General features: G+C 40.3%; 14 protein-coding genes and 1 long non-coding RNA gene across 36 annotated transcripts; 7 read left to right on the top strand and 8 right to left on the bottom strand.

Annotated features, from left to right (window-relative positions):
* Positions 1–4,794: 4,794 nt before the first annotated feature.
* LOC140466900 (kininogen-2-like) lies at positions 4,795–52,737 on the bottom strand. Of its 2 annotated transcripts, none has more exons than XM_072562695.1 (10): positions 52,376–52,737; positions 44,758–44,868; positions 41,249–41,351; positions 28,647–28,804; positions 24,500–24,610; positions 21,599–21,704; positions 19,701–19,858; positions 18,333–18,443; positions 18,054–18,167; positions 4,795–5,117 (listed from the first exon to the last, which is right to left on the bottom strand). In XM_072562695.1, exons 1-10 carry the CDS (start codon positions 52,586–52,588, stop codon positions 4,914–4,916), a joined length of 1,389 nt encoding a protein of 462 aa, XP_072418796.1. In that variant the 5' UTR covers positions 52,589–52,737; the 3' UTR covers positions 4,795–4,913. The 2 variants fall into 2 exon arrangements, with proteins under 2 accessions (XP_072418796.1, XP_072418795.1); XM_072562694.1 differs by having other exon boundaries at positions 28,647–28,807; positions 52,376–52,736.
* A 9,339-nt stretch (positions 52,738–62,076) lies between these two features.
* On the top strand, positions 62,077–156,640 carry slc26a5 (solute carrier family 26 member 5). 6 transcript variants are annotated; one of them, XM_072562688.1, is made up of 19 exons: positions 62,077–62,253; positions 82,596–82,814; positions 91,685–91,824; positions 98,849–98,959; positions 105,340–105,515; positions 105,814–105,978; positions 106,350–106,502; positions 107,736–107,818; positions 115,799–115,946; positions 116,835–116,948; positions 121,597–121,674; positions 129,786–129,881; positions 146,574–146,680; positions 149,148–149,217; positions 149,331–149,423; positions 149,545–149,664; positions 150,563–150,772; positions 154,198–154,252; positions 155,096–156,640. In XM_072562688.1, the coding sequence occupies exons 2-19, from the start codon at positions 82,669–82,671 to the stop codon at positions 155,242–155,244; spliced, it is 2,214 nt and encodes a 737-aa protein (XP_072418789.1). In that variant the 5' UTR covers positions 62,077–62,253; positions 82,596–82,668; the 3' UTR covers positions 155,245–156,640. The 6 variants fall into 6 exon arrangements, with proteins under 6 accessions (XP_072418789.1, XP_072418792.1, XP_072418793.1 ...); XM_072562691.1 differs by having other exon boundaries at positions 62,080–62,253; positions 82,596–82,805; XM_072562689.1 differs by lacking the exon at positions 62,077–62,253 and adding an exon at positions 62,314–62,571.
* A 17,770-nt stretch (positions 156,641–174,410) lies between these two features.
* psmc2 (proteasome 26S subunit, ATPase 2) lies at positions 174,411–197,908 on the bottom strand. Its single transcript, XM_072562687.1, has 12 exons — positions 197,758–197,908; positions 191,689–191,726; positions 189,393–189,474; positions 185,889–185,988; positions 180,306–180,437; positions 180,004–180,076; positions 177,778–177,873; positions 177,394–177,558; positions 176,935–177,022; positions 175,872–176,074; positions 175,437–175,533; positions 174,411–174,697 (listed from the first exon to the last, which is right to left on the bottom strand). The coding sequence occupies exons 1-12, from the start codon at positions 197,825–197,827 to the stop codon at positions 174,540–174,542; spliced, it is 1,302 nt and encodes a 433-aa protein (XP_072418788.1). The 5' UTR covers positions 197,828–197,908; the 3' UTR covers positions 174,411–174,539.
* A 5,176-nt stretch (positions 197,909–203,084) lies between these two features.
* Positions 203,085–247,111, top strand: dnajc2 (DnaJ (Hsp40) homolog, subfamily C, member 2). 2 transcript variants are annotated; one of them, XM_072562672.1, is made up of 18 exons: positions 203,085–203,333; positions 210,281–210,361; positions 211,187–211,377; positions 212,394–212,469; positions 216,461–216,559; positions 216,829–216,970; positions 219,602–219,682; positions 226,345–226,410; positions 228,358–228,449; positions 232,651–232,772; positions 239,700–239,849; positions 242,756–242,844; positions 243,543–243,612; positions 244,312–244,493; positions 245,132–245,232; positions 245,494–245,604; positions 246,560–246,714; positions 246,970–247,111. In XM_072562672.1, the coding sequence occupies exons 5-18, from the start codon at positions 216,469–216,471 to the stop codon at positions 247,039–247,041; spliced, it is 1,524 nt and encodes a 507-aa protein (XP_072418773.1). In that variant the 5' UTR covers positions 203,085–203,333; positions 210,281–210,361; positions 211,187–211,377; positions 212,394–212,469; positions 216,461–216,468; the 3' UTR covers positions 247,042–247,111. The 2 variants fall into 2 exon arrangements, with proteins under 2 accessions (XP_072418773.1, XP_072418772.1); XM_072562671.1 differs by lacking the exon at positions 210,281–210,361.
* pmpcb (peptidase, mitochondrial processing subunit beta) lies at positions 247,103–277,402 on the bottom strand. The gene is made up of 13 exons (XM_072562673.1): positions 277,249–277,402; positions 273,378–273,521; positions 259,546–259,632; positions 258,586–258,715; positions 258,028–258,226; positions 257,868–257,947; positions 256,457–256,572; positions 255,144–255,287; positions 254,168–254,328; positions 247,709–247,794; positions 247,541–247,629; positions 247,314–247,389; positions 247,103–247,228 (listed from the first exon to the last, which is right to left on the bottom strand). The coding sequence occupies exons 1-13, from the start codon at positions 277,327–277,329 to the stop codon at positions 247,164–247,166; spliced, it is 1,458 nt and encodes a 485-aa protein (XP_072418774.1). The 5' UTR covers positions 277,330–277,402; the 3' UTR covers positions 247,103–247,163.
* A 33-nt stretch (positions 277,403–277,435) lies between these two features.
* On the top strand, positions 277,436–332,249 carry napepld (N-acyl phosphatidylethanolamine phospholipase D). 9 transcript variants are annotated; one of them, XM_072562674.1, is made up of 6 exons: positions 277,543–277,729; positions 283,260–283,468; positions 285,636–285,957; positions 290,760–291,406; positions 307,304–307,418; positions 330,952–332,249. In XM_072562674.1, exons 2-6 carry the CDS (start codon positions 283,299–283,301, stop codon positions 331,075–331,077), a joined length of 1,380 nt encoding a protein of 459 aa, XP_072418775.1. In that variant the 5' UTR covers positions 277,543–277,729; positions 283,260–283,298; the 3' UTR covers positions 331,078–332,249. The 9 variants fall into 9 exon arrangements, with proteins under 9 accessions (XP_072418783.1, XP_072418775.1, XP_072418780.1 ...); XM_072562682.1 differs by lacking the exons at positions 277,543–277,729; positions 283,260–283,468 and adding an exon at positions 277,436–277,535; XM_072562679.1 differs by lacking the exon at positions 283,260–283,468.
* A 7,304-nt stretch (positions 332,250–339,553) lies between these two features.
* Positions 339,554–367,416, bottom strand: armc10 (armadillo repeat containing 10). 2 transcript variants are annotated; one of them, XM_072562669.1, is made up of 6 exons: positions 366,847–367,410; positions 357,102–357,247; positions 356,644–356,778; positions 346,104–346,280; positions 344,928–344,999; positions 339,554–340,992 (listed from the first exon to the last, which is right to left on the bottom strand). In XM_072562669.1, exons 1-6 carry the CDS (start codon positions 367,064–367,066, stop codon positions 340,732–340,734), a joined length of 1,011 nt encoding a protein of 336 aa, XP_072418770.1. In that variant the 5' UTR covers positions 367,067–367,410; the 3' UTR covers positions 339,554–340,731. The 2 variants fall into 2 exon arrangements, with proteins under 2 accessions (XP_072418770.1, XP_072418771.1); XM_072562670.1 differs by lacking the exon at positions 344,928–344,999 and having other exon boundaries at positions 366,847–367,416.
* A 384-nt stretch (positions 367,417–367,800) lies between these two features.
* Positions 367,801–372,586, top strand: LOC140466892 (uncharacterized). Its single transcript, XR_011955303.1, has 3 exons — positions 367,801–368,163; positions 368,273–368,330; positions 371,208–372,586. It is a non-coding gene; the product is annotated as an uncharacterized lncRNA (long non-coding RNA).
* Positions 372,587–382,466: 9,880 nt separating this feature from the next.
* Positions 382,467–537,548, top strand: LOC140466611 (F-box and leucine-rich repeat protein 13-like). The gene is made up of 14 exons (XM_072562059.1): positions 382,467–382,610; positions 388,556–388,662; positions 389,110–389,139; positions 393,244–393,337; positions 402,840–402,907; positions 409,693–409,847; positions 426,443–426,552; positions 443,963–444,067; positions 448,442–448,537; positions 458,611–458,746; positions 525,839–525,891; positions 534,428–534,528; positions 535,752–535,917; positions 537,537–537,548. The coding sequence occupies exons 1-14, from the start codon at positions 382,467–382,469 to the stop codon at positions 537,546–537,548; spliced, it is 1,377 nt and encodes a 458-aa protein (XP_072418160.1).
* Positions 475,710–535,972, bottom strand: lrrc17 (leucine rich repeat containing 17). The gene is made up of 4 exons (XM_072562662.1): positions 535,822–535,972; positions 512,162–513,041; positions 480,311–480,466; positions 475,710–478,204 (listed from the first exon to the last, which is right to left on the bottom strand). The coding sequence occupies exons 2-4, from the start codon at positions 512,910–512,912 to the stop codon at positions 477,855–477,857; spliced, it is 1,257 nt and encodes a 418-aa protein (XP_072418763.1). The 5' UTR covers positions 512,913–513,041; positions 535,822–535,972; the 3' UTR covers positions 475,710–477,854.
* On the top strand, positions 536,128–646,721 carry LOC140466890 (F-box and leucine-rich repeat protein 13-like). 2 transcript variants are annotated; one of them, XM_072562666.1, is made up of 10 exons: positions 536,128–536,340; positions 546,848–546,946; positions 564,619–564,739; positions 564,852–565,014; positions 568,237–568,356; positions 582,555–582,681; positions 587,092–587,175; positions 614,957–615,091; positions 620,102–620,265; positions 644,054–646,721. In XM_072562666.1, the coding sequence occupies exons 2-10, from the start codon at positions 546,917–546,919 to the stop codon at positions 644,178–644,180; spliced, it is 1,071 nt and encodes a 356-aa protein (XP_072418767.1). In that variant the 5' UTR covers positions 536,128–536,340; positions 546,848–546,916; the 3' UTR covers positions 644,181–646,721. The 2 variants fall into 2 exon arrangements, with proteins under 2 accessions (XP_072418767.1, XP_072418768.1); XM_072562667.1 differs by lacking the exon at positions 614,957–615,091.
* fam185a (family with sequence similarity 185 member A) lies at positions 613,781–736,395 on the bottom strand. 3 transcript variants are annotated; one of them, XM_072562664.1, is made up of 8 exons: positions 735,882–736,395; positions 734,794–734,903; positions 720,302–720,394; positions 711,863–712,001; positions 688,666–688,707; positions 669,073–669,168; positions 648,584–648,718; positions 613,781–619,555 (listed from the first exon to the last, which is right to left on the bottom strand). In XM_072562664.1, the coding sequence occupies exons 1-8, from the start codon at positions 736,279–736,281 to the stop codon at positions 619,446–619,448; spliced, it is 1,125 nt and encodes a 374-aa protein (XP_072418765.1). In that variant the 5' UTR covers positions 736,282–736,395; the 3' UTR covers positions 613,781–619,445. The 3 variants fall into 3 exon arrangements, with proteins under 3 accessions (XP_072418765.1, XP_072418764.1, XP_072418766.1); XM_072562663.1 differs by lacking the exon at positions 613,781–619,555 and adding an exon at positions 646,808–647,655; XM_072562665.1 differs by lacking the exons at positions 613,781–619,555; positions 688,666–688,707 and adding an exon at positions 646,808–647,655.
* Positions 736,396–737,270: 875 nt separating this feature from the next.
* ccdc146 (coiled-coil domain containing 146) lies at positions 737,271–891,851 on the top strand. Its single transcript, XM_072562660.1, has 20 exons — positions 737,271–737,385; positions 738,826–739,093; positions 743,396–743,544; positions 780,605–780,687; positions 785,336–785,545; positions 802,103–802,160; positions 823,921–824,097; positions 829,463–829,536; positions 831,079–831,306; positions 834,576–834,762; positions 836,859–836,951; positions 851,369–851,539; positions 852,702–852,790; positions 855,967–856,131; positions 858,326–858,550; positions 864,424–864,652; positions 874,673–874,801; positions 881,470–881,607; positions 886,012–886,260; positions 891,180–891,851. Exons 3-20 carry the CDS (start codon positions 743,401–743,403, stop codon positions 891,381–891,383), a joined length of 2,853 nt encoding a protein of 950 aa, XP_072418761.1. The 5' UTR covers positions 737,271–737,385; positions 738,826–739,093; positions 743,396–743,400; the 3' UTR covers positions 891,384–891,851.
* Positions 744,660–752,492, bottom strand: fgl2a (fibrinogen-like 2a). The gene is made up of 3 exons (XM_072562661.1): positions 752,292–752,492; positions 750,811–751,588; positions 744,660–747,189 (listed from the first exon to the last, which is right to left on the bottom strand). Exons 2-3 carry the CDS (start codon positions 751,400–751,402, stop codon positions 746,486–746,488), a joined length of 1,296 nt encoding a protein of 431 aa, XP_072418762.1. The 5' UTR covers positions 751,403–751,588; positions 752,292–752,492; the 3' UTR covers positions 744,660–746,485.
* Positions 891,852–911,414: 19,563 nt separating the features above from the next.
* gsap (gamma-secretase activating protein) lies at positions 911,415–993,317 on the bottom strand. Of its 3 annotated transcripts, XM_072562657.1 has the most exons (31): positions 992,936–993,316; positions 992,492–992,571; positions 982,793–982,849; positions 982,627–982,696; positions 982,386–982,442; positions 978,600–978,688; positions 967,371–967,440; positions 966,085–966,134; positions 964,989–965,093; positions 963,693–963,752; positions 961,931–961,974; positions 957,983–958,068; positions 956,924–957,001; positions 956,387–956,464; positions 954,854–954,946; positions 953,056–953,273; positions 948,857–948,923; positions 947,249–947,331; positions 947,083–947,142; positions 946,044–946,175; positions 943,435–943,490; positions 943,153–943,184; positions 941,756–941,817; positions 939,118–939,213; positions 933,511–933,581; positions 932,302–932,402; positions 931,536–931,655; positions 917,887–917,948; positions 917,244–917,348; positions 915,600–915,699; positions 911,415–912,753 (listed from the first exon to the last, which is right to left on the bottom strand). In XM_072562657.1, exons 1-31 carry the CDS (start codon positions 993,021–993,023, stop codon positions 912,653–912,655), a joined length of 2,571 nt encoding a protein of 856 aa, XP_072418758.1. In that variant the 5' UTR covers positions 993,024–993,316; the 3' UTR covers positions 911,415–912,652. The 3 variants fall into 3 exon arrangements, with proteins under 3 accessions (XP_072418758.1, XP_072418759.1, XP_072418760.1); XM_072562658.1 differs by lacking the exon at positions 939,118–939,213 and having other exon boundaries at positions 992,936–993,317; XM_072562659.1 differs by lacking the exon at positions 992,936–993,316 and having other exon boundaries at positions 992,352–992,498.
* Between the last annotated feature and the right edge of the window lie 1,140 nt (positions 993,318–994,457).

Raw genomic sequence — 994,457 nt, 5'->3', positions numbered from 1 at the left:
AGATTCTTAGGGGACTTGACAGAGTAGCTGCAGAAAGGTTGTTTCCCCTTGTGGGGAAGGCTAGGACCAGAGGTCATATCACAGTAAGAGCTTACCAAGTTAGGCCAGAGATGAGGAGGATTATCATCTTTCAGAGTAATGGAAGTGTGGAATTCTTTTCTGCAGAGGGCAGTAGAGGCTGGGTCGTTAAATATATTCAAGAGTCATACAGCATAGAAACAGGCCCTTTGGCCTACCATGTCCAAGTTGACCACCAAACCAAACTAATCTCATTTACCTGCACTTAGTCCATAGCCTGGCATTTTCAGTATTCATTTAGATATTTCTCACATGTTGTGAGAGTACTTGCCTGTACCAACCTCTCAGGCAGTATGTTCCATAGATCTACCATTGAAGAATTATTCTGAAGAAGGGTAACTGGCCCCGAAATGTTAGCTCTGTTTTTCTCTCTGTAATTGCTGCTGGACATGCTAAGTTTCGCCAGCAATTTCTGTTTTTGCTTCAAAAGAATTTTTTTTGGCTGTAAGTGTTTTGAGACATACAGGATTTATGAAAGGTATAACATACATGCAAACTCTCCCCTCTGTGAATTTCTATGTAATTTTTTTGCAAGCAATTTTAATCGTTGTGTTTTTTTATATTTTGCCTATATGGAAAATAGTAAAAATTTCTGAATGCATCACTGAACTAAAAAAAATCACATGCCACTGTCATTCCAATCAGAATAAATGTTCTGAAGACGTCATATTGGACTTGAAATATTTCTCGCTCAACTTGTGCTGGCAGACCTGTGGAATTCCTCCAGCATTTTCTATTTTTGTTTTAGATTTCCATCAATCAAAATACTTTTTATTCATGTTTCCCACTAGACAGGTGAGGTTCGAATTATTCCCAAATGCTTGTTTCATCGATGACATTGACATTCAAACTTACCATGTCATCTTACCATGTGCTACCTCTAATTTATTCCTTTCATAAAACTGCTTTAGGGAGAGAACAAGATGGAAAATTGATGCTTCCTTGATCTAAATTGAGTTGCCAGCCTAGCCAGTGTGGGAGAAAAGATTAGAATTAATGACTTTTGGTTAGTGTTAAAAATCCATATAATCCCTACAGTGTAGAAACAGGCCATTTGCCCCAATGGGTCCACACCAACCTGCCAAAAAGCATCCCACCCAGACCCATCCACCCCTACCCAATCCCTGTAACCCTGCATTTCCCATGGTTAACACACCCAACCTACACATTCCTGAATACTGTGGGTACTTTTGCATGGCCAACCCATCTAATTTGCACATTGTTGGACTGCGGGAGGAAACCAGAGCACCTGGAGGAAGCCCATGCAACATGGGGAGAACATGCAAACTCTGTACTCGCCTGAGTATTTTTGTAATTGATCGTTACAGAAATGGGTGGAATCTTACAGTGCCCTGCATATTGTGGGCTATGACGTGAAATATGAGAGAATCACATGGGACATTGAGCAAGGCCTATCTTGACTTGAGGAGATAGTAGGCAAAAGTGAGGACTGCAGATGCTGGAAATCAGAATCTAGATTAGCATGGTGCTGGAAAAGCACAGCCAGTCAGGCAGCATCCAAGGGGCAGGAAAATCGACATTTCGGGCAAAAGCCCTTCATCAGGACTGAAGGCCTTCAGGAGATAGTAGTTGCATTTTTCAGAGTTCTGGATATGGAGTCAGGATTCTTGTTAGGGAGCTGCAAGAGGCCTGTTAAGGGGGACTGTTGCTTGTTATCATCTTAATTAACAGTATTTTTTTCCTTATTAATAAGCAGCTTCCTATTATACCATGGGAAAGATTGAAATTAGATGCTGGGAATTCCCAACAGAGAGTCAGAGCCAGCTAGCCACTTACTCTTCTAGACCACCACCCAGGACACCAGCAGCAAATTTTGAGGCATGCTTCAGGGCACTGAACGCCCATGGCTACTGGCATCTGACACCTACTAGTCTCTCTGCACAATCATGGCTTATCTCTGATCCACTTATAGTAATCATATATGCTGCAATTTGAAGCTCAAGATTAACTGTCAATGGAATGCTGCTGCAAGGACACTTTGAGCCCAAAGACAGGCACCCAGCTCAAGGATTGGACCAGGCTGCATGTCAGGGATGCTATTTCACTTAGTGCCCACCTAGAACATTGAACATAGAAAAATACAGCGCAGTACAGGCCCTTCGGCCCTTGATGTTGCACCAACCGAAGCCTACCTAACCTACACTAGCCCAATAACCTCCATATGCTTGTCCAATGCCCGCTTAAATTACCATAAAGAGGGAGAGTCCACCACTGCTACTGGCAGGGCATTCCATGAACTCACAACCAGCTGAGTAAAAAATCTACCCCTAACATCTGTCCTATACCTACCACCCCTTAATTTAAAGCTGTGTCCCCTAGTAACAGCTGACTTCATTAGCGGAAAAAGGTTCTCACTGTCAACCCTATCTAAACCCCTAATCATCTTGTACACCTCTATCAAATCTCCCCTAAACCTTCTTTTCTCCAATGAAAAAAGCCCCAAGTACCTCAGCCTTTCCTCATACGATCTTCCTACCATGCCAGGCAACATCCTGCTAAACCTCCTCTGCACTCATTCCAATGCCTCCACATCCTTCCTATAGTAAGGCAACCAAAACTGCACACAATACTCCAGATGAGGCCGCACCAGAGTCTTATACAACTGCAACATGACCTCAGGACTCCGGAACTCAATTCCTCTACCAATAAAGCCCAGTACACCATATGCCTTCTTCACAGCACTATTTATCTGGGTGGCAACTTTCAAAGATCTGTGTACATGGACACCAAGAACCCTCTGCTCATCCACACTACCAAGTAGTCTACCATTAGCCCAGTAATCCATCTTCTTGTTAGTAAGAATCTCATTACATCCCTGCCTTGCCTTTTTATACTTTGTCCTCTCAGCCACAGTTTAAAGGCTCACAATACTGTTGCATTGGCTTGCCATTCAGACAGACACAAAGCAGGCAGCTGACAAAGTCATGCTGGTCAGCAGCAATAAGTCAATCAAGGGAGTGGACATCTTGTTATATGACATATTGTTGCCTCAATCTCACCCCTGCATCTTGTGCAAGTAACGTATGTGGCAAAGATACTGCATGTGTTGCAAACAAATGGCCATATCTCCAAGACTAAGGGGAGTGGTCCTCAAGTGAAGTTCAGGAGGTCAGTCAGAGGGTCTTGGCAAAGATAGACAGGTAAGCTTCCAATGCATTGTGTGACAAAGCTGTTCCTTTAACAAAGTTAGGTTGTCCTTGTTTTCTTTTTCAGAGATATGTAAATGACATAGGTTCCAAAAAGTCTGAGGTTGGATGGATTTTAGGGCCAATTTGTCTACAAATAACAGATACTGCCTCAGGCAGAAGACTTTCAAGTTTTCTTTAGACACAAACCCTTGTATAATGAAAGGGGAGTGGCCAGGTCTCTCAGCTTAGCTATTCTCTGGTCTGGTTTGAATGTAGCAGTGTGAGTGTATATGGAGAAAAGCTGCTGCACCCTCTCTCTCTGACTTCATTCCTGTGAGTATTACGTTTCATTTTACCCTTTGTGCCAAGGGGTTTTTAATGGGGATTGTTGCAAGTATTTTGGAGAAGCATCATTAAGTTGGGATAGTCTGTTGGGTTTTTGGATAGGATACGTTAGTTGGTATTCTTTTTCTGTTTCTTTGTTTCATTCAGCAATCTTGTAAATAAATTCTGTTTAGTTTAAAACTAAGTAGTCTGACCAGCTGAGTCTTCTTGCAATATCCACTGTACACTTGCTTAAAACCAAATAGCAAAGTTAGGGTGTGGACTATCTTCTTGAAATGTGTTGAGGAGTCTGGCCTGGTCCATAACAATTATCATACAGCCACTCGAGGTGGTCAGGGTCAGAATCATAGGCAGTGAGGAGCCAACTACAAGGCACCTCATTTACTTAGTACTTTCCCACCCCTCGTGAGCTGTTTTCTCCTGGACTCTTGAGAGAAAATGAGGGATAAGTGAGAAATGTAAGTGGGTGGCAAAGCTGATAGGGCTGGTATAATTGGGGAAAAAGTGACGAGATGTCCTGAGTAAGTAAATAGACAGGGCAGATGTTATGCAGGATTCATAGTGTGGGGGGATTTGATGGACGAGATTGAGAAAGGAAAGCTGTTGTAGCCAAAAGTGAGTGGTAAAGCATGAGCCTTGGTTGAAAGCGTATCCAGTAGCAACAATGGAATGAGATATGGAGAAAATTATGGCACTTTCCTGAGTAGAGCATAGGAGGTCATGGACCTTCTTCCTACACTGCCAGACATTCCTCCAATAGGCTGAGACCAAACTGACGCAGGTAGAAAGCTCAAACCAGAATGGTAGGGTATATTGGCCTCCTCTGCCACAAGAGGACCTCCAGGTCCATGAGGACTCCCAAGTCCTTGTCCACAAAGTGGAGCACCAATCTCCCCTTGTCTGCCATTTTCATGGCAAATATCATAAACCATGCAAGATGGCTCAGAACTGATGGGTACACAAAAATACCTTTAAGGATGGCACCAGCACTAGGCTCCCAGAGTACTCTGGCCTTAGTGAGTATCTTCTGCTATAGGTAGTGAGAAAACTGAGCTAGCATTGGACAAGAGGAATGCCATAGCGGCATGTTAAATAGTTAATGACTAAGCATTAATAAATATGCTACGCCTCACAAAGAGAAACCTTCTTTGAAACTAAACAAAATGGACAGCCAAAATATCATAAGATTAAAAAACTATAAGCATACATTGTGCCATTCTGATCAAGGTCTTTCAGTGTTTTATTGGTTTTTGTGGCCCTCTGACCAAAAATCAAAGATTTGTTTGAAAATAAACATAAATCAAAGTTATTGTCAGTTACTTCTCCACACCTTCTTCTGTCTTACTGATCTAACTGATTAGAATCACTGATTTCAGTTGGCATAATGGGCTTAGTCTCTTTCACCGCAATCATTGGTTCTTTTGAGTTTTCGGGCTCAGCATGTGCCTCAGTTGGGTGATCAGTTGTAGGATCAACTGTTGATTCAAACGTTCTTAGCTTCTGAAGCTGCAATTCTGAAGAATTTGTTCCATTTCTGAACACTTCCTGAAAACACAAAGGTGCTCTGTAAGTTTAACATACATTCTGAGAACAAGGTGGAAAACTTTTTAGGAGTTCAATACTGATGCTTAATAAATTGCAACTTTGTATGAAGAAAAATTGCTTATGTCTGAGGAGTATCCATGAAACGTAATGTGCAATTACTAACACATTTAACAATGATGGTTTATCCATACAACAAGAATTGGATTTCCTGAGACGTCGCTCACAATAAAGCATATGATGTATTATCTCATAACAATAAGTACAGTATACAATCTAATATATAATCCATTATACTGCCACAGTGGATAAGGCCAAAAAAAATTGCTAAAATCTGACATCTCGATGTCAATCGAAAGTTAATTGATGTTGGTGAGATCAGCTTAAAAATTACGAAATCTTGTAAATTTACAGTTCAAGGTCAACGAAAACTAATTTTAATGATGAACACTGCTCATAAAATACAGAGGTATAATCTATGTTAGATATGTGATTTAAGGATCAGCAAATAGTTTTCTCCATTATAGTGCAATTACCTCATATACTTAAACACCTTAACTCATGATATTTTACAGCTGATACAACTTGAAATAACTCTACAGAGGCCTGTATCTCGTCACCAAGTCACCTTTTATTTACAAATGGAGAGTCTTTGACACTCTTCCAGCTTCCCTCAGAGCCAGCTCTGAGTGAGTAAGATGTCTGACACTCCTGGTCTTATCTGTCAACCGTGCTCCCTGAATGAACCAGATAATACCCTAGAGAATTCATATTCTATGATGTTCACCTGACCTCATTACACTACTCACCATAGACTGCAATAACAAAGTAAATATTACCTTTTAAGGTCTAAAGTAAAAATTAGATAGCAGTTAACCTTAGGCCCAGAAGGAAGCTTTAGAAACATTGGCACTAGGAATGGAATATGCCATTTAGCTCTTTGTGCCTGCTGCATCATTCAATATGATCATGGATGATCAAAATCTATTTAAATCAGCATTGAATCATTTAAAATTACCAGCCTCCATTGATTCCAGGCAAACAGAATTCCACAAAATAATGGAGAAAAAATATTGTGTCAATTCCATCATAAAAGGAAGACGGTCTTCTTCTTAAATTGCATTCCCTACAGCTAGTCTCCCACACAAGAGGAACATTTTCATGCACAAGTTTGAACAAGACTTCTTCTTTACGCAGGACCTCCAACCAACACTATACTCCAGGTACATTGATGACATTTTCTTCCTCTGGACCCATGGCGAGGAGTCACTGATAAAACTACACAGTGACTGCAACAAGTTTCATCCCACCATCAAACTCATCAAAGACTACTCTCTACTATCTCTCTCATTCTTGGACACATGCATCTCCATCAAGGATGGGCACCTCAGCACCACACTCTACCACAAACCCACGGATAAAATCACAATGCTACACTTTTCCAGCTTCCACCCAAAACAGCCATCCCCTATGGACAAGCCCTACGCATACACAGAACCTGTTCAGATGAGGAGGAATGTGGCGGGCACCTGGAAGTACTCAGGGATGCCCTCATAAGAATGGGGTACGATGCTCAACTTATCGACCGCCAGTTCCGACGTGTCACAGCAAGGAATCGTAATGACCTCCTTTGGAGACTGACATGTACTGCATCCAACAGGATACCATTCGTTGTCCAGTACTTCCCAGGAAACAGAAAACTACACCATGTTCTTCACAGCTTGCAACACATCATCAATGAGGATGAGCACCTTGCCAAGACCTTCCCAACACCTCCACTGCTCGCCTTTAGACAATCACCAAATCTCAAACAGATCATTGTTCGTAGCAAACTGCCCGGCTTTTAGGACAACTCCATACAACCTTGTCACAGTGGACACTGCAAGGCGTGTCAGAATGTGGACATGGATACCGCCATTACACGTGAAGACATCTCCCACCATGTACGTGGCAGGTACTCATGAGACTCAGACAACATTGTCTATCTCATACACTGCAGGTAAGGATGCCCTGAGGCATGATACATTGGTGAAACCGAGCAGAGGCTACGGCAAAGGATGAATGGGCACAGCACAACAATCAACAGACAGGAGTGTTCCCTCCCAGTTGGAGAACACTTTGGCGGTCCGGGACATTCGACCTCGGACCTTCGGGTGACCATCCTCCAAGGCGGACTTTGGGACAGGCAGCAGCAAAAAGTGGCTGAGCAGAGGCTGATAGCTAAGTTTGGTACCTGTAGGGATGGCCTCAACTGGGACCTTGGATTCAGGTGACCCCATTGCACTAACACACACACACACACATATATAGGTTTGTGGGGTGAATTTGTACTTGCAGAGTTACATTGTACTTTGCAGAAAAACCGCATGATTCCATGTAAGATTCTGTTAATTCATTTTTAAAATTAGAATCAGTCTAAACATTATAGCACAGACAGCAGCACAGAGGGGACCAATACATTATCTGGGCTGACACCAATTGTTAAAGTTCACTTGAGAATGTAATTTTTAAAAAAAGTTTTGCGATTTACATTTGAAAAAGTGAAACTAACATGGTCATTCTAACAGATGCGAGATTTAACAAACAATCAAGGTATTATTCAAATGTATAATTTCAGTTACATCACACTGTAAACTTTTGCTATAAATTCTGTGTCTTACAATCATGTACTCCACAACCACCTGATGAAGGAGCAGCACTCCGAAAGCTAGTGCTTCCAAATAAACCTCTTGGACTATAACCTGGTGTTGTGTGATTTTTAACTTTGTACACCCCAGTCCAACACTGGCATCTCCAAATCATAACATTCCCCTTGGTATCCATCATATGTGGACACACAAATGGTGCTGAACATTGTGTAATCACCAGTGAACATCCCCACTTCTAACCTTTTGATATATGGAAGGCCATTGATAAAGCAGCTGTAGAAGGTTGAGCTGGGAATACTACCCTAAGGAACCCCTGCAGTAATAGGCTTGGAGAGAGATAATTAACCTTCAACATGACACCATTGTTCTTTGTGTCAGGTATGACTTCAATCAATGAAGAGTATCCTGCTAATTCGCAATGATTCCAGTTCTGCTAGGGTTTCTTGATGCTGTACTTGGTCAGTCAAAGGACAGTCACATTCAGCCGTTTTGTCAATGTTTGAAAGAAGGTTGTAATGAATTAGGAGCTGAGTATTTACGACGAGCATCAGTGTACAAGTTATTCATTTGCAAATACCTGTAGTGCTTTGAAGCACTGTCAAAGAGCCCTTCACACAAAAATTAAAAGGGGTAGATTATATGCTTCTTTCCTTTCATCTGAATATGTTCACTGTTTCAGAACTGTTGTTCCTTCTGAATGCATGGTAAAAACATTCTTAAAAGTTAGGATAAACATTAAAGAAAGTTGTAGGTCTTTCATTTTTACAGCATACAGTTCAAGTACTCTTATATCACTTATAACTTGTGTTTATATCAAAAAGGATTGATGAGGGCAGAGCGGTGGACATGACCTACATAGACTTCAGAATAGTGGTCAACAAGGTTCCTCATGGTAGATTGGTTAACAGGGTGAGATCACATAGAATAGAGGGAGAACTAGCCACTTGGATACTGAACAGGCTAGAAGGTGGAAGACAAAGGGTGGTGTTGGAGGGTTGCTTTTCAGACTGGAGGCTGTGACCAGCGGTGTGTCAAAAGGATCAATGCTAGGTTCACTGTTTTTGTAATTTATATAAATGATTTGGATGTGAATGTAGGAGGTATGGTTAGTAAGCTTGCAAATAATACCAAAATTGAAGGTGTAGTGGACAGCATAGAAGGTTACTTTAGAGTACAATTGGATCTTAATAAGATGGGCCAATGGGTCAAGAAGTTTAATTTAGATAAATGTGAGGTGCTACATTTTGGAAAGACAACTCAGGGCAGGACTTCCAGGTAAAGTCCTGGGAAGTGTTGTTGAACAAAGAACCTTGGAGTGCAGGTGTATAGTTCCTTGTAAGTGTAGTCACAGGTGGATAGATAGGGAAGAAGGCATTTGGTACACTTGCCTTTATTGGTCAGTGCATTGAGTATAGGAGTTGGAAGGTCATGTGGCAGCTGGTCAGCACATTGGTTAGGCCACTATTAGAATTCTGCATGCAATTCTGGTCTCTGCACTATAGGAAGGATGTTGTGAAACTTGAAAGGGTTCAGAGAAGGTTTACAAGGATGTTGCCAGGATTGGACGGTTTAAGCTTCAGAGAAAAGCTGAATATTTTCCCTGGAGCATCAGAGGCAGAGGGATGACCTTTTCAAGGTTTATAAGCTCATGGAAAGGGTGAGTAGACAAGGTCTTTCCCCCAGTATAGGGGAGTCCAGAACTAGAGGGTATACGTTTAAGGTGAGAGGGGAAAGATTTAAAAGAGACCTAAGGGGCAAAGTTTTCACACAGAAGGTGGTGATTTATGGAATGCACTGCCAGAGGACATGGTACAAGTACAACACATAAAGGGCACCTGGATGGTTATAAGATTAGGAAGGGTTTAGAGGGATATGAGCCAATTGCTGGCAAAGAGGACTAGATTTATTTTGGATAACTTGTCACCATGAACGAGTTGGACTGAAGGGTCTGTTTCCATGCTGTATATCCCTATGACTCTATGATATGGTGCCTTTCATGTTGCAAAACCCCACACGGCACATGACAGAATCTTATCAACTTCTAATTGAAATGAAGCCATACAAGGTAATGTTAGGACAAATGACCAAAATAATTGTTTAAAAGGTATATTTTAAGGAGTATCTTAAAGGGGAAAAGTAATATAAAAAGGCTTGGTTTGAGGGAGGGAATGCAGGAGCTGAGGTCCTTTACGGATGATGTCACGGCTGCTAATGGCAGAGTGATTAAAACTGGGATATTTCAAGAGACTAGAATTGAAGGAGTGGAGATATCCCAAAACTGTAGGGCTGGATAAGGTTACTAGACATAGGGATGGTGGATTCCAGAGAGGGATTTAAACACAAGGATGAGAATTTTAAAAACAATGTGAGAAGTAACAATGGGATGTTTGAATTATTGAGCAGGTAGATATGAAACATTTCAGAAATTACACTTTTGCTATTTAAGTACAACTCCCACATTATGCAGTCTCTTGATGTTCATTTGCAGCACCTGGAATTGTCTTGGTACATAAAAAGGTGCTACCTTGCAAGTTGCGTGGGGGTGCAAACCCCATTTTGGTTATGTGTTGAATAGTTCATTCCACTCAACCTGAAAAATTCAAGTTCTTCACACTTCAAAAGTAGGGGGAATATTTTTAAGGTGAGAGTAGAAACATTTAAAAAGGATATGGGGGCAACATTTTTACACAGAGGGTGGCTAGCGTGTCTAGAATGAACTGCTAGAGGAACTGGTGGATGCAGGTACAGTTATAACATTTCAAAGACATTTGGATAAGTTCATGAGTCATAGAGTCATAGAGATGTACAGCATGCAAACAGACCCTTCGGTCCAACCCGTCCATGCAGACCAGATATCCTAACCCGATCTAGTCCCACCTGCCAGCACCCAGCCCATATCCCTCCAAACCCTTCTTATTCATATACTCAGCCAAATGCCTTTTAAATGTTGCAATTGTACCAGCCTCCACCACTTCCTCTAGCAGCTCATTCCATACACGTACCACCCTCTGCGTGAAAACGTTGCCCCTTAGGTCCCTTTTATATCTTTCTCCTTTCACCCTAAACCTATGCCCTCTAGTTCCAGACTCCCCCAACCCAGCGAAAAGACTTTGTCTATTTATCCTATCCATGCCCCTCATAATTTTGTAAACCTCTATAAGGTGACTCCTCAGCCTCCGACGCTCCAGGGAAAACAGCCCCACCCTGTTCAGCCTCTCCCCATAGCTCAAATCCTCCAACCCTGAAAACATCCTTGTAAATCTTTTCTGAACCCTTTCAAGTTTCACAACATCTTTCCGATAGGAAGAAGACCAGAATTGCAAGCAATATTCCAACAGTGACCTAACCAATGTCCTAGACAGCTGCAACATGACCTCCCAACACCTGTACTCAATACTCTGACCAATAAAGGAAAGCATACCAAATGCCTTCCTCACTATCCTATCTACCTGCGACTCCACTTTCAAGGAGCTATGAACCTGCACTCCAAGGTCTCTTTGTTCAGCAACACTCCCTAGGACCTGACCCTTAAGTGCATACCTCCTGCTAAGATTTGCTTTCCCAAAATGCAGCACCTCGCATTTATCTGAATTAAACTCCATCTGCCGCTTCTCATCCCATTGGCCCATCTGGCCAAGATCCTGTTGTAATCTGAGGTAACCCTCTTCACTATCCACTACACCTCCAATTTTGGTGTCATCTGCAAACTTACTAACTGTACCTCTTATGCTCGCATCCAAATCGTTGATGTAAATGACAAAAAGCAGAGGACCCAGCACCGATTCTTGTGGCACTCCACTGGTCACAGGCCTCCAGTCTGAAAAACAACCCTCCGCCACCAGTTCTGTATCCAAATGGCTAGTTCTCCCTTTATTCCGTGAGATCTAACCTTGCTAACCAGTCTCCCATGGTGAACCTTGTTGAACGCCTTACTGAAATCCATATAGATCACATCTACTGCTCTGCCCTCATCAATCCTCTTTGTTACTTCTTCAACAAACTCAATCCAGTTTACAAGACATGATTTCCCACGCACAAAGCCGTGTTGACAATTCCTAATCAGTCCTTGCCTTTCCAAATACATGTATATCCTGTCCCTCAGGATTCCCTCCAACAACTTGCCCACCACCGACGTCAGGCTCACTGGTTTATAGTTCCCTGGCCTGTCCTTACCATCCTTCTTGAACAGTGTACCACGTTAGCCAACTTCCAGTCTTCCGGCACCTCATCTGTGACTATCGATGATACAAGTATCTCAGCAGGAGGACCAGCAATCACTTCTCTAGCTTCCCACAGAGTTCTAGGGTACACCTGATCAGGTCCTGGGGATTTATCCACCTTTATGCGTTTCAAGACATCCAGCACTTCCTCCTCTGTAAAATGGGCATTTTGCAATGCGTCACCATCTATTTCCCTTCAGTCTATATCTTCCATATCCTTTACCACAGTAAATACTGGTGCAAAATACTCGTTTAGTATCGCCCCCATTTTCTGCGGCTCCACACAAAGGCTGCCTTGCTGATCTTTGAGGGGCCCTAGTCTCAACCTAGTTATCCTTTTGTCCTTAATGTATTTGTAAAAACCCTTTGGATTCTCCTTAACTCTATTTGCCAAATCTATTTCATGTCCCCTTTTTGCCCTCCTGATTTCCCTCTTCAGTATACTCCTACTGTCTTTATACTCTTCTAAGGATTCACTCAATCTATCCTGACTATACCTTACATATACTTCCTTCTTTTCCTTAACCAAACCCGCAATTTCTTTAGTCATCCCTATACCTACCAGCCTTTCCTTTCACCCTAACTGGAATATACTTTCTCTGGATTCTTGTTGTCTCTTGTCTGAAAGCTTCCCATTTTCCAACCGTCCCTTTACCTGCGAACTACTGCCCCCAATCAGCTTTTGAAGGTTCTTGCCTAATACCATCAAAATTGGCCTTTCTCCAATTTAGAACTTCAACTTTTAGATCTGGTCTATCCTTTTCCATCATTATTTTAAATCTAATAGAATTATGGTCGCTGGTCCCAAAGTGTTCCCCCACTGACACCTCAGTCACCTGCCCTGCCTTATTTCACAAGAGTAGATCAAGTTTTACACCTCCTCTAGTAGGTACATCCACATACTGAATCAGAAATTATTTTGTACACACTTAATAAATTCCTCTCCATCTAAACCCTTAACATTATAGCAGTCCCAGTCTATGTTCAGAAAGTTAAAATCCCCTACCATAACCACCCTAAACTCCCACATCTGACAAGAAGCGCATATCACTCTACTAAAAGCCATTTTTGCTCCTTCACAATCTACAGACCCAGAAATTAACACTGTCCTATTTCTCGACAAAACACTGCCCCAGGTTAAATTAATAGTTATGGCTTATATTTTAAGTTTAATCAAAAGACATATGTCAAAAACATATAATCAAGAAAGAACCCACTTTACTCACTACTGCAGACTTTCTGTTGCTCACACTTAAAAACAATACACTTATCTGCTTCTGTGCTGTGAACTTCACCCAAACAGTTCCTCCAAGATTAGTTGTGAATTTCACTGTTTGTTAATTGTCCCAGAGGCACGCCGATGTCCAGCGATACATGAATTCAAACAGCAAAGGTAGTAACTGTGCAGGTTCACTGCTGTGTCAGTTTCTTTTTCTCTCTCTCCTGCCTAGTTCTCCCTTTATTCCCTCACCACGTGCTTCCTTTGTCTGTTCTTCTCCCTCTTAAAAGTGCTGTTGTTTTGACTTTTTTTTCCAAAGTTCAAAAACAATGCAACAGCATATAAAACAGTAATTGCTGCTCCTGGAATTTGAGGAAATCACCTCCAACACCTAAAATACCTCAATAAAGGAGCAGCTGTTACAGCCAGAAAGTTTTCCTGTCCTCTTTCTTGGATTACCCAGAATCCCTTAATAGGAAAGGTTTGGAGGAAAATGGGCTAAACACAGGCAGGTGGGACTAGATTAGTTTGGGAACATAGTCAGCATGGATTGCTTAGACTGAAGGGTCTGCTTCTGATTCTATAAATAACTGAAATATTAGAGATATTCTAAACGTTAAAAAAATTAACATGCTAGCTACAGATATATTATTTCTTGAAAACCAAAAGAACACAATCTTAATATTAGAGCAAAGCCATTCAGGACTGACATCAGGAAGCACTTTACACACAAACAGTAGACATTTGCACATTCTCCCTGAAAAATTGTGATTGCTGGGTCATTAAAGCTTTAAGGATTCGGGTGATCGATTTTTGTTGAGAACATCAAGGGATATAAAGAAATGATGAGAAAATAAAGTGATGTTTTTTCAACCATGATCTAATTCAATCCCCTGAGGGAGTGAATAATCTATTCATGTTCTTATTAAATTAATTAATTACTAATATGTTGACAGCTGTACTTAAAGAATATCTTTTATCAAAATTCAGCTATTCCTTTCTCAGGGTACATTATGATTTTGGATACTTTTAGAAAATATTCCTTAGGTTTAAGATGAATATTAAATGATGAGTAAAGTCCAGTTGCAGAGATAACAGCAGCTACAAGAGATAAAAGGATTACCTGCATGCTGTTTGAACCTTAAATAAAAGCTGTTTACTTTGCTATTACACACAACGTTGAGTATTGCAACCCGTAATCCAACGCCAGTAGTGATTATGTTTGGAAGGTAATTTCCACAGTATTATGAGGATTCACTTACGTTTTAAAAGCATGAAAATTGTTACTCCCAAATTTCTGCACTTGTGCCAGCCAGCAACCCAAATAAGAACTAACTCGTATGTATCTGCATGGATTGCCATAAAGCTCTTGAAATGTTAAAACCCTGGTCTTGCAAACATTTAACTGACCTTATTAGAATTGTCAATCACAAGATTATCATCACTCTTATCTTCGTCACAGTCCTCCACCTGTTCAATTATATTAAATACTTTTAAGGGCTGACTTAGTTTTGCTCCACCAATAGTGCAATATGTGACCAGTACAGTGACATTAAGATAATAATCTATTGGGCATTAGTTGCAGAAGTATGGAATGGTATATATTTGCACTGCACTTCATTCACTGTTGTCAGTCATTCAATGAAAATTTCAGCATCAATATATCTTATTGGGGTTCAGGGTGGCCTTAAAGATGTACTGTATCTTTAAAAAATGGTTGAGGATAAAACAGCTTGATTCAGCAAACAAGTTACACAGGTTTTGCAGTGAATGTAGCTCTCAAGAAAAGAATCTCAGAGCAACACAATTGGAAGCCGTAGAACAAACGAATGCAGTTTCATTTATTCTGAATCTTGCAGCAGACGAGGAAAAAGTTCTTAAGTCTACACAAGGTTGCAAAAAAAGTGTGAAAAATTTGAACTTTAACCTAACAGTTTCTCCTTTGAAACTTCTCCATTGCTCTTCACTACAAATTTGGAACATCACCACAGGGAGAAAATTAAGCAAACTTTTTAAAGGTATAATCTCATTTTCTTCCAAACCTAAGTCAGCCCTTAAAAGTATTAAATATAATTGAACAGGTGGAGGACAGTGATGAAGACAGGAGTGATGATAATCTTATGGTTGGTTTTTTTTTGTAAATATATTTATTAGCAATTTTTTTTAACTTTACAAACATATAAAATTATTGAAAAAAACAATCACAAATATCAGTATAATAAAAAGAAAAAAAACACAAATTACAATACAACTACTATCTACTAACTACTAACCTACTCTAATAATACAAAGCAAACCCTAACACTGCAAAGCAACACCAAAAAAAAAGCAAAAAAAACCAAAAAAACAGATACAAAATACAGAACAGCTATGCTCGGCGCAAGGCTTCCAAACAAAGGAACGGGAGTATTGCATACATACCCGTATTAACTCGGGAGACCCCCTCCAGGGCCCAGGGCTTGACAAATCTAATCATCCTGGTTAAACAAACGCCCTAGTTAAGATAACTGATAAATCTATATCCAAATAACTCAAATAGGGCTGCCATGTATTATAAAAATTGTCTGTTGTGGGGTGCACCATGTTTGTGAAAAAGTCCAAGGGAATGTGCTCCATAATTAATTTCTACCATTCCAGCAAGGCCGGCAGGTTCTCAGACACCCAATTCATCAGAATATTCTTCCATGCACAGTGTGCAAGAATATTAAATAGTTTCTTCCCATTTCCGTCTAAAGATGGTAAATTCGGTAGACCTAAGATGAGAGATATCAGGTCTACTTTGACATGGTTGATGTTTCTAGTGAGGTCAGTTAAATGTTTGCAAGACCAGGGTTTTAACATTTTAAGAACTATATGGCAATCCATTTTGCTTTCATTTTTGATGCTTTTGGGTATATATGAAAATGCTGTTATGTTCTGGAGTTGCACTTTATTCAACTTGGGTATTCATAAAATGGCAGCAAATTAAACCAACTATGAGCAATGAAGAAAATCTACCAATAAGACCAATCGCAAATCAATTAAAATACTTTCCCTGATTTAGTTTGACTACATTTTTCCCTTTCAGTCTCCAAGTATTTATATAAATGATTTGGATGTAAATATAGGAGTCATAGTTAGTTAGTTTGCAGATGACACCAAAATTGGAGGTGTAGTGGACAGCAAAGAAGGTTACCTCAGAGTACCTCAGTGTCTTGATCAGGTGGTCCAATGCCCTGAGGAGTGGCAGATTAAGATTAATTTAGATAAATGTGAGGTGCTGCATTTTGGAAAAGCACATCAGAGCAGGAATTATATACTTAATGGTAAGGGCCTAGGGAGTGTGCCTGAACAAAGATACCTTGGAGAGCAGATTCATAGTTACTTGAAAGTAGAGTTACAGGGAGATAGAATAATGAAGAAGGCATTTAGTATGCTTTCTTTTATTGGTCAGAGCATTGATATAGAAGTTGGGAAATCATGTTGTGACTGTACAGGATGTTGGTTATGCCACTTTTGGGATATTGCGTGCAATTCTGTTCTCCTTCCTATCAGAAGGATGTTGTGAAACTTGAAAGAGTTCAGAAAAGGTTTACAAGGATTGTTGTCTGGGTTGGAGGATTTGAGCTATAGAGAAAGGCTGAATAGGCTTGGGCTGTTTTCCCTGGAGTGCTGGGGGTTAAGGGGTGAATTTATAGAGGTTTATAAAATCATGAGGGGCATGGAGAGGATAAATAGACAAAGTCTTTTCCCTGGGGTGGGAGATTCCAGAACTAGAGGACATAGGTTTAGAGTGAGAGGGGAAATATATAAAAGGGACCTAAGGAGTAACTTTTCATGCAGAGGGTGGTGCATGTATGGAATGAGCTGACAGAGGAAGTGGTGGAGGCTAGTACAATTGCAGCATGTAAAAGGCATATGAAATAGGAATGGTTTAGAGGAATATGGGCCAAGTGCTGGCAAATGGGACTAGAATAGATTAGGATATCTGGGCGGCATGGACGAGTTTGACTGAAGGGTCTGTTTCCATGCTGTACATCTTTATAACTCTATGACTCTAAAGCAGTAACTAGGAGGACAGCAATTGTGATTGTTTATTTAGTATGAAGTACCCTGCAATAAGCTGATGATGACATCTCAGTAACCCAATTGATAGCCCACATTGGAAATAGATGCCTACATGTGGTTTAAAATAAATTGTATAATATTGAGATCTGACTCCATTCCTGGAAAATCTGAAGATTAGAAGTATTTGCTGAGCATTTGAACAAATTATTCTACTTAATCTTGATGGAGCAAAAGGTTTCACAGAACCCAAAGGATCCAATTGTTCTCAAGATATGCAAGAACAATAAAGAGAAATCTGAATGTAGAAGTATTGGAATCTCATTCTAAAGCTGGCAAGATTCTGAATTTAATTTTTCTAAATTGTTTGCTCCTGAATATGGTGGACAGGTGGCTTCAGGACTAGCCAAGTTACTGTTAAATGAGATGTGGGTCTGATCCTATTTGTACTTACTACTAGGCCCACAGCAATGTGGTTGACTCTTAATTGCCCTCTGGCTAATCAAGGATGGGCAATAAATGCTAACTTAGACAGAGCTGCCCACATCCCTAAAAGAAGAAAAAGGCTACTGAGCAATGATCAGGAGCACAATATCGAGCAATGAACCATTCAAACTGAGAACTGCAAAGTCCTACTTAGAGTCCCAACCAACATCATTATGAAATCAGTTAGTTGAATCCAAACTGGGATGAAACTTAGGCTTCTCCAGGTCCACATGGTTCTGACCACTCTTAGCAGCTGAGCTGCTTGACAAAAGTCTTCTAAGGTAAAAACAATGCGTTTTGTTACGAATAGGTTGGTGCTTACCAGAACATCAATTGCATACAATGTCCAGTCTTGAGTCACATTGCATGTTAATCTGTGGTATAATAGCTCTCCAAAGATATCAAAGTTTTGCTTGGTTAAACAGACAGCAGAGCCCTAAACAAAATAGATATGTCAGATCAAAGTACAATGCTAATGATAAACTGGTGATAAAGTAAGCTGTCACTGACCAAAGTCAAATTCACTTTGAAATAGCATCCCATGATATCTGACTCAAAAATGCAACCCACTATTGTAAAATCCACATAATAAACTACTTACTGCTGTTGCTGGGATCTTTGGTCCACATATGTCTGGTTCTGTGTCATTATTGTTTAAACAGGTGGTTTCAATAAGTGTAAAATTCAAAGTGATTTCCTCTCCTACAGAAGTCTGTGAAAACAAGAGAGCAGGAGTGAAAAATCTTAAACTAATTATTGAAATATCATTCACTGTCATTTAATGTGATCATGTGATTGTTTTCTAATTATTGCATCCAAAGATAAGACATGTTGGATGCTTCTTGCTATTTGGACTATTTCTTGTTACATTATGATGTCAGAGAAGCTTGGAAATAATTAGAAGAGGTTTATTGATTTTAATATATTATTTGAAATCAGCTATCTACACAGTTTTGAATTCTATTGTATAAATAACATTGATATCCCTTCCCCTCTGGCTCTGAGTAAATCCACTGCATACTGTAGTGCTGAGCCATAGAAACTTTGAAGATTCCGACTGTAAATTCTTGCTCTCTGTATTGAGGTAATAAAACTTAGCTGGGTAGCAGTAGGTAAAGCACAAATTGCTATAATTCACATTCTTAACTGAAATATATATAAACTGTAATACATATTGATCTCTGCTGGATCAGATGGAGCTCTGACCAGTTAAAGCACAGGCAATGTTTCACATGTTTGAAGAGCATGCCAATCCACAGTGGCATGGTTTATGAATGAATAATGGCAAGAATGACTGCAGCAGACCATTACCTACTTAATGCTTTCTAAAATCTGTAATAAATTTACTTAGATATTAAATTATTTACTTCTTTTTTCTTGTAATAGGTTCTCAGCTTTGACAATTTTCTGGTTTTCTCAATGTATATTGCTATGTCTAATACTCTTGTGATATTTGATGAAATCTACTGGCTGAAGCCATATTACAGGTCTTATACAACACTGTTCATGTAAGTTACGTATCTGCTGCTTACTAATAGCAGAAACTATATATTAAATGCTATATACATTACAATAGTTAATGTATTTACATTTTTGCCTAATTCCTAATAGACTTAGAAAGACTACACTTTTTGAGGATACTGCTAACCATTAGTGTTTAAAAATAATAAAGACAGAAAATACTTTGTACTATGGACAACCTCATTTAAAGTTTGAAGTGAAAACTATTAATTCTATACACTCTGTCATTCAGATTTTCTGAGTACTTGTGAATCTGTATTTTAAAAAAAGTAGACTCCATGCTAAGTGTCTCTATATCTGAATATATCTTATTATTAAAATAACAATGTAATGACCTTGTTGGGAATTGCACTGTTTATTTTGAACTTATACAGTCAGTTCTGGGTTCAACGATCTATAAGTAAATCAATGATGAAGGCAAGGTCAAATACATAGTCACATGCTTTACCTCATGTTCTGCTGAAAGAACTCGAGCCAAAGCAAATTTGTAAAGCTGCCCACTGTTGTCATTGAATTTAGAAATGGCATACTCTACAGATCTGTGTACTCTTGAGTCATTCACCCTCAAAGGCAGGAGGCAACCGACACATGAAACCCCATCAACATCTAGAAAAAACATTGTTTATTAGAGGATTTTCAATCATATTTTTAAAAATGCAATCATTGTTTACTCCTTTAATGGAGCAAAATTATTCAGAACTCAATCTTGCTGTTGCCCCTAAACTCATACAAGAGTGTCAAATGTTGGCAGATTTACTATATTCATTGTCTGAGCACCTTCTTTCTAAAGAAAGATAAAAATAGTGAATGAATGGATAAGTGCACTTTATTTCTCCTCTGAAGTATAAGAATAAACCATTATGTAAGAATGTTTTGTACTCAAGATTTTCTATTCAATTGGATGCATGTTTACAGTATATACTATTCTGTTACAATAGAAAATTTCTCACGAAATTGCTCATGGTAAATTAGGGATATGTAACAGTAACAACAAGATATGTACATTAAATAATATACATGTATCATGTACTGCACGTTTTCGCTGTGATGAAAACTTTGTGAAAGGTACAAAGAGACTACTTTGAAGAAAGTTAACCTTTGCTCCAAGAGTTTAATGTATGGATCTTAAATATGATTGCATCAGAGTAGTAGTCCACCCTTCTGCCTACAAATAATCATCTGTGGCTAAAATGCTCTAAACAGCCACACCTTGAGTTCAAATGGTGGTTAATTATTGTTGCCAAAGGAAATTTGGAAGAAAAATACTGCACTAACCCACACAGACCACACACAAAGAATACGTTCAGTTACAATAAAGACCATCTGGTATTCTATCAGAGGTGTACACATGATGTGCCTAACACACTATAGTCTGACAATGTACACAATGAGACAAAAGGTAGACCATTTAGGTTATGGCAAGAAATCTAAGAGAATTATGAAATGTCAGCAAGACCTTTCTTGACATTGGGAACAAGAAGCTGCATTTTCCAACATAGTTCCAACATAGTTGCCATTCACTAGCTCCTTGCTAGTGAATGGCAAGGACACTTTGCACAGATGGACTAAACTGCTCAGGGCTGCTTACTTGCTCTCTTAGTGCTCACTCATTTTGTGCCTACACAGATGCTCACAGATCCGTGACTTGCCTTGTCTTTTTGTGCTTTGCCCCCTCATTCAGAGCTTAAAGGTTTACAACACTTGCCATTTAGCATGGATGCAAAGCCAGGCAGCTTCTCACACTCACCAACAGGCAACAATGAGGACATATCATTGTTATCACCAATCTCACACAAGTTGGCATAGGCCAGCAGCTTCTGCAACAAACATAATGCACATGCTTCAAGCAAATGGCTATGTCTCAAAGTCTAAGAATAGTCCTCCCTGAAACCCAGAGAGGCACCAGTCAGTCTGAGAATCCTGGCACAGTAAGACAAGATCAGTTTCCAATACCAGTCCCAGGGGCTTAGGCCTGGTCAGGTGTCTGGATGGAATAGTTACAGTTCGGGAAATGAGCCAAAGTCATTCTGTGGGTCCACTGCAACCCGTCTGGGGAGCAACTGTGCAGATATCAGGCTGGGGCCTGGACACCCATCACTCAGGGCTGTATGGCTAGGTTGCATAAGGAAGTAAAGCCCTGTCAGTTCAGAGGGTATGGAACTAGGCTGCTCTCTGCGTGCATATCACCATTCAACCTTTGATTTGAAAATGGGACTTTTTGATCTGGACACCGGGAATTTTCTTATTGTCAATCTTAAACAATTCTCCCAACCTTCTCTCCAATGCCCATTTCATTCAAGCTTGCATCCTATCTGTCTAATCTATTTATTTATAGATGCATATTACCTTCATCCTTAATCAGCTGAAACAGCTGACATTTGGGTAATCCTCTGATCTGGCCTTTAGTTTCACCAGCTAGAAACAGAACTTCTGCATAGCAGTGTCCGAGAACCTTAGGTTATTAGAAACACAGGGTTATATAGGTATTACTGCATGATAAAAGGTTGTTCAATCAGACTGATACTCCACAGACAAACAGTGAACATTTCTGCTGGCAAAAAAATCATGTTGTCAAAATAGAACATCGCCTTTCTCAAGAGAACCATTATACAGATTTTATTTTCTTAAAGCTCTACAGAAAATTGACCAGCTCTATTCTTGACAGGGATGCTTCTAAACAACTGTCTAAAAACATGTGACGATTGCATTGCCCTGCACAAATACCTGTGCCATTGGAATGGGTGTAACCACCTATTTTGAGAAGTTGATCATCTGTGAAATTGCAATAGGGCAACTTTGTGCAGCATTTGGTCATACAGCTTCAACAGGCAGTTTTGGAGAAGCTCTCATGTAGCCTATCTTCATAGGTATAACACAAACTGGTTCCTAATTACATGCTGAGTTTTCCAGTGGCAGACTTGATCTGTTGTGCTTTTCCAGTGCCACCTTACTGTCCTCTTGAACTGTCCTACCTGTTCACCTTCCTTCTCACTTACCGCCTCCCCTCCAACCTATCACTATCACCCCACACCTGTATCTACCTATTGCCTTCCCAGATATCTTCACTCCACCCCCACCCCCACCCTCTTTTTTTTATGTCTCAGCCCCCTTTCCCCTATCATCTCCCCAATTCCGGATGAAGGGCTTATGCCCAAAACGTCAACTCTCCTGCTCCTTGAATGCTGCTTGACCAACTGTGCTTTTCTGGCACCACACTTTTCGACTTGGGCTCCTCAGATAGGGTTGTTTGTGCTGGGTTCAAGGATGCAAAGTAAATTAAAATAATTGATGCTATGGTTCACAAAAACCTCTATGCCATCAGAAAAATATCTAGTAATAATTGTCACATTGGTGCTGGAAAAATTCTCCCTCTTCACTACTCCTCTACAGCTCATGCATCCAACGTTATTGGGTTTATGTCCCGGGGTCTGATTGTGCTCTTTCACTGGCCGTTACCCATGGGTTGAAGTACCAGTGTGTGTAGTAACAGCTTGCGGAGACACAGGCCCTACTCTCTAATCTATGCCCTTGAGCATATAACTTTCTGAACTCCTCCCCCTCTGCTCATTTAAAAGATGACTGCAAAATGGCTGATCTTTCACCTTGGAGAGCTACCTTGCTTCAAACTTCACTGCAACACTGCCAGTTTTCACTGGTCAGAGTTCTGGTTGCCCATGATTTCTGTTCACCATTCACTTAATCCCAAAAGATATGTTAAATGATGTTAAGGAGAATACAAATGCCTTCTTTACAATCTTAATTGACCTCCTTAAATGTTCAGATGGGTTTGCTGCACCTCTGTCTTCTCACTGGACATTTAATACTACTGTTGGTTTCCATGGTTGGGATTCTAACTCATGAACTTTCTTGCCATAAATCTTACTTTGACAGGTGTCACTGAAATCCACCCCTTGTGTCCTCATACACAGATTAGGGAAACAAATTTTCTTGGGTGGGCATGAATTTCTAAATTGACACAACAATATCAATTTTGAAACATGCTCTTGTTTAATTCAACAAATCATTTCAAGATAACTTCCAGACAGAGGTTTTTTGTATCTTTTAATCTAGAATTAACCCACAAATTGGATGGTGAGGGCATCAAAGGCAGAAGGAACAAATAAATAAGATTGCCTTAAAATTATTTTAATGACATTTTATTGAATGCAGGGAACAATGTAGATTGGTTAAGAAAATACTGAGGTTAAAGTGAAGCAAAATAGAATAGAGTGAATTAGTAAGATGATTGAAAGTATACACTCATTTTGCAGGGATCTGTGAAGAAGTGAGAAATTAGGTCATGAGCCAGTCAAGTTGGGGTTCTGGGAGGGCCGGTTTTGGGGCGGAGATTGTTGGCTGAGGCAAGAGGCAGGATCAAACTGATCTGGCCACCTTACACTTGGATGTCCAGCCACATTCCTGTCAGTCAAGGAATGTACCACTGCTCATATGAGGTGTACCTATGTGCCAAAGGATCATGTCGAGGCCAAGGCAGTCTTCATGTTCTGGATCAATTAATATTCAAACATAAGATTTTGTTTTGTTTTCTTTTATTTTGGCTCCCATCCACTTCTTTGTGGGGGCAGGGTTAATGCTTACTGGATGAAAGCAGCCTCAGACAGACTTCAGGCCCCTACATCTTCGATATGCTCTGGGTGGTGAAGGTACCTCTCATTGTCAGGGTTATTAGGGAATCTCCCTTTTGATCCCATAGAGTTTGTCAAAGTTAAGATTTGAGGTTCTTCATGAACATGCTATTATATAACTGCAAAATCCCACGTCATTATTCAGTGCCGATTTTTATATCCCTTTGTGTTGATTTCATATTTTAATAACAAATCTAACCCCAATCCTTCAGCAGCTTCATTATCAAAATACAGGCCATTTTTCAGTCTGAGTTAAAAGATTAAAGTGATGACTTGTCTGAGAAAACCTTGATTGACTGGTCCAGGATTAACAACATGAATGCAGTTTACTTCCACTGTGTCACCAAGAATGTTCACTTCCTTAGCCTTCAATGCCAATCAGGTTTGGAACAGCAAATTCTTAATGCTTACAGTAATATTTAAAGAAACATTCAGCATTGATATGCCTACTGGTGACATCCATAATGTTAGTTACCCTATCCTGGTTTATTTCAATTGGCATAGTTTATTTCTTATCATTTATTCTCAACTGTGTTGAATATAATATTCCATAAATCTTCAAGAGCACTGCTAATTACACATTAGTTACACATGAACTTACTGCTTCATCTGTGGCTTTAAGTGGACAATTAGACCAAAGTTCATTTACGTCCTCTTGACATTCAGTCTCCTGAATTTGAAAATGTACCCAGTACTTCTTTCCTATTACCACCTGAAAAAGCAAATCAGAGTCACCAGTTGTTTTTATGAAGTCAAAAATCTGCAATTGGATTTGTGGACACTGCCAGAAGGTAGTGCAAAGAAACAAAATAACTGCAGATGCTGGAATCCAAAGTAGACAGGCAGGTGGCTGCAAGAACACAGCAAGCCAGGCAGCATCAGGAGGTAGAGAAACCACTGTTTCAGGTGTAACCCTTCTTCAGGACTCAGGGTGGATGTAAAGGGAGCTGCAGATAAAGGGGATGGTGGGGGCAGGGTGTTGATTCACTAAGTGCATGTCTGAGGGAAGCAAACGACTTCTTCAAAGTGGGCATCCTTTGAAGAGACTTCACAGTGGAACAAACGTGGTTAGATATGCTGCTTGCATGTTTTCATTTATTATAATTCGTGCATTAAAAATCCCAGTGATGAGTGCATCACAAAAAACATTGCCTTTAGTGTTAGCACATTGTTTCAACATGAGTAATGCAAGACTCAACTGCTTTAATTCTTTGCTAGATAGTATGCATACAGGCAAATGAAATACTGCCTGTATTTCTATCTGGAAACTCTAGACACCTATCACCCCCATGCAATTGCACTGATTTACACTGTCTCCCAGTTCCCCTAATGCCTCCAATTTAAAATTCTCATCCAAATTGTTATGTACTGGTGGCCTCACCTCACCCTATCTCTCTCATCATCTCCAACTCCAATACCGTCCAAGAGCCATGCCATTAACTCCAGTCACCTGTGCACACCTAATCCTTATGTTGCAACTTCGACAACCATGTCATCAGCCTTCTATGATCTAGCCTTTAGAATTTCATGCTTAAACCTCACTGTTTTTTTGCCTTACTCACCTCCTTTAAGACTCTTTTTAAATGTCAATTTTTATCTGATCATGTTTCTATAAAGTATCTTTGGATATTTGTCTCTGCTAAAGGCTCCATATAAATGCACGTTCTATTTGGTAACGAACTCTGCATTTTCTAGCAGGAGTGACTGTACAATATTAAAAACTCGAGTTGATTTTTCCATCCATTGCATTGATAGCACTCATAGTTACTGCCCAATAAGAATAACTGCTGATGTCTGCTGTTTCCACAAATCCGGACGACACAAGTTTTCTGTTCAACAACAGTAGCTTTATTATCGGACAGCCACGAGAGATTCAAAGCGTCACTAACATACCCAAGTGTCTAATTGTAGCGGCTCTTCTTCACGAATCTCTGCCTTACACCCAGAGACAGTATTTTTTATAAGAATTGAACAAAGACTTATCAGTCACATGGATGATTGACATCACATAACTTAAAGTAGGCAATTATGATTTTACAAAACCTGATGAATGTCGGTGTCCTGAAATAATGTGTGAATGGACCATAGAAACCGATTATTGTACCTTCCATGATTATGTGTTAATGGAGGGGAATTAAGGCAGAAAGGTTTTTGCCTGCTACAAATAGGGAACTCACAGACCTATGCTAATATGAAGGAGAGATAACTGAAGGATTCACATACCTATGCTAATATGGAGGTGAGGTAACTGGGAAATTCACATACCTATGGAGGGGAAGTGAGACAATGGGAGAGGGAGGCAGCTAGCTAGGTTGGGGCCAGGACTATTAGCCCTATCTGGAAAGGACAAAGGTCTTGTCTAGGCTTACTTGCGTGGAATGGGGAAATCCACATGTGTGTATTTAAAGAGTGCAAACTTTCAGTTGCTGTTGCAGTAAGTTAGGGATGGTTAGGGATCTTTAACCCTAAAGTTCCCAATATGCCCTGGAACTGAAGCAAAGCATGGAACTGACACCCCTGTGATATTTTAACTTCCGCCCAACTATATGACTTGAACTAACCTGGTCCACCTAGTCTGCGAGAATTATTTAGATATCACTCCTCTCAACACAACTGTCAAGGATAGGTTAATTTCCTGTCTTCCTCCTTTTCTGAATTTCTCTCTGTCTCCGACCTTCAAATTCACTTGAGAAAATCTCAAATCAATTCAGCTTCCTTATTTTCCTATCTGAAAATTTCTGGATTTACATATTTTAAATTGGCGTCAGTAAACAGAGGACTGAGTTCCTGATTTTACCTAATTCAAATTAACTAAAACACCTAAGCAAAGTCAATGCGGTCCTTGTCTTTACACATACATGCACTTTCATGATGACCTCATCAAGATTCAACTTCAACTTTAACTCGATAGCTTGAGCAGCAAACCGAATTAAGTTTCCCAGCCAGTGAACTTAATGAGAAAAAATAACAGGACCCGAATGCACCCAAAGAGATCTAGCTTTTTAAAATTCTTTTGTAATAACAGAAAGAGTAGGGAAATCTTAGATCTTCCCTTCTACGAACTCTGCCAAAGCAAAATCTTTTCCCCACTCACAAGACTTACCTGATCTTGATGGCTGGCATCCAGGCCCCATAATCTTCCACTGTTTCACAGTAGATGGTTGGAATGAGAAGTCAACTAAGGATTTAATGCAAGCTGGGTCTCATTTCTGGAGCAACAAGTGAGCTTCCAGTTCAAACTGCAGTTCACCCATTAAAACTGGCACAGGGTGAAAATTAAGCCCAGAATCTTGAATATTTAAGAATAGCCAGTAAGCAAATCACCAATCTGCAAACTTCTCCAGATATCTTTAAAGTACTTACCTCCTGGAAAAACATAATCTCACAGTTTTTAGATCCCTTCTTAAGAAAGTCATACTAGAGAAACTCCATATTTATATTATATTTTTATTTGATATTACATCTGTTGTTATTTTATCCAAATATTGAACATGTGATGACACATCTCCAGGGCAAGTGGGACTTGAACTAAGAGGTAGGATACTATCACTGCACCACAAGAGCCCTAAGATTCAGCTCTCCCTTACACAACACTGAACTGGAGGTTTAGCCTCAGTACTGCTGCTCATACCGCACAACACGACTTAAACCAATAACCCTGTGAATCAGGGGCACAGGTGCTACCAAGTGAGCCATAACTACAGACTACTTAGTATATCCATATACTGATGTGTTCAAGTGGACAGGATCAGATTGCACAAAGATTTAACTGACAAAATAATGCACTATACAAGTTTTTTCTCTTAACATTTATTTCTCACACTCTTTCAAGTTGAGAGGTCAGCCAAGAATTTGAATCTCATATCTGCTGTGGAAGCACTGTCAGCTAACACACAATTTCTCATAGAAAAAAATTCAAGTTTGCATTCTGTAGTTTATGAAAGATTACCCAAAATGTAAAAAATTAAAACTGTAAATCTAAATCCTACAATTGCATAGTAGATCAAGATAGTATACAACATTTGTATGTGTACTTTATTGATTATCTCATAGGATTGGATTTAATGGGGTGCTGAAGTCTCTGTTCTGGTGAAAATGTTAGAAGTGAGCCCAATCCCACTCCAGTGGCCTGCCCTGTGGTCACCTAAAGCCTTGGGCACTGTTAATTACTTTAAGGGGGATATCCCCACCACTTCCCATCTGCAGAAGAGGGTCTGCCTCAAAATAAATGCCAGTTAACTCTCTGACTGCAGCAGTACTACTAAGAGCAGGGTGAGAGGAGCAAGTATAATGCTGAGGAACCTCCAGTCGCCATCCAACAACTCATAAGATGCAAGTTTCTAAGCTGGACACTTAGCATGTGCCTCTCCTGCCACTATTTAAATTCCAGTGATGGTAGAATGAGATCCTTGTGACTATTAATTGGTCCATGGATGAGCAGGGCCAACCGATGTTTGACCTGTTGCTGATAAAATTGCACTGAAAGTCAATATTACTGAACGAGCTATCATAGGATCCTGTACAGTTAATGGGACCACTGCCTGCAAACTCACCAATGGGAAGTTGTAATATCCAATGCATGGAATTTTACTGCATAGAAGGGACCTTTTTGTCCACAGTACCTGCACTGACATTTTGAAAGAGTTATGAAGTCCCACATCCTTGTTTTTCATTTTCAATAAGTGTGTACACTGTTCCTTCTCAAATACATTGATATGCTAGTTATTTTATACCGGATCACACTGTACCTCTTTTATTGCATATATAATCTTGCCATGTGTGAATGTCCTCTTGCTTTTCCTTTCATCATTGAAGACTTTCACTGCTAATTCCACAGATGCTTTCACCAAGGGGTCGTCAAGGCTTGCAGATACCAGGCAACCTTCACAAGTAACAGCAACAGTCTCTACTGGCAAAACAAGCAATACAATTGATTATCAAGAGAACAAAGTAAGTTGCATGAACAGTCCAAAATTAAAGACAACTCCAAACAAAGCCTCATTACTAATAAAATATATCATATCTAAATTATAATCAGGGGTTGGATTTTCCTGTGAGCTCAGGAAAATTCTACCAACACACTTTTCCACATTTAAATTTTATGATTTTGCCTGGCAGTTTTGTAGTGTTGGTTTTGCAGTGCATTTTGTGAGCTGCAAAGGAGCTGGTGAGGATTGCAGTCATGGAGGTGGAGGTTGCTTCTCCACTATAGCAGCTCAATTCCCATCTTTTAAATAGTCCCTAATTCATCTCAATCACCCTCAGCCAGTGCAACCCCAAGCCTCCTTATATACACATTGTCTCAGATTGTCCATGTCACGTCCGCCTCCTCACATATCTCTAATACAACCATATAACCCCCATAGTCAAAATTAAACATCTAATTATCTAATAAAACTCTGACTTCAAATTCACTGTCATTGATACTGGAAAGAAAGAAAAAACACCTATGCAAAGAAAAATCTTTTAAATGCTTGTTGGTTTGGTAAACAAAGAAGAAACTATTTCAAGGGCATATTCTGTTATAAATTCTCAGAAGTGTCAGTCATTGTTAGTTCAATAGACGAGATGTTGGGATGATACCAAATAAAGCTTTTGAAACCCAGCAAAAAACTCATAATGAATATAGCTGTCATTACAAAAGCTTCCAATTACAGTACATTATTTGAAACTGACAGATAGAATGGTGGCTCATTTCTATTTCAAAGAAAAGTGCCCTATCAATCAATGGAAAGGAGCAGATGCAATGGGTCTTTTTTTCTCAACATCCAAAATCCAGATGTTTAATTGCCAGAGTATCAGTTGATTTAAATTACAAAATGAAATACATGAAATACAAAGTGGTTGACATGGCATATTGTTTTGCAATTTTACATTGAAGGAAGTGTCATAATAAAGTAAAAGTACAATAATGCATGACAATACTTCCATGATGGCAGTCAAAACTAGTGCCAGATCCAGATGAAATATCACAGCATTAAAACACAACTACATTACAACACACTAACAATGACATTTGAAGGTGTCAAAACAGGTCATGGTTACCTTTCAGCATTTTGTCAATTCTCTGGCAGCCCAAGGAAGTGTAGAATTCGAAGGTTTTTTAAAACTAATGTGCAGGAAGAAATGTATTTTCCTGTTGCCCTCACACTGGACACCTAATTCAGGATAAGTGGTGATGTGCACCCAGACAAACTTTGGCAACTGCAGTTGCATCTCACCAGCAAAGCAATGGTACATCTGTCACAAAGACATGCTGCTCAAAGCATATAGCCAGCATGGCTGATATTTCCTCGCATATAGAATCCCACTCACTCACCTTAACTGCTGTTAAATCACCATGCCACAGAGTTTACTTGTCCTTAGCAAAGGTCTCTCCAAGATGGTGCCAGAGTGTGGCAACTCTTTGCAAACTGTCCCGTGCAGATTATCTTCTCACATCTTTTATAAGAATCCTATTCTTTTATTACTTTATATATTTATGTGTATGATTTGTCTGGATAGTATGCAAAACCATACTTTTCACTGTATTTCAGTACACGTGGCAATAGTTGATCAAATTTTTTAAAAATCTAAACACTTTCTCTAAGTTACTGTTATTCAGTCCCAATGGCCTCTGGAGACTAATAGCTTGACATTGTCCAGCAGATCCCAGCTCCCAGCCCTGCCGAGTTTTCACCATCCCCCCAGACCTACCCCTCACTGAGGACGAACGATCAGTCCTCAGCAAAAGACTCACCTTCATCCCCCTCCGTCCACGCATCAATGAATTTAAAACACGCCGTGACGTCAAACAATTCTCCCACAGCTTCCAACCTCATAGTCCGGGAACCCCACAATGCCCGGTTCTACCTCCTTCCCAAGATCCACAAGCCTGACCACCCTGGCCGACCCATTGTCTCAGCATGCTCCTGCCCCATTGGACTCATCTCTACCTACCTTGACACTGTCCTATCCCCCCTAGTCCAGGAACTCCCCACTTACGTTCGAGATACCACCCATGCCCTCCACCTCCTCCAAGACTTCCGTTTCCCCGACCCCAATACCTCATCTTCAACATGGATATCCAATCCCTCTACACCTCCATCCGCCATGACCAGGGCCTCCAAGCCTTCCGTTTTTTCCTCTCCAGACGTCCCCAACAGTACCCTTCCACCGACACTCTCATTCGTTTGGCTGAACTGGTCCTCACCCTTAACAATTTCTCCTTTGAATCCTCCCACTTCCTCCAGACAAAAGGGGTAGCCATGGGCACACGTATGGGCCCCAGCTATGTCTGATTCTTTGTTGGCTACGTAGAGCAGTTGATCTCCTGTAATTACACTGGCACCACTCCCCACCTCTTACTCCGCTACATTGATGACTGCATTGGCACCACCTCGTGCTCCCGCGAGGAGGTTGAGCATCAACTTCACCAACACATCAAATTCATCAACTTCACCAACACATTCCACCATGACCTTAAATTTACCTGGACCTCCCTCCCCTTCCTGGACCTCTCCATCTCCATTAATGACGACTGACTTGACACTGACATTTTTTACAAACCCACCGACTCCCACAGCTACCTGGATTACAACTCTTCCCACCCTACCTCTTGCAAAAATGCCATCCCGTATTCCCAATTCCTCCGCCTCCGCCGGATCTGCTCCCAGGAGGACCAGTTCCACCACAGAACACACCAGATGGCCTCCTTCTTTACAGACCGCAATTTCCCTTCCCACGTGGTTAAAGATGCCCTCCAACGCATCTCGTCCACATCCCGCACCTCCGCCCTCAGACCCCACCCCTCCAACCGTAACAAGGACAGAACGCCCCTGGTGCTCACCTTCCACTCTACCAACCTTCGCATAAACCAAATCATCCGCCGACATTTCCGCCACCTCCAAAAAGACCCCACCACCAGGAATATATTTCCCTCCCCACCCTTTTCCGCAATCCGCAAAGACCGTTCCCTCCGTGACTACCTGGTCAGGCTCACGCCCCCCTACAACCCACCCTCCCATCCTGGCACTTTCCCCTGCCACCGCAGGAACTGTAAAACCTGCGCCCACACCTCCTCCCTCACTTCTATCCAAGGCCCTAAAGGAGCCTTCCACATCCATCAAAGTTTTACTTGCACATTCACTAATATAATTTATTGTATCCATTGCTCCCGATGCAGTCTCCTCTACATTGGGGAGACTGGGCGCCTCCGAACAGAGCGCTTTAGGGAACATCTCCGGGACACCCGCACCAATCAACCACACTGCCCCATGGCCCAACATTTCAACTCCCCCTCCCACTCTGCCGAGGACATGGATGTCCTGGGCCTCCTTCACCGCCGCTCCCTCACCACCAGACGTCTGGAGGAAGAATGCCTCATCTTCCGCCTCGGAACACTTCAACCCCAGGGCATCAATGTGGACTTCAACAGTTTCTTCATTTCCCCTTCCCCCACCTCACCCTAGTTCTAAACTTCCAGCTCAGCACTGTCCCCATGACTTGACTGGACTTGTCCTACCTGCCTATCTACTTTTCCACCTATCCACTCCACCCTCTCCTCCCTGACCTATCACCTTCATCCCCTCCCCCAGTCACCCATTGTACTCTATATCACTTTCTCCCCACCCTCCTCTAGCTTATCTCTCCACGCTTCAGGTTGCCTTTATTCCTGATGAAGGGCTTTTGCCCGAAACGTCGATCTTCCAAAACAGCATACTTGTTTGAGATGAGGATGGCCACAGGAGACTTCTGCACTGCCTACTCCTTGGATGCTGCCTGAACTGCTGTGCTCTTCCAGCACCACTAATCCAGATCCTTGTCCAGCATATGACCAACAATTATTTTACAATCCACAATGATCTTCTTCACACAATTGTATCTATCGAGCATGCTGTAATCAGGAGCTGTCAGGCTTGTAATGCACAACACAGCTGGGGTCTGTTATACACAAGACAGCTTCCTCCTCCCCTCCAGTTTCATCTCTGCCCTCCTCAGAAGACTGCTCCTGTCCCCCCAGCTCCTCAGTATCAATTAAATGACCTTATTGCCTGCTACAACTGTGCACAATATGCCAGGATGATGCACACTCTGTCCAGAGAACACTGAAAAGCTCCCCAGATCATTGAAAGCAACAGAACCACATATTCAGAAGCCCTATCATCTTCTCCACTATTGTCCTGGTCTCAGCATCAGGAAAAAAACTTAGTAAAGATGCTACATCAGCTGAGTAACCAATGTATTATACCAAAAAGTGAGTGCCTGCTGCACCCTGGCCCCCCTGTTCCCAAATCCACAACAACCATAAAGATTATCATTGCATTCAATACAGTCCCTTTTTATACATACATGACATATAATGCTATGATATTCCTCTCCTCCCACAGCACCTTTAGAATTTTCACAAATGATAGAATGTTTTTAGCCAGCATTTGCCACAATTTACTTCGTTGCTGCTAAGTGATGCATTACTGAGATGACAATGTCAGATTTCCAAGCACCAATATCATGGTGAAATTCGTATTTGACCAGCATTTCACATCTAAACATGTTCACTCTACATGCACAAAAAATAGGCAAAGAAATTATTGTGCTTGAACTTTGTGATAAGGACATTTATGAAATTTAAAGGGCAAATACATAAACAAGTAATTGCAAATGCATGTTTCATGTCTTTGCCCAATGAAGGTCCTGGTGTTCAGCACGCATAAATCTGTGCTTTCACCTGTCAAACTGACATTGACACTGGGCATTGTCCCAGCCATTTTCCACTTGCATTTTGCATCAAGAGCATAGCAAATGATAGCAAGGTTTGCAGTTTGCATTGGACAATGTCCGCATTAGGTTTCACCTAGACACCAGGTAACACACTCCAGTCTGTGATCTGGGCACCTGTCCCTGTGTGCAAAGTGTACTTGGAGCAGTTTTTCAATGGTAGTCACCAAGGCACCACATATTGCAAGTCTATACTTCCTCAGCACACTGCAAGTCAATTGGAATAGTGCCGTGATGGTAATGAGGGTGTGGCAAACACTAGATGGCAATAAATATAGATAAGGGACACACGCAGCTGATAGTCATGGATTATGCCTTGTGGTGCTGTTTGGTGCTGAACAAACTGGGACACTTTGCAGCCAACAGCGAGCTGAAGTCTCTGACTTCCATGTCAATATTTCTATGTTGCTTGGCAGGTGTGGTAAGATGGGAAGCTGAATATTAAAGAGGCATGCTGCAGCATTAATATTGCATTTAACAAATAATAATCCCCTTGGTGGAGGGTACAGGTGAAAGCAAGGCCATTGCATCCTCTGAGGGTTTATTGGTTTTCTCCTCAGAGGTTGAGGTGGAGGTGGAGCTGAGAGTCTATGGCACGGCCTTTTCTTTTTTGTTTGTTGGCTGCCAGTAGGACCTGCATAAAACAAATGAGAGAATAGTTTTGTACAGGTGTAATATGTTGTGCAGATTTAAAATAAGCTCTGAGCCATTTTTTCCTGTAATGACACAATATTATGGAAGAGCACCTACTGTAATGCAGGAGCAGAAAGGTGCTGAGGTGTCCCCATAGAGTGAATAGGAAGCAGAGTGCAGGAAGAGTAGATTCAGTGGATAAAGTGGGTGAGAACTGTTGAGTGTATATGATGCATGTAATAAATAGAGTGTAATAGTTCATCAGCCGTAGTGGGGTGTACGTGTGAAGTGGCTGAGAAAAGATGATGGGCCTTAACTTTGTGGAGTGCTCGAGCTCAGTTGGCTGACCAAATCAAAATGCAACTTCTATGCATTCTCCTCACAAAGTTAAAAATCATATGTTAAAGTCTATCAGGTTTATTTGGAAGCATCAGGTAGTTGTCGAGCAGGAGAATAAGACACAGAATTTATCGCAAAAGACTACAGTGTCATGCAACTGAAATGATATATTGAACAAACCTAGATTGTTGTTAAGACGTTCATCGTTTAGAATGAGTTGCAGGTTTCAGTTCATTAATATGTAAATCCCAGAACTCCTTTTAAGTCACATTCTTGAAATAACTTAAGGTTTCATAACAAAAGGTGACATCTCAGCTCAGACAATGCCTGAAAGGTGTGAGGTTAGAGTCTGTTTGTGTCCTAATCTTGAGTCAAACTGGTTCTATTTCCAAAGTGGAATTTACAAAATATTACGTGGATTGACTGCCTGCATTGAGTGCCCGCAGACCATGTATTTTGTGAACAAAATAAAATGTATCTGCAAATACAAATTCACCCTATGGACTTGTGTGTGCGTTCGCGTGCATGACAGAGAGAGAGAGAGAGAGAGAGAGAGAGAGAGTGAGTGTGTGTGTGGTGTAGTGTGGTCACCTGTAGTATGACATGAACCCAAGATCCCAGTTGAGGCCATCGTCATGGGTACCGAACTTTGGTATCAGCCTCCGCTTGACCACTTTGCATTGTTGCCTATCCCAAAGTCCGCCTAGGAGGACAGTCACCTGAAGATCTGAGGCCAAACTCCCCTGACCACTGAAGTATCTCCCAACTGGGAAGGAACACCCCTGTCTGGCGATCATTGCGCATTCATCCGTTGCCATAGCACCTGCTTGATCTCGCCAATGTACCATGCCTTGGGGCATCCTTGCCCGTGGTGTATGAGATAAGTAATGTTGGCCAACTCACATGAATACCTGTCACGGACATGATGGGTGACGCCTCCATATGTAATGGTGGTATCTGTGTCAACACTCTTGATATGTCTTGCAGCGGTTGCCATTACAAGTTTGTATGGCGTTGCGGTCGATGTTGTCCTGAAGGCTGGGCAGTTTGCTATGAACAGGTTTGGGGGTTGTTTAAAGGCGAGAAGTGGAGATCTGGGCGAAGTGCTCATCCTCATCGATAATGTGGTGCAGGTTGCGAAGAAGAACCAAAACCTGCAACCCATTCTAAAAGATGAAAGACTTAAAAACAATCTAGATTTGTTCAATATATCATTTCATTTGCATCACATTGTAACTCTTTGCCATAAATTCTGTTTCTTGTGGTCCTGCTCTACAATCACCTGATGAGGAGCAGCTCTCCAAATAAACCTGTTGGACTGTAACCTGGTGTTGTGTGATTTCACCAGCATCTCCATATCATGGTTTTCCTCACAACTTATTCTTTCATCCAGCTTTGTATATTCTGCAAATTTTGAGATATTACATTTAATTAGCTCATATAAATCATTTATACCTATTGTGAAAGGTAGGGGCCCTAGTAACCAACACTGTGGTATCCCTAGTCAGTCCTTGCTATGCACTTTACTTCTTGTCTGCTAACCAATTTTCTGTCCATCTCAATACACTACCCCAATCCCATACTCTTCAATTTTAAACATTAATCTCTTATGTAGGACTTTGTCAAAAGCTTTCTGAAAATCTAAATAAACTAAAACCATTGGCTCCCCCAATTTACTGAACTAACTGTAACTGTACCCGCATCCACCACCTTTTCTGGCAGTTCATTCTGTGTAAAAGCGTTACCCCTCATATCCTTTTTAAATCTTTCTCCTCTCACCTTTAAAATATATACCCTAGTTTTGAACTCTCCCACATTTGTTATTCACTTTATCTATGCCTCTCATTATTGTATAAACCTCTCAACCTCCTATGCTCCAGTGAAAACTGTCCCAGGCTATCCAGCCTCTCCTTCTAATTCCAATCCTCCATTCCTGGCAACATCCTAGTTAATCCTTTCTGAACCCTCTCCAGTTAATAATATCCCTCCTATAACACGCTTCACTAACATTCTGTACAACTTCAAGATGACGTCCCAACCCCAATATTCAAAGGTCTCAGCATTGGAGGCAAGCATATTTAATATCTTCTTAACCACCCTGTCTACCTGTGATGCAAATTTCAAAGAATTATGTACCGAAACCCCTACGTCTCTCTGTTCTATAACACCACCCAGGGCCATTAATGTATAAGTCCTATCCTTGTTCGTTTTACCAAAGTGCAATATCTTGCATTTATCCAAATTACACTTTATCTGCCACTCCTCAGCCAATTGACTCAATTGATCAAGATCTCTTTGTAATCTTAAGTAACCTTCTTCATTGTCCACTACACCACCAATTTTGGTGTCATCCATAAACTTATTAACTATGCCTCCTATAGTCTCATCCAAATCCTTTATATAAATGACAAACAAATGTGGACCCAGCACCGATCTTCATGGAACACTGCTGGTCACAGACCTCCAGTCTGAAAAACAACCCTCCACCATCACCATCTGTCTCCTAATGTAAAGTCAATTTTGTGTCCAATCAACAAGCTCACCCTGAATCCTATGTGATATAACTTTACAAATTAGTCTACCATGCAGAACCTTATCAAATGATGAAGTTTAGAATGAGGGGGGATCTCACAGAAACCCTTAAAATTCTAACAGGATTAACCACATTAGATGCAGAAAGGATGTTTCTGATGCTGAGGAAGTCAGAACCAGGGATCATAATTTAAGCATAAAGAGTAAACCTTGTAGCACTGAGATAAGGAGAAATTTCTTCACCTGGTGAGTGGTGAGTGTGTGGAATTCATTACCATGGGAAGTGGTTGAGGCCAAAACATTATGCATTTTCAAGAAGCTGGTAGAGAAAATTCTTGGGGCCAATGGGATCAAGAGATATGGGGAAAAAGCAGATTCATGATGTGAGTTTATTGAAAGTAATAAATGGCAGAGCAGATTCAAGAAGTCAAAGTGCCTTCTTCTGCTCCTACCTTGTATGGAAGCTAATATAGAAATTTAAATTAAAAATCACATAACACCAGGTTATAGTCCAATAGGTTTATTTGGAATCACTAGCTTTCAGAGCACTGCTCCTTCATCAGGTAGTTGTGGAGTATAAAATCGCAAAGTACAGAATTTGTAGCACAGTGTGATGGAACTGAAATTATATATTGAAAAAGACTTGGATTGATTGTTAAGTCTCTCATCTTTTAGAATGACCGTGTAGTTTCAGTGCTTTTATATGTAAATTGCAAAACTTTTTTAAAAGTTACATCCTCAAGTGAACTTTAACAAGTGGTGCCATGTCGGCCCAGACAATGCATTTAAGGTGTGAGGTGCCCTGTGTGAGACTGTCTATGCCACAATGGTCAGACTAATTCTAACCTAAAAAATAGATTTACAGGATTTTACATGGATTCATGCAGTTTTTGAGCAAAGTAAAATGTAATTCTGCAAGTACAAATTCACCCCACAAACTTATGTGTGTGTGTGTGTGTCTGGAGGAGGAGGGTTATGAGTGTTTGTGAGAAAGTGTGTGTATGCGTGTGAGTGTGAGTGTAAAGGGGTATAAGTCTGTGAGAGAGTGCGTGTGTGAGTGTGGGAGTGGATGTGTGAGTGTATGAGAGAGGGTCTGCATGAGTGTATGGGTCTGTAGGAGAGTATGTGTGCCCATGTGTGTCTGTGTGTGGGTGTGAATGAATCCAAGTATGATCCTGTAAATCTGCTTTTTTTTAGATTAGAATTAGTCTGACCATTGTAGCACAGACAGTCTCACGCAACTCACACCTTAAATGCATTATCTGGGCCGACGTGACACCAATTTTTAAAGTTCACTTGAGGATGTAACTTTTTTAAAAATTTTGCAATTTACACATGAAAGAACTGAAACCAACATTCTAAAAGATGAGAGACTTAACAAACAATCCAGGTCTTTTTCAATATATAATTTCAGTTCCATCACACTATAAACGTTTGTTATAAATTCTGTGTCTTGCGATCTTATACTCCACAACCAGCTGATGAAGGAGCAGCACTCCCAAAGCTAGTGCTTGGACTATAACCTGGAGTTGTGTGATTTTTAACCTCGTACACCCCAGTCAAACAGCAGCATCTCCAAATCAATGTAGAATTTGCGATCGAAGTAATGTCTTCAGATTTCTCCTTCAGGGCAAAGAACCTTTAATAGAAATTCTGAATTAACTGTGATGCACTGGTGTCATTGAATGGAATGGACATCTGTGCCTGAAACACGGGGCTGAATTTTATCTGCTTTCATTTGGTCAGTCTTCAGCAGAGAGGCAAATGAAGTGGGACATTGCCCAGTCCACCATCTTTCCACCCATCCTCGAACTTACCTCTGAATACAGGGAGTAGGCAGGAGCACGAATTAGGAGCGCATGCATTGTACTTAAATAAGTAATTAAACATGGATTCTATTTGAAAAAGCTTAATGACCCCAACAATATGTTGCTCAATCCATAACTTCTTGGCAGCCAGGTAGGAGTATGCAGGCCACCATTTAAATAAGAGGGCAGGAAGAACATCGGGAATACTGTCTTTGAGTGTGCATTTTGTGGTACTCCAGATGACAGTAGCCCACTTTCTTTCTCGCCTTGTGGAATTCAAAACCCTGCATCCTCCCCCCTCAAGGTAGACATTTCCCCTCTCCCACCCATCCTCCACCAAATTTCCTCAACTTACCTCAGTCCAGGGATCCATTGGACCTCCTTCTTGTGGCTGTTTTCTATCCCTGGCAATGTGACAATTTCTCACTGAGCTGTCGAAGTTTCACTCTGCATCATACATCCTCAGCATGTGTTGCCTGCAGGACAGATTTCTTCTGAGTCTGTTGTCTGGCTGCTAAGTTCCCTTCTGGGGCTTCAAGCAGTTCACTCAGACACTGTGTCAGGAGTCTTTCAGCTCAAATTGCAAAATATGACTCAATTTCGGTTATTGTGAAATCAACAGTAGAGAAAGAACCTCCCTGAGTATTGACAATTTCAGCAAAAGCAACAAGATCAAAGAAGGAAGTAAGGGAATGAAAATATCTTTAATAATTACATAATTAAGAGGGTGAGAGGTAAAGCATAATAAACAAATCAAACACTTTTACCTCAAGCATGCCTGTCAATTAAGGTGTTTAAACCCTGCTACCGTATGATAAAAGGTAATACCTATTACTTGTGACTTCATTCATGTCATTTAATAAAGTAATGACTAAAACATTACAAGACATAATCTGATTTTGTTTTATAAAATGTAAGTAGTTTTAGTGGCTTTAATTATCAAAGGTTCTTCTTCATCATCTGTCAGGAATTAGCTTATCACAAAATATCAGTGATTAGTAATTGCTGGTCAGGCAAAACTCATCAGTATCGCATGTATCCTTTTTGGATGCAACTTGGTGTGAATCTTAGTGAATTTAGCATTTATAAGTATTTAAATCCAGGAAATTCCTGTGCAGCATTGCATAATAAATGACTTGCATGTCTTATCGACGTTTGGAACGTTATCTACGAACATAAAACATACAATTGCAGAAGCACAGATATTGTAGCACAGTGAAGTATCAGTTGAGCCATCATAACCATCATTTTATTTGCTTCTTTTCAAACATCTGTCACTGTTTCTACTTCAAAGAATTCCTTTTCTAACAGAACATTGCATGTGCGGATTTCCTCTACCATTCTTCTTTTTGGTAATTGTGAGTTTATTCCCCTTTTAGTTATGATTTGTCAACCAATTATAACAATTCTTAATTATTTTCCCTCTAAAAAAACTTTAATACCTTTTAAAATTTCATTAAATTGTCTTTAACTTCTTGGTTCCGTAAAAAATTCTTCCATTTCTAACCATTTTATAATAACATCTCATTCCTGCATCATTTCTCATAATGTTCTGTGTAACATTTCTACCGCCCTACTTTCTTTCAAATAATGGCAGATTCAAAGCTACACATACTATTGCAATAGTAAACAAACCAAGATATTTAAGTTCAGCATCGCTTCTTGGTTTTCTATTCAATGCTTCCAAATTCAAACTAATTTCTCACTCCTAATATTGACACTTCTCCTTCACCTATAAAAGTTAACATAGTAAAATTTCTGTGCAGGTTTTCCGAATGTATTGCTGTGACTTTGACCAAATAATAACAGAAAGCCCTGAGCAAAAGCTTGCATATCACTTATGACATTTATCTAAAGTTTCCACCAATGTTCCCTTTGAGCTGTAACAATCTGAAAGTCCCTATACAATCTTGGCAGAAGTTGGTTTCCTTTATATTGCAATATTTGCAAAGTCAGGCAAAGAAAGTAAAGGTGCTATGCATTTAAGTACATTACCTGTATTTAAATACATTACACTTCAAGAGAAAAGAAGTGGGAGGTACACTGGTTTCCACCAATGCTAAAGTTACAGCATGACATTAGGAGAATCACCACAGACATTCTTTATACCTGCACTCTTACCATTTAATGTACACAAAATTATTCTCTTTCCAAAATGTTTTAGGGTACATTCTTATGTTCACCACCTAACTGGTAATCTGGCAAAGTGAATTGTCCACACTGATGGATCTATCTAATTTTCATTCAATGATTTCAATACAGTTCTCCAGTTTGTTACTCACCTACTCTTTTCACAGGTGTTATTAGTTTACATGAAGGTGTGTCAGGTATTTTAATTTGAAAGCCAAATTCGAAGAAAACTTCTGCTTTGCATACACCCACAGCCTGGAGAAATGAATTTATTTATTCATTATTAATCTATCATTCTCACTATCTCAACATTGTATTGTTACAAAATGTAAAATTAAAAATGTGAGAGTAATTGGTTTAATTATTTGTCTAATATTAGAAATATTCAAATATGTTATTTTCCATAACGTGTAAACTTCAGAACTTTAATAACTGTTCATAGATTGAAAGATGCATTAATAATCCTGTCTGAAATAAACTGTTATGGGTCAAAGGCAATCTTACACAGAGATTAAAAGTAATTAGCCATGCCTGGGAGAAGAAGGAATCAAAGCTACATAAACAAAACTGTTTTAACTGCTTCACAAATGGCTGTATTTGCCACAACGACAAATGATTGCCCTGTTGAAGAATTTAAAGTAGTTAATCACAGGAAACCCTGTGTCTTCAAGCAGACTAGCCAGTGTCAAATGTAACAAAGAACAAAGAAGCCAAATCTGATTAGAAGGCAAGGTGCAGCCTTCATGATTCTAGAGGAGTAATCAATTTTGTGGCTGAAAGGATCTAAAGGTTCATCAATAATGTTACACCACAAATTTGAAAGATGAAAAATTGTATGAGAATGTAACTCTAGGATTTCTCAGGAGAAGAACTCTGGAGAACAACACTCACAAGAATCAAACCCTGGACATCCAGAGACAGACACTGTTGGTTGGAATTGTAGCTAAATTCCACCATCAATCTGGTAATAGCCAAGTTGGGTTGTGAAGCTTAACTTGCTTACTTGAGAGGCCTTGTTTTTGTTGCTACATGCAATAAAGTTGAAATAATTGTTTCAATATTTGATTGTCTGTGAGATTTCTTAATATGTTGTTGAGTTAAAGATAGCATAAATTTAAGAATTTTAAAAATGTAAAATATTAATTACTATGCCCAATCAGCTTGAGTTTCAATTTTATTCATTCTTTCTCCAATTTTATCATCTTAACTTTATATTTACCCAATTCTATATCTCAAAAATTAAAAGAAAAAACTTTGGGAATTAAATTTGTTAGTGGCACAATTTGTACAAGAATTGTAAACTGTTAGGAGACACTGTGGAACTCCAAAAGGAAGCTAACAGGTTGGTGGAATAGGTAGATAGATGGCAGATGAGATTCAATGCAAGGAAATGTTAGATGCTGTACTTTGGATGAATGAATATTGAAAGATATTAGAAAATATATGCTACAATTCTAAAGGAGCGCAGAAGCAGAGAGACCTGTGTGTATATGTGCATAGATCATTGAAGGTGACATGACAGATAGAGAAAGCTGTTAATAAAGATACAGTATCATCAACTTTATTATTAAGGCATAGAGTAGAAGAGCAAGAAGATGATGATGATGAAGAACTTGTGCAAGACACCTGTTAAACCTCAGCTGGAGTATTATGTACAATTGTGGGTACTACATTACAGGAGAGGTTTGCATTAGAGAGAGTGCAGAAGCGATTTACAAGAGTGGTTCCAGGAATTAGAAACTTCACTCAAGAGGAGAGTTGAGTACATTAATGATATTGAACTAAATGATTATTAATAATAGTAGTGCTGGTGAAATAAAGTAAAAATAGTTTGATGTAATTGGTGCCGTATTAGGTTTTGAAACTTCATTTGAGTTGGAATTAAATGCTGTTGTATTTATTTATTTAAATGCTGTGAATCTGTGACTGTTCAAGTAACAGTCTTGTCAGGGTACAGAATAAATGTTTAGAGAATGGCACGGTGGTTAGCATTGCTGCCTCACAGCGCCAGGGACTCGGGTTGATTCTAGCCTCGGGTGACTGTCTGTGTGGAGTTGGTACATTCTCCCTGTGTCTCTAGTTTCCTCCCACATCCAAAAATGTGCATGTTAGGTGAATTAGCTATGCTAAAGTGCCCATAGTGTTCAGAGATGTGTAGGTTACGTCCATTAGTCAGGGGGAATGTAGGGGAATGGGTCTGGGTGGAATACTTTTCAGAGAGTCAGTGTGGATTTGTTGGGCTTAATGGCCTGTTTCCACACTTTAAGGATTCTACAATTATTGGCCATTGAATTTTTCATGAACTTAAAGGAATGTGTCATCTGTTGGAACTTATTTCAAGATTATTACTCATGATCAACCAGTTGAAAAGATATGATGTTGTGGCTATTGATTTTCATCAACTTTTGCAATTGACTGCTGCTGCCATTTTTTTAAACTCCTGTCGTCCTTGGACATGATCCAATTGCTGGATGAAATGTTGTTTCTGCATATATTTTTGGGAAAAGGATGATGTAAAGGACCCAGTAAAAACCAAGTATATGTGACCTCAACAATCTAACTGCACAGCATGGCAGTTGTTACTGTTGTATAAAATATTCATAAGGTCAACTGTCAGGGCAATGATTACTTTGTTAACAACTGACAGAACTGTCCCTGTTGTGGAAACTGAGACAGGAATATGCAGAGACCTGAAACAACCATCTTAATTAATCAATTTCTACTTGAAAATTTATTTGGTACAAATGTGCAGCCACAAAATGAATGGCAGTAAAAGGTCGCAACTCAGTTGCCATGCACTTATCCTCTTCTTACATCCCCACAGCCTACATATTCAAAAATAGGACAACAAGTCTTCCTATAGCAACATAGAGAAAGTACATGATAACGTTTTCCTGGAAAAATTGGCAAATGATATAAGGTTTATGTTTCAGAATATCTCTCTAAATTTATTTTTGCAAAAAGCAAAGGACATTTGTGATTATAAAATAATTAACAACCACAAGCCACACTCAACATTACTCACAATGTACTGAAAACAACAAATGCTAGAGATCACAACGGGTCAGGCAGCATGCATGGAGAGAGAGCAAGCTAACATTTTGAGTCCACCTGACTCTTCATTAGGTCTGACATGAAGTACAGAGGGGCAGTATTTATGCTATAGTGTAGGAGGTATGGAGTAGAGATGGTGACACCTCTCTCCTCTCCCCCCACCCCAGTGGGACTGTCTGTTCTTTCAAGACATACCATTGTTCTGCCATTCCCAAGTTCCGATCACTTAGTCTGAACTATCAACTTCCCTTCTCCCCCAGCACTCTACAATCCCTCCCCCCCAACTATAGCATAAATGCTGCTCCCTCCTCACTTCACATCAGTTCTGATGAAGACTCTTCTACACTGAATCGTTAGCTTGCTCTCTCTCCATGGATGCTGCTTGACCCACCGTAATCTCCAACATTTGTTGTTTTCAGTAGAGATTCCAGCATCTGCAGTAATTTGCTCCTACTATACACAATGAGTTCTAGTTGCAGAATGATTATGTAATTTTCTTATTTACTGTTTAAATTAGGTGATATGCTGATCATTCAAGTAGCTACAGATCATTTAAAAAAAATATTGTGGGCTTTTCCAAAGGAATGATTCATGTAAAGATACTTACAGCATCACTGTCAGACTTGAATGGACAAGCACGCAATTCCACTTGTTCTTGGCAAAAGGTCTCCTTGATATCAAATATCACAGTGTATGCCTTCACCCCTGGAGAGGTTATCTGTTGAGGCGCACACAACATAAAACAATTTTCTCCTCCTTCATCATTCACTAGATCTATGTAATGAAAATAAAGTGAATGTTGCATGACTTACCAGTCCATATTTTTCCATCTATTGAATGGGCAGAAATTAAAAGCTGATAGGTAAAGGAGTGGAATTTTAATTTGTTTTTCTAAGCATCAGCATTTACTACACAGCATAACTTCGTGATAATTATTAATTGGCTGTACAGGACATTGGTTAGGCCACTTTTGGACTATTGTGTGCAATTCTGGTCTCCGACCTGTAGGAAAGATGTTGTGAAACTTGAAAAAGTTCAGAAAAGATTTACAAGGATGTTGCTAGGTTTTAGAAGGTTTGAGGAGAGGCTGAATAGAACATAGAACACGACAGCACAGTACAGATCCTTCAGCCCTCGATCTTGCACTGATCTGTGAAACAAATCAAAGGCCCATCTAACCTACACTATTCCATTATCACCCATATATTTATCCAATGACCATTTAAATGCCCTTAAAGTTGGCAAGTCTACTACTATTGCAGACAGGGCTTTCCACACCCTTACTACTCCCTGAGTAAAGAAACTACATCTGACCTCTGTCGTATATCTATTACCCCTCAATTTAAAGTTATGTACCCTCGTGCTAGCCATCACCATCAGAGGAAAAAGGCTCTCACTGTCCACTCTATTTAACCCTCTGATCATCTTATATGTCTCTATTAAGTCACCTCTCAACCTTCTTCTCTCTAACGAAAACAGCCTCAAGTCCCTCAGCCTTTCCTCATATGACCTTTCCTCCATACCAGGCAATATCCTGGTAAATCTCCTCTGCACCCTTTCCAATGCTTCTACATCCTTCCGAAAATGCAGCGACCAGAACTGTATGCAATACTCCAAGTGTGGCAGCACCAGAGTTTTATACAGCTGCAACATGACCTCATGGCTCTGAAACTCAATCCCTCTACCAATAAAACTAACACACCATATGCTTTCTTAACAACCCCATCAACCTGGGTGGCAACTTTCAGAGATCTATGTACATGGACACTGGGATCTCTCTGCTTATTCACACTGCCAAGAACTTTACCATTAGCCCAGTACTCTGTATTCCTGTTACTCCTTCCAAAAGAATCACCTCACACTTTTCTGCATTTAACTCCATTTGCCACCTCTGAGGCCAGCACTACAGCTTATCTATGTCCCTCTGTAACCCGCAACATCCTTTGACACTGTTCACAATTCCACAGACCTTAGTGCCATTCACAAATTTACTAACCCATCCTTGCATGCCCTCATCCAGGTCATTTATAAAAATGACCAACAGCAATGGCCCCAAAACAGATCATTGCAGTACATCACTAGTAACTGAACTCCAAGATGAACATTTCCCATCAACCACCACCCTCTGTCTTCTTACAGCTAGCCAATTTCTGATCCAAAATTCTAAATCACCCTCAATCCCATGCCACGCACAACTTGCCACTACTGTCTTTGACTAGCCGTAATCTTACACTCGTCATTCTTTTATTCCTGACATACATATAAAACGTTTTACAGTTTTCCTTGATCATACCTGCCAAAGACTTCTCATGTCTCCTCCTGGTTCTTCTCAGCTGTCTCTTTAGGTCCTTCCTGGCTAACGTGTAACTCTCAAGTGAGCCTTCATATCGTCCATCCTCATATAAGCCTCCTTCTTTCTCTTGACAAGAGATTCAACTTCTTTAGTGAGCCACAGCTCCCTCACTTGACCACTTTCTCCCTGCCTGACAGGTACTTACTTATCAAAGACAGTAGCTGGTCCTTGAACAAACTCCATGTTTCAATGTGTTCATCCCCTGCAGGTTTCTTCCCCATCCTATGCATCCTAAATCTTGCTTAATCACATCATAATTGCCTTTCCCACAGTTATAACTCTTGCCCTAAGGTATATACCTATACCTTTCCATCACTAAAGTAAACATAACCGAATTGTGATCATTATCATGAAGGTGATCACCAACCTCCAAATCTAATACCTGGCCCAGTACCAAATCCAATGTGGCCTTGCCTCTTGTTGACCTATCTACATACTGTGTCAGGAAACTCTCCCGCACACATTGGACAAAAACTGACCCATCTAAAGTACTCAAACTACAGCGTTTCCAGTCAATATCTGTTTCCAGTCCCCCATAACAACTACTCTCAGGCCAAATAGGCTCAGGCTATTTTCTCTGGACTGTCAGAGGCTGAGGGGTGACGTTATAGAGGTTTATAAAATCATGAGTAGCATAGATAGAGAAGGTCTTTTCACTGAGTTGGGGAGTCCAGAACTAGAGGGCATAGGTTTTGGGTGAGAAGGAAAGGATTTAGGGATTATGGGACCTAAGGGGCAACTTTTTCACACACTTTATCATGCCTTTTTTGAATGAGGAAGTGGTGGAAGTTGGTACAATTACAACATTTAAAAGGCATCTGGAATGGTACATGAATAGGAAGGGTTTAGAGGGATATAGCAAAAGTGAGGACGGCAGATGCTGGAAACTAGAGTTTAGATTAGAGTGGTGCTGGAAAAACACAGCAGGTCAGGCAGCATCCGAGGAGCAGGAAAATTGACATTTTGGGCAAAAGCCCTTCATCAGGAATAGAGGTAGGGAGCCTCCAGGGTGGAGGGATTATCTCTCCACCTTAGAGGGATATGGGCCAAGTGCTGGCAGATGAGACGAGATTAATTTAGGATATCTGGTCAGCATGGATTAGTTGGACTGAAGGGTCTGTTTCTGAGCTGTACATCTCTATAACTTTGACATTCCATAAATGTTTTCATCTGATTCGTTATCACTGACAAGTGAAAGATCATTTCATGGACTTTGCCCTATCTTTGACATCACTATATGCACATTTTCAATTGGTTTAGAGGAGACCTGAGAATTTTCTTTTCATCTAGAAGGTGGTAGAAATATGGAGAGGGTGGTGGAGGCAGGTACACTCGCAACACTTAAGAAACATCTTGATGATGACTTTAAATGCCAGGGCATAGTAGGCTATGGACCAAATGCAGATTAGTGTAGTTTGGTGTTTGTTGGTCAGCATAGAAATGGTGGGCCATTGGGCCTGTTTCTATGCTGTATGATTAAAAATAGTAGAAGGATTTGAAACTTGAAAGGTTTCTTCCATTACCATACCTATCTTTATAATTATGACAGTTAATCCTATTTAATAGGAGAGTTTTATGGGTACACACAATGCACATGATGTTCCTTCTCCTGTGCAGACCTCCTTGCTGAAAAGATAGACTCAAAACTGAGCAATAGGATTATCATTATCAATGTATCATCTTTTGGCAGTGGTGGTGGCATTGCACAATTATTTAGCAGTGGTGGTGGGGTCCCACTAATATGTTTAAGGGAAAGGGAACATAACGTTTCCCAGACAGCATTCTCGCTGCTTTCACATTCATCCCAGACCTTTCTGCAGTTTTCTGGAATGTGGGCAATGACTAAAGTGGTTCTTCACTGGTTTACCAACTGAGGGCAAGGACCACCTTCCACCTTAGCTTCAATTTTGAAGCTGCCATAAGGGCTTCAGCTGTGGTGGGGAGGGTGGGGGGAGCAGTAACTCGACATTGGGCCTCAGCTGGGGATGGGGACACCACCATTAATAAATTCTTTCTGAGTTCAACCATGAACTCAGCCTCAATCCCCAGCTGAAAGATCCCAGACTTAACATTCTTCTGAGTATTTGGTACTCTGATTCTGGGGACTGCTTGTAGTCCCAGCAGTGATTGGCACATAAAAATTGTCTCCAGCCACTTACTATACCCTGGGGTCTTAAAGGATAGTGGGATAGCACTGATTGATGGGAAACCTGTCCATGGAACCACATGCATGATAATCTACTTTCTGACACAGAGAGAAGACATCATTGGATCATGTCACTGGACTAATAATCCAAAGCCCAGACAGATGCATGGGCACAAGAGTTTGAATTTCACCACAGCTGGTAGAATTTAAATTCAATTAAAATTAAAAATCTGGAATGGAAAGCAAATCACCAACCATGGTGATCATGCAGCTAAAATCATCAAATGCTGTGAAAACTCATCTGGTTCAGGGAAGGAAATTTGCCAATTTACCTAGTCTAGCCTGCATATATTTTTAGATTAGATTAGATTACTTACAGTGTGGAAACAGGCCCTTTGGCCCAACAAGTCCACACCGCCCCGCCGAAGCGTAACCCACCCATACCCCTACATCTACATCTACCCCTTACCTAACACTACGGGCAATTTAGCATGGCCAATTCACCTGACCTGCACATCTTTGGAGTGTGGGAGGAAACCGGAGCACCCGGAGGAAACCCACGCAGACACGGGGAGAACGTGCAAACTCCACACAGTCAGTCGCCTGAGGCGGGAATTGAACCCGGGTCTCCGGCGCTGCGAGGCAGCAGTGCTAACTGCTGTGCCACCGTGCCGCCCATCTATATCTAGATCCACAGCAATCTGGTTAACTCTTAACTGATCTCTTAACTGAAATGGCTGAGCAAGTCAAGGAGCTCAAGGGAAAATGGTAGGGTGTTTGCAGGGATGGATATTTATAGTCTACATCAGTGTACAGTGCAGAACTCTTGAGAAATTGCTGTACTCTGTTACCATAAGAAAGGCTTATTCACCAATCAGGCACTCACAGGAATGTTGTCTACAGAGGCCCAAGCAGGAAATCATGGCAAAACATTGCCTAGCTTTCTAAATCAACTGAAAATGAAAGCATCACAAACTTTAATTGCTTGATCAACTTTTCTTGCAAATCCTAGTCCTCTGGGGAGTTCTGATTAATTGAGATATCAGTTTCTGGATGTACATGAACATTTTAACAAGCACCAAAAACAAAAGTAATCTTAACTTTACACTCTACATATTTCTGAGTCCATAAGTTTTTATGTCAAAATATGCCTACTATAGCTGTCCAGTAAAACCGGTTGTAAAAAGTTTTCAGAATACTAAGTTGCAATGTTATTTGTTGTGCAATAATGTTCCACGTGCTGTGCTCTATATTGGCTTTCAGGCTTCAACTTGTCATGCACAAATATCTTAGTCATGCAAAGCAGAGAGGAAAAAATAATTGAATTTAGTCATTTTCACAAACTGTTGACTTTTACTGCATTCTTAATTTGATTTTAATTTAATTTGTTGGTATTTTCTTTATCCATATTTTATTTTCCATTGTTTCCATTTCTTCCTCACGATGAAACATTTTCCACCTGAGAACAATTGGGAAATAGATGGGCAGTCACATTTATGAGCCTTTGATATAAGTACTTCACAGTGAGGCTCCAAAGCTTGACAGGCCCTCCAATCTTCTTGTTCCCAGTATGGTGATATAGCAGGTTTGTACTTGTAGATTGTTTCAAACTTTTATTTGGTTGTCAAGGAAGGAACTAATTGAGGTCAATTAGAATTAATCCAGTAGTACCCATGGAAAGGGACAGTTAATATGGATTGGGAAATTATCTACTCCAATCTCAGGCCATTCTGGCCAAGGCAAAAGTGAGGACTGCAGATGCTGGAAACCAGAGTTTAGTTTAGAGTGGTGCTGGAAAAGCACAGCCGGTCAGAGATCTCTCCACCCTAGAGGCTCCCTACCTCCATTCCTGATGAAGGGCTTTTGCCCGAAATGTTGATTTTCCTGCTCGTCAGATGCTGCTTGACCTGCTGTGCTTTTCCAGCACCACTCTAATCTAGACTTTGGGCATGGGACCTGTTATCTGCAGGATGTCTACACTTAGAGATCTGCAATAGACAAAATTTGTGAACACACCTCATTTTCCTAATTGTGGCACAATAATAAATGTCTCCAGTGCAGTCACAAAATCCACAAGACTACTGGTGTCCCTTCTCCACTTAAAAAGTACTGAGTAACTTTGTGAAAAAAACATAAGTTTTAAGTAGCCTTACCTTTTCAAATAGTCAAGTCACTGGTGAGGAGCATAGAGAAGTCTGGCTTTATGTGACACTTAACCATGTGAAAAGCTGTGCTTTTCCAACACCACTCTAAACTAAACTCTGGTTTCCAGCATCTGCAGTCCTCACTTTTGCCTTGGCCAGAATGGCCTGAGATTGGAGTAGATAATTTCCCAATCCATATTAACTGTCCCTTTCCATGGGTACTGCTGGATTAATTGTAATTGACCTCAATTAGTTCCTTCCTTGACAACCAAATAAAAGTTTGAGCCCATCTTTTCTATTGTGAAATTTGTAAACCACTCTATTATATTACTGCCAGACCAAACCATGAGGCAGTATCTGATATTGAACTTACTGTCTCAGCTTTCACTGCAGTACAGATTAAAATCCTGCTAATATATCAGTGCTGTAACTCAGAAAAAGTCATGAGATCCACAGCTGTTGGTACTCAGGCAGAGGTTGCAGCTTTTATGATAGGAGATATGGACTCCCTCAGTAGTCCACTAATCCATGCTCCAGCAGATAACAAGCACAGCTGAGGTGCTGCCCCAGCAAAATGGTAGTGGCACAATAGAACATGAACCTGCTATGTTTTCTCAGGATTACGTGATTTGCACTGCTATCTCTGCCCATCTAATTGAGATCTTGCAGTTGTACTTCAGCCAGAGGATATTAAGACAATTGTGTCTACACCAGCTGGGTGAACTAGTCTAGCACATTAGATTGCTTCAGGTGCAAAATTTTAACTCTTCAGGTGAAGAGGTGGTGCATTCTAAATCTCTGCCTTCAAAACCCAAATCTGCTAAAGGGCATCCTCCAACATTATCTATAGCCTTCCTCAGTGAAATCAGCAACACTCCACCAAATGGTTTGCAGCCACTATGGTTTACATTTCATTACAATGCTTCCATTTTCTTATTCGCGGCAATTTCAGACAGAGTAGAACATCGCTCTCCAAGGAAGTGACCCTCTGAAAAACCTACCAGCTGACTACATAAGCATTGAGAGGCACTTGATCCATCACCGGTGGTAATGAGAAATGTCCAGCACACCTGGCTTGCCCCACTGCTTAAGTCAGAACTGGAAAATCCTAGCCATAGTATTTCTACCCATTAATGCCAGTGATGTTATTTTCTCGCACATTCGGTAACTTTCAAATGCTATGCACACTATTGTAGCTGAGCGAAGGTACACACATCAGAAGAAACAGTATTATTCAAATGATTTTCACAATCAGTAGTACAGTTTAATATATCACAGATCAGATCTCTCACAGTGGTAAAAACAGTGAAGAGAGCAATACCGTAAATTCAACAGACAGTAAACTGAATCGAAGATAATCATTCATCAAGCATTCCAATTTTCAATCAACTGTTGTAAATTTAATTTACCTAAAACCCAAAAACGTACAGATTATTTACTCTCCTTAATACTTGATCTGTCAAATTTCACACTGATGTGGTTCAATAATATGTTAAACAATAATTGTCAATTACACAAGTAATTGATGGGTAATTGCTAATTACAGGAGCAATCATCCATTTCTTGGGTAATGATTACCTACCTTATACTTGGCACTTTTAAGTTGTGTCTGTTTGAAAAGGTAAAGATTGTCAGACTTTGTGTTGTAAGCATTCACTGCATAGTCAACAGCCAGATTTGCCTCCCGATCAGATAATGGAACTCGAGTAAACACTTCTTTAGACTTAACAGAAACCATTGCCGAAAGCACAAGACAAAAACAAAACAAAACAGAAACAAAACATCCGTAAGCCATTCTCAAGGATGAATTATATTTTGTAGAAATGGATCATGAAACAGTTGAAAGAAATGTTAAATTTAGAACACTTGTCTCCGGGTGGATCACTAAACTGCGTGTCCTCTGGGATTTTTGCACATGGGTTTGGCTAAGTTTGCATGTTCTTTGGTAAGTAAGCTGACCTCCTGACATTAGGTCAAAAAGACTATAGGCCACAGGTTTACTCAAATAATATGATAGAACTTAGGTAATGGGTCAAATTTAAAGACATATGGGAGCTGACTTTGCAGGATTTGGTATGAGATCGAAACAAGTTCATAGCCTTGAGCTGATTGTTGCCATGGTTTTAAAAAAATAAAGTCAGCATCTGTGCATAGTTCATGCTGAACGCACAGTGCTACATGCCTAAGAGGGGGATCTGAGTTCATTCAGACTGGCACCACTTAAATCCAAGAGACCCTCCAGATAGGCATTTGAAGACAGTGGTATCAGAGAGATGCTGGGGATATAATGCCATAAATGTATAATGAACTGAGACAAATGATCATGGTCAGAGAGTTCATCTCCAACTGTCATATCCTTACAATTGTTACTATCCTCAGACACTCAACGTCTCTTACCAACATTCTTTATTCTATTCTATGAGTCACAACTCATACCTCACATTCATAACTTGGTCTCACCCTTACTTACTTATGCAACATCCAGCCTACCACGACAAATCATGCTATTCACTTTGCAGAATATTAGAGCTCCTCCAGAATGCTACAAGTTGTTGAAGCATTGATTAAGCACCCCCGTGGTTTGTTTCAACACATTCATGTAGTAACATTGTACTTGGAATATACATTTTGCCTACCTGTGCATGGGTTATGAGGCAGAGTGATAAGTGAAATGGTCAGCAGAGAGTTCTTATTGCTCAGGTGCCAATCCCTAGATTGTCATGATGTCTTGAATGCAAATGGTACAGCAGACATCTGCAGAATGCCAACATTATGACTGATACCAGGATACCAGGCCATGCACTGCATTATGCTTTGATGACGTGGGGAAGTGATAGCTTAATGGTATTATTGCTAGGGTATTAATTCAGAGACCCAGGTGATGTTGATGGAGACCTGGGTTTGAAATGTGCAGTGACAAATGATGGAATTTGAATTCAATGAAAAAATCAGGATTTGAGAGCCTAATGATGAAAATGAAGACACCGCCAATTGTCAGAAAAACCCATCCGGTTCATTAATATACCCATTAGGGCAGTAAACTGCTGTCCTTATCTAGTCTGGCTTACACGTGACTCCGGACCCACAACGATGCATGGTGGCTCAGTGGTTAGCACTGCTGCCTCACAGCACCAGGGTCCCAGTTCGATTCCAGCCTCAGGTGACTGTGTGGAGTTTGCACATTCTCCCTGTGTCTACGTGGGTTTCCTCCCACAGTCCAAAGATGTGCAGGTTAGGTGAATTGGCCAAGTTAAATTTCCCATAGTGTTAGGTGCATTAGTCAGAGGGGAATGGGTCATGGTGGGTTACTCGTCGGTGTGGAGTTGTTGGGGCCGAAGGGCCTGTTTCCACACTGTAGGGAATCTAATCTAATGTGGTTCATTCCAAACTGGCCTCTGGGCAATTAGGGATGGCAAAAAATACTAGCCCAGCTGGTGACCCCATACCCCATGAATGAATTTTAAAAAGAGTGTGGTCACACACCAGCTGAACACTGAAGGATTGGAAACCCTTGCAGCAGTACATCCCTCAATTTAGATGTGGCACCTGCCACGATTGCAATGAATGGTGCCTAGAACCATGAAGATGTCTGTGATCCTAGAAAAGTTATGTATTTTCACCCTCTGCATCTCCAGGAAGAAATAATGAAAGTTACCCAATTCTCTTTGAATACAGAATCACAGTGACATTTTCAATACAACACCACAGTGAACATGAAGATGTTGTAAATATTGCCTGACTTCCAATTTGGAAAGAAACTATGCATAAAAGGTCCAACGCCATGGTCACTTTAACAGCTATTGGCACTGCTGTCCCTTCTCATCTGAGGCTTTATTTAAGATTGGAACAAATGGCTAATTCCAGAGCAGCTCCTTTGTGAAGCAAAGATATTTAGGGTATTGTTCTTCAGTAAGGTTGTGGTTAAACAGTTACTCTCTAAAAACACTGGGGAGGTCTGGGTCCTTGCCAAGTGTCCTTGATGTGCTTCTCTTCCTCCCTCTTCAAATCTACTTTACTTACAGCATTGTCTATCTTTGGGACAACAACAAATTTGAATATGTGGCATTCTATTCCATCAATTGTGAATAAATGTAATGAATAGTTGGGGCCCTGAAACACATCTTTGCAAAGCAGCACTAGTCAAGTCAGCTGAGTAAAAAACCTGTCATTGTCTCTACACTCTACCTCCTGCCACTCAGCCGATTTCCTAACTAAGTCAACCATCTATTCTTAATTGCAGAGCTTGAATTTTAGTTAACAGCTTCTTCCAAATAATTTTGTTGATTGCATTCCAGAAATTGTATAAATAATCCATAGACTATTTGCTGTTCAATATGTTCCTCACTTTTATAAAATTCAGTCAGTACTTTCATCAGACATGACACACCCTTTAAAATTTAACAATACCAAAAACAAAGAAAATTTACATCCCAGGAACAGGCCCTTCAGCCCTCCAAGCCTGAGTCAATCCAAATCCACTGTCTAAACCTATTGTCCATTTCCTAAGCATCTGTATCCCTCTCCTCCCCACCTACCCATGCATCTGTCCAGACGCATCTACCAGGGCTGACATTTCCGCCACCTCCAAACAGACCCCACCCCTCCCCACCCCTTTCTGCCTTCTGCAAAGACCGTTCCCTCCGTGACTACCTAGTCAGACCCACGCCCCCCTACAACTCACCCTCCCATCCTGGAACTTTCTCCTGCCACTGCAGGAACTGTAAAACCTGCGCCCACACATCCTCCCTCACCTCTATCCAAGGCCCTAAAGGAGCCTTCCACATCCATCAAAGTTTTACTTGCACATCCACTGATATCATTTATTGTATCCGTTGCTCCCAATGCGGTCTCCTCTACATTGGGGAGACTGGGCACCTCCTAGCAGAGCGCTTTAGGGAACATCTCCGGGACACCCGCACCAATCAACTCCCCCTCCCACTCTGCCGAGGACATGGAGGTCCTGGGCCTCCTTCACCGCCGCTCCCTCACCACCAGACGCCTGGAGGAAGAATGGCTCATCTTCCGCCTCAGAACACTTCAACCCCAGGGCATCAATGTGGACTTCAACAGTTTCCTCATTTCCCCTTCCCCCACCTCACCCTAGTTCCAAACTTCCAGCTCAGCACTGTCCCCATGACTTGTCCGGACTTGTCCTACCTGCCTATCTCCTTTTCCACCTATCCACTCCACCCTCTCCTCCCTGACCTATCGCCTTCATCCCCTCTGCCACTCACCCATTGTACTCTATGCTACTTTCTCCCCACCCCCACCCTCCTCTAGCTTATCTCTCCACGCTTCAGGTTCACTGCCTTTTATTCCTGATGAAGAGCTTTTGCCCAAAATGTCGATTTCGAAGCTCCTTGGATGCTGCCTGAACTGTTGTGCTCTTCCAGCACCACTAATCCAGAAACAGGCAATAAAATGCTGGTTACCCAGTGATGCCTACATTCCATGAATGAAAAACAAAGAAATATGTATTTCTTTCTTGAATCTGTTGACTGATTTTTAAAAATTTCATTCATAAAAATTACTTGGATCTCTATACAATTGGTCATGCCATTCTTGTGCACACATTACATTGCTTTACATACAGACATCGAAATTTATTTTTTGTATATACAAGTCTGTACATTTACTATCCAGCTCTTCTGCTGAGGTATCAGCAGAGCCCAAATGACTGGGTGGGCCCCCTGTTCTTCTTAGGCAGGCAGATGTTAAATGGTGGTCTTTTCTCACCGCGCCTTGGCGGCAGCTGCCCCAAGCTTCAGCGCATCCCTCAACATGTAGTCCTGGACCTTGATTTGTGCCAGTCTAAAACACTCAGTCAGGGACAATTCCTTCAGCTGGAAGATCAACACGTTTAAGATCACCCAGAGAGAGTCCTTCACCGAGGTGATGATCCTCCAGGCACAGCTGATGTTCGTCTCAGTGTGCGTCCCGGGGAACAGACCGTAGAGCACGGAGTCCCGCATCACGGCGCTGCTCGGGACGAACCTTGACAAACACCATTGCATTCCTCTCCAGACTTCTTCTGCATAGGCACATTCCAGAAGGAGGTGTGTGACAGTCTCGTCCCCCCTGCAGCCACTTCGAGGGCAGCGTGTGGTGTGGCTGAGAGTCCAGGTGTGCATAAAAGATCTCACAGGCAGAGCCCTTCTCACCACCAGCCAAGCCATGTCTTAGTGCTCGTTGGAAAGTTCTGGCGATGAGGCATTCTGTCAAATGACTTTGACAGTCTGCTCAGGGAACCGCTCGATAGGATCCACCCTCTCCTTTTCCCGAAGGGTCTCAAGGACACTACGTGCTGACCACTTCCTGATGGACTTGTGGTCAAAGGTGATTTTCTTCATAAATTTCTCCACGAAGGACAGGTGATACGGAATGGTCCAACTACTCGGAGCATTCTGCGGCAGCGGGGCCAGGCCCATCTTTCGCAACACCGGGGACAGGTAGAACCTCAGTACGTAGTGACACTTGGTGTTTGCGTACTGGGGATCCACGCACAGCTTGATGCAGCCACACACAAAGGTGGCCATCAGGATGAGGGTGGCATTGGGTGTATTTTTTTCCCCTGTTGCCCAGATCTTTAAACATCGAGTCCCTTCAGAATTGGTCCATCTTTGATCTCCATATAAATTGGAAGATGGCCCGGGCGAATGCAGTGGCACAGGTTCTGGGAATAGGGCAGACCTGTGCCACGTATAACAGCAATGACAGTGCCAGGTTTTTTCCCACAATGGAGAGTGACCGTAGCTTCCATCTGCAAGGTTTCTGCCTCACTTTGCTGATACGCTCTGCCCAAGACTTGGCGCACGCCCCAGGCCCCCCGAACCAAATACCCAGCACCTTCAGGTGGTCGGTCCTGATGGTGAAAGGGATCAACGATTGATCGGTCCAGTTCCCGAAGAGCATGGCCTTGCTCTGGCCTCGATTTACCTTGGCCCCCGAGGCCCGTTCGAACTGGTCACATATGCACATGAATCTGTGCACAGACAGCAGATCTGAGCAGAAAATGGTGACGTCATCCATGTACAGGGAGGCCTTAACCTGCAGGCCCCCGCTGCCCAGAATAGTCACCCCTCCAAGGCTCTCACCTCCACTGCACTCCAGGGCAGTGAGTTTCACAGATTCACAACCCTTTGACAGAAGTAGTTTCTCTTCATCCCAGTTTTGAAACTACCTCTTTTCACTCTATATCTATGACCTCTTGTTCGACGCTGTCCCACAAGGGGAAACATCTGTTCAACATCCACCTCTTTAGCATTTTAAATTTCTCAATCAGAGACCCCCCCTCATTCTTCTGAACTCCAGCAAGTACAAGACCAAGCTATTCAAATGCTTCTCATATGACAGCCCTTTCATGCTTCAGAAAAAAAAGCATTTAGTTGAGTTTATAAACTTTGATACATTTCAAAGATTTTTAAAAGCTTCATTTTTAAAAACTTTAAGTGCTTCACAAGAAAAAAAATCAGAGCTTGGGAGAAGTAAATTACCACCAAATAACCAGAAAATATACTTTAAAGGTTTATTAGTTAAATTTGATACAGTTGAACAGTGATACAGAACTAACAAAGACTGGTAAATAAAGAAAAGGCTACAAAGATACTTGCAAGTTTGCAGTGGTTCAAAATAAAGCTTTTCCTGAATACTCGAAGACAAGTTTTTAGGACATCAGATTTAAATAAATTTAAATTTTATTCATTAAAACACTTTCACAGCAATAAATGTAATTAACATAATAAGGAAATATAGAAAATAACACAATGTTTCATGGCAGCTTTAACATCAGACCACAGTATTTAAGGGGATATTTAAGTATATTCCTACCATAAAGAAAAATTCTAAGGGAAGGATACATCATCTCTGGTTCATTAAAGAAGTTGAAGAATGTATCAGTCTTGTAAACAAAAAGGCATATAATTGAGCACAAATAAGTAGCAGGTCAGATGTCGTGACAAAATATAAACAATGACAGAGAAGACAATAAGATTAATCAGAAGACATTCCAGTATGAGAGGAAGCTAAGTGGAAATACAGAAATGAATAGCAAAACTTCCTACAAGTATTCAGAAAGGAAAGAACTGAAATAAGCACTAGTCTTCTAGAGAGTGAGAATAGGGTGTTAATAGTAGGTAATACAGAACTACCAAAAAAACCCACATATTTTTCTTCCGTCTTGACTACAGAGAATTCAAAACATTCCAGCAATAGCTGTAAATTGGAGGTAAAAGGGAGACAACAGTAGGGAGCTGGACGGTGCAAACTGACGGAGCTGCAAGCTTAGATCTGTGTCCTGATGGACTTCTTCCAAAGATCTTCAAAGAGGTGGCTAATGAGGTTAGACACCCCTTGGTGCTAATTTTCTAAAATTTGTTAGATTCTGGAAGTTTCATTAGACTGGAAAGTTGCAAATATAACACCTGTATTTCAGAGGGATCTATAAACAGGAAGTTATCAGTCAATTATAGAGTTTTACAGCATTGAACAGACCCTTTGATCCAACCAGTCCATGTCGACTGTGTTTCCAAACTAGTCCTACCAGCCTGCATTTGGCCCATATCCCTCTAAATGTTTCTTATCCATGTATTTATCCAAATGTCTTTTAAATGTTGCAATTACCTGTATCCAACACTTTCTCTGGCAGTTCATTCTACATGCGAACCACTCTGTATAAAAAGGTTGCTCCGTGTGCCCTTGTTAAATTTTTCTCCTTAAATAAAATCCCTAGTGTGCAAACAGGCCATTCAGCCAAGACGTCTATACCAACTCTCTGAAGAGCATTCCACCCAGACTCCCTAGGCACCCTATCCCTGCAATCCCCATGGCTTATCCACCTAACTTGCTCAGCCCCAGGCAATTTAGCATGGCCAATCCACTTAACCTGCACATCTTTGAATTGTGGGAGGAAACCAGAGCACCCAGGGGAAACCCACGCAGACTTAGGGAGAACCTGCAAACTCCACACAGCCAGTCACTCTAGGCTAGAATTGAAGCCAGGTCCCTAGCACTGTGAGGCAGCAGTGCTAACCACTGAGCCACTGTTCCACCTCAAGGTATGCCTGCACAGGACTTGAACGCATGATCCTCAAGTTAGGCCTCTGATGCTTTACCAACTAAGCTATCTGGACTCTACTCTCACCTTAAAAATACGCGCCCTAGTTTTGAAGTCTTCGACCACAGGGAAAACACCCTTGTCATTCATCTTATCTATGCCCCTCATGATTTCATAAACCTCCAGAAGGTCACCCCTCAACCTCCTACATTCCAATAAAAAAAATCCCAGTCTTTCCAGTCCATTTTTATCTTTCAAATCCTCCATTCCCTGCAACTTCCTGGTAAACCTTTTCTGAACTTTCTCCAGTTTAATAATATCCTTCCTATAATAGGGCGACCAGAACTGCACACAGTTCTCCAGAAGAGGCCTCACCAACATCATGCACAACCTCAACATGACATCCCAACTTCTATACTCAAACGTCTAAGCATTGAAGGCAAGCATACTAAATGCCTTCTTAACCACCCTGTCCATCTGTGACACAAATTTCAAAGAATTATATAGCTAAACCTCTAGGTCTCTCTGTTCACAACACTACCCCCAGGGTGAAAAGGTGTGGTGCTGGAAAAGCATAGCGGTTAGGTAGCATCTGAGGAGCAGCAGAGTCACTGTTTTGAGCATAAGCTCTTCATCAGTATTGTGAGGGTGCCCACAAGGGTTGAGAGATAAATGGGAGGGGGTACACCCCCAGGCCCTATCATTAATTGTATAAGTTCTGTCTATGTTTGTCTTAGTAAAATGCATTCCTCACATTTATTCAAATTAAACTCCATCTACCACTCCTCAGCCTTTGACCCAATTGATCAAGATCTCTTTGTAATCTTAGATAGCCTTTTTCATGTCGACTATATGACAAATTTTGGTGTCGTCTGCAAACTTACTAAACATGCCTCCTATATTTTCATCCAAATAATTTATATAAGTGACAAACAAAAGCAGACCAAGCTCCGATCTCTGTGGAACATTGCTAGTCACATTGGTTAAAAACGGACAGTATGAAGAACATAGGAGCTATGGTTGGTAAGTTTGCAGATGATTGGAGGTGTAGCGGACTGTGACGAATGCTACCTTAGAATACAAAGGGACATTGATCAGATGGACCAATGGGCTGAGGAGTGACAGATGGAGTTTAATTTAGATAAACGTGAGGTGCTGGAGTTTGGAAAGGCAAATCATGGCAGGATTTACGCTCTTACTGGCAAGATCCTGGGGAGTGTTGCTGAACAAAGAACCTTGGAGTGCAAGTGGAAAGTGGAATCACAGGTAGATTGGATAAGGAAGAAGACATTTGATATGCTTGCCTTTATGGGACAGTACAGTGAGTATAGGAGTTGGGAAGTCATGTTGCAACTGTACAGGACATTGATTAGGCCACTATTAGAATATTGTGTGCAATTTTGGTCTCCTTGCTATTGGAAAGATGTTGTAAAACTTGAAAGGCTTCAGAAAAAATATACAAGGATGTTGCCAGGGTTGAAGAGTTTGAGCACCACCTTCTGATGAAAAAGTTGCCACTTAGATCCCTTTTAAACCTTTCCCCTCTCACCTTAAACTTATGCCTAAACCTAAACCTTAAGACCTTGTCTATTTACCCTATCCATGCCTCTCATGAAAGTGGTGGAGGCTGGTAAAGTGACAACATTTAAAAGTCTTCTGGATGGGTATATGAAAGGAAAGGTTTACAGGTTTATGGGCCAAGTGCTGGCAAATGGGACTAGATTTATTTAGGATATCTGATCGGCATGGACGGGTGGACCCAAGGGTCTGTTACCGTGCTGTACAGTTCTATAACTCTAAATGTGTCTTTTTTTTTGATTAACGGGATATACCATGTGGATTCCCACAAGAGCCTAGGGTCTTGTTAATATTTGACGACATCATAAATTAAAGGGGTGGAAACGAAAATGAAACCCGTAAAAATAAAAACAAAACCGTTTAGAATCTCACGGAGCCCTCGAACAAATGTATTTTGATCTTCTTGCAAATTGAATGTATTCCTTACGTGTCAGCAGAGTCAACACTTGAAAGAGTACTCGACTCTTCCAAGTGTAAAAGCAGATTGGACTATCCTGTAGTTGTGAAAAATGCCGTGGTAATGCATGCGAAATCTGGCCTTATAGTGGCCTCTCGGCGGGGATCGATCGGTATAGTACTAACCCTCCAATTTAAATCCCTCCAGATCGACTGAAAAACCGGCCAAGACGTGGAACGAGTCACAAACTGTCCATTCTCTGACTAAGATGGCGGGGCGGGCTCGGACGTCACCGATTGGCACTGTCAACCAATTAGATTCGGAGTGGAGACGGCTCGAGCCGGGGCGGGGTTGTCGCCGAGAAAATGGAGTAGGCTGTCCTGAGTGCGTGGTGTGCTATAGGTCAGAGGACACCGGTGAAGATAGCCAGAAGGTGAGTTGGTGCTGTTTCCCTGCCCGATTCCGAAATTTCATGGCGAGAGTTTTATATCTCGCTTTTGCAGGCTATTCTATTCAGATTCACTGCTCTTTGATGTTTTAAGCTCTTTGCTGCCGGTTTTATCATCTGTAGTGATTAGGCATAAAGGTCATGGCACAGATAACAGTGTGGGGGTGAGACAGCTATCAGCTCTTCTGCTTCAGATAATGGACACTCCCGTGTTGGATAAAGTGAACAAGATTGACAAAAGGATCCGGTCAGACTTGTTTTAGATGCAGCTGTGGATTTGTAATGATGCTATTTCGTAATAAGGTATTTGACATTGGCTAGTTCAGTCCCGTTCTGGTTTTGCTGTTTGGAAATCGCATATCCTAAAATGTCTCACTTGTATCAAATGCATTTAGTTGCGAGTTTAGATGGGGAAATGGAAATTTTGTTCACTTTTGAGATCCATGGGCGAATTTTTTTTTTAAAAAGTCTCAAGGACTGGCAGGTGCGGGCGGAATTTACTTTTTAAGGAGTAGAAGGGTGGTAACGAATAGCTTAAATTTATTAACTAAACCAATCACTAAGGGGGACGAAATCCTTGGTAAAGCCGAAATAAAATGCTGAATAATACCGCTAGGTTATCAGAAAGATCGCTTTAAAGACAGTAGCGAGCAAGCTATTGTAGTAAGAGCTAACACCAGAAATCTGTGGAGAAAAGCAGTTAATATTTTGTATCCAGTGACCCTTTTAGAACTGAGTGGGAGCTTTTCCAGTAATTTCGTTTTGTGCATCCGTAATGAATTGGGAATAGTGTTGGAAAGGACGCTTAGCGAATATCTAACAAAAGTACTATTAACAATTGCAAACGACCTGGTTTCCTGCCTTTTATTAAAACAATACAATATTTAAAAAGAATGAAACCTGAGACACCAGAGTGCCTTTTAAATATAGTTTCAAGTCACTTAACGCAGGTAGTCATGTGACTTGAGAAATTTCACATCAAGCATATGATGTGAGCCGCAAAGAGGAAATGTGGTATGAACTAAAGCGTAATAAGTATCTGGAATTTCTATTCATTGTGGCAAGTTGTGACTTACAAGTTAAAGTAAAATACTTTTTAGATGCTTGAAATCTGAAATGAAAACAAGTTATTGGGAATTTTTAGGTCAATGGAGAAAGGAACAAGAGCTAACGTTTCAGGACAATGTGCTCTTTCCAGCATATAGTTATTTGCTGTTGACTTTATCTCTATTGTTCTAATTTCATTACAAATAAAAATTAGAATAAAACATTGGTTCTATGCTTCATTACTTATACAAGCTTACCTTCAGGTTTTAAAAAAAATGTGCTTTATCAGCTATCGGACAAGGTACAATGGAAAAGGAAATTGCTACAAAGCAACCAATTTCCATTAAATAAATGTCTATTAAGCAAATATCAAATGGATGAGTCAAAAGCCTCCCTTTTTGACAGTGAAAAGCAAGTAATACCTGTCTGGAATAGAAGATTGTTTTCAAAAAATGTAGAATGAGAAATGTCAATTAGCTGAAACCAACAAAAGAATGAAACAAAAGCAGCCGTTGCTTGGAAAAAGCTTAGCAGGTCTGGCGCATCTGTAGAGAGGAAGCAGAGTTAATGTTTGGTCCAGTGAATTTTCTTCAGAACAAGAGTGACTTTGAGCTGAAAGGCTCTAAAACCAGCCCGAGGCCATGTGGAGCTGGTTCACCTAAGGATAATCCAAGGATCAAAAATCAGAACATCTAAATAAAAGTGGAAAATACAAGAAATACTTTTGACAGTTAAGGCAGCAGCTGCAGAATGATAAAAGTACAGTTGATAAGCTTTCATCAGCCATTTTACATGTAAACCAGAGTGCTTCTCTGTTGCTGGCAGATTAATTACTGGGTATACAAGCAGACACTGATTATGACATTTATGCTTGTTAAACTAACTTTGCAGATTTGAGACTAAAGTATTTGTCAGGTGTATGAAAGATTTTTGTTACACCTAGAAACTTCTCTCCAAGGTGTTTTATTGAGAGATGTCTCTTGATTAAGTTCTTAAAATATGTTAGCCTGGATCCATGTTCTTTTTAGAGCAGTAAGACTGTGCCATTTTCTGGGTCTGTAGATTAAGGTGCAAAGATGGCCTATAATAGTATGGTGTTGTCTTTCTGTCAGATGTGAGAGTTTCCATGTTACTGATGATTTATGTCAGCAAAAAGTGTCTCAGGGCATGGTTAGGAACATGGGACTGGGATATCATAGCAATTACAGAGACATGGCTCAGGGATGTACAGGATTGATAGCTTACTGTTGCAGGATACAAGTGCTATAGGAAAGGTAGAAAATGGGGATGGGACAGTGGTGTGTGTTTTTTTGTAAGGTATAACATTACCTCTGTACTTTTGGGAAGGTATTCCTGTGAATTTTTTTTGCAAGGTTTGTGAAGGTTTGTAGCTCAGGTTGAGATCGAGGGTGTAGGTTTGATATCCAGACGTTTCATTAACTGGCTAGGTAACATCATCAGTGGTGACTTCTAAGTGAAGCGAAGCTATTGTCTCCTGCTTTCTATTTGAGTCTATCCAGGACAAACATATAAATAGAAAGCAGGAGACAACAGCTTTGTTTCACTTGGAGGTTGCAACTAATGTTACCTAGGTAAAAACAATGACTGCAGATGCTGGAAACCAGATTCTGGATTAGTGGTGCTGGAAGAGCACAGCAGTTCAGGCAGCATCCAAGTAGCTTCGAAATTGACGTTTCAGGCAAAAGCCCTTCATCAGGAATAAAAGGCAGTGAGCCTGAAGCGTGGAGAGATAAGCTAGAGGAGGGTGGGGGTGGGGAGAAAGTAGCATAGAGTACAATGGGTGAGTGGGGGAGGGGATGAAGGTGATAGGTCAAGGAGGAGAAGGTGGAGTGGATAGGTGGAAAAGGAGATAGGCAGGTCGGACAAGTCATGGGGACAGTTACTGAGCTGGAAGTTTGGAACTAGGGTGAGGTGGGGGAAGGGGAAATGAGGAAACTGTTGAAGTCCACATTGATGCCCTGGGGTTGAAGTGTTCCGAGGTGGAAGATGAGGCGTTCTTCCTCCAGGCGTCTGGTGGTGAGGGAGTGGCGGTGAAGGAGGCCCAGGACCTCCATGTCCTCGGCAGAGTGGGAGGGGGAGTTGAAATGTTGGGCCACGGGGCGGTGTGGTTGATTGGTGCGGGTGTCCCGGATATGTTCCCTCAAGCGCTCTGCTCGGAGGCGCCTAGTCTCCCCAATGTAGAGGAGACCACATCGGGAGCAACGGATACAATAAATGATATTAGTGGATGTGCAAGTAAAACTTTGGATGTGGAAGGCTCCTTTAGGGCCTTGGATAGAGGTGAGGGAGGAGGTGTGGGCGCAGGTTTTACAGTTCCTGCGGTGGCAGGGGAAAGTGCCAGAATTGGAGGGTGGGTTGTTTGGGGGCGTGGACCTGACCAGGTAGTCAAGGAGGGAACGGTCTTTGCGGAAGGCAGAAAGGGGTAGGGAGGGAAATATATCCCTGGTAGTGGGGTCTGTTTGGAGGTGGCGGAAATGTCGGTGGATGATTTGGTTTATGCGAAGGTTGGTAGGGTGGAAGGTGAGCACCAGGGGCGTCTATCCTTGTTACGGTTAGAGGGGTGGGGTCTGAGGGCGGAGGTGCGGGATGTAGACAAGATGTGTTGGAATCTAGCCAGGTAATGAAACATCTGGATATCAAACCTACACTCTAATCCTGTAAATATGTGCAGTTATTTGGGAGGAACTGAAAAATAAGAAAGGGGTGATCACGTTATTGGGATTATTGGTGGTCTATACCACAATCAGCTGGAAATTGTGAAACCAATTTGTAAGGAAATCTGTTATCTGTAAGAATAATAGAATGGTTATGGCAGGGGTCTTTAACTTTCCAAACATAGTAGTGTTAAGGGTTAAGATGGAGAGGAATTTGTTGAGTCTGTAGAAGGAAATGTTCTGAAATCAGTACATGGATGTACCTACTGGAGAAATGCAGAACCTTACCTACTCTTGGGAAATGAGGCAGAGGAAGTGCCTGAGGTGTCAGTGAGGGAAGCACTTTGGGGCCACGACCATAATTCATCACACTTTTTTTTAAACAAAGTGGAAAAAGACTGGATCTAAAAAGTTGAAGTTCTAAATTGGAGGAGGTCCAATTTTGACAGTATTAAGCTAGAACTTCCAAAAGTTGATTGGGGGTGAATATTCACAGGTAAAGGGTTGGCTGGAGAATGTGGGGAAATGGATGGTAACATCTCGAAAAATTAGTGGAGATGCTAGATGTCTTAAAATGCGTGAATGTCAATAAATCCCTGGGACCTGATGATATGTACACTGGATCTCCGTGGTAAGCTAGGGAAGTGAATGGGCTCCTTGCTGAGATATTTGTATCATTGATAGTCACAGATGAGGTACCAGAATACTGGAGATTGGCTAACGCGGTGTTACTATTTAAGGTGGTAAAGAAAAGCTAGGGAACTATAGATTGGTGAGCCTGACATCAGTGATGGGCAAGTTGTTGGAGGGAGTCCTAAGGGACAGGATTTCCATGAATTTGAATAGGCAAGGACTGATTATGGATAGTCAGCATGGCTTTGAGCATGAGAAATTGTCTTGCTAACTTGAGATGTTTGAAGAAATAATGAAGAGGATTTATGAGGGCAGAGCAGTAGACACAATCTGTATGGACTTCAGTAAGGCATTTGACAAGGTTCCTCATGGTAGACTGTTTAGGAAGGTCAGATCTCACGGAATACAGGGAGAACTAGCCATTTGGATCCAGAACTGGCTCAAAGGTAGAAGACACATGGTGGTGGAAGATTGTGACCAGTGATGTGCCACGAGGGATCGGTGCTGGGTCCACTGCTTTTTGTCATTTACATAAATGATTTGGATGTGAACGTAGGAGGTATAGTTAGTACTGTTGCAGATGACAATAAAATTGAAGGAGTGGGCAGCAAAGAAGATTACCTCAGTACAACAGGATCTTGATCACATTGGCCAATGGGCTGAGGAGTGGCAGATGGAGTTTAATTTAGATAAATGTGAGGTGCTGCATTTTGGAAAAGCAGATCAAAACAGGACTTGCACACCTTAATGGTAAGATCCTCGGGAGTGTTGCTGAACAAAGGGACCTTGGAGTGCAGTTTCATAGTTCCTTGAAAGTAGAGTTACAGGTAGATAGGATAGTGAAGAAGCTGTTTGGTATGCTTTCCTTTATTGGACAGAGCAACCCTCTGGGTGAAGACATTCCTCCTCAATTCAGCCTAAATCTGCTCCCCCTAATTTTGACTCTGTCCTCTTGTTCTCGTTTCACCTACCAGTGGAAACATCCTCTCTACTTCTGTCTTTATCTATTCCCTTCATAATTTTATTTTTTTTTCTATAAGATCCTGCTGTTATGTTCTTTTTCTTGAGGTTCTTACACACTTAATGTAACTGCAATATGCCAACTTCTGTGAACAGCCAAAATTTATTAAACAAGTACAAGCTGTGGAGGAACCCATTGCAAAGCTGTGTCAGGAGATCTCTCTGATCAAAAGAAATAGTCTGTCCTTTTATACAGTACAAAAGTTTCACATTAGTCAGTAACGTCCACAAGACTACCCCCAGCCATTTCCCCCACAGTCACATGCCACTTGGTACAATGTTTCTCGAAATGATGTGATTACTACAATGTAATGTAAATCATCCCTTAATGGCCAGATTTGTTGTAAGTTTTGTTTTTTTTAAACTGCAGGCAGTAGTTAACTTTAATTGCAACGTACTTGTTGATTCCTGAATAGCGGATGATGTAATTCTTTTACTCTGAATAACTAGGAAATGGCCATGCAAATGACTCTGAATGGCAAGGGATGAGAATGTAAATACCTTACATGCTATCTGAAAAACAGACATACCACCCTGGCCTCGAACATTTGATTTCCTGCAGGACAGCAGAGCAAATTAATCCTTTAATATTTTACCCCCTTTTATTCTTCTAAATTCCAATGAATTTAAGACTAGTCTACTGTCTCTCCTAAGCCAACCCCCTCTACTCTAGTGAATCAACCTTGTGAACCTCATGATCCTCCTCTGCACCCCCTCTAGTGCCAGTACGTCCTTTTTCTCAAGCAAGGAGACCAAAACTGCATGCAGTACTCCAGGTGTGGCCTCACCAGACCCCTATACAGCTGCAACATAACCTCCTGCTTTTAAACTCAATCTCTTTTAATAATAAAAGGCAAACTTCCATTTGTTGCCTTAATTACCTGTTGTACCTGCAGATCAACCTTCTTCTGTGATTCTTGCACAAGGACACTCTGATCCTTCTGCACAGCAGCATGCTGCAGTTTTTTTTTACTATTTTAAGTAATACTGTGCACAGCAGCATGCTGCAGTTTTTTTTACTATTTTAAGTAATACTGTTATTCCTACCAAAATGGATGATTTCACATTTATTAACATTGTACTTCATCTGCCAACCCTTTGCCCACTCACTTAAACTGTCTGTTCCTTTGCCAAGTTTCACAGTCCTGTGCATGCTTTGCTCTACCACTTTTTTCTCTCTCTCTCTCTCTCTCTCTCTCTCTCTCTCTCTCTCTCAGCTACAAACTTTGATACATTACACGTGGTCCCCAACGCTACATCATCTGTGTAAATTGAATAATTGTGGTCCCAGTACTGATCCCTGAGGCACACCACTAGTCACTGCCAACCAAAAAAAGCACTCATTTATCTCCACTCTTTGCTTTCTATTAGCTAACCAATCCTGTAATGCCTTGCATCTGTATCTTATGCACCAGCCTTTTGTGCGGCACCTAGTCAAATGCCTTTTGGAAATTTAGATACACCACATCTACTGGGTCCCTGTTGTCCACCGTGCTCATAATGTCTTATAGAATTCCAATGGATTAGTTAAGTATGACCTGCCCTTCACGAACCCATGCTGTGTCAACCCAATGGGACAATTTCTATCTAAGATGCCTTGCCTTGCTAATTCTTCCTTTTTGTTATAATCTCAACATCATCTGTTGTGGGGAAATGCATAAGCTAACCAGTCTATATTTCCCCATCTTTTGTCTACCTCCTATTCTAAACAGTGGCATCACACTTGCTGTTTTTCAATCTGCTGGAACTTCCACAGAGTCCAGTGAATTTTGTAAAATTGCCATGGCTGCATTTGCTGTTTCTCCCACCATCCATTTTAGCACCCTGGGATGCACTCCATCAGGGCCAGGAGACTTGTCTGCCCTTGGCTCCATTAGTTAGCCAACACTGTCTCTTTCATGATATTAATTGTTATGCTACCTCCAGTGCCATGGGCTCTTATCTTGACTAGTCTAATGTGTGGTACCTGATCAAATTCCTTTCTGAAAATCCAGATATATTCTATCCATAACTTCCCTTAATCTATCCTGCTCATTTATGATGGTACGGTGGCTTAGCAGTTAGCAATGCTGCCTCACAACACCGGGGACCTGGATTCAATTCCAGCCTTGGGTGACTGTGCAAAACCTGCGCAGACGTTCTTCCCGTGTCTGTGTGGGTTTCCTCTGAGTAATCTGGTTTCCTCCCACAGTCCAAAGATGTGCAGGTTAGGTAAGTTAGCCATGCTAAGTTGCCCATAGTGTTCAGGGATATGTAGGTTAGTCAGGAGTAAAATGTAGAGTAGTAAGGTAGGGGAATGGATCTGGGTGGGTTACTCCTCAAGGATCAATGTGGAAACAGGCCCTTTGGCCCAAGTCCACAATGTAGAGATTCTATGATTACCTCCAAGAATTCTAGTAGATATCAGATGTTTCCTTTCTGTGAAGGCATATGGATTCTGCTTGATCACACAATGTACACACTCTTAAGATGTTTCAAATAACAGACATTAATCTAATTTAGCTATAGTTGTAATTTTAATTGTCTTTTTTAAATAAATGTTACATGGCAGATTTCCAATTCTCTGGGACTTTCCCAGCATCTAAGGATATCTGAAAGATTACAACCAATGCATGTACTTACGCCCAAAACGTTGCTTCTCCTCTTCTGATGCTGCCTGACCTTTGTGCTTTTCCAGCACCACACTCTCAACTATATTCCCATCTGGCTCAGGGGACTTATCTACTTCATGTTTTTCAAAATTTCTAGCACACCCTCCTCCTTAACACCAAACAGTTTGAACATATCTGCATGTTTCAGGCTGTCCTAATCTGTCAAATCTATCCAGCATTCGCCCCAAGTGCTCCCTAAACTATTTGCACTTTCTGTAATGCATTTCCCTTCGAATATCTGTTCCCAGTTCCTTTCTAATAACATTGTAATTCCCACTCCCCCAATTAATACTTTCCCATACTGTCTGTTGCTATCCTACTCTATAGTAAAGATCAGGGAGTTGTGATCACTCACTGAAATGCTCCCCTGAGGGATCTGGTTCATTGCCAAGCACCAAATCCAATATGGCCTATCTACATATTGAGTCAAGATTCCTTCCTGGACACACCTGACCAAATCTGCTCAACACTATTTGAACTAAGGAGATTCCAATCAATATTAGGGAACTTGAATCTGCCCATGGCAACAACACTATTACTTACATACCTTTCCAAAATCTGTCTCCCAATCAGCTCCTCTCTCTCTGCTACTGCTGTGTCTGTAGAAAACTCCAAATAGAGTGACTGTTCCTTGTCTGACTTATATCCATCCTCATTCAGTAGACAGACCCTCCTTGAAGACCTCCCTTTCTGCTACTGTGATAAAAGGGATGTAGGTTTGCTCACTGAGCTGGAAGGTTCATATTCAGAGAGCCTCCAAATGAAGCACTGGTGGTGTTGCCCACTTCCTATTTACATGTTTGAGTTTCCTCTGGTTGGTGATGTCATTTCCTGTGGTGTCGTTTTCAACAAGCCTCCACATACTGCAACACAGAGGAACTACGCAGAGCAGAGGAAAATCACTTATACAGTGTATTCAAAAAGAACAAGTACCCAATGAACACAGTCTGCCAATTTCTGAGCAACAAACCCAGACAAAACATGTCCAGAAACCCTAGCCACACTCCCCTACATCAAAGACGTCGCAGAAATGACTGCCGGACTACTCATAGCCCATAAACCCACCAACACACTAAAACAGCAGCTCATGAACATGAAAGACCCTATACAGACAATGAACAAAACTAACGTCATTTACAAAATAGTTTGCAAGAGCTATAATAAACACTACATTGGATAAACTGGCAGAAAATTAGCCACCAGGATACATGAGCATCAACTAGCCACAAAATGACATGACCCATTCTCACTAGTTTCCTTACATGTTGATGAGAAAGGACACCACTTTGACTGGGACAACACATCCATCCTAGGACAAGCCAAACAGACATGCACGCGAATTTCTAGAAGCATAGAGTTCCAGTTGGAATGCTAGCAACAAACACATTGACTTTGATCCTATTTACCACCCCCTGAGAAAAAGAACAGGAAATGACATCACCAACCCTAGGGAACGAGAACATATAAACAGAAAGGAAGCAACACCACCAGTGCTTCGGAGGCTCGCTGAAGATATTACTTAGTATGGTGACGAAATTTCTGAAAACTAACCTTCCAGCTCAGCGAGCAAACCTACATCCAGAACCTTAACCTGAGCTACAAATCTTCTCAAAACCCACTGTGATGCTATCCCAGATTAGCAATGCCACTCTCTCCCCTCTTTACCTCCCTATTCCTTTTTGACTCCTCTAAACCCTGGAACATCCAACAGCCATTCCTTCCCCTGTGAACTCCCAAGTCTCTGTAATGGCCATAATATACTGAACTGGGATTTTAAGTTCATCACCCTTACTCCTGACACTAATACTTGTGCTTAAAATAGATGCACTTAAATCCATCTCACTGACTGCAGCTTTGTCCTATCAATTGTCTATCCTTCCTCACAGACTCTCTGCATGCTGTATTTGCCTGTTCACCCAGCTACTCCATCCTCTGATCCATAGCTCTGATTCCCAACCCCCTACCAAACTAGTTTAAACTTCCTGCCCAAGATATCGGTACTCCTCCAGTTCAGGTGTAACCCGTCTTTCTTGGACTGGTCCCACCTTTCCCAGAAGGTATCCTGAGATTGCTACTCTGCTCATCCTACCTCTGAGCTTCCAACCTAATTCCCTACATTCGCTTTTCAGGTCCTCGTCCCTTTTCATAGTTGTTATTGGCACTAATGTATGCCACGATGTCTGGCTGCTCTCCTCTCTTGAGAATCATGTAGTCTTGATCCAGATATCACTGACCCTGGCACCTGGGAGGCAACATAACAACATCTGGGAGTCTCATTTGCAACCACAATCTCCTGTCTATTCCTCTAACCATTGAATCTCCTATCTCTATCACTCTTCTATTCTCCCCATTCTTCAGTTATGAGCACAGAGCCAGGCTAAGTGCCAGAGACCTTGCCAATGTGGTTCCCTGGTAGGTCGTTCTCCCCAACAGTATCCAAGTGAGGGGAATAGCTACAGGGGATCCCTGCACTAATCTGCAGATTCTGTTTTCCCCCTCCTGATGGTCACCCAGCTATCTTTATTCTGTAACTCAGGTGTGTTTGCCTCCCTATAACTTCTCTATCGCCCCCTCAGCCTCCTGAATGATCTGAAGTTCATCTAGCTCCAGCTGCAGTTCCCTAATGCATTTTGAGAGGAGATGGAGTTAGGTGCACTTCTCGAAGGTGAAGTCAGCAGGGGACCTAGTGTTCACCCTTAACTCCCATGTCCTGCAAGAGAAGTATGCAACTGCCCTAGCTTCAATCGCCTCAGCTCTAACTTGCCAAAAGAGATTAAAAACAACTTAACAATCCTCCGCAGAGTTTTTTTGTGGTTAGAGGAGGAGGACAAGTGGGAGACACTACAGCTGTTGTGTTTTGGGTTTAGCCATTGCCCGAATAGATTAGTCCACTTACCCAGCAGTTCCTTTGTTCACTTCTCCCGTTAAACCTTCACTCTTGTCTGCGCTTGGGCCATATCCCTGTAAAGTTTTCCTTTTCATGTACCTGTTCAAATGTCATTTAAATATTGTAACTGTACTTGTGTTAAACACTACTTCTGGCAGTTCATTCCATATATGCATCACCCTCTGTGTGGAAAGGTTGTCCTGCAGGGGTCTTTTAAATCTTTCTCCTCTTTCCTTAAAGCTATGACCAATAGCTTTGAATTCTATTACCCTCGGGAAAAGATCTCTTTTTTTTTATTTATCTTATTTATGCTGCTCAATCCAGGGGAAAAAATTCCCAGCCTCTCCTTGTAACTCATCCTTTTATCCTGGTAACATTCTTGTAAATTTCTTTTGCACTCTTTCCAATTTTTAATAATCTCCTTCCAATAGCAGGATTAGGTGGTGAATGCATCTCTCCCAAACAGAATTGCCCTAAGGCATTTAATCTCTGAAGAGCTTGGTTTGCTGACCCTTACTTAGGCTGTAGTCCTGCCTGGCAAACTGTTGGGCAGTCTGGTTGTGACAGCAGTTTCTATGACTTAGAATCTGAGGATTACTTGTGGTCCATGTTCTCTGAGGGCAGGGGAATGGATTAGGGGAGAGTGTAGGTTTTAATGGAAAGGTGGATATTAGCTTCCCAATGAAGTTTTTGCTTGGGGAGGGGGAAACCTGTCAGGCTTCCCATCAACCACCAAACTCCTGTCAGTCTTAATAATTGGCCACAAAGGGACTCAATTTAGGTGAAGTTGGGCCCTAAGCCTTCCTCACTGACCAAAGTTGTATACAGTGCTCAAAGTGGCCTCTGAGAAAGTGAGGACTGCAGATGCTGGAGATCAGAGTCAAAAGCGAATGTACTGGAAAAGCACAGCTCGTGAGGCAGCATCTGAGGAGCAGGAGAAGCAACATTTCAAGAAAAGCTCCACCAGGAATGATGGGGATGGGGCAGCAGGGGAAGATAGCTGGGAATGTGATAGGTAGATGAAGGTGGGGTTGAAGGTAGCTCAGAGCGGGTAGGTGGGAAGGAAGATGGACTGGTAGGGCAGTTCAAGAGGGCAATGCCAAGTTGGAAGGTCGGATCTGGGGTAAGGTGGGGGGGAGGGGGAAACAGACTCATGAAGCCCACGTTTTTCCTGTGGTTGAAGGGTCCCAAGGCAGAAGATGAGACATTTTTCCTCCAGATGTCACGTGGCAAGAGTTTGGCAGTGGAGGAGGCTCAGGACTTGCATGTCCTTGGCGAGTAGGAGGAGGAGTTAGTGTTCAGCCACAGGGCAGTGGCACTGTCGAGTGCGTGTGTCCCAGAGATATTCTGAAATATTCCGCAAGTTGGCATCCTGTCTCCCCAATGTAGAGGAGACTACAGTGAGAGAAATGGACACTGTAATGATGTGTGGAAGTACAGGTAAATCTCTGGATGTGGAAGGATCCTTTTGGAGATTTGGATTAGATTTCTTAGTGTGGAAACAGGCCCTTCAGCCCAACAAGTCCACACCGCCCCGCCGAAGCGCAACCCACCCATACCCCTACATTTACCCCTTACCTAACACTATGGGCAATTTAGCATGGCCAATTCACCTGACCTGCACATCTTTGGACTGTGGGAGGAAACTGGAGCACCCGGAGGAAACCCACGCAGACACGGGGAGAACGTGCAAACTCCACGCAGAGTCGCCTGAGGCAGGAATTGAACCCGGGTCTCAGGCGCTGTGAGGCAGCAGTGCTAACCACTGTTCCCCCGTGAGGGGGCGGTGTGGACACAGCTATTCTATTTCTTGCAGCGGCAGGGGAAGGTGCTGGAGGGTGGGTTGATGGGGCACATGGACCTAGCAAGGCAGTTGCAGGTGGGGATGGGGAGGGAAATGTATATCCGACTGATTCCAAAGGCCGGGAAAAACTTCTGGGATAATTGGGGAATTGAGTTTGGAGGTAAGTACATGAAAGTTTGGTGTACTTGCATTCCTTGATCTCTCATGGTGGAGAAAAAGTGTGTTTTTTTTTAATTCTTCTAAATATGAAGAATAGCATCCGAACAACAGACCCAACCTTTGAACTTGGCATCACTTTCTTTAACTGTCCTACCTGTCCATCTTCCTTCCAGTCTATCCGCTCCACCCTCCTCTCTGAGCTATGGCCTTCACCCCCATCTTCATCTATTGTATTCCTGATGAAGAGCTTATGCCCAAGACGTCAATTCTCCTGCTCCTCAGATGCTGCCTGACTGGCTGTGCTCTTCCAGTGCCACATTCTTCAACTCATGTGCCTCGCCAACATTCTGTACACCCTCAATATGACATTCCAACTCTATACTCTATGATCTGAGCAATGAAGACAAGCTTGCTAAACGCTGCCTTAACCACCCCATCTTCCGATAATGTAACTTTCAATGAGATGTACCTGACCCCTAGGTCTGTCTGTTCAACAGCATACCTAGGGCATTACCATTAACTGTATAAGTCTTAGCAGCTGATGTTTTGCTGGGAAAAGCGCAGGAGCAGGAGAATCAACGTTTCGGGCATGAGCCCTTGTTCAGGAATGAGGAAAGTGTGTCCAGCAGGCTACGATAAAAAGGTAGGGAGGAGGGACTTGGGGGAGGGGTGTTGGAAATGCGATAGGTGGAAGGTGGTCAGGGTGGGGGCGGAGAGATCAGGAAGAAGATTGCAGGTTAGGAAGACAGTGCTGAGTTCGAGGGATTTGACTGAGACAAGGTGGGGGAAGGGGAAAAAGAAGAAATCTGAGTTCATCCCTTGTGGTTGTAGGCTTCCTAGGCGGAAGATGAGGTGCCTCATCTTCCGCCTAGGAACCCTCCCCACAAGGGATGAACTCAGATTTCTTCTTTTTTTCCCCCCCCTCCACCTTGTCTCAGTCAAATCCCTCGAACTCAGCACTGTCTTCCTGACCTCTCCGCCCCCACCCCCACTCTGGCCTATCACTCTCACCTTGACCTCCTTCCACCTATCGCATTTCCAACGCCCCTCCAAGTCCCTCCTTCCTACCTTTTTATCGTAGCCTGCTGGACACACCTACCTCATTCCTGAACACGGGCTCATGCCCGAAACGTCAATTCTCCTGCTCCTTGGATGCTGCCTGACCTGCGCTTTTCCAGCAACACATTATCAGCTCTGATCTACAGCATCTGCCGTCCTCACTTTTTCTCCTGTATAAATCTTATCCTTGTTTGTTTTACCAAAATGCACTACTTCACCTTTTATTCAAAGTAAATTCACATCTGTCACTCCTCAGCCCGTCAGTCCAATTGATCCAAGATGCTTTTTTAATCTTAGATAATCTTCACTGTTGAGTATACCACCAGTTTACTTTTTTTTAAATGCACTCCTAAACATCCACAGAATGTTTGTTTGAAAAGTGTGTTTCAATTGACTTGTAAGGCAGCAAATCAGTTTGTGATTTCAAGTTGATCACCCAAACGATTGACAAGCTACCAAACCATTGCCTTTAGGAAACACTTCCAATTTGTACTTTACGCAATAGTCTGTCCTTATTTGCATCTTACTGATCAGTTTCTACATAAAGTAAAGCAGATTTATCAAAGCCCCCTCTCAAACCTGTTTTTCACTCTGTTTGTTTTAATGAAAAATGGCACTCATCAGTCTATTTAGTACTAAAGTGTCTTCTCTGGCATAAGAAATCTCTTCCTCATTATCACCATGGCCTTGATGTCTTTCTGAAGTTGAACGTTTGAAATTGGAGATAATGAGCATGAGCCACCTCGCCCTTTCTACTGTCAGGCCTCCATCAATTTTGCCTTTTGCCTGCAGGTTCCCACAAGTCATTCCACTCCCCAACCACCTTCAGACCTCCATTGTTTGTATCACACTTCTCTCTTTCCCACCCCCCCCCCCCCCCCCCCCCCCCCCACCCAAGCTTACCTCCGATCTATCCGCAGACCTAATTTCCTCACCAACCCTTCCCATCCCTCATTGGATTTTTCTACATTAAATTCAATTTAACCTTAATCCGCCAAACTGAAGTGATGAATTTAGCCTACAGTTGTTTGCAGTCTTCTGCACAATCATATTGCTCATATTACTGTTGACTGCATATTTTAATGTGTTACATGTAAGGTTTCTGATCTTTGTATTAACTATACCAAAATTTACCCTGAGGGGTATTCCTGTTTGTTTTAGTCCTATGTGGCAAGTATCACCTAACCCATTGTGGCTTCAGGTTTTCTAACCAGCTTCACTTCCAAGATTTCATGTTTCTATAGTTTGCTTTAAAATCAGCAGGTCTCCTGCATACCACCTTTTGTTTTCTCTACCCTTTGTCTATTTTTGTCGGATAAACATTAATTCAAAGTGCAAGCTTCCCCAATCTGAGTAGTACTGGGCAGGAAATAAAAACTGTTATCTTTAAGGATGAGTCGTGATTAAACGAAGTGTGGCTTTTGGGAGCTTAGCATCCATTGGCTGTATGAATAAGTGGAACGGATATGCTTGTAGTAAAGACTAAGATGGGTTTGCTGCTTCTGATTGTCTACTGTAACATGTTATTTGGATGTTTATAGGTATTGCTATTCCCTGCTTGTTTATTAATGCAGGCTCCTCAAAGACTGGAGAAGTATCACCAGCTGTTTCTTCAAGGTCATCCAAATTCAATGACCAAGGCAGTCCACAAACCAACCTGTTCAGCATTGAGGCACTAGTTATTCAAAATGGGACATGTTGTTTTGTATGCACAAATCAAGCAACAATTCACACGGGAGTTGATTTTGGAGGGCAAAGAATCCATGTTTATTATTTGCATACGTTTATGCATCCTGTAACAGGTTAAAATAAATGATTACATCATTTTTGTTAATGGTTAACACAGCAAAAATGTGCAGAACGTTTACTAATTGAATTGTCCAGTTTCACTCTTTGAAGACTAATTCTTACAGATCCTTAATCAACAGATTAAATATGCAAAAAAATGAATAGTATGTATGGATTCTGCTATATTGGTGGTTAAATGAGACAAAGGACCTCCTTACAATTAACTTTTTCTTGTTAGGATGTTAATTTGAGTTTATACAACTTTTTTATTTTCCAGAGTTCTCATTTGCTTAGATATTTTTCAAATGCTATGTTATGCAAGTTAATACTAACTTATTTTCGAATACAAATCATAGCAATATGAGTGTTCTTCAAAGTTTGGGAGAAGATTTGTAGCTCGGGTGCTCGTTGTTGTGGTTCTGTTCGCCGAGCTGGGAATTTGTCTTGCAAACATTTCGTCCCCTGTCTAGGTGACATCCTCAGTGCTTGGGAGCCTCCTGTGAAGCGCTTCTGTGCTGTTTCCTCCGGCATTTATAGTGGCCTGTCTCTGCTGCTTCCGGTTGTCAGTTTGAGCTGTCTGCTGTAGTGGCCTGGACCCAATATACCGGTGGAAACAGCACAGAAGCGCTTCACAGGAGGCTCCCAAGCACTGAGGATGTCATCTAGACAGGGGACGAAACGTTTGCAACACAAATTCCCAGTTCGGCGAACAGAACCACAACAATGAGTGTTCTTCTCTACAACAACTTGCAACTAATGTGTCAGCAGGTAATGCTTAAAGACAAAACAGCAGGATCGATAGCAAAATTGGATCAAAATATGGTGTTTCTGAGGAGGCTTTTGATTAAAGGAACTGTGCCGATTATGGCAGCAATCTCGAATGAGAGTAGTTTAAGGGGATAGTGCTTGGTAAAAGCAACAGTGAGCAAAGACACTGTGGAAACAGTGAGGAAAGAACACTGCATTTATGAGTTGTCAGGGTATAGATTGCAATGCTGTGGATGAACTTTAAGCACAGTTTCTATCCCTTTAACTCGTGTTGCAGTATTTTCCTTTTGTCCCAGTAATTTCAACTTCACAGTACCTCTGACTTGTTTCGTAAGAATCAATCTATTGTGCTTAAAATGTAACTAAATTTGTTTGGTTACTATTTTGAAACCCGAGGATATATATGCTATAGACTACTTTTGAAATCCTTTTTTCTGTTTTCTTCCTTCAACCTTTTCATTTTTAAAATGTGACCCAAAGACCAGAAAGCTCCAGATTTGAGGACTGCAGTGGGTGCTTTTTTTAGTTGGTTGGGGGTGGCGGGGAAGAGAGAGGAAATGAAAATATCTGTAGGGTCTGTACTCTGACAAGTTGAGAGGTTAATTGTAATTTAGTTAACCTGCTAATATTCATCTTGTTCTGATGTTCAAATAATCAAGACCATTTGTGAATGTTCAGAAGACACAACAGTCTGCAAAAATAATACCTCAGCAAGTGCCAGATAGAGTTAACTGACCTAATTTAAATCCAGTGCATTCCCAAGTGTGATTTTTAAACTTTGTGCATTTCAAACTTTCTGTAAAGTGGGCTTTGTTTTCTGCTTTCTGATGTTGAAAATCTTTTCAACTATCTTGACTGAAATGTTGGTTTTGTAACTTTTCCTGATCTTAAATGATGGCCTCTTATATCCTGCTCGTACAGGGTGGAAACATAAAACATTAGCCATTTAACCTGACAGATCTTTGAGTGATTCAATGTAACTTTGCAGGTGTCTTAATTTTGGTATCAACATTCAGTTTGAAATAGATCAGGAATATTTTGAAGTGTTTTATCTTAACGCTTTGTCTTTGTTTTGCTGAAGTAACTTCCTTGCTAAATTTAATGTTAACAGAATTTTTGTGTTAATGACGAAAATGTTTTAATAAAGCTTCAGTTCAGCTCTTACTAATTGGATTTGATATTAGCAGTATATTGTTTAAAGCTCATGATTTTGGATCTAAATATTAAGTTTCCTTTCAGTCTAGGGGCTTGAGGAACCCTTTTTTTTTGCTTCTGAACTTCCATCCATTAAACAAATTCCAGACCACATATGACACTAAACAAAATGTTATACTTTAATTATTCAGTTATAGACTTTTTTAACTTGTGAAATTTGATGCTGAAGCATCTTCATCCTAGTTCGCTTTTTTGTTTTCATTGATATTGTTGCTGTATTGGTTTTCTACAAAGGTGCTGTAATGGTTTTCCTTTCCTCATGCTTGGTTAAAGGTCATGGTACTGCATACTACTTTGGGAACAAATTCTTGATGGGAGGTGCATAGAAGTTTTGAAGTAGTTCTTCAAAAACTGAATTGTCCATATTTATCGTGCAATGTTCACCGAATTGCTTTGCCATCCTGTTCAGCAACATCTCAACTTATTTTAAAAACAAGATTAAGAATTTTACTTCATGGTTTCACACAATCCCATATGTCTGACCTCTTTCAATCATGTAACTTTTCAGGGTTTTAGCAGTCGATAATCTGATGTCACGAAAGTGGATGAAGGTGCTCTTTGTGCAGCTTTGTGGACTAAATCTTCAATAAGTATAGCAGCAACCTTACAAGTGGTCTGGTTTGGCTCAGTCTTAGTGTGAGAGAAAGTTTGTGATTTGGGCTGAGGATGTTGGCTTCTGTCTTGCCAATGTGCTTTTGGAGAAAAACTGCAACTGTAATATTAGATGTCAGACAATGTGAGAAAAGTAACAATGTAGGGATTGAGTTTTTAAAGTTTAATTTGTTGTTATCAGCATACTTGTAGAATTTTTTTGTTTTGAGACAATGTTGATGGGCAGCACCTAAAAGCAAAAAGGTGGAGGCTTGGGATCAATCCTTGGATCCCAGAAGTAAAGGTATGAGAGTAGAAAGAAACCATTACAGTTAATTTTCTGGATGTTGTGAGAGAATGGAAACTGGTGAGTGTAGATCCACCCAGTTGCATGACTACAAACAGCTTTAGAGGAGAATGGTGTGGCCAGCCTTACCAGAGGCTGCTGATAGTTTATTGTGCACATAATCACATTTTTGTGATTTTCGAGAATCCGTTCAGTGCTGTGGCGGGGCAGAAACATGATTTGGAGGGATTCAAGCATTGACTTTGGAGAAATTGGGCACAGATTTGGGAAGCAGCCAGGAGTCGAAGAATTCTGGAAAAGGAAAGGGAGATTGGAAATGGGGGAGGGGGGGGTTATTTGCAAGAATGCTGATGTGACTTTGACAAAATATTCATTTTAAAAGGGAGTGTGCTGGCCTGAGGAGAGGGTGTTTATTATCTATTTGCTAACATAGGTACTTAAGAAATTTTGGTTGGGTTAGAGCCATTGAACATATGGTCTCGACCTTAGAGATGAGAATTCCTTGAGCTAGTTGGCTGTGGAGAAGTTGTAGAATTTGTAGAGGGAAGGTGGGATAACCTTGGCGCTGTTAAATTAGTCCTTCATTATCAACTTGGTCTTTTTATTTTGTCTCTTAAATCTTGGAAATTGTATATAAAAGACCTTGTGGAAGTACATAAAACAAGCAATATATTGTAGATACTAGAAAGTTGAAATCGATGTTTCTTCATTATTCATTCTGGCATTTGATTGTTCTGGTTGTTTACCCTTGTGGGGACTCTTTGCTGCTTGTGCTTTATGTTGTACTTGCATAATAGCTGTTAAATCTATAACACACTCCAGATCTAATGTCTGACCATTTGCTTGAACTATTAAGTTTGTTACTTCATAAATGTTGTCTGACTTATTTTAGTCAAACAAACTCAAGTAATTTCACTGATCTAGATTTTGAGTCTGCTTTATGACCAATATGTTCTAAGCCAGTTACAAATGTATACTTCTGCAATACTAGTTTTGTTAAATATGATAGTCATAGAGACGTACAGTATGGGAACAGACCCTTCGATCCAACCCGTCCATGCCGACCAGATATCCCAATCTAGTCCCACCTGCCAGCACCTGGCCCATATCCCTCCAAACCCTTCCTATTCAAATACCCATCCAAATGCCTCTTAAATGTTGTAATTGTACCAGCCTCCACCACATACTCTGGCAGCTCATTCCATACACGTACCACCCTCTGGGTGAAAAAGTTGCCCCTTAGGTCCCTTTTATATCTTTCCCCTCTCATCCTAAACCTATGCCCTCTAGTTCTGGACTCCCTAATCCCAGCGAAAAGACTTGGCCTATTTATCCTATCCTGGCCCCTCATAATTTTGTAAACCTCTATAAGGTCACCCCTCAGCCTCCAACGTTCCAGGGAAAACAGCCCCAGCCTGTTCAGCCTCTCCCTGTAGCTCAGATCTTCCAACCCTGGCAACGTCCTTTGTAAATCTTTCCTGAACCCTTTCAAGTTTCACATCTTTCCGATAGGAAGGAGACCAGAATTGCACGCAATATTCCAACAGTGGCCTAACCAATGTCCTGTACAGCCGCAACATAACCTCCCAACTCCTGTACTCAATACTCTGACCAATAAAGGAAAACATACTAAATGCCGCCTTATAATATGATGTTTACCATTTTGAAAGAAACATTATACGCTTATTCTAATGTAAAGCTTCTATTGTTTGTTTCCTTGTAGTGGTTACTGAAAAGAGGTACTTGAAACTGCTTCCACGGCTCTTGAATATTTGATTGAGAACTTTATTTCCAGAATGGATGTTGTTGAAATGAGTCCCCCAAGCTTCAATGTCAACCGGCCGGTTTTTAATCAGGAGACTTTAGACTCTTATCTCCATAAGAGGGTGAAACCAAAGCTATCTAGAAGCACAAAACTACTCCGGTATTTTCGGTATGTTTTGTAAGTTCCTTTTTTTTTGTGTTGAGCTTCAATGTCCATGGAGCAAGATTATTTGAAATGACAGTTTGTCTATTGATTTTCTTTTCTTTCTCTTTTGAAAGAATATAATGTCACCTTTCTTCTGAAGCCATTTGAGGTGTTGTCCAAATTAATAACCTGCTCTGTTGCAAGCTACCAAAACATAAAATCAACTGCTACATCAGTTTTCTCCTTCCAAATCCCTGTTCCAGGATGGACACGTAGGTTGGAAATTGTAATACAGGTACATAGTCCTTTATGTGAAATCTCAGAATCTGAAGATCTCTCTTGAAGTTTTTTTTTCTCCATAGCAAGATTGTTTGGCGTTCAAACATTGGGCGGCACGGTGGCACAGTGGTTAGCACTGCTGCCTCACAGCACCAGAGACCCATTTCAATTCCCGTCTCAGGTGACTCTCTGTGTGGAGTTTGCACGTTCTCCCCGTGTCTGCGTGTTTCCTCCCATAGTCCAAAAACCTGCAGGTTAGGTGAATTGGCCAAGTTAAATTGTCCATAGTGTTAGGTGAAGGGGGAAATGTCGGGGACTGGGTCTGGGTGGGTTGCGCTTCAGCGGGTCGGTGTGGACTTGTTGGGCCGAAGGGCCTATTTCCACACTGTAAGTAATCTAATCTAATCAGTTAACCCAACTCCACACCCATTCGACCAACATCACTCTGGCATCAATTCTGCCTCAGCTTGTAGTACTCACAGGTATGTCTGCTGTTCGGTAAACTGTCATCGCTAAACTGTCACTTATTCTGAAATCTGAAAGCCAGCTAGCCCTGAGGGTTTCAGATAAAAGATAATGTACCTGTACAGTGTGATCTAGTTATGAATTCCCAAGTTGTTGTGGGGCTAGGTCATGTGAAACTTTCTGCTATTCTTTGATAAACATTAGCTTGTTAGGCTTATTTAAATATTTTGATTGTGAAATAATATGGAAATTTGTTCTATGCATGTTCAATGACCCCTGTTTTACTATTATGCCTTTTGACTCATCAGCAAAGCTATTTTTCTTTATGGAAGGCAACGCCCAAATGCAGTAAGTGGTTCCATTGTCCATACAACACCCTAACTTAAGCAAAACTTGCTTTGGAATGAGGACCTACTTTGAATTTGCTTTCTATAAATTCCTTTTAAAAGGGGAAAAAAAAAGACACTTTAATAGATCTCCGTGTTGATCTCAAATGTTCACACTCTGATTCCTGTTTGCTAATTCTGAAACCATTTCCAACCAGAAATGACAAGTGTATGATTCAACCCAGCCTCCTCTGGACAACCAAGCATCACAGGCACAAGTCCTTAAGCTAGCGATTCAATTCATGTGGTAGAGTTAGATGTACAGTACAAACAAACCCTTTTGCCCAATTTGTCCATACTGACCAGATATTGTAATTAATTCTGCTTATCAGCATTTGACCCACATCCTTTTAAATCCTTCCCATTCATAGACCCATCCAGATGCCTTTTAAATGTTGAAATTATACCAGCCACCACAATTTCCTCTGGCAGCTCATTCCTACATATGCCACCCTCTGGAAAAATTATAAATCTTTTCCCCCTCATCTTAAACTTATGCCCTCTAGTTTTGAGCTCCCCTACCCTGGGCGAAAGGCAGTGTCTGTTTACCCTATCAATGCCCCTCCTGATTTTATAAACCCATATCAAGAAACCTTCAAGCCAGGTAATCAACCCTGGTTCAAATGAGAGTGCAGGAGGGCATGCCAGGAACAGCATCAGGCATATATCAAAAAATGGCATGTCAACCTGGTGAAGCTACCACACAGAACTACTTGCGTGCCAAACAGCAAGTGATAGAGCTAAACTATCTCACAACCAACTAATCAGATCAAAGTTCTGCAGTCCTTCCGCATCCAACCATGAATGGTGGTGGGCAATTAAAGAACTCACTGGAGGAGGACGCTCCACAAATTCCCCATCCTCTATGATGGAGGAGCCCAGCACATCAGTGCAAAAGATTAGGCTGATGTATTCACAACAATTTTGAGTCAGAAGTGCTTCTCCAGTGGTCCCCAGCATCACAGATACCAGTCTCCAGCCAATTTGATTTACTTCATGTGATATTAAGAAACTGCTGGAGGTATTGGATACTGCAAAGGAAATGGGCCCACATTCTGGCAATAGTACTGAAATTGTGTGCTCTAGAACTTGTCGCTCCCCTAGCCAAGCTCTTCCAGTACAGTTACAACACTGGCATCTACCTGACAATGTGGAAAGTTGCCCAGGAATGTCCTATACACAAAAAGCAGGACAAATCCAAACTGACCAATTACAGCACTATCAGTCTACTCTGTCATAAAGTGGAGGGGTCATTAACAGTGCTACCAAGCAGCACCTACTCAGCAACAACCTGTTCAGTGACTTCCAGTTTGGGTTTTGCCAGGGTCACTTGGCTCCTGATCTCATTTCTGCCTTAGTTCAAACATGGACAAAAGAGCTGAATTCCAGAGGTGAGATGAGAGTGCCAGCCCTTGACATCAAGGTTGCATTTGACCAAGTGTGGCATCAAGGAGTCCTCACAAAACTGGAATCAGTGGGTATGAGGGCAAGCACTCCACTGGTTAGTCATACCTGGCACAAAGGAAGATGGTTGTGGCTGTGGCTGTGACAGGTCAGTCATCTCAGCTCTAGGACATCTCTCTGCAGGAGACCGTCAGAGTAGTATCCTAGGTCCAGCAATCTTCAGCTACTTCATCAATGACCTTCCCTCTATCATAAGGTCAGAAATGGGGACGTTCGCCAGTGATTGCATAGTGTTCAGCACCATTTGCGACGACTCAGCTACTGAAGCAGTCTGTGCTCAAATGCAGCAAGATCTAGACAATATCCAGGCTTGGATCAACAAATGGCAAGTAACATTTGCACCTCTCAAATGCCAGACAATGACCATTAATAAAAGAGACTCTAACCACCACCCCTTAACATTCAATGATATTACCATTACTGAATTCCCCCAATGTCAACACCCTTTGGGTTACTGTTGACCAGAATCTCAACTGGACTCGCCACATAAACACTGGCTACAAATGCAGGTCAGAGACTAGGTAAATGACTTACTTCCTGACTCCCCCTCGCCTGTCCACCATCTACAAGGCGCAAGTCAGGAGTGTAATGGAATGTTCTCAATTTGTTGGAGCTGCACCCATCCAGACCACACTCAAGAAGCTTGACACTTTCCAGGACAAAGCAACCTACTTGATTGACACCACATCTACAAACATTCAATCCCTCCTCCAGCAGTGTATACGATCAACAAGATGCTCTGCAGAAAATCACCAAAGATCCTTAGACAGTACCTTCCAAACTCAGCACTTCCATCAATGAGGACAAGGGCAGCAGATACTTGGGAACGCCACGACCTGCAAGTTTCCCTCCGAGCCATTTAACACCCTAACTTGGAAATAAACCGCCATTCCGTTCCTTCAGTCGTTGGGTCGAAATCCTGGAATTCCCTCTTACTAGCATTATGGGTCAACCTACAGCAACTGGACTGTAGCGATTAAAGAAGGCAGCTCACCACCACTTCAAGGGCAAATAGCGATGGGCTATCAATGCTGGCCAGCCAACGACACCCAAGTCCTACAAATAATTTTTTTAAAAATGATTGACAGCACTAGATGCTGCAATGGCCATTGACTTTGATAGCAGTCCAGCCATGGTACTGAAGGCTTGTGCTGAAGAAATTGCTGTGCCCTTGGCTGAGCTACTGCAGTACATCTACAACACAGGCCAACTGCCTTTTGATGTGGAAACTGTGTGTGTGTGTGTGTCATAGCTGAGCAAAAAAAAATCCAACTAGTTGTTTACCATCCTGTCGTCCACGCTAAATCATTAAAGTAATGGAAGGTGTTATCAAAGTGCTATCAAGTGGACTTACTGAACGATAACCTGCTCACTGAACTTTTGATTTCCACACTTGACTCCTTACCTCATTATTGCCTTGGTTTGTGCTTGAAGTAAAAAGCTGAATTCATGGTGAGATGTGAGTGATGATGTTTGACATAATGGCTGTATTTGAGCTACAATGGCATCAAGGATCCCTAACAAAACTGGAGTGACTAGGAATCTAGGAAAGCTCTTTGTCACATTTAGCACAAGGGAGGTGATTGGAGGTTAGCTAACTCCATTCTACGGCATCTCTATAGGGGTTCCTTAGGATAGTATCCTAGGCCTAACCATTTACAGGTATTACATCAATGACCTTCCGTCCATCTTAATGTCAAAAGTAGGGATGTTTGAATCTCTCAATATTTATACCATTTGTGGCTCCTCAGACACTGATGCAGTTCGTATCCAAATGCTGCAAGGCCATGACTAAATCCAGACCCAATACAGAAATTGCTGGAAAAGTTCAGTAGGTCTGGTAGCATCTGTGGATAAGTCATCAGAGTTGACGTTTTGGTCTGATGACCCTTCCTCAGAACCACTTCTGGACTTGTGCTAAAAAGTCAGTGTGGGTCTGGAAAAGCACAACTGGTCAGGCAGCATCCCAGGAGCAGGAAAATCAATATTTCAAGCATGACTTCCAAAAGCGACTAAATATTGCTTCTTGACATTCAGTGGCATTGCCATCACCATATTTCTCATTATCAACATACATTCAGGTGGTTACTATTGACCAGAAACTGAACTGGACCAGCTGTGTAGATGCTCTTTCTTCGAGAGCATAATAGAGGCTTAATCCTCTGATTTAGCTCAACTCAATAAATCCTGCCTATGATCTACAAGGCACAAGGCAGGAATATGATAAAGCTCTCCTTATCTGGGTGTGTACACGACCAACAGGTGTGCCATCCAAGGCAAAGAAGTCAACTTGACACCAGAATTCGCAAACATTCACTCACTCCACCACTAATATACAGTAGCAGCAGTATGAACCATTTACAAGATGCACTGGAGACTGATTAGCAAGGTTAGATCTCATGGAATACAGGGAAAACTAGCCATTTGGATAGAACTGGCTCAAAGGTAAAAGATGACAGAGGGCGGAGGGTTGTTTTTCAGACTGGAGGCCTGTGATCAGTAGATTGCCACAAGGATCTGTGCTGGGTCCTCCTACTTTTTGTCACTTACATAAATGATTTGGATGTGAGCATAAGAGGTACAGTTAGTAAGTTTGCAGATGACATCAAAATTGGGGGTGTAGTAGACAGCGAAGGGGGCTACCTCCTGATTACAACAGGATCTGGGCCAGATGTGCTAATGGGCTGAGAAGTGGCAGATCGAGTTTAATTCAGATAAATGCAAGGTGCTGCATTTTGGGAAAGCAAATCTTACCAGGACTTATACACTTAATGGTAAGGTCCTAGGGAGTGTTGCTGAACAAAGAGACCTTGGAGTGCAGAGTCGTAGCTCCTTGAAAGTGGAGTCGCAGGTAGAAAGGATAGTAAGGAAGACGTTTGGTATGCTTTCCTTTATTGGTCAGAGTATTGAGCACAGGAGTTGGGAGGTCATGTTTTGGCTGTACAGGACATTGGTTTTGGACTCCCTGAGGTCAGGGAGTCCAGAACGAGGGGGCATAGGTTTAGGGTGAGAGGGGAAAGATATAAAAGAGACCTAAGGGACAACTTTTTCACGCAGATGGTGGTACGTGTATGGAATGAGCTGCCAGAGGATGTGGTGGAGGCTGGTACAATTACAACATTTAAAAGGCATTTGGATGGGTATATGAATAGGAAGGGTTTGGAGGGATATGGGATGTTTGCTGGCAGGTGGGACTAGATTGGGTTGGGATATCTGGTCGGCATGGACGGGTTGGACTGAAGGGTCTGTTTCCATGCTGTACCTCTATGACTCTATAGATTGCACTTTACAAATTTATACTTTACAATTTGCAGCCATCTAAAGGACTGAGGACAGCAGCTACATAAAAACGGTAGTGCTGGCAAGAATGATAAAATCTCATATCCCCCCCCCCCCCCCCCCCCCCATATCCACAGGTCTGGTTTCCACTGTTTCAATTAACCACTGTTTACCATGGCCCAAACATAGTATAGGGAACATTCCAAAACCAGGGGGCTACCAGGAAGATGCGTTTCCCACTTTAGATGCATGTGTTTGCACCAGCCATGGTTTTGGCCTTCTATGGTAGATCCTGGAACATATCCCCTGTGGGTACAGGTGGGGAGACCCTGTATATGGTACTCCTTCAGTATTGGCCTTAAAACCTGGAATACTCTCCCACTGGATGTGTCTGCACCAAATCAACTGCAGTATTTCAAGAAGGCAGCTTGCCACCACCTTGTGGCTAATCAGGAACGCACAACCGATGCTGGTAAGCCAGTGATGCTCACCACTTCATGAATACAAACAACAGGCCAACAGAGGGGCATTGTATTTGATTTGTCAGTTTGATAGTTCTTTATCTTCAAAAGTAATGAATGAGCTGTAACTCTTTGGATTAATAGATTAGTTGATGCCTTGCTCTCTGATGTTAACTTACCTACCATTTGGAATAAGAATGATAAAATCTCATAGTGCAAGAGATGCCCTTTTGTCCCATGATTTGCATTTTTCCTCTGCCATCATCTTAGATTAGATTAGATTACTTACAGTGTGGAAACAGGCCCTTCGGCCCAACAAGTCCACACCGCCCCGCCGAAGCGTAACCCACCCATACCCATACCCCTACATCTACATTTACCCCTTACCTAACACTATGGGCAATTTAGCATGGCCAATTCACCTGGCCTGCACATCTTTGGACTGTGGGAGGAAACCGGAGCACCCGGAGGAAACCCACGCAGACACTGGGAGAACGTGCAAACTCCACACAGTCAGTCGCCTGAGGCGGGAATTGAACCCGGGTCTCAGGCGCTGTGAGGCAGCAGTGCTAACCACTGTGTCACCGTGCCGCCCACATTGTACATTTAGTCTTAAAATCTATCCAATTGTCTTTTGGAAGCTCCTTGATTCTACTGCCCTTAGCTCAAGGCTGCAATATGTAGGAGCAGATAGGCTATAATCTTAACCATCATTTAATTAGATATTGGCTGTGCTGATAATCCTCAACTCTACTTTTCTGCCTTTTCCCCATAGCCTTTTAAACTATTATTGATTTTAAATTGTCACTCTCACCCTTGAATATACTTAATGACCCAGCTTCAACAACTCTGGCAAACAGTTCCACAAATTTATAATGTTGAGAGAAGAAATTCTCCCTCATCTATCTTAGGTGAGTGATCCTTTCTCTGACATAATGCATTCTGGTCTTTGGCTCTCCTTTGGCACAAGGAGGAAGACAACTGTTTGCATCTACCCTGTCAAGCCCTTAAAAACCTTGTTTCAGTAGATTATGCTCTCATTCTCCTAAATTTAATGAGTAAAGCCTAACCTATAGAACCTCTCCTCAAGAAAAATCCCTCCATACCCTAAATCAAACTAAGGAATCCAATGCCAGTTATTGTTTTTACTTTGGAAAGTGGGACAAAAACTATTCACAATATTCCAGGTTTGGTCTGATTTAGTGCATAATATAAAGTTTTAGCAAAATCTCCCTTTTTTTTTATATTCCATTTCCTTTTGAAATAATGGCCAATATTCCATTTTTCTTCCCTTTTACTTTTGAACTTGGGTGCTTGTATATTATGATTCATGCATGAGCAGCCCTTAATCCCTTTTGGTTTAAACACTAGCTGCTGAATGACATTGCTAGGTTACTTAGCTTATTCAAAGCAGGAGCATTGCAAACTGTTTTTTAAATTTAAGAACTGAGCTTTTAGAAATTTGTTTAGTGATTCTTATGTTACATTGTGATGTTCTTCCTGTATAAACTGTATGCAGACTCCCTAACAATTTCTTTGAGCTTGATGTAAAATTATAAAATGTGCTATGTAAATGAGCAAGTATCAGTGGATGAAATTCATTGTCCCTTCTTCCCTTTTAATGTGCTGCAATGTAACTGTACCTCTGTCAAAGTTTCCCATCCTTGATCTGTGTATTTTATGCAGTATGGTTCCTTTTCAGAGTAATTGCACTTGCACATCTTAAAGGGACTGGTGTGAGTGTACAGCCTGTCACTCTTTTATCTAGTTTTCTCCACCTAGAACATTGGAAATCTCAAAGCCTTCTGATTTAGCTTCTAATTGAATTGCAAAACTTAATCCTTAATTCTGGTATCTTGTTTGTGTAAGACCCTGGAGTATGAAGCACCTGAATCTAAATTTCAAACTTGCTATTGTTACATGTCACCTATTATCATTTGAATGTCTTTGCCCATATGCCAGACTATAGACAGTATTTATCTCCTGCTTTACTTCTAGTATTTATTATGTCAAGCCTATCATTTTACCTTTCCTGAGCCATTAATCAAATGCACTGTATACTGGTGTCTAACTGTGTGTCTGACACCCCATCCTCCTCACTTTCAGCTTTAGCAATTGTGGACCTCTGTTATAGAACATAGAACATTACAGCGCAGCCTTTGGCCCTCGTTGCACCGCCCTGTCATACTAATCTGAAGCCCATCCCACCTACACTATTCCATGTACGTCCATATGCCTGTCCAATGACTATTTAAATGCACTTAAACTTGGCTAATCTACTACAGTTGCAGGCAAAGCATTCCATACCCTTACTACACTCAAGTACAAATTCACATTTACCTGCAAAAGTCATCTTGAAATTTAAGTGAAAATCCAGTTGCAATTACTCAAACATGACAACACTATACAAATTACTTCAGTCCAGTGAAAGGTGATTGGAGAGTAAATTTCAAGTTGTTGTTCCAAGGCTGCTTAGGGCACTGTGAAAGGAATACTGTGCCTCCTGCCTTGTCAACTTGCTATTTCAGTTCTGTTTACATAACTGCAACATTTATTTTGTTTTCTATAGTTGTTCATCCAAGAGGGCCAAGTCAATACTCTTCAGATTTGTTCCCATTCTGGAATGGCTACCCAAATATCCAGTGAAAGAGTATATTCTTGGAGACATAATTTCTGGTTTGAGCACAGCCATGATGCAGTTACCTCAAAGTAAATATGAAAGTAATTTGTTTTTGAAGTGCAAATGTGTTTGAGAACCATGACATTTTATTTTGTTTAAACCTAAAATACTGAGCAATGGTCTAAATATGTTTAGTTGGGTTGTATGGCATGAGGTGTACTTTTCTCTGTTCTACCCATATGCTGCCAAAATTTATTGTCCAACATATCTATTATTTAAATGGGGGAGAAAAGTACCCAGTCTGTATATACTTTGTAATTACTGTCTGATTGTTGAACTGAACATAATCACTGATCTTTTCAAAAATATAAGTATTAAGAAACCAAGGCCAAAAGGCTAAGAGCCAAAATGCAGATTGTGATCGATGACAGTGAGACTGAAAGGCAAAGGTAAGTTTGGAAATAATTCAGAATGTGTGAAATTTGAAATTTTAGAAGATAAAGACCATAAGATAAAGTCATGTCGTAGAAGTTTTCGGCTACAAAGTTCCCTCTCCTTCCTCTTTTGCCGCCTCCCACCCCCCCCCCCCCCCGCCCCCCCACTTCTGTCTCACTTGCCTACCCTCCTTCTTATCCACCCACCTCCTTTGATTCACACCCTGACCAGGACTGACTTGTATTTATATATGTCACCACCTCAGGATACTTGGTATTCAATGGACTGTTTGGTATGTAGTCACTGATAAAGGAGTTTGTTACTGTTTTTATTATATGGTCTCACAGATGTAAGTAATAAGTTTAGATTTTTCAGTTCATGACTGAATGAAAGAATAATTCACTTTTATTGAAATAAATAAATATTATCGCATCAACCTCCACCAACCCCACCGCCCCATGGCTGAACACTTCAACTCCCCCTTCCACTCAGTTAAGGGCACAGGTCTTGGGCTGCCTTCAGTACCAAACCATTACCACCCAACACCTGGAGGAAGAACGCCTCATTCCACCTTGGGACCCTGTAATCACACGGGATAAATGTGGATTTCAATAGCTTACTCATTGTCTCTCCGCTTTCTCAGTTACCTTCTCCCCCCAACCCCACCTCCCTCCCATTTGTTTGTCAGCCCCCGGCCCGCAAGCCTCATTCCTGATGAAGGGTCTATGTCCAAAACATTGATTCTCCTGCTCCTCTGTTGCCTGACATGCTGTGCTTTCCCAGCAATATACTCTCGACAGAGATTTCGTAAATCCCGCTCTAGAATCAGTATGGCCTAACATTGGGACACAGACAGACTTTAACCTCACACCTTCAATGCGTTATCTGAGCTGAGATGGCACCTATTGTTAAAACTGTCTTGAATATAATTTTTTAAAAGTTCTGTGATTTACATGTGAAGGAATTGGAACTAGCATGATTATTCTAAAAGATGAAAGAATTAAGTTAAATTTGCTTAATATTACATTCCATGACATTACAATCCTGTTGCAATAAATTGTTTCTTAATTCTGCTCCACAACCACCTGATGAAGAAGTAGTGATTCGAAAGCTATTGCTTCCAAATAAATTTATTGGACTATAACCTGGGGTTGTGACTTTTAACTTTGTCCACCCCAGTCCAATATTGACCCCTCCATTAATCTCGAATCCCTTTCAACTTGTAAGAAAGGTGACAGTTCACATCACAATATTTACAGAAATTTGGGGCGAGTCCCTGTAAACCAAGAGCCTGCTGCCACTGTCTTCAGGTATAAATAACTTGCACCACCTTCTCAGAAAAGCAATCTAAGCCTTTTATACCTAACCAATCAAATCACCCAGGCTTGCAGTCAAGTAGACTGCAGAGTAGGTGACATGACTATTTTTATTCTAAATGTAAAATCCAATGTTCAAAGTATGTTAAACCTCCATTGTTTGTGTTGCAACTAGGTAAATGTCCAGCTCGTCTTGTTTTGGGCATTGAGGGCTTTCTTCAAAGCACCATTCTTAAAATCAGCTATCATCACATCTTAAAGTTCACTATCATCATCTTTCCATATGTTAGAAATAACCATACTCTAATCTCCATGCTGGAGCTTCACTGTATATTTCTTACAACTCATTGGGCTCGATTTGTTGTGTCTTGACATGTGACTGTAATGCAGCAGTAAAATGTGACACCTTAACACTTTCAGTTCCTATTTCTTTATGGATAATATGACAACATAATATTACTCCTTCTGTCTACTAATGTCCAAAATCTAACACCTTTATACAGGATATATACATACTATGAATTTTCTGATGCACTCGTTCCATTGTTACCTTTGGCCCTCTATGACTAAATCTTCGGGTACCCCTCACCTTCCAACCTATAACAGCCTTTTCTTTAACCTTAATTTTTGAACAAAGAGCTGGCGGTTGTTGTACATTTCTAAATATTCCTAATTCTGATAATGTCAATCAATCTAAAATGTTACATAATTCTCCATAGACTGCCAGTTGAGTACTTCAATCTTTTTTTGATTTTAAAGTTTCTAAAACCCATCACATTCTGCATTATATCTTGTTGTTAATTACTCAATTAATATTGGCTGGCAGCGAAAAATCAGAATGCTGTGTTGCTTCTCTGGTGCCAGGATCAAGGATGTCTGAGGGTGCAGAATGTTCTCAAGGTGGAGAGGGGCCCGCAAAAGGTCATTGTCCACATTGGAGCCAACGATATAGGAAGGGAAAAGGTTGAGATTCTGAAGGGTGATTACAGAGAGTTAGGCAGGAATTTAAAAAGGAGGTCCTCGATAGTAGTAATGCTGGAATACTCCCGGTACTATGCGCTAATGAGGGCAGGAATAGGAGGATAGAGCAGATGAATGCATGGCTGAGGAACGGGTGTATGGAGGAAAATTCAAATTTTGGATCATTGGAATCTCTTTGGGGTAGAAGTGACCTGTACAAGAAGGACGGATTGCACATAAATTGGAAGGGGACTAATATACTGGCAGGGAATTTTGCAAGAGCTGCTCGAGAGGATTTAAACTCGTAAGGTGGAGGGGTGAGAGGGACCACCCTGGGAGATAGAGGAAAGAGATCAGTCTGAGACTGGTACACTTCAGAACAGAAGAGTCCAACAGTCCGAGCAGGTAGGAGTAATAAATTAAACTGCGTTTATTTCAATGCAAGGGGCCTAACATGGCAGGCAGATGAACTCTGGGCATGGTTAGGAACATGGGACTGGGATATCATAGTAATTACAGAAACATGACTCGGGGATGGGCAGGACTGGCAGCTTCATGTTCCCGGATACACATCCTACAGGAAGGATAAAAAGGGAGGCAAGAGAGGAGGGGGGAGTGGTGTTCTTGATAAGGGATAGCATTACAGCTATACTGAGGGAGGATATTCCTGGAAATACATCCAGGGAAGTTATTTGGGTGGAACAGAAATAAGAAAGGGATGATCACCTTATTGGGATTGTACTATAGACCCCCTAGTAGTCAAAGGGAAATTGAGAAACAAACTTGTAAGGTGATCTCAGCCATCTGTAAGAATAATAGAGTGGTTGTGGTAAGGGATTTTAACTTTCCGAGCATAGACTGGGACTGCCATAGTGTTAAGGGTTTAAATGGAGAGGAATTTGTGTGTACAAGAAAATTTTCTGATTCAGTATGTGTATGTACCTACTAGAGAAGGTGCAAAACTTGACCTGTTCTTGGGAAATACGGCAGGGCAAGTGACTGAGGTGTCAGTGGGGGAGCACTTTGGGGCCAGCGACCATAATTCTATTAGATTTAAAATAGTGATGGAAAAGGGTAGACCAGATCTAAAAGTTGAAGTTCTAAATTGTAGAAAGAGTAATTTTGATGGTATTAGGCAAAAACTTTCAAAAGCTGATTGGTGGCAGATGTTCGTAGGTAAAGGGATGGTTGGAAAATGGGAAGCCTTCAGGTATGAGATAACAAGAATCCAGCGAAAGTATATTCCTGTTAGGGTGAAAGGAAAGGCTGCTAGGTATAGAGAATGCTGGATGACTAAAGAGATTGAGGGTTTGGTAAAGAAAAAGGAAGCATATGTAAGGTATATTGAGGATAGGTCAAGTGGAAGTATAAAGGCAGTAGAAATATACTTAAGGAAATCAGGGCAAAAAGGAGACATAAGATAACTTTGGCAAATAGAATAAAGGAGAAACCAAAGGGTTTGAACAATACATTAGGGATAAAAGGGTAACTAGGGAGAGAATAGGGCCCCTCAAAGATCAGCAAGGCAGCCTTTGTGTGGGGGAGATGCTAAATGAGTATTTTGCATCAATATTTACTGTGGAAAAGGATATGGAAGATATAGAATGTAGGGAAACAGATGTGGACATTTTGCAAGGTGTCACCATTACAGAGGAGGAAGTGCTGGATGTTTTGAAACAGGTAAAGGTGGATAAATCCCCAGGACTTGATCAGGTGTACCTTAGAACTCTGGGAAGCTAGAGAAGTGATTGCTGGGCCTCTTGCTGAGATATTTGTATCATCGATAGCCACAGGTGAGGTGCTGGAAGACTGGAAGTTGGCAAACGTGGTGCCACTGTTTAAGGGTGATGAGGACAAGCCGGGGGACTATAGACCAGTGAGCCTGATGTCGGTGGTGGGCAAGTTGTTGGAGGGAATCCTGCGGGTGAGTGCTGAAAATAGCCGCCTTATTCAGCAACTGCAGTGGCACAAATTGGAATCAGCAATAGAATCCTGAAATGCACTTCTTACAGTAGCCTCTTTATACACATTTCTTACATATATTAAAATTCCATTTCCATGGTGTTACTTTTTTTTAATCTAGTGTATACAAAGTGCTGAGGGCCATCTGCCTGAGAGACAGGAGATGGGTGAAAACATGCGCTGAGTGCTAGCTGCTACCCCTGATAAGATCAAGTGCCTGTCCAGTCTGCTTGCATAATTAAGAGGTGAAAGTTTCGGTATGGGATGGATGAAGTTCAAACATCTCAACGCCAGGTTATGTCCAGCAAGTTTATTTGGAAGTAGTAGCTTTTGGAGCACTGCTCCTTCATCAGATACTTGATGGAGCAGGATCTTAAAATGTAGAATTTATAGCAAAAGGTCAGTGATGTGCAACTTAAACGATATTGAACAAACCTAGATTGCTGTTAAGTCTTTCATCTTTTAGAATGGGTTGCAGGTTTTGTTTTATTAACTTCCTGAATCCCAGAACTACTTTCAAGTCACGTTCTCAAGGTTTTATAAAAAAGTGACAATGCATTAAAGGTGTGAGTTTCAACTCTCTGTATCACAATCTTGAGCCAGACTGGTTCTATTTGCAAAATAGGAATTTATAAAATGTTACATTGCTGGACTGCCTGTAGATTGTGTTCTTTTTGAATAAAATAGAATGCATCTGCAATTACAATTCTGCAAAGTGTGTGAGATGGAGTATAAGACTGAGAGGTGTGTCATGTAGTGGGATTACCTTCAATGTGACATGAACCCAAGGTCCTGGTTGAGGCCTTCCTCATGGGTACTGAACTTTGCTCACAGCCTCTGCTTGGCCCCTCTGCTTTGTTGCATTTTCTGAAGTCCGCTTTGGAGGATGGTCCCATGAAGATCCGAGGCTGAGTATCCCTGACTAAAGTGTTCCCCAACAAACGTCCCTGTTTGACGATTTTGCAGAGTGTCCTTTCAGCTGTTGTCATAGCGTCTGCTTGGTCTCACCAACATACAATGTCTTGGGGCATCCTTGCCTGCAGTGTATGAGGTAGACAATGTTGGCAGAGTAATATAGTACAATGTAATTTAATTTTGGTGGATTGTAATTTACTTTAATGTCATATTTAATTTGAGTTTGTGCTAGTTTGGATTAACTTAAGAATATAAGAGTTTTCTTCACAATGGACATTTTGGCACTCTACACCAGCATACCCCAAGATGACAGCATTACTGCAGCAACTTCAGTACTCAATACCAACCACTACCAACCTCCAAGCACCATCCTCCAACTCCATCCACTGCATTTTTGACCACAACATCTTCACCTTTGACACCAGTTCTTTATCCAGACACACTGACAGCCATGGGGACCAAATTTGCACCCCAACATGCCAACATTTCCATGTACAAGTTTGAACAAGACTTCTTTGCTGTACAGGACCTCCATTCAGCACTATACTGATGACATTTTCTTCCTCTGGACCCATGTTGAGTCGTCACTGAAACAACCGCCGTGGTATCAACAAGTTTCATCCCAACCGACTTGGACTACTCTCTAGTATCTGCGTCATTCTTCAACATACACCTCCATCATGGACGGGCACCTCAGTACCTCATTCCATCCTAAACATAAAAACCGCCATCCCCTACAGATAAGCCCTATGCATACACAGGATCTGTTCAGAGGAGGAGGAACGTGACAGACACCTGAAGGACACCCTCAAAAGAACAGAGTCTGATGCTCAACTCAATTGCCAGTTCCAACGTGCCACAGCGAGAAACCATAATGACATCTGAAGATGGACACAGGATGCAACTGATAGTATACCCTACACTGTCCAGTACTTCCCAGGAGTGGAGAAACTACGCCATGTGTTGCTGACTGTGAAGAAAATTATTGATGAGGATGAGCCCCTTGCCAAGACTTTCCCTATACCTCCACTTCTTGCCTTTAAACAGACCAGCGTTCGCAAACTACCCAGCCTCCAGGACAACGACCATAACACCATAGAATCCTGTCATGGAAACCACTGCAAGACATATCAGAGTATCGACATGAATACTGCCATTGCATGTGGAGACAACCACCCACCATATACAATATCCTCAGGCAAGATCTGTGACTTTGTGTAGAATATTCAATTATGAAATTTGAATTCTAATAGTGGTAGAAGTACTTTATTTTGACACTTCTAAGTTAATGGTATTATAGCTCCTTTTTTTTAACCTATAAAGTGACAGACCTAAGAATTGCAAACAATGGTTTGTTAACAAAACAAAAAAGAACTGAATATGCTGGAAATCTGAAACAAACAGAAAAGGCTGAAAAAAGCAACAGTTTTACATTCTTTGGTTCCTCCATTATGTGATAGTCTTGTTTGTTCTTTTGGTAAATAACAACACCAGTTGGACTTTTTTTTTTCCCTCCCTCTCCTAGGTTTAGCTTATGCCATTTTGGCAGCTGTGCCACCTGTGTTTGGGCTCTATTCTTCAGTTTTTCCTGTTTTGTTGTACACCATCTTTGGGACTTCAAGACATGTATCAATAGGTATGTTGTATGTGAGTTTTGATATGTTGGTTGTCTTGGTCAATTTGATGACTAAATGGCATCTGTAACATTAAGAGCATAAGATATGTCGGAACAGAATTAGGCCATTTAACTAAAGTCAGTTCCATCATTTGATTGTAGTTGATGTTTCTCAACCCCGTTCTCCTGCTTTCACCCCACAACCTATGATTCTTTTATTAATCAATAGCCTATCTATCTCTGTCCCAAATGCAGTCATTGACTTGGCCTCCACAGCCCATGTAACAATGAGATTCATAGCGGTACCACCCTCTGGCTGAAGAAATTTCTCATCCTTATCTTGGTTCTAAAGAGTCATCTCTTCACCCTGAGGCTCTGATCTCCAGGTCCTAGTCTCCAATTAGTGGAAGCATTTTATCTTCGTTCACTCTATCCAGACCCTTCAGTATCCTATAAGTTTCAATCCAATCCCCTCTGACCCTTCCAGACTCCATCAAATACAGACTGAGTCCTCAACTGCTCCTTGTAAGACACACCTTTTCATTCTCAGGATTATTTTTTATAAACCACCTCTGGACACCCTCCAACACCAACATGTTTTTGCTTAGTTAAGGAGCCCTAAACTGCGTTCAATATTCCAAATGTTGTCTGACCAGAGCCTTTTAAAACCTCAGCAATACACATCATCTGGTTTTTGTTTTCTAGCCCTCTTGAAATAAATGCCAATTTGCCTTCCTAACTGCCAACTGAACCTCCATACTAGCCTTGAGAGAAACCTGAACTAGACTTCCAAGTCCCTTTTTGCACTTCAGATTTCTGAGGCCTTTCCTGATTTTAGAAAATCTACCCCTATTCTTCCTCCCAAAATGTATAACCTCTTTTTATCGCACCCTGTTCCATCTGTCACTTTTCTATGCCGAGTCACTTAGCATATCCAAATCATTCAGTAGCCGCCTCCTTCAATGCTACCTATCTCTCCACCTATCTTCGTGCCATCTGTAAGCTTAGCAATCACGCTGTTGCTTCCTTCATCCAGATTCTCTGCTTTGTTATAAAAATGTTATATAAGTTAAAGCTTTTGAAAAGATTTGTTGCTCAGATTGTGGATGAGGTTATAGATTTGTTTGCAATCTGGTGTAGTTTTTCTAGACATTACCTCACTAGGTGACATTATTAAAAGGAATTAAAAGGAAATTGCACTGCTAGGAGTTAACTACAGACTCCCAAATAGTTAGAGGGAGACAGAACATATGTAGACAAATTTCTGCCTGGAGGAATGAGGACAATAATAATAGGAAACTTTAACTACCCCAGTATCAACTGGGTGAAAAATTCATGCACTGTGTCGAGGAGGATTTTTTTTTTCAGAAGAATAATATGTGACAAGCCTGATATGAGAAAAGAAATCTGGATTTACTCTTGAGAAATGAAGATAGGCATGGAGGTGGAGTGAATTTGGGTGACTGTCAGGATAATGACCACAATTTGATTAGATTTAGTACTATTATGGAAAAAGACAGGAATTAAATCGGGAATAAAAGTTTCCAACTGGGGTAAGGCAAATGTTTAAAAAAAACTGAAGTGATTTGGCTGAGATTGACCAGGCAAGGTTGCTAAAGGATACATCAGTGATAACTCGTGGGAGGCACTAAAAAGTGAGATCCTCATGGCACAAAGCACCAAATATAAGAGTGATACTGCTAAATCTAGACCCCTTTCGTTGTCTAGAAAAATACATGGGGCAATTAAACGAAGAGGAGAGCTTATAGTAATCATAAAAATACACTGAAAATAGCCAAGAGGAGTGTAGATAGTACAGGGATCAAGTGAAAAAAGGGGAAATAAAGGGCAGCATGGTGGCTCAGTGATTTGCACAGTTGCCTCACAGCACCAAGGGCCCAGGTTCCATTTCAGCCTTGGGCGACTAGAGTTTGCACATTCTTCCAGGTCTGCATGGGTTTCCTTTGGGTGCTCTGAATTCCTCCCACAATCCAAAGCTGTGTAGGTTAGGTGAATTGGCCATATTAAATTGCCCAAAGTGTTCAGGGTCAGATGCACTAGTCAGGGGTAAATATAGGATAATGGGGTAGGGGAATGGGTTTGGGTGCATTAATCTTCGGAGGGTCGGTGTGAACTTGTTGGGCCATAGTGCCTGTTTCCACACTCTGGTGATTCTAAGATTGAAATTGAGAGCATGAAAACGAACTTGCCAGTAAGATAAAAGAAAATCCAAAAATATTTTACCAGAAAAGCAAAAGGATTATTGAGAGAGCGCCATCTATCAGAGATGAAGGGAATTTGTGAGAAGGTGGAGAGGATATGGGAAGAATTTTAAATGTTTTTTTTGCCTGTATATTAAGAGGCAAGAGATGGTATTGATATAGTAACCTAAGAGGAAGGGTATGAAATATTGGACAAAATAAGCATAATGAGAGGAAGTGTTACAGGAGTTGGACTCCTTGAAAGTGGATACTTTGTCAGAGCTGAATGGATTCTTCCCCAGGATGTTGAAGTTGGTCGGGAGGCAATGGCAGATACTAAGGATTATTTTCCAATCTTCGTCATATAGCAATGAGGTGTTGGAGGAATGCAAGTGTTGTTGTAATGTTTAAAAAAAGTACAAAGGAAATGCCAAACAATTATAGATCAGTTTGTCTAACTTCAGTGGTGGGAAAATTGTTGCAATCAATTTTGAGATTTACTAGATCGTTGCTAGGGTTGGAGAATTTTGTAGCTACAAGGAGAGATTGGAGAGGCTAGAGTTTTTTTTTCTTGGAACAGCGGCTAAGGGGGTGACATGATTGTGAGGGGTAGGGAGAGAGTGGATGGGTGGAACTTGTTTCCCTTGACAGAGAATTCAAAAATTGGGATATAGCTTCCAACTAAGGGGCAGAAGGATTAGAGGGGGTGTGAGGAAAAAACTTAGAGATGTGTGGAATTTGCTGTCTGAATTGACAGAGCCAGAGAGCCTATACGTTTTGTCAAAAATAAAGGCCTGGATCTGTACCTTTTTATATGCTGTAAGCTGCAGGGCTATGGGTCATGTGCAAGTAGATGGGATTGGAAAGGGTCTGGCTGTCAGCATGGACAAAAATGGGCCGAATGGCTGCCTCTGCTGTATCCCTGTGGTAATGTAGAAAAACACACCAATGTGCTTCATAGATACGCATTTAAACAAGAACGGGTGTTGAATTTCTAAAAGCAAACTTCCAATGAGTTGCACATCGAACAAAATGTTGGTCAGAATTTGTATTGAGGGTGTGGAGGTGAGATCCTGTGTCCTAGGGTGTGAAGGTTTGGGCTTCAGCTGTCGTTTCAAAGGGAGTGGGAAGGTGCACAAGAAACCTGCTAATGGCAGATGAGAGGAGGGGTGTTCATAACCTAAACCCAAGAATGAGAATTATAAATTGGAAGCATGGACAATTGGAAGGCAGAAAAATTATAAAGTCTATAAACTTGAGAAAGTTGTTTTCCTTTCTTTGTGAATTTTAGCCAAACTCGTCCCCTCAGAACTTTAAAATAGTTTCTGATACCTCCGAAGGTAGATTTAGTCTGGTCATAGATAATTCCATCTGTTCTCAGAAATTCAGATAGGAGTGCAACCAGAAGAATTTGGAGGTGTTAAAAGTATGCATGTTTTTTATAGACATGAATTGGAAACATTCAAGATGGAAATTAGTTGTGTTTGTGATGGTGAGGACGTAGAACCTGAAAACTGATCTCGCCTGAGGGTGTCTCAAACTTATTGAGAACAGTTTGGTTCAATTTGGGGCAGGAAAGAGAACTGAATTAATGATAAAAAATGAAGTTAGTAGCTAGGCTGGATGTCAAGCAAGCAATCTGACAACACTAGAATTGAGGAACTGATGACAGATTAGAACTGTTAGTTTTTAATTAAACCTGATCTTGTACATTTGGATTTTATTTTCATGGGGTGGGACATTGAGGAAGCTAAAAGGGATTGGCAGTAAAAGGAAGGATAACCTTTTTTTAAAAGGTTATCCTGGTTCTGATAGAATAATTGGAAAGTAGAGCCAGTTGATAGAAGTCCCACTGATCCGGATCCGAGTGAAGAGACTTTACTGTGAAAGGTTGCAGCCAAAACAGCAGTGGAGAGTGTACCACAATCTTTGAGGATATTGTAACTTCATTTACGATTTTCGGTGTTGTTGTCGGAAAGAAATCTAGTTGGTAAGATTCGAAACCAGGTTTGCAGAGAAAGAGGCGTGAATTTAAGTGTTGATAACATGCTTCAAATTTAAAAGGGAGAAGTGATGTTTAGATAGTAATTTGATAAAATGATCATGAGTATTTTTAAGAAGGCTTGTTATAGCTATTTTAGAGACAGATATACAGCATGGAAACAAATCCTTCGGTCCAACCCGTCCATGCCGACCAGATATCCCAACCCAATCTAGTCCCACCTGCCAGCACCTGGCCCATATCCCTCCAAACCCTTCCTATTCATATACCCATCCAAATGCCTCTTAAATGTTGCAATTGTACCAGCCTCCACCACATCCTCTGGCAGCTCATTCCATACACGTCACCCTCTACGTGAAAAAGCTGCCCCTTAGGTCTCTTTTTGTATCTTTCCCCTCTCACCCTAAACCTATGCCCTCTAGTTCTGGACTCCCTGACCCCAGGGAAAAGACTTTATCTATTTATCCTATCTATGCCCCTCATAATTTTGTAAACCTCTATAAGGTCACCCTTTAGCCTCCAACGCTCCAGGCAAAACAGCCCCAGCCTGTTCAGCCTCTCTAGAGCTCAATCCTCCAACCCTGGCAACATCCTTGTAAATCTTTTCTGAACCCTTTCAAGTGTCACAACGTCTTTCCGATAGGAAGGAGACTAGAATTGCACGCAATATTCCAACAGTGACCTAACCAATGTCCTGTACAGCCACAACATGACCTCCCAACTCCTGTACTCAATACTCTGACCAATAAAGGAAAGCATACCAAACGCCGCCTTCACTATCCTACCTACCTGCAACTGCACATTCAAGGAGCTATGAACCTGCACTCCAAAGTCTCTTTGTTCAGCAATACTCCCTAGGACCTTACCATTAAGATTTGCTTTCCTAAAGTGCAGCACCTCAAATTTATCTGAATTAAACTCCATCTGCCACTTCCCGGCCCATTGGCCCATCTGGTCCAGATCCTGTTGTAATCTAAGGTAACTGTCTTCGCTGTCCACTTCACCTCCAATTTTGGTGTCATCTGCAAACTTTCTAACTGTACCTCTTATGTTCGCATCCAAATCATTTATGTAATGAAGACACTAACTAATACCTGAAATGCTTAAGCAGTGGCAGACAGCACGAAAGCTATGAAATTAAATTGTGGGTTCAAGGGAGCAAATGGTGGTATTCAGAAGTACCTAGAGAGATCACTAGTGTCCATAGAATACTAGATCAGGGCTTATGGCCAAAGGAAGCTTTTCTGCAGTTTGACTTGATGGTAAGGGTCACAGTGAAATTCAAGAGGCTGTTACAAAGTTCATAAGGACTTGGTGTAGCAGTGGAAGAGGCAGGGGAAAAGAATGCAAGCTCATGGTCATCCAGGAAACCAGGATTTATCTTTGTTTGTAGGAGTATGAAGGGATTCTAGTGTTATGGTCCAGCTAGATCTGGGATGGTTAACCATTTTGTGTTTCAAAATATCTGTATGCATCTCTTTAACTTGAAACCACAAATGGCTGTGCCAGTATATTGATATTAGAGGTCATTCAGCCCTTTTGTCGGCAGTGGAAATCATTTTAATCAAGCACGTTTTGACGCACCTCCATGTCGGGACCCGAACTGAAACTTCTCAACCCAGAGTTAGGGACACTACCACATTGCTGCAAGAGCACTTTAGCAGATTAGGATTGTACTGGAAATTGGGGCAAAGGGAATATCAAAAGTGGAAGTGAAAGTGGTAGATTTTATTTTTTAAAAACTGCACAAGTATTATGGTAAATCAAAGGCCGAAGGCTAGGCTTGAGAACTTATTCCAGAACCAAATGTGGGAAGATGTGGGATTTGAACAGATTAGGAAGAGATCAGTATGAGGATAGAAGAAAGTGGTCAGATACCATTTTATGACTGTAGGGGTAAAGAAGCCTCAAATGAATAAAATAGTAAATCAAGCCATTATTTTGGGTGAAGTTTTGAGTCTCTTTTGAAAAGTTCAAGATTTAATACCCAAATCAGCCTGTTTTTAATATTTAGTATTAGTTATTTGCAATTATGCTGAAAGCAGAATCTTATTTACTCATTGATCACTAAAAGTCTTGCTAATGTTTTGGAGTTTGAACAAAGTAGAATAAGCTTAAAAAATACTAAGGTACCGTCTCTAGCATTACTTGACCAAAAATGACTTCAATGTAAGTTATCTTTTGTTCCTTTTTTCTAGGTACCTTTGCAGTAATCAGTTTGATGGTTGGTACTGTTGTTGTGAGACTTACACCTGACCAAATGTTTCATGTTACTTCTATGAATACAACTAATCACACTGAATTTCATGAGGCCAGAGATGCACAGAGAGTTAAAATAGCAGCTGCAACAGCTCTCCTTTCAGGAATTATGCAGGTAATCAGGAGATTAAGGTAGCCAAGAAAAATGCAACTTTACTTAGTTGTGCCTTTGTGAATTATTACTACTTATCTGCATTGAGATTTTTATTTTATTGATGATTCTCATTTATTATAATTAGGTCTTGTGTGACTGCAATGGATAAATTTTTCTTTTGGGAATCTGTGAGCTCTGTCCTGTTGTGCTGAACCTGGTGTAGCTGGAAAACGCCTGCAGACAGACAAAATAAAAGTGATTCTACTTTGATAATACTTTATTTATTTCTATGAAATTAATTTGCTTCCTTTCTAAACAGTTGTGCCTTGGGCTCATACGATTTGGGTTTGTAGTCGTTTACCTGGCAGAACCTGTAGTGCGAGGTTTCACTACTGCTGCAGCTTTGCATGTCTTTTCATCTCAGCTGAAGTACTTTCTGGGAATCCAAACTAAAAGGTTTGGTGGACCACTGTCAGCAATTAATGTAAGTACCTTTTTTAAAAGAAAAAGACAATCTTCACAAACCTGATTTTCATGTTTTGTTTGAATGGAATTTAGTTGAAGAGGAAAAGTTGAATCTCCTTTTTACAGTTGTTTAATTATCCATATAATGTTTTTTTCTGCTGTTTCTAATCTTGAGCATGATACAGTTTGACATGTCCCAGTTGTTGGATTTTCTTAGTCAAAAGTGAATCTTATTCCTCCTGGGTATTCATTTTCTCTCAGCTGAGGGGTTCTGGTAGTGACTTGGTGCTTTGTTTAGCTGCTCAAGGTAAAATCACAGCTACTAGTTAAATGTCACATTTCAGCTTTAAGTCCCCTTTGTTGATGGCTGATACCTGTTTTGTGTTCCAGACTTTTATTGCTGTGTGTACTAATATTAAAAGAAGTAATATTCCATCAGTAATTCTTGGAGCAGTTTGTATTGTCTTCCTGCTGGTGGTAAAAGAAATAAATGTACGATGCAAACATAAACTTCCAGTTCCCATTCCTGTTGAACTTATCCTGGTAAGAAAATTCTTTTTGTTCCTTTTTTTTCTTAAGTTGACTTTTTTTTTTAAAGCTTGTATATTGGTTCTTCTGCCAAACATTAAAAATTGTTTTTTGGACCTGTCCACCTTTTATAGTCACACCTTGACTCAAATTATTTCCTTGTAACTCCTTAAGCATATGATTTATTAATTGGTTGGCGAGCTGAAACATAAAGGTGAACATGTAAGGCAGAAGGGAAGTTGTAATATCTCTTGATGGGCAGTCCTATTCCACTTGCATTCCTTTGCTTCTCTCCCCTACAGAAAGTGCAGTACTTAATATTATAGCCACAGTCTTAGGGTAGCAAACGCAATATCAATGCAAGTATTGTTATATGATCTGACAAAAAAAAAGCGAGTTGGTAATTTGTTTAGCAATATTGGTTAGGGTACTAGGGAGAATTTTTCTAACTTGCCATGACATCACAGAAAGATGTGATCTTTCAGTGTTAATCAGGGGGAGAATCAGGCTCTGCTTTAACAGCACAGCTGAAGATTGACCTTATTTCTGAGTTTCACTAAGAAAATCAGACTAGATTTGTACCAGGAATCAAGGTTACAGCTACAGAGCAAGTTTGTTGTTTCCTGTCAAGACGAGCAAAATAAATCCAACTAAATAGAGATGTTCAAAGTCACCAAACATTTTGAAAGAATAAATGATGAAAAATGATGATTTGGCTGGAGGTTCAGTAACTAGAGGACACCAATCACTGTCAAATTAAGTAATTGGCATGAGAAGTGTTTTGACACTATGATGTACGATAATTTTGAAATATTTAAATCTACAAGAGGGGAATGATAATGAAATCTAATTGGGCAGTTCTTTCAACAGTATCAATATAAGCATGATGGGCCAAATGAACTGTTTTGTATTATTCTATACTTAATTTTCTAGAGTCTGCCTTAACTTTAATCTTTTGGCTTTAAAGCAAGTGTGGCATTTCCTGAGCCACTACTAACACTGAACTTGGCCAGCTAAACAAGCTTTGGAACGCTCCAGCCATGCCTTATTCTGGTTTCTCCTTCCCTCCCACTGTATCCAAATTGCACCCCTATCTCATAATTCTTTGAAATTGGTTCTAGAAACCAGTCAGAAGTTCAGGCACAGGAGATTAGAGATGGAAACCACTTATTTTACTTTTTTATAGTACTTTTTGATAAATACCTTTTCCAATTAAAATATTGGTTGTGAATTTGTTTTTCTCTTTAGGTAATTATTACCACCGGTGTTTCTGCTGGGATGAACCTGCATGAGAACTATGAAGTGAATATTGTTGGTCATATACCTTCTGGGTAGGGAAAACACAGGGCTAATTAACCAAACAATTAATCTTTCAGAATTATGCAATACAAATCCAAATAGCCTATTGATTGCACACAAAGTCAAGGCTATGTTTTATTTCAGCATTGTTAAAAGCCATAGGTATAATTTGACCTTGATTAGAAGGGAGCAGGGTGTAGGGGAAAATAGTGAGTGTCAATGGGGCTAGACTTTTGATGCTCTACTAACCGTAGAAATGGTAGGTTGATGGTGAAAGAAAAACCTTTCCTGAGTGGAAGTGGGATCGGTGACGTACAGGATTTATTTGCATATGAGAAATTGGGTGAGAAGGTGTTGTGAGGACATTGGTTAATTCCAAATGGGAACTTGCTTTCAGTTATAAAGTTATTAAGGATCAAAACCATGTGAAGAAATCAGTTCAGTCATGAACTTATTGGATAGTGTGGCAAACCCAAGAGGCCGAGTACCGTACTTGTTCTCCTAATTTGTATATAAGTTGAGGCTTATTTTACCTTTGGTGATGGGGTGGGGATATTTCACATTTTGCTCAGTGAACAATTGTGGGGAGAGTCTCAAGTCTTTTAAAATAAGATGAATGAAGTTTTTGCTTCATAATACTGGAGGGGGAAGAGGAGGATGTCGTTTCCTTTTTAGGAGCAAAGGGAAGACAAGAATTCCTCATTAAAGATGTCACCCCAAATATATGAACCATTTGAAGAGTTAGCTATCCTAAATGTTACAGGTGCTGGCAAATTTTGTTTGCTATTACCAAATTCTACTTGAGTACTTGATAGCATTTTGGAGCATGCAAAACAAATTGCTAGTCATCTTTCCTCTGTGTAGCTCATGAGTTAGCCACTAATTGTTGTCAGAAATGCTCAGGTGTGGATTAATGAGGCAGAACCAGCTATTAGAGAGAGCATAATTTATAGGGTACAATTTTCCATGTGTGTTATGCATTTCCAGTCTGCTCAGTCATAAATGTGAAAAATCCCACCCCATCACCAAGGTAAGTAAATAAATAGTTTCATTTTTCAAATATTCATTACAACTTCTTGACTCAAGATAAAGATCCCACAGAAAACAATATTGAGTTAAGTTTTGTGTGGGCCTCATTCCATCAGCAAGAAATAAAAAAATAAAGCTATTCTGCTTGTAAATACCTAGAAAGAAGTGGCATGCAATAGCCTAGTGTAATATTGCACACAATTCTCTCTGGGACCACATTACTATTAATATTTTGAGACAACTCAACATTTTCGATATATAAATAAGTATCATTGTGTCAATATGTTAAGATTTCTGCCTTGCTAGTTGTAGAACTAGAGCAGAGGTGAGGATTTTACTTTAGAATATAGAACAGTACAGTACAGCACAGCACAGTACAGACCCTTTAGCCCTCTGTGTCATGCTGACCTTTTATCCTCAGTTAAGATCAAATTAACCAATGTATTCTTCATTTTACTATCTTCCATGTGCCTATCAGAGTTGTTTAAATGTCCTTAATGTATCTGACTCTACTACCAGTGCTGGCAGTGCTTTCCACACACACACCACTCTGTATAAAGAACTAACCTCTGACATCTCCCCTAAACCTTCCTTCCAGTCACCTTAAAATTATGCTCCTTTGTGATAGACATTTCCGAAATGGGAAAAGGTGTCTGACTATCCGCTCTGTCTCTGCCTCTCATCATCTTGTACACCTCTATCAAGTCCACCTCTCATCCTTCTTCGCTCCAATGAGAAAAGCCTTGGCTTCCTCCACCTTACTTCATAAGACACGCTCTCCAGTATCCTGGGAAATCTCCTCTGCACCCTCTCTACAGCTTCCACATCCTCATAATGGGGCAACTGGAACTGAACGTAATATTCTAAGTGTGGTCTAACCAGGGCTTTATAGAGCTGCAGCATAACCTCTCGGCTCTTTAAACTCAATTCCCCTGCTAATGAAAGCCAACACGATATACTGCCTTAACAGCCCTATCAACTTGGATTGGCAACTTTTGAGTGACCTATGGACATGGATGCCAAGATTCCTCTGTTCCAAGTTTAGGAGAAGATTTGTAGCTCGGGTGTTCGTTGTTGTGGTTCTGTTCGCCGAGCTGGGAATTTGTCTTGCAAACGTTTCGTCCCCTGTCTAGGTGACGTCCTCAGTGCTTGGGAGCCTCCTGTGAAGAGCTTCTGTGCTGTTTGCTCCGGCATTTATAGTGGCCTGTCTCTGCCGCTTCCGGTTGTCAGTTCGAGCTGTCCGCTGTAGTGGCTGGTATATTGGGTCCAGGTCGATGTGTTTGTTGATAGAGTCTGTGGATGAGTGCCATGCCTCTAGGAACTCATCCACAGACTATCAACAAACACATCGACCTGGACCCAATATACCAGCCACTACAGCGGACAGCTCGAACTGACAACCGGAAGCGGCAGAGACAGGCCACTATAAATGTCGGAGGAAACAGCACAGAAGCGCTTCACAGGAGGCTCCCAAGCACTGAGGATGTCACCTAGACAGGGGACGAAACGTTCGCAAGACAAATTCCCAGCTCGGCGAACAGAACCACAGCATTACTCTGTTCCTCCACGCTGCCAAGAATCCTGCCTTTAACCCTGCATTTGTATTCAAATTTGATCTTCCAAAATGAGTGACTTCACACTTTTTTTCAAGATTGAACTGCATCTGCCACTTCTCAGCCCAGTTCTGCATCCTGTCAATGTCCTGTTGTAACCTACAACAGCCCTCCACACTATCCACCATTCCTCCAACCTTTGTGTCATTGGCAAACTTACTAACCCACCCTTCCATTTCCTAATCGTTATTTATAAAAACTACAAAGAGCAGAGGTCCAAGAATGGATCCCTACAGAACACAACTGGTCACGCAGCTCCAGGTCGAAAACTTTGCATCAACTGCCTCCCTCTGTCTACTACAGGCCAACTAATTCTGTATCCAGACAGCCAAATCTTCCTGTACCTCATGCCTCCTTACTTTCTGAATGAGCCTACCATGGGGAACCTTATCAAACACCTTGCTAAAATCCACATAGACCACATCCACTGCTCTGCCTTCAGTGTGTTTTGTCACAACCTCAAAGAACTCAAATAAGGCTTGTGAGGCATGACGTGCCCCTCTGAAAGCAATCTTTTATCAAGCTATGATTTTCCAAGTTTTTAAGAATCTTCTCCAATAATTTGCCTGCCACAGGCATAAGACTGACTGACTGACTGCTTTGTAATTCCTAGGGTTAACCTTATTCCCTCCCTTGAGCAACGGAATAACATTTGCCACCCTCCAGTCATCTGGCACTTGTCCAGTGGACAGTGAGGATGTAAAGATCATCGTCAAAGGCATAGCAATCTCTTGCCTCGCTTCCAGTAGTAATCTTGGATATATCCCATCTGGCCCAGATACTTGCTAATCCTCATGTTGTTCAATATTTTCAGCTCCTCCTCTTTGACATCAGACAGTTCAAGCATATCAGTCTGCTTCATGCTGTCCTCGTATGTCAGGGCCCCTATCAGGAGTGAATACTGAAGCATAGTATTCATTAAGGACCTCCCTTACCTGTTCTGACTCCAGGCACAAGTTCCCTCAATCCGGATTGGTCCCTCTCCCCTCTCCCCTCTCCCCTCTCCCCTCTCCCCTCTCCCCTCTCCCCTCTCCCCTCTCCCCTCTCCCCTCTCCCCTCTCCCCTCTCCCCTCTCCCCTCTCCCCTCTCCCCTCTCCCCTCTCCCCTCTCCCCTCTCCCCTCTCCCCTCTCCCCTCTCCCCTCTCCCCTCTCCCCTCTCCCCTCTCCCCTCTCCCCTCTCCCCTCTCCCCTCTCCCCTCTCCCCTCTCCCCTCTCCCCTCTCCCCTCTCCCCTCTCCCCTCTCCCCTCTCCCCTCTCCCCTCTCCCCTCTCCCCTCTCCCCTCTCCCCTCTCCCCTCTCCCCTCTCCCCTCTCCCCTCTCCCCTCTCCCCTCTCCCCTCTCCCCTCTCCCCTCTCCCCTCTCCCCTCTCCCCTCTCCCCTCTCCCCTCTCCCCTCTCCCCTCTCCCCTCTCCCCTCTCCCCTCTCCCCTCTCCCCTCTCCCCTCTCCCCTCTCCCCTCTCCCCTCTCCCCTCTCCCCTCTCCCCTCTCCCCTCTCCCCTCTCCCCTCTCCCCTCTCCCCTCTCCCCTCTCCCCTCTCCCCTCTCCCCTCTCCCCTCTCCCCTCTCCCCTCTCCCCTCTCCCCTCTCCCCTCTCCCCTCTCCCCTCTCCCCTCTCCCCAAGCCTGAGGGGTTTTACTTAATCCAACCCACTAAAGTTTTCTTCATGCCCCCTTCCGTTTCTTTGTAGCTACCTCGTAACCCTCGACAGCCCAGTCTGATCCATGCCTCCTCGCTTCAGTGGGACAGACCTATCCAAAATTTGCAGCAAGTGCTCCCTAAGCAACCTCCACGTTTGTCGTGCATTTCCTTGAACAGCTATTACCACTTTAGGCACCCCAGTTCCTGCTTAATAGTATTGTAATTTCACCACTCCCAATTAAATACTTTCCCATACAGTCTGCTCCTCTCTGTGACTATAGTAAAGGTTAAGAAGTTGTGATCATGTCTTCAAAATGCCCTCCCACCAAGAGATCTGTCACCTGACCTGGTTCGTTGCCAAGCACCCAATCAAAGGTTGACTAGAGGAGATGCATGCAATCTACATATTGAGTCAGGAATTCTTCCTGGATTCACCTGATAAATCTGCTCCATCCAATCTATATTTGAACTAAGGAAATTCTAATCAATATTAGGGAAGTTGAAAATCGCCCATGATGACAACACTGTTATTTCTGCACCTTTCCAAAATCCGCCTCCCAATCTGCTCCTTTGTGTTGCTATTGGGGGTTCTGTAGAAAATTTGGAATAGTGACTGCTCCTTTCCTGTTTCTGACTTCCATCCATGCTGACTCAGTAGACAAACCCTCCTCAACGACCTCCCTTTCTGCAACTGTGATACTATCCCTGATTTAACAATGCTACTTCCCCATTCTCTTTTACCTCCCTCCCTATATCTTTTGAAATCCAGGAATTTCCTCTGTGATATCCAAGTCTCTGTAACGGCCACAACATAGAGCATGGATCAGTACTTAGAACTAAGTTCATTACCTTTATTCCTGATACTACTAATGTTAGAATGAACACACTTCAACCCATCATACCGACTGCAACTTTGCCCTATCATCTGTCTATCCCTGTTCACAGAGGCACACCACACTGTATCAGGCTGTTCACTAGTAACTCCACCCTCTGATCCATAGTTGTGGTTTTTATCACTTTGCCAAACTAATTTAAACCCTCCTGAAGAGGTCAAGGAAAACTCCTGCCCAGGATATTGGTGATCCTCCAGTTCAGGTGCAACCCATCCTCCTTGTACAGGTTCCACCTTCCCCTGAAGCTTTCCAAGTGATCCACATATCTGAAGCCCTCCTTCCCATACCAGCCCTGCAGCTACGTGTTCATCTGCATATTCCCTCTGTTCATAGCCTCACTAGCCCGTGGCTCCGGTAGCAATCCTGAGATTGCTACTCTGCTTCCAACCTAACTCCCTATATTCTCTTTTCAGGTCCTCATCTTTTTTCCTAGGTGTGTCATTGGTACCAATGTGTACAACTTCCGGCTGCTTTATCTCCCTCTTTTAAGAATCCTGTAGACTTGACCCTGGCATCTGGGAGGCAACATGGCATCTGGGAGGCAACATAACATCTGGGAGTTTTGTTTGCAACCACAGAATCCCTTGTCTGTTTCTCTAACCAATGAATCTCCTATCGCTATCCTATTCTCCCCACTTCTCATCTCAGCCACAGAGCCAGGCTCAGTGCCAGAGATCCGGCTGTTGTATCTTTCCCCTAGTAGATCATCCTTCCCAGCAATATCCAAACGGTATACTTATTTTGAGGGGAATCGCCACACAGGATCCCTGCAATGTCTGCCTATTCTCTTTCCCACTCCTGATGGTCACCCAGCTACCTTTTATCCTGTAGCAATTTGGGTGTGACTGCCTCCCTATAATTCCTCTCTATCACCCCATCAACCTCCTGAATGATCCAAAGTTTATCCAGCTCCAGCTCCGGCTCTGGCTCCAGTTCCCTAATGTGGTCTGTGAGGAACTGGAGTTGGTGCACTTCTTGTAGGCAAAGTCAGCAGGGACTTGGGGTGAATATAATCCATGAAAGGATGTTGGAGGTAGAATTGGTAGTAATTTTCAGAGGAAGTTGGGTGTATCATTGGAAGAATTATGGAGAAAAAGCAGAGGGATGGGAGTTATGAGATAGCTCTTTCAAAGAGCAGCATTAGCAGTTTGACCCAAATGGCTATTACCTTTGCTGAATCAATCTGTAGAGTATGATCTAGCAGTGGTAATATTTTTAAAGAATTTCAGACTTCCACTTTAGTCTGTTATAAGGGGAATGGAGCTTTGTTGACTTTGCTCATTATGCAATCAAATCTGTTGAATGATTGTGTTCACAGTAAGGCTTGCTTCCTCCTGTTTACTTCCAATTTTTAAAATTATTTTTCTGGTCTCTATATATGCCACTATATGTATGTAACTCAGCACTATGCAAATCAGCTATCTAGCTAATTGCACAATGCAGAGTGATGCCAGCAATGTGGGTTCAATTTGCATGTCACCATGAAGATTCTGTCGCCTTGACCTTGCCCCCCTCCTTCCGTTTTTAAACTTGTCACCAACTATCTTTCCCAGAGAAAGCAGCCTAATGAACCATTAGGGTTATAGTAATCTTCCCTTTAACTAACCAGGACACTGGAGAAAATGCTTTCTTTTTTTGCTTTTTGATAGTGTGTCATGGAATCCTATATAGAGAGTCGTAGAGTCATACAACATGAAAACAGACCCTTGGTCCAACTTGTCCATACCAACCAGATATCCCAACCCAATCTAGTCCCACCTGCCAGCACCTAGCCCATATCCCTCCAAACCCTTCCTATTCATATACACCTCCAAATGCCTTTTTAAATGTTGCAATTGTACCAGCCTCCACCACTTCCTCCAGCAGCTCATTCCTTGTATGAATTCAAACAGCAAAGGCAGTAACTATGCAGGTTCACTACTGTGTCAGTTATGCTGACTTGGCAATGCAGACAGGACTTGGTTTAATATCTCAGCTGAAAGGTGACACCTGAGAAAATGTTGCACTCCTTCAGTACTAAGCTAGAGTGTCAGCCTAGATTTTTGTGCTGAAGTCGCTGAAATAGGACTTGTACCTACAACCTTCTGTTTCAAAATTGAGTCACTGCTAGACCCTTTACAGTTTTGTCTGTACCCTGTGAATATAATAAAAAATAAATCTATTGTATTTCTATCCAAACATCTATAATTCAATTGGATAATTAATAATTCTCACTATTTATCCTTTATGCTATCATTCATTGTATTAATGCAAAGAACTGTCAGGACTCTTTTTCAGTTTCAATGTTTCTGTTAAAAATCTCTCAACACCAGGTTTCTGTTGTGTGTTCTCAGTTTTTAATATTTTCTGAATTTGCTTTTGCCAACTTATGCAAGATTGACTTCTCCTGTTGTTATTTAACATTTGGGGTCAGTCTCTGCACTTCAACACTGATCCTTGATGGTTTTCCTGAGATGTGATCAAAGACCTTTTTTTTTTCCCAGCTGAATTATCAGTTTTCTTATCCCCTATACATCAGCTAACTCTACAGAAGTTGAACCATTGGCTTGTAGACAACAAATATTAGCCAGGACACAGTTGTTCTGCTTTGTAAATGAATGGAGTGCAATCTGTACCCTGCTTCCTTACTAAATATTCTGGTTTTATTAAAATTAATATTTTCTGTTTTGTGAACTAGTGCAGGCAATCGCATCTTTGCCTTCTGTATCTGCTCATTAGTCCTCATGGTCACAAGTTATTTTGTTGGTATGCATTTAGAATGTGAAACTACAAAAAACAATGTCATTCTCAGAATTTTGAATGCTGAACAGCTAACTTTAGTGCATCTGTCACTTTTTCAGATTGAAGGCTCCGGTTCTACCTGACTTCAGTCTACTCTCCGAAATATTTACAGAATGTATTGCAATTGCAATAGTTGGATTCTCAATGACCATATCGATGGCGAAGATATTTGCTATGAAGCATGGTTACAGAGTAGATGGTAATCAGGTAATGAGAGCAGTTCTGTATGCCTCACCATTTTATAACTAATACTTTGGCAAATCTAACACTAAAATGATTTGCTAGTAATGGCACCTGAGACCCTGTTGGGGGAAATATTCATTACTTATAAAACTTTACACTTGGAAAGTTTTCCTGATCCCAGTTGCAGAAATGTATTTGGTTTATTGACTGCTTGTGTATTTGCCCTCTTGCAGGTGCAGGTATTTGTTTAGTTGGTAATGAAGGGCGGCACGGTAGCACAGTGGTTAGCACTGCTGCCTCTCAGCGCCAGAGACCTGGGTTCAATTCCCGCCTCAGGCGACTGACTGTGTGGAGTTTGCACATTCTCCCCGTGTCTGCGTGGGTTTCCTCTGGGTGCTCCGGTTTCCTCCCACAATCCAAACATGTGCAGGTCAGGTGAATTGGCCATGCTAAATTGCACTTAGTGTTAGGTGCAGGGGTAAATGTAGGGGAATGGGTCTGGGTGGGTGCGCTTCGGCGGGTGGGTGCGCTTCGGCGGGTCGGTGTGGATTTGTTGGGCCGAAGGGCCTGTTTCCACACTAAGTAATCTAATCTAAAGGGTTGGAAAACTGCAATAAGACCAAAGCAATCTTTTAAAAATTATATGAACTGGGATTTTTTCAGTAAGAATGCCCTTCTAACGCTTGCACTGGAATAGATATATTCCAATACATAATCCGACTAGAATATTTGTTACCTTTCAATATTGCTATAATATATTGATTCCTAGATAATATGTCTACTTTCTTTTAAAGTGGGCACAATTTATGCAAAATAACAAGATAGGTTTTTTTCCCCATTTGAATGTTTGTTGTCCACTTTATCCTCTATTGGAAAATGTATGTAAATTTTCTTCAAATTTTCTTTCTCTAGGAACTTATTGCATTGGGTATTTGTAATACTTTTGGATCCTTTTTCCAAACATTTCCTGTTACCACCTCAATGTCCCGAAGCCTCGTGCAAGAGACCACTGGAGGAAAAACAGAGGTATAAATTTGCAGCCTGTACTGGTCAATGTCAAGCAGTAACTAGCTTTAAGATAAGCATGTTCTTCTTAAATATTTATTTACATGCTAGAGAATAGTAAAGTATAAAATGTTTGTTTTTATAGGGCCTTTATTGATTTGATGATCTTTCGGCATACAAGACCATAAAACACTTTTTCTACTAGTTGATGGTTTTTCTATATGCAAAGTAGGTTTATGGGCTGCTTTTTGTGCAAGTGTGGAAAGAGACCAACAAGTGCAGGCTGGACAGTAGTGGGCTTCAGTAAACAAACTTTCGTTTACAATTTTTTCATTAATAAAGCAACAGTCATTTTGGTCATGTATACATCCCAGCATGTCTCTGGGTCTAATGAATATGTAGATGAACCTACCACTATATTCCCTCCAGTATGTTCTCATTTCATGTCTAAAAGTGTCATCTTAATACAAAATTTAACTAACATGAATCCCATTTAACTTATTTCTAACCTCTCTATCTCCCCCAAAGTTTGTTGTTCATGGATTCAAGTCCTGTAGAGGGTATATGATCTACTTTGACTATATTGATTAGAGTGATATAGAAGAATGGATGTTCTGTAGACTGGGTGGATGAGAGAGACTGCTTATGCACAGTTAACAACATCTCAGACATGGTATTTGAAGTGGTAATCTGTGACTTACAGTAGCCAAATGAGAACTATCCTCTTTCTACAAGAGACCAAACAAAGTCCGGAAGATACCTATTGAGTTCAATTGTCCTGTGATTAATTTTGTCTTTGGATTGCCTGTTTCCAATGCACAGGGAAACTGGTGCAGCTCAGTTCTGGGAATCAAACCAATTGATTTTATATAGTTGACTGCAGAGGAACCTCAATTATCTGAAGGACACAGGCAGGAAGTATTTTGTTTGGTTAATTGAATGCCGGGTGAGTGTGTTTAGCCGAGTATTGGGACCTTGCGATCTTGCCAGATAATCCAATATTCAGATAATTGAATGCTGGATAGTCGAGGTTACTCTGTAATCCACTCTGTAGTTTGCAGCCTCTACTGTGAGATGTGGGGTTTAAGGTACTATCCAAAGCAGAAAACTAATAATTAGAGGCCATCTCATAAAGTATGACTCTGTAGTCAAGTAGTGCCAAGATCTGGCTAGCATTCATGGTCATAAGTATCTTCTCTACTTGTTCAGCATCTGTTGGCTTGAGGATTGTCTGGAAAGACTGTCAGTTTCTGACTGAGTCCATCACCTGAAACATGAACTGTTACACTCATGTGAGCATCTTGGTTATCTCCTTGACAGTACAAAGGACATTGAAGGGTTTATAGTTACAACGTGAAAGACAGCAGTCAGGCCCACGTAGCTGTTTGCATACCTTTGCTCCATCTCTGTCAAGAAGCAAGGTACAAAGTAAACTTTGGATGGCCATTAGAAGAGGCATCCACTCTAACTATAGATGATTTGAGGTCATAATGGTCGAACACATCGCAAGGGACCGGCTGTTTAATCTATTCGGATTACCCCATCCTGCTGAACTCCACACTACCATTGACTTTTGCTGATCTCTTGCAGCTTCTGAGATGAAAGCAAGTTTTGAGAAAGATTTTACCCACTTATTAACCATGCCTAGAAAATGCTAAATGTCTAAAACCTACTTGGGTTTCAGAAAATCGGTGGTCACCATAGTTTTCTAAGGGTTGACATCTGTTTTTGGTAGTGACATGGTCAAAGAACTTAATGATTTTGCTGAAATGTCTATTTTTCAAGTTGAGACCAAACTCTGCAGGGATGTTAAAACCTCTTTAGATTCTGTTATCATATTTCTCAGGTAGCCCTTTGGATCAAAATATCCCCATTTTATTTCCCCTTCAGAAATTGTAGACTTAAGACATTGAAGTCATAGAAAATGGCCCATTATATCCATGCTGATCAAAAAGCTACCACCCAACTAGAAGTATTGCCTGGGGCTAGTGGTATGCTCAATGCGAGTCAATTAAAGCAGTAGCAACCAAATAAAGTAATAATTGTGGTCAGCAGCTTGGACTCCTAGACCAGTGGGAATTTCTAGAAGCAGCTGTTGGCATCCAGTTTAGTGAAAAGTGTACAAACTGGTAAGTTTTTTTTTGTTTGACTTTCATCAACTGACTGTCTTGAGTTATTTTAAGTCAACACTTTGCTCCAAAATTGAACAGCTTTGTCAGTGATCAAGCTGACTGCTGAGTAAGCTTCTTAACAGGGAAATGACAACTGTTTGCAGCTGATCTACATTACTACAGCTCTGCATTAAGTTTGACCAGTAACTGGTGCAGGACATTTCTTGGGGTAAATGAGTATAACAGCTTAGTTTTAGTTTGAAGCTCTTGTAATCCCTGGCATAGCAATAGAATTCCTGCTGAAAAGGTACTCCATTTATGTTGTCCAGAAAGCTGGTGTGTATGCTCTACCAGAACTAATGGAACACATGCCTACAAGGAGACTTTTTATTGACAGAGGGTTTAAGTAACCTGATTATTGTAGGTAGGAATAGTTTCGAATTGCTCTTTGATATGCAGCCTGATGCCGCCAATCCCTTGTAACCTGATGTCAGGCAGTTGGAGGTGTACAGTAAAGTCAGCCAAAATGGTCTCTGATCATAACTGTATCTAGTGTTAATTTGTGTATCAAAATGTATAACTTCCAAAATGATTAGTTCCGATTTCATCCTTTTAGAAACTGAGGAAAATACTGAGTCACAATGCCACTCAGTTGCAAGAGGCCCACTTACTTTCTAAGCAATTCCATTGCTTCTTTGAGCATCTGAGACATTTCCCTTTTTAGTAACCTTCAGACTTTTTTTTGATATACTGTATTATATACCTTTAGTCCTCATTTTCACTCAATACTGCATTTCTAGAAAAATTAACAAACCATCCTAACTCCTGATATATTTGGATTTTCAGAAGGCATTTGGTAAGGTATGACACGTTAGTTGCTTAGAATAGCCCATGCAGTTTGGAGGCTATATATTAGCATGGGTACAGGATTGGCCTGCTATTAGACACAGTGCCTCAGTGGTTAGAATTGCTGCCTCACAGCACTAAGGGTCTGGGTTTGATTTTAGCCTCTGGTGTAAGTTGTATGGGGTTTGCACACTCTCCCTGTGTCTGCATGGGTTTCTTCCGGGTGCTCCGGTTTACCCCCACAATCCCAAGATATGCAAGTTAAGTGAATTGGCCATGCTAAATTGCCCATAGTGTTTAGGACTGTGTAAGTTAGGTGCACTAATAGGGGTAAATGTAGAGTATTAGGGTAGGGGTGGATTACTCTGCAGAGGGTTGATAGACTTGTTTGGCCAAATGGCCTGCATCCACTGTGTAGGTACTCTATATTCTATACAAAAATTGGGATAAAGGGAGAATTTTTAGGATGCCACGGATGGGGCCACAATTATTTACAGTGTATATTAATGATTTGGATAAAGAAAGTGATGTAGAATAGCTACATTTTATGGATGACTGTAGGTGGAAAGGTAGGTAGGGGAGAATGATATTCTGTAGAGGGATGAAGACGGATGGAATATAATAATGGAAAATGAGGTTATGCACTTTGGCAGGAAGGAAAGAGGAGCTGAATAATACTTGAATAGAGAAAGACTGTAGAAAGCTACGGAATAGCAGGGTTTTGGAGTCTTTTGTTCATGAATCATGAAACTAGTATCCAGTTCAAGAGTTATAGGGAAGGTACATGGAATATTGGCTTTTTATTTTCAATGGAACATGAAAATTGCTAAAAGGTCCTGGTCAGACCACAGCTGGAATACTGTGAACGGTTTTCTTGGCCCTTATCTAAGAAACGATGTCTTAATATTGGAGGCAGACTAGAAAATGTTCACTATGCTGATACCATATGGTATCATAAGGAGAGATTGTGTAGATTAGGTCTATATTCATTGGAATTCAGAAGGAATGCGAGGTGTCCTTAATGAAACAAACAAGATTCTTGGTGAACCTGACAAGGTAGATTTGGAAAGGTTGTTTCCTCTGGGGAAAGTCTGGGAATACTGGGCATATTTGTAGAATGAGAGGTCACACATTTGATAGATGAAGATTTCTTCTCAGAATCCTGCAGATACACTTTGTCACGGGACTGCTGAATCCATATATGTATTTTCAAGACTGAGACAGATTTTTAGTCAGTAGGAGAATCAAAGTTTATGGGGGAAAAAGCAAGAAAGTGGAATTGAGGGTTATCAGATCAGCTTTGAGCTCTCTAAGGATTAAGTGGCCTACTTTTGCCACTCTGTCTTATAGTCTTAGGTATTCAATCTGTATCGCTTCCACTTTTGTGTTTAAGTCCTATTCTTTAATCATACTAATTCCAAAGACACTGGATTTTTGTTTGTTACAATATAACTAGAATAAAATGCACTATAAATGTTGCAACAATCTCCTGTTTTAGTTTTCGTGCTTTGAGCCCAGAAACCTTTTTTACTTAAGCTCCCGTTCATTAACTTATTGAGGCTACTGTTTGGCTTCTCTCAACTATTAGAGAGTTATGATCTTTTGAAGCTAACCACATGACAACCTTAATTCTGATGGGAAGGGTGAGGGAAAAATACTTTATTTCCAGCCCTTTTTTAAAAATTTAATTTGTTCTATTTTCGTTTTTGTAGATTGCTGGAGCAATATCTGCTGCAGTTGTGTTGGTGATCCTTGTTTCTTTTGGTTTTCTCTTCGAATGTTTACCTCAGGTATGTCTAGGATTAGTATTTTCATTATCCTTTTTATACTTGTTTCCAATATGCCTATTTAAAATTTTTAAAATCCTCCTTTCTTCACCTTCAAATATTCTTTTGTCCTTCTGTCTGCCTTGGCCGTACAAACATTTGCTTTCTTAAATCTAAACAATATTTTTACTATTGATATGTATTTAACTGCTAACAACATTTACAGTTTGTTTGTCCTTCTCCAGTGTTTGTGCATGCATGCTTAGTAAGTGTTAATGATCTAGATAGGAGCCTTAATTTTCTTTCAACTGTGATGATGACTTAAAGTAATTCAGAAGGGTTTATTTTAAACAAGTTGCAGCCTTAATGGAGTTTGCTACAATTACTTGATCTACTGGCACAGGGTTAGCGGGTTGAAGGGCCTGTTCCTGTGCTCTATTATTCTTTGTTATTTGCTCTTTGTACCTCAGCCCTACTTCTAATTGACGTTACACTTCAGTTACATTGATCTATGTTCAAGTTGAAACCACCACCTTTGGAAAAGGCTGAGAGGAGAGTCAATAGAACTAGTCAAAATATGAGGAGTTTGGGTGTAATAGGAAAAAAAAGGTTCCTGTTAGTGGAAGGATCAGGTACAAGTCACAAATTACCCAAAGCAATGTAGACATGAGAAGAAACTTTGTCATACAGTGAATTAGTGCATTATAGATCCTGCTATCGGAAATGTAATGGAGTCAGGTTCAATTGATGCATTCATAAGACAATCAAATTATTATCTGAAAAGGAAGAATGTGAGGGCTGCAGGAAGTAGGCTGGGGATTTGAGACGAAGTGTTGCTGCTACAGAACTAGCACAAATAATAGAGTCATGATCTTTTGAAGCTAATCTTCTATGGCGTAATTCTGTTTGCACATCTGTCTTGATTTGACGTTTTGGTATTGAGCAAATTGGTGTATTTTATGATCAGTTACTTTAAATTAATTTTAATTCCGTTCATCTGGTGGAAACCACATGAGAACAGTTGAATTGAAGTGAGAAACTTACCCAGTGATCATTTGACTTTGTGGCGGACTGCAAGTTAAAATTGAAGGTAGCAAAGTCCAAGTTGCACAGATCCTTTTTTTATATAGATATTTTTATTAGAAATTTAACATTTTTACAAGTTTACAAAAATAAACACAACTCAAGTACAAACATTGATATACAATTAAATCTTAAATATATAATAACCAAAATTTAACAAAAGAAAAATACAGAGGAAAAAAAACACAACTCAACTAACTACTAATCTAACCTACAACTAACCAGAGTGTATATTTAAGTCTCTTACATTATTCAAATAAGAGAAAGAGAAAAAAAACAGCGGATAACATAGAAATTGGGTAGTGAGATACATGCTCGGAATGTGTTAACATCAAATGTAACAAAACCCGTATTCGTGCCAGATTCCTCTCCCAAGGGGCCCTGGACCAGCCAGGTTCGTAATCTCAATTAAATAAAAGTCCTTGTTAGGATAGCCGAAATATCTGTATTCATATAATTCGAGAAGAGCTGCCATATTTTATAAAATAATTCGGTCTTTCGGTGCACCATATTTGTAAGGAAGTCAAGGGGAATACATTCCATAATTAATCTGTGCCAATTTGGAAGTCCAGGGGGGCCCTCAGCCACCCAGTTTACCCAAATATTTTTCCTTGCACAGAAAGAGAATAGAAAATAGTCTCTTCCCATGCATGTCCAGGGAGGATATGTTCTAAAAGTCCAAAAGGAGCGATACAGGGTTCACTTTAATTTCCGTTCCTAAATTTCTGTCAGGGCATTTGCTACTTTAGTCCAGTATCTACGGATCTTATGACCGGTCCATAGACCATGTACAAGAGTGCCCACCTCTATTTTACATTTGGGGCACATTGGAGATGCCCTGCCTTAAATTTTGCCAATCGATCTGGTGCTATATGGGCCCTATGAAGTATCTTCAGCTGGGTAGCCTGAGTTCTGTTACATATGGTGATTCTTCTGGCATTTTCCCAAATGTCATTCCACGTTTCTATAGAGATTTCTAATCCCAATTCCTGATCCCATGTTTTAAGCAGATTGTCCATATCTCCCAATACTACATCATGTAGTAAATGATAAATGGTACTGATGGAGGATACCCCCATTGGTCGTAGTACTCTACGTTCTCTATCTGATTTATAAAGACTATCTAATAACGTTGTCTTCTTCTGTATATAGTCTTGAATTTGGAAGTATTGATAGATGTCTCCATTAGGTAATCTGAATTTCTGACGCAGCTGTTCAAAAGACATAAAGACCCCATCTTTAAATAGGTCCCCTAGACATGAGATACCCCTGGGTCTCCAGAGTTTAAAAGTGGCGTCTGTAAACCCCGGTTGGAATCCCCATGCTCCCACTATCGGCGCATGGGGGATGTTTTATGTGAGTTGCCCTCATTTTGCTGCATTATATTCCAAGCTTTAATTGTATTTAGTATTATAGGGTTTTTACAGTGATCCGTAATGATTTTCCTGTTGTCTGAAAATAAAAGGTGAATAAGTGGGCATTTTACTTGAGAAGCCTCGATGTCCAGCCAGATTGATTGGGTCTTGTTTGATCCACAATCAGCGATGTAACTTAATAAGGAACTTAACTGATATTTCCTAAAATCTGGGAAGTCCAATCCTCCCCTTGCCTGTGGAAGCTGTAGCTTCTTCAGCTTAATGGGGGGCCGTCTATGATTCCAGATAAAGGAACCCAACCAGCAATATAATTTACATAGTGCCAGCCTCCGCAGCATCACCGGAAGCATTCTCATAGGGTATAGGAGACGGGGCAGGACGTTCATTTTAATTAGTGCTATTCTACCCAGCCAGGAAATTGGAAGGTCTCCCCATCGCTGGAGGTCCTGCCTTATCCATTCCAGTAAATTCTCAAAGTTAGCCTTGTATAACTGACCAAATACTGGGGTAATAAAAATGCCTAAATATAAGAAACCCTCCAGGGACCACCGAAAGGGAAAATGGGATCCATCCACCAAGTGGGATATCATAGCAAGGCCACCCATTGGTATAGCCTCCGATTTTTGAGAGATTAATTTTATAGCCTGAAAATACAGTAAATGTATTAATAACTTGGATTAAGCGAGGTACGGACATCAGAGGATTACTGAGGAATAGAAGAACATCATCTACATACAGGGTAATTTTATGTTTACCTGTACCAATCCTCAGGGCCGTTATATTAGGATCAGCCCGTATAGCTTCTGCTAGTGGCTCAACTATTAGCGTAAATAACAATGGCGAGAGAGGACATCCCTGACGGCAGCCCCTACCCACACTGAAGCTATCCGAACCTAATCCATTGGTAACCACAACTGCTTTGGGATCACTATACAATGTTGAGACCCATTTGGTAAACACCTTTCTAATGCCAAACCTTTCCAATGTGTAAAACGAATATGACCAACCCTATCAAATGCCTTTTCCGCGTCTAATGAAACTACTACTCTTGGTATCTTTCCCTGATGGCAGGCTTGAATCATATTCAAAACCCTTCTAATATTATTGGATGATCTACAGCCCTTTGTGATAAATGACAGTACCCTTTCTAGCCTCGATGCTAACGTTTTAGAAAGGATTTTAAAATCTACATTTAGCAAGGATATAGGTCTGTGTGACATACAATCTTCTGGATCCTTTCCTTTTTTTTAAGGATAAGAGAGATATTTGCCTCTTTCAGCGAAGGCGGGAGACAGCCCTGACTATATGCATAGTTATACATGTCCATAAGTGGACCAGCCAATATTTCTGTAAATTCTTTATAGAATTCAGCTTGAAAGCCATCTGGGCCAGGCACCTTACCGCTCTGAAGTTGCCTGATTGCATCAAGTATTTCTTGGACTGTTAGGGGAGCATTTAAGACCGATACCTGTTCTGGAGTTAGGCCCGGAAAGGTCAAATTTTTAAAAAATGATTGCATCCTCCTCGTCCTGTCTTCACAATCCTGCGATTTATATAAATCAGAATAAAATTTTCTAAAGATTGCATTAATCTTTTTATGATGATGAGTCAAAATACCCGTACTTTCCTTGATGGATGTGATCGTTTGAGGGGCCTTTTCTTTTCTTTGCAAGAAATGCTAACTATCTACCCGATTTGTCGCCAAATTCATATAACCTTTGTTTTGCAAATAATATTTCCCGCTTAGCCGTTTGGGTAAGCGTAGTGTTTCGAGCTGTCCTAAGGGCCGTAATCCTTTGCAATTTAATAATAGAAGGTCTATCAGTGTATGCAGTTTCAGCTGCTTTTAAGTGAGCTTCGAGCGGACGTTGTTGTTCTCCCTTGAATTTTTTCTGGGTCGCTGAGTGGAAGATGATCAAACCTCGCGCGTAAGCTTTGATGGTCTCCCACATCATTGATGGGTTGCTAGCCGTACCTAATATAATTTCTAAATAAGTTTTAAATTCTTGAGAAAAGTACTTTACAAATTTACTGTCTTTCATTAGGAAGGGGTCCATACGCCAATGCCGAGGGGATGTCCCATTATTCCTCGCCTTGGTTTCCATATATACAGCCGCATGGTCGGAAATTACTATACTACCTATTTTACAGGATTATATGGAATTTTAAAAAATCAAGGGGGCAAAAAACATATCAATTCTGGTATGGCATTTATGTGGATTGGAGTAAAAAGAAAAATCTCTGCCCTGTGGATGAAGACATCTCCATACATCTAATCCTAATTCTTTGTTCAGATCCACCAATTGTCTAGATCTGGGAGATACTCCTGCAGTACTCTTGGGAATCCTATCTATTTCGGGATCCATAATGCAATTAAAGTCTCCCCCTATAATTGTATGACTGGCACCAAGAGCCATCAATTTTGAGAAGGCTTCCATTATAAATTTAAAGGGGTGTGCCGGGGAGCAGTACAAATTTAAAATCCCATATTCTTCTCCACTTATAAGGGCTTTAATCAGAATATATCGTCCAGATTCGTCTTTTATCTGATTTCGGATTTTGAAAGGGAAATTCTTCTGAATAAGAATAACAACTCTCCTACTTTTTGAGCTAAAAGAAGAAAAAAAGGCCTGATCAAATCCACCCTGTCGTAATTTCAAGTGTTCTTTATCCAACAGATGTGTCTCTTGTAGGAGAGCTATATCAACTCTTTCCTCCTTAAGATTTGATAATATTTTCTTCCTTTTGACTGGTGAATTACTCCCCTTGGCATTCCAGGTGCACCACTTAACCGACTGATCTACCATAATCAACCGGGCAAATCCGAGACCCCACGGGAGGGGAAACCCTATCCAAAACATCCCGAGCATAGAGCATATAAAATTCACAAAAATAAAGGCTCTCTAATACACTCAACAGAATAACAAAAAACTATTTCTAAATAATAAAAAAGGTATAAAGCATATTTAAATGGAGATTTTCCCCCTTGTTCCCAGGGGGTGTCACTTCCTTTCCAAAGATCCATTGTATCCTCTCCCAACCAATGCCCCATCCTTGACCCAGGCGTTCCTCAATAGGATGAGGAGAATTCAGATATAATACAAAGCTAGAGTTAACAATGAACACCCTCCCCCCTCCCCCCACCCACACCTGGATATATTTGGTAATGTTAATACCAAGTATAAACATATATAACTATAAAATTACAACCTCAACAAATAATAATTAAATATAATAATACAAAATAGCAAGGGAAAAACAACCCCGCTCCTAGAGACAGAGGTAGAATAGAATAAGGTAACCACCTTAAACATACATACATAGCTAAATAGAGAACAAATAAATAAATCCCTCTCCCCACCCCCCAAGATGGTAAACAGTAAGGTAAGAAAAAAGAAAAAGAGGGGGGATATAAACCGGAGTGGGGGAAAGGCAAACCAACATCCATTGTCTCTCTCAATTTATCTGAGAGTCCAAAAATTCCTTAGCCTTTACTGGCGATCTGAAGTTATACACGGATCCTTCATGGTTAAAGCGTAGCGTCTCTGGGTAGCGTAAGGAGTACTGAATATTTAAGTCCCTTAAAACACTACTTCGCCTCATCGAATGCCTTCCTCTTTCGGACCCGAGCTGGGGAAAAGTCCTGGAATAACATGATCTTGGATCCTTTTATAGATCATGGCTTGGGAATCTTTTCCAAGATTTCTAGAGGCTTCTAGGAGTATCTGCCTCTCCCTATAGCTTTGCAGCCAGAACAGGACCGGGCGAGGGCGCTGGTTCGAGCTGGGCCCGCGTATTGCAACCCGGTAGGCCCATTCCACCCTTACCTGGCCTGATCCAGCTTCCAGATTTAAAAGCTGTGGCAGCCACTGCTCGAGAAATGCTGTAAGCTGGCCTTCCTCTTCCCGTTCGGGAAGGCCAAGCAAACGAATATTTTTTTGACGACCTCTATTATTGAGGTCATCAATATGATTCTCTAAGGTCCGGACTTGCTGTTCAAGAGTCCAGACCCGATCCACAGCCGATTTTGTGCTGTAGTTTCGGAGGTCACGGCCTTTAGTCCGCCCCTCCGACTTGGCGCTTGATTTCTTTAATGTCTTGGTCGTGCTTTTGCAGCGCAGCCGAGAGTGAATCCCATCGACTTCGGGATTCTTCAATGAAAGCGTCAATCTTCGCATCGAGTTTAGAGATCATTTCTACGAGGCTTGCCACTGTAGGCAAGTCCCCCGGGGGCGGCTGCGGACGCCTCTGCTGCAGCTGGAGAGGGTGGGGGAGGGGTTCCTGCTTTTTGAGAGCTGCGGGCTCCCTTCCCTTTAGTCATTTTTGCTGAAGATTAAATTGCTTAAATTCAACGCTGAGCAACTCATTAAATTAAACAGTTATTTTAAATAATTTGGTGAGTGTGGTGGGGGTGGGTGACCCAGTTTGCCCAAGTCTTGGGAGGAGTACTGTAGACTCAGACTTGCTGGGTCGCCGCCATCTTGGATCCCCCTGCACAGATCCTTAAGTATGCTGATTGTACTTTTGAGGTACTTTTAACAAGGTCTGATTGAGATGTCAACATGAGGCCTGCATGGAGGGGCAGTGGTGGTTCCCCTTTAGGAGCCAGAACAAGTTCTAGAATTTTAAAAATATTTTTGTTTTCTTTGTGAACTTGAGTGAACAAAAATGCCATGCAAAGTGACTTTAGCCATCAGATAATGGATTCATGTAGGAGGCATGCAAACCACTATAATTTTAATGTCTGTGCCTCTTTTATTACCAATCTCTACCGAGTTTAGAGTGGTTGCTCCATCCTACAGACTGCAGTGGTATAAATTACTCACTGTTATCATCATGGCTATTAGGGATGGACAATAAATGATGTTTCCAGCAATGCCCGCATCTCTTGAATGAATTTTTTAAAAATACTGGAAATTTGGGTAAGGATGCATTTTTAATAGTGAGAGCAATAAAGCAAGTGAGGTGTAGAGAAGAATAATAAACATTATCAACAGCTTCCAATGATAGTGTATCCAAAGTACTAAACATCCTAAAACTTCACAACCACTTCCTTCAACCAGTAAAGAGATATTGATGCAGGTAAAGAAAATGTGGTAAAAATGTATTTTAAACAGTATTTAGAGGAGAGGAGTGTGCTAGAGTAGTGAAGAGTTTTGGGAAGAGAATTAGAGTTTGAGACCCAGGTAGCTGAAAATATGGTTGACAGTTGTGCAATTTTAAAGTCTGACACAAGCAGGAAGAATTGATGTTGCATGGAGATCTTAGTGGACTGTAGGATGGAAAGAGCTTCTGAAGTTGAGGAGTGAAGCCTTTGAGTATATTAAATAGAGAATGAGAATCTTTTCTAAATTGGGGTGTCCTAGATCAGGAATCACCCATGTTAGTGAGCACAGGGGTTAAGTGATGCACAGTATGATATAGGCAGTGATTTGGATGTTTAAAATCTAACTCAAAGAATTTAGTGTCATTATACTCTTGTGATTTTTGTATAAAAGTTTGGCTAACCATGTTGCTAAACTGTCATGTATTAGAATTTAGATTATAAATAATTAACCTTTTGTATAAAAAAAGCCTTTTTAAAACGTTCTGATGTTAGAGGTGATGGTTCTTGTGTTAGATTAATTTGCGGCATTCTCTGACCTCTGATTTAGAACTCAAACTAATCTCTTGTAGACTGTGCTAGCTGCAATTGTGATGGTGAATCTGAAAGGAGTGTTGAAGCAGTTCCAGGACATACCTTTTCTCTGGCGAATCTGCAAAATTGAATTTGTAAGTACTGAAAATATGTAGAAAATAGTTGTTGAAAGTATATATTTGTTGACAAAATGAGGGATATTGGTATTGCAAATTGCTTTCAGCATAGTTTAAAAAAAAGTTTTGCCCTTTTCTCTCTCTCTCTTGCAGGACATCAAAAGAGTAAAGAACACTTGTGGAAATCAAAAAAGTGATTGAAATTGTATGGTTTAGAGGTGATCTGAACAAATTAGTGATGTTTTACCTTTTGCAAATAGCCTTTTCTGGTGTGTTTTAGTATATTGCAGATAAGATCATAACATAGGAGCAGAATAAGGCCATTTGAGTCCAATCTGGTCCACCGTTCGATCATGGCTGATGTGTTTCTCAACCCTAGTCCTCTGCGTTCTCCTTTTGATCCCCTTGCTAATCAAGATAGATGTAAGACAAATGTCCATGAACTCCCAACCTTGTGTATGGTGTCGAGGTTTTGCTTCAAAACCAGAAGGTTCCCTCACAATTATAGCCCGTTACCAATTTTACTCTATCAATAATTTTGTGGTATGCCTTATCTAGATAGCATGTAAATAGCTTTTGCCCTTCCCCTGTAGTAACTACATAAGGCATTGCATAAGTGCTATACTGATCTGCAAATCCTATTTCTTTTGAATTTGAAAGATTGGCAACTTTTGTGAAAATTAGTAGGAAAGAGAGGCTGGCAGCTTATTAAAGTTTCTCACTAATTTGCTTAGGACTGACTGAAATTTCTGTATGAATCTACAAACCCACTTTTGCAGTCCAGCCTATAAATAAGGTAAACATTTTCCAAAAGAGTAATTACAGTAAATGTTTACGGATTAAAAATATGCTGATTTCTAATTTACTTGCATGCTTTTTCAAACTTTTACTCTAGTTGTGGACTGAGAAACAAAATAGCTGAAAAGTTGTCCTTTTTGAAATTGAGGTATAGTGAGTACACCTAAATTTGAGGCATTTCTCCATTTGGACATCTGTTTTCTGCTATGCAGTATACACCTGAAAGTTTAGACAAGTTTGAGAATTAGATTAAACATTATACAGGCAGTCCCCAGATTGCAAACAAGTTCCATCTGGAGTCTATTCACAAATAACTTTGTACACTTTGTTGGAACACTATGCAGGACAATATAAAATAGTTCATAAGGACAGGAAACATATGTTGATCTTTAAAATTACCACTGTATAGGATTGCATTTGTAAGTTTGTTCTTAAATTGGGTCTCCCTGTATTATGTAATGTAGTTTTCAAAAGTTTTTTTGGAGAGAGGCCAGTGATTTCAGAGATTGCATCAATGCTGCCCTGATTCCAAACTGCAGTATTGCTTCTCTAGTTGCAACAATTTCCCCCACTCAATGTTTTGCAATGGTTGTCACTTAAAGCATTTGTAGTGAACAAATTATTTTTGATTCTAATTAATTAATCTTCAATGTTTTTAAAACTGTGCATACATAGTGAATGGCCTTTTGAGATATTGGTTTTGTTCCAGAAATTGGGTGATTTGTAATGTGCCAATGACCAGTGAAATTGCTGTTGAAGTATCCTGTTAAACAGGGCATCATGCGGCCAATGAAATTTGTTTCCTAACCTTCTGAACTTGCTCTCGTGCTGAAGTGTGTAAATCTAATTGTTCTACAACAGAAATTCTGTATTTTCCATTCAGGAAACATCCAACATGTTGCCAAGGCTAGTCATTTGAAAGAGCAATGCATTTAATCCCTGCTGTTTCCCCATATCCTTATGGGCGGCATGGTGGCACAGTGGTTAGCACTGCTGCCCCTCAGCACCAGGGTCCCAGCTTTGATTCCAGCCTCAGGTGATTGTCTGTGTGGGTTTCCTCCGGGTGCTCTGGTTTCCTCCCATAGTCCAAAGATGTGCAGGTCAGGTGAATTGGCCATGCTAAATTGCCTATAGTGTTAGGTGCATTAGTCAGAGGGAAATGGGTCTGGGTGGGTTATTCTTTGGAGGGTCAGTGTGGACTGGTTGGGCTGAAGTGCCTGTTTCCACACTGTAGGGAATCTAAAGAATCTAATCCCCGTTGTTTCATTTGATATTTGGCAGCACTGTGGCACAGTGGTTAGCACTGCTGCCTCACCATGCCAGAGTCCTGGGTTCAATTCCCGCCTCAGGCAACTGTCAGTGTGGAGTTTGCACGTTTTCCCAGTGTCTGTGTGGGTTTCCTCCCACAGTCCAAAAATGTGCAGGTTATGTGAATTGGCCATGCTAAATTGCCCATAGTGTTAGGTGAAGGGGTAAATGTAGGGGAATGAGTCTGGGTGGGTTGTTCTTCTGAGGGTCGGTGTGGACTTGTTGGGCTGAAGGGCCTGTTTCCACACTAAGTAATCTAATCTAATCTTAAAAAAAAATTTCCTTATCAAGAAAATTGTGTAGTTACACTCGCATCATGTTTTTTGACCACTTTTAAGGAAGTGCATTCTAGATAATTTGATGCGTGAAAGCGGTTCTTCCCATTCCACCCAAGCCTTTTGACTAATTATCTTAAATTTATGACCTCTGATTATTGACCATCCTTCAAGTAAAAATGTTTTATCCCTATCTACTTTTCTGATCCTTAGTCAGTAGCTTCTTCAAACTGCTCCATGACCTTTTCTGCCCTGAAGAGAATATTTGCAGGTCTTAGATCTTTGCATTAAATGGCGATCTCATGACTGATAAGTCAAAGATTTAACATTACTTTTGTGCTGTCTCTCCCTTCTACAAAGCCAACGAAATATATTTTCAGTCCTGTTTTCTGTATTAATGAATGCATACCTGAAAGCATTGGTGTAGTAAGCTTTTTTTTTCCCAAAAGTGGTGGAACTCATTTTAAGGAGACCCCAACACCAAATTGAAATAAGTCAAAGTTGTGTATTGATGAGATGCAAGCTAGTGGCTAAAAATCAATGATCAGTATATTTGCAGGAATTGAAAAATTCTGGCGAAATTATCAAATTCTTTTAGATGAAGACTCTGTAGAAACATCATTAGACCATTCAGCGCATTTGAGCCTGTTCTGCTACTCTATCATGCCTAATATGTTTCTCAGTCCCATTCTTCTGCTTCTCCCTGTAATCTTTTGAGCCCCTTATTAATCAAGAACCCGTCTGTAACTGTCTTAACTACACTTAATGACTTGGCCTCCACACACCTCTGCGACAATGATTTCCACAGAATCCCTACCCTCTGGCTAAAGAAATTCTTCATCTCCAATCTAAAGGGTCATTCCTTCACACTGAGACTGTATCCTTAGGTCCTTGACTCTACTACCGGTGGAAACATATTCTCCATGTCTCCGCATCTTTCTGTATCCTGTAAGCTTCAATCAGCCTGCCCTGCCTCATCCATCCTTCTAATCACTGAGTACTGACCCAAGGTTCTCAACTGTTACTCATATAATGGCTCTTTATTTCCAGTATCATTCTTATAAAGCTCCTCTGGACTGTCTCCACTATCAGCACATCTTTCCTTGGATAAAGGGCCCAAAATTGTGCTCAATTTTCCAAATGCAGTTTGACCTGAGCCTTGTACAGTCTCAGCAGTACATCTTTTGTTTTCTAGTCCTCTTGAAATGAATGCTAACATTGCATTTGCCTTCCTAACATCAACTGAAACTGCTTATTAATTCTAAGAGCATTCTAAACAAGGACTCTCCAGTCCCTTTTGCATTTCATATTTTCAAAGCCTTTCCCTGTTTAGAAAACCAAATGGGACTATTTGGCGCCGATCATTTGGCCTCGCTGTTTTGGCTCTAAACTGTTTTGGTGCTCATTACTTTGGCGCTGAGCTGTTTTGGCGCCAATTCAGAATAAAAAAAACTCTCGGAGCCCATAAGAAATTCATTTTTATTGCATTGTAAGAAATAAATCTAATTTCATTTTTATTCATTATAAAAATGAATTTCTACATTTTTGCTACGTTTATCAAACACATATATAGATAACCATCATGTGAAAATTTTGGTTTGTCTCTCTTGCTTAGGATGTTTTCAGCCATTTCTGGTATGGGCTGTACAAGAAAATTGTATTACAGCTTTCCAATGTGAAGACGAAGGACTTAAGTATCATCAAGGCAGTAGATGACGATAAACAATTGTTTAAATGAGATTTGAATCTACAGCGGGTCATTACAGTTTTGACTATCAACTCTTGCTAGTTGAGAAAATTACATCGGGTCGTTAGTCATCCTCTGTTCTTTAACCAAACAAGACTTTTTTTTTAAAACTCTGAATTGGTGCCAAAACAGCTCAGCGCCAAAATAGCCAAATGATCGGCGCCAAAACTTACCCGACCCTTTATAAAATACTTTACATCTCTCCTCTTCCTATCAAAACATATGATGTCACACTTTATCACATCCTATTCCATCTGCCATTTCTTTGTCCACTCTCCTAGCATGTCCAAGTCCTTCTGTAGCCTGTTGCTTCCTCAATACTACCTGTCTCTCCACCTATCTTTGTCAACTGCAAACTTAGCAATAATGCCCTCTGTTCCTTCTTCAAGATTAGTACAGGTACGTATCCCTCTGTCAGAAATGCTGGGGACCAGCTGCTTTGTGGAAATTGGAATTTTGAGGTTTTTGGAACTAATGTAGAGCCCCCGTAAGGTGCAGGGCAGCAACCTGTAATCAAACATAAATACTGTACCGTAGCAAAAGCATATGAATAATCACACTAAGCGGGATAAATAAAGACTAGAAATACTGCCACACTTTATAGAGTAGTGTACTGATAAATGAAATTCATTGACCATAAATATTCAACATTATATTTCCATAAAAGACATTACAAGAAAAACATTTGGGAAAACTTAAGCATACAAAGCTTCAGCACTATGGCAGGTGGCAATTTTACAGGCTTCTTCAAATGTCATCTGTCACGTTTACATAGGTTTCTGTTGAAGCAATCTCTCTTAAATTGAGTAAATTGCTGATAAATGAACGTTGTTCAAGGCCAGCAATTAACTGATCATACATTTTCACCATATCATCAATGGGGACTTTTTCAGCTATGTTCACTAACTCCATCATCATCATCAACATCATCACTACTATCCTCACACTTATCTGTACAGGAACCCATATTTCAAACCATTTCAGCAGTGTTCCCATCACTCCAGGAATGCACAGCAGTCATATCATTGTCAATGTTCAGCATTTCTTCGATGTCTGCTTCATGTAATTTATTTACACTTCTGTCTGATAAATTTTGTGCATAAGTAACAAGGCTTGCTGTTATCTTTTTCTCTTCAGTGACATGAAATCCTTCAAACTCTTCATCCGCAGATTCATTTACAAGAAACATCGTTGTAGGCTAGAGTTTGTGCCAAGCATTTGTTAATGTTGCTTTATCAACCTCATTCCAAGCACTAGTAACTGCGTAAATGGCATCTTTAAGACTAAACTCTTTCAGGATATCTTGAATTCCTACCTCTGTTGATTGCAGCAAGCATACTGTTTTTAAAAAAAAAAGTCTTGCTGTTCATGAAACGTAACATTCCTTGGTCGCAAGGCTGTAATACCGATGTCACATTAGGGGGCAAATAAATGCCAAAAACATTACTTTTCACAAGCTGTTAGCAGGGGGATGTGCGGAGCAGTTGTCAAAGAACAATAAAATTTTACACTTTTCTTCCAGTCCAGCTTGTCTGCAATGAGCTCGTGCCACTGATACAATGTGTTTACTGAACCAGTTGGGGGAAAAAAAGTGTCTGGGGGTTACCCATGCTTTCTTGTTTATATAACAATGCACAGGCAAATTACGTACACCTTGAAGACATCTCAGATGTTTGCTTTTCCCAATCGCTGCCAATTTCACCTTTTGAAGTGTGTCTGCAGCATTGACACACCCAAGAATAGTTAATCTGTCCTTAGTTTCCTTAAAACCTATTGGTGCGCTCTCATTAGCCGTTGCTAATGTTTTTCTCAGGACATAGCGCCAGTAGAGAGCTATTTCATCAGCATTGGAAATTTTTCAAGACTAAGGCTTTCATCAGATATTAACTTGGCAAATTCACCAACATAATTTTCAGCTGCTTCACGGTCAGCAGAAGCCTTTTTGCCACAGATTTTCAGGTATTTCACACCATTGTGCTGCTCGAATTTCTGCAGCCAACTTCTGAATATTGACATTAGCCTTTAATGTTCAGTTTTTAATGATATTTTATAGCTTGTTTCATGACCATCAAACCAGTCAGTGGCATACTTTCACTTCGTTGTTGTCTAATCCACTCCATCAATGCACAGTTAAGATTAGATTACATTACAGTGTGGAAACAGGCCCTTCGGCCCAACAAGTCCACACCGACCCGCTGAGGCGCAACCCACCCATACTCTTACATTTACCCCTTACCTAACACTACGGGCAATTTAGCATGGCCAATTCACCTGACTTGCACATCTTTGGACTGTGGAGGAAACCAAAGCACCCGGAGGAAACCCATGCAGACACTGGGAGAACGTGCAAACTCCACACAGTCAGTCGTCTGAGGCGGGAACTGAACCCAGTCTTGGGCGCTGTGAGGTAGCAGTGCTAACCACTGTGCCACCGTGTGGGCAGCACGGTGGCACAGTGGTTAGCACTGCTGCAAGATCTTCATTTTTTGCCCTATGCAGTGTTTTCCTATTTTTTCATTAGTTGATTGTCATCACTGTCACCATAAAATTTCAGTAACTTGTCTTTCTGTTTCTTCAAATGATAGACAGTGGTAGTTCCAACACCATATTCTTCAGTAAGATGCTGCAAAGCCACACCACAATCAAGCTTCTGCAATAACTCCACTTTCTGCATTATTGGTAATGACAGATGCTTCCTTTTCTTTGTTATTGTTAACCGTAGATATACCTGCACCTCTCTTGACATTTTCACTCTAAATAATTTAGCACAGTAAAAATAATACACAACTGACGCCTCAGAGTGCTGAGCCATGCTACAATGTGGGTCAAGTGGGTGTGGCCTTTGCCCACCAAGAAAACCCTGTTATGTTTCGTAGACATGACTGACGCTGCACACTCCATGAGAACCTTAGGTTTCCGGAGCTTTTCAGTTTTTGGATGCTCGGATAAAGGGATACATACCTGTAATCCATATCATGAATAGAGAATAGCTATGGTTCCCAATACCGACCTCTGCAGAACTCCATTAGTCACCTCTGCCATCCTGAAAAAGACCTCTATCCCTTTTCTTCTACCAGTCAACCAAACCCCACTCCATGCCAATCCTTGTCCCTAGAGCTCTTATTTAGCAGTCTCCTATGCAATGCCTTGTCAAAGGCCTTTTGTAAATCCAAATACATAGTGTCTACTGACAATTCCGTTGTGTAGTTTGCTTGTTATTTCCTAAAACCATTCTAACAGACTTGTCAGATATGGTCTCCTCTTGAAAAAGGTGTGATTCCATCTTATTTTACCACATGCTTTCTAGTACTTTGCAATTTCATGCTTAATAATGGACACTCAAATCTGGCCGACTGCCCCCCTCTTTTCCCCCAATCCTCCCCAATCCATCCTTCTAAACAAGTACAAACTCTTCACCTCTAGGATCATTCTTATAAACTGGCCTATAGTTTCCTGTCTTCTGCCTCCCTTCTTTAAACAGGAGTGTTAGATTAGTCATTTGCCAGTCCTCAGGGACCTTCTGACACCAGTGATTCCTGAAAACTCCCCAATGCCTCTCAAAATCCCCTCTATCTCCTTCAGAGATTTGAGGTGTAGTCCATCCAACCTGGGTGATTTATTGGCCTTCTGCTTCCCCAATACCACTGCCTTAGTGATGGCCACTACGCTGAATTCTGCCCCCTGACTGACTTGAAGTTTTGATAGTTTACATCAGTTTTCACAGCAATAGATCTATTCAGTTCCTCTCATTTCTTTGTTGTCCATTACTAGTGAGCGGCACGGTGGCACAATAGTTAGCACTGCTGTCTCTCAGTGCCAGAGATCTGGGTTCAATTCCCGCCTCAGGCAACTGTGTGGAGTTTGCACATTCTCCCATTGTCTGTGTCTGTCTGTGTTCCTAAACCGAGTGCTCCGGTTTCCTCCCACAATCCAAAAAAAAAATGTGCAGGTTAGGTGAATTGGCCAGGCTAAATAGCCTGTAGTGTTAGGTGAAGGGGTGAATGTAGGGGTGGGTTATGCTTCGGTGGGTCGGTGTGGACTTGTTGGGCCCAAGGGCCTGTTTCCACACTAAGTAATCTAATCTACTACTACTTCAACCTTGTTTTCCAGTGATCCAATGTACACTCCTCTTTTTAAGAATCTTAAACAGAAGCTCTTGCAATCAGCTTTTATATTACTAGCTAGTTTTTTCATATTTCATTTTCTTGCCCTTTATTGCTTTTTCAGTTATCCTTTGGTTTTTCAAGGCTGTTTGATCCTCTGGCTTCATACTAATTTTCATCACATATGCTTTTATACTGTCCCTGACTTCCCTTGGCAGCCATAACTGTTATCTATTCATGATATACATAATTTGATGAAGGAACAGAAAGCATTGTTGTCAAGTTGCCTGATCCCTTAATACTTTGGCTTTGCTGGGATGAATTTTTGCTGTGCCTCCAAAATTGCCCCCAGAAACTCCTCCCATTGCTGCTCCACCATCTTCCCTGCTAGGCTTTCCTTCCAATCAGCTTTAGCCAGCTTCTCGATCGTATCTTTGTAGTTGCCTTTGAATCAAATGTAACGGTATTACAATCGAGTAATCTTCTCCCTTAAACTGCAGGGTGAATTCTATCATATTATGGTTCCATCCCTTTACTGATGTTCCTGAGATTAGATTCTTGACCCTTTCCATACTCTGTCCTATTACTTACTCTGGAACAGAATAGTAGGTCAGTATGTTATTAATGCAACTGATGTGCTTCGATCTAATGAAATGGCAGAAGTTAGTATGGTGGCTCAGTGGTTAGCACTGCTGCTTCACAGCACCAGGGTCCCAGATTTGATTCCAGCCTTGGGCAACTATCTGTGTGAAGTTTGCACATTCTCCCCGTGTCTGAGTAGGTTTCCTCCCACAGTCCAAAGATGTGCAGGTCAGTGAATTGGCCATTAGGTGCATTAGTCAAAGGGGAGTGGGTCTGGGTCTGGGTGGGTTGCTCTTCAGAGGGTTGGTGTGGACTGGTTGGACCAAAGGACCTGTTTCCGCACTGTAGGGAATCTAATATATTGAAATTTTAGATGTTATTGATAGCTGAAGTTAGTAGACAGGATTGCAAATCAGTAAATTGCTTACTGTCCTATAACAACCCACATGGCAACTTCTTCCTGCGCAATGTCCCATAACGAAAGCTATCCCACAAAAGTAGACCAATTGCTAAAGCCCCTGGAATTAGAGTAATCCAACATGGAAACAGGCCCTTTTTGCCCCAACTAGTCCATGTTGACCAAGTTTCCTAAACTGAACTAGTCCAATTTTCCTGCATTCACCTCTACCTCTAAACCTTCTCTATCCATTTTCCTGTCTGAATGCTTTTTAAATGTTGTAATTTCACTTGCCTCCACCCATTTCCTCTGGCAGCTCATTTCATGAAAAAGTTGCCCCTCCTGATCCCTTTTAAATCTTTCCCCTCCCATTTTAAGCCTCAAGTTTGGATTTTGCTATCCTAGGGAAAAGACTGTACCATTCACCTCATCTATGCCTCATGGTTTTATAAATCTCAGTAAAGTCACCCTCCACCTACTGGAAAAGAAGTTCCAGCCTCTCCTTTATAACTCCAACCCTCCAGTCTCTAACATCCTTGTTAAGTATTTTTTGCATCCTTTCTGTTTAATAATATATTTCCTACAAAGGGTAACAATAATTGTACATAGTACTCCAAATGTGACCTTATCAATGTCTGTCTTGAATAACTGTAAAATGACATCCCAATTCCTGTAATTTATTCACTGACCGATGAAGGCAAACATGCCAAATGCCACTATTTCACCCTGTCTACCTGTGATGATGCTTCCAATGAACTATGTACCTGCACCCCTATGTGTCTCTGCTTGACTCCCCAGGGTCCTACCATTAACTACCCAGATGCAACCTTGAATCTGGCACCGCCCTTTATAACCAATCCTACTTGTCCATCTTCCTTACCACTATCTGCTCTGCCGTCCTCTCTCATCTATCACCATTACCCCCACCTTCATCTACCTATCACACACTCAGCTACCTACCTACCTACCCACCCCCTCTCCCAACCACCCCACCTGACCCCACCTACACCTCTACCCCCTTGGCTCACAAGCCTCATTCCTGATGAAGGGCTTATGGTCGAAACATCGATTCTCCTGCTCCTCAGATGCTGCGTGAGTTGCTGTGCTTTTCCAGAACCACACTCTTGACACTGATCTCCAGCATCTGTAGCCCTCTCTCACCTACTGTTAAGTGTAAGTCCTGCTCCAGTTTGCTCATATGTAACTAAATTAAACCTCATCTGCCATTCCTCTGCTCACTGATTCAGTTGATCAAGATCCCATTGTAACCACCTTCACTGTCCACTATACCATCAATTTTGGTGTCATCTGCAAACTCGTTAATGATGCTTCCTAGATCCTTGTCCAAATCACTTATGTAAATGATGAATAATGGTGGACACACCGCAGGTCACAGGCTTCCAGTTGAACAGCTACTGTCTACCACACCCTCTGTCGCCTACCATCAAGTCCATTTCTTATCCAATTCGCTTGCTTACCCTGGATTCAGTATAATCTAACCTTATTAACCAGTCTATCATATAGACAATGTCTACCACCCGCCTTAATCAATCTTCTTGGTCACCTCTTCTAAATACTCAATCAAGTTTGAGATGCTATTTTCCATGCACAAAGCCATGCTGGCTATCCTTAAACAGTCCTTCCCTTTCCAAATGCATGTAGATTTTGTCTCTCGGAATCCCCGCCAATAATTTACCTGCCACTGACATTAGGTTTTTCCTTGCATTTCTTAATGGTGCAATGCTAGTCACCCTCCAATCTCTCTCTCCTCCCCTGTCACTGTGGATGATACAAATATCTCTGCTGGGACCCTGTAATTTCTTTCCATCTTCCCTCAATGTCCTGGGATACACTTGATCAGGTCCCAGAGATTTATGTACCTTTGTTTTTAAAACCTCCAACAGCTTTTTTTTCTGTGGGACGTGAACATTTTCTTCAAGACGTCACTATTTATTTCCCCAGAGTTCTCTAGCTTCCATGTCTCCACAATATTCATTTAGGATATTGCCTATCTCATGTGGTCTTGTTGATCTTTAATGAACACTATTTTCTCCCAAGTTACCCTGTTTGGCCATTGTAGAACTCTGAATTCTCATTAACCTTATCTGCCAAAGTTATCTCGCATCCTCCTGATTGCTCTTATGTATACTCTCACTCCCACATCCCCATACTCCAAGGGATTCACTTGGGTTACAACGTGGAGGTGAACCCTTCTGTTAATAAAACCAAACACCCAGAAAAGCTCACTTCTCATAATCTGTTAAAATGTGTGACTGAGAACTCTCAAGTTCCACTATTTAAAGACAATAACGTCAATTTAAAGTTCACATTTAGAGATTTAAAAAAAAAACAATTACTCAAACTCTAAGCCCCACTTTCTTGATTGTTATTCAGTTGGAGGCAGATAATATGCAATATGCTGTTCTAATAAGGCACTTATTAAAGTTACATCAACTTAATTTCAAAATTGTGCAGCCATTATTGTCTTGTCGTCTTTCAGCTGATGGTCTCTCTGGACCATCATCTGTCATTTTACTGAGAGTCTTATCTCATATGAAAAGGTACCTGTGTTAGCAAGATGTTGATCTCCATGCGTTTCTATCTCAATGGTAGTTGCTGTTTCTCCAATTTTCAAAATATTCATGTTTTTATACCCCAAACATCAGATTGTCTCATTGGTTCAACGTTGGCAAAACAATAGAACATAGAACAATACAGCACAGAACAGGCCCTTCGGCCCACGATGTTGTGCCGAACTTCTAACCTAGATTAAGCACCCATCCATGTACCTATCCAAATGCTGCTTAAAGGTCGCCAATGATTCTGACTCTACCACTCCCACGGGCAGCGCATTCCATACCCCCACCACTCTTTGGGTAAAGAACCCATCCCTGACATCTCCCCTATACCTTCCACCCTTCACCTTAAATTTATGTCCCCTTGTAACACTCTGTTGTACCCGGGGAAAAAGTTTCTGACTGTCTACTCTATCTATTCCTCTGATCATCTTATAAACCTCTATCAAGTCACCCCTCATCCTTCGCCGTTCCAACGAGAAAAGGCCGAGAACTCTCAACCTATCCTCGTACGACCTACTCTCCATTCCAGGCAACATCCTGGTAAATCTTCTCTGCACCCTCTCCAAAGCTTCCACATCTTTCCTAAAGTGAGGCGACCAGAATTGCACACAGTACTCCAACTGTGGCCTAACCAAAGTCCTGTACAGCTGCAACATCACTTCACGACTCTTGAATTCAATCCCTCTGCTAATGAACGATAATACTCCATAGGCCGCCTTACAAACTCTATCCACCTGAGTGGCAACCTTCAAAGATCTATGTACATAGACCCCAAGATCCTTCTGTTCCTCCACCTGACTAAGAACCCTACCATTAACCCTGTATTCCGCATTCTTATTTGTTCTTCCAAAATGGACAACCTCACACTTGGCAGGGTTGAACTCCATCTGCCACTCCTCAGCCCAGCTCTGCATCATATCTAAGTCCCTCTGCAGCCGACAACAGCCCTCCTCACTGTCCACAACTCCACCTATCTTCGTATCATCTGCAAATTTACTGACCCACCCTTCGACTCCCTCATCTAAGTCATTAATAAAAATTACAAACAGCAGAGGACCCAGAACAGATCCCTGCGGAACTCCACTTGTAACTGGGCTCCAGGCTGAATATTTACCATCTACCACCACTCTCTGCCTTCGACCGGTTAGCCAGTTTTCTATCCAATTGGCCAAATTTCCCTCTATCCCATGCCTCCTGACTTTCCACATAAGCCTACCATGGGGAACCTTATCAAATGCCTTACTAAAATCCATGTACACTACATCCACTGCTCTACCCTCATCCACATGCTTGGTCACCTCCTCGAAGAATTCAATAAGACTTGTAAGGCAAGACCTACCCTTCACAAATCCGTGCTGGCTGTCCCTAATCAAGCAGTGTCTTTCCAGATACTCGTAAATCCTATCCCTCAGTACCCTTTCCATTACTTTGCCTACCACAGAAGTAAGACTAACTGGCCTGTAATTCCCGGGGTTATCCGTATTCCCTTTTTTGAACAGGGGCACAACATTCGCTACTCTCCAGTCCCCTGGTACCACCCCCGTTGCCAGTGAAGACGAGAAGATCATTGCCAACGGTACTGCAATTTCCTCTCTTGCTTCCCACATAATCCTAGGATATATCCCGTCAGGCCCGGGGGACTTGTCTATCCTCAAGTTGTTCAAAATGTCCAACACATCTTCCTTCCTAACAGGTATCTCTTCTAGCTTAACAGTCCGTTTCACACTCTCCTCTTCAACAATACGGTCCCTCTCGTTCATAAATACTGAAGAGAAGTAATTGTTCAAGACCTCTCCTATCTCTTCCGACTCAATACACAGTCTCCCACTACTGTCCTTGATCGGACCTACCCTCGTTCTCGTCATTCTCAGGTTTCTCACATACACATAAAATGCCTTGGGGTTATCCTTGATCCTATCCGCCAAGGATTTTTCATGCCCTCTCTTAGCTCTCCTAATCCCTTTCTTCAGGTCCCTTCTGGCTATCCTGTATCCCTCCACTGCTCTGTCTGAACCCTGTTTCCTCAACCTTATGTAAGCCTCCTTCTTCCTCTTTACTAGACATTCAACCTCCCTCGTCAACCAAGGCTCCCTCACACGACCATTTCTTTCTTGCCTGATAGGTACATACATATCATGGACATGTCGTATCTGCTCTTTGAAAAAGTTCCACATTTCCACCACATCCTTCCCTGACAGCCTATGCTCCCAACGTATGCTCCTCAAATCCTGTCTTACAGCATCGTAATTTCCCTTTCCCCAATTGTAAAATCTACCTTGTTGTGCGCACCTATCTCTCTCCATAACCAAGGTGAAAGTCACAGAATTGTGGTCACCATCACCAAAATGTTCACCCACTAACAAGCCCACCACTTGTCCCGGTTCATTACCAAGTACCAAATCCAATATGGCCTCCCCTCTGGTTGGACAATCTACATACTGCGTTAGAAAAGCTTCCTGGACACACTGCACAAACACCGCCCCATCCAATCTACTTGATCTAAAGAGCTTCCAATCAATATTTGGGAAGTTGAAGTCGCCCATGACTACGACCCTGTGGCTTCTGCACCTTTCCAAAATCTGTTTCCCAATCTGTTTCTCCACATCTCTGCTGCTATTGGGGGGCCTATAGTAAACACCCAACAAGGTGACTGCACCTTTCCTATTTCTGACTTCAGCCCATACTACCTCCAGAGGCAGATCCCCCTCAAACTTCCTTTCTGCAGCCGTTATACCATTTCTAATTAGCAATGCCACCCCCGCTCCTTTTTTACCACCCTCCCTAATCTTACTGAAACATCTGTAACCAGGAACCTCCAACAGCCATTCCTGTCCCTCATCTATCCATGTTTCCGTGATGGCCACAACATCGTAGTCCCAGGTACCGATCCACGCCTTAAGTTCACCCACCTTATTTCTGATACTCCTTGCGTTGAATAAATTCAAACTCGATTGGGTTTTAATATCCTCGGGCATAAGTTAAACTGGTTAAATTTGAATTGTTGTCAGAACAGCTGCCAAAACTCGGGTATCCATTTCACAGTCAAATATTACATATTTTCAATTTTCCAGTATACTTCAGGGCTGCCATCTTGTCATACCCATAGGTGCTTGTAATTTCTCAATTCAGAGCAGCATTCTCTCTCCTTTTAAAGGTGCAGTACATGCCGTCAACTTCATAACACTTAATCCCAGCTGTCTATACCTAACAACAGTCTCCTACATTTTCTTGACCAGAGCCTCAATATCTCTAGTCATCCAGCATTTCCTATTCCTGCTAGCCTTGCCCTTCACACCAACAGGAGTATGCTGTCCCTGAGCACTCGTTATATCTCTTTTGAAAGCTTCTCGCTTGCCAAATGTCTCTTTACCTACAAACAGCCTCCCCATCAACTTTTGAAAGTTCCTGTCTAATACCATCAAAATTGGTCTTACCTCAGTTTAGAACTTTTCGGCCTGGCCTATCCTTAACTACTTAAGACTAATAGAATTATGGTCACTGGTCCCAAAGTGCTCCCCCACTAGTATCTCAGTCACTTGTTTCTCAGAGGAGGTAGAGTTTTGCTCCTTCTCTCATAGGGCCATCTATATATTGAGAGTTTTTTTGAATACACTTAAATTCCTCCACATCCAAGCCTCTAACACTACAGCAGTCCCAGTCTACGTTTGGAATCTTAAAATCCTCCATTGCAACTCTATTATTCTTACAGCTGTCTGTGATCTCCCTATGTTTTTGTTCATCGATTTCTTGCTGCTATTGATGAGCCTATAGTATGATCCCATCAAAGTGATCACCCATTCTTATTTCTCAGATCCACTCATAGTTTCACTTGATAATCCCAAGGAATATCCTCATTTAAGTACTGCCATGATATTTTCCCTTGCCAAAAATGTCACCCTCTCCTCTCTTGCCCCTCTTTGTATTATTTCTATAGTATCTGTACCCCAGGACATTAGCCACGGTCTGTGACCTTCAAGTCAGAGTTTGGTGTGAAACTGAACAGGATTTTGTGGTGTCTTGTTTTTGAGATGTGGACATCAGTTTTGCATAGATTTGGTGAACCGTTTGTCGATATTGAATTTTTTTAAAAAGTGCTAGAATGGCTTTTTGGTTTACTTTGGTTTTAAACAATTTAAAAGAATGTTCTTTACCTGAGTTCTCCAGTTAACCTGTTTACTGCAAGATTATTACTCAACAGTATCACTTGCATGTTACTAAGTGATGCACATAGTGTTAAATAGCAGTCAGTTAAAACTTTTTTTGTTATATCTTTCAAATTGTTTTACTAAATTTCAAGTTGGCTTATTGAAGTTGGTAAGCTTAGAACATTGCACACTGAGAAAATAAATTTATAGAGCAGGACAAATCCCTTGGTTATGTTGGTGTTGGCTCTTTAACTGGAGTAATACACTAGTCAAGTGTTTTCCTTCTATTATTTTTCATTCTGTATAATCTATCCAGTTTCCTTTTTCAAATATGGTTTCTATCTTGATGATTTTTTTATCATGTTCTATAGCTGGAGCGCGGGCTCCTGGCATCGAGGTGATGGTGAAGCCAGAGTCTCCTGGTTGTGGTTATGGTAGGCCCAGAGTGTTCCTGGTTATTAGCAAGGCGGCCATGGAGCCAGGGACTCCTGGTGTCGGACAAATGTGGGTTCCATGTGGGGTGCGGTGTAAGCAAGATGGGCCCAGTGGCAAAGACATGACAACTCCTACACTAGGTCTGGCACAATTGGCAGCAAGATGTTGGTGAAGGGGTGATGGCACAGGTATTACTCGTGAACTGGCTCCAAATGGTATATTATAATCATGTGGATTTAAACCCATACTCCTTCATCTCTGATTTATCATTGTCAATTTTTTTTCAGCATATGAATAAGTGTTTGTTTGGTTTTACTGAATATGATCATCTTCTGTTCCAGGCATTGTGGATAGTAGCATTTGCATCCTCTTTCATTTTAGGATTGGACTTTGGACTCCTGGTTGCAGTGTTGTTTGCCATTATTACAGTCATTTACCGAACTCAAAGGTTAGAAAAAGAAACATGCTGTGCTAACTGAAATGTTTCTTTTACCATTTTGAATTTTTTGCATGTTTTCTGACTTTTGGTGGGCAGTACATGATCACTTAGTTATAATCCTGGTGTCCTTTTTTTTTAACTATATGCACAATACACTGCGATAATTTGGCTGGGCTGTTAGAACTTTGCTTTTTTAGTTGGTGCACTCCTTTATGCTAGCTGGAATATCCATTGGGAGGTATGCTGCAAACATAAAACAGGAAAATATGGTTTAATTAAATGCTTATCTTGTATCATTACAATGCATAATGAATCACATCAAAAAAATTTCCAACCTTTTATGTGCTATGTCATCTCATGGCAATGGTCTAAAGCCAAATCAAAAATTTATGACAAATTGGAGGGAGCAGATCTGCAAACTATTATTCTCATTGTTAGCTATAAAAACTAGTTTGGGAAGCAATGTGGAATTGTGTGGATAAGACCTACTTTGGCCCTGAGATGGAAGGTTAGGTTTCAGACGTTTAGTCACCACACTAGGTAACATCAGTGAGCCTCCAGATGAAGCACTAGTGGTATGGCCTGCTTTTTATTTGTTTAGGTTTCCTTGGGTTGGTGATGTTATTTCCTGTTCTTTCTCAGGATGGTAAATGGGGTCCAAGTCAAGGTGTTTGTTGATAGAGTTCCTTTTGGAATGCCATGCTTCTAGAAATTCTCATGCCTGTCTCTGTTTGGCTTGTCCTAAGATGGATGTGATGTCCTCCTTTATCTGTATGTAAAGATACTAATGAGAGTGGGTCATGTCTTTTTGTGGAGAGTTGACGTTCATGTATCTTGGTGGCTCACTCATGCTCGTACCTTCCTCATACAGATGAGGAAGGACGCCACTTTTACTGGAACAACACGTCCATTCTAGGACAAGCCAAACAGAGATATGCGTGAGAATTCCTAGAAGCATGGCATTCCAATCAGAACTCTGTCAACAAACATGTCGACTTGGATTCCATTTACCACCCCCTGAGAAAAAGAACAGGAAATGACATCACCAACCCAAGGTAACCTCAACACACAAATAAAAAGCGGACCATACCACTAGTGCTTCATCCGGAGGCTGTGGTACCTACTATGGTGGGGCGAAAATTGAGTTAATGTTTTTGTCTAGTGACCTTCAGGTTCTGAATGCTCAACCTCTGGTATCCCTGTCTGCCAAAAAGAGTTGCTACTCAGCCTAACCTCACTTTTTCCTGCTTCTGGCCTACAGTAAAAATGTGCTGGAAAAGCACAGTAAGTCAGACAGCATTTAAGCCGGCGAGTCGCTGTTTTGGGCAAAAGCCCTTCATCAGGAATGTGGAGGGAATTGGGGTGCAGGAACGTAGGTGGGAAGGCGATAGGTAGATTCAGGTGGGATGCAGTAATGATAGGTAGGGAGGGTGGACTGAATAGATGGGAAGGAAAATAGACAGGTAGGGTAGTGTTGAGTTAGAAGATATGGATCGGAGATGAGGTTGTGGGGGGGTGGGGGAGAGAGTTTGGAAAGCAGTAGATTACAGTATTCCCAAGTACAGGTCTAACATTCTTTTCAAATTTTGAGTTTCCAGCTCCACTGCGTTCTCATACTAGAGCTGCACCACTTTGAGAGAGAACAAAAACACTTGAATTCTTCCCTCCCTTAATCCTGAGTGACCTTAGATCTAAGCAAACCAGTTACTTCCTGTTTTAATCAAAAAGGTTGTATCTATCCTATACCAAGTGCTCAATTTTATATAATCTTAAATTTACCCCCAGCTTTCATTGTTTTAAAGAAAACACCTACCGATCTGAACTTCTCATAGCTAATTTTCTAGTCTGAATAATGTCCTTGTACCACCACTGATCTGCAATTGCATCCTAACTCTAATATGGTTAGGAATGAGGCTCTACTCTGTGGCCTAACTAATGCTTTATACAGTTCTTGCAAAGCCGCCTGCACTTGGGCTTTGAGACTATCATATATGCCTACTATCTACTCATCTTCCTGTCTTGCTGCCCTGAGGAATTTCAGGTTTTTCTGTTCCACTACACATCTCCTTCACTTATTGTTTTCTCGTGCCTTATTTAAGTGTCTAATTCTTGCACAATCCTGATTTTTCGTTCCACCACAAAGTACTCCTATCTATAACTGCATAGGTCCCAAGTTTGATTTACCCCTCTCAACCTCCCTATCTCACCACCTGTAAGATCGACCTTTCTGACTATTCTCATTGTCACTTGTTCCAATGTTTTGTCGGTTGTGAAACACTAAAATTATTAAGAGCAAAGCTAAATGCACTTTATAAATGCAAGTTATTGTAGTTCACAGGTTTCTTTTTGGTCATTATTCACGTACAGGTTTTAGGAATTAAGTTTTGATCCATATCATTTGTTAAATGATCCTCACCAACTATGGTCATGTCATCGTTTAACTAATGTAACAGTAAATCTGAATTCTTTTTTGCAGTCCTAAAAGCGCAATGCTTGGTCAGATACCCAATACAGATATCTACTTGGACATAGACGCTTATGAGGAGGTGAGAACCCAGTGTCTCTCTGGATTGTTTTTTGGGTGAATTTGAAAGTAGATTTGATTAACCAGCAACTATCACATCTTTTTTAATATGATAGAAAATGTTTTATATTTCAGGTACAAGAAGTCCCTGGAGTAAAGATTTTCCAATCTAGTGCCTCTCTTTATTTTGCAAATGTTGATATGTATGTGAATACTTTGCATAAAAAGGTGAGCAATGAGAAGTTTGCAATGATGTCTTTCTGAAAATCATAAAAGAATGTCATTCAGTATGTATAATTCTGTTCTGTTCTAGTCATTCTGTTCTAAAAATATTTCTTCATTCTTTTAGACTGAAATAGAACCAGCTGCAATATTATTGGCAAAGAAAAGACTTGAAGAAAAAGCTAAGAAAAGTGCTCGGTTGGCAGAAAGAAAAAGTATCCTAAAATGGGGAAATAGAAATATCCCAGTATGTTTCTTTTACTTCAATGTTTAGTAATGGCAATGTCATGCCTCACTGAGGTAACCATGACTTGGAGGTGCTGGTGTTGTACTGGGGTTAAAAATCACAACATCAGCTTATTCTCCACAATGACCTGATGAAGAACAGTGCTTTGAAAGCTAGTGCTTCCAAGTAATCCTATTGGACCATAACCTGGTATTGTGATTTTTCACTGAGGTAACGCACTGAAAGTCATGTTCTCCTTTTCTTGGAGTTATCTAAAATGTTAATTGTATCAAAGCACGCAAATCATGAAAAAGGAACATAAAACTGGGAGAGAACAATACCAGACAGCTGGAAATCTAAGTTGAACATAATTTTGAATGAAGCCCCTACGGGGTCTTAGATTTTCACATGTCGAAACAAGTTATTTTCATTGTTATGTTACAACATGTGCCAGTTTCTAAATTCAATTTCCAGATGCTGATTACTTTTTGGAAGAGATATTGAATATGAGTCCATGTGAACTGCTACCCTACTGTAAACACAAATTGTTTAACGTTTCGCATTTGCTTTCACTTACTGTTGAATCTACATAAGGATCCATTTATAGAAATGTTTTCAGGCTGAAAGCCATTAACTTCTAAAATTGTGCCTTATGGCTCTTGAGCACCAGGGATTAAACCATTGCTCTTTGCATTGGTTGTGTGGCTAGATGACCATCTTATTCTTCTGTCCTTGCAGTCTTTTGTTGATGGATATTGCTAAAAGAAGATTGTTCACTTGAGCATACTTAGCTTTTATGTATTGTAAGGATTATCTCCCAGGAAATGATCAACCTTCTTTCACAACCATGCTATAGTAGTGTTAATAGGCACTTAGTATTGAGGTGCCCCCTCATGGTCTATCTTTGTTTGTTATGCAGAGCGAGGCTGCAAAACAGAAAGCTGTGGCTGAAGAAGTTCCAAATGAAGCAATTCAGAATGGAGCTTCAAATGTTCTGAATATTGTGGAATCTGATGCAAATCATAAATTGACGGCCTTTATTAAATCAGCAGCTGACACACACGCTTTAATTCTGGATTTCAGCTCGGTCAGTTTTATAGACAGTGTTGGAACAAAGATGCTTAAAATGGTAAGTGTTAATTTTGATGGGACTTGGGTTAATATTCACTGACTTGAAAACTAAAGTGTATACTGAATGTGATTTATCTATAAGGAGCTAGGTGTAGCATGATACAATTCGATGATTAAATCATCAATAGTAACTGGTCTATGTTGACCTAATATTCACGGCTAAGTGTGGCTTTTGAAAACTTTTTTGAAGTGTATTAATAACCTTTGCTATTAATAGGTGACAATTTGTCTCTAATTATATGTAGTTTATATTTATTTAAAAATGTTAAGATGCCTCCTCCATAAGTAAAACATGCCATCTTTAGTTAATCATGACTACATTGCTTCATTAGACTGAGGAAATATTGTCTATTTTTCTCTGCCTCTGAATAATATGTAACTTATTGCTGACTGTGACAATTTCTTGCTGTTAAGTATGAATCAAATTCCATATTATCCATAGTTATCTAGTTTTAATTATTACTACATGGTACAATGCAAATAATGCCTTTTGAATGTAGCTGTTATTTCTCTAATGAAGATAACTCACTTGGCTTATGTCAAGGATTCATCTTTGGATATTTTCTATTTTTTTATAGAATACAATCTATTGTATTACCAGAAAAGTTGTTCCAATTATTGCAGATGCTAAAAAAAATCTGTGATCCTTAGATCCTGAAAAAGGATCCTTTTTTTTTAAATATGGCAGTTCATAGTACTTAAGCATCTGGTCAAAATTGTTATTCCGTTGCAATGCTTGTTATGGTGTAATTTGCCTACAAGCATTCAACTATGTGCAAAGGAGCATAAAATTTCAGACACACGTGGCAGTTCTTGTAGCCATATTTTTGATAGCTAGACCCACCCAAAAACTGGCCAAATCATGCTCATCCTCCCAGATGAGGCCTTGAGAGAACTCTAATTGAGCATATTTTATATGCTAACAGGGATGTTTATAGATACTGTTTAGCAATTTCTGTTTTGGTGGCAGTCTGCAGAATAAATGTTGGAGAAATCCCTTGCACATCATAGCCCTGATGAGCTATATCCACTAGAGGAGCCAGATGGGGGTGTTAGTTTAGTGCCTGTCTGAAAAGAGAGAGCTCTGGTAAGGCAAACCACTGTCCCTCATCCCTGTGTGCTTCAGTCCTTTGACTAAGATTTGAATCCTCAGTTTTTTGCTCTATGAAAATGCTGCCACTAATCCATGACTGACGCTTAAAAGGGCAGTAAGGGGACTGACTTTCAGTCATTTACAGACTTTCGTCTTTAATATTGATATTCGACCTGCGAATGCACACTTCAGACATTACCTTATGGGTACACAGTAGGTGATGTGATCATATCCTCTGTATGCATTTTATCTTATTTTTCAGTGAACACTTGAGTCTACCTTGCGTTTTACCTATCATGCCCTCCACTTCACTTCAGTTTTTTGTTGAAACTGTTCACATCTCCAGTGAGAAGCCATGAGAACAATAATAGTTTCCTTTCCATATATCTTGTTCAAGGTGACTCATGTTTTTTTTTGGGTTTCCGACATCCTTTTTCTCATTTTTTGTTTTATACTAGTATGACTTTTGTTTTACAGTTTAATAATCTGTCGTCTTTTAAATTTGTTCTCCTAGTTTTTTTTTCCTGCAGTTTGCTCATCTGTAAAATCATAAGATTCTGGTTTTTGTAAAAAACCTCTAACTGCAGGGTTGACTTGCTTCCAGTATTGACAGCTGCTGCTTGAAATGTTTTATCTCAGAATTTCACTATTTTGCTTGTTGACAAATGTTACTTGGAAATTGAACAGGCTCTTCAAATAATATGTAATTCAAATAGATTTTTTTTTCTCTAACAGAACTGGTAGAGAAGAACTTGATTTAACCTTTTCATCTGAACGATGGCACCTCTGCCCATGCAATATTTTGCATTGAAGTATCAGCCAAGTACAGCTGATAGTAATAAATGGAATTAATATCAATTAAAATTTGTTAGCAATTGTATCATACAGAAGGAAAATAGACTAAAGGCATTAAATCGAACAGAAGGAAATTAGGGAAGTACTAGTAAACTGAACAAAATTACAGTGCATATTTTGACATTCAATGTAAGAAATGAACCGAAGGGACTGAAACAATTCTTGTCATAGCATCACAATTCTAACAATATAAAAATACAGACTGGGACATGAATAGACCATTCAATGCATTGAGCCTGGTCCATCATTCAACAAGATCATGGCTGATCCTGTATTTCTTAAGCATATTCAGTGATATATCCTCCACATCCTTCTGCGAGAAGGAATTCCATAGGTTCAACATCCTCCATGAACAAATATCTCCTTGTCTCAGTCTGAAACAGGCTGAAATGGTCTACCCTGTATCCTGAGATGGTGAGCCCCTATTCTGTATCCCCCAGTAAAAGGAAACCTCAATGAGATCTCCTCTCATGCTTCTAAACTTTATGGTTACAAGCCTATTGATCTAATCTCTTCACAGATGACAAACTTGTGATCAATCTAGTGAACCTTCGCTGTCCTTCTAGCATGTATATTTTTCAAGATGAAAAATATGTCTTTCACCAGAAACTTGACTACAAATTGGGCATTAGTAGAAAATATTTGCAACGTGTCTGATTAATGCAGTTGTACAATTTTCAAATGTTTGATTCTCTCCAGTGAGCAGTCATTTAGAGGTGCTTGTGTCACACAACTTGCCATATCTACCTGTGACTGGCAAGCTGGCTGCAACATGCATGATTTCAGGCTGCATTGCAACTGGAAGGCGGGGGTGGTGTGACTGCTCAAGTGGGAGATGAACACTTCGAGCAGATACAACCTGCTATTTTTATGCTGTAATTTAAAGGCATGTATGCAATTTGGTCAAGCTGAAAAGCTAAAAGCTCAACATCTTTTAATAAATACAAAAATGCAATCATTGGATAAAGCTTAACATTCTATGAAGTGGATGCACTTAAAAGTAAAGAGGGTTTTATGATTAATTATGTTTAAGTTTTTCTTATGCTCCCAATTCATCTGAAAGATGCTTGTTGTCATTTCTTGCACAGTTCAGAAATATTTTTATTGCTTGTAAAAAATGTAACCTCTTGAACTTGCCTCAGGTGACCATTTTATTATCCGGAATTCTTAATCAAGAATGGTTCTTTTACCACTGGGGAGTATTGCAGCTGAGCTGATTATGCAGTAATTCTTATTGTGCATAGTTGGAGAAATAGGTCTCACTTTTGCATCTAGCTTTTAAAAATTTTCCTGTTGTTGACTTGATTTAAATTAACTGGACAGAGCAAGGATTAGATGTGTAGTATCTGCCTCCTGAGTATCTGAAGCCAACAACAAACTACTGAAAGGGCCTAAACAGAGAATGTTTTAACATTCTGGAAATGCGTGCCGGTATTAACCTCAATTGATATGGTTTTATTTTTAATAATTTTTAGATAATAAAGGAATATGGCAACATTGGAATCAATGTCTTCATAGCTGGGTGTAGTGGTAAGTGTAATGCTGCTTAGGAGACATTGAAATGCCACCTTTTGTATCAACTTATGCAATATGCTTTGGTCATGAGCATTTGGTTTTTGTAGTAATCATTCACATAAACATACTGTGGCCAGATCTAATTATTGCCATTTAATGTAGCAGTGTGCCTTGACCCCACCCAAATATATTTATATCCATTATTTCCAATATCTTGTGGATTGTGTTTGAGACCATTAGCATTGAGATTATTGAATTGCTGTCAAAACAGCAACCAAAACTAGGGTATCCATTTCAAAGCCAAATGTGTTATATTTTCAATTTTCATCCAGATTGAGACCTGAGGAGAATATATGCTTCAAAAAGGCCTCTGGGGCCAGTTGTTAATGGTTTTGTAACACTCATTTTGGAAAGCATCAAGTCTCCACAATCACTATCATTTTTCTGTTTTTTTTTAAGAAGAATCCAGATAAAGTTCAACATGTTTTATTCATTTAACATCTTATTTATCTACATTTTATAAGCAACAGTCAATTAATTACATTTTTGTTCATTACACTTATCTCATCCTACAAATGTACTTTAGTCTCAAGTTAAAGTACCCAGTAAAATGTGGCAATAGAATTAGACTACAAATTGGCTAGTGTTTTTATTTATAATTGAGGCTTATAACAGCAATGATTGCTATCATTGTAAATATTGCTCTCCGCTGAGTAGCATTGCTTGTTCAAGGTTGTTACCCATGTCAAAAATCTTCGCAGCCTGTTTGTTTATAGATTCTCATGTTTAGACCCCTCTTGACTCTTTCAAAATGTTGGTTAAAATTTCTATTCTCACTTATTTTTGTTTTACTTGTAGAATGCATTGTGAAAGATCTGACTAGGTTGAAGTTTTTTGATGAATCAATTCCAAGAAGTCTTCTGTTTCATTCTGTACATGATGCTGTTCTTCACTATCAGGAGTTAGCATCTTTAAGAGGAGACAGTTCCACAGAAATGTCCTTTTGAACTGACTGACTTGATAAAGTAATTTATTATAGTACTTCATCTTGGTGCAGATCATCTGGAAACTGTTAAAACTGCAAGAAAATATCCAAGAATGGTAACTGTTTCAAGTTTGTCAGAGGAAATTATCCCATCAAGACTGGTTTAATTGTTTGCACCACACATTTGGATTTTAACTTATTTTCATTCTGATAAGAGTTTGAGATGTGAGCAACTTCTATAGTGCCTGATAGCTGTTGGTAACCATTTTTGTTTAATGTTTTAATTCTTTTCATAGATATCTGCATAAACATCTATATCTATGTATGCAATGTACGTAATGTTTGTCTCACCAAATGGAAGACTATCAAAGCAAATGATTGCTTTTCTGTATTGTTTTTGTCCATCAGTGCCCAAACTGTCCCTTTTTGTTTCTGCTTGAAAAAATAACTTTATCAAAGCTGAGATGTATGGATTTGTAATTAATCTTCTAAACAAAACTAGTGTTCCCTCCCTCTTTACTCCTTTTGGCACAGAATCAAGTGGAAACACCATTCTATCACAAATATGTAAACCACCATTGGGTAACTTTGCAAACTAGGTTTCGAAAAGTAACTTAGATTACCTTATGTAAATATAACATTAAAATATATGCATTTACATTTCACTGTTTTTAATCAGAGTTTTTGGTTACTATTAGTGTTTTTGATGCATTGGTGACCCATTTGGAAACTTCAGCCCCATAAATACCATTACTCTTGCTGTTAAAACATCTAGACAGTACTTCAGTTTGGTCTTGTAAATTTTGCACAGGTGATTTTGACTCTTAAGCTTAACTCCTTCCCTCAATACCACATCCCACTAAAACCCAACTGTACTTCAGCTATGCCATGCACACAATGGATTAATGATCTGACGCTCTTCACCTTAGCAGACACAACCACTTTGAAGAAGTTTTTTTAAAAATGTCATTCTGCAAAACAATTGTAAAATATAATTCTGACTGGTTCACTCCTGTTGGCTTTTTTAAAAAATCCATTAAGTGATGATTTTATGCCACCAAGGTAATAAAAAATGCATCATTTACTTAAATTACAGGTTTTTATATTTTTTCTGCATTCTTGAGTTATATTATGCATTACATTCTCTGACCAGATAAACAAAGCATTTGGTTTAATGCTCCTCTCTAATTCTTTTAGACATAAATTTGAATCCAGTAAAATTTGAATTGGGGATTAAAAGCTTGATCAGTTCCAACCTGGCACCCCTCACCACCATTCCTTCCCCCCCCCAAAGCCCCTCCACCTCTATCAAGGAATGCTGAAGCCAAATGTAGTGCTCATTGGCCTATCCCAACTGAGATCAGATGTCTTGCAGACCATGTACAAAATGTGGGATCTTTTGTTTAGTGTTCTTCCAACTGCAAAATCAGGTTTTGAAATTATCAAAATAAAAATTTGATGCTCTGATTTTTATCTGTTTAAGAACTTTGAATTATCATCTGAATCTGAGTGGCTATTTTTCATTAATTTATTTTGTGAAGTCACTTTACATTTAAAATACCCACATTGTTGGTATAATTTTACAAACCATTTGTGGATATAACCAAGAATTCCTTTTTTCAAATTCTGCCAGTTTTTTTTTCCCAGCAACAATATATAGGCGATACAAAATAAGTCCAATTTTAGTTGCTAAAACTGATTAGTTTACACTCTATACATCTCAAACTGCTTTACCGCATTTCTTTTGGCTGCTTCTATTACCACATTTTACATTTATCTGCAAAACAGTTTCTTGCATGCAGAGTATATTTAACAGATCATGCTTATCAGTATGTTCTGTGAATTGGTGAGGTTTTTTGAAAACCTAAATTGCTGATATTTTCAAACCATTACTGAAAGTAAGCTATTTCTTCAACCATGTCCATTATCAAGTAAATATTTGAAGATTCTCGATTTATGAATGTTTAAAACTAGTATTTAAATATAGCTGGTGTAAGATTTTTGCCTCCAGTTCAAACTAGGAAGGGTCAAGGTTCTGGTGAGATAGTTGGTTATTTTCTAATTTAAAAGCCATTTGACAGTTTTTATCCAAAAGAAAGAAATTGCTTCTCTCAATTTTTTCTAACAATTGGAACTCCAGAATGAAGATATTAAATTCATTTTGTTCTGTCATCCTATTTCAGTGCTTGCACTTCTTCTCTGAAAAAAATATCAAACCTGTGTTTATGCATTTTTGAGATGGGTTATTTGACAACAGATAACTGGTGTTTTTCCTAATTCTGAATGTTCAGCACTCAGCTGTCTTGTTCTTTTAACCTTGTTTGTTGTCATTGTTTGTAAGCTTTCTTCAAACGTCCAGTCTTGCTCTTGAACAATAACAAGCAAAATGTTTGTTTTGAAATGAGAAGTATCTAGTCATGGGATCTTGTTTTGAACAAGTTTAACACAGACTATTGCTGGACTAGTGGTTTGAATCAATGAATGTGTTCCTTGGTAAACCTAAAATAATTTAATCTACCTGTATTTTGGCGTGAGTAGACATGACAGAAGCGAATATCCTATTGTTTGCTGTTCAAAATTATAACTAAATTCTCAGTTGCAAAATTTGATCGTGGCCTGACCTTAAAAGCAAGAATTAAAATCCGCATTGCAAGTTCAAATTCCTTCAGCTTTGAGAGTTGGTGACTGTATCTCTTTTAATAATTCAGGAACTCTTCTATTGTCTTCAATTTCCAGATGGGAGAGAAAATTAGCAGTGTAAAATGCATAACATGTTGGCCATAGGAGTATAAATTCTGTAATTGTATTTTTATATCAGCTATTAACTGTTTTGAATTTGTCATGAATGTGTAAATTTACAAGTTGCCTGCAATTTGATGTTTTTGAAAGGTATTTTTGTATTAAGTATAAAGAAAGATCAGTACTGCAAACTGTGTGACTTCTGCAAATTTTCTTTAAAATAATCTTCTAAAAAAGTTTCATGTTTGCAGTTGCTAATTCTGACACTGTCATTTATTCCTAAATCAAAGATTGTCAGAAGTAGCAACTGCTCAGGTTTTACCCACATGCATTTTGATTAAACGTTTTAAAAATTTTTTTGTTTCACGCCAGAAGGTCTAATTCACTACAACAAACAACTGTGTAGTGTCTTAGTGCATTGAAACCTCCCTCCTCCTCAAGTGTTCAAGAAATGATTAGACTGAGTAGAAAATAGGATCATACAAATTTTGGTCCTTTTAAACGAGCTCCTTCATTTGATAAGATCATAGCTGATCTGAATTCCACATTCCCATCTACCTTGAATAACTCTTAATTCCTTTTATCTAACAAAATTCTGTGATTCTGATACCTTCTGAAACTTTCAAAATAGCATAACCTAGAGATAGAATTATCAATCTTCTGATTTAAGGGGTGGCTAATGATTTTTTTTTAAGTGTTCCTCGTCTTGGACATGCCCAGAAAAGGCTACGCTCTTTCCAAAATCATTCAGAATCTTAAACTTTGAGTTTCTCCCTTACTCTTCCAAACTCCACTGGAAACAAACCCAGCCTGTCCAATATTTCCACAAGATAACCTGCTTATTCTGGTATCAATCTGATAAACCACCTTTGAACCACTTCAACACATTTAGATAGTGTAAATGAAGACCAAAAAAAGCGCACAGTAGTTGATGTCCAGTTTCACCAAAGCCCTGATTATTTGAAACATATGTTCAAAATGAAGGCTAGCTATGTTAATCACTTGCTGGATTTATGCACTAATTTTTTTGTGACTGAATCACTGGCTCAGTGGTTAGCACTGCTGCCTCAGTGATTTGGGGACTCTGGTTCGATTCCAGTTTCCAGTAAATGTCTGCGTGGAGCTTCCCTGTGTTTGTGTGGGTTTCCTCCAGGTGCTCTGGTTTCCTCCCACAATCCAAAGATGTGCAGATTAGGAGAATTGGCTATGCTAAATTTCCCATAGTGTTCAGGGATGTGTAGGTTAGGTACATGGGTCAGGGGTAAATATAGAGTAGTGGGGGAGGGGAATGGGTCTGAGTGGATTACTCTTTGGAGGGTCGGTGTGGACATGTTGGCTGAAGGGCCTGTTTCTACACTGCAGGGATTCTATGAAAATCTGCATCTCAAAATTCTGCAGTCATTTTTGGTTTAAATAATACTTTTTTTGTTCTTTCTGCCAATGTGATTCACATTTTACCTACCTTTTTTACGGTATCTTCGACTTATGCATATTAACTTGCAAACAGATGTTTTCTTCACAACATAATTTCCTTCCTACCTACCTTTGTGTACTCTGCAAATTTAGCCTCTGATTGACTCCCTCCATGTACGTCTGTGATATGAACTGTGAAATGTTGGTGAAGTATACCCCTGCCTATCAAGAAAGACCCATTTATTTGTTATCTGGCTAGCAGAAAGCACAATCTTTCTGTCCATGATAGTATGCTACCCTCACGTCATGAGCTATTAATTTTGTGCAATAATCTTTGACACCTTGTCAAATGTCTTTTGGAAATCCAAGTAACATCAATGGTAGTCTTAATACCATGATGGATAAAGAGAACTCTTTAACTCTCTAATGAATTGCTCAAACACTATTTCCCTTTCACCAGTCATGCAGATTTTTTTTCCCTGCTTGAATTTTTCCAGGTGCTTACGAAGATCTGAACCCTGGTTGGGGGGAGGGGGTGGTTTGTATCTCGGTTCCGCAATCAGTCAATAGACACACCTGTAAACGACTTTGTCAATTGCACAAGCAATCGTTTATTCTTCACTACGGCCAGGTTGGTAGACTCTGATCTGCCCAGAAGTATGAGTACTCTGAGACCACCAAAAGAATCCAACAACAGAGTTTATATACTTAGGGTTCATAATCGGGCATAGAACATGATCGCTTAGTAACAATTAATCAAATCGTGCAAGACCCTTGTGCATTTTTGCCTTAGCCTATCATGATTTCTTGTAAGCAGCCTGTTCTTAGAATCTTCTTTGTTCTGCCTTGTGGTTAGGGTTAAACCGTTACTTTTGCAGTTAATTGGATCTACATCGGTCTGCAGTTTCTTGATTCTGTCTGGTTCAGTGCAGTTTGACGATGCAGAAGCCATTTTGTGCAGCTCCTTCAGTCACTTTGTCCTACCTCCTAGATGCCCACATCCTCGCTGTTACAACCTCCTTAATCAATTCTGATATTTTCCCCATGACAGTTGACAAGTTAACTGGCCTGTAGTTTTCAGTCTGCTCACTTGAATTAGAGGGGTTCTACTTGCTACTTTCAAGTCTGAAGTTTTTCCAGAATCTAACGAACTTTGGAAAATTAACACTGTTACATCTGCCTCTTTAAGACCCCAGAATGAAGCCCAACAAGACCTGGAACCTTTTCAATTCACAGCTCCATCTATTTGCTCAGTACCAATTTCACTCGAGCCTGAATATTCTAATGGTTAAATAGCCATTTGGGCAGCACCAACTGCAGCTGTATGTCAGGGTCATGTGGAAACCTATACTGACCAGACTCTATGCCCAAGAAATTGAAGATTCCAATGGCAATTTGAATGGGTCTGTAACACTGAGTACATTAAAAGCTGGACAATTCAGAGGGTACTGCTTCAGTAAGCTACTAGTCATCTGGTTAGATGACTTAAAAAAAATCTAACTGCAGGATAATTGTAAAGCTGACTCTCAAGTGCACCTCCTCCAATCCCTGGCATCCTTGTGATTGGACCCGCCCCACCTCATGGTAATCTGAATTCAGTCCCCTGCTTCCAAATTTAGTGCATCCTGAACATTCCAATACCTAACTCTCATCCTAGGCACCTGCTGCCATGATTACGTATGTTATATACTTAGCAGCTGTCACGGTGGCTGGTTGTGCTGCTGTGCATTTTCTGATTTAAATGTCCAATGTGGCTGCAATGGGGATGCAATTTGACTTCCCAAGCCTGAATGTCCTGCACTGAGTGAACTGTACCAGATTAGATATGTACTGCTTTCTAAAATATCCAGGATCGGTATTCCTGGCTAGCATTGTGAAGTTCAGTCTTAACAGAAAATCATGTAATCAGACTGTGACTGCCACTCTTGGAATATTCAGTCTTGTGCAGCGTAAATGCCTGCGTAAACTGGTTTGACCAAATGGCTGGTTTCTGTGCTGTGTATTTTTCTGCCTCTGCAGAAAACTAAATTTGTAATAGAAACTGATTTTATTTTGTTTGTCTTTGGAACATTACAAACTCCAAAAAGCAAATCTGATAGTTAACTTTTGGATTATCCCCTTATGGAGTAATTTTGAATTTTTCGATGTGATTTCTAATCTTGGGAGACTTCTCTAAATTCCTGGCTAAAAAGTTCATACAGGTTTTCCAGGTGGTTAGGCAACAGTATGCTGCTGCAGAGTATTTTACAGTGTACTTCAAAGTCCTGCAATTTTAAGATAAGTTAATTCTATGTAATAATAAGACATAGTTTAGAACAAAGATTTTTTTAAAAATGTAAATATAGTTGTAAAGTAATAAATTACATCCTGCATACTAGTGTTTGACAGAGTTGTGATTAACTATTGTTTAAAATCCAAATGTATACATTTTCTCACTTCTTCAAACTCTCATCAATGGTCAAACATTGCTTTGGAGAGGCATTAGCACCAGCCCATGCAGTAAGCGCAGGTCAGGAGCTCAAGTAAGCAATTCCCAGAAACTTTTGCAATTTCACTTTTTAAAAATATGTTCCAATTATAAAATGGTTATAGCACGGGGGAGGCCACTCCTATCGCCCTTTTTGTAGTCTTACACATTCTTCCTTGGAATATTTTTCTGAAGTTCTGATTTGGAGGTGCTGGTGTTGGACTGGGGTGGACAAATTTAAAAATCACAAATGTTGCTGGAGGCCTCGAGTTTACGGGAAGGATCCCCAAGCTATTGTATTCAAGGGATCCAAAATAATGCTGTTCCAGGACTTTTCTCCAGTTGTGGTATGCAAGAGGAAGGCATCTGACAAGGTAAAGAAGTGTCTGAGGAATTTAAATATTTGGTATTCTACACGATACCCAACAATGCTGCGCTTCAGTCATGGAGGATCTGTGTACAACGTCGGATCGCCGGAAGAAGTAAAAGAATTTTTGGATGCTCTCAAATAGTCTGATGGGTTTGAACTATATGGACAAAACTTTATTTATCCCCTTTTTTCTTCTTCCTCCCCCTTTCTCTTTTCCATCCTTCCTTCCTTTTGTTGGGGTGGGGGGGGAGTTCTTTCTTTTAACTCTTATCTATAATTCACTTGGTTTAACTGGTTGTTGGGGAATGTTTCAGTTTTAATTTCCTTAATGTTTGCTTGTATTGTAATTTTATATATTTTATTTTGTGTTGCTGTTAAAAGAGCCTGGGTAATAATATGGAGGGGGTGGGTTGGTTGCCCACTTCTAATTCCTGTATTATAAGACATTGGCATTTGTTTATCTTTCTTTGTAATGTCTGGGCCGAGGACATGGCTCCAGCTGGGAGATGTTATGCTGGGATTAGTGGAAGGTAGGAGTGTCCACTGTGGGGAAAGTCTCCTTTTAATTAGTCTTACATTTTGTTTTTAGGGGTAGTTCTTAGTTGTTTTGATTTAGTTGTTTTAAAGGTTGTATTTTTAAATTTGTGAATTGTTTATGGTCTCTGCTTTGAGTGGGGCTCTTCCACCTTTTGGGGGGGGGGGGGGGTGGAGGGAGATCTCAGACTTTCTTAAACGATCATGGCTAGTCATTCATTTTAAATGATGCACCTGGAATGTCAAACGAAGCCACTCGCCAATTAAAAGAAAAAAGATATTATCAATTCTTAAAAAAGAGAGTTGATGTAGCCCTTTTACAGGAGGCACATCTACTTGATAAGGAGCATTCAAAGCTACAGGAAGGAGGATTTGGTCAGGTGTTCTTTTCATCTTGTAGCTCAAAAAGTAGGGGAGTGGCCATTTTGTCCGGAGGAATCTTCCCTTCCAAATGCTAAACCAGATAAAAGAGGAGTCCGGGTGGTATATATTACACGCCCCCTTCTTCCCCCACCCCACACCCAACAACCCAGGAAGTCCAGGAGGCAGCGAGGCAGCTGCAGAGCAGTAAAGTGCCTGGACCATGTGGATTTCAGGCTGAGTTCTCTAAAGAATTTATAGACTAATTGGTTGGAGCACTTATATGAATATGAATAATTATTCATATTCATATTGAATGGGGATTTTAAAATTCTCTCCATGTTGGCATTAAGACTAGAGAGAGTTTTACTATGTATTCTAAAAGAGGATCAGATGGGTTTTATTGAGGGTCGCAGATCTACTAATAGTATCAGAAGAGTGTTAAACGTGATATAAGTTTGCCAGCAAGGACCAATATCGGGATTAGTCGTCTCCCTAGATGCAGAGAAGGCATTCAATCTGGTAGAGTGGCCATATCTTTTTTTATATACTATTGGTTTGGTATTGGAGAGGTCTTTACTAAATGGGTTGCAGTATTAATAACGATTCTAAAGCAGTGGTGATTACCTACGGCATAAGATCGGATAGCTTTCGTGTTGGCAGAGGTTGTCATCAAGGATGCCGCCTCTCACCACCACTATTTACACTAGTAGTTGAACTGCTGGCAGAAACTATCCGAATGGACCCTAATATAATGGCCCCAGAGGTAGGATCAGGTAAGCATAAAATTACTATGTACGGACAACTTTCTTCTTTTTCTTAAATGACCCATTGATATCTGTGCCCCACTTAATTCAAGTGGTTAACTTATTTGGTATAATCTCCGGTTACAAAATTAATTTTATGAAATCAGAGGCCATTCCACTAGGAGGTCTTATCAGCATATACAATTTTCCGGATGGATCCTGCTTCCCCTTTCGGTGGTCACTGGGAGGTTTTCTCTATTTAGGTATTTTTATTACTCTGGTATTTGGTCAGCTATAGAAAGAAAGAAAGGTAAATAAATAAATACACATTCAAAATAAAATTATATCAAGTCATAACAAAACCTGTATTTATACAGGATTCTTCCTGCTAGGTGCCCCGAAACCAACAATCCTCATCATTACGGCTAAACAAAGGCCCTAAACAATATGGCCAATACATCTGTATTGGTGTAGTTCAAAAAGGGCTGCCATGTTCTATAAAATAATTCAATTTTTTGGTGCACCATATTTGTAAGGAAGTCCAGGAGAATATATTCCATAACTGTCCTATGCCAATTTGAAAGTCTCAGGGGATTTTCCGATATCCAACTTACTAAAATGGTTTTTATGATTTTATCCTTGCATAAAAGGAAAGGATAGTAAATAGTTTCTTCCCGTATGCATCTAGAGAAGGAAAATTTGGAAAGCCCAAAAGGAGAGACACTGGTCCAACCCAATCTCCATTCCCAAAGTCTTTGCCAAGGCATTCACTAAGCAGTCTCAATATCTATGAATCTTATGGCATGTCCACAAACAATGAGGTGAGAGTACCAACTTCTATTTTACATTTAGGGCACATTGGGGATGCTCCTGCCTTGAACTTTGCAAGCCACTCTGGTACCATATGACCCCTGTCAAATATCTTCAATTGAATAGTGAGAGTTCTATTACAGATGGAGATCTTCCTGGCATTTTCCCACATATCCTCCCCCATCTAAGGAGATTTCTATCCTTAATTCTTGATTCCAAGTTTTATATAACCTTTCCATGTCCTTCAATACCTTATTACTTAGTGAGTGATAGAGAGTACTGACTAAAGGTGCACCCTTTGGCCAAAGCACACTCCTTTCCATAACAGATTTGTACAGATTAGTCATCGATGTGGTCTTTTTTTATATATATAAGTAGTCTCGTACTTGAAAATATCAGAGAAGACCTTGCTGGGCAACCTGAATTTCTGATGCAACTGTTCGAAGGACATCATGAACTCCCCATCAACAGATTGCCCAAACAGGAGATGCCTCTGGACTCTCAAATTTAAAATCCAGCATCAGTCAGGCCTAGCTGAAATTCCTGCGATAGTCTTCCTAGCCAGGATATCTGGAGACCTTCCCACCATTGGAGGTCCTGCCTTATTTTCTCCAATAAATTTCTTTCTTTTCTTTTTCTTTCTCTTGCTTTCCTTTTTTCCCTTTTTCCCTTCTCTCCCTCTCTCCCTCTCTTTCCCTTCTCTCCCTCTCTCTTCTCCTCGCCCCCCCCCATCTGTGGTGAGTCAACGAATTGGACTAAGGGTAACTAAATCAATATATGTTGGAGGATTATCCACCTTTTCGCTTAATTTGTTTGCCATCTGATGCTTAGGAAATAGTGCTGAAAAAATATTCAGAGCTTCCATTACACCCCACATCCAAGAACTTGCTTTGAGAAAACTGCTCACATAAAGTCAGATGTACAGCATGGAAACAGACCCTTTGGTCCAACCTGTCCATGCTGACCAGCTCTCCCAACCCAGTCAAGTCCCACCTGCCAGCACCCGGCCCATATCCCTCTTAAACCCTTCCTATTCATTTACCCATCCAAATGCCTCTTAAATGTTGTAGTTGTACCAGCCTCCTCCACTTTCTCTGGCAGCTCATTCCATTCATGTACCACCCTCTGCGTGGAAAAAGTTGCCCCTTTAGGTCTCTCTTGTATCTTTCCCCACTCACCCTAAACCTATACCCTATAATTCTGGACTCCCCCAACCCCAGGGAAAAGACTTTGTCTATTTATCTTATCCATGCCCCTCATCATTTTGTAAACCTCTATAAGGTCACCCCTCAGCCTCTGACGCTCGAGGGAAAACTGCCCCAGCCTGTTCAGTTTCTCCCTCTAGCTCAAATCCTCCAACCCTGGCAACGTCCTTGTAAATCTTTTCTGAACCCTTTCGAATTTCAAAACATCTTTCCGATAGGAAGGAGACCAGAATTGCACACGATATTCCAACAGTGGCCTAACCAATGTCCTGTACAGCTGTAACATGACCTCCCAATTCCTGTACTCAATACTCTGACCAATAAAGGAAAGCATACCATTCGCTGCCTTCACTATCCTATCCACCTCTGACTCTACTTTCAAGGAGCTATGAACCTGCACTCCAAGGTCTCTTTGTTTAGCAACAAAGTCCTGATAAGATTTGCTTTCCCAAAATACAGTACCTCTCATTTATCTGAATTAAACTCCATCTGTTACTTCTCAGCCCATCTGATCAAGATCCTGTTGTAATCTGAGGTAACCTCCTTTGCTGTCCACTACACCTCCAATTTTGATGTCATCTGCAAACTTACTAACTGTACCTCTTATGCTCACATCCAAATCATTTATACAAATGACAAAAAGTAAAGGACCCAGCACCGATCCTTATGGCACTTCACTAGTCACGGGCCTCCGGTTTGAAAAACAACCCTTCACCCCCATCCTCTGTCTTCTACCTTTGAACCAGTTCTGTATTCTGTGAGATCTAACCTTGCTAACCAGTCTCCCACGGGGAACCTTGTCTAAAACCTTGTTTTACTAATTGAGCTGGTTGAGAAATAAAGCGTATTGCAAGACTGCTGAATGTGGTGAAGGAAGAAAGAAACATATTTGATCTTATTGTCCCCACGCCATGTGAGTATTAGTAAGAGTGACTAATGCACACACTTTTATGGAGACTAACACCTGCCTTCATGTTGATGATGCCACGCAACGTGATAGAAAGCATCATCTCCATGCTAATTGGGTGAGACTTTGAGCAGGTCTAGCAACTCGACTAGCCATCCATAAAGTAAGAGAACCACCATCAGCACAGAATATACTACAGTGCAATTTGTATTCAAATGACCTAGCATATCCTACACTCTGCCATTGCCATCAAACTTTTGGATCAACCATGACTCAATGAAGAGTGCAAGCTGGTATGCCAGGCGCAGCATGAGGCTGACACCTAAAAATTAAATATTTTTAACTGTCAATCTGGGAAGCTACCAAACAAAAAGAGAGACACAACCACTGGATCTTTCTAAAAACTGCAGCCCTCCCATGTCCAATCACAGAAGTCATAGTTATAAGTCATGCAACAAATAAAACCAGCACTTTTGGACCACACTCTCTATGCTGACCAACAAACACTAGATTTATACTAATACCCCCCCCCCCCCCCCCCCCCCAATTTACCTGCTTAAATGCTGAGAGTGTACTCATCTCGAGCAGCATGCTCCATATGTCAACCACCCTCAAGGTACGTTTTCTTTTTTGAGATCTCCTCACCTTGAACTTATGCTGTCTTGTCTCAGACAGTTTTGCCACGGGAAAGAGATTTTCACAATCTAGTCCTTGAGTGTTATTATTTTGTATGCATAACCAGAATATCCCCTCAGATGCCTCTGCTCTATATAAACAACCATAGCCTATCTGGTCTCTCTTAACCAAGACTTCTCCAGGAAACATCCCAGTGCATCTCCTGTACAGTGTAATCACATCCTTCCAATAGTCTGGTGCTCAGAACTGTGCACAGTATCCACCTGTGGCCTAATTAACCAAAGTGAATGATGGTGAATAGTTAAACAATTCACTGGAGGAAGAAGCTGTACAAATATGCTCCTCTTCAATAATAGGAGTCTAGCATGTCAGTGCAAAAGATGTCGTAAAATCTTCAGTCAGAGGTGTTGAGGGAATGGTCCATTTTGGCATCCTTCAGAGATACCACATCTCAGTCTTCAGCCAATTCATCTGAGAAACAGCTGGATACACAAGATGTTTCAAAGGCTATGGGCACCAAAACCATTCTGGTAAGAGTAACAAAAGGCTTGTACTCCAGAACTTAACCCCAACCTGCCAACTGTCGCCAATATGGGAAATCCCATCCAGATATGTCCTATACATATAACACTGGACAAATCCAAATCAGCCAATTACCACTTCCATCATCAGTAAAGTGATGGAAGGTGACGTCAACAGTGTTATCAGGCAGTGCCTGCTCAGTAATAACCTGCTGAGTGACACCCCAGTTTGGGTTATGTCAAACTCAACTCCTGACCTCATTGCAGCCTTGATTCAAAGATGGACAAAAGAGCCAAATTCCAGAGGTGAGATGATTGAGTCCTAAAGGATATAGCTGCTAGATTGGGTATGCCGCTTGTAGTGAGGGAACCAAAAATAGGGGGAAAACATACTTGACTTCATCCTAGTCAAGCTGCCTGCTTCAAAAGCCCTTGATGTCAACATTGCATTTGACTGACTGTGGTATCATGGAGCCCTAGAAAAACTACAGTCAATGGGAATAAGGGGTAAGCCCCTCTGGATAGAGTCCAAAGCACAACGACCTTCAGCTATTTCATTAACAACAGCCTATTGATCAGATATTTGATGATTGCACAAAGCTCAACACGATTCAAAGCTTTTCAGAATTTGAAGTAGCCCATGTCTAAATGCAGTGTGATCAAGACAATATCCAGGTTTGGGCTGGACAAGTAACAGTCTTGCCAAACAAATGCCAGCAATGACCATCTTTAATAAATGATTATATAACCACCATCCCTTGACGTTCAATGGCATTGCCATCATTGTACCATCTCCAAGAAGCACTGCAGCAATTCATCCTTACACAACACCTTCAAAACCATAGCCATGATACTTGGGACAGCCCCACTTGCACATCCTGCTCCATGGCACTCCTGACTTAGAAATAAATTGCTATTCTTTAAGTGTTGCTGGGTCAAAATCCTAGTATTCCCTCCTTAAGGGCATTGTGTGTGAGCCTGCAGCATATAGACTGCCAAAATTCAAAAAGGCAGCTTATCTTCACATTCACAAGGGCAACTAAAGATGGGCAATAAACAATGGCCTAACCAATGACACCCATCTTCTATGAGTGAAGAAAAAGGTGTTGGTAGGAGTATCATAAAGAAATGGCAGTACACCTGCATATGAGAAATGAGTTAAAATAGTTATGAAGATGTGGGTATTATGTATCTTTAAGAAAGTTAAAAGCTAGAAGAACTACCTGGCAGCACTAAATGTTCTGAACAAGATACAATGTAACCTTTTGGCCCAGCAGCTAGTGTAGCTGGTTGCCTGGAGACAACAAAAACAAATTAGGCCAATCAGTTTAAATTATACTCCGAAAATACCAAACTCCAATCAAGTTTGAATTTAGTATATTGACAATATTAAAAACCAGTGACACAATCCAATGCTTTGAGGTATAAGACTGGGAAAAATTGAACAGTTGGGGGAGAATTGCCAAAAGACCAACAAATGTGGGCTACTAGTCAGAACTCTGAGAGGTACTGTTCAGGGAAGGAGTTTGCACAAAGAAGAACATTGACACCTATCTGGAGAGCCAATCTAACGGAAGATATAAAGAGAAGATTAGACAGCTGACTGGTTTTGAAATTTGAATTTCTCAGTAAATCTTATCGGACTAGTATTATAGAAGGGAAAGGTAAGAGATAGGTTAGAGGAAGGAGTGTAAATAGTTGTTAGTTAATTATTCTCTGTTATACTTTAAGAAATAGAGTTAATTTGTACTTTAAGTAGTTCTTGGCCTCTTGAATTTTCAGATTACTGCATAGGATAAATCTTTTCTGTGTTGCTATTTTAAATTAAACAGGAGGGTTTACTCCATGATGTAACATAGTAAAACATTTATGCTGATCAGAGTTACTTTTAGTTAAAGATATAGACAAATTTTGACATGTGCCATCAAAGTCTGGTAGTGAGGAACCCCTCTGTCAAATATGTACGTTTCAATTCCACTGCCAGTTTTTAAAGAACAATTCAGCATGTTCATATACAGTATTGGGTCGGGTACCTATCTGAAACCAGGAATGGGAATGATTATGGAAAGTTCTACAAGACTTCTTGAAGCAGTGCCGATAGGAGAATTATTGCAAATGTGGTAGTGGAAAAGATAATTGAAGTTTTTGTTTTAAAACCAAGGATATGTATTTTCCAAAGAAATACAAAGTTTTAAATTTTAATGTTGTGTTGCAACTATTTGAAGAAATGTTACTGGTTTGAGAATAAAAATTCAATCTTTTGTTTACCCATAATCTTTTTGCATTGGAAAGATTACATAGACTTTGACAACCATTACTAGAACTTATTGCCAAAAAATGTCTGAATGACAAAAGGAATTCCTTTGGTTACTCTGTTTTTTCTATTTAGGGATTCTCCAATTGCGGTCTCTAGGGTTTGGTTCTTTTGAACTAACATAAACATAACAGGACCAATAAACTAATAAAAGAAAAATTACAAACCAAACATCAGAGACTGTGATTCCAACCTATGTTTTGAATTTCAGATAAAAACTGACTAAAGCAAATGGGTTGGCTAAAAAGCACTTGAAGGGTGTTCAACAAACAGTGAAAACTAGAACTGCCTCAGGTGAAAGTTTGAAATATTTCCTAGACATAAAATATAAGTGTTATTTGTCTCTACAGAAGCATTAAAGATTCATTGGAACTTAAATCAGAAAAAAACTAGTGTGAATAATATAGTGAGTACTCCAGCTAGGAAAGAATCAGTGAAAATACATGTTGAAAATACATTGAGACAGGAATGATAAAGTCTACTTATGGGAGGAAAAATTTAAAAGTACATGAGAATGAAATAAAAATGTCAGAACTGAAGAATGAATCAGAAATGGAAAAGTCAGAAGTTGACCTCCTAACAAGATGTGAAGAAATAGTTTAATACATGAAAGGTTAACATCACAATTTCATCTACGGGGGTGATACATGCAAGTTATTACAGAACAATAAACCAATTTGTGGGAATAAGCCAGGAAACAGTTTGGCTGTCTATGTTAATGTGGGGAATGCATTACCTATAAAGCAACACCTTTACAGATTCTATCCAGAATAATTAGCTCAAGTGTAGGAGAGATTAAGTTCTCGATGGACTATTACATTATTGAATTGACTCGTAATAGCTAAAGTACACTTATCATGAAGATGCTGAAACCAGGGGGTCGGCAAATACTGTATTAATTATCACAAAGTCAATGAGGTAACAAAAGTTGAAAACTATTCCAAAATTGAGGTGCATTCAACAGTTTGTCACAAAAATTGACTACCAAAACTATTGGCAAGTTACATTGATTTTATAGACATCAATAAATTTTGGCTTTCGTGACTGGATGGACTTTGAGGGCAAAGCCATGCCTTTGGAATTAAAACTGCCCTGCCAATATTTCTGTGATTAACCAGAAATGTCATTGAAGGATGTAATTTGGTTGTTTTTAGCTAAGTCTGGAAAAAATAATTACAGTACTTGACAACATCAGGAAATCAAATAACTGAACCATCTTTAACTGTGGCACATTGTTGAGTACCTTGTATGTTTTCATTACAATACCTTCCATGGTATATTTGACCCCTCCTCAGGCATTTCACTGCTAAAATATTTATCCATACCTTTTTTAACCACCAGAGTACAATCACGGATGTTTTAATTTCACTACCTCACCTGCCATTCTTTACATTATGATCTCTGTTTGTTCAATAATTGCCTTTACTATCAATATCCTTGTTTGAGCAAAATATTAGAGCCTGGATTCTTATCAGCAATCTCCACTTTTATTCCCACAAATTTGAGGACCTTAAACTTAAGAACATACCACACTAATGGTCAAAACCAGATAAATCTGTTATTTTCACCTAAAATCATCCAATATTCCAAGATTATAATTAAAGGCTAAAACATGAGCTCCTTTTCTTGATGGCCAAATCTTCTTACTCTTCTGTACCTCCACAAATATTTAGTGCCAGGAATTCATATTCCAGATTAATCCAATCAACATGGTTGTATCTTTGGCTTTCTTTTGCCTATTCCACATGCCCCTACAATTTCTTATTTTTTCACTACCCTTGCTAAACTCCATTACATCTGAGACCTATTTCGTCTTCATTGATTCTTTTCACACTCTATGTTTGAGTTCCTATACTATCTAAAATTGTATTTGAATTTTACTCCCCTTATATCCCATTTTCACGATCTCTACTCATTAAGCTTGACCATCAGTACTTCTCCATTTCAATTTTCCACTTTAAAGGTCCTTTCTTATCCTGCATTACTGTGTTAAAATCTTCACTTGAATCCAACTTCTGCTTTTTCATAGCTCTGAAATGGTTCCAACACAACTTATATTGATTCTAGCCTCAGGTGTGTGTGCAAACTCTGCACAGAAATTCTCCCCATGTCTGTGCAGGTCATAGAGTCAAGGAGATGTACAGCATGGAAACAGACCCTTCGGTCCGACCCATCCAAACATCCCAACTCAATCTAGTCCCACCTTAGATTAGATTAGATTACTTACAGTGTGAAAACAGGCCCTTCGGCCCAACAAGTCCACACCGCCCCGCCGAAGCGTAACCCACCCATACCCCTACATCTACATTTACCCCTTACCTAACACTATGGGCAATTTAGCATGGCCAATTCACCTGGCCTGCACATCTTTGGACTGTGGGAGGAAACCGGAGCACCCGGAGGAAACCCACGCAGACACGGGGAGAACGTGCAAACTCCACACAGTCAGTCGCCTGAGGCAGGAATTGAACCCGGGTCTCAGGCGCTGTGAGGCAGCAGTGCTAACCACTGTGCCAACCACTGTGCCACCGTGCCGCCCACCTGCCAGCACCCTGCCCATATCCCTCCAAACCCTTCCTATTCATATACCCATCCAAATGCCTTTTAAATGTTGCAATTGTACCAGCCTCCACCACTTCCTCTGGCAGCTCATTCCATACACGTACCACCCTCTGTGTGAACAACTTGCCCCTTAGGTCTCTTTTATATCTTTCCCCTCTCACCCTAAACCTATGCCCTCTAGTTCTGGACTCCCTGACCCCAGGGAAAAGACTTTGCCTATTTACCCTATCCATGCCCCTCATAATTTTGTAAACCTCTAAGGTCACCCCTCAGCCTCCAACACCACAGGAAAAACAGCCCCAGCCTGTTCAGCCTTTCCCTATAGCTCAAATCCTCCAACACTGCCAACATCCTTGTGTAGATTGGACAATTTAACTTAATGTCCAGAGATGTGCAGCCTAGGTAGGTTATATCCATGGGAAATGGTAGGGTAACAGAGATAGGGGAGTGGCATGGGTCTGGGTGGGATGCTCTTCAGTCAGTCAGTGTGGATTCTGGCTGAATGGCCTGTTTCCATATACTAATAGTATTAGTTTGGTCTCCTACTAAGGATCTCATATCCTAAGGAAATGACGACTTTGATTTGGCAATATATGTAGACAGCATTTTAGGTCAAGGATCTTTCATCACAAGTTCATGTATATCCAGAATTTTCTATTTTTATTTGTCATAAAGTTTGCTTAATTGCTGTAGGGCTAGATATCCAGCAGATAATGCTGGGGGCAGAGGGACAAGTTGTATAAAACTTGCATAAAACCATCCCACCTAAGTTTGTAACATTGCTATACTATCTCTTTTGCAACAAAGACTGTCAACGTGGGAGTCAATGGGAATAATCTATACTAGCATGCAGCAGAGTTGCTGTTCCATCACCTCATCACCAAAAGGCAAAAATTAAGGAGGCTAAGCCAGTAATCAAGTCCTTCAAAAAGTAGTAGGCATTTGACTTTAGTAATGGAACCTACAATATCAACCTCAATGTGACATCAATTCAATAGCCAATCCTCTACACAAATTATTACATGACAAACCTCTTGTGTTATAAATAACAATGTATATGTAGGGCAGTATGTTGGACCATCAAGATCTGTTGAATGCTTTAAGCCACTAATAATGGTCAAGGTTATGGAATCTAAACCATTCCCTACCATTGCAGATTGAATTGAGCTCAATTTAACTTATAATAATAAGAATTCAGTAGTGAAAATTTACCTAATATGGTGATGCACTATTTAAGAAAAAATACATCTACAATAATGGCCTCATGATGTTTGAAGAAGGTAATAAACTGAATGATCATTGTGGGGGTGGTTGATGGACCCAGCAGTTGTGGTTGCTGCCCCTGTTCCACTTGCCTAATGAGTCAATGCAGCTAAGACCACTGTGCTTCCTGGATGACATAGAACTCTTCTTTATCCCTTCCACTATGGATAAAATATTAAAGGTGGTGGTGTGTGGTGAGCTAAGTCCCCCAGTGAAATGTCAGGTCAGCAGGAAAGCCACCCTTCTCAGCCCCCAAACTCCTTCGTGGGAAGTATAAATCTAGCCACTTAAATAAATGCCTGTTTCTTTTACAATCACCTAGTTTGTAGCAATTACCAGACTGCACATTGAATTTTTTTTATTTGTATCATAACTGGAGCAACACAGTTGTGTAAAACATAATTCCACCTGTTACAGCTATTCAAGTACAATGGGGTTACAGAATTCAAATATTACAATCATGCAGAAAATTAATTGTAGGTCATGTAGCGTGGAGTAGCACTGAACTTGGCATAAGACTTGATAACTTTATTCACAGCTTCCAAAAAATCTTTCTCTGTAGCAATTTTTCGACGTGCTCGAATAGCAAACATCCCAGCTTCTGTACAAACACTACGGATCTCAGCTCCTGGAGAGAAGTGAAAAATATAACAAAGCATGATTACATCACCTCATTTGTTGCACCATGACAGTCAATAGATTTGTCTTGACTAATCTACTAGGGCTGGCTGAAGTGTAATCTTATACAGGAGTTATATTGTCCTGGATAGGAAGATTTTCAAATCTAAAATTCAGTGTATGTCACCTTGTTTTTGAATCAGGAGTTTGTGGATCCCAGAGGTTTAAAAAAAGGTACATCCAAAAGGACAATTTAGAAGCCACAGAAGCAGGAGCCATAGTCTGCTGTATGAGATTTTTCATAGATTGTGAAAAGTTGATATCCATTGGACTTAGCTTGTACACCAATTACTGAAAGCAAGCGTTGATCACACCTTAGGTACTGTATGTAGATTTGGTCACCGTACCACAGCTATACGCTTAGACTGCAGGATTGTCATATGAGGAAAGGTTAGATTAGCTAAGTCTATATTCACTGGAGTTTTGAAAAATGAGGAATTCTCTCTGAAACATAAAATACTGGCAAGGCTGGACCAGGGTAAGGAAAAACCAGTATTGAGAAGAGGATCAATCATGACTATACTAAATGGTGAAACAGACTTGCTGGGCTAAATAGCATATTAATGTTCTTGTATACATGTTTTTGAATATTAGCATTTGTAAACATTCAGAATTAAGCATCTTGGAACTGAAAAGGTTCATAACATATGTATTTTTAAGAAATAGATTTGAAAATTACTTTAACTCACCTGTACTGTTAGGACACAGTCGAGCAAGCAATTCAAATCTTATGTCTCTCTCCACACTCATGGAACGTGCATGGATTTTGAAAATGTGAGTTCGGCCCTGAGTCAAAAATCAAAGGCAGTTTAAAAACTATAGTTTAGATGACATATTTTAATTGATTAGTGGATAGAACAATTTTTTTTCATATTTGATTTCAATCATAGCAGGAACATTTATAAGGGAAAACTGGTAGTCTGGAATTCAGTTTGCAGGTGAATCTAAAGTGTAGCAATGTTACAACTGTAGTCATAATTTTTTTTACTAGTTTACACCATATACAAAATTGGTTGTTTTGTACAAGGACTATAGAAATTCAATAAAGATTTGGAAAATAATTGCAACTTTTTTCAGGTTCATAAGTTAATATTCCAAATGTATTAAGTAACATTTTTCCATACCTCAAGATCCGGTAAACTGAATTCAATTTTACGGTCTAGTCGTCCAGGTCTCATCAGAGCTGGATCTAATGTATCAGGTCTGTTGGTGGCCATCAGTACTTTAATGTTGCCTCTGGGGTCAAATCCATCAAGTTGGTTAATAAGCTCCAGCATTGTACGCTGAACTTCATTGTCACCACCAGCACCATCATCAAAACGAGCACCTTGGAGGGAAAAAGAAAGTGTCTTTCAAATGCTAATGCACAAGCTCAACATTTTAATCAGGAGGAATAAAATACAGAAAATGGGCCTTTTTTGAATAAATGAAGTGGTGCAATATACATGTCAGGAAAACAGTGTGCTCAATGAGTAGAGACTTTCAGGACAGAAAATGACAGGTAGATTTCACAGGAAAGTTAGAAAATCATGCATGGAATTTTGACTCCATGCCATGCAACTCTCTCTTTTCAACTAGATGCTGGTGAAGAGAAGCATATTGTGCAACTTTTGACCTTTACTCATCAGGACATATGCATTAATGCCAAATTTTAAAAGGGAATTTGTTGACTAATTCCAAGTGTACTCAACTTTCACTAACAACCTATTTAAGATGATCAGTTGAGCTTATTATAGTTGCCAGAAGCCCCAAATTCATAAGCCTGTCTTCTACACAAAATGATATTCAGGCAATGCACCTTTGGTGAACTTAGTGGAAAATAGCTCCCTGATGCACTTTCTATGGCAAATAGAATTGCCAACCAATCAGTATGTTTTCCCCTTGTGCTATAACGTGTTGCTTTCTTTTGAAATTTGCCATTCTTTCATGTCCTGATGAGTTAATTCCTTTAGTTCATTTTGGTTGGTTGTGGTTTCAGTAAGAAAACATTGTTTGGCATAATTTACAATTATGTTGATGGTACCAAACTGTTTAATCAAGTCAACAAATAGATTCCAAAAGAGTGTCATCATCTAACAGCGTGGTACAAAAATCTGATCAGCTATTGACTTAAATTTCCTTACACTGTTTCAAACGGTCATTTAGCCCCAAGACACCCATTTCTCTAAAGAAATTAAATATAAGTACCTCCAATTGCATCAATCTCATCAAAGAATATTAAACAAGCCTTCTTTGTTCTGGCCATCTCAAAAAGTTCACGGACCATCCGAGCACCCTAAATGGAATAAAAATTAAGTATATCTGGAACAACTCTGCTGGTGTAATAATGTGGTAGAAGTCACTTTATTTAACTTACAAAAAAAATTTAGCAAATTATTAGCTGTTGCAGTCTACTTATTTTTCCAGAGACTAGCAATTTTAAAATTTCACAAAAATTGTTGGATGATCAAATTTGCATGATTAGCTTCACAAATGTCTTTGTCAAAGGACAGATTTTCAAAGACTAAAGGCCTACTCAAGTAGCATGTTGCAGTGTCAGCATATTTATGTGCCCCTACTTGAGTGAGGCTTGGATTACTAAATTTCACAAACATAGAGAACTATTCACACTACTCCAAGAAATGTCAAAGTTTTTTTTGTTTTTACCTCTCCCACATACTTTTGTACCAGTTCAGATCCAATCACTCTTATGAAGCAGGCATCTGTCCTGTTTGCCACAGCTCGTGCACAGAGTGTTTTCCCTGTTCCTGGTGGTCCGAATAGCAGCACTCCCTTTGGTGGTTCAATACCAAGGTTCACAAAACGTTCTGGCTGAAAGTCAGACAGTGATTTGATACAACTTTTCTTACAAATATGATACTTAGCAGCTTATAAGACAAAGTTATAGTAGCTAAGTTAAAATAACAAAACAAATCTAGTTAATTGCTATCTACATCCCAATTGTTCAAAAAAACTGACATTATTGCACAGACTGAATAATAAAAACAAGTCAATATTAATCAAATGATATGATACCAGATGTATACTTACATGCAGCAAAGGAGTTTCCACTACCTCCCTCAATTTCTCAATCTGTTCTTTACAGCCACCAACATCACTGTATGTCACATCTGGCTTTTCTTCTACCTAAAAATACATTGAAGCATTGATTATTGTAATTGTTTACAAATTTAACCTGAAAGTATTTAGGGAGGGATGAGACCATGAAGTAATTTGAATTCAAGAATAGGGATTTTAAGATTTTGTTGTAAAAGCACACAGGGGACCACAAGCCAACACAGTTCAGTAGCAGTGGGATGACAAATGAACAGGATTTGGTTCAGAAGGTGCCAATTTAAACTGTCACCTTTACTGCTTCGAAGAACCAGGGCTGAAGTTGTCAAGAGTGTTGTGGGAAAAAAAAGGGGTAAATTACGGTCCATGCACATTTAAACACTCAAAATTAAAAAAGATTAGAAATTCATCAAGATACAAAACCAAACTAAAAACCAACTGAGCCACAAGTCTAGTTTTTTTAAAAAAAATAAATGTAACCTATTTTGAAACTTCATTTCTTGAATCAGTACTCCCTACTTTAAAGCAAACAGTAGTCATAGAGACGTACAGCACGGAAACAGACCCTTCGGTCCAACCCGTCCATGTCAACCAGATGTCTTAATCTAGTTCCATTTGCCAGCACTTGGCTCATATCCCTCTAAACCCTTCTTAGTCATAGACTCATCCAGATGCCTTTTAAATGTTGTAATTGTACTAGTCTCCACTATTTCCTCTGGCAGCTCATTCCATACGCACCACCCTACGTGAAAAGGTTGCCCCTTCGGTCCCTTTTAAATCTTTCCCTTCCCACCCTAAACCTATGCCCTCCAGTTCTAGACTCCCCCACCCCAGGGAAAAGATCTTGTCTATTTACCCTATCCATGCCTGTCATGATTTTATAAACCTCTATAAGGTCACCCCTCAGCCTCCAACAGTCCTGACAATGAAGTCTGAAACCAACAATAGAGTTAACATTTAAGATTTTATTGGGAAGCCTTACAGATTTATCCAATTAATAACTAAACCTTCAATTAAACAAGTTCACTGGTTCCTTCTCTTCAGGTACTATCTGTTTGAATACTTTTCTACTTCACCACAGAACTGAAACGGCCCTTAAAAAACACATACAAATTACTTATGTTAGTGATGTATCACATTCCTTATCATTTCTCTTGACCTGTTTGCCTTTGATTTCTCCTCAATCCCAAACTCCTATGTCCAGCTGACTCCACTGTTAACTCTACAGATACAGTCATAGAAAACCTCCTGTACAGTATTTTCTCCCAAGCCTCCATAGCTAAACTTTACAGACCCAATATCACTGAATATTTGTACTCTAAGTCAGTTCATATATATACAGTCAACAACTCAGCTCCACCTCACTTGATCATTCCACTGATTTGTCAGGCTGCTCAACATCAGTGAAGGGAAACCAGAGTTCTGAAGAAGAAATATGGGACCTGAAACATTAACAGATGCTGCCAGACCTGTTGAGCTTTAAGGAATTTCTGATTTACAGCATGCATTTTTATTTACTCAACATTGGTCTTGGATGAGCTGAAACTCCCTTCAATTAAGTATTGAGAAGATCAATGGTACCTCCAGACATGAGGGGTATGGATAGGTTAAATAGACAAGGTATTTTCCCTGGGGTGGGGGAATCCAGAACTAGAGGGCAAAGGTTTAGGGCGAGAGGAGAAAATTTTGAGAGGGAGCCAAGGGGCAAATTTTTCACACAGAGGGTGATGAGTGTACGGAATGCCAGAGGAAGTATTGGAGGTTGGTACATTTACAACAATTAAAGGCATCAGGATGGGTTTATGAATAGGAAGTGTTTAAAGGGATATAGGCCAAGTGCTGGCAAATTGGACTAGGTCAGATTAGGATATCTGGTCGGCATAGACGAGTTGGACCAAAGGACCTGATTCCGTGTGGTACATCTCTATGACTCCAATTCTAGTCTCAATAAATCCCCCATTTTGGTCACTACAACCAATATTACTCTGCCCAATAGCCCTGTCTTCAGTGGTTTAGATCCCAAGCTAGAATTCACTTTCTAAATCTTTGCGACTCTTTCGCCCTTTGGTTTTTAAAGTCTATCTCACCTGATAGCTCCACTTTTCATTTGGAGTGAATGACTGTCTGATTGCAGTGCTGCAAATTACCTTGGAATGTTTTACCATGCTAAAGGCGTTACAAGTTTTTTGCCGCTGGACTTACTTGCATCATGGTAACTGTGGGATCAATCTTTGGAGGCAATGGAATATGGATTTGATACTTGTTTCGATCCACACTGTCAAAATGTGCAAAGAAGTATTTTAAAATGTGATTCAAATTCAGGTATAATAGCTTTATATTGACTACATTGTTGATGCTGACACTATAAATTGAATCTTAGTGCAACTGTGAATCTGAAATTTCCTTAAATTTGATTAGTTTAAATGCATAAAATATTTAAGTCAGTAAAATATAAGAAGTGCATGTCAGCTGGCACATAGAAAAATTAAAAATTTTGTCCATACCCAACTCTCATTCCTTCCTCAATGTCAGTAGGAGCCACCTGGTCACTCAAATCAACTACAAATTTTGCAAATTGCTTCACGTTAATTATGTACTTAGGATCTTCTGAATCTGCATTAATGATCTTTGTACATCTATAAAAAGAAAAAGGTGCATTTATTAAGTTTCAGCAAGTACTAGGAAGGCAAACCAACATCAATTATCTCTTACAATTTATCTAAGAGTCCAAAAACTCCTTGGCCTTTTCCGGCTATCCGAAGTTATACATGGATCCTTCATGGCTGAAGTGTAGCGTCACTGGTTGGCGTAAGGAATAATGAATATTTAAGTCCTTTAAACACTTCTTCGCCTCATCAATCGCCTTCCTCTTTCAGACCAGAGCTGGGGAAAAGTCCTGGAATAACATGGGTTTCCTCCGGGTGCTCTGTTTTCCTCCCACAGTCCAAAGATGTGCAGGTCAGGTGAATTGGCCATGCTAAATTGCCCGTAGTGTTAGGTAAGGGGTAGATGTAGATGTAGGGGTAGGGGTATGGGTGGGTTACGTTTCGGCGGGGCGGTGTGGAATTGTTGGGCCGAAGGGCCTGTTTCCACACTGTAAGTAATCTAATCTAATCTAAAAAAAATGATCTTGGATCCTTTATAGATCATGGCTTGGGGATCTTTTCCCAGATTTCTAGAGGCTTCTAGGAGTATCTGCCTCACCTTATAGCTCTGCAGCCAGAACAGGACCGGGCGGGGGCGCTGGTTCGAGCCAGGTCCACGTATTGTAACCCGGTAGGCCCATTCTAGCCTTACCTGGCCTGATCCAGCTTCCAGGTTTAACAGTGGAAGCCACTGTTCAAGGAACCTTGTAAGCTGGCCTTCCTCTTCCCGTTCGGGAAGGCCCAGCAAACAAATATTTTTTTCGACGACCTCGATTATGTGATTCTCTAAGGTCCGGACCCCATCCACGGCCGATTGTGCTGTAGTTTCGGAGGTCGCGGCCTTTAGCTCCGCCCCTTCGACTCGGCGCTCGATTTCTTTAATGTCTCGGTCGTGCTTTTGCAGCGCGGCCAAGAGTGAATCCCATCGACTTCGGGATTCTTCAATAAAAGCATCTATCTTCGCATCCAGTTTGGAGATGATTTCCACAAGGCTCGCCACCATAGGTAAGTCCCCCGGGGGCGGCTGCAGACGCCTCTGCTGCAGCTGGAGAGGGTGGGGGAGGGGTTCCTGCCTGCTGAGAGCTGCGGGCTCCCTTCCCTTTAGTCATTTTTACTGGAGATTAAATTGTTTAAATTCAATACTAAACAACTAATTACATTAAACAGCTATTTTAAATGATTTGGTGAGTGTGGTGGGGGGTGGGTGACCCACTTTGCCCAAGTCTTGGGAGGAGCACTGTAGACTCAGACTTGCTGGGTCGCTGCCATCTTTGATCCCCCGGAGTGGCATTTTTGATAAGGGATAGCATTACAGCTGTACTGAGGGAGGATATTCCTGGAAATACATCCAGGGAAGTTATTTGGGTGGAACTGAGAAATAAGAAAGGGATGATCACCTTATTGGGATTATATTATAGACTCCCTAATAGTCAGAGGGAAATTGAGAAACAAATTTGTAAGGAGATCTCTGTTATCTGTAAGAATAATAGGGTGGTTATGGTAGGCGATTTTAACTTTCCAAACATAGACCGGGACTGCCATAGTGTTAAGGGTTTAGATTGAAGGGAATTTGTTAAGTGTGTACAAGAAAATTTTCTGATTCAGTATGTGGATGTACACACTAGAGAAGGTGCAAAACTTGACCTACTCTTGGGAAATAAGATAGGGCAGGTGATTGAGGTGTCAGTGCGGGAGCACTTTGGGGCCAGCGACTATAATTCTATTAGTTTTAAAATAGGGATGGAAAAGGATAGACCAGACCTATAAGTTGAAGTTCTAAATTGGAGAAAGGCCAATTTTGATGATATTAGGCAAGAACTTTCAAAAGCTGATTGGGGGCAGATGTTCACAGATAAACGGATGGCTGGAAAATGGGAAGCCTTCAGAAATGAGGTAACGAGTGTCCAGAAACAGTATATTCTTGTTAGGGTAAAAGAAAAAGCTGGTAGGTATAGAGAATGCTGGATAACCAAAGACATTACAAGTTTGGTTAAGAAAAAGAAGGAAGCATATGTCAGGTATAGACAGGATAGATCGAATGAATCCTTAGAAGAGTACAAAGGCAATAGGAAATCAGGAGGGCAAGAAGGGGACATGAGATAGCTTTGACAAATTGAGTTAAGGAGAATCCAAAGGTTTTTCCCAAATACATTAAAGGACAAAAGGGTAACTAGGGAAAGAATAGGGCCCCTCAAAGACCAGCAATATGGCCTTTGCGGGGAGCTGCAGGACATGCTAAATGGGTTGCATCAGTTTTTATTGTGGAAAAGGACATGGAAGATATAGAATGTAGGGAAATAAATGGCGACATCTTGAAAAATGTCCATATTATAGAAGAGGAAGTGCTGGATGTCTTAAAATGCATAAAGGTGGATAAATCCCCAAGACCTGATCAGGTATACCCTAGAACTCTGTGGGAAGGTAGGGAAGTGATTGCTGGGCCCTTTGCTGAGATATTTGTTTCATCGATAATCACAGGTGACATGCCGGAAGACTGGAGGTTGTTAATGCGTTGCCACTATTTAAAAAGGCATGCCAGGGAACTATAGACCAGTGAGCTTAACATCGGTGGTGGGCAAGTTGTTGGAGGGAATCCTGAGGGACAGGATGTACATCTATTTGGAAAGGTAAGGGCTGATTAGGGATAGTCAACACGGCTTTGTGCGTGAGAAATCATGTCTCACAAACTTGGTTGAGTTTTTTGAAGAAATAACAAAGAGGGTTGATGAAGGCAAAGCAGTGGATGGACTTCAGTAAGGCTTTCGACAAGGTTCCCTGTGGGAGACTGGTTAGCAAGGTTAGATCTCATGGAATACAGGGAGAACTAGCCATTTAGATACAGAACTGGCTCAAAGGTAGAAGACAAAGAATGGTGGTGAAAGGTTGTTTTTCAGACTGGAGGCCTGTGACTAGTGGAGTGGCACAAGGATCTGTGCTAGGTCCACTACTTTTCGTCACTTATATAAATAATTTGGATGCGAACATAACAGGTATAGTTAGTAAGAGGTGTAGAGGTATAGTTTGCAGATGACCTCAAAATTGGAGGTGTAGTGGACAGCAAAGGAGGTTACCTTGGATTACAACAGGACCTTGATCAGATGGGCCAATGAGCTGAGGAGTAGCAGATGGAGTTTAATTTAGATAAATGAGAAGTACTGCATTTTGGGAAAGCAAATCTTAGCAGGACTTATACACTTAATGGTAAGGTCCTAGGGAGTGTTGGTTCACACTTCCTTGAAAGTAGAGTCGCAGGTAGATAGGATAGTGAAGGTGGCATTTGGTATGCTTTCCTTTATTGGTCAGAGTATGGAGTACAGGAGTTGGGAGGTCACGTTGCGGCTGTACAGGACATTGGTTAGGCCACTGTTGGAATATTGCAAGCAATTCTGGTGTCCTTCCTATCAGAAGGATGTTGTGAAACTCGCAAGGGTTCAGAAAAGGTTTACAAAGATGTTGCCGGGATTGGAGGATTTGAGTTACAAGGAGAGGTTGAATAGGCTGGGGCTGTTTTCCCTGGAGTGTCAGAGGCTGATGGGTGACCTTATAGAGGTTTACAAAATCATTAAGGGCGTGGACAGTGTAAATAGACAAGGTTTATTTATCCACTGGGATGGGAAAGTCCAGAACTAGAAGGCATAGGTTTAGGGAGAGAGGGGAAAGATATAAAAGAGACCTAAGGGGTAACTTTTTCATGCATAGGGTGGTGTGTGGGGATTGGGCTGCCAGAGGAAGTGGTGGGGGCTAGTACAATTGCAACATTTAAAAAGGCATCTGGATGGTGTGTGAATAGGAAGGGTTTGGAGGGATAAGGACAAGGTGCTGGCAGGTGGGACTAGATTGGGTTGGGATATCTGGTCTGCATGGAAGAGTTGGACCGAAGGGTCTGATTCCGTGCTGTACATCTCAAGACTGCATACTCTACCAGCATGAAATCATACGCTTAGTTTTATATTAGTAACAATGCCAAACACCCCTTTATAGCTTCTTACACATCTTCCAAAGCATGGCTGTCATGGCAAGTGACAAGTCTTCCATTCTCTCTGTTTGGAAGTTAGGATCATCCAAAATTAAGTACATTCAAATAGAGATCAATATCGGAAAGATATGTTCACTAGACATGCCCACTGTGTACTAAATTGGAACTAGCACAACACAATCTTTGGATGGCAATGTAAAATTCCAGGATAAGAAAAGATTATGTATTTCAGTTGAATTTCAATATATGTACTAATTGGATAACTAACAGTAAAAATGTTCTTGTTCACTTTACTCCTCTTGAAGTATATTACCAAAGGAAAAGTTAGAGGAAATAAATCTACATCCTTCAGTTCAAGAAAACATTGTTAAACTAAGTTGCTCCCACACTTAACATTTTTCCATATTCAAATTGTTTAACTGGAATGTATTGGGAGATTATCGGAACATAGTACAATACAGCACAGGAATAGGCTCTTCGGACATCCATATCTGCACTGACCACGGTTCCGTTCTAAACTAATCCCATCTGCTTCCACGTGACCATGGACATCAAATACGGATAGTTATATGAAGTTCTGAACTGTTATGACATGGTAATAGAAATGGTGGAACAATGTCTGCCTCTGGAAATTCACATGGCTGAGATTATCATGAAGGGCACATCTTTTCAGCCTCACCCCTCACCCAAAGCATGGTAACTCTGAGGTTACACCACCATCAATCATCTCTAACAACAGAGCAGCCGTATGGTCCTGTGGGACTGAGGCAACTATCTTTTATTATAAAGACAAAAATCTCTGTTTCTGAAACATTTCTGCTATGCAACCATGCAATTAAGTGACAATATGACTGCATTAGTCAAAAAGATTTTTCTGTTCTTTGTTATTGACAGAACTATTAGGTTTTAATTCATCTCCACTGCACCTTCAGAATTAAAAGTGTCCATTTGGTTCTTTAAAAAATAATCCAAACAAATGTTACTGAACTGCCTGCACCTTTGTTTGTAACGTTGTTTCCTCTAACCTCCAACCATCTCTGCCTCGATTATGTCAAATCACAAAACATTTAATTTTAAATAACCCTAAATAAAATAAAAAAACTCCCAACTTCTCCTCACTCTAGATAATTTTAATTTAATTGCACTTCAATGACTTCCCAGGCTGAGTTAATCACCTTTTCATTTTCACCGATCAATATCCTTTGTAATTTTAATTATCAGTATTACAAATTACAATATTGTATTGTCCAATTTTCCTGTCAATAACAGATAACACAAGGAAGGAAAATACTATAGGAACAAATTAATTCAAATACACTGTACTGCCATCTATTCATCAGGAATGAAAGACAGTTACATTAACAAAATATATAGGTTTTGAGTTCCAGGTGACAAGAAAGCAATCTCAACAATATCAGGAAATTCAGAACTTCTTCAGTTTTAAGATTATTTTTAAAAATACATACCTTGCAACCTGCAACGGCTGCTCACTTTGCAGGGTTTGTTTGTCAGCTGCCAAATCCCACAGTGCTGGAGGAGCCAGACCAGTATCAGACTCCTTGATACCTACAAACAAAAGGAATCCGGTCTTTTAAAAAAAAGTTTACATTTATTTTGGCAAGTTAAATTGGTCAGGACAATAAGTGACATCTTAAAAATGGGATGCAAATGTCACTGGTAATTCCAGCATTTGTTATGCAAATCTAACTGCCCCTGAGAAAGTTGTGACGAGCTGCCTTCCTCAACCACAGCAACCCAATGATAATCTCCTTGTACATCAGATATTTGTAAAAAAATGCAAATGTTAGGAAGTAACCAAGCATATATTAAATGTGACTCAGATGGTGTCTCAAAGTTTTAAAACTATTATTGGTTTATGATAATATGGTCATGGTCAATATAATATTAGTTTGCAAAATTCTTAAATCAAAGGAAATCCCAAACTTTAAAAATGGGAATTTTAATATAACAGAAATCAAAATGCTACATGGAAAGCAGAAATAAACGTATCCATATTTGTTTGACATTTCAAGTAACCTGTCAATTTTTTCCTCTGACTAAATTAAAATTTAGATTTTTTAACATAGAGAATTGCAATGAGCAAGAAATCCAAATTGTCTTACTGGACTTAAAATATTCACAATTTCTTTCTTCACAGATGCTGCCAGATTTGCTGATTTTCCTCAGCTCTTTCTGATTATATTTTAGATTTCCAGCATCTGCAGTATTTTGTTTTAATCTGCTTAAAACAAAGTTAGCAGTTATCGGATAACTAACAAAATTGTCCATGTGATAACATAACTTAAGCTTCAAAGCAGTACCAACTAGAAGAAAGTTCAGAAAGAAGCGGTGAGACTTAGGAGAGGAATTATAGTTATAAACAGAAGTTTGGGGAGAAATAAATGATTGGTACAGATGTAAACTGAAAGAGAAAGATAACACAGAAAGAAATAATTCCTGTGAGTAGATCAAGTAAATTATTCTCAAGAAGAGGTCTGCTTTTCTATTTGGCATTACAGAAGACAAGGGGTCTTGAAGCCAGTGGCTCAACAGTCTAGAACACAAAAGGAGGTATATTTGCTGTGATTTTACAATATTCAGCACCATTCAAGACTCCTCAGAAACTGAAGCAGTCCATGCCAAAACGCAGCATGACCTAGACAAAATCTAGGCTTAGACTACAAAGAGAGAGAAAGTGAGGACTGCAGATGCTGGATATCAGAATCATGAGGGTGCTGGAAAAACACAGCGGGTAAGACAGCATCCGAGGGGCAGAAGAATCAACATTTCAGGCATAAGCCCTTCATCAGGAATGAGGCATGTGGGGGGGGGGGGGGGGGGGGGGGGTGAGAGATAAACGTGAGGTGGGTAGGGCTGGGGGGGTGGGGAGTTGGGCGGAAGTAGCTGAGAATGTAATAATGTAATAGGTAGATGAAGGTGGGAGAGAAAGTGATAGGTCAAAGAGCATGGTGAAGCGGATAGACGGGAATGACGATGGATAGGTCAAGAGGGTGGTGCTGAGTTGGAGGCTTGGGATTGGGATAAGGTGGGGGGGGAATGAGGAAACTGGTGAAAACCACATTAATCCCGTGTGGTTGCAAGGTCCCAAAGCAAGTTCGTTTCAGCGAACATCTCTGGGACACCTGCACCAACCAACTCCACCACACCATGGCTGAAAACTTCAAATTCCAAACCCACATGCAGGTCCTGGGCTTCCTCCATCACAAAACTGTAACCACCTGACACCTGGAGGAAGACCACCTCAACTTTCACCTTGGGACCTGCAACCACACAGGATTAATGTGGATTTCACCTTATCTCGGTCTCAAGCCTCCAACTCCGTAAGACCATAAGACATAGGAGTGGAAGTGAGGCCATTCGGCCCATCGAATCCACTCCGCCATTCAATCATGGCTGATGGGAATTTCAACGCCACTTACTTGCATTCTTCCCGTATCCCTTAATTCATTGCAAGATCAAGAATTTATCAATCTCTGCCTTGAACACATTTAATGTCCCAGCCTCCACTGCGCTCCGTGGCAATGAATCCACAGACCCACCACTCTCTGGCTGAAGAAAAGTCTCTTCATTTCCGTTGTAAATTGACCCCCCTCTAATTTTAAGGCTGTGCCCACGGATCCTAGTATCCCTGCCTGACAGAAACAAATTCCCAGCGTCCACCTTTTCTAAGCCATTCTCAGTTACCTTCCTCCCAGCCCCACCCCCCCTCCCATTTATTTCTCAGCACCCTCAGCCCACAAGCCTTATTCCTGATGAAGGTCTTATGCCTGAAACGTCAATTCTCCTGCTCTTCAGATCCTGCCTGACTTGCTAGGCTTTTCCAGCACCACACCCTCGACTCAGACTACAAATACCATTCACTCCACACAAATGCCAGGCAATGGCAATCTCCAGCAAGAAAGAAATCTAACCCTAACTTCTCAACAATCAATGGCATTACCATTTATGAATTGACAACAACCTGGAGTTACCATTGACCAGAAATTGAAATATAAATAAAATGACAAAGCAAGAACCCACAAACATTCAGTCCCTCTATCACAGAGGCTCAGTTGCTGCAAATGTGCACTGTCTACGGGGTGCACTGCAGAAATTCAGCAAGGCCCCTTTGACGGGAATTCCAAACCCAAGACCTATCATTTAGAAGAACAAGAGCGGCAAATACATGAGACCACCACCAACTGCAAGTTCCCCTCCAAGCAACTCACCAACCTGACTAGGAAATATATTGCTGTCCCTTCAGCGTCTCGGAGTTAAAATTCTGGAATTCCTTCCCTTTGAGAGTTCTACGTGTTTCGAGTGACAACACAAACGACAATACTTAACCCACGCCTATATAATCTGACACAAATTAAAACTGTATTCCTTTAACAATCAGAATGGTTATAATTCTGAAGTGTTGCAATCTTAGACCACCCACCCACTTCAGGACTAATGAAATTCTTTTTATGAACATTATTTTTAAAACAAATTTGGATCAAAAAGGCATCACACTGACAACATTAATTAAAATACTGCTGGAAAAGTTTAGAATTTTATGGGGTTTTTTTCCTCCACCTGATTCCTGTTCCTTGAACCCACTTTGCCATTCGTTAAGAATGTGGCCAATCTGAGTGTAACCTCAAATCCAAAATTTCTATCTCCCTGATTATCTTTCAACCTCTTGCTTAACAAGAAACTATGTACTCTATTAAAAACATTCAGGGGCTTTGCTTCCACCACCTTTTCGGGAACAGAATTCCAAAAGATTAAAAATCTGAATACTCCTTGTCTTTTTAAATGGATAACCCCCGATGTTTAAATATTTTGAGCCCTAGTCATAGATTTTCCAAAACATTTTCTCCACATCTACTTGTTAGGAGGATCCTCTCATAAGTCTCAATCAAGTCACCTCTTATTCTTCATGTGAAAGATCAAAATAGTCCTTAATTAGTTTTATTCAAACATACCGGTCAGCTCATTAATTTTCTTGAGAAGCTGCTGGATGTCATCCTCTACTTGTTTGATTTGCCTGGAATATGTACTCTGACCCTACAAAACATGAAAAATGAGAAAGATAGTCACATTATTGCCACGAAATTAGGTATGAACTGACATAAGCCAGATATTATGCAGCTTGATCACTGGGGTCAATAAAATCTGATGCCCTTAAAAAAATTAAACAAATGAACTTTTCCAATGATTTTAAACGCACCAACATTCTAAAATAAAGAAATCATGCTTAATAACCACCAAGCCCACAAATGCCTTTATTTCTGCTTTCGACTGAAAAATAACTTTGAAAAACATGTATACAAACCAGTATCATACATAAACCTCTTCATGAGATGTGGACATTGCTAGTTAGGCCAGCATTTATTGCCATTTCTAATTTCCCTTGACATGGTGATGGTAATGGAGGTAAGTTTGCTAGCTGAGCTGGAAGGTTCATTTTCAGATGTTTTGTCACCATACAAGGTAACATCATCAGTGAGATTCTGGTGAAGCACCGGTGTTAGTGACCCACTTTCTATATATGTGTTTAGGGTTCCTTGTGTTGGTGACATAATTTCCTGTTGTTTTTTCTCAAAGGGTGGTAAATGGGGTCTAAGTTGATGTTTTTGTTGATAGAGTTCCGGTTGGAATGCCACGCTTCTAGGAATTCTCATACAAGTCTCTGGCTTGTCCCAGGATGGATATGTTGTCCCAGTCGAAGTGGTATCCTTCCTCATCTATATGTAAGGATACTAGTGAGAGTGGGTCATGTCTTTCTGTGGCTAGTTGATGTTCATGTTTCCCAGTGGCTACTTTTCTGCCTGTTTGTCAGATGTAGTGTTTGTTACAGTCCTTGCAAGGTATTTTGTAAATTACATTAGCTTTGCTTGTATGGGGTTTTTTTCACTCTTATGACAGATCTTCTCAAAACTTGCTAATGGTGATGGTAAGTTGCCTTCTTGATTTGCTAGAGTCTTCCAAGTCTAGGTATACCAAGAAGGAATTCCAGAATTACAGTGACAGTGAAAGAACAATGATAGAATTCCAGATAAGGACGGTGAGTGGTTGAGAGGAACCTGCAGTTGGTGCTGTTCCCATGTTATCTGCTGCTTTTGTCCTTTGAAGTAGTAGAGGTCACAGGTCTAGAAGTTGCCATAGAAGAATGATAAGACTTGGATAGCCCTGGTCACAAACTGAAATGTTCTTCATATTTCTCTTGGAGCAAATGGCCACATTTCCTTCATCCATCCTCAAATGATTGATGGTAGTTTGGATTTTCTATTAAAAGTTGAATTGTGGGCCTTTATCACACTGATCAGTTATCAGGTTGCTATTAGTGATGTTTACAGTCAACCAGGAGGGTATGCCATCAAATGAGAGATCTGTTGTCAGTGAGTAGGGCGTGGCACATGTTCCAGTACAATTTAAACTAAACATGTGGTTTTCTTTGAGTTTATGTCAATGGGAATGCTTTGTTAGTTGTCAGCAGTGATGTACTTTGAAGATGATCTTTTCCCTGCAGACACCAGGAGGCTCAAAATGCACCAGCATAGGAAGTCGCACAAACTGTTTTGCTCTCAAAACTCATCACTTCCTGAAGCTGAATATCGAATAAGTTTGTGTGGCAGCTCCTTAGCAAGGTTAAGCTGCAATATTCCACTGATGGTGAAGCAGCACAAAACATGGAAACTTTGCTGCCACAGGTGTTTCCCACCAATTTCCATATGAGACTCTTTCCCCTCTTGAGCTTTGCTCCAGTGTTTCAGAAGTGTCCACATAGGTTTAAGGAGGAAGGGAGACTACAGTCTGAATGGGTTCTTCTATTAAAATAATATGTCAACCTGAAGACCTCTGACCTAACGCAGTCAAGCAGACAACTGAATCCTAGGCACCAGGCTCCTGTTCCCAGCAGTTAAAAACAGACTCAAATTGGTGAGCCCAATTCTTTCATGTAGCAGGTTAATTCTCTGAGGAAGGAGCAGAGAAATTGGATTCTTCAAAGAGAAGGAGAAAAATACAGCCACAGCAATCATTTCACTTCACGCTGACAATTTTTTAAAATGTAGGAACTCAACTAGAACCTGGTTAGTTGCTTTTTCTATTTATTTACTTTGCAAATATGCTGATTCCATCAGGAGTATTAGCTTGAAGCAAGATTAGTTTCATTCAAACAAGGAGCTAAATTATAAACATTGTGGAAAAAGCAACAAACGATTAGAGTTGAAATTTACAGTTTATAAGCTTGGCAACTGAAAATACTAGATTACTTACATAAGTCTTCAGGAGGGCAATATCCCCTTCATCTAATGCTGAAATCAAATAAAAGGAGGTATAATCAGAAATGAAAAGTATATTAGCTGGAATTAAGAATCATTAGAATGATAACTGGGCTAAAAAGTAACGTTTTTGATGATAACATGGAAACTACTTTCACAAATAAAATTAAAGGGAAAATAATCAGTTTAAAATGAAGTAAAAATACTTGAAGTTAGTGCTCACTGAGAGCTTGAGTAGCTATCAGAGACACAGTAAGCATTTAGACGAAAGCTAAGATTGTGTGGGATGTTGGGGTTTGACAAGCTGGACAAAGAGAGAGAAGCAGCTGAACGTGATCTCAACTTTAACGACAAGGATGTTCTTATGCAAGTCAATAAATAGCAAGTTAGTTTAGGTAAAGATAATTAACCATGAGAAACCGTAGGCACCTCCTGCTGTTAGGCTAGTAGTTATACAGAGCACAATTCTGCATTAAGCATAGGCAAGGCAAATGTTAAGTCTTCAAGAACTATCACAGGCATAGGGATTGAACCCATAGTGTTGGCATCATTCTGCATCAAATCTTAGACATTGAGTAACTGAATTAACCAGTCCCCACTTACCTCAAGACTTTAGAACTGACTATTGAGTGACAGTCCATACAGGTTCACCAGACTAAGAAAGATACTATAAAGGAGAGCAAGATTTGTCATACAGTAAACCTGAAGAGTTAAGAGATAGGAGTAGAAATTTAAAAATTAATATTTTGGAACACCTCAATGTGACTCAGAAGGCCATTAAGAAGTCATTTGCATGCTTCCTCCATTTCATGGTGCATGCAAAAATGGTCTTATACTCACAAATCATTATTTCCTGACAATCCAAGAGATAAACATATCTGAGGAGGCATGGGATACAGGGAAATCTGGATTCGAAATTGGCTGGTCCAGAGAAGACAGAGGGTGGTGGTAGATGGAAAGCATTCAGCCTGAAGCTTGGTTACCAGTGGTGTTCCACAGGGATCAATTTGGGACCTCTGCTCTTTGTGATTTATATAAAATGATTTGGATAAGGAAGTAGAAGGTTGGCTTAGTAAGTGTATAATGACACAAAGGTTGTTGGAGTTGTGGATAATGCTGTTGTAGGTTGTACCGAGACATTGACAGGATGCAGAATTGGTCTGATAAGTGACAGACGGAGTTCAACCTGGAAAAGTATGAAGTGATTCACTTTGGAAGGTCGAACTTGAATGCAGAATACAGGGTTAAAGGCAGGATTCTAGGCAGTGTGGAGGAACAGAGGGATCTTGGGGACCATATCCATAGCTCCCTCAAAGTTGTCACCCAGCTTGAGAGCTGAAAATGTGTTGCTAGAAAAGCGCAGCAGGTCAGGCAGCATCCAAGGAACAGGAGAATCGACGTTTCGGGCATCAGCCCTTCTTCAGGATGTGGTTCTGTTCGCCGAGCTTGCAATTTGTCTTGCAAACGTTTCGTCCCCTGTCTAGGTGACATCCTCAGTGCTTGGGAGCCTCCTGTGAAGCGCTTCTGTGCTGTTTCCTCCGGCATTTATAGTGGCCTGTCTCTGCCGCTTCCGGTTGTCAGTTCGAGCTGTCCGCTGTAGTGGCCGGTATATTGGGTCCAGGTCGATGTGTTTGTTGATAGAGTCTGTGGATGAGTGCCATGCCTCTAGGAATTCCCTGGCTGTTCTCTGTTAGGCTTGACCTATAATAGTAGTGTTGTCCCAGTCGAATTCATGTTGCTTGTCGACAAGCCAATCAGAGAACAGCCAGGGAATTCCTAGAGGCATGGCACTCATCCACAGACTCCATCAACAAACACATCGACCTGGACCCAATATACCGGCCACTACAGCGGACAGCTCGAACTGACAACCGGAAGCGGCAGAGACAGGCCACTATAAGTGCCGGAGGAAACAGCACAGAAGCACTTCACAGGAGGCTCCCAAGCACTGAGGATGTCACCTAGACAGGGGACGAAACGTTTGCAAGACAAATTCCCAGCTCGGCGAACAGAACCACAACAACGAGCACCTGAGCTACAAATCTTCTCCCAAACCTTCTTCAGGATTCCTGAAGAAGGGCTGATGCCCGAAACGACCATTCTCCTGTTCCTTGGATGCTGCCTGACCTGCTGGACTTTTCCAGCAACACATTTTCAGCTCTGATCTCCAGCATCTGCAGCCCTCACTTTCTCCACCCAGCTTGAGAGGGTTGTTAAGAAGCTGTATGGTGCACTGGTTCTCATTAGCAGGGTGATTGAGTTTAAGAACTGCAAGGTTATGCTGCAGCCCTGTAGAGCCCTGATGAGACCACACTTGGAATATTATGTTCAGGTCTGCTCACCTCATTATAGGTAGGATGTGAAAGTTTTAGAGAGGGTGCAGAGGAGATTTACCAGGATGCTGTCTGGACTGGAGGGCACAACCTATGAATAAAGGTTGAGGGATCTAGGGCTTTTCTTACTGGAGTAGAGAAGGATGAGAGGTGATTTGCTAGAGGTGGACAAGATGTTGAAAGGCATAAATAGAGTGGATAGCCAGAGACATTTTCCCATGGCAGAAATGTCTGTCACAAGGGGGTATAATTTTAAGGGGATTGGAGGAAGGATTTGCAGAGATGTCAGAGGTAGGTTCTCTTCTCAGAGTGGTGGGTGCGTGGAATGGTCTACCAGCAGTGATAGTAGAGTCAGATACATTAGGGGCATTTAAGCGGCTTTTGGATTGGCACATGCAAAATAGGCAGCATCCGATGAGGAGGAAAATCATGAATTGGGCAAAAGGGCTTTCCTGCTCCTCGGATGCTGCCTGACCTGCTGTGCTTTTCCAGCACCACTCTAATCTAGACTGATCTCCAGCATCTGCAGTCGTCACTTTCACCCACATGCAAGATAGTACAATGAAGGTTATGTAGGTTAGTTTGATCTTAGAGTAAGATAAAAGGCCAGCATAGCATCGAAGGCCAAAGGGCTTGTACTGTGCTGTACTGTTCTATGTTGTTCTATTTGGTCTATAGTGGCTATAGTCAAAGAGTTACGACAAACCCAACAGCAGATGCAGATATCACTGCAATTATTGAGTATTTCCTCCAACGTACTATGGGCTTGGAAGCCTCCAGCTGCTTGCATGGCTACTTCAACCAAACACATTTTAATGGATGGGAAACTCTCAACATGAATGATGGCCAGCTTTATTGCTGCACTTTTCACATTACAAAGGCTCACTTGCAATAAAAACAACAATACTCCTAACTACTACACCCAATCACTAATGCCAAAAAAAAACCTTGCTTTGGTAAAACCAGCTTAAAACTGGGGTGAGCTACTAACTCAAGTCCCCAAAATTAACACAAACATCTGGCAATGTACATGTTTTTCCATGCACCCGTTGTCAAGTTAAAATTAACGAATAAGTATGACTTTGAAAATTTGGCAAGGATCATCTTTACTATTCTAAATCTGGAAACTGCAAGCCCTAGTTTTACTGCCCTTGCAAAGTCAAGGCTGGCCCACCCAAGCACTATCTTGAAACAGTTTTATTAAAAACAATTTACATTTACTGACAAAATCAAAAGTAGGATAAACACAGAACTGGGGAGGGTCAGAGTTTAAGGATAAACAATTTCTGATTTAATAGGGAGGTAAGAAATCTATTTCCAGGCTAATTTTGGACCGAAGGGCCTGTTTCCATGCTGTACATCTCTATGACTCTATTAAGCAAGAACTTTCAAAAGCTGGTTGGGGTCAGATTTTCGCAGGTAAAGGGATGATGAGAAAATGGGAAGCCTTCCGGAATGAGAAAGTGAGATCCAGAGACAGTACATTCCTTTTAGGACGAAAAGAAAGGCTAGTAGGTGTAAGGAATGCTGGATGTTCAGAGAAATTCAGGGTTTGCTTAAGAAAAAGAAAGAAGCATATGTAAGGTATAGACAGGATAGATTGAGTGAATCTTTATAAGAGTATAAAGGCAGTAGGACTATACATAAGAGGGAAATCAGGTGACAAAAAGGGGACATGAGATAGCTTTGGCAAGTTGGGCTAAGGAGAATCCAAAGGGTTTTTACAAATACATTAATGACAAAAGGGGAACTAGGGAGAGAATAAGGGCCCTCAAAGATCAGCAAGGCGGCCTTTGTGGGGAGCCGCAGGAGGTGCGGGAAATACTAAACAATTATTTTGCATCAGTATTTACTGTAGAAAAGGAGATGGAAGATATTGAATATAGGGAAATAGATGGTCACATCTTGAAAAATGTCTGTATTAAACAGGATGACATTTGGGATGTCTTGAAACACAAAGGACCTGATCAGGTGTACCCTAGAACTCTGTGGTAAGCTAGGGGAGTTATTGCTGGGCCCCTTACGGAGATATTTGTACCATTGATAGTCACAGGTGAGTTCTGGGAAACTGGAGGTTGGCTAATGTGGTGCCACTATTTAAGAAGAGTGGTTAAGGACAAGCCAAGGAACTAGATCGGTGAGCGTGACATTAGTGATGGGCAAGTTGTTGGAGGGAATTCTGAGGGACAGGATTTTCACATATTTGGAAAGGCAAGGACTGATTAGGGATACTCAACATGGCTTTGTGCATGAGAAATCATGTCTCACAAACTTGATTGAGTTTTTTGAAGAAGTAACAAAGAGGATTGATGAGGGCAGAGTGGCGGACGTAATCTATACGGATTTCAATAATGCGTTCGTCAAGGTTTGCCATGGGAGACCGGTTAGCAAGGTTAGATCTCATGGAATACAGGGAGAACTATCCATTTGGATGCAGAACTTGGCTTGAAGGTGGAAGAAAAGAGGGTGTTGGTGGAGGGTTGTTTTTCAGACTGGAGACCTGTGACCAGTGGAGTGCCACAGGGAACACTGCTGGGTCCACTACTTTTTGTCATTTATCTAAATGAATTGGATGTGAACAGAGGAAGTATAGTTAGTAAGTTTGCAGATGACACCAAAGTTAGAGGTGTAGTGGACAGCAAAGAAGGTTACCTCAGATTACAACAGGATCTTGATCAGATGGGCCAATGGGCGGAGGAGTGGCAGATGACGTTTAATTCAGATAAATGTGAGGTGCTGCGTTTTGGGAAAGCAAATCTTAGCAGCACATATACACTTAATGGCAAGGTCCTAGGGAGTGTCGCTGAACAAAGAGACCTTGGAGTGCAGGTTCATAACTCTGTGAAATTAGAGTCGCAGCTAGATAGGATAGTGAAGTCAGCATTTGATATGCTTTCCTTTATTGGTCAGTATTGAGTACAGGGGTTGGGAGGTCATATTGCAGCTTTACACGACGTTGGTTAGGCCACTGTTGGAATATCACGTGCAATTCTGGTCTCTTTCTTATCAGAATGATGTTGTGAAACTTGAGAATTTGAACTATAGGGAGAGGTTGAATTGGCTGGGGCTGTTTTCCCTGACACTTCGGATGCTGAGGGGTCACTTTATAGAGGTTTATAAAATCATTAAGGGCATGGATAGAATAAATAGATAAAGTCTTTTCCCTGGAGTGGGGAAGTCGAGAACTAGACAGCATAGGTTAAGGGCAAGAGTGGAAAAGAGACCTAAGGGGCAACTTTTTCCACGCAGAGAGTGGTACGTGAATGGAATGAGCTGCCAGAGGATGTGGTAGAGGCTGGAACAATTGCAACATTTAAAAGATTTATTGATGGGTATATGTATAGTAAGGGTTTGGAGGGTTATGGGCCCGGTGCTGGCAGGTGGGACTAGATTAGGTTAGGAAGGTCGACAGGGACGAGTTGGAGTCTGTTTCCGTGCTGTACATCTCTACGCCTCTCTGGTCGTTAGTTTTGGAATGTACTTAAATCAACAATAGAAGCTGGTTCACTGAATGTATTCAAGGCTGTCAGACCGTCAATTTGGGCGCAGCAAAATGGCACGAATAGAATTGGCTTAACAGGTTAAAGTAGAGGCTGATGATTTTGGATAAAGAAAACAAAACGATGGTCATGACCCGAGGAGTTGGATTCTGCTCCTGAACGCCACAGTAACAGGGCCTCTGCGCCCAAACCAGACTCCATTCCCGACACCAGTTTAAGCCATCAACTCACCTCGAATGGGCTTTTCTTCTTCTTTTTCTTCCTTAGCTTTACGTTGATCGGTTCCCAGGTAATCTGGCATGATCACAACAATTCAGGCTCGGCCTCAGACCTAAACTCGGAGCGTTACACAGCACTATTCCAGGCCCTGCTCCCAAAGTGCACCGCGCCGGAAATTACCTTGCCAGTATCCGCTCTGTGACTACTTGGTCCCGCTGTCGCCATCTTTGTGATGGGCAAAACAAATTGTGCTGAAACAACATTTCCCATCAGAGCACATATTAATATGAGATTAGTTATTATTGATGAAAGCATTTCATTTAATAGCAGTGGAGGTTTTAGCTGATTTTGGAATAAATTGTTGGTACTTCCAAGTAAATAATCCATACAACACCATACAACCTTATCGCAGCAAACCTGCAAGACGTGTCAAGAGTGTCGACAGGGATACCGCCATTACACGTGGGGACACCACCCACCATGTCCATGGCAGGTACTCATGTGACTAGGCCAATGTCGTCTATCTCATATGCTGCAGGCAAGGATGCCCTGAGGCATGGTACATTGGTGAGACCGAGTAGAGGCTAAGGCAACAGATGAATGGACACCACACAACAATCAACAGACAGGAGTGTTCCCTCCCAGTCAGAGTTAAAAGGAGTTCTGGGATTTATATATTAACGAACCAAAACTCGCAAAACTATTCTAAAAGATTACAGATTTAATCTACATTTGCTTAATATATTTCAGCCGCATGACAATGCAACCTTTTGCTATAAATTCTGTGTCTTATGGTCCTGTTCGAAAACCACCTGATGAAGAAGCAGAGCTTCGAAAGTTAATGCTTCCAAATAAACCTATTGGAGTATAACCTGGTGTTGTGTGATTATTAACTTTGACCACAGATGATGCCAGACTTGCAGAGATTCTCATATGAGCAGGAGGAGGCCATTCGGCTCTTCAAGCCTGCTGTGCCATTCATCACGATCATGACCGATTGTCTCAATAACCTAATCCTACTTTCTCCCCATAATCTTTGATCCCATTCACCTCAAGTCCTATATGTAGCCACCTCTTGAATGCATTCAATGTTTAGCATCAACTACTTCCTGTGGTAATGAATTCCGCGGGCTCAGCACTCTTGGGGTGAAGAAACATCTCATTTCCATTCTAAATGGTCTACCCTGAAATGTCAGACTGTGACCCCTGGTTCTGGACACACCTGCCATCAGGAGCATCCTCCCTGCATCAACCCTGTCTAGTTCTGATAGAATTTTATAAGTCTCTATGAGCTCCCCTCTCCTTTGTCTAAACTCCAGCGAAAACGATCCTAACCTAGTCAATCTCTCCTCATACATCAGTCCCACCATCCCCATTATCAGCTTAGTAAACCTTCACTGCACTCCCTCGAAAGCCAGGAGGACAAGAAAAGGAGACCAAAACTGCACACAATATTCTAGTTGTGGCCTCACCAAGGCCCTGTATAACTGCAACAACACATCCCTGCTCCTGTATTGGAAATAAAGGCTGACATACCATTTGCCTTCTTTGCTGCTTGCTGCAGTTGCAAGTTTACCTTCAGCGACTGGTGCACAAGGACACCCAGGTCCTGCTACACACTCCCCCCTCCCAATTTACGGCCCATTCAGGTAGTAATCTGCCTTCTTGCTTTTGCTTCCAAAGTGAATAACTTCATATTTATCCAAATTGTACGGCACCTGCCATCGATTTGCTCACTCCCCAACCTGTCCAGATCATGCTGAAGGATATCTGTATCCTCGTTACAGTTCACTTTCCCACCAAACTTGGTATCATCTGCAAACTTTGAGATGTTACATCTTGTTCCCTTATCCAAATCATTCATTATATTTTATGAATAGCTGGGGTCCCACACTGATCCCTGTGCCACCCCACTAGTTACTGCTTGCCAATTTGAAAAGGACCCATTAATTCCTACACCTTCTTTCCTCTCTGCCAACCAGTTCACCTGCCTCTCTTCCAACCTAGTTTACTGTATCCGGTGCTCCCGATGTGGTCTTCTCTACATCGGTGAGACCAAATGTAAACTCAGGGCACGTTTTGCTGAGCATCTCAACCGGGCCCGCAAGGGCCGAACAAACGTCCCTGTCACCACCCAGTTTACTTCCCCTTCTCACTCCCTTTCTGACAATGAGCATCCTTGGCCTTCACCAATCAGCGAATCAGACTACAAATTGGGGAAACAACATCTCATCTCCCACCTGGGCAGACTACAGCCCGGAGGAATCAACAGTGAGTTGTCCAATTTCAAATCTCATCCCCGACTCCCTTCCCAGGCCGAGCCCTCCCTTCCATTCCTCTAATCGACCCTTCCTTCCAGCTACCAATTGGATTCATTCCTCCCATTGACTAACCAGATGATACCCTCTACCTGAGTTCACCTATCCCTACCTCACCATCCCACCCTTCCCTGAACCCCGCCTCCTTTATCTGCAGCTCCCCTTACATGCACCCTAGTCCTGAAGAAGGGTTACACCAGAAATGTTGACTTCTCCACTTCTTGATGTTGCCTGGTTTACTGTGTTCTTCCAGCCTCCCGCTTGTCTACCTTGGATTCCAGCATCTGCAGTTTTTTTTGTCTCTAACCAGTTTTCTATCCATCTCAATACACTTACCCCAATCCCATGTACTTTAATCTTGCACAATAACATCTTTGTCAAATGCTGTCTGATGGTCCAAATATACCAGATCAACTAGCTCCCCCGGTCAACTCTACTAGTTACATCTTCATAGAATTCCAACAGATTTGTCAAGCATGATTTCCCCTTCATATATCCATGTTGACTCTGTCTGATCCTGCTTTCTAAATGCTCTGCTATAAAGTCCCTGATAATGGATTTGAGAATTATCCTCACCAGCGATGTTAGCTTTACTGGTCTATAATTCCCTCTCTTCTCTCGACTTCCCTTTTTTAATATTGGAGTGACATTAGCTACCCTCCAATCTGCAAGGACTGTTCCAGAGCCACAGAATCCTGGAAGCCAACCACCAATGCATCCACTATTTCTAGAGCCACTTCCTTATGTGCTCAGGGATGTAGATTATCAGGCTCTGGGGACTTATCTGTCTTCAATCCCATCAGTTTTCTCAGCACCATTTCTCTACTAATATTGATCTCCTTCAGTTCTTCCCTCTCACTAAATCTCGCATTTTCCAACATCTGATTTGTGTCTTCTTTTGTGAAGACAGAACCAAGATAAATATTCAGTTGCTCAGCCATTTCTTTGTCCCCTACTATACATTTCCCTATTTTTGTCTGTGGGGGACCTACATTTGTCTTCACCAATCTCTTTCTCTTCACATACCTATAGAAACTCTTAGTGTCAGTCTTTATGTTCCCTGCAAGCTTACTTTCACACTGTATTTTCTTCTTCTTAATCAATTCATTGGTCCTTCTTTGCTTAATCCTAATCTGCTCCCAATCCTCAGACCTATTATTTTTCTTGGCCAATCCGTATGCTCTTTCCTTGGATCGGATTCTATCTTTAATTTCCTTTGTAAACTATGCATTGGCCCTCTTACCCATTTTGCTTTTGTTTTACTTCAACAATTCTAATAATCTCCTGGCTGGCCCCACCATCAACAAACTGTTAGCTGTGATTTACCCTCGTCCAGCCTTCAGAGAACTCTATTCTTCCAACTTTGATGTCCTTTTTTGTCCATGTGTCTTTTGTCCTGAATTACCAAATGTGATGTCAGCCATCAAAGTCCTAAACTCTGGAATTCCTTCTAACTCTCTACACCTCACAGACTCCTCCTTTGAGACCCACATCCGTGAAACATCTACGGGGTTAGTTTATGTTAAAGATGCTACATTCATGTGTATTATTTATAGGAACAGGAGTGGATTATTCAGCCCGGTGAACCTATCCACCATTCCATATAATCATTGCTGATTGAATACTTCATTCACTCTATCCACATAACACTGTACAACACAGGTATTCAGAAATCTACCAATCTCTACCCTAAACATACAGGTAGTTCTCCTATAACACCGTAGCTGTGTTCCAGTGAAATCTCAGTTAACACAAAATTGCTTAATAGAAATAATAGGGCCTATGGGAAAAGTGGGGCTGGGGCAGACCAGCAAAAAATATCATTCAAGATTGCTTAAAAATCACCAAAAAGCCTAACACAAAGTAAAGCACAGCCTGAATGAAGGTTAATCATATTTATTAACAAAACAAAATAAATTTAACACATTACATTGAAAAAGTATTGTTAATGCAGGATCGTCATTACCATCTTCAGCTGTAGTTGTGGTTGCAGAAGTGGATGGTTTTGGTTGATTGTCTTCAGACTGTTTCTTGGGGGTTGGTTTAAAAAAGACATCCAGTTTTTGCTAAAATCAACTAAAAAAATTCCACTTCAATTAAATAAAATCATTTCATCAAAAAAAAACTTTCCTCAGGGTTCAGAAAAGATTTACAAGGATGTTGCCAGGGTTGGAGGATTTGAGCTATAGGGAGAGGTTTAAATAGGCCAGGGCTGTTTTCCCTGGAGCATCAGAAGCCGAGGGGTGACCTTTTAGAGGTTTATAAAATTATAAGGGGCATGGATAGAATAAATAGACAAAGTCTTTTCCCTGGTGTGGGGGAATCCAGAAGAAGAGGGCATAGGTTCAGGGTGAGAGGGGAAAGATATAAAAAAGATCTAAGGGGAAACATTTTCACTCAGAGGGTGGTATGTGTATGGAATGAGCTGCCAGAGGAAGTGGTGGAGGCTAGTACAATTGCAACATTTAAAAGGCATCTGGATGGGTATATGAATAGGAAAGGTTTGGAGGGATATGGGCCAGGTGCTGGCAGGTGGGACTAGATTGGGTTGGGATACCTGGTCTGCATGGATGAGTTGTACTGAAGGGTCTGTTTTCGTGCTGTACATCTCTATGACCCTATGAGACGAAAGCCCTCTGGGCAAAAGCCCTACATTCCTGATGAAGGGCTTTTGCCTGAAGTGTCGACTTCCCTGCTCCTCCGATACTGCCTGACTCACTGTGCTTTTCCAGCACCACTCTAATCTAGACTCTATGACTCTATCTCAGACATAAGTCGCATCCTCCTTTTATGTCAGTTGTGCCCATTGGTTCTAGATTCAATCCCAATAGGATGCAATAGTGGAATTTTTTACATCAAACTGTTCACAAATGACATGACACATGTCTGGGGTAGACTGGGAGACTGTCTCACATAGAGAAAGGAAGATTTTAGACTGTGGTACTAGCGCCCTCTCAGCATACATTGGTAGAATTGCTCCCCGGAACGTTTCTTTGAAGACCTCAGTGGTTGGCCGGAGGAGTCAATGCTCTGCACGCGGAGGGAATGACCCAGAAACGCTAGTGTGAGGGAAGCCGGCTGGTTGTTGCGTCCATGCGGAGCCGGTGGCAGTAGTGGCTTTTCGACTGAGAGCTGCCGGGGAAAGGGGGAAAACAGCCTGTTCTTGATGGTCCTGCGAACAGAGTTTGTGTGGCCAGGGAGTGAGTGCATTAACGATGTTGTGCGAGGCGCAGGAAGGCCACACCACCGCCGTCTTTAAAACCCTGCCAGGTAAGAGTTTGGGGAGAGAAAGAGCCGCCCGTCTCTGTTCTGGGCCCTGAGGGGAGCCCGCAGACCGACAGGTTAAAGTAAACCAGAAATCAGGCTGAAAGTGCACTGTCTCATTCGTATGAAACGGACCTTATTGACGGTGGCGTTGTTTCACGTTTTTGTCAAGTGATTAAGTCGTGAAACATTTGAAGTTTCTCCACCTTTTAGCAAGGTTATCTCAGACACCACTACTGGGGTTACAATATTTAGAGGATCTGTATTGGTGAGGATTGAACTGGAAGCCTTAAAGGTACTGATAATGATACATAATACATAGAATCCATGGACGGCACAGTATACCTTATGTTCAATTTTCTAGGAACAAAGAATGGTTATGAAACAAAGTATTGCTGTTTTTAAAATGCAGCAAGGAAGACTAAACGCGAGTTTCAACTCAAAATTACGAGAATTCTAGGAGTAAATGTAATGAATGCAAATCATTAAGTTGACGTCAACTTTAATACGTTGAGATATTTCATATGAATTTAACTTTTGCTATTTGTATGACCTCGTTTTCGAAAAACCAGTAGATACAAGTCTGTTATCGTAATTTTAATTGATAAGGACTGGTTGAATATATTCATTTAAAATTGAGAAAATCAAACGAAGTTCCAAGACCCCTTTGTGGAAGAACTCACCATAGTTGGAACAAGAAAGAATAATTAAATTAAAAGAAGACATACTTGAATTTTAAAACAATTTAACATCGTTGAAGGAAGGAAAGAAAATGAGGGATAATAAGTTCTACAATTTTGAAGTTTCAGAAAGGAATGAGTTAATGGAGATTGTCCACTCAGTCTCGATTTCATTACCATGACGATACGAGAGTGGTAGTGTGAAAGTTAGCGTATTTGGAGCTGCAAAATGGAAAAAAAATCAGAGCAGCAGTGACCATAATTGTGTTGATAATAGTACAAAGCGAGAATAGTTACGGAGTTTGTAGATAGGATAAAACTTGCCATGTGACTAGCTTTACCTTATATCCTTTCCATTTATAATGAGACAATTGTTCAGTTATTGGCCTGACTTGGGCTTTATAGAGGCTAATCATGGAGAGAAAATAGGGTTTAGATTTGAAAGAATAATTATACTGTTTGGTTCCCTCTCTGCTGCTGTATTTAATGTAAATGTTACCTTTTGAGGTCAGAAAAAGATGAGCCAAGAATTTTGATGGGTGAAAAAGACTAAGGGCATAGTTACTATCTGAAAATCAGGAAGACCAAACTCAATACCTTTGTTGTACAATTTGCTCATTTGCCACAGAATTGCTATTTACCATGGCTGAATCAAACTTTATTTAACCCTGGCATCCTACTTGACCAAGAGCTGATCTTCAAACTCCATATCTTTTCCACTAACAAGACCATTCACTACTTGAAATGTTGTTCACCTCCTTCCCAAACTTGGTCTTCACTCTTGAAACCATCATCCTTAATATCACTTCTAGACTTTATTTCTCCAATGCTTACCAGTCTTTTTTAAGTTGCATTCATCATATTTCTGATTTACATCTTACATCTCAGTTTTTGTAAAGGAATGATGTGTAAAAAGTATAATGAGGAAGGTGGAGGTAGCAAGTACAGAATGAGGGAGTGATGGTGTTGAAGCTTTGCAGCAGTCAGGGATAAGAGTAGATGGAGGTGATAATGGAGGAGGTTTACGAATGAACTATGTTGGACTAAGTTGTCTTCAGATCTTTGCAACTCTATTTAATAAATCTGTCGATTCCTTTGCTTGAACAATAAATTAATTGAAAGATTATGCATGTTGAAAGTTTGCTTACAATGGCTTACAGTGCTCAATTTTTGAGTGAAAATTGATCATGATGTTGTGTATGCTTCACAGCAACTACCTGGCTGGTCAAGAATTATTATAACATCTACCTTTTGAACTAAATTTAGGAATATGCGATAGAATAGATGTTTTGTTGATAAATAAAAACTGAACTAATTAAAATGCAGTGACCTAATTTACCGCACACTTTTAATCCCCTTGCTGAAATATAATGTGAATAATATGCCTAACAGGAACACATTAAAATAGTCTGCACCAGCCTGAAGACATGATCTGCAACTACAATAAAAGATATTAATTTTTCAAAAATACTGTTTTTGCAAAATTGTAGTAGTTCAAACAATTCCATCATCTTCTAGAGATCTTTAATAAGTCATAAAAAATATTGGTTATAGTTTGTAGGTAATGTTTTAGCTATGTGTCTTGAGTAATCATTCCTAAGTTTCTTTCTAAAGTAGTTAAATTCATTATTCTTTTCAAACAAAATACTTAGTTTGATATTCGTCACAAGTGTTAATTTTCTTAAATTTCTGGAAAGCACTCCCTTGTAGAGAAGTCGGCTCAAGTTGGTACATAATAGCCAAGACTTTGCAGTCACTGTTGCATATTTCTTTTTTTCAAATGGTCATTTGAATGTGGTGCCACGTTAAGGGATCTCCGATACCTAGCAACAATGAAGGCATCAAGTATTATCACATTAAAGTATTCGCAGACAGCAAGTTAAAAACCACCAATTCGCCTTAATTTTTCAATGTGTCACTTTTGAGAGCAAAATAAAAACTTGGACATAGATATGGAATTAAAGTAAAAACAAAAACATTGAACTTTAGAATTTAGTGTTTTTAAAATATTAGGTTTTTTACATAGTGAAATAATTTGATATTCCACAGGTAGATAGGATAGTTAAGAAGGCGTTTGATATGCTTTCCTTTATTGGTCAGAGTATTGAGTACTGGAGTTGGGAGGTCATGTTGCGGCTATTCAGGACATTGGGTTGGAATATTATGTGCAATTAGAGTCATAGAGATGTATAGCATGGAAACAGACCCTTCGGTCCAACCCATCCATGCCGACCAGTATCCCAACCCAATCTCATCCCACCTGCCAGCACCCTGCCAATATCCCTCCAAACCCGTCCTTTTCATTTACCCATCCAAATGCCTCTTAACTGTTGCAATTATACCAGCCTCCTCCACTTCCTCTGGCAGCCCATTCCATACATGTACCACCCTCTGCGTGAAAAGGTTGTCCCTTAGCTCTCTTTTATATCTTTCCCCTCTCACCCTAGACCTATGCCCTCTAGTTCTGGACTCCCTGACCGCAGGGAAAAGACTTTGCCTATTTACCCTATCCATGCCCCTCATAATTTTGTAAACCTCTATAAGGTCTCCCCTCAGCCTCCAACACTCCAGGGAAAATAGCCCCAGCCTGTCCAGCCTCTCCCTATAGCTCAAATCCTCTAACCCTGGCAACATCCTTGTAAATCTTTTCTGAACCCTTTCAAGTTTTACAACATCTTTCCTGATAGGAAGGAGACCAGAATTGCACGCAATATTCCAACAGTGGCCTAAACAATGTCCTGTACAGCCGCAACATGACCTCCCAACGGCTGTACTCAATACTCTGACCAATAAAGGAAAGCATACCAAACGCCTTCTTTACTTATCCTATCTACCTATGACTCCACTTTCAAGGAGCTATGAACCTGCACTCCAAGGTCTCTTTGTTCATCAACACTCCTCAGGACCTTACCATGAAGTGTAGAAGTCCTGGTAAGATTTCCTTTCCCAAAATGCAGCACCTCGCATTTATCTGAATTAAACTCCATCTGCCACTTCTCAGCCCATTGGCCCATCTGGTCCAGATCCTGTTGTAATCTGAGGTAACCCTCTTCGCTGTCCACTCCACCTCCAATTTTGGTGTCATCTGCAAAATTACTAACTGTACCTCTTATCCTCGCATCCAAATCATTTATATAAATGACAAAAAGTAAAGGACCCAGCACCGATCCTTGTGGCATTCCACTGGTCACAGGCCTCCTGTCTGAAAAACAACCGTCCACCACCACTCTCTGTCTCTCACCTTTGAGCCAGTTCTGTATCCAAGTGGCTAGTTCTCCCTGTATTCCATGAGATCTAACCTTGCTAATCAGTCTTCCATGGGGAATCTTGTCGAACACATTACTGAAGTCTGTATAGATCACACCCACTGTTCTGCCCTCATCAATCCTCTTTGTTACTTCAAAAAACCCAATCAAGTTTGTGAGACATGATTTCCCACGCACAAAACCATGTTGACTATCCCAAATCAGTCCTTGCCTTTCCAAATACATGTACATCCTGTCCCTCAGGATTCCATCCAACAACTTGCCCACCACCAAGGTCAGGCTCACTGGTCTATAGTTCCCTGGTTTGTCTTTACCACCCTTCTTAAACAGTGGCACCACGTTTGCCATCCTCCAGTCTTCCGGCACCTTAGCTGTGACTATCGATGATACAAATATTTCAGCAAAAGGCCCAGCAATCACTTCTCTAGGTACCCACAGAATTCTCGGGTACACCCGATCAGGTCCTGGGGATTCATCCACCTTTACCTGTTTCAAGATATCCAGCACTTCCTCCTCTGTAATCTGGATATTTTGCAAGATGTCACCATCTATTTCCCTACAGTCTATATCTTCCATATCCTTTTCCACAGTAAATACTGATGCAAAATATTCATTTAGTATCTCCCCCATTTTCTGTGGCTCCACACAAAGGCAGCCTTGCTGATCTTTGAGGGGCCCTATTCTCTCCCTAGTTACCCTTTTGTCCTTAATATATTTTCTGGTCACCTTCCTATCAGAAAGATGTTGAAAGGGTTCAGAAAAGATTTACAAGGATGTTGCTAGGATTGGAGGATTTGAGCTGTAGGGAGAGGTTGAATAGGCTGGGGATGTTTTCCCTGAGTGTCGGAGGCTGAGGGGTGCCCTTATGGAGGCTTATAAAATCATAAGTGGCATGGTTAGGATATATAGACAAAGTCTTTTCCCTAGGATGGGGAGTCCAGAGCTAGAGGGCATTGGTTTTTTTGGGGGGGGGGGAAGAGAGAAGGGAAAGATATAAAAGAGACCTACGGGGCAGAGGGTGGTACGTGTATGGAATGAGCTGCCAGAGGAAGTGGTGGAGTCTAGTACAATTGCAACATTTAAAAGGCAATCTGGATGGTTACATGAATAAGGAAGGGCTTGGAGGGATATGGGCCAGGTGCTGGCAGGTGGGACTAGTTTGGGTTGGGATACCTGGTCTGCATGGATTGGTTGGACTAAAGAGTCTGTTTCCGTGCTGTACATCTCTATGAATCTGTGACTAAGTCAAATTAGTTCCTCAGATGCAAAGATGCTCAGAAGTAATTATGAACTTAATATATCATTAAAAACAGTTACACCCTGTTCAACAATGTGTCATTTCTGGTTTCAAGTGTTTTCAGTGAAAAAGTAAGTTCTTGCTTGCTCATTTGTAAATCATTGTCGAGTGGGAACTTCAACAGTGTGCTGCTTGGTAAAGCATAGAATAGCAACTTCTGGATTTCTGCATTTAACTACACATATGCATGCTCTGACAGTTTTATAGCAGTTTCAATGTAACATTGATGAGCAATGGTGACATTTTCTCTGTTACTACGGTCCCAAAATGGACCAAAATTCCTGTTTGCACTTTCTCTTTAGCTGGAAATCAGCTAGTGTCATAGCATTCAACTAGAAAAAAGCATTACTGAGTCTCACATAAATGTGAAACGCAAGCTTTCAAGCCATTGAGCTGTCATACAGTGAAAAATAAAACTATTTACAAGCAGTGGATCAGTCTATTTTCATTATTTCATTACTTTAGAATTTTGTAATTTCAGGAAACGTAGCAAGATCCGATAAACCACAATGAGACAAATGTCCAATCTAATAATTTTTACTGATGTTTGATTGAGAGATTACTATTACTAAGAGCACCAGAAACATTCGTTTGAATAACAATGTGTGACCTTTTCCTATTCAACTGAAAAGGAAAACTTTAGTTTATTGTCTTATCTGTAAAGTAGTATCTCTGACCGTGCAGAACTGCCTATAATGTTGAAGCATTAACTTGGATCAAGCACTCAAATGTGGCTTGTTACTGAGTCAAGTCATGGATTCAAATGTGTTATCACGAGCCTATCTCAGAAAATCTCACGACAATTAATTGAAAACGCGATTTTGTGAAAATACCAATAAACAATCCCATAGACAAACAATAAATTAAGCTGAAGAGTATTATAGTACCATTTGAAAAACTGTATGTAGGATTACTGTCATGTTGCTTGTAGAGTCAAAATAGTTCAAATATCCATTCATTGTCCAAGTGCTGAGAACTTCAGATTGGAAGTACCGTACTCATTTTCCACAAACATTGTATCTTGTTCTCACAGCTGCGTGGTCGTGCTAAAGCAAGGTCTGATGGGTTTTTTTACTGGTCAGCTTCTTTGTCATTCTAATAATGCTACATGGTTATAAAGCAAATTTTAGTAACTGTACAGGTGTTTGGGCTCTTTAACTGAAATGTCATTTCTCAATGTGCTCTAGAGTGACTCCTAACATTTATTATATTTTTCATATAGGCTTAAATATATTGTACAGATCTGTTTGTTTTTTGGGAAATTGAAGGAACCCTAATGATTTTTTTTTCTGGGCTATACAGACTTGTTTTGAAAATGTATCTTCCAGAGGACTAGGTTTCTGTATCCCCCACAAATGTACCCCACTAGCAATAGAGACTCCACTCCAGTTTCTGCAAGGAAAAATTAAGCTACATAATTTTCTAGAGCACCCTTAACTCTAGTTTCAGTTACAAAAATGCTTGCGATATTATAGCAGTGTACTTTGGCGCATTGAATTCATAGGTTTAATTTTTGATGTTTCTGGTGAAGGGGCATTATAGTAGTGTATTTAGTTTTTGGGGTAGACATTGTCCTGGATTTTGCAGTTAGCTGTGAAAGAACGGCACCTGCTGTTCACTACGCTGGTAAATGCCTACAGATACTTCGTGGGCTTTTAAACGGCAATTTGCTGTCATCAGGCGTCTGATCCAGTTTGGCGCCCTTTACAGGGGACGTGTGGCATCTGAGAGCAGGGCAAGAAACAACGTCAGATTGAAGAATCCTCACTGAGACATGCATAGTCTAAATCAGTAAGTATAAATTGGATATTTTAATTTATTGTAAAATCATGTACTGGAAGCAGCATAACTATAGAGAAAGAAAATTGGGATTGAGAGATAAAGACAAAGAAAAAAAAATACATTTTTAACCTCTTCAACAATAATTAAAATGTGGAAAAAAAATCATATTCCACACTTGTAACATTTAGTTTTCAGTGTTAGAGCAGTTGCTTGTCAGTTACTGATTTATCATGCACTTAAAAATTCATTTGCACCTAACTTTTTCTGACATGTTTATTGGGTAACTAGTGGGTAAAAACTGCATCTACACACCTTTACATCAAGTTCAATGCCAGGTCTAAGAAGATACTAACGTAGCAAAGAATGGGTTATGTTGGGTACCATGTCTTGGGTATCCGCTTTTAATTGTGCATGCACAGATTCTCAAAGTTACTTTTCATTTCTTTTCCTTAATGATGAGCTCTTTGATTCTTTACACAAAGTCTGCACTACCATGTTCACATTATTCATTGTCCCTTATCGTAACTCACTCATTCTCTCTTCAGTGCCATGAAACTGCTTACCTCCCTCAATATTTGCTGCTTACGTTGGTTAAGCTATAAAAATTAAAGGAGAGGGCCTCCTAATCACCTGTACCATTATTTGTCTACTTTTTCATCATTAATGTTTTATTCTTTCAGTCATGACGGTATACACAATTTTTTTTTGTCCTATACGTTAGGTTCCCTAGATGTTAACTTGAATGTCAGTGCTTAAAAGTTTTATTTAAGATTGGTAGAATAAGGACACCTGTATAGAGCAAGACCTTTTAAGTTATTTCTTTTTTACTTGTAGCTTCTGTGTTGTGTCCAGTGGAGCCAGTTGGAAGATGGTTTGAAGCACTTGTAAAGCGTCGGGTGAGGAATGTGTCAGCTTCCTTTCATGAGCTGGAAGATGAGAAAGAATCGTCATCTGAGTCAGAAGATGAAGAATTACAATTAGAGGAATATCCATTGTTGAAAACACTTGACCCAAAGGACTGGAAGGTGTGCATTCATTTTATTAAATGTTCTAATGTTAATACTTAAAATTTCAGTTCCACCCCCCCCCCTCCCCCCCAAAATCTTTAAGTTATGGGACATCAATGTACGAGTCTGAGTTGTATCTTTGATCTATTCAGCTTGCTTTGTGTTTCCAGACCCATTTGACTATTTAAATTTATAACAGACGTGCTCCAGGCAAAATAAACCTTTGCATCCACCTTTCCTAACTTATTTTGTTTAAAACCTGGGTTGTATTTGCTGATGAAATTTTGCTGCTCAAGTTGTGAATTTCTTTCATGTCATATATCCAGAATTTTTCTTCTCTGCAACTTCACTTGATACCATGGTTTCTCTGAATCAATTCTCCTACCTACTCGAAGGTGTGGCTTCTATTTTCAGAGGAGTCATTCCATGGTTGACGGCACACCGTGGAATGACTCATTGAGCACACAGAAAGGGTCAGAGTTCTCCGCAGCAAAAAGAAAATCCATGGATTATTTAATAATTCAAACTGCATTTTTATTTATACAGTTATTGAATTGAATACACCATACTGACCTGTATTTAACCGAATATGATCCTCACTGCAGAAACTACTCGTAGCACATGACTTTAAGCACCAATTGGTTCGAGACCACTCATGATGATGAGAATGGTTGGAGATAAGGGAAGCCATTTATCTTCTACTTAACAAACATCTAATAAATACATTGTGAAGGTAGTAAATTTAGACAATCTGGCTTTCAATTCCACTGCTGTTAAGGTGATCAGTTTTGATTTAAAAATACTACTCCCCCAAGATGCTGCAAATTCAGAATATCCTGTAGAAATACTAATATGTTAACTCTAAAGATAGGAAAAGTTTATTTTTCCTTGTAAGTTATGAAGAAAACAGGAAGCTAAATCTCAGCAACTCATATGGTACTGAGTGGAATGGTTTATTGATTAATCTACGATGTCCACCTCTATAATACTTTCATCATCATTTTGACAGTTAATTGTTTTTTTATTGTTTGTAGAATCAAGATCATTATGCAGTCCTGGGACTTGTACATTTGAGGTACAAAGCAACGCAAAGGCAAATCAAAGCTGCACGTAAGTATTTTTCTGATATAATCTGAAGGATTCGTTCTTTTTATTTCCACTTATTTTTGCACCATGCTTTATGTTTTCAACTGATATAAATTTGTTAATCAAAACTTGTTTATTCGACTTAATTTATATTCAAGGAGTTTAAAAATTAAATAGAAAATGTGTTGACCCTCTTATCTTGGAGGAAATGTTAGAATACCTAGGGATTTAATTTTGATACAACAATATTATGTAGAAATGATGCAATAACATATTTTTTGTCCTTGATATTGGCCTAGAGTTTGCTGTCAAGAGTGTGGTGCTAGAAAAGCACAGCAGGTCAGGCAGCATCCGAGGTGCAGGAGAATCAACATTTCAGGCATAAACCCTTCATTCCAGTGAAGGGTTTATGCCTGAAATGTCAATTCTCCTGCTCCTTGGATGCTGCCTGATCTACTGTGATCTTCCAGCACCATACTTTCGATTCTGATCTCCAGCATGTGCAGTCCTCACTTTCTCCTAGAGTTTGCTGTGCCTGCTTTAATTTCTCATACTTGTTGATATTTGTGCTGCAAATATAATTGCCAACTGAAGTAGCAAGTGGAGTTTTAATTTAGATAAATGAGAGGTGTTGTATTTTGGTAAGGCAAATTAGGGAAGGAGTTTTCCAGTTAGTAGCAGGGCCTTACAGTGTTATTGAACAAGGGCCTAGGCGTGCAGGTGCATAGTTCCATGAAAGTGGAGTCGCAGAGTGGTGAAGAAGGCGTTTGGTATTACTGATCAGTGCATTAAGTTTGATTTGGATGTCATGTTGTGGCTACACAGGACATTGATTAGGCCACTTCAGAATACTGTATTTAATTCTGATCTCCCCACTGTTGGAAAGATTTTGTGAAACTTGAAAGGGTTCAGAAAAGATTTACAAGGATGATGCCAGGATTAGAAGGTTTGAGCTATAGGGAGAGGCAGGGGCTTTTTTTTCCCTGGAGTGTCGGAGGCTGAGGGGTGACCTTATAGAGGGTTAACTGCTCATAAATGGGACTAATTCAATTTAGGATATCTGGTCAGTATGGCCGAGTTGGACTGAAGGATCTGTTTCCATGCTGTGTAACTCTATGACTCTATATATAAAGCTTTAACTTCATGTTTTGAACATAGTTTGTTTGCCAGTGTGTCATATGAAAGATTGATCCAGAAGCTTAGACCTTAGCGGGATAAAGGATCTGCTGACTGATTGAAAGCAGAGGTCAGGATAAATGGGTCCTTCTCTGGATGGTGTACTCTAACCAGCAGGGTGCCTCAGGGCTCAGTTCTCCAACCTCAACTATTTACAATCTATATAAATGATCTGCAAACAGGGAGAGAGTGAAACATAGCAAAGTTTGCGGATGATACTAAAATCGGTGGGAAAACAGGCAGTGTTGAAGAGTGAGTTTACAGGTGGATATTGATAGGTTAGGAGAGAAGGCCAGAATCTGGCAGATGGAGTTTAACGTGGATAAATGCAAGGTTGTCCATTTTGATCAGAAAAATAAAAGGGCAAATTATTATTTCAGTGGTCATCAGATTCAAAGTGTGTCAGTGCAGAGAGATCTGGGCTTGTTTGTGCATGAATCATTAGAGTAGAAAAGTAAATGCAGCATATAATAAGAAAGACAAATGGAACCCTGGAACTTATTACAAAAGGACTGGATCATAACAAAAAACTGTTGATATAATTAATTAAGACATTGGTGAGACCGCACTTGGAGTATTATGCCCAGTTTTGGCCTCCTTACTTGAGGAATGTGGTGGTGGCACTGGAGGCAGTTTAAGAGGAGATTCACAAGGTTGATTCCAGTGGTGAAAAAGTGCTATTATACGAGGAGCAGTTGAATAGCTTGGGCTTGTGTTGTGAAGAATGAGGGGGCAATCAAATTGAGACATATAAAATGTTAAGGGAGATTGATAAGGTTGACGTGGAACAGATGCTCCCCCTGTGGGACAGTCTTGAACAAGAGTTCATCGATACAGAGTGAGAACTATAAAGTTCAAAACAGATGACGAGAAACTGTTGTTCTCACAGGGTTGTGAATCTGTTAAACTCACTCCCACAGAGTGCAGCAGAGGCAGTATCAATCAACAAATTCGAAAAAGAAATAGATGTTTCTGATGAAAAGCAAGATACAGGGCTATGGAGAGCAGACAGAATATTGGAGTTGAGACCAGAATAAGATCAGTCACGATCATTTTAAAAGGAAGCGAGGGCTCAAAGGGCTGAATTGCCTATTTCTGCTCTTAATTCCTATGTTTCCATATCTACCATGATTACACAGGAACTTCACACTTTTCATGACACAGCCAAAATGATGCCAATTTTGAAAAACTAATAACAAAACTGTCTGAAATTTACAGTGACCTTTGAATTTGTTTAATTGCACATCTGCCTTTGCCTGAAATTGCTGTGGCGTTTGCATCTAGACATGCACTACAACAGGATTTTTGGGTCATTCCATTGTGTAATTGGCCACATTTCATTGAAACAGTAATCTTTGGGATTTTGATAATTATTTTTTGAGTAAATAAAATCACTTGGCGGTATTTCTTCATAATTCTGTACAATAGTCTTTTTTTCACTTGAAGGAAATCAATTAAATTTACCTTTGTAACACTGACCATGCAAGGGGGAAAAATGTGGCTCAGGAACAGCAATACGAATTCAAGAAAATCTCAACACAACTTATTATCATTAGCTACAAAATATAAATGTTTAATTTTGCATTTGGCATTCTCACTGGCAGCCTTGCTCAGATGAACTTTGGTTTGATTAGGCTTATCAGCAATATGGTTTTTAGTTAAACATGGTTATAAACCCAGGAATCTTCCAGCATGGATTCTTCAAAGCTAGGACCTGTTATGTCGTCAATTATGTGCAAACCAGGAGATTTGTTTTGCATGGATCTCCTTTTTAAATGTTAGCATACTCTCTTGGTCAAGCCTCTCTAGGATGTCAAAATAACCCAACGACTTGAGAAGGAAAACAGTTACATGCTATCATTGCTACTAATTTTCAAAAATTGTGTGTAAAATAGCAATAGCACATAGTAACGTACAATTGAAAAGCTATTTGGTTTTATGAATCTCTTAGCATCCTCTTATGAGCTCTAGCAGATTCACAGATCGGATTTGACAATCCAATCTATAAATAGACTCCCAAAACAAAACTATTGATAGCATTTTTTAGAATGTGTTTCTTTGATTAGAAAGTACAATTTGACATAAAAATAACTCTTCATTGAATCATAGAAGCCCTAGAGTGTGGAAACTGGCAATTTGGACCATCGAGTCCACACCTACCCTCTGAAGAGCATCTCACCTAGACCACGTCATCCTCACCCTATCCCTGTAATCTTTCATTTTGCACCTAACTAATCCACATAGCCTGCACATCCCTGGACACTATGGACAATTTAGCATGGCCAATCCACCCAACCTGCACAACTTTGGACTTTGGAAGGAATACCGGAACACTGGGAGGAAACCTACACAGACACTCTGAGAATGTGCAAACTCCACACAGTCAGTCGCCCCAGGGTAGAATACAACAAATCGCATCCCTATTGTTGTGAGGCAGCTGTGCTAACCACTGAGCATCAATGTTTCTACATAATGTATGCAGTACACAATAGGTTTCTATTTTTGCACCATTTAACAAATATGAAATGTACTGTGATTTCCCATGAAGGTAATTTATAAGGGCAGGGAATGGAGCAATGAGTGGTAGTTGTAAATAGTTGGTTTTTGGAGGCCAATTGCCACATGTCCCTACCTAAGGGAGTTAAGGAATTGGGAATAGATATTAGACAAGAAACTCAATTAATCGAAACAAATTTAGAAGTGGAGCTAAATCCCTCCTGAAGCGTACAGACAGTTTGGATGTGATTCATTCAGGATTGTAAATGCAAATTTCAGTAAATTGACTGTTTAAACATTAATTTTATGTAAATCGATGTTAAGTCACTATATTTCCTTTTAGATAAGGCAATGGTATTGAAACATCATCCTGACAAAAGGAAAGCTGCAGGTGAACAAATAGGTGAAGGGGACAATGATTATTTTACATGTATTACTAAAGGTAAGATTGTACTTCTGTGCATCATAAGTAAACTCGTGCAAATATCTTCTTTTGTTACATTTTTACTGTTACTTTTATTGAATCTGAAGGCCAGATACATAAACCCTTGCTGTGATATGGAAAACCCTAATTTGTGAAAAATTTCAATTACATTTTAAGTGTAAAAGTGATAGTAGGATTTCATTGTAATTAAATTTTTCAGTTTAGTTTGTAACTATGGGATGTTTGGATTTTGGTAATTTGTTAATAGCATTTTCATTACCTTGCAGCCAATGAAATACTGTCAGATCCCTTGAAACGTCGAGCATTTGACAGTGTGGATCCTACATTTGACAATACAATACCTTCTAAAAGTGAGGCAAAAGAAAATTTCATTGAGGTGTTTTCGGCAGCTTTTGAGCGGAATGCCAGGTGAGTGGCAAATACAAAATCCTAATGCTTTGTAGCTCAGTTTATTCAGGCCTGTCCCAATAAGGTGCATGAGGCAATGTTATTAACTTATGCTTTTGTCATAATGTAACATATTGTTAGAAGTATTGGAAGTTGCAAATTGTGATCGCAATGGCATGTTTATCTCAGGAATCCATGATCACAGTTTACAAAATATTCATCCAACCGTATCAAAGATTTCCCACCCTATCCGTCTACTCTGGATCATGAATAAAGTGATGGAAGGTGTCATTAATTGTGCTTTCAAGCAGCACCTGGTCAGTGACTCTCAATTTGCATTTCGCCAGGGCCACATAGCTCATGACCTCGTTATTAGCCTTGGTTTAAAAGTGGACAAAAGAGCTCAATTCCAGAGGTTAGATGAGAGTAACAGCCCTTGACATCAGGGTTGTATTCGACTGAGTGCGGCACCAAGGAGCCCGTGCAAAACTAGAGTCAAACTCTCTGCTGGTTGGTATCATAGCTTGTACATAAGATCTTGCAGTTGGTGGAGGTCAGACATCTCTACAGGGCTTTCTCCAGATAGAGTCCTAGCCCCAAACCAACTGCTTCATCAATAATCTTTTCTCTGTCATAAGGTCAAAAATAAGAGCTTTTGCTGATGATTGCACAATATTCAGCACCATTTGCTTCTCCTCAGATATTGAAGCAGTCCATGTTCAAATGCAACAAGATCTGGACAGTATCCTGGCTTGGCCTGGCAATTGGCAAGTAACGTGCACCGCACAAATGCCAGACAATGACCATCTCCAATAAGAGACAATCTAAACACCATTCCTTGATATTCAGTGGTGTTACCATCGCTGAATCTTTCACAATTAACATCCTGTATGTTACTGTTAATCAGAAACTCAACTGACTCGCCATGTAAACAGTGGCTACAAGAACAGGTCAGAGGCTAGGAATATTGTGGCAAGTAACTCACCTTCTGGCTCCCCAAAACCTGTCCATCATCTACCAGGCACGAGTCAGTAGAGTGATAGCATAGTCATCAGTTGCTTGGATGGTTCAGCTCTAACAACACTCAAGGAGTTTGACATCATCCAGGGCAAACAGCGTGCTTGATTGGCACTATATCCACAAACATTCACTCCCTCCACCATCGATGCTCAGGAACAACATTGCGAATTATCTACAAAATGCACTGCAGAAATTCACCAAAGATCCTGGGGCCGCACCTGCGAAACACCCCCCTCCACCATGACCATTTCCATCTAAAGGATAAGGGCAGCAGATACATGGGAACACCATCACATTCAAGTTCCACTCCAAACCACTCACCATCTTGAAAATCTGTCACTGTTCCTTTGCTGTCATTGGGTCAGATTCCTGGAATTCCCTCCCTAAGGACATTGTGGGTCAACCCACCTGCAGGTGAACTGCAGTGATTAAGAAGGTGGCTGACCCCCAACTTTTCAAGGGCAGCTAGCAATGGGCAATAAATGCTGGCCAGACAGTGACACCTAATATTTAAACCATGCCATCATATTACTTGAAATGGGATATTGTTGGATAAAAGCTACATGGCAGACAATAGTGTATTTCAGTTTGGGATAAAGCTGGCTCATGGTGATAGCTTTCAACTTTGTTGGGTATTTTGGTATTTCAAATTTTGCATTATTCCTAATACAGACAATCAGTTGAATGCATTCAGTAAGTTATGTTAAATTTGAGAACATCGAATCATCCAGGAAGTACAGAAATTTATTTAAAGGAGCATGAGGATAACTACAATTCCATTATCAGCATGTGCTGTTTCGTTTCATTTGGAAAAATGATTTGGTTTGGCATCTCAACAGAAACAGTGGGGCTTTGTGCCTGCTTGACAATCACAAATTTTGTTTTCCAACCAGAAGTAACTAAACCATTGCAGAACTTTACAACAGACATAATATTTCATAATTGGGAGCCAGCTTTATAACTAATGTAGCAATATATCCAGAAAGACCTTATGATAGCCTGCAGTTGAACATAGATGAACTATTCGTTAATTTGATCTCATCTGTGCATTCATACAGATATGGAAAAAATGGAAATGGTGTAAATAAAATATTGCCAAAATGGAGCTGGTACTGCAGCATTTGCTCATTTGGGGGAATTGAGGGATACCATGCTAATTGATCTAATGACGTAGGTTTTCTAACTTTATTCCATTCCCTCAGTGTATGATTTGCTTTGCTTTATTTAAGATTAGGTAATCTTCATTTAAAAACTCACTGACTAATAGTCAATGTATTTGTTCCTTTTATTTTTCAATACGATCGTATAATTTGATACAATGGATTGCTCAATCAGCATCTCCATTTCGAAGTCCATTTTTACCATACACTAGCCAGTTTTCTGAACTCTGTCCCAAGTTTTCTCGAGATGTGTTTATATAAATCTAGCGTGTCTTTTGCTTTTACAATGTACAAGTATTTTTCTAAATTTTTTTTTAGTTTCTATTTCAGTTGCAGATTATTGAATGTGGTTTAACACTACTTCTTTTGAATACTGACATTTCATTTAGTTTCATTTATTACGTATAAAACTTGACTTGGATTGTATTTGTGGTTACATTTGATGAAGAAAAATACAAATGTTGTTCCTCAGATGGTCCAAAAAGAAACATGTTCCCAAACTGGGCAATTTGAATTCTTCCATCGAAGAAGTAGACTCTTTTTATTCATTCTGGTAAGTTTTTTTTTATTTCCTAGTGTACTGTGTTTTAGATGTTGATTGGTGTTTATCTGCAAAGCATATATGACATTTTAGCAAAAGGACTGAGGAAGTTTTAAAGAGGACAGAAAAGAGTTAGTGAGCTAGCTGCAAGTTATAGTTGGCTGAAAGATTCTTTGCCATTGATAGAGAATGGAGTGGCCAAGAATTCCAACGTAGATATATTTTCTTATTTAATTTATCCCCATTAATCAATTTTTTTTCAACCCACAGTTTAGCTTTTTTTTTCCTCTCACCCCTTTTCTCCATTTCTTTTCTCTTCTGAAGTTATTGACAGGTTAGAACTCCTATCTAGGAACAGGAGAAGGCATCCAATCTACCCAGCCTGCCCTTCCATTCTAGGTGCCCTTAATGCCCTTTCTCACACTGTTTCCATATCCTTTAATGCTATAAATCTCCAGAATTGACTTGTGTTTAACCTACTCAATAACTAAGCTTCCAAAGCCCTCCAGAGAATTCCAACAATTCACCTTGCTCTCAGTATTGAATTCCTCCTCTTATTGGTATAAAATGGCATGCCCCTATCTTGAGAGTACATCACCTGGGTCTAGGTTACCAGCCAGGGAAACGTCCTGCTTATGTTCACCCTGTCATGCCCTGTAAAAATTTAAGTTTCAATAAAATCGTACCTCATTCTTCGAAAGTGTAAAAAATACATACCACATGCCAGGATTAAACTGATGAACCTCCATAGCACTCCCTCAGTGACAAGAATATCCTTCCTTAGATAAAGGAATCAAGACTGTCCAAAATACTCTTGACGATTACTCAGCAAGGTTCTGTGCAACTGAATAAGGCTTTTGCTGGTCACCCTGTATAACCAAGGTGACTATGACTCCTGCTTGAACTTTGGCAATGAGCAGTACTAAAGTCGACTTGTGTGGAAAAACCTTGAACCTATAAATTATTTTACTTGATACCCATAGCCATAAAAGCAAAATACTGGGCTCCTGGAAAACCTGAAATAAAAGCAAAGAATTGGAGAAATTTAGCAGGTCTGGCTATATCTGTGGAAAGAGAGGCAGAGTTAATGTTTCCAGTCCAATAAGACTCCTCTTCATTGAAGAAATGTCAACTCTGTTTCTCTCTCTACAGTTTATTGCCAGATGTCCTGTGTTTTTCCAGGATTTTTGTTTTTTTTTATCCACTGATTTATTTCTGGTTGTACGACCCATGGGTGTACTTGTTCTGTTTGCCCATTTCTCTTCCATAGCTTTGAAAGGAATAGGCAGTATTCACCAGAATGCTTGATACTTTCAGCAATTGGTGGACACTGCCATTACTGGAGTGTTAGAGTACTAGCTGTAATGTTATTTAATTATAGGTTTGTTTTATTTTGTAGTTTTCTCCTTTTTAAAAGGGAAGGTTTTGTTTTTGTCTGACCCTGGGACAACCCAGTACTGTATCACCAGATCATTTATTAAATGGCTAAGACAGAGAGCCTTCTCTGATTTTCTATTTAACTGAAGAAATCTTACTGTACACAGAGAAGGACCCAGAATTTTGTGGGTCCATTTGTGTACAGATCCCTTGTTTAAGCAATCAAACAGGTTGATCAACCTGTTCAAAGATATTATGACACATCTGTAGAGCATATAAAATATGACCCTGGGCTTTCTGATCCAGAGGGTGCTACCACTTCACCATAAAAGGCCCTCTGTTTTATGGGTACGCCTTACTGCGTATAGATTCCCTTGTTTAAGTAGTCAATCAGGTAAAAAAATGTAATCTGTATTTTAATATTGGCCTTGGCTGCAGATTGTGAGCATTTGGAAATTATGTAGATTCATTCTAATCAATTTTGGGTGTAAATTGGTAACTGGCCACCCTCCTATCTACATCAGTGGAACTGAGGTGGAGATGGTCAACAGCGTCAAGTTCCTAGGAGTGAGAATCAATAATCTGTCTTGGACATTCCATGTTGGTGCATTGGTCAAGAAGGCATGACGCTGCCTCTACTTCTTAGGAGGCTAAGGAAATTTGGCATGTCCATAAGGACTCTTATCAATTTTTATAGATGAACCATAAAAAGTATTCTATCCAGATGCATTGTGGCTTGGTGGGGGCAACTGCTCTGCCCAGGACCATAAGAAACTACAGAGAGTTGTGAACACCGCCTAGTCCATCACACAAGCCAGTCTCCTATCCATTAACTTCAATTACACGCCTCAATGCTTCAGAAAGGCAGCCAACGTCATCAAGGATCCCTCTCACCCGATTATAATCTCTTCCAATCTCTCCTGTCATGCAGAACATACAAAAGCTTAAACATATGTACCAACTAGTTCAAAATCAGCTTCTTCCTCACTGTTATTAGACTTCTGAATGATCCCTGAAGTTTAAAATCTAATGTTGCTTTTATTTTTATGCACCTTCTCTGCAGCCGTAACATTATAATGCTCATCCTATTCTACCACCCTATGAACTTTGTATTGTATTATCTGCCTGTACAGCACGCAAAACAAAATGTTTCACTGTATATAGTGCGTGACAATAATGAATCAAATAAATTGCTTCATCTTACATATTTCTAACATCAGAATTGCTGGACTACTGAAAGTATAGTAAACTACCAGATAAACATGCCTTATTTCAATACTGATGTTTTTGAAAATTTGACTCAAACTAGTTAATAGATATGGCTTATTGGAAGCACTCTCACCCATAAATCACACCCTAGAGTGCTTCGGCGGGATTGACATTTCTTTGAAAGGCTAGAGACTGTTGCCCTGTCAGAAGTGCTATTAGATAAAATGTTAAAATTAGGTTCCACCTTTTTTTTGTGGATGTAAAAGATCCTACTGCACTATTTAAAGCAAGGTGGAACGTTTTCTAGTTAGTTCAGGAAAACATTTCTCCTTCAACTATTGTTACTCAAAAAAGATTATCTCGCCATTTAGGTTTTCGCTGTTTATTGAACGTGCTATTAACTGCTGTTTTCCTAAATTAGAATAGTGAATTTACTACTGTATTTATTGTGAAACGTTCTAGGGTGTTCGACATTATGAAAGGCACATGGAAATTCTTTATATGTTTCATTATGTTGCATGTTTCATAAAATTGCAGAATAATCTGGCCCGGAAGGATGCCAACTTCTTTAAGCCTTTGCCAGCTCTTTTGAACAGCAATGAATTAACTCTATTCCTGTCTTTTCCCCTCTTCCCTGCTTTTATGTTTATCTCCAGTACTTGTTCAATTTATCTCAGTTTGGCAGTGTGTTCCAATTCTTAATTCCTTGTTTTGTTTGAAAGGTTTTTGTTATCGCTCCGAATTTTGCCAATTACTTAAAATCTGGATAGCAATCTTCCACTATTGAAAATATTTTCCCTTTATTTACTCTATCTTCTATAAATTGATCCAATCTTCTCATTTCCTTTTCTGTTCCAATCCAGCTGCTTCAGTCTGTCAGTCCAGGAGCCATTCTAATAAATCTCTTCTGTGATTTCTTTGCAAAGTTTTCAAATCCTTTCTAGAATGTGGACTAAGGTACTCCTGAGTGTTTCAGAAATTGTGGGCAGTCACTTTAGCAAATGTGCTCACCTAGCCATCATACGCTGATCACACAATCACAACATTGATTTGTAACATGACATCATGCTATTGAACAATAATCACTGGATGGTATTTTCATGTTAGCAGCATAATTTGGAAGTAGTTTGAATAAAAAAAACCCCCAAAGTAGTAAGTTTAATCTTGATCCTTTCCAGCTTATTAAAATGGAAGCAGGATGAGACAGCCATGGCTGACGCGGGACATCAGGGACAGCATAAAAACAAATGAGAAAGCGTATAATGTGGTTAAGGGCAGTGGGAAATCAGAGGATTGGGAAGCTTACAAAGACTAAGAGAGGGCAACAAAAAAAAAGGAGAGAGAAGATTAAATATGAGGGCAAGCTAGCTAGTAATATAAAGGAAGACTAGGAGTTTCTTCAGAAATATAAAGCGCAAAAGTGGACATTGAGCTGTTGGAAAATGACGCTGGAGAGATGGTAGTGGAAGGAACTGAATAATTACTTTGTATCAGTCTTCACAGTGGAAAACACGACTAATATCCCAAAAATTCAAGAGACTGAGGGGACAGAGCTGAGTATGGTGGCCATCACCAAGTAGCAGGTGCTAGAAAAACTGGCCCAAAAGTGGGTAAATCACCTGGACCAGATGGACTACACCCCAGAGTTCTAAGGGAGGTAGCTGAAGAGATAATGGAGGCATTGGTGGTAATCTTTCAGGAATCTCTACGGAGGGTCTCAGCGATGGAAAATCTCTAACGTGACACCCTGTTTAAAACGAAGTAAGGCAAAAGATGAAAAATTACAGACCGATTAACCTAACTTTTCACTTTATACATTGACGATCTAGGTGAAGGAACTGAGGGCATTCTGGGCTAAGATTGCAGACGATACAAAGATAGAGGGAATGGTAGTATTGAGGCAGGGAGGCTGCTGAAGGATTTGGACAGGTTAGGAGAGTGAGCAAAGAAATGGCAGTTGGAGTATAACGTAGGAAGGTGTGAGGTCATGTAATTGGTAGGGAGAATAGCAGCATAGACTATTTTCTAAATAGGGAGCAAATTCTGAAGTGCAAAGAGACTTGGAAGTTCTAGTCCAGGAATCTGTCAAGGTAAACTTGCAGGTTGCATCAGTAGTTAGGAAGGCAAATGCAATGATGAAATTTATTTTGAGAAGATTTGAATATAAAAGCAGGGCTATGCTTCCGAGGCTCTACAAGTTTCTGGTCAGACCACAGTAGGAGTATTATACATAGCTTTGGACCTCATATCTCAGGAAGGATGTAGTGGCCTTGTAGAGTATTCAGAGGAGGTTAACAAGAAATCTCCCAGGAATGAAAAGCTTAACGTATGAGGAATGTTTGAGGACTCTGGGTCTATACTTGATGTAGTTTAGAAAGATAAGGGGGACCTAATTGAAATATGCAGAATACTGAATGACCTGGGTAGAATAGATGTTGGGAAGATGTTTCTATTGGTAGGAGAGACTAGAATCGGAGGGCATAGACTTAGAGTAAAGGGGAGTCCAAATAGAACGGTGATAAGGAGAAACCTTTCCGCCAGAGAGTGGTGAATCTATGGAATTCATTGCCTCAGAAGGCTGTGGAGGTCAGGTCATTGAGTATGTTTAAGACTGAAATAGATTCTTGAATATCAAAGGGATCAAGGGACATGGGAAGAAAATGGGAGAATGGAGTTGAGAAACTTCTCAGCCATGATTGAATGGTGGGTGGAGCAGACTCGATGGGCTGAATGGCCTAATTTGTGTTCCTATGTCTTATGGTTTTATGTAAAGTTTTCAAATGCACACAATTCTGTGGTTTCACTGACTCTGGAATAACATTTATAAAGAGAGTCCGTATATAAATGTAGCATTTAGATGCAATGCTAAATTACTGTTGTGGTTGTCAGAGTAAAATTCACAGATTTATGAGCAGCAAATAATGACAGTATTCTGGATTAGTGGTGCTGGAAGAGCACAGCAGTTCAGGCAGCATCCAAGGAGCTTCGAAATCGACGTTTCGGGCAAAAGCCCTTCATCAGGACAGTATGACAGTAGCTGAGTATGTGAATTCTGTACATTTGCAAGGGCTGGGTAACCTTTTTACCAAAGCAACTTCTATAATACAAAAGAAAATTGATTTCCACAAAAAAAATTGCAGTGCTTTTTGTCCTCAACAAATTTTCTTCACCATAGCTATTCCTCTCAGTATTTCAAGCATAACTGGATTGTTTAAAGCTATTACATTTCTGTATGATGTGCACTTGCAGGGGTTAAGATTATAGATACAATAAGTGCTTAGAATTTTCCTTTCTGCTTCTCCTTAAAAAAAATACATATCTACTCCATATGATATTAAAATATAGTTGTTACAATTCGCAGCACATTTACCTCCCAGTTAGAAGGTTGCGGCAGTCTTCCAACACGTAATGTGGCTGATTCTTCATGTAATGTTGAGAGAATGTTGTGGAAGGTACTGTCTGTTAGGTGTAATGTTAGACTGAGACCCGTAACTGTTCAGTTATAACGGACCAGCCTCCTTTCTGAGAGCTTGCTGTGTGAAAATTGGCTTTCGATCAATACATAAAGACACAAAGTAATTACTTGGTTGTGAAATCCTTTAAGACACCCTAAATATGTGCTATTGGGCCACATGTGAAGTTTTACTCTGTCTGTGGGTCTGTCAAGTGAATTTTGGAGTACAAAAGCAAAATACTAAAAATCTGAAATGAAGCAAAATGCTGGAAATACTCAGCAAGTTTGGTTGCATCTTTGGAGAGAAAACTGTTCTGCAGAGTTAAAGTTTCAAACTGGTGATCTTTCAACAGAACTGAATTAAACACCTAATCTAAAGACACGCAAAATTAAATCTACTTTTTCTGTGGATACGAAATTACCTGCTGAGCATTTATACCACTCTAATTTTATTTCTGATGTTTAGAATATTGTTATTTAGACTTGAATGAATTCTCCAAACTGCACAAGCTCTTAATTGCTGTGCTTAGCCACTATTTGTTCAACACGATCATTTTATAGTATCTTGTCTCATAGCTGCTAGATTATTTCATCTGTTTCATGATTAATGCTTAGACCTTCTTTAAATGTTCAGGTACAATTTTGATTCTTGGCGGGAATTTTCTTACTTGGACGAAGAAGAAAAAGAAAAAGCAGAATGGTTGGTAATCCCTTAATCATACTTTTGTTTCTGTCTAACTTTTTTTTTAATGTTGATATAATTATTGAGAAACATCGTGTATACATCATCCACCTTGGTAGAGCCATTGGTTCATCAAAACCTAAATTAGATAATTAAAATTTTACTGTTGTTAATTAATGAAGCAATCAAACGTTTGAAAAACAAATGGCCATGGAATGTTTTACCTCAATTTGCCACTACAAATGAGGCAAGATCTTGAATAAAATTGAATAGATGTACACCTCTTCCAATCAAATCACCACATCTTTCAACCAATTAAAACAAAAGGCGGTTTGTGCTGGAATTTTAAAAAATTTAACTGCATAGTCCTCTTAAATTCTTTCTTTGAACTTAGCAGGTTTAACAGGATAATTGACGGTGTGATTATCTGAGTATGATCCAGTTGAAGGAATTGGCAACTTTATACTTGCACTTTGAGTCAAAAGTTTTGGTTAAAGATCAAAACATTAATCCTAACTGCCTGTGAGGTTTCCTCCTCTTCACCTGTCAGTCCTTGGGAAGCGAATACTGAAGTCTGGGGCCTGTGCCAAAATTTCTGCTCTGTTCAAATAATTCCATGTGGACTTTGGTTTGAAACCTGAATCTTCCCATTTGTATGTAACACCGAACACATTCACCACTGGATCAGCTTACATGATTTTCTAAATAATATTTAAGTTTCAACTTACAATAATGGTGTAATTGAAGATTATTGCCAATGCTTCAAAATTTTTTAATAAAGTTAGCAAGTGAAAATAGCAAGTATAACCAGAGATCATTCCAATCCATGTTACAACATATTACAGCATCACTATGCCACTCCAAGTGTTAGACTTGATTCTATCAACACTTTCATTGATTAAGTAGTTTAATAATTGATGATAAAATTATTAAGGGGAGGCAATGGCCTTGTGGTATTATCACTGGACTGCTAATCGAGACCCAGGTAATATTCTGGGAATCCGGGTTCAAATCCCACCGTAACAGATGGTGGAATTTGAATTCAATAAAGATCTGGAATTAGGAGTCTGATGATGACCATGAATCCATTCCCCAATTGATGGGAAAAAAAATCTGGTTCACTAATGCCCTTTAGGGAAGAAAACTACAATTCTTATCTGGTCTTGCCTGTATGTGATTCCAGACTCACAGCAATGTGGGAGACTCTTAACTGCCCTCTGAGCAATTAGGGATGGGCGATAAATGCTGGTCTAGCCAGTGACACCCACATCCTATGAATGATTAAAGGAAAAAAAATGTTTTTTTAAATTTTAGGAATATTTGTCCTTTTTGTGTTTTCAAAAACAGATAATTAAAATAAGCTTGTTTTTCCCAGTTTTGTTTTAATATTCATTCATTGGATGAGGGAAATTAAAAGGCAACCATGTTGATGTGGAGCCAGGTTTTTTCCCTCAAGGACATTAGTGAACCAGATTTTTTTTTTCCTCTAACAGTCGGACATTAGTCCTTTAGTAAAGCTCTTTAATGCCCTTCATGGTCATCATTAGGTTCTTCAAGTCTTTTTTTTAAATTGAATTCAAATCCCACCATCTGCCAAGGCAGGAATCGAATCTACAGCCCCAGAACATTCCTGGGTCTCTGGATTAACAGTCTAGCAATAATAAACTAGACCATCGCCTCCCCTTAGTTTGTTGCTTGCATTGTCAAAACTGGAAGCACATTGACATGTATTTCTAGCTGTTTTTAATTTAAAAGATGATATTCTTACTACATTTATAATTTAGTCTAACTTTGCAAATTTGATGACTATACATAATCTGCAGTTCTTCAAGTATACACAGACAAATTTACAGATTAAACATGTTCAGCATACACTCTGATTTGGAACCTCAACCATACTTGCTGAAAGATGACCGAACATAGTGATGTATTTTTTAATGCTTTTAGTGATATTTCTGTTTGTAGCCGAGATGAGAGAAAATGGATTGAAAAACAGAACAGGGCAGCTCGTGCACAAAGGAAGAAAGAAGAAATGAATAGGATAAGAACACTAGTAGGTAGGTTTTAGATGATTTTTTGAAAAGTTTCTTTATAAGTTTGTGCAATTTGAAAATACTTTTGCATTTGAGTTATTGGTAATTCAGTATTTCAAGTGTAAAATGTTTGTTCTGCTAATTTAATTTCTTAATTGGAACTAAAAACTTAATTTAAAGCAATAGGTAGCTGAATTAATGGAAGGGGAATATATATTTTTGTAAGACAAGATTCTACAGACCTTCCCCTCTGGCTCCTGCTTTTTGCTATCACTATCTCACCACCATGAAGATGTGTTGAGAGGAGGACAGAAGGAAGAATTTAGAGGGACTTTGCAAATAATATATTTGTTTCAACAGCAAGGTCCTGAAATAAATGGGTGAATATTGTAATATTTTGCATGCATCGCAAAAAGTTAGAATGCAGGTACAGCAAGAAATTAGGAAAGCAACAGAATGCCATTGTTTACTGTGAGGGGAATTAAATACAAAAGTAGACGTGTTGAGCACAATATTGGTCACCTTATTTAAAGATGAACCTGAATGCACTGAAGGCAATCCAGCAAAGGTTTCCTAGACTATTGCCTAGAATAGGTAGGTTGCCTTGTGAGAAAACATTGTACAGGCTAAGCTTCTATCTGCTGGAATTTAGAGTAAGAGACAACTGTATTGAAACATAAAATCATTTGGAGCCTTGACAGGTTAGATGTGAAGAGGATGTTTCATATTATGGGCGGACTAGAACTAGGGACAACTGTTTAAAAATTAGGGTCACCAATATTAAAACAGAGATTAGGCAATCTTTTTTCCTTAAGTTTGAGAGTCTTTCGAACATTCTCTGCATGAAAAGAAAGTGGAAGGAGAGTACTTGAATATTTTTAAGACAGAGATTCTTTTTAAGCAAGAGGTTTAAAGGTAATCGGGGATAGATGGGAATGTGGATTTGAAGTTACAATTGGATCTTATTGAATAGCAGAGCAAGCTCGAGAGGCTGGATAGCCTAGTCCTCCTCTTACTTGTAAATTCAAGTGGAAGTCCTATGCTTTACTGTTATGTTGGAGGATTTGTTTGTGAACTTCAGTATTAGGCTGACTTTGACTGAAAGTACTTGGAAGCCAAGTGAAATTGAGGATAGGGGAGTGTCCTTCGACTTGAACATTTTCATCTGTATCATCAGTGTCCTGCCCTCAGAAGTGAGGTTTGTTGCTCAAGATTGCACAATATTTAGTTCTGTTCACAAAGCCTTCTTTGTGCATGTGCAGCAAGATTATATGTATATTTGATCTGATAAGTAACATTTGTGCCACACAGTTGCTGACCATCCCCAATAAGAGTGGTATTATCATTGTAAAATCACCCACTATCAGTAATCTAGGGGCCAAAATTGACTGGAAACTTAATTGAACCAGTTGACTAAATAATGGTGGCTAAAATAGCAGGTTGAATGCTAGGTATTCTGTGGTGAATGACTCAGCTCCTGACTCCTGAAAGTCTTTCCATTATCATCAAGGCCAAATTAGGAGAATGATGAATACTGTGTGTGGCTTTAACATCACTTGGGCTTGATGCCATTTAGGCCATAGCAACCCACACAAATGGATCACACAAATATTCACTATTTTCAGCTCCAATGCAGCAGATGCAAGATGCAATGTAATTCACTCAGACTGCTTCAACAACCCCCCTAAATTCTCATCTCTAACCCCCTCTGTGTTTGCTTGGAAATGTATTTCTATTCCTCCCTTGGGGTGGGTCAAAATCTTGGAATGCCCTACCTGACATCACAGTGGATATACCAACTCCATACTGACAGCAGCATTTTAAGAAGACAGTTCAAACCACCTCTCTGGAGTAATTTGAAATAAGTGCTGGTCTTCCCAGCAAAACTCTCATCCTATGTTTCAATAAAGAAAAATGGAAAACCCAAGTGAATAACTAGTGAAATAAGGGATTAATTCGTTTAGATTGCAAGAGGACAAGTTAAATGCGAGTCAAAAGAATCTAGACAATATTTCTGTATATATTTTTTAATGAACTAATTGTGGATTTTGTACTTCAGATTTGCAAGTGGCAACACTTCAGTGTTTGAGGAATTATTTCTACTGCACCAATCTTCATTGTTAAACAAATCCATGTCTAAACATATAAAAGGATAGCTTTGTAGTCTCCAATGGATCAATTGGGCGGCACGGTGGCACAGTGGTTAGCACTGCTGCCTCACAGCGCCAGAGACCCGGGTTCAATTCCCGCCTCAGGCGACTCTCTGTGTGGAGTTTGCACATTCTCCCCGTGTCTGCGTGGGTTTCCTCCGGGTGCTCCGGTTTCCTCCCACACTCCAAAGATGTGCAGGTCAGGTGAATTGGCCATGCTAAATTGTCCGTAGTGTTAGCTAAGGGGTAGATGTAGGGGTATGGGTGGGTTGCGCTTCGGTGGGGCGGTGTGGACTTGTTGGGCCGAAGGGCCTGTTTCCACACTAAGTAATCTAATCTAATCTAATCTAATTATTTGTTAAATTCTCATAATATTAAGCATACTAGAAAGAGGTGCAGGCTGTTTGTAAAGGGATTTCTTTCCTTGCATTAATCATTAAGGAAATGACAGGCTTCAGAAGTAAATCGCAAAACTCTGGAGTGTCTGCTTTACTTGTAGAAATTTTGTTTGCATCTGAAATTTGTGAATTCAAATTCAACCAGCACTTTAGCACATTCAGGATTTCTTTAAATGAGACATTATATGGCTTGTTCAAATGGATGTCATAGAGTTGTAGAGATGTACAGCATGGAAACAGACCCTTTGGTCCAACTCATCCATGCCAACCAGAAAGCCTAAATTAATCTAGTTCCATTTACCAGCACTTGGCCCATATCCCTCTAAACCCTTCCTATTCGTATACCCATCCAGATGCCTTTTTAAATGTTGCAATTGTAGCAGCCTCCACCACTTCCTCTGGCAGCTCATTCCATACATGCACCACCCTCTGCATGAAAAAGTTGTCCCTTAGGTCCCTTTTAAATCTTTCCCTTCTCGCCCTAAACCTATGCCCTCTAGTTTTGGACTCCCCCACCATGAAAGGTATCATGGCATAATTTGATAAAGCATAGATTTCTTCTAGACTCCTGGTTGTCAACACACTTATCTAAACTGGTGTTGTCCAAAACTAGTGGACGGCACAGTGGTTAGCACTGCTGCCTCACAGTGCCAGAGACCCGGGTTCAATTCCAGCCTCAGGCGACTCTGTGTGGAGTTTGTGCATTCTCCCCGTGTCTGTGTGGGTTTCCTCCGGGTGCTTCGGTTTCCTCCCACAATCCAAAAATGTGCAGGTTAAGTGAATTGGCCATGCTAAATTGCCCGTAGTGTTAGGTGAAGGGGTAAATGTAGGGGAATGGGCCTGGGTGGGTTGCACTTCGGCGGGTCGGTGTGGACTTGTTGGGCCGAAGGGCCTGTTTCCACAGTGTAAGTAATCTAATCTAAAACAGAATTAAAAATCTCAACACCAGGTTATAGTCCACTGGGTTTATGGAAGTACAAGCTTTTGTAGTGCTGCTGCTTTGCAACTACCTGATAAAGGAGCAGTGCTCTGAATGCTTGTACTTCCAAATAAACCTGTTGGACTATAACCTGGTGTTGCATGATTTTTAACTTTGTCCACCCCAGTCCAACACCGGCACCTCCATATCATGGCTACTGAAAGCGGTTTTACTCTTTATGGTGCTTTCAGCTGTCTTATTTACATAGTGGTTAAAAAAATTCACTGAACATGAAGCATTTCAAGATATGATAACATGCTGTGCAATGGTGCCTTCTAATATTACATCATAAGTTTAACACAATCATGATTTCTGTTTGGCAGCCACTTCGTTTTGTGTGAGCATTTGATACTTCATGTAACAAATGTGCTCATTTCAGATGGTTAAAAGGAAATTGACAACCATGTTACAAATTCACCTATTTTAGAATCGTAGGCTGGTACAGCACAGTGGAAGATCATTAAATCCATAGTTGTGCATTGCCTTTCCCTTTCAATATTATTGTTTTAAATAACTATCTTTCAAAATAATTTATACTACCTGTCTGTTCCTTTCCTTTGGATTTAATGTGGCACGTACTGGTCTATAAGAGTATCATGCATGAAGATAAACTGCCAATATTTACCAGTGAACTCTTGTAGCATACAATGCCACAGACTACTGAAATACAACATTTTATATGGTGATTTGTTTGACAGACACTGCTTACAGCTGTGATCCGAGAATAAAAAAGTTTAAAGAAGAAGAAAAGGCAAGGAAAGAAGCAGAAAAGAAGGCAAAAGCTGAAGCAAAAAGAAAAGAACAAGAAGAAAAAGAGAAAGTAAGGATTAGAAGCTGGGTAATGGCTATCCAGTTTAATTCTGAATGTGAGTTCTGCTGGAATAATTTTAACAACAAATCTTATGTGAGGAAAAGATAATATGCCAGAATTGTCAGTGCGTGAAAGCATTTCACCTGGCTTTGGTTGCTTTGCCTTTTCTCCCTGTTTCAAACTTAGCTTGAATGGATGAAGCAATCTCTTTTAAAGGCATTCTTGGTAGATTGCCAGACAGTTTTTAATTCCAGTTTACCTTCTATAGATTTATTCTCATTTCACTAAAATTGGACATCTTTCAATTAAGCCATTTTATTCTAATTGTTGGTTGTTCTAAACTATAGCTAATATGATACTTTAAATATTGTTCCCTAATTGCGCCCTTGCTGCCATTTGACCTACCTTAATTTCCAGAACTGTTCTAGCAATGCTGCTGCCTCTGAGCTGTAAACACCGTGATCAAGAAAATTCTTTGTCCTTATTCTAATGTAATCTTGGATAGTAAGTGTGTAACATTCTCCATTATCATTCATCTACAGATTTTGTTGTTGCAAAAATTTCAGTTGGAGTCAAAATGTGTCAATTAAAACAAACAAACAAACTCATCAACTCACTTCGACACTGATTGCAAACCTGTGACCTCTACCATCTAGAGTGCACAGGGGCACCACCACTTGCAGGCTTGCCTCCAAGTCATATTCCATCTTGATTTGGAAGTATATTGTGATTTCCTTTGTCACTTGAGTTGAAAGTCTGGAACTCCCTCCCTAACAGCATTGTGCCTGTGTACCTAATACCATTCCTTAAACTTTCTTACTCTCCATTTATCCAAGCACAAATAGTATTACTTGAACTCCAGTTATACAGCCACTTGTTGCCAGTACCACTATTTTCCCCTCAATGCTAAATGCTTACATCCCAGTACTTGCTATTATAAGTATATAAAAGGCTAGTATTGTAACATTCTTTCCGTGGGGCTAGGGAGAATTAATATATTTCAAAATTCTTTGGCCCACCAACTTGAAGTCTATATTAAAAAAAATGGAAGTTAGTCTTTTTAGCTTGGTGAGCTATTTGTTATAGTTTCCATTGTTAATTTAGTGCTCAAACTTGCCATTGTAATAACCATTCTGCATTTTAGTTGTGTCCAGGGATCTTCTCTCTCAGGCCTGCCTGTCAGTAATGAAGAGCAATGTGGTTTTCCAAGATGTATCTTTCTGTCTACTGAAGAGGCAACAAACAACTACAATTTATATTTTAAAGTAAAGTGGTGGGGGAAAGCTTTGATCTGGGTTTTGAGCCCTGGCTGCTGTTTGTGTCAGGTCTAGCGCTCCAATTTACAGACAAGGTATAAAATTCCAGCTGGAATAGGGTGAAAAAGGAGAGGATGAATGAGTGACTAGTGAGGAAGGTGGAGGGAGGGCACAGATCAGTGATTTAAGGAGGATGGCAAAGAGGGACATGAGGGGCTGGTTGAACTGACTGCTTGGTGAACAGAAAAGGGCTTCACTGAATCTTTCACCAAGGAGTATAGAAAGCTGTACTGCAATTTACATGTAATGTAGTATTTTTAGTAGTTACTTTAAAATGAGAGAGTTTCATATTTATTTGATACTATTGTTCATCAAGATAATACAAGCACTTTCCTAACAAAGAGTGTCTTAGAGATATACAATGCAGAAATAGACCCTTTCGTACAACTCATCCATACAAACCAGATATACTAAGTTAATCTAGTCCCATTTGCCAGCATTTGGCCCATATTTCTCTCAACCTTTCCTATTCATATGCCCATCCAGATGCCTTTTAAATGTTGTAATTGTATCAGCATGCACCACTTCCTCTAGCAGCTCATACCATACACACATCACCCTCTCCGTGGAAAAATTGCCCCTCAGGTCCCTGTTAAATCCTTCCCCTCTCACCCTCAATTTATGCGCTCTAGTTCTGGACTCCCCCACCGCAGGGAGAATACTTTGTCTATTTACCCTATCCATGCCTGTCATGATTTTATAAACCTCTATAAGGTCACTCCTCAGCTCTCTTGCCTAATACTATCAACATTGGCCTGCCTTCAATTAGAACTTTAACTTTTAGATCCAGTCTATCCCTATCACTGTTTTAAAACTAATAGAATTATGTCCACTGGCCCCAAAGTGCACCCCCACTTGACACCTCAGTCACCTGCCCTGCCTTATTTCCCAAGAGTATGTCAAGTTTGCACCTTCTCTAGTAGGTATATCCACATACTCAATCAGAACCTTTTCTTGTACACACTTGACAAATTCCTCTTCATCTAAATCCTTAACACTATGGCAGTCCCAGTCTATATTTGGAAAGGTAAAATCCTCTACTATAACCACCCTATTATTCTTACAAATAACTGACATCTTACAAATTTTGTTTCTCAATTTCCTGCTGACTATTGGGGGGTATAAAGTACACTCCCAATAAGGTGATTATCCCTTTTTTATTTCTCAGTTTCACTCAAATAATCTCCCTGGATGTATTCCCAGGAATATCCTCCCTAACCTCCCCAAGTACAGCTGTAATGTTACCTCTAATGAACAATGCCATTTCTCCATCTTATTTTGCCCCTCCCCACTTTTTATCTTTTCTATAGCATCTATACCCTGGAACATTGTGCTGCTGATTCTGTCCATTTCTGAGCCATATCTCTGTAATTGCTGTGACACCTCAGTACTATGTTTCCCACCGCGCCTCTCGCATTAAATTAAATGCAGTTTAATTTATCAGTCTTACCTTGTCTGCTTTGTTCCTGCCTGCCCTGAATGTATGACTTGCTCCTTTTCCCAACCATACTAGTCTCAGACTGATCTCGTTTCTCACTTTCTCCCTGGTGTGTGATACACCCACATAGCCACCTACCTCCTGGGCAGACCGTTAGTATATTAGTCTCCATCCGATTCAGGTGCAATCTGTCCTTCGTGTACACATCACTCCTACCCCAGACGACATTCCAATTATCCAAAAATGTGAATCCTTCTCCCCTGCACCAGCTCCTCAGCCATGCATACATCTGCTCTATCCTCCTATTCCTATTCTTACTGTCTTGTCACACCAGAAATAATCCAGATATTACTACCCTTGAGGATCTTTTTAAAAAAATTCCTTCCTAACTACTTATATTCCCTCTTCAGAATCCCATCCTTTTCTCTTCCTATGTTGTTAGTTCTAATGTGTGCAATGACTTCCTGCTGGTCCCACTCCCCTTTGAGAATATTCTGCATCCTCTCATAGATATCCTTAATCCTGGCACCAGGGAGGCAAACACAGCATTCTCAGTATAGGGCACAAATGTCTGTCTGTGCCTCTGATTAGAGAATTCCCTATATCAATTGATTGCTTGGAACCTGACATACCTGTCATTACATTAGAGCTATTCTCAGAAACTGGCTGTCAGTGCGACATTCCCTTGAGAGTCCATCACCCCCTACATTTTCCAAAACAGCATACTTGTTTGAGATGAGGATGGCCACAGGAGACTTCTGCACTGCCTACTCCTTGGATGCTGCCTGAACTGCTGTGCTCTTCCAGCACCACTAATCCAGAATCTGGTTTCCAGCATCTGCAGTCATTGTTTTTACTTCCCTCTCCTACCTTTCCTGGAGGGAACCCATCTACCTGACTGTATCTTTGGTTTATCTTGCTTCTTGCAACTGCCGTCCATCACACCACCTAGTTCCTGTAAATTCCTCATTGCCTCTAATTTACCGTTTGACCGTTTTAATCGATCTGTGCAATCTGACAAGGTTCACAACCAGACTTCCTGTGGACAAAATTACCAGTAACATCGGACAGGAAGAGCACACCACTGTACTAAAGGCCATCTGTGCACCTTAACAATCTTCAGATTCAGAAAAGAGCACATTCTTACTCCTCTAAAAACACTGCTCCAGGTTAACTTAGTACCGATGTTTTTATATTTTTAAAGTTCAGTCAAGAGCCAAATCTCAATAAAATCATATAATCCAAAAAAAACTCTACTCACTATTGTATATTACATGAAAAAAAAGCAGTAAGGTTACACTTTAAACTAGTCACTTAGCTGCCCCCCTGCTGTGAGCTCCCCCACACTAATATCTCCAAGGTGAGTTGTGAATTTCACTCTTTATTTTTCTTCGATGAACTCTGATGTCCAGAGATACTTAATCAAACAGAAGAGGCAGTTAGCTGTGCAGATTCACTGTTGAATCAGACAGCAGTGTAGGTTTATTTGTTTCACTTCTCATGTGGTCCTTCTCTTTGTCTCTCTTCCTCCTTTCTAAAGCGCCGTTGTTTTGATTTTTCTCCTCCCCAAAGTTTCAAAATGATGCAACAGCTTATAAAGCAGTAATTACTGTTGCTAGAATTTGAGGAAATCTGCTCCAACACTGAGAAAACTTCAGAAAAGGAGTGGCTTTTTCCCATCCTCCATCTTTGGATTGCGCAGAGTACTGAATATTATTAAGCCACTTTATTATTTTATTTTTATTGGAATCTGGGACCACATTGTAACAAAAATATCTTGAAAATCAATGTACATTCGTTAATGGAAAGTGGTCACAGCTGGCCAGGTTGGTTTTTTTCAGTCAGTAGTTTGTTTCTTATGCGTACACTGGATGAAGGCTTTGTTGGCTTGGCCAGTATTTATCATCCAGAGAGCATTTAAGAGTCAACCACATTGCTGTGGATCTGAAGTCACATGTAGCCCAGATCCAATCAAGGTGGCAATTTCATTCCCTAAAGGATGTTAGTGAGCCAGAAGGGTTTATTTCAACAATCACCAGTGGATTCATGATCATCATTAGTTTTTTTGAATTCAAATTCCACCATCTGCCGTGGTGGGATTCAAACCAGTATCCTCAGAACATTACTTGGTCTCTAGATTTACAGTCCAATACCACTCTGCCATCGCTTACCCCAAAATAATTGCCATTCAGAAAGTGGGGAGTTAAAATCATGTCAACTTGAAAAATAGTTTTCAAAGCACTACCTTTACCTTGTCCTTTGCTTTTCTTCCCATATATATAATCCAGCAAGATCATGTTCTGTTGTTAGTATGAACTTCATCTTGTATTGGGATAAAAGGTTCTTTTTCAGAATGGCAGCCGGTGACGAGCGGTGTCCCGCAGGGTTCGGTGCTGGGGCCACAGCTGTTCGCATTATATATTAATGATTTGGATGAGGGAACCGGGGGCATTCTAGCGAAGTTTGCCGATGATACAAAGTTAGGTAGACAGGCAGGTAGTACTGAGGAAGTGGGGAGGCTACAGAAGGATCTAGACAGGTTGGGAGAGTGGTCCAGGAAATGGCTGATGGAATTTAACGTGAGCAAGTGCGAGGTCTTGCACTTTGGCAAAAAGAATATAGGAATGGACTACTTTCTAAATGGTGAGAAACTTAATAAAGCCAAAGCACAAAGGGATCTGGGAGTGCTAGTCGAGGATTCTCTAAAGGTAAACATGCAGGTTGAGTCTGTGATTAAGAAAGCGAATGCAATGTTGTCTCTTATCTCAAGAGGGTTGGAATATAAAAGCAGAGATGTACTACTAAGACTTTATAAAGCTCTGGTTAGGCCCCATTTGGAGTACTGTGTCCAGTTTTGGTCCCCACACCTCAGGAAGGACATACTGGCACTGGAACGTGTCCAGCGGAGATTCACACGGATGATCCCTGGAATGACAGGTCTAGCATATGAGGAACGGCTGAGGATACTGGGATTGTATTCGTTGGAGTTTAGAAGATTAAGGGGAGATCTAATAGAGACGTACAAAATAATACATGGCTTTGAAAAGGTGGATGCTAGAAAATTGTTTCTGTTAGGCGAGGAGACGAGGACCCGTGGACACAGCCTTAGAATTAGAGGGGGTCATTTCAGAACGGAAATGCGGAGACATTTCTTCAGCCAGAGAGTGGTGGGCCTGTGGAATTCATTGCCACGGAGTGCAGTGGAAGCCGGGACGCTAAATGTCTTCAAGGCCGAGATTGATAGGTTCTTGTTGTCTAGAGGAATTAAGGGCTACGGGGAGAACGCTGGCAAGTGGAGCTGAAATGCGGGGAGAACGCTGGCAAGTGGAGCTGAAATGCGCATCAGCCATGATTGAATGGCGGAGTGGACTCGATGGGCCGAATGGCCTTACTTCCACTCCTATGTCTTATGGTCTTACACGCTCTAACTACCTTGAATGCTAAAATGCTGAGCTCACTTTGTTGAGTTTATGCAAATACCTTTGTCCACATTTTTGGCCGAAGATATAAAAAGGGACTACTAAAGCACCTTAAGTCTAATAATTCTAGCTACTTGAAATGGCAAGATGTTTTTGCATTTTCGTGGAGATTGTAAAATGTGCTGTAATTACATGATCACAAAAAAATTCGCATCCTTTCTGTCTTTGGCCGGATTGAATTCTGTACAATATATTGAATGTTTACCAAATGTACGCGTCTTAATACACTTTAACCATAAGAAGTGTCAAGTCTCTTTTCATCCTTATTTGCAGATCAATAAAATATAAAAAAAAGTACTAGAACCAGGCCATCTCAGATGTATGAATGTAGGACGTTGTAGAAAAGTGCATTGTGAGACAACTGAGGAAAGTCAAAAATGGGTTCCAAGCACTGTATCTGATTCAAATAAGAAATGCTGACCAACATTGTCACCACACTCTAATAAGTTTTAAGAATACTTTTAAATATTTAGGATAAATTACTGTAACAAAATTGTACATTTTCAGACACTTAAATTATTTCAAAATGCATTTTTAATGCCATGAATTTTGTGATTTGATTTGGTCTTTAAATCAAACTGGTTTAGGGTAAAGGAATCCATAATGCACCAATTAAATTTGCTTGCTCAAACCAAATTATCTCAGAATTTTGTCATCTTTTATAAAGACATTCAAAATGCTTCTGTTGTTCTTCAAATATAAGCAAAAACAGGCAGAATTAGAAGTTGCCCGGTTGGCCAAAGAGAAGGAAGAAGAAGAAGCCAGACAACAGGCCTTGCAAACAAAGAAGGAAAAGGAAACTCAGAAGAAAGCAATTAAGAAAGAACGACAAAAGCTTCGTACAGTCTGTAAGGTGTGATGCATGTCTTATTTTTTGTGTGGTTGGTCTGCTCTGGGCTTGCATCTTGAATATCAAAATAATTTCCAAAGTCAGTACTGTCATTTCTCTGTATCCATGAGTCTTCCATTCCTAAGAATCTCTGTAAATGATGAAATTCACAAGGGCAGAATTAATTAAAATAGGTTAAAACATATAATCTTTGCCTGTGAATACTGACTTTTGTTACTTTATTGTTTTGATCCAGATAGGAGAATTCACAAGTTGATTGCATGGATACAGAGGATTTACTGTAGATGAAAAATCATGAGTCAAATGTGTGATTTTAAAGCAAGCCTCTGTATGGAGCAGACAAACAGAAATGTGACCTACAGCACGAGGACCATGATAAATTAAAAAACAGATAGCTTTTTTAGATGCAGTATTCTAATTCAATTTCTCTTGACTAACATCAAAGTATGATATAGGTTAACATGCATTAAAGTGCTACCAAAAGTGCTGTTTAAGTTGGGGTTGGTAGACAGGAACTGAAGAAATTTTAATGCCAAACCAGAGAAAGGTAATTGCTCTATATGAGATAGAAAAAGCCTCATTAACGTTTATGTTATCCAATTAGAGTTTGTTGCTGTCCCTGCTTTTTGCCACGAAGGCAGCACTTGAATAGAAGACTTTTGCAATCTTTTAGTTTTCTGTCCCAATAATCAGTTTCCTCTCCTTCTATTTGCTAATGCAAAATTCATTGAATCAACCATGAATCCACTCCCACAGTTTCCTCCATATATGTCATACTTGGATGGATATTATTGCCTTTGAAAATTATTGGGCAGTCTTTCTTTTTGCTAGTCTTTTAACAGCAGAATTTCTATCTTACAGGTAACTTTCCACCTACCTGTTTTTGTAATTTTTTTTATTGCTTCCAAGCTTCTATTCTCACTGTTTTCTCCCCACCAGGTACTCCCATGTTGATATCAATTATATAATGCTGAATCAGTTAGGATTTGTGATGTGACATGTATAGCTGCTGTCATTAAACCCAATAGATACACGATTACAGCTGACAAATTGCAAAGCAAGATATTTCCATCCCTTGTGAAAGAGCATTAATTAAACATCAAATTAGCTGAAAGGAAATTAATAGCATTTTTTGTTTGGGTACCCACTTTCTTTTATCGATTAAAGATAGGCTGGGATGTTTTGTTCACTGGAGCGTAGGAGGTTGAGAGGTTATCTTATACAGGTTTACAAAATAATGAGGATTATAGATAGGATTAACGGATGGGCTATTTCCAAGACTGGGGAAACACTTTTAAGGTGAGATGAAAGAGATTTAGAAAAGACAAAGGGGCAAATCTTTACACACCGTGGTTTGCACGAGTTGAATTTTCTGAGGAAGTGGTAGATGCAGGCACAATTACAACATTTATAAGATAAATAAGAATGGGGAAGGTTTGCAGGGATATGGGCCAGGAGTAGGCAGATGGGACTAACTTAGTCTGGGATTATGTTTGGCATGTACTAGTTGGACTGAAGGGTCTATTTCAGAGCTGTATAACTGTCAAACTTGTGCAGTGTCATATTGATTTCCAAGCACTATATGTTGCTTTCCAGCTCATGCTCTTCTCAACCTCCAAGTTGGTTTAGTCCTTATAAAGTTACTAAAGCAGTGCAACTCAAAAATCATGAATGATGTCCTTTGAGTCAGAATCATGCACGATCTCTCCTGATACTCCTTGACCTTTCTACAGTGTTCATAATTGTTCCTTCATGCCATTCTCTACCAATTTCTCTCCTCTGCTTCTCCAAGAGACCTACCCATCCATCATCACTTCAATTAACCTTTTCATTATTTGCATACTTCTCCTTTAGTGACACATTTACGAGGGTTGGGTCAGTTTTCACATGGCTTTTATATGTTAATATCAAACTTTGTCTCTTCACTTATTTTGCATTCTGACAGCATGTTGAAGACTTGTATCATGTCAAGTTTTGAATGATTTTCAATATTTGGAAGACTAAAGTGATTTAACTTCAATCCCTGCTGCAAAATCTATTCGAATCACTATCTCCACGTCCCTGTTCCACTGTGCTCTTTAGCAGAGCAGATTCAAAATGTTGGGATCCTGTACATCATGAGCTGAGTTTTACATCTGTCCTTTGTGTTCATCATGAAAGCTGTGTACTTCCATATCTACACTCCACTTTCTTGTATTGATCCTACAAGAATTTGAGGTTACCTATTTGAGTTTGAGATTTCCATTTTCTACAGAAAACAGCCCTGCCTTCTTTCAACCCTTTTTGAATTGAATTTCAAATCTAGAATTATTATCTCCCTTTTCTTTGCATACTTCAGTGACTCCTGCCCATAAATCGGAGATGAGACCAGAACTCCATATAGAATACTATAATTGATTCTGGATGTGATGTACTCGCTGTTCTGGTCTGATCTCGCCTACCAGTTTTCAATAAACATTTAGAAAGTCTACTATAAACAATTACTGTCGCAGAACTGTAATGACATAGAAGAGGGCTGTTCAGCCCATTGTGTCTGCACCAGCTGTATTATCTTTCTCTCCCTTCCTATAAAGGAGATATTTTTGTCCAATTACAAGCTGTTTTACGACAATAACCTGAGAGTAAACATTTTGCAGACAAAACACAAAAACTAGTAATGAGGGATTGAAATTTGAGCCTTTGGTTTGATTTAATGGCTATGTTACACCAGTTAGTATACTTGGGATCTTGTTTTTGTCTTGACATCTGACCCTGTTATCGACATTCTGTTTGTACGCTGCTATCACTGTACAAATAGTTTTGAGAATTATATTAACAACCATTGGCATCTGTAGTTATAATCAGTGCTAACTTAAAATAATCAATGCAAAATCCAATAATTATAAAAATGAAACATTTTATTTTCAAAGAATTGGAACTACTTCACTGATAACCATGCTGAAAATGTAAAAATGATGGAGGATGTGGAGAAACTCTGCGATCGACTTGAACTAGTGAGGTAAGTAACTTTTTACTCAAAGCTTCTTTATCTGCATAATTCCAGGCGAACAGTTTATTAATTTGTCTAAAATTTGTGTTCATATACATGTTCCTGATCTCTGTGAAGTGTCCCTAAAAGAAATATAATGCATGATACTTTGTTGTAATGCAAATGCCCGAATCTGAAATTATAGCATAAAATGTTTTATTACTTCACGCAGTGTAGAAAACATAATTTTAACCATTAGCAATGTTTCAAGTTGAATCAGCAACTTCAGCCATCATAGTTGACCCTGAGCTGAGCTCCTTAGTCTGCAACACAAAGACCACCACCTTCAATGCTATCTGTCTGCCTTCGCTCAGCTCAGCTGGGAGAACTATTAATCTGCACTGCAAATCTTTGTTCAGCAACACTTCCCCAGGAGATTACCATTAAATGTATAACTCTGCCCTGATTTGCCTTTCCAAAATTTATCTCACATTTATCTAAATTAAACTCCATCTGCCATTCCTCAGCCCCTCTGATAAGGTCCCGTTGTACTGAGGTAACCTTTCTGGCTAAATATGCCACCAAATTTGGTGTCATCTGTAAACTTACTAACCATACCTCCTGTATTCATTTATATAATAGGTCTAGAAATATTAGTCTGCCCAGAAAGCCTGATCATGCTATTTTATTTAGTAGATTTTGATTTGTTTTGTCTTTTTCCTTTCCAGCCTCCAAGCCTTAAATGAAGTACTTGCATCAAGCACAAGGGATGAAGGCCAGGCTGCGATAGAGAAACAGGTATGAACTATAATAAAAACTGGAAATACTGGATATTCAGCAGGTCAGGGAGTGGAGAAGCAGAGTATCTTCGATATTTTCTGGGTAGAACAGTAGTAGGCTATGTTTCCCCCTTGAGCCTGCTAGACTGGGCTGTACTGTAACATCACAGCAGTATAATGTCTATACTTTAAAATTTGGATTGTATTTGAAGAGAGCTTTATGCACAAGTGGGAAATACTGTTGGTAATACTTGAGAGAACAGTTGTGTTAAATTAAGATCATAGCTAAACCTATATTTATATCCTTCAGCAAAGTATTAATACACTACATGTATGGAGTGTTAGCACTAACTTACAAACTTGTACTTGCTTAAGCAATTAAAGTGTAAATTCCAACCCCGCCACCGTTCACTTTTCCTTTCCATACAAAGTAACTGAATTAGCTGAACTATAATTTGCTTTGTGTATGAACAGGCAAAATTAATGCATAATTCTCACCAAAAGAAACCACTGAACACTAAGACATTTGATAATTGGGAACAAGCTACTTTCTTTGACAAGCAGTGCACACTTGTCTTCTGTTCTATGGTGTACTGTAGCATTAAGTTCCAGCGAGTATGCAAAATGATGACATCTCTAGCAGATCCAGGTGATAGAAAATTGATGTTGAACAAATGTATTGAAAATAGGAATTTGACAATTTGAATTGATTCTTAAGATCCAAGAGGTGAACGCACAGTTAGCAAAAGAGAAGGAGGAAGCTGAAGCACGAATGCGCCAGGCTACAAAAAGCTCTGATCATGCTACAGGATGTGGAGGAGGAAGCAAAGCATGGCTAGAGGATGACTTGCAGCTGTTAATAAAAGGTGTAAATATCTTTCCTGCTGGAACTAATGCAAGGTAACACATAGCAAAAAAAAAATTGAATATTGTGAGAATGCATCTTGGAACTAAACATGAAATTATAAGTTACAGGTATTTGTTTCATGTTTTTCTTGTGGGAGGAGGAGAGTAAAGGAAGGTAGGTCAACAAAAATAATATTTCCAAAAAATTATAGAACTTGACTTGGTTGATTTATTGACGCTCTGAATTTTCCACCTTCCTCACATTGGCCCTAGTGATCAGCACTGAAATGGATACTTTATGTCAACTTCATGTTAATTGTTCCTAATAGAAGGAATCACTGACTCAACTTTTTTCCCCTTACACTATTCATCCTCTAAAGCTGAATAATTGTTCCATGGGTGTTCAATTTTTCCAGCAACTTGTCTATGATATAATTTAACAGTGGTATCTGCTACAAACCACCATTGTACCAAAGTCATCTGACCAGTCATTTTTAGACTGAAGCTTTGTTAACATAAATTAAAACATTGAGAAAAATGTACATCCATCTATCCAACTACAACAAATCTACCACACTGTTTTCAATGGAATTTGGAAGGGAAGATAAAGAAAATACACTGCATCCAATTTGCTAAAGAGCAGAAAGCTAATAATTAATCCTAATAATCAATTAATATTGTTCTTTTGCCAGATGGGAAGTAATTGCTAATTTTATCAATTCACACTCAACAAGTGGAATCAAAAGGACAGCTAAGGATGTAATCAACAAAGCCAAGAATTTACAAAAACTTGGTAAGTAATCTCCTTTCATCCAATCTTCCAGATAACAACCTAATCCACCATTTGACAAAAAAGTGTCAAAGTGGTGTTAGGAAATCTGAAAAGTTATCATTGTTTAAGAGGTGAAATATTAGCTGTGATCTGTACACTGACATGGTAACACTTCATTGGTTTCAATACAGAGAAGTTCTAACAAATACTTTTTGTAATATTCTTTATATGAATTCAGCTGTTTAACAAGTTCTATACGTATCATTTCTGTTTATCCTTCAGATCCTGTACAAAAAGATGAAATAAATAAAAAAGCATTTGAAAAGTTCAATAAAGAGCATAGTACAGCAGTTGCAGCAGTGGATAAGGCAACTCCTTCAGAGAGGTTTGAAGGTAAGAAATCATAAATCTGTTGTGAAATAAATTTGACATGAGGTAACAATCTCTACATGATTTCTTAAAGTCCATTAATTTACAACTATTTAAAAGTTGATGTTAATGTGATTCAAGCAAGAAAGTTATATTTTTAGGACAAAGGTAAAACAAAACGTGAAAATACAAGGAATTTGTAAACTCCCCTTCTCAATTTGTGATTTGTATGAGTGCTTTTCTGTTATTAAACTAGTACATTAATCACATTAAAATTAATCTCTATCAGAATCATTGAAAAATTAAAAACTATGCAGAATCACTTAGTATTTTCCTTTACAAAACTTTCAGCCTGAATCATGAGTGCAGCATTGCCACTAAAACCACTTAGTATTCCAGTGTGCTTTAGGAAAAATGTCATGCAATACTTCTAAATTATTGTAATTACTTAATGCTACTGGCGCTATTCTCTGGTAAAACACTTTGGAATAAAAAGTATGTGAACATACTTCACATTTTACTATATGATGCAGTTGTGACTTGGTGCACCTACTACACTGAAGAACAATAATGTTGAAAACAAATAATTCTGTAAGCAATCATCGTTAAGACTTGAGCTACTCCAATTGTAGATGGCATAGAGTTCAACTTGCTGCCCCCTCCTGAAGGCATCAAGTCCCAGTGATATATAATTTCAAAGCACCTATTCTTAAAACATCCCTTACTTGAGCCTGTATCTATTTTCACCTTCTGTATATTTGCTTCATTTAATTGAACAAGGTTTATTTGATAATGACCATGAATTCTAAAGTTCCCTACACTCCTCCGTGATCTTAGGTGGTGAGATACCAAACTGGTATCTTGATTGAATTTAGAAACATCTGGTTGGCAGGAAGCTATTTTTGACTAGAAACATGAAAACCCCATATTGCAATTTGGACTTTTACTCCAGTAGTGAAGAGATTGTGTTTTGTGCTAGTGCCTGGTTATGACATTAACCCGTGGACAGCAGAAGAACAGAAACTTCTGGAACAAGCGCTGAAGACTTATCCAGTAAATACCCCTGAACGATGGGAAAAGATAGCAGCAACTGTTCCAGGAAGAACAAAGCGAGACTGTATGAAGAGATACAAGGTAGGCAAAAAGATTGATTTGGAATGTTTTTCAAGGAATGCAGAGCTGAGTGAACATACCACTAAAAATCAGTTTAAAAAAAGTTAGGAACTTTTATTTAAAATATTATTTTGGTATACAACAACCTCTATACCACATGCTAATTAGTTTGATGTAATTTCAGGATCCCTGAAATAGTGGTTAAATCATTTACTGCACCTGATTTCAAAGCTAACTTAACTTCTGCATTTTGAACTCTTTGCTCTTACTTTACAGGAACTTGTTGAAATGGTCAAAGCAAAGAAGGCTGCACAAGATCAAGTTAATACTGCTCGATCGAAGAAATAAGTTGTTGCCACTCCCTTTTATCATTGTGCATGTGATTATTTGATAATAAAAAGACAAAATCTAGTATAAATGTCTCACTTTATTTTACATTTAATAGAATATAAACATTTATCTTGTGTAATTTACGCATTCACCCAGTACATTGCACTGCAAATTCTGTTATAATCTGGGAGCTGTTCAATAGGACCTAGAATAAAAATAAAAACAAAAACAGCATTATAACATACTGAAATAATCTTCAGTAGTGTCATGGTATCTTGATGCCTACTTACCCACAGCTGCAACTGCAGGACATTTATTGTAGATATACTTGGTGCATACATCCCTTATTGTGTTAGCATCAACAGCCTGGTTCAAAATGGAAAGCATTGATTAGTTTAAAGTAACTACATAAAGGCAAGTTCTTAACAGTTTAATTTTGTTTAATCTGTCATTAAGTTTAACACAGCTGCCCGTGGAAACAATGTGGAATTTTAACACACAGACTTTATTTACTTACTTCAATTCGAGCTTCAAGCTCTGGGATTGGAATCCTTCTGTTATAACACAACATTTGCCTCCCAATGTCTTCACAGATTGGAGTTGATCCTGGAAATTTTACAATTCCAAATGAATATTTCAAACAAGCATGAATAACACTCTACAAATAGATAAACCTTGTTTTTACCATCAAGCTGCAGCAACATGTTTGTTTTTAAGAGGTTTTTGGCTCTTGCAACTTCACTGTCACTAACACTGGTACACAGTCTTATCCTGAAATAGAAAAAACATGCCAATTAAATGGACTTTGAAAATGATAATTCATGACATACAGTACTTTACCTCCATTATTGGTATAAAAATATTTATGAAATAGTGTAGCCAAAGCAACTTTATAGTAGTATTCAATGTAATTTGTAACCAGTTTTGTTACACCAAAGATCAAAGTTAGAGCTAATGACTGCAACAAAGTTAAAGCTATTGCTACATAAGGCAAAATTGCTGTTTTATGTAGGGATGACAACTTCACTGTATAACTTGCAGCACTAATTTTAGTTAATTCTTTAGGAAGAAAAATATTAATTACAGTTAATGATCATTGTTCATCTACTGATCATTGTTCTGTGTATTGAAGGGATACATGTTTAAAGCTGAAATTTAAACTAGAGTTTGTGGTCAGTCAAATTGTTACTTGAGAGTACTGTTATGAAGTTGAAGGTATGTACTATACCTTTAACTGAGAGCAAATTCTGTTCTGCACAGAGTTTACAAGTACCTGTGTATACTGAGTGGATGGCAGCCTCAGTATACATATGTGTAATATTTGGCTGTGAAATGGATACCGTAGTTGGTTGCTGTTTTGACAATTCAAATTTAACCAATTTAAATTATGCCCCATGATACTAAAACCCAATGGAGTTTGAATTTATTGTCAACATTGAACCAGAGATGATCAGATGTTGGGGATATAAAAAAGGCAGGAATTTTGAAAATCAGACAGAGCAACTACCATCAACACAGATTCAAGAAATTAGGAAACACTTGTATCAAAAAACCTTTTCATATGAAACATATTTGAAAGATGACAACCCAGGGAGATTTTCAGTAGGAAGACAGACACCGAAGACTGTGGTTTTGAAATCAAGTGGATGTAATTTTAATAAGTGTTTTGTTGGAACACTATTATAATGCTGGAGGCAGATAATAAACAGTTAAGAGAAAAGGGGGCTTAGAGTTGTGAATAGCTGTTTAAATGTTCACTTTAAGAGTTAAAAAAAAGACATTATTCTCTTTAAACAGTATAATTTGGGGAGTTCTCCATCACTTTAACAAAAGGGTTCACCGCTGTGTTATAATAGTACACTATGCAGACAACAGGCTAGCTTTTCCTGATTAACGACTCAATTATCAGATTTTAAATGGATCTTCAATTTCATGGGGATTCTGTAAATGTTCCCAAGTGCAACTCCCACCTGGCTGTCTAGCCAGAATATACAAGCCAAATTCTCTAATCTATAACAAGCTTAATTATTTTAAACACCAATTTTCTCTTGGCTTTGTCAATCTGAAGGAGAATAATTCCAGTTTCTCCAGTCTGTCCACATAACTATAATTACTCAAGAGACCCTTCAGCCCTTAAGAGTCTGTACCGCCAAAAATATACTAATATGTTCAGTTTTCCCACGCTAGGCTAACCGCCTCAAATGTTACAACAATGTTGAAATTACCAGACAGTGCATTCCAGATCCCCACCACCCTCTGGGTGAAAAAAAAATCTTTCCTCAAATCCCCTCTGAACCTCCTATCTTTCAATTTAAAAGTGTTTCCCCTTGTCAATGGCCCCTCGACCTGAGAGAACAGCTGCTTTCTACCCACCCTTTCCATGTCCCCTCAACCTTCTCAGCTCCAAAAGGAAAACAACTTGTGCTTATCCAGCCTCTCTTCATAGCTAAAATGCTCCGTCCTAGACAACTTCCTGGTGAATCTCCATTGCATCCCTCCCATGCAATCACATCTTTCCCATAGTGTGCTGACGAAAACCATACATAGCTGTCACCTAACAAAAGTTCTATACACAAGTTCCCTACCAAGGCTTGCATTCTTAGCTACCCCATCACCTCTTTTTTAAAGTTAAATTATATCTAGCACTGATCTTCCCATCAAACTAATCCATTTATATTCTTCAATAACCTAAGACCTTCATCCTCTGTCAACCACTCATCCAATTTTTCTCATTTGGAAAGTTGTTTATCAACATCCTCTTCACCATTTCCTCATCGCTGCCTCACACCCAAAAAACACATTGTGATGCACATAAATGATGTGGATGACAAACAAGAAGGGACTTAAAGACGCTGTGGTACGCCACTACACAGCAGGTTCCAGTCACACAAACAGCCTTCTACCACCACCTTCTGTTTCTTGCTACTAGTCCAATTTTGTATCTGACTTGCCAAGTTATCCTGGATCCCATGAGCTATTTTCTTTCAGTTTACAATGTGGATACTGTCAAAAGTCTTGTTGAAATCTACAAACTACGCAGAACAGGCCCTTCAGCTCTCAATGTTGTGCCGATCTGTGAACTAATCTAAGCATATGCCCCTACACTATCCCATCACCATCCATGTGTGTATCCAAGGATTGTTTAAACCTTCCTAATGTGGCTGAGTTAACTACATTGGCAGGCAGGGCATTCCATGCCCTTACCATTCTGAGGAAAGAACCTGCCTCTGACATCTGTCTTAAATCTATCACCTTTCAATTTGTAGCTATGACCCCTCATACAAGCTAATGTCATCATTCTGGGAAAAAGACTTGCACGCTCTACCCTATCTAATCCTCTGATCATCTATCAAGTTCCCTCTTAGGTCTGTTCTCATTGGAAAGAAGGTGGCTAAGTCTCCCAGCTTTCCTCACAAACCTTCCCTCCAGACCAGGCAACGTCCTGGTAAATCTCCTCTGCACCCTTTCCAATGCTTCTACATCCTTCCTATTATGGGGCAACTAGAACTGTACACAATACAAGTGCGACTGCACTAGCGTCTTGCATAGTGGCAGCATGACATTACGGCACTGGAACTCAATCCCTCTACCAATAAAACCTAACACACTGTATGCCTTTTTAACAGCACTATCAACCTGGGTGGCAACTTTCAGGGATCTATGTACACAGACTCCAAGATCCCTCTACACATCCACACTACCAAGAATCTTTCCACTGATCCAGTATTCTGCTTTCCTGTTATTCTTACCAAAGCGAATCACCTCTCATTTATCCGTATTGAACTCCATTTGCCACCTGAGCCCAATTCTGCAGTTTATCCAAGCCCCCCGTAACCTGCAACACTCTTCCACACTGTCCACTACTCCACCAACTTTCATATCATCTGCAAATGTATTAACCCATCCACCTATGCCCGCATCCAAGTCATTTATAAAAATGACAAACAGCAGTGGTCCCAAAACAAGTCCTTGTGGCACACCACTAGTAACCGGACTCTAGGCTAAATATTTTCCATCAACCACCACTTGCTGCTTTCTAATAGAAAGCTAGTTTCTAATCCAAACTGATAAATCACCCTCAATCCCATGCCTCAGCATTTTCTCCAACAGTCTACCATGTGGAACCTTATCAAAGATTTTACTGAAGTCCATGTACACCATGTCAATTGTCCTACCCTCATCTACATGCTTGGTCACCTTCTCAAAAAAACTGAGGTTTGTGAGACACAACCTGCCCTTGACGAAATCATGTTGACTATCTGCAATCAAATCGTTGCTTGCTAGATTATAAATCCTCTCTTACAATCCTTTCAAAACTTTTCCTACAATAGGACGCAAGGTTCACTGGTGTATAATTATCTGGGTCATTGCTACTGCCCTTCGTGAACAAGGGCACAACATTTGCAATCCTCCAGTCCTCTGGTACTAAACCTGTAGACAATGATGACTCAAAGATCAAAGCCAAAGGCTTCGCCATCTCCTCCCTAGCTTCCCAGAGAATAAATCCCATCCGGCCCAGGGAACTTTTCTACTTTCACTCCTTCTAGAATTGAAAACACCTCATCCTTACTAACCTTGATCCTTTCTAGTCTAATATCCTGTATCTTATTTTTCTTCCCTATAATATTCTCCATTTTGAGTGAAAACAGATGAGAAATATTCGTTTAGCACCTCTCCAATCTCCACAGGGCCCACACATAACTTTCCATGTCTGTCTTTGACTGGCTCTATTCCTACCCTAATCATCCTTTTATTCCTCATATACTTATAGAAAACCTTTAGGGTTCTCCTTTATTCTACCTGCTATAGACTGCTCATGTCCTCTCCTTGCTCCTCTTAATTCTCTCTTTAAATACTTCCTAGTTAATCTGTTACTCTTCATCGCCTCATCTTAGCCATCTTATCTCATCATCACATAAGCCTCTTCCTTCCGCTTAACAAGAGATGCAATTTTTTTTTAGTAAACCACAGTTCCCTTACCTTATTACTTCCTCCCTGCCTGACAGGGACATACCTATCAAGGACACACAATATCTGTTCCTTAAACCAGCTCCACATTTCAATTATCCGCATCCCCTGCATTTTGCTATTCCATTCTATGCATCCTAAGTCTTGCCTAATCGCATTATAATTGCCATTCCCCCATCTACAACTCTTGCCCTGTGGCTTGCACCTATCCCTTTCCATCGCTAAACTAAACGTAACTGAATTATAGTCACTCTCTCCAAAGTGTTCACCTACCACTAATTCAAACACCTGGCCTTGTTCATTATCAAGTACCAGATCCAGTAGCGCCTCCCCTCTTGTCGGCCCTTCGACATACTGTGTCAGGAAACCCTCCTGCACATGGACAAAACTGATCCATTCGATGTACTAGCATTTCCAGTCAATGCTGGGTAAGGTAAAGTCCCCCAAAATGACATCATGTTTCTTTCACTTCTACCCAGAATCATTTTGCCAATCCTCTCCTCCGCATCCCTGGAATTCTGTGGAGGCATAAAAAAAAACTCCCAGCGGTGTGACCTCTCCTCTCCCTTTCTAACCTCAGCTCATACCACCTCAGTAGACACATCCTTGTCAAAAATTCTTTCAGCCATCATCATACTATCTTTGATTAACAAGGCCACACCTCACCCTCTTTTACCAACTTCCCTGATCTTAATGAAAGTTCTAAACCCTGGAACCTGCAACATCCATTCCTGACCTTGCTCTATCCATTTCTCCAAAATGGCCACAACATTGAAGTCCCAGGTACCTATTCATGATCCAAGCTCACCTACCTTATTTTGGATTCTTCTGGCATTGAAGGAGACACATTTCAAACCAGCTTGCTGTCTGACAGCAAATCCTGTGACTGAAATTCTGTTCATGCCCTCCCTACTCTCATCTTGCTGTGCATTGGAACCCCGCCTCAGGATCCCATCCCCCTGCTGAGCTAGTTTAAATCCATCTGAATAGCATCAGCAAATTTCCCACCCAGGATATTAGTACCCCTCTGGTCAAGTGAAGACTGTCCTGTTTGAAGTATAACATTAAATACAACATGATCTTGATCATATGCGCCAATGGGTGGTGAAGTGGTAGATGAAGTTTAGATAAATGTAGGTGCTGCATTTTGGGAAGGCAAATCAGGGCAGGTCTTACAGTTAACATTAAGATCCTGGGGAATGTTGCTGAACAAAGAGACCTTGGAGTGCAAGTTCATCGATCTTTCAAAGTGGAGTCGCAGGATGATAGGATAGTGAAGGCGGCTCTTGGTATGCTTGCCTTTATTGGTCAGTCCATTGAGTATTGGAGTTGGGAGGTCATGTTGTGGCTGTACAGGACTTTGGTTAGGCCACTTTTGAAATGCTGCGTGCAATTCTGGTCTCCCTACTGTAGGAAGGATGTTGTGAAACTTGAAAGGGTTCAGAAAATATTTAAGGGATGTTGCCAGAATTGGAGGGTTTGAGCTAATAGGGCGAGTCTGAATAGACTGGGGCTGCTTTCCCTGGAGCATTGGAAGCTGATGTTCATAAAGTCTTGAGGGGCATGGATAGGGTAAATAGACAAGGTATTTTCCCTGGGTCAGGGAGTCCAAAACTAGGGGACATAGGTTTAAGGGGAGAGGGAAAACTGTAAAAGGGACCCAAGGAGCAGCCTTTTCATGCAGATGGTGGTGCATGTATGGAATGAGCTGCCAGAGGAAGTGGAGGAGGCTGCTACAATTACAACATTTGAAAGGCATCTGGATGGGTATATGAATAGGAAGGGTTTGGTGCTCATCCATACATGCACCACCATCTGCATGAAAAGGTTGCTCCTTGGGTCTCTTTTACAGTTTTCCCTCTTCCCTTAAACCTATGTCCCCTAGTTTTGGACCAGATTTATTTAGGATATCTGGTCCACATGTACGAGTTGGATTGAAGAATTTGTTTCCATGCTGTACATTTCTATGGGCTCTAAATACCTTACTCTTGTTTACATACTTGATCACTGCCTCAAAACAAAAATCACACAGATTTGTTGGGCATGACCTCCCTCTGACAAAGCCATGCTGACTATCTTTGATCAAACTTTGCCTCTCTAAACCTCTCCCTTTAGTGTTCCTCCAATAGTTTATCTACTGCTGCTGTGTGACTGATGGGTTTATTGATTCACTTACCACTCTCTTTGAACAAAATGCAGCATGTTGTCAATCGTATTGGGCTCACAGACCATGTAAAGCCCCCACAGACCAGTATCTGTATAGCAAGTGTTGAAAGATTGGAAACTGTGGCAGAGATTACCCTGGCAAGCAATCTGTGCCAACTTACTGGACAAGTTCTGTTTTCAAAAAAATAAAATTGTTTGTTTAGACAGCCAACTGAATTATAAAAATGAACTCTGTCAAGCAATTAAAACTGAATAGTGGCAAAGGAAAAGTTTATTCCACTATTATGCAATTTGAAACCAGGTGAGATGTTCAAAAATACTTATATAATAGCTGTAAAGTTACCTCAGTAATATAGGGCTACTGTTTCATTAAAGAGACGCAACTGATGGTAATTTAGTTATGCCTTGGGCGAGGGGAGACCATCATGGTAACCACAGCCAGTGTGGGAATGGAGCCGTGTGCCATTGGCCTCACCCTACATCACAAACCAGCTGTCCAGCTAACTGACTGGTCCCAGTGGATGACACCTATTGATCTTTATGTCACATGTACATTCAATAGCCCAAATCAGCCACGAAATGGATAGAACAGTCAGACAACTGATTTATGATAAATCGGAAAATGAAAAAAAAAGAGATTGTTTTGAGTTGTCAGGTGATTGATGGAACTCTACCAGATTCAATTTCATGATACTTGCAGAGTTAACATTTTCAAAATATTAACTACATTTAAGAGTGGAAGTTTCAGTGCAGCCTGCTAAAGTTTATTTCCCACTTTCTGGTACTGCTGGAATTTATCAAATGTGGAATGCTCATTTAGCTCCATCACCAATGAAAGAACATTGTGGTTTATTAGCAAATTAGATACACTGATCTGAAAAACAAAACCCTCAAGCTAGGATTTTACCTCAGTAAAATCAATGGTCAAATTATAATAGGCTTCCATTAAACAAAAAAATTATATTGTTCTAATTTTATTTACTTACCGCACCACCACCAAAAGAACGGTCCCAGTTACCAATTAAGGTATTTGCTACCATGAGGGGAATAGTGTCTGCGTGTGACCAGCCAATAGCTTCAATTGCAATTGCAATATGAGCCAATGGCATCTTGTCATCTCTTACCCGAATCTGGTAAACAAAATCAGTTATCACTTTAATGTATATCTGCTGCAGTTATCACAATACAAAAAAATACTTAAACAATGAGCCCACAGATATGTAAATATAATCTGAACTAAAATCGAAGTTGGGAATTGAGAAAATAAATTGTGCATTGTAACAATTCACACCACCACAGGCTGAACTTTACGTATATTCTGAAGAATTTGTGGGCGGCATGGTGGCACAGTGGTTAGCACTGCTGCCTCACAGCGCCAGAGACCCAGGTTCGATTTCAGCCTTGGGTGACTGTCTGTGTGGAGTTTGCACATTCTCCCAGTGTCTGTGTGGGTTTCCTCCAGGTGCTCCGGTTTCCTCCCACAGTCCAAAAATGTGCAGATTAGGTGAATTGGCCATGCTAAATTGCCCGTAGTGTTAGATGAAGGGGTAAATGTAGGGGAATGGGTCTGGGTGGGTTGTGCTTCGGCAGGTCAGTGTGGACTTGTTGGGCCGAAGGGCCTGTTTCCACATTGTAAGTAAGTGATCTAATATGTCAACATTCCAGTTATTGAAGCAATCAGAAATTCACAGCTTTCGAATAAGTAGTTCCAAGAGTGACTCAAACCTACACAGTTGAATTCAACGACTTCAACTATTCAATCAAAACTCTTAGATCAACATCACGTGATCTGTACAATCTTCAAAACTCACCACAGTACATCCAAGTAGCTACCAAAGAATTACATTTTCAGTTTCTTCCTTGCCTCTTCCCACTTATTAGCTGACATTCAGGGTGCAAGTTTACACAAATTCGTGCAATTAAGTAACATTTCAGAATGATTAATAAAGTAACTCATTCAATTCTTTGTTTTCCCAATTCTTTCACAATAATAAATACATTTATGCTTCATTGGCTTGAAGAGATGACACACTAATAGATGGAAAGAGTGAAAGAACTGGGTAGACACCAGCTAGTCAGGATATATCAGCTGGTGATCCACTTTGCATCATGCTCTCAATTCTCACAGGGATGCTACAGATCTCTGCAAGATCACAAGGAAGTACGCAAAGCCACATTCAAAGTGAAGAAAACAAGATTGATCCCATCACAGCTACTGGTCACAACTAATCTGTGTACAGAGGGAAAGCTAGTAAACTGTTCTCATGCTTTATGAAATATTAAATCGTTATGTACATACCTCACTTCCTGTGAACTTACAAGGTGGCAGGTCTGGTGTGGTATGACCATTGTAGGTTGTTAGTAGATTACCAAAATGATGCTTTGCCAAGTCAACTAATTTATCATGATCCACTCCTGCAAAAAAGGAATTCAAACTTGACAACTGAAGAAAATGTGCAGCTATATTGGCAGATGGACAGAAAAATATTCAGTTAATACAATTAATTTCTGGATTTACTGTACATACTCCATGAAGTTGATTATTAGAACAAATGCAATCTAAGCAAAACATAACTTAAATAACTGTACATCAAGGTGGCACGGTAGCTCAGTGGTTAGCACTGCCGCCTCATAGCGCTAGGGACCCGGGTTCAATCCCTGCCTTGGGTGATTGTCCGTGTGGAGTTTGCACATTCTCCCAGTGTCTACGTGGGATTCCTCTGGGTGCTCTGGTTTCCTCCCACAATCCAAAGATGTGCAGGTTAAGTGAATTGGCCATGCTAAATTGCCCCTAGCGTTCAGGGATGTGTAGGTTAGATGCATTAGTCAGGGAATACAGATAGTAATGGTCTGTGTGGGACACTCTTTGGAGGTTCAATGTGGACTTGTTGGACCAAATGGCATGTTTCCACACTGTACTGATTCCATGATATCAAACAATTTGTTTTTTTTCCCTCCAACCTGAAGTTGTCAGACTCCTTGTTTGGGTGGGCCTGATGTATTCACCTTTCTGATCATCTATAATTGGCGTATTTAACTGGCCATTGCTCATTTGAGAGCTGTAACAGTGTCGCAGACTAATGGACAGCAAGGAGCAGTACAATAAAGTCCAATCCTATTCTCAGCTGACATTCATCACATGTATTCATTTCCACCCAAGGCTGACAGATAATGACTGAGTGGAAACTCTGGAAGATATTTCCTGTCTTCAAGGCTGGAATACTAATTGTTAGCATCTCTACTGACATTTTCGTCTGAACAACAGATTTTCACCCAAAATAAACCCAGATATTTACGGTTCAGAATTTGGTGTTAAATATGAAAAGAAAGCAGTTATAGTGCAAAATATACTTCAAAGAAATTCTGATTATACAATTCAGTCACAGGCAACAATGAAAAATCCATACATTTAAATCTGATAAAAATAAATACCACATTCCCTTGAAATATCAAAACATTTTCTGATTATATTGATCATATAATTAAACTTCATATTAAGCTTCATATTTATGTTCTAGTTTATGTTCAGGAGCAACACTCCTCAAATTGTCTACTTTAGCATACCCTCCCCTAAGTAAACTTTCATAACGTAGCAAAAGAAATGAAAATACACTAAAACCATATTCTTTGTTGCCTGAAGGAATTGTGATGCATTGGCATTAGAATTACAATTATTTAATATTGGAATAATCAATTGAAAATGTTCTAACCTCCAGCTGCAGCCAATACCATCCTTGGTCCTTTGTAGTGCGTTGTGATATATTCCACTAGGTCATTTCGAGTTATGGATCTGTTACAATAATAAGTTTAGTGAGTGTAAAAGTAAGGGAAGAAAAATCAAGATGACAATTAAGAAATACAAATACATACTTGATGTTTTCCGTAGGTCCCAGAATGGTACGGCCTAAAGCTGTTGCCTGATATGCTGTGGCATGCAGATAGTCAAAGACTACTTCCTGCAGATTGGTTTCAACTTCTTGCATTTCCCTTAAAATAACGCCTCGCTCACGCTCAATCTCAGCGGATCCCAAGGTACTGTTCTGAATAATGTCTGCGAGGATTTCAACAGCTGCATGCAAAGCATCAAACAAAATATGGCTTACGAATGTAGACTTATTGTTTAAACCCGATGTTTTAATGACCAAGTTTCCTTCAGCGAATTCTGTAAAAGTATTATACAGCATATCATGTTTCGACAGTAGACAAACGTTTAGAATGTCTGGAAACACTATGCTAATTATTTCCACAATGAATTCAGGTTAAAAAGCACACAACCCTTTATGTAAGGGTGGGGAACACATCTCCTTAACTTATCTGAGAAGGCCTTAAAAGAAACTTAAATTAACAAAGTGTAGTTTTCAAAGTAAGAGAACTTTTATGTGCTATATTATTCAAGTTCAAAAGATAACTAGATATTAAATCAATCACCTCTGGGCAGATCTTTAGAAAATGCTTTAGCATAATACACTGTTTGTTCTCTAGATGTGTATGCATTTAAATGGGCTCCCATGTTCTCGATTTCAAGTTCCAAGTCTAGCTGAGAGCGTTTCTTTGTGCCCTGTGAGGGAGGAATAGTAAGTTTAATGGCAATGCATTGAATTCCAATGAAAAAGCAGGTATATGCTTTTTTGGGACAATTATACGATGTTTGACCCCAAACTGATCTTCAAACTCAACACGTGGTCCATCCTCAAAGCTGACAAACAAGCTCCAAGATATTGTCCTTCAATTCACGACCTGTCTCTGCTGAAATTACAACTCTTATCTCTTGCAAGTCCAACTTCACAATACTCCCATGCCTCCCAATTTCCACACAATACAAATTCCAACTATTCCATTCCAATTCCATTATCCCTGAATTTGGCGAATATTACTGGCGTTCTCCCATACTCAGCACAATTTTTCAAACCCCCTCACTTGAATCGTAAATTCTTACTAGCACTGTTCTTAAAACTCCCTCTTCAATCAATACTTTAATGAATTAAGAGGATGTCTCATTTCCACAAATTTTCTTCCCAAAACCAGCTGGCTACATCATCAAAAGAAATCCTACTCAATCAGTCCATTTGCACCAATTTTACACAAAAACAGAAACTGCTGCAGAAACTCAGCAGGTCTGGCAGCATCTTTAAACAGAAAACAGAGTCAATGTTTTGGATCCACTGACCTTACAGCAGAACTCTCAGATACTGCCAGACCTGCTAAGCTTCTCCAGCAATTTCTATTTTTATTCCAGATTTCAGCATCTGCAGTTGTTGGCTTTACTTTACCATTTAATTTTACTCCCTACTGCAACTCAGATCTGACTGTCTTTTAATAAAAGTAATAAAAAGTACTAAATAAAGTTGCTAATTTTAAAGTATTTTATGAAAGCAGGTGTTGCCTTACTTTAAAAGCCATGTGCTCCAAAAAATGAGCTGTTCCATTGTTCTTCTCATTCTCATAGCGGCTCCCAGCGTCAATCCATAGTCCAACCTAGAGAAAGCAACAAGGTGTACTTCACAGAAAAACATAAAAATTTGTATCAAAGTCAAAAGATTTCATAATAATAATACTACTACATCTTGGCTCCCCAAAAATATTACTTCTTTTCAACTCACAAAACTCTAATAATTTGTTGGTAGAAAGTGTTTCATTTAACATAACTTGCAAGACCCAGTTACTTAATAGATCATTCAGCTGCATATAGATAAAATGGCAATTGTGGAAATCATGATATATGAGATAACAATTAGAAAAAGGTACAACTGATCACTGGCGACGATACAGCAGTTGTTAAAGAACAGAAAGCAGAGTAAGAATAAACACGCGACTTATAAATTGGCAAGGCATACCTAGTAATGTGAATGGGTACAGAGGACCATCATTAAAGTTTTCTGATGATACCAAATTAGGGAACATAAACTGTGTGAAAGAATGAAAGAGACAATAGAAAAAAATTTCAGCTTGTTAAATCAGAGATCTATGTGGTAAATTAAAAAAAGTCAAAAAGGAAGGAAGCATACCTATGGTCGAGGCAACTAAAAACAAAGTCCTTGAAGAATATAGAGAAAGAAGGAAGGAGCTCAAACAGGAAGGCAAGAGAGCAAAAAGGGGTTATGAAATTTCCTTGGCCAGCAGCGTTAAGGATAATTCCAAGGCGGTTGAGAGAAGGTATGAGAAACAGGATTCATTCACACTGGAAGGGAATGGATTTGTTAGTTATAGACAGCATGAGTTTGTGCAGGGAAGGGCATGTCTCATCAACAACTGAGTTTTTTTTGGAAGAGGTGACGAAAATGATTGATCAGGAAAGGACAGTGGATGTTGTCTACATGGACTTTACTAAGGCATTTGATAAGGTACCTCATGGCAGGCTGGTACAAAAGGTAGAGTCTCCTGGGATTTGGGGTGAGCTGGCTGGATGGATACAAAACAGACTTGGTCATAGAAGACAGAGTAGCAGTGAAAGAGTGCTTTTCAGAATGGAGATCAGTGCTGGACCTTTGTTGTTTGTAATTTATATAAATGATCTGGGGGAAAATGTAGATGGTCTGATTAGAAAGTTTGCAGTTGATACCAAAATTGGCAGTATTGCAGACAGTGAGGTGGATTGTCAAAGGATACACTAGACAGAGAAATGGCAGATGGAATTTAATTTAGACAAATGTGAGGTGATGCAATTTGGAAAACCAAACTCAGGTGCAAATTATGCAGAATCCTTACGAGCATTGACAGAGAGTGATCTGGGCGTACAGGTCCACAGATTCCTGAAAATGGCAACACAAGGTGTTTAAGAAGGCATACAGCATGCTTGCCTTCACTGGCCAGGGCATCAAATATAAAAGTTGGCAAGTTATGTTACAGTTGTACAAAACGTTAGTTAGGCCATATTTAGAGTATTGCACGCAGTTCTGGTTGCCACACTGGAAGGACATCGATGCTTTGGAGAGATTGCAGAGACGTTGCCTGATTTGGAAGGTTTTAGTAATAAGGAGCAGTTGGATAAACTCATTGTTTTCACAAAAACAAAATTCTGACAGGCATGAATAGGGTGGATAGTCAGAAGCTTTTTCCAAGGGTGGAAAGGTCAACTACAAGAGGGCATAGGTTCAAGGTGAGAGGTGGAAGGTTTAAGGGAGAAATGCAGGGAAAAGTTTTCACAGAGGTTGGAGTAATACACTGCTGGTGGAAACAGGGCACATAGCAATGTTTAAAGTGTATCTTGAGAGACACATGAAATGTAAGATGAACTGAGGGTTAGATACCATGGATGGGCAATAAGCAATAGGTCTAAATAAGAAATAGGAATTGACACCAGCCTTGGTGGGCCAAAGGGCCTGATCCAGTGCTGTATTGTACTGTATTGCACTGTATAAATAGAAGTCTATACTGGTCAGTTTGCAGCAGCATATTCTGAAAATAAAAGAAAAATTGCCTGAACACAAAAATCCCAATGGAATAAGGAATATGATACCGAGTATGGATTTTTAAAAGGCAGACTATGGATGATGAAAGCAATTATATGACATATGGACTCTGCTGCACCATAGATTTACTAGAAAAATGCTAATAATGAGATGACATGGACAAGAAAATTAAGCAAAAGCCTGAAGCTCAAGGTACTGAGATGGTAAAGTTCCATGGGCATCAAAAGCAGTATTAAAAAAAACAATCTTCTATATTTATTAGAATACAAACATTTTTTTAAAATGTCAGCCATGATATTCAAGAAGGAATTCTACAACTATTGAAAGATGTATGGAAATGAAAGTGTAGATAGTCTCAATACTTTTTTAAAAATGTAAGCACGATAACCATAACTGCCTCATAGGTTAAAAATCACACAACACCAGGTTATAGTTCAACAGGTTTAATTGGAAACCACTAGCTTTCGGAGTGATGCTACTTGATGCTCCGAAAGCTAGTGTGCTTCCAATTAAACCTGTTGGACTATAACCTGGTGTTGTGTGATTTTTAACTTTGTACACCCCAGTCCAATACCGGCATCTCCAAATCATGCCTCATAGGTGACTTCGAATTTCAGAGACATTTTGGTACTAACTATAGGGTATAAGGTTAGTACAGAAAGGTAGATATGAAGTGGATAAACCATGATCTTCTTGAGTGATGGAGCAGACTGACAGACAAATGGTTTACTTTTGCCCCTTTTGTTTTCTTGATCTGTATGCAGCTTTTAATTCAATTGGGACTAAACCATTCCACTCCAATGCTTTTCTGTCCACCTATCTGTCCATCTACCTAGTCATAGCCAGAGAATTATGTGTAATGGCTTTGCTTCCTATTTTCACAGTTATCTCTGAAGACCCCAAGGATCTATTCTTGGCCCTCCATTATTTTGAATCCACATACTGCCTCGCCTCAGTGACATCATCTGAAAACTCAGTATTAATTTTCACATGCACACTAACAACACCAGTTTCTATTTCACCATCACTTCTCTAAATCCCTCCAATGTCTCTAAGCATTGTCACACTGCTTGTCTGACATTCAGTACCAGATGAACAGTGATTTCCTGGGAAGGGTAAAGCCATTGACTTCAGTTTATACTACAGACAAAGCACCCTAACCACCAAGTCCATCATTGCCCCAATCAATTTGACAAAGGCAAAATCAGACTGTTTGGAATGTTGACGTTCTATCTAACATTATATTCAGAAATGACTTGAATGGAGGCATAGTGAGCATGTATCCAAGTTTCATAATGACACAAAAGTTTAGTGAGAGTAGAAAGCTAAATAGTAGCAAATGATTAATCAACATTCGTAAGTCCAAAAAGGATCTAGAGTGATTAATTCTATAAAAGAGATAGGGCATTATAACTTGATAGAAATGGGCTGGTTTTGCTGAAGAAAAGAATCATCAGCAACATAGTGTGTTTTACAGAGTCTGGGTATCTCAAAGTATTTTACTGTTAGGGAAGAGCTTTGTGAAGTGTAATTACTATGTAAACAGTGTGAAAATTGTCGAGAGAGACACATGTCCAAAAAATGCATGAGAAATCCAATTACCAATTTATCAGCTACAGACTTTAGTTCAAGCTCTAATCACAAGGATTTTCAGCAAGATGAACCTGGGTCGTTACATGATGGAATTGGTCTCAAGGTTGGATAATGTTTAAATCTCTACTATCTCAATCAGTTGGTCCTTTTCCTTCAGTTCTGAATCTTAATTCCAGACACTGGAGAAATGAGAGGTTGAAGACTCTTTCCCTCCCCCTTCCCCTTCCCCCCCACTCCCCCTCCCCCACCCCCACCCTGCATCGTGGTAATCTACGTACTCAGTAAACATATTATTAAGTACTGCTGTCTGAAATAACAATGTTTTAGAACAGGAGACTGAATTTCTATAGATTTTTTCTAAAAAAAGCAGAATATTCATGACATCTGAAAGAAGCAGGTTATGAACTTTAGACATTCAAAAATGGAACCTAGTTTGCTTAGTTTAGGAACTCACGAATGATATCTTTGATAGTACAGTGTAGATTGACAAAGATGATACTAGAACTAAAAGAAATAAATTAAGGAAGGAAGGCTGTATAGAGATTGTGATAGACGCTAGTTAGTGGCCAATTACAACATTTAAATGGCATCTGGATGGGTGTATGAATAGAAAGAGCTTAGAAGGATTTGGACCAAGTTCTGACAAATGGGGCTAGATTACTTTAGGATACCTGCTCGGCATGGCAAGGTGAAATGCAGGGTCTGTTTCTGTGCTGTACATCTTTAATGAGCATTTGGAAAGGCAAGGACTGATTTGGGATAGTCAACACGTCTCACAAACTTGATTGTGTTTTTTGAAGTAGTAACAAAGAGAATCATTGAGGGCAGGTGGTGGACGTCATCTATGTGGACTTCAGTAAGGCATTTGACAAGATTCCTCATGGTAGACGGATTAGTAAGGTTAGATCTCATGGAATAAAGGGAGAACTACCCAGTTAGACACAGAACTGGCTTGAAAGTACAAGACAGAGAGTAATGGTGGAGGGTTGCTTTTCAGACTGGAGGTCTGGGACCAGTGGTGTGCCACAGTAATCGGTGTTGGGTCCACTGTTACTTTGTCATTCATATAAATTATTTGGATGTGAACATAGGAGGTATAGTTAGTAAGTTTGTAGATGACACCAAAATTGGAGGTGTAGTGGACAGTGAAGAACATTATCTCAGAATACAATAGGATCTTGATCAGATGGGCTAATGGGCTGAGGAGCGGCAGATGGAGTTTAATTTAGATAAATGTGAAGTGCTGTATTTTGGAAAAGTAGATCAGGGCAGCACTTATACACTGAATGGTAAAGTCATGGGGAGTGTTGCTGAACAAAGAGACCTTGAAGTGCAGGTTCATAGTTCCTTGAAAGTAGAGTTGCAGGTAGATAGGTTAGTGAAGACAACATTTGGTATGCTTTCCTTTATTGGACAGAGCATTGAGTTTAGGAGTTGGGAGGTCATATTGCAGCTGTACAGGACATTGATTAGGCCATTTTTGGAATATTGTGTGCAGTTCTGGTCTCTTTTCTGTTGGAATGATGTTCTGAACCCTTTCATGTTTCACAAAAGATTTAAAAGGATGTTGCCAAGGTTGGAGGATTTGAACTACATGGAGAGGTTGAATAGGTTGGGGTTGTTTTCCCTGGAGCGGGAGGAGGCTGAGAGGTGACTTTAGAGGTTTATAAAATCATGAGAGGATTGGCTTTCCTGGGTGGGGGAGTCCAGAACTAGAGGGCATCTGTTTAGGGTGAGAGGCAAAAAAATTTAAAAGGATCTAATGGGCAACTTTTTCACGCAGAGGGTGGTACATGAATGGAATGAGCTGCCAGAGGGATTGGAAGAGGCTGGTACAACTACAACTTTTAAAAGGCATCTGAATGGGAACCGAATATGAAGGGTTTACAGGCACATGGGCCAAGTGCTGGCAAATGGAACTAGATTGGGTTTTGATATTTGGTCTTGATATTTAGTCAGCATGGAATAGTTGGACCGAAGGATCTGTTTCCGTGCTGCACATCTGTCATCAACAGTGCTATTAAGTGGCACTTTCTGAATAGTGGCATGTTCATTATACACAGTTTGGGTTCTGCTCGAGCAACCCAACTCCAGACTTGTTTGTTGAAATTTGGACCAAAGGAAGGATGGAATATGACTTTGCTTGACATCAAAACAGCATTTGACCAAGTACAACAAAGGAGCTGTACTTGCCAATGAATTAAAGGGAAAACTTTGCTGATTGGAGTTATACCTAGTACAAACATAGATGATAGCAGTTATTGGAGATAGAACACTCCAAATGTGATCGTATCAAGGACAGACATAATCTTGGTACATAATTCTATTTCTAAAGAACCTCTTGACTTGTAAAGGTTAACCGACATTTTCACAGCAACATTAGGATTAATCAAATTTTTTTTTTTGCCCTCCTCTCTGAATGATGATCTCTTCTTCCAGCACACTAACATTTCATGAAAGGATTTTGGGGGGGATGGGGGGGAACAGAGAAAGATAATCTCAGGGAATCCATCATCACCCTCAATATTGTTGACGACAGTCAAGGGCAGTTAGTTACTTAGCTGAAAGTTTCTCAAACAAACCTTCCCCGTGAGTGAGAGAAAAAGAAAGGTTTCAAAAACAAAACATATTCAGTGGAGTTTGCAGGTTATTATTAAGAGACTGTAATGAACCCATATCAATTCCAAGAGTCAATAACTCAGCAAGTGTAAATCTATTTGCAGTTTATAAGTTGTACCATTGAGGGTGCAGTAAGGCCAATTAGCAGTTCCCTTATATGCCACATCACAGGAAATGACATAATATATCATTATTACAATAGCCAATGTAGAGAAGGAATGAGCATTTGAAGAAATTTAACAAACACAGATGCAGAGAAATTCTTAGCTTCATCAAAAGAAAGACTCACTAGGTAAAGTTTTAAGAGGTAGAGTTTAAAGTCAAGATGGCCATGTTCATCATAGGTAAAACAATGCTGCACTGAATCCAAATCTGTAACGTCAGGTTAAATGCAAGTCACTGAACGATTTCAAAACTGTTGTTGTGGATGCTTGCAGAATCATGAAGACAGAAAAATGCTGGCAAAAGCAAATGTAATTGCTAAGAATTTGGAAGCTCAACTAGATCCAGAACATCTCAAGAACTGCACTGCACTTCTTCCTCCAATTGCATGTTCTTTAAATCTCAGCTACAGAGCAAGGCACAGTCAGCATAAGCCAGAACAAAGATCCGCAGTAAACCAGAAGCTAAGGCAACACAACACAGAAACAGAAAAGTAAGTATCAAAGTGGATTTTTTTGTATTTCCTTTCCCACAACATTTTTTAAAAAGACATTTTACTTACTGTTTATTGTATTATTATTTTTAACCTTTTAAAGAAACTTGACTTTAAGTAGTAATACAGCCACAATGAAGTTTATTTTTAATCTTAGTGATGTCAGTGGTTTGCCCATAGTTGTCAATAATAACAGCCTATGATTCCCTTTCATAAAATACCATTTAAATTTTGACAGTCATCTGCTCCAGACACCAGACATCAATCTGATATTAAAGTCTCATCTTTTCAGATTTTTTTTTCTAGGCTTTCTTCTCTTCAAAGTGGATATGACTTGCTTCCAACTTTACTGTGCCATGGTGAATCATTTTATTAACATTCATGTTATGAGCATGCGTATAAGTTAAAATGTAGCAAATGTAGCTGGGTTGGTAAATGACGAAGGAGAAAAAGCCTGCTCTCTATCAATCTGGGCTGGGGTCTCAGCTTATTTTAGCTGGCCAGTGCAATAGCTCTGAAAAAAGTTTGGACTAAGATAACAAATACTTAATCATTGCTTTCAAGGCAAAAATAGCTGAGAATCTTAAAAAAAAGATACAATTGAGATTGATGCAGAGTTATACAGGTTCAGATTAGAATTAGTTATAAGTAAGACAGGCAGCATGGCTCAAGGAGGGTGTTTCAAACTGGGGAACGACCAGATAAAATCAAGTACTATTCAATCCCTTGTAAAAGTCGACCAGCTAACATTTAAAAAAAATTGAAGCTCATTCTATTTGGCACTTGATCACCTCCAAAGTTAAAAACTGGCCCTGGTGCAAATCTACTCATTTTACAAAATCATAGAATAGCACGTCAGCAAAGGCAGCTATCAATTCCTCACAGGTACACAGGTCAACATACCCTGTCTAGGTACTATTCCACTGGTACATACTGCATTCCTGCTCATCATGCCCTCTCATATGATACATAGATGTCAAGAAGCAAGGACTCAGTTCAAACAAAGTAACTGAAAATGCAGAGCAGACAAATAATTGTGCAACAGCTAGACAAGATCAAACAAGTACACTGGGATTGGAGGAAGCTTGCCACACAGCTTAGAAAGATGCCTAAGAATTCATAAATGATTAAGAATTTTAACTATGCTTAGAGTTAAAGCTATCAATTAAATTAGTTAGAGGGGTCAATTGAAGAGAAGTTTAAAAATTCAAAACAAAATGAGCATGCGGAGATGCAGGATAGTGAAGAGGTAAACAATAATCAAAATGTGATAGGAAGTGATAGAAAATGTCAAGAGAGCAGCAAACATTAGAACCAGAATAAGTAGTAATGGTAAAAAGTTAAAACTTGATGCTCTTTATCTGAACACGTGCAGCATTTGTAATGAGGGGTTGGTGGCACAAATAGAACTAAATGAATGTGATTCAATAGCTATTACAGAGATAAGGTTGAAAAATGTGTTGCTGGAAAAGCGCAGCAGGTCAGGCAGCATCAAAGGAACAGGAGAATGAACGTTTCGGGCATCTGCAGTCCTCACTTTCTCCCAGAGATAAGGTTGTAAGGTGGCCAGAACTGGGAACTCGATATTCAAGGGTATTTGACATCCAAGAAAAATAAGCAAAAAGGAAAAGAAGGTGGGGTACTGTTGTTAATAAAAGAGTTTCTCAATGCGGTGGTGGATAGTGATATAGATGCAACAGAGCATGCTCTGGAATCAGTTTGGTTTGAAATAAGGAATAGCAAGGGCAGGAACTCATGACTGGGTGTTTGTAGATCTCAGAGAAGTGCCTCACTGTAGGATAAAGTTTAAAATAGGATAAAAGAAAAATAATAGAGGCGTGCGATAAGGACAATGGTCATCAGTGATTTCTAATCTATATATTAACTGGATAAATTAGACGGGTAAGGGTAACATGGAAAACCAATTTGTAGAGTGCATTGTCTCTCTGTAGATCATTTCTTTGAATGTTGCACTACCTACGCAGGAACATGCTATGTTAAACGTAGAATGTGTACTCAGGTAGGATTAATAAGAAATCTCATAAGGATTCTCTAGAAGGTAGCAATCATAACACAATTTTAAAATCAGTTTGAGGGAGTGTAGCTTGGAACTCAAACCAATGCCATCAACTTAAATAAGGACAACTGGGAGGTATGAAGAAGCAGCTGCCTAAAACAGGCTGGGAAAATAGCCTGAGGGAAAAGGTCAGTAAATGAGCAGTAGCAGACATTTAAGCAGATATTACATAATGCTCAGCAAGAATTTATCTGATCGAAGCAAAGAAGTTGATGAGAAGGATGAATCACCCATGGTTAACGAAAATGATCAAGGAGAGTATCCAGTTCAAAACGAAGGCATACAAAGCAGCAAAAACTAGTGTTTGGTCAGAGGATTGGGAATGTTTTTTGGACTGAGCAGCAGACAACTAAAAAGCTACTAAAAAGGGACAAATTGACTATCAAAGTAAACTGACAAGAAATATCAAATCAAGCAGGGAGTGCCAAAAAGAAAGTGTAGCTAAAGTGTGAGACTCTTGGAAGACACGATGGACAAATTGATAATTTTGTATTTATTAATTTTATGAGAGGTGGGTGTTGCTGGCTGGCTAGCATTTATTGCCCATCCCTAGTTGTCCTTTAGAAGATGCTGTGAGCTGCTTTTTTGAATTGCTGTAGTCCACCTGCTGTGGGTTGACCCACAAAACCATTGTGGAATTCCAGGATGTTGATCCAGCGACAGTGAAGGAACAGCAATATATTTCTAAGTCAGGATGATGAGTGGCTTGGAGGGGAATTTGAAGGTGATGGTGTATATATCTGCTTCCCTTGTCCTTCTAGATGTAAGTGGTCGAGGTGGCGCCTCAGGATCTTCTGCAGTGCATCTTGGAGATAGCACATCCTGCTGCTACTGAACGTCAAATGATGGAAGGAATAGATGCAGTGCCAATCAAGTGAGCTGCGTTGTCCTGGATGGTGTCACGTTTCTTGAGTGTTTTTGGGGCTGCACTCATCCAGCCAAATGGGGAGTATTTCATCACAATCCTGACTTCTGCTTTGTAGATGGGTTAAAGGCTTTCAGGAGTCAGGAGGTGAGTTACTCATTGCAGTATTCCTAGCCTCTGAACTGGTGTTGTAGCCATGGTGTTTATGTGGAGAGTCTAGTTGAATTTCTGATCAATGATAGCTCCAAGGATGTTGATACTGGGGGATTCAGTTATGGTAACACCATCGAATGTCATGAAGCAGTGGTTAGATTGTCTCTTGTTGGTGATGGTCATAACTTGTCATTTATGTGGCGTGAATATTACTTGCCACTTGTCAGCCTAAGCCTGGGTATTGTCTACATCTTGTTGCATTTGGACATGGACTGCTTTAGTGTCTGAGGAATCGTGAAATGTGCTGAACACTGTGCAACCGTTAGTGAACATCCCCACTTCTGACCTTATGATGAAGGGAAGGTCATCGAAGCAACTGAAGATGGTTAGGCCTAGGACACTACCCTGAGGAACTCCTGCAGAGATGCCCTGGAGGGAGATAACTGATCTCCAACAACCATGGCCATCTTCCTACATGTCACATGACTAACCATCAGAGAGATTTCCCCCTAATATCCATTGATTCCAATTTTGCTAGGGCTCCATGCTGCCACAATCGGTCCAATGCGGTCTTGATGTCAAGGGCTGACACACTCATCTCACCTCTGGAATTCATCTCTTTTGTCCATGTTTGAACCAGGCAGTAATGAGGTCAGGATTGAACGGCCCTGGCAGAATCCAATCCAGGCATCACGGAGCAGGTTATTGCTAAGCAGTGCTGTATGATAGCACTGTTGATGCACCTTCATCACTTTACTGATGACCAACAGTCAACTGATGGGGCAGTAATTGGCCAGGTTCAACTTGTCCTACTTTTTATGCACAGTGCATACTTGGGCAATTTCCCACCTTGTCAAGTAGATGCCAGTGTTGTAACTATACTAGGAAAGCAGCACATTCTGGAGCACAAGTCTTCAGTACTATTGCAGGAATACTGTCAGGCCCCTTGCCTTTACAGTATCTAGTGCCTCCAACCATTTCTTGATATCACGTGGAATGAATCAAATTGGCTGAAGACTAGTATCTGTAATGCTGGGGACCACTGGAGGAAGCTGAGATAGATCGTCCATTCGGCACTTCTGGCTGAAGATTGCTACGAAAGCTTCAGCCTTATCTTTTGCACTGATATTCTGGGCTTTTCCATCATATGAGGATGGGGATATTTGTGCAGCCTCCTCCTCCTCCAGGGAGTTGTTTAATCCTCCACCACGTTCCTAACTTACTTTTGGTTTAAGAAATGTTTCCTAATTTCACTCCTACTAAGTCTAGCTCCCAAATTTGCCACAGAATTCCTAACCACTAGAAAGTGTTTCTGTCTATTTACCTTATCTGTTTGTCTTTAGATTTTGAAAACTTTGATCAAAACACTCAAGCTTCTAAATTCCAGGGAATACAACTCTACTTTGTTTGATAACTCCATGCAGCTTAACCCTTGGAATCCACATGGTAAAGCTACACTGCACTCCTTCTCAGGTCAATATATTCTTCCTCAGGTGTGGTACCTTGGACTTCAGGTCTGGTTTTATTTGAGCTTTATAAAGCAGATGCATGATTTATCTTGTTGTGTTCAATTCCTCCAAATACAAAGGCCATTGCGGTTTTGATTGTTTTCTCTGCCATCTTCATGTCATTTAAATGATTATACCTCTGCACCCTCAGACTCTTTTCACTTCCATTATTTCCAGCTTGTAACCTATTACAAATGTTTTAGCCTTTTTAGATCCGAAATGGATTCCCTCATATTTGATTACAATGAAATTTATACAGCTTTGCCAATTAACTTAACATATCAATATCCTAAGTAATGCTGAAAGACATTTTATTGAAGCTTGTTATCTTGTACTCATCAGGACAATTTGCATGAATATCAATTCAAGGGAAGAGTACTGACCCTTTGGCAAGCAAACTCTGATTAGTAGAGGCATTGTTCTTGAGAATGGACCAATTAATGATGACGTTTAACTGCCAGTTTTTGTTTAAATTTTAAACTGGGAGGTTGATTTTGAATGGGCTGGGCAGAGTCTGAGAACTGAAAGAGCAACTGTCTATCACCTTTTTTTTTGAGTTGTAACAGGTATAGTACATATTGCTTTGCCTGAAAAGAACAGGCACATGCATTAAAAAACATGTCGCTTCCAGTACACACAAGTGTGCAATCAACTTAATTTCTTACACACCTGGCAAATGTTTCTAAATACAGAATCACATCCAATGTTGAACACTGTTGTGAGTTTTACAAACACATACCAGTTATGTATGATCAATATCTTCTCATTGCAAACAGCCAAAAGCTAATTTAATTCATTTTGATAGAATCAACTAGACTTTGGGAGTACAGTATCACACCAGCAGTGAAATACATACTACATTATCTCAAAATGTGTTTCACACAAATAAGTATAGGCACAGTTCCTTCCTGTTCCAGTCCTAGCACTGGTGGCAGTATCTCATGAAATGGAACTTTTCCTTCTCACCCCACTCCTCTACCTCTCTAATCTGCTTGTTTATGCCTGTATGAAAATGGTTCAGGTAATTAATACAAAAATTACAACCATGAGATGCTGTCCTTCCTAGTACTATCTCCTGGGCAGACAACAAAGCATGCAGAGTTTTGATCCTACTGATGTCACCTGTCCCCTAATTACTGAATCCCCTACAATCTGTACCACATTAGGCTTCTCACCATCCTCCCCCCTCCATCTCTTGTGTCCTGCTCCAAGATTCATTAGCTGAGCTGCAATTGTTTGTTGTCCTCACGTGCAGAAAGTTGGATAAGATCAGGGTCAATGGCTCCCCAATTCCCTTATTTATCAGAATTCTCATTACATGAACATATCTGACTAACATCTATGCCATTCTGATCCTTCACCTCTCTACAAGGTGTGATCGTGCAACAAACTATCAAGATATTGCTTCCCCTCTCGTGTGTCAAAATGTCTCAAACTCACACTCCAGTTCAAAGGCTAAACTGGAGAGATTAGATGCTTTTGCTATCTGCTCATATGATCCCAGATACTGCAATCCAGACCAACACACACTGCCATTTTCAGTTTAGGTTTTACATCTTTTCCCAAGCATTAACTTGCCATTAATAGTGGACAAAAGATTGAAGTGCTTATTGCTTTAAACTAGTATTGAAAGTTTTGGAGATTATAGACAGCATCTCCACCCTGCCCACTACCACAATCCTCCCTGCCACACCAGTTTCCCAGCTTTAGAACTCATAGCATTATAATTTTCAATATCATTCTGTAGATCCTCTGACTAAGCCAATGAGAGTCAGTGAGAATAGACCAAAGACAGTAAGAATATGGACAATAGCCAAATGGAAATTGCTGTGGGATAGAAACTTTTGGCAGTAGTTTAGACAATTGCAAGTTTATAGAGGATGGGAATCTTAACAATGACAGCCTTATGGTCAATATGTTTGGAGGTGATATAGAAATGAATAACAGTTTCAACAACACAACAAATTAGAGGAGTCAAACACTAAAGCAATGATCTGAGTTAGCAGATTGTACCCTAGAAACTGAAACTGTTGAATACAGTTATTTATACTTATTTAACATGCTCAATGTAGTGTTATTACAAAAACATCTTTGTTGAATATTTGTCTTTTGGAATTTCTTATAAAAAATATGATAACACCCACAAGTGGTCTAAGAATCCTGAGGTACATCAACCAAATGATTGAGAAAATTTTTTATGTCTGAAATAAGTATTGCAATAAAGATAAAGATAAAAATACATACACACTATAGCAATTGCATCCCTAATTACTGTAATGTAAGACTATATTACAGTAATGATATAAATGATACATACAAAGTGCACCAATTTAATACTTACTGTACATGTAGGAAGACCAGAGTCTTCAGATGTCACTCGTAGTCCATTTTCTAAAACAGTGACTTTTGTTTCTGGAATATTCAGAACAACATGTGCAGCTGTTGCTTGTGTCGCCTGGAATCTATTCCAGTTGTGTATGATGGGCTAAAATATATTTTGGTAATTTGTAAAGAGACAATATAATTGCAGCAAAACATAATAAAAAATAGATTTGTAATTTATCATTTTCTTACATAGAAGCATGCACAGTGTTTGTAAAGACAATTCTTTAGGTCTTTCAGAATGGAAAACTTCTACAGGATTGGTTTATATTTATTGTTTACTTGGATGTGGACACTGAGTGGCTTGCTAGGCCATTTAAGAATCGATCATATTGCTGCGGTTGTGGAATCACACATAGGGCAGGGTAGATCAGATAAGAACAGCAGATTTTCTTCCCTAAAAGACATGAGTGAACCAGATGGACTTTTTCAACAATCAAGGGAAGTTATCACAGTCACCATGACTGAGACTAGTGTTAAAATCTAGATTTATGAACTGAATTCAAATTCCACTAGCTGTATGTGCTCTCAGGGCATCAGCCCAGGACTCTTGACTACAGGTATTTGCCCAGTGATACAATACATCTATCATTCTAATAAAGTCTCATATTTGCAATTATCTCCAGCTAAAGCAAATTAAAAGTCACTTAGCATTACTAAACTCTTTACTACCACAGGAAAATAAGCATTTTTGTTTAACCAGTCATTTCATTGCTGTGACCTAGAAGTGATACTTAGTTATATTTGCAATTCACTTTTACTTCTTTCTCACAAACTAGTCAAAATTGCCGAATATGTATTTTCTTGAGCTCTGATTTTTACCAAGTCTTACATGTCAGGAACAGTTACAGATATCTTCCTTTTCCCAACATACATCCAAGAATTAGATTCAAATGTGACATTTTACAGTTTTATACACAATACCACCTCACAGGACTACTGTAGTAAACTTCAAAAAAAACTCTAACAGACAAATAACAGCAGAACTGCATTCCAATTAAGTGAAAGAAAACTTAGCTTCTATTTGTCAGAGACAAACATACCACAAGTTACAAATGAATAACTTGCGATTCCTGCAGACTTTCATGACCTCAGAAAAACTCATAACACGCTTGCAACATGGTGGCTCAGTGGTTAGCACTGCTGCCTCAAAGCACCAGGACCAGAGTTTGATTCTACTCTCATGCAGCTGTCTGTATGGAGATTGCACATTCTCCCCGTGCCTGCATGGATTTCCTCCAAGTGCTCTGGTTTCCTCGAAAGATATGCAAATTAGGTGACCTGGCCATGCTAAATTGCCTATGGTGTCCAGGAATGTGCAGGCTAGGTGGAATAGTCATGGAAAATACAAGATTACAGGAATAGGGTAGGCATTATGGGTCTGGGTTGGGATGCTGTTTGGAGGGTCGGTGTGGACTCAATGGGCTAAAAGGCCTGCTTCCACACTGTTGAGATTTAAGAGCTGTAATAACTTTCAACACATCCCGGTGCCACAAACATTAATGAAATAAATGATCAGATAATTTGCCAAGATAGTGGAGGTAATCGGCTTCTCATCTTCAATAAAAATGTCATTGGACCTTCTGCATTTACTTCACAATGACTAACACCTCATCCAAAAGGCGGAACATTCTACAGTTTTGCATTCCCTCACTTCTGCTCAGGTTTATCCATCTACATTTAAATCACTGGAATTGATCCCACCATGTGGATTTTTAATTGAGTGTATGCTCACACTTACATGTTTATCAAATCTATCATCCCAGAGTACTTAGGAAGTGACCCTAGAAATAGCAGATGCACTGGTGATCACTTTCCAGCATTCTGTAGACTTTGGAAGAGTTCCAATGGACAGCTAATGTAACTCCACTCTTTAAAAAAAGGGGAGGGAAGAGAGAGAGAGGAATAACCTGACATCGGCAGGGGAGTAATTATTATTATTAAAGATGTAATAACTGAGCATTTAGCAAGCAGTGACAGAGCTGGTCCTAGTCAGTATGGATTCACTGAAGGGAAACCATGCTCGACAAATCATCTGGAATTTCTTTGAGGATGTAACCAGTAAAGTGGACAAGGGTGAATCAGTAGATGTTGTGTATCTGGACTTTTAAAAGGCTCTTGACAAGGTTTCACACAAGAGATTAGTAAGGAAAATTAAAGCTCATGGTACCAGAGGTAATGTATTGACATGGACAGAGAACTGGTTAGCAGACAGGAAGGAGAGAGTTGGAATAAACACATCCTTTTCAGAGTAGCAGGCAGTAATGAGTGGAGTGCTGCAGGATTCAGTGCTGGGACCTCAGCCAATCACAATATACATTAATTATTTGAACAAAGGAATTGAATGCAATCTCTCCAAACTTGCAGATGATACCAAGCTGGGTAGCAGTGTCTGCTGTGAGGAGGATACTAAGAGGCCGTATGGTGACTTGGACAGGCTGGCTGAGTGGGCAAATATTTAGCAAATGCAATATAATGTGGATAAATGTGAGGTTATCAACTTTGGTCACAATAAAAAAAGCAGGCACATTTTTATTTTAATGGTGGCAGTTTAGGAAAAGCTGAGGTGCAATGAGATCTAGGTGTCTTGATGGAACAGTTACTGAAGGTTGGCATGCAGGTGGAGCAGGCAATGCTGGCCTCCATAGCAAGAGGATTTTTGCGTATCGAAGGAAGGCTGTCTTGCTGCAGTTATACAGGGTCTAGGTGAGTATTGTGTGCAGTTTTGCTCTCCTAGTCTGAGGAAGGATATTCTTGCTATTGAAGGAGTCCAGCGAAGGTTCACCAGACTGATTCATACAATCCCTACAGTGTGCAAGCAGTCCATTCCCCATTTCGAGTCCACACAGTATCTCCAAAAAGCATCCCAGCCAGAAACATCTCTCTACTCACTCTCTGTAACTCTGCATTTCTGATAGCTGCACATCCCTGGAACTATGGCAAATCCATCTAACCAGCATATCTTTGGACTGCAGGTACTCCAGTTTCCTCCCAAAGGAAACCCACATAGACTCCACACAGATAGTCACTGGCACTGTGAGGCAGTGTTAACCACAGAGCCACTATGCTGCCCTGATTCCTAGGATGGCAGCACTGACATACGAGGAAAGACTAGATTAAATGGGCTTGTCCTCACTGGAATTTAGAAGAAGGGGGAATCGCCTAGAAACATATAAAATCCCAACGGGTTTGGGACAGGCTAGATGAGGGAAGAATGTTCCCAATGTTGGGAAAGTCCAAGACTGGGGTCACAGTCTAATAATAAGGGGTAATCCATTTGGGACGGAGATTAGAAAGAATTTTTTCACTCAGAGCTGTGAACCTGTGGAACTGTCTCCCTCAGGAAGCTGTTGGGGCAAGTTCATTTGACATACTCAAAAGCGAGCTGGTCGAGGCCCTTGCAGCTGAAGGGATCAAGAGGTATGGAGAGAAGGCAGGAATAGGATAATGAAACTGTATGATCATATTGAATGGTGGGGCAGAGTCGAAGGGCCGAATGGCCTACACTTATTTTCTGTGTATATCATCGCTTAGAAGTAAAAACTTCAATTTGCAGCTTCAACTATCATTAATGCATTACGGCGGAAGCATAACAGGCCAGCCAGCATTAGCGATTCCAAATATTTATTTTGTCCTGATCACCATTCTCATGGCCCACATCAAAACTCTCACCAAACAACTCCTTCACATAAACACACGTCTTGCATTTCCCAGATTAGTATTAACGGCATCAGCGAGCCCGAAATGATCGGTTACAAAAGATTCCCACGTCCAACAACCGAGTTGACCTGCCGTAGTGCGCATGCTATGCTAAATCGTCCCTGAGCTACCTGTCGCTTCCAGCTAGTCCAAGCCCTTCCGAGAAGTCTCAGTCCGGCCACACTACTCAACCGCTGCAAAGATGTCGCCATCTTACTGGCACACCGCGCATGCGCGTGGCCGAGCGGCGTGTTTTCCGTCGTCAGCGGGGCGCCACGCGCAGGCTGATCCAATCGATCCCCGACCGCGTCGATGAATTGGCAACCCTGCAGGGGAGCTCCGAGTACAAAAATAGCGCCAGCTCTGCCTCTCGCTTTGTGGGCGCTGCTTATTTCTGTGGATACGGTATACCTACGAGGTCACAGAAGATTAATTTTGCATGTTCCATTCCAAATATGAACGAATTCCGTTGATTTCATAAATAGAAAATAAAAGGGAAGATGGGAAACTCATTGGAGACGGTGCAGGAACTATCCTGGTTTCAGGTCTGAGGAATGTCAGTTATAAAACTAGATTGGAGAAGTTGGGACGATTTTCCTCGGAGAATAGAAGGTCAGTAGGAGGTGTCAAAATAAAACGTAAAATCACTAAGTCTCTGACAGCGGATTTCTAGATGATGAGGAGTCTGGACAGCTCAGGAGAAAACGTTGTAGACAAACAGGAAGTTGGAAAAAAAACACAACAAGCCAGGTAGCATTAGGAGGTGGCTAAGTCAATGTTTTGGGTATAACCCTTCTTCAGGACTAGACGTGGGGGAAGGGAGAGCTACACAAAAAAGAGGGGCTGGGTGGTTTGGGTAAGATGGGAGAATGCTGAGGTAGGGATAGATGAACCCAGGTAATCTGTTCACCTATCCCTACCTCACCATTCTGCTTTAGTCGTTGAGAGGGATGAATCTGGTTGGTAGCTGGAATGGAAAGGTGAAAGTGGGACTGGAAAGGGAGCTGGGGAATGGGTGGGAAGGTTATTTGAAATTCAAGAACTCATGTTAAGTCCTCCAGGCCGTAGGCTGCAAGGCTGTTAGAAAACATTGCTGTATGTGAAAGGATCCAGATTAGAGTGGTGCTGGAAAAGCACAGCAGGTCAGGCAGCATCCAAGGAGCAAGAAAATTGACATTTAGGGCAGGAGCTATTCATCAGCAATGAGGCTGGAAGCCTCGGGGGTAGAGAGATAAATGGGAGGGGGTGAGGCTTGGGAGAAAGTAGTTGAGAGTGCAACAGGTCGATGGAAGAAGGGGTAAAGGTTATAAGTCGGAGAGGAAGATGGAGCGAATAGATGGTAAGGAAATGTGGACCAGATCATGAGGATTGTACTGAGCTGGAAGTTTGGAACTGGAGTACGGTGGCGAAGGGGAAATGAGGAAACTGGTGAAGTCCACATTGATACATGGGGTTGAGGGGTTCTGAGGCGGAAGATGAGGCATTCTTCCTCCAGGTGTCGGGTGGTGAGGGAGTGGCCGTGGAGGTAGCCCAGGATTGCGTGTGCTCGGCAGAGTGGGAGGAGGAGTTGAAATGTTTGGCCATGGGGCGTTGGGGTTGATTGGTGCAGGTGTCTTGGAGATGTTCCCTGGAGCTTTCTGAGAGAAGGCGTCCAGTCTCCCCAATGTAAAGGAGACCGCATCGGGAGCAATGAACACAATAAATGATATTTGTGGAAGTGCATGTGAAACTTTGATGAATGTGGAAGGCTCCTTTGGGGTCTTGGATGGAGGTGAGGGGGGAGGTGTGGGTGCAGGTTTTGCAATTCCTGTGGTGGCAGGGGAAGGTGCCAAGAGGGGAGGGTGGGTTGTTGGGGGTGTGGACATGACTAGGTAGTCACGGAGGGAACGGTCTTTGCGGAAAGTGGATAAGGGTGGGGAGTGAAATGCATCCCTGGTGGTGGGGTCCATTTGTAGGTGGCAGAAATGTCGGCAGATGATGCGGTTTATGCAGAGGTTGGTTAGTGGAAGCTGACGACTGGGAGGGGGGTTCTGTCCTTGTTGCGGTTGGAGGGGTGAAGTTTGAAGGCGGAGGTATGGGACATTGGTGTGATGCATTGGAGGGCATTTTCAACTACATGGGAGGGGAAATTACGGTCTTTAAAGAAGGAGGCCATCTGGTGTGTTCTGTGGTGGAACTGGTTCTCCTGGCAGCAGATAAGGCAGAGGCGGAGGAATTGGGAATACGGGATAGCATTTTTGTGGGAGGAAGTGTAATCCAGGTAGCTATGGGAGTCAGCTTTGTAAAAATGTCGATGTTGAGTTGGTCGTCATTGATGGAGATGGAGAGGCCCAGGAAGGGGAGGGAGGTGTCAGAGATGGTCGGGTGGAATGTGAAATTGATGAACTACTCAACCTCCTCGAGCATCTGGAGTCCTCACTTTCGCCTATGAGGAGAAACTACTTCACCCAGAGAGTGGTGGCTGTGTGGAATGCTCTGCCCCAGAGGGCAGTGGAGGCCCAGTCTCTGGATTCATTTAAGAAAGAATTAGATAGAGCTCTTAAAGATAGTGGAGTCAAGGGTTATGGAGATAAGGCTGGAACAGGATACTGATTGGGAATGATCAGCCATGATCATATTGAATGGCGGTGCAGGCTCAAAGGGCTGAATGGCCTACTCCTGCATCTATTGTCTATTGTCTAAAGGATTCAGATTGTTAAGGCACAAACTTAATTGGCAAAATAAGCAAGATGACAAAGAAAACCTTTTTTTTGCAGCGAGTGATTAAGCTCTTAAAAATTGTTAACTTTATTATGACAAGATGTAGAAAAGAAATGACAATCTGTGAATTTTCTACATACACTTGTGGGCACCCAGAAATTCACGGTAATAAAGAGGGAGAAAATAACTTTTGAGGGCAAACTTACAAGCAATTTCAGGATGGACAGCATAGGCTTATTTAAATATATAAGAACAAAGTGAGAAGCCAAAATGAATATGGGCTACTTGGAGAATGACCTGGAGAAATCACAGGGAACCAGGAAATGGCAAAGTTGTTGAATAAATAAAATAAATTCACAATATTTATCACTAAAGAAAAAAAAAGCTACAGAACTAATGGGTCTAAAATTGATAAGCCTCCAGACCTGATGGGATGCACCCTAGGGTATTAAAGAAAGTAGCTATAGAGATAGTGGCTGCACAAGTAGTAATCTTCGAAGAATCCTTAGATTCTGGAAAGTCCCAGAGGATTGGAAAATTGTCGATGTAACACCTTTTTAAAAAAAGACAAAAGGAGATAAAGACAGGTAACTAGCTTTATTGGGAAAATGTCAGTTTTTTTATAAAAGGATGTTAATAGTAGAAAATTTATAATATGATCAAGCAGACTCAGTATGACTTCATGAAGGGAAAAACATGTCTGACAAATTTACTAGGATTCTTTGAGGAGGTAACAAGCAGAATTGATAATTTGAAACCAGTGGATGTAATATATTTAGGATTTTCAGAAGGTGTTTGATAACATATCAGACAGTTAAATTAAGAGCTCATGGTGTTGGAGGTAGTATATTAGCATGGATAGATGATTGTCTAACTAATGGACAGCAAAGAGTTGGGATAAGGGAGCAATTTCAGGGTGTAACCTGTAACAAGTTATGTGCCACAGGAGCTGGAGCCACAATTTTTTGCAACATATATTAATGATTTGGATGAGGAAAGTAAATGTACTGTCACCAAGTTGCAGATGACACAAAAATCGTTGGGAAGACTCTGAGTGATATAGTCCGATGGGCTCAAACTTTGGAGATGGAATATAATGTGGGAAAATGTGACATTATGTGCTTTGGCAAGAACAAAAGAAGAGCTGAATATTATTAAATTGTGAAAGACTGCAGAAAGCGACAGAAAGGAAAGATTTGGGAATCATCCAGGAATCTCAAAAAAACTAGCATGAATGTTCAGTGGGTAATAGGGAAGGCAGATAGATTGTTGGCTTTTATTGCAAAAGGAATGGAGGATAAAAGTAAAGAGGTTTTAATAAAATTATACAAGGTACTAGTCATACCACAACTGGGGTAATTCAGTAAAATGTTTTGGGTCCCTTATTTAAAGAAAGATATACTTGCATTTTAGGCAGTCCAGAAAAGGTTCATTAGGTTGATACCAAATATGGAGGCACTGTTTTATGAGGAGATGTTGAGCCAATTAAATTGAATTCATTAGCATATAGAAGAATGAGAGGCAACCTTATTGAACCTTATAATATTTTTAAAGGTTTTGACTGACTGGATGTGGAAAATTTGTTTCCCCTTGTGGGAGATAGGACCAGAGGGCATAATCTCAGAATAAGGGGTAACACATTTAAGACAAAGTCAGAAGCAACAAGGCACCAGGTTAGAGTCCAATGGTTTATTTGAAATCACAAGCTTTTGGAGCGCTGCTGCTTCGTCAGGTGAAGTGAAGAGAAGCAACGGTCACAGAATTTATATGCAGAGAGATAATGCCAAGACAATTCCAGATAATTAAGTGTGTCAAAAGATAAATACAAAAGAGTGTGAGTGACATTTTATTTTTGATTTTTTTGTAAGTATCTCTTTGCTTTAATTCCTCGGATAATGAGTTACCTCTTCACTTGCTATTTTGCCTGTGGACACTCCACTCACACTATTTGTACTTGTGTTTTTGACACTCTTAATTACCTGGAACTATCTTGCCATTATCTCTCTGCATATAAATTCTTTGCCTGTGCACTTGCCTCCACTTCACCTGACGAAGGACCAGCGCTCAGAAAACTTGTGATTTCAAATAAACCTGTTGGACTATATAACCTGGTGTTGTGTGATTTCTGACTTTGTCAAACCCAGTCCAACACCAGCATCTCCACATCACATTTAAGAAAGAAATAAGGAGGAATTTCTTCTCCCAGAGGATAATGAATCTGAAACTCTTTCCTGTAGAGGGCTGGCTTGTTAAGTATATTCAATAATGAGATACAGATTTTTAATCAATTAGGGAATCAAGGTTATACTGAAAAGGTAGAAAGGTGAATTGAGGAATATAAGATCATCCATAATGCTCCTATGTCTTATTATCTTATCGTTGCATCCAACTGTTAAGGCCACCACAATTAGGTGATAGTTTCTTCCCTGTGGTCCTATTGTTTAATTTGACCAGCAGTTAAAATTTTGTGAAGAAACAAAGGGTAAAATGGCCTCATATTGCAACAATTCTATGATTCTATATTATTGTGTATAACAAACTTGTTTGTGATACAAATACAAATTTGGTTTGTGTGAATAATAAGTAGGTTTGGTTCTTCACCAGTGGAATACATTGAAGTTTATGCAGACACCATTAAGTTGTCACTCATAACTTGACCTGCAGAAATGTGTCCATAAATATATGTATGAATTGTATTATTATGTTCTTAATTCAGAATTCTAATTTGGAACATAATTTGGAACTTTGAAGTGTGAAATATAACATGAAATAATAATACTGATTGAAGTAAAAACATTTGCAATTAACGAAATATTTCGGTGACCAAACCTGACCTTGAGTGTATGACACTTTTTGTGCTTTAGGGATTAAGTGTGAGAATTGAATATTTTTAGTTTTATTACATTTTCCATTTGTTTCCGGGATACTATAGAGCCACTAACAAGAACAGCATTTATTGCCAATCAGAATTGTTCGTACGTAAATACTAACTTACAACACAAAACGCACTCGACTACAAAATGTGTGCTGCGACAGATTGATTTTGTTTATAATTAGGAATGTTATGGAAACAGTCTATAAACTCGGAAACTCCCCAGAACTCTTGGGAATATCGTTTTCGAGAACTAATTCATCATAGTTTTAAATAGAGAATATTGGACTTTTGGAAACCTCAATACAACAGAAACCAACCAAATCGGTGGTCCAGAATTCGAACCGCTGGTCAATTTAAACAATGGAACTGTAGGAGAGGGGCTGACACCGACTTGGTGGTGCCCTTTCTTTATTCGGGGAACAGTTATGTGCAGCACAAGTAGTTTCTGGTTTCCGGATGCCTGCAGGAGCATGTCGGGGACGTGAGATTTGATCCGGGGAAATGTGTGGGGATCATCTTTACTTGGTGTGCAGTTAGTCGTTCTGAAGTTAGTACAATTTATTTTAGGATGGATCTGGATAGCATGTTATGCTTGTGTGAGAGGCGATGCTGAGAGAGAGGGCTGGGATTACGTACCTAGGGATCTGTCGGCCTCTCTTGGCTGCTTGTCTCACAGCAGCGGCGAAATTCGGGAGTTTATTCGACAGAAACGTGAAGTGCGGCCAGAGTGCGCCAGGAGGCGAACTGGCAGAGGCAAAGTCCCACTGCCTTTCCAGGTGAATCCCAAACGATCAGCTCCTTTTAACTGGTAGAGTTCGTATTTTATGGCAATTGTCGACTTTCATCCTAAATGCTGTTTTTGTTTTAGTTTCAGAAATGATTTAATCCTCTCCTATTTTATTAGCACAGCCTCAGCCAAGTCGCATGGATCCCGATTAACAATTGATTCAAAAGTTACATGACGTATCTTGAACGGTTAACAGATTTTCTTAGCAACTTTTAAATTCGTTTCCAGTATTACAAATTTGCAACATGCTTTTTTTTTGTCCTGGGCAATTGAATCAGCCCTAGATTTTAGTGACAGTGCTGATACCGTGTGCACGGTTCTGGGAGGAGTTTCAACAAAGGAAGTTATTGTAATTCAGGTTCGTCTGACCGGCAACAGGACGGACTCGACTACCACATTGTCTTGGAAGAATCATTATTAGAGAAAGTTTGTCTTCTAATCGGACCTTGTGGTTTTGAAACTTAGTCGAATCACTTATTTTACCATTGGTTTACTGGCGTGGCTGCCGCCAGTCGCTACTGTACAACTTTACTGAGGATAGAGGTGGGGACTAAACCAGGCAATCTCCAGAAAAAACTGATAGTGTTCCAGTCGTTGTAATTGTGAAAGTGACTTTATTTTTTCAGTTTTTAATCGTATTTGTTACTAACTCATTTTATGTAGAACGCAATCAACGATAATCATTCGGGTTGTAAACCGACTTTATTCGTGTTTCAGAAAAGCGAGCACAGTTTTTAAAATGTCAAATCACAGCTGCAGAATCTCACAGCTTAAAAAAGGAAACTCTTGGTCGTTTTGCTATTACTGATTTAAAGCTTTTTTTTCTACAGTCCCGGCAGCGAATGATAACGTGTTGTTTGGGTAGTATATAGTTGGTGCAGTCGTTTATTTTAAATGGAGGTTGTTAGATCCAGAAAGAATCTCCCTTTGTGCCTCTGACAGTGCATTTCTCAGCAATTTGACTCAGGCGCTGAATGGTTGGTTTGCAGGGATAATAAGGCGATCACGTGTTGGATCTGGGCATAGGCTGAGATCAGAGTCCTGACTTGTTCCTCTTGTCACATCTGCGGGCGGGAACAACAAGGGGGGGAATCATCTACATTAAGTGGATAAAGTCAGAGACTGCGGCGTTGCCTCCTGGATCATTTCCAATACATCGTTATCATCCAGCAAGGTCCACAATGTTTTCCCTTTCTTTTTTGTGTTCTGCCCTCGCTTCTTTGCTACTTTTGGAGTTAACAGTTCTGTTTTGTCTAAATGCAACGACGTAAGCTAAGAAACTATTCCAACCCTTGCGACAAACTGTATCGTTACTATTATTGTTTTGAGAGATTAAGTTTGTACCGTGATAGTTAACCGGGTATCTTTTTAATAGCGTAACCAGTCAGAAAGTTTGTGAAATGTACTTTATAGCTTCACGTTGTAATCGTATTACTGTTACATAAAATATGGTTTAGGAGAAAATCTGCCTGACAGTGGTACTGAGGTTATCTCAGTATTACATTTGTTTACGGGCAAATTAAGAGGTTTTTATTCACGAAAGTTGACTGACTGATCAAGTGGCTGTAGGTCGTTCTTGTTCCAAGCTGTTATAAGCCGGAGTTGCCGAGTAACCTTACCGCAGTGTTATTTAATTTGCTGTTCCTGGTGGTCGATCAGTATTGGTGGAATGCGATGCGCAGTTGCTGGATTGAGTTATACTGCCGAATTGCCTAGATCCCAGCTCTCAGCGAGATGCTTGGACCTCTGCGCCAACATTGAAGGATGTTCTTATTAACGTTAAGAGAACGTGGTATCAAGAGTTTGTTGTTTTTATCGGAAAGTAAAACATCAGAAGCACTCTATACAGTTCCTCTAAATGTCAAATAGATCATCTGATTACTTTTAAAATACAGCTTTTGCTCTGGTTTTGTTGTTATGCACCAGGTTGTAAGTGCATTGTTTAAGTTGTTACACGATTTTCTGGCAGAGAGGGTATTGGCATCATTTGGCACTATTGTGAGCCATATAGCTATGATAGTGACAATTAACATTAAATCATTGTTTGGATAACAATTAGAAATGTGAACTGGGATTTTGTACTTTGCAGACTTGCAGAAGTTTCAAGAGTCTTGAAGTACATTCTTAGTGATTATTATGTAATTGCTTGTCTTTAGATTGCACAACGGAGCAGAAGGAAGCATGGATGCACAGCTTAAAGAACAGGTCCCGATTTCAAGCAGCCATTATCCAAAGGAAGCTGTGAAGAAACGATCAGGAAATGCAAGCCGTGAGGCAAGAGGGAGCTCATCATCCCGAACGTCCAGGAAAAGCTTCAGATTGGATTACCGTCTGGAAGAAGATGTAACAAGATCCAAAAGAGGAAAAGATGGCAGATTTGTCAATCCCTGGCCAACCTGGAGTGACCTTGCTTTCACTAACGTGCTAAAGTTCGCTGTGATGGAGAGAGACCATACCAACATCCCAAGTTCAAAGGCAGTGAGTGGCTTGACCAAATCTAAAGTTACAAGTATTTCAACTGCTTGTTGCTCATATATGATTTATAGTAGTTTATTTTATTATTTATTGAAGTTTATTTTCAGTTTATCCACAGTAAGTGATCATATGAAACAATTCTTGCAACATAAGTAGCATTATGATAATTTATGTAATTACATAATTAATATCTGCTGATGGAATATAGTTATTTCAAGGTGTAAATTATAGTTCTCATAATGAAAATATTTAAAAATAACCCAGCTTATGTAGCGACCTGATGGCACTGATTGTAGGAGTTCTCAAACTTAGTGCCCTGTAGAAAATGGAATTGGTTTGATTAATCTACTTTTCACCTTTCCTAGTCTGACACAAGATGAAACAAATCAAAGTTCACTGATTAAGATTAGATTCCCTACAGATTCCCTTCAGCCCAACAAGTCCACACTGACCCTCCAAAGAGTGGCCCACACAGGCCTACTCCCTACTAATGCACCTATCACTATGGGCAATTTAGCATGGCCAATTTATTTGACCTGTGCATCTTTGGACTGTGGGAGGAAACCGGAGCACCTGGAGGAAACCCACGCAGACACTGGGAGAATGTGCATACTCCATGCAGACAGTCGCCTGAGGCTGGAATCGAACCTGGGTCCAATGTTAACCACTGGGCCACCATGCCGCCCCAAAATGTTAGAGTTTAGGAAGAATAAATAAAATTCAATGAAGCAATAACATTAAGATTGTACAAAACAAAAGAAAATGACGGGAATGCTAAGCATAGGAGGAGACAGGCTGGAGATCACCACTTTACCCTTAAAAACTGGTCAGTTGTATATTACTCTTGACAGCTTTCTTGTTCAGTAAGTGAATAGCTGAATCTGAATAATTTTCTCTTCAAAAAAAGTTGCTTGTTACAATTTCAGTCACAAACCTACTTATAAATTCATGTTGATGAAATGGTGGTTTACCTAAAATTAAACTATCCTTTAAAGGTTATGCTACATATAGTGAGCCATGCTGATGTACAGATGAATGTCAAGATACAGTTTATTTTTAGAATAGTTTGTACTGGGAATAATACAAGAATGCTATTAGATCTATTTATTTCTTGTGCTGATGCTTGAGGTACTCAGCACCACTTGGACCAATGAAACATGATTCTTTAATTTCATTGTTGGGGTAAAAGATTCAAAATGAAGTTATGTTTGTCACTGCATTTATCTGGCTTGACAGTGTTAGCTGTTAAAAGTGCCATTGAATTTTAATTAAGAATCTCAGAGGAAAGGCCTAAACTCACAATGTAGGATGTTACTTAGATTAGGAGGATAGTTGAAGCCATTGCAGAACTAGAGATGAGTTGTTTCCATGCTCAGATTCTAAACATATTGTATTTATAAGGCGAATAAAAGGTTAAAAGCAGTGAGGAATGTCATGGTTTGGAATGAATGAAAGATTAGAATATTGATCCTGTGGAATATTATGGAAGAGAAATATGCACAACACTGAAGATGTGAGAGTTTCATTTGGGGTCAGACAAAACAGGGTAAGAATGCTACACATTCTAGCAACTTGGACATTTAAGTTATAAACTTCAGCATCAATACAAAATATGTTACTGGCATAAACACTTGGCATTATTTATATGATAATATAATTCTAATTGTAATACAATATAATTAACTATAAGCTAGGATACTTCTGAGACCAGTGTAAAACATTTGTTCACCAGTCTTAATATCTCCTTTGTCGTGGTGTCACTTAATGTACATTGCTGTGAAGTGTTTTGATAAATTTCACAATGTTGAAGGTGCAAGCTATTGCCTGCATATTAATTTGAGCACTACTACTGCATGTTTGAAAAAAGAAATAAATGTTAAAGGAAATTAAACATAAAGATCAAAGGAAACTTTTCCAAAAATATACAAATAATTCTCTTATCCTTTGGCTAAGCAAATAGGTGTTCTGCCATTGTTTATTTAGAGTTCTTACAACGTCATTATAAATTGCTAGTTATTACATATAACAATATAGCATGTTTACTTTATTCAGAAATCACCATCATGTCATGATGAATGTGCTTTACTTAGTAAGGGACACCGGCTTCCATATTAGAACTAGCCGTTCCTATATCTAAATTGTTACACTGGCATCTGCTTGATAATATTAAAAGGTTGTCCAAGTATACTTAGTCTTCAAACATAACAATAAAACTTGCCTGGGCAATTTCCCATTCTACTGTACACCCAATAATCAGAAAAATGATGGAGGCAGACAGCAACAGTGCCAGCAAGCAAGACACTTAGCAATGGTCACTTTGGATTTTGCCAGAATAACCTGGCTTCTAAGCCCTTCATAATAATCTTGATTCAAACATAGATCCAAATGTAGAACTGACTTCTCTTTGCTCATGGGATTGTGGACATCACTGGCTTGGCTAACATTTATTATCTATCCCAATTTGGCCTTCAGAAGTTTATGGTGAGATGTATTCTTGGACTGTTGCAGTGCTTAGGGTATAGGTATATCCACAGTGCTGTCAGGAAGGTAGTGTCAGGATTTCTCCTTATGAATATGAAGGCACACTCATACAGTTCCAAGCCAGGATGGTTGCTTAGAAGGGATCTTGTGTTCTAGACTGCCAGGAAGAAAGGGAAGAAAAGTTGAATAGTAAGGCACTGTGGACCACTAGAAAAATTGAGGTGAAAATTGGGGTGAATTGTCAAATCCCTCAGTAACTGGAGGTCTGTCTGATGCAAAGGATAATGTTTCTGGGTATTCAGCGATCTCAGTCACTGGGTCTCATTTCAGAAATTTATCCCTAGCAGCTTCATTCATGGCTTTTACTTCATCTTAATGTCAGAGTTATGGGCAAATTGCTGATAATAGAATAGTGTTCAGCGTCATTCACAGCCAATGTCAGTTTATAGAAAAACAATATTCAATCTTTGGCTGACAACATATGTGTCTTATAATTAGCAGTTAATAAGATTTCTGGCCAGAAAAGTATTCTAACCCACCATTCACTACCTTCAATATCAACGCCATTACTGTGAACCTCCAACATCAACAGCTGGGGGAATCACTGTTGCCTTGACACTTGAATACTATTACTCTTTGCAAGATGCGGCTGGAAGAATAGGCTGAATTTGCAGGTTGAATGCTCTGCAATGAGTACCCATTTCCTTATTCCCAAAATTTCTTCCATCATCTTCAAATTTCAAGTGAGAAGAGTGATAGACAGTTGCCTGATTATGTGCAACTGAATCAACACTGAAGGTTGTTCAACGCCAATAAGAGTGGGGCAATCCACTTGATTATTATCTCTGCCATTAAACTTAATATCAGTCATCTCCTGTGATATGTACAGCATTCAGGATGCACTACTGCAACTAGCCAAGTTTATTTGAATAACACTTCTCAGCCCCACAACCTCTTTCACCAAGAAGATCAAAAACAGCAAGATCACTATCACCTCCAAATCACAAACCATTCTGACTTGAATCTAAATTGAGGTTTAGTAACTGAGCTGGCTAAATCCTGGCAATTACTATTGATCAGAAACTGAACTGGACTAGTCATATAAATACAGTGGCTATAAGAACAGGTCAGGGGCTGGGAACTGTGTAATGCATAACTCACTTTGTGACTCCACAAAGCCTAGCCACCATATACAAGACACAAGATGTGGGATTCCATTTGCCTAGATAAGTGAATCTCCAACAACATTTAAGAAGCTCAAAACCATCCAAGACAAATGTGTACCTTTTACCAAATGCCCTCACCAAGGATCCTTCGACATCACCATTAAAACCTGTGACCTCTACCACCTAGAAGAACAGAGAGAGCAAATGCATGGGAGTATTACTGCCTGCAACTTTCCCTTCAAACTATGCACCATCCTGAGTTGGAACTATATCGTGGCTTATTCACTATTGCTGGGTCAACATCTTGGAACTCCCTTCCTGATGTGCTGAGTGTGTTACTACACTACATGAACTGCAATGATTCAAGAACTCAGTTCACCATCACCTTTTCAAGGGCAGTTTGAGGATTAGATTCCCTACAGCGTGGAAACAGGCCCTTCAGCCCAACAAGTCCACACTGACCCTCCAAAAAGAAACCCACCCAGACCCATTTACCTCTGAATGATGCAGCTAACACTATGGGCAATTTAGCATGGTCAATTCACCTAACCTGCACATCTTTGGACTGTGGGAGGAAACTGAGCACCCGGAGGAAACCCACACAGACACTGAGAGAATGTGCAAACTCCACACAGACAGTCACCCGAGGCTGGAACCCAACCTAGGACTCTGGAGCTGTGAGGCAGCAGTGCTAACGACTGAGCCACCGTGCTGTCCCACAACAAATGCTGACCTAGCCTAGATCCCCATCTTGACAATAACTCGAAACTCTTTTGTTCTTTTCTGAGTTTCAAGTTATTGTCAAATACCTCTCCTCATGTACCATTTCCAAGTGTGGGTTTTGGCTAGAAAGTTTTGGCAAATTACTTAATAGAAAAATTAACTTCTAAATGTACAGGAAGCATTACTAAAGGTTACTTGCAGTAATGATCACACCAACTGTTCAATTTGTGATTTAGACACTTCAGTTACAGGAGTCCATCTGTCTGCAAAGACTATGTAAAATCACATTCAGAATTATGGCTTTTACTGCACTGCATTTCTATCAAATTATGTTGACTTCACCTAGACTTGCTGTGTGACACTAATTTGTACAAGCAAGCTATAGAGCAGAATTACATTTAAAAAAAAACAAAATCTTTTTCTCTCTGCTTGTAGGAACTTGATGAAGGATTGCCAATATTAGAACCGTACTTTGTAAAAAACCCACAACTGGTCGGGAGTTTGGCGAATGGAATTCGAGTGACCTGGTTGGGACATGCATCACTGTTGGTAGAAATGGAAGGACTGACTTTTCTGACGGATCCCATCTTCAGCCAAAGAGCTTCACCTGTGCAATTCTTTGGACCAAAACGCTTTCGAAACCCCCCATGCACAGTGGCACAGTTGCCCAAAATAGATGCTGTGGTAATCAGTCATACACACTATGATCATTTGGATTACAATACAGTGCTAAGTCTTAATGAACGCTTTGGGGGTGACTTGAGATGGTTTGTACCACTGGGTCTCTTAGACTGGATGCAAAAGTGTGGCTGTGAAAATATAATAGAGTTGGACTGGTGGGAAGAGAACTGTGTCCCTGGCCATGATGAAGTAACATTTGTGTTTACACCAGTGCAACACTGGAGCAAACGGACTGTAACAGATGACAACAAGGTGCTGTGGGGAAGTTGGTGCGTCCTGGGACCCTGGAATAGATTTTTCTTCGCTGGAGATACAGGTTACTGTGTAGCTTTTGAACAAATAGGGAAAAGATACGGACCATTTGACCTTGCTGCCATTCCTATTGGAGCCTATGAACCAAGGTATGCCAATTTTTGCATGATTTTCTTTCTCGATGTATTAAAAAATTGTGTGTATTCAATGTTCCCTTACATTAAATGGATTGCCATTCTTTGCAATTCATCAGAATCAGTCACTTCCAGGTTAGCTCATTTGATCCCGTTCAATAATCAGTCAAATTGGCCCTTTCCTGGTCTCCCTCCACATCCTCATTTTGATGGTTTACATTGCCTGTAATGAGCTTGTCATGTAAATATCTAATAGACTGCATGGTGATTACTGATGATGGTTAATACTTTTTTTAAAAAAAACAAAAAAAAAGTCACAATAATTTGATGGTGGCAAATTCGTTCAGTTGTGTGTGATTAAAAAATTGATATATAAAAATAAACAATTAAATTGATTAAAAAATAAACAGCCACTCTCAGACAATAACTCACCAGGACAAAGGACCCGATACCCAGCATGAGCAAAACCAATGTAGTGTACAAAATCCCATGCAAGGACTGCAGAAAAGACTACATAGGACAAACAGGAAGACAGCTAACGATCCATATCCATGAACACCAACTAGCCATGAAACGACACGACCAGCTATCCTTAGTAGCCACACACTCAGATGACAAGCAACATGAGTTTGACTGGGACAACACTACTATCATAGGACAAGCCAAACCGAGAACAGCCAGGGAATTCCTAGAGGCATGGCACTCATCCACTGATGCTATCAACAAACACATCGACCTGGACCCAATATACTGGCCATTGCAGCGGACAGCTGGAACTGACAACCGGAAGCGGCAGAGACAAACCAATATAAATGCTGGAGGAAACAACATAGAAGCGCTTCACAGGAGGCTCCCAAGCACTGAGGATGTCACCTAGACAGGGGACGAAACGTCTGCAACACAAATTCTCAGCTCGGCGAATAGAACCACAACGATAAATTGATGATTTTACTCCCTGACATTAAGAGTTTGCCAGTTAACGCCATGCTAGTGTTAAAAGGTATCAAATAAACCTAACTTAATGCTGAAATTGCCACAAGGTAGAATCTCATACTTTTCATTCTTTGGAAAGATGAGAGTGCAAAGCCAATAAATGATGTGTGAGGAGACATGTACCAAAAAGAAAACATACCGAGCGTCATGGCCTTGAATGCCTCTGCATTTGTTTTATGTTTTACTGGCTCATCACCTGATTTACAGAAAATTGTACTATTCCTCATAATTTTTTGTGTGTGGGTAACCAAGAGTGTTGCTACTGCTTAAAATAAGATGTTTTTAGCAAACTATGATTTAAACGATAATTGAAATGCTACTGTGAAATTGAGACACGTAGATCAGGAAGATTCTCTAGTTTGATTTCCAGTTTGAGTTGTGTTTGCTGATTTTGGGTGGCATTAAACATAGCTAAAATTTGTTTAAATGGCCCTTGGAATTGGGTGTGGATAAGATGGAGAATCAATTTTAGCTTGCTGTGTAAAGAACTCCTGCGTGCGTGGATACTTGATAAAAACAGGATGGAACACCACAGAAGTGCTCAATCAGTTCAATCTCCAGCTGATATTTTGGGTTGGAATTTTGATCCTGGATTGGAAATGAGTGAGTGCCCATAATAGGCTAGTTGGTTGGCATGTCAGCTTCCCAGCTCCATCCTGCCATTAGGCTTTTTTTTGAGGTGGCTATGGTGGTTTGCATTGTAAGCTGCCTGCACTTAGCCCCAAGAGCCTCTTATTGAGCCTAATTTAAAGGAAACTGACCATTCTCCAACCAAGTGTGAGGGGCCAAGTTAGGTGTCTGTATGTGGCATTCCAGGGATAAGTGGGAGAGAAACCTCCAAGCAGAGTCAGAGGTTGCAGAAGACTGTAGAAAGTTGCAGAGGGAAGAGGGGGTTCTTGTACATGAATAACAAAAATCTATCATCCACGTTCAGCAGAAAATAGACCATGACACCATAAAATGCAGGGGAGAATTAGGCTATTTAGCCCATCAAATCTGCTCCACCATTCGATCATGGTTGATATGTTTTACAACTCCATTCTCCTGCCTTCATTTTGGATCCCTTTACTAATCAAGAACTTTCTATTTCTGTCTTAAATGCACTCAATGATTTGGCTTTCACAGTCTTCTGTGGCAATGGGTTCCACAGATTCACCACCCTATAGTTGAAAAAATTCTTCCTCATCTGAGATCTAAAGGTGTGAAGGTGTGCCCTGTGGTCTCTAATCTTTTCCACTTTATCCAGCCCTCTCAGTATTCTATAAGTTCCAATGAGATCCTCCCTTCATCCTTATAAACTCTGTTGTACACGGACCCAGCGTCTTCGACTGCCCCTCTTATGGCAAGCCCTTCATTTCTGAGATTATTCTTGTAAATTTATTCTGAACACTCCTCTAAGGCCAGCACATCCTTCCTGAGGTATGGGACCCAAAACTGCTCACAATATTCCAATGCAGTCTGATCAGAGCCTTATATAGCTTCAGCAGTACATCCCTGCTCTTGTATTCTAGCCCTCTTGACGTGAATGCTAACATTGCATTTGTTTTCCTAACTGCCAACTGAACCTGCATGTGAACCTTAAGAGAATCCTGAACCAGGACTCTCAAGTCTCTTTGTGTTTCGATTTCTGAAGGCAGTTCCCATTTATAAAATAGTTCATGCCTCTATTCTTCCTACCAAAGTGCATAACCTCACACTTTCCCAGATTGCATTCCATCTGCCACATTTTGCTCACTCTCCTGTCCAATTCCTTCTGCAGCCTCCATACCTCTTCAACACTGCCTGCATGTCCACTTATTCCTCATCCATCTATCTGTGTCATCTGCAGTTCCTTCAACCAGATTGCTCATGTTTAACATGAATAATTTTGGTCCCAACACTGACCTTTGTGGAACTCCATAAATCACTAGCCTTTTCATCTCCACCCACCCCCCACAACATTCATTTTTTAGTTGTCCTTTGCTGGTTTTTAAAGGTTTCCTAATTGTCTGGCTTCCCATTAGCCTTCACTGCGTTGTATGATTTTTCTTTTGCTTTTATGCTGTCCCTGACTTCCCTTGTCTGCTGTGGTTGCACCATCCTCCCCTTAGAATATTTCATCTGTACTGGGATTCATTTTCTGCTGTGATTCCCAAATTAACCGCAGGAACCCCAGCAATTGCGGCTCCACCATCTTCCCGTTATCTTTACTCCATTGTAATACTATAACATCCTCTTCAAGCTTCTCTCTCAAACTAGAGGATGAATTTCTCATATGATGGTCACTGCCCCCTAGGGTTCCTTCACCATAAGCTTCCTGCTTAAGTCTGCCTCATTACACATCATTAAATTCAGAATTGCCAGTTCCCTAGTGGGCTCTACCACGCACTTCTCTTAAAAAAAATTCTTGTAGGCATTCCACAAATTCCTTTTATTGGATCCACTATTTTCCCAGTCCATGCATATTGAAGTCCCCCATGATTATTGAGATAGAAAAGGCACGTAAGAAAAGCACTATCACTTGATTTTTGTTTTGTTCCACATTCTTGACTACTGCTAGGAAGCCATAACTCCAATCAGGATCTTTTCTCCTTTGCAGTTCCTTCCCTTTACTCACCGATTCCATGCTTCTGACCCTATATCACTTCTTGCCGTCAATTTCATTTCATTTCATCCTAACAAAGTAACCCCATCCCCTCTGCCCATCTGCCTGTCCTTTTCAATAGGACACAAATCTTTGGATATTTAGTACCTGACCCTGATCCCCTTGCAGCTATTTGCTTGCGATGCCCCCAATATCGTACCTGCCAATTTCAAATCAAACTAAGTTAAGCTTCATCTGCCAAACCTTGGCCCAGTGGCCCATCTGGTCCAGGTCCCGTTGTACTCTGAGCTAGTCTTCACTGTCCACTACTATTTTTGTGTCATCTGCAAACTTAGGAACAATGCCTTCTGTGTTCACATCCAAATCATTTACATCAGTGACCTAGCATGGATACCACTGGTCACCATCACCAGGGAAAACAGCCCCAGCCTGTTCAGTCTTTCCCTATAGCTCAAATCCTCCAGCTCTGGCAACATCCTTGTAAATCTTTTCTGAACCCTTTCAAGTTTCACAACATCTTTCCGATAGGAAGGAGACCAGAATTGCATGCAATATTCCAACAGTGGCCTAACCAATGTCCTGTACAGTCGCAATATGACCTCCCAACTCCTGTACTCAATACTCTGACCAATAAACGAAAGCATACCAAACGTCATCTTCACTATCATGTCTACCTGCGACTCCACTTTCTAGGAGTTATGAACCTGCACTCCAAGGTCTCTTGGTTCAGCAACACTCTCTAGGACCTTACCATTAAGTGTATAAGTCCTGCTAAGATTTGCTTTCCCAAAATGCAGCACCTCACATTTATCTAAATTAAACTCCATCTGCCACTTCTCAGCCATTGGCCCATCTGGTCCAGATCCTGTTGTAATCTGAGGTAACCCTCTTCGCTGTCCACTACACCTCCAATTTTGCTGTCATCTGCAAACTTACTAACTGTACCTCTTATGTTCGCATCCAAATCATTTATGTAAATGACAAAAAAATTAGAGGAGCCATCACTGATCCTTGTGGCACTCCACAGGCCTCCAGTCTGAAAAACAACCCTCCACCACCACCCTCTGTCTGCTACCTTTGAGCCAGTTCTGTATCCAAATAGCTAGTTCCCCCTGTATTCCATGAGATCTAACCTTGCTAATCAGTCTCCCATAAGGAACCTTGTCAAACGCCTTACCGAAGTCCATATAGATCACATCTACTGCTCTGCCCTTCATCAATCTTCTTTATTACTTCTTCAAAACACTCAATTAAGTTTGTGAGACATGATTTTCCATGCACAAAGCCATGTTGACTATCCCTAATCAGCCCTTGCCTTTTCAAATGCATTTTCTGGATTAGTGGTGCTGGAAGAGCACAGCAGTTCAGGCAGCATCCAAGGAGCAGCGAAATCGACCTTTCGGGCAAAAGCACTTCCTTTCCAAATACATGTACATCCTGTCCCTCCAGTCTATAGTTCCTTGGCTTGTCTTTATCGCCCTTCTTAAACAGTGGCACCATGTTTGCCAACCTCCAGTCTTCCGGCACCTCACCTGTGACTATCGATGATACAAATATCTCAGCAAGAGGTCCAGCAATCACTTCTCTAGCTTCCCTCAGAGTTCTCAGGTACACCTGACCAAGTCCTGGGGATTTATCCAGCTTTAACCGTTTCAAGACATCCAGCACTTCCTCCACTGTAATCTGGACATTTTGCAAGATGTCACCATCTGAGGAAGTAACAAAGAGGATTGATGAGGGCAGAGCGGTAGATGTGATCTATATGGACTTCAGTAAGGCATTCGACAAGGTTCCCCATGGGAGACTGATTAGCAAGGTTAGATCTCACGGAATACACGGAGAACTAGCCATTTGGATACAGAACTGGCTCAAATGTAGCAGACAGAGGGTGGTGGTGGAGGCCTGTGACCAGTGGAGTGCCACAAGGATCGGTGATGGCTCCTCTAATTTTTTGTCATTTACATAAATGATTTGGATGTGAACATAAGAGGTACAGTTAGTAAGTTTGCAGATGACATCAAAATTGGCGGTGTGGACAGCGTAGATGGTTACCTCAGATTATAACAGGATCTGGACCAGATGGGCCAATGGTCTGAAGTGGCAGATGGAGTTTAATTCAGGTAAATGTGAGGTGCTGCATTTTGGGAAAGCAAATCTTAGCAGGACTTATACACTTAATGGTAAGGTCCTAGGGAGTGTTGCTGAACAAAGAATCCTTAAAGTGCAGGTTCATAGCTTCTTGAAAGTGGATTTGCAGGTGGATATGATAGTGAAGATGACGTTTGGTATGCTTTCCTTTATTGGTCAGAGTACTGAGTACAGGAGTTGGGAGGTCATGTTGTGGCTGCACAGGACATTGGTTGGGCCACTTTTGGAATACTGCGTGCAATTCTGGTGTCCTTCCTATCGGAAAGATGTTGTGAAACTTGAAAGGGTTCAGAAAAAATTTACAAAGATGTTGCCAGGGTCGGAGGACTTGATCTATAGGGAAAGGCTGAACAGACTGGAGCTGTTTTCCCTGGAGCATCGGAGCCTGAGGGGTGACCTTATAGAGGTTTACAAAATTATGAGGGGCATGGATAGGATAAATAGACAATGTCTTTTTCCTGGGGTCAGGGAGTCCAGAACTAGAGGGCATAGGTTTAGGGTGAGAGGGGAAAGATATAAAAGAGTCCTACGGGGCAACTTTTTCATGCAGAGGATGGTACGGGTATGAAATGAACTGCCAGAGGATGTGGTGGAGGCTGGTACAATTGAAACATATAAGAGGCATTTGGATGGGTATATGTGCTGAGTGCTGGCAGGTGGGGCTAGATTGGATTGGGGTATCTAGTTGGCATGGATGGGTTGGACCGAAGAGTCTGTTTCCATGCTGTACTTCTCTATGACACTATGACTCCTGCTTTCAATTGTGTCTTTTTATTAATTTGGCTAGCTCACTGTGGATCCCATGTGATCTACCCTTACAAAGCAGTCTACTATGTGAAACATTGAATGCTTTGCCGATGTCCGTGTAGTTCTGCCTTCATCAACTGTCTTTGTCAACTCTTCAAAAAACTTAATCAAGTTACTGAGACATGATTTCTGATGCACAAAGCCATGTTGACTTTCAGTGACCTCAGAGAGTTTCTTTGTCTTAGTGTCTGACTAGTTGCAAAAAAAACAAAACTGTCCACATTCATCCTACAAGTTCTAACGAGAACCAAGAGCCAAAAGTTTGCTCCCAGCAGTGGTTCTTTGAAATTTATGGGATTCCCATCCATTTGAGGATGCAGGGCAGATGTTGGACTGAATTCCCGACACTAATTCCCACTTCTAATGCAACAGTGACACTACTTGATTATTCTTCACTACAGTAGCTCTGAGCAGTTTATTAAAGGGCAGAACTTCCATGAATTTTGGAATTGGGTCCAAGTGTGTAGGTGGACTTGGCATGGAGTGACTGCTGGATTTGGGGTCCCAGGCACCCCACTTTACATATGATGCATATATGGCACATTGAAACTTAGAAAGATCATCTAACCCTGCAGGACATCATATGTTGTGTCGCTTAATTTCTAGACCAGCCCTTCTTTAGATCTTCAGGCTATTTCCATGGTTTGACCCTCTGGTGAGTTCTCCTATGCCCTTCTGGATGCCTGAACATGTCACCTCACTGAAAGTAGTAGTCTCTAGATTTATATAAGAACCAGTGGTGTTAGGGGAATGTACAACCTTGGCAATATGAGTGCCAATTTTGTAACCTTTGTTTTACTAACCTTTCAAGGGAAAGACAGTGACTCCATATCCTGCAATGAGCAGAAATTATCACCATAGGCCAAAACCTAATTTAGCCAGACCATGTATAATAATACTTAGTCTTTTTGGTGCACATGCCAGAGTGAAAAACTGTAACTGAGAACATTTGGGTTTTTAAAAAAAAATCATTACTCCCAATCAATCTGATTTGATCATTTTCTTTGGTTCCATACAAAGAGTGAAAATGTTATTTTCGAAAGATTTTGAAATAGTGCACTTAGGAGTCTGCCCCAGCACCCTCCCAGTTTCTCCTTGATGCTTGTAACGATGATATCAGCAGCAGCTGCAGCGGTTTACTTTTCCTCTTCACATGCTTTGGTATATTTTTGTTTTCATGTATCTTGCAGATTACATTCATGCGAATGTTCGGAATTTCCAATGATGGTATGCAATCATGCAGGCATATCTTCTGGTTTTTTTCGGTTCTCAGTGGAGTAGATTGATCTTTATAAAGGTTATCACTGGTCAGATCTTATACTTAATCAACAAGTTGTGAATCCTGACCAATCCAAATGACTTGCACTGTACTGGCTAATTCCTCTTCTTTATAAAGTTCAATGTTCTAATCTCTCTTGTTCTACAGTCTAGCCATTAAAACTTGTAAACGGTCTGGTAGTTTCAAATAAATGTATTAGTAGTGGCCTCTCTGCAATGCTGTGCTTTATTGTAGAAATGTCAGCACAAAAGGAGGCTCATCAGACTGCCAACATTTCCAGTTTCAACTTAAAGCTCCAAATCCCCTTGATCGCTTTTCTTTTATCTGCACTTTTAATAGGGGACTCAGTTTAATTAACTGTTTGGCTGTATTGGTAGCACTCGCTTTTTCTGAGTCTGATGTTTGTGGATACAATCTCACTCCATATAGTTGAGTGTAAACTGTGGGCTGATAGCGCAGTGCTGAGAGACTGCTGCGCTATCAGAGGTGCTGTCTTTTAGTTCAGAAAACCAATGTCCTGTCTGCTCTCTCAGGTGGATGTAAAAGGTCCCACGCCATTATTTTGAAGAAAAGCACACCGCTTTCTCTGGTGTTCAGGGCAATATTTATTTCTTTGGCAGTTGTGTTCCTTGTGTTATGACAGTGGCTACATTTCAAAACTTTTAATGCAGTTGTAAAGCCCTTTGAGACATTCTGAGATTGTGAAAAGTGCCGAATTCTAATGTATTCCATGTTCTAAGAACCATTTAAAGTATGACAACAAATTCAACCTCTCCCTTCGTGTTAATCCTTAATACAAATTCACCAACAAAGCCAAGAGGGAGCACTTTGGGACCAATGATCTTAATTCTATTAGTTTTAAAATAGTTATGCATAAGGGTTAGGCCTTGTATAAAAGTTAGAATCTTAATTGGAGTAATGCTAATTTTAATGGTATGAGACAGGAACATTTAAAAGTTGATTGGACTAAACTGTTCTCAGTTAAAGAGATGACTGGCAAGTGTGAGGCTTTCAAAAGCGAGATAAGGGAAGTTCAGAGGCAGTATGTTTCTGTTAGAGTGAAGGGTAAAGCTTGTAGGAGTAGGGAACAATGGATGAATTAAGACTTTGAGGCTCTCGTCAAATGTAAGAAGGATGTGTATTTTAGGTATAGACATCTGGGATCAACTGAATCTCTTCAAGAATATAGGGGATGTAGGGGCATTCTTAAGAGGGTGACTAATGTTGTACCTTTATTTAGGAAAGTCTGTAAGGAGAAGCCTGAAACTATATACTGGTGAGTCTGACATCAGTGGTAGGTAAGTTGTTGGAGGGGATTCTAAGAGATAGGATTTACATGCATTTGGAGAGGCAAGGATTGATTTAGGATAATCAGCATGGCTTTATGCATGGGAACTTGTGTCACACAAACTTGCTTGAGTTTTTTAAGGACATGATCCAAAACGATAGATGAAAGCCGAATGATCGACGTCATCTACTTGGAATATTGTAAAGTCTTTATCAAAGTTCTGTATGGTAGACTGGTTAGTAAAGTTAGATCACATGGATTCAAGGAGAGCTTGCCAATTGAACTCAAAATTGGTTTCACAGTAGGAGATAGAGGGTGGTGATGGAGGGTTGTATTTTGGACTGGAAGCCTGTGATCAATGCTGGTTCCACTATTGCTTGTCATTTATATAAATGGTTGAGAAAAGAATTTAGGACGCATGGTTAGTAAGTTTACGGATGACACCAAAATTGGAGGTATAGTTGACAGTGAAGGAGGCTATCTATGATTACAAAAGGATCTTGATCAGTTGGGCCAATGGGCTGAGGAGTGACAGAGTTTAATACGGATAAATGCGAAGTATTGCATTTTGGTAAAGTGAACAAAGGCAGGATTTACATAGTTCATAGTAGGGACTTGGGTAGTGTTGGTGAACAGAGAGACCTCGGGGTTCAGGTACAGTTCTTTGAAAGTTGCATCACAGACAGGGTAGTTTGGAAGGCATTTAGTATGCTTGTCTTCATTGCTCAGATCATTGAATATAGGAATTGAGGTTGTATAGGACACGAGTGAGGTCACTTTTGGAGTACTGTGTACAGTTCTGCTCTGCATAGGAAGGATATTTTTAAATTGGAGATGGTTCAGAAGAGATTTACAAGGATGTTGCTGGGACCGGAGGGTTTGAGTTATATGGAGAGCTGGACTTTTTTCACTGGGGCATAGGAGGTTGAGGGATGACCATAAAGAGATTTACAAAATCATGGGTGGCATAGATAAGGTGAATAGCAAAGGTCTTTTCCCTAGGATGGGAGTGTTTAAAACTAAGGGGCATATTTTTAAGGTGATACGATAAATAATTAAAAGGGCCAACTTTTGTCACATAGAGGGTGGTATTATGTAGACTGAACTGTCAGAGGAAGTGGTAGATGCAGGTACACTTAACATTTAAAAGACATTTGGCAGGTACGTGAATAGAAAAGGTTTTGCAGGTAAGTGGCACTAGTTTAGTTTGGGAAACTTGGTCAGCATGGACGAGTTGGACCAAAGAGCCTGCTTACATGCTGTATGATTCTGTCTAATGGAAATAATTTTTCATTATTTGTTTTCTTTATCATTTCAAAATTTGGTGCTCCTTATCTTTTATGCAATAATGAATGCAGCTCTGTTTATCATCTGTCTCATCATAGTTATGTTCATCTTATCCTGGGTGTTATCCTCAGAATCAACTTGGCATTTTTATGGCTCCATTATTCTTTCTACAGTGGGGTCTGTAAAGCTGCACACAATTTGGCAACAGTTAGCCTAGTGAATATTTGTACAAATTAATCATCACTTTCTTGCTTCTGTGTTCATGCAGATATATTTTGTTTATAGTTCCTTCATTACCATTGAAATCACATTAAATAAATTTTCTGGAGTATAATACTTGCAATTGTAAGTTTCTTAAGATCCAATTATTTACAGGATATCATAATGTGTTAAAATCCAAGTTGCATACTTTAACGCATCTGTGAATTTCTCTACAGTTACTTCAACTGTGCAAGTTATCCAGTTGTAGAAGTTCCAAATGAGTTAGTAGTGTTAGGTAACATTAATGCAAATTGCTGTTGGCAAGGTCGGGCTGTGGCAATGGAGGGCACAACTTGAAATGATGGACAAGAAACTCCGATTGGTCCAATATTAAAATATACCACAGGTACACAATCCTTTACCCAAAATCCTTGGGACCAGTCGTTTTTCTGATTTGGAATTTTTTGACTTTGGAATAAATGACGTTTTCACAGTGAAAGTTAAAAAATTACGTAACAGAAGACACATGTGAGCACTATGAGCACTGACACACAATTGCCTACTGCCCATGCTGGGCCACGCTGCCACATCACATCTGAGTGATGTGGTTTGTGTTTGTGTGAGGTTGGGTCACCTGTTTGCACGCCAAAATGACGCTCCACACTCTATGAAAACAATTTTGGATTTCAGAGCTTTTCAGATTTTGGATAAAGGATTGTGTACCTGTAGTTTGTAAGCACGTTTTCTTATATAGTACATAAATTTAATAACAAAACTAGAGTTTCTGAACATTGTTAGTCATTACCAGATATACAAATATTTCTAATGTGCATGGTGTAATTAAGTAGAATAGCAGCTAATCTCTCTAAAGTATCCTAAATCCATTAGAAAATCAGATGGTGCTAATATCCCTGGAAAAATGTCTCCCTTGACCATTTTCTTTTAAGTTTTAACCTTTTACTTCCTTTCTGAAAGATGTCTCCAGATGTACCCAAAACCTTTTCCACTAACTAGGATTCATTCACTAGCAGACCTTAACAGTATTGACATGATATTTGACCATGGGAGGAATCTGTGCTGAATGTAATTTTGACACTTTAAGGGCCAATACGTGTATTTCTACCAAAGGTTGTTTATACAAATAGGATTATCCTTTATTAATCCAACATCCTAAAGCTAATTGTAGGACTTGTAGTCTTATCATTGCTGAGTTAGCACAATCCTCGGATCAAATCTGGAGCATTATGCTATTTATGGCTCAGCTTCTATCTTAACTAAACTATGCAGCGAGACATAGATAGGATGCAGAGCTGGGCTGAGAGGTGGCAAATGGAGTTTAACTGTAAGGTGATACACCTTGGTCGGAGTAATTGAAATGCAAAGTATTGGGCTAATGGTAGGATTCTTGGGAGTGCAGATGAGCAGAGAGATCTCTGTGTCCATGTACACAGATCCCTGAAAGTTGCCACTCAGATTGACAGGGTTGTTAAGAAGGCATACAGTGTTTTGGCCTTTATTAATAGAGGGATTGAGTTCCGGAACCAGGAGGTTATGCTGCAGCTGTACAAAGCTCTGGTACGGCCACACTTGGAGTATTGTGTACAGTTCTGGTCACCGCATTATAAGAAGGATGTGGAAGCTTTGGTAAGGGTGTAGAGGAGACTTACTAGGATGTTGCCTGGTATGGAAGGAATGTCTTACGAGGAAAGGCTGAGGGCCTTGAGGCTGTTCTCGTTAGAGAGAAGAAGGTTGAGAGGTGACTTAATAGAGACATACAAGATAATCAGAGGGTTAGGTAGGGTGGACAGGGACAGCCTTTTGCTGTCCATGGGGACAGCAAACACGAGGGGACACAACTTTAAAGTGAGGGGAGATAGGTATAAGACAGGTGTCAGAGGTAGTATCTTTACTCAGAGAGAATGCTTTGCCTGCATCAGTAGTAGATTCGCCAAATTTAAGTGCATTTAAGTCATCATTGGACTGGCAAATGTACGTACGTGGAATAGTGTAGGTGGGATGGGCTTCAGATTAGTATGACAAGGCGGTACAACATCGAGGGCCGAAGGACCTGTACTGCGCTATAATAGTCTATGTTCTTTGTTCTAACCTAAACTTAGTGTAATTGAAGGCCTACACCGCCGCCCCCCCCCCCCCCCCCATAAATCTCTCAACTATGTATATAAATCATTAATGGCGTATGTTAGATTGTGATCAATAAATATATCCATCAGTGCTACAATTATTACTCATATTTTCAAATATAATATCAAATTTCTCCAAGTTGTGCTCAGCAGACCAAGTGGATTTCTATATTGCAAAGTACCAGTTGCAGTTCTATACCTCAGACTGTTCATTGCAAGAGCTAGGGTTTCAGTCTGGTCACTCAGCAGAGAAAAAAAGACTGAATTCCAGAGGTAAGATGAGAGTGACTGCTGTAGACACCAAGTTGAGAATTTGTGCCCTAAAGCAATTGTAGTAAAATTTACATAAATGGGAAATAACAGAAAATCCTCCATTGGTTAGAGTCATACCTAGTGCAGAAAAGAAGATCCCTTTAATTGTTGGAATCCAGGCATCTCTGCTCTAGGGCATTAATGTATGAGTTTCACTATGCCCAAACATCTTTTACTTGCTTCATTGAAGACCAGTTAGCAGTGTCCAGTTCCACTCTCAAATCTTCAGATACTGATGCGGTTCTTAGCTAAGTGGCAAGGAACATTCATACTATATAATATCAGGCAGTGATCATCTTCAAAGAGAAAGTCTAATTATCTTTTCTTGACTTTTCCTGTAATGATAAACATTCACTTCCTGTAATTGCAATAGATTGCCAATGTTTCATCAATAGCATCTTTCAAACCAGCAATCTCTAACACCCAGAAGGAAAAGGGCACCAAACGTATATTACTCCCCAGTTCCAAGTTAGTTAGAAGTATATTGCTATTCTTTCATCATAACAGTACCTACCCCACATGGACTACAGCAGGTCAAGTAAACAAGTCTTTGAGCATTTTCTTAGTTCTCCTCTGGAACATTGACTATTTGAAAATTGAGAAACAGGACCTATCAGGGTAGATGCTTTTCCACCATCCCGACATAACGTCCAGTCCACCAAAGTTGAGTCCAGAGGATGTGGCAGATGCATTGCTAATAGAATATTTTTTGAATAGTAGATTGTGTCTTGGATATACAATCCAGGTTTCACTGAAGTACAGCAATATGGTGATGACAGTTGCTCTGTAAATTAAGACTTCTGTTGACTTGCTTTGTTGTCAAACACTCAATCCTGTAATTTGTAGAAGACTGAGTTTATGCAGCTAAGAGCATGAGAACTAGGATCAGTCAGCCTCTTCAGCATGCTCTGCCATTTTATAAAATCATGGCTGATCTCATTTCAGCCTCAGCTCCACTTTTTACTGCACATTCCCCATAATCCTTTAACCTGTTGCTAATTAAAAATCTGTCTATTCTTTAAATTTATTCAGTATCCCAGCTGCAACTACACTCTAGGGTAGTGAATTCCACTGGTACATGAGCCTTTGAGAGAAATAATTCCTCTACTGTTGGATCTCTTTGTCAAGCGTGATCTTTTGGTGGAGGAATTTACAGGAAAAGCTCATCAAAGTATTTCCGAGTTCTGCAAAATATATTGGAGTGGAAAGTTTGGCTGAACAAGTGTGGACTGATCTATGCATTTTACATTGGAGTGAGAGTGGTGTCGTGATAATGTCTTTGAGTTAATAATTCAAAGGTTCAAAGTAATGCTCTGAGGGCAAAGATTCAAATCCTACCAAGACAGCTGATGAAATTTTAAATTAATAATTAGGTAATATAGAGCTAATCCCATGTAATGATGATCATAACAACTATCATTGATTGTTATAACCCATCTGGTTTATGTTCCTTTATGGAAGGAAATATACCATACTTATCCAATCTGACTTATGTGTGACTCCAGACTCTCAGCAATGTGGGTGGCTGTGTTTTCTGAATGGTCTACAATGGTAAACAATTCTTGGCTTTGCCCACAGTGTCATAAAAGAATGAAAAGTCACTAAAGTTCTTGGAAGCAGAATTGAAGAGATTGAGATTGGCTTGCAAGCCTGGAGCAGAGTAGACAACAACACAAATTGTAGATCATGCACTGTCTCTGATGGGCAATTTAAATTTGACAAGGAGGCAAGTGATTGCAATGTGAACATAGGAAGTATGGCTGGTAGGTTTGTAGATGACACCAAAATTGGAGGTGTAGTGGACAGCAAAGAAAGTTACCTCTCGGTACTATGGGATCTTGATCAGGGCCAATGGGCTGAGGAGTGGTAGATGAAGTTTAATTCAGGTAAATGTGAGGTAATGTATTTTGGAAAGGCAAATCAGGGCGGCGGTTATACACCTAATGGTAAGGTCCTGGGCAGTATTGCTGAACAGAGAGACCTTAGAATGCAGGTTCATATTTCACTGAAAGTGGAGTCACAGGTAAATAGGATAGTGAACAAGGCACTTGATATGCTTTAGCTTTATTGGTCGGTGAATTGAATATAGGAGTTGGGAGGTCATGTTGTGTCTGTACAGCACATCGTTAGGCCACATTTGGAATACTGCGTGCAATACTGGTCTACCTGCTATAGGAAGGATGTTGTGAGACTTGAAAGGGTTCAGAAAATATCTGCAAGGATTGGAAGGTTTGTTCTATCGGGAGAGACTGAATAGACTGGGGCGAAAATAGACTATTTTCCCTGGAGTGTCGGACGCTGAAGGATGATCTTGTAGAGGTTCATAAGGTCATGAAGGGCATGAATAGGATAAATGGACAAAGTCTTTTCCCCATAGGTTTAAAAGGAGAGGGGAAAGAGACCTAAGGGACAATTTTTTCACGCAGAGGGTGGTGTGCGTATGGAATGAGCTGCCAGAGGAAGTGGTGGAAGCTGGTACAATTACAACATTTAAAAGGCTGAGTATGTGATGAGGAAGGGTTTAGAGGGATATGGGCCAAATGCTGGCAAATAGGACTCGATTAGGTTAGGATGTTGAGTAGGCATAGACGAGATGGACTTGAAGGGCCTGTTTCTGTGATATATATCTCTATGACTCTGAGTTGAGAACTAGCATGTAAGTGACAGTTTTAGGTTTGTACATGCACTAGGCATTGATTCCATCTCTGTTTCTTCTTTTGTTTTTCACTTACTCTCTTCATGAAAGTGATCATGCATTTCTAATAGGCAAAGGGGATGTAATATATATATTCAGTACAGAAATATGAAGTTTCTGCTACTATTCAGTTTGAGGTTCCTAATTTACCAGTCTATGTTTTTGTCTCTGTTTCAGATGGTTTATGAAGTATAATCATGTGAACCCAGAGGAGGCTGTGAGGATTCATATAGATGTTCAAGCAAAAAAGTCGGTAGGAATACACTGGGGAACATTTGCTTTAGCCAATGAGGTAAGTCCTTTGCCTATCAAAGTGCCATTTCAGACACCTGACAGTTAATTTTAATGTTTGTAATTCATATACTTGAATTTTCATATGATTTATCTTGGATAGATCAGAAGTAAAAAAAATTAAGTGGCCTCTGCAATCTCTGTTAGCACTGTTCTGCATGTGTGAATCTTTGACAGTATATGTTGACTGACCAACTCTATCTAGTTAGGATCTGCACAGAAATTGTTAACACTTAGAGGGAAATTTGCCAGCTGGGATCAATTGAAGTTTAGCCACTGCTCTCCAGGATTCACTTTGATTTATCCAGCTGTATTCTAGCTGTTCTCCAAAATATGAGATTTCATGGGGATCCTTTCATACACTGTTGTCTAAATTACCTTCCAACTTTGCTTCAAAACCTCACAAATGTAGACATTTCAGTTAAAGTTTGGGCATCACTACATTCCTGGGTCGAGGGAGTGGTGCTGGAAAAACACAGCAGGTCAGGCAGTATCCGAGGAGCAGGAGATTTGACACTTCAGGCCAAAGCTTTTCCTGCTCCTGTTCCTTGGATGCTGCCTGACCTGCTGTGCTTTTCCAGCACCATATTCTTGACTCGGATCTCCAGCATCTGCAGTCCTGTCTCCATCACAACATTCCTGCTGTGTGATGTATAAAGTGACTAGCAGGAGACTGGAAGAACACAGCAAGCCACACAGCATCGGGAGGTGGTGAAGTTGACATTTTGTGTATAACCTGAAATGTTGATTTCTCCACCTGTCTGATGTTGCCTGGCTGGCTGTGTCTTCCAGCCTCCTGCTTGTCGACTTTGGATTCCAGCATCTGCAGTTTTTTTGCCTCTAACTGAATAACGTACAAAATCAGGAATAAATCTGGTTTCTCATGGTGTCTGTGCTTTGGAGTCCTGGCTTTGGACAGGAGCAGACTGCTTTGTTTCAGATTCTGCTCCTCCAGATTCTGTGCAGTCTTCTCCCAGTTCCCACGATGCTGACTGCCTGCTTCTGTTTGCAAACACACACAGTGAGATTAAATCAAACATATATTTCTATCCCTACAGACCAGCTCCATGGCAATTAGCCAGTCAAAAATGTAAACTAATGATCTTTTTACTTCAACACAAACCTGGTGATACTATGACCCATTTGAATAATTTATGGTATTTATATCCTACTTTCTAGGTTTGCTGTTTCTACTAAGGAATCGATTTGTTTACAATGTCTTTTTAATTTGTTCAACCTGTGACCTATTTGAATAATTTAAATTGATTATTGAAATAATTATAAGCCTCAAGAAAATGCAAAGAACTAAGGACTGAATAGATGTTACAGGTAACTTGGGAAAAGAGGAGACGCCTAGTAGCGTTTCTACCAATTCAAAGAATTTGAGACCTTCCTTCTGAGGTCACTGACCCAATCACCATGTCGCTCTAGAAATATTCTGGTAGAAACACCTATAACAAGGGAGGAAGGAAGCAGGAACATATGCTGGGAGCTGGTGCAACCACTTTCTGCTCACGCCTTACATGCAGGGGATTGCTTTGCCTGTGATTTTGTCCCTTTTGCACTGCTGTTACTCCTCATAGTAGAAAAAAGAGCAGCAGCTATTGGAGAAACAACATTTAAATAATAGCCAGAAGGTTATATTCCTGCATGGAGCCTAAACATTTAGGATAGATTGGAGAAAAGAAAACTCAAAAAAAAAAATCAGACTGCATCATGATCAGGAATGGAACTTCTGGTTGCTTTTTCTTCCCTGTGCCGAGTTTGAAAATTTTGAAGCAAATTATTAGACATCCACCTTTGCTCAGATTGTGATTAGCTAATTTAGCATGTACTAGGAATTTAATTTGGGATTTTAATGTGGAGCACCGTACCTCCTCATGTTTATCCACATTCTCCATTAAAAAAAACACACAGCTTTTGGAAATCAAAACATTGTAGCAAGGTACAAGCTAATGGTACGTGATTCTGTAATAATATCAGCATTAGTATTTATATTACTTATAAGCAAATATCTAAGAACTAATAAAGCATCACCTTTGACTATATATGATTCTTGTAAGCAAGTAAAATATATTGTCCATAGGATATTGTATTTGTTATAACTTGGCAGGATTCCTCACTCTAATCAAACGTTTTATAGGTCACAGTGCATCTGCAAAATCTAATCTGTTAATTTAGAATTATTGAGGGACAGTGGAATTTAGTTCTGCCATTTTCCTGATTGGTATCTCCTTTTTCCTGAGTATTTGTTTACGTAACCTCTTCGTTTGAGAGTAGTAAATTGGCCATGTGAATCCATAATTAATCCCCCAAAGAGAAAGGATAATTCTTCATCAAAACAGCTCTTCATCTGGAGAAGATAGAATCTGAGTATTCATCCTTTGCAATTGTCTGACTCATTCTGTCCTGGGTGGATCCCTTGTAATTACCTATTATTGAAACCAAGTCTGGACAGATTTTTTTCTTGAATTAAACAGGATTACTTGTGTAAGCACATTCCAAGTTGCTATATTCACCATCATTGCGATGGATTGCATTCATATTTTAATTAGATCTTATTCTTTCCCTACCTTGGGGGAATCTTTTGATTATCTTTCTCTCCCTCAGCATTGTTTATAATATTAAGCAGCTCCCAAAGCCTTCCTTCAGAATAAACATTTTAAAGATTTCCGTTTAAGAGAAATTAGTTAACTTTGCTGTAATTTTTTTTCTGTTTCCCTGAAGGCATTAATTAGGATGTAGCTCCTAGAGGTTGTTATCTGGCAGAGCTTGTGAAAGCCAAACAGAAGCAGGCAGCCAATTTAACTAACCCGATTTCAGGTCAAATAAGGACTAACCCGATTTCAGGTCAAATAAGGAGTAGCAGCAGGGCTGAGTGACAAGAAACTGAGTAATGATGAATGGTTGTTTATCTGATTGGGGTCAGTTTATAGAACGGTTCTCTATAGATCATTGTTAGGATCCCTGCTCTACCTGATAATTATTAGTGACCAAGACTTTGGTGAATAAGCATATAGGTCACAGTTTCAAAGAGCGTGGGTGACACAAAACCTGCAACTGAGGAGGATAGAATTAAAGCTCAAAATGACACTGACAGATTAGTGGAATGAATGGACAAGTGACCAATGAAAATTAATGCAAAGAAGTGTAAAGTTATCAATTTTAGTAGAAAGAATGGAGAGAGACAATATAAAATAAAAGGTAAATTTTTATGTGTGTAGAAGCAAAAAGATCTGGGAAATCACAAGTCATTGAAGGTAGCAAGGCAGGTTGAGACAGTGGTATATAAAGCACATGGGATCCTGGACTTTATAAATAGGAGCATAGAGTTAAAAGGAAAAACATTGTGAAGAAAATACATAAAACACTGGTTTAACCTCAATTATAGTATTTCATCCAGTTCCCAGCATGATACTTTAGGAAGGATATGGGAGCATTAAAGAAGGTGAAGAAAAGATTCACAAGAATCATTCCATTTATGTGAAACTGCAGTTTTGGGATAGATTGAAGAAACTTAAGTTATTCTCCTTTTAAAGAAGAGAAGGTTGGGAGAAGATTTGATTAAGTTAATCAAAATCGTGAAGGATCTGGACAGAGAAGAAAGAGAGAAATTGATCCAATTGATGGAAGGATTTAGAACCAGAGGTCATCTTTTCAAGGTGATTGTCAAAAGAATCGATGGTAACAAGAACCTAAACTACCTTATGCATCAAGTCATTAGGATCTGGAATGCACAGCCTGAAAGTGTGTTGGAGGCAGGTTCAATCATGGTTTTCAACAAATATTTGGATAGTTATCTGCAGGGAAATATTTTGAAGGATAATAGGGAAAAGAAAGGAATGGCATTTGGTGAATTACTCCTTCAAAGAGCCAGTAGACATGACTGACTGAATTCCTTCTGTGCTACTGGCATTTTGTTGATGGCATTTCCTCCTTCCTGGAACTACATATAGTGGCCACCAGCTTGGCCATAAAACATGCTGACATGCCCACAGACCTTTATTTTCACTTTGTGCTCTTCTTTGAACAGGCTTGAGCACCTGTCTGCTGTTAGGACTTTTTTGGGGGACTTATTTTTAACTGATTTGTATGGCTGTGTTACAATATATCTCTGTAGCCATCACATCCTGAGGTGGGACTTAAATCTTGGTCCTCTGGCCCAGAGTTAGGGACATCACTGCACCACAATGTGGAGTTCAGGTGGTGGCCATTTAGGAGGAAAGCTCCAGGAAAATTGCTCCAGGAAAAAAGCGAGGTGGTTATATTAGATTCGGTATTGTGTAATGTGACAGGATTAGTTAATGATTACAGAGTAAAGGCACCTCTAGGTGGCAGCACCCATGACATGACTGAATTTTACCTTCAGTTTGAAAGGGAGAACAGTGGGTCTGAAACTAGTATTTTAAACTTTAAGTCAATGAGATGGGCACGATAGGCGAGTTAGCTGAAGTGAATGGGATACTAGGCTAGGGTATAGATCGATAGAGTTACAGTGGCCAACTTTAAAGGGGATATTTCAGAGTATTGAGAATATGTATATTCCTCCCATAAAGAAAATTCCCTGGAAAAGATCCACCATGGATTTCACCTTAGCATCTTAAAAGTTTTAAGTGGCTAATGAGGGAGTAGATGCACCAGTGTTGAGTTTCTGAAGTTTTCTAGATCCTGGAAAGGTTTTATCGGACTGGAAAGTAGTAAAGATAACTCCTATATTCAAGATGGAGGTTATGCCTGAAACATTGACTCTGCTGCTCCTCGCATGCTACCTAATCTGCTGTGCTTTTTCTAGGGCCACATTTTTCATCTGTAACTCTGCAGCATCTGCAGTCCTGCTTTCCTCCTACATGTAAGAGGGAAGAATGTCAGTTAGTGTTTTGCACTGTATTTGGGAATGTGAACAAAAAGAACTATAAAAGCTGGAAATAATGAGTTTTACTAGCAATTTCTGATTTGGGAAATGTGCCTGCTTTACAGCTTGAAGTATTTGGAAAATAGCAAGAGATGCATGGGAGGCTGACCATATCAGTAAGTGCATGAGGAAAAGATGGAGAATTTTTAATGTTTAAAGGGTCAGCAAAGAGGTTTGAGGTGTGGGTAGAACAAATCATTTGAAGATGTGTGCACTCGCTGATCACCTTCGTTTATGACACTAAGTGAGGGATGTTTAGAGAGTATCTGCATCAGATTGACTTGGTGTTTATCTTTGGTCTTCCAGTAAGAGGCTGACGATTAACTGTTCAAATTGGCAGATGATCTTTCCTTCTGATATATTCTGTAATTTGCAACTGGGATGCTTGTTTCCTCACCACAATTCATCACTAAAATCTTGAAGATAATATTTTCCAATTTTCTGACAGCATTTTATGTTAGAAGATGTAAATTAAAATGCAGCTTCATAGATTTAGTATATTTTCAAATTCAGCTTCTGGGTGGCATTTTGAGCCCATGCCAGGATTCAGAATGGAGATGAAAATAGTGCTGATAATTGGTATGCTGGTTTCCCAGCTCCATCCTGCCTCTGGCCCGTTTTCCTGGAAGCATGATGGTAAGACTGCAGGGCTAGCTGCCCACATGTGGCAGATAACTTATTAAACAAACTAAGGGCCACTTTTTCCCAATGAAGGGGGTCAGCTGTGATTTTTCTGTCAGGATTTTCATGGAGGTTGCAGGGAACAGTTTAGCTGCCTGCAGGCAAACCGGTTTGGGATGGTGGGATGAGGTAGCATTCCAGATCATCAGGACTCCAGCTAGACAGTGCTAAATGATGACATCTTCTCATTAATCATAAAAGCCTCAGTGTCAGCACTAACAAGCACAATCCTCGGAGACAAACAGAATTTGGGGCCTGATACCTTTACCACTGTCAGATTCAACAAACAGAAGATAAATGTTTAAAGACAGTTTAGCTTTAAATACTTCATGCAGATGGTAGTATATTTAAGGAACAGTCTGCTAAAAGAGGCTTTAGGAATTGATTCTATATGCAAATTCAAGAAAAATTTGAATAAGATAAATGAAGATGTATGAGTACTACCTTGAGGTGTGATATTTCTCAGACACTGGAATCAGCTAGATGGTCTACATTGTCTTTCTTTTAGTCCTGTCCATGCCTGTGATGAATTTTAAAGTTTTAGAAATATATTTCCCAAGACTAGTATATTCAAACACTTTCTTCAAACTGTACCATTAAAAACATGGAAGGCTCTCAAAGTCATATCGGTGGTTATCCATTGTTGGTACTTTTGCCATAGTGTATTTATACTATTCTAAATTCCAAAATTTTACCAACAATCTGAGCAACATCAAGGTGAAAATGACCGGGGTTCTTCTCCAGTTCAGAATATGGGGCATTTGTGGCATTGAAATGTTTGCAAATGTAGAGATTCGAACCAGTCTATTTCATGAGACTATCCCTTTATCCACTTCCTGTTCTAGAATAAGTATCCTGGCAGCCTCTGACCAGGTTACACTTGATCAGTGATCATTCTGGGAAAGTATTGTAAAGTTGGTGTGACCCAAGCACATGTGAAGGACATTAGTGACTGCAGAAAATTTAATTTGAAAATAAACACAAGGTTATAAATTCTAATGGAAATTATTCCTGTTTAATTCTGAATTCTTTATGCAGGCCCTTACGTGATTTTCCACTCAGACTTACCACAACCCAAATGGCGGCTTAAAACTATATAAAGAACTATGGATGCTGGAGGTCTGAAACAAAAACAGAAAGTGCTGGAGAGTCTTGAGAGATAAACAAGAGTTAATGTTTTAAGTAAAGTCACAGAGTCTGGCAGCGTCTCTCCACAGTTGCTGCCAGACCTGCTGAGATTCTCCAGCACTCTGTTTTTGTTCCAAGCGACTTCATGCTCACTTCATTTAGAAACAAAATTCCTATCACAGAGCCTGTACTTAAAAACATCCCTCAGATTGTCTTTCTTAGTTGGTAATGTCAGAAAAAAACACCCCATAAAAAGAAATGGAAATAATTTCTTGGGAATTCTGAACTGTTGACTACATTGTTACAGTGCAGTTTTGCTGCACATGTTTAATGGTGCTGCAAAAGAATAAAATATTGACACCATTTCTAAATTTGGAGCTGATATTTTTCCACCCACTAAAGTCAAGCTGGGAGGCAGGAGGGGTCTAAACATATTGAGGTGAAGGTATATAACTAAAGTAAGTTTTGACTTTGTCAAGTTCATCTTTATTATAGTTTGCAAGGTCAAGTATTTTGGGAGATTTGGTTTGTTATGGAATGGTAGTGAAACTATTTTTGCAGGAAGAATCAGGGAATGTATGCTGCAATACATAGCTAAGGTTTCGGTAATTCCATCATACTCAGTCACTGAGCCCAACATCTTTCTAATGCTATGCTACATTGCCAGTGGCGCAACCCTTATCAGCATAACTACCAAGTCAGCGGCCAGTTAAACTACTTAATGGCTAAAGTGAGGGTCACTGGCCTGTTCATTAGATTAGATTACTTAGTGTGGAAACAGGCCCTTCGGCCCAACAAGTCCACACCGACCCGCCGAAGCGCAACCCACCCATACCCCTACATTTACCCCTTACCTAACACTACGGGCAATTTAGCATGGCCAATTCACCTGACCCGCACATCTTTGGACTGTGGGAGGAAAGCGGAGCACCCAGAGGAAACCCACGCAGACACTGGGAGAACGTGCAAACTCCACACAGTCAGTCGCCTGAGGCGGGAATTGAACCTGGTTCTCTGGCGCTCTGAGGCAGCAGTGCTAACCACTGTGCCACTGTGCCGCCCACAAAGCAGTTGTCAGCAGTAATATGCTAGGGTCTTTCTGCCAGTTGAAGTGAAATTGGCTCCTGCTTTTGACCATGGCGGCAGATCATGCCAAACTCAGCTCTTGGAAGTTTCCATTGAATGTAAAGACCTCAGTTGGCTGTAAAGCAGAATCAAAAACTAGTTTTCCTAGGAATCCCTCCCAACATGCTTCCCGTCTCACATTGGTACCTACCGTGAGATTGTATTTGTGTTTATGTTATCAGTACAGTATTGATGGGAAGCAACACTAAAGTTACAGAACAAAAGCATCTTTGATAATCACACTAGTGGTTGGGACCAGGCTGCCAAATACAAGTAGTATGGAGATTCACGTTACCCCTCTCTTATAATTTGTAGTTTCAATTCCAAGCAAGTCAGTCTGTGTAGTAAAAGAATAATTGATATATTTATTCATAGGATATTCTTACTCCATTACTTTGCTTACTTAAAATGAGTTTATGACTTTCCAAAACAGTAATTAAGGTCTTTGCAAAAATGTCTGTTTGTAAACATTTTGCTTTCTTTTTAATCCTGTGGATTTAAATCATTTTCAGGCTCAACTGAATCTTCTTTTGGAGAAGGGTAATTGGAGTAATGTCATTATTTTAATTAGCAGGTGGCCAGATGGACTTTGACTCCGCCACACCCAAAGGAGTCAAAAATTGGCCAGGAGATATCTATATTTAAAAGTCACTCCCCTAACATTAAAACACTGCAGAGAACGGCACATGTATTTTAAAAATAACTAAAGTGAATTTTGACTTTGTAAAGTTCATCTTTATTATAGTTTGCAAGGTCAAGTATTTTGGGAGATTTGGTTTGTTATGGAATGGTAGTGAAACTATTTTTGCAGGAAGAATCAGGGAATGTATGCTGCAATACATAGCTAAGGTTTCGGTAATTCCATCATACTTAGTCACTGAGAGTTCTAATGGCCATGTTTCAGTAAGTTAATCTGTTGCATATTATAACTGATTTTATTATTGGCTTTGTCTAAGCATTAGCTCAGTTGGCTGGACGGCTGGTTTGTAATACAGAGTGAGGCCAACAGTGTGGGTTCAATTTCCACACAGGCTGATGTTACTGTCAAGGATACTCCTCAACCTCTTGCCTCAGGTTAAACCACCACCAGTATCTCTCCGCGCTCTCTCTCTCTCTCTCTCTCTCTCTCTCTCTCGCGCTCTCTCGCTCTCTCTCATGGGAGAACGGCCCTATGGTCTAGTCAGACTATGGCAATTTTACCTTCACTTTTAAAGTAATAATTGTTATATTTCTCATGTAACCTGCAAAGCAAAAGGTTTCCTAAATAATACAGGGTATTTTCTGAGGATGTTGATGTTAATTTTCTGAGGAGCATCCAATGACTGCATAAATCTCTGCAGTTTGAATCTTCTTGTTTTGACTAGGTCCTAAGTTCTTTTCCGAATTCTTAATTATTTGAGCTTCCTCTTACCACACATCAAAATGCATCTCCAATCTGCTTGTTTTGCTGATAACTTGTCAGTCTCGCCTAATGCAGACAACGTATTGCTTTGTGAGCCCCTGCTCTCAGTCTTCCAGTTTCTGTCAAACAATTTAATTTCCTTAATTTCTCTTTTGCCATTAGATACAGACTGTAATGAATCTTTGATATGATCAAAACCAGTGACAACACTACCCACACTGTATCGTTGGGAAATGGCTAAATATAATCTCTATCTTGGTTATGAAGTTTCTTTTAAAATGAATTTGTGTTTTGTTCCTTAGTTTTAATTTTCCGTAAGAAGTTGCTTGATTGTGTAACCAGTCCAACAGTGCTGGGAAACGTGGTAGATCAGGGCTTCCCAAAATAGGGTTTGGGACTCCCAGGTCAAGTTGGGAGCCGAAGTTTTGGGATTGTAAGCTTTGCGGCAGTAATCCGTCCCACCCAAGTCTTGTAGATGTTATCTCCCATTACACTCTCAAAGCCCACCAAAGAGTTGTAACAGTTTTCAAGCCTCAAAGAAGGCAAAAAGTTTGAGAATCATTCTGGTAGAGTATGAGTTTGATGATGATCACCAATTTACTTTCTGTAGAGAGAAGCCTGACTTTTAGTCTCTGCCATTGTCTGGTGACAGAGCTAAGATTTAAATTGGCCTTGCATCCCATAACCTAACGTCAAAATTACAAATTCATTTTCAGCCCTGGAAGCCAGCACAAAACATTATTTCTTCACAAAGGCATCAAGAATGAAAGACTTGCATTTACATTTCCACCTTTCACATCCTCAGGATGCCTTGATACACTGTACAGTCTATCATAGAATCCCTACAGTGTGGAAACAGGCCATTTGGCCCAACAAGTCCACACTGACCCTCCAAAGAGTAACCCACCCAGATACATTCCCCTACCACTACTCCCACCCCCACCTCCATTACTCTATATTTTCCCTGACTAATGCACATAACCTACACATCCCTGTACACTATGGGCAATTTAGCATCAAACCTGCACTTGTTTGGACTGTGGGAGAAAACCATAGCACCTGGAGGAAACCCACGCAGACACAGGAAGTGTGCACAAACTCCACACAGACAGTCACCCAAGGCTGGAATTGAACCTGGGTCTCTAGCGCTGTGAGGCAGCAGTGCTAACCACTGAGCCACCATGCCGCAGTATTCCTGAAATGTAGTTGTTGGTGTTGGATTCTGATTTCTACCATCACCCTTCACCACCAGTACACCCAAAGCCCAAGGTGATGTGGGATGTATTTAATACACACCTCCAAACAGTATTCAAAGGAGACATTGGTGAAAAGGTAGAGATTAAAGTTAGATGATATCCTTATCATGGTAGTGAAAATGTTAGCATGCAAAGATTGACAAATTGAGAGACTTTGAAATATATACCAAAAAAAATGGCTTTCCACTGGAAATTAATAAATGGTTTACTGAGTGCATTTTCATTGTATCTGAAGAAGTGGTGGTTTTTTGAATTTTTTTTTATCCCTCAAGCTGACATTTAGCAAAGGTAGTCTCTCCTCGACTTCCCACTATGCTCTCTACCGCATCTCCTCCATTTCCCGCTCCCCCGCCCTCGAACCCCGCCCCTCCAATCGCCACCAGGACAGAACCCCACTGGTCCTGACCTACCACCCCACCAACCTCCAGATACATTGCATCACCCTTTGTCATTTCCGCCACCTCCAAACAGACCCCACCACCAAGGATATATTTCCCTCCCCACCCCTATCAGCATTCCGGAAAGACCACTCCCTCCATGACTCCCTTGTCAGATCCACACCCCCCACCAACCCAACCTCCACTCCCGGCACCTTCCCCTGCAACCGCAAGAAATGCAAAACTTGCGGCCACACCTCCCTCCCCTCCCCCTCCACCCCCCCCCCCCCCCCCCCCCCACTTCCCTCCAAGGCCCCAAGGGATCCTTCCATATCCGTCAGAAATTCACCTGCACCTCCACACACACCATTTACTGCATCCACTGCACACGATGTGGTCTCCTATACATTGGGGAGACAGGCCGCCTACTTGCGGAATGTTTCAGAGAACACCTCTGGGACACCCGCACCAGCCAACCAACCGCCCCGTGGCTGAACACTTTAACTCCCCCTCCCACTCCGCCAAGGACATATAGGTCCTTGGCCTCCTCCATCGCCAGACCATGGCAACACGACGCCTGGAGGAAGCGCGTCTCATCTTCCACCTAGGAACCCTCCAACCACAAGGGATGAATGCAGATTTCTCCAGCTTTCTCATTTTCCCCCTCCCCCACCTTTTCTAAGTCCCAACCCTCAGACTCAGCACTGCCTTCTTGACCTGCAATCTTCTTCCCGACCTCTCCGTCCCCACCTCCTCTCCGGCCTATCACCCTCACCTTAACCTCCTTCCACCTATTGTATTCCCAACGTCCCTCCTCCCTATCTTTTATCTTAGCTGGCTTTGCACACCTTCCTCATTCCTGAAGAAGGGCTTATGCCCGAAACGTCGATTCTCCTGTTCCTTTGCTGCCTGACCTGCTGCGCTTTTCCAGCAACACATTTTTAAGCTCTGATCTCCAGCATCTGCAATCCTCACTTTTTCCTCATTGAAATTCTTGTCTGGAATCTGATTGTTTCAAAGTATGTGCTGAGTAGCCTAAGCTCTTGGTGTATACCTAGGCAGCAACCATTGTCTTCTGTCAACCACATTTGTCTGTAAGAGTCTTGTCATCAACATGTTTTTATAGTTTTAATTTGTCATTTTCTGGATCAAGAAGCCAGAATTGGACACAAAAAGTAGTATTAATCTAATTGAAGGGAACAAAGAATTAATTGGACATTATATGTCAATAAAACATCAATTATTTTGCAGGAATAATCATAAAGCCTGAATCTAGGAACTAAACAAATGAAGTTACATTGCTCACAAAGAACTTTCAACTTCAAACCTCTTACAAAGTAATCATTATTCCTGAGGCGGGGCAGAGCTAGCTTACTCCAGGAGTCAGGTGCTGTAGACTATACACACATCATGGGAGAGCGCCATATAATGCGGCTAACTTCATTAACAGAAAGGTTTCCATTCTCTTAAATGAGCCATTGTGATTATCAGTATCACATCTTAGAAGTCTGTATCAGGTGCCATAGAAACTGCCATGCTCCAAACTCACTTCAAGGATAAGGCTAGTCAGATTCCAGTACATACAAGCAGGGTGCAGTGATCGTTCATTGACTATAAAATTGTTGTTGCTCAAAAGGCCAAGGTCCCTTTCTGTTCCCAGTGAAGGGGATGAAGGATTGGTCGGCCCAGTTCCCAAAGAGCATGGCCTCGCTCTGGCTTTGGTTGACCTTTGCTCCCAAGGCCCGTTGAACTGGTCACACATGCACGTGAGTCTGTGCATGGACAGTGGATCCAAGCAGAAAACGGCAACATCATCCACATACAAGGAGGCCTTTACCTGCAGGCCCCTGTTGCCAGGAATAGTCACCCCTCTCAGGCTCGCATCCTTCCTGATGGACTTGGCAAATGGCTCAATGCAGCACATAAACAAGGCAGGAGAGAGATGGCAGTCCTGCCTGACTCCAGATCTGACTGGGAAGCTAATTGATTCCCACCCATTGACTGAGACTGCCCTGACAATATTGGTGTAGAGCAGTCTGATCCAATTACAGATTCCCTCCCGAAAGTCCATTTTGGGGAGAACATCTCTCCATACGTGTGTGATATCCTGTCAACGGCTTTCTCCTGGTCCTGGGTGATGAGACAGGTGTCCAACCCCCTGTCCTGCACGTAGGCAATCGTATCCCTGAGGAATGCGAGACTCTCAGCGATCCTCCTGCCCGGTACAGCACAGGTTTGGTCAGGGTGATTCACCGATCCCAGAGCAGACCTGACCTGGTTGGCGATGACCTTTGCCAAGATTTTGTAATCACATGGACCAATGGCAGGCAGAAGGGATTAGTTTCATTTGGTGTCATGTTCTGTGTTCCCAACAATGGCGAGTACCTCTGTTTGTGACCACAGTAATGCGAGCGGTACTCTATAGAGGCATGGTACATACATAATGAGGTGAGCTGCATAAAATTGTGAGAGAACGTTCACTGGGGCTCACAGGGAGAAATCCAGTCCAATGTTTTTCAAATATGTTAAATTTACAGAAGAAAACTCTGGCTTAGTGCTTTTTAGCCAATGAGCAGGTGCCCCTTACAGACTGAACAGTGAAACAGTTGGCATCTGGCCCATTGGAGAGGGAGGGAAACTCGGACATAATCTTGTTCCTATTCACGTTTCATTGGGTGCTGGTGGAATATGTGGCTGTGTGTATAATTGTCAAGATTGAATCAGGCTCAATTGTGGTGTCTCCTGATCCAAAGATCAACCCTTCGGTTTTGGCACTGGAGCTTCACAGTATCAGGGACCTAAGTTCAATTCTACCCTTGGGGGACTGTCTGTGTTAAGCTTGCACATTCTCCCTGTGTCTGTGTGGATTTCCTCCGGGTGCTCTGATTTCCTCTCCGTCCAAAATTGTGCAGGTGGGGTGGACTGGCCATGGTAAATTGCCCATAGCGTCTAGAGGTGTGCAGGCTAGATGGATTAGCCATGGGAAATGCAGAGTTACACACCTAGGATAGGTTAGGGGTTAGATCAGGCTGGGATGCTTTTCGGAGGTTTGGTGTGGACTTGATGGGCTGAATGTCTTGCTTCCACACTGTAAGGATTGTATCACTTTTAATGTGAGAACTGGAAGTACTAAAAAACAAAGACGCACAAATACTAGGCGGGATAGGCCATCAACACTTTGTCAAAGACGCACTAATGATGTCATTTAGCGAGGTGATGAAAAGTCTGCAGAAAACCACACCAGCTTGGTGAACAAATCTACAACCTCATCCACAACCCAAGCTACAAATCTTTTCAAAAACTTTAAACACCTATGGACCCAACACCCTCAAACTAGCCCGATGATGGGAGACAAATGCCATCTGCCTGAATGCAACCCGAGAACAACTGTACTTCCTACATGAATGCTTTAAGAAACAGGTACTGCCACCAAGGTTAAAATACAAACCACCCAAGAAGAACCGCAGAACAGAACGGCTGCAAAAAGCTAAGGGTTAGGATCACCGATGCCCACAACCATCTCCACAAATATGAATGGGAAATTGCATGCCAAAAAGGTCTGTACTCTAACACTGCTGACCAGGAATGGACAACTGCATTAGATCAAGTCATCACCATACAACAACACAGGACCAGAACTAGGAAAAGACAAACAATACAGGGGAAACTATCAAAACTCGCCCACAGTAACCATACATACAATACAGAGACATGGGTAAAGAACCTCGGACAGACCACTCACAGTCTCCGAGAAGTCCGTCCTGGTTCGCAGGCTAAACTTTAACTACAAAGATGCCAGAAAAATCGACTTCCTAGCAGCACTAGAAGCCACACTAAAAAACTGACTGGATGAAGAAACACGACAGACTATCAGACAGACAATAGCTCCAACTCTTAGCAGAAAAGGAAACTGGAACACATTCGCCACTGAAGAAAGGAAAGCACTGGAGAAACTCAAAAGGGATGAGAACATAGTTATACTACTAGTGTACAAAGGAAGGATGACGGTAATACTAAACAGACCTGTATATGGAGAAAGTAAACAAACTACACAGCCACTTACTACAGGTGGCGATTTAAACCCAACCCCACAACTCAACAGCAGGATTACCGTGACATTTGTCATCACTAAACGTATACAACTAGAAGAACCCACCACAATGTCAATAACATCCTCACTGGGATAAAGTTCATTAAAGAAGAGGAAAACAACAGCAGACTCCCCTTCCTGGTTGTATTAGTGGAACGCACGCCTACCGAGGAACTCCAGACCAGAGTGTACAGGAAGAACACCCATACAGACCAGATACTGAACTTTAGTAGCAACTAGCCCAGCACCCACAAACAAAGCTGCATTAGAACACTACTTAACGGAGCAAGGACACATGCAGCAACCCAGAACTCCAGAAGGAAGATCAGGAATACCTATTCAAAGGATTTAAACAAAACAGGTAACCCAAGAGCAGTATCCTCTGATAATTACACAACAAACATAAAGAGGAAAACACTACATAACCAGACATGACATTGACCATAATGTCCGTCAAAGAAATATCAGAAATGACTACCCAACTACTCAGACCCCTAAGAATCTTAGTGGCCCACAAACCGGCAAACACCTACACCAGCTCCTCACAAAGGTTAGAGATCCGACACCAACATCCAGCAGGACTAACATTATTTACGAGATACCCTGCATGGACTATGAAAATAAAATTTACATATAACAAATGAGAAGAAAACTGACCATATCAGTGCACGTACACAATTTGCCACTGACAGACATGACTAGTACTCTCTCATTTCTGACCATACAGACAACAAGGACACAAATTCAACTGGGACAATGTAGCCATCATAGTACAGGCAAAAGAGAGCCACGTGAGAGAATTCCTTGAAGCTTGGCACTCCAACTGGAACTCCATCAATAAACACATTGAACTTGACTCGATATATATTCAGATACAGAACCAGAAGTACCAAAAAACAGAGACACAAATACCAGGATGGATAGACCACCAACACTTTATCAAAGACACATTGATTATGTCACCTAGTGAGGTGACAAAACATCTGCAGAAAACTAAACCATCTCAGCAAACGAATCTATGAGCCCATCCACAACCTGGGCTACAAATCTTTTCAAAAACTCTAAACACTAGGGGTGTGATACAATCAATATATTTCTAACATAATAAAATTAAAAAAAAACAATGTTTCGAAATAACAAAATGGTCATTGATTTTTCTTTTCTGTGTTGTATTTTGGTTGGAACATTAGTACTCGGCTTTTTTTATTTGAATATAAATATTAAATGATAAACAGTAGAGTAAGAACTTGATTGCATCTTCTAGTCATATTTAAAATTCACTGACCGTCTGAGAGTGATCACAAAACATTAGTGATCACCCAGTGAGAGCATTTTATTCTTGTGACCTGTGGGTACTTTGATTTGTGATTTCCAAAAGCTATTATGTCTTGGAATTCTATCTTTAGTATTAGAAATATATCATTATACCAGATGGTTGCTACTCCAGTGTTTAATGTTGAGTAGTACAAGCTAAATGTGATATTTGAAAGATTTTCTGTCCGATACATATATGATTATCAATGTACAAATGATCCAGCAGGGAATGATGACACTGAAGGGAAATGTGAATTGCTGCAAGGCACTGGATGATTTCGGCCATTCCACGAATTAGCGTGAAAATGACAGCTCACTCAGCCTCCCCATGGCCAAGAATTTTAATCACTTGAAAACTATTCACTTGCATAGGGTAAAATTGGGCTCATAAATGAGTTTCAGGAAGTTGCTGTATTTGCTCATTTATTGCAATTTATCATTGTACAAGAAAACTGGTTACTTCCTAGCAACAGAAGTAGCTTTTTTTTAAGGGATTTATCTTCTTGCAATGATTCTAACTTAGCAGTCCAGATAAGGTATAATTTAAACTGTAGAATTTCATTCCTATGGGTGATAAAATATTGATAAAGTTTTAAAATGTAATTGTTTCTTATTATTTTTCATCAGTCTAATTTTTTGTTATTGATCTAATTCTTTCATTTCTCTTTCTCTGTTCATTTTGTCTCTTAATTCATTTGGTTTTCTTCTTTGTTGTTTCTTCTTGCAAACATTATATTGGCTAAGGAGATTTTGATCCTATTGCTCACCAAGATCTTAAACTTCTATTTTCCCTCACATGGCCATTATCAACGCTTTCTTTCAGCAACCTAAATGGTGATTTTGTGATTTTAGTTTGTTTAAATGGGAAGAGGGAGGAAAGAATTAACCACCACGACAAGCCCCACTTCATCTATATCAGATTGTAATTGTGTCCTAGAGGAGAAGGGGCTTTTATATTTCCTTTTGGTGAGTACTGCAAGAATTCCACAACTGTGAGGCACAGTGCAATGAAGTACATTTTTAATACAGTTTCAAAAGAAAGTTATATTGCAGTAAATAAATAAACTGGAAACATGCATTTTTTTAAAAACTATGATGTGAATATATTACAGATTTTGGTCCAGGACCTAATTTATGGTTACTACCACTTCATAAATAACAATTTCAAGAAATCTCCAACTCATACCTTACTATATGTTTTCACAGGACTATTTTAAGACCTATAGTTTGCTTCATATTGAGTATGTTGTAATTAGACTGTAATTATTAGATTTGCATATATCTAGAAGTGATTATTTTGGCTTGAAGCAAAGAATGATCAACAGTGCTATTTTGAAAAAAATGCCTTTTTAGGCTTGTGTTGGCTGCAACATATTCCTGCTATAAGATTTCATTTAGAACAGAGGTTTGTAAGTATTTTAGGGAGAAAATAAATTCTAATCAATTATTTCATAATCCACAAACGGAATTCTGGCAGAGTATCTTAAATTACTTACTTGTAGTCCAAGGGGGAAAAGATTGATCCTTTCCATTTAAAAAAAATCTTAATTGAGGTGAGGCTGAAAGACACTGAGTGAAGACTAAAGTTTTTCCTGTAAGATTGAATAAAAATTTGGATGGAGTAATTTTAGTAGATCATTTTCACTTATGTCCTGGGTATATTTCAATATTATTCAAAGCTTGCTCTACTCCAACATCTTATTGTCTTATGTCTAAGATCCAGGAGGTCTGTGATGCAGAAAGGTTGGCCACTGAAAGCTTCTTGGGATTTTCGAGTACGGGAAATGAGATTGTAAAGGAAGTTTTTCTCTTCACAGTAGATTATTAAGTCCCATAACACAATATACAGCTTTTTGACCAGTTTCTGGATTCAGTTATTGGGTGTCTCATTCTATCTCATTATGTGATGTGAACTTGTCTTTATCTTAAATAATGCAACAATAATTTGGTTTAGGTCAAATTTTGTGTCTTAAAATGCAATAATTGAGAATTAGTTAGAGTTAATCAGCATAAAATTTGGATTGATAATGTCCTCTTTTTGGGCACTACAATTATCTTAGCACGGACATAATTTTGAAAGGCCATGTTAGGATTCTGCCTAGAGTAGTTCACTGGAAATTAAGCTCTGCTACTGCAAAAATGTAAATATCTTATTTAATCATCAAAATAATTGATTTGTTTCTCTTTTATTACTGTTATCTAGAACAAAAGAGACTTTCACCAAGTTGTTTTCAATAAATCCAAAAATAACAGTTTGAAATATGTATTTTGCCTTTTAATAAGAAGGAGCAAAACTGGTTACCAACTCGGCTCATGTGCTGGATTGCACTATATTCTACTTTATCATAAACATGCATATTCATATACAGACATTACAAGATGAGATTGCTCTGCAGAGATATTATGATTGTCAAGACCACTAGGGGTTTGAATTCGAATAGGATGTTGATATGTCACAATTCCTTTGCTTTCCTGTTGAAATGTTCCAATTGCTATTGATCAGCAACATGATGATGGAAGATCTTCAGACCAGATTTGAGATTCAGCTAGAAATATTTAGAAATTCTTATTTGTAACTTTCAGGATTCATCCACATTTCATTGAGAAAGAACTCATTTCCTTTCAAACCTCCCCAGCAACTGGCAGTTTTCTTTCAACTCCCACTTCTCAGAAGTGTCATAATTTGTTATTTCCATCTTGGAAGTCCTTTTCCAGCTCCCATTTAAGTGGCAAAACAAAAATCAAAGTTCAGATGCTGTTGCTAGGTAATTTCATTAACAGCCCTGTTCCAATACTCCTCCTAAGTGTCTAGCAGTTAAGGTCATTAAAGATTCCTTAGCTGCCTTTTTAAAGCTTTGGATTGTCTATTTTTTTTTTCAAAAGTTATTTGCTTTTCCATTGAATAGCAAATAACCTACAATACTCCTTGACTCTTGACATTTTCCAGGAATTCACGTGGTTACCCTCTTGCGGCATAGAAATAGTTCAAATCTTCCAGTTCTCATAATCCATAAATTTATCTGTTTCTAACAGCTATCTCCCAACTCTGCTGGAAGTCAGCATTGTGAGGGTAGAGGAATATTTCTGTGACTGCAATTCTGTTTCCAGTGGGATTCCGCAGAGGCTTGGTGCTGGGGTGTATCTTAATGATTTGTACTTAAATGTCAGGAGTATGATCAAGAATTTCACATGACAGCTGGTAAAGAGTAAGGAGGAAAGCTGTGAAATGTAGAAGATATCAAGGATCTGGTCAAATGCATAGAGCAGTGGAAAATGGAATTCAACTTGAGAAAATGGGGTAATGCAGTTGGGAAGGGCTTACAAGGGATTATTCTTATAAATGGCAGAAATCTGGAAAGGACTGAAGATTACCCTGTCTAAAACCTTCAATTTTCACTCTCTGTCCCATGAATGGACAATAGTTACAGTGTGTATCATCTACAAGATGCACTGTAACAAATCACTAAGGCTCTTTAGACAGTAATGTCCAAACCCATGACATTTACCACCTAGAAGGATAGACGTAGTAGATACATGAGAACATCCTGTGTGCAAACTTCCATCGAAGCCAAACACCATACTAACTCTGAACTATATCACTGTTTCTTCACTATTGCTGTGTTAAACTCTCAGATCTTCCTCTCTAACCAAACTATAGGAGTACTTAAACCACATGGACTACAGTAATTCAAGAAGGCAGTCCCTTTTAAACCACCTGTCTTCAACTTCTCAAAAATACTTAGGGAGGGCAATAAATGATGGCCCAGCTAGTGACACTCTCATGCCATGAGCAAAGTTTAAAAATAGCATTGGAAAAACTCAAGCAACTCTGGGCCAAGAAGACCAGCCTTTGGACTGCACTTATATCTGCAAGCCTGACAGCAGTATGTGCTGGCTTACTGGCCCCACAGCAAGAGCAATGGCAGAATAGCAGTGGTGACAGGATGAATGCTAGGCTTCTTGCATCAAAGTGAATGAATGCCAAATTTTCATGCATAGTAAGCCCCAGTGCAATTTTGGAAGCTGTTCAATTTAAGATTTTGTGTCCTCAAAGTTCTTGTAAAGTGTAAAATATCATTTTCTTATTTCACAAACAATTCATATAATTTGGTTCTAAAGTGTGATGTAGAGCCAAATGATAAGCCAGGTTGTATATATCGTACTAATATATTATACCACAAAATGACACAATCATACAGTACACGAAGAGCCTTTGGTCTATCATGTCTGTATCTCCAAAACAATGCTAAATCTACTTTAGTCCCACTTTTTAGCACTAGGCCCAGAGCTTAAAAGCTATTACTTTTCAAGTGCGCATCTAAGCACTTTTTAATGGTTGTGAGGTTGCCCATCTCATCTACCCTCCCAAGCATGCATTCCAGAACCCCATCACCCTCTGGGTGAAAAACACTTTCCTCAAATCCCCTTTAAACCAACTGCTTTCCACCTTTTAAAAGTGTGCTCCCTTGTTACTCATCCTTCAAGCAAGGAAACAGCTGCTTTATATCCATTTGTTCATGCCCCTTATAATCTGACGCACCTCTATCAGATTCCCCCCACCCCTCTCTGCTCAAAAGAAAACAACTTGAGCAAATCCAGCCTCTCTTCATAGCTAAAACGTTCCAGCCAGCCTGATGATTCTTCTCTGCACCCTCTTCAGTGCAATCACATTCTTCCTGTACTGTGGTGACCAGAACCGCGCACAATACTCCAGCTGTGGCCAAAGTTCTACGTAGCTCCAACATGACCTCCCTTCTCTTATAATCTATGCCGTGACTGATAAAAGGATGTGTCCTGGTATGCCTTTTTAAGTACCCTGGTAATCTGTCTGTTGCTTTCAGGGATTTGTGAAAAAGCACCCCAAGATCCCCTTGTTCCTCAAAACTTCCCAGTTCCTATCATTCATTGAATACTCCCTTGTCTTGTTACTTCTTCCAAAGTGCATTACTTCTCAGTTATCAAGGTGGCTCAGTGTAGCACTGCTGCCTCACAGCGTTACGGACCTTGTTTGATTCCACTCTGGTGAGTGAGTGTGTGTGTGTGAGTGAAGTTCGCACATTCTCCCTGTTTCCTGGGTTTCCTCCATGTGCTCCAATTTCTCCCACAGCTGAAAGATGCGCAGGTTCGGTAGACTGGCCATGCTAAATTGGCCAGTGTTAAGGGATGTGCAGGCTAGGCGGCTTAGCCATGGGAAATGCAGGGTTACAGGGATGAGGTAGGGGGGTGGATCTGGGTGGGATACTCTTCAGTGGATCAGTTTGGACTTGATGGGCCAAATGGCTTGCTTCCACACTGTCAGGATTCTATCATTATCTGGATTAAATTTCTTTTGCCCATCTGACTAATTCATTTGCATTCTCCTGTAACCCAAGACCACCTTCCTCACTGTCAAGCACTCAGCCAATCTTTGTGTCATCCGCAAAGTTACTTATCATCTGTCCCACATTCTCATCTATGTTGTTCATCTATATCACAAACAATATGGGATCCAGTACTGATCCCTAATTAAGTCACTGGTTATTGGCGTCCAGTCACACAAATAGACTTATACCACCACCCTCTGTTTCCTGCCGCGAAGTCAATTTTGGATCTAAGTTGCTAACTTAGCCCAGTTTCCATGTATTATTAACTTTTTTTATTATCTCTCATGCGTACCTTGTCAAAGGCCTGGCTGAAATCCGTATCAATTATACCACTGCATGACCCTCATCTACATGCTTGGTCATCTCCTCAAAGTTTAACCAGCTTCATTTGGCATGACCTCCCAGATCAATTAAACTAATTTCCTATATGACCAATTGCCAATATCGGTGTCAAGGTAGTTAAAGTGAAAGTATCTTTGAAACAACTTGGAAAGAATAGTCAGCAATCCAGTTACTTCAGCTTGCTCTATGTTCCCTCTCAAGTAGTGTGTGGAGATGATATTAAACAATGGGATTTGTAGCCCTGAAAGCAACAGTCTAAACTTGCATAGCAGCTGTTATAAATGGAAAGTTTATAGTTAATATGGTACAATCTGTTTGGCTGATGTAGCTGTCAGTATTATAGTTGAGAGATAAAGGTATAAGGCTTGCTGCAGCAATGCAGATGTAGCTATGAATTTTAGGTCAGAATACTGATTGGGGATTTGATAAATGATAGGGATCATTGTGCATTACTTGAGGCTTGTAGTTGGTGGGCTATGATATTTGAAGATTAATTCACTTAATCGTTTGTCTGAGGTCACTGAATTTTTTTGCAACACAGCACTCATGTACTTAGGGCTTGATTATTTGGCGTTGACTGTTGCAGCTGTCAAATTCTACTGACTTCTCAGCAGCTATCTGGACAGCCTCCTGTGCATATATCCCTTCTCCTTTACATCATCATTAAGACCTCCAGTGCAAATTCTGAAAATATTGGAATTCTTTCTTGCACGAATTGTTATTATTCAGTTATTTTGTACCTCAGCATGATTTGCATTTGGACTTTCACTACCTGCTTCAGCCACAATGAACTTCTGCTTTAAGAGATGCAGGCAGACGTTATTCATTGTAGCTAGCTTTAACGCATGCTGGCCCTTGCTATGTTGGACCCCTGCTGAGGTGTGCAGCCACTCAACAGCATGGGTCCACTCTCAAATCATGGTAATGAGTAGGAGCCAGAGGCTGGCATATTGCTTGCATCAACATAAGTGGATGCCAAATAGTCGTTCATTTCGAGTCCTATTTCATTTTTGCGACTTGTTCAGTTTAAGTTGCTGTATCTTCAGAAAACACTTGTAGAATGTAATATATAATTTTCTGATTTCACAAACAATTCAAATAATTTGGTTCTAAAGGATCATGTAAGGGCAAATAATGATGTGTGCAACTGGTGTTCCAGTATATCCAACCACAAAATGGAAGAACAGCATCTCTCATGACCAATTGCTAACATTGGCATGAACGTAGTTTGAGTGTGAAAGTGTTAGCAATGATTTAGAAAGGGAAAAATAGCAATCCAATTACACTAGCTTGCTCTTCATACCTTCTTATTACTTATGGGGAAAATCACTTCTTGATCTCTCAAGTAGGGCATGGAGTGGATCTTAAATATGAACAATAAAAGAGCAAAAATAAAATGTTAATGAATGAAATGTATAACTTTAAGGTGGCAGTTTAGAAATGATACTGAAATGATAAATTATTTATTACCATTAGTATTGTCATATTTATATTTTCCTTTGTGTGCATTAGTATGCATTATTAAACTATTATTTCAATTCCAGTACTACTTGGAACCTCGAAGGAAACTTGAGGAAGCTCGAGAAAGATATGGATTGAAACCAGAGGATTTCTTTGTTTTGAAGCATGGAGAATCGAGGAATGTTGGTGAAAATGAAGCTTTTCAATGAAAACGGACACCAATTATAAACTAGATGTGACTGTTTCACAAAGATGAGTAGAACTAGGCTTGCCTTTCCACTAACCATACTTTTAATATTGGGCTGAAAATTAATTGAAATGCCATTAGTTTATGAGTTGTCACCATTCTTTAATCTTGCTGCACATATTAAAAACAAGCGTTACAAATGCTAGCTTTGTCAAGTAAAGTCTTCTTTTCCTCAGTTTTTTTATTGGTTGATGTCTATCAAGTGTTTGTTTTATTGTAGAACCAGAATACATAATTTTATTGAGAAACACTTCGGGTAAATGTGGGTTTTGCAGTTGTTGGCTGCCTAAATCGAACCTGTGATTGTCTTCCATTGTAGATGTATTTGACCTGCCATCTGCACGTTTGCCAAAAACATTAAGTTTGCACAATTTAAATTAATGGATATTTTAAGCATGTGAAATGCATAAAGCTTTACTGTAATTAAATACACAATATAGTTCCAGTTATAACCCTGAACATGAAATGGGAAGTTGGCCTTAAGACAAGTGCCTCTTTAATAAGCAGGAATTATACTGACACTATAAATACATCAGAGGTTAGGTAACTACGAAGATGTGGATTATAATTGTTTTTTGAATAAATCATTTGTGGCTCTGAGCCAAATTATTGGCAATCATTGCAAAACTGAGTATGCTACATAATTAGAAGATGCAGGACTGGAGGGAAAGGATAATGGTAGGCTGCACCGTTAACTCAAAGGTGCTTTGCTGGAAATCTGGCTCAGTCTGATGTTAATTAACCTCTACATTTGTATTTTAGGCTTTTTTATAAATACCATGTGTCTCCTCTACAGGAGATATTTTAAATATTTTTAATCAATTTGCTTGGGGGATGGTGGAAGTGTTGTACTTTAACTGTGGGATATAATGTATTGTGTTTATTTTCCAATATAAAAATTTAAAGTTTGAATGGCTGATGGTTACATATTTTGTAGCTACAATTGTAATACTCCTTTTCAATTAACACTTGAGAACTGTGTGAGTATATAGTATATGCATTATTAGAATGGAGTAGAAATGGAGATGAAATCATGAAAATATGATGAAATGTAAAAAATGGAGAAGAAACTCCAGTTAACTTCTCAACAACACCATTCACTGCAAAATTAAAGAAGTGTCTATTTTCCTGTTACTATGTCTGCCTGTTTACATTTGGATTATTTGAGATTAAGTACTGATTATAACTTCAGTGTAAGAACTATGGTCTCCCTGGAGCAATAACCAACATTAAAGACTCCAAAGTCTACACTAACAAAATGACTGGCATATTAGTTGGATATTCTTCTTGCTTGCATTATGTGGAAGCTTAATATATACAAATTGATTGTTGAATTTGGCTACAATATTATGGATGAACTTCACAAAAAAACAAATTAGCATAGAGTATTTTAAGACATTCAGACAATGTGACAAAGCACTAAAGGAGAAATTAGTGACTGAGATAAGTGAACTGTCTTTCTCTAGTTCCACAAATTCATGGGTCACAAGATATATGCAGTCATTTTATCTGGTTCTCAATATGACCAGTCATAGGTTTTTCTTTTCTATATTAGACTTTAATAAAAGAACTGTTAAACAGGCTTATTTAATAAACAAGATTAATTAGAACATTATTTCATAGAGATGCAAACTTGGTTAAGAGACAGTTTGTAATATAAGCAATATACATTTAAATCACACAAACACCTGGTAAAGGAAAAATAGATTTGCTTGTGGACAAGTCACATTTTTGGCCATTAAGTCATGTTCTTCAAGGCAAAAAGACTAAGGTTTAGGATGTTCACATGGCTATCCATCTAATATTCTGCTACAGGGACAGATGTCACTAAACACATGCAGCTGTTGCTGGGAACGTTCGTCAAATTCCTCCTCATTTCAGTCTTTAATTAGAGGCCCTTTATTCTGAGACTTTGCTCCCTAGGGCTACACTTTCTCATGAGAGGAAACATGCTTTCAGTATTTATCCTATCAAACCCCTTAAAAATCCTATATGTTTCAATACTTCGCCTCTCATTCTTTTAAATTCCAATGAGTAGAGTCCCAATCTGTTCAACCTTTTCTCATAAGTCAGTCCCTCAATTCTGGGGATCATCCTAGTGAACTTTACCTTGAACTGCTTTCAAACAGAATTTCTGAAATCAGGGGACCAAAACTGCTGAGATGTGGTCTCTCCAGCAACTTATACAGCAGCAGTAACTCTTACACTCTAACTGAAGAAGGGCTGATGCCCGAAATGTCGATTCTCCTGTTCCTTGGATGCTGCCTGACCTGCGCTTTTCCAGCAACACATTTTCAGCTCACCCTTGAAATAAGGGCCAACATTCCATTGGCCTTCCTGATTATCTGTGTTTCATGCACAAGTCCATCTCACATTCAGAGGTTTTTTTCGATGCTTACAGCTGGGGAAGATTACCAACATCCTTGCTGGATGTTCTGAGGGGCCAGTGTTTTGCCCCTGCACCATTTGTGAGTTTGCAGCTTTAATGTGGTCCACATGCTTGTTCAGGGCTGCTTCACCTACCTGACCTTCACAGGACTTGACATCTTGTCGACTATGCCCCTCACCCATCCAGGGTCATTTCTGTGGTTTCTATACCAAACTTTGTCCCCAAACTAAACTTTATTTTACTTAGTTTATACTGGATTAGTGGTGCTGGAAGAGCACAGCAGTTCAGGCAGCATCCAACGAGCAGCGAAATCGATGTTTTGGGCAAAAGCCCTTCATCAGGAATAAAGGCAGTGAGCTTGAAGTGTGGAGAGATAAGCTAGAGGAGGGTGGGGGTGGGGAGAGAGTAGCATAGAGTACAATGGGTAAGTGGGGGAGGGGATGAAGGTGATAGGTCAGGGAGGGGAGGGTAGGGTGGAATGGATAGGTGGAAAAGGAGCGAGGCAGGTTGGACAAGTCCGGACAAGTCAAGGAGACAGTGCTGAACTGGAAGTTTGAAACTAGGATGAGGTGGGGGAAGGGGAAATGAGGAAGCTGTTGAAGTGTTCCGAGACGGAAGATGAGGCGTTCTTCCTCCAGGCGTCTGGTGGTGAGGGAGCGGCGGTGAAGGAGGCCCAGGACTTCCATGTCCTCGGCAGAGTGGGAGGGGGAGTTGAAATGTTGGGCCACAGGGCGGTTTGGTTGATTGGTGCGGGTGTCTCGGAGATGTTCCCTAAAGCGCTCTGCTAGGAGGCGCCAGTCTCCCCAATGTAGAGGAGACCACATCGGGAGCAACGGATACAATAAATGATATTAGTGGAGGTGCAGGTAAAACTTTGATGAACGTGGAAGGCTCCTTTAGGGCCTTGGATAGAGGTGAGGGAGGAGGTGTGGGCACAGGTTTTACAGTTCCTGCAGTGGCAGGGGAAAAGTGCCAGAATGGGAGGGTGGGTCGTAGGGGGGTGTGGACCTGACCAGGTAGTCACGGAGGGAACGGTCTTTGCGGAAGGTGGAAAGGGGTGGGGAGGGAAATATATCCCTGGTGGTGGGGGTCTTTTTGGAGGTGGCGGAAATGTCGGCAGATGATTTGGTTTATGCGAAGGTTTGTAGGGTGGAAGGTGAGCACAAGGATCTTGTGCACAGCCTTAGCGTTGTCAGTGCTGTTCCCTGCTCCCACAGTGTACTCTGGGCACTGTCCCATCAAGATGGAAATGTCTGCATCGACTCCTGGACACCAGATATAACCAGGGTCATCCAGGGCTGTCCAAAATAAAGATGTTAGTGAGAAGTTGAGTTCAGCCTAACATTGGTTCAGCTTCCTCAGAACCAACTCTCAGAGTGAATAGAATCTCTGACACTCCTGTTTATTGCATTTGTGTCACCATAGTTGTACCAGATCATAGGGCTACTCTCATTAGAGAGAAAGATGACTGGTAGTGATTTAATCCGTGAGCCACCATACCTCAGACAAAGGGAGAAGGTGAGAGGTACGGTCATTCGTGGTAACCTCAGCCTGTGATGGGAACTGAACCAAGCTGTTAGCATCACACTGCTTCAGAAATCAATCCTTCAGCCAACTAAGCGAAACCAAACACTCCTGTTTATAGGTTTATTTGAATCCAAACCCACATAAATTTCTAGTGGGTTAGATGTAGGTACATTGTTGGATAAATTGTATGATCTGAAATAAGTGAAGTTGCGTGCCTGGATCATATCGAACCACTAACCTTGAAGATACGGTCAGCCAGGGCTCCCTGATTTGCCCAGATTAATAGCTGCAATCATGGAAATTATATTCAATAAGATCCACCTAGCCAACTTCGATAAAATCACTACTGTGAAGGATTCTCCCCTCTAATGAGGGGGCAGCTCACAATGATATCTTGCTAGACATCCCTTTACTTAAGCAGGAATCAGTCTTCTGCACTTGTTTTCTTGTAGTTCATAGTTAAACTCTAGTCTGTTCTCCCCTTCTTAACCAACTTTCCTAACTGGGGAAAACCAGCTGTTTCTTTTTTGAAGATCCTCCACAATCAAATCAACCAAATAATCCACCAAACAAGTCCAAGCATCCGTTGTTCAATATAGTCTCTGGAGCACGTCCTGGTTCATTCTTAATGGGAACATCATTTACAACAGTACATGCCAAACAGGATTGACTTTCAACACCAATTCTCAAGGGAAGCTAATTAAGTAATTAATTGCTGATTATATGAAGTAAAAGATATTTAATAACCAACATAGAAGCTGGTTAATAAACACAGAAGATATTAGAAATAGAAAGTTGGAAATTGTGGAGCCCGAAACAGAGGTGTTGTTTACAGTCAATAATCTTTTAGCATTTTCAGTTTTTATTTCAGACTTCCAGCATCTGGGGTGTTCTGCTTTTCAAGAAGCTGGTTAATCCTGGCGAAAGCAATTGAAAACAAAAACAAAATTTTCCGATGTACAAATCCCAGCTTTTGGTTAAACATATTCTGGAGATTTGCTGACCTAACCCATCATTTCTTCATAATTTACAAATGTTATTACATTTGCTTCATAAATACCAAACATGTTCCACTATCATCCCACTAGAAAAGCAAAACCACAGCCATACTTTCTAATAGATAAAATGTTCTTTAAACAAACTTCTATGCAAAGAATGGATTGGAATTAAGTGTATTACTTTAAGAGGTTAAAAGAGTAATCAAGAGCAGTTACATTTTCAGAAAAACTAATTTTCTCTTAATTTACAGGGTACATAGGGCAAGAGCAAATTGTGAATAGTGGTAAATTATGAATATTAATGTACACACATTTAAATTTATCTGGACAAGCTCAATGGCACCGCACAAAAATAGTAGGTATAATTTAATACAGGAAGCATAAGTTTATGAGGATCTGGCAGACAAAAGGTTGATGTGTGTTAATTAGGTATGAGGAGCAAGACCGAAATCTTGCAATTTTACACTAACAGATCAGTATAGAATTATCAGTACTTAACATAATGTTCTTAGATTCTTTTAAAAGCAAACAAAATCTTTGAGTGAAACACAAGGGACATAATTGATAATTTAAGGCAATTTTTAAAAGTATATTCGGCCTGGAACAACAGTTAAAGTTCTGCATGCAGTTTTGGCTCTCGACTAATATTTTTTAACAAACCATGTAAAGTACTGTAGGTCTTCTCTCTCTCTCTTTCGGGAAAAAAAAGAACAAGATGGAGTCATAGAGATGTACAGCAAGGAAACAGACCCTTCGATCCAACCTGTCCATGCCAACCAGATATCCCAACACAATCTAGTCCCACCTGCTAGCACCCGGCCCATATCCCTCCAAACTCTTCCTATTCATATACCCATCCAAATGCCTCTTAAATGTTGCAATTGTACCAGCCTCCACCACATCCTCTGGCAGCTCATTCCATACACGTACCACCCTCTGTGTGAAAGAGTTACCCCTTAGGTCTCTTTTATATCTTTCCCCTCTCACCCTAAACCTATGCCCTCTAGTTCTGGACTCCCTGACCCCAGGGAAAAGACTTTGCCTATTTATCCTATTCATGCCCCTCATAATTTTGTAAACCTCTACAAGGTCACCCCTCAGCCTCTGACGCTCTAGGGAAAACAGCCCTAGCCTGTTCAACCTCTCCCTGTAGCTCAAATCCTCCAACCCTGGCAACATCTTTGTAAATCTTTTCTGAACCTTTTCAAGTTTCACAACATCTTTCTGATAGAAAGGAGACCAGAATTGCACGCAATATTCCAACAGTGGCCTATCCAATGTCCTGCACAGCCACAACATGACCTCCCAACCGCTGTACTCAATACTCTGACCAATAAAGGAAAGCATACCAAACGCCTTCTTCACTATCCTATCTACCTGCGACTCCACTTTCAAGGAGCTATGAACCTGCACTCCAAGGTCTCTTTGTTCAGCAACACTCCCTAGGACCTTACCATTAAGTGTATAAGTCCTGCTAAGATTTGCTTTCTCAAAGTGCAGCACCTCACATTTATCTGAATTAAACTCCATCTGCCACTTCTCAGCCCATTGGCCCATCTGGTCCAGATCCTGTTGTAATCCGAGGTAACCCTCTTCGCTGTCCACTACACCTCCAATTTTGGGGTCATCTGCAAACTTACTAACGTATCTCTTATGCTCGCATCCAAATCATTTAAGTAAATGACAAAAAGTAGAGGACCCATCACCGATCCTTGTGGCACTCCACTGGTGACAGGCATCCAGTCTGAAAAACAACCCTCCAGCATCACCCTCTGTCTTCTACCTTTGAGCCAGTTCTGTATCCAAATGGCTAGTTCTCCCTGTATTCCATGAGATCTAACCTTGCTAATCAGTCTCCTGTGAGGAACCTTGTCAAATGCCTTACTGAAGTCCATAGAGATCACATTTACTGCTCTGCCCTCAATCCTTTTTGTTACTTCTTCAAAACATTCACAAACTTGATTGAGACATGATTTCCCACGCATAAAGCTATGTTGACTATCCCTAATCAGTCCTTGACTTTCCAAATACATGTAAATCCTGTCCTTCAGGATTCCCTCCAACAACTTGCCCACCACTGAGGTAAGGCTCACCGGTCTATAGTTCCCTGGCTTGTCCTTACCACCCTTCTTAAACAGTGGCACCACGTTAGCCAACCTCCAGTCTTCTGGCACCTCACCTGTGACTATCGATGATACAAATATCTCAGCAAGAGGCCCAGCAATCACTTCTCTAGCTTCCCACAGAGTTCTTGGGTACACCTGATCATGTCTTGGGGATTTATCCACCTTCAACTGTTTCAAGACATCCAACACTTCCTCCTCTGTAATCTGGACATTTTGCAAGATGTCACCATCTATTTCCCTACAGTCTATATCTTCCATATCCTTTTCCACAGTAAATACTGATGCAAAATACTCATTTAGTATCTCCCCCATTTTCTGTGGCTCCACACAAAGGCCACCTTGCTAATCTTTGAGGGGCCCTATTCTCTCCCTAGTTACCCTTTTGTCCCTAATATATTTCTAAATACCCTTTGGATTCTCCTTAATTCTATTTGCCAAAGCTATCTCATGTCCCTGTTTTGCCCTCCTGATTTCCCTCTTAAGTATACTCCTACTTCCTTTATACTCTAAGGATTCACTTAATCTATCCTGTCTGTACCTTACATATGCTTCCTTCTTTTTCTTAACCAAACCCTCAATTTCTTTAGTCATCCAGCATTCCCTATACCTACCAGCCTTCCCTTTCACCCTGACAGGCATATACTTTCTCTGGATGGATGAAATGTGATGGATTGACTGAAGGTTTTCTCCTGTCTGAAATGGTCTGTGTGTTTTTAAATGAGCTTGAGCGGATGGGAGAAAACAGTTAAATGGTTTGGTCTTCATGATAACTATATTACAAATTACAATTAAATATTTTAGCTGTGGTGTTGTCTTTTAAAATTTCTTCATAGGGGTCAACAAACAAGGTATGATCAAGAACGTCAGTCACTGTAATTTTCAACAGGGAAGACATGTAGGATTGCATCAACAAACAAATTCTGTGGTTAGAGCAGCTTACAAACTTGCAGAAATTAATGCAAACTCAGCACATTCAATATATAGCATATATTTTGACCAGGAAACATATTTTAGAATGTTTTATTTTAATACCAATAGTTTGAGAAACACAATTCACTGCTTTGATTGAAAGATTTTGGAAAATAGTACATGTTCACATATTTTAAAATGACGTTTTCCTGAATAGTTTGGAGTCGAGGAAGTTAAAAAAAACATGTTGTATAGAATAACTTAATTGTGTAAAAAAGTGCCAACTTACGTGACTCTCTTCTTTTGAAGATAATCTCTTCAAAAACCAGTATTCTTAAAAGCTGGCTGTTCTTCTTCCAGCCTAAGACTGCCTTTCTTTGTGCTGGAAACCTCTTTATGACATTCAAAATGTGGTGGTTATGCCTGTTTCTTTTTAGGAACGACGCTTACATTGTTTTCAGAGGAAAAAAATGGCTATATAGCAGTGACTACATTTGTTACAAATTTATTTGGGTACATTAAAACACAAACAATGTTATTGTAGTTGTCCAACTTAACTTCTAATGCTCACAAATGTTTGATGAACACAAAAGTGACATGCAATTTTATTATCCAAAGATTGGATATTGAAGTTTCAATCTATATCCACTGTTGCTACACAGCCAAAAAGGTCCCACTCAAAGTCATGTCTGAAAAACCTTTATCTTACGTACTATGAATTATTTAATCTTAAATCCAAAACAAAAACAAGAATTTGGAAGTATAGTCCTAAAATTGATAAAGAACACTTTCACTTTGAATTTTGTTTTAGAAAATGTTCTCTCTTATCTGAATGCATTCAAGTGCCTCTCTGTCCTTATTTACTTCTTGTGGTTTTTATATCTTAATATATAAATTTTAAGTAACTGAAACCAGCTTTTGTCTTCTGTCAATTTGTGCATAATTGTTCTCAATGGCAAGCAATACCCTGAAATCATCTTCAGTTTGACACAAAGGAAGTATGAGCAAATATTCTGTTTGTCATTTCTACCCTCTCACCATCCTGGCTAAAACATTAATCCAGTTCAGGGAACTATGCAAAAGAATAAAACCATAAGATACGGGAGTGGAATTAGGCCATTTGTCCTATTAATCTACTGCACCATTTGATCATGGCTAACCATGAACATTTCTCACTTAAAATGTCTTTCAACCATCATTATCTTCCCACGACAAAGGCATAACAGTACTGTGACTTAAATAATTAGATTTAAAAAGTCAGCATCATTAATAATATCTAATCAATTACAGTGATTCATAAAAATACTTCAGGAAACTTCTTCAGTTACAATACAATTTAAATTATTTACATGATTTTCAGTCACAAGATACGAAACGGATTTTTAACTTTTCTAGTTTCATTGCTTTTCGAGATTAATGCCTTCAGTCCAACATTATTTCTGGACTTATTAGTCTTCTACAAATACAAAAACAGTAATAACAAAACCAGTGCTGATTCAAGAATAGTTTTCCTGCACAATGGAAAAGGCTCCCCCTTTGAAGTACTAAAAATAATATTTATATATAAAACTTGGGTTGTTAAATTACAGTACATATCCACATTCAAACTGACAAATTTAGCTTATATAATCATTAAAACATTAAATTACATGGTAAATAATATGTCTCTAATATGATTTGGTAATAATTCTAGCAATCTGTTGTTTTACTTCATTATCTTGGTATAATATTAGCTTTGCAAGTTTATGAGAAAATGGTGTTGGATTCCCAAATAGTACAGTATGGAGAGAATCCACTCCATATTCAAACTGAACAGAGTTCTGCAACAGATTCAAATTTTCTTTCAGATTTGCCACCAATATCAACAGTCGTAGAAGAACTTCTTTGTTTACACAGCTGTCAAACAATACAAGGAACGACAATGGTACCTGAAATGAAGTATAACATATGATACATACATGTCACAGCATAGATTATAAATCACATTTTAGAAAAGGGTCCAAATTCATCCCAGAGTGTTCCTATTACAGCAAAAACTGGATATTAGATAAATCTGGATATTTCCTTGTTTGAAAACATATACTGATTTAAATTTATTAATTTTCTACATGGTACCAGTTACCCATACATTTTTTGCAATAAATGAGCAAAATGGCAACATATTATATATAACTTGACTTGTTTATTTGAATGTTTTATTTCACAGTATGTTTAGTGCCCATGATGAAAGATTAAAAATAATTTACAGCTCCCAACCGAAAACCGAAACTTACAAACATATAGACCAAGTTGATAGATGAAGGAAGAGCTGTTGATGTCATATACATGGTCTTTAGTAAGGTGTTTGATAAGGTTCCCCATGATAAATTAATAGAGAAAGTGAAGTCATATTGTGTGCAGGGTGTTCTAGCTAGGTGGATGAAGAATTGGTTGGGCAACATGGGACAGAGAGTAATAGTTGAAGGGAGTTTCTCGAAATGGAGAAAGGAGACCAGTGATGTTCCACAGGGGTCAGTGTTGGGGCCACTGTTGGATGGAAGAGGGCACTGTTGGTATGATCAGCAAGTCTGCAGATGACATAAAGATTGGTGGAGTAGCAGAAAGCATAAGGGACTGTCAAAGAACACAGGAGGATATAGATAGACTGGAGAGTTGGGTAGAAAAGTGGCAGATGGATTTCAATCCAGACAAATATGTGGTGATGCATTTAGGCAAGACTAATTCTAGAGTGAATTATACAATGAACGGAAGAGCCTTGGGAAAAGTTGATGGGCAGAGAGATCTGGGAGTGCAGGTCCATTGTATCCTGAAGGTTGCTGCACAGGTGAATAGAGTGGTCAAGAAGGCATATAGTATGCTTGCCTTCACTGGACGGGGTATTGAGTACAAGGGCTGGCAAGTTATGTTAAAATTGTACAAGACATTGGTTTGGCCGCATTTAGAATACTATGTACAGTTCTGGTCGCCACATTACCAAAAGGTTGTGAAACACTTTGGAGAGTGTGCAGAGAAGGTTTACAAGGATGTTGCCTGGCATGGAAGGTGCTAGCTATGAAGAAAGGTTGAGTAGGTTAGGTTTGTATTCATTAGAAAAAAGGAGATTGAGATGGGAACCTGATTGAGGTTTACAAAATCATGAAGGATATAGACAGGCTGGATAGAGACAAGCTTTTTCCCAGGTTGAAGGATTCAATAACGAGAGGTGGAAAGTTTAAGGGGCAAGTACTTCACACAGAGGGTGGTGGGCGTCTGGAACACGTTGCCAGCAGAGGTGTTAGAGGCAGGCATGGTAGATTCATTTAAGATGCGTCTGGACAGATGCATGAGTAGGTGGGGAGCAGAGGGATACTGATGCTTAGGAATTGAGCGACAGGTTTAGACAGTAGATTTGGATCGGCTCAGGCTTGGAGGGCCGAAGGGCCTGTTCCTGAGCTGTAAATTTTCTTTGTTCTTTAGAAAAAATATGTAGGTTCTACAAGTTAAATTACTGATCCTTCATCTTTAACACCTGGTCTGGCAATGTCCTCTCGAAGGCATTGTAAATGTCCCATAAGTTGTTTCAGCAGTGATTCCTTCCTAGGCTACTTGTGAACAGTGAATGTTGTTTCAGCACTTAAATAAAACTATAACTGGCACCAGTCAAGTACAATCATTGTAGATGTGGCACAAAGGTAAATTTTGGGAGCCAAGATTATGATTAGATTAGATTACTTAGTGTGGAAACAGGCCCTTCGGCCCAACAAGTCCACACCGACTTGCCGAAGCGCAACCTACCCAGACCCGTTCCCCTACATTTACCAGATTAGATTAGAATGTTGAGTCAGTTTCAAAAGAGAATTGCAGTTGATAATTGATCCATTTTACCCAAGGCTCCTTCTCATATTTTGGATTTAGATACTGTAGATTTCTTAAACTCAAAAAGGTTTTTTTTGTGTTCTAAGAAAATCTTGGAAAGTTATCCCAAAAATATGGTGATCATCTGAATTTCTATTTTAACAGCAACAACATGGGAGAATATTCTGTGAGTGAAGCACATTATAAATATGCAGAAAGATTCTTAAAATTGGAATCTCTCTCATTCTAGTGCCTTTGTTTGTTATGGCAACTGATGCCAAACTTACTTACTTAACTGTACTGAATGAGTTTAGACACTTAAACAAAATCCATTGCATTACTGAGATTTTGAAGGAATCCAGCCCACAAGTATAAAATGAATCACCAAATTTCTGTGGAAGCCAGAATGTCAATGTACCTGTGGCCAATATTACTAGGCCCAACATCAATCCCAAATAATCGTTTTGGTGATACATCTTGGTGACTATTGTAGCATCACACAGAATCCCCAAGCTCTTCTACTTAATTTGATGTTTATTAATATGAAGCATGCACTATCAGCCAACCCAATTAAATCTTCTAATGATTTCAGTCCTTGTGCATCACCTGCCTTTGGATTTCATCTCTTCTATACCCATTGCCTTCTTTCTTCATAAGTACAACAGCATTGTATCTTAGTCTCCTCCAGGTTTAATGGTGCAATGAATACTTTATGTATTTCATTTCTCAAAAAAAACGTTTTTTCCACATCTCTCTTAATACATCTTCAGACTTTAAATAGCTCAACTGAAAATTTTGCCTCATATCTTCAGATTTTAGGAACTCCCACAACTCTTGCCACTATAGGTTATTTTCTAGCACTTTTATTTCCCTCATTTAATTTTCCATCAAAATTTGCACAACTCTTGTTAAAGCCCAAGAGTGTTTCAGGCTTAAGATTATTTCTTGAAAACCTGTGTGCTATATAACAAAAGGCTCAGCATTTCAGAGTCAATTCTTCACTCACGTCTCTGAACTCTTTCTATTCTATCCATTACATGGTCTGTCTTATCTTTATTTAATCAAGAATGTTTTGATTTTAATAGAAAGCATGCTGTCCAGAAGAACAGCAATGTCTGTATTTTGGCTGATGGGAGGATGTGGGGAAGGAGAAATAACTACAAAATTTCATTCTCACACAAAGCTGCTGAAAGAAAACTTATTTTCAAAACTGAACTGGAAGATCCAGGCATGGAGCCTAAAAGAAAAAGAAAGAAGTGCTAAAATGAGTGGAGCCCAATATTCCCAACAGTGCTGGGAGCCATTTGTTTCCCTTCTTCAGCTGCCAGTTCTTACACAGCAGGTGGTGGCTTAAAACCACAAACAAAAATAGCTAATCAGAGTGGACACAACCTGTAATAATAATGGTAAATGCAATACCATTTGCACACATATAATAAACTCTCCAGAAATACCTTCAGATTTGACAACCCTATTCATTACAGCAATATATACGTCTTGTTAAAACCCTTGCACAAACATTTTGGATTAGGCAGGTAATATGTGTATGCAGACTTTGATACCCTCTGCTTCCACCATTCTGAAAATATGCCCATCGTATATGCTAATGCTGATGCTTGGGCTGACTACTGCTGGAATACAATATCAACAAACTCAGTATAACAACACACATAACCAAATTACAAAGCCTGATTCCAAGTTTACACATATACCAACTACCTGACTAATTGAAAAGAAACAATGGCACTAAATTCTCCACTTCTACAAGAACATTTTTATTTCCACTACATTTGAGTTCAATGTCAATCATCAACAAAATTTGGCATTGCTGGATTCAAATCTGAACTGGTAGGGCAATGCATTTGCTCTTAATAATCTTCACTAATATCACCCAAAGCTTTACACTAGTATCAGCAATATGGACAATTAGATAAGGAGTAAAAATGTTTGTCTTCTATTTTCAACTTGTTTAAAATCAAGGATTTGACTGCAAAATAATTCTAATAAATAGCATTAGCATGGATCTTACCTGAGCACTAAGAAGGTCATGACATAAGTCTGGGTTTGTGGACAGGTTTATCAGGACTTTCAATATCTGAACCTGTTGTTTTTAACAAATAAAAAATTCATTAAGATGACTGTTTATGGAAACTCGATTTAGATTTCCTGCCATCATCTCTCATGATGGTTAGTCTGTTAGTAGTACATCAGGCACCAGTTACCTTCTGATAACTTGCCACCTTTCATGTGAGTTTTCACAATGTGAAACAGATTACCTAGAGTTCAGAAAACATCACAATCAAGTTGAATTTTGTCCTGACAGGACTTCATAATTTCAACAGTGGCACTTGGAAAACGATCAAAACTGCAACCTTGATCAGTTTATCTGCCTAACATTTGAATGCATGACTAATCTTTGCTCCTCTATCATTGTGCCAGCTGAGATAAATGTTAGATACCAAACCTGTGATGTCATTTATGTATGGTTCAAACTATAAGAATAAATTATTGATCATCAGAGACTCTCAACTACAAATGAAACCTCAATCAAAATTTTGGTTTCTGGTAAATTTTTATCTAATATTTATGTAATTTTCCTACTTCTTATCAAGAATTTGTTTTGTCAATTTACATTAACTAGAACAGAGTACATTTTATTTCCATTTTAAAGTTAGATATTTTGTCTATAAGGTACAGGACTGTGATAGCATACTCATCCATATAATTGGAGAGTGAAACTCCAATATCATACTCAACATAGTTCAGAACAAAAGAACCTTCCTGACTGATACCCTATCTAACATACTCAACATCCAATCTCTCCACCGTTGATATACAATGGTAGCACTGGTACGCACTACAACAACCCAACAGGGCTTATTTGACAGCCACTACCGAATCCACAACCTCCATCAAAAAGATGGCAACAGCAGCAAGGTACATGGGAATATCACCACCTGCAAGTTTTCCTCCAAGCCACACACTGTCCTGATTTGTAACTATATTTGTGTTTCTCATTGGGTCAATCTCCATTTCTAACTGCACATGGGATCTAGGACACCCCAAGGATTGGAGCAGTTCAACACGGCAGTTCACCATCAACTCCTTCAGGGAAATTTAAAAGGAGCAATAAATGCTGGTCATCCAGTGATGCCCACATTCCACAAAAAAATTAATAATAAAAAAGAATGTCAGCAAAACATACCTTTATTTTTTCAGTTCCTTCTACCAGGAGCTTAAGGAAGTGAGGAATGTAATTGGTCATCATGTAATGATAATTATTGGTAACAGAGAAGTTAGTCAACACTCGAAGGCTTGCTACTTGCAGCTCAGAGTTTACAACAGTAGTCCTTAAAGAATCCAATATTCGTGGGATCCAAATCTATAACGAATAATTTTTTTTAGAATACATTAAGAAAACCATTAAGTGCGCATTTAGTTAATATGAAAAGATCTGAATTTCTCCCTTGCAGTCCTTCACTGTACAACAGTTAAATTCCAATACCTTATTTCTCAAAATAAATATTTAGCACAAATCTCTGTTTATTATTGGAAATGTACAACTATATACACACCATCTAAGTCATCTGTCTTCTCAAAAACTGGAAATCAAACACAGTAAAACATGGAAACAATTGTATGAAATAATAACTCATAAATATGTTTTATATGAAGTTAAGTCATGGTCATTCTTCTAGATTCTAAACAAGCTACACTTCTCACTTGGAATATTTAAATTGGCTGAACAGGGTTTGATATTACCCGGTGGTGTTGCAGAGTTGATGTTAAGATGGAATTTTCCAGTCTCCATATGAATTTCAAGCATCATTAAAAAACAAAACATCAGATCTCCTTGTTATTTTCGGAAATTCATTGCATACATAGAAACACAGAAGGCAGGAGTAGTCCATTCCACTACTCAAGCCTACTCTGCCATTCAATGATCATGCTGATCATGGAGTTCAATTTTTGCCCTCATCTCAGTCCTAACATGTTTACACATTAACCTTAATGTATGACCCCGATTTTGGACTCCCCCACCATTGGGAATATCCTTCCTGCATCTAACCTGTTAGTATTTTATAGGTTTCTACGAGATTACCCCTCATTCTTCGAAAGTCCAATGAATAAATCCTAATGTACTCAACCTCTCCTCATACATCAGTCCTGCTATCCCAGGAATCAGACTGGTAAACCTTCATTACACTCCCTTGATAGCCCTAATCGATCCAGTCTCTGTTAAGATAATCAGACTGGCAAATCTTTGTTGAACGCCCTCCATGGCCAGAGCACCCTTCCTCAGATAATCAATATTCCAGGTGTTGCCTCACAATATATTTCCAGCAAAACATCCTTGTTCCTGTACTTGAATGCTCTCACTATGAAGGCTAACATCCAGTTTACTGCCTGCTGGACATGTGTGCTTACTTTCAACAATTGATGCACAAGGACACAGAGGTCTCATTGAACAGTCCCCCCTCTCAATTTGCAGCTATTCAAATATACTCTACCTTCCTGTTTTTATTAGCAAAGTTGATAACCTCATATATGTCCACATTTTGCTACATCTGCCATGCATTTGCCCACTCACTCACAGCCTGTCCAAATCACATGAACATTTCTGCATCCTCTTCACAGCTCACCTATTCACCGCCACCCTCCACCCCCACAAAACTAATGTTTCGAGTCCAGATGACTCTTCATTAGAGATGAAACCTCTAGGCTTGTTATGTTAGTTTGCTTTCTCTCCATGGATCCTGCCTGACCACTATAATCCTTCTTTAGAACTGACTTTTCTTTCCCTAAAATTCTCCATCTCTCTCCTCCTTTAAAGAGGTTTTTTAAAATCTGTAAGTCCTATGCATCCTAACTTACCATCTAACCATACTCAAATTTTCCAATGTTCACTCACATGCACATTTTAGCTGCCGATATGAACCCAAGTCTAATCTCCAAAAAACAAATTTATCTGCTTACTTTTCTCTTAACCCCATCTCATGTTGCCTGACCTACTTTTCTTTTCCCTTCAAAACCAATACCTCCACCATTCGGTACTTCTCCTCTTCCTGTGTACCAAGTTTAATGGTAAACAGTGGATTGGGGAATGCCAGTACACTATTACACATTGGTAAGATGTTTTGTGCTTACAACTTGCCACAAGGGTCTAATCAACTCATTGCTTGTAGCTGACAGCAGAGCTAGATATTTTCCACAGGATTAAGAAGAACTTGGAACACAAATTACCCATGATTGTGTTTTTTTCAACAGTGGCTAAATAGCAGAATTAAAAAAATCTAAGAACAAATTTCAAGCCCTTATTCTCCTTTAAGAAAGATAATGCACAGGGATGCATTTATTTATATATCATCCTGGTCATCTAGATTTATATGTGGTACTGAATTACTACAGGAGATTCTGCTTTCGATTTTGTTTTAGTCACTTGATCTGACCATTTGTGTTACCAAATTCACTCATTAAGTGGATTAGAGTTAAGAGATTCCCAAACCAGATACAAAAATTCTATGCATTGTGCAGTTCCTAAATATTTTAATGTTAGTACAAGCTTTATTGTTGGTAGCTTTATTGTCTGACTCACAGTGTTATGAGCTCAAGCTCTTTTAAGTCTTGATCACATAATCAAGGCTGACAAGACAGACAATATAAAGACGAGAGTGCCAAGTTGTCAGAAGTGCTCTCTTTCAGATTCCATGCTAAACCCCATCTTCCTGCTCCAAAGAACATAAAAGATCTCATGACACCACTTAGAGTCGTAGAGTCATACAGCATGCAAACAGACCCTTCAGTCCAACCTGTCCATGCCGACCAGACATCCCAACCCAATCTAGTCCTACCTGCCAGCACCCGGCCCATATCCCTCCAAACCCTTCCTACTCATATACCCATCCAATGGAAACAGATCCAACTCATCTACGCCAACCAGATAACGCAAATTAATCTAGTCCCATTTGCCAGCATTTGGCCCATATCCCTCCAAGCCCTTCATATTCATATATTCATTTTTAAAATGTTGTAATTGCACAACCTCCACCACTTCCTCTGGTGGCTCATTCTATACATGCACCACCCTGCGTGAAAAAGTTGACCCTCAAGTCCCTTTTAAATCTTTCCCCATTCACCTTAAACCTATGGCCTCTAGTTTTGGACTCCATCGCCCCCACCCCAGGGAAAAGACCTTGTCTAATTATCCTATCCATGCCCATGATTTTATAAGGTCACCCCTCAGCCTCCAACGCTCTAGGGAAAATAGCCCCAGTCTATTCAGCCTCTCCTTATAACTCAAATACTGGAACATCCTTGTCCATCTTTTCTGAACCCTTTCAAGTTTCACAACACCCTTCCTGTGTCCTAACCAATCTCCTGTACAGCTACATTACCTCCTAACTCCTATACTCAATGCACTGACCAATAAAGGCAAGCATATTAAACGCCTTCTTCACTAACCTGACTACCTAGACTCTATTTTCAAGGAACTATGAACCTGCACTCCAAGGTCTCTTTGTTCAGCAATATTCCCCAGGACCTTACCATTAAGTGTATAACTGTTATGAAGATGTGGGTGTACTATATCTTTAAGAGAGTTAAAAGCTAGCAGAACTACCTGATACCGCACCAAGTGTTTTGAATAAGGCAACAGTGTAACCCTTGGTCGAAAGCTAGATTAGCTGGTTGCCTGGAAACCACAAAACAGATTTGAATTAGGCCAATCAGTTTAAATTATACCCTGAAAAATACCAAATTCCAATCAAGTTTGAATTTAGTATATTGACAATCTTAAAAATCAAAGACACATCCGATGCTTTGGAGTTATAAGACTGGGGAAAATTGAACAGTTGGAAGAAGAACTGCCAAGCCAATGACATCTGCAGACTGCCCAGAGAATAGCTTTCGTAAAGGTACCTTATTGATCCATGACCTGCAAAGCATAATTCCCTAAGAAGAAAAGACACTGGAAGATTCGACAGCTGGCTAGTTTTGAAAACTTGAATTTTTGGTAAATTTTAATTGGGGGGTTTTAATCGGACTAGTATTATAGAAGAGAAGGTAAAAGATAGGTTAGAGGAAGGAGTTGTAAATAGTTGTTAGTTCATTATTCTCTGTTATACCTTAAGAAGTAAAGTGGTTAATTTTTAAATAGTTCTTGGCCTCTTAAAAAATTTTCACAGATTACTGCATGGGAGAAATCTTTTCTGTGTTGCTGGTTTAAATTAAGCAGGAGGGTTTACCCTGTGTCATAACAATAAGTCCAATCCTGATTCACCTTTCCAAAATGCCGCACCTCACATTTATCCAAATTAAACTCCAGCTACCACTCCTAGACCCATTGGTCCAACTGATCAAGATCCCATTGTATTCTGAGGTAACCTTCTTTGTTGTCCACTACATCTCCAATTTTGGTGTCATCTGCAAACTTACCAACCATACCTCCTATGTTCACATCCAAATCATTTACATGTGGAAAAGCAGTGGATCCAGCACCAACTCTCGTAGCATACCGCTGGTTACAGGCCTCAAGTCTGAAATGCAATCCTCCACTCTTTTAAACAAAAGATGCAAACAGAAAAAAAACCAAGACCTCCCAACACCATCCTTATCAGACACTCCTGGGACAGGGACAGCACCAGGTGAAACACAGAGCAAAGCCACACACTGCTCTTCCAAAACAGAAACTAAAGCTGACTTTGTTAAATAAGAATAAAAGATGCTATTATTCTGGGAAAACAAAACAAATAAAAAAGCAAAACAAAAGGCTCTATCTTGACTCCGTCCCCACCAACTTCTTTTGGGTAGAGGACACTGGGGGGTCGAAATAAAAATAAACTCAAGCAAAAGCAAAGTCAACAAATAATTAAACAAACAAATGAACAACTAAATAAATAAATCCCCTCTTTTCTGTCCTCACTGTACACTCCTGGGACAGGGACAATGGTTTGAAATACAAATGAAGTTCCACTGCTCATTTCAACAAAAGATAAAATTCCCCTCACAACGATGCCCATTAGGGAGTATTGGAGACAGGGACAGTACGTGTTAAAATATATCCCCCTGGGCTCTTCCATCTTCCTGGGGCACCAAACCGAAAACAAATGTAAACTCAAAGGCAAAACAGAAACTTATACTACAGAGACAGTTCATTAAATCAGAATATCTTTATTCAGGCTGATAATGCACTCCAGTCCCTGTGGCGTTCAGGGGTCTTAAAAGATCTCAGCTGTGCTGGTGAGCACCGCGTGCTCCCTCTCCAGGGACACCGGAGTGTAGATGTAACTGTGAAAGAGGGGCAAACAGGAACAGGGAGCCACTCTTTGGCCCACTGCCTGGACCTGTTCATGGCCATCTTGGCCAGGGGTAGGGGCAAAGCCATAGACTTGTGTGCCACTCTCAAAACCGGGTGCCCGTAGATCAGGAGTGTGGGGCTACAGTGCAACCAAAGTTTTAACAGCAGCCTCTTCAAAAACTGAAAAAGGGTTGCAGACATACACACTCAACGTTTAATTGGAAGACCGTCTCCTGCAGGCCACAGAACATGCACTTGGACTAGCACCCGGTAAATTTGCTTAGTCGCCGGGTGCACGGGACCACCGCGTACAGCACTCTCCATCCCCGATCCGCGATGTAAGAGGGGAGGACCCCTTTGTAGAGTTCTTTGTAGGGGATTGCTGCCATCAAAAGACAAAACATTATGCTAAGGTGTATCCAGGTGATGGGCGAAGACTGAGAGTGTGCAGTATCAACCTGTACAAGAAATGCCTCTGTGCCCTCCGAAAGGGCACCAGGAGGATATCCCTGAGGTAGCTCAGATTGTGGGGCACTGCAACACAGGGGAGGGTCTGCGGAATAGACCCAATGCTAAATTCCAGACGGACAGGGATCATTTTGTCCGGAAGCCTGAGCCGCCTCAACTGCACATGAGGAGTTGGGGCTGTATGCCTTGCCTGTAAGACTATTGATGTCTTGAGTCACAAACTGGAGATGGATTAATACCTTTGCAGTCAACTGTGCTGGCGTTATCTAGCTAGGAGAAAGTGAGGACTGCAGATGCTGGAGATCAGAGCTGAAAAATGTGTTGCTGGAAAAGCGCAGCAGGTCAGGCAGCATCCAAGGAGCAGGAGAATCGATGTTTCGGTCATAAGCCTCAGGATTCCTGAAGAAGGGCTTATGCCCGAAACATCGATTCTCCTGCTCCTTGGATGCTGCCTGACCTGCTGCGCTTTTCCAGCAACACATTTTTCAGCTCTGGTGTTATCCAGCACATTCCAGACTCTAATCAGCCCTGCACCCTGAGCTCTTTCCTCCCTTGGCCATTGTAAACCGTACTTGAGGAGGAACCGGTTTTGAGCAGTGGCTCCCTGACAAAAGCTGCCAATCCCATAAGGTGAGAATTCCAGTGCAAACTGACAGCGTCCCAGACTGTTATCAGGTCCAGATAGTAAACAGGCAAATTCCTGGAAGACGATCCGAGGCCTGCACCACTCCATGAACAGGTCGTAACAGAGGTTGTACACCTATCCAGAGAAATACATCATCAGGGTGCCCACCTTGGAGGAGGCTTGACGAAAAGTGTCGCTGCTGGGTCTGAAGGCAGGAAGTTGCTACCTGGGAGCGATAGCGTGACCACTCTCCTCAAGTGGGAGCCTCAGAACAGCAGCAGCGACCCAGGGCTGCTTCTTGTCCCAGAAAAACCAACAAGCTTTTTCTGCACGGTGGTGACAAAGCCAGGGTGAGGGACCAAATTGGTCAGCCGGTACCGCAACATGGCGGTCATCAGCAGATTTATGACCAGCACTCAGTCCCTACAGGACAATACTCAGTGCAATCCTGTTCAGCATGCTAGGCAAGTGGTCACCTTAGTTTCCAACTCATGCCAATTCGCTGGCCAGAATTCCTCAGCAGGGCAAGATGGATTTCTAGGTAAAGAGGAGTCGTACTGCACGTGGAGCACCAGGCCCATCTGCCATGAATCGAACTGCTATCCGAAACACTTGCTCTAGTTAATCTTTGTGAAGGACATCACAGGCATCATGGTATGCACACAGCCTCCACAGGTCAGCTGGGTCCGTGAACATGAGGAGTACATTATTGGCATGTGCCAAAAGAACCACATCCAGTCCCAGCCCGCATAGAAGCAAATGTAAAACCCGCTTGCAGGAATGGCTCCATGCAGACAGAATAAAACTGGCTGGGGGGCACTCTTCTCCCAAAGCGCAGGAGTGCCGACAGGAACCTGTTGTCTTCGCTAGGCACTCTGCAGCAGCGTTCAGAGGTCTGATGCGAGCGAGAAAGTGCGTCCCCAACCTGAACGCTTGCACAGTCCTCAGCTGATACTCATGATGCACTCTATCGAATGCCTTTTCCCAATCTTGGGAGAGAAAGATTCTTTATAGGCCAGTCCTCTGGGAAATAATGGATCATATACTGGACCAGGAGGACATTGTCATGGAAGCTTCAGCACAGGATGGTGGAGGACTCTTCTGGTTAGATTATATGGTCTATCATGGTGCCAAGGTGAGTTGAAAGTGCCCCAGGCAAAGATTTTTAAGGTCATGCTGAAGAGGAACACCAGAGAACAATTCTTTAACAAACAGAGATCCCCCCCTTCTTATGCAACAGTGTGTTTATGGCCCTGTGGCAGGAAAGGGGCGCCTCTCTGATTATGATACACTCCTCGAGGAGCTGCAAACATTCACCCACCTCAGGATGTTCCAAGCTCAGAGGGATGTTGAGCCTCTTGGCACCCTCTGGAATGACTTGCAGCAGGTCCTCCCACAAAACCTAGCGAGCTTCTTGGTAGATGGACCTGGAGAGAAGAAAGCCCTATAATAGTCCCTCACTCGGGCCCATTATGCTCTCCGGATCGGAGATGAGTTATCTGCCATCGGCTAGCGTCAGGAATGGAGCATGGCTCTGGACTGCTGCCAGCCGGGGGGCCCAATGTTTTAGTCAACGTTTTAGTTGAGAATGGCATTATCTGAGACTTGGGGGTCTCAGCAAAGGACATTCCTGCTGTTAACCCTAGGGGTGGGGTAGAGGCAGGGATGTGTCTGATGCCAGGCCATCCCTTGCACTCAATGGTAGGCTGCATCACCCAAGGCTCCAGGCCTCAAGCAGCAGCAGCAGCAACAGCTTCTACATGGAGCATTAGGTCTTATTACAGCTGTCTTCAACTCATCAAGGAGAAATGCTGGCCACCAGACTTCCAAAGCCAGCAGCGGCAGTAATGGAGAGTCCCAGATTTGAGTGCCTTCAGGCAGGCAGGCAGGCAAGTTGCAACCCCAGAAGCTCTAGGGTCTAGGCCTCAAACAGCTCCAGCTATTCTCAGATGTAACAGGTATTGCCACACAAGCCTCCAAATTCCAGTACAGCAGCAGCAGAGTACTGACTCCCAATACACTGCTCTTTACAGGAAAAACAACCCTTCGCTACCACCCTTTTTTTCTACCTTTGAGACAGTTCTGTATCCAAATGGCTAGTTCTCCATCTATTCCAAGTGATTTAACCTTGCTAACTAGGTAAAAACAAGGACTGCAGATGCTGGAAACCATATTCTAGATTAGAGTGGTGCTGGAAAAGCACAGCAGTTCAGGCAGCATCCGACGAGCAGGAAAATTGACATTTCAGGCAAAAGCCTTCATAGTCTACTTCTAAAGAACCTTGTTGTACGCCTTACTTAAGTCCATATAGATCACGTTTTCCATTCTACCCTCATCAATCCTCTCTGTTACTTCTTCAAAAAACTCAATCAAGTTAGTGAGACATGACTTTCCACACAAAGCCATGTTGACTATCCCTTATTAGTCAGGCTTTCCCAAATACATGTAAAATTCTATCCCTCAGGATCCATTCCAACAACTTGCTCACTACTGATGTTAGGCTCATCAATCTTCCCTGGCTTTTCCTTACCACCCCTCTTAAACAGTGGCATCCTGTTAGCCGATCTCCAGTCTCCCGGCACTTCTCCCGTGGCTAACGATGATCCAAATATCTCAGCAAGGGGCCCAGCAATCACTTTCCTAGCTTCCCACAGTGTCCTAGGGTACACTTGATCAGATCTCAGGGATTTATCCACCTTTAGGTATTTTAAATGTCCAGCACCACCTCCTCTGTAATATGGACATTTTTAAAACGTCACTATTTATTTCCCTAAGTTGTCCACAGTTAACATTGATGCAACCTACTTGTTTAGAATCTTCCCCATCTCCTGTAGATCCACACATAGGCAGCCTTGCTGATCTTTAAGGGGCCTATTCTCTCTCTAGTTACTCTTTTGTCATTAATATATTTATAGAATCCCTTTGGATTCTCCTTAACCCTCTTTGCCAAAGTTATCTCATGTCCCCTTTTTGTGCTCCTGATTTCCCTCTTAAGAATACTTCTACAGATTTTATACTCTTCTAGGGACTCACTTGAGCCCTGATGTCTATAACTGACATTTGCTTCCTTCTTTTTCTTGACTAAAACCTCAATTTCTCTAGTCACCCAGCATTCCCTGCATCTACCTGCCTTGCACTTCACCCACCAGTGGAGTGCCACAAGGATCGGTGCTAGGCCACTATTTTTCGTCATTTATATAAATGATTTGGGATGTGAGCATAAGAGGTACATTAGTAAGTTTGCAGATGACACCAAAAATTGGAGGTGTAGTGGACAGCGAAGAAGGTTACCTCAGATTACAACAGGATCTTGATCAGATGGGCCAACGGGCCGAGAAGTGGCAGATGGAGTTTAATTCAGATAATTGCAAGGTGCTGCATTTTGGGAAAGCAAATCTTAGCAGGAATTATACACTTAATGGTAAGGTCCTAGGGAGTGTTGCTGAACAAAGAGGTCTTGGTGTGCAGGTTCATAGCTCCTTGAAAGTAGAGTCGCAGGTAGATAGTGAAGGTGATAGGATAGTGAAGAAGACGTTTGGTATGCTTTTCTTTAGCGGTCAGAGTATTGAGTACAGGAGTTGGGAGGTCATGTTGCGGCTGTACAGGACATTGGTTAGGTCAATGTTGGAATATTACGGGCAATTCTGGTCTCCTTCCTATTGGAAAGATGTTGTGAAACTTGAAAGGGTTCAGAAAGATTTACAAAGGATGTTGACAGGATTGGAGGATTTGAGCTAAAAGGAGAGGCTGAACAGGCTGGGGCTATCTTCCCTGGAGCGGAGACTGAGGGATAACCTTATAGAGGTTTACAAAATTATGAGGGGCATGGAAAGGATAAATAGATAAAGTCTTTTCCCTGGGGTCAGGGAGTCCAGAACTACAGGGCATAGGTTTAGGGTGAGAGGGGAAAAGATATAAAAGAGACCTAAGGGGCAACTTTTTCACACAGAGGGTGGTACATATATGGAATGAGCTGCCAGAGGAATTTACAATTGCAACATGTAAAAGGCATTTGGATGGGTATATGAATAGGAACGGTTTGGAGGGATATGGGCCGGGCACTGGCAAGTGGGACTAGATTGAGTTGGGATATCTGGTCGGCGTGGACAGGTTGGACTGAAGGGTCTGTTTCCGTGGTGTACATGTCTACGACTCTATGACTCACATCATCTAAAACAGATTTTATGATGACTACCTAATTTGCTGTGTGGGACAATGTTCACATTTGCTTGGTACAAGAATGTGTACCAATGTGTACACTACACACAATGAGATAAAAAAAACTAAAAAAAACAGTTCTATTGTTAAGTTTGCTTGCGAACATTTTTTTCTAACTCAAACTCAATGTCTCATTACCTTCAGCTCTTTTTGGTTAGCAACATTCATGGAAAGATTATTCATCACATTTAGTGCCTTAACTCTGACTGAAGTGACTTCATCAAACAAGCAATTTGCAATAATACTGAGCCCATCTAGGTTTCGAAGAAGATCCTGAAAATATAAAGATACAAGTTAATTTAAAAAATATTACATCCTCATTTTATGAAAATTAATATAGTATTTTTGTTTTAATGCACTATTAAATGTAAACAATGTAAAGATACTTGAAGTTCACATCAGCTCAGAAAAATAATTTGAATTTTGTTTTTGGAAACCGAAAACTTTGACAAAATTAGTATTCCAAAAATAAATAGACACTCTAAGGACAAGTATAAGATTGTCATAATTTTGTTCTTTTTACCATAATTATATCAGAACTGATCCTTAAAATTTGATCCTTTTTTTTAACTCAGATGAGAGATATTTGGGTATACCTGATTGGCACTGAAGGCAGCACTGTTACCTAAAGTCACCAGTGCTTGTTCTCGAATGGAAATATCAGAGGTCCCCTTAAGTAGGCCCAGAACTGCTTGCAAACGTTGTTGTTCTAAGACTTCAGGAGATTTTGTAAGTAGAAATCCTGGAAGTAGAATAAACAGCACATAAAAGACAAAGACGTCAGCAAGTTTTGAGAAGACTTGTAGTTCAGGTTGACGTTTTGGATGTAAGTTTGCTCGCTGAGCTAGACGGTTCGTTTTCAGACATTTCATCACCAGTGAGCCTCCAGGGAAGTGCTAGTGCTATGTCCTGCTTTCTATTTAAGTGTTTAGGTTTCCTTGGGTTGGTGATGTCATTTTCTCAGAGGGTGGCAGATGGTGTTCAAAGCAAAGTGCTTGTTGATAGAGTTCCGGTTGAAATGCCATGTTTCTAGAAATTCTCATATGTGTCTCTGTTTGGCTTGTCCTAGGATAGATGTGCTGTCCGAGTCAGAGTGGTGCCCTTCCTTATTTGTAGTGATAGTGGGTCATGGCTTTTTGTGGCTAGTAGATGTTCATGTATCCTGATGGCTAGTTTTCTGCCTGTTTGTCCAATGTAGTGTGCGTTACAAGGTATTTTGTAAATTACATTTATTTTGCTTGTGGTCTAACTGGGGTCTTTCAAGTTCATTAGCGGCTGTTTTGGTGGGTTTGTGGGCTACCATGATGCCAAGAGGTCTTAGTAGTCTGGCAGTCATTTCTGAGATGTCTTTTTTTTAAGATTAGATTAGATTAGATTACTTACAGTGTGGAAATAGGCCCTTCGGCCCAACAAGTCCACACCGCCCCGCCGAAGCGCAACCCACCCATACCCCTACATCTATCCCTTACCTAACACTAGGGGCAATTTAGCATGGCCAATTCACCTAACCTGCACATCTTTGGACTGTGGGAGGAAACCGGAGCACCCGGAGGAAACCCACGCAGACACGGGGAGAATGTGCAAACTCCACACAGTCAGTCGCCTGAGGTGGGAATTGAACCCGGGTCTCTGGCGCTGTGAGGCAGCAGTGCTAACCACTGTGCCACCGTGCCGCCCCGTCTTTGATGTAGGGGAAAGTGGCTAGGATTTCTGGGTGTGTTTTGTCTACTTGTTTATGTTGGTTGCTGAGAAATCAGCGGACTGTGTTCATTGGGTACATATTCTTTTTGAATACACTGTATAGGTGATTTTCCTCTGCTCTTCATAGTTTGTCGGTGCTACAGTGGGTGGTGGATCATTGAAATAATGTTGTTAATAAGAATGCAGCTTTGTTTGTGGGTGTCGGGATGATTGCTTCTGCAGTTTAGTATTTGGTCCGTATGTGTTTTTTTCCTGTAGACGGTGGTTTGAAGTTCCCCATTGGCTGTTCACTCTATTGCGACATCTAGGAATGGCAGTTTATTGTTGTTTTCCTCCTCTTTTATGCCAGTAAGGATATTATTGATGGTCTTGAAGGTTTCCTCTAATCTGTTCCTTTTAGTGATGACAAAGGGGTCACCCATGTAACGGACCCAAAGTTTGGGTTGAATGGTTGGTAGAGCTATTGGAATCTCTGTATTACTGCCTCTGCTAAGACCCCTGATATCAGAGATCCCATGAGTGTTCCATTAGTTTGTCTGTTGGTTTTATTATTGAAAGTGAAGTGGGTGGTAAGGCATTGGTCCATTAGCTTGACAATGTTGTTCTTGCTGATGAATTTGGTAGCGTTTGGGGTATGTGTCTTCTAATAGTATAGTCAGTCAGTGTTTCTTTGGCCAGATTGATGGTGATAAATGTGAACAGGGCTGTTACGTCAAAGTTGACTATTATTTCAATCTCTTCTACATTGGCGCCTTTGATGGTGTTCAGGAATTCTTGGGTGGAGTGAATGGAGTGGCGTGAGTCTTCTACTAAGGGTTTTAGTCTTTGGTGTAGTTCCTTGGCTAACCTGTATGATGGTGCTCTAGGTAGCGAGACTAAGGGTCCGAGGGGGGCTCCTGGTTTGTGAATTTTGGGTAATCTGTCGAAGCTGGTATATCTAATCTGTCTGGTTTCATTTTTTTGGAAGTGTGTCTGGTTTAATTCTCGAGATTGCTGAAGATTTTTCAGTAGGCTGTGATTCAGTTTTCTAGTTGAAGAGTTGGGTCTATCGCCACCTGTTGGTAAGTGTTGACATCTGCAAGCAGTGTGTTTGATTTCTCAACGTAGTCAGTTCGGTTTAAAATGACTGTCAAGTGTTTTTTGTCTGCAGGTAGGATGATATTTTTATCTTTTTGAATCTTTCTAGCGCTTTCCTTTCTTGTGTATTGATGTGTTTCCTTCCTTTTTCCTGCTTAATGTCGGTGCAACTGTCTGTCTGATGGTTTATTGGGTTTCTTCTGAGTTTGTTGGCTTTCAGTGTTGTTTCTAATGCTGCTAGGAACTCGTTCTTGTCCGTATTCCAGAACTTGTAAACTAACCCTCTTAGTAAGATGGCTTTTTCAGTGTCTGTTAAGGGTCGGTCAGGCAGATTTGTTATAGAACATAGAAAAATACAGCGCAGTACAGGCCCTTTGGCCCTCGATGTTGCGCCGATCCAAGCCCACCTAACCTACACTAGCCCACTATCCTCCATATGCCTATCCAATGCCCCTTTAAATGCCCATAAAGAGGGAGAGTCCACCACTGCTACTGGCAGGGCATTCCATGAACTCACGACTCGCTGAGTAAAGAATCTACCCCTAACATCTGCCCTATACCTACCACCCCTCAACTTAAAGCGATGCCCCCTCATAATAGCTGACTCCATACGTGGAAAAAGGTTCTCATAGTCAACCCTATCTAAACCCCTAATCATCTTGTACACCTCTATCAAGTCACCCTAAACCTTCTTTTCTCCAATGAAAACAGCCCCAAGTGCCTCAGCCTTTCCTCATACGATCTTCCTACCATACCAGGCAACATCCTGGTAAACCTCCTCTGTACCCATTCCAGTGCCTCCACATCTTCCTATAGTATGGTGACCAAAACTGCACACAATACTCCAGATGTGGCCACACCAGAGTCGTATACAACTGCAACATGACTTCTGGACTCCGGAACTCAGTTCCTCTACCAATAAAGGCCAGTACGCCATATGCCTTCTTCACAGCACTATTTACCTGGGTGGCAACTTTCAGAGATTTGTGTACATGGACACCAAGATCCCTCTGCTCATCCACACTACCAAGTATCTGACCATTAGCCCAGTATCCCATCTTCTTGTTACTCTTACCAAAGTGAATCACTTCACACTTACCCACACTGAACTCCATTTGCCACCTTTCTGCCCAGCTCTGCAGCTTATCTATATCCCGTTGTAACCTGCCACATCCTTCCTCACTGTCAACAACTCCACCAGCTTTCGTATCATCCACAAACTTGCTCACCCAACCTTCTAGCCCCTCCTCCAGGTCATTTATAAAAATGACAAACAGCGATGGTCCCAAAACAGATCCTTGCGGAACACCGCTAGTAACTGCACTCCAAGATGAACCTTTACCATCAACTACTACCCTCTATCTTCTTCCAGCCAGCCAATTCCTAATCCAAACCTCCAACGCACCCTCAATGCCATACCTCCGTATTTTTTGCAGTAGCCTGCCATGGGGAACCTTATCAAACGCCTTACTAAAATCCATATACACCACATCTACTGCTTTACCCTCGTCCACCTCCTTAGTCACCTTCTCAAAGAATTCAATAAGGTTTGTAAGGCACGATCTGCCCTTCACAAAACCATGCTGACTATCCTTGATCACATTATTCCTATCCAGATGTTCATAAATCCTATCCCTTACAATTCTCTCCAAGACTTTGCCCACAACAGAAGTGAGACTCACGGACCTATAGTTACTAGGGTTATCCCTACTCCCCTTCTTGAACAAGGGAACCACATTTGCTATCCTCCAGTCTTCTGGCACTATTCCTGTAGACAACGAGGACATAAAAATCAAGGCCAATGGCTCTGCAATCTCCTCCCTTGCTTCCCAAAGAATCCTAGGATAAATGCCATCAGGCCCAGGGGACTTATCTATTTTCACCCTTTCCAGAGTTTCCAACACCTCTTCCCTACATACCTCAAAGCCATCCATTCTAATTAATTGTGACTCAGTATTCACATCAGCAACAATGTCCTGTTCCTGAGTGAATACTGAGGAAAAGTATTCATTCAGTGTCTCCCCAATCTCTTCAGCCTCCACACGCAACTTCCCACTACTATCCTTGACTGGACCTATTCCAAGCCTAGTCATTCTTTTATTCCTGACATACCTATAGAAAGCCTTTGGGTTTTCCCTAATCCTACCAACTAAGGACTTTTCATGTCCCCTCCTTGCTGCTCTTAGCTCTCTCTTCAGATCCTTCCTGGCTACCTTATAACTCTCAATCACCCTAATTGAACCTTCACGCCTCATCTTTACGTAGGCCACCCTCTTCCCTTTAACAAGGGATTCCAATTCCTTATTAAACCATGGCTCCCTCACACGACCCTTTCCTCCCTGCCTGACAGGTACATACTTATCAAGGACACTCAATAGTTGCTCCTTGAACAAGCTCCACATATCGATTGCGCCCTTCACTTGAAGCCTACTTTTCCAAGCCACGCATCCTAAGTCATGCCTCAATGCATCATAATTTCCCTGCCCCCAGCTATAACTCTTGCCCTGCAGTGCACACTTATCCCTCTCCATCACTAGAGTAAAAGTCACCGAATTGTGGTCACTGTCCCCAAAGTGCTCACCTACCTCCAATTCTAACACCTGGCCTGGTTCGTTACCCAGAATCAAATCCAGTTATGCATGCTTCTAACGTCTATGGTTTGTTGTACTGTCTGTCCATTCATAGTCTGTAATGTTAGTGAGTAAAATGTTTTGGCATGAAATTTCCTGATTGTATTTACAGAGTCTGTTGTGGGCATCATTAATCATTTCTCTAAGCATTCTGTGACTATATTGCTCTGCTATTCTTTTGGCTAGTTGAATATTAAAGGGAGGTTTGTATTTAAGGCATTTGGTTATACCTGTTTCCTTAGGCATTTGTGCAGGAAGTACAGCTGTTTGCGGGTGGCGCTCTGTTAAATGGCACTGGTTTCCTATCTTCGGGCCTGTTTTAGTGTATTGTGCCCATAGGCATTAGCAAGTTTTAAGAAGATTTGTAGCTCAGGTTGAGGTTCTGGATCTAAGTTTGCTGCCTGAGCTGGAAGGACCCTCTATTGACTTGGACCCTCTAAGGGGGGGAAAAAGGAAATTACATCACCAACCCAAGGAAACCTGAAGACTTAAATACAAACTGGTACATAACATCAGCACTTCACTGGAGGCTCACTGATGATGTTATCTAGTATGGTGATGAAACAGCTGAAAACAAACCTTGCAGCTCAGCAAACAAACTTACATCCACAAAGACTTCGATCAGATCCTCATCAGATTTTAAAAAGAGACATTCTCAATTTTGGGATAAAACTGATAAGGATTTGTCAAAAATTCCATGGCAAAAAAAGCAATCTAAGTCAAAAAAAAAAGTCAAACACAATGACAACAAACATTTTAGGAGAGCGAATAGAGTCACGACCTGTTCAACCCCTATGCCTCCACAGCAGGGATCATTCTCATGAACCTTCTCTGATCTGCCGGCAATGAAATAATCTATTATCTTAAATATAGGGACCAAAACTGCTCTCAGTACTCATGATGCAGTCTCAGTAAGACCTCCCTACTCCAACACCTTTGAAATGAGGGCTAACATTCCATTAACCTTCCTGATTACCTGCTGCACCCTGGTGGTAGCTTTCTATGTTTCGTGCACAAGTAGCCGTGTTCTTTTGTGTTACAGCTTTCTGCAGTTTTTTTCTCCATTTGAATAATATTCTTTTGTTCTCCTTCCCAAAATGAACAATGTCACATTTTGCCATATGAAACTCCATTTGCCAACTTTTTGCCCACTTACTAAAATCTTTCAATATCTCTTTGTAAACCGCTTGTATTACTTTTGAAACCTGCCTTTCCATGTATTCTTGCGTCAGCTACAAATGTGGCTATAGTACACTTAATTCCTTCCTCTAAGCCATTACTTTTTAAAAAAAATTCACTTGTAGGACATGGGTTTTGCAAGCTGACCACTTATTGCCATTTACTTGTTACTTTTGAGAAGGCGATGGTAAGCTGCCTTCTGAATCACTACAGTCCCTGTGTTGTAGTTAGACTACAATGCTCTTACGGAGGGAATATATATTGTAAACAATTGTGGTCACAGCAGTGATCCCTGTAAAACCTCACTGGCCATAGTTTGCCAACCTAAAAAATCCCTTATCTCCGCTCTCTATTCTCTGTCCATTAGCCAATTCTCTATCCATGCCAACATACCATCTCCAATATGTAGGTTCTTATGCCTTGAGATTTTTTGAGGTACCTTGTTGATCACCTTCTGAATGTCCAAATAGAGGGCAACTAGTAGATTTGTTCTATCTACTCTTGTTGAGACTTCGTGGTAAAAAAAAACTGCAATAAATTAGTTAGGCATGATTGGCAGATTTCTAATCCTCTGGTACTTCTCCTGAATCCAAGGATTTTTGGAAAATTACAGTCAATGCCATTCACTGCAGCTATCTCTTTTAGGATTCTAGGATGTAAACTACTGGGGGGGGGGAGGGAAACTTACCTGCCTTTAGCCCCATTGTCTAATATTACTTCTCTAGTAATATTACTTAATTCCTTCATCCGTATTCTTCAGTACTAATGGAATGTTTGAAATATCTTCCACAGTAAATACTGATGCAAAGTCTGTATAAGTCACCTACCATTTCCTTGTTCTCCATAACATCATCCCAGATTCATGTCCTACTGGCCTATGTTCAGACCTTTATCTTCCTCTTTACATATTTAAAAGGAGCTCTTAAAGCCAGTTTTTATAATCCTTGCTACTCAGTACTCGTAATTACTTTTCTCTGTCTTTATCTTTTTAGTCCTCCTTTGCTAGGTTCAGTTCTTCCAAGTCTTCGGGGCTATGACTAACTTTTGCCTCCTGGTATGCTTTTTCTTTCAACTTAATAGGCTCTGTAACTTGGTTGGTTTATCCCTAAATTAGAATATTTCCTTGGAGAAAGTGAAGACTGCAGATGCTGGAGTCGAAAAATATGGCATTGGAAAAGCACAGCAGATCAGGAAGCATCAGAGAAGCAGGACAGTTGATGTTTCGGGTATAAGCTCTTCATCAAGAATGGTCCTGACGAAAGGTTTATGCCTGGAACGTGGAGTCTCCTGCTCCTCGGATGCTACCTGACCTGCTGTGCTTTTCTAGTGCCACATTATTCACCTTAGAATATTTCCTCCTTACTGGGATATATTTTTGTTAAGAGTTATAGATTTCCTTCTTAAATGAATACCACTACTTGCTTACTGTCAAGATTAGAGTGGTGCTGAAAAAGCACAGCAGGACAGGCAGCAACCAGGGACATGAAATTCGATGTTTCAGGCAAAGTCCTTCATCAGGAATGAGACATGGTAGTACCCATGTCAAAGATCTGACATTTCTTGCAGAAGTTGCTGTGCCAGCATTGTATGGTGCAGTGTTTGATGTTGCCCTAAAGACTGGGTAGTTTGCTGTGAACGATGGTCTGTTTAAAGTTTGGCAGTTGTTTGAAGGTGAGAAGTTCGAGAAGGCATAGGGATGAAGAGTTTTTGCCCGAAATGTTGATTTTCCTGTTCCTCGGATGCTGCCTGACCTGCTGTGCTTTTCCAGCACCACTTTAATCTGGACTCTAATCGCCAGCATCTGCAGCACCCACTCTGACAACTTGCTTACTGTTATTCCTGCTAAACTATTCACCCTGTTCACTTTAGCTAACTCTATCCTCATTTTATTTAAGTTCCTTTTGTTTTTTGAGGGGTGGAGACTTCCTTGCTGTACAAGACCTCCAACCAATGCTATACTCCAGATGCATCAACAACATTTTCTCCCTCCTGACTCATTGTGAAGAATCACAACAACAACTTTCATCCCACCATCAGACTTACCTCAGACTACTCTTCAGAATTAGTCTCATTCTTAGACACACACATCTCCATCTAGGGGACACACCTCAGTACTTCACTCTACCACAAGCCTATCGATAACCTCACGATGCCGCACTTCTCAAGCTTCCACCCTAAACATGTGAAAGAAGCCATCCCTACAGACAAGCCCTGTGTATACACAGGACCTGCTCAGATGATATGGAAGGCAGCAGACACCTAAAGGTGTTGAAAGATACCCTCATAAGAATGGGGTACAATGTTCAACTCAATCACCAATTCTGATGTGACAAAAGTGAAAAACCGCAGTGACCTCCAGAGAAGACAGACATAGGACACAACCGACAGAGAGGGAATGCTTCGTCGTCCGGTACTTTCGTGGAGCAAAGAAGCTACGCCATGTTCTTTGCAACCTTCAACATATCATCGATGACAACGAACATCTTGCCAAGATCATCCCTACGCCTTATCACCTTCAAACAACCCAACATTAAACAGACTATTGCTCGCAGCAAACTACCCAGTCTTTAGGACAATGTCAAACACTACACTAAACAATGCTGGCACAGCAGCCTCTGCAAGAAATGTCAGATCATTGACATGGGTACTACCATCACATGTAGGAACACCACCCAGTACATGCATGGCAGATATTCATGTGACTAAACCAATGCTGTCTATCTCAGGCACAGCAAGCAAGGGTGCCCTGAGGCATGGTATATTGGCGAGCCTATGCAGACACTACAACAGATGATGGACACCGTGCAACAATCACCAGATAGGAACGATCCCTCCTAGTTGGGAAATACTTCAACGGTCAAGGACATTCAGCTTCTGATCTTTGGGTAAGTGTCCTCTAAGGTGGCCTCCGAGATTCACAACAACGCAGAATTGCCATGCAAAAAACTGGTGGTCAAGTTCTGTACCCATGAAGATGGCCTCTACCGTGATCTTGGGTTCACACTGAGCTACATGTAACCCTACCATACTGTTCTGTATTTGTAAAATCATCCTTACTGTTCCTCTTTTGACACCATCACCTTGATCATGATGTTATGACCAACATCATGACCAACTTGCTAAGATCTCTCTACAATAATTAATTTGTCAAGTTTTGGGTTACTTGTTACTTTGGTCAGACTCTCAACATGCAACTCATATCTTTCATGTTATTTCCAGCCATTTGGTTTGTCTCCAGCACCACCTAATTTTTTTTATATAATTCTCGCTCTACCTCAATTAATTGGATTATAGGTCGTCCCTTCACTGGCTATTCAGCTGTTGACACTTTACACACACCACCTGACACTTTTGATCACCTGCACTGACTTATTACTTAGCCTGACACACTCCACTCACACCATTTATATGACCTTTTGAACTCTCTGCCCATAAATTCTGTGCCTGTGGGCTTTTCGTCACCTGATAATAGAGCAGTGCTCCATAACCTGGTGTCGTGTGAGTTCTGACCTTGTCCATCCTAGTCCAACATTGGCATCTCCAATTAATGAATAATCTGGAACAGAACAAAACTGCAAAGGCCAGAAAAATTCATCATCTACAAAGAAAGCAAGAAAAAGTTTTAATATGCATTTCTCCCATTGCTCAGGCATTATCTGGGAGTAGTTAGACCACACGCTCCTTCAGTGAGGAAGGGAAGTTGAAAGGTTTAAAGAAGGTGAATGATACGTCTCCTTCACGCTGCAAATAGTACCTTGCTGAATGTCTGCTATTCCTTGGTCATCATCCGTCACCTTCAGACCGGTCACTCGGTAGACTGGGTTTTTCTCTGACTGACGGTCGCCGCCAGCTCGGTGTTGCTGCCGTCGTTTTACTGTCACCAGTTTATGGAGGCTGTAGAGTCCCGCGGCCCCCACCAACAGGCCCACGGCCAGCCGCAGAGTCCATCTTCCATCATCGGCCACAGCACCCATTCGCAGTGGATCCACACACCGAAACACTCCTTGAACTCAAAGCACTACCGAAGGGCACGGCATGGGCAAATGCGAGAAGACTATGAGCATTCGGTGCTGCTCTGCACGTTCAGTTCACGTCCTTCTTCAATGTGGAGCTGCAAGAGAGATGTGCTACATATAGGCCAACTGAAAGAGTTCCCGGGGTTTCTTGCAGCACAATTAGAGCTCAGAAAGAATCATATTGAAGTAAAAAAAAACTGCCCGGATTTTCCCTCGGCCAGACAGTCGCTATTGTCGTTTATTGCACGTGGGGACCCTGCATACTCCCCTCAAGGATTGCTCGGGAAATTGAATTTTCCGCTGGACGAACCCTCTGTGTTTTGAAACTTCCAAAGGTCTCCATTGAAATTGGACAATTCGGAGTGTTCCCGATGAAATTAAGTACAGTAGTTACTCAGGAAAATGATTTGGAGATGGCGGTGTTGGACTGGGGTGTACAAAATTAAAAATCACACAACAGATTATAGTCCAACAGGTTTAATTGGAAGCACTAGCTTTCGAAGCGTCGCTCCTTCATCAGGTGGTAGTGGAGGGCTCAATCCTAACACTATTTATAGCAAAAGTTTGCATCACACTATAAGTTTTTTGCTATAAATTCTAGTGTGATGTAAATTTTTGCTATAAATTGTGTTAGGATTGAGCCCTCCACTACCACCCGATGAAGGAGCGACGCTCCGAAAGCTAGTGCTTCCAATTAAACTTGTTGGACTATAACCTGGTGTTGTGACTTTTAACTTTACAAAGGAAAAGTTAGACTGGTAAATACATACACAGTAACTATTAAACTAACACCACACTTAAACCCTGCTCTCACTACACTCGCCCTTGCCCATCATACTCAACGCAAGAACCCCCAGGCCACTACATCTCCTTTCCCCTGCTCTGGTCCTGGGCTTTTCATCCGTTCTGGACCCAAACAGTATACCAGCTCTTATTGCAGGAACTTGTCGCTGCAGATGTTCCTGTAAGGTCAAAATCTCCCAACAATGAAAGGTCATTGCATTGACTCTTAATATTTTCAAACCAACATCCTACCCTTGATCAACGTTAAAGAGGTGCCTCCACCATTTATTTTCACAGAGTGCATAGATAAAATCGGCAGGTGGCGCTCTTTTAAATGCATTGTCAACTAAATCTAGTTTCTTATTTTTTTCAAAACAATAGGTTTCACTTCAGCCTTCTGGAAACCCGATGGAGATGAAACAGACTTCTGCCTTTAAAGGTGATCAACTTTACGTCTCGTATAGCCTTTCATTTGATGAAATGTGACAGAGATGTGAACTAATTTAGCTGCTTAATTGTACATCAGACAGAAAGTGAGCATTGAGGAAGTAAATTCACCTTTCCTACATCCAATCTCAATTTAACAATTACTTTTGTCGTTAGCAATTAACATCTGCGATTTGAACATACCAAAGAATTGAAAAAAGATCAAAATGATGTCTGTAAGTAATGTCAGGGTATAATGAATCAGTCATTACTGCAAACTTTAAAACTGTATATTAGGAGTAAAATTTGCAAATTGCATTATTTTACAGAAAGAAGTGGTAAGACATCAGTAGACTCACACTTATTATCATTTATGGAAAAATGTCTGGAATCTATCATCACTACTGAACTCTTTCATAAGTAAGAGCTCAGCATAGATTTGTGAACAGCAGGTAATTTTTGACTAATCTAGTTGCATTTTCACGTCAGTAACATGGAGAAGAGCTTCTATGAATGCTGGCTAAATAGTCATTGTTACCACTGAGACAAGAGGACATTGTTAATCAAAACCTATTACAAGCTACACCAGTTGTATAAACATTTTGATTCAATCTCAAAATGGCCATTTGTTTCCCTTTTAGTACCGCCATCTAGAATAAATCAAAATGTTTCTCTAACAAATTCAAACATAATACATTTATTATAAAGAACTCATTTCTGAAAACGAGTGACAAAACTGGTTAACTACTAAACTATAATCCAGACTTTGAAATATATCCTCTGTAGTTCCCAAAACTCTTGCACACATCATGGGTTTCTGCCGCTTCTCCGGTTTCCTCCCATTGCAAGTGAGGTGGATTGGACATGCTCAATTACCCATTGTGTTCAAGGATATGGAGGTTAAGTACATTCGCCATGGGAAATGCAGGGTTACAGCTATAGGGTAAAGGGGATGGGTCTGGGATGCTCTTCAGAGGGTTGGTGTGGACTTGTTGGACTGAATGGCCTGTTTCCACACTGTGAGGATTCTATTAAAAAGAATCACATCCAACAACAATTCCACAGAGAGGATAATTAAAAAGGTAAAGGAAAAAAACCCTTTGTGGCTAAGGATCTGAAAAACAAAAAGATCAAATACAAACAGTACACCAAATTTGAATTTGAGTTTGACATTTTCAAATTGCTGACAGATGTAAACTAGTGGAAGATCTTCCAAATGAAGCCTTAATTTGGATGGAAATCAAAATGGTTCCAAATCCTTGAACAGTGATCACAGGTCTGTTTTTCAGGGTTTACAAGGTAATCAAGATATTCAGGTGTGAAAATGTTATCAAGTTCTGAAATACTTCAAACAAGAGTGAATTTCTGGAAAGAAAAAGACTTTTCCTGATTGCAAGCTTTGGATGTTTCTTTCCCTTTTGACTCTTTAATGTATTTGAAACAGAAAAGCAAGATCAGAAAGTGTTGCTAGGCAACCACCAGCACTGGGCCCCATAAGTCTCTTTCCATCAGGGTTTCTAGCTCAATTACTTTATGACCCTATGACCTCTCTAAAAGCTTTCCTTGACTGTTTTTCTGAAGTCACTTGACTCTAATTAGCAGACATCTTACAGCCCTCATTAAAATTGTTAACTAATTTCTTCATAAAACTCATTTGATCCAGAAAGTATCCACACAATTCATTATCTCTCAGTTCAGTTGTGTACTGTTGGTAAAAGAACATTGGCGCCCCCATGTGATTATGTTCAGTGACTGACCACTGTCGTAACCAACTATAAAAATGACCTAACAAGACATTTTTTTAAAAAATTATTGAAAAAATGTTCTTTACAAAATTATAAAATTACAAAAATATGGAAATATAACATTATAACAACAAAAACAACAATAAGCAATAAATCAACTATACTACTCTACAAAAGAACTCACAACTGCACTCAATCAATCAATAAATAAATAAATAACGCCGCTCAGCGTAACAAGATGTCAGCTCTCAACTTTTGAAAGCATCGATTATTAAATTCTTCCTCTCAGGATATTAGGCTTATTAAAACAAACCACAATGGCTGTTTAAAATGGCAGGCAGATCTGCTTCCAAATAATTCAAAAAGGGCTGCCATGTCTCATAAAAATTGTCCATTTTCTGGTGCACCATATTTATAAGAAAGTCCAAAGGAATGTGTTCCATAATTAACTTATGCCACCCTAACAGATCCAGAGGGTTCTTAGACATCCAGCACATCAGAATGTTCTTCTTGCACAAAAGTGAGGATGCTAAAAAGCTTTCTGCCATGTACATCTAAGAAAGGTAAATTCAGCGAACCCAGGAGAAAAGAAATTGGGTCCACCTTGACCGGTCCCCAAGACCCTCTCTATTACTTCTTCCACAGCACTCCAATATGTACAGAACCTGTGGCAGGACCACAAACAATGAGTGAGGGTACCTGTATTTATTTTACATTTGGGGCACATTGAAGATGCACCTTGCTTAAATTTTGCAAGACAATCTAAGGCCAGATGAGTCCTATGAAGAATCTTTGACTGCATAGCATGGATCCTATTACAAAATGAAATCTTCCTTGCACTCTCATAAACGTCTTCCCAAGTTTCCAGAGTGATCTCCACCCCTAACTCTCTCTCCCAGATCTCCCATAATCGCTCGATGTCACCCGAGGAAGCTCCCCCCAACAAATGATAGGGAGTACTCACTGAAAGAGTGCTCTTAGCCTGAAGCCCCCTCTTTTCCGTATCAGATCGATAACCCTCAGTCAGAAGCACAGTATCTTTTCGGATGAAATCTCCGATCTGAAAAAAACGGAAGAGATCCCTGTACGATAATCCATACTTGAGTTATTTGATTAAATGACATTAACATTTCATCTTCAAACAGGTCACTCAAACAAGAAACTCCCTTATCCGCCCAGAACTTAAACCTGGGATCCATTGTCCTTGGCTGGAAACCTGGCACACCAACTGTGGGAGTATAGAAAGACGTTTTAGACATATTACCCTCCATCTGTCTCACTGCCCTCCACGCTTTGACAATGTTAAAAACTATTGGATCGCGGCAATGTTCTGCAACTATCCTCATTTTGTCCAGAAACAACAGGTTAATAAGATTATCCAACACTAGGTTATAGTCCAACAGGTTTATTTGGAAGCACTAGCTTTCAGAGCGCTGTCCTTCATCAGGTGATTGTGGAGAATTCCTTGCTGTAGCATGAAGTTTAAGGTGGATCGGAGAGCCGTGATCTGTAATATGCTGTCTCAGCTGCCTTCAGTCGTGCCTCAAGTACATGTTGCTGCTCTCCCTTCTGTCACTTCTGGCTGTCAGAGAATGAGATATTATCCCTCTAGCAGAGGCCTTAGCAGTCTCCTAAGAAATGGACGGATTACTAGCTGTACCTGAGTTGGTGGCCAAAAAAGCTTCAAATTCTCTAGGGAAGTATTCTACAAATTTGCTGTCCTTGAGGATGAAGGGATCCATTTGCCAGTACTGGGAGCCCATTTCATCACCCTTAATCTTAACCATTAAGTACGCCACTGCATGATCAATGATCAGAGATGGCAATATTCCCAATCGAACAGGATACCACCAAGTCTAAAAAAGCCGCGTGAGTTGGACATAATCAATCCTTGTGTGGCATTTATGAGGATTGGAAAAGAATGTAAAATCTCTGCCCATAGGGTATAACCATCTACCAATGTCTACTGTGGGATATAGGTGGATTAGTGTTACTTCTGCAATTCCATTTTACAAAGGAGGTGAACTCACACCAGTGGGTAATTGTTTTAGTCAAGAGCTGAGTCAACAAGAATGGAAACGATGTAGAGGAAATGTAGAATTGTTTTTGTATTAGCTGAAATTGTATGTCAGAATGAAATGTGCCAATGAACAATAGTAGGCACGGTGGGCAAATAGATAAGATGTTGTGAGAGGATGAAGTTAAGCTAGATACGCCTGTACAAACAGTAGGTATAAACATCTGCTTCCCACTTTTATGAAAACACAGGAACAAACCCCAATTAAAAGGGTCATAGGGATCAGAACGGCCTCGGGAAAGGCACAGATGAAGGGGGTAGATAATGATGAAGAAGGGATATGCCTAACAATGACCTATAACAGGGTAAGGTCAAACAGCCTTGTGAGACCAGAAATAAGCATTTTATCACAGACAAGGCCGGATAAGGCAAGAGGCAAACAGGGGTAATGGGGGCCGGTCTTAGGGAAGTGGACGATGTAAGCAGGGGAGGGAGCAGTGTAAAACAATAGACATCAAATCATGTAAATGTTATGTATGAATTGAATTTAGTGTGTGTATGTCTTCTGCCTCTTAGACACGGGACATCACACCCACTTGCAAGTGTAAAATAAATGACACTATTGATTCAGATCTTGTCTCGGACTGAAATTATTGAAGTGTGTGAGCTTTGTTTCTCACATCTACCAACCCCAGTTCCACACATAGATCACCCAACTGCTTGGATTGTGAAGAAAGCTTTTGGGGGCCTTTGGGCATTGTATCCAGCATAGGATCCATAAGGCAATTAAAATCCCCCCTCTAAAATAATATGCCGCGACGCCAAGGCCACCAGCTTAGATAGTGCATCAGTCAGAAATTTAAGAGGGTGGGCCAGAGGACAGTAGACATTCAAAATATCATATTCCTCGCCATGTAGAAGGGCCTTAAGAATAACAAACTGATCATACTCACCTTTAACACAATCTATTAAATTAAATGGGAGACCCTTCTGGATGAGTATTGCCACTCCTCTGCTGCTAGTACTAAAAGCTGAGAAAAACACCCGATCAAACCCAACCTGCTGTAGCTTCAAATATTCCTTGCATTAAGATGAGTCTCTTGTGACAGGGCAACATCCACCCTCTCCTTTCTAAGGCTCGACAACACCTTTTTTTCTTTTAAGTGGCGAATGAATCCCTCTGATATTCCCTGTGGACTATTTAAGAATGGTAATGATCCTTTGCACACCTTTGACCTGCCAAGAGGAAGAATTTGTTTTACAACATGCTAAGCATACTCAAAAGGAGTCTATTTACAAAAACCAAAATAAAATTAACTACAAAAAGCAAAAGGCACTTAATGGGCACTCTACCCCCCCCCCCCCTCCACCCATGCCCCGCCGCCCACAGAGGTTGCTTTCATTTCCCACATTAACACCTCCATCCCTGCTTGCAGCTCGAGCCGCACCCCAAACCTAAGCAATGTGAGAAACCAAACAAAGGACATTGTAAACAAAGATATAACAAAAACAGTGAGCACTTTGCCTGCCCCCCACAGTATATCAATACCACTCCGGCTCAGAGAGAAAAAAACCCACCAACAGCAGCTTCTTTGGGAAAAGAGTGAAAGTACAAGAAATAAAAGCAAGACAAAAAAAAACCCAGACACTATTATCCATGTCCATAAATACATCTACATTATTTTAAAGTGACCAAGAGGTTTTTGGCTTGCTCCAAGGAATGAAAGGATCACACAGTAAGTAATACGAAGCACCGCTGGGTATCTTATCGAATATTGAATACCGAGGTCTTTTAACCTTTTCTTAACCTCAAACGATTTCCTTTTATGGATCACTGCCGCAGAAAAGTCCTGGAAAAACATTAACTTAGTTCCCTGATAGATCAGGGCCTGCGGATCTCACCCCAACCTTCTAGAAGTTTCCATGACTCTCTGCTTGTCCTTGTAGCATTGAAATTGTATCAGAATCAGTTGGGGGCGCTGATGCTGACTGGATCTGCACACCGCAACCCAGTGAGCTCTGTCAACTTTCACCTGGTCTGCCTCGGCATCCCAGCCAAGAAATTGTGGCAACCAGTCTTCAAAAAATCTTGCTGGCTGCCCACCTTCTACTCAGTCCAGCAGGCCAACGACCCAGATATTTTTCCTCCTACCTCTATTTTGCAGGTCATCAACTTAGTGCTCAGTCAGGGCCCAAACCTGTTTCTCAAAAGCGTGAATCCGTCCCGCCGAGAACTTGATCTCTGTCTCCAACACCGCAGTCCGCCGCTCAACCTCATCAACTCGCTTCCTGAGCTCTTTCAACCCCTTCTCATGCTTTTGCAGCATGGTTGAGATGGGCTCCAGTTGATTACGAATCTCTTCCCACATCTCCTCGATCAGCTTTTGAATCGCAGAGTTCCTCCACGACGTTCTGCTGTGTAGGCATTTCTTTCAAAGTTGCAGAGGGAGCTGCAGCTGCTTCCCCAGTTGCAGTCTTGGGCCCACCTGCTGTTTTCGAGTGTCCCAAGTGTTGAGACTTGGCAGTTTGCTTCCTCTTAGTCATTCTCGCACGTTCGATAAAGGATTTAAAGGGTTGTTTCACCGTTTAACAATATTTTTTTCCAAAAGAACTAAGGTGGGGGTGAAAAAGTGTTACTACCTTGGGTTAGGGTGCAGAGCTCAGCAAGGCTGATCTAGTCAGATTGCCGCCATCTTGAATCTTCCCAGCAAGGCAAATTTTACTCTGACTTCTGACTGATCCAATAGCTGAAATAATAACACAATGCAAGGATCTAAGATGATTCATGGATAATAGCGGCAAATACTGTACTCCAAAAAAAGACAGCAAAATGTTAAGAATGCAGTACAGGGAGTGTTGGGCAATGGACAGAATAATTTGGGGCAAAAAAAGTAGGGAAAACCCACATTGAATATGCTGAAATAAAATACATGGCAGATGAAGAATTCTCTTTGGTGTATCACTCTACCTAGAAAGATCTAATGTATGTTAAAATACTAGAGAAGGATATAGCCAAAATCTTTAGAAAATTGTACATGTGGACTTCTCATTGGACAACAATGATTAAAGTACGGCAAGCAACACTAACACAGGAAATTTAAAAGTAGCAGCAGGAATAGGCCATTTGGTTCATCAAGCCTGCTGTACCATTCAACATGATCATGGTTGATCATGTCTGCTCACTATGCTTTTGCTCCTTCCCCATATTTCTTGACGTCTTTAGTATCTATAAATCTATTTCTTATTAAAAATATATTGTCATTACTCCACAACATTGTGTGAATTTCACAGGTGTAACAACACTCTGATTGAAAGAAATTCTCCAAATCTGAGTCATAATTGGTCCACCCCATAGGCAGAGATACTGACCCCTTGTTCTAAAACACCTCCTGACATGGGAGGCATTATCCTCGCATCTAGTCTGTCCCGCCTGCCAGAATTTTATATGTTTCAACGAGAAACCCTCTCATTCCTCTAAACTCCAGTGATTACAGGCTTAGATTACCGAATCGCTCCTCATAGGTAGTCTTGCCATTTCTGGAATAGTCTGGTGAGACTCTGCTGCACTTTTTCTTGGTAAATATATCCTTTCTTAGGCAAAGAGACCAGGACAGATCACAATACTCAAGGACTGCCTCACCAAGGCCCAGCAACAATAAGACTTCCTTGCTCCTGTTCTCAAATTTTTCTGCAATAAAGGCTAACATATTATTTTCCTCCTAACTGCTTGCTGGACTTTCCTGCTTGCTTTCAGTTACACATACGTTCTTTAGTACATCAACATTCCCCACTTTATCATCACTTATATGATGCTCTGCCATTCTGACTTCCTGTCTGAAGTAGATAACTTCACACTATCTACACTAAAGGGTAATCATCATGTATTTGCCCATTCAGTCAACTTGTTAAATATACTTGAAGCATCTTCGCCTCATTATTATTCACAATCCTACTTGTATTATCAGCAATCTTGGAAATACTACAATATATTCCTCATCCAAATCTTCAGTGTATATTGTAAATAGATGGAGCCTAAGTACTAAGCTCTCTGATACCCCACTAGTCACTACCTTCCATTCCGAAAAAGGCCTATTTATTTCTCTCTATTTCCTGTCTGCAAATCAATTCTCAATTCTTGACAGAATATTACCATCAAACCTATAGTGAATGAGGTCAGCCAAGTGGATCTCAGAATATGAGGCCCCTGATTGGGACTGTTAACCTAATCCAATCAGGGAGAGCTGGCTGACATATATAAACAGGAGCATCGTGGCTCTGTTCACTCTAGGAGCCGGCACTAAGCTTGCTTGGTCAGTGTCTTGCACTATGCATGTGTTAATAAAACATGACTTGGTGAAGGGATACCAGTCTTCCTGAAGTTATTTCAAAACCATGTGCTTTAATTTTGCACACTATCATTCTATGTGGGAGTTCAACAGAAGTTTTCTAAAAATCCAAATATACTATATACAATGGTTTTCCTTTAACGATTCTACTAGTTATGACCTCAAGAAACTCTACTTGACTTGTCAAATATGATTTATTTCTCATTATTGCATGTTGGTTTAATCTAATTCCATCAATATTTTCTAATTTTCCTGTTTTTATATTCTTTAAAATAGACTGTAATATTTTCCCTACCACTGATGTTAGGCTATTTGGTCTGTAATTCCCTGCTCTAGCCCTTTTTAAAATTGTGGGGTTCCATTTGACAAGGTCCAATCTCCTAACCTACTTAAACAAGAAAGGCATGTCTTGACAGCCATTGTGGAAGAAATGAAGATAGGACCATTATTAAATGAAGCTGTTAAGGCCAGCCAGCATTTTACCTGATGTAAAACTAATGTTACAACTCAAATGGGAAGAATGCACCCAGAATTGAACTCCACTATTTCCACAAGCCATAACAAATGTGTAAATACCCAATTTAAACTATTAACATGATCAATTTGCCTGACTCACTACTATTCAAGTCAAAGCAATTCACATCAAACTTTGTCATTAATAAGGAAGTACCTCTATGTAATATAACACACTTGCTCTTTAGCAAACAGCAGAATAAAAGAAAGGATTACTAAACTACTATCAAGTGCACGCATTCATTTATGAATTAAATAAAAATCAGATGAAAGGAGAGAAGGCATGGTAGCTAAATTTGCAGATGACATCAAGATGTGGAGACAAGTATGTTGTGAAAATAAGTCAGAAAACTTTAGACAGGGTATGGATAGATTAGGTGAGTGGGCAAAGATCTGGCAAATAGAGTATAATGTGGAGAGATGTGAAGTCGTTTACCCTGGTAGGAAGTATAAACAATGAAGAATGCAGAATTTCAGAGGCTTAGACAAATTTAGATGTTCCAGTGCATGAGTTTAAAAACTTAGTATGCAGATAGAGCACATCAACAGGAAAGTTAAAAGGATCCAAACATTTACGTTTAGAGGGGATTAACATAAAAATAAGGATGTTATATTTCACCTTAGTTATACAGAACATTTCTGAGACCACAATTTGATTTGTATGTGCAGCTTTTGTCTCTTTATTGGAGATGGTTCAGAGGAGGTTTGCTGACTAACGCCTGTAATGACCAAATTACCTTTTGAGAAAAGGTTAGATAGGGTAGGCTTCTTTACGTTGAAATTTAGAACATTGAATGATGACTTGATTTGAAGAATCACAGAATCCCTACCATGGCTATTTGGCCCAACAAGTCCACACTGACTCTCCAAAAAGTATTCCACCAAGACCCATTACCCTACCCTATTACTCTACATTTCCTGTGACTAAGGCACTAACCTACACACCCCTGAACACTATGGGCAATTCACCTAACCTGCATATCTTTGGACTTTGGGAAGAAACTGGAGCACCCAGAGGAAACTCATGCAGACACAGGGAGAATGTGCAAACTCCACACAGGCAGTCGCCTGAGGCTAGGAGTGAATAATTTCCTGAATGGGCTTGATAATGTGGGCATGGAAAGGATGTTCTCTCTTGCGCATCAGTTCAGAAGTTGGATCTATTTCAAAATTAGGGATGTCTCTTTCAGGACACAGATGAGATTTTCTTTTTCAGAGTTGTGTGTCTTTAGAACTATATATTTAATGAAGAAGTGGTTAGATTTTTGTTAGGCAGGTGAATCAAAGATTATTAGGGATACATGGGTTTTTAAAAAAAAATGTTAACAGGATATGGGTATCACTGGCAAGGCCAGCATTTGTTTAATCATCTCTGATCACCCAGAGAGTACGATTAGAGTGCACGATGTTCAACGCGCATTGCTGTGGGTCTGGAGTTATGTAGGTCAAACCAGGTAAGGACGATATATTTTAAATTTAATGTAGGAAATCTAAGAACCAGGAGCAGCAGCCTGCTCCACACTTAGTTGATCTCATGTTAGCCTCAATTACATTTTCATGCCCAGTCTCCATAACTCTTCAACCCATCACTAATTAATCTGTCTATTTCTTCCTTAAATTTACTTAATGTCCAGGCATTCAGCATACTCTGGTGTAGAGAAGTCCACAGATTCACAACCCTTTGAAAGAAGTAATTTCTCCTCATCCCTGTTTTAAATCTGCTACCCCTTATTCTAAAACTATGACCATTCACTCTAGATTGTCCAGTAAAAGGAAATCTCTTACATCTACTTTGTCAATCCCCTTTAGCATTTTATATACTTCAATTAGATCTCCTCTCATTCTTCTAAATTTGAGAGAGTATAGGCATAAAGTGCTCAATCTCTTTTCATTGGACAAGCCTCTCATGTCTGGAGTCAATCTAGCAAACCTTATCTGAACTGCCTTCAATGCAACAGATAAGGGGACCAGAATTGTATATAATACTCCAGATGTGGTTTCATTAACACCTTGTACAGCTGCAGCAAAGCTTTCTTACTTTTATACTCTATTCCATTCGCAATAAATGCCAAAATTCCATTTGCCTTCTGTATTACCTCTGTACCTGCATACGCATGTTTTGTAATTCATTTATGAGGATACCCAGATCACTGTACATTGAATCACTCTGACATTTCTCTACATTTAGATAAGTTACCTTTCTATTCCTCTTAACAAAACTGATCCATATTAAATGTCATCTGCCAAATGTTGGCCTATTCACCCACTTATGTATTTTTAAAATTTTCTTCAATGCAACTTGCTTTCCCATGTATTTTATTGTCATCTGCAAACATGGCTATAGTACTTTCTATTCCTACATCCAAGTCATTAATATAAATTGTAATATGGTCTGGCCTGAGGACTGAACCCTGTGGCACCCCACTAGTTAATTCATGCCTTCCAGAAAAAGATCCATTCACTGCTTCCTGTTGGTTAGCCAATCCTCTATCCAAGCTAATAAATTACCCCATACCCTATCCAATCTTACTTTCTTTATTAATCTTTTGTGAGGCACCTTCTGGAAGTCAAGATAAACTACATCTACAGTATCCACATTATCCATCTTACTTGTTACATCTTTGAAGAACTCAGAAAATTAATCAAACGTGATTTACTCTTCAGGAGAAAGTGAGGACTGCAGATTTACCCTTCATAAAACCATGAATACTCTGATGGATTGCATTTTGACATTGCAAACCTAAATAATGGATTATTAACAATTTCCCCACATATGTTAAACTAACTAGACCATAGTTTCCTACTTTGGGAAGCTGGCTTGATTTCCAAAGTACCTCCACAAATGCAGTAGGTTTTGGTGGGAGGGGTAGGGTGACCCTGCAGAGGTGTGTCAAAGGGAGCAAGCCAGCACTTCAAAATATTGGTTGAAGACGATGAAGGTTGCAGAATTTGGGATATCCCAAGGGAGAAATAAGTAGAGGAACCATTCTAGAGTCATAGAGATATACAGCATGGGAAGCCCAAAAATGACTGGGCTGAAGTAGAATAAACAGTGGATAAATAGTAAAACAAAGAGCCCTAGAGGGCTAACAGTTTGCCCATGTATCTGAACTGGTGGTACTCACTGAGACATTAAAGTGGTGTGATGGTAGTTAAACTAATATTTTTGTGGATATTCAATATGCCTTCAGAGTAGCGTACAATTGTATGGCATTATTGGTGATGAGGAATACATAATATCAGGTGGAGGACACTTTGGGATTCTCCCTAGATTTATTGGCCAATATATTTTCATGACCCCTTTTATTCTTCTTATTACTTTTAAGTTTACCTTGTACTTTCTGCATTCCACCATGGCCTCTGTTGATTTGTTACCATGTACCTTTACTTGGATTGTTGTAAAATGTTATATAATGTCATTGTTGAACTATAATTTTGATATTTCAGGAAAGTTTGGACATTGTTCATGGATTGGGCTATTATATTGCACATCTACCGTCTCTTTGGTCATAGAGATGTGCAGCACAAAAACAGACCCTTTGGTCCAATTCGTCCAAGCCAACCAGATATCCCAACCAAATCTATTCCCACCTGCCAGCACCCAGCCCATATACCCATCTGGATGCCTTTTAAATGTTGCAATTGCACTAGCCCCCACCACTTCTGCTGGCAGCTCATTCCATACACATACCATCATCTACGTGAAAACGTTGCTCCTGAGGTCTCCTTTATATCTTTCCCCTCTCACCCTAAACCTATGCCCTCTAGTTCTGGACTCTCCCATCCCAGGGGAAAGACTTTGTTTATTTATTCTATACATGGCCCTTATGATTTTATAATCCTCTATAAGATCACCACTCAGCCTCCGATGCTCCAGGGAAAACAGCCCGTCTATTTAACCTCTTCCTATAGCTCAAATCCTCCAACCCAGGCACCATCCATGTAAATGTGGCGCAGTGGTTAGCATTGCTGCCTCACAGCACCAGGGTCCCAGGTTTGATTCCAGCATCAGGCGACTGTCTGTCTGTGTGGAGTTTGCACATTCTCCTTGTGTCTGCGTAGGTTTCCTCCCACAGTGCAGCGATGTGCAGGTCAGGTGAATTGGCCATGTTAAATTGCCCATCGTGTTAGGTGCATTAGTTAGACGGAAATGGGTCTGGGCGGGTTACTCTTTGGAGGGTTGGCGTGGACTTGTTGGGTCGAAGGGCTGTTTCCACACTGTAGGGAATCTAATCTAAATCTTTTCTGAACCCTTTCAAGTTTCACAAATTCCTTCTGATTTGAAGGAGACCAGAATTGCACGCAATATTCCGAAAGTGGCCTAACCAGTGTCCAGTACAGCCGCAACATGACCACCCAACTCCTGTACTCAATACTTTGACCAATAAAGGAAAGCATACCAAATGCCTTCTTCAGTATCCTATCCACCTGTGACTCTACTTTCAAGGAGCTATGAATCTGCACTCCAATGTCTCTTTGTTCAGCAGCACTCCCTAGGACCTTACCATTAAGTGTATAAGTCCTACTAAGATTTGCTTTTCCAAAATGCAGCACCTCGCATTTATCTAAATTAAACGCCATCTGCCACTCCTCAGCCTATAGAACCATCTGATCAAGATCGCGTTGTAATGTGAGGTAACCTTCTTTGCTGTCCATGACACCTCCAATTTTGGTGTAATCTGCAAACTTACTAACTATACCTCTTATGCTCACATCCAAATCATTTATACAACTGACAAAAAGTAGTGGACCCAGCACCAATCCTTGTGGCACACCACTGGTCACAGGCCTCCAGTCTAAATAACAACCCTCCACCACCACCCTCTGTTTTCCACCTTTGAGCAAGTTCTGTATCCAAATGGCTCGTTCTGTGAGATCTAACCTTGCTAACCTGTCTCCCATGGGGAACCTTGTCGAATGCCTTACTGAAGTTCATATAGACCACTGCTCTGCCCTTAATTCTTTGTTATTTCTTCAAAAAACTCAATCAGGTTTGAGAGACATGATTTCCCACCTGCCTAATTTGTGGCATTTAATCAGGGACGTTTCGTTGTTATTAAGGCCAATTGTTAGAGGTGCTAACCAAGTTTAATTTACAATATTTAAGTTAAAATACATCAGATCAGATGTGATGAGTGGACCAATTTATTTTCTCCAGACGTCGATGCGAGTTTATTTCGGACAGTAACAGACCTTGTTTCAAATTTCTTGTCTTTTCCTTATCCCAGTCGAATGATTTTACAAGTTACATATCTGCCCCATCGTGTCTGACGAAGTAGAGCACAGACATCGTGCGCCTCAATTATGTCTTAGTCTTTTCAAACTGATCGCATAAACCGTGTCTTTTCGGCCGCCAGATTTTTGGTGGGTTTACATGTTGAGTAGGTGCGTTTGAAATGAATTGTGAACTTTAAAATAAAGGCGAAATACTATTAAAAGTCAACAAGATCGGAAATCTCGAAATACCGAATTCTGACTGTTGAACCGTTGCGGTGGCGGTTGATCTTCGCAGTTCAAAGACTGTTACTATGGTGACAGTAAACAGGCGGTGTTCACGAGCGCTCTCGCTTTACTGGGAAATTGTTCGAGCTGCAGCTATGGCGTTCTTAAAATTCGCAGATCCCGTCTTGAAAAACTACATCCTATCACACTCACTCCCACAGATTTACGAGGTAATTAGTCGCCTTTTTATTTAAAAAAACTTTGAATTTTATACTTATGTTGAAAATATTATTTGTCCACCTTTCAGCCGGATAGAAATAATACAGGAACAATACCCAACTCAGAGCAAATTGAACGTAAGCACCTAAATAAACGTTTAAATTATACTACTGCCATCTGACAATTAGTAGCACTTACACGTTTATATCACACTTGCAAACTTAAAAATCACACAACACCAGGTGATAATCCAACAGGTTTAATTGGAAGCACGAGCTTTCCTTCATCAGCTGGTTGTGAAGGACACAATTGTAAGGCACAGAATTTATAGTAAAAGTTTAGTGTGATGTAACTGAAATTATACATTGAAAAATATCTTGATTGTCTGTTGAGTCTTTCATCTGTTCCAATACCATGATAGTTTCACTTCTTTCATGTGTAAATCACAAAACCTTTTTTAAAAGTTGCATTCTCAGATTAACTGTAGCAATTGGTGTTAGCCTCCTGTATTTTCTGTCTGTACCATGATGTTTAGATTGATTCCAGTCTAAAAAGTGAGATAACAGAGTTTTACATGAATTCATGCAGTTTTTGAGCAAAGAACACGGTAACTCTGCAAATACAAATTCACCCCACAAACGTAAATGTATATATGTGCATGTGGGTCTTTGTGTCTGTCTGGGTTGGGGGGTTGTGAGTGTGAGAGAGTGTATATGTGTGTGTATGCGAGTGTAGAGTGTCTTAAGTCTGTGAGGGGGTGCATGTGGGAGTGTGTGAGAGTCTGGGGTGGGGGGTTGTGAGTGTCTGTGTGAGAGTGTGTATATGTGTGTGTGTGAGTGTAGAGTGGTCTAAGTCTCTGAGAAGATGCACCTGTGAGTGTGCTGAGTGTGTGTGTCTGTGTGCATGTCTGTGTATATGTATGTCTGTGTGTATGTGTATAGGAGTGCCTGTGTGTGTGTAGGAGTGACTGTGTGTATGTATAGTGCAATAATGGTCACCTGTAGTGTGACATGATGTCACACTACAGGTGACCACCATTGCACTATACACACACACAGACACTCCTACACACACACACACACACAGGTACTCCTACACACACACACGGACACGGACACATATATACACAGACACACACACACCCTTACTGACACGCACACTCACACGTGCATCTTCTCAGAGACTTAGACCACTATACTCACACTCACACATATACACTCTCTCTCACAGACATTCACAACCCTCCCACCCCAGACACACACACACTCCCACCCTCACACATGCACCCCCTCACAGACTTAAGACACTACACTCACATACACAAACATATACACTCTCACATTCACAACCCCCCAACCCAGACAGTTAGACACACACACACACACAAGCAAAGACCCACATGCACTATATACATATACGTTTATGGGGTGAATTTGTACTTGCAGAGTTACATTGTACTTTGCTCAAAAACTGCATGAATTCATGTAAAACTCTGTTATCTCACTTTTTAGATTAGAATCAATCTAAACATCATGGCACAGACAGAGAACATGGGACTAATACCTTCCACATATTGTCTAGCTAACACCAATTGCTACAGTTAACCTGAGAATGCAACTTTTAAAAAAAGTTTTGTGAGTTTCACTTCTTTTGTGTATAAATATCATGATATTCGAACAGATGAAAGACTCAACAGACAATCAAGGTATTTTTCAATGAATAGTTTCAGTTACATCACACTTTTGCTATTGAAACTTTTGCTATAAATTCTGTGCTTCACAATTGCGTCCTCCACAACCACCTGATGAAGGAGCGGTGCTCCGAAAGCTAGCGTGCTTCCAATTAAACCTGTTGGACTATTACCTGATGTTGTGTGATTTTAAACTTTGTACACCCCAGTCCAACACCAGCATCTCCAAATCATTACACTTGCAGGTTTACTTATAGCTATTTGACATATTCAGGCATTAATAAAAGATGCATTTATATTGTGCCTTCAATGACTCGGACGATTCCTTGCAGTGCTTTTGAAATGTAGTTACTGTTGTACTGGCAGGAAAAGGCAGATGACTGGCGCACAATAAGAGCCCACAAATGACAGTGTAACCGACAAACCAATCCCTTTTTCAGTGTTATTTTTTGATGGTTAGTAAGGGCCAGAACACTGGAGAAAATTTTGAGCTCTTCATCATAAAGAAATGTTGTACTAATAATTTTTCAATATTCAAAAGTTCATTACAAAATATTTTAAAGTGGACGTTCATGAAAAGGCAAAATCATACAACTTTTCCCCATTGAACATGTTTCAAGCCTAAGTACTCCAACCTTTATGTGACCTTTGCCATATGCATTCAGTTTTGAAAACTGTGGTCAGTCAGGTAGCATCCAAAGAGCAGGAGAGACGATGATTCAACCATGAGCTCTTCATCAGTTCCTGGTGAAGAGCTTATGCTTGAAACGTTGATTGCTGATTAAGAGCTCATGCTTGAAACACCGACTTTCCTGCTCCTAAGATGCTGCCTGACCTGCTGTACTTTTCCAGCACTACACTTTTCAACTCTGATCTCCAGCATCAGCAGTCCTCACTTTCTCCTTTATGCATTCAGTGGCAAGCATACAGCCCAATAAGTTCTGTAAGTGACGAGCTCCCTGTTCCACTGTAGACAAACAGCAAGTCAGGCAGCATCAGGAGGTGGAGAAGTCACCATTTCGGGTATAGCCCTTCTTCAATCCTGATACATTGACGTCTGCATCTCCTGATGTTGCCTGGCTTGCTGTGTTCTTCAAGCCTCCTGTTTGTCTACTTTGGCTTCCAGCATCTGCAGTTTTCTTGTCTCTAACCCTGTTCCACTGTAGCTGAAAGGCCTTGAAGCACTATGAGCTTAATGCAATCTTTAACACATTGCCCTGGACCTTGGAACATGTCTGTACGGAACCTTCATTTGAGGACCAATGTTTTGCATTGGAATGCTAGCTGGATTTGGGCAAACAAGAGAGTACTTTTCAACAAATTGATGGTCTCCATGCACAGCTGATGTTTGTCTCAGGGTGCACCTCTTGAGAACAACCAGTGGAATTTAGAATCCTGCATTGTCGAGCTGCACAAGATGAACATTGACAAAAGCACGATCTATCTCCAGATCTTCCTTGCAAGGGCACATTCCAAAAGGAAATTTGCAATGGTCTCTTCATCCCCACAACCATCTGAAGGACAGTGTGCAATGCTGCAGAGACTTCACCCATGCATGAATGAACAATCTGACAAGCAGTGCCCATCTTACCATCAGCTAAACCACATCTTGGAACTTTTTTGAAAATTTTGGTGATAAGACATTACTAAATAACTTTGACATTGTGCTCAGATACCATCTGATAGATTCGACTATCTCCTTTTCTCACATGGCCTTTAGGACATTACGTGCTGACTACAGCTTGATGGTCAAAATGTTTTTCCATAAAAAGTTACCACGAGGGACAGGTGATAATCATGGAGCTTTATACCACAATGTAACATCTTTTGCAACGCTAGGGACAGTAGAACCTCAGAATGCAGTGACACTTGGTGATTGTGTACTGAGTGTGGGTTAATGCATAGCTTATTGTCACTAGCTTAAGGTGCAGTGACGTTGTTACATATTTCCATCTCCAAACAGGGTTTTGCACTTGGTGTCCCTTCAGACAAAATACATCATTGGCATCCACATAAAATAGAAGCTAGCTTGGATGATTACTGCAGCACAGACTCGGGGAAATAGGCCAGACATGCATAAGATATAGCAACACCTGTCATGCAAGTCTTTACTCGCAGTGGAGAGGATATGTTGCTCCCACGTGTCCAGTTCTGTCACACCTTGGCTGCATACTCCTCCCTATTCTTGGTATGGAATCTTTCGCATTCACCAGCGAGAACAGATGAGGCCTCCACTTCACATGCCACACAAAAGACAACACTTCAGAGTGCTCTCAGTAATACAATGGAATTAATACTGTTTGGATTTGGTATTCATGTCTGGGTTGGAATTTGAAACCTTGATCCTTAAATTAAGTTAATTTCTTTGGTTTAAGTTTTTAGTTATTAGCAGCTCAAAATTACATTGAGTGTACACAGGAGCAGCTAGATATAGCACATGGGGTGAATGGGACCAAAGGTTATGGGGAGAAAGGAGCATTAGGCTATTGAGTTGGATGATCAGCCATGATCGTGAGGAATAGCAGAGCAGGCTCGAAGAGCAAATTGGCTTCCTCCTGCTCCTATCTTCTATGTTTCTGTGTAAAGTAAGCATTGAATATCTTCCTTTATCACCATAGTAGCCAGACTATTTCCATAAGTCAGCTAGAGCCAACACAAATTACCTATCTTTTCAGAATTGTGGAGTCACAGTTATCTGCTAGCTGTTTAGAATAACTTTGTGACAGAATTTCATTTGCTTCTGGAATTTGGGTTTGTATTTGCTGAAATTTAATTCCAGACCCAGACATGTTTTTCAAGGAAACTTGATTTGTAAAAAAAGACGGGACAATTTTCAAAACAACTGATTCTAGCATCATATATTATGTTATTGTGATGAAATTGCTTTTCTGTATTACAAAAATGTTTGCTAAACATCAGCCCAACTAGCTAAATTTCATTTACACCATTTCACTGTTGAAGGTATAGCTGAGCCTTGCCCACTTTCTTTCAGACGCTGTGTACTTTCAGCATTCCCTTGTTTGTTTTAATCAGAATGTTTTTATACCAATTAAAAAATAATGAATCTATTGAAAACCAGGCTGCATAAGTCATCTAAATTATGTTAGATATTATGCAACAACCTTGTAAAGTCACTTAAATGCTTGAATTTCTGCAAATTTCTTTGGATGATATACAAACCATCTGAACAAAAAAAAAAGAATTGAGGATACTGCAAATATATATATATTATTAGCCACCATTTCCACCACCTCCAACAGGATGCCGTTACCAGACACATAATCCCCTCCCCTTCCTTGTCAGCCTTCTGCAGGGACTGTCCTCTGGGACACTTTGGTTCACTCCTCCTCCAGTCCAAACACTTTCCCATACCCCACAGCACCTTCCCTTGCAATCACAGAAGGTATAATACTCCCTCATTTACTTGCTTCTCACTATTCAAGGTCTCAGACACACCTTTTGAGTGAAGCAACAATTTACCTGTACTTCATTCAATCTAATCTACTGTATTCACTGCTCACAACAGGGTCTCCTGTACACTGGGGAGACAAAGTGCCGACTGGATGAATGTTCTGTCTGCCAAAATTACTCCAAACTTTTGTTTGCCTGCCATTTCAACACACCACCATACTCCCTAGCCAACATCTCTGTTTTGGGCTTGCTGTAGTGCTCCAAGTGAAGCTCAGAGGTATCTGGAAGAACAGCACCTAATTTTCCGCTTGGGCATCCTGCAGTTGTCTGGACTGAATATCGAGTTCAACAATTTTAAGGTTTGAGCACCTTCTTCCATGTCCTTAACCCAACCCCCAAACATCAGGCCTTTTCATCATGTTCTACCACAACAAACAACCCATGTCAGCCATAATGGTCCCCATTAGTAGCTAATCATTCTCCCTTGCTAACCTTTATCAATTCCTTTGTGTGCTGTTTTTCTTTTTCTCTCTCCGGTCCATTTCCACCTATCATTTATTCCTACCCCTCCCCCCACCTCATCTTTAGCAATACACCAACCTTTTCCTATCTATAATCAGTTCTGAAGAGTTACTGGATCTGAAATGTTAACTTTGCTTTTCCTCCACAGGTGCTGCCAGAGCTGCTGAGTTTTTTCTGGCAATTGCTGTTTTTGTTACAAACCATCTGAGATTCTTTTAACAGAAAACATGCCTCGTTCCACATCAAAAGAGCAAAAAGCAAATAAATTACCAAAATGACAGAAATCTTCATTACTCATGGTAATTTATTGTTTTTTTCTTAATCTTTTTATAGGCATTGCTTATTGGATTATTTGTTCAATGTCCTAATGATCCATTAATCTATTTGGAAGAAAAAATTAAAGAACTACAAAGCAAATTGAAAAACTATCAGCTACATATGTGAGTATAAAATCACGTTTGTACAGTAACTACAATTATCTTCAAAGCTAAAGACATTTTTATCATGCCTGGTATTAACGGAGCGCAACTGCATTAGAATATAACTAAATTCTGATGAAATTCTCAACTAAATTGAGATGTACTCAACTTGTTATTGACATTCTAGGAAGTCTCTGATGTTGGTGTATTTGCCAAAATAATTGGGACTTATATTTGATGTATATTCTTATGTATATTGCTAAGAAAATAAGTCCTTAAAAATTATCGATGCCTTTTCCCTCATTTTGCTAGAATTACATTTGCCTGGAAACTTTAGCTTGTGAACGAATGTCTACATATCACAGACTCAAGAAGTAATAGTCCCCATTAGTTTTTTTGGATATTGATATTTATTTCAAATAATTAAATAAAATAGTTTAATTTATATACCTTATATTTTGTTGACAGGCCAAATGAAAGGCATCTGGACTTGAGCTGGTGAGTCTGTTAAGTTCATTTTTACAATGTCTTGTTACAATTTGAGGACAGTTAACATTCAACATGATCCAGTTTATAATTTAACTGTGATCAGTGTATAACATTTACACAGTAAATTCTTACAGACTTAATTGAAAGCAATTAAAGAAGTTGAAGCTCGAACAGATCCTAAATACGATTATTGCGAAGGAGCCACATTCTGCAAAATGGTTAAGTAAATGAAACATTAGTTACTTTCGCTGCTTATAGGAAACAGACTGTTCCCATAATTGCAAGAAGCATACATTTTCTGTATTTTGCAATTACTTTCATATACATTACCACCTATACAGTAAGATAATGCCATAATTCCAAATTTAACCTGCCTCTGACTAATAATATTGAGAATCTGAAACCTGAATACGTGACTAGCTGTAGGGCAACCGCCTAACAGATGCTCTCAATAACTTTAGTGGCAACAAGATGACTTCTTGATGCAAATGACATGACAAAATGTCTTCCAGACTGCAAACTGACAATTCTGTTAAAGATGCATAAAATGGCTTTTAAGTTACTAACTGCTACTTATACTAGAGCTGCATAAGTGACTAACCACAGTCTGTTACAACAGAGGTTAGCAGACAGTGCGCCCTTTAAAGAATAGAAATAATTTGACTGGATAAGACATTACTAACCACCCTGACTGGCCTTCGGGTGCAGGTGCAGTGACTCAGTTCGAGAGATAAGGGTGGCCTAAGCATTGGAAAATAAAGTTGGTTCCCAGGAAATATCATTGGACCAAGTAACTGTCAATAAAAACAATATCATGTATTGATTGGTAATTGTTTGAATGTACTATGCGATCACGGCCTGTACCCTTCTTTAAGAAAAGTATAAAAATGTCTTTGTTTTAAGCCATGTGTGCAGCACCTCCGAGGAATACGGAAGTGCTCGACTTCTGTGTTCCCAGATGCTCTGTATCTGGTCGTATGAAGAAATAAAGAGTGAAGTCGTAAAGAACCAAACTGATTGTGAGTGCTTATTGACCGATCATGGACCTGAGAAACCTACGCTGGTGGCGGGCAGGAAGAGAGGGGGGTAGTTGGGGAGGGGAGTCCAGATCTTCAACATTATCTGGAATTTGGGAATTCATGAAGGGGGGTGGGGGAGAAAAACTCTTAAGTTCCAGTAGTTTTGGCACAATATGCCAAGTCTATTTTATAAATAATACATCCTAATACTGTCCTTTGTTAATCATACAAAAATCTCAGTAAGATACATTTTCCATTTGTCAATATTATCACAAACTATCTTTGTATTCATGCAGACATTTTGCTAATATTAGGTAGGTGTACCTATGTCATTGGATTGATGAATATTTCCTAATTAAAGAAAGTTTGACAAGTGTTCAGCATATATGTTAACTTCTTACTTAATTCTTAAAAATACATATATAAGTCAGTTATATGATGGAAACAAACTGCAAATTGAATTTTCCTCTTTAGTATCCCAACAGTTCAAATGCTTTTCACTAGTATGAAGTTATTTTTTCTACTCAAGCTAATCCATACCGCTATGAAGTAAAACTACCTGCTTGTGTTACTTAAATTGTGTGGGCCCTCTTTCTTTTGAGGCTGCTTTACCATACTTGTTAGGAAAATGTGACATTGGGCTTATAGTTCTTAAGGTTCTCTACCACAGGATTTAACTTTGTGTTAAGTTTTGATATATTCTAACAGCAGATAGAGACTGATTGATATGATAGTTAACAACTTTGTTATCATTGTATCATATGATAAACTTAATAGAAAGTGAACAAGATTAATTTAAGAATTTTTTTTAATGTGCATTGTCTCTTCAGCCAAGACTCCACATTACATCTCCTCCAATATCAGATGTAGTTTCCTCACTTGATCTACTAAACTTGTGTTCTATTAGTGTCCTACAAATGGAGACCAAAACTGCATGTTTGATACTGCAGGTGTGGACTCACCAAAGCTCTGTACAATAGCAGCAAGGCTTCCTAATCTTGTATGACAATGTAAGCAAGCATGCCATTTGCCTTCTTAATTGTCTGCTATACTTTGTGCATTCCTTGCATACCCAAATCTCTCTGAACATTTGTAAGTTTCATACCAATGAAAATGTACTTGTATTTCTATTCTTAATATCCAAGTGAATAACCTCATATTTCCCTACATTGTACAATATCTGGCACCTTTTGCCCTGAAATTTAGACTCTTTTTTTTGTTCTCCTCACAGCCTACATTTCCACCTAATATTTTATCATCAGCACAATTTGTTACATTATTCTTTGTCTAAGTTTGTTGATGCGCTAGAAAAATAATGAGAATCTGTTGTCATACTCGAAAATTTTAATCACGCCACAAGTAGAATTTTAAAAGTATTTGCAGATTCATTGCAACTTTGCTAAATTATTATACACATTATTAATTATTATTAACACATTAGTAACTGTAAACAGCTCACCGAATGTGATCTAGCCAATTTTCTATGAACTTCAACCTGATTTCTCTACTTTTCTTTATTCAGTCTTCAGTCTTCTGACTGATGTTCTTGTGACAGTTCATTATTTTCATTTTCCACGGAGTTTCCCGTCACCAAATCACCCTTTATTCACAAGTGTACAGTACATGGTCTCTGACCAGCTAGCTCAGAGTCAATCCCTAGAGTGAGGGAGAATCCCTGAGACTTCTTTTTATATCTGTCAGCCAGGACTCTCAGATTGGACCAGGTTAACAGCCCCAACCAAGGAAGTCTTATTCAACGAGATCCACCTGGCCAGCTTCAATACAACCTCTACATACTTACATTGTCTTGCTCTTGTTTAGTTAATGGCTTTAACCGATCCCTCTTTTAGCATTCCCCATGTGTTTGTAAAAACAGCCATGTAAGCCATATTAATCAAAAACATGATAAATGAAAATTATTTTCCCATAAATCATGTAATATGGGTAGGCTTTGCTTTTCACCTGCGATTTTTACATCAAAACCTGTTTGCCTTCAAATGAACAGGCCCAAATCTTTCTACTAACTCTTTAAAAACTTAGTAGTTCTTAATAACTTACATCCTGCTTGTTGCATCTCTAGCTCGCTACTTGTCTGCCACTTGCTACCTCTCCTACTCACTACCTCTGTAGATAAGGCTGCAGACCAGACCTATGTTGTGACTACTGCTGGCCTAAGCTTTATTAACATTGATAATAAATAGCTGTGCTCCCAGAATCAATTCTTGCAGCACTATTACAAGTTATTGTCTATCAATTTGGAAAATGCTCCTGTATATCTACCCTCTGTTTCCTTTCCATCTGCTAATCTTTCATCCATACTAATATATTAACCTCCATTCCATTAGCCTGTTGGGAATTGAAATACACTACATCTATTAGTTCCCTTTTAACTACCATACCGGTTACATCTTGCAAAACACTAATGAATCTAGTAAATACAATTTACCTTTTGTAAAATCATATTGATTTTGTCTGACTATACTCTGATTTTCTTAGTGCATTTTGAAGACTCCTTAATAATACCTTGCAGAATTTTCCTGACTGATGTCAAAGTCACTGACCTATAGCTCCCTGTTTTCTCTTCCTCCTTTCCTCGATAGAAGGAGTTGCATTTGCTTATGTACAATCAAACACATCCATAGTATCTGCAGAGTGAGTTTGAAGTAAATATAATGTGGTTTATTTGATACATTGGCATGGCAGTGAAAATAAAAATCAGTATCTCAGTGGAATGAGAAATCGAAGTACTCCACCTTTCTAATGCTTTGCATTTGCTTGCCAATTGAATGTGCTATTCATGAACTACTATTGCCGATTGAATGTGCTATTCAATGCACCACTATCAAATCACACTAGTTAATTCTGTAGTTGTGGATTGTGGAGAAGAATGTTCCTCAACTTGTCTTATCCTCATTAACTGGGGAAGTTTAATAATGAAAACCAGTAAAAGAACAAAACTGTGAATTGAATTAACTTTTCATATCTAAACGATTGTCAATTTTTACAGCTAGGTTTGCAGACTATGACATTCTTTGCTTTTACATAGATTGTAATTTGTTGATTGTACTTTAATTTTTACTCCTTTCTTATTTAGGGATATGCTTATTGATGATGAATTCAGGCAACAAATGACCAAAATGATAGGCAGTTATCTAAACTATCTGTTTGATCTGGAGTCAGGTGAAGTGGTAAGCAGCTGATGAAGTTTCTGATTTCTAGAACAGTCTATTACACAGTAGTATAAATGTCAAATGCCTATTAATAATTTGCTAGTAAATATAACTTTTAATTTATTAACATTGAAAGTACAAACTAATTCCATGCATAAACCTGATGATTAAAATGTTCAGAAATATTCTTACTAGTTGCAAAATTAATTATGAATTAATATTTAACTAATGTAAATATTTTGCATGTGTACCAAGCCCTAGCTTTCTCAGTCTCTGGCTTTTGCCCCATTCTGGCAGAATCTTATATGGGGCTGAGTGATGTGGGTTATGGTGAGATTTGTGGCAGAACTGGATGAAAGTCGTATGGCGTCAATCCCAACTTTGGGGTATCTCACTGTATTTTTTATGCTTATGCCAAGTGGTGAAATGAGTATTTCTTGCTCGGCAGCAGTGATTTGCCAATAAAGGGAGATTATTGCTTGTTAAGAACCTCATTACGTACCTCATCACTGTCAGTTCTGAGATTTTTTTATATAAAGTAGAATGGTTAGTATGTTGTGGAGAGTGTGTTGCTGGAAAAGCATAGCAGGTCAGGCAGCATCTGAGGAGCAGGAGAATTGACGTTTCGGGCCAGAGCTCTTCATCAGGAATGACCCGAAACATCAACTCTCCTGCTCCCCAGATGCTGTCTGACCTGCTGTGCTTTTCCAGCAACACACTCTTGACTCTAATCTCCAGCATCTGCAGACTACACTTTCTCCTGGTTAGTATGTTGTGTCATGGTATGTCCTCATCACGTTGTTTGTCTGTTAGGCATCTGCGGATGAAATTGCAGGGATATCCATTTTTTGGTGAAGACTCTGTAGAGGTCTTCTTCTCTTTGCAGGTCAGGAGTGCTGCATTGTGTTGAGCCCTTTTGAACAAGTCCTAATGCAGCTTCTCTTGTATCTGTTTGTGTGGTTGCTATTGTGTTCCAGGATTTGGTCGGTGTATGTTGCTCTTCTGTACATTTTTGTGGTGCATTCACCAGTCTGTGTTCTTTCTACCATCACATCCGGGAACGGGAGTTGATTGTTGGTTTCCTCCTCTCTCGTAAATCTGATCCTTGTGAGCATGGTGTTGATAATCCGGTGTGTGTTCTCGGTTTCTGTTCTCTTAATATCACAACGTGTTGTCATGTATCTGATCCAGAGTTTGGGTCGGATTTGTGGGAGGGCTGTTTGTTCCAGTCTTTGCATCACTGCTTCTGCTATGAGCCCAGAGATGGGTGAACCCATAGGTGTTCCATTTATCTGTTCATATATTTGGTAGTTGAATGTGAAGTATGTTATCAATCACAGGTCTAGTAGTTTAAGTATGCAGTCCTTGTTGATATGTTCCCCGTTATGTTGACTATTCTGCCAGCCCGGGAGGTTGGCTATTGTCTCTCTGGCTAGAGTTTGAAATGCATAGTGCCATTACATTGAATGAGATCATTGCTTCATCCTTGTCGATGTTTGTATTCTTGATGTTGTCTAGGAATTCCTGTGGTGACTGTACAGAGTGTTTGGATCCACTGATAAACATAGACGAGGACAAAGCAATTGTTGTACAGTTAGTAGGCCAAGTAGGAGTTTTTACTAAGACAACAGACTTTTCAATTTTGCCAATCAATTTGAACCATGTACTTAGATACCAAAAACCTATTAAATTTAAGTCTGATGGTTTTGACAACATAGGACCAATTCTGTTGTAAGAAATATTGATATGTCATGACGGGTATAAAAAGAAGGGGGCAGTTGGACAAAGATTCCAGAGCTAGCTGCCAACCCCCAGAGCCAACAGCCCACAGCTCTCAAGAGAGAATTGCTGGCTCTCACAGCCTCCTCTATGTCGTAGAGCACCATCTAAATAGCAATAGTACCAATGGCACAACTAATTGGCACGGTGGCACAGTGGTTAGCACTGCTGCCTCACAGCACCAGAGACCTGGGTTCAATTCCCACCTCGGGCGACTGTCTGTGTGGAGTTTGCACGTTCTCCCCGTGTCTGCGTGGGTTTCCTCCGGGTGCTCCGGTTTCCTCCCACAGTCCAAAGATGTGCAGGTCAGGTGAATTGGCCATGCTAAATTGCCCATAATGTTAGGTAAGGGGTAAATGTAGGGGTATGGGTGGGTTGCGCTTCGGTGGGACGGTGTGGACTTGTTGGGCCGAAGGGCCTGTTTCCACACTGTAAGTAATCTAATCTAATCTAATCTAATTAATATTCCTGACAGAAGAATCGTTGCATTCCAAAGCATTCCAGAAGACATGTAACTTGGCTGTAATTTTGAGAGACTAGATTTTATTTTTGTTTTATATGAGTGGGAGTTGTATTTATTGGAACAACATACCATTAGACTCTTGCTTTATTCAGGAATAATTAGCAGTTAGAAGGGATTTATTCAGTTTGTTAATAGTTTAGTTAATTTGTTCACTGTTAGAGTTAGATAAATAAATTGTTACTTGTTGATTTTAAAGCGAGTGTCAGGTGTTTATTTTATTTAACCACTAGAAATTGCTTAAAAAAAAGGTTACACCACTTTTCACATTCTTTTTACAGATTATGGGAAGGGGTGCTCCACTTTAGGTGCTTCAGTTTTAGTTTTCCGAGGGGCATCAACCTCTGCTTTATAACAATACCCAGGATCAACCTAGTGAACCTATTGTGGACTGTCTTAAAATGTATCTTTCCTCAAATAAGATCAAGGGGTCCAAAACTGTTCACAATATTACAGCTATAGTCTGACCCGTGACTGATACAGTTTGAGCAAGATTTTCCTATTTTTAAACGACATTCCATTTGAAATAAAGACCAACATTTCCATTTGCCTTCAGTATTACCTGCTGAACTTGGATGCTTGATTTTTATGATTTATGCATGAGGACTCCCAAATCCCTTTTCCTGTTTTGTAGTTTTCAGCAGTCTTTCTCCATTTAAGCAATATTCAAATGTTTATCCTGCCAAAGTGTATAACCTCATGTTTTCCCATATTATATTCAACTTGCCAGGTTTTTTGCAAGTTGCTTAACCTGCCTATATTCCCCTGCAGTCTATTTGTGTCAATGTCTCACCTATTTTTATCCACAAACTGGTTATAATATATTCACTTTGCTCATCCAAGCTATTCTTATATTGTTAATAATTGTGGCCCCAGCACTGATCCTGTGGCACTCCATTAATTACAGGTTACCATCCTGAAACTGTTTCCCTTTTCCAGTCTCTGTCTTCTATTAGTTAGCTGATCCTCTACCTATGTTAATGTATTACTTCCAACACCATAGATCCTTACATTATTAAATAGCCTGACATGTGGTACCTTTTTAAACACCTTCTGGAAATCCAAGTACCTTATATCCACTTCTTCTCCTTTATCTGTCCTGCTTGCTACCTCAAAGAATTCAAATATGTTTGTCAGGCATGATTTCCTCTTGATTGAAGGCATGCTGACTGTGCTTGATCATGTTATGTATTTCTAAATGCTATGCAATTGCATCCTTTATAGTAGAATCTAAAATTTTCCTCAATGCTAATCTTAACCTCTTTTATTAATATGGTTGGCTTTTCCCTTCCCAGGATCCTCCTTTATCATTGAGATATATCTTTGTTGTGAGCCCAAATGAATTATTTTCTTAACATTTGCTATTGCTGCTCAACTGTCTTTGTCATAGAGTCATAGAGATGTACAGCACGGAAACAGACCCTTCGGTCCAACTTGTCCATGCCGACCAGATATCTGCTAAACAAATTTCCCAGTCCACTCCAGTCAGCTCTACCCTCCTTCCTTTGTTATTACCCTTATTTAAGTTTAGTACAGTAGTTTCTGACCCAAGTTTCTCTCTTTCAAACTGAATGCTAAATTCTGCCATGCTGTGGTCACTGTTTCCTCGAGGATCTTTTGCTCTAAGATCATTTGTTAAGCCTATCTCATTATACATCACCCGATCCAAAGTAGCCTGATTCCTGGTTGGATCCACAATATATTAAGGATAAACAGAAACTGCTGGGGAAACACAGCAGATCTGGCAATATTTGTAGAGACAAAAACAGAGTTAATGTTTCTTTCTACAGATGCTGGCAAACCTGCTGTGTTTCTCCAGCGCGCTGTGTTTTTTGTTTTGTTTTCTTGCATCCCGAGTTCTTTATGTTTATTCCACAATATATTGTTCGAGGAAACACTCCTAAATACACTTTATGAATTCTTCCTTGCAGATGCTTCTGCTGATCTGACTTTCTACATGAAGGCTAAAGTGATCTATGATTAATGTACTGCCTTTTCTCATATATTAATTGGAACCATGACCAATGCATCCAGCTGCAACAGGGACCATCATCACTGTAGCCATGGCACAACCATAGCACAGAGAAATGGGAGAGGAATACATGTAGCAGGAAGCCTAGGGCCAGCATCAACTTCCAGCAGGTGTCAAACAGCCTCCACGTGCAGAAGTCACAGCTGACAGTCCTCTCAGGGTATGGTAGGGTTGGGAAGGCCCAGAGTCTATTGTATTATATGCAATTTCCTCAATATGAGGAACATTGCTACCGTAGACTGAGGATGATTGGAACATCATCACGGAACTTTGCCATCTGCTGGAGTGGGACTTGTGACCTGAAGATGTGGGTGTCCATCTTCTCCTGGTGGCCATCAAGTGATAGATACACTAAACTTTTATGCAACTAACTGCTTCCAGTGATCCTTTTGGGAATATGTGGGATCTTTCGATTCTTAACGCTCAGATGTATCAAGGCTGTTAGCAATGCAGTTTGTGACAGATCACACTACTTCATCTAATTTTTCTGTGATGATGTTTATACATTGCCCAATCCAAAGTAGCCTGATTCCTGGTTTCTCTCAGTGCATTGTAGGCTGCACACCGGTTGTGCTAAGAGTGCCATATCATAACACAGCTCAGTTCACCAATAACAGAAGGTCCCATTTCTTCATTGCACAAATCATCTGTTATCATTGGTACCGCATGTTAGAGGTATGTGCTATGTGTCCTGGAAGCTGCCAGGATGCCAATATCCTGAGAACTCTCAAGTTCCCTCTTCCTTTCAAGGGCTAGATACCTTACAAGGGCTACCCTTTGCAACCATGGTTGATAACTCCATTATGCAAATCCTGGCCAAGGCCAAGTGTAGATACGGTGCATCCATTCTTCCACCAGGGCCATCTTGAAGCAAATGATAGGCCTGCTGAAGAGAGACACAGCAAAAATTTATCCTGAGAAAAAAGAAGCAAAAAAGGTAGGATGAGGCAACCATGGCTGACCAGGGAAGTCAGGGCATAAAAGCAAAAGAGAAAGCATATAGCGTGGTGAAGGCCAATGGGAAGCCAGAGGATTGGGAAGCCTACAAAGATCTACAGAGGACAATGAAGAAAGAAATAAGGAGTGAAAAGGTTAAATATGATAGTTAAGCTATCCAATAATATTAGGAAAGATTGCAAGAGTTTCTTTAGATATATAAAGGGCAAAAGAGAAGCAAAAGTGGATGTTGGACTGCTGGAAAATGATGCTGGTGAAGTAGTAATTGAGAATAAAGAAATGGCCGAGGAACTGAATAAGTACTTTGCGGCAGTCTTCATGGTGGAAAACATGAGTAATATCCCAAACATTCAAGAAAATGGGAGGCAGAGATGAGTATGGTGCCTGTCACCAAAAAGAAGGTACTAGAAAAACTGAAAAGTCTGAAAGTGGATAAATCATCTGGACCAGATGTGCCACATCCTAGAGTTCTGAAGGAGAAAGCTGAAAAGATAATGGAGGCCATAGTAGTGATCTTTCAGATATCACTGGAATCAGGGAAGGTTCTAGACGACTGAAAAATTGCTAATGTAACCTACCCCCTCCCGTTTAAGAAGGGAGTAAGGCAAAAGACGGGAAATTATTGGCTGATTAGCCTGACCTCAGTCGTTGGTAAGATTTTGGAGTCCATTGTGAAGGATGAGATTTCTGAGTACTTGAAAGTGCTTGGTAAAATAGGACAAAGTCAGCATGGTTTCATTAAGGGGAGGTCCTGTCTGTCAAATCTGTTAGAATCCTTTGTGGAAGTAATGAGCAGGTTAAACCAAGGAGAGCCAATGAAGCCTACCTATCTGGACTTCCAGAAGGCCTTTAGTAGGTGTCGCACAGGAAGCTGCTGCATAAGATAAGGGTCCATACTGTTAGAGGCAAAGTACTAGCATGGATAGAAGATTGCCTGGCAAAAAACAGAGAGTGGGGATAAAAGGGTCCTTCTCAGAATGGAAGCCAGTGTCTAATGGTGTTCCACAAGAGTCAGTGTTGGGACCAACAACTTTTCACTTTTCACTTTATACATTAATGATTTAGATGAAGGAACTGAGGGCATTCTGGCTAAATTTGCAGATGATACGAAGGTGATTGGAGGGACAGGTGGTATTGAGGAAGGGACGCTACAGAAAGATGTAGACAGGTTGGGAGAGTGGACAAAGAAGTGGCAGATGAAGTACAATGTGGGAAAGTGTGAGGTCATGCACTTTGGTAGGAAGAGTAGAAGAATGGACAATTTTCTAAATGGGGAGAAAATTCAGAAATCTGAAGTGCAAAGGGACTTGGGAGTCCTAGTCTATGTTTCTCTTTAGGTAAACGTGCAGGTTGAGTCAGTAATTAGGAAGACAAATACAATATTGTCATTCATTTCGAGAGGACTAGAACATAAAAGCAGGGATGTACTTCTGAGGCTTTATAAGGTTCTGGTCAGACCACATTTAGAGTATTGTGAGCAATTTTGGGCCCCATACCTCAGGAAGGATATAACGGGACTGGAGCAAGTCCAGAGGATGTTCACAAGAATGATCCCAACAATGAAAGGCTTAACATATGAAGACTGTTTGAGGTTTAGAAGGATGAGGGGGAATCTGATTGAAACTTACAGAATACTGAATGTCCTGGACAGAGTGGACATTGGGAAGATGTTTCCATTGGCAGGTGAGACTAGGACCTGAGGGCACAGCCTTAGAGTAGAGGGAAGACCCTTTAGAATGGAGATAAGGAGAAACTTCTTTAGCCAGAGAGTCGTGAACCTGTGGAATTCATTGCCACAGAAGGCTGTGGAGGCCAGGTCATTGAGCATATTTAAAACAGAGATAGATAGGTTCTTGATTGCCAAGGGGGTCAAAGGTTATGTGGAGAAAGCAGGAAAATTGAGTTGAATAACCTATCAGCCATGATTGAATGGCAGAGCAGACTCGATGGGCTGAATGACCTAATTTCTGCTTCTATGTCTTATGGTTTATGGAATTTCCAATTCTTGGATTGGTTTGGGGGTGGTCTTGCAGTACTATTCAGACAGCGTGTGCTGCATAATCCTTGTAATCTGTTGTGATGATATACTGGCATTAAGAGCTGAATTTTATCCTGGGTTTTTTTATGAAGAGAGGTTGAGTCAGAGGTATAGAGGGGTCTGCTTCAAGCCAATAAGCTTGTGAGGCCATTCTTTTTTTGAAATTTGGAAAAATGGAAGCGGCCCGAGTTGGTGGGGTCATGCTCCCACAGGAACAAGATTTTAGTTTTAGCTTTCAGTAGCTGTTGGAGTTGTGAAAGCTGGTAAATCTCTATCTCTATCTCTCTCTCTCTCTGTCAGAGCTAAAAGCTTGGGTTTTCCTCCTGCTGCTAGAATTGCATGTGAGACAATCTATTTTACTGACTTTGCCTTTGCCAAGGGCTTGTTTATTGGATGTTACTATACTGGAACAGTTAATAAGCAGTTTATTATTTTGTTAAGTATTTTTATAGAGTTACAGTTAAGACAATTTTTTTTTCTTTTGACTGTACTTTAACTGTAGTATATGAACAAAGCACATTTTGCTTCAAACCTGATAGTTTGACCAATCGAATTACACCCTGGCACTTGCCCTTAAAATAAGAAAACTGTTTTAAACTGTTTTGAGTTTTCCGACATGTGATGCTCCCACATTGAACATGTGTGATGATGCTATGGCTTTCAAGGGGTTATTTTGTCCAGGTTTTATTTGAGAGAGGTTGTAAGGTAGAGGTGTCAAGACAGCTACTGAAGACTATATGGGTAAACAGCTTGTGGTGCCTTTAGTTTTTTTTTAATTTGGAACAATGGAATCAGCCTGGGTGTGGCGGCTCTCATGGACCAGGCTTTCTAGCCTTTTTTAGGTTTAGCTTTAAGGAGAAGCTTTCAGGATCTAAAAAGGGTTGGAAGCTTCAGTGAGTATCTCTTGGCTGCAAAGCTCTCTGAATTTTCTCTTGATGTTTTTTCCTACTGGATTGGAGAACTGCATGTTAGAATCTGTGTCTGACTTTTATTTTTTTTATCGAGGACTGTGTTTATGGGATGTTACTATATTAGAACAATTTTTATGTCTGTTAAGTGTTCCAGTTGATTAACTTCCTGTTTCTTTGGGTGTATTTTAACTAAAGTGTTGAAATAAATAGTGTTTTGCTTAATATTAAGTAGTTTGGCTAGTCACATTGCATCGAAAACAGACACTTTATATTTGCCTTTAAAATAAGAAAATGGTGAGATCTAGGCTACCTTCTTAGAATATTTTGAGAGGGTCTGGTCTAATCCATAACACATGATATCTTGCAATATGAGGAATTATAGAGAAAAGCATTAATTGGAGAGCCTTCTAACATATATTGCACAAAGGATCGGTAGCCTGTTGAAATCGACACCTGTAGCTGCAGTTACTGTGACAGTTGATCAAATAGTTGATAATGTAAAATAGCAATTCAATTATGAATGTGAACTTCTATTTCCAAAGAATCTGTCACTTGTGTCATCTAAGTGCTGTCAGATTCATTTCTCTTTTGTTTCCTTATCACTATATATACTATGAAGAATATTTGTGGTTGGCAGTGATTAACTTAGGGCACAGTTGGGCTGTGAACAAGGCAGTGATGATTGAAATATTGGAATTTCTCAGAATTGGCAAATGCCTCTGCCACTGGTGAATGCCATAATGAGGTAGTGCATACGTAATGATGTGAGCAGTGAAGAATTGTGTAACATAACACACTAGAGCTCACAAAGATAAACCCTCCAGGAAAATCTCTGAAATTGACACATGCATTTTTTGTCAAATGTCAGCCCTCTGTCCTTTTAAGGTTTCCATGTGAGCCAGAAGGAACAGGAGTCCAAAAGGAATTCTTGCAACTCCTCTATTTCTGGATTTCCCCATTACTTCCCCTCTCTTGGACTAGATTTCTGATTTAATGTTTTTAAAATACAGTCACTGCGGGAAATTGGACCTTTTCCTCATTTGGTGTCTGGGACTCTCCCCCTTCAATCCACTCAGCAGATGATGCATTAATATAATGACGTGTAAGCATAAAACTGACTCAGGTCCAAAGCAGGTAATTCAGGTAAACCTGTCACTAGTCCTGTAAGCTTCACACTCACCTTTAATCTTAAATTAAAATCATAGCTGTAATCTGTAATGAAGAAGAATGTTTGTGTATCAAAATAAATGTTAATTGTTTATCTTTAAAATGTATTTTCATAGCTTGCTCCACAATTGTATGAGAAAGCATATTTCTTCTATTCGAATGGTTTATTGAGGAGGTGCTTTTGGTGAGTGTTTATGGAAGCTCTTTGATGAAAATGAATAAAAATCATCAGACCTGATTTCATACGCTTGTAAACAAAATTGTTATGATTCCTGATGAGACTGCCAAATTTATCTTACTATCTGGCTGTGAACCAGTAACATAATGTTTAAAAAAGACAAAGTTTGAAATCACAATGTACTTACTAAAAAAATTAAACCACAAGATTCCATAGTTTTGAACAAACTAAACTTTACTATAGAAAGTTACAACAGTACAACAATTTTCCAAATAACTTAAACTCTAATATCCAGGACCAACATGGTGCAAACATGAATTTACATTTAATTTGCATTCAAATATTCCACAGATTACAGCAAATGTGGTTAAGGCAAAACCTGCAGATTTCTCAGCAACGAAATTTCATTAAAACTTTGTCTCCTTTTAGGAAAAATTGAAATTTAATTAACTCCCTCATCAGCTAGTCCTTTAACAATGGTTAACATCCAGGTAGTTCAATCTCTTCCTTTGATAATATGTCTCACTGGATTCCTGACTGCACTCTAGTATCTACTTAGGGGCACTATGCCATCTCTTTGTAGACAGCAATCTTCAATAATTGACACTGTTCTGGGTTTCTCCAAGCTCCAATATTTTTCAGCTGCCCCAAGCAAAGACTGCTTGTGAGCTTCCTTTACTCCATTCCGAGATGCACTCAACAACCAATGGCTTCCAGGAACTTAGAGTCATAGAGATGTACAGCATGGAAACAGACCCTTCGGTCCAACACATCCATGCCGACCAGATATCCCAACCCGATCTAGTTCCACCTGCCAGCACCTGGCCCATATGCCTCCAAACCCTTCCTATTCATATATCCATCCAAATGCCTTTTAACTGTTGCAATTGTACCAGCCTCAATCACTTCCTCTGGCAGCTCATTCCATACACATACTACACTCTGTGTGAAAAGGTTGCCCTTTAGGTCTCTTGTATATCTTTCCCCTCTCTCCCTAAACCTCTGCCCTCTAGTTCTGGACTCCAGGGAAAAAGCCCTTATCTATTTATCCTATCCATGCCTGTCATAATTTTATAAACCTCAGCCTCCGAAGCTCCAGGGAAAACAGCCCCAGCCTGTTCAGCCTCTCCCTCCAACCCTGGCAACATTCTTGTAAATCTTTTCTGAACCCTTTCAAGTTTCACAACATCTTTCCAATAGTGAGGAGACCAGAATTGCACGCAATATTCCAACAATGGCCGAAGCAATGTCCTGTACAGCTGCAACATGACATCCAAACTCATGTACTTAATACTCTGACTAATAAAAGAAAGCATACTAAATGCCTTCTTCACTATCCTATCTACCTGCTACTCCACTTTCAAGGAGTTATGAACCTGCACTCCAAGGTCTCTTTGTTCAGCAACACTCCCTAGGACCTTACCATGAAGTGTATAAGTCCTGCTAAGATTTGCTTTCCTAAAATGCAGCACCTCCATTTATCTGAATTAAACTCGATCTACCACTTTTCAGCCCAAAGGCCCATCTGGTCAATATCCTGTTGTAATTTGAGGTAACCTTCTTTGCTGTCCACTACACCTCCAATTTTAGTGTCATCTGCAAACTTACTAACTGTACGTCTTATGCTTGCATTCAAATCATTTATGTAAATGACAAAAAGTAGAGGACCCAGAACCTTGTGGCACTTCACTGGTCACAGGTGTCCAGTCTGAAATACAACCCTCCACCACCACCCTCTGTCTTTTACCTTTGAGCCAGTTCTGTATCCAAATGGCTAGTTCTCCCTTTATTCCTTGAGATCCAACCTTGTTAACCAGTCTCCCAAGGGGAATCTTCTCGAACGCCTTACTGAAGTCCCTATACATCACGTCTATCGCTCTGCCCTAATCAATCCTCTTTGTTACTTCTTTAAAAAACTCAATCATGTTTGTGAGACATGATTTCTCACACACAAAGCTGTGTTGACTATTCCTAATATGTCCTTGCCTTTCCAAATACTTGTACAGCCTGTCCCTCAGGATTCCCTCCAACAACTTGCCCACCACCAATGTCAGGCTCACTGGTCTATAGTTCCCTGGCTTGTTCTTACCACCCTTCTTAAACAGTGGCACCACGTTAGCCAACCTCCAGTCTTCCGGCACCTCACTTGTGACTATCAATGATACAAATATCTCAGCAAGAGGCCCAGCAATCACTTCTCTAGCTTCCGACAGAGTTCTCAGGTACACCTGATCAGGTTCTGGGGATTTATCCACCTTTATGCATTTCAAGACATCCAGCACTTCCTCCTCTGTATTATGGACATTTTGCAAGGTGTTAGCATCTATTTTGCTATTTTCTAAATCTTCCATATCCTTTTCCACAGTAAATACTGATGTAAAATACTCGTTTAGTATCTTCCCCATTTTTGTGGCTCCACACAAAGGTTGCCTTGCTGATTTTTGAGGGGCCCTATTCTCTCCCTAGTTATCCTTTTGTCCTTAATCTATTTGTAAAAGCCCTTTGGATTTTCCTTAACTCTATTTGCCAAAGTTACTTTTTGCACTTGTCCCCTTTTTGCACTCCTGATTTCCCTCTTAAGTATACTCCTACTGCCTTTATCCTCTTCTAAGGATTCACTCGATTTATCCTGTCTATACCTTACATGTGCTTCCTTCTTTTTCTTAACCAAACCCTCAATTTCTTTAGTCATCCAGCATTCCCTATACCTACCAGCCTTTCCTTTCACCCTAACAGGAATATACTTACTCTGGATTCTCATTATCTCATTTCTGAAGACTTTCCATTTTCCAGCCGTCCCTTTACCTGCGAACATGTGCCCCCAATCAGCTTTTGAAAGTTCTTGCTTCATACTGTCAAAATTGGCCTTTCTCCAATTTAGAACTTCAACTTTCAGATCTGGTCTATCCTCTTCCATCACTATTTTAAATCTAATAGAATTATGGTTGCTGGCCCCAAAGTGCTCCCCCACTGACACCTCAGTCACCTGTCCTGCATTATTTCCCAAAGATAGGTACATCCACATACTGAATCAGAAAATTTTCTTGTACGCACTTAACTCCATTTAAACCCTTAACACTATGGCAGTCCCAGTTTGTGTTTGGAAAGTTAAAATCCCCTACCATAACCACTCTATTATTCTTACAGATAGCTTAGATCTCCTTAGAAGTTTGTTTCTCAATTTCCGTCTGACTATTAAGGGGTCTATAATGCAATCCCGATAAGATGATCATCCCTTTCTTATTTCTCAGTTCCACCCAAATAACTTCCCTGGATGTATTTCCAGGAATATCCTCCCTCAGCACAGCTGTAATGCTATCCCTGATCAAAAACACCACTCCCCCTCCTCTCTTGCCTCCCTTTCTATCCTTCCTATAGCAATTGTATCCTGGAACATTAAGCTGCTAGTCCTGCCCATCCTTGAGCCATGTTTCTGTAATTGCTATGATATCCCAGTCCCATGTTCCTAACCATGCCCTGAGTTCATCTGTCTTCCCTGTTGGGCCCTGTGCATTGCAATAAATGCAGTTTAATTTATTAGTCCTACCTTGTCCCTGCCTGCCCTGACTGTTTGACTCACTTCTGTTCTCAACTGTATCAGTCTCAGGTTGATCTCTTTCCTCACTATCTCCCTGGGTTCCAATCCCCCCCCATCACCTTACTAGTTTAAATCCTCCCGAGCAGCTCTTGCAAATCTCCCTGCCAGTATATTCGTTCTCTTCCAATTTAGGTGCAAATCGTCCTTCTTGTACAGGTCACTTCTACTCCAAAAGAGATTCCAATGGTCCAAAAATGTGAATCCTTCTCCCATACACCAGCTCCTCAGCCATGCATTTGTTTAGGTGTTCTGGCAATCACTAAAGCCCAGAATTTTAATTACTTTACCTTTTTAGCTGTTAAAATCCTATGGCAATCCAACCTTTTAAATGCATTAGACTTTAAGGTGCTTCTGTTGCATTATTCCCATTTTCTACTACAAAGAACAAAGAATAGCACTGCACAGGAGCAGGCCCTTTGGCCAACCAAACCTGCACTGACACATGATGTATTTCTAAACTAAGAATCCTTGGCCTCTTTGCGATCCGTATTCACCTATTCCTTGCTTATTCACGTCTCTGTCAAGATACCTCTTAAATGTTGCTTCTACCTTCTCTGGCAGCACATTCCAGGCAGTTACCACTCACACTTCTCCTTTAAACTTCCCCACCTTTACCTGAAACCGATGTCCCTTAGAAAATTGATGTTTCTACCCTGAGAAAAGGATTCCAACTATCATTTCATCAATGTTTCTTATAATTGTGTTAACCTTGGTCACGTCACCTTGGACATTCAAGTGAAAACAAACCAAGTTTGTCCAATCTCTGCTCATAATTAATACCCTCCAAATCAGGCAGCACTCTGGTAAACCTCTCCAAAGACTCCACATTCTTCTGAAGGTATAATGACCAGAACTGTAGAAAGTATTCCAAATGTGCCTATTCAGCTGTAATATGACTAGCTAATTTTTATACTCTATGCCTGACCAATAAAGGCAAGCAAATGCCTTCTTGACCACTTTATTCACTTATAGAGAACTGTGGACCTGTATGACTAGATCCCTGTGTATGTTAATGCTTCCAACGGTTCTGCCATTTACTGTATACTTCCTTGCTACATTCAACCTTCGAAAATGCATCAACTTGCATTTGTCCAGATTAAATTGCATCTGCCATTTCTTTGCCCAAGTCTCCAGTCTATCTACATCCTGCTGTATCTTCTGACAATCTTCCTCACCATTGGCAGCTCCCCTCACTTTTATATTATCTGCAAAATTACTAGTTAGACGACCTTCATTTACCTCTAAATCATTTGTATATATCATAAACAACAGGTTTGCCAGACTGATCCCTGTGGAACAGTATTGGACACAGATCTCCAGTGAGAAAAACACCCTTTCACTACTATTCGCTGTCTTCTATGACCAAGCCAGTTCTGTATAAGACCATATGATATAGGAGCAGAAATTAGACCATTCAGCCCATCGAATCTGCTCCACTATTCAATCATGGCTGATAGGCTTTACAACTCCATTTTCCTACTTTCTCCCCATAACCTTTGATCCCCTTGGTTTGTGATCTGTTACTATGACAAATTCCTGTCTGTAAGGGTACTGGTTGAATTCCTCACACCAAAGATGACAGGCAAACCTCCTCCTCTATTTCTGGACAGCAGGATGGAATGTCATAAGTGTACATTTTCTCATATGAACAGTTTAAATCAAATTAAAGAGTAATAATCTACTAGAGAGTACTGCAGCAAAAATCAGATCCTCAAAGGAAACAAAAATCTAAGTTAAAATTTGATTTTGGCCAGGGATAATGCACCCAGTAGTATCCTGCAGTACCCATTAGTTATGCCAAATCTTGAAGAATAAGGAAGAGGACTGCCACATAAAGCTCCCAAAACTTCCAGATAGCAGCACAGAATGCCATGGAGAGTTGTTTCTTTTTATATTCTTGTGCAAATCAAACAAATCAACTAGTTTACGAAGGAACCACACTTGAAAGGAAGTATCATTTTTGGTCCTTTGAGCAACTGAAACAAACTAACTAATTGACATTTAACAACTTAAAGGGCATTGCCGCAAACATTAACTGTTTTAAAAGAAACCTAAATTCACATTAATAAAACATTTTGGGCAGATAATGTCTACAGCTATGCTGTGCCCACTGGTTGCACAAGACCTCAAGTGTGTCAGTGGACAACACGTGTAAGATGTTTTCTTCCAAGGTTATCTAGGCTCAGAAATAATCACAGAGAAAAGGTACGCAACAGGGTCTAACAACCACTTCCACGACCCACTACTTGGACCAATTAATGACAAAAAAAGAAAAGTCGCTATAATCTAATGTACCCAACATATACATGCAACATGGATTCTTCAAGGCTGTAGAAACTGCAGGCAGCCTAGGAATCTGTGAACCACCTTAATCGCCGACCATATGGGACTGCATATCAAATTTCTGATTTTTTTCTTTTTCTCATTCGTGGGATGTGGGTATCAGCTGATCCAGAATTGCTGAGAGGGAAGTTAAGAGTCAACAAATTTAGTCTAGGTTGGGAATCACATGTAGGCCAAACCTGCTAAGGATTTCCTTCCTTAAAGGGGATTCGTGAACAAGAAAGGTTTTTATGACAAATGATAGTGCTTATGTCGTGAGCATTAGATTAGCTTTTTTCTTTCACTGAATTAAAATTTCAACACCTGCAGGGTACAGTTCAAACCTATGTCCTTAGAACATTAGCCTGGGGTCTTTGACATCACCACAGTGGCATCACCTTCCTTTGAAGAGTACGTCTAGAGCCACCCATCAGTAGCTTTGCTACTTCTGGGTGTTAAGATAGAGCACCAGAGTGTGAAGTTGCTGCATCTTCCACTGTAATTTAAATACTGTACAGTCTTCTAATATCTGTTCAGTCTGATAACTGAATCTGAAGGAAATTGAAAACTACAGAAAAATCTAGTTGATATCCATAAAATTGATGAGCCTTTGGGAAAGCATCTCCAATTTTACTCAAAGGTACTTTTGATCTGAAGACATGCTGAAACCACACTAAGCTTCTGTAAACGGAAGGAAAAGAGGGAGTGCTTTTATGTTACTATTTTTTATTCCTCTTTGTGTTCTGTTGATGACTGCTTTAGAGTTAAATAACAGAGGTTACATTATGCTGAGTTTAATGTTATTGTATTCCAAATCACATGTTCACTTTTATTTATTGTCCTTTGCAAGCAAATTTGTTTTTTATTTCAGTGCATGGAAATGGTATATCAGAAAAGTAAGAAAGTGGCAGATGAAAATGTTACAATACACCTTAAAGGCTGAGAAGTTTTATACAACGAAAACATTAAAAGTGACATTTCAGATGTGGATGAAATGGGTGCAGTTCCAAAAGATGCGACAAACCTGTGAGTTGAAATCTATTTATATGATAAAGAATGAAAATTAATAATTCTGATTGCACGTGTGTTGTATGTCATTTTAAAGACTAGTTTTTGTGTTTGGTTATATTTACTAAAGTGAATCCTTATTTGAAAAATATGATAAGAAAGTATTTTGTTGGAAGTAATCAATACTTAAATTGATGCAATGTTTTCCTCTGTAAAATATCCTTTATTCATAAGTTTTGTAAAAATACATTATGAAACATTTTGATTTTAAAATTACAGATAAAATGCAATAAATTTTGACTTCTCTTCATACACCATGTTTTGCTCATAGATATCTCAATACAATTTAATATTTACAGTATAAATTCTGACAGACTTTTGGTGCAGACTTGATGGGCCAATGGACCTCTTCTGCACCCGTTGGACTCTATGATTCTGTATTAAGCATATAGCCTGAGGCCAAAACATTTTAATTTGAAAATTAACAGTTCAATAGAAGTTAACTTTTCCATTGAGGTGCTTCAGTACAATTTAAATACGCTTGATGTTAATTATGTATGCTTCTTGTCAGGCATATAAATCCAAGGGGGTTCTACTGTTTCCAGTACCTTAGTATACTATGCCTGAAAAGTCTGATGAAAATGTTGAATTTCAATTTCAGCAGAAAAAGGGGAAAAACATATTATCTAAATGGTGAAAGATTTCCAAACACTGAGATGCAGAGGCATTTGGGTGTTCTGGTGCATGAATCACAAAAGGGTAGTAAGCAAGTACAGCAAGTAACTATGAAAGGTACATCAAGTAATTAGAAAAACTAATAGAATGTTGGAGGGTGAACTTGCAGCATAGGTTGGTATCTGGGATTTCGATGTTGTGGCCATTTCGGGGACATGGGTAGAGCAGGGACAGGAATGGTTGTTATAGGTTCCGGGATTTAGATGTTTCAGTAAGAACAGAGAAGGTGGTAAAAGGGTAGGGGTTGGAGAGTGTGTGGGTGGCATTGTTAGTCAAGGACAGTATTACATTTGCAGAAATACAGTTTGAGGACTCACCTGCTCAGGTAGTATGGGCTGAGGTTAGAAATAGGAAAGGAGAGGTCACCCTGTTGGGAGTTTTCTGTAGGCTGCCAAATAGTTCCAGAGAAGTAGAGGGAAAGGATAGCGAAGATGATTCTGGAGAGGAGCAAGGGTATTTGTTATGGGGGAATTTAACTTTCCAAATATTGACTGGGAATACTATAGTTCAAGTACTTTAGATGGGTCAGTTTTTGTCCAATGTGTGCTGGAGGGTTTCCTGACGCAGTATGTAGATAGGCCAACAAGGAGCGAGGCCACATTAGATTTGGTACTGGGTAAGGAACCCAGCCAGGTGTTAGACTTGGAGGTAGGTGAGCACTTCGGTGATAGTGACCACAATTTGGTTAATTTTATTTTAGTGATTGAAAGGGATAGGTATATATGCAGGGGAAGAGTTATAACTGGGGGAAAGGTAGTTACGATGTGATTAGGCAAGATTTAAGATGTATAGGATGGGGAAGGAAACTGCAGGGGATGGGCACAATTGAAATGTGGAGCTTATTCAAGGTAAGTATATACCTGTCAAGCAGGGAGGAAATGGTCGAGCACGGAAGTTGTGATTTACTAAGGAAGTTGAATCTCTTGTCAAAAGGAAGAAGAAGGCTTATGTTAGGATGAGATGTGAAGGCTCAGTTAGGGCTCTTGAGAGTTACAAGTTATCCAGGAAAGACCTAAAGAGAGAGCTAAGAACAGCCAGGAGGGGACATGACAAGTCGTTGGCGGGTAGGATCAAGGAAAACCTTAAGGCTTCTATAGATATATCAGGAATAAAAGAATGACTAGAGAAAGGGGCCAATTAGGGCCAATCAAGGATAGTATTGGGAAGATGTGCGTGGAGTCAGAGGAGATGGGGAAGCACTGAATGAATATTTTTCGTCAGCATTCAGACTAAGAAAAGACAATGTTGTCGAGTAGAATACTGAGCTACAGGCTACTAGACTAGGTGGGTTTGAGGTTCACAAGGAGGAGGTGTTAGCAATTCTGGAAAGTATGAAAATAGATAAGTCCCCTGGGCCAGATGGGATTTATCCTAGGATTCTCTGGGAAGCCAGGGAGGAGATTGCCGTGCCTTTGGCTTTGATCTTTATGTCGTCATTGTCTACAGGAGTAATGCTAGAAAACTGGAGGATAGCAAATATTGTTCCCTTGTTCAAGAAGGGGAATAGAGACAACCCTGGTAATTATAGACCAGTGAGCCTTACTTCGGTTGTGGGTAAAGTGTTGGAAAAGGTTATAGGAGATAGGACTAATAATCATCAAGAAAGGAATAAGCTGATTAGGGATAGTCAGCACAGTTTTGTGAAGGGTAGGTTGTGCCTCACAAACCTTGATTGAGTTCTTTGAGAAGATGACCAAACAAGTGGAAGAGGGTAAAGTGGCTGATGTGGTGTATATGAATTTTGATAAGGCATTTGATAAGGTTCCCCACGGTAGGTTATTGCATAAAATATGGAGGCATGGGATTGGGGTGATTTAGTGGTTTGGATCAGAAATTGGCTAGCTGAAAGAAGACAGAAGGTGGTGGTTGATGGGAAATGTTCATCCTGGAGTTCAGTTATTAGTGGTGTACCGCAAGGATCTGTTTTGGACCCCCTGTTGTTTGTCATTTTTATAAATGACCTGAATGAGGGCACAGAAGGATGCATTAGTAAATTTGCGGATGACACTGAATTCAGTAGAGCTGTGGATAGTGCCAAAGGATATTGTGGGTTACAAAGGGATATAGAAAAGCTGCAGAGCTGGGCTGAGAGGTAGCAAATGGAGTTTAATCTGGAAAAGTGTGAGGTGGTTCACTTTGGAAGGAGTAACGGGAATGCAGAGTATTAGGCTAATGGTAAGGTTCTGGATAATGTAGATGAGCAGAGAGATCTCGATGTCCGTGTGCATTGATCCCTGAATTTTGCCACCCAGATTGATAGGGTTGTTAAGAAGGCATACGGTGTGTTAGCTTTTATTGGTAGAGGGATTGAGTTTCAGAACCATGAGGTCATGCTGCAGCTGTACAAACTGTGGTGCGGCCGCACTTGGAATATTACGTACAGTTCTGGTCACCACATTATAGGAAGGATGTGGACGCTTTGGAAAGGGTTCAGAGGAGATTTACTCGGATGTTGCCTGCTTTGGAGGGAAGGTCTTACGAGGAAAGGCTGAGGGGACTTGAGGCAGTTTTCATTAGAGAGACGAAGGTTAAGAGGTGACTTAATTGAGACATAATAAGATAATCAGAGGGTTATAAAGGGTGGATGGTGAGAGCCTTTTTCCTCAGACACACCTGTATGGGATCATGCTCATGAGGGCGCATAGCTTTAAATTGAGGGGTGATAGATGTAGGACAGATGTCTGAGGTAGTTTCTTTGCTCAGAGTAGTAGGGGCGTGGAGCGCACTGCCTGCAGCAGCAGCAGCAGCAGCAGCAGCAGCAGCAGCAGCAGCAGCAGCAGCAGCAGCAGCAGCAGCAGCAGCAGCAGCAGCAGCAGCATCACCAACTTTAAGAGCATTTAAATGGTCACTGGATAGACATATGGACAAAAATGGAATAGTGTAGATTAGATGGGCTTCAGATTGATTTCACAGGTCGGTGCAACATTGAGGGCTGAAGGGTCTGTACTGCGCTGTCATATTCTTTGTTCTAATGTTCTATGTTCTATATTATTTATTGTGAGGGGAATTGAATACAAGTAGTCCCTGATTTATGGATGTCCAACTTATGAATGCTTGTATTTATGAGCATGATCCCATATAGGTGTGTCATTTAAAAAATCTGACGTATGAATGTTTTCTTGTGCTGACAAACACCTGTTTTATATTGTCCTGCATTGTTGTTCTGGTTTGCATAGAAATTGACTTCCGAACTGACTCAAGAATGGAACCAACTTGCAACCTGGAGACTGCTTGTCCTAAAGTAGTGAGGTTATGCTTCAGTTCTACAAGACACAAGTGATACCACATCTGAAGTATTGATCACTGAGGGAGAATCTACAATTGTGGGTCCCTTTTTAAAAATAAGAGGCTGCCCATTTAAAACAGAGATGAGGCAACTAGTCTTTGGAATTCTTCCTAAGAATGGGTGGAAACAGAGGCTATAGATATTTTTAAGGCAGAAATGGATAGACTCTTGGTAAGCAAGAGGATGAAACATTTTCGGGGTATGCAGGAATGTGGATTTAGACTAGTATCATATTCCATCATTATTTTATTGTATGCATGTGTGGCATGGTGGCACAGTGGTTAGCACTGCTGCCTCACAGCGCCAGAGACCCGGGTTCAATTCCCGCCTCAGGCGACTGACTGTGTGGAGTTTGCACATTCTCCACGTGTCTGCGTGGGTTTCCTCCGGGTGCTCCGGTTTCCTCCCACAGTCCAAAGATGTGCAGGTCAGGTGAATTGGCCATGCTAAATTGCCCGTAGTGTTAGGTAAGGGATAAATGTAGGGGTATGGGTGGGTTGCGCTTCGGCGGGGCGGTGTGGACTTGTTGGGCTGAAGGGCCTGTTTCCACACTGTAAGTAATCTAATCTAATCTATTTAATGTGTAGGTTTGAGGGACCAAACGGCGTACTCCTGCTCCATGTTTGTATGTTCATTTGTTTGTCGCATACAGTGACCTTTCCAAATTATGCCTATGTTGCAGCTCTCCAAGCTTTAATCCATCTCAAAGTATGCAGTCCTGGGTCTTGAAATGTACAGTGTGCAACACTTTGCACTGGAAGACCAGCAAGCTTTATGCAGACTAAGGAGTGCTTTTCACTTAATTAATGGTTCTCCAGATGAATTGAAGTTTATCTTGGCTGCTGGAACAGTCTTTAAGAGCATAGACCTGTGTCATGGAGCTATTCAGGAAGTTCCTTGACAAAAATCACTACACCAGATCTTCACTGCAACACCACATTTCATGAGACAGGTTTGCTTCTCCTGCATACCCACTGCATTTAGAGTTTTGTGCATCATGCTCATGCAAATACAGTTCACTTTTGAACCATCTTTCAATCAGAGATGAAGAGGAATCTCTTCTTTCACAGGATAATGAATCTAGAATTCTTTACCATGGAGGGTTGTAGAGGCTGGATCATTATATTCAAAGCAATATTAGACAGAATTTTAGATCAGTCAGAGAGTCGGGGTGGTAGAGAAAAGGCAGGAGAGTAGAGTTGACAAGTGTCAGATCAACCATGATCTCCCTGGATGGGAGAGCAAGCTTGATGAGCTGAGTCGTGTGCTTTTGCTCCCTACATCTTATGGTCTTCTAAATTAAATCATGGTTTCACATTGAAGTAATGAATTTAAAAATATTGACTGACAGATGAGTTAATGAGTTGTGTCTATTAAAATATAAATGTGTAAGCTGTATGGTTACTTCATAATCAAGGTTTCAGTTTCAGGGCTGCACAGTGGCTCCGTGGTTAGGACTACTGCCTCACAGCGCCAGGGAGCCAAGTTCAATTCCAACCTCTGGTGACTGTCTGTGTGGAGTTTGCACATTCTCCCTGTGTATGCTTGAGTTTCCTCTGGGTGCTCCGGTTTCCTTCCACAATCCAACGATGTGCTGGTCAGGTGAATTGGCCATGCTAAATTGCCTGTAGTGTTCAGGGATGTGTAGGTTAGATGCATTAGTCAGGTGTAAATGTAGAGGATTGGGTCTGGGTGGGTTACTCTTTGGAGGGTCAGTATTGACTTGTTGGGCTGGAGAGCCTGTTTCCACACTGTAGGGAATCTAATCTAATCTAACTACTACTCACAGATTTTAGCACAGACCCCAGCCTCTTAAAACCATATCTCCAGATTCTTCATGTAGTCAGATCTGACAGTGAAGGGGACAAAGGATTTGTCTCATAGTACTGAAATAACATGTCTTTGCTCTTGCTTTAATTTGAGGCCAGTTTCAGCAAATCACAGTGGCTCGTTAGTCTGTGCACCAGCAGTGGATCCTATGAGAAGGCAGTGACACCACTCGTGTTCAGGGCCAGTTTGACCTGCATACTTCCACTACCTGGGATTGTTACTCCCTTTATGCCATGATTTGGAGATGCTGGTGTTTGACTGGGCTGTACAGGTGGTTGTGGAGTGCACAATTGTAAGACACAGAATTTATAGCAAAAGTTTACAGTGTGATGTAACTGAAATTATACATTGAAAAAGACCTTGATTGTTTGTTAGAATGACCATGATAGTTTTACTTCTTTCATATGTAAATCACAAAACTTCTTTTAAAAGTTACATTCTCAGGTTAACTGTAACAATTGGTGTCAGTGCAGATAAGATGTTGAGATGTTGAAGGTGTTAGCTCCGTGTTCCTTGTCTGTGCCATAATGTTTAGACTGATTCTAATCTAAAAAGTGAGTTAACAGAGTCTTACATGGATTCATGCAGTTTTTGAGCAAAGTACAATGTAACTCTGCAAGTACAAATTCACCCCACAAATGTATATGTGTATGTGTGCGTGTATCTGGGGTGGGCATTTGTGAGTGTCTGTGAGAGAGAGAGAGAGAGTGTGTGTGTGTGTGTGTGTGTGAGTGTGGGAGTGTGTGTGTCTGGGGTTGGGGGTTGTGAGTGTCTGTGAGAGAATGTGTGTATGTATGTGTGTGAGTGAGTGTAAAGGGGTATAAGTGTGGTTTGTATGTGTGAGCTTTTGAGAGAGAGCTTGTGTATGGGAGATGGTCTACGTGAATGTATGGGTCTGTAGGAGTGTGTGTCTGCATCTGCAGGAGTGTGTGTGTGTCTGTAGGAGTGTCTGTGTGTGTGTGTGTCTGTGTGTCTGTATGTGTCTCTGTAGTGCAGTGGGATCACCTATAGTGTGACATGAACCCAAGGTCCTGGTTGAGTCCATCCCCATGGGTACTGAACTTGGCTATCAGACACAGACACACACACACTCTTACAGACCCACACACTCACGCAGACCCTCTCTCATACACAAGCTCTCTCTCATACGCTCACACATACACTCACACGGTCACACGCACCCTCTCACAGACTTAAACCCCTTTACACTCTCACACATTCACACACTCTCTCACATACATTCATAACAACACCCCCACACACGCATACCCACATGCGTGCGCACACACACACACACGTTTGTGGGTTGAATTTGTACTTGCAGAATTACGTTTTACTTTGTTCAAACACTGCATGAATTCATAGAAGATTCCGTACATCCATTTTTTAGATTAGAATCAGTCTGAACATTGTGGCACAGACAGTCTCACACAGGGCAACCCACATCTTCAATGCATTATCTGGGCCAACATGACACCAAATGTTAAAGTTCACTTGAAAACGTAACTTCAAAAAAGTTCTGCGATTTGAAAGAAGTGAAACCAACATGTTCATTCTAAAAGGTGTGTTTCGGAAATTGCTGCATTAGTCATTGAATCTAGTCACAACAGACCTACGACAATGTTGCTGAGTCTTGACTGTTCTGGCCGAGCAAGCCAGTTAGTACAACTCAGCTTATCAAAACTGCTATAACGTCTAAAGAAAAGGAAGGAACCATTCAATTAACTAAGTCGACCTAAGGACTGAAAGCATAAAAACAAACCCAGCTTGTTGATTACGCAAAGTTCTCCATGTTAACATCGGGAGGGTTGTGCCCAAATTGAGAGCACTGTTCCACAGACTAGTCGAGTAACAGCCTGACATAGTTATATTTACAAAGTCATACTTTAGTGACTACCTTAAATGAACAAAAAAAGTATAAAAGTATAACATGTTATATGCTTTTTTCTTTGCATATTAAAGTACTTCTTGTCCCTCTCCTAGTGCTTTCAGCAGTTTCTTAGAATTTGCTGCTTTCTTTCTAAAACAATTAGATAGTTGACTGCTGCTAGTTGACTGTTTGAATTTGGAGATCTCTACATTGTTGACCATCTGTTTCAAACTGCAATATTGATCTTCAGGATATTTTTATTCACAAATTTTGTTGAGTGCATGTTCTCCCATAGAAACTCATCATTGATATAGTACTTAATGGATTTTGCTGTAGAATCCTTTTTTTAAGAATGTCTTCCAATAATTTTGCTAAGAAAAGTAAATATATCTACTGCCTCAGCAACAGCAAGTGACCCTGCCACTAATTTACACTTTACTAGTTTTTTTAAATGATTTTAGCCATTCAAGCTAAAGGGCAACAATTACCCCCCTTTTCTACAAGAAAAACTATAAACCCAGCTGAACTTGAAAACCTATCACAGAGATCATTCTTAACAAGCATCATTAAAAACATGAATGTTCCTGGCATTTTCCAATAGCATTGCTCTATTTTAAATTTCTTCAACATTTTGTTTGCTCAAATAATATCTTCCACGTTGGAATTTTTCATATTTATATTCAACTCTAATATTTCAGAATAGGGATCTTGCCTGGTTTGGATGCCTGATCAATTCACCTGTCCAATAGACATCATAATTTCTCCATTTCAGTTTTGAAACCTGAAATAACTCCAAGGAGGCAGGTATTCTATCCCCAAAGTTTGTGAGAAGATTGTAGCTCGGGTGCTCGTTGTTGTGGTTCTGTTCACTGAGCTGGGAATTTGTGTTGCAGCTGTTTCGTCCCCTGTCTAGGTGACATCCTCAGTGCTTGGGAGCCTCCTGTGAAGCGCTTCTGTGATGTTTCCTCCGGCATTTATAGTGATTTGTATCTGCCGCTTCCAGTTGTCAGTTCCAATATACCTGGACCCAATATAACGGCTATTTGTGAATATGGAAAGCATGGTTTGTAAATTTGCAGATGACACCAAAATTGGTGGTATAGTGGCCAGTGAAGAAGGTTATCTAATATTACAAAGTGATCTTGATCAATTGGGTCAATGGGCTGAAAAGTGGCAATTAGAGTTTAATTTGGATAAATGCAAGGTATTGCATTTTGGTAAAACAATGATAAAGCTTATACAATTAAAAGTAGGGCCTTGGGCAGTGTTGTAGATCTGAAAGACCTAGGGTTCCAGTACATAATTGTTTGAAGTCTAATATTGTTTGAAGTCTGCATCACATTTCGACGGGATAGTTAAGAAGACGATTAGCGTGCTTGCCTTCATTGCTCGGACCTTTGAGTATAGGAATTAGGACATTATGTTGAGGTTGTGCAGAATGTTATTGAGACTTCTTAGAACATAAACTATAAAACATTACAGCACAGTGCAGACCCTTTGGCCCTCGATGTGTCCACAAGTCGGCGCAACAATCTGAAGCCCATCTAACCTACACTATTCCATTTTCATCCATATATCTATGCAATGACTATTTTGATGCCCTTAAAGTTGGCAAGTCTACTACTGTTGCAGGCAGGGAGTTCCACACCCACTACCTCTGACATCTGTCATATATCTATCACCCCTCAATTTAAAGCTATGTCCCCTCATGCAAGCCATTACCATTCGAGGAAAAAGGCTCTCACTGTCCACCATTTCTAACCCTCTGATTATCTGATATGTCTCAATTAAGTCACCTATCAGCCTTCTTCTCTTTAACGAAAATGTCCCTCAGCCTTTCCCCATAAGACCTTCCCTCTATACCAGACAACATCCTAGTAAATCTCCTCTGAACCCTTTCCAAAGCTTCCACATCCTTACTCTAATGTGATGACCAGAACTGTACATAATACACCCAAGTGCAGCCACACCAGGATTTTGTACAGCTGCAGCATGACCTCATGGCTCCAAAACTCAATTCTTCTATCAATACGTTAACACACCACATGCCTTCTTAACAACCCATCAACTTGGGTAGCAACGTTCAGGGATCTCTGTACATGAACACCGAGATCTCTCTGCTCATCTACACTATTAATAACCTTACCATTAGCCTAATACTCTGCATTCCTGTTGCTCCTTCCAAAGTGAATCATCTCACACTTTTCCGCATTAAACTCCACTTGCCACATCTCAGCCCAGCTCTGCAGCTTATCTATGTCTCTCTGTAACCTGCAATAGCCTTCAGCACTATCCACAACTCCACTGACCTTAGTGTCATCTTCAAATTTACTAACCCATTCTTCTATGACCTCATCCAGGTCATTTAAAAAAATGACTAACAGCAGTGGACCCAAAACAGTGGACCCTTGCAGTACACCACTAGTAACTGAACTCCAGGATCAACATTTTCCATCAGCTACCACCATCAATCTTCTTGAAGCTAGCCAAACTCTAAATCACTCTCGGTCCCATGCCTTTGTATTTTGTGCAATAGCCTACCATGGGAAACATTATCAAATGCCTTACTGAAATCCACATATACCACATCAACCACTTTACCCTCATCCACTTGTTTGGTCACCTTCTGAAAGAACTCAATAAAGGTTTGTGAGGCACGGCCTATCCTTCACAAATCTGTGTTGACTGTCTCTAATTAACTTTTTCCTCTCTAGATGATTATAAATCCTATTTCTTATAACTTTTTCCAACACTTTACCGACAACTGAAGTAAGACTCACTGGTCTATAATTACTAGGGTTAACTCGAATCCCCTTCTTGAACAAGGGGACACTTGCTATCCTCCAGTCTTCTGGCATTATTCCTGTAGACAATGACAACATAAAGATCAAACCAAAAGCTCTGCAATCTCCTCTCTAGTTTCCCAGAGAATCCTAGGATAAATCGCATCTGGCCCAGGGGACCTATCTATTTTCACACTTTCTAGAATTGCTAACACCTCCTCCTTATGAACCTCAATCCCATCTGGTCTAGTAGCCTGTATCTCAGTATTCTCCTTGACAACATTATCTTTTTCCAGTATGAATACTAATGAAAAATATTCATTTAGCGCTTCACCTATCTGCTCTGACTCCACGCACTACTTCCCACTACCACCCTTGATTGGCCATAATCTTCCTTTAGTCAATCTTTTATTCATGATACATCTATGGAAGGCTTTAGGGTTTTCCTTGATCTGATCTGCGAACGACTTCTCATGTCCCTTCATAGAACATAGAACATAGAAAAGTACAGCACAGAACAGGCCCTTTAGCCCACGATGTTGTGCTGAGATTTAATCCTAATGTAAAATATAGTAACTTAACCTATGCACCCCTCAATTCACTACTATACATGTGCAGGTCCAGCAGTCACTTAAATATCCTCAATGACTCTGCTTCCACCACCACAGCTGGTAACGCATTCCAGGCATTCACAACTCTCTGCATAAAGAACCTACCTCTGATATCTCCTTTCTGCCTTCCTCCTAATATCTTCAAACTATGACTTCTCGTACCAGTCAATCCTGCCCTGGGGAAAAGTCTCTGGCTATTGACTCTATCTGTTTCTCTTATTATTTTGTACACCTTGATCAGGTCTCCTCTCTTCCTCCTTCTCTCCAGAGAGAAATGTCCAAGCTTATTCAACCTTTCTTCATAAGGCAAGCCCTCCAGTCCAGGCAGCATCCTGGTAAGCCTTCTTTGCACCCTCTCCAAAGCCTCTGTATCTTTCCTATAGTAGGGCGACCAGAACTGGACACAATATTCCAAGTGTGGCCTCACCAGTGACTTGTAGAGCTGTAGCAAAACCTTGTGGCTCTTAAACTCTATCCCTTTGTTAATGAAAGCCAAAACGCCATATACTTTCTTAACAACCCTATCCACTTGGGTGACAACTTTGAGGGATCTGTGTACTTCCTAGCTCTTCTTAGCCCTCTCTTTAGGTCTTTGCTGGCTAACTTGTAACTCTCAAGTGCCCTAACTGAGCCTTCATGTCTCTTCCTAACATAAGGCACCTTCTTCCTCTTGACAAGAGTTTCAACTTCTTTAGTAAACCATGGCTTCCTCATTTGACCACTTCCTCCTTGCCTGACAGATATATAGTTATCAAGGACACATATTAGCTATTCCTTGAATAAGCTCCACATTTCAATTGTGCCCATCCCTTGCAGTTACCTTCCCCATCCTATGTATCCCACATCTTGCTTAATTGCATCATAATTCCCTTTCCCCCAGCTATAACTCTTGGCCTGCAGTATATACCTATTCCTTTCCATTGCTAAAGTAAACATAACCGATTTGTGGTCACGATCACCAAACTGCTCACCTACCCTCAAATCTAACACCTGGTCAGTTCATTACCCAGTACCAAATCCAATGTGGCCTCATCCCTTGTTGGCCTGTCTACTTACTGTGTCAGGAAGACCTTCTGCACACATTGGACAAAAACTGACCCATTTAAAGTACTTGAACTATCGTATTCCCAGTCAATATTTGGAAAGTTAAACTCCCCATAACAAATACCCTGTTGCTCTCACTCCTATCCAGAATCAATTTTACTATCCTTTCCTCTACATCTCTGGAACTATTTGGCGGCCTATAGAAAACTCCCAACAGGGTGACCTCTCTTTCCCTCTTTCTAACCTCAGCCCATACTACCTCAGTAGATGAGTAATCAAATATCCTTTCTGCCACTGTAATGCTGTCCTTGACTAACAATGACACACCTCCCCCTCTTTTGCCATCTTCCCTATTCTTACCCAAACATCTATATCCTGGAACTTGCAACAACCATTCCTGTTCTCTGCTCTATCCATATCTCCGAAATGGCCACAACATCGAAGTCCCAGACACCAACCCATGCTGCAAGTTCATCCACCTTATTCCGGATGTTCCTGGCATTGAAGTAGACACACTTCAAACCACTTTCCTGCTTGTTGGTGAACTCTTGCAACCCTGAAACCTCATTTCTGACCTCACTACTTTCAACCTCCTGGACAATGGAACTACAATTTAGTTTCTCATCCCCCTGCTGAATTAGTGTAAATCCTCCCGAAGGGCATTAGCAAATTTACTTTCCCCCACCTCATCCCCAGGATATTGGTACCCCTCTGGTTCCGGTGTAGACCATCCTGTTTGTGGAGGTTGCACCTACCGCAGAATGAGCCCCAATTGTCCAGGTATCTGAAAACCCTTCATGCTACACCGTCTTCTGGATTACTGTGTCCAAGTCTGGTTGTCCTGTTATAGGAAGAATATTATTAAGCTGAAGATGGTTCAGAAACGATTTGTTAGAATGTTGCTGGGAATGGAGGGTATGGGTTATTAGGAGAGGCTGTTATAGACTGTGACTTTTTTCACTGGAGTATAGGATGTTAATGGTGACCTTATAGAGGTTTATAAAATCATGAAGGGTATAGATGAGGTGAATGGCAGATGTTGTTTCCCTAGCATAGGGGATTTCAAGACTGGGGGCATATTTTTAAGGGTGAGTGGAGAAAGATTTAAAAAAAGACATGAGGGCTAGTTGTTTTAGAGATAATTTTCCACGTGAACTTCGCGAGGAAGTGGTGAATGCAGGTACAGTTACAATGTTTAAAAGATATTTAAATAAGTACATGAATAAGAAAAGTTTAGAGTGATTTAGGCCAAGTGCAGGCAGTTGGGACTAGTTTATTTTGGGATTATGGTCATCATGGACTGGTTCGATCAAAGGGTCTGTTTCCATGCTGTACAACTGTGAGACTCTACTGTTTTCCCCACACTGGTACCTCAATGTATACCTTGCAGTTCCTGTTGATTGGCATCTTTTAGTAACTTGACCTCTAGCTTGTTCAGGGTCACTAAGACTTCCTGATCATTTGGTTTCTGCTCCTGGTGGTATTTCTTGTCTGTGCTTTATTTGTTGTCTTTATTTAACTTTGCCCTCTATCTTTTTGGATTGCTCCTGTTTGACCTCCCTTTTCTTGGAAGTTGATTTCTTTCAACAGTAAATGGTTTCTTTCTAGGAGCATATTTGTTCCCAGATGGACAATTTGAGCTTATACTGTGTTTTCTTGCCTTCCATCTTTGAACTTAATGTTCTCAATTCATGGGCCTAACCTCCTATCCCTCATCTTGTGCATTCATTCAGCTTTTATATTTTCTTATCATCTTTCCTGCACTATTTATAATAGTCATATTTCTTCCTTGACTCACCTTTTATGGTAAATATTTTAGCAGTGTTCTTTTGGACTAATAAACTCATATTGACTATCAGAATTTATCTGTCCTTCATCTGATAAACTGTCAAATGTGGCAGTTTTATCCTTATAGCTCTGTAACATTTGAGGATGAAAAGTATCTGGCTCAACACTATTTTCTACATCTCCTTCAGAGTCTGCAATTTGTAATCCACATCAAACGATTTTAAAAGTGTACTTGAATAGTTTGGTTTGCATGCAGTTGAATTATTTTGCTTTGTCTTTACCAATAACTTTCCTTATGAGGAGAAGACATCGCAAGCATCCCCATCCTTAATATTGGTGAGCAATAAGGCCAAAGCATTTACATCAATCTTCTACCAGAAGTGCTGGAGGGATGATCCATCTTGGCCTCCTCAATAGGTCTCCACAATCACAGTCTTCAGTCAATTTGTTTCACTCCACGTGGTTTCAAGAAATGGCAGATGGCACTGGATATTACAAAAGCACTGGCTCTGACAACATTCCAACAATTATATTGAAGACTTGTGCTTCAGAAGTTATTGCACCCCAATTAAGGCATTCCAGTACCGTTACAAAACTAGCATGTATCCAACACTGTGGAAAATTGCCTGGATATGTTCGGTCTACAAAAAGCAGGATAAATCCAACCCAACCAATTACCACCCCATCAGTTTACTCCAGGGCATCAGCAAAATAGTGGAAGGAGTTGTTAACAGTGCTAACAAGTGACACTTGCAAAATAATAATCTGCTCATTGATGCACAGTCTGATTCTGGTTGACCCACTAAGTTCCTGTCATCATGATAGCTTTGGTCCAAACATAGACAAAAAAGCTGAACTCAAGTTGTGAGATGAGAGGGATTGCCCTTGTCATCACGGAAACATTTGACTGGGTATGACATCAAGGACCCCAAACAAAATTGATGTTAATAGAGAATCAGGGGGAAATCTCACTGATTGAGATCATATATTACAAACAACACTCAATTTTCTAAACAAATAGCAAGACTTCTTAACATCTCAGATACAACCCATAATTAGAATTATATTCCTTTTAATCCCAGAACAAACACACAAATGCAACACTGAAGATGACAAAGACCTGCAGAGTTGATATTTCAAAAAGGGGCTAAAGAAATTTGACCAGTGATCTGAAAACAAAGAATTCTCACAGTCCACTAGGTTTCTTGATGACAAAAATCGTACTTCCGACTGATGGAAGATCTTCCAAACAGGCCTTCGGTTCAGATCAAAATCAAGTTAGTCTTTCGTAGTCGTCACAGTTTAGCTTTTCAGAGTTTGCAATGTTGTCAAAATACATTTTTCAGATTCCTAAGTACTTCACCAAGAGAGAATAAGAGCTCTTCTTGCTGTTGCTTTTCTTGTTTCTTGAACATATGCAGAGTCTCAAGTGTCACAAAATAGAAATCTCTACCTAGAACTGCATCAGGAAATGTCCACACCAGTTTCCTGAGGCATTGCAGGGTCAAGAACAAAGAATGACAGAGTTCATCCAGCTCACATGTGGCACATTGTTTCAGGACTATGAACATACGTGATTGTTCAGACATAGAGTGTCCAATATCAAGTACTGCCTAATGCAATGGCACCTGGAGTAAACACAGGAACTGTACACTGGTGTCCACAGAATATGTGACATACTATTCACCCTGGACCAATTAGTGGCATTCATTGTACAGAAGTATGGAGGAGTGTGACATACTATGAAACCTGAGTACTCATCACTTCAATGTCATTCTCAGAAAAGCAATCTGCCCTTCCCTGGATCCCAGGCCGTCAGCTCTCCTCAGAAAATATGCATCTTAAAGTTCAGTGACAGTCTTTACACTTTTGCTGAAGCAGGATAATGGCTGCTGTGGAGAGTTTATTGGATCCATATTTCATTTGATCCTTCTCTGTACTTGTCTATGTGGCTGTTAATTAGCCATCAAACACATCTCAGTTGCATTGCTTCCTTGGAAGTCATAATTTTATCTTCGGGAGATATTCAGGGCCTCAAAATAGTTATATTTCCTACCCCCAACTTGAAAATTCAGTGGAAGTGTTTCAGTGATTCTCACTCTGCAGAAGTATTATGGCTGTTTTAGCTTCCAACATTGGCAGGCAGACCTTGTAAGTGAATTGGTTTAATATTCTGCAGTACAGTATTCTGCATGCTTGATTGTTGAGCTTCTATCTTTAAATTTATGTTACATTCCTTAAAATGTTTCACAGTGTTTATTTACTTGATCAAATGTGTGAATGCCAATTGTCATTGCTTAGCTGATGGCAATCACCTTAATATAAGGTTCAAATTGAAAGGAAGACTACTCTTGTTATGAGCAAGATGAAAATGACCCCAAACATGCAGTGCCATACAGGGTGCATGTCTAAATGTGGTAGTTATCAGATTGAGATTCCTGCAAACTCTATAGTTATCTTTTCGTGTTTATGGAATGGAGACTTGTAAATCCCATAAATGTGATCTTACAGACATGGCGTGTTATAAATTCTGCAAGCATATGTTGATTTTAGTCTGTTCAAGCAAAATCTTTTACTAAGACGCAATCTTATTGTAGTCAGAAATATTACACTAATGTCCATTCACAGTCACATTATTTTAATTTATTAATTTATTCTTTTTCTAGTGGCAGCACAACATTTACAACATGTCAGTGATCAGCTTTTGTGCAAGATTATTTTACAATTATGGAGTGCTTTGGCAAAACAGACAAGGAAAACCCGAGAGTACTTTGAGGTAAGTAATCCTCAATGACTGCATGCACCTCTAATGCATTTAAGTGCGTATGCATCATGTTTGCAAGTATCATCTAAACAGCCTCTCTATGTTCATTACTCTTTTGCCATACCACTAAATCCTGTCTCTTTTTGGGTAGCTCCTGGTACAAAAAAACAATTTTTAACAATTTTTACTTTGTGCATTAGCACCCTATCCAGCACTCATTCTTCCCTCCCTTGGTTTATCATCAACAATCTCTTCGTTTGCCAATTGCTTTTTTTCTCTCTCTCTCTGGATTCTGTACTCTGTTCACTCCCTGCACCCCATCATCAGCATAAAAACTACCCCCTGTCAGCTAGTTCCATTTCTGATGAAGAGTCAAGGATCTTGGAAATGTTAACTCTACTCTGTTTCTCTGTTGACAGTTGCTGCCAGACCTGCCAGGTTTCTCCAGAACTTTCTATTTTTGTAATCACGACCTAGAAATTTTATTAACCTTCCAATAAAACGAATGTTAGTTTTGAGCTGGAATTTCATGTTTTATGTTAGGAAAGAAAATAGGTAGTGTTGGCTCAACCCTGAGTTTGTGAAACAGACCCAGAATCGTAGAATCATACAGTACAGAAGACGTCCTTCGGCTAAACAAGTCTGAACCGCCAAGAATATGCTACTACCTACACTGATCCCACTTTCCCACACTAGATCCATAGCTTTGAGTGTTATGACACTTTAAATACTCAACCAAGCACTTTCTAAAGGCTGAGTCATAGACATATAGAGATATGCAGCACAGAAACCAAGCCTTTGGTCCAACTCGTCCAGATACCCCATATAAATCTAATCTCATTTGCCATTTGGCCCATATCCTTCTAAACCCTCCTATTCATATACCCATTTAGATGCCTTTTAAATGTTATAATTATACCAGCCTCCACCACTTCCTCTGCCAGCTCATTCCATACTTGCATAACCCTCTGCTTGAAAAGATTGCCCCTTAGGTCCGTTTTAAATCTTTCCCTTCTCACCTTAAACCTATGCCCTCTAGTTTTGGACTCCCCAACCTCAGGGGAAAGATCTTGTCTATTTACACTATCAATGCTCCTCATGATTTTAGAAACCTCTGTAAGTCCATCCCTCAGCCTCCAACACTCCAGGGAAAATTGCCCCAGCCTATTCAGCCTCTCCTTATAGCTCAAAACTTTTAACCCTGGCAATAATCTTTTCTAAACCCTTTCAAGTTCACAACATCCTTCCTATAGGAAGGAGACCAGAATTGCCCGCAATACTTCAAAAGTCCTGTACAGCCACAACATGACTTCCCAAATCCTATACTGTGAGCAATTTTGGGCCCCATAACACAGGAAGGATGTAGTGACTCTGGAATGGGTCCAAAGGGGTTCACGAGGATGATCCGGAATGAAAGGCTTAACATAAGAGGATTGTTGAAGATGCTGGGACTATACTCGATGGAGTTTAGAAGGGTGAGGGGGGATCTACTTTAAACTTACAGAATACTGAATGGCCTCGACAGAATGGACTTTGGGAAGATATTTCTATTGGTAGGAGAGTCTAGGACCCGAGGGCACAGCCTTAGAATAAAAGAAAGAACCTTTTGAACGTAGATAAGGAAGAAACTTCTTCAGCCAGAGAATGGTGAATCTGTGGAATTCATTGCCACAGAAGATTGTAGAGGCCAGGCCATTGATTATATTTAAAACAGAATTGGGGAGGTTCTTGATTGTCAAGAGAATCAAAGGTTTTGGAGAGAAAGTGGGAGAACGGGGTTGAAAACCTATCAGCCGTGATTGAATGCAGAACAGACTCGATGGGCCGAATAGCCTAATTTCTGCTTCCATATCTTATGATCTTATACTCAATGCACTGACCAATAAAGGTAAGCATATCAAATAATTTCATCACTATCCTATCTACCTGCGACTCCACATTCAAGGAACTATGAATCTGCACTCCGAGGTCTCTTTGTTCAGCAACACTCTCTTGGATCTTACCGTCAAGTGTACAAGTCCTGCCCTGATTTGCCTTTCCAAAATGTAGCACCTCATATTTATCTAAATTAAACTCCATCTACCTCTCCTTTGCCCATTGGCCCATCTGATCAAGATCCCGCTGTATTCTGAGGTAATCTTCCTTGCTGTACACTACACCTCCAATTTTAGTGTCATAACCATACTTACTAACCATACTTCCTATGTTCAGATTCCAATCATTTATCTAAATGACAAAAAGCAGTGGACCCAACACCAATCTTAGTGGCACACCACTGGCGTAGGCCTCCACTTTGAAAAGCAACCCTCCACCATCACCCTGTCTCTCCTTTGAGCCAGTTTTGTATCCAAATAGCTAAGTCTCCCTGTATTCCGTGTGCTCTAACCTTGCTAACCAGTCTATCATAAGGAACCTTGTTGTTCATCTTACTGAAATCATATTGATCACATCCACTGCTCTGCCCTCATCAATCTTCTTTGTTACTTCTTCAAAAAACTCAATCAAGTTAGTGAGACATAATTTCCCACAAAGCCATGCTGACTATCCCTAATCAGTCCTTGATTTTCCAAATATATTTAAATTCAATCCGTCAGGATTCCCTCCAACAACTTGCCCACCACCAGTGTTAGGCCCACTGGTCTATAGTTCCCTGGTTTTTCCTTACCATCTTTCTTAAATAGTGGCACCATGTTAGTCAACTCCAGTCTTCTGGCACCTCACGTGGCTACTGATGGTACAAATATCTCAGTAAGGGACCCAGCAATCACTTACTTTGCTTCCCACAGTGTTCTAGGGTACACCTGATCAGGTTCCAGGGATTTATCCACCTTTATGCATTTTAAGATGTCTGGCACCTCCTCCTCTGTAACATGGATATTTTTTCAAGGTGTTGCTTTTTATTTCCCGACGTTCTATATCATCCATATCCTTCTCCACAGTAAGCCCTGATGCAAAATACTCATTTAGTATCTTACCCATCTCCTGCAGTTCCACGTGTAGGCAACCTTGCTGATCTTTAAGGGGCCCTATTTTCTTCCTAGTTACCCGTTTGTCCTTAATCTATTTGTAGAATCCCTTTGGATTCTCCTTAACTCTATTGGCTAAAGCTATTTCATGATCCCTTTTTGCTCATCTGATTTCCCTGTTAAGTATCCTCCTACTGCCATTACTTCCTACCTCAACTACCCTTCCAGGCAACATATTCCAGACCTCCAGAATATATTCAAAGCTGTAGAAAAATGTGTTGAGAAACTCTTGCATCATTTATTGAATTGAGATTTAAACATTGTGAATTTTAGCTTTGAGAAAAAATGACCCTGCTGTTGAACACTTTCAAAAAAAAATTCTCGCCCATACCGACCAGTTCCATTTGCCAGCATCTCTTTAATAGATTAGATTACTTACAATGTGGAAACAGGCCCTTTGGCCCAACAAGTCCACACCGACCCTCCAAAGCGCAACCCACCCAGACCCATTCCCCTACATTTACCCCTTCTCCTAACACTACGGGCAATTTAGCATGGCCAATTCACCTAACCTACACATTTTTGGACTGTAGGAGGAAACCGGAGCACCCGGAGGAAACCCATGCAGACACGGGGAGAATGTGCAAACTCCACACAGTCAGTCACCTGAGGCGGGAATTGAACCCGGATCTCTGGCGCTGTGAGATAGCAGTGCCACTGTGCCGCCCACCTACTAAATTCTATTTACTAATTGACAGATATTTGTGAAATCTGTTGCACAGATTAGTAAAGAAACACTCTAGTACACTCACATCTTACAATGTGTTCTTATAAGTTTTATAACTAGGACAATAGAATGGGTTTTAAATTAAATATTGTTGGGTGGATGGAAGAGTCATGTGATAGAAAGTATATTGAATCAAATGGTAACTATGAGGTCATAGAAGAAGGTGACAATTTGGGTAATGATAACTAGAGTGTGGCAGAGAAGGACAGAGTGTACACCTGTGAAATAAAGCCAGGATTCTCAAACATGTTTAAAAAAGAGTAAAAGGCTGTGTCACTGAATGTGTGCAGCATTTTAACCAAAATAGATTAAATGATAATATATTTAAATTAAATATGTATGACCTGATAGCCATTACAAAGACAAGTGACCAAGGCTAGGGCCTGAAAATTGAAGGGCATTTATCATTTTGAAAAACAAGAAGCTGGGAAAAAGCAGTAGGGTATCCGTGTTAATTAAGAATCTTGTCAGTACAATAGTGAGAAGTGACCTTACCTTAAGAGAACAAGATAAACAAGTAGTTCTCTTATCACACACGTTTATCAAACATGATTTATCTGTAATGATATTTTTGAATTGCCGACCTTTATGTATAAAACGAACTCTTGTTTGCTGTTACGCAATTCTCATCCCCAGCAATTCGTGTCATGGTGCACGGAGGACATGTGCTTTCTCATGAAGAGCCTAGTGAAAGGTATTGTGAAATGATCGTGCTAGTGGACATGGAAAAGCATTGTGAAAATGTCTCTATAGCCTGAGGACAAGAAGCTGGGAGCAATCTGTTAATTTGAAAACTTAGAGTTGAGATCAGAGTGAAATTTCACTGGAATTGACTAACAGTAAAAGGACAGTTTTGAGGAGTAGTTTGAAACCTGACTTTACTGTTTGTATTAAGAGCTGTTTTTCATTCTTTTAATTTAAAAGATATGTTTAGATGTTAAAGAATATCTGCAGACTGATGTGAATCTGTCTCAGTGATTAATCTCTGTGGTAATCAACTGCAAAAAAAGTACCAGTACAGGGGTTTGGACATGGTCAGTCAGCTGCTCAGGTGGTCAGAGTCAGGAAACTTTGCACATAGTGGGTGAAGTAGAGAAAAGTGGTGGCGCACTGTTACTTTTGGTGTATATGTGGAGATGTCTTGAGGTGGTGAGTAGGCTGTGCAGAAGAGAGTCAGTGTTAGTCAGGGTCAGATGTTAGCGAGGATGAGGGTGAGTGGGGAAGATGTTGCAGGAAACAGTTGATACAATAGCAGAGATAGAGTAAGTGTGAGGTATCAACGAGAAGATGGTAGCAGAGTGGAGAAGGTCATTAATCTTCTACCTACACTGTGTGCATACTTTTAAATGGTTGAGACTGCACTGGCCTGGATGCAAAACCTGGTCCATGTTAGCATGGTTTCAGTGGAATTGCATCCTCTGTTGGCCTAGGAGAAAAGGACATCCTGCCTCTGCAGCACCCCATCCCCATCAACAGAAGCTCCATATCCCTGCCCACAAAGAGAGGCATCGATTTTCCATTGTATGCTATGACCTGGCCCAATGTCAGGAACCATGCAGGGCAGCTCTGGATTGAAAGCTTTTGTCTAGGTGCACAATATCTTTTTAAAGATGGTGCTACACCATGGATGCTGCTCAATTCTGGGATATCCAGGTGAGTTGTTTTGGAAATGGCACTTGGTATGATGGTGCTAGAATGTGAGAGGTGCATGAAAGAGTGGAGCAAGTAATAAATCAGGCGGGCTCTGTAAAATAAGGTGATAGATGTCCCCAAGCATCGCGATGTGAAGTCTTCAAAAAACTTGACAAAACTGACACTTAAAGAAATTAAAAGAACGAGACATACAGGTAGTTCTCCTGTGACGCACGATTATTAAACGCAATTTGTCTGTATTGCAATTTGTGAATTGTCAACCTTTTTTTTAATAAAGCAAATTCCCATTCGCTGTTACACGTACCTTATCCTCGGCAGTAGGTGTTGGTGGTGCACGGAGGACTGGACTCCATGTTAGCATCAAGTGATCAGTCGGCTTATGTGCTTTCTCATGAAGACCCCATGATCTATCAAGGCAGGTTTCATTCTGGGACCGCACTTGTGCAATGTTGACATTGGATGGGATCAGAAGACTAGCTAGAATGTAGTGCAGCAGCAAGTATAGATGCCAAACGAGAGTAATCAGCTGAAGACTTTGATGAATTGCACTAATCAGTACTATACACTAGGTCAGTTACAACAGGTTAAAATTTACTTAGACCATGCTATCATTTGTGTTAAGCTAACTAGTATTTTTCTTTTGATTTTTCTGCTTCACCCTTAGCCCTGTTTTTCCCATTATTTCCTTTGCACAATTTTCTATAACATGGCTCCTACAGCTTTGTAGGAGATCTACCTGTAAAATTAGTTTGGGTAGAGATAAGAAATAGGAAAAATGAAGAGATCACTTGCATGACTAGTTTATAGATCAATTAACAATATTTATGTTGTGGGACAGAGTATGTGAGAAGAAATAAATGGAATGCTTAAAAAAGCTTATGCAATAATCATGGCTAACTTTAATTTAAATGTAGATTGGGTGGATTGATTAGCAAAAATAACCTGGAAAATAAGATCATAGAGTGGATTCAGGATAATTTGTTAAAGTAGTACTTTCTATAGCCAATCAGGGAATAGGCTAATCTAGACTTGATAATATGCAAAGAGAAAGGATTAGTCAGTGATGTCATGATACATAAGCTTCTAGACAATAGCAGTTACAACATGATAGAATTCCATGTTCAGTTTGGAAGGAGAAGTGTGCGTCTAAAATTAGTGTTTAATCCTAAACAAAGGTAACTATGATGGTATGAATATAAAGCTGACTCAAGTGAACTGGGAAACTTGGTTCAAAAGTTGGACAGTAAAGTTGCAGTCTTTTCAGGAGATATTCAGTAAGTAAGCAGATTTTTAATCAGTCAAGGAATGAAACATTAAAGGGAAAAGACAGGGAAGTAAAGTTGAAGGTTATCAGGTTGGCAGTAATCTAATTGAATAGAGGTGCAGACTGTATGGGCTGGATGGCCTACTTCTGCTTTTATGTGTGTGGTCCTGTAATTCTCAGTAACACTTTGTTCTAGTTAGAACAAAAGACCCTTTGAGAAGGATCGGTGGCACAGTGGTTAGCACTGCTGCCTCACAGCGCCAGAGACCCGGATTCAATTCCCGCCTCAGGTGACTGTGTGAAGTTTGCACATTCTCCCCGTGTCTGTGTGGGTTTCCTCTGGGTGCTCTGGTTTCCTCCCACAAATCCAAAAATGTGCAGGTTAGGTGAATTGGCCATGCTAAAATTGCCCGTAGTGTTAGGTGAAGGGGTACATGTAGGGGAATGGGTCGGGTGGGTTGCGCTTTGGCGAGTCGGTGTGGATTGTTGGGTCAAAGGGCCTGTTTACACACTGTAAGTAATCTAATCATCTTTGGATAAATAAATTAATTAAGGATTGTATCAAATTTAAAAGCATACTGCATATCTGCAAAGATTAGTGGTAGATAAGAAGATTGAACAGATCTAATGAACCAGCAAAGAATGACTGAACAAAATAAAAGGAAATTTAATTAGTAATAAAAAATAATGAAGAGTTCCTACAATAATTTAAAGAGGAAAAGAATAACTCAGGTTAATGTTGGTTCTGTAGGGAATTAGTCTGGGAATTGATAATGGAAAGCAAGGAGATTACAGCAACATTAAATAGGTATTTTATTTCTGTCTTCACTGCAGAAGACTTGGAAAACTTCCCACAGATACTCAAAAATTAAGAAATGAAGACAAAACAATTGCCATGACCAAGGAGAAAATGCTGGGAAACTAGTAGATCCAAAGGCTGAAAGTCCCCAGGACGAGATGGCTTGCATCAAACGATCTTAAAATAAATGACTGTAGAGAGAATAGAGGCATTTGTTCTATTCTTTCAAACTTCCTTAGATTCTGAACACATTCCAGTGCTTTGAAAACTTTTTTCAAGAAAGGAGACAGACAGAAAGAAGGAAACTGTAGAATATCCTAACATCTGTCTCAAGGAAGTTGCTAGAATGTGTTATTAGAAAGTTAAATAGTTTGAAATCATGATGGGATCAATCAGAGTCAATGTGGTTTTGAAAAATGGGAATTGTCTTTGTCTAATTTATTTGTGTTTTTTGAGTAGGTGTTATGCAAGGTGGATAAAGGGAAACTTGTAGCTGTGATGTATTTGGATTTCCAAAAGGCATTTGATAAGTTGCAACATCAAAAGTTCCTACATAATATACAAGCGCATGGTTGAGGAGGTAACATTATCATGAATAAATAATTGCCCAGCTAACGGGAATCAGACAGTCAGGATAAATGGGTTTCTTTTACATTGGTAAACTGTTAACGATGGCAGTGCCAAAGAAATCAGTGCTGATTTCTCAACTAAATATAATTTATAGCAATGACTTAGATTAAAGGACCAAATACATGATAGCTAAATTTGCCGATAACATGAATATTGATAGGAATGTATGTTTTCAAGGGAACTAAAAAGTCAGCAAAGAGACATAGGTGAACCAAGTGAGTGGGCTAAAATTTGTTAGATGCAGTATAATATGGGAATATATATATATTCACTTTGGTAGGGAAAACAGAAAAGCAGCATTCCATTTAAATTAATGAAGATTGCAAAATTTGATGGTATGGAAGGTTCTCAATGTCCTGCTAAATAGTTGACAAAAAATAGTCTTCAAGTTCCTAGGTGATTCATAAGGTGAATAAAATATTGGTGTTTGTTGTAAGGGGAAGGTAATCTAAAAAGAAGAAAGTTTTTATTGCAGCTGTACAAGGCCACAAATGGAACATTATGAACAGTTTTGGTCTCCTTATTTGGAAAAAAAAAGATATCATTGAGCTAGAAGTACTTCAGAACAAAGTTAACTTGACTCATTCCTGAGATGAAAGGCTTATCTCATGGAGAAAGATTGTATACTTCGAGTCGGTATAATTTGGACTTTAGAAGAATGAGAGGTCATCATGTTGAGAAACTTAAGATCTTGAGGGGACTGATAAAGTGGATACCAGGAGAATGTTTCTTATAGGACCAGAACTAGGGGACACATTTTAAGAATAAGAGATTTCCTTTTTAAAACAGAGATTAGTACTTTTTTCTCTCAGAGCTTTGTTATTCTGTGGATTTTCTTTCCTAGAAAGCAGTAGAAGATGGGTTATTGAATTAACTCAATTTTGTTGCATTTTGATTGAGTAGAGAATCAAGTGTAATGCATAGAAACAAGAATGTGGAATTAAAACCACAATTATATCAGCCATAATCTCATCAGACAGTGGAATAAGTTTAAGGACTCAGTGTTTTTCTATCTAAAATCTTATGTTCTAGCATTCTGTCCCAGTAGTATGACAGACTCACTAGAAACAGCAGCTGAGTGGTGTACATTTGAGAGGAAATTGCCTTTGAAGTCCTCAAAACTGATTCTCAAAACATGCTGTCTAGTGACTAAGCTGACTGAATCCAAAGGACAAAGCTGCCAGACTGTGCCTGCAAGCAAGTGATGTGGAACTAGCAAGAGGAAAGTGTGCATAATCTGGTTCTCACTAATCCACATGTTGCAGATGAATCTGTCAATTACAGTATAGGTTTGAGTGATCACCACACAATCCTTGTGAAGTCTATCTTCAGTCTAAGCATACCCTCCAGTGTGTTGTTTGGCACTACCATGATGCTAAATAGGATAAATTCAGAATTAATCTAGAAGCTCAAAACTTTGCTTACATGAGGCATTGTGGATCATCAGCCATCTATACTCTCATAGTCTGGCATATCTCCCACTATAACTTTACCATCAAGCCAGATGATTCAACCTGATTCAGTGAAGAGTTCAGGACACTTACCAGGGGAAGTACCAGGCATGCATAAAAACAAGGGGGTCAACTTGATGAAGCTATATAAACCAAGATTAAGTGCTTGCCAAACAATGGAAAAGGCATGCAATATATACACATCCGAACAATCATGTGCTCATTGGTAGATCAGATCAGTGCTGCAGTTGATATTCAGTTGTGATTGATTATGCTCAATTAAACAACGACCAGCATCATGAGGCTGGGCCAATATCCTCATCCTCAAATGATAGGGAAGCACACAACATCAGTATTAAAAGGATGAAGCTGAAGTATTTTGCATTCATCTTCATGCAATGTAGATGGCCTTTTTGGCTTCGTCCTGAAGTTCCCAGTATCACAAATGCTAGTCTTCAACTCATTCAAGTAACTTCATGTGACATTAAGAATGCACTGGATGCCACAAATGCTATTGGACTATACAACATTATGAAAATAATACTGAAGACTTGTGCTGCAGAACCAGCCACATCCCTAAGCAAGCTGTCTCAGTTCAGCTATAACACTGGCATTCATCCAACAAGATAGAAAATTGTTCAGCTATGTCCTGCCCATGAAAAGCAGGACAAATCCAATGCACCCAATTATTGACCTGTCAGCCTATTATTGACTATCAGCAAAGTAATGGAAGGTATTACAGTGCTATGAAACAGCACTTATGCAGCAATAACCTGCTCATTGGCACTCCATTTGGCTTCTGCAAGGACCACTCTCCTGCTCATTAGAGCCTTAGTCAAAACAAGAGCTGAATTCCAGAATGATAGTCTTTGATATCAAGTTAACATTTGACTGAATTTAGTATCAAGGAAACCTGGCAAAACTGAAGACAGTCAGAATTAGGAGAAAATTCTTGCTGGTTGAAATCATTCCTAGCACAAATGAAGATGATTGTGTTTTTTTTAGAGATCAATAACTTCATGTTCAAGCATCACTGCAAGAGTTTCTCAAGCGAGTATCCTATGCCTAACCATCTTCAGCTGCTTCAGCAACGATGTTTCCTCCATCATTTGTCATTGCAAAATATTAAATACAATTGGCAATTCCTCAGATATGAAGCTCTCCATGCCAATATGCAATAAGCCTCAGACATTATTCAGACTGGAGTTATAAATGACAGGTAACGTACATGCTAGATAGACAATAACCATCTCTGAGGATCTGACCATCTCCAATGATATTCGAAAGCATTACAGCTGCTCAGTACTCTGCTGTGAACACTTAGGATTTATCATCGATTAGAAACTGAACTGGATCAGATAAATACAGTGGCTACAAAAACAGGTCAGAGTCTGTGGTAAGTAACTTACCTCCTGTCTTCCCAGTGCCTATCCATCATCTACAACATCGACCAGGCATCATCCAGGATTGTGATGTAATACTCTACACTTACCTTATCCATTAACTAGTACGTACACTCCGTTAAATACTGACACACTGTGGCAGCATGCCTTCTCTAAGATTATCCTTCTCATGAGATCTGCCTTCTGATTGCATATATAGACTTTGAAAATGCATTTGATAAAGTGATATGTAGTAGGCTTTTGAGTAAACATAAGAACTCATGGAGTAAAGGATAGTAGCAACGTGGATATTAAATGAGATGAGTGACAGGAAACAGACTGTTGTGGTGATAACTTTGAAAGCCATAGTTTGATTAGAGACAGTCAGCATGGCATTGTTTTCTTTGAGGATGTGACAAAACACATTAATAAAGGTAGAGCAGTGGATGTGGTGTACATAGATTTTAGCAAGGTGTTTGATAAGCTCATTCAGAAAGTAAGATGGTTGGATATAGGGAAATCTGGCCATCTAGATACACAGTTGGCTGACCCATAGAAGACAGAGGGTGGTGGTAGATAGAAAATATTCAGCCTGCAGCTTGGTGACCAGTGGTGTTCCATATGGATCAGTTCAGTGACCTCTGCTCTTTGTCATTTTATAAATGAATTGGATGAGCAAGTGGGAGGATGGGTTAGTAAGTTTGCCGATGACACAAAGATTGGTGGAGTGGTGGATAGTGTGGAGGGTTGTTGTAGGTTGTAACGAGACATTGACAAGGTGCAGAACTAGGCTGATACGTGGCAGATGGAGTACAACCTGGAAAATTGTGAACTCTATCACTTTGGAAGATTGAATTTGATTGCAGAATACAAGGTTAAAGGCAGGATTCTTGGCAATGTGGCGGAACCAAGATATCTTGGGCTCCATATCCACAGGTCCCTCAAAGTTGCCACCCAGGTTGGTAGGGTTGTTAAGAAGGCATATGGTGTGCTGGCTTTCATTGGGGGGGATTGAATTTAAGAGCCACAAGGTTATGCTGCAGCTCTATAGAACCCTGGTTAGACCATACTTTTGGTTGCCTCATTATAAGGAGGATGTGGAAGCTTTAGATAGGGTACAGAGGAGATTTACCAGGATGCTGCCTGGACTGTAGGGAATGTTTAATGAAGTAAGTTTGAGGGAGCTAGGTCTTTTCTCATTGGAAAGAAGAAGGATGAGAGGTGACTTGATAGAGGTGTACAAGATGTTGAGAGGTATAGATAGAGTCGATAGCCAGAGACTTTTTCCCGTGTCAGGAATGTCTATCATGAGGGGGCATAATTTTAAGGTATTTGGAGGAAGGTTTAGGGGCGATGTCAGAGGTAGGTTCTTTACACAAAGAGTGGTGGGTGCATGGAATGCACTGCTGGCAGTGGTAGTAGAGTCAGGCACATTAGGGACATTGAAGCGACCCTTATATAGGCATATGGAAGATAGTACAATGAAGGGTATGTCGGTTAGTCTGATCTTAGAGTAGGATAAAAGACTGGCACAGCATCAAACGCTGAAGGGTCTGTAAAGTGCTGTACTGTTCTGTATTCTGCAGACATCCACTGGCTCTTGTAAGTGTAACTTGCCCATTACCTCCTATGCTGTTGTAAACATTGTTTTTTAAAGTGTTTCCTGCAATCAAGAAGTCTGCTCCTTATGGCACATTTTTCATTGAAGCTAATTTTGATTTTGTTTTGCTTCTTCTCCAACACACAGGTGAAGTGAAGTTTCTTTCCTTGTCTTGGGATTTGTTTAGCTAATACTGTACTGAAGAATACTGTAACTAGTGAGGCTGAGGAGCCATTTTGAAGGCATTGAGGGACAGAGGAGCCAGTCACTGTGAAAGCAGGCAGTGGAGTCTTTTTATCACTAGAACAGTCAAAGCAGAGAAGCCATAAACTTGCTGAGAAGAGCAAGAGCAGGAGTCATAAGCCATTTAGAAAGTAGGAGGCAGAGGAGTCATTTTAAAGTTCTCTTATTCCATATTTCTAATTTAGTGTTGCAATCCCTTTTGAGTCCAGAATTTGGTGATATTCCTACTGCTTCAAAGAGATTAAGGACAGCCATCAGCCTTGCAGTGAAGTTGCATGTTTTAAAATGTGTGAACAATCCATGGTAAAAACTCACAAAATCAACTAAAGTGCTCAGTGTTGCAAGCGTTGGTGGAATTAGTTGATCTAGAAGTAGCTTTATGGAGAACATGGTAAGACATTTGCCAATCTGAATACATTTTTGCTGAAAACGCTAGTTCAAGTTATGAAATATCTGCTTAAATGTCAGCTACCTTCAATCAAATGACATTCCCCTTAGTCTATTTTCCTAGCCTGTTTTAGACTAGATCTAAACTAGTTTGTTCTCATGTACATTGTGTACTTTACTGCTACAAGAAACAATCCCTGATGCACTGTACAAATTTGACCTCCATGTTACCCCCACCCATCTGATTTGTCCAGTCAATAAGTAGATTGAAACCACTGATGACAATTGTGCCCAGAGGTAGGTTCTTTACACAAAGAGTGGTGGGTGCATGGAATGCACTGCCAGCAGTGGTAGTAGAGTCAGACACATTAGGGACATTGAAGCGACCCTTATATAGGCATATGGAAGATAGTACAATGAAGGGTATGTCGGTTAGTCTGATCTTAGAGTAGGATAAAAGACTGGCACAGCATCAAAGGCTGAAGGGTCTGTAATGTGCTGTACTGTTCTGTATTCTACAGACATCCTCAACAACATGCCTCTATTGTTTCCTGACTTATACTTTGCGCTACAGTCAGGCAACTCATCGGAGGCCTTCAGACAACTCCCATTAGTTTTTCCATTACTTTTCCTTATTTCCACACAAACTGATTCAATGTCACAATCTACTGCACCAACACTCGCCACTACACTGATGCTTCCCTTCTTAACAAATCTACCCCACCTGCTTTTCTTTTTTGCTTATTTTTCTGTACTCTTGAGCACTCTTGAATATTGGCTCCCAGCCCTGGTCACCCAGCACCCATGTCACTTCATTAGCTATCAAGGCGTACTCATTTATTACTTTTGTACTGTTGACACATCTATCTTGTTACAAATGCTGCATATATTCAGATTGGAGTTTCAAGTTTTGACCTTTTACTATCATTACTTAGTCAGATTATAATTTCTGCTGCACTCTTCTGCTTATATTCCTTGCCCCTACCTGTCACACTTGAATTATCATTCACTTCTTCTGTACTTGAACCTCTACTCTCTTTCTGTCTTTTTTATACTTGCCTTCAATTGATCTCTCCCACCTCCACTAATTATGTTAAAGTCCTATCTGCAACCCTAGTTATATCATTCATCAGGAAACAGTCCCCTGTGTGGTATGAATAAAGCCCCTCTCATCAGAACAGCTCTCTGTTTCTCCAGTACTGGTGCCAGTGCCCAATGAATTGGAACCTCTTAATTCTATACTAATCTTTAAGCATTTACCTCTCTAATCTTATTTACACTGTCAATTTGCAGGTGGTTCAAATAGTAATTTGGAAATTATTTCCATTGTAGTTCTGCTTTTAATTTAGCCCTGAGTTGCCCATAATCCCTTTGCAGAGCCCTTTTCCTAGCTCTGCATGTGTCATTTGTATCTATCTGGAATATGACAACTTGCTGCGCACTCCATCCAATCGGAATGCTGCAGGAGATTTTAAACCCTAGTAGTGTCCCAGTGTGAGACATTGAGGTGAAATGCATATTATTTGTACTCAAATAGCAAGTCTGAATGATGGTGGCACCCTTTTGGATATTGTTCACTCTGTATACCATCCTTGCCAGTTGAGCTTATTGTACCACAGAAAATCTATATTTCAATATATTGCTCCTGTTAGACAGTTGTGTTTGTAATCCTATCCATCTTGATGAAATCACTAAAAATGTGAAAGTGGTTTCCTGCCCCTGAATAAGACTTCATCCCGAGGATCAGGCAGCAATCAAACATTCAAGGCCTATTACCGTCTCCAAACCCATCAAGGCCACATCATCAGTCAGGGGACTTTGGTGACGCAACATCCTCAAAACATTGGCAATATCCCCGATGCATGGAATGTAGTGTTGGCATATCTGAACAGTGTGCAGTGGAGATTATGGCCCAAATGATTATTGGCTAAGAGTAATCTCATGACATTTTGCCTGAGGTTCAGGATGCAAACATAGCCTTCGTGAAGGAGGCTGGCTTTGATGAAGTGGATGTTACTGGCCTGTGGGAATTACTTGCATTCCATGGAAAAGAATTGTCTAAAGAGTACTTAATGCAGGTTGAGTGTGAATGAACATTGAAGAAGAAGATTGCACTGAAATACAACCCCTCCTCAAGATTTGTCAAAGAAATACCTGTCAAGGACTTTCCAACTTCCAACAAGGCAATAGAAACTGTTACTGGGAATGACCTGAATAACGAATACAATGCCAGAGTGAATGAATCAGTGTTGCCATTAACTGCTTCAAGATGATCCACTGAGAAGAACAAAAGAGAACTGTTCAGCAATCCTTGGACAAAGTTTTCAATCTTGATGATCCTGGCCCTACATCCATTAACTCAACCAGCAACCTATTGTTGCATACTGTTGTCATCTCCAAATTAGCAGTGTTCTTCAAAAGATGCTCAAAATCTGGTTACATGAATAGGAAGGGTTTAGATGGATATGGGCCAAATGCTGGCAAATGGGACTAGATCAGTTTAGGACATCTGGTCGGCACGGACAAATTGGACCTCAGGTCTGTGCTGTATAACTCTATGATTCTCTGTGTCTAGGAGCTGAAGTTTGTAAAACTTTTCTAGCAGAGAAATTGATTAAGGGAACAGCTGGAGCTCAGACAGCAGTTATGAATTCAAGTTATTAAAGTTATGGGTTTAAGTACATTGTATAAATGCTACTACTTTTATTTAAATCCTAAGCAAAAAAAAAAGGGATATTTTACTTGGGTTTGTTTCAGTCACTCAGTCACTTGGTTGACATGGGGGCTTAGTGGTTAGCATTGCTGCCTCACTGCACCATGAACCCAGCTTCAATCCCAGCCTTGGGTGACTGGTTTGAATTTGCATGTTCTTCTGTGTCTGCATGGGTTTCAGCTTGGTGTTCCAGTTTCTTCCCTCAGTTCAAAGACATAATTTAGGTGGACTGGCCATGCCAAATTGTCCCATAGTTCTTGGGATGTATAGGCTTACGTGGGTTAGCCATGGAAAATGCTGAGTTATGGGAAAAGGATGGGGTCTGGATCTTGGTGGTTTGGTCTTGAGTGGGTTGGTGCAGACTCAATGGGCTGAATGGCCTCTTGCCATACTGTGGGGAATCTGTGAATATGATGCATATGTATGTTTCAGTTTTTCAACTTGTATGTTGGATTCTCCAGGCAAAAGTCATCTGCAGTAAGCTTACTTTTGCTTCAATAAAGATTCCTTTGGGAAAATATGCTTCACTTAAAGTTGTTTTTTTCAGAAACACAGCCAGAACTTTATGTGAGGACTTTTTCATATTTGACTCAGTCAATCACCTTCTGAACATTGCACAACCATGCCCCATCTCAAAGCACCCACTGCTGAAATCCTCTGTATCTAATACCTTTAGATATGACTATTCCAATGTCTCCTGTCCAGATTTTCACATTCTACCCTTCAGAACCTTGAGAATATCCAAAGATCTAGTGACCAGGTCCTTACTTGCGCCATGACCCGTTCAGTCAGCTGGCCTCCACTTGCTAACCTATATTGGTTCCAAGTTAACTACATCTTGATCATAATCTTCTTATTCTTGCTTTTAAATGCTTCCACATCCTTATTAATGTCTATGTCTGTAATTTCCTCTAGTTGTGCAGCGTTCCAAAGTGTGTGCTCTTCTAATTGTGCAGTGTTGAGCAGCTCTATTTTAACAATCCTACCATTAGTGGTTGTGCCTTCAGATCACTAGATCCTAAACTCAGAAATTCCTTCCCTGTACATTTTTACCTCGTTAGTTCACTTTAATTCTTTAAGCCCCTTCCCCTTAAAATCCACCTTTTACCAAGCTTTTGGCCATCCATCCAAGCATTTACTTATGTGGTTTAAGTTTGTAATGTGATTGCAAAGTTCTTTGAGGTACTGTGTTACATTAAATGTGTAATATAATTAGATCCCTTTGGAAATGGTTTGCAGGCTGACATTCTAATAAATAGATATTTAACCTGCTTGTTTGACATAGGCATTTCCAATGTCACTGATCCATCCCACTGCACAAGTTATTCTTTTGCACAAATTGGCAGAGTTCTAGAAACTTGAAATTCAGCTCACCTGTAATCAGACATTTAGTTTATATTGCAACAAGTGACTGGCAGAAGAAATCCAGTTAGTTCTGCATTAGTGTCTAAGAGACTATGATTTAATTCATGATTTTTATTTATGTTGTTGCTATAATATCCAATTTCACTGTGTCCAACATATGCTATTGTTTTCTCTCCATAAAGCGCCTGGAACGAGGCGAATTGGATGATGAGAGTGATACACAATTGGCACAACCAGGAGATATAAAGGATATTATTTCCCTCTTACCTTGGTCAGTTATACTACAGGTAGCGTGACTTATTCCTACTTTGTTTGCTTTAATTTTGATGCGTTACATTAAAGGGGTGCTTCATATGTATGGATGGATACCTTATGATGATAAAATAGACATAAAGATCTATGTAAATCATCAAAATGTAAAGCTGTTATCCATTATTCACTACAAAATGGAAATGCCATAATTTGTGTGGGAGAAGAATTTCAAGCTGAAGTGCTCAAGTTGCCTCATAAATACATGTGCAGCATTGTGCATTCCTAGCTGAACTAACTTCCAAAATTATGGAGACACGGCTGCAGGGTAACCAAAGATAAGAACTGAACTTCCTAGGGTAGTCAGTATTAAACAAATCACTAAATATACCAGAAACACTGTCACAGACCCATGCAATGTACAGCATAGATGTACACAGGCTGTCTATTCCCCAGCAATCGTATAGCATTGGCCTTTTCTGTGTGTTCCCTCTTTGTGGCACAGAAACTAACCCAAACAAGCAGTCACAATGCAACCAAAAACTATAGGCGCATTATCTTACATCAAAGATATATCAGAAATGACTGCCAGACTACAGACCCCTTGGCACCATGGTAGCCCACAAACCTACCAACATACATAATCAGCGACTAATGAACTTAAAGGATTCATTAGATACTACCAGCAAAACTAACATCATTTACAAAATATCATGCAAGAACTGTAATAAACACTACATTGGACAAACAATCAGGAAACCTGCCACCAGGATACATGAACACCAACGAGCCACCAGAAGACATGACCCACTATCACTAGTTTCCATACATCTAGACAAAGAAGGGCACCACTTTGACTGGAATAAGACACATCCTAGGACAGGTGAAACAAAAACATGCACGAGAATTCTAAGAGACATGGCATTCTAACCAGAACTCCATCAATAAACACATCGACTTAGATCCCATCTACCTCCCATTGAAAAAAAGAACCAGAAGTGACATCACCCACCTTAAGAAACCAAGATCTGTAGAGAAGCGGAACATACCACCAGCACTTCACCAGACACTCTCTCACTGATGATGTTACCTAGTCACGGTGACAAAACGTCTGAAAACAAATTTCAAGTTCAGCGAGCTAACTTACATACTTGTCATCAACCTGAACTATAAGTCCTCTCAAAAATTACTAATTGCTGACTACATCATTGGCAGGTACACCTTTGTGTATGGAGGGAGGAAAACATTAGGGTGTTAGATAAGGGCCAATGTCCATGCATATGCATTGATTCCCATGCTTGCAGGTCGTGCAATTGACTCACAGCGCAGACCTCAATCCATTGAGCATCGACAGAGGCCGTGAAGTGTTGCTGGATAGTGTGACATTGCATTTAGCGCCTACACAGAAAGAATATTGTGCAAGGTTAAAGGACAAACATTTATAAATCAGGGGAGAGTTAGACACACATCTTTGATACATGTACCACCAAAGTGCTCTCAATAAAGAGTGTGTGATTTAGCCAATCAAGAAGGTGATTCTTTGATGGCAAATGACTTGTTTCATTGAGTATTGTTGAATTGATCAAGGAGGCAAGTATTGACACCATATAGTTCCAATACATCCTCATGATTCCATATCTGAATTCAATTAAATGAAGAAAAATTATTTTAAGTTATCCTGTTTGGATATGTAGCAAGTGAGACTTAAACTGGGATCTTCTGATCGAGAGTTAGGGACACCTACCACTGACCCATAAGAGCCTTGTTGAATTCCAGATTAACTGAATTGAAGGCAGATGGTTAGTAACGTCAACTAATTTGAATAATTATGTGTGTGATTGGCTCCTAATAGCCTTATATTCCAGTGCCACGCTCCTGTCCCCACATTTGTAAAAAAACTCTTATTGTGGTGGTCCATCAACTGGACTGATTTGATAGGAAGATTGGATTAAGAACAGCTCACTCCTCTGGACTGATTTCATAACAACACCCTGAAGGACCAAACAAGCAATTTTGACTTCCAAAATTGATTGGCTCAATTGACAGACTTTAACATGCTGTTTCCCAAACCTCCATATGACTAAATACCTCATTGGATATGGCCCAGCCTCTGGGATGACTAAGGTGATATCCTGACTTGTTGGAGTCCATCCTTGTCCTACTAAACACTCCTTTGACTTTCACACTGTGATTCTCTTCAATTACATGTAATGTGTTTGTTGTGTAACCTGCTGGCATATGCTACAGTTCTGATGTCGGTACAACACTGTGCCATACAGCAATGTGTTCTTCAGGATTTTCACATGTATTTCTCATTCTTTCCTAAAGCTACAAGCTTTCTATCCCACCTTATGGGTTAAACATTGTTTGTAAGCTGGAAGCTTCATACACTAAAACAATAGTTAAAAGGCAGAAGATGCCTAACTTCCCAATGTTTGCTACCTCAAAGCTCACAGGTGATGCCCAAACAAAGCTACCAGAAAACCAAAACTTGATATCTGAGTTTAGCTGATGATAAACAATAAGATGATTTGAGCCTGATGCAATGCCGCTGTCCGGTGTGCAGATAAAGAGTCCAGGGACAATATTGCCATTGACCAGGGAGGCACCTACTTGAGTTGAAGTGATTTCAAGTAAAATCACAAAAAGGAAGAAGGCCCATAAAGCTGTGAACTTTCCTCCCCATCTCCCTATCTCTCCCTCATTTTTGATGGCTTGCATTGCCTTCAACATGCTTTGCATGTAAATACCTAATTGCCTGCATGGGTGATTCTCTGCATCCCCTCCAGTCCTATCGCATCCCTCTTATAAATTCCAGAACTACATCCAATACTTTAGCTGTGGCCTAGGCAACATTTTATACTAATCCCACACGAGTCTTTGAGTGACACATTTATCTCTATAATTTCATTTGTCTGATGCCAATTTGTATGTCTTTCAGGTAATAATCCAGAGATCATGGCTTTTGAGGTTCTGTTTAATTTCGTACCTAGTTCCTCAAACTGACTCTTTCTTTCTTCTCCTTGCATGCATAATTACCTACGTGGATCTTAATAATTGGATCCTCCCTTGCCATTGAAAATTCTCCTTTAGCCCTAACTGGATGTCTGAACCCTGACACGAGGCAAGCAACACACCTATCTGGACTCATACACTTTGTTACAGAAAGCAGTTCAATCCCTCTGCCTATACTATCAATTAACACCATTACATTCCTTTTATGCTCCCAGCCCCCACTTGAATGGCTGCCTGTCCCAAATTGCCATGGTCAGGTGGCTTATTCACTCTACAGCCCACACTCTGATTCAGACAAATTGAAAGAACCTCTAACTTATTGGAAAATTGGAAAGTCTAAGTCTGTTATGTTCCTGCCCCCAGGATTCCCTTACCTGAGTCACTCTCAGTCATCTCCTGTCTGTGAACACCGACCAAATTGGACAACCCAATCTTAAGAGGTGTAACTACTTTCTGGTGCAAAGGAAGCAGGATACATTCCCCTTCCCTGATATATTACAGTGTTTATATAATTCAGCCTCTAGCTCATAAACTTTGGGCTGATCTTGCTTGAAATTCAAACACTTACCTCAATTGTGTTTGCCCCGATCAAACAAACATCAAGGTGTGTCCTCATGTTGCAGTTGAGAGATGTCACCCATCCTGCCATCCTTAGCATGTTCTAATTGACTACTTAATTATTTTATTAAATTCTGTATTTATTTTTGTTTTTATATATTTTATTAATCTTACCACCAGATCTCATGTATGTTGAACCATAGGGATAGAATAAACCTTAGTCATTTACAAGATACTTAACAAATATCTAGCTTCTTCTCCTGTGGCTAAGAAAGAATCAGTTACTGTAGGCTGAAGAAGTTATATAAAAAGAAACAATGGAGCACCTCTTTCCCTTCTTCCCCTAACTTCCTTCATTACCCAGTTCTAGTACTCTACAATAAGTTGCACACAAGCGCTTGGTTGCACTAAGTTGGCTAGTTCATATCCTCCTAACACAAAAAGACAGTTTGACCTACCTAGAAGAACCTGTTTGAACTGCTTCATTGATTAATTGGATCCAATGCAATTCAAAAAGAGGCCTTGTTGAAACACTAAAAAAAGTGGGAAATTCCAAATTTCATTGTAATTCTAACTAATACCAAAATTAGATTTGTACAAACAGAATAGAGTTTCTTACCCACAAACTGCAAATATTCAATTATACAATGTACAGCATACTGTATTACTTGAAAGAAAGACAGAAGTTACTGGAGAGTTTTAAGTCACTTTCACAAGCCATCTTAAAGAATCAATATTGTTAAAACTGAAAACACAAAACTTTACAAAGTTCATTTAACAAGTAAGTGTACTTAGGTTGCTTTAATGGCAATTTTCTAAATATATTTCCTCCTTTCTAGGTTTTCAGTTATCTTGGTGTTAAGGAACTGGTAAGAGCTGCAAAGGTTTGTCAAGTCTGGAAGGTGATCGCACAGACAAGTTCTCTTTGGAGCAAGGTATGTATAATGATTGAGAAAATGATATGTTTATGTGAAAACAATAAGCATTTTTATTTTACTTTTGGGATGTGAACTTCAGACAAGCATTTATTGCCCATCCCAACTTGCCTTTGAAAAGGAAGTGGCATTCTGCCACCTTGAGCTGCTGCAGTCCATGGATCAGCAGTACTGTTAGGATGAAATTTCCAGAATGTTGACTGAGTGACAGGGAAGGAACTGTATTATATTTCCAGGTCATGAGAGTTTGGGTTTTAGAGGGGAACTTGCAAGTGATGATTTTCCCATGTATGTGTTCCCCTGTCCTTCTAATTGGTTGGGATCACAGGGTTGGAGAGTGCTGTCAATTGAGTTTTTGCTGTGCATCTTGTAGGTAATTGATACTGCTGCCACTGTTTGTTGTGCCGGAAGTGAATGTCAAACAAACGGACGACTTTATTTTGGATAGAGTCGATATTCTTAAGTGTTGTTAGATCTAATCCAGGCAATGGAAGGTGTTCCTTGTAGATGGTTGAAAAGCTATGACACAACAGGAGGTGATTTATTCATTGCTGAATTCCAAACTTCTGACCTGCCCTTGAAACAACAGCACTTATTTAGAGAGTCATAGAGATGTACAGCATGGGGCTACAATCCAACTTGCCCATGCCGACCAGATGTCCTAAATTAATCTCATCCCATTTGCCAGCATTTGGCCCATGTCCTTTTAAGCCCTTCCTATTCATATACCCATCTGGATGCCTTTTAGATGTTGTAATTGTACCAGTGTCCACCACTCCCTCTGGCAGCTCATTCCATACACATACCAACCTCTGTTTGAAAAAGTTGCCCCTAAGGTCCCTTCTAAATCTTATCCCTCTCACCTTAAACCTATGCCCTTTAGTTTTGGATTCTCCCAGCCTCGGTAAAAGACCTTGGCTATTCACCCTATCCATGCCTCTCATGATTTTATAAGCGTCCATAACGTTGTCCCTCAGGCTTCTATACTCCAGGGAAAATAGCCCCAGCCTATTCAGCCTCTCCCTATAGCTCAAACCCTTCAACGTTAGTAATATTCTTGTAAATATTATTTGAACATTTTCAAGTTTCACAACATCCTACCTACAGTTGAGAGACCAGAATTGAATGTCGTATCCAAAAGTGGCTTAATCAATGTCCTCTACAGTGGCAACATGACCTCCCAACTCCTATGCTCAATGCACTGACCAATAAAGGCAAGCATAACAAATGTCTTCTTCAATATCCTATTTACCTGTGACTCCACTTGTAAGGAACTATGAACCTGCACTCCAAGGTCTCTTTGTTCGGCAATACTCCCCAGGACCTTACCATTAAATACATAAGTCCTGCCCTAATTGACAGGATGAAATGCAGCACCTCATATTTATTTAAATTAAACTCCATCTGCTACTCCTCAGCCCATTAGCCCATCTGATCAAGGTACCGTTGAACACTGAGGTAACCTTGCTAACTATTAGACCATCAATTTTGCTACCATATGTTCCATCCCCTTTTGCACCTTGGCATAGCATTTGATATTACCATCAAGACCAGCTACATTCATTCCATTGTATTGCCCAATTAGGTTCTTGCCTCAGCTCATCTGCCACTGAAATTCTTATAAGTGTCTTTATTGGGAATATGTATTTATATTTAAGAACTACATGAAAAAAGTGGATGTTATGGAATAGTTGTAATTTTATTAAGGAATGAGATAAACAGGTAATATATGCAGTAAGTCACTTGCTGTTTATAGGGAGCCAAAGTGATTTTGAAGAAAAGACAAACAGACCTTTTGAATGAATCAATGATTTAATTGTCACGTGTATTTTACAGTGAATACGGTGAAAGATTCAGTAAAATACAATGAAAAGTTTCCACTGTTGCCGTGATTCTGGCATCATTTTAAATAGTTTAAGAATAATAGAAAAAAATAGTTTAAAGAGAGTCCACAACCCTTCTTCTTTGGAGCCATCAGCACTGGACCCGACCAACATTGAAGTCACTGTTCCTCAGGCACCATCTTGCTGATGTTACCTCCACCAATGTAGCAGCCAATAGCAGGTCCCATACTCGGCCCTTCGCCAACTGTCTTCTCTACACCACTGCCAGAGTAGTGTTCCAAGCTCACCAGCGGCACCACCACCATCTGACAGAGTCCTTCTCCGGGTTCACCAGCCACAACAGAGTCCTTTTTCGGGCTTACCAGCCACCACTATACTTAGGATCAGGGTGAAGCCACCTTCCTGCTGTTTTCCTCATTGATTCTGTTGCTGCCAATGCTGCTTATGACCAAGCTATCCCTGGAAGGTAAGTACCAGCATTAAAAAGAAAGAATAACTGGAATAGCAGGAAAAAAAAGAAAGAAAAGCGGATGGAGTGGATGGGTCCTGGGCACAGAAGCCTGGATGCTGCCAATCCTGCTGTTGCTACCTGGAATATTGGGGAATTATTGAGAGCCTTAAAATAAAATAGTTTATTTATTTGCACACATTTACTATGAATTTAAAATGTGACAACTCTCACTTCTTCCCACGTACACACGCGTGCTCACAAAGATAGTTACAGGTAAACGTAGTAAAAACTGTCATAAATTTAGGTGACCAGAAGGTCAGCAAGTGGAGGGATTGAGGAGAAGGTAGACATTAGGACCAATAACTCAGAAAGGAAAGCCAGGCAGAGACAAGTAAATGAACACAACGGTAATGGTGGACTGAAGTGTGTTTATTTCAAAGCACAATTAAAGATAAAGCAGATGAGCTTAGAGCTTGGATCAGTATTTGGGACCATTGACTGGCTACTCAATGTTCCAGGATTTCATTGTTTTAGATGAGATAGAGAGGAAGGTAAAAGAGGTAGAGGAGTTGTATTACTAACCAGGGAGAATGTCATATTTGCACTCAGAGAGGACGTACTGGATTGCTCATTATCTGAGGCAATAAGGAAGCGCTCAAAAATAAGATGGGTGCAATCACTCGGACAGGGTTATACTGTAGTCCCCCAACAGCCACTGTGACGCTTGAGGAACAAATATGTAGGCAGATTATGGAAAAATGCAAAATCAACAGGGTTGTTGTAATGGATGGCTTTAACTTCCCCAATATTGACTGGGACTCCCTTAGAGCAAAAGGCTTGGACTGAATTTGTTAAGTGCATCCAAGAGGGTTTCTTGAAAGAGTAGGTGGATAGTCCAACTAGAGGAGGGGCCATACTGGACTTGTGTTGGCTAATGAGCCTGGCCTGGTGACTGATCTTTCAGTGAGAGAGCATTTTGAAAACAGTGATCACAAAGCCTTGAGTTTTAAGGTAGTTATGAATAAGGATAAGTCAGGACCTTGCAAGAAGATACTAAACTAGAGGACGATAAAGTACGTCAGTATTAGACAGGAGCTAGGGAGTGTTAATTAGGAGAAGCTATTACCGGCAAGTCCACATTTGGCATGTAGGAGTTGTTTAAAGATCTGCTAATCAAAGTTCAGGCTTGGCATGTTTCAGTCGAGAGAAAGGACAATGATGGCAAGGTAAGGGACCCTTGGATAATGAGGGAGGCTTTGGATTTAGTCCAAAGAAAAAAAAGTAGCATATGTAATGTTTAGGAAGCTAAAATTGGACAGGGCCCATGGAGAATATAAAGAAAGCAGGAAAGTACTCAAGCAGGAATTAGGAGAGCAAAAAGGGGCCAGGAAAAAACCTGGGCAAGTATGGTTAAAGAGAATTTGAAAGCATTCTATACATAAATTAAAAACAAGAGGATAACAATAGAGAAGCTAGGAGCACTCAAGGATAAAGAGGAGAACTTGTGCTTGGAGAAAGAGCATGTCGTTAAGATCCTAAATGATTAGTTTGTGTCAGTATTCACCCAGGAGAAGGATATGGAAGAATGGTGAGGTTTGTGTGGAGCATGCAAATATGCTAGGGCACTTTGATATCAAAAAAGAAGTGTAGTTGGGTCTCTTGAGGACCTTTAAGATGGATAAGTGCCCAGGGCCTGATGGTACCTACCCAGGTTATTGAGAGAGGCAAGAGAGGAGATTGCTGGGGCTTTGACCAAGATCCTTGTATTCTTGCTAACCACTGGAGATGTCCCAAAGGACTGGTAAGTAGCTAATGTTGTTCTTCTGTTTAAGATGGGAAATGAGGATGATCCAGGAAAATGTAGACTGGTGAGACTCACATTGGTGGTTGGGAAACTATTGAAGAGGATTCTTAGGGCTAGGGTTTACGTGCCTTTGGAAAAGCATGGCCTAATTAGAGACTGTCAGCATGGCTTTGTGCGGGCAGTTCATGTCTTACTAACTTCATTGAATTTTTCAACAAGGTGATCAATGAGGGTAGAGCGGTGAACATGTCTACATGGATTTTAGTAAGGCTTTCAAGGTCCGTCGTGGTAGGTTCATCCAGAAGATTAACATGCATATGATTAACGGTGACTTGGCCATTTGGGTACCGATTTGGCTTGCTCATGGAAGTCTGAGGGTAGCAGTGGAAGAGCGTTTTTCTGGCTGGAGGTGCATGACTATTGGTGTTCCATTGTGATCCATACTGGGACGTCAGCTGTTTGTGAATATATAAATGACTTGGTTGAAAATGTAGATGGGTTGGGTAGCAAGTTTGGAGACAACACAGAGATCAGTGGTGTTGTGGATAGTATAGAAGGTTGTCAAAGGATACAGTGAATATCAATCAATTGCAGATATGGGCAGAGAAGTGGCAGATGGAGTTTAATCCATGTAAGTATGAGGTTCTGCACTTTGGGAGATCAAATGTTAAGGAAAGGTATACAATAAATGGCAGGATCCTGAGCAGCACTGATGTGCATAGTGATCTTGGGGTTCCAGTCCATAGCTCCCTGAAAGTAGCCATGTAAGTAGATTGGGTGGTAAAGGTGCATGGCATGCTTGCCTTTATTTGTTGGGGAATTGAATACAAGAGTCAGAACGTCATGTTGCAGCTTTATAAGATATTGGTTAGGCCACATTTAGGGTATTGCATTCAATTCTGGCCACACATTACAGGAAAGATTTGAAAGCTTTGGAAAGGGTGCAGACAAAGTTTAACAGGATGCTGCTTGCATTAGAGCGTATGAGCTATGAGCACTGGAGGTTGAAGGAAGAATTGGCTGAAGCCTATAAAATTATGAGATGCGTAGATAGGGTTGACGGTCAGAATCTTTTTCCCAGAGTTGAATTGTCTAATTTGAAGGGGCATGCATTTAAGGTTAGAGGGGAAGTTCAAAGGAGATGTGAGGGGCATTTTGTTTACACAGTGATAAGAGTCTGGAGCACACTGCTAGGATGGAGATGAAGGCAGATACAATAGGAGCATTTAAGGTACTTTAGAAAAGCACATGAATATGCAAGGAACGGAGGGATATGGACCAAAGATAGGCAATGGGGATTAGTTTAATTTGGTGTCATGCTTGGCACAACATTGTGGGCTGAAGTGCCCATTCCTGTGCTGTACTCTTCTATGTTCTGTGTTCCATGAGTTGAAAGTCTGGTTACGGAATGTTTGGCTTATGGTCTCTGTCTGTCTCAAGACAGGCCTGCTTCCATTAATGAAGTTGGTGCTATAAAGTTGAAGTGAGGGCCTTGTAAAGCTAAGGCTTGTCACCAAATTTCTAAGAGGTTGCTTAAATAAACTTGAAGTTGGAACAGCTTGGGAAGTCCTCAGTCTATTGGGATCTCCCACTTAACAGGGCAATGCTGTTAGTTGAAAAAGAACTGAAAGAACTGTGGATGCTGGAAATCTGAAACAGAAACAGAAATTGCTGAAATATCTTAGCTGCTCTGGTAGCTTCTGTGGAGGACATGGTGGCTTAGTGGTTAGCACTGCTGCCTCACAGCACCAGGTTCCCAGGTTCAATTCCAGCCTCAGGTGACTGTATGGAGTTTGCACATTCTTCCTGTGTCTGCATAAGTTTCCTCTGGGCACTCCGGTTTCCTCCCACAATCCAAAGATGTGCTGGTCAGGTGAATTGGTCATGCTAAATTGCCCATAATGTTAGGTGCATGATAATCAGAGGGAATGGGTCTGGGTGGGTTACTCTTTGGAGAGTTGGTGTGGGTTGAAGAGTCTGTTTCCACATTATAGGTAATCTAATCTAAAATCAGAGTTAACATTTTGGGTCCAATAACCCTTTTTCTAAATGGAAGTTACTGTTATTTGCCTTTGCTGGTGGAATTACTTGCAGCTAGTTTGATAACTTCTGGTGGTACTGTTTCTGCAAATGCTTCAAGGTGATTTTAAAACCACTAGCCAAGCCCAGGACCACTATCATTTAGAAGGACAAAAGCAGCAAATACTGTGTACAAGAATACCAATACTGCAAGTTCCCCTCCAAGGCACTCATCCTGCAGACTTAGAAATATATTGCCTTTCATCTAGTAACACTGGGTCAAAATCCTGGAACTCACTCCCTGATGGTATTGTGGTATGTACCTACACCAAATGGACTGGAGCAGTTCAAGAACGCAGCTCACCACCACCTTCTCAAGTGTAATTAAGGATGGTCAATAAATGCTGGCCCACACAGTGACACCCATTTACTTTGAGTGAAAAAAGAAATTTTTCACGTGTAGACTATCTTTCATATCAAAACACTCCAAAGGGCATGATGTAACACATTTTTGAAATATAATGAATATTACAGTATAAGAAAATGTGTGCATTCTGTGTCAGAAAATCAGATGAATAATCAATCAATCTGTACTATGTGCCAGATGAATTAATAAAGGAATATTGAGCAGGAGACTGTAAGAACTCACTTTTCTTTCAAAAGAAGTATCTGATCTTTAACATTCACCTGGACAGCGGAAACGGACCAACAGGACTTCAGTTTGTAACCTGAGTGTAAGATGATAGCAGATTGGTTAGCAAAGTGCTGAAAAAACTGCGGATGCTGGAAATCATTAAACAAAACAGAAATTGCTGGAAAATCTCAGCTGATCTGGCAGCATCTGAGCAGAAAATTTCAGGTGCCACCACTACACATATTTCCCTCCCTCTTGTCAGCTTTCCGCAGAGACTGTTCCCTGGTCCATTCCTCCTTCACTCGACATGTCCCTATATCCCTGCGGCACCTTACCTTGCAATTACAGAATATGTAACACCTGCCCATTTACTTCCTCCCTCCTCACTATCAAAAGCCCCAAATATGTCTTCCAGGTGGAAGTAAAGTTTTGCCTGTATTTCAACAAATCTAGTCTACATTATTCGCTGCTCACAATATGGTTTTCTCTACATTGGGGAAATGAAGCACAGATTTAGTGATCACTTTGCAGAACACCTACACCCTGTCTGAAAAACAGACCATAAACTTCTAGTTGCACATTACTTCAAAACACCACCGTGTCCCCCAGCCAACACCAGACTCAGACTAGCTGCATATTCCAGTAAAGCTCAGTGCAAGCTGGAAGAACAGCACCTCATTTTTCACTTGGGATTTAGTGTTGAGTTCAATAATCTTAGGGCTTGAGGCACCTTCTCCTATGTCATAATACAACCCCATACACCAGGCTTTGCTGCCACACAATATCCATTGTCAACTACTAAAAGTCCCCATTAGAAGCTATTCATTCCCTCAGAAAGACCTTTACCCACTCCTTAATCTGTCCAACTGTTTTGCTGTCTCTTTGGACACTATCTCCACCTCTCATTTACTGTCACCCTCCCACACCTCATCTTCTGCATAAATACCAACCTTTCTGAGCTACTATCAGAACTAAAGAAGGTCACTGGACCTGAAATGTTAATTCTGATTTCTATCCACAGATGCTGCCTGACCTGCTGAGTTTTTCCAACAACTTCTGTTTTTGTTTCTCATAGTATATTGGTCACTGATTAGATTCAATGGAAATTGAAATAGACAAATGTAAAACAGGCCTACAATTCAATTTTACCCACTTTACACGATTGCACAATGTCAAAATGACACCCGTGGGTTCTTTCACCTGGCTTGAAGTCTAGCATTAACTAAAAGATTAGAAGTTTTCCCTTTTGTTATAAAAATTATTTGACAGATGAATATGGATTATTTTTACTGAGTTCTGGCTGAGTTTGAACTTCTAGAACAGTGTTGCCCTAATTGGCTATAAACTTGCAGTTTTGCTCATATAGTCATGAAGATGTTTGACAGAGGAAATGGAAAAATACAGGCATGATAAGGTTAGGAGATTTTGTTTACATATTAATTCATAGCTTGACAGCATTGCTGGCTTTACCAACATTACCCAGGGCAGGTAAGAGTCAACCACACTGCTGTGAATCTAATGTTTCATCTAGGCCAGACTTGGTAGGGACAGCAGTTTCCTTCCTTGAAGGACATTAATGAGCCAGATAGGTTTTTCTTGACAATCGGCACTTATATTAGACTCTTAATTCCACATTTTTATTGAATTCAATTTATACCATCTGCTATGGCCAGCATTAAACGTGTGTCCCCAGAAAATTACCTAATTCTCTGGATTAATAGTTTAGTGATAATCCCATAGGCCATCACTTTCACCCTAAGAGATAGTCTAGAAAGATTTTTAATCTTCATAATATTTGTTTCTCTGACTTAGAGTCCTCAAAGCAGACACTATCCCCCAAAAATTTAATATTCCTACTACTAAATATCTCCTAATTTGTTTCTAAGCATCGGTTATTCAACAATTCCCCTCCTTTTTAATAAGTAACACATTGTGCTATGCTATGGTAATCAGAATTAAAAATCAGAATGGACCTGTTTCAGTGAGTGAAATAATAAAAGGTTATAAGTAAAGAAAAGAAAAGGAATGCTATTCAGATAAATTGCTGATCCCAGTCCCCAGATCATACTTGATTGGAAATTTTACAGCAACCACTTGCATTTACATAATACTTTCAATGAAGTGATAAAACCCAAGTCACGATGAGTATCAAACAAGTATTGACATAAAGCCATTTAAGGTGATATTAGGATGGCTAGTCAAAAACTTGGACAAAGAGGTCCTAAAGGAAGAGAGAGGTGGAGAAGTGTAGGAACTGCCAAATATAAGCGATAACGTCTCAGAACTGGAGTCGTAACATTCCTTAACTAAATCCACCAACACTTGAAAGGTTTTAGTATCTAGTGCCTCAGGGAATGTAAGTATCCCAATAACCAAAAATATTGTGGGTCCACAAGCAGTCAGAATGATTATTCTTTGCATTCCATCTTCCACAATGTTATTTGCCCAGAAAAAAAATGCATTCTTCCCACCTACTAGGTCCAGTCTTCAATGGCAGGTTTGAATGAGTCAAGCTTCCCAAATAAAGGCATAATGCCAGAAATTCTTACCCAACTCAAAGACCGCTGCGAGCAAATCTTCTTCAGGAGTGAATTGTTTTCTCTCATTGCCACTTATGTAACTGCTCAGAGGTTTGTGTCCCATCATTGTCACCCTTTATTTACGTGTGCACAATACCTTGACTCTGCCCAGCCAGCTCAGAGCCAGTCCCTAGAGAGAGGAGAGTCTCTGAATCTCCTGTTTATTTTTTCTTTCTTTTTTCTTTTTTTCTATTTGTTTGCCCCCACACTACCGCCTAACTGCGGTAGTGCTTATTTTTAATCTCCTGTTTATATCTGTCAGCCAGGGCTCCCTGATTGGCCCAGGTTAACAGCCCTAATCTCACTTTGATGAGATCCATTTGGCCATCCTCATTGCACACGGGGATTGCCAACGAATGAACATAGGATGTTAGATGTTTGGAACCGAGGGTGCGTTAGGATATATGCAGCAGAGTTTTGATTGAGCTAGAGCTAATATAGGGAGGACTGAAAAAAGACAGTTTCTCTTTTTCATTCTAAATACAGGAACATCAAAATTCCATTTGTAATAAATGGATGTAAATTGAGCTGTCAATATTTCATAGCACTATGGGGATTCCCTATTTAAACAAGACTTGATGAATCTGTAGAGGTGTTAAATGAAACACAAGACTGTGAAGTCAAAATATACATCATCCCTTTTTGCAAAAAAGCTTTGAACTTGTAAAAGTCACATCATGAAGGAGCCATGCTGTCTACGTGATGCTTTACTGTGTCTTAATTCTGAAACCTTTCATTTCAGATTAACTTCTCACCAGTAAGAAAACAGATTGAAGACAATGACATAGCAAATCTTTTGCGGAGTTTTCGTCCTTTTGTTATTCAATTGAGTCTTCGTGGATTCAGCAACATTGGTTGGGCAACTTTCAAAAGCATCAGTGAGTATATTTGTCAGTTTAATCCACATGTATTAGATTTTGCTCATTCTTGAAGAAGAGGTCCCATCTACATAAAGAGAGACCTGTGCTTACACAGTGTCTTTTATGACTGCAGAATGCTCAAAATGCTTTATTCAAATAAAGCAGTTTTTAAATAGTGTAGTCACTATTATAATGAAAGAAATGTGTATGAATTGATTTCTACATCAAGATCCTCACAAAATAACAACCTGGTAGCAATCAGATCATGTTTAAATAATATTTTTTTTACTGGTATTAGCCAGATAGAAGCCCTCTATGGTTTGAAATAGTGCCATGGGATTTTCCACTTGCAGTTGAGGGGGCAGATGGGTCCTTAACATCTCATTCAAAATATATCTGAGTGCAGCATTTCATCGCTTCACTGTAGTGTCAAACTTGGAGTTTGCACCCGTAAACTTCTGGCTCAGAGGTAACAGTGCTACTAACTGAACCATACCCTATCAATGTATTTAAGGGGACAATAGAACATTTAATGGGGAAGAGAATAAATAGCTTTTGTGGTCGATGTAGATAAGGAACATGGAAAAGTTCTGGAGTGGAATGTAAACACTGGAATGAACTGTTTGAGCTGGATGACCTGTTTCTTTGCTGCATATGCCAATGTAATCATATGTAAGGCACACTGGCACTTTAAACCACTTCAGTGCATCTGTTTAAGTATTTAATACACAGTCGGTAGAAATCAGGACACAATCAAAGGGTGACTTGTATCTTAACTCTTTGTATTGCTCTCAGTGTTTCTTAATGTGTTTCGATTCTTATCATGGCAGGTATACGCTGCTCCCAGTTCACTAGATATTTACGTCTAGCCATCAGCCTTTACTTTACTTGCAACTACTTTTCATAGCCAGTCATTCATTAAAAGGCAGTCTGTATAGATAAAAACAGTTAATCTGAGTTTATTCCCCTCTTAAATTTTCTGATTCTTGCTCCTTAGAATATTTACTGGAGCCCCAGATGCCTGGTAGGTTGTTTTGGACACAATGCAGCTTGAGGTTAAAATCTCCCTTGTTAAATATGATCTACAGTCTATAGTTTGCCAACTCTGTACCAGAATCATAAAAATGTGGCTGACACTTAACTGACCTCTGAAATGGCTAGTAAGCCAATTGGTTAGATCAGTTAATTAAAGAAAAAAATAATAACAAAAACCCAGATGTATATCCTGGTCACTAAAATGCTTTGTAAAATCCTTTTGAAGAGCATCCAGACTTGTACCAAAATTAGCAGAACTTTCCTACAGACCAGTCAAGCAACAGCTGGTCATTACCATATTCGCAGATGCCTGTCATCCATATTCCAGTCTCGTCCATCACCATCCACTAGCAAAACTGACCCATCAGAAACATAATAATTACTGTTAAGAGAGGATATTCATGGGAGTCCTTGGCATTCACTCTGGATTCCATGAAATCTCATGGCATTGGGTCAAGCATGGACAAGGAAACTTACTGTTGATCAACACTTACAGCCCTCGTTCAGCTGAGTTAAAGCTTGGAGGTTTAAAATAGAATGTTGATGCATCTTCAATTGGAGTATTCATTTTCTAATGTTCTGGGTCTCCTTTTGACGAGGATATCTGTGGCTGGACTGCACCATCTCCCAAGCAACTGTTATTGCAGCCTCTCTTGGACCCTGCTTGACACCTTGACTCATATCCAACCAGTGGTACATCATTCTGCTGAGGGTTACTGGATGGTTTTAGGGCTGCGACTTGTGCCTCCCAGATTACCAAAGAAATTATTTGTTCTCTATCTGTATTGACGAAAGGGTGGCTGACATTAGGCTTCTGAGCTGATACAAGTAGAGAATCCTGGTCCTCACAGGAGAAGACAGGTTTTACCTCTGCAGAGATGCTGCAACATCTATGCCTTGTTAAATAAGTATTTACCAGTCTTCATTCCACAGCAACTTTCCCATCAACCCTGCTGTCAGACTCATTCATTGCACATCATGTCTAACCACTGGCCATGATGTCTTCTCTCTCTCTCTTTAGCCTTCCAGTTACTAGCATGATGTCCACCACCTCGTCAGTAAAACTGGCTCCCCTGGAAGCCATCTCTTTGGTCTTTGAGGACGAGATTACCCATGCCTCAGAAAAAGCATTGGTGATGCTGCCTCCTGCAGACCTCCAACTTCCCCACCAGCTCAAATACTGACACCTCATTGGGATCATTAAACTTAGAAAGTATGGGACCACAATCTGATGAGCACTTCACAATGACAGCTGTGTAGCTGGTTAAGGATGAAAACTCTTGTTGCTTTTCATCTGTCCCAATGACATTTGCCTGAATAAATAATGCTTTCTTTCAACATACTGGGCCCAATCTTCAATGGCAGGATCCAATGAGTCAAGCTTTCCACATAAAGGCATTATGCCAGAAATGCTTGCCCGAATTCAAAGATGACTGTTGCAAACAAAGTTTCTTCAAAAGCATACTGTTTTCTCTTGTTGCCACTGAAATAACTGCACAAAGGCCAGTATGCTGTCATCAAGTCAAGCTTTATTTGTAAATGCATAATGCATGGATTCTGACCAGCCAGCTCAGAACCAGCCCATAGAATAGAAGACTGTCTGAGACTCAGACTTCTAACTATCAGCGAGGGCTCCTTGGTCAGCCCAAATTAACAACCCCAAACAGTGATATCATACTCAACGAAATCCCCTGGCCATCTATGTTCCAATCACTACAACAGACATTTTTGCAGAAAGTTTAAGAAAGGCTAGATGTTAGGCCTAAAAACGTGTTGCTGGAAAAGCGCAGCAGGTCAGGCAGCATCAAAGGAACAGGAGAATCGACGTTTCGGCATAAGCCCTTCTTCTTCCTGAAGAAGGGCTTATGCCCGAAACATCGATTCTTCTGTTCCTTTGATGCTGCCTGACCTGCTGCGCTTTTCCAGCAACACGTTTTTAAGCTCTGATCTCCAGCATCTGCAGTCCTCACTTTCTCCTAGATGTTAGGCCTCACTCCTTTAGGTTGTTAAGCTGTTTTGCCCAAAGTCCACATGACATCATCATAGTGGGTGTGCTTAAAGCACTCCTCTTTAATAACTCTTTCATAGAGTCACAGAGATGTACTGCACAGAAACAAACCCATCGGCCCAATTTGTCCATACTGACCAGACATCCAGCCTTAAACTTGTTTTTTTAATCCAAGTTGAAACTGGCACTCCTATTGTGTGAGCCTCAATTTTGTTAACCAGCTGTCTGTATGTTGCTTTAGCAAAAACTTTGCGAAAATCCACCTAGATATGATTGATCCCATTTTCCTTGTCAACCTTAATTACTGTTTCATCAAAAGGTAATTTAGTTTATTCAAGTACCATCTGCTTTTACAAATCCTGAATTTCCTTTCATTAACTGAAATCTTTTCAGGTATGTGGTGATTTCACCCCTTGATTATTGTTTCTAAAACCGTACCACCATTAATATTAAACTGATCTATGATGACTGGGAATGTCGTTATACCTTTTCTTGGATATGAATTTCAAAAGACATTGCTAAAGATCCTTTGTCACCAGCTTCATGTCTAAGGTCAAGGTGTCAGCAGCTGAAAATGTGTTGCTGGAAAAGCGCAGCAGGTCAGGCAGCATCCAAGGAACAGGAGAATCGACGTTTCGGGCATAAGCCCTTCTTCAGGAAGGTGTCAGCAGTATAGGATGCTCCAACTGGAGCTCTTCTGCTTCTATTTATTTATTGTTTCCTTCTTTTTTTCCCCTTTTTACTCATGTTATCCTCCTTTTTGGTGCTTTTCTCCCTTTTGGTGTTAACATCCCTCATGGCAGGTCTCAGTCTGGTCTCTGAGCAGTTCTCAGTCTGGTCTCTGAGCAGCTCATGACGGTATCTCGGTGTACAAGTGGATTCTGCCTGGGCATATTCTCAAGGCACCAGGGAGGATCAGAGAGGCAGCGGTTTCAGCAGCAGTGACAGTATCTGTGGCAGTGGGGTCAAGAACAGACAGCTGAGGTCTCCTGTAGAATGAGATAAGCGGAGGACTCATCAAAGGCTGTTGAACTCTTAACTGTTGAACTTTATTTTCCTAGTTTAAATTACTAAAGACTTTAGTCGTAGAATCAGAGTCATAGAAATGTACTTTAGTGTTAACCATTATCTTATTTCTTTATTTTTCTACTTATTCTGTGAAATAATGCTTAACTTTTTAACTCTTATTTCTCTTACTACTTTGTACCTAAGTTTTTTTTGTACCTAGGTACCTTGGTACCCAAGATGATGTCATTACTAATTTATTAACTGGTATGATCTTGTTTCAGTAACTGCAAAAGAGCTCATCTGAGTTTCTGTTAATGTAAGTGAAGAAGGAAGGCTCTTTTGGGTAGTAGTGTGCCCACCTCTGGGCCAGAAGACCTGGATTCAGGCCCACCTTCCCCAATGGAATGTCATGACAGATCAATTAAACATACTGACAAAAGATATATGAACAAAGGAGGTTGGAGTGCACCTTGTTATAGAGTATGGATAATGACAGATTGTATGTGTGAGGTGGGAGTGTTTCTCTTGTGGTGGAGTGATAATATTCCTATCTCGGGCTATAAAGCCTGACTTCAAGTCACACCTGCTCCAGACATTTAAAATAATGTCTCTGAACAGGTTGATTAAAAAATGTCTTTGATAGATAGCAGTTGGGTGGGGGAATGTAGCTTTAGTTGAGTGAAGCTCTAGTTTGGTGAAATGAGGGCACAGAGGTGCTGTTTTCTTTTTCTAACTCTATCAGCCTCCAGGAGAGCAGAGGTTGAAAAGCTGCAGAGAATAATATAAAGGGACATTAAAAGGAAATATGCAAGTGCTTATTTGCTGAGTATTTTGTTCACTTTTTTAAAAAATCTACATAACTTATTGGTAAATACTGTATGTCCCATGGCATACACATCTCTAAGAAATGTTTGTGGCTTGAGGAGCTTTGGCTCAGAGTTTATGAACTGCAGATACTGTGATACATCAGGTGGGAAGCAGGTTATTAGACCTTCATTCCAAGCAGTTGCATTCCATTAAAATAAGGTCTTGTAATTTGTTCAGTGGCCAGGGATAGGAGAGTGTAACTTTGAGTCAGGCAAGAATGGTCATGAAGCAAATGTCTAATATGGTGTGAAATTCTTGCTGTCTCAGGTAGATGAGCAAACTGTTCATGGCACTATAGTACAGGATACCATTCAAGCTATGGGGAATTAATGAGTAGAGGTACCATAATTGGGAGATATGAAATGTTCTTTACAGCCAAGAGTGAGAGTCCAAATGGCTTTGTTGCCTGCCCGATATCAGGGATTGGGACATTTGTGCTGGGTTGGAGGGGAACTTGCAATGGGAAGGAGATTACGAATAGCGTAGTCAAAACTAGGGTTTGAGCAGCTAAGGGTTTGAGCAAATTTCAAAATTTTAAAGCAGACCCTCAAAGATAACAATCTGTATATTATTACCTGAGCCATGAGTATATAGGCAAAAGGTGAGTGCCAGATTAGATAGGTGGATGCTTAGCTTAAAGATTGGTGTGTGAGAACTAGGTTTTGATTCATAGTGCGCAGGTACCAGTACTGGGAAAACTTGGAGCTGTACTGTTTGGATGGTCTTCACCTGATTTGTGTTAAGACCAGAACAAAAACAGAAATTGCTGGAAAAACTCAGCAGGTCTGGCAGCATCTGTAGAGAGAAATCAGAATTAATGTTTCAGGTTGAGTGACCCTTCCTCAGAACTTCCATATCCTATGGTCTGAAGAAGGGTCACTCAACCCTAAACATTAACTCTGATTTTTCTCCACAGATGCTGAACTTTTCCAACAATTTGTTTTTGTTTCTGCTTCACAGCACCCACAGTTCTTTCAGTTCATTTGTTAGGACCAGTTTTCTAGTGGGAGGTAAAGGGTGCTTTAAATATAAGTAAATAGTAGGAGTGTGAAATCAAGTTTGGGAATATTTGATAAAAAGAGAGGACAAAGCAGGAGGGCCTAAAGGAAATGGTGTTCAGAGTGTGACAGGAAGGGATAGAATGCAAACTCAAATGTTCAACAGGAAATATAACTAGAGATCACGAAAATAGTAAAAAGGCTCTATGACTCTACGACAGAACTTCCATGTTTGAATGCACGTAGTTTTAATGACAGAACAGATGAACTGACATCCTAACTAATAATAAGTATGTATGATCTGATAGCCATTACAAAAACATGGCCGTTCGATATCAAAGACTGGGACCTGACTATTCAAAGATATGTGACATTAGGAAGAAAGGAAGCTAGGAAGAGGTAGAGGGGTAGCTCTGTTAACTAAAGGTAGCATAGAATGGATTATCTCATATCCAGTGGTCAAAATATGGAATCAGTTTGACCAAAGGTTAGGAATTAAAAAGGTTAGAAATCACTTGTGGAGTGGGTTATAGGTCCCCCTTGACAGGAGCTGTACTGTAGAATGAGAAATACAGGAAGAAATAATTAGGCCTTTTAAGAAGGTATGGTGATAATCAAGGATGACTTTATTCGACATATAGTTTGCGTGAATCAGATTGACAAGAGTCGTCTAGATGATCAGTAGTTTTGGGACAATGTGTTTTAAAGTCAATCAGAATGCAACAATACCAGATCTGATAATATGCAATGAGACAGAATTGGTTGATTCATTAATTACTATGCAGTAAAGGTGAGTCTAGGTAGCAGTAATCATAATATGATTGGACTTTGTATGAGGGAGAGAAGAGTGGATCAAACACTACATCTACATCTACATCTACCCCTTACCTAACACTACGGGCAATTTAGCATGGCCAATTCACCTGACCTGCACATCTTTGGACTGTGGGAGGAAACCGGAGCACCCAGAGGAAACCCACGCAAACACGGGGAGAACGTGCAAACTCCACACAGTCAGTCGCCTGAGGCGGGAATTGAACCCGGGTCTCCAGCGCTGTGAGGCAGCAGTGCTAACCACTGTGCCACCATAGGGAGCCTGTTGGTTTGTTAGCCTTTACTGCAAGAGGTCTCGTACAGAAGTAGTGATGTCTTGGTTCAGTTGAAGGAGTAACAAGCAATGTAGATAAAAGAAAACCAGTTGATATACAGTATTTTGATTTCCAGAAGACGTTTAACAAAATGCCACATTGAGGTTTATTAAGTAACATAAGAGCTTGTAGTGTAGGAAGTAGTATATTAACATGTATAGAGGATAGGTTACCAGATGGACTAATGGAGATAGCTGACGAGATAATGGGGGCGTTAGTTGTAATCTTTCAGGTAGCCCTAGGATTAGGAAGGGTCCCAGGGGACTGGAAAATCACTAACATGACACCTCTGTTTAAAAAGGCAGTACAGCAAAAGGAGGAAAATTACAGACCAGTTAGCCTAACCTCGATCATGGGTAAGATCATGAAGGATGAGATTTCTAAGTCCTTAATTGTATGATAAAATAGGGCAAGGTCAGCATGGTATCATCAAGGGAAGGTCATGACTGACAAATCTTCTAGAATTTTTTGAGGAAGTAACAAGCAGGTTGGACCAAGGAGAGCCAATGGATGTTATCTACCTGATCTTAAAGAAGGCCTTTGACAAACTGCCGCACAAGAGGCTACTAAGTAAGATAAGAGCCCATTGTGTTGAAAGCAAGGTGCTAACATGGATGGAAGCTTGGCTGTCTAGCAGAAAGCAGAGAGTGGGGATAAAAGGATCCTTCTCAGGAGCACAGCCAGTAACAAGTGGTGTTCCGCAAGGCTCAGTGTTGGGACCACAACTTGTCACTTTATACATTAATGATCTAGATGAAGGAACTAAGGGCTTCTGGCTAAGTTTGCAGACAATACAAAGATAGGTAGAGGAACAGGCAGCATCGAGGAGACGGGGAGACTGCAAAAGATTAGGAGACTGGGCAAAGAAGTGGCAGGTGGACTACAATGTGGGAAAATGTGAAGTCATGTACTTTGGTAGGAAGAATAGAGGGATTGACTGTTTTCTAAATTGGTAGAAAATTCAGAAGTCTGAAGTGCAAGGAGACTTGGGAGTTCTAGTCCAGGATTCTCTCAAGATAAACTTGCAGGTTGAGTAAGTAGTTAAGAAGGCAAATGCAATGATGGCATTTATTTTGAGAGGACTTGAATATAAAAGCAGGGGTATATTTCTGAGGCTGTATAAGGTTCTGGTCAGACCATATTTGCAGTTTTGTGCCCCATATCTCAAGAAGGATGAGCTGGCCTTGGATCATGTTCAGAGGAGGTTCACGAGAATGGTCCCAGGAATGAAAAGCTTAACAAACAAGGAACGTTTGAGGACTCTAGGTCTATACCAGAGGAGTTTAGAGGAATGAGTTTAGAGGAATCTAATTGAAACACACAGAATACTGAATGGCCTGGACAGAGTAGATGTTAGGAAAATATTTCCATTGGTAGGAGAGATTAGAACCTGAGGGCACAGCCTTACAGTAAAGGGAAGACCTTTTAGAATGGAGATAAGGAGAAATATCTTCAGCCAGAGACTGGTGAATCTATGGAATTCATTGCCCACAGAAGGCTGTGGAGGCCAGGTCATTGAGTATATTTAAAACTGAAATAGATAAGTTCTTGAGTATCAAGGGGATCAAGGGTTACAGGGAAAATACAGGACAATGTGGTTGAGAAACTTATCAGTCAAGATTAGAGTGGTGCTGGAAAAGCACAGCAGGTCAGGCAGCATCCGAGGAGCAGGAAAATCGCGTTTCGGGCAAAAGCCCTTAATCAGGAATCGGGCTTTTGCCTGAAATGTCGACTTTCCTGCTTCTTGGATGCTGCCTGACCAGCTGTATTTTTCCAGCACCACTCTAATCTTGACTCTGATCTTCAGCATCTGCAGTACTCACTTTCGCCTGAGAAACTTGTCAGCTGTGATTGAATGGCCGAACAGACTTAATGGGCTGAATGGCCTAATTTCAGCTCCTACATCTTATGGTCTTATAGTTGGCTTATAGTAAGCAGAAAAAAGGAATAATTGGGCCATTCTCAGGTCGGCAGCATGCAATGATTGGTGTGCTATAGGGACCAGTATTGGGCCTTCAATTATTTGCCAAAAATATTAGTTATGTGGATGAGGGACCAAATGTATGGTTGTTAAATTTGCTGATAATATAAAGATGGGTAAGATGTGTATCAGTTAGGTATCACAGTGGCTCAGTGGTTAGTATTACTGTCTGACAGTGCCAGGGACCCAGGTTTGATCCCAGTCTCAGGCAATTCTCTGTCTGGAGTTTGCACATTCTCCTTGTCTGTGTGAGTGTCCTCTGGGTGTTTTGGTTTCCTCCCACAGTCCAGACATGTGCAGATTGGGTAGACTGGCTATGCTAAATTGCCCATAGTGTCCAGGGACAGGCTAAGTGGATTAGTCATGGGAAATGCAGAGTTACAGGAAGGGTAGATGGATGGGTTCTGGGTGGGATACTCTTCAGTAGACCAGTGTAGACTTGATGGACCAATTAGCCTACTTCCACATTGTAGGGATTCCAAGATTCTGTTAGAAACAGTTCAAAGAATGTTTACTCAATTGATATTTAGGATGGGACATTATGAGGAAATGTTGGACGAGTTGGACCTCTTTCTGTTGGAGTTTCAAAGAATGAGAGGAGATCTCATGGGTGGCTCAGTGGTTAGCACTGCTACCTCACAGCACTAGGGTCCCAGGTTTGATTCTAGCCTTGGGTGGCTGTCTGTGTGGAGTTTGCACCTTCCCTCCCATGGGTTTTCTTCGGGTATTCCGGTTTCTTCCCACAGTCCAAAGATGTGCAGGTTAGGTGAATTGGCCATGCTGAAGTGCTAGGTGCGTTAGTCAGAGGGAAATGGGACTGGGTGGGTTACTCTTCGAAGGGTCGGTGTGGACTTGTTGGGCCGAAGGGCCTGTTTCCACACTGTAGGGTAGCTATCTATCTTACTGAGATTCGCAATTTCCTTAGGAAATGTGACAGGGTGGATGCTGAAAGACTTCCCCGGTACATTCATGACTCTTTGGAATTCTTCTTTAGCAAGCAGTACAGATGGGGTTATTGAATATGTGTTAGGTAGAGATAAATAGTATTGCCCCAAAGGAGTATACAAACCTTTTACCCAGGTATTGTTCCCTTATGCAACACACAAAAGACAGGCAGTCCACTCAGACTTTAATGAAACAAACCCTTCTTTATTTAACTCTTTAGGGACTAATACTCAATATAAAACATACATTTGTTGTAACATTTACTTCTTACTTCATCTAAATTAGTTCAACTTTAACTCACTTCATTTAACTTCACTTTACCTGATTTAACTTAATTCACATTTAACTTTAACTTGAATATTAATGATAAATTTGGCTTGAAACAAATACTACCTGATTTGAATGAAGTGGCCAACTTTGCTCTTGGTGTAGTTCCTGCCTTGTGGTTCTTTGTCTTCTCTGAAGGTAACTTCAGGAGATGCACTTTTCAAAAGCTGGTCTTGAGGGCTTACTCCTGCAAACGCCTTTGTTCTGCTAATATTTATCCCAAAATATGCTCATTTTCCAGAAACGTCTGTGGCATTTAGCCAATGAATTGACCAAACCTGATCACAATGTTCAATGTCAACTAATGGAGTTCACTAGTAAACAACTCCCAAACATTTATACCATGTCATCTACAGCCACGTTCAATGCTCCATACAAAGTATTATAGAGCTATTATGTCTAGCAGACCACCAGAAAATCTCCCTTATTTGGTCAACACAGGAAACTACAGGTCACAGCTGACAGGACAAGTCCCAACACGCCCTAACTGCAGTTTTGAGCTAGGTCAGAGTTTAAACTACCTTGACCAAAATTCTCAGCATACTTGATTGTAACCTTTAATTAGTTTCATAGTCATTTCTGCTGCTGGACACCTGTCCACAATAGGTTCTTGACTAATATGAGAGTCACTTTGATGTCAGGTATAGGTAGAAAGTGGAGGTGAGGCTGCAGTCAGATCAGCCATTATCTTGTCGAAAGGCAGAGCAGACAGGAGGGAATGGATGGCCTAATCCTTCATATAACTTGAATGCTCACATGTAAGTTATAGTACGTCTTTCCCATTCTCTTCACCATTACTGATACTTTAGCAACCTGGACACATACTATCTGAACCAGGCAGGTAATCCATATTAAGTCAACCTTTCCAGTTCATCCTGCCTATTTTTCATCATATCCATTCCTCCATCATCACTGCTATCAATATTTGATACCATTATCTTTTTTTAGCAAACCCTGATACAAAGTATTCATTAAATGTTTTCATTTAGCCCTCTGTTCACCCTCAATGTCCCCAAAAGGATACACCCCACTTCATTACTATCCATTTACTATTTAAATACTGGTAGATTATTTCATGCTGTTTTGTGTTGTATTCAATTTGATTATTTTGTTTCTGTTCCCAGACTTACTTTCCTTTTCCCTTTACCTTACAACCTCATATTTGGAACAGTTTCTGCTTATTGATTTCATCTGACTTGCATTAGGTAACCTCTTTTGTTTTTGTTGCTTCGTATTCTCTGTCTCTTTTGTCATCCAAAGAGCCCTGATTTCTTCATCCCTACCTTTGCCATAGATATGGTACTAAGCATGTACTTGCTTTTATTTATCATGGGATCCTTATTTTTCACCTTGAGATAGTAGTGGTGGGCCACCTTAGTAAACTGCTGCAGTTCATTTAGTGTAGGTATATGCACATTGTTTTTTTTTGTGGCCTTTTAGGAGGGTATTCCATGATTTTGACCCAATGACAGTGGAGCACAGACATAGTTCTAAGTCAGAAACAAAAGCAGAAGTTGGTGGAAAATCTCAGCAGGTTTGGCAGCATCTGTGAAGAGAAAGAACAGTTAACGTTTTGGATTCAGTAACCCTTCTTTAGAATTGAAGTTTTGTTCTGATTCCCAGCACCTGCAGTTCTTTGGTTGTTTTGTTTAATTCTGAGTCAGAATGGTATGTGGCTTAGTGGAGAATCTACAGATGGAACCTGTAAAATGCTGGCCTTTTCTTTCTAGGTAGTAGAGGTTACAACCTTGGAACGTATTGGAAGGTATGACAAATGTGTTATTTACGTAGCAGATTTGTCATCACAAAACGAAACAAGATAGACGAGACATTTAACATCATCAACAACACTCTCACAGGCATAAAGTTCACCAAGGAGGAAGAAACCAACAACAAACTCGCATTCCTGGATGTCACAGTCGAAAGAAAGGACAACAGAGAACTACAAACCTGCATATACAGAAAACTGACAAACACTGTCCAAATACTTAACTACACCAGCAACCATCCCAACACACACAAACGAAGCTGTATCAGAATACTATTCCAATGAGCCACCACACACTGTAGCACAGATGAACTACGCAAAATAGAGGAGAACCACCTATACAACGTATTCAAGAAGAACGGATACTCAAAAAATACAGTGCGCGGATTCCTCAAGAACAAACCACGACAAGCAGACCAAACACAGCCAGAAACCCTAACCACCTTACCATACATCAAAGAAGTTTGAGAAATGACAGCCAGACTACTAAGACCCCTCGGAATCCTAGTAGCACACAAACCCACCAACACTCTCAAACAAAAACTAACAAACTTAAAAGACCCAGTACATCCCATGGACAAAACCAACGTCATCTATAAAATTCCATGCAAGGACTGCCACAAACACTACATAGGAGAAACAGGAAGAAAGTTAGCCACCAGGATACACGAACACCAGCTAGCCACAAAAAGACATGACCCTCTCTCCCTCGTAGCCCTACACATAGATGAAAAAAGCCACCATTTTGACTGGGACAACACATCTATCCTGGGACAGGCTAAGCAAAGGCATGCCAGAGAATTCCTAGAGGCCTGGCACTCCAAACACAATGCCATAAACAAACACATAGATCTAGATGCCATCTATCAACCCCTCAGAAAATGAACAGGAAATGACATCACCACAAACCCCAGGAACCCCATCCAGGAGGAAGATATAAATAGAAAGCAGGAGACAACATCTTCGCTTCACTTGGAGGTCGCCTCTGATGATGTTACCTAACCAGGTAATGAAACATCTGGATATCAAACCTACAGCTCAACGAGCAAACCTATACCCTTATTATAATCCAGCAGGCAGTAAGAGTCAAAGAGTCAATCACATTGCTGTAGATTGGAATCACATGAATACTAGGCCAGTAAGAAGGCAAGGTAAAAACAGGCAGACTTCCTTCCCTGAAGATCGATAATGATCTGGATGAGTTTTTAACAAAGTTTGACAGCAGGCTTTCTTTTTTCAAATTCCAAAATTTTATTGCATTCAAACTTCACCATGTGGCATTGTAAGATTTGATCTTATATCCCCAGAATCTTTCCTAGGGTTCTGGATTACCAGCCCAGTGATATTTCCACTATGCTGATACATCTCCATTGTACCATCATTACATGTCAAGGGCGGACAGTTGAAGTTCTCTTTGGTTGGAGTTGGCCATTGCTAAATACTAGTGCGGTATTAATGTTATTTGCTAGTTGTTAACTCAAATCTGAATATTGTCCAAGTCTTGTTGCATTTGGATGCAGACTATTTCAATATCTGAGAAATCAAAAATGGTACTGAACATCCTGCAATGATTAGCAAATATCCCCACTTATCTTATATTGGAGGGAAGGCCATTAACAAAGCAGCTGATGATGGTTTGGCATGAGGAATCCTTGCAGTGATGTCCCCTTGAGTCTGAGATGATTGGCCCCAGTAATCACTGACACCTTGCTTTCGCACTAGGTATTGCTGCAACCAGTAGTGAGTCTTCCCCTGATTCCCAGTCACTTAAATTTACTAGGACTCCTTGATCCACAAATTATAAAATGTTATTAAGATTGTCAAGAACAGTGACTCTCACTTCAGAATTCAGCTCCATGTTTGAACTATGGCTGTATTGAGGTCAGGAGCTGAGAGCCCTTGTTGGGATAAAAACTGAGCCTTGGTGCTGTACTTGAATAGCCTGCTAGGGGAGTAGTTATCTGGAGCATATCTTCAGTAATAAGGTGGAATATTGTAAGGCTCATAGCTTTTGCTAAATATAATTCATTCAGGTATTAACTGATATCACATGGAGTGTGTAAAATTGGCTAGAGAATTTTATCTTGGCTAGGTCCTCTCTGATCACATTATAGTTAGCTCTCATCAATTTAGAAGTTCCTGTCCATCTTTAAGACAATAATCACTCTTACCCATGTGTTTTCCCACTGAAGCCTGGTCTACTTAATGCATCTCAAATTGTCCAGCATCAAATGCTTCTTTTATAGTTTGAAAAATTATTTCAGATATTTCAAAGATTTCTTTCCATTTTCCTTTATGCCAACATTGTCCTGATTTATATTTGGGTAATTACAGTCCCCCAAATTAACCACTTTTGTTTTTCATATCTTGACATTTCCTTTAAGATATTCTTCTCTGTCCCTCTCTCTCTCTCTCTCTCTCTCATTACCTGGAGTCCTATGGAGTAATCTTTGAAATGTGGTTATATTGTTCTTGGTTCTCAACTCCAACCAAATGGACTCTGTCCTTGTTCCCTCTAAGCATAGCATCTTTCCAACTCTAAAATATCTTCCCTAATCATACTGCCACTTTTAAAATCCCAAACTTTACAAAAAAACCACTTTGTATCATTGAATGTTAAATACTATTTCTATGCTACTTAAGATATTTATCTGTTATTTCCATCATTCATGTTCCCACACTGTTTGAACTTATAGTGCAACCTTTTTCACTATGTGTTTAGATACATGCATTCTAATTCTGACTTTGTTTTCTCTCATTGTTCTTCCACTCCTGTCTAATACGGTTTTACTATCTTTTTTGCATTATCCAACACTCTGTCTCAGTTTTTATGTAACTCATTCTGCTCTTCTATTTTTATGTACTTATGCACACATCCTTGTCAATTTAGTTAAATTCTTCAAAGCTACACTAGTGGCTCAGGTTAACCGCCCATTTTATGTCCAACTTGATTTTGTCTTCATGAAAGTTAGATGAAAGAAAAATTGGGAGAGGTGTCTGATGCCATCCTGCCTCCTATCCAAAGGGATGATCTTAACATTTAAACTAGGGGACACAGCATGTGGGGTGGGACATCACTTTTACCTAACATGTATAATATTTGAATGCTTTTTTATTGTAACAAAATGTTTTCAAAGCTTTAGATCACAATAATAGCTTGAATAAAGCATTAAATGGGATAAAAACAACAGATAACAATTTTTTTTACGTTTTGAATTTTATCAAGAAAATACATTTCAGTTAACACAGAAGAATGATTATGCAAATACAAACATACCAGAAGCAGTGTAGTGGTTAGCAGGAAGTGAGGTAAATAAGTTCACTGCTGATATTTTCATCATCACTAGTTTCTGTCAGACATGACTTGGAGGTGCCGGTGTTGGACTGGGGTGGATAAAGTTAAAAATCACACAATACCAGGTTATAGTCCAATAGGTTTATTTGGAAGCACTAGCTTTTGGAATGTCGGTCCTTCATCAGGTGGTTGTGAAGAAGGAGCGGTGCTCCGAAAGCTAATGCCTCCAAATAAACCTGTTGGTTTATAACCTGGTGTTGTGGATTTTTAATTCTGTCAGACAGGTCATATTAAAATTACCCCTAATGTTTACACAAAAATAATAACTAGAAGTTATATTTAGATGTTAGAGATGAAGTATTCTGGTGAAGCTAAATTAAAGGTTAATTTGACAGCTCGATGGAACGTGTGGAACAAATATCTCCATTAAGCCTGCTATTGATTTTATTATCCCGGCAAGCACAAACTGAACTGCTGTGAAAAAAATGGGTAAACTGACCTAGTAGTGATGTCTCACCTGTGAAGAAATCAGCCAAAAATTGGAATTGATTGGTAGAACAGAGGGCCCCCAACATCAAGAGTTGAGAAGAATAGGAGACAACATAACATTGAGACCTACAATGGAACTGTACAGGAGTTGTGCTGGTCTCTGGTGTAGCTTATGCCACTCTTGTGGCTTCTTAATCAAACCAGAATTGTTAGATGATGCAGTTTGAGAGTGAATGTAGAATTATACAAGGTCTATTAGAGAATAGAAAGAGGTGCACTTAATTTGAAGAAATGTTTTGGGGGCTTTAGCAGGACTGATTGTTACCAATTGTTAAAATGCAAGATATAATACTCAACTCAGGATACTAAAAAGATATAATGCATTTTAGTCTAATAATTAGTTTGCACTGCAAAACCTGTTTGTGTATTGCGTCCCAGTTTGTTAGGTGTTAAATGCTTCCATTGGTTACAATAAAGTTTGAAATGTGATCTTAACTCATTACTTAGAGTTAAAACTTCCATTCCAGTTTTTGGCCATTATTTCCTTCACCTAGCTTTTTGGGGACTGTAGAATCAAAGCTGACTTTGACCTTAACCTTGACAATAGTAGTTACCATGTTCATTAACAATAGCAATGTTTCTATTTCAAATTTCCTTCAGCTTGCATGTTACATAGCAAATATAATTAAAAACAAAATCAGAAATTGCTGGAAAAGCTCAGCTGGTCTGTCAGCATCTGTGAAACAAAATCAGTGTTAATGTTTCAGGTCCAGTGACCTTTCCTCAGACCAAGTTTAATTAAATATTTGTTTCATTTTGGCTGACAGGCTACATGGGACCAGCTCTGAAGCAACGTAAGCTGTAGCAATCAGATGTTGCAACTGTTCTAGGGATGAAAAATTAAAAGACCTAACCCTAAGTGGCCCCAAATGATTAATGATTATGTGGCAGTTAAGTGAGAATTTTCTATTTGGTTTCTTCCTATGGAAACATAAAGAAAATGTCTTGCAAAAAATCTTAATGTATGGCATAATCACAATTGATCATATATGGCAGGAAGAGTGTCCAGAATGATAAAACATTCAAGTGTTTATTAGTTAGAGAGCCTGAAATAATTTGATAGTATTTTCTTTATTTGGTACTGCTACTGCTTTCTAGATTATTACGAAGAATAAAATACAATAAAACATTTCATAAAAATGTAGCAATACTACAAAAATGTATATAGAGTAGAAACTCGATTATCCGAATACCAATTACGTGAAAATCGGATTGTCTGAACAGAATCTGACGGTCCTGTGAAACCGTTATAACAAAGTGGCGTTACTGATAATGGTGTTGCCATCGCGTCTTTTGTTAGTAGCACAGAGTAATGAGGATTGCCTGCTCTGAAGAAGATCTGCAAATGTTGCATAAAAGAGATGTTAAAGACACTGCTGCAATAATCTCAATCAGTCAATTGTAGCAGTTTTAACATAATTTTAACCAACAATAGTGCAAATATCGGGTCTTTAGTTTAACTGAGAAAAACAGGGAGGTACTCGCACAAAAAATGATGTGCAAGTGTTGCAGCAGATAAGGTGTTAATGACACTGGTCCAACAATCTTAGTCAGTCAATTGTCGTAGTATTGAAAGAATTTTATCACATGAAGATAACTGACATACTGAAGGATTTTAAAATGCCTGACAAAGTCAGTGGTGTCTTCATTCCCTCTACGAGTTCGTATCTGGTGTAACTGATCGAGTTTGTTGTACGTACTGTACTTACCATGTCTGTGAAGAGAAAATGCACCACAATGACAATTGAACAGAAAAGTAAGATTTTACAGCACCTGGATTGTGGTGAAAAGGAATAGAGGATTGCACAGGAGTACAACATTGGAATAGTGACAGTGTCTGACATCAAGAAAGCAAGACCAGCGATTGAGAAATTCATCAGCTTAAGTGACAGTGCAAATGCTCTAAAAGGAAAAGCCATGAAGCCAGCAAAGGATGACCAACTTGACCAAGCTGTATTTTTGTGGTTTTCACAGCAGTGTGAAAAGTGAATTCCCGTATCTGGCCCGATGATACTGGAAAAAGCTGCCGGTTTCCATGAATGCCTCCACACTGGTTAGTCTGATCACAGTGTATCAGTGGGCTGGTTACAGCGCTTCAAACATCATCATGGCATTAGGCAGCTCAGCGTTCTTGGGGAGCAGAAGTCTGTGGATGACAGCACGGTGGAAGACTACAGACTAAAAGTGCAATCCATCATTCATGAAGGAAAGTATGAACCTGAGCAATTGTACAATGCAGATGAAAGTAGATTGTTCTGGCGTGCACTGCCAGATAAAACACTTGCGTCCACCCGGAAAAGCAGGTGTCAGGACATAAAGCGCAGAAGGATCGGATCATGATTTTCCCTTGTGTCAATTCCACTGGCACTCATAAATTACCGCTTGTCTGCATTAGGCAATATGCTAATCCCCGTTGCTTTCAGAACTGTGACAAGAACTTGTTTCCCGTGAAGTACAAAGCACATAATAAGGCATGGATGACATATCCCCTTTTCTCATTCTGATTTCATGAAGATTTTGTACCTGCTGTCAGGTCACATTTGGCAAGCAAAGGATTCGAGCAACATGCTCTTCTGCTTGTTGACAACGCGTGGGCACACACAGTGAAAGGCAGCCAGTTACAATCAGCAGACTATCAAGTGTTTGTTTTAACCACCCAACACCACTTCAAGGTTACAGCCGCTTGATCAGGGAATTATTGTGGCTATGAAAAAATATTACCGCCGTGACATGTTGCATACTGCCCTGGGTGAAGACAATGTCATTAAATTTTAAGCAATATGCAGCGTTTGTACAGATTTTAGTGATCAACTGAAATAAAACTCTGTTAGCATGCTTTTTAATGCAGTTATGGGCATTGCAGTTTCCTTTGTTTAACGTCAAATCAATTTACCGAATAATCAATTATCCGAATGAAAACCTGCCAGCGCAAGGACTTCGGATAATCGAGGTTTCACTGTATTTTTCAGTTGTCTTCCACCTGCCTTACAAAAAAAACTGTGAAATTCCTTGAAAACGTTGGAATATGCACACCCGAAACTCTCATTTTCCATAATATTGTAATAATATTCAAGGAGGGCTAGAGCAACTGATTTTGGCATATCTAAATGCTTATGTGAAATAAGATTACATATTCATATGTGTAGTTATTTTTTCATATGTAATAGGTAGGCATGGATTATTTGTGCTACAATTATTTAGGGTAACCTTCTGCTTTCTTCTTCTGATTTATCAGAATCATATGTATCAAAATCAACTATTGTCTTTTCTTTGGGACAATCCTCATAATATTTTTTGATATACCTCTGCACAGTCCAGCCTTTATATTCATTGGGCATTGTGCATTCAAGGCCTTCAAACTGTACATTGTAGTGAACCTGCAACCAGTAGGCCAAATAGTGGATTTGAAAATCACATCTCCATGGATTTCCAGTAAGAACCAACTTCTCTATAAAGTACAGGTGCTCCAAGACGCCATATTCAAAGTTGTGCAAAACATTTGAAGATAGATCCAGCTCCTTCAGGCGCAAAAGACCAGCAAATGCAGCTGAAATTAAAAAAAAAACTCTCAAATTACTTAATGTTGAGTTTATTTTAAGTTCATTTTAAATTCACTGAGATTTAGAACAGATCAAAAATTGGTCCAGCGTAGAACGCAGCCATTTGGCTTCTTGAGTTGATGCTGACTCTTTGAAAAAGCAATTCAGCTTGTCTCACTACCACTAACCTCCACCCACTCTTTCCCTGGAACATTGCAGTTTTAAAAAACAATTTACATTTATCTAATTCTTTTTTCAAATGTTATGATCTAACTTGTTTAACACTTTGTTAGCCAGTGCAGTCACTGTAAAGAATACTTTTCCTCTTGATGCCTTTGATTCATTTGTTAGTTATCTTTAATCCACATTCTCTGGTTCTCTTACCACCTTCATCAAAGAGAGCACTTGCTGTCTATATATTATCAACCTATCCATTCTAAGGAGAAAAACCCTATAAACCCTTGTAATTTAAGTATTTAGTCTCTTGAACCATTTAAATATACTCATATAAAACATTTGTTCATACTTCAGCCATGCCCCCCCCCCCCCCACTCTTTTACTACTGAATTTCTGTAAAAAGCTTTTGGATTTGTGGTTGTTGGTGTTTTACATATTCTCCTTTTGCCTCCTTTTCCCTTTCTCCACTGTTCCTCAATTTGTTGTAGTTAGCTTTCTTTTCCCTGTATTATCAGTCTAACATCTATCAAATGCATCCTTTTCCTGCTTCATTTCATAGTTGCTTTGTCAACCAGCACTGGCTTTGGTTTTTGCATCCTTCCCCCTCTTGGAAAGTTATGTTGTTAACAGAACACTATTCTCTGTAAAAGTTTGTTTCATTGTTTTGTTATAGGTTTTTTTAAAACCAATCTTTCATTCCAATTTACCTGGGACAGATCTACTTATACTGAAAAGAAAATTCGGATTCACTTCTATAGCTGATAAGTCCCTATCATTATTGCATAATCTTTTTGTGCCATATTCTTGGCTTTGGATGTATTGTAGTTCTGAAATAAATTCTCACACTCACCACTGTTCAGAGCTGAATACCAGTCTTGATTAAGCCAGTGGACAAAACTATGATGAATGTTTCTCAATATAAACAAATATAGGATCAACCAGTTTGAATTTAATAAGGATGTAGCTGAGCAATTTCTAAACGTGAGAAGCTAGAAATAATGGGTGATTGAAGAGGTACAAGAGAGTCCAGGTACATTATTAAAATATAATTAATAATTACAGAAATGAAATGCTGATTTTCATATCTAGAGTATACAAATGAGTAGAAGTCATGCTTGAGCTATATAAAGTCCCTGTTAGACCACAACTGGTATACACTGGAAGTTTGAACTCTATAATATAGAAGGGTGAATTGGCCATCATAAGGCTTCTGGCTAGACTTAGCAGAACAATACCTGGATGCCAAAGGTTAAATTGTGACGATAGATGGTGGTAGGGATTTGGAAATTTCTTCAGTAATCATGCCAGATCAAATATCAATTTTAAAACCTGTTGTAATTGTTGTATCCAAAATTATTAATGAGATCTCAAATTTGCTATTATCTCATTGAATGCAGTAAAAGGTTCTAATGGCTACTTCTTATTCCAGTTTCTATGTTGATGGCTTCATTATCACTGCATGGCTCAAAATTTATAAATAGATTAAAACAATTGTGAAGAGAAAAAAATATTTTGTTTCAGATCTGAGACATCCTTTCTTGTGAAAGATCTCGCATCTGAATAATTGATTCTCTCTTTCTGCAGATGCAGATCTGTAGATTAATTCCAGCACTTATGTTTTTATTTCAGATTTCCAGCTTCTGCAGAACTTTATTTTTGTCAAACCAATTGTTTCACCTCATATCATGTCAGATCTTGTTTTATTCATAATATTCAGAATTTGCCAGTAGAATGTCAATGATCCTTCTGAATTCATTAATTAATTATTTAGGACTTTTATTTGCAGATTGAGAATTTGCTTGTAAATTTGCATATTCCCATCCTGAACATTTTGAGGGATTTGGCTGTTTGCAAACTATTCAGTTTCATCTTTTTTTAAAGCAACATCTTAACATATTATAACAACTGTATGTTAAAACACATTGGAATGTTCTTACCAGGATTTATGTATCCTATTGCATTGCTGCTGAGGTTTAATGTTTCTAATTCATTAAAATTCATGAAGTTTTTGGCATTCAATTGTCTGATTTTATTTTTGGATAGATCAATTTCCATAACTTCAACAGGAATGTCGATTGGAACTTTCATTAGGCCTGTGAAAACAATAAAATTATGTTAAGCCTTTTAAATAATCACACTCTTTTGCTGTTGCACATGCAAGTCAAGCATAACATTTCCTCTATTCTTGTATGTACAGATAATACATAAATGATGAAAGCTTTCAGAGCTCTGAGATGCAGAGGGGTATGGGATACCCATGGAAGATACAGTTAAGGATAATGCAAAGAGATTATACAAATACATTCAGAGCAAAATAGCAATTAGGGAAGGAATAGGGCCCCTTAAAGATCAACGAGGCCAACTATGTGTGCAACCACAGGAGATGGAAGAGATACTAAATGGATAAAAAATTCATGTCAGTTTTTACTATGGAGGACGAAATAGAGGCTAGGGAACTTGGGGGAATAACAGGAAAACAGTTCCTGTTTCCTGAAGAGGAAGTGCTGGACATCTTAAAAAACAAAGATGGATAAATCTGAAAGACTTGATCAAGTGTATCCCAGGATGTTGAGGGAAACTAGGGAAGAAATTGTGGGGGCCCTAGCAGAGATATTTGTATCATCTACAGCCTGTGAGAGGTGCCAGAGGACTGGAGGGAGGCTATTGTTGTGCCTTTATTTAAAAAAGGCTGCAGGAGAAACCTGGAAACTATAGACCTGTGAATCTGACATCAGTGGTGGGTAAATTGTTGGAGGGGATTTTGAGACATAGGATTTACACACATTTGAAAAGGCAAGGACTGATTAGGGACAGTCGGTATGGCTTTGTGCTGGGAGATAATGTCGCACAAACTTGATAGAGTTTTTTGAGGATGTACCCAAAAGGTTGATGAGGGCAGAGCAGTGGACATGGTCTACATGGACTTCAGTAAAACCTTTGACAAGATTAACATGTTAGGCTAAGTAGCAAAGTTATATCACATGGGATTCAGGGAGAGCTTGTCAGTTAGATACAAAATTGGTTTTGCAATGAGATTGGAGGTGGAGGGTTGTTTCTCAGATTGGAGGCCTTTGGCCACCAGTAATCTGCAGGGATTAGTGCTGGTCCATTATTGTTTGTCATTTATACAAATAATTTAGATGAGAATTTAGAAGGCATGTTTAGTCAGTTTGCGGATAACTCCAAAATTAGCGGTGTAGTCGACAGTGAAGAAAGTTATCTAAGATTTTTTTGAAGAATTAACAAAGAGCATTGTTAAGGGCATAGCGGTAGATGTGATATATATATATATATATATATATATATATATATAGACTTCAGTAAGGCATTCAACAAGGTTCCCCATGGAAGACTGGCTAGCAAGGTTAGATCTCGCGGAATACAGGGAGAACTAGCCATTTGGATACAGAACTGGCTCAAAGGTAGAAGACAGAGGATGGTAATGGAGGGTTGTTTTTCAGACTAGTGGCCTGTGACCAGTGGAGTGCCACAAAGATTGGTGCTGAGTCCATTATTTTTTGTCATTTACATAAATGATTTGGATGTGAGCATAAGAGGTACAGTTAATAAGTTTGCAGATGACACCAAAATTCGAGGTGTAGTGGACAGTGAAGAAGGTTACCTCAGATTACAACAGAATCTGGACCAGATGGGCCAATGGGCTGAGAAGTGGCAGATGGAGTTTAATTCAGGTAAATGGAGGTACTACATTTTGGGAAAGCAAACCTTAGCAGGACTTATACACTTAATGGTAAGGTCCTAGGGAGTGTTGCTGAACAAAGAGACCTTAGAGTGCAGATTCATAACTCCTTGAAAGTGGAGTCGCAGGTAGATAGGATAGTGAAGAAGGCATTTAGTATACTTTCTTTTATTGGTCAGAATATTGAGTACAGGAGTTGGGAGGTCATGTTGCGGCTGTACAAGACATTGGTTAGACCAATGTTGGAATATAGTGTGCAATTCTGGTCTCCTTCCTATTGGAAATATGTTGTAAAACTTGAAAGGGTTCAGAAAAGATGTACAAGAATGTTGCCAGGGTTGGAAGATTTGAGCTATCGGGAGAGGCTGAACAGACTGGGGCTGTTTTCCCTGGAGCGTTGGAGGTTGAGAGGTGACTTTATAGAGGTTTACAAAATCATGAGGGGCACGGATAGGATAAATAGACAAAGTCTTTTCCCTGGGGTGGGGGAATCCAGAACTAGAGGGCATAGGTTTAGGGTGAGACGAGAAAGATATAAAAGAGGGGCAACTTTTTCATGCAGAGAGTGGTACGTGTATGGAATGAGCTGCCAGAGGAAGTAGTTGCAACATTTAAAGGCATTTGGATGGGTATATGAATAGGAAGGGTTTGGAGGGATATGGGCTGTGTGCTGACAGGTGGGACTAGATTGGGTTGAGATATCTGGTCGGCATGGACGGGTTGGACCGAAGGATCTGTTTCCATGCTGTACATCTCTATGACTCTATGATTCTGATTAGGTTATCGGGCTGAGGAGTGGCAGATGGAGTTTAGTTTGGATAAATGCAAGGTATTTCATTTTGGTAAAATGAACAAGGACAAGACTTATACAGTTACTGGTAGGTCCCTATGTAGCATTGTAGAACAGAGAGACCTAGGGGTTCATATGCATAGTTCTTTGAAAGTTACATCACAGGTAGACAGGGTGGTAAAGAAGGCATTTAGTATGCTTGCCTTCATTGCTCAGATCATTGAGTAGAGGAGGAGGGACCTCATGTTGAGGTTTTACAGGACATTTGTGAGATCATGTTTGGATACTGTATACAGTTCTGCTTACCCTCTGTAGCAAGGATATTTTTAAATTGGAGAAGGTTTCTTGGATATCCTTGGACTTTTTTTTTAAAACTGGAGCATAGGAAATTGAGGGGTGACCTCATAGAAGTTTAGAATATCATGTGGAGCATAGCTAAGGTGAATAGTAAAGGATTTTTCCTTAGGATGGGGGAATTTAAAACAAGCGGGCATAATTTTAAAGTGAGAGGAGAAAGATTTAAAAGGGATCTGAGGGCAACTTTTTCACACAGAGGGTGGTATTATATGGATTGAACTGCCAGAGGAAGTAGTAGATAGTGGTATAGTTACAACATGTAAAAGACATTTGCTAAGATTCATGAATCGGAAAGCTTTGGAGGAATATGGACCAAACACAGGCAAGTGAGATTTGTTTAGTTTGGGAAACTTGATCAACATGGACGAGTTGGATTGAAGGGTCTACTTCTGTGCTCTATGACTCTATAAATAAAAGGTTTCAGATACACAGGATATTGGTGAGACCACATCTGAAGTACTATATGTAGTATTGGTCAGTTTCTTTAAGGAACGACGTAAATGCATTGGAAACAGTTCAGAAAGCATACTAGACTAATTTCTGGAATATGTGGGTTATTGTCTTCAGTAAGGTTGGATAGGCCAGGCTTGTATCTGTTGGAGCTCAGAAGAATAAAGAGGTGACTTGACATAGTGCATGTGAGAAGGAAGTTTCCTCTTGTGGAAATTTCTAGGAGTAGGAGTCACTACTTAAAATAAAAGGTCATCTAGTTAGGACTGAGATGACATAACTTTTTTTTCTACACAGAGGGTCATGAGTCTTTGGAATGCTCTTCCTTGAAAAACAGCGGAAAAATAATTTTTGAAATTGTTTTTAAACAGAGGTACATAGCTTCTTAATAATCAAGAGGTGAATAATTACCTTTGGTACACAGGATTATTGAATCATAAGATAAGCTATTATCTTATTAAATGATACAGCATGCTTGAGGGGCCAAGTAGCCTAGTCTTACTGCTAATGTATATGTTCACAGATATCTTTGTATGTGTGTTGAACGGGTTGAGAGAGTGGATAGTTGGACTGAGGCAGGAGACAAGAAAGTTGGGAGGTGATGGGAGGGAAAGTGAAGCATGTGAAAAGGTACAGTAAATGGAGAGAAGGTGGAGCTTGTGTTATTGATAGTGGCTGTCTTTCAGTTTGAGAAGATTTCCACTGAAATGTAAGTTTCTGACAATAATCTTAATGTGACTGAACATGCCAAGTTTTGTCCAGAGATCTTACAGCAGGATGTCCTAAAAGGGTAGTGAGATCTGGAAAGCAGGATTTGTTTCCTTTCCTTTTAGATCTATGCTGCTACTTTGCCACATCATTAAGATGGTGTTACTTAATGCATGGTGGAACTTGCTGAATAGGTTGTTGCCATTTTGAACAGTTCATAGCCAACTCAATCCAATTGTGAATGTTAATCCTACCAGCCTTCAAGGAGTGCTTCAGGATAACTTCGAAGCTTATTTGGTTCACCCATGGAATGCTAGTTATTTATTGCAGGATTTGAGTACAGGAGCAATGATATCTTTCTGCAGTTGTACAGGGCTTTGCTGAGATCATACCTGGAGTATTTTGTGCATTCTTGGTCTCTTTTATTTGAGGAAGGATGCTCTATCCATGGAGGGAAAGAAACAAAGATTCACCAGACTGACACATGAACAGTAACTGGATCTGTTAGGGTAGTATTCATTGGAGTTTAGAAGAATGAGAAGTGATCTCATAAAATCATGTAAAATTACAACAGGACTAGACAGGGTGAAAAGAGGATGAATGATCCCAGTGACTGGGGAGACCAGAACAAGGGTCACAGTATAAGGACTAGCCAGTTAGGACTGAGCTGAGAAATTTCTTCCTTTGGAATTTTTTGCCACAGAAAGGAGTTGAGGATAAAACATTGAATGTTTCCAAGAAGAAGTTAGAAATATTTCTTAGGGCTAAAGGTATCAAAAGGTGTGAGAGAAAATGAGAACAAGATTGAATGATCAGCCGTGATTATACTGAATGATGGAGCAGGCTCAAAGGGCTGAATGGCCTACCCCTGCTTTTATTTTCTGTTTCTTTTTGCAGTTTGAGAAAGTCAGCACTTGCTGAGAAAAATACTTTTAAATTATCTGAACAAGTAACTAATCCAGTGACCTTGACTTTGCTTGAATGTTCATAGACCTGGCTTCAAGAAGATAGTAGTTGTTTCTTCAGTTGTCTTTCCAGTTCATCCAGAGGCATTTAATTCTAATTTAATGTCAGGATTTTGTCTGCAAGGGAGGAACTATCTCAATAATTTCCACAGCATAATTTCTCTCTCATTTTGGAGTCAGTTACCATGTCACGTTTCCTGAAGAATTTTTTGGGAGGGGCATGTGGACATTCTTCCCAAATCCATAGGATGAATGAATACAGTTTTGATGTGAACATAAGTAAATTGGTTAGAAGGCCTCAGCTTGAACAATACTGGGGTCACAGACTTTGATTCTCCTCCATTTGATTTTCTTTGTAGTTCTTTTTGGTACTTCTACTTGGTAACTGAGGATAGCCAAGACAGTAACATCTGCCACTATGGATTGATAGGTTGAAAGTTTTCTTTTCAGTGTTGATGATTACAATGCTTTTTTGAGAAATGAAACATCATACTGTGAGTGAAAAGGATTTTGTTTATTTGATCTTAGTCTTGAGCTGCCCAGCTGTAGATCACCACTTTGGACACATAGAAACTCATTTGTTTCAACAATCCCATGAGTAATGCCATTTAGGAGCTCTCTAATCCTAGTAGGCCCACACATACTCACAAAATTGGTGGGAAGTATCAAACAAAGTGTGGTCCAAAACATTCTGCATGGCAGAATAGGCAAAAGATAATCATACATACTCTGCATATCATCAGCTGTGAAAGCAGAAGAAAGCTGCAGCAGCAAGGTAGTCTGATTACCATGATTTGTTTTGTCACTGAAATTTGACTACCAGCCAAAAAACATTTTGTGGACAATGTCAGCACCCAAAAGTCCACAAGTCAAACAAAGTTGCATGCAAGATTCGACTTGCAAACTCCTCTGTCAATGGCGAATAGGTGAAAGGATAGGGTTGTGAACCTAGTGTTCCTAGTCAAGAATCCTTACACAGGCAATAAATGCATGAATGTTGTTGGACATCACAAAGCTATTTTTCTGGCTGCACCATTCATAACCAAACATTTTTGTACTGGTTATGGCTACAAACCCTGAACAGATAGATGATTTAGGAAGGGTGCCCAAAAAATAAGTGGGTAATTCAATCAAAGGTGAAACAGAGGAAGTTAGGAGATATTAAGAAGGGAAGAAAGAAACAAAGGAAACCCAGGTGGTGTAGCAAGTGGGTGACAGTAGTATCTTGACTAGTGTTATGAAGCTGTGGGTGAACTATACCTTTTAAGAAAGGTATAAGATACAATATAACATGTGTTCCAGCTACTGTAGATTTGAATTCGGCCAATCAGTTTAAAGTATTCATCGAAAAAATACTAATTTTCAATCAGGTTTGAATTGAGTATATTGGCAATTTTAAAAGCTAATGACACAATCTGATGGTCAGGGATATAAGACTGGGGAGAAGTTGAACAGCTGAGAGGAGAACTGCCAAGCCCCAGCAGGTAAAAGACTGCCTGAAAAATAGCTCTCTTAAAAAGTACCTTTTTAAATTAGTAACCTGTGAAGCAGAATCCTTAAGAAGACGACAGCACAGGAAGATCCAAATAGAAGAACCGAAACTGCTTGGTTTTGAGATATTGAAGTGTTGTTTTGTAAATCTTAACTGGGAGCTTTATCGGGCTGGTGTTATAGAAGGGAAGATAAAAGATAGGTTAGAGTGAGGACTTGTATATAGTTGTTAGTTAATTATTCTTTGTTATACTTTAAGGAATAAAGTTTTTAATTCTTACTTTAAGTAGTTCTTGGCCACTCAAATATTTACAGATTACTGCACGGGATGAATCTTCTCTGTGTTGCTGGTTTTAAATTAAGCAGTTTACCCTGTGTTGTAACAGTTTGGGGCTTGGGTCCATGATCTGAACTGTTTCGACAGATTTGAATAGATTTGGGGGTGTGAAAAATCCCAGCAGATTTAAACACTTGCAGGTTTGTCTCCTAGATCTTTAAATAAAATGTAGGTGAGACAATTTGTTTAAGTTTAGTGATTTGTGGTTGATTAAATTAAAAGTGAGAGAAATGGCTCTTAAAATGGATAAAGAGGTTCTGGGATTTAAAGATGATTCTCAAATTTGCCAAGAAAGTTTAGAAGGGAAGAAAAATACAATATTTTTAGAATTAGCAAATAAGTTAGATTTGGATTTAACCAAGAACAAAAGTAAAACTGAAGAGTTTTACTGCTAGGCTGTTTAAGGAGATTATGGATAGCTTAGGTATACAGCACTTTAAATCCAGTGCATATCGTCCTGAATCCCAGGCAGCTTTAGAAAGGTAGCATCAGACCTTGAAGACCATGTTGAGAGCATACTGTCAGGATTACTTGAAATGATTGGGATAAAGGTATTCCATTCATATTGTTTGCCATTAGAAATGCCCCAAATGAATCTACTCAGTTCACTCTCTTTGAGTTAATATTCGGTCATGAAGCGAGAGGCCCTTTGAAATTAATTAAAGAAAAATTGACAGGACCAAAGTCAGAGATCTCACACTTAAATTATGTATCAGAGATGAGGGAGAGATTAAACCGAGTAGGTGAGTTAGCTGAACAGCACCTAAAGAGGGCACAAAATAGAATGAAGCAGGTGGCAGGTAAAAGCTCTGGGACTCAGATGTTTTCCCGAGGGGTTAATGTATTAGTATTGTTACCAGTGATAGGAGTTCCCTTCAAAGCTATGTTTAGTGGTCTCTATCAAATTGAGAAAGAGTTGAGTCAGTTGAACTATTTAGTAAAGATACCAGATAGAAAGAAAAGGTACTGAGTGTGTCATGTGAACATGTTGAAACCATATTACACTAGAGATAAAGAACTGGAGAAAAGGTATTAGTTACTGCCCTGCAGAGTGAGCAATCAAATCCAGTCAATATGGATTTTGAGGTGCCTCAAAATAGATTACAAAATGAAGTAGTCCTTGAGGAGTGGGATAGTATAGTAAACTATCTGTCTCAGGAGCATAGAACACAGTTGAAAGATTTGTTATGACAGTACAAGGACATATGTAAGAATCAGATGGGAAGAAATAATGCTATTGTACATGAAGTAGACGTAGGAAATACCAATAAAACAACACCCTATCAGCTTAATCCTTTCAAAGCCAGACAGGTCCAGAAGGAGGTGGAGGCCATGCTCGACGAGGATATCATCAAACCAAGCCAGAGCGAGTGGAGTTCCCAAACTGGATGGGATTCAACGATTCTGCGTGGATTATCAGAAGGTCAACGCTGTTGCAAAATCGGACTCATATAAAATTCCTAGATTGGAGAACTGTACCGAGAAAGTCAGACAAGCCAGTTACTTGACCAAGTTGGACTTAATGCGTGGTTACTGGCAGGAACCTTTATCAGAGTTGATGAATGAAATTTCTGCTTCTGTAACCCCAAATGGACTTGATCAGTTTAAAGTGATGCCTTTTGAAATGAAGAACACGCCCACCACATTCCAAAGACTCATGAACCGAGTTGTGGCTGGGTTAACAAACTGCACAGTCTATTTGGATGATGCAGTATCTTTAGTAAGTCCTGGAAGGATCACATGGCAAAGCTCTTTGAGCAACTACGAGAAGCAAAACTGGTGATAACCTTAAATAAAATGGAATTTGCGAAAGCAGAATTGACGTTCTTGGGACATAATATCGGTCATGGGAGGTTGACCCCACGGAACGCAAAGACAAAGCCATCAAGGAATTTCCACGACCAGCCTCGAAGAAAGAGGTGCTTCGATTCTTAGGACTCAGTGGATTCTATTGGAAGTTTGTTCCAAACTTCAGCAGTGTAGTGGCACCGTTAACTGATTTGCTGAAGAAGAACACAAAGTTTCGATGGACAGAACCGTGGCAGGAGGCATTCAACCATTTGACATAGATATTAACCACCAAACCAGTTTTAGCTGCACCAAACTTTTCAAAAGTTTTTAAAGTTGCCATCAATGGTTGTGACATTGGAGTTGGAACTGTACTCCTACAGGAAGATGAGGATGGGGTGATGTTTCGAGTCTAACTGACCCTTTGTCAAAGCTAAAAAAGGGAGAAATAGGGATGTATTTATACTAGGCTGAGAGAAGGTGAGTCATGGTTCCAGAAGCAAAGGTAGCAATAAAGAGGTGATAATGACAGTGCATAGAGAGATTATAGGGAGATTAGGAGCAATGAATGACCAAGGTTGAAGCCAGTGCTATGTGACAAAATATGTGGGGGTTGGGGGGAATGGGCGAAGCAGAGACAAAATGGAAAATAGGGGAGAAAGGTAGCAAAGGGGAAAGAGGAGAGGAAAAAGGTGATGTCTATTGCATTCGTTGCTCCCAATGTGGTCATATCGGAGAGACAAAATGCCGACTGGGTGATCACTTTGCTGAGCACCTTTGGTCCGAATGCAGTCAAGTCCCGGACCTTCCCATGACTTGCCACTTCAACACACAATCCTGCTCCCATACCCACATGTCTGTCCTTGGCCTGCTGCAATGTTCCAGTGAAGCTCAACCCAAACTGGAGGAACAGCATCTCATCTTCCGACTAGGCACGTTACAGCCTGCTGGTCTCAACATTAAATTCAACAACTTCAGATGATTATCCCATCTCGACCCCTCTGTTTTCTGCTGTGTAATTTTATTTCATTTATTTTATTTACCTTTTAAAAATATTTTCTTCACTGTTCTGTACCTCATATTTCTTGATTGTCTCTCTTTCTTTCGCTCCCCACTGTCTTATTATCTTTTTCCTCTCCTCTCCCCCCTTTGCTACCCTTTTTCCCTGTTTTCCATTTTGTCTCTGCTTCACCCATCCCCCACACATTTTGTCACATAACACTGGCTTCAGCCTTGGTCATTCATAGCTCCTAATCTCCTTATAATCTCTCTATGCACTGTCATTATCACCTCTTTATTGCTACCTTTGCTTCTGGAGCCATGACTCACCTTCTCTCAGCCTAGTATAAATACCTCTCTATTTCTCCCTTTTTTTAGCTTTGACAAGGGGTCAGTTAGACTCAAAACGTCAGCTCTTTTCTCTCCTTACAGATGCTGCCAGACCTGCTGAGATTTTCCAGCAATTTCTCTTTTGGTTTCAGATTCCAACATCCGCAGTAATTTGCTTTTATTAAGATGAGGATGGGATTGAACTGCCAGTTGGTTACTTTTCGAAGAAGATCAACACCCACCAGAGGAAATACTCTGCAATTGAAAAGGAACTATTAAGTTTGATACTGGCCTTACAATAGTTTGATATGTCTGTCCTGAACAATGTGTTGGAGACTGTAGTGTACACTGACCACAATCTGTTTACATTCTGAGAACGTTTTAAAGATAAGAATATGAGATCATTTTCATGGAGTCTTACTGAATTTTGATTTAAAAATCATACATATTGCACGTTGGAAGAATGTTATCGCAGATGCGTTCTTGTGGATTTAACTGGTGGAGTTTAGATGAGATTTTTCTTTACACACACACACACACACATATATGTGGGAAGAAGTTAAGGTAAACTTACATTAAAGTTATCTGTATGTTAGGGTAATGTCTTTTAAAAGTAGAGAAAAATGAAGCCATCTTATCATTATGATAATTCCTTTTTTCTTAAGGGGGGGAGGTGTTATAAAGATGTGCATGAACTATATATTTTAAGAGAGTTAAAAGCTACCAGTGACAGCACCAAGTATTCTCAATAAGACATAATGTAACATGTGCTGGTTACTGGAGTAGCCGGTTGCCCGGAAATGACAAAAAACAGATTTGAATTAGGCCAATCAGTTTAAATTATCCCCTGAAAAATGCCGATTTCCAATCAAGTTTGAATTGAGTATATCAACAATCTTAAAAGCCAATGCCACAATCCGATGCTCTGCAGTATAAGACCAGGGAAAATTGAACAGTTGGGAGGAGAACTGCCAAGCCCCAATGGGTAAAAGACTGTCTGAAAAATAACTCTCTTAAAAAGTACCTCTGTTGATCAGTAACCTGTGAAGCAGAATCCCTAAAATGGTGATGGCACAGGAAGATCCAAACAGAAGAACTGAAAGCTGCCTGATTTTGAGATAAAAAATGTTGTTTTGTAAATCTTAATTGGGAGTCTTATCAAACTAGTATCATAGAAGGGAAGGTAAAAGATAGGTTAGAGTAAGGACTTGTACATAGTTGTTAGTTAATCATTCTCTTTTATACTTTAAGAAATAAAGTTGTTAATTTTTATTTTAAATAGTTCTTGGCCATTCGAATGTTTACAGATTACTTCAGGGGATATATCTTTTCTGTATTGCTAGTTTTAAATTAAGCAGGAGAGTTTCCCCTGTGTCGTAACACTAGATATAGGATAGGAAAATGAAACTGTAAGGGAAACACAAAGCTTAAAAGTACAGAAGGAAGAGGGGAGGGGACAGGATATAGAAATGTGTAAAGAAGAGAAGGTACAAGACGTAAGGAAGAAGGTTGTGCAAGGATGATGAGGAGAGGAGAATAATATATGTTTCATAGGCAGAAGATATGTTTGATCAAAAAAACTCCTCTGAAAAGAAAATAGAAAATTCAGTCTTTGTTGGATGAGGGCGCGGAGGTCTATTGTGAAAAGAAAGGAAGAGAGAGAAATAAAACGGAGCAGCATGAGTGAAAGCTGTTTGCAGTTTCAACTAGGTAAAATCTGTCATATTGAAAATGTTAAAACTGCATTGAAAATTCTCTGAGGGATGATCTTAATGTAATTTTCAACTGCAGGTGGCACTAGCATTTGTAATAAAAAAATGATGATTCCCGATACGAGAAGCTTAACTAGCGAAGCTACAGAAAGTTGTGTCAGCACACAAAAAGTATCTGGTTCCGTGGTAGCTGCCTTGCCTCTGAATCAGAAAGTTCCTCTGTCTAAACCTGATCCAAAGACTGGAGTCAATAACTTGGGCTAATATCTTAATATAATACTCAGGGAGGGTTGTACTTTCAGATGAAAAGTAGTCTGAAGTTTGCATTCTCATGAATGTAAAATACCCATTGTATTATTAGCAGAAAAGTTTTGTAGCAGCCTGATCCAAGATTTATCCCGTAATCAACATCATCAACTGTCTTTGGTCATTAAATTAATTACTTTGGAGCTTGCTGCACACAAACTGGCTACTGCTTTTCATTTCACTTAGAGTAGTGACTAATTTCAAAATTACTTGATCAATTCTAAAACATTTGAGTTATCTTGGAGTGATGAAAAATGCTAAATAAATGCAATTTATTTTGCATAAAAGTCATTTCTTTGAGAATCACTCAATTTATAAAGTTCCCCAAAATGATCTCATCTGTGTATGTAAAATGCAAATTTTCTCCATTTGAGGTACCTTCCTACATCAAGGAAGAAAGTTTGAACAGAGCAAAAAACCTGATATGAGAATCATGGCATATGATTGACCGACGCCCAATCTCAGCAATGGAGACAGACTGAAATTCTGTCTCTTATTTACATGATAGTACCAAATGATCTAAACTAAATTCCCTATTGAATGGTTTGGCAGGAGGTTCAAGTTTGAATGAAGCTAGAAATAATTCAAGCTAGTCTGTATTTAAAGACAAAATGCAGTTTGACTGGAGCAGGTGCTAAAAACTGTTAAAGAAGAATTTATTAGCAGAAAGAGGAGTGATATGGTGCAGCAGACCAGAAGAATTCACTGCACGGCTCTTCAATGGAGCGTTGGAAGTCCTAGTACATAGGAGAGAGGTCCTTCTTGATCAGTCAGTCATAGCCAGTGGGAACAAATAAACTTTGCAGAACATCAGCAGTATAACTCCAAAGACCTACATGCAGTGCTGTAAAAATTCAAAGACCTCACACGAGTAGTCAAGATCAGTGAATACTTTTTTACGTAGCAAATCATTTAAAAGTGAACATTAATCTTACGTATTCTCTGTTCAACAAGTCCCCTTCATTCACCTACCAAGCATACTTAATGTCTAATATTAATAGCTTTACTCATCTATTTAACACTACTGCCAGTCTCAAATTTAGCTTGGCTGTAACCGTCACACACTTATTTCACAACCTCTGCACTTTGCCAACTGTTTGACTGTCTTAGACACATCACCAAAATACATTCACCTGGCAAGTCACATTGCTCATTGGCAAACTTCCCTTTCTTTTGTGGGATGGTGTAACCCACAATTGGCAAAAGTATTTAATTGGTGAACAATGACTGCATATGATTCTGCTTATCATTAGAGTGGCCACAACTAAGGCCATAAGAACAGAGCTGAAATCATCCAGAACAAATTTATGTTCCTACCTCCTACTGCCTCAAATCACATTTCTCCTTGACCCACAGTACCTTACAAGTTATAGTTGCAGTTGATGTAAACATGCATCTCTTGCTTACTTACCTCACTCACACACCTAACCTCTCCCTCACCATAACCCGACCATTGTTCCTTTATCCTTTCAAATATCCAGGAAGTTCTACCTGGTAAAGCACTGGTGCTGGAGCCTGAAGTCCAAAAGAAACAAAAGAAGAGCATTGTAACTTGATTTCTTACTTGCACCTCTTTTCAGAAACCAGCTGTGCATGTATTTTAAAGACCAGCGTCGGGGTGGGATCTGAATATGGTGAGTCTTCAGGCATGTAAAAGAAGAAAGGATTGAGCAGGTCAAGAGCATGAGTTCTGCTGGAAAGGATTTGGATTTGGGTTTCATTGGGACAGTCCATAGAGAACCGTTGGTGGTGGGCACCATCAAAGGGCACTGAGAAGTCTGCGGTCTCTTGGCAAAGAATGCTGCATTGTGTTTTTAGGTTATTATTTTCAGTATGAAAATGGTGGACAACCGCATGATGTTGACAGATGCCTTATCTTCCACTGCAGTACAAGAACCACCAACAAATGTCTCTGGCGTGCTTACGCTGAGATCATGAAACCTCAGCCTGCTCAACGCTCAATGGAGCTTTCAGGATCTCACAGTAGTCCAGCAGTCTGTGCTTCAGCAGATTATCAGGACTACTGAAGCACCATCTTGGGACATTGGCAGCATTAATAAGATAAGTGGAGTATGAAACAAAAACAGAAATTGCTGGAAAGGCTCAGCAAGTCTGACAGCATCAATGGAGAGAAATTAGAGTTAACATTCCAGGTCCAGTGGTCCTTCTTCAGACCCTGCTGAGTTCCTTCAGTAATTTCTGTTTTTGTTTCAGATATCTAGCATCTGCAAGTCTTTGCTTTTAGCTTTGTAGACATGCTGAAACCTCTGAAGCAGCATGATGTATGATCATAAGGCCAGCCAATGCACCTGCCTGACAGACAGGATGCAAAAAGGTGACTATTTGAATTGTGTACAGGATATTGGATGGTTTGGAAATGGTTTTATGGTGGTGCTTATGAATAAGAGGACAAACGTGTTGCTTCAAGAAAGTAAAGGCAAAGTGTGTGTGTCTATTGTACCATGGGTATTTGAACATTGTGATCAGTGGAACAGTGGATGCATAAGGCAAACATAGGCAGCTCATAGACCAACCATGTTTTGGTTGCTCCCTGCCTTCTTAAGTTGCTGCTGAGCTGCTCATCATATTCCTGTTGGCAAGGGCTCTGCCATCGTAATAGTACAACACCATAAATCTGGACAAATGCTCTGGTGAGTAATAGAGGACTCCTCCAGAGTTGTCCAGGCAATTGACACAGTATAAAGCTAACCATTAGAGGTCTAATGCAATGTGTGGCAGGATGGCTTGCATTGTATACATGTTGGCCACATTTAGTGGGCTGCAGGAAGAATCATGAGCCAGCTGTCAGGCTTTCATTGCCACTAGCTCCCGTTATTCTCTGGTTTGATGTGATGGCTAAAATAAAGAAAGAACAATAAACTAACATATAATGTAAACATCATGACTGTTGCCAACTTGTATGATTGTACCAAGTGGACAGTGACTGATAGCCTTTGGGCATTTGACACATCTTAGCATTTAGCTATTGTGACTGCAAAGTCACACCCTGCTCAATGAGGAAGCCCACTGTCCTGACTGTCATTTCTGTTGTCATTCAGCCAGCCTAGAAGCAGCTGTTGGTGCCCATGCCACTTGAACAAAGAGAGAACATAACAGATTCCGGATGTAAACTCCTGTTGTCCTTCTGAAGCAGCTGTAAGTGGCTGAAAATGTGAAATCTTACAGATGCCATCTGCTGCGGACAGGGAAGATCCTCAAAGAAATTCAGAAACACTGTCAGCTTCACAGCCACTTGAATTGCCATCAGTGACATTACAGATCTGATTGGTAGTAGTGGTAGAATTCTATGAGCAACCCTTTTGTAATGTGCTGAAAAATATACACTATTTCTGGCTTAGCTGAAGGAAAGAGAAATGCTCACTGAAGATGCTGAAGATGGATAAAGTAGCCTACCAAGAAGCTTTTCCCTCTCCCCACTCTGTCAGCATCTTGTTGGATTTATCTCTTGTGCTGTAGCTGAAGGGCTTAGCAACTCATTGATGGTCTCCTTAAACATAAATTGGGAGTGGAGTCCTTGCCGCTCTTAAACACAAGTTTAGCCATGTTTAAGAGTGTTAGCTTGAGTAACAACATCAGAAGTGGCAGCACTGGCATCAAATCAGCATAAATGCATACTTATTTTTGCTGTAATCTCCTTAGCAAGATGGCATTTGGGACAGAATATGCCTGGTAGTGCAAATACTATATTGACACCAAAAGGGAGTGCCAAAGCTGAAGGTACTATGCAGTTCATTTTCCATCCCAGATATTTCTACACACTGTATATGAATAGCACTCCTCATAACTCGTTCAGACTGCTTCAAAGTAAATGATATGACATTAAAATCAACCCATACGCGCTATTGCTATAGTTTAATATTACATAAATTAACTGTTCATGTCTGTCGAGATCTGCAAATGGTTTTAGTCACTCATGGGATGTGACCTGCTGACCAGCATTTATTCTGCACCCCTATTTGCCCTTTAAAAGGTGATGGTGAGCTGCCTTCTTGAACAACTGCAGTCTATGTGCTGTAGGTTGACCCACAATGCCCTTCCAAGATTTTGACCCTACAACAGTGAAGGAACAGTGATATATTTTCAGTGAGGATAGTAAATGGCTTGGACGGGAGTTTTCAGGTCGTGTACCCATGTATCTGCTGCCCTTCTAAATAGAAGTGGTTACTGTTTGGAAGGTACTGTCCAAGGATCTTTTGTGTATTTCTGTGTGCATCTTGTAGATATCATGCATTGCTGCTACTGAGTGATGGTGGTTCAGACGGTAGATGCTTATGGATGTGGTAAAAACAATGACTGCAGATGATGGAAACCAGATTCTGGATTAGTGGTGCTGGAAGAGCACAGCAGTTCAGGCAGCATCCAAGCAGCTTCGAAATCGACGTTTCGGGCAAAAGCCCTTCATCAGGAATAAAGGCAGTGAGCCTGAAGTGTGGAGAGATAAGCTAGAGGAGGGTGGGGGTGGGGAGAAAGTAGCATAGAGTACAATGGGTGAGTGGGGGAGGGAATGAAGGTGATAGGTCAAGGAGGAGAGGGTGGAGTGGATAGGTGGAAAAGATGATAGGCAGGTAGGACAAGTCCAGACGAGTCAAGGGGACAGTTACTAAGCTGGAAGTGTAGAACTAGGGTGAGGTGGGGGAAGGGGAAATGAGGAAACTGTTGAAGTCCACATTGATGCCCTGGGGTTGAAGTGTTCCGGGGCGGAAGTTGAGGAGTTCTTCCTCCAGGTGTCTGGTGGTGAGGGAGCGGCGGTGAAGGAGGCCCAGGGCCTCCATGTCCTCAGCAGAATGGGAGGGGGAGTTGAAATGTTGGGCCACGGGGCGGTGTGGTTGATTGGTGCTGGTGTCCCGGAGATGTTCCCTAAAGCACTCTGCTAGGAGGCGCCCAGTCTCCCCAATGTAGAGGAGACCGCATTGGGAGCAACGGATACAATAAATGATATTAGTGGATGTGCAAGTAAAACTTTGATGGATGTGGAAGGCTCCTTTAGGGCCTTGGATAGGGGTGAGGGAGGAGGTGTGGGCGCAGGTTTTACATTTCCTGTGGTGGCAGGGGAAAGTGCCAGGATTGGAGGGTGGGTTGTTTGGGGGCGTGGACCTGACCAGGTAGTCGCAGAGGGAATGGTCTTTGCGGAAGGCGGAAAGGGTTGGGGAGGGAAATATATCCCTGGTAGTGGGGTCTTTTTGGAGGTGGCGGAAATGTCGGCGGATGATTTGGTTTATGCGAAGGTTGGTAGGGTGGAAGGTGAGCACCAGGGGCGTTCTGTCCGTGTTACGGTTGGAGGGGTGGGGTCTGAGGGCGGAGGTGCGGGATGTAGACGAGATGCATTGGAGGGCATCTTTAACCACGTGGGAAGGGAAATTGCGGTCTGTAAAGAAGGAGGCCATCTGGTGTGTTCTGTGGTGGAACTGGTCCTCCTGGGAGCAGATCCGGCGGAGGCGGAGGAATTGGGAATACGGGATGGCATTTTTGCAAGAGGTAGGGTGAGAAGAGGTGTAATCCAGGTAGCTGTGAGAGTCGGTGGGTTTGTAAAAAATGTCAGTGTCAAGTCGGTCGTCATTAATGGAGATGGAGAGGTCCAGGAAGGGGAGGGAGGTGTCAGAGATGGTCCAGGTAAATTTAAGGTCATGGTGGAATGTGTTGGTGAAGTTGATGAATTGCTCAACCTCCTCGCGGGAGCACGAGGTGGCGCCACTGCAGTCATCAATGTAGCGGAGGAAGAGGTGGGGAGTGGTGCCAGTGTAATTACGGAAGATCAACTGCTCTACGTAGCCAAGAAAGAGACAGGCATAGCTGGGGCCCATACGTGTGCCCATGGCTACCCCTTTGGTCTGGAGGCAGTGGGAGGATTCAAAGGAGAAATTGTTAAGGGTGAGGACCAGTTCGGCCAAACGAATGAGAGTGTTGGTGGAAGGGTACTGTTGGGGACGTCTGGAGAGGAAAAAATGGAGGGCTTGGAGGCCCTGGTCATGGCGGATGGAGGTGTAGAGGGATTGGATATGTGGTACCAATCAAACAGGCTGTTTTGGATGGTGTCAAACTACTTGAATCGTGTTGATACTGCACCCATCCCAGGCAACTAGGGAGTATTCTATCACATTCCTGATTTGTGCTTGTAGATGGAGGAGAATGTTAGGGGAGTCAGGAGAGGAGTTACTTGCAAAGTATACCTGTCCTTGACTTATTTTGTAACCACTCTTTAATATGGTGAGCCCAATTGAGTTTCTGGTCAACGGTAACATGTTGATAGTGGGGAATTCAGTGATTGTAACACCATTGAATATCAATGCATAGTGATTTGATTGTCTCTTATTGGAGATGGTCATTGCCTAGCATTTCTATGTTGCAAATGTTGATCATCTAATGACACACCAAAACCAACTAACAGTCCTGCACCCGTGCCAAAAATCTTCCTAGCTCAAGAGGATTTATTGATCTACACTTCTCCGTTGATCCATTATCTTGAACTCCCTCTCTATACATATACCAAATAATGCTGTCATTATTATTTGATTATTCTATTACCTAGTATTCCCTTTAATGAGAATTAAAAGCATCACATAGAAAGAAACAGCTGGTGACCACTCAAACAGTAGAAACTATGAGAACACAATTTTAATATGAAAGACCACAAAGGCTTTTGGTGGTAAATCAGTCATTTTACATCCTATGATGAAAGTGATTTTAAATTAAAAACTATGACATGTGGATATTATTAAAGAGCGGTTTGGTTAATCTACTGAGCATAAAATAGCTAAACCTAGTTTCCAGACTGTACACTCATTCAGTAATTCAGGAAAATGTGTGTAATTAAAGATTATTTCTTTGCTGGCATAAGAAAACTATCATACCAAACCACAAACAAAATGAGAGCAATTTGAATATTTAACATGAAAGTCTTTTCAAAAATATCGTACTCCTTTCAATAATACTTTCAGACATACCACATTTTGAGTATAGTATTCAATATACCAGCTGCGGTCTGGCTAGTGCTTTTTATTATTTTAGCTCGACTGTCCTGTTTTTATATTGCATTCCTTTATGAAATAAAGGCTACTATTCCATTGCAAATAAAGGTTACTATTCCATTGCTTTCCCTATTATTTGCTAAACTTGTATGTTAGCTTTTTTGTGATTTATGCATGCGGATTCCCATATCCCTCTGTGCTATAGTTTTCTGCAGTCTTTCTCCATTTAAACAATATTCAGTTCCTAAGACCACAAGATAGAAGAGACCAATCAGCCCATCGAATCTGCCATTGAATGAGATCATGGCTCCTTAACTGCATTTTCCTAGCCTTTCCCTAGCTCTTCTGTTCTTCCTGCCCAAGTGCTTAACCTCACATTTCTTCACATTATATTCAATCTGATACGTTTTTGACCACTTGCTCAACCTGCCTATGCAGACTCTGTATCATCTTCACCAATTGCTTTCCCACCATTTTTGTTACTGCAAGCTTAGCTATGGCACATTTACTTTCCTCACCCAAAATATGTAAATAATGTATCCAGGTTCTTTTGCTATTCCTTGGTATCAAATGGAAGTTAATCAAGTTGTCTGAAGACTGGCATGTGGTCATTTGCTTTGTCCAGCCTTGCAACATTTTGTTTGATTTTCATCCTTGATTTTTAAAATTTGACAGAGACCTTTTCCATGCTTCTCATGTGGCTTTCTCCTTTATGGTGCACTACTAGGGTGGTTTTCATAACGTAAAAATACCTTCCACGAAACATTGTAGGCTATCGGCAGCAACGGAATTGTATGCAACCACAGTCTGTAACTTCATAATTATGCACATGCTTCACTTGGACCATTTTCATTAGGCCATTGATTTAACTCAGGCTTTATGTGGAATATAGGAGACCATACCCTGGAGTAACACCATCATACCTAAAATAAGGTACCAACTTGATGAAGTTAGACTCTGAATAAAATACATGTTGAAACAATGGAAACACATGCTATAGACAGATCTAACTTATCCCACAAATCAATAGCTCAGATTAAAGGGCTGCACTCATGCTATAATTCGTTTCTTTTGAATACAGTGAATCTGTGGATTCTTTACTGCAGAGGGTTGTAAAGCCTAGGCTATTAAATGTATTCAGGGCTGAGAGATATATTCTCAATCAGTAAGGGAATCAAGGGTTATAGGGAAAAGACGAGAAAATGAAGTTGGAGACTATGGGATCAGCCATGATCTCTTTGAATGGCAAAGCAGGCTTGATAGACTCAAAGGCCTACTTCTGTTCCCATGTTGGATGGTTTTATGGATACAGTAAAGGCTATAGTCCAACTGCAGGCTTTTGCTCTAGGCCTAGTCTCACCCTTAGCTAAACTGTGGCTGTACAGCTACAATATGGACATACTTATAACAAAAATATACCAAAATAATTTATTGTTCCTAGTTATTTTGTCAAATTTTGGCTTTGGCCTTGCTGATGATATAGAAAATTCAACCAGAGTTCCTACTCCTGGTTGCTTTTCAGTGTCTTCTGTTGCACTACGCTGGTATATGGACACAATGTAAGAACATGAATGCTTTGGTATCATAATTGACTATCTCTGTACACCCTGTCTTCAAAAAGCAGGACTAATCCAAGCTGACCAATTTCTACTCTCAGTCTACTTTCAATCAAAGTGATGGAAGATGTCATCAATAATCCTATCAAGAAGTACTTAATAACAAACTGTTCACTGAAACTCAATTTGGGTTTCAGTGGGATCAGTTGAATCCAGACTTCATTGCAACCTTTTTCCAAGTTTGGACAACAGAGCATTGACAGAATGACCGTAAGTCAGCATTTGACTATGTGAGACATTAAGGAACAGTATGAAAACTGAAGTTGATGGGAATCAGGGAGAAACCTGCCACTGGTTGAAATCATAACTGCATGCAGCAAGATATAGACAACATTCAAGCCAGGCTGGTAAGGTTTTTTTTAATCATTCACAGGATGTGGGCATTGCTGGCTAAGCTAGCATTTACTCTACATCCCTAATTGCCCAAAGGACGGTGGAGAGTTAGAATGGTAAGCAAAATTCCTGCCATGACCTTGTCCATCAAGGTAATATCTAACTACCTCTTTGACATTCAAAGAATCAATTCCGTTATTGAATCTCCCACCATCAACATCCTTAATATTATTATGGACCAGCAATTTAACTGAACCATGATAAGTACCAAGGCCACAAAGCAGTCCGGGACTGGGAATTGTACATGGACATCTAAACTTCAGCTTTTTAATTTCTTTTCAGCATGTACAAGGCAAAAATCAGAAGTGTGATGCAATACACTTGCCTGAATTAGTACAACTCTAACCATCATTCAAGCAGCATGATACCATCCAGGATAAAATGGAACTCAATACCACTGCGTCAAATGCTCATTTCTTCTTTCTGTTGCTAGCATTAGTAGTAGCAATATTTATATTCTACAAACTGCAGCAATTTGTCAAGGCTCCTTCAACGTGTTCCAAACCCATGACTTGTACCTTGCAGGAAGAGAATTGCAGATGCGATAGAACACCCCTGTCTCCAAGTAACACACCATTCTGATCTGGAATTGTATTGCTGTTTTTTCACCATTGCTTGGTCAAAGTTCTGGGCACTCCCTCATTAAAAAAACTGACAATGTAGCCAAGATATATGGCCTTTAGTGGTTGCAGAAAGTGGCTTACCACTCCTTTTCATGAACAAAGGATGAGCAATAAATGGTGGCTTTGCAGCAATGGTCAAAGCCAAAACAAACAAAAAAATTAAAGGAAAAATTCCCCAGTCTAATCATTGGGCTCACTTTTCAGTGGGATATAACATGCTATATTGTAAAGATGGCTGTACAGTAAATTCCCCATTATCAACATGTATTGGGAATATTGGGATGCTGGTTACATGTATCTGCTGGTTGCTTGAGAAATACTTTGTTAGAAATTACCCTCCAGTATTCTGAGTAAAACATGTAAATCTACATGTCAAAGGGGAAGCACTGCTGGTGACAGGTGGGAGAACTAACCACATGGCGAGTGAACATATATGCAAGTCTAAATAGATGACTTTGAAGAAACTTTAGAAAAATGGTAAATTTTCTTTGCAATTTTTGATAGTTGCATGAGAATTCTGAATGCTTGGACACAGAAAATGGGAAGCTTAGTGTATTACATTTACACATCTTAACATGAATTGTGCTCTTAGCATTGTATTCATAATAACCTGGCACCTGCTGCCTAACTAGTAACCCGCAAACCTGCATTTGTCCATTGCCTAATTTCCAGCTAGTGGCAATAACCTTTGAAAGATAGGAAGGCAAAGTTCTTTGAAGTTGAACTCCAACATGATTTGCCTGATATTGAAAGTTTGGATCAATGATCTGTCCTTGCATAATTGATTCTTATCCAACACATAGTAAATTAGATACGTAGCACTCCAGTTTTCTGTGGTCAGTTGATTGATAAGTTTGGAATTGGGACTTTTTTTCCACCCTATTTTAAATAGCTCTTTTATTTGATGCTTTAATGGATGGAAATTTACATAATGAACAATAATAGTGCAAGTTTTTTCTTAAATCTATAGCGAATATTTTAATTAAACCAGGGGTAATTGTGATTACTGTCATAGTTAAGGATGTGAGAAAGGCTATTTGTTCAATTCGGCTATTGGTCACCTTCATAATTGCAAAGTAACACTATACCAAGTCTATACCAATGGTACATGACAGCATTTAAGTGCAAAATGTATTATTTTCTATTCTACTGATTGGATATCTTCCATTATTGACAATGTTGACATAATATTCATAAAATTTCATGCTCACAAGAACTAGCTGTTGGATTATTTTTTAAGTGTCAACCTTTCATGTTTATTTTGGGAAACTATGTTGTAAATTAGCTTTTACTGTAATGATAAAAAGCTACAAAGAGAGCAATTTGCTTATATCCAAAGTAGGATACTATACATGGTCAACTTTTGAGCATCAAAATATTATTACTATAGGCTGCTATAGAATACAAGGACAAACTACAACTGGTTCTTGTACAGTTATAACCCTATGCATCATTGGTTATCATGTTAAGAATTTAGTGTATCTAATCTCTATACTTTGCAGTTGAGGTAAATTCTCACTACTTAGTCTGTACTGATTGCAATGCAACGCCCCCCCTACAATTAGTGGTTATAGTGATCCACATAGGAACCAACAAAAAAAGATGGAAGGAGGAAACAAATTCTGTTGAGGGAGTATGAGCAGCTAAGTGCTAAATTAAAAAGCAGAACCATAAAGGTAATTTTTGGATTACTACCTGAGGCATAAGCAAATTGGCACAAGGCCAATAAGAATAAAGAAGTAAATGTGTGGCTCAAAGATTGGTGTGAGAGAACGGTTTCAAAATCATGGGACATTGGCATCAGTACTGGAGAAGAAGGGAACTGTTCTGATGGGACGAGTTCCATCTGAATCATGCTGGGACCAGAGTCCTTGCGAATCACTGTAGATAGTGCTTTAAACTAAATAGTGGAGTGTGGGTTCAATGGCATGGAAAATCATGGGGAAGAACGGAGGGCTCAGAAAAGATTAAAATTCCCAGAGCAAGTAAAAGGACAGAAATTATTGAAGAGGTCAGGAATCTAACTTCAGGCACAGCAGATAAGGCGAGAAGGCAGCTAGTCAATGCAGGACTGAGAATGTTGTACTTAATTGTAGAACACATAACAAGGTAAATGAGCATGAGGTGTAGTTTGCAATTGAGGTAGAATGTGGGTATCATGGATACATGGATGCAAGCGGATCAGAGCTGGGTACTAAATATCCAAGGACATACGTCCTATTAAACGGACAAGATGATGGGCAGGGGGGTGGGGTTGCTTTGAGTGTAAGAAATGAAATTTAATCTATAGCAAGGAATGATTTAGAGTTGGAAGGTGCAGAATCAGTTTGGGTACAATTGAGGGAAAAACCAAATCTAGAAATGTCAATTGTCAGAAAAACCCATCTGGTTCACTAATGTCCTTCAGAGAAGAAAATCTGCCCTCTTTACTTTGTCTGGCCTACATATGACTCCAATATGGTTGACTCTCAATTGCCCTCTGAGATGGCCTACCAAGCCATTCAGTTGTACCAATTGTCGCAAAGTCTCAAAGAAATGAAATTGGACATTGACCTACGAACGAGGAAAGACAACGGCAGAAACAGGTCTATCGACCATGCAAAGTCCTCCTCACTAACAGCCAGGGGCTAGTGCCAAAATTGGGAAAGCTATCTCATGGATTATTCAAGCAACAGCCTGACATTGCCTGTAAGGTATGATTCTGTGAGCATGATGTTGTCCCAGACACCACCATTAACAGCCCTGGATATGTCCTGTTTCACCAGCAGAGGTGATGGCACAGTTGGGAAGGTGTTGTCCTTGGAGTCCCCAACATTGACTCTGGACCTCATGGCGTCTCATGGCTTCAGGTTAAACTTAGGCAAGGATACCTCCTGCAGATTACTACATACTGTCCTCCCTCAGCTGATGAATTAGTACTCCTCCATGTTGAACAACACTTAGAGGAAGCACCAAGGATGACATGGGCACAAAAACACACTCTGGGTGGGGGATTTCAATGCATACCATCCGGAGTGGCTCAGCAGCTGTACTACTGATCGAGCTGGTCAGGTCCTAAAGGACATAGATGCTCGACTGAGTCTGCAACAGGTGGTAAGGCAACTCATGGCCCAGCATAACACCCACTCAACCATTACCATCAAGCCAGGGATCAACCCTGGTTCAACGGAGAGTGCAGGAAGAAATGCCAGGAGCTGCACTAGGCATACATGAAGATGAGATGTCAACCTGGTGAAGCCACCAAAAAAAGGACACTTTTACATACCAAACAGCATATGTAGCAAATAATGGACAGAGCTAAGCATCCCGCAACCAATGGATTAGATCCAAGCCCTGCAGTTTTGCCATATCCAGACATGAATTAAACAACTCACTGGAGGAGGAGGCTCCACAAATATCCCCATCCTTAATGATGGAAGAGCCCAGCACATCAGTATGAAAAGTAAGGTTCAAGCTTTTGCAGCAATCTTTAGCCAGAAGTGCCAAGTGGACGATCTATCTCGATCTCTTCCAATGGTCCCAAGCATTACAGATACCAGTCTTCAGCCAATTCGATTTACTTTATGTAATATCAAGAAATGGTTGGAGGTGCTGGATACTGCAAAGGCTAAGGGCCTGACAATATTCTGGCTATAGTACTGAAGACGCGTGCTCCAGAACTTGCTGCTTCTCTATTCAAGCTGTTCTAGTATACAGTTACAACACTGGCATCTACCCTTCAACGTGGAAAGGTGCACATAAAAAGCAGGACAAATCCAACTCGGCCAGTTACTGCCCCAGTCTACTTTCAATCATCAATAAAGTGTTGTAAGGTGTCATTAATAGTGCTATCATGAAGCATCTGCTCAGTGACATCCAGTTGGGTTTCCACTAGGGCAACTTAGCTCCTGACCTCATTAGTTCAAATATGGACAAAAGAGCTGTATTGCAGAGCCGAAGTGAGAGTGATAACCCTTGACAACAAACATAGGCTGCATTCAACCAAATGTGGCATCAAGGAGCCCTTGCAAAATTGGAATAAATAGGTATCAGGGGGCAAACTCTCCACTGGTTGAACTCATACCTGACATGTAGGAAGATGGTCATGGTTGTTGGAGGTCAGTCATCTCAGTTCCAGAACATCTCTGTAGGAATTCCACAGGATACTTTCCTCGGTCCAACCATCTTCAGGTGCTTCATCAATGACTTTCTTTCCATCATAAGGTCAGCAGTAGGGCTATTTGCCAATGATTGCACAATATTCAGCACCATTCACAACTCCTCAGACACTGAAGCAGTCCGTGTTCAAATACAATAAGATCTGGATGATATCCAGATTTGGGCTGAAAAGTGGCAAGTAATTTTCGTGCTACACAAATGCCAGGTTATGGCTATCACCAATAAGAGACAAGGTAACTACCGCATCTTGACATTCAGTGGTGTTACTATCACGGAATCCCCCAATATCAACATTTTGGAAATTGTCATTGATCAGAAATTCAACTTGACTCATCACATTAAACACAGTGGGGTAAAAACAATGACTGCAGATGCTGGAAACCAGATTCTGGATTAGTGGTGCTGGAAGAGCACAGCAGTTCAGGCAGCATCCAAGGAGCTTCGAAATCGACATTTCGGGCAAAAGCCCTTCATCAGGAATAAAGGCAGTGAGCCTGAAGCGTGGAGAGATAAGCTAGAGGAGGGTGGGGGTGGGGAGAAAGTAGCATAGAGTACAATGGGTGAGCGTGGGAGGGAATGAAGGTGATAGGTCAGGGAGGAGAGGGTGGAGTGGATAGGTGGAAAAGGAGATAGGCAGGTAGGACAAGTCCGGACAAGTCATGGGGACAGTGCTAAGCTGGAAGTTTGGAACTAGGGTGAGGTGGGGGAAGGGGAAATGAGGAAACTGTTGAAGTCCACATTGATGCCCTGGGGTTGAAGTGTTCCGAGGCAGAAGATGAGGCGTTCTTCCTCCAGGTGTCTGGTGGTGAGGGAGCGGCGGTGAAGGAGGCCCAGGGCCTCCATGTCCTCGGCAGAGTGGGAGGGGGAGTTGAAATGTTGGGCCACGGGGCGGTGTGGTTGATTGGTGCGGGTGTCCCGGAGATGTTCCCTAAACTGCTCTGCAAGGAGGCGCCCAGTCTCCCCAATGTAGAGGAGACCGCATCGGGAGCAACGGATACAATAAATGATATTAGTGGATATGCAAGTAAAACTTTGATGGAGTGGCTACAAGACCAGGTCAGAGGCTAGGAATACTGCAAAGAGTAACTTACCTCCTTACTCCTGAAAGCCTGTCCATCATCTACAAGGCACAAATCAGGAGTGTGATAGAATACATCCCACTTGCCTGGATGAGTGAGTGAAGCCCCAACAATGCTCAAGAAGCTTGAAAGCATCCACAAAGAGATAACTGAGGATATTGATGGTGATCTTACCAGAATCACTGGAGGCAGGGAGCGTCCCAGAGCACTGGAACAACCAGCTAATGTAACACCCCTTTTTAAGAAGGGAAAGTGGCGGTTACCTTGACTTCAGTCATTGATAAGATTTTAGAATCCATTATCAAGGATGAGATTGAGGGTACTCAGAAGTGCATGGTAAAATAGGGCAAAGGCAAAATTCTTTGAGGATAATGAATGAGTTAGACAAAGGAGAGCCAGTGGACAGGATCTATTTGAATTTACAAATGCCTTTGATAAGGTGCCACACAGGAGCCTGCTAATACAGTAAGAGCCCATGGTGTTAGGGGCATTGAGAAGGCATTGGCTGACTGGCAGAAATCAGAGAGTAGAAGCAAAGGGGTCTTTTTTCAGGATGGCAGCTAGTGACTGCAGGGTTCTGTATTGAGATCACAATTATTCATGTTATACATTAATAATCTGGACAAAGGAACTGAAGACATTGTTACAGAAGGCACAAAGATAGGTGGAGGGAAAGGTAGAGTTGAGGAAGTGGGGAGACTGCAGAAGGATTAGGATGTTAGGCAGGTGGGCATAAACATGGCACATAGAATACAGTGTGGGAAATTTTGAGGTTATGCACTTTAGTAGTGTGATGATGCTGCTCTGTTAACAAGGCAATGCTGACCTTGCGCCCCCCCCCCAAGAAAGGTTGTAAAAGACATAGGTTCTGAAAAGTCTGGGCTTGGGTGGGTTTTAGGGCCAATCTGTTTATAAATAACAGATACTGCCTCAGGTAAAGGCTTTCAAGTTTTTGAAAAAATAACACTTGTACAATGAAAGGGGAGTGGCCAGTTCTCCCAGCTCAGCTTTTCTCTGGTGTGGTTTGGTTTTTAGCATTAGTGTTGTGAAGCTGGTGACCCAAAGAAGCAAGTCCATACTGATTCTCTCTCTATTAGTTGTTTCTGTTAGGCGGGGAGACTAGGACCAGTGGGCACAGCCTTAGAATTAGAGGGGGTCAATTTAGAATGGACATAAGGAGACATTTCTTCAGCCAGAGAGTGGTGGGTCTGTGGAAATCATTGACACAGAGTGCAGTGGAGGCTAGGATGTTAAATGTCTCCAAGGCAGAGATTGATAAATTCTTGATCTTGCAAGGAATTAAGGCCTCAGGGCAAGTGCGGGTAAGTGCAGTTGAAGTGCCCATCAGCCATGATTGAATGGTGGAGTGGACTCGATGGGCCGAATGGCCTTACTTCCACTCCTATGTCTTATGGCCTTATTGTTGCTCTCTGATTTCTCTCCTGTAAGACCCTGTGTTTGATTTTACCCTTTGTGCCAAGGTGTATTTATGGGGATTTTTGCAAGTATTTGGACCAGCATCATTACGGAGGGATAGTCTCCTGGGTTTTCGGACAGGTTAAGTTATTCGGTATTCTGTTCTCTCTTGTTTCTGTTTCATTCAGTAATCTTGTATATAAATTCTGTTTTGTTTAAAACTAAGTGATTTGACCAGCTGCATCTCTCCTGGAATATCCATTTACACCTGCTAAAAAAACTAGCAAAGTTAGGGTCTGGACTACTTTCTTGAAATGTTGAGGGGGTATGGCCTGGTCCATAACAGTAGGAAGAATAGAGGTTTGTATTATTTTCTAAACAGGAAAAGGCTTTGGACATCTGAAGCACAAAGGGACTTGGGTATCCTAGTTCAAGGCTTGCTTAAAGTTAACATACAGGTTCAGTTGCCAGTTCGGAAGTCAAATGCAATGTTAACATTCATTTCCAGAGGGCTGAAATACAAGACCAGAGATGTACCATGGAGTCTATACAAGGCTCTGGTCAGACAATATTTGGAATAATGTGGGCTGTTTCTGGCCCCATATCTAAGGAAGGATGTGTTGGCACTGCAGGGGGTCCAAAGGAGGTTTACAAGAATGATCCCAAGGATGAAGTGCTTGTCATATGAGGAGCAGTTTAGGATTCTGGATATGTACTCAATTACATTTAGAAGGAGCAGGGGTCTGATTGAAACTTACAGAATACTGAGAGGCTTGGTTGAGTGAATGTGGAGAAGATGTTTCCACTGGTAGGAGAGACTAGGACCCAAAGACACAGCCTCAGAGTGAAAGGATGACCCTATACAACTGAGAGGAAGAGGAATTTCTTCAGCCAGAGGGTAGTTAATCTGTGGAATTCATTGCTGCAGAGTGCTGTGAAAGCCAATTTATTGAGTTTAATTAAGACAGGTAGTTAGGTTCTTAATTGGCAAAAGGATCAAGGGTTGTGGGAGAAGGCAGGAGAATGATGCTGAAAAAATGAACCATGATTGAATGATGGAGCAGACTCGATGCGCCAAGTTATGCTCCTATGTCTTACGATCCAAGGTGGCAGCTCACCGTCACCTTTTCCAGTACAATTAGAGATGAACAATAATTGCTTGCAAGCCAGGGAAGCCCACAACCTCTGAATGAATAGCAAACAAAATTATGCTGGCCAAAAGTGCTGCCTGAGCCAGTAATGAACAAGTTCCCTGATTAAATTAAAAAATGCGAAAGTATAGTTTACCTCTGTCAGTTATATTGAATATCATTTTGACATTGATAAGAACCATTTCAATACAGTGGCACTGAGAGAATCCTGATTGTAGGGATTCAAAAATGGACTGCTGGCAAAGATGTATAAGATTTTGAGAGGTACCAACATATTTAAGGACTTGAGAAAAAAAAGGAGATTGGAGACAGTAAGGTGGTTTACAAGAATGTTGAGGTAAAATGTTTTTAAGGATAAGAGTTGTTTGCATTGCATGGTGTATAAATTAATTATATTTTAGGACTATAACTTTGTATAATAACAGTGTTACAGTTTATGACTGCATCTTTAAATTTTTGGTAATAGAATGTTTGCTGGTTAATAGTGACCAGAGGTCGTATAATTGTTGAAGATCAAAGGAAGCTTCGATTTATTATCTAGAGAGGCAGAGGTATTTATGCTGGAAGGTTTTCTCAGTTACAATAAATAGATCTTAAGTCTCCCAAAGTACCAGAAAGTTATTATAAGTGTTAAGTTGTAAACCACTGTGTTGTCAATTATCCCTTTATTTATCGAATAAAAGGAAATCAGAATCAAAAATATCTGATTAACATTTCTACTTTAAATGCATCAATACAAAGCTAATGTATTTTCTATTGCAATACAAAAAAAGCAAAGGAAGCCTTTTTGAGATTAGGTTATGTATATTTAGATACACAGAGAAACATCATAGATAGACAAGTATTTGCAGTTTTGTCTTGAGTGGTTTGCAGCCAACTGAGAGACATAGGGAGACCTGCATTATAAGCAAAGAAAATGCTGATGAACAAGCAGACTGTGGGCGGGAGCCCATGCTTAGATTGAGGACTGACTCATTAGCAATTTTAAAAAGAATGGACATTTTGGAGAGCATGGATCAAGATTAATATTTCTCTCCCATGACAGAGAATTCTGGAAATAGAAGTTACTCAGCTGAGAATGTAGAAGAGAGGCAAGGCAACCAGTTGGAAGCTGGGAGCATTGTGAACTATTTTCTATGGGAATGATAACTTTGTGGAGAGCATGGTATGTGATGTTGCAAGGAATCTTTTATTTGTATAGTTTAATGCAGAAGTTACTTATAAAAGAAAATAGTTTAGTTCCTTTTGTCATTTGATGCAGTAAAAGTTTAAACATGTGAAATTTTGTTCTGTTCTTTCAGCTATTTATTGAAATTATTGGTCTCTGTAGAGGTTTTATCTGGGTAATGATAGAGTCATAGAGGTGTACAGCACTTGCATTTATCTGAATTAAACTCCATCTGCCACTTCTCAGCCCATTGGCCCATCTGATCAAGATCCTGTTGTAATCTGAGGTATTAGATCACTTTTAGATTAGATTACTTACAGTGTGGAAACAGGCCCTTCGGTCCAACAAGTCCACACTGACCCTCTGAAGAGCAATCCACCCAGACCCATTTCCCTACATTTACCCCTTCACCTAACACTACAGGCAATTTAGCATGGCCAATTCACCTAGCCTGCACATTTTTGGACTGTGGGATGAAACCGGAGCATCTGGAGGAAACCCACACAGACACGGGGAGAATGTGCAAACTCCACACAGACAATTACCTGAGGCGGGAATTGAACCCAGGTCTCTGGCGCTGTGAGGCAGCAGTGCTAACCACTGTGCCACCGTTCCACCCACTGATAGATTAAAATGAGAGTGACAACACTTGAAGAGAGAATGTTAACAATATTTGGCAAAAATAGAATCATAGAATCCCTACAGTGTGGAAGCAGACCATTCAGCCCATCAAGTCCACACCAACCCTCTGAACAGCACCCCACCCATATCCACCCCATCCTTATAACCTCACATTTCTCATGGCAAATCCACCTAGTCTGCATACCCTCAGACACTAAGGGCAATTTACCATGGCCAGTCCATCGAACCTGCACATCTTTGGACTGTGGAAGGATTCTAGAGCACTTGAAGAATATATAAACTCCACATGGACAGACAGCCAAAGATAGAATCAAACTCAGGTTTCTGGAGTTGTGAGTCAGTAGTGCTAACCACGGAGCCATTGTGCTGCCCCAGGACAGGGAAAGACACTTGAATGTGCCACAATTTAATGGAATTAAGTAAGAAACTGGAGGTAGGTATCATTGGCAAAATGAGCTCCAAGTGAGTGGAGATTGCACAGAACATAGAGAAAGATGCAAATATCTGGAAGATACCATGACCTGGTATATTTTCTAAAGAATTTTCATTGCATTCTAAAACCATATTAAATCACAAATGAAATTTCAGTGCAAAATTGCTTGTAATTTGAAAGTCACACTGACCTTTATTTTGGCAATCTATTCTTGACTTTGGGAAAAGGTAGATGTCGCATTTTGTGGAGTCAGCAGTATTTTGGATCGGTAAAGGACGCTCATCATTATTCTCATCCTGGCACAGCATGCTCACATTGATTGTCTTTAACTTATGACCAGCAAAATATTTCGGAGCTTCACATTTGGCTAGATTACCTAGATTTCGTTGACCAGGAATCTGCAACTTCCTGATCATTTGGTCCAGTTTACAATTGCAATTCCAAGGGTTGCCATAAATGCGCAGATATTTTAGTTTGGGGATAGGCATAAAAACCTCCTCTGACATAAACTGTAATTGATTGTGCTGCAATAATAAAGTAGACAGTTCATCCAGTCCCTCAAATGCACCTTCTTCAATATATGCTATAGCATTTCGTTGTAAGTCAAGGCTCTTCAAATTCTTTAATGTTGAAAACATCAAGGCCTTTAACCTATGTATTTTATTTCCTGCTAACTGTAAATGAACAGCATCCCTTGGCAAATTAGGAGGAATTGTAATAAGTTGCTTATCTTGACAATCCATTATTTTTTCATTTTCATGCAAACTTTCACTGCATATGGTGCTTAGGAATTGATCAAATCTTTTGACATGAGTGGAGCGCTTTTTGAGACATTTCTTGCCGCAGTCCCTCATTCTGTTTCCATGGCTGCCATTCTTAATTTTCACGAACTCTACTGCTCTACAAAGGAGTAGCACCAATATAATCCTAATTACTTGCATCCTGATATCCAGATGGTTCCAGCAACAGACTGGTGACTTGACACTATACAAGAATCCAAAGAAACTTGAAAACTAAGATAGCCTCAGATGATTTGGGTTTTGGACAGACTTGAACCAATGCAAGGCAATCTGTGAAGAAAAAACATTAAGTATAGTTACTAAACCATTACGGTAAGGTAGAAAAGGACAAGTTAGAAATGTGACTGAAACATAAATCATACAGCAGATAAAGTATAACTGAAAAAGGACACGTTGACTTTGATTCAGATACTTATTATAAATTTAGTGAGGTTATCAATTGTTTTGCCAAATCACACTTAACTTGCCTGGTTTAAATTTAAGCAAAGCTTGGCAATTACCTGTCAGTCATTATTTATTTGGTGCATTCTCCAACACCTCTACCAATTAGAATCTATTTGTCAACCAATTGCAATTCTCTTTTCAATCAATTGAAAAAGATTGATTTCTGTTTGCATTGGTGTTTCTTGTAATTGACCTGATGAGTGAAAGATGAAAAGTTTCGAGAAACTATCTTTTATCAGCAATGCTCAAGTTCTGTACTACCAAACGGTAAACAAATATTAAATTAACAATACATTGAGAAAATAGGCCTGTCATTTATCTTAGGCAGTAGTGCAACATGAATATTAACAAATCAATAGCTAGTTCTCTAATGGATTCAAGAAAGCAAAATCATTTTTGGGTAGGGGAAAAATCATTTTTGGGTAGTAGCTGTAAGTCAGGCCTCGAAAAGTGAATGAAGCAACCATAGCACTGGTTTTGATCAGGCTGTCTAATTTCAAGAAGCAGTCTTTAATGAGTCATTAATATCACTGGACTAGTAATCCAGAGGCCCAGTTGAATACTTTGGATTCTCCTTATCAGTGAATCTATTTGACATCGGTTCAAAGCCCATCACCATAGCTTCTGGAATTTTTAAAATGCCGGGTGGCCAAGAAACCATTCTTGTTTGTGGAAATCCATGGACCTCCAATAGCATTTCGAGGAGGTATTTCTGCTGGCCTGGTCCGCATGTGACTACATACCCACGGCAGTGTGGTTAACTTTGAAATGCCCTCTGAAATGGCCAAGTAAGCTATTCAATTAGATCAAAAAAAAGGAATGAATGAAAATTGGACAGATCATCCAGCATTGATTTAGGCATCAGAAACATCAATGCTAAACAGATCCCCATCATAGAACCACAGACCTGTATGGCATGGAAATAGATCCTTCAATCTGACTAGTCTGCACTGACCAGATACCTAAACTAACCTAGTCCCATTTCCCAGCATTTGGTCTATATTCCTCTAAACCCTTCCTATTCACGTACCCATCCAGATGGCTTTTAAATGTTGTAGTTGTACCAGCCTCCACCACCTCTGGCACCAAGTTCCATCCAAGCACCACCGTCTGCGTGAAAATGTCCCTTTTGAATCTTTCCCCTCTCACCTTAAACCTCTGCCCTCTAGTTTTGGACTCCCCTACCCTGGGAAAAAGACCTTGGCTATTCACCCTATCCATGCTCCTCATGATTTTATAAACCACTATAAGGCTGCCCCTTGGTCTCAGATGCTCCAGGAAAATAGCCCCAGCTTATTCAACCTCCCCATACAGCTCAAACCTCCAACCCTGGCAACATCATTGTAAATCTTTTTTGAACCTTTCAAGTTTCACAATATCTTTCCTATTACAGGGAGATGAGAATTGAATTCAATATTCTAAAAGTGACCTAACCAATGTCCTGTGCAGCTGCAACATAACATCCCCTATACTCTAGGAATTCGCTCAATCCCAACTGTCTACCCTTGATATAAGCCTCCTTCATTTTCTTGACAAGAGCCTCAATTTTTCTGGTCATCCAACATTCCCTATACCTACTAGCTTGCCTTCTGCACAAAAAGAACATGTTGTCACATAGCTCTTGTATCTCATTATAAAAGGCCTCCTACTTTCCAATCATGCCTTTACCTGCAAATAGCCTCCCAATCAATGTTTGAAAGTTCCCATCTAACACTGTCAAAATTGGCCTTACTGTAATTTAGAACTTTAACTTTTTAATCAGTTGCATCCTTTTCCATAACTATTTTAAAACTAATAGAATTATGATCACGCCCCAAAATGCTCCCCCACTGACACCTGCCTCAAGTTTTGCTCCTTCTCTAGTAGGTACATCCACATATTCAATATGAAAATCCTCTCCATCCAAGCCCTTAATATTATGGCAGTGCCAGTCTATGTTTGGAAAGTTAAAATCCCCTACCATTCCAACCCTATTATTCTTATCAACCCTGCAAATTTTCTTAACAACTAGGTTTTTGGTTTGTGCCAAAACTGGGACATCTGTGAGCAGCCATACATAGTCAAACTCACATAAAATTATCCCTTACAGACAATATCCCAGATAGCAAATATCACTATCCCTGCGTATATTCTGTTTCACTGTCAGTTGATAACATAGTGGTATCCAGATTTTGTTACGTGTCCTCGACATTGACTGTGTACCCCATGAAGTTTAATGGCAACACAGATCAAATATAGGCAAGGAAACCTCCTGTTGATTAACATCTACACCATCCTTGTTCCCTCATCTAATGAATCAGCACTCCTCTCAGTTGAACACCACTTACAGCAAGTAGCAAGGGCACAGTGTGTACTATGACTGATGGGCTTCAATGTTCATGACCAACAGTGGTTCAGTAGCACCAATACTTAGTAAGCTGATATATGTCCTTTAGGAGTCAAAATGATACTTGGTCTGTGAGTAGGTGGTGAGTGGACAACAAGGAAAATTTGTCTAGGCCTTGTCCTCACCAATCTGTCACTGATGCAGCTGACCATGACAGTATTGGTTGGAGTAACCACTGCATAGTCCTAGTGGACACAAATTCTCATCTTCAAAGTGAGGATACCTTCAATTTTGTTGGATTGCACTACCACATAAATGAAATAGAATGCAAACAGATCTAGCAACTCAAGACTGTTCATCCATAAGGCACTATTACCAGCATCTGAATATATTAAAGCATATTCTGTAACCTAGGCCTGGCTTACACTCACTCTCCTATTATTATCAAGTGAGGGGATCAACTCCGAGTTGACCCCATGCAAGTAAGCAAAGTTAAAAATGAGATATCAACCTAGTGAACCTATAACACTGGAGTAAATCACCGAAGTAAAGAAGCATGATGCACTAGACAGAGCTAAGTGATGCCACAACCAACAGATCAGATCCCAGTTCTGCAGTTCTGCCACACCTAGCTATGAATTGTGATAGGCAATTAAACGACAACACAAATATCTTCCATCCTCAGTAATAGGAGAATCCTGTATATAATTGTAAAAGGCAAGGCTGAAGCTTTTCAGCCAGGAATGCTCATTGGAAGATTCACTTCAGTTTTCTCCTGAGGTCCTCAACATTACAGATGTCAGCCTTCAATAATTTTGATTCATACAATGAAATATCAAGGAAGCAGTGAATACTACAAAATGATTCATATTACCGAAGACTTGTGTTCCAGAATTAACCACTAACCCTGCCAAGTAACTTCAGTACAGCAACAAAGTGACATCTACAAAGTACATAAAACATTATAATGCAGTACAGTTCTGCTGACCTGTGGAACCAATCTGAAGCCTATCTATCCTATACTATTCCTTTTCCATCCATATGTTTTTCCAATGACCATTTAAATGCCCTAAAAGTTGGCAAGTCTACTACTGTTGCAGGTAATGTGTCCCACGCCCCTTCTATTCTGAGTAAAGAAACTACTGCTGACATTTGTTCAAATCTATCACCCCTCAATTTAAATCTACGTCCCCTTGTGCTAGCCATCACCATTCGAGGAAAAAGGCTCTTACTGTCCACACTATCTAACCCTCTGATTACCTTATATGCCTCAACTAAGTCACCTCTCAACCTTCTCTCTAATGAAAAACAGCCTCAAGTCCCTCAACCTTTCCTCATAAGACCTATCCTCCATACCAGGAAACATCCTAGTAAATCTCCTCTGCACCCTTTCCAAAGCGTCCTATAATGTGGTGACCAGAACTGTGCACAATAATCAAAGTTAGGCCGCACCAGAGTTTTGTACAGCTGCAGCAGGACCTTGTGGCTCCGAAACTCAATTCCTCTACCAATAAAAGCTAACACACCATATGCCTTCTTAACAACCCTATCAACCTGAGTGGCAACTTTCAGGGATCTATGTACATGGACACCAAGATCTCTCTGCTCATCTACATTACCAAGAATCTTAGCATTAGCTCAGTACTTTTTTACTCCTGTTGTTCCTTCCAAAGTGAATCATCTCACACTTCTCCGCATTAAACTCCATTTGCCACCTCTCAGCCCAGCTCTGCAGCTTATTTATGTCCCTCTGTAACGTGCAACATCCTTTACCCCTATCCACAACTCCACCGACCTTAGTGTCATCCATAAATTTACTAACCCATCCTTCTACGCCCACATTTAGGTCATTTATAAAATGACAGACAAAGGCGGCCCCAAAACAGATCCTTGTGGTACACCGCTAGTAACTGAACTCCAGGATGAATATTTCTCATCAACTGCCACCCTCTGTCTTCTTTAAGCTTACCAATTTCTGATCCAAACTGCTAAATCACCCTCAATCCCAACCCTCCATATTTTGTGCAATAGCCTACTGTGGAGAACCTTATCAAATGCCATACTGAAATCCCTATATACCACATCAACCGCTTTACCCTCATCTACCTGTTGGTCACCTTCTCAAAATAACTCAATAAGGTTTGTGAGGCGCGACCTACCCATCACAGAACTGTGTTGACTATCCCTAAATAAACATTTTCCTCACTAGATGATTATAAATTCTATCTCTTATTACCTTTTCCAACACTTTACCCACAACTCAAGTAAGGCTCATTGGTCTATAATTACCAGGGTTGTCTCTACTCCCCTTCTTGAACAAGGGGACAACATTTGCTATCCTCCAATCTTCTAGCACTATTCCTGAAGGCAGTGACAACAAAGACCAAAGGTTCTGTATTCTCCTCCCTGGCTTCCCAGAGAATCCTAGGATAATTCCCATCTGGCACAGGGGATTTTTTTATCTATTTCCACACTTTCCAGAATTGCTAACACTCTCTTGCGAACATCAATCCTGTCTAGTCTAGTAGCCTGTATCTCAGTATTCTCTTTGACAACTTTATTTTTCATCAGTATTCTCACTGAAAAAAAGACATTCATTTAGCGCTTCCCCTATCTCCTCGGACTCCATGCACAACTTCCCACTAGTATCCTTGATTGGCCCTAATCTTTCTCGAGTCATTCTTTTATTCTTGATATACTTATAGAGAGCTTTAGAGTTTTCCTTGATCCTGTCTGCCAATGATTCTCATGTCCCCTCCCCTCCTGGCTCTTCTTAGCTCTCTCTTTAGATCTTTCCTGGCTAACTTGTAACTCTCAAGGGTCCCACCTGAGCATTCACGTCTCATCCTAACATAAACCTTCTTCTTCCTCTTGACAAACCACGGCATCAGTAATCCATGGCTCTTTTGCTCGACCACATCCTCCCTACCTGACGTGTACATACCTATCAAGGACACGCAGTAGCTGTTCCTTGAATAAGCTCCACATTTCAATTGTGCCCATCCCCTACAGTTTCCTTCCCCATCCTATGCATCCTAAATCTTGCCTAATTGTATCATAATTGCCTTTCTGCCAGCAATAACTCTTGCCCTGTGGTACATACCTATCCCTTCCCATCTCTAAAGTAAACATAACCGAATTGTGGTCACTATCACCAAAGTGTTCACCTACCTCCAAATCTAACACCTGGTCATTTTCATTACCCAGTACCTAATCCAATATGGTCTCGCCCTTGTTGGCCTGTCTACATACTGTGTCAGGAAACCCTTCTGCATACGTTGGACAAAAACTGACCCATCTAAAGTATTCGAGCTATTGTATTTCCAGTCAATATTTGGAAAGTTTAATTCCCTCATAACAACTACCCTGTTACTCTTGCTCCTATCCAGAATCATCTTTGCTATCCTTTCCTCTTTTGTTCCATCTCTGGAACTATTTGGAGGCCTATAGACAATTCGCAACAGGGTGACCTCTCCTTTACTGTTTCTAACCTTAGCCCATACTACGTCAGTCTGTCATCAAACGTCTTGTCTGTCACACTGTATTATTGTCCTTGACTAACAATGCCACCCCCCACGTCCTTTCCCATCTTCTCTGTTCTTACTAAAACAACTATATCCCGGAACTTCCAACAACCATTTTTGTCCCTGCTCTATCCATGTCTCCAAAATGGCCACAACATCGAAGTCCAAGGTACCAAACCATGCTGCAAGTTCACCCACCTTATTTTGGATGCTCCTGGGGTTGAAGTAGACACACTCCAGACCACCTTCCTGCTTGCTGGTGAGCTCTTGCGACTTTGAACCCTCATTTCTGACCTCACTACTCTCAACATCCTAGACACCGGAACTACAATATAGGTACCCATCCCCCTGAATCTATCTGGCAATGTGTGAATATTTTCTCAGACATGTCCAAATCCAGCCCAGCCAATGAATATCCCATCAGATTTCTCTTGATCATCAGTAAAGTGATGGGAAGATGTTGTTGACAGGGCTCTCTAGTGGCACTTGCTCTACATTAACTAGCTTGCAGACACTCAGTTTGCTAATCAACTTCTAACCTCATTGCTATCTCGGTCCAAACATCAACTGAAGAGCTGAACTGCAAAGTAAGCTGATAGTAATTGCCCTTGACGTCAAGGCAGCATTTGATACACGTGGCATCAAAAAGCCCTTGCAAAACTGGAATCGGTGTAAGTCGGGAGAAAATTGTGTGCTGGTTGAAGTCATACCTAGCACAAAGGGAGATTGTCCTGGTGTTGGATGTCAGTTAACTCAATACCAGGATATTATTGCACAAGTTCTTCAGAGTAGTGTCCTGTGCTGAACCATCTTCAGTTGCTTCATCAAAGACCTTCTTTCCATCTTAAGTCAGAAATGGAGATGTTTCCTGATAATTCACCAACACTTGGCACTATTCAAGACTGCTCTGCTACCAAAGCCTCCATGTGCAACAAAACATGGACAACATTCAGCTGGAGTTGATGTATGGAGCAAATGTTAATTTGCCACTTAAGTGTCAGGCAATAACTAATCTGCAACATTCAACAGCACTACCATCGACAATTCCCCACCATCAAAATTCTCAGAGTCCCCATTGACCAGAATTTGAACCAGAACAGCCATATAAATGTGGCTACAAGAGCACATTCATCTCCTAACTTCCCAAAATGTATGTCCACTATCTACAAGTTAAAGCCAGGAGTGAGATGAAATACTCTCCACTTGCCTTGATGAGTCTAGTTGCAATAGCATGACAATTCAGGGAAAAGTTGACTGCTTGATTGACATCCCATCCACTAGTTTTAATATTCACTCACTTCATCACCAATGCACAATGTCAGCATTTACTAGATATATGCGCCAATCACCAAGACTCCATCAACAACACATTCCAAAGGAGAAGAACAGCAGATGCACAGAGCAGTACTACCTGTAGATTCTCCTCAAAACCATACACCATCCTGACCTAGGCCAGAAGTGGTAAAAAAGATGGTGAGAAGGAGACCAGAATTGCATACAATATTCCAAAAGTGGCCTAACCAGTGTCCTGTACAGCTGCAACATGACTTCCCATCTCCTGTACTTAATACTCTGACCAATAAAGGAAAGCATACCAAACACCTTCTTCACTATCCTATCTACCTGCGACTCTACTTTCAAGGAGCTGTGACCCTGCAATGCAATATCTCTTTGTTCAGTAACACTCCCTAGGACCTTACCACTTAGTGTATAAGTCCTGCTAAGATTTGCTTTCCCAAAATGCTGCACCTTGCATTTATCTGAATTAAACTCCATCTGCCACTTCTCAGCTCACTGGCCATCTGATCAAAATTCTGTTGTAATCTGAGGTAACCTTCTTTGCTGTCCGCTACACCTCCAAGTTTGGTGTCATCTGCAAACTTACTAACTGTACCTCTTATGCTCATATCCAAATTCTTTATATAAATGACAAAAAGTAGAGGACCCAGCACTGACCCTTGTGGCATTCCACTGGTCACAGACGTCCACCTTCTTTATGGTTGACTTATTTTAGCTGCAGCTACAAGATTGAAGCTAGTGAAGCTAGCCATCCTTAGTTTCACACAATGTTATTACCCTGTCTGGAAGATAGCTATTCTTTCTATTCGTGCCTATATTAGAACTAATTTTTGTCATTAGTAAATGAGGGAAAATCAGAAGGCTTCCATCAATTTGAAATGTTGACTTTAATTAAATAACAGGGAAAGCAAAGACTGAGCATTTGCATTTGGGATTAAACAGGGATACTTACCTATCCAGCATCGACACATTTACAGTAAATGAATGATGTCTTCACCCAGCTCAGTTTTATTGAAAGTAGTTGCCAAAGAAGTCCCAAGTGAGTTACTGTGTCCAACGCTTCAGTGATGTGAGTTGATGAAGGTGACATTCTTTCTGTTAAATGTCACAACTCTGATTCTCAGATCCTCATCATCAAGAACCTGCCCCCATTTCATGCTCCAGCTGTCCAGAGCACAGCATGGAAGGATTATTTTGTGCCCTCTGTGTGTACAGTACTGCACTGAACCCCTAGAACTGTGCAAGCATGGAAACTTCACATTGAAGCATCATATGGCTTCCACTAGGTGTATTGAGGGCAAGTGTTGCATAGTATATACACTGGAACTCATGATATGACATGCTTACCACCACGCGTGTGCAGACGAAAATGCCAAAAATGCTCCAATAGATGACATATTTGTTAGCAGCCCCACATCTCATTCATCTGGAGAGCATTCCATCAAAGATGAAAGACAGTGAGCCTTCAGCACTTTTTTCACATCATCATCTTACTGGTCATTTTATGAGGCTAGAGGTTGCTTCTGGTTCTGAGTTTCCATATTTCCTCATTAATCTCAGTAGCCTCTCTGTGTTCAGTGACCACAGAAATGAGAACAGATACTGTGCTTGGATCCATCATTGATGGTTCCAATGGCCTATGTGGGGAATATTAGATACAAGGCAGCTTCTCAATAGTGTGGTCAAATAGCAGTTGCAGCAAATACAAATGACAACATTCTCTATATATTGTTACATGGAGGCCTCTGTGTGGGTGGAGAGTGGTAATGACCATCAGCGACCCCTGCTCTGTTGTCTCCTACCGTTAAACATTAAGTCCATAATTATTGTCCTGTCTATATCCAAGCATGCTGCCTCTAAACCTACAGTTGACATTCCTAAATTCTACACCTCTTTAGTGGCCAATAATAACCTATATTGATTTGGAATGAAAAGACACTCAGGACAGACTGTGGCCTCACCCTCTGACTTGGAAAGACAGCACCAACTGAAGACTGACCAGACTCTTGACTAATATTTGTGCAGTTCCCCAACTGATTTAACATTAATCCCCTGCAGGACTGACAATGGCCCACTCCCCTGGCTGCATTAATATGAAACCTCTGACTCTGAATTCATTAATTGGCTAACTGATTACATCCAAGCTTCTGGATGGATATCAGATGTTGCATATTACTAACAATGGTGACCTCACCCCACCCCGGATGGTGATAATCCCCTTTGACTTGACTAAGTAATACTCCTTTTACCAATGGTCATTTGGTAAAGCACATTCATTACCTTTGCCACACAAGTGACTGGCACATGTTGCAGGTGTGACATTAATGTAGCATATCATACTGCAGTAAAATGTCTGCCTCCTTCACTGCTAAGCGTTGATAAACAAGACAGGCTGCCTGGCTTTGTATCTGTACTAAAAGTAATACAGAACTACTGTGAGCCTGTATTCTCTGAAAGATAAAGAAAACAGAGATGCTCTGAGCATTCAAGTAGGTGCAAGTCAGTAAACACTAAGAAAGCAAGCTAAGATTTCGGAGATGCACCCAGCTACAATGCATAAGATGGGTACTTCCCCCTGTGCACAGATCAAACTGGCAGCAGCATTGCAATTTAAGGTGTTGGTGAACTCCAAAGTGCAGTGTTGCAACGGTGAAAGGTATTATAAGTGAGTTGGAAATGTGCCATGATGACATGGTGAGACTGTTGTTTTGTGGATGCTAACCTCCATGTTTGGAGGGGCAGATGGCCACAGTCCAAGGAGCATACTTTGCAATGTTGGGGAATGCTGGCCAAAATGAATACCTAGAAAAGACACTGGCAAGCTGTAGCCACAATGTAACCACTTCAACTTTCATGTTGGAAATGGTGCCATCTAGTTTCTTTCTGATACCTGGGATAATAACAACCATGTCTAAGTGAGGTAGGATTAGGTAATTGTATGATGTTAATGCATGCAATAACACACTTGCTGCTTACTTGTGAGATTCTAAACATTGAGGAAAAAAGGTCAGAGTTTCAATAAGGTTTCAATGGTTAGGTGAGAATCTCAATTTCTCATTCTTGCCATGTTTTTCCAACTGTATTTTAGATGTTGGAGGTGATTTCCTCAAATTCCAGGATCAGCAATTACTGTTTTATATACAATTGCATTGTTTTGGAACTCTGGGGGACAAAAGATCAAAACAACGGCACCTTAAAAAAGGAGAAAGACAAAGGCATTAACCACACGGTCAGAGAAAGAAACCTATACTGTCTGACACAGCAGTGAATCTACACAGTTACTGCCTTTGTTGTTTGAGTTCAAGTATCTCTGGACATCAGAGTATGTCTAGGAAAAATTAACAAACAGCAAACATCACCGCTGACCTTGGAGGAACCTCTATGGGAGAGCTCACAGCACAGGAACAGATAAGTGCATAGTTTTGAAGCTTTGCTGTAAATCTACAATAGTGAGTAAAGTGGGTTCTTTCTTGATTTTATGTTTTATTGAGATCTTTCCCTTGATTGTGGTGCGTGTATGTAAAGAGCTGCCAAAGGAAGTGGTGGAAGCTGATCCAATTACAATATTTAAAAGGCATCTGGATTGGTATGTGTATAGGAAAGGTTTAGAGGGATATGGATCAAGTGCTGACAAATGGGACTAAATTAGGTTAGGATATCTGGTCGGCATAGACAAGTTGGACCAAAGGGTCTGTTTCCATGCTGTACATCTCTATGACTCACCATTGTCCACATTGTTTAGGGCCTAAGGAACTTCTGCCCTATGCCTCTATCATGCCCAGATCAAGTTCCCAAAAAAGTTACAAAACGTCATTGATAACAACTATAGGGTTAAACGGTTAGTAGTCTGACTATCCACTTACTTATCCCAATCTTTGTTTAAGGAACTGAATATTCAATTTTGCTCTTTGATGGAAACATTTATATAATAAAAAACTCTATCTAACCATAGTGGAAATGTAGGCAATAACATGTTTCTGCTCATACCAATTGAGGCAACGGAGATGCATTTTGAAAAAAAAATCAATTATTTGTTTTATAATTTCTAAAGTACAAAATAAAGTTTGAAACAAAAGCTTCAATTTATTATACGTTGCACATTATTATAATAAGTATATTTCTTGAATTTTCTTTTGTTTTTTATAAGTTCCTACAATGCACACATAGATCTTAATTGTTCAACCATTAAGTTTAGATTATTGTAGGCATGATAGAAGTAATTACATAGCAAAAATCTAAAATAACTACATTCTCCATCTTATCACACATGACACCAAAGCACATCTTCTTGTATGTTCTTCCCAATCTTTTTCCTACTGTGACCTATAACGTAAACTGTGGGATTTATGCATTTTAAAATATAGTTTATTGTAATTTTTACTTCTGGTTTTTGAATGATTAAAAGGTAGGCTTTCTGAATGTTTGAAGTTAATAATTGACTTGTCAGTATTTCTGTAGCCATGATTTCTTTTCAAACAGTTTGATGCTTAGCTTGAGAGTGAATTGGTTTTGTTCACCATTATTTAAATATTGTTTATTTTAGATTGTTTTGTGAGCCAGAAAGGTAAATAAGAGAAACTAATTTTACTTTGAATTTGGTGCAGACCTGTGAAGTCCTTGGAATAATATATCTGTATAGACCAGTGCTCCTGTGAAAAAAGTGGTATAAAATGAACTAAGCTACCTTAGAGTGAAGAGTTAGTATTAGTCCTAGAGTAGAAGCATTGGGATAAAACACTGAAGTTACTTAAAGCAGAGTACATTTAATCAGGTGTATAATAATGCCAGGAAAAACCTATTTGCAATTCCAGTCTAAAGGCTGAAGTCACAAGTGATTTAAACCTACTGAAGTGAGATAGAGTGTCTCTGGTGTAGGTATTGTACAAGTTGCGTTTTGGGTGCTGTTTAAAATCTGTTTTGTTTGTTTTCAATTTATAAAATAGCGTTTGGTATTAATGGGATTATATTTTTACTGTGGGTTTAAAAGTATTTTAATCTGTGATACAAATAGATGGTTTGATTTATTCCGTTTTACCTTCTTTTCTTATTAAACACTTGTTTTCTTGTGAATGCAAAGTCTTCAGCATTGTGTGCTTACGTTTCGGCAAGATACTACTATGTGATAACAGAGACAAATCTAAAATGATTTTATCAAGTCAAGTTTCTGTCTGATATCTGATAACAACAGCAGTTTGGATATGACAGACCCAATTTTGAGGCTTAAAATTGTTGCAATCCCTCAGTGAAAGCTGAGAGCAGGATTGTCTTAGAGTAGAGGTATAGATTGTACAACTCTTATCAAAGTTTCACAGTGCCATTGCTGCCTCAGAATTAGTGATTCCAAAAATTCAGCTTGTGACTCCACTAGGGGTTCTGACCTCAAATTTGGGAAACCCTCAACTAAATATATACACTTTTCTAATGCAAAATAAATATTTACAGTGTATTATACAGTTCTTTATTATGTGTTTCAGGTGACTGTCGAAACCTGCAGGATCTAAATTTAACTGAATGTGCAAATTTAACTGTAAGTCAAAAACATGTTGCTCAAAATGCTGATCCATACAAAAACCTAGCTAAGAGATAATTCCTTATTCTTGGAGGAAATTTAAGTCATCTACTGCTTTAGGGCAGCATAGTGGTTAGCACTGCTGTCCCACAGCACAAGGAACCTGGGTTCAATTCCACCTTCAGGCAAATGTGTGAAGTTTGCAAATTCTCCCAGTGTCCATGGGTTTCCTCCCACAATGCAAAGATGTGCAGATTAAGTGGATTGGCCATGTTAAATTGTCCATAGTGTGCAGAAGTGTGCAGGCTAGTTGGATTATTGGAAATGCAGGGTTATAGGGTAGGGGCTGGGTTTTGGTTGGTGTGGACTTGATGGGCTGGATGGCCTGCTTCCAGGGATTCTATGTTGAGAATGATATAGGTTAGCAATTGAAATGCTGAAGCTTTATTCCCTACTGTGTTGCTGCCTTTTTTGAATTCTTTTCCTGCTGTTGTGGGAGTGATGGAGATAATTGCTCATTTAGGCAGTTGAAATGCAATGAGAATCCCATTACATTAGGTGGAAAACTGATTGAGTTAATTTCTAAGCAAGTTGCAACTTTCCCACAAAATCAAGTTGATAGCTGTCAGAAGGACAAAGAAGCCTTCAAGATAAATTTTAAAAAAGATTTTTCTTCTGACAAGCAACAAGCACAATTTTCCACTCTAACCCCAGACCACCTATTGCTTTCCACTGAATTGGGCAACTGATAAGCAGCATAAAGGGTGAGATCCAAGAGGTAAAATTCTCAAAATAAAGTCTGCAGACCTCAAAATTAGCCTTTAAGCACCCAAAACCAGCCGAAGGTTCAAATCTAACTGTGTGTGTCACTATTTCATTGGACCAAAGTTGCACCTTAGTTCAATCCCCTTTTCAGGCAATATCTGCACTACATATACATTCCAATAGGGACCACTAAATATATGAAAGGAAAATACATGACTGATTTTTCCCATAACTGACCCTGAATATATAGCTCAATTACAATATTCACCAGTATTGCAACTGAGACCAAATAAGTTAGGCAGGCAAAAGATAGGAATCTAAATGTTACTATTTTATTACTATACCACATCCATCCAGTGAACTGTCAGAGGCACTGAATGCCATTTTTGTTCTTAATACACAAAAATATGAAACAGAAACAATGATAGACTTCTGCCATACTTTGGAATGGCGCAGAAAAAGGTAGAGATGTTGATGCATCAGATCTGACAACATTTTGGAAATTCCAATTTGTCTTGTAAGGGGATCTTCACTTAGCAATTAGAAATCCTGTTGTGATAGGGGGTTATGATAATGGTGAGGGTAGGCATTCCTAAATCCCTGACCTCTAAAATGCCTAATTTTAAAAAAAGATGTAGTATTTGCCCCTTTATTCAGAAAGCTAAAGGAGATACAAAGAAGCTTGGCTCACTCCATCCTGTTCAAGATAGCTGGAAGTTGCTGAAGCTTCCAGCAGCATGGATAAAACAGTGCAAAAAAGTTCCCAGAGAAATGCAGCACGACTTATCCAACAAACTATAACATAATTGGATCTCCACTATTTTCTTGGGGATATAAAAGGAAGTACCCATATGAACTTCAGAAGAATTTTTGTTTATTGATTTGCATTTAAGATCAACATTTTTAACATCTACTGGAATTATAATGGTTTTCTATTATTCTTTTGTTGTTAACCCTACCTTGAAACCCCATGGTTAAGCCTACAGTTAACTCATGTACATGTCACATTATTATCATACACATCTCTGCAGTCACTCCCTCCTTCGTGTCAATCCCAACTTCCTGTCCTCCTGTCAACGTTCTTCCTATTCATCATCCCTGCAAAGGTTAATTTCTTCAACTATTTTCTTGACTTACTGTTTCAATCCACCATAGAATTAAGTAAGTTCCATTGAAGCCAGTCATTTAGCACAACTGATTTATATCAGTGCTAATAGTTCAAATGACCTTCCTCTCATTCAACTGATCTCTGTCCAACTGCCCCAAACCTTTCTTACTCTTCTGTCTATCAAGCAAAATGCAAAAACGTTGTGTCAAACATGCCACGTGACAATTTCACATTCATGAACACGTTGTGGAAAGAAATCACTCTTCAATGCTTTATTTGACTTGTTATAGACTATCTTATATTTATGCTTCCTTGCTTTATGCTCACCCAAAAGTATAAATAATTTGTGCATAATACCGTGATCATCTTATAATCCTGAAATCCTATAACAGTTTTCCTCTTTTTCAAGAGAAAACCAACTAATTTTTCCTATTAATTATATCTCCTCCACTATGGTTCTAAGTCTAGTAAATATTTTCTGAACATATGCTACTGCTTTAAATTTTTTTTTGTCGTATGAAAGGGCAGCACAATGGTTCAGTGGTTAGCACTGCTGCCTTGCAGCGCCAGGGACCCAGGTTTGATTCCAGCCTCTGGCAACTCTGGGTGGAGTTTGCACGTTCTCCCCGTGTCTGCGTGGGTTTACTCCAGGTGCTCTGGTTTCTTCCCACAGTCCAAAGATGTGCAGGTTAGGTGAATTGGCCATGCTAAATTGCCACAGTGTTTAGGGATGTGTAGGTTAGGTGCATTCGTTAGGGGTAAATATAGGATAATATGGTAGGGGAATGGGTCTGGGTGGGTTACGCTTCAGAAGGTTGGTGGACTTGTTGGACCGAAGGACCTGTGTCCACACTAAGGGTTCTATATAGTCTATATCAGAGCTGCACATGGCATTCAGAGTCATCTACTTCCCTAGAATGGTTGCAATAGAATTGCTGCTTAAACCTAAACAAATATTTGCTGTATTTGAGGGCTTCCAGAAGTATTGTGTGGAAGCAGTGGAAGGAAGTAGCCAAGGTCGTAGCTGTCAACAATGTTACCCAACTTATGATATTTCAGGCCCAGATTTGTTTGCCATTGTGGAGTGCCTCTGCATGTATCATTGTCAATTTTTGCAGCAGTAGGCTTGTGAACACATTTCACACATGAGCAGCAGCTTTTTTTTGTTAAAAACTTATTCACGCGATTTGAGCAATGCTTGTGGGCTAGTATTTATTGCCCATTCCTACTGGTCCTTAAGAAGGTAGTGGTGAACTAACTTATTGAACTGCTGCGGTCCATTTAATGTAAGTATACTCAAAAACTGTTAAGGAGGGAGTTCCAGATTTTTAACCCAGCAACAGTAAAGCACAGAGATATAGTCCTAAGTCAGGATGGTGAATGGCTTGGAGGGGAATTTGCAGGTACTGGTGTTCCCAGGTGTCTGCTGCCACTATTCTTCTGGAAGATGGAAGAGGTCCTGGGTCTGGAAGGTGCTAAGCAGTATTGATGAATTTCTGCAGAGTATCTTGTAAGTAATGCACACTTCTACCATTGAGCATTTGTGGTGATGGAGTGAATGTTTGTGGTCGTGGTGCCAATGTTTGTGGATGCAGGCTGTTTTACCATGGATGGTGTCAACTCTTTTGAGTACTTTGGAGCTACATTCACTCAGGCAAATGGAAAATATTCATAACTCTCCTGTGTTGTAGATGGTGGACAGGCTTTGAGCAGTTGGGAGGTAAACTACTCACTGCAGAATTCCTGCAGGACACCATAGGGCTTGTGAACACGTTTCACACATGAACAGCAACTCTTTTTTTTGTTAAAAACTTATTCACAGCATTTGAGCACTGCTTGTGGAACGTGTTCACAAGCCCTATGGTGTCCTGCAGGAATTCTGCAGTGAGTAGTTTACCTCCCAACTGCTCAAAGCCTGTCCATTATCTACAACACAGGAGAGTTATGGAATATTTTTCATTTGCCTGAGTGAATGTAGCTCCAGCAGTATTCAAAAAGAGTTGACACCATCCATGATAAAACAGCCTGCATGGTTCTAGCCGTGGTATTTTTATAGCTAGGAGAAAGTGAGGACTGCAGATGCTGGAGATCAGAGCTGAAAATGCGTTGCTGGAAAAGCACAGCAGGTCAGGCAGCATCCAAGGACCAGGAGAATTGACGTTTTGGGCATGAGCCCTTCTTCAGGAATGAGGAAAGTGTGCCAAGCAGGCTAAGATAAAAGGTAGGGAGGAGGGACTTGGGGGAGGGGCGTTGGAAATGCGATAGGTGGAAGGAGATTAAGGTGAGGGTGATAAGGTGAGGGTGATAGGCCGGAGTAGGGGTGGGGGAGGAGAGGTCAGGAAGAAGATTGCAGGTTAGGAAGGTGGTGCTGAGTTCGAGGGTTGGGACTGAGACAAGGTGGGGGGGAGGGGAAATGAGGAAACTAGAGAAATCTGAGTAGTCCACTTCAGTTTCTGGTAACTCCCAGGATGTTGATAATGGCAGATTCAGTGGTGGTGATTCCATCGATTATCAAGAATTGATGGTTAGATTCTTTCTTAATCGAGATGGTCATTTCCTGGCATTTGTGGGGCACACATGTTACTTATCGGTTATCGGTCCAAACCTGGATATTGTCCAGGCCTTGCTGCATGTGGACAGAGACTGCTTCATTATCTGAGGAGTTGTGAATTATACTGAACATTGTGCAGAACATCTCTATTTCCAGTCTTATGGTGGAGGAAAAGTCACTAATGAAGCAGCTGAAAATGGTTGGACCTAAGATGCTACCAAGGACTTCCTCCAGAGATGTCTTGAAGCTGTGATGACTGTCCTCCACAACTACAACCACATTTCTTTGTATCAGATATAACTCTAACCAGTGCAGACTTTCTTCATCCCAATTCCCATTTACTCCAGTTTTGACTGGTATCACACTTAGGAAAAAGTGAGGATTGCAGATGTTGGAGAATAGTGTTGTACTGGAAAAGCACAGCAAGATAGGCAGCATCCAAGTAGCATGAGAATCGACGTTTCGGGCATAAGTCCTTCATCAGGAATGCAGGACGTGGGGGAAGGGAGCTGAGAGATAAATAAGAGGGGGATGGGAAGGCGATAGCGATGAGGGGGTGACAGTGATGGGTCAGAACAGAGGGTGGAGTGGATAGTGGGAAGAAAGATGGATAGGTGGGACAGTTCAAGAGGGCGGTGCTGAATTGAAGGTTTGATCTGGCAGGAGGTGGGGGGAGTGGAGATGAGAAACTGGTGAAATGGCAACATTGATGCCATGTAGTTGGAGGATCCAAGGCAGAAGATGAGGTGTTTTTCTTCCAGATGTCGGTTGGCTAGGAGTTGGTAGTGGAGGCAGCCCAGGAGTTGCATGACCTTGGCGGATTTGGAGGGGGAGCTGAAGTGGTTGGCCACAGGGTGGTGGGGTTGTATGGTGCATATGTCCCACAGATGTTCTCTGTAATTTTCTGCGAGTTAGCATCCTGTCTCCCCACTGTAAAGTAGACCACATAGAGAGCAATGGTGTGTCACACTCAGTCAAATGTGGCCTCTATATCTAGGGCAGTTTTATGGAATTCAGCTGTTTTGTCCATGCTTGAACCAAGACCTGTAATGACAGCAGGAGCTGACTGACCCAAGTGGAACCCAAACTGAGCATCAGTGAGCACTTACTGAGCGCCATTTGATAACAGTTTCAATGACACCTATCATTTTGTTGTCGAGTGACATTTACATGATGAAGAAATAAGGGGCCTGATAGGATTTGTCCTACTATTTGTGGACAGGGCAAAACTGGATAGTGTGCCACATTATTGTCATTGAAGCAACACACCGAAGATGCTAGAAAACTGAAATAAAAAGAAGAATTGCTGTAGAAACAGCATCTGTGGAGAGAAAAACAGAGTTAATGCTTCAAGTCAAGTCTCAAGATTCTTTTTTGGAATTCCAGACCTGCTGACTTTCTCCAGCATTTCTATTTTTAATGACATATTGCTGGGTAATTTCATGACCTACCTGGAAATGGGTGCCAATATTTGAGCCCTGCTACTCCTATAGTTGTTACAGAAGTTAAAGATTTAATCAAAATACTCAAAGTCCCCAAATTACCTGCTTGATCGACTGAAGTTAATAGGTTGTACTGACCAGGTTTCTGTCCTTAACATGGACTTCTATTTATTATAAGAAATCATTTTTAACCACAGAAAAACAAAAATACAAATTGTCAACATGTAACTCTTCGAGTTGAACCTCTAGCCCCTCTTGAACCCTACAAAGACAAATGCAAGATAGACCAAAAAAAAACCAAATGTGGATATTATGGATGAAAAACAAAATATCGGGAAGCAGTTCACCAGCACATGTTCATAGGATTCAATGAGATGTCCCCTTTTGTCTCTTCCAGTTCCCTCTGACAACTGATCCTGTATCCAAATCTTTTCAGTTCTTTGCTGAAGACACCCTGGAGGGAGTGAGAAAGGGTAGTTGACACATGCATTCATTGTTCAGTTTCTCAGTCACTGGCTAGAGGCAACAGCTTATAGCAAGTGGTGGGAGTGATAATCTTTCAGGTTTTGGTTATTCTATTGTAGAATGAGTAAAAGAGGGTTGCTGTCTCTTGCAGTCTGGAGGTCATTTGCATTAAGTTGTTCAGACACACACTATCCACCTGCCCAGGAGTTATTGTTATGCTGATGATTCGAGGCCTCCACAATTAGTCCCAAAAACCATTCAGCAGGCCGTCCATCGGCAAAGGGACTAAACACACACCCACTCATGGTACCTGTGGCTCAAACACCTTACCTCTTTGCTTGAGTAAAGCAACTCTGGAAACATAACTCAATGAATTCCAGCAACTATTTTTTTTAAAAGTGCAGCATTTCCTTCCACTCCTTGGTTTAAGATAGTCCTTTTATCATTTTCACCCACAATCCAAAATAGCGAAGATGAAGATGATGTAGTCTTCACAGTAAATGCTAGTGTTATTGTACTAGAACAGTTTGATTAGGAATGAGATTTGTTTTGATGTACAAGTCCTGAGTTCTATGCTCAGAACATCATCACAGCCTTTGCTATATCCAGTATGTACAGCCATTTCTTAATCTCACATGGAGTGAATTAAATTAGTTAAAAATTGTTACCTGTGATAGTCAGGAGGAGACAAGGATGGATTGACCACTCATCATTTCTAGCTGAAGTGTACTGCATAACTCCATCATTCAGGTTGGCAACATTTATAGAGCTCCTCCTCCTGTTATTAACTTGTCCACCACTGTTAGAACTGGAATATGTGACCAGCGAGAAATGTATTGGAATGTTGGTGTGTAGAGGTAACAAAGGCACGGATGTGAATTTTAGCAGCAGATGACCCAAGACAAGGACGCTGTTAAGTGGTATTGCAGAGGTGGGAATAAGAAGTCTTTGTGATGTGCAAGTATGAGATATTAGCTCGCCTTGGGATCAGTTATGACACCAGCATTGCAAATGTTCTGTCTTATATCAGAGTGTTGCCAGGGAGGATGAGATCAATAACTAGTGAATGGAGCTTTAAATAACATCCAAAAACAATAGCTTTGCTTTTCTCACTATTTAATTAAAAGAAATTTATGCTCATCCAGTCTGAATGCCTGATATGCAGTTTAATATTTTCGCAACAGTGGAAGAATAAAGAGTGGTAATGATGAGGCAGAGCCTGTTATCATCAATGTACATTTGAAAACTAATGCTGCATCTTCAGATTATTGAGGGTCAGTATATAAAGAAACAAATAAGTGGGGACCAGGGCTAGATCCTTGGGGGAACACCAAAGATAACTGTATAGGGGCAGGAAGAGAAGCCATTGCAAGCAATTTTGCAGTGTCGTGGAGTCTTCCTGATGCCTCCAAACTTGCAGACCAATCCAGATCTCCTGTCTCCATTTCTGACAGATCAAGTTTGGGTCAATCTTGAGTTCAAAATGGCTCAATTTACACTGCAGCAAGATCTCTTAACCTGCAGTGTGGGAGATTTCTTTTCGGGGAATAGCCATAAATACCCCTGGAGGAAGGATAAGGTCTGTAGAACAATTAATTTGTCAAGTTATTTAAATCCTGTATTCTTTTCAAAAAATTTCAGTCTGTTTTAGTGAAAGCCTAAAGAATATTTGCTCTAGTAGTTACAATACCTGTTCGTTGACTTAGCCCGAAGGGATACCATTATATAATTAAGAATTTTTTTTCCTTGGAAAATCTTAGAAGCCATTTGAAATGCTGACAAAAGCTCCAGCCATTCTCTGAAAATAGGTTATGTACTTTCCTTCTGGTATTAGACAATAATTTTTCAAAACGGATTTTTCTTAGCTAAGAGAGCACTTAAGTGGCATGCAAATACTGAGATGACATCAGCAATTTATATTCTAATCCACAATTAAAGACATATTTAAGTAAGTTATCCTTTCTAAGATGTTATACACAGATTTGCAGAATTAGTGACCTGTCCTGTTAAAGAAGCATTATTTATGAAATATTTATATAAAAATTCAGCGGTTTGATGAGAACAGCTGATATTTACAAAGCATGAAACTGGAGTAACTCTTAATGTGGAAGTACCTTAAGCAGATCTTTAAGGTGTTTATTCAGAAGCTACAGGCAACATAATATGTTTTCATGTTTACTTTTAAAGTTTTCACCTATTTGAATGATTGCCTCCATTATTTAGGATGAATTTGTGTCTATGGTGGTGGAAATGTGTACTTCACTTCTGTACCTGAACCTGGCTTACACTCCTATTAGTGACGGTGCACTGAGGTCATTATCAAAGTAAGTTGCACCATTACCATTCTCACATTATTACTACACCACATCTTTACAACAATAGGAAGCTTGTCTCAGATAACATACCATGACCTCTTCTTTTCATGTTTTCTTATTTTCTGCCCTTTTATCTAATTTAACTAAAATATTTCCTTATTAGAAATGCTAACAATTAAGTACTTGATCTGTCAATAGGTACACTTAAATGATGAGTGGAGGGAACTGTAGTTTTTTTTCCTGCACTGATAAAAATTTAAAGTCGCCACAACCAAAGTAATACAATCACATCAAGAGATCTTAAACTCCTTTACACAACAAGGCTATAAATTCTATAATTAAATATAATTTGGTCTTTAAGAGAATGCCAGAAGACAAATGACATTTGAGAATATTTGGAAATCTGCCTCAAACTGCAAATACAATACTTTAAACATTGCGATAACAGCTCCTATTTTCATTTTGATACACAAGTTTGCCAAATTGAGTCATTAACATGCTCCATGAAAATAATTAAAATTTACTGGGTGAACTTTTACTTACAAAATATTTGCACCAATGATGAAAAGAACACAATGCCAATAGGTTGAATGGTTCTAGTTATGTAGGTTGTATATTTGTGTTAATTTAAAACAGAAGCAAATAAATCTTATGCAATGTATTAATCAATCACGGTCTTGGCACTTCCATTATTTTAACTATTTTATACTGAAGGCTTTCCTAGCAGGGAATGGGAAAGAAACATTCTGCAAGTAACACTGGATGTCATTATGCTCAATACTTACCAGACTAACTCTGTTCCGGATGTACAAGCTTTCTGCTTGGGTTAATTGAAAACAAATGTAATATTATGTGGTACATATATTACAAGAGAGAACCTTTGTTCTAAAACTGATTTTAAAAGTCATGTTTGCTGCTTTATAACTGCAATAAAATATACAATTTACACTTCTGTCCTTCCTTTTTCCTCTCCCTCCATTCTGCTACTAATTGTCCGCTCCAATAGTTGTTTATTTATGAAGTTTTAAGTGAACAACATCAAAAGGACTGCAATGGAAATTTAACTACATGTTTCACGTATAGCTGTTACATCACTCACAAGTGTTCTGTTTCTGGTTTTGTGCTGCCAAAAGCACCAACTTATAAAAATCCAGCAAGAAACTTTGCATAATAGGTGCTTTCACTAACTTTCCTCCTATTGTGATATAACTGAAACTCTACTTTCTTTCAAGGTTTGGATTGAATCTACAGTATCTGAGCCTAGCCTACTCAAAGAAATTCACAAATAAAGGTTTGAATTACCTTGCCACAGGGAAGGGCTGCCACAAGCTCGTCTACCTGGACATTTCAGGTTGTACTCAGGTTAGTCTTCAGAACTTTATACTCTTAGTAGAAACTGTGAGGTGTACAATCCTAGTGCAGAGCAGCAGACTGAATAATGCAGGAAGGGGGAGGGGAATTGAGCTGGTGTGGAGTTACAGAGTCCCAGCTGCCTAGAAAAATGTTTCCTCAGGCTTTTGGCAGAATTCCAGGCTGTTCTCAGGCCAGAAATATCCTGTCTGGTTGTTAACGCTATATATCCCTTTTTATTCAATTTCTGTTAGTAGTGATTGTTTGCAACTTTAGGAGCCAAAAGTCTGTGCCTGCTCATGACACTCCCATCACTAAACTTGTCATGAAGGATTTAAATTTTTCCCCAGCAGTACAGTTTGGGGCAGAAAATTAATCCGTCTAAACAAGATTTCTGATGGCAGGAATGAGAATCCTCCACATAGAAATGTCGTCATTCCCAGACTGGACAGCAGTAACTAGTAAGTCTAGGCTAGTGAACCTACTATTGCAAGTAGTGGATATTACACGCAGTTGGACCCATTGTTTGAACCCTCAGATATACTTGCCAACATTTATTTTATTTAGTCACACACACTCCAACCACGACCCCCCCGCAAACCACACCCCACTGCAGTAAACAGACTCCGTCAAGTAGGTACTCTCTGGTAACACAAAAGCCTCACAGCTTCAACTGGCTGTGTTACTGTTTTAGTAAAATTGTATACTTTTGATGGAATGATATTTAGCTTGAAATCTTAAATCTATCAATTTGCTTTGCCATCCACATGGATCTCAATGAATGGTGGGTGCTGTATTTTGGCTTGAAATTGAGGGGAAAAAAGGGAATTTGAAAATGTGCTTGAGGAAAAAAGTCCGCAAAATCCAAATACCATCTCTCGGATTTATTTTTAATGTGCTAATAATAGATATATTAATATTTTATGCTAACAGAAAGGCTGAGTATGATGTTTTAATATGCATGCCACATTCCTACCACAAAAAACAAGGAAGCCAGTTTCCAGGTTTTGTCAATTACAACCCTCACAAAAACTTGCAAACACATGGAGTCAGTAGTCTCGGATTGGCAGGGGGATGGAAAACTCTCAGGAATTTAAGCACCCAATTAGAATTTACTAATCATGGCAAGAGCAGGCAGGAAATAAGCTTCTTGACCCCTTAAGCATATTCCAAGAGATCTGCTGATTAGACTTTTTTGTGAACTAGAATAAACAAGGCAAATGTGATTTACAAATGCGACTTGATTTGATGATGTTTTTCTCTCACTGGATTTCTGAATGGTATGCTGTGTTAATAAGTTGGGAGATAAGAGGTAACATGAGCTTCACTATGTGGAGGCTGTAATGTAGTTACAGATTTGCTCTGTCTACTGTTCGCAACCACTTCTTTTCATTGGGAAAATGGAGCAGGTTTGGCAGCATCTGTGAAGAAAATGTCTTGTTAACATTTCAGGTTGACTGACCCTTCTTTAGAATCTGTCTGAATTCATTCTGAGGAAGAGTCACTTGACCCAAAACATTAACTCTGCTTTCTCTCCACAGATGCTGCCAGACCTGAGATTTTCCAGCAAGTTGTTTTTGTTTCTGATTTCCAGCACCCGCTGCTCTTTTACTTTTTGTCCCCCACTTCTTTTCATGACTTGATCTATGGTTTTGCATATTTTTCAGGTAATTGCTTAACATGTCAGAAACTGAATGTGTTACACAAATGCTATCTAATGATGTCTAGCAAAAATTGACCAATAGGCTCAAAAAGCTGACACTCAACAAATAAAATGGTATTAAAACTTCTTGTGATGAGCAAAATATAATTACACAGGCTTTGCGTTTCCAGACAATGAGCCTTTAGCACAATGGTAGCACTCTTGCTTCAAATCAGAGGTGAAGGGTTTGGATCCCAGCTCAGGTCATTCTGCTATAATACGCATTTCATTAGTGTGGATTCGCTGTAACACGAATGATGAATTGGGGATGCTGTTTCTAAAGCTCAAACTTTTATTATGTTTATTAGCTGTAACACAATCACATTGTCAACACTAAGCATTGTTTCTAAAGCACAATTTTTCTATTACACGGAGTTGCACACGAAAACAACCATTGTGTTATAGAAGAACTACTTGTACGCAGAATTCAAATAGGACTGTATCTCTAAATTGGATGTTGCTGGTTTATTCCTATTGGATGAGTGTGACCTGTTCCATCATATACCTGCAAAACCCTCCAATGTATAGGACTCTGCACCCCAGGAATTAAATGTATGGTATTTATGTGTATAGATGTATTTGTATGTGTAGGTGTGTTTGTGTATTATGTATGTATACATGGCTGTCCTTTGATGTTTAGATGTTTTCCTGGAGAAGTTTAGGGCTGAGGAGAGAAGCATTTACAGGAGCACTCCAGAGCCATTATTTTAGTGCTAGCAGTGAATAAGGCAGAGTTAAAACTGGAGAGAGCAAATGCAGAAAGTTCTCAGTCTTGGTAATGGACAGGATATAGATTTTGAACCATAGTTTTGGATTGAATCGGATGCTGAGATTTTATGATGTAGTTCTGCTTGAATGGGTGTGGAGTAAGTGGTAATGGAATACTTTTTATTGGTGGAGTAGAGTGATGTGGGGTGATGTGATAGCAATTTCCCTTTTTCTTTCTAGAGTTTAATTGAAGGAAATTGTGGCTCATCCTTGAATGAGACAGCTGTTCCATTGACTATAAAAGTCATTATGGCATTAGATTCTATGAAACCGGGTTCTTCCAAGATGCAGCATAGGACATCAGATAAATCTGTATTTATAACTATATGAATTATGTACACGATACTAACAAACAGCTTTGTCACTTTCCTAGTACAGAAGAGATCTTTGAAATCTCAAAGTTCCCGGTCTCTTCCCAAAAATTATGCTCTTTTGACTCCTCCTTTTGTGCATTTCCTCGGTGTTACTTTCAATAATACCATATAAATATTTTAAAACAACAAATACTCTGTAATCATTGGCACTGTTTTTGAACATGGTAGTTAGAAATGAAACTATTGCAAAACAAATACTAGCAAAACAAATAGGCTGCAACAATCCATCATTACAATCCAAATTAGGATTTCCCATAAACCTACAAATTAGGAGTAAACCATTCAGTTCCTTGAATCCACTCTGCTATTCAATAAGATTATGGCTCATCTGGCCTCAACTCCAAATTCCTGCCCATACCTGATAACCTTTGACTTGTTAGTCAACTATCTACATCTGTAACAAGAGAGGCCTATGCCTCCACTGTCTTCTGGGGAAAAGGGTTTCAAATATTCATGATCCTTGAAGGAAAAAAAGCTCAGCTCCATTTTAAATGGGAGTCCCATCTAGTCCTATTCTCTTCCATAAGAGGAAACATCTTTCAGCATCTGCCCTGTCATCCCCTTAGGATCTTACATATTTCAACAGTGTCATCTCTCATTCTTCCAAACTTCAATGGGTATGGGTCCAACCTTTCCTCATCAGATAACTAAAAAGCCAACTAATGATACCCACATCCCATGAGTGGACAAGTTCATATTTTCCCACATTATTCAGGTATTTTGGGTATAACACATATTTTGTCAATGCAAATTGGCTCTATTGTGATTGAAGAATAGTGGACTTTTATAGAGATCATCCATAGCACGATATTTTATAGTGCGAGGTTACACAGGAATGCAATGATCACATTATACCAGAAACACCTGCACTTTATTTGCCAAATGTTTGCTCACTCACTGTTTATATATCTCTTGCAGGCACCTTATGTCTTCATAATTTAATTGTCTATCTAATGTAGTTCCATCTCAAAGTTTAGTAGCCATACCATTTGGTACCTTCTTCCAAGTCTTTGATATTAACTGTAGATAGCTGAGGCCCCAAAAGTGTGGCATACCATTCGACACATCTTACCAACTGAAAATGAGCAATTTGTGTCCACTGAGTTTCCAATAGCCAACTAATGCACAATGATAAGTTATTTCCCTATACCATAAATGCTTATTCTGCCTCATAATCTTGGATGTAGCATCTTGTCAAATGTCTTCTGCAAGTCTAAGTATATTACTTCCACCAATTTACCTTTATTCACTGTTACTTCCTTAAAGAAGTCTAATAAATTTAAACACAAACACAATTTCCCTTTCACATGTTGACTAACTTCATGCAAGAAGATATTTTAAGCACACTGTTATATCTTTCTGAATAGGTTTCAATGTTTTCTCCAAGATAAAGTTAAAAATCACAACACCAGGTCATAGTCTAATAGGTTTATTTGGGAGCATTAGTTTTCGAGGCGCTGCCTTTTCATTGGGTGAATCAATCTGTTCTTTTTCCAGAACAGGTGGTATGGCACTTGAATGTATTTTTATTTGTAAATGCTTTTATCTCTGTAATGCATTTCCGACTTGAAACAGAGAAAGAGTCAAGTTGAAAAAAATCTTGTTACTTTTAGTATTCCATGCTGCAGGCTTCTTGAGGATTCTCCCCTTTATGATGATAAGCTTGTCTGTTTGTTAATTTTTTTCAAGGTAGTGTTTTGGTCTAATGGCACACAGTAGAGACAGAGCTGAAAATGTGTTGCTGGAAAAGCGCAGCAGGTCAGGCAGCATCCAAGGAGCAGGAGAATCGACGTTTCGGGCATGAGCCCTTCTTCAGGAATGAGGAAAGTGTGCCAAGTAGGCTAAGATAAAAGGTAGGGAGGAGGGACTTGGGGGAGGGGCGTTGAAAATGCGATAGGTGGAAGGAAGTTAAGGTGAGGGTGATAAGGTGAGGGTGATAGGCCGGAGTGCAGGTGGGGGCGGAGAGGTCAGGAAGAAGATTGCAGGTTAGGAAGGTTGGGACTGAGACAAGGTGGGGGGAGGGGAAATGAGGAAACTGAGTTCATCCCTTGTGTTTGGAGGGTTCCTAGGCGGAAGATGAGGCGCTCTTCCTCCAGCCATCGTGTTGCTATGGTCTGGCGATGGAGGAGTCCAAGGACCTGCATGTCCTTGGTGGAGTGGGAGGGGGAGTTAAAGTGTTGAGCCACGGGGTGGTTGGGTTGGTTGGGCCGGGTGTCCCAGAGGTGTTCTCTGAAATGTTCCGCAAGTAGGCGGCCTGTCTCCCCAATATAGAGGAGGCCACATCGGGTGCAGCGGATGTAGTAAATGATGTGTGTGGAGGTGCAGGTGAATTTGTGGTGGATATGGAAGTATCCCTTGGGGCCTTGGAGGGAAGTAAGGGGGGAGGTGTGGGCGCAAGTTTTGCATTTCTTGCAGTTGCAGGGGAAGGTGCTGGGAGTGGAGGTTGGGTTGGTGGGGAGTGTGGACCTGACGAGGGAGTCACGGAGTGAGTGGTCTTTTCGGAACGCTGATAGGAGAGGGGAGGGAAATATATCCCTGGTGGTGGGGTCCATTTGGAGGTGGCGGAAATGACGATGGATGATACGACGTATATGGAGGTTGGTGGGGTGGTAGGTGAGGACCAGTGGGTTCTGTCCTGGTGGTGATTGGAGGGGTGGGGCTCAAGGGCGGAGGAGCGGGAAGTGGAGGAGATGCGGTGGAGAGCATTGTTGACCATGTCTGGGGGGAAATTGCGGTCTTTGAAGAAAGAGGCCATCTGGGTTGTTCGGTATTGGAACTGGTCCTCCTGGGAGCAGAGGTGGCGGAGATGAAGGAATTGGGAATGTGGGGTGGCGTTTTTACAAGGGGCAGGGTGGGAGGAGGTGTAGTCTAGTAGCTGTGGGAGTTGGTTGGTTTATAGTAAATGTCTGTGTTGATTCGGTTGCCCAAGATAGGAATGGAAAGGTCTAGGAAGGGGAGGGAGGAGTCTGAGACGGTCCAGGTAAATTTGAGGTCGGGGTGGAAGGTGTTAGTAAAGTGGATGAACTGTTCAACCTCCTTGTGGGAGCACGAGGCAGTGCCGATACAGTCGATACACAATAGAGACAGTCATATTAATGAAAGAATTTCAGTTTTCTTTTGTCAAAGTAATTTTGTCATTAAAATGGATAAGGGACCATCTTTTTGCATTATAGGATTTGGTAGCTATCCTTTCATTGTTATTTTCTGAGATGAAATTGCTATTGCATATTTAGGTTTTTGTCCAGATTGTCCAAACAATGGTTTTGTATGGTTACCAGAAGATCCAGCAAATAATATCTTAAATTCATATTCTGGATCTGAACATTTTTAGAAAAGCATTTATTATCCATCCTTGTAGCCCTGAAAAGATGTTTGCAAGCTTTATTTTAAAACAGTTGCAGTCTATGTTATAAAGGAGTCTACAGTACTGAGTTCTGAAATTCCAGAACTTACATGGAACATTTTAAAACATAAAGAGATCTGTCAGTTTGTGTGTGCTATCATTAGATAAGAGCCACTCAGCTAGTTCCATTTTTGTCCTTTCCTTGTAGGCCCACAAATTTTCTCTTTAGATAGATAATTACCCAATTTCCTTTGAAAGCTGTGATTGAAACTGCCTTCACCACATTCAAGCAATCCTTTTCAGATCCTAACAACACATAGTATAAATATATTTTCTCTCACTACTTCTGATTCTTTTGCTATTCACATTAAATCAGTGTCCTTTAGGACTTGATCCTTCTACTAACAGAAACAATTTCTGTCTGTCTATCTATTTTGTCCAGACCTCTCACATTTTGAAGAAGTGTATTAAATATAGCCCCAGCTTCACCAATCTATATACATAATTGAAGTCTTTCAACCACAGACAATTCTCAGAAATGTCTTCTGCATTCTGCCCTGTGCCTTCATATCCCTCTTAAAATGTTGTGTCTAAAATTGGGTCAGCTGAAGTGTTTCATGGAAGTTCACTATTACTACCTTGCTTCACTACTTTTTCAGGATTCTGGATGCTGTATTAACTACCTTCCCAACCTGCCATATCAATTTGATAAGATACATATATTTTCTTCTCCTGTAATCATTTTAAGAACTGTGAAATCTTGATCCTGTCATGGTGAAAGAATGACATGTGTGCCCAAGCAAGGATTGTGTGTTGTGGTGAGAAGTTTGATTAGATTACTTACAGTGTGGAAACAGGCCCTCCGAAGAGCAACCCACCCAGACCCATTCCCCTATTATGTTACCCTTTCACCTAACACTATATGCAATTTAGCATGGCCAATTCACCTAACCAGCACATTTTTGGACTGTGGGAGGACACTGAGCACCCGGAGGAAACCCATGCAGACACGGGGAGAATGTCCAAACTCCACACAGACAATTGCCTGAGGTGGGAAATGAACCTAGGTCTCTGGCGCTGTGAGGCATCAGTGCTAACCACTGTGCCACCATGCTGCCCATGCTCTTCTTGTCCTTGGGGGGACACCCAGGGAGATAGTGAGGAAAGACATCAAATGGAGACTGGTATAGTTGAGAAAAGAAGCGAGTCAAACAGTTAGGGCAGGCAGGGACAAAGCAGAGAACAAAGTAGGACTGATAAATTAAACTGCATTTATTTCAATGCAAGGCCAAAACAGGGAAGACAGATGAACTCAGGGCATGGTTAGGAACATGGGACTGGGATATTATAGCAATTACTGAAACATGGCTCAGGGATAGACAGGACTGGCAGCTTAATGTTCCAGGATACAAATGCTACAGGAAGAACAGAAGGGAGGCAAGAGAGGAGGGGAAGTAGCGCTTTTGATAAAGTAAAGCATTACAGCTGTACTGAGGGAGTATATTCCCAGAAGTACATCCAGGGATGTTATTTGGATTGGAACTGAGAAATAAAAAAAAGGAATGATCACCTTTTTTTTGGATTGTATTATAGACTCCCTAATAGTCAACGAGAAATTGAGAAACAAATTTGGAAGGCGATCTCAGTTTTCTGTAGGAATAATAGGGTGGTTGTGGTAGGGGATTTTAACTTTCCAAACATAGACTGGGACTGCCATAGTGTTAAGGATTTAGATGGAAAGGGATTTGCTAAGTGTGTACAAACAAACTTTTCTGATCCAATATGTGGATGTATCTACTACAGAAGATGCAAAACTTGACCTACTCTTGGGAAATAAAGCAGAGCAGGTGACTGAGGTGTCAGTGGGGGAGCACTTGGGGACCAGCAACCATAATTCTATTAGTTTTAAAATAGTGATAGCAAAGGATAGACCAGATTTATACATTGAAGTTCTAAATTGGAGGAAGGCTAATTTTGATGGTATTAGGCAAGAACTTTCAAAAGCTGATTGGGGGCAGATTTGCAGGTAAAGGGACAGCTGGAAAATGGGAAGCCTTCAGAAATGAGATAACTTGAGTCCAGAGACAGTATATTCCAGTTAGGGTGAAAAGAAAGGCTGGTAGGTATAGGGAATGCTGGATGACTAGAGAAATTGAAAGTTTGGTTAAGAAAAAGAAGGAAGCATATGTCAGGTATAGACAAAATAGTGAATCCGTAGAAGACTATAAAGTCATTCGGTATATACTTAAGGGGGAAATCAGGAGGGCAAAAAGGGGACATGAGATACCTTTGGCAAATAATGTTGAGGAGAACCCAAAGGATTTTTACAAATACATTAAGGACAAAAGGGTAACTGGGGAGAGAATAAGGCTGCTCAAAGATCAGCAAGGCAGCCTTTATGTGGAGCCACAGGACATGGGAGAGATACTAAATGAGTATTTTGCATCAGTTTTTACTGTGGAAAAGGATATGGAAGATATAGAATGTAGGAAAATAGGTGGTGACATCTTGAAAAATGTCCATTTGCAGAGGAGGAAGTGCTGAATGTCTTGAAATGCATAAAAGTGGATAAATCCCCAGGACCTGATCAGAACTCTGTAGGAAGCTAGAGAAGTGATTGCTGGGCGTCTTGCTGAGATATTTGTATCATCAATAGTCACAGTTGAGGTGCCTGAAGCCTGGAGGTTGGCTAACATGGTGTCACTATTTAAGGAGAGTGGTAAGGACAAGTCAGGGAACTATAGACCAGTGAGCCTGACCTCGGTGGTGGGCAAGTTGTTGGAGGGAATCCTGAGGGTCAGGATGTACATGTATTTGGAAAGGTGAGGACTAATATGAGATAGTGAACATGCTTTGTGCATGGGAAATCATGTCTCACAAACTTGATTGAGCTTTTTGAAGAAGTAACAGAAGATTGATGAGGACAGAGCATTAGACATGATCTATATGGACTTCAATAAGGCGTTCGACAAGGTTCCCCCTGGAAGACTGGTTAGCAAGGTTAGATCTCATCGAATACAGGGAGAACTAGCCATTTGGATACAGAACTGGCTCGAAGGTAGAAGACAAGAGGGTGGTGGTGGAGGTTGTTTTTCAGACTGGAGGCCTGTGACCAGTGGATTGCCACAAGGATCATTGCTGGGTCCACTACTTTTCATCATTTATATAAATGATTTGGATGTGAACAGAGGAGGAATAGTTAGTAAGTTTGCAGATGTCACCAAAATTGGCACTGTAGTTGACAGCAAAGTGGGCCTCAGATTACAACGGGATTTTGATCAGATGGGTCAATGGGCGGAGGAGTGGCAGTTGAAGTTAACTTAGATAAATGCGAGGTGCTACATTTTGGGAAAGCAAATCTTCGCAACGCATATACACTTAATGGTAAGGTCTTAATGAGTATTGCTGAACAAAGAGACCTTGGAGTGCAGGTTCATAGTTCCTTGAAAGTAGAGTTGCAGGTAGATTAGATAGTGAAAGAGGAGTTTGGTATGCTTTTTTTTATTGGTCAGAGTATTAAGTACAGGAGTTGGGAGGTCATGTTGCGTCTGTACAGGACATTGGTTAGGCAATTTTTGGAAAATTGCATGCAATTCTGATCTCCTTCCTATTGGAAGGATGTTGTGAAACTTGAAATGGTTCAGAAAAGATTTGGAACATAGAACATAGAAAAGTACAGCACAGAACAGGCACTTTGGCGCATGTGTTGTGCTGAGGTTTAATCCTAATGTAAAATATAGTAACTTAACCTACGCACCCCTCAACTCACTGCTATCCATGTGCATGTCTAGAAGTTGTTTAAATGTCCCCAATGACTCTGCTTCCACCACCACAGCTGGCAACGCATTCCATGCATTCATAACTCTCTGTGTAAAGAACCTAACTCTGATGTCTCCTTTACACCTTCCTCCTAATATCTTCAAACTATGACCCCTTGTACCAGTCAATCCTGCCCTGGGGAAAAGTCTCTAGCTATTGACTCTATCTATTCCACTCATTATTTGTACACCTCGATCAGGTCTCCTCTCTTCCTCCTTCTCTCCAGAGAGAAAAGTCTGAGCTTATTCAACCTTTCTTCGTAAGGCAAGCCGTCCAGTCCAGGCAGCATCCTGGTAAACCTGCTGTGCATCCTCTCCAAAGCCTCTGTATCTTTCAATCATTACTGCCTTCATAGAAAAAAGGCACTGGAACATTATCCATATTCACTTCTGTTATGGATGAGGCCAGACCCCTCAAAACATTTCAAGATGATAGCCCAGACCCAAACTTTTCTACTTGTTTTAAGCAGGTGTGATTGGATATTCTAGGAGTGATGCAGCCGAGTCAACTCACTCAGTTTTAAACTAAATAGAGTTTATTTACCCACGAACAAAAGAAAACTGAATTTAAAATAATGTAACTATTTGAAAACCCAACCAACATGAAAATGCAACTCAAAGAGCTTTTCTGATTTCCTGCAACATCCCCAAACACATACTTGGCAGAAAATGTAAATTCAAACACAGGTGACAGAGAGACACAGAGAGAGACTTTGGAAGAGATAATGGGCAATATAGGTTGGCTTTGGAAGATTTTCACTATGCCACTCGGTCAACTCATGAATGAATTTTTAAAAATTGAACATATGTTATCTTTGCTAGTAGTTAAGATTTTTCACATTTTTCGGTTGTACGCATACTCTGGGATCAATATATATTAAAAATTGGGGTGTTATTGAATCTGCCATAATCCTATAACTTGAATAAATATAAATACATTTTATGTCTCTCATGCATTTTTTTTGTCTTTTAGATCTCAGTGAGAGGCTTCCGGTCATTAGGAATTGGCTGCAGTGATATTGAACATCTTGTAATCAACGATATGGCAACTCTTACTAACAGCTGTATCACAGTAAGTGTATTCTATAAACAGACAAATATTAATACTAATTTAATTGTTCATTATTTTCATCAAGTTTTTTGTAAGACTTGAAATTATTTGAATTTTAAAGAATATTTGCTCCAAATATTTTGTAGTAATTGAATGAACTGTGAAAAGTATTCTCCCTGTCTCTATCTTTTTCTCTTTCTCTCTCTCTGTCCTACAAAGCCTCAGGCTCATAGGGTGAGTGCCAGTCTTCTCTCCACTATCTTCTTTCTGGCTTTGATGATTTCATGACTGCTGTTGTTGCTCTCCTTTGTTTTGTAAACAGTGCATTTCTGAGCTATTCCTTACATTTGTTGTTTCCTTTTTCACACAGCTATGATGTTAATGATTAGAATGGCACTTAAAATGCAGTCTTAGCATATCAACTGAGAATTTGAAATAAGAATTTTTTGCTTCCCATGCCAGCTTATTCAGCTCAGGCTGTCTTATTTATTGCCTTAACAATGGATTTTGTAGCAGGTTAGGTTTTGATATAATATTTCAAATCTTGGGGGAATACACGTAAACTGTCATCCCCTTTAATTACTTGTGGATGCAATAAAGCCCAATTTCCACCTTCTGTGCACCTTCTCCAGGGGTATTGCTAAACCTCCTGGATGTGACCTAACTCCAATAGCTCACAATTTACAAATATTACAAGTTTTAAAAACATGTTTTAACAACTTTCATACTTCCACAATGAATGATTAATTACAAATTACTCTATCCTTTTAAATCAGATAGCCCTGAATTTTCTTGTACGCTTTGATGCATTGATGCAAAATGGGAAACTTAGAAATAGCATTCAAATATAAGCGGATCTCATTTCTACCCTTTTTGCTTACTACTGAAATTTGGGTGGGGTAGCTGATTGCACCACTGCCATTTCAGCAGTTTAGACATTTTAGTAGCATTGAAATGATAGAATGACATCATACACATGAATTTCTATAATTTCCGCAGACTCCAATTTCACACAATCATCTGAGCACAGATCAACTATCCATAAACCCTTTCCAGTGTCCATCTAAGTGAATAGCATTTCAGGCTGCAGTGGGGTACCAGTGTGAAATAGCCCATGGTTGATTCTGTTATGAACCAGGCTAGACTCCCTCAAAATATTTCAAGAAGGTAGCCCAGACCCCAATGTTGCTAGTTGTTTTAAGAAGGTGTAGTGTGGATATTCCAGGGGTGTTGTAGTTGGCCAAACCACTTGATTTTAAACAAAACAGAATTTATTTGCACACAAACAGAAGAAAACTGAATTTAGGATAATTTAACCTATCTGAAAACCCAAATGACTTTATCGCAACTTAATGTTGCAAGCATTTGGAACAGCATTATCTCCTAATGGCCGACTGGTATTATCATTAGACTGTTAATCCAGAGACCTAGATTATGTTCTGGGAACCTGGGTTCAAATCTCGCCATGGCAGATGGTGGAATCTTAATTCAGTTTTAAAAACTGGAATCAAGAGTCAAATGATGACTGTGAATCCACTGCCAATTGTCGGAAAAAACCTAGCTGGTTCAGTAATGTCCTTTGGGGAAGGAAGCTATCATCCTTAACTAGTCTGGCCTACATGTGACTCCAGACCCACAGCAATGTGGTTGACTCAACTGCCCTCTGGACAATTAGGGTTGGGCAATAAATGCTGCCTAGCCAGCGATGTCCTCATCCCATGAAGAATAAACACCAACTTGGCAAAAAAATGTAAAATCAAACATAGGTTCTTGTGGAAGAGATGACAGAGAGAGTGAATTAACATGGTGCTGTTTCTTTGACCAGCAGCTCAAACAGCCTGCTTGCTAAAACAAAACCAAAACCAAAACCCTGAACTAGGAGAGTTGGTCACTCCTCTTTTCTTGTACAAAGAAATAGCTTAAAGGCTTTTTCAAGTAGATATTTCCACACCAATTGGAACCTCTGCATCTATGACCCCATTTGAGAAAGGACAACTTAACGTTGTTAAAGGAGCAGCATCATCTCAATTTGATTTGATTTATTGTTGTCACATGAAATGAGATGCAGTGAAAAGTAACGTTTGCGTGCTTTCCAGACAAATCATACCTTGCATAAATGCATCAGGGAAATAGAACAGAATGCAGAATATAATATGACATCTACAAAGAAGCTGCAGAGAGAGATCACCTCTAATGAGAGGTCTGTTCATAAGTCTGATAACAATGAAGAAGAAGCTGTTCTTGAATCCTTTCGTATGTGTTTTCAGACTTGTGTATCTTCTGCTCGATGGAAGAGGGTGGAGAAGAGAATAACCGATCATAGTTTTAGAATAATGAGTAGCAGATTTAAATCAGAGATTAGGAGTGTTCTGAATCTGTGGAATTCAGTAGCCCAGAGTGAGGTAGATGCTGGGATTTGAGAAGGGATGGACCTCTAATTAGTACTGGATTGAAGTGTTATGTGGAGAGGGCAGGAAAGTGGAGTTGAAGCTGAAGTGAGATTATCCATAATTATATCAATTGACAGAGTAGCTCCTAGTTCTTATGTTCTAATGTGGGCTCCCTGTGCTACAATAGCTCCCTGTGCTACTAAATCCCCATTAACAATATCTGGAACTACCACTGATCAACAATTGAACTGGCCTAACCAAGAACAAGTCAGATGTGAGGGATCTTTCAGGGAGTAACTCATCTTTTGACTCCCCAAAACCTCATCCACTATCTACAAGGCCCACATCAGGAGTGTGATGGAATATTCCCCACTTGTCTGGATGAGTGCAGCTGTAATAACACTTGAGAAGCTTGGCACTATCCAGGACAAAGTAGCTCACTTGATTGATACATGGTCAAATATTAATTCCCTGATGCATAGTAGCAGTGGTGCATATCATATATAAGACACAAAAAAATTCATCAAAGCTCCTTCCAAATCCATGACTATCATGTAGAAGGACAAAGTCAAGAGATACACGGGGCCACCATCTCCTGCAGACATTTTTGAAAAAAAATAAAGTCACTCATGGAATATTGTGTTGTAGTCTGGCAGCATGTATTATGTATTCTTGTTTGCCTTAGAGTCATTGAGATGTACATCATGGAAACAGATCCTTCAGTCCAACTTGTCTGTGCTGACCAGATATTCTACATTAATCTAATCTCATTTGCCAGTACATGGCCAATGTCCATCTAATCCTTTCTGATATATATATCCATCCAGATGCCTTTTAAATGTTGTAAAGGTACTAGCCTCCACCACTTCCCCTGGTAGCTCATTCCATACATGCTCGAAAGGTCCCTTTTAAATCTTTCCTATCTCACCTTAAACCTATGCCCTTTAGTTTAGGAATCCCCTACCCTGGGGAAAAGACCTTGACTATTCACCCCTTGTGACTTTATAAGGTCACCATGCATCTTCTGATGCTTCAGGGAAAATAGCCCCAGCCCAATCAGCCTCTTCCTATAGCTCAAACCCTCCAAACCCAACAACTTGGTTCTTTAAATCCTTTGAGCACTTTCATGTTTAACAACATCTTTCCTGTTGAAGGGAGACCAGAATTGAATGCAGCATTCTAAAAGAAGCCTAATCAATGTCCTGTACAGTAATAATATGACCTCTCAAGTCCAGTGCACTGACCAATGGTACTAAACGCCTTCTTCACTACCCTGCCTACCTGCAACTCTGCTTTCAAGGAACAATGAATCTCTTTGTTCGACAACTCATCATCTTTGGTATTCTAAGGTCATCGAGTTTTAGTTGCTGACTTTATCAGAAGGCAATCAATAGTACATCCGCTACTTTCTGACTCTTGCAGAACATCCTTTCAAATCTCCTGCATAGGAAGAACTCATGTTAACCGAATGAAGAATATGTCCAAAAACATATGGAAGATCCTATAAGCTGGTGTGAAATATGTTGAACTGGGCTTCAGGACACCGACATCAGCACCAAATGAGGATCTATAGGCCCACAATCCAACTGAAGTCATCAGGAGTAGAAGGGGGGAAGGGGTGTGTCTTAATGTTGATGGCCCAATCAAATGGCCAGCAGGCCTGAAGCCTCTGCAATCCCACTGAGAGAAATGGGTGTTGCTGAGGTAGTACGAGAAGTAAGATTTACAATTGTTGATCATCAGGTGGAGATGGCCTCCCCTCCAGAAAGATCATTGAAATTATGGAGTTTGCCTTCCTGCCTGTAGACTATTTTTCATCCATGGAACTTCTGCCTCCAAAGATCCCCTGGACTGCTGCAGTTGGGCTATCTTCAAGAAGCGGCAGCCTCCTTACATCTTAGCTTCTGTCCCACTAGCAACGAATGCTGGCAGCTGCATGAAGATCAGATTTAACCTGTTGCATGTTCTTCTTCCCATTAGCAACACTATTGGAGCTATCCCTGTAGTTGAATGAGAGGTGATTCCTAAGTTTGGTATCTAATGAAACTGTAGGCTGTTTCTTTAAATCTGCCTTCAAAGTTTCTGCCAGACCACTGGATGATGAATACTATTCGACTTAGGAAATATTCAAATTCTGTGCTGGCAAGTGATGGACCGTTATCTGTGACCAATACTTCCAGGAATCCCTGCATGGAAAGGATGTGTGCAGTTTTTCTATTGTTATCTGCCTGGTGTGTTGGAGGTTGCTTCAACTGAGGTACTCAACAGGACATTAGATAATTATTTGAACAGAAACAATATGCAAAGCCACAAGAAAAAGGTGGGAGAATGGAAGTAATTTGTCATGCATATTGGGTAGTTCGTGTACATGCAATGGCTAAATGGCATCCTTTTGCACTGGAGCACCATGACTATAAATATGACAAACTCTGCTGCAATAGAATATTTGGTTGGAAGATTGACTTGTGAAGTATTACTAAAAGTGACTAAATTCATACCTTTGGATTACCCAAGCCTGGAAATTTGAATGCAGGGTTCTCTGCTGCCCCTTCCCCACACACACTTCATATGTACCAAATTCCTTTCAGTTGGTGCATGACTGTTTGCTATAACCCATGGGAAGAGTGTCTTGCAGCAGCATTAAAGTGGAGCAGTTTGGGGAGCGTATTCAACAGTGAAGCAACCTGGGAAGTGTGTCCCGCAGTTAGTCCTTGTTGAAAAAAAAACAAAAATGACATCACAGAAAGTTTGTACGTGCATTGTCTGTGCAGTCTCAGCTTCCAAGAGTGGAGACAGCAAGACCTGCAGGGAACACCTAGCCCCACAACTTTTGAAAAATCTGATGAAATTAGCATCAGCAAAAAACAGAGGTCTGATTGGTAGGAATTTGTTCTTTCTCCCCTAAAGAAAAAAGGAGCGAGCTACATAAATTGGTTAATGCTATTCTTAGGCTTCAACATAGTACGCTTATTAGTGGTAAAGTTAATATAATTCATAAAAAGCAACATAGGTAAGTGAATAATAACTAAATGATTCATTCAAACTCATTAAAAATGCATATGGTGTGTCAAAGCTGCAGTTTGTGGCATCTCAATATTACTATTGTATTCCAGGGCAAACATTATCTTGTTAAGTATTTAAAGTTATCATAGAATAGTATCCCTACAGTGTGGAAACATTTGGCCCAACAGGTTCACACTGACCCTCCGAAGAGTATCTCACCTAGACCCATTCCCCTACCCTATTACTCTACATTTCCCCAATTAATGCACTTAACCTACACATCCCTGGACACAATGGGCAATTTAGCATGGCCAATTCACCTAACCTGCATATCTTTGGAACGTGGGAGGACACTGGAACCCTCGGAGGAAATCCATGAGGAGAAGTCCATATGAACATCCACCTGAGGCTGGAATCGAACCCAGGTCACTGGCACTGTGAGGCAGCAGTGCTGACCACTGAGCCACTATGCCACCCAATGAGATAGATTAGCTAAATGACCATGGTACCACAGTAAAGAAAACTATTCAAGTGGGGGAGTCAAAAGTAATATAGTGGTAATAAGGGACAGCATAGACTGTCTATAAACACTAGTCTCTGCAGAGTCCAGATCGCTGTGCTCTCAGCTGGTGAAAAACTTTCAGTGGGAGGGGAAGCATCCAGTTCTTGTGGTTTATGTAATCACCAATGAAATGTATGAACTAGGCATCAAATTAAGAAGCAGAACCTGTGCCGTGAGCTTAGAGTAAACAAAGATAGACGGATGAATGTGTGGCTGAAAGACTGGTGTGAGAGCAGTGGGTTCCAGTTAGTGTGGCACTGGCACCAAGACTGGGCAAAGTGCAATCTGTACTTTTGGGATGATCTGCACCTGAACCATACTGGGCCTAATGTTCTTGTGAACAATGTAACTAGGGAAGTATTTTAAACTGTAGACGTTTAAACTAAATACTGGGGCAAAGGTCCAAATTTGGGAAGTTTTAGTGAATCAAAGTATGGAAAAAAGACAACGGGGAAGGAATTAATGTACTAATTATAAACAGTGGCAGAAAGGGACAGAGAATTCAGATAAACTAGAGATTTGTAAAACAATAAAATGAATACATTTAAGGCACTGTATTTGAATGCATGTTGCAGATGAACTAGGAGTACAAATTGAGAAAAGTAAGTATGATCTAGTGGCCATTACTGAGACATAGCTGCAGAATAACCTAGATTGGGTGTTGAATATTGAAGGGAATGGGACATTTAGGAAGGACAAGAAGCTAAGAGATGATGATGGAGCAGTTTTGCTATTCAAAGATGATGTTAGCACAATAGAGAGATGACCTTAATTCAGTAAAGCAGGATACAGAAAGAATCTTGTTACCTCCGATTACAAAGGGATCTTGATCAGGTGGGCCAATGGGCTGAGAAGTGGCAGATGGAGTTTAATTCAAATAAATGTGAGGTGCTGCATTTTGAGAAAGCAAGTCTTAGCAGGGCTTATAACTTGATGGTAAGGTCCTATGTAATGTTACTGAACAGATAGACCTTGGAGTGCAGGTTCATAGCTCCTTGAAAGTGGGGGCTCAGGTAGATAGGATAGTGAAGAAGGCATTTGGTATGTGTACCTTTGTTGGTTAGAATATTGAGTACAGGAGTAAGGAGGTCATGTTGCGGCTGTACAGGACATTGGTTAGGCCACTGTTGGAATATTGCTAGAGGATATAGTTTTCAGGTGAGAGGGGAAAGATATAAAAGAGACCTAACGGCCAACCTTTTCATGCAGAGAGTGGTAAGTGTATGGAATCAGCTGCCAGAGGAAGTGGTGGAGGCTAGTACAATTGCAACATTTAAAAGGCATATAGATGGGTACGTGAATAGGAAGGGTTTGGAAGGATATGGGCCAGATGCTGGCAGGTGGGACTAGATTGGGTTGGGATATCTAGTCGACGTGGACGAGTTGGACCAAAGGATCTGTTTCTGTGCTGTACATCTCTATAGCTCTATGACTTTATGAGAAATCATAAAGGCAAGGGATCACTTGTGTGCAGACCTCTTAACAGCAACCAGGTAGTAGGATAGGCTATCAAGGAAGAAATAATATAAGCCTGTCAAAAGCATACAAATCTTTTCACTGTGCCTGGGTAACACGTGACAATAAATTCAATTCAAATTCAATTCAACAATTATCATGTTAACCTACATACGGACTGGAAAAGTCAGAAGGGAAAAAGCAATCTAGATGAGGAATTTCGGGGCAATTTCTTAGGCACCAACCAGACAGTAGGGTATACCAGACCTGGTTTTGACCAATGAAATAAGAGTGACTGAAAGCGCCCCTGTGTAGCAGCAATAACAGTATGATTGAATTTTGCATACAATTTAAGGAAGAGAACTGTGGGTCTGTGATGACTATCTTGATTTTAAGCAAAAGCAATTATGAGGGCATGAAAGCAGAGCTAAAGAAAGTGAACTAACACTTTAGGTTAATGGATTGGCCAATAGAAACACAGTGGGAAACATGTTAAGAGGATATTCCAGAAAGCGCAGAATAGATACATTCCATCAAATAAGGAAAATTCTAAGAGATGCACTGCCATCTGTAATTTACTAATAAAATCAAAGATTATAACAAGGTAATTGATGATTGGACAGAACATTAAAAAAAATAATGGTGATGGAAAAGGAGAATAGGAGCAAATTAGCCAAAAATACAAAAGCAGATAGGAAAAGTTTCTTCAGATATTAAAAAGAAAAGAATGAACAATGTATTGGTCCTCTTGAAAATGAGTCTGGGAATTAGTAATGGTGGATAAAAAGAAGGCAGATGAATTAAACAGATAGTTTCCTTCAGTCCTCACTAGAGTCAATACAAGTAACACCCCAAAAATATCTGTAAATTCGGAATTGAAATGGAAGGAGAAACCCAAATGATTACATTTACCAGGGAACTAGCATGGAGTAAATTGTTGGAATTGTGAGTTGACAAGTCCCTGGGATCTGATAGATTTCATTCTAGAGTCTTAAACATAGCAGCTAGTGAGATAGTTGATGTGTTGGTTTTAATTTTCCAAATCTCATTCGATTCAGGGAAGGTTCTTTTAGCCTTAAGATAGTTAATGTAACTCCCTTTAATCAAAAAGGGAAGGAGGCAGAAAGAAGGAAACTACAAGCTCGTTAGCTGAACATCTTTCAAGGGAAAATATCATTAAAGATATTATAATAAGGCACTTGGATACACTCAAGGTGATCAGACAGAGATAACATGGTATTGTCAAAGGGAAATCATGTTTATTAATTTTTGGAGTCCTTTGAAGAAATAACTTACGCTGTTGGATAAAGGCCAACCAGTGGACATATTGTAGTTAAATTTCCAGAAGGCATTTGTTAAAGTGCCACATCAAAGGTTATTGGAGAAATTAAATGCTCATGGTGTTGGTTGGGTAAGATATTAGCATAGATAGAAAGTTGGCAGGCCAACAGGAAGCGGAATAGGAATAAATGAATGTTTTTCAGGCTGGTAGAATGTCATGAGTAGTGTGTCACCGGAGTTGGTTTTGGAGCCTCAACTCTTTACGATTTATATAAATGATACGGATGAAGGGACCATAGGTATGGTAACTAAATTTGCTTATGACACAAAGGTCGGAAAATGAGTTGTGAAGAGAGGATATAAGGAGTCTACAAAGGGTTATAGATACAATGCTGTAAGGCTCAATGAATTTTCTCTGAAACCTCAAACCTTTGTTCCCATCCAGGTGCTCAGAAAAAAATGAGTAAATTCCAGTCCTTCAAAAATCTGGGGATGATCACACATTACCAAAAGAATTTTGGATTTCTTACAAAAAAAACAGTTAATATGTAGCCCCCAACCATTTGCAGTGCATATTCAGCCCATGCGGGGATAGATATTAGTTTACAATTTAGTTGATGTGCTAAGATTTTATTAAGTATCTATCACACTTCACTGGGGTAACACACTAAAAATTGAGCTCCAGTATTCTCAGAGTTGCTACAGAAGCTCCAGTGTTATTAAAGTACACAAAAGTTCACCAATTTACCTGTGTGTAAAGATCCAGATGAAGTGAAAATACAATATTGGTTTCTGTACTAAACACAGATGAACTACTGACATATAACTCTAACTTCTATATCGAACTCCCCCAACACACATGTAAAGACAGACACACAAGCACTGGTGTTATGTATGCAGGGAATAAGCCAATGGTCTCTGACCACAGGGTTCACTGAAATGATCCTATTGATTGCCAGACTTGCCATTCTTCAATCTCTTTTCTCTGGGTTCTTTCTCACTTCTTTATAGGATGCACAGGTGACTGGTATGTTAATTGCAAAGTCTCTTGGTTACTGGCTAAAAGCCACAGCTTACAACAACTAGTGAGGGAAAATAAAGTGGCTTTCTTCAGATTTTAGTTTTTTTCTAATGCAAAGCGAGACACATTACTTCCCCTTACAGAGGATCATTTGTACCCACAAGTTTTTTGGCTACCCAGGCAGCAACCACACAACCCTGGTGTTAGGCTGAATGGAACCAGCCTTTAACAAAGCAGTAATGTAAACATTACTTCCAGTAAGTTCTGGTAACTTCCACTTAAAAGTGCATTAATCCCTTCCACAATCCTTGATTTTCCCATTTCAGTGGCCAGAAACAACTGTGCTGAGATTAATAAGTGTGACCATAAAATATTAGGTAGACCTGGTTGGAGTGGACTGAGAAAGGACTCAGTAAAGACTATTGAGGGACAAAGGTAGACATTCAATAAAATAATTCATGTCTCACAGCAAAGATATATCCTAGTGAGAAAAAAGGATTTTGAAGATACTAAGTCAACCATGGTTAAGCAGAGAAGTTAAGGATAGTGTCAAATTGAAAGAAAAACATACAATGTCACTATAATTATTGGTAAAGCAGAGTATTGGGAAAGTTTTAAAAACCAAAAAGCTTTAAATAGAAAATATAAAGTGACATGTAATATGATGATGGACATCAAGAGTTTAAGTATATAAAAAGGAAGTGTGAGGCCAAAGTTAACATAGACTTCTTAGAGACAAAGTTGGGGAAATACTAAAGAGGAACCAGGAAATGGCAAAGGAGTTAAATCAATACTCTCCATCAGTCTTAACAGTAGAAGACGTTAATAGTCTTCCAAAATTCCTAAATCATCAAGAGGCAAAAAGAGGAGAGAAAATTAATACAGTAACTATCACTAGAGAAAAAGTGCTAGAGAAATTAATGGGGCTAAAGATAGATAATTTTCTTTGACCTAATGTGATGTATCCAAGAATATTTTAAAAGGTAGCTGCAAAGATATTGGATATACTGGTGCTTATTTTCCAAAAATCCTTACAGATGTGAAAACTATCAATGAAACACTTATTTAACAAGGGAATGCAAAAGAAAAAAAAAGGTAATTATTGGCTGGTTAGCTTAACATCTGTTATTGGAAAAATGTTAAAGTGTCTAGTATAAAGGATGTAATAGCAGATAATTTAGAAATACATAATATGATCAAGCAGAATTAGCATGTCTTCAAGAAGGAGAATCATGCCTGACAAATTTACAAATTTGCAGAATAGCTAAAAAGGAAGCATTGACTGTAATATATTTGGGTTTTCAGAAGGTGATTGAAAAGGTGCCACACATTAGACTGCGTAATAAGAGCCTATTATTTTAGCATGGATAGAGGGTTGGCTAATTAGCAGAAAATTGGGGTAAGGGGGACATTTTCAGGATGGCTCCCTGTAACTAACAGAGTGTCAAATGCATCAGAGCTGGGGCAACAATTATTTACAATATATATTAATGATTTGGGTGAGGAAAATGAGTGCACTATGGCTAAGTCTGCAGATGACACAAAATAAGTGGTAATGCAAGTGGTGAGGATGGCACAGTCTGCAGAGGCATATAGATAGTTTAAGCGAGTGATCAAAATCTTGGCTGTTGGAATATAATGTGGGGAAATATGAGATTATGCACTTTGATAGGAAGAATAGAGAAACTGAATATTATTTAAATGGTGAAAAACGACAGGAAGCTACAGCACATATGGATTTGGGAATCCTCATGCATTAATCACAAAAAACTTCTAAGTTCAGCAGGTAATAGGAAAACATATAGAATGTTGGCTTTTATTTCAAAAGGAATGGAATGTAAAAGAAGGGAGGTAGATCTTGTCAGAACTATACAAGGCACGAGTGAGACCACAGCTGGAATACCATGAATATTTTTGGGCCTCTCAATAATGAAAGAAATACTGGCATTGGAGGTAATCCACAGAAGGTTCACTCGACTGATTCCACGTGTGAAGCGACTGTTTATGAGGAGAGGTTGAGTAAGTTGGGCTTGTACTTGAGTACAGAAGAATGAAACGTGACCTTGTTGAAAAACATAAGATTCTGGGAGGACTTGACAGGATAGATATGGAAAAATTGTTTCCTCTTGTGGAAGAGTTTAGGACCATAGGGCATAATCTCAGAGTAAGGGTTTGCACATTTAAGGCAGAGATGAGAAACTTGTCTTCTCAGAGGGTACTTAATCTGTGGATTTGTTTACCACAGAGGACTGCAGAGGTTGGGTCATTAAGTATTTTCAAGGCTGAGATAGATGGATAGATTTTTTTAAATCAGCAAGGTTGCCACATATTATAGGGTTAGAAACATAAAAATTCTGAGCAGGAATAGACAATTCAACCCCTCTACTCTATTCTGCCATTTATGATGATCATGGCTGATCTCTTCACGGCCTTAACTTCACTTCCCACTGCTCTTCATAAACCTTTAACCCATTACTATTTAAAAATCTGACTAATCTCCTCCTTAAATTAATTCAGTGTCCTGGCATCCACCACACTCTGGTGTAATAAATTCTAAATATTCATATTCATGACCCTTTCAGAGAACTAATTCCTCTTTCTGTTTTAAATCTTCTGCCCTTTAGCAGCATTCCCTCTAAATTTCTTACTGGCTATATGGGTCTCCAAGCCCATGCGCAACAGCAACCTTTGGAACCAGAGATCAATACTGTGACTGGCGTGTTAACATTGATCACTGTGTATGGAACATTGGAGAGGCTGCGCACATGCACAGCTTACAGGGAACATTGCCCTTTGCGTAAAACTATGTCCTTTCATTCTAGACTACCCCACAAGGGGAAACGCCCATTCTACATTTACTTTGTGAATTCTCTTCAGCATCTTATATACCTCAATTAATTTGCTTTCATTCTTTTAAACTCTAGTGCATTTAGACATAAACTGCTCTATCCTTCTTCATAAGACAAACCTTTAATCTCAAAAATTAATCATTTGTACCTTCTCTGAACTGTTTCCCAAGTAATTGCATCTTTCCTCAAGTAAATTATGCAGTACTCCAGATGTGATCTCACCAATGCCTTATACAGATGCAATAACAATTCACTACTTTTATACTTGATTCCTTTAGCAATAAATGCCAAAATTCCATTTGACCTCCTTATTACCTTCTGCATCTGCATTGTAGCCTTCTGCCAGTCGTGCACAAAGATGACCAGGTTTCTCTGCACCTAAGCATTTTGAAATGTCTCTCACTTCAGATAATACATTGCCATTTTATTCAAAAATGGATCACCTCCCACTTATTGTGTCAAATTCCATTGTTCACCTGAACAATTCTTATCCATTTTCTAATTTCTTCTTTCTACATTGCAGCTTACTTTCCCACCTATTTTGATGTTATCTGTAAATTTGGCTATAGTAACATTCTATTCCTGCAATCAAATCATTAATATAGGTTGTAAATAGTTGGTGGTTGAAGACCGAACTCTGTGAGATTCTACTGGTTACAGCTTGCCATGTACCTCAACTCTATATTTCCTGTTGATTAGTCAATCCTTTATTGAAGCTAATATATTACCCCAAACACGATGTGATTCTTACCTTATACGTTAATCTTTTGTGTGGCACCTTATCAAATGCCTTTTGAAAGTCCAGACATCCTACCCTGCAGTGCCCCTTCATCAACTTTGATTGTTACATCTTTGAGGAATTCTAGCAAATCAGTCAAACGTGATTTATCCATAATAAAATCACTTAATCTTGATAGATTGCATTTTGACTTTCCAAATGTCCCATTAATGCTTTCTTCATAATGGATACCGACAATTTCCCACTGACTGACTGACGTAAAACTAACTATTCTATAGTTTCCTACTTCCTGCCTCCCTCCATTTTTGAATAAGTGTTTTGCATTTGCATTTTTTCAATCCACTGGAACTTTCCAGAATTCAGGCAATTTTGGAATTTTATAAACAATGTATTCATCTGCTGCCACTTCCTTTAAGAGCCTAAGTTGTAGAACATCAGGTCCTAGGGACTTGTTGCCTTTCATCTGATTAGATTACTAAGTACTTTTTCACCCTAGGAATGGTGATTGTTTTGAGATCTTCCTTTTCCATAAGCTCTGCATCAGTTGTTACTAATGGGATGGTTTCAGTGTTCTCCACAGTGAAAACTGAGGCAAAATATTAATTTCTCTGCCATTTCTGTGTTCCCTACAATTAATTCTCCAGTCTCATTCGCTAAGAGGCCAACATTCACTTGTGCTACTTGTTTGCTTTTTATATACTTGTAGAAGCTTTTGCTGTGTTTTTATATTTTGCGCTAATTTTCTTTTAGAAATTATCTTGGCTTTTTTTTAAGTAATGCTTTATTGGAGTTAAAAGATTCCCAATCCTCTACTCTGCCACTGATCTTTGTAATATGGTATGCATTAGCTTTTGCCTTTATGTTATCTTTAACTTTTTGCTATTTCCCCTCTTACAATCTTTCTTGCTCTTTGGAATATATTTTAGTTGGGGGAATTGAATATTTACTGACATATCTGCCCCTGTTCATCCATGGTTCAGTTTTTAGTCTTTCTGTCCAGTCCACGTGTCCTCATGCTTTTGTTTAACATAAGAAAATTAGTGTGGGACTTAAGTTTTTTATCCTCAAATTGAATTTGAAATTCTATGATGCTGTGATTACTATTCTCTCGAGGATCTTTTACTTTGAGATCACTAATCAATCCCATCACATTACGTAATACTAACTCTAAAATAGTCTGGATATGACAGGAACGTAGAGTTGAAGAATATCAGATCATCTAATTGAATGGTGGAGCAGACCTGATAGGCTTAATGGCCTGCTTCTGCTACTACGTTTTATGTTCCCCATATAAAAGTGCTGAGAAAATGAATAGCCACCACTTGGTTTGGCTTAATCTTAAATAAAGACATTAAGTTTGATCCGTCAGATATTAACATTTGGAAAGGATAGTTGATCTGTGCCCCAGGCCTCTCCTACCTGCCACTTCATAAAATGCCCCAGATTCCTCAACTCGATTTTATCAGATATCACCACTTTCCAGCCCCACTCTCTTCAGTTCCAATTATTTGCACCAATGTCCCTCTACATTATAAGGCTACATGTTCATGCAGACACTCTGATGTTGTGTCCATAACTTCTATTTCTGGAAATCACTGCAGAGTTCAGATGTCGAAGCCCACTCAGCCAACAAGAAAATTAGGATTAGGATTAGGTTTTCATTGTTACATGTACTCAAGTACAGGAGCATATACAAAGTTGCCATTCTCTGTCACAACCTTAGGTACAAAATCCTAAATTTACAAAAAATTCTTGGATACAAAACCCAAAATTAAGAGAATGTTGATCTGTACACCAGCAAAATTCAGACCACCAAGGAACAATAAAATCACACTCTGAAATTTGAGCTCTCTTGAGAAGAAAATCATGTCAACATCTGCTTTTGATTGTGAAGGTCCATCCACTGCACATATGAAGAATGACTTAACTAAAAACTCCCAAACGGCAGCAGCGAAGTGGTGTAATAGGGCATGTGTCTTCACAAGAGTTGTTTTGCATGCCCTGGTTTCAAATAAAATGCCTGTGGTTCAATCGTTATTCCTTTTGATCACACCAGTTGTCATGTCTTAGCTGGGAAGAGTACACCAATATGTGTGCCCCACTGTTCCACTAACCATCATAAAATGTATAAAATCCCAAAAGAAACCACCAAAAATGAAAATTTATATGACTGCTACACAGCACGAAAGCAATTACACCAGGTTTTGCCAGTAACTGTAAAATATCTCTATTTATTGAAGCATTTTTAATTTGTAGTAAAAGTATGAAAAGATTTTAATGTAGTGCAATGTAATTTGAATAATACCCCTTCAAATCCTCAAAAAAATACACACTCAGTCATGTTTAAGTCAATCAAAAAGGGGTATGGCACGCCTGCCTTTATTGGCCAGGGAATCGAGTACCATAGTCAGGATGTCATATTGCAGATTTATGAGTTTGATTAAGCCACACTTAGAGTGCTGCGATCAATTCTAGTTGCCACATTACAGGATGTGGAGGCTTTGGAGAGGGTGCAGAAGAGCTTTACCAGGATGCTGCTTGGATTAGAGGTTGTGAGCTATAAGGAGATGCTAGAAAAACTCAGGTTGCTTTCTCTGGAGTGGTGGAGGCTGAGGGGAGACTTGATCGAAGTCTATAAAATTATGAGGTACGCGCATAGGGTTAACAGTCAGAATCTTTTTCCCAGAGTTGTAATGTTTAATACTAGGGGTCACGCAGGTGAGAGGTGGAAAGTTTTTTACGGAAAGAGTGGTTGGAGTCTGGAACACACTGCCGAGGCTGATGGAGGAGGCAGATACAATATGAGCGTTTACGGACTTTTAGATAAGCGCATGAAAATAGACCAAGGGTGGACAGAAGGGATTAGTTTAATTTGGCGTCATGTTCGGTACAAAATTATAGGCTAAAGGACGGGTTCCTGTGCTGAACTGTTCTATGTTCTAAAAGATAAACAGTATAACTATGTTTTCTGATTCAAAAAAAGAGTATAGACATGTGACAATCATTCTTTGATTTAGTGCTTGATCAAGTGAACCTAAGCCTTTACTTGTTTTAGAATTCTTTCCCTTTTCTTCACTTTTCTGTCATTTTCCTGCATGGAAGAGAGAGTGTGTGAGAGAGAGAAAGATGGATGCTTTCTGTCTTGTAGACTCTGGAATTTTCTCTGCAGCCACTTGCCCGTATAACTTTTCAACACTCTGCAGCTCAAACAATCAGTCTGTTATCATGCAGAATTTCCTTCATAAAGCAACACTGTATCACACTGCGAAACAAAAAACTTGCCTGGTATTTCAGTTCCAACTTCCATTTCCATAGTCCCAAAAAAGGAGAATAAGTGATCTTTTACACTTGGTTAAGTCAGCCACAAATAAGTGAATTATATCTTAAATCTCCATAAATAGTGAAGTTCTGTATAAGTGAACATCCAGTTATAATAAGATAAAGATCAAAATAATCATAAGCTAACCTTCTCTTCATTATCACTATGGCTATCCCAATGTAGTTAAATGTGCCTTTCCCTCATCTCGTCTAGTGATATCAAAGTGCAACTTGAACAGTAGTGTAACATATGGTTAGTCAGTTACATTGTACAGAAAGGTCTTGTCCAATTTGGATCTTCTTTTGTTTCAGTTTTTGGCACCTGCATATCATCTTTTATATTCTAAAGAATAGCTGGAGGTCTAGTATGAACAGCTACATCAAGCAGCAACTATAGCCATTGTACTCAAGTGGGTCATGGGCCTGAGCCCCTATTGTTTTGCTGGCTAGTTAGTCTGACAATAACTACAAAGTTATCAGACTCCAGAAAGATGCAAAATGTAACACAGTTACCATTGGTCTGGAACTCATTACACCCGATATTGTCTGTTTTCTTCTGATTTGTTGCTAGAGCTAAGAGTCTGCAATTCTGTGAGGGTAGAGGCATGGACAAATTCCTAACTCTTAATTGTAAATAGGAATTATATGCCCAATCCAATATTACTCCATGCCAGAACGTATAGCTGTCTGCTGGATTGAAATTTCTGCTGTGGCTCACCAAGGTACTGTTTCAAATCTTAGGTGAGCTACTGAAAGAAAATAACTGAGCATAGAAACAGGGTAATTCAAAGAATACTGTGTTGCACACTCAAAGTAGAACTGCTCATCTTTATGGAAGTGGACCAGATTGCTTAGTTTTTCCACAAAAAAAAATGAAGATTGTTTAAGCAGTAGGTGCTAAATTAAAAAAAAACAATATTTTGAGAGTAAGGGTTAACATCTAGAAAAGGAATTTAGAAATTAGATTTTCCAAATGCTAAATGTTTTATGCCACTTGAGAAAATCAATATTCTTTTCTCCTTAATTTATAAACTCAAACTGATAGTGCTGACTAACTTATTATGTTTTCTTAAAGGCCATGGTTTCTTACTATTACAACCTGACTACAATTTCACTCCTTGCCTCTCCTCACATATCTGATGCAGCTATTAAAGCTCTTGTCCAGGGGAAGAGGATTACTAAAGTTAAAATTGAAGGTTTGAGAAATTTTACAATTTCTTACATGCATTAAAATCTAGTACAAATTGTTTCTTTAACTATCAGAAAAGCAGTATCTTGGAATTTATGTCCACTGTTCTGCCACAATAGGTAATCAACATATTAGTGATGCATCTTTCAAAATGATCAGCAAAAATTGCCCAAACTTGAATCACATCTATGTGTCCGACTGCCCAAGGATTACAGATAATAGCTTGAAATCCTTGGCAACACTGAAACATGTCACTGTGTTGAATATTTCAGACTGTATAAGGTAATAATCTTTTAAAATATTGATACTCTTTGTGCCTAATCAATAGCATACTAAATCCTGTCTTTCTATTGATAAAAATTATGTTTTAATCTTTGCCTTTATATCTAAGTTAGAAATATATAGTTTGTGCTAAAGAAAACTCATATGGCTCTCCTTTCTGATTCTCCCTAACCAGTGTCCTCTGTGTTAGTTTGAAACCTCTCAAACAGTGCCATTTAAACTGTCAGTAAAAACTTGCATCCTCATGGTATCTTATTCTCTAAGAGAATCTCAGTTCCCCATGAATATGAACCTTTTCATCCTGTTCCACTTTTCACAGCCACACATTCCATTCATTATCTTCTTAATGCAATAAGATTAGAGAACAGAGATATAAACAGCAACAAAATGACAAACAACCTGAAAATTTCAGGATCCAAATGGAAGAAAATATGAAAAGGAAAGAATTATTAAATGTGTATATACTAATGTATGTGTTATAAGTAATAATGTTTATGAGTAGTCTGCATGAACTATTATGTGGTGGCATTAGCAGAGACTGGGACACCCAAAGCCAAGAATAGGTTCTTAATATTCCTGGCTGTCAAATATTTTCAAGAAAATATTTACAAAAGGAAAAGGAATAGATGTGGCAATGTTAATTAAGGGTGTTGTTTAAATTCTAAATTGTGTTATGATCTCAATTGACAGTAGTGAAGGACAGGTCAGAACCAAGAGTGAAACCTTGCTTGAAAGAGCATAAATTTTATTTTTGCTTTGGAGATGCCGGTGTTGGACCAGGGTGGACAAAGTTAAAAATCACACAACACCAGGTTGTAGTCCAACAGGTTTAATTAAAAGCACTAGCTTTTGGACCACTGCTCCTTCATCAGGTGGTTGTGGAATACACAATTGTAAGACACAGAATTTATAGCAAAGGTTTGCCATAAATTCTGTGTCTTACAATTGTGTACTCCACAATCACCTGATGAAGGAGCAGCGCTCCAAAAGCTAGTGCTTCCAATTAAACCTGTTGGACTATAACCTGGTGTTGTGTAGTTTTTAACTTTTTATTTTTGCAGTTTAGGCATTCTGGTGGTCAGTCACTGAATATATTCACACAAAGTTTCCAATTTACTGTTCACAAAAGAACATAAGTTTATTACACGAAAGAAGAAAAATTCAATGCTAAAAGACAATTTGGATTCATCTTATCATAAACAGCAAGAATAATGTTTACCCAACAATATATTTTGCAGACACTCAACCTAAGTGACATATCACTCGTACCCTTCACTCTAATATGTCTTAATCAACTGATGAGGTATAAAGTGGTGTCCTTTCAGTGAAATTTTATACATTCACAAGATCTGATCCTCTTCGCACACCTACAAATTCATTGACTTTTTTCACTGAACTCTAAGGAAAATCTCAAAGCCTTTTCCAGCTACTTTGACTACTATTAGGCTCCTAAGCAGTGTATCTGTTTGAACTGAAGCTGCTTCTGCCCTCTGGTCTGTTATAGGTCACCCAATTTAAATATTGTCGGTAGACTCATAACTATGTTATTAGGATGTACTTTATGTACCTGCTTGCCTCCAGATGCTGGTAAACATAGCCTACATGTTTGGGCTGAAGGACTAGAGAATACTATGCTGTGTGCTGTCATAATGGTCTTAAATGTGTCTCTAATAAGCACATTTTGAAGGAATACATAAATAACTCTCTTTTTAAAAAAAAATCAAATTCCCTGAGACTGAGAGCGTATACTTGCCCTGGAGCTCCATGATAGATTCTACGCTGAACATGTAGAAGGTTCCCTCTCAACATATCAAAGTTCAAAAGTGCAAATCCCCCGAAAGACCATGACTATAGAACCTATTAAAGAAAAGGTTCTATCCTGTGTTACCCAGCTCAAATTTATCTTCTCTGTAGTTTTTTGTTGGGGCCAAACAGACTATCTGCACCAACATTGCAATTGAATTCTGTGATATAAATCTTAGTTCAGGTGTATTTGTGTTGTAGCCTAGTCTTTAATAGTCTTTTGCTCTCCTATCAATATCCTGACTGTTATATTTAAGATAACCATTTTGTGTGGGATTTTACTGCAATCAATATTTACTGGTCTAACATTTATCTCCAGAGTGAAAAATTGCGATTCTATTACCCAGGCTAAAGATGAGTAAAGGGAGAATGGGTATTGCTGGATGGCAAACATAGGAGAGGGAGAATAGGAATGCCAGAGGTAAGGGATAGGGTTGTCTTTTCAAGTAGCCATCCCTCAGCCTGATGCTGAGTCCTTAATCAGGCAGAGTGACCGCCAGGAAGCTACTAACAAATTCAACACGGCTTGCTTGGTAGTCTTTCAGATTTTCTTATCATGAGGAGACTGAAGCCAGGCCTTTCCCTTGATTAAATAGTCGTGACTGCCATGCTTTTTGCTTCAAGGGACATTATTAATTTCAACCTTATGTTTCAGGTTTGTGACGTCTCAGCATAGACAAGTTGTTGTATTTGGATAGGATAACACCAAAGTGGCAAGAAAGTTTGGTCCATGTTTTTGTCCTGTACATCATTAGCAGGTCAGGATTTTATTCTACTAGCATGCCCCAAATTGGGTGAGATGATTACAGAAAAGGTAGGTAAATGTGGTAGTGAGATCTTTTGCAAACTCTCAAGTCAACCAGAACTCATTGGTTACCTCTTCAGTGTCTACTGTTTACAAGTGTGAACATGAATTTGCAACATGGCTTCATGGCTCATTGCCTTTCCATTTACCCTTTTATAATGCCCAATGCTAGTTGAAAGATTGGTGAAAATCCCTGGGATTAGACAAAAGAAGGCATAAAAGTATTGTAATGGTGACAGTTTCATCTTAGTTCTCTAGTTTTCAATTTCATCAAACTCTTACCTACTGAAGGCCTCAATCTGAATCAATGCCTTTAAAATAAGAAAGCTGGGATAGTGGGCGGAGGTTCCATTCCAACCCTGATAAACCCAATTATAGTTGTAATGTTTAGCTGCAAATCTAGTTTATGGTTCTAAGAATACTGATTCAAGCAGTTCTAACTATTACAAGCAATGGAAGGCAATTTCTAACTGCTCATAATTTCAGGATTTTCAGATCTTAAGTTTCCTTAAGTTTTTTTTGCACTTAATTTGATGTGTGATATTTGATGAATACATACTCCTGTATAAATAGACGTACATACAGATAAATAATATAAATGTTTTGTGTTGTAGTATCACTGATGGAGGCATAAGATATTTTATGGATAGTCCCTCAGCTTCAAAGCTCAGAGAACTAAATCTAAGCAACTGCATTTATATTACTGATTTATCATTGCTGAAAATTGCACAGAGGTATGGAATTTTTTTGTCTATCAGTATGTCCAATTCAAAGTTTCCATGTACCTTTAGAACATTTATAATGCATTTGAATATATGTATGCTTTTCAAGAACTCTGCTTTTGCATGATAAATATAGAAATATTTAATAATGTCAGACTGATCAATTCACTACAACATTTTAGCAACTCTGTTAGATCTCAAAATATTGTCTTGTCATATCTAAAATAATATCATTCTATTTTTGTATTCTTGCCATTGTACCTGGTGTAATGCTGAGACTAAGTTTGCCTAGTTTAATTCTTATCTATACATTTACAGATAGTATTACCGCAACGGCCTCTGTCTTTGATCATTCATGATTACCTCTGGTGTGGCTCCTTTTTCTCATCGACATTATGCCCATCGTTATCATCATCATCCAAAATCATAGTTTCATCATCTAAATGTAGGCTGATGATGCTCAGCTGTATCCCTTCTCTACCTTATTTAGTCCCTCTCCTGTTCTTTAATTGTCTGGCAGATTGTTTAGCACCTTGTATTGAATGATCAGAATTTCCTCCAATTAAATACTGGGAAGGTAGAAAGCTTTGTCTTTGGACCCCCTCACAAAACCTGATCCTTGCTGCCAACACCATCCCTCTTTCTAGCAAATGTTTGAGGCTGCACCAGATTGTGTGCAACTTTGGTGTTACATGCAACTCTGCTGAGGCCTGCTCACTAATCTGAAAATGCACAGTTCCAGGCCTGTTTTGTCATCACATATAATTTCAATGATGCTTTGAGCGTGCTGAAAAGGGATTAAGGTGTTCAGGACCAGGGAGTGAGAATAGGTAGGGGAGGAAGTAGTAAGGACAACAATCATGCCCCTGTTCACAACAGCCCCTCTTTCCAATTCTTTATCTCCCCTATGAGCCTCTTTTGCTCTCCAGGCTACCCCCCCTCCCCATAACCCAAAGAAATCCTGCACATCGCAGAGTTAGTTTTTATAGTGGTTTAATTAGTTTCCCTAATCTGGCTCTGGCTTCATTCTGAAGCTTTCAATGCTCTGCACTCTTCCTTTCTTGTGTCTGAGTACTTTACCGTTTTCTTGTTCCTTGTCTGAGAAACAGTTCCACATTTTGAAAATTTCTTATAATATCAATGATTTACAATTGTACCTTATTAAACCTTGTTAGAGACAAATAAAAACTGCAGATGTTGAATCCAAAGTAGACAAGCAGATGGCTAGAAGAACACAGCTAGTCAGGCTGCATCACGAGTTAGAGAAGTCAATGTTTCAGGTATGACCCTTCTTCAGGAATGGAAGTGAGGCTAGGGGGAGCTGCAGATAAAGAGGGTGGGGGAGAAGGGTTATGGATGGGGGGGGGGCGGGGGGGAGAGGGGCAGAATGGTGAGGTAGTAAAGGGTGAATACAGGTGGTGGGTGCAGCCTGATTGGTTGATGGGAGAAATGAATCTGGTTAGTAGCTGGAAGGAAGGATCAGTGGGAGGAATGGAAGAGAGGAGACAGAGCTGGAAATGGAGTCGGAAGATGGGTGGCAAAGTTATTTGAAATTGGAGAGCTCAATGTTGTGTCCTCTGGGCTGTAGGCTGCCCAGGCAGAAGGTAAGATGTTGTTCCTCCAAATTGTGGTCTGATTCACTGGGGCAATGGAGGAGACCGTGGATGGACATGTCAGAGTGGGAGTGGGAAAGGGAATTGAAATGGCTGGTGATCAGGAAGTCAGGCTGGCTTTATGGCCCAGCTGAGATGCTTGGTGAAACGTTACCTTAGTTCACGTTTGGTCTCACTGATGCATAGAAGACCACATCAGGAGCAACCTGCAGTAAATTAGGTTGGAGGAGAGACAGGTGTATCTCTGTTTTACCAGGAAGGATTGTTTGGACCCCTGGATGGAGGTGAGGGAGGTGGTGTGCTGGCAGGTTTTGCATCTTTTATGGTTCATTCACAAGCCCAACTACCCCAACCAACCCATTGTCTCGCATGCTTCCGTCTGACCGCACTTATTTCTTCCTGCTTTGACTCCATTCTCTCCCCCTTAATCCAGGCACTTTCCATCTACATACAGGGCACTAACCATGCCTTCCACCTCTTCAAACTTCCAGCTCCCCGGCCCCCAGTCCTTCATCTTCACTATGGATGTGCAGTCCTTGCACACATCCATTACCCACAATGACAGCCTGCAAGCCCTCAGTTTCTTCCTCTCCAACAGACCCATCAGTTCCTCTCCACCAATACCCTCCTCCACCTTGCCAACTTAGTTGTCACCCTCAATAACCTTTCCTTCAACTCTGTCCACTTCCTCAAAATTCAGGGGTTGGCAATGGACGCTTGCATGGGCCCTAGCTATGCCTGCCTCTTTGTCAACTACATCGAACAGACACTTTTCAGCACATACACAGGTACTATTCCACAACTCTTCCACCATTATATCGATGACTGCATTGGTGCGGCATTCTGTAGCCAAGCTGAACTGTAGCAGTTCATCAGCTTCACCAACAACTTCTACCCTGCCATTAAATTCACTTGGTCTATCTCAGACACCTCTCTTCCCTTTCTTGACCTTTCCATTTCCATCTCACGCTAAAGTTTACAGACTGACATTTACTATAAACCCATAGACTCCCATAACCACCTGGACTACACCTTCTCCCATCCTGCAAAAAGTCCATCCCGTTCTCTCAATTCTTCTATCTCCATTGCATCTGCTCTGATGAGAAGACATTTAATTCCCAAGCATCCCAGATGTCCATCTATTTTAAACAACGTGCTTTTCCTCCCTCTGTTATCCAGACAACCCTCCACCTTACCTCCTACATTCCCCACTCCACTGCTCTAAACCACTCCCCCTCCAAACATAATAAAGACAGGGTCCCTCTTGAGCTCACTTTCCACTCCACTCATCTCCGCATTCAACGTATCATCCTCAAGTACTTCTGCCAACTCCAAACTAGACCCCTCCACCAAGAGCTTGTTCCACTCCCCATCACCCTCTGCTTTCTGCAAGGACCCTTCCCTATGTCACTCCTTGGTTCATGCCACTCTCCCCATCAACCCATCCAACACTTACCTTCCCCTGTAACCATAAAAGATATAAAACCTGCCAGCACACCACTTCCCTCACCTCCATCCAGCCCCCCAAACAATCCTTCCAGGTGAAACAGAGATTCACATGCCACCAAGACCCCACCACCAAGAACATCTTCCCCTCCCCATCCCCTTTTGCCTTCTGCAAGGACCATTTCCTTTGTCGCTCCTTGGTTCACACCACTCTCCACACCAAAGCCCAACCCTGCCCCCCCAACCTCCCTGAACCCCCAGTACATTTCCCTGCAACCATAAAAGAGGCAAAACCTCACCTCCATCCAGGGCTCTAAACAGTCTTTTTAGATGAAACAGAGCTTCACCTGTTTCTCCTCTAACCTAGTTTATTTCATCCAATGTTCCCGATATGGTCTTCTGTACATCAATGAGATCAAACATAAACTAAGGCGGCTGTAAGGGCCAGGCTGACTTCCCTGTCACTGCTCATTCCAATTCCCCTTCCCATTCCCTCTCTGGCATGTCCATCCTTGGCCTCTTCCATTACCTTGGATTGCAAATTGGAGGGACAACTTATCTTCCGCCTGGGCAACCTACAGCCCAGAGGACTCAACATGGGGTTCTCCAATTTCAAATAACCTTCCCACGTATCTCCTGATTCCCTTTCCAACCCTGTCTCCTCTCTTACATTCCTTCCACCAACCATCTTCCTTTCCGCTACCAACGGTGGCACGGTGGCACAGTGGTTAGCACTGCTGCCTCACAGCGCCGGAGACCCGGGTTCAATTCCCGCCTCAGGCGACTGACTGTGTGGAGTTTGCACGTTCTCCCCGTGTCTGTGTGGGTTTCCTCCGGATGCTCCGGGTTCCTCCCACAGTCCAAAAATGTGCAGGTTAGGTGAATTGGCCATGCTAAATTGCCCGTAGTGTTAGGTAAGGGGTAGATATAGATGTAGGGGTATGGGTGGGTTACGCTTCGGCGGGGCGGTGTGGACTTGTTGGGCCGAAGGGCCTGTTTCCACACTGTAAGTAATCTAATCTAATCTAATCTAATCTAATCAACCAGAGTAATTCCTCCCATCAATCAACCAGGCTGTACTCACAACCTGTATTCACCTATCACTACCTCACCATTATGCCCTTCCCCACCCATAACCCTCTCCCCTCTGTATCTGCAGCTTCCCCTACCCCGCCTCCATTCCTGAGGAAGGGTTATACCTGAAACGTTGACTTCCCCAACTCTTGATGCTACCTGGCTTGCTGTGTTCTTTCAACCTTCAGCTTGTCTTATTAAACCTTGATCTATTTCAACCCTGTATGATTTTGGTTGCTGTGTTTTTCTCCATGATCAGACTTTCTATGTGTTGATTTCTGACCCATATTCATTTGTGAACTGTAGCTATGATAACTCATACTCCGTACACTATACTAACATTTCTAGCCTGTTTTTTTCTTTGCTCTTCTTCTCGCTGTTTCACTCTATTATGGCCAGTCTCAGTGACGTTTGGCTTAGTTTCTAAGACAAAGGTGGAGGTTCTGTTCTCAACCTTCTACCCATAAATAGCTGTGATGATAGTCTATGCTAAAGCGATGATGGTGTCTAGCTTAATAGTGCAAGACTTAGATCTTTTTGTTCTGCTTGTATAATGCTTTCATTACACAAACTCCTTGCTTAGCTTTTCCATTTGCTTGAGGATAATTTGGTGAACTTATAGCATGATTCTGAATTTCTGTTCTGCTCTGTGGACTGAAGTTTTTCTTCTGCCTTCTCATTTTGCTATATGCCTGGTTTCAAAAAAATACTGCTTATTTTCTCTTGTAAGCCACGACCTCTGCATGATCAGTGGTATCTCTGAATTCTGATTGGCTTCTTAAAGATTGTTGTCATCTTCTCATTATGTCCTGGCCAGTTCCCTCAACACAATATCCAAATTGCAATATCCAAAAGGCCACTTCGGCATTTAGTACTTCCTCACATGATGCTGCATTCTCATCAATGTCCTGTCTTGCAACTACAATACTTGTAGTGATCCCCACGCATCTAATGATATACTGACATTGTCTTTTATTCATTTTTGTCTAAGACCAAAGCTATTCTTATACATTTTCCTTCCAGACCTCCTATTCCTGAATCTGATGTGATCTGCTGGAATGATCACCTGGAATGTTCTTGGGATGGCAAATTATCCTCCATGCCTTACCTGAGCTCTGGTGTTGCCCTTCATCTGTGACTGTGCCCATCTTACTGTGTCCTGCTTTGGGTCATCTTGTTTCTGGGTCCATTTTTCAGTTTTCTGCTGCACCCACAATGTCTCCTCTCAAAACCTTGTTAAGAGTTTCTGTTTCTTTCCAGTTCTCTCTATATAATTGTAATATTGCCTCTTAATTACATTTTATTGATGACTCATGACTCTACATTGATACACTTGCATCAAAATGTCTGAGAGTTGACTAGTCTCCACAAATATTTTTGTCCTAGCCTATGTTAAGAAGTTCTAATTCATCAATATAGTTTACTCATGGAGATTTTTTCCAGCTGGCATCTAAACCATCTCAACAAAATCTAAGTTTAATATGTATAACTATTTTCAAGAAGGCAGACTGTTAAGATCATTTTTTAATGTATAGAATAGCTTCCTCTTATGATTCTATGATTTGCTGAAAAGACTTCTACCAGTGGCTGTGAAAGTCACCATCACAGTTAGGCTTTATTTTTCCCCACTGGTTCCTTTCAAGCAATAATGGAGGACTTTTGCAGTGTTCTGTGCAGACATTATTTTACTGTCAAAAACCATACCCAATCAATGAAAACATGGGAACCAATGTAAATATGATGTTCTTCAGAATAAATACTATCAAGTGAACCATATGTAGTTATTTGTTATTCGCATTTAATAATATAAAACAGCAGGTTAAAACAGTCAAGCACAATAGTTTTATGGTTTAAACATTTGTTTAACTCCCATCCAGAATTTTCTGATTCTGAAGCAAATTCTATGGTTCTTGTGATGCTTTTGGCTTAAATTAATGCAAATAATAAATAATTAATCTGTGGTGATTTCAGTAATATTTAGGCTTAACGCTGCTTCTGGGTAGCAGACAGTTTACACAAGATTAAGCTGATATTTTTGCTTTTATAATTCTTTCATGGTGTTCAGGTATCACATTTATTACCCATGCTTAATTTCCCTTGAACTGAGTGGCTTGCTAGGCCATTTCAAAGGGCAGTTAAGAGTCAACCACATTGCTGTGGATCTGGAGTCATATTGTAGGCCAAATCTGTTCAGCAATGCTATTGGACACCTCTGAAGCAGGTGGGACTTGAACCCAGGCCTCCTGGCTCAGAAGCAGGGACACTACTACCACACCACAAAGGCCTGTACTTAACCTCTAAAGCACAATGCTTAAGCTGCTTCAGCTGTTGACCTTTCCTATACATGTGGTTGTCTAGGACTAAAGAAGTTGTTATATTCAATCATATGATGCTATTCCAGTCAGTGCATTGAGTAAAAGAGTTGGGATGTCATGTTGATGCTGTAACAGGACATTAGTTAGGCCACTTTTGGAATACTGCATTCAGTTATGGTCTCTCTGCTATAGGAAAGATGTCATTAAACTTGGAAGGGTTCAGAAAAGATTCAAAAGGATGTTGCCGGAGTTGGGGGTCTGAACTATAGGGAGATGCTGAATAGGCTGGGGATATTTTCCCTGAAGCATTGGAGGCTGAGTGGTTACCTTAGGTTCATAACATCTTGAGTGGTATGGATAGGGTGAATAGCTAATGTCTTTTTCCTGGGGTAGGGGAGTCAAAACTAGAGAGCTTGGTTTAAAACAAGAGGGGAAAGATTTAAAATGGACCTAAGGGGCAATTTTTTCACATAGAGGGTGGTGTGTATATAGAATGAGCTGCCAGAGGAAGTGGTAGAGGCTAGTACATTTAAAAGACATCTGGATTGATACATGAATAGGAAGGGTTTAGAGGGATATGGGCCAAGTGCTGGTAAATGGGACTAGATTGATTCAGGATATCTGGTCAGCATGGATTAGTTAGATCGAAGTGTCTATTTCTATGCTGTACATCTCTATCACTCTATGACTCAGTTGAATATCATAATGTTTGGCCTGAGTCATGCTATCCTCAATATAAAATCATGTCCAGTGTGACTTAGTAACAACAATAAAGATATTATTCTTTAAACGTTACTTCATTTATAGTATCTATTGGATGCTCATCAAATGCTTTATGATGTTAAAGGAATATAACTTTTTCAATTTAGTTATAGCCTTATAGCTCTCTTTCATTTTGTGTGCAATAAATAAATTACAAAAATACCCGAATTACTTGTTATGGACAAGGTCAAACCCCTTCAAAACATTTCAAGAAGGTAGCCCAGACCCTAGCTTTTCTAGTTGTTTTGAACAGGTGTGTAATGGATATTCCTGGTGTGATGCAGCTGGTCAAAACCCCTCAGTTTATTTACAGATTACTGAACGAAACACAAACAAAAGAGAAGATACAGAATAATATAACCTATATGAAAACCCAGATTATCCCAATTTAGTGACGTTTTTCCAAATTCCTGCAACAATCCCATAAATATCCCTTGGCAAAGAAGATAAAATCAAATACAGGGGTTAACAGGAAAGAAAGAGCTGGCAGAGAGATTCAACATGAACCACCTTTTTCCATGCAGCTGTTTCTTTTGGATCCTCAGCTAACAACTGACCAGCAGCTTTGAACAGCCAGACTGCTAAAAATCAAACCAAGCCAGGAAAAAGCTGAGCTGGCAGAACTGGCCATTCCACTTTCATTTTAAATGAGCACTTGAAAAAAAATTGAAAGCCTCTTGTCTGAGGCGGTATCTGTTAGCTATAATCAAATTGGCCCTAAAACCCATCTAAACCAGACACTCTGGAATCTCTGAGAAAAACCCAAGGACAACATAGCCTTGTTAAAGGAGCAGCATTATCACACCTCCTCCCTTAAAAAAGGACAATCATCAATATTCAAAGACGGCTTCATTTTAAAACCCCCTTAATCTTACACTGTTAGTAAATGACAACAGATATCTACATTACATTGACAATAACCATGCTGACATGCACATTAAATTCTACTGCAATCTGGTTTACTCCCACCACCAATCACCTCTGTTTCTCATCCAAGTCTCGACAATGCGTTGGTAATCACATTTTCTTGTTCTGCCACAAGCACAGTTTTCAGATTGAATGGCTGTAACAACAAACTCCATCTAAACAATCTGGAATTTTTGTTCTTCAGTATCTCCAAAAACTTCAGTGGGTTAATATGATCAGTGTTTATGATTGTCTCGGACACATTACTGGTAACATAATCGTTGAAATGTTGTAACACCAACACCAAGCTCAAAGTCTCCTTCTCAACTGTTGAATATTTCTGCTGATGAATGTTCAGTTTTCTGGAAAAACACCTGATAGGTCTTTCTATTTTCTCCTGTAAGAGCACAGTACCAACACCCACATCTGCTGCATCGATGGCCACCTTGAATGGCTTTGCGTAATTAGGGGTGGTTAACACTGGGGCAGTGGTAAACACAGCTTTCTGTCTGTCAAATGCCTTCTGAAAGTCTGCTGTCCACTGAAATGTCTTGCCTTTCTTTAGTAATACAGTGAGTGGAGCAGCCAGACTGCTAAAATTTGGCAAAAATTTCTGATAAAATTCACTCAATTCCAGGAATCTTTATATTGCTCTTTTTTTTGTCGATGGTATGGGAAACTCCCCAATTACCTTTGTTTCTGCATTCATTGGGGCCATTTGTCCATCTCCAATAACATGGCCCAGGAAGGTGACTTGGGCATTGGCAAATTCATTTTTAGCCAGGTTTACCACCAAGCTTACCTCCCGAAGTCAATTCTGATAAGTGTTGCAAATGTTCCTTCCATGTGTGACTAAAAATCACCCACAGATCATCAATATAAACTACACAAATGGGTAATCTGGAAATGACCTCATTGGTTAGTTTTTGAAATGCGGCTGGCACATTTTTTATTCCAAATAGCATGACTTTAAATTGATACAGTCTATTCAATGTTACGAAAGGTGAAACTGTCTTTGCTGTTTCGGACAAAGGTACCTGCAGTATTCTTTGAGAAAGTCCAACTTAGAAATATAAGTTGGTGAGTTCAATACAGTCTTCCAAATGCAGAATCAGATATGCATCAGTCTTTGTAACTGCATTGACTTTGCGATAGTCCACACGTAACCATTGGGTACCATCTGGTTTTGACACATTACTTCAGGTGAACTCCAGTCTCTGTAACTAACTTCAATTTGTCTGAGGCAGTATCTGTTTGCTATAATCAAATTGGCTGTAAAGCACATCTAAACCAGGCACTCTGGAACCTCTGAGAAACCCAAGGACAACATAACCTTGTTAAAGGAGCAGCATTATCACACTACCCCCCTTCCCCTTAAAGAAAACCCATCAATATTCAAAGATGGCTTCATTTTAAAACCCCCTTAATCTTACACTTTTCGTAAATGACAACAGATATATACATTACATTGACAATAATCATACAAACATGCATATTAAATTCTATTGCAATCTGGTTTACTCCCTCTGGTTTACTCCCACCATCAATCACCTCTGATTCTCATCCAAGTTTTGGAACATGCATTCAATCTCCTTTTGAACTTGTGCCAACTTTTGGGGGATATACCTATAAAGATGTTGCTTAATCAGAACAGCATCTCCGATAACTATATCATGCAAATTAGGTTAGTACTTCCCAGTTTATTTCCACATTTTTCCCCATGTGTTAGTAATAACTCTTTCAGGTCATACCAGTTTTTCTCTGGAAGGTAACTCAATAATTTATCCCAATTTTTGACAATTACCTCATTATCCAGTATAATTTGAGGAATGTCCAATTCAGAATCCTCTGAACTTTGTTCTTCACTCTGTGTTGTAACCAATAACACACTTTCCTTTTTGCTTTCCTTCCCTGTCAAGATACCATTTGAGCATATTCACATGACGCACTGAGATTTCTTTCTGTCTGGCATTGTTATAAAATAGTTCACCTAACTCAACCTCCTTTCAACTTGATAAGGTTCACTAAACCTTGCTTTTAAAGGTTCACCTATCATTGGAAGTAACACTAATACTTTATCCCAATACCAAAATTGCAAGTTTTTGATTTCTTGTCTGCTTCCTGGTACATTGCATGCTGTAATATGCTTAAACACTGTTGAGCCAACTTCCCTGCTCATTTAATCATCCCCTAAAATCTGACACAGTCTAAAAATGTGGTCTCTGAATTCTGATTACCAATTTCTCCTGAATCAATTTTAGCGGTCCTTTCATGATATGTCCAAACACTATATCAAATGAACTGAATTTGGTCAATTCATTTAGTGCTTCTCTGATCATAAAAAGTATAAACAGAATTCCTTTATCTGGATAGTCTTGACTATAAGCTCTCAACATGGCTTTTATGTCTGATGCCACCTTTCTAGCACTCCCTGTGATTCTGGTTGATGCACAGTAGATTTGAATTGTTCCTAAGCTATCCATTACTTCCTTGAATAATTTTGATGTAAAGTTTGACCCTTGATCTGATTAGATCTCTGTGGGTAGTCCATACCTAGTGAAAAATCTGAGTAACTCCTCTACAACCCTTTTAGCAGTGATATTGCACAATGGAATGGCCTCTGGAAATCTAGTGCGCACATCCATTATTGTTAACAAATACTGATTCCCACTTTTTGTTTTATGTAGGGGTCCTATGCAATTAGTTAAAACTCTTGTAAAAGTTTCCTCAAATGCAGGAATAGATATAAAAGGTGCACATTTTATTACTGCCTGTGGTTTTCCAATTACCTGACGTGTCTAGCAAAATTCAACTACATCCTTGTGCGGTCCAGGCCAGTAAAAATGTTTTTGTATTTTAGCTTGAGTTTTCTTACCCCTAAAGGACCCCCTACTTGTAGCTCATACCCCAATTGCAACACCTCCTTCCTATAACCCACTGGTAATATGACTTGATGAACTTCTGCCCATTTCTCATCTGCCTGAATATATGTGGTCTCCATTTCCTCATTAAGACATCATTTTTAAAATAGTAGCATACCTGATACATCTAGATACTTCTTCAATGTATATTTTTTATACGATTGGTTTAGTTTCTCATTTCTCTGCTATAACTCAGTTAATTTCGCTGAACTAAAGATTTGCCATCTTTCTGCTCCTGTTTTGTGTCAACCATTTGATCAAACAGGGTCTCTGCTAATTTCACCTCAACATCTTATCTATACTCTTTGATCTCTCCTGTTTCATCTGGTGACTTTGTGACCTCATTACCACACAGTCAGGAAAAATGCCAGGATATGTGTCCTGCACAGTTCAGTTGCCTGAGTTTCCACTGGCTTTTCAACCACAGTAAGCAGCACTCCTACCTATGAACCAGCTATATCGGTAGCAAGAACAAATTGTTTTCTTGAGCTGAGAGTTTGTCTAGTACTCCTACCATGACTTCTCCACTCTTTACTGGGCACTCTAACTCACTCTACATAGTTGGGCGCTTCTTGTCTCACTATAAATTCCCTTTACTAGCACATTTTCTGGCAATAGTCCCTCAGAAGTTCATATTGCCTCATCTTTCAACATCGAAGATTGTGAGGATACTGTGTCTCTTAATATTGTACCGTCTTTACCTGCTGCTCCTGGCCTATGCGAGTAAACTTTACCTTTGCAGGTATATGGCTTAAGAAGATCTGGCATTTCCTCCTTTACCAACCTCTGACCCGGTTGTACACTCTGGTGCAACTTTTTAGCATCCACTGTGATTTCTGTTACCACTCTAAAAAAAATTAATTGGGTTATCCTGTTTTCCTACACCGGGTTTCCCAGTGCTTTTCCTAATCTACTGTGATTTTACATGTCCTACTTTATTGCAGTGAAAACACCAGAGCTTTTTCACTTCTCTTTGCCCTTCAAGGGTTTCCTTTTTACCCTGTGGTGAGTTATTCTTATGATCTTCACCAAGATTTACCTTTCCCTATCCACGTGAGGATTTTTCTTTTCCCAACTTCTATCCCTCATTGAATTTGATTTTGGAAGCCAACCTTTGGTTTGTGGACCATCTCATAATCATCAGCCATTTCAGTTGCTAACCTTGCTGTTTTAATTCTCTGCTCTTCCACATGAGTTCTCATTACCTGAGGCAGTGAATTTTTGAACTCTTCCAAAATAATTGTCTCTCTAAGAGAATTATAAGTTTGCTCTATTTTTAATGCCTTTATTCACCTATCAAAATTACTTTGTTTGATCCTTTCAAACTCAATGTAGATTTGACCAAGGTCCATCTTGAAATTCCTGAAATGTTGTCTGTAGGCTTCTGGCACAAGCTCATATGCACTTAAAATGGCTTTCTTCACATCCTTATACGCTCTCAATACCTCCTCTGATAGTGATGCGAATACTTCACAAGCCCTACCTACAAGTTTTGTTTGGATCGACAAAACGCACATGGACATTGGTCACTGAATTTGTTTAGCCACCTTCTCAAATGAGATGAAAAAGACTTCTATGTCCTCCTCATCAAATTTAGACAATGTGTAAATATATTTAAACAGATTCTCACCAGGCCTTTGGCTACCATGGATTGCTCATCCTCATTGTCTTCCTCATTAAGTTACCTTCAGCCTTCATCTCCATCCTTTTAAGCTGACTTTCCTGTTGAAATGCCAATTTCAGAAGTTCAAATTCCTTCTCTTTCTTCCTTTCCTATCTTTTCTCTCTGCCTTGTTCTTCTGCTACAGTGATATGTTCTTTTTCTCTTTCCTCTGCTTTTAATCATGATTCAAACAGCTTAATTTCTTTGGCCGTTTCCTTTTGCCTCTAACCAAGCTGCTTCATTTTCAATTAAATTTTAGCTAACTCTAAACACTCTGATGGCATTTCTCACAAATTTTAATGCTGAGCTATTGCTGTAATTATCTCTTCTTTCCTCACGGAAGGAGGCAGCTCCAACTCCAGCTTGTCTGCTAATTTCAGCAGCTTGGCCTTATTCACCTTTTGTAAAACCCCCAAAGTCTCTTCTTTCACCCCCAGAAAACTCTTATTGACTGAAAGAAACACTACTATACCAAGCACTGATAACCTAACCAAATTCAACACCCAGAACGAAAGACACTAACACCTACCACTTACTACCTTTGAGTCCAGCAACCCTAATACCAATTTGGAATTTTGGAACAAATCCTGGATGAGCCCCCAATCTGTTATGGACTAGGCCAGAGCCCCTCAAAACATTTCAAGAAGGTAGCCCAGACCCTACCTTTTCCAGTTGTTTTGAGCAGGTATAAAGATATAAACAAAACAGAATTTAATTATAGAATACTGAATGAATCACAAACAAAAGAGAACAGAATACAGAACAACAACCTATCTGAAAACCCAGTAGATTATTCCAATTTAATGCTGTTCCAAATTTCTGCAACAATTCTCATAAACACCCCTTGGCAAAGAGAGCAAAATCAAACACTGGATCTTACAGGAGAGAGAGAGAGAGAAATGGCAGAGAGATTCAGCATGGAACACCTCCTTCCATGTAGCCATACTGCTAAAAACCGAACCAAACCAGAGAAAAACTGAGCTGAGGGAACTGGCCATTTGCCTTTCACTGTATAAGTGTTTTTTTTTTACTTGAAAGCCTTTTTCTTGAGGCAGTATCTGTTACTTATAATCAAATTGGCCCTAAAACCCTTCCAAACCAGACACCTGGAACCTCTGCATTTATGCCACCCCTGAAAAAACCCAAGGACAACATAACCTTGATAAAGGAGCAACATCATCAGATCCTATTCAAGCAATAATTTGCTGTATTATCTTCTGCAGGTCTTTTTAAATCACTACTTGGTCCCTTTTTTAACTTATAAATGGAAAATGGCATAATTTATTTAGTAAATTTTATTTTAGGTTGTAGTGAAATCTAAATATTTTTAACATTCCTGAAGTACAATTTTTTTTTCAATATGTTATCAAATACATGATACCACGAACAGCATAGTGTTGAAACTGTGTTAAATCAGTTTTCATTCTTATCATGAATTGAAGTGCAAAATTTCAGATGATGAACAGATATGTTATAATAACCAGCCTATAATCTATTGTAACTTTTTCAGGTGTCATAGTTTAACACATCTGAGATTGCGTTACTGTGAATGCTTAACTGACAGTGGGATTGAGTGGCTCGGAAACTTGCCTGTTCTGAACACCATTGATCTAACAGGAACCAACGTACAAGAGCAGGTTTAAAAATGTTTTCTGAAGTAATAGTAAATGTTATTTACCTAAAAATCTATATGCTGTCAACAGTAAATGCTATTTACCTAAAAATCCATATGATTGCTTTAGGACATGGAACATAAAGATCAGTAGGGAGAGACTTCATTGCCCTGGTCAGCCTCCAATGTGATACGAAATTTATTGGAGAGTATATCAAGAAAGATTTCCTGAGTGATAAAACAGAAATCTGTTATTTTCAATGAATGTTTAGCAGGATCACTGATAAATAATTTCTCCAAGATCAACTGTGGCATAATATAAAAATTGTATTCTGTTCAGCAACATCATCTGTTGCTTCCGCTATCTAATTCTTCCCATTACTCTCAACCCTCCCCAATTATACAATTTCCAAGAAAGTAACAACTGAAGTACCTCCTATTTCATCGAGCATAGAATCCACCCTGCTGCTGGGGAAATGGAAATTCTATAGATGACCAGATCTCTCAGAATTGGCAAGATCTTAAGTAACCACTTCTCTCCAATTTTTCAGCAAGTTTAATTACACTCTCACTGGCTTTATGGTGGTTGTCAAAAAGAGCCTGCATATATTTTCAATATATAGTTCAATAACTGATGACCTTATTCATCATATAAAATAACCAACAGTTCTTTCAGTTTCTAGCTAAAAGTAGATTTGAGCCTTCTAGCTTAATGAAAGCAGATAATCAGTCATAACCAGACAAATAGACAAAATGTTGGATGAATTGAAAAAAATATGTGAAAAACTCTCTCATTGCCTGCCATATTTCATTTTATTACATACTAATATTTCTTTAATTTTTTTAACAGCTTTAGCATGTAATAATCACTTTGAGTGACAAGCTGAGTTAATTTTAAGCATTTCATTGACTCATCACTTCTATAATTTTGTCTTCAGGATATTATATAAGATATATATTGCTCCCTATTAACATTTTGTTTAAATGTAAAACTGTAACTTAATTTGAACCACCAAAGCATATGAGCAATATGAGCAATAATTAAAATAACATTTTTTAAAAACTGCATGTTGAATTGTTTTACACTGTACTAACACAATAAACAAACACCTTTTTAATCAACCCCAAAATGGAGACTGTGAGCGTTGACATTTAGTGATGATAAAATTCTGTTTCTTCTGAAAACTTCAATGAATTGTCCAATGAAAGGGTGAAATTGAATCTTACCTGTGTCAAATTTTAAAAACTTAATTGCAACTGTAAGTTTTCTGGGCCTAGAAATTCAATAATTTGCCTGCTTCGTATGGCATAGCTATGAGTTTCACATGATGCTAACTGCTGTCTTAAAGTGTGGTGCTGAAAAAGCACAACAGGTCAGGCAGCATCTGAGGAGCAGGAAAGTCAACGTTTCGGGCATAAGCCCTTCGTCAGGAATGTGGGTGTGGTGCAAAGGGGGCTGAGAGATAAATGAGTCTGGGGGGAAAAGTAGCTTGGAAGGTGATAGGTGGATGAATGTTGGGGGGTGAAGGGTGGAGCAGAAGGGTGGAGCAGAAAAATGGGAAAGACGATGGACAAGTAGGATGGTTTAAGAGGACGGTGCTGAATTGGAGGGCAGGATCTGGGATAAGGTTGGGGGGGAGGGGAGATGAGGAAACTGGTGAAATCGAAATTGATGCCGTGTGGCTGGAGGGTCCCAAGGCAGAAGATGAGGCGTTCCTCCTCGGGCTTTGGATTTGGGCGTGGAGGAGGCCCGGACTTGCATGTCCTTGTCAGAATGGGAGAGGGAGTGGAGGGGCCGGCCATAGGGCAGTGGTGTTATTGGGTGTGAATGTCCCAGAGATGTTTCCTGAACTGTTGCATGAATTGGTGTGCTGTCTCCCCAATGTAGAGGAGACCACATCGGGAGCAACAGGCACAGTAGATGAGGTGTTTGGAAGTGCAGGAAAATCTCTGCCAAATGTGCAAGGATCCTTTGATCCCTATACCATTCCATCCAACGCCCCAAAAAATCCTTCAACATCCGGCAGAGATTTCCTGCACATCTAAACACCTCTTGAACTGTCCTACCTGTCTATCGTCCTTCACACCTATCCGCTTCACCCTATCACCGTCAGCCCCCACCATCTACCTATCGCCTTCCAAGCTAGCATCCACCCCACCAGCCCCAGCCCATTTATCTCTCAGCCTCCATGGCTGACCGACTCCCAATCATTGACTCTCCTGCTCCTCGGATGCTGCCTGATGCACTGTGCTTTTCCAGTGCCACGCTTTTTGACTCTGATCTCCAGCATCTGCAGTCCTCACTTTCTGCTAATTACTGTCAGCATGTTTTGAGTAGATAGATGCCATCGTCATCTTTTTCCGACTGTCTCTACAGGGCTTGTTTGCTCTAAAATGGCAAAAGGAAGTCACTTGGTCTTGTCTTAAACAAGATGTAGTTTATTGCATGATAGCAATCAGGTAAAAGTTTAATTTAGTGAGATAGACATTGTTACAAAGACAACTGGGAGAGCAAAGATAAAAAGTCTGTATTGTCCACTTTGAGAGGTGGAGTAGTCAGGTGAGGTGCCGGAAGACTGGAGGTTGGCTAATGTGGTGCCACTGTTTAAGAAAGATGGTAAGGACAAACCAGGGAACTATAGACAGTGAGCCTGATGTCGGTTGTGGGCAAGTTGTTGGAGGGAATCTGAGGGACAGGATGTATGTGTATTTAGAAAGGCAAGGACTGGTTAGGGATAGTCAACATGGTTTTGTGTGTTGGAAATCATGTCTCTCAAATTTGATTGAGTTTTTTGAAGAAGTAACAAAATGGATTGAGGGCAGAGCGACAGACGTGATTGATATAGACTTCAGTAAGATGTTTGACAAGGTTTCGCGTGGGAGACTGGCTAGCAAGGTTAGAAATCTTGGAATACAGGGAGAACTAGCCATTTGGATACATAACTGGCTCAAGGGTAGAAGACAGAGGGTGGTGGTGGTGGAGGGTTGTTTTCTAGAGTGGAGTCCTGTAATAGGTGGAGCACCACAAGGATCAGTGCTGGATCCACTACTTTTTTCATTTAGATAAATGATTTAGATGTGAGCATAAGACCTATAGTTAGTAAGCTTACAGATGACACCAAAATTAGAGGTGTTGTGGACATTGTAAGCTGAGGTAACCTTCTTCAATGGGATCTTGATCAGATGGCCCAATGGACGAAGAAGTGGCAGATGGAGTTTAATTCAGATAAATGCAAGGTGCTGCATTTTGGGAAAGCAAATCTTAGCAGGACTTATACACTTAATGGTAAGGTCTTAGAGAGTGTTGCTGAACAAAGAGACCTTGGAGTGCAGTTTCATAGCACCTTGACAGTGGAATCACAGGTAGAAAGGATACTGTAGAAAGCGTTTGGTATGCTTTCCTTTATTGGTCAGAGTATTGAGTACAGGAGTTGGGAGATCATGTTGTGGCTGTACAGGACATTGGTTACATTACTTTTGGAATTTTGCATGCAATCTAGTCTCCTTCATATCAGAAAGATGTTGTGAAACTTGAAAGGGTTCAGAAAAGATTTACAAGGATGTTGCCAAGGTTGGAGGATTTGAGCTCTAGCGCGTGGTTGAATAGGCTGGGGTTGTTTTCCGTGGAATGTCGGAGGCTGAGGAGTGACCTTATAGACGTTTATAAAATTGAGCGGCATGGATAGGATAAATAAACAGGGTATTTTCCCTGGGCTGGTGGAGTCCAGACTAGAGGATACAGGTTTAGTGGGAGAGGGGAAAGATATAAAAGAGACCTAATGGGCAATCGTTTTATGCAGAAGGTAGTGCATGTGTGGAATGGGCTGCCAGAGGAAGTGGTGGAGGCTGGTATAATTGCATCATTTAAAAGGCATCTGGATGGGTATATGAATAGGAAGGGTTTGGGGGGATATGAGCTGGGTGCTGGCAGGTGGGACTAGATTGGGTTGAGATATCTGGTCAGCATGGACGAGTTGGACTGAACGGTCTGTTTCTGTGCTTTTCGTCTGACTCTGACTCTATGAAGTAGTTTTTCCTTTTTTGCCTAAGACATTATGACATCATAAGATTGGGTGGTCCCAGTCTTCAGCATTAACCCTTTCAGACTTCACATCATCCCAGGCTGCAGAATAAACATCTTGGATTTGGGTGATAAATTTTTTTTAAAAAACTTCATTAAAAGGTAAAAATAAAGGTTTTAAGCTACTTATTATCATCCCTTTTGGACGTTGGTCTGCTTAGCATCTAGTTTAACATGTGGTACATTCACTTAGTAAATCAAATTATGAGCTTATCCCCTCTATGCCCAGTTTTCTGACAACAGTCATGATTCACTTAATCTGTTGGTTATTATTGTAATAATCTAGACTAAACGAAACTTGATTTTTAATTTTTTTTTCAATAGTTCTTTCAATTTCCATTGGTTCCTTGACAGGGTTTAGGAAGTCTTTCCAACAACACCAGGATAACAGAGTTTACAGTAGCAGAGTGTTCAGGAGTTACTGATATTGGATTACAGGTAAAATTCAGGTGTTATTAGAAGTATATTACTACAATCGGTTCTGCTGTAATGCGGTAGTTCTGTTCTTGTGCAATCCTATGTTATAAGAAAATCGCATAATACTAGCATCATTTAAACTAATGGGGCAGGAATTGCATTACAACCAACACATGCTTTAAAAGTTCACACTTTAGAAACAGTGTCCCCAATTCATCTATCGCATTACAGTGAATTTGCATTAACAAAATGCACGTTGTAGCAGAATGACATGTATTTAGCTTTTATGTATGCCTGCAAGATTGGTCTTTTTAAAAAATATACGTCATATATGTTAAATAGAAATACACTTAATTTTCAAGAGAGTCAAATTTGGATTAATACAATAATGCATATGTAGATAATGTATATATACATTTCTTAGGAAGCAATTAATTATCTGACAGGCTTTTTGGCTCACTTGCAAGCAAACCGTTTACAAAGACTGACATGGGTCAGTAAATCACACATGCAAAGCACTCATGAACCTCCAATCCCAGGAATTGGAGCTGGTGAGTTTCCTTCTCGGAGCAGGCACATAAATATGGAGCCTATCAACAAATCAGCTTAGCTTACTTCGTTTGTAACTTGGTTGCAACAGAGCATTTTCTATAGTAGGTCATTCTTTTAATAGGTAGGATTCTTTGCAGGAAAGAAAGCAAGTTACATGGTAGCCTTCCAATTTGGGTGATACAATTTTTTAAAAATTCAGTTATGGGATGTGGGTGTTGCTGGCTGGCCAGCATTTATTGTACATCCCTACTTGCCCTTGAGAAGGTAGTGGTGACCTGCCTTCTTGAAATGCTGAATTGTTGACCCACAATTACCATTAGGGAAGGAATTCCAGGACTTTGACCTAGCAACAGTGAAGGAACAGCAGTATATTTCCAAGTCAGGATGGTGAGTGGTTTGGAGGGGAACTTGAAGGTGGTGGTGTACCCATATATCTGCTACCTTTGTTCTTCTAGATGGAGATGGTCATGGCTTTGGAAGGTGCCATTTGAGGATCTTTGGTGAATTTCTGCAGTGCATCATGTAGATAGTATACACTGCTGCTACTGAGCATCAGTGGTGGTGTGTGTGGATGAACTGTCAATCAAGTGGGCTGCTTTGTCCTGGATGCGCCAAGTTTCTTGAGCATTTTTGGGCTGCACTCATCCAAGCTAGTGGGGAGTATTCCATTATACTCCTGACTTGTGCCTTGGTTGACAGGCTTTGGGGAGTCAGAATGTGAGTTACTTGCTGCAGTATTCTTAGCCTTTGATGCTCTTGTAGACACTGCATTTATTTGGTGAGTCCAGTTGAGTTTCTGATCAATGATAATCCCCAAGATTTTGATAGTGGGGGATTCAGTGATGGTAATACCAATGAATGTCAAGAGGCAATGGTTAGCTTGTCTCTTATTGGTGAGGGTCATAGCCTGGCATTGGTGTGGTGTGAATGTGACTTGCCATTTGTCAGCCCAAGCCTGGATTTTGTCCAGATCTTGTTGCCTTTGGAAACAGATTGCTTCAATGTCTGATGAGTCTGCTGAACATTGTGCAATAATTGACAGCAAACATCCTACTTCTGACCTTATGATGGAGGGAAGCTCATCACTGAAGCAGTTGAAGGGAGTTATGCCTAGGTTTCTACCCTGAGGAACTCCTGAAGAGATGTCCTGGAGCAAAGATGACTGACCTCCAGCAGCCATAATCATCTTCCTATGTGCCAGGTATGATTCTAATTACTGGAGAGTTTGCACCCTAATACCCATTGATTCCACAGTTGTAGGGCTCCTAGATGCTGTACTCAATCAAAGCAGCCTGGATGCCAAGGGTTGTCATTCTCACCTTACCTCTGGAATTTAGCTCTTTCGTCCATGTCTGAAGCAAGGCTGTAATGAGTTCATGAGCTGAATGGCCCTGGCAGAACCCAAACTGGGTATCACTGAGCAGGTTATTGCTGAGCCGGTGTTGCATATAGCACTGTTGATGATACCTTCCATCATTTACTGATGATCGAGAGTAGACTGATGGGGCAGTAATTGGCCGGTTTGGATTTGTCCTGCTTTTTATGTATAGGACATAACTGGGCAATTTTCCACATTGTTGGGTAGATGCCAGTGTTGTAACTTTACTGGAACAGGTTAGCAAGGGGAGCAGCAAGTTTTGGAGCTCAAGTCTTCAGTAATATTGCCAGAATGTTGTTCAGGCCTGTAGCCTTTGCAATAGCCAATGTATCTAACTGTTTCTTGATATCACATAGAATGAATTGAATTGGCTGAAAACTGGAATCTATAATTCCAGGGACCACTGGAGGTGGCCAAGATGAATTATCCACACAACACTTCAAGCTGAAGATTGATGCAAAAGCTTCAGCCTTCACCTTTGCACTGATGTGCGGAAATTCCACATCATTAAGATTGGGGGTATTTGTGGTGCCACCGCCTCCTCCTCCTCCAGTGAGTTGTTTGATCATCCACATCCATTCATGACTGTATATGGCAGCACTGCAGAGCTTAAATCCATTCTGTTGGTTGTGATTGCTTAGCTCTATTACTTGCTGCGTATGCTGTTTGGCATACAAGTACTCCTGTCTGGTGGCTTCACCAGGTTGACACCTCGCTTTCAGGAATGTCTGGTGCTGCTTTTGACATGCCTCCTGCACTTTCCATTGAACTAGAGTCGATCTCCTGGCTTGATGGTAATGGTTGAATAGGGGATATGCTGGGCCATGAGGTTACAGATTAAGCTAGAGTATGGATGTCCAGTCTTGAGTTGCTAGATCTGTTCGAAGTCTGTCCCATTTTAACGCAGTGATAGAGCCACACAACACGATGGAGGTTATTCTTAATGTGAAGGCAGGACTTCATCTCCACAAGGTCAATGTGATGGTTCCTGTTACTGATACTATGATGGACAGATGCATCTGCAGCAGGGAGATTGGTAAGGATGAGGTCAAGTATGTTTGTTGTTGGTTTTCTCACCACCTGCCACAGACCCAGTCTAGCAGCTATATCCTTTAGGAGTCAACCAGCACAATTTGTAGTACTGTTGTCGAGCCACCCTTGCTGGTGGGCATTGAAATCCCCCACTCAGAGTACATGTTGTGCCCTTGCCATCTACAGTGCTTCCTCTAAGTGTTGTTCAACATGGAGGAGTACTGATTCATCAGCTGAGGGAGGGCGGTACATGGAAATCATCAGGAGGTTTCCTTGTCCATGTTTAACCTGAAACCATGAGACTTCATGGGATTCCGATCAATGCTGAGGACTCCCAAAGCAACACCCTCCTGACTGTATACCATTGTGCTGCTACCTCTGTCCTGCTGGTCAATAGGACATATCCAGGGATGGTGATGGTGACACATTGTAAGTTATGATTCTGTATGACTTTATCAGGCTGTTGCTTGGCTGGCCTGTGAGACAGCTCTCCCAATTTTGGCACTAGCCCTCAGATGTTGGTGAGGAGGACTTTTTGGGGTCGACAGGGCAATTTCTGCCATTGCCTTTTCTGCTGCTGAGGTCGATGCCCAGTGATCCGCCCAGTTTCATTTCTTTGAGACTTCATGGCTACTTGTATAACTGAATGGCTTGCTAGGCCATTTGAGAGCAATTGAGAATCAACCACATTGGAGTCACATGTACGCCAGATCAGGTGAGAATGGCAGATTTCCTTCCCTGAAGTATGTTAGTGAGCCAGATGGATTTTTCCAACAATTGACAATGATTTCATGGTCATCAGTTGATTCTTAATTCTGTTTTTAAAAAAAATCAAATTCCGCCATCTGCTGTGGTGGGATTCCAACCTGGACCCCCAGAACATTATCTGGGTCTCTGGATTAATGGTCTAATGATAATACCACTTGGCCATCAATGTCAGTTGCTGCAAGATATTCTCCTGAGAGGGGTGATCAGCCAGAGGTCATGCTCCACATTGGTACCTTAATGTAACTAGGAAGGGAGATGTGATCCTACATTTAAAAATATGGCTACTGGTAGAAAGTTCAGAGGAAGGACCACAAAAGTAGTAGTCTCTAGATTCTCCAGTACCTTGCACAAGTCAGTGCAGAAATAGGAGGATAAAACACATGACTGTGTGTCTGCAAAGATGGTACAAGAAAGAAAGCTTCAAATTCCTGAGACTAACTCAAGTTGAGAATTTGGGTTCAAGACAGACAGGTGAGGAGAAGATAAGATCAAGAACAGTCTTCAGGCTTAGGCTTCTTTATAACAATTTATTTTGTATTTAAAAATACAAAATACTACAATACATGGTATTCAGTATATACTAGGTTCTAATGATAATTTTCATTATTGAAGACTTTTCCATGAACTCTACTACCTAATGCTAGTTGGTCTGCACCATATGATTTTTGTACATGTGTCTTTCACATGGCTAGATTTTGGGCTTCTGCCAAGCTCTCCTATCTCCGTACAGTGGCTTAATTGAAAGTTTGCCCCAGGATCCTAAAGCCCTTAAAAGAAAGTGCACCTGTATAAATTGGACAGGTTGCACTGACAGAGCCAGTTGTGAGTTCCTTGTGGGGTGTTTTGCTGGTGCGGTTGGGGTTACTTTAACTCTGCAGTGATGTGGGAACTCAGGAGAAAACATTACAGAATAATGCCAGCATGCACAACATACTGGAATAGTGAATAATAAGTTAACAGCAGCAATCAGAATAAAGGAGAAATGAAAAATTAAAAAGCAGAGTTAACTGCGTGTTTATGAATTCAGACAATAGTAACTAAGGATGGTGAGTTATCATGTGGAATTATGGATGTTGTGATGATTGAGGAACAGCAGCACTGGGTGTTAAATATTTCTGCTTACAGGATTTTCAGGAATTATAGGAATGTAAGTAAAGAAAGAAGATTGTCAATATTGGTTAAGGAGAGCATTGAAGTAATGGAGAAAGAGGATCTCTCAGAGTTCAGGGACAGAATCGATTTGGCTAATGCTAAGAAACAAGGATGCAGTTACATTTCTTAGTGAAATTTATTGGGGAGAATGCAGATGAACAACTCTGTACAGAAATTATAGAGATGTGCAGCTTATGAAGAGTAGTTATAATAAGGGACTTTAATTATCTATAGATTTGAATAATGATAGTGATAAGGGTAGAGAAAGGTAAGAATTCTTAGTATTCATAGAATTTTCTACAGCAGTCCACCAATAAAGGAGGTATTGCTAGACCTAGTTCTCGGGAATGAGCTAGGCCAACTGTATCAAGAGAGTGGAGGAACATTTAGGGAACAGTGATCATTCAATTTTATAAGGTTTAGAATGGCTGAGAAAAAATATAATGGAAAATTCAGTGTAAGAGTAAATAATGGGGTAAGCCAATTTTAATAGGGCAATAATGGAATTGGAATTAGATTTCATTGTCACATGTACTCAAGTACAGGGATACAGTAAAAAGTCTACAAATTAGCTATTCTCTGGTACCATTACAAAACCAGAAGTTTTTTAAAAATGAGAAGAAATAAAAGATAATGAAAAAACTGTAGTTAATCAATGAGATACCTACAAATGGATGGTTCAGATACAATCAAGACATATTACTTCAAAAGGGAAAATTAAAACATCCAAAATTCCCTGATGAAAAGGTAATAGAAATTAAGATAAAGAAGAAAAAAAGTGTGCTTATGACAGGTGTTAGGTGAAAAATACAATTGAGAACCAGGCTAAATATAAAATGTTCAGAACAGAAGGAAAAATGCAAAGAAGAAAAGCAAAGAGGATTATGAATAAAGATGGCAGCTAACAGAGGATCCCAAAGTCTTTGATATGCACATAAACAGTAAAAGGTGGTAAACGAAGGAGATGGAGTGATTAGGGGCCAAAAAGGCAGACATAACTGAAGTATTAAATTAATATTTTGCACCTAAGGAAGCTGATGTTACCCAAACCATAGTAGCTGAGAAGAAAACTCAGTCAATATTATGGTTCAAAATTGATAAACTGGCACCAACAGTTGGCATGGAAAAGAATCAGATGAAATACATTTAAGGATATTGAAGTAAATGAGACTGGAAATTGTACTGGCTGTAATCTTTCAGTCTTTCCTGGTCTCAGGTGTGCTATCAAAGCAATGGAGAATTGGAAACATTTATGCCTTTGCTCAGAAACGTGTGTAAGCATAAACAAAGCAATTACAGACTAATCCACTTAATTTTGGTAATGGGGAAATATCTGAAAACAATAATTTCTGAAAACAAAACAAATAGCTGAAAATAAACAGAATTAATAGTCACATGGACAAATGTGTTAAATTAGGAAGAGCCAGCATGGATTTCTTAAGGAAAATCAATCTTAATCAATTTGCTGGAGCTTTAGAAGAGGTAGCAGATCATTGATGAGATTAATGCTATTGGTGTGCTGTACACTGACTTTCAACAGTTGTCCTATACAGTGTCACAACAGATTTGAGAAAAATTATAGTTTACGGAATAAAAGGGACAACACAATATGTACAAAATTGACTGAGTGATAGGAAACCATATTGGTTAATAGATTTTTTTAAAGTTGAAGAAATGTTTGAAGTAGAGTTCCCTAGAGATCAGTATTGGGACACTTGCTTTTCCTGATTTATATTAATGATGTAGTTCTTGGAATGCAGGTGACAGTTTCAGAGTTTGCAAAAATATGAAAGCCTTGTAAACCTAGGGGGACAATGTAGAATTTGAAAAGGACATTGATAAGTTGGTGGAGTGAGTTGGCAGTTGAAGACCATTGCGGAAAAGTGTGAGGAGATACATTTAGTAAAAAGAACATTAAGGAACAGTAGATAATAAAATGCCTTTCTCTAAAGGATGGGTAGGGGCAGCAACACTTGGGTATTTGCATGCATAAGGAATGAGAAATGGTAGGACAAGTGGAGAACACAGTTAATAAAGCATACAGTATCCAATTATGAGACCTGCAAGTATTATTATTAGACTGAAATCTGACTTGAAAACTCCATATTTTGTTTTGTTCTCATTTTAACAACGTGGTTTCTCATTGAAACATAAGCAAGCTATGTTGCAGATTTCTTTTTAACAATAAAACAGTTCTTAAGCAAAAGCATGTTGCCCTAAGCATTTTGCTTAGGGCAACATGGTGGTACAGTAGTTAGCACAGCTGCCTCACAGTGCCAGGGACCCAATTTTGATTCTAGCCTTTGGTAACTGTGTGGAGTTTGCACATTCTCCCCATATCTGTGCATTTTAGCCTGATGTTCAGTTTCCTCCCACAGTCCAAAGGGTAGGTGGATTAGCCCTGCTAAATGTAAGTGAAAAGCATGTTCAGCCACTAGAATTTTAGATTTTGATAGGTTTGACTTTAATGAGATGTGACAAACTATCCACAGTAAACTGGGAAAATCTGCTAATGGATTAAACAACTGACCAGAGGAAGATGTTTAAAGAAGTATTTAATGCAATACAGAACCAGCGAATACCCCCAAGAGGGAAAAGCTCCACTTCACAGAAAAAATAGCCATGGAAGAAGCGACAAGCAACAGATCCTGCCAAATGTGAAAGATACATAGACCAGTAAAGGGTCACAAAGCAGTTTATAAAAGCTGCTAAAAGGGATTATGAAAGGAAACTTGCGAGGGACATCAAAATCAATAAAAGAAATTTTACAGTAACATAAAGGGAAAGTGGGTAGTCAGAAGCAGTGTTGGCTCATGAAAGATTGGAAGTGGGGATGTTGTTAATGATGATGGGGAAAATGGCAGATATGTTGATGAGTTACTTTACTTTACTTTACAGAACAAATCTTCAGGACCTGACAGTTTCCATTCAAGGGTGTTAAAGGAAGTTGGAGAGCACATTGCAGATTCGCTAACTATAATTTCAGAGTTCCCTAGATTCAGGTGTAATCCTCTTGACTGGAAAACTGTACATGTCACTCTGCTTTTTTTAGAAGGGAAAAGAGGAAAACCAGGGAATTATGGACAATTAGCCTAACATCTTTGGTGGAGAAATTGTTGGAGTCTTTCTTTAATCAAAGAAAGGCTAACTGAATACCTAGAATTTTCAGTTCATCATGGAGAGCCAGCATGGATTCATGATGGGTAGGTCATGCCTGACAAACCCCTGAATTGTTTTGAAGTAGTGGCCAAGGTGGTGGAATATCAATGCATGTTATTTATGTGGATTTCCAGAAGGCATTTGATAAAGTCTGATATAAGAGACTGTTAACTAAGGTAGAGTCTTGAGGAACTGAGGGCAAATTACTGCCATGTCTGAGAAATTGGTTGAGTGGCAGGTGACAGAAAGTAGGGATAATGGGGAGGTACTCAAATTGGCAGGATATAATGAGTGATGTCCCACAAGGATGTGTGTTAGGGCCTTAATTATTCACATTATTTATTAATGACTTGGATAGTAGAATAGAAAGTCATATACACAAGATTTGCTTATGACACAAAATTAGGGGCGTTATAGACAATGTTGATGTGAGCATAAAGTTACAAAGTAATATTGGTAGTCTAGGTGATTGGGAAAATTATGACAAATTTCAATGTAAGCAAGTGTAAGGTTATCCATACCTGACAGAAAAAGGATGGATCAGGATACTTTCTTGACTGTTTGAAGTTAAATTCAGTGAATGTTCAAAGAGATATGGGGTTTTGAGTGCATAGATCTTTAAAATACCAAGACCAGATGCAGAAAATAATCAAAAAGAATAATGGAATGCTGGCCTTTATGTCTAGAGGATTGGAGTATAAGGACAGAAAAGTTGTGCTGGCAGCTATGCAAAACTCTGGTTCCACCCCACTTGGAGTACAGATCTGGACACCACACTTTTGGAAGAACTTGATTTTTTATTTGATTTATTATTGTCACATGCACCAAAATACAGTGAAAAGTATTGTTTTGCATACTATCCAGGTAAATCATATCGGAGTGCTACTCCTTCTTCTGACTCTGAAAGCTTGTGCTTCCAAATAAACCTACTGGACTAAAACCTGGTGTTGTGTGATTTTTAACTTAGTCCAGAGATATGCAGGTTAGGTGGATTGGCCATGTTAAATTGCCCATAGTATCCAGGGATGTGCAGGTTATGTGGATTAGCCATGGGAAACACAGGGTTACAGGGATGGGGTGGGTCTGAGTGGGATGGTCTTCGGAAGATCAGTGTGGACTCGATGGGTCTGCGGGCTAGGGTGGACAAAGTTAAAAATCACACAACACCAGGTTATAGTTCAATAGATTTATTTGGAAGCACTAGCTTTTGGAGTGCTGTTCTTTCTTCTGACTCCGAAAGCCAGTGCTTCCAAATAAACCTATTGGACTATAACCTGGTGTTGTATGATTTTTAACTTTGTCCACCCTGGTCCAACATTATCTCTGGACTGTGGGAGAAAATGCAAGCACCTGGAATAATCCCATGCAGATATGGGAAGAATGTGCAAACCCCACACAGTACCCACAGGTGGAATTGAACCCAGGTCCCTGGCTCTCTGAAGCAGCAGTACTAACCACTGAGACACAATGCTACTCTTGTTCCACAGATGAGTGTAGGGCTAGGGTAATGGCTTTTGCCACGGACAAGTTGCGATGTTAGGCAAATTATAGTGGATCAAGGCAATTTGGGAAGTCGGAGTTGGTTTACTAATTTCTCAAAGCATAATGATGGATGTCAGAGCCACTGTGTGGTAGTCATTAAGGCATGCTACCTGGTTTTTCTTTGGCATTGTGATGATAATGGTCTTCTTGAAACAGGTGGAAGGCATAAATATGAGTAAGGAGAGGTTAAAGCTGCCTTGGGATATTCTGGCTAGCTTGCCCATGCAGGATCGGAGCGTGTGACCAGGGACTCAATCTGAGTCAGTCACTTTCCATGGATTCACTCTCAAGGCCAATCTGATCTCTGCAGGGCTGACTGTGCGAGTGCGAGGTACCTTGAGACTGTCAGGGCAGGTGACAACATTTCACCTTCCTTCTGTTCAAAACAAGCATAGGATGCATTGAGCTCATCAGGGAGGGGTACATTGTTGTCAGCAATTTTGCCTGACTTTGCTTTGAACATAGAACATTATGCTGCAGTATAGGGCCTTTGGCCCTCAATGTTACGCCTCCCTGTGAAACCAGTCTAAGCCCATAAAACCTACAGTATTCCATTCTCATCCATATGCCTATCCAATGACCACTTCAATGCCCTTAAAGTTGGCGAGTTTACTATGTGCAAGTAGTGTGTTCCACGCCCTTACTACTCTGAGTAAAGAAACTACTTCTGACATCTGTCCTATATCTATCAGCCCTCAACTTAAAGCTATGTCCATCATCATCCAAGGAAAAAGGCTCTCACTGTCCGCCCTATCTAATCCTCTGATTATCTTATACTAAATTTTAAATTATATTAAATCTTATATTTGTAGCCCATTATATCTTGTTCATGTGGTTACTCTGAGACTCTAGCCTAGTTTGGTATTGAATCTTGGTGTGCCTGATGGCTTTGCAAAGGTTGTACCTAGATTTCCTGTATAGGTCAGGGTCATCTGACTTGAACACCTCAGATCTAGACTTCAGTGGATCTCCCAATTTGTCCATGGTTTCCAGTGCAAGGAACACTCAGGTTAACTTCTTTGGCACACAGTCCTCTATACACTTACTGAAGAAGTCTGATGGTAGTGGCATACTCATTTAGGTTGACTGCTGAGTTCTTGATTTTGGACCAGTCCACCAACTCCAAGCAGTCACGTAGGAGCTCATTCGTTACCTCAGACCAGCACTGTATGACTTTCCATACTGGATCCACACACTTCAGTTTCTGCTTGTAAGCCGGGAAAAGTAGCACAGCCTTATGATCTAATTTTCCAAATTGCGAAATATATTGGTCTTAGAAAGAGAATACAGCATACGTTTACAAGAATGACTTCAGGAGTTAAATTATGAGGAGAGATTATGCAAGTTCTGCCTGTTTTCGGTCTGTTTAGAATGTTAAGGAGTTAGCAGATTGAAGTCTTCAAGATATTAGCAGGAAAAGACAAAGTAGATCAAGATAAACGACTTTCACCAGTTAGATTCAAGAACTAGGGGTCATAGTCTAAAGTTTAGGGCCAGACCATTCAGGGGAGATGTTGGGAAGGGATTCTACACACAGAGTGGTAGAGGTTTGGAACTAATTTTTTGTTAAACAAAGGTATTCAGGGGGATTGAGCCAAAGGCAGGCATATGGAGTTTGGCCACAAATCAGCCATAATCTCATTTGAGTGGTGGAACAGGCTCAAGTGGCTGAAGGGTTTGAATGGCAGATTCCGGTTCCAAAATTTCTATGTTTCTATGAGGCCCTATGAATCTATGTTCAGTTTGAGGTCCCTCAGTTTGAGAATTGACATAGTGCTCTCAGGGCATGTCAGTAGCATGAATAAGCACGAAGCTGTCATCTCTTAGCATTACAATAGTTACATAGAAACGTGGAAAATAGGATCAGGAGTAGGCCATTTGGCCCTTCAAGCCTGCTTCACCATTATTTATGATCATGGTTGATCATCCAACTCAATAGCTTGTTCCTTGCTATCACTCCCCTCTGACCCTTTGATCCTTTTGGCCCCAAGACCTTTATCCAACTTAGCCTTGAAATCATACAAAAGTTTTGGCCTAACCGCTTTCTGTGGTAGCAAATTCCACAGGCTTACCAGTCTCAAGGTGAAAAAAAAATTCTCTTCATCTCAGTCATGAATGGTACACCCCATATTGTTACACTGTGACCCCTGGTTCTGGACTCCCTCGTCATCAGGAACATCCTTCCTGCACATACCCCGTCTAGTCCTGTTGGAATTATATAGGTTTCTGTGAGATCCACTCATATTCCAAATGGATTTAACCTCTCCTCATATATCGGTTCTATCATCCCAGGACAGTCTGGTACACCTTCACTGCACTCCCTCTATAGTAAGAATATATTTCCTAAGATAAGGAGACCAAAACTGCACATGAGATTCCATGTGTGGTCTCACCAAGGTCCTGCATAATTGCAGCTTGACATCCCACACCTATATGTGAATGCCCTCTATGAATGTTAACATATGAGGGAAATGGACCAAGGGCAGGCAGAACGTATTAGTTTAATTTTGTGTCATGTTTGGCACAACGTTTGCATACAATTTTTCAGTAACTGAAGACACCCAGGTCTTGTGGCACATTCCCCTCTCCCAAATTTTAGCAATTCAGACGATAATCTGCTTCCTAGTTTTGCTATCTCAAATGATGAACTCACATTTATCTTCATTATGCTGCACCAGCCATGCATTTGCCCATGCTCTTGTTGTGGAAAGATCACCTGATACTCTGACACAGAAAATCTTTTACGAATTTGAAATTTTATTTGCAAACAAAAGCTGTGGCAGTCAGAAAATGTCTTCCCTGTCTGCCTACACATTCTTGGGGCCCCTTCTGTTTATACTTTTCTAGTTCCACGCTTATCTGGTTTCATTAGCATAACCAATCATACTAGCTTGCTTTGTCTTTCTAAACTGATCATCTTCTGCCACACTGCTCTGCTACTTTACAGTCAACCTATCACATTACATCACCATTATGTTTAGCATTAGCTCATCTATCACGTGATTTAACTAACCTATCATAGTGTGTTACCGTTATCTGTTACATGAGCCCAGCTATTGCTCATCTGTAACATGATCCTATGCATGCATTATTCCATTAAGTTAACTACATAACTTCATATGTTCCATACTCTCAACTGTTCAAATCATACTGAAGTATCTCTATGTCCTCCTCACAGCTCACCCTACCACCTAGCTTTGTGTCTGCAAATTTAGAGATATTATATTTAGTTCTCTTGTTCAACTTATTGATGTATATTGTGAATACCTAGAGTCCTAGCACTGATCCCTGCAATACTCCATTATCACTGCCTGCCATTTGGAAAATGATCTGTTTATTCCTACTCTTTGTTTCCCATTTGCCAACCAGTTTTCTAACCATCTCTCACTACTCCCAATCCCAGGCACTTTAATTTTACACATTCATCTTTGATGTAGGACTTTGTCTGAAGTCCCTTCTGAAAGTAACACTTCCATCACTACCACTCTTATAGTATTTTTGCTGTTGTCTCAGTTGGCTGGGCCAGATTACCCGCTAAAATTGGGCACTCATAAGATAGACATTAATGGGATTCACAATGGGTTTTTAATTATCTTTCATTAAAGGTATAATGAAAGAACAGGACACTACCATAAGCACTACCCTCTCAAGCATGTTTTGCAAATATCTCCAAACAATCTAAGCAGTGAACTTTCTCCTTTAGCCAGGTGATGGTCTGATCCACTGTGTTGTTGGTCTACTGATTTTATTGAAGGCCCTCCAATATTAAGTGAGATAGTGAAAGAAATGGCATCTTTTGTTGCCGAGTAAACATCAGGCAATCTATCTTGAAGGCCTGAATATGTGTATGATTTGCTGTTACAGGATGATAGCATCTGGGACTTTCAAGTTGGGGGAATTCACTAAAATGAATTTCTTGGTATGGTTGCATATAGTCAGATCTCAAAGTGTCAGGTAGCGTCATAGTAGTAATAGTAATAGTAATAGTAATCCAGAGGCTCAGACTTTAAACATTTGTTATCCAATTTTAGTACTCAAGTTGAATCAGCCTTTGGACATCCATGACATTATTATCCCACTCTCATAAGTACAAATGGCCTTTCTAATTGGAACATTTTTCATGGGTCAGGTGGTAAACATCCATGAGAGGCTCCAGTACTTTCACTCATTAATTGGGACTGATCCATTGTTGAAAGATAAGACAATCTATGTAAAATGCCTTTTTATTTTGCCTACCTAACAATTTTAATTTCCTTCTTGATTTAGTATGTGTATTCCCTTCTACTCCAAACACTTCCTCAGGAAAGATAGAAGAAGGCAGAAATGAAGTTCCTTCCGTCTCCAAACTAATTTCCACTAATCTGGGCAAGTTCTCCCACAACTCATATCCTATCAAGTAGTTTGCATTCCACTCTTCCTACTCACTGTCTCCAGCCACTGAATCAATTTCCTAACCAGATCAATAATTTGGCTTCAAATTTATGAGCTTCACCTTTAGTTAGTAGCCTTAAAACTTTATCAAATGCATTTTGTAAATCTATTAAAATAAGATCCATAGATATTGCTCTGTTACTACTTTAGTCATCTCTTCAAACACTTCAGTGAGGTTTGCCAGGTATGACAAATGCTTTGCAAAACCATCAGCTCTCTCATCAGCTAAAAAATATTCAAATTCAGTCATTTTTGACAAGGAATGTTAAACTAATTGGTCAATAACTTCCTGTTTCCCACTCTCATCTTTCTGAAATACTGGAGCCATATGAGAAATTTTTCAATCCAAAGGAATGGTTTCTGAACCAAACGATCTTTATAAGATAGGAGTTAGGACATCTGCAAAGTTCTCACCTACTTGTTTCAAAACAGGTTGGGACAGCAGTTATCTGGCCCTGGTTATTTAACATGTTTTAGTCTCATTATTTTCTGCACTACTGTTATTTTGCAGTGCAACAGACTATTCACTCAGCTGTAATCTGCTTCCATAATTGAACTTCTGTGTATGACAATGACCTTTGTACCTATTTACTGATATTGTACCATGAATATCACTGTGAAGATTATGAAATTAATGTCACCTTGCACTGGATCATTTATTTTTGTGATTGCCCTTTATACTTTTGAGTCTATATTTATGATCTACTAAACAAACGATTTCCAATATAAAATATGCAAGTTATGAGTTAAAGTTTAGGAAATTTTCATAAAAACAGAAAACTGTAAGGATTGATGCAGTCAGCTGTAAGTAATTTGGAAAACATCCACAGTTCCGATTCAACGAAAAACAAACTTTTCCATATAAATCATCAAGGAATGGTATTTTACAGCATATATAAATAGACAATGGTATTTTCCACAACTTATATTTAACCACACTGAAATAGTTGAGCAAAAGTTTGGTGAAGTGGTTAGGATCTGAATTGAAACTTTGTGGATGAAACCGTTAAATCATCATTATCATGTGACAAAACTTTGCAAAAATTGGATAAATGTAATTTTAAATCTTCAGCATTCTTTCTACTGTTTTTGGTCCCCCAAAGTATGATGTACATAATGCATAATGGTAAGGAAAATTGTGCTATAAAGTTGTTCATTTAGTCAGATAATCAGAGTTGTACAGAACGGAAATAGACTCTTTGGTCCAACTTGTCCATGCCGACCAGATATTCAAAATTAATCCAGTCCTATTTGACAGCACTTGGCCCATATCACTCTAAGTCTTTCCCTTTCATATACCCATGAATGTCTTTTAAATGTTGAAATTGTACTCAATTCCACCACCTCCTCTGGCAGCTCATTCCATACATGCACCACCCTGTGTGAGAAAAAGTTGCCCCTTGGGTCCCTTTCCTATGCTGTCTAGTTTTGGACTCCCTCCATCCTGTCTATTTACCTTATCCATGCCCCTCATGATTTTATAAACCACTATAAGGTCACCCCTCAGCCTCCACTCCTGGGTAAATAGCCCCAGTCTATTCACCCACTCCTAGATCTCAAACCCTCCAATCCCAACAACATCCTTACAAGTCTTTCAAGTTTAATGACCTTTCCTACAGCAGGGAAAGCAGAATTGAACACGGTATTCCAAAAGTGACCTGTACAGATGGAACATGACACCCTAACTCCTATAGTCAATGCACTGATCAAAAAAGGCAAGTATACCAAACACCTTCACTACCTTGTCCACGTTCAAGGAACTACGAACCTCTATTGAAGGTCAATGTTCAGCATCATTACCGAGGAGTCTACCATCACTGAAACTCCCATTATTAACATTTTGAGGGTTACCACTGACCAGAAACTGAACTGGACTAGCAATGTGAGTATACCACGGCTAACAGAGCAGATCAAAGACTGAGAATCCTGCAGCTAGTGACTTCCCAAGGTCTGTCTAGCATCTAAAAGGTAAAGTCACCATAGTTCCAGAGGACCATCGGGTCATCTTTTATTATAGAGTGAGCAAGAGACGAGTGGTGGTGATTTAACTTGAGTGTCACCACATCTGAGCAAAGAGAAGAGATAGAGGAGGAGAGCCCTTCATAGTAATCATAGCCTGTGCGGAAATTGTTCCTGTTTATACGTATTTTAGGAGCAGGGCCAGGGAAACAATAGGTCCACTCAAGAACAAAGGAGGGAATTTATGAGTGTAACTACAAAAAGTAGGTTAAGTCCTTAATGAATATTCCATATCAGTATTCAGCAAGGAGAAGGACATAAATGATGCTAAGATTATGGAGTGGTATGCTGATATTCTTGGGTATGTTGATATTAAGATGGGGTTGTTGGATGTATTAAAAAACAAAGGTTGGTAAGTTCCCAGGGCTAGATGGGATCTATCCCATGATATTTAGGGAGGCAAGGGAGGAGATTTCTAGGACATTGATATCCTTTTAAGCCAGTTTTTATCCCAGATAACTGGAGAATAGCCAACATTGTTCCTTTGTTTAAGGGCAACAGGGATGACTCAGGAAATTATAAGCTGGTGAGCCTTACATCGGCAGTAGGAAATTATTGGGGAAGATTCTTAGCAATAGGATTTACTCACATTTGGAAAGGAAAGGACTTATTAGTGATAGTCAGCATAGTTGTGTGTGGGAAGTTTTCTCTCAAATTTAATTTAAATGTTTGAGGAAGTGTTGACTTGTGAGGGTAAAGCATTAGATATTGTTCAAAGTTTGGTAGAAGATTTGTAGCTCGGGTGCTCGTTGTTGTGGTTCTGTTCGCCGAGCTGGGAATTTGTCTTGCAAACGTTTCGTCCCCTGTCTAGGTGATATCCTCAGTGCTTGGGAGCCTCCTGTGAAGCGCTTCTGTGCTGTTTTCTCCGGTATTTATAGTGGCCTGTCTCTGCCGCTTCCGGTTGTCAGTTCGAGCTGTCCACTGTAGTGGCCGGTATATTGGGTCCAGGTCGATGTGTTTGTTGAAAGAGTCTGTGGATGAGTGCCATGCCTCTAGGAATTCCCTGGCTGTTCTCTGTTTGGCTTGCCCTATAATGGTAGTGTTGTCCCAGTCGAATTCATGTTGCTTGTCGTCTGTGTGTGTGGCTACTAAGGATAGCTGGTCGTGTCGTTTCGTGGCTAGTTGGTGTTCGTGTATGCGGATCGTTAACTGTCTTCCTGTTTGTCCGATGTAGTGTTTTCTGCAGTCCTTGCATGGGATTTTGTACACTACATTAGTTTTGTTCATGTTGGGTATCGGGTCCTTTGTTCTGGTGAGTTGTTGTCTGAGCGTGGCTGTTGGTTTGTGTGCTGTTATGAGTCCTAGTGGTCGCAGTAGTCTGGTTGTCAGTTCAGAAATGCTCCTGATGTATGGTAGTGTGGCTAGTCCTTTGGGTTGCGGCATGTCCTCGTTCCATTGTCTCTCCCTTAGGCATCTGTTGATGAAATTGCGAGGGTATCCGTTTTTGGCGAATACTTTGTATAGGTGTTCCTCTTCCTCTTTTTGTAGTTCTGGTGTGTTGTGGCCCTTTTGAATAGTGTCCTGATGCAACTTCGTTTGTGTGTGTTGGGGTGGTTGCTTTCATAGTTTAGGACTTGGTCTGTGTGTGTGGCTTTCCTGTAAACCTTTGTGGTGAATTCTCCGTTCGGTGTTCTCTGTACCATCACGTCTAGGAATGGGAGTTGGTTGTCCTTTTCTTCCTCTCTAGTGAATCGGATTCCTGTGAGTGTGGTGTTGATGATCTGGTGTGTGTTCGCTATTTCTGTGTTTTTAATTATTACAAAGGTGTCATCCACGTATCTGACCCAGAGTTTGGGTTGAAGCTGTGCTAAGACTGTTTGTTCTAACCTTTGCATTACTGCTTCTGCTATGAGTCCAGAGATCGGTGAGCCCACGGGTGTTCCGTTGATTTGTTCGTATATTTGGTTATTGAATGTGAAGTGTGTTGTGAGGCACAAGTCCAGTAGTTTAAGTATGCCGTCTTTGTTGATAGGTTCAACGTCCTGTTGTCTGTTATGTCTGTCCTGCAGGTTGGCTATTGTTTCTTTGGCTAGTGTTTTGTCGATGGAGGTGAACAGTGCCGTTACATCGAATGAGACCATAGTTTCTTCCTTGTCTATGTGTGTATTTCTGATGATGTCCAAGAATTCCTGTGTTGACTGTATAGATTGTCTGGATCCGCTGATCAGGTGTTTCAGTTTCTGCTGTAGTTCTTTGGCCAGTTTGTGTGATGGTGTCCCTGGTAGTGATACTATGGGTCTGAGTGGGATGTCTGGTTTGTGCACTTTGGGTAGTCCATAGAATCTGGGGGTGTTGTTGCTTTCAGGTTTCATTCTTTGTAGGTCAGACCTGGTTATCTGTCCGTTTTTTTGTAGATTCCTCAGTGTGTTGTTTATCCTATTCGTGAGCAGTGGGGTGGGGTCAAACTCCCTCTTTTGGTAGGTGTTGGTATCTGCAAGTAGTTGTTATACTTTTTGCATGTACTCTGCACACCCAGATCCCTCAGTTCCTCCACATGTTGAGGTTGTGCAGGACATTGGTGAAGTCTCATCTGGAGTACTGTGTCCACTTTTGGTCACTTAGTTTATAGGAAGCATATCATTAAGCTGGAGAATGTTCAGAAGAGATTTACAAGGATGATAATGGAAAGTTTGAATTTTAAAGAAAAGCTGGATAGACTGTGACTCCTTTCTCTGGGATGTTTTCTGTTCCCAGTTCTCTGGGACTGTGACTCTTTTCTCGTGAGAGCTGGCCTTATAGAAGTTCATAAAATCTTGAGGAATATAGACCGGGTTAATGGTAATTGTCTATTCCCTAGGATGGAGATTTCAAGACTAGGGGACACATTATTAAGGTGAGAGGAGAGGGATTGAAAAAAGACACAAGGCAGGTTTTTTTTACACGGAGAGTGGTTCATATGTGGAATGAACTTCCTAAGGACCTGGTGGATATGGGCACAAACTTGTAAGGAGATCTCAGCTATCTGTAAGAATAATAGGGTGGTAATGGTAGGGGATTTTAACTTCCCAAACATAGACTGGGCTGCCATAGAGGAATTTGTTAAGTGTGTACAAGAAAATTTTCTGATTCAGTATGTTGATGTACCTACTAGAGAAGGTGCAAACCTTGACCAACTCATACAGGCATAGAGATGTACAGCATGGAAATGGACCCTTCCATCCTTGTGGTACTCCACTGGTCACAGGCATCCAATCTGAAAAACAACCCTTCACCACCATCCTCTGTCTTCTACCTTTGAGCCAGTTCTGTATCCAAATGGCTAGTTTAGATTAGATTAGATTACTTACAGTGTACAAACAGGCCCTTCGGCCCAACAAGTCCACACCGACCCTCCAAAGAGCAACCCACCCAGACCCATTCCCCTACATTTAACCCTTCACCTAACACTATGGGCAATTTAGCATGGCCAATTCACCTAACCTGCACATTTTTGGACTGTGGGAGGAAACTGGAGCACCCGGAGGAAACCCACACAGACATGGGGAGATAGTTCTCCCTTTATTCCATGAGATCTAACCTTGCTAATCAGTATCCCATGGAGAACCTTGTCAAATGCCTTACTGAAGTCCATACAGATCACATCTACCACTCTGACCTCATTAATCCTCTTTGTTACTTCTTCAAAAACCTCAATCAAGTTTATGAGACATGATTTCCCACGCACAAAGCCATGTTGACTATCCCTAATCAGTCCTTGCCTTTCCAAATACATGTACATCCTGTCCCTCAGGTATTCCCTCCAACAACTTGCCCACGACCGAGGTCAGGCTCACTGGTCTATAGTTCCCTGGCCTGTCCTTACCACCCTTCTTAAAGAGTGGCACCACATTAGCCAACTTCCAGTCTTCTGGCACCTCACCTGTGACTATCGATGATACAAATATCTCAGCAAGAGGCCCAGCAATCACTTCTCTAGCTTTCCACAGAATTCTAGGGTACACCTGATCAGGTCCTGGAGATTTATCCATCTTTACCTGTTTCAAGACATCCAGCACTTCCTCCTCTGTAATATGGACATTTTGCAAGATGTCAACATCTATTTCCCTATAGTCTATATCTTCCATATCCATTTCCACAGTAAACACTGATGCAAAATACTCATTTAGTATCTCCCCATTTTCTGTGACTCCACACAAAGGCCACCTTGCTGATCTTTGAGGGGCCCTATTCTTTCCCTAGTTACCCTTTTGTCCTTAATGTATTTGTAAAAACCCTTTGGATTCTCCTTAATCCTATTTGTCAAAGCTATCTCATGTCCCATTTTTGCCCTCCTGATTCCTCTCTTAAGTATACTCCGACTTCCTTTACACTCTTATAAGGATTCACTCGATCTCTCCTGTCTTACATATGCTTACTTCTTTTTCTTAACCAAACCCTCAATTTCTTTAGTCATCCAGCATTCCCTATACCTACCAGCCTTTCCTTTCACCCTGACAGGAATATACTTTTTCTGGATTCTCGTTATCTCATTTCTGAAGGCTTCCCATTTTCCAGCAATCCCTTTACCTGCGAACATCTGCCCCCAGTCAGCTTTCGAAAGTTGGTAGGTATAGGGAATGCTGAATGACTGAAGAAATTGAGGGTTGGGTTAAGAAGAAGAAGGAAGCATATGTAAGGTGTGGACAGGATAGATCGAGTGAATCCTTGGAGTATAAAGGCAATACTTAAGAGGGAAATCAGGAGGGCAAAAGGGGGACATGAAATAGCTTTGGCAAATAGAATTAAGGAGAATCCAAAGGGTTTTTACAAATACAAAAGGGTAACTAGAGAGAGAATAGGACCCCTCAAAGATCAGCAAGGCGGCCTTTGTGTGGAGCCGCAAAAAATGGGGAAGATATTAAACGAGTATTTTGCATCAGTATTTACTGTGGAAAAGGATATGGAAGATATAGACTGTAGGGAAATAGATGGTGACATCTTGCAAAATGTCCAGATTACAGAGGGGGAAGTGCTGGATATCTTGAAACTCATAAAGGTGAATAATTCCCCAGGACCTGATCACGTGTACACTATAACTCTGTGAGAAGCTAGAGAAGTGATTCTGGGCCTCTTGCTGAGATATTTGTATCATCGATAGTCACAGGTGAGGTGCCAGAAGACAGGAGGTTGGCTAACATGGTGCCACTCCTTAAGAAGGGTAGTAAGGACAAGCCAGGGAATTACAGACCAGTGAGCCTGACCTTGGTGGTGGGCAAGTTGTTGGAGGGAGTACCTGAAGGACTGGATGTACATGTATTTGGAAAGGCAAGGACTGATTAGGGATCATCAACATGGCTTTGTGTGTGGGAAATCATGTCTCACAAACTTGATTGAGTTTTTTGAAGAAAAAACAAAGAGGATTGATGAGGACAGAGTGGTAGATGTGATCTATATTCAGTAAGGTGTCCGACAAGGTTCCCCATGGGAGACTGATTAACAAAGTTAGATCTCACGAATAAAGGGAGAACTAGCCATTTGGATACAGAACTGGCTCAAAGGTAGAAGAACGAGGGTGGTGGTGGAGCGTTTTTTTAGAATGGAGGCCTGTGACCAGCGGAGTGCCACAAGTATCAGTGCTGGGTCCTCTACTTTTTGTCATTTACTTAAATGATTTGGATGCGAGCATAAGATATACCGTTAGTAAGTTTGCAGATGACACCAAAATTGGAGGTGTGTTGGACAGCGAAGAAGGTTCCCTCAGATTATAATGGGATCTTGATCAGATGGGCCAATGGGCTGAGAAGTGGCAGATGGAGTTTAATTCAGATAAATGCGAGGTGCTGCATTTTAGGAAAGCAAATCTTAGCAGGACTTATACACTTCATGGTAAGGTCCTAGGGAGTGTTGCTGAACAAAGAGACCTTGGGGTGCATGTTCATAGCTCCTTGAAAATGGAGTCGCAGTTAGATAGGATAGTGAAGAAGGCACTTGGTATGCTTTATTTTATTTGTCAGAGAATTGAGTACAGGAGATGGTATGTCATGTTGAGGCTGTACAGGACATTGGTTAGGCCACTGTTGGAATATTGCGTGCAATTCTGGTCTCTTTCTTATCAGAAAGATGTTGTGAAACTTGAAAGGGTTCAGAAAAGATTTACAAGGATGTTGCCAGGGTTGGAGGATTTGAGCTATAAGGAGAGGCTGAACAGGCTGGGGCTGTTTTCCCTGGCGCGTCGGAGGCTGAGGGGTGACCATATAGAGGTTTACAAAATTATGAAGGGCATGGTAGGGTAAATAGGCAAAGTCTTTTCCCTGGAGTCGGGGAGTCCAGAATAGAGGACATAGGTTTAGGGTGAGAGGGGAAAGATATAAAAGATACCTAAGGGGCAACGTTTTCACACAGAGGGTGGTACGTGTATGGAATGAGCTGCCAGAGGAAGTGGTGGAGGCTGGTACAATTGCAACATTTAAGAGGCATTTGGATGGGTATATGAATAGGAGAGGTTTGGAGGTATATGGGTTGGGTGCTGGCAGATGGGATTAGATTGGGTTGGGATATCTGGTTGGCATGGACGGGTTGGACCAAAGGGTCTGTTTCCATGCTGTACATCTCTATGACTCTATGATACTGTGTGTTCCTTCTCCTGTTTTTTTGACTATCTCCTTTTTTTTTCTAGGGAGATTCTAATCTCCTCGTTAACGTATATACATTTTCACTCTTTTTTTTCCTTTATACTCTAAACCTCCTGGTTATATTTTCTTTTTTTCTTTCTTTTTACCTCCACACTACTGCCTAATTGCAGTAGTGCTTATGTTTTCCCTAGCACCTACATTGTGTGTGTGTGTATGTGTGTGTGTGCAGGAGACACAGTGAAAGACAACAGGTGTACAAATCTTTACTCAATTTCCACCACCAGGCAGAAAGGAAACACCAGGGTGACCAGTGACAAGCAATGCTCTTCACATCAAAGAGCAATGCTGTGTGATCAAAAAGTAAAGGGGAGGGCAGGGATTAAATTAGAGTTGGAGGGGAAAACACTCCACTCCCTGTGGTGCCCACCTCTCCCTGAAAAGTTCAAGGGTGTTGGTGGACACCACGTGCTCCTTCTCCTGCTTATTAACTATTTTTAAACCATCTCCTGTTTATTTTTTTCTTTTATTTTCACAGTGAAAAACAACAAGTGTATAAATCTGTATTTATATTCCACTGCTAGGAAGAAAGGAAACATCAGAGTGGCCAGTGACAAGCAGTGCCCTTCTCAAAGGGCAATGCTGTGTATTCAAAAAGTGTAGGGGAGGGCAGGGAATAAATCAGAATAGAGTTGGAGAGGGAAATAGTACACTCCACTCCCTGCAGTGCCCACCTTTCCCTGAAAATCTCGAGGGTGTTGGTGGGCACCGTGTGCTCCTTCTCCAGAGACACCCGAGCTCTGACATAACCGCGGAAGAGGGGCAGGCATTCGGCCCTAACAACCCCCTCCATGGCCCGCTGCCTGGACCTGTTTATGGCCAGTTTGGCCAGGCCCAGGAGCAGACCCACAAGGAGGTCCTCAGACCTGCCCTCCCCCCTCCATATCGGGTGCCCAAAGATCAGGAGCGTGGGATTGAAGTGTAACCAAAAACAGAGAAGAAGGTTTTTTAGAAAATCAAAAAGGGAGTGCAAGTGCCCACACCCAATATATACATGGTCCACGAACTCCACAGCACCACAGAACAAATCTCCTGTTTATCTTTTTTTAATCTCCTGTTTATTTTATTACACAATTCACTGTTTACAAAACAGTTAACATTAACAGCTGTATACAGAGAAACAGCAATTTTACAAGGGAGAGGAGCAGCAAATCCATGCCCCAAACCCTACCATTCAACCAGTTTTCAGGGAAATGAGGAACCTCAAATCCTAATCTCCTGTTTACTTTTCCCCCCTTACACCCACACTACTGTCTAACTGCAGTAGTGCTTACTTATTCCCCAGCACCCATGTTGTGTGTGTGCAGGTGTGAGACACAGTGAATGACACATGGTGTACGAATCTTTATTCAGTTTCCACCACCAGGAAGAAAACACCCAAGTGGCCAGTGACAAGCAGTGCCCTTCACATCAAAGGGCAATGCTGTGTGATCAAACAGTGAAGGGGAGGACAGGGATTAAATCAAAATATAATCGGATGTGGAAGTAACACACTCCACTCCCTATGGTGCCCACCTCTCCCTGAACAACTCTAGGGTGTTGGTGGACACGAATGCTCCTTCTCCAGAGATACCCGGGCACTAACGTAATAGCAGAAGAGGGGCAGGCAGTTGGCCCTAATGACCCCCTCCACGGCCCGCTGCCTGGATCTGTTTATGGCAAGTTTGGCCAGGCCCAGGAGCAGACCCACGAGGAGATCTTCAGATCTGCCCTCCCCCTTCCGTACCGGCTGTCTGAAGATCAGGAGCATGAGACTGAACTGCAACCAAATACAGAGAAGGAGGTTTTTGAGGAAATCAAAAAGGGAGTGCATGTGCCCACAACCTATATATATGGTGCACAGACTCCATAGCACCACAGAACATATCTCCTGTTTATTTTTTTTCTTAATCTCCTGCTTATTTTGTTTTATTAAACAATTCACCATTTACAAAACAGTTAACATTAACAGCTGTATACAGAGAAACAGCAATTTTACAAAGGAGAGGAGCAGCAAAGCCGGGCCCCAAGCCCTACCATTCAACTAGTTTTCAGGGAAACGAGGAACCTCAAATCCCAATCTCCTGTTTATTTTTTTTCCTTTTTTTTTCCCCTCAGAGCCAGCTGTCAGACTGTCAGGATGTCTGACACTCTTGTTTTAATCTCTTGTTTATCCTTTTTTTAATCCTACTTTCATTGCTACTGAAATAACTCCACAGAGGGTTATATCTCATCATAAAATCATCCTTTATTTGCACATGCGGAGTCCTTGACACTGATCCAGCTCTGAAAGTGAACAGGATGTCTAGCCCTCCTGTTTTTTTTTCTTTTTATTACCTCCACACTAGCACCTAACTGCGGTAGTGCTTATTTTAATCTCCTGTTTATATCTGTTCCAGGGTTCCCTGATTGGCCCAGGTTAACAACCTGAATCAAGAATCTTATAGTCAATGAGTTTCACCTGGTCCGGGTTCCAGTCATTACACTCGCCTTATCCCAAATGTCTATCTTCTATTAGTTAGCCAATCCTCTGTCTAGACTAATACACTACCTCTAACATCATGGGCAGTTATTAAGCAGTTTTACATGTGGTATCCTATCAAATGCCTTCTGAAATTCCATTTATCTATCCTGTATGTTACCTCCTAAAAGAATTCTATTAAATTTGTCAGACATGTTTTCCCCTTCATGAAGCCATGCTGACCCTGTTTGATCTTATTTTGTACTTTCAAATGCTCAGCTTTTAAATCCTTACTCTTTCTTCACTTGTGGGGTGTGGGTATCACAAGCTGGGCCAGCAATTCACATCTATTCCTAGTTGCCCTTGAGAAGGTGAGATGCGTTCTTGAACTGCTGTAGTTCATCTGCTGTAGATAGATAATACAATCTAGCATTTTCCCAATAACAGATATTAACTGGTCTATAGTTACCTGTTTTTTTCCTCCCTTCTTTAAATAGATATATTGAGGGTAGTGGAGCAGGGTTGCTTTTCAGCCTGGAGGTCTGTGATGAGTGTGGTGCTGCAAGGATTGGTGCTGGGTCCACTGCTTTTTGTCATTTATATAAATGATTTGGATGTGTATATAAGTTGTACGGTTAGTAAATTTATAGATGTCACCAAAATTGGCAGTGTAATGGACAACGAAGAAGGTTGCCTCAGACTACAATGGGACCTTGATCACATGGACCGATTGACTGAGGAATGGCAGATGGAATTTAATCTAGATAAATGTCTACATTTTGGTAGACCAAATCAGGGCAGGTCTTATACACTTAGTGATAACATCCTGGGGAGTGTTGCTGAACAAAGAGACCTTGGAGTGCAGATCCATAGTTCCTTGAAAGTGGACTTGCAGGTAGACAGGGTAGTGAAGAAGGCAGTTGGCATGCTTGTCTTTATTGGTCAGTGCATTCAGTATAAGAGTTGGGAAGTCATGTTGCAGCTGTACAGGACATTGGTTAGGCCACTTTTGGAATACTGCTTTAATTCTGGTGTCCTCACTATAGGAAAATGTTGTGAAACTTGAAAGGGTTCAGAAAAGCTTTACAAGGATGTTGCCAGGTTTGGAGGGTTTGAGCTATAAGGAGAGGCTGAATAGGCTGTGGCTATTTTCCCTGGACTGACGGGGATAGATTGTTGATTTTATAGAGGTTTATAAAAACATAAAGGATATGGATAGGGTGAATTGTCAAGGTCTTTTCCCCATGTTGGGGGTGTCTAAAACTTGAGGGTATAGGTTTAAGGTGAGAGGGAAAGATTTAAAAGGGACCGAAGGGGCAATCTTATCACACAGATCGTGGTGCGTGTATAGAATGAGTTACCAGATGAAATGTTGGAGGCCGGTAGAATTACAATATTTAAAAGGCATGGAAGGGATATGGGCCAAACACTGGCAAATGAGGCTAGATTAATTTAGGACATCTGGTCAGCATGGACTGAAGAGTGCATTTCCATGCTCTACATCTCTATCACTGTATGACTATAAACGTGTTAATTTGGCGTCTGGGACGTTTTCCAGAATCTGAGAATTTTTGGAAATTTAACACCAGTGCGTTGACTATCTCTGTAGTTACTTTCTTTAATATCCTGAGATGGATCTCATCAGATCCAGGTGACATGTATGTCTTTACCTCCATTGGTTTCCTTAGCCATTTTTCCACACTGTAGGGATTCCATGAAACCTTCTATGAAACAGGCCATTAAGCCCAATAAATCCATACCAACCCTCTAAAGAATAACCCATCTACCATCCTCTGAGAAAAAGACCGAAAATGATATCACTCACCAAGAAACCAAGACACGTAAATAGAAAGCAGGACATAACACCAGCACTTCACCAGAGGCTCACCAATGATGTTACCTAATATGGTGATGAAACGTCTGAAAACGAACCTTGCAGCTCAACAAGCAAAATTACATCCACCTATTCAACTGCTCTGCCATATCATGATCCCCATTATTATTTCCCCAGCCTTGTACTCTAATGTCCATGTCGACTTTTGTCTCTGTTTCTTTTTATATATTTAAAGAAGCTCTTGCTGCCCATCTTGATTATAACTCGCAAGTTTACCTCCAACATTTATCTTCTTCATTTTTTCTTGATCATGTCAAATTGATTTTTAAAACTCTCCCAATCCTCTAGTTTACTATTAATAATTGCCAAATTGTATGAAAATATCTTTTTCTTTCAATTCAATACCATCTTTAACTTCCCTGTTAACCAAGTTTGACATCCTTTTTCTAGAACACTACTCTCTTACTGGGATATGTTTTGCAATGAGTCATGACTTATTTTCTTAAAAGCCTACCATTGCTCTTCAACTGTCTTTGCTGCTAAACTCCTTTCACAGTTGACACCAACTAGCTCTGCCCTCATTCCTTTATAACTGCCATTTGTTATGCTTAGCAGTTATTTCTGACCCAAACTGAATACTAAATTCTTCCATGTTATGGTCACTGTATCCTAGAGAATCTTTTACTCTGGTGTAATTTATTAAACCTGCCTCAATACACATTATCAGATTCAAAATAACCTGATCCTTGACTGGATGTACCATCTATTTTTCCAGGAAAGTATCCATTTTCAATGTGGTATTTTGTATTTAAGAAATGTTATCATAAGATTGGCTATCTGGAATATTTAGATTATTAATATTTTTATTGTGGTGTTTTGTGTTCAAGAAATTCTATCATAATATGTACGATCTGGGATATTTGGATATCTCCCATTGCCTCCAAGTCTCTGATTTGAGCACAAAGACCTTGGCTTTCTGTTGCAGAAGGCTGATTTCACTGAACCTCACTGGATGTCCAAAGGTAATATCAGAAAACTTAAATTAATGGAGATTAATTTACTACTATAAATTACCCAGTATCCTTCCCTTTGTCCTTACTTTGCCCCTTAATAGTCCTTCAAGATTTATACAAGTGCTTTCAGGAGGGCTGCATGGTTAGCCTGATTCAACACCCTCTATACCCAAACAGACAATCCAACAAATTTAATCTTCAGACTTCTAACAAGATGGCTGATCTCCATCTTGAGCAGATGGCCAACATCTGACTTAAGTACAACACTTTAGTCACTTTTAAGACCAAACTAATTATTCAATTCTGAAATAAGTGATGCCAATTTATAGAAAGAATGATATCAATCACAATAATTCAAGCAGCCTTTCTTCAGTTGTAACCTGGCTACCCTTATGTTTAATTTACAGTAATTGAAAAATAAATTACTGCATCCTCTTGGCTCAAAGAATAATTCCTGCTTGAGCTTGGCAAAGGAGCAAAAATGGAAAGTGTTGCTTTTGTTTTTCTACAAATACAAGCCCAAACTATTAAGCCTATAGCAGAACGGAGTATTGTTAGACAGACTCCCCTAGACTCCCACGGTCTTTAAAATGTACTTTTGTATAACCACTGTATACAATCTACATAGATGATTGGTTAATCTTACTTTCAATCCAGACTCTGACTGGTGGTAATCCAGCAAGAAATCTTTTCGAAGGTTGGGCTTTTTGTCATCATGGAAAGTTCCAACTAGATTTCACAATATCTTGTGTTTCTAAGGAAATCATTTTGTGCAGTCACAAATAAACCCTTCTTCACAGGCCAGATTTGTGGTGCTCATGGATCTAATATTCCCTGGTGAGATGGCCAGTTGCCTTGAAATTTGGACAACAGTTATGCTTTAATTTCCAAATTGCAAATTTGATAAATACAACATTTATGGTGTTTCAGTCTAGGAGGCCAAACCAAACTTACCATATGCAAAACAAAAGCACACAACTGCAGTATCAGTTTTATCTTAGATATGGTGTGTAAATATTCTATAGGTTTTTTCTTCATGCATTTTATGACATATTTGTGTATGGGGCAAATGGGAGGGGAGGGTTGGTACTGGTGAGTTGTGAAAGGACCTTCACTATTCTTGTACTCATTACTTCAAGAGAGGCTGCTTATTGTCATCAGTATCCTTCAGTTCAAGTTGAAGTCACAATCGTCTGCAGGCTCTCTGCTCTTAATGTTTCAGCTGGGAAAAGCATCAATGTTCAATCTCTAAACTGTAATTTTTCTCTGAGTTCCCCTGTTGGGTTAGACTCACAGACATTGACATTAGAGTAAGAGGCCACTTGGCCCATCATGTCTGTGGCAGTCAACAAATGTCTAAGAACACTAATCCTAATTTCCAGCCTTTGGCCCATAGCCCTGGAGAATATGGCAACACAAGTGAATACCTAAATACTGCTGATATGTTATAAGAGTTTCTGACTCAACCACCCTTTCAGGCATTGAGTTCCAGACTGCCACCACCCTCTAAGTAAAAATAAACTCTCTTCAGCTCTCCTCTTAGCTTTCTACCTTTTAGCTTAAGTATGCACTCCTGTTTATTTACCCCTCTACTAATGAAAACGTGCCTTCCTATCCATGATCCTCATAATATTATACACTTCTATCAGGTCCCCTTTCATATTTCTTGCTCCAAGGAAAACAACCACAGCATGCCTAGTTTTCCCTTATCGCTCAGACTTTCCATTCCAGGACGCATAGTGGTAAATCTCTCTAGTGCAATCACATTCTTCTTCTGATGAGGAGACCAGAACTGCACAAGATACTCCAGATGTGGCCTTATCAGCATTTTGTACAGCTCCAGCACAACCTTCTTACTCCATACCTCAGCTAATAAATGCAAGTTTCTCATTCTGCTTTCTTAACCACCTTACCTACCTGTTCTTCATTGATCTGTGGATATGCACACAAACATCTCTCTGATCTTCAGTACTCTCTAAGGTCCTACCATTGTTATTCATTGCCACTGCTTTGTCCAGTTGACCATTCCATTGTTACCCTCTTGCAGTTATGCCTTTCCTCCTCACTATTTACCATCCTCCCAATTTTCATTTCATCCGTGAATTTCTTGATTTAAATCCAAAATATTGATGTACAGAAAAAGCAGAAAGGGTCCCAGCACCAAGCCCCAAATTCCACTGGAAACAGACTTCAGTTATAGAAATACTGCTTTACAACCAATTTTTGAATAACGCGCTACTATGCCTTGGATCCCCTGAGCTTTTATGACCATTCTGCCATGAGGAACCTTATCAAAAGCCTTGTTAAAGTCCTAGTAGGATACGTTAAATGCATTATGCTCAACTGTTGGTTACCTCTTCAAAATACTTAATCAAATTTGTCAAACATTATCTTCCCTCAACAAACCTATTGCTGACCATCCCTGATTAATCTGTGTAGGTAGTTATATTCTATTCCTCAGAATTCTTTTTATAAACCCCCAGATGAGATTGAATGACCTGTAATTCCTGATCTATCCTTTTCTCCTTTTTGATAATGGGATGCCAGGAGTCCCTCAGTCTGTGGCAAGTGAGGATTTCAAAATTACTCCCAGGATTCTGATATCTTCTCCCTTGCCTGCCTCAACCTGGGATACATCTGATCTGGGTCTGCAGATTTATCCATTTTTAAGATTGCTCAACCAGCTAGTTTCTCCTTTCTATGTTAAGTCCTTCTAATATTTTGCAGTCTTTCATCTTGATGTCTATAGCTGTGTCATACTTCTCCATTGTGAAGACCAATGCAATGTATTCAGTGATAACTTTGCCCTTGTCCAAGGTCCATACACAATTTATCCCCATGATTCCTAATAAGCTCTTTTTCTCTAGTTACTGTCTTGTTCTTAAAAATAAACCATTGGATTTTCCTTTATTCTACCTGCCAATGCTTTCTCATGTACACCGTTGGCTTTCCTATTCCCTTTTTAAGTACTCCCGTAGAGACTGCCACATTAAAACCTTGGAATATCTGCCATAAGCTTCTCTTCTTAATCCTAACCTTTATGTCCCTTGACATTCAAGGTTCTTCAGTGTTTGTCCCACCATTCATTTTTATAGGAACATACTTGGCCTACAATGTCGCTATTTTCTCTTTGCCTCCCACTGCTCTGAATCATTCTTACCTGTGAGCAACCGCTCCCAGTCCACTTGGGCCAAACTGTATCTTAGTAAAATTAGCCTTTTCCCTAATTTATTAACGATTTGTTGATATCTTTTTGCATAACTATTTTAAATATGATTGAGTTATGGTCACCATCCCCAAAATGCTATTCCACTGATACACCTTTCACCTATCTGGGCTCATTTCCAATATTAGATCTAGAATTGCTCTTTCCCCTTTTGGGCTTTCTACATACTGATTGAAAGTGTTCTTCTGGATGCAATTTAAGGTCCTACCATTGTTATTCCTTACCACTGTTCTGTCCAGCTGACCTTTCCATTGATATCCTCTTGCAGTTATGCCTTTCCTCCTCAGTATTTCTTTTCGCTCTACATTGCATTCTAAACCTTTCTCAATTCATGTTAGGTTAGTTAAAATTCCCTATTATTACTGCCTTATTATGCTTGCAGTTTATGAAATTTGATTCTATATTTGATCCTCTGTTTCTCCCTGACAGTTTGGGGGCTATAGTATACACCTACAGTGTGCTTGCTCCATTTGTGATTTTTTAAAATTTCTGCCCATTTGGCCTCATTTGATGATACTTTCAAGATATTATTTCTCCTCACTGCTATTATTAGTGCGTTGGTCAACATTGCACCAATTGGGAACGTTGAGCTGCCAACCGAACGCATCTTTCAGGTAAATCTTAGTTATAGCTATGATCCCATATCCCCTTTTGCTTATCTATGTCCTCAGCTCATCTATCATATTTGTCATGCTCCCTTAAATATACTTAGCCTCGCTAAATTAATTTCTTTCTAATCCACCTAGGGTTCCTCTAATTTACAGACTTGCTCACATTTTAAATTCTAATTCCATCTCTGTTTCTCTGTCCTCTGTGTTATTTGTCAGGATCCCATCCCTCTGCCAATTTAGTTTAAATCCATCCCAACAGCATTAACAAACATCCCCAAAAAGATGTTAGCCCCATTCCTATTTGGATGTAACCCAGCAACTTGCACAACTCCCATCTCCCATACAAATGGTCCCAATGCCTCAGGAATTTAAAGCCCTCTCCTCTTGCACCATTTCTCTAGCCACACATTCATCTGCCCTATTCCTTATATTCTTGCGTGGCACTGAGAGTAATCCGGAGTTTATTACCTTTGAAGTTCTGCTTTCAAATTTACTACATCACTCCCTAAAATCTGTTTGCAGGATCTCATGTCAATGGTCTTCCTGTCATTAGATCAAGCTGTTTATCCGCCCCCTTCGGAATAGCTGCAAGGTATTCTGAAACCATTGCAGAAAACTCAACAGGTCTGGCAGCATCTGTGGAGAGAAAGCATAGTTAATGTTTCAGGTTCATTGACTCTTCTTCAGAACTCAGTCTGGCTAGAAGAGTCCACAGAAGAGTCGTCACTCTCTCCATTTCCAAGGGGGAAAAACAGTTTGCAAGTGAGATGCAGTTACGGGATCATCTCATTACCTGTCTGGTCCTTTTGTTGTGTCTAAGGTCAGAGTTCAACTATAAAAAATCTTATATGTAGCACCTTCACAAACTATAGAAACATAGTCACATTCACAGTGCAGGGAAAAGAGCAGTCAATTTTCACACACAGTAGTGATGAATGATCAAATATTCTGTTTTCTTGATGTTGACTAAGACATCAGAACTCATTGCTTTTCTTTGTCTGGTGCCCTTGGATCTTTTGCTTTTATATGTGAGTACAGAAGCCTTGGTTTAACTTTTCATCAGCCAGTGCAGCTTCCGTTTCGTACTTGAAATATTAGCCGTAGAAAATTATAGTGATTGCCAAAATTGTGTGTTTGTAAAATCCAATTTTACCTTTTGTTTTCTTTTTACTGATGCAACAGATTACTGATTTAAGTATCCAGTACTTGGCTGGGGTGTGCCATTACATCTACTTCTTGGATATCTCAGGTTGTGTCAATCTTACTGACTCGATATTCAAATTCCTTAAGAAAGGCTGCAAAAGACTACGGGTTCTGAAGATGCTTTACTGCACAAACATCACACAGTGAGTAAAATTAACTTTAGTATTATGTAATGTAGGCATGAGGAGGTCAGCTGCATTACATAAATGGAGAAAATATAAATATCAAGCCTAAGAAGAGAAAGATAAGTTTGATTAATTTACCAAAATGAAAAACAGCCTTTAATAAGTGACAGTGCTAATAATCATACATATTTTGATGGCGGTACTGACATAGAATAAACATTTCAAAATACTTTATGAAAGAAAATACACCAAGGGTAAGATGCAACATGAATGTAAAATGAGACAGCAAAAAAATAGTTTTTTTTGAGGGTTTTGAAAGCAGGTGAGAAGCAGTAAGGCAAAACTGTTTTGTATTAGAGTTGTGGTATGAAAACTTGGTTTGCTGCATTTTAGTTAATTAGTAACTATTGGTACTAACCATATATTACATGGAAGATACTAAAATTTGTCTGGTGCTTCATTTTAAAAAGATATTTTCTGAATGTGTTGATATTTTACCTGGCTGACAAGATATATTTTTACTGAATAAATTGGCAGGTATAACACTGAAGTCCATTGGAGAGACCATAAGACACAGGAGCAGAAATTAGGCAATTTGGCCCTTCGAGTGTGCTCTGCCATTCAATCATAGATGATAAGTTTCTCAACCCCATTCTCCTGCTTTCTCCACTTTACAATCAAAAACCTATCTATCTCTGTCTTAAATATATTCAATGACCTGGCATCCACAGCCTTCTGTGGCAAAGAATTCCATGGTTCAGCACTCTCTGGCTGAAGACGTTTCTCCTTATTTCCGTTCAAAAAGGACTTCCCTTTACTCTTAGCTGTGCCCTTGGGTCCTACTCTGTCCTACCAATGGAAACATCTTCCCAACATCTATTCTGTCCAGGCCGTTCAGTATTCTGTAAGTTTCAATTAGATCCCCCCTCATCCTTCTAAACTCCATCAAGTATAGACTCAGAGTCCTCAAACGTTTCTCATATGTTAAACCTTTCATTCCTGGGATTACTCTCGTGAACCTCCTCTGAACACGCTCCAGGGCCAGTACATCCTGAGGTATGGGGCCCAAACTTGCACACAATATTCTAAATGTGGTCTCACCAGAGCATCATAAAGTCTCAGAAGTGCATCCCTGCTTTTATATTCTAATGTCTGGAAATAAATGCCAACATTGTATTTGCCTTCCTAACTACCGACTCAACCTGCAAGTTTACCTTAAGAGAGTCCTAGACAAAAACTCCCAAGTCTCCCAACTTTCCACTTCAGATTTCTGAATTTTCTCCTTATTTAGAAAATAGTCCATGCCTCTATTCTTCCTATCAACGTGCACGACCTCACACTTTCCCACTTGTATTCCATCTGCCACTTCCTTGCCCACTCTGCTAACCTTCTGCAGCCTCCCTGCCTCCTCAATACAACCTTTGAATCATCTGCAAATGTAGCCAGAATGCCCTCAGTTCCTACATCTAGGTCATCAATGTACAAAGGGGAAAGTTGTGGTCCCAACACCGACCCTTGTGGAACACCACTAGGCTGCCATCCTGAGAACATAAAACATAGAACAATACAGCACAGAACAAACCCTTTGGCCGTCGATATTGCACCAATCTGTGAACTAATCTAAGCCTATCACCCTATACTATCCCACCTTCATTCATATGCTTATCCAATGGCTGAGTTAACTACATTGGCAGGCAGGGCATTCCACACCCTTACCACTCTCTGAGTAAAGAACCTGCCTCTGACATCTGTCTTAAATCTATCAGCGCTCAATTTGCAGCTATGCTCCCTCGTACAAGCAGACGTCATCATCCTAGGAAAAAGACTCTCACTGTCCACCCTATCTAATCCTCTGATCATCTTGTATGTTGCTATTAAATCCCCTTTTAGCCTTCTTCTCTCCAATGAGAACAGATTCAAGTCCCTCAGCCTTTCCTCATAAGACCTGGCAATCCAGACCAGGCAACATCCTGGTAAATTTCCTCTGCACCGTTTCCAATGCTTCCACATCCTTCCTGTAATAGGGCGACCAGAACTGTACACAATACTCCAAGTGAGGCCGTTTTGTACGGTTGTAGCATGACATCATGGCTCCGGAACTCAATCCCTCCACCAATAAAATCTAACACACCATATGTCTTCTTAACAGCACTATCAACCTGGATGGCAACTAAAATTACCCTTTTATCCCACTCTCTGCTTTCTGCATCTTCTATATATGCTGGGACCTTGCCTCCAAATTCATAGACCCTTATCTTGTTTAGCAGACTTCTATCCAGCACCTTGTGAAAAGCCTTCTTTAAGTCCAGGTAGATAACATCCATTGGCTCTCCTTGGTCTAACCTGCTCATTACCTCCTCAAAGAATTCTAACAGACCTGTCAGGCATGACCTCCCCTTGGTGAAACTATACAGACTTTACCCTATTTTATGATGCATTTCCAAGTATTTGGAAATCTCATCCTTCACAATGGACTCCAATATCTTACTTGAGGTCAGAATAATCAGCCGGTAATTTCCTGTCTTTTGCCTTACTCCCTGTTTAAACGGGGGTTACATTAGTGATTTGCCAGTCCTCTGGGACCCTTCTGATTCCAGTGATTCCTGAAAGATCACCACTAATGCTTCCATTATCTCTTTAGCTATCTCCTTCAGAACTCCAGGGTATAGTTCATCTGGTCCAGGTGATTTATCCACCTTCAGACCTTTCAGTTTTTCTAATACCTTTTCCTTGGTGATGGCCACCATACTTACCTCTGTTCCCTGATTCTCTTGAATTTTTGGGATATTAAAGAATTTTAAAGAGCAACAGAGGATTACTAAGAAGGAAATACGCAGAGGAAAAATGAGGTACAAAGATAAACTGGCCAATAATATAAAGGAGGATAGTAAAAGCTTTTTTGGGTATGTGCAAGGCAAAAAAATGGTTAGGACTAAAATTGGGCCCTTGAAGACAGAAACAGGGGAATATATTATGGGGAACAAAGAAATGGCAGAAGAATTAAATGGGTACTTCAGATCTGTGTTCACTGGGGAAGACACAAACAATCTCCCTGAGGTAACAGTGGCTGAAGGACCTGAACTTATGGGAATTTATATTTGCCAGGAATTGGTGTTGGAGAGACTGTTAGGTCTGAAGGTTGATAAGTCTCCGGGGCCTGATGGTCTACATCCCAGGGTACTGAAGGAGATGGCTCGGGAAATCGTGGATGCATTGGTGATTATTTTCCAGAGTTCGATAGATTCGGGGTCGGTTCCTGAGCATTGGAGGGTGGCTAATATTATACCACTTTTCAAGAAAGGTGGGTGAGAGAAAGCAGGAAATTATAGACCAGTTAGTCTGACCTCAGTGGTGGGAAAGATGCTGGAGTCTTTTTTAAAGGATGAAATTACGGCACATCTGGATAGTAGTAACAGGATAGGACAGAGTCAGCATGGATTTATGAAGGGGAAATCATGTTTGACTAATCTTCTTGAATTTTTTGAGGATGTAACTCTGAAGATGGACGAGGGAGATCCAGTAGATGTAGTGTACCTGGACTTTCAGAAAGCTTTTGATAAAGTCCCAAATAGGAGGTTAGTGAGTAAAGTTAGGGTGCTTGGTATTGGGGGCAAAGTACTCGATTGGCTTGAAAATTGGTTGGCTGATAGGAAACAAAGGGTAGGGATAAACGGCTCCATTTCGGAATGGCAGGCAGTGACCAGTGGGGTACCGCAGGGATCCGTGCTGGGACTGCAGCTTTTTACAATATATGTTAATGATATAGAAGATGGTATCAGCAATAACATTAGCAAATTTGCTGATGATACAAAGCTGGGTGGCTGGGTGAAATGTGATGAGGATGTTAAGAGATTACAGGGTGACCTGGACAAGTTAGGTGAGTGGGCAGATGCATGGCAGATGCAGTTTAATGTGGATAAATGTATGGTTATCCACTTTGGTGGCAAGAACAGGAAGGCAGATTACTACCTCATTCGAATCAATTTAGGTAAAGGGGCAGGACAGAGAGATCTGGGTGTTCTTGTACACCAGTCAATGAAGGCAAGCATGCAGGTACAGCAGGTAGTGAAGAAGGCTAATAGCATGCTGGCCTTCATAACAAGAGGAATTGAGTATAGAAGCAAAGAGGTGCTCTTGCAGCTGTACAGGGCCCTGGTGAGACCACACCTGGAGTACTGTGTGCAGTTCTGGTCTCCAAATTTGAGGAAAGACATTCTGGCTATTCAGGGAGTGCAGCGTAGGTTCACGAGGTCAATTCCTGGAATGGCAGGATTACCTTACATTGAAAGACTGAAGCAACTGGGCTTGTATACCCTTGAGTTTAGAAGACTGAGAGGGGATCTGATTGAGACATATAAGATTATGAAAGGATTGGACACTCTGGCAGCAGGAAACATGTTTCCGCTGATGGGTGAGTGCCGAACCAGAGGACACAGCTTAAAAATACGGGGTAGACCATTTAGGACAGGAGATGAGGAGAAACTTCTTCACCTAGAGAGTGGTGGCTGTGTGGAATGCTCTGCCCCAGAGGGCAGTGGAGGCCCAGTCTCTGGATTCATTTAAGAAAGAGTTGGATAGAGCTCTCAAAGATAGTGGAATCAAGGGTTATGGAGATAAGGCAGGAAGAGGATACTGATTAGGAATGATCAGCCATGATCATATTGAATGGTGGTGCAGGCTCGAAGGGCTGAATGGCCTACTCCTGCACCTATTGTCTATTGTCATATTACTTCCACCATGAAGATTCCACAAAGTACTTACTCAGTTCCTTAGCCATTTCTTTATTCCTTACTACTATTTCTCTAGCGTCATTTTCCAGCAATTCAACGTCCACTTTTGCCTTTCTTTTGCCCCATATATATCTAAAGAAACTCTTGCAATCTTTCCTAAGATTACTAGCTAGCTTACCCTTATATTTAATCTTCTCCTGCCTTATTTATTTTCTCATTGGTCTTTGTAGGCTTCCTAATTGTCTGATTTCCACATATATACTAAATATAGAATTGCCTATTGCCTCATGGGCTCCACCACAAGTTGCTTTAAAAAGGAATCTCGTAGACATTCCACAAATTCCTTTCCTTACAATCCACTACCAACCTGATTTTCGCAGTCCACCTGCACATTGAAATCCCCTATGATTAGTGTAACCTTGTCTTTCTTACACATCTTTTCTATCTCCCGGTGTATCTTGTGCCCCAAATCATGACTATTGTTTGGAGGCCTGTTCATAACTCACACTATGGTTTTTTTTTATCTTTGCAGTTTCTCAACTCTATCCACACTAATTTTATATCATCCGACCCTACTTGTTTCTTACTGTACAATACTAAAATCGCATTGCAGTGTCAATGTCATAGTTCAAACTCAAAAAAAAATGGCTTGACAAAGTCCCTGGAGGGTTGTAGTGCTGTAGAAATGCAGCTACTTTAGATTGGTAAGTGAATTTGGCCTAACTTTAAACCTGCACACATTCACCAGCACAAATGTAGGTTCAGACTTGCAATACTGAGAACAGTTTTATCTAAAATGTATCAGCATTAGAAGCAATTTAGCAAAAGCTCATTAGATTGATCCAGGGAACAGAAAGATTTTCTTACGAGGACAGATTGAATAGGTTGAGCCTGTACCCATTGGAGTTTAGAAGAATGACAGGAGATCTTATTGAAACATATAAAGTTCTTAGGGGGCTTGACAAAGTAGATGTGGAGAAGTTGTTTCCCTTACAGGAATGTTTTGGACCAGAGCACATAATCTCTAGAATAAGGTGCCAACCATTTAAAACAGAGAGGAGGAGAAATGCTTCTATCAGAGGGTGGCAAATCTGTTAAATTCTTTACTGCATAGTACTGTTGAGGATGGGTCTTTCAGTGTAGCCAAGGCTGAGATAGACAAATTAAAGGAATCAAGGGCTATGGGGATAAGGCAGGAAGTTTATCTGATCAGGTGGTGGAAGTGAGTACTGTAGACGCTAGAGATTAGAGTCAAGAGTGTGGTGCTAGAAAAGCACAGCAGGTCAGGCAGCATCTGAGGAGCAGGAGAATCGATATTTCGGCAAACGTCTGATAAAGGGCTTTTGTCCAAAAAGTCAACTCACCTGCTCCTTGGATGCTGCCTGATCTGCTGTGCTTTCCCAGCACCACACTCTTGAGTTTATCTAATCAGCTATGATCTAACTGAAGTGAACTCAGTGAGCTGATTGACTTACTCGTGTTCCTATATCTTATGGTTTTATGTTCTAAGTTAGAAATTCAGGCCATCCTTCGTTCTTTCATGGATGTCGTGATTGCTGGCAAGGTCACTGATTTTGCCCTTTTCTACCTGCATTTGAGTTGAGTGATTTGATAGGCCATAATAGACGGTATTTAATAATCAGCCATACTGCTGTAATTTGGAGTCATAGAGATGTACAGCATGGAAGCAGACCCTTCGGTCCAGTTCATCCATGCCGACCAGATATCCCAATCCAATCTAGTTCAACTGCCAGCACTTAGCCCAAATCCCTCCAAACCTTTCCTGTTCATATACCCATCCAGATGCCTTTTAAATGTTGCAATTGTACATGGCAACATCCTTGTAAATCTTTTCTGAACCCTTTCAAGTTTCACATCACATGTAAGGGTGGACCAGGCAAGGGCAGAAGATTTCTTTCCCCTAAAGGATGTTAATCAAATAAGTGTTTCTAACAATTGAAAGTTACGTGGTCACCACTACTGAGTTTATCTTTATAATCCAGATTTATTGCCAAAGCAATAGCTGAGGAGTCTAGATCACCGGTCCAGTGACATTAACACCATGCCACCACCTCCCCTTACTGTGAAGGCAACTTTGATGACATCAGTTTTACTACCACCTAAAAAATAGAGAATACTGCAATATAACACTCCATGCAATCATTAAGGGCTGTGGAGACATGATAAAAATTGATAAACTGGCACTCCCAAGAGTATTGCCACCCAAGTTAATGCCATCAACTTAAAGGAGATTTTCCTCTATACTTGTACATCAATTCCAAATTATATAGGCAGAGATTTGTTTGAACCATGCCCGAGCCTCTAATGCTGCACATAAACGTCTCTTGCCAAAGTATGCTGCGCTTAACGTACTTTCTGGGATATATCTTTGAACACCCTTAGTGTAGATGCTGCTATTGTGGGAGATGGTTTGTAGATCCCCAGTTCTGGTTTGAATAATTTTACGCACAAACATTTTGACCAGCATATGTACAAATAGATGGGAATAGAAAAATGGGAAAAATCTATTCTGTCCAAATCTACCTCTTCTAGGCTTGGTATTTGCATGTACACTATTTTGCTCTTCATCTGGTGACTTCCCCAATAGCATTCACCTTCGAGAGATCTAAAAATCTGAAGCAGTTGTTAGAACATGGTGTAACATTCCTGCTTAATTTAAAGCAGCAACACAGAAAAGATTTATTCTGAGCAGTAATCTGTGAAAATTCGAGAGCCCAAGACCTATTTAAAATAGAAATTAACAACTTTATTTCTTAAAGTATAACAGGGAATAATTAACTAACAACTATTTACAACTCCTTCCTCTAGCCTATCTTTTACCTTCCCTTCTATAATACTAACCTGATAAAATTCCCAATTAATATTTACAAAACAAAACTTCTTATCTCAAAAGCTTTCGGTTCTTCTCCATATTCCTGTCTTCTTTTCTTCTTCTTGGATTCTACTTCACAGGTTGCTAATCGATAGGTACCTTTAAGAGAGCTATTCTCTGGGCAGTTTGCAGATGCCATTGGCTTGGCAGTTTCCTCCCAACTATTCCCCGGTCTTATACCCCCAAAGCATCGGATTGTGTCATTGGCTTTTAAGATTGTCAATATACTAAATTCAAACTTGATTGGAATTTGTTTTTTTGGGGGAGGGCTTAATTTAAACTGATTGGCCTAATTCGAATCTGTTTTTGTCTCCAGGCAACCAGCTAATCGAGTTGTTTGACCAATAGTTACATTATATCTTTTTTCAGAACACTTGGTCCTGTCAGATATTTCTAATAGTTTTTACTTTTCTTCAAGGTACAATATACCCACATTTTCATAACACCTTAAGTAAAAATGAACCATCATAATGTCAAGATAGCTTCTTTTTTTTCTTTTTTTAAAACATATTAAAGTTATCTTTATGTTACGGTAATGTAAGTTCACCTTAACTACTTCCCATATACCTATTTTTACATATATATATCTCATCTAAACTCTATCAGTTAAATTGGCGATAACACACCTGCGATTACATTCTTACAACCCACAACATATATGATTTTTAAATTAAAAGTCTGTAACATTAGACTCCAATGAAATAGTCTCATATTCTTGTCTTTAAAACATTCTAAGTATGTAAGCGAATTATGAACAGTATAGACAACCATTTGCGGCACATTGTTCATGACATACACATTAAAATGTTGTAAGGCCAGTACCAAACTCAATAGTTCCTTTCGACTGTGAAGTATTTCCTCTGGTGGATGTTGATCATCTTCAAAAAGTAACCAACTGGTAGTTCAATCCTATCCTCATCTTCCTGTCGGAGTACAGCTCCAACTCCAATGTCACTAGCATTGATGGTGACTTTAAAAGATTTTGAAAAGTTGGTGCAACTAAAACTGGTTTGGTGGTTAATATTGATTTCAAATGGTCAAATACCTCCTGGCATTGTTCTGTCCTCTGAAACTTTGTGTTCTGCTTCAGCAAATCGGTTAATGGTGCCACTACACTGCTGAAGTTTGGAACAAACTTCTGATAGAATCCATGACTGATGTCATGTCCCAAGAACGTCACCTCTGCTTTTGCGAGTTCAGTTTTATTTAAGTTTATCACCAGTTTTGCTTCTTGTAGTCATTCAAAGCGTTCTGCCAACTGTACCATATGATCTTTCCAGGACTTAGTAAAGATCATTACATTGTCCAAATGACTGCACAATTTGTTAACCCAGCTACAACTCTGTTCATGAGTCTTTGGAACGTGGCGGATGCAATCTTCATTCCAAAAGGCATCACTTTAAACTGATATAGCTTATTTTGGGTTGTAAACACAGAAATTTCTTTCGCCATCTCTGATAAAGGTACCTACCTGTAACCATGCATTAAGTCCAACTTGGTGATGTAACTGGCTTGTCCGACTTTCTCGATACAGTCCTCCAATCTAGGAATTGTATAGGAGTCTAATTTTGTAATGGTATTGACCTTCCAATAATCCACGCAGAATCATTGAGCCCCATCCAGTTTGGGAACTAAGACGATCGGCGAACTCCACTTGCTCTGATTTGGTTCAATGATGTTCTCGTTGAGTATGGCCTACACCTCCATCTGGACCTGTCTGGCTTTGAAAGGATTAAGCCAACAGGGGTGTTGTTTTATCAGAGCAGTATTACCTACTTATACTTCATGTGCAATAGCATTAGTCCTCCCAATCTGATTCTTACATATGTCCTTATACTGCAGTAACAAATCTTTCAACTGTGTTCTATTCTTACTAACCTATCCCACTCCTCAAGGACTTCTTCATTTTTTAATCTATTTAGAGGCACATCAAAATCCACATCATCTGGATTTGATTCCTCACTCTGCAGGGCAGTAACTAACACCTGTTTCCACAGTTCTTTCTTTCTAGTATAATACAGTTTCAACACGTTCACATGACATACCTGATACTTTTTTCTTCTATCTAGCATGTTTACTAGATCACCTGACTCAACTGTTTCTCAATTTGATAGGGTCCACTAAACCTGGCTTTGAAGGGATATCCTATCACTGTTAACACTACTAACATGTTATCCCGTCAGGAAAATGTCCAAGTCCCAGAGCTTTTATCTGCCACCTGCTTCATTCTATACTGTGCCCTATTTAGGTGCTGTTTAGCTAACTCACCTACTCGATTTAACCTCTCCCTCACCTCCGATACATAATCTAAGTGTAAGATCTCTGACTTTGGTCCTTTCAAGTTTTCTTCAATTTCAAAGGGCCTCTCATTTCATGACCAAATATTAACTCAAAGTGAGTGAACTGAGTAGATTCATTTGGGGTATCTCTAATGCCAAACAATACGAATGGATATCTTTATCCCAATCATTTCAAGTAATCCTGACAGTATGCTCTCAACATGGTTTTCACGGTCTGATGCTACCTTTCTAAAGCTCCCTGGGATTCAGGATGAAACGCACTGGATTTAAAGTGCTGTATACCTAAGCTATCCACAACCTTTTTAAACAGCCTAGAAGTAAAATTTGATCCTTAGTCCAACTGAATCTCTCTGGGTAGTCCATACTGTGCGAAGTTACTAACTCCTGTACTACCCTTTTTGCCTTGATACTCTGTGATGGGATCTTTTCTGGAAATCTGGTAGACACATCCATTATAGTTAACAAGTACTGATTCGCACTTTTATATCTTGGGAGGGGACCTCCACAATCAATTATAACCTGCATGAAAGGTTCTTCAAATGCAGGAATTGGCAACAAAGGTGCTGGTTTTATTACCACCTGTGGTTTACCTACCATTTGGCATGTAAGACATGTACGGCAAAAGTTCACCATATCCTTGTGCATTCCAGGCCAATAAAAATGTTTTTGTACCTTAGCCCAAGTCTTTCATACCCCTAGGTGACCTCCTCCAGATAGTTCATGTGCCACCCATAACACCCCCTGTCTGTATACTACCAGCAGTACAATCTGGTGCATTTTGGGCCATTTCCCCTCTGCACTAACCTGCTGTGGTCTCCATTTCAGTCTTAGGATTCTATCTTTCAGATAATAACTCTCCAGAATATTCCCTGCCTCCTTTTCAGAGTACACATCCACATATAGCTTTTATTGTTTTGTCTTTCAAGACTAAACACTTCTGTCTGACCCTCTGCCTGATCAGGTTTTACCTGCACCATTACGTCAAACAGGGTATCCGCTAACTGAACCTCAACTCCTTCATCTTTCTCTTTACTCTTCACTTCATGTTGTGACTTATGATAGTGGGATCCGGTTACCACACAGTCTGGGAAAATACCAGGATATTCTGTTTTAACTCCTCAGTTGCTTGGGCTTCTCCACAACAAGGGGTGTCGCTCCCACCTTGCATCCTGCCAAATCATTCCCAAGAACAAACTGAGTTCCTGGAACTGACTCTCTGTCAATCACTCCTACTGTAACTTCCACAGTCTTGAGTTGGCACTCCAACCTGATCTTACATAGGGGAATGCTAAATTTCTATCCATCTATCCCACAAATTACCACACTCCCGGGTAACAGATCAGAAAGAGTGCACATTCGCTCGTCTCTTACTATCAGCGACTGGTTAGATCTTGTATCTCTCATAATTCTAACTTTTTTTCCTTCTCCACCTGTTCTTTCTGAGTAAACTTTACCCAAAGTGGCAAATTCTTTGTAGAGATCAGGGACTAACTGCATACCCAGCCCCTTCCTAGGCTGTGCACTCTCCTGCAGCTCCTCTACTACCTTCACTAATGCCACTGGCTTAACTTCTTTTATCACATCTTTTCCCACAGCATCTTTCTTGAACAACCAGCACTGTGACTTTACGTGCCCCTCTTTACCACAGTGGAAACACCTGAGGCCTTTCACTTCCTTTCTACCCGCTTGGGCTTTTTAATCCTGTGGTGAATTCTTGGTTTCGCAATGTAGGATCTCCCCTTCTCCCAACTTTTGTCCCTCACAGGACGAACTGCACCAGATGTACTCATTTGCTAATTCTGCTTCTCACTTTCTGAACCTTCTGTTCCTCCACGTGAATTCTTACCATCTCTGCACGTGAATTTTTAAACTCCTCCAGCAGAGTAATCTCTCCTAGAGCCTCAAAGGTCCAATCTATTTTCAAAGTATGCACCCATTGATCAAAGTGACTTTGTTTAACTCTTTCAAAACTCAACATAAGCCTGACCTGGTTCCTTCTTTGTGTTTCTGAACCGCTGTCTATATGCTTCTGGTACCAATTCATAAGCACTTAAAATAGCCTGTTTAATCTCTTCATAATCTTGTGACACCTCTTCTAACAGTGCGGCAAACACCTCACTAGCTCTGCCTACCAGTTTAGCATTACCCATAAATACTCAGACCACTCCATCTACCTAGCCAATTTTACAAATGAAATAAAGAAGGCTTCAACATCTTTCTCATCAGAATGTGGCAGAGTTCTGACATATATATATATCACTGCTTTCTCTTTAATCCCATCCTGTTAACTTGACTTTGCTGACTAAGTCGCAACTTTTCAAGTTCAAATTCTCTCTCTTTTTGCTCAGTCAAGAACCTTCTCGCTTTTTCCTCTCTCTCCCTCTATTTGTCTTATAACACCATTTTCCTCAATTGTAATTTAAGTTTTTTGACCTCTACTGCACTTGTCTGTTTCTCTGACACACTTAAGTGTTTGAGTAACTCCCTTACATTTTCAGCTTTACTTTGGCTAAACCCAAATCTAACTTACGTGCTAATTCTAAAAGTATGGCCTTTTTCTTTCCTTCTAAACTTTCTTGGCAAATTTGACAACCATCTTCAAATCCCAGAACCTCTTTATCAATTTTAAGATCTATTTCTCTCACTTTTAATTTAATCAACCACAAATCACCAAAATTAAACAAACTGTCTCATCTACGTTTTATTTAAAGATCTAGGACACTAACTTGCAAGTGTTTAAACCTTCTGGGATAATCCCCCCAAATCTATTCAAATGTCTAATGTTCAAATGTTCAAATCTTGACAATGAGTCCCCAAACTGCTACAACATGGGGCAAATGTTCCTGCTTAATTTAAAGCAACAACACAGAAAAGATTTATCCTGTACAGTAATCTGTGAAACTTTGAGAGGCCAAGAACTATTTGAAGTAAAAATTAACAACTTTAAGAAATAAAGTTTAACAGAGAATAATTAACTAACCACTATTTTTAACTCCTTTCTCTAACCTATCTTTTACCTTCCCTTCTAGAATACAAGTCCAATAAAACTCCCAATTACGATTTACAAAACAAAACTTATCTCAAAACCAGACAGCTTTGTTTTCTCTGTATTCCTGTCTTCTTCTTCTTGGGGATTCTGATTCACAAGTTACTGATTGATAAAGGTACCTTTAAGAGAGCTATTGTCTGGGCAGTTTGCAGACGTCGTTGGCTTGGAAGTTCTCCTTCCAACTGTTCAATTTTTCCCAGTCTTATACCCTTAAAGCATTGGATTGTATCATTGGCTTTTAATATTATCAATATACTAAATTCAAAGCTGATTGGAATTTGGTATTTTTTAGGAGGTATAATTTAAACTGGTTGGCCTAACTTGACTCTGTGTGTGCAACCAGCTAATCGAATTGTTTGACCAAATGTTACATTATACCTTTTTTCAGAATACTTGGTGCTGTCAGGTAGTTCTAATAGCTTTTAACTTTCTTAAAGGTACAGTACATCTACATAATAGTCAAAACTGAGAAATTTATTCTCAACCTACTGTAACCAAGCAATGCAGGACACCAAGAGAACCCATAAATCCTTCTAATTTTAGCTTTCATAAAGGTAGCTCAGTGGCTCCGTGGTTAGCACTGCTGCCTCACAGCACCAGGGACCCAGGTTGGATTCACGCCTCAGGCGACTGGCTGTGTGGAGTTTGTAGATTCTCCCCGTATCTGTTGTGGGTTTCCTCCGGATGCTCTGGTTTCCTTCCACATTCCAAAAGATATGCGGTGAGGTGAATTGGCCACGGTAAATTGCCCATACTGTTAGCTACATTCGTCAGGGGTAAACGTAGAGAAAATGAGTCTGGGGGGGGGGGGGGGGGGGGGGGGGGGGAGTAACTCTTCGGAGGGTCAGTATGGACTTTTTGAGCCGAAGGACATGTCTCTACACTGTATGTAACCTAATCTAATTAAAAATCAGGAAATTATTGAGCTATTTTAAAGGATTGCAGAGAATTCATATCCACTGCAAAAGAGGATGGCAATTTTCTGAAAAGAAATACTTGCTAATCTATCTAATTGCTCATGTTTTATATGCTTAGCCAACTCAAATAATCTATCTAACTGGGCAAAAGCTGATACCGACATTAATTGAATATCAACTTCTCACATAATCAGATACTACCCAAATATCACCAGCGAAAACAAAATCCAATGTTATCTTTCTTAGCCTGCTGTTTGACAGGTTAAAAAGTACTTGTGGACAGTACAGATCATTCTGCTAGAACGTGCATTTCGTTAACACAAATTCACTATAACACGATCAACGAATTGGGGACACTGTTTCTAAAGCGTCAAGTCTTAAAGAGTGAATTGATTATTGTGCGATTCCAGCCCCATTAGTTTAAATGGTGCTTCTATAACACCATTTTCTTATAACATGGGATTGCACAAGCATGGATCTACTGTGCTATAGCAAAGCTGGCTGTATCAATAATGTATCTGTCTTGCCTTCTTCGAAACTTGGTTTCTTCCCATACCCCCATCCACCAGTGTATGTAATAGATGCATAAATGAAATTACTGAGAGTGGACCTGTTATGGTTCTGGTAACAGTGGAGTCATCCAAGCTTGACAATGCCAAGGATAAATATTTATTAGGGAATGATTTGCCTCATAGCAATGTATATCCCTCAAACAGAAGAGAAGAGCCCAGGAAAAAGCCATCAGCAAGTGTCAAGAAAGCCAAGAAACAAAATATTGGATGTCCTACTAGGTACAGCACAACTCATGACAGTTGCACTGACTAAAGAAGTGTCACTTGAATTAAACAAGTGGCAACAGGGTAGGAAACTACAAGAGGTCCCAATATCTACAGGAGTAGTAAAACCCGTAAGATTTAGATTCAATTTACACAGGATTGAATCCAACCAGAAGTATCAGAAAAGGTCAGGATTGACCCCAAAGGAGTTAGAGGTTAATTAGGCCAACAACCATAAACAAAGGGGCACAGAAAGGCAGACATGTCAGAATCAAAAATCTGGTTAATAGATACCTTCATGGTAACATTACAAGTGGACAAATGAAGTTCATGGAACAGACCAGGAGAAAGAGATGGTGAAGCATCACTTAGTGATGAGCCACAGGGGACTACAGCAAAAGCTGAACAATCAGCTGAACACAGTAATGTTCCAGGGTGAGTGAAAGTTAGGGGAAAACCCATTTCCAAAATAGAGAGAAAAGGGAACACACATCATAACAGATACCATTGGTGGAGGCCGCCAAAGGTAGACTAGTGGATTAAACACATAATTACCTAGTAGAGGATCAGAGATATAGAACCAAGTCTCAGACCTCAACCAGTCAAATTGAGGTGATGTAAAGTCAAGTGAGAATGAGGTGCAGGATGTAAATCTAGGCATCCTAAAGACGCAAACCTCAGATTACCACCCACCAATCTTCTAGTAATCAGATTTACAAAAAGGAGACCAAATTGGATCAATGAATCATTTAACTGGGCAGTTAAAGGATTCAAATGTGCTCAGCGAATCTGTTTGTTAGTATCCAAGCAGGTTTTTAATTTGGTTAAGTCAAAGAGTGAATGTAAAACATGTTTACGTTGATCCGTCAATTTTTGTATTGTTCTTTTAAAGTGACCTGGTAATGAAAACCATAAATTGAGAAGTACTGCTTGCATTTTTTGTTCATGGTGGAGAAAGTATTATGATCATTGTGAAAATGAACTATGAATATTCAAATTCCACACCAGTTAGCATACCTGGAAACTTCCATGGATGAAACAATAATTTCAAAAGCCAAATATTGATCCAAAATGACTCCAGTGACCACCAGGCCACAGACTGAGACAAGTCCAGAGTACGAGAGGTTGCCACGATGGCCTTGTCTTCTCATCTTTGCCTCCTGCCTGATGGAAAGTGACCCTAAGGTTAAATTCATCATCAGTCGTCTCTCTCTAATATCAACATGCATGGTCCTCTGGGACTATGGTGGTTTTCACTTTCGTAGAATAAATTAAGCCAGTTGGATTGAGATTACCTTGTTATCTAAAGACTCAACCAGTCCACTGTGTCAGTGTGATGGAATTTATGTCTTTTTTTATTCAACTTGCAAGATAAGTTCGTTTATTAGGTGATTGAAGGTCAGGTGCAGAGCATTCAGTTTGAAGGAAAATGGAGCAGACTCAGGAATATAGAAATGGCCATATATCAACAGCAGCTTTGAACAGCAGGCAGAAAATTAAATATAACTGTTAACAACAAGGAAAATGCAAATCTGTCTTCTTCCTGTCTCTCTAAAACATGAATTCGGTGCTATATGAAAAAGTAAATGGAGAACAATTATTCACCAAGAATTCAAGTTCTACAAACTTCGCCAATACAAGTTAATAATTAAACAAGCGGCCTCAAATATGAAATCTAAAACTTAAACAAATACCTTTAGATTCTTTGAAAAGGCAGAGCAAAAGAGTTAATATTATGATCATCCAAGAGGCAGTTAAAAAGAGCCAATTCCCCCTCCTCATCTGGTTTTAACATAATTGCTAGTAAGACAACAGCTCAGTGGCAATCTCAACCTTTTTGTACATAGAACAGTACAGCACAGTATAGGCCCTTCGGCCCTCAATGTTGTGCCGACCTTTTATCCTACTCTAAGATCAAACTCACCTACATACCCTTCATTGTACTATCTTCCATGTGCCTATCCAAGAGTTGCTTGAATGTCCCTAATGTATCTACTATCACTGCATTCCATGCAGCCACCACTCTCTGCGTAAAGAACCTACCCCTGACATCTCCCCAGACCTTCCTCCAATCACCTTAAAATTATGCTCCCTAAATGATAGCCATTTCTGCCTGGTAAAAAGTCTCTGGCTATTCACTCTATCTATGCCCCTCCTCATCTCATACACTTCTATCAAGTCACCTCTCATCCTTTGCTCCCTCAACCTTACTTCATAACATGTCTTCCAGTCCAGGCAGCATCCTGGTAAACCTCCACAACACCCTCTCTAAGGCTTCCACATCCTTCCTATAATGAGGCGACCTGAACTGAACACAATATTCAAAATGTGGTTTCATCAGGGCTCTATACAGCTCCAGCATAACCTCATGGCTCTTAAATTCAGACCTCCTGCTAATGAAAGCTAACACACTTTATGCCTACTTAACAACTCTATCAACTTGTGTGGCAACTTTGAGAGATCTATGGACACGGAATCCAAGATCACTCTGTTCCTCCACAGTGCCAAGAATCCTGCCTTTAACCCTATATTCTCATTCAAATTCAACCTTCCAAAATGAATCACTTCACACTTTTCTAGGTTGAATTCCATCTGCTACTTATCAGCCCAGCTGTGCAGCCTGTCAATGTCCCACTGCAACCTACAATAGCCCTCCATACTATCCACCACTCCACCAACCTTTGTGTCATCAGCAAACTTACTAACCCACCCTTCCACTTCCTCATCCAATAATTTATAAAAATCACAGAGGAGAGATACCAGAACCGATCCCTGTGGAACACCACTGGTCACTGCGCTCCAAGCTCTGAGAGACACAATAGTTCCAATTTTAACATGGATTTAGGAATGGAACATGCAAGTCAGATCTTGCAACAAGCCTACATTATGGCAGAGAAGCCCAGGCATTGATTAAATAATATTTCTGGGTTTCTAGTCAAATTCATGCCACTTTGGTGACCTTGACAGAATTTCCATCCACAATTTAAAGCTTCAATCCTGCTCTGTAAGGTAGTATGAGAATGAAAAAAAAATTGACTGAGAAGTAGTTAGAAAACAGTTTCTAAAAACGAATTACCAATTTTGCATGAGGCTCTTCCTGAGACATAAGCCACTAAAATCACTAATTTTAACCTTCCTGGAAGCTCCAGCTCCCACAGACTCTGGGCTTTAATCAATGTTCCAGTTTAGGAAAGCTGATGGACAGATTAGATCAGGTCTGTACCTATACCATGAGCAGTACAGGTGATATATCTACATAAAGCGCCAACCTGTGACACTACTGTCTGAACTGAAGCTGAAAGATGCTCCCATAGCCTGTATATCATGTCTTCCAACTCCCACCCATCCGCTTTGTCACTAAATGGGAAGGTCCATAGGCCTTTTCTACCATATCCCATGTTAAGCACTATTATGCAGGTTGCAAAATTCCATTATTATTCTGGATAAACTGACTGGTACGCAATATGGGGATTTTCTAGACCCCGCCCCTCCAATCGCCACCAGGACAGAACCCCACTAGTCCTCACCTACCACCCCACCAGTCCTCACCTACCACCCCACCAACCTCCAGATACATCGGATCATCCTTCGTCATTTCCACCACCTCCAAACGGACCCCACCACCAAGGATATATTTCCCTCCCCACCCCTATCAGCATTCCGGAAAGACCACTCCCTCCGCGACTCCCTTGTCAGATCCACACCCCCCACCTCCACTCCCGGCACCTTTCCCTGCAACCCGCAAAAAATGCAAAACTTGCGCCTTCACCTCCCCCCTCACTTCCCTCCAAGGCCCCAAGGGATCCTTCAATATCCATCAGAAATTCACACATATCATTTACTGCATCCGCTGCACCCAATGTGGCCTCCTATACATTGGGGAGACAGGCTGCCTACTTGCGGAACATTTCAGAGAACACCTCTGGGACACCTGCACCAACCAACCCAACCGCCCTGTGGCTGAACACTTTAACTCGCCCTCCCACTCCGCCAAGGACATGCAGGTCCTTGGCTTCCTCCATCGCCAGACCATGGCAACACGACGCCTGGAGGCAGAGCGACTCATCTTCCACCTAGGAACCCTCCAACCACAAGGGATGAATGCAGATTTCTCCAGCTTCCTCATTTCCCCTCCCTCCACCTTTTCTCAGTCCCAACCCTCAGACTCAGCACCGCCTTCTTGACCTGCAATCTTCTTCCCGACCTCTCCACCCCCACCTCCTCTCTGGCCTATCACCCTCACCTTAACTTCCTTCCACCTATCGCCTTCCTAAAGCCCCTCCCCCAAGTCCCTCCTCCCTACCTTTTATCTTAGCCGGCTTGGCACACCCTCCTCATTCCTGAAGAAGGGCTTATGCCCGAAACGTCGATTCTCATTCTCCTTTGACGCTGCCTGACCTGCTGCACTTTTCCAGCAACACATTTTTAAGCTCTGATCCCCAGCATCTGCAGTCCTCACTTTCTCCGAGTTGATCTTAACCTACTGTGAATTCTCTTGCAAGGATACCTTCCTTGAAGAAGCTCTCTTCCTCCCTCTACAAGGATCTCAGTGAGTCCCTCTCTCACTGTACCCCCCAGGTCATCTCATCTGCCCTGAAGCTCTTCAGCCATGTTCTCAAACAGACTCGCTACCACAGCCACATTATCTTCCTCAGCACCTGCCTACGGAACCGACTGACCCCGCACGGACTCCGGACTACGTTCAGACCAACAAAATTTGGACCCAACCAGGACAACCAGTACCTACAACAAATCCGAAGCCTCCAGCAACAGACCTCTCTCCGGATCCTCCGCTCCACACTTGCAGCCATGCGCTGCTACCTACGTTCCCTACAGACAGCCCTACTCCAGCTCAGGACAACACTCTCACAGACCTGTAAAGGACCTGTACTCTTCTTCATCCACAGAAGAATCCATACACTAAACAAACAGTTCTTTCTAGCCATATCGGAAATTAAAGACAGTAAGTACCAAAAACTTTCATGTACTTACCCCACACTCTGGGTTCCTCAACTGTTCCAGAATCTTCCATCGGCCTCCGGAAGCGCTCGGGTGCCATTAGCCATGCGGCCGCTGCAGCAACCGCCGCCGCGAACCATGACATCACTTCCGCCCCCACCGACCATGCAACCTCCGCGATCGCCGCCCAGACAACCACCTCCACGATTACCAGGAAGACCATTGCCGATGGATTCGCGGCCTCTGCGGGGTCCATAGTCACTGGGAACAACACCGTTTCTGCATTCACCGCAGCCACTTCCACCCCCGGAGTTGCTGTCGCAGCATCTACATCCACCCCCAGTGACGTCACTCACCTACACACCAACCATGCCGAATGTGTCCCTGCCCGCATGCCAATCCCGCCCCCGCGCCTAACCCCACCCCCACTCCCAGCTCCAGCCCCACACCAGGTCCTAGCTCCCAGCCCTGCCGTATTTTCACCATCCCTCCAGACCTCCCCCTCTCTGAGGATGAAAGATCAGTCCTCAGCAGAGGCCTCCCCTTCATTCCCCTACGCTCCTGGATTAACAAATTCAACACACGGCAAGACGTCGAACAATTCTTCCGCTGCCTTCGCCTCCGCGCCTACTTCTCTAACCAGGACTCCCGCCCACCCTCTGACGACCCCTTCTCCCGCCTCCAATACACCCCATTCACCTGGACACCCCGTGCTGGCCTCTTACCCGCCCTCGATCTCTTCATAGCCAACTGCCGCCATGACATTAACTGCCTCAACCTCTCCACCCCTCTCATCCACTCCAACCTCTCACCCTCAGAATCTGCAGCCCTCCACTCCAACCCCAACCTCACCATCAAATCGGCAGACAAGGGAGGCGCGGTGGTAGTTTGGCGCACCGACCTTTACACCGCTGAGGCTAACGCCAGCTCGCGGACACCTCCTCCTACTGCCCCCTTGACCATGACCCCACCTCCCACCACCAAACCATCCATAACCTCAGCATCTCAGGGGATTTCCCATCCACCGCCTCGAACCTCATAGTCCCACAACCCCGCTCCTGCCCAAATTCCACAAACCTGACTGCCCCGGCTGACCCTTTGTCTCAGCCTGCTCCTGCCCCACCGAACTCATTTCTGCATACTTTGACATGGTCCTGTCCCCCTTAGTCCAAGAACTCCCCATCTATGTTCGGGACACCACCCACGCCCTCCACCTCCTCCATGATTTTCGCTTCCCCGGCCCCCAACGCCTTATCTTCACCATGGACATCCAGTCCCTATACACCTCCCCCATCACGAAGGCCTCAAAACCCTCCGCTTCTTCCTTTCCCGCCGAACCAACCAGTAGCCTTCCATTGACACTCTCCTTCGACTGACTGAACTGGTCCTCACTCTTAACAACTTCTCCTTCCAATCCTCCCACTTCCTCCAAACCAAAGGAGTAGCCATGGGCACCCGCATGGGCCCTCGCTATGCCTGCCTCTTTGTTGGATATGTGGAACAGTCCATCTTCCGCAGCTACACTGGCACCACCCCCCACCTTTTCCTCCACTATACTGATGACTGTATCGGCACTATCTCATACTCCCATGGAGGAGGTTGAACAGTTCATCCACTTTACTAACACCTTCCACCCCGACCTCCTCAGACTCTCAGACTCCTCCCTCCCCTTCCTAGACTTCTCCATCTCTATCTTGGATGACCGACTCAACACGGACGTACACTATAAACCGACTGACTCCCACAGCTACCTAGATTACACCTCTTCCCACCCTGCCCCCTGTAAAAACGCCATCCCATATACCCAATTCCTTCACCTTCGCCGCATCTGCACCCAGGAGGACCAATTCCAATACCGAACCCAGATGGCCTCTTTCTTCAAAGACCGCAATTTCCCCTCAGATGTGGTTGACGATGCTCTCCACCGCATCTCCTCCACTTCCCGCTCCTCCACCCTTGGACCCCGCCCCTCCAAGCACCACCAGGACAGAACCCCACTAGTCCTCACCTACCACCCCACCAACCTCCAGATACATCGGATCATCATTTCCTCCACCTCCAAACGGACCCCACCACCAAGGATATATTTCCCTCCCCACCCCTATCAGAGTTCCGGAGAGACCACTCCCTCCACGGCTCCCTAGTCAGATCCACACCCCCCACCAACCCAACCTCCACTCCCGGCACCTTCCCCTGCAACCGCAAAAAATGCAAAACTTGCACCCACACCTCCCTCCAAGGCCCCAAGGGATCCTTCAATATCCATCAGAAATTCACCTGCACCTCCACACACATCATTTACTGTATCCACTGCACCTGATGTGGCCTCCTATACATTGGGGAGACAGGCCGCCTACTTGCGGAACGTTTCAGAGAACACCTCTGGGACACCCGCACCAACCCAACCGCCCCATGGCTGAACACTTTAACTCGCCCTCCCACTCCGCCAAGAACATGCAGGTCCTTGGCCTCCTCCATCGCCAGACCATGGCAACACGACACCTGGAGGCAGAGCGACTCATCTTCCACCTAGGAACCCTCCAACCACAAGGGATGAATGCAGATTTCTCCAGCTTCCTCATTTCCCCTCCCCCCCACCTTTTCTCAGTCCCAACCCTCAGACTCAGCACCGCCTTCTTGACCTGCAATCTTCTTCCTGACCTCTCCGTCCCCACCTCATCTTCGGCCTATCACCCTCACCTTAACTTCCTTCCACCTATCGCCTTCCCAACGCCCCTCCCCCAAGTCCCTCCTCCCTACCTTTTATCTTAGCCTGCTTAGTATACCCTCCTCATTCCTGAAGAGAGGCTTATGCCTGAAACGTCGGTTTTCCTTCTCCTTTGATGCTGCCTGACCTGCTGCGCTTTTCCAGCAACACATTTTTAAGCTATTTTCTCGACCTGTCAAAGTATCTGACCCTGACTTTCAATATCCTAATTATCTGCTGTATAAGATACTTCTTGATGTGGCGGCTGCTTTTGTACTCATTCTCCTGCAGAGTGATGGGATTCTTAAAAGTGTCATAATTACTGAGAGAACTTGGCTTTTCTTGTTCCAAAATAGCCATCCCTTAAATTTGGGCTATTGCCTGACATATTTGTGAATGGTTAAGACACTCTGCTAGGTTCCCCTTGACAAGCATAAATGGTGGACATGATGGTCACTTGCATTAGCATGACTGCAGGATCAGTGGATGGGAGGTATTTCTCAGGAAGCCTACAGGGCTCCTCAACCAACTACCTTTACAACTGGAACCTCCTGAAATACTGTTCCATAAGAAAGTCAAGAAAATCAATCTTCTACAATAAGAGACATGCTAATCATGATACTTACTGTCATTAGTGTAATGTGGCAGCTGAAACTGGCATTTTTTCAACTACTTGCCTGACCTATTCAAAGTATAAATAGATATTTGGTGATCAAAATGTAGGCCACAGAACAAGCATGCCATGGATGAGATGTGTGTGCAAAGGCTTACTTCAAAATACATCTGCACAGTTAAACCAATTTCAAGTTACATGTAGGTCCACAGTACAAAATCATCCCAAAAGATGATTAGTGCAAAGTATAGTTTAAAATAAAGCTTTGATGGTGGCAGAATGGAAGGAGATTAGCTACTGTCACTTTAGTGTGCAGGTGGTTTATTTTTAATAAATGTACAATTTTCCCCAACTAGAATTAATAGCTTTCAGCACCCTAACAGAAATTCTGTACACTAATGGTGTTCTAAAATTGAGTTGTTCACTGTAATGTAGTAAAAACAGATAAAGTACCACCCAATTTTGTCAGAGTTCTCTTCGCAACTGCATCAGCCTACATGAAATACATGTTGGAGAAAATGAGGACTGCAGATGCTGGAGAAGTCAGAGTCAAAAACAGTAGCGCTGGAAAAGCACAGGTCAGGCAGCATCCGAGGAGAAGGAGAATCGATGTATTGGGCATAAACCCTTCGGACATGAGCACATTCCAGATGAACGGCTTGCACCTGAAATGTCAACGATCCGCTCCTCGGATGCTGCCTGACCTGCTGTGCTTTTCTAACGCTACCGTTTTCGACCATGAAACGCATTGCAAAGTTAAAATGGTCTTTCACTCTCTTTCCCTCTATCTTTTTGATTTATTACAAAGTTTACTGAAGCATTTGTTTATTGCATCTAATAATGTTCTATTTCTTTAATTTAGAGAAGCTGTCAAAGCAGTAACCAATGTTCAGCATTTGGAATACAATGACGAGAACCCACCATTATGGTTTGGATATGATAACAAAGGGAATGAGCTGGTCACTAAAAAGGAAGATGAAGAGACATAAAATGCTTAATCATCAAATTGTTAAGCTTGTCAGAAATCTACTTCCTATATATAAGAATGTTTACTTTTAATAATCTATAGGTGTAACCATTAACAATTACTTTGATTATTTGTGGCACAAAAAATAAATTTCACAATTAAAAGTCGAAGATAGAGATTGCATTTGTTATTGACAGAAGACCAGATTGATTACAGAAATCATCTTAATTCGCATACACAAAATATTATAATTAAAGCTTTGTACCAACAGTCAAGATATTTTCAAATATTTAACTTTGGTATTTGATTTTTGTAACAAGGAAAGCTAGCACAATGTTATACTAGTGCTTCAATTATAGTGGAATGATCGTTGCAAAAACAGAAATCAAGAATTGAGTAAAATAATCAAAAAAATCTAGATAGGATAACCAATGATGCATGTCATGCATTCCATCTAAATTCTACAGTTGAATATTATAGATTTTTAACTCTGATATTTTTGTTCAAAAAATATGTGTGCGCTTTTAAGTTAGAAAGTTTAATTTGTGCAACACTGGCTTATATACATCACTTCATGACATATGAAGGTAATTCTATGAATGAAACGTACATTTCACTGCAACAGTTTATTCAAAGTACTGCTAAATCAGTTTGAAAAAGTTTATTTAAGCTACTTTTTGGATATTCGTATTTCAAAACAAATAGACAAATGACAATTATTCAATAACAACAGTTTTCTTGTGAAATTAGATTTTAATTAGAAAAACTGTAACAAAAATAAATATCTGCATTTTTATTCAGCATCTTTCACAAGTTCAGAACGCCCCAAAATATGTTGCAACCATTAATCAGCAGAACATGTTTTAATGCACAGGAGGAAATAATTTCTCTTTAATAAGTAAATTTAGTTCAAATTCAAAGCAACTATCAAAAAATGCAGGATGAAAATTGAATATGATAATATATGAAACCATAAATCAGAGACACGCCAGGAATCTGCACCTGGTTGTCTCATTTTCAAAATGGTCATTTGTGCAATTTGAACTAAGAGGAACTAAATATTCAGTGCTGACTGCAACAATTGTTCTTTCTTTCAGACTCACTTGGGATTGTATTGAATTCTGGATTTGATTACAGTTGCATTCTCTTTCATTGGGTTTCCGAGTTGATTGTCATCTTGGGGTCCTTTTCCATTGAAACAGTCACGATCTTAAGATCCATTGCTGCACTGACAGCTTGCTTACCACAAAATCAACAATTGCACAACTAGAGTAAGGGGGCATACCCCTTTCTGAAATGCACCTCTCGTCCTCCGTGTGTTGTTAATGTTTAAAGTGAGGGAGTGGTGGAGTTAGCACACCCAAGTCTATCACACTGGTGATGGAATAGATGATCCTCCAATTGCAGTTTTCCTTTCTCCCTACTTTAGTCTGCCGACCTGTTTTTGGTAGGATTAAGTGCTTGGCTCAGCATATGCATCACAATTGTTGCTTGTTCACAGACTGGAACTTTCCTCAAAAATTGCTTCTATTATTTGTATTTAATACTACTTAAATTAAAAATACTTGATCAGGTTTGATAGGAATGGATACAAAGTGGATACCATTACTTGAAGAGGGGTGGTATACTGGTTAGCATGCTAAAGTTTAAAGGGCATTCTGCTTAGAGTAGCCAACTAGCTGGACAATGCAATGCACAATCACCCACAACTATTATGTTTACCTCAGAGGTTGGGTCCCCTACATTTGAGGATCTTTGCTTGATTTCACTTCATCATTCTTGTTCAAGTTCCAAGAACCCAGGAGGCCTTCTGAAACCAAACTACTATCTTCTCCTAGTTCTTTTATATTCTTCCTTGTCAAATATTTATTCCCATCCCCCATAGAATTAAACTTACGTTGTAAGTTCAATTGCTACACATGGTGAAGGATCCTACTGTGTAAATAAAAACCCTCAGTTCAAGATGATTCTACGTCCACTTATTATTCTTGCACCTTACAGGTTGCTACTGGCTCTGCAAACAATAATGGCATCCTACCAGATTCTGAAGAAGGGCTTATGACCAAAACGTCAATTCTCCTGCTCCTTGGATGCTGCCTGACCTGCTGTGCTTTTCCAACAACACATTTTTCAGCTCGGATCTCCAGTATCTGCAGTCCTCACTTTCTCCTACCAGATTCTCCCAACCCTCACCCACTTCAGTCCCCATATCCTAATTCTTAGTCCTCTTTTATCCCCAAAGCATCAGGCTCAATATCCATCTCTTCTCACTGCTGATTTCAGAAACACCCTGATTTCATACTCTCCTATATGCCACGCCTCTCAATTTCTGAACCTCCAGCCCATTCCTGCTTCAGTCATAATCCCCTGCCATGATTACTTTTGGGGGAGGGGAGAGTGTAGGGAAAGAGCAGGAAATTTAGTGCAATAATCAACTTGTAATTTACCATCATCATCAAATAAGTTCCCTGGCTTTCAGAGATAATGCCCCAGAGACCAATGTCTCATTTCAGATAGTAGCAATAAAGCAAGGAGAGAGTGGAAAAATCTATCCTGGCTTTTTTAGAATACGGTGTTCTAAAATAATGATCCCTAAAAGCAGAGGAACCACTCTAATCCTGGAACAAAAGCAGGCAAGGTACTATGTCTCAGCCAGTATAGAAATCTCCATTCTACAGACACCATGTTTTTTTTCCCATCAATCGCAACTTTTATTTACCTAGTGATTTATGTTGTAAACAGTCTTTGTGCAGTGAAGGTTGATTGTAATTCATTATTTGGAAGTGTCCATGCTAAAGGTACAGCTTTATTGGTTACCAAATTGGTTATTTGGGACAGTTACTAAGTGTCAATTTTTTGCTAGTGCCAGGTATTTTTTCTTAAAAAAAAGACGTCCCCTTTGGACAGGTTTCCGTAACTCAAATACATTTGTCATGTACAAATAGCAATCTGCATATTTATATTTAACTTTTGTTAAAGATCAAACAAGCATGCAGCATTTATTTCATTAGCTAATCTGCAACATAACATAAGATGGTAAGTATTTTGTGGTAATTAATTTATTACAGGTTACTAAAATTATAGAATAGGTCAAGGTTGTGATTACACAAAAAGTGACTGACCATTACATTCTATTATTAGATTAATACTATGTTTATTTGAAGAAAGTAAATACTCTATAAAATTAAATGCCTAAAAATTGGCAAAAATTTGACAATTAATCAGTTACAGATAATTTCTGAACAATGCATGACAAATTATGATGACATGAACATGATTAAAATAATTTTCTTTACAGAAATAAAGTAGCAAAAATACATGGAAACTCACAACTCATCGATATGGAGGAAACAAAAATCCATTTGCTTTAGTACAGATTTATTATAATGATTTTAGCTTCAGAGTATCAATCCAACTACAGCTTTTAATGTTCAGCATACCACGCACTGCCTGAGCTTTGATTAAATGAGCACCTTCTCCTTTACCATTCAGAAAAGCTGAAATCCCAGGGGAAAAATGTATTACTTACTGAATTCATATTTCACTGTATAATACATTTGTGTTGACACAGTCTATTCCTTCTGCAACACATTTTTTTGCAAACCTCATCCAACTACCCTGTTCCCAAGTTGCTGTATTTTACAATCATTGTTCTGTTTAAATAATATTTTCATTGGTTTACATCATTGACATATTTTTTAGAAATATCATAAAATATAACCTGTGTATATTTATTTTTACAACTTGTAGTTTAGAAATAAAGTAATTTTGACAAAATAAAATGAAATGCTGGAAATGTAAAATAAAAATAAATTGCTGAGAAAACTCAGCAGATTAAGCAACACGTGTGTTCAGAGAAATGATATTTCAGATTGATAACTTTAACTTCTCCACAGATGCTTCCTGAACTGCGAAATATGTTCATAAGTTTATCTTGAAGTTGGATAATTAGTAACATTGAGAATTTACTTGCACACGACATACAAAACCAGTGGAATACATGTTAGTACCACCTATCCACCAGAGTTTCCAATTAAGCAAAAATAATTTCAGACAAATTATGATTTGAACAAATTGATCAGAATAAATTAAATTTATCAAAGGTATTATATAACTTAAGCAGAGTTTGAAAAAAATCAGTTTCAGAATCCCAATCAAATAAAAATGATAAATACTGGAAATTTGGATAATATAACTTTTTATTTTCAATTAAATACTTTAGTAAACCATCACTTTATTTCCAGAGCTAAAATTCTAACAAATAATAATGGATTCTGTGTGATGCTGTGTTTATTAGGGTAGATTTTCTAACATGGTTGCACAAAGCTAGAAGACAACAATTCAAGCTAAATTAAAGTTATTCTACATATGAAGAATTCTTTTCACATCTAAATTTAGATATATTCCTCTAAAGATTCATCTTACCGTGAACAGTTTGGTGATCTTGCTGTGTGCTATTATCAATGTCATCCAGATGAATCTCAGGACTGATCTCTACAATTGATCCAGATAGCTGGAGCTCAGCTCTTAAGGCTTTAGGCAATTTTAACATGATAGAACCTGTCATAATCAAGACAAGTTTTAGAATGAACAAAAAAGTAATAATACAAACACTCTGCAGAGGTAAAAACATATGTAAATACATCTTAAAAATATCAATACTGTAGTCGATGTGAAACGATATTATGAAACAAATAGAGAATTTTTTCTTCAGTTCACACATGACACATGGTATTGCTGGCCGAGCCAACATTTATTGTCTAATCCTAGTTGCCCTTGATATGGTGGTGGTCAGCTAGTTTCTAAAACTGGTGCTGACCATATACTGTAGGTAGACCCACAACAGAGAATTCCAGAGTTTTGTCCAGATGACAGTGAAAGAACAATGATATATTTCCAAGTCAGGATAGTGAGTGGCTTGGAGGGAAACTTTTAAGTTGTGATGTTCCTATTATCCGCTGCTCTTGTCCTTCTAGATGGAATTGTTTGAGAGTTTGGAAGATGCTGTCTAAGTAGCCTTGGTGAATTTCTGCAGTACACACTGCATCTGTGGTGGAATCACTGAATGTTTGTGGATGTGGGGTTGGTACCAATCAAGTGGGCTGCTTTGTCCTGGTCAGCATCAAGCTCCTTGAATGTTGTTGAGTTGCGCTCATCCAAGTAAGTGGGAAATATTCCATCAGGCTCCTGAATTATACCTTTTAGACAGTGGACAGGCTTTTGGGGAGTCAGGTGAGTTACTGCATAATTCCTAGTCTCTGATTTGTTCTTATAGCCACTCTATTTATATGGCTCATCCAGTTCAGTTTCTGGTCAGTGGCAACTTCCAGAGTGTGCATAGTGCAGGACTCAATGATGACAACACCGTTGAATGTCAATGGTTGGTGGAGATAGTCATTCGCTTGGCATTTGTAGGTCCTGAATGTTATTTGCCACTTTCACTCCAAGTTGGGATGCTGTCCACGTCTTGTTACATTTGGTTATGGAGTGCTTCAGTATCTGAAAAGTCACAAATGATGCTGAACATTGTGCAATTGTCGAACATCCCCAGTTCTGATCTTATGTTGGAGGGAAGCTTGTTAAGAAGCAGCTGAAGATGGTGGGGCCTAGGACACTACCCTGAGGAACTCCTGCAGAGATGTCCTGGAGCTGTGATGACTAACAATCACAACCTTTTTCTTATCAGATATGCAAGAATCCAACCATCTGAGAGCATCTCTGATTCCCATTGATTCTAGTTCTGCTAAAGGTTTTTGATGACATATTTGGTCAAATATTATCTTGACATCAAGGTCTATCACTTCCACTTCATCTCTGGAATTCAGGTTTTTTGTTTGATCCAAGGCTAAACTGAAGTTAGGAGCAGTGTGGCCCTGGCAGAATCCAAACTGGGCATCAGTGAGCAGGTTATTGCTGAGCAGGTATTGCTTGCTTGCATTGCTGGTGGCACCTTCCATTCCCTTAGCTGATGATCAACAGTAGACTGATGGTGTGATAGTTGGCGCGGCTTGCTTTGTGTATACAGGACATACCTGGATAATCTTCCAGATTATTCAATAGTTGCCAGTGTTGTAATTGTACTGGAAGAGCTTGTTCTGGAGCACAAGTCTCAGTACTATTGCTGGAATGTTGGCAGGACCCATAACCTTTGCAGTATCCAGTGTCTCCAAACTGTTTCATGATATCACATGGAGTGAATCAAAATGCCTGAAGACTGGCATCTGAGATACTAGGAGGAGCTTGTGGAGGAGTGCAAGATGGATTATCCCCTTGGCACTTCTGGCTGAAGACTGTTGCCAATACTTCAGCTTCATCTTTTGCACTGATGTGCTGGACTCCCCCATCATTGAGGATGGGGATATTTGTGGAACTTGTTCCACCAGTGAGTTGTCTAATTGACCATTACCATTCATGTTTGGATGTGGCAGAACTGCACAGCTTAGATTTGATCCATTAGTTGTGGGATCACCTAGCTCTGTCCAGCACATATTGCTTATACTATTTGGCGTGCAGGTAGTCCTGGTTTGTAGCTTCACCAGGCTGACACCTCATTTTTAAGTATGCTGGAGAAACTCAGATCTGGCCCAGATGAAACAATCTCAGACGCTCTCAGACCTGCTGAGTTTCTCCATCATTCTCCAAGAATCTTCATTTTAAGTTTCCAGCATCTGCAGTATTTTGCCTCTACTGAAATGAAATTATATTGTACAAGTAGAGTGTAAACACATCCAGCCAAATATATTGCCAAAGGTCATCTTACTGCTTTACACCAATTGTAGTTAACTTCCTTGAAGTAGGAGAATATACTGTAAGAATGCTATTATGACAGAACAGGATTCTAAAAATGAACAAATATTAAAAGAAACTTAACTGAAATGTTAACTTTGAAACTGGACTGAGTTATTACCATTCAATACTAAGCTTCTAGTAGAAAAAAAACAAACACATTCACTGGAATCCTTGACAGTTCAATAAGTTTGTTGAGCCAGTTGCTGAGCTATAAATATTAGATTTAATTTCTAATTTGTACTTGGTTAATTGGAAGCAGTGTAGATAGATTTTAGTCTATAAATTTCAGGCTCTCTGCAGCTTCTCAACCAGCAAGTGTTTTTAGCTCCAGTTTGGTGATTGAAATAACATTTCTGCTGACACTTTGGTTGAAATTTTAGTTGATACTAAAAACACACAGATGGCTGGACTAATCACACACCGAGTTCTCAACCCAAAAACATTCTGTCACAACTGCAAGCAGCCTGTCGAGCACTATTTAATTGTAAAGCACCACTGTTTAATTTTAAAACTCCCTCACACCTAAAAATGCACGTCCAACCATGGTGGTTACTGTGGGGATAAAGAATAAAGAATGGTACAGCACAGGAAGAGGCCCTTCAGCCCACCAAGACTGCACCAACACATGACACCTTTCTAAACTAAAGGCTTTTTGCCTCTATGCAGTCCGTAACCCTATTCCCTTGCCTGTTTATATACCTCTTAAATGTTGTTATTGTATGTGCCTCCACCACCTCCTCTGGCAACACATTCCAGGCACTTCCCACCCTCTGTGTGCAAAACCTGCCTCTCACATCTCCTTTAAACTTTTACCCTATTACTTTAAACCTCTATCCCTAGTTATTAGCATTTCTACCCTGGGAGAAAGGTTCCGACTATCCATTCTATCCATGCCTCTAATTTTGAGAGCTTCTATCAGGTTGCCCCCCCCCCATCCTTCCACATTCATGTGAAAACAAACCAAGTTTGTCCAATCTCTCCTCATAATTAATATCTTTCAAATCTGGCAACATCCTGGTCAACCGTATCTGCACCCTCTCTGAAGCTTCCACATCCTTTCTGGTAGTGTGGCAAACAGAACTGTACACAATACTCCAAATGTGGCCTAAAGAATGTTTTAAACAGCCACAACTCAAAAATCTCAATCAAGATCTTGCCCACATGAAGCCATGCTATCATTAATAAGTCCATAATTTTCCAAATGTGAGTAAGTCCTACCCCTAAGAGTCTTCTCCAATAATTTCCCCACTACTGACATGAGGCTCACTGGCCTCTATTTTCCTGGATTATCCCTGTTGCCCTTAAAAGGAAAAACCCTAGTTAATCTCTAGTCCTCTCCGACCTCTCCTGTGACTGAAAAGGTATAAAAACTTCATACAAGGCCCCAGTAATTTCCTCACCTGCCTCCTTCAGAATTCTGGGGGACCTCAATGTCTAACTTAAATATTTTTCAAATCACTCAATACCTTTTTTTATTGAAATCCTCTAGAAGATCAACATATTCCAAGATTGACTGTCTAGCACATCCTTTTCGTTGTCAATACTGATGCAAAATAATTTAATAACCTTGGATCAGACAGCATCCATGGAGAGAGCAAAGTAACATTTCAAGTCTAGATAGAGCTCTGATACAGAGCTCTGAGGAAGAGTCATTTAGACTCGAAACATTAGATTGCTCTCTCTCCATGTCTGACCCGCTGTGATCTCCAGCATTTGTTATTTTCAGTACAGGGTTGCTCCTTGATTAATAAGCTCACCCACTTAGATTCCCTGTAGTGAGGAAAGAAGCCCTTTGGTCCAATGAATCTACACTGATCCTCTGAAGAGCATCCCACCCAAACCCAGCTCCCCATCTTATCCCTGTAACCACACATTTACCATGGCTAATCCAACTAGACTACACACACTATGGACAATTAGCATGGCCAATGTATTGTCCATCCCTAGCTGCCCTTGGGAACATAAGAACTAGGAGCAAGAGTGGGCAATTCAGTCCCTCAAGCCTGTTCTACCATTTAATATAATCACAGCTGATCTCATTTCAGCTTAAACTTCACTTTTTTGTTCACTCTCCAAAACTCATAACATATTACGAACTAAAAACTGATCTCCTCAAAAATTTTTTTATTGTCCTGGCATCCGTAACAGTCTGGGGCAATGAATTCCACAGATTCAGGACCCTTTGAGAGAAGTAATTTTTCCTCACCCCCTGTTTTAAATCTGCTATACCTTATCATAAACTACTGAACTTGCATGCTACATTGATCGATGTAAGATTCTCTCTATGTCTACCACCCGGGGAATCAGGCGGGGAGTTATTCACTGCAGGATTCCGAACTCCTGACCTGCTCTATAGCCAATATATTTATATGGAGCATCTCGTACAGTTTCCAGTCAATGGTAACCCCCAAGGATATTGACAGTGGGAGAATTGGGGGGATATATCCAAACCTTTAATGAGATCAAAAGCTTAGCTGGACTGGTGAAACCTAGATTAGGGGTCAGTGAGCAGGCTATTGTTGAGCAGGTACTGCTCGACAGCACTGCTGATGATGCCTTTCATATATTTACTGATGGTCAAGGTTAGATTGATGGGGCAATAATTGGCCAGATTGGATTTGTCCTGTTTTTTTTTTTGTGTGCAGGATATAACTGGACAGTTTTCCATATTTTCTGGTAGATATCAGTGTTGTACTTTTACTGAAATAGGCCAGCTTAGGGGTATTCTGGATTAGAGTGGTGCTGAAAAAGCACAGCAGTTCAGGCAGCATCCAAGGAGCAGGAAAATTGACGTTTTGGGCAAAAGCCCTTCATCAGGAATACAGGCAGACTGCCTGAAGGGTGGAGAGATAAATGAGAGGACGGTGGGGGTGGGGAGAAAGTAGCATAGAGTAAATGACCTGGGAGTTGCAGTGGGAGAGGGACTCCCTGAGTATCTTGTAGAGATGCCTGCCTTGAAGAAGTTTCCCCCCTCTCTCTACCTCGGATGCTGCCTGAACTGCTGTGCTTTTCCAGCACCACTCTAATCCAGAACCTACAGTCATTGTTTTTACCTTGCTAATTTTAATCCTACTGCGAACCCTCTTGCAAGGATGCCTGCTTTGAAGAAGTTTTCCTCCTCTCTCTACAGTTGTGTAATCAGTTCCTGGATTGTTGTCTGTAGTTGATAAAGTTTGAAATGGCAGGAGAACCTAGCCCTATGGAATGCTCCTCCTGCAATTTGTGGAAAATCAGAGACACTCCAGTGTTCACGTGGACTAGGCAATGCAGCAAGTGAAATGTTGGCATTGGCAATTGGGTTTAGAAAGAAGATAACAAGTACGCCAGGTAGTGAAATATTGGAATTAGGCAATAATTGGTAGCTGTTTTAGCAGCATGAGCATGAAGACAGAATGTTAGAAAAATTACTCAACATGGAATTCCAAAAGGAAGAAAAATGAGAGGGAAACAGCAAAGGAAAATAAGGAATGGAAATGAGAAAACTAGATTTAAGATGTAATGAGAAGAGAAAACTCCACAGGGAATATGACTATCAGCTTAAAAGAATGCAGGTTAAACAGGAGATGTCAGATACTGATACAGGCCTTAGTGGGAGAATTTGAATTATAAGTAAAGTCTAGTAAGGATGCATTTAAGTTTGCAGAGGCCCCAAGATAATTTGAGAAAAATTATGCAGACGCATCCTTCACATCATTTGAGAAAATGGCTAGGCAAATGAATTGGGCAAAAGACGACTGGCCATTGATCTTAGAGAGTAAACTGTCTGGTAATTGTCTGGAAATTTATGCTTCAGTGCCAGAGGTTTCTCAGGATTATGAGAATATCTTATTGGGACCATATGAGCCTGAAGTATATAGGCAAAGATGCCAAACTTTAAGGGAACAGCCAAAAAAACTACATGGAATTTGAAAAGGTATATAATTTTGACAGATGGATATGAACATTAGAACTGAAACCACATATGCAGCTCTCAGGAAGATTATTCTGTCAGAAGAATTTAAAAATTCACTACCTTTCATAGTAAGAACTCACATTGAGAATCAAAACATCGCCACTGCTGGACAGGCAACACTAATGGCTGATGATCAGTTTATCCATAAAACCCAACCTTTTTCCGGTCACCCTCACATATTCGAAGGTAAAAAAAAGTGAAAGAAAAGCAAGTAGCCAAGATATGAAAAGATGGTTGGGAATGCTCCAAGGTCACCAACTGAGATTAGAAAGGCAAGGGCAGAGATGGCAAACACAAGCCAAGATGTTTTCATAGTAGCAAAGTGCGACACAATTGTTCAAAATGTTGAAAGTTGTAGGGGCTCCCACGGAACATATTGGAGCTTGCAAGATTGAGTCCGATAAAGAACCGGAGAAGGAATGGGCCCTAATTCAGATTTTAGCTTTAACTGCAACTTAGAGAACCAATGGTCAACACTGCTGAGTGCAGACAAAATAGCTAGAGTAGATGAAAGATGAAAAGCATTTTTATCTAAAGGGAAGATAATCTCTGTCTTCAAAAGGTTGTATCTCCAAGCTCATAACAATGCTAAGATAGAGGGGCTGCCCAAACTCTCATGCTAAAAGGCATTAACTTTCTATCCATAAAGTTCAATGAAAGCCAAATGTGATTGCACAAGACAGTGCGGAAGAGATGCACCAGGAGATGCTTGGCTGGAGTAATTCAGCTATAAAAGAGACTAGATATGCTGTTTTCAAAAGGGCAAAGGCTGAGGGTGCATATGATTGAGATGCACAAAGTTTAAGGGAATAGATAGAACATTATAGTGCAGTACAGGCCCTTCGGCCCTCAATGTTGCGCCGACCTGTCATACCAAACTGAAGCCCATCTAACCTACACTATTCCATGTACGTCCATATGCTTATCCAATGACGACTTCAATGTATTTAAAGTTGGCAAGTCTACTACCGTTGCAGGCAAAGCATTCCATACCCTCCCTACTCGCTGAGTAAAGAAACTACCTCTGACATCTGTCCTATATCTATCACCCCTCAAGTTAAAGCTATGCCCCCTCATGCTCGCCGTCCCCATCCTTGGAAAAAGGCTCTCCCTATCCACCCTATCTAACCCTCTGATTATCTTATATATCTCTATTAAGTCACCTCGCAACCTTCTCTCTAACGAAAACAGCCTCAAGTCCCTCAGCCTTTCCACGTAAGACCTTCCCTCTATCGCAGGCAACATCCTAGTAAATCTCCCCTGCACCTTTTCCAAAGCTTCCACATCCTTCTTATAATGCGGTGACCAGACTGTACACAATACTCCCAAGTGCGGCTGCACCAGAGTTTTGTACAGCTGCAACATAACCTCAAGATTCCGGAACTCGATCCCTCTATTAATAAAAGCTAAAACACTACCAAGAATCTTACCATTAGCCCAGTACTTTGCATTCCGATTACTCCGATCAAAGTGAATCACCTCGCACTTGTCCGCATTAAACTCCATTTGCCACCTCTCGGCCCAGCTCTGCAGCTTATCTATGTCTCTCTGTAACCTACAACATCCTTCATCACTATTCACAACTTCACCGACCTTAGTGTCATCTGCAAATTTACTAAACCACCCTTCTACGCCCTCATTTAGGTAGTTTATAAAAATGACGAACAGCAGTGGACCCAACACCGACCCTTGCAGTACACCACTGGTAACTGGACTCCAGGATGAACATTTCCCATCAACCATCCCCTCTGTCTTCTTTCAACAAGCCAATTACTGGTCCAAACTGCTATATCTCCCACAATCCCATTCCTCTGCATTTTGTACTTTTGCCTACTGTGGGGAACCTTAGCGAACGCCTTGCTGAAATCCAGATACCACATCAATCGGTTTACTCTCATCTACCTGTTTGGTTACCTTCTCAAAGAACTCAATAAGGTTTGTGAGGCACGACCTACCCTTCACAAAACCGTGCTGACTATCCCTAATCAAATTATTCTTTTCTAGATGATTATAAATCCTATCTCTTATAACCTTTTCCAACACTTTACCAACAACTGAAGTAAGGCTCACTGGTCTATAATTACCAGAGTTGTCTCTACTCCCCTTCTTGAACAGGGGAACCACATTTGCTATCTTCCAGACTTCTGGCACTATTCCTGTAGACAATGATGATTTAAAGATCAATGCCAAAGGCTCGGCAATCTCCTCCCTGGCTTCCCAGAGGATCCTAGGATAAATTCCAACCGGTCAAGGGGACTTATCTATTTTCACACTCTGCAGGATTTCTAATACCTCTTCCTTGTGAACCTCAATCACACCTAGTCTAGTAGCCTGTATCTCAGTATTCTCCTCGACAATATTGTCGTTTTCTAGAGTGAATACTGTCGAAAAATATTCATTTAGTGTTTCCCCCATCTCCTCTGACTCCACACACAACTTCCCACTACTATTCTTGATTGGCCGTAATCTTACTCTCGTTATTCTTTTATTCCTTAATTACCTATAGAAAGCCTTAGGGTTTACACTGATCCTATCCACCAACAACTTCTCATGTCTCCTCCTGGCTCCTCTGAGCTCTCTCTTTAGGTCTTTCCTGGCTACCTTGTAACCCTCAAGTGCCCTAACTGAGCCTTCACATCTCATCCTAACATAAGCCTTCTTCTTCCTCTTGACTAGAGATTCTACTTCCTTCGTAAACCATGGCTCCCGCGCTCTACAGCTTCCTCCCTGCGTGACAGGTACACACTTAGCTAGGACATACAGGAGCTTTTCCTTGAATAAGTTCCACATTTCTAATGTTCCCATCCCCTGCAGTTTGCTTCCCCATCCTATGCATCCTAAATCTTGCCTAATCACATCGTAATTGCCTTTCCCCCAGCTGTAACTCTAGCCCAGTAGTATACACCTGTCCTTTTCTATTACAAAAGTAAACATAACAGAATTGAGATCGCTATCACCAAAGTGCTCACCTACTTCCAAGTCTAACACCTGGCCGGGCTCATTACCCAGTACCAAATCTAATGTGGCTTTGCCTGTCTGCATACTGTGTCAGGAAGCCCTCCTGCATACACAGGACAAAAACTGACCAATCTATAGTACTCATACTATAGTGTTCCCAGTCAATATTTGAAAAGTTGAAGCCCCCGTGACAACTACCCTGTCTCTTTCACTCCTATCGAGAATCATCTTTGTTATCCTTGCCGCTACATCTCTGGAACTATTTGGAGGCCTATAGAAAACTCCCAACAGGGTGAACTCTCCTTCCCTATTTCTAACCTCAGCCCATACTACCTCAGTTGACAAGTCCCCAAACATCCTTTCTGCAACTGTAATACTGTCCTTGACCAACAATGCCACACCTCCCCCTCTTTTACCATCTTCTCTATTTTTACTGAAATATCTAAATCCTGGAACCAACAACAACCATTCCTGTTCCTGCTCTATCCATGTCTCAAGAAACAAACCTACATTTCTTTGTTTTGAACTTAAGTACACCAGTGCTTAACACAACATTTCAACATGCTGCAATATCACAATTGATCCACAGAAATGGCAGCGGTGGGATTTGAACCCATGCCTCCTTAGAGACTGGAACCTGGAACCCAGTGCACTAGACCACTCGGCCACACTATCAGGGTACATTGGTAGAAATGTTTCCACTTAATGAAGGGGTCAATAACCATGGAGACACAGTTTTAAGATAAAGAGGAGAATGTTTAAAGGGGATTTGAGAAAAACCTTTCTCACCCTGAGATCTTCTCATATCTGGATCTCATTGCATGAAAGGGTGGATTAGGCAGAACTCTGAAGACATTTAAGAATTGCTTAGGTGAACACTTAAAATGCCACAGCATTCAAACTTTAAACTAAGTGCTGGAAAATGGAATTAGAATAAATAAATGTTTGATAACCAGCTTGGACTCAAAAGATCGAAGGGCCTCTTTCTGAGCTATCAAGACTCTATGACTCTAAATGGGATAGGTGGAGAGTACATGTCAGTTCCATTGCACAAAGTCTAATTGGAGTGTAACTTGTCTGAACCAATGGTAATCAGGGTGGTTAAGAGGGAGTATGACTTATCTTCAGAACTCAGACCTAACTGAAGAGAACGTTGATTTACTTCTGGGGAAAGATTTGTCAGAAGTGAAAGATAAAGCTTTGCCTTTCATCATGGAAAGTCCAGTTGGACACAAGGAGACTGAACAATTGAAGGAATAGGTCATGGTATATTCCCATCCTCTGTAGTGACTAGAGCAATAGCTAAACAAATTCAATAACCAGAGGTCACAGTAATATCACACGCAGATGTTAAGGTAGCTGAAACTCCATTGAAGAATGAGGATAAGTTAAAAAGTACTGTTCAGTTTGGCATATCTTTGTTAACTGAGGCTCAAGAAGCGGATCCAGTGATCCGTACTATACACAAATAACAAAGAACAACTGGAATATCCAAATGCTGGAATTTATCTGAAACAAAAACAATAATAGATGGTAAAATGCAGTAGGACTGCAAGCATTTGGAGAGAAAGCAGAGTTAATGTTTCTGGTTCAGTGACTCTCCTTCACAACTGACTGTGGCTAGGTGATGATATATATGTTAAAGATGGAGGCAGGGGTGTTTGGAATGAATACAGTAAGTGGGGACAGAACCCAGAGTGAGAGAACAGCAATTGACAGTCAAAGGAATGGATAATGGTGAGCAGGGGAGAAAGAAAAGCTGCTAATGTGGGTGAAAAATAGGTTGGCTATGATAATAACAGCCCATGTGATGTCAAGGCCTAGTGTGGAGGAGTGCTGAAAATTCATGGAAGAAGGTGCTCAGGCCCTAAAATTACTGAACATGATATTGAGTTCTGAAGGCTGCTGAGTTCCCATATGGAAACTGAAATGCTGCTCGCAAAGTAGTTGGGAGTGTTAGTAAAGTTACTTATCTGATAAATACTCCTGATCTAGAATGAAGAATCAGTTCTATGACATAAATATGTTGAAAAGGTATCATAGGAAAGGAGCAACAAATGTGTCAAGTGGAAAGAAAAGTGGAAAATGATGGGGCCAATACAGTAAGATAGGAGGAGTGGTGGACATTTCTCAAAGTGAACCTCCTATAATTTGATTAATTTCTATTAAATTATTATGACTGCGAGACACTGTTCTCATATTTAAAGGAATGACAACAGGTGGATCTTATGAAACTAATTAGAAATTAAAAGGTAATCAGTACAGACACACCCAGTTGTATTACAGTGGCTAGGCATGATGTGTATGTAGGAGAGTCAGGACCAAATAAACAAGCATCCTTACTGGTTAAGCCCAGAACAGAACAAACTCAGGTTAAAGCAGATCCAGTACATGCCGGAACCTAGTCAAAATAGTTGGCATTCACTGGTAGTGTTAGCTTCTAAATCAAATAGATCAACTACACTCTGTATAGATTATAGAAAAGATTCATACAGCCACAAAGACAGGTTTGTGACCAATTTCACATTCAGAAGACCACAACAGTAGGGTTGGCAGTGCCTCATTCCTTTCTAAGATTGAACTACTGAAGGAGTAGTGGCAAGTGCCATTAACATCAGGAGCTAAAAATATCTGCTTTTGTCATAATAAATAGGTTAGACCAATGTCAACGTGAAAGAATATCACAGCTATATCGCAAGTCATAGCAGAGACTCATATCTGTGAAGTTTATTTGGATGATGTGGTTTAGAGCAACACAAACAAAAATGTGAGCCAAGTAAAAGGCCCATTTAAACAATTGCTGTTGGTTGGCTTGATAATAAATGTAGCCATAAGTGAATTCGGAAAAGCAAGAGTAATTTACCAAGGACATATTGAAGGTCAAGGACAGTGTTCCCAAGGACAGTGCAAGTCAAGGTTCTAATAGAATACATTTTTCCAAAAAGTAAAGAAAACAAATCATGATTTAGGTATGTGTGAACGTTTCTAGATGTTTCTGGATAATTTCAGCATGATAGCAAAAAAGTGATCTGGTCAGCAGAACACCAAGCAGCCTTTGAGAAGCTGATGGCAATCCTGATAAATACTCCAGTAATAGTCTGCCACTGATTTTTCAAAGCCATTCAAAATGGCAATTGATGGAAGTAATTTAGGGATAGGTTCAATCTCATTGCAGGATGAGGAGTCAGGAATAGAGAAGCCAGTGTGATACTTCTCTAAGAAACTCAACCACTATCTACTGCAGAAAAACGAACTCTGGGATTGTTGGGACCCATCAACACTATGAAGTCTACACCTGACAGTATCAAGGAAATACTCATTTACACTGATCACAATCCCAATGGCCTTCATTGAAAAGTTTAAAACACAGAATGAATGACTATTCAGGTGGAGTCTTTTGTTGCAACCATTTAAACAAAGATTATTCACGTTATTGGAAAAGATAATGTAATTGCTGTTGCATTGTTTCTAATGTAAAATGTAGGAACAAATTAAAGGTTTAAGAAAATTATATAATGTTATATGGATTGGAGGGAGGGAAGGAGAAGAAGAATGAATGAATACAAATCTTGTCTTCTGATGTTTGTGTATCACATATTTTGTGGTATTGTGGTATTTTCCTTTTCAGGGAAGATATCTTGGCTGCGCCCAAACCACCCCTTCTTTGAAGGTCGTCTGTTGTTCTGTTCACTGTTGCCAATTGAGGATTCTTACTCTGGGTGGTCCAATGTCATTTTCCAGCTGCATGTAATCCTCATGATACAATGATCATTGTCTTATAAATGTTCTCTGTCACTTAATCTAGTTGGTTCATTTCATTTGTAAGAACCAGGACAGCGGTGCCAGTTTTCTTGTTGGACTCGACACACACTGCTGTAGGAAATTCTCCTGAACACAATAGAAGGATGCTTGTCCTTTGCTGCTCCTCACACTACGATTATATCAAACGATACATGGATAATTAAACACCCATGATAACAACTCTACAATGGTTACACCTTTAATTTCTTTGCAGGTTTGTTCCTCTGTAGCTTTCCTATTAGTTGGTCTACATATTATACTAGATAATGTAACGACTCCCTTCTTATTGCTTTGTTCTAGCCAAATCCATGAATCTTCTGAAGCATAGTTTTTATCCAGCATTGCAGTGCTCTCCTTAATCAAAATTGCCATCTTCCTCCATTTTACCCTTTGCTAACTTTTCTGAACAGTTTGTAAATGGGAATATTTCACATCCAGATCTGCCCTTCCTTAAGCCAGGTTTCCATTATTGCGACATTACCATAATGCCACAAGGCCATCTGTAACTCCTCTGTCTTACTAACTTGATACTGTGCATTCTCACTCACACACACACAAAGTGTAACCCTGACTTAAATTTCATTATTTTTTCCTTTACTCAGACTCCACCTATTAACTTCTTCTCCTCTATTTTATGCTGCATTTCATGCACCCTATTGCTTTCTAATATTATTTCCTGATTCTAACACCTCAGCTGAGTTGGTTTAAAACCACCTTAACAGCACTAGCAAAATGTCCTGCAAGGAAATCAATCGCGCCTGTTATGCAACCCATTCAGCTCGCAGAGGCACCATCTCCCCTAAAATCAGCCTCTGTTTCACCAGCTTTTCAGCCTTGGGTCTTATCTTCTTATCTCTGCTGGAGTGATCCAGACATTGAAATCGTATTTTAAGGAGGCCAATGGTCTGATCCACTATGGCAGTGGTGGGGGCATGAGCCATGTTGTATCTTTATTTTGTGCCAGGTGGAGTGTTTCCTAAACATATCATGAGTCATGTTTGGAAGGGGAATTTGCTCTTCCCAGTAGCCATCACTGTGCAGCACTTGGAAGGTGGCAGGAATTTAAAAGCTCTCTAGTATGGAAAAGTCACAGCAGCTCCAAGGATACCTGGTACAGACATCTAGAATTTGGTGTTGACAGTCACATATAATTTGAACAATTACAGAGTGTAAGCCTTTTCTATTGACAACTCTGCATGTTGGTGATAGAACACACTCAAACATGACTGCAGTCAAAGCAAGTCAGTGATTATGGGAGCTCCCACATCTCAGGATGATGGACTTGCCTTGTCACAAGGGAAGGATATGAACAGATAAGTGCACTCTGATAAAAATGGCATCAGTAACATTCAAGATGCATTCACAGGTCGATAACTGGGAGATGCCACCTGAAACCCCCTTTGCTCCTTGAAAGAGCTTAAAATTCAGGAGGCTGTGATATTGATGGTGATGGTGATGGGACTGCCACCTTCTCCTTCTGTGCATAAGTCCTCCTCCAACAGATTGCAAAGTTCAGTGATGATGGAGTAGAATACCCCGAATACTACCACAGTGATAATTCCCAAAGCAATCCAATACAATGAAGCACATCCCCAGATTGGAGTTGTTCATGTTCTCCAGGACTCCATGACTGCTCCCTGACCATTATTAGCAAAGCCCATAACTGACTATCCCTACTCCCTAGACTGACTTAGCAGGACAACTTCATCTGACCAATGCCCACACTATCCCTGGACTGATAGCTCAACAGCAACCTAAATGATTTAACATTGTTTACACTTGATCTGTAAGATCTACCGCAGCCCAACCCTCAGGCGGCAAGGATATGGAATCCCACATTCTGTTAGGACCAAGTGCTTGATTGATCATGGCCAAGCCCCTTAATTGTAAGCAGATGAGCCAATAGACTGACTGTGGTGATACTCACTGACTAACTATAGTTTTCCTTCACCCCACAGAGCACTGCTCTCCTTTGACTTGCACACATCACCAATTGCTTGGATCACATGCAGTATGTTTGCTGTATAAAATACTGACATGTGCTACAGCTCTGTCACTGATCTAACATATCCACATCATTCTGTGACTAAAAGCTTGACAGTTCAGTACTCCACACCATCACAAGCTGGCCATAGAGCTTGAAGGGATAGCTGAAAGAGTTGTATGATGGCTGGAACAAGCATTTACACTGTCTACTTTCTTGATGGAGGAGAACTGGAGGAAGCACATAAATAAAGTGAGTTGAGGTTTTAATGAGATGCAAACGCATGAAAATAACAGGGTTGCTCTACAATGCTGAGATGCTCATATTCAAGGTTCGAGAGAAAATTGGAACAAATTTCTCGACTTCGTGAACCTGATTTTCTTCATTCTCGCCATATCTTCCCACCTTTCTTGCCAATATCCACACACATCAGGGAGGGGAAAACTCTGCTCCATGAGTTTTATTAATGTCTCTGGAAAATCTCCAAAGAAAGCAACATAAAGATAATTGATTTCAGAAGAGATCTTTACAAAAGAACAGAATAGGAGCAAGAGTAGCCCTGTCAGGCCCTCAAGCCTCTCAAACACTCGGATAGATAATGGCTGATCTGCTGCAGGCCTCAATTCCTCTTGCATGATGAGTGAACATAGCCATCAGCTCAGCAATACTTCATAAATCTTAACTATCTCTTCTTTAAATATTTGATGATATAGCCTCCCCAGCTCTCTGGCGTACAGAATAGCAGACATTCACTACCTTCTCACTGCAACTGACAGAAGACATCCTTCTGCATCTCAGTGTTAAACAAGCGTTCCCTTATTCTTTAATTACGTATCCAACTTTGAGATTCCCCCATCAGTGGAGACATCTTCTCAACGTCCACCCTATTAAGAACCCTCACAATCATATACACTTCATAAGATCACCATTCATTCTTCTCCACTCTAATGAATAAATACCTGTTCAGCTATCCTTGAGATGTCAACTTCTTCATCCCAAGAGTCAGCTTAGTGAATCTTTTGTGAACCTCCAACTCCAGTGTGTAATTTCTTTTTTAAATACGAGGGCCAAATCTGTAAAGAGTACTCTAGCTGTAGCTTCACTAATACAGCTAGAGTAGCTGTACAGTAGCTGTAACACAAAATACCTGTTTTTAAAAGTTCAACCTGCTGGCAATAAAACATTCCATTTGCCCTCTTAATTACATGTTGCAACTGCATGTTAACTTTTTGTGTTTCATGTACAAGAATACCCAGATCCCTCGGTACTGCACCTTTTTTGGAGTCTCTCTCCAAATAAATAATAGTTTGCCGTATGATTCTTTCTAATGAAGTGTGTGACCTTAGAATTTCCTGCATTAAACTACGCCAGCCAAGTTATTGCCCACTCACTCAAATTATCTATATCCCACTCACTTTGTGTTTACTCAGAACCTACCAGCATCTGTAAACTGCATTGTTTTTACTGTAAAGGAAGTAATAGCAGCTTCTCAATTTGGAGCACTAAACAGTCAAAGCATGAACATCATGCTAAGTTAACATTACAGGTTATACAGTAGACTTTGGTCTGTCAGGAGGCTGACCTGATTCCAGTGCAAGAGGTTGGCTAAGGTCAATTCTGTACATTAGATGAAACTAGTTTGGGGATTATAGCTATATCAGCCAGGGTGCTGTGAACACAATCAGACACAAGGGAGGATCTCATAATGATCAAAGTGGATGGAAGAATGGTCAGTGATGATTCACAACTGGTCATCAGGGAGAAGCATTGTTCATCTTTACAACATCTTCTTCACTGGACATCCAGTTTCCTGTCAACAAAGCAGGGCGTCAGTGGCCCTTTCTCAAGTCATGTCTTGATAACCATGGTGAAGCACCAGACTGTCAAGGTCAGTTCTTGGTTAGCAGCATGTGCACAAGTGGAATGCTACGAAGCCCCAGCATTGCAATTCCATGTGATTGCTGCAGAATTACATGAAAAAAGTTGGCATCCACGACTGCCACCTTGGCCCCTGTAATTTCACCAGAAAAAACAATTTGCCAAAAAAAGGGAAATTTAGTTCTCAGTGCCAGTGATGGTGACCATTATCACTAACATCCATAGTTATTAAAATCCATTGTGACTCCAATGTCCTTTAGGGAATGAAATCTATCAAGTTTACCCGGCCTGGCCACATGTAACTTCAGACCTACACTAATGTGGTTTACTCAAATGTCTGCTGCAGAGTCCTAAACTAGTCAATTGGTTCAACAGACGCCAACAATGCACACAACTCATAAAAGAATGAAAAATCGCAGTAATTATATACTGTAGTTTTGGATTATACACATTGGCACAAACAGTTTTGATATCTTTCAGGGCAGGCTTTATTTGGTCATTCACCAAATTAGATGCTGAATAAAGAACACAGAAAATCAATTTTGAGGCTAGTTATAACAAATTATCATAACATGGAGCCAGTAAGGCAGCCAGAACATGCTAGAATCACTGCCTCAAAAACTGCCAAAATGTTTCTCTCTGTGAAATTAAGCAATTAGTGCCAAGTGTACTGAGGCCTGTCTGCCTGCCTGACTCACAAGTTTGATTCTCTACCTCCAAAAGCATGCTGCCAACCACAATATTGGGAAGTTGGCTACTAGGTTCACCCTGTTTACATAAACCCATGCTATGCACATTGAACAGTCATAATGCTTCATTGTACTATCCAAAAACCCCAAGAGACAATTGCACATTTAGGAGATATTTTTAATAACTTTCTCCACTCCACAACCTTCCGACAATGCATGCCTGTTTAGTAGCCTCCTTACTGCTATAATAACGCGCAGCTGCTGTCACATCTTACACTGAGAGACCAGGCTGCAGGCTTCAGTTATAGGTAATCAAAAATATAGCTCAACAATAAGATAAAATATTAAGAAGATGACAAGTTTTAAAGTGCTGTGTAATGGTGAACATTAGGGAAGAAATAGATTATTGGATGCATTATTCAAAATATAATTGATTACAGAAAACTAACTAGGTTATTTTTCACCTCTTTAAAAAGGATATTCACTTACTAAAATGTGAAATGTACATTATAGAATCTGTTGGTGCAGTAAAATATTACATGTTCCAGCAAATAACTTTCTCCATGAGCCATCTAACCCAACTTCTATACTCCTGCTTTTAATATTTCTCTTAAACAATAACCTACAATAATGAGAGATGCTGCTTAAACAATTTGCAGCAAATACTCTAAAATATTTTGCTATCATTTTTTTCTTTGGTGCCACAAAAATAGTGTTCTCTTGTTGTAGTTTTGTTGACTCAAGGAAGAAAACTTGGTAGTATTCCATTAAGACTCCCACATTCTTCTCAACACTTGTGAAAAAACCTGCAACTTCTTAAGTGTCTCTGCATAACTATGGCTATGAACTAAACAAAGCTAACTTCTGGAATTAACACTTTTGTTAACAGATCTATTTGATGTAACAAACATGAATCTCAAAATTTAAGTGGAGAATACAGGCCATAATAAAACATACTGATATGACATTCGGGTTGTACCCAAGTACACATCAACACACACTGCTAGCGAGCAATTCCAACATAGGGCCTGATATGCAAAAAAGATTAAGGCATTTCAATGTTGTGTCTGTTGCTACATAATCCTTAGGACAGATGTCTTTCTAGATTAGGATAGACACTGGTCTGGTGCAAGGAATAATGGTAGAGAGAATCATGTGAAGACCAGGACTTAGACACTAGACAAAAACAATAGAAATATATAGAATTACACTACTGAAGTGAATGGGAAAGTCTTACTCCAAGATAAAGATGAACTAGAGACCAAGAGTAGTTAAAAAAGCAGTCTCAGAGATCGTATATGTAGCCATCCAGTGGTACAAAAGTCCATTTCAAACTATAGTAGCAGCATATCGAACCATGGTGGAAATGTGTTAAAGAAGTGACTTCCAATTCAGCAAAACCTTTATGTTAATGGCCTACCCCTCCCTAAATTGACTTACTGGCATTGGACGTAGCCTAGAGAAGGTTCACAAGGTTGATTATGGGTATGGAGGATCTATCTTATGAGCAGGAGTTGAGTAGGTTAGGCCAGTACTCATTGGAGTTTACAAAAATGGAAGGTGACCTCACTGAAACATGCCAAGTCTTTTTAAAATTTCTCTATAGGATGTGGGCATCTCTGGCAGGGTTGGCATGTTGTTGCCCTTACATAGTTGCTTTTGGACGGAGTAGATTTCTGAGCCATTTTACAGGGCAGTTGAGACTTGATCATGTTGCTATAGGTCTGGAGTTGCAAATAGGTCACACTGGGTAGGGTGTTCTTCTCACAAGGACGTATTCCTAAAATTAACCAGAATTTCTTTTTAAAAATAACTATTGAAGGTGGTTACATGGTCATAAGGTTCTCGGTTAACTCCAGATTTTTTTGAATTCAAGTTTCTGTAGCTGCCTGGTGGGATTTGAACCAATGTCCTTACAGCGTTAGCCTTGGCCTCTGAATTATGAGTCTATTGACACTACCACTCCTCCACCACCTCTCATTCTTAAGAAATTTGACAAGGTAGATGCAGATAGGTTATTTTCCCTTGCAGGAGAGTCTAGAACCACAGGGCAGAATAAGGTGTCACCCATTTAAGACAGAGGTGAAGATAAATTCTTTTGGAGGTCATGAACCTTTGAATCATTTTACCACAGAGGGCATTCAAGATTGAGATAGACATATTATTGATCAGCAAGGGAACCATGGGCTGTGGGAATAAGGCAGAAAAGTGAAGTTGAGGATTATAAGAATAGCTATGTTCTTAGTAAATGGCGGAGTGAACTCCATGGACCTTAGGGCCACGTTCTGTTCCTAGATCTTGTGGTCTATTTTTGCAATTGCCTCAAGTGCAATCTCCAAAGATACTTGCATTGCTCTAATTCTGTCCTCTTCAGAACCCTTAATTCTAATTGCTCCATTATGCATCTGCATTTTCAGCAGACCTTAAGCAGTGGAACTCACACATCCCTGTCATCCTTCCAAGACATCCCAGGTTAAGAATTACTGAAACAGATATGCCATATTTCAAAGAGAGAAACTGCTGTTCTTGTTTTGTGCTGATTCACAAGCAGTCAGATTTTGAAAAGTCTTGGTCAGAAAGAAGGTATACAGAAAAGACAGGAGGTTGGGGGTGGGGGGGAAGGAGAAAAGAGAGAGAGGAAATGGTCAGGCAGGAAGAAAGAGAAGGTGGGAGCGAAGGAAAGGGCTGGAGAGGTTGAATGGTGATGGTAAAGTTCGGTCAAAAGGAATAATGGTAGGCAATGCTTGCTCTCTGGTGCAAGATAAAGCATCTGCAGAGCTTTAAATGACAGATTCTCTCTGAGAATTCAATTTTTTTTCCCATATAAAATTATCAGTTTCCAAGGGTACTGTAACAATCTCACCTTCTTGGGTTACCAGATCTACAATTCCTAGCTGACTGATGTAAATATCGAGGTCACCCTGTTGTGTGGAAGCTGTTAGACTGCCATCTGAAGAATCTGCAAATAAACATTAAATACTTTATTGCTGACATTTCATTCACATGGAGCAATTGCTTAAAAATGAGTGTACATACTGAAAAACTGTTTGTATCAGAGGTTATTCTAATATAGAGCTCTTTATATATAGTTCACAATTTGGGTGAATAAAAACCCAGCAACATTTGAAAATGCAAATAAATATGCTAATCATCATTGTCACAGATATTATCACACAGGTAACTTCCACGTGCAATACTTCAGACCTTAGCCAGTTAGGCTTACTTAGATGGACAGGTGGTTTGCAAAGCAGATAATGCCAGTGTGGATTCAAATCCTGCACCAGCTGAGCTTACCATGAGGAATTCTCTTTCTCAACCTCTCTTGTTGCTTGAGACCTGGTGATCCTCAAGTTAAATCACCATCAGTCGTCTTGCTTTAATGGGAGAGCAACCCTATGGTCTGGCAACTTTACCTTTAGATACCATATCTCTGCAACACTTTATTGTTCGTAGAAAATTCCCTGATCCAAGCTGATTATCCTCTCCCTTTGGTAAAACTTGGCATTTGTCTTTCATTTTTTACCTAGCTCTTTTGGGTATTTTTATTTCAATGTAAAAGCAAAATTGAAATAAGAACTTAAAAGGAAAACCCAGCAGGTCAGACTGCATCAGGAGAGAGAAAAACAGTAACTCAAGGCAGAATCTTACAGGTGTCACGACACGGGGTAAACCCTTCTGTTAATTTAAACTAGCAACATAGAAAAGATTCACCCCATGTTGTAATCTGTTAAAATTCAAGAGGCAAAGAACTATCCCAAATGTCACTATGTAAAGTAAAAATTAACAACATTTTTAAAAAAATGTCTAATAGAGAATGATTAACAACTATTTACACTCATTTCTCTAAACCTATCTTTTGCCTTCCACTCGACAATACTGGTCCAATAAAATCCTAATTATGATTTACAAGAAGTATAATCACATTTCAAAACCAGGCAGCTTATCAGAGTGTCCTCTGGAGATTTACCAGTCTTTTTTCTTCTTCTTAGGGATTCTGCTTCACACGTCTTTGATAGATAAAGGTACCTTTAAGAGAGCAATTTTGCAGGCAGTCTGTATTGTTCTGTTGTTGTTGGTGCTCTTTGCCACTCTGGGTAGCAGTTCAAAATGTCTGATATTTATACCCCAAAGAATCGGATCGTTTCACTTATTTTAATATTGTCAAAATACTAAGTTCAAACTTGATTGGAATTTGGTATCTTGGTGCATAATTTAAACTGATTGGCCAAATTTGAATTTGTTTTTGTATCCAGGCAACATAGCTCTTAGCTAGTTGTTTGGCCAAATGTTACATCGTTACCTTGTTCAGAACACTGTGCTAGCCAAACATTTCAGCTCCCTTAAAGGTACATTATACCCACAACTTCATAACACAGGTATCTCAGTAACATCAGCTATGTTGAGATGTCCTTCCTACCTGATCTGTCCGTTGCCACATATTTCTCTCTCTACATCTCTGCCTTTCTCTCAATTTCTCCTGCTCTTCTTACTGCCTGCCTCACTCTTTATCCCTGTTCTGTCTGCGTGCAATCTCTCTGATCAAGAGTTTTCAACATCTGACTACCCAAGAGGCTAAACCTGCACAAAGCAAGACTTTGTGTCAAAATTGGATGAGAAGTCTGGCGCATCTTGCCCCATCTTTTATGCTTTTGACAAGCAGTGCAGTGTGTTTTTAGCTAAGCAGTGACAAGCTGCCAATGAAGGGGGATGATCTTTGTTCAACGCACCTCACTAATGTTAAACTTCCGATATTACCACGTGCAAAATAAGCCAAAAAAAACCATCAAAATAGAAATGTGAGCAGGTGCCTTTCCTTTTTGCACATATTACTTCTGCTCTGCTGAGCTATCTAGTGCAGACACAAAGGCCAGAAACCTCATCACGTCTGTCAGCGAACCTCAATCTGGAAGGACAGTCAAAAAGGGCAGTGGGTAGCATTTGCTGGTTAAAAAGTAAATTAATGCAATGATAAGCTAGGATATTAGCTCTAGTGAAGTGGAATTTTTGCGTAGAGCTTAGAAACAAAGGGTCAGAAAGCAATGGTGTGGGTTGTTAACAGATCTCAATCTGTAGTTGTCGTGTTGGGGAAGGCATTGCATAGCAAATCAGAAACATAAACAAAAGGTATATAGTTGCAGCTATGGATGACTTTGATTTAGTACATAGATTGGGTAAATCAAATTAGTGTAAATACATGAGAAAAGGAATCCCTGGAGTGTATATGGGATGGTATTCTGGATCCATATATTGAGGAATCAGGCTATCCTAGACTGAGTATTGTGTAAAGAGAAAGAAAGAATTGGCAATCTATCTGTGTATGATCCTCTTGGGAAGGGTTACCGTAACATGACATAATTCTTCAGTTAGATAGAGAGTGATGTAGTGGATTCTGAGACTAGGTTCCTGAATGTGGGGACGTGTGAGGTTATGCACTTTGACAGGAAGAATAGAAAGGTAGACCATTTTCTCTTCAGGGAAAGCCTTTGGAAACCTTAAGTGCAAAGAGATTTAGGAGTCCTGGTTCAGGTTTCTCAACAGAAACATGCAGGTTCAGTTGACAATTAGGAAGGTAAATGCAATGTTACCATTCATTTTGAAAGCGCTAAAATACAAGAGGAAAGATATACTGCTGAGACTGCATAAGGCTCTGGTCAGACTGCATTTGGAACATTGCCAGCAGTTTTAGGCCCTGTATCGAAGAAAGAATGCACTGACTTGGAAGAGGTCCTGTAAAGATTTACAAGAATGATCCTGGGTGTGAAGGGCTTGTCATTTCAGGAGCTGTTGAGGATTCCGGGTCTGTACTTAGAGTCATAGAGATGTACAGCACGGACTTCGGTCTAACTCGTCCATGCCGACCACATTACATAAATTAATCGAGTCTCACTTACCAGCACTTGGCTGATATCCCTCTAAACTCTTTCTATTCATATACACATCCAGATGCCTTTTAAATGTAATTGTACCAGTCTCTGCCACTTCCGCTGGCAGGTCATTCTATATACTGCACATTCCACTTTCTGCGTTAAAAAGTTGCCCCTTAGGTCCTTTTTATAGCTTTCTTCTCTCACTAAAACTATGCCCTCTAGCTCTGGACTCCCCCACCCCAGGGAAAAGACCTTGTTTATTTATCCTATCCATGGCCCTCGTGCTTTTATAAACCTCTAAGGTCACCCCTCAGCCTCCCACACTCCTTGATTGAGTTTAGAAGAATGAGAGGGGAATCTGATTGAAATTTACAGATTATTAAGAGTGGACTTGGAGAAAATCAGTAGGATTTCCATCAGTAGGAGGGCTTAGGACTTGAGGGCACAGCTTCAGAGTGCAAGAATGACCCTTTAGAACTGACACAAGAAGAGATTTCTTCAGTCAGAGGGTGGTGAATCTATGGAAGTCATGGCCACAGAAGGCTTAATAAGAGTTAGATAGGTTCTTGATTAGTAAAGGGATCAAGGGTTACAAAGAGAAGGCAGGAGAATGGAGTTGAGAAACATATCAGCCATGATTGAATGGTGGAGAAGATTTCATGGGACCTCATTCTGCTCCTAGACCTTATGCTTTATGGTCTGAATAAAGGAGGCAAGAGGCATGAGCTGGCTATGATAAATAGGCAATAGCAATTACTTAAAGAGCACATGGAATAATTGCAATAATTGTTCATTCCTGTCCAGAACAAAATTAAACAGGAAAGGTGGCTAGACCATGGCTAACAGGAAATTGGGAGACAGTATTCAACCCAAGGAAAGAGCATATAAATTGGCTAAAAGAAAAAGCAACAGATCGGAGGATTGGGAGCGGTTTAGCTTTTAACAAGCTGGTAAAGAGATTGATTAACAGGGGGAAAACAAAACATCTGAGTAAGCTTGTGAAACATACAAACTGATCACAAAGTCCTCTGTAGGTACATGAAAAAAAAAGATCAGTGAAGATAAATCTAAGTCCTTTAGAATCAGAAACCAAGAAAGTCACAATAGATAACAAAGAGATCCAAGCCAATTAAATATATACTTTGATTCTTTTTTAACAGAAGACACAATTGGGGTGTCCCAAAAATGTTGAGGAGTACAGGATCTAGTGAGAAGGAAGAACTGAAGGAAATCAGTATTAGTAAAGAAATGGTGTTGGGCAAATGGATAGGATTATAGGCTGATAAATTTCCAGGGCCCCATAATCTACATCCAAAAATACTTAAAGACTCTGGAACAATTCCTATTGACTGGAGTTGCTAATGTAACCACACAATTATTAAAAAAGGATATAGAGGTATAAACGGGAAATTAAAGACTGATTAGCCTGGCTTCAGTAATGGGGAGACTATAGCAGAGCATCTCAAAAGCAAAGACATAATCACTGTCACATTGTGATAGGGAAATCATGCTTGACAAACCTACTGGAATGTTGATGACATAGTTAATAAGGTGGAGCTAATAAATGCAGTTTACTTGGATCTTCAGAAAGCTTTTGATAAGGTCCCACATTAGAGATGAACATGTACAATTACAGCACATGGGGGTGGCATGCAGGAAACAAAGAGTAGAAAGCGAGTTTTGAGAGATTTGTAGCTTAGGATGAGGTTCCGGATGTAAGTTTGCTCGCTGAGCTAGAAGGTTCATTTCTCAGACATTTCAACATCATACTAAGTAACATCATCAGTGAGTCTCCAGTGAAGCACTGGTGTTAATGACCTATATTCTATTTGTGTGTTTAGGTTTCCTTGGGTTGGTGATGTCATTCCCTATTCTTTTTCTCAGAGGGTGGTAAATGGGGTCCAAGTTGATGTGTTTGTTGATAGAGTTCCAGTCTGAATGCCATGCTTCTAGGAATTCTCGTGCATTTCTCTGTTTGACTGGTCCTAGGATGAGTTGTCCCAGTTGAAGTGGGGTCCTTCTTTATCTGTATTTAAGGATACTAGTGAGAGTGGGTCATGTCTTTTTGTGGCTAGTTGATGTTCATGTATCCTGGTGGCTAGTTTTCTGCCCGTTTGTTACAGTTCTTGCAAGGTATTTTATAAACGACATTAGTTTTGCTGGTTGTCTGTATGGGGTCCTTCAAGTTCATTAGCTGCTGTTTCAGTGTATTAATGGATTTGTGGGCTAGGAGAAAGTGAGGACTGCAGATGCTGGGGATCAGAGCTTAAAAATGTGTTGCTGGAAAAGTGCAGCAGGCCAGGTAGCATCAAAGGAGAAGGAGAATCGACGTTTCGGGCATAAGCCCTTCTTCAGGAATGAGGAGGGTTTGTGGGCTACCATGATGCCAAGAGTTCTGAGTAGTCTGGCAGTCATTTCTGAGATGTATTTGATATCGGGGTGAGTGGCTAGGGTCTCTGGATGCATTTTGTCAGCTTGCTGCTGAGAAATCGGCAGACTGTGTTCATTAGGTATCCGTTCTTTTTGAATACGCTGCATTAGTGATTTTCCTCTGCTCTGTGTAGTTCCTCTGCAATGCAGTGTATGATAACTCATTGAAATAATGTTCTAATGCAGCTTCGTTTGTGGGTGTTGGGATGATTGCTTCTGTAGTTCAATATTTGGTCTGTATGTGTTGTTTTTCTGTAGACGCTGGTTTGGAGTTCCCCATTGGCTGTTCACTCTACTGGGGCATCTAGGAACGGCAGCTTATTGTTGTTTTCCTCCTGTTTAGTGAATTTTATGCCAGTAAGGATATTATTGATGGCCTTGAAGATTTCTTTTAATTTGTTTTGTTTAGTGATAAGGGTATCATCAACACAGCTGACCCGAAGTTTGGGTTGGATGGTTGGCAGAGCTGTTTGTCTGAGTCTCTGCATTACTGCTTCTGCTAAGATCCCTGATATTGGGGATCCCATGGGTGTTCTGCTGGTTTGTCTGTAGGTTTTGTTAATGTAAGTGCAGTGAGTAGTAAGGAATAGGTCCACTTGCTTGATGATGTTATCCTTGCTGATGAAGTTGGTGGTGTTTGGTGTATGTGTCTTCAGTTCTTCTAACAGTGTAGTCAGTGTTTTCTTGGCCAGGTTCATGATTTTGATGGATGTGAACAGGACTGTTATGTTAAAGGAGACCATTCTTTCTTGGTGTCTTTGATGATTTCAGGAATTCTTGGGTGGAGTGGATGGAGTGGGGCGAGTCTTCTACTAAGTGTTTTAATCTTTGGTATGACTCCTTGGGTAATCTGTACGCTGGTGTTCCAGGTAGCGAGACTATGGGTCTGAGGGAGGCTCCCAATTTGTGAATTTTGGGTAATCTATAGAAGCGTGGTGCGTTGGATCCATCTGGTTTCATTTTTTGAAAGTCTATCTTCTTTAATTCTCCAGATTTCTGAAGTTTGTTCAGTAGGGCTGTGATTCAGTTCTCCAGTTGTGGGGTCAGGTCTACCACCACCTGTTGGCAAGCAGTGGTATCTGCAAGCAGTGTGCTTGTTTTCTTAATGTTGTCTGTTTGGTTTAAAATGACTGTCAAGCGTCCTTTGACTGCAGGTAGGATAACAATGTTTTTATCTTTTGAGTCCTTCTAGTGCTTTCCTTTCTTCTGTTTTGAGTCTGTTTCCTTCCTTTTTCCTGCTTAATGTCAATGCAACTGCCTGTCCGACGGGCTGCTGGGTTTCATCTATGGATTTGTCGTCTTTCAGTATTGTTTCTAATGCGGCTAAGAAATCTTTCTCGTCTGCATCCTGGAATCTGTAATTTAATCCTGTTATTAAAATGGCTTTTTCAGTGTCTGTTAAGGGTCAGTCAGATAAGTTTTTTTTAATCCATGCTTCTGTGTTGTTATTTTGTGTAATTTAGTCTAGATTTTTCTGCAGATCTAGTTTTTAAATTTTCTGTTTGTCGCTGTCTAATGTCTATGGCTCGTTGTACTATGTCTGTCCATTCATGATCTGTTGCGTTAGTGAGTAAAGTTTTTTGGCACGAAATTTCCCAGTTTATTTACAGAGTCTGTTGTGGGCATCATTAATGATTTTTCGAAGCACTCTGTGGCCGTTTTGCTCTGCTATTCTTTTGGCTAGTGGGGTGTTAAGGGGAGGTTGGTATTTAAGACATTAAGTTAGACTATTCAGACCACTTGGCTTTTTGGTAGCCCACAAACCCACCAACACACTAAAACAGAAGCTAATAACATTGAAAGACCCCACACAATCAAGCAAACTAATGTCATTTATAAAATACCTTGCAAGAACTGCAACACTGTAAATATGAACTGTAATATGAACATCAACTAGCCACAAAAAGACATGACCCACTCTCACCAGTATCCTTACAAAACAAATGAGGAAGGACACCACTTCAACTGGAACTACACATCCATCCCAGGACAAGCATGAGAAATCCTGGAAGCATGACATTCAGAATGGAACTCTATCAACAAACACATCAACTTGGACCCCATTTATCACCTTCTGAGTAAAAGAATAGGAAATGACATCACCAACCCAAGGAAACCTAAACACACAAATAGAATGCAGGTCACTAACACCAGTGCATCACTGGAGGCTCGCTGATGTTACAGAGTATGGTGATGAAATGTCTGAAAACGAAACTTCCAGCTCAGCGAACAAACTTGGATAAAAACTCAGATTTCTACTGTTTGGATGCGAGTGCCAACCAGTGAGTAGTGGGGTACCATAGGGGTCAGTGCTTGGACCTCAGCTATTTGCAATACATTTTAATGACTTAGATGAAAGAGCGAAATGTAATCTCTCCAAGTCTGCAGATGACAAAAGGGATGGGTGAGAGGGTGAGCAGTGAGGAGGATGCAGCAATGCTTCAATGTGATTCGGACAAGTTGGATGAGTGGCACGTGCATAGACAAATATGAGGTTATCCACTATGGTAGTGAAAACAGGAAGGCAGATCGTCATCAAATTGGCAATACATTGGGAAAGCGGAAGAGCAATGAGACTTGGGTGTCTTTGTACATCAGTTGCTGAAATTAAGCATACTGGTGCAGGTGGTTGTGAAAGGGGCAAATGATATTTTAATCTTCACACAGAAAGGAGTTAAGTAAAGAGGCAAAGATGTTTGCTGTAATTGGAGTCAGAGTCACAGAGATGTACAGCTCGGAAACAGACATGCTGGACAGATATCCCAACCCAATCTAGTCCCACCTGCCATATCTCTCTAAACCCTTCCTATTCATATACCCATTCAGATGCCTTTTAAATGCTGCAATCGTACTAACCTCCACCACTTCCTCTGGTAGCTTAATGATTAATGATTTATTTATTTATCCTATCCATGCCCCTCATGAATTTATAAACCTCTATAAGGTCACCCCTCAGCCTTCAATGCTCCAGGGAAAACAGCCCCAGCCTATTCACTCTCTCTCTATAGCTCAAATCCTTCAACACTGGCAACATCATTGTAACTCTTTTGTGAACCCTTTCAAGTTTCACAACATCTTTCCAATAGGAAGGAGACCAGATTTGCACACAATATTCCAAAAGTGGCCTAACCAATGTTTTGTACAGCCGTTAACGTGACCTCCCAACTCCTGTACTCAACGTTCTGACCAATAAAGGAAAGCATAAGACCATAAGACCATAAGACATAGGAGTGGAAGTAAGGCCATTCGGCCCATCGAGTCCACTCCGCCATTCAATCATGGCTGATGCGCATTTCAGCTCCACTTGCCAGCGTTCTCCCCGTAGCCCTTAATTCCTCTAGACAACAAGAACCTATCAATCTCGGCCTTGAAGACATTTAGCGTCCCGGCTTCCACTGCACTCCGTGGCAATGAATTCCACAGGCCCACCACTCTCTGGCTGAAGAAATGTCTCCGCATTTCCGTTCTGAAATGACCCCCTCTAATTCTAAGGCTGTGTCCACGGGTCCTAGTCTCCTCGCCTAACAGAAACAATTTTCTAGCATCCACCTTTTCAAAGCCATGTATTATTTTGTACGTCTCTATTAGATCTCCCCTTAATCTTCTAAACTCCAACGAATACAACCCCAGTATCCTCAGCCGTTCCTCATATGCTAGACCTGTCATTCCAGGGATCATCCGTGTGAATCTCCGCTGGACACGTTCCAGTGCCAGTATGTCCTTCCTGAGGTGTGGGGACCAAAACTGGACACAGTACTCCAAATGGGGCCTAACCAGAGCTTTATAAAGTCTTAGTAGTACATCTCTGCTTTTATATTCCAACCCTCTTGAGATAAGAGACAACACTGCATTCGCTTTCTTAATCACAGACTCAACCTGCATGTTTACCTTTAGAGAATCCTCGACTAGCACTCCCAGATCCCTTTGTGCTTTGGCTTTATTAAGTTTCTCACCATTTAGAAAGTAGTCCATTCCTATATTCTTTTTGCCAAAGTGCAAGACCTCGCACTTGCTCACGTTAAATTCCATCAGCCATTTCCTGGACCACTCTCCCAACCTGTCTAGATCCTTCTGTAGTCTCCCCACTTCCTCAGTACTACCTGCCTGTCTACCTAACTTTGTATCATCGGCAAACTTCGCTAGAATGCCCCCGGTTCCCTCATCCAAATCATTAATATATAATGCGAACAGCTGTGGCCCCAGCACCGAACCCTGCGGGACACCGCTCGTCACCGGCTGCCATTCTGAAAAAGAACCTTTTATCCCAACTCTCTGCCTTCTGTTAGATAGCCAATCCTCAATCCATCCCAGCAGCTCACCTCGAACACCATGGGCCCTCACCTTGCTCAGCAGTCTCCCGTGTGGCACCTTATCAAAGGCCTTTTGAAAGTCCAGATAGACCACATCCACTGGGTTCCCCTGGTCTAACCTACTTGTTACCTCTTCAAAAAATTCCAACAGGTTTGTCAGGCATGACCTCCCTTTACTAAATCCATGTTGACTTGTTCTAATCAGACTCTGCTCTTCCAAGAATTTAGAAACCTCATCCTTAATGATGGATTCTAGAATTTTACCAACAACCGAGGTTAAGCTGATTGGCCTATAATTTTCCATCTTTTGCCTTGATCCTTTCTTGAACAAGGGGGTTACTACAGCCATCTTCCAATCGTCCGGGACCTTTCCTGACTCCAGTGACTCTTGAAAGATCTCAACCAATGCCTCTGCTATTTCCTCAGCAACCTCTCTCAGAACTCTAGGGTGTATCCCATCGGGGCCAGGAGATTTATCAATTTTAAGACTTTTTAACTTTTCTAGCACTATCTCTTTCGTAATGGCAACCATACTCAACTCAGCCCGGTGACACCCTTTAATTTTTGGGATATTACTCCTGTCTTCCACTGTGAAAACTGACGCAAAGTACTTGTTAAGTTCTCCTGCTATTTCCTTATCTCCCATCACTAGGCTCCCTGCATCAGTTTGAAGTGGCCCAATGTCTACTTTTGCCTGTCGTTTGTTTCTTATGTACTGAAAGAAACTTTTACTATTATTTCTAATATTACTGGCTAGCCTACCTTCATATTTGATCCTCTCATTTCTTATTACACTCTTTGTTATCCTCTGTTTGCTTTTGTATCCTTCCCAATCTTCTGATTTCCCACTGTTCTTAGCCACTTTATAGGATCTCTCTTTTTCTTTAATACATTTCCTGACTTCCTTTGTCAGCCAAGGTTGTCTAATCCCTCCCCGGTTAATCTTTCTTTTCTTGGGAATGAACCTCTGTACAGTGTCCTCAATTATACCTACAAACTCCTGCCATTTTTGCTCTAGTGTCTTCCCGGTTAGCCTCTGCTTCCAAACACCTTCTTCACTATCCTATCTACCTGCGACTCCACTTTCAAGGAGCTAAGAACCTGTAGTCCAAGGTCTCTTTGTTCACAACACTCCTGAGGCCCTTACCATTAAGTGTATAAGTCCTGCTAAGATTTGCTTTCCCAAAATGCAGCACCTTGCATTTATCTGAATTAAACTCCACCTGCCACTTCTCAGCCCATCAGCCCATCTGATCAAGAACCTGTTGTAATCTGATATAACCTTCTTCGCTGTCCACACAATTTTAGTGTCATCTGCAAACATACTAACTGTACCTCTTATGCTCACATCCAAATCATTTATATAAACGATGAAAAGGAGTGGACCCAGCACTGATCCTTGCGGCACTCCATTGGTCACAGGCCTTCAGGTCTGAAATGCAACCCGCCACCACCACCCTCTCTCTTCTACCATCGAGCCAGTTTGGTATCCAAATGGCTAGTTCTCCCTGTATTTGATGAGATTTAACCTTGCTAACCAGTCTCCCGTTGGGAATCTTGTCGAACGCCTTACTTAAGTCCATATACATCATGTTCACCACTCTCCCTTCATCAATCCTCTTTGTTACTTCTTCAAAAAAATCTTATTATGTTCATGAGACATGACTTCCCACGCACAAAGCCATGTTGACTATCCCTAATTAGTCCTTGCCTTTCCAAATATATGTACGTCCTGTCCCTCAGGATTCCCTCCAATAATTTGCTCACCAGCAACGTCAGGCTCAATAGGTCTATAGCTCCCTGGCTTGTCCTTACCACCCTTCTTAAACAATGGTACCACATCAGCTAACCTCCATTCTTCCGACATCTCACCTATGACTATTGATGATACAAATATCTCAATAAGAGGCCCAGCAATCACTTCCCTAGCTTCCCGCAGAGTTCTAAGGTACACCTGAACAGGTCCTGGGGATTTATCTACTTTTATGGGTTTCAAGACATCCAGCACTTCCTCCTCTGTAATATGGACAGTCTTTCAAGATATAATCTATTGCCCTACATTCCATACCTTCCATGTTCTTTCCCACAGTAAACGCTGACGCAAAATACTCGTTTATTATCTCCACCATCTTCTGCGATTACACACACAGGCCGCCTTGCTGATCTTTGAGGGGCCGTGCTCTCTCCCTAGTTACCCTTTTGTTCTTAATGTATTTGTAAAAACCCTTTGGATTCTCCTTAATTTTATTTGCCTAGGCAATCTCATGCCCCCTTTTTGCCCTCCCGATTTCCCTCTTAAGCATACTCCTAATGCCTTTATACTCTAAGGATTCACTTGATCTACCTTGTCTATACCTGACATATGCTTCTGTCTTTTTCTTAACCAAACCCTCAATTTCTTTAGTCACCCAGCATTCCCTACACCTATCAGCCTTTCCTTTCAGCCTAACAGGAATATACTGTCTCTGGACTCTCGTTATTTCATTTCTGAAGCTTCCCATTTTCCAGCCGTCCCTTTACCGGTGAACATCTGCCCCAATCAAGCTTTAGAAAGTTCTTGCCTAATACCATCAAAATTAGCCTTCCTCCTATTTAGAACTTCAACTTTTAGATCTTACCTATCCTTTTCCATCACTATTTTAAAACTAAATAGAATTATGGTCACTGGCCCCAAAGTGCTCCACCACTGATACCTCAGTCACCTGCCCTGCCTTGTTTCCCAAGAGTAAGTCAGGTTTTGCACCTTCTATAGTAGGTACATCCATATATTGAATCAGGAAATTTTCTTGTACACACTTAACAAGTTCTTCTCCATCTAAACCCTTAGCACTATGGCAGTCTCAGTTTATGTTTGGAAAGTTAAAATCCCCTACCATAACCACTCTACTATTCTTACAGATAACAGAGATCTCCTTACAAATCTGTTTCTCAATTTCCCTCTGACTATTAGGGGTATATAATACAATCCCTATCTTATTTCTCAGTTCAACCCAAATAACTTCCCTGGATAAAAGCAAATTACTGCGGATGTTGGAATCTTAAACCAAAAGAGAAAATGCTGGAAAATCTCAGCAGGTCTGGCAGCATCTGTAAGGAGAGAAAAGAGCTGACATTTTGAGTCTAACTGACCCTCTGTCAAAGTTTAGACTCGAAACGTCAGCTCTTTTCTCTCCTTACAGATGCTGCCAGACCTGCTGAGATTTTCCAGCATTTTCTCTTTTAACTTCCCTGGATCTATTTCCAGGAATATCCTCCCTCAGTACAGCTGTAATGCTATTCCTTACCAAAAATGCCACTCTCCCTCCTCTCTTGCCTCCCTTTCTGTCCTTGCTGTAGAATTTGTATCCTGGAACATTAAGCTACCAGTCCTGTCCATCCCTGAGCCACATTTGTGTAATTGCTATAATATCCCAGTCCCATGTTCTTAACTATGCCCTGAGTTCATCTGCCTTCCCTGCTAGATCTTGCATGGAAGGCATTGGTGCAACAATAATTGAGAATATTGTATGCGGTTTTTTTGTCTCCTTATCTGAGGAAAGGATCTTCTGGCTATGGAGGGCGTGCAACGAAGATGTACCTAACTGGCTCCTGGGATGGCAAGATGATATATCAAGACAGACTAGATTGGTCAGGACTATATTCACTGGCATTTCAAAAAATGGAGAGGGATCTCAGAAAGCTATAAAATCCTTACACAGACAGTAAAGGTGGGAAGAATGTTCCTGATGATCAGGGAATCCAGAATGAGGGGGCACAGTCTACAGACAGAGATGAGGAGAAATTTCTTTGTAAACCTTGGGAATTCTCTGCCACAGAGTGCTTGAGATTAAAACATTGAACATTTTCAAAAAGGAGCTAGATGCAGTTATTAGGGCTAAAGGGATCAAACAGTATGTGGAGAAAGTGGTAATATGATTCTGAATAGGATGATCAGTCTTGATCTTATTGAATGGCACAGCAGGCTTGAATGGCCAAATGGCCTATTCCTGCTCCAATGTGTTTCAGTTAGACAATCCTGTCAATCTATTGTTCCTTGCCATCTACCGTTCAATTGGCTGCTGCACCCGCATGCTATCTTTCAGTGATTCACAGTCAAGAATACCCAGATCTCTTCATTTACCTTTCCTTCTAAGGTGGTGCATAGCTAGCGTACAGTTTAAAATCAGCTGTGATCTTCAACAGTTTCAGCCAAAATTATAGGTCTCCCTTGTTAAACTTCCCTATCTTTCTCCATATTTGGATGTCTTTAAAAGCACTATCAAATCTTTTTCACTTCAACTAAAACTTCAGTCATCTATGCTATCCTTTACTGACCGGCAGTTTTTCCTTCACGTGGAACCTTGCAGCATTTTACCATGTTCATGGCATTATACAAAGGGAAACAGAAAGAGGAAAAGGCTACTTCTAGGAAATATGAAACAATATCAGAAAATCATGGGAATATAAGAGTCAATATTTCAGGTATCACCCTTCATCAGATCTTTTTATTCACAATTTCTGGGTTTTTGTGAAATTTTACCATTTTCTATTGTATTTTTAAATTAATGCAAGTTATTATTGTTAAGGAATTAACTGATCACTAACAGTATAAAATTACCTCCTATTGAGATATTTGTATCATTGATAGTCACAGGTGAGGTACCGGAAGACTAGAGGTTGGCTAACGTGGTGCCACTGTTTAAGAAGAGTGGTAAGGACAAGCCAGGGAACTATAGACCAGTGACCCTGACGTCACTGGTGGGCAAGTTGTTGGAGGGAATCCTAAGGGACAGGATGTACATGTATTTGGAAAGGCAAGGACTGATTAGGGATAGTCAACATGGCTTCATGCGTGTGAAATCATGTCTCACAAACTTGTTTGAGTTTTGTGAAGAAGTAACAAAGAGGATTGATGAGGGCAGAGTGGTAGATGTGATCTTTTTGGACTTCAGTAAGGTGTTCGACAAGGTTCCCTGTGGGAGACTGGTGAGCAAGGTTAGATCTCATGGAATTCACAGAGAACACACCATTTGGATACAGAACTGGCTCAATGGGAGAAAACTGAGGGTGGTGGTGGAGGGTTGTTTTTCAGACTGGAGGCCTGTGACCAGTGGAGTGCCACAAGGATCAGTGCTGGGTCCACTACTTTTCATCATTTATATAAATGATTTGGATGTGAGCATAAGAGGTACAATTAGTAAGTTTGCAGATGACACCAAAATTGGAGGTGTAGTGGACAGCGAAGGAAGTTACACAGATTACAACAGGATCTTGATCAGATGGGCCAATGGGCTGAGAAGTGGCAGATGGAGTTTAATTCAGATAAACGCAAGGTGCTGCATTTTGGGAAAGCAAATCTTAGCAGGAATTATACACTTAATGGTAAGGTCCTAGGGAGAGTTGCTGAACAAAGAGACCTTGGAGTGCAGGTTCATAGCTCCTTGAAAGTGGAGTTGCAGGTAGATAGGATAGCGAAAAAGGCATTTGGTATGCTTTCCTTTATTGGTGAGAGTAATGAATACAGGATTTGGGAGGTCATGTTGTGGCTGTACAGGACATTGGTTAGGCCACTGTTGGAATACTGCGTGCAATTCTGGTCTCCTTCCTATCGGTAAGATGTGGTGAAACTTGAAAGGGTTCAGAAAAGGTTTACAGGGATGTTGCCAGAGTTGGAGGATTTGAGCCTGGGGTGGGGAGTGCAGAACTAGAGGGCATAGGTTTAGGGTGAGAGGGGAAAGATATAAAAGAGACCTAAGGGGCAACCTTTTCACTCAGAGGGTGGTACGTGTGTGGAATCAGCTGCCAGAGTAAGTGGTGGTGGCTGGTACAATTAAAGCATTTAAAAGGCATCTGGATGTGTATGTGAATAGGAAGGGCTTGGAGGGATACGGGCCAGGTGCTGCCAGTTGGGAGTAGATTGGTTTGAGATATCTGGTTGGCATAGATGAGTTGGACCGAAGGGTCTGTTTCCATGTTGTACATCTCTATGACTCTATCTACTGAATACAGCTGATCGTAACTTGACAAAAAAAGTCTAATCTCCTTATGCTCAGACATATGTAGTAGCAAAAATGTTAATTCCTGTTATACTACTAATGCCAGAAGGAGCGCAGCTGGAATCACTCAATTTCACAAAACTAAAGCCAAGATTTATAATAGCTCATCCTCAGTTCATAATGACAAAAAGGTATTCTGTCTTAGTCTGGCCAGATTGTCACGCTGCTACCAATTTTTCCTTAGTAACTTGCTTCTCTAAATTACAAGAGTTCACATTCTTAACAAAAAAGGCTAGTCAAAATTTAAGATAATAAATCTGCAAATTGCGTCATGATCCAATGACTGATATTAAACCAAAAGGACCAAAAAGACATGATGTATTAATACCAGCAAAGTTACTTTTATCAGCTAATATACAAGTTATTTTGTCTTTGATAACTGGAAAAGAAAATTAACCATGATCAGAACAGAAGTATAATTTTAAAAACTTCCAACAATCTTTTCAGGAAACCAAATGGTACATTTTGCACTAACTGCATCCAATGCAAAATTATTATTCCAATGAAACTTTAAAAAACTTATTCAGGGAATACAGACTTCACAGGCTGGGTCAACATTTATTGCCCATCCCTAACTGCACTGGAAGTGGGGGTGAGCTACCTTCTTGAACCACTATAGTCCATTCACAGATTTGTTGCTATGGAAGAATACAACTTTCTTCTTTGATCTTTTTAACTAAAAGTACTAAGCCAAAAATAGTGTCATGATCAACTTTGCATAACTTAACCTCTCTTCCAGACACACTAATAAATTAAACAAAATGCTTAATTTTGACTTTGGCAAGTAAATATTGCTAATTATAGGGTGGCTAGATAAAAGCACTCCTTGAATTTCTAGACTACAAGCAAATGACATAAATAATATAAATGGTTGGGCATTGCACATGTCTCAGTATTTAAACATAAGAGCAATAAATGCTTTGTTTGAAAGGAAAATAAAAGAGCAGAGATTATCATTTATCTGAAGACACATTATACAGGCTTTAAAAAAAATGATAGTGAAAATGACTTTTGGACAGTAAAAATACCCTTGTTGTTAGTGCAGGCTTAAGGAAACCTCAGCAAGGCAGGAGCAGTTTCAAAAATCATTTAAGAAGGGGCTTTTGCTATGGCTGGTTGTGTGCCCCACACAATTACATTTTTCTCAGACATGCATAAAATGTCAAATTTTATGGACAAGAAGGTCTGCAACCTGTCAGGACCTTCAGGGCTCCAACATCTGGCACCATATTTAAAAGGTAGAATCAAGAAGTGAATGCACTGGCACACTGATTGGCATGTGTGGCTGCGCAGCTATATAACACTGCTGGATAACATTTCAATAAATCAACCACCCTCAACCACCTCTGGAGATGTCAGAGACCTGTCAAAAGCCTTGCTTTATGGATGCCTCCCCAGAGGGTCTTGTAAAGGCAGTCAGAGAGAAAGGAAGTTCTTTTATTCATGGATGGTTACTAGAAGCTGCCCATTGACGAAGACAGCCTGGACAGAGATGGCTACAAAGGTCAAAGCCTGTGGGAGGCTCAAGAGAATCTGGCTCCAGTGTCACAATGGGCAAGTGAGAGGAGTGTGATTGGAAACTTTGCTAATGACACAAAATTGGCTGAAGAGTTGATAATGAAAAGGTTGGCTGTCAACTGTGAAGAAATTAATGATTGGGTCAAGTTTGTGGAAAAGCATCAAATGGAGCTTAACGTGGAGAAGTACAGATTTATTTGGGAAAAGGCAAGCAAAGCAATGGAAGGGAATATACAATAAAGGAAGGTATTAAGAGGGGTAGAGGAAGTGATAGACATTGGAGTGCATGTTTACAAGTCCCTGAAGGTGGTAGGATAAGTAGATAATGTGGTTAGAAACTATATGGGATACTTTCCTTCATTAGGTGAAGTACTGAATAAAAGATCAGGAATGAAAATGCTTGAACTATAAGACACTTGATAGGCCACAGCTGGAATTGAGGTTATTGTGTTTCAAGAAGAACATAATTTTTCTGGAGACAGCACCGTGAAGATCTACAACAACATTACTAGGGATTTAAAATTACAGGTATGAGGAAAGATTGGATAGGCTAGAGCTGTTTTCCTTATAAGAGGTGAAGGGGGTGACATAATCAAGCTATAAAATACTGAAGGGCTTAGATAGAATGAACAGGGGAGACCGGTTTCCCCACATGAAAAGGTCAATTACCAGAGGGCACAGAACTAAAGTGACCCGATTGGAGGGGACATGAGGAAAAGCTTTCTCATCCAGATGGTAGAAATCTGTAATTTGCTCCCCAGCTTGATTGAGGTGGAAACTCATTTAGAAGGAACCTGGATTTGCATCTGAAGCACTGCAGCCTACAAGACTACAGACATGGTGCTGGTATGTGGTATTAGAATGGGTAGCTATGTTATTCAGCAAGCACAGACATGAGGAGCTGTATGACGTCTTCCTGCACTGTTACTTTTCTATAGTTCTAAGAGGTTGAATGACCTGCTGAATTCAACCAGGATATGCACCACCATCTACTCAATGCTCAATGTTCCTTTGAGTGCTGGTTGTCACTGCAGATGATTGTCATTAAGGAGATTCGGTGTCAGGATTCTCCTTTCTCAATCAATGCACAATAAATTTCTGCCATTTCAGTGCAGCTACCAATATAGCACTACTGACATCGCAGTGGTATGGCCTCTTCTACATCTTAGGAACAGGAGAATCGACGTTTCGGGCATAAGCCCTTCTTCAGGAATGAGGAGGGTGTGCCAAGCTATCTTAGCCTGCTTGGCACACCCTCCTCATTCCTGAAGAAGGACTTATGCCCGAAACGTCGATTCTCCTGTTCCTTTGATGCTGCCTGACCTGCTGCGCTTTTCCAGCAACACATTTATAAGCTCTGATCTCCAGCATCTGCAGTCTTCCCTTATCCTCTTATACATTTGCCAGGATCTACATTTGAAACACAGAAGGAGCTGTACTATTCAGCAGCCCAAACACTGTCAGATTGTTCATCTTGCATCACAACTAGGATAATGCAGCCATCTGACAGTTTTTCACCATAGGCTCACATGGGACAATGACACATCTATGTCCACAAAATATTGTCTTTTGCGTTTAAGCTCCTGTTGAGTTCAGCTCATTTAGCTTTCCCAGTTAAGTTTGATGGCTTCAGTCAGTGTGGTTGCCTTGCTGGGGCAGGTTTGTCATGAACTGATCAATATGGATTGGCTTCAACCCTAAAACTAAAAGTTTGTGAAAAGACACACCTTGAATATGAAAAATTCAAGTATTTCTAAATACCTGCACTCACCAGAGCTTGGAAGAAGTATAAACCCCATGTCAGATTTGTGAACACATATGTTTCCTGTTTTTGGCCAACAAGATTGCACCCAACAATGTAATTCCAGCAGCTGGGGTGGGGGGGTGGATGGGGGTTTCATGAGTATTGATAATATACTAATGAATGCAAATGAAGTTCTTGACCAGGAACTCTAACCAATCCTCTAAGAACTTAATAGCAAAACTTCATCATCGGGAAAGTAAATGTTTGCCTTCTGCCAATTAAGATCCGCACCTACTCTTTTAAAAGCGTCAGACAGGCCTAGAAAATTCTGCCAATTGTTTCTTAGTCATTTGAGATTAGATCTATTATTCTACTTTCAGTAGCAAGTGTTATTAGGGGTTGCTAAATGAAGCCTTGTCTTTTTGTTTGCAAAGTACATACCCACACGGTCTCAGAACTGATACTTGCAGCTAAACCATAATTAGAGTTATGGTGGAATTATTCCCATATATAAATTGGAATTAATACAAACAAAATGGAATAGTTTCTTACCGACTGTAACAGAACCTGCAGCTGTCCGAACTGTAACATTTCCTGCATGTGGAATAATACAGAAATATTGTAACAGAAGGCCTTTGAAGCAAAAAATATTAAGAGAAGCTTATTTATATCCTATTAACAGCATGGAACTTCAGATTATTAAAGCAGATAATCCATGAAAACTTGACTTTATTTGTTTGAAACCCAGAGCAGAAATATATAAATTCTGCTATATAGATTAGCCATGCAAGAACATAAACACATGAAATTGCTGGAAAAACTCAAAGTCTGGCAGGATCTGTGGACAGAAATCAGAGTTAATGTTTTGGGTGATCCTTTTGGATAAATAGTCTTGCAATAATACCACTAGTCCATCACCTACTGCCATCCATGACAAAGTGGCGCAAATTGAAGCCAGGATCTCAAAGCTTGGCATCATACTGCAAGGTAATCTGCTGTAGTCTGCATCAATGAAAGTCAGCAGCCATGCCACAGACAGTGGACACTATATAGGAGCACCAGGATATGCACATATACCCACAAGGCAGGCACTACAAGATTGCACCTGGGTAATCAGGGTCGGGTATGTTTTGGCGCCGCCCTTTTGGCACCAATTATTTGGCCTGCCATTTTGGCTCTAAACTGTTTTGGTGCTCATTACTTTGGCGCTGAGCTGTTTTGGCGCCAATTCAGAGTAAAAAAAAATCTTGCTTGGTTAAAGAAGAGAGGATGACTAATGACCCAATGTAATTTTCTCAACTAGCAAAAGTTGATAGTCAAAGCTGTAATGACCCGCTGTAGATTCAAATCTTGTTTTGTAATCATTTTCTCATTTAACAATTATTAATAGTCATCTACTGCCTTGATGATACTTAAGCCCTTCTGTCTTCACATTGGAAAGCTGTAATACAATTTTCTTTCTATTTTCTTGTAGAGCTCATACCAGAAATTGCTGAAAACATTCTAAGCAAGAGAGACAAACCAAGATTTTCACACTATGGTTATCTATATGTATTGGCGCCAAAACAGTTCAGCGCCAAGGTAATGAGCACCAGAACAGTTTAGAGCCAAAACGGTGGGGCCAAATAGTCCCATTCCAGGGTAATCAATTCCTTTCTTGTTAGGAATTGGATGTGCTGTTGTATAAAAGGTGATAATAAAAAGATTTTCATTGATCACTTTATTTTGTGATGTTGGTCAAAGGGACAATGTGATTGTTCTTCTCAAGGAAAAGGAATTCTGAGTAGGTGCACCTGGTCACTGCACTGCAAAACGGTTTGAGATGCCTCCTTCTGGAGCTAGTGTCCAGATTTCTCATGGCATGAACATAAGAGTTGCGTTATGAAGGACAAAGCAGACCACAACAAATTTGAATAACTCAAATATTCAGCACATTGATGGTCTCCACCCTAACATTCTTGGTAGCTCCACGGTTCTTACTTATAACAGTGTAGTCAAGCCATGGATGGTCATGAACCATATATACGAGGGTAGTATATGTTCAGTCAATGCCATCATAGACCATTGAGATTTCTGCTATCCTGGTAAAATAATTTGCCCTTTTACCTGTTTCTCCCCTCAGGGATTAAAAAAAACACAATGTATTCGGCTGCCCCAGTTTAGATGCCATCTGTCACAATCGAGACGCATCGGCAGAGATTACACCAAGTTATGTTGGAAACATTGATGCAATTAAAAAAAAAATAAAGAAACGCTTAATGTCACTGTGACCATTATAGCCCAGATCAGACTAATTTGCCAGAGACATTTCATGCATTGTCCGTGGATCTGGTGGCAGTAGGGAGATACGCTCAATGAAAAGTTGTGATGTCTAAAAGCCACCTGCAGCGAGGCAATTCCCCTCACTCTTCACACAGCATCTTTTCTCAATAGCCTTCACTCAATTTGGTCATTTGCAGTTCCAAAGATACAGCACATGAGTTGCCTAAAGCCACTCTAGCCTAAAAATACCAATGATCTCAGCAGCTAAACAGGCCTGGTCAGTACTTGGATGGGAGACTGCCTGGGAATACCAGCTGGATACACTCTACAATGACTCTTGTGGTACAGTGGTGGTGTCCCTACCTTTGAGCCAAAGGTCCAGATTCAAGTCTCACCTTCTCCAGAGGTATATCCTAACACCTCTGAATAGCTTAATTAAAAATATCAGCAGTATGTGGGTTATGCTGGATAGTTAGCCAGTGCCATTTTAGGCCATTGAAGCTTTTAGACTGCTAATATGGGTGGTGCTATGAAACCCAATCTTGCAACTACATTATTTAAAGAAACTATATTTTATGCCTGTACTTTATTTCTGTCTACGCTGTCTGGAAATTGTGTTAGTGCAAAGACATTGTAGAATGGAAATGTGTTTAATCTCAAATGACAGTTTATTCGTTGCAGGAAAGTTTCTTTTGGTATCTGCAAAATCCCTAAACCATTAAAGCACAGTCTAAATTGTTTAAGATTTTAAATTTGGGTATTCTGACATATTCTCAACAGAAGTTTAAATGTTTAAAAGTCACAGGAAGTCCAATTGATGAGCCTTGCACATTGGCTAAAAGTGAAATATTTATAAAAATTGTGCACATGGGAAATTCTAAATCTTGCAATTTCCAAACCATCTTTAATGTTCTGCTACACTGCCTTTTTCAAAAAGAAAGACCATCTGCTTAGTTACAAAGACTTCAAGGAGCTGTACAAATAAACATAATGGATTGCTTCAGAAGGAAATATGGTACACAGAAGAGCAGGCAAGGTGAGCACCTGGGACAGGCAGTTTGCAACATCTAATGGAGTAGGTGAGAAGAGGGCCCTGAGATGGCCATCAAAAGATTGAGCTATATTCATTACAAGTGATTGGTATTAATTTTTGTTTTGAAAAGTAAACTGCTTCCCCCCACTATGTATTTGTGTAAGTCTGTTGGACCATCACTTGCAAAGTCCAACCATGTATTGTAATTATGATCTCATCAGCTATTTTGGGCGGGAAATGGTTTAGTTTTACCATGCTGCCTGTACAGTGAGCATAATAAAGCTCCAGCTGTTTAATGCTTCAGCCTCCCAATCCTTCTAGTAACATCTCTGAACTCCATTTTAATTGAAATCCCTCTCTCTCCCCGTCTTTCCTCATTTCAGTTGTTGTTGCACTGCCCTTAATGGGCACTGCTTGTCGAATTTTTGTTTAACTAGACACACAAGTGATTTTGTAGTGGTTAAAAAAGTGTTCAGAGGTGTTTAAATATCTTTGGATAAAAGAATCTTTAAAATACTCCATTAAGTCACATCTGTTTCTAATTAAAGGGATGATGAACAAGCCCTGCCCACCAGCAGCAGTTGAAATCAGCTCTTGCTCTACTATATAAAAAATTAATGACATTTAGAAACACAGAAAAAAGGTGGCGGCATAGGCTATTTAAGCCTGTTCTGCCGTTCATTATGCTCATAGCTGATCATCCAACTCAATAGGTTGTTCCTATTTCTCCCATGTGTTCCCCCCCACCTTTTTCCATTGATCCCTTTAGTCCCACATGCTTTATTCAAGTTCTTCTTGAACTTGGACAATGTTTTGGCCTCAACTGCTTTCTGTGGTAGTAAATGCACAGGTCACCACTTTCTGGGTAAAGAAATTTCTCGTCTCAGTCCTAAGTGGTTTATGTTCTATTCTTAGATTGTGAACCCTGGCCATGAACTCACCCACCATCAGGGACATCTTTTCTACACAGACCCTGTCTATTCCTGTTAGAATTTTATAGGTTTCTTTGAGATCCGCCCTCATTATTCTTAACTCCAACAATGTACTGCCAATTGATTCAATCTCTCCTCATACATCAGTCTTGCCATCCCAGAAATCTTCACTCCACTTCCTCTACAGCAAGAAAATCCTTCTTTAGCGAAGGTGACCAAAATCAAATGAGATTCCAGGTGTGGTCACGTATTATTGCAGCCAGGCCTCCCTGAATCCTCTCCTTATTGACTCCTTTGTCACATGCTGCACCTGCATGCTTTCTTTCAGCACTTGGTGTAAAAGAACATCCAGGTCTGATTGCACACCCTTTCTCAGTTCAGATAATAATTTGCCTTCCTATTATTCTACCAAAGTGGATAACCTCACATTTATCCACATTGTGCTGCATTTGCGCACTTACTCCGTTTGCTCAAAATCATACAGAAGCATCCCTGCATCCTCCTCGCAGCTCACATTCCCATCCAACCTTGCTTTATCTGCAAATCTGGAAATATTACATTTAGTTCCCTCATCCAAATCATTAATGTATGTTATGAATAGCTAGAGCCCTAGCACTGGTCCCTGGGGGTTCTCCACTAGTCACTGCCTGCCATTTAGAAAAATAGACCCATTTATTCCTACTCTTTGTTTCCTGTCTGCCAACTAGTGTTCTAACCATATCAATGCAATGTTTCCAATCCCATGTACTATAACTTTACACATTGATCTCTTATGTGGGACTTTGTCAAAAGCCATCTAAAAATCAAAATAAATCACATCCATTGGCTCCCCCTCATCAACTTTACTAGTTACAGTCTTGAAGAATTTCAGAGAACTTGATTTCCCTTTTGTAAATCCATGCAGACTTTGTCCAATCCTACCATTGTTTCCTAAATGCTCAGTTGTTACTTATTTTATAATGGATTCTAAGATTTTCTCCACAACTGATGGCAGGTTGACAAGTCTATAATTCCCGGTTTTCTCCATGCCTCCCTTCTGACATTACTTCATTCCAATCTATAAGAACTGATCCAGACTCTTATAGAATCTTGGAAGATCACCACGAATGCATCCACTATTTCTAAGGCTACTTAAGTATCAGGATGGAGATTATCAGTCTCTGATTTATCAACTTCAATCTCATCAATTTTTCCAATTTCTCTGCTAATACAAATTTCCTTTGGTTCCTCTTTCTCACTAAATCTATGTTTCTCAACATTGCTGGTATGTTATTAGTGTCATCTTTTGTGAACACAGAATCAAAGTATTCATTTATGGTTGGTCAACCATTTCTTCGTTCCCTATTATAAATTACCCTGTTTCTGACCTTAAGGGATCTACATTTGTCTTCACCAATCTGTAGACACTTGTACACTCAGTTTTTTATGTTCTCTGCAAGCTTACTCTCATACACTATTTTCCCCTTCTTGAATACATCCCTCTGTCCGCCTTTGCTGAATTTTAAACTGCTCCTACTCCGCTGCTCTGTTGTTTCTTCGGACGTATTTGTAAGCCTCTAATCCTACCTCTAACTTCCCTTTTAAGCCATGGTTTGGCCACCTTTCTGTTCTACTTCTGTGCAAGACATGAATTCTTGCCTTGATAATGAATTCTATCATATTATGGTCATTCACACCCAAGGTGCCTCACACAACTGGACAGCCAATAATTTGTCTCTAATAACAATACCCAGTTTAGATGGCCTGTTTAGATTGATTCCTTAACATATTGGTGCAGAAAACCATCCCATATACACACCTGGAATTCCTCCTCAACAACTGTTACTAATTTGATTTGCCCAATCTATATGGAGATAGATATCGATACATAAATACAAATGTTCCTTTATTGCACATCTTTAATGTTTAATGCTATTCCCAACATCACCCATAGGTTTGAGAGTTTATGTACAATCCTCACTAATGCTTGGTGCTTCTCAGCTCTACCCATACAGATTCCATGTCGTCAGAAATAATATCCTTCCTGTTTAACCAGCAATGCAACTCTACTGGCTTTCTTTACGTCTGCCTTTCCTAAATGTAGAATTCAGAGCATTCAGTTCCTATCCCTAGTTATCCTGAAGCCAAGTCTCCACAATCCGGACTACACATCTGTTTTCATTTTCCGCGTGATTACTTCACCCACTTTATTGCAAATGTTCTGCACATTAAGCCATAAAGCCTTAATATTTATCTTTTTAACATTACTTATTCTGTCATCAGTCTTGACATCGGTCCTGTTCTGGTCCAGGTGTAACTCATTCAGTTTTTACTGGCCCCATCGCACCCAGAATGGATCCCAACATTCCAGGAATCTGAAACCTACCCCCTCGCACCATCTGTTCAGCCACGCTTTCATCCCATGTATCCTGCTATTTCTACAGATTAGCATGTGGCACTGGTAGTAATCCTGAAGTCACTACCTTTGAGGTCTTAGATTTCAACTTAATTCGTAACTCCCTATACTTTTTTAGATCCTCGCTCTTTTTGTTTCATTTCTACTAATGTGTGCTATGACCATTGGCTGTTCACTTTTCCCCTCCAGAATGTTCTATAGCCATTCCGAGACCATTTGACCCTATTACCAAGGAGACAATATACTATCCTGGAGTCTCGATTGCAGCTACAGAAATGTCTGTGTATTCGCATTAGAATTGAATTTTGTTTACTAATGTATTATCTATTTTTAAGTTTCGATACAGCATACAAAATCATGGTTAACAAAAACAAAAATACAATTCAAATAAATAACAATTAATTCAATAATGCAATTAAATAATTCATTTGAACTTAAAAGGCTGCAGCAACTGGGACTCCCTGGATACCACTGCAATTGAGGGAAAATAATCTGCCATTCAGATTATCTATCCCCTTCATTATTTTTAAGGCCAGATCCTGGTAAATCTCTTCTGAACCCTCTCCAGCTTAATAATAACCTTCCTGTCACTGACCTTGGTCTCAGCTCCAACCTGCAAAACTGGATTCTCAGCTTTCTGACCAACAGACGATAATCAGCACCTCCACGATAACACTGAATACTGGAGCACCTCCAAGGTTGTCTCCTCAGCCCCCTAATGTACACCCACAGCTGCAAGTTTGCTGACGGCACCACTGTGGTAGAATGGATATCTAACAACAATGAGTCAGAATGCAGAAAGAAGGTAGAGGGCTTGGTGATGTAGCGCAACAAGAACAACCTCACTCTCAATATCGGGCAAAATTGAAGAATTGATCACTGACTTCAGAAAGAAAGGAGAACATGCCCCCATCTACATCAACAGAGCTGAGGCTGAGAGGGTAGAAAACGTCAAGTTCCTAGGTGTGACAATAATCAACAATTGTCCTGAACTTGCCATGTAGATGTAATGGTCAAGGTGGCAGAACAACGCCTCTTCTTCCTCAGGCAGCTCAGGAAATTTGGCAGGTCTATAAAGGACTCTCACCAACTTTTACAGATGCACCAATGAAACATACTGGTAATGGCAACTGCTCTGCCCAGGAACATAAGAAATTACAGAAGGTTGCGTGCACAGTTCAGACCATCACAGAAGCCAACCTTCCACCCATGGACTCCATACACATGGCTCATGAAGAAACAGTGGCAAACATTTAAGGGAGTATTTTAGAATACTCAGAAGGTTTACTTTCCTGTTAATAAGAAATATTCTAGAAGGGGACCTATCATCTGATTGTTAGCTAAGTAAGTTAGGGAAAACACAAGCTTAAGGAAACAGTATATAATTGCCCAAAGAAGAATAGGTCAGATGTTGATCAGAATATAAAGAGCTATAGGTGAAATCAGAGAGCATGCAAGGAAGCTATTTAGGAATGTAAAAACAGTAGCAAGAGTTCCTCAAGGCATTTTAAAAGGAAACAAATAAGTAAATTAAGTGTTGGTCCTCTAAACAGTGAGGATGGCGAGTCAGTAGAGTCAGAGTCCTACAGCATGGAGACAGGCCCAAATTAGTCCATGTCAACCAAACTTTCCATCCATGCTAACCCCATTTCCCTGCATTTGGCCCATATCCTTGTAATCCTTTCCTATTCATGTATTTGTCCAAATGCCTTTTAAAATGTTAATGTATCCACCTAATCCACTTCCGCTGGCAGCTCATTCCATATGCGTACCGCCCTCAGTCTTAAAAAGTTGCGCCTCAGGTTCCCTTTTATTCTTTCCCCTCTAGTCCTCGATTCCCCTGGGAAAACGACTGAGTGCGCTCATCCTATCCATGCCTCTCATGATGTTATGCATCTTTATAAGGTTCCCCCCTCAGTTTCCTATGCTCTAAAGAGAAAGGTCCTAGCTTGTCCAATCTTACCATTTAACTCAGATCATTGAGTCCAGGCAACACCTTTGTAAATTTTTCCACACTCTTTCCAGTTTAGTAACATCCTTCTTATAACAAGGTGACCAAAACTGAGCACAATACTCCAAATGCAGCCTCACCAATGTTGTGTAAAACTGCAACATAACTTCCCATCTTCTATACTCAATGCCCTGACTGATAAAGGCCAGTATGCCAAAAGCTTTCTTCACTGCCCTGTGACTCCTTAAGGCGCTACCACTCACCATGAAACTACCTTAATTTGACTTTTCAAAATGCAACACCTCTCAATTATCTATATTAAACTCCATTTAACATTTCTTGGCCCACTTCCCCAGCTGAACAAGGTCTTGCTGCAATTTCTGATAATAGTAATAGAAAATAATGAAATGACAGGATAAATGACCAAATAGTTTGTTTCTGTTTCTACTATAGAGTATACAAAAAAAAATCAGCAATAGCTGAAGGGAGTGAAGAACTTAGTGAGATTACAATCACCAGACAAGCAATATTGAGCAAATCTAGAGCTGCAGGCTAACAAGTTGCTTGGTTCAGATGATATTCACCCTAGGATCTTAAAAACAGGTGACGAGTGAGTTACTAGATACATTAATGATCATTTTTCAAAACCGTTTCAATTCAGGAAAGGTCCCTTCAAACTAGAAAATGGCAAATCCCCCAAATCAAGAAGGGAAACACGCAAAAGCAGGAAACTATGGGTCATGTAGCTTGAGATTTGCCATGGCAACAATGATTGAATCGATCATTAAGAAACTATGGCTGTACACTTAGAAAAGTTCAAGACAATCAGGAAAAGTCAGCATGGTTTTAAATGGAAGTCATGTTAAACCAATTTACTTGGACTTCTTTGCAGGAATGTACTATAGGCAAAAGGGCACCTGTAGATGGACAGTATTTAGATATCCAGAAGACCTTTGATAAGGTTCCACATCAAAAGGTTCTTGCAGTAAATAAAAGCTTGTACTGTGGAACAATACATTAGCATGGATAGAAGACTGGCTGACTGGTAGAAAACAGAGAATATGCATAAATGGGTATTTACATGTCTGGCAGGATTTGATACGTGGAGATCTACAGGGGTCCATGCTGAACCCCAACTTTTTATAATTTACATCAATGACTTAGACATAGGGAGAGAAGGTAACTAAATTTGCAGACAATATCTAGAATGGTAAAATATGTTGCGAAGAAGACATGACATAGGTTGCATGAATGGGCAAAGATTTGGCAGATTGAATATAAATTAAGAAAATATGTAGTTGTTGCTTGGCAGGAAGAATGAAAGAGCATTGCATTACTCAGTGGGAAAATGACTGCAGAATTTAGAGGTTCCAAGGGATTTAGATATTCCAGTATGTAAGCCATAATGGCTCATTTGCAGGTACAGCACATAAATCTTTTACTTGGAGAGGAATTGAATTGAACATAAAAAATAAGGATGTTATGCTTCGATTATACAGGGCATTGGCAAGATAACATCTCTAATACTGTGTGCAGTTTTGGTCTCCTTATTAAAAGGAAGGATGTAAGTGCTTTGGAAGCAGTTCAGAGGAGGTTTACTAGATTGATACCTGGACTGAATGAGTTGTCTTTTGAGAATAATTTGAGCAGGTTGGGCTAGTTTTCACTGAGGTTTAAGAGAGCAAGGGATCACTTGATAGAAGCATACAAGTTCCTGAATGGTTTTGAAAAGATGGAAATAGTTTTCCTCTTGTAGGAAGTCTAGAACTAGGGGGCAAAGTTTTAAAATTAAGCATTGCCCTTTTAGAACAGATAAAGAGAACTTTATTTTCTTGGGTTGAAAGAATTTGGAACTCTCTGCCTCAGAAGGTGGTAAAGCTAAAGATGCCATTGTCTTATAAAAGAGTAGCCTTGTGGTCTGATAAGAGAGACAGCTAGTGGTGGTTTAACCATGCCTCAGGCAAGAAGACAGGTTGAGAAGGAGAAGCCACATAGTAACCTTAGCAAGTGTGGGAATAGAACGCATGTTTTTGGCATTGCTCTGCATTGCAAACCAGCTTAGAATTCTTTGTGAAGGTTTAGCTAAGTTGGTTTGCAAGCTGTGACCTCCGCTTAATGAAACCATTCTGACTGCCAGTTTCCAGTCCTCTGGGACCCTTCCAAACTCTGATGATTCCTGAAAGATCACCATTAATGCCTCTACAATCTCCTCAGCTGCCTCCTTCAAGGTTCTGGAGTATAGTCCATCCAGTCCGGCTTATTTATTTGCCTTCTGACTTGTCAGCTTTCACAAAGCCATCTCCACTCGACTCACCTCTGCTCCTGACTCTCTTGATGTTGTGGTATGTTGCTGGTATCTTCCACTGTGAAAACTAATGCAAGTACGTATTCAGTTCCTCCACCATTTCTGTGTAATATAATAATATTTTAAATGACAAAGTTTGAATTTTTAAATACTGCTAATCAAGCACTGTATTAGATCTCATAGTGCAGTGGATTGTGTCTTTGCTTCTGAGCAAGCAGCTCCAGGTTCAAGTCACATTCCAGGCCTTGATGGAGAAGGAAGGTGCATTCATAAAGCGACAAAAAAACTAATAAGCTCAGCATCAAGTTACAAATCCTATACATCAATGACAGACAGCAAGAGTAAGATAGATTCCTGATCAACCACGTGATGAAAAGAAATTGGATTCTCTAACATTATCACTGCCCATAAATCCAAGCAATAATATTCATGTAAAAGTGTAAATAACGTAATCTGAATTCCTTGGAATCTGATCAGCTCAGGAGCCTGAATGATTGATGAAGATCAGGTTCATGCCAACATCACAGGGTTCAATCTCCACTCCACTGGGGTGTATTTGAGAACGGTCTTCTTGCTCTAACCATCAGAACAGCCTTTAGACAGTAAACTCAAAAAGAAATACTGTATTGTCTGTGTGCCTGGTTAGAAAAAGGCAAAGTTCAAATAAAAACAAATTGCCTACACAAAAAAAAAGTTAGATATTTAAAGGATCTTATGACTAATAGGCCAAGTACTGTAGGCTTATACAGAATAGAGAAATGATTCTAGTTGCATCTTCTTAACATATTGCAATGCAAGTTTAGAAACAGGATTATTAAGGATCTGTGTTAACTGGAAATGCACAGAACGAAAAAACCACAACGTCATTGACCCATGAAGAATGTAAAACTTTCTGCTGGTAGAGGCCCTCAAATTCAAGCCTGATCATAATAACGTATCTTGGCAACTAGCTATATATCTGGTCTGGGTTGTATCAGCTGGCAGCAGTGCACTTGGACAATACCACATACCAAACTTTGTCCAACATTAATTTCCAATAAAGCATTAAAAAGATCTTCAACAGTAATCTTAAGAAACTGAAGCTATCACGGTATTCCCTCAGTGAGGATGTGCACATTACAGTGAAAGTGGAATGAACTAGTTGTTTTTAAGACGTTAAAAACAATGAGATGTTGGAGCACAAGTTATGCAAGACTATTCTATTGGTATTACTGTATTAATTTATCACAATGAATTGTTCTCAGCCGCACAGTAAATGTCTTCTCTGATCTCAATTAACAAATTGTGCCTGAATGGTAAACTTATTCAGGAACTACAAAAATAGTATATCCTCTACTTTGCCCAGTATATATATCATGTAATACCTCCCACTATGTTATGTAACTGAAGAGTTGTATTTTCAGCCTGAAGAAGTTATATCAATATTAAAAAAGGGCATGCAAATGCAATGTTAAAATTTTAACCTTTAAACCTGCTCACAATGGTTTGGTCAGGTCAGGAAACCAAAACAATTGTGGAAACATTTTGGTGGTTCTTTACCAGGACATCTCACTCATTGGTTTTCCAAAACAATTTTGGTATAATCCTGATTCATGCCAGCTTGTTAAACCTCAGTGTTTAAAATGGTCTTCACAAGGGACGGAATGATCTACAAACATTTAGGAGAAAGACATCTCTGCTGATGGTGTCTTAACGTGGTAAGGTTAATCTCACACTCTGAGGCATCCTCGGAGATTATGCTGTAGCTACACAGACCCAAAGAAAAATACTGTTCCCAGCAAATGGGAGATGAGACTAGGCTCTGAAAATAAGGTGGTATAGAAGGAAGTGAATTGACCAGGAATGTGGTACACTCTTTGACATAGTGCTGCAAGAGATTCCGTGATCTCATCAGCACAGAAAAGATGAGCCAAATTCAATACTCAAGTACCAATCCATCTCATTCTGATCTGCCAAGCGTTATCATGCACTACTCCTCAAACCAACATGGCTTGTCTATTCACTCATCCTTCCTCAAGGGAACACCTCAGATCCCTAATACCAGTCCAAAACACCTTCATCTTGCCAACTCCCAGATATCCTCCACAAAATGTTGTGTACCATCCTCTCAAGTCACTCTATTTTGCTCTTGTCCTTTTATTTCTTTCAGGAAATTAGAGGCAAGAATCAGGGTGAGGCAGAGAACTAGATGGGCCATCGTCACTGTCACTGACTTTTGAAGACAATGCACCAGAGATCAGCAGAATGCCAGTATGAAATTCTTAGGAAAAGGATACGGTTCAATAAGATTTGATAAGGTTCCCTATGGTAGGCTCATTCATGAAGTAAGGAGGCATTGGATACAGGGAAATCTGACTATTTGCATACAGAATCGATTGGCCCTTAGAAGACAGAGGGTGGTGGTAGGTGGACGGTATTCAGCCTGGAGCTTGGTGACCACTGGTGTTCCACAGGTATCTGTTCCGAGACATCTGCTCTTTGTGATTTTTATAAATGATTAGGATGAGAAGTGGAAGGATGGGTTAGTAAGTTTGCCAATGACACAAAGGTTGGTGGAGCTGTGGATAGCGTGGAGGGCTGTTGCAAGTTGCAACAGGACACTGACAGGATGCAAAACTGGGCTGAGAAGTGGCAGATGGAGTTCAACATGGAAAAGTGTGGAATGATTTACTTAGGAAGGTTGAATTTGAATGCAGAATGCAGGGTTAAAAGGCAGAATTCTTGGCAGTGTGGAAGAACAGAGGGATCCTGGGGTCCTTGATAGAGTTGTTAAGGTGGTGTGTGGTAAATTGGCTTTCCTTAGCAGGGGGTTGAATTTAAGAGCTACAAGGTTATGCTGCAGATCTACAGAATCCTGGTTAGACCACATTTGGAATAGCGTGTTCAGTTCTGCTCGCCTCATCATAGGAAAAATGTGGAACTTTTAGAGAGGGTGCAGAGGAGATTTACCAGGATGCTGCCTGGACTAGGGGGCATATCTTATGAAGAAAGGTTGAGGGAGCCAGGTTTTTTCTCATTGAAGCGAAGAAGGATGAGAGGTGACTTGAGAGAAGTGTACAAGATGATGAGAGGCGTAGATAGAGTGGATAGCCAGAGACGTTATCCTATGGCGGAAATGTCTATCACGAGAGGGCATTATTTTAAGAGGATTGGAGGAAGGTTTAAAGGAGATATCAGAGGTAAGTTCTTTACACAGCGAGTGGCGAGTGCATGGAATGCACTGCCAGCAGTCGTAGTAGAGTCAGATGCATTCGGGACATTTTAGCGACTCTTCGATAGGCACATGCAAGATAGTACAATGAAGGACATGTAGGTTAATCTGATCTTCGAGTAGGTAAAGTGTCGCACAACATAGAGGCCCAAAGGGCCTGTACTGTGCTGTACTGTTCTATGTTCTAAAGAGAGATATCGGGGTTCCCAGATAACAAATTATTTGTTCTGTGCTGTGTGACATCTAATACCTGGAATTTACTGACATAACATTCATACATTGACAACTTTGAGCCCTTTCACCTCCTATAGGCTCTTCAAATGCTACACAAAAGTTGGTACAAGTGAAAGAGGATGACAACAAAGCTGATTCATCTTGTCAGAAGAAGTTGCACATTTTGGAAAGCACAATTACAAACCTTGTGTCTTGGTGGAACCTTGGTTGACAGGTAGTCAAGCTGTAACAATGAAGGGCAGCAGTTTTTATGTACAGAGACAGCAATGGAGAATAGTTGGGAGGGTGCAGGATTCTCCAAATTCTGTACAGTTGGTCACAGATTCTAAGCATATTTGTTGGGAATGGTAGGACAGTATTTGGATCAGCAACAGAAACAATGTCTTTGGGAACAGCAACAGAATCTTGCAATGTGCGCTGGGTGAGAGAAATTAGAAGAATTCAACTCTCTACCTTGAACTTCAAGATATTGCAAAGTCCTAGATGACACCAACCTCCATTTGGACACATGCATGGAACATCAAGAACATCAGGCAACAGATTACACATTGGACTTTGCTGATGACCTGCACAGTAGTTCTACCAGTTTAATTCAATTAGAAGAACACCTTGCCCAGGCTGATCAACACCTTCATGAAGTGCAGCATAGTGCCTGGCTTTTGGAGAGTCGGTAAGTGCAGATAAGTCAAAGGAGGGAAGCTGTACAAGGGACAGCTGGAAGTGCATTCTCTGCTGAATACCATAACATGATAACCATAAAATGTAGGAGCAAAGTAGGGCATTCAGCTCCGCCATTTAATGAGATCATGACTGAACTCCTCAGCTCCATTTTCTTGTCTTTTTCCCATGACCTTTGGTTCCCTTAGAGTCTCAGCCTTAAGCAAGTCCTCTGCGGTAAAGAATTCCATATTCATTAAACAAGATGTTCTTGCTTGTTCCCTTCACATGCCACCCACCCTCAGCAATGAAAGCCGCAGACGCTAACTCTTGTCCTGATAATAGTTTGTCCAACCACAGATGGATAGTCTTTGATGGAGACCTCAAAAGGTTCCAAAACCCAAAGGATACAGTCACGAGCACCAAAACAATTGGGGAAGAAGCTGCTTACATCTAGATCTACTGAAATCACAGGGGCAGCAGCAAACATAACAGAAAATTAACTACTTTGTAGTTCTACAAGGCAAATCACTTGGATGATTAAATGTTTCTTCATTTTTCACGTTTGCCAAAATTCATGCACCATAAACTTTACTTAAAAGATCTCCAGTGTCAGTCATCTCCTCTGTAGCATCTTGCCTATCAAACACCCTGTCTAGAGGAAAATGAAACGAGAAAGAGAGAAGACAAAACACTGGGTGTTAACAAAATAAATGGATTATTGACTGAAGAATACTTTATGAGTTGGGGAGACTATTCAGCTACCTGGATCATATCTTCAGCATCCAAATGGCTTCTTCATTGATTTCTGTGGCATTCTGTGCCCTTAGGAAGGTGGTGCTGAGCTACTTTCATGAACCACTGCAGCCCACATGGCAAGGATGGGGTCAGGTATTATTTTCCCCCCTGTTGGTGCCTTTACCACCTACTGCAAGTCCAGTCTAGCAGCTATGTCTTTTAGGACCCAACCAGCTCAATCAGTAGTGCTGCTGCTCAGCCACTCTTGGTGGTGGGCATTAAAATCACCCTACCCTGAGTAGAATTTGCACCCTTGTCATATTTAGTGCTTTCTCAAAGGGCTATTCAACATGGAGGAGTACTGATTCATCAGCTGAGGGAGACAGTATGTGTTAATCTGTCGGAGGATTCCTTGCCCATAGACTTCATAGTATGTTGAGTCAATGTTGACATCTTCTAGGGTAACTCTCTCTTGACTGTATCCCATTGAGCCACTGCCTCTGCTGGATCTGCCCTGCCTGTGGAACAGGACATATCTAGGAATGTGATGGTGCCATCTGGGACATTGTTTGTCAGGTACAACTCTGAGCATATGATTATGTAGGCTGTTGCTTGACTAGTCTGTGAGATAACTCTCCCAATTTTAACACTAGGCCCCAGATGTTAGTAAGGAGGACTTTGCAGGCTGTTTCTGCCATTGACATTTCCGACCTAGGTTGATGCCAGATGGTCTGTCTGGTTTCATTGTTTTGTTGAGACTTTGTAGCGATTGACACAACTGAGTGGCTTGCTAGACCATATCAGAGGGAAGGTGAGAATCAACAACACTGCTGAGGATCTGGGGTCAAATGTAGACCAGACTAGGTAAAGATGGCAGATTTCCTTCCTTAAAAGGTCACTGGAGAGCCAGGTGGGTTTTTGTGACAATTGCCAACTGAGAACTAATTGGTTGTTTCTTGGCAAACTGACAGGTAGAACTATAGTTTCTGTCTATTTCACAAAGAAAAACTCAGCCTAACATGTTAGCCACTATCCCAATTATTTTGCTGCACTGCCAATTTTTTTAAAAAAGCATCTCTTCAGTTCAAGTGCTCTTCAGGAACCTAATTTCGACACCTTTTCCACAGAATTAGGTGGCAAATTCATCTCCCTAGTGCCAATAGCTTTGGCATTACATTTGCTAGTTTAGTAGCAAAGTTGCTTCTGTTCTGTTTCTGTTCACTTCTTGTGCAGTATCTATCAGGAACTTGGTTAACACAGATGAGCATGTATAGACACGGAAAGGGTGCAGTGATCATGATGTCAGTGGCTAATGCTGATGTGATACTTGACGTGCTACTTTCGACCTGATGAAATGGAATGGTAAAGCATTTCTTTAAAATGCACAGTTGAACAGTTGCTAAGCAGCAAGAAGGACCTTCCACCACTTAGAAGAAGCACTAATGTTCAAGTTAGTCCCAGGTTGCTTTCTCCTGGCTCTGCTGCAAATTTGCAACAGTGTTGGGTGTTTGTAGAACTTGATTAAATTTGATAAGTTTTGGAGGGCAAGATGATGCATGTGTGGAAGATGCCGCTTCTTGTCGCAAGGGCTTTCAGCACATTATTTGCTCCCAGTTGTTGTGGTCATAGGAGAGATCTCTTTGGGTTGCAATGAGAGGAGAATAGTGCAGAGACTGCAAAGACAATTTATTGCAGAGTAAGACAGAAGTACAACTCCCACCCAGAGTGTTCCAGAAGCATTTCTACTACCTCTACCTAATGCATGTCAGTAAATCTGCTTGAACATCACAAAGGAGGTAACTCATAGAACTCTCCACACCTTGGAACCAGACCTACAGCTTCAATACAGGGCAAGATGCACTGGTCAATAACTGAAGCTGACTGCGCCCGTCAATTGCTGAGACTGGTACATCTCACAGTTTGTCATCATTTGACACAGGGAAGTAATTGGAGGCTCTAGTGTTAGGAAAGAAGGTTTCTTTATCTTCTCTGCATGCACCTGACTTTGCTAAAATAGCAGTATGATGCCCTAACTCTTATATTGTAATGATTGTGGCATATATCTCTGCTGAATGTACTGCTGAGTGACAGCAGGCTTCAGCAGGATTGTAGCCATGAGAATTCGGATTTGTCCTTCTTTTACGGACTATGAGGACTGGCATGCTTGAGCAATGGCAGTCTCGAGTTTTATTCCTGGGAACTGGAGTCAAATGATACATTCCCAATCCAGTCATAAATGGTAGGTTACCTCCTTTACTTCCTCCTCTTTCTTTCACTTGAAGTGTTTGTGAAACCAGTGGGCTTTTGGTTAACTCGTTAACTGTACCTGTGGTAGATAATGAGAACCAGTAATGTGCCTGTTTGGACACGCTGTAACACACCTCCAGGGCAGATAAGATTGGAACCTTGAGTTTTGGGCTCAAAGTGTTTAAATGTACACAATGAATTTACAGACTTTAGTGACTGAGCCTTACTGACACTTCTCCATGGCCACCTGTTAGCAGCCAGAGTGATGAAAGTTATTACAGGAATTGGCCAAACTCAGATAAAAACAACCTCCTTCAATTTGTCCCCACCCTGTCTACTTGCAACTCCACTTTCAAGGAACTATGCACCTGTATCCCCAAGGTCTCTTTGGTCAGTAATATTCCCTAGGAACCTATCATTAAGTATATTAAGTCCTGCCCTGATTTTCCTGACCAAAATGCAACACCTCACATTTTTCTAAATTAAACTCCATCTGCCATTCCTCGGTCCATCTGGAATAGTCACAGCATGAGGTTTTAATCATTGAAACCAATGTCAAATAAACACTCGCATTCTGAATATTCTTCCTTTGTTTCCTCTTCTTCTTTCTGCTCTTGAATGCCCACTAGTAAAAAAAAACTGGAACTACAAATGTTACCACTCAACACATATCCTGACAAACATATGATGCATTTATCGCGCACCAGTAATCTGCTCTAATAATCTTTAAACCAGCACGTCAAATCAGAGGGTGACTACCAGGTGAGAAGGGTCGTCTACTAGACAATTGGCTATTAACTCTCCTTCACAATCCAACAATATATAGCAGGGTTTTTGTAAAATGAAATGCTGAGAATCTCAAATATCATCACCGAGTAGACAACATGGGGTGTTGAAGCATCAAACCTCAACTGCTTTGGAGGAGCCCTGCAGTACTCACTCAAAAATGAGTGAGCATCTTATTTTTGTTAACTTGTTGAATTCTCCACAATCTGTCTGTCTGTTTGTGGTTGACCACTGGCCACCTGCTAATGGGTTTCACCTTTACAATGACAGTGTCAATTTCAGCAACTATAACAGAGGTATGAACATTTGCATCGGTGAAGCTTTGATTTGTGGGGACAAATTGAAGGCGGTTGTTTTTATCTGAGTTTGGCCAATTCCTGTAATAACTTTCATCACTCTGGCTGCTAACAGGTGGCTATGGAGAGGTGTCAGTAAGGCTCAGTCACTAAAGTCTGTAAATTCATTGTGTACATTTAAACACTTTGAGCCCAAAACTCAAGGTTCCAATCTTATCTGCCCTGGAGGTGTGTTACAGCGTGTCCAAACAGGCACATTACTGATTCTCATTATCTACCACAGGTACAGTTAACGAGTTAACCAAAAGCCCACTGGTTTCACAAACACTTCAAGTGAAAGAAAGAGGAGGAAGTAAAGGAGGTAACCTACCATTTATGACTGGATTGGGAATGTATCATTTGACTCCAGTTCCCAGGAATAAAACTCGAGACTGCCATTGCTCAAGCATGCCAGTCCTCATAGTCCGTAAAAGAGGGACAAGTCAGAATTCTCATGGCTACAATCCTGATGAAGCCTACTGTCACTCAGCAGTACATTCAGCAGAGATATATGCCACAATCATTACAATTAGGAAGCAGCAATAGGTTTTCGTGCATCACCTTGAACAGATTCAGATTATTAATCCATTGTGATCGAGGGGCTGTTCAAATTTACCCCTTTATGTTTAAATTAGCAAAGAACAAAGAACCACATTTCCTATTAAAAATTACAGCTTGCTTTGATTTACTGCATAAACGATTCAATATGTAATTCTAGTCTCTAGTGATTTCCTAACAGTAGTGGTCAAACTGCATTTTTCCAAACTGATTACATTCTTGTTCACCCATGGTCATAGCCATATGGTGGAAAAAAAAACATCTGACACACACACTGGAATACATTTCTTCTCAATTTTACAGCATCTGTGATAATGCTTAAAAACAGGTATTAGGACTGAACTCACTGGAACCACGGGCCCTGATAACATCATAGATTATTCATCACACTGAAGATTTGTATTCCAGAAATAGTTATATCCCGAGCCAAGTTGATAGAGTATAGCTATAATAAAAATATCTAACTGGCTATCTGGAAAACCTCCCCAGGTATGTCCTCCTCACAAAAAAAAACAAGACAAATCCAATCTGACAATAACTCCCACACCACTCAATTCTCAGCAAAAAAAAATTTTAGAAAATGCAATGACACTGGTTATACCAGGATTCAGCTCCTGACCAGACACAGTTTTGGTCTAAACATGGACAAAAGTGCTGAATTCTAGAGGCAAACAGACAGTGAGTGCCCTTGACATCAAGGCAGCATAAAGCAACTTTAATAAATTGGAAATTGGGATAAACTTGACTGCTAATACAAAATAAACTGGCTTGTCATCAGCCAATCATCTTAGGCACAGAACATCACTACAAGTTACTTAGGGTGGTATCCTAGGATCAACCATTGCAAGAGGTTCATCAATAATCTTCCTTCCATCATAAGATCAGAAATGGTGTTGTTTGCACAGAAATGGTGTTGTAATACCATCTAGAAAAACAAGGGAAGCAGGTAACAGGAATACCATCACCTGCAAGTTCTTCTCTAAGTTACAAACCATTCCTACTTGGAACAATAGTCACCATTCTTTTATTGCTACTGAGTTAAAATTTGGGAAATCTCCCCAAAGCACTGTGGTCATATCTACACCAAAAATAAAAGCAATGGTTCAAGGTGGCAGTTCACCACCACCTTCTTAAATGGCAATTACAGAAGGACAATAAATGCTCATTTTGCCAGAAATGCCCATATCCAATAAATGACTAATTAAAAAATAATTTTTTGGCAGCAATAAAACTTTCACGAATTAATCCCAAGAAATCTCAAGTACAGTTAGTTTTTGACACATGTAGAACTATAAGGGATGAAAACTGTGATGAGAAGGTATTTCTAATGTATTGATAAATATATTATTTTAAAAAGCTGACATCCAGATATAAGGAAACTGTGCATCAGTGATTATGTGCAATTATGATTATGAAAAAAGATGGCAAGTAAAGAAGAACTAAATAGTTAACACAACCTAGTGGGCCAATGGGCTGAGGAGTGGCAGATGGAGTTTAATTTAGATAAATGAGAGGTGCTGCATTTCATAAAGGCAATTCAGAGCAGGACTTATATACTTAATGGTAAGGTCCTGGGGAGTGTTGCTGAACAAAGAGACCGTGGAGTCGCATGTAGATAAGATAGTGAAGAAGGCATTTCTTCATTGGTATATACTCCATTGAATACAGGAGTTGGGAGGTCATGTTGCAGCTGTACAGGACATTGGTCAGGCTGCCTTTGGAATATTGCATGCAATTCTGGTCTCCTTCCTATTGGAAGAATGTTGTGAAACCTGAAAAGGTTCAGAAAAGATTTATAAGGATGTTGCCGGGGTTGGAGAGTTTGAGCTATAGGGAGAGGTTGAATAGGCTGGGGCTGTTTTCCCTGGAGCATTGGAGGCTGAGGGGTGACCTTATGGAGGTTTATAAAATCATCAAGAGCATTGATAGGGTAAGTGGACAACCTCTTTTTCCTGGGTAGGAGAGTCCAGAATTAGAGGGCATAGTTTTAGGGTGAGAGGGGAAAAATTTAAAAGGGACCAAAGGGGAATTTGTTTTTTTACGCAGAGAGTGGTGCGTGTATGGAATGAGCTGCCAGAGAAAATGGTGGAGGCTGGTATAATTACAATATTTAAAAGGAATCTGGATGCGTATATGAATAGGATGGGTTGAGAGAGATATGGGCCAAGTGCAGGTAAATGGGACTAGATTAGGTTAGGATATCTGGTTGGCATGAACAAGTTGGATCGAAGGGGCTGTTTCTTAGCTGTACATCTCTTATGACTCTATTTCTCCTATGGGCTCAGATGATGTAAGGTTACTGTTCACCCATTGCTTAGGAGCATTTATATCCTTTGAGGAAAAAATAGGAGGAGTGGGCCATTCAGCTCCTATGATCTCCTTCACTATTCTATATGATGGCTGATCAATGACCACAAAGCTTTTCTGGTGATATCCCCATTATCCTTGGTAGAATTAGTAACTAGAAATCTATCAATCTTGGTGGTGGAACATACTTGATAACTGAAATTCCTAGAGCAGGTAACTCCAAATGATTCACTACCCTCTGAATGAAGAAGTTCCTCCTAATCTCGAAATGGCTTGCCCCTTTTTCTGAGACTGTCTTCTACTTCTAGACTCTTGACCTTTGGCTGTCATATCCCCATCATCAGATATGGGAATCATCCTTTCCATATCTGCACAGTTTATCCTTTTAAGAATTTTTCAGATCACTTTTCACTCCTAACTTTCAACTATGTCTTTATAGGACAGTCATGCAATCTAAGGAATTAGTCTGGTGCACTTCAACTCCACTCTCGCAATCATAGCCTTATTCTTTAATTATACAAGGGGACCAAAAGTACACAAGTTCCTGATACTATTTCACCAAGGTTCTAAAGCAAATTATGTGTAGCCTGCTTCTACAGAAGCAGAGCATACGGTGATAAATGACACTGCTGACATCAAATCTATCTCCTGACTTGGGATGGTGCTATCCATAGTTAGGAAGACACAGTCTGTGCAGGAGCTGTTCAATAGAAGAGATAGGTGCCAGCTGTCTGAGGCAGCTATGCTTTTGTACCAGTGCTACCCAATGTGTAAACTGCAACATGAAGGGTAACCAAAGGAAAAACAGCAAGAATTAAGGAATTTAAAAAGGTACTAAGAAGAGAGTTGAGAGCTATCACAGCATACTACATTGTCCCTCCTGATGTGGTCAATGACTTTCTTGCAACACTGAAGTCACATCTTCTAAAAATTCTAACTTAATGTTTTTCACTTAACAGAATCTGAGCTGCACTTCCTAAATGAAGATTTAAATAAATTATTAAAACAGAAGGGTAATCTTTCTCCCCACAGCACAGCTTAATATCACAGGCAATTTTATTCATAACTGGCATGCCTTTAAACCATTACAGGCCTTCATGAAATGAATAGTTTCTTAGGTATTTCAAACAAATTGGCCAAACAGCAACAATGATCAAATTTTGGCTGTACGGTTTATATGACCATTTGAATTCTAATTATAACAAAAACACTGGGCTTGATAGAACTCACATTATGGATATGAATTTTGTATCCTATTGCACGACGAAATTCATACTTCAGATTGTAGCAAAACACCCAGGTAGACCTCAGAATACAAGTGCCCTGATTGGACCAGATTAACAGCCCCAATCAGGGAGCCCTAGCTGCCAGCTAAGAACAGAAGTGTCATACATCCTGTTCACTTTGAGGGCTGGCTTGGAGGGACCTGAATCAGTGAAAAGGACTCTCCACATGTAAATTAAAAAAAGAATGACATGGTAACAGGATACTAACCTCTGATCCAATTTCATAAATCACAGTTAATTGGTAATTGTTAATAATTCCAAAACAGAACAACTGTTCCACAGCTGGGATGCATATGCTTTATCTTAAAAGACACAGCAGCCTGCTAATTAAGTTTATGATTTAGGGAAGTCCCCATTTTGGCCTCTTCTTGGAAACTGCAGTTTCCAACTTTTATTTATTAAAGACTGAAATAATTATTTGTTCATTTCCATCTATGAAATTATATACTACAAAGCTCCTTCAGTCTTGGCTACTGGTAACAACATCAGGGCTTAATATACAAAATGCTTACCATGAATGTTTCCAAGTTCAATATTGCCATTAGAAGAGGACAGATTTGAAGATTCAGCATAAATATACTTTGTTTTCAGTGTGCCATCAGTGGTGGAAATATTCATGCTTGTTCCTTGCAGCTTTTCAATTTCTACAATCTGAAGAAAACACAAAAGGTTTGATTAGGTGTAAATGTTATTCACGAGAAAGACAACTATTCCTCTCATAAGTAACAGCACGCTTTATTTGGGTCTTCGTTCTATCAATATCATAATATCCATGTATTAATGCAATGCAGGATAGGAACATAATGCATCTGCCCGAAGGCTACTGTGATGCAACAGCAGTGCCCCATCTCTCGACCAGGAAGTCTGAATTCAAAGTCACCTGGTGTGTCATACATCTCTCAACAGGTTGATTAGCAAATATGTCTATGCACTTGTGCACCACAGTGCTTTCATGTTTGTTATAGATAGAAGACTAGAGCATAAGAATGCAGAAGTTACACTGCAGCTAGACAAAAACCCTCGTTAGCCCCCACATGGAGTACAATGAGCAGATCTGGTCACCATACCTTAGGAAGCATATATGGGCCTTGGAGGGGGTAGAATGTAGGCTTACAAGAATGAGCCCTGGACTTCAGGGGCTTTGATATGAAGAGAGATTATACAAATTGGGCCTGTTTGCTCTAGGATTTAGAAAGTTAAGGAGTGATTTCTTTGAAATCTTCAAGATAAAGTTAAATTATATCCAGTGGTTAGACACTGTAGAACTGTCAGAATTAGGGCCAGACCACTCAGAATGTACAGCAGGTCAGGCAGCATCCGAGGAGCAAGAGAATCAACGTTTTGGGCATAAGCCCTTCATCAGGAATGAGGCTTGTGGGCTGGGGCCAAGAAATAAATGGGAGGGGGGTGGAGTTGGGGGAAAGGTAGCTGAGAAAGCGATAGGTGGATGAAGGTGAGGCAGAAGATGATACATCAGAGAGGAGAGTGATGGACAGGTCCAGAGGGCAGTGCCAAGTTGGAGGCTTGGGACTAGGATAATGTGTGGATGGTGTTGGGGGTGGGGGTGGGTGGAGGAGGAGAAGGAGGAAATGAGGAAGCTGCTGAAATCTACATTTATCCCATATGGTTGCAGGGTCCCAAGGTGGAATGAGGCATTCATCTTCCAGGTGTCGGGTGGTAACATTTTGGTGGAGGACGTCCAGGACCTGCATGTCCTTGACAGAGTGGGAGGGGGGTGCTGAAGTGTTCAGCCACAGGGCGGTGGGTTGGTGGCTGCAGGTGTCCCACAGACGTTCTCTGAAATGATCCGTAAGAAGGCGTTCTGTCTCCTGAATTTGAAGGAGACCACATCGGGTGCAACAGATGCAGTAAATGACATTAGTAGACATACAGGTAAATTTCTGATGGATGTGGAAGGATCCCTTGGGGCCTTGGATGGAAGTGAGGGGAGTGGTGTAGGCAGGTGGGGCACGTGACGAGGGAGTCGCAGAGGGAACGTTCTCTCTGGAACGCTGATAGGATTGGGAGGAAATATATCTTTGGTGGTGGGTTCCATCCTAAGTTGTGGAGAATGATGTGATGTATGTGGAGGTTGGTGGGGTGGAAGGGGAGGATCAGGGGAGTTCTGTCCTTGCTGCGCTGGGAGGGGTGGGGTTCAAGGTCAGTGGGTGCGTAAAGTGAAGGAGATGAACTGGAGGGCATCGTCAACCATGTGGGAAGGGAAGTTGCGATCATGGAAGAAGGAGACCATCTGGGATTTTCTGAGGTGGAATTGGTCATCCTGGGAACAGATGCAGGGGAGGCAGAGGAACTGGGAATAAAGGGATGGTGTTTTTCAGGAGATAAGATGGTAGGAGGTGTAGTCTAGGTAGCTGTGGGAGTTGGTAGGCTTATAGTAGATGTCTGTGGTCAGTCGGTCACCGGAGACGGTGATGTAGAGGTCCAGGAAGGGGAGGGAGGTGTCCAGGATGGTCCAGGTGAATTTGAGATTGGGGTGGAAGATGTTGGTAAAATTGATGAACTGTTCAACCTTTCGTGGGAGCATGAGGCGGCGCCGATACAGTCATTGACGTTGCGGAGGAACAAGTGGGAGGTGGTGCCGGTGTAACTGCGGAAGATGGATTGTTCCACATATCCGACAAACAGGCAGGCATAGCTGGTTCCAAGTGGGTGCCCATGGCTACCCCTTTGGTTTGGAGGAAGTGGGAGGAATGGAAGGAGACGTTGTAGAGGACGAGGACCAGTTCAGCCAGGCGGATGAGTGTGTCGGTGGAAAGGTTCTGGTTGGAACGGTGGGAGAGGAAAAAATGGAGGGATTGGAGACATTCATCATGGCAGATCGATGGGTACAGGGACTGGCGTTGGGGGCCAGGGAAATGGAAATCTTGGAGGAAGTGAAGGGCATGAGCGGTGTCACGAACATAGCTGGGGAGTTCCTGGACTAAGGGGGACAGGATGGTGTCAAGGTAGGAAGAGATGAGTTCAGTGGGACAGGTGCAGGCTGAGACAATGGATTGACCAAGGAAGTCAGGTTTGTGAACCTTCGGTAGGAGGTAGAATCAGGCAATGCGGGTTTCATGGACAATGAGGTTGGAGGCTGTGGGTGGGAGATCCCCAAAGGTGATGATGTTGTGGATGGTCTGGAGATGATGGTTTGGCGATGGGACGTAGTGTCATGATCAAGGGGGCAGTAAGAGGAAGTGTCTATGAGTTGGCGCCTGGCTTCAGTGGTGTAGAGGTTGGTGTGCCATACTACAACTCCGCCTCTCCCCTCGTCTGAGAGTTTGATGGTGAGGTTGGGGTTGGAGCAGAGGGAGTGAAGGGCTGCGAGTTGTGAGAATGGGAGGTTGGAGTGGGTGAAGGGGTGGACAGGTTGAGGTGGTTGATGTACGGTGACAGTTTGAAACGAAGAGGTCAAGGGTGGGTGATAGGCTGGCACGGGGTGTCCAGGTGGATGGGATGTGTTGGAGGCGGGAGAAGGGGTCCTTGGTGGGTGGACAGGTGTCCTGGTTGAAAAACTGGGCCTGGAGGCAGAGGCAGCAGAAGAAACTTATAAGATTGCAGTGTGCATCAAACTCATTAATCTGGAAGCGTAGAATGATAAAGGTGAGGCCTTTGCTGAGAACTAAACATTTGTCCTCAGTGAGGGAAGAGGTCTCGGGGAATAGTGAGCACACAGCAGGGATGGGAGCTAGGACCTGGAGGTGGGAGCAGAGACAGTTGCTTGAGAGGGTGTGATTATAGGGTCATCTCCTTCCTCAGTGCCTGCCTCTAGAACCATCTGATCCCACATGGACACAGAGAGTGTGCAAGGGAAACGGAGAGAGGGTGCGCGCATGTGCGGGGGACACGGAAAGGGCACTGCACGTAGGGGACACTGGCAAGGCGAGCGTGCACAGGACACGGATGGGGCAAGCATGCAGGAGGTAGGCGGGGTGGGGGAGGGGGCAGAGAGAGAGAGAGAGAGAGAGAGAGAGAGACAGAGAAAGGGGTGGGGGGAGAGAGAGACGCAAAGTGATGATGAAACACAGGCAGGGGAGGTTAGCGCGAGGCAGAGAGTTGGAAGGGCAGGAGGTGAGGGGCAGATGATTGGAAGGGCAGGAGGTGAGGAGCAGCGGGTTGGGGGGGAAGAGCTTGAGGAGCAGAGAGGGAAGAAGCAGAGGGTGAAGGAGCAGACAGGGCGAGGCTTGTGAGAGGGACAAGGGGCAGAGAGAAGGAGAAGAGGGAGAGCCTCTCTTTGCCCCTCTATCCCTCTCTTTGTTATGTTTTGAGACTTGAGCACATAATACCAGGTTGATATCCAGCGAAATCCAGGGAAAATGTTATACAGCTGCCATCTTTTAGACAAGATGCTAAATAAAGGCCCTGCCAGTTTTCTAAAAACGGGCAATGGATAATCCTCAAACATTATTCTGAAGAACAGCAAAGCACTGTCCTGGCCAGTACTTTGCCTCAAAACATGGCGCACACAGAGAAATAAATCAGATTATCTGGTCCTCTTCACATTGCTGTTTGAAGGAGTATGCTGCACACAAACTGGCTGCCACATTTCTTATGTTACAGCAGTGACCACATTTTAAAAACTACTTCATTAGTTGTAAAACACTTTTGGATGACCCAGGGTCATGAAAAGTGCTACACAAAAGCAAGTCTTCTGTAATGGTCAATGGGTGAATAGATTGAAGACTGTTTGCTAAAAAAACAAGTTATTTGGATAACTATTAATTCTGTATTTAGTTAGTTCTATGCTCAAGTTGAAGCTAACTTTGGTGTTTTAACACTTTTGTTGTTATTCTTGGGCTAAACTTGTGGGAACATTAAGAGGGCTCATGGGGCAAAATACAACTGGTCATTAATGGGGGAAAAAAACTACTGCAATTGCATGGACAATCATTAGCAGTATGAACCGACCATCACTGAGTGAAGGAAAGGATATTATTTCTACATTACATTCCCAACATTTCAACTGGGAACGTTAGCTGAACAATAATGCTTTGGAATATGCAAAGAGTTTTGCCACTGGTTAAATGCTCCACAGCTTTAACATCCTGCTTCAGGGTTTCCAGACCAGGAGGCAGGAACAGCAAAGGGAGTACACCAGCATGGATCAGAATGGTTGATCCGGACACTGGCCACAGGAATCGCAGCATTTACACAAATGGAAAGAAGACTTGGAAAAGTTGCTCTCTTGTTTTCTCATACTTACTTCGTGGTGCTCCTATAGAATGAGGGGGCTGAAGTGAGGTGATGATTCTCAAGGACGGGTGGGAGATGGCAGCCTCTTAAATCAAGCAAGTGTGTGCATGGAAGAGGCAATTGGAAATCTGATCCCTCCATCCTGGGTATAACTGCACCAAGTAGATCAAGGACATCAGGAAGGCAGGCAAGGTGGGTGAATTGCATAATATTTAAGTTCTAAGCCCCATACCATTCTGTTTTACATAATTCTACTTTGCATCTCCAGTTGCTCTTTTTGCCATGCACTTCCTCGTATCTCCTCTGAACAACGACCACTCACATTCACCCTCACCTTAGCTGTCAACTCAATCACCTAGGACTTTTGTTTTATTCCCTCTTCTATACATAATTTCTAACATTCACATTCCTGTTTTCTCTCTTTACAGAGAAAGTGTGCACAACTTTCAGGTCAAGGATACACAGGGATGGGGATGGGAGGTGGACGTCCTCAACGCTTATTGGAAGTACACATCCATCCACTGTAAAGGAAATATTGTTTTGGGAGGTTGCAGATGTCAGCAACAATCTCTCATGAAAGCCGAAGCCTCCCAAGACACCAGTACTTAAACAGGTCCAGACAGCTAATCCTCAGCTTTAGGACAAACAGTTGGGTTTTCACCACCTGACTAGCTCTCTATTTCTATTCTCTCTGCTTCATAAAAAGGCATTTTGTTTAGAAGGTTTTTTGTGTTCCCTTGTTCCTTCGTGGTTCAGACTACAGCTGCACAGGTTCTTATTATACTGCAATGAAGGTTGATAGCAAAGGAGTTAGTACGAATGAGTGCATACTTCAAAACATTTGAATAGTTACTCCAGAGTCAAAATTGACATTTCATGAAGTGATTTCTGTCTATCCGAAGTAACCTTATAAGCACAAGGCTTCCACTGAGGCCAAACATAAGTTCAACAAATTCAGTTTTTAAGCATGTCAATTTCATTGAACTCTTTGCTGTGCTCTGAACTCATGCACCCTCATGAGATACAGACAGCTTGGAGAATCTATTTGCTGGCTGTTCAAACCAGATTGCAGTGTTAAAGTAAAACTTCATTAATTACTTGAATAACTTCCACAGCTGCTGCAAGGGGAAGCTCTGTTTGTTGTCAAACGTGGAAGTGGGCGGAATAATGTTGGTTCCTATTTTGATGCCATTTTTTGATGATGTAACATCCTGCTTCTCTTCCTTTGTGCATTTGTATTCTCAAATCTACTGTTCCTCTACCCATCTGGATTTTCATTTTCTAAGTGACATGAGAGTTATTTTATCTATCCAAAATATATTTAATTAGTCTACATACAATTTTATTGGCGGAATGGACATAAAATTGGCAACTTCATTAATGTCTTTGCACAATTTTTGTAGTTCCCCAAGTGTTGTCCATCCTTACTTTGGTGATGCCTGTAAATTAAGAAATTTTGTTTGATTCAAAGTAACTGTTAGTTATGTTAATTGTGAACAATGACATTCCCGGCACTAATTTTTGTGAACCCTACTTTCTACTACTTTGAACAACCACTCATCGGCTCTGCTCCTTAATCAACTAGTCATTCTGTAATTGCCCTGATACTACATGCTCTCATTTCACCCATTATCCATCATATGATACTTTATTTAAGGCCTTTTGAAGATTACCTCTGATTTCTGTTTTCTCTCTGCTACCTCTTCAAAGAATTCTTTAAAAAAATTGAAAAACAAGATATTTCTTTGAAATCCATGCTGACAGTTCATTATTATATTTTTGGTTTAGATGATTTTCTATTTTCTCCTTTCGTAGGGACTCAAATATTTTACCTACAGTTAGTTCTGAGCTGACTGGTCCATATTGCCCTGGACACAATATCTCTCATCTTAAACAAAGGCAATATGGTCCAGATAGTCAGATCAGAATTGGAAAACCTATTTTTGATCCTGATCAGATTATAGTTACCAATTATGTTAAATGAGTTCTGTGATTGAAATTCCTGGACAGGGGCCTCCTGTTACAAATCGCCTGTCCAAAATTCGACAAATAAAGCAATGAGAAAAACTTCATAGAAATCACATGCCTTTATTTTGTCAGTGTGCCTGCTCTGGGAATTAAACGCCCAGCAGCGTAACCAGCTACTTTGACAGTCCATGTGAAAGGTTCAGTGTAAGGTAAGTGACAGAGTAAGGTGCATTGCTAGATACGGGAAACAGACTTTAAGGAGGTGTGGGTTGTCTTGGTCAGGACAAGGGGTGGAGAGTCCAGGGTGGGGGGAGTGCAATTCCCATGTCTGGCAGACTGGAATGTCTGGAGGGTGGGCAGATCCCCCACAAGGGGAAACTGGAAATCAGTTTAATAGCTTGAGGAGAGACTAGATTCACTACAGTATGGAAACAGGCCTTTTGGCCCAACAAGATTAACCCACCCAGACCCATTCCCTATATTTACCCCTGACTAATGCACCAACACTATGGGCAATTTAACATGGCCAATTCACCTAACCTGCACATCTTTGGACTGTGGGAGGAAACCAGAGCACCCTGAGGAAACCCACAGAGACACGGGGAGAATGTGCAAACTCCACAGACAAGAAGTTTCAGAAATGACAGCCAGACTACTGAGACCCCTCGGAATCCCACCAACACTCAAACAAAAACTAACAAACTTAAAAGACCCAGTACAACCCATGGATAAAACCAACGTCATCTATAAAATTCCATGCAAGGACTGCCACAAACACTACTTAGGACAAACTGGAAGAAAGTTAGCCAGCAGGATACATGAACACCAGCCAGCCACAAAAAGACACGAACCCCTCTCCCCCATAGCCCTACACACGGATGAAAAAAACCATCATTTCGACTGGGACAACACCTCTATCCTGGGACAGGCTAAGCAAAGAATTCCTAGAGGCCTGGCACTCCAACCACAATGCCATAAACAAGCAAATAGATCTAGGTGCTATCTATCAACCCCTCAGAAAACGAACAGGAAATGACATCACCATAAACCCCAGGAACCCCATCTAGGAGAAAGATATAAATAGAAAGCAGGAGACAACAGCTTCGCTTCACTTGGAAGTCACCACTGATAATGTTACCTAGCCAGGTAATGAAACGTCTGGATATCAAACCTACAGGTCAGCGAGCAAACCTACACACTACCTATGATTTTATTCTAAATGCCCATAATAGCAACATACCAACTTTTCACATATACAGAGGAACCTTGATTATCAGAATACCAGTTATCTGAATTTCGGATTATCCGAAGGAGATCATAAGGTCCCAATAGAAACATTACATCAAAGAGCTGTTTCAACCCTGACTGCATCTTTTGTTTACAGGTATAATGATTCAAAACAAACTCAGCTCACTGAAATGCTGTTGAGAATAGTCCTGGACAGTCCAGGCACCTTCTCCAAGTGACTAACCTCCCACACTCACCCCCCAACTTTTCCTGGAGTTCTACATAGAAGCGTGGGGAGGTAGATGAGGGTTGAGGGCGGGCAGGGCTCACATGCAGCGTGCTGCTACCTACTCTCCTGAACGGGGAGCAGACTTACCAGAAAACTCAGAGCCCCATAGGAAACCAATTAACCAAATAATTAACGATCTGAACTAAATAATGCCCTCCCACCTTGTTCGGATAATCGAAGTTCCTCTGTATATGAGGGGATTGTTTATCTTATAGTTCATGTGCATCACTAATCATTAAAGTTGCTAAATAAAATGGTTTCTTTAACTTACTCCTTTATCAGAGGTCTGTATGTCTACATTTCCATGGATTGTTCCTCGACAAATCACTTTCCCACCTTTGCTATGGACTTGGACTTTATGAGCCTGGAAAGCATACAAGACAAAAGCAGAAATTACGGATTCAACAATGAGCAAAGTCTTCAAAATTATAATATTTCCATACAATGTAGCAAACTGAAATTCATTTTAAAAAACCTTTCCACCCACATTGAGTTTTCTAAAGATTTATTGTTTGATCCGGATATCTGCAAGATTTATTAATTTGGAAAAATATGAAATTAAACATAATCTGAAAGTAACCTGCTGCAGCTATTTCACAACATAAAATGTCCAATGTCTTCTTAGTACAGCAATAGATTGGTTGGACTTTCTGGTCTATATCCCTGACATTATTTTGATTTGTTACCTTTTGATAGTTCAGTTTGAAAACATTGAGAGGATTTTAAAATGTTTTTAATTCAAAGAGAAAACTATTGACCAGGAAAAAGTAAAAGAATTATGCAAATAGTTCAGACTTGAACCATAAAGCCTGTGATCATGAGACCCAGCATTGACATGAAGGGCCAAAATGGCCTCCTACATTCTAAGTTTCTATGATTTCCCAAAGTGTTAAATTCAGTGATGTCTGATAAGTTAGTGGAATTTGCAAGCGACTAAAAGTACAAGGTTGATTGACTGCAGCATTGCGTGAAAACATTTGAAAAACAAAACATAGTTGCCAAGATTCTGCTGAAGGCCAATAGGGGTAATGTGAAAAAAAAATTGACTTCAGGCAGCACATAACTTGGCAATTTTCTTTTAAATTATCGTTATGGAGGAGAAAAAAGTGCAAGAGGTGAGAAGAGATGTAAAAAGAGTACATTTGCAAGTTAAAAATGACAAAACACAGCATTACACAGGCTGAGGAAGGGATATTGATTAATTTAACACCAGAAAAAGGATACTGGAGAAAATAATAGGGAGCTATGATGGACGAAGCTTCAATGTTGGATGGTCACAGCCAAAATATTGAGAAACAAAGCAGAAACTATATAGGTTAATAAAGAGCTTTCCAAAAGGTATCTAATATATCTATATTAGACCTTTGGTTAAAACATACCACTCATTATTTGTGATAGGAAAGAGATTGATTCAAGGTAATTGTAACCTAGTAGTCATGTGAAAGTTACTGAAGTTAGTAAAAGAATGAAAAGTGCATTATGGTTACATTTGATAAGGACAGATCACAATCAACTAATCTGGATGAACTATGTTAAAGCCTTCATGTGCATGATTGATGGGGACTGTATGGATGATTACAATACTGATCTGACAACTGCCAAACGGGAAGACACATTGCTGAAGCTTTTGATTTTGCATGCATCAGGGCAAATGCAAAAATGTGAAATTTCAAACAAACCATCACGGCAATTTATACTACAGGAGAAAAGAATGTCACTGGTTTAGACATTGCCAAGGATAAAACAACCTGGAACCATAGGCTGTCCAAGCTCCCAGATAACTCAAAGAAGATGCAAAACATGAGCACGTTTCATTCGTTGACTGAGAACTGAATTCTGCATAAGATTCATATGTAACTTCTAGCAATTAAAATTAGCTCATTATAGGATCAACTGATTACTTTAAATAGGTTGTTAGCAAGCTAGTAGCACATTCAGGGCTGTTCAGGAAGTGCTGCCCAAACACACAAGCACTTGTTTTGTTTTGAATGCATGAGCTCTGCCTATTGCACGTAATCAAAGGAATTTGTGTTTAATTCAATAAGCCAATCACTGGGATTTATGACCCGCTTGCCTGGCATCATGCCAGCACTGAAATGTACACATGCTGCTCAATACTGTAGTACATAGAACATATTTTTGCAGCATCCTGTTAAGGAAACTTTTACTTCAATAGCAAATGCATAGCACAAGAAAATAAAAATCACTCAGACTCACCATATTAATCTACAAACTAATGGAGTTCATTTAAAGTTACATTATCAAATGGCATAGTTTCCCATAATAGAGATAGGGATCCTGCTCACAGACACTGGGCTTCCTTTGGTTTAATTATATATAAACAAAAGGCAGATTTCAGAAGAATAAAGTGCAGTTTGTGAGAATTCTTTAGATGATTTCACTACAACTGTAAAAAGGCAAGCAACACATTACACATTTTGTCCTTCCAAACCTTAACTATGTAAGATTATGGGGTAACATCTGTGGCTAATGAAGATGGTTCCTGTGTAAGCAATTTAAGAGAAGTGAGTCATTGAAAGATTAAAAATAGCATTCAATCTTTCCTGCTGTGCTTTGGTGACAAGCCTTTAATGTACTGACTACATTGGTTAACGATAAATGCAGCCACAACCAACCATTCACCTGAATATCTACTGATATATTGAAAAAATATTAAAAACATAAATTCCTGCATAAGATTGAAAGTCCCACCACCCATTAGCAATCTTAAAGTGACAATAACACTCAGGAAACACATGGCCGAAAAAGTGTTTTTCCTCCAATCTAATCAGGACAGTTGTAGAACTGGCAGGGGGTCAGAAACACCAGCAGTCATAGTATTGTAATTTGCAGTTAAAACAAAATACAAAAAGCATGATTTAAGTTCCCCTGGGTGCTGCATGCTATAAATCACAAGCTAATCACCAAATTCAAATTGTGTCTGTTGTCATTTGTTTGTTAACTATTCCCCCTGGTGGCACATTTCTGTAATTGAGATTCTGCTTTGCTTAATAATATGAAGATTCTGATATGAATGTTGTGCTGTAAAGTGTATTTTGTATTATTTTAATGTTCATTTCTTTTAGATTTTTAGGTTTTGAATGGTGTCACATGCAGTGTGTGTGCACCTGAAGGGGTGTCATGATTGACCTGTTGGTGTTCCTGTAGCCATGGTGACATTTTTAAAAAAAATGTCAGACATAGATTAGGCAGGTTCTGGATTAGTGGTGCTGGAAGAGCACAGCAGTTCAGGCAGCATCCAAGTAGCTTCAAAGTCGACGTTTCGGGCAAAAGCCCTTCATCAGGAATAAAGGCAGTGAACCTGAAGCGTGGAGAGATAAGCTAGAGGAGGGTGGGGGTGGGGAGAAAGTAGCATAGAGTACAATGGGTGAGTAGGGGAGGGGATGAAGGTGATAGGTCAAGGAGGAGAGGGTGGAGTGGATAGGTGGAAAAGAAGATAGGCAGGTAGGACAAGTCATGGGACAGTTACTGAGCTGGATGTTTAGAACTAGGGTGAGGTGGGGGAAGGGGAAATGAGGAAACTGTTGAAGTCCACATTGATGCCCTGGGGTTGAAGTGTTCCGAGGCGGAAGTTAAGGCATTCTTCCTCCAGGCATCTGGTGGTGAGGGAGCGGCAGTGAAGGAGGCCCAGGACCTCAATGTCCTTGGCAGTGGGAGGGGGGAGTTGAAATGTTGGGCCACGGGGCGGTGTGGTTGATTGGTGCGGGTGTCCCGGAGATGTTCCCTAAAGCGCTCTGATAGGAGGCGCCCAGTCTCCCCAATGTAGAGGAGACCGCATCGGGAGCAACGGATACAATAATGATATTAGTGGATGTGCAAGTAAAACTTTGATGGATGTGGAAGGCTCCTTTAGGGCCTTGGATAGAGGTGAGGGAGGAGGTGTGGGTGCAGGTTTTACAGTTCCTGCGGTGGCAGGGGAAAGTGCCAGGACTGGAGGGTGGGTTGTTTGGGGGCGTGGACCTGACCAGGTAGTCACGGAGGGAACGGTCTTTGCGGAAGGCGGAAAGGGGTGGGGAGGGAAATATATCCCTGGTAGTGGGGTCTGTTTGGAGGTGGCAGCAATGTCAGCGGATGATTTGGTTTATGCGAAGGTTGGTAGGGTGGAAGGTGAGCACCAGGGGCATTCTGTCCTTGTTACAGTTGGAGGGGTGGGGTCTGAGGGTAGAGGTGCGGGATGTAGACGAGATGCATTGGAGGGCATCTTTAACCACGTGGGAAGGGAAATTGCGGTCTCTAAAGAAGGAGGCCATCTGGTGTGTTCTGTGATGGAACTGGTCCTCCTGGGAGCAGATCCGGCAGAGGCGGAGGAATTGGGAATACGGGATGGCATTTTTGCAAGAGGTAGGGTGGGAAGAGGTGTAATCCAGGTAGCTGTGGGAGTCGGTGGGTTTGTAAAAAATGTCAGTGTCAAGTTGGTCGTCATTAATGGAAATGGAGAGGTCCAGAAAGGGGAGGGAGGTGTCAGAGATGGTCCAGGTAAATTTAAGGTCAGGGTGGAATGTGTTGGTGAAGTTGATGAATTGCTCAACCTCCTCGCGGGAGCACGAGGTGGCGCCAATGCAGTCATCAATATAGCGGAGGAAGAGGTGGGGAGTGGTGCCGGTGTAAGTACGGAAGATCAACTGCTCTACGTAGCCAAGAAAGAGACAGGCATAGCTGGGGCCCATACGTGTGCCCATGGCTACCCCTTTGGTCTGGAGGAAGTGGGAGGATTCAAAGGAGAAATTGTTAAGGGTGAGGACCAATTCTGCCAAACGAATGAGTGTGTCGGTGGAAGGGTACTGTTGGGGACGTCTGGAGAGGAAAAAACGGAGGGTTTGGAGGCCCTGGTCATGGCGGATGGAGATGTAGAGGGATTGGATATCCATGGTGAAGATGAGGCGTTGGGGGCCAGGGAAACGGAAGTCTTGGAGAAGGTGGAGGGCATAGTGGTGTCTTGAACGTATGTGGGGAGTTCCTGGACTAGGGGGGATAGGGCAGTGTTGAGGTAGGTAGAGAGGAGTTCAGTGGGGCAGGAGGATGCTGAGACAATGGGTCGGCCAGGGTGGTCAGGCTTGAGGATCTTGGGAAGGAGGTAGAACTGGGCAGTGCAGGGTTCCAGGACTATGAGGTTGGAAGCTGTGGGTGGGAGATCTCCTGAGGTGATGAGGTTCTGTATGGTCTGGGAGATGATGGTTTGGTGATGGGGGGGGTGGGGTCATGGTCGAGGGGGCAGTAGGAAGAGGTGTCCTAGAGTTGACGTTTGACTTCAGCAGTGTAGAGGTCAGTGCACCAGACTACCACTGCGCCCCCTTTATCCGTTGGCTTGATGGTGAGGTTGGGATTGGAGCAGAGGGATTGGAGGGCTGCGCGTTGTGAGGGTGAGAGGTTGGAGTGGGGGAGGGAGGTAGACAGGTTGAGGCGGTTAATGTCCCAGCGGCAGTTGGAAATGAAGAGGTCGAGGGCAGGTAATGAGCCAGCGCGGGGTGTCCAGGTGGATGCAGTGTGTTGGAGGTGGGCGAAGGGGTCCTCGGAAGGTGGGTGGGAGTCCCAATTGTGAAAGTAAGCTCGGAGGCGGAGGCGACAGAAGAATTGTTCGACATCACGGCGGGTATTAAATTCATTGATACGTGGACGGTAGTTCTAAACTTCCAGCTCAGTAACTGTCCCCGTAACTTGTCCGGACTTGTCCTACCTGCCTATCTTCTTTTCCACCTGTCCACACCACCCTCTCCTCCTTGACCTATCACCTTCATCCCCTCCCCCACTCACCCATTGTACTCTATGCTACTTTCTCCCCACCCCGACCCTCCTCTAGCTTATCTCTCCACGATTCAGGCTCACTGCCTTTATTCCTGATGAAGGGCTTTTGCCCGAAACGTCGATTTCGAAGCTACTTGGATGCTGCCTGAACTGCTGTGCTCTTCCAGCACCACTAATCCAGAATCTGGTTTCCAGCATCTGTAGTCATTGTTTTTACCTCATAGATTAGGCAGGAACGAGGGAGATTTTTAAACGATTGAACAAAACAAAGCTATACTTTTCTTTGTCAAGGTTCAGGGTGGATTTATTTTCCTTTTTAATTAGATGAAGCAACAGTAGCGTGGGGAAAAGAAAAACATTTTTACTTTAAGTTTGGGCAGCTTTAAAAAAATCTTAGCTGAAGCTGGATGTGTTAAACAGTTGCTCCACAGAAAGGGAGGTACAATACTTTAGGATTATTGAGAGAATGATTCTTGGGTTGAGTTTCATTTTTAAGTTACAGATCGAAGTCAGTTACAACCCTGAAGGGTTATGTGAAGCTGACAAAGTCTAAGCTTGATCATACAAAGACTCCAGGAAGAGTCTATCAGCTCTTCTAGATAGAGATATGAAATCACAGTTAAATTAAGCCTTAAAGATGTGAAAGAGAAGGGAATCCTCTCTGGAATGAGTACTGTAAAAGGGCTGTTCATGACATTAATAGAATTCCATTTCACCAGATGTTTTGAAATCTTCAAATATTTGTGTTGGGTATAAATAGTTGGTTTATTCTATTTTATTTTCATTTCTTTTGTAATAATAAGCTTCTGTTTTCTTGTTAAATTCAAATTTGCATTATTATATTGTGGTTCAATAAAAGACTCTCTCATTAAAAATAGAATAAAACCACAACATGATCTATCAAGCCAGATTTCAGTACAGGATCGGACTTGTCCAGTAACATCAACTCAGATCATTATTATTGGTATAATTTTTAAATAAAAATCAACAGATAACTTAATTTATAGCTCACATTTGAAGTATTAATGACAAATTGGAACTGCTCTTCAAGATTTACAAGGAGGTGTTTCAAGTATCAAGTGCGTAATAATTTATATAATTTTTTTTAAACGGTCTGTTATTCACTTTTACAAACACCTTGGGGTAAAATTATTTGCAGCACCACGACAGCAAAATAGACTGCAAATTATGCATAAATCTCACCATTCCTAAACGGTTTCAAACTTTTCTTATTTTCCTAATAGGAACGAACAAACACATGGGTAAATCAATGGAGGTTTAGCTAATAGCTCTTGCCTAAAGGAGCTATACTTTTCTTTGTCAAGCACAAACTTTGAATTTACTTAGACATAGGTCAATAATGCACCGTTTCAGTACTTAAATACAAAAGTATTTATTTCCAAAATCCATGTAAATGCTGCAGATTTCTTTTCCCTCTATTCACTCGTGAGATGTTGGTGGCTCCGGCTGGACCAGCATTTTCTGCCCATCCAGAGAAGCCCTACAGCAGGTGACAGTGAGCTGTCTTCTTGAACCATTGGAGTCGATGTGCTGTCGGTTGACCCACAATGCCCTTCAAGAGGAAATTCCAGAATTTTGAACCAGCAAGATGAGATATTTGCAAGTCTGGACGATGAGTGGCTTGGAAGGGAACATGCGGACTGAGCTGTTGCCACATATCTGAAACAGGACGTGGGTTTGGAAGGTTTTAAGACTGTTTGGCAAATTTCTGCAATGCACCTTGTCGATTGAATAGTGTTACTACTGAGCGCAAGTGAAAAGATTGATGAGCACCACATCCCACAGACAAACAAGTGGCTGCTTTGTTTTGCACGGTGTCAAGCTTCCTCAGCACTGCTGAACCTGCAATACCCCAGGCAAGTGAGGAATATTCCGTCACATTCCTGGCTGTGCCTTGTAGACCGAGGAGGAAAGTGAGGATTGCAGATGCTGGAGATCGGAGGCGAGAGTGTGGTGTTGGAGATGCACAGCAGGTCAGACAGCATCCGAGGAGTGGGAGAATCAAGGTTTTGGACAAAAGCCCTTCAGCAGGAATGGACCAAGGGGGTGGAGAGATAAATTAGGAGGTGGGTGGGGTTGGGGGGATGATAGATGAGAGTGCGATAGGTGGATGAAGGGGTGGGCAATGGTGATAGGTCAAAGAGGAGGATGGGATGGATAGGTGGGAAGGAGGATAGGCAGGTAGGCCAGGTCATGAGGGCTGTATTGGGTTGGAAGGTGGGGTCTGGGATGATGGCGGTGGCGGTGGAGGAGGCCGGTGAAATCCACACTGATCCCATGTGGTTGGTGGGTCCCATGGCAGAAGATGAGGCGTCCTTCCTCCAGGCATCGGGTGGTTAGGATGTAATGATGGAGGAGGTCCAGGATGTACATGTCCTTGGTGGAGTGGGAGGGAGTGTTGAAATGTTCGGCCACGGGGTGATGGGTTGGTTAGTGCAGGTGTCCTGGAGAGGTTCTCTGAAGCATTCTGCAAGTAGGCGCCCCATCTCCCCAATGTAGATAGCACATCAGGAGTAACGAATACAGTAAATGACATATGCAGAAGTGCAGGTAAAACTCTGATGGATGTGGAAGGCTCATTTGGGGGCCTTTGAGGGTCGTGAAGTGGGAGGTGTGGGCACAGGTTTTGGAATTAGACATGACTGTTTCAGTATGTGGTGCTGGAAGAGCACAGCAGTTCAGGCAGCATTGGATGCTGCCTGAACTGCTGTGCTCTTCCAGCACCACTAATCCAGTATTTGGTTTTCAGCATCTGCAGTCATTGTTTTTACCTTGCTTCAGTATGTGATGAGCTGTGAATGGTGCAGAACAATTTTCAAATACCCCCAGTTCTGACTTATGATAGAAGGAAGGTCATTGATAAAGCAGCTGAAGATGGTTGGATCTAGGACATTACTCTATGAAACTCATGCTGAGTTGACTGACATCCAACAACCACAACCACTATGTGCTGCATTGGTCTCCAAGTAGGGAAGACTTTTCCCCAATTACTAGTGCTCCATGATACCACAGTAGGTCAAATACAGCCTCATTTCTTTTGCCCACGTTTGAATCAAGGCTGCAATGAGGTCAGGAGCCAAGCGGTCCTGGTGAACCCAATCTGGGCATCAATGATTAGGTGCCACTTGATAACACAATTGAAGACACCTTGCATCACTTCACTGAGGCGAAAGGTGAGATTGGTTAGATTATAGCTGCACAGGAATAGCCAGGTGAAGATAGCAGCAAATTTTGAGTCAGAAATCTTTGGCACTATTGCCAAAATGTTGCCAGGGTCCATAGTCTTTGCAGTATCCAGTGGCTCCACCTATTTATTTATATCATATAGGAGTGTATCAAGTTAGCTGAAGACTGGCATCTACCCAGATCTCTTGAGGAAGCTGAGATGGATTACCCACTATGACTCTATGACACTTCTGGCTGATGTGCTGCACTCTCCCATCAATGGGTTGTTTGACTGGCCACCACTGTTCATGACTAGATACAGTAGGAGTGTAGAACTTGGATCTGATCTGTTAATTCTAGGATCACTTAGTTCTATTATGCACTTGCTGTTTTAGCTTTTTGGCATGCAGGTAGACATGTTTTACAGCATCACCAGGTTGGCACTTCCATTAGGTATGCTGAAGAGGCTGTGAGATTGTAAAGGAGGGAGAGACAGTTCTTCCTAGCTCCTCAGTACTCCTACAAAACGTGCCACTCCTTAGGAACAGAGGAAGCAAAAACTATAAACTACCTCATGGCAATGAAACAGAGGGGAACCCCAGAAAACTGCTCTTTATGATCCTAAAACCCACCACCACAGTCTCCTGTGCAACTGGACTGGGCATCAGAGGCTAAGTAGCATGGCCACTGAGTTCATGTCCATGCCTAACACCTAGAATGCCCTAGAGCTGCGTAACCTGATGGGGACTGCAATGGCGACACCCAAACTGATAGGATCCTAGGTGGTTGAACAGAGCCCAGGCCTTTGTTCTCTCCCAGATCTTTGTTTTGGTACCTCCACCCTAAAATCGGGATTTTTTTCCCTATCATGGAGGGTGACCCAGTGCCAGAAGCAGAGCAGGATTCCTACCTGCTGCCATCCAGTGGCCCCAACATTTCAGGTGAAACTGCAGAGCATAGTGAATGCTACTCTGTTGACACCTCCTTAAGGTTATGGTGGGATGTGGTCTTCTGACAGCAGCACATGTAGAGGTCCAGAAAGAGGCAGAAATCCATGATCGACAAACTGGAAAGGGGTGCTCGACCCAGAGTCACATCTCAGACAGCCAGATGAGGACTCAGCCTTGTGGGAGGCATCCAAAGAAGGACATGCTCCAAGACCTGCATCACACTGGGTCTTAGAGCACGTACATGAGGTCACGGATCCAGTTCCTCGACGATCTAGACCGCAACGTCCCCTTCTGCTACTCACTGAAGAAAAGCGTGGGGTCTACCAGCAGCTCCTTGTGCAGCTGGCCAATGACGGATCTTACATCTCAGATCAAGAGGCACCAGAGCCCAAGTAAGGGACTTCTCCTGCTTTCTTTCTCTCCTGGATCCATCCAGCAAGGAAACTAACAAAGTTCTATGGGAGGATCAGTTGTTGGTCAACTCACAGGTTTCCATAGGGCTCACTGTATTCTGATCCTGAAGGAGCTGACTGCCACTCTTGACTAGCTCTCCAGGTGTAAGTCCCCAAGACAGCACGCTCTGGGATTTGGGGAAATGTATTGCGATCAGAGAGATGCCTCTTTCTCGGTACAGAATTATCATTACTCTGTTGCCCAAGGGGATGTCTCTATTTGCTAAAAAACAGAGATCTGGTTGTCGCCCCATTTCCTCCCCTCAGTTGAAGCAAAGCGCTCAGAGAGACAGTAGTTTTACCTCCTTCATCTTTATTCTGGGCCCTGGAGGGAGAGAGAACGATCACCCATGTGCACAGAGACGTGAGTTCTCGGTCTTCTCTGGAACAGCAATTTCTTAAGTGAATTATATAGTCATTTTACAGGGAGGAGCATCCAGATAAGAGAATATACATATTGATTGTGTGACCGTTAGAATCAGGGAGTGTCAATAGCAAAGATTAAGCCATCTGGTGTGACACAATTAATGTTCTTAACCTTAACTGGCTTCACATGATAAATACTTTTCACCTTGTTAAACTAACCTTACATACTGAAAGCTTCCAATATTGTTAAATGGTTCTATATAATGAATGCTTTTCCGCCTTGTTAACTCATTACCATTGCCTCCAGCACCCCATTGTTAACTGCAAGTTCTTATCTGATCGGAGTCAGGCTCAGCTGAACCGCTTGTCTCACAAAACTCAAAACTTAAACTCTTTCCTTATCTGATCATACCTGATACACATTCTCACAGTCTTCCTCCTTAGCACATATGACAGGTGCTTTCTCCTTGCCTTGGCACTATGCTGGATCTCATGATTCAACCAGATCAGAGCATTCACAATATTTATTCACATGGTTTGGGATGTGGTCATCATTCCCAGAAAAATGGCTTGTTGAGCACCTTTCTCTCCTTTCATTAGTGAAAGGCATTCATCAGGGTAGATCACAAGTGTCCGTTCGAGATTTTTAAAAACTTTGGGGTCCAGGGTCCGACCCCACTTTGTCACATCGGATCAGACTAGTACATTGCCGCAGAGAAGGTTAATGGGTCCCTAAGCTTGACTATAGAGTGCGTCAGACTGTCACATTCCGGTCAATTGTACTGTGTGGAATCATTCCTGTACCTCTTGCAGAAGCGATTATCATATCTGATTCTGCACGGGCTAGGGCTGGGGATAATCCTTTCAGCATATGCGGACGACATGCTCATGTTCATGGATCTAGCTCACTTGTGAAGGATGTGCAAGTGCCAAGAAGTCTACTCTGCACCGTACTCTGAGACTCACCTAGAGTAAATGTTGAGGATTTCTGGTTTATTCATGGCAGATGGACACCTGCTGGAGGAGCTCTGGTACTTAACGTGGAGTACCATTCACCACCTCTACCTGGGAGCCCACCTTTGCTCTGCTGAAGTGCACCAGTAGGTGTGCATTCCACTAATAAGTCCAGGAAGGAGAGTGTGCAGTTGTTCTCCTCTTCTTTAGATGAACTTTATTCTGGTGAGGAGGTTATTGATGTGTTGAGTCCTAGTATTCGCTTTATCCAATACTGTGGCAATGGTATTCTTGGCGAGGTCAAAGTTTATAGATGTAAAAAGAGTGTTACTACATCAAATGGTGTCAATTCCTGTAGGAGCTGCTACTACACATTGTCCACTTCGCCAACTTCGCCTACTGCAGGCTTTGCTTTGGCATGATGTTTTGCCTTCCAGTGGACAAGGGGAAGTGAGCGGGAGCAAGAGAACAAAGTGCTCTTAGGCACAATAGAGGCCTTTAGAGACCAGTGGGCATTACAGAGGCTGGGGTGCATCATCAGCCCAGACAATATGATTTTAATTTAATAAGGTTTTGTTTCATTATACAAAACTTTCATTCAAATGCTAAATTGTGTTTTATTTTGATACAGTGCCCAAGCAAAGGCTGTTTCATTATTATTTGACTTCATATTTCAAAAAAAAGAGTTGAGGAAGCTTTATTCTGTATCTAACCCAATTTGTATCTGTCCTGAGAGTGTTTATGGGACAGTGTTGGGATAGCTTTACTTTCAATTTAAAAAGACAGTTTTACTTTCATGATAAAAGAGTAGAAGGATCTTTATTCTGCACCTAACACTGTTCTGTACCTGTGCAGAGCGTGTTCGATAGAGATAGTATCATGGGACCTTTATTTCCGTTTGAAAGAATCAGAATAGCATTACACTATCTAATTTTGTGCTGTCCCTGTCATAGAGCCATAAAGCCATACAGTCAGACAGCATGGAAACAGATCTTTCAGTTCAACTCATCCATACCAACTAGGTTTCCCAAACTAAATTAGTCCCATTTGCCTGTATTTGGCCCATATCCCTTTAAACTTTTCCTATTTGTTTACCCATCCAAATATCCTTTTAATGTCTTGGAGATGTTTGACACAGACTGTATGGAGGCAGCTTTATTTTCAGTTATAAAAAGTAGAAAGAGCATTCTTATGTATCTAACCCTGTGCTGTACCTGTCCTGAGAGGGGTCGATGGTGACAGTGTCAAGGAAGCTGGACTTTCAGACAGGAAGCATTATTCTGTATCTAAGCCCATGCTGTTCCTGTCCTGGAAGTGTTCAATGGGGCAGTGTAGCAGGAGCATCTAACCCCATGTTTCACTTGTCTAGGCAGAATTTAATGAAGACAAACAGGGTGGAAGGAGTATTACCTTCAGTCTAAAAATATAGGGAAGGTGATGGCCTCATGGTATTATCACTGGACTACTAATCCAGAGTCCTGGGTAACGTTCTAGGGACCTTGGTATCATCCCGCCGCAGCAAAGGATGGGTTTTAAATTTAATAAAAATCTGGATTAGAGTCTAACGATGACCATGCATCCACTGTCAATTGTTGGAAAATCCCATCTGGTTCACTCATGTTTCTTAGGGAAGGAAACTGTCATCCTTACCTAGTCAAGCCAACATGTGATGTACAGCAACATGGCTGTCTCTTAACTACCCTCTGGGCAATCTGGCCAATAAATGCTGCTAAGTATTAATGCAGACTTAGCCAGCAATGCCCACATCCTGTGAATGAACGTAAAAGAAAGCTTTGCTCTGTATTTGACCTTATACTCTCCTGTAAGTGTTTGATGGGGAAAGTATAGAGGGAGCTTGACTTTTCAGTTTAAAAGGGTAGAAAATTTTTACTTTCAAGAGCAGAGGGAACTTATTCTGTATCTAACCCTGCGCTGTACCTGACCTGGGATTAATCAATGAGGGCACTGTCAAGGGACACTTATTTTCAGTCCAAAAGGGTAGAGAGTGCTTTACTCTGCATCTAACCTCATGTTGTCCCTACACTTAAGAGATTTTGATGGAGACTGTTTTAAGAAGCAATTACTTTGTTTAAAAGTTTGGGGGGGGGGGGCTTTACCTTCCATTTACTTTTGATTAAAAAAAAAACAGCAGAGACACCTTTACTCTATCGAACCCAGTGCAGTAGCTGTCCTTGAACCGTTCGATGTGGACAAAGTAGAGAGCTTTACTTTACATTGAAAAGAGTGGAGGCAGCTCTAACTTCGGCTTTAAAAAGTAGTGGAGCTCTACTTTTAATAACGTTTAGTTGAAAAAGAATAGATAGAGCTTTATTCAGTTTCTACTCTAGTCATGGGGATGTCTGAGATGGACAACGTAGAGGTAGCATTACTCTATATCTAACCCAGGCAGTCACCGTACTGGGAGTGTTTGATGGAGACTGTGCAGGAGGTTTGCTTTCAGCTTAAAAACAGGAGGGGTAGTTTTAGTCTGCATCTAATCCCATGTTTCATCAGGCCTAGGATCTAAGAGCAGAGTAAACTTACTCTGGTCAACTTTATACTGGACCTGGTTATAAGTGTTTAAGGGGGACAGTGTTATTAATTTCAGTTGAAAGTATAGGAGCTTTTCTCTGTATCTAAGAATGTGCAGTTCCTCTCCTGTTTTTTTTAGATTAGATTACTTAGTGTGGAAACAGGCCTTTCGGCCCAACAAGACCCTCCGAAGACAACCCACCCAGACCCATTCCCCTACACCTAACACTAGGAGCAATTTAGCATGGCCAACATCTACTCACCTGCACATTTTTGGACTGTGGGAGGAATCCCACGCAGACACTGGGAGAATGTGCAAACTCCACACAGACAGTTGCCCGAGGTGGGAATTGAACCTGGGTCTCTGGTGTTATGAGGTAGCAGTGCTAACCACTGTGCCACCATGCTGCCCATGGTATTTTATTAATCTTGTCACCACTAATACAATTCCATAATGTTGACAAGTCTAGTAATTTTGTGGATGTTGCCATTATTTAGAGACTAAACTAAAACACCAAATTGAAAAACATTCAAACAGTTCTAAGAAAAAAAAATCATACCTTTAACGAGTTCAGAATACTGTGTCCTTTTTCAGTCTCTATATAGCAGTTATCACTCTCCATTTTTTTTATTTTGACACATCCTTTATGAAAGGTGCTAATGTCCAAGTCTGCAAACAGAAAGGTGAAGTTTTAAAATTATTTTTAAAAAAGAAAATAAGTCACAACAACACACAAAGTCAGCTGTTTACGTTACTAAATACAATATATTATGCAATTACAGTGCTTTTTATAAGAAATAGGAATAAATGGGAAATGGGAATGTTTAGTTGAATAAGCTTCCCTGCAATACTAATAGAGAAAAGAAAACTTCCCACTTGGGCCCGGAAGAGCTTGAGGTGACAAAGAATTGGGAAAGATGATAACTTGGAAGACAACGTACAACTTCACTGTCATTATCTTACCATCAAAAGATTAGTTCTGAAAAGGTTCACTAGACTGATTCTTGAATTGAAAGGGTTGTTTTACACAGAAAGATTGAGTCTGTACTCATTATAGCTGAGGAAAATGAAAGGCGGTTTTATTGAAATACAAGTTTCTGAGGAAGCTTGTCAGAGATGCTGGGAAGATGTTCCCTTTCAGGGGAATATGTCTAGAAGTGAGGGCAATTTCAAAAGGAAGGGACTCTCATTCAAGATTGATGAGAAGGAATCTCTCCTCTCTTGAATAAGAACATGTTTTCATTGCTAGTTCTAGAACCTCAATGTGTGCGTGTTACATCTTTTCTGCATAAACAGTAACTAATTAACTTGGAATCCCCTTGGGATATAGTGAGGGTGCAATACGTAGATTCAAATAATTTTCCACTTAGTTATACTAGCCCTTTGATATTGGTTCCAAAACATCCATGGTAACTTCAAAACACCAATAAAAACGACTATATCATTCTTTTGAACATATGGGGGGGGGGGGGGGGGGAAGCAGATTTACAGAAGAAGCCAAGAAAACACATACGCTAAGCCAAAACTACCTTTTTGCCCCCTGCATCACAATCACATTTGGACTTTAAACTACAAAGTTTTGCTTAAAAAAAAGACTGGCCCACTTGCAACACAAAAAGGGAGTTCAGTTTCACAAAATGCACTCACCAAACTTTACCGGAGTCACCAGATCAATAAGAGTATCGCTACTGATGTTTTCAGAAGTCACCACCATCTGTTTCTGAGCCTTGTCATACTTGACCAGAACATCGTCCATATTCTCCCCCTGGTTTGGAGAAATTAGCTCAACGAAAGCGCGGTCAGCCGACGGGTAGCCGTGCGGGTCCAGCGGTCTCACCGACACATCGCAGGGCAGACGGACCTTCAAAGAGCCGAAGGGATCCACCAGCAGAGTCCAGCGCTTCAAGGCGCTGCCCTTGTGCCGTGAGTCCAGGCGGCGGGTGCCCGACACCGACCTCCAAGGCCGCAGACGGACAAAACACGGGCCGCCCTCCCTCAGCGAAAGCACTGGCCAGGTTCGGCGGAAAAACAGAGGCAAGGAAGCCATGCTGGAGCCGGTAGGAGGGACAGAGCAACCGGATCGTCGACAGCTCAGAACAAACCCTGTTGTTGTTGTTGTTGTTTTTGCGCGTAGCGGACAAAGTGCTGTCGGGAGTTGAAGTCCGCGCACGCGCTCTTTAACAGGACGGTTGCGGACTACAATTCCCACAATGCAGTGCAAACGGCTGAGCAGGCCAAGCTTTGCGCAAAGCAATGTCTGTTGTGAACATCCGTACAATAAAAATGAATGTGGAGGTGCCGGTGTTGGACTGGGGTGGAAAAGTTAAAAATCACACGACACCAGGTTAAACTCCAACAGATTTATTTGGAAGCGCTGCTTCTTCGTCAAGGTAGCTACTGGAACTGGATCACAAGACACAGGAGTTATAGCATATAGTCACTACGCCATACAGTACACACACACAGTCACACCTTCTCACATGCATATACTCCCTCACACTCTCTCTCACTCACGAATCTATGCGGTGAAATTCCATCTGTAAATTTGAATTTCCAGATACAGTATATTTTGTTCAAAAAGCACACAATCTGGAGACAGCTGTCAAAGAGATATCTTATAAATTCCTACTTTGAAAATTAAAAACAGTCTGACAAATACAAACGGACTTGAAACATGGCCTCACACCTAAAATGTATTGTCTGACCTAAGGTGTCAATTGTTGATGTAATTCAAGGAACTGTATACAAAATATGCGAATTTTCACAAAAAGTATTGTGATAAATATCTGCCGAAGGGTTCATAACTGGGCTCAGCGGATTTCTTTTGTATAATTTGAAGGATAGTTGATGAAAAACTTAATGCCGCAATCAATATCAGTAAAGGAAGTACCATTAAGTCGTATTAACAATGCAGTGCCTGAGGGGATCAGGTTTATTTTAGTGGCTTTGCTATTGGTCCAGATGCATCTCTTACTGCCCAATGTTTGGGCGCGAATGAAGGTTGCCATGGAGATGACGTTTGTTGACCACGCACTGGAAGAGGATCCCGAAGACTGTCAGCAGCTCCTCGGGTAACATCTCAAAGGCGAGGGCTTCAAATCGAGACGGCACAGAACAAAAAACAAAACTACCAGAAAGGCGCTGATTACAGGTTTAATCCGCAAACTCTAGTACTGATGTTCTGACCCACAGCATCACCAATGTGCTTCCTCCCTGTGTGCGTTGACCATCCTCACCCTCCTCTCGGCCCTGTGTGCACTGACCTCCCCCTGCCCTGTCTGCACTGACCTCCCCCTGCCCTGTCTACACTGACCTATCAGCACCCCCCCCCCCCCCACCCCACAGCCCTGGATACACTGACCTCCCCACTACCCTATGTGCACTGACCTCCCCCTGCTGTGTGTGCACTGACCACTCTTGCCCCAACAATCCTGCACTGATCCACCCTGCCCTGTGTATACTAACCATACCTACTTTCTTCACAGCCCAGTCTACACTGACACCCCCCCACTCCCGCCATGTGTGCACTGACTACCTCTCAGCCTTGAGTGCACTGACTTACTCCTGCTCTGTGTGCACAGACCACCCCTGCTCTGCCATGTCTGCACTGATTCACCCTGTCCTGTGTATACTGACCACATCACCCTGCGTACACTGAGCACAATTCCCATACCAATCCTTTGCTCACTCACCTCCTTTGCGGAGACAGGAGGTGAATTACTCAATGCAGAGTTCTAAGCCTCTGATTTTCTCTTGTAGCCACAGAACTTATATAGAGACAAAAAAGCTGCAGGTACTGGAATCCAAGGTAGATAAGTGAGAGGCTGGAAGTACACAGCAAGCCAGGCAGCATCAGAAGGTGGAGAAGTCAATGTTTGAGGTGTAACCCTTCTTCGGGAGTTATATAGCCAGTCTACTTCAATTTTCAGTGAATATTGATCTCTAGGATGTTGTTTGTGGCTTTCAGTGATGGAAATGTCATTAAATGTCATGGACAGATGGTTGGATTCTCTCTTGTTGGAGATGGTAATTACCGGGGAAAATATAATTTCCCACTTATCATCCCAAGATAGGATTTTGATCAGATTTTCCTGCATATGGACATGAGCTTATTAGCTGAAGAGTTGTGAATGTTGTTGAACATTATGCAATTGTCAACAACATCTCCACTTCTTCTGATCAAGAGAAAGTCATAGAAGCAGCTGAAGACGACTGAGTCGAGAATACTATATTGAGCAACTCTTGCAGTGATGTCATGTTGTTCAGTTTCTTTTGTGTTATAGCATGACTTCAACCAATGTAGATTCATTCCCCTAGTTCCTATTGACTCCAGTTTGCTAAGGTTTCTTCATGCATAATCAGTCAAACGTTGTGTTGATGTTGACAGTCAGTCTCAACTCAACTCACCTCTGGAGTTTTGCTGTTTTGTTCATGTTTCAACCAAGACTGTTCAGGAGTTAAGTCAACTATCATTCACAGTAGGAAGTGGTGGGATTGCACATCTCAGATCAAATCTATTGGTTGTAGAATTTCTTCACTTTGTCAAAGAAAACTGCTTATATGATGTTGTCCTATACTTGTCTTTTTTAAGTGGCCTGCAAGTGAATTGATGAGGTGTGCTGATGGTCATGAAGAGTTGGCAAATGTCAGATGCCAATATCCATTGATGAGGGAGCGCATGAATCTAGTGCTCATCGATCATGTCCTGAGATGTTGTTTACTGCTGAGCAACATAGAGACTCCTTACAGCCAACAGTGAGCTGAAGTCATCAGATACCCATTCCAATCCACGTCAAGGTTTCTTGATATACATCTTGTTTGCTGCGTTTGAGTAAAATCGGAAGCTGAATATTAATGAGGTAATTTAGGCCATTAATAAGGCATTTAACAAGCTGTAATCCCCCTTTATTGGAAACTCTCCACTGCCAAGTGAAACACTGATCTCACCACTTGTAAAAAGCTTAAAAGATGCTCCTGATGTTGATTTAAGCTTTGTTAGACTTCTCATCCACTTTGGCTATAAATCTTTGCCATTGGTCAGACCTTATAAGATGTTGCCTTTAACGTTTTTTTTGTATGCATTGTACCTCACTGTTGCCTGCACAGTGATGGTCATCCTTCAATTTGATAGTTGATAAGGTACTCAGGTCATTTCTTGTAGAACTGATTCCTTTTAAGTTGTTCTGTCTTTTCCTTACATGAAGGAAGAGACGTGAAGGAAAGAGGATGCTGTCTGCAGGCTGGACATTTTCTGATGAAGGGTCACTGGACTTGAAAAGTTAACTATTTTGCTCTCAGTAGCTGATGCCAGACCTGCTGTGTTTCTCCAACACTCTCTGTTTTTGTTTCAGATTGCCAGCTTTTAGAGTTCTTTGTATTTATTTTAGGTGAGAAGTAATTTCCTCTCTCATTCATTTTGATTTTTGCAATGGTAAAATAGTGATGTTGTGTATACAGTGATGGTTACCCTTCCATTTGATGGTTAATCAGATACCTAGGTCTTCTCTTGTATGACTTATTTATTTTAAGCTGTCTGACTTTCTATCCACATGAAGAGAGAGAAGTGAGGGAGAGTGCTTGCTATATGTTTTCACTCTCTGCTGCTCTTGGCACATAGAACTTTTGCTTAACCAGACTACTTTGCAAGGCAAAACCTTAAGTCAAAAATTCTCAACATCCCTTTTTGGTTTCAGAAAGAAACATTGTATGGCACAGCTCATTGTGCAACACTTGTTTTCAAGTTGCAAAACCTATCTGTTTTTCAATTAATGTAGTCCAACTTCCATTTAACTTTCTTGTCCAAGAAAGTAAAAACTATGTGGTCTCTTACAACTGATCCTTGTGGATACTAGGCCAATGTCAGGTGCACTGATGTGGGTCACTTGCACTTTCACTGCCACAACGTGAAGGAACTTTCTCTCTTGGAGGATATGCATGTCTATGATTCTCTCAAGAATTGTGGAGAATAGATCAGTGAAAATATTTAAAGAGGAGGTAGATAGATTTTAGAAATAAAAGGGAATTGAGGATGATGAAAAGCTGGCATGAAAGAGGAATTGTGGCCTGGGGCGTATCAGCCATGACCTTGTTGAATAATGGAACAGTCTTAAGAGGTCGAATGGTTTACTCCTGCTCCATTCTTTTACATTCTTATGTTCTTATAGTGAAATGGTTATCTAATAATCAAAATGTTCAGGAAGTGCTTTGATGAAAATTACTCAATCTCGCAATTCTCAGTACCTGAAATGCTATTTAAATTCCAACAGTGCTACACAATAATTTGCAATTTGACCTGTTTGGTAAGTGTTTCAGTGACACTTTCTTTACACTGCTTTATGAATCACAATACCGTGTTGTTAAAAAAATCTGATTCAATTTTTGCTAAGTCAGAGAAAATAGAGTAAAAGTATAATAAATATCTGAAACTGGTCTGCAGTTCCAAACTGAGTGAAGTGTTTCTCAGATCACTAGAGCACCAGAATGAAAAGGTTTAAGAGCTGGTAATTTAAAAAGAAACTACCTTAAGATCTAAATCCAGTCATGTTCAATCTTATTCAGTTCCAATCTGCTTTTCCAACTTTTTACTTCTGATAACACTGACCAATTATTGCTCAGCAAATATAATCCAATCTTGTCATCAATACTGTCAAAACCTTCTTCTCCTTAACAAATGTAAAATCTTGAGTTCATCTATTGTCAAATGCTGCTCACAATTCACTTTAACCTATCAGTCGCCATCCTCTTGAATCTTTCAATATGTTTCTCAAAGTTACCAGTGTTCCTAGTCCTAGCTGCTTCTCCAAGGTGCAAGAATCAGATACTTTGATTCCCAATACTTGCAGATTGTAAGATCACTTCTATTACTCCTGAATCCCGAACCTTAATCCACCATCAAGCCTTCAGGCTATCTGCCTTCCTTATCCGGCTCCTGAACATCACTTTTTTTTTTCATTCATTTGTTGGCGCAGCTGGCTGGGCCAGCAGTTATTGCTGAAACTTAACTGCCTTTGAGAAGGTGGTGGTGAGCTGCCCTTTTGAACTGCTGCAGTCCATGTGATGTAGGCAGAGCCGCAATGCTATTCAACACCAGGATTTCGACCTAGCGATACGGGTATACTGATATGACAGAATTGCTAGTCGTCATTTCCCATACCTGTGCAATCCCCATGCTTTCATCTTAACATCATTAAAAATTGTGGAAATGACTCTCTAAAACTAATCATCTCACTCCATTTTTAGTTGATATTTATTCTTATTGTTAGCAGATATGCCTTTAAACCTTATTTCCATGCAAGAATCCCAGTTCATTGCCACGTATTTACCTTACCTTCATTATACATCTCTTTGTCATTGTAACATCAAGGACGGGAATCCGATCTCTACTAATGCAATTTATCTCCAAACAATCTGTATTACTATAACAATTCCATACTACTGTAGAATCCCACCAGGTGGCAGTATGTTCTCAGTGTGATAACGGTGTGATAAAGTAAAATCACAACAGTCCTACTGGACCATTATTTCTGAAAGCAATGGGGCCAATGAACACACCATCAGGCTCAGAGAGAGGGCCCATAAGCCTGCCTGGGACACTGGCATTGACTTACCAACAAGCCTCATTAGGGAGGCCTGAGTAGACCTCCTTGTTTCCATCCACAAACTGTGTATGACATTCATATCAGGAATATTAATCTCTTCAGACACATTAATTTTTACAAAAAGTAGTAGTTGATGAGGTTTTCTTTTATTTGTTTCAGTGCTTTATTGTCTAAGTTTTAACCCCTCCTGCTATTTGGCAAAAAAATGGAGTTGAGGAAAACTTCTTAAATTTGTTTTCTGTGCCAGCTTCTCTGAGAATGTGCAGAGTTTTAACTTAAAGTTGGGAGCAAATTCAGGTGCAGGCAGCGTCAATTTAAAGCCCAAAAATGTTACATGAGATCAGAAACATGGCGGATCCCACCTACTTCTGAGTTTATCCAGGGTGCATTTGAAGGAGGGGAGGGAAATCTCCATGGTACTGTTGGATAGTGAATTTCATACAAAGATAGGCAATAAATGAGACTTTAACCCAGCATTTTTGTTTTGAGAGCCAGTGCATGAGTTCCTTAAACTGATACCTTGTTCTTTGAATCTAACAGTTATTGCACCTTTTATGTGAAAGGCTAGTCCTCATTGCACTTGTTTAAAGATCCAAGTTTCACTGCTTCACAGTTGACTTCTAACTTTCTGAGTTGTGCATTACCCTTGGACTTTAATTCACTTTAATCTGATTTTCCCAATTGCCAACCTTTGCTGGAATATGGGCGCACTGTATGATGGGCCTCTGATAAAGAACAGGAGGAGCTGCTAGGCAATAGTGAACCTAGTAGTATGCATTACAGGGACTATCAAGTTGGATGTCAATGAAGATCCATTCATGGCTCTGTGTTCTTTCCCTCAAGTTGTGTTTTATTTTCTTATGCAAGGAGAAAACACTGTCATGACTCTGAAAAATGAATTGTGCAGAGTGGAAACAGTTGCACCAATTATAAGATAATTGATGAATGTCATTATTAGCCTATCAGATGGGTAAGTGAATGTGTGTCTGGAAAATAAGCAATGAATGGAGTTGCAAGGTTTATTGGCCTGTGGGGTCCTGTACAGGAGAATGCTGGGGAAGTCAGAGTGTTGTTGTTGGCACTTATTCACCTTTTTCTGTTCTCACAGCGTTATTATATCACTTGGGGAACTATATCCATGTTCCAGGGATATTCCTGTTTCTCATATTGTTGATAATTTCTATTCACATGTTCTTGGTTTGAAAGAGTGGCCTCTTATTCCTATCTGTTGAAAAACAATACTTCCCATCTTTGCCCTGATTAAGTGCATAGTGAGATGGTTCATAAGTGGTCTTCTTACCCTGCCACCAATTGAAGCCCTCCATCAGGTAGGCTATTAATGCCCACTTAAAAGCCTCATTCCATCATTGTGTGGAGGATTTGCTTTGCAATGATCCCAAAGAGCAATTCCTGCCAGGGTTGGCAAGCTTCCTTAATGCCTGATCATGAGACCTGTTATCAAGACAGAAGTACACACTGAGAGATACCTCCCTGCTCTTGCTACTACCACTCCTTCCTCTTTGTATTTATATAGTTTATATAATTTTAATATTCATACTCCAGGCGATATGAGTGAAGAGGAAAAAAAATCAGAAGATGATATTGATGAAGAAGAAGAAGAAACCATCACAGCTGTAGCCCCAGCAGTAATCCTTCAAGAAGAGGAACCTGCAGATGTGACTACAAGTCCTGCTTTTCAGTGCCTGGATGAAGTAAGTTCTCTTCTATATTTATACTAACTAATGTTTATATGCTACTTTATATATGGAGGATAATTTTGCTTGGGCTTATCTTGCTCTGAACTCCTTGGGTGTTAATTTGATTTTTAATACTGGTGATAGAAAATCAGCAACTCATCTTGCAGCACCTTCTGACTATTATACCTTGTGACTGCAGATAAAGGGAAGACAGGAGTGTTAAGGAGATTCAGGAAATGGGGGATGGAATGACTGGGATAAGCTGGGAAAATGGTTAGTGAAGCCAGAATGAAATTGTGGTTGGGGAGAGAGAATGATGTAAGTGTATGAATTCAGCTGTTTCAGAAATTTCCAGTTCCAGGGAACTGGATCAGCAGGCAATCTTACTGGTCTTAGAAGATGGTTGGATGATGGTTAAAAGTACCAAAAGGGAAAGTCAATTTTCTCTACAAAAAAAGGTTTTAAAAACAGATGCTGCAATGGTAAGAATTAAAGTCAAGTTACATAACTCTGCAGACTCCACCAAATAAAATCAGAAGCAGTTGACCAAGAGCAATTCAGTAAACCTATTTGCAAGTTCCTCTGCCATCCCAGATTTTCACCAATGCTAAAGGAAGGGAGGGAGACAATTTTATTTTCTCCTCTGCCATGCCCAGTTTATTACTGATGGTTAATAGCATTGGTTATAGAACCAAATGGTCCCATATTATCTCATGGGGTTAGGGAGGTGAGGTGGTGGAGTGGTGGTTGGAGTGCAGTTGGAGGCACTGTACTAAGTTATTGCAGATGAGAAAAAATTACTGAAACTTTCAATGTAACTACCTTTGTAACCTTGGCTTTTTTGTGACTTTTCTACTTCAGTGGTGCTAATCATTGACAAGCCACCAATTTACCTCATCCATCATCCCTACATCACCCTACACCATCTCAGATGTCCTTACTTGTATTTCTATTGTACTGCACTTTAACATCATTAATTACTTGTCAGTATGAAGACTTACATGGTTCTGTTCTGCATCTCATAAACCCAGAAACAACAAAACAAGTTAATTTATTTTGATGGTATTGGTTGATGGAGGAGTTTAGGTAAGTCCTCTTGAATGACATATATAATAGAATAGATCACACCATTATCTGCACGTGCTTGCTTTATTATAGATATATTTGTATTGTACAGCTTTACAGAGCTTGTAACAGGCCTCACTGCTTATGGTAAATGCATTATAATGAGAATAGCTTAAACAAGTTCAGCTTTTCAATATATCTTTCAAAGACAGTGTAACACAATACAGTTATTTTAATTCTTTCATTGTCCTTAACGTTAAATTGCTGAGTAAATATGCAAATTAATATGTTAACAGTGGACGACCATTTCCAAGATCAAGATATTCAGTGCAACCAGTAAAGATATAATTAAAGCTAAAATAACCAATTTGAATATTTATTAGCATAGCACAGTTAAATGGAAATTTCTATTATCTGCTATAATAAGAATACCATTAAAGTTATGAAATGATTCATTAGGATGACAAGGTGTCTCCTGAAGTTAATTGCTGCTAAATTTCTTTTAGATTAATTGAAAAGTCTATTTAATCATATACCTGAAATTCTTAAAAAATGAGTAAAAAATAGATATCTTATTATTATTTCCATCCAACTCCTTAAAAAATGAGGGAGTAAAATTAATTTCCACCCTTTTATGGACAAAGATTCAGAGTTGGAGGCAGCCTGCACCCCAACTGTGAGGCCTGAGACATGCCTTTGGATTTCAACATCTGGCATGTGGCCAGTGTCTGTTGACCTTAATTATACTCATGAATAACCAATACAAATATTTTACACCCACATGTACACATATTTTTTTAACATGTTCTCTTTTCTATTGACGAGAACATACATTTATATTTCATTTAATGTTTTACGATGCTTTTCAAAGTTATACAAAATTCAATGTTGAACCATAGAGAGATTGCTGAAACTTTGGTTAAAAAGATTCGTTTTGAGATGATTTTACCAGAAACATGGAGAAAAATAAGGTTTAAAGAGTACTTTCAAGATAACTGAAGGACTTGCGATCAATTTCAGAGAAAAGTGACAGAAGAAGCCACAGGATGCCAGTCAGAAAACTGACAATTATAGGAGAGGCGATGAGGCAAAGGTAGGGTGAAGCAAGATCTTGGATGAATCTGAAAATGAGTACCAGGAATTAACATTCAATATATTGGAAGAGCAAGGACAAACATAGATCAACAAGGACAGTGTGATAGGTGATTGGGATTTAGTGTGAAAAAGAAGGTGAATGGGTGATATTTTGACAAGTTGTTCTTAATGTAAATTAGAGAAATGAAAACTAGTTAGGAATCACTGAACTCAAGAGCTGTGAGACATGTATAGGTGGTGACAGTAATACTTGAAACAAGCTGTGGCAATTAGCAGTATTGCCGATGTAAAGGACATGGAGTTTGAAGCAAAAGAAAGCACTACAAATGCGAGAATACAACAGAAAATGGTGAGAAATACTCAGCAGATCTTGCAGCATCTATGGAGAGAGAAACAGAGTTTATGTTTCAGGTAAATTGCCTTTCTTCAAAGATGAGTTTGAAGCTCTAGATCAAACAAGACATCGATGTGTGAACAATTTGAATCACCCTGATTAAATAATTGAGAATACAGTTGAAGTTGGTGTTAAAGGAATAAAGTGAGATAGGAAACGATAACTTAATCTTCCTGGTGCTTAGCTGGAATAAGCTTTGACATGCATATGATTTAATTTTGGAGAGGCATTCCGACATTATAGAAATAGTCTAGTGGTTGTCAGAAATGATAGAGAATAGAGCTGGGTGTTACTAATATTGCAGATTATACTGTAGAATACAGCTTTTAAAATGATTGTGTAGTGAAAGGTCTCTGATAACATCGTTAAAATATTTTGGCATTATTTATTGTTACCACATACCTATGGCCGAAACACCTTAGGCCTAATGAGCATTCTTACTGACTTAAAAGAGTGACGATAGCCATTCAGAATTTCATCTGCTGCGTTGTACCAAGTGCCCCAATAAATACCATTTCGTATGCCTTTGTAGAACTTCTTATAATATTTGCCATTGAGATTGGCTGACATGCAAGCATCAAACCACCAGCCAGAGCTATAATATGCCCCACAGTTACCTGAAGAATAATTATCATTATCTTTATCTTTGGTGGTGAAATATTTTTGATCATGGTTGTAATTCTTGCCATTATGCAGTGCATCACCAGCTGTGCCTGAGAAATTCTTAACAGTCAGGCGATAATAATGATCTTCATCTGCAACGAAGAATTGATCATAAGAGGCATATTCTTTGATGCTGTTCCAGTCTTCCAATTCAATTCTTAAAATCATTTCCTTGGATTTTGTCAAAAAATGTATTTTGTCATTTCCCAGCCAAAATTCTGTCGAGAGATTCCCAAAACCGTTTTTGTATTCAGCCCAAGTGCGATTAAAATCAACACTACCGTCTTTACGATTCTGCACCACTGTCCAACCTCCATTCTCAGTTTCCATATCACAATAAACTGAAAACCTTTCATTCAAGCTTTCACCAATTACATAGATACCGCTTTTCCGTTCTTTTAAGTTGTAATAGTAATCTGAGCAATCTTGAGGATATTTTGTGGCTGAAAGAAAGTATAGAACTACGTCATTAATTTTCCTTTTTATTTCATACCAGCTTTAGTGATGAGCTATTAATAAGTATATATTATAGCAATCTTTCTCAATATTAAATACAATACACTCTGAAAGGAGAAACCTTCTATTACAAATGTCTTTTTAAACAAGCAGGTACCATACAGATCTTAGTAAATTCCTAAGCAAAACCTTAATTGATGGTGATCTGTGTTTTAGCTGTTTCAGAATTCTACTTCCCTAACAATGAGATGATTTAGAAAACATTCATAAATGATTACTCAAAAAGCACAAAATTGTCATTTTTCTCAGTTCTTTACTCATAATTAATAGTATCTTATTCATCTGTACTGTAAATGCTATGTTGCCAAACTACTTCCCTATTTCTGTGGTTTTAAAACAACCTAGTGCTGACAAAATCATGTTTGACAAGTAATACTTGGCTGCGGCGGGTGATACACGAGTTATGCACTTATACAAAACAAATAATACAAACTAATTGTGTCTGTAAACAGAGCAAAATTTGCCAACAGTTTTAAAGAGAAAGATGACTCCTTAATTCAAATATAATTGGACCCCTGCAAATAGGGGAAATCTATTGAAGCAATTTCCGCAATTAAATATAAACAAGATGTGATGTGCAATTTGGTACCTCTAGACCTCGAGATATTTTTTAGTGTTAATAGTTTCAGTTCACAGTTAATCTAAAAAAGAGGCATTTCATTTATAAAGAGAGTGGATGTAGGATATGCTTTACAGTAATTTTTAGTCAGCAGATAACCTCAGCAAACGGAAGTGTCATCTTTGGCCTTCTTAGTAATTTGTTTCTTTTTAAGTATATTTATTCACTTTTTTTTCTGTTGTCTAACATGCCAAACATGCCTGGTAGTTTTGAGTGGGAGATCACAGGACTAGGTGAGATCTGTGAGTGCAATCTCCTATCCTCGCTGCTTGTCCATATGAATCATATCCAGAGTTGAAATCAGGCCCTCAGCTCAGGCAATCTTACACTTACCTGATAATGTGACTTGCAGCATGGTAAACATCTGTTAGGAAGGAAGATGTGTTGGACATTTTGAACAACTTGAGGATAGACAAGTCCCCCGGGCCTGACGGGATATATCCGAGGATTATGTGGGAAGCAAGAGAGGAAATTGCAGTACCGTTGGCAATGATCTTCTCGTCTTCACTGGCAACGGGGGTGGTACCAGGGGACTGGAGAGTAGCGAATGTTGTGCCCCTGTTCAAAAAAGGGAATAGGGATAACCCCGGGAATTACAGGCCAGTTAGTCTTACTTCTGTGGTAGGCAAAGTAATGGAAAGGGTACTGAGGGATAGGATTTACGAGTATCTGGAAAGACACTGCTTGATTAGGGACAGCCAGCACGGATTTGTGAAGGGTAGGTCTTGCCTTACAAGTCTTATTGAATTCTTCGAGGAGGTGATCAAGCATGTGGATGAGGGTAGAGCAGTGGATGTAGTGTACATGGATTTTAGTAAGGCATTTGATAAGGTTCCCCATGGTAGGCTTATGCGGAAAGTCAGGAGGCATGGGATAGAGGGAAATTTGGCCAATTGGATAGAAAACTGGCTAACCGGTCGAAGGCAGAGAGTGGTGGTAGATGGTAAATATTCAGCCTGGAGCCCAGTTACAAGTGGAGTTCCGCAGGGTCCTCTGCTGTTTGTAATTTTTATTAATGACTTAGATGAGGGAGTCGAAGGGTGGGTCAGTAAATTTGCAGATGATACGAAGATAGGTGGAGTTGTGGACAGTGAGGAGGACTGTTGTCGGCTGCAGAGGGACTTAGATATGATGCAGAGCTGGGCTGAGGAGTGGCAGATGGAGTTCAACCCTGCCAAGTGTGAGGTTGTCCATTTTGGAAGAACAAATAAGAATGTGGAATACAGGGTTAATGGTAGGGTTCTTAGTCAGGTGGAGGAACAGAGGGATCTTGGGGTCTATGTACATAGATCTTTGAAGGTTGCCACTCAGGTGGATAGAGTTTGTAAGAAGGCCTATGGAGTATTATCGTTCATTAGCAGAGGGATTGAATTCAAGAGTCGTGAAGTGATGTTGCAGCTGTACAGGACTTTGGTTAGGCCACAGTTGGAGTACTGTGTGCAGTTCTGGTCGCCTCACTTTAGGAAAGATGTGGAAGCTTTGGAGAGGGTGCAGAGAAGATTTACCAGGATGTTGCCTGGAATGGAGAGTAGGTCGTACGAGGATAGGTTGAGAGTTCTCGGCCTTTTCTCGTTGGAACGGCGAAGGATGAGGGGTGACTTGATAGAGGTTTATAAGATGATCAGAGGAACAGATAGAGTAGACAGTCAGAAACTTTTTCCCCGGGTACAACAGAGTGTTACAAGGGGACATAAATTTAAGGTGAAGGGTGGAAGGTATAGGGGAGATGTCAGGGGTGGGTTCTTTACCCAGAGAGTGGTGGGGGCATGGAATGCGCTGCCCGTGGGAGTGGTAGAGTCAGAATCATTGGCGACCTTTAAGCGGCATTTGGATAGGTACATGGATGGGTGCTTAATCTAGGTTAGAAGTTCGGCACAACATCGTGGGCCGAAGGGCCTGTTCTGTGCTGTATTGTTCTATGTTCTAAGTTTACAACATTGCAAAAAATAGGTCATGATTTAAGTAAGGTTAATGTTCTCCAGAAATTTTAAACTATATTATTAAAAGTACAAAACATGGTAATTTAATATACAAAATGTTTCCATTTATGAATGTTCACATTAATTTGCTGTGATGAAACTCACAAAAAATCCAATGCAATTGACATTAAAATTAAAAACCAAAAGAACTTTGGATGCTGTAAATCAGAAACAAAAGCAGAAATTGCTGGAAAAGCTGAACAGGTCAGGCAGCATTGGCGGAGCGAAATTAGAGTTAACATTTCAGGTCTGGTGACCTTTCCTCAGAAACCTTCCTCTGAGGAAGGGACACTGGACCTGAAATGTTAATCGATTTCTCTCCACAGATGCTGCCAGACCTCCTGAACTTTTCCATCAATTTCTGTTTTGGTTTCTGACATTAAAATTAATCAGGTTGACATAATTTTTAGCTGATGGAAACACATGCATTGTTGAAATATTTAATTTGTATCAGTTCACTGTTTAAGACTAGCAAGAAACTCCCTACTCATTATCACTAGTTAATTCAGAAAGAATGACCAACCAAACGAGCTTACTTAAAAAGTGAAAGGGAGTGATGATTAGGAATTTATAAGCAACATTATAGCAACATTAATGAAAGCAAAACACAATTAATAGTATTTTACAAAATGTATATTACAGTATATTATATACTTTTTACATATTACAGCAAATTCTAGTTGAATTTGAAAATTAAAAATTTGGAAAAGTATATTAGATATCCTAATATTTGACAGTTTATCAGGTAATAAAGTTTTTCATTATATAGTATATTTAAAATTCATGAACCGAAGTATTGCATTGTTCAATTTGTCCATTAAAGTATAATGCTAGAATTTCAAGTTTACATCTATTTACAATAGAGGAAAAGTTAGGAAAATCTTAGAAACTTTGATTGCTGGTATTTTTTATAGTTTTGTATTCTATATTTCACACATGGATTAACTTACCTTGTTGACCTTGAGCTTCACAAGTTGTAGAACACTTGTTGTTCAATGTATTCACTGTGTAGTTAATTTTTGAAAGCTCATTGTCAATGTAGTGCAAAACATTGTCCATATTCAGAATACTTAGCTTTTCTAAACGACCCTGAAGCACATTGATTTGATTTCTGGCTTTCTGTAATAAATCTGTTAGCTTAATAATTTTTTCCTCCAACAATGATATTCTCTTGGTATCTTTCCTTCCATCTTCTATATTTCCAGTAGCTTGCTTATGATTAATAGGCTTTTTCTGTTTTGCTTCCAGCCACCTATTCTTCATCTTATTGACTGTTGCTGTTAGACTTTTCACTTGTTTGATGGTCTGTTTGAGGAGTTTTGTCTCTTTGGGAAGCTGAACGGTGAGAGGTGGAAGGTTGACCTTATAACTACAGACTTCATCTTCATCACACTCTGTGCGCTTCAGCTTGATGGCACAGGCTCCATTTTCATTTTGTTTTGTGGAATTTGTGAATCTGCTGGTGTTGCTGTATTCCACAGAAGCCTCAATACATAATATTAATCCAATATTCAAGAAAACAAATGCAACAGCAGCCTTCATTATGGTCCACTAACAGTGAAGTGAAAATGCTTTATAGTTGTTAGAAGTAATGCTGTGCTGTCAGTACCCCAGCACTGACTAACAGGAAGTCACTGCTCAAGCTGCTAAGGATATTAATATTGTAGGTGGGCGTTCAGTTGTGATATCTATCAGTCAGTCTTCATTATTGACAGTCACTCAGCCTGCCTACATGAAATGAAAATTACTTCAGTTACTAAACAGTATGGTGGAACATTTTATATTTAACAGAATGTAAATGCTGTTTTTCTGCTTTAAGTATGTATACTACACATTTCTGTTGCAGACAAGTGTGCCAGAGATTTGATCGGTAGTGAATTTTTTGGACACAACAGGTAACCAAAATGGTTTATGCACCATACATGTGCATTTTTGGGGCAAACAGGAAGGAACTTTTCCTCTCGGTGGAGAGATCAAAGACCAGTAGTGTAGATTTAAGATAAGGGGCAGGATGTTTAGAGGAGAAGTGAAGGTGATGGGTATCTGGAATTCACTATAACAGTAGTAGAGCAGAAAACATCATAACATTTAAGAAGTATTTAGATGTGCAATTGTGATGGCAGGGCATATAAAACTGTGGGTCAAGTGCTGGAAAATGGGATTAAAATAATTAGCTACTTATTTTTGACCAGTGCAGACTTGATTGGCGAAAATCCTTTTTCTGTGTTGTCGACCTGTATGGTTCTATGACACACAATATGACATTGAGAGGTTATTAATGTATAAATATTGTACCATCACTTGGAACCATACAAACCAAACACATAATGTCATGTTAGCTCTACCAGTTTAGAACTCAACACTCCAGCAAATCCCATCTTGTAAACTCACACAATTAACTTGCAAGCAGCAACAAGAAGAATCACCTCACCAGTGATAGGTCAATGGGATCATCAAATATTTAGAAGTTCATTGCTGTTCGACCTCTATGGTTGTTGGTTTGATTCTTCAAGTGGTTGGTAGATTTTAGAAAATAATAGAAAGCCTTGCATTTATATAGTGCCTTTCATCACAACTGGCCATCCAAAGTGCTTCACAACATTTAAAATACTTTTAAGGTTTAATAAATCTTAAAATGTAGGCTCTGTGGTAGCCAGTTTCTCAAGACAACAATTTAATAATGACCAACTGATCTGTTTCTGTGATGTGTTGGTTGAGAAATATACATTGGTCAGAACATTGGAATGACTCCTGTGCTCATCTTCAAAGTAGTGCTGTGGGATCCTTTACGTGCATCTGTGAGGGCAAGGGAGATCACAGATTAATGCCTCATTCAAAAAGCAAAAACATCTGGCAGTGCAGTGCTTCCTCAATACAGCACTGGAGTGCCAGCCTAGATATTTCCATTTTAGTCCTGGCTTAGGGCAGAGGAACAGGAGCAGGTCATTCAGCTATCTGGCCTGCTCCACGTCATTCAGTTGGTCATCCACCACTTCTTTGCCTTACTACCTCCTTATTCCTTCAACTCCGCAATCCCCAGAAATCTTTCAATTTCTGTCTTGCATATGCTTAATGATTGAACTTTCATGACTCACTGAGGTAGAGAATTCCAAAAGTTTGTCACATTGAGTAAAGAAATTCCTCCTCATCTAAGTTTTTGAACCTACAACATTCTAATTCAGGCAAGCAATACACAAACTAAACCACCTGTTATTGACAGGGGAGAGAGTAAGTTGAATTCTCTTCTTCTGACCATAAATAGAGGTTTTTTAAAAAAATCATATTACTTCTTTTCCTTTTTGCTCACACCATCTAGGCAGGTTTCATATGGACCAGCAGAAAGGACTGAGAGATTTCATTCTTGTACCTCACTTACTCCACCTAGTCCTATGATCTCCCACCCAAACTTCCAGGCAGGATTGGCATGTTGGGCAGCAGAAGAAAAAAAAATACAGTAAATAAATACACTTAAAAAGGAACAATTAACCAGAAGCCTAGAAATATATTTCCTTTTACCAAGTTTAACTGTTTACTAGAAGTTACTATGAAGCATAATCCTACATCTGCACTCTTTGCAAGTAAAATGCTTCCTTTTAGATTTCCTGCTGAGAGTCTCAATGTTAACAAACAGACAGTATTAGCAAATAACTAGATTCTTACCAGACTGAAGCAGCAGATTACAGTTAACCTCTCTGGGGTAGGGTGGAGTGGATGTTTGAACATATAAATGTTCCTGAATAAGTCTCCAAACAACTAATTTCTATCCACATAGCCGGGTTCCAGTCTTCGCTTAGGGAGATAAATGGAATTATTATTATCTCAAGTATTAAGAAGTCAATCTTAAATGCCGTAGGCTAAAACTATTGCTTTATACAATTCATTGCATTAGTGCCATTTCAAGCATAATGAGTTTCAATTTTCTCAATCCCTGCTAGGGAGACACTGCATTGCCTTTTCTTTTGTGTTGGTTTGACTACAATGTTCACAACAGAAAAGTGTGAAATTCCATGAAGATGATCTGAGCCCTGGCTGTGTCATGGATGTAGTCAATTTGCATAATATGATTGGTAGAGACCAGGCAAAGCCCATTTTAAAAAATTAAACAAGGAATTATAGCTTTTAAAACAAGTTATGGTCTCTCTACATCACTTGTGGAAATGATCTTCCTCCTGCTTTCAGAGAAGAAAGCTATTTCAATTTTCTTAGCATTTTTTCTTGCAGAAACAAAGAGGTATATGATTCACTCTTGAAAGTCAAACAGACAAAGAGAGGATGTAACAAGAAACTGACAACAAACACATTCAGTGAAACAACCTGCAGTTGGCTGCTTTTCACTTTCTAGGAAATTCAAAGGTTACCAGGCTGCTTGGACACTTTCAATCTTGTTTTTGTAAAATGCCCTTAGCATTTCCCTGTTCTACTTGTGGTTTTATTTTTGGCTCTGTAAACCATCAAATTAACTAAGAACTAGTTAACAAGCTAACTAATCATGTTTTGTTCACCTCTAAAAGGCTGCTAGGGCATTTTCAAGGCCAAAAAATATGACCTTGCTCTGGTATAAGTCTGCCTTGGTGAAAAAATGTTGAATTTTTTCTTGATCTGAGAAAAAATGGGTCTTGCCAGTAGCCTTTTAAAAGGTTAGTTTTGCTGAAATAGGCATTATCTACACAATGGGTTTTTTTTCAATTTCCCAAACAAGGTGGCTACATCTTCCCACTGCTGTTTGGCCAACAGTGCTAACTGGGCATTTACGTCCAAGACGCCAGTGTCAGCTAGCCTGGCAGTCAGAGGTTCAAATGGGGAAGCCTCCAGTCTCTCCTTCTCAGTTGACTGCTCCTGGCTCGCTCCAGCAGACATATGGCGCTTTGTGTTTAATTTCTTTTAACTCTCCACTTTTTAAAATTCTTTCACTAGCTTGAACAGCATTTATTGCCCAGAAGGTAAGTAAGACTCAACCACATTGGTGTGGGTATGGAGTTACATGTAGGCACATTGGTAAACCAGATGGGTTTTCCCAAACTGTGGACAATGGTGTCATGATCGTTATTAGACTCCTAATTGCATACTTTTATTGAATTCAAATTCCACCATCTGCCATAGTCAGATTTGGTATCCAACTCCCCAGAACATTACCTGGGTTTCTGAATTAATAGTCAATCAATATTGTTACTCGGCCATATCGAACTTCTTTGTGGTTGTCACAAGTGTGATGGAATCTCAGGGGTGTTAACTTTCCCTGTTTGGTTACTTTGAGTAGGCATGCATCCTCAATACCTTTAGAATGCTACTGCCTTCAGTTGGCTGTCCAGCTGTTGCTGCATTGCTTTGCAGATCTGAGGTATCTACCTCACCATGTCTATCTGGGAATTTCCTGTTCTCTCTCTAAATCTGAAAATATTATATTGACCAACTAGACCTGCTGTACATCCAGCAGGAGTATGGACTATTCTCCTTTCAATTTTTTCTGCCCTGTTTCTTTATCCTTGTTCTGCTCATATCCTTTGGGGTTCAATTCCAGCTTTGGCTAACTGTCTGTGTGGAGTTTGCACATGCTCCCTCTGTCTGCGTGGGTTTCCTCTAGTGCTATAGTTTCCTTCCACAGTCCAAAGATGTGCAGTTCGGTGAATTGGCTGTGCTAAATTGCCCCTAGTGTTCAGGGACATTGGGTTAGGTGCATTAGTCAGGGGTAAATATAGGGTAGGGGAACGGGTCTGGGTGGGTTACTCTTCGGAGGGTCTCTGTGGACTTGTTGGGCTGAAGGGCCTGTTTCCATGTTGAAGGGATTCTATGATTCTCTGATTCTATGACAACGTTGTTTATAGAGCTTTAACTGCTCGCTCTACAACTTCCACTGGGTAAGGCAGCTTGTTCACCAGCTGTGGGTTTATATTTGAAGTTCCCAGGTCTCTCTATGTGTCTTTGAAATAGCTAATTTGGATAGCCAGTCGTACTGTTCATTATCAGGGCACAGACTCCTGTCAGTTTGGGCAAGGCAAGTTTAACACCAACTGTGAATCTAATTTGGGAAGTTCCCAAATCTACCTCTAAATGTTGTAAAGTTTCAACTAGCCAGACCTTCTGATCAGCAGGGTACAGGGTCCTTTTCTTTTAAGTCAAGGTAACGTAGCTTGCTCATCAGTTGTGGGATATTTGAAACCTCTTAATCACCCTCTAAATACGGAAAAACAGTTTCAGTTGGCCAGACTCCTGTTCTCCAACAGAGCTTCCTTCCTTTCAAATTTTCTGGCTGGGTTTGGGAATTTTCAGTTCCTCTAGATTTCCCTGGGAAGAAAGATTCCACTAGTCCCAGTTTGGCTGCATCTCTTTCAATCTCTGCTGCTGTCATACCAGCATGTTTACCTCCCTCTGGTTTCTAAATCAAAGTACTGCACATCAGTTTTGAATGGCTGGGACTTATCAGCGGCACTTGAACTGCCTTTTGAATAGTTGTAAGTAATGGTCACACTTACAGAGTAATGATTTCCCCAGGGAAGAAGGTGATTGCCAACTCAATTTCTGGCTTAATCCTTTCATTACTTTTAAGATCCATGCATCCTTTCTTGACCACTTCTAGCTTGTACGATTTCAGCCTTTTTAAATGCAGATGGCTATCTCGATAGATTCTTTAGCCTCTTGCAGGGCCACTAGAATTAGTCCAGCCTTCTGAGACCCTCAGAACATTAATGAAACTGATTAGTTTGTACAACTTCTCTGAACTGTCTGCTGGGTTTCATCCTGATTGTTAGATTCAATAGGCTCTTTTCTGGCCCTTTTGATTCCTGTGAGTTATATCCTGAACTCCTCGAATCTGTCAGGCTCTGGCTCAGCCTCTTTAAATTCCCATAGTTTACCCTTTGTTTTCCCAATATTTATTGGATCTTTCATCCCTTAAGGATCTTTGAGGCTTCTGCAGCTCTCAGTGGCTGAACAGAACCCTTCTGGTTCTCTTCCATTTTTGTATTCTCTTTGGACTTTTCTGGAAACCCATGGGCACAGTGCCAGGGTCAGACCAACCCTTTCCCTAATAATCAAACTACCATTTTCTGCATCATTTCAGACTTTTTTTGGACTTTTAATTTTATTACTTGCATCTTTTGATGAAAAGTTCATTCTTGCTCAACTTACATATTCTCTTTCTCTCTCTATATTTCTCTGTTCAGCTTTTAATGTCCAGCATTTTTTTTGGTGAAAAGCTTGTGCTCTTTAGAAACTCTCTCTCTCTCTCTTTCTCTCTCTTGAAACTCTGGCTATTGCTTCCTTTTTATTATGTTTATCAGTCATTTCTTGGCTAGGCTAATTACTATTGGGAAGGTACTCCAATCAGTTCTGTATTCTTCTAGCTGTTCCAGAATGAGACCCAAACATTTGATCAGCATCTTGAATAAAGCACATCGTTTTGACTTCCAAGGATTTTTAAAAATCTCCATTACCTCCTAATCGTAACATCTAACTGTCCTGATCTTAATGATGCTAAGGATTTTCCAATTAACTCTTTTCTGTCTACCGTTACTATAGTATTAGATTAACGAAATTTGGTGTATAATGTTTATTTGTATTGAAAGATCTTTTCAGCCACTGAATTTTTTCTCTTAGCTTCTAGTTTTTTTTAGTGTCAAATTCAGCTATATTTCTTAGATTTGGATTTGGATCAGATTTTGTCTTGTTTTGTCTAGTTTGTGATGGATTTAATTTCAGACAAGCATATGATTTCTGTAATTGAGAAAAGCAAATTGAATTGTTTTATTTTTCTTCTCTAATCCATTGCATAGTTTTTAAAATTTTTCTTTTTCTCTTTTGAAAGAGACTACGTTTTGGTCCCTCCTCCAACCCTTCTTTGTGAAGTTTAAGTTTTAAATGGTCAACCTTAAACTTGGGTTTAAGGTGAAAACAAAAAGGTGGTTTATTTATGAAATTAAACTTGGAGATGGTCTCACACACACGTGAAATCACACCTACTCACACAGAATAGAAGGAAAGGAAACAGGTTGTAATTCAGAATAACTTATAAATTAATTATATGGATATTAATTCTTTTGATCTTTGTCTGAGTCCAGAACGTTAGTGCCTGGTGAAGCTGCTTTTCAGTAGGAGTTCATATTCAGGTGGATGCAGTTGGCTGAAGTTTCAGAATTCATTTTGAAGTTGAATATCTGCTCCATCACATTTTGTGTTGCAGCATTGTTTTCATTGTATGTGCATTGCACAAATATGCATGAATTGAACATTGCACATGAGTTCAAAGGATTCACTTTGTAATTTTTGTAGCCACCTTTGATCTATGACAGTGGCTCAAATGTAGTACTGCTGCAGTATGAAGGCATCATGACTGTTGGCAGGTTTCTGAGTGTTGAACTGCATGGGTTTCTATGTAAGATTGCAACTCAGTTAAGCATCGAGGGAGTTCTGGTACAGGGCAAATCTGACATGCAGTGTCCACAAAACAATATATTGGCATTTTGTAATAGCATCCTGTGCCATGGAAACAGTGTGGTTAATCCTATTAAGGTAGTGCATTCACTCTGCTACTTCTCTCTGAAGAAAGAATAAAATTTGGTTAGCTTTCACTTAATAAAGAGGGTCATTGAATTAACTTACATAACAATGGAATACAGTCTGCAAGATGTTTGACAAGGTTCCCCATGGGAGATTGATTAGCAAGGTTAGATCTCACAGAGTACAGGGAGAACTAACCATTTGGATACAGCACTGGCTCAAAGGTAGAAGAGAGAGGGTGGTGGTGGAGAGTAGTTTTTCAGACTGGAGGCCCTGTGACCAGTGGAGTGCCACAAGGATTGATGCTGAGTCCTCTACTTTTCGTCATTTATATAAATAATTTGGATGCAAGCATAAGAGGTACAGTTAGTAAGTTTGCAGATGACATCAAAATTGGAGGTGTAGTGGACAGTGAAGAAGGTTACCTAGGATTACAACAGGATCTTGACCAGATGTACCAATGGGCTGAGAAGTGGCAGATGGAGTTTAATTCAGATAAATGCAAGGTGTTGCATTTTGGGAAAGCAAATCTTAGCAGGACGTATACACTTACGGGCGGCACGGTGCTACAGTGGTTAGCACTGCTGCCTCACAGTGCTAGACACCCGGATTCAATTCCCGCCTCAGGCAACTGTCTGTGTGGAGTTTGCACATTCTCCCTGTATCTGTGTGGGTTTCCTCTGGGTGCTCCAGTTTCCTCCCACAGTCCAAAAATGTGCAGGTTAGGTGAATTCGCCATGCTAAATTGCCCATAGTGTTAGGTGAAGGGGTAAATGTAGGGTAATGGGTCTGGGTGGGTTGCTCTTCAGAGGGTCAGTGTGGACTTGTTGGGCCGAAGGCCTGCTTCCACACTGTAAGTAATCTAATCTTAATGGTAAGGTCCTAGGGAGTGTTGCTGAACAAAGAGACCTTGGAGTGCAGGTTCATAGCTCCTTGAAAGTGGAGTTGCTGGTAGAGAGGATAGTGAAGAAGGAGTTTTTATGCTTTCCATTATTGGTCTGAGTATTGAGTACAGGAGTTGGGAGGTCATGTTGCAGCTGTACAGGACGTTGGTTGGGCCACTGTTGGAATATTGCGTGCAATTCTGGTCTCCTTCCTATCGGAAGGAAGTTGTGAAACTTGAAAAGATTCAGAAAAGATTTACAGGGATGTTGCCAGGGTTGGAGGATTTGAGTTATCGGGAGAGGCTGAACAGGCTGGGGCATGGATAGGGTAAATAGACAAAGTCTTTTCCCTGGTGTGGGGGTGTCCAGAACTAGAGGGCATAAATTTAGGGTGAGATGTAAAAGAGACCTAAGGGGCAACTTTTTCACACAGAGGGTGGTATGTGTACGGAATGAGCTGCCAGAGGAAGTGGTGGAGGCTGGTACAATTGCAACATTTAAGAGGCATTTGGATGGGTCTATGAATAGGAAGGGTTTGGAGTATATGGACCAGGTGCTGGCAGGTGGGACTTGATTGAGTTGGGATATCTGGTCGGCATGGATGGGTTGGACCGAAGGGTGTGTTTCCATGCTGTACATCTCTATGACTCTATGACTCTATATTGAAGGCTCCACCTCCAGTTGTTTGCCAGATTTTCACTCCTTAAACAGAGAAAGACATACAGGGTGTTCTGCTAATAATGCATGTTTCCTCAACGTGAATTCGAGATTGATGAATTCTGAACACTATTTGTAAAATGTGAACTTTTAAAATGTATGTTGACTGTAACAAGATTACATCACCAACACTTTAAAGTGCTGTTTCGAAAGTGCAATATTTCTATAATGCAGGGTTGCACAAGAACGCATCTATCCCTTTATAAACAAACTGACTGTAAAATGAGAGTAAGGTTATAATACCAGGCAGGGTAGGAGAGAAGTAAGAGTATGCTCACATATCTGTAACTTGTACTGAGAAAATACGCAGTAAAAGGAGGAAGACTGGATATGAGTATATTGCAGTCTCCAATGGTTTCAGTGTTTCAATAGGCCATGAGTTTGGCCTCAGCTATATACAGGTGTACTGTGGGCACTATATTTTAGGAAAGCTGTGAAGGTATTAGAGAGTATACTAAAAATATTGACAAGTAGTTCCCGCAATAAGGTACTACACTTAGATGATGAATTGGAGAAGATGGGGCTGTTCTCCTGGGAGACAGGAAGATTAGGAAGAGAATTGATTATCTGTTCAGAATCATGAGGAGTAGGGTTTAGAATAAGTTGGGAGAAACTGTTCCAGTTGGCAGAAGGACAAAGAACAAGAGGCATCAATTTAAGATGATTCACAAAGAAAATAATGGCAACATGAGATAAAAGCTTTTTCTTAACCATGGTGAGGAGCTGGAATACATTGACCCAAGAGTACGCTGAAGGCAAATTTGATCAAAGCTTCAAAAAATGGCAGTTATTTGGAGAAAATAATTGTAGGACTATGGGTAAATGACAAGATGATTGAGACTCAGTGGGTTACTTTTCCAGAGAACTGGCAAGGACACAATGGATGCAGTGGCCTCCTTCTATACTGTAAGCATTGCATAATTATCTGTTTCTCAATACATTAACTGTTTGTATGTTCTCAGTTGGGAGGCATGTTACTAAGAGACAAATCCCATAACATAACACATTAGTCTTTTACTCCAGCAATTTCTCAGAAAGATTCCAAAACCTACATTTTAAGGAGGTACTTTTGAGTTAATTAAATCATGCTGAAATTTACCTTTAGTATGTTTAAATGATTTTGGTAGTGGGGATGTGGTAAATGCTATGCTGCAATGTCTGAAAGTTTTTCACTTTTTGAACCCTCTTTCCTAAATGCCATGCAAAATGGGCAGACAGGTATTTGACTCTTAAGCCCTTACTCTTGTCACCATGTAATGAAGAAAGTACAGAGTCATCTGAATTGGTCGATCAACTGCTTATAACTCCAGGGAGTTTCAAAGTGAGACTATAAACTCTGCAATCTTGCAGAAACATAGGAGCAAATGAACAAATTTATTACTTAAATGTTTAAGTCCCACCCATTCACCAATTTGCTACATTGATTTTTTTTTGCATATTATTTCAAATCAAGAAAATATATAGGGAACTAACAATTTCCAAACATTCATACATGTATTGAAACTGGAAACTTTGGCTTGTGGTTTATGCATGACAACCAGAAGTGGTGACATTCAATTAAGGAAGAAAGCTCCTTCCCACGTACAATGATACACTAACTAATTTCAAAGCAAACTCTTAAGCATCTGGAACAATTAACAGAATTTATACAAACCAACTTCGAAAAATTCTTTGATTTTATGAAAACGTAGCTATGATTTTCTCTACAAACAAAGCCATTCAATAGTGCCTGAATTAAATTGTGATCTTAGGTATTTCTTTGAAACAATAAGGTAGATTTTCAAAATTGCGAAACATCATTCTGCCTATTAATTTCAATGAAAATAGAAATCAGCAAGTTTCCATATGAAAGACAGCAGATTCAAAACAGTTTTATGCACAGGCAGCAAGTTGAAAATTTACCACAATGTGTTACTTCATTGAACCTTTTAAAAACAGTGCTTTAAATGTCAAAGCTGAATACAATGCAATTGTCCTCACAAAGAATGTGACACTTTCTTTGTGAGGACACTGCAGTATTAGGTTCCAACCACTTTTATTTAAGAGCTATTCACAGCTGTTTTATGTTTAACATGCAAACAGTATTGTTTCATTTCCATATTCCAGTTTCCATCTTCCTTGCACAGATTTTAAAGCACGTATTTAATCCTTCTCCCCCAATCTGTCTCTCCTCACCACCTAAGAGAACTCTTTCAACTCTTGTAAAACTTATGAGAATTTAAATACTGCCTTGTAACTCAGCATTCACTTCAGCAATTTTGCAGAACCCTATTTTGGAAATCTATCTGCTCTCGGCTTTCTGCACAAAAAATACTTAAGTTTAATTTATTACATAGCGTACTGAAAATAGCTCAAGTACTAGTCTAAATATTTACATTTTTGAACATTAAAGAATTGAACTGATATTATCCCAGAATTAGGTCTTCACCCATGAAACTTATCTTTTCAAAACCTCTAACTGATGGGAAATAAAAAGGTCAAGAATCAGCTTGATTTCAACTCATTTCAAATTAAACTATTTGTATAGGCCTTTTCTTGGATTAATATTTCTGGGTATAATCAAATAACTTTAAGAACAAAATGAAACAAGGAACTGCAGATGCTGAAGTTCTGAAACAAAACCAGAAGTTGCTGGAGAAACTCAGGTTTGTCAGCATCTGTGGACTGAAAGCAGAGTTAACATTTCAATCCTCTTGCAAGGATGCCTTCCTTGAGAAAGCTCTCTTCCTCCCTCTACAAGGATCTCAGTGAGTCCCTCTCTCACTGCACACCCCAGGTCATCTCCTCTGCCCAGAAGCTCTTCAGCTACGTTCTCAAACAGACTCGCTACCACAGCCACATCTCCTTCCTCAGCACCTACCTACTGAACCGACTGACCCCGCATGGACTCCGGACTACGTTCAGACCAACAAAATTTGGACCCAACCAGGACAACCAGTACCTACAACAAATCCGAAGCCTCCAGCAACAGACCTCTCTCCGGATCCTTCACTCCACACTTGCAGCCATGCACCACTACCTACATTCCCTGCAATTAGACCTATCCTAGCTCAGGACAACACTCTCACAGACCTGCAAAGGACCTCGACTGTTCTTCATCCACAGAAGAATCCATACACTAAACAAACAGTTCTTCCTAGCCATATCGGAAGTTAAAGACAGTAAGTACCAAAAACTTTCATGTACTTACCCCCACACTCTGGGTTCCTCAACTGTTCCAGAATCTTCCATCAGCCTTCGAAATCAGTCCGGCGCCATTAACCACGCGGCCGCTACAGTGCCCGCGGCAGCAACCGCCGCCGTGAACCATGACGTCACTTCCGCCCCCACCGACCTTGCAGCCTCCGCGATCGCCACCCAGATAACCGCCTCCACGATCACCAGGAAGACCATCGCCGACAGATTCGTGGCCTTCGCGGCTATCCAGAATAACACCGTTTCTGCCGTCGCCACAGCCACTTCTGCCCCCTGGGTTGCCATTGCTGCAGCCACTTCCGCCCCCAGTGATATCACTAACCTGTACGACCACCCCCCCACATGCATCTCTGCCCCCACGCTGATCTCCGTCACCACGCCTAACTCCGCCCCCACGCTGATCTCCGTCACCATGCCTAACCCTGCCCCCACGCCGATCTTCGTCACCACGCCTAACCCCGCCCCCACGCCGATCTCCGTTCCCGCCCCCACGCCCAGCCCCACCTCCACTCCCGGCTCCAGCCCCACACCAGATCCTAGCTCCCAACCCTGCCGTGTTTTCACCATCCCTCCAGAACTACCCTTCTCTGAGGATGAAAGATCAATCTTCAGCAGAGACCTCACCTTCATTCCCCTACGGTCCCGGATTAATGAGTTCAACACACGGCGTGACATCGAACAATTCTTCCGCCGCCTTCGCCTCCGCGCCTACTTCTTCAACCAGGATTCTCGCCCACCCTCTGACGACCCCATCTTCCGCCTCCAACACACCCCATCCACCTGGACACCCCGTGCTGGCCTCTTACCTGCCCTCGATCTCTTCATAGCCAACTACCGCCACGACATTAACCGCCTCAACTTCTCCACCCCTCTCACCCACTCCAGCCCTCCACTCCCTCTGTTCCAACCCCAACCTCACTATCAAACTGGCAGACAAGAGAGGCACGGTAGTAGTTTGGCACACCGACCTTTACACCGCTGATGCTAAATGCCAGCTCGCGGACACCCCCTCCTACTGCCCCCTTGACTATGACCCCACCTCCCACCACCAAACCATCATCTCCTAGACCATCCATAACCTCATCACCTCAGGGGATCTCCCATCCACCGCCTCCAACCTCATAGTCCCACAACCCCGCACTGCCCGTTTCTACCTCCTGCCCAAAATCCACAAACCTGACTGCCCTGGCCGACCATTGTCTCAGCCTGCTCCTGCCCCACCGAACTCATCTCTGCATACCTCGACACAGTCCTGTCCCCCTTAGTCCAAGAATTACCCACCTACGTTCGGGACACCACACATGCCCTCCACCTCCTCCATTTTCGCTTCCCCAGTCCCCAACACCTTATCTTCACCATGGACACCTCCATGGGCATGTAGCCATGGGCACCCGCATGGGCCCCAGCTATGCCTGCTTCTTTGTAGGATATGTGGAACAGTCCATCTTCCGCAGCAACACTGGCACCACCTTTTCCTCCACTACATCAATGACTGTATCGGCGCTGCCTTGTGCTCCCATGAGGAGGTTGAACAGTTCATTCACTTTACCAACACCTTCCACCCTGACCTCAAATTCACCTGGACCATCTCAGACTCCTCCCTCCCCTTCCTAGACCTTTCCATTTCTATCTCGGGCGAACGAATCAACACAGACATTTACTATAAACCGACCGATCCCCACTCCAGCCTATCATCCTCACCTTGACCTCTTTCCACCTATCGCATTTCCAACGCCCCTCCCCCAAGTCACTCCTCCCTACCTTTTATCTTAGCCTGCTTGGCACACTCTCCTCATTCCTGAACAAGGACTCATGCCCGAAACGTTGATTCTCCTGCTCCTTGGATGCTGCCTGACCTGCTGAGCTTTTCCAGCAACACATTTTCAGCTCTGATCTCCAGCATCTGCAGTCCTCACTTTCTCCTTTAACATTTCAAGTACAAGGATCCATCTTCAGAACCGATAGCCATTTGGAAAGGTGGTATATTTGCTGATGACAGGAGGTGGTGGGGAAAGAAGTGAGCAGAAAGACGGAAGTGGAACCTTGAGAGAGTGAAAGTCAGTTAGGCAGACAAAGGAAAGGAAGATAATATTCCAGCAAGAAAGAAAAGTTATGGGAGCCATAAATTGGTGAAAATGGATTGGCTGTGCTGAAAGCAGCCCATGTCATGATAGTTCTGAGGAAGGGTCACCAGACCTGAAACATTAACTCTGATTTTTCTTCACAGATGCTGCCAGACCTGCTGAGCTTTTCTAGCAACTTCTGTTTTTGTGCATGTCATGATAGGCCTCAGATATGAAGGCGAATAAAAGACATAGAAGAAGGTAACAGAAGGGAAGTTCATTGCAAGCATTGTCTCTAATTGTCACTTCTCAGTGGCTTAAGAGCTCCAACTCTTGCCACAACATAGATTATGACCTTCAAGTGGACAGTGGGCATTATCTTCACAGCAAGACAAGTCCAAGGAAAATGCAGAGAGCAGCAATAACCTCCACACATAGCTTTTGTCAACCCCATTAAGGCTGTCAACTGTGTCAGTCAAGAGGTATTATACAACATCATCCTCAAATTTGGCCACCTCAAAGGATCTATCACCATCTTCTGCCTACTGCATGATGACATGCAAAGCATAATCTTCACAAACAAATCCAGCATGGCACTAATGCTTGTGAAAACTGGTGCCAAGTAATACAATGTCTTTGCACCAATGCTCTTCTCCATTTTCCTTAATGCAGCACTCTGTCCCATATCCATGAAGTTCCTGACTGCATTGGAGCTTCTCCACAGGACAAGTGGGAAATTGTTCAACCTGCAAAATGTCTCCTGTCCAGAATCATAACTAGTTCGAATTCTGTCATATATCTGCAGTTTGCAAGTGATGTTTGTATGTGTGCGTATTCATAGGCCAAGCTCCAAAACATTATCAGTGCATCCATGGAAGTGTATGGCAAAATGGGCCTTAGGCTACATATCGGAGCAGCCTTTTCCCTCAGCATGACACTATCCTCTGACAGTCTAGATCCTTGGCGAGCCACTGGCAAAATGGATAATCTCTTGTACATTGCGAGCCTCCTCTCAACAAGGGCAGACATTGATGATGATATTCAACATTACTGCCAGTGTTCCATAGCAGTCTTCGGCTATCTGAGGAACAGAGTATTTGAAGACAAAAACCTCAAAGACAATGTACCGCAGATACCACATATCCCTTCAGGTGCCTTCACTGAATCCTGAAAATCTAATGGCATAATAGACACTCTACTGTCAGTGTCCTCTCTCAAGTCAACATCTTCAGTGTTGAGGCACTGGTTACAATCAGTCAGTAACTCACTCAGCCTTCGCCTCACTCATCTTAGGACCCACACTGCTGCAGTCTCACACTGACCATGCTCCTTTATAACCATGTAGTGATTGACTGGAGATCACTTAATTTCTCAAGGAAACACACACCAATAAGTTGGAGATTGGATGAAAGCACTCATGATCAGAGCCTGGGATGTGCAATTCCTGATTCCACTTCACACACATGTTCTGGGAGCAATGGTGGAATCTGTCATGTAGGGCAGCACGGTGGCTCAGTGGTTAGCACTGTTGCCTCACAGCGCCAGGGACCCAGGTTCGGGCAACTGTCTGTGTGGAGATTGCACATTGTCCCAGTGTCTGCGTGGGTTTCCTCCGGGTGCTCCGGTTTCCTCCCACAATCCAGAGATGTGCAGGTTAGGTGAATTGGCCATGCTAAATTGCCCGTAGTGTGAGGTGCAGGGGCAAATGTAAGGGAATGGGTCTGGGTGGGTTGGTCTTTAGAGGGCCGGTGTGGATTTGTTGGGCCAAAGGGCCTGTTTCCACACTGTAGGGAATCTAATCTAATCTGATCTAATCTATTTGTTCTTAGTATCTACATTCTGCTGAGGGAAAGATCTGTTCCATATCTGGCATTGTCAAAAACATGCTTTAAAATTTAAGTGAGAGGTTGACAATGGCAATACAGGTAATTCTGCTATAACACAACAGTTGCATTCCTTTGCAACCTCGTGCTCTCGAAAATCACACTATGGAAAACCGCTGTAGAAGATCATGTTGTAGAAGATCACTATACTCATTCAATAGAAAGTTCGCGTTATCAAAAACAGCTTCCACAATTCATCAATCACGTTATAGCCAATTTGTCTTGACGAAACGTGTGTTATACTAGAAGGACTGTGTCTCACATCAATATCTCAAATGTGAGAAGAAACGTTTTCACGCAGTGAGTGGTCTGGGTTTGGAATGCACTACCTGTAAGTGTGGTAGAGGCAGGTTCAATTGACATATTCAATTTAAATACTCAACCAATCTCCTCTTGAAACAACATATAGGGTTGTGGGGAAAAAGCAGGAATTTGGCACTTTGTCAAAATACTCAGAAAGTCATTGCAAACACAACTGGTTGTATGGTCTCCTACACTATAGCAATTTTGTAATTCTGTGCAGATGAATGGAGGGAGCAGCTCAAAAGTCTTTGTAGCCCAAAGTTGTGAAAGCTTTGTCAAGGATGATGCTCAGGCATTGTGAGAGTACAGAGATTACTCATTGCATTCTGCAGGAGTATGGAGCTAGTGAGGGTGTAAGGCATTTAAGAAACAGACTCAGGATGTGACACAACTGTGGAGCACTCAACAGGGAGCAGATTTTCTAATGTGACTGATGTTTCTCTGACTGAAGGACCATTTTAGCGCAACTATCCAGAAGAGAATTGTTACAAAACTACACAATGTAACAGTACTAACATTGGTGCAGGCCCAGTTCGCACACGCACTTTTAACTTACATAGAACTGAGATCAGAACCATATTTGAAAGGAAATCTAAACATTTTATTGCATAGATAAATCAAATGGAACAATCAACTCAGTCTTTGAGCAAGGAGAGAGTTAACAGCCAACTGCGCAAATGAAAACATAACCTTAACAGAAAATATCTCTAGTCAGCTTAGTGACCCTGGAAATGCTTGGCCTCAGTGGACCATTCTCCTGTCTGTCTTTTTGACAGTTATTGTGGCCCACCTCAAGGCCTTTGCACTCATTGGCTTCCTCTGAGATTTCTTCTTGCTCCTGAACCTTCTCTTCTGTCAACAGGGATTGTAGAGGATGCAGCAAACCACTCAGATGCAGGTGCCTGGGGTAGACTGCATGGGGTAGACTGCATGGCACCACCTCATCATTCCGGGAATCATTTTAAGAAGGCCTATAGTTTGACTTATAGTGATCCTTGTCAAAACACATGCAATGATGTATCTCTGCTCACCAACAGTCTAAGGCTTGCTTCGAAATTAAGTTGACCAAGTGTGGAAGGAGTATCACTTGTATGTGCTGCAACAGAGGCTTAGCACTTGAGAATGGTTGAAGATGTAAGAGACACAGCAGCTCCTTGGACATCTCATGCAAACCTGCATTATTTGGTTCTTGTGGTCACAAATAATTTGGACATATAGGAGTAAAATCCTTTTTCTGGTGACAAAAACTGCTGTTTTATGATAGGGTGCTCTGTTTGTTGTATGTGTGTAATTGATTGTACCCTGAAATTGCAGTAAACAGAAATGGCAGCAAGTCCTAGCTGCCTGACTCCCTGCATCAAGGTACAAAGATAAATTATTGGGCTCCTGTCGAGAAAGCATCAGTAATCTCCCAGGTATACTTATGAGTTGAGGGCTGTAAAATGCCACAAAGGCCCCTCGGCAGTAAACATGAAGGCTAGCTATTACCTATAGGGCTACCTGAGTAGGATTGCCATTCAGTCCATATGGCTACAGGTCCTGTCCAGCAGTTGACACAAAACAATGGCCTGGGACATCCTGAGATTTTGTTGACAGTGAGCTTCACTGAATTGCAGATAACTGCATCTAAAGCTCTAGAACCTGAGAGATCTCCTTCGATATGGTGGCTCTTGCCTTGCTCTTTCTCCCTCAGCAGGTGGAGCCTGTTGGCACTGTTTTTATCTTCACAGTTTTTGGGAGCAACTCGAGGAGAACAAGAAGAATGACAGGGTTGACCCATGCTGTGATCCTTTTGCATTCAGGAGATCGTTGATAACACTAAATTAAATTCCACGGTACTATCGCTCTTCATCCATGACATCCTTCCCCAGTTCTAGATTAGCTCATAGAGGTCAGTCTCATACCTGGCCAAGACACCAACTAGCATGTGCTCAACATGATTCTCCATTGCTGTGTGGCTTGAGAGGGCAGCTTTTAGCCACTAAAAGCATAGATGCTTGGTGGCATCCGCAGCTGTTGAATTTCTCTCCTATGCACAGTGATGGTCCTGACCTCATTTCACATATCCCAAAAAAGGTGTTCATGTGGTCTTGGCCTGAAGCAGTTGCCAGGAGTTTGCCCCCACCAACTCTTCCAATTCACCACTCCAGGCCTCTCCAAACTACCTTTATGTTATATGTGAGGATATGACATCTGGAGTTTCATTGCTTGCAATCCTAGTGACGGTCTGCCTTTACCGAAAAGGAAGATGAGGCTTTGAATGCGTGCCCCTTGTTACATTAACTATTATAAACTTGAGAGGTCACCCAATTCCAAAGAAACCACAATGTACTTTCATGTAGTACTTCATGAGATCAAGTCACAATGAGCTACTCTTTTAAAGCAACTCAAAAACAAATCAAGACAAATGAGACCAAAATGACAGCCTTTAAAAGGATCTAAAGAAAATCCCAAATGAAACTTACAAATTTGAATTAAAATGTGTTCTTGGGGGTGAATAATTCGCTCTAGCTCCTAAGGGACTACAGAAATAGAGATAAACACAAAAGAAAAGCAGGCAGTTAGGCCAAATGACCACGTCATTTGGTCTCTGCCTGGACCTATTTTGCATATTAGGAGCTACGTAGACATGCAACCTAAGAGTGAATTAAAGGCAAAAGGTTAACATTGAATTATTACCCAAATGCTAATTTTTGGAGTAGCCCTTCAGTTGGCCTACATTCCAGCCATCAACTCTGTCCCTTTCAGAAAAAAGTTATTTACTCTTCCCATTTTGGGTGTTGCCATATTGGTATTGAAAGCATATTGGTCAGTTAATTATTGAATCAAGTGGCGAGCTTCAGGATTTGCATTTGCTGCAGTGAATTGCTGGCTCCTGTTGTGACCCACAATATCACCCTCCATTCTTCACCTCTCACACATTTCCACAATCCCTTTACCCCAGTAATACTTCACCCTCACCCACACCCCCAACTTTCAACTGAACCCCTCACGCAACAATTAATGTCCCTGTTTCATTCCAGATTCCTTCACTATCAAGATGCTGATAACCTTGCCGGTCCTGTACCCACCCTTGATCATGGCGAGAGTGACTTCAACTTTTCTCTTGATTCACCCCACTTTCAAGACTGTCCACTCACATTCCCTGCTCTAAATTGCATCCAATATTCAGTTGCCCCCTATGACTGTATCTATTCCCTCATTTCTCCAATATAACCAGGCCTGTCTCTGTGCATGAGCTGCGCAAGGCCTCAATGCCTTGGTCCTGGTTTATGTGCGACTCACCACTTTGCTTGGCTATGGCCCAATTCTTGAATACACTTTGCATATTTATGACATGATGTATCGCTTGAAAGGAACTTGTAAGATGCCTTGATTGACTAACCACAAGCCTGGACTTATTTTGCTTGACTTCCAGGACTGACTATGGCCTAATTCCCAGACTGAAATGACATTCCTCCCCAGATGTGAATTTAACCAACTGCCAGACTGTGACCAATGCCTCCAAACTAGAAAGACTTCAGGTTTTGGACTGACTGTGTTGGCACGTCTGTCTCTGGAGATCGTCTTCACACCACAAACTGTGCTTCTCCGTTCCTTTTCACACATTGCCATGCTCTTTATGTACATAGGAGGAAGTGAGGACTGCAGATGCTGGAGATCAGAGCTTAAAAACGTGTTGCTGGAAAAGCGCAGCAGGTCAGGCAGCAGCAAGGGAACAGGAGAATCGACGTTTCGGATATGCCCGAAGGGCTTATGCCCAAAACGTCAATTCTCCTGCTCCTTTGATGCTGCCTGACCTGCTGCGCTTTTCCAGCAGCACATTTTTAAGCTCTTTATGTACATACACTGTATTTGTCATATATGCTGCAGGAGCATACACCACTCTAATATTTACATAGCACCATGCCTTTCAACAACATTTATTATCTGCCCCATTCCTGTTGACACTTAACAGTTCCCGACAGACACAAGCTGCTCTCTTGCCTTCAGCACCGAATAGTTACCCTTAGACAACCTGCTGTCTGATCCTTTACTCTAAGCAACCTTTCTGAAGCAGAAGCTGATGAAGTTCTTCACTTGGACTCCACAATGGGCAAGGGTCACATCTAGTCTTGATCCCCGTGGACACACCTATTGCATGTGTAGAGTTTACAGCAAAAGCTAGGAAACTGAGCATTGACAAAATTTCACTAGAGGCATTCAAAGCAAAGAACTCACCCAGACTAAAGAATGAAGACCAAGTCAACAGGCAAACTTACTACTAGAAGTCAAGTTCTGAAGTGTCAATAATCACAACTGGGCAGAAGTTAATATTAGAAAGGTAAAGTTAATTCCAGTAAGTTTTTAGTTCATAATGCGTAAATATGTGAGTACAAATATGTGAGAAAGTTGACTTAGTTCAAAGTTGAAAGGAGGACTTAATTGCTAATATTTATCTCAGGAGTAAGATTTTGTGCTCTCACCCAATGAAGCCATCCACCTGTTATTTTTCTCACTACTTCTTGGGGCAAAAAAATTCAAGTCCTCAGACTTTTGTTCTCACTTTTGAATTCATGTCTTTTCTCCTTTCTAGCTCTGAAATCAGATTCATTCACGTGTCCCTGAACAAAATGATCAGTTTTCCACCACTATCTTCCACTCATTCTTTGCTACATCCTCACCAGCATTTTTTTATTACTGTACACAAACCTGACCCTCCTCCCTTTTCCCTCCACTCTTGGTCACTCAGCAATTGAACACAAATGCAAAGTGTGTATATTGTCTTTGAAATGACAACTTAAGCATAAACCACAGCATATATTTTTTTTAAATTCAAAGTTAAAAAAAAACTTCCATTATTCCCCAACACCACTGTTAATATACAGAACATTTGCTTCTGTAAAATCAAATCCCAGAATGCTACATAGCTGGCTGTTTTGAATTTGAAATACTTTTGCCAGAAAATGAATTAATCATACAAACAATGTTACATTGGTCTCCCTCAAATATATTTTGCAAGGCAGAAAATCAAGTACAAATTTATGACACATTTCGTTTTCAAGTGGATCCTAGTTCAGAACAGATTGAGAGACCATTTGTCACTTCTCCATAACAACATTTTTTTGAAAATGTTAGTCATCATAGATTTCAGGATATAAACATTAATTCTAAACGGTGCAAACATTAATTTTACTTACAACATCACATATATCAGGTCATGCTGTTACTTCTTGTAAAGCAATGGAGTTTTTCTTTTAAATACTCTCTGCAGTTTTTGTACTGAAAATAAAAGAAAAAATTATAGACACAAATTTGATCTTTATGTTAGTATGTCAATGGAATATCATGAACTTTTGACATTTTCAAGCCAAACAAATTGAACTACCTGCTTTTGGACAGAGATGGTATTTAAAGCAGTAGGATTGAAATACATGAATATGTGGTTTTCCTTCTGGAGAAAATGCATAAAATATTACACATTGTAGCATTTTAAATATTAAACCATGGTAGAAAATCAGATTTTTTTTTATCGTGAACTATCAAGAATCCTGATCCAAATGAAGACCTAGGATTTCCAGTGCTTCCACCTAGTCATTAGGCATTACCAGGCTAGAAAGCTGGTTGGACATGTGTAGAATGCTTTCCTACTCCACCATTCATATCTGTCACATAAGATTCAGCCATCCAGCTAGCAAGGGAGAAGAGGGGTAGTTCAGGTTTTTAGCTCCAAAATGTGGGACAGGATTCTGCCTATTTTAACCCAGGTGACTTTTTAGGTGAGTGCGAAAAAAACCAATGGTGCTGTAAAATACAGGTCATTCCATTATAATGCGCATTTCATCAACGCAAATTCACTGTAATGCAATTAACGAATTGGGTACGCTGTTTCTACAGCGCAAACTTTTAAAGCATGTATTGGCTGTAACATGATTACAGCACCAACACCTTAAGCGCTGTTTCTAAAGTGTGATTTTTCTATAACATGGGGTTGCACAAGAAAGCAACTATTGCATTATAGAAGAACTGACCTTAAGTAATAAAAATATTGAAATCCCCAATCATCTCAGGGCCGTGTGGAACTCACCAGATAAGAACACAATGGGAGTTGTTTGTTTACTGAAAATTAAGAAAACCTTTGAGAGTGAAATTGCACATGAGAGATTGTTGCTCACAAAACTTCTACTGAGAATATATCCTCACTACTTGACAGGTGATTTCTAACATCTTGGAAGTCAGTTTAACCCACCTGACCTCAATTGCATAATCTGCACTTACTTACTGCCAGCCTTCAGTTTTGAGGCTCTGTGCCCAATATCTGATTTGGAGCAAAAGGAACAAAAATGTCAACACTAATAGCACAAGAACGATACTAGAAGCAGCGTCGGCTGCATTTTCCTTAACTACCTGCAACCCTAACAGACAGAGGTGAATCATCAAGTCTCATCTCAACACAGGTCCAACCCCAGCTCTGCCGCTCATGAGAGTTTTGCATTCTTCTGCAAGGAACGAAAGCTTAAAGTTGTGGTTGTGGGAACTGTGTGGAGATAGGAAAGGACTGCATTTGTGGAGGGTGACTATGAAGCTTAGATATGAAGCAGCTCAAAGGTGAAGGCAAGTGTCAGTATGGACACTCAGATGGGAATGTAAATAGGTACCTAGAGAGAGAAATTAGTGGAGTTGCAAGTTTAATAGATCTGAGGGCTGCTGTGCAGGAGAATGCTATGAATGTCAAATGTATTCAGCTTAACATCTATTAGGTCATACCATTGCTGCCCACCTGAAATCCTTGAACTTCTTGGTTTGAGGGATCACACTCCAACTACTCATTTCTAAACTCTTTTTGAAACAAACTAACACTATTAAGTGGATTTTGTCCCATCAGTAACATCACTGAAAATTTTTGGCATCTGAACTTCTGTTAATTTTTCGACATCAACTATATCAGCTGCAAACCACTAGTATTGTATCAACATCCTGTACAACTAAACCGTTACACAAGACCATGGATCATCAAAATTTCTGAAATGACAATACAGATTTAATAATTGAAGCGTCAACTAAATCTCTTTCTCTTCTCTGAAAATGTGATTGTTTTTAATATGACTATTTTAAATTATTTTTACTGGTTTGTCTTTTGTCAGCATAGTTACTTTACCTGCAATAACAACATTAAAAATGGTTGCAAACTCAGATATGCAGATTTGTGCCATTTGCAGCATAATCTTCACGAGAGGTGGCGATTAAAGAACTCTAAATTACTGGCTTGTTAACAAATTACATGTGCAATCAACAACAATAAAAACAAACTGCATTTATATAGGAGTTTTACACAGAGAGTCCTTTAATATGTTATTTCATACGGAGTACATTTGACTGGTATCAAATAGCTGGTTTCTTTAAACCAATGGTTCTTGAGCTTCTTTTTGTCTGAAGCACCCCTATTTAAATGGATTGCTAATAATACACTCTCCTGTCTGAATAGTAATCTTTTACAATAACAGTTCCATTCATAATGTGAAAGTGCTGCAGAAAATAAGCATTTTTATAAGTAAACAAGTATATTAAATGGAAAAGTATTTACTTACACATATCGCTGAGATAGGTGTGCCCATCTATGCTCTGAGGTGTTTGGCAGTGGCATTTGTAAACCCTTCCAAATAAAAGCCATCGTTTCTTGTTTCTCAGAGGAAAGTGCAAGGTTTCAAGGATATGATCTTTCAATACACCTGTAAAAATTCCATATACTTAAGAACAGAATTTGATTCACTTAGTTTGATAAAGCAGCTGCCTGCCAGCCAGAGAAATAGGGCACCAGTTGAGGGATGATTTGAGACTAGTTTAATAGTTGATGCACCTCAAGATTTGACTCTGCACCAATTCAAGAAACTGAAATTCCATTAACATTTGGAATCATTCCATGTGTACTTTGACCAAAAGACAGTGCAGCTAAGCAGTGTAAGTCATAGAGATGTACAGCACGGAAACAGATCCTTTGGTCCAACTCATCCACGCTGACCAAATATCCTAAATTAATTTATTCTCATTTACCAGCACTTTGCCAATATCTCTCTAAATTCTTCCTATCCATCCAGATGCCCTTTAAATGTTGTAATTGTACCAGCCTCCACCACTTCCTTTGGCAGCTCATTCCACACCCGCACCACCCTTTGCATTAAAAAGTTGTCCCTTAAGTCTGTTTTAAATTTTTCCCCTCTCACCCTAAACCTATTTCTCTAGTTCTGGACTGCTCCACCTCGGGGAAAAGATCTTGTCTATTTACCCTATCCATGCCCCTCATGATTTTGTGTTACTATCAAATTTTTTAATATTCAGTCTTAAATTTTGAGTGATCACTAATTGTCATTGAGTAGGTGGTGATGACCCATTGACTTGAACTGCTGCAATCCATATAGTTTTGGTGCATCATAATGATGCAAAGGAGAGAATTCCATAACAAAGGCAAAATACGTGGATGTTGAAAATCTGAAACAAACACAGCGAATGCTGGCAGCATCTGTGAACAGAGGAACAGAGTTAATGTTTTGAGTCAAGTATGACTTCTTCGGAACAAAGTTCTGAGATTTTGCCCCATTGACAGTGAGGAAATGGTGATAACATTCCGGATCAGGATGGTGTATGTTTCAGAGGAGACCTTGCAGATGAAAGTCACTGGTTTGGAAGATACTGTCAAAGGAGACTTGGCAGTTGCTGTAGTATATCCTATAGATGGTACACACAGCTTGCCAGTGGTAGAGGAACTGAATGTTTAAACTGGTGAATGAGGGTGTCAATCAAGCATACTGCTCTGTCCTCAATGGCGTCAATGTTCCTGCATATGAAGAGCTGTTGGAACTGCAATTATACAAGCAAATGGAAAGTATCCCATCACACACCAAACAGTTGCCTTGTAGGTAGTGGACAAAGTTTTCATGAACATCTGTAGCTTGGGATCTGGTTGGATCATTGTTGGTCTGTTCACCGAGCTAGTAGGCTTGTTTGCAGACATTTCATCTGCTTTCTAAATGACATCATCAGTGCTGTGTTGCCTCCTGTACACAGTGCTATATTGTTCTGCTTTGAATTTATGTGGTTCTGTTTGAGCTGTTTCCAGTTGGTGCGGGTTCTGGTTTTCCATTGCAGTTGTTTGTATATTGTTCACATCCATAAACACCAACTAGCAACCAAATGACATGAGAAACTCTCCCTGATATCCACACACACGGACAACAAGAACCATAAGTTTGACTGGGACAACACAACGAAACTAGGACAGGTCAAATAAAAAACAGCAAGGGAATTCCTGGAAGCAAGGTACTTATCCTCAGACTCCACCATTGACCTGGACCCAATATACAGACCGCTGCAATGGAAAACCAGAATTGACACCGACCAGAAACAGCTCAAACAGAAACATATAAACTCAAAGCGGAACAGTAAAGCAGGGCTTCACAGGAGGCAACACTTCACTGATGATGTCATCTGGAAAAGGGACAAAATGTCTGCCAACAAACCTACTAGCTCAGCCAACAGACCAACAACAAATCCATAGTGGATAAACTTTGAAGAGTCAGGAGCCAAGTTACTCAGTGCAAAATTCCCTATCTCTGACTTTCAGTTGTAATTACAAGGCTGGTCGAGGTAGATTTTCGATCATTGGTAACTTCTAGGGTGTTGATGATGGTTTTAAGGATGATAATGCCATTGGATATCCGGAGGGAATGATCATGTTATCTCTTTTTGGAGATCATCATTGCCTGTCACTTGTGTGGTGAAAATATCACATACACCCATCCAGTTCTTACTGCATGTGTGTACAAACTACTTCAGCATCTGAGAAGTTACAAAGTCTGTTGAACACGGTATCAACCTCCTGACTTCTGACCTTGTTAGATGGAAGGCTATTGATAAAATTGCTGATGATGACGATGCTTAGGATTCTGCCATAAGGAACTCCTGCAACAATGGCTTGGGGCTGAGATTGGCTTCCAACAACCACAACCACCTTTCTTTTGATTTATGACTCCAAATTATGAAGATTTTCCTCAAATTCCCATCAATTCCAATTTTACTATGGCTCCTTGATGCCACAAATGCTTCTATGATGTACAGAGCAATCGCTGTTACCTCATGCAATGCAGTGTGATGCCACAATACAAGCTCAATTCCTGTGTTGGCTGAGCTTATCATGAAGATCCCTCTTTCTAAAGGCCCCTCTGGCCTTGCCTGAGGCACAGTGATCCTGAAGTTAAACCACCACTAATCATCTTTCTCTAATAGGAGAATGGGGCTATGGCAAGTTTACTTTTGAAATTCTACTCTTCTGCCCATACTGAGGCCAAGGCTTTAACGAAGCTAAAGACAAGTACCCTGGCAGAACTAAGTCTAAGCAGTTTATGCTGAGTAAGTGTCAGTTGTTAGAACCATTGATTGCGTATCGCAACACATTGCTGACATTGAGAGTAGACTAATGCAGATTCAATTTGTCCTACATTTTGTGGATTGGACATATATTAGCAATTTTGCACTTTGTTGGGTAGGCAGCAGTTTAGTAGCTATTTTGAATTAGTTTGGCTAAGGATGTGGCTTGTTTTGTAGCATAAATCTTCAAAAGAACCAGATTGTTATTTTTCCGACAATCGGCAATGGATTTCATAGCCATGATTAGATTCTTAATTCCAGCTACTTTATTGAATTCAAATGCTACCATCTTCCATGATGAGCTTTCAACCCAGGCTCCCAGAATATTGTCTGAGGTTCTGGATTAAAAATGTAGCAAGTACTGCAAGACGATTGCCTCGCTTAAATAATTTTGCTGCTGTTGATGATTGTCCAGAGCATCTCAAGGAAGCCCAGTTTTGAACTGCTACAACTGTTCTAAGTCTATCTTACCTTGTATGGCAGTGGTACTCCAGAAACTATTTGGGGGTACCCTCACTGTGAAGATGAGAATTCACCTCAACAGAGACTGCACTGGTCACTCCTGCTGATATTGTTATTGAGAGAGGCATCTGCAATAGTTAGGTTAGTGAGGATGAGGTCAAATAAGTTTCTTCCCTTTTGTTGGTTCAACTACTATCTGCTACAAGTCCAGTCATGGTGGATATGTCCTTCAAGACTCAGTCAACTCAATCAGTCTGGATCCTTCCAAGCTACTCTTTGTGATGAACGTTGAAGGTCCCCACTCACGATACATTCACTGCCCTTGCAATGCTCAGTGCTTCTCCTCAGTGATATTCAACTGATTCAGCAACTGAGGGAGAGTGGTAGCTGGTAGCAACATGGGTTTATACCTCTGATTGTGGCAGCTCGGGAGGTCATATATCAACTACCTGCAAGGCCAGATTTATAGAGTCATAGAGGTGTACGACACTGAAAGAGACCCTTCGGTCCAATTCATCCATGCTGACCAGATATCCTTAAATAAATCTAGTCTCATTTGCCAGCATTTGGCCCAAATCCTTTCTATTTATCCAGATGCCTTTTAAATGTTGTATTTGTACCAGCCTCCACCACTTCCTCTGACAGCTCATTCCATACTAGCAGCACGCTCCGCGCAAAAAGTTACCCCTTATGTCCCTTTTAAATCTTTTCTCTCTCACCTTAAACCGATGCCTTCTAGATTTGGATTCCCCCACCCCAGGGAAAAAGCCATGACTATTTACCCTATCTATGCCCCTCTTATTTTATAAATCTCTGTAAGGTCACCCCTCAGCCTCTAACATTCCAAGGAAAATAGTCTCAGCCTATTCAGTCGCTCCCTCTAGCTCAACTCTTTCACATTATATGACAAACTCTGAAAAGTCTCTACAAACCTACTGGTATACATGGACCTCCATTTGAAAACTACTGAATTTGTTTGTTATTTTAATGTTGTGTTAAATTGTATGGAGTTAGCTTTTGTTGGCCTTTCTTCCTTTGTCCTTCAGCAATTCTTGTAGGAGTCCATTAGAAGTGCTCTGTAAAGGGACAGTACTTGGATCAACTTGGTTCAATGAGGAGAGTAGGAGAATATACCAGGAGCAGCACCAGCCTATGATAAATGGGGTACCAAACTAGTGAAGCATTAGACCATTTAAATGCTAGAAAAAAGCAGTGGTTATGTGAAGTACAAATCTTCAAATCAGGAAAACTTGATTTGCTATTTTAGGGGTCAGGCTTCTCCCCATTTCTAACGATATGCATGAGATAGGAAATTGCTACATTGTGGGTCCTATTCTGCTCACCATGACAGGATAAATATAAGACTGCACAACAGTTCATGTGGTCTGTTGAGTGATACTTCTTACAGAGAGTCCATCAAGGGTTGTGTAGCGAAGTCCAGGCAGAGATGTAACCTGAACATAAATTGATTTTGTTTATAAAGGCAGTCTATATTTAGTCTCGTTAACCAGACTCCTAAGAGGGGAACTGCAGAGAACACAGAACCTTTTGTCAGCTGGATGAGCATTATTAGGATTCACCCATGGTGGGGTTGATGCTTATCAATCTCATGGGAAATAGGTATCATTTCACTGACTGCACTCAATTTCTCAAAATCAGGACTGGAAGAAATCATCAGTCCCAATCCAGTGTAACACCGTTAATTACTATTACAAGAGGTCCCGATTTACAAACATCCAACTTACAAACAATCCCATCTGGGAGATGTAATTTTAAAGATCTGATATATACAAATGTTTTCTGCACCTACAAGTGGCTATTTTACATTTCCGCATTATGTTCCAACTTCCGTACAAATCAACTTGCCAATGGACTCAAGAATGGACCTGTTCACAGCCCATGGACAGCCTGTATGTATTTTAATTGGTGTATGTAATGTTGGGGCAGTACTACTGTTAGAGATCAATCATGTCACACTTGTGAGTATTCAGCCAGTGCTCTTGGTCTTGTTTATACTTGTTTGAACTTGTACAGAGTCCACAGCTTTGGAATAAACTTCCCCACTGGGTTGCTGTTATGAAAAGTTCATATATTGCTAGTTCTGACTGGAACCTAGTAGCTGCGTAGTACAGAATAATTATGACATACAGATTTCCAAGCCTGGTATGTCTGCAGTTTTACAAGTATAAGATCATTTATTATGAATAACATTGTGATAAACTATTTAAGATAGAAATGTTAAATATTATCCACACTAATTCTGATTGGGTTGTGTAATAAGTAATAATTATTGTATATTCAATACACTATTACTAAAACATAACTTTCTTTTCTATCTTCCAGTTGTTTTCTGCTGGAAAAATTGCAGGAACTCAAATTGGTCATTTGAAATCCAAATACATTCTATTGCATGAAGCTTTAAGAAGGTACAGCATTAAATGATAATTATTAATGATTGATTGTTGCATTGGTAATCATTTTTCGTTGAAAACCTGTGTGTCCTTAGGGAAATTATTTTATGATATGCTAAATTCATCAGTAACAAATGTTTTACTTTGAAATGTTATTTGGATTTGATTTTTTTTCTCTGGCAACTCCACCAATTTTATTGAGGGGATCAAAGTGAGATAGGTACTTCCCTCTCCTTCCAAGTCTGTGCTGACCTATCATTAATCCAGGGAACTAAGCTATTTGACTAGAATGAGTGTGCTGTCTCTTTGTAAAGTTAGAAGTCAGAGCCATAATGTGCCATTCCAGAAAAGAGTTCCTATGATCCAAACCACTAGGGACCAAAACCACTAGGGAAAGAAATATATCCATTTCCTCTCAGAAAGCAGGAAATAATCTGGGTTTTCACCAGAGTATCCATCTGTTGATTACATGAGACAGAAAATAAATTTCCAGCAATCCAAGATCAATTTACGATAGTAATCATGCTTTCCTGAAGACAGAATTGAACACTTACTGGATATATCAATTTGAACTGGAGTGAATATTTTGGCTGGTATTGTTGGCTTTCAACATATCCAAAGATGTGCAGGTCAGGTGAATTGGCCATACTAAATTGTCCATAGTATTAGGTGGAGAAAGTGAGGACTGAAGATGCTGGAGATCAGAGCTGAAAATGTGTTGCTGGTAAAGCGCAGCAGGTCAGGCAGCATCCAAGGAACAGGAGAATCGACGTTTCGGGCATAAACCCTTCTTCAGGAATGAGGAAAGTGTGTCCAGCAGGCTAAGGTAAAGGTAGGGAGGAGGGACTTGGGGGAGGGGCGTTGGAAATGCGATGGGTGGAAGGAGGTCAAGGTGAGGGTGATAGGCCGGAGTGGGGTGGGGGCGGAGAGGTCAGGAAGAAGATTGCAGGTTAGGAAGGCGGTGCTGAGTTCAAGGGATTTGACTGAGACAAGGTGGGGGGGAGGGGAAATGAGGAAACTGGAGAAATCTGAGTTCATCCCTTGTGGTTTCCTGGTTCCTAGGCGGAAGGTGAGGCGCTCTTCCTCCAACCGTCGTGTTGCTATGGTCTGGCGATGGAGGAGTCCAAGGACCTGCCTGTCCTTGGTGGAGTGGGAGGGGGAGTTGAAGTGTTGAGCCACGGGGTGGTTGGGTTGGTTTGTCCGGGTGTCCCAGAGGTGTTCTCTGAAACGTTCCGCAAGTCGCCGGCCTGTTTCCCCAATATAGAGGAGGCCACATCGGGTCCAGCGGATGCAATAAATGATGTGTGTGGAGGTGCAGGTGAATTTGTGGCTGATATGGAAGTATTCCTTGGGACCTTGAAGGCAAGTAAGGGGGGCGGTGTGGTCACAAGTTTTGCATTTCTTGCGGTTGCAGGGGAAGGTGCCAGGAGTGGAGGTTGGGTTGGTGGGGGGTGTGGACCTGACGAGGGAGTCACGGAGAGAGTGGTCTTTTCGGAATGCTGATAGGGGAGGGGAGGGAAATATATCCCTGGTGGTGGGGTCCGTTTGGAGGTGGCGGAAATGGCGGCGGATGATACGCTGTATATGGAGGTTGGTGGGGTGATAGGTGAGGACCAGTGGGGTTCTGTCCTGGTGGCGGTTGGAGGGGCGGGGCTCAAGGGCGGAGGAGCGGGAAGTGGAGGAGATGCAGTGGAGGGCATCATTGACCACATCTGGGGGGAAATTGCAGTCTTTGAAGAAGGAGGCCATCTGGGTTGTACGGTTTTGGAACTGGTCCTCCTGGGAGCAGATGCGGCGGAGACGAAGGAATTGGGAATATGGGATGGCATTTTTACAGGGGGCAGGGTGGGAGGAGGTGTAGTCTAGGTAGCTGTGGAAGTCGGTCGGTTTATAGTAAATGTAATGTATTAGGATAATGTATTGTAATGTGTTATAATGTATTAGCATAGTATTAGGTATATTAGTCAGAGGGGAATGGATCTGGGTGGTTTACTCTTCGAAGGGTTGGTGTGGACTTGTTGGGCCGAAGGGCCTGTTTTGACACTGTAGGCAATCTAATCTAATATCTCAGCAAAGATCAGAAGCACTGAATCCCTCTGGCTTGTCCCAATCTGCTCTGGCAACAGTAACATTAGCAACATCAATTATTCTATGCCCAATCTGACAGGTTTCTGTCACCTGCCCATTTACTTCCTTCCTCCTCTGTATCCAAGGGCCCAGACGTACCTTGCAGGTGAAGCAGCACTTTATTTGCACTTCTCACAATCAAGTCTGCTACATTTGCTGCTCACAATGTAGTCTCCTCTACATGGGGAAAACGAAAAAGACTCTGAGATGATGCACAAAAAAGACCCTGAGCTTCTAGTTGCCTGCCACTTTAACACACCACCCTATTCCCTGACCAACTTCTCTCTGACAGGCTTGCAGCAATACCTCAGTGTAGCTTAGTGCAAGCTGGAAGAACAACACCTCATTTCCGCTTGGGGACCCTTTACGCCTCAATATCGAATTCAACAATTTCAGGGCCTGAACTCCTGTATGTCCTAGCCCCTCACCACACACACCAGTCTTGTCATCACAAGGGAAGAAGTGGGTTCTGCAGATGCTGGAGATTAGAGTCAAGATTAGAGTGGTGCTGGAAAAGCACGGCAGGTCAGGCAGCATCCAAGAAGCAGGAAAATCGACGTTTCAGGCAAAAGCCTTTCAACAAGATTCCGGATGAAGGGCTTTTGCCTGAAACATTGATTTTTCTGCTTCTCAGATGCTGCCTGGCCTGCTGTGCTTTTCCAGCACCATTCTAATCTTGTCATCCATAGTCTGCCATTACACACTCTGTTGTTAGCCACTAAATGTTTCCATTAACAGCTATTCACCCTCCCAGCCAGATTGTTATTGACTCCTTTGTCTGTCCAACTGTTCTTCTCTCTTTGGGCTCTGTCCCTACCTATCGTTTACTCTTTACCCCTCCCCCAGTCTACCCACTGCATATGAACAGACACTTTCCTAGCTACCATCAGTTCTGAGGAAGGGCCAGTGGACCCAAAACATTAACTTTGAATTCTCTTCACAGATGTTGCCAGATCTGCTGAGTTTTTCCAGAAACTTATCTTTTGATACTATCTCACTGAAGCTGGCAACTAAGGAAGGGCACTGGCACTCACCCATACTGCTGGGTTGCCACAGATGTAGGGCATCATAGAGTGCACCAGGCAGCAGCAAATCAAACAGGTCTTGTCACAGTTTTCTGGAAATAATTATGACAAATTCATAATGCAAAATTCTCATAGAATCCTCAATTTGACCCAGAACATGGTAGACTGACTATGCCCTCAATGTCAGGAACTCAAGTACAGATGCAGGGTGCTGATATAATGAGATACCTGTGTTAACTTAAGTCTTGACTGAGCAAACCTGTGGCTTCTTGAAACAACAGTTACAGACTGGACAGATCAAGAATGGTCCTTCAAGATAGCCCAGAGCAAATTCAAGATTCATAATCATTTGTGGAGGAGGAGATGCCTTGAAGTTTCATGATATTAAATTCCAAGAAAGACCAAGAGGCCAAAGTGTTAAACAGCAGGAACTTCATTGTGGAAGTGTTCACTCTACAGGCAGCAAAGTTGAGTAAGATGTTTTCCCACACAATATGACAGATGATGTCATCATTATATTACATCAGCCTCATAAAGTGATAGTCCACCATACTTACATAAATTCACATCACATGAAGTGGAAGAAGTGGAGAGGGAGTTGAAGGAAGAGATGGGGAACCAGAAGAATTAAAAGAAAACTTGATTCACCAGTATTGTGAGCTACCAAGTTGTGAAACAGCATATTATGTAGGAGATACTATATTATGTCCTTCGCAACATCACCAACACTCCCTCCTTTCACTTGACAACATTCCTGAAATCATCAATATTAGAGCCCTCCAGAAGAAAACTTTTGAGCTTATGTGTGCTTACTACTGTAAAACTCTAAAAAGGATTTCTTTGACGATTAATTTTGTGTGGAAATTTCTTCACAGATTCTCCTGATTGGCCTTTAGAACTTTGATGCATGATTAATTGAAACCACATTTACATGCTCAAATTAGGGTTTTCTTGATCATCTGCTGAAGTTACATCCATCAAACAAGATAATCCCCAATAATCCGGGGAGACTATATTATTGAATGGCAAGAAGGTATTAGTTTATCAAAAAACATATACGCATTCTAAATTTTTACTGTCAGGATTCAAGATTTCGATATGTCTATCTAATATGGTGAGATCCATCAAAGTCTCCTGGATCAATTAACAGGGCTGTAGGCAAACAGCACAGTCCCCAAGTTAGGGTTCTTTCTGGAAATGAGTTAAAAAGCATCAGAATTTACAGCTTGTCATCTGATAAAGGAGAGACCAAGGTTCTTATTGCAACTTATCTTTTCTTCATAGTGCAAATTACTAGATTTTTAAATTAGCAGCTGGTGTATTATCAGTTCTATTTCAATTAATACCTATTTCCGTTCAGAAATTTGAAATATTCTGTGTAACTTCCCAGATAGTTAAGTAAACTCTGTAATTTGTCTTTGTTTATGTTTTTCTAAATTATTTTTGTAATATACTTTAAGTAATGGGCTTATAACTGCCTTATAACTGGAAGAACTTATTTGTATTTTCAGGACGCAGGAGTCTGAGGTCAAGTTATTACAGGATGCCAAGTTGTTTACTGCTGAATTGGAGCACCAAAGGCAAGAGTTGGAAAAAGCTGATCAGTTTCCTGACAGCTACGATACAGAAGTCAACAAACTAAGACAGCAGCTGCTTCATTGTCAGAATGAATTGAACCAGACAGAAGAGCGTATTTCTCGGCAGAAACACAGAACTGTATAGTAAGGAGCCATATTATCTACATCATTTTATTTCGTAGCATTATCACATGTAATACAGTCTTCCACATAAAATATTGATAAATAACATATATACAATAAAGCATTTGGAATTATGTCAAGATCTGTGAACATAGACTGGGATTAATCACACTTTTGAATTAGAAGGAATTACACAATTATGACCTATCAATTAGATTGTTGAAGAAAAATAAATATTGGTCTTATCTGTTTATAGTGAAGATCTTTTACATTATTGAAACAGTAATATTTACAACATTTTGGAAACAGCTAGTACTTTCTCAGCTAGAGAGCACAAAATAAGAAAATGTAAGTACTGTCTGTGGAAGTACACAATCTATGTATTGCACATGTCAATTTGGTTACTATTAGGCAGTAAAATGCCAAAATAATTTCTCAAACACCATTCTTTGTTGAAATAAAAACACAAGTCTGTTGAAATACCGAGCAGAGGCATAAAGAGTTAAACTTATCCAAGATAATTCACAACAGTATTCACCCCTTTCATATATCAAAGAACATAAAGCAATTTCTTTTCCACTTGAGGCTACTCTTATTATTGTAAACACCCAAATGTTTCTATGCTGATTCATCACCTAGCTTTTCTCCATTCTTAGCATAATTATGCATAAGAAATTCCTTAGACCAGGTCTATTAGCTTAAGTTGTATTTTTCTTTTATTTATTACCTTATCTCACTTGTGAATCAATTCAGGATTTACCTCCTCAAGTTTCTTTTTTAATTTGGAAGCACTAATGCAAGAGGATTCCAGCTCAGAAAAAGGCCCTTTAGCATATTAAGTACGCACCGATTAAAAATAACACCTAACTATTCTAATTCCTTTTTTCAGCACTTGGTCCATAGCCTGTGTGCCTTGCATCACTGCACATCTAAACACCTCTTAAACGTTTGAAGGTTTCTTCCTCTGTCACTCTTACAGGCAGTTAGTTCCATGTTCACGCCAGCCTCTGGATGCTTAAAAAAAAAGTCCTCACATCCTGTAAATCTCCTCCCCCTTATCTTAAATCTATGTCCCCCGCTCATTGATCCCTCCACTAAGAGAAAAGATTTCTTCCTGTTTACCCTATCAACGCACCTCATAATTTTATAAATCTCAAACATGTTTCTTCTCAGTCTTCTCTGCGCCAAGGAGAACAATTTATCTATAGATCTAAAATTCTCCAGTCCAGGCAACATCCAACATCACCTCTGCACTGTCTCTAATGCAGTTATATCCTTCTTATAATTTAGATTCCAAAACTGCACCCAGTATTCTAGCTATGGCCTAAACAATGTTTTACACTGTTCCAGCATACCTTCCCAGCTCCTAAACTCTATGCCTTGGCTAATAAAGGCAAGAATCGCAAAGCCCTTCTTAACCATTTTATCTCCCTGTCCTACTACCTTAAGGGATCAGTGGACATGGACACCAAAGTCCACCTGATTTCCAGGGTCATATTGTTCTATATTCCCCTGCCTTGTTTGAATTGCCCAAATGCATCACCTTACACTTACAGGGTTATAGAGTCATAGAGATATACAGCATGGAAACAGACCCTTTGGTCCAACCCGTCCATGCCGACCAGATATCCCAACCCAATCTAGTCCCACCTACCAGCACCCGGCCCATATCCCTCCAAACCCTTCCTATTCATGTACCCATCCAAATGTCTCTTAAATGGTGCAATTGTACTAGCCTCCACCATTTCCTCTGGCAGCTCATTCCATACATGTACCACCCTCTGCATGAAAAAGTTGCCCCTTAGGTCTCTTTTATATCTTTCCCCTCTCACCCTAAACCTATGCCCTCTAGTTGTGGACTCCCTGATCCCAGGGAAAATACTTTGTCTATTTATCCTATCCATGCCCCTCATAATTTTGTAAACTTCTATAAGGTCACACCTCAGCCTCCGACACTCCAGGGAAAACAGCCCCAGCCTGTTCAGCCTCTTCCTATAGCTCAAATCCTCCAACTCTGGCAACATCCTTGTAAATCTTTTCTGAACCCTTTCAAGTTTCACAACATCTTTCCGATAGGAAGGAGACCAGAATTGCACGCAATATTCCAACAGTGGCCTAACCAATGTCCTGTACAGCCACAACATGACCTCCCAACACCTGTACTCAGTACTCTGACCAATAAAGGAAAGCATACCAAACGCCTTCTTCACTATCCTATCTACCTGTGACTCCACCTTCAGGAAGCTAAGAACCTGCACTCCAAGGTCTCTTTGTTCAGCAGCACTCCCTAGCACCTTACCATTAAGTGTATAAGTCATGCTAAGATTTGCATTCTCAATATGCAGCACTTCGCATTTATCTGAATTAAACTCCATCTGCCACTTCTCAGCCCATTGGCCCATCTGGTCCAGATCCTGTTGTAATCTGAGGTAACCCTCTTCGCTGTCTACTACACCTCCAATTTTGGTGTCATCTGCAAACTTACTAACTGTACCTCTTATGCTCACATCCAAACCATTTATGTAAATGACAAAAAGTAGAGGACCCAGCAATGATCCTTGTGTCACAGGCCTCTGAATTTTCCACTGATCAGCCCATCTATGTCCTCCTGTAATCTAAGACTGTCTTCACTATTTACTACACCACTGATTGTCATGTCATCTGCAAACGTATTGATCAAACCTCCTACATTCAAGTCTAAACCATTTATATAAATCATAATCCTTTTGGGACCGCACTGGGCATAGTCATGGAGAATTGCCTCGACCATCACCTTCTGATTCCTGCCATTCAGCCAGCTCTAGAGCTAATCAGCCCTTGGATTCCAGGGCCTGTAACCTTTGCTGTCAGTCTCCTATGCAGGACCTTATCAGAAGCCTTGCTGAAATCCAAGTAGATTACACCAAATACATTGCCTTCAGCTACACACCTGATCATCTCTTCAAAGAAATTCAATCAGGTTGTTCAAACATGACCTCCCATTGAAAAAAAACATGTTGACCATTCTTGATTAATCTTTGCCTCTCCAACTACAAATTAATTCTGTCCCTCAGAATTGCTACTAATAGTTTCCCAACTACTGAGCTTAAACTGACCGGCTTGTAGTTTCTCAATTCATTCTTTCCACCTTTCCTGTATGACATTGGCTATCATCCTGTCTTCTGGCACCTCCCCTGTGATCAGAAAGGAATTGAAAATTATTGCCAGTGTCCCTTCCTATTTTCTCCCTTGTCTGACTCAACAGCCTGGGATACATTTCATCTGGCCCTGGAGATACATCTACTTTGAAGCCTGCCAAACCACTTAAAATCTCCTCTCTGTCCATGCTAATTTCTTTAATTGTATCACTATCTTTCTCTCTGATTTCTATACCCACATCATCCTTCTCACTAGTAAATGCCAACACAAATTATTAATTTAGAACCCTACCTACATCCTCCTGCTCCATTCCCATGTTACCACTGTGGTCCTTAATGAGCGCTACTCTTTCCTTAGTTATCCTTTGCCATCAATGTACTTGTCCATTGTTTCCACCTTATTAAATTCTTCCCACAGACTCCAAAATTTCTCTCCTTATTCCTCTTACTTTGATAGATTTTCAGCTCATTGCCCAGGCAGATAATTCTGCCAATTTTATCGTGTGTTTTTTCCCAGCAACATGTAACTAGGCAACAAATCAGCAATCTATCAAGAACTAACCATGCATAGGAGTAAACAAAGGGGAATTTCTTCCAACTACAAAGAGCATATTTGTTAAAAAGCATAATAAACGGTCAAGGGAAGGTCAAAAAATTGGATTAATTTCAAACTACATATTTAGTTGATGCGCAACGTTTTGAATGTTCCATGTTTGTCGGTAGGAAATGTTATGACTTGGACTGTAAAAAGATTTAGTGCCGAGTGAATAGATACAAATGTCTGAAGTAATAAAAGATTATAGATGATGTTCTCCAAATGGCAAAGGCAGTGTGTAACTGAATCATAAGCTGAACATTTAACATAGGCAGAAAGCAAGCACACAATGGGCATCTGCATGTTCAATAACAGCAGAAAAAGATAACCGGGTGCTTGTGCCTGAGTTGATTTTGATTGTCAAGTATATGAACAATTGCTGTGTATAAACAACTCACCAAGAAAAAGACAGGAATATTTGGTAGGTGTGATGCCATTTAAAAGCAGCATGTGCCTTTTAAAGGGGCAGGGTGCCGTCTGTGAATTATTTGTATAGGAGTCTGTGAATTATCTGTATCGGAGTCAATCCTATACAGATGGCACCTAGAAAATGTTTCACAGGGTCACTTCAATTTTCAGACATCATTCTGGAACCTTTATGGAAAGTGTGACCAAAAAGAGGAGATACCTTTTCAGACTGTTTCTAGGACCTATGGGCAATATAGCAAAAAATTCAATGATTTAACTAAAACTACTCAGGTAAACTCCAACACAAACTCTCTTCTCATCTGTGCAACCTCAATGCTGACACAGCTTCCTTTGCCTACACCGCCTCACTTACCTATAATCAAAGCAACAAATTTAACTGAACTTCCTTCTGCTGCCACTTGTACATGTTGCACTTTCTGCTGTCTTCAAAAATATCTCTGTCACCTTCCCCGCATCTGTCACTTTCATTCATCGTCCATACTACTCTCCCACGATGAACATACCTGTACAATCTTCCAGCTGCTGACATGAATACATTTCTTTTTTTTTTGTTAGGCAAGGTTGTACAGCATACCATAGAACTGATAAGGAAAGGAGAGGCATTATGCCATAGATTCTGTGCCAATTGTAGCAGACTACAGTAAAGCTAGTGGTCACAAAGCCTGTCACAAATGTTGCAACTGACAATGTCAGATAATACCTTCTGAAGATCACTTATTCACTTTACTTTCTTTGCCTCTGCTCACTGAACTTGTCAACCTCATACACAGTAAGTCAAAGCCTTCAACTGCACCCATTTATCTCTACTACCTTTATCATTAACTGATAATCCATTACTCTCTTTTTCTAGGTCCAATCAGAATGAAGGACCTAGTTGAAGGAGAGATTTAAGAGGTTCACCAAAATCCAATGAATGCATGTTGTATTCAAGCCTCCTCCTATCTTTTCACACCTAAATCTACCATTATACCTATTTATTCACTTCTTCATACTCTTGTCTATTTCCCTCGAATAGATCTATAAATGCATCAGTTAAGAGATTTGCATTGAGAGATTCATCAGATATGTGTACATGAACGTGGACAGGGGATAGGTTGACTCAGAAACTTGGCTTGTTTTATTTACAGTTTATGATAAGTTGATTGACCATCTGGGATAGTAGTAAAGGTTGCTAAGATTGACCTTCATGTGACTGGACTGAAGAAGGGAAGATCAGCTAGAGTTCTTGTTCCTAAATTTATGAACCCCTTTTGAATTCTGATGCTTGTACATAGATATTCCCCAACCAGAAACTGTAGATGAACCGGGAGGTCCATTGCCTACTGAACTTCAGGTATGGCGATCAAATCAGGGGACCCTGACGTTTAAATCAAATCCTAAGTTCACGGATGCTGCATTGGATGCCATAGTCATGGATGTTGACAGAAGGAGAGAAACTGTTGTTTCACGGAGGGGAGCCAGGAAAGACACAAGGACTACCTTCCAAAGGATATGAAAAGAGTCTGGCCAGGAGAACCTGTCAGGGTGGCACAAGAGGCTTAATTACCTCATTCTGATGGTCAATGTCAATGAATGCATCATCTAATGCATACCTAAAAGCCTATATTGCTTAATGCACCTCAATCCACCACTCATCCATCAGTAGCACTCATTCTGGAACAGGACTCACTTTTAATATTCAGAAGTTCCATCTCACCCTCAAAATATTCATCTGTGGAAGGCATATCACCTAAAGGTAATGAAACTATAGGCCCCATATCTTTTCCAGCTTTGTATGAAGGGGACCAAGTCATTTATGCTTCCTCTGAGCATGTAGCAACATGCCTTGTCAAGTCCAGGAACTCACCACAATACCTCCAAAGTCTCTCCAATGTACAGCCAGACATTTTGCGATAGCAGCCTAAATCACCTTCCCTATAAGTTGGTTGCCTGACCCTTAAGGACGGCATGGTGGCACAGTGGTTAGCACTACTGACTGAATGCCAGGGACCTGGTTTTGATTATGATCTAGCCAATTGGGGACTTTCTGATGCATAATTGACATGCCTATTCAAGTATATGCAAATTATCTTCCCAACATTAGGCACTGCACTTCATGTGGTTGCACACCCAAGTCTGACCTCACCACCATTGGCTGTAGCTCAGGTAAAAACAATGACTGCAGATGCTGGAAACCAGATTCTGGAGTAGTGGTGCTGGAAAAGCACAGCAGTTCAGGCTCCTTGGCTGTAGCTCAGCAATGCTACAGAGCCTAATTTCACACCAAATATTTGCAGTCAGAAAAGAATATTTGGTCAATTCGATTGATTACTTTCAAGAATCAACTGCAATTTTGATGGATCTTAATAAAGGTTAAATAGAAACTCTATACTTAAGGTAATTTGTAACTCTAGTGTATCTAATGAATCACATACCATCAATCTTGCAATGAGTGTCAGGTGTGGCTGTGGTGATAGCACATTCACATCAGAGTCACATGGTTCTTCATTCAAGTCTTAGTCTATAGCATCAGAACAAAAATTATAATTGACATTTAAGTGAAGTGGTATGGGAGTATTGCACTGTTTGGAGGTGCTGTCTTTGGAAGTACTGTCTTTCAGATGAGACATTAAAGCAATGTTCCACTTGACTGTTTGAGTGGCTGTAAAAGATGCTATGACACTATTTTGAAGAATAGCAGGGTAGTTATTTCCAGTGTCCTCACATTTAGTTATCCCTCAATCAAAAAAGTTTCAAGTCAGATCTAATCATTATTACATTAGTGATTACAGGACTTTGCCGTTCACAATTTGACTGGTGTTTCCTACATCTTAAACAGTGACTCCACTTAATGAAAAAGTTAGCATATTGCATGTTTCATAATTGCAAGATTTTATTTATTTTATTTGTTATAAGATCAGCTCAACTAATATTTGCTTTCAATAAATAAAATGCTGGAAGTGTTACAAAATTAAGGAACAAATTATAATGTGCATTTTTAGCTATTCGATAGCTGAGGAGGAAATGGCTTGGATGGTTGGAGGAACAGAACTTCCAATTTAATGACAAAGCTTAGGAGATCCTACAATACAAGAAGATTATTTTAGGTGAGTGTCAAAAATCCACAATCCGTGCCTCTAAGGTTGCACAGTTGATGACTGAGCAGTAGAGCAACATACGGAACGTGACATTCTGAGGCCTCTGAACTGGAGCCATCATAAGTTGAAGAGGAGATTAGATTCCCTACAGTATGGAAACAGACCTCAGAGAGTAACCTACCCAGACCGATTTCCCTCTGACTAATGCACCTAATGCTACAGGCAATTTAGGATGGCATTTAATCCATCTAACCTGCACACCTTTGGATTGTGGGAGGAAACCAGAGCACCTGGAGGAAACCCACACAGACACGGGGAGAATATGCAAACTCCACACAGACAGTCGCCCAAGGTTGGAATCAAAACCAGGTCATTCAGAATTGATGAAGAGCATGAAGGAAATTTTATAAGATAGAGCTTTCTCTAATTTGTGATCTGATTAGAAGACTAGCAAATAGACTGTCATTCTTACTCTGTTTTACTTATTGGTGTTAAAAAAAATCAAAGAAAGAAATGCAATTCACAACCACCAGATATCTCAAACTTTCCAGCCAATGAAGTATGCTTGAAATGTAGTCATTATTGTGATATAGGAAATTAGCCATGGAAAGCCGACAAGACCACATCTGGTTACATTTTAGAATCATGGTGTATTGTTTTATGAGTTTTAATTCTTAGAACTAATGTTTATTTTCTTTTTACACATTAATTCTAGTCAAGTTAGGTACAGAATTGGCTTGAAGCTAGAAGACTGAGGGTGGTGGTGGAAGGTTACTTTTCAGGTTGAAGGCCTGTGACCAGTGGAGTGCCACAAGGATGGGTGCTGGGTCCACTACTTTTTGTCATTTATATAAATGATTTGGGTGTGAACATAGTTAGTAAATTTGCAGATTACATCAAAATTGGAGGTGTAGTGGTCAGCGAAAAGTTTTTCTCACAGTACAATGGGTCTTGATCAGATGGGTCAATGGGCTGAGGAGTGGCAGATGGAGTTTAATTTAGATAAATGCAAGGTGCTGTATTTTTGAAAAGCAAATCAGAGCAGGACTTATACACTTAATGTTGCTGAACAAAGAGACCTTGGAGTAGGGGTTGATAGTTCCTTGAAAGCAGGTAGACAAGATAGTGAAAAAGGCATTTGGTATGCTTTCCTTCGTTGGTCAGAGCATTTAGTATAGGAGTTGGGAGGTCATATTGTGGCTGTACAGGACATTAGTTAGGTCACTTTTGGAATATTGCATGCAATTCTCGTCTCCTCCCTATTGGAAGGATGTTGTGAAACTTGAAAGGGTTCAGAAGAGATGTACAAGGATGTTGCCAGGATTGGAGGATTTCAGTTATAGGGAGAGGCTGAATAGGGTGGGGCTATTTTCCCTCGAGTGTTGGAGGCTGTGAGATGACCTTATGGAGGTTTATAACATCATGAGGTGCATGGATAGGATAAATAGACAAGGTGTTTTTCTTGGGATGGGGGAGTCCAGAACTAGAGGTCATAGGTTTAGGATAAGAGGGGCAAGAGGGGCAAAAGGAGCTAAGTGGCAACACTTTCACGCGGAGGGTGGTCTGTGTTTGGAATGAGCTTCCAGAGGAACTGGTGGAGGCTTGTACAATTGCAGCATTTAAGAGGCATCTGGATGGGTATATAAATAGGAAAGGTTTAGAGGGATATGTGCCAAGTGTTAGCAAATGGTACTGGATTAGGTTAGGATATCTGTTCGGCATGGACCAGTTGGACCAGAGGGTCTGTTTCTGTGCTGTACATCTCTATGACTATGACTAAGAATTTAGTAATAATACCATTAATATGTATTGATTATATATAAACACAGCATTTTGTTTAATGGATGTGGCTTTAACAAAAATTTTTGTTTTGTTTATGGTTTCCAGTTGAGCTGGAAATATTCTATGTTGCGACATTTATTTTTGGTGCCAAACACATTGTGACAGAACAACAAAGCATCAGTCTCAAGGGATCCAAAGTTCTTCCCTCTATTCTTGAAAAAAACATGTTTACATTTTCAGCGTTTTTTTAAAAGGGGAAGACATTACCAAAATATATATGTAATCTTCTGTGTTTTAGAAGATAATTCAAATTTGAATACTTTTCATGATTTTATAAACCAATGATGGAAGTCATTTTTGTTTACTCTGATTCCATTCCATTCAGAAGAATTTAATTAGGGTTTGGTTACAATATGACAAAGAACATGTTCTACCCCCTCAAATTTAAAAGAACAAATTATTTTTAATGTGGTTGCCAAAGAATTTATCCATTGATGGGAAGTCTTCAAAATCAAAGCATAGTATCTTCTATACCCATTGTTTTTCCTCTTTATGAGATTATTTGAGCTTTTATGGTAATGTCAGTTTACAAAAGCTTGAAAGATTTTTCCACCATTTACAGTTTTTTCAAGTCTTAAATCACAGCATACCATTATATCTCTATACTGAATGGTTTATCATCTTCAGCAATATATGTGCAGCGTTCCCTCCATATTTAATTCAATTTTAATACTCAAGATTTTAGTTAATATCTTTTGACAGAGGGAAAATATAGCTAGCAAAGGTTCATAAGTTTGGCTTGCTTCTTAACAGCTGCATTCGTAGAAACCTCCATCTTACCTTTTACTCATAATTGACAGTGATTATGTAGTGCAGTTAGAAATAAGAACAGGTTGCCTTTGTGTAGCACTTTCATTGTCTCATGACACCTTGAAGCACTTATAGCCAAGCACTTTAAATGAGGAGACAAGGAGATAAAGAACAAAGAACAGTACAGTACAGCACAGGAACAGGCCCTTCAGCCCACCAAGACTGCACTGACACGTGATGCCTTTCTAAACTAAAAATTTTTCACTTCTACAAAGTCCATACGCCTCTATTCCCTACCTATTCATACATCTGTCAAGATGCATCTTAAGTGTTGCTATTATATCTACCTCAACCATCTCTTTAGGCAGCACATTCCAGGTACTTACCCCCTCTGTGTAATACACTTGCTTCACACATTGCCTTTAAATTTACCCCTTTAACCTTAAACCTAAGTCCCATAGTGATTGACATCTCTACCCTGGGAAAAAGACTCACTGTTCATTCTATTCATGCCTTTCACAATTTTGTAAACTTCTATAAGTTCCCCCCCCCCCCCCCCCCCCGCCACACACAGACACACACGCACACAATCCTTCAATGTTCAATTGAAAACAAACCAAGTTTGTCCATTCTGTCTTCCAAATCAGGCAGCATTTTGTTAAACCATTTCTGTATCCTCTCTAATCTCTCCACATCCTTCTTGTAGTGTGGCAATCAGAACCTGTACACAATATTTCAAATGTGACCTAACTAAGGTTATATAACATTGTAACATGACTTGCCAATTTTATACTCTATGCCCTGATCAATGAAGGCATGCATGCCATATGTCTTCTTGACCACCTTATCCATTTGTTGCCAATTTCAGGGAACTGTGGATCCATACGCCTAGATGCCCAAATGCTTTTATAGCTCTATTATACTAAGGATTCCTTTTACTGTATACCTTCCAACTGCATTGGACCTTCCAAAAGCATCACCTCACATTTGTCTGAGTTAAACTCCATTTGCCATTTTTCTAATCAAATCTTCAACCTATCTGTTGCCTCTTGCAATCCACAGCTCCCCCAATCTTTGTGTCATCAGGATTGTGAGGAGGGTTGCCAGAAGATTGTCTAATTGTATTTATTCCCTCTCCCCCTTTTCCCTCTTAATTATTTAACATTTGGTATCTATTTGTGGTCTTCTGCAGTAAAGACTGATACAAAGTATTTATTCAATTCCTTTGTGCCTGGCTCATCTTCCCAAGGAGTCTGTGTCAGCTTTGGTCTCTCTTCCTTTTTATATATTTAAATAAGCTCTTGATATTACTCGCAAGTTTGCCCAAAGTTTATTTTCTTCCTCTTTTCTTTTCAGGCATCTTCCTTTGGTTTTTTAGAAAAATTCAAAATTCTCTGGCTTACCATTCATCCTTGCCACATTGTATGCTTTTACTTTCAATTTGGTGTTGTCCACAACTTCCCTGGTTATCCATGGCCTGCTTCCTAGAATTCTCCTTTCTAACCGGAATATATCTTTGTTGTGAGTAATGATTTATTGTCTTAAATGTGTGCCTTTGTTCCTCAACCATCTTTGCTGCTAAGTCCTTTTCAAGTCCACTCTACCTGATTGTGCCCACATTCTATTATCATTACACTCAGGTTTAACGCAGTTATTTCCAAATCAAATTTCTCACTCTCAAACTGAGTTCTAAATTCTACCATTTTGTGGTCACTGTTTTCTAGGTGACTTTTTACTCTGAAATCATTTATTAAACCTGCTTCATTATACGTTGCCAAATCTAAAGTAACCTGATCCTAGTTGGTTCCACAATATATTGTTCAAACAAACTGTTCCAAATACACTTTATAATTTCTTCCTCTTGGCTATGTCTGCCAATTTCACTTCTTGCCATGTTTCATGGTGCTGTAGCACTTTAAATTAAAATTCTAATCCCTTTATATCCTCCCCTTGCATACACATATAGACAAATAGAAAGAAAAAAATAGGTACATAAACAGAAATTGCTGGAAAAACTCAGCAGGTGTGGCAGCATCTGTGGAGACAAAGCAAAGTTAACATTTTGGGTGCACTGACCCTTCTTCAGAAATGTTAACTCTGCTTTGTCTCCACAGATGCTGCCACACCTACTGAATTTTTCCAGCAATTTTTAATTTTGTTTCTGATTTCCAACTTCTACAGTTCTTTCAGAGTTTTTTCAGAAAAAAATACATTATGGGCAGACGATAACCGGGAAATGCTTCAGTTGTTCTATTCATGGGTTGCTGAGATTATTCTTATGATTCTTCTGCTGGTTAGAATGTTGTTTCACAGTCATTTTTCATCAGATATATCCACCGGTTTGCAAGAGACACAAGGTGGCTGGCTCACCTATAAAAGACTCAATTTTGTCTTATCAGTTAAAAGTCACAGCGTACAACAACTACTGAAGGAAAGGTTGACTGGTTTTCCTCAGGTTCAAATGGGTTTTGAGTGCAGAAATACACAGCTCTTGAGCTGGTGGCAATCAAAGCACTTCTCCCGACCTTGTTCCTAGCCCCAAGCTATTCAGTTGCCTGAGAACCAATCACACAGTTCTTTATAAGCAAAATGCTTCTGTCATTGGTCTATGGACTAGTGACCAGTTATCTGTCAGGTCTGTACAGAACCCTTCAGCTCCAACTCACCTGTCACCAGCTCAATCACTGCTTATTCAAACAGCTACTTATGCAATGTTTTCATAAATGTCAGATTTCTTGTTTTCCAAAACATACAGCAATCTTTGGAAATATTAATTTCAGAACAGTTCTTCCTCATTTTAATCCATAATTTTAAAAGCACAAGAAGTTGATGTCTTATACTTCAACAATTTACATGAAGATTAAAGTCATTCATAATTAATGTACCACCTTTTTTACATGCCATGTTATCTCCTGGTTTATTCTCTGTCCGACAATATAACTTATGTACAATATAACTACGGTTAGGGGGTCTATAACTCCTCCCAACCCTGCCTTCTTCCCCTTGTTATTTCATACCTCCATGTATATGTGTTCTATGTCTTCTGATGCAGGATCATTTCTGGCTTCCACATTTATTTAATCAATACTAACATTGATACTCCTTCTTGCCTATTGTTTTGAAAAGTGACATACCCCTGAATATTTAGTTTCTAGCTTTGATGTTCATGTAACCATGTCTCTGTGATGGCTATAAGATCATACCCATTAACATCTATTTCTGCTAATGATTGATTTATTTTGTCCAAATACTACATGCATTCAAGTAAAGAGCCATCAAATTTTGCCTTTTTATCTCCCTTTGGTCGTATTTCCCATTGTTTTTCCAGGTTTGTACACTCTGTCCCTTCCTGTCCCACTCTGGGTATCATTACCCAGAAAGCTGTTTTGCAATGCATAGATCATAGAATCCCTACAGCACAGGAATAGGCCATTTGGTCCAATGAGTCCACACCGACCCTCAAAAAAGTAACCCACCTAGACCTGTTCCCCTAAACTATTACTCCACATTTTCCTAACTAATGCACCCAACCTACACATCCCTGGACACAAAAGGCAAGAGATAGGATTTATAATCATCTGGAAAGGAATAATTTGATTAGGGATAGTCAACACGGTTTTGTGAAGGGTAGGTCATGCCTAACTAGCTTGTTTGAGTTAATCGAGAAGGTGATAAAACAGTTGGTTGAAGGTAAAGCAGCTGATGTGGTGTATATGGACTTCTGTAAGGTGTATGATAAAGTTCCACACAGTAGGCTATTGCACAAAACACGGAGTTTCGGGATTGAAGGTGACTTAGCGGTTTGGCTCGCTGAAAGAAGACAGAGGGTGGTGGTTGATGGGAAATGTTCATCCTGGAGCTCAGTTACCAGTGGTGTGCCACAAGGATCTGTTTTGGGGCCACTGCTGTTTGTCATTTTTATAAAAATCAATCAACGTGGCTGAGAAGGACGGGTTAGTAAATTTGCAGATGACACTAACGTGGGCAGAGATGTAGATAGTGCCAAAGGATGTTGTAGGTTACAAAGGGACATAGATAAGCTGCAGAGCTGGCCTGAGAAGTGGTAAATGGAGTTTAATGCGGAAAAATGTGAGGTAGTTCACTTCAGAAGAAGCAATAGGAATGCAGAGCACTGAGCTAATGGTAAAATTCTTGGAAGTGTAGATGAACGGAGAGATCTCAGTGTCCGGATTCATAGATCCATGAAAGTTGCCACCCAGATTGATAGGCTTGTGAAGAAGCACATGGTGTGTTGGCGTTTATTGGTAAGGGAATTGAGATTTGGAGCCACAAGGTCATGCTTCAGCTGTACAACACAGTGGTAAGTCCACTCCTGGAGTATTGCGTACAGTTCTGGTCACCACATTACAGGAAGGATGTGGAAGCTTTGGAAAGGGGTCAGAGGAGATTTGCCAGGATGTTGCCTGATATGGAAGGAAGGGCTTATGAGGAAAAGCTGAGGGAACCAAGGCTGTTATCGTTGGAGAGAAGACGATTGAGAGGTGACTTAATTAAGACATATAAGATAATCAGAGGAATAGATAGGGTGGACAGTAAGAGCCTTTTTTCTCACATGGTGAAGGCTAACACAAGAGGAAATAGCTTTAAATTGAGGGGTGATAGCTTTAGGACAGATACCACGGGTAGTTTCTTTACTCAGAGTAGTAGTGTGGAATGACCAAGGTTAAGGGCATTTAAACGGTCATTGGAAATACACATGGATAATAATGGAACGGTGTAGATTAGATGGGCTTCAGATTGATTTCACAGGTCAGTGCAACAGTGAGGGCCGAAGGGCCTGTACTGCACTGTAACGTTCTATGTTCTATGGGTGAGTAGGCAGACAACTTTCCTGTTTTTGATATGGTGTAATGTCAACAGCTTGGACATCAGTTTCTCAACTCAGATCTGAAGTTCCTTGAGCTGTAAAAATGCGCCACATATGAATTCACTCTGGACCACTTTGGTGTCCAGCAGCATACATATGCTGCAGTAGCAACATACCATCTGTCCCATTTTCCCTCATAATTCAATTTAATTTATAAGTTAATGCTCTTGATTCCCTGCTCTTTACTCTTTATTGTAGCTTTTTTTACAAATAAAATATCAATCTTTTTGTTAACCAGCATTTTCTAAGATAGAAGAAAAACACTACAATCTAAATGCAACCTGAAGATGTTGCTTTTACTTTAAAGACTAGAATTATTTATCAATCTGACTCATCAATTAGCTGCTTTTTCTGCACGTGTTGTTCATGATGTCACTCCACTGCAGGCAGTCCTCTCAAACTGCACCTTTTATCCTGTCCCACTCATGTCTGGACACTTCTTGCAGCAATTTTCAGTTAGAGCACATCTATCATATTTGCACAAAATTTCTATTTTGAGCCAACTTCTCAGTTTCATTCGCCCAGCCATTGTCCTACTTAGATGACATCTCCATTCATATTGACCATGCTCTTTACTGATTGGATGATGCAAAACAATCCCTTTTTTATGTGGATCTGCTCAGAATCACTTAACTTCTTAACTCCTTCCTTAATAGTACTATGAGTGTACCTACACCAAATCAACAGCAGCAGCTCAAAAAGGCAGTTTACCATCAGTTTCTCAAGGATGGATGATAAAAGTTGTCCCAGGCAGCACCACCCACATCCAACAAATTCATTTTATTTAAAATAATTCAAAATTGAAATAATGTTTTAAAATCAAAGCTATAGGTGAACATGGTGGTTCAGTGGTTAGTATTGCTGCCTCACAGTGCTGGGGACCTGGGTTCAATTCCAACCTCAGGTGATAGTCATTGTGGAGTTTGCATATTCTCCCTGTGTCTGTGCGTGTTTCCTCCCATAGTCCAAAGATGTGCAGTTAGGTGGATTGGCTATGCTAAAATGCCCATGTCCAGGGAATTATAGGGGGTGGGGGTCTTGGTGAGATGCTTTTTGGAGGGTCAGTAGGCAACTGGCCTACTTCCACACTGTAGGGATTCTATGATATTGCAGAAAGGTATTGTTGAGGTAAATAACTAGCCATGAACCTACTAAAAGTCAGTGCAAGCCCATAGGCCAAATAGCATATTTCTCCTATTTCATATTTTTCTGGATGTATTCTTCACTAATAGCAGAATGCTAGACAGTTCAGAACATATAGGAGTGGAGCCACATATAGATTGTGTGGGAGGTTCCCTTCCTTAAAAGGTGTTCATAAGCCATTTATATTTGTACAAAAATCTGTAGAATTTATGGTTTTTATAAGTGATAGTTCGGTACAATTCAAACTTCTGTATTTGTAGACCAGTACCATAATAATAACACAAATGCTGCCTCAGGAGGCTTGGCATTGCCAGTAACTGGCCTCCATTAATACAACGATACCCAACGTCCAATTTGGTTGAGGTGTTAACTATTGCATTTTGTGGATACTTACAACATTTTGGCCCTGAAAATGCACCAAAGGGAATTACTGCCTTAGCTTATAAGCATGGAGAAAATCATGTTTGAAGCTTTTATCCTGTAGTCTGATTATTCAGCCACTTAATGCTACTTCTGCTCAAACAAAATCAATTTTTGCACAAGGAATTGTTTTACTGAATAATGTGAGTTAAACTATATCAGGAAAAGAGCAAAATAAGAATAGTAACAGATATTTTGAATTAGAAGACCTTGATTTAAGTGTAAACTAAATTTCTTTTTTGTGATCAATGTTTGTTACTTCAACAGATTGAACATGAATTTTGTTTTGTTTTTCAGTTTGCAAGAAGAATTGGAAATGTTTAAAAAAGACTTTGAGAGACTACCAAAAGCTGCAGTGAGTTGTTAAGCCTACCATTCATTCTCTTAAAAGAGCATGCTTAAAATTTATACGCTGAATAATTTACCTTGATACATACATTATTTGTATGTTGTTTTAGCTTTACTTGTATTAGTGGTGCTCAGGAGAAAGTTAGGACCTCCAGTGCTGAAGATCAGAGTCAAAAAGTGTGGCACTGGAAAAGCATAGCAGATCAGGCAGTATCCGAGGAGCAGGAGAGTCGATGTTTCGGGCATAAGCCCTCCATCAGGAATGTGGGGGGGACGGTGGTTGAAAGATAAACAGATAAATACCTATGTCTTATGGTCTTATGGAGAGTGGGGGTGGGGCTGGGGGGGGAAGGTAGCTGGGGAGGCAGTAGGTCAATGTAGGTCAGAGGTAATTGTGCTAGGTCATTGGGGAGGGTAGAGCAGATAGGTAGGAGAGAAGATGGACAGGTAGGACAAGTCAAGAGGGCGGTGCTGAGTTAGAGGATTGGACCTAGAATGAAGTGAGGAAGAGGAAATTTGGAAACTAGTGAAGTCGATGTTAATGCCATGTGGTTGAAGGGTCCCAAGGTGGAAGATGAGACATTTTTCCTCCAGTTACTGGATGCTTTGGATTTTGTGGTGGAAGAGGCCTAGGACTTACATGTCCTTGGGGGAGTGGGAGAGGTAGTGTAAGTGATCAGCTACAGGGTGGTGGAGTTGTTTGGTGTTTATGTCCCAGAGATGTTCCCTGAAACCTTCTGTGAGTTGGTGTCCTGTCTCCCCAATGCAGAGGAGACTGTATTGAGAACAATGGACAGAGTAGATGAGGTGGGTGGATGTACAGGAACATCTCTGCCGGATGTGAAAAGATCCTTTTGGGCCTTGAACGGAGGTGAGGGGGTAGATGTAGGCAGCGGCAAGGGAAGGTGCTGGGTGTGGAGGGGTGTGTGGACATAATGAAGGAATCACGGAGTGAATGGTCTCTGCGGTTTGCAGATAAGGGTGTGGAGGGAAATTTATCTCTGGTGGTAGAGTCTGATTTTAAGTGGCAGAAATGGCAGGGAATAATGCACTGCATCAGGAGATTTGTAGGGTGGAAGGTGAGGATCTTTGGTGAGGGGAGGTTCCCCACCTTTTCCTCCACTACATTGATGTCTGTATTGACGCCACCTCATTCTCCCACAAGGAGGTTCATCAACTTCACTAACACCCTAACCTCAAGTTCACCTCGACCATCTCAGCCACCTCCCTCCCCTTCCTGGACCTTGTCTTCGTCTCCGGTGACTGACTCAACACGGGCATTTATTTCAAACCCACCAACACCCACAGCTATCTGGACTACATCTCCTACATACACCTACCACCCATAAAAACACAATCCTTTACTCCAAAGTCTTCTGCCTGCACTGTATCTGCTCCCAGGAGGAGCAATTCCACTCTAGCACATTCCAGATGGCCTCCTATTTCAAGTACCGCAATTTCCCCTCCCATGTGATCAACTTCTCAATTTCCTGCAACTCCACTCTTAAACCTCACCGCTGTAGCTGCAACAAGGATAGAACCCCCCCCCCCCCCCCCCAACCCGGTCCTCACCTTCCACCCACTAATCTCTGGAGACAGCACACTATCCTCAGCCATTTCTACCACCTGTAATCAGACCTCCCCACCGCTATCTGTGCTCCGCAGAGACCATTCCCTCCGTGACTCCCTCCTTAGGTCTACACAACCCACCAACCCATGCTCCACACCATCCATCTTCCATTGCTGCGGTAAGAGGTGTAATACATGTGACCTTCCTGCTGCTAGGATGCTGCCTGATCTGCTGTGCTTTTCCAACACCACACTTTTCAACTCAATGGTGCTCAGCCCTAACTTACATTAATGATTCAGCTTGGCAGACTATGAATCATACATATCCTGCAGGGTGGAAAGAGGCCATTCAGCCTGTTGAGTCTGCACTGACCCTCTGAAAAGCATCCACCCTAACTCTATATCCACACATTTTAACCATGGATATCCCACCTAACATGCACATTCCTGTGACACTACAGTGGAATTTAGCATGACCAATCCAACTAACTTGCAATAGACAGTCACCCAAGGCTAGAATTGAACCTAGGTCCCTCGCATTGTTAGGCAGCAATGTTAAGCACTGAGCCACCATGTCATCCCTTAAAAGTGAAGGGTGACTGCCAAAGTAATCTACTCATTGGGGAATTGAACCCCAGTCTCCCATATGACTAAGTTAAAAATCACACAACACCAGGTTAAAGTCCAACAGGTTTATTTGGAAGTACTAGCTTTCAGAACGCTGCTTCTTCATCAGGTAGCTCTGGAGCAGGATCATAAGACACAGAATATATAGCATAAGATCACAGTGTCATGCATCTGAAACAATATATTGAAGAAACCTAGAGTGCTGTTAAGTCTTTCATCTTTTCGAATGGGTTGCAGATTTCAGTTCATTAATATGTAAATCCCAAAACTTCTTTTAAGTCACATTCTCGAAATAACTTAAGGTTTTATTTAAAAAAGTGACATCTCAGCTCAGACAATCCATTACAGGTGTGAGGTTAGAGTCTGTCTGTATCCCAATCTTGGGTCAGACAGGTTCTATTTCCAGAATAGAAATTTATAAAATGTTACATGGATTTACTGCCTGCATTGACTGCATTGATTGTGTACTTTTTGAACAAAATAGAATGTATCTGCACTTAAAATTGTGCAAATGCATATTCAGCCCATTGACTTATATGTATATGCATGCGTGCATGTGAGGGAGAGAGAGAAAGAGAATATGTGTGTGAGTTTGTGCATGTGAGAGTATGTGTTTGCATATGTGTGTGCTTGGTAGAGTGTGTGATGAATGTGACGGAGTATAAGCCTGTGCATGGGTGAGAGTGTGGTGGGTGTATAGGAGAGTGTCTGCGCGAGTGTGTGAGTATGTAAGAGTGTGTGTGAGTGAGAGTGTATAGTGTAGTGGGGTCACCTGTAGTGTTGAAAATGTGTTGCTGGAAAAGTGCAGCAGGTCAGGCAGCATCCAAGGAACAGGAGAATCAATGTTTCGGGCATAAGCCCTTCTTCAGGAAGATTCCTGAAGAAGGGCTTATACCCGAAACGTCGATTCTCCTGTTCCTTGGATGCTGCCTGACTTGTTGCGCTTTTCCAGCAACACATTTTCAGCTCTGATCTCCAGCATCTGCAGTCCTCACTTTCTCCTCACCTGTAGTGTGACATGAACCCAAGGTCCCAGTTCCCACTCCACCAAACACACAGACACATACACACACACACTCTCTTACATACTCACACAGACACTTTGTCATACACATGCTCTCTCTCAGACACACATATAACCCCCACACTCACAGCCACACACACACTCTCTCCCACGCACTCACACTCACACTCACACTCCCTCCCCCACCTTCACATGTAAGCATATGCGGTGAATTTACATTTGCAGAATTGTAATTGCAGATACATTCTATTTTGTCAAAAAAGCAAACAATCTGCAAGCAGTCAATCCATGAAACATTTTTATAAATTCCTTCTCTGGAAAAAGAACCAGTCTGATTTAAGATTGGGAATACAGACAGACCCTAACCTCACACCTTTGTGACTTGAAAGAAGTTCTGGGATTTACATATTAATGAGCCGAAACCTGCAACCCATTCTAAAAATGAAAGACTTGACAGCAATCTAGGTTTGTTCACTATTTTATTTCCATTAATTAAGGCCTTTAAGTGGTTAATTAATGGCCTGTTAAGGGTTTAAACCTGCCACCGACCTGATTACCTGCCTGCTTGGAGTGGGAGAGAAGTGGCTACTTTTCTGATGGGGAAACCAGAGTGCACTATCTGCTAGGTTGGCAAGACCCTCCATTTGCCTTAATCTGGGAACAATTGGAAACAATTGAACCAGTGGTGACATTGGAAAGGAGGTCAAGTGTCAGTGACTCAAAGCCCCTGCCAGGCTTTGTCTCCAACCAAACCAACTTCCCGACCACCCTTTCTCCTCACAACCCAACAAAAAAGTTATCTTTTTGCTAGTGCAGCTCTTCATAGTTGTACAACCTCGACCTAAGAGCCCAAGAATCTGACCTGACCCCACATAAATCTTTGATTAATGCTTGATGTAATGTGATTCTCACTGGTGGGGACAGGAGATACTCAGCAATGAAAATGCCCATTCCCACATCTTGAGCAGAGAACACTAAACCCAGTCCATAATTCCCTAACTAAGCTGCCATTTCATGCCTACTGACTTGCCTATTTAAGTTAATTCACTATCCCCAGAACTCCAATCTGAACAATAATTAAAAATTTAGACAACACATGGTACCATGGATGCAGTTCTATATTATACATTCAATTATTTTTCTGTTTAACAACATAAAATTCTGGAAATATTCAGGTGAGAGAGACACAATGAGTGCAATACTGTTGATGTTGTATACATGGTTTTGCAAAAAACAAAAATAACCCAAGGAACTGTAGATGCTGGAAATCAGAAACAAAACAGAAATTAGTGGAAAATCCCTGCTGGTCATAGAGTCATAGAGTCATAGAGATGTATAGCACGGAAATAGACCCTTTGGTCCAATTTGTCCATGCCGACCAGATATCCCAACCCAATCTAGTCCCACCTGCCAACACCTGGCCCATATCCCTCCAAACCCTTCCTATTCATATACCCATCCAGATGCCTTTTAAACATTGCAATTGTACCAGCCTCCACCACTTCCTCTGGCAGCTCATTCCATACATGCACCTCCGTCTGCATGAAAAAGCTGCCCCTTAGTTCTCTTTTATATCTTTCCCCTCTCACTCTAAACCTATGCTGTTGAGTTCTGGACTCCCCCACCCCAGGGAAGAGACTTTGTCTCTTTATCCTATCCATGCCCCTCATAATTTTGTAAACCTCTATAAGGTCACCTCTCAGCCTAAGACGCTTCAGGGAAAACAGCCCAGTCTATTCAACCTCTCCCCATAGCTCAAAACATCCAACCCTGGCAACATCCTTGTAAATCTTTTCTGAACCCTTTCAAGTTTCACAACACCTTTCTGGCAGCATCGTGGAGAGAAAGTGGAGTTAATGTTTGGGTCCAATGACCCATCTTTAAAACTGGGGTCACTGAACCCAAAGTGTTAATTCTAATTTCTCTCCACTTATGCTGCAAGCCTTGCTGATTTGCAATCATTTACGTCTGATACATTGCAAAACAACAAACTTGTAAGCAAAGTTGCCAGTATAAAAGGGACAGTAGCTATAAAGACTGGCTGAGTGTTAGGAAATAGAGAGTAATGGTCAATGAATATATATTAATGGATATCTTTTCAGGCTGGAGAAAGGCTTTTCCTGATATATGTTAATGATCTGGATCTTGACATACAAAGGAAAATTTCCAAACTTTCAGACAGCACTAAATTGGAAGAATTGTAATCTGTGCAGACAATAGTGTGGAACTCCAAAAGTTGGTTCAATGCAGAGAGGTGTGAGATTGGGAGAACATTGAAAATCAATATAAAACAGGGGGTAAAATTCTAAAGGGAGTGCGGGACAGAGAAATCTGGGTGTATATATGCACAGATCGTGAAAGATGACAGGACAGGTAGCGAGTCAGTTAATTATGCATACTGTGTTCTCGGGTTGCTTAAGTATAGAGGTGTAGAAGACAAAAGCAGGGAGGTGATGTTGAATCTGCATACATTTGGTGAACCTCAGCTGAAGTTTTGTGTACAGTTCTGGGTGCCACATTGTCAGAAATATGTGAATGCAGAAGAGATTTATGAGAATGGTTCCAGGAATGAAAAACTTCAGTTCTGATGATATATTGAAGAAGTTGGGACTGTTCTCCTTGGAGAGAAGGTGGCAGAGAGGAGATTTGATAGACGTTTGCAAAATCTTAAATGGGTGGATGTAACAGTTAAGGAGATGCTGCTCCTACTTTAAAAGAAAAAAATGAATGAATGGCATACAATTAAAATGAAGTGCAAACAAAGCAAGGGTAACTTAACACAAACTTCTTCACACAATGAATAAGTAGGATATGGAATGCATTGTCTAGAAATGTGGTGAAGGTAAATCCAACTGAAGCATTCAAGAGGGAATTGGATGATTTTTTTGGATAGAAATGGTTTATAGGAATATAGGGGAAAAATCAGGAGATTGGTACTAGGTAATAGAACCAATGCAGGTATGATGAGCTGAATGGTTTCCTTCTATACCATAACAATTCTGCATTTCTGTGAGACCATCTGTGGAGAGAGGCTCAGGGTTAACATTTCAGTCAGTGATTCTCATTAGACCTGAAATGACCTGAAACTCTGTTTTTCTGTTCACAGAAGCTGCCTGGCCTGCTGGTTAGTTGCAGCATTTTACAGATTTCCAGCATCCACAGTATTTTTCCTTTGTTTTCAACTTGTCAAAAGGATTTGTCTCCAAGCTATTTATTGTCCTTTGGCATGTGTAGGCATTTTAATTTGCATCTTATAGAGCAAGTGTGTTAAATAATACAGAAACATTCAGCCAATCAAGCTCACTCTGAATAACAATGTAAACAATCTGTCTATTAATCTTCCAACAAAGTTTTCAAGCTTAAGTGATTTTTTTCTAATGCTTTAGTTTTAAGTTCATTAAATAAACCTTCCAGTTCAGCGAGCAAACCTACATCCAGAGGAACATGTAATGCCAAATGTACATAAAAATCATGGTCAGAAATAACATTAAGTAAGAAGTATCCTCCAAATATTTCTTTGTAAATGATTCATTGTTGACAACTCACTATTTTTTCTCTTGTGAAACAAGAACAGTACAGATAAACTGTACACAGACTGCTGCCAATTCTTGTGATAGATAAATTATACTGTGACACAATAGCTAGTGGGAAATTAGAGAAGAGTGAGTAACACATGAAATACTTGTAATTGATCATTTAAATATTTTTTATATACTGTTCAGAGTCAACAAAATACAATCTATAAAAACTAATTTGTTAAACAAATTCAGTCTGCTTTAGTTTTTTTTAAAGAATGCAAATGATTTAAAGAGAAAATTAATTTTCAGTCATTCATATCGTATCAAACCAAATTGTGAAATGTTTATTATGGCTCGGTGAATAGGGACTTAAGGGAAAAATCAGTGTTGGAAGATTTGTTTTAATCTTTAAAAGGGATAATAATGAGTATATAAGTCAGTGAAAACTGAAATAACTCCATGAAGGCTGATATCCACTCTCCACATTACCCTTTATTTACATGTGCATAGTATATGACGCTCACCCTGCTAGCTCAGAGTCAGCTCCGAGGGCGAACAGAACCCCTGATACTCTTGTTTATATCTGTCAGCCAGGACTCCCTGACTGGATCAGATTAACAGACTAATCAGGGAACTCATATTCGATGAGGTCCACTTGGCTGACCTCATTCCAATCACTACATCCTTCCCCTGAAAGTCCAGTGACGTAGGCTCATTCTTTTTCCTATAACTTCTCTTGGGGTATTTTCGCACCAGGTCTGGTTCCTCCAACTCTGGCTAGGATACTGGTGTAATGTACTGGACTGTAGTCCGCCTCTTGAGCAGCTCAGACAAAGTAAATTCCTTCTTCAGGCATTGATGGTGTCAAGTCTGCAACATCCGCATGTCTGTCTCACCCTCAAAGGTTTCTTTGACACTAGGCTTGGGTGGTGGGAGGGGTGGGGGGGAGCAGAGAACCCACAGGTTCTGACAGCCTTGCTGAACAATCTGAGGGATGAGGTGCGTTTTTCTCCTGCCCTGTTTGCAAGGTTGTAGCTTTCATGTGGTCCACGTGTTTGTTCAAGAATGTGTCTCCTACCTGAACTTTGTACAGCAGGGGAAATCACCTCATGTTGATCAGGCAAGGCCATTCCTGTAGCTTCAATGTCAAAATTTGTCCCATGACATAAACAGCCTCTTTCACATAGAGGAGTCTTTTGTCAGGCATTGGTGTTCCTGATAAGGTGTCACTCTTCCTCCAATGTCCATGAAGATGAGCTTTAATCTGGTGTGGAATCTTCTCCCATTAGTAATTTTTCTAGAGCTATCCCTGTAGTTATGTAAAGGATGGTCCTTTAATCAAACAGGAACTAAGACAGTTTGGTATCAAGTGAAACTGTAGGCTGTTTCCTTAAGCCTGTTGTCAAAGTTTGTACGGCTCTTTCTGCAAGACCATTGGATGATAGATGATATGGAGTGTCCTTACATGCCAAATGCCATTCAAGTTTAGGAAATATTCAAATTCCCTATCGGTAAATGATGTCTCATTGTCTGTGACCAACACCTCTCGGAGTCAGTGTATTGCAAAAGATGTTTGCAGCTTTTCAATTGTCATCCCAATGTTTGATGAATGAACTCTGTGCACGTCCAACCACTTTGAATAGGCGTTCACAATGACTAAGAATATACAGCCCCCATGAAGAGTTCAGTATAGTCGATGTGTAACCAAGTCCAGGGTTCACCTGGCCATTTCCATGAATGTGGGGGAGCTGCTGGTGCTAAGTGTTGTCTTTGCTGGCACTCTGTGCACTGCCCAACCAACATCAAATCTTGGCCACCAGATATAACGTCTTGCCAAAATCTTCATTTTAGAAACTCTTGGATGACCCTGGTAGAGTTCAGCCAGCATCTAGCAAGGACATTTGCTCAGGACAATTACTCTTACTCCCTATATTTATATGCCAAACTGTATAGAGAGCTGGTCTCATTGAGTCCAGAAAGGCTTCAATTCTGTTTGCAATAGATCCTTCATTTCTCCCATCTCTACCAGCTGTTTTAGTTTTGCCAGGATGGGATCTTTTTATGTCCATAATTTGATATTGTCAGCAGTGACCAAAAGTCTGTCTGGAAAGTTGAAAACCCCAATGGACGTTTCTTGTGACAACACCACCAGTACTATATCTGCCAGTGGGAGGTGGCTTAAGAAATCTACATTTGCCACTTGGCATTCCAACTTGTAATTGTACGCACTCAGAGTAAGAGCCCACCACTGAATTCAACCTAAAGCTATGGGCAGCATGGCTCTGCCCTCCATAAGTAGTTTTAGCAGGGGTTTGTGGTGCATTACTATTACAAATTTACAAGCGTAAAGATATTGGTGGAACTTCCTCACACCAAAGATGACCACCAAACCTTCCTTCTTTATCTGGGCGTACTTTAGTTTGGCATCAGCCATAGCCCGGGAAGCATACACTATCAGGCATTCCTCCCTGTGGGCCATTGCTGAGTCAACACTACCCTAATACAATATGGGAAGGCCATGCATGTCAGCACCACATCTCCACTTGGGTTCGTAGTATGCCAACACCTTAGAAGATGAAAGCTGCTTCTTGACTTTCCTAAAGGCCTCTTAGCTTTGCAACCGTTTCCAATGCTACCCTTTTTTCAATATCAGTTGTAAGGATGCCAGATTACATATGAGTTTTTTGTATTAATTCACCAACCCAAGAAAAGACCTAAGTTCTGGTTCAGACTTTGGAGCCACAGCAACCTTTGATTTCTTTCACCTTCTCTTCCAATGGGTGTAACTGGTCTTGTTGACTCTGTAGCCCAGTAGGTCACTGGAACACACATTTTTCTCTCCTAAGGAGGTCACCAGCCTTGGAGATACAAGCTCTTTATTGATCTTGCTGGTTATTAGCACATCATCCGAATAAGTGGTGACCTGGGGTAGACCTTGTAAAACGTTTTCCACTGTCCATTGGAAAATGGCATAGGCTGATGATACGCCAAAAGACAGTGTTGTATTTTGGCACAAACTGTTATGGTCGAGAGTGTGGTACTAGAAAATTACAGCAGGTCAGGCAGCATCCGAGGAGTGGGAGAATCGACGTTTTGGGCATAAGCCCTTTATCAGGAATCAGGATTCTTGAATCTGTCCTGCTGAACTTTTCCAACACCACGTTCTTGACTCTGATCTCCAGCATCTGCAATTCTCACTTTCTCCTACAAACAGCTATGGGTATTAATTGAAGCATACTTCTGAGAATCCACAGCTAATCACAATTATAGGTATGCACAGCCTATGACAGTCATGAAGGACAGCTCCACTGCCAGTTTTGCATATGAGTCCTCTATGCGAGGGATTGGGTATTTGTCCAGTAGTGAAAATCATTTCACCGCTTTGTTCACCTTTGTGGAGATTTCAAACAAACTGTCGGGCTTCACAGATTATAGTGTTACCCATTCCGTAAACTCTACTCATTTGATGATTCTTTCACTTTCCAGCCTCCTGATTTCTGCCTTTATTTTTGCACATAAAGCAAATGGCACTGGGGTGCCATGCAGAATAATGGAATTGCTTCTTGGTTAACATGAAATGTGCCCTGGGCCACTTTGACCTTCCTGAACATCTTTTGGATATTTAATTAATACTTACCTCAGGTAGCCAATCAAGTTCAAGATTTCTCAACCAATTTCACTTCATCTTTCTTGGGCCCCAGCCTTTTATTCTAATCAGTGGTAACTGAACTAGCTGCCTCTCCTAAGAGACTGGAACCAAGGTAATTTCCACAATCTGTAAGCGTTGCCCAATATAGGTTCTCAGCCTGGCCGAAGTCTTAGGTAAACTTAAGGGTTGGATTCAGAGCGAATTCCGGTAAAGATTGGTTCCACAAACAGTGATACAGCCGAGCTGACCTCCATTAGAACTAGATGATCATTTCACCAAATGGTCCTTTTGATTCGTTCTAATTTGGATGTTGCTAAAGCAATTTAACTGTTCCAAATCAGCTGTAGGTGGAATTTCCAGTGTGCGGTTTCTCCTGGATTCTGGCCTGTGAGTTCTGTTGCTCAATTCAAGCCTCGTGGGACTATTTCAATGTCTCGAGTCTGCAACTGCAATGTCCTTCTTGCTGAGAGCCTCAAGAAAAGTTTAACCTTTTGACTGAGGCTTGGCTTTGTTTTAGGGTTTTATCCTCTGTTCAGGATATGTCCTGAGTAAGGCTGTGCAATTGCCTTTATTCAAGTGGCGTTCCCCAAGCTGATTCGGTTTGGCAAGGGTGTCCACTTTCAGCAGAACACCCTGTCACTCATGAGCTCCATTTGCCACATTTACTCATGCTCAGTTGGGCTTCAGGTAGTAGACACTTTCCATGACCACATCATTAATCCTACATACCAAAAGGTTTCTTGACATCTCACTGAGAATTAAAGTAAGTTTATATGCCTCTGCCAGTCATCTTACCTAGTCAAAAATCCTGATACAGATTCCCCTGGTTCCCATACTGCCAAGTAAATAGAGGAGGCTAGGAGCTGTAATATTCCTTAGCTAAATCCATCAATATGCTTTTAGCTAAACCTGATGCATCAGGAAAAGTTAAGGTTCTCATAACCAAAAAAGCTATCAGTAGAATTACTCATTGCTTTACGTCTGTCCCAACATCTTTGCCTGCAAATATTAACACATTCTTTCCACAACCTAGGCCCAGTTTTTGAAACCTGGATCAAACAAAGCAAATTTCCCAGACACAAACATGTTGCTTACTGCAACTCAAAGAAGACTATTGTGAACAAATCTCTTCAGGGGCATATTTTTTTCTCACCGCCACTGAAATAAATCCAGGAAGGCTGGTATCCAATCAACAAGTCACCTTTCATTTTCACGTGCATAACACCAACCCTGCTAGCTCAGAGCTGGTTCCTGGGGTGAACAGAACTCTTGATACACCTGTTTACATTGGTCACCTAGGACTCCCTGATTGAACCAGGTTAACAGTCCCAATCAGGGAACTCATATTCTATGAGGTCCACCTGGCTGATCCCATTCAAATAATGACAAAAATGGCAAGTATATTGTGTTTCAGTGAGTGAGGAAACTGATGTAAAATGTACTGCCATCCATGTATTAGAACAGTTACAAGTTGCATTTTGCACACCTTCAGTTTACAAACAGTCTCACCTGTAATGGTCATGTGAAATCTGAAGCACTAATCCTATTCTTAGCATTCTTATTTCATTTAATCATACCTGGTCCTCTTTCTGAACCATAGCTTAGTTTCAGTTTATAAGGTACTTTGTTACAAAGGGTCAGAAGCAGAAAACCAGGCAATTTGGTCCAACATGTCTTTAATAGCATCAATGCTCCATATGATGTCCTTTCCATTACTCTTCAATAGATTATATTGAAAAATCTCTCTAATACTTTCTCCCTTGTGTACTGACTAGCATACCTGTAAATTGCTCAATTGGGCCCATTGCTTTTCCAAGTGAAAGATTTTCTTTGTGCTGTTTGGTCATTCATTGAAATTTGTTTTCTTCTTCCTGAATGTTTCATTAGGTCCCTTCTAACTTGTGACTGAAGTAAAAGTTAATGATTTAATAGGGTAATTCAATGTGCCATTCCTCATCAGTAGATGATAGTGTGAGAGACAACTGCCCCATTGTCTTTCACTAGTTCATTGCTAAAATGGGCTATTGGGAAGCGATCTGTAGAAGTGGGCTGTGGTGAGTTTTCATTTTTACAGAGTTTAATTGAAATGGTGTGTGCTACATGATCTGGCTGCATTTTTGAGCTTAGCTTATGCAGGTTATTCAGAAAGACATAGAAGGTATATAGTTTTCCAAAGGAGTTGTGATTAATTGCAATGCTAGGTATTCTTGAAACATATCAAGTTGTTTTCCTTATAAGCCCTGCACTCTTCCAACCTGATGTATCAAACCAAAACTAAAACGACAATCCAGGATACGATTTTTGGATGAATCACAAAACTCTTTGAAATAATTTCAAAATAATTTTCTTGTTATAAAAAACTTGGAATTATTGATATAAAGTTCCATGCGTGGCAAATTGTACTTTAAACACTTAGATCAAAATGTGGTCCATGCAATGTGTTCAGCACATAACTGCGGGAAGATATTTTGATGGGTGAACAATAAATTGGGATCTGTTGTTTGTAAGATATTGTAAAAATATAATGTATTGTGCTTTATCTTCTAAAATGTATTTTAAATATTTACAAAGGCATTTTTGAATAAATCTCCAATAAACCATGCTCAAGAATCTAGTTTTTGGCTGGTAACAAGACTGAAACTATATTGTTATTGATCATGTTACAAACAAAATCAAAATGTTTGGCTTCGTAGTATTACAGAGATATCTAATAAAGGTGGAAAAGGGAACAAATAATTAAAGAAAGAACAACTTGAACTGTACAGGTTGGTCTGCTATAACACCCCTACTGTTAATGCAAATTTGCTACAACACAATTGATGAATTAGGGAAACTTGCTGTAGCACAAACTTTTAAAGCGTGTATTAGTTACAATGCAATTCTGGCCCCTTTAGTTTAAATGTGCTGCTGTTTTGTTATTTTCTTTTAACATGCGATAGCACACGAACAGAACTACAGCGTTATAGCAGAACTGACTGTTTTCGTATTACAGTCAGTAGTGTTTTAAAGCCAATGAAATGCTGTTGCAGTGTAATCAATGTTGTAGTGTAGGAAATGTAACAACCAATTTGCACACAGCAAACTCCCATAAAGAGCTATGAAGTAATGACCAAATAAAAAGATTTTTATTTTTTGATTCATGGATAAATCATGGCTGCCTTCGTCAAGAGGAGGTTCCCCTGAGAGACCCCTCTTGAAGAAGGCAGAGCTATATAACAAAATTCATCATCACTTGCAATGTGCCAACTCAGCCTCCAGCCAATTGAGGAAAAGTGTATTTGAACATCAGGACCTTAAAAATGAAACTAAGACAATGATTTATCAGACAATTGTAATACTTGCCTTCCTATAACCATCAATGGTATCTTTGAAAGATCCTCCAAATCACTGCAAATAAGGTGATCCAATAAGGTTACTCTCTCCTAAGCCAACATATATCTGGCATTGAGATGTCAACACACAGCATGAACATCGACTCCACCAGTTTTCTTATCTCTCCTCTCCCCACCTCATCCCAGATCCAACCCTCCAACTCCATGCCCGTTTGAACTGTCCTGCCTGTTCATCTTCCATCCCACCTATTCAATCCGCCCTCCACTCCATCCTCCACCTGCACCTACCTATCACCTTCACAGCCACCTCATGCCCAAGACCAGCCCCACCCTCCTATTTATCCCTCAGCCCCAGACACCCCCCCCCCACCCAAATTCCTGATGAAGGGTTTATGCCCAAAATGTGGATTCACCTGCTTCTAGGATGCTGCTTGACCTGCTGTGTTTTTCCAGGATCACACTTTTTGACTCTGATCTCTCACATCTGCAGTCCTCACTTTCTCCTAGTCAATCAAAACTAGCTTTGCTGGCTAAGTCATTACATTCATGTGCTTGATGCCAGATGCACAAAGCAGGAAAACAGCGGAAATACTTCAGGGATATCCTTGATGCATCACAGAAAAGATTCAGTTTCCCTGCTGACCTGTTTGAATCCTTGACTTGTGACCAACCAAAATGGAGAAAGTTTATTTGGGAAAGTACTCAACACACAAACATTTTTAAAGTGGTAAAGTTAGAGAGAAGTGCACAAACTTTCAACATCTTGTCTGCCCAATGCTTCTAGCATCACCTATAGCAATGTGGTGATTCTTAACTGCTCTCTTGCAATAAATGCTGGCCTAGCTCGCGGCACCCACCTCCCATGAATGAATAAAAAATACTTTTCTTGCAGGATGACGGAGGGTCTGGAAAATGTGATTTCACTCTGATTTTCAGTGCTGTCTGTAATATATTGGATTGCATCAAAAGTTACTGTTCTCTTTGTTTAATCTCAATTTCCTTCCAAAACTGTAAATCTGCCATCTCAAGGACAGCAGCAAACAAATTACTGACTCTAACGTAAGAAATGGGAACAAGTATAAACCATGAGTCTATTCCACTATTTGATATGATGATACCTGATCTATCTTATCTCCACCATCCGAGCTATTCCCATAACCCTTGATTTCTGGAGCAACCAAAAGTATTTCCATCTCAGTCTTACATATGCTCAACTATTGACTAACCATAAAACCTCAGGATAGAGGTTTCTGAAGGTTCACAAAAAGGTAAAACAAAGGGTTCAGTAAAAAGTTTCCACCTTACTTCAATCCTAAATGAATAACCCCTTATCCTGAGACTGGTCACTTGTGTTCTAAATTATCCAGTCAGTGGAAATGACCCCTTAGTTTTTACAATGTCAAGAGCCTTGAGAATTGTGCATACTTAAACAAGATCACTTCTCATTTTTCTAAACTTCAAAGAGCATGGGCTCGATTTGCTAAGCCTTTCATCATAAGACAAACCACACATCCCAGAGACAAACCCAGTGAATCACCACTGAACTGCCTCCAGTTCAAATGTATGTTCTTTGAATATGGAGACCAAAAGTGCTTACAGTAGTCCAGGATTGGTCTCACCAAAGCCCCAGACAATTGTCATAAGACTTCCTTATCCTTGTACTCTGGCCCCCTTTCCAATAAAGGCCAGCATCCCAAGTGCTTTCCTAACTGTTTGCTGGACTGACTACATAACCAAGGACAAAGGAAATAGAATTAGACAGTGGTTGACAAATGGTGAATCATCAAAGTGCTGAGATTTCAGAAGAAAACAAAATCATGATATTACTCAACCAATTCCATTCCAGCAAGTTTCAAGCTTTGCCCACAAACCAATGTGCAGTTCCTCGATGTATAATTATATTGAGACCACACTAAGGTAACAAAGCAAAGTTGAATAAAACAAATAATAGAACACCATTATGACTCTTTAGTTACTGAACCAGTCCATGTTCAATTGCAAGAAGACCTGGACAATATCTGGGATGATAAGTGGAAAGTAACATTCAAATCACACAAATGCCAGGCAGTTACCACATCTCCAATAAGAGATAATCTAATCAGCATCCATTGACATTGAATATTTTACTGTTACTGAACTCCCCCAATCAAAACCTAGTGGATTACTATTGACCAGAAGCTCATCTGGACTTGCCATATAAATACAATCACTACAAGAACAGGTCAGACACTAGGAATTCTGCAATGAGTAAACCACCTCCTGACTACCAAAACCTGTCACCATCTAAAAGGCACAGGTCAGGAGTGTGATGGGATATCCCCTACTTACCTGGATGCATGCACCTCTAATAACAATCAAGAAGCTTAATGCCATCCAAAAGAAAACAGTCAGCTTGATTGGCACCACATCCATTCCTCCACCACCAATACCTCAGTAGCAGCAGTTGCACTATGTAAAAGATACACGACGGAAATTTGCCAAAGATTCTTAGACAGCATTTTCCAAATGCATAACTTCTTCCATCCAGAAGGACAAGGGCAGAAGATACATGGGTACACCACTACCTGCAAGGTCTCCCCAAGCCATAGATTATCCTGACTTGGAAATATATCCCTATACATTCACTGTCACTGGGTCAAAATCCTGGAATTCCCTCTGCAAAGGTATTGCGCATCTACCTGCAGCACATGGATTGTAGTAGTTCAAGAGGCAGCTCACCACTACCTTCTCAAAGGCAACAAGGGATAGGCAATAAATACTGCCAGTCAGTGATACCCATGTCCCGCGAGTAAAGAATTATTCAAGACACAGTGTCTTTGCTCATCGTTGTTAGAAACTTCAGTGTATTGGTTTAGTATTATAACCTATTTTGTTTACCCAAACATCAGGCCTCAGACATAATATAAGGTGAGTCACTAACTTAAATCTTTAAAACCTTACCTCAAGTGTTGGAGCCCTCCATTTCTGTTTTCAGCAGCAGGAAGAGTGGGAGCTTGGACCAGAGGCCTGCCAGGCAAGGTGAGTCACTATACTTAAGTCTTTACATCTGACATCGGAGAGCAGAGGTTTCTGGGAAAGGAGGGACTTCTTTTCCCCTTCAGCAATATAAGTGAGTGTTTCCTAAACCTGAAACTTTTTAGGGCCTCCCACCCATCCACCTCCTCTCACCTTAAACACCAGGGACACATTAGGTAAGATTTTTTACTTTCTGATAAGGGGACCGGCAGGGATGGCAGTGCAGGGAGAGGAATATTCCTCCTGCATGATGTTTAAGGTGAGGGACACCATTAGTGTCCATCCAAATAGATCTTCAGGAAGTGCACCCAACTCTTGCTCCTCCAAGATGGCATTAGGGAATTGGAGCAGGAGCTGGATGAACCTTGGATCATTCGTGAGGCAGAGTCTGTGATAGATAAGAGTTACAGGCAAGTAGTTACTCCTAGGCACAAAGAAAGCTGGGTAACTGTTAGAAGGGATTAAAACAATCAGTGCAGGATCCCCTGTGGTCATTCCCCTGAAAAACAAGTACACCATTTTGGATTCTGTTGGGGGTGGGGGGACTTACCAGGGGCATGCATTGGGGTGCAAGTCTCTGGCACAGAGTCCGTCCCTGTTGCACAGAAGTGAAGGGGGAAAGGAGGAGAGTGTTAGTCATTGGAGACTCAATAATTAGAGGCTCAGATAGAAGGTTTGTTGGAAACGAAAGACACTCGTAGTTGGTGTGTTGCCTCCCAGGTGCCAGGGTCCATGATGTCTTTGATCATGTCTTTGGGGTCCTGAAGGGAAAAGGTGACCAGCCCCAAGTCATGGTCCACATAACTGCCAATGACATAGGTAGGAAGAGGGAAAGGAATAAATGGCAGGATTTCAGGGAGCGAGGGTGGAAGCTGGAAGCTAGAACAAACAGCAAGGCGAGGAAGAAGGAACATGTATCAGCTGAACATGTAGCTGCAGGAGGGAGGGTTTCAGGTATATGAATAATTGGGGCTCATTCTGGGGAAGGTGGGACTTCAATAAACAGGACGGTCTTCACTTGAAGCATGGGGTACTAATATCCTGGGTGGGAAATTTGCTAGAGCTATTCAGGTGGGTTTAAACTTGCTTAGCAAGGGGATGGAAACCTTTGGTGTAGTTCCAGTGTACAGGAGGATGTGAGTAGGGAGGACATGGACAGGATTTCATGGTCACATGAGTGTGCTGGCAAACAGCATTGTCTATATCAATCCCAGGAGTATCCGGAATAAGGTAAGTGAGCTTGCAGCATGGATAGGTACCTGGGACTTCAATGTTGTGGCCATTTCAGAGACATGGATAGAGCAGAGTCAGGAATGGATATTCCAGGTTCCAGGATTTAGATCTTTCATTAAGATCAGGGAAGTTGGTAAAAGAGGGGGAGGTGTGGCTTTGTTAGTCAAGGACAGTATAATGGTGGCTGAAAGAACTTTTGACGAGGACTTGTCTATTGAGGTGGTATGGGCTGAGGTTAGAAACAGCAAAGGAGAGGTCACACTGCTAGGAGTTTTTTATAGGCCTCCGCAAAGTTACAGGGATATGCAGGAGATGATTGGCAAAACTATTCTGGGTAGGAGTGAAAGGAACAGAGTGGTCATTATGGGGGACTTTAACTTCCCCAACATTGACTGGAAATGCTATATCTTAGTACATCGATGGATCAGTTTTTGTCCAATGTGTGCAGGAGGGTTTCCTGACACAGTATGTCAAAGGGCCAACAAGAGGGGAGGCCACACTGGATTTAATACTTGATAATGAACCAGGCCAGGTGTTTGACTTAGTGGTAGGTAAGCACTTTGGAGAGAGTGACTATAATTCAGTTATGTTTAGTTTAGCAATGGAAAGGGATAGGTACATGTCACAGGGCAAGTGTTATAGATGGGGGAATGGCAATCATAATGCACTTAGGCAAGACTTAGGAGGCATAGAATGGGATAGCAAAATACAGGGGATGGGGACAATCGAAATGTGGAGCTGGTTTAAGGAACAGATGTTGTGTGTCCTTAATAGGTATGTCCCTGTCAGGCAGGGAGGAAGTGATAAGGTAAGGGAACCGTGGTTTACTAAAGAAATTGTATCTCTTGTTAAGCGGAAGAAGGAGGCCTATGTGACATTGAGATGAGATGGTTCAGATCAGGTGCTGGAGACTTACAGATTAGCTAGGAAGGATTTAAAGAGAGAGTTAAGAAGAGCAAGGAGGGGACATGAGCAGTCTTTAGCAGGTAGAATAAAGGTGAACCGTAAAGCTTTCTATAGTTATGTAAAGAATAAAAGGATGACTAGGGTAGGAATGGGGCCAGTCAAAGCAGAAGTGGGAAGTTGTGTGTGGACCCTGTGGAGATCAGAGAGGTGCTAAACAAATATTTCTTATCTGTTTGAGAATATTGTAGAGGAGATGGAGAATATTGTAGAGGAGAAGACTGAGATACGGGCTATTAGACTAGAAAGGATTAGGTTAATAAGGTGGAAGTATAAAGATGGCCCAGATAATTATAGACCAGTGAGCCTTATGTCTGCTGTAGAAAGAGTTTTGGAAAGGATTATAAGAGTTAGGATTTATAATCATCTACCAAGCAACAATTTGATTGGAGATAGTCAACATGGTTTCCTCAAGGGCAGGTCATGTCTCACAAACCTCATCAAGTTTTTTGAGAAGATGACCAAGTATTTGGATGAGGGTAGACAGTGAACGTGATATACATGGACTTCAGCAAAGCCTTTGATAAGGTTCCACATTGTAGGCTTTTAGAGAAAATGCAGAGGCAGGCGATTGAGGATGATTTAGCAGTTTAGATTAGAAACTGGCTTTCTGTAAGAAGGCAGTGAGTGGTGGTTGATGGAAAATATTTAGCCTGGGGTGCAGTTACTAGTGGTGTGCCATAAGGATCTGTTTTGAGACCGCTGTTATTTATCATTTTTATAAATGACTTGGATGCAGGCATAGGTGGATGGGTTAGTAAGTTTGCAGATGACACCAAAGTCAGTGGAATGGTGGACAGTGTGCAAGAATGTTGCAGGTTGCTGGGGGACTTGGATAAAATTGCAGAATTAGGCTGAGAGGTGGCAAATGGAGTTCAATGCAGATAGATATGAGGTGATTCAGTTTGGTAAGAATAATAGGAAGGCAGAATACTGGGTCAATGGAAAGATTCTTGGTAGTGTGGATGTGCAGAGGGATCTTGGCGTTCATGTACATAGATCCCTGAAAGTACGAGGTAAAAACAATGACTGCAGATGCTGGAAACCAGATTCTGGATTAGTGGTGCTGGAAGAGCACAGCAGTTCAGGAAGCATCCAAGTAGCTTCGAAATCGACGTTTCGGGCAAAAGCCCTTCATCAGGAATAAAGGCAGTGAGCCTGAAGCGGAAACGTCGATTTCAAAGCTACTTGGATACTGCCTGAACTGCTGTGCTCTTCCAGCACCACTAATCCAGATTACCTGAAAGTTGCCACCCAGGTTGCTAGTGCGTTAAGAAGGCATATGGTGTGTCAGGTTTTATTGGTAGAGGGTTTGCATTCCGGAGCCAATGATGTCATGCTGCAACTGTACAAAATGCTAATGCAGCCTCACTTGGAATATTATGTACAGTTCTGGTCACCCCATTACAGGAAGGATGTGGAAGCATTGGAAAAGGTGCAGAGGAGATTTACCAGGATGTTGCCTGGTATGGAGGGAAGGTCTTACGAGGAAAGGCTGAGGGATTTGGGTTTTTTCTCATTGAAGAGAAGAAGGCTAAGAGGGGATTTGATAGAGACATACAAGATGATCAGAGAATTAGACAGGGTGGACAGTGAAAGTCTTTTTTCCTCAGATGATGACGTCATCTTGTATGAGGGGACATAACTGCAAACTGAGAGGTGATAGATTTAAGACAGATGTCAGAGGCAGGTTCTTTACTCAGAGAGTGGTGAGGGCGTGGAATGCCCTGCCTGCCAATGTAGTTAACTCAGCCACATTAGGGAGATTTAAACAATCCTGGGATAAGCATATGGATGTTGATGGAATAGGGTAGGGCCTTGGGCTCAGATTAGTTCATAGGTCAGCACAACATCGAGGGCTGAAGGGCCTGTTCTGCGCTGTTTTTTTTTCTATGTTCTGTGTTCTGTAACTCTAAGGCATGCACAAAGGTATTGAGAAATATCTACATATTGTCAGAACCTCAATTCATGGAGTGTCAAACCTGGGCCAAGGACATTTTGAGTATTGTCAAATACATAAAGTGAATATCATATCTTCAGATATGAGGCTAAAGCAAGAGATTGTACAATACTATCCATGTTGTTTGTGTAAATCTTTGCTGTTCAGTAATATAATAGAAGATACAAGCTTCCTAATGTCTGATGGGGTCGTATAGCTGTTGCTAGTAAATATATTTCAGTAATCAATTTCTATATCACGAGATGAGAGTGACAGCCCTTAACATTGAGGCTACCTTTGACTAAGTGTAACATCAAAGAACCCTAGGGGTAATTTTCTGCTGGTTGGAGTCATACTTCGCACATGGGAAGTTAGTTGCAATTTGTTGGAGGACAGTTATCTCAGTTCCAGGACATTGCTTCAGGGTTCCTCAAGGTAGTATCATAGGTCCAACTATCATTACCTGCTTATCAATGACCTTCCCTACATCAAAAAGTCAGAAATTGGCATATTCACAAATGATTGCATAATGTTCAGCATAATTTATGACTCTTCAAAAATAGTAAAATGTGATTGTTATGCAAACTTGGGCTGACATGTGGCAAGTAACATTCATGCCACAATGTGCCAGGCACTGACTATCTCCAACAGGAGAGAATCTAAACATTGCTGTTTAACATTCAATAGTATTACTATCATTTGGTTCAAGAAGGTAACTCAACACCACTTTCATCAGGACACTTAGTGATTGTCAATGAGTGCCTGTCCAGCCAGTGAGGCCCCCATCCATGAATGAAGAAGAATATTGTTGTCAAAGCTTTTAATTACATGAAAGTTATATTTTATTCCTGGAGCAATGTTTTCATTTGTTAGATTTATTTTTGTTCTGGCTTTGCAGGATTTTGAAAGGAAGACAAAAGCATTGAGAGAAGGTTGTATTGAGCTAAGTAGAGAGATTACACAGAGAAAACGTGAAATCAAAACAACAAAAGAAGAGTTGGAAAGCAAAATAGAAGAAGTGAAAAATATGCAACAAGAACTGGAAAAGAAGCAAGAGAATGAAGAACACCTCAAAGTAAGAAAGCACAAAGCTACTCTTTGAATAAATGCATATTTAGAATCAGAGAGGTTTTACAGCACTGAAGGAGGCCCTTTGACCCGTCATAGAGATATACCACACGGAATCAGACCCTTCGATTCAACTCATCCACGCTGCCTAGATATCCTTAATCTTGTCCCATTTGTCAGCATTTGGCCCATATCCCTCTAATCTCGTCCTATTCATATATCCAACCAGATGCCTTTTAAATGCTATAATTGTAACAGCCTCCACCACTTCCTCTGGCCGCTCATTCCATACACGCACCACCTCAGCATGAAAAAGTTGCTCCATAGGTCCCTTTTATATCTTTTCCCTCTCTCCCTGAACCTATGCCCTCTAGTTCTAGAATCCACCACCTTTTCTGTTTACCCTATCCATGCCCCTCATGATTTTATAAACCTCTATAAGGTCACTCCTCAGCCTCCAACCCTCCAAAGTCATGTCCACACTAGTCATCAAACATCCACTTGTTCTAATCCCATTTTCCAACATTTGACCTTCTATGTTATAACATCTCAAGTATTCATCAAAATAGTTTTTAAATATCTTGAGGGATCTTGCCTCTAGCACATTTTTAGGCAATAGTTTCAGATACTCGCAACCCTCTGGGTGAAAAACATTTTTGTCAAATCCCCTCTAAACCTCTTGCTCCTAATATTGAAACTGTGCCCCTGGTTATTGTCCCCTCTGCTCAGGGGAAAGTGTCTCATGAGAGATGGTCCAGGAGGGAGGGGTTCAGATTTGTTGGACATTGGAACTGGTTCTGGAGAAGGTGGGACTATTACAAAAGGGACGGTCTACATCTGAACCAGACCGGAACCAATGTCCTTGGGAGAGGTTTTGCTACTGCTTTTGGGGAGATTTTAAACTAATGTGGCAGGGGACTGGGAACCAGAAGAGAAAACAAGTAGGCAGCGAGGTGGAGACTGGAGACTGTAAGAATTATGAAGATAGCATTAATAAAGGGAAGAATAGGCAGAGAGCAGGTGAGCGCAAAAGAACTGGTGGTCTGAAATACATCTACTTTAATGCAAGGAGTATAGTGTGTAAGGCAGATGAACTTAGGGCTTGGATTGGTTCCTGGGAGTATAACATTATTGCCATCACAGAGACTTGATTGAAGGAAGGGCATGATGATTGGCAACTAAATGTTCCAGGATATAAACGCTTCAGACAGGACTGGAAGGGAAGTAAAAGAGGGGGTGGAGTTGCATTGCTGGTCAGGGACAATATCACGGCTGTGCTAAAGGAGGACACTATGGCGGTCTTGGGTAGTGAGGCATTGTGGGTGGAGCTGAGAAATAAGAAGGGTGCAGTTACATTGTTGGGGCTGTATTACAGACCTCCCAACAGTGAGCGTGAGGTAGAAGAACAAATAGGTAACCAGATTATGAATAGATGTAGAGGCAATAGGGTAGTGGTGTTGGACGATTTTAATTTTCTCAACATTGACTGGGATACACTTAGCGTCAGAGGTCTGGATGGAGTAGAATTTGTATGAAGCATCCAGGAGAGTTTTCTAGAGCAGTATGTCAATAGTCCGACGAGGGAAGGGGCCATATTGGACCTGGTACTGGGGAGCAAGCCAGGACACGTGGTAGAAGTTGCGGTGGGGGATTCCTTTGGGAACAGTGACCACGATTCTGTAAGTTTTAGAACACTCGTAGATAAACAAGAGTGTGGTCCTAAGGGAAGAGTACTAAACTGGGCCAAGGCCAATTATATCAAAATTAGGCAGGAGCTGGGAAATGTGGATTGGTACAACTATTTGAAGGGAAGTCCACATTTAAGATGTGGGAGGCTTTCAAAGATAGGTTAATGGTAGTGCAGGCTAGGCATGTCCCGTTGAAGGCAAAGGATCAGAAGGGCAAGATTCGTGAACCAAAGATGACAGGAGACATTGTACGACTAGCCAAGAGGAAAAGGGAAGTGTACATAAAGTCTAGGCAGCTAAGAACAGAACGGGCTCCAGAGGAATATTGGAAGAGTAGGACAAGACTTTAATAAGGAATCAAGTGGGCTAAAAAGGGTCATGAAATAGCTTTAGCAAGCAGAATTAAGGAAAATCCCAAAACATTTTATTCTTATATAAGAAGCAAGCGGGTAACTAGAGAAAGGATTAGTCCACTAAAAGTTAATGAAGGAAGGCTATGTGCCGAACCTGAGAGAATGAGTGAGATTCTGAATGATTATTTTGCATCACTATTCACTGAGGAGAGGAACATGATGAATCTTGAAATTAGAGATAGAAGTTTGATTAGTCTGGATCACGTTGGCATAAGTAGGGAAGATGTGTTGGGTATGCTAGAGGTTATTAAGGTGGACAAATTCCCAGGACTGGATCGGATCTATCCCAGGTTGCTGGGGGAGGCAAGAGAGAAAATAGTTGGGGCCCTGACAGATATTTTTGTGGCATCCTTAAATACAGGTGAAGTGCCAGAGGACTGGAAGGTTGCTCATGTTGTCCCCCTGTACAAGAAGGGTAGTAGGGATATTCCGGATAACTACAGACCAGTGAGCCTGACATTGGTGGTGGGGAAGTTGCTGGAGAGGGTACTGAGAGATAGGGTCTATTTATATTTAGAAAAGAACGAGCTTATCAGTGATAGGCAACATGGTTTTGTGCGGGGGAGATCATGCCTTACCAGCTTAATAGAGTTCTTCAAGGAAGTAACCAAATTGTTAGATGAAGGACGGGCTGTTGATGTCATATACATGGACTTGAGTAAGGCGTTTGATAAGGTTCCCCATTGTAGACTAATGGAGAAAGTGAAGTCACGTGGTGTGCAGGGTGTTCTAGCTAGGTGGATAAAGAACTGGTGGAGCAACAGGAGACAGAGAGTAGTAGTTGAAGTGAGTTTCTCGAAATGGAGAAAGGTGACCAGTAGTGTTCCACAGGGGTCAGTATTGGACCCACTGTTATTTGTAATATACATAAATGATCTAGAAGAGGACACTGTTGATATGATTAGCAAGTTTGCAGATGACACAAAGATTGGTGGAGTAGCAGAAAGCATAAGGGAATATAGAGAATAATGTCAGAGAATACAGGAGGATATAGATAGACTGGAGAGTTGGGTGGAAAAGTGGCAGATGGCTTTCAATCCAGACAAATGTGAGGTGATGCATTTAGGCAAGTCTAATTCTAGAGCGACTTATACAATGAATGGAAGGGGCTTGGGAAAAGTTGATGGGCAGAGAGATCTGGGAGTTCAGGTCCATTGTACCCTGAAGGTTGCTGCGCAGGTGGATAGAGTGGTCAAGAAGGCATTTAGTATGCTTGCCTTCATTGGACGGGATATTGAGTATAAGAGCTGGCAAGTCATGTTAAAATTGTACAAGACATTGGTTCGGCTGCATTTAGAATACTGTGTACAGTTCTGGGTCGCCACATTACCAAAAGGATGTCCACTTTGGAGGGGATGCAGAGAAGATTTATGAGGATGTTGCTTGGTATGGAAGGTGCTAGCTATGAAGAGAGGTTGAGTAGGTTAGATTTATTTTCACTAGAAAAAAGGAGATTGAGGGGGGACCCGATTGAGGTTTACAAAATCATGATGGGTATAGACAGGGTGGATAGAGACAAGCTTTTTCCCAGGATGAAGGATTCAATAACAAGAGGTCATGCTTTCAAGGTGAAAGGTAGAAAGTTTAAGGGGGATACATGCGGCAAGTACTTCACACAGAGTGGTGGGCGTTTGGAATGCATTGCCAGCAGAGGTGGTAGAGGCAGGCACAGTAGATTCATTTAAGATGCTTCTGGACAAATGCATGAGTAGGTGGGGAGCAGAGGGATACAAATGCTTAGGAATTTACCGACAGGTTTAGACAGTACTTTTGGATTGGCTGAGGCTTGGAGGGCCGAAGGGCCTGTTCCTGGGCTGTAAATTTTCTTTGTTCTTTTTTCTTTATCTACCCTCTCTATGCCCTTTAAAACTTTGTATATCTCAATCAGATACTCTCTCAGTCTTCTCTACTCTTAGGAAAACAACCCAGCTTATATAGTACTATTGGATCAGCTGTGTTGCACTTCAGAATCATTACAATCATTTGTCTTTTACATGTGTATTTTTGTATATAAATACCACCACATCAAACCTCTGGGCTAATAGTCAGCATTTCCGATATGTTAATTTGTTACATGTAACAAAATATCCTTCGAACACAGGCAAAGTTAGCAAATAGTTTTAAGTTTAAGAAGCTCTCATGAAGCTTGCTTCTGCAAAATAGTTGCACAGTCAAAGAGGTGATGGCCAAGTCGTATTATGGGCCTAGATTGTACTGGTAAAGCATAGCAGGTCAGGTAGCATCCGAGGAGCAGGAAAATCGATGTTTCGGAAAAAATTCCTTCAGGAATGAGGCAGGGACCCTCTGGGATGGAGAGACAATGGGAGGGGGATGGGACTGGGGAGAAGGTAGCCAAGAGTACAATAGGTGGATGGAGGTGGGGATGAAGATGATAGGTCGGATAGGTGGGAAGGAGGATTGGCAGGTAGAACGGATCATGAGAATGTGCTCAGCTGGCAGGTTGGAACTCAGGTAAGGTGGGGGGAGGGGAAATTAGGAAACAGGTGAAGTCCACATTGATGCCCTGGGGTTGAAATGTTCCAAGGTGGAAGTTCCAACCTGCCAGCTGAGCACCTCCTCATGACCCGTCCTGCCTACCAATCTTCCTTCCTACTTATCCACTCCACCCTCCTCTCTGACCTATCCAACCTGGTGAAGAGCTTTTGCCTGAAACATCGATTTTCCTGGTCTTTGGATGCTGCCTGAACTGCTGTGCTTTTCCAGCACCACTCTAATCTAGACTCTGATCTCCAGCATCTGCAGTGCTCACTTTCGCCTAGTGGTATTATCTCTAGACTATTAATCTAGAAATTCAGCTAGTGTTCTGAGCACCTGAGTTCAAATCCTGACATGGCAGATGGTAGAATTTGAACACAATTTTTAAAAAATCTGGAATTAAGAATCTACTAATGACCACAGAACTATTGTTGATTGTCAGAAAGATCCCTTCTGGCTCACTAATGTCCAGGGAAGGAAATCTGCTGTCCTCACCTGGTGTGGCCTACATGTACCCCCAGACACACAGCAATGTGGTTGACTCTCAATTTCCCTCTGAAATGGCCTAGCAAACCATTCAGTTCAAGGGCTAGGGACAAGTAATAAATACTGGCCATCCAGCAATGCCCAAGTCCCACAGGTGAATTTAAAAATAATAAACAGCTTAATATCAAACAAGCACTCAATAAGGGGAAACAAATGATTTTCAAAGTTTAAATCACATATAAAGTATTTTATAATAAGTAACAACCTCTGTTTATTTTCCTATCCATAGCTTGATCTGGTCCAATTGCACACTGTTCCTGTTCAACTGGCCAAAGATATACAGAAGTTGAATCGCAAAAGAAAGTAGGTTTAATACATTGTGAGCTAATAGTTACAATTTACATTTAAGTGATAATAAACAACACAGCATGAAGGTAGCAAAGGATGTGGAGGGATATAGACCAAGGGCAGGCAGTAAGGATTAGTTTAATGTGGCGACATTTTGGCACAACATTGTGGGCTGGGTAGTCCGTTCCTGTGCTGTACAGTTCTATGTTCTATGATGTAATTATATTTCTTTGACTACAGGCATTTCTCTGAACTTTGCTCATTCTCAGGAAACTGATTTGAAAGTTTCCAGGAAATCTTTTAATGTTGCAGTCAGTATATATTGATAACATTTTGAAACATCTCATCTGCGCAAAGGAAATGATTTGCAATTTTAACTCCAGATGTTTAGTTACAAAATGTAGACAAAAATTGCAGCAACATAGTATTCTAATTTATCATAACAAGTGGTTCCCTTCAGGATAACCTACTCACTACCTGTTCCTGACCTCATTACAGCCTTAGTTCAATTATAGTTAAAATAAACTGAATTCCAAAGGTGAGAGTGACCGCTCTTGACATCAAGACAGCACTTGACTGAGTGCATTATTGAGGAACCCTAGCAAAACTGGAGTCAATGGGAATCAGAGGAAAAACTGCACAGGTTGGAATTGTGCCTGACTCAAAAGTTATAGTTGTTTGAAGCCAATCGTCTCAATTCTAAGGCATGATTCCGGGAGTTCCCCAGGCCAGTGTCCTATTTCTAATCATTCAGCTGCTTCACAAAAATTTTTGCTTCATCATAAGATCAGAAGTGGGAATGTTTGCTGATGATTTCACAATGTTCAGCATAATTCACAGGACATAAGAAATAGGAGCAGGAGTAAGCCATTCATCTCTCAAGGCAAAAGTGAGGACTGCAGACACTGGAAATCAGAGGTCAAGATTAGAGTGGTGCTGGAAAAGCACAGCAGGTCAGGCAGCATATGAGGAGCAGGAAAATTGACATTTCGGGCAAAAGGCCTTCCTGATGGCTTTTACCTGAAACGCCAATTTTCCTGCTCCTCAGATGCTGCCTGACCTGCTGTGCTTTTCCAGCACCATTCAAATCTAGACATTCATCTCGCAAGTCAGCTCCTCCATTCAATGAGATCATGACCGACCTTCTAATTCAGCACCATGCATTACCAGGGAAAGCCAAGGCACAGTTTCCTCCCACTGGAAGTTGACAAAGACTCTGATTGCTCTTTCTACTGTTACTCCAATTCAGTACAGTCAAGAAGTAAGCAAAATTGGTCATACTTATTTAGATCCTCTCAAATTAAAATCAGTGGCAATGGCAAGTGCTTTTGTGTAGTTCATTTTATTTGACACAATAAACCTTTTCATTATCCTCCTCTTCCACCTCTTACGTTGTTCGTGAATGAAAGCTTGCAAAGTACCATATCAAAATATTTATGTATTATCTGGTAATTTATTAAGATACAAAAATTTAACATTATTCTTTGCATTTATGGTGAAAATGTCAAAATGTTGCAGTTTCTGTTTGTTAAAATGTTTGATCTTTTCCAAACTCAGCAATCTGGAGAAGGCAAAAGCTGAAATAGATGCACAATACAACGAACTTCTTGGTTCAGTACAACAAATAGAAAATAAATGCAGAATGGTCGAAGATGAGAAATTGGAGGTAATGAAGGAGTTGGATGAAAAAAGGGCTTTACTGGACAGCAAAGAGCAAGAACACAACCAGTTAGTTAAGACTGTTGAGTTGGGCAAAGAAAATGAATCTACGTTAATGGGACAAAGGTTTGTAATGAACACTAAATATTTTCCAACCTATCATAATAATGACATTGTATTTGCAAAAGAAGTTCAATATCACTCAGAGGACGGGTCTCACCTATTTTTTTCTGGGAAACACTTTGGATCTGCAGGTAGATAGGATAGTGAAGAAGGCATTTGGTATGCTTTCCTTTATTTTTCAGAGCATTGAATACAGTAGTCCCCCTGTACCCACGGGGGATATGTTCCACAACCTACTGTCGAAACCCGAAAACATGGATAGAAGCAAACCCATTCATTTCAAAGGGAAATTCACCTACCCAGCAGCCTCCTAGTCCCTGGTTCCGGAAGGTTCCCTAGAATATGATTGGCCCGCAGTAAACCGCATATAACTGAAACCATGGAAAACAATTTTGCGGATACGGGGGTTGCCATGTATAGGAGGTCATGTTGCAGCTGTACAGGACATTCGTCAGGCTACCTTTAGAATGGGTGTCCAGTTCTAGTCTCCCTCCTATCAGAAAGATGTTGTGAAACTTGAAAGGGTTCAGAAAGATGTACAAGGATGTTGCCATGGTTGGAGGACTTGAGCAATATGAGAGGCTGAATAGATTGGGGCTATTTTCCCTGGAGCGTCAGAGGTTGAGGGGTGGCCTTATAGAGATTTATAAAATCTTGAGGGGTTATAGATAGGGTAAATAGGCAAGGTCTTTTCCCTGGGGTGGGGAAGTCCAGAACTAGAGGCCATAGGTTTAGGGTGAAAGGGGAAAAGTTTAAAAGGGAGCTAAGGGGGCAACGTTTTCTCACAGAGGGTGGTGTGTGTGTGGTAAGAGCTGCCAGAAGAAGCGATGGAGACTGATACAGTCACAACAGTTAAAAGGTATCTGGATGGATATATGAATAGGAAGGGTTTAGAGGAATATGGGCCATGTTCTGGCAATTGGGACTAGATTAGGTTAGGGTATCTGGTTGGCATGGACAAGTTGGACGAAAGAGTGTGTTGCTGTGCTGTACATCTGTTTGACTCTCTATTACTCTATGTTGCAGTTGGGGGAAACTCCTCAACGTTTTTTTAAGTCTTAAAATCTCATTCTTTTGCCATTCCTTTTATTCATGATTCACGTTTCTCCCACTTTATCGAACATCGCTGAAGCAATCTTTCTATAATATAAAGATGCTCATTGTTTTAATTTGTCACTTAAGAACAGACATTTCCTTTGACCTTTGTATGGAAGGAGTTTCTGCTTGTCACAAACATGGCCAGGGATATTGAGGGGGTGGGGGCTTCCAAACTTGAATCTGTCACTTACTTGGCTTGTACACCCAATGATATCAGACATATGATCTGCTTCATTCATGCATGGAACTTCAAAGAAAACAGTAAGAAGCTTCTCTAAAGAAAGTTGTGTCTGCAACTGAAGGTGGGCAGAGTTGATGCTTATGCCTGTATTTGTTAATCTGTTAGCCTGTAAACAATACGTGTGTCCATTTCAATTGTTTTTCACATGGCACCCTTACAAAGAGCACTGCACAATATGGAACTGAACCAATGCTGAGATTATCCTAGAATATATGAATAACAAAAGTAGTTGGAAAATTCCCACCTGGTAAATCAAACTTACTCCATATTGTTGATGCCTGGAGTATCCTGATTGTTGCCCAGAAAATTATATTTCACTATTCATGTTTCATTCTTAACCTGAGTATAACATGCTTTTTACATTATTGAGATGTCACTTCATAACTAATCAAGTATAGTTCCATAAGACAGGAGATGCAAGCATGTACTGAAAAGTTATGATTTGGAAGAACTGAAATCTGATCTGCAATAGCCATTGTCATTAAGGCTTTTTGATTCAAGTATTTGTTTCATCATTCTTTCACTATTTACATAAAAGCTGCAGGTGAGATTTTACAGGATCAATGCATTGAATTTTTGCACATATTTTTCACATAATAGAAATTTTTTTGAAATAACAATCAGAAGTTTGGAATTTAAAATCCAATCACATGACCATTATATTTTAAAGTTTGAACTGGAATTTCTAAGCATTTAGAGATGGATTTTCATGGAGTCAGGGAGAGTCCATGAAGCATTGAAAATAGCAGCAGGCATCAGATTCCAGGATTCTCAACCTCATTCTTAGCACCCACAATTTTCACCAGTGCTATTTAACAGTGCAGACTGGTTTAGGTCATGATCTCGACTCCACACTCCCGACCTGACCAGCTCTAAAGCAAGGATACCCATGTCCTGGTCCTCAACAACTTGGAGTTGAGCCTGGTTAAAGGAGTCATGGTTCATGATGCCCCAGAGACAATATTTTGGATGAGGAAACTTTTTGAAAAGCAAGTTTGAAAGGTCTTATCCACATCTCTACCTTTTTAATTCACACATGTGATGTGGGCATTGCTGGCTGGGCAAGTATTTATTGCCCTATTCCTTGCCTAGAGGGCAATAAGAGTCAACCACACTGGGTCTGGAGTCACATGTATGCCAGACCAGTTTCCCTAAAGGACATTACTGAACCAGATAGGTTTTTCCTGACAATTGACAATGGTCATCAATAGACTCTTAATTCCAAATTTTTATTGAATTCAAATTCCACCATTTGCTGTGTCGGCATTTGAACCCTGGTCCCCAGAACATTAACTGAATTTCTTAACTAACAGTCTAGCAATGATACCGCTAGGCTATTGCCTCCCCATAATGTTAAGCGAGGTCTCTTTATTCACCCATATAGCCCCTCAAACTCTCCATGCCTGGCTGTGGCATTACCATACACAATCACCCACTAAACCCTCTGTAGAGACAAAAAGATATGATAAAAGTTCAAGGGGAAAGGGGTCTGTGTGAAGAGGTATATTTTGGTTGTATAATATGAGCACCATGGGAAGCTGGGTGGATTGGGCATGAGGAGTGTACATGATGTGGGAAGTAAAGAGCCTTACTGTTTTTTATTACAACGAGCACAAAGTCCCAGTACATTGGATGGCATTTTAAGCAACTTGGTTCCACACTCACAATTCCCACCTTCCCCAACCTTTCACAAGGAAACTCTTGTCTCTGCAGGCACTTCTATTCAAACAGGTGCACTGAGTCAGGAAATTTTCTGATTCTGCCACAAAGTTGGCAATCCAGCTCTTATACTTGCATTTGAGTCTAAGACTTAATCCTTTAAACTTATACCTTGTTAAAGAATATACTTCTTTGGAAGATTAATTCTTCTTATTGGAGTTTGATCACAACATCAACAAATATATTCAGCAACTCGTTTACTCAATGTTAACAGAGCTTCCCTGGATTTGCATCTACGTTATATCCAAACTGAAAAGAAAATACTGTCTGATACAGTGGTGGTGAAACAAAGAGAGAAGGATCGAGAACTCCGAAAGACAAAGAAAAAGGAAAAACAGCTGAAGTCATCAGTGGATGCACTGGCATATGCTGAATTTAGCTATGAAAAAATTAAAGCACAGGTATGTTTCATTTAGTTAACCGCAATCTGCAACTACCTTCAAAGTAAAAGAATTTAATTCATCCTGTCATGCCAGAGTAGCACTTTTGATACTGAACACAGGGTTCACCATCACAGTACAAACCATTGTCTTTGAGTCACAGATTTCATGCAACTTATGACTGACTATATTTTGTTTTGAAGATGTGGGTGTACCTTTAAGATAGTAAAGGGCTCACATTAATTCTTTTTCAATTTTTAGGAACATAGCAACAGGAGCAGGCCATTCAGCTCGTTTAACCTGTCCCATCATTCAGTATAACCATGGCTGATCAAACACTTAAGTGCTTTTTACCCACCTAGCTCCATTTCCCTGTTCGTCACTGGAAATCAGAAATCTGTCAATCTGTGCCTGAAACATTATCAAATTCTGAGCTTCCACAGTCCTCTGTGTTAGAGAACTCCAAAGGTTCACAATTCTCTGGGTAAAAAAAGAATCTTGTCATCTTAGATTGAAGTGGCATTCCCCCTTGTATTTAAATGTGACCTCTGGTTCTAGGCTTCCCAATGTGGGGAAACATCTTTCTTGCATTTGCCATGTCTATCCCTTTATGTATTTTATAAGTCTTAATGTGATTACCTCTCATTCTTTGAAATTCTAGACAATGCAGGCCCAGTTTGCACCATGTCTCTTCATAGACAGTCCTGCCATCCTGGGAACAAGTTTGGCTAATCCTCATTGCATTCCACTATAGCAATACTACCTTTCCTGAGTTAAGAATATCAAACTGCACACAGTACTCTAGCTATGAACTAACCAATCTCCTATAGAATTGAAGTAAGACTATGTTAACTTACTGTCCTTAAATACTTTGCAATAAAGGTTACCATTCCATTCGCACTCCTCATAGCTTCCTGAACCTGCTAGTTAGCTGTCAGTGATTTATCGACAAGGACACCTCGGGCCCTTTGTACATCAACACTTTTTAACCTCTTACCATTTAAGAAATACTCTTCACACATGTTTTTCCTATCAAAGTGGCTAACCTCACATTTTTCCCTATTGTATTCCATCTACAACGTTTCTGCCCATTCACTAAGCCTGTCCCAAGCTTTCTGAAGCCGCTTTACATCTTCCTCATAATACAGGCACTTACAATCAGCAAATTTAAAAATATTATCTTTGATGCCCACCTCCGAACCATTGATATGTATTGTAAAAAGCTGAGGCCCAAGAACTGGTACTTGCAGTACCCCACTACCAACAGAACACCAATGTGAGAATGAATTTTTGTTCCTATTGTTTTCTGTTTTCTAGCCAATCATTAATCCATGCCAGTACATTAGCTCCAATCCCATGTATTTTAATCTTTCTAACCAGCCTCCTGTGGGGTACTTTATCAAAAGTATACTGAAAATCTGTTTTGCAGATACACAACAGTGACTCCAGGCTTAAGTTGCAAAACCTGGAGCTCAGGCTTGTGTAGCTGGTGACAGTTCTTGCAGATGTGTTCTCCTGGGCCACGTGATATGTTCGTAACTACACACATAGCACAGGATGTCTACTCCACTTGACCCTTTGACCTGCTATCCTGTAACTCCTAAAACTATTTAGTACAAGTATAGACTTACTTGTCTGTACTTTCTTATTCAGAAAGAGAGAAAAAAATGTCAAGAGACCTAAACACGAACTACATACCCAACTTTTACTTTAAAGATTAGCAATACTGATGAAACCAATTCGCCAATCAGTTCTGAAGCAGGTTCACTGGACCCAGAACATTAACACTGCTTTCCCTCCACAGATACTGCCAGACCTGCTGAGGTTTTTCAGCAATTTCTGTTTGTGTCACCAATCAGTCACTTTCCCTGTACTTGTGATGTTACATCACCATTGGTCTCAGTACAGGTTGCCTCTCAATCCACGTCTTATTTCCTCTCCCACTCACTTCTCACTATGAAGACTTTTATTTTGGAGTAAACCTTAATTAATCACCTCTTTCCCTCTCTGCCCTAAATTCCCATTTTGACCCAAATTCTCAGTTATTCACTATGTCTCACTCCAGCAAAGTCTCCCTCATTCTGATCATATGGCTTACTCATCTTTTGTAACTATAGGTAGAATCTTTTCCAATTGGTGGAGCATTTTTGGAAAGGAGGAATGAATTAGAAAATGAGGTTAAAAGTTTAAAAAGAAAACTCGCAGACCAGGTAAGCTGCAATTTTTAAAATTTGTTTTCAGGATATGATTATTGGCAAGGCAACATTTATTGTCGTTCCCGAAATGCAGAGTAAGTGGTGATTGGCCTTTATCTCAAATCCTGCAGTCTTCCTGCCAATGATAACCTCCCAATTATCATAGATAACAATCGGGTATTAATAAATCGGGTCCTCTGCTGTTTGTAATTTTTATTAATGACTTAGAGGAGGGAGTCGAAGGGTGGGTCAGTAAATTTGCAGATGATACAAAGATAGGTGGAGTTGTGGACAGTGAGGAGGGCTGTTGTTGGCTGCAGAGGGACTTAGATAGGATGCAGAGCTGGGCTGAGGAGTGGCAGATGGAGTTCAACCCTGCCAAGTGTGAGGTTGTCCATTTTGGAAGAACAAATAAGAATGCGGAATACAGGGTTAATGGTAGGGTTCTTGGTCAGGTGGAGGAACAGAGGGATCTTGGGGTCTATGTACATAGATCTTTGAAGGTTGCCACTCAGGTGGATAGAGTTTGTAAGAAGGCCTATGGAGTATTATCGTTCATTAGCAGAGGGATTGAATTCAAGAGTCGTGAGGTGATGTTGCAGCTGTACAGGACTTTGGTTAGGCCACATTTGGAGTACTGTGTGCAGTTCTGGTCGCCTCACTTTAGGAAAGATGTGGAAGCTTTGGAGAGGGTGCAGAGAAGATTTACCAGGATGTTGCCTGGAATGGAGAGTAGGTCGTACGAGGATAGGTTGAGAGTTCTCGGCCTTTTCTCGTTGGAACGGCGAAGGATGAGGGGTGACTTGATAGAGGTTTATAAGATGATCAGCGGAATAGATAGAGTAGACAGTCAGAAACGTTTTCCCCGGGTACAACAGAGTGTTACAAGGGGACATAAATTTAAGGTGAAGGGTGGAAGGTATAGGGGAGATGTCAGGGGTGGGTTCTTTACCCAGAGAGTGGTGGGGGCATGGAATGCGCTGCCCGAGGGAGTGGTAGAGTCAGATTCATTGGCGACCTTTAAGCGGCATTTGGATAGGTACATGGATGGGTGCTTAATCTAGGATAGAAGTTCGGCACAACATCGTGGGCCGAAGGGCCTGTTCTGTGCTGTATTGTTCTATGTCTATGTTCTATGTTCTAAGTTTTCGATTGTGTCTTCCAAGCCAAATGGTGTTGATGAAATTTTATTGAAAAAAGTATGTTTATAACCATGAAGAGTGGGTTGTAAACCTGTTTAGTGGAGAAGCAGGCATTCCCTTAGCTTTTTAGCTGAATGCGTGATGATGACCAGCACCCTGTTAAAGGAAGCATTTCTACATTAGGGATTCAGGCAAGGCTGAGAATGGCTGAATGCTACATTGTTTCTTGAGGAGTCAACAACCAAAGGAATGGAAAGGAGACATTGGAAGGCTCCACCCTTTATCCCTGTCTCTGACTCTATATGATATGTGTGAAACTGAAAGGAAGTGCTGTCTCTTGCAGACAGGAGGACAAGCTAGTCAGTCTCTCCATGCTGATATCAATGTAAGTGACTGAGAAAATGAGCAGCAGGAGTTCAGCCCCTTGAACTTGGAAACAGTACCCTAAGAGGTTCATCAAACCCATAAGAGCATTGTCCTACACTGCATCATTCTGAACAATACCCCAAGCATCTCTACTAATTTCTTTCACTCCAGGTAACTCCTCCCTACATGTGTATGCACATTAACTTGCTTCACATAATCCTTCCCAATTCAAAATTCTCCGTTTCCTCTCCTTGCAAGAAAAGGGGAACACAGACCTCGAGGGAGAGGCAGAGAATGGAGTTGACTGTCCAGTGATAGCTGTCTTGATGAATACATGCACATCCATCCTTTCAATAGTGAAGAAAGTTGCTATTTTGAACAACGACCTACCACAAAGCCAAAGGTATTTAAGGCATTGATATTAGGACATGTCAGAAAGCTGATTGTCTGTCTTGAATGAAGAAAGATGGATCGGCATAGATAGTAGAAAATGAATTCTACAATTTAAATAGGATGAGAGTTGAAATGTGCTCAACATTTCATTTATCTATAAAAGCATAGAATCATATTTTCCACACAGCCCATTTTCATTCATGCATATTTTGCTCTTAACAATCTGAAATTGAATTGAATGATTTATTGTCACTTGCATTTTACAGTGAATAATACAACAAAATGCAGTGAAAAGCTCCAACTGTCTCCACAATTGGTCACCATTTTGAATAGTTTAAGAATAGAAAGATATCACTGAACGAGTCTATCTTCGTTACACCATCTCCACCATGGGCCCTGAGCTGGCTCACAAATGACACCTGTGCCTCCATCCCTCCTCCACCGCATCACCACAGACTCACCAATGTAGGAGTCATCACTCTTTACATGCCATTTCTTCACCACTGTGGCCAACTTGCTGTCACTACCACCGAAGCCAGATCCTATCCTGAATCCACAAGCCTCATAATCAGGGGTTCCTGGCTCTATTGCTGCCTTGATGACACCAGGTGACCCGCTGTGGATGTACAGCATGGAAGCAGAACCTTTGTCCAACTCATCCATGCTGACCAGATACCCTAGATAAATCTACTCCCCTTTGCCAGCAATTAGCCCATAATCCCTTTAAACCCTTCCTATTCATATACCCATCCAGATGCCTTTAAATGTTGTAATTATCCCAATTTCCACAACTTCCTCTGGCAGCTCGTTCCAGACATGTACCATCCTCTGCATTAAAAGGTTGCCCCTTAGGTCCCTTTCAAATCTTTTCCCTCTCTTCTTAAACCTATGCCCTCTCCTTTTGGATTCTCCCAACCCAGGGAAAAGACCTATTTACCCTGTCCATGCCCCTCAAGATTTTATAAACCTCAAAAATGTCACCTCTCAGCCTCTGAGGCTCTAGGGAATATAGTCCCAGTCTATTCAGCCTCTCCCTATAGCTCCAACCCTCCAATCCTGGCAACAATCTTGTAATTTCTTTCTGAATTCTTCCAAGTTCCACAACATCCTTCCTATAGCCTCGCCAACACTAGGAGTCCTCCTCTGATCCTACTGTAACCAGGAGTCTCTGGTTCCATGGCCAGGCCAGGTCGCCGCCACCTTGCCAAGAGTCTCATTCCAGCCTCTGGCCTCCAAGATGTTACAGCATAGAACATAGAACGTTACAGCGCAATACAGGCCCTTCGGCCCTCACTGTTGTGCTGACCTGTGAAAATAATCTGATGCCCATCTAACCTACACCATTCCATTATTATCCATATGTCTGTCCAATGACCATTTAAATGCCCTTAACATCAACGAGTGTACTACTTTTGCAGGCAGGCCGTTCCATGCTCCTACTACTCTCTGAGTGAAGAAACTACTCTTAAGATTTGTACTAAATCTATCTCCCCTCAATTTAAAGCTATTTCCCCTCGTGTTAGCTTTCACCATGTGAGGAGAAAGGATCTCACTGTCCACCCTATCTATTGCTCTGGTTATCTTATACGTCTTGATTAAGTCACCTCTCAATCGTCTTCTCTCCAACAATAACAGCCTCGGTTCCCTCAGCCTTTCCTCGTAAGACCTTCCTTCCATACCAGGCCACATCCTGGTAAATCTCCTCTGAACCCTTTCCAAAGCTTCAACATCCTTCCTATAATGCAGTGACCAGAACTGTACGCAATACTCCAAGACTGGCCTTACCAGTGTCTTGTCCGGCTGAAGCATGACCTCATGGCTCTGAAACTCAATCCCCCTACCAATAAATGCCAACACACCTTCTCAATAATCCTATCAACCTAGGTGGCAATGTTCAGGGATTTATGCACCTGGACACCGAAATCTCTCGGTTCATCTACACTGCCAAGAATTTTACTATTAGCCCAGTACTCTGCATTCCTGTTATTCTTCTGAAGTAAACTACCTCACACTTTTCTGCATTAAACTTCTTTCGCCACTTCTTAGGCCAGCTCCGTATCTTATCTATGTCCCTTTGTAATCCACAACATCCTTTGGCACTATCTACAACTCTGCTTACCTTAGTGTCATTGGCAAATTTGCTGACCCATCCTTCCATGCCCACACCCAGATCATTTTTAAAAATGATGAACAGCAGTGGCCTCAAAATAGATCCTTGCGGCACGCGACTGGTAACTGAGCTCCAGGTGAACATTTCCCATCAACCACCACCCTGTGTCTTCTTTCAGCGAGCCAATTTCTGATCCAAACTGCAGGTGGAGGACAGGAAAGATTTCTGGCTGTAACAAGCTGCTCCTTTTTTGAGGTATTGGAGGTGATTTCCTCGAATGCCAGGAGCACCAATTACTGTTTTATATGCTGTTGCATTATTTTGGAAATTTGGAGAAAAATCAAAACAACAGCATTTTTAAAAGGGAGAGGAGCAGACAAAGGAAGCACATGGTCAGGCAGTGCAGGAGAGAGAGAAAGGAACCCATACTGCTAACTGATACAGTGAACCTATACAGTTACTGCCTTTACTGTTTGAATTCATGCATTGCTGGACATCGGAGTACGTGTGGGAAAATTAACAAACAGTGAAATTCACAACTAATCTTGGAGAAACCTGTTTGGGAGAGATCATAGCACAGAAACAAATAAGTAAATATTTTAAGTGTGGCCTTACAGTAAGTCTGCAGTAGTGAGTAGAGTGGGTTCTTTCTTGATTATATGTTATATTGAGATATGTCTCTTGATTAAACTTAAAAATATAAGCCATATTTATTAAGTTAGCCTGGAGCAGGGTTTTGTAAAGGAATAAGACAGTGCTATTTTCTAGCTCTGTAGATTGAAAGAAGCAAAAATGGCCTTTAGCAGAGTGATATGCTCTTCTTGTCATATGTGGGAGTTTAGGGAGAGTTAACATGTCACTGAGAATTAGATCTGCAATAAATGCCATTGGTTGTGAATCCTATAAGATTGAATGGATCAGTTAGAGAGACAGTTAGAGGCAATGAGAAATTTACAAGAGCAAGGGGATGTGATGGATGGCAGTTATAGGAAGGGAGAGAAGTTGCAGATACAGTCACATAGATGGGTAAATGCCAGGAAAGGTAAGAGAGGTAGGCAGGTAGTGCAGGAATCCTCTGTGGCTATCCCCATTTCAAACAAGTATGCCGTTTTGGAAAATGTAGGGGGTGTCAGATTCTCAGGGAAATGTAGCACAAACAGCCAAGTTTCTGGTATCGAGACTGGTTCTAATGCAGTGAGAGGTACGTCGGGTCCCAAGAGATCAATTGGGTTAGGGGACGCTCTAGTCCAAGGCACAGACAGATGATTCTGTGGCAAGCAGCAAAAGATCAGAATGGTGTGTTGCCTCCCTGGTGCCAGGATCAAAGATATCTCAGAGAGGGTGCAGAATGTTCTCAAGGGGAGAGGGCCCAGCAGGAAGTCATTGTACACATTGGAACCAATGACATAGGAAGGGAAAAGGATGAGAGTCTGAAGGGAGAATATAGAGAGTTATGCAGGAATTTTAAAAATAGGTCTTCGAGAGTAGTAATATCTGGATTACTCCTGGTGCTGCGAGCTAGTGAGGGTAGGAATAGGAGGATAGAGCAGATGTATGCATGGCTGAAGAGCTGGTGTATAAGAGAATGATTCACATTTTTGGATCATTAGAATCTCTTCTGGGGTAGAAGTGACTTGTACAAGGAGGATGGATTGCACCTGAATTGGAAGGGGACTAATATACTGGCAGGGAGATCTGCTAGAGCTCCTTGGAAGGATTTAAACTAGTAAGGTTGGGGGGGGGGGGGAGGTGGGACTCAGGGAAATAGTGAGGAAAGAGGTCAATCTGAGACTGGTACAGTTGAGAACTGAAGTCAGGGCAGGCAGGGACAAAGCAGAGAACAAGGTAGGACTGACAAATTAAACTGCATTTATTTCAATGCAAGAGGCCTAACAGGAAAGGCAGATGAACTCAGGGCATTGTTACGAACATGGGACTGGAATATCACAGCAATTACAGAAACATGGCTCAGCGATGGACAGAACTGGCAGCTTAATGTTCCAGGATACAAATGCTGTAGGAAGGACAGAAAGGGAGGCAAGAGAGGAGAGGGATTGGCGTTTTTGATAAGGGAGAGCATTACAGCTGTACTGAGGGAGGATATTCCCGAAAATCCGGGGAAGTTATTTGGGTTGAACTGAGAAATAAGACAGGGATGATCACCTCATTGGGATTCTATTGTAGACCCGTTAATAGTCAGAGGGAAATTAAGAAACAAATTTGTAAGGAGATCTCAGCTATCTGTAAGAATAATAGGGTGGTTACGGAAGGGGACTTTAACTTTCTGAACATAGACTTGGACTGCAATAGTGTTAAGGGTTTAGATAGAAAGGAATTTGTTAGGTGTGTACAAGAAACGTTTCTGATCCAGTATGTGGATGTACCTAGTAGAGAAGGTGCAAAACTTGACCTTCTCTTGGGAAATAAGGCAGGGCAGGTGACTGAGGTGTCAATGGGGGAGCACTTTGGAGCCAGTGACCATAATTCTATTCGTTTTAAAATAGTGATGGAAAAGGATAGACCAGATCTATAAGTTGAAGTTCTAAATTGGAAGAAGGCTGATTTTGATGGTATTAGACAAGAACTTTCAAAAGCTGACTGGGGGCAGATGTTCGCAGATAAAGAGATGGCTGGAAAATGGGAAGCCTTCAGAAGTGAGATAACGAGAGTCCACAGATAGTATATTCCTGTTACGGTGCAAGGAAGAAGGTTCCTGAAGAAGGGCTGATGCCCGAAACGTCGATTCACCTGTTCCTTGGATGCTGCCTGACCTGCTGTGCTTTTCCAGCAACATATTTTCAGCTCTGATCTCCAGCATCTGCAGTCCTCACTTTCTCCACAGTGCAAGGAATGGCTGGTAGGTGTAGGGAATGCTGGATGACTAAAGAAATTGAGGGTTTGGTTAAGAAAAAGAAGTAAGCATATGTCAGATATAGACAAGATATATTGAATAAATCCTTAGAAGAGTATAAAGGCAGTAGGAGTATATTTAAGAGGGAAATCAGGGGGGCAAAAAGGGGACTAGCTTTGGCAAATAGAATTAAGGAGAATCTAAAGAGTTTTTACAAATATATTAAGGACAAAAGGGTAACTAGGGAGAGAGTAGAGCTCTTCTTCAGGAAAGAAGGGCTTATGCCCGAAAGGGCATATGCCCTGAAGAAGGGCTTATGCCCAAAACGTCGATTCTCCTGCTCCTTTGATGCTGCCTGACCTGCTGCGCTTTTCCAGCAACACATTTTTAAGCTATGATCTCCAGCATCTGCAGTCCTCCCTTTCTCCTAGAGAGTAGGGCCTCTCAAAGATCAGCAAGGCGACCTTGTGTGGAGCCGCAGGAGAAGGGGGAGTTACTAAACAAGTATTTTGCAGTTTTTACTGTGGAAAAGGGCCTGGAAGGTATAGAATGTAGGGAAATAGATGGTGCAATCTTGAAAAATGTCCATATTACAGAGGAGGAAGTGCTGGATGTCTTAAAACGCATAAAAGTGGATAACTTCCCAGGACCTGATCTGGTGTACCCAAAAACTCTGTGGGAAGGTAGGGAAGTAATTGTTGGGCCCTTTGCTGAAATATTTGTATCATCGATAGTCACAGGTGAGGTGCCAGAAGACTGGAGGTTGGCTAACGTGGTGCCACTGTTTAAGAAAGGTGGTAAGGACAAGCCAGGGAACTACAGACTAGTGAGCCTGATGTCGGTGGTGGGCAAGTTGTTGGAGGGAAACCTGAGGGACAGGATTTACATGCATTTGGAAAGGCAAGGACTAAATAGGGATAGTTAACATGGCTTTGTGCATGGGAAATCATGTCTCACAAACTTGAATGAGTGTTTTAAACAAGTAACAAAGAGGATTGATGAGGGCAGAGCAGTGGATGTAATCTATATGGACTTCAGTAAGGCGTTCGACAAGGTTCCCATTGGGAGATTGGTTAGCAAGGTTAGATCTCATGGAATACAAGAAGAACTAGCCATTTGGATACAGAACTGGCTCAAAGGTAGAGACAGAGGGTGTTGGTGGAGGGTTGTTTTTCAGACTGGAGGCCTGTGACCAGTGGAGTGGCACAAGGACCGGTGCTGGGTCCACTACTTTTCATCATTTATATAAATGATTTGGATGTGAGCATAAGCGATAAGTTTGCAGATGATACCAAAATTGGAGGTGTAGTGGACAGCAAAGATTACAAAGGGATCTTGATCAGATGGGCCAATGGGCTGAGAAGTGGTTGATGGAAGTTAATTTAGATAAATATGAGGTGTTGCATTTTGGGAAAGCAAATCTTAACAGGACTTATACACGTAATGGTAAGGTTCAAAGGAGTGTGGCTGAACAAAGATACCTTGGAGTGCTGGTTCATAGCTCCCTGAAAGTGGAGTCACGGGTAGAGAGGACAGTGAAGAAGGCATTTGGTATGCTTTCCTTTATTGGTCAGAGTATTGAGTAACAGGGTCGGGAGGTCATGTTGTGGCTGTACAGGACAGTGGTTAGGTCACTTTTGGAATATTGCGCCCAATTCTGATCTCCTTCCTATTGGAAAGATGTTGTGAAACGTGAAAGGGTTCAGAAAAGATTTACAGGGATGTTGCCAGGATTGGAGGATTTGAGCTTTAGGGAGAGGCTGAAAAGGCTAGGGTTGTTTTCCCAGGAGCGTCAGAGGCTGAGGGGTGACCTTAAAGAGGTTTATAAAATCATGAGGAGCATGGATAGGATAAGTAAACAAAGTCTCTTCCCTGGGTTGGGGGAGTCCAGAACTAGAGGGCATAGGTTTAAGGTGAGAGGGAAAAGATATAAAAGAGACCTAAGGGGCAACTTTTTCATGCAGAGGGTGGTATCTGTATGGATGAGTTGCTAGGGGAAGTGGTGAAGGCTGGTACAATTGCAGCATTTAAAAGGCATCTGCATGGGTATATGAACAGGAATGGTTTGGAGGGATATGGGCCGGGTGCTGGCAAATGGGACTAGATTAGGTTGGGGATATCTGTTCAGCATGGACAAGTTGCACCGAAGGGTCTGTTTCCGTGCTGTACATCTCTCTGACTCTATGACTGTAACTCACCTTCAATCCCGAAAGTCCATATTTTGTGCAATAGCCTACTGTGTGGAACCTTATCAAACACCTTACTGAAGTCAACATACACCAGATCAACTGCTTTACCTTCATCCAGCTGTTTTATCACATTCTCAAAGAACTCAATAAGGTTAGTGAGGCATGACCTACCCTTCACAAAACTGTGTTGACTATCCCTAATCAAATTTTCCTTTCCAGATGATTATAAATCCTATCTTTTATAACCTTTTCCAACACCCTCCCCACAGCCAAAGTAAGGCTCACTGGCCTATGATTACTAGGGTTGTCCCTACTCACCTTCTTAACGAGGGAACAACATTTGCTATCCTCCAGTCTTCTGGCACTACTCCTGTTAACAATGATGACATAAAGATCAAAGCCAAAGGCTCTGCAATCTCCTCCCTGACTTCCCAGAAAATCCAAGGATAAATCCCATCCGGCCCATGGTCTTATCTGTTTTCAGATCTCCCAAAATTGCTAAAACCTCCTCTTTGTCAACCTCAATCCCATCTAACCTTGTAGTCTGTATCTCCATATTCTCACTAACTTGCCCTTTTCCAATGTGAATGCTGACAAAAAGTATTCATTAAGCACTTCCCCATGTCCTCAGATTCCACACACAACTTTCCACTACTATCTTTAATTCTTACTCTAGTTATTCTTTTATCCCTGATATACCTATAGAAGGCCTTAGGGTTTTCCTTAATCCTATCGGTCAACAACTTCTCATGTCCTCTCCTGGCTCTTCTTAGATCTTTTCTGGCTAACTTATAACTCTCAAGCCCCATATCTGAGCCTTCACACCTCATCCTCACATAAGCCTTCTTCTTCCTCTTGACAAGAGCTTCAACTTCTTTAGAAAGCCATGGCTCCCTCTCTCAAAACCTACCTCCCTGCGTGATAGGTTTATACTTATCAAGGACCCACAGTAGCTTTTCCTTGAATGAGTTCCACATTTCAAATGTGTCCATCCCCTGCAGTTTCCTTCCCCATCCTATGCATCATACACCTTGCCTAATTGCATCATAATTGCCTTCCACTTTTTCCCCTGCCCCCACCCTGCACCACCCAATTATACCTCTTTCCTGCGGTATATACCTATCCTGCCCATTGCTATTGTAAACATTGCCAAATTATGGTCACTATCGCCAAAGTGCTCACCTATCTCCAAATCTAACACCTGGCCTGTTCATTCCCCAGTACCAAATACAATATGGCATTGCCCCTTGTTGGCCTCCTGCACGCATTGAACAAAAACTGACCCATCTAAACTACTTTAACTCTGGTAATCCCAGTCAATATTGGGGAAGTTAAAGTCCACCATAACAACTGCCCTGTTACTCTTGCTCCTATCATCTTTGCTATAGTTTCCTCTATATCCCTGGAACAATTCCGATGCCTGTAGAAAACTCCCAACAGGGTGACCTCTGCTTTCCTGTTTCTGACCTCGCTCGAACTACCTCAGTGGATGAGTCCTCAAACATTCTCTCAGCTGCTGTAATACTACCCTTGATTAACAGTGCCACACCATGCCCACACCCCCCCCCCAAAACTTTTTAACCATCATCTCTGTTCTTGCTGAAACATCTAAATCCCAGACTCTGCAACAACCATTCCTGTCCCTCTTCTAGCCATGTCTCTGAAATGGCCACAACATCAAAATCCCAGGACCAACCCATGCTGCAAGTTCACCTACCTTATTCCAGATGCTGCTGGATTGATATACACACATTTCAAATCAACATCCTGGTTGCCGGTGCCCTCTCGCAACCCTGTAATCTTATCCCCGACCTCACTACCCTCAACTGACTGGACACTTTTTTTCAATTTTCTTTAATAATTTTCTTTTGCAGTCTTGATGGACTGAATGGTCTTATTGTCCCCTTCCAGCCACTGTTAAAGGAAACGCAGGCGTACTGCTGCACATTGACCCTATAAAAATGGCGGATCCACATGCATCCTCCTGAACACCATCGCCAATACAAGTTGGTGGCGGTTACCTCGGTTTATCGCCGTACCAGCCGGCAGCCATTTTCCAGTTTGCTGACAATGGGACTGGAAGTTTCTATTTCTAGTCCATCAACCTTCCAGTCCACAATGGGCAGCACAGTGGCTCAGTGGTTAGCATTGCTGCCTCACATTACCAGGGACCTGGGCTTGATTCCAGCCTTGGGTGACTGTGCAGAGTTTGCACATTCTCCGTGTCAGCGTGGGTTTCCTCCAGATGCTCCAGTTTCATCCCACAGTCCAAAGATGTGCTGGTTAGTTGAATTGGCCATACTAAATTGCCCAAAGTGTTTTGGGTTGTGTACATTAGGTGCATTAATAAGGGGTAAATGTAGAGTAGTAGAATCGGGGAATTGATCTGGGTGGGATACTCTTCGGAGGACTGGTGTGGACTTGTTGGGTCAAAAGGCCTGTTTCCACACTATAGGGATTCTATATATACACTGTCTCAATTCACCACTGCTCTCCAGAATGACAACCCCTCCCACCCCCACGTTGCCTTGCTGGTGCCACCATCTTGAAAAGTCTGTTGCCGTTGCTGCCTCCAATTGCTGGAGGATCTTTGTCACCACCCCAAACACCAGGAGAATGTCCTTACTGCCTTGTCTGCCATGGCTGCCTCCAACCACTGGGACTGAAAGAACTGTGGATGCTGTGAATCAGAAACAAAAACAGAAATTGCTGGAAAAGCTCAGCAGTCGGGCAGCATCTATGAAGAGAAATCAGAGTTAACGTTTCAGGTGCTGACCATTCCTCAGAATGATGATAGCTGGGAAAATGTTGGTTTATATGCAGAAGAAGGATTGGGAGTAAGGCGTAAAGACAAAGGAGTTGATAATCTCTATCTCAGCTCTGCATAAGCTTGAAGAACAACACCTCATTTTCCACTTGGGGACCCTAATGCCTTCTGGACTCAGTGTTGAGTTCAATAACTTTAGGATTTGAACTCTCCAATGTCTTAGCCATCATCCTGACACACCAGTCCTTCTTACCACATAGGCTGCTATTACATATAACCCAATGTTAGTCCTTAACAATCTCCATTAACAGCTATTCATCCTCCTAGCCAGAGTGTTATCCACTCCTTTGTCTGTCCAATTGTTCTTCTCTGGGCTCTATCTCTACCTATCATTTACTCCTTACCCTCTCCCCCAGTCCTATATTCTGCATATAAACTGACATTTTGCTAGTTATTATTAGTTTTGAGGAGAGGTCACTGGACCCGAAACATTAACTTTGATTTCTCTTCATAGATGCCGACAGACCTGCTGAGCTTTTCCAGCCTGGCTACTCCACCATAATCTTGAACACAAGAAGTATTCAGCAAATTCTTTAACTGAGAAATTGTTACTTTACATCAAATTTAATATACAGTAACTAGATGTTCACTGTTGATAAAGACCACTTTTTTTCGGGCTGTGCACTGAAAAGGGAGAAGGTACTGCTTTGAACCAGCAAAGCTGGATAAGAGATTGTTTGCAGTTTTAAAAACAAGTTACTGGAACACATTGTGAGTTGTGTCTGCAACTGTACCTTATTCGAGCAATGAGGAAGATCTTCCACAAAGGCACTGCCTGTATGAGTATTCAGGGCAATTCTGCCCAGGCATGTTCATTTGATTGGCTTTTCAAATGGCACTAATTATTATGTGTTCAGAAAAGCTCAGCATTGTAACAACTTCTTGATTGGTTCCTAAGCAAGTGACAATAAATCCAGCCTATAAAATGAAAACATTTTTTTCTTTCTATGTGGAGAAATAAAAGAAAATCCCTAGTTGCCAGCTATTCACCCTCACCTTTCATCTGTAAGCTGCTCTCTTCAAATCCCTCACTGAGAGAAGAAAGAGAAAACTCCCTTCAGAGACATTGAAAGCATAAATTCTCAACCAGTGAATGAAAGACGGAGAATTGGTATATCCACATTCTGTCATCAACAAAGTGTTGGAAGAGTTGAATGGACCCACAAAAAATTAACTCATTGATGCCTCTAGTTTGAACTGATGTTATTGAAATGTGTTTCCTAGATTTTTGATTTTGTCCCCCATAATATTAATGACTTACATGTCTTTGAGTTTCTGTTTGTATGTTTAATGAAATTTTTAAAAGGGTAGAGTTTAAGTTATAAAGTTATAAATAAGCAATTCATGTTTCTATTCCATTAATTAAAAATGTTTAATTCCAATGAATAGTTATTTACTGGTTATGGGAAAAACATCTGTTGTGCATATTATTTTAACCGAAATAAGACAATTAAGTAGAATTGGAGAATTTATTGGTTTAATCAGATTTTATTTGTGATGTATCAGGAAAACAGTGAAGCTTGATTTACAGTCCACTTTCACCAATAAGTCATTACACAGTTAAATTCAACCTCTCCCTGTTGCTCAATTATCTGCAGTCAAGGAGTCAGTTGCTTGTGAGAGATGAACAACATTTGGTCATTATAATGCCTTTCATGCCTGGGCTGCTCATATTTCAAGTGGGTGTGACTTAATCGAGTCCAAAACCTATAAAGAAACTAGGGCAGACATTTTAAGACTGTAAGTGAATGTATATTTACAAAAATGCAGGATTATTTAAAATTAAGTATCACCTGTGCACCTGTGTGGCTTCAGTAAGATTCTTTTTCTTCCTCTTTCTTGCACTACATCCAAATATAGTCCTGATATCTGCATCTGGAGTGAAGGAAGTCTGCTCTGTAGTTGGCCTTGTTGGGTGGAATACTTAGCTGATTGTCTTTGCGGGGCATTTGGCCTTGAGGGTCCAGTCCTGCTGAGAATGCCCCAACTAGATGCTGGGTCACACTGCTCTGAAGGCTGGGAATTCATAGGCTTGGGCATCATAGGCAGTGGGGGGGCGGAAGGGACAAGCTTCTCTGGACTGAGCTGAGAGAAAGTTTCTGTCTTGAGTGTGGCTCCTCCTCCATCTGGGTGCCGACTGGCACCACCTTGTCTCCCTGAGAGGAAGGTGATCTGACTTGAGGTTGAGGTCCCTCTCCTCTCTCTCACTGTACCACTCATGCTGAGCACCAGTGGCTAAAGTGATAGTGTGCAGGGCTGTGTGCATATCTGGCAGACACTGCACTTAAATCTGAAGAAGAGTCATACCAGACTCAAATGTTTACTCTGTTTCTGTGTCCCAGATGCTGCAAGACCTAGTAAGGTTCTCAACATTTTCTCATTTTATTTCAGATGTGCAGCATCCACAATTTTTAACTTATATTTACGGTGTGTGCTGAACCATGTTGGAATTAATAACTCATAAAAATATAGATTGAAGTGTTTAATTCTCATTAAAAAAAATCTTTCATTGTCTTCTGAACTATGACCATTAAACTGCCAACTTTACATGCAGCTTTCTTTGACGGAGGTAGAGGTTAATTTATTGCGTAAACGGATGCTTGAAGAAGATAATCTCATCTCAGAACAAAGACGTGCACGTGAAGAGGTTATAAATCTAACCCGGCTTGCCCAGATCAGGTCTGATGAGAAAGATCAGAAAGCAAGGGATCTAATGAATATGCAGGTGCTTCTGAATTTCTAATTTCTCATTGTCATTTTATAAATTATATTTTAAAATGTCAGGAAATATGTGCATTACAGCAACATAAAAAATTTAGCAATGAATACAAAATAATGTGTATAAAAGAGGGAAAAAATAGTTTATACTTCTTTTAAAGATGAATAACAAGACAAAATAAAATCAGAGGGCAAATTCTGCAATGTGGGTTAAATGTTTCTAGAACCATTGAATATTGGAGCCCCAGATCTGTGAAGGTATCAGTTTATACAAGTTGGTTATGTTCCTTCCACCAAGCAGCAACGGAAGGAGGGGCAGTAAGGTTCTCTCTGGTCTAACCTTTTGAAGCCCCAATGTTTTCCATCAGATTCTTCATTTGAATCTACTCATCCCAGCAGATGAAAGTGATATTTGCTTGGAAATCAGGGTGGCTTTCTTAAATGTTCATATCAGTCTCCAATGACTTAATTGTGGCATGAAAATAATTTTAACAAAAGTTTTGTTTGGGTAGAAGAACTGAGGTCAGAAAAGGTTCAAAAAGTTTCTTTCAGAATGTTCCTCTGCATTACTTAAAGGAAGTTTGAATCTCCAGGTCCAGATCTCATTCTTCCACCACTCTCTCCCATGAAAGACAATTGGGAGGCACTAATGTAAATATTCCCAACTTATTGTATGAATGCTGGGAGACCATGCTAAGGAAGAAAAGAATTTCTGGGAACCCTAAGTATTTGTGTGGAACTCAAAATCTCAGGTTCCTTCTCACAGTCAAGCAGGTCTTCTTACATTTTTAAAAAATCATACTTTTTCTGACTATGTTTAACCCTGGTGACTCAAGCAAGGTAGGTACCAGGCACTGACCTCACAACACACTTGAGAGTCACTTCTCTCCTGCTTGTGATGACTGCTTTTTGAAACCAGGGAGTTAAAATTCTGGAAATTGTGAATAACTCAGTGAATATCCTGCTATCATACATGATGAAGGAATAAAACCAGCTTTAGAAAAAGAGAGATAGATTGGGAAACAACTAAAAAGGTAGAAATGCAGACAGGAAAAAATGTAAGTTGGGAAACAAATTAACTACTAGGAGAAACCTTTTTTTTAAAAAAAAATGCTGTTTGTTCACAATATCAGAGATCAATCTATTATTTTGCACTGTTTTTAAAATAGCATAAGCGTGAACGAACTATAGAAGAGCTGAAAGAGGAGAAACTAACCTTACAGAATTCTGAAAAGAAGCATAGACATATGCTGGTTAGGTAAGAACATCTTACTTTGTACAAGTCAATTTTTATCAATGCTTTCTTCTCTTTTCCAACCTAAATTGTACTCCATTCCATGTTGCCCCATGTCACAGTCATGATCTATCCTTGTCGTGAACCTCAACAGCACACTATACTAATTCAAGAGTATTTACACTTTTCATACCTTATTCATATTTTGGCAAAGTTTGCATTCAATGATATATTTATTTGTAGCTTCCAGTTGAACCCAAGTATGTTTAAAATAAATTCCAGAATAATTTGTACACAATAATTTTCATATTTCTGCAACACCTCTATATAAACAAAAATAAATGTCCTATAATTATTCATACCTATAATTATCACAAGCAGTTGAGTACTGCGTGCTCTCAGTAATAGACACAAAAACTGGAACTATTATGAATATCTGTGTATGTGCATTAGTCACAAATAATTGAAGATAATATTGGAAATACTCAGCAGGTGTGGCACAGTCTATGGAGAGAGAAATACACTCAACATTTGACTAAAAGAACTTCATAAGACCATAAGAAATAGGAAGAGATGGACACCATTCAGCACCTTGAGCCTGTTCCACCATTAAGTAGAATGGCTGATCGAACATACTTCATGTCCACTTTCATGCCTTTCCCATAACCCTTAATTACCCCACTAATCAAGAATCCATCTATCTTAAGGGGCTTGACAGGGTAAATGCTAAAACGATGATTCCTCTCATGGGCAAATCTAGGTCCAGAGGGCATAGTCTTGGAATCAAGGGATGCCAATTCAAGAATGAGATAAGGAACAATTTCTTCTCTCAGAGGGTTACGAGTCTTTGGAATTTCTTCCCACAAAGCTGTGGAGGCAGAATCCTTGTGCATATTTAAGGCTGAGATAGATTCCACAGTTATTGGGACTGGAAGATCTGGGCTGAAAATGTGTTGCTGGAAAAGCACAGCAGGTCAGGCGGCATCCAAGGAACAGCAGAATCAACGTTTTGGGCATGAGCCCTGCTTCAGGAATGAGAAAAGTGTGTCCAGCAGGCTAAGGTAAAAGGTAGGGAGGAGGGACTTGGGGGAGGGGTGTTGGAAATGTGATAGGTGGAAGGAGGTCAAGGTGAGGGTGATAGGCCAGAGTGGGGGTGGGGCGGAGAAGTCAGGAAGAAGATTGCAGGTTAGGAAGGTGGTGCTGAGTTCGAGGGATTTGACTGAGACAAGGTGGGGGGAGGGGAAATGAGGAAACTGGAGAAATCTGAGTTTATCCCTTGTGGTTGGAAAGTTCCTAGGCGGAAGATGAGGCACTCTTCCTCCAGCCGTCGTGTTGCTATGGTCTGGCGATGGAGGAGTCCAAGGACCTGCATGTCCTTGGTGGAGTGGGAGTGGGAGTTGGAGTTGAAGTGTTGAGCCACGGGGTGGTTGGTTGGTCCGGGTGTCCCAGAGGTGTTCTCTGAAACGTTCCACAAGTAGGCGGCCTGTCTCCCCAATATAGAGGAGGCCACATCGGGTGCAGTGGATGCAATGAATGATGTGTGTGAAGGTGCAGGTGAATTTGTGGCAGATATGGAAGTATCCCTTGGGGCCTTGGAGGGAAGTAAGGGGGGAGGTGTGGGCGCAAGTTTTGCATTTCTTGCGGTTGCAGGGGAAGGTGCCAGGAGTGGAGGTTGTGTTGGTGGGGGGTGTGGACCTGACGAGGGAGTCACGTAGGGAGTGGTCTTTTCAGAACACTGATAGGGGAGGGGAGGGAAATATATCCTTGGTGGTGGGGTCTGTTTGGAGGTGGCGGAAATGACGACGGATGAAACGAAGTATGTGGAGGTTGGTGGGGTGGTAGGTGAGGACCAGTGGGGTTCTGTCCTGGTGGTGATTGGAGGGGCGGGGCTCAAGGGCGGAGGAGCGGGAAGTGGAGGAGATGTGGTGGAGGGCATCGTTGATCACGTCTGAGGGGAAATTGCGGTCTTTGAAGAAGGAGGCCATCTGGGGCGCAAGAAATGCAAAACTTGCGCCCACACCTCCCCCTTTACTTTCCTCCAAGGCCCCAAGGGATCCTTCCATATCCGCCACAAATTCACCTGCACCTCCACACACATCATTTACTGCATCCACTCCACCCGATGTGGCCTCCTCTATATTGGGGAGACAGGCCGCCTACTTGCGGAACGTTTCAGAGAACACCTCTGGGACACCCGGACCAACCAACCCAACCACACCGTGGCTCAACACTTCAACTCCCCCTCCCACTCCACCAAGGACATGCAGGTCCTTGGACTCCTCCATCGCCAGACCATAGCAACACGACGGCTGAAGGAAAAGCGCCTCATCTTCCACCTAGGAACCCTCCAACCACAAGGGATGAACTGAGATTTCTCCAGTTTCCTCATTTCCTCATTAGGTTAGGTGGGCTTGGATCGGCGCAACATCGAGAGCCAAAGAGCCTGTATTGTGCTGTATTTTTCTATGTTCTATGTTCTATGTTCCCGTCCCCCCACCTTGTCTCAGTCAAATCCCTCAAACTCAGCACCACCTTCCTAACCTGCAATCTTCTTCCTGACCTCTCCGCTCCCACCCCCACTCCAGCCTATCACCCTCACCTTGACCTCCTTCCACTTATCGCATTTCCAATGCCCCTCCCCCAAGTCCCTCCTCACTACCTTTTACCTTAGCCTGCTGGACACACTTTCCTCATTGCTGAAGAAGGGCTCATGCCCGAAACGTCGATTCTCCTGTTCCTTGGATGCTGCCTGACCTGCTGTGCTTTTCCAGCAACACATTTTCAGCTCTTATCTCCAGCATCTGCAGTCCTCACCTTCTACTGGAAGATCGGGACCAATTTTTAATACAACATTGACCAACTATGCTAGGGAAAAAAAATCATTAAATACAGTGGTAATGATCTAGCTGCACAATAATATGTGTTGGCCAAATATTGTTTTATTGTATTCTACTAAATTTTTTTTCTATAAATGGAGATTGTCACCATCATATTCAATCAAATATTTCTAATGTCTTCTTGGAAACAAAACAATAGACCAAATACTTTTCAGTATACCTGTATATTTAAATCGACCCAGCAATTTGTTAAAGTGCAATAGGACCAGTGATCTGTCTATGTCAGATGTCTACAAAATAATTACAGTGTTCATGTAACATTTTAAATGAAGGAAAATGTTAATGTTCTACTTTGTGTTCTAGCCTAAAGAATTTTGTCAAAGTGTATCAGACCATCAAAAATGAAAGAAATAAATATGTTAATCTCATACAAAGTGCAGCACAGATATCTGCAGAAATGCGAGAAAAGATAAAAATTCTACAGAACGAAATGGAAATTCTCAGGACTACTACACTGCTCAAAGATAGGTAAATCCAAAATTCTAAACCATGGGAAACCGTACTGTGTAAATGAAGTGCACAACTCCATATTGAAACTAAAAAAAAAATCATTTAACAATTTAACAGACAAAGGCTAATATATGTTCATCAGAAATAATTTATGCCCTTTACCTCTCATGCCATGCACAGACAGTTTCTATTTTACTTGTAAGTTTACAACTTTGATAAGATTGTATATAAGTATGGAGAAAGAAAGAAGTAAGTTATTTTCAATATTTATCACCACATATTTATTCACTGTGCTTCAGTAATGTGTGTATTTCTTTTTGGGAATTACAAGAAATAAAACAGTTCAAGTTTATTTCAAGGAACCACCAAAAGACTAGCATGCTATTTCATGGCTAACTTAAAGGAAGAAAAATCACCTTCCACTTTTTGTTTTATCTAATAGCATCTCAAATGAATTCACATATAATTAATTGCTGTGAAATGTAGTAGCTATTTTGCATTTAATAAGGCACATAATTATCAAAAGGATAAATAATCAATTAATAATCAAATAATCCATTTTTGATGATGGCAACAGCATGAGGAATGTTGGTTAGTACAATTTGTTGGTGAGGAGAACTTGAAGTTATGTCATTAATTCTTTAACCTTTAGAACAAGAAAAAGAAGGAAGCATATGTCTTTCTTCATACTGATATGCAATGTTTTCAAAGTTGTAAACTTACAAGTCAAATAGAAACTCTCTGTGCATGGCATGAGAGGTAAAGGACACAAATTATTTCTGTGAACATATATTAGCCTTTGTCTGTTAAATTGTTAAATGAAAATATATTTTTTGAATTTCAAAACAGAGTATTGTGCACTTCATTTACACAGCTAGGAACACGTGAATCCCCACAGGAGTGTGAGGGCAGTAGGAGTATACTGAAGAGGATATCAGGAGAGCAAAAATGGGACATGAGTTAGCTTTGGCAAATAGAGTTAAGGAGAATCCAAATAGTTTTGATAAGTACATTATAGACAAAAGAGTAACCAAGGAGAGAACAGGACCACTTTAAAGGTCGATGTGGCTGTCTGTGTGTGGAGATGGATGAGATTTAAATGAATATTTCACGTCAGTATTTACTGTGGAGAGGGACATAGAAGCTAAGGAACTTGGGGAAATAAATGTTTGCAGAAGAGAAACTGCTGGAAGTCTTAAGATGCATAAAGGAAGATGAATCCCCAGGAGCTGGTCATGTGTTTCCCAGAACTTTGTGGAAAGCTAGGGAAGAATTTGTTGGGACCTTTGCTGAAATATTTGTGTCATCAGCCATAGGTGAAGTGCCAGAAGACTGGACGTTGACTAAGGTGATGTAATTTTTACAAAAAGACTGTAAGGCTCCCTGGAACTATAGACCAGTGAGCCTCATGTTAGTGGTGAGTAAGTTGGAGGGAATTCTGAGCGCTAGGATTTACATGCATTTGGAAAGGCAAGGACTGATTAAAGGTAGTCAACATCGCTTTGTGCATGGGAAATCATGTTTCACTAAATTAATTTTTTTGAAGAGGTGACAATAAAGGTTGATGGAGGCAAAACATTGTCTATATGGACTTCAACAAAGCATTCAACAAAGTTCCACATAGTAGATTGGTTAGTACGGTTACATCAAATGGGATCTAGAGGATCCCACCAATTGGATATAAAATTGGCTTGAAGGTAGGAGACAACGGATGGTGGTAGAGGGTTGCTTTTCAAGAGAGACCTGTGACCAGCGGTATGCCACAAGGATCGGTACTGAGTCCACTGCTTTTCGTCATTTATATAAATGATTCGGGTGAGAATATATGAGGCATGATTTACATAAGTCTGCAGATGCCACCAAAATTGGCAGTTTAGTGAACAGTGAAGAAGGTGCCATTGTAGGACCTTTGTTATGATGCCAAAGATAGTACTCACCACTGCCACTATGCATCGGTGGTGGAGGGAATGCATGTTAAAGGTAGTGACTGAAATCCTGATCATGCACAATGCTTTATCCTGGATAATGTCAGGTTTCTTAAGTGTTGTTGGAGCTGCAGTCATCTAGGCATGTCCCATCACATTCTGTTGTATGTCTTGAAGATTGTGGTCAGGTTTTAATGAGTAAGTTAATCACCGCAGACATCTCTAGTAATCTCTAATATACATGTATACAATGTTCACTGTGTGACTTCGTCTCATATCTACCACAGCCAGCTTCAAAAATACAAGTTAAAGCATTCTAACAGCCATGTCATCAGAGATAGCCTGCGGAGAGCAATATGCAAAATCGACCAGGTTCTTCGAGAATTGGGAGAAAAGAGAGAAGGCCAAAAGATAAAAATTGTTAAACTTAGTTCTCTGATTAACCAGGCTGAAGAGGAAATGATACAGCTCCGCAAAAAATACGAGAATGTCGTTCAGGTTCGCAATGAAAGGTAATCTGACAAAATAGTTGTCATATAATTTTTAAAATTATTTGTTTAACCAAAAGTTGATTGGAAAAAGGATGAAACCTACTTGATTGGATAATGTAATGCAAAACATAATTCTGGCTTCTGAGCCTCACCTGCTGAGAGTTTAAACAATATCTTTGCAATTTGACTAGCATTAGGATTGGTCTGTGAGGAGGTCTGGAAATTTAGTGTATTCTAACTAGAATTGAGGCATCTTGACAGAATACGAAAAAATGGTTAACAAGAAAAAAGCAATAAAAAGGGGGTTTTGAAAAGGAAATTCTGTAGAAAATGTACTATTTTCATATGCATACCACTTATTTCCTTCCTCTTTCTCACTTACTACTACTCACAACTAATCATAGCATCCATTTTCTTGTTTACTACTCTAAGCAGAAAATTAGCTGTGAGTATAAAGTGGTTTTATTCTTACATTACTAAAATAACATAACAAAAAATACACCTAAGCTTACAAGCTAATACTTCTATTATATGACAGTTTAAAATCTTTTAGGTTTGGGAATGTTATGTCTGAATATCTTAACAATCACAATGATATTTTCTCAATTAATGTAAAACTAGGATTGCCAATCTCAATTACTAATAACGTATGAATAAGATCAATTTCTCAGAAATCACATATTTCAAATCTGTAGTTTGCTGCAGTTTCGTCAGTAGGGAATTAATTATAAACAAGACATGTAGTGTTCTATTTTTATTATAAGAGAAATTTCCCTTTCCCACATACATAAGAACAGTTTTAAATTAAGAAATGTCTTTCAACTTTAAACATTTTTACTTCATTTTACAAGTCATGTTACAAGTGTTATTACTCAAGTAATAAAATCAAACAGTTTATATAATTTCCTCAGGAAAGCAACCAACATAATCAAAGACCCCTCCCACTCCAATTATACTCTCTTCCACCCTCTTCCATCACTCAGAAGATTTTAAAGTTTAAATACATATACAAGTAGATTCAGGGGCAACTTCTTCTGATCTCTCTCTCTCTGGACCTTCTCTGCAGTTGTAACACTGTATTCTGAACTCTGTTCTGCTACCCTGAATGGTACAATCTGCCTTGTATAGGGCACAAAACAACACTTTTCATTGTATCACGAGACATGTGACAACAATAATCAATCTCAAACTCAATTTTCCTGAGATTCTTTTCATGTCACTACTTACATGTAAAATGGGTATAATATTTTTCAAACATCTGTCCTATAAGTATTAGCATCTTATAAATGTACAGCATTTTCAGTGTTGGTTGGAAAAATTGTATTGCATTTAATTGTTGAAAAAAATACATTTTGTTGAAGCTTTTCATCTGCAGTCATCAATTTGCAAGGAATATGAAAGGAACATGCTGATTGCTTGACAAGCAAATTGATTGGTCGAGACTTTTCTATGGGGAGTGCAGTGGTTAAATTTTAATAAGGCAGGTTAGTTCTTATGAGTCAAATCATTACTGTGACAAATGAACTAGAGAATGTCTGTCACCTATTTTGTTTAGTTGAAACAGGCACAGCATCTGTGTGTGTTCTTTCTGTTTGCAAAGAACAGGAGTCTGTGTATTAATACATATAACTTTCAGTACACTCTTCTACCATACTTCATGCCCAGCTGACAACCTTAGATTAGTATTAGCATAACTTTTTGCACACTTAATTTTATTAGTAAAAACTGTCTAATTGTGGAGTCACATCTGATGTTAGATACTGTGTTGAAGTTTTGCAAGCATGGGCTGATTGGATATAGTCAATACCTAGGAGAAAGTGAGGACTGCAGATGCTGGAGATCAGAGCTGAAAATGTGTTGCTGGAAAAGCACAGCAGGTCAAGCAGCATCCAAGGAGCAGGAGAATCGACGTTTCGGGCATGAGCCCTTTTTCAGGAAGAAGGGCTCATGCCTGAAACGTCGATTCTCCTGCTCCTTGGATGCTGCCTGACCTGCTGCGCTTTTCCAGCAACACATTTTCAGCTATAGTCAATACTTTGCTTATTGTGAATACCTGAAGGAAATGCTGTTTGACGTGATCTGCTTTCATATCTGGCATGAAATTCAGATACCACGTAAGTTATTCATGTGACAGGGTGGACGTCTGTTTGACTTGATAGAGAATTCTGTTTGTGGTGAACACAATTCACTTTGCCACTGCATTGTAGTGGCATGAAACACCCAGTTTCACCTGTTGCTCAAGGTTTTGAGATAGAAGTAAGGTAAAATAGCCATAGTCTTAACAGACAATCGTTTTTATTTATTTGAGAGATGTGGATGTCACTGGCTGGCCAGCATTTACTGCCCATTCCTAGTTGCCTTTGATGTGCTGTCTTTTTAGATACAGACAACTGGTGGTGGTTTAACCTGAGGGTCCCCACAGCTCGGGAAAGCAGAGATTGAGGAGAATCCTTCATGCTAATCTCAGCCAGTGTAGGAATTGTTGTCATCCCTTTACATTGCAAACCAGCTTTTGAGATACCTTGTCCTGATAAACACAAAGTAAAAAGCTACACAAAATATGACTTATTTCTGTGCTACCAAGGACGATTTGTATTTTGTTAATACAATGCAACCTGTGCAACCTGATATCTGGAAAAAAACACTTGGCAAAATTCAAATAATTTAAATACTTTTAGTGTGTGTTTTATATACATGACTAAATTTAGAATATTGGATAATTTTAAATTTTGAGCACAATGAAAAACATTATAGTTTTACTAACTGAAAACAAGAGGTTTTGAATATAAGATTAAGCAAAGAGAAATTCAAGAAAAACGCAGATGCTGGAAATCAGAAACAAAAACAGAAATTGCTGGGAAAACTCAGCAGGTCTGGCAACATCTGTGGAGAGAAAGTAAAGTTAACATTTTGGGTCCAGTGATACTTTGTTTTGGATACAGGATTTCTTGAATCTTAAAGCAGCTTGTGAAGTTAGATGAATGTGAGCCTGGAAGAAGCACTTGTAGTGGCCATGAAACACATTCAACACAAACAACATAACCCATATGTCAAACCACATGCACAATAGGTCTACAGAAAATATAATTTCAGAAGTGTCCATGTGCAATGCCACAGACAACCAATTGCTTCACCATCAGAATATGTCAAGCTGATGTTCAGTTGTTTCTAGTTAACTAAAAACAACTGTAAAAACTGACTATGCAAAAGCAAAGGAAGAAAGAAGAAAACAAACGATGGGTGAGGTATAAAATGACTATTTCACATCAGTATTTAACATGGAGCAGGATATGGAAGCTAGAGAATGTGGGGAAACAAATGGTTTATCTTGAAAAGTGTCCATTTTACATAAGAGATGGTGCTGGATGTTTTAAAACACGTAAAAGTGGATAAAAACATTTTGGAAAAGCAAATCAGAGCAGGACTTATGCACTTAATGGTAAGGTCCTAGAGAATGTTGCTGAACAAAGACAACTTGGAATGCAGGTCCATAGTTCCTTGAAAGTACAATTGCAGGTAGATAGGATCAATGAACAAGGCATTTGGTATGCTTTCCTTTATTGGTCAGAGTATTGAGTATTGGGGTTGGGAGGTCATGTTGTGGCTGTACAGGACATTGGTTAGGCCACATTTAGAATATTGCACCCAGTTCTGGTCTCCTTCCTATTGGAAGGATGTTGTGAAACATGAAAGGGTTCAGGAAAGATTTACAAGGATGTTGCCAGGATTGGAAGATTTGAGCTTTAGGGGAGAGGCTGAAAAGGCTGGGACTGTTTTCCCTGGAGCATCAGAGGCTGAGGGGTGAGTTATAGTGGTTTATAAAATCATGAGGTGCATGGATAGGATAAATAGACAAAGTCTTTTCCCTGGGATGGGGTATTCTAGAACTAGGGCATAGGTTTAGGATGAGAGGGGAAAAATATAAAAGGGACCTAAGCGCAACATTTTCCATACAGAGGGTGGTGTTTTTATGGAATAAGCTGCCAGAGGAAGTGGTAAAGGCTGGTACAATTGCAGCATTTAAAAGGCATTTGAATGGATATACGAATAGGGAGGGTTTAGTGGGATATTGGCCAAGTGCTGGCAAATGGGACTAGATTAGGTTAGGATATCTGGTCAGCATGGATGACTTGGACTGAAGGGTCTGTTTTCCGTGCTGTACATCTCTATGACTCTAAATGTCTGGGATCTGATCACCCTCGAACTCTGTGGAAAGCTACGGAAGTGATTTCTAGGCCTCTTCTTGAGTAGTTACGGGGAAGGTGCCAGAAGACTGGAGCTTGGCTAATGTGGTGCCATTATTTAAGAAAGGTGGTAGGGAAAAGCCAGAGAATGATAGGCTGGTGAGCTTGCCGTCAGTAGTGGATAAATTATTGGAGGGGATTCTGAGGGAGAAAATTTACATATATTTGGAAAGGCAAGGTCTGATCAGGGATAGTCAACATGGCCTTTGCATGTGAAATCGTGTCTCACTAACTTGACTGAGTTTTTTGAAGAAGTGACAAAGAAGATTGATGAAAGCAGAGCAGCGGATGTGGTATATATGGACTTCAATAAGGCGTTTGGCAAGGTTAGATCACATGGTATACAGAGGAAACTAGCCATTTGGGTACAAAACTGGCTCAAAAGGAGGAGACAGAGAATGGTGGTGGAGGGTTGCTTTTCAGACTGGAGTCCTGTGACCAGTGGTTTGCCTCAAGGATCGATGCTGCATCCAATACTTTTTGTCATTTATATAAATAATTTGGAATGTAAGAGGTTTGCAGATGACACTAAAATTGGTGGTATAGTGGATAGCCAAGAAGATTAACTCAAGAGTATAACTGGACCTTGATCTGATGGGCAATTAAGCCAAGGACTGGAGATGGAGTTTAATTGAGATAAATGTACGGTGCTGCATTTTGTAAAGGCAAATGAGGGCAGGACTTATACCCTTAATGGAAGGTCCTGGGGAGTGTTGCTGAACAAACAGACTTTGAAGTGCTGGTTCATACTTCCTTGACAGTGGAGAAGCAGGTAGGCAGAGATGTGAAAAAGGCATTTGCTGTGCTTGCCTTTCTCGGTCAGTGCACTGAAATTGGGAGGTCATGTTATGGCTGTGCAGGATATAGACTGCTTTTAGAACACAAATAGTTCTTCTATAACATGATGGTTGTGTTCTTGAGCATCCTTGTGTTATAGAAAAATTGCACTCTAGAAACAGCACTTAAAGTGTTGGCGATGTAATTGCGTTATAGCTAACACACATTTTAAATGTTCGTGCTGTAGAATCAGTGGCCGCAATTCGACAATCACTTTATATCGGATTCACATTAATGACATGTATGTTATAGCAGAACTACTTATACTGTATTCAGTTCTGATCTCCCTTCTGTCGGAAAGATGTTGTGAAACTTGAAAGAGTTCAGAAAAGATTTACAAGGATGTTGCAAGGGTTGGAGCTTTTGAGCTAAAGGGAGAGGCTGAATAGGCTGGGGCTATTTTTCCTGGAGCATCAGAGGATAAGGGGTGACTTTATAGAAGTTTCTAAAATCATGAGGGGGATGGTCTTTTCCCCAGGGTGGAGGAGTCCAAAACTAAAGGGCATAGGTTTAAGGTGAGAGGGGAATGATTTAAAAGGGACCTAAGGGGCAATGTTTTCACACAGAGAGTTGTGCATGTATGGAATGGGCTGCTAGAGGAAGAGGTGGATGCTGGTACAATAACAACATTTAAAAGGCATCTAGATGGGTGCATGACTAGAAAGGGTTTTGAGGGATATGGGCTAAATGCGGGAAAGTGGGACCAGATTAATGTAGAATATCTGGTTGGTATGGACAAGTTGGACTGAAGGGTCTGTTTCTGTGCTGTACAACTCTATGACTCTGTGATGCAGTGTTTATTTTTGCTTGCAGGGGAATACATTTGATTGAAAGAGAAGAGGAAGTTTGCATTTTCTATGAAAAACTAAGCATTCAGGACTCATTAATTAGTAATGGAGATGTGGAATTACACAGTATGGAGGACGAAATAAGATTCCTGAATATTCTACTGAAAGAGGAAAACAGACAGATTGAAAAAGTTCGCAAAGATGTGCCGAGTAAACATGAAATGGAGTCAAATTTGATCACTTTACAGAAAGAGGTATGAAAAGAAAAAGTACAGCAGTTTGTGCTTTGTTACTGAAAAGACAAAATTCTTTGAGAACATTATAAATAAACAGCATGGGGAGTAAAATACTTGAATTTTTGGAAAGACCTTTGACAAAGTTCAATACTAATAATATACTTAAAAGCCAATGGAATTCAAACTAGAAATTATGTTTAAAAAGATTATGTAGGATAATGCTCAGGAAGATAAATAATTTTGGGATGTGTTGAATTATGTTTCTTGGGACTGAACTGCAAGTTGTAAGAATGTAATCATCATTTCAAAGTCAACTCCACTGAGCTCCTCAAGCATGGCAAAACATCACACCCCGCTATCTTTCATGAGCCAATCCACTAAAAATTTTTTAAATAATAGCAGAAGAGTTGACCATCAAAAAAGCTACAGGTTGTTCTTCTAGAATGCGACAGTTGTTTTCCTCTGCAACCTTGTGCTATATTTTAAAAATCACACTATGAAAAACCGCTACAGAAAATTGGGCTGTAGAAGATTGCTAATAGAAAATCGCTATACCCATTAAGTAGAAAGTTCCAATATTGGAATCTTAAAGGAGCCCCTAAGCTTTCTTGATTGGCTGGAATAACTCTGCATTGTCCTGTAGCTTATATTCAGTGCCTTCTGTTCTCTTTACTGGCAAACTTGCTACAGTAAGAATATTTGATAAGGTGGAATGGTAGTGTGCCTAATCCCAACTGCTTCTCCACCTCTGCCAGAACTATGTTCTGAGCAGGAAGCCTCATAATTGATCTTCCTCTCCCCCAAGTCAATTGAGACCCCTAAGCAGCTAGTTAATTACTTAATACTGCCGACACCATGAGGCATGCCTGGCAGCTAAACCATGTTGCCAGCAAGTCACCTTTGGGGGAAATGAGAGGGATCCCTCAATCAAAGGCAATTTATATTTGATCAAGGGACTGAACACTGGGAAGGGGGCCCTACTGAGAATCACTACTTGCTGCTGACTTTTGTATCTCCCCAACTCTGTTATTTCTTTCCCTCTTTGCTTATCTGTGAACTGGGACAATCCTTAATCATGGTGTTGATGTATATTTTGTTCCACAAATCTGGACAACACAAGTTTCTGTACAATGTAGATGCTTTATTTTCAGACAACCGGCGAGAGATTCTCAGTGTCCCCAAAGTAGCCGTGTGTCTACTTGTGGTGACACTTCTCCATGAATCTCTACCCTACACACAAAGACAGTATTTTTTATAGGGATTAAATAGAAGGTTTATCAGTCACATGGTCGATTGTCAGTACATAGTTTAAGATTTCTAATTATGAATTTACAAAACCTGATGAAGCCGATGCCCTGTGATAACTTGTGAATGGATTACAGGGACTGGTTATCATATTCTTCATGAACACGTGTTGATGGAAAGAGATTAAAACAGAAGGGTTTCGCCTGTTCTCAATGCGGAATTCACATACATATGCTAATATGGAGGGGAAGTAAGGCAATTTATCAGGGTTGTGGCCAAGGCTATCAGTCTTGTCAGGGAAAGGCAATTACCTTTGTCTGAGGCTACAGGGGAATCTACATGTGTGGCTCCACTAGGCTCCATTTCTGAGATACAGTCAGTCTCTCCCCTACTGAGATGTTCTGTCTATATTGTAAGAGTACAGGCTTTCAGTTGATACTGCAGTAAGTCCTTTGGTAGTGGAATGTTTAACCCTCGAGTCCTCAATGTGTCCTGAAAGAGAAGAAAAGCATGGAACTGACCCCTCTGTAGCATTTTAACTTCCTCAATGGGAGTCCAGTAGGTATGTTAGGTATGTGTCTAAGTTAATTGCATTTTGCTGTGCTTATCTGCAAATCTACTATGCAAAAAGATGTGTATAAACATTTTTGCTTTGGAAGTAGGAGTAGAGGAAAACTTCACATGGACTATTTTTGAAGATCTCCTTCAGATTTGCTGCAAGAGAGGTTAGATCACAACCAGTCAGTTAAATCTTCCAGCCCCTAAACAATATATGCAGCGGCAAGAAATTGGGAAATATGGCAAGATGAAAAACAATGAGATGTCAAGAGAAAAAGTTTGCTTTTGCACCCAAGCTTTGTCTGCTTTAAAAAGCAGAACCATATTCTCATGATTTTTATTCTTACTTCCTTCTTATATAGTTTGCTATTCTCCTACACGGTAGAGAGAAACTGGATGATGACAATTCCCAACATGAAAGTCAGACTGGATATGTGACACTTCCTCTAAATCTCCATCTTGGCTAGCAATTCCGTAACATCTCAGGGGACAGAGGTAGCAACCATCTCAACATTCTTCTCCCCAATGTGATAGAGGTTGGCTTTGAACATGCACCAGCATCATCATATCATGGCACATCTCTGACTCAGGATATAGTTATCCACATCAATTCTGCACTATTGAGCACACCATTACCTGACATTGCAATGCTGCTGCCAGGTCACTTGGCACGTAGTGACGTTCTTAAACATCAGATGATGCATCTTAGGCTGTTCACTTACTCTATTAATATTTACTCACTTTACATCTGCTTAGATGCTCACTGCACCTCTGCCTTGCTTTGCCTTGCTGTACTTTTCTGCCTCATTCAGACCTTATATGCACACACTACAAAACAATAAGACATAGGAGTAGAAATTAGGCCATTCAACCCATCAAGTCTGCTCCACCATTTAATCATGTCTAGTAGGTTTTTCAACCCAATTTTCTCACTTTCTCCCTGTAACCATTGATTCCCCTTGACAACTAATAACTTAGAACGTAGAACATAGAACAATACAATGCAGAATGAGCCCTTCGGCCCTTGATATTGCGCTGACCTGTGAACTATTCTCAGCTCGTCCTCCTACACTATGCCATCATCATCCATGTGCTTATCCAAGGATTACTTAAATCACCCTAAAGTGGCTGAGTTTACTACATTGGCAGGTAGGGCATTCCATGCCCTTACCACTGTCTGAGTAAAAAAACCTGCCTCTGACATCGGTCTGAAATCTATCACCCCTCAATTTATAGTTATGCCCCCTCGTACAAGTTGATATCATCATCCTAAGAAAAAGACTTTCACTGTCTACCCTATCTAATCCTCTGATCATCTTGTATGTCTCAGATATCACCTTCACCGCTACATCCATCCACCTATTGTATTCTCAGCTACCTTGCTCCCAGCCCCACCCTCACCGCACCGCACCCCTCCCATTTATCTCTCCACTCCCAAGGCTCTCAGCCTCATTCCTGATAAAGGGATTTTGCCCGAAATGTCTATTTTCCTGCTCCCTGGATGCTGCCTGACCAGCTGTGCTTTTCCAGCACCACACTCTTAGCTCAGCATAGTAACAACCCTCTGATTGCAGCTTAACATAAAGCCTAAGTCAAGCAAGGAAGTATCTAGGAGTTCCTACCATCAAACCCTCTCTCTCTGTCTTTCTCCTTTCACTGTAAAGTTACTCTCTCTAATTTTCTGCTAAAAGACCAGAAAAGCTCCATTCAGAAAGGCAGAAAGAAATAATTCTAAAACTCAAAGTAAAAGGAAGACCTCAGGTCCAACTAGCCAATGAATAAACTAAAGATTGATCATCGCTGTACAATTAACACTTATGAATCATTGAAGAGTCAAAAGATTATAAGACTAACCTAGCCAGTTTTATTATTTAGATTGGCTATACAGAACTATTTTCCTGGACATTTTTTTTCTCTCCACTTATATAGTTTTAAGTTCTGTCTGTTTCATTTTGTGTTGGTTTATATGAGCAGGAATTTTAAAAGGGTAAGATACATAAATTAGAAATAATTTTCTTTTACTGTTCTTGTTATAATTATTCTAGTTACTGTTACAGAAGCAACCTAATATGATTTGCTTCTGTATTGTGTAGAAGTCATTCAGGGGAAATAGGATTTTTGATAATTACATGACATTTACACATTTGTTGTGATCTTGGGAATAGTGGGGTTTGTTTTACAGTGTACTGTTTCCAGTGAATCGTGACAGGATCATTACCTTTTAGGGTGCCTGCCATAGTCAGTCCTGCAGGTCCTCTGAAAAAAAGTCAGAGGATTAGTAGTAAGTTAGTTAGGGAGCTGTAGAGATCAGTCAGGACATTTTTTTCTAAGTTGGTCAGGAGTGTGGGGCACAGTCAATTATGGAGGTCAATTCACTGAAGGTGAAGGCAGATTATCCAGACCCATCTGGGGAAATCATTTATGAGGATTGTAGGAAGCGAGCAGATGGGAACAAATCAATATATAATGGTAGGAGATGAAGTGCATTGGAGGACCTGGGTTACTACAGGTGGAAGCTCATCAGTGCGTGAACTGGGACTGGGGGAACAATGCATCGCAATGTTGGCATGGCTAAGCTACAGGTTCAGTGTAAAATTTTAGAAGATGAAGCCTTAAAATGTTGAGTGGGAACATGTGGAAGCTCAGAACTGATGCAGTTGATAGAGATTGCTCCAGTAATGGTTCTAGCCATGATAGGAAGAATATACATCAAATAGCAGTCATCATATCCTCAGAATATCCTAAAGTACTCACAGAAGCAAATAAACTTGTGGTTGATGCTAACTATCAATTGGCTGTCTTCCAAATGGCATCTAACAACTGCTGTAAGAAATCTAGTTAAATTAACATCAAGAGTTTTAGGGTTCTCAGTGCACAAATTAGTGTGGTAATTAGAGGGTAAAGGGGAAAGATTTGTTCTGCATTGCATGTGTGACTACAATTTAAAAGTATCTCTTTGATTGTGAAATGCTTTGTGTTGTCATGAAAGCAATTCGATGTTTTTTAATTTCTTTTTTATATAGATCATAACTTGAGGATGAAAAGTTAGCAAAGTGGGGTGCTCAAAGATTTATAGGAAGACAGCCTAGTGTATAACCTGACCTACACCACTCAAATTTCTGAACTGTTTGTGACACTAGACCACTTTGCTACAAATCAAAGTTACTACTCAGTGTAGTACTCAGATACAGTACCATGGATCTCAGTGGCACTTTGAACTGCCTGTATAATTATATTTGACATTTTGTTTTGACCTTTCTGTCACAATGTGATTCTGTTTTTTAGACCTTATATCAGTACTACAATTTCTCCGTGTGAGTCATCATTGTTTTAGTGACCAAGTTTAGCATAGCAAAAAATAGATTTTATTTCGCCAAATATTATCTAGAAGTTAAAATGTTTGGGCATAACTTCTGAGCACAAAATTGTTGTCATGATGAGATCTAAGTTACTTTATTTTTCTTGAAGTAGAATAGTTTAACAAATTGCAAAATGTTCACATTAGTTTGAATTGGAATTTTTTCTGTTTATTCACTCTTAAGATTTGGGTGTTGCTCGGGGGTCAGAATTTATTAGGACACAGCGAAGTCTGCAGATGCTGGGGATCAGAGTTGAGAGTGCATTGCTGGAAAAGCACAGCAGGTCAGGCAGCATCCATGAAGCAGAAAAATCGATGTTTCAGGCCTGAGCCCTTCATCAGGAATTCACTCGGATCAGTATTTATTGCCGAACCCTAATTTTCCTGAAGATACCTACTTAAACTGCTGTAAATCTTGCAGTGAAGGGACACCCATAGTACAGTTGGGGAGTTCCAGGATATTGGCCGAGCATAAATGAAGGAACAGTAATATACTTCTCGTCACAGTGACAGGTGGTGTGCATCTTAGAGAGGTACTTGCAGGTGATGGTGTTTTCATGCATTTGCTGTCTTTGCGTTCTAGATGGAAGAGGTTGCAGGTTCTGTCAGAGGACTTTCAGTGAGTTCCCACAAAACACCTTTCATATGATACACACCATCCATCGATGCTGAAGGGAGTAAATGTTGAGTGGCTCCCTATCCAGCACATTCAAACAGGCTACTTTCTCTTGTAACATCCTGGAATTTTGTTGGAGCTGCAATCATCTAGGTACATCTCTATCCTGATTTGTACCTTGTAGATAGTAGACAGACACTGGGGAGATGTGTGGTGTGTTACTTGCCACAAAATTCCTAGCTTCTGACCTGCACCTATAGCCATAGTTTGTATATGGCTGCTCTAGTTCAGTTTTTGGTCAATGGAGATTCATAGTGGGGGATTTGTTATGGTGGTAACATTGAGGTTCAAGGGGAGATGGTTGGATTCTCTCTCTCTCTTGTTGAAGATGAGTCATTTCCAGGCATTTGTGCAGCATCAGCAAAACTGGTCACTTATAAACCCAAGCCTGGGGATCATCTAGGCCATTCTGCATATGAACATGGACTGCTTCAATGTTGGAGTGTTGCAAATGTTGCTAAATACTTTGCAGTCATTATTGAACATTCCATTTCTGATCTTAAGATGGTAATGGATGAAGCAATGTCTAAGTTGGGTCTAGAATACTATCCTGAGGACCTCATGCTATGATGTTCTGCGGCTAAAATGATTGACCTCCAACCACAACCGTTTTCCTTTGTGCCATGTATGACTCCAATCAGTAAAGTATTTTCCATTGATTTCCAATTACTCTAGTTTTGCTCAAGGCTCCTTGATGCCACACTCAGTTAAATGCTGCTTTGTTGTAAAAGCCAATCTCACTTCACTGCTGGAGTTCAGCTTTCTTTGTCATGCTTGGACCAAGGCTTTAATAATATCAAGAGCTGAAAAGCCTTGGTGGAAATCGTACTGAACATCAGTAAGCAGGTTATTCCTTTGCAAAGATAATTGTAATTACTTATAATAAAATAGAACTGATGTGGAATTTCTTATATGTTATTGTCAATCTCCTTCCAAAGTTCCAGTCAGTGATTAGGAACGTATCATATGTTCTACACAGCTGTGTAAAATCAGTGCGGAGGAATAATGCTCAAGTAATACTTCTATGTGTAAAGTATCATACCCATCAACCAATATAACCTAGTGAGATTAGTCTGATTCATCTATTATTTATATATGACCAAATATAAAAGATAGGTTTCAAGAAGTTTGTTGAAAGGTAGATATAATTTGGAATGCAGGGAACGTGTAGGTCACACTGCTAACTACTTCAACTGTCAACCCCTGTTTGCAGACATATTGTAAGGGCCACCCAGTATTTATCAAACTATCGGAATGCCCTGCAGGAGCAGCTCAGGGTTGTGTTTAATGATTATCATTTAATTCTCTGGCTTTGATTGTAAGTGCTGCATTTGTAGTTGTGTCAACTACTGGAAATATTCTTGATTCTCCAACAATGATTTGAGGGGAATGGTACACTGGCACAGGTTAAGTATGTCATGACTTGATCATCCCACACAATCTAATCCAATAGTTATGATCAAACACCACCTTGATACTTGTATGAAATAAAATTAAAATGCATCCATTTGGTGATATTGCTACATGCAAATACAAAAAAATTCAAACTACAATAACTATTAAAACTATGCCATGCTGTTGAGAGGGCAACACATATTAAAACTCTGAAGAGTTTATCTTAAAGACTTCTGAAAGTATGCACCCTTGTCATGGTGTCACTTGGCACACATACTTTGCTCTGTCTAGGATAAAAATAATTAATCTTATCTTGGCAAGTTTTTCCAGGCTATTTATACAGATTCCTCATCTGCACTCATGACTTTTGGAAACAGCAATAAATCAAAGGATGAACTCCTTCCAAATTTAGTGCACAGCTCTGGCAAAGTTTACATGGAGTTTTAAACAGAACAATCCTCTTTTGTTCCATAGCAAAATTTTTAAAAATCCTAATGCTAATGATTTCATGTTCGATGGCATGCATGTCAATTGATGTACTTGAAAGTCTCTTTAAAATGCAGGTATATCTCAGGCCGTTTCTTGAAATGAGAGAATCAGCTTTTCCTACAGTATGGTCAATGGTTTTTGATGGATTTCACGTCCCATCTGTTTTTCCTTTGTGTTCCTTTAAAATAAAGCATATTGGCACTGAAATCCTGACAAAACAATAGTGCCATTAGAATTAAAGGGATCTTCATGATGCCACCATTTTAACACTATCTGAAATCATGCTCAAGTAATTCAAATATGGAGAGGTGTACAAATCATATAACTTCTACTGGCCACACTTCCAGATACCTGACACAATCGTAAAAGATCATGGAAATGGGTCTCAGCCAGAAAATGGTTGAGGCAAGGTGGAGTTGGAATGGAGAGTAGTGGTCTTCTATCTCTTACTAACCAACTATATTGTCCACCCATTCACTCTTTATCACTCACCCATGGATAGCTTTTCACTGGATGAAACACAACACATGATAGTGCCAAAGGTGAAAGAAGGATTTGACATTGAGGAAATAGGGATCTGTACCAGTCAGTCAGTCTCTGAACTCCAGAGCTTGAAAATTCAGAACTCTGCATTCATGTTCAAATTAGTACCTGAGTGAGCTTCACTTGTAATGGAAGACTTAAGACAAATATCCAAATGTATATGATACTAGGTCGAGCTAAAATTGGATTGGATTGTTTTCATTAGAAAAAAAGGAGTTGAAGGAGGATCTGATTGAGGTCTACAAAATAATGAAGGGTATAGACAGGGTGGCTAGAGATAAATTCCTCACCCTGGGAAAAAGCTTAATAACAAGAGGTCACATGTTCAAGGTGAGGAGAGAAACATTTAAGGGGGTTACATAGGGAAAGTACTTTACACAGAGGGTGGTAGGCACCTGGAACATTTTGCCAGCAGAGGCAGGCATGGTAGATTCATTTAAGGTGCATCTGGACAAATGCACGAGTAGGTGGGGAGCAGATGGATACAGATCCGTAGGAATTGGACGATAGGTTTAGACAGTGGATTTGGATCGGAACAGGCTTGGAAGACCAAATGGCCTGTTCCTGGGCTGCACATTTTCTTTGTTCTAAAATGGACCAAGTGCCACCAGGAATATCTGCACTTGTCTACCTGACAGAGAAGCCTCGAGACCAAACAGTATATAAGAGTCTGATACTTGTGGCATTAGTCTTTATGTTAAGAGGTTGCTTCAAAAGAACAATGATTGCTATCTTCTGAAAGATTCAGGGTCCCATTCCTCACAATTTGTAGGTTTTTATTACTATTGAATCTTCTACTGATCAGTGGGCATTTAATCCAAGGTTAGTCATATCACACATGTTATAAGTCCATCTACAGATACCAACCTCCCTCCTACTGACAGTTTATGATACCTTTCCAGGAAAACTCTTCAGATGCCTGGTCATATTGGCAGCAAGATATAGAACCAGACTCTCTTGGGGCTCTGTGGAAATATTTGAAGAAACGGAGGGCAGTTCTTACCCAACATGGAACAGGAAGGAGTGGTTTGCACGATTACAAAATTGTGCAATGCGGTGATATTTTTTCATCTGTTAGTTCATCAAGTCTTGGTTAGGAGAGAAGCTTTTACTGTCTTATGACAAAACAGAAGTGCTGTTGCAAAATCTTCACTTACATATTCCTATCCTCAATTTGCATGTTCATGTTGAGATACTAATTAGGTAATGAACCACACAAAATAAATATAAATGGTTTGCTAAATTCAATGTATTAGATTAGATAATTACTTGACTTTAATGAACATGCCTATGAATCATGAAGGTAAGGGGTTGGAAATAATTTTGATTTAGCCCCTCCCTTTCTCCCTACTTCTCCCTCAACTTTGGTGGCCTGCATTGCCCTTAATGGGTTTTCTATGTAAACAAATTGATCAGAAAGCACAAGTGATATTTAATAGATGATGAAAAAAAGTGGATGATTTGATGATGGAAAAGTTCCATAGTGTGTAAGAATACTATTGAACATAAGAAAAATTAAGAAATCACAAAGGCAAATTTGAAGAATGATTAATTGCCTGAAATCAACTTGATGGACTTCCATCTACAAAGACACTTTCTAGTGTTATAGTTAATGGTTTTTGTGTATTTTTATAACTTAGTATGGTTGGTACCAGTTTAGAAAATAGGCTGGACTTTTTGACCCTTGTACAAGAGGACATGCTGTACAGCTGTACATATTTTGACCTTCTGTTGGTTTTAAATTATTTTATAACCACCTTTTCTTGGTTTCTAGCTTGCACTATATCAGGACAAGGTCCAAAGTCTTGAGAAGACCTTAGTAGACCCTTCATGTGAGAACAGATCACGATTACTGGGAGGAGATGATCCATCATTTGAAGAACTGAGCAAAAGAATAGAAGAGGTAACAAACAAGTCTTTGATGATTTATATGCTTGTATCACCTAGGTTATGATGCACAAAGCTGAATCATCACCTCTTAAATTTGGAAAAACTGTGCAAATAGGAGTAGTTCAAAACATACATTATTAATGTGGGGAACAGGACTTAGTTTCTTCAATACAATAAAAAGTTCAACTAAAGTTATCGATCATAGAGGTCTACAGAACAGAAAAAGACCCTTTGGCCCATCGAGTTTGCATTGGTCAAAAACAACAAACAAAATATCCCAAACGTTTTTTACAGCATTAACCTGTAGCCTTGTATGCCTTGGCATTGCAATTATACACCTAAACACTTAAAATGTTATGAGGATCAAAGTTTGATAGAAGATTTGTAGCTCGGGTGCTCGTTGTTGTGGTTCTGTTCGCCGAGCTGGGAATTTGTGTTGCAAACGTTTCGTCCCCTGTCTAGGTGACATCCTCAGTGCTTAGGAGCCTCCTGTGAAGCGCTTCTGTGCTGTTTCCTCCGGCATTTATAGTGGCCTGTCTCTGCTGCTTCCGGTTGTCAGTTCGAGCGGTCCACTGTAGTGGCCTGGACCCAATATACCGGCCACTACAGTGGACAGCTCGAACTGACAACCGGAAGCGGCAGAACCGGAAGAACCACAACAATGTTATGAGGATTTCTGCTTCTACCACTCTTACAGAAACAGTGAGTTCCAGAATCCCACCATCCTATGAGGGAAAAATATTTTCTCACATCCCCTTTAAACCTCCTGCCTCTTAAAACCATGCTACCTAGTCATTGAACTCACCTTGAAGGGGAAAGTTTCCTTCCATCTATCTTATCTACATCCCTCAATTTTCTGCATCTCAAACACATTCCCCCCTCAGTCTCCTCTACTCTAAGGAAAACAACCCCAGTTTATCCAAACTCTTTTCATAACTAAAACTCTTCAGGCAAAATCCTCACAAATCTGCTCCATACTCTCTCCAATGCAATCACATCCATTCTATGATGTGGATTCCTGAATTGCACACAATATTTTAGCTATCACCAATGTTGTATACAGTTCCATTATAACCTCCCTCCTCTTATACTCTAGGCCCTGACTAATAAAGGCAAGTACAATATATGTCTTCTTAATAACTTTATCTACCGGTCCTACTACCTTAAAGAACAGTTGGATCCACACACCAAAGGTCCCTCTGATTCTTGCTGCTTCTCAGGATCCTACTGTTCATCAGGTGTTCCCTTGCACCTGTTTGTCCTGTCTAAGAACATCATCTCACACTTATCCAGATTAAAAATTCAGATTGTAACTGCAGTTACAAACAAGACCCTGGAGTTTGTAGTGTATACTTACATATTGTAGCATCATTAATTCTCAAAAACTTATTTTAGACAAAAAAACACAACCAAATAGTGCATGAATAATACCATATTGAACTTTGGAATTCATACTGTAAGTCTTTTCAATCTTATGCATTGCTATGATCTTTTTTAAGGTGGCTTACCTTTAATAGTTTTAAAATGCCATTTAAGTTATTAATTTATTTAAAAATTAACACATCCAGAAAATACATACAGAAAATCTTGCAAGTCTTTTTGATTAGTTACTTAGCTAGAAAATACAGTGTTAAAAAAGCTTTTCAATTTCTCCACTTGCATCCACAACTATACTATGGAGCAACTAGAGTTATTTGTCTTCTTGTACCTCAGTCATAGAATCATACAGGCATACAGCACAGAAACAGACCTTTTAGTACAACTAGTCCATGCAGACCATAATCCCAGACTAGTCGCACCTTCCTGCACTTGGCCCATATCCCTCCAATCATTTCTTATTCATGTACTTATCCAATGTCTTTTAAATGTCGTAACTGTACCACATTCACCACTTACTCTGGAGGTTCATTCTATTCTATGTAAATGAATTGCCCCTCATGTCTTGAAATATTTTTCGTCTCACCTTAAAAATATGCCCCCAATCTTGAAATCCCCAGTCCTCAGTAAAAGACACCTGCCATTCACTTATTCATATCATTCGTGACTTTACAAGCATCTATAAAAGGTCACCCCTCAATCTACTACACTCCAGTGAAAAAAAATCCCAGCCTATCCAGCCTCTCCCCATAACTCAAACCCTCCATTCCCAGCAACATTCTGGTAAATCTCTTCTGAACCTTCTCTAGCTTAACAATATTCCTCCTATACTAGGGCAACCAGAACTGGATAAAGTACTCCAGAAGAGGGCTCACCAACGTTGTGTACAATATCAACATAACTTCCCAACTCCTATACTCAAAGGACTGAGCAATGAAGATGAGTGCGCTAAATGCCTGATTAGACACCCTGCGTACATGTGATGCATATTTCAAAGAATTATGTATCTGAACCCCAAGGTTTCTTTGTTCAATAAAACTACCCAACACACTACTTTTAATTGTAGAAACTTTGCCTTTGTTTTACCAAAACACAATATCTCACATCTATCCAAATTAAACTCTATCGGCCACACTTCAGCCCATTGACCCAATTGATCAAGACCTTTAACTTTAAGATGACTTTCTTCACTGTTGTGGTTCTGTTCGCCGAGCTGGGAATTTGTGTTGCAAACGTTTCGTCCCCTGTCTAGGTGACATCCTCAGTGCTTGGGAGCCTCCTGTGAAGCGCTTCTGTGCTGTTTCCTCTGGCATTTATAGTGGCCTGTCTCTGCCGCTTCCGGTTGTCAGTTCCAGCTGTCCGCTGCAGTGGCCGGTATATTGGGTCTAGGTCGATGTGATTGTTGATAGAATCTGTGGATGAGTGCCATGCCTCTCGGAATTCCCTGGCTGTTCTCTGTTTGGCTTGCCCTATAATAGTAGTGTTGTCCCAGTCGAATTCATGTTGCTTGTCATCTGTGTATGCGGCTACTAAGGATAGCTGATCGTGTAGTCGTGCACACAAAACACTCATCCACAGATTCTATCAACAACACATCGACCTGGACCCAATATACCGACCACTGCAGCGGATAGCTGGAACTGACAACCGGAAGCGGCAGAGACAAGCCACTATAAATGCCGGAGGAAACATCACAGAAGCGCTTCACAGGAGGATCCCAAGCACTGAGGATGTCACCTAGACAGGGGACAAAACATTTGCAAATTCCCAGCTCGGCGAACAGAACCACAGCAACGAGCACCCAAGCTACAAATCTTCTCCCAAACTTTGACTTTCTTCACTGTCCACTGTACCACTAATTTTGGTGTCATCAGGAAACCTTCTATATTCTCATCTAAGTCACTTATGTAAGATGACAAACAACAGTAGACTAATGGAACATTGCTGGCCACAGGTCACCAGTCAGAAAAATAACCCACCCACCACCACACTGTCTCCTACTGTTAAGCCGATTTTGTATCCAATTGGAAAGCTCACCCTGATTCCTGTATGATCTAACTTTACTAACTATTCTACCATGCGGAATCTTGAAGGTTTACTAAAGTCCAAGTGAATATCTACCGCTCTGCCCTCAATTTTTTTGATAACTTACTCAAAAAAAACTCCATCAAGTTTGTGAGACACAATTTCCCTCTCACAAACCCCATCTTGGCTATTCTGGATTATTCCGTGTCTCTCCAAATGCATATAAATCCTCTCTCTGTCGCTTCCAACAATTTACCCACCACCAAAGTCAGACCATCAGGTCTGTTGTTCCCAGGCTTCTCCTTACATCCCTTCTCAAGTCAAGGCACAACATTAGCCACTCTCTAGTTATCCAGCACTTCACCCTTAGTTATAGATGATACAAATATTTATGCAAGGGGCCCTGCAATTTCCTCTCTAATTTCTCTCAAAGTCCTGGAATATAGTAGATCAGGTCCCAGAGGTTTATCCACCTTTGTTTTTTTCTAAGGCCTCCAACACTTCCTCTTCTGTAATGTGAACTGTTTTTAAAACATCAATATTTCTTTCTCCACAGTAAAAATGGACTCAAAAAATTTATTTAATATCTCTACCATCTCCTGAGGTTCAACGTAAAGATGACCTTTGATTTTATTTTTAAAAGAGCCCCTACTCTCTCTCCAGTTGCTCTCTTCCTCTTAATGCACTCGTAGAATCTCTTTAGATTATCCTTAATCTTAATTACCAAGGCTGTCTCATATCCTGTCTTTTCCTTCCTGACCTCCTTCTTAAGAATTCCCCCGCACTCTTTATACTGTTCAACACATTCACTTGAACTCAGTTGTCTATCTAGTTAACTGAATGCGAATCTTTTTTATTCTCAATTAGAACTTTGGTATCTTTATTCATCTGTTGCTCACTATGAGCCTTACCTTTCACTCCAATGGGAACTGCTTTTCTTATTTCCTGAGTCTGTCCATAAAATGCATCCTTCCAGTACTAATGTTATGATCAGTGCTGTAGCAATAGCAGCTATGAGCCTTTGCCTTCATTCAAAGAACTGAGAACCTTATACCTACATTTGTTGCTAAAAAGAAAGTCCAGCTGCTAGCTAAAAAGTGTAAGAATACACAATAATATATTCCAGTAACTTGAAGACTAGTCATAAATTATTAAGAGGTAAGGTAATCCTACCCCAACCATAGAGCTGCTTTCTCAGAGAGACAGATAAAGGCAGCTGGTAATGGTTTAACCGGAGGTGCCCCATACCTCGTGGAAGGGAACAGATGGAGAAGGTGGGATCTTCATGGTAACCTTAGCCAGTGCAGCAACTGAACTCATACTTTTGGTGTTACTCTGCATTGCAAACCTATCACGCAAGCCAACCTTCCATCCACTGACTCCGTCTATACTATTCACTGCCTCTGGGAGGCTGCTGATATAACCAAAGATCTCTCCCACCCTGGTCATAAACCCTTTCAACCTCTGTCAGGTAGAAGATACAAAAGTTTAAACACACATACGAACAGCTTCTTCCCTGCTGTTATTAGACTTCTGAATGGACTGCTCAAATTTTAAATTTAATGTTGCTCTCACTATTTGTGCACCTTCTCTGCCATAACATTGTATTCCTCACTGTTCTATCATACTAATGCATTTTGTTTGGTATGATCTGCCTGGACTGCACACAAAACAAAAAATTTCACTGTCCCTAGGTATATATGACAATAATAAATCAAATCAAAAAGCTGTCAAGCCAGTTGAGCTACCAATACAAATTATACATTTCCTCGAATTGAAAATAATGCCATTATTTTTAGATGGTTTTAAAAATATTTTCCAGTACTGTTTTAGGAATGCAGACTACAATGACATATGCTCAGCTTATGATATGGTATTACTATTTAGGGAAAAGTCTCAGCATGGTATTAATCACAAAAAGAGGATCCAGTTTACCACACCATGCTGCTAAGATACAATTTCCCCAAATCAGGAAATTATTAACCAACTTTCTCAATTTCCTTCTGGCAAAACAAACCAGTAAAATACAAACAAAGAAGAATACATTAACACCACACCAACCTACAAAACTGTATTGAATTTACAACCTGGAACAAACCGTTCAGCTGTTCTGCATGAGTCTTATCCCACCTTTATCTATCTTATCCAGTCAAAATATGATATTTCATTCCTTTCTCCCTCATACACATTTCTAACTTTTCCTTAAATACATCTATATAACTTACCTCAACCACTCCACATTATTGCAGGTTCCATATTTGCATCACTCACTGAATAAAGAAATTTCTTCTGAATTCCTGAATTACTACTGACTATCTTGTGGCCACATCTTTATTCCACTTATCCAGTTTAACCACTTGATAATTTTAGAGATCTTACCATTTAGAATTGCTGCCTATTTTGTTTTTTGTGGATGTACCTGCTCAGTTATTCTTGTAAACATCTTTTGCACTCCCATTTTTTTTTAACCTTTTAAACCAACAAAAGCTAGTCACCAGCTTTATCAACTCAAACTGGTATTTTGAGCTTTTGGCCTTTAGGTATAAAGGTGCACTCCACAAATTATTCCTTTTCATTGGGTGGAATCTTAATGGGATATGAGCAACATCAGCCATAGCAAAATTTATAGAAGAATCATGCATGACGTCCATTGAGGTCTACCTTGACATTGGGAAAGCAAGGAGACTGTGCTCTCAAGATAAGACACCCAGCTCATGGACTGGACCAGGTTGCATTTGGCTCTTCTCTCACTACCATGACGTTGTCTTCTCTGAAACTACCTGCCTTGCATTGCTTTGCCTTTGTGCACCTTTCCCACTCAGCCAGACACCAGGCACCACCATGTTCAGCTGGACGCTCATTCCCTGCCCGCAAAGCAAGACACCAATTTCTCCCATCTGCCCTGCCTCGGGCAAATGGCAGGAACCATGCAGGGCAGCTGCAGACTGCAGAGCTTGTCCAGGTGCACAAAGGGTTTTCAAAGATGGCACGGTGCCAGGAATATCTATTAATTCCAAGGTATCCCAACAGTTTTCCAGGAATGACACGTGGTAAGATGGGGCTAGAATTGGTCATGAGTATCACCATCGGGGTGAGGTTGATAGCTATTGAGGTACATTTGGTAAGTTACACAGTGAGAAAATTTACTAGGCCTTGGGGTGATGTAGCTTCTAAGAAATTCAACACAGCTCACACAGCAAAAAACAAAATTCAGCCCATCATCTCAAATTGCTGTGCATAGATATTCTGTTGATTTAACTCTTATCTCCATCATTGCAGATGGACTTAAAACTAGTGAGAAAAGAGGAACAATTATTGGAAAAGGATCTTATCACTGATCAGGTGACACGCCTTTCTGAACGAATTAATGCTAAAGCAATAAATGGTAAACAGGACACACTGACCTTAGCCAAAAAGGTATGTTGAAATGTTAAATAGTACACTGCTAAACTGTTACTCAGTTTAGTTATTTGCAAATGTCAATGATCACATTTTTGCCACTTATCATTGTTTACATTAAAAATTTTACAAGAAAATATAAATATTAATCTTATAAATGGACTTATTAAAATAAAGAAAACAGCAATTGGAACTTGTATTAATTACTGCCTTTACATCTACAGAGCCAGAGTTCATATGTAGCTGAATCTGCAGGATGTCTCACTTCTGACATTGTTCTCTAAATGTATAGAATGAAAAGAAATTAACTAACTCATCTCAATTCAGCTCTTAATCACTTAAGTTTGAAATAATTGGCATTCAGACATCAAGGTCCAGTGTGAAAAATATAAAAGATGTTACTGTACTACAATTTTCTGCATCTAGACATGTTACAACTCACAAAGAATATTTATCACCAACACTGAATGTTTGAAATAGAAATTGTTCTACTACTTAATGCCCCACTGGTGGGCACTAAATTTGCACAGGAGTTTTTGTTTTAAAAAGGAAAAAAGATAAATGAACAAAACAATAGCAATGGAGTAGTGCTTAGTAGTTGTTATTCATGATCCATCACAGTTGCTTTCAAATTTAAAAAAAACAAATTTTAAAACCTGCCATTCTTGCCAAGAATGCTTCAGAAACTGGGCACAACATTAAAAAAAGGCAGGACATACAGGGTGGTAACTGATGTCCGAATTATTACCCAAACTATTTAAAATAACTTACAGGAAAACATATGGAAAGCAAATGTCTGGCTAAATAAGGGTTTTGGGCCAAACAAATTAGTTAATGGAATACTGACACTAGTAATGGGAGATAATGGAGCTTTACATGGACCCAGGTCTTCATAGAGTAAGACTGTGGAAAGGGCTTCACTAGTTGAGGGGGATGGATACATTAATAAGAAGGGATTAGTTAGCTTAGTCGGCTAAGAGTACTTAATAATACCATTGTGTGTATTCAATCCCAAAACCAGCTAGGGTAGTTCTTGGGACTGCTTCTTCTCCTTGTGATATCATAGCAGAGAGATGTGGGAAGTCATGATTAGCAACCCTTGTTCATGTGAGGATGCTCAGTGGAGAGATAGCCAGAATAAAAAATAAAAACGCAGAGCATCCATAAATAAATGGGGACCTGAAGGCAATAATTAGAAGCAGGATGTAAATACAATATGCAAGTCAAAAACATGGATATAGAGAGGACATAACTATTTCAAGCTATAATTTGTTTAGAAATGATAGGGAAGGAAGTGGGTTGGTGTGTTAATGAAATACATGATAATGGTAGTACAAAGAAAAGACATTTTTAACAGATTAAAAACACAGCCCATATGGATTGATATAGAAAGGGACTGATCACTTTATTAGAGGTACAGTGCAGTACTGGTTAACAAATAATGCAAAGGAACTGGTGAATGAAATATATAGACATATATAATGAAATGATTAAAGAATACAAAATTCTAAGCATAGAGAATTTCCAAATACCTCTAACTAAGCCAACAGCAACATTAAGGGAAAGCTGGTGTTGCCTGTCTGATCCAAGATGTAAACCCAAAAAGGGAGACCAAATTGCTAAACCTAGAAATGAGAAATAATCTGGAACAAATACAAAGTAATTGTGGAAGAATATCTAAGGAACAGTGATCACAATATAATAGTAATGTGATTGACTCAAATGTGCCCAAAAATGGCTGAACCTGTTCAAGAGCAATTAGAGATGGGCAACAATTACAGGTCTTACCAGCGATGTCCACATGCCATGGAAGAATTATTAAAACTACGCTTTTAATAGTGAGGGGCATGGGTAGAATGAATATATGAGGTCTTCTTATCCTAGGATGAGGGAGACTAAAACTAGAGGACATAAGGTGAGAAGGGAAAGATTTAAAAAGGATCTGGGGGTAACTTTTACCATGCAGAAGTTGATGGTTGTACAGAAGAAGCTGCCAGTGGAAGTGTTGAGGGTGGGTGGATTTACAACATTTAAAAAAGGCACCTAGATGCATGTATGAACAGGAAGAATTTAGAGGGACATGGGTCCAATGCTGGCAAATGGGACTAGGTCAGATTGGGATGCGTGGTTGGCACGGGTCGGACTGAAGGATCTGTTTCTGTGCTTTATGAAGACGACTCAATAACAGTTTGAGAGAGATACAGATTGTGCAAGACTGAAGTAAATAAATTGGTAGGGGATAAACAACTGAGGGAATGAAAATTGAGCTAAAGAAGGCATGCTAATGATGATGAATGACAATGAATTATAAAACAGGCAATACTTACATGTAAAAAACACCTATAGAAATTAAAGGGAAATATATGCATAATAACGTAAGAAGAGATTGGCCAAAAATGAGATGCTATGGATAAATAGAGCAGGAGCATAAAATTGAACCCAAGTCAACGGTGAATTCAATGTTGTTGAGGGAGGACATAACTATGCTACTACTATTGCATGGCAGGTGATTACTCTGTCTTGTTGAAACTTTCATCGCCGAGCACTTGCCAGTCTAAGTTGTTTGTTGTCCTGATCTTGTTGTATTCATGCATGCTCTCCTTCATTTAGCTGAGAGTTGTTATTTGTCTCAAATCTTGACTGAACCACACTTGGGAGGGCAGCGTGCTGTTCAGGTCTCCATTCTATATGACATACGTTGAAATAATGAAGAAAATATACAAGGATGTTACCAGAATCGAGAAGATACAACTATCAGGATTGTGCAGACCTAATACAGATCTTTAAAGTTAAGGTTTGATAGGATGAATATGGAGAAACCTGAAGAACTCACTTAATTAAACCACAGCAAGGGATAATAAATATTAAATAGTTACTAAAAGTGAAGAATTTAGTTGGAATTTCTTTACACAATGGTATGAATGTGCACTCAGCATATGGATTAGCTGAAGCAGGTAACAATAATACATTTAAAATAAAAGTTTGAAACACACCAGAGGAAAATTGCATTTACAGTTATGGAGACAAGGTTGGGAAAATAATTAGTGAGAAAATTCATGTAATATATTTATCAGCACAGGCCATTTGAGATGATGGCCAATTTCACTGCTAGGACCCACTATGTAATTCAAACATTACTGTTTGATATCAACATATCTGTTGCTTATAAATAACACGTGTTCAATTACACAAAATGGAGACCATAGCTTATTAGGAATTTGTTGAGAAATGAATCCTCTGAAATCCATACTAATATTTAGAAGCTATATTTGTCCTTTAAGTTGGTTAACTGATGGACTTCTTTTTCCAAAAAAAAAAATCGGTTTCCTACCAGTTTTTGTGGATATCAGCCAATTTCTGTAGACCACCCCAAAGAATTTCTCAAGAATCCTCTGTACCAGAGCTTAACCAATGTGCAAGATGGCATGGATTTGGTTGTCATTTTGCATGTTTCTCTCATCAGGCATATTTATAAAATTTTAAAAGATCTCTCTCTTAATATACAACTGTTTCAAAACTACAGAAAGAAATTCTGTACATCTGTTACTGTTATGCTGTCAGCAGTCAGAATTCTTTGATACCATGCTCATTCTTTGTGCTGTCTAAATTCAACCAAGCTGACAATTAAAAAAGGAGATTTGGAAACAGATTTTTTTGATCCAGTATACTCACATCTATCTTTGTCTTCAAGGTTAAACAAGTAAGAATCTGTTTATGTCAAAAGAAATCTGAAAGAACCGCAGATGCTGGAAATCAGAAACTAAGACAGAAATTGCTGAAAAAAAACTCAGCAGGTCTGGCAGCACCTGTGCAGAGAAGTCAGAGTTAACATTCTGGGTCCAGTGACCCTTCCTCAGAACTATGGTAGCTAGGAAAATGTTGTTTTTTCTGCAGAAGATAGGGTGGAGAAAAGGGCATAAAGAGTAAACAATAGTTGGAGATAGGCCTCAAAGACAGAGAACAATGATTAGATAGACAAAGGAGTGGATAACAATCAGTCTGGGAGAGTGAGTAGCTATCAATGGGAACTGTTTATCTGAGCCTTCCTGCTGAGATAATGTTATAGACATTATAGATCGTACTGATCAAATTACTTCAAATTTTAAATGTTTATTACAGTCCACACTACTTATAGTCAACAGCAATTTCAATTAGTAAGCTGAGCTATTGAAAAACTGACTTTATGTCAATTTGGAGGTGCCAATATTGGACTGGAGTGTACAAAGTTAAAAGTCACAACACCAGGTTGTAGTCCAACAGGTTTATTTGGAAGCACTTGCTTTCGGAGTGCAGCTCCTTCATCAGGTGTTGTGCGATTTTTAACTTTGGCTTAATGACAGCTGATTTCAATAAGTATTAAAACTGATCATGATATTTAAATGAATTTGTCTGAATTGGGAGGAATTTACAACAAATTTACAGGTGAATGAAATGCAAGGAAAGGTCAAAGATGTTACACGAAAGATGATGGCCGTGGTTTCTGAGCTGTCCATGCAACAGGCCAATGCCATGCAACTCCAACAGGATGTCAAGGATAAGCAGCAGTTTCTGGAATTATGTTGCCAACGGATGGAGCAGGGAATGGCACCCAGTGAAGAATTTGAATCTGAATGGCTAAAACTAGTGGATAAAGAAAATAGACACAAAAGAGAGATGGAGATGAAAAACAAGGTATGAATTTCACAGTTTATGTCAACAGTCAGGAAAATCATTATAGGACAAGTAAATGCAATTTAAGATATACTGACTAACAAATTCAGTTGTTTGTATTTATGAGCAATTAGGAAAGAATGGAGTGAGGAGGGACCCTGAGCTTAAATATTGAAATGCATGAAACCCGAGACACATCATCGACTATAAATTTACCTATACTTCCACACAAATCATCTACTATACCTATTGCACCCAATGTGGTCTTCTCTACATCAGAGAGACAGGACGCCAACTTCCAGATCATTTCAGATAACATCTTTGAGGTACCCACACCAACCAATCCCACCACCCAGTGGTCGAACACCAACTCCACCAACCACTCCACCAAGGACATGTAGGTCCAGGGGTTCCTTCATTGCCCAACCCTAAACACCCGATACCTGAAGGAAGAACACCTCATCGTCCACCTTGGGACCCTGCAACCACACAAGGTCAATGTGGATTTCACCAGTTTCCTCATTTCCCCAGCCCCATTTTTTCCTAGTCCCAAGCCTCTAACTTGGCACTGCCCTCTTGACCTGTCCATCTTCCCTCCCACCTATTTGCTCCACCTTCCTCACCGACCTATCACCTTTCCCCTCCACCTTAATCTACCTATCACATTCTCAGCTATCTTCCCCGCACCCCCATCCCCACTATTTATCTCTCAGCCTCCCCTTGCCCACAAACCTCATTCCTGATGAAAGGCTTATGCCTGAAACACTGATTCTCCTGCTCTTCAGATGCTGCCTTATATGCTGTGCTTTTCCAGCACCACACTCTCGACCGATGTCATTAAGTTGGTCATAAGTTTAAAAATCACAACCCCAGGTTATAGTCGAACAGGTTTATTTGGAAGCACTAGCTTTTGAAGCACTGCTTCTTCATCAGGTGGCTGTGAAGCAGGACCATAAGACACAGAATTTATAGATTACAGTGATACAATGATACATAGATTGTTAAGTCTTTCATCTGTTTCAGTTCTTTAATATGTAAATCCCAGAACTTCTTTTAAATCACATTCTCAAGATAACTTAAGGTTTTACAACAAAAGGTGGAATACAATGCCTGAAAGGTGTGAGTTTAGAGTCTGTCCGTATACCAATCTTGAGTCAGACTGGTTCTATTTTAAAGTGGAATCTACAAAATATTATACGGACTGACTACCTGCATTGACTACTTGCAGGTTCTGCATTTTTTGAACAAAATAGAATGTATCTGCAAATATAATTCTGCAACTGCTAATTCACTCTATAAACTTATATGTATATGCATGTGAGAGTATGAGACACCACACAGGAGAATAGTGCTGTGGGTCACCCAAAGATCCCGTTTGATGCCATCCTGGTGGGTTCCGAATTTGGCTATCAGCCTCTGCTTGGCCACTTTACTTTGTTGCCTGTCCCGAAGTCCACCTTGGAGGATGGTCACCCGAAGGTCCGAGGTCGAACAATGCAAAGTGGCCAAGCAGAGACTGATTGCCACATTCGGTACCTGTGACGATGGCCTCAACCGGGACCTCGTGTTCATGTCACATTACAGGTGACACCACAGGTGACACGCACACACACACACACACACACACACACACATACACACACACACAGTCTCTCTCTCTCATATACACGCTCTCTCCCTTATGTACACATACACCTCTCACAGGCTTATAACCCATCACACACACATTTTACCAAGCTTGTACACATGCAAACACTTTCTCACATGCACTCACACGCACACTCTCTCTCTTTCATGCACATATACACAGAGATTTATAGAGTGAGTTTGTATTTGCAGAATTATATTTGCAGATACATTCTATTTTGCTCAAAAAATGCAGAACCTACAAGCAGTCAATGCAGACAGTCAATACATGTAATATTTTGTAAACTCCACTTTAGAAATAGAACTAGTCTGACTCAAGATTTGGATACAGACTCTAACCTCAGACCTTTCATATATTATCTGAGCTGAGATGTCACCTTTTGTTGTAAAACCTTAAATTATTTTGAGAATGTGACTTGAAAGTAATTCTGGGATTTACATATTAAAGAACCAAAACCAGCAAATCCATTCTAAGATGAAAGACTTAACTATTTAGGTTTGATCAATGTATCATTGCATCACTGTAATATTTTGCTATAAATTTTGTGTCTTATTGTCCTGCTTCATAACCACCTGAAGCAGCAGTGGTCAGAAAGGTAGTGCTTCCAAATAAACCTGTAGGACTATTACCTGGTGTTGTGTGATTTTTAAACTTTGTCTACCCCAATCCAACACCAGCTCCTCCAAATCATGAAATCTTATGGTATTTGAAGATTGTAAATGGCACACAGGATCTGATTTTAAATAAATACTGTGCCTAAGATAATCCCAACTTGCATACCCTATTTAGTACGGTCGGTGGCTCACATCTAGCTGTAACGTGCATGTGCATTTGCTTTCTGCCTACCATGGTGAAACTTGAAAATCTACTGTTATTTTGCCTTTGCTGCATCCAAAACTAATCTAGGATTTATTTAAATGGAGAGTGTGTTAATACTGTTCAATTTAAAAAAAATCAAAAATAACACTGTAGTTGGTTTGGAATAACATACCTAATCAATTATTCCTAAATACCAAGAAATTCTTTGCTCACTTGTACTACTATAACAAATCTGATGACCTATGAGTAAGAGTCATCTCCCTAAATTCAACACAATATAATTACAATCGAAAAGTGTGGGACTTGAAAAGCACAGCATCTGTGGAGCAGGAGAATCAATGTTTTGGGCATAAGCCCTTCCTCTGGCATGTGGGGGCGGGGGGGCGCGTTGGCAGGAAAAAGGGGCTGGGCCTATGGGAGGAAGGTAACTGGGGAGGTGGTGGTGATAGGTTGCAAGGGAGGGTGGAGTGGTTAGGTGGGAAGGTAAATCGACAGGTAGGCCAGTTCAAGAGGGTGGTGCCAAGTTGGAGGGTTGGATCTTTGATAAAGGTTTGGGGGGAAGAAGATGAGGAAACTGGTGAAATCAACATCAATGCCATATGGTTGGAGGGCCCCAAGGTGGAAGATAAGGTGGTCTTCCTCCAGTTGTTGGGTAGATTGGATGTGTCGGTGGAGGAAGCCTAAGATTTGCATGTCCTTGGTGGTGTGGGAGGGGGAGTTGCAGTGGTCAGCCACAGGGTGGTGAGGTCATTTGGTGCATGCGTACTGGAGATGTTCCTTGAAATATTCCGCGAGTTGGTATCCTGTCTCCCTAATGTAGAGGAGACCACAGAGAGCAATGTACACAGTAGAGGTGGTGTTTGGATGTGCAAGAAAATCTCTGCCGGGTGTGGAGGGATCCTTTGGGGCCTTAGACGAAGGTGAGGGGGATGGTTTGGCGACAGGTTTTACACCTCTTACGGCGGCAAGGGAAAGTGCTGGGAGTGAAGGGTGGGTCGGTGGAAGTCGTGGACCGAATGAGGGAGTGGCAAGGGAACGGTCTCTGTGGAATGTTGATATGTGTGGGGAGGAAAAAAAAATCTCTGAGGTCCGATTGCAGTTAGCAGAAACGGTAGGAGATAATGTACTGTATCCGGAGGGTAGTAGGGTGGAATGTGAGGACCAGAGCAGGGTTCTACTCTTGTTGCTTTCGGAGGGGTGGAGTTCAAGGATGGAGGTGTGGAAACAGGAGGAGATGCGCTGGAGGGCATTGTTGATCATGTGGGAGGGGAAATTTCAATCCTTGAGGTAGGCGACCATCTGGGATATCCTGGAGTGGAATCGCTCCTCTTGGGAACAGATGTAATATAAGCTGAGGAATTTGGAGTAACAGATTGCATTTTTACAAGATGTCGGTGTAGTTCAAGTAGCTTTGGGAGTCAGTGGGTTTGAAGTAGATATCCATGTTGACTTGGTTGCCAGAAATGGAGATGGATAGGTCCAGGAAGGGAAGGGAGGTGTTCAAGATGGTCCAGTTGAACTTAAGGTCAGGGTGGAAGATGTTTGTGAAGTTGATGAACTGTTCAACTTCCTTGTGGGAGCACAAGGTGGCGTTGATACAGTCATCAATATAGTGGAAGAAAAAGTGGGGAATGGTGCCAGTGTAGCTGCGCAAGATGGACTGCTCCATGTATCCGATGAAGAGGCAGCCATAACTGGGGCCCATGTAGGTGCCCATGGCTACCCCTTTTGTTTGAAGGAAGTGGAAGGATTCGAAGGAGAAGTTGTTGAGGGCGAGGACCAGTTCCACCAAATTATATGAGTGTGTTGGTGGAGGGATACTGGTTGGGTCAGTGGGAGAAGAGGAAATGGAGGGCCTGGAGGCCTTCGCCATGGCAGGTGGATATGTACAGGGACTGAATGTCCAAAGAGATGAGGCATTGGGGACCGTGGAAATGAAAGTCATGGAGGTGGTGGAGAGTGTTGGTGGCATCCCGAATGTATGTGGGGAGCTCCTGAACCAAGGGGGAACAGACAGTATCAAGGTATGAGGAGATAAGTTCGACGGGGCAGCAGCAGGCAAAGATAATGAGTTGACCGGGGCAATCAGATTTGTGAATTTTAGGTAAGAGTTAGATCTACCTATCACCTTCCCAGCTACCTTCCTCCCAGCCTACCCCCACCATCCTATTTATCTCACAGCCCCTTTCCCTCCCCACCCACATTCCTGATGAAGGGCTTATGCCCTAAATGTCAATTTTCCTGCTCCTCGGATGCTGCCTGACCTGCTGTGCTTTTTCAGAGCCACACTCTTTGACTCTGATCTCCAGTCCTCACTTTCTCCTAGACACAATATTTACATGTGATTAAACATCCTCTAGGTGCATTCCAGTACACTACAAATCCATAATACTTTTTTGGCTCACCCAAAATTTAGCAACTGGATTAATAACAAACACTGAAGATATTTACTTCCATTTTGTTCTCAAATCAGGAAACTGAAGAGGAAGAAAAGCATTTATTGCCTGGTGGAGTATTTACAACAGCTGAGCCGAGGCCGAATGCATATATCCCAGATGGTGATTCTGGATTACCTATTCCACGACCTTATGGAAAAATGGTTCCATTTAAACCCAGTGAGCCCAGTGCACACATGCGACATTATAGAAAACCAGTCATTAAGCCAATTGAAATATAACGATATGACAACTATATTCTAAAACATTACCACATTATACTCCAGAATTCACCTACAAAGGAGACATTTTCTTTGGTGATAATAAAACAGTTAGAAGGATAAATTGTTTACAAATTGTTACTTTTTAAAATTTATGGATCTTGATTTGTTGTTAATGTATAACTTTCATTTAACAGTTTTATTTTGACAGATTCACATATGCAGACCAGTTTGTACTGACTAAACTCTGACACCTTCTACTCAACTGAAATTAGATTGTCTTCCAAGATACTTTATCTGGTAAAAATATTGAATTGAAAATGCCAAAACCAGATGCAAGATGCCAATGTTAAAACTCTGCTACAAATTTGTTATTGTTGTAGAAGGTGTCCACTCAGTCTATTATGTTAAGCATTAGAGAATTATCAGAAGACATTGTGTTTCGCAATTATCTTTCTACACAATTAAACCACATCTAAATTAGTACTTTCTGAGGGTTCCATGTTCTGTTTTTGTACAACTCAATGTTACAAAGTTGCTGAATAATGTGATTATCATATTTGTCTTTGTGAATTTCAACATAATTATCAAATCAATTACATGAGATCAATTTAATTTTCGATAAAGAAACATTTTTGCTACATAATGGTCAGCAGTTGTTGCTAAAGTTATCTGGGTGAATTTTACAATATAATCAGCAAATTGTACTTATGTATTGCCTTGAATGTGGAAAATGAAGAGTCAATAGCCCAATGGTATTGTCACTGCTTTAGTAATCCGGAGATCCTGATAATACCTTGGGACCTGGTTATGAATTTCATGAAGTCTGGAATCAAAAGGGTAATGGACGACCATTAAAATAATTGTCAGTTGCAGTAAAAATCTCTGATTCACTAATCTCTTTTAGGGAAGGAATTCTGCTGTCCTACATAGAACATTGAACAATATAGCACAGAACAGGCCCTTTGGCCCTCGATGTTGCACTGACCTGTGAACTAATCTAAGCCAATCCCCCTACCTTATTCCATCATCATCCATGTGCTTATCCCAGGATTGTTTAAATCTCCCTAAAGTGGCTGAGTTAACTATATTGGCAGGCAGGGCATTCCATGCCCTTACCACTGTCCGAGTAAAGAACCTGCCTCTGACATCGGTCTTAAATCTATCACCCCTCAATTTGTAGTTATGCCCCCTTGTACAAGCTGATGTCATCATCCTAGGAAAAAGACTTTCACTGCCTACCCTATCTAATCCTCTGATCATCTTGTATGTCTCTATCGAATCCCCTCCTTCTTTCCAATGAGAACAGACCCAAATTTTTAGATTTTTCAATTAGATCCCCACCCAATCTTTCTAAACTCCATTGAGTATAGACCCAGAGTCCTCAAATGTTCCTCATATCTTAAGCTTTTCATTCTTGGGACCATTCTCGTGAACCTCCTCTGAACACGCACCAAGGCCAGTACATCCTTCTTGAGATATGGGACCTAAAGCTGCACACAACACTCCAAATGTAGTCTGATCAGAACCTTATAGAGCCTAAAAGTACATCTCTGCTATTATATTCAAGTCCCCGCAAAATAAATGGCATCATTGCATTTGCCTTCCTAACTACTGACTCAACCTGCAAGGTTACCTTAAGAGAATTCTGGACTGGAACATCCAAGTCTCTTTAAACTTTCTAGTTAATTCTGAAATGCAAAGAGGATATCAAACATAACAAAAAAGCATGCACACAGAGACACACACATGTGCACATACAGACACTCGCACAGACACAGACCTAAATGCACAGACTCAAAGACACCAGCTATGCCCACTTCTTACTTTTTAATATTGAGGAGTATTCAGAGTGTGCCTCTATCTTGAGGCAACTTCTCATTTCCCTACTTTTAATGGAAATTCTTGTCATATTTTGAAAGACGGGCTGGTATCTCACTGATCTGAGATGCCTTATTGTTCTTTAGACTGTTTGGACCTCTGATATAATAATTTCTCCCAGGATGATGATCAGCTGCAGTGTTGTCATCAAACTCAAATGTGGAGCTAGGGTTGGGTTCAGTTTGTTGATGAGGATTCCCTGAAAATATTCCACTCATCTCACTTCCTGCTGCTTAAATCAATAAAGTCCTAGAATCTAGCTCTTGATTGGTACAACAATGCTGCTTCTTCTGCCATTTAGCTCCCATCTGATTCTGTACAGCGTCTTATAAAATAGTAAATCTTAACTGCCCCCTGAAATGGCCTAGGAAATCACTCAGTTGTTTTTAATTGCTAAAAAGCCTCACAAAAAGAAACCAATGTCGGTCACTGACATCAACCAAGGCATTGGAAGTGACAATGACAAATTCAGCCCTATTGACATTGCAAAGTCCTCTTTACCAAGATCTGGAAATACAAAATTAGGAGAACTGACTTACAGATTACACAAACGCTCATGCTCACAGAATGATATCTTACACATAATGTGTCAGACAACACCATCATCCTCCCAGTGTTTGTCCTGTCCCACTGCCAGGGCAGATCCAGTAGAGATGGCAGCATAGTGGCACATAATCAAGAGGGTACATTCCTGCGAGTCCCCAACATTGAATCTGGACCCCATGGAGTCTCATGGCATAAGGTCAAATATATGAGCAAGGAAACCTGCTGCTCATGGACACATTACCAATCTCCGCAGTTGATGAATCAGAACTCTTTAATGTTCAATCACTTGGAGGAAGCACTAAGGCTGGTAAAAGTGCAGAATGTACTGTGTGGATGACTGACGTGTTCATCACCAAGAGTGGTTCAGCAGCACCACAACTGAAAGACACAGATATTCAAGTGGGTTGGCAGCAGATAGAGAAGAGGTCATCCAGAAGGAAAAACATGCTTATCCTCATCCTCACCAATCTGCCTGCCACAGATGCAAGTAAGCATGACAATATTAGTTAGGACCTTTGTACAATCCTTGTGCAAACGAAGTACCATTTTGAGTTTGAGGATAGCCTCCATTGTATTATGTAACATGTCACCATGGCAAATGGGATAGACTTTGAACAGACCATGCAACTCAAAGACCAATATCCATAAGACCATGTGGTCCATTAGTAGCAGCATACTGTATTCCAACACAGTGTGCAACCTCATGGCACTGCAGATCCCCACTCTAGCATTTCCATTAAACCTGAGGATCGACCCTGGTTCAATAAAGAGGGCAAGACAGCATGCCAGTAGCAGTATTGGACATATCTAAAAATATGTTGACAACCCAATGAACCGACAACACAAAACTACTCAAGTGTTACTGAAGGTTGGTTAATTCAGTTGGCTGGATAGCTCACTTGCAATGCAATGTGATACCAACAGCACAGGCTCAATTCCTGCACTAGCTGATTTTACCACAGAAGTCCCATCTTCTCAACACTGCCTCTCAGGTTAAACCAGCACCAGTCATCTCTCTGTAATGAGCATGCAATCCTGTTGTTTTCTGGAGACTTTACTCTAGTGCAAAACAGTATTCCTAGCAGGTGACAGACAAGGCTAAGAAATTCCACGATTAACAGATCTGATCTAAATTTTGCAATCCTGTCAATTCAGTTGTAAATGATAGTGAACAAATCAAACAACTGGCTGAAGGGGGCAGCTCCACAGTCATCTTCAATGAGGGAGGAGCCCAATACACAAGGGCAAAAGATAAGATTAAAGCATTTGGAACAATCTTCAGCTAGAACAGCCCGAATGGACAGTCATACAGCAAGGAAACAGACCCTTTAGTGCAACCAGTCCATGCAACCATATCCCAAACTGAAGTAGCTCCACCTGCTTGCTTCTGGCCTATATCCCTCCAAACCTCTTCTATTCATGTGCTTATCACAGTACCTTTTAAACATTGTAATTGTGCTCACACTCACCACTTTGTCACGAAATTCACATGTGAGTCACCCTCTTAAAAAACATTGCCCACCCCGTCTTTTTTAAAATCTCTCTCATCACCTTAAAAATATGCACCATAGGGAAGACACCAACCATTAACTCTATCTATACCCCTCATAATTTTCTCAACTTCTACAAAGGTCACCTCTCAACCTTCTACACTCCAGTGAAAAAAAAGTCCCAGGTATTCCAGCTTTTATTTTTAACTCAAACTTTTCATAGCCAGCAACATTCTAGTAAATCTCTTCTGAACTATCTCCAGCTTAATAATATCCTTTATATGACAGAGTGACCAGAATGGGACACAGTAAGAGGCCTGTACAACTTCTATATGACTTCCCAACTCCTATACTCAAAAGGACTGAGCAGTGAAGGCCACTGCAGAAGGTGTAAAACCTGCACCCACACCTCCCCCCTCACCTCTGTCCAAGGCCTCAGGATGCTGCCTGACCCGATTGTGTTTACGTGATGCAAACTTCAAAGAATTATGTACCTGAAACCCCTCGGTCCCTCTGTTGTGCAACACTACCCAAAACCCTATCATTAATTGTGTAAGCCCTACCCCTGTTTGTTGTACCAAAACACAATACACCTGCATTTATTCAGATTGAATCCATCTGGCATTTTTCAGCCCATTGAACCATTTGATCAAGATCAGTTTGTAATCTTAGAAAACCTTCCTCACGGTCTACTATAGCACCAATTTTGGTGTCATCTGCAAACTTACTAACCACGCCTTCTGTATTCTCATCCAAATCATTTATATGGTGACAAACAAAAGAAGACCCAGAACTAATCCCTGGTAATAGACCTCCAGTGTATAAAGCAACCTTCGTCTCCTGCTGTTAAGCCAATTCTATACCCAATTGCTAAGCTCACCCTGAATCCCATATGACCAAACTTTACTCTACCATATGAAACCTCGTCAAAGGCTTTATTAAAGTCTAAGTGAACAACATCTGTTGTTCTGCTCTTAATCTTTTGGTAACTTCCTTAATCAAGTCTGAGAGACACAGGACCATAACAATGCTGACTATCCCTAATCAATCTTTCAGAATCTACTCCAACAACTTACCCACAATTAAAGTCAGACCCACAGGTCTATCGAGTTCCCTAGTTTCTCCTTACAACTCTTCTTAAACAAAGGCATAACATTAGCCATCCTCCAGTCATCAGGCACTTCACTATAGTAATAGATGATGCATAGCTGGTGGCACAGTGGTTAGCACTGCTGCCTCACAGTGCCAGAGACCCGGGTTCAATTCCTGCCTCAGGCGACTGAGTGTGTGGAGTTTGCACGTTCGCCCAGTGTCTGCGTGGGTTTCCTCCAGGTGCTCCGGTTTCCTCCCACAGTCCAAAGATGTGCAGGGTCAGGTGAATTGGCCATGCTAAATTGTCCGTAGTGTTAGGTAAGGGGTAAATGTCGGGGTATGGGTGGGTTGCGCTTCGGCGGGGCGGTGTGGACTTGTTGGGCCGAAGGGCCTGTTTCCACACTGTAAGTAATCTAATCTAATCTAATAGATTTCTGCAAGGGGTGCCACAATTTCCTCCCTTACTTCCCACAGCATTCTGCGATACATTAGATCAGGTCCCAACAATTTATTCACCTTTATATTCTCCAAGACTACCAGAACTTCCTCTGTGACATGAACTGTTTTTAAAAACAGCAATATTTATTCCCCCCTCTGTTCCCCCCCCCCCCCCCCCCCCCCACCGAGTCCTCTAGCTTCCATTTCTTTCTCTAGTAAAGACTGACAGGAAATATTCTTTTAATAAATCTCCCATCTTCTGGGGTGTAAAGCAAAGATTATCTCTTTGATCTTTAAGGGCCCTACCCTCTGTCTAGTTACCTTCTTTCTCTTAATGTACTTGAAGAATTTCTTTGGACTATCCTTAACCTTATCTGCCAATGCTCTCTCATCTCCCTTTTTTGCTTTTCTGATTTCCTTCTTAAGAATGCCCCTACAAACTTTATATTAACTAAACGATTCATTAGAACCCCATTGACTATACTGAATGTAAGATTCTCTTTTATTCTTGACTAGAAGCTCTATCTTCATTCATCCGTTGCTCTTTAATCTTATCTTCCTTCCCCTTCACTCTAACAGTAACATAATGTCTTTGAATTCATCTCACCTTCCACTTGTCATATATCCTTTTATTTGTGAAAAGTTTACTCCAATCAACTTTTGAAAGTTCTTGTCTCATACCATTAAAATGTACCTTACTCCAATTAAAACTTTTATGAAATCAGGAGATCCCAGCATTACAGATGCCAGTTTTTAAACCAATTTGATTCACTGTGTATGATATCAAGAAACAACTGAAGTTACTGGATACTGCAAAAGCTACGGGCCCCAACAACATTCTGGCAATAATACTTAAGACTTGTGCTCCAGAAATTGTCACAATCCTAGCCAAACTGTTCACATACAGATATAATTCTGGTATCTACATGACAATGGGGAAAATTGCCCAACTTTGTCCTGTACACAGAAAGCAGGATATATCCAACCTGGCCAATTATTGTCAGATCATCAGACCAGTATACTCTCTATCACCAATACTTCATTCAACATTAGGGTAAGAACTTGGAGGGCAAGATGGAACAGCCATCTGTCTCCACAGATGAGGAAGGAGGATGTCTGAAAGAGAGCCAACACTGGTGCTGAGGAAAGGGCTCAGGGGAGGAGAAGGGTATCAAGTACAGTCCACCAAGTTTTTTTTTGGTCTATACTGCAAAGGCACTCATCTGTACTACCTCATCTATATCTTGTTTTTTGAAAAAAAAAATCTTTAAAGCTCTTATCTTGCAAAGCTTTTTGAAAGAATTTTGTTTGTTGACAAAAATTATTTTGATTACCATTGCATATCTATGACTCTCTCACTGATCAGATATTTGCCTTTCGTTTTCCGCTACTCCCAACTCCTGAAGCTAAGGGCCATTTTAAATATGTAAATACTTTTTTATACAAATAAGATTAGATTAGATTACATTACATTACAGTGTGGAAACAGGCCCTTTGGCCCAACAAGTCCACACCGACCCACCGAAGCGCAACCCACCCATACCCTACAATTACCCCTTACCTAACACTACGGGCAATTTAGCATGGCTAATCCACCTGACCTGCACATCTTTGGACTATAGAAGGAAACCCATGCAGACATGGGGAGAACGTGCAAACTCCACACAGTCAGTCGCCTGAGGTGGGAATTGAACCCGGGTCTCTGGCGCTGTGAGGCAGCAGTGCTAACCACTGTGCCACTATGCCACCCACCAATAAGTCAATAGTTGAGGCACTGATCATTCCAATGTCCTTCCTGCTGCAGCTCTTCAACTAAATCCAGATCCTTTGTCTACCCACTCAGGCTGAAACCTACTCACTAAATGAAAACACTCTACAAGCCCATGTAGGCTAAAAGAAAAAGAAAGCAACAGGGAAGGAAATAGCTATTCTTGAGAGGAATAAAGAAAATAGCAGTGGAGAAGATGATTTAAACTGACAGAGAGAGTAAGAAACTAGGGAGAAGTGTAAAAGGGACGGCACGGTGGTACAATGGTTAGCACTACTGCCTCACAGTGCCAGAGACCCGGGTTAAATTCCCGACTCAAGCGACTGTCTATGTGGAGTTTGCACATTCTCCCAGTGTCTGCGTGGGTTTCCTCCGGGTGCACTAGTTTCCTCCCACAGCCCAAAGATGTGCAGGTCAGGTGAATTGGCCATGCTAAATTCCCCGTAGTGTTAGGTAGGGGGGTAAATGTAGGGGAATGGGTGGGTTGCGCTTCAGTGGTCGGTGTGGAGTTGTTGGGCCGAAGGGCCTGTTTCCACACTGTAAGTAATCTAAAATTGCGTAGAAAAGAATCTTGCAATGAAAGAGGAGAATTTCATCAGAATCCTAACAGGACATTTGCAAAAATGGGAAGGCATCTACTGACTCTTCTGCTTAAGTATCAATCGGAAACCTTTGACCTATTGTACCCTCACGAAACCTCCAAAAGTTTTGAACAAGGAGTATACCTATAGGAAGTCGAACAGGAAAAATGCATCCCTGACAAACTTCCAAGACTTCTGGAATATTGCATGGTATATTCCTATTGGAAGACTTGAAAGGTTCAGAAAAGATTTAAGGAGGTTGCCAGGGTTGGAGGATTTGAGCTATAGGGAGAGTCTGAGATGGCTGGAGTTGTTTTTCCTGGAGCAGAGGCTGAGGGGTGACTTTATAGAGGTTTATAAAATCATGAGGGGCATGGATAGGATAAATAGACAAAGTCTCTTCCCAGGGATGGGGGAGCCCAGAACCAGAGGGCATAGTTTTAGTGTGAGAGGGGAAAGATGTAAAAAGGGCAACTTGTTGACACAGAGGGTGGTGAGCGTATGGAATGAGCTGCCAGAGGAAGTGGTAGAGGCTGGTAAAATTACAGCATTTAAAAGGTATCTGGATGGGTATATGAATAAGGAGGGTTTCAAAGGTTTGGGTCAAGTGCTGGCAAATGGGACTAGATTAGGTTAGGATATCTGGTCGGCATGGACGAGTTGGACAGAAGGGTCTATTTCTGTGCCATACATTTCTATGACCTGTAATCTGTCAACAGTGGCTCAACTAATCTAACTACTCCTTTAGACCAAGTTATAGTTCATGAGAAAAAAACTATATAATATTCTTAAAACCGTCATTGCAGATGATGTAACACCGGATATTATACTGGATGGGATTTTCAGTTGCTCCTGAGAGCAGGAAACAAGGCAGGTGGGGAACTTAATTTCACAAAAGACCAAAAATCAGGTTCCTGATGAAAGAATTACAGTTTGTAAAAAGGCCTTATTCCACAATGGTAGTGTCACTAACGCTTGCCAAAATTCCTGGATTCAGATCCCAGCTTTCCCGAAGTCATGTACCATGTCTAATCAAGTTGATTAAAAAATGTGTAAGTTTAAAATTCTAAGAACTTTATGAACTAGAAAAGGTGGGTTGAACTAATAGAAACATTAGGAAGCCCTATTATATATTATGCATGCTCATAATTATTAGCTTCCACTTCCCAACTAACTTCACAAATGGGATCTTCATCCCATCGTATCAGGCAATGGGATCCGATGTGAGAATCTCTCTGGCTATGTCAAAGGTATCGTGAAACCTATTGTACAGGAAACCCCCAGCTTCTGTCACAACACTGCGCTGGATGTAGCAAACTGCCCAGCATTCAGGACAACACCGCACAACCCTGCCACAGGAGCTGCTGCAAGATGCGTCAGAGTATTAACGTGTGGGAACACTTCCCACCATATACGCGGTGAGTACTCATGGAACTTGGCCAATGTTGTCTATCTCATCCGCTGCAGGCAAAGATGCCCTGAGGCATAGTAAATTGGCGAAATTGAGCAGACGCTATGACAACAGATGAATGGAGACCATGCAACAACCACCAGGCAGGAGTGTTCCCTCCCAGTTGGGGAACATTTCAGGGGTCCAGGACATTCAGCTTCGGACCTTTGGGTGACCATTCTCAGAGGTGGACTTGGGACAAGCAACAAAGCAACTGAGTAGAAGCTGATAGCAAAGTTTGGTACCCATGGGAACAGCCTCAACCGGGACCTCAGATTCATGTCACACTACAGATGACCCCACTGCATGATACACACACACACACACAAAACTCCTGCATACTCACACACCCATGCAGACCCTTCATCAGGGCACAAAGGATGACTGAGGCAGGAAAACTCAAATGTAATAAGCATACATCAAGGAGGTTGACCAAGATTGGAAGTCTGTCTTCCATTCAGGTAAAGTTTCAAGTTTGACCAGATGTATAGTAGCAAGCCGACAGGATAAGGGTGAAAGGACCTGAACGTTTAGCCATAGGCATCCACTCCAAGACCATGTGATGCTTGTGACTTTCAGGGAATGATTGCCTAAATGCCCTTTAAATATAGCACCAGGACTTTGAACTCTGTAATGTAACAAAAGAGGTATCAACTTTCTGCCCAACCCCACCACAAGATTCATTATGGTCTGCTACATGTATACGTAATAAACTGACAACTGCACAATCAAACAGGAAAATCCAACTTACTTCCAAGTTAAGTGACACAGACTTCCACATTTTCTGTTGAACTTGTAATCCAGCACAGAAATTTCTGTTCACATTTCAGTAGGCATTGACTAAAACTAAGATGGAATAGAATTGTTTCTAGGAAAGTCTGGCGTGAAACATCAATTAACAGGAAAAAAAATGAATTATCTGTAAAATCAAACCAAGACAAGTAATTTCCATTTTACAGATGTGCTGGAGTAATCAAAAGGATTGACATAGCTGTTAAGAATTAACAGGAGATCTCAGATGGTTTAATGGGAAAAAAGGTGAGACAATGGGAGCATATCCTTGCTTTTATTTATTACACTGCTAATCTGCATACTCCCAGGAATGTGTTAAGAATATTGGATTGAAAACTTATGTACGAACCTGTCCTTTTATTTCTAAACTAAAAAGTTAGGGTCTCACTTATTTCTTATCAGTATTTAAACTTGAATAAAAAGGCCCACACGAACCTCATTGCCACGGAAATGGTGTTTGAGAAGGGAAGAATTTCTCATAGATCCCTGACAATACTCTGGCTTTGGTAGTCTACCAGGATCCAACAGAAAGGGAGATGTTAGGTGTGAAAAATATCTACCATTTTGTGCATTCACGCGGGTGAGAGATCATACTTGGACTGAAGAAGACCAAATTCCTGAGAATTTGCCATAAGCCTGCAAAGCTTTTGCATAGTGTATCAAAGAGACTCTACAGAAAACAAATGCTCAACTTGGAATATAATTCTGGAGCGAGAAGTTACCAGGTTGGGACAGGAATGGATATAAACCTTTAGGTACTAAAGGACACTGGTTCCAGGAGAATTGAATATCTAATTAGTAAACAATGTAAAGTATACCACAAATTGTATTTTTAGTTATGGTAGAAGTAAAAGGAGATAATGCTGATTTTAAAAAGTACAAGTGACTGACAAAAATCGTGTTTAATCCATAATGTTTCTAGTTTGTTACAGTAAAAGCCTCTTAAAAATGTAAGTCTAGTTGCGGCAATCCTTTCAGCCAATAAAAAAAGCTTCCAGTTAAGACACTACTAGAGTTATAGACCTGTACAGCATGAAAAAAGACCCTTCCATTCAACTCATCCATGCGGATCAGCTATTCTAAATTAATCTAGTCCCATTCTCCAGCATTTTACCCATATCTGTTTAAACCCCTCCTATTCGTATACCCATCTAGATACCTTTTAAATGTTGTAATTGTACCAGCCGCCACCACTCCCTCTGGCAGCTCATTCCTTACACACAACCCTCTGTGTGAAAATCTCTCTGAAGATAGTAACATTATGACAAAGATAACTTACCTGGGGTTCCAGGGTTAAAGAATGTCTGAATATGAAAATTTGAGTGTGCACATCATGAGCTGCAGTCACAACCAAATCTAAAATGCTTTGAGTTTCACAAGACAAGATGCAAGTTCATGATTCTCTGGACATATGTCTGTGGTGAAAGCATATAAAATACTAAAAAGGATTTCCCAATTTCATTTTTCAAGCAGCTAGGACATGCTACCAATCTATAAAATTGACATAATACTCTGCCTGGTTTATTTGGAAGTCTGAAGTATTATTAGTTCAATGAAAGTTCAGGATGAAATGTAAAGAAAAACTGGGTAACTGGAATCCATAATACTCAATTTTTTACATTCAGTGATTCCTGGGTACGGAAAAGAAACATGAAAATGTCTGTTCGAGAGTGAGGGAAGTGTGATATTTTTAACCTGAAAGTTTATTTTATTAGAATGAATACTTTGCCCACAGGATTAAACCCTAGATATATCTAACTCTTGGGATTTATTTTTAGGAGTTAATAGCTCTTATGGCTTAACATCACTTCACAGTGATCGAGGAAGGGAACAGGCTTTTGGCTTTAAAAACAGAAAGTTAAGTCAGTCAAATATGTTAAGCTACATTTTGAAAAACCACAAATAAGCCACAGTAGAAACTGAAATGCAGATACAAGGAATATTTCCGCTTAGAAAATTGTGTGCAATGCAAACATCTCCAAATGGAAGTCACAAATTTAACAATTTAGGGTCTATCTTAACTTGTCAATTCTTAATTTAAACAATGTCTATATCAATAGTACCAATATATCATGTACAACAGAATACGCAAACATTCTAAATTTAGTATTTACTGTATGAAAGCATTCACAAAACAAAAATAGAAATTGTTGTAAAAATTCAGGTCAGCCAGCATCTGCAGCCTGTTAATTGACACAACATACACACAGGCTTACCGTCAGAGGACTTCTGTCAGACCTAAATTTTTCCAGCAATTTCTGTTTTTGTTTGATTTTCAGCATTTGTAGTTCTTTTGGTTTTTTATGAAAGAAACAAGGTCAGTTTGCTCATCATATAAACTCTTCCACTTCCATTCTATTATTTGATCTGAATGGTCTGTAAAGTTTCTCCTTACCCAAAAAGTAAATTAAGCAAAATTCCAGAATATCCCACTGGTATACTGCAGGACATAGACATAGTATTTAATTTCCAAATAGCCAGTAAGTGACGACAATGTAGAGACACTGTCAGGTTAGTAACCCAGACGAAAGGTTAATGCTGTTCAGAATGCAAATTCCAGGTTAAAGAAGTCAAATTTATACGATACATTGTGGAGCATTTTTCAAAGTTCATCTGTAGTGAAGGGTCAACTGACCTCAAACATTGGTAACTTTTTAATGTTTTATTGGTCACTAAAGGCCTGAAATTTATCTAAAATACTGCAGCTGCTAGAAATCTGCAACAAACAGAATTCTGGAGAAAGTGAAACAGTTCTGAAGAGTCATACCGAACTTAAAGACAGACCAACACTTTCTTTCTCCACAGAAGCTGTCAGACCAGAATTTCTCCTGCATTCTCAAAGTCTGAGATTTCCCAATTTCATGTAGTGGTTGGTTAATTGACACATCATTCACATAGGCTTAATTTCAGCCCATATGTCAACAGTGAAAGTACTGTCGACTGTGAAGTAGCAGGAACAGCAGGGAAGTAATGGAGAAATCATTACTATTAGTAGAGCCACTTGTTATGATGGCAGTTGATATTATCACTGGACAAGTCAGATACCAGACTGAAATCTGACTTGATAGATCATACTAGTTTCTCTTTTGGTTTTAACAAGGTGGTCTTTTCTACAAATAATGCTGCAGATTTGGTTTTAACTATAAAACAAGTTTAATATGCAAAAGAATGAAATAGAATAAATCAGTTATTTACACATAAAGGCATTTTAAGGTTTCAAATCATATTTAAATACCAAGAGTGTTTGGGATTAAAGAGTGCTTTAATCCCAAGCACTCTTTTACAGTAGTCCCTTGAGAGAAAATTTCCTTTCCTATTATATCTACACAGAGTTTAATTTAACATGGCTTCAATTTCCAGTGCAGAAAAACAAATAGCCTCTTCCCTGTGTTCTTGTACAACTGATGGTAGACTCTCTGAGCTTTAAATATCCTGTTCAGGTTTTAGCCAAACACTTCTTGTCTGGAACTTTAAACTACATACACTGGCATAACCTACTTCTTAACAACTTTAAACCATTCCTTCTTCAGGAGCAATAGTCTTACACATCCAGCTTCAGCCAAGACCTTGACAAATAAAGTAACATATTTCTTCAATCTGTTATTCTTTATTGGCTTATGGGAAACAATTTCCAGATTCTTCTGTATGAAACTGAATGCACAACTGTTTCTTCTGTTTTTCTTGAAAGTTCACTCAATAAAAGCAAAAGCCCATTACTTGAGGAAATCTCTTTCTCATACTATGCTTTATAAATTGTCATCTTGGCTACAGAAGTTAGTAATTAAACATTTCGTTGAAACAGACCAAAACCCGATGCAACTAGTTTAAAATCAAATCTCTTAATAAACTATACACACACACACATTAAAAAATATATATATTTATATACACACACACACATAAAATATAAAACACTAATCTTACATCACACATTGCATTAGTCCCAAGGTGATCAGAGACTGTTTTCAGGAAATTCTCACAAAATGGCAAGGCTTTGACATAAGACGACTATAGTCTCACCATTTACAGCTGGCAATCATTGAAATCCTTTTAGTTCTCACATTGTGAAGTCACTTTCTCCTAATTACAGGGGCACTGACAGAGTTGGGACCCATATAATGCTTGCAAAATTTGTGTGCGGTTTAAAATTTGCTGATTAATTCGTCATCCAACAAATTTAATTGGCTTCCCACCATGATGTACAGGTTACTAGTTGAGACCCAGCCTAAACCTTAAATACCACGGTTATCCTCTCACCGAAATACTTTAAAAGCACTTGGGAAAGTTCAGTCCAACTTTCAGAACTATTGTAGTAACAGACCCCTCTCAAGGTTTCAAGTGCACAAGGACTGAATGACATCACAGGTTCTAAAAAGAGACAGTGCAAGATAGCAGATGATGACACATCTCTCCCAGATTGTCTCAACGCCTTCTATGCTTGCTTTGAGCAGAATTTCAGCAGACAGGTAACACCTATTCCAAAAGGTCCTGACAAAGCTATCCCAACAGTCACTGCATCAGAGGTCAGATTAGTTTTCCTTCATGTGAATCCAAGGAAAGCAATGGGACCAGATGGATTACCAGGCCATGCACTCAGAACATGTGCAGATTAACTGGCACAGGTCTTCTCGGACATCTTCAACCTCTCCTTGCAGCAGCCAACTGTCCCTGCCTGTTTCAAGAGGGCCAACACCATGCCTAAGAAGGCTCGTGCAGCATGTCTCAATGATTACCGCCCAGTGGCCCTAACTACGGTGGTCATGAAAGCACTTTGAAAGGCTGGTCATGGCATTAATCAACCTAGCCTCCCACTATGCCTGACCCACTCCAACTTGCCTATTGGAACATCAAATGCCATGTCACTTGCTCTTCACTCCTCCCTAGAACATCTTGATACCAAGAACAGCTTTGTAAGAATCCTACTCATTGACTATAGTTTAGCTTTCAACACTATTATCCTCTCAAGACTGATTACTAAACTTAGTGATCTCAGACTAAGCCCCACTCTCTGCAACTGAATCCTCAGTTTCCTTACCCACAGGCCATAATCAGTGAAGATTGGGGACAATATTTCATCCTCATTAACACTCAACACTGGAGACCCTCAAGGATGCGTACTCAGCCCCCTATTGTACTCATGACTGCGTCGCCAAATAACAAACTAATGCCATTTACAAATTCGCTGATTACACACCATAGTTGGTCGAATCTCAGCAGGCAACGAAACAGACTACAGACAGGAGATGAAGACCTAGAAAAATGGTGCATTGAGAACAACCTAGCTCTCAATGCTGGCAAAGCCAAAGGAACTCATTATTGACTTTCAGCAGGATGTTACTCATGCCCCCTGCACATTAACAGCACAGAGGTGGAACGAGTGGAGAGTGTCAAGCTCCTGGGAGTGGTCAACCACAACAAGCTTCCTTGAATTCTTCATGTGGATGCACTGGTTACAAAGGCCCAACAATGTCTCTTCTTCCTCAGGCAGCTGAGGAAATTTGGCATGACAGCAAATACCCTTGCCAACTTTTCTAGGTGTGCCATTGAGAGCATTCTGTATCGATGTATCACTACCAGGTATGGCAATTTCTCCATTCAAGATCAGAGACAGTTACAGAGTGTGGTGAACTTGGTCTGGACAATCACAAAGGCCAACCTCCCCTCGATAGAATCCAAGCCCGCTGTCATGGAAAGGCCACCAGCATTCTCAAAGATCCAGCCCACCCTGGCAACCTCTACAACGGGGGAAGAAGGTATAGAAGCCTGAACACATGCACCAGCCAGTCTTGCAACAGTTTCTACCCTACTGTTGTTAGAATACTGAATGGACTCACAGACTCTTAGCATTCACCTGTACCTGTGTTTTGGTTTTTGCCGCCGCTTACCTATTTTTTACTTATCAATGCTACTTGACCGTATGATCTGCCGGTATTGCTCACAAGACAAAGCTTTTCACTGTGCCTCGGTACACATGATAATAAAGTCAATTCAATTCAATTCATTTGTTCTTGATCAGTTACAGTATACATTTGTTTTTAAAAATCACTTTTTAAAAAAAAGAGACATGGAGTCAAAGCTTTTCGTCTTGCATTTTTATCTGAACTACAAAGAAGAGAGGTAACGACTTGTACAGCATGAGAAGAGACTGCTGATTGGTTGGATTTTGGTTGACATGGAGATGCAGTAGGCACTGGTTACTCCCAATCTTAGTTTACTGACAGACTTGAATAAAAATAATGACCGTTGAAATTCCACACTGGTTTCTAAAATCATAGGCTGCAAGTGTCCATGCATGGTGTTCAGGAGGGACAGGATTAGACATATGTCCTTGGCCCCCTATTATGCAGACCAACTCACATTGCTAAGACTATTGCACAAGTGATGGTCACTTAGGTATGGGATCAGAAGATAAACAGAACAATAACCTTGCAAGTTATTAACTTTAGGAGCAAAACAAGTAAGAAACAAAAAGGTAATATGAATGTAATTCACAGTGAAAAGTAAGTATTTCAACACCCTAAATTTTAGCAAGTTTAGAGATGATTTACAGCTCAGGTTAAGGTTCTGGTTTTAGGTTGGCTCGCTGAGCTGAACGGTTCGTTTTCAGACATTTCAACACCATACTTGGTAACATCTTCAGTGAGCCTCCAGATGAAGCACTGCTCATGATTCCTGCTTTCTATTTGTATGTTTGGGTTTCTTTGGGTTGGTGATGTCATTTCCTGTTATTTTCTCAGGGGGTGGTAAATGGGGTCCAAGTTAATGCGTTTGTTGGTAGAGTTCCGGTTGGAATGCCATGCTTCTAGGAATTCTAGTGTGTCTCTCTGTTTGGCTTGTCCTAGGATTGATGTGTTGTCCCAGTTGAAGTGGTGTCCTTCCTTATCTGTATGTAGGGATACTAGTCAGAGAGGGTCATGTTGTTTTGTGGCTAGTTGGTGTTCATGTATCCTGACAGCTAGTTTTCTGCCTGTTTGTCCAATGTCGTGTTTGTTACAGTTCTTGCAAGGTATTTTGGAAATGACAGCAGTTTTTCTTGTTTTCTGTATACTATCTTTCAAGTTCATTTGCTAATATATTTACAAAAAAAAAGCAGCTAATTTTTTTTAACTTTACAAACATATGAAATTATTGAAAAAAAAACAAAGATCAGTATAATTAAAAAAAAGAAAAAACACAAATTACAATACAACTCCTACCTACTAACCTACCCTATAATGAAAAGCAAACCCTAACTCTGCAAAACAACACCAAAACAAAACCCAAAAAATTCAGAACAGCTATGCTCGGTGCAAAGCTCCCAAACAAAGGAATGGGAGTATTGTATATAGATCTGTATCAACTCAGGAGACCCCCTCCAGGGCCCAGGGCTTGACAAATCTAATCATCCTGGTTAAACAAATACCCTAGTTAAGATAACTGACAAATCTATATCCAAAATACTCAAGTAGGATTGCCCTGTCTTATAAAAATTGTCTGTTGTGGGGTGCACCATGTTTGTAAAAAAGTCCAAGGGAATATGCTCCATAATTAATTTCTAACATCCCAGCAAGGCCGGCAGGTTCTCAGAAACCCAATTCATCAGAATATTCTTCCGTGCACAGTATGCAAGAATATTAAATAGTTTCTTCCCATGCTGGACGAAAGATGGTAAATTCGGTAGACCCAAGAGGAGAGATATCGGGTCTACTTTGACTTTAGTCCTCAATTCCCTCCCTATCTCTCCCAACCCAGCATTCCAATAAACACAGTCCGTGGCATGTCCAGAAGCAATGGGTAAGAGTACCTACACTTATTTTACATTAGACACACTGAAGATGCCCCTTTTTTTAAACTTCGCCAGACAATCTGGTGCCAGATGAGCCCTGTGCAGAACTTTTAACTGCGTAATGCAAGTCCTATTACAGATTGAGATCTTTCAAGTGTTCTCCCATGTTTCAGAAGAGATCTCCACTTCCAGCTCTTGCTCCCAGACCTCACATAACCGGTTAATATCCTGCCAGGCCCTACCACCCAGTAGACGACAGGGCAGTAACTGAAAGAGTGCTTGTGGAGCATAGCAACAACCTCTCTGTATCAGGCTTATAGGGCTTAGTGAGACGTGTAGTCTTCTTCTGGATGAAATCCCGAACCTGAAAAAAAACGGAAAAGCTCGCTGCTGGGTAACCTGTATTTGCGGCTCAGTTGCTCAAAAGACATCATAACCTCCCCCTCAAACAAGTCTCCCAAACTATAAACTCCTCTTGCTGCCCATAGTTTGAACCTTGAGTCCATCATCTCTGGTCCGAACTCTGGCATGCCAACTGTAGGTATAAGTAGAGAAGTCTTGGATAAACAGCCCTCACTCTGACGCAACGCCCTCCATGCCTTGACCGTACTAATGATAATGGGGTTCCGGCAATGGTCCATAACTGTCCTCATCTTATCCATGGACAACAGGTTAATAAGAGGGCACTTTGCCTGGGAGGCCTCTGTATCCAGCCGTATTGAGTTTGGATCATTACCTGCCCAATCACAGACAAAGGACAGCAGGGAACTCAATTAATACCTCCTGATTTCTGGGAAATTAACTCCTCCCCCTCCATGAGACAACTGCAATTCAGTAAGTTTGATGAGGGACCACCCACGATGCCAGACAAAGGAACCAAACCATCCCATAAGCTTCCACAGTGTTGACCGGGAAAACAATATAGGGAGCATACGCTTGGGATAAAGCAAACAAGGAAGAACATTCATGTTAATGAGAGATATTCAGCCCAGCTATCTCTGGAGATCTCACCTAATATTGTCAAGCGTGAGCAAAGTTAGTCCGAAATAACAGATCAAACTTGGGGGTAATAAAAATACCTAGGTATCGGAAGCCTGCCCGTGACCACTTAAAAGGAAACTTAAGGATGTGCCAGAAGTTGAAGGTGGCCCGAAGGTTCCCTAGAGGCATAATTAGCTGCTATTTTAGTGTGGTGGTGGGCTGGTGGGCTACCATGATGCCAAGAGGTCTGAGTAGTCTGGCAGTCATTTCAGAGATGTCTTTGATGTAGGGGAGAGTGGCTAGGGTTTCTGGATGTGTTTTGTCTGCATTGTTTGGGTTTGTTGCTGAGAAATTGGCAGACTGTGCTCATTGGGTACCTACCCATTCTTTTTGAATGCACAGTATAGGTGATTTTCCTCTGCTCTGCGTAGTTTCTCTGTGCTGCAGTGTGTGGTGACTCATTGAAATAATGTTCTGATGCAACTTTGTTTGCGGATGTTGGGACGATTGTTTCTGTAGTTCAATATTTGGTCTGTATGTGCTGTTTTCCTGTAGATGCTCGTTTGAAGTTCCCCATTGGCTGTTCGCTCTACTACGACATCTAGGAATGGCAGTTTGTTGTCATTTTCCTCCTCTTTTATGCCAGTAAGGATATTATTGATGGTCTTGAAGGTTTCCTTTAATTTTTTTCTGTTTAGTGATGACAAAGGGGTCATCAACGTAGCAGACACAAAGCTTGAGTTGGATGTTTGGCAGAGCTGTTTTTTTGAGTCTCTGCATTACTGTCTCTGCTAAGAACCCTGACATCCTAGGACAAGCCAAACAGAGACATGCATGAGAATTCTGAGAAACATGACATTCCAACCGGAACTCTATCAACAAACACATTGACTTGGACACCATTTACCATCCCCTGAGAAAAAGAACAGGAAACGACATCACCAACCCAAAGAAACCCAAACATCTCAACAAAGCAGGAATCATCAGCAGTGTTTTGTCTGGAGGCTCACTGAAGATGTTACCTAGTATGGTGAAGAAACATCTGAAAATGAACCTTCCAGCTCAGAGAGCAAACCTACATCCACACCCTAATTTTTTTTCACAATTTTACTAATTCTTCATTAAATGAAGAGATGGTTACTCAAGTTTCTATGAGGAAAAAAAAATCGTTTTCTGGAATAGAACTTTTGTTTTTACCCCATTCTCTTGCAACTGAGCAAACAGTCAAAACTTTCTATGTTCATTGAAATGTCACCAAATAACAACAGTTTTCTATTTTTTGATAGATTCATTTTATAAAATGAGTTACATAAAATTATAAACTTCAAAAAGCCAAAAAAGCCAACATTTACTTCAATGAGTAGAAAAAATTAGATAAAAAACCATTGTTTTGGACTCCGCTAAGACAACTATAAGCAACATATTGACTTTCTAAAACATGTCAAGCAACACGCATTAAATGTAACACAGAGTAGAGTAATGTTACAAAAATATAAAATTCTATATTTATGTACATTGATTTGAAACAATTCTTACATAAAACTTTACATGTAGAAAAATGTAGCTTTATCACGGGAATTAATAGTTTCATATTTGTGACCTCAAAAATTCAAGCATTAAGTACAAATGGAAGACTGCATATTCTATAAATGCTCAGTTCCTGTGCAAATGTTTGATCTATAATCACTTCCACAGCAATACATATTTTCCCAGAAATTTAAGACCAAGTTTTACAAATTAATTTTTAATCAAACTTACTGCAAAATAGGTTATATATTGAAGTAGATAGTAGGATATCAACTGTATGCATTCAAAAGTATTCAAAGAGGTGCATTTCTATTGCATTTGATGCAATGTTTTCTTGAGACTCAAACATTTGAAAGTAATATTTTGTTTTATCACTTAGAACAAACATCTTACTGAAGCATATCCCCAAAACTACAGATACCACACCATCTATTGTTAAATATTTTATAGATTAACTACTGTGGTCTTAATAAGTAAATAAATAACATTGTTTTAAAAGAAAATACTCAAATTAAAACATTGTGTTCAGTGAATTAAAATTGCACATATGGTAGATACCACATGTTTTAAAACATGTTTGACTTTCTTAAAGAGCTTCCTACTACAACATGTATTCCTTCATTTGGAATCATAAATTGGGCTGAACCACAGGTTTCAGCATGTCCATCATCATGAGATTGCAAGGGTTATTGTCAAAAATCCTCCTCTGAACACTGTTGTAGTTCAGCTTAGAATCTGAAGTGTCTCAACTCAATTTAACAAACAGAATTAGTGCTGGTAATTAAATGGAACCGATACATATATAGTTAGACCACAGATTGCTCTCTCTCACGTTTTTTGAACAAGTTTTGTTTTACCTTGCTGTATCTTGTTTATTCCTGCTATTTTACATGTGGCAAATAACCAAGCAAAAAATTTAATTATTTCTTGAAAGATATCAGTATCAAATGTTTCCCCTTGAAATGTGTCCTTGCTTATATTACTTATTTTCAAGACCAAGGAAAGTTAATGTCTGCTTCAGCGCTACTTCTTCCACAAACTTTGCATCCACATTTTCTGATTCCTCTAAATGGCTTAATGCTGCAAAGAGAAGTAAAATACATAATTATTAAGTGTAGACTAATGAAAAACATGTAGTGCTGGATGTTAAAATACAGTATATAAAAGTAATTGGATGCAGATTCTTCAAAAAAGGTTAGTTACTCATCACGTAATTGTGATAAGCATTTCAGCAAAACCAGGGACAGCTTTACAGGTGCAGGGTTATACAAATACAGGAAATAAGGCCAACACTAGGCCAAAAGGTTCCTCAAGCTTGCCGTTATTTCCTAAACATATGATTTAATTACACTTACACCCTAACCTCATATCTGTCGAGTATCTTAGTGCCCAAGATTCTATAGATATCAGTCTTGAATATATGCATTGACTGATACTTTTGGAAAGTCATTCATAACCTCTAAAAGAAGATATTTTCCTCATCACTGCCCAAGATATTGTGGGCTGGACTTTTATGGCTTAAAGAAGTTGGAAACATGGAAGAAGATTGACAGAAGTACGTTGGAAATTTGAATATTCCCTTCTGAAACAGTCCTGACAAACTTCAAAGGGTAAGAAGAGAATCAAGTTGCATTCCCACAAGTACTGTTTGTGAGGTTGGATTACCATTAACAGAATGAGGAAATATTTTACCTAATCTCCCAGAATTAATCAGTAGGTGGTTTTGGAAGCCTTTGTAAAAACCTTTCTGGGCGAGAGTTTGGAAACAGGAGAAGTCTGCTGAGGAATAGGAAAAATTCTTACAGGCAAGTATTATGTTTTGATAACATCAAATAGTAGTTAAAGACTGGAGGTTGGCTAACGTGGTGCCACTGTTTAAGAAGGGTGCTAAGGACAAGCCAGGGAACTACAGACCAGTGAGCCTGACGTCAGTGGTGGGCAAGTGGTTGGAGGGAACCCTGAGGGACAGGATGTACATGTATTTGGAAAGGTAAGGACTGATTAGGGATAGTCAACATGGCTTTGTTCGTGGGAAATCATGTCTCACAAACTTGATTGAGTTTTTTTGAAGAAGTAACAAAGAGGGCAGAGCAGAAGATGTGATCAATATGGACTTCAGTAAGACATTGAACAAGGTTCCCAATGGGAGACTGGGTAGCAAGATTAGATCTCATGGAATACAGGGAGATCTAGCTATTTGGATACAGAACTGGCTCAAAAGGTAGAAGACAGAGGGTAGTGGTGGAGGGATGTTTTTCAGACTGGAGGCCTGTGACCAGTGGAGTGCCACAGGGATTGGTGCTGGGCCCTCTACATTTTGTCATTTATATAAATGATTTGGATGCAAGCAGAAGAAGTATAGTCAGTAAGTTTGCTGATGACAGCAAAATTGGAGGGGTGATGGATATCGAAGGTTACCTCAGATTACAACAGGATCTTGATCAGATGAGCCAATGGGCTGAGAAGTGGCAGATGGAGTTTAATTCAGATAAATGCAAGGTGCTGCATTTTGGGAAAGCAAATCTTAGCAGGAATTTATGCACTTAATAGTAAGGTCCTAAGGAGTGTTGCTGAACAAAGAGACCTTGGAGTGGAGGTTCACAGCTCCTTGAAAGTGGAGTCACAGGTAGATAGGATTGTGAAGGAGGAGTTTGGTATGTTTTCTTTTATTGGTCAGAGTATTGAGTACAGGAGTTGGGAGGTCATGTTGCGTCTGTACAGGTCATTGGTTAGGCCACTGTTGGAATATGGCGTGCAATTCTGGTATCCTTTCTATCGAAAGACATTGTGAAACTTGAAAGGGTTCAGAAAAGGTTTACAAGGATGTTGCCAAGGTTGGAGGATTTGAGCTATAAGGAGGGGCTGAACAGGCTGGGGCGGTTTTCTCTGGAGCGTCGGAGGCTGAGGGGTGACCTTATAGAGGTTTACAAAATTATGAGGGGCATGGATAGGATAAATACACAAAATTGTTTCCCTGGGATCAGGGAGTCCAGAATTAGAGGGCATAGGTTCAGGGTGAGAGGGGAAAGATATAAAAGATATAAGGGGCAACATTTTCACACAAAGGGTGGTACGTATATGGAATGAGCTGTCAGAGGAAGTGGAGGAGGCTGGTGCAATTACAGCATTTAAAATGCATCTGGATGGGTACATGAACAGGAAGGGTTTGGAGGGATATGTGCCGGGTGCTGGCAGGTGGGACTAGATTGGGTTGGTCTGCGTGGACGGGTTAGACCGAAGGGTCTGTTTCCATGCTGTACTTCTCTATAACTCTATGATATGCATTCAATTAAAACCACCTTGTGTAGCTTTGGTAAAAAATACCTCGTTTTCAGTTTCAGTAGGCTTCATTGACCAGAGCTGTAACGGTGTGTTTTAACAGCTGAAGCCATTATGAAGGTTTGGTTGAGTTTCAAAAGCTAATAAAGCACTTAGTTCAGCAGATGGTTTTTAACGTTTAATTGACAGTTTCAAATTATTAAATAATTATTAAATAATTGAAATAATTCCAGAGGCCAGTATCCCATCACCAAATCACTCTTTATTTACACATGAAGTGTCTTTGACACTGATCCACCTCCCTTAGAGCCAACTCTCAGAGTGAACTCCTGTTGTTGGTCATCCATGGCTTCCTGATTTGGACACCGAAAGAAGTTTAAAACTTGCATATCAAACTTCTATGTTAAACAAGAGACCCCGAGTGTTGACTTAAAAAGAAGTTGGCATATTTTTGGAAAGATTAGATTAAATCATGTAAATCATACAAAAATTAAAATTCTGCAAATATTGTATATCTGACCCTAAATGGTAGCAGCACTGCTCTCTCCATAAATGTTGCTCGACTCTCAGAATATTCCTTTCTTTTCTTTAAATTTCAGATTTCTAGCAACCTCAGTATTTTACATTTGTGTATGTAATTTTCCTACCTTGATCCTCTACTTCTGTTAAGACTCTTGTTAGGCAAGTCAGTGGCAAAAATTCAGACTCAAATGGAGTCTGCTCCTTTAGGGAAAAATCTGATGATTTCTGAAAAGAAATTGACCAAAATTTAAAAAATAAATTCACTAGTCTAATTTAACTGTATGGAAATGTTATTTGGTTACAATCTTATATATAAATACTAAAATTTATATATACTATTTATATTAAAATACTAAAATGGCTGTCCCAATAATGTCAGTGCAAAATTACATGGCTCTCAAATATCAGTATTATAAATCATTAAAGTATTATAAATCATTCAAGTAAATTACATACATCAACTCAATTATGGTACAAATTACACTGCCATCTGATGAACGTGTCAACACATTTGTCCTACAGTTATAAGCACCAAGCTAAATTGAGCAACAGAAATCAATTCCTAAAATTCTAATTATTTATTTTTAAGAATTGAATGTTCTGAACCACTGTATATATGGATCAAAGAGCAAATATGTTACAATAAGAAATTTTAGAAATTGCAATCCCTGAAAACTTTAAAACATATACATAGTCTGAAATTCTTTCCTACAAAACCCATATAGTCCATGACAGGATTTGCATTTGTATGGAATAAGTTTATTCACTTTGGCCATTTTCAAGTCATATCAAATGCATCAAGCATTTTCAAGTCATATCAAATGCATCATGAATTCTCTTTTTACCCCAACCCAAATTATTCCCAAGTACCAAGCTAAACCTCAGAATACTGTCGAAGAATTACATTTTACTAGCTACTTTTAAACATTAAGCTATAACACCAAAACCACCTGTAACTTTCTGTTAGTTGGCAATTACATTCAGAAACGAAAAACAACTAAACCTGCAATCAGGAAAAAAAAACCCGATGAAGTGACAACTTCTGGAGGATGAGCTTAAGAAAACAGTGTTCTACATGGAATCCCCACTGTTGCTTGCCTGGGAATACTACAGCTGGTTGACAAGAGTGAAGAAAACAAATTTAACCCTCACCATAAATTCACCTCTCACAAAAAGCAAGAAAGCATGATGTCTGGTCTTAGTGAGCTTCATGTCGACAAAATTTCTGGTCAATGACTGCAAGAGAAGATGGGAACCAAGTCCATTCTTTTTCACAGATTTCAGAATGTAATCGTGATTGCAATGACCTTGGACACTGCAATTGGATGACATGCCAGCCTAGAGTTATTCATACCTCACTGGTGGCTCAAATTCTTCTGACCTAGCTTCATATAACCATGAAATCAGGAGTGATCCAACTGAGTGAGCAGCAGAATGTATGCCTATGATCCATTTTAGCCTGCAATGCCCTAAACATTGGAGAGGTTTCCAAACCTGTTAAGTTAGACCTAAACTTTCTGGATGCTGTTAAGTCCAACATATTCCTAAAATAAGTAACTGTGTGCACATGTATGTCTACCTCAGTGTGTGTGTGCACAATTGTATGAATGTACGTGTAGGCCATAGGTGGAGAACAAATTTTACCCACAATGGTTTGATTTGGATTCCAAGTACTGTGAAATGTACACATATTGAGAGAATGTAGCATGCTGAACAAGAAAGTCAAACAATTGGTTCTTATGTATGCATCAACAAAATTTACTGTTCACCTCATAGATGCGAAGTTCACTCAGGAGTGTTTTCACATGGTTCCTAGCAATACAGGATGAACTGACTGGATGATCCCAGAGGTGACATATCTTCTGTCCAATAGTCTATAATATGGAACAGCACCAAAATACAATATTAATCTAATAATTTTTGCAGAAATTCCACAAAATTTACACAAAAGTTTTGCAAGTGATAAATATTCAGATTTATTAAATTAATTTAGAAATACTTTGTAGCTTTTAATACAGGTTTTAAACGTGTTAATCAAAAAAAGTTTACTATATAAAAGTTACCCTTTAGTGAAATTTTTTGGTGTTGCACAAGGCATTCTTTCTCCACATATCCTCCATAAGAATGCTACCAACTAAGCTAAGTCAGAAGTTTAAACATTCGAGATCCTAATGTGATTACATATTCAGGGCTGATGCAAGTTGTTATGTTAACATTGAAGAGATGGATATGCAGAATGATATCTCACAGAATCTAGATGAGTTACAGACATGATCGATCATGCATGGTTAGCAACAGAAGCAGGCTCATTGACTGATCACCCCTTTTCTCATTGCATTTTTGTCAAAAAAACATCACCACTGAGAAGAGTTAAGAAGAGTGAAGAGAACACAATTTCAGATGGTCACTTACTTCTGGAATTCTTGTTGCAATGCTGAACTTGAATCTTTCATTGGTCGCAGAATTATCAAGTTCTGGAAAGTAAGGAAAGAATGTACTCAAGAGTAGTGCAAATACATATGTAAAAAACAAATGTTGGTCCAGCCATGAATGAATAAAAGAAAATTACTTTAAAAAAAAATCAGAGTATTCCCTTTATCAAGAGAAAGCAAACAAAATAAAGGTGCACAGAAAATAATTTTATTCCTTTAGGAACTCACTTCTTTAATTTACCAATGGTCCTAGAATTGATGAATGAAAAAGTGAACTGTGAAGCAGAAATAGCCAAAGGAAACAGAATAGTAGCAGCTGAGGTATCATGTGTGAAGTATGACCTTAAAATACAGGAATAGGAATTCACAATTTTAATTCTTGGAGGAAAAAGAATCGTAATAGTTTGGGAAACAAGTGCGAATGCAGGACCAACTGGAATTTCTTTTGATAGAAGTGAAGCAGATACAGTGGGCCAAACAACCCTGTTCTGCACTGTATCACACTATGATTCTATAGGGATACAGTCCAAATATTAAGTGGAATGACAATGAATAAATGATTTCAGCAATCCATGCATAGATCAAAAAACCTTTTTTTAAAAAAAAAAAATCAATAAATAAGATGACGTTTCATTTACACTGCCTGTGGAATTCTCTACCACAAAGTTTTTGAGGCCAAAACAGAGTGTTTTCAAGGAGAAGTTGGACATAGTTCTTAGGGCTAAAAGGATCAGAGGGTTCAAGGAGAAAGCAGCATCAGGATACTGAATTGGATGATCACCTATGATCACATTGAATGGAAGAACAGGGACAGGCTTGAAGAGCTGAATGACGTACTCCTGGTTCCTATTTTCTATGCAGTATGCAGTAATTCCTTCAGCTACATTGTACTTCTACCCAACGATGGGCATGACAAGAATGCACTCCATCTTATCTTCTCTGGTTACAGAAACCTTAATAAAATACACCTTTGAGTCAGGCATCTAGATTATAAAGAGAAGGACTGAAAAGAGAATCATCCTGTCTGCTAATACATGATTGCAACCAATGCAATCACCTCAGTTCTTAGCATCTTGCAAAGCATTTCAGATTATGGGATGAGGCCACTGCGAATAATTATTTGTTTATCTCAGTCAGCTGGATGGTTGGTTTGTAATGCAGAGTGATGCTGATCCTGGTTCAGTTCCTGTACTGGCTGAGGTCACAATGAAGGTCCCATTTTCTCAACCTCACATGAGTTGTGGTGACCCTCATGTTAAAACCACCACCAGTCGCCTCTCTTGAATGAGAGAGCAGCCTATGGTCTGCTAGAACTATGGTGAATTTACCTTCCCTTGCATACACACAGCAAGAAACAGACTATTACCATTGACGAATGGTCAAATAGTGAACTAACATACCTCAAATTACAAAATCACATCAGGTTTATTAAGACATGAATTGAAATAACAGCAAAAACTAAAACTGAGAAATAATGCTAAAGGAATATTAAACCGTTTTCCAACAACTTCAAGTAATTTTAAAATAATAAAAATATCTCAAAGTTTCAACAATTGTACAATTCTCCCAGCTGGGAGAAGCTAGTAGTTATTCATTAGTTCAGCTCATCTACTATGTAACAAAAACAAAGATTAGAAGCAGAATACTTGAATTTTGTTTTTGCAATTACTCAAAACAGATAAATATTTATTATTAAATCAGAGATAATCCATTACAAAATGTTTCTTAGAACAATAACTGACAAAATCAAATTTTAGTTTCAAAGTCATAAATCTGCCTATAAATATTAGCCAAACAAGCAATATCTTCAGGACAGAGCAACACTGAGTACCTGATAAAGAGAATGTTATTGCTGGAACAAAGTTTATTGCTATAGCCTCCTTGGAGGTTAACTTTAAAAATGAATGTTCTAACTGTTAACAGAAAGTTAGAATTATATTCTAAAACATACACTGTTAACATATAAATAAAAGCACTATTGGAGAGGCATCAGCATGGGTTTTCACCAGGACAGATAAACACTGAAATCAGAAGCCCCAACCCCAATTGTGACAATTCCCATTTTTAAACAGGCAGATATGAGAAACATATTGAGCACTGATGCATCTTCTGTCAACATACTTGAAAAGGATGTCAGTGCCACCTGATGTCATAACTGTGCACCCAAACTGCACTGGAACCAAAACCAGACGTAGTTGTTGATGCCTCTCCCTCCCACCCTACTGGCTGCGCCACCACTTCACCACTGGCTATCTCTCATCCAAAACATGAACAATCCCATAGCCCTGAAGCCCAACAAGAGTCCCACAAACAACAAGTGTCAAAACTATGACACAGGTCCTACCCAGTCACTAGCAGTGACATCACAGGCACTGTGGCTGTATGAACTGAGAGTGCACCTCCTGAAATTTCAGTTGCAGCAAACCCAGCCTTTTGGCGTGTGGGGCTCATGGCAACTGGCTAACCAAGATCATCAGGTGCTAACTCAAACCAGATTTCAGAAGTCCAGGATTGTGAACCTTGTGTGTGCAGTGCAGACCTGGTAAGAACAGGTCTGAACTTTACTATACTGGATAGCCAAGGTGCCTGTTTGAAGAAATAAGGTATTCCTTTTGATATGGCTCCAGCTTTGGGGAGGTCAGAATTGTTACACGTACATGTATAAAATTACACAAATCCATCAGCTATCAGTTGGAATTATAAACAGACCTGTTAAAATCAAGAGTCAAGAATGTTAACAGAGGATTTGTTAAAAGAGGGCCTTAAAAAAAAAAGGCACTGTCAAGGCAGTTAAGGGTACTTTCCCTTTAAACCTTTGAAAGAAAAACAAAATCAGCGCTTGCCAAATCACTGTTGACATGAAGACTTCCAATACCAAATTACAGCTACAGAACAGACTTCACAACCAACCACTATTACAATAGGGTCTCTGCCATTTCATAGCTTGACTGACAATGACAAGTAATCATAGACTCTTTGGAGTGAGATGATGAATTTCAATGTTTGTTGTTATCAGGGAGTGTGCACTTTTAATAAATGCCTAATGTCACTCAGGTCAATATACTTGAAGGAATGTAAACGTAGCAAGTGGGTTTTCATAAATGAAAGCTTTTTTCATAATAGCTGTCTGCAATAGCTATAAGTAGGAAATTTTATAAAACTTCATTTTATCAGGTTTCTGCATGGGTCCCAACATCTGGTAATGGTGGATTTAAGGTGTAAAGGCAAAAGGACAGGCATCAGTTAACATGAAGCTGGTATAGAGGCCTTAAAGCGTAATGGATGGATACAAAGTTGTAAGTTGGCATGAAATGTACAAGGGGTCACAGGGGTGAGTACAGGAGCACAGGCTGGCACCAGATTAGGAGCAATTATGGAAATGTGTACAAGCATATAGGCTGACAGGAAGGTAAGAAAGGTCATGGTGGTTGGCCCAAGGGATGACCTAGGTTATCATACGTATGTTCTGAAGATGAGGTGGTCAAGGGGAGAGGAGTGGAGGGATGTGAAATGTTTTAAACTTTCCTTTTTCAATTTTGACCAATAGCAGAGCCTTCGGTAAGCCTGCTGTGCAAACTACCTCGACACCCAGTATCTGTCTCACTATTTCCACAATCATGCACCCTGACTTGTAGTCTGTGTTCCCTTCTAACTGAAAATCTAACATCTAGACAGCCATCTATAAAGTCAGATCAATGGAGGTAGGAATTTTCCCAAATTGTGGATATAAGTCCAGGGTGCTATTTTCTTTTTGTTGGCAATTTATACTTTAAACTGCAAAGAGGAACATTGTTACAACTCACATGAGCAACACACTGGAAATCATGCTCGCTATTACCACAGCTGCCACAAAACAAAGTTTTAAAATAAATACACAAGATCAACAATCTACCTGAGTTTTCTAACCCAGGTTAGTAAAAAGCATGGGCCAGGTTGCAGGACTTAACCAGAATCATTATTTAATATAGGTATTGAGAGTCTAGTAACTGATGATCACTAAAGTAAACTCTACAAATCCCTTTATCAACTCTCCTTTACATGCACACAGGTAAATAAACAGAAAGAGAACCTCATGGGCAGAGGGAAAAACTGGAGAATCAGTGCCATAGTCATGTTCATGTGATCTGTTGGCTTGGTTCTTGTGATACACAAGTTTCTCCTTGATCTTTCTTTCTCCGAATGCTTCCATTGATTTTCCAGAGGCACAGGACAGCTGTTTCACTGAAAGGTTTCTGACTTATCCAATTCAAAGTCACAACTTGCAATGTTTGCTGGTTTTCTCAGTTTTCAAATAGCTAACTGCAGAGTTAGTGATTTCTCTTCTGGTATGACAAGCTTCAGGAACTAGCTAGCAGGAGAAGACAAGGTAGATAAACTACTTCCACTGGTTGGGGATTCGAGAACAAGGGGGCATAGTTTGAAAATTAGGGTCAGACCAATCAGGGAAGATGTAATGACGCACCTCTACACACAAAGGGTGGTAGATGTCTGGAACTCATTTCCAGAAATGGCAGGTGCTGGATCATTTGTTAATTTTAAATTGGACACAGACTTTGTTTTTTTAAAAATAAAGTCTAAGAAGGGAAATAGGCCAAAGGCAGGTAAGTGGAGTTAGGCCACAAAATAGCCATAACCTAATTGAATGATGAAACAAGCTCAAGGAGCTGAATGGCCAACTCCTGCTCCTTCTGTCTTATTCAATCTTTAGTTGTTCAGCTATTGGGCAACCAATCACACAGTTGTTGATAGACAGAGGACCTTTGTCATTGGTTTGTGGAGGCGGCACAATTTATCAAATCAGGCTTCAGTTGTAAACAACCCCCCAGTTCATCTGCACATTTCTGGAATCCATAAACAGGGTTCACAACAAATATCAAATTCTTTACTTTGAAAACATGCAGTCATCCTTTCTAACCCCTGGTTTTAAAACAGTTCTCTCTCTTTTCAGTCTACAGTATTAAAAAGCTCAAAAATAAAAAGACATGACCTTTACAATTTTCTCATTTATCACACATCACCTTCTATACAAATTATTGTCCTTCGAGCAAGCAGCTTCTCAGCTGAGTTTCTTCTATTTCCATTTTGTGGAGCAGTAACTTGAAAGTGAACACCTCGAGGCACTTGCTTCAACTTTTGAGGAGCTCTTCAAAAATAATAAAGTAATAAAGTCTATTCTGATCATTCTTCTTACCTATGGCTATGTGAGGATGAATCTCCCAGAAACCTTTAAATGGCTGAGGCTAGATCTCTTCAACCTTCTCTCTCCCACCAGCAACATGACAACTTGAACAACTTACTAGGCATTCAGGAGATTCAGTGTCTATTCATTGTAAATAGAGATTTCTGCCATTGTCTCCAAGTGAAGGGGCTACTGTGATGCAGAACCTGGGTTCATTCTAATTACTCCAGAAGTGTGACATAACATCTGTTTAGGTCTGATTAGAAAATAGCTAAAAACCTTATACCTTCCTCTTAGTAGAATAGTCTAAGCCTTTAATTACTAATAAACAAATGACACTCAGGCCAACTGTCAGTGCATACCTTCAGTAGTGGAGTACTTATCTGTGTGCTTCTAAATGGTAGTGGTTTGTAGGTTGAAGGAATTTCATTGAGTTTCTGTCATGCATTGTGTAGATAGTATACACTGCTATATATTGGTCATGAAGTGAACAGATGTTAAAGATGGTAGTTGGGGTGCCAATGAAGCAGACTGCCTTTTCCTCCATGGATCAAGCTTCCTATTGAAGCTGTATTCATCCATTCCTCACTTGTGACTGAAGGTAGACAGACTTTGGAAGATCAGGAGGTTTCTTGCCACAGAATTCTTAACCTCCGACCTGTTCTTGTAGTCCTAGTACTAAGATGGCTGGTCAAATTCAAATCCCAAATCAACAATAACTCCATGTTGACCTCTAGTTAGAAATAGACATTGCCTGGCCTTGTGGAGCACACATGCTATTTGCCGCTATCAGTCCAGGCCTGGGTTTTGTTTCAGTCTTGCTGACTTTAGACATAAACTCCTTCAGTATCAGAGAAGTCAAAAATGTTCTGAGCATAGTGCAAATATCAGCAGGCACCCCCACTTGATAGTTAAAGATTCAGCAATAGCCATTGATGAAGCAGGTATATGGAAATAACACACAAATGCAGCCCCTGCATGCACCTAAAAAATCCCATCACCAAACTACCATCTTCCAGACCATCCATATCATCATAGTCCAGGAACCCTGTACCACATTGTTCTACCTCTTACCAAAAACTCAAACCTGTCAACCCATTGTTTCCACCTGCTCCTGCCCCAACAAACCGGTTTCCGCATACCTTGACACCATCCTGATCTCCTTGGTTCAGAATCTCCCCACATACATTTGGGACACCACCGATGCCCTCCACCTCCTCCATGACTTTCTGTTCGCTGGCCCTCAATGTCTCATTATGAACATCCAGTCCCTGTGCACATCCATCCACCATGATGAAACCCTCCAAGTCCTCAGTTTCTTCCTCGCCCGGCAACCCAATCAGTACCCTTCCAAAGACACACATTCAATTGGCTGAACAGGTCATCACCCTCAGCGATTTCTCCTTTGAATCCTCTCACTTCCTTCAAACCAAAGGGGTTGCCAGGGGCACCCACACAGGCCCCAGCCATGCCTGCCTCTTCGTCGGGTATGTGGAACAGTTCATCGTCTACAGTTATGTTGGCACCATTCCCCACCTTTTCCTCTGTTACATCAATAATTATTGGTGCCACCTTGCGCTCCCATAAGGAGGTTGAATTGTTCACCAACTTGCTATGAAGGTGTAGAGGTGCACTGTACCTTTAAAACAAAAAGTTGAAAAGCTAACAAGGAAAAGCTAAAAGCTGACAAAGCACAAAGAGTCCCAAACAAGGTAACAATATAACACTTGGTTGAAACAGCAGCAGTTGGGTTGCCATGAAACAAAAATCAAATCCAAATTCAGCCAATTTAAATTATCCCCAAGATAACAAAATCGAATCAAATTTGAATTTAGCGTTTTGATAATATTAAAACCAATGAAATGATCCAATATTTTGGGGTATAAAACCAGACATTTTGAACAATTAAGAGGAGGACTGCCATAGACCAGCAAAAGTAGACTGCTAGCTGAAGAGCTCTTTGAAAGGTACCTGCGTGTGGGGAGCGCAGAGCAGAACATCGAAGCCAACCTGGAGAGAATCTTCAAAAGGAAAATCAGCAAAGCTGACTGGTTTTGAAATGTGATTTTTTTCGTAAATCTTAAATTGGGAATTTTTAAAAAATCTGACTAGTATTGCCGAATGGAAGGTAAAAGATTCTCTGTTGAACTTAAAATAATAAAGTTGCCAATTTTTACTTTAAATAACGATCTCTGGCATAGTTGTCTCTCGAATTTTAACAGAATATAGCACGGGGTGAATCTTTTCTGCATGGCTGGTTTAAATTAACAGAGGGGTTTACACAGTGTCATAAACTTCACGAGCACATTCCACCCTGAGCTCAAGTTCACCTGGACCATCTCTGACACCTCCCTCCCCTTCACCTTCATTTTCAGCAACTGCCTCAACATGGACATCTACTTCAAACCCACTGACTCCCACAACTACCTGGACTACACCTCCTCCCATGGCCCCTCTTGTAAAAACGCTATCCCTTACTCTCAATTCTTCTGCCACATTTGCTCCCAGCAAGATCAATTCCACTCCAGAACATCCAAGATGGCTTCCTACTTCAAGGGCTGCAATTTCCCCTCCCATGTGGTCAACAATGTCCTCCAGCGCATCTCAACTTCCTACATCTCTGCCCATGAATACCACCCCTCCACCCATAACAAGGACTCCCCAGTCCTCACTTTCCACTCCAATCTCTAGATACAACACATCATCTTCCACCATTTTTGCCACCTACAGTCAGACTCCACCACCAGAGATATACATTTCCCTCTCCACCCCTTTCAGCATTCCACAGAGGTCATTCCCTCCACATCTCCCTCGTTAGGTCCATACCCCATACCCCCCCCCCCCACCCCACCAAACTACCCTCCACTGCTGGCACCTTCCCTTGCCACTGCAAGAGGCACAAAATCTACAGCCACACCACCTCCTCACCTCCATCCAAGGCCCCAAAGGATCCTTCCACATCCGGCAAAGATTTACCTGCACATCTACCCAGCTCATCAACTGTGTCCATTGCTCTCTATGGTCTCCTCTACATTGGGGAGACAGGACAATGTGCAGATCATTTCAGAGAACATCTCTGGGACACACGCACTAAACAACCCCACCAGCCTGTAGCTGACCACTTCAACTCTCCCTCGCACTCAACCAAGGACATGCAAGTCCTAGGCCATCGCCGCCACCTGAAAGAACACCCCATCTTCTGCCTTTGGACCCTCCAACCACAAGGAATCAATGTAGATTCCACCAGTTTCCCCATCTCCCCTCCCCCCAACTAATCCATGATCCAACCCTCCAACTTGATACCACCTTCTTGAACTGTCCTGCTTGTCCATCTTCACTCCTACCTAACCTCTCCACCCTCCCCATTGACCGATCACTATAATCCCCCACCTTCATCTATCTATTGCATTCCTAGCAACCTCCCTACCAGTCCCGCCCACTTCCCAGCCCCCTTGGGCTACCCACCGACCACATTCCTGAAGGGCTTATGATCAAAACATCGACTCTCTTGCTCCTCTGATGCTTTCTGACCAGCTGTACTTTTCCAACACCACACGTTTTGACTATCATGATGTCAGGCAGAAGAACGCTCAGATGCAATGCCAAGACACTAAATTTTATCAATATATCAAGCAACCATTGTTATAAAGCAAGATAGGCTCTTGTAGACTGTATAAAGGATCACAAGTGCTTTTGACTTACTTCACCTATGATAACATCAGTTTGCAGAAGCACTGTCATGAATTTTCAGAGAATTGGAAACTTTTGCTGCACACTAGAATGGAGGAAACACAAGTTTGCTGATGGGGGTCACAAGGATAGGACCAAACATTTGCAATGATTTGCTATGCAACATGAGGGGGCATTGAGAGGAGGAAGCATGAGAGAAAGGTCTATGGGTTGGATGTAGATCTTCCAAAGAAGAATCAAATAACAGTGCTCGGAGAGCACCATTCCTACTTAGTAACTGGGCCCCAAGTCAACGATTCACAAAAGAGGCGATCAACAAGATGTACCATCTCCTTCACATCAACTTGAAGCTTCAAAGCAGGGTACAATGGCCTAGATGGTTATTGTGAAGCACATTAAGACCATAACATTCCATGCCAATATATCCTTTCAAGTGGGAGATGTAGGCATTAATAACATCTTATAATTTGTCATTGATTGATGTCTCAGGGAGATATGTGCTGTCTCAGGGAGATATGTGCTGAGGAACAACAACTTATCATGCTTTTAATGCAATAGGAAGACCCAATGTATGGCACAAGAGCATTACAAGACTAAAAATGACATTGAACCAACAAAAGAGGTATTAGGTGAGAGGTGAGTTTGGAGGAGGTAAGCAAGATAAGGAGCAAGGATGGTTGGTGAGTTGTTGTCGCCATTGCATGCTCCCAAACAGCAGGAGATACAAGAACCACAGGATTACTATTATGTCTTGTTGTAGGGTACTAATTAATTAAATCGCTTGAGCATATTTAAAAAAAGACTGCTAGGAACCAGTGGTGTTGATGAAATACATAACGCTGCATTCCGATGTAAACCTACCACTAAGAGAAAAGATCCTAATCTAGTTTCATACTTCACCTTTTGCCTTGGATCCACGCAATATTGAAGTTCATCTCAGTGATTCCCCATGAATCCTTGTGGGCAACACCCACAATGCACAAATGCCAGTCTGCCATATCTACTGTCTTTAGACCTTCAGAGTGCACCTGAGGACACACGCTCAGCTCCCTCGACAAATTACGTTGACATCCTATTGCTTACCCCCTTCCACTGTTGCACCATGAAGTTTAGAGACCTCCAATAACAACCGTGCAGCAACATATGAAGCAAGCTGCTTCCTCAAGCAATAGATTTGCTATTCAGGTTACTCACGGAAATCTCTCAAGCAAGGAGCCACCCTCCAAATCTGCAGGCCATTTCAGGTGACAATGGAAATAAGTGGAGGAGAAGACAAGGTGGTGGTCACTGGGAGAAGCTCACATTCATCAAATCCAGTTGGACAGAATCAGAGGAACCATATTGTGACACTTTGATTATTTCAGTTAATTAAAACTTCCCTAACTAATCGTCAGTCACCAACTATTCACCCATCAGACTCCCCCATTACAACAAAATCTCCTTGGCTGAATATCATTCAATTTTAAAAAAGCAAATATCTTCTATCAACACAGTTATCCATCAACACATCATAATACCTAAAAAAAAAAGCATTAATAACAGTTATACATTATCTTGTGTGTCTGCCTTACCTGTTTTATTGCCTGACCTAGTGTGCACAAAGTGCTACCCCAGTAACTGTAGTATGGATGGTGAAATGCTGTTGCTTTGAGGGACTCAAAATTTCTCCATGGAGACAGCAGTCTGCACTGGCATGTAACACCAAGGTCACGTGACAGGGGACAACAGGTCATGGCCCACAATACTGCTATGAGTATCATGAAGTGGGACATCAATAAACCTAGTAATCTGGAGGGCATATTGCTGGAGTCTGAGAGCCTGCATGCCCCATCATACAGTGAGCTGTACACCCACTATAGCCCATTAAGTGCCTAGATGTACTTCTTACTTTATGTAAACATTTTTTCCTTCTAATCATCCTTTGCTAATACAGTATCACAGATAGCTGCATATTTTGTTTGAGGTCATCATTGCTGTCCTAGAAGTTTGTAACGGAGACTATTCTGCCAACAGGGATATATACATAATTTTTTTTTGCCTCTCGTGCTCTTATTCACAGATAAGTAGTCCAGATTTTAATTGCCTTCTAGGTAAATTCATGATCCTGTCAAAGGGAGTTTACATCCTCTGAGTTAATGAATTGCCCTTCAGTTATCCAAATGTCTCTTTATGAATGCAGTCTATTCTTTTAAAGAGTTGCGCCTTTTGCCAAATATGTCTTTTAACGAAGATATTTGTACAATTTGGACTCATTGAAAAGGAAACACACAAAAAGTACAAAATGTTTATGCATCTTTAAACAGGATATCCCTTGAATATATTTGACCATGAATTAATCAACTCTTACAGGAAAAACCTACTGCTCTGTATCTTCAAAGACACTGAACACTGAAAAGTAAATCATGCTGGACAATTTATTAAAGTAATAAAACATCAGGAAGTAGATGGTTGTATCATATTTGTTAGTTATTCTAAAAAGTATTAGTTTTTTATTTTCAAGATTTTGTTGATTGATTATATAGCTAAGATAAACAAATAGGCCTCAAAATTCAGGTGTCCTTTTGAGAGTGCAGGATTTGATCGCGCACCTGAATGTTGCAGCCTGATGCATCCTGATATTCAAAGGCTAGAGTCTCATGCCCCTGAAGCTGGTAATCTGCATGAAGCCTCCAGAAAAGTATAGTTGAGAATTAGATTGCGATAAAGGCTGAGAGGGATATCGGCCAAATGCAGGTAAATGGGATTAGTTCAGTTTATGATACCTGGTTTACATGGATGAATTGGACTGAAAGGTCTGTTTCTGTGTTGTATGGGGTGATTAATGCAAGATCAGCAACAGCCTTCTTGGATCATGACATTATGCGGAGGCTACTCTGACAATATTGGTTACCCAGGATGACTTGTGAATTGGAACGAGTACTGAAGCTGATGGTACTTACATGCATGTACCGTATTCCCTGCAAAGCACAGCGGTTGTTTGCAGGCTTTGGTGATGCAGCGAAAGAAGGATTTTGCACCACATACAATAAAAATATTTATTCTGTTTTTATTTGAGAAAGAGATATGGATACTGCAGATTTATCAAGTTGACGGCTTTCGATGATTTGTCAAACTTATGCCCTTCAGGTGCTGCAGGGACCTTGTGGAGTCAGTAGATAAGTCTCTAGAATACCTGATCTTAGGAACCAATAGCTGGTGTAGCAGATTCAAATTAAAAGCAGATATTTCATCTCTGCATGCAACATATGGAGGTAGAAGGATGTATGATTTTTGTGTTATTCAACAAACAAATCAATTTTGGTCTGATTGTGCAGTTGCAAGCAAATAACATATGTCTCCAAATGCACAATTAAGTTCAAAGCAGCCATTTCCTTTTGCACACAACACATGCTGGCAGTCAATTTATTTTTAAATGCAACAACAAAGAATGGAACAGTGTGAGAATGACACAGAGGTCAAATGAAGTTGGTATTTGATTAAAAGATAAATCACCCCAAATAGCTTAATGTTAAATTGTGTCCATTAACAAATATTTCAGAGAACAGTTCTATGGGTCAAATGTCACTTTGAAATTAAATTTTGCTTTCAGCATATAGGGCCAAACATAGATATTACTTGATTAACTTGCAATTCTTTCAAAAGTAGTTTCTGCTGTTACTTCTGTAACAAGGAGCAGCTATAGGTTAGAAACTCCTGCATCTTGCCAAACAGAAGACAAGATTTTCCTCCGTAGTTCTCATATTGCATATATGGAAATGATATATAAATATGAACATTGTAAATATATATTTGAAAAGTGTACATTTCCAAAAGGTTTCAATGGGAACACTCCACAAGTGTTGAATTTTTTTCACAATTGTTCAAGACAGTGAAATAATTCACTTTTTGGCATTTAGAAAAGTGAATTATTTTACTGTCTAACACAACTTTAATCTGGACAAGAATGGGCACAAATATTTCTGATGATATGACTCACAATCTGGGATGTGCACAGCTGAATTTGTAAAACATCTGGGGAAAAGAAAAACTCTTTCCATACTTCAGCTTTTATTAGAAATCAGAAAGCTCCTCACCAAGTAAAATTGGTTCAGTCCTTGAGCTATTTAATATATCCTTTATAGTTAGAACAGTAACTTCATCCATAATTAACATAGTTACGCCTTCTCTATCATACTGAATAGATGATATGCAAGAATATTAAGTACACTTTGCTGGCCTTGTTTTGGTCATGCCTCTTTTAAAGCAACTATGCCATGACCTCATTTTACAACTGTGTCTGCAGCACACCAACATAAGTATTGACACTCTGGACTTGGATGAATATAATTGAGTACCTTCTTTGCTATTTCTATTACTTTCCTCAATCTTGTTCCTGCCATCTCTGGATTTTCCTAATTTATTGCTGTTTACATCTCTCTCCCCTCTGACGTTATTTCTTTCTGTTATGGGTTTCTGTTATAATTTGGTTTCCTCTTCCCTGGCTCGCCAAATTAGTGTAAACCCTTGGTAAGTGTACTAGGTTACAGGACAACATAAATGTCTGATAATGGTCTCTAAAACATACAGGAATAAGGAGAAAGTTGACGGAGTAAAATTCCAGAAATTAAGTAAAAAATCAGTTTAATAACATTCAAGTAATAGAAAAATTTGAAAAGAAATAATCTTCATAAGAAATAAGTAATTACTATTTAATTCTTTTAAAATAAAGGAGTATAGTTTTATTTTGTATTCAGATTTTTTAAAAAAGTAAAATCTTTTACCTTCAAGTAGTTTGGTAACAAACCGTTCTGTTGGACGCAACACTCCAATATCAATATAATGCAGTAAAGTGTGTAAAGGAAGGCATCGTGCACCAATGGTTATGTGAACTGTATGATAACCTGCATTAAAAATTAAAGAGCATAGGAAAGAAAAAGTAAATAAAGAGGATGTGAAGTCAGTATTTATAATCAAGCACATTTTTTATGCTTTTTCACAGAACTTGGTCATTCCTGAGTGCACTAGTATTTATTGTTCGGTGCTAATTGCCCTTGAGAAGGTAGTGGTAAACTGCCACCTTGAAATGCTGCAGTCCTCAGAAGGAGTAGGCACACATCACAACGTTGATAGAAACAGAATGATATGAACTTTTGACTCAGCAGATGGGAAGTTACAGCAATATAATCAGGATATGCAGGGCTTGGAAGGGACATGTAAATAGTAGTGTTCCTATGCAAATGCTATCTTTGTCCTTGACGCTTTGGGGAAAACAGCCCCAGCCTACTCAGCCTCTCCCTACAGCTGAAATCCTCCAATCCCTATAAACCATTCTGATCCCTATGCCTTTTAAAATGTTGCAACTGTACCAGCCTCTATCTTGAAAGATAGTTAACACTAGTTTCAGTCTACAGCTGGGATCATCATCTTGTAGAGAGAGGATCAATACAAACCATCCTCTAGCTTAATTTCATTCTAAGAAAAATTACAAAGTAGAATGAGTAGCGTTTTTTAGTTTGAGTGTTTAGCTAATTAACCAATTCACATTACCTGGAGGTAAAGGTAGAAATAGTCCTTCAGCAGCTTCCAAAACACGAGTCATCATGTGGAATACAACAAGCTCTGCTGAATTTATTTTCTCTCTGTTAGACCTACAATTTATCAAAGAAACAGACTGAATCTAAAACCTCAATATTCCAGAGTCACTCAAGTGAAATTCATCATTGACAATCTTGTAAAACAGAGAAATTGTGGATTGGTTATGTGGGTGTAAACGTACTATCCAATTAACAATGGAAGGGAAACAGTCAGAAGGATACATAATAAGCAACAAGTCCAGTAAGAACTCTTTTGTGCCCTTACAGAGTGATTGTAATCCCTACTGTGATCTTAGTACATGTAAAGACTCCATATATTAAACTGATGTATATATAGCATTTTGTTGGATAGAAGATATCTGATCTCACAAGGAATTTTTTTTAACGTTTAAGCATCAAAGTAGTTAACATTTTTCCCTCCCCTCAAAATAAAATCAAATGAAGCTAAAACTGGAAGAAGAAATCAATAATAAAATTTGAGAATTTTATTAATTCTCTAATCCTCTTCTTAGCATTACAGTATTAGTAAATTAGCAAATTTCCATTTTTCTGACTTTTCTACATGCTGGGGTTAACCTTGTGAACCTCCAGCATAATGCTAATCTACTTCCACTGACAGCAATGGTCATCTCTGCTCAGCTGCTATATTGCTGAAACTCTAAATTGATACATCTATTACATCCCTATCTTGTACTGTTCTTATACTTCAGCTTTTCAAACCTCTATTAAAGACTCTCTGTGCTCAGTAATCTACACTGCATTCTGGTCTACAACAGCTCAAATTTCAAATGTTCAGCCTGCAACCTTCTCCATTCCAACAATCTGCTAAAGATTCTGCTCTAATTAGATTAATTTTCTGCAAGCAAAATTAAAGGATGCCCTTTCTGTCGTCTTTCTCACTGGTTTTGAATCCAACAGGAACAAATTTCTATTAACAGTGCTGACACATACAAATGTTCTCAACAGTCTACATACAAATTTCCCTTTCACAGCCTCAAGTCTCACGTTCAAAATTTTAAACTATTGCATATTAGATTTGACAGAAAATTTTGATAGCATTTGGATTTGACAAACTTTATAATCAATAGAACATATGTTTTCAGTGCTAATTTGAACACACATTTGACATTAAAACCGGTTTTAAGTTAAAATGATCACTTACAAACACAGGATGTGGGTGTTGAGGCTGTACTTATTCCATATCTTATCTATGATCTGCCAGATGCATTCAAGCTATAAGGAAGAACAATTTATCTCAATTTGTTCAAAGTAAACATTAACTTCACAAGTTTTCATCAGGATTGGTGCACAGTTGGTTTTAAACTTCGAAGTGCATAAACAATTCCACCACAAAAACAGAAGAAGTAGGCCATTTGCACTCTCAAGCTTGCCCCATCACTCAAGATCTTAGTCGAGCCTATGCCTCTACTCCTCATGTGCCAGCTCAGCACAGCCATTAATTCCCCAGTATTCCACTAAAAATAACTAGCCTCTCTTTAAATACTTTGGTGATCTACTCTCCATAATTCTCTGCAATAGAAAATTCCAGCCATTCACTATCTTCTGGGAGAAGAAATTCCTTTGCATTTCAGTTTTAACAAAGGGTCCACTTGTTCCATGATCAAGTCCCCAAGTGTGAGTTTCTCCCATTCCTGGAAACATCTTCTCACTACCTATTCTATCAAACCACTTCAGAATCTTCTATGTTTCAATAAGATTATCCCTCATTCATCTAAACTCCAGTGAATGAAAGCCTGACCTGTTGAACTGTTTTTGATAAGTCAACCCATTTTTCCCCAAGAATCAGCCTAGTGAATCTCTTTTGTACTATCTTCAATGCTAATACAGTACACCTTTTCTTAAATTCTTAAAACTGTCCACACTTCTCCAATTGTGGCCTCACCAACTACTATACATAGTTTCAAGAATTCCTTACTTTAAAATTTGAATCTCCGAGCAATGAAGCCCAAAATTCCATCTGACTTAATTGCTTGCTGGATCTACATACTAACGTGTCACATGCACAAAATCACCCAAGTCCTTCCGTGCTGCACCTTTTTGAGTCTTGCTCCTTTAAATAATAGTCTGCCTTGTGATTCTTCTAACTTGAGGACATGACCTCACACTGCCCCATATTACACTCCATCTGCTGAATCGCTTGTAAATTCTTTATGTCCTGATCATAACATGCTCTCCCACCTGTTTTTGTTTCATTAGCAAATCTGAAATCACACTGTCTTGTCATCCATGTCATTAATACAGACAGTAAATGCCTCAGAAAGACACGTGCTCACTCCACTACTTCTGTCTTTCAACACGAAAAGGACCCATTAATCCTGACTGTATTCAGTGTGTGAATCAATCCTCAATCCATTCTATTATACTTCCCTCAATACTGTGAGCTCCTATCTTGAGCAACAATTTTTTACATGACACCTTATCAAATACTTTCTGAAAATCCAAATACCAGTTCCCCTTCAAATTAACTCTGCTGGTCATATTTTCAAAGAAATGTAGACAATTTGTCCAACATTATCTCCTTTCCACAAAAGCATGTTAACTTTGGATTGCATGAAGTGTTTCTAAATGCCTTGCTATTGCTTTCTTATTAACTCTAACAAGTAACACAAGAAGAAATGCACAAGAATCTGATGGGAAGCCAGTATACACTGGATGAGAAACAGAGGAGGCTATTTAGCCCATCATGTACATGCAGACTCTGCAAGAACAGCTCAGCTAGATCCACTCCTCTTCCCAGAGTGAGGCCATAATTGGAGAAGTGTGGACAGTTTTAAGAATTTAAAAAAAGATGTAGACCTGCAGTTTTCTTTTCATTGGTCCTGCATGGACCTACAACAATTATGGGAAGACTACTGCTGCTCACATCCAATACCTGAACAACACAAGCCAAACAGAGGCCCTAGAAACAAATTGTGACAACATAAGTGACTTCCCATGCCTCCACACTTGAAAGGCAGCTAACAGCTGTCTGGATGCTCCAGAAATGCAGATCTAGAGGCTGACGTGCAGTGTTAGAGTGATGCCACAACTACAAGATGAAACAATAATAATGAATGATGAACTTGGATCATGTAAAAAATTCCATACAGAATGAATGAGGGGATTAATTTCTGTTCATCACTGTAAAGGGTAAAGAACATTGGCCTTACTCGTCACCAAAGTATATCAACAAGTAAAGAGAGGGGTTTGGAATAACACCACACAATGATGTAGAGTAAAATCAAGGGTCATCTCCTTTGAACAGGATGCCTCAGACAACGAAAATTGATGAGCTGAAGGTGGTTTTGAAAGCTCAACAGTCACATTTTTACTAAACTAGTTGCAAAAAGTAAAGCCTTTAAGTTAAGCATCATGTCACGTTTGCCACCTTTTGGTAAACTAAAATCACCACATGGAGAAATAATTAAAAATGCAATAACTGTGCCCACTGATTGTTTATTCAAAGACTTCAGAAACAACTGCAATCCAGAAAGAAACACTTGGTGCCTCTATAGCAGTGAGACAAAGAAATCTTTGTCCAAAGATGTGTTTCAACAACTACAGCAGATCCTGAAGGACTATGAATGTCTGTCACTGCAGTTTGATGCATCCATTAGCATTACCAACATTGCTTTAATGACACAACAATTCTAGAGGATCTTCTCAGGCTTTTGCCTCTTAAAGAAAGAACAAGGAGTGAGAATATCTACAATGAATTCAAGAGATAAGAGCTTGAAAAAAAATTATCCAATCAAGAAAGTGGTTTCCATCAAAATTTGTGATGCACCCCCAACCATAATTAGTACACATGGGCATTGTTGTATTTTGCAGAAATGATCACAATTCCCTTTACAACTATGACTAAACTCATCCAGCAAGCATAAGTAAAATGATGGACTTCGCTCATATAATTAATGTTTTGTTAAGTTTCTAAAATTGGTACGAGCAAGACCACTGGCTTAAATCCTTATTCAACAAATTTTATGCTGCCTACAGTGAATTAAACCTCCATGCTGTGTGTGAGGTGGTTAAGTTAAGGGAAAGTCCTGTTAAGATTTTTAGATTGGAGGGCTAATATCACCACTTGTTTTTTTTCAAGGAATGGAATGTGCAGCGAACTGTCAACCGTGGTTGTTTGACTTCAAGTCCCTCATAGAAATAACAAAAGCTGAACAAGCTGAACTGTGAACTGCAGGAAAAGCACAAAGACTCAGCACAAATGATCAATGCTGTGAAGGCACTGAAGTTGAGATTGGGTCAGCGGTCCTCCCAATTAAAAAATGTTGTAACTCCTCAAGTCTAGAGGAAATACTAGAAAAAAATGCAAATACAAAAAATTGGTTTTACCCTGAAACCGCTGTGCACACCTGAGAAATGTTAGCAGGGGAATTTAAACAGGCAATTGCAGGAATGAGATGTGATTGAATGAATTGTCAAGTTTGTCTCAAATCCATTCCTTCAAACAGACATTGGTGGGTTGGCAATTCCATTAGGTTTTTGATTTGTAAAGCAGTGGAGTGGATTACTATATGAAATGATATTGAAATGAAAGTCAGATCAAGGGATAGCGATTTTGGCAACTCAGAGAAACATACCCACTGTCATCCTATGCTTTTAAAGTGAAAGCTTGCTTTGATTCGACACAACTCAGAGACAACATTCTCAAAGATAATCAAATCCTAGTACTACACCCATCTCAGAAACCCATCTGATGGATGATGTGTGACTAGCAGTCTCAAACTACAACCCAGACTTCAAGGCACTGGCAAATAAGGCATAGTCACAAGTATCACATATGCTTGTTTTTAAAATTTGTACGACACCAAAAATAGACTACTATTTTCTTAGGTGCTTGCACAAATTCAAAACACGATCTTGTGCTTTAAAAGGTTGGAGACCACTGCTTTGGACTACCTTCCCAAGCCACTTTAGACAACTCTATTTATACATCTGGAATTACCCATATTTAACTTAAGGACACTAGTTTGAAACCAGAGTTGTTGTCCTTCAAACAGAATTTGAAATTCTACCACATTGTGATCGCTACCCCCTACAGGATCCTTAATTACAAGATCTCATTAATCCTACCCCATTACATATTACTAGATTTAAACTACCTGTTCCTGGGGATAATTCTACAATGTACACAGGAACCTCAATTATCCGAAGGACACGGACGGGGAGTATTTCATTTGGTTAATCAAATGCCAGATAACATAGTTTAAATAAGCATCAGGACCTTGCAATCTTGCCAGATAATCCCATATTCAGATGATCGAATGCCGAATAATCGAGGTTCCTCTGTATTGTTCTAAGTAACAATTCCTAATGCACTCTACAAATTTCTTTTTCACCACAATCTAAAATCACTAGTTCCAAACATTCAGACACAGAAGGACACCACTTTGACTGGGACAACACACACATCCTAGTACAGGCAAAATAAAGACACACACGAGAATTGTTACAGGCATGGCATTCTAACTAGAACTCCATCAATAAACACATTGATTTCAATTCTATCTACCTTCCTCTGAAAAGAAGAACTGGAAATAACATCACCCACCTTAAAACCAAAGCCTATAACTAGAGATGGGGCATACCACCAGCCCTTCAACGGAGACTCTCACTGATGTTACCTAGTATGGTGATGAAATACCTGAAAACAAACCTTCAAGCTCAGTGAGCTAACTTACATACTTATCATCAACTTGAGCGACAAATCTTCTCACAAATCTCTTTTTCATGTTACCCTTGCTCATCTGATTCATCCGCACAACTAGAGTGGCCTTTATACATGCCTCCATTGTATTTTAAATTTATAATTCATTCTACAGTAAGGCAACGCTTCAGGGGCTATGGACAACTCCCATCCATGCGTTCTTCCTCTTGCTGTTTTTTATTTCCCTCAACCATGATCTGTTGTACCTACATCATTATTAGACTGAAACTTTATGAACAAAGTTGACCCATTTTCTTTTACTTTTTGTTTGTTCTCCTGGAATGTTAAATACCCTTGAATATAGAGTTCTCAGTATTAGCCACCCTGTAGCCATATCTCTTTAATAGCTATTAAGTCATTTTCTTACTTTTTGCACTATCAACTCACCCATTGTTACAAATATATGCATTCAAATGAAGATTTAAGTTCTGATTTTTTACCATTACAGCTTGCAACTGGATGACTAGTCATTTCCTACAATGCAAAAAGATAGTTGATATTTTAAATAGCCCCAGTTTGGAAACTGCTGCTTCTACTCTCATCATATGTATCTAGCCCTTAAAAATATTTGTATTATGTGCTTTCTAGAGGTTTTTCAATCAATATATAGTTGCTTCCATTTATAATCAATGCTCCATTTTGTCACGCGGCTAACTATTCAGCATAGAGAAGCCTCTGTACTTTTAAAGCCTTTCTACAGATTAAGCATAATTTTGTACCTATTGCACAATATGGAAAAGTTTACAAAACAGTTGTAACTTAAACTGATGGGAAATGTTGCAAACGTAAACATGGCTAGAGCACTTTAGAATGGCCTAAATTGCTGCTGCTTGCATAACCATTTCACAAGAAAATAAAAAGTCTCATATTGTAAAATTTATCCTGTATGAACATACTTTACATTATCTCTCTGCTCCAAAATAACTGATTGTATGTGCTAAAATATCAAACTGTGATATGGCAGTAAAATAGCCAAGTGCACTATAAATGGCAAATGCTTAATTAATGTTCAATTACGGTGTTAAAAATAAGAAAAGTATCACAAACCAAGGTCACGGTATAGTTGTTAACTATCAGGTCAATCTTCTTCTTTCCTATATAATGAAGATATTTCATAAGGTGTTCCTTCAGTTTCTCAACCATCTATAGGAACCAAAGTATTGATCGCAATTAAGATCATATTTTTCACGACAAGGTCAGTAATAAAAGTAATCTGCCATTTTGCAGCCAATACACTAAAGAAATTGGCAATGACCTTTAAACATGAGTAACATTCCCACCCTTACAGGAAACACTTTTAAACAAACTGTATTTGCCAATTTTGTATGATGGATGATGTAACAGCCAAAGATTGTCATGTCTTTCATGGCAAATTTGTGTACAAGACACTCTTTCAATCCACTTAAATAGTGGAGGAATGAGTAAGCATTGCTATTTATGCTCAGAATAAACAATATTGACAACATAGAGCTGACATCTTTGAAGTTTAATTAAGTGAAATGGTCAGTGGTTTATAGCCAAGCAACTGCCCATTATAAAACAAATATTTTAAGTGGTGGGAAGTATACTTAATGAATCGTAATAATTTATCCAATGACCGGAGTGTATAGCACGCTATGCTATCTTGTTGGTGGAATTGAAATGTCACTTGTATAACAAAATTCAATTAATAAATCAAATTGGAAACTATTCTAATGGTGACCAGAGGGACTACCATCAAATGTCAGAAAAACCGGCCTTGGGAACCAAGGGAAATCAAGCCAAAAATTAGACTATGTTCTTTAGGAACTGGGTTAACCGATCCTTTCGCCCCTTCACTATCAGACCTGATTATCTAAGAGGTGATGGGAATATGGTTCAGCAGGACAGGGCAAGTGCTAAAACTTGGAGAAGCGTATTGCCAAGGTGAGGCAGAAAGTGGGTAGATGGGTGCACAGCTCCCTCTCCACTGTAAAAAAAAACATGGTCATCAGTTGTGAGGTACTCTCACTGTTGCTGTACATGGTGCAAGCCTAGCCAATTCCTCAGACCTGCAACACCGCAGTCACCCAAGCAGTCTTTCACTTCATCTGGATGTCAAAGATGGGCCACATCTCCAGGGATGCAATGTACAAAACTCTGGGGTAAGGGGTAGGTGGGATGGGGGAAAAAAAAAGAGGATGCACCCAACAATACCCTCATCCTGTTGGCCTCCTTCATGTGTGGCTACATCAAGGGGTGTGTAGACCCTCAGTCCACAACAGCAAGTGTCACTATATACTGAAGTTCTGCCTGTCCCCAGGTATTAAAGAATGGGTGTCACCTTGGGGTCACAGAACGCTCCAAGTAGTTGCTCCGTGCCCCATTACCTGTCCCTCATACAGAAATTTGCACAGAAAAGCATGTTTGAGCACAGGAAGAGGTCAGCACATAACCTGGGAAATGGAGAGGGGTGTCCTGTTGGTTGGTTCCCTGAGCAGACTGCCAAAGCCTTTTGGCAAAATGCCTTATGATCAGAACTTTTCAGCAAGCACTAAGACATCGCTTAGCTATTGGTGAGAGAATGGCACCACCTGTCAGATCCTTTATGCACACCCAGACTCTGAGCCACCAGGTGCTGCCCTTGAAGCGGCTGTGGGGGTGGAGAGCACCTCTTTTTGGAATATGCCAGGAGTACAAGGATTTTAGTGTATACATGCAAAAGTCATTAAAAGGTGAAGAGAGCAGGTAGTAAAGTGTACTGTATCCCGGTTTATATTAGTTGGGGCAAGAATACTAAAGCAAGAGAGGTTATGCTGAATGTGTAAAAGACATTTGTTAGTCTTCAACTGGAGTATTGTGTGCAGTTCTTGATGCCACGTTATAGGAAAGCCGTAAAAACATTGGAAGCTGCAGAAGAAATTTACAAAAATGGTTTTGTTTTTATTTACTCATAGGATGCGGATATCACTGGCTGAGCAGCATTTTATTGCCCATCCCAAGTTGCCTTTGAGTAAACGGTGGTGAGCTGCCACCTTGAACAGCTGCAGTCCACCTGCTGGAATCATAAGTTAACAATCTTCAAGTGCTCCACCAGGTTGTACCGCCATTGTGAAAGAAGGGGCTGCATTTTAAAGTCATTAACTGCAGTCCCAGTAGGTGGATCATATTTCACTCAGTATGACAGGATATAGGTGCTAATCAAATCAATCTGTGGAAATCAATATAAGTGTGAATCTTACATGCTACAACATTTCTTCAGTAAAAAATACTTCAGCACAATATTTGTGAATCAAATGAGAAGCTTGAATTAAGGTTATAGTTTTTCCTTCGATTTTTAAATTACGTTCAAGGGGGAATGTCTCTGGACTGGTAATCCAGAGATCAGCTTAGTGGTCCCGCACACAAGATCAACTCCCACCATGGCAGGTGAAGAAATTAAATTCAGTTCCTAAATCTGAAATATAAAAGCTACTCTCACTACCAATGACCATGACAACTAACACAGACTGTTGTAAAAAGCTCAACCTGTTTTAATGATATCTTCGAGGGACAAAAAAATTCCAACAACTTTACCCAGACTGGCTCCACATCCATGCCAATACGGTTGACTCTTAATTGCCCTCTGAAATGGCACAGTAAGTCACCTCAGTTCAAGGGCAATTAGGAATTGTGTTTGAAACAATTCCAGGATAATATACAGGATATACCCAACTGGGTTCCTTACCAGTCCTATCAGCACCATCTGGTGGCGGTCTTCTTCCTGAAAGAAGGAAACAGCTTTCTGTTCTGTTAAAAGAAAAGTTAAAGCATTCATCAACTTTAAATCAGCTCACACACCTCTTGTTCAATGGAGAAAATTTGTTACAATTTCCTAATTAATTACCAGCAAAGAAAATACTTCTCCCTATTCAAATTTCTTCTAGGGCTTGATTGCCTACAGAACAAATATTTCACATGCACCTGAACTCAAAAGGAAAAATGTATGTGTGAATTATCACTTAACAATTGAAAGTAGATGCAATTTCAATTCAAACTCTAAGCCTGTTAGTTTGATGTCCGCTGTGAGAAAGTATTAAAATCGATCATTATATTGATTACAGCTGGACACTTAAATCTTAAGATAATGCGAATATGGTGTGCAGTTTTGAACTCCTTATTTAAACAATGGAGGTGTTGGAGGCAGTTCTGGAGGTTTACTAGATTGATGCCAAGGATGAGTAGATTATCTGATGGAGGAAACACTGAACAGCCTGAGCATGTTTTCACTGGAATTTGGAAGAATGAGGGGTGACTTGATCCTCAAAATGGTTTTGACAAGATGGAAAGGAAATGATGTTTACTCTTATTGGTGAATCCAGAACTAGGGTGTATTGCTTTAAAAATTAGGCTTTGATCTTTGAGGACAGATTAGAGGACTTTTTTTCCCCTCTCAGAGGGTCAAGGGGCTTTGGAACTCCCTCAGAGATGGTGGAGGCAGTGTCATTGAACATTTTAAAGAGAGAAGGTCAATTATTTTTAGGCAAAAGGTGATTGGCACAGAAAGGAACATAGCAGAAAGTGAGGACTGCAGATGCTGGAGATCAGAGTGGAGAACATGGTGCTGGAAAAGCAAAGCAAGTCAGGCAGCATCCGAGGAGCAGGAGAATTGACGCTTCGGGCATAAGCCTTTCATCAGGAATTCGTGATAAAGGGCTTATGCCTGAAACGTCGATTCTCCTGCTCCTCAGATACTGCTTGACTTGCTGTGCTTTTCCAGCACCATACTCTCGACGCAGAAGGGAACACAGAACTGCCGCAATCTTACTGAACGGCAAAGCAGGCTCAAGGGGCCAAATGACCTGCTTCTGCTCCTAATTCACATGCTTGTATGTTAATACGTTGTGTTAAAAAATAATGAAAAACACAATGATTACCTATCACCCAAGATTTAAATACCCACTATATATAAAAATCTGCACCTCATTTATGATGCAAGGTTCACCGCAAGTTTTGACTGTAATAAGACAAATCAATACTAATCAATGAATCTTCTGAGTAGTTATGCTTGAAGTAGAGCCCTGAATCCAATAATAGAGAAACATATAATTCCTAGACAATTAATATCAAAGCCGGTTTTCCTACCCGAGGAACATGTATCCACTTTTGGAAGAATCCTGTACAAATTGAAAAGAAACTTGAGCATCTTCAAATAACCCATAGGCTGATAAATAAAGTAATTTTGGGAATTAATTTCGATGGCTACTCTCACTCTCTTTTATCTTAAGTTCAGTGGAAAAGTCAAGAAAAACTTAAAATTGACATTTTTTCAGGCTTTCCATGGTTCTTCTGCTAAATTTACAGTGGAGAGCACTTTGGAAATTAATTCCCCATGAATATGCTTTAGAAGTTTGAAAATTAACTTACGTTTTGGCATTTTCTAAAATATTTCTGAAATGTTGCTTTGCCCTTTCATCCACTTTCTGAAATAATAAAAGCCCTATAAGAAGTTATATTCAAACTTTTTTTCCCATATGAACTAAAATGTAATATATTTGAGTCATAAGATTGGAAATGCATGCAAACCATTGGTTTAAACCCCCATATTTGGTGACAGATATTGCAGCTTCAGAGCTGTGCGGGGGCAGGTACTAGCACTTTTCTGCAAGATTTTACAGAGGTAGAGGTTACAGGTAGAAAAAACGTGTGGTCAGAAACAAGGACAGGGATCCTTAGCAACCATCCCCTTGATCCTTGTGGTCAACTGGGAGACCCTCCGTCCAACCCAACAGACAGGGAATCAGCAAATTTTCTCACTTGACAGGGAGGCAGATCATTAAGACAGTGGTGAGTTGAGTTAAGAGCCTTGATCTCACTCAAAACCTAACTACTGTAAAGGAAAGAAGGGGAAGTGGATCTCTCTCCAAGACTAATTTGCCCACTTCCAGGGAGGGGACAATTATGCCAGTTGACTGTTTCTTTCTGTCCACAGATGCTGGCAGACCTGCTATGATTTTGCAGCATTTCATGCTCTTGCAGATTTGCTTTTATAAAACTATATTTATTTAAAGTGAACTGTCACCTTCAAGTAACATTCAAGATGGTCCTAAGTGGCTAAACTAGTGTTTAGATTAAAAACTACATTAATTCATAGAGTCGTCATAGATTTTATGGAAATGTAATCATGCCTGAAAGATCTACCAGAATTATTCAAGGATATAACTGGTAGAGGTGAAGAAGAGTCACAGCATGTTATTTATTTGGATTGTCACAAAGCTAGTCCTTTTTTTTAAATCTAAAAGCTATTCCTTGGCTCAAGGAGACTCCAAATTGATTTTTTTTGAGGGGTGATAACCGGGCTGGGCTCCAATCAGTCTGGTTTTGTAGAGATGAAAAGGATTTTAAGAGGCCTTATATGTAAACAGATGAGACCTCAGGCCAAAGTGGTCATGTTTTAGAAGTGATCTGTACAATGACAAAGGCGGGGCCAGCTCTCTGGCTTCCTGAGATAAGCAGTTTTAGTTCAGTCTTGAACTGGTTGGAAGCTCAACAAGGAGATATGTGGAAACACACTCTTTCTGCCCTTCAACTTTAACCTGTAAGCATGTGTTCCATTTATACTGATTTTTAAAGGGAGTTTGCTTATTCGGACTATCGTACATATTCAGAACAGCATAATTAAGTCTCGTTGGATAGGCTGAGCTCTGTCTTGTTCTGTTCTGTGTGTATCATTGTGTAATTTTGGAAATAAATATTTGTCTGTTTTAAAATCTCGTAAGTCAACCTAGCTATCTTAGTCTGGGTAATTTTCATTGTCCACTTACCGAAACAAATTGCAAAGTTATGGTCAAGAGCTGTCTGCTTAAGAAGGTTTGGTTTAGTCCATAACAGGATCTTCAGAAGGCTTTCGGCAAAGTTCCACAAAAATGATTAGCGTGTAAAATTAAGTAGTGCATGGAATTGGGGATAATGTATGGAAATGGCCCAAAAGAAAAGCTAGTTGGCAGACAGGAAACAAAAAGAATAGGAATAAATGGATCTTTTTCTGAATGGCTGACAGTGACTAGTGAGATACACAGGGATCAGTTCTAAAACCGCTATTCACATTGATGATTTGGATGAGGGAACTAAATGGGATATCTTTAAATTTGCAGATGACTCAAAGATGGGTGGTAGGGGCTGTTGTGAGGAGGCGGCAGATGTACCTTAGTACAATTTGGACACTAGGTGAATGGGTAACTGTGTGGGAGATGCAGTACAATGTAGATAAATGTTAAGTTGTCCACCTTGGTAGCAACCGCAAGGCGGCAAATTATTACCTGAACAACTACGAACCGAGAGAGAGAGGGGAATGTACGCCAGTTACTGAAGGCAAGCACACAGGTGCAGCAGTTGATAAAGATAAAAGTTGGTCTTCAATGGGGAGAGGATTCAAATAAAAGAGCAAAGATGTCTTGTTGTAATTAAATGGCCTTGGTGAGACCATACCTGGAATAGTGTGCAGTTTCGGTCTCCTTGTCTGAAGGGGGATGGTTTTGCTCCTGAGGAAATACAGCAAAGATTTACCAGACTGATACCTGGGATGACACGACTGATGTATGAGGAGAGCTAGAGTCGGTTATGGTTATATTTGTTGGAGTTCAAAAGAATGAGATGGAGGGTGGGGAGAATCTCCAAAAAACCTACAAAAAAAATCTAACAGGACTGGACAGGCTGTGCAAGAAGGATGTTTCTGAGGGCAAGAAGCCCAGAACCAAAAGGGTCACAATCTAAGGATAGGGGTAAACCATTTTGGATTGAGAGGAGGATAAATCCCATCACCCAGGGAGTGGAAAACATTACCACAGAAAGCAGTCAAGGCCAAAGTTTTCTAGGATTTCAGGGAGATGTATACAACATTGGTGCCTAAAGGGATCAAAAGGATTACTGGAAAAGCAGGAACAGGCTATTGAGTTGATGATGTTCATAATGAACGGTACAGCAGGCTGAATGGCCTCCTGCTCCTTTCTTTCTATGTTTCATCGAAATCATCTTACCATTTCTGAATACAGTTGCGCTTTGATTAGTCTGGAGCTGTTATTGTGCCATGGATAATGAAAACATTCTAAATTCTTCACAAATTCCACATTCCTGTTTAGCTTTGCCCAGAACCCTTTAAGGGTTTGAATCTGTAAAGATGATGCACATGCTTGTTTAAGAAAAACTGACAAGCAATCAAATATTTTCCAACACAACTCCACAGTGGCAAACAAACAACAGCTTACATTTTATAGTATGTCAAACCAAGTGAAGATGCTGCACAAGAACATCAAACAAAACTCCATATTCAGTCAGATTAAAAAGGACATTAGGGTAGATAATCAGACATCTGGCCAAACAGACAGTTTTTTTAAAAAAAAAGATGTTACGGCACATTATTTCAGCCACAAATAGTCAAAGTGACATCTGACACTCCACCTGCTAATCTGTACATTTAGGACAATGTGGTTAATTTTCAGTGAAGAAATTTGCTTTTTTTTGTCTCTCTCTTGGGGAAGGAGAAGAAAGAATTGTCAATGTGTTTCATAACACATCACTGTGAGCCAAAGATCATGTGAGAATGGATAGCTCTAACTGGTTTTCAAACTGTGTTTCACAAGCCCTATTATTCTATAATCAGATTAGTTATTATTTTATTGAATGGCGGAACTGACTTGGAGGCCAAGCGGGTTATTCCTTAAGTATTTCTCACGACATGATTTATATATTTATTTGTCTATTGGAAGTCAGCAATACTGCATACTGTGAACTCCAAATCAAACAAACATTCAGTAGGCTCTTGGATTTGTTGATAAAATATGCAAAATTGCATCTAGTGTAATTAAAAATTATTTTTCTAACAATAGCATAGATTTTCTCAAGTTAAGAGGAAGTTTTTGGAAATTCAGGACAACTTTCGGGATCTATACTCGTTATGGATCACTGGAATGTTAAACGACTTAATTGAAGAGTTAATAATAAAAATGAAAATAATGTTTATAGTTTTAGTATGAAAAGTTAAATATATATACCTAAAACTAGATTGTACAGTCTTACCGTATCCCTAAAAACAGATACAGAAATAGTTTCTGTGCTGTGGCTTACTCCTGGAATTTCCTATGGATAAAGAATGGAAATAACAGTTGGCTATATTTAAACAGAACAAAATTATATTTGTACATATCCAAAACATATTTTAATATGTACAAGATTAATATCTTACCCCATTCCAGTTAATTAAGGAGGAGTATGGTAGCAGTTTGTCCACAAGGTGTGTTTCGGAGATTGCTTTTCTGTATAAAGTACCTGAAACAAACACATTTTGAAGAGGAAATGCAAAAAAGAATTGTACAAGTGAGCCAAATTTTTTGCAATTTAGCAAAAAAAATTAACTTTCAAAGTATTAAGTTGTTTTTTTTTCTGGACTACAGCACTATTGATCTTGGTATAAATACTTAGAAAGTTAAATAACACTAGAAAGTAACTAATCATGGATTACTATGGCCCATTTCAGCAAAATCCACGTGCTTTTTCATACTCAAGGAAAAATATTGACCAAGACAGTGATGCAAGAATACTCATTTCCCTGACTCAACATTTAATAGAGGTTAAGAATGGGCATTTGACAGATAGAAGTGAATAATAACCAAGCTAAATAACAATGGATAAGCATGTTTATTAGATTGGAAGTAGCTTTCACTCAGGTGCAAGATCCTGGGTTGAATTTTCCACAGCCTATGCTGGCAGGCCTGCAAGCCTGGGCAGTCTTAAAACTGTACTGGAAAAACAACACATTGCCACCTTTACAGCACTACAAAGGGATCAGTGTGATGGGTCGGATAGCTTATTCACCTGGCTGCAGCAGGTAAACAATTAAAGATATTCTTCCCATCTTAACCACCTACGGAATGGTAATGGCTTTCCAGACGCAGGCCTGGTAGACATCAAAGCCAGTGTGCAAGAAACCACTCCAAAAAAGAAAGGGGCCATGACAGCAATAATACCCATCACTGTGGGGTGATTCCCCTCATGCCTGATGATCCAGACTCTTCACGCAACTTTATTTACCCAATTTGGACGCTCCCATGCACCTCCCTACATGTTTCACAACTGTGCATCTTTGATGTGGAGTCATCTTCCTCCTGACCATACAGACTCAAAAGCTTGACTGCCACTTTCAATTGGCTGGGCCACCTGGGAGGCAATTGTGGAATGGACTCACTTCTCCAAATTTATGCTCAGAGTTTCACTACCAGCATTCATTGTTTCCCAACAATTTTTCTAGCCATGGGATCATGAATACCAAATGAAAGTCCTATCCAGTGTTGCTCAAAGACCTGTATTTTAAATTTTCTATCCCTGTAATTAGGCTACAACGGCACCTTGTTTTCCTTAGCTGTATATAAAAGGAGTAGTTAAATATTCACTTGATTGTCCACTGGTATATCTATGGACTATACGCATTCTGTTCTTAGTCATTGCTTCAGCTTCCTTTCTCTATGACCCTAATGAAAAAACGTGAGTGAGAAAGAAAATCGGTCATATAAAGAAGAAGGAAAGTGTGCACATTGGACAGTATAACATACATAGCTGTATTTATAGGTATTAGAAAATTAATACTTTACAAGTCAGATTACAGAACCACTTACCATAGGGCTTCACAGTATTTGTTTTTCATCCAACCTGCTTTACATCATAATCAGATGATTTTTAAACAAAAATTCCAAAAGCAAAATTACATGATCTTTCAAGACTGTTTCAAGGTGAGTCGATATTACATTTTAGTACCAAAATAACTTCTTAGTATTTACTCTGAAATGTACACGCTTACCACAGATGAATTCCTGAATAAGATCAATAGAGCCAGAAACAGGCAATCCACACATCCAGTGAATAATCTGTTGGGAGGAAAAATAAGAGAGAAGACAAATTTCCAATTGCTGTTTTTTCTAATATAAATTGGCCTTTGTAAACTAAAATTGCATTTACATAAGCGAGTTGACCTTTGTTATGGTTAACATCTGCAATATTAAATGGAATTCAAAGTGCTCAAAGTTATCTCTTAATTGTATTTTGTTTGCGGTCTATTCAATACATAGTTTTAAAATTTCTTCTTGAATTGTAAATATTGATCACAGAAATGAACGCAGAACAATATATTCACACTTCTTAAAGGATTCTTTCCATAGCTTTGAAAGGTTTCTGACTGTGAAATTATATTTAAATCGATAACACGTACATCAATATGTAAATGAGCATTAATAAATTTCTTAATTTTATGCATTATGATTAGATTCCCTCCATGGTGGAAACAGGCCCTTTGGCCCAACCAGTCCACACCGATCCTCCGAAGAGTAACCCATCCAGACCCATTTCTCTCTAATGCACCTAACACTGTGGGCAATTTAACATGGCCAATTCACCTGACCTGCACATCTTTCGATCGTGGGAGGAAATCGGGAGCACCCAGAGGAAACCCATGCAGACACGGGAGAGAATGTGCAAACTCCATGCAGACAGTTGCCCCAGACTGGAATTGAACCTAGGTCCCTGGTGCTGTGAGGCAGCAGTGCTAACCACTGAGCTACCGTGCCGCCCTATTTGCAGCCTGCATTTGGACCGATGGTTTTTAAAGAAAAAAAAAGAGAATAAGTACTTTTGACACATGGGTAAAATCTAGAGTTGAGTTGGGAAATCTCAGGATTGCCTGGTACAAAGAGGGGAGGGCTGGGGCATTATATGAAAATTTATGCCTCAAGAACTGTAAGGAAGCAGATTGGGGGAGCAGGTTTTATTAATACACATGGAGGGAAAATAAATCTGTATTATAAATTTGCAATTGTGTATCGGTTCTTTTATAAAGAATATCTTTAGGGTTCAAGAATGGCTGGGATCCAGTCAGAACAATTCAATATTCTAGATTGTGTCCAGGTAGCATTTATTTTTATAGAAAACTGAAATTAAGAGGATTGAATTGTGTATTTTGTTCTGTGATATTCACCAGAACAGAAAATAATCAGAAAGAATCAGAAAAGCGCAGCACAGGAGGCTACTCAACCTCCTGTGGGCTGAATTCTCTGTCTTGTAGAAGAAAGCTTTAAGACAGGATTGTGCACAAAAATGAAAATCAGAATGGGTTCCAGAGAGGACACTTTCATAAATGGTGTCAGCAGCTGCCAACTGATGTAACAATAATTACCTGTTAGGATGCCCATAAGGAGGAGTCATGATTTGGCGATGCCGGTGTTGGACTGAACGTACAAAGTTAAAAATCATAACACCAGGGTATAGTCCAACAGGTTTATTTGGAAGCACTAGCTTTTGGACTGCTGCTCCAAAAGCTAGTGCTTCCAAATAAGCCTGTTGGTCTATAACCTGGTATTGTTTGATTTTCAACATAAAGGAGGAGAAGGAGCATTCATTAACATGTTCCTCACTTCGGAATGGAGTTCAGCTGAGTGCCATGTTCAGCAGCTCCATGGAAGCAGCCTCCCAGCAGTCAGGCTGAAGTCCTTGAGGAGGCGGTGGCAATGGCCATCACGGGACAATTGGCAGGGAAGAAGGTCACACCAGCAGGTTTGATATTTGTCGTGTGCCCCAACAACATTTCATCTTGAGGTACACTTGTGCCCTTTTTGCTTCCTGAGCAGCACCCACCTCACTATGTGGTTAAAAATTAAACTTGTCCTTTTTAATAGTCGAGGAGAATTTTTTTTTCTCTCAGTGTTGCACAAATCTGTTAGAAATCTGCATTAGAAGGCACTGGAAGCAGGGTCATGGAATATTTTCCAGGCAGAGGTATGTATACTCTTGTCTGGCAAAAATGTAAAAGATTATGGGATGGGGCAGGGAGAGAGAGAGAGAGAGAGAGATAGATGGGAATAAAGAATTTGAAACACAAACAGATTAGCCATGATCTTAAAGAATGACAGATCAGACTCAAAAGGGCTAAATGGCCAATGTCTGCTCCTAATTCATGCGTTTACATGATCCAACCTTCCAAAGCTATTGATTGGGCCAGCAACTTCAGGATCCCACCTGCCAGCTTTAATACAGAGTGCCTGGATGGGACTTCTGGCTTGGTTGCCTTCAGGAAGATCAGACAGAAGAACAGGCTTAACAAACAGTCCATTTAAAATGAAGGTGGCAAGATGTCTAAAAGTTGGGTCTGTAATGGCTCTTTCTAACAGAAATCAAGTTAAATGTACTCTATTCTTTCCCGATATCTCAAACGTTTCTGCTTCAATTGTTTACCCAGATTTGTTTCAGAAATAAAGAAAATGCTGGCAATGTTCAACAGATCAGGAAGTATTTTTGAAGGAAGAAACAAAGTTAACATTACCAGGGTTGACCTTGTCAGAACTAAAAGCTAGGGGTGCAACAAGTTTCAAGCAAACTTAGAGGGAACAGGGAGATCAAGGAAGAAAAAGGATAATGGTACAATGCAAACGAAGATGGTAATGACACAAGAAAAGAAATAAAAGGATTGTTCTAGAAGCGGTCCAAATAATAGCAAAAATCATCACCAATAGCTGCCACCCAAAACAAAAAGGAGCCAAGATATGATCTGAAATTTTTGCAACTCACTGCACCACGAAGCACCTACACAAAAGTTGGGATGCTGTTCGTGGAGCTTATGTTGAGCTTCCTTCAACAGTGTAGGAGATCAAAATTAGGGCAAGAGTACAGAAGGAAATCAAAATGACAGACAACTAGAAACTCAAGGTCATGCCCACAGACTGAAAAGAGGTGTTTATGCAAAGCAGTCATCAAATTTACATTTGCTGGAATAAAATCCACAGTTGAAGCTAAAAGGAAGGGATATCCAAAGCATCTGTTTGAAGAATAGGATTGTCAGGGTAGCCAAAGCTTCCTGGACAGCAAAGGATTTAGCAAGTAGGGTCAAACAAAAAAATAAGCACTCAGTTTGCTTTTGCAAGAAAACGTACATAGAAGTGAGAAAAGAAAGAAGGGCAAGAAGACACGAAAATAGACTGCTGGCTAACACAAAAGCTAACCTAAAAGATCTTCTATAATCATATTTACAGCAAAAGGATTGACAGAGGAACAACAGTCAATTTGAAACCAAATTTGGAATGTAGTAGTGGAGGCAAAAGAAATATCCAAAGTTATTAAGTTAGTGCTTTAAAAGAAAGAGTACTTTGTCAAAGCTATGCTAAATGCATTCATTAGGCCATTGAATTAGATTAAAATAAAAGCTTGTTGGCCTAATCTAGAGTTTTGACATCCTTTCCCAAAATGTTTTGCATCCTCTGGTGTCCATTAGTGTGGCATCTGGGAGCCAAACTATACTTGTCTCACATTAGAAATAGCAGAATTATCTATCTCCCAATCAAAAGCTTAATTACCACCATGTTCCTACACATTTGTTGCAATCCCCTCTAAGTTCTTCACTGCATGATGCCAGGATCATAGAGTCATAGAAATGTAAGACCCTTCGGTCCAACTTGTCCATGCCAACCAGATATCACAACCCAATCTAGTCCCACCTGCCAGCACTCAGTCCATATCCTTCCAAACCCTTCCTATTTATGTACCCATCCAGCTTCCTTTTAAAAGTTGCAATTGTACTAACCTCCAACACTTCCTCTGGCAGCTCATTCCATACATGCACCACCCTGTGCATCATGACTGCATTCTTTTGTGGCACTGTCACCCTCACTGTTATTCAAAGCTAAAGACTGATTTAATATTGCCATGCTCCCAGAGGATTCCTGCACTGGATGCCTCTTCGTAGTTTCTGAGTTGCTATCCACCTGCTATTCTGGCTTCTACCTAGCTATACATTCTTCCTTTATACTACATTACACATTCCATAAATGACTCACTTGTTGCAACTTAATTTGGTTAAAAGCAACAGATATTATATTTAATTTGTAAGCTAACTAATACAACAGAATTTTCCAACAATGTTATTAAACAGTGCAACACCTCATACTTAATCACAAATAAACTAAGTTGAGTAATGTGGGGTACATAATGAATTATATTAATTCTTGAGTACAATACCTGTGCTTCTATTTCTGAGTTGTTCTGGAGATAGAAGACTGCGCAATGCATTGCTGCGAGTTGATGACAATCCAGTTTATTGTCATGCATGAATGACAAGAATAACTTCAAGTCAAGATGAGCTTTATATATTTTTCCAAACTGACAATCCAGTAGTGAATCAGTTAATGACAATATGGGACGTTGCAGATTCCAGGGGCTCACTTTGGCATCCTTTCCTAGCAAACAGATAAGTTTATTAAATAAATATAAGCTATTAAATAAACAGGAATGTGCCTTTCAGTTCTTGAGCCCATTTTGCCAAATACATTAAGATACCTCAACTCCATTTCCTAAATTTACTCTACTTTTGCCTTAACTAACAAAAATCTATCAAGTTCAGTTGTGAAAGCTCCAAGTGACCCAGCACCTGTAGATTCTGGTCAGCAAGGTGGGGAGAGCAGGGAAAGTGAAGGGTTTGTTTTCTGTAACCTTTTGTATGGAAAAAAAAACACTTGGCATGAATGATTAGATTACTTACAAGTCCACACCGCCCCGCCGAAGCGCAACCCGCCCATACCCCTACATTTACCCCTTACCTAACACTACGGGCAATTTTTAGCATGGCCAATTCACCTGACCTGCACATCTTTTGGACTGTGGGAGGAAACCGGAGCACCCGGAGGAAACCAACGCAGACACGGGGAGGACGTGCAAACTCCACACAGTCAGTCGCCTGAGGTGGGAATTGAACCCAGGTCTCTGGCGCTGTGAGGCAGCAGTGCTAACCACTGTGCCACCGTGCCACCCATTCTTTTGATCTGGCTCTAGCTTGAAGATTGTTCATCCTCTGTTCTGATCATGCCTTTTCCATCCATTCCCATTCCCTCTTTCACAAGTGCAATCAGATTCTCAAACTACCCAACCAAAACATTTTAATATTTTAAAAAACTACAATCAAGTCACTGCTGCAATTGTAAAGAAAAACTGAATTCTGTCTTATGATAACTAAACATTGCTAACTAATCATTAAGTTATTCCCCACCATGAGGTCAACAGAAACTCAAATGATCTTATTTAACTTAAAAATACCAAATCACATTTAGTGGTAAGGTGAGCATAATCTTTTGTGACTAGTATAGTTTGAAAATAGTGAATTTTGGACATAAATTTATTTTGAGTTACTTGAAATTTGGACAAATAATACTGCTAAAAAAGATATATTTTCCAAAATCAAGTAGTTACAATAAATACTACCATATAAATGGCAGTTTAACTTCACTGCTTCAACAATCTCAAAAAGGAAATATAAAAGTGGCAATATTAATATGTACCAACATCACTGGTACAATGTCTCAAAGTTAGCTATCCCAAGAAATATACAACAACATTCAGATAATGTCCACAAACTGACAATTTAAAAAACATGCCAGGTTCAATTCTGATCAGAGATGCCCTCACCAGTCTGGATATTTCATCTATTCGAGAGTTATCTGGTTATTTCCTCTATTCCCCAGTTCCCATCAAAATAAATCATTATTAGCTAAGAGAGCTGAAAAAGACACTCCACCACTTCAGGCAAATTTTTAAAAAGTGTAACCCATTAATTACCAAGGGGTCCTGCATAAGCAGCTCAAAGGAGACTTGCTGACCTGAGTCAAGTAATGCCTATATGACACAGTTCAAAATCCTCTGTCTGCAGCCCAGTGCCTCAGCTCACCTGAGAAAGTGTCTGTCATCTTAAAAGCACCTGTTGAGACTGTTTTAACTCCTAAAAACTGATACCACAGCATATTCAAAATGTGTTAAACATTCTTACCTGACAGAAATAAACTATGACAAACCAAATTAGGATGCTGTATATTGATGAGGTGTAAAAAATATCCAGGCATGTAAACAGCTACATAATAACCTGTAAAGAAAATAACCCATAAAGAAAATAAACCTATCAAATTATTAAAATTGATTTATTTCAACTTAGCACAAGTTGTAACTTGAATGCTCAGAGTTCAATTATTATAGGATACTTGGCTAACAACTGCTACAATTTGTTCAAACAATGAGAAAACCAAATGAGAAACATTTCCCAAAACCAATCAAATTAAAAGAATTGCTTTTTCTTTTGACCTAAGTGGACATAAATATCAAGGTATCTGGTCATTTAAAATTTGAAAAAATTCTAATAGAATCTAGATGCCACAGCCAAGATTTGATTGAACCAGAACCATTTCATTCTTCATGCTATTAATGGAATTTTGTTACTTCTTCTAGAGTTGGCCCCTTAAATGCAGTGCATCACTAGCAATTTACAGCTTATTGTATAGATCTTCTGATTTTCTTTAGATAATTGATAAAATAAATGACTAGCATTATGATAAGCATCTTAAACACATCTTTAAAAGGTTTGGGGCAGCGATCATTTCTGAGCTTTAAAGATGGTGAAGGCATTCTCGATAACTCATAACAGAAAGATCTCTTGTTGTAGCACTGATGCTGTTAAGATATTTTCGAAGGAATACTTATTGATGGTAGCAGACTTCATTAACTTCATCTGAAAGGGACAGGGAAGGCGGGGTTTCAAAATAAACACTTGATGACAACTTCCAGCACATCCAGTACTGAGATTCAGAATGTTCAGCTTGTTGCTACACAGTCTATGCTTTGATGAAAGGGAAAATCTTACAGTTGGTAGGATGGGGTGTCTTGTGAGAGGGTAAAAATAAATCTTAACCAAGGGTACGCCACAAACACTGAAAAACTGAGTGACCCCTTCTTTGCTTGCTTTCTGTAATGCCTGTGAAGTTAGTCACTTTTCTGATAAATACAAGCCAGATGGCTAATATTAGACACACACACACACACACACGGCTGCCTGTTAGTCAAAGAGAGTGCAGGTAGATAAACATGACTACAGACCCCCATACTGTAAGTGATAGACATGTCTTAATACCTCTTTGGTCAAGTCCCCTTATGTACATGTCATCTGTATGTCATAGTATGGAATATAATGGCAGCAGAAGTTCAAAGAGAAGTAATGCTGGATTGATCCTACTAAACACGTGTGGCCAGTATAAAAGTAAAACGGTTCTCAGAAATAATTAAATGAGGATTTTTGCAACCGTATATGCAGATTATAAGTTGTGCTGATGGAATTAGGTCTGAAGGGGCAAAAGGATGAGGAGATGCAATTTTGTATTACAAAACTAACATAAATGGCTTTTAATATTCCTGCTATATAAAAAAAACACTTGCTCCAATTAGACATTAGACATACACCAAAAATAGTGAGAAAATTCATCCCTACGCGTTGAATTAAAAAGCATCTTGTCTATACTATATACGATCAGCTTACCAATGTTAATGAAGGTTGGTTCACTTATAAGGTAATGATCAGATTCCTCCAAAGAAACAATAAATGTTTTCCTCCAACCTGCAAAAAAGTTAATGAAATTAAAATATGATCAGCTCAGCATTGTACCACTCTGGTTCCATTCAAATGGTTGGACTTTGGGAAACTGTATAAATTGCTGTTTCCTTCCTAGGATTTTGTTTTTAACATTATTTGAACATTGTAAAGGAAAAAGCAAAGGCAATGGAACATTTGCCTCTACACTTGATTACATTTCAGAATCTTTCAACATTGTGTGTGCTTTGGACTAGTTTTCTTGGTGGAGTAGTACTTTAGAGTAAGGCAAATAGATCGGCCTGCTTTTAGAGGGCATCCTGCAGGCAGCAAGGATTGCACCTATGCAGGCAGTTATTAAAATCCGATTTAGAATGTCCTCGCATTCCAAAAATCAAAGAAAACATTGGTTAAGTGTATTTTGACGAAAGGGAGGGTGAATTTTAGGCAAAGAGAAAGGGCACAATGAAATGAAATCATATTTACCATAATGCAGAAGAATCACTGAATATGTGAATTCCTGCTTGTTTTGCATAGGATGACTGTAACATACTGACATGGTACCTGCAACAGCAACAAGAAATGAGAAATTATAAAATCATAAATGAAATCAAGGGTCCAAGCATAACAAAATGCCTTTAACCAAGTAAAATATGCCAAACCTCTGGACAGTTATGACACAAAATTTGAAAAAAGAGATTAGATCAGGCACCTCCAAGTTAAAATGATAAAGGGGAGGAAGAAGAATGGAGAAACTGAACTGGATAGAACCTTGGCCTCTGGTCAATGAGAATGGCAGAAACACATGCAGAAAACCATGTGAAGTAGACCGACCAGCATTAGGCAACAGAATTTTATTGCACCAGTTTTTTTTTTTAAAAGCATTGACAGTGTAACTCTCAATCCTGCATATTATTTAGTTTTGATCTGCAATATTTGTAATACTAAGAAGCCCAAGCCTAAAGACAGTTTTTGACCTTGCCTTTTCCTCAACCAACATCTTGAACTCAAACTATTGGATGTGGGTATTTAAATAAAACCACTACAAAAGACTGACCATGAGTAATTTGAAAATTAAGTTCCCTTTCCCACCATTAATTTTGTTTACTAATTCTGGTTTAGGTAAGATTTCTGCATTTCTCTGCAAAAGACAAATGCTGCAAATAGTCAACATTTTAAGTGGCATAATCTACAAAGTCCATTATCTCCATTCGGTGATGGCTATATATTTTGTATCAGATATGATAAAGTAAAAGTTGCCTCATATGACGGAGGGCATTAATGGTCATTGTAATGTATTGAATTACAGCGATTACCACTTGTACATCAGCTAATGCACCATCATTTCAATTTGCTTTAAGTAAACACAGATCATTTTGTATCCTCATTATTTTGTTGGCATGAATGAGCAAAGACTTGGCTATTATCCTATCATTGAAACTGATATAATGAACGGTTTTGAATTCTCCCTCTAATTAACAGCCTTCAAGTACAGTTCCTTCACCACATAAAAGGAAAACAAATCAATCCATTTATATTTGTTACCTGTAGGATTTGTGAAAACTTGCAAATTCAACAATTCCAATGATGATTCTTCTTGTTGAAAACTATTGCATCCAAAATTGATGAGTCTAAAAGAAAACAGCACAATTTGGCATTAAACAAATGTACTCATCCATCTTTAACATACATCCTCCATATAATCAGTAGTCTACCAGTCAGCAGATTAATTTGAGATTTGTACAGGATGGAGAACCAATGTTTGTGCATCCTCAACCCAACAGATTTCTAAGCAAATTTGCAGGATGATCTCTTTGTAAGGATATCCATCCAGGGCAATTGTATGTCAATTTTATGCTGAGTGTAGGATAAATTATACATATTGTGTCTCTTTAACAATTATGTCACCGAGGAGAATTAAAATGCAACAAACAATCTATAAGCATATGTTGCTAATGGGTTTAAAGAGATTGTTGCACATGCCAACTGTAGGTATGGTCTTTCTTATTCTTTAAAGCCTATTTAACCTCCACATACAAAAAGGTACATCATTCCACCAGGAAAACTACTGAATAGCTGTATTTTCACAGAGAAACATTCGAGGTGACCCAAATGTCGATGTTTCACCACCACTTCAGACAAATCTAACTTTTACTGGTAGGGGAAGTATGACAGGGAATGGAGCACAGCTCAAACAGCCTAGCTGGACAACATTTTAGCTGTTGCAAAGGCCTTAACTCAAAAAAGACATTGTGGGAGTAACAAATCAGAGAAGATATGAACACTCCTGAAGGGTGAACGAAGTCTATTTAAGTGCAATGATCTGAATGGATATTTAAAATCATGTTCTTTAAAATTTAAAAAGGCTGCAGCTGTCAATGGCTATTGAAACAAAAACATGTGCAGGTACATGTTCAAATAACACCATAGCAGCTGGTGAAGTTTAAATTCTGTTCATACAATCTGGTTACTTTATACAAGCTAATCACAGAACGTTGACTGTGTTGTCTGCCATCAATTGTTTTAATGATTCCATCTGGTCCACTAATATCCTCAAGGGAATAAAGACAAGTACTGTGACTCCACATCCACAGTAATGCAGTAGACTCTAGTCATTCAATTCAGGGAAATTAGGGACAGGTATCAAAAGCTATTCTCAGTGATGTTTACATTCCATAAAAGAATAAATATCAAATACTTGGAAAGATTTAGAACTTTAAATAAGATCTCATGAACTGTTTGACTGTAAAGAGTATGTAAAGGGAGAGGTGTGTAGATTAGTTCATTACTTTTTGTTTGTCTCCACACTGTTCCCGAGGTGGAGACTGGGTGAGTGACTGAGTAAGTTCCAGGGGCTATGAAGGCACAGAGTAAAGGGTAGTTGGCACTGACTTAGCTTAGAGTCCATGAAAGACAAGTTGGCATGGAGGCTATAAGGGACCATGGGTAATGCAGTGAGGATTATCGAGACTAACAACATGCAAAGCCACTGAGAAGTAGTCCCAGAACACCAAGGCAGATATTCCAAAAAGCCCATCCAGCACATCTCCACACCCCTGCCAACTACACTCTGCTACTGGGATTGGGGAGGGGGTGGGGGGGGGGGGGGGGGGGGGGGGGGTGGGGGGAGCCTGACTCAGCTCTGTTTCTGCACAAAATGAAAATTGTACACACGGGGCACTTGTTAACAAGTCCAGACTTAAGTGACACCTCTCAGTAACAAAAATCTGGCCCTAGGAATTCTCTGCCCCAAGTAATCAATGATAAGCTAACACCAAGTTAGGCTTTTACAAACCCATAAAAAGAAAATAACAGAGTAAGGAATCCTGTAGTTTTAAAGCCTTGAGGATTAGAAGCACAAGAAATATTGCCATAACTCTTGATTCTAAGACACCAAAAGCAGTTTAGCAAAGGGATGGGGTGACCAAAGCTGGATAAATCCAAACAAAACAATTACCATTGCATAGTCTTAATAGTCAGAAAAGTGGTGGAAGATGTTGTGATCATTGCTCACACATGCTCCATTTACATTTTTCCAGGAAAACACTGCTACTGACCACATTACAACTTTATCCATATACTGACAAGAGAGTGGTTTTCCATTGGTGAGGTAAAAGTGATTACCAATCACATGAAGACAACATTTAACCAAGTTACCATGGAGACGAGTAAACTTTAAATCACTGGAGATTAAGGGAAAGCTCTCAGAGAGCCTGCAATATAGGGATGAAGTTGTTTCTGGCTAGTCATGTCGTTATGTTTGAGTGGATACTATTTACAAGCATAACTAATGTGCAAAGGCTCTTTTGGCAGCATGGCGCAAATGCACATCGACTGCCTGTTGTAATTGAACAATAAAATTGCCTGGGGAGGCCTCAGGTTAATATCATTGGATGATTAATCCAGAGACTCAGCAAGTACTCTGGCAATCAGAGCTCGAATTTTATCATGGCAGATTTAATAAAATCTGGAGTTAAGAGTCAAATGTTGTCCATGCTCATAGTCAGGAAAACACCCAACTGGTTGACTAATGTCCATTAGGGGAGGAAACTGCTGTCCTTACCTACATGAATGACCAGCCCCAGAGAGATGCGAGTGACTTTTAACTGCCCTCTGGGCAATAAATACTGACCTAGCCAGTGATTCAATCATGTGAATGAATTTTTTAAAAAGTAGCAGGAGGTACATGGAAACAAAACAAATTGCAAATTCCCCTCCAACACCCTGAATTTGAATCTATAAATCACATTCCTTCATTATCATTGGGTCAACATCCTGGAATTCCCCAATTAACTGTACTATGGCAGCAGTGGTTCAAGAAGAAAGCTTTTCACCTTCCTCAAAGGTATAGAAAGATAAAAAGCAAATGATGCTGACCTTGCTGGCAATGCACAATCCTGAGAATGAGTGAGTAAATCTTAAAAAGGAAACGTAACAATATAGGACATAAATTTGCACCTTTAGGAATGAAGAAAATTTCAGAAAAGCACTGCTGTAACTGTATGACAGAATAAGCAATAAATTTTCACACCATCATTTTCACCTTCATCTTTAAACATACCAACAAAATAAATGTGAATTTATGACTATGAAGATCTCATTTTCTCAAAATAAAACAACTGCTTTGCTAGATGTAAGTTAAGAAAAGAATGCAAGACTACCGGGATTCAAAAAGGTTTAATATAAATTTAGTCAGAATAAAATGAGCATCATGTATAACAGCAGTTAAAGAAAATCTGCTTTGTAGACATTTTTATAAGATACAATACCACGTGCGCTGCAAACCACAGATGCTGACGACAGGCAGAAACAGAGCTATTTGATTCTCATAGAACACGACGCATCCCTGATTAGTTCTCTACATAGACATAGTTCACTGGTGCCTAACATTTCAACAGACTGATGTTGTGGCACAGGTGGGCAAACTGCATTCAAATACCATAACCAGCTTTCAAAATAGAGACATTCCAAGACCATGTGCGTAGGCGAAACCTGTCCATTAGGATCAGGATTTGAACATGCCTCAAAAAGAATAGCAAGGTCAAGATCGAGGTCTTCCTCAATTAACAAGTCTTCCAAAAAGGTAACATTGGTATGAGTCATATGGAATTGCCCATTGTAATGGGCTTACAAACATTAATCACTCGAGTTGTGAGACAGTTTGTCTACAATGGCTGATGTGTCTCTGTCCAAATATATTTCAAGACCTCAAAATAAAGGGAAGTGAAAGAAACCCATTAAAAAGGAACCTCTTGTGGCAGTTATACAGATGAGTAATAACTAGAAAACTATAATATGACAAAACGGAACATTAGCAACTAATTTCTTTTAAAAACCTAATGGTTAATACACTGTAAAGTTATTTCTAAAATTATACATAATTAAGTAAATCCATTCTACCCAAGATCATGTTTGTATTTCTCAGCATTGTTCAGGACTTTGTAACCAAAAAAAAATTAAAGGCTGATTATATGTGCACCAATTGTAGCTTACCGTAATTTTGTAACTGTTAAAGAGAATCCAAGAGGAAATGAAAGCTGTCAATAGAACAAAGAAATGTGGCATTATAACCAATTTCTAAGACTATTCACCACTAACCAGATAGGCAGCACACAATAATTACAAACAAAGTGGTAATAATTTGCATAATTTATGTTAATTTAGCCAGAGACTATTTCCCAGGGCAGAAATGACTAACACGAGAGGTCATAGTTTTAAGCTGGTTGGAGGAAAGTATAGAGGGGATGTCAGAGGTGGGTTCTTTACACAGAGAGTTGAGAGAGCATGGAATGCATTGCCAGCAGCAGTTGTGGAAGCAAGGTCATTGGGGACATTTAAGAGACTACTGGACATGCATATGGTCACAGAAATTTGAGGGTGCACACATGAGGATCAGTGGTCGGCACAACATCGTGGCTGAAGGGCCTGTTCTGTGCTGTACTGTTCTATGTTTATTCTCAATGAGGGCAACATAAATAAATCTCCTAAAATAGGAGCTTAGGCACATTGAATAGTCTGTGGCTGAACAGCATAAAACAAAGAACTAAAAGAGGAAATTCAAAATTGATGTAACTTCCTTAAAAATCAGTTTCTGAAAGTAAGCACCAGATAACTTCCCTTGCCTCTGCTTTTTTCCCCTTCCTTTCTACGTCACGTCTACTTCTGAAATATTTCTGATCAGGTAGAAAAGTGATAATCAGAAATTACTGACCTGTCCACTGTGAGGGGCCTGAACAGACAGGTATGGGTTATGAACTAGTCTGTGCTTGAGTAATCAAGACAGTATGGTTTCCAGACTAGAAACACTGGCTGCTGTTGGCTCCAAATCAAATGGATTTTTCATTAAGTACAATTCATTCAAAAACTTGAATTTCATCCGACAATGAATATCACCTGCACATCTGTTGCCATGGCTCAGTCACATGATAAATGGGGTTCACCACAGAAACAAAGAGAACAGTCTTCACAATGTTACCTAACTATCTATAATACATAGATACCCATTTGGAAGGCCTTATTCAGGCACTCCTGACACCAATCTTAAATTGGTCCTTTAAAATGTTTTTACTTTCTGTTTGTTTAGTCTGGTGACCTATCTTAAAGTTGAAATTACTTTATTTCATCCACAAAAATAAAATAAAATTATATCATTATCGACTCACTCAAGATTTTTAAAAAAGATGGAGGTAGCTGGATTTTTGGTCAACAAGGGAGTCAATTGCTATCAGGTGTTAGCCGGAATGTGCAGTTGAGGTCACAATCAAATCAGCCACGATCTTATTGACTGGCATACCAGGTTTGAGGGGGCTGAATGATCAATTCCTAGGTCTAATTTACAAGTTCTAGCCAACTGTTTAAAATCAGTGAATGGAGAAAATGCTGACTGTATCATTGCTACTATACAGCTATTAAATTGTGGTTTCTACATATTTTACAGCAAATATCCAGTCCAGGTAACTCAACAAACTTGTTTAAATTTATCTTGTATCTGCAAAAGCATTAAAGGACAGTGCATATGGGATATCCCAGTAATGTGTTGCATATGAGTATGTGCTGCGCCCAGAGAAAGGTCAGGAAATCCAAATTTACATGGTATACAGTTTCCACGTGCACATCTTATTTTGCTGCTAGAAATGTTTTTTGAAGATCTCATCTTTCATATGTATATATCAGTGGAAACACACACAAAATCGAAAGTAATACAAACTAAGGAATAAATTAGTATAGCTAGAAGATGTAAAATACAACAACTTACCAACTTTTCATAGTTTCTGTCTGGGTAAAACTGGATGCATGTCAGAAGTGCATTGTTTTCCTATTTAAAAGAAACAAATCATCATCATAGGAATCTTAGATGGTGAAAATAAAAACTTGGCATGAGTGTAAATATTACACAATATACATTAAAAACTCTTGTCAAGCTCAGCAAAACGTCAATTTACTGTCTTGGTTAATGGAAATCAACTGTCTTCAGTTCTTCAACAGGAATACAAAATGCAATTCATTGCATTGTATATTTTATCCAGTTAGTAGATGTGATGAAGTCATTCAATTATAAAATTACCAATTCTCTATAATTCCACTTCTGTCATAAAGCGAAAATAAAAATAGAAAATACAAGAAAAACTCAGCTGGCCTGGCAGCATCTGCAGAAAGAGCGTTAATATCAAGTTTGATATGATTCTCCTTCAGGACTTCATACGAGATTCAAAATATTAACTGCATTTATCACAGATGCTGCCAGACCTGCTGAGTTTCTCCAGCATTCTCTGGTGTTTATATCAAATTTCCAGCATCTGCAGTATTTTATCGTTTTTCTCTGCTATGAAGTAGTCATGCAGTACATTTAAGCTTCTCAAGTAAAACTTGTTTGAAACTACTTTTGTTAATGCCTTATTTGTACAATATTGCTTCACTCCTCTTCAGCTATAGATCAAACAAGCAGACACTACAAACCCACATCATTGGGTTGGTCACATTTTGTAACTGGCACAGAGTCTCATGGCTGATTTATATCATAACATGCAAAAGCAAGGTCGGTGCCAAATTACCTTCAATGTACCCACGCGAGGAAAGTAAAAACTGTAACAGATGATATCCCCCTCGATGTTATCCAGTGACTCATACTGGAAGATGTTCATGAACCTGTCAATTTTCAATGACTGCTCACTTTCATGAACAAATGCACTGGTAAAAAACTGACAAGATGCTATTACAACTGAAATCTTTTGTCAGTTTTGGTTCAGTGATAGCATTCACAGAGTTGCTGTTTTATTTATTTGAATGGTCTGTAAATCAAGACCTAGTGAGCCCTCACATGTGACTGTAGAAGGATTTCATGGCACTTTACAAAATAAAGTTCTTTATGGTGTCCCAGTAATTAATTCTCTCAAAACACTTGTTTTGACAGTGTTATCTATTAACATCCCTCACTTTCTTGTGGGACTGAAACCAAAAATTGCTACAATTATGTTATGTTGTGTCCTTTGTTTCTTTGAATATTTCTTTATTCCAAAACAAAATATGACATTTGCAACAAATGACGTTTTACCTTTTCAATGATATAGAACAACCTCTGACCTTGTGTATCCCACTGTGCCCACAAAATATCTTCAGCCACAATGTCTTTGTGAAGTCGATCTGGATTCTGAATAGTCTAAAACAAATTTAACACAAGTGCATTTAGCTCGAAAACAAGGTACAATTATAACCAAAATTTAATTGATATTCAATTATCAATTTACTACGTCAAAATGATTCCTATGTTTGAGTTTTAGTCCCTTGGGAATTTTTTTTTGTTCACAAATTATCACAAGTTGGGGCAAGAGGGGCAGTTAACAGGATTATAACAATCGCACATTTGTTAACCAATAACTTCCATTTTTAAAAGCTGACATCCAGGATTAGTAGCACCATTTAATCCAATGGGACCGCAATAGTCTTATTGCCAATGAAGTAAGGAAAGTTCAATGTTCTACAAATCATGAACTAAATTCTTCAATCAGGTTATAGCCAATTTGGGTTGAAGAAATGTGCATTATAGCAGAACCAACTATATGGAGATTGCTTCTCTTGCCCCTTCACATACTAAGACCTTCAGCTGCTGTCTCTAATCTTTTGAAATCTTCTGGTGACCCTGAATAACCTATTGAAAAACTTGCAACAAGTCCCGTTCCTGCTACCATGCAAAACTAAGTTGCCAGTGAGTAACTCTTGAACTGAGCGTGCACTGAATGTTACATTTCACAGAAAAGACTACCGTCCCTGGTACAACTGGATACATAGGAAATGGATCTCATCATGAGTAATAAACTTAAAGCATGCAAAGGTACATTTTACTAAAACTACTTCTTGTTAGTGATCAGCTTGCCCTGACAAAAGTCTTCAAAACAACTTCTAAATCCAAATTATCTCTAGGAATTCAATTCATTTCATGGGACATTTCTACCCTTTCCATACAATTCTAGTGTTCAGACTTGTAAAATACAGTGAAATTGTTGCAGATACAACTCTAAATCAGTGTTTTCAAAGAAAATAATTACCAGAATTGACAACCAAATCTGACTGGCTTGGTTCATTTTTTTTTCTTTAAAGCATATTGCAACTCTAATATACAATAACCTTATACCACAGATTTCACAGCTTACCACTCTGTAACCTTCTTCAATAATCACTCGTACGAGAATATGCTCAATGCCTGAACAAGAAAGAAAAATGATAGGATGTTCAGATTTTGTTGGGTATACATAATTCTGGTTAAAAAGACAACATTCTGGTGCTTAGATGCAGTCATGAAACTGTTATGTCATAACAAAATATTATACCTGTCAGATAAATAAATGAAGACACTGTAGTTAGAGATGCTACATAAGAGACTCGCCATCTCTCTTAACTATAAGAGAGAGGATAAGTACATTTTGTAAAACTACAAAGGTACGATGTTACATGATGTCACTTTTTAAAAAAATGGTCAAGCAGTATTTAAACTAGAAAGTAAACATATTATGAAGCAAATTAGAGGTTAATACTTGATAATGAAAATTTGTATATTGACAACTGCTTTTTACACCAAACTTCAGGTTTAGAGGCAAACAATTGGCAGTATTTCCCAGTATTTTCTTAAAACAAAAATAGTTCTTCATTAAGTTTTCTATTCTTTTAGTGGGAATTTATTACTATTTTATGGATGCAACACTTGAGCCAACCAGATGTAGGCTCTGAATGCAACATCTTGAAAGTTATTCAATTTATTTACAATAACGTCTGTATGTGGCAATTTGACCAAAACTGCTTAATCAATGTATTTTTGTATCCTTGTTTACAGACCAGAAGAAACAAAAAAGTGTTCCCAGAACTTGTGAACAAATCCTCTCCCGTGGTTTACCCACCCAATATTTCGAGTTCCTTTGCACATTCTCAGCAAATGTGGTCTACTCTGTCTCTTTATTGCTATTCCAGCCTCCCTCATTGACACCACAATATCTACCCCCATGTGTGCCCTCACCCCCACTCTTCCTGTTTTCATTCCAACCCCTCACTAACTTGCCATAATATTGCCCCATGAACTTTCCCTTACGGTGGCTGGTCCAATATTTGCTTGCCATGATCTATCATGGGTGCCAGAGACCAACTACAACTACACAGTTTTCTACCACTGACATTCTCATCTAGCAGTTAGCCAACCTGTCAACATGCTCGAGTAGGAAAAGGAGCTTTTTCTTAAAAAACAAAACGATCATGAGGACCAGCCATTTAAAAAAAAAATCAGGATTTCTATATCCCCAGAAATTTCTGAAAGAGGTTGGCCCACTCCCTCTCCAAAAATGCTGGGAGAGCCTGTGTACAGAAACATGCACAACACTTCACTGTACTGTACAGGTACTTGCTTGCATTTTCCCTTCCAAAACAAAATCAGTTTGAATGAACCACTTACATCCATCCTCAGAAATTACCAGCAGGTGGTTTTCAGGAAATAGCTTTGCATCTGAAGTGGGATAGACAAACTGCAAAAGTAAACTTGGTTAAAAATAGACAAATATTCTGAAACATGCTGGAATTAATTTTGTAAAAGGTAAGGATATTTAGTTATACAAAATATTTGCAGTAACAGAGACAAACATCCAAGTGTGCAGCTTTCCAAATGACATACTAAACAGTATTTCAACAGAAATAGAAAGCCCCTTAATTCTTCACTTTAGCCTAAGCAAGTCCTACTGGATTATTTAGTGTAATTTTACAAACTATTTTAGAAGCCAAAATTTAAAAACAGTACTCTAGATATTGCAATTCGTATCAGAACCCCGATTTCCAATTCTAGTTAGATTAAAAATTACCCATTTACATTTTCACAACTTCCTCAATGAAGGTTCCTAGACAGAGATATTCTGTTACAAACCTGTCCAGTAATGCTCCATCCTACCAGAGTAAATAATAAATGCCTCTATTACAGCACAGAGTGCTGTATTCTCTGTTACTGATTTCACAGACACTTTGACAGCTGTTCTGAAAAGATGAATATGTAAGTTAGGTGAAAGAGTTACAACTTCAGGTGGATAATGTAATCAATCACTGACCAAGTGGTTACAGCTGGCATAATGTGTTTTGTGGTTTTCTATTTTTGTCAGCCCATGTAACATATCACAAAGATATGGGTTCATATTGTGCTGGATATGTGGAAGTTTATTAACATCTAATTATGTGCCCTAATGTAACATCTCTCACTCACACACACACACACACACACACACACACACACACACACACACAGTCTGTCCTTACTTAGATGGTAACTTATATGATTACTTTTATGATTGGCTGACTAGCTAGCTGGCTGCTTGAAAATTGACAAACTATCAAGTCTTGGAATCTACAGTAAGATAGATATTAGGGTGTTAAGTATTGTTCTGCCATCCAGCTATCTCAAAAGGCATTGGAGATCTGTGTAGTAATCTAACATCCCCTTTCTTCCATTTAAAGGGCAGAAAACCTGTTCTGATAAATATACACAGAGATGCACATTGTCACATTCCCTTTATTCGTTGAAGAATGGTTTAGCAGATGTACAATGCAACTTATACAATTCCAGTCCTTACAGTCTTTATACAATTATCACAACTCAGCTACAAAGCTTCACTCTGCAGTGTGCGGTCTGTCATTGTGGATGAGCATCATCCATTAACAATACCAGGCTATTGTCATGCAGAATACTTTCAGTTTCAGAGAAATCATCTGATAATAGATGGTCAGTTGTGTAAAAGTCAAACGTATCATCAATTTATCCTTGAATTTGACCATTATTTGTGACAATGTTATATGATCTGGGCTCTAAACAACATGATCACATCTTCCCATGGACCCACATATTTGTACAAAGATCTCAAATTCTGATGCCTTGTTCAACTTGGGAAAACTGCTTACATGCTCTTTGATGAATGCTGTTAAAACAGTTTCTTTCTATTTCTGGCAATGCATAGTGTACAGGTAGCTATGTGGTAAGATTGTGTAACTGGAGAACTGTAGGGATCTGCCTTCTACACAAGAGTACTGCTGGTGAAGGAAAACCATTGCCTTGAGGAGGAGCATGGAGATTTAATTTGTTAATCTATAAATGAGAAACAAGTTGCTAAGATCTCTGATCATGGACTTCACACAAGCAGTATGTTCGCAAGATCATTATGGATGATAATGCAGACAGGAGATCATGTGACGCCCATCCCACTTCCCAGATACCTTGGAAGGGTGTACCAATGTACTATAGACCATTGTTGGACACACTTGGTTGAGGAAGATTAATATACAAAATATGGCAGTCAATGAGTCAACAACTGTTGCACTTGTGGTATCTTTGATTGGTCTCACAATAAAGGTGGGAAATAGTCAGACACCAGCATGTAGTTATCACCTTGGACATGGAACATATCAGTTATGATTTTGCACCATTGCTCAAAAGGAATCTCATGTGGAATAAAAGGTTCTCTCTAAATTCCATCAACCACAACAATAATGTTTTGCACAACAACTTTCAGTTGATCAATGGCCTTATTGATGCCTCATATGCTAATCTTGCTTTTTTTTTTCACCGTGCTCATGTTACCTGTATGTATATTATCAAGGATATCTCAATGCAGGCTGTGTGGAATAATCACTTGGCCTTTGAGAGAGTTACATCCTCCCAGAGCACTTGTTTGACTTGGAGTGACCTTAAAGAAAATTTTCACTCAGGAATCTGGTGAATGCATTTGGATTGTTCATTGATTACCTTTTTGAGCTGTTGAACATATATCAGGTACAGTGGGACAACAGTTAAGAATGGAGACTTCAGTTTTAACAGTTACCTAGCAGTTAGAGTAGGTTCTTAATCCTCCAACCTTTACTGGACAATCAAGTTCCAATTCAGGTAAGCTTTAAATCAGATGCCTCAGACTGTAAAAAGGACCTTTCCACATGATTTCAGATGCTGGGAAATTGCCCATTGCAAAGTAATTAAAAACTTTCCAGGCAATTCCCACAGAGCCAGCTCTGTCAAGCATTCCAGAGTCCCATGGAGCCTCAGATTATACTGCCACTCTGGTCATGGGAATACCTGAGACATACTTTTACTTATGAAGTAAATGCATAATTACATCCGAGAGCTTAAAGTGCTCGACAAACCACAACCTGTTTCATCATAAGTGTAAAAGAAGTTATACAATTGCTGTGGGTCCTTGTCTATGCATAACCCAGGGGACCAGATTTTGAAAGTCTATCCTGTTAGCTCAATAAACATAGGGTCAAAAAGGGACCAAAACTTTTAAAACTGCCAAAGCACTTTTTTGGACATAATTAAAAGGTAACATTTTTGCACTCCTGTAACAAAGCCGTGAAAGTCGATAACCACCAAAAATTGACATGGGAATCATGAAGCTAGTCACTGCTTTTGATTCATGTCAATGTTGTGCTCACTTCTCATTATCATGATTGTACAGTCAAGCCAGCACACATGATTCTACAAAATGGCTGCACAGCTCATCCATGGTGTGAGGATCCAAACTTGTAATAGGCCAGAACCAACAAACTTCTTAAAGACAGCCCGCACCTCTTGAATAGGAAACACATTGTCATTTGTCCATCACTGGAAAGTCAATGCATGAGTATAGAGTCCCTAGCATGGAGGGCTGGGTCTAGAATCAGGAGGACAAAACTCTCAGGTTAAATGGGAAGCCATGGGGACTGAGGTGAGGAGTAATTTCTTCATTCAGAGGCTGGCAAATCTTTGAAATTCACTGCTCCTGGGGTACATTGAGGCTCACTGAGTATGATCAAGACCAAGATCAATGGACTTGCATATATTAAAAACATCAAGAGACAAGAGATAATGTATGAAAACAGAGTTAAAATCAAAAGATCAGCTACGATTTCATTGAATTGCCAACTCTTGCTCTTATGTTCCTGACCTGGAAAAACAAAGCAAAACAAAGACATACTGTGGAACAGACTGAGCTCTAAGATCTTTCAATGTTTCACTGGAGGCTTTGGTCAAAGGGAGAATACCAGTGGCCAAGATGCCACCAGAAAATCTCTGAATTGGGAGCAGATATCATCGAGCATCCTAATGACCTGGACATATTGTCATAAGACTTTCAGTGACCTCACATAAGTGATCAAGATCGATGTAAAGCCATATTCCGTCAATTACATTACTAGCTTCAGACACTGCTCAATGCACCACAAAAACCAACAGTATCCTCAAAAAAAATTACTACCCAACAGTCAGAGCTTTACCTGTCACCCACTTAACACTGCTACCCTCACTCCTCTCAGCTTGCACATATTGCCAGCTAGCGAACCATGTCAGCTACATCACAGAGTGCACCACAGACAATGATTTCTGCTTCTACTCAGTAAATACATTATCCACTGTAGAATGAAGTCACTGAGATCATACTGTTTTGTTCCCAGTTGCTCAGAGATTGCTTGTCTCAGTCTGGCCTACATTTTGGGGCATAATAGATGGCCTCAGGTGACCCTGGACTAGTGGGAGGATAGGTTAAAAACAAAAGAGAAATTGAACGAATAAGGAATAGATTAGATTTATTCAGGGAAAAAGTCAACCCACTTGGAAAAAGCATCAAAGACTGTTGGTACTAAGAAATATAGCACAATCTGACTCAGTGCTTTCATGGGCAAAGAGAAAGTATACTGGAAAAATGAGGTAGTTTTCACATTCTGCATTTAAAAAAAACAGACCAAGAGGGATTTGTGTTCTTCCCTCTCTATGCCCAAAAGATCCATTTGTAGCACTTGAACCCACTGACCTACAAATTTGTAGGCATCAACATAAAAACCCTGCTACAGGCAGCACCAAGAAAAGAGGGCAGAAAAATCACTAAGCAATTATTCTAACCCTATTCATACAAACTCAGTGGAAAAGTACAACCTCAGCTAATCTGCCAGTTTCTGGAATAATTCTTGGTGCTGTCAACGGGAGCATTCATTAAAGTATATCTCTGTCTACTAGCCTGATTATTGTGGCAATGACCCATACAAGCAGCCTTGCATATAAAGAGCTGAGCATTTCGTGCCAAAATTCATTCAACTCTGGGAGGCATGGGCCGACAACTCTTGAAAACTGTCTACAAATGGAGCATACAAGATGCCCCTTCACCAGAGCAATTCCAGAGGCCACAGGAACATAATTTTCCCAGAAAATATGCCAGCTTCCCCAGATAGAGAAAAAAAACGTGAGTTTCAACGCATGTGCAGACTGCTCCCCTGCACACACCTCATACACTACCACTGAGTTATTTGACATTTTAAAAAAAAGACCCACATGACCACGTTATTTCCCCTACACCAGCCATTCAACATTTATGACAAATGAGTAGCCCAATGTCACTCATGGATAACCAGGTCTGATAACTGAAAGCTTTGCATGCCTCAAGACAAAAATAAATCAAGCATGATATAGTTCCCTACTATGTAAAATATTGTTTCAGACACATTTGGATTTTTAAAGCCAGTGTGTTCAACCACTTCCTTAATTAACAAAATCAATCATGCCTGCTTTATTTAAATAAGGAGGAAATCAAGTTTCAATAAGGTGCAATTCTGGTACAAACATCAGCAGCTTTTGTCCTCATTATCCTATCATTCCTTTGAGGCAGGAATATCTTTTGAGAGTCGTCAGTCTTAGTTCAATTTAACACAGTTGGCAACAAGCACGTTACTATAAAAGGTGACGGTTTGCACCATAGTGGTTGTGTGTTAGCATCACCTGGTGCAGTTCAGGCTTCCCTCTCTGGTCACAGCCTCTGCCACATTGTTTGCAGGAGAAAACAGTGAGCTGGGAAGGTTTATGTTTTGCTGGTCTCTGCTTTCTCTGCTCCCTCTTCTTACTCGGTGGAGTATTTTTTGTTTCTACTAGCTTCTTCTAATAACCTTCCAAATTGTCAGCCTCTATAGGTCAGAATCATCATCGAATCCTCAATAAGAACAGGTGCTGGATTGGCAAGTGGAGTGAACGGATATTTTAAGCACAGGGTCCACAGCAATTTCCTTCTGCAATACAGGACCAGGTTTTACTTCTGGACATATAGGAGGGTGAGAGGATGTCAATAAGGGTCTGAATGCTTCTGTTTCTGGATCCTCATTTCCCTCCCTAACCCCACCATGAGGGGAAACTCTTGAACACCCCAGTGTCCATTTGGAGGGTCAGCAATTAACTAATCATGGAGTCCTAGGTGGATCATAGACTTCAGGTGGATGCCCACATGGGATACAACAGTTTATTCAACATCAGAGACAGCATGTAGCACCCACTCTCCATGCCATTAAGTTGAGTTCATTATTCATAATCGCTGTCCCTCATGTTGCTCTATACTAAGACTGAAGTGTCCCCTCCAGAGCACTGAGCAAAATTGATGAAAATTCCAGAGCTGCTCAACCATCAGGTTCTCCCCTTGACTGGAGTCTAAAGGAATACAAAGCACCACATTTAATACAGGCTTGGTTCGAGGTGCTGTCAGAATGACAACATGTTTGAACGTCAGTATGCCTCTGTACTCCATCCAAAATCTTTTCTTTATTCTTTAACAGGATGAAGGTGTCACTGGCTAGGCAGCATTTATTGCCCATCCCTAATTGCCCAGAGGGCAGTGGAGAGTCAACCACATTGCTGTGGTCTGGAGTCACATGGAGGCACAACCAGGTAAGGATAGCAGCTCCCTTCCCTAAAGGGCATTAGTGAACCAGATGGGTTTTTCTGACAATTGGCAATGGATTTATAGTAGTGATTAGATTCTTAATTACAGATATTTATTGAATGCAAATTCCATCTTTTGCTATGGTGGGATTCGAACATTAGCTGGGTCTCTGGATTAACAGTTCAGTGTTAATACCACTGGGACATTGCCTTCCCAAGATTTATTCCCTCAGCCTTATCTCAAGATGTCTGTATTGCAGTGGAAATATTTGTTCAGAGCTGAGAATGTACTTAATAAGCGCCAGTGTGTCCACTTGGGAATTTGCATGGCATATCTGGAGGCAAAACCTGTTAACCTTCTGTTAAATCTGTGTTCTGGGGTCTCAGTGTTACCATGAGGAGTCACAGCTGAGAACTTGTCAATGGAGAGGTACTGACTAACAGCCAGAGATTAACATATTTGCCTCTTTATTGCATTGCTGTCAGACAGCAATGTAGGCTGATGTTGAGAAGCAAACTAGCACATAAAAGCAGAAAGCATGCCAACTCTTCACCTGCATACCAGACTTGTTGAACACACCATGTAGAACGCTTGACCCTTGTACATCTGACTTACACCAGAAAACAAATTACTGCCATTCCTTCAAGTCAAAATCTTGGAACTTCCTACTTAACCTCACCAAGAGTGTACCAATAGCAGAATACCAGCTGTTCCAAAACATCTTTGAGGGCGATTCAGGATGGACAACAGACCCTGATCTGCAAGTAGCACTCTTACCGAATGAAAAACTTTCCGGGCCCCTACATTGGAATTACGCTACTTTTATATAGAAAAAAAAACAAGAGTTTTGGGCTGAGTTGTCTCTACTCATCTTTATATCTACCTCAACCTGCCACACTTCCTTGCAAGCAGACCTCACCAGAAGACCCTGATTATATATATCGGTAACACAAGGTATGATCACATTTGAAATCCTAATGGCTCCATCTCAATAGGCAACATGGAGAAGAAGGGTAAAGGTGACTATAGTGGTGTTTTGCATATAGAAGCCATTCCAGAGTTCAAAGAACATTCTTCTTCACTCAACCATATTCAGATAGAAATAGAAGAACACTAAAACAAGTCGTTTGTCAAAAGCAATGTGGACCCCTGGTGACAAGCTATCATATCTCAAAACTAGACAACAAAATCATGCCTTCAATAAAACAGATAATAAACTGATCAGGTTTAACTCAGTAGCACAGAATAAGCTACTTTGACTTATATCTTTTAGACAAATGATTGACTATTTTAAAAAACTTGTTTTTGCAATGTTAATTTCAGAATCCCTATGCTGTTTAATTTGCCTGGCTTTCGTGATCCAGATAGCAATCTGTTTTTTGAATGAAAGTGATATCATCTTGGCTTGTCAGAACCTGTTGGGAGGAACAATACGTCTTCTGTGGTTAATGCCAGCATTGCACTGAAAAAGTTGGCACGTATGATAAAAATATAATCATAACCGTAACTATAATGAGAACCAGGTGCTAAAACAGGACACAAATTACTCACCAGCAAATACCAAACTTGGAGACGCCTATAAAAGGTTAATTGGGCACTGGCACCAGTACCATGGTAGATATTTTCTAATCAACCTGTTCAAGGATGTTATCATACACCTTTGTAGCAAATGAGACTCCGACTTGGGACTCCTGGCTCAAGCAGGGACACCACCACTGCACCACAAAAGCCCGTTATTGGGGTAGAAGGAATCTGTTTTGGTGTGACAGGCTTCACTTGAACAATACTGGGACCATTGTCCTGGTGAATTAATTAACCAGGCCTGTAGAGACAGTGCTTTAAACTAATTTGGAGGGATGTAAGGTTTGGGAGGAGAAATGTACACTTGAAAAGGAGGATATGGCAGCATTCACAGCAACTTTTGAAAAAAAGCATTATAACAGAGACAGACAACCAAACTACAATCACCCTTTCTATCTCTGTATTGTTAACACAGTAAAATTAAGCTATTGAAAACCCACTTGACATAGTCAAATTAGCAGAGATAACCATGAGGAGGAATTCATAGAATGTATTTGGGACAGTTTCCTGGAACAATATATTGTAAGCTCAACAGGCATCAGGTTTGTTTTTCTCATTTTATACTGTACACACATTTCTCCTCCTCAAAACTGACTTCAGTTATATGTGCACCACTCCTATTGTTATTTTCTTCTATTAAAACATAAAAATGAAGTGAAAAGCACAGCAGCATGAAAATCACCAATTAAAGAGAGAGGAAAAAAAAACAGGTTCCAACGTTGACCAAAGCAGCTAACAGACAAACCAACCACAAAGTAGATTCTGAACTTGGCATAAGCCAAGCTAATTCTTTAATAAACTTTCAATAATCTTTCCTTCCAATAACGAGTAGTTAAACTTCATCTAAATCAACATTATATATTCAACCATCATTTAAGCAAGATTTGGTCAGGTTCAAAACCATTACCATTTTCTTGTGACTGCACGACAGTTTTTAACAAATGGACAGAACATTTCTATCTTCTATACCATGTTTTCCGTCTAGCTAAAGATCAAATAAAACTAATAAGGGCCAAAAACGATACACATTGAGAAACTGAAACATATCTACCACATTCAGCTGGCCCTTTGCACAGTTGCTCAAAGTAAACTAACAACTCTAATTTTCCTCTGCATGGTAATCAAATGAAGGACTGTGGTCTGAAATGCATTTTTAAAACATGTGAACTGAAGACTCTGAAAAAGTCAAAATGTACTCAAAATGTTAACTCCGTTTCTCTCTTCACAGATGCTGCCAAGAACCTGCTAATTTTTTCCAGCTGTGTATTTGTCATATTTATGAAACATATTTTGATTATATTCCCACAATTAACCATTCCAGGAAGACCATCCACAGAATGCAAGATATGCTTGTTGAGCCTGCTGAGTGGACTGCAAGCAACCCCCTACCCATACAACAACAACGATATTAAAAATGACACTGCTAACTTTAGGGAACAGGGACGACAGCCTGTAGTCTTTCTCTGGAAACTAAAAGAACTCAGAACACCTCTTCAAAGTCAGATTAGGATTATGTAATTATTTACATTTATGAACTAAAAAGACATGCTTAAAAGAAATCCTAATCTCTTTTCAGCAATTTCACATGAAACGGATTTTCTACAAACAAACCAAGTCCAACAAGTTGTACCAACAAATCGTGTCATTTTTGTAACTAAACCTTTCTAGTAAAAGAGCTTAAACATGTCTGCAAGCCATGTACATTTGCCTCAGTTCCCATTTTAAATTTTGTGATTTTGTGTATGTTACTTTTACTGGAGACGTGACAATTCTTTTGTTTTAAGAAAAAGTAGACTATAGAAAGGGATATGCGATATGTTAGTTTACTCTCCAATTGGCCTCAACATTAAATGGGACCTATTTTCCAAGCCATAGAACATTTTGGCCCTGGAACAATTTTATCATCTAACCAATTAAGTGCTGAGAGGGCCAGATTACGTAGATTTAGTTCTTCAGCCACTCTAGAAGGTCCTCTTTACAATATACTTTGCCGGATCTTCTTTGGCTGTCATGCTCCTTTCCCATCTGATAGTGTTCATTTACTGCTATTCTGGCAGAAAGAAAGAAATGTACAACATACTTGTTTCAAAATATACTCCAAACCCTAATGCCCAATACAACATAACATACAATGTGCTGCTTTGTCTTCAGCAATCAGCCATCCTTCGTGATCTCTGCCAATACTTGTCCTTCTCAAGTTATCTTTACTAGACATCAATGTTAAAATGCTCAAGACATAAAGCTACAATTTAGATTAGATTGCTTACCGTTTGGAAACAGGCCCTTTGGTCCAACAAGTCCACACCAATCCTCCCAAGAGTAACCAATCCAGAACCATTTCCCTACATTGACCCCTGACTAATGCACCAAACACTATGTGCAATTCAGCATGGCCAATTCACCTGACCTGCACATCTTTTGGACTTTGGGAGGAATCCAGAGAACCCAGAGGAAACCCACGCAAACACGGGGAAAATGTGCAAACTTCACATACACAGTCGCCAGAGGCTGGAATTGAACCCAGGTCCCTGACGCTGTGAGGCAGCAGTGCTAAGCATGGAGCCACCATGCCAACCTGAAGCTATCATTTATAATAGCTGTCACATGAATCTTGATTCCACAATAACAGGCTTGTGACATGGCATACCCTCTGTTTTACCCCTGCCAGTGAAGGGATATTTCTATTTCTGATTGCACTTAAGTTTCCTCAAAACTTTACGTTAGAGTCTAAAACCAGAATTAACAACAGTATTAACAAATGCTACACTTTACACCACTCCCTCAGATGCTCTCTCACTAACAAATCAGAGACCAGAGAAAACATTGCAAACCTGTTATTTCATTGAAGAAAGTAAACGGACAAATATTTGTATTTATTACTCAAATGCAAAAGGTATCAAAAGATGTGGGTTTACCACTTGAACTACTATTACTCTAACCAAGTTAGAAAACCTTTGTGACACTTAACTATAAAGTTCTTGTTAATCTAAATTTTATTACTACTTTTCAAAGTTGATATTTTTACCTTTTGTTATGTTCTACTTGACACAATTTTTACAGAAATTTACTTTCTTCCCCTTGTTCTAAAGCCATGTATAATTTCAAGGAAAAGCCACTTGCTTATTGGCCTCCGCCAATGCTGCTCAGTAACTAATCCTAGAAGGCTACTGACCCACTAACAGGTTTGAGCTCGGTATTTCACTTTTGGCCAAGTTAGCAGGCTGAAAATATTCCTGAGATTTGTCAGTGCAAATCCACTTTTCATGACCCAAACTCAAAAACACTAAGAAATATTGTCCAAACAAAAACCAAAAGCCAAGCAAACTTCTAAGTATTTGATAGGCAGTCACTATTTTTATTAAACTTAATAAAAATCAAATTAATGGAACGGTGATAAATACCTGAACTCGGACGTGAGAGTCCACAGCTTTTAAAACTTTCGTATTATTTACTGGATGAATCTCAAGCAACAACGTCAAACACCTGGAAACTGCAACAAAAGCCAAGGAAAGTGAGGAAATGCTAATTACATTGCACTAATGTGTCCCCTACAGTTTAACATACTGTATATACTCGAGCAATAGTTGATCTCATAAGAGTCGACCCGCTATTTTTGGACAGGAAATCCGAAATTTTCTAAAGTTGACCCTAGTTCTTCACAGATGGCAAATCAACATTAATGAGTCAGAGTACCGGCCGTCGCACTCCACTCTGGGTTTTTAAGTTACTATAATTTGTTGCTGTTTCTTTCTTTATTCACCGAGAGATCAATTGGGCTTCTGGTAATGATATAGTATGAATTTTGATGGGAGTGAATTTCAGCAACACAAAAGAACACATCCATCTAATAGTCAACCTCAAATTTAACCTTAAAAAGTAGCAAATTTTTCTTTTACTGTTACTCGATATATATGGTATGCAACTTGTTTTCTACAAAAGGTATTTATTTAGAATTGAATCAATACAGTATCATTCACCTAAAAATCAAATGAGTCATCATCAAAAAGAACACTTAAGACATGCTTTCAATTTAGCAATGCACAAAACATTTTCTTGGATGTCCCAACACCACACTAAATCAGAGCTAGAAACTTCCATGCCTCATTACACAAGAGCAGCAATGTGAGCAACTTTCCCCAATCTTCCAATTTTTCCATTATCCATGTATTAGAATTTTGAAACCAATACTAGCATTTGATTCCAACTTTTACCCCTATTTATGGAAAGTTTCACAACAGCAAATAAGTCCAGAAACAGTAGGTTCACTAAATGCCACAATTCCTTTCTGTGTATTTACCTAATTGACCAGTTTACCCAATATGGCCATGGTAAAACAGTAATAACTTTGAAAAAAAATCTCGTTATAATCAGAGGGATCTGACTTGGAATACCTAAGTAAACCTTGACATGTACCCTAGAGTGTGGAATTTCTATTGAAATTATACATAAATATGACTCATTTTTCATGCCAAGAGCCCACGTCAGAGTTAGATATCATTTATAAAACTATTGGTTTTGAACAATATTAAATAAAGTTTACTGGTACAAATAAGAATAGTTAATGCAAATGGCAAAAAGCTGACAGACTAATTAATAGTATTTTGTACCACATACCAACAAAACTCACAGCAATGACCAGTCTAAGTAGTGTCAGGTCAGAATAGTAAAGACTCTTGAAATTCTGCAGACAGAGCTAACAAGTTTCTAACGGTTGCTAGCTTGGACAACTGGACAGGGAAAAAAAAAACGTAGCTAACAATCTGCTTCATACTTACAGAACTTTGACAAACTAAGCAAGAAACCAGTCTATGAAGATACTGTTAATCCCATTCAATTGTCTACCGGTGATGTCTACAGAAAATGCAAGCCTTAAGATGAACAATCTCACTGTCTCATGTCATTCACTGTACAGATGCATATTTCTCTATCATATCACATTGCTCGCACAGACAAACAGATGTGTTCCTGCATTGTACCCCTTTACTGTCTATGAAATGGTTGGGATATTGTGATCCACCTTGACACCATTTCAAGCCACTGAACACCCCTAATTTAAACCATCAACTCTATCAACCACGTCCTTCTCTGGCCTTGAATGCTTGCAAATTCCAAACAACCTTTTCATTCATCCTCCTGCTGAAATCTTGCAAAATGGACCATAGTTAATGATGATCTCTCACTATTCTTCCACATACAGCCTGCAAAATAGCATTACTGCACCTATACCTCATGTTTTATGCCTTCTTACCCTACCTTTTTGCTCCAAGTGTCTAATATATTAAAGACAGTCAATGTTTCATGCAGGGACAATACTAAGGGACATTCTTTCACTGAAGCAAAATCGTCCATCACGCTCAGCGTGGGTGTATCAAATGAAAAGCAAAATCTCCATTTTTATCAGTGATGTTTAAAACTTCTTTGATATGCGCATGGAAAATCCTGATAGTTCTAACAGAAGAATTTTAAAACTCATACTTCCATAATTTTACTCAATGAAATAATTACCATTCAAATGATTTATCATTACATCAGCTCATATTTGATGTACAAATGGTTTCATTAACATTTCAATATACTTGCAATACAATATTTGAAAGAATTGTATCAGAAGTGGTCATTCAGCACTGTATCTAATTTGAACAATATAAACCCCTTGCAAAATCACAGATGAAATACTAAAACAGAAATAACCCACATCCATCAATTCAATCCAATTTACAATGACATGATCTTGAATGGTGAGGAGTCCACAATACCTTCAAGACAGAGTCAAATATATCACCATTTTTGGGCTATTAATGATGGAGCATTCTCTCACCACATGTCATTTGAGCATGGGGAATTATCTTTAAAAGGTTCAAATGGATTAGGAAATAAAATTGATCGAAACTGCACTGAAACAGGAAAAGGTAAATGTCTCCTACTCTGAACTCAGAAGGGAAATATTCAAAAATAAAAGATTACATCCTTCAAACTTGCACTCAATTTTCACCAAATCAGGACAACCTCGAATATGGTTAGAAATGGTAAACAGAACCCAGGCTAGCCTCCATTTTGGTAGATCCCATTTCTGTTCGCAGTGAGAACGGCCAATATACCAGAACTCAGAAAAAGTACTGGATTTGACTGCTCTGCAGAGTAAGACACAATTTTTGTATTCCAGCAGACTTAAGAAGCAATGTCGCAACTATAACTTTTTGGAGAAGATGCAAAAGCTTCTGAAGGACCTATTTAAGCTTAATGAATTGAAATTAGTTAAATCCTCAGCCCTTTAATATTGGGGGTTGGAGAGAGGAGATTCTGTGGCTTTCACTTTGAGTTTAAAAAAAGACACCTGCTGCTGTACTGCATTGGATGAACAGGCCATTTGATGCACCTTAGAAAACATCATTAAATCAATCATTTATATAATTTTAACAGACTCCATTGTTTAAATTTTCTCAAGGTTTATTACAACAGCGTCCATTAAGAATGGCAGTTGACTTTCAAAAAGTTCCAGAACCACTTATCTCAACAGGGAGTTATGTTTACATTTTGTTTGACAATTAAAAGCATGATCTGTTTTTGATCTTGTAAGTAAAATAGATTTTTGTTTGTCTTTACAAGTGATGGACTACTTGAGGGGGATTTAAATTTTAAATGTGTTTTATGAATGAGTTTATTTTTTAAGGTGAAGTATGTTTGAGTGAAAACTGAATTAGGTTCACTGACATAAAATTATTTTTCTTCTTTGTTTCAACGGTATGACTCCTGAGATCTGCTCATACATGATTGTAGAGAAAATATTATAAGTATAGGGAACACAGGGCATAAGTCAGGGTGTGAGAGGTGAGGGCTAAGAGCTAAATGCATAAAGTTAAGCCAAAGTACCAGAGAAGAGAAGTTGGCCTTGCAACCAATCCTGCCTTACATTCCCATGCTTCCATAGACATGAAGATCAACTCCATCCCATCCCCACATCCCTGGAGTGGGCACATGATGGTCAGTGGTCATTTTAAAAGAGGCAAGTCTGCCAGGTCACAAAGTTTTCTGGCTTGACATTCTCATCTCTCAACGAAAAACCCAGTCCTCGATCTAATATTACTGTACAGACATCATCAATTGAAAGACAAATTGAGTTGACCAATTTATTCCAAAGTTTTAGCATTCATTTAGATAGCTACAAATAACAAAGTTTAGAATAATACCTGGTCTGAATGTTTCGAACGGTACACCACATCTTGTAAACTGCAGAAAACTTACAGCTAGTAAAGACAGAGAGAATCAAATTTTTTTTAGAATAGGCCATTTCATTTATGAACAGCTAGCAAACTTGAATTCAAGCAATGTAACCTTTAATCTTAACATGATTGACCATAATTCTGAAAGGAACGTGACATATAATCAGCATAAAAATTCATTTCAGGAGCAGAAGTTTGTCCCACTTACCCAACAATGTTCTTTCCATGTTGACAGAGCAACTAATCAAAGGTACTTCCTTGTCAAAAACATACAGCAGCTGGAATATAATGAACATCATAAAAAAAGGTTAAAAAAAAAGCAAAGATTCCACATTCTGCTCAAACTAGGATATTGAAAGCTTAAATTGTGTTACCTTGTTTTGCTTGTTGTGAGGATCATATGTGGCAATACAAGTGGTTCCCTTCGTACCCTTAAACACAAAAACAATTTTGCTACTTCCACATCAAGGCTTATTTTGACTATATATGAAGCGGTGTTTTGAAAAGGATTTTTTTTTTAATCTTGGTCATAATTCTATTGTGATCAATTTCAGGATGAGCAAAGATCATAAAATATGAAACTCCTGGACTTGAATTATTTAAACATACTGCATACAGCAAATGCATTGCTTATTATTCAGCAAAACACTACAATTTATCTATCACTTCAGAAAGTACATTCATAGATTTTAGTTATTATCTTACAGATAACTTGTTTTCCCTGCTTTGCTTCATGTTTTGTGATATCATGACCCCAGAACTTCAATCTGCATACCCAATCCAAATCCGTAAACACAAAAGGCTACTAGGGAGGGAGTTCAAAGATTCACACCCAGCGATATATTTCTAATTCAAGACAGTGTGCCTTGACCAGGAACTTGTAGGTGGCAGTGTTCCCATGCAACTGGTACCATTGTACTTCTACTAGATGGGGAAATCAGAAAGCGAGTTGCCTATTGCAGGAGTCCTAGCCTCCGACCTGTTCTTGCAGCCACTGTACTGGTATGGCAAGTTCAGCTCAGTTTCTGGTCAATAGTAACCCCCATGATGTTGATAGTGTAGAGTCAGTGGTGGTATGCCAAAAGATGGCTGGTTAGATGCTCTCTTCTTGCAAACAGCCCTTGATTGGCACTTGAGTGGGATGAATGTTGTTTGCCACTTGTCAGCTCAAGCCAAGACATGGTTTAGGTCTTGCTGAATTGCACATAGGAGTCACTAATATTGTTAAACATTGTTGATGGTTGCACAAATATTTCTGACTTTAAAAAGAGGGAAGATCATTGATGAGTGACTTGAAAATAGTTAGGACAGTACCTAAAGAATTTTAACTCTGAATCTGGAGGTCTTGATTCAAGTCCCACCTGCTCTAGAGATGTGTCATAACATTTCTGACCAGGGCGATTAGAAAATACTTACCTTGAGGAATTTCTGCAGAGATGCCCTGAAAGCGGAGATGACTCAGCTCCAACTACAACTATCTTCCTTTGTGCTAGATATGATTCTAATCAACAGATTTTCCCCCTAGATTTCCATGGAGTCTAATTTTGTCACATTTGGTCTAACTTAACATTGATGTCAAAGACCATCATTTTCACCTTTGAAATTCAGCTCTCAGTCATGCTTGAACCAAGGATGTAATAATGACATGAGTTGAGTAGCCCTGAGAGAACCCAAACTCATTGTCAGCAAGCAAGTTTGCAAGTGTTACTTGATAATACTGTTGATTATTCATTCCATAACTTTACTGATAACCCATAGTAAACTTCTGAGATGGTAATTGGCCAATTTGGATTTGACCTGGTTTACCTGTACAGGACATACTCGGGCAATTTTCCAGGTCAATGCCAGTGTTGTAGCTGAACTGAAGCACAAGCAGCTCTGGATCACAAGTCTTCTGTACTATTGCCAGAATGTTGGAGGAACTCACAGCCTTACTTTGTGTGTATAGTGCCTTTGGCCATTGTTTGATATCATATGAAGAGAATCAAATTGACTGAAGACTGGCATCTGGGATGCTGGGGACCTCCAGAGATGGTTGAGATGGGCCATCCACATGTCTCTTCTGGCTGAAGATTTTATCAAATGCTTACAGCCTTACTTAACTCACTGCTGTTCAGCTGATATTTGAAAAGTCAGCACCTCTCTACTGTATTAAATACTTTATGATCATTGCTTCCAAATTCATAATTTACTAATACCTTGCTCTGAGGGCCTATTATTCAGTTACCTATTTAGATTCTGCAACATAGAATCATCAGTAATCTTGTATTGTCAGTGAATCTCAAGGCATGTGATTGAAAGAAGTTGTGTTTTCTTCTTAGAATAGTGTATTTTAAAAGCATTTTATCCATTCAGGGTATTTAAATCATTCAGATTTTGTTACTTTTTAATCTGTTAGTTATTGTAGTAAAAGCTTTTGGGTACAAAGTTACAACATTGGGACAGCAAGTCAGACCAAATCAGGCTCCATATCCCTGAATTCACAATGCAATAAAATGAAACACTTTCAGAATTGCCCAGTTGTTCCTAACCAGATTTGACAAATAACAGATATCAGATACCAAGTTTATGTTTAATTGAAAAAATATTAATAAAATGTCAATTTAGCAAAACATGGATAAATAACAAGGCAGCCTACTTAATATCAATGATCTAAGCCCAATCTGCTTGAAGCACCGCCCCACTCGAAGATAGGCAGTTAAGGGATAAATGAAATGAAAATAAAGAATTGTAATTTGCCATTTCAATGGCTACACGATGAGTACTATGCCTTCAGAAATCCTTGAACAATGTTTTGTATTCCAGGCACATAGGTTGCTATTTTGTCTAAATTTCAAAGTCACCAATGCATGCAAATAAATTGCACAGAGCACTGGAGACTTACTGAAATTTTACAAATTGGGGTTCTTTCCTAAAAATCTTCAATAATTCTTTAACTAGGTTATATAAAAAAAAGTGAATAAAACTCAAAACACCACACCTACAAATCACTCACCAAACCATTCACTGTTCGGACTTCAAAACATATTACATTCCTTCGTTGTCACTGGGTTGGGTCAAAATCCTGGTATTCCCTCTCCAACAGTACTGTGGGTCGATCTACAGAAAATGGACTGCGGTTCGAGGCAGCTCACCACTTTCCAAGGGGCAACTAGGGTTGGCCAATAAATGCCAGCCAGCCAGCTGTATTCTCTGATTGGATGTAGAATAAACCACGGTGGAATGGTACTGGCCAGCCAATCAGCTGCCAGTCCTCAGTCAAAAACAGTGGTGCCAAAACATTTGCAGTGCTTTTTGGTCAATAATTAACCTGCAATTATCTTTCCAGTCCAACTACCGTAAGGAAACAATTTATTTGACGTTCTTTTGGTTTTTAAATTTATTTGACCTCTCCTCTTTTCCAAAACTAAGATTTGATTCTCAACTTCAGCTCACAGTTCTAAACCAAAAATAAGAAAAACAGCAATGGTTTCAACAAGTCTTTTTTTTTTTAAGAACTGAAGAGAAAATGTTTACACATTGTTCAAGTTATGACTGGTTGCCTATGATGCATAGCAGGATACCTAACATAATGTTGAAAGGCCTTGGCATTGTACTTCTCCACAATAGGGGATTCAGTGTAACATTGAACTCCAAATTTCTGGTATCAATTTCAGACAGACACTTAGAATGAGCTAAAACACTAGAAATTAAATTGTGTGGAGAATTTTAGGTGGTTTTTTTGAAACAATATAGAAATAGTGCAACTATGGAAGGGGCTTTACTATGGGGGAAATGAGTCCAGACAGGTGATCAAAGTTTCATTGTGGGTATATTTCAAGAACAGTGACCATAATTCTATAAATTCTCAAGTTACTTATAGAAAAGGATAAGTGTTGTCCTCAGTGACAATACTAAATTGGAGGAAGGCTAACTAGCACAACATTAGACAAAAACCAGGGAATATAAAGTGAAGTGACTGTTTGAGGCTATATCCACATCTGGCACGTGGGAATCTTTTAAAGGCCAGTTGATTAGAGTTCAGGACTGGCATATTCCTGTGAAAATGAAGGATGAAAATGGCAACATTTACAAACCTTGAATGACAAAAGAAATTGTGAACTTAGTAAAAAATAAAAAGGTATGAAAGATGTAGGAAATTGAAGTCAGACAGAACCCTTGAAGAATACAAAGATAGCAGGAAGGAACTCAAACAAGGAATTAGGAGGGCTAAAAGGAGCCATGCAATTGCTTGGCAAACTGAATTCAAGAAAATCCCAAAGCGTTTTATGCATAGTTAAAAGCAGCTAGAGGGTAACTAGGGAAAGTGAACTTCACTTAATGATAAAGGAGGGAAGTCATTCATGGAGCTGGAGGATGTGGGCAAGGTTATTAATACTTTGCATCTGCATTCACAAATAAGGAGGACATGGTGGATGGGGAGTCTTGATAGGGATATGTTGATATTTTGGTATTTTGGGGCATGTCAGTATTAAAAAATGGTTGGGGTTTTTAAAAAGCACCAAGGTTGATATGTCCCCAGGGCCTGATGGGTCTAGACCTAAAAAGCAGAGAGTCAAGCGTGGGGTGCTGGAAAAGCACAGCTGGTCAGGCAACATCCCAGAGGCAGGAGGATCGACATTTCAGGCATGATCCCTTCGGGAATCATATTCATGATGAAGGGCTTATGCCAGAAATGTCGATCCTCTTGCTCCTCGGATGCTGCCTGACCTGCTGTGCTTTTCCAGCACCACACACTTGACTTTGATCTCCAGCATCTGCAGTCCTCACTTTCTAATAGAAAGCGGAGTGTGTCTGATAAGGAAATTGCTACAGCCTTGAATGAAATCTTTGTATCCCCTTTAGTCAAAAAATGAGGTCCCAGAAGATGGGAGAATTGCCAACATTGTTCCTTTGTTTAAAAAGGGCAACAGGGATAATTCAAGAAATTACAGGCCAGTGAGCCTTACATCAACAGTAGGGCAATTTGGAATATAATTCTTAGGGATAGGATTGTAAAAATATGGATGACTTAATGTCAGGCAACATGGCTTTACGCAGGGTAGGCCATGTCTCCAAACTGGATTGAGTTTTTTGAGGAAGTGACAAAGCTGATTGATGAGGGCAGGACGGGAGATGTTGTCTACATGAACTTTAGGAAGGCCTTTGACAAGGCCCCAAATGACAGGCTGACATAAAAGGTAAAGTCACATGGTATATATGGTGAGCTGGTAAGATGGATACAGAACTGGCATAGTCACAGCAGACAGTGGAAGGGTATTTTTCTGACTGGAGATCTATGACCATTGGTGTTCCACAGGGATCAGTGTTGGGACCCTCATTGTTGCAACCTATATAAATGATTTGGAGGATAATATAGGTTGCCTGATTAGTAAGTTTGAGTGCAACAAAGACTGGGGAAAGCTGCAGCGACCGAGGGGATTTCCAGAGGATACAACATTATATAGACAGGCTCGAGACTTGAGCAGAGAAATAGCAAATCAAGTTTAACCTGGGCAAATGCAAGGTGATGTATTTTGAAAGATCTAATGTACAAGGGTAGGATCCAGTAAATGGCAGGTCCCTTAGCAGTATCAACATGGAGAGGGATCTCAGCAGAAGGTCCACAGTTCCCTGAAAGTAGCTACACAAGTGGATAAGGTGGTCAAGGAGGCATATAGCATGCTAACCTTCATCGGTCAGGGCACAGACTATAAAAATAGGCAAGCCGTATTTCAGCTGTATTGAACTTTATTCAGGCTACATTTAGAATATTGTGTACAGTTCTGGTTGCCACACTACCAGAAGGATGTGGAGACTTTGGAGATGGCACAGAAATGGTTTACCAGGATGCTGCCTGGTTTGGAGAATATTAATTAAGAGGAGAGATTAGACAGCTTGCTTTGTTTTCACTTGGAAATTGAAGGATGGAAGGCAACCTGATAGAAGGTTGCAAAATTATCAGAGGCAATAGAATACCCTGGCAGAGGAGGCCGTGGAGGTGGATATAATAGCAACATTTAAAGGGGCACCTTGGTAGATGAATAAGCAGGGAATGGAGGGACATGGACAGTGTCAAAGCAAAGAATTTAGATTAGAAAGGCATCATGTGCAGTCTGGTTGGGTTGAAGGGCCTGTTCCTGTCCTGTAGAGTTCTTTGTCAGAATGCTCAATGTAAAGTATCATTCATGATTCCTCAGATACTGAAGCAGTTCACACTCAAATGCATCAAGATCTGGACAACACATGTCTTGGGCTGACAAGTAGCAAGTAAAATTCACATCATAGAAATGCCAAGCAATGACCATCTTCAATACGAGACAACCTAACCACCAACCCTTGACATTCAACAGTGTTATCTTGGCTGAATACTCCACTAACAACGTCCAAAGGGCTGCCATTGACCAGAAACTCAACTGGAAGAAGGGCTTATGCCCGAAATGTCGATTCTCCTGTTCCTTGGATGCTGCCTGACCTGCTGAGCTTTTCCAGCAACACATTTTCAGCTCAGAAACTCAACTGGACTCACAACATAAAAAGTGGCTACAAAAGCAGATCAGAACTAGGAACTGTGGTGAGTAACATACCTCCTAACTCCCCAAAGTTCATCCACTACCTGCAAGGCACAAGTCAGGAATGTGAAGTAATGTTCCCCAATTGCCTGAATGGTTGCAGCTCCAACAATACAAGACGCTTGACACCATTTAGGACAAAGTAGCCCACTGGATTGGTACCACATCCATAAACATCCACTCTCTCAACCACTATCACTCAGTAGAAGTGGTGTATACTATCCACAAGATGCATTGCAGAAATTCACCAAAGATCCTTCAGCACAATCTTCCAAACTCCTGACCACTTCCATTTAGAAGGACAAGGGCAGCAGATACGTGGGAACACCACCACATTCAAGTTCCCCTCAGATACTCACTATCCTGACTAGGAAATATATTCCCATTCCTTCAATGTGATTGGTCAAAATCCCTCCCCAAGGATTGTGAGTCAACCTACAGCAAATGGACTGCAGTGGTTCAAAAGATAGTTCACCCTCAAGGGCAACAGAGGATGGGGGATAAATTCTGGCCCACCAGTGACATCCACGTCCAGTAAGTGAATTAAAAAAATCTTTGATGTCCAACAATTGTGAAAATTGTATAGTCTTACTTTCTTTCTAATTGACTATTTTTAGGTAGAAAATTAAAACATTCTAATTTTTTTTGCATTTGTTTGACTGGACAAGAGAGGAAAAACAGCAGGACAAAACATAAGCTAGTGAATTGACAGCTGATTTTTGACATCCTATTCAATTTAATTTTCCAATGAATTGAGCTGCTAATGCATTGTCAAAGGTCAATTTCACTCCCAAGCCTCTAATCCATCTTAGACTGCACATACAAGTCAAATTCATCAGACCTCAACAGAGTACCTAAACACAACAAATTTCCTCCAGCTTTACCAATAGACATGCCGTCAGAGACAAATCAAGAATTTAAAAATATGAAGAAAACCTTTACTCCTCCTTATTTAACAGAAGAAAACGTGATTAGTGCTGGATTTATTTAATGTCTGTTATTTATATTCTTGTCAAATCAGTAATACAGTCAGACAGGATGAAGGAGGAGGAAGGGGAAGTGCAGAAAGTAGAATCAGTATGAGTGGCAATTAGAAATATCAAAAGATCAGGAAGCACTGCTAGGAATACTTTATAACCTCATTATTAGCAGCTTTAACTGTTGGACAACAATATTAACCAAATTATGATAAGAGTTTAAAACAAAGGCAAAGCAAAATGCTCAATCCTCAGAGAGTGAGTGGATAAATCAAATCAAAAAATGTTTCAGATAAAGTCAACACAGCATTATGAAAGAAAATTATATTTGTCAAAATTGATTGAAGTAACAATGGATTTAGTATATTGGAACTTTCAAAAGACATTTGCTAATGTGTCACACAGTAGGTATAAAATGGGATTGGAAACACCAAATACAGACATCAGTTAAAAAGGTAGGAGGAACAAAGGGATCATTTTCAAGTTGCAACTACTACTTGTTGGGTGCCATAAGAATCAGTTCTGGGGAGTCAGCCAGCCATTTATAACTGGTATTAAAAGGGACAGAATATAAGGTATCCAAATTTGTTGTTCATATAAGATGAGGTGGGAAAGATAGCAGTGAGGATGATGCAAAGACTCTGCAAAGATATAGTGATAGGTGAAGTAAATTAGCAAAAATAGTGCCAATGAAGCATGAGTCAGAGGGGTACAGCACAGAAATAGACCCTGTAGTCCAACTCATCCATGTCTCTCATCCCATTTGCCAGCACGTGGCCTGTACCCGTCTAAACCCTTCCTATTCATATATCGATCCAGATCCCTTTTAAAGTGTTGTAATTGTACCAGCCTCCACCCACCTCCTCTGGCAGTTCATTCCATACATGCACCACTCTCTGTGTAAAAAGGTTGCCCCCGCAGGTCACTTTTAAAGCTTTCCCCTCTCACCCTAAATCTATGCCCTTTAGTTCTGGATCCCCCACCACCCCCAGGAAAAGATCCTGTATATTTACCCTATCCATGCCCATCATGATTTTATAAAAGGTCCATAAGGTCACCCGCAGCCTCTGACGCTACAGGGAAAACTGCCTCTCTATTCAGCCTCTCTCTACAGCTTAAATCCACAATCCTGGCAACATGTTTGTAAGTCTTCTCTGAACCCTTTCAAGCTTCACAACATCCTCCCTATAGAAATGTGAAATTATTCATTTTGGTGCGGGTAACAGAAATCAGAGTATTTTTCCAATTGGTGAGGTGCTATTAAATATTGACATAGTCAGTTCTGATATAACAGTTTAGTTCCATTCTGTGTGATCTCACGTTATAAGAAAATCATGCAATAGTCACCCTATTTACACTAATGGGGCCACAATCACGACATAGCCAATACAAGTAAGAAAGTTCACTTTTACAACTAAATCTAAATTATTCAATTGCAATAAAGCCAATCCATGTTGAAGAAATACACAGTGTAGCAAAAGTGACTGTATTCAAAGGAATATGGATGTCCTTGTAGAAATAAGAACACAAAAGTTAGCATGCAGTTGTAGTTATAAACAGAGTCATCCAGGACAGAAACAGACCCTTCGATCCAACTAGGCTATGCCAAGCATAATCCCAAACTAAACTAATCCCACCTGCCTGTTCCTGGCCCATATCATTCCAAATCCTTCCTATTCATGTCCTTACTGAAGTGCCTTTTAAACATTGTAACTGTGCCCACATCCACCACTTCCTCAGGAAGTTCATTCCACATGTAAACCACCCTGTACAAAAGATTTGTCTTCTTTAAAATCTCTCTCCTCTCAACTTAAAAATATGTCCCCTAATCTTGAAATCCACCGTCCTAGGGAAAAGACACCTATAAGTGTTGTGTTACTTTTTATTACAAAGAGATTGGAATACATGAAAGGAAACTTTATTGCCAATTGTACAGGGCTTTGGTAAGATGGTATGATGTAAAGTTTTAAACTCCAAGAAAGGACATGCTTGTCCAAAGGGGATACAACAAAGGTTGACTAGATCGATTCCAGGGAATGGGAGATTAATTAAAACAGGCCACTACTCAGGAGTTCAGAAGAATGACAGATTACCTCATTGGAAAACATGAGGTTCTGAAAAGCCTTACCAGATCAGATGCTAAGAGACTGTTCGACTTTGCTGGTGAACCTAGAACTAATGGGCTTGCTCTCAGGATGAGGAGGACATTCATTTCAGAGTGAGATTAGTTTTTTTTAAAAAAATTAGAAGATAGTGAATCTTGGAAATTTTATCTTCAAGAGGCTATGCATATTCAGTTATTGGATAATATTCAAAGCTGAAATTGGCAGATGCTTGGATGGAAAGGAAATTAACAGAATTGGGAATCAAGACGCACTACAGTTTAGCGTCAGACATGATCTTACCAAGTTGCAAAACAGGTTCAAGTGGTACTACGATCTCCCATTATTTTTTCTTAATGTTCAGGGCTGAGAAACAAGGGTTAACACAAGTTACATATAACAAAGTAGCAACAAAATGAATTGCTAACGCAGATAATAACTACCTTCCAGGTGTACAGGACATGACCATTCATTTCAACATGGACAATTTTTAACTCCTTCCTCGAGGGCCTCGTAGATAAATCTAAAAATTGAATTAAATGAAGAAAACATATTTTATAAGTTAGATTACATGCAAAACGTGGCAAAAAAAAAAATGCACTTAACAGTCCGCACCTGACACTGATGTGTTACTTTTCGCACAGACACAGAAACTAATTTGAATCGATTTGCAAGCGCTGACCGATGGGACAGAGTTTAGGAGTTGTAAATAGAAAGTTAAAATTTTAAATGCCAGTTCCTTGCTAATTAGATTTAAGCAATTCAAACTTTAAACTCAATCTTAAGTACCACAAAAGGGGTATTATTAAAGATTTACTACCCAAATACTTTTTCGAAATCTGTACATTATCTCACCATTATATTGAAACAAGTTCATTCGAGCTTACCATTTTCATCCGATGGGGTCAGCCTGCACTTCAAAAGCCAAGGAACAACGTCATCTTCAATATCAAAAAAAGGCTTTAATTCCAACATTGTCAATGCGCTTCCTCCGACCTTTAAAACTAAATGTTCTTCCACTGCCCCAACTGGAAACGTCGGGAACAGAATCTCTTAAATGACAATGAAAACAACAACCGAGCAACTAAAATCCAAGCAATACCTTCAAACTAACTGAGCTTCCCTCATCATAGTGCATCATTCAACATCACTGATCCACTTCTCCCCTTCAAAATACACCAGGAACTCCTCTACACACCAAACACGCAGTCCCACACAGACTGTTCTGACTTACGCCTCGTAAAACCAAGCAAGCAGTGCAGCCTTGCAGGAAGGAAAAGAGGTCTGAGCCTGTGATTAGCTGACACGGTGCCAATCGCCATGTCCTCAGTGAGCGCGGCCTGGAACCCAATCCGATTAATTGTCCAATTACAGCTTTTGAAGTATCGTATTACTGGTTTGTGGAGCCTCGTACGAAACGTAGCAGTAATGTCGGTTGTTCATAAATCGTTTCCCAAGAAATCTTCACATAGATATTACAGTTTGGTCTGTGGCCTGCCTTATTTTTGTAATGACATGGAAGTTCCGGTGTTGGATTGGAATAGACAAAGTTAAAAATCTCACGACGCCAGTTTATAGTCCAATAGGTTTATTTAGCAGTACAAAGTTTCGGATCGCTGTTCCTTTGTCAGGTCGCGAATGGGGCAGGATCATAGAACACGGAATGTATAGTAAAACTATCAGTGTCATACAACTGATGCGATGTATTGAACAAACCTAGACGGCTGTTAAATCTTTAATCACTTAGAATAGTGTTGCAAGTTTCAATTGGTTAATATGTGAATCCAAAACTTCAAGTCACAGGCCCCAGATAACTTAAGGTTTTATCAGTATAAAGAAAAGTGACATCTCAGCTCAAACAATGCATTAAAGGAGTAAGATCAGAGTATGTCTATATCCAAAGTAGGAATTGATAAAATGTCACATTGCCTACAGATTGTGTGCTTTTTGAACAAAAAAGAATGTATCTGCAAATACAAATCTGCAAATGCAAATTCACCTCATACACTGTGTGTTGGGGGGGGGGGGAGGTGAGGGAGAGTATGTATGTGTGTTTGTGTGTGTGTGCTTGATATTGTGCGCACAAGTGTGACGTAGTATATACCTATGAGAGTATGAGTATGTGTGTGAAAGTTTACAGTATTGTGGGGTCACCTGTAGTGTGACATGAACCCAAGATCCCAATTGAGACCATCCATGGGTACCAATCTTGGCTACCAGCCTCTGCTCAGCAACTCTGCGTTGTGTATCCCGAAGTCTGCTGTGGACTTATCGACAACAACAGATGAATGGACACCACGCAACAACAATTGCCTGACAGGGATGTTCCCTTCCAGTGGAGGAACATTTCAGCAGTCAAGGATATTTAGCCTCAGATCTTAGGGTGACTGTTCTCCAATGTAGACTTTG

This window comes from Chiloscyllium punctatum, chromosome 44 (assembly GCF_047496795.1).
Source record: "Chiloscyllium punctatum isolate Juve2018m chromosome 44, sChiPun1.3, whole genome shotgun sequence".
NCBI classification, from domain to species: Eukaryota; Metazoa; Chordata; class Chondrichthyes; order Orectolobiformes; family Hemiscylliidae; genus Chiloscyllium; species Chiloscyllium punctatum.
The sequence above is the reverse complement of the archived record's forward strand: the minus strand, read 5'-3'. Positions and strand labels throughout refer to the sequence as shown.

Excerpts from the sequence above, each read along its gene's own strand:
- pmpcb (XM_072562673.1), bottom strand. The coding sequence starts at position 277,329 with ATGGCGACATCTTTGCAGCGGTTGAGTAGTGTGGCCGGACTGAGACTT. Across the intron at positions 258,716-259,545 it reads TGGAGCACATGGCTTTTAAA|GGCACAAAGAAACGCTCTCA; the intron begins GTAAGGCAACAC and ends CCTCCCTCACAG. Across the intron at positions 255,288-256,456 it reads GTAAGTTCACAGGAAGTGAG|ATTCGGGTAAGAGATGACAA; the intron begins GTATGTACATAA and ends TTTGTTTACCAG.
- ccdc146 (XM_072562660.1), top strand. The coding sequence starts at position 743,401 with ATGAGTGAAGAGGAAAAAAAATCAGAAGATGATATTGATGAAGAAGAA. Across the intron at positions 829,537-831,078 it reads AAGTTGAATCGCAAAAGAAA|CAATCTGGAGAAGGCAAAAG; the intron begins GTAGGTTTAATA and ends TTCCAAACTCAG. Across the intron at positions 852,791-855,966 it reads CATAGACATATGCTGGTTAG|CCTAAAGAATTTTGTCAAAG; the intron begins GTAAGAACATCT and ends TTTGTGTTCTAG.
- gsap (XM_072562657.1), bottom strand. The coding sequence starts at position 993,023 with ATGTTGGAATTAAAGCCTTTTTTTGATATTGAAGATGACGTTGTTCCT. Across the intron at positions 943,491-946,043 it reads CGCAACTGTATTCAGAAATG|AAAGTGGATGAAAGGGCAAA; the intron begins GTAAGATGATTT and ends TTATTATTTCAG. Across the intron at positions 939,214-941,755 it reads AGATGGTGCTGATAGGACTG|ATGGTTGAGAAACTGAAGGA; the intron begins GTAAGGAACCCA and ends TGGTTCCTATAG.
- napepld (XM_072562674.1), top strand. The coding sequence starts at position 283,299 with ATGCTGAGAGAGAGGGCTGGGATTACGTACCTAGGGATCTGTCGGCCT. Across the intron at positions 285,958-290,759 it reads ACATCCCAAGTTCAAAGGCA|GAACTTGATGAAGGATTGCC; the intron begins GTGAGTGGCTTG and ends CTCTGCTTGTAG. Across the intron at positions 307,419-330,951 it reads CATTTGCTTTAGCCAATGAG|TACTACTTGGAACCTCGAAG; the intron begins GTAAGTCCTTTG and ends TTTCAATTCCAG.
- LOC140466890 (XM_072562666.1), top strand. The coding sequence starts at position 546,917 with ATGGCAACTCTTACTAACAGCTGTATCACA. Across the intron at positions 546,947-564,618 it reads TTACTAACAGCTGTATCACA|GCCATGGTTTCTTACTATTA; the intron begins GTAAGTGTATTC and ends GTTTTCTTAAAG. Across the intron at positions 564,740-564,851 it reads TACTAAAGTTAAAATTGAAG|GTAATCAACATATTAGTGAT; the intron begins GTTTGAGAAATT and ends CTGCCACAATAG.
- LOC140466611 (XM_072562059.1), top strand. The coding sequence starts at position 382,467 with ATGGTGACAGTAAACAGGCGGTGTTCACGAGCGCTCTCGCTTTACTGG. Across the intron at positions 458,747-525,838 it reads GGCAACTTTCAAAAGCATCA|GTGACTGTCGAAACCTGCAG; the intron begins GTGAGTATATTT and ends TATGTGTTTCAG. Across the intron at positions 525,892-534,427 it reads CTGAATGTGCAAATTTAACT|GATGAATTTGTGTCTATGGT; the intron begins GTAAGTCAAAAA and ends TCCATTATTTAG.
- psmc2 (XM_072562687.1), bottom strand. The coding sequence starts at position 197,827 with ATGCCAGATTACCTGGGAACCGATCAACGTAAAGCTAAGGAAGAAAAA. Across the intron at positions 176,075-176,934 it reads TGAGATTGATGCAATTGGAG|GTGCTCGTTTTGATGATGGT; the intron begins GTACTTATATTT and ends TTTCCCTCCAAG. Across the intron at positions 174,698-175,436 it reads ACTGTGTCCTAACAGTACAG|GAGCTGAGATCCGTAGTGTT; the intron begins GTGAGTTAAAGT and ends ACTTCTCTCCAG.
- armc10 (XM_072562669.1), bottom strand. The coding sequence starts at position 367,066 with ATGGGTGCTGTGGCCGATGATGGAAGATGGACTCTGCGGCTGGCCGTG. Across the intron at positions 346,281-356,643 it reads CTAACCAAAAAGAGCTGAAG|ATTTGGATCCCACGAATATT; the intron begins GTAATGAGACAT and ends TATTCGTTATAG. Across the intron at positions 340,993-344,927 it reads ATGACCTTCTTAGTGCTCAG|GTACCATTGTCGTTCCTTGT; the intron begins GTAAGATCCATG and ends ACTTCATTTCAG.
- fam185a (XM_072562663.1), bottom strand. The coding sequence starts at position 736,281 with ATGGCTTCCTTGCCTCTGTTTTTCCGCCGAACCTGGCCAGTGCTTTCG. Across the intron at positions 688,708-711,862 it reads TGAACTTGGAAACATTCATG|GAAATGTTACAGTTCGGACA; the intron begins GTAAGCATTTTG and ends TTCCACATGCAG. Across the intron at positions 669,169-688,665 it reads TGCAGGTTCTGTTACAGTCG|ATTCTTCAGATGGCAGTCTA; the intron begins GTAAGAAACTAT and ends GTTTATTTGCAG.
- dnajc2 (XM_072562671.1), top strand. The coding sequence starts at position 203,279 with ATGTTGTGCGAGGCGCAGGAAGGCCACACCACCGCCGTCTTTAAAACC. Across the intron at positions 242,845-243,542 it reads GATCGACTTGAACTAGTGAG|CCTCCAAGCCTTAAATGAAG; the intron begins GTAAGTAACTTT and ends TTTCCTTTCCAG. Across the intron at positions 244,494-245,131 it reads CCTGCTGGAACTAATGCAAG|ATGGGAAGTAATTGCTAATT; the intron begins GTAACACATAGC and ends TTCTTTTGCCAG.
- LOC140466900 (XM_072562694.1), bottom strand. The coding sequence starts at position 52,588 with ATGGCTTACGGATGTTTTGTTTCTGTTTTGTTTTGTTTTTGTCTTGTG. Across the intron at positions 24,611-28,646 it reads TTATATATGCAATAAAAGAG|GTGGTAATAGGAAAGAAGTA; the intron begins GTACAGTGTGAT and ends TTGCTTTTTCAG. Across the intron at positions 18,168-18,332 it reads CAAAGATCCCAGCAACAGCA|GGCTCTGCTGTCTGTTTAAC; the intron begins GTAAGTAGTTTA and ends TATTTTGTTTAG.
- fgl2a (XM_072562661.1), bottom strand. The coding sequence starts at position 751,402 with ATGAAGGCTGCTGTTGCATTTGTTTTCTTGAATATTGGATTAATATTA. Across the intron at positions 747,190-750,810 it reads TGAAGCTCAAGGTCAACAAG|CCACAAAATATCCTCAAGAT; the intron begins GTAAGTTAATCC and ends ACTTTCTTTCAG.
- slc26a5 (XM_072562688.1), top strand. The coding sequence starts at position 82,669 with ATGGATGTTGTTGAAATGAGTCCCCCAAGCTTCAATGTCAACCGGCCG. Across the intron at positions 91,825-98,848 it reads CATGATGCAGTTACCTCAAA|GTTTAGCTTATGCCATTTTG; the intron begins GTAAATATGAAA and ends TCCCTCTCCTAG. Across the intron at positions 106,503-107,735 it reads TTCCTGTTGAACTTATCCTG|GTAATTATTACCACCGGTGT; the intron begins GTAAGAAAATTC and ends TTTTCTCTTTAG.
- lrrc17 (XM_072562662.1), bottom strand. The coding sequence starts at position 512,912 with ATGCAAGTAATTAGGATTATATTGGTGCTACTCCTTTGTAGAGCAGTA. Across the intron at positions 480,467-512,161 it reads AATAGATTGCCAAAATAAAG|GCCTAATGAAAGTTCCAATC; the intron begins GTCAGTGTGACT and ends TTGTTTTCACAG. Across the intron at positions 478,205-480,310 it reads AATAGGATACATAAATCCTG|CTGCATTTGCTGGTCTTTTG; the intron begins GTAAGAACATTC and ends TTTTAATTTCAG.